Raw genomic sequence first — 1,153,433 nt, 5'->3', positions numbered from 1 at the left:
AAGTTGGTTGCTATGATATCAATCTAACTTATTTGGTGAAGTCTGGATTTGATAGACCGATGGGCTGGCTCCATCAACAACACGATATGGCTCTACAAACCTCGGAGATATACATGGGCCCAGCTGATGTACTGAGGTAGTAACCTTCTGTCCTATTTTCCACTCCAGAGGTTTTGTTCACACTTTACTCTGCTGTTTCTTTCATCCCATATTACGGGTTGCAAGACATTGAGCTTCCTTAATAGAATCGATTAATTGTTGTACCTATTTGTATCTATCAGTCTCCAATAGATCTAGCCAAACCAGGAATTCTAACTCTATCATTTCTCTCCTGATCATTAACTTAAAGGGCGTAAATCCAGCAGAAGAAGCTGTGGGGTATGGATGATCAGAAGGACATGTGGTCTTAGCCAACATTGACTTTACAGTCCTATTCACCCATTCAACAATTCTACTGGGCTGGGGTCAATACAGGACATGGAACCTCTGATATTCACCAGACAGTTTCATCAGATTTTGTATCTCCTGTGTGGTGAAGTGGGACCTTGATATGAGTCTAGGCTCCTTGGCAATCCCCAACAGGTAAAAACTCTTGAACAAAATCATAGTTGTAAGCATAGTGGTGATACTTTTAGCTAGGTGGAGTCTCATGTAGATAGGGTGGTGAAGAAGGCTTTTGGAACACTGGCCTTTATAAATCAAAGCATTGAGTACAGAAGTTGGGATGTAATGTTAATATTGTACAAGGCATTGGTAAGGCCAAATTTGGAATATTGTGTACAGTTCTGGTCACCGAATTATAGGAAAGATATCAATAAATTAGAGAGAGTGCAGAGACGATTTACTAAGATGTTACCTGGGTTTCAGCACTTAAGTTACAGAGAAAGGTTGAACAAGTTAGGTTTCTATTCATTGGAGCATAGAAGGTTGAGGGGGGATTTGATCGAGGTATTTAAAATTTTGAGAGGGATAGATAGAGTTGACGTGAATAGGCTGTTTCCATTGAGAGTAGGGGAGATTCAAACGAGAGGACATGATTTGAGAGTTAGGGGGCAGAAGTTTAAGGGAAACACGAGGGAGTATTTCTTTACTCAGAGAGTGATAGCTGTGTGGAATGAGCTTCCTGTAGAAGTAGTAGAGGCCAGTTCAGTTGTGTCGTTTAAGGTAAAATTGGATAGGTATATGGACAGGAAAGGAGTGGAGGGCTTTGGGCTGAGTGCGGGTAGGTGGGACTAGGTGAGATTAAGAGTTCGGCATGGACTAGGAGGGCCGAGATGGCCTGTTTCTGTGCTGTGATTGTTATATGGTTATATAGTTATATGGGAAAGCATCTATGAACTTGGTGCCAGTATGCATTATCGTTAGGTTATATTTCGCTTCTCCAGGGAATGGAAATAAAGGTCCTACAAAATCAATCTGCAAGGTCACCCATGGTCCTTCTACAGGCCGTGTGTCCGACAACTGCTTTTCCAGCCGATTTATTTAAGTTATACTGGGCACAAATCAAATGATCCTTACAATAATCCTTGCATCTCCTGAAAGTACTCTGCAGATGCTGGGGTCAAAGCAACACGCTGGAAGAACTCAGCAAGTCGGGCAGAATCCGTGAAAACGAACAGTCAACATTTTGGGCTGAGACCCTTCGTCAGGACTGAAGAGGGAGGGGGCAAGGACCCTATAAAGAAGGTGGGTGGAGGGTGGGAAGGAGAAGGCTGGTAGGTGCCTGGCGAAAAAACAGTAAGGGGAAAGATCAAGGTGTGGGGAGGGGAAGCAGGGAGGGGATAGGCCGGAAAGGTGAAGAAGGAATGTAAGGGGAAAGCACTATGGGTAGTAGAAGAAGGCAGAACCATGAGGGAGTTGATAGGCAGCTATACATGGCCTCCTCTACTGCCATGATGAGGCCAAACTCAGGTAGGAGGAGCAACACCTCATATACCGTCTGGGTAACCTCCAGCCCCTTGGCATGAACATCGAATTCTCCAACTTCTGGTAATTCCCTCCCCCTCCCTTCCCCCATTCCAGTTTCATTCTGCCTCCTCCTCTAGCTGCCTATCACCTCCCTGCCCATAGTGCTTTCCCCTTACATTCCTTCTTCACCTTTCCTGCCTATCCCCTCCCTGCTTCCCCTCCCCCACCCCTTGATCTTTCCTCTTACTGGTTTTTCACCAGGCACCTACCAGCCTTCTCCTCCCCACCTCCCCCCACCTTCTTTATAGGGTCCCTGACCCCTCCCTCTTAAGTCCTGACGAAGGGTCTCGGCCTGAAATGTTGACTTTTCGTTTCCACGGATGCTGCCTGACCTCCAGCGTGTTGTTTTACATCTCCTCACATTGTTGGGCAGCAACACAAATTCTTCAACTGCACCATAGTTCTGTTGGCTCCCTGATGCCCAAAAATGACCAATGTTCTCGTGGGCAGGTTGTTAGAGCTGTTCAAGAGGGTTTACACTAATTTGGCAGAGGAGTGGGAACTGGAGAGAAGGGACTCAGGATAGAAGACATAGTAAGAATACAAAGATAGTGTGCAGTCAGACTGTCAGGAAGGACAGGCAGATGATCGGACAAAAGTGCAGTGAGCAGGGTGAGTATCAGTGCATTAGGGTGCAGAATCAAAAAGGGTAGCGAATACAGTACTCAAAGTGTTATACCTCAATGCACAGAGCATAAGAAATAAGGTGGATGATCTTGTTGCCGTATTACAGATTATCAGGTATGATGTTGTGGCCATCATTGAATCATGGCTGAAGGATGGTTGTAGTTGGGAGCTGAAAGTCCAAAGTTACACATTCTATCAGAGTATAGGCAGTGGGGATGGTGTAGCTCTGTCGGTAAAGAATGCCATCAAATCATTAGAAAGATGTGACATAGGATCGGAAGATTTTGAATTATTGTGTGTTGAGTTAAGAAATTGCAAGGGTAAAAGGACCCTGATGGTAGTTATATACAGGCCTCCAAGCAGTAGCTGGGATGTGAACTACAGGTCACAATGGGAAATAGAAAAAGTGTATCAAAAGGGCAATGGTATGATAGGCATGGGAAATTTTAACATGCAGGTAGATTTGGGAAAATCAGTTTGTAATGGATCTCAGGAGAGTGAGTTTGTTGAATGCTTATGAGATGCATTTTTAATTTGTCATTGAATCTTCTAGGGGATCAGCTATACCGGATTGGTGTTATGTAATAAACCAGAGGCCATTAGGGAGCTTAAGGTAAAGGAGACAGTGATCACAATATGATTGGGTTCAACTTGAAATTTGGTAGGGAGAAAGAAAAGTCTGGTGTAGCAGAATTTCCATGGAATAAAGGAAATTACAGTGGTACGAGAGAGGAGTTGGTCAAAGTAAATTGGAAGAATGTTCTGCTGAGATGACAGCAGAACAGCAATGTCTCAAATTTCTGGGAAAAATGAGGAAGGTGCAGATCAGATGTATTCCAAAAACAAAGAAATACTAAACTGGCAAGATAATATAACCCTGGCTGACAAGAAATGACAAAGCTAATGTAAAAGAGAGGGCACACAACAAAGCAAAAATTAGCAGAAGATAGAGGATTGCGAAACTTTTAAAAACCTACAGAAAGCAACTAATAGAATATTAGGAGGGGAAAGATAAAAGCAAGCTAGCAAACAATATCAATGTGGAAAGAAAAGGCTTTTTGAAGTATATAAAAATAAAAGAGAAATGAGAGTGGGCACAGGACCACTAGAAAGTGAGGCTGGAGGAATAATAATGGGAGCCAAGGGGATGGCAATGGGCTAAATGGGTGTTTTGCAACAGTCTTCACCGTGGAAGAAACTAGCAGGTGCCAGGTGTTGAAGGGTGTGAGGGAAGAGAAGTGAGAGTAGTTACTATTACAAGGGAGATGTGGTCAAAAAGCTGAAAGACCTATAGCTGCATAAATCACCAGGACCAGGTGAACTCTACCCCAGGGTTCTGAAAGAGTAGCCGTAGAAATTGTGGAGGCATAAATAATGCTCTTCCAAGAGTCACTGGACTTTAAATTGCAAATGTCACTCCAGTCTTTAAGAAAGGAGGAAGGTAGCAAAAAAGAAATTATAGACCATTTAGCATGACCTCATTGTTTGGGAAGATGTCGAAGTCAATTGTTAAAGATGAGGTGATGGAGTACTTGGTGACACAGGACAAGATAGTACAAAGTCAGCATGGTTTCCTTCAGGGAAAATCTTGCCTGATGAACCTGCTGGAATTCTTTGAGGAGATCACAAACAGGATAGATAAAGGGGATGTGTTGGATGTTGTGTATTTAGATTTTCAACAGGCCTTTGACAAGGTGCCACACATGAGTCTGCTTACCAAGTTAAGAGCCCATGGTATTACAGGAAAGTTACTGGCATCATTAGAGCATTGGCTGATTGGTAGGAGGCAGCGAGTGGGATTAAAAGAATCCTTTTCTGGCTGGCTGCCAGTGATGGGACCATTTCTTTTTATGCTATATATCAGTGATTTAGATGACAGGATAGATTGCTTTGTTGCCAAGTTTGCAGGTAATATGAAGATTGGTGGAGGGGCAAGTAGTGTTGTGGAAACAGGAAAGCTGCAGAAGGACCTAGACAGATTTGGAGAATGGGCAAGAAAGTGGCAAATGAAATACAATGTTGGAAAATGCATGGTCATGCACTTTGGTAGAAGAAATAAATGTACAGACTATTCTGTAAATAGGAAGAAAATCCAAAAATCTAAGATGCAAAGGCACTTGGAAATTCCTGTGCAGAACACCTTAAAGGTTAATTTGCAGTTTGAGTCGGTGGTGAGGAAGGCAAAAGCAACATTAGCATTCATTTCAAGGGGTCAAGAATGTAAGAGCAGTGCTGTGATGTTAAGGCTTTATAAGGCACAGGTGAGGCCTCACCTTGAGTATTGTAAACAGTTTTGGGGTCCTTATCTAAGAACAGATGTGCTGGCATTGGAGAAGGTTCAAAGGAGGGTCACAAGGATGATTCCAGGAATGAAAAGGTTATTATATGCAGAACATTTAATGGCGATGGGCCATACTCACTGGAATTCAGAAGAATGAGGGGGATCTCATTGAAACCTTACGAATGCTGAAAGGCCTAGACAGAGTAGATATAGAAAAGATGCTTCTGAATAATTTTCTCTACATTACCCACAGCTCCCAACAGTACAAATCCTGTCTTCATATCATCCTATATCATATCAATAGGGACCTGCTCTCTATCAACATTAAATTGCCAAATCATACAATTAATCGAATCAAAACTCAAACCTGCTTTCCAAATAAAATCACTCCCCAGAATATGTTCTTGAGGAGGTGACTTCAATGAGCACAACTGAGTGGAGCACTCTGAGTTGTCCCCACTCTACATTCAGTGGTGTAGTCAATTCCCCAACTTGTGAACGTCCAATACAACGTCCTTGTATTTCCCAGCTTGGTGTATTGAATGTGTCTGTGCTAAGGATGGTCCGATGGTCTCCTGTTTCCCAAAAAAATTTTATAGGGCGGCTTCCTACCCTAGCTTCTGTAAGTGGTCAGCCCACACCATCCCACTTCATGGTGACCACCCACATAACTGAGGCCTGACACCATTGTTGTGCACTTGTAGTTCCCGTAGGTGCTGTATACAGCTTTTCATCAGCACCCTGGATATTACATTGTGGGTAACATGGTGGACCTTCGAGGGGCAATGGAGCCTTTAACCATTCCCAACTCAGCTGAGTTATGGGCAAACCCTGTCTACAATTGAAATATTTTCATGGGGATCTGATAGTCATAACTGGGCATCCCGAATGCGCACTCGACCAACCCTTGTACTAGTTGCCAGTTTCGAGCAAGGTAGCGCCAATCCCTGAAAAGCACCCTGTATCTTTTCAATCTGCCACTTCACACCTTGTTCTCTTAGAGGGGCCACTTTAGAACCCTGTTTTCCCTCATTTTCCTCCATACCTTTCTCCCTTACCTCCTTTTTGCACCCTTGTATCGCCCTTCTGAGAACCTATGCTTCAGTATATGTGGGATCTGTAGAATCATACATTTCACCCATCTTCTTCCCTCCTTATTCCTGTGCAATACCAGGTTTCTTAGCAAGTTACTATTGTTGTTGAGTCAAATTCTGCCGATCCAAAGTAGGAGTATAAGCACTCATGAAAATCTCATCACAAGTGCTGAGTGATGCTCCCCTCTCCACTGCCTACACTTGTGTAAAGCCTCTACCAGGTCAGCTCAATTCGTCCCTGCAGCTTCTAATATAGCATCCTGTAAATCAACCATTCTCTCCTGCCATTCCTCCAGCAGGGCTGAATGTAACACTGAAGTTACTCCCACTCCACTTTGTCATCTAAACGCCTTGAGAGGCTGCTCAAGGACTACATCTGTAGCATGCTATTACCCACACTGGACCCTACAATTTGCCTCCTGACACAACCAATCAAAAGATGATGCAATACCCACACCTCAACACACCGTCCTTATACATCTGGAGAAGGATGCTTATGTGAGAAAACTGTTCTGGAACTACAGTTCAGCATTCAACACCAGGCTCAACAAGAAACTCAGAGACCTTAGCCTTCACTCTGCCTTTTGTGGCTTGATTCTGGACTTCCTGTCAGATCACCGGCAGGTGGTAAGAGTGGGATCCCTCACCTCTGCCCCTCTGACCCTCAAGACAGGTGCCCCTCAGGGCTGTGTCCTAAGCCCTCTCCTTTAATCTCTGTATACCCATGACTCTGTTGCCACCCACAACTCTAATCTGCTAATTAAATTTGCTGACGACATTACACTGAATGCCCTAATCTCAAATAATAATGAGGCAGCCTACAGAGGAGGAGTCATCACTCTGACACAGTGGTGTCAAGAAAACAACCTCTCCCTCAATATCGCAAAAACAAAGGAGCAGGTTGTGGATTACAGGAGAATGAAGATGGGCTAACCCCTATTGACATCAATCAATCTGGGGTTGAGAGGGTGAACAGCTTTCAGTTCCTCAGCATACACATCACCAAGGATCACACGTGCTCTGTACACACCGGCTGTGTGGTGAGAAAGCACAACAGTGCCTCTTTCATCTCAGACAGTTGAGGAAGTTTGGTATGGGCCCCCAGATCCTAAGAACTTTCTACAGTGGCACAATTGAGAGCATCCTGACCGGAATTGTACTTCCCTCAATCGCAGGATTCTGCAGAAAGTGGTGTGGACAGCCCAGCGCATCTGTAGATGTGAACTTTCTGCTATTCAGGACATTCAGGTGTGTAAAAAGGATCGCTGGGGACCCGAGTCACCCCAACCACAAACTGTTCCAGGTGCTGCCATCCGGGAAACGGTACTGCAGCATAATATCTAGGACCAACAGGCTCCGGGACAGCTTCTTCTTCCACCAGGCCATCAGACTGATACATGCTGATACAATTGTATTTCTATGTTATATTGACTGTCCTATTGTACATACTATTTATTATAAATTACTATAAATTGCACATTGCACATTTAGACAGAGACGTAACATAAAAATTTTTACTCCTCATCTATATGAAGGATGTAAGTAATAAAGTCAATTCACTGGAAAAGTGCCGAATGCACTGGAAAAGTTCTCAAGAAGTTTCTCTCAGCTGACACCAGTATATTCGCAGCTGTAGCATCAATTGGTCCACATCGAAAGGGGAGAATGCCATGTCACAACTGGTTCCCCTGGGCTCCTCAGCACTCCATTACCACGGGCTCCATGGGGGCACTGGGTGTTGAAGGTTCCACCCCTCTTGGGAAAATCCATAAGGAGGTGGGCCACTTACCAAATCACAGAAACATAGAAAACCTACAGCACAATACGCTATCCTCCTCACTATTATAGTGTATTGCCTCATACAACAAATCACTGGTGTTAGCTCTCGCACCTCTCCTCTCTGAGCTGAAAGTTGACCTTGCACCTTTTCAATCTGTTTTAAACAGTCAGTGTGGTCGGCGTTGCTTTTGTTCTCACCTGCCAATGTCTGCACAACATTTATAGCAGTCGGTAAATCCTGACACTGACTACTCCATTTCTCTACTTCAGTATTTGCCTGTTTACACTCCTTTTTTCTCCTTTCCTCTCGTTGCACATTCACACTGAGCTTAAAACTGACTCATGTGTATCAAATTCATCTGATACTGCTTCCTCAGAATTACATTTTCTTTGCTCTCTCTCTCCAGCTCCTTTTTTCCTCTCTCTCTAACTCTTCCCTACACTTACACAATTCCTCTAACAATTTTTATTTTTCTCTCTTGATTTCAATTCAATGTTTCTGCATACATCCCATTAGAACTTAATCCTTTGTAACTTCTTTGATTTCTTTTACCAATGTTTTTCCACAATGCACCCCTAGGGTCCCTCAACCACCATTCTCAACCTTCCCTATCCACCCCTCATAATTGGGCCATTTCCTAAGAAAGTAATCTCTCCAGTTCTCCAAACCCTCTGGGTTCTTCTTGTCCTCTCCTTTCCCCAATTTAAGATCCTAAGCTAATGGATGATTCAACTCCAAAGTAGGATTCCAGACCTCTGTTCTGTCTTTTCAAGTACACTTGGGGATGCCATAATCTGTAAACTATTATCAACAAGTCTAAGTGAGGAAATTCACTATGAAACTCACCTTTATTGTCTGTACAAATATCAATGTAACAATGTTGATCCCAGACCAACAACTGAAAACCTAATTCTACTGTTCCCTCTGTACCAGTACTCACTCAGACCATTACTCCAATTTATAACACCGAAATAGGGAATATCCCATTGGCCAAGCAATTGATCCTTTTTCTTCCAGCCCCTGGCATGGGGTTCTTCCTTGCAACATAACATAGAACATAGAACATTACAGGCCCTTCGACCCACAATGTTATGCCAACCACGTAACCTACTCTAGAAGCAGCTTAGAATTTCCCTAACACATAGCCCTTCATCTTTCGAAGTTCCATGTACCTATCTAAGAGCCTCTTAAAAGACCCTATTGTATCCACCTCTCCCACCTTTGCTGGCAGTGCATTCCACACACCCAGCACTCTGTGTGGAAAACTTACCTCTGACTTCCCCCTTGTACCTACTTCCAAGCACCTTAAAACTATGCCATTTCAGCCCTGGGAAAAAGCCTCTGATTATCCACACAATCAATGCCTCTCATCATCTTATACACCTCTATCAGGTCACTTCTCATCCTCCATCACTCCAAGGAGAGAAGGCCAAGTTCACTCAACCTAATCTGATAATGCATGCTTCCCAATCCAGGCAACATCCTTGTAAATCTCCTCTGCTCTCTGGGTAGTATTCACATCCTTCCTGTAGTGAAGTAACCAGAACTGAACATGGTATTCCAAGTGGGGTCTGACCAAGGTCTTGTATAGCTGTACCATTACCTCACGGCTCTTGAACTCAGTCCCACGGTTGATGAAGGCCAACACATCATACGACTTCTTAACAACATATCATTCTCTGAAACTCCCTCCGTGTCCAACAGGCACACGGCACCTCTTCCTCTACAATTTCCACAGAAATTACTTTCTCCATGATTCCGTTGTCTGTTTGTCCCTCCTCACTGATCCCCCTCCAGACACTTACCCATGCATCTTTGCTAAGTGTTACACTTATCCTTACACCTCCTCCCTCGCCCTAATCAGTCCTTTCAGCTGAGGCTGCACTTCACATCAGTATCATACATTACATTCAGCGTGGTAAGATCTGATCAAGATTGAGATTTGCTTTGTTAAGCACCTTTGCTCTGTCGTTTGTAATAGCCAAAATATCCCAAACATTTTAATCCATAACCTATTCCTAAAGCAACATATCTGACCTCAGCCACCTCTACTGCCAGGTGCTAGATGCTAAATGCTAGATGCAGTTTAGAGGAACTGCCACCTTGGCAGTCTCCAACCTTATGGCATGAAAATTGATTTCTCTAACTTCCAGTAATCACTCCTCACTCGCCTGTGTTTTCCTCAATCCCACAAGCTCTGTGCCTTCTCTTTCCCCTCCCTCATCCTCTCTCTTCTGCCCATTACCCACTTACTCTTTTTACTTGCACCCCTCCTCACCTTCATCCTCTTGTTCAAAGTCCACTGTCCTCTCCCATCTCCTTCAGCCCTTTGTCACTTCCACCTGTCTCCTAGCTTCTTTCATTATTCCCTATTCTTCCCTTTCCTCACCTGCTGATCACACACTCACCTGGATTGATCTCTCACACTCGAGAACTGCTTGCTCCAACGTTTCACCCACCTTTTTATACTGGCTATCTCCCTCTTTCTTTCCAGCCCATGTGAAGGTGTTCAAACTGAAAGGTTGACTATTCATTTTCCTCCATAAACACTACATGACTAATTAAGTTCCTCCATCATTTTGTGTTTTGCTCAAGATTATGGTCATTATGCGATGGGAAGCCTTGTTGCGCAATGTCAAACAATGATTTGCAAATATAAGTACATGCAAAAGTACAGACAAGAGCTGATTCAACAGCAGCGTGATCTCCTGTGCTAACAATGACAGCATCGCTCATACAATTTTAAATTTTACTTGAACTTCCACTGCTCTTCCTTTCTGAGAGCCTTTCTCTTTTTCTCTTCTTCAATCTTCTTAGTTAAGAATTTTGCCCTGAAATAAAAACAAAGATACTATTAATATCAAGACATGGCATATACCATATCATCAAGACCACCAATAACACCTTTTGGCAGCAACCCTCAGAGAGCATTTTGAGATTGTTCAAAGGAGTATTGTTAATCTTTAAATGACAATAGGGTAAGTGGAGTATTACAGCAGAATTATTCAAGGTTGGTTGTAAGAAACATCTTGAAGAAAAGTAATGAGGGAGTAACCAATGGGAGAATGTTTAAATTGTGGAGATACTGAAGAAGCCAGTAGTGGAGTTGTGAGGTGTTGCATTTTGAGTGTACTTACAAAGTGAATGGAAAAACACTGCAGAGTCCAGTAGAACAGAGGGATTTGGGAGAACAGATCTATAATTCCTTGAAAGTAGACACGATGGTAAACAGAGCATTTGGCACAGTGACCTGATGGCCAGAAAGAACTACAGTTTGCCTGTTCTCCATCTCCCTCTGGTGCTCCCCTCCCCCTTTCTTTCTCCCTAGGCCTCCCATCCCAAGATCCTTTCCCTTCTCCAGCTCTGTATCCCTTTTTCCAATCACCTTTGCAGCTCTTAGCTTCACTCCATTCCCTTCTGTCTTCTCCTATCATTTCGGATTTCCCCCTCCCCCTCCTACTTTCAAATTTCTTACTATCTTTTCTTTCAGTTAGTCCTGACGAAGGGTTTCAGCCTGAAACATCGACAGTGCTTCTCCCTATAGATGCTGCCTGGTCTGCTGTGTTCCACCAGCATTTTGTGTGTGTTGCTTGAATTTCCAGCATCTGCAGATTTTCTCGTGTTTGCGTCAATATTACATCTTTGCTTTTATATTCTAGTCCTCTTGAAATGAATGCTATCATAGCATTAGCCTTCCTCACCACAGATTCAACCTGCAAATTAATCTTTAGGGAATCCTGCACAAGGATCCCCAAGTCTCTTTGCACCTCAGACTTTTGAATTTTCTCTCCATTTAGAAAATAGTCAACCCAATTATTTCTTCTACCAAAGTGCATAACCATACACTTCCCAACACTATGTTCCATCTACCATTTCTTTGTCCATTCTCCTAATCTGTCTAAATACTTCTGTAGCCTCTCTAATTCCTCAAAACTACCTGCTTTCCATCATCTACAAACTTGGTCACAAAGCCATTAATTCTGTCATCCAAGTAATTAACAGATAACGTTAAAAGAAGCCATCCCAACACAGACCCCTGGAGAGCAGCATGTCACCAGCAGCCAAACAGAAATGGCTACCTTTATTACCACTATTTACCTCCTGCCAATCAACCAATGCTCTATCCATGTTGGATTCTTTTCTGTAATACCATGGGCTCTTAGCTTGTTAAGTAACGTTATGTGTGTCACCTTGTCAAAAGCCTTCTGAAAAATCCAAGGGCACAACATCCACTGATTCTCCTGTGTCTGACCTGCTTGTTATTTCCTCTAAGAATTCCAACAGATATTTCAGGCAAAATTTTCCCTTAAGGAAAACATGCTGATTACAGCCAATTTTATCATGTGCCTTCTAGTACCCTGAAACCACATCCTCAACAATCAACTCCAACATCTTCGCAACCATTGAGGTCAGGCTAACTGACCTATAGTTTTCTTTCTTCTACCTCTCTCCCTTCTTGAAGATTGAGTGACATTTACAATTTTCCAGGCCTCTGGAATCATGCCAGAATCAAGTGATTCTTGAAAAATCATTACTAACGTCTCCACAACCTCTTCACCTACCTCTATCAGAGCACTGGGGTGTACACCATCTGGTCTAGGTGACTTATTTGCCTTCAGACCTTTCAGTTTTCCAAGAACCTTCTCCCTCATCATGACAACTTCACACACTTCCACCCCTTTGATACTTTAGAAGTTCCAGCATAATGCTGGTGTCTTCCACAGCGAAGACTGATACAAAATACTTATTCAGTTTGTCCACCACTTCCTTGACCCAATTACTACCTCCAGAGCATCATTTTTCAATGGTTTGATATCCACTCTTGCCTCTCTTTACACTTTATTTATCTGAAGAAACTTCTGGTATTCTCTTTGATATTATTGGTTAGCTTAAATTCGTATTCCACCCTTTCCTTAATTACTTTTTATTTGCCTTCTGTTGGTTTTTAAAACTTCCCAATCCTCTAACATCACACTAATCTTTGCTCTGTTACACACCCTCTCATTTACTTTGATGTTGCCTTTGACTTCATTTGTTAGCCACGGTTGTGTCATCTTGCCTTTAGAATACTTCTTTAGATACAACACTGGAGTCCTGTCATCTGCAGACATTCTCTGATGACTCAGCAATCATTGGGTGTATTAAGGGAGGATGGGAGGGTAAATTCAGGGCCCTGGTGGAGGACTTTGTCAAATGCTGCAAGCTGAATCATCTGCAGCTCAACATCAGTAAGACAAAGGAAATGGTAATGGACTTTGCCAAGCCAGTGTATTGGCCTTCATTAATCATGGAATTGAATTTAGGAGCCGAGAGGTAATGTTGCAGCTCTATAGGACCCTGGTCAGGCCCCACGTGGAGTACTGTGCTCAGTTCTGGTCACCTCACTACAGGAAGGATGTGGAAACCATCGAAAAGGTGCAGAGGAGATTTACAAGGATGTTGCCAGGATTGCAGAGAATGCCTTATGAGAATAGGTTGAATGAACTCCTTTTCTCCTTGGAGCATCGGAGGGTGAGAGGTGACCTGATAGAGATGTATAAGATGATGAGAGACATTGATCGTGTGGGTAGTCAGAGGCTGTTTCCCAGGACTGAAATTGTTGCTGCAAGAGAACACAACCAACAAGGTGCTGGGGATTAGGTACAGAGGAGATGTCAGGGGTAAGATTTTTATTCAGAGAGTGGTGAGTATGTGGAATGGGCTGCCAGCAATGGTGGTGAAGGCGGATACAATAGGATCTTTTAAGAGACTTTTGGATAGGTACATGGAGCTTAGAAAAATAGAGGGCTATAGGTAAACTAGTAACTGTTTTTTTTTGGCTCTCCTCCATTATGTTGTGTTTAAGCCTGGAGAAAATTAGAAGTCGGACATTTGATACATCTTTTGAATTTGAGCAAACTTGGTGACCTTTCATTCAATATTTTCATATGATTTAATTTTTCTTCTTTTTTAACTTTTTTTTCACTTTTTTAGGTAATATTTTTTCTTCTTCTCTGTGACTTTTCAGATTTGACTGGAAGGATTTTTCCCTTTTTTTGGTAATTATATCCTCAAATGGAATGCCCAGTCTTTTTTTTGTTTCTTTTAAGTTAATTTAGTGGGGCGGGGGGTCTTTTTCTTAATAATGGCAGTTTTTGATCTTTTTTTATTGAATTGTTAAGAGGAGTTGTGGATATTGAGGAGCTCAATATTATACTATATATGATTTTGACAGTGCATACTTTTTTGAAGTTTGTACTTCCATTGGAATATGTAGTTGATATAACTTCTCCTCTGATTAGTATTTGTCTTTACATATTTTCAAATCAATTAAAAAAAGATTAAAAATGAAAAAAAAAATTTCTAAGGTAGTGACATGTTTGGCACAACTTTGAGGGTTGAAGGCCTATTGTTTCTGTAGGTTTTCTATGTTTCTATGTTTTATGAAGACTAAGCCTGTACTGCTCCCTGTTATTATTGATGGTTAGGATGTCGATGTGGTGAGGATCTACAAGTACCTGGGGATGCACCTGGATGGCAGACTTGAGTGGAACACCAACACCGGCTGTATACAAGAAAGGCCAGGGTCCCTCTACTACCCGAGGAGACGGAGGTCTCCTTCACATGTTTGACAAGTCTGTTGTTGCCAGTACAATCTTCTATGATGTGATATGCTGGGGCAATGGATTCAACACAGGTGATGCCAATAAACTGATTAGTAAGGCTGGCACTGTTTTAGGAGTCGAACTGGACACACAGGGAGACTGCAATAGAATGGAGGACTCTACGAAAAATCCTGGTAATTCTGGACAATGTTTCTCACCCTCTGCATGAAAACTTGGCTGAACAAAAGAGCACTTTTTGTTATAAATTAAGACAACTGCACTGCTCCAAAGAAAGCTATATTAAGTTATTCTTACCCTCAGCCATTAGGGTCTATAATGAGTCAACCTATAGCCAGGGAAGGGATGACTGCCTGCTGTTAGACTGTTTGAAGTAACTTATTTTTTATTCTTTCTTAATTCTCTTCTAATATTTGTATATTTGTATATTTGTGCATTTGTAATTCTACTGTGACACTACAATTTTCTTTGAGGTCAATAAAGTATCTATCTATCTCACTGAGATTTATATATCCTGTGCCTTCAGAATTACTTCCAGAAATTCCAGCCATTGCTGCTCTGCCCTCATCCCTGCCAGTGTTCTTTAACAATCAGTTCTGGCCACCTCCTCTATCATGTATCTGTAATTCCCTTTACCCCACTGTTACATCTGATATATCTGACTTTAGGTTCTCCTTCTCAAATGTCAGTAAATATGAACATGTTATGATTTCATGTCCCAAAGGGTTCCTTTACCTTAAACTCTCTAATCAATTCCGGTTCATTACACAACAACTAATCCAGAATAGCTGATCCCCTAGTGGGCTCAACGATGAGCTGCTCTAAAAAACCATTCATAGGCATTCTAGGAATTCTCTGTCTTGACACCAACCTGATTTTCCCAATCTACCAGTATATTGTAACTTCCCCACAACTATTGTAACATTTCCCTTATGGCATACATTTTCTATTTTCCATTGTAATTTTATAGATCACACCTTTACTACTATGTGTGGTCTGTATATAATTCCCATCTGGGTCTTTATACACTTGCAGTTCCTTAGCTCTATCCATAATGATTCAACACCATCTGATCCTATGTTACCTTTTTCTAATGATATGATTTTATTTTTTACCAACAGAACCACGTCACCCTCTCTGCCTACATACCCATCCTGTTGATCCAATGTGTATTCTTGGACATTAAGCTCACAGCTATAATCTTCTTTCAGCCATGATTCAGTGATGCACACAACATCATACAGGCTGATCTGTAACTGTGCTACACGTTCATTTATCTTATTCCATACGCTGTCCACATTCAAATACAACACCATCAGTCCTGTCTTCAACCTTCTCAATTTTGTCTGCCTTTTATGTTGCCCTATCATCAGGCTCTCATTTCTAGCAGTCTCACTACAACTCTGCCCCTCTTTGTAAACCAGCTACTTCATCCTCAACACTATCACTCTAGTTTGCAACCTTCTGCCAAATTAGTTTAAACATGCCAGAACAATTCTAGCAAACCTGCCCACAAGGATATTGGTCCACCCCAGGTTCAGGGATGTCTCTTTTGTACAGGTCATATCTTACCTAGAAGAGATCCCAATGATCCATAAATCTGAACCCCTGCCCACTGCACCAGTTCCTCAGCCAAGCATTCACCTGCCAAATTATCCTGTTCTTACTCTCACTGGCACATGCCACAGGTGGCCATGCAGAGATTACTACACTGGAGGTCCTGCTATTTCTACCAAGCTATCTAAAATCTCTCTTCAGGATCTCCTCATCTTTCCTATTTATATAATTGATGCCAATATATACCAATATTTCTGGCTGATCACCCTTCCCCTTTAGAATGCCATGGATCTGATTTGAGACATCCCTGATCCTGGCACCAGGGAGGCAACACACCATCCGAGTGTCTCTGTTGTGCCTACAGAATCTCGTCTCTGTTCCTCTGACTATAGAATCTCCTATCACCACTGCAGTCCACTTCACCTCTCTGTTCTTCTGAGACAAGGCTCCAGACTCAGTGCCAGAGGCTCCCCCTGTGTTGTCCTGCTCAACAGTATCAATTGTGGTATAGGGAATGGCCACAGCATACTCTGTACTGGCTGTCATTTCCCCTCCTCCTGACAGTCACCTGTGACGTAGGGGTGACTGCCTCCCTGTAGCTCCTATCTATCAGTTACTCAGTCTCCGGTATCAGCTGAAGGTCATCGAGCTGCAACTCCAGTTCCTTGACACGTTCTCTGAGGAGCTGCAACTCAGTGCAGCTGGTGCAGACATGGTTATCTGGGAGACCTCTAGTCTCCCAGAATTCCCACATCTCACACACAATACAAAGCACTGCCCCGGAGCAATTCCCACTGCAAACTCTGCCTTAACAAATGAGGAATGAAGAACTAAGAACAAAAAGAGAAATTTAACAGCTATTTCACCTTGCCTGAGGCTGATGAGCTAAAACCTCTCCAAACACTGACCCATTCACACAATGGCAGCTCCAGGAATGGCTGTCCTGCTTGCATTTGTGTTATTTTTATTTGCCCTTTCTAATGAATCCCACTTGATGATTGGTCAGAGTCCAACTCTGAAAAACTGCTGCCTTTTTAATTCTGAGTGAGAATTTGATTGAACAGTTAGCTCACTTCACGTACTCCCACTCGGTGATTTGATTGAGGTATACAAAATTATATTTGATAGCATTCACTCTGCAGTTTGAAAGGTTCAAGGCTCAAAGTAAATTTATTATCAAAGTACATATATGTCACCATATACAACCCTGAGGTTCATTTTCTTGTGGGCATATTCAATAACCACAATAGAATCAATGAAAAACCACATCATCTGGGCATTCAGCCAGAGTGCAGAAGACAACAAACCGTGCAAATGCAAAAAGAAAGAAATAACAATAATATATAAATAAGCAATAAATATAGAAAACATGAGATGAAGAGTCCTCGAAAGTAAGTCCATAGGTTGTGGGAACAGTTCAGTGATGGGACGAGTGAAGGTGAGTGAAGCCATCCCCACTGGTTCAGGAGCCTGATGGTGAGGGGTAGTAACTGTTCCTGAAGCTGCTGGTGTGAGTACTGAGGCTCCTGTACCACCTTCCTGATGACAGCAGTGAGAGGAGACCATGGTGGGGGTCCTTGATGATGGATGCTGCTTTCCTGTGCCAACAATCTGTGTAGATGTGCAAAGTGTTAGGCAGAGCATTATGTGTATGGACTGGGCCTTATCCACTACTTTATGTAGGATGTTCCATTCAAGGGCATTGGTGTTTCTATACCAGGCTGTGATCCACATACTTTCCACCACACACCTATAGAGGTTTGTCACAGTTTTAGATGTCATGCTGAATCTTCGTAAACTCCTAATGAAGTAGAAGCACTCATGTACTTTCTTCATAATTTCACTTACGTGCTGGACCCAGGACAGATCCACTAAAATGATAACATGAAGGAACTTAAAGCTGCTGACCATCTCCACCTCCGAACCTCTGATGAGGACTGGCTGATGGACCTCTGGTTTTCTTGTCCTGAAGTCAATTATCAGCCCCTTGGTCTTGCTGACATTGAGAAAGAGGTTGTTCTTGAGGCAGCACTCAGCCAGATTTTCAATTTCCTTCTAGATGCTGATTTGTCACCACATTTGATTTGGCTTATGGCAGTGGTATTGTCAGCAGACTTGAAATTGGAATTGAAACTGTGCTTAGCCAAGTGGAAAGGAAGTAGAGCAGGGGCTAAGCACACAGCCTTGGAGATTGTGGGGGAGATGCTTTACCAAGCCAAACTGACCGAGGTCTGTAAGTGCAGAAACTGAGGATCCAATTGCACAAGGAGATATTGAGACCAACTTCTTAAGCATATTGATTAATACTGAGGGGATGATATTATTGAATGCTGAGATGTTATTGATAAAGAGCATCCTGATATATGTATCTTTGTTATTCATATGTTCCAGAGTTGAGTAAGAGCCAATGAGTTGGCATCTGCTGTTGACCTGTTGAGCTGGAAGTCAAACTGGAGTGGATCCAAGTTGCTTCTCAGGAGGGGAGTCAATATGTTTCATCACCAAGCTCTCAAAACGCTTCATCACCGTGGGGGAAAGTGCTACTGGAAAATATTCATTAAGGCAGGTTACCACTTTCTATTTAGGGACTGGTATAATTGAAGCCTGCTTGAAACAGGTGGGTACCTCAGACTGCCAAAGCGAGAGGTTAGAGATTTCAATGAACCCACCAGCCAGTTGATCAGCACTGGTCTTTGGTACGTGGGCAGTTAACCCATCTGGGCTGGATGCTTTCTGTGAGTTCACTCTCCTGAAGGCTTCTCACAAATCTGCCTCTGTGACTGAAATCATAGGATCATTGACAACTGTGGGAGTTCATGATGGTCTATTACGTTTTGATGGTCAAGGTGAGCATAGTCACCTGATTTTACTTTATAAAAGGTGAAAGTATAAGAAGAAGATGAAGTCACATCTAACAGCATTACAGTGGAGTAAAGCGAATTACGACAAACAAGCTGGCCAAAGTTGATTGGAAGGGTCACTGTCAGGGAAGATGGCAGAACACCAATGGCTGGAGTTTCTGGAAGCAATTTGGAAAGGACAGAATAGATACATCTCAAAGATGAAAAAGTCTTCTAAAGTAAGGATGAGGCAATCATGGATGACAAGGGAAGTCCAAGACAGCATAAAAGCAAAAGTAAGGGCATATAATAAAACATAAATTAGTGGGAAGTTTCTGAAAACCAAAAGAAGACAACAAAAAAGCCATAAGGAGAGAAAAGATGAACTATGAAGGTTAGCTAGGTAATAATATACAATATATATACAATAATCCAAATATTTTTCAGCTATATAAAGAAAGGTGAGAGTGGATATCAGGCCACTGGAAAATGATGCTGGACAGATAGTAATGGAGAACAAGTAAATGAAAGAGAAACTTAATAAGAATTTTGCATCAGTCTTCACTGATGCATGTCAGAGCCTATTCTGATTGACTACCAGTTAATAGCGATATTCCTCAGGGGTCAGTATTGGGACTGCTTCTTTTCACATTACAGTATATGTTAACAATTTGGATAACGGAATTGTTGGCTTTGTGGTCAAGTTTGCGGACAATACAAAGATAGGTAGTGTTGAAGAAGCAGAGAGTCTGCAGAAAGACTTTGAAATATTGGGAGAATGGGTAAATAAATGGCAAATGAAATGTAGAGTAGGGAAATGTGCGGTCATGCACTTTGGGACTAATTAGAAGGAAAAATGCTAGAATAAAAATGTGGAGGGAGGGAAGGGAAGACTAGCTTCAGATTATAGGTGAAGCCAGGTGGGTGTGAAATGTAAAGGGCTGGAGAAGAAGGGATCTGATAGGAGAGGAGAGTGGACCACAGGTGAAAAGGAAGAAGGAGGGGCATGAGGGGGAGGTAATAGACGGTTGAGAAATAGAGATAACAGGCCAAAGTGGGGACAGGAAAAAAACTACCAGAAGAAGAATTCAATGTTCCTGCTATAAGGTTGGAAACAACACAGACAGAATATAAAGTGTTGCTCCTGCACCCTGGGAGTGACCTCAACATGGCAAAAGAGGAGGTGGTGGACCAACATGTAAGAGGATCACAGGGGTGGAGGGAAAAGTAGAAATTGGGTGGAGCAAAGCATTTGGAAGAATTTTAAAACAAGAATAGGGTTCTTAAAATCAAGGTGTAGGGAGCTTGAATGGTTTGCTGCGTGTATGTGACTTTTAAGTATCTAGATCTTAAATTCATTGTGTAGGGAGCTCAAATGGTTGGCTGGGTGCATTGGGGCTTTGTGAGTATCTAGATAGATTACTACAACAAGCCACTCTGAAATATTCATGGATTTATTCATATATATTGAAATACTAATTCATTCATATTTCATTGATTCTAATGCATTGTGCTGCTTTTCAGTAACCTATTGTATTTCTTTATTCTACTGCAGATGCCTGCAAGAAAATGAATCTCACTGCTGTATATGGTAGCATATGTGTATTTCGATAATAAATGTACTTCAAACTTTGAATTATTAAGGGAAGTAACATGTAAAGCATCTTTTCCAAAATAAGCTGGCATGGACTGGGACCAGCTCACGTGAATCCTTCAGCCATCCTAATCGACATGGATTGTGGAGAAATCCTTTTTACAGAAAAGATTAATTTTAAATCCTTCTTCTTCTACCCACTGGAGAAAAAGAAGGGTTTTCCCTATTTCGTGCTGTTGTTTTCTGCTCTATTCCACTTCTAGGCAAGGCAGTACCCTGAAATAAGATCAGTGGGATAGTTCAGTGGAGAACCGTGTCACCTTACCGTCCTTGGTCCAACATGCAGTTGTGAGACTGGCTGGAAACAGGACAAATCTAACCTCTTGACCTCAGAGGTCAACATCTTGACCTCTGTTCTGATAGATGTTAATGACAGTGTAAAAAAAAATCATTTGTTGGATTGATCCTGAGCTGAAAAATTTTTTCTTTGAGGAATGATTCTCCAAGCAAGGAGCTGTTAATCATCCAGTCCAGGCCCATTTTGCTCAAAGGAATAGCAGATGTGTGTTTTTTTTTACATCCGTCTTTACCTTGGGACACGTTGTTATTGCTAATGTACTAAATGGGCTCCTCTCAAATAAACTGGTAGAACTTGCAAAGCTCTCAAATACATGCAATACGGTAATTTACTGGAGAAACTGGGAGTGAGGGTGGACAAGTCACCAGGATCCACTGGGCTGTGTGCTAGGTCCCACTGATTAAAATCTTCATAACTCATTAAATTCTGGGACGCTACCAGAAAATTGAAAAACAGCCATGGTGACTCCTTTGTTCAAAACTAGAGAAAGGCTTGAAACTGCAATTATTATTGGCAAGATGCTAAAGTCAATAATCAATAAGGAAAAAGACTGACAAATGGATTTTAATGTCAGCAAGAGGAATCAAAAAATTGATTATTTGAGAGAGAATGTAAATGTGTGAAGGTCAAAGCAATCTGGGTGTTCTAATGCATGAATCAGGAGGCAGGTCTAACAAGCAGTGACAAAAACAAGTCTTTATTACTTCCCTGTTTATGAACAGGGAGGTCATGTCACTGTTGCACATGATGTTAGTGAGGCCATGCCTAGAATATTGCACAGTTTTATTCCTTTCCTTACAGAAGAATATATTAATATTCAAACGTCCAAAGTAGATTCACCAGGCTATTTCATGAGATAAGAGGTTTGTCCTATCTAAAGAATAAGTAGTTTGGGTCTGCATGAGTTCAGTAGAGTAAGAGGTGACTTTGTTCAAATCTATAAATGGGCATTACAGGACGGATGATTTCACTAGTGAGAGAGCCTCAAACAAGGGCATGTGCCTGCAAGGTAAGTTGCGAGACTGAGCTACATAGAAGTCTCTTCTCTCAGAAGGTGGTGAAATTTTGGAATTCTCTGTGACTAAAGCTGGATCATTTAATGTGGTTGAAATGGAGATGGTCAAATATTTGAAAGACCATGGATTAGGGGGTCACAGAAAGGAACTGAAGCCAGTAATCACGTTAAATAGTGGGGCAGGCTTGCAGGGCCTAGTTGGCCTACTCATGCTCCTGTGTCCTTTTATTACATTTTTGTGGATTCTCTGGAGCTTTGAGTATTAGAACATAGAACATAGAATAGTACAGCACATTACAGGCCCTTCAGCCCACAATGTTGTGCCGACCTTCAAACCCTGCCTCCCATATAACCCCCCACCATTGTGGGTAACCCGAGTGAATTCTGAGAGATATTGCCATGGTTGGAGAATTTTTACCAAAAGGGAGGAGTCTAGACCAAAAGACCATTGGGAGCGGGTTGGGTTGTTTGGTCAGTCATCTAGTACTGAAATAAGGAAGTTTTTCCTTGGAAAAGCTTGACTTTTGGCATTCTCTATTCTAATGAGTTACAATCAGTGACTCTTTAAGCATAGAGAAGACTGGAGTAGAATTTTGGATGAAGCAAGACAGGAAAAAAGGAAAGATGTCAACAAATTAGAGAGAGTACAGAGGAAATTTACTAGAATGTTACCTGGGTTTCAGCACCTAAGTTACAGGGAAAGGCTGAACAAGTTAGGTCTTTATTCTTTGGAGCGTAGAAGGTTGAGGGGGGACTTGATAGAGGTATTTAAAATTATGAGGGGAATAGATAGGGTTGACGTGGATAGGCTTTTTCTATTGAGAGTAGGGGAGATTCAAACAAGAGGACATGAGTTGAGAGTTAAGGGGCAAAAGTTTAGGGGTAACACGAGGGGGAACTTTTTTACTCAGAGAGTGGTAGCTGTGTGAAACGAGCTTCCAGTAGAAGTGGTAGAGGCATGTTCGATTTTGTCATTAAAAAAAAAAATTGGATAGGTATATGGGCAGGAAAGGAATGGAGGGTTATGGGCTGAGTGCGGGTCAGTGGGACTAGGTGAGAGTAAGCATTCGGCATGGACTAGAAGGGCCGAGATGGCCTGTTTCCGTGCTGTAATTGTTATATGGTTATATAGAGTATGGTGCAGTTGTTACCGACTTCATTAAAACCTGTGTGGATGAGTGTGTGCCCACAAAGACTTACTGTACGTTCCTAAACCAAAAGCTGTGGATGAACCAGGAGGTACATTGTCTGCTTAAGGCTAAATCTATCGCATTCAAGTCTGGCAATCCAAGCCTGCACCAGAAAACCAGGTATAATTTGCAGAGGGCTATTTCAAGGGTGAAGAGACAATTTTGAATGAGGTTGGAGGTGACATCGGATACACGGCAAATCTGGAGGGACTGCAAGACATTACTTCCTACAAAGTGAAACCCAATAGCATGAATGGCAGTGATGTTTCACTACCAAATGAACTCAACACCTTTAATGGCCACTTTGAAAGGATGAACACAACTACAGCTGTGAAGATCCCAGCTGCACCTGATGACCCTGTGATCTCTGTCTCAGAGGCCGATGTTAGACTGTCTTTAAAGAGAGTGAACCCTCACAAGGCAGAAGGTCCTGATGGAGTACCTGGTAAGGCTCTGCAAACCTGTGCCAACCAACTAGCAGGGGTATTCAAGGACATTTTCAACCTCTCACTGCTACAGGCGGAAGTTCCCACTTGCTTCAGAAAGGCGATAATTATACCAGTGCCTAAGAAGAATAATGTAGGCTGCCTTAATGACTATTGCCCAGTTGCACTCACATTGACAGTGATGAAATGCTTTGAAAGGTTGGTCATGACTAGACTGAACTCCTGCCTCAGCAAGGACCTGGACCCATTGCAATTTGCCTACTGCCACAATAGGTCAACAGCAGATATAATCTCAATGGCTCTCCACATGGTTTTAGAATACTCGGACAATACGAACATCTATGTCAGGATGCTGTTCATCGACTATAGCTCAGCACTTAATACCATTATTCCCACAATCTTGATTGAGAAGTTGAAAACCTGGGCCTTTATATCTCCCTCTGCAATTGGATCCTCAACTTCCTAACTGGAAGACTACAATTGGTGTGGATTGGTGATAACATATCCTTCTCACTGACAATCAAAACTGGCACACCTCACTGGCACACTTTAGCCCACTGCTCTATTCTCTATGTACACATGACTGTGTGGCTAGGCATAGCTCAAAAACCATCTATAAATTTGCCGATGATATAACCATTGTTGGTAGATTCTCAGGTGGTGACAAAAGGGTGTACAGGAGTGAGATTGTGGTAAACCATGTATATCTATCTGGACACGCCCCTTTGCTGACTGCTCCTGCGGCTCTCCCACAGACCCCTGGATAAAGGTGATTGTGTCACTGCTCCTCCCACAGTCCAGGGCAGTGATCCAGCATGGACGTGGATCCATTTTACTGCTAATAAAAGCCTTTCAGTATTTACTCTACCTCCAGTCTTTTGAAGTTATTGATAGAGCATCAGAGATAAGCCAACTAGTGGAGTGGTCCTGCAGCAACATCCTGGCACTGTTAAGATGAAAGAGCTGATTGTGGACTTCAGGGTAAGATGAAGGAACAGATACCAATTCTCATAGAGGGATCTGAAGTGGAGAGAGTGAGCAGTTTCAAGTTCCTGGGTGTCAAGATCTCTGAGGATCTAACCTGATCCCCACATATCGATGTAGTTATAAAGAAGGCACAACAGCGACTATACTTCATTCGGAGTTTGAAGAGATCTGGCATGTCAACAAATACACTCAAAAACATCTATAGGTGTAACATGGAGAGCATTCTGGCAGTCTGCATCACTCTCTGGTATTGGGGATTACTGCACAGGACTGAAAGAAGCTGCAGAGGGTTGTAAATCTAGCCAGCTCCATCTTGGGTACTAGCTTACAAATTGCCCAGGACATCTTCAGGGAGTGGTGTCTCAGAAAGGCAGCGTCCATTATTGAGGATCTCCAGCACCCAGGGCATGCCTTTTTCTCACAGTTACCATCAGGTGGAAGGTACAGAAGCCTGAAAGCACACACTCAGCAATTTAGGAACAGCTTCTTCTCCTCTGCTACCTGATTCCTAATTGGACATTGAATCCTTGGACACTCCTCCACTCTCTTAAATATAGAGTATTTCTGTTTTTTGCACATTTTTAAAATCTATTTAATACACATATATTGTTATTTATTTATTTATTATTATTTTTTCTCTCTTTTATATTATACATTGCATTGAACTGCTGCGGCTAAGTTAACAAATTTCACTTCACATGTCAGTGATAAAAAACCTGCTTCTGATTCTGATTCCCCCAGGCTATAAGACTACTGAACTCCCTGATACCACTTATGAATCTCACCATACGAGTCTCATCACGTATGTGTGAGAGCATTATACATTCTCTTTTTAACTTGCATCATATATGCACCTCATTATTTGTAAATTTTTGTGGTAATATTACTTTATGTGTTATGTGTGTGAGTTAAGTGTGTTGTGTGGTGCACCTTGATCCAGAGGAACATTGTTTTAGTTGGCAGCATACATGTGTACACTTGAATGACAATAAACTAGACTTGAACGAGGTTGAATCAGCATCTGGTACAGGAATCACAATGTATCTGACCACAAGTCCCTTCAAACGATTGTGAGGACTGAGAGGATCATCAGGGGTCACTCTTCTACCCTTTAGAGAGTTATACAGTTTTTACTTTAATGTGTGCACTGTAAAACGTAGCATGAAGTTGAACTACAAGTCTTCCACTGGGAGTCAAGTTTCTGTGCTTCTGGTATACACATTTACAAATTAAAACATAGATCAAATGTACTTTGGACTTTGACCTAATAAACTTAGTTTATCATTTCCTCAAAGAGATGAAATGGTAATGCATCTATATTATAAATTGTAAATTGAGGTCTTTCAACAAATATGCCAAAATTTCCAACGTGCATTCCAGATCACTGGACTCAACATGCATCCATCAGAACCTTAAAGACAATTAGCCAAAGCACTGATAAAGTAAAAGCAATGTAGATGGAGCAATTGAAGAGCTTTTTTAAGGACCAGCATAAATATATAGGCTAAATAGACTCCTGTATAAAGAGAAAAAGTTAATGTAGTGTATGTAACAATGGTGGGGAACAAAATCTCCTAAAGCAGCTCTATGTTGTCCTTGAATATCTCTGTATTATCTCAGTGGTAAGGATAGCTGAGATGTTCTCATTATTTTCATTGTGTTTCATAGCTTATAAGTAAGTCTAGATACTCACAAGTTTTTATTTCTCACATCTTTATCAAGGTGTCCAACCATGTTGAAGGTTTGGTGGAACTGAGCACTCCGCTTCTCCTATTCCTGTATCCCGGAGAAACGCACCATTGGACCTCCTCTTTCTTTTACCAAAGCTGAAGATTTTGGACTTCACTGCCATGCAGGACATTAGCCAAAGATGTGTCAATTTCACCAAAATCTACTGTACTTCCAAGCTTTTGGGTCATCTCTGCCCATTAAGGTTAATCTAGATCATGAGCACATTATTAAGAAGAATAGTTTCAATACTGAACCCTGATGGTGAAGGTTACAAGTGCACTCTTCTCTTTGTCAGAATAACATCTATACAGCACCAACTCTGCTCTGTCTTTTAATCAACATTTTATCCATGTTGTCACAACCCTTCACTCCTAGCAAATTTAATGAAGTAGTACTTAAACAGTTTCTGATGGTTATCTACAGCTGTTTGAATTTTTTGTTCTTTAATTAAAAATTTCTCATTTAAAAGTAACTTCTGTCCCTTGTGTTTTGAGCTTCAGTGGTCTGTCGCTAATTGAGTGTGGCTGACATTTTAATGAAATGATACTGATCTACGGTGTGAAGCCATTATATTTTGGCAGTGGTCTTGCAGGATGTGGCAGATAGTTCAGCTCCAAATTTGTGCAAATAATCTTATTATGCACTCATTCTGTCACATTCCTGCTTTGGTGAACATCAGCTGAGACTCTGGAGGTATTTCACAGTGAGCCCCTTCTTCTGGAAATTTTGCATGGATGTTGTAAAGCACCAAATTCTGAGCTTTGTTTTGTGCATGAAAACCATGTTGGACTTGGATGGGTAGAGCACAATTCAGTAGTTTGACCCTTGATCCAAAGTGGCTAACCACAAGGATGTGCTTTATAGCCCTGAATACAAAATGTTAAGGGTTGGGTTGGATTAAGATGAAACTTTTAAAAGGCTTGCTGGCATTGATAAGATAGATGTAATTTTTTTGGTTGCTAGTATTGAGAGCACAGTAAAAATTCAGACCACTCAAGTGCAACGTGACAAAGGGAGTGGAAGTCTAGTAGACTCTCCCAAAGTGCAGTTGTAGCCAGGAGCAATTTTAAGGATTGAGACTGTGTTTGGTAGTTGACAGTTCAGTAAGGGGCACAGGCTGGATGGGAAAAGTAGAGATCAGCCAAATTGAACAGAGGCTGACTGCCTATCACATTTTCCAGGGTTTCTACAGTATATGTGGAAAAGCAAGGAAGATTATAAATAATTGCTTAATAGATGAAGCACTCAATAGCATGGTTTGTACTCATGTCACGGCCGATGGGAGATGCACTGATTCTCTTACTAACTTTCACAATGTATTACGTGATGATTGCAAGACTTCTCTGCCTGCTGTGTGGCCCTTGTTATGAGCTGCAAGTCAGTGTGCTGAGAAGCAAACATTCAAATGGCACAGAAACCCTGCAGGGGCCCGGAATAAACAATCTGTTGGCGCAGTAAAAAGGTGGACAATTTTGTGAAAGGATTCAGGTCCTTTGCGTTAATGCTGTTGGAAGCTTCATTGTCTCTAGATACTGGGGTTAGGCATTAGGTATTAATGAATTCAATTGTTGAACCTGCCTCACTATGTCTTTGGACTGCAATACATTGGAGAAATGCTGAAGCTAGTGAGGGTATTTTGTGCTGTGATTTGGCAGAAAGACAATGATCATTTAGCCAACACTCAGTAAATATTGCTTTCTTGCCAAGTATATTAAACAAAGCAAAACAGGTGTAACATTGAATCTTTTTGATAAGCAAATATCCACCTAACTATCACTGAGTTCTGGTTTACTGCACGTCTCTAAGGGATGGGGCTTTACAATCTTCCATCTGCCCTCATCAGTGTGAAGAGATCTCCAAAACTACTTTGAAAAAATTCCACTGAAAAAAAAATTGAATTGCCTTTTTGTCATTTGTTAGTGCTGGTGTGATGCTCTGGCTCACTCTTCAGTTTCCACTAAGCAGATGATGGATGTTCTTCAGAAGCAGACGAGAAAAATTGTGCTTTTAAATATCTGTCAGCCTCTGTAATCTGACTAGAGGAATGATACATTCTGAAACAGGGCACAGAATAACGGATGCAGCTCCAAGTTATTAAGCAAGCCCACATTGATGGCTGTGTGGATCAGGTTACCAGCTAATGTTAGTGTTGAGTTAATTTATTTTATTCCTTTACAAGATATAAAGGCACATGAATTGCAACAGGACTTCCAATCCATGGAGTCTATATACCCATCAAGCCCCCACTTGCACTAATTCTATGCTAATCCATTGACAACAACTACCTCCAGACACTGTCTGCAAGAAGTTTGCACGTTCATCCCATGACCACATGGGTTTCTTGTGGGTGCTCCAATTTCCTCCCACATTCCACAGGCGTGCACGTTAGTAGGTTGATTGCTCAATTGGCTGTAAATGTGTTGCATGGACTCATTGGCTGGAAGACTGGTTACCCTGCTGTATCTCTAAGCAGATAATTAAGGGTAAGTATTGCCCAGGACAACTCTACCCTTCATTAAATAGCACCAGATATTCTTTGATCTCACATGGGGCAGACATCCCAGTTTAATCTGCTGTCAAAAATTTTATCCAGGTGAAGGTTGTGGCTGGCAGAGTGTAAGTCAAGTGAAGAAAGTTCTTGTCTAAAGTTGAAAATATATTTTTGTTTATTGGAAAGCGTAAAGGGAGAATCAGCCTTTCAGTGGGAGACAAACTTGAAGGAAGGGTTTGTTTCTGTGCCTGGTCTGTGGAGACAACTTCTGAGACAAGTATCCTTTCCTCACTTCATCCCACACTTGTGGTGTAAAGGCTGGTTCATAATCTGGTTAACTTCATTGTTAGCGGATGGACAACACACACAACTACTTCTGCTATTGATTCCCATTCCAGCATTGCTCCAACACTGGGTGTGTGTCAAAAGTGCACATAATTGGGTGAGAAATTACCAGGTGACTGCTAAATATCATTTTTTTATTGTTAAAACTTCTGTATTCACCGTGGTAACACTAAAGTATCTGCCTGTGCCTTTAAGAGAAAACGGTGACGTCATTATGCACGTGCGGAGTGGAAAGCAGAGTTTGCTTGTGGGAAGAACGTCGAGTGGTGAGGAAAGGTGAATAATATTTGATATTATCCCTGTAAATTCATGTATACTTGATTGTAAATCTAGAATATCAGTAATTTGACATGTTTTACACAAGGACGCTTTGAATTTTGGCGCGTAAGGTATTGCCGCCAGCTAGCGTGGTTGTGCAAGGTTCCTTGTTGGCCTAGTAGGTTACACTTCCAAGTAACTTAACTACAGGGCAATATATTGTAAAGGCTTAATTCTTGTCTTACTTTATTGTTTCATGACCGAATGTGAATGTAACAGAGTAATGTGAAAGTTAATCTCTGTTCACGGAGCGTGACGTGGAGAACTCGTTTCCGGGTCTAGCCTGTATGTGTTTGTAAACTGAGTGTACCTCTTGATTAAGATGAAATCCATTTATTCATAGTTTTGATGTAGTGTATAAGATACAGGGTTGGTGTGTTTCTAATGTTGTTTGCATTGTTTTTAGAATTGCCAGTACCATATTGGTTTTGTATTTTCATACTGCATACCTAACTAGTTGATACACAAGGCTGTGGACCGAAATTTAGCTGCAATTGAAACAGCAGAAACTTCTTTGTAATTCATTTTGTTGTTTTTATTTTTGATATTCTCTTTCTGCGTTAAAACATCTAAAACAGATAAAGGAATTAAAGACCCAAAAAAGTTTTTGTTTTTTTGAGTGTGTATATTTTCCTGGGCTACAAAATACATTAAAGTCTTACCAAGTGAAAATAAAAGATCCCCTAACATTGTTCTGAACCCCCAGCCCCATATTTGCATCTCAGTTAATATCAATACAAAACAATGGAATAATCAATTGTCATATTACTGTTGGTGAGCCCTTATTACATTTAGGGTGGCTATTTTGCCTCCTACATATGGAAGTGATTGAACTTCAGGAGTCTTTAAATATAAAGTGGATGCCTTGAGGTTAACAGCCTCTACGTAGATAATGATTTGTAAGATTGTAGCATGCTCAGATTTCAGCAGCCTCTCTGGGTCCAACCAAACTATAATTGTTTGCCAAGTGTGACCTTTTTGCAAACCCAAGACATTGCTGCTATGAAGAACATCCAATACTACAGGTCTATTCCACTAGCAAGTTGCTCAATAGCACTACTTTATCCATCCAAGGAAAAACGCATCATGGGATGCGTACAATCCAACAAATGAGGGTGTGGTGGATAGAGGATCCTGGGGAGGCTAAAAGCAGCTGCGCAGGTTGATTCTGTGGTTAAGAAGGCATATGGTGTATTGGCCTTCATCAATCATGGGATTGAGTTTAAGAACCAAGAGATAATGTTGCAGCTATGTAGGACACTGATCAGACCCACTTGGAGTACTGTGCTCCATTCTGGTCGCCTCTCTACAGGAAGGATGTGGAAACATAGAAAGGGTGCAGAGGGGATTTACAATGATGTTGCCAGATAGTTTGAGATTTGTCTGTTTCAAAGCAAGGAGTATCATGAGCAAGGTGGATGGACTTTAGAGTGTAGATCAATATGTGGAACTCTGATGTTGTGTCATTACAGACTTGGATGACTTAGGGACAGGAATGGCTGCTGAGTGTTGTTATGTATCCCGTAACTGGATAACTCACCAGCAAAAATAGAGAGGTCCGTTGGAGTCTGATGTCACTATTTTCAAACGTTTTATTTATAAAGGGACACAAAAGTAGGGTTAATACATACATTCAGATAGTGCACATCGTCAACACTCAATCTAAAACGCGGATATAGTAATAATCATCATTAAGAAGTGAGCTCAGCTGTTGTCTAGGGGTTAATAGATTGTCCGTTGGAAATATAAAAGTCACTCAGAAAGACTGCAGGCCTCAGCCCTTTGAAAATCGCTGGGTTTCACGTGGGGCGACCGAGAGAGAGAGATTGGGGGAGAAGAGAAAGAACTTGCCGAGTCTTGATGAATCCTCCGTGAAATCGGGGGAGCATTGGTTTCCTCTCCCCGATGTTAGTTAAAAGCGGTTTTCTGTGATTCCAGCCACAAATTCCAATCCCGGAATCTAACACACGTGGCTTCCTTCAGAATGGCTTCCCGCTGCTGCGGGAACACTCTCTCGTGTCTTCTTGGTGCATCCGAGGGGGCTGTCCCCCTGAGACTCTCCTTTATCCTTCCTCACGGGGTCGCAGGTGTCAATCAGGTTGGGATGATGCAATCTCTCTCTCTCGACCAGCCCACCTTGCCCGAGGGCTTTTCACGTGGTCTCCATGAGACAATAGTCGCTGTCGTCTTCTTCTGTATCCCGGGTGGGACGTGCAATTTGGCACATTTCTCTCTCTCTCTCTCTCTCTCTCCTACTGGGTCTACTGACCCCCTCCCCCTTTCGACGGGTGCTCTTGCGATTCTCACAAAGGAGGGGGCTGGGCTCATAACACCTCCCCTCTTAAAAAACGTTTTTACCAGCAGTTAAAACGGAGTGGTCCACAGTCTTACAGGAGTTTTGAATCTAACACAATACACAAGTTTTTCTTTTCACAAAATACTACCGGTATACATTCAAGTCAGTATCTAAATAGTTAACGATTACAATGTCCCTTTCTTTAATATCTTAACATTGCAAACTGTACATCAGACTTCAATTCAATAACCACCCATTTAATTTTTTTTTCTTAAGCAACAAAACTAAGGAGGTGTGACCTTAGCTTAGGTGCATTTACTAAAGTTTACACGAATACTAATCGTTTCAGTCGTTTAACTTAACCGGCAGGTCTCCAAAGGGCTGGCTTTATTATTCACAGGCTTTGGTGCAAACCCGTTCAACCTGCTTGGCTGTCTAACAATGGCATCCCCATTAACCGTCACCTCTTTTTCGGCGAGCCGCCCCCGTGGGGAACTTGAGTAGTTTTGCGTGGTGAACTCCCGCCCGCCCCGCTCATCGGGGTTATTTTAGCAACACCATGCCCCAGACTTAGACCATCTCCACCCAATTCTTTGATTTCACCCAGGTGGCTGGCCCTTTTATCAGCTCCCTTCAGGCTATTGGTGTTTGATTCGAACTCTTCGCTCAAGTAGCCTGTCGAAGGCAGCCTTTTCACACCCCATCCTGGCATAACAATAGAGTGGGGGGCCCCGCTATTCCCCGGCTCACTCTGTGAGCGATCTGCCAGATTTAAGATTTCTTCCTTCGATTTGGAAACTACAGACTTTTCGTTTCCTTCGCTAACAATCCTCACCCCCCCCATTCTTAAATTCGGTGTTAACTTTGAACCCACCTTCGAGTACAGACGCCGGGGAGCTCACACTTTCCCCGGTTACCAAGGTTAACCCTTTTCCCACTGAACCAAGTCCATCTGACCCACAAGGACGGCCGTCCCGTTCCACTGAATCAGATACCTCAGACATCTTCTGAGCTCCGTTACCAGGTTCAGCACCTCGTGCATCCCCATCTCGGACACACTCAAACGGGACATTGGCCTCTTCCAGGCTTTCAACACCCGTACCTTTTTCAAATTCTAACTTCCCCCGATCCTCCCAGTTACTCTCTGGGCAGCTCCCACCCGGGGAAGGCGCAACCCTGCGAGCTGAAACAACCTCCTCGGCCCTTTCAGCAGACCCCTTCGAGGCAAGGGTACCCTTTCCATCTAGGACTGCCCTCCTCTCATTATCGGGAACACCTTTAGAACTCTCAAGTTCTTCAAACAATTCTGCCAAACCAGACAGATCATCCATGTCCAACTCTGGACCTTTTAACAGCTTTATCTGTTCCTCATCTTTATTTCCTACCTTTAGGACCTTTCTCTTACACCCTTTCACTTTACTACTCTTCGTCTTACCACCCTCTAAACCCTCATGGCACAGGGTCAGCAAAGATGTCTCGGCCAAATCAAAACTGACTAGATTTAAACTGCACTCGTTCACAGCTCTCTCTCTCGACAAGCTGTGAGTGACCGCGCAGGCGAGATGGTCCTTGGGCGCTAGGGACGGGGCCACCATACTCGCCGGTCGCCAGGTCGGCAGCATGGCTGACCAAACCTTACCCCCTGCTAAGTCGTTCCCCAGCAGGATGTCCACGTCAGCTCTCGGGAATTCTGAGGGCACCCCCACTTCAACTGATCCATACACCAGCTCACAATCCAGAATGACCTTATATAAGGGCACCATTTCTATCCTTTTATTTATTCCTTCCACCTTTACCATGCCCATTTTCCGACCAAATTCTAGTACCTTACAGCTAACCAGGGATAGTATCCCTCCAGATTCTTACGGCAACTGGTGTGTCTCCCTCCGTCACAGACACAGTTCCGTGTGACAGACAACTCCCAGAGCCTTCTCGTACTCTGTCTACCCTCCACTCCCTGGTCGATTTTCTGATTACCACGGCACACCTGATAGGGACTGCGGCTTTCCCTCTTCCTATCTCCTTTCTCGGAGCAAAGCATCGAGATGCAATGTGCCCCTCCTTTCCACAATTAAAACAGGTCAAACCCGGAACCCTCTGGCCGTCTTGCCTTTCCCCCTCAACCTTACCGCTAGCTCCCGGTGGAACCTCTGCCTCACTCATCGGACTTTCTCGATCGTTCCCAAGGTCTCTCTGGGGACCTTTATTCGAGGAAGTCTTTGTCTTGTGGGTTAGGACATATTCGTCTGCAAACCTAGCAATTTCTGACATGGACTTATCCGGCTTCTCATTCAAATACATCCGGATCTCCTCCGGAACACAACTTTTAAATTCCTCGATCAAAAGTAACTCCCTGAGATGCCCATAATCCTCGTCCACTCCTTCCGCGGTGCACCAACGGTCCAAGAGCACCCCCTTTTCATGGGCTAGCTCGGTATACGTTTGATCCCACCCTTTCCTTAAATTTCTAAACTTTTGTCTATAGGCCTCAGGTACCAATTCGTAAGTCCGGAGAATGACCTTTTTTACCTCATCATAATTCTCCGCTTCTCCCTCCTCCAGGGACAACGCCGTATATGCTCGTTGGGCTTTCCCCTTTAACACACTTTGTAACAACGCCACCCACTGCTCTTTTGGCCACTTCTGATTTACTGCCACCTTTTCAAAAAGCAAGAAATAGCTATCGACATCTGTCTCCTCGAACGGGGGCACCAATCTCAACTCCCTACTAACATTGAACCGCTCTGCTTGGTCTAATCCTTGATCTCTTCGCTCGTTTCTCATCTTCTCAATTTCCCGGTCATGTTGCCTCTGTTTCTCTTCTGCTTCTAGCTTCTTTAGGTGAATTTCATGCTGCCTTTCCCTCTTTCTCTCTCTCTTGCCTTTCCCTCTCTCTCTCTCTCTCTCTCAACCCTTTCTCTCTCTCTCTCTCTCTCTCTCAGCCGCTTCCAGCTCTTTTAACTTAATTTCATGTTCCAACTTCAATTTCTCCACCTCTAACTGAACCGTCCCACTTGATGGTACCTCTTCAGGGATATCTTCCAATACCTCAGCTTCAAACACCTTCTTCCCAATGTAACACTGGGTTATGGTCCTTCGTACCTCTCGCTTTTTCATGGACGACCTCACTTCTGTGAGGTTCAACCCCTTCACTAAATTTAACAAGTCTGATTTGGTGGCGGCCTCTAGCGCCCCCACCGTCGGGTTTTCCATAAATTCACCCATGTCCATCTTTGCTGGTTTCCCGTCTGGCTACCCGCGTAACCAGATTCAAATTTTAGACTACAAGCCCGATTCACTGGCCTCCCAATTTGGTGTCAAATCCCGAGACGAGAAACCCCATGTTGTTACGTATCCCGTAACTGGATAACTCACCAGCAAAGATAGAGAGGTCCGTTGGAGTCTGATGTCACTATTTTCAAACGTTTTATTTATAAAGGGACACAAAAGTAGGGTTAATACATACATTCAGATAGTGCACATCGTCAACACTCAATCTAAAACGCGGATATAGTAATAATCATCATTAAGAAGTGAGCTCAGCTGTTGTCTAGGGGTTAATAGATTGTCCGTTGGAAATATAAAAGTCACTCAGAAAGACTGCAGGCCTCAGCCCTTTGAAAATCGCTGGGTTTCATGTGGGGCGACCGAGAGAGAGAGATTGGGGGAGAAGAGAAAGAACTTGCCGAGTCTTGTTGAATCCTCCGTGAAATCGGGGGAGCATTGGTTTCCTCTCCCCGATGTTAGTTAAAAGCGGTTTTCTGTGATTCCAGCCACAAATTCCAATCCCGGAATCTAACACACGTGGCTTCCTTCAGAATGGCTTCCCGCTGCTGCGGGAACACTCTCTCGTGTCTTCTTGGTGCATCCGAGGGGGCTGTCCCCCTGAGACTCTCCTTTATCCTTCCTCACGGGGTCGCAGGTGTCAATCAGGTTGGGATGATGCAATCTCTCTCTCTCGACCAGCCCACCTTGCCCGAGGGCTTTTCACGTGGTCTCCATGAGACAATAGTCGCTGTCGTCTTCTTCTGTATCCCGGGTGGGACGTGCAATTTGGCACATTTCTCTCTCTCTCTCTCTCCTACTGGGTCTACTGACCAACCCCCCCCCCCCCCCCCCTTTCGACGGGTGCTCTTGCGATTCTCACAAAGGAGGGAGCTGGGATCATAACAGTGTTCCAGGCGTTTGATGTTTCAAAAAGGACAGGGAGGGAGGCAAAAGAGTTGGGGGGGGGGTGGCATTGCTAATTAGGGATAGTATCATGGCTGCAGAAAATGAGGAAATCATGGATGGATTGTTTACTGAGTCATTATGGGTGGCTGGAGTGGTGCAATAATAATAGGTTTGTTGTGATGGGTGATTTTAACTTTCCTAATATTGACTGACATCTCCTTGGAGCAAGGGGTTTAGATGGGGTGGAGTTTGTTAGGTGTGTTCAGGAAGGTTTCCTGATGAAATATGTAGATAAGACAACTGGAGAGAGGCTGTACTTGATCTGGTATTGGGAAATGAACCTGGTCAGGTGTCAGATCTCTTGGTGGAAGAGTATTTTGGAGGTAGTGATCACAACTCATAGCTCTGGAAAGGGTTAGGAGCATAAATTTTGGGAAAACATTTAATTGGGGTAGGGGGAAGTATGCTATTAGCAGGAACTTGGGAACATAAAGTGGGAGCAGATGTTCTTGGGAAATGCACAGCGGAAATGTGTAGGTATGTTCCATTGAGGCAGGGAAACGATGGTAGGGTAAAAGAACCATGGTGTACAAAGGTTGTAGAAAACCTAGTTAAAGAAAAGCTTACGAAAGGTTCAATAAACTAGGTACTGTTAGAGCTCGAGAAAATTTCAAGGGTGATTCTGTGGATGTGGGAAAGAAACTCGGATGGTAGCTTGCCTCCCAGGTGCCAGGATCCGGGATGTTTCAGATCGCATCCACGATATCCTGTGGTGGGAGGGAGAACAGCCAGAGGTCATGGTACATGTTGGTATCAATGACATAGGTAGGAAAAGGGAAGAGGTCCTGAAAACTGACTACAAGGAGTTAGGAAGGAAGTTGAAATCAGGACCGCAAAGGTAGTAATCTCAGGATTACTGCCTGTGCCACGTGACAGTGAGTACAGGAATAGAATGAGGTGGAGGATAAATGTGTGGCTGAAGGAATAGGGCCAGGGAGCAGGGATTCAGATTTCTGGATCATTGGGACCTCTTTTGGAGCAGATGTGACCTTGAATCCGAGGGGGACCAATGTCCTGGTAGGGAAGTTTGCGAAGGCTACTGGGGAGAGTTGGGGAGTGGGAACCAAACTGAAGAGACTGGGGAAGAGGCGGTTGGCTCACAAATTGAGACAGTGTGTTAGGGAAGATAGGCAGGTGATAGAGAAGGGACGCGCTCAGACTGATGGTTTGAGATGTGTCTATTTTAACGCAAGGAGTATTGTGAACAAAGTGGATGAGCTTAGAGCGTGGATCAGTACTTGGAGATATGATGTGGTAGCCATTAGAGACTTGGATGGCTCAGGGACAGGAATGGTTACTTCAAGTTCCGGGTTTTAGATGTTCTAGAAAGGACAGGGAGGGAGGCAAAAGGGTGTGGCACTGTTGATCAGAGATAATATCAGAGATACAGCTGCAGAAAAGGTGGACATCACGGAGGGATTGTCTATGGAGTCTTTGTGGGTGGAGTTTAGGAACAGGAAGGGGTTAATAACTTTACTGAGTTTTTTTTATAGGCTGCCCAATAGTAACAGGGATTTCAAGGAGCAGATAGGGAAACAGATCCTGGAAAGGTGTAATAATAACAGTTATCGTGATGGGAGATTTTAATTTCCCAAATATTGATTGTCATCTCCCAAAAGCAGGGAGTTTAGATGGGGTGGAGTTTGTTAGGTGTGTTCAGGAAGGTTTCTTGACACAATATGTAGATAAGCCTACAAGAGGAGAGACTGTACTTGACTTGGTATTGGGAAATGAACCTGGTCAGGTGTCAGATCTCTCAGTGGGAGAGCATTTTGGAGATGGTGATCGCAATTCTATCTCCTTTACAATAGCATTGGAGAGAGATAGGAACAGACAAGTTAGAAAATTACTTAATTGGAATACAGGGAATTATGAGGCTATCGGGCAGGAACCTAGAAGCTTAATTTGGGAACAGATGTTCTCAGGGAAAAGTATGGAAGAAACATGGCAAATGTTCAGGGGATATTTGTGTGGAGTTCTGTATAGGTACGTTCCAATGAGACAGGGAAGTTATGGTAAGGTACAGGAATCGTGGTGTACAAAAGCTGTAATAAATCTAGTGAAGAAGAAAAGAAAACCTTACAAAAGGTTCAGAGAGCTAGGTAATGTTAGAGATCTAGAAGATTAAAAGGCTAATAGGAAGGAGCTTAAGAAAGAAATTAGGAGAGCCAGAAGGGGCCATGAGAAGGCCTTGGCGGGCAGGATTAAGGAAAACCCCAAGGCATTCTACAAATGTGTGAAGAGCAAGAGGATAAGACATGAAAGAATAGGACCTATCAAGTGTGACAGTGGGAAAGTGTGTATGGAACGGGAGGAAATAGAAGTTCTTAATGCTTTACTTCAGTATTCACTGTGGGAAAGGATCTTGGTGATCGTAGTGATGACTTGCAGCAGACTGAAAAACTTGAGCAGGTAGATATTAAGAAAGAGGATGTGCCTGGAGCTTTTGGAAAGCATCAAGTTGGATAAGTCGCTAGGACCGGATGTTGTTCTTTTATTCAAGAAAGGGAGTAGGGATAGCCCAGGAAATTATAAACCAGTGACTCTTTCTTCAGTAGTTGGTAAGTTGATGGAGAAGATCCTGAGAGGCAGGATTTCTGAACATTTGGAGAGGTATAATATGATTAGGAATAGTCAGCATGGCTCTGTCAAGAGCAGGTCCTGCGTTATGAGCCTAATTGAATTTTTTGAGGATGTGACTAAACACATTGATGAAGGAAGAGCAGTAGATGTAGTGTATATGGATTTCAGCAAGGCATTTGATAAGGTACCCCATGCAAGGCTTATTGAGAAAGTAAGGAGGCATGGGATCCAAGGGGACATTGTTTTGTGGATCCAGAACTGGCTTGCTCACAGAAGGCAGAGTGGTTGTAGACGGGTCATATTCTGCATGGAGGTCAGTGACCAGTGGTGTGCCTCAGGGATCTGTTCTGGGGCCCTTACTTTTTGTGATTTTTATAAATGACCTGGATGAGGAATTTTAGGGATGGGTTAGTAAGCTTGCTGATGACACAAAGGTTGGGGGTGTTGTGGATAGTGTGGAGGGCTGAGAGAGGTTACAGCAGGACATTGATAGGATGCAAAACGGGCTGAGAAGTGGCAGATGGAGTTCATCCCAGAAAAGTGTGAAGCGGTTCATTTTGGTAGGTCAAATATGATGGCAGAATATAGTATTAATGGTAAAACTCTTGCAGTGTGGAAAATCAGAGGGATCTTGGGGTCAGAGTGCATAGGTCTCTCAAAGCTGCTGCGCAAGTTGACAGTGTTGTTAAGAAGGCGTGTGGTGTTTTGGTCTTCATTAACCATGGGAATGAGTTCAAGGGACATGAGATAATGTTACAGCTATATAAGACCTTAGTTAGACCCTACTTGGAGTACTTTGTTCAGTTCTGGTCACATCATTTCAGGAAGGATGTGGAAACATAAAAAATTAGAAAACCTACAGCACAATACAGGCCCTTCGACCCACAGAGTTGTGCCGAACATTTTCCAACCTCAGAAATTACTAGGCTTACCCATAGCCCTCTATTTTTCTAAGCTCCATGTACCTATCCAAAAGTCTCATAAAAACCCTATTGTATCCGTCTCCACCACCATTGCCGGCAGCCCATTCCAGGCACTCACCACTCTCTGATTTAAAAAAAAGAAACAACCTGACATCTCCTCTGTACCTACTCCCCAGCACCTTAAACCTGTGTGCTCTTGTGGCAACCATTTCAGCCCTGGGAAAAAGCCTCTGACTATCCACATGATTAATGCCTCTCATCATCTTATACACCTCTATCAGGTCACCCCTCATCCTTCGTCACTCCAAGGAGAAAAGGCCGAGTTCACTCAACCTTGTTGTACTTGTTGTGAACCTGGTTCACTCAACCAGCATAAGGCATGCTCCCCAATCCAGGCAACATCCTTGTAAATCTCCTCTGCATCCTTTCTATGGCTTCCACATCCTTCCTGTAGTGAGGCGGCCAGAACTGAGCACAGTACTCCAAGTGGGGTCTGACCAGGTCCTATATAGCTGCAACATTACCTCTCGGCTCCTAAATTCAATTCCATGATTGATGAAGGCCAATATACTGTATGCCTTCTTAACCACAGAGTCAACCTGTGCAGCTGCTTTAAGCGTTCTATGGACTTGGACCCCAAGATCCCTCTGATCCTCGACACTGCCAAGAGTTTTACCATTAACACTATACTCTGCCATCATATTTGACCTACCAAAAATGAACCACTTCACAGTTATCTGGGTTGAACTTCATTTGCCACTTCCTAGCCCAGTTTTGCATCCTATCAATGTCCCGCTGTAACCTCTGACAGCCCTCCACACTATCCACAACACCTCCAACCTTTGTGTCATCAGCAAACTTGCTAACCCATCCTTCCACTTCCTCATCCAGTTCATTTATAAAAATCACGAAGAGTAAGTGTCCCAGATACTATAGAGAGACTGCAGGGGAGATTTTCAAGGATGTTGCCTGGATTGGAGAGCATGCCCTATGAGAATAGTTTGATTGAACATGGCCTGTTCTCCTTGGAGCAACAGAGGTAAAGAGGTGATCAGGTAGAGGTGTATAGGGTGATTGTGTGGATAGCTGGGGCTTTTTCCCAGGGCTGAAATGGCTAACACAAGGGGACATAGTTTTAAGGTGCTTGTAAGTATGTACAATTGGGATGTTATAGGTAAGCTTTTCACACTGAGAGTGATGGGTGCATGGAATGCACTGGCAGTGAAGGTTCTAGAGGCGGATACGATAGGGTCTCTTAAGAGACTCTTAGATGGGTATATGGAGCTTAGAAAAATAGAGAGCTATGCAGTGGAAATTCCAGGCAGCTTCTCAATTAGGTTACATGGTTGGCACAACATTGTGGGCTGAAAGGCCTGTAATGTGCTGTTAATTTTCTATGTTTGTAACAGGCCCTTCAGACCACTACATGGTTATTCCTTTCATTTTTGCACTATTTATGTTGTAATTGATAGTAATCTTATGTCTGCACTGCTACTGCAGAATGTCGAATTTCACATCATTTAAGTCTATGACAATAAATCTGTTGCTGATGTCTGTACTTGTTGCTGAGAGCTTTGGAAAAAAATTCTTGAACCTCGAATCAAAATTAAAAATTGAGTACATTTCTTAAAAGTGCAGAACAAAGGTTTATACATTCATTTAAAGCACCATCCACTGGGTGTAAGAAATCCAGAAGAAAGCACTGTGTTGCTTAGTACTGAGGAAATGCAGCAGACATCCATCTGACATGTCAGAGGCGGGAGAATGGGGAAATGGGGAAGTGTTTTAGGGAGCCATTGAGGACCTTGCTGATTAATGCAAAAGTAAACTCACCAGGAAAAGGCTTTGTTAGTCAGCCAATGGGAATAGACTATTGATACTCTTATTACCTCATTAAAAGGAAATTGATTAACACACAGGCTACTCTGTATTCAGAACCAGCCACTAGTATTCCTTGAGCAATGGGTAGATTGAAGAGACTTTGTTGCCTGCTGTGCAAAGTTCCTCAAACAATTTTCTCATTTTTGTGACATTTTCTTGGTCTCCTGATCCTTGGCTCTATTTGAAACACTAGCATATAAACATCAAAAGTACTCAGTTTATTTTCCCTTTCTGTTGTTGCCAAAAAAAAAACAAATATTGAAAGTAACGACACACACAAAATATTGGAAGTGTTGAGAGAACATTTGTAAACTTGTGAAAATGCCTATGCAGTTTAAAATTGTACTCTGGTACACAGTGTGGTGACTGAACAGTTCTGCTGTCCCATCTTTCAGCTCTCCAGCATTGACTAAACAATCCACAAATCACAATAATACCATAAACAAAAGCTGCTGGGAAATCTCAGTGTACTCCACATCAGCGGGATGAGAAACTGAGTGAAAATTTCAGGTCAGAGTTCCTTCATCAGAACTGTTTAAATCTGAATGTTGACTCTTTTTCTTCCCACAGATGAGGCTTGACCTGACATGCTGAGTATCTCAGTATTTTCTGTATCTGTTCTGCAATTCCAGTATCTGCAGTTCTTTCACAGTGGTATCTCAATTATTCAAACTTCCCTTGAAGTGAGGAAGTTCATGTTCAGAATCAGGTTTATTATCAGTGACAAATGATATGAAATTTATTGTTTTGTGGTAGCAGCGCAGTGCAAAGACATTAAATTACTAGATATTAACAAATTAAGTATAAAAATGAATAATGAGGTAATATTGATATGTTCATGAACTGTTCAGAAATCTGATGGTGGAGGATGTGTTTCTAAATCATTGACTGTGGGTCTTCAGGCTCTTGCACCTCCTCCCTCATGGCAGGAAGAAGAGGACATGTTGGGGGTCCTTCGTGATTAATGGCACCTTTCTGAGGCACTGCTTTGTGATGATGGCGAGATATGTCCCTGATGGAGCTGGCTCAGTCTCTTGGGATTCTGAGGTTTCTGACTAGGAGGATCCAATCCATCATCCAAATCAATGACATTTAATCTGTAAAGAAGCAGTCCCAACACCAGCCTCTGCAGTACACTGCTAGTCACCAGCAGTCAAACAGAGAAGTCCCCCTTTGTCCCCCTTTGCCTCCTGCCAGTCAGCCAATCTTCTACCTATGCTAGCATCTTTCCTGTAATACCTTGGACTCTTGTCTCGCAGCCTCATGTGTGGTACCTTTAGCAAAACTAACTATTTTGATCAGACAAATGTGGACTCACTTTATTTACAAGGAGTCTGCCTCACAATCAGGGTGTCCTGGACTCTAGATAAACAGTTGAAAGTTCCTCCTTTTATCCAGTACAGAAACAAGATGTTGGTAATTTTAGTCTTAATCACACAGAAAAACAGGATATCGACCAACTAGTCTGGACTGATTCTATGGCTGGCTACGTGCAAAATTTTAGCAACATCAGCAAAACAGGGAACTTTAAGGGTCATAATGGAAAAGTTTGAGCAGCTCTGGTGTTATCAGACAAATGACCCTTTATTCTTCCACAGGTGCCTTGTCAAAGGCCTTCTGGACATCCATGTAAACAACATCCACTGAGTCTTCTTGTGCATCCTGCTTGCTACTTCCACAAAGAATTCCAACAGAGTTCCACAGGAGACCATGCTGACGTTGGCCTATTTTATCATATGCCTCAAGATACCCAGAAAACTCATCCTTAATAGTAGTTTCCAACATCTTCCCCATCACTAAAGTCAGGCTAACTGCCTATAAGTTATTTTGTCTGCCTCCCTCCCTTCTTGCAACATTGCTCTTTTGACATGTGTTTTCTTTCCTGGCTACTATTTGGAGACCTGAATATAACTTACATCAGGGTAATTTACCCTTGTGGTTTCTTAACTTTACCCACAAGGATCCTATATCTTCTGACCCAATGTCAGCTCTTACTAAGGATTTGATTTCATTTTCACTAACAAATCCAGTGCAACCCCTCTGCTTACCTGCTGGTCCATAAGTATAGTGTGCATCCTTGAAATTTAACCTCCCAACTATGATCTTCTTTCAGCCTCAACTCAGTGATGCCCACTTGTATATGTGCCAATCTCTAACTGCGCTACCTTGTTCCATACACTTCATTCAAACATTATACCTTTAGTCCTGTATTTATCACCCTTTTCAATTTTTACTCTACGTTACACTTGAACTCATCCCACTGACTCCAATTTTGCGCAATCATCTGCCTGTCCTTCCTCACAGTCTCACTAACACTGCACCAATTTGTATACCAACTGTCCCTTCCTCAACCCTATGACTTTGATTTGCATACAGCTGCCAAATTAGTTTAAATCCCAGCAGCTCTAGCAAACCAGCCCACAAGGATATTGGTTCCCCGCGAGTTCAGGTAAAACCCGTCCTTTTTGTATAGGGCATACCTTTCCCAGAAGAGATTGCAATGATCCAGAAATCGGAAGATTGCTGCCCCTGCACCAATTCCTCAGTCATGCATTCATCTGCCAAGTTATCTTATTCTTACCCTCATGGCACAGGCAGAGTTTACTACCTCTGCGGTCCTGCTTTTCAGTTTTCTACCTATATCCCTATATTCTTTCATCAGGACCTCATCTCTTTTCCTTTTCCTTGTTGGTACCAATATGTACCACAACCCCTAGCTATTCACCTCCTTTAGAATGCTGTAGAGCTGATCCAAGATCTTTGACTCTCACACCTGGGAGGCAACAGCCATCTGTCTCTTTCACATCCGCAAAATCTCCTGTCTACTCTGATTATTATAACTACTGCACTCTTCTTCTCCCCTCTTCCCTTTTGAGCCACAGAGTCGCACTGAGTGGCAGAGAACTTGCTGTGTCTTCCCGCTGGTAGGTCTTCTTTCCCCCCCACCAGTGGTATCCAGGGCTATATACTTTTTAAATCGAGGTGAATGGCTGCAGATGTACACTGCACTTGCTGCCTGTTACCTTTCACTCTCCTGACAGTCACCCATCTACCTGTCTCCTGCAACTTAGAGGTGACTACCTCCCTACAACTCCTATATACTGTGTGTCACCTCATCATTGTTCCCTATCAGCCAAAGGTCATCGAGCAGTAGCTTCAGTTCCTTAACATGATCTCTGAAGAGCCATAGCTCAATCCACTTCATACAGATGCAGTTACCAGGGAAACTGGAGGTCTCCCAGAGTTCCCATATCCCGCATGAAGAACTGACCATGGATCCTGGACCATTCTCACCACACTAGCTATGTACTAAGAGACAATAAAAGATAAAAAACTTGCCAGAGACTTCCCAATCCACTATCCAAAGTGGTGGATTTTTTTATTGAGGGTATGTCCACAGGGGTATTCTGCACCTTCTCTCTAAAAACATTTGCAAGACCATTTCTTTTGACTGGAGACTTCACAGCAGCAAGAACAAGAGGTGTGTCTGATGATTTCCATTTGTTGTAATTTCTTGAAAGTATTTCTTAGTAATTTCTTTTAAAATTTTTTAAGTAGCTTATTTAATTTCATTTAATGATCTTGACCAGCGGAAAGAATGGAAGCAGTGGCCTTCAGAGCTGCTGCCTCCCTTTGCATTTTCATGACAATGCAAGGTCTGTTCTGTGTGTCTACAGGACCTTATTACATTGCTCGAGATACTGTGCACACCACTCAGCTCCAAATGACCTTAGCAAGCATGCTTGGCCTTGTTGGTCAGGAGAATTGAGTATGGGCAGAATGAATGTGGGCATTGAATTGCGTTCAGCAATATTCCCTCTTTAGCAACATCAGTAAAAGTAGGTCACATTAACAGCATCCAAGCAGAAGAAACACAAGGATAACCATGAGTAGGAATGTGTAGGAATCAAATTCTTCTGTTAAAATGTTGTTCATGTGATCTGCTATATCTGATGTTGCTTAAAAGTGAATATTGGCCAGGAAAATTAAAAATCCTGCCAGCCATCAAGTGGTAGAGAGCAACTTCACTGAGACCCCATCATGTAGCAGAAAGGATAACATACATGATGCAGGATAACATGATGCTGAACTCTTCTTCCGCCACCTACGTCTCCGAGCCTACTACTTCAACAAGGAATCCCCCCCTCCCCCCAGTGATGATCCATTCTCCCGGCTTCTACACTCCTCCTCCTCCTGGACACCCTCATCGGGCCTTTTGCCTGCTCTCGACCTTTTCATTTCTAACTGTCGCCGAGACATCAACCGTCTCAACTTCACCACCTCTCTCTCCTATTCTAACCTCACTCCCTCTGAACGCACTGCCCTCCACTCTCTCCGCACTAACCCCAACCTCACCATCAAACCCACAGACAAAGGTGGTGCCGTAGTAGTCTGGCAGACGGACCTCGACCTCACTGAGGCCAAACGGCAGCTCTCCGACACCTCCTCGTACTTACCCCTGCCACAGGACCCCACCAAAAAACATCAATCCACTGTCTCCCACACCATCTCCACCCTCATCAACTCCGGACACTTTCCTCCCTCAGCCAAAAAACTCATAATTCCCACACCCCGCACAGCTCGGTTTTACCTCCTCCCCAAGATCCACAAGCCTGACTGTCCTGGTAGGCCCATAGTTTCAGCCTGCTCCTGCCCCACTGAACATGTGTCTGCCGACTTGGACTCCATTTTATCCCCCATGGTTCAGTCTCTCCCCACCTACATCCAGGCCTACATCCCATGCCCTTCACCTCTTCAATAACTTCCAATTCCCCAGCCCCGACTGCTTCATTTTTACCATGGATGTTCAATCCTTATACACCATCAAGAAGGCCTCAAAGCCCTCCGCTACTTTTTGGATAACAGACCCCACCAGTTCCCCAGCACCACCACACTTCTCCGGTTGGCAGAGCTGGTTCTAACTCTCAATAACTTCTCCTTTGGTTCTTCCCACCTTCTCCAGATCAAGGGTGTAGCCATGGGCACTCGCATGGGCCCCAGCTATGCCTGCCTCTTCGTGGGTTATGTGGAACAGTCTATACTGTCCAAATCTATACTGGCACCACTCCCCAACTTTTCCTCCACTACATCGACAACTACGTTGGTGCTGCTTCCTGTACCCATGCTGAGCTCATCAATTTCATCAACTTTGCTTCTAACTTTAACCCAGCCCTTAAATTCACTTGGTCCATCTCAGACACTTCTCTCCCCTTTCTTGATCTCTCTGTCTCCATCTTCGGAGACAGACTATCCACTGACATCTTCTACAAACCTACTGACTCCCATAACTATCTTGACTATACCTCTTCCCACCCTGCCCAATGCAAAAATGCCAATCCCTATTCCCAGTTCCTCCTTCTCCACTGCATCTGCTCCCAGGATGAGGCTTTCCATTCCAGGACTTCTCAAGTGCCCTCTTTCTTTCAGGATCATGGTTTCCCTTCTGACGTCATCAAAGATGCCCTCACCTGCATCTCATCCACCTCCCGCACTTCAGCCCTTAACCCATCCTCCCGTCACCACAACAGGGACAGGGTTCCCCTTGTCCTCACCTACCACCCCACCAGCCTCTGGATCCAACACATTATCCTCCGCAACTTCTGCCTCCTTCAACAGGACCCCACCACCCAGCACATCTTTCCCTCCCTACCCTTCTCAGCTTTTTGCAGGGATCATTCCCTCCGCGACTACCTGGTCCACACGTCCCTCCCCACAGAACTCCCACCCAGCACTTATCCCTGTAAGCGCAAATGCTACACCTGTCCCCACACCATCCCCCTTGCCACCATTCCGGGCCCCAGACAGTCCTTCCAGGTGAGGTAACACTTCACCTGCAAGTCTGTTGGAGTTGTCTATTACATCCGGTGCTCCCAGTGTGGCCTCCTCTACATCGGCGAGACCCGACGCAGATTGGGAGACTGCTTCCTCGAGCACCTCCTGTCTGTCTGTCACAATAGACAGGACCTCCCGGTTGCCACCCACTTCAACTCTGCCTCTCATTCCCATCTAGATATGTCCATACATGGCCTCCTCTACTGCCATGATGAGGCCAAACTCAGGTTGGAGGAGCAACACCTCATCTACCGTCTGGGTAACCTCCAGCCTGGTGGTGTGAACATTGAATTCTCCAATTTCTGGTAATTCCCTCCCCCTCCCTCCATCCTAGGTCCCTCTCTGCCCCTCTCCCCTTTCAACTTTCTGCTCCTTTATCTCTACAGTTCTTTCATGCTTATCCCCTCTCCCCTTTATCCTTCCTCTGATTGGTTCTCCACCCTCCCCTATCTCTATTATTGGGCTTCGGCCCTCTCTTCCCCTCCCCCCATTCCTGTTGAAGGGTCTCGGCCCGAAACGTTGGCTACTGTGCCTGACCTGCTGAGTTCTTCCAGCGTCATGTACGTATTCTTTGATCCACAACATCTGCAGTTGTATTTTTGTGTTTAGGATAACATACCCTATAACTACCAGCCTCACAACTGAATTTACTTACAAGATTTAGATCAGTCCTCATTGGTGTCAGAATTAAATCGTAAATAAATTCTTAATGCTTTAAGGATATTGTTGTGAAATTTATCAATTTCAAGAACATGAACGAGTTCTGGGAAACACAAGACCACACATATTAAATAACTGATGGTTAGTATGGGTTCAGATGTGTTAACAATTATCAGGTTCAGTAAAGGTTTGTCTGTCTTTTGATGAACTGAAATACAAAGGCAGTTTTTATACTTTCCTCTCCTGCTAACCACGTGATACTGTGGGCAATTCTGCATTGAACTATTAAAGTAGAACTCAATAAACAATGCTTACTTGACATCTTTTATCAATAAACTTATTTTTCTTGCTTAAGAATAACATTACATTGTTACTCACTTTATTGGTATCATATCAAGAGTTTACTCATTCTATACCAAGTGTAATTTTTAATTAAAACCTGTGTTGAACCAATGAACAGGATGATGTATGCTTGATATTTTTCTTAGGAGCTCCATGTGTTTTCTCAGACATTAAATCAACCCAAAAGAATGACTTTAATTAAATGCACTAGATTCATTCTGAAACAGGCCATTGTTGCTGGATCACTCCTGGCCCAATAGCTTATTGTATGGCTTGTTATGTATCCCGTAACTGGATAACTTACCAGCAAAGATAGAGAGGTCTGTTGAAGTCTGATGTCACTATTTTCAAACGTTTTTATTTACAAAGGGGCACAAAAGTAAGGTTAATGCAAACATTCAGATAATGCACATCACCAATACGCAATCTAAAGCCCGGGTATAATCATAATACCCGGGTATGTCTTTCGAGGTTCATGGTAGTTGTCACGTAGCCGGGACTTGCACGTGACACAGGTGCCTCTAAGAACAAATGGTCAAAACCGTTGCATTGTCTCTCACTTCCGAGTCCCGAATTAATAGCGATCTTGCGATTCTCCGGAAGGAGGGGGCTGCTCCCGCTCCTTCGGCCCCTCAGAGCTGTGGTACCTTCATAACACCTCCCCTCTAAAACCACGTTTTTTACCAGCGGTTAAAAACGGAGTTGTACAGTGTCTTACAGGACTTTTACTCTAACACAATACCCAAGCTTTTTCTCTTCACAGAATACTACCGTTATACATTCAAGTCAGTATCTAAATAGTTAACGATTACAGTGCCCCTTTCTTTAATATCTTAAAATCGCATACCGTACTAAAGACTTGTAGCATCAGACTTCAATTCAATAATCATCTATTTATGAGTATTTTTTTTTTCACAACAAAACTAAGGAGGGATGCCCTTAGCTTAGGTGCATTTACAAAAGTTTATGCGAACACTGATCGTTTCAGTCCTTTTACGTAACCAGCAGGTCTCCAAAAGGGGCTGTCTTTATCATTCACAGGCTTTGATGCAAACCCGTTCAACCTGCTTGGCTGTCTAACAATGGCATCCCCAGTAACCGTCGCCTCTTTTCAGCGAGCCCCCCCATGGGGAACTTGAGTAATTTTTCGTGGTGAACTCCCGCCAGCCTCATTCATCGGGGTTATTTTTGCAACACCATGCCCCAAACTTAGACCCTTTTCACCCAATTCTTCGATTTTACCCAGGTGGCTGGCCCTTTTATCAGTCCCCTTCAGGCTATTGGTGTTTGATTCGAACTCTTCGCTCAAGTAGCATGTCGAAGGCAGCCTTTTCACACCCCATCCTGGCATAACAATAGAGTGGGGGGGCCCGCTATTCCCCGGCTCACTCTGTGAGCGATCTGCCAGGTTTAAGATTTCTTCCTTCGATTTGGTAACTACAGACTTTTCGTTTCCTTCGCTAACAATCCTCACCCCCCCATTCTTAAATTCTGCTTTGAACACTCCTTCGAGTACAAACGCCGGGGAACTCACACTTTCCCCGGTTACCAAGGTTAACCCTTTTCCCACTGAACCAAGTCCATCTGACCCACAAGGACGGCCGCCCCGTTCCACTGGATCAGATACCTCAGACATCTTCTGAGCTCCGTTACCAGGTTCAGCACCTCGTGCATCCCCATCTCGGACACACTCAAACGGGACATTGGCCTCTTCCAGGCTTTCAACACCCGTACCTTTTTCAAATTCTAACTTCCCCCGATCCTCCCAGTTACTCTCTGGGCAGCTCCCACCCGGGGAAGGCGCAACCCTGCGAGCTGAAACAACCTCCTCGGCCCTTTCAGCAGACCCCTTCGAGGCAAGGGTACCCTTTCCATCTAGGACTGCCCTCCTCTCATTATCGGGAACACCTTTAGAACTCTCAAGTTCTTCAAACAATTCTGCCAAACCAGACAGATCATCCATGTCCAACTCTTGTCCTTTTAACAGCTTTATCTGTTCCTCATCTTTATTTCCTACCTTTAGGACATTTCTCTTACACCCTTTCACTTTACTACTCTTCGTCTTACCACCCTCTAAACCCACATGGCACAGGGTCAGCAACGACGTCTCAGCCAAATCAAAACTGGCCAGATTTAAACTGCTCTCGTTCACAGCTCTCTCTCTTGACAGGCTGTGAGTGACCACGCCGGCGAGATGGTCCTTGGGCGCTAGGGACGGGGCCACCATACTCGCCGGTCGCCAGGTCGGCAGCATGGCTGACCAAACCTTACCCCCTGCTAAGTTGTTTCCCAGCAGGATGTCCACGTCATCTCTCGGGAATTCTGAGGGCACCCCTATTTCAACTGATCCATACACCAGCTCACAATCCAGAATGACCTTATATAAGGGCACCATTTCTATCCGTTTATTTATTCCTTCCACCTTTACCATGCCAGTTTCCCGACCAAATTCTAGTACCTTATGGCTAACCAGGGATAATTCAGAGCCCGTGTCTCTCCAGATTTGTTCGGGAACTGGTGCGTCTCCCTCCGTCACAGATACGGTTCCGTGTGACAGACAACACCCAGAGCCTTCTCGTACTCTGTCTACCCTCGACTCTCTGGTCGATTTGCTGAGTACCACGGTACACCTGATAGGGACTGCGGCTTTCCCTCTTCCTATCTCCTTCCTTGGAGCAAAGCATCGAGATGTAATGTGCCTCTCCTTTCCACAATTAAAACAGGTCAAACCCGGAACCCTCTGGCCGTCTTGCCTTTCCCCCTCAACCTTACCGCTAGCTCCCGGTGGGACCTCTGCCTCACTCGTCGGACTTTCTCGATCGTTCCCACGGTCTCTCTGGGGACCTTTATTCGAGGGAGTCTTTGTCTTGTGGGTTAGGGCATATTCGTCCGCCAACCTGGCAAATTCTGAAATGGACTTATCCGGCTTCTCATTCAAATACACCCGGATCTCCTCCAGAACACAACTTTTAAATTCCTCAATCAAAAATAACTCCCTGAGACACCCATAATCCTGGCCCACTCTTTCCGTGGTGCACCAACGGTCCAAGAGCACCCCCTTCTCGTGGGCTAGCTCGGTATACGTTTGATTCCACCCTTTCCTTAAATTTCTAAACTTTTGTCTATAGGCCTCAGGTACCAATTTGTAAGTCCGGAGAATGGCCTTCTTTACCTCATCATAATTCGCCGCTCCTCCCTCCTCCAGGGACAAGGCCGCATATGCTCGTTGGGCCTTCCCCTTTAACACACTTCATAACAACGCCACCCACTGCTCTTTTGGCCACTTCTGATTTACTGCCACCTTTTCAAAAAGCAAGAAATAACTATCGACATCTGTATCCTCGAACGGGGGCACCAATCTCAACTCCCTACTAACATTGAACCGCTCCGCTTGGTCTAACCCTTGATCTCTTCACTCGTTTCTCATCTTCTCAATTTCCCGGTCATGTTGCCTCTGTTTCTCTTTCTCGGCCCATTCCTTCTCTTTCTCGGCCCGTTCCTTCTCTTTCTCGGCTGGTTCCCTCTCTTTCTCTTCTGCTTCTAGCTTCTTTAGGTGAATTTCATGCTCTCTTTGCCTTTCTCTCTCTCTTTCAGCCGCTTCCAGCTCTTTTAACTTAATTTCACGTTCCAATTTTAATTTCTCCACCTCTAACTGAACCGTCCCACTTGATGGTACTTTGTCAGGGATATCTTCCAATACCTCATCTTCAAACACATTCTTCCCAACGTAATACTGAGTTATGGCCCTTCGTACCTCCCGCTTTTTCATGGACGATCACTTCTGTGAGGTTCAACCCCTTCGCTAAATTTAACAAGTCTGATTTGGTGGCCGCGGGTTTTCCATAAATTCACCCGCGTCCATCTTTGCTGGTTTCCCGTCTGGCTACCCGCGTAACCAGATTCAAGTTTTTAATTTACAAGCCCAATTCACTGGCCTCCCAATTTGGTGTCAAATCCCGGACGAGAAACCCAAGTTGTTACGTATCCCATAACTGGATAACTTACCAGCAAAGATAGAGAGGTCTGTTGAAGTCTGATGTCACTATTTTCAAACGTTTTTATTTATAAAGGGGCACAAAAGTAAGGTTAATGCAAACATTCAGATAATGCACATCACCAATACGCAATCTAAAGCCCGGGTATAGTCATAATCATCATTAATCTCGGCTGTTGTCTAGGGGATAAATATGTTTGTCCATTGGAAATCTAAAGAGTCATTCAGAAGTCTTTCGAGGAATTGTTGGGTTTCACATGTCTTAGAGGGATCGGTGAGAACGAAAAGAAGACTTGCTCGTATCTTTTTGACCACTCCGTTAAAATCCGGGGAGCGTTGGTTTCCCCGTTGTTAGTTCAAAGGCCTTCTCGGTATTATCAGCCACCCGCTCCCCAGGCAAAGGAGTTAGGAGCACACGTGGCGTTGAGTGGCTTCCAGCTCTCCAGGGAGCGTTGAGCGAGCAAGTTCCTCTGGTGCATCGCTAGGGTACTGTCTCCTGCAGTCCGCTTTTATCTTTACTTGCAGAGTTGTAGCTGTCCATCAAAGTAGGGGGATGCAATCTCCACCCCCACATGGCCCGAGGGTGTTCAGGTTCATGGTAGTTGTCACGTAGCCGGGACTTGCACGTGACACAGGTGCCTCTAAGAACAAATGGTCAAAACCGTTGCATTGTCTCTCACTTCCGAATCCCGAATTAATAGCGATCTTGCGATTCTCCGGAAGGAGGGGGCTGCTCCCGCTCCTTCAGCCCCTCAGAGCTGTGGTACCTTCATAACAGGTTTAAGATATCTGCTTCATTGTTTGTCAGTGATTTAGATGGTGGAAATGATGGCATTGTGGCAAAGTTTGTGGATGATATGAAGATAGGTGGAGGGGTAAATAGTGCTGAGGGAGCAAGGCAATTGAAGCAGGACAAATTGGAAGAATGGGCAAAAAAGTGACAAGATAGAATACAGTGTTGGGAAATAAATGATAATGCTTTTTAGTAAAAGGAACAGTAGTGCAGACAATTATCTAAATAGGGAGAAAATTGAAACATCAGAGGTGCAAAGGGACTTAGGAGTCCTTGTGCCAGACTCCCAGAAGGTTACTTCACTGGTTGAACTGTGGTAAAGAAGGTAAATGCAAGGGGAATAGAATATAAAAACAAGATAATGCTGACACTTTATAAGACACCAGTCAGGTCGTACTTGGGAGTATTGTCAAACACTTTTAGGCCCCTTATTGCAGAAAGGATGAATTGGCATTGGAGAAGGTGCAGAGGAAGTTCATGAGGATGAATGAAAGGGTTAGCAAATGAGGACTGTTTGGCAGTTTTGGGCATTAACAGCAGACTAGTCAATTCACAGAGGGAGAGCACTTTGCACAGGTCAGGGAGAAGAGTTTAAAAAATCAAGCATTTTGCAGGGTTCGGCACATTAGTGGCAGACCAATTGTTTCGCAATCCATTAACAGGAGCAAATAAAAGTAAAGCAAGATCAAAACATTATGAGTGGCCATTGTGTGAGTGGACCAGTGTAGGAGTGGGACATTGAGTCTTTGGCTCAAGAGGCTTCAGCAAGGAGGCACGGGTAAGTAGCAGGTAAGGCTTTTGTAGTGGTTGAATTTTAAAAATCACTAGATTACAGCTAAAGGGCTAATGAAGGATCAGGTGATGTGCTGTGACTGTTTGATATGGGAGCTGGTGAACCCCATTGTGGTTCCTGGTGACCACATCTGCAGCAAGTTTGGCTGCTTGAGGAACTCAGGCTCAAAGTTGATGACTTGGAATCTGAGCTTCAGACACTGTGGTACATCAGGGAGGGGGAGAGTTACCTGGATTCTCTGTTTCAGGAGATAGTCACACCCATTAGATTAGCTGCTGCAAATTCAGTCTGTGGTCAGGGGTACGGGATGTGACTGTGAGTGAGGCGGGTAGTGGGTTCAAAGAGATGGTGCTGGAGGAGCCTCAGCCCTTGAGCTTGTCCAATAGCTAGGAGATTCTTGCTCCCTGTGTGGATGAGAGTGGGGACTGTAGGAATGATGAGCAACCTAACTGTGGCACCGTAGTTCCGGGAGTCATTCAAGAGGAGGGAGAGAAGAGAAATCTAGTGGTAATTTATGATAGTATAGTCAGTGGAATAGACAAAGTTCTCTGCCGCAATGATAGGGTATCCTGAAGGCAGTGTTGCCTGCCTAGTACCCAGGTTTGGGATATCTTATCTGACCTGCAGAGGAATTTGCAGTGGGATAGGAAAGGTCCAGTTGTTGTGGTCCATGTGGGGACCAATGACGTAGGTAGAATGAGGAAAGAGGTTCTGCTGAAGGAATTTGAGCAGCTAGAGACAAAATTAAAAAGCAGAACTAAAAAGTTGGTAATATCTGGATTACTACCAGTGGTACGAGCATAGGGTCAAGAAGATTAGAGAGTTAACTGCATGGCTCAAGGCTTGGTGTGGGAGAAGTGGGTTTGAATTCATGGGAAATTGGCACCAGTACAGTATTGGAGAAGGAGGGAGCTATACCAATGGGATGGGCTCCACCTGATGGGATCTGGATCCCAGCAAATGACATCGGGCTGTGGATAGGGTTTTAAACCAAAGAGTGGGGGGGGGGGGTTCAGCAGATTGGAGAAATAGAATAAAAAGGAAAGTGTGGATAAAAATAAAGAAAAAGCAAAAGATAAAAAGAAGGTAAGAGTGGAGTGAAGACAAGTGCAAAAGAGTAAAAGATTACAATATTTTAAAAGCACAGTGAGTGAAGGGCACCTTATTTGAATGCCTGTAGTATTCGAAACAAGGTCAGTGAACTTGTGGCACAAATCAGAGATGTTGTTGCAGGGTGGAGAAGATTAGGAATTAAATATCCAAGGATATCAGATAATACAGAAGGATAGGCAGGAAGCTAAGGGAGGTGGGATAGTGCTCTTTTATTAAAGATGAGATCAGAGTGATAGTGAGAGATGATATAAGATCTAAGGAGCAGAATGTTGAATCCATCTGGGTAGAGATTAGGAATCGTAAAGGGAATAATAACATTACAATGGCATAGGCAGTAAACTGAAAAATAACTGAGGCATGTAAGAATGGAACAGCAGTTATCATGGATGACTTTAACTTGCACATAGATTGGGTGACTCAAGCTGGTCGAGGCAGTCCTGAGGAGAACTTCATAGAATGCATCTGTGATGGCTTTCTTGAACAGCATGTTACTGAACCTACATGGGAGCATGCTGTCTTAGATTTGGTGCTGTGCAATGAGACAGGTAAAATTAGTGACTTTGTAGTTAGGGATTCTCTTTGAAAGAGTGATTACAGTATGACTGAGTTTCTCATACAAATGGAAGGTGCAATAGGTTCTATCTAAAGCCAGTGTATTATGCCTAAACAATGGAGATTACAATGGATGAGGGAGGATTTGGCTAGTGTAGACTGGAAACGTAGGCTGTATGGTGGGACAGTTGAGGAACAGTGGAAGATTTTTAAAGAGATTTTTCACGGTGCTCAACGAAAGTGTATTCCAGTTAAAAGCAAGGAAGTAAGGGTGGGGAGACCCAGCCTTGGATGACTAAGGAAAGAAAAGAAGGCATCAAACTAAAAGCTTGTGCATACAAAGTCGCCAAGAGTAGTGGGAAAATGGAAGATTGAGAAGCCTTTAAAAAGCAACAAAGGAACACTAAATGAGCAATAAAGAAAGGGAAGCTAGATTATGAAAATAAACTGACACAAAATATAAAAACAGATAGTAAAAGTTTTTATAATTAAATAAAGCAGAAAAGGATGCCTAAAGTGAATGTAGGCCCCGTGGAGGACGAGAAGGGGGAATTGATATTGGGTAATGAGGAAATAGCAGAGGTTTTAAATGACTATTTTGTGTCAGTCTTCATGGTGGAGGTCACATCTAATATTCCAAAGAGAGATGCATTGGGGCTGAGGACCTCGGCACAATAGGTATCATTAAAGAGGTTGTGCTGAGCAAACTTGTGGGCCTGAAGGCATGCACCCTGGGGTACTGAAAGAAATGGCAGAAGTTATAGTTGAGGCTTTGGTGATAATTTATCAAAATCCAGAAATAGAATTGGGTTTATTATCACTGGCATGTGTTGTGAAACTGGTTAACTTAGCAGCAACAGTTCAATGCAATACATAATATAAAAGAAGAAAATAATAATAATAAGTAAATTACAGTATATGAACAAACATGAGGAAATCTGCAGATGCTGGAAATTCAAACAACAACACACACAAAATGCTGGTGGAACATAGCAGGCCAGGCAGCATCTATAGGGAGAAGTGCTGTTGACGTTTTGGGCCTAGACCCTTCGTCAGGACTAACCGAAAGGAAAGAAAGTAAGAGATTTGAAAGTAGTGGGGGGAGGGGGAAACGCAAAATCATAGTAGAAGACCCGAGGGGGTGGGATGAAGCTAAGAGCAGGAAAGTGGTACAGAAGGGAAAGGATCATGGGCGGGAGGCCTCGGGAAAGAATTGGGGGGGAACACCAGAGGGAGATGGAGAACAGGCAAACAGGGATGGGGTAAGAAGGGGAGGAGGGGCATTAACGGAAGTTAGAGAAGTCAATGCTCATGCCATCAGGTTGGAGGCTACCCAGCCGGTGTATAAGGTGTTGTTCCTCCAACCTGAGTGTGGCTTCATCTTGACTGTAGAAGAGGCCATGGATAGACATAGAATGGGAATAGGACGTGGAATTAAAATGTGTGGCCACTGGGAGGTCCTACTTTCTCTGGCGGATGGAGCGTAGGTGTTCAGCAAAACAGTCTGCCAGTCTGCGTCGGGTCTCACCAATATATAAAAGGCCACACCAGGAGCACCGGACGCAGTATACCACACCAGCCGACTCACAGGTGAAGTGTCGCCTCACCTGGAAGGACTGTCTGGGTCCCTGAATGGTGGTGAGGGAGGAAGTATAAGGGCAGGTGTAGCACTTGTTCCGCTTACAAGGATAAGTGCCAGGAGGGAGATCGGTGGGAAGGGATGGGGGGGACGAGTGGACAAGGGAGTCGCTTAGGGAGCGATCCCTGTCGAAAGCAGAAATTGGGGGGGAAGGAAAGATGTACTTGGCAGTGGGATCCCATTGGAGGTGGCGGAAGTTACCGAGAATTATACGTTGGACCTGAAGGCTGGTGAGGTGGTAGGTAAGGACAAGGGGAACCCTATACCGAGTGGGGTGACAGGTGGATAGGGTGAGGGCAGATGTGCGGGAAATGGGAGAGATGCATTTGAGAGCAGAGTTGATGGTGGACGAAGGGAAGCCCCTTTGTTTAAAAAAGGAAGACATCTCCTTTGTCCTGGAATGAAAAGCCTCATCCTGAGAGCAGATGCGGCAGAGACGGAGGAATTATGAGAAGGGGATAGCATTTTTGCAAGAGACGGTGGGAAGAGGAATAGTCCAGGCAGCTGTGAGAGTCTGTAGGTTTATAGTAGATATCAGTAAATAGGCCGTCTCCAGAGATGGAGACAGAAAGATCAAGAAAGGGGAGGGAGGTGTCGGAAATGGACCAGGTAAATTTGAGGGCAGGGTGAATGTTGGAGGCAAAGTTAATGAAGTCGACGAGCTCAACAAACGTGCAGGAGGCAGCGCCAATGTAGTCGTTGATGTAGCAAAGGAAAAGAGGGGGATGGATACCGGTATAGACTTGGAACATGGACTGTTCCACAAAGCCAACAAAAAGGCAGGCATAACTGGGACCCACACAGGTGCCCATGGCCACACCCTTGGTTTGGAGGAAGTGGGAGAGCCAAAGGAGCCCGTTGTTTCTCCCGTCGAGCTCTGACGGTGATACTCTCTGCCATGAGAAGGTACTTGGCGTTCCTATCACAATCACTTTCACGCCTCCGGGACTCCTTTTTCTCCGTTTGCAATGGACCTGCCCATTATTTCATCCTCCATCGGATCCATGCGTGCAATCGCCATTTCTTTGACTTTATCACGTCCTGCAAGGATCGCAAGATCTTCCATCTGCAGACCCCAGAGCATGGTCTTCGTATCGCGTCCCTGGCCCCGGCCGTTGATCTCGGCTGCCTCAGCGACCCAGGGCATATTCAAAATCTGGATTCCAGCACCATCACCGCGTGTTCGAACGGCCATGGATTCACCCCGGCCGTCGATCTCGGCTACCCCAGCAACCCAGGGCATATTGAAATCCAGACTCCAGCACCATCAACGCGGGTTCCAACGACCAGCATCAAAGTGATTGCATAACCACCAACTGCGACTCCAGCCTTGAACTCCAGGCCAGGTCTTCACATGCTGCGATTGTGTCTCCCGTCTCCCCTTCCCCCACCAGCACTCTGCAATCCCCTCTCCCTCAGATCCCATCATCAGCTTCTGGGCCCTCAGAGGCTCCATCTTCCTCTCACCCCAACCCTTCCCTCTCCACTGACAGTACCAGACTCCTCCCCCCTGTGATCCCATCTTTCATCCGTGCCGGGTCTTTAGCATCCCCTCCGACCTTCAACTCTCTGAGGCATAGTGCTCTGTCCTCATTAAGGGCCTCAGCTTTGTCCCCCTTCGCCCGGGCCTCAGCGAGTTCCGCGTACACCATAACGCTGAACTCTTCTTCCCCGGATCCGTCTCCGAGCTTACTTCTTTGACAAGGACTCTCCTACACTCACCGATGACCCCTTCTCCCGTCTTCAACCCTCCTCCTCTTCATGGACACCCCGCTCTGGTCTTCTGCCTGCTCTGGATCTCTTTATTGCTAATTGCCGACGGGACATCAACTGTCTCGACTTCACCACACCCTGTTCCAATTCCAACCTCACTCCTTCCAAACGCTCTGCTCTCTGCTCCCACCGCACCAATCCCAACCTCACTATAAAACCTGCTGATAAGCGGGGAGCTGTTGTAGTCTGGAGTACTGACCTCTACCTGGCCGAGGCACAGCGGCAACTCTCTGATACCTCCTCTTATTTACCCCTTGATCATGACCCCACTGAGGAGCACCAGGCCATTGTCTCCTATACCATCACCAACCTTATCAGCTGTGGGGATCTCCCATCCACTGCCACCAACCTCATAGTTCCTACACCCCGCACTTCCCGTTTCTATCTCCTACCCAAGATCCACAAACTTGCCTGTCCAGGTAGACCTATTGTCTCAGCTTGCTCCTGCCCCACTAAACTCATTTCTGTATACCTTGACACTGTCTTATCCCCCCCTTGTTCAATCTCTTCCCACCTATGTTCGTGACACTTCTCATGCTTTGAATTTTTTCAATGATTTTAAGTTCCCTGGCCCCCACCGTCTTATTTTCACTATGGACGTCCAGTACCTATATACCTCCATCCCCCACCGAGATAGTCTCGAAGCTCTTCGCTTTTTTTTGGATTCCAGACCTAACCAATTCCCCTCTACCACCACTCTCCTCCGTCTAGCAGAATTAGTTCTTACTCTCAATAATTTCCTTTTTTTCTCCCGAGGCCTCCCGTCCCATGATCGTTTCCCTTCTCCAGCTCTGTATCACTTTCGCCAATCACCTTTCCAGCTCTTAGCTTCATCCCACCCCCTCCGGTCTTCTCCTATCATTTCGCATTTCCCCCTCCCCCCCACTACTTTCAAATCTCTTACTATCTTTCCTTTCGGTTAGTCCTGACAAAGGGTCTCGGCCCAAAATGTCGACAATGCTTCTCCCTATAGATGCTGCCTGGCCTGCTGTGTTCCACCAGCATTTAGTGTGTGTTGTTGTTACAGTATATGAATCAGAATCAGACTTTAATCGCCAAGTACCTGTACACATACAAGGAATTTACTTCCGGCCGATGTTGTCTCTCTGCTCATAACAATAATAATGATAAATATAAATGAAAATATAGATTATACATACAGGTAGTGCAATCCAAGTAATAGTTAGTCGACAGTTAACTGGCAGTTAACTGTTCAGCAAAGTGACCGCAGTAGGGAAAAAACTTCTCCAGTGCCTATTAGTCTTAGTCCGGAGGGTTCTGAAGCACCTACCAGACGGAAGCAGTTGTCTGTGCGCAGGATGGAAGGAGTCCTTTATGATGTTCCCCACCCTCTTCTTCAACCTGGAAGAGTACAGGTCCACAATAGAGGGCAGGGAGGCTCCAATGATGCACTCGGCAGTCCTCACTGTGCGCTGTAGTCTGGTTCTATCCTGCTTGGTGGCCGCTCCAAACCACACAGAGATGGAGGTGCACAGGACAGACTCAATGACTGCAGTGTAGAACTGCAGCAGCAATTCCTGAGGCAGACCATATTTCCTCAAGAGCTGCAGGAAGTACATCCGCTGCTGGGCCTTCTTCAGGATGGAGCTGATGTTCTGCTCCCACTTCAGATCCTGAGAGATGGTGGTTCCCAGGAACCTGAAGTTCTCCACGGTGGACACAGGGCTGCCGAGGACTGTGAGGGGGGACATAACGGGGGGATGTCTCCTGAAATCCATTATCATCTCCTTTGTCTTGAGCGTGTTCAGCTCCAGATTGTTCCGACTGCACCCGAGCGCCAGTTGGTCCACCTGCTGTCGATATGCAGACTCATCACTGTTCTGGATGAGTCCGATGACGGTGGTGACGTCTGCAAACTTCAAAAGCTTCACATAAGGGTTGGAGGAGGTGCAGTCATTGGTGTAGAGGGAGAACAGCAGTGGAGAGAGGACACACCCCTGGGGGGCGCCGGTGTTGGTGATTCGAGTATCCGAGGTGACCTGTCCCATCCTTACCTGCTGACTTCTGTTGGTCAGGAAGCTGTAAATCCAATCGCAGAGGTCAGGTGGCACAGTGAGGTGAGACAATTTGGAGCAGAGGGTATGAGGGATGATGGTGTTAAACGCTGAACTGAAATCCACAAACAGCATCCGAGCATAGGTCCCAGGACGATCCAGATGTTGCAGGATATAGTGCAGTCCCAGGTTGACTGCATCGTCTACTGACCTATTTGCCCGGTAGGCAAACTGCAGGGGATCCAGCAGACTGCTGGTGAGGGTCTTCAGGTGGTTCAACACCAAGCGTTCAAAGGATTTCATGACCACAGATGTCAGTGCGACAGGTCTGTAGTCGTTCAGTCCTGTGATGGTAGGTTTCTTGGGGACCGGGATGATGGTAGAGCGCTTGAAGCAAGTCGGAACCTCACTCAGCTCCAGAGATCTGTTAGAGAGCTGAGTGAAGATGGGAGCCAGCTGATCAGCACAGGCTCGTAGGTAGGAGGGGGAGACCCCATCTGGGCCTGGAGATTTTCGGGTCTTAAGTCGCTGGAACAGTCGACGTACTTCTCCTTCGCTGATTCTAAGCTGTGATCTGGGGGGCTGGGCAGAGATGGTGGGGAGGTGATTGCAGTGATTGGGGGATGAGTGCCAGTGAGTGATGGTCGAGGGAAAGCAGGAAGAGAGACCGAAGAGGGGGGAGGGACAGGTGTAAGATGGACCCTCTCAAATCTACAGTAAAAGGTATTAAGGTCGTCAGCCAAAGCTTCGTTAACCTCAGCGGGGGGGGGGGGCAGTGCGTCTCCTGTAGCCAGTGACCTCCTGCAGGCCTCTCCACACCGACAATGAGTCGTTAGCTGAGAAATTATTCCTCAACTTTTCGGAGTAGAGCAGCTTGGCCACTCTGATTTCTCTGGTCAGTGCATTTCTGGCCAGCCTGTACAGAGCCCTATTCCCACTCCTGTGGGCGTCCTCCTTAGCTTGGCGAAGATGTCTGAGTTTGGGGGTAAATCATGGCTTATTGTTGGCGAAGGTATGGAAAGTTTTTGTGGGTACACATGCATCTTCACAAAAACTGATGTAGGATGTCACAGTGTCTGCCAGTTCATGTATATTAGTGGCTGCAGCTTCAAAGACACCCCAGTCAGTGGTGTCAAAACAGTCCTGAAGTTGCTGTTTCGCCTCATTGGTCCACTTCTTCACTGTCCTCACCACAGGCTTAGCAGATTTAAGTCTCTGCCTATAGGCTGGGATGAGGTAGATCAGACAGTGGTCAGAGAGTCCTAAGGCTGCACGGGGAATAGAACAGTAAGCATTATTTAGGATAGTATAACAGTGGTCCAGAGTGTTACTATCCCTGGTGGGGCAGTTAACATGTTGTCTGTATTTCGGGAGTTCATGATTCAGTTTAGCTCTGTTGAAATCTCCTAGGACGGTCAACAGCGAATCTGTGTGTTCCCGTTCTAAACGGAAATATTGAATATTGAATAAATTAAAAATCATGCAAAAAACAGAAATAATATATACGGGTTCGCTGTCCATTTAGGAATTGGATGGCAGGGGGGAAGAAGGTGTCCCTAAATCGTTGAGTATGTACCTTCAGGTTTCTGTACCTCCTACCTGATGGTAACAGTGAGAAAAGAGCATGCTCTGGGTAACCTTAATAATGGACACTAACTTTCTAAGACACTGCTCCTTGAAGATGTCCTGAGTACTTTGTAGGCTAATACCCAAAATGGAGCCAACTAAATTTACAACCCTCTGCAACTTCTGTCGGTCCTGTGTGGAACCGTACCCCCCACCACCACCAGACAGTGATGCAGCCTGTCAGAATGCTCTCTATGGTACATCTGAAGAAGGAGGGGGCAGGGGCCCTATAAAGAAGGTGGGTAATTTCCAAATTCCAACTTCCGGTAATTCCCTCCCTCTCCCTTCCCCCATCCCACTTTCACTCTCTCCTCTTCTAGCTGCCTATCATTTTTCTCATGATTCTGCCTTCTTCCACTACCCATAGAGCTTTCCCCTTACATTCCTTTTTCACCACTCCTGCCTATCCCCTCCCTGCTTCCCCTCCCCCACCCCTTGATCTTTCCTCTGATTGGTTTTTCAACTGGCACCTTCCACCCTCCTCCCACCTTCTTTATAGGGCCCCTGCCCCCTCCTCCTTCAGTCCTGACGAAGGGTCTCCGCCCAAAACATTGACTGCTTGTTTCAAAGGATGCTGCCCGATCTGCTGAGTTCATCCAGCTTGTTTGTACATGTTGAATGGATCCATTAGGCAGATGCAGCATGGATTCAACAAAGGCAGGTCCTGTTTGACAAAATTACTGGAATTCTTTGAGGATATAATAGTGCAGTAGATAGAGGGGAAAAGATATTTGTTATTTACTTGGATTTCCAGAAGGTGTTCGATAAGATGCTACACAAAAGACTTATCCATAAGATAAGGATGCATAGAGTTGGGGTGATGTATTAACATGGATAGAGGATTGGTTAACTAACAGAAAGCAGAGTCGGGATACATGGGTGTTACTCTGTAAGCGATGTGCCGCAGGGGTTGGTGCTGGGCCCGCAACTGTTCACAATATACATTAATGATCTGGAAGAGGGGACCAAGTGCAGTGTATCTAAGTTTGCTGATGATACTAAATTGAATGGAAAAGCAAATTGTTCAGAAGATATGGAAAGCGTTCAGAGAGATACAGTATAGATAGGTTAAGTGAGTGGGCAACAGTCTGGCAGCCTGATTACAATGTTGGTAGATATGAGGTCATCCACTTTGGAAGATAAAATGAAGGAGCAGATTATTTAAATTATAAAAGAAAATTACAGCATGCTACTGTGTAGAGGGACTTAGGAGTGCTTGTGCATGAATCACAAATGGTTGGTTTGCAGGTGAAGCAGGCTATCAAGAAGGTAAATAGAATGTTGGCCTTCATTGCTAGAGGGACTGAATTCAACAGCAGAGAGATTATGCTGCAACTGTACAAGGTACTGATGGGGCTGTACCTGGAGTACTGTGTGCAGTTCTGGTCTCCTAACTTGAGGAAGGATATACTGAATTTGGAGGCAGTGCAGAGGAGGTTCACCAGATTGATTCTAGAGAGGAGGGGGTTAGACTATGAGGAGAGATTGAGTCACCTGGGACTGTACTCGCTGGAATTCAGAAGAATGAGGGGAGATCTTATAGAAATATATAAAATTATGAAAGGGATTGATAAGATAGAGGCAGGAAAGTTGTTTCCAGTGGTAGGTGAGACTAGAACTTGAGGACATAGCTATAGATTCGACGGAGTAGATTTGGGATGGTGATGAGGAGGAACTGCTTTTCCCAGAGAGTGGTGAATCTGTGGAATTCTGCCCAATGAAGTAGTGGAGGCTACCTCAGTAAATATATTTAAGACAATGGTGGATTTTTGCATAGTAGGTGAATTAAAGGTTATGCGGAAAGGCAAGTAGTGGAGATGAGTCCCTTGCCAGATCAGCCATGATCTTATTGAATGGTGGAGCAGGCTCAATGGGTCAGATGGCATACTCCTCCTCCTAATTTTTATGTTCTCACTGGAATTTGGAAGAATGTGGGGGGAATTTCATTGAAATCTACCACATTTTGAAAGGACTAGATAGGTGGATGTGGAGAAGATGTTTCTTCCGGTGGGGGTATCCAGAACTAGAGGGCACACATCAAAATTGAAGGGTGACCTTTTAGAACAGAAGTAAGAAGGAATTTTTTTTTAGCCGAAGGGTGATGAATCTGTGGAGTGCTCTGCCACAGACTGCGGTGGAGGCCAATTGCATGGGTATACTTAAAATGGAACTTGATAGATCGGGGCATCAAGGGATATAGTGAGAGGGCAGATGTATGGGGTTGAATGGGGTCCAGGATCAGCCATGATGGAATGGTGGAGCAGACCCGATGGGCTGAGTGGCCACTTCTGCTCGTATGTCTTACCCTCTTAAGATCTTAGATCATTTATGTATATTACAAACAACATTGGGCCCAAAACAGATCCCTGAGGCACCCCGCTAGTCACCGGCCTCCATCCCGATAAACAATTATCCACCACTACTCTCTGGCATCTCCCATCTAGCCACTGTTGAATCCATTTTATTACTCCAGCATTAATACCTAACGACTGAACCTTCTTAACTAACCTTCCATGTGGAACTTTGTCAAAGGCTTTGCTGAAGTCCATATAGACTACATCCACTGCCTTACCCTCGTCAACATTCCTTGTAACTTCTTCAAAAAATTCAATAAGGTTTGTCAAACAAGACCTTCCACGCACAAATCCATGCTGGCTACTTCTAATCAGATCCCGTCTATCCAGATAATTATAAATACTATCTCTAAGAATACTTTCCATTAATTTACCCACCACTGATGTCAAACTGACAGGTCTATAATTGCTAGACTTCCTTCTAGAACCCTTTTTAAACAATGGAACCACATGAGCAAATACACCAATCCTCCGGCACAATCCCCGTTTCTAATGACATATTAAAGATCTCCGTCAGAGCTCCTGCTATTTCTACACAAACTTCCCTCAAGGTCCTGGGGAATATCCTGTCAGGACCCGGAGATTTATCCACTTTTAAATTTCTTAAAAGCGCCAGTACCTCCACCTCTTTAATTGTCATAGGTTCCATAACTTCCTTACTTGTTTCCCACACCTTAGACAATTCAATATCCTTCTCCTTAGTGAATACCAAAGAGAAGAAATCATTCAAAATCTCTCCCATCTCCTTCGGTTCCACACATAGCTGACCACTCTGATTCTCTAAGGGGCCAATTTTATCCCTCACTATCCTTTTGCTTTTAATATAACTGTAGAAACCTTTCGGATTTACTTTCACCTTATTTGCCAAACCAACCTTGTATCTTCTTTTAGCTTTTCTAATCTCTTTCTTAAGATTCCTTTTACATTCTTTATATTCCTCGAGCAATTCCTTTACTCCATGCTGCCTATATCTATTGTAGACATCCCTCTTTTTCTGAACCAAATTTCTAATATCCCTTGAAAACCATGGTGCTTTCAAACCTTTAACCTTTCCTTTCAACTTAACAGGAACATAAAGATTCTGTACCCTCATAATTTCACCCTTAAATGACCTCCATTTCTCTATTACATCCTTCCCATAAAACAACTTGACCCAATCCACTCTCTCTAAATCCCTTCGCATCCCCTCAAAGTTAGCCTTTCTCCAATCAAAAATTTCAACTCTAGGTCCAGTCCTGTCCTTCTCCATAATTATATTGAAGCTAATGCTATTGTGATCACTGGACCCGAAGTGCTCCCCAACACATACATCTGTCAGCTGACCTATCGCATTCCCTAACAGGAGATCCAACACTGCCCCATCTCTAGTCGGTACTTCTATGTATTGTTGCAAAAAACTATCCTGCACACATTTCACAAACTCTAAACCATCCAGCCCTTTTACAGAATGAGCTTCCCAGTCTACGTGTGGAAAATTAAAATCTCCCACAATCACCACCTTGTGTTTACTACAAATATCTGCTATCTCCTTACACATTTGCTCTTCCAACTCATGCGCCCCATTAGGTGGCCTATAATACACTCCTATCAGTGTTACTGCACCTTTCCCATTCTTCAATTCCACCCAAATGGCCTCCCTAGAGGAGCTCTCTAATCTATCCTTCCAAAGCACCGCCATAAGATTTTCTCAGACAAGCAATGCAACACCTCCTCCTCTGGCCCCTCCTACTCTATCACACCTGAAGCAACTAAATCCAGGAATATTTAGTTGCCAATCACACCCTTCTTGCAACCATGTTTCACTAATAGCTACAACATCATAATTCCAGGTATCAATCCACGCTTTAAGCTCATCCACCTTTCTTACAATGCTCCTAGCATTAAAATAGATACATTTAAGATACTTTCCATCTCCTCCTCTCTTTCCATCCCTAACAATGCATTCAAATTTATTATCCTTTTCTTTCTTCTCCCCTACATCTTTGGGCTGAGCGCATCCCTTCTCCATCACCTGCCTTTCCTCCCTCACACACTGTCTATTTACTTGCTCCACTGGTGAACTAACCTCCTCTCCCATAGTCTCCTCCAATAGTCTCCCGCCCCCCCATCTTACTAGTTTAAAGTCCGCCCAGTAGCCCTAGCAAACCTCCCCGCTAGGATATTGGTCCCCCCACGATTCAAGTGTAACCCGTCCTTCTTGAACAGGTCACTCCTGCCCCAGAAGAGGTCCCAATGATCCAGAAACTTGAATCCCTGCCCCCTGCTCCAATCCCACAGCCACGCATTCATCCTCCACCTAATTCTATTCCTATTCTCACTGTCGCGTGGCACAGGCAGTAATCCCGAGATTACTATCTTTGCGGTCCTTCTTCTTAACTGCCTTCCTAACTCCCTATACTCTTGTTTCTATATTAGCATATAGAACCATAGAACACTACAGCTCAGAAAACAGGCCATTCAGCCCTTCTAGTCTGTGCTGAAACTTTATTTCACTCATCCCTTTGACCTGCACCCAGTCCGTAACCCTCCAGACCTCTCCCATCCATGTATCTATCCAATTTATTCTTAAAACTTAAGAGTGAGCCCACATTTACCACATCAGATGGCACCTCATCCCACACTCCCACCACTCTCTGAGTGAAGAAGTTCCCCCTAATGTTCCCCCTAAACCTTTTTCCTTTCACCCTAAAGCCATGTCCTCTCGTATTTATCTCTCCTAATCTTAGTGGAAAGCGCCTACTCGCACTTAGTCTGTCCATACCCCTCATAATTTTGTAAACCTCTATCAAATCTCCCCTCATTCTTCTATGCTGCAAGGAATAAAGTCCTAACCTGTTCAATCTTTCCCTGTAACTCAACTCCTGAAAACCTGGCAACATCCTAGTAAATCTTCTCTGCACTCTTTCAATCTTACCAATGTCCTTCCTATGGTTAGGTGACCAGAACTGCATACAATACTCCAAATTTGGCCTCACCAATGTCTTATACAACCTCACCATAACCTCCCAACTCCTGTACTCAATACTTTGATTTATGAATGCCAGGATGCCAAAGGCCTTCTTTACAACTCTGTCTACTTGTGACGCCACTTTCAGGGAATTATGCATCTGAACTCCCAGATCCCTTTGTTCCTCCGCACTCCTCAGTGCCCTACCATTTACTGTGTATGTCCTTATGCCCTACCTTGAATTGTCCTTCCAAAATGCAACACCTTACACTTATCTGCATTAAATTACATCTGCCATTTTCTGCCCCATTTTTCCAGTTGGTCCAGATCCCTCTGCAAGCTTTGAAAGCCTTCCTCGTTAACCACAATGCCTCCAATCTTAGTGTCATCAGCAAACTTGCTGATCCAATTTACCACATTATCATCTAGATCATTGATTTAGACAACAAACAACAATGGTCCCAGCACAGATCACTCAGGCACACCTCTAGTCACAGGCCTCCAGTCTGAGAAGCAATCATCCACTACCACTTTCTGTCTTCTCCCACACAGCCAATTTAGAATCCAGTTTACAACTTCTCCATAGATACCTAGTGTCTGAACCTTCTGAACCTCCCATGTGGGACCTTGTTAAAGGTCTTATTAAAGTCCATGTAGACAACATCCACAGCCTTTCCTTCATCTACTTCCTTGGTAACCTCCTTGAAAAACGCTACATGATTTGTAAAACACTATCTACCATGCACAAAGCCATTCTGACTATCATTAGTCAGCCCTTGACTGTCCAAATACTTGTATATCGATCTCTCTGAACACCTTCCAATAATTTACCTACTACTGATGTCAGGCTCACCGGCCTGTAAATACCTGGTTTACTTTTGGAGCATTTTTTTAAACAGTGAAAATTCAATCCTCTGGCACCGCACCCGTGGCTAAGGACATTTTAAATATATTTGCCAGGGCCCCTGCAATTTCTACACTATTGTCTCTCAAGGTCTGAGGAAATATCATGTCAGGCCCGGGGGATTTACCTACCTTTAAGACAGCAAGCACCTCCTCCTCTTTGATCTCTATGTTTCATGACACTTCCCTCCGGGAGAAGGTTCAGGAACATGAAGATACATACGGCCAGATTTGGGAACAGCTTCTTTCCAACTGTGATAAGACTGCTGAACAGATCCTGACCTGGATCTGGGCCGTACCTTCCAAATATCTGGACCTGACTTGCACTACTGTACTTTCCCTTTTCTATTTTCTAATTATGATTTATAATTTAAATTTTTATTATATTTACTTCGATTTGTACTTCAGGAGCGTGAAGTGCAGAAACAAATATCACTGTGATGATTGTACGCTCTAGTATCAATTGTTTGGTGACAATGAAGTATTGTTTGTATTTGTATTTGTACTACTTGTTTCCCTTCCTTCCATATACTCTATGCCAGTTTCCTGAGTAAATACTGATGTCAAAAAACTGTTTAAGATCTCCCCCATCTCGTGAGGCTCCACACAGAGATGACCACTCTGATCTTCTGGGGGACCAATTTTGTGGCTTACTATCCTTTTAATATATTTGTAAAAAACTTTTGAGTTTACCTTCATAATATCTGCCGAATCAACCTCATCTTCTTTTTGCCTTCCTGATTTCCTTCTTTAGTATTTTCTTACATTTTCTATACTCTTCAAGTACCTCATTTGTTCCTTGTTTCCTATACCTGCTATACACCTCTCTCTTTTTCTTAACCAGATTGCCAGTATCCCTTGAAAACCAAGGTTCCCTATGTCTGTTAACTTTGCCTTTAATCCTGGCAGGAACATGCAAACTCTGCGCTCTCAAAATCCCTGAATGCCTTCCACTTAACATCCTTGCCAGAAAACAATTTATCCCAATCCACTCTTCCTAGATACTTTCTCATTTCCACAAAATTGACTCTTCTCCAATTTAAAACATCAACTCGAGGACCAGACCTAACTTTATACATAATTAACTTGAAACTAAAAACATGATGGTCAATGGACCCAAAATGTTTGTCTTGTAGTGGCGCGCAAGATGCTACAAAAGGAACACACGGAGACAGAGAGAGCTGAACTCAGAATGGTTTTACTGATTCAAACTCGCATGCTTAAAACCCCTTTCCCATGGGTCAATGGGGCGGACGTGACATCAGACCATCCCCGGAAGGTCCGCCCCGAGCGGGTCATGCGTCTGCTCGCAGCTTCTGATGCTGTTTCGAGCCCCGTATGCACGGACTACCACACCCCCCCCCTCCAGAAACGTCCACTGGGGGAGTGGAGCCCCCAGTCTGTGTGGCTTGCCTGAGTGGCTGGGCCCGCTGGCGTGGTACAGGAACGGTCACCGGCTGCTCAATGTCCAAGTGCACCAGTTTGAGGCGGTCCACTGTAAAAGTCTCTTCCCGGCCACCCTCCTCCACGACACACTTGGTTCCGTTGTGCCGGATCACCTCAAAGGGTCCCTCGTACGCCCGCTGTAGAGGTGACCTGTGCATGCCCCTGCGAATAAAAACATACTCACAGTCTAGGTGCTCTTTAAGGGTGAAGGATGGCGTGGGACCAATCCTGGAGGTCGGGACCGGCGCTAGGGTCCCTACCCTGTTTTGCAGCCTTGTTAGCATCACAGCTGGAGTTTCAGCTGAACCTCGGGCCTCAGGTACGAACTCGCCTGGGACCAGTTCTGCCGAGGAGGTGCCAAGGTCCTCCTTGGGGACCGTGCGGATGCCCAGTAGGACCCAGGGAAGCTCGTCTGTCCAGTTGGGGCCCCTGAGGCGTGCCATCAGGGCCTACTTGAGATGCCGGTGGAAACAATCTACCAAACTGTTGGACTGGGGATGGTACACTGTGGTGTGATGCAGCTGAGTGCCCAGGAGCTGCGCCAGAGCTGTCCACAAACCAGACTGTCAAAATGAATCCAAACTCAAGTTGGAGGAACAACACCTTATATACCGGCTGGGTAGCCTCCAACCTGATGGCATGAACATTGACTTCTCTAACTTCTGTTAATGTCCATCCTCCCCTTCTTACCCCATCTCTGACATATTTAGTTTTGCCTGTTCTCCATCTCCCTCTGGTGCTTTCCCCCCGCTCTCCTTTCTTTCTCCCGAAGCCTCCCATCCCATGATCCTTTCCCTTCTCCAGCTCGGTATCACTTTCCCCAATCACCTTTCCAGCTCTTAGCTTCATCCCACCCCCTCCGGTCTTCTCCTATCATTTCACATTTCCCCCTCCACCCACTACTTTCAAATCTTTTACTATCTTTCTTTTCAGTTAGTCCTGACGAAGGGTCTCGGCCCGAAACGTCAACAGTGCTTCTCCTTATAGATGCTGCCTGGCCTGCTGTGTTCCACCAGCATTTTGTGTGTGTTGTTTGAATTTCCAGCATCTGCAGATTTCCTCGTGTTTGCTCCAAGGATGGAACATCTTTGTGTGATGTGCTGGGCTACGTTCACGATCTTCTGCGGTTTCTTCCGGTCTTGGACAGGACAACTTCCATACCAAGTTGTGATGCACCCTGGAAGAATGCTTTCTACAGTGCACCTATAAAAATGAGTGAGGGTTTTAGGGACAGGCCAAATTTCTTCAGCTTTCTCAGGAAGTAAAGGCGCTGGTGGGCCTTCTTGGCAGTGGGCTCTGCTTGGTTAGACCAAGTCAGGTCATTTGTGATATTCACCCCAAGGAACTTGACACTTTTGACCTGTTCCACCTGCGCACCACCGATGTAGGTGGGGTTGTGTGGTCCGCTATTCCTTCTGAAGTCAACAACCAATTTCTTCATCTTGCTGACATTGAGGGATAGGTTATTGTCTTCGCACCATGCCACCCGGTTCTTAATTTCCTCTCTGTACTCAGACTCATCATTACCCAAGATATGGCCTATGATTGTGCTGTCATCAGCAAACTTATATATTGAGTTTGATGGAAACTTGGCTACACAATCATGGGTGTACGGTGAGTACAACAGGGGGCTGAGTACACAGCCTTGTGGGGCACCGGTGCACAGAGTGATTGTAGAGGAGAGCTTGTCCCCTATTTTTACAGCCTGGGTCCTGTCTGTGAAGAAGTTGAAGATCCAGTGCAGATCTGAGTGCTAGTACCCAGGTTCCAGAGCTTAGGAAGGTCTCATATAGCTTTAACTATACGTCACATCTCTTGAACACATTGCAACTCATCCTGTTGACTTCAATTTTGCCCTATCATCACCCTCTCCTTGCTGGAAGTCCCCAACTACCTCATCTTCAGCCCTGTCGCTCTTGTTCCCATCCCACTGCCAAATTAGTTTAAACCCACCTGAGCAACTCGAGCCAACCTGCCCTCAAGGATATTGGACGCCCTTGGGTTCAGATGTAGCACATCACTTTTGTACATGTCATACCTTCCCCGGAAGAGATTCCCTGTCCCCTGCACCAGTTCCTCAGACACTCATTCACCTGTCAAATCATTTTATTCTTACCCTCACTGACATGTGCCATAGGCGGCAATCCAGAGATTACGACCCTGGAGGTCTTGTTTCTCAGCTTTCCACCTAGGTCCCTAAAGTCTCTCTTCAGGATCTCCTCACCTTGTCTACTTATGTCAATATACACCAAGAATATACACTTCTGGCTGCTCACGCTCAACTTTTAGATTGCCATGGATATGATCCGGAACTCCCTGATCCTGGGACGGGGGGGGGGGGGGCAACTTACCATCTGGGTGCCTTTATTGCACCCGCAAGTGCTCACCTCTGTTCCTCTGACTAAAGAATCTCCTATCCACACTGCAGTCCTGTGTCCTGTTTGCTTCCTTGGTCTTCTGAGCCACAGCACCAGACTTGGGGCCAGGGACCTGGTCACTGTGGCTCCCATCGGTAGGTCGTCAGCCTCAACAATATCTAAAATTATATCCTTATTATTGAGGGGAATGGCCACAAGTGTATTCTGTACTGGCTGTGCATTTCCCCTCCTTCTCCGGAGAGTCACCCAGTTACCTGTCTCCAGCAATCTAGGGGTGACTACGTCCCTGTAGCTCCTGTTTATCACCTCCTCATTCTGCTGAATGAGTCGAAGATCATCAAGCTGCAGTTCTCCTTCCTTAATACATTCTCTCAGGACCTGTAGCTCAGTGCACCTAGTGCAGATTTCTCTCAGACTTCCCTCATCTCACATGCAGTACAAAATACTGCCCCTGTAGTCATTCTCACTGTACTCAATGATACTTTCTCTCTGTCCCTCCTATAAGGACCCCATTTGATTCCTCCACTTCTTACATCTCCATCATATTTACTTCAATAATAAAATTTCTTACAAATCAAGTTTAATTATCGTTCAAACCATACTTAGATAGAGTTCCTCTGCGCTAAGGTACAAAACATTCAAAAGTGCAAGTAAACATTCAAAAAAATAGCAAGAAATGTAATTTAAACTACTGAGAAAAGAAGCATATTGATTCAGAAAAAAAAACCTATCTGTCGCCCAAGACCATGTTGGCAATTGATGGCGGACTCCCAGCTGTTACAGATGCACACAGTCCAGCCTGTTATTACACCACTCAGACACAGGATGGCAGCACTGGTGGGTGAGGCCAGGCCCCAGCCGAGCTCAGATGCCACACTTTTAGCATCTCCATGTCTCTCACCTGGTCTACAGCAGCAGGCAAGCCCTAGACTTCAGGCATAGTCCTCGCTGCAACTAAGGCTACACAGCTCCCATGTCAACTGTTCTTCCACCAAAGGTAACAGGCTTCCAGCAACTTACATCATCATTACCCAACAGTCTTGCGATCACAAGTGAAATGTCTGAGACAATTTCCCACATTTATACTGCACCAACTCTGATGCTTCCAACACAGTCTGCCTCTCTCCGATAGGCTGGGTGAGTGGGCAGATACTTGGCAGATGTCATTCAATGTGAATAAATGTGAAGTTATCCACTTTGGAAGCAGGAACAAGAGGGCAGAGTATTGTCTAAACGGTGTAGAGTTAGGTAAGGGAGAAATGCAAAGAGACCTAGGAGTCCTAGTTCACCAGTCAATGAAGGTGAATGAGCAAGTGCAACAGGCAGTGAAGAGGGCAAATGGAATGCTGGCCTTTGTTACAAGGGGAATTGAGTACAAGAGCAAGGATGTCCTTTTGCATTTCTACAGGGCCCTGGTGAGACCACACCTGGAATATTGTGTACAGTTTTGGTCTCCAGGTTTAAGGAAGGACATTCTGGCAATTGAGGAAGTGCAGCGTAGATTCACTAGGTTGATTCCTGGGATGGCAGGGCTGTCTTACGCAGAGAGATTGGAGAGATTGGGCTTGTACACGCTGGAATTGAGGAGATTGAGAGGGGATCTGATTGAAATGTTTAAGATAATTAAAGGATTTGATAGGATTGAGGCAGGAAATATGTTCCAGATGTTGGGAGAGTCCAGTACCAGAGGGCATGGATTGAGAATAAGAGGTCAGTTATTTAAAACAGAGTTGAGGAAGAGCTTCTTCTCCCAGAGAGTTGTGGAGGTGTGGAATGCACTGCCTCGGAAGACGGTGGAGGCCAATTCTCTGGATGCTTTCAAGAAGGAGCTAGATAGATATCTGATGGATAGGGGAATCAAGGGATATGGGGACAAGGCAGGGACTGGGTATTGATAGTGAATGATCAGCCATGATCTCAGAATGGCGGTGCAGACTCGAGGGGCCGAATGGTCTACTTCTGCACCTATTGTCTATTGTCTATCCCAACAGGGCCTTCTGACACACCAATGGGCTCCTTTCTCCGATATCCCAATGGGCCCCTTTGATACACCAGCGGGCTCCTCTGGTATCCTGATGGACTCCATAGAACCATAGAACATTACAGCACAGGAACAGGCCCTTCAGCCCTTCTTGGCTGTGCTGAACCATTTTTCTGCCTAGTCCCACTGACCTGCACCTGGACCATACTGTCTTTCCCCATCCCTGATTTATTTATTTCCCCCCTCCTTTTTTTTCTCTCTCTCTGCCTATCACTCTTTGCCTGGTCTCCATCTCCCTCTGGTGCTCCCCTCACCCTTTCTTTCTCCCTAGGCCTCCTGTCACATGATCCTCTCCCTTCTCCAGCTCTGTATCCCTTTTTCCAATCACTTTCCCCCCCCCCCTCCTGTCTTCTCCTATCATTTTGGATTTCTCCCTCCCCCTCCTACTTTCAGATCTCTTACTATCTTTTCTTTCAGTTAATCCTGACGAAGGGTCTCAGCCCGAAATGTTGACAGTGCTTCTCCCTATAGATGCTGCCTGGCCTGCTGCGTTCCACCAGCATTTTGTGTGTGTTATGTTCACATACAGCCTTTCTAGATATGCTGGCTATTCAATTTTTGGTCATAATGAGGTGATTTCCAGTAAGGTGGAAGCACATTTGAATGTAACTGCTTCTACAGGGACAACTAAAGTTTTGTTTTCTTTTTTAAACATATGTTTAATGATCACAAGATGCTACTGGCATTAAGAACTTAAAGTACTGCAGGTGTACCCTATCAGTGAGTTGCTTGTTGGCAGTGAAATTGAAGAAGCGTTGCTAGACAAGAATTGGAATGGGTATGTGAAGGTGTTGTGCAATATAACAGTGATGGTCTTAATTATTTTTCTTATGATCTCAAGACCCTTTTGGACATTGTTTTTGCGGAATGCTGCAAGTCTGGTTATCTGGTTTACTGACAAATGGTTGGTGCAGACAGCAGAGGAGCTGTGGTGCTTCAGTTGTAGCGAGGACTAGAACTCAAGTCGTGGTGTTGCTGTTTATAGCTATAGAAGAGGGGGCCATCGGAGTCGGTGCTGGAGATATCAGAGCTGCCCTCGATTTTGGTTTGACAGAAGACAAGCTGCATTGTATTCGACTGTAGACTCCTGTAACATTCATGGACTCGGGTACTTGGACTATTGTTTCTCTGTGTGACTGTTTTACTGCTGTCTTACACATGCTAAAAGTGTCTTCTGTTGTGTATGACTGCTGGTACCGTGTTTTGGACTTTGGCCTCAGAGTAACTCTGTTTTGTTTGGCTGTATTCGTGTGTGGTTGAATGACAATTAAACTTGAACTTAATATCTGGGTGTATGGACCACAATTTGATTTTGCTCTACCACTATCCAGCCACATTACTGTAAGCACAATATCTTATTGTGAGCCATGCTACAGGGTTCAGGAGAAACAAGATACTTATTGGCTACATTGTGGGAGCTTTGGGACTACTATTCAATGTGGAACACTTTGATAAGTGACAGTTGCAGAAAGGCCTGAGCATGTTGTTAGACTTCACAGTCTAGACCTGTTGAAGGTTTTCTTTCTAACGTTGGGCCTTAGAAAGCCTTTTATTGGTCATGAAAGTCTACAGGAATGGCCTGTGCTTCACCCAGGTTACACCTGTTGCAGTGATCTCTGCATAGGTGGACTTCCCAGATGTGGATGGGCTGTTGTTGGATGTCTCCAAACACTCCAGGCATTTTTTAATAGTTGTAGAGGACTTCAAAGCAACAATACAAAGTTCAATATCGATTGGGTCTTGTATAGTGCCTTGTACAGGTTCCCCCCCACAATCCAAAGGTAGAGCATTCCTATGAAACCGTTTATAAACCGAAATGTCGTAAAGCGAAGAAGCAATTACCATTAATTTATATGGGAAAAATTTTTGAACGTTCCCAGACCCAAGAAAATAACCTTCCAAATCAAACCAAATAACACATAAAACCTAAAATAACACTAACATATAGTAAAAGCAGGAATGATATGATAAACATACACCCTATATAAAATAGAAATATTGTATGTATGATGTAGTTTCACTTATCAAACTCAGGAAGACAGCGAGCCAAAATTGATTTGGAGAAAAAAAATTGGCACATACACTTTGTTTCAGTCTTCACCGTGGAAGACACTAGCAGTATGCTAGAAATTTGATTTCTAAAATTTGGTAAATCTGTAGAATTCATTGACATAGACAGCTGTGGAGGCCAAGTCACTGAGTATATTTAAAGTGGAAATTGATAGATTCTAGATTAGTCAGGATGTCAAAGATTATGGAGAGAAGGCAGGAGAATGGCATTGAGAGGAATAATAAATCAGTCATGATGGAATGGTGAAGCAGACTTTATGGGCCAAGTGGCCTAATTCTGCACTTATGTGTTATGTTCTTATGGTTTTATGGAATGGAGCACTTGTCAATTCATCTCTGATTTGTCAGACCTCTGCCATCTGCCATCCAATTTCTAAATATTGGCAACTAAATATTCCTGGATTTAGTTGCTTCAGGTGTGATAGAGTAGGAGGGGCCAGAGGAGGGGGTGTTGCATTGCTTGTCCGAGAAAATCTTATGGCGGTGCTTTGGAAGGATAGATTAGAGAGCTCCTCTAGGGAGACTATTTGGGTGCAATTGAGGAATGGGAAGGGTGTAGTAACACTGATAGGAGTGTATTATAGGCCACCTAATGGGGAGCGTGAGTTGGAAGAGCAAATGTGTAAGGAGATAGCAAATATTTGCAGTAAACACAAGCTGGTGATTGTGGGAGATTTTAATTTTCCACACGTAGACTGGGAAGCTCATTCTGTAAAAGGGCTGGATGGTTTAGAGTTTGTGAAATGTGTGCAGGACAGTTTTTTGCAACATTACATAGAAGTACCGACTAGAGATGGGGCAGTTTTGGATCTCCTGTTAGGGAATGCGATAGGTCAGCTGACAGATGTATGTGTTGGGGAGCACTTCGGGTCCAGTGATCACAATAGCATTAGCTTCAATATAATTATGGAGAAGGACAGGACAGGACCTAGAGTTGAGATTTTTGATTGGAGAGAGGCTAACTTTGAGGGGATGCGAAGGGATTTAGATAGAGTGGATTGGGTCAAGTTGTTTTATGGGAAGGATGTAATAGAGAAATGGAGGTCATTTAAGGGTGAAATTATGAGGGTACAGAATCTTTATGTTCCTGTTAAGTTGAAAGGAAAGGTTAAAGGTTTGAAAGCACCATGGTTTTCAAGGGATATTAGAAATTTGGTTCAGAAAAAGAGGGATGTCTACAATAGATATAGGCAGCATGGAGTAAAGGAATTGCTCGAGGAATATAAAGAATGTAAAAGGAATCTTAAGAAAGAGATTAGAAAAGCTAAAAGAAGATACGAGGTTGGTTTGGCAAATAAGGTGAAAGTAAATCCAAAAGGTTTCTACAGTTATATTAAAAGCAAGAGGATAGTGAGGGATAAAATTGGCTCCTTAGAGAATCAGAGCGGTCAGCTATGTGTGGAGCTGAGGGAGATGTGAGAGATTTTGAATGATTTCTTCTCTTCGGTATTCACTAAGGAGAAGGATATTGAATTGTGTAAGGTGTGGGAAACAAGTAAGGAAGTTATGGAACCTATTACAATTAAAGAGGTGGAAGTACTGGCACTTTTAAGAAATTTAAAAGTGGATAAATCTCCGGGTCCTGACAGAATATTCCCCAGGACCTTGAGGGAAGTTTGTGTAGAAATAGCAGGAGCTCTGACGGAGATCTTTAATATGTCATTAGAAACGGGGATTGTGCCGGAGGATTGGCGTATTGCTCATGTGGTTCCATTGTTTAAAAAGGGTTCTAGAAGTAAGCCTAGCAATTATAGACCGGTCAGTTTGACATCAGTGGTGGGTAAATTAATGGAAAGTATTCTTAGAGATAGTATTGATAATTAATTGGATAGACGGGATCTGATTAGAAGTAGCCAGCATGGATTTGTGCGTGGAAGGTCATGTTTGACAAACCTTATTGAATTTTTTGAAGAAGTTACGAGGAATGTTGATGAGGGTAAGGCAGTGGATGTAGTCTATATAGACTTCAGCAAAGCCTTTGACAAAGTTCCACATGGAAGGTTAGTTAAGAAGGTTCAGTCGTTAGGTATTAATGCTGGAGTAATAAAATGGATTCAACAGTGGCTAGATGGGAGATGCCAGAGAGTAGTGATGGATAATTGTTTATCGGGATGGAGGCCGGTGACTAGCAGGGTGCCTCAGGGATCTGTTTTGGGCCCAATGTTGTTTGAAATATACATAAATGATCTGGATGATGGGGTGGTAAATTGGATTAGTAAGTATGCCGATGATAGTAAGGTAGGAGGTGTTGTGGATAATGAGGTGGGTTTTCAAAGCTTGCAGGGAGATTTATGCCGGTTAGAAGAATGGGCTGAATGTTGGCAGATGGAGTTTAATGCTGAGAAGTGTGAGGTTCTACATTTTGGCAGGAATAATCCAACTAGAACATACAGGGTAAATGGTAGGGCATTGAGGAATGCAGAGGAACAGAGAGATCTAGGAATAACAGTGCATAGTTCCCTGAAGGTGGAGTCTCATGTAGATAGGGTGGTGAAGAAGGCTTTTAGAAAGCTGGCCTTTATAAATCAAAGCATTGAGTACAGAAGTTGGGATGTAATGTTAAAATTGTACAAGGCATTGGTAAGGCCAAATTTGGAATATTGTGTACAGTTCTGGTCACCGAATTATAGGAAAGATTTCAATAAATTAGAGAGAGTGCAGAGACGATTTACTAGAATGTTACCTGGGTTTCAGCACTTAAGTTACAGAGGAAGGTTGAAAAAGTTAGGTCTCTATTCATTGGAGCGTAGAAGGTTGAGGGGGGATTTGATCGAGGTATTTAAAATTTTGAGAGGGATAGATAGAGTTGACGTGAATAGGCTATTTCCATTGAGAGTAGGGGAGATTCAAACGGGAGGACATGATTTGAGAGTTAGGGGGCAGAAGTTTAAGGGAAACACGAGGGGGTATTTCTTTACTCAGAGAGTGATAGCTGTGTGGAATGAGCTTCCTGTAGAAGTAGTAGAGGCCAGTTCAGTTGTGTCATTTAAGGTAAAATTGGATAGGTATATGGACAGGAAAGGAGTGGAGGGTTATGGGCTGAGTGCGGATAGGTGGGACTAGGTGAGATTAAGAGTTCGGCACGGACTAGGAGGGCCGAAATGGCCTGTTTCCATGCTGTGATTGTTACATGGTTAGATGGACTTTGAACTACTTTGTTTAAATTTTCTGTTTTATACTACTTATTTTAATTTAATTTAATATACATACACTTATGTACTGTAATTCAGCTTTTATTCTATACTTCACATGTATTTCATTGCATTGCTACTGCTAATTTAACAAACTTCATGACATATACCGGTGATATAAAACCTGATTCTGATTCTAGCCTCCAGTGTTTATTTGGTGAAAGAACAAGTTGGACTAGGACAACTTACCACAAGCTTATACAGGTTTCCTACGCTATCAGAAGGTACAGTGTTCCTATGAAATGATTCGTAAGCTGGAATGTCGTAAAGTGAAGAAACAATTACCTTTTATTTATATGGGAAAAATTTGCGAGCGTTTGCAAACCCAAAAAATAACCTACCAAATCATGCCAAATAACACATAAAACCTAAAATAACAGTAACATATAGTAAAAGTAGAAATGATCTGATAAATACACAGCCTGCTTTTATACACAGGAATACTTTTCTGCAATTATTGCAGCACTGTCCACCACAGCGAAAATCTCACGCAAGTGCTCCTGGCAGAAACACATGGTGCAAGCGCTCCCAGCAGGAACACTCTTTCCAGTAAACTTTAAGCTATAAAGCTACTAAATAACACATTAAAAATACACAGCCTGTATAAAGTAGAAATAACGTATGTACAGTAGTTTTCTCTTACCGGAATTGGGAAGACGGTGAGCACACTGATGGTGTGTTAGGCTGAGTTGTCGGAGGTTGGGGTGGTGGGACACTGGGGTGTCATCTCATCGTCGTCTGTTTCCATCAGGGCAGGCAGGTCACCTTCTTCTATGTCTGCCTGCCTCGATGTCGAAGGTCGAGTTTCATCGTCTGCTGTGGCTGATGTGGAAGGCTTGAAGAACGACAATATGCTTGACTGCTTAGCCTCGTGCATTTTTCTATAATACAGTTCTTTGTAAGCACTCAAACCACCCTGCAAATATGCCCTAAACCTACGTACCCTTTCAAAGTTAAAGTCATACTTTTCTGCAATCATTGCAGCGTTGTCAATCGCAGCGAAAATCTCATGCAGTTGCTTCCCGTTCAGTTCCTGGATGTCTTCACTTTCAGGCTATTCGCTACTGCATTTGGTTTCAATTGTTATCCTTTCCTCTTCATCAGCTCTTCATCTGTCAATTCTTGGTCATGGGATGCCAAAACCTTTTCAATATCATTTTCGTCAACTTCCACAAACCCTTAGCCGAACTCACTATGTATAGACATAGTGAATTCGTTCACCACAATCGAAAGGCTTAATTATGTCTAGTTTTACACTAAGTGTAACACCCTTACGCTCTCTTTTAGGCTTTTCCGATACCTTAGCACTCAGCTTGCTAACGGATGCACAAAATAAATTGACGTAAAGCACAGATGCTCACAGGCACGTGTTTAAGCAATGCTGGTTAGAATGCAGTTCCGGGGGAGGAGCTCAGCTGCTCAGCAAGAGCTGCCTTTTTTCGTAACAGTGAAAACACCTTCTGTTAGCGAAAACAGGTAAGAAATGTAGGTCTTTCGTAATAGCGAGTTGTCGTAAAGCCAACGTTTGAAAAATGGGGGACACCTGTAGTCCTTTCACTCCTCAGGGACTTGGGTGATACGTATTTTTTCCTGAAATTATAACCATATGTACTATTAGTGCTATGTGCTGTTGGTAATATATTTTGCATCTTGGCCCCGGAAGAACATTGTTCATTTGGCTATGTTCATGCATGGTTGAATGATAATTAAAATTGCCCTTGAACTTGAACAGATGACCCAACAGATTCACAGGTGAAGTATTGCCTCACCTGGAAGGACTATTTGGTGCCCTGAATGGAGATGAGGGAGAAGGTGAATGAGCAGGTGTAGTATTTTTGTCACTTGGAGGGATTCACATCAGGAGGAAGTGGGGAGTGATGAATGAACAAGGGAAGTGATGGAGGGAGCACTATCTGTGGAAAGTGGAAAGTTGGGGGGGGGAATAAAGATGTGATTGGTGGTAAGTTTCTGTTGAATGTGGCAGAAATTGTGGTGAGTGATGTGTTGAATGTGGAGGCTCATGGGGTGGTTGGTGAGGACAAGAGGAACCCTATTCCTGTTAAGGCAGCAAGAAGATGGTGAGTATGGATGTCTGAGAAATGGAGGAGAACATGTGAGGGCAGCATCAATGGTGGAGAAATAGAAATCCCATTCTTTGAAGATGGAGGAGATCTCTGATGTCCTAGAAAGGGAAGCCTCGTCCTGGGAATAGATGCAGCGGAGATGAAGGAACCTAGAAAAGTCTGTTGTGCGTAAAAATCCCAGGAGATCAGCAGTTTCTGAAACCACCCCATCTGGCACAATCATTCTATGGTAAAAATAATTTAGATCATATTTCTTCCTCAATCTGATGTTTGTTCTGAACAGCAACTACACTTCTTAATCATGTTTGCATGCTTTTATGTATTGAGTTGCAGTTGGGCTGTGCGTAGACTGGAAAAACCATCAATTGAGCCGAATGTGAAGGAGCCTACATGGCAGGAAATCCAGGACATCATCCGGAAAGCTAAAGCATCAGCTGCCCCAGGCCCAAGCGGCTATCTTATAAGGTGTATAAGAAATGCTCAAAACTACTTCGGAGGCTGTGGAAGGTCATGAGAAAGATCTGGGCCAGAGGTACTATTTCATCAAGTTGGAAATTGGCAGAGGAATGCTTTATTCCATAGGAAGAGGATTCTTCCACAATTGCTCAGTTTAGGACAATTTCTCTCCTGGATGTGAAATGCAAGATTTTCTTTTCTGTGCTTGCAAGAAGGCTGACTTCTTAACATGACGCAGAACTGCTATATCAACACATCAATCCAGAAAGGCAGCGTTCCAGGCTTTTCGGCGTGTCTGTAGCACACCTCAGTGATTAGTCATTTGATCCGTGAGGCCAAGCAGAAAAAAGGTGACCTAACAGTTGTCTGGTTAGACCTCATGAACGTCTACGGGTCTATTCCACATGACCTCATCCTAGAAGGACTTGACCACTACTACATCCCAGTGGCTATTCGAGACATGATCACCAGCTACCTAGTAGGATTCAGGCTCAGATTTATATCAGTCCATTGCACAACTAGTTGGCAGGACCTCCAGAAGGGGATTCCAACAGGGTGCACCATCTCCCCCACCCTATTTATTATGGGAATGAACCTCCTAATATCAGCAGCAGAGGATGTAACCCGCGGCCTGAGGCTGGAGTCGGGAATTGCCCAGCCGGCTCTATGAGGGTTCATGGACGACATCACTATAACAATTGTGTCACATGTCCAAGCAAGATGGGTATTGGAAACCCTGGACAATGTAGCTACTTGGGTGAAGATGTCCTTCAAGGCCAAGAAGTCCAGGTGTATGGTGATCAGAGAGCGCAAAGTAACTAGCAAGTTTAGCCTCCAAGTTCAGGGTGAGGTCATCCTTTCCATCGAAGATAACCTGATAAAATGCTTGGGGAAGTGGTTTAATGCATCACTGACAGATGGGACCAATGTCACCAATGCTGTGAAGCGGACAGACGAATGGCCGAAGAAGATCGACAAATCCGGACTTTCCAGTAAATTCAAGAATTGGCTGTACCAATACAGCCTTCTGCCCAGGCTTCTCAGGCTCTTTACACTAAACGAGTTCCCCATGATCGCCGTAGAGGGCATCGAGAGGAAAACCAACAAGCACCTGTGGAGATGGTTAGGAGTTCCCCCAAGCTTCTCTTCAGTGGGCCTCTATATTGGATCCGGGCAACTGCGGCTTCCCCTGTCCTCTGTTGTGGAGGAATTCAAGGTGGTTAACTGGAGAGCCTTATTAAGCTTGAGCAATTTCAATGACGACCTGGTAAAGCAAGCAGCCATTTCCAGATCTGGGTGCAAGTGGGCAGCCAACGCAGCAGTAGAGCAGGCAGTATGTTCTCTAAAGCTGCGAGATATCATCGGCAACCCCCGCGTTGGGTGGCAAGGCCTCGGCTCAGGTCACTTCCTGCAGTGGGGAAACACAAGCATGAGGAACAGGCGAGACATGGTACAGGCACAAGTATGGATCTATGAGGAAGAGAAGCGGATGTCAAAGGCAGTGGAACAAGTGTCCCAGGGTGCCTGGACAAAATGGGATCTGCAAGATCTCATGGGCAGAGTTATGGAGACTGGAGCCCTTCCGTATTTCCTTCCTCTTGCGATCCGTGTATGGCATCCTTCCTTTGCCATTACATCTGTACACATGGGGGATGAGAGAGGATCTGAGCTGTAAGCTCTGTGGTCAGAAGGGGACACTGGCTCATATACTGTCTGGGTGTAAAACAGCTCTAATTCAAGGGTGGTATAGGTGGCGCCGTGATAAGGGGCTGCTGGCTCTTGCTGATGCACTAGATCAAGGGACATGCAAGAAGAGGACGGCTGGCACAGATTTCAGGAAGGCCATCACCTTCATCAAAGAGGGAGCCAGGCCTTTCGTAATCAAACAACCAAGGCCAAATCTGCTGCTAACGGCCATGTCCTGGGAGATGAGGGTCGATGTGGGAAGGAGGCTGCAGTTCCCGGAGGTGGTGCACACAACCCTCCGCCCGGACATTGTATTGTGGTCAACTGAAGACCAGAAAATAATTCTGGTTGAGCAGATGGTGCCGTGGGAGGAGGGATGGGAAGATGCCCATGAGAGAAAGGCCTTGAAGTACCAGCCCTTAGTGCAGGAGTGCAAAGATAAGGGATGGCAGGCATGGTTGTTCCCTGTGGAGATCAGCTGCAGAGGTTTCCCAGCCAAATCAGCATAGCAGTTGTTGGTAGCTCTGGGCCTGGACAAAAAGGAGCAAAAAACAAGCAGCTCGTAGGATGGGGGAATAGGCAGAATGAACCTCTTGTTGGATTTGGAGTCAGAGAGAGGAGGGAAGCTGGAAGCCAGGAAGCCACCACTGCTGGCCCACCAACTGGAGAGTGTCGTGGTTAAGGGTGGAATCACTCTGTGAAGGTTGGGAATCACCTGATGACATCTGCTTCTGGCTGAAGGCTACGGCTACCTCATAAGGTATCTGGAGAGTGCACCCTAACAGGTGTATGTAACACCTGGTGGTACATCTTTGATCTGGAACTAAAATAGTCCAGACTCATAATTGGTTTGCAAGTAATTCATTTCTTGATCCATTAAGTCCTTCCACCAATAACAAAGCATCTGTATACAATACACTGCTCTCAAGAAATCCTAGAAATTCTAATTTCAAAGTTCAAAGTAAAATTATTATCAAAGTACATATATGTCACTGTATACAACCCTGAGCTTCATTTTCTTCTGGGCATATTCAATAAATCCATAATAGAATAATAACCATAATAGAATCTATGAAACACCACATCAACTTGAGTGTTCAGCCAGTGTGCAAAAGACAGGAAACTGCAAATACAAAAAAGAAAGAAATAATACATAAGTAATAAATATCTAGAACATGAGAAGAAGAATCCTTCACAGTGAGTCCATAGGTTGTGGGAACAGTTCAGTGATGGGGTGGGTAAATTATCTCCTCTGGTTCAAAATCTTGATGGTTGAGGGGAATAACTGTTCCTGAACCATGCGGTATGAGTTATGAAGCTCCTTTATCTTCTTCCAGCTAACTGAGACAAGAAAAAAGCATCACCTGGTTGGTGGGGATCCCTAGTGATGGCTGCTGCTTTCCTGCAACAACGCTGTGTGTAAATGTGCTCAATGGTGGGGAGGACTCTACCCATGATGGTCTGGCCCATATCCACTACTTTCGTAGGGTTTTCCATTCAACAGCATTGGTGTACCAGGCTATGATACTTCCACCCCATATCAATAAATGTTTGTTAAAAGTGGTGCAGCTTCACAAACTTTGAAGGAAGTAGAAGCACTGCCATGCTTTCTTTGTAATTGCACTTGCATGCTCAGCCCAGAACAGGTCCTCTAAAATGATAGCCCTGAAGAATTTAAAGTCGCTGACCTTCTTTGCCTTGATTCTGAGAATGTGGAGAGGGTAAGGGGTACGTGTAGAAGGCAGGATGAGGGGTAAGTGCAGCAAAGTATGCATTCAGGACTGGAGACAGAGTATGTAATTGGGGAAGCGTAGGAGGGCAGGGAACAGGTAACTAAAATAGAGTGCCAGATGGACGTGGCAACCACAAAGAAAGGGGAACCTTGCCACCTGAGGACAATGTGTTTGGCAAAGTATCTGAGCTATATACCTATTTCGAGTGTTTTGCTTGTGTCTATACTTATTCCGAGTATTTCGCGTGCTTAGCTATGCAATAACCAATCAATTGATGAATTTGAATCGGTAACCATATTTGCGAATGTAGTGTCCCATTTTTGGGTATAAGTATGACCTCTGTGAACCGACAAATTGGGAGTTGGCTACCTTATGCCCGAAGTGCGTGTGACTGTGAACTCCTCTCTGAATAAAGACCACTTCAGAGGTAATTTTGTGTCTCTGGTATTTTTCCTCAACTGAGCAGGTTAATAATTTCAGTTGAACAATTCCCCAATGAGGACTGCCTCGTGGATCTCTGGTTTCCTTCTCCTGAAGTCCATAATCAGTTCCCTGGTCTTGCTGACATTGAATAAGAGAGATTGAGTGTCCATATTACCTGGGAAAAGGTCACCGTCTTTTTACTTCCCATATGAAACATTCAGTATCTGCATGAGCCATGCACAATGCTTGCAGTCCTAACGATTTATGAAATGCATTACTAACAGTCACCTAGACTATTCCAACACTATCACGGGAATTCCAACATTGGGAGGACAGCAGTGGCTCAACTGTAACTTCTCACGTATCAGCACGGGTTAGCATGAAATATTTGCATTGTTAATGACACTTAGATCTTGAAAAGTTAACTGAGAAACAAACAAAAATGTTTTTTTTGTATGCAGTTGATGGTAATTTAAAGCATTTGCCTCACTAAACATTAGATCACAAATTCTGAAACTGAGGCTCCATTGATATGATAAAGAGTTACTTCTCTGTGTGTCTCTTTCCTGCCACTGATAGGAATAGAGCAGGGGTTCCTAAACTGGTTAATGGTAATGGACAATGGCATAAAGAATGTTGTGAACCCTTTGAATAGTCAGATATTCAAAACTCATTGTTCACCTGTCACCATCGGACATAGGAGCAGAATGGACCATGGCTGATCCCTTTTTCGGTCTCATCCGCTCCACTTCTCCCCATAACCTGTGATACCGTGTCTAATCAAGAACCTATCAACCTCTGCCTTAAATACACCCAATGACCTGGCATCCACAGCTGTCTGTGGTAACAAATTCCACAAATTCACCACCTTCTGGCTGAAAAAATTTTTTGGCATCTCTGTTTTAAATGGACGTTCCTCTATCCTCACTCCCCCACCACGGGAAACTGCCTTTCCACATCTACTCTGTCTAGGCCTTTCAACACTTGAAAGGTTTTAATGAGATCCCCACTCATCTTTCTAACTCCAAAGAGTACAGGCCCAGAGCCATCAAACGTTCCTCATATGATAACACTTTCATTCCTGAAATCATCCTTAAGAACCATCCTCTGATCCTTCTCCAATGGCAGCATATCTTTTCTTTGATGAGAAGCCCAAAACTGTTCACAGTACTCAAGTTCAGGCCTCACCAGTGCCTTATAAAATCCAGCATCGTGTCCCTGCTCTTTTATGCTGGACCTCTTGATATGAGTACTAACATTGCATTTACTTTCCTCACAACTGACTTGACTTGATCACATCTGATGGATAGGGGAATCAAGGGATATGGGGACAAGGCAGGGACTGGGTATTGATAGTGAATGATCAGCCATGATCTCAGAATGGCGGTGCAGACTCGAGGGGCCGAATGGTCTACTTCTGCACCTATTGTCTATTGTCTATTGACATGCAAGTTGACCTTTAGGGTGTACTGCACGAGGACTCCCAAGTCCCTTTTCGTCTCGCATTTTTGGATTTTCTCCCCGTTTAGAAAATAGTCCGCACATTCATTTCTACTACCAATGTGTAGGACCATGCATTTTCCAACATTGTATTTCATTTGCCACTCTCTTGCCCATTCTCCTAATGTCTAAGTCCTTCTGCAGCCCACCTGTTTCCTCAACACTACTGCCTCTTCAATTTTGATATCATCTGCAAAGATATCTATTCATCTAAATCATTGTGATCCGAACATGGACCCCTGTGGAACATCACTAGTCTCTGGCAGCCAACCAGAAAAGGATTGTTTTATTTCCACGTGCTGCATCCTACCAATCAGCCAATATTCTAACTGTGTTTGTAACTTTCCTGTGATACCATGGGGTCTTAACTTGGTAAGCAGCCTCGTGTGGCACCTTGTCAAAGGCCTTCAGGAAGTCGAAATATACAACATCCACTGATCCCCTTTTTTTCTACCCTGCTTTGTAATCTCCCCAAATAATTCCAACAGGTTAATCAGCCAAGATTTTCCCTTAAGGAAACCATGCTGACTTTGTCCTATCTTGTCCTGTGTCACCAACTACTCCATAACCTCCTCCTTAATAATTGACTTTAACATCTTCCCAGCTACTGAGGTCAGGCTAACTGGTCTATAATTTCCTTTCTGCTGCTATTTTCCAGTCCTCCAGAACCATGCCAGAGTCAAATGTTTCTTGAAAGATCATTACTAATGCCTCCACAATCTCTACCACTACCTCTTTCAGAACTTTGGTGTGCAGTTCATCTGGTCTGGGTGACTTGAGCACCTTTTGGTCTTTCAGCTTTATGAGCACTTTCTCCCTTTTAATAGTAACTGCACTCACTTCTCTTCTCTCACGCCCTTCAAAACCTGACATATTGCTAGTGTCTTTCACAGTGAAGAGTGATGCAAAATATTCATTTAGTTCATCTGCCATCTCCTTGTCCTCTTTTTATTTCTCTGGCCTCAATTTTTAGTGGTCCTCTATCCACTCACCTCTCCCTTATTTTTTATATGCTTGAGAAAGCATACATATAAACTTGATATTGTTTGCTAGCTTGCTTTCATATTTCATCTTTTCCCTCCTAATGATTCATTTAGTTGCTTTCTGTAGGTTTCTAAAAGCATCCCAATCCTTTATATTCTCACTAGCTTTTCCTTTGTTGTATGCCCTGTCTTTTGCTCTTTTCCCTTGTCAGCCACAGTTGTACGGTTTTGACATTTGAGTATTTCTTTGCTATTGGCACCTTCTTAATTTTTTCCAGAAATTCAAGTCATTGCTGCTCTGCTGCCATCTCTGCCAGCATCTCCTTCTTTGGCCAACTCCTTTCTCCTTTCTCAAAACCTATCTTGTAGGCATTCAACAAATTCATCCTATTGAGATCTATTATCAACCTGCATTCAAAAATCTCCCATGATGAACATAACATTGCTCTTTTGATAATCTTTCTATTTTCAGTTCTAATCTGTAGCCCACATCTCAGTTAATGTTTGAAAGCCCATATATAACTGCCTTCAGGGTCCTATTATCATTGCAGTTTCATAATTCAACCCACAAGGATTCAACATCTTCTGATCCTATATCACATATAACCATATAACATATAAAAATTACAGCACAGAAACAGGCCATCTCGGCCCTTCTAGTCCGTGTTGAATGCTTACTCTCACCTAGTCCCACTGACCTGCACTCAGCCCATAACCCTCCATTCCTTTCCCGTCCATATACCTATCCAATTTGTCCAACATCTTTCTAATGATTTGATGCCATTCTTAACCAGCAGAGCCACGCCATCTCCTCTGCCTATCTTCCTATCCCGCTGATACAACATGCAACCTTGGACTTTCAGCTCCCAACTACAACCATCCTTCAGCCATGATTCAGCAATGGCCACAACATCATACCTGACAATCTGTAATAGTGTAACAAGATCATCCACCTTATTTCTTATATTCCGTGCATTGAGATATAACACTTCGAGTACTGTATTTGCTACTCTTTTTGATTCTGTATCCCTATTGCAGTGATACTCACCCTGCTGGCTGCAATTTTGTCCCTTCCTAACAGTCTGACTGCATGCTTTGGGTTTTACCCTCCGTCCTATCCTGAGTCCCTTCATTCTGGTTCACATCCCCTGCCAAATTAGTTTAAACTCTCCCCAACAGCTCTAACAAACATGCAGTGTGAATATTGGCCCCTTTGGGTTCACGTGCAACCATTCCCTTTTGTACAGGTCATAACTCCCCTGGAGGAGATCCCAATGATCCAAGACCTTGAAGCCCTGTCCCCTGTACTAGCTTCTCAGCCACACATTTATCAGCCAAATTATCCTGTTGCACAGGTCACAATCTAGAAATTACTGACCTGGAGGTTCTACTCCTTGGCTTTCTGCCTAGCTCTCTAAATTCTCTTTTCAGGACCTCTTTGCTTTTCCTTTCTATGTCATTGGTACCAATATGTACCAAGACATCTGGCTGCTTTCCCTCCCCCTCCAAAATACTGTGGATGTGATCTGAGATGTCCTTGACCCTGGCACCTGGGAGGAAACATGCTGTCCAGGTGTCCCATTTACATCCACAGAATCACCTGTCTGTTCCTCAGACTAGTGAGTCCTCTATCACTACCGCTCTCCTTTTCTCCCCCTTTTCTTTCTGCACCATGGACCCAATCTCAATGCCAGTAAACTGCTTTCCGTGGCATTCCCCTGGGAGATCATCCCCCACAACAGTATCCCAAATGGTATACTTATAATTGAGGGGAATGGCCAACTGCCTATTCACCATCCCATTCATTCTCCTGACAGTCACCCTGCTACTTGCCTCCTGCAGCTTAGGGATGACAACTTCCCTGTAACTCTGATCGATGATACCCTGACTCTCCTGTACAAGTCAAAGGTCGTCCAGCTGCTGCTCCAGATCCCAACATGGTCTTCAAGGAGCTGCAGATGGATGCACTTCACACAAATATAGTTCCCTGGGAGTCTCTGGGTCTCCCAGGACTCTAGCATCTGGCATAGAGAATACATAATGGCCATTTAAGCTACACTGATTACTCCCGACACAGTGAGAGAAAAGAGAAACTTACCCAGAGCCAATGCCTCTTCTGAACAGAAGCCTCCATGAGCCAAAGTTTGACACTCCCACTCTCACTACTAGCCCCCTCCCAACAATGGCTGTTCAGCTTGTTCCTTCGGTACTTTTATTGACTCCTCTCTGCACTGCTCCCACCACTGATTGGGCTGCCGGAATGACACCGAACACCCACGATCCTCCCCTTTTAAATGAGCATCACCAACCTGGAAGAAACCTCCTTGCTGTTCGCTGCTCCCGTTGCTGATTGTGCCACCAGAATGACACCGAACATCTGCAAAACTCTCTTTTTCAATGAGCACTGCTAACCTGTAAGACGCTTCCTCACCGCAATTCAAGATATAATGAAATTCCTAACCCATTGTTTGATTTACACTTGCTACACTTAATGGGGATTTGCTGTGGTCACCATAACCAGTTTTAAAAAGCCAGCTGCTACTGCAAATGTTACTGAATGACTTTGTCCACCATTCCACCAAGCTGATGGTATTGAGAATGTGAAAAGGGTAAAGGGTACATGTAGAGGGGTAAGTGTAGCAAAAATGTAGACAGGACAAGAGAGAGGTACGTCATTGGGAAAGTAAGGAGAGGCAGCTAAAATAAGGTGCCAGGCCAGACATGGAGACCACAATGAAAAGGTGAACCTACAACCACAAGACAATGTGCTTGGCAAAATATTTTAAGGATACCTATTTCAAGTGTCCTGAAGTACATCAGTATTAATTCTAGGTATTACACTTTAACCTTTGCTAAATTCTGAGTATTTCGCACGCTTAGCTATGCAATAGCCAATCAATTGATGAATTTGAATTGGTAACCATATTTGCGAATGTAGTACCCTGCTTTTGGGTATAAGTATGACCTTTGTAAACCGACAAATTGGGAGTTGGCTACCTTACGCCCGAAGTGCGTGGGGCTGCGAATTCCTCTCTGAATAAAAACCGTTTCAGAGGTAATTTCATGTCTCTGGTGTTTTTCCTCAACTGAGCAGGTAACAGTTACAGGTTGACAGTATTACCCTCTGCCTGACCTGAATGTGGAAGGATTGGTCAGCTGTGTCTTGAGCATGCTACTTTTATTCCTTACTGCAACTACACTAAATAAAATTTGCATTTATAGGGTGATTTATTGTTGAAAATTCTAAAAGTATTTATTTGTGAGCTGGCTAGGACTGGAAGTTATGTTTTTTGTTCGGGGTGTGGAGGTACAAAGGCTTCAGCAATTCCTTATCTGGTCTTGAGTGTGGGATCTTGTCACCCTAATTTACAACAGCTGCCTTAAATCCTACTTGAAATGTACTTAATTGCTGAAGGTGCTGAGGGTGTATCAATGCAAATTCTTTGTTTCTTAAACATCAAGCTCCAGAGAGAGTGAAAAATATGTAAAGGAAGGCATCAATAAGAATTTTATCAACTGGACTCATTTTATGGGCATTTCTTTGTTTCCTAGGTGTAGTGTGACTTCAATGGTCAGTAACAGATGTTTGATTAGCTGCTGAAATATACCATAGTCAAATGTATTTTGAGAATGCTGATCGATGTGATTGCTTTGATCTGAAGTGGTTGATTTTACTGGAGGGTTTATCGAGATATTTTTATTCTGCTTGTTCATTAGCCTGAGATGTATTTCTTGAAGATGAGATTGAGTCAATGAAATATTAAATCTAATCAATATAATGAACTTACACTGTTAATTTCAGATCATTAATAATAAATTTTTCCTCTCTGGAAAATTTGTGTGTTTGTTGAAAGTATGATGGATATTTTACAACCTAGATTCAAACTTCCAAGCATGGTGCTAAGGGAACATTAAGTTTTTGGTTGTGTGGCCTTTGAAATAAGGTACTACTGTTCATAGCTTTGCCAATCTCTGTAACATCTTTTAACCAGTATTATCATATTCTTTCGATTCTGGTCGTCTGCACCACCATCCCCCTCACATCCATAGGAAACTCTTCATTCAATTGTTTAGTCTCAGATTCACTCCTTCCTTAAGTCATAACTTACTCCCTAACAGTTTTACCTGTTTCTTTATTTTCCTTTATGGCCCTTTCATTGACTAATCTCTGATACACTGCTGAGTCACTGCTCTCACTTACTGGATCTATATTTTGTTTAAATAGGAAAAGGTACTAAATAGTTCAGAACGTAACATTCTGTCCCTTTTATCCAAGGTTTGCATGAGTGCAGAATTATGGTTCACACTCAATCTAGTTGTAAAAATATCATCAAATGACTTCAACAGTTGGTTAGATACAGTGCTGGATTGATCATCTCCTATTCCCAGAGCACTAAGCAAATCTGCTTCATTAATTCAGTCCTTCCTCTTCAACTATGGCATCTCTGAGGTATGGTACTTTCTCCACCCAAACAAGAGAATATTCTTTCTTCTCACATGTCCATCACACCCTTTTCTAGAATTGACTACTTTCTAATTGATTATCAGCTGATTCCATTGGTCTGTTCCTGTGTTTATCAGAGCATAGTGATATCAGACCATGCTCCAGTTGTCCAGTCTATAATTCTTCCTGGCCTTCCTCAAATAAATAAGCATTGGCGTTTTAGTTTGACCTTACCGTCAGATAATGACTTTGTAAAATTTATGGAGGACTGGATAATCTGTTTCCTTAACACCAATATGTCTCCTCAAGCTTGGTTGTTTGGGATGCTTTGAAAGCATACCTCAGGGGTCAAATAATTTCCTACACTGTGAATATGAAAAGAAAGAACCATAAAGAACAACTTGACCTGGCCAATCAAATTAAAGAAATAGATCAACAATGTGCTCAAATTAAAAATCTGGAGCTGTACAAAAAACAAATGGAACTCTAAACTAAATTTGACTTTATTACCACTCACCCAATTGAACGCCAAATCTTGAAGAGCAAGAGCTGGTTCAATATTCATGGTGACAAATCTGGTAAATTTTTAGCCAACCAATTAAGGGGCTTCAAAGCCAAACAACACATCCCAAAAATTTGAATGGAAAACAGAGGCATCACCTCGAACACTCTGAAATCAACGACACATTCAGGAACTTTTATTCTTGACTTTACACCTCTGAATCCCCAAATGATAATATTTTGGTCAAGAATTTTTTAAATAGCTTAAATATCCCTATGCTCTCTCCTGATCTCAAAATGAGACTGAATGAGCCAATATCATTAGAGGAAATATCCTCAGCCATCTCATCACTGCAGACTGGTAAATCTTCAGGACCCGATGGGTTCCCTGTAGAATTCTTTAAATCATTTTTGTCACTGCTCTCACCTCAACTAACCTTGGTTTTATCTGATTTGTTTGAACAAGGTTAACCGCCAGCATCATTTAATGAGGCGTGCATCATTCTTCTAGTGAAGAGAGGCAAAGATCCAACAGATCTAACAGATATATCTATAATCAACAGATTGGCTCCTCATACAGGCCAATCTCTCTGTTAAACGTTGATGTCAAAATCTTAGCTAAAATTCAGGCCCGTAGATTGGAGAACATCCAACCCTCTATTATTCCTGAAGACCAAACCGGACTTTTTAAAAACCACCTCCCTTTTTTAACATACGCTGTCTTTTAAATATCTTATACTAACCTTCACTTGGTATTTCTGAATGTGTTATATCCTTAGACGCAGAGAAAGCATTCGATCATGTGGAATGGAATTACCTCTTTGCTGTTTTAGAAAAATGTGATTTTGGACCAAGTTTTGTCACATGGATTAAACTGTTATATTGGTATCCCACTGCTTCTGACCAACTCTCAGCAATCCTAACCTTTCAATCTCAAACATGGAACCCGCCAAGGGTACCCCTTAAGCCCGTTACTTTTTGATCTGGCCATAGAGCCACTGGCGATTGTGTTCCGTAGTTATGCAGATCTGATGGGGATTTGGAGGGAGCGAGTTGAGCACGAAGTCTCCCTTTATGCTGATGATCTTTTACTTTTGATATCAAACCTGATCACCTCCTTACCCCCATGTTCTCACTCCTTAACAATTTTAGCCTGTTTTCAGGATATAAACTTAATTTACACAAGAGCAAACTTTTTCCAATAAATAGAGAAGCACAAGAGTCAGAGTTCCATAATCTCCCCTCTAAGGTAGTGAATAACCAATTTACTTACCTTGGCATCACAGTAACAAGGAATTATAAGCGTCTTTTTGGAGAAAATTTCACTAATTTGTTACATTACACAAAACAGAGCCTAGCACAGTGGTTACCCCTGTCTATGTCCCTGATGGGCTAAATTAATGTTATCAAAATGAACATCCTTCCTAAATTCTTTTACCTTTTTCATTCTTGAAGTCTTCTTTGACTCGCTAGACTCAGTCGTATCATCCTACTTATGGAAGGCAAGTGTCCCCAACTGAATAAAGTCCATCTTCAGAAATGTAAAAGTGTTGGGGGCATGGCTCTGCCCAATTTCTGCTTTTATTACTGGGCAGCTAACCTACGCTATCTCAATTTCCACAACCAGTCTGACTACCCAACATGGGTGGCAATGGAGCTGAACTCTATTAAGAATTTCTCTAATTCCGCACTTCTTGGATCCACACTCCCTCTTCTTACGCCTAAACCAGTTGCTAATCCTGTTATCAGGCACACCCTGAGAGTATGGGTTCAGCTCAGAAAGTATAGTGGTCTCTATGGCTTCTCACTTTCAAGTCCTATTCTACATAATCACCTCTTTCAGCCTTCTATACATGATCCAGCATTTCAAGACTGGTATAGAAAGGGCATCGGGGCTTTAAACATATTTTTATAGACAACTGCTTTACATCATTTGTCTGCAAAGTTTAACTTACCCAACACTCATTTCTTCAGATATTTGCAAATTAGACATTTTATCATCCCTTTGTTATCAAACTTCCCTGAGGCATCTGACACAAACATCATCGATGTGTTTCTCTGCATGAATCCATTGCACAAAGGTCTAATAACTACTATTTGTGACAAGCTAGGGGTTCTGAGGTGAGCCGCCTTGACAAAATTAAAACTGCCTGGGAGCAACATTTAAATTTTTCACTGCCAGACGTTGTATTTAGGAACTATTATTCCTAATGTATTTAGGATGTATCAGTCCTCAAGTTAGTTAACTCAACCACTTTATGTGCCCGCCACTGCCTGCTATAGTTCAAGGTCATACACAGGGCCCATTTGTCTAAAACTAAATTATCTTGCATCTAACCAGATGTTAATCCCTGCTGCGACAAATGCAAAAGGAGCGAGGCTTCCCTTATTCACATGTACTGGACATGCCTTAGTTTGGAAAAGTACTGGAGAGATGTTTTCCAAACTCTATCCTAAAAACTTAATTACAATCTGGATTGCTCTTTTTGGCACCTTTGGAGAGGAGGACACACACATAAATCTGACCAAACGTCGCATACTGTCTTTTGCCTCTCTTTTGGCCAGGTGTGCAGTCTTGCTCAGGTGGAGGGATGCTGCCCCACCCACTCATGCTCAGTGGCTTAGGGATATCGTGTCCAGTCTACACCTTGAGAAGATCCATTATTCAACTCTCAATTTGGACATAAAGTTCTAAAAGGTGTTGGGACCCTTTCTTGAATATTTTCAGAATTCCGAGCCAAACTAAAGGTTCATCCCTTCTTCCTTTCCTCTGCACATAACTCCCTGACTTTCAGTATTTTACTTTCGTAAAATTCTATGAACTCAGACGTGTAAACATACAACAGTTTGTGTGTTAGGAAAATACACCTTCTCTATACCAATGCAGCTCTGTGGGGATAAAGGTTCTGTTTAACCCTTTTTGCTAATACAATGATGGCATGGAGATGGGAATTGGGAGGGGTAGGTCGGGGCAGGGAGGCAATCAAAGTGTGATTGTACTACAGGTGCATCTCTTTCATAGATGTGAATTGTACATTTGTTAAATTTTGTAACATACTGCACAAACCTTCTTTGTACTATGCTTTCTTGATTTAAAAAAGCAATAAAAATATTGCTGAGAAAAAAAATCATCAAATACAGTTGAAGTCAGAAGTTTACGTACAACTTGGCTAAATACATTTAAGCTCAGTTTTTCACAATTCGTGACAGTTAGTCCTAGAAAACATTCCCTGTCTTAAGTTAGTTAGGATCACTATTTTAAGAATGTGAAATAGTCAGAATAATAGTAGAGGGAATGATTTCTTTCAGCTTTTATTTCTTTCATCACTGTGGGTCAGAAGTTTACATACATTTTGTTAGTATTTGGTAGCATTACCTTTAAATTGTTTAATTTGGGTCAAACATTTTGTGTAGCCTTCCACAAGCTTCTCACAGTAAGTTGCTGGAATTTTGTTCCATTCTTCCAGACAGAACTGGTGTAACTGAGTCAGTTTTGCAGGCCTCCTTGCTTGCACACGCTTTTTCAGTTCTGCCCACAAATTTTCTATCGGATTGAGGCCAAGGCTTTGTGATGGCCACTCCAATACCTTGATTTTGTTGTCCTTAAGCAGTTTTGCCACAACTTTGGAGGTATGCTTGAGGTCATTGTCCATTTGGAAGATCCATTTGCAGCCGAGCTTTGACTTCTTGGCTGATGTCTAGAGATGTTGCTTCAATATATCCACATAATTTTCCTTCCTCATGATGCCATCTATTTTGTAAAGTGCACCAGTCCCTCCTGCAGCAAAGCACCCCCACAACATGATGCTGCCTTCTCCATGCTTCACGGTTGGGATGGTGTTCTTCGGCTTGCAAACCTCACCCTTTTTCCTCCAAACATAACAATGGTCATTGTGGCCAAACAGTTCAAATTTTGTTTCATCAGACCGGAGGACATTTCTCCAAAAAGTAAGATCTTTGTCCCCATGTGCATTTGCAAACTGTAGACTAGCTTTTTTATGGCAGTTTTGGAGCAGTGGCTTATTCCTTGCTAAGCAGCCTTTCAGGTTATGTTGTTTTAGGACTTGTTTTTCAGGACTCGTTTTACTGTGGATATAGATACTTGTTTACCTGTTTCCTCCAGCATCTTCACAAGGTCCTTTGCTGTTGTTCTGGGTTTGATTTGCACTTTTTGCACCATATACGTTCATCTCAGGAGACAGAATGTGTCTCCTTCCTGAGCAGTATGACGGCTGGGTAGTCCCATGGTGTTTATACTTGTGTACTATTGTTTGCACAGATGAATAGACAATAGACAATAGGTGCAGAAGTAGACCATTCGGCCCCTCGAGTCTGCACCGCCATTCTGAGATCATGGCTGATCATTCACTATCAATACCCAGTCCCTGCCTTGTCCCCATATCCCTTGATTCCCCTATCCATCAGATATCTATCTAGCTCCTTCTTGAAAGCATCCAGAGAATTGGCCTCCACCGTCTTCCGAGGCAGTGCATTCCACACCTCCACAACTTTCTGGGAGAAGAAGCTCTTCCTCAACTCTGTTTTAAATAACTGACCTCTTATTCTCAATCCATGCCCTCTGGTACTGGACTCTCCCAACATCTGGAACATATTTCCTGCCTCAATCCTATCAAATCCTTTAATTATCTCAAACGTTTCAATCAGATCCCCTCTCAATCTCCTCAATTCCAGCGTGTACAAGCCCAATCTCTCCAATCTCTCTGCGTAAGACAGCCCTGCTATCGAGGAATCAACCTAGTGAATCTACGCTGCACTTCCTCAATTGCCAGAATGTCCTTCCTTAAACCTGGAGACCAAAACTATACACAATATTCCAGGTGTGGTCTCACCAGGGCTCTGTACAAATGCAAAAGTACATCCTTGCTCTTGTATTCAATTCCCCTTGTAACAAAGGCCAACATTCCATTTGCCCTCTTCACTGCCTGTTGCACTGGCTCATTCACCTTCATTGACTGGTGAACTAGGACTCCTAGGTCTCTTTGCATGTCTCCCTTACCTAACTCTACACCATTCAGACAATACTCTGCCCTCTTGTTCCTGCTTCCAAAGTGGATAACTTCACATTTATTCACATTGAATGACATCTGCCAAGTATCTGCCCACTCACCCAGCCTATCCAAGTCTCCCTGTATTCTCCTAACATCCTCCTCGCATGTCACACTGCCACCCAGTTTAGTATCGTCAGCAAACTTGCTGATATAGTTTTCAATGCCCTCATCTAAATCATTGACATAAATCGTAAAGAGCTGTGGTCCCAATACAGAGCCCTGTGGTACCCCACTAGTCACCTCCAGCCAGTCCGAGAAACACCCATTCACTGCTACCCTTTGCTTTCTATCTGCCAACCAGTTTTCTATCCATGTTGAAACCCTGCCCCCAATGCCATGAGCTCTGATTTTACTCACCAATCTCCTATGTGGCACCTTATCGAATGCCTTCTGAAAATCTAGATATACAACATCCACTGGCTTACCCTCGTCTAACATCCTTGTTACACCCTCAAAAAACTCCAACAGATTAGTCAAGCATGATTTGACCTTGGTAAATCCATGCTGGCTCGGCCTAATCCTATTTCTGCCATCAAGATATGCCATTATTTCGTCCTTAATAATGGACTCAAGCATCTTCCCCACGACTGATGTTAGGCTAACAGGGCGATAGTTCTCGGTTTTCTCCTTCCCTCCCTTCTTGAAAAGTGGCTTCAGGCATTTGGAAATTGCTCCCAAGGATGAACCAGACTTGACATAATTTTCTGACCACAATCTGATAGAAAATTTGTGGGCAGAACTGAAAAAGCGTGTGTGAGCAAGAAGGCCTGTAAACCTGACTCAGTTACACCAGTTCTGTCTGGAGGAAAGGAACAAAATTCCAGCAACTTACTGTGAGAAGCTTGTGGAAGACTACCCAAAATGTTTGACCCGTGTTAAACAATTTAAAGGCAATGTCACCAAATATTAAAGTGTATGTAAACTTCTGATCCACTGGGAAGGTGATGAAAGAAATAAAAGCTGAAATAAATCATTCTCTCTACTATTATTCTGACATTACACATTCTTAAAATAAAGCAGTGATCCTAACTGACCTAAGACAGGGAATGTTTTCTAGGATTAAATGTCAGGAATTGTGAAAAACTGAGTTTAAATGTATTTGGCTAAGGCGTATAAACATCTGACTCCAACTGTATGTATTGCTATTTTCCACAATAAGTCAGATTGAGTAACTCCAGCCTGTCTTTGTAACTCAGTGCTATCTCCAGAATCCATCTGTATATGTTACCTGGGTGTTTTTATCCCCCCCAATACCTGACTTTTATTCACACCAGTGGTAGAAATAGATGCAGTGGTTGCTGGTGTTCCTATATAATAGTGGCTGGTAATTAGAAAGCATTGGACAAATGTGTGACAATGAGATGGCACCTGAGTCTAACACTCCCATGGTCAACATCTGGATAGCTCACAGAACTATCCATTTCACATCTTCTGTGTTTTTTATGTCTGTTTTTTGCCTTGAATGTGTTTCTGGAACTGTTGGAGCCTGTCACTTGCAGTTTGGAGATCGTTTGGGTGATCCAGCACTCTGCAGTCTTTGAGAGGATTCCGAAAGCAGAGTTCATCAATTAAAGTGATGAGGGAGATTGAAACATTGTGGTGAATGTGGAAGGTGAACACCGGCAGCCTGCCTTTTGATCGCTGGTGGTATCACTCTGCTACCAGAGAGGGAGACTGCCTTTTGATCGCTGGTGGGATCACTCTGTTACTGGAGAAGGAGACTGCCTTTTGATCACAGGGGGATCACTCTGTTACTGGAGAGGGGAGACTGCCTTTTGATCACTAGTGGGATCGCTCTGTTACTGGAGAGTGTAGACTGCCTTTTGATCACTGGTGGGATCACTCTGTTACTGGAGAGAGGTGACTGCCTTTTGATCACTAGTGGGATCGCTCTGTTACTGGAGAGTGTAGACTGCCTTTTGATCACTGGTGGGATCACTCTGTTACTGGAGAGAGGAGACTGCCTTTTGATCACTGGTGGGATCGCTCTGTTACTGGAGAGTGTAGACTGCCTTTTGATCACTGTGGGATCACTCTGTTACTGGAGGGGGAGACTGCCTTTTGATCACTGGGGGATCACTCTGTTACTGGAGAGGGGAGACTGCCTTTTGATCACTGGGGGATCACTCTGTTACTGGAGAGGGGAGACTGCCTTTTGATCACTGTGGGATCACTATGTTACTGGAGAGGGGAGACTGCCTTTTGATCACTGTGGGATCACTATGTTACTGGAGAGTGTAGACTGCCTTTTGATCACTGTGGGATCACTATGTTACTGGAGAGTGTAGACTGCCTTTTGATCACTGTGGGATCACTATGTTACTGGAGAGTGTAGACTGCCTTTTGATCACTGGTGGGTTGCTCTGCTGCTGAAGAAGGGAGACTGCCTGGCCTGCCGCCATGCCCAGAGAATGTTAACCAGGTTTTTCCAGCACTTTTGATAATGTTTATGGATATGGACTTGGACTGTGGACATTTTTTTTAGTCTTATGGTTTTTTTATTTTTGCCAAATCTTTCTTGTTTTTTTTCTTGTATAGGGAGGAGGTATCTGGGAGTTGATGATTGTGTTACTGTTCATTTCTTTCTTTGTTTTGTTGCTATCTGGAGAAGGGTTTCAGAGTTATATGCTTTGATAATAAATGAACCTTTGAACCTTCAAACCTTTGAATTATACAGGCCTGGCAACATTTTTCCTTTTTTTGTATCCTCCACTGGCCTGAGCTTAAACTCCATATCTAGTTTTCACAGAAGGCTACTTAGGAATCCAGTGAGGGCCAAGTGCTCACTGGGTTCCACTGGACTCAGAGATGTCCTCTTCAAATTTCACGAATTCCATTTATTGACAATTGTTCATAAGAATTAGTATAATATTCTCTTTATAAATATCAATCTTATTTGGAACTTTGATTACTCTTTAAATTGCCTTGATATCTCAGTATTGTTGTTGAAAAGAGTCCAGAGGAGGTTCACGGGGAATGATGGGGTTAACATATGAGGAGTGTTTGGCAGCTTTGGGCCTGTACTCACCCTAATATAGAATGTAAGAGGATCTCATTGAAACCTACTGAATGTTGAAATAAGGTGGATGCGGAGAGGATGTTTCCTATGGTGGGGGTATCCAGACCCAGAGGGCACAGCCTCAACTTTGAGGGGTGATCCTTTAGAACAGAGGTAAGGAAGAATTTCTTTTTTAGCCAGTGAGTAGGTAATCTGTGGTATGTTCTGTCACAGACTGTGCTGGTGGCCAAGCCTGTGGGTATATCTAAAGCAGAGGTTGATAGTTTCCTGACTGGTCAGGGCATCAAAGAATATGGTGAGAAGGCAGGTGTGTGGGGGTTGAGTGGGATCTGGGATCAGCCATGATGGAATAGCAGTGCAGGCTCAATGGTCTGAATGGCCTAATTTTGCTCCAGTATCTTTTGGCCTTATCTGCCAAAAGTAGAACTTCCCAATGGTCAGACTTTAAAATTTTGATTTCCATTCCTGTTCTGACATGTTGGGCCGTAGCCTGCTCTTGTGCTGTCAAGGTGGAGAAGAACCACCTTTTATTCTGTCTGGATAGCCTCCAACCTGATAGCATGAATATTGATATCTCCTTCTGGTAAAAAAATCCCTCCCCCTCCCCTCTTCTTCCATTCCCCACACTGGCCTCTTATCTCTTCTCATATGCTTATCCCCTCACCCGGGTCCCCTCCTCCTTCCCTGTGTCTTATAGTCCATTCTCCTCTCCTATCAGTTTCTATCCTCTCCAACTCTTTATCTTTCCTACCCACCTGGCTTCACCTATCACCTTCTAGCTATTCCTCTTCTCCTCACCATGACCTTTTAATTCTGACATCTGCCCCCTTCCTTTTCAGCCTTGGCCCAAAACGTTACTGTTTATTCATTTCCATGCACCCTGCCTGACTGCTGAGTTCATCCAGCATTTTGTTTGTTGCGCTGGATTTCCAGCATCTGCAGATTTTCCCGTGTTTGTGAAGTGCTTTCAGTTGATTTTCTAGATGAAGAACATGAGATGGAGAAATACAACATGTTTCTATATTCCATCCATGGAAACAATCGTACAGTGCAGTAAATTGGAAATGAAGTGGTCAGTTAGGATTCTGATCAGTTCTAGATTATAAGACCATAAGATATAAGAGCAGAATTAGGCCATTTGGCCCTTCACGTCTGCTCTGCCATTCATCATGGCTGATCCAGTTTTCCTCTCAGCCCCAATCTCCTGCCTTCTCAACTATCTCTTCATGTCGTGACCAATCAAGAATCTATCAATCTCTGCCTTAAATATACATAAAGACTTGGCCTCCACAGCTGCCTGTGGAAATGAATTACATAGATTCACCATTCTATGGATAAAGAAATTCCTCCTCATCTCCATTCTACAAGGACACCCCTCTATTCTGAGGCTGTGTCCTCTTATCCTAGGTGCTCCCACCATCGGAAACATCTGGGATCCTTACTCTTTGTGATTTTTATAAATGACCTGGATGAGGAAGTGGAGGGATGGGTTAGTAAGTTTGCTGTTGACACAAAGGTTGGAGGTGTTGTGGACAGTGTGGAGAGCTGTCAGAGGTTACAGAAGGATAGGATGCAAAACTGGGCTCAGAAGTGGCAGATGGAGTTCAACCCAGATAAGTGTGAAGTGGTTCCTTTTGGTAGGTCAAATATAATGGCAGAATATTAGTATTAAAGGTAAGACTCTTGGCATTGTGGAGGATCAGAGGGATCTTGGGGTCCAAGTCCATAGGACGCTCAAATCAGCTGCGCAGGTTGACTCTGTGGTTAAGAAGATGTACGGTGTATTGGCCTTCATCAACCGTGGAATTGAATTTAGGAGCCAAGAGGTAATGTTGCAGCTATATAGGAGCCTGGTCAGACCCCACTTGGAGTACTGTGCTCAGTTCTGGTGTCCTCACTACAGGAAGGATGTGAAAACCATAGAAAGGGTGCAGAGGAGATTTACAAGGATGTTGCCTGGATTGGGGCGTATGCCTTATGAGAATAGGTTGAGTGGACTTGGCCTTTTCTCCTTGGAGCGACAGAGGATGAAAGGTGACCTGATAGAGGTGTATAAGATGATGAGAGGCATCAATCTTGTGGATAGTCAGAGGCTTTTTCCCAGGGCTGAAATGGTTGCCATAAGAGGACACAGGTTTAAGGTATTTGGAAGTAGGTACAGAGGAGATGTCAGGGGTAAGTTTTTTTACTCAGAGAGTGGTGAGCGCGTGGAATGGGCTACCAGCAATGGTAGTGGAGGTGGATATGATAGGGTCTTTTAAGAGACTTTTGGATAGGTACATGGAGCTTAGAAAAGTAGAGGGCTATGGGTAAGCCTAGTAATTTCTAAGGTAGGGACATGTTTGGCACAACCTTGTGGACCGAAGGGCCTATAGGTTTACTGTGTTTCTATCTCCACATCCACTCTATCAAGGCCTTTCGCCATTCGTTAGGTTTCAATGAAATCACCCCTCATTCTTCTGAATTCTAGTGAATACAGGCCCAGAGCCATCAAACATTCTTCATATGATAAGCCGTTCAATACTGGAGTCATTTTCGTGAACCTCCTTTGAACCCTCTCCAGTTTCAGTGCATCCTTTCTAAGATTAGGGGCTCAAACCTGCTCACAATACTCCAGGTGATGCCTCACCGATTCTTTATAAAATTTCAACATTATATCCTTGCTTGATCAACACACACAAAATGCTGGAGGAGCTTAGCAGGCCAGGCAGCATCTGTGGAAAAAAGTACAGTCAATGTTTCGGGCTGAAACCCTTCGGCAGGACTGGAGAAAAAAGCTGAGGAGTAGATTTGAAAGGTGGAGGGGAGGGGAGCGAGAAATACCAGGTGACAGGTGAAACTTGGAGGGAAAGGATGAAGCTAAGAGCTGGGAGTTGATTGGTGAAAGAGACAGAAGGCCATGGAAGAAGAAAAAGGAGGGACAGGGAGAAGTGCCAGAAGGAGGCAATAGACGGGCAAGGAGATAACGTGATAGTCAAGGGAATGGGAAATAGTGAAGGGGGTGGGGTGTGGAGGCATTACTGGAAGTTTGAGAAATTGATGTTCATGCCATCAGGTTGGAGGCTACCCAAACGGAATATAAGGTGTTGTTCCTCCAACCTAAGTGTGGCCTTTCCTCAACAGTGGATATGATGGACATATCAGAATGGGAATGGGAAGTGGAATTAAAATGGGTGGCCACTGGGAGATCTTGCTTGTTCTGGCAGACGGAGCATAGATGCTCGGTGAAGTGGTCTCCCAATCTATGTTGGGTCTCTCCGATATACAGGTGGCCACACCGGGTGCACCGAACACAGTACATGATCCCAACAGACTCACAGGTGAAGTGTTGTCTCACTTGGAATGATTGTTGGGGCCCTGAATGGTAGTGAGAGAGGAAGTGTAGGGGCAGGTGAAACATTTGTTCCATTTGTGAGGATAAGTGCCAGGTGGGAGATCAGTGGGGAGGGACGAATGGACAAGGGAGTCGCATAGGGAGCGATCTCTGTGGAAAGCAGAAAGTGGGAGGGGGGTGGGGAGATGTGTTTGGTGGTCGGATCCAGTTAGAGGTGGCAGACATTTAGGAGAATTATGTGTTGGATGTGGAGGCTGGTGGGGTGGTAGGTGAGAACAAGAGAAACCCTATCCCTGGTAGTGTGGCGAGAGGACTGGGTAGGAGCTGACTGCATGAAATGGAAGAGATGCGATTGAGGGCAGCGTTGATGGTGGAGGAGGGAAAGCCCTTTTCTTTGAAAAAGGAGGACATCTCCTTTGTTCGCCAATGTCAATTATGAACCACAGCTAATTTGACTATACCTTGTCCCACCCTGCTACTTGTATGGTGTGATCCTTGCTTGATATTGTGTACTTGGAATTTCAAAAGGCCTTTGACAAGACGCCACACATGAGGCTGTTTAACAGGCTACAAGCCTATGGTATTACAGGAGAGATGAACTAGTGGCTGATTGGCAGGCAACAAAGAGTGGGACTAAAGGGAGCCTTTTTCTGGTTAGCTGCCAGTGACTCATGGTATTCCACAGGGGTCTGAGCTGGGACCAATTATTTTTATGTTACACATCAATGATTTGGATGATGGAATTGATGGCTTTGTTGCAAAGTTTGCAGATGATACAAAGATAGGTGGAGGGTCAGGTAGTTTGAGGAAGTAGAGAAGCTACAGAAAGACTTTGACAGATTAGGAGAATGGGCAAAGAACTGGTAGATGGAAAAGAGTTTTGGGAAGTGTATGGCCATGCACTTTGGAAGAAGAAATGAGAGGGCTAACTATTCTCTAAATGGAGAGAAAATACAAAAATTGGAGGTGCAAAGGGACTTGGGAGTTCTTGTGCAGGATTCCTCAAAGATCCATTTGAAGGTTGAGTCTGAGGAAGGCAAGTGCGATGTTTGCATTCATTTCAAAAGGACTAGAATATAAAATCAGGGGTGAAATGTTGAGACTTTTCAAAGCACTCACTTGGAGTATTGTTCGCAGTTTTAAGCCCCTTACCTTAGAAAGGATGTGCTCAAAACAAGTTCATGAAAATTGATTTTAGGATTAAATGGCTTGTCATAGGAAGAGTGTTCGATAGCTCTGATATTTGATATTTGATAGTGTGATATTCACTGGAATTCAGAACAATGAGGGGTTACCTCATTGAAATCTATCAAATGGTGAAAGGCCTTAATAGAGTTGATGTAGAGAGGATGTTTCCTAAGGTGGGAGTGTCTAAAACTAGAGGACACAGCCTCAAAATAGATGGTCGTCTTTCTAGAACAGAGCTGAGGAAGTATTTCCTTAGTCAGAAGAGTGGTGAATCACTGGAATTCATTACCATAGGCAGCTGTGGAAGCCAAGTCTTTGTGTATGTTTAAGACAGAGGTTGATTGATTTTTGACTGGTCAGAGCATGAAAGGATACTGGGGATGGGGAGATGGCAGGAGATTGGTGCTGAGAGGTACAATGGATCAACCATGATGAAATGGCACAGCAGACTCAATGGGCCAAATGGCCTCATTCTGCTCTTATGTCTTATGGATCTCACTGAAGTGTGTAATATCATGAGGAGTGTGGATAAAGTGGAACGTCATAGTCTTTTCCCCTTGGTTGTGGAGTACTGTACATACCTAGAAGGTACAGATACAAGATAAGAGGAGAAACATTTAAAAGAAATCTGAGGGGCAACCTCTTTACATAGAGGGAAGTAAGTACCTGGAATGAACTGCCAGAGAAAGTAGTTGAGGCATTTGGATAGGTACATGGAGGGGAGAGGCTTGATGGGATATGAGCCAAACACAGGCATCTAGGACTAGCTGGGAGAATGCTATGGTCAGTACAGACATAGAACAGAGAACAGTATGGGTACTTTGGCCCATGATATTGTGCCAACCTACAAAAAATTTACTCCATGATCAGTTTAACTCATCCTTCACTGCCCATAACCCTCTATTTTTCTGACATTCATATGGCTATCTAAGAGTCACCTAAGTGTGCCTCTTATATCCACCTCTACCAACACCTCTGGCAGTACATTCCAGGCACCCACCATTCTCTGTGGAAAAGCCCATCTCTGACATCCTCCACTCATCTTAGACAGATGTCCTTTGATATTAGCCATAGCCGCCCTAGGTATCTACTCTGTCTGTGGATATAGGTCTTGTTTCTGTGTTAAGTTACTCTATGATTGACAAATCAAGGAAGGACTTTCACATTGATCAGAAGGCCTGATAGAACAGGTCAGAAGGCCACTCCATCTACCACCAATCAGCTTTTGTATAAGTGTATAGTTTTTATTTAGAATCACAGGTAGAGTGGTGAAGAAGCCTTTGAGGTGCTGGCCTTCATCAGACAGGGTACTGAATATGAGAGCTGGGAGGCTTTGTTGCAAATGTACAAGACATCAATGAGTTTGCACTGGGCGTGTTGTGTTCAATTTTGGTTGCCCTGTTATAGCAAGGATATGATTAAACTGGAGATAATGCAGAGGAAATTTAGAAGGTAAAATGATATATTTAAGGCGTATATGGATAGGGAAGATATAGAACAATATAAGCCAAGTGCTGGAAAATGGTATTTTCTTGCACTCACATCTTGGCCGGCATGAACATGTATGGGCTTTTTCCATGCTGATACAACTCTGTGATTCTAACTATGGAAGGAGGAATATGTTTTTCAGTGCAGGGTGTACCATGATCTGGGATACATTGATTAGCAAAGAAACAGAGCTTTGACCCACCCTTCATGCCAGCCATTCTGTGTATCAATACAAATCCTACTTGTCTGTATTAATTCCATTTGCCTCAATTTCCCACTCATTGAAATACCCTTCCAGGTGCCTCTTTAATGTTGTAACCTTTCCTATCTCCACCACCTCCTCTTCCAGATACTTCTCTGTGTGAAAATTTTACCCCTCTGATCCCCATTCCCTCTGATCCTCTGATCTCCACCTTCTCACTCAAAACTTCTTATCACTGGCTCTAGAACCCCCTCCCCCACACCCCACCCTGGGACATCAATTCCATTGTTCACCCTATATATGCCTCTTGTAACTTCATGTTCCTCCATCAGTTCACCCCTCAGAATCCCTCCTTACTCCAGAGCTCCAGGGAGAACAGACTCAGCACTGTCCAGTCTCTTCTGATTACACAAGCCCTCCAAACCAAGAATCTTTACTGCACCTTTTCCAGCCCAAACATGTCCTCCTCGTAATGTGGTGAGCAAAACAATATGTTGCAGTTGTTCAAATTGTTTGTGAGGCCTGATGAAGGTTTCTGGCCTGAAATTTCGACTGTTTATTTTCCTTCCATAGATGCTGCCTGACCTGCTAAGTTCCTGCAGCATTTTGTATGTTTTGGAGTACGTGTACAATTTTGGTCAGTCTGTTATAGGAAAGATGTAGTTTAAATGGAGAGGGGGCAGTGAAGATTTACAAGGATGTTGCCAGGACGAGAAGGCCTGAGTTATAGTGGTGTGGTTGCCTTGGCTAGGTTTTTATTCCCTGGAATGGAGGAGACTTGGAGTGTTCAAACATAAGTGTTCAAGTTCATGAAAAGTGTAAGAACACTTCCTGGCCCCAGGTGTTGTTGATGTCATGAGTTCCATTTGTAACTACCAATATTTTCAAAGTCAGCTACTGATTCGTGGTAGATGGGCTGGCCTACATCTGCTGTCATGGCTTCTGTAATGAACTACAGAGCAGTGCTTTCCCCTGGCAGCTACAAAGGTTCAGCTCCTTTTAATATAGATGGTATTTGATGAAACTTCTAATAATAGCCTTCTTTTTAAAAGATGCAATTCTTTCACATTAGAATTAAAAACCATCTCACTGATCATTATTCCCAGCAGATCAGTGAGAACAACACTGGATTAGGGTGAGCTGTATGAAAGACTGCTGAGAGTTATGGATAGTTATAAAGTTATACAGCACAGAAACAGGCCCTTCAGCCCAACAAATCAATGCTGCCCACTGTACCAATCTGTACATTCCATTTACCCACAATAGGTCTTAGCCTTCAATGCTTTGGTAATTCAAATACTTGCTGAGATTTTCCCCAATGCTAAGAGAGAGTCTGGTCTTCAGGAAGTATGTTCCAGATTCCAATCATGATCTATGTGAACATAATTCCCTTTAAACCTCCTACCTCACTCTTCACCTTTTGCCTTGACCCTCACCCACCATGGAAAAAGTTTTTTACTACCTAACCAATCCATCCTACTCCTGATTTTATGTACTTCTATCAAATTGCTCTGACTGCCTTTGTGACCCCAGGGAAAAAGAGTGTTTCAAAGCCTGACAACATTCTCACTGAGGAGGGAAACGCAGGGCAGTAAGAGAAATCCACGCTGTGAGCATTCTCCAGCATTGTGAGAGGTTGCTTGCAAAGCTTGCACTCAGTTGTATGAGGCTGTAATCAATAATGGACCAAATGTAGATGTTTTGAGCTTTACAGAAAGATGATCAGAATGGCAAGCCTTTAATTCCTATGTCTCAGTAATTTACTACTCTTGCTTTATCATGATGAAACCATTCTCTTAATGAGAGTGTCTAGTTTGGGTCAATATTGGGTGAAAGTGTAATAGAGCTATGATCAGAGACCAATTGGCATCTGGGATTGATTAGTAAAGGAAGCCAAGGAAGACAGCAAAGTAAAGAAAGTTAGGGGCAAGCACAGTGGCCGTCGTCTGAGTGGATAGAATCAGAATGCTGACCTTGAAGCTTTAGTACTTTGAGGCTTCAACAAAGAGAAGCTTCGCTTAGAGAAAGCAAAGGTAAGAAAGGCTCAAGTTTTTTTTGTACTTTTTATATCTGCTCAGCTAGTGACAATAGGGATGACAGGCAAGATAGTTGAATGCTCCTCTTGTGGCATCTGGGAAGGCACCTGCAGTGATCCTGCAACAGCAAGAAGTGCATCCAGCTGCAGCTTCAAACAACTTAAGAAGTTGAACCTGCAACTGGATGAACTCTGGATCATTTGGGAGACTGAAGGCTTGATAGATAGGGCATATAGGGAGGTAGTTACACCCAAGGTCATCCACAGGAAACTGGATGACCATCAGGAAGGGGTAAAGGGTTAAGGAACCAGTGCAGAATACCTCTGTTGCTATCCCCCTCAACAACAGGTTATATCACTTTGGATACTGTTGGGGGGGGGGGGGATGACCTAACAGAGGAAAGTCACAGTGGTGGGATCCCTGGCAGTGACTCAGAAGGGAATGGGATAGAAGAGAAGCACTGTGGTGAAAGGAGATTAATTAGTTAGGGGAACAGACAGTTCTTTGGACAAGAACGAGATTATTGGATGGTATATTGCCTCCCAGGTGCTGGGGTCTGTGATAACTTGGATTGACTGTACTGTGGGAGGGTGAACAACCAGAGGTCATGGTCCATGTAGATATCAGTGATATGGGTAGGATGAATGATAAGGTTCTGCATAGGGAGTTCAGGGTATTAGATACTAACTTAAAGGGCAGGACTTTCAGAGTTGTGATCTCAGGATTGCTACCCATACCACATGCAAGTGAGGCCAGAACGAGAAAGATTAAGACTGTTTAATACATGGCAGAGGAGTTGGTGTAGGAGGTAGGGCATGGGCTCTCTTCCAGGGAAGGTGGGACCTATACAGAAGGGATGGTTTGCACCTGAACTGGAGGGGGACAGACTAATATCCTAGCTGGAAGGTATGTTAATGCTGCATAGTGGGTTTAAACTAGAGTTGCAGGGGGATGGGAACCAGAGTGTTAGAACTCTTGACAGGTTGTGGAGGCACATTTTGGTAAGACCTCAGACAAAGTTAGGAATCCAAAGCATGTTACAACTAGTGTTCTGAGCTTCATGTATTTCAATGCAAGAAGTATAGTTGGAAAGGGGGAAAATAGTGCTGTAGATGAGGTAGCTGGTTTACAAACAGAGGCAATATGTAGTGAGGTGAGGCTGTTGATAAGGCAAAGTTGCAGTCAACAGGATGAGTTGCAATGTGAAAGGTTGACAAAGTCAAAAAGGGTAAATACAGAACTCAAAGTCTTGTACCTGAATGCACGCAGTATACAGAATCAGGTGGATGAACTTACAGCACAGTTGCAGATTGGCAGGTATGATGCTGTAGGTATTGCTGAATCATGGCCAAAAGATTATGGCTGGGAGCTTAATGTCAAGCATATACATTGTATTGGAAGGATAGGCAGGAAGGCAGAGGGGTTGGCGTTGCTCTGTTGTTAAAAAATGAAATCAAATCATTACAAAGAGGTGACATAGGGTTGGAAGGTGTTGAATCATTGTAGGTAGAGCTAAGGAATTGCAAGAGTAAAAAGACACTGATGGGAGTTGTATACAGACTCCCAAAACATAGTAAGGATGTGGTCTACAAATTACAACAAGCGATAGAAAATGCATGCCAAAAGGGCAACATTACAATAATCATGGGGGAACCTCTTTATGCAGGTAGATTAGGAAAATCAGCTGACTGCTGGATTACAGGAGGAAAAATTTCTAGAGTGCCTATGAGATGGCTTTTTAGAGCAGCTCGTAGTTGAGCCCAGTAGAAGATCAACTATTTTGGATTGGGTGTTGTGCAAAGAATCAGAAATGACTAGACACCTTAAGGTAAAGGAACCCTTAGGGGCAAGTGATCATCATATGATCGAATTTACCCTGAGTTTTGAGAAGGAGAAGTCAAAGACAGATGTATTAGTATTACAGTGGAGTAAAGGGAATTACAGAGCAATGAGAGAGGAGTTGGCCAGAAATGATTGGAAAAGAGCACTGGCAGGAATAACATCAGAGCAGCAATGGCTAGAATTTCTGGAAGCAATTCAGAAGGCACAGGATATATCTGTAACAAAGAAAAAGAAATATTCTAAAGGAAAGATGACACAACTGTGGCTAACAGAAGTCAGAGCCAAAGAGAGGGTGTATAATAGAGCAAAAATTAGTGGGAAGCTAGAGGATTGGGAGGGTTTCAAGTACCAACAGAAGGCAACTAAAATAAGTCATTAAGAAGGTAAAAATGGAATATGGAAGTAAGCTAGCCAATAATTTTAAAGAGGATACCAAAAGTTTCTTCAGATATGCAAAGTGTAAAAGAGAAGCGTGTGGATATTGTACTGCTGGAAAGCAATTCTGGAGAGGTCCTAATGGAGGACAACAAAATGGCAGATGAACTGAGTAAGTAACTTGCACCGGTCTTCACTGAGGAAGATATTAGCAGTATAGTGGAAGTTCCAGGTGTCGAGGAATGAAATCTGTGAAATTACCATAACTAGACAGAGGGTTTTGGGGAAATGATAGGTCTGAAGGTAGATAAGTCATCTGGATTAGATGGTATACACCCCAGGGTTCTGAAAGAAGTGGCTGAAGAGATTGTGGAGGCATTACATAACATAAGAACATAAGAGATAGGAGCAGGAGTAGGCCAATCAGCCCCTCAAGCCTGCTCCGCCATTCAACAAGATCATGGCTGATCCAATCTTAACTCTAGTTATCACCGAATCCCACAAGGCAACAGTGCCAACCAACAGGGCACCATGCCGACCATTTTATTTTATTATTCATCCCGCCCAAACCCATGTGATCACCCGGGGGAAAAAAAAGCCGATTTGCCAATTAAGGAGAAAAAATCTGGAAAATTCCTCTCCGACCCATCCAGGCTATCGAAAACTGGCCCAGGAGATCACATGGCTGATCTAAACCTAGCCTCATGTCCACTTACCTGCTCGCTCACCATATCCCCTAATGCCATTTTTATCCAGGAAAATGTCTATCTCCGTTTTGAATTTATTGAGTGTAGTAGCTTCCACAGCTCTCTGGGGCAGTAAATTCCACAGCCCCACCACCCTCTGAGTGAAGAAATTTCTCCTCATCTCAGTCCTGGAACGGCATCCCCTTATTTTAAGATTATGCCCCTTAGTCCTAGTTTCACCCATCATTGGGAACATTCTCCCCGCATCCACCCAATCAAGCCCCTTCACAATCTTATATGTTTCAATAAGATCTCCTCTCATTCTTCGGAACTCCAATGAGTAGAGTCCCAATCTACTCAACCTCTCATCATACATCAACCCACCCATCCCCGGAATTAACCTAGTGAACCTTCTCTGCACTGCCTCGAGAGCCAGTATGTCCTTTCTTAAATATGGACACCAGAACTGCACGCAGTACTCCAGGTGTGGTCCAACCAATACCTGGTACAACTGCAGTAAGACCTCCCTGTTCTTATACTCCATCCCCCTAGCAATAAAAGCAGCATTCCATTGGCCTTCTTGACCACCTGCTGCACTTGCATACTAACTTTTTGTGTTTCGTGCACCAGAACCCCCAGATCCCTTTGCACAGAAGCACTTTCCAGTTTCTCTCCATTTAGATAATAACTTGCTCTATTATTTTTCCTGCCAAAGTGCAAGACCTCACATTTGTCAGTATTATATTTCATCTGCCAAATGTCTGCCCAATCACTCAGCCTATCTTATGTCCCCCTGCAGGGTTTCAATGTCCTCCGCACTCATTACACTCCCTCCCATCTTTGTGTCATCAGCAAACTTCGATATGTTGCACTTAGTCCCTTTCTCCAGATCATTAATATAGATTGTAAAGAGTTGGGGTCCCAACACCGATCCCTGCGGAACACCACTAGTCACCAACTGCCCAGTCTGAGAATAAACCATTTATCCCAACTCTCTGTTAATGATCTCTGTTAACTCTCTGTTAATGATTAGTAATGATCCTTCAAGAATCAATAGATTCTGGAGTGGTTCCAGAATCAGAATCAGGTTTATTATCACCGGCATGTGATATGAAATTTGTTAACTTAGCAGCAGCAGTTCAATCCAATACATAATCTAGCAGAGAGAGAAAAAATAATAATAAATAAAATAAAAAATAATAGTAAATAAACAGATCAATCTATTATGTATATTGAATAGATTATTAAAAATGAGCAAGAACAGAAATATTGTATATTTTTAAAAAGTGAGATAGTGTCCAAAGCTTCAAAGTTAATTTAGGAATCGGATGGCAAAGGGGAAAAAGCTGTTCCTGAATCACTGAGTGTGTGCCTTCAGGCTCCTGTATCTCCTACATGATGAGAAAAGGGTGCTGGGGGTCCTTAATAATGGACACTTGCCTTTCTGAGACACCACTCCCTAAAGATGTCCTGGGAACTTTGTAGGCTAATGCCCAATATGGAGCTGTCTAGATTTACAACCATCTGCAGCTTCTTTCGGTCCTGTGCAGTAGCCCCTCCATAGCAGACAGTGATGCAGTCTGTCAGAATGCTCTCCATGGTACATCTATAGAAGCTTTTGAGTGTATTTGTTGACATACCAAATCTCTTCAAACTCCTAATAAAGTATAACAGCTGTCTTGCCTTCTTCATGGCTAAATCAATATGTTGGGACCAGGTCAGATCCTCAGAGATCTTGACACCCAGGAACTTGAAACTGCTCACTCTCTCCACTTCCAATCTCTCTATGAGAATTGGTATGTGTTCCTTCATCTTACCCTTCCTGAAGTCCACAATCAGCTCTTTTGTCTTACTGACACTGAGTGCCAGGTTGTTGTTGTGGCACCATTCCACTAGTTGGCATATCTCACTCCTGTATGCCCTCTCGTCACCACCTGAGATTCTACCAGCAATGGTTGTATCATCAGCAAATTTGGAGATGGTTTTTGAGCTATGCCTAGCCACACAGTCATGTGTATACAGAGAGTAGAGCAGTGGGCTAAGCACACACCTCTGAGGTACGCCAGTGTTGATTGTCAGTGAAGAGGATATGTTATCATCAATCTGCACAGACTGTGGCCTTCTGGTTAGGAAGTCAAGGATCTATTTACAGAGGGAGGTACAGAGGCCCAGGCTCTGCAACTTCTCCAGGATTGTGGGAATGATGGTATTAAATGCTGAGCTATAGTTGATGAACAGCATCCTGATGTAGGTTGTCTAGGTGGTGTAAAGCTGTGTGAAGAGCCATGGAGATTGCGTCTGCCGTTGAACTATTGAAGACTGGAAAATTGCAAGTGTTACTCCACTCTTCAAGAAGAGAGAGAGGCAGAAGAAAGGAAGCTAGTTAGTCTGACCTCAGTAGTTGGAGTCAATTATTAAGGGGGGGGGCGGGTCTCAGGGTACTTGGAGGCACATAATAAAATTGCCAGTAATCAGCATGGTTTCCTCAAGGGAAAATCTTGCTTGACAAATCTGTTGCAATTCTTTGAAGAAATAACAAGCAGGATGAACAAAGGAGAATCGGTTGATGTGTTGTTGGATTTTCAGTAGTCCTTTGACAAGGTACCACACATGATTCTAGCATGCATAAAGCAGTAGCTGATTGGCAGAAGGCAAAGAGTGGGAATAAAGCCATATTGCTTGTCATCTATATTCCATCTTCCCGATGCAGTCTGATGCTGTATGTAATGTCATACACACTACCATCGCAAGATTCCAGACTCAACAACCAAATGCGTTCATTGCAGCATCAGGTGAGTTCAACCATGTTTCCCTGTCGACAACCCTACTCACCTTTGATCAGTTTGTCAAGTGTCAAACAAGAGAAAATAAAACATTTGATCTCTTGTAAGAAAATGTTAAAGATGCATACAGCTCCACAGTTCTCCCCCCACTTGGAAGATCAGATCACAAGTTCATCTTACGCCCTTGTATAAGCCCAAAGTACAGCAACAGTTAGCACCAAGATAGTAGAGAAATGGTCTCCAGAGGCCATCGAGGAATTGAAGGGCTGCTTTGATGTTACTGGAATATGCTTTGTGGATCACATGGGGAGGACATTAACAGACCTACTGATAGCATCACTGGCTACACCAAATTCTATGTGGACACCATAATACTATCAAGGACAGTTCACTGCTTCCCTAACAACAAACCATGGGTCACCAGTGATCTAAAGGATCTTCTCAAACACAAAAAGAGAGCCTTTAGATCAGGAGACAGGGAGGAATTGAAATGTGCAGAGGGAGCTAAATGAGAAGATCAAGGTGACTAAAGAGGAATACAGGAGAGAGCTGGAGAACAAGCTTGGGAAGAGTAGCACATGAGTTGTGTGGAGAAGTATGAAAAACATCACTGGCAGTAGAGCCTCGAAAGCAGCCGAGAATGAGCTTATCAATTAAACCAATTCTTCGGTAGCTTTACAATTGCCCTCCTGTTGACTTCCCTCTCAGCCCACCAGTCCAGGTGCTGAGGCACCCAATGCTGTCTTAGCACCAATGCCTCACCCCTCTGTCCTCTTCCTTACAGATCAACATGTAGATGAACAACAGGCAACCACTGTCTACATCACCTCCTTCCCCTGCACCTACCATCCACACTACCACATACCAACTTGTATTGTCCCGATCTTCACCTCTACCAGCCCCCACCTTCCACCAATTCTGCAGTCATCATGGACTCTGGGAAAACTCAGACACAGCAAAGTATTGGGACTGAATGGTATGAACTCCAAGATCCAGAAGGAGTGTGCTAAGCAGCTGTGTGGAGATCTCCAGCATATTTTCAATCTGAGTATTAGCCTGGAAAGGCTCTTGACTGTGTGGAAAACATCATTTGTGGTCCCAGTACCCAAGAATGGCTGACTGAAAGACTTGAATGACTACTGTTCAGTGGTCCTGACCTCACACATCATGAAGAGCTTAGAGAGGCTGGTTCTGGCATAACCTCCGATCCCTTGTCAAATCAGCCCTCGATCCCCTACAATTTTCCTATCAGGAGCACGTTGAAGTTGACGATGCTGTCATCTACCTGCTGCAGAGCGCCTACTCCCATTTGGATAAGCTGGGCAGCACTGTGAGGATCATTTTTTTTTAAATTTCTTGTGCCTTCAATACCGTATATCCCTCATTGCTGGGGGAGGTCTCTGTTCATTGCAGGTTGGCTCTTCCATTATATCCTGGATAATAGACTACCTGAATGGCAGGTCACAGTTTGTGTGGCTTCAGAGCTGTGTGTTAGACATGGCTATAAGCAGCATTGGGGCCCCACAGGGGACTGTATTGGCTCCCTGCCTGTTTACCCTGTACACCTCGGACTTTGGATAGACTGAGTCATGTCACCAGCAGAAATTCTCTGATGACTCTGATGTTGGGTGTTTTAAGGGATGACAGGAGAATGAATTCAGGGCCCTGATGGAGGACTTGTATCAAATGGTGAGAAGCTGAAACATCTGTAGCTGAGCATCAGCAATCAAATGGCAGATGGAATACAGTGTTGGGAAGTGTATGGTCATGCACTTTGGTAGAAAGGTTTGGAGACAAAATACAAAATACTGAAGTGCAAAGGGACTTGGGAGTCCTTGGAATTGAATTAAATTGACTATATTTCTTAAGTCCTTCACATACATGAGGAGTAAAAATCTTTACGTTATGTCTCCGTCTGAATGTGCAATTTGCAAATTATAGTAATTTGTAATAAATAGTATGTACAGTAGGATATACAACAAAACAGATAATATAGTTTAGAAATACAGTCGTATCAGCGTAAATTAATCTGGCTGATGCCCTGGTGGAAGATGCTGTCTTAGAGCCTGTTGATCTGCTTTTAATGATGCGGTACAGTTTCCCTGATGGTAGCAGCTGGAACAGTTTGTGGTTGGGGTGACTTGGGTCACCAATGATCCTTCACGCCCTTTTTTCGCACCTTTCTCTGTAAATGTCCTGAATAGTGGGAAGTTCACATTGTCGGATGCACTGGGCTGTTCGCACCACTCTCTACGTGCGATTAAAGGAAGTCCAGTTCCCAAAGTAGGCAGTGATACAGCCAGTCAGGATGCTCTCAATTGTAGAAAGTCCTTAGGATCTGGGGACTCACACTGAACTTCTTCAACCATCTGAGGTGCTTTTTTCACCACACAGCCAATATGTACAGACCTCGTGAGGTCCTTGGTGATGTGTATGCTGAGGAACTTAAAGCTGTTCACACTCTCAGCCCAGATCCATTGATGTCAATAGGGTTTAGCCTGCTTCCGTTCCTCCTTTTGTCCACAACCTGCTCCTTTGTTTTTGTGACATTGAGGGAGAGGTTGTTTCCTTGACACACTGTGTCAGGGTGTAAGCTTTCTTGTTATTATTTGAGATAAGGACAATCAATGAAGTATCATCTACAGAGTTAATTAGAAGATTGTAACCATGTGTGGTGACACAGTCATGGGTATAGAGAAAGAAAATGAGGGGGCTTAGGGCACAGCCCTGGGGAGCTCCTATGTTGAGGGTCAGAAAGGCAGAGGTGGGGGACCCCACTCATACCACTCCTAAAGATTAATTTACAGGCAGAGTCTGTGGTGAGGAAGGCAAATGCAATGTTAGTATCATTTCAAAAGGATTATAAAATAAAAGCAAGGATGTAATGTTAAAGCTTTATAAAGCATAGGTGAGGCCTGACTTGGAGTACTGTGAGCATGTTTGAGCCCCTGATCTTAGAAATGTTACGAACCCCGTAACTGGGTCACTTACAAGCAAAGATAGAGAGGTCCGTTGAAGTCTTATGGTACTATTTTTAACAGTATTTATTGATAAAGATACATAAAAATAAGATAATACAGATAATATACGTTGTCAATACTAAATCTAAAAGCGCGGGTATAATAATAATCAATAAGAAATAGCTCTATCGTTGTCTAGGGGATAATGTATTGTCCGATGGAAATATAAAAGCCACTGTTAGTTCGTTCAAGCTGCAGCGTTTTGGGTTTGAGAGAAAGGCGGGTTAAGCTTGCCCAGTTCTTTTATGATGCCAATCCTGCGAGTCGTTGGGAGTTGGTCTCCCCGTTTGTTAGCTAAAAGCCAGTCTCCCGTGGTAAAAGCCACCGGTTCCATGGCAAATGGAACCGAACGCGTGTGGCCTCCTCCCACTGGCTACCGCTATTATGGGATCGCTAGCGTTTCTTCTGGTGCATCTGAGGGGCTGTTCCCACAGACCCTCTTTTATCCTGACTCACAGGGTCTCAGATGTCAATCAGGTTGGGGGTGATGCAATCCCTCCCTCAACCAGCCCACTTTGCCTGAGTGCTTCCACGTAGAACAGTATTGCAATACACAAGTTCGGCTCCAAGAGACAATGGCCGATTTCCGTAGCTTTATATCGCCGGGGGGGGGGGGGGGGGGGTCAAGACATTCTGCACATCTCTCTCTTATTTCCTGGGTCTCCTGACCCAAATCAATAGTGATCTTGTGATTCTCACAAAGGAGGGGGCTACCCCGCACCCTTTGGCCCCTCGGAGCTGTGATACATTCATGACACCCCCTTTCTTCAGAGCGTTTTCACCAGTGGTGAAAATGAAGTAGTACAGAGTCTTACAGGATTTTAGAATCTAACACAATACAAAATTTTTCCTTTTCACTACAGAGTAATACAGTTATACATTCAATTCAGCATCTAAACAGTTAACGATTACAGTGTCACTTCCTTTAATATCTTAATATCTTGTACCTTACTAAAGTCTTGTAGCATCAGACTTCAATTTAATAACCACCTATTTTTATTTCTTTCCTTCAGCAAACAAAAACTAAGGAGTTGTGATCTTAGCTTACGTCTATCTACAAAAGTTCATGCAAATACTAATCTTTATGTTGCTTTCAAACTTAACAGGCAGGCTTCCATGGGGTTGTCTTTATTATTCACATGCTTTGTCGAAATCCCATAAAACCGACTTTTGCTATTTAAAAATGGTGTCCCCATTAACCGTCGCCGCTTTTCCAGTTAGTTCCCACGTCGGGAGCTTGGGTACCCTGGTGAAATAGGCTCTCGCCCGCTTCTTTCATAGGAGTTATTTTATCAACACTGTGTCCCAAACTTAGACCATCTTCTGAATTTCCACCCAATTGTTTAATTTTACACAGGTTGCTAGCCCTCTCTTCAGGACCCTTCAGGCTATTAGTTTTCAGTTCAAACTCTTTGTTCAAGCAGCATTTTAAGTTCTGCCTTTTCACACCACACTCTGGAATAACAATAGCATGCCCCCCCCCCGTCATCTTCCAACTCAATCTGTAAGCGATCCGCAGGCTTTAAATTTTCTTCATTCGATTTGGGAACTACATATTTCCCGTTTCCTTCAATAATAATATTTATCTCCCCACTTTTGGTCACCGCCCTAACTTTTAACACACCGTTGAGCACAAACACCTGGGAACTCTCACTTCCCACTATTACCAAGGTTAACCCTTTCTTCACTGAACCACGTCTATCTGACCCACAAGCACGGCCTTCCCTTTCAACGGAATCAAATACCTCAGACTTTTTCTGAGCTCCAGTACTAGGTTCAGTACCATGTGCATCCACATCTTGGGCACACTCAAATGGGACATTTGCCTCTTTCAGGCTTTCAATACCCGTACCCGGTCCAAATTCTAATTTCCCCTGATTCTCCCAGCTACTCTCTGGGCAACTCCTTCCCAGAGTAAACTCAACCCCGCGGGCTGAAGCAACCTCATCTGCCAACCCAGCAGACCTCTTCAAGGTAAGGGCACCCTTTTCATCTAGGACTGCCCTCATTTCATTATCGGGAACACCCCTAGCATTTTCAACTTCTTCAAACAGTTCTGCCAAACCAGACAGATCATCCAGGTCCAACCCTGGAACTTTTAACAGCTCTAGCTGTTTCTCATCTTTATCTTTTGCCTCTAGAACTTTTCTCCTCGCTAAGGGCAGGTCTACCTCCTCTCCCTTACCCTCTTTCACTTTATTACTCTTTGTTTTACCACCCTCTAAACCCTCGTGGTACAGGGTCATTAAAAACATCTCGGCAAAATCGGAACTGGCCGGATTTAAGCTGCTCCCTTTCTCAGCTGCCTCTCTCGACATGCTGCAAGTGATCACGCATGCAGGATAGATCTTGGAATCTAGGGGTGGGGCCACAACACTCACCGGCCGGCTTGTCATCGTCATTGCTGCCCAAACCTCACCACCTGCTAAATTGTTACCGAGAAGGACATCCGCGTCAGTTCTCGGGAATTCTGATCGCACCCCTATTTCAACTGGTCCAGACACCAGCTCACAATCCAATAATGACCTTATGTAAGGGCACCATTTCCATCCCTTTGCTTATTCCTTTCACAGCTACCATTACCATCTTGCGACCAAAATCTATTACCTTACTACTGATCAACAATAGCTCAGCCCCCGTATCTCTTCAGATCCGTACTGGAACTGGTGTGTCTCCCTCCCTCACAGACACGGTTCCGTTTGACATACAAGTCTCAGATCCTTCTCGTACTCTACCCGGGGCTCTCTTGTCGATTTACTGATTACCACAGTACATCCGATAGGGACTGCTGCTTTCCCTTTTCCTGTCTGTTTCCTTGGAGCAAAGTACCTAGATGCAATATGCCCCCCCTTTCCACAATTAAAACAGGTCAAGCCCAGAAATCTCTGGCCATCTGGCCTTTCCCCCTCAACCTTACCACTAGCTCCCGGCGGGACCTCTACCTCAGCCGGCGCGCTTTCTCAGTCGTTCCCACTGTCTCTCTGGGAACTTTTATTCAAGGAAAACTTTGTCTTGTGGGTTAGGACATATTCATCTGCGAACCGAGCAAATTCTGAGATGGACTTATTCGGCTTCTCATTCAAATACATCCGGATATCCTCCAAAACACAACCTTTAAATTCCTCAATCAGAATTAACTCCCTGAGACGCCAATAATCCTCCTCTCTGCTGTGCAGCAACGGTCCAAGAGCACACCCTTCTCATAGGCAAACTCGGTATACGACTGATTCCACCCTTTCTTTAAAGTTCTGAACTTTTGTCTATACGCTTCAGGTACTAGCTCATAACTCCGGAGAATGGCTGCCTTTACTTTGTCATAACACTCCTCTTCCTCCTCCATGGCCAACGCCGTATATGTCCGCTGTGCCTTCCCTTTTAACACACTTTGTAACAGTGCCACCCACTGATCTCTGGGCCACTTCTGATTCACTGCCACATTTTCAAAAAGCAAGAAATAATTATCAACATCCGTCTCCTCGAACGGAGGTGCTAACCTCAACTCTCGACTAACATTAAACCCCTCCTCTCGGTCTGACCATTGATCTCTTTACCCTTGCCTTAACTTCTCCATCTCCAAGTCATGTTTCCTTTGTTTCTCTGCCTCCCCATACTCTCTCTCCTTCTCGGCTCTCTCTTTCTCCTCCTCAGCTGCTTCCAGCTGTTTTAACTGAATTTCATGCTCTCTTTGTTTCTCAGCTCTTTCCTGCTCTTCCTTTTAACTCCTTTAGCTGGAGCGCATGCTCCCTCTCTTTCTCCCTCTCAGCTCTTTCCTGCTGCTTTACCTTAATTGCATGTTCCAACCTTAATTTCTCCAACTCTAACTGAGCCGTCCCACTAGCTGGTGCCTTTTTAGGGATATTTTCCAATACCTCAGCTGCAAACACATTCTTCCCAATATAATACTGAGTTATTGCCCTTCGCACCTCCCGCTTTTTCATTGACAACCTCACCTCTGCGAGGTTTAACCCCCTCGCCAAATTTATCAAGTCTGATTTGGTGGCTGCCTCTAGCGCCTCCAGAGTTGGGTTTTCTATAAATTCACCCATGTCCATTTTTGCTGGTTTCCCGTCTGGCTACCCGCGTAACCAGATCCAAGTTTGGACTTACAAGCCCAATTCACTGGCCCTCCAATTTGGTATCAAACCCCGAGACGAGAATCCCAAGTTGTTACGAACTCCGTAACTGGGTCACTTACAAGCAAAGATAGAGAGGTCCGTTGAAGTCTGATGGTACTATTTTTAACAGTATTTATTGATAAAGATACATAAAAGTAAGATCAATGTAAACATACAGATAATATACGTCGTCAATACTAAATCTAAAAGCATGGGTATAATAATAATCAATAAGAAATAGCTCTATCGTTGTCTAGGGGATAATGTATTGTCCGATGGAAATATAAAAGTCACTGTTAGTTCGTTCAAGCTGCAGCGTTTTGGGTTTGAGAGAAAGACAGGTTAAACTTGCCCAGTTCTTTTATGATGCCAATCCTGCGAGTCGTTGGGAGTTGGTCTCCCCGTTTGTTAGCTAAAAGCCAGTCTCCCGTGGTAAAAGCCACCGGTTCCAGGGCAAATGGAACCGAACGCATGTGGCCTCCTCCCACTAGCTACCGCAATTACGGGATCGCTAGCGTTTCCTCTGGTGCGTCTGAGGGGCTGTTCCCACAGACCCTCTTTTATCCTGACTCACAGGGTCTCAGATGTCAATCAGGTTGGGGGTGATGCAATCCCTCCCTCAACCAGCCCACTTTGCTTGAGGGCTTCCACGTAGCACAGTATTGTAATACACAAGTTCGTCTCCAAGAGATAGCCATGAGGGAAGAGCTGGCCAAAGTTAAATGGGCGGATGCCCTGGCAGGAAAGACAGTGGATCAGCAGTGGCAGATATTCTTGGGCATAATACAAAAGATGCAAAAGCAGTTCATTCCAATGAGAAGGAAGGATTCAAAGAGGGGGAAGGGGCCACAGTGGTTGACAAAGGAAGTCAGAGATTGTATAGCATTAAAGAAAAGAAGTATGACAGGGCTAAGATGAGTGGGAATACAGATGATTGGGAAAGTTTTAAGGAACAGCAGATCTTAACTAAAAAAGCAATACGGAGAGAAAAAATCAGGTATGAGCTCAGTCTAGCCAGGAATATAAAAGGGGATAGCAAAAGCTTTTTTAGCTATGTGAAGAGAAAGAAGATAGTTAAGAACAATGTTGGCCCCTTGAAGAATGAATTGGGAGAAATTGTTATGGGAAACAGGGAAATGGCAACAGAATTTAATGAGTACTTTAGATCTGTCTTCACCAGGGAGGACACAAGCAATCTCCCAGATGTATGGATGGGCCAGGGTCATAAGATATCAGAGGAATTGAGACAGATTGACATTAGGAAAGAAACTGTGATGAGTAGACTGGTAGGACTGAAGGCTAATAAATCCCCGGGTCCAGATGGTCTGCATCCGAGGGTTCTAAAAGAGGTGGCTCAGGAAATTGCGGATGCATTGGTAATCATTTTCCAATGTTCCTTAGATTCAGGATCAGTTCCTGAAGATTGGAGAGTGGCTAATGTTATCCCACTTTTCAAGAAGGGAGGGAAGGAGAAAACGGAGAACTATCACCCTGTTAGCCTAACGGCAGTCGTGGGGAAGGTGCTTGAGTCCATTATTAAGGACGAAATAGTGGCACATCTTGATGGCAGTAATAGGATTAGGCCGAGCCAGCATGGATTTACCAAGGGCAAATCATGCTTGACTAATCTGTTGGAGTTTTTTGAGGGTGTAACAAGGATGTTAGATGAGGGTAAGCCAGTGGATGTTGTGTACCTAGATTTTCAGAAGGCATTCGATAAGGTGCCACATAGGAGATTGGTGAGTAAAATCAGAGCTCATGGCATTGGGGGCAGGGTTTCAACATGGATAGAAAACTGGTTGGCAGATAGAAAGCAAAGGGTAGCAGTGAATGGGTGTATCTCAGACTGGCTGGAGGTGACTAGTGGGGTACCACAGGGCTCTGTATTGGGACCACAGCTCTTTACGATTTATGTTAATGATTTAGATGAGGGCATTGAAAACTATATCAGTAAGTTTGCTGACGATACTAAACTGGGTGGCAGTGTGACATGCGAAGAGGACGTTAGGAGAATACAGGGAGACTTGGATAGGCTGGGTGAGTGGGCAGATACTTGGCAGATGTCATTCAATGTGAATAAATGTGAAGTTATCCACTTTGGAAGCAGGAACAAGAGGGCAGAGTATTGTCTGAACGGTGTAGAGTTAGGTAAGGGAGAAATACAAAGAGACCTAGGAGTCCTAGTTCATCAGTCAATGAAGGTGAATGAACAAGTGCAACAGGCACAGAAGAGGGCAAATGGAATGTTGGCCTTTGTTACAAGGGGAATTGAGTACAAGAGCAAGATGTCCTTTTGCATTCGTACAGGGCCCTGGTGAGACCACACCTGGAATATTGTGTACAGTTTTGGTCTCCAGGTTTAAGGAAGGACATTCTGGCAATTGAGGAAGTGCAGCGTAGATTCACTAGGTTGATTCCTGGGATGGCAGGGCTGTCTTACGCAGAGAGATTGGAGAGATTGGGCTTGTACACGCTGGAATTGAGGAGATTGAGAGGGGATCTGATTGAAACGTTTAAGATAATTAAAGGATTTGATAGGATTGAGGAAGGAAATATGTTCCAGATGTTGGGAGAGTCCAGTACCAGAGGGCATGGATTGAGAATAAGAGGTCAGTTATTTAAAACAGAGTTGAGGAAGAGCTTCTTCTCCCAGAGAGTTGTGGAGGTGTGGAATGCACTGCCTCGGAAGACGGTGGAGGCCAATTCTCTGGATGCTTTCAAGAAGGAGCTAGATAGATATCTGATGGATAGGGGAATCAAGGGATATGGGGACAAGGCAGGGACTGGGTATTGATAGTGAATGATCAGCCATGATCTCAGAATGGTGGTGCAGGCACGAAGGGCTGAATGGTCTACTTCTGCACCTATTGTCTATTGTCTATTGTCTTTATATCGCCGGGGGGGGGGGGGGGGGGTCAAGACATTCCGCACGTGTCTCTCGCACTTCCTGGGACTCCTGACCCAAATCAACAGTGATCTTGCGATTCTCACAAAGGAGGGGGCTACCCCGCACCCTTCGGCCCCTCAGAGCTGCGGTACATTCATAACAGAAAGGAAGTGATGAAACTGGAGAGGGTTCAAAGGAGATTCACAAAAATGATTTCAATTGACCGGCTTCTCATTTGAAGAATGTTTGATGGCTCTGGACCTGTATTAACTGGAATTTAGAAGAATAAATTTCAATTAATTTAAATCTTACATCCATCCCACAACATGAGGTAGTAACAATCTTTGCATTATGACTTCATTGCAATGTACAGACACGTAAATTTAGAAAAGAGTTTAATTGGAGTAAGGGGAATTATGAGGCTATCAGGCAGGAACTTGGAAGCTTAAATTGGGAACAGATGTTCTCAGGGAATGGTACAGAAGTAATGTGACAACTGTTCAGGGGATATTTGTGTGGAGTTCTGTATAGGTACGTTCCAATGAGACAGGGAATTTATGGTAGGGTACAGGAACTGTGGTGTACAAAGACTGTAATAATTCTAGTCAAGAAGAAAAGAAAAGCTTATGAAAGGTTCAGAGAGCTAGTAACGTTAGAAATCTAGAAGATTATAAGGAGGGAGCTTAAGAAGGGAATTCGGAGAACCAGAAGGGGCCATGAGAAGGCTGTGGCGGGCAGGACTAAGGAAACCTGAAGGCATTCTACAAGTACGTGAAGAGCAAGAGCATAAGACGTGAAAGAATAGGACCTATCGAGTGTGACAGTGGGAAAGTGTGTATGGAACCAGAGGAAATAGCAGAGGCACTTAATGAATACTTCAGTATTCACTATGGAAAAGGATCTTGGTGATTGTAGTGATGATTTGCAGCGGACTGAAAAGCTTGAGCATGTAGATATTAAGAAAGAGGATGTGCTGGAGCTTTTGGAAAGCATCAAGTTGGATAAGTCGCCAGGACCGGATGAGATGTACTCCAGGCTACTGTGGGAGGTGAGGGAGGAGATTGCTGAGCCTCTGGCGATGATCTTTGCATCATCAATCGGGACAGGAGAGGTTCTGGAGGATTGGTGGGTTGCGGATGTTGTTCCTTTATTCAAGAAAGGGAGTAGAGATAGCCCAGGAAATTAACGACCAGAGGTCGTTCAGTGGTTGATAAGTTGATGGTTGATAAGTGGTTGATTACTTCAGTGGTTGATAAGTTGATGGAGAAGATCCTGAGAGGCAAGACTTATGAACATTTGGAGAAGTATAATATGATTAGGGATAGTCAGCATGGCTTTGTCAAGGGCAGGTCGTGCCTTATGAGCCTGATAGAATTTTTTGAGGATGTGACTAAACACATTGATGATGAAGGAAGAGTGTAGAGATAGTGCATATGGATTTCAGCGAGGCATTTGATAAGGTACTCCATGCAAGGCTTATTGAGTAAGTAAGGAGGCATGGGATCCAAGGGGACATTGCTTTGTGGATCTAGAATTGCCTTGCACACAGAAGGCAAAGAGTGGTTGTAGACAGGTCACATTCTGCATGGAGGTCAGTGACCAGTGGTGTGCCTCAGCGATCTGTTCTGGAACCCCTACTCTTCGTGATTTTTATAAAAGACCTGGATGAGGAAGTGGAGGGATGGGTTAGTAAGTTTGCTGATGACAGAAAGGTTGGGTGTGTTGTGGATAGTGTGGAGGGCTGTCAGAGGTTACAGCAGGACATTGATAGGATGCAAAACTGGGCTGAGAAGTGGCCGATGGAGTTCAACCCAAATGTGTGGTTCATTTTGGTAGGTCAAGTATGATGGCAGAATATGGTATTAATGGTAAGACTCTTGGCAGTGTGGAGGATCAGAGGGACCTTGGAGTCCGAGTCCATAGGACGCTCAAAGCAGCTGCGCAGGTTGACTCTGTGGTTAAGAAGGCATATGGTGTATTGGCCTTCAACAATCGTGGAATTGAATTTAGGAGCCGAGAGGTAATGTTGCAGCTATATAGGATCCCACTTGGAGTATTGTGCAGTTTTGGTCGCCTCACTACAGGAAGGATGTGGAAACCATAGAAAGGGTGCAGAGGAGATTTACAAAGATGTTGCCTGGATTGGGGAGCATGTCTTATGAGGATAGGTTGAGTGAACTCAGCCTTTTCTCCTTGGAGTGACGGAGGATGAGTGGTGACCTGATAGAGGTGTATAAGATGATGAGAGGCATTGATGGTGTGGATAGTCAGAGGCTTTTTCCCAGGGCTGAAATAGCTACCATGAGAGGGCACAGTTCTAAGGTGCTTGGGAGTAGGTACAGAGGAGATGTCAGGGGTAAGTTTTTTTTTTACACAGAGTGGTGAGTGCGTGGAATGGGCTGCCGGCAACAGTGGTGGAGGTGGATATGATAGAGTCATTTTGGATAGGTACATGGAGCTTAGAAAAATAGAAGGCCATGGGTAATCCTAGTAACTTCTAAGGTAGGGACATGTTCGGCACAACTTTGTGGGCCGAAGGGCCTAAATTGTGCTGTAGGTTTTCTATGTTTCTATGTTTCTTGAATTTATAAGTCTATTGGCTTCTAGAAAGAAATGGACCCGTAGCTTGTTGGTCCTGGCTTTAAATATGTGGTATCATTTGCCAGACAGAAGCAGCTGAAGCAGTTTACCATTGAGGTGACTGGTATCCCCGATGATCTTCCAAGCATTTATTATGCACCTGCTACTGTAAATGTCCTCAATGTAGGGAAGTTCACATCCACCGATGTGCTGGGCTCTCAGTACCACTCTCTGCAGTGCCCAGCAATGAAGCTTGGTGCAGTTCCTGTACCAGGCCATGATGTAGCCAGTCAGGATGCTCTCAGTGGTGTCCCTGTAGAAGGCCTTGAGGATTTGGGGGCTCATGTCGAACTTCAGCCGCCTGAGTTGGAAGAGACACTGTTGTGCTTTTATTTGTCAGTCCAGTGATGTGTATACCGAGGAACTTGAAACTGCTCACCCTCTCAACTGTTGTAACAGTGATGTGATCCTGTCTCTGTTCCTCCTGTAATCCACGATCAGCTCTTTTGTGTCTTGGATATTGAGGGAGAGGTTATTAACGGCACCACTGTGTTGGGGTTTTAACACTCCTCTGTAGGCTTTTTTCTCACCACTAGAAATAAGACTCATCAATATCGTCTCATGTGCAAATTTGATCAGCGGATTGGAGCTGTGTGTGACAGCACAGCCGTGGATGTGAAGGGAAGTAGTGGAGTAGAAGGGTGACCGCATTGAAACCTATCAAATGGTGAAAGACCTTGTTAGAGTGGATGTGGAGAGGATGTTTCCTATGGTGGGAGAGTCTAAAACCGGGGACACAGCCCCAGAATAGAGGGGTGTCCTTTTAGAAAGGAGATGAGGAGGAATTTCTTTAGCCAGAGTGGTGGATCTGTGGAATTTTTTTGCCCACGGTAGCTGTTAAGGTCAAGTCTTTATGTATATTTAAAGCAGAGGTTAATAGATTCTTGATTGGTCAGGGCATGAAGGGGTATTAGGAGAAGGCAGGAGATTGGGACTGAGATGAAAATTGGCTCAGCCATGATAAAATGGCAGAGCAGACTCGATGGGCCAAATAACTGAATTCTTCTCCTATATTTTGTGGTCTTAAGACACAGTGTTGGGTATTGTAATGGGTGGAAGCATACAACTTTCACAACCTCTGACATCGAGTTGGGGTTCACTTTAAGAGGCTGGTCTGAAGTGATGGCATAATTACAGGTAGTTCCCAAGTTACGAACGTCCAACTTATGGACAACTCGTATTTATGAACCGAGGAAGGAGAACGCCGTCTGCCATTTTAAGTTGTTGCCGTTGACACTGTTGAGTATGTAACTTAGTATTTGGCTTAAATTTTTCTTAGTAAGATTCACCCTGACCCTGCCCCCACTTTTCTGATCAGCTGGTGGCGCAATGAGATCAGTGCTGGGATCAAGAACGGAGGTTCCCGAGTTTGATCTAGTGACAGACCGCTCCCGAGCGCGCTCTGCATTCATGCCCGGTTGATGTCGAGCTCGCAACTCGACCTCGTAAAAAAAAACACTGCCACCTCCAGTTTATATTCCCACACAGAATATTGTGGAGGATCAAATACCCAAACCCAGCACAGCCCCCACTTGTCCCATTTGACCTGTCTCAGTGCAATGGACTTTAGGACCCGGGGAATTCAGTGCAGTGGTCCTTAGGACCCGGCGGAGCTCGGGAGCCGGCAGAGCTCGGGACCCGCTGTCTGCAGTGTTTCTGTTCCATTGACGGGAAGTGATCACAATTGAAAATAAAGTGGAAATAATAGTGTTTGGAAAGCGGTGAAACATCAGCGGTCATTGGAAAAGCATTAGGCTACAATCGGTCAGCGATCAGAACAATTTTAAAGGATAAAATGAGAATAATGGAGCATGTGAAAGGCCCTGCCCTGATGAAAGCTACAATTATTACTAAGCAATGCAGTGGTTTAATTATTGGAATACATACGTTTCTTAAGTGTTTTATATGCATAGAAAGGTAAAATATATACTATATACTAAGACAAACGTTTAACTGACGCTAAATAATACCGGAGGTACTTGTTCTGACTTACGTACAAATCCGACTTAAAGAAGACTCAGGAACTCATTTGTAACCCAGGGACTGCCAGTACGTGATTTTTTTTTAAGCTGCGATTTATGTTCTGTCTTTGGAGGACAGCAAAGGAGTTGTTATTGTTTTCCTTCAACTTAACATGCCTCTGTTGTTTTAATTACGAAAACCTACATTGGTAGTCCCGAAGGTCCAGGACATTCACAGAGTTTCAACATGTCAGCAAATACAGTTGCTTTGAAACTGCCAGACTTTTGGGAGCAAAATGCCATTGCTTGATTTGTACAAGCCTGTGAGAATTTACAATGTGAGAAATCTCCGCAGATGATACCAGATTTACTACAAATTAGCATCACTCAGTAATTCCACGGTAGTGAGAGTGCTGAGCCTGCTTGAACACCCGCATGAACACAATAAATTTTGCATATGCTGTAAACTCACCTATTACAGAGTGCACCAAGCATTGCTCTCCTTGTCTGGCCTAGGGTATGCTAGGCCTTCAGAGCTAATAGACCGCATGCTTCCTCCCCTGGGAAATCACCACCCTTGTTTTAATTTTAAAGAACTCTTCATGCGGCAAATGCCTGATCAAATACGCATAGCACTGGCTAATACACCCATGAATGATTATAGGGAGTTTGCTAAAATGTTTGACAAATCCAAGATTTTTCAGCATATTTAGCTAGAAAGTAAACTTTTTCTAAAGTTGACTTAGTTTATGGCTACCATCAGGTACCTGTGTGCTCAGAAGTTATTCCCAAAGTGGCTATGGTAACCCCATTTGGTGTCTTTGAGTTTCTGTGCCTGCTTTTTGAGCTGAAAAACGTGGAACAGAATTTCCAACGGTTGATGGGACTCTATATTAAAAGACTTAGAATTTCCTTTTATTTATCTGGATGACATACCTTTTGCCTGATCATCCAAATCCAAACATGTATCACATCACTGCTCAGTGTTTGCAGGCTTAAGCCAGCATGGGTTGATTATTAACTATGCTAAATGCTCGTTTGGCTTATCAACCATTGACCTTCTCGGCCATTTCATCTCCTCAGAAGGTGCAAAACCATTCCTATCAAAATTCTCTCTGCTATTATGGATTTCCCACAACTCCGCATTACTGATAAACTAAAAGGATTTTTAGTTATGTTGAATTTCTCTCACTGCTTCATTCCACAAGCTGATGTACTTATGCTCCCCCTGTATAGTGACCTTAAAGGCAATGTCCCTAATCAACTGCTTGACTGCTCAGTGGACTTGACCAGAGCATTTGATGACAGCAAATAAGCTCTTTCCAATATGACCCTGCTGGTGCACTCACTCCCTTATGTAACTACAGCCATTACTACTGACGCTTCAGACTATGCTGTGAGTGCTGAGCACGAATAGTTGCTTCTCTTCCCTCCTCTCAGTTTCATGTACCACAAGTGGCCAGATGTCATCTCTCTTGCATCAGCGATGGCAGCAGTTGTAGCTTGGGCTTTCATCAGCACCTGGGTTGCCCATATGATATTTCCTCTGACCATGGTCCCATATTCACATCAGCCATCTGAGCTGCGATAACCCAGAACCTCGGTATTAGGCCACATTACATCATGTAATATTACCCTCAGTCCAGTGGCGTATATGAGTGGTTTAACCGCTTCTTAAAGGCTGCTCTGAGTTGGTATATGGGCAGCTTGTTAAGAGTGCCAGGTGATTTTAATTCTGACACACAACTGACTGGTTGGCCTCACAGCAGTGTTCTGCCCTTCTCAGTAAACTTAATTCCTTTGCACCTATTCCTACCCCCCATCATGGTGCACAGGACTCTTGGGTTCCTGTTGACCAACGTACCGCCTTGATTGTTTTCATCTGCCAAGATGCACATCAACATCCCCTTAGGTCTCCTTACAATGGCCCATTCCATGTTTTGGAATAGGGAGAAAAGAGTCTTATCATTGATTGGAGGGGAAGACCCGAATGTATTTCAGTGATTTTGTATTTCAGTATTTTGCATTTTTTATTTCGTGTATTTCAGTAGATAGCCTTAACTGGCCATCTAAGATTTGGAAGATTCCACTACCTGGCGTCACGACATGACCATGATCGTGTCAACACACTTCTGGATGGGGCAGAGGAACCTGTTGTTACTCCACCCAATGACATAGGATCCCAGACAGGCTCACAGTGTCACTGTTGGTGAACTCTGCGGGTGCCTGTGTAGGGTAATGTAATGGGTGGAAAAGTACATAATTCAAAACCATCAACATTGAGTTGGGGTTCACTTTAAGAAGCTGTTCTGTCGTCAGTGATGTAATGACATTAAGTTTTTTACTGCGCTTTTTGCTCTATGTTTGGTTGACAATAAAGGAGCTGTTGCTATTTCCCTTAAATGTAAACTGCCTCTGCCGTTTGTTTTGTGAAAACCTACAACTTGTGACACTATTGCTCATTGTGTTAAAGTCAGACACATTGATGTCGAGTCCAGTCGGTAGGGTCCACTCCAATTCTATGACTGTGAGAAATCCGCTGAAGATGACTGTTCACGCTGACTTTTGGGTGCCCTGTGTATCTGTTTTAGATGTACATTGGTAACTGGTGATTTATGAGCTCAGACCTGGAAAAGAAATTGGCCAAAGGAACTTATAAAAAACCAACTGGCTCACTCACACCCCTCAATAAAGGAAACACAAAATACACTGCAGATGCTGTGGTCAAATCAACACGTACAAACAAGCTGGATGAACTCAGCAGGTTGGGCAGCATCTGTTGAAAGGAGCAGTCAACGTTTTGGGCGGAGACCCTTAATAAAGAAATTGTTCATCCTTGTGCCTTCTGGCCCTTTGAGAATATGGTCCCACTAGATATGATTGGTTGCTTAATTTCCTTGGGGCAATAGAGAAGGCCATCAAATGTTGCGAAGTCAGCATTGCATATGTCTCAAGAACAAATGATAAAAATGCTGGGAATTGACAAGAAAGATTTCCATGCAATCCTCCAGGAACAAAGGCTATTTTTGGCCATTTAATTAGCGTTCTGCTGAAATCACAACACAATTCCCTGGAGAAACTGCAGCAAATGGCTTCAGTAAATAATGTTCCGGATTTAATATTAAACTGCTGTCATTGTTTGGACCCCTTTGCATGTGAGAAATAGTATAGCCTGTGTCGTAAGTCACTCAAGGTGTCTCCAAAGTAAATGGTTCCGTTTGTGCCTTTCATCAACTGCAACTGTGATGTGAGTATTTGCATCATACATGGGAAGTTTGGTATATGCCTGTTTCCTTTCCCTTAAAACCATTGGAGCCAGTTCATTTTGCTGACTTCGATGCTGTTCACTGTGATTGATTATTAGGTTTTCTTATTGCTCAGCATATCATATATCCAGTGTCTTCATATCACCCTTGCTCAACATTCCAGCCAAGCTCAAAGCCTTTTGTCGCTTTTGTTTGCCACAGATGTTCTGCATATTAATGGCCCCTGGTTTTAGTCTTCCCTGTAAACTGAAACATTCTTTCCAACTCCACACCACCATTACTTTAAAAACCTCTGTGACATCACCTTTCGACTACCAATCCACACGAGAAAAAAAGATCCAATCTGTTCATCCTTTTCTGAAGTGTAAAACCTCACATTTCTGCTGTCATCCTCAATTTACACTTTATCACTTTATCGAACTTTGAGATTAATTTAACACTAAACCGACAAGAATTTTTGGACACTGATAACCTGTCATGAAATCTGTTGTTTTGTGGCAGCAGTAAATTGCAATACATAATAATAAAGAACTATAAATTACAATAGATTATTAAATAAGTAGTGCAAAAAGAGAGCAAAAGAAAGAAAAGATAGTGCGTTGGTTCATTTCCTTTCAGAAATCCAATAGCAGAGGGGAAGAAGCAGTTCTTGAAACATTGAGTGTGTGTCTCCAATCTCCTGTTACCACCTCCTTGGTGGCAGCAGTCAGAAGAGAGCATGTTCTGGGTGATGGGATCCTTAATGATGGATGCCACGTTCTTGAGGCATCGCCTTTTTGCAGTATGTAGATTCATGCCAGGAGATCATTTCTAATCAGCATATTTCATTACACATTGAAGACGAGAGCATCCTCAGCCTGAAGATAAGATTTAGAGTTGCCTGCAAAGATGAAATCTTGCTTTAGTACTGAGGTCATCCTCCACTGTGATAAGTGATGCTAACACTCTAGTAATTGAGATAGAATCAGAACCAGTCCTGCTGTCTCGAACAGATTTTTTTAACCTCAGCATTTGGTGGGAATGACATCAGGTAGATTTATCCCTCACATAATTCTTAATATCAAGAAGGATAGTCAAAGGAATCGTGGTGGATGTTGTGTTCTTGGGTTTTCAAAAGGCCTTTGACAAGGTGCCACACATGGGGATACTTAACAAGTTCAGAGTCCATGGGACTAAGGGAAAGATACTAGCATGTATAGAGCAGTGGCTGATTGGCAGGAGGGAAAGAGTGGGAACAAGGGGATCCTTTTTTGGTTGGCTGCCGGTGACTAGTGGTGTTGCACAGGGGTCTGTGTTGGGACCACTTCTTTGTAAATTGTATGTCAATAATTCGGATGGTGAAATTGATAGTTTTGTGGCCAAATTTATGGATGATATGAAGATAAATGGGGGGCACATTGAGTTGAGGAAGCAGAGAGGTTGCAGAGGGACTTAGACTGATTAGGAGAAAGGGCAAAGAGGTGGCAGATGGAATAGTATCTAGAAGTGTATGGTCATGCACTTTGGTGAAAGGAATAAAAGCATAGAATGGGGAGAAAATTCAGAAATCTAAGGTGGAAAGGGATGTTGGATTCCTCGTGTAGGATTCCCTAAAGGTTCATTTGCAGATTGAATCAATGATGAGAAAAGTGTATGCAATGTTAGCATTCATTTCAAAAGGACTGGGAAAGGATGTAATGCTGAGGAATTGGTGATGCCTCACTTGGAATATTGTAAGCAGTTTAGGGTCTATTATCCTAGAAAGGACGTGACATTGGAGAGGGTTCAGAGGAGGTTCATGTGAATGATTCCAGGATTGAAAAGGTTATCAAATGAATAGTGATTGAAGGCTTTGGCCTGTACTCACTGGAATTTAGAAGGATGAGGGGGAATCTCACTGAAACTTCACAATTCGTCAGTGTTGATGGTGCAGAGCTCCATGCCCAGAGGAAGCTCTCCTTATCAGTTGTTTCCAGCTCTAAACATGAAAAAGAAATGGTGGATATCAGCAGGAGCATTCCTTGTCCTTGCTGATGCCAAGAACTCTAGTTCCAGACTTGCAGAACCACTATTCTCCAAATCTCTGTACAGTGCCATAATTTGGGTTACTTTTGTCAATGGGTCATGACAATCCAATCTGTTGTTAACAACAGTTTTAATTTCAGCTGTATTTTTCAAAAAAACTAAGTTACAAAACATTAAATCAGACTGTAGTTATGAATATTGACACAGCTAATTCAGACTGTAGGTATGAACAATATTATGGCTAATCCAGACTGTAAATATGAATATTGACACAGCTAATTCAGACTGTAGGTATGAACATTGACACAGCTAATTCAGACTGTGGGTATGAACAATGATACAGCTAATTTAGACTGTGGTGTGAACAATGATACAGCAAATTTAGACTTGGTATGAACATTGATACAGCTAATTCAGACTGTAGGTATGAATGTTGGTACAGGTAATTTGGACTGTATGTATGAACAATGACATTACTTGTGTATGGAGTCATACATTGAAAAGAACAAGTAGGAAATGAAGTTACCCTTCTGAAAGAGCAGTAGGGAACTTGATATGCTTTTAAAACAATCTGGGATTTTTTTTTTAGTCACCATTAAGTGGCACCAGCTTTTGAATACAGATTTTTCAAATTTAATTACCTGAAGCTAAAATCCCCAAATTGTATGCTGTGATGTGAGCATTAATGTCCATTTCATTACTCCAAGATTAATCTGAATCACTCATCCAGAAATAGAAGCAAGAAGCTATCAAAGTAACAATGAAATGAATATTGTCATCCCACTTTAATATGTGATGATGTATGTTTGCATTCAGGACCTGCACATTGCATCACAGGTTGGATTAAGTCTCTAATATATATAGATTTTAACAGGTTAGATCACGCTGTCCTGTTTAAAAGTGCGCATACTAAGAGCGATATAACTGTCACCTTGTCACTTAAATCACACAACCATGTCTGGAAGTTTACCAACTGGGTGAAAAATTCACTTCTGATGGGGTAGAGGTAGAGAGAGATGAGACCTTAGAAATGACTATCAGTTAAGCACAGAGACAATCTGTATTTACTGACAAGTACTTTATTGGGTCAGTTGACAAACACATGACTCTACACAACTGAATACCTGTGTGCACACCTACTAAGTTTCCCTGACATTTCCGTGCCCTTTGCCTTCAACCTCATGCCTTAGATATCTTCTTTTGTCCTATTCAACTCTGGCTATTTCAAACTGGGTCACCTAGATATCGTCCAATGAGATCACAGATTGCTTCTTCAAGTTTGCACCATAAACAGCTTATCTGAGAATGGTCTCAGGTTTAACAGATCATTAGCAGATTCAATTGCTCTGATTAAGTTATCTCAGAGCAAGTACCAGTTTATCAAACAGTTTACAAAATGGCAGCTGCAAGGACAATTTTATGAAATGGTCACTGCCATTCCTGTTCACTGATTTTCATTCTTTCTGGCCAACAGCATATATTCTTCTTATTGCTTTGGAAGAAAGTCTTTACACAGAAGACAGTAGAGCTGTGGAACACTATTCCTTACCCGAATGCCCTTGTTTCCTCAAGATGGAAGGTCATTCAACACATTAGGTCTACTTTGGCTTCGAGAGCAATCTAATTAACCTGCTCTATTGATCTCAATCCCACTAACTTCATGGACTCTGTCCAAACTATAATTATATAGTTTATATACAGCCAATATAATTATAGAACCCACCCACCTTAGACATTCTCTCTACTCCCCCCTTCCAATAAGCTCAAGCGGAAAAACCTGAGAGCATGCTCAGGGATAGCTTCTATTCTTCTGAGTAAGATTATTGAACGGATCTCTTTTGCAATAAGCTAGACTCTTGACCTCATAATCTATCTTGTCATGGCTTTGCTCATTAATTCCTGCCTATACTGCATTTTCTTTGCAATAGTAACGCTATATTCTACATTCTGTTATTGATTTTCCCTTGTACTGATGTGATGAAATTATCTGTATAGATGATGTGCAAATCAATGTCTTTCATGGCATCTCAGTACATGTGACAATAATGAACCAATACAAAAATTTGCCTGTTTTAAATAATATTTTTGGAAAGAAAGATCTGTCTTTCACAAGGGTGATACTTCAATTTCTTTGAAAATGGAGAAAATAAGATGAGACATGATAAAATTTATTCGGAATGATATAAGAAGTGTACCAGCCATTTACAGTGAGGATCTTGCTTGACCCCTTTCAAAGTGAAGCCAAACCATCTGCAGAACTTCGATTATGTCAAATTCAGTGTTTCTGACTTCGTCAACCTGCTCAACAGTTGTGCACTTTTAAAGTTTGACCTTTAATTGTCTGTGCTAAAGATATTTGATGTTCAGAACATAGAACAGTGCCGCACAGGGGCAGGCCCTTCAGCCCATAATGTGCTTAATTTATTATGCTAATGATGCTTAATTATACTAATCTGCCTGTGCATAGTCTGTATCTGTCCATTCTCTAAACATTCATTGGCCTATCCAAGACCCTCTTCAATGCCTCCGTCATTTCTGACTTACACCCACCCTTGACCCGGCAGCAGATTGCAGGCACCCAGAACTCTCCGTGTAAAAACACTTGTCCCACACACCTCCTTTGAACTTCTGTCTCTCACCTTAAATGTATGCCCTCTAGTATAAATATTTAATCCCAGCAGAGAAAGATACCAGTGACTACTGTATCTATTACTCTCATAATATTGGAAACTCCACAAAAAAAAGCTTAGCTTGTGTAGCCTGTCCTTATAACACAAACATCTAATCCAGGCAGCATCCTCTCCAAAGCCTCCACATCCTTTCAAAAATGGGGTGACCAAAATTGAATACAATAATCCAGATGTGCCCTAACTAGAGTTTATAAAGCTGCAACATAACTTTCTGATGGCAGCACGATGCAGTGCGCAGCGGCCACTTTGGAATGAATATCTGTAATCTGTCATGTAGGATGCTGTGTACAATGCTGATTTGATGGAGACGGATGTGTGAAGCACAGAGGAACATCTGGTGAAACTTTTGAAATGCCACTGCTACTGTGCGATCGGAAAAATCTCCTGGAGGAAGGCCCCGAATCCTCGGCTTTGCCTGTTGCTTGGTGGCCAGTGCCGGGGTCGAAGCGCTCGGCAGAGATGGTGCTTGGTGTTGGAGGCTTGAAGTTTTCGGACGGACTTGGAGTTGGCTGTGGTCGGGGCTCCCAAAGTGCTGTATCAGCAAGCTGCAGCACTGGAGGTTCATGGCAGGAAGAGTTTTTCTTCCTTCTACTGTCTGCATGAGATGATGGGCTGTCAGGACTTTGAGACTTTCTTTTAAACCCTGCCATGGACTGCTCTTTATCAGATGACGGTATTCCTTTGCACTGTTGAAACTATGTGTTAACTATAACTATATGTAACTATGTGGTTTTTTTGTAGGTCTTGTAGCTTTAGTTTTGTCTGATGGGTTTGTAGTTCTTTTCCGGGGAACATGCTAAGACGGTAGCGCGATATCGATAGGCAGCAGCCTCTCCGGACTCTGGATTGGGGATTACCAAATGTTACGTGGTTTTTCTTGTGTGGTCTGTTTTGTGCTTTATCATGATATAAATCCAGAGAACGTTGTCTCATTTTTTAACTGCATCGTATTTGTGGTTTATAAATGACAATAAACTGAATCTGAATGTCTCTACAAATAAAGTCAAGCATACCGTATGTAGCTCTTATCACCCTATTTGTGCAATCACTTTCAGGGAGCTGTGGACTTGGATCCCAAGATCTTGCTGTACATTAAGTGTCCTGATACCTTGTACTTTCCCCTTACATCTTACCTCCCAAAGTGCATCACCTCCTACTTGCCTGAACTAGATTTCATTAGCCATTTCTCAGTCCATATCTACAACTGATCTCTATTTCTCTGTATCTTTTGGCAATCTTCTGAACTATTGAAAACACCACCAGCTTTCATATCATCTGTGAATTTACTAATTCACCTATCCATGTTTTCATCAAACTTATATTTTGATGTGTAGTATTAAGTGTATTATATTTTGATGTGGAATATTAAGTGTGTAGTAGAGAAAGGTGAGGCGGAACAAGTGATGAGGAGGACACATGTACAGAGGGATAGTCTGATGGATCATGGAGTTAAATATGCAGAAAGAGTAAGTAAATTTAGGAAGGACAACAAAATTCTAGGGGAGTATAGCCCGATGGGAGTTTGGGGAGCTGGGTTAAGCACAATAGGTAGCGATTCAAACAGAGAGGAGAAATGGGCTAATAATTCTATACCTGAATGCACAAAGTGTCAGAAATAAGGCGGATGAGCTTGAAGCTCGGGTGCAAATGAGTAACTATGATGTTGTTGGGATAACAGAGACATGGCTGCAGGGAGATCAGACCTGGGAAATGAATGTACAAGGGTATACATGCTATTGTAGGGACAGAAATGTGGGCAGAGGGGGTGGGGTGGCCCTGTTAGTGAGGAATGAGATTCAGTCCTTTGCAAGGGGGGACATAGGATCAGGAGAAGTAGAGTCTGTGTGGATAGAACTGAGAAAAAGTAAGGGCAAAAGGACCCTAATGGGTGTTGTCTACAGGCCACCAAACAGTAGCATGGATATTGGGTGCAAGTTGAATAGGGAGTTAACATTGGCATGTGGCAAAGGTAATGTCGCAGTAGTTATGGGGGATTTCAACATGCAGGTGAACTGGGAGAATCAGGTTGGTGCTGGACCACAGGATAGGGAGTTTGTAGAGTGCCTATGGGATGCATTCTTGGAACAGCTTGTACGAGAGCCGACCAGGGACAAGGCTATTCTGGATTTAGTGTTATGTAATGAACAGGATTTGATAAGCGATCTTGAAGTAAAGGAGCCATTAGGAAGTAGTGATCATAATATGATAAGTTTTTATCTACAATTTGAGAAGGAAAAGGGCAGCTCGGAGGTGTCAGTGTTGCAGTTGAACAGGGGAAACTATGGAGCCGTGAGGGAGGAGCTGGCCAAAGTTGACTGGACGGATATCCTAGCAGAAAAGACAGTGGAACAGCAATGGCAGGTATTCTTGGGAATAATGCACAAGGTGCAAAATCAGTTCATCCCCCGAGAAGGAAGGATTCAAAGGGGGGAAAGGGGCCACAGTGGTTGACAAAGGAAGTCAGAGATTGCATAGCATTAAAAAAAGGAAGTATGGCAGAGCTAAGGTGAGTGGGAGGATAGATGATTGGGAAGTTTTTAAGGAACAACAGAACTTAGCTAAAAAGGCAATACGGGGAGAAAAAATGAGGTACGAACGCAAGCTAGCCAGGAATATAAAAGAGGATAGCAAAAGCTTTTTTAGATATGTGAAGAGAAAGAAGATAGTTAGGAAAAATGTTGGGCCCTTGAAGAATGAATTGGGTGAAATTGTTATGGGAAACAGAGAAATGGCAGAAGAATTTAATAAGTACTTTAGATCTGTCTTCACTAAGGAAGACATAAGCAATCTCCCAGATGTATGGATGGGCCAAGGACATAGGGTAACAGAGGAAATGAAACAGATTGACATTAGGAGGAAAACAGTGATGAGTAGACTGATGGGACTGAAGGCTGACAAATCCCCAGGTCCAGATGGTCTGCATCTTAGGGATGTGGCCTAAGGAGGTGGCCCTGAAAATTGCGATGCATTGGTAATCATTTTCCAATGTTCCTTAGATGCAGGATCAGTTCCTGAGGATTGGAGGATGGCTAATGTTATCCCACTTTTTAAGAAAGGAGGGAGGGAGAAAACAGAGAACTATCGACCTGTCAGCCTGACATCGGTGGTGGGGAAGATGCTAGAGTCCATTATTAAAGATGAAATAGTGGCATATCTAGATAGCAGTGATAGGATTGGGCCAAGCCAGCATGGATTTACCAGGGGTAAATCATGCTTGACTAATCTGTAGGAGTTTTTTGAGGATGTAACCAGCAAGTTAGACGGTGGAGATCCAGTGGATGTACGTACCTCGATTTTCAGAAGGCATTTGATAAGGTCCCACATAGGAGATTGGTGGGTAAAATCAAAGCTCATGGCATTGGGGGGAAGACATTGACATGGATAGAAAACTGGTTGGCAGATAGAAAGGAAAGGGTAGTGGTGAATGGGTGTTTCTCGGAATTGCAGGTGGTGACTAGTGGGGTGCCACAGGGCTCGGTATTGGGACCACAGCAGTTTACGATTTACGTCAACAATTTAAATGAAGGCATTGAGAATAACATCAGCAAATTTGCTGATGATACTAAGCTGGGTGGCAGTGTGACATGTGATGAGGATGTTAGGAGAATTCAGGGTGATTTGGATAGGCTGGGTGAGTGGGCAGATACTTGGCAGATGACGTTTAATGTGAATAAATGTGCGGTTATCCACTTTAGGAGTAAGAACAGGAAGGCAGATTATTATCTGAACGGTGTTGAGTTAGGTAAGGGAGAAATACAAAGAGATCTAGGAGTCCTTGTTCATCAGTCACTGAAGGTGAATGAGCAATTGCAGCAGGCAGTGAAGAAGGCTAATGGAATGTTGGCCTTTATTACAAAGAGAATTGAGTACAAGAGCAAGGAAATCCTCTTGCATTTGTACAGAGCCCTGGTGAGACCACACCTGAAGTATTGTGTACAGTTTTGGTCTCTAGGGTTAAGGAAGGACATCCTGGCTGTAGAGGAAGTGCAGCGTAGATTCACAAGGTTAATTCCTGGGATGTCTGGACTGTCTTACACAGAGAGGTTAGAGAGACTGGGCTTGTACACGCTGGAATTAAGGAGATTGAGAGGAAATCTGATTGAAACATATAAGATTATTACGGGATTGGACAAGATAAAGGCAGGAAATATGTTCCAGATGCTGGGAGAGTCCAGTACCAGAGGGCATGGTTTGAGAATAAGGCATAGGTCATTTAGGACAGAGTTAAGGGAAAACTTCTTCTCCCAGAGAGTTGTGGGGGTCTGGAATGCACTGCCTCAGAAGACGGTGGAGGACAATTCTCTGCATGCTTTCAAGAAGGAGCTAGATAGGTATCTTATGGATAGGGGAATCAAGGGATATGGGGACAAGGCAGGAACTGGGTATTGATAGTAGATGATCAGCCATGATCTCAAAATGGCAGTGCAGGCACGAAGGGCTGAATGGTCTACTTCTGCACCTATTGCCTATTGTCTATTTTATATATATACATACACATAAAGATCCCAAGACAGATTCCTGAAGAACACCATGGCCCTCCAACCAGCATAAGGCTGATTAACCACTACACTCTGTCTTCTATGGGCAAGCAAATTCTGAATCTAAATGGCCAAGTGATCATGGATCCCAGGTATTGTAATGTTTTGGATAAGCCCTCCATGAGAGGCCTTGTTGAATGCTTTACCAACATCCATGTAGACCATATATGTTACCCAACCTTCATCACCTCCTCGTAACACTCAATTAGATTTATTGGATAGGACTTTCCCCCTCACAAAGCTTGAAGATTTTTCTGCTCACACATTTAGCCCAGTGACTTTAATAGGTTGAGATGAGTTCAGTGGGTATATCTGTGAAGGTTCTCAATCATCCAGGTCATTGTATATCAAGCAGTAGTAAATCAAGGCAACCAGACTTGCTGTGTTGTCTAGAAGACTATAGGTTTCTTCTGTTCTGATCCATGGTGGGTAGATTTCTGGCTTATAAACTCTCTGATTTGTTTAAAGGTATAGCAATCACATGATGATCGTTAAGAGTTGTAGAGGCAATGAGTAAGTCATTAGCCTTATCTTTGCATGAATTGAGCTGTGAACTGTTGTGGAGATGCTGGGGTAGAGATGTTAGGATGGCATTGTAAGTACCTGAGAGGTGGTGGTGTACCCCACCCCCTCTGTTCAGAGGTGATCAGTGGATAATTGAAAGTTGTTTATGGTGGAGTCAGACATGGATCTTTGTCTTTCCTTTGTTCTCCTTTCTCAATCTTTCAGTGCCCCCCCCCATTTCTCTCCCTCCCAATATCTCAGTCTCTCACAGCTTATAAAATACAGGGGGCAGAAGTGTTTTTGTTTAAGTGACCATTCATTAGGGTTTGTAGTAAGGTTTTATAATATTGAGTCTTTTGGGAAAGCCTTTGGTCACATACTGATCACATTCCAATTATATTTTTCCTAAGCACAAACAAAAATATATAAAATTAAATAGTACAAGTCAAATTTCCTGTGAAAACATGCAAAATTGGAGCCAGTTTCTACCATTTCCACAACACACACTTTCTGAAAGAAGACTCTCTCCCTGTTCCATGTTCGTATCTTCTCTGAACCTCTTGGTCTCCCTATCCCATATACTTCACACCTTTGTAAACAAATTCCATCCGGTAGTCTCCATTTCTTTTATTCCAGATGTGGGCTGACTGGCTGGATCTGTTTTTCTTAACTGCAGAACCTCCTTTCTCTATTCAATTATATTAGAAGAAATAAATAGAATCATGTTTCAGTGCGATGAGCAGACTGCAACAACAACTGAAGCAAAGCACATCTAATCGAAGCCGTATAAATCAAGAGAGGGCTTGGCTCTGGATTCTTCAGGTTAATGTAGATCTAGCTCCAACACCTGCCTCTGTGGCCTCCACAGTGTATTTTGGCACAAGATTTGTTTGCCTTGAATTCATTAGTTCCACTTAGACTTATTTACATCAGATAAGCTGGTTCAAAGCCTCTTTTCCATTCACTGTGCTGCAGCTTACACAAAGCTTGCTGCATTGCCATTATAATACCAGCGGTATGCATTTGATCCAACGTAAAACCACTGCTGTAGAGTCAAGGGCTTGAACAAGGGACTTGTAGGCATTTAGGAATCAGGATAATTCTAACAAATTACTGCTTCTACCCACAGCTTAGATGATGGAAGCTTCAATCCACATGAACTATGAGGTGCTTGTGAACAGTGAAAGATTTACAATTTGTCTGAAGTAGGAGCAGGAAGTGCACATTCAAGATTTATTTCAGCATCTGATTGTCACAAAGGCTGCACGAAGCGGCATGAAATCAAAGGATAGAGGGAAACACACACCAGCTCAACCCCACTTTATAGAGAAGAGAGAACAAATTAGAATACTGACACAACATCCTGCCTGACAGTGAGAGACGGTGTGGAGACACTGAAACCCTGGTCAGTGAGAGACGGTGTGGAGACGCTGAAACCCTGGTCAGTGAGAGACGGTGTGGAGACACTGAAACCCTGGTCAGTGAGAGACGGTGTGGAGACACTGAAACCCTGGTCAGTGAGAGATCGTGTGGAGACACTGAAACCCTGGTCAATGAGAAATTGTGTGGAGACGCTGAAACCCTGGTCAGTGAGAGACGGTGTGGAGACACTGAAACCCTGGTCAGTGAGAGATCGTGTGGAGACACTGAAACCCTGGTCAGTGAGAGATCGTGTGGAGACATTGAAACCCTGGTCAGTGAGAGATGGTGTGGTAACACTGAAACCCTGGTCAGTGAGAGACGGTGTGGTAACACTGAAACCCTGGTCAGTGAGAGACGGTGTGGAGACACTGAAACCCTGGTCAGTCAGAGATGGTGTGGTGTCACTGAGTTCCTGGTCAGTGAGAGACGGTGCGGAGACGCTGAAACCCGGGTCAGTGAGAGAGGGTGAGGAGACGCTGAAACCCTGGTCAGTGAGAGACGGTGTGGAGACGCTGAAACCCCGGTCAGTGAGAGACGGTGTGGTGACGCTGAAACCCTGGTCAGTGAGAGACGGTGTGGAGACACTGAAACGCTTGTCAGTGAGAGAAGGTGTGGAGACATTGAAACCCTGGTCAGTCAGAGATGGTGTGGAGACATTGAAACCCTGGTCAGTGAGTGATGGTGTGGAGACACTGAAACCCTGGTTAGTTAGAGATGGTGTGGAGACACTGAAACCCTGGTCAGTGAGAGACGGTGTGGTAACACTGAAACCCTGGTCAGTGAGAGACGGTGTGGAGACACTGAAACCCTGGTCAGTCAGAGATGGTGTGGTGTCACTGAGTTCCTGGTCAGTGAGAGACAGCGTGGAGATGCCAAGACCCTGGTCAGTGAGAGACGGTGCGGAGACGCTGAAACCCGGGTCAGTGAGAGAGGGTGTGGAGACGCTGAAACCCTGGTCAGTGAGAGACGGTGTGGAGACGCTGAAACCCTGGTCAGTGAGAGACGGTGTGGAGGCGCTGAAACCCTGGTCAGTGAGAGAGGGTGTGGTGTCACTGAGTTCCTGGTCAGTGAGAGACGGTGTGGAGACGCTGAAACCCTGGTCAGTGAGAGACGGTGTGGTGACGCTGAAACCCTGGTCAGTGAGAGACGGTGTGGAGACATTGAAACCCTGGTCAGTCAGAGATGGTGTGGAGACATTGAAACCCTGGTCAGTGAGTGATGGTGTGGAGACGCTGAAACCCTGGTTAGTTAGAGATAGTGTGGAGACACGGAAACACTGGTCAGTGAGAGACGGTGTGGAGGCAGTGAAACCCTGGTCAGTGAGAGACGGTGTGGAGACACTGAAACCCTGGTCAGTGAGAAATGGTGTGGAGACATTGAAACCCTGGTCAGTGAGAGATGGTGTGGGGTTACTGAATCCCTGGTCAGTGAGAGACGGTGTGGTAACACTGAAACACTGGTCAGTGAGAGACGGTGTGGAGACAGTGAAACCCTGGTCAGTGAGAGATGGTGTGGAGACATTGAAACCGTGCTCAGTGAGAGATGGTGTGGTGTTACTGAGTCCCTGGTCAGTGAGAGACGCTGCGGAGACGCTGAAACCCGGGTCAGTGAGAGAGGGTGAGGAGACGCTGAAACCCTGGTCAGTGAGAGACGGTGTGGAGACGCTGAAACCCTGGTCAGTGAGAGACGGTGTGGAGACGCTGAAACCCTGGTCAGTGAGAGACGGTGTGGAGACACTGAAACGCTTGTCAGTGAGAGATGGTGTGGAGACATTGAAACCCTGGTCAGTCAGAGATGGTGTGGAGACATTGAAACCCTGGTCAGTGAGTGATGGTGTCGAGACACTGAAACCCTGGTTAGTTAGAGATGGTGTGGAGACACTGAAACCCTGGTCAGTGAGAGACGGTGTGGTAACACTGAAACCCTGGTCAGTGAGAGACGGTGTGGAGACACTGAAACCCTGGTCAGTCAGAGATGGTGTGGTGTCACTGAGTTCCTGGTCAGTGAGAGACAGCGTGGAGACGCCAAGACCCTGGTCAGTGAGAGACGGTGCGGAGACGCTGAAACCCGGGTCAGTGAGAGACGGTGTGGAGACGCTGAAACCCCGGTCAGTGAGAGACGGTGTGGTGACGCTGAAACCCTGGTCAGTGAGAGACGGTGTGGAGACATTGAAACCCTGGTCAGTCAGAGATGGTGTGGAGACATTGAAACACTGGTCAGTGAGTGATGGTGTGGAGACGCTGAAAACCTGGTTAGTTAGAGATAGTGTGGAGACACGGAAACACTGGTCAGTGAGAGACGGTGTGGAGGCAGTGAAACCTTGGTCAGTGAGAGATGGTGTGGAGACACTGAAACCCTGGTCAGTGAGAAATGGTGTGGAGACATTGAAACCCTGGTCAGTGAGAGATGGTGTGGGGTTACTGAATCCCTGGTCAGTGAGAGACGGTGTGGTAACACTGAAACCCTGGTCAGTGAGAGACGGTGTGGAGACAGTGAAACCCTGGTCAGTGAGAGATGGTGTGGAGACATTGAAACCGTGCTCAGTGAGAGATGGTGTGGTGTTACTGAGTCCCTGGTCAGTGAGAGACGGTGTGGAGACGCCGAGACCCTGGTCAGTGAGAGACGCTGCGGAGACGCTGAAACCCGGGTCAGTGAGAGAGGGTGAGGAGACGCTGAAACCCTGGTCAGTGAGAGACGGTGTGGAGACGCTGAAACCCTGGTCAGTGAGAGACGGTGTGGAGACTCTGAAACCCTGGTCAGTGAGAGACGGTGTGGAGACTCTGAAACCCTGGTCAGTGAGTGATGGTGTGGAGACACTGAAACCCTGGTCAGTGAGAAATTGTGTGGAGACGCTGAAACCCTGGTCAGTGAGAGACGGTGTGGAGACACTGAAACCCTGGTCAGTGAGAGATCGTGTGGAGACATTGAAACCCTGGTCAGTGAGAGATGGTGTGGTAACACTGAAACCCTGGTCAGTGAGAGACGGTGTGGTAACACTGAAACCCTGGTCAGTCAGAGATGGTGTGGAGACATTGAAACCCTGGTCAGTGAGTGATGGTGTGGAGACACTGAAACCCTGGTTAGTTAGAGATGGTGTGGAGACACTGAAACCCTGGTCAGTGAGAGATGGTGTGGTAACACTGAAACCCTGGTCAGTGAGAGACGGTGTGGAGACACTGAAACCCTGGTCAGTCAGAGATGGTGTGGTGTCACTGAGTTCCTGGTCAGTGAGAGACAGCGTGGAGACGCCAAGACCCTGGTCAGTGAGAGACGGTGCGGAGACGCTGAAACCCGGGTCAGTGAGAGACGGTGTGGAGACGCTGAAACCCTGGTCAGTGAGAGAGGGTGTGGAGACGCTGAAACCCTGGTCAGTGAGAGACGGTGTGGAGACGCTGAAACCCCGGTCAGTGAGAGACGGTGTGGTGACGCTGAAACCCTGGTCAGTGAGAGACGGTGTGGGGTTACTGAATCCCTGGTCAGTGAGAGACGGTGTGGAGACGCCGAGACACTGGTCAGTGAGAGACGCTGCGGAGACGCTGAAACCCGGGTCAGTGAGAGATCGTGTGGAGACGCTGAAACCCTGGTCAGTGAGAGACGGTGTGGAGACGCTGAAACCCCGGTCAGTGAGAGACGGTGTGGTGACGCTGAAACCCTGGTCAGTGAGAGACGGTGTGGAGACACTGAAACCCTGGTCAGTGAGAGACGGTGTGGAGACACTGAAACCCTGGTCAGTGAGAAATGGTGTGGAGACATTGAAACCCTGGTCAGTGAGAGATGGTGTGGGGTTACTGAATCCCTGGTCAGTGAGAGACTGTGTGGAGACACTGACACCCAGGTCAGTGAGAGACGGTGTGGAGACACTGAAACCCTGGTCAGTGTGAGACGGTGTGGTGACGCTGAGACCCTGGTCAGTGAGAGATGGTGTGAAGACACTGAGACCCTGGTCAGTGAGAGACCGTGTGGAGACGCTGAAACCCTGGTCAGTGAGAGACGGTGTGGAGACGCTGAAACCCTGGTCAGTGAGAGATGGAGGGGAGACGCTGAAACCCTGGTCAGTGAGAGACGGAGGGGAGACGCTGAAACCCTGGTCAGTGAGAGACGGTGTGGAAACGCTGAGACCCTGGTCAGTGAGAGACGGTGTGGAAACGCTGAAACCCTGGTCAGTGAGAGATCGTGTGGAGACGCTGAAACCCTGGTCAGTGAGAGTAATTGTGTGGAGATACCGAAACCCTGGTCAGTGAGAGACAGTGTGGAGACACTGAGACCCTGGTCAGTGAGAGACCGTGTGGAGACACTGAGACCCTGGTCAGTGAGTGATAGTGCGGAGACGCCGAACCCCTGGTCAGTGAGAGATAGTGTGGTGATACCGAAACCCTGGTCAGTGAGAGACGGTGTGTGACGCTGATACCCTGGTCAGTGTGAGACGGTGTGTGACGCTGAAACCCTGGTCAGTGTGAGACGGTGTGTGACGCTGAAACCCTGGTCAGTGAGAGACGGTGTGGAGATACCGAAACTCTGGTCAGTGAGAGACGGTGTGGAGACACTGAGACCCTGGTCAGTGAGAGACCGTGTGGAGACACTGAAACCCTGGTCAGTGAGAGACGGAGGGGAGACGCTGAAACCCTGGTCAGTGAGAGACGGTGTGGAAACGCTGAAACCCTGGTCAGTGAGAGATCGTGTGGAGACGCTGAAACCCTGGTCAGTTAGAGTAATTGTGTGGAGATACCGAAACCCTGGTCAGTGAGAGACGGTGTGGAGACACTGAGACCCTGGTCAGTGAGAGATCGTGTGGAGACACTGAGACCCTGGTCAGTGAGAGATCGTGTGGAGACACTGAGACCCTGGTCAGTGAGAGATCGTGTGGAGACGCTGAAACCCTGGTCAGTGAGAGACGGTGTGAAGACACTGAGACCCTGGTCAGTGAGAGATACTGACCAGGCGCTGAAACCCTGATCAGTGAAAGACGGTGTGGAGACGCTGAAACCCTGGTCAGTGTGAGACGGTGTGGTGACGCTGAGACCCTGGTCGGTGAGAGATGGTGTGGAGACACTGAGACCCTGGTCAGTGAGAGATCGTGTGGAGACGCTGAAACCCTGGTCAGTGAGAGACGGTGTGGAGACACTGAAACCCTGGTCAGTGAGAGACGGTGTGGAGACTCTGAAACCCTGGTCAGTGAGAGACGGTGTGGTAACACTGAAACCCTGGTCAGTGAGAGATCGTGTGGAGACGCTGAATCCCTGGTCAGTGAGAGATCGTGTGGAGACGCTGAAACGCTGGTCAGAGAGAGATCGTGTGGAGACGCTGAAACGCTGGTCAGAGAGAGATCGTGTGGAGACACTGAAACCCTGGTCAGTGAGAGATCGTGTGGAGACACTGAGACCCTGGTCAGTGAGAGATCGTGTGGAGACGCTGAAACCCTGGTCAGTTAGAGAAATTGTGTGGAGACGCTGAAACCCTGGTCAGTGAGAGACGGCGTGGAGACACTGAAACCCTGGTCAGTGAGAGACGGAGGAGAGACGCTGAAACCCTGGTCAGTGAGAGACGGTGTGGAAACGCTGAAACCCTGGTCAGTGAGAGATCGTGTGGAGACGCTGAAACCCTGGTCAGTGAGAGACGCTGTGGAGACACTGAGACCCTGGTCAGTGAGAGATCGTGTGGAGACGCTGAAACCCTGGTCAGTGTGAGACGGTGTGGAGACACTGAAACCCTGGTCAGTGAGAGACGGTGTGGAGACACTGAAACCCTGGTCAGTGAGAGACGGTGTGGAGACACTGAGACCCTGGTCAGTGAGAGACCGTGTGGAGACGCTGAAACCCTGGTCAGTGAGAGACGGTGTGGTGATACCGAAACCCTGGTCAGTGAGTGATAGTGCGGAGACGCCGAATCCCTGGTCAGTGAGAGATAGTGTGGTGATACCGAAACCCTGGTCAGTGAGAGACGGTGTGTGACGCTGAAACCCTGGTCAGTGAGAGACTGTGTGGAGACACTGAGACCCTGGTCAGTGAGAGAAGGTGTGGAGACACTGAAACCCTGGTCAGTGTGAGACGGTGTGGAGACGCTGAATACATGGTCAGTGAGAGACGGTGTGGAGACGCTGAATCCCTGGTCAGTGAGAGAAGGTGTGGAGACACTGAGACCCTGGTCAGTGTGAGACGGTGTGGAGACGCTGAAACCCTGGTCAGTGAGTGATAGTGTGGTGATACCGAAACCCTGGTCAGTGAGAGACGGTGTGTGACGCTGATACCCTGGTCAGTGAGAGACGGTGTGGAGACACTGAGACCCTGGTCAGTGAGAGATCGTGTGGAGACGCTGAAACCCTGGTCAGTGAGAGATGGTGTGAAGACACTGAAACCCTGGTCAGTGAGAGATCGTGTGGAGACACTGAAACCCTGGTCAGTGAGAGATCGTGTGGAGACACTGAAACCCTGGTCAGTGAGAGAAATTGTGTGGAGATACTGAAACTCTGGTCAGTGAGAGACAGTGTGGAGACACTGAGACCCTGGTCAGTGAGAGACCGTGTGGAGACACTGAGACCCTGGTCAGTGAGAGACCGTGTAGAGACACTGAGACCCTGGTCAGTGAGAGACGGTGTGGAGACACTGAGTCCCTGGGCAGTGAGAGACGGTGTGGAGACACTGAGACCCTGGTCAGTGATAGACCGTGTGGAGACACTGAGACCCTGGTCAGTGAGAGATCGTGTGGAGACGCTGAAACCCTGGTCAGTGAGAGACGGTGTGAAGACACTGAGACCCTGGTCAGTGAGAGATACTGACCAGGCGCTGAAACCCTGGTCAGTGAGAGTCGGTGTGGTGACGCTGAAACCCTGGTCAGTGAGAGACGGTGTGGAGACGCTGAAACCCTGGTCAGTGTGAGACGGTGTGGTGACGCTGAGACCCTGGTCAGTGAGAGATGGTGTGGAGACACTGAGACCCTGGTCAGTGAGAGAAATTGTGTGGAGATGCTGAAACCCTGGTCAGTGAGAGATGGTGTGAAGACACTGAAACCCTGGTCAGTGAGAGACGGTGTGGAGACACTGAAACCCTGGTCAGTGAGAGATAGTGTGGAGACGCTGAAACACTGGTCAGTAAGAGATGGTGTGGAGACGCTGAAACCCTGGTCAGTTAAAGTAATTGTGTGGAGATGCTGAAACCTTGGTCAGTGAGAGATGGTGTGAAGACACTGAAACCCTGGTCAGTGAGAGATGGTGTGGAGACACTGAAACCCTGGTCAGTGAGAGATCGTGTGGAGACACTGAAACCCTGGTCAGTGAGAGATCGTGTGGAGACACTGAAACCCTGGTCAGTGAGAGATCGTGTGGAGACACTGAAACCCTGGTCAGTGAGAGTCGGTGTGGAGACACTGAAACCCTGGTCAGTGAGAGATAGTGTGGAGACGCTGAAACACTGGTCAGTAAGAGATGGTGTGGAGACGCTGAAACCCTGGTCAGTTAGAGTAATTGTGTGGAGATGCTGAAACCCTGGTCAGTGAGAGACGGTGTGGAGACACTGAAACCCTGGTCAGTGAGAGATCGTGTGGAGACGCTGAACCCCTGGTCAGTGAGAGAAATTTTGTGGAGATACCGAAACCCTGGTCAGTGAGAGACGGTGTGGTGACGCTGATACCCTGGTCAGTGAGAGACGGTGTGGAGACAGTGAGACCCTGGTCAGTGAGAGATCGTGTGGAGACGCTGAATCCCTGGTCAGTGAGAGATGGTGTGGAGACGCTGAATCCCTGGTCAGTGAGAGACGGTGTGGAGACGCTGAAACCCTGGTCAGTGAGAGATGGTGTGGAGACGCTGAATCCCTGGTCAGTGAGAGACGGTGTGGAGACGCTGAAACCCTGGTCAGTGAGAGAAGGTGTGGAGACACTGAAACCCTGGTCAGTGTGAGACGGTGTGGAGACACTGAGACCCTGGTCAGTGAGAGACCGTGTGGAGACACTGAGACCCTGGTCAGTGAGAGATCGTGTGGAGACGCTGAAACCCTGGTCAGTGAGTGATAGTGCGGAGACGCCGAACCCCTGGTCAGTGAGAGATAGTGTGGAGACGCTGAGACCCTGGTCAGTGAGAGACGGTGTGGAGACACTGAGACCCGGGTCAGTGAGAGATCGTGTGGAGACGCTGAAACCCTGGTCAGTGAGAGATGGTGTGGAGACGCTGAATCCCTGGTCAGTGAGAGACGGTGTGGAGACGCTGAAACCCTGGTCAGTGAGAGAAGGTGTGGAGACACTGAAACCCTGGTCAGTGTGAGACGGTGTGGAGACACTGAAACCCTGGTCAGTGAGAGATCGTGTGGAGACACTGAAACCCTGGTCAGTGAGAGAAATTGTGTGGAGACGCTGAAACCCTGGTCAGTGAGAGAAATTGTGTGGAGATACCGAAACCCTGGTCAGTGAGAGACGGTGTGGAGACACTGAGACCCTGGTCAGTGAGAGACCGTGTGGAGACACTGAAACCCTGGTCAGTGAGAGATCGTGTGGAGACGCTGAAACCCTGGTCAGTGAGAGACGCTGTGGAGACGCTGAAACCCTTGTCAGTGAGAGATATTGTGGAGATGCTGAAACCCTGTTCAGTGGGAGATAGTGTGGTGAGACTAAAACCCTGCCTGGTTGTGAAAGTGGGGGGAGGAAGCAGTGATATCAAAATCCTGGTCCAGCAAACTGGATCTCCTGAAAGCTTTTGTAGGTTGAGACACACTGAGAACTTGACAGCACAGGGGTGGCCAGGGGTTGAATTCAGGCTCCAGGATCAGTGGTTGATCATTTCTAGCTGGGAAGTTCCTGAGAATGCAGGGTGAAAGAGTGACAGTAATCTTGTTACTATATAGGATTGTGTGTACCAGGGGGCTGAGGTCTGATTCTGTCAGACACCTGGATCACCGCAGGGATATCCAATGATACTTGATCCCTTTTGTTTGGTCCTAGATTATTCCTTCTCATAGGCAAGTTCCAGTTCCAGTTCTTTTTCCGTGCTATTTGGACCTGCTTGTGGGCACCCAGCTTCATCATTATCCATATGCTTAAGGAGACATGCCATACTTCTTCCAATCTCTACTTCCTTCCCTCCCATCTGCTGAACAAGGGACAAGATCACTGCTCGGGCAGAAAGGGCGAGCTTAATGAAAGGGGTCAGAAGGTTTTTAACTGGTTCTTGAGGATACAGCAAGAAGTGACAATGCAAAATAGCTCCAGCATGGCATGATAACCTAATGTTTGCCCAGTGGCAGTCAGCTGAGCATGAGGATTGGTTCCCAGTGTCTGTGAATGGTATAACACAAGTGGAAACAGGTCAGAGCAATGGCATGCAGAGACTTAAAGCTAAGATGATGCTATTGAAATTATTTCTCCAAGTCCCAGGGCAGTTTGGTTTAGGCTACTTTCATGTAAGACACTGGTTTATGAAGAATTCCTTCCAGTCTGCAAAAACACAAAAGCACAGGTTTAGGACAAAGAGAATAAATCTGGAGAACTGACTGAATCATGTTCAGCAGCTTAAAAAAAAGCAATCCTGGTGATAATAGAACCAGAAAAATTCAGGGGATTCCCACCCAGTTGAATGTGCGTTCTTGCCTTTATCTCCTAACGCTGGAGAAAAGAGGGAGAGATAACTTCCATGATTCTGTTGCTGAGGAATTGCAAATGAAACTGGCATTGTATAATAATCAGTAAACAATTCCAACCCTGATCTCTATGACAGAAGGGTTATTATTAATGAAGCAAGGAAGATGGTTGGGCCAAGGACACTTCCCTGAGGAACTGCAAGGATGTCTTAGGGTGGGATAGCGGGCTGGTGATGATTGTCTCCAACTATCTAACATTTTACTTTGTGACTAGTTAGAAGAGTCTGGTGAAAATAAACAAAATAATGCAGAAGCTAGTCAGAAACAAAAATACTAGAAATCATTCTGAACTAGGAAATGAGAAAAATAAATTAGCTTTAAGAATAGAAAATGCATAGGAATTGTGAAAAGTAATGTTTTGGACAAAAGGGTGGCATGAAGCCAGAGTAGTCAGTGGGCTGAGTTGTGGAGATTTTCCAGTCGAATGGGTTAGACAGTGCTACTGTGAAGAAGTGTAATGTATTGCTAATAGTAGGCCATGTGGATGTACTGAATTCAAGTTGTTCTATGGAGAGAGGCAAACTGAGCCAATGCAACACACACAGAATGCTGGAGGAGCTCAGTAGTTTGGGTAGCATCCATGGAAAAGTCATGGTTTTGGGCTGTGACCCTTCATCAAGATGGCAGATATTTTCCCTTTGGTGTCCTTTGGTCCTCAGTTGCTAACACTTTGTTAAATGCAAATTTACTGCCTGCCATTTGTCTCTGGAATTCACTTCTTCATTCAGTTGGAGTGAGGCTGCAATGAGATTTGGTGTTTTATAATTCTGGTGAAATGTTGAAAAACTGTCAGCAGTGTCTATGGAGCAAGAAGCAAATAAAGGACTTAAACATTATCTATGTTTCATTTCTGATTTGCCAACTATTTCCTTCATTTTCTTTATAATTTCAGGGGGATTTACAGCATCTGCAATTTTGATTTGCAAAGAAAAACCAGGCATCGGTGAGCAGATCATGGCTGAATAAGTGCTTTGCCATTGATGCCAGTCATTCTGGTGGTGATTATAAGTGCCCTGAGCTATCGTCAGCCACAATCGATGGCCAGTATTCCAGGGAGAGCACCTGTTTGTTCAAAATAGATTTCAAGTCTGATTAGGAACAGTCAACATGGATTTGTGCGTGGAAGGTCATGTTTGACAAATCTTATTGAATTTTTTGAAGAGGTTACAAGGAAAGTTGACAAGGGTAAAGCAGTGGATGTTGTCTATATGGACTTCAGTAAGGCCTTTGACAAGGTTCCACACAGAAGGTTAGTTAGGAAGGTTCAATCGTTAGGTATTAATATTAAGTAGGAAAATGGATTCAACAGTGGCTGGATGGGAGATGCCAGAGAGTAGTGGTGGATAACTGTTTGTCAGGTTGGAGGCTGGTGACTAGTGGTATGCCTCAGGGATCTGTACTGTGTCCAATGTTGTTTGTCATATACATTAATGATCTGGATGATGGGGTGGTAAATTGGATTAGTAAGTATGCAGATGATACTAAGGTAGGTGGTGTTGTGGATAATGAAGTAGGCTTTCAAAGTTTGCAGAGAGATTTAGGCCAGTTAGAAGAGTGGGCTGAGCAATGGCAGATGGAGTTTAATGCTGATAAGTGTGAGGTGCTACATTTTGATAGGAATAATCCAAATAGGACATACATGGTAAATGGTAGGGCATTGAAGAATGCAGTAGAACAGGGTGATCTAGGAATAATGGTGCATAGTTCCCTGAAGGTGGATAGGGTGGTGAAGAAAACTTTTGGTATGTTGGCCTTTATAAATCAGAGCATTGAGTATAGGAGTTGGGATGTAATGTTAAAATTGTACAAGGCATTGGTAAGGCCAAATTTGGAGTATTGTGTACAGTTCTGGTCACCGAATTATAGGAAAGATGTGAACAAAATGGAGAGAGTACAGAGAAGATTTACTGGAATGTTACCTGGGTTTCAGCACCAAAGTTACAGGGAAAGGTTGAACAAGTTAAGTCTTTATTCTTTGGAGCATAGAAGGTTGAGGGGGACTTGATAGAGCTATTTAAAATTATGAGAAGGATAGATAGAGTTGATGTGGATAGGCTTTTTCCATTGAGAGTAGGGGAGATTCAAACAAGAGGACATGAGTTGAGACTTAGGGGGCAAAAGTTTAAGGGTAACACGAGGGGGAATTTCTTTACTCAGAGAGTGGTAGCTGTGTGGAATGACCTTCCAGTAGAAGTGGTAGAGGCAGGTTCGGTATTGTCATTTAAAGCAAAATTAGATAGGGATATGGACAGGAATGGAATGGAATGGAGGGTTATGGGCTGAGTGCGGGTTATTGGGATTAGGTGAGAGTAAGCGTTTGGCACAGACTAGAAGACTTTTGATAAAGTGCCAGTGACCAGAGGGAGAAGAGTGCCTGGGAGGAGGTGTAGGGACAATTGTTACATCTCTGCTATCAAGATGGCCAAGGAGTCTAAGTTGCTGAGTTGAGGTTGCAGTGATCAATTCCCATTCCTGCCAGTTTGTTATTTTAAACCTTTGGGCAGCATAGCGGTGTAGTGGTTTGCATAACACAACTATAGCTCCAGCGACTGGTTTCAGTTTCTGCCTCTGTCTGTAAGTATGTTCTCCTCGTGACAACGTAGGTGTCCTCTGGATACTCTGGATTCCTCCTACATTCTAAAGATGTATGAGATTAATAAATTTTATCTAGGCTATGTTGGTACCAGAAACATCACAACAATTTCTGGCTGCCCAGCATAATCCTCGGGCTGCATTGGTCATTGATGCAAATGAAACATTTCACTGTATGTTTCAATGTACATCTGACAAAGCTAACCCTAAATCTTAATCTTTAATGGTGAGCTTATATCCTAAGATGCTGCATCACTGCATGGTACAGAATCTCCAGTATAGTGGATGGAAGGCTCTCCGATGGGTAGTCAAAACTGCTCACCTCATTACTGATACAAGTCTACCTACAATCAAGGACATCTCTATAGAAAGGCATTGGAAAAAGGCCATCAATATTATGAAGGATTCCACCCACCCTGCTTGTGGACTGTTTGTCCCACTCTACATACAGTAAAGGAGGCCATGGATGGACAAGGACATGTCAGAATGGAAAGTAGATTTGAAATGGGTGGCTACTATGAGGTCCGACTTTTTCTGGAGGATGGAGTGTAGGTGCTCGGTGAAGCAGTGTCCTGATCGATGTCAGGTCTCACCAAATATGAGGCCACACCGGGAGCACCGGATATAGTAGATGACCCCAACAGACTTGCAGGTGAAGTGTCGCCTCACCTGGAAGGACTATTTCAGGCCCCCTTAATGGTAGTGAGGGAGGAGGTGTAGGGGCAGGTTCCATTTACACTGGTTCCATTTACAAGGATAAGTACCACAAGGGAGATCAGTAGGGAGGGACAAATGGATAACGGAGTCACATAGGGAGCGATTCCTGCAGAAGGTGGAAAGAGAGGGGGGAAAGGAATGAGGAGACATCCATTTTTTAAGCAGCATTGACCCTGAGTGAGGTGAGGACAGATGACATATTGATGTCAACTTCTGAATCATACCTCCTTAAGGTGTGTTCCAGGAAACAGTTACCTGGCCAGCTGTGCCTCCTGTTAGAGAAACAACACTTTGGGTGCAAGAATATGTGAGTAAACATTAGTAAGTAAGCAAACAGCACCAAAGATAGCTTCAAAATTACTGGCAGAGAAAAATGGGGAAACAGTAGAGAATTTTAGCACCAGTTGAAGCAGACTATCATGAATCACTGTATGAAGATTACAAGTGCATCAGTAATTCTCCTCCTATGTGTGACTTGGCATTTCAACATAACTCACATTGCCAGAACTAATCTCCTAGCTCAACCCTTCATCAAGGAACGTTTATTTAGTTCACTGATCAAAGGCAGAATGACACAGTACAAAGGAACAATGATTACAATAACAGAATTTATGATTATAACAGTGCATGCACAAGCAATGAGGATGTATCTGAGCATTCACTCTCCAGTGCTTATTTCATTCCTGATAATAACCGAAGTCCAGGCATTGATCTGCAAAGAAGAACAGGAACGCTACAACAGAGCATACTGATCAGAAAGCTGCAAGCAATAAATTACCCTTTCTTTTCTTCTTTCATTACTTTAATGAAATAACAAAAACTAAAGCTTTAGCTATAATCACAACAAAGCACAAGCTTTGAGGTCTGACAGGTTGGAGGTCCTGGTCCACAAATACAATTGCACCTAAATTGGAGTTCTAAATCACTGAGCAACTCGTTCTCTGCCCATCAGTTTTGTACGTACAGTATATATCCATGCATACTAAGCATACATGCCTTTCTCTGATAAACAATACACACCTGCTGGCCCCTAGTTGATACCATAACCATCAACTTTGGTACCCACTGAGGGCCAAATGGTTCATTTTGCTCAGATATGTGAAGTCTTTCCTGGGAAAGATGATGCATGAGATTTCTATTGGTGGTGGAATATCTAATCGTATGTCCACTGTTACATCTTTAAGCACATGCTTTGTATAGACTACAAATGCCAAGGATGGTGTAAAATGTATTTCCACCCTCATTATTCCACTTCTTGCCCTGTTAATGATGCAGGTTTTCTCCACCTGCTTCATAAACACTTGTCTTTCTTTCATAGTCTGTGTGCAACAATGCTTTACCCAGTTCATAGATCAGCCTAAAATCTCATACTTTTGCAGTACATCTCCTTGGATATAATGTTTCAACTGTTGCAGGGTCAATGTCAAGTCTGTACAGTTCAGTGTGTTGTGACTGAGTTGACAAGGTCATGGGCTTCAATTTCCCCATAGACTGCTTGCTGAGATGAGCAAGCATGTCAATAATACAGTTTTAGATGTTGAGCCCTAAATCGCTGCATTTCCCTCTAAGCCTATTGTTAACAATATCCTCTTGATGATGATTAAGCAATTTGCATGCTGTCTTCAATGAAGTTGGAGACATCAGGGCTGCTGCTGTGAAAAGCAGAGAATCCTTCACAAGGGATGGAAGTGATCCTTCCCACATCACAATGACACTGCTTGACATCTGCCTAAGGGGCAGCACAGTAGTGTAACAGTTTACAGTGCCAGCAATGTGACTCAATTCCCACCACTGTCTCTGGTGTAAGTTTACAGTGCCACCAATGTGATTCAATTCCCACCACTGTCTCTGGTGTAACAGTTTACAGTGCCAGCAATGTGATTCAATTCCCACCACTGTCTCTGGTGTAACAGTTTACAGTGCCACCAATGTGATTCAATTCCCACCACTGTCTCTGGTGTAACAGTTTACAGTGCCACCAATGTGATTCAATTCCCACCACTGTCTCTGGTGTAACAGTTTACAGTGCCAGCAATGTGATTCAATTCCCACCACTGTCTCTGGTGTAATAGTTTACAGTGCCAGCAATATGATTCAATTCCCAACTGTCTCTGGTGTAAAGCTTTACAATGTCAGCAATGTGGTTAAATTCCTGCCACTGTCTCTAAGAAATTTGTTTTCTTTGTGACATGTGTGTTTCTTCCAGGTGCTGAGGATTACTCCAGCATTTCAAAATGTACAGGTTAGACAGGGTTGGTATGTTGTGTCATGTTGATACTTGCAGGCTTCACCCAGCATGTAGAATCAGAGGGTCATAGAGTCATAGAAAAGTACAGCATAGAAACAGGCACTTTGGCCCTTCTAGTCCATGCCAAACGATTTAAACTGCCTGCTCCCATTGGCCTGCACGTACCATAGCTCTCCATACCCCTACCATCCATGTACCCATCCAAACTTCTTTTAACTGCTGATATCAAGGTTGCATTCACCATGTGCTGACAGCTCATTGCACTCTCTCATGACCTTCTGAGTGAAGAAGTTCCCCCTCATGTTCCCTCTAAACTTTTCATCTTTCACCCTTAACCCATAACTTCTGTTATAATCCAACCCAACCTCAATGGAAAAAGCATGCCTACATTTACCCTGTCTATACTCGTCGTAATTTTGTCTATCAAATCGCTTCTTAATCTTCTATGTTCCAAGGAATAATGTCCTAACCTATTCAATCTTTCTTTATAACTTGGGTTCTCCAGACCTGTCAACATCCTTGTAAGTTTTCTCTGTACTCTTTCAACCTTATTTACATCTTTCCTGCAGATTGGTGACAAATGATGATGATGATGACTGTGTTGACTCAGGCCTGAGAGGCCAGCATCGGACATTTTCATGCCTTACAAGGCGTGGAACGAAAGACTGTGTGGTGCACTACACCTCACACAGACATTTCGCAGTATTTTTCTTTATTTTACGAGGTCAAGTTGCGAGCTCAACACTCAACCTGGCACGGATGGAAAGCGTACTCAGGATTCGAAACCAGGAAACTCCGTTCTGGAGTCTTGTGTCACAGTATTGTGACAAAACAGTACACAATATTCCAAATTAGGCTTTACCGAAGTCTTATGCAACTTCAACATAATATCCCATCTCCTGTACTCGGTATTTTGATTTATGAAGATCAATGTTGCGAAAACTTTCTTTATAACCCTATCTACCCATGACGCCACTTTCAAATACAGAGTACATTTATTATCAAGGAACATATAGATTATACAGCCTTGAGAGTTGTTTGCTTACAGGTAATCGCAAAGCAAGGAGCCTGAAAGAAAGCAATTTTTAAATAAAAGACCAATCCCCAATGTGCACAAAGAGAAAAAAACACAGATCAGGCAAACAATAGAGATGAGTTACAACAACAGAATTCTGAACCAAATTGAGTTCTTCGATGCAAACCCCTGGAGCAGCCCAGAGTAGGCCCAAAGCCTCAGTATTCATGTTCATCACATTAGCGAGCCATATCTCTATTTATCTCACAAAATACAGCAGTTGAGGGCAGTCTCACCAATGTGGTATGGACCTGTATCCCCCAGATCTCTTTGTTCTCAGTGCCCTATCTTTCACTTTGTTGGCTCTACCAAAGTGCAACGCCTCACACTTGTCTGCATTAAATTCCATTTGTCATTTTCTGCTCATTTTTATAGCTGGTCCAGATCCCTCTCATGATAGCGTTCCTTACTGTCCACTACAGCTCCAATCTTGGTTTCATTTGCAAATTTGCTGATCCAGTTAACCATAGTATCATGCAGATCATTGATTTTGATGACAAACAACAATGGACCCAGCACCGATCCCTGCAGCACACTTGTCATACAAGCCTCCAGTCAGAGGGACAATCATCTACTATCACTCTCTGCCTTCTCCCGCAAAGCCGATGTTTATTATATCTTGAATACCATTTTCAGGCCATGTTGATTGTTGACATTGTTTCCTGTTTGTTTTTGATGTAAATATGACAAATAAAGCTAAGTAAATCTAAAGTTGCACCTTTTCGCCAGTCCTGCTGAAGGATCTTGGCCCAGAACGTCAACATACTGATGCACCATCAATAACTCTCAGAGACGGGAGGCAAATGATAGGCTTTTATTAGCTGCAAAAGTGACCACAACACTTGGAGACTGAGGGAGGAGCAGTGCCTCCAATCGCCTTTATACAGGGGTCTGTGGGAGGAGCCACAGGAGCAGTCAGCAGAGGGCGTGTCCAGACAGGTATACACATAGTTTACCCCATTCATCCCCCCCCCCTTTGTTTTAAAAGAGAGTCCCCACGGGGTGAAGTTTCTCACAAGCATATTTACAGGTTAAGTCTATCAGGTGGTCGAGTCTGTTGCTGCGATCTACGTAGCACCGGTGACGGTGGTTGTGCTGGCTCCGGCCTGACTTGAGGTGCCAGCCCATTAGGCGTCAGTAATCCCTCATGCGTGTGCCTGGTGCCCGGTATGGGAGTGTCATGAGGAGTTTGCGTAGGGCTTGGTGTGCGCGCAGGTCTCGGCTGAGAGGTGAGTGTGCGTGGAGTCTCGTGGGTGTATATATATATATAGTGGGTACGGGGTTCATAGTCACCGTGGAGTGTTTGAGGTAGGGGTCTGGTGGTCCTGCAGGCGCCAGGTCGCGGATGGAGACCGTGTCCTCCCACCCATCAGGTAAGACCACGTAATCATACTGGGGGTTCGCATGAAGTAGGTGAACCCTCTCGACCATCGGGGAGTACTTATTGCTCCTCGCATGTTTCTGGAGCAGCACTGGCCCTGGGGATGTCAGCCAAGCTGGTATCTGACGCCTAATGGGCTGGCACCTCAAGTCAGGCCGGAGCCAGCACAACCACCGTCACCGGTGCTACGTAAATCGCAGCGACAGACTCGACCACCTGATAGACTTAACCTGCAAGTATACTTGTGAGAAACTTCACTCCATGGGGACTCTCTTTTAAAACAAAGGGGGGGGGGTGTGAATGGGGTAAACTACGTGTATACCTGTCTGGACACACCCCTCTGCTGACTGCTCCTGTGGCTCCTCCCACAGACCTCTGTATAAAGGCGATTGGGGCACTACTCCTCCCTCAGTCTCCAAGTGTTGTGGTCACTTTTGCAGCTAATAAAATTGATGCACTGTAGCGGTGTGCTACACGCAGCGCTGAAATAACGACACGGAGTCAGTAAACTGCAGTTAAAAAAGATTTTATTCGAACTTCGCAGCCTCGCTTTAAAGCCTCCCTGATCCCGCCCTTCCCAAGCGCGGATGCTGTAGGGGGCACGTATTCACAGTCCCGCGTGGGCTTTTCCCTTTGTTGGTGAAGCAGACCTGGCGCCCTTTTGGGACTGGCCTTTGTGTCGGCGCGCTGGCTATTTGTGAGCCGGTTCGAGTGCGCTAGGAAGTGGGTCACCACATAACCTGCCCCCAGAACCGGCGACACACCCCCCAATGTCCACAGTCTGGGCCGGACCCTGTTTGGGAGGTCGGCCTCTGCGCTGCGGTGCCGGAAACTCGACCGGTTGTGCCACGTCCACATGGGCTGGTTTGAGTCGGTCCACCATGAAAACCTGCTCTCTCCCCCCAACGTCCAGCACGAACGTCGACCCGTTGTTCCTGATCACCATAAATGGCCCCTCGTAGGGCCGTTGCAACGGTGGCCGATGCCCGCCCCTTCATACAAACACAAACTTACAGTTCTGCAGGTCTTTGGGTACGCAGGTCGGGTTCTGCCCATGCTGTGAAGTGGGTATGGGGGCCAGGTTACCGAGCCTCTCGCGTAGTCTGCCCAGGACTGCTGCGGGTTCGTCCTTGTGCCCCCTTGGGGCTGGTATGAACTCTCCTTGGATGACCAGTGGTGCGCCGTACACCAACTCGGCCGATGAGGCGCGCAGATCGTCTTCGGGCGCCGTGCGGATTCTGAGTAGGACCCAGGGAAGCTCGTCCACCCAGATGGCTCCTCTCAGGCGGGCCATAAGAGCCGACTTCAGGTGACGGTGGAAACGCTCCACCAGGCCGTTCGACTGTGGGTGGTAGGCAGTTGTGTGGTGCAGCTGTGTCGCCAAAAGGCTGGCCATAGCTGACCACAGGCCGGAGGTGAACTGGGCGCCTCTGTCGGAGGTCATGTGGGCCGGTACACCAAAGCAGGACACCCAGGTGGCAATCAGTGCCCGGGTACAAGATTCGGAGGTGGTGTCAGTGAGTGGGATCACCTCTGGCCATCTGGTGAACTGGTCCATGATAGTCAGGAGGTGCCGCGCTCCACGTGACACTGGCAGGGGGCCCACGATATCCACATGAATGTGGTCGAAACGCTAGTGGGTGGGGTGGAACTGCTGCGGCGGGGCTTTGGTGTGCCGCTGCACCTTGGCCGTTTGGCAGTGCATGCACGTTTTGGCTATTTCACTGACTTGCTTGCGGAGTCCGTGCCAAACAAACCCGCTGGAGACCAACCGGACGGTTGTCCTGATGGAGGGGTGCGCTAAGTTGTGAATAGAGTTGAAAACTCGTCGCCACCAGGCTGCTGGGACGACGGGGTGGGGTTGGCCAGTGGTGATGTCACACAGTAGGGTCCTCTCACCTGGGCCTACGGGGAGGTCCTGGAGCTGCAAACCGAAGACTGTGGTTCTGTAACTAGGGATCTCCTTGTCTGCCTGCTGCGCCTCCACCAGTGCTTCATAGTCTACCCCCGGGACAGGGCGAGGATGTTAGGGCGGGAGAGGGTGTCCGCCACAACATTGTCCTTTCCAGAGACATGCCGGACATCCGTCGTGTATTCGGAGATGTAGGACAGATGGCTTCATGAACGTAAAGGTAAGCGGGTTGTGGTCCATGAACACGGTGAAGGGCCTACCTTCTAAAAAGTACCTGAAATGCTGGATTGCCAGGTATAGCGCCAACAGTTCCCAGTCGAAAGCACTGTATTTGAGCTCCAGTGGTCGCGGGTGTTTGCTGAAAAACGCCAGGGGTTGCGAGCGACCTGCAATGAGTTGCTCCAGTACCCCACCGACTGCCGTGTTAGATGCGTCCACTGTGAGGGCAGTAGGGACGTCCGTTCAGGGGTGCACTAGCATTGTGGTGTTTGCCAAGGCTTCTTTCGTTTTAATGAAAGCGGCCGCAGACTCCTCGTCCCAGGTAATGTCCTTGCCCAGACCCGACATCAGGGCGAACAGGGGGCGCATGATTCGGGCAGGGAGGAAGCAGTGGTAGAAACTTACCATACCCACAAATTCCTGAAGGCCTTTGATTGTGGTGGGTCGGGGAAAATGGTGGACTGCGTCTACCTTAGCGGGCAGAGGTGTTGCCCCATCTTTAGTAATCCTGTGGCCCAGGAAGTCGATGGTGTCGAACCCGAACTGGCATTTGGCCGGGCTGATTGTCAAGCCGTATTCACTCAGTCGGGCGTAGAGTTGACGGAGGTGGGACAGATGCTCCTGATGACTGCTGCTGGCTATAAGGATGTCTTCCAAATAGATGAAAGTGAAGTCCAGGTCGCGTCCCACCACGTCTGTTAACCGCTGAAACGTCTGTGCAGCATTCTTTAGGCTGAACGGCATGTGGAGGAACTCTAAAAGGCCGAAAGGGGTGATGAGTGCCATTTTGAGGACGTCGTATGGATGCATCAGGATTTGTTGGTATCCCCGGTTGAGGTTTACCTTGGAGAAGATCCGTGCGCCGTGCAGGTTTGTTGCAAAGTCCTGAATGTGCGGCACAGGGTAGTGGTCTGGTGTTGTAGCCTCGTTCAGCCTGCGGTAGTCACTGCATGGTCTCCAGCCCCCTGTCACTTTGGGCACCATGTGCAGTGGGGAGGCCCATGGGCTGTCGGACCGCCGTATGATCCCCAATTCCTCCATCCTCCTGAACTCCTCCTTCGTGCCATAGGTCCTTACTGTGCTGCCGTTCGTGGCCCTCAGGGTGGGACCCGGTGCCCTGTTGCGGGTGTCGTAACTCGTCGGAGGTAAGACGCTGATCTCGGCTCCGGTGTCAACCAAAAAATGGCATCCCGACCCACACATACAGGGCTATCCCAATGGCCAGCCGCCGGAGCCATCAGCGGCGGCTGGCCCTGGCGTTTCCCGGGAACTGGCAGGGCGGGCGACAACGGCGGGCTTCTGCGCCCCACTACTGGTGGTAGAAACACCAGTGTTCGTTGGTCTCCTCACTCCTGCCTCTGGGATTAGCGGGCTCTGTGGCCGGGGCTGGTCTGGTCTGGTTTGCTGCTGAGAGCGTGGCCTGGTGATCTGTGCGACAGTCGCCCCACTCTCCTTCTTGGCTTTCCACAGCAAGTTCGCCTGGGCTGCCACCTTCCGGGGGTCGCTGAAATCCACGTCGGACAGCAGCAGGCATATGTACTCGGGCAGCTGCTCCAGGAACGCCTGCTCAAACATGAGGCAGGGCTTGTGTCCTCCGGCCAGAGACAACATCTCATTCATTAAAGCCGATGGAGGTCTGTCTCCCAAACCATCCAGGTGCAGTAAACGGGCAGCCCGCTTGCACCGTGAGAGTCCAAAAGTCCTTATGAGCAGGGCTTTGAATTGTGTGTATTTGCCGTCCGCTGGGGGAGACTGTATGAACTCCTCAACCTGGGCCGCTGTGTCCTGGTTGAGGGAGCTCACCACGTAGTAGTAACATGTGTCCTCTGAGGTTATCTGCCGAATGTGGAAATGGGCTTCTGCTTGCTGGAACCATAAGTGAGGTCGCAGCGTCCAGAAGCTTGGCAGTTTTAACAAAACCGCATGAACAGATGCGGTGGCGTTCATCTTCAGCCCAAATATTGTTTGGGTCGTCAGGGTCACCAATTGTAGCGGTGTGCTACACACAGCGCTGAAATAACGACACGGAGTCGGTAAACTGCAGTTAAAAAAGATTTTATTCGAACTTCGCGGCCTCGCTTTAAAGCCTCCCTGATCCCGCCCTCCCCGGGCGCTGATGCTGTAGGAGGCACGTATTCACAGTCCCGCGCGGGCTTTTCTCTTTGTTGGTGAAGTAGACCTGGCGCCCTTTTGGGACTGGCCTTTGTGCCGGCGCGCTGGCGGTTTGAGTGCGCTAGTAAGTGGGTCGCCACAACACCATCAATAACTCTCGGAGACGGGAGGCAAACGATAGGCTTTTATTAGCTGCAAAAGTGACCACGTCTTGGAGACTGAGGGAGGAGCAGTGCCTCCAATTGCCTTTATACAGGGGTCTGTGGGAGGAGCCACAGGAGCAGTCAGCAGAGGGGTGTGTCCAGACAGGTATACACGTAGTTTACCACACATACTCTTTTCCATAGATGCTGCCTGGCCTGCTGAGTTCCTCCAGCATTTTGTGTGTGTTGCTTGGATTTCCAGAACCTGCAGATGGTCTCTTGTTTGCCTTTAGTGGAACTTGTTTACTGTCAAGCTAGTCACAGCACTGACTGTAGAAGCATCGTTGGATTGAACCTTCTGTAGCTGAAGTGTAGAGTCTTGAGGTATGGACATTGGCCTTTGAATATCAAAATCAAATGGCGTGCAGGCAGTGTCATTATCTCAGTGTCTGCATGCCTAGTCTGTGGAACAGTGTCCTCTAATGAGTTCAGCAATATACCTCAAGAAGTCTGAAGAAAGCCTCCATTTACTGCCAGTTGATGTTCTGCAGTCACCAGGGTCTTATCTTGAGGAGGCTGATGGTAATTTCCCACTGTTGATCCTGTGACAATCATTGCAATGTTCTCTGCTGCACTTGCTGGAGTACTGAGAGGAATCAGAAGCCTTGGGAGCAAAGGTAGTCTCTGCCCTTAGTTTAAGATGGTAGGTAAAATAGGTTGTGCCTTATGGACATCCTAACAGGTTTACTAGGATGCTAAGTAGATTAGGGGGTATGATCTACAAGGAGACAAAGTTAAATTGCTTTATCTGAAGTGTTGAAGTCTGAGGGGAGACCTGATAAAATTATGAGAGACTGAAATATGCAGACAGTTAGAATCTCCTTCATGGCATAGACATGTCAAATTGTAGAGGATGTAGGTTTGAGGTGAGAAGGAGAATGTTTAAGGAAGATGTACAGGAAAGTTTTATTACACAGAGAGTAGTTGCTGACTGGAACATACTGCCAGGGTTAGTGGTGGAAACAGATGCTCAAGAGGCTTTTAAATCAGCAGATGAATATGCAGAGAATGCAAGGATAAGATCACATATGGGCAGAAGGAGTGAGTTTGATTTGGCATCAAGGTCAAAGTGTCTGTCCCTCTGCTGTGCCCTTCTACATTTTATGTTTTATATTCAGTCATCCTTGGACTTGAATAGTGTGTTTCTAGGATCCTCTATTCCCCCGGGATCCTAGCAATCAATAGGCATGTTTATCCCTATTCTAAAGTGCATGAATTTGCACTTATCAGGATTAAGCTCCATCTGCCCACCTTACCAGCTAATCAGTATCATCTTGTAACTTCCTTTCTTTTTTAACAATTTCCTTAGGCACATGTGTCCTCTTTTTGATAGAGTTGTAGAAAAAAATCGGAGCAGGAGTAAGCTCCACACATAAAATGCAGGATGAACTCAGCAGGCCAGGCGACATCTATGGAAAAAAGTACAGTTGACATTTTGGTCCTGCCGAAGGGTTTTGCCCCAAAATGTCAACTGTACTTTTTTTCCATAGATGCTGCCTGACCTGCTGAGCTCCTGCAGCATTTTGTATGTGTTGCTTTGATTTCCAGCATCTGCAGATACTCTCTTGCAGGAGTAAGCTCAGCCATTTCAGCCTGCTTTGCCATTCAATATGATCATAGCCAATTCTCCATCTCAGTACCACGTTCTCATTCTCACATCAGACCCTGTGATGGGTTTTGAGTCTTAGTCACAAAGTCATAAAAACTACAGAATGGGACCACCAGATAAATCTCTCTGTATGTCTTTATGTGCCCAAAGCAGTACACCTCACTCAGAATTATCATTAAGTACTCTGTCCCCGGGCAGTGTCAAAAGTACAATGCAGTAGACTGCAGTCATAGACTTATAGCCATGGGATGGTCCTTTATATAGCATTGCTGTAGTGAACTCAGTACCAGGGGAACATGGTTTCCTCAGTTTTTCTATAGCATTAACATGATCCAATTTTAGCCATGGATGGTCCACTTTGAGCCTTAAATGACAATGTTATTCCATTGACACCCTACTTTCCATATGCAAATTCTCTTACATGCATGGGTGGGTACCACACCAACTATGGCAGCTTTAATATTTTGAACTAAGCAATTGGTGCATTATCCATGTTTTTGTAATTACATATGAGTGCACTGCTAGGTGTTGCTGAGAAATGCTCTACCTTTGCCTTTCAGAAACAACTATAAAATGTATCCCTACTTCTTCTCCCAGGGCAGCATACATGTCACTATAGAACAATTCATGGAACCAGACTATTCTCTTCACTGAATTCAAAAACCTGCAGGTACTAGAAATCTGCAATCAAAACAAGACTGGCCAAAAATACCCAGCAGATCAGACCGGTTATGTGGCGAATGAAAGGTATTTCTAGCATTTCCTATTTTGTTTTCTCTGTATAGTTGTGCCAGTATTTATTACTAAATGGAATCATTAAAATGGATCATCATCTTGCCCTGTGTGATCCTGCTATGCAGCAATTTCCTGAGTCATTTCTAATGTAACAATGTCAGTAACTTCAGAATACTTCATTAATTTGTAAGGTCCCCTGAGCCATTAGTAAAACATAAATCTAAATTTGTCATGTGGGGCTTCAGTCAAAGCCATGCTGAAAAGTATTCTTCCAAGTGTTTTCCATTTGTTACTTTTGTTTACTGAACTTTGCAAGGCCATTGAAAAGTTCTCCAAAGTCTTCTGGCCCCAAGACTAAACTGGTGCTAAACTAAACCTGCAGTTGAAAGAACGTCATATGCATAAGGAAATACTTAATCATGTCTGAAAGGATAATACGATGTGCATGTGCACAAAGCATGTGAGGTGCAGTTAAGCTGACATGGCTGGACTTCCTCTTGTGCGTTTAATATTTCAGTAATACTTGTGTTATATTGAAAGTATATTGTTAGATTAAACATACTTTGTTTATATAATTCAGTAGGGGTTATATGGAAAATTGTGTAAATGGCATGCATAACTTTGGCATAATGTTATATGTGTGCTCCTCACCAAAAGTAATAACAAAGTAAGCACACATTTATCCCTGGTCTTGTGTTTTTCTCTTAATTATTTTTATATTTTTGGAGTTACGAAACATAACAGTGGCAACAAGGAAGCTTTAAAATGAATCTGAGATGACAACCTGCCTGTCGAAACACAGCTGTTTTTTTTCATATGGCAAGGCAGAAAATGGGACAAAATTCACGGATTCATAAGCGCTATGTATGATAATAATAAATAAAAGGCAAAAATGGCTGGCTACATCAGAAAGATTCGATTGTTCAACAGATAATTGGATGTTCTATATGGAGCAAATTGAGCATTAATTTGAAGCAAATGAAATAGCCAATGTAAAACGAGTTCAAATGTTACTGAGTGTAATTGGTGGAAAGGCATCCAGTTTGCTTAGAAGCTTAACTGCTCAAACCAAACTACCTGAGTTGTAGTCAAGAATGTAAATGAGCATGAACAAAATTGCAGTGTTTTACAGAAACCAATCTAGCCTATGAATTGTGTTACCATTGTGGCAAAGGCTCACATACACTAGACCAATGCAGGGTTGAAGCAAAATTTGCAAAAAGAATGCAGCAAAGGAGGATGCATTCAAAGTGCATGTCAGCCAGACAAAAACAAATGGAATGGACAAGAAAGCAAAAAAGATAAAAAGCCAAGTTGCAGTTTCAAAAAGAGCACCAGTTTGCATGTTGTTGAAAAATCTGATAATGATGAGGGTGACACAGGACTGAGTACTCTTGAGAGTTACAGTATGAAAACTAACAAGAGACAAGCAACACACACAAAATGCTGGTAGAACACAGCAAGCCAGGCAGCACCTATAGGGAGAAGCGCTGTCGATGTTTCGGGCCGAGACCCTTCATCAGGACTAACAAGCAATATGGCTTACACCAGTGAATGGCAAATGGGAAAGGCAAAAAGACTAGACGGGATAGAGTTTGTCAAATGTGTTCAGCAAAGTTTCCTTTATCAGTATGTAGAAGTCCCAAAAAGAAAGCACGCAGTGCTAAATCTGCTACTAGGGAATGAGACAGGACAGGTGACAGACGTTTGTGTAGGGGAACACTTTGCATCCTGTGACCACAGAACATGGGTTGAGATTCTAAATTGGAGAAAGACTAATTTTGATGGTGTCAGAAATGATTGTGGATTGGGACAGGCTATTTTCTGGCAAAGGTGTACTTGGAAAGTGGGAGGCTTTCAAAATGAAACAAAGCTTGTATGCGCCTGTCAAAATAAAGGGTAAAGATAACAAGTGTAAGGAACCTTGGTTTTCAAGAGATAGTGAGGCCCTGGTTAAGAGAAAAAAGGAGGTGCATAGCAGGGATAGGCAGGTAGGAACAAACGAGGTGCTTATGGAGTACAGGAAATGCAAGACAGCATTTAAGAAAGAAGTCAGGAAGGCTGAAAGAAGGCATGAAGTTGCTCCAGCAGACACTGTGAAGGAGAATCCTAAGGGAAGGGATTCTACAGATATGTTAAGACAAAAAGGATTTCAAGGGACAAAACTGGTCCTCTGGAAGACCAGGATGGTAATCCATGTGTGGAGCCAAACAGATGGGGGTGAGCTTAAATGCATTCTTTGCATTTGTATTTACTTGGGTGACTGATACAGATACAGATACTGATACAGAGTCTATAGAAGTAAGACAAAGCAGCATCAACTGTACAAATCCTGAGGCAAATCATGGTGGATAAATCCCCTGGGCCCTGACGGGGGACTCCCTCGGACCTTGTTGGAGGCAAGTGCAGAAATTGCAGGGGCCTTAGCACAGATACTTAAAATATCTTTAGCGATAGGCATGGTACCAGACTGTAGGAGAGCCAGTGTAGTTCCGCTGTTTAAAAAAGGCTCGAAATGGAAAACAGGAAATTAATAGGCCAGTAGGACTAAGATCGGTGGTGGATAACTTATTGGAGGGTGGTCTAATGGTTCGGATATGTAATAGACATGGACTGATTAAGGAATAGTCAGCATGGCTTTGTGCACTGTAGATTATGTCTAACCAATCTTAAAGAGTTTTTCAAGGAATTTATCAATAAAGTGGATGAAGGCAAGGCAGTGGATGTTGTCTACATGGACTTTGGTAAGTCATTTGACAAGGTCCTGCAGGGGAGGCTGGTCAAAAAGGTTCATTCACTTGGCATTCAGGATGTGATAGTAAATTGGGTTAGACATTGGCTTGATAGAAGGAGCCAGAGAATAGTGGTAAAGGGTTGCCTCTCTGTTCTGGATGTGCTGTAGGGATCAATGCTGAGTCCTTTGTTGTTTGTCATCCATATCACCAGGATTGGGGGTGTAGTGGACAGTGAGCAAGGCTGTCATGGCTCGCAGAGAGATTGGCTTCAGCTGGTAAAATGGCAGATGGAATTTAATGCAGAAAAGTATCATATTTTTGCACTTCGGTTGGGCCAACCAGTGTGGGTCCTACAAAGTAAATGGTAGGGCACTGAGGAGTTGTGGTAGAACAAAGGGGTCTAGGCATGTGTATAAGATGATGAGAGGCATTTATCGTGTGGATAGTCAGAGGTTTTTTCCCAGGGCTGAAATGGCTAACACGAGAGGACACAGTTTCATTTTAAGGTGCATTTAATAATGGCCAATTGTGAAGGAAGATAGATAGTGGACAAAAGATTATCGATGTAAATTGTGTGCAGTTTTGGTTGCTCACCTACAGGAAAGATGGAAACAAGGTCGAAAGAGTGCAGAGAAAATTGACAAGGATGCTGCTGGTTCTGGAGGACCTGAGTTATCAGGAAAGTTGAATAGGTTTGGAACATAGAGTACTGAGAGGAGATTTGATAGTGTTACGGATTCAAGCAACAATAAATATATGATTTAGGCAGGGGTTTTTATAACAAATAACACGTTTATTAAACACTGAAAACAAACCCCCCCCCCCCCCCAAAAGTAAACAAATCACTAACATAACCGAAAATCAGCTGCTGTGCAGCAGCTTAAACAGTTCTTAAAGCAAGGAAGCATAAACAGTTCTTAAAGCGATGTTGCAAAAACAGTTCTTCAAAGTAGTATTGCAAAAGTTCAAAATGCTCACAGTCCATTTAAGGGAGAGACCTTTTTAAGGTGATTTAAATTCTCTTTCACGTCGTGTTGCTTCGGTTCCCAAAATCGAACTTTTCCCACGAAGTATTTACGTAGATGGACAAATGAAACGGCTTAAAGGCACTGACCTTTCCTTTACAGAACTGTTCCCAATCCTTTCTGCTATTTCACAGGGATTAAAACGAGAACAGTCAACGAATTCCTTCTGAATGAGGATCAAACAAGGTCGAACCTGTTTCACCGTAGAAATCGATTCTCCTCGATCCTTTAACTCCCGAACTCTGATCTTCACTCTCCACTGACTCTCAACTAGCAGTAATATAAAGAAACTGCTGGCAATGATCTTTTAAACTTTAGGCATTAGATAAAACTTCATCTTTCAACTAAACTGCATCATAACATTAAATCACGCAGTGGCATGAAGTCGACATGGCAAATCCAGCCACGAACTGCCTCATAGGGAGGGGTCCTCCTTTTATACCCTGTAAAAAAAAACCTGTCACATGACCTCTAATGGCGGGAAAATGATGTCACTCCACCATCACAAGACCATTACCTCAAGTCCAGTATAGCTTCAACACCTGTCACGTGACAAGTACAGCACTGTCACGTCATGGGTACGTAACAATAGAGGTATACAAATTTATGACAGGGTAAATGCAAGTAGGCTTTTTCCACTGAAGATGGATGGGACTACAACCAGAGATCATGGGTTAAGGGTGAAGGTTGAGAAGTGTAAGGGGACCACAGGGGTAACTTCTTCATTTAGAGGGTCGTGAGAGAATGTGGAATAAACTGCCAGAACAAGTGGAGCATGCAAGCTCAAGTTCAACACTTACGAGAAGTTTGGTTAGGTACATGGATAGTAGAGATATGGAAGGCTGTGGTGCCAGAGCAGGCTGATGACATAAAAACATAGAAAACCTACAGCACAATACAGGCTCTTCAGCCCACAAAGTTGTGCCGAAAATGTCCCTACCTCAGAAATTACTAGGCTTACCTATAGCTCTCTATTTTTCTAAACTCCATGTACCAATCTAAAAGCCTCTTAAAAGACCCTATCGTATCTGCCTCCACCACCGTTGCCAGCAGTCCATTCCACGCACTCACCATTCTCTGAGTAAAAAACTTACCCCTGACAACTCCTCTGTACTTACTCCCCAGTATCTTCAACCTGTGTCCTCTTGTGGCAAGCATTTCAGCTCTGAGAAAAAGTCTCTGACTATCCACACAATCAATGCCTCTCATCATCTTGTACACCTCCATCAGGTCACCTCTCATCCTCCTTCACTCCAAGGAGAAAAGGCTGAGTTCACTCAACCTATTCTCATAAGGCATGCTCCCCAATCCAGGCAACATCCTTGTAAATCTCCTCTGCACCCTTTCTATGGCTTCCACATCCTTCCTGTAGTGAGGTGACCAGAACTGAGCACTGAGTGGGGTCTGACCAGGGTCCTATATAGCTGCAACATTACCTCTCAGCTCCTAAATTCAATTCCATGATTGATGAAGGCCAATACACTGTATGCCTTCTTAACCACAGAGTCAACCTGTGCAGCTGCTTTGAGCGTTCTATGGACTCAGACCCCAAGATCCCTCTGATCCTCCACACTGCCAAGAGCCTTACCATTAATACTATATTCTGCCATCATATTTGACCTATAAAAATGAACCACTTCACACTTACCTGGGTTGAACTCCATCTGCCACTTCTCAGCCCAGTTTTTCATCTTATCAATGTCCCACTGTAACCTCTGACAGCCCTCCACACTATCCACAGCACCTCCAACTTTTGTGTCATAGGCAAACTTATTAACCCATCCCTCCATTTCCTCATCCAGGTCACTTATAAAAATTACGAAGAATAAGGGTCCCAGAACAGATCCCTAATGCACTCCTCTGGTGACCTCCATGCAGAATATGACCCATCTACAAACATTCTTTGACTTCTGTGGGCAAGCCAGTTCTGGATCCATAAAGCAATGCCCTCTTGGATCCCATGCCTCCTTACTTTCTCAATAAACCTTGCATGGGGTACCTTATCAAATGCCTTTGCTGAAATCCATATACACTACATCTACTGCTCTTCATTCATCAATGTGTTTAGACACATCCTCAAAGAATTCAATCAGGCTCATAAGGCAGGACCTGCTCTTGACAAAGCCATGCTGACTACTCCTTATCATATTATACCTCTCCAAATGTTCATAAATCCTACCTCTCAGGATCTTCTCCATTAATTTACCAACCACGGAAGTAAAACTCACTGGTCTATAATTTCCTTGGCTATCTCTACTCCCTTTCTTTAATAAAGGAACAACATCTGCAACCCTCCAATCCTCCAGAACTTCTTCCGTCCCCATTGATGATGCAAAGATCATTGCCAGAGGCTCAGCAATCTCCTCCCTTGCTTCCCACAGTAGGCCTGGGTCTATTTTGTCCGGTCCGAGCGTCTTATCCAACTTGATGCTTTCCAAAAGCTCCAGCACATCCTCTTTCTTAATATCTACATGCTCAAGCTATTCAGTCTGCGGCAAATCATCACTGCAATCACCAAGATCCTTTTCCATAGTGAATACTGAAGTATTCATTAAGTACCTCTGTTATTTCCTCTGGTTCCATACACACTTTCCCACTGTCACACGATAGGTCCTATTTTTTCACGTCTTATCCTCTTGCTCTTCACATACTTGTAGGATGCCTAGAGATGAATGGCCTGTTACTGTGCTGTACTCCTCTATGACTAATTACTGTAGTTAAAATAGAATTGCACACTGGCTTGGCTGTTTCAGTTATTCCACAAAATGAGTCTGAATGGCATTTCAAACATACTGAACTGCAGATATCTGGATAAGAACTTATACTGGAGAAAAGTTCTCCTATCAAATACAACAACCAACAAGCCACACTGTGGTATGTGGCTAAAACAGGAAGACCAGCACTGTGGAGGTGTGATTGGCCAGGGCAACTATAACTTGATTGGGGATCATTTGCATGCCACGTCCCCTGTAATAGAGTCAACTGGAAGTGAATTAAGAAAGGTATTGGATGATGACACAGCAGTCTTCAAGGTTGGCTTTGGAAAATTCAAACGTATCAAAGGTAAAATAGTATTAAATGAAAATGCCACACCCAAGTTTTACAAAGCGTGTCTGGTTGCTTATACCATTTGTCATATATTTGCCAGTGAGCTACATCACATGGAGGCTGAAGGAATTCTTTCCAAGGTTGTGAAGCCTATGGGCAACACCAGTGGTGTCTAGTCAAGAAGTTTGGGTCTGTCAGTATCTGTGATGATTAACCCCATACTAAAAGTAGATCAATACTCTTTGCGCAGTATAGAGGATAAATTTGCAAATCTTTCTGGAGGGAAACACTTCAGCAAAGTGGACTTAGCTGAGGCTTACCTACAGATGGAGATGAAAGAAGAGTCCAAAGTGTTTCTCACCATAAACACTCACAGAGTGTTTTATTGCTATAATAGGCTTATTTTTGGAGTAACATCTGCACCTGGACTCTGGGAGAAAGCTATGGCCCAGGTGCTGCAAGGTTGTCCGGGCTCTTAGTGTTACCTAGTGAGATCATTGTTACTAGTGAAGATGAGAAGGACATCTACAAAATATCAAAACAGTGTTAAAAATATGAGAAGATTATGGGCTCAGAGCACAATGCAACAAGTGTGAATTATTTAAACCAAGCATCACTTACTGTGGCCACACCATTGAAGCATTAAAGAAAAAAGAACAAAGAGCAATACAGCACAGTTCAGGCCATTCAGCCCACAATGTTGTGCCGACCCTTGAACCTGCCTCCCATACAACCCTCCACCTTAAATTCCTCCATATACCTGTCTCGTAGTCTCTTAAATTTCACTAGTGTATCTGCCTCCACCACTGACTCAGGCAGTGCATTCCATGCACCAACCACTCTATGAGCAAAAAACCTTCCTCTAATAGCTCCCTTGAACTTTCCTTCCCTTACCTTAAAGCCATGTCCTCTTGTACTGAGCAGTGGTGCCCTGGGGAAGAGGCGCTGGTGTCCACTCTGTCTATTCCTCTTAATATCTTGTACATCTCTATCATGTCTCCTCTCATCCTCCTTCTCTCCAAAGAGTAAAGCCCTAGCTCCCTTAATCTCTGATCATAATGCATACTCTCTAAAGCAGGCAGCATTCTGGTAAATCTCTTCTATACCCTTTCCAATGCTTCCACATCCTTCCTATAGTGAGGTGACCAGAACTGGACACAGTACTCCAAGTGTAGTCTAACCAGAGTTTTATAGAGCTGCATCATCACATCGCATCTCTTAAACTCTATCCTTCGACTTATGAAAGCTAACACCCCATAAGCTTTCTTAACTACCCTATCTACCTGTGAGGCAATTTTCAGGGATCTGTGGTCATGTACACCCAGATCCCTCTGCTCCTCCACACTACCAAGTATCCTGCCATTTACTTTGTACTCTGCCTTGGAGTTTGTCCTTCCAAAGTGTACCACCTCACACTTCACAAGTACACAAGTATGCTGAGAAAATCCAACCAGTGGTGGATGTTCCAAGGCCAAACTATATGTCACAGTTGTATCATTTCTAGGATTTGTCAATTACCATAACAGGTTCCTGCCAACCCTGGCTATTGTACTTCACACCTTGAACTCATTGCTACAGATTGGGAAGAAATGTTAATGGTGAAAGCAGTCTGAGGTGGTGTTCCAAAAGTCTTAAGGAAGTAGTGATGTCAGATACTATATTCACACATCGTCCAGTGAAACTTGCTTGTGATGCCTGGCCTTATGGTGTAGATGCTGTCATGTCACGTGGTATGAGTGATGGAAATGAACACCCCATAGCCCTTACCTTTACCTTATCATGTACCCTTACCACTGCAGAGAAACATTATGCACTGATTGACAGAGAGGGATTGAGTCTGGTTTGAGTTGTAAAATATTTCAGCCAGCACTTGTATGGAGAGATGGCTGCATCATTGTCTGATATGGGGTGGGAGGATGTGACTACTGCACAGGACTGAAGGAAGCTGTAGAGAGTTGTAAATTTAGTCAGCTCCACCTTGGGTACTAGCCTACAAAGTACCAGGACATCTTCAAGGAGTGCTGTCTTAGAAAGGCAGCGTCCATTATTAAGGACCTCCATCACCCAGGGCTTGCCCTTTTCTCACTGTTACCATCAGGTAGGAGGTACAGAAGCCTGAAGACACACACTTAGTGATTCAGGAACAGCTTCTTCCCCTCTGCCATCCGATTCCTAAATGGACATTGAACCTGTTAACACTACCTCACTTTTTTAATATACAGTATTTCTGTGCTTTTACATGATTTTAATCTATTCAATATACATATACTGTAATTGATTTATTATTATTTTTTTCATCTTCTATATCATGTATTGCATTGAACTGCTGCTGCTAAGTTAACAAATTTCATGACACATGCAGTGATAATAAACCTGATTCTGATTCTGAGTGTACCCTCATTACTGATCACCACTAGCGTCTATTTTCACACTATGGAAGGATGTCCCACTAACAACAGCAGCTTGAATGCAGACATGGGCTCTGTTTCTTAAAGAACATAATTGCAAGATCGAATTCAAGTGGACAACTAACATGGAAGTGCTGATGGATTATTCCATTTACCCTTGGAAATGTAAATACCTGAAAAATTTACAAAAGAGCATCTCCTCTTGACATATTTTCCCGAATGCAAGTTGAAAATCTTCCTATTACGGCAGAGATAATCCAAATGGAAACCAGAACATACCCCACATTGACTCAGGTCTACATGACAGCCCAAAATAACTGGACTGTGCAGCAGAAATTCAACATTACCAGTGTTGGGAATAACTTGCCTGTTACAGAGGCTGCCTTATCTGGGGATTGAGAGTTGTTGTACCATACAAGCTGAGAGAAAGTGTTGGAGTAGCTACATGGTGTGGTCAAAATGAAAGGGTTACCTCAAGATTTTGTCTGGTGGCCTGGGATAGATCAGCACATCAATCAGCTTGCCATGCACTGTTTGGGATGTCAACATACCAGAAGAAAAGTATTCAGAGCTGTCAGAACTACTTCCCTCAATCCCAGAGTCAATTTCTGTAATGTGACTTTCATAGCCACAAGGCTCACCTGCCCGGCACGAAAGACATTATCCCACAAGAGTAAGAAACCCTTCACAGTGATTTAATCTTTAGCCCTGAATGGGACAATTAAAAACTTGCTGTCCTGTAGAGGTGTAGATAGTAGTTGTATTATGTAGTATAATATGTATGTATGTGCATATATGTGACTATAAATATGGCTAGAGAGCAATATGTTATAAATTTGACTTAAGTTGCATTCTATATTGATTTTGAGTTTATAGCTTAGCAGGAAGGAAATGCATTAATATTTCAGTAAAACTTGAGTAATATTGTAAAATGTTGTTTGATTACATTCTTTGGTGATTATATAATTCATTAGGGGTTATATGTAAAAGTATGTGAATGGCATATGTCATTATGCCACCACATCATACGCGAATGCCTCACTGAAAGTAAGCACAAAGTAGACATGCATTTATCCCCAGTCCCATGTTTTTTTATTACTTTTATGTTTTGAAGGTACAAAACATAATACTTTCCCTTCCAGCGCTATCGATGCCGCCTTCACCCACATCTCTTCCATTTTCTGACATCCGCCCTCACCCCATTCTCGCTGTGGCCAGCTATGATCATGTCGAAGAGGAGCTGGATTCATTGTCACCATTCCCTCAGGATAGAAACTCAAAATCAGGTAATATATAGATAGGATCAAAGCAGCTCTGTCATTCTGATAGATAGTTAAGGGACTGGGCATTCTCTGAGCTGTGAACATTTAGGGACACTGCTGTCCCCTGGTACCGACCAAAATGGTTTATCCTTCAGTGTCCGTGTGTGTAAATATAGGGCAGCAGTTGTGCAATGCCACTGCAGATTCTGAGGGACAAATTATTTAGTGACTGCAAAGAGCACAGAGCCAGTGATGCATCTCAAACCAAAACTGCAATAAGCAAAGGTGGCAGGGATAAGGGAACGCCACTCAGCTCCTCTAGTTTAATCTGCTCTATAGATTGATCACAGTTGATCTTTATCTAAGCCTTATTACTTTGCTTTTATTTCACATCACTTGACGTATGCACACAATTGAAATCTCAGCCTTCTCTGTACCAGTGGACTCAACAGCCAGGGTATTTGAGGGGGATAATTCCAGTTCTATACTACCACTGGCTGACTTCAACCTTGAGTAGTCTTGGAAGCAACTTAGAAGAGATCAGCTGGCTGCCACAGGTGAGAAAGTAAACTTAAAATATAGAATAGTAAATATGAAACTGCTAACATTTTAAAAATTACTGCATAGTTTACAAAAATACATATCCCTTTGTGACAAAAGCCTCATATGAAAAGTAATCCAGCTGTAGCTAACAAAACTTAAAGCTAGCATGACGTCAAAAGAAAGGCTTATAATGTTGCCAAGAAAAGCAGGAAACCTGGCAAATGGGAAAACTTCAGGATTCAACAAAGGAAGGCCAAAGAGTTTAAAAAGCAATAATATAAGATTAATCTAACAAAGACATTTAAAACAAAGTTGAAAATTTAAAGAGTTTCTGTGGGTATTGAATAAAAAGAAAGATTAGCAAAATTTGATGTTGGTCCCGAACAGACTGAGACAGGAGATATCACACTAGGGAATAAGAAAATGGCTGAGAAGTTTCTGCTTTGTCTTCATAGAGAAGGCACAGAAAATATCCTAGAAACTGTGGAGAACAGCAGGCCCAAAATAAATGACATGCATTGGTAGTAGAAAATCAATTAGCAAGTAAATTACTCTGACTGAATTTCAGGTCTGATACCCTGTATCCTAATGTTTTGAAGGAGGGGGCTTTGGAGATTAAAGCTTCACTGCTGTCATCTTCCAAAATGCTGTAGGCTATAGAATGATTCCAAAGGTTTGGAAGAAAGCAAATGAAAGTCCATAATTTAAGAAAGAAGGGGAGAAAAATATAGCCATTCACTAGTTAGCTTGACATTTGTGGTGTGGAAAATATTATGAAAGTAGTCAGACACATTGAAAGCAATTGACATGGCTTTATGAAAGGGAGATCAAATGAAATAAATCTGTGGTTTGTGAATAGATAAAAGTGAACCATTGTGGTAGATGGACTTCCAGGCCCACTGTAAGGTGCCAGATAAGAGGTTATTAGTCACAAAGTCATTCAGCATAGAAACAGGCTGTTCATCTTTGCCAGCCATCAAGCATACATTTTACACCAATTCTACATTAGTTCCATTTGAACAACCTCAGAGCCTGTAGAATTGGGGCTACATAATGGCCTGAATTGAGGACTGGTTAACAAATAGGAATGACCATGGAAACAAACATGTCATTATTGGGTTAGGAGGCTTTGACAAGAGGGGTGCCACAAGTATCAGTGTTATTCACAGTCTGTATCCATGAACAGGATGAGGGAAGCATGTGTAATATATCCAAAACTGATGATGATTTTAAGCTGGATAGTGAAGTGACTTGTGAAGAAGATGGAAAGATGTTAGGCACAATTAGAGATAGGTCAGTATGAAATTGTGGGCATGACTGAGTCATGGCTGAAAGAAGGCCATAGTTGTGAGTTTTGCAGCGAAGGATATACTTTGTATCAAAAGGACAAGCAGGAAGGCATAAGCAGTAGCGTGGCTCTGTTGGTAAAAGATGGAACTGCATCTTTAGCAAGAGGCGACATAGGGTCAAAGAATGTTGAATCTTATGTGGGTGGAGATAAGAAACTACAACGGTAAAAACACCATTATGGGAGTCATATATAAGCTGCTAAATAGTAGCCAAGATGTGGAGTTGAAATTGCAAAGGGAGCTGGAAAAGGCGTGTAATAAGGGTAATGTCACAATTGTAATGGGGCACTTGAATATGAAAAGGGATTGGAAAAATCAGGTTGGTGTTGAATCACAAGAGAGGGAATTTGTTGAATGCCTATGAGATGTCTTTATCGAGCAGCTTGTGCTTGAGCCTAATTGGGGAAAGACTATCTTAGATTGGGTGTTGTGTAATAACCCAGATCTTATTACGGAGCTTAATATAAAGGAACCTTTAGGAGGCAGTGATCATAATATGATTGAATTCATACTGCAATTTGAGAGGGAGAAGCAGAAGTCACATGTATCAGTATTACAATGGAATAAAGGGAGTTACAGAGGCATGAGAGAGGAGCTTGCCCAGGTGGATTGGAGGGGGATACTGGTGGGGAGCAGAGATAGGAATAGTTCGCAAGGCACAGGATAAATATGTCTCACAGAAGAAGTTGTTCACAAATGGAAGGGGTAGGCAACCGTGACTGACAAGAGAAGTTGAAGGCTGCATAAAAGCCAAGGGCATATAAATAAGGTGGCAAAAGTGAGTGGAAAGTTGGATGATTGGAAAGTTTTTAAAGTCCAACAAAAGACAACTAAGAAGCTATAAGAAGGGAAAAGATGAAATATGAGGACAGATGAGACAACGGTATAAAGCAGGATACCAGAAGTTTTTTTCCATTATATAAAAAGTAAAAGGGAGGTGAGGTTGATGTGGACCACTGGAAAATGATGCTGATGAGATAGAAATGGGGAATGAAGAAATGGCAGATGAACTTAATCGGTACTTTGCATCACTGTGGGAGACGCTAGCAGTGTGCCAGAGGTCTGCAGTTGTCAGGGAGCAAGAGTGAGTGCTATTACTATTAGAAAGGAAGAAGTGCTAGGTAAGCTCAAAGATTGTAAGGTGGATAAGTCACCTGGACTAGATGGACTAAATACCAGAGTCCTGAGAGAGGTTGCTGAAGTAATAACAGATGCATTGGTCATGATCTTTCAAGAATCACTTGATTCTGGCATAGAACATTGCAAATGTCACTGCACTCTTTAAGAAGGGAGAAAGGCAAAAGAAAGGTAATTATAGGCCAGTTAGCCTAACCTCAGTGGTTGGGAAAGTGGAGTTTATTACTAAGGATGAGGTTTTGGGGTGCTTGGAGACTAATGATAAAATAAGTCAAAGTCAGCATGGTTCCTGTAAAGCCAAATCTTGCCTGAAAAATATGTTAGAGTTCTTCGAGGAAGTAACAAGCTGGGTGGACAAAGAAGAGGCAGTGGATGTTGTATGGTGTTACAAGAAAGATACTGGCATGGATAGAGGACTGGCTGACAGGCAGCAGGTGGTGATTGGGAATAAATGGGCCTTTTCTAGTTGGCTTCCAGTGACTAGTGGTGTTTCTCAAGGGTCAGTATTGGGACCGCTACTTTTCACATTGTTTGGCAATGATTTGGATAATGGAATTGATGGATTTGTGACTAAGTTTTTGGATGATACAAAGATAGTTGGAGGGGTAGGTAGTGCTGAGGAAGCAATGTGATTGCAGCACGATTTAGACAAATTGGAAGAATGAGCAAAAATGTGGCAGATGGAATACAGTGTTGGGAAATGTATGATAATGCATTTTGGTAAAAGGAACAATAGTGCGGACTATTATTTAAATGGGTATAAGGTTCAAACGTCAGAGGTGCAGAGTGACTTAGAAGTAATGGTAAGACGCTTGGCAGTGTGGAGGATCAGAGGGATCTTGGAGTCCGAGTCCATAGGACGCTCAAAGCAGCTGCACAGGTTGACTCTGTGGTTAAGAAGGCATATGGTGTATTGGCCTTCATCAATCATGGAATTGAATTTAGGAGCTGAGAGGTAATGTTGCAGCTATATAGGACCCTGGCCAGACCCCATTGGAGTACTGTACTCAGTTCTGGTCACCTCACTACAGGAAGGATGTTGAAACCATAGAAAGGGTGCCGAAGAGATTTACAAGGATGTTGCCTGGATTGGGGAGCATGCCTTATGAGAATAGGTTGAGTGAACTCAGCCTTTTCTCCTTGGAGTGAAGGAGGATGAGAGGTGACCTGATGGAGGTGTACAAGATGATGAGAGGCATTGATCATGTGGATAGTCAGGGGCTTTTTACCAGGGCTGAAATGGTTGCCAAAAGAGGACACAGATTGAAGGTGCTGGGGATTAGGTACAGAGGAGATGTCAAGGGTAAGCCTTCTACTCAGAGAGTGGTAAGTGCGTGGAATAGGTTGCCAGCAACGGTGGTGAAGGCGGATATGATAAGGTCTTTTAAAGAGACCTTTAGATAGGAGCTTAGTAAATAGAGGGCTATGGGTAAGCCTAGTAATTTTTAAGGTAGGGACATGTTCGGCATAACTTTGTGGGCCGAAAGGCCTGTATTGTGCTGTAGGTTTTCTATCTTTCTATGTTTCTAAGACTCCCAGAAGATTAATTTACAGGTTGAGTCTGTGGTAGAGAAGGCAAATGGGATATTGGCATTTATTTCAAGGGGAATAGAATATAAAAGCAAGGAGATAATGCTGAAGCTTTATAAGACACTGGTCAGGCTGCTCTTGTCAACAGTTTTGGGCCCCATATCTCAGAAAGGATGTGTTGTCGTTGGACAGAGTCCACAGGAGGTTCAAGAGAATGATTCTGGAAATGAAGGGGTTAACATATGAGGAATGTTTGGAGGCTTTGGGCTTGGACTCACTGGAATTTAGAAGGATGTTAGGGGATCTCATTGAAACCTACCAAATGTTGATAAGGCTAGAAAGGGTGGATGTGGAGAGGATGTTTCCTATGGTGGGGGTATCCGGAACGAGGGAACAGCCTCACGGTTGAGGGGTGATCTTTTAGGACAGAGGCAAAGAGGAATTTTTTTTAGCCGGAGCATAGTGAATCTGTGGAATGCTATGCCACAGACTACTGTGGAGACCAAGTCTGTATGTATATTTAAGGCAGAAGTTGATAGATTCCTGATCAGTCAGGGGATCAAAGGATATGGCGAGAAGACAGGTGTATAGGGTTGAGTGGGATCTGGGATCAGCCATGATGGAATAGTGGAGCAGACTTGATGGGCTAAAGGCCTGATTCGGCTCCTATGTCTTCTGGTCTTATGTTTGGTGAAATCTCGAGAGGCAAGGTGAACAAGTGAGGACATGGCAGATGGAATATAGTGTTGGAAAACGTGAGGTCACTGAAAGGGTAGAATATGTAGAAAGGCCCTATAGGGGTTGTGTTAGTTGGAACACAAGAATACAAGAAAATAAGAGCAAGAGATGGCCACTTGTCCCCTCAAAGCTCCCCCAACATTCAACATGCTCATATCTGATTAACCCAGGGCTCAGCACTTCTGTGCCCATGCCCTACAAGTGGGGTAATGGAGAAAGGGTGTGTATCCAGCTGGTACTAGGACCTCTATTATCTGTGATATACATAAATGGACAAAAGTGTAAGTGGGTTGGTTAGTGATTTTGCAGATAACATACAAAATGATGGAGTTGCTTATGGTGAAGATGCTCATAAAAATATACAGCAGTATATCAATCAGTTATGGTTATTAGTGGAAAACTGGCAGGTGGAGTTCAATTGGGGTAATTATGAAGTGTTGCACATTAGGAGGTCAAATATAAGTGGAAAGTATACAGTTAATGGCATGACCCTTAACAGCATTGATGTACAGAGAAATCTTGGAGTTCAGGTCCATACTTCCCTGAAAGTGGCATCACATGTAGTTAGAGGGGTAAAGGGGTAAACCTTCATATCTAGGGATATAGAGTAAGAGTCAGTGAGTCACATTAAAACATGAGAAACAAGAAATAGGAGCCATCCGGCCCATCAAGCCTGCCTCACCATTCATTAAGATCGTGGCTGATCTGTCCATAAACTCAGCTTTATCTACCTGTCTTTCCCCCATAACCCTTAATTCCCCTACTATGTAAAAATCTATCTAACTGCATCTTAAATATATTTAGGGAAGATGCCTTAGCTGCTTCCCTGGGCAGAGAATTCCACAGGTTCACCACTCTCTGGGAAAAAACAATTTCTCCTCATCTCCATCCTAAATCTTCTCCCCTGAATCTTGAGGCAGTCCCCTAGTTCTAGACTCACCTACCAATGGAAACAACTTTCCTACTTCTATCTTATCTATCCCTTTCAAAATTTTGTATGTTTCTATAAGATCCCTTCTCATTCTTCTGAATTCCAGGTGACTCAATCTCTTCTCATAAGTTAACCCCTTCATCTCTGGAATCAACCTGGTGAACTTCCTCTGCACTGCTTCCAAAACCAATATATCCTTCCTCAGGTATGGAGACCAGAACTGCACACAGTACTCCAGGTGCGGCCTCACCAGTACCCTGTATAGTTGCAGCATGACCTCCCTGCTCTTGAATTCAATCCCTCTAGCAATGAAGGCCAACATTTCGTTTGCCTTCTTAATAACCTGTTGCACCTGCAAGCCAACTTTTTGTGGATTCATGCACAAGTACTCCCCTCTGCACAACAGCATGCTGCAATCTTTCACCATTTAAATAATAATCTGCTCTTCTATTATTCCTTCCAATGTAGATGATCTCTCATTTACCAATGTTGTATTCCATCTGCCAGACCTTGGTCCACTCACTTTACCTTTCTATGTCCCTCTGCAGACTCTCCACATCCTCTGTACATTTGCTTTTCCACTCAGTTTAGTGTCATTGGCAAATTTTGCTATGCTACACTCAGTTCCCTCTTCCAAATCATCAGTGTAAATGGTAAACAGCTGCAGGTCCAGCACCAACCCCTGTGGCACCCCACTCACCACTGACCACTAACTGGAGAAACACCCATTTATACCAACTCTTTGCCTTTTATTGATTAACCAATCCACTATCCATGCCAATGCACTTCCTCCGACTCCATGCATCTGTATCTTATTTACAAGTCTCTTTTGCGGCATGTTAGTGAACGCTTTCTGGAAATTCAAGTATACGACATCCACCTGTTCCTTCTATCCACTGCACTCATTATGTCCTCAAAGAACTCAAGTTAAGTTTGTCAAACAGGACCTGCCCTTTCTGAATCCATACTGCATCTGTCTAATGGAACCACTCCTTTCTAAATGTTTTGTTAGATCTTCCTTAATGACCAGAGTCTAGAGAATTTTGGTAAATGATTACCAACGTGTCCACTATAACCTCTGCCAATTCCCTCAGCACCCTGGGATGCATCCCATCAGAACCAGGGGACATATCTACCTTCAGGCCCTCTAGCTTGCTCATCATTATCTCTTTAGTGACAATGATTTTATTGAGGTCCTCACCTCCCATTTCGTCCATAACATCATTCCTTGGCATATTAGACGTGTCCTCCACCATGAAAACTGACACAAAATATTCATTCAATGCCTCAGCATTTCCTTATCAACCAATATAAATTTCCCCTTCTTGTCTTCCAAGGGACCTACGTTGACTTTAGCCACCCTCTTCCGCTTTATATATTTATAAAAACTTTTCCTATATGTTTTTATATTTTGTGCTAACTTATTTTCATACTCTATCTTCCTTTTCCTTATTTCTTGTTTAGTTGTTCTTTGTTGCTTTTTAAAGTTTTCCCAATCCTCCAGTCTCCCACTACTCTTTGTGGCTTTGTACACATGAGCTTTTAATTTGAGACTATCTTTCATTTCCTTTGTTATCCAAGGCTGGCTCTCCCCACCCTTACTGTCCTTACTTTTGACTGAGCACTGAGAAAAATCTCAGAGCTCTGAGAAAAATCTCTTTGAAAGTATTCCACTGTTCCTCAACTGTCCCACCAAATAGCCCGTGCTCCCAATCCACATTAGCCAACTCCTCCCTCATCCTGTTGTAGTCTCCCTTGTTCAAGCATAATACACTAGTTTTAGATCTAACTATTTCATTCTCCAAATGTATGTGAAATTCAATCATTCTATGATCACTCTTTCCAAGAGGATCCCTGAGTACAAGATTGTTAACCTTACCTGTCTCGTTGCACAGGACTAGATCTAAGATAGTATTTTCCCTTGTAGGTTCACTAACATACTTCTCAAGAAAGCCATCACGGAATCTTTCTATGGAGTCCTCCTCAAGACTTCCTTGACCCACCTGATTCACCCAAGCTATATGGAAGTTAAAATTTCCCATTACAACTGCTGTTCCGTTCTTACAAACCTCAGTTATTTCTTGGTTAATCACCTCTGCCACTGCAATATTTTTATTAGGTGGCCTATAGACAACTCCCAACAGTGATTTTTTTCCCTTTAGTATTCTTAATCTCTACCCAGATGGACTCAGCATTCTGTTCCATAGATCTTATATCATCTCTCACAATCACCCTGATCTCATCCTTAATTCAGAGCGCCACCCCATCTCTTTTGCCTTCTTGTCTATATTTACGTATTACCTGATACCCTTGGATATTTAATTCCCAGTGATCTCCACCTTGCAACCAGGTTTCTGTAATGGCCACTAAGTCATATCCCTTGGTACTGATCTGTGCCACAAGTTCACTTATCTAGTTTCTAATACTTGAGCATTTAGATAAAGTGCCCTTATTCGCATTGTCCTTTTAGAATCTAGTGACCTATGCGATTTTTGCTTTTTACTTTTATGCACTCTACTCTTACTTTTTTTCTACACTAACTCTAGCTTTGGTTTCTACGTCTCTTCCCTCTTCTTTTTTGTGTGGGTTCCCATCCCCCTGCCATATTAGTGTAAAGCCTCCCCAACAGCACTAGCAAACAATCTCCCTAGGACATTAATCTCGGCCCTGCCCAGATGAAGACCATCTGGATGGTACTGGTCCCACCTCTCCCAGAAGAGGTTCCAATGCCCAAAGAATCTGAAACCCTCCCTCCTGCACCATTGCTCAAGCCACATATTCATTCTAGCTATCCTGCTACTCCAACTCTGGCTAGCACGTAGCATCAGGAATAATCCTGAGATTATTACCTTTGAGGTCCTACTCTGTAATTTATCTCCTAGCTCCCTAAATTCAGCTTGTAGGACCTCATCCCACTTTTTTCCTATATTGTTAGTGCCTACATGCACCACGATAGCTGGTTGCCCATCCTCTCCTGTCAGAATGCACTGCAGCCTCTCCGAGACATCTCTGTCCCTTGCACCCAGGAGGCAACACACAGGAGTCCCGTTTGTGGCCACAGAAGCTCCTCTCTATTCCCCTTACCATGGAATCCCCTACCACAACAGCTCTGCCACTCTTTTTCTTGCCCTCATGCACAGCAGAGCCACCCACGGTGCCATGATCCTGGCTACTGCTGCCTTCACCTGATCAGCCATCTCCCCAACAGACTCCAAAGCAGTATATCTGTTTTGGAGGGAAATGACTGTAGGAGACTTGTGTACTACCTTCCTGTTGATCACCCATTCCCTATCTTTCCTTAGATCCTTACTGTGGTGTGACCAACTCACTAAATGTTTTATCCACAACGTTCTCAGCATCTCGGATGCTCCAAAGTGAGTCCATGCGCAGCTCCAGTGCCGCCGTGCGGTCTATCAGCAGCTGCAGCTGGACACACTTCCCTCACATGTAGTCTTCAGGGAAACTCTCACCCTCTGAGCTCCCATATGTCACAGGAAGAGCATGGCACAGTTCTGGGCTCACCTGCCATGACAGAGCAAAGGATGTTGCAGTCGTATTAAAGTCTGGTTAGGCCATACTTGAGTCTTGCATGTAATTCTGGTCATTTCATTACGGGAAGGATGTGGAGGCTTTGAAGAGGGTGCAGAAGTGGTTTATCAGGATGCTGCTGGGTAAGAAGGTATTAGCTATGAGAGGATGGATACATTTGGATTGTTTTCTTTGTAGCACTGTACGCTGAAGGGAGACTTGAAATATGTTTATAAAATTATGAGAAGTAAACATAGAGTGTTGTCAGAGTCAGTTTTCCATTGTATAAGTGCAAAATACTAGAGGCCACAGATTTGCGGTGAGCAGGGGCAAGTTAAAAAGGATGTGTGGCGAGGATTTTTACACAGAGTGTAGGTGCCTGGAATGCATTGCTGGGTGGTGGTAGCACATCTGATAATGGTGTTCAAAAGAGTTTTAGACAGGCACATGAATAGATCGTGTGCAGGTGGAAGAGGTCAGTTTAATTTGGCATCATGCCTAACACTGACTTCATGGGCCTAACAGCTTATTCCTGTGCTGTACTGTCCTGTGCTCTAACCTTGCACTCCCAGATATTTTTCAAAATTGTTCTCTCTTTCCTCTTTAATATTCCTAATGATTCAGTGTTCACAGCCTTGCAGAATGGGGGACTTTCACCACCACAGTTCATATGCACCACCCTTTAATTTGGTAAGTACTGTATGTCACTTTGTCTGAGACTCTGCCACTGATGGAACTGTCTTATTATCTACCTCTTCCTTCTCTTTCAGGATCTTATGTGAATTAATCTAACTGTGTCTACTGTTCTGGACTTTAGAAGAATGAGAGACTATTTCCTTGGAATGTATGAAGTTCTTAATGGGGCTTAACAGGGTAGATGCAGGGATGACATTTTGCCTGCCTGAAACCAGTCTCAAAGTACAGTGGTAGTTATTTTGGACTGAAATAGAAGGAGATTTCTTCACTCAGAGGCTTGTGAATTTTTGGAACAGGCTTGGTCACTGAGTGACCAATTCAGTGGTAATTTTGTAGGTGTTCAGGGAATCAAGGCATTATGAAACTAGGCAGAAAACTAGTGTTGATATAAAAGCTCAGCCCCAGCCATGATCTCATTAGTTATCATAATGGGCATCTACAGCCCTCACTGTGCATATGGACACAACTATGCAGAGAGATAAACAGCTTCTCAAAAATTGCCCAAGACGGAAGCTTTCTTTCAGCGTTTTTAATGAGGTTTGTTTCTTGTGAAACTGCAGAGTTAAGTAAAATACAGATTAAACTCAATACAGAATCATCACATAACAGAATATACTAAAACTATTGATTAACACAACAGGTGTTAACCAAGGTAGCACACTCCAGATCTATATAGTGTAAACAAGAGTAAACATATGGCAAAAAGATAAACCTAACCATAATACTTTCTTCAAAATATGTTCATTTATATTAACAAAAACTTAAGTCTTGCAGATGGTGCTTTTTCAAAGGCAAATAAAGAGAGGATGGAACTGAATGGCTTTCTGCTGTGCACTTTAAATCAGAATTAAACAAACTACTTTCCTTTCTGAGCTGAGGGTCCAGTCTTGGTGCCAGAGACGCAACCACTACAACTTGTCCCTGGTAGGTAGTCCCTACAACAGTATCCAAAACTGTATACTTATTGTTGATGGGAACGGCCACAGGGATGCTCTGCTCTTCCTGTCTATTCCTCTTCCCTTTCCTGACAGTCACATAGCTACCTGCCTCCTGACTTTTAGGGGTGACTATCTCCCTGAAACTCCTGTCTATTTCTGCCTCTGCCTCCCAAATGATCTGAAGTTCATCCAGCTCCAGTTCCCTAAATCAGTTTGTCAGGAGCTGCACCTTTTATCCTGCCAATTATCTCACGAGCCCTTTGCTCTTCCTCTTCCTGCTACAATGGTTTCTCATTTACAAAGAAATATCAATCAGATATAAAGATGGTTTGAGTAAGGATGACCTGAAAACTACTGGATGTTTGTAAAAATCCATCCAGTTTATTAGTGGTCTGTAGGAAATCTGCAGTTCTTTCCCTGTCTGGTTGCTATATGAATCCAGACCCACCAATATGACTGACACTGAAATGGGCTGGCAACCCATTCATTTCAAAAGCGTGTTCACTGCTTTTTCCCGATAAGCATGTTTCCTGATAACAATGTACATCCTTTGGAAATGTATTGCATGAATGCTCATGATGTACTTCACTCCAATTGCATTATGTGGGAGTAAAATATATTCTGTGCATGTGTACTGATTATGATGAAGAGTGCTTGAAACTTTTGAAAGAAAGTGATAAAGACCGAAATCAGTCAAACACTAACTTGAAGCCAGTGGAATTAAAGATACCCAAATGAAGATTAATCATGTAATGCATCTAAAGGTGCACCAGACACATTTCTTATGTAAATAGGGGCACTAAAACCTCTTGCAGATAATTTAGTGAAATTGGTTTGGACTTGAGAGCTTTTTATTAACCAACAGCAACATAGTTTAAAGATGTGGTGCTGGGCTCCCAGTTTCAAATGAGGAGAATGCAGGAGGAGATGTAATCCTTTCCATTTCAGGCTGAAATAGTGGGCTCATTAACAACATTGTCTGCTACCTCCCAAGTCGTTGCCCACCCTGGTCATGGGTACTGCTCAATCAGTGCCTGAATTGGTCAAATCTGCACCACTGCCAAGACAAGGATGATAAACATTAATGATTGCTACTTTGACCAGTGTAATCAATTAAAAAGCAACATTGATTGATTTGCTTCTTTAATCCTGATGTGTTTTATTGTTTTGTTCTGTTGAGAAAGAGGTTAAAAATACAACCAAAATTGTCTTTAGGGAACTTGGCATCAGCAATCACGGCTATAACATGGAACAATCAACGAGGACATAACCAGGCATAAAGGCTGCTTCGCATGAATATACCAACTCCCATACCAGTGAAAGAAGCCAGCAGAGGAACTCATGAAGCCTATCACTGTAGGTGCACAACAGAGACCTCAATGAATTCTTCCTCCCAGATAGGAAACACCTACAATCGCCAGAAAAAGCGGAATTTTGCAGTGGCCACCCACTTTAATTCCACTTCCCATTCCAATATGTCAGTCCATAGCCTCTTCTACTGTTGCAATGAGGGCACACTCAGATTGGAGGAACACCCAGTATTCTATCTGGGTAGCTTCCAACCTGATGGCATGGACATCGATTTCCTGGAACTTTTGGACCCCTGCCTTCTTCCTCATTCCCTTTACGCTCTCTCACCCCATTTCCTTACCTGCCCATCACCTTCCTCTGGTGCTCCACTACTTTTTCTTTTTTTCCATGGCCTTCTCTCCTCTTCTATCAGATTCTCCTTTTTCCAGCCCTGTATTTCTCTCACCAATCAACTTCCCAGCTTTTTAATGCACCACTCCTCCCCCACCACCAGTTTCACCGATCACCTTGTGTTTCTTCCTCCCTTACCCCCCACCTCCTAACTCTGACTCCTCATCTTTTTTTCTCCAGTCCTGATGAAGGGCCCGAACTGTCAACTATACTCTTTTCCACAAATGCTGTCTGGCCTGCTGAGTTCCTCCAGCATTTTGTGGGTGTTGCTTGGATTTCCAGCATCTGCAGATTTACTCTTGTTTCTACAGTATATGTCTTGATTTTGCATTAGCTATCAGCCCTCATTGAAACATATTATTACTTGTGTCTTTCTTTTTTCCCCATTGTTTTTAATGTCTTTATTTTGTGTTTGGTTTTGTCAACTCTTTGGAATCAACTCAATTAAGACTTCCCCTATTTCTTCACAGCACAGAAAGGTTTTTCTTTACATGTATATTGTATGTTACCAAGAACATAGAAATAGGACTACAATCCTCTCCATCCTCCTGTAATCCTATGAATTGGAGCCTCCAATTGGCTGTGATGCAGCCAGTCAGAATGCTCTCCGGGTATATCAAAAGAAATTTGCAAAACTCCTCGGTGAAAAATCAAATCTCCTCAAACCGCTAAGAAAGTAGAGCTGCAGTTTTGCTTTCTTCAATGTGTTAGGCTGATTAGAGATATTCCAATATATTGTCATGCATTTGCAGGATGTTCTGACATTGGACTGAGAATCTGAGATCACAATGGCCTTCCATCAGTAGAACCTGGAGTTCTCATAGGATTCTGGTTTGTCAATCTTGAATGCCACAGATATTGTCCTCAGCAGATCTTGATCAGGTGTGCCTGATAGTCAGTGAGGGGATGTTATTACTGATCTGCATTAACTGTGCTCTCACACTGAGGAAATCAAGGGATTCAGTTTGCAGAGGGAGGTGTAGAGGACCAGGTTTAGAAGACTCGTAATTAATACTGAAGGGATAATGATGTTGAACACTAAACTGTAATCAATAAACAGCAGCCTGACATATATTTTGCTGCAAATTGATTAACTGAGTCCAGGCCACAAATGAGAAAATCTGCAGATGCTGGAAGTCCAAGTAATACACCCAGCATGCTGGAGGAACTCAGCAGGCCAGGCAGCGTCTGTGGAAAAAAGTACAGTCAACGTTTCCGGCTGAGAGCCCTTTGGCAGGACCCAGATTGTGTGTAGTTCAATGGTCAGCTTGTTAGGGAGTGTGGTGCTGAAGGCAGGACTGGTGGATAAAAAACATTCAGGTGTAGGTGTCCTTACGCTCCAGGTGTTCCAGTACAGTGTGTAGAGCAATGGAAATGGCGTTCTTGAATGATCTGTTTTGCCATATAGGCAAAATGCTGCTGGTCCAGAGTAGCAGGGATGGCAGTCCAGCCTTAGTCAGCATCTTAGTCAGCTGGACAATGCCGCCCTACCTGTCCTTTAAAAAGTTCATCACCTTTGATCACAAGGCCATCAGGGAGAAACATCCTGCAGACACTGCAGGAGAAGGACTCAATGGGCACAGTTGGTTTCCTCAGCAGACTGTTTAAACCATCTGGCAGAATGCCTCATCACCAGGCCTCACCAACTGACACCAGGACCTTGCCTCGGTGGCAGTGGGAGGGGCCCTCCCAGTCACAACCTAGCTGCATGCCTAGAGCATCACTCCCACAGCCCTTGCCCGCGGGTTGACTGTAGTGGAGAAGAATCAGTACCTTGTTTCTTTGCAGACTGTGCTTTTGCGAAGAGGGTCTGAAGAATAATGGAAGGGCCTGAGTCACATTTCATCCCAGGCAGCAGCATGATAGAGGATTGTTTGATCTAAGGACAGTTTTTAGGGACACAAATAGACACACTATTGATGGATCATCAACTCAGAGAAAGATGCCCTTTGGTCTGTCAGTACATCAAGAAGTCCATAGAAGAATCCTGCCTCAACAATGACAATAAACCTCTAACTAGCTAACTATTCTTCACAACACCTGGGACAGATGGAGTCTCAGAACGCAGTGGTACTTGGTGTCTATGTATTTAGCTAACACACACAGCCTGATTCATGTCATCAGGGTGATGGCATCATTGTGTACTTTTTTGCTCTCATTGTCCAAGGACTGTGCAATGTGACCTGTCTGACCCAGATTAACCTGATTCCTAAGCTGGAGAGGTGTGGGATGGGCCATTACTGTTCCAAGTACAGCAGTCCTGAGATGACCTCACACCTGATGGCCAGCTTCTTCCCCGTTATCAATAGGGAGTGCCCTCCCCACAGGCAGCTCCTTCCCAGTACATTCCAGCCAATTCTTGTTGCACTCCTCACCCCTCGGAACCAACTTCATACAATCAGACCTGTTGATAAAAGGGACACTGGTTGGTCAAGCTGGTTACCGAAGAGCATGGCCTTACTGTTTGTGCAGTTAACCCTGGCCCCGATGCCAACTCAAACTGGTCAAAGCTGATGATCAATCTGCAAAATAAACTTGGATCTGAGCAGAAGGCAGTGATGTCATCCCTGAACAGGAAGGTTTTCACTTGGGCCCCTTCACTGCCTGGCAGCATTACCCTCTTACACTCTGACCTTCCTGATGGCTTCGGCAAAGGGTTCTATACAGCACAAAAACAAGAGAGGGGAGACTGGACAACCCAGTCTGTCTCCAGACTTGATGGCGAAGCTATCTGTTCCCACCCATTGGACTGTTCCCTCTGACCTAACCCTCTGCAGCAAGATTATAAATTACAGTGAAACTTCAATTGTCTGCTGTTCAATTGTTTGGAATTCCAAGTGGTTCAGAATCTGATGCAGCAAGTTCTGGCTCACATTAAACTCACCAGAGCCTGGTTCCTGTGCTCTCTTCAAATTTGCTAGAGCTTTATTTACCATGCACCATGTAAGTACTCCAAATCCTTGTTTCCAACACACATGAAGTCTCCATGTTCAGTGTTCCCGTGAAGTTACTGGGATTCCCATCCATCCTTTAGACTTACTGAAACTTATTTTGCCATGTTCTCTTTAAACACAGTGGGCTCACTGGGAAATGTACAATGTTACTCTATATCAGAATCAGGTATCTCTGGCATTTGTCATGAAATATGTTGTTTATGGCAGCAGTACATTGCAATATATAATTAAAAACTATGAATTACAATACACATCTATAATTAAATCAGTAGTGCAAAAAGAGAGTGAATAAAAAAAGTAAGATCATGTACCCGAGTCCATTGTCCATTTAGAAATCTAATGGTGGTGGAGGGGAAGAAGCTATTCCCAAAATGTTGGGTGTGTGTCTTCAGGCTCCTGTACCACCTTCTTGATGGTAGCAATGAGAAGGGACATGTCTTGGCAAGTCTCCTTAAAATCCTAATGAAATATAGCCACGGCCATGCTTTCTTTGTAATTGTATCAATATGTTCAGCCCAGAATAGATCTACAGAAACGTTGGCACCCTGGAACTTGAAGCTATTCACCTTTCCACTGCTAATCTCACAATGAGGACTGGTGTGTGTTCCCTCAGCATTCCCTTCACAATCAATTTCTTGGTCTTACTGGTGCAAAGTTGTAATTGCAACACCACTCAACCAGCTGCTCTATCTCACTCATATATACTACCTCATCACCATCTGAAATTCGGCCAACAATAGTTGGGTCATCAGCAAATTGATAGATAGTGATTGAGCAAGCTGTGCTTAGCTACATGATAATGGGTGTAGAGAGCAATGAGCTAATCATGTATCCTTGAGGTGTGACAGTCTTGAATGTCAGCAAGAAGAAGATGTTATGTCCATCTCCTGATGACGAAGCCAAGGATCCATTTGTGGAGGGAGGTACAGAGACGCAGGTTTTGGAGCTTGTTGATTAGTACTGAGGGAATAATGGTGTTGAATGCTGAGCTGCAATCAATAAACAGTACCCTCACATAGGTATTGCTCTTGTAATCCAAGACCGCGTAGAGAGCCAGTGAGATTGCATCACTGGACCTATTGTGGCACAAAGGAAATTGCATCAGGTCTCGGTTCTTCCTTAGGCAGGAGTTGATTCTGGCCATGACCAATCTGTCAAAGCACTTCATCACTGTAGAAATGAGTGCAATTGGGCGATAAATATTGAGGCAGCTCACCTGCTTTTCTTAGGTACTGGTATGATTGTCGCTCTTTCAAACATACAGGATTTTAAGAAAGTGAATTAAATGTGTGTTGGGGTACTAATTAGGAAATAACATCCAATGATCCATAAAAAGTGCCAGTCTGGCATCACTAAAGTTCCAAAGGTGCCAGGTTATCAGAGTTTTACTGCAACACTTTCTCATTGTATGCCACTAAATCTCAAAAAGCCCGCTTCTCTACTTAGTTCCAGAATATAGTAGAAAAGATCATCTTGGACACATTCTAAAAATCCTTTACTGTTATTACTGGTTTTGGTTTGCCTAGTCTATGTATCAATAATTATGATCACTGCATACCCCTTTGCTATATACCTCTAATGTCCTGATTCGTACTGTTACTGTGTCTTCTCTTCAGAGGCCTGTGGAAAAACTCCCATCAGTAAGTCCTGAACTTGGTGCATCTCAATTTTAAACCAACAGTATTTAAGCCTATTTAAATTCCTCTTCATAATCTTCTGACCTAAACTCCTTTCTAATCACTGAGATCATCAGCAAAGCAATGGAAGATGTTAGTGACAATGCTGGATTATTATTGGCTACTGGAACCACTGGTATTACCCACGGGCTCCACTCAACCTTGGAAAGAATTCCTTCAGCCTCCCTGTGATCTAGCTCACTGGCTACTTTACCATAAATGGTACAAGGAATCAGGTGGGCATTTTGGAAAACTTGGGTGTGGTTGGTTGTGGATTACAAGAGGAACGGAGACAGGCTAACCCCTATTGATGTCAATGGATATGAGGTTGATAGGGTAAACAGCTTGAAGTTCCTCGGCATCCATATCACCGAGGACCTCACATGGTCTGTACACACCAGCCATGTGGTGAAAAAGACACACCAGTACCTCTTTCACCTCAGACGGTTAAGGAAGTTGGGTATGAGCCCCCAAATCCTAAGACCTTTCTACAGGACAACAATCCTGACTGGCTGCATCACTGCCTGGTATGGGAACTGTACTTCCCTTAATCGCAGGACTCTGCGGAGAGTGAAGACGACAGCCCAGAGCATCTGTATTAGTGAACTTCCCATGATTCAGGACACTTGCAAAGATAGGGGTGTTAAAAAGGGCCCGAAGGATCATTGGGGACCCGACTCACCCCAACCACAATCTATTCCCGTTGCTACTATCCGGGAAACAGTACCGCAGCATAAAAGCCAAGACTAACAGGCTTCGGGACAGTTTCTTCCACCAGGCCACTGACTGATTAACTCACGCTGATTTGAGAGTATTTCTTTGTTATAGTGACTGTTCTATTTATCTTAAATTACCATAATTGCACATTGCACATTAGATGGAGACGTAAAGATTTTTACTTCTCATGAATGTGAAGGATGTAAGAAATAAAGTCAATTCAATTTAATTTAACACTAAATGTAATTCAGTTTATTTTCCTATATTCATGTATTGCATTGTACTGTTGCTGCGAAGTTAACAAATTTCATGGCATATGCTAGTGATATTCAACATGATTCTGATTTACCATAGGTAAGTTAGAGTTTTCCAATTCTATCTTTGAACTTCACTGTTTCTTGCAGTGTTTTTCTTTATCTTGAACTTCTTACTGTGCTTTTTTTTTAACTCAAATATCACACTGTGCTTCAACAGGTCTCTGGTTCATTTAAAACTTCCTCATTGCCACTGTTATGTTTTGTAACTCAAAAACATAAAACTAATTAAATGTGAAAGATAGGAGTCTGGAATGTGTATACGTACGTTAGTTTTGTTCTTTCTTTATCAAGGCACGCATGTATGACGTGGTGGCGTGTTGGTGTATTGCATTCACATCCTTCTACATATAGCTAGTAATGAATTATTCATATGAAAGAGAATGCTTAAACAATATATTTACAATATTACTCAAATATTACTGAAATATTAAATACACAAGAGCACTTAAAGTAGAAACAAAGTTAGACTCACATTCCAGACTTGTTTTGTTTTCTTCCAATGAATTTTATGTTATGAAGTTACAAAAAAAAATACCAACCATCTTCAGTTGCTTCATTCAATTCCAGTAATAAGTAATAAGGTAATAAGTAATAATGTCATCATAAGACCATATTGAATAAGGGGCAATCTTTAAACTTCAATGGACCATCTTTACTGTTTTTTCAGTCATCATACCAGAGACAAACATGAGCCAAAACTCAATGGACCAGCCACATAAAAACGGTGGGTACCTTGTGGTGAATGAGCATACTGACACCCTAAAGCCATTCCATCATCTACAAGGAACATAACAGGAATGCCATGGAATACTCTCCACTTTCTTGAATGAGTATAACTGCAATAACTCTCAAGTAGCAAGACATCTTCCAGGACAAAGTAGCTCACTTGACTTGCACCCTGTTCACCATTCTGAACATTTAATCCCTCCACCATTAGTGCACAATGGCTATAGTATGTATCATCTGCCAAATGGACCACAACCACTCACTTGGACTATTCCAACAGGACCTCCTAAATACACAATCAGTTTCACCAAAGAAGCAGCAGATGCATATTCTGTATCAGGTGAAACACCTAACTTAGGAATATATCACCATTCCTTCATCATCACTGCATCTAAATCCCTCCTCAATATCACTGTGGGAGATTGTTCACAAGAAGGATTACAATGGGTCAAGATCACCACAATATTACCTTCTCAAGGACACTTTGAGATGGGAAATAAACACCATTACAAACAACATCCAGATCTGGAAATATAAATACATACTTAAAACTAATATCTCATATTAACAGAACTCTGTTTTCTGTTTTAGTCTCTCCTTCCTAAATACCAAATATGTGAAGTATTTCATGAACTTGCCCATTATGAATATGCTCCCATTTGACTGACCCAATTTGAAGATTCCAGTTCTGCACAATTGTTGTGTTACTTTTGCAACCAATCTTACATATCGACATGCCCCTCAATCAAATTGTTGCCAGCAGATTGTAATCCACTCCCAACTATGTTTACATTTACATGTTTACTATGTTGTCATCTTGTACCTCCACCCATACTGTCTGTTTTTCTGAGTTGATTACATTGCTTATTATTGCCCTTCTATTATCCTTTGCTATCAGGACTGTGCCTACTTCTTTTCCATTGTTCCAGTCCCCGTCAGACATGGAGTAGCCTGGAATATTTAGCTCTCTGGCTTAGGTGTCATGCAATCACAGCTCTATAGCAACTGTCAGAACGAGCCCATTTATTTCTGTTCCTGCATTAATTCATCTACAGTATTTTGTTATGAATGCTTAATATGTTGAGATAAAGAAACTTTAATTTTAACTTCCTTGTGATTTTTCCTTAACTTTTCTTTGTTCAGTGACACATTCTGTTAGACACACTGTCCTTTCTTCCATCCCAAAAAAGTATTCTAAAGACAGGATGACCCAGCCATGGCTGATAATGGAAGTCAAAAACACGATAAAAGCAAAAGAGAGGGCATAAAATGGAGCAAGAAGTAGTAAGAATGAGTAATGAAGAGGTAGTAATAGGGAATAAGTATTTTACATCATTGTGGAAGACACTAGCAGTATGCTGAGTGTTTGAGAGTGTCAGGATGCAGAAGTGAGTGCAGTTGCTATTATTAGGGAGGAGGCACTTGGGAAGCTGAAAGGTCTGAAGGTAGATAAGTTATCTGGCCAGATGGACTACACCTGAGGACTCTGAAAGAGGTATCTGAAGAGATTGTGGATAATGATAAGTCAAGAATCACTAGATTCTGGCATAGTTCCACAGCACTGGAAAATGGCTAATTTCACTTCATTCTTCAAGAGGGGAGGGAGGTAGAAGGAAGGAAATTATAGGCTGGTTAGCCTGACTTCAGTGGTTACACAAAGGAAAATCTGTGGATGTTGTGTACATGGATTTTCAGAAGGCCTTTGACAAGGAGCTGGACATGAGGCTGCTTAACCACATAAGAGCAGACGGTATTACAAGAAAGATACTATCATGGATAGAGGATTAGCTGATTGGCAGGAGGCAAAGAGTGGGAATAAAACAAGCATTTTCTGGTTGGCTGCCAGTGACTAGTGGCATTCCACAGGAATTGGTGTTTTATGTTATCTGACAATGATCTGGATGACAAAATTGATGGCTTTGTGACCAAGTTTGCAAATGATACAAAGATGCGCGCAGGGGCAGGTAGGTGAAGATAGTGTTGAAGAAGCAGGGAGGCTGCAGAAAGACTGAGACTAATCAAGAGAATGGGCAAAGAAGTGGCAGATGGAACACAGTGTCAGGAAATGTACGGTCATGCACTTTGTTACAAGTAACTGTTGACTATTTTCTAAATGGGCATAAAATTCAAAAATCTGAGGTGCAAAGGGACTTGGGAGTCTTCATGCAGGACTTCCCTAAAGGTTAACTTGCAAGTATAGTGGCTGACAAGGAAGGCAAATGCAATGTTAGTATTCATTTTGAGACGACTGGAATATTAAATCAAGAATGTAATGCTTAAGTTTTATAAGGCACTGATGAGACTTCACTTGAAATATTGAGAGCAGTTTTGGGTCCCTTATGTAAAACAGAACGTGAGGGTCCAGAGGAGATTCCAGAAATGAAAGTGTTATCGCATGAGGAGTGTTTGATGGCTCTGGGCCTGTGCTCACTGGAATTCAGAAGAATGAGAGGGATCTCACTAAAAGCTATTTAATATTGAAAGGTCTGGATAGAGTAGATGTGGATAGGATGTTTCCTATAGTGTGGGAGTCTAGAACCAGGGGGCACATCCTCAGAATTGAGGAATGTTCATTTAGAACAGAGTTGAAGAAGGGTGCTGAAACTTTTAAATTCATTGCCTCAGCTGGCTGCAGAGACCAGGTCATTGGGTATATTTAAGACAGAGATTGATACGTTCTTGATTAGTCAGGGCATGGAAGATTACAGAGAGAAGCTAAGAGAATGGGACTGAAGGAAAAAAGGATGAGTCATGATGAAATGGCGGAGCAGACTCGTTCGGCAAAATGGCCTAATTCTGCTCCTATCTCTTATGGCCTTATGGTTTCATGGTCTTTCTTGACTTTCTCTACTCATCATTACCTCAGCTATCATGCTTATCTGTGACCTCAGCATTTCCCTATAATTCAATAGTATTTTGTGCACCGTTTTCCCCCATTCTTAATTTAAGTGTCTCAGCTGAAAACTTAGGTACTCAAGGCATCATGACGTTATTTGCAATCTGGTTTAAGTTGAGCATTTTGTTTGTATAGATGTCAGTGTCCCATGAATCAATAAGGATTATTAAAACTGCTTCTATTGCTTTCCTTGCAATACATTCCAGACTGATATATCTTGTGAGTTATTGTAATGTTTTGTAGTAAATTTTGTTTAGGAGCGTTCTCTTTGTACAGAATAAATCACAATTTTGTTTTATGAACATTCAAATGAGACACATTTGTGGTATAAATTCACTAGGCTTTGGAGTGCATGGATGCTGTTATTAATTGTTGAATGAACCTACATTGTCAGTGGTAGATGAATTCTGGTGTTGCTCTAAGTATACTGATCCTATTAGGACAAATCAGTGACAATTCTTTGAAACATCCCAGTAGTCAAATTAACCATGTGAACTGCTTCCAGTTAGTTCTCCATCTGATACATTGCAAAGTGAAGTGGATTTTTTGTATTTAAATTACACGTCACTGGAGTGATAGGGCTGAGGATGAGGCAGTTGGTATACAGGTAGATGCAGTGTGTAGTGAGACTGAGGAAGGAGAGGATGATGATAGGTCAAAATTGTGGTCAGTGGGATGAGTTAAGGGTTACAGGGGGCCAGAAGCAGAAATGGTGATGAATACAGGACTGAGGGTGTTATATTTGAATGCACGCAGTACACAGAATAAAGTAGATGATCTTGTAGTCCAGTTAGAAAATAGCAAGTATGATGTTGTGGGTGTCATTGAGTAATGGCTGAGAGAAGATTGTACTTGGGAGCTTAACATCCAAGGATACACATTGTATTGAAAGGACAGGCAGGTAGGCATTCAGGGTGGAATGGATGTATTGGTACAAAGTAAAATTAAATCCTTAGAAAGATTTTGGATCCTTAGGGACAGAATTCACAGAATGCCTACAAGATAGCTTTTGAGAGCAGCTTGTCGCTGAACCCATGAGGGCAATGGCAATTCTGGGTTGTGTATTGTGTAATGAACCAGATTTGAATAGGAAGATTAAGGTAAAGGAACCCTTAGGAGGCAATGATCATAACACAATACTCCTTACACTGTATGTTTTAAAATATATATATTATTGGCTAGCTAACCTTCATATTTCATCTTTTATCTCTTTATGGCTTTTTTAGTCATCTTCAGTTGCTTTTTAAAAGCTTCCTATTTCTCTACCTGTCCACTAATTTTTGCTATAACATATGCCCGCTGTTTTGCTATCTTTGACTTCCCTATGTCAGTCAATTACTTCATCCTCCCTTTTTCATCTTTGTGATGGATCCTTCCTGTGCCTTCCGAATTTCCCCCAGGAACACCAACCATTGTTATTCTGCCATCATCCCTGCTAGTATCCCCTTCCAATCAACTTTGGCAGGCTCCTCTGACATGTCACTGTAATTCCCTTTACTCCACTGTAGAACAAATGCCTCCAATTTTAAATTATTCTCAAATTGCAGGGTGAATTCCATCATATTATGACCACGCCTCCTGCAGATTCCTTTACAGAGTCCCTAATCAAACCTGGTTCATCGCAGAACACCCAGTCAAGAATGTCTGATCCCGTAGTGGGCTCAACCATAAGCTGCTATAAAAAATTATCTCATAGGCATTCTATAAATTCTCTCACCAACCTGATACTTCCAATCAGCCTGCATATTGAAATCATCCATGACTTTCATAAAGTTGCCCTTTTGACATGCATTTTCTATCTCCCATTGTAATTTGTTGCCCATACCTGGCTACTTTAAAGAAGGTATAGCTCCCATTGGGGTCTTTTTACCTTTGCAGTTCCTTAACATTACCCACAGCAACTCTACATCTTCTGATCCTATGTCACCTCTTTAATTATTTGATTTCATTTTTTACCAACAGAGCCACGCCATCCCCTCTGTCTGTTCTTTCAATTCAATGTGTTTCTTTGGATGTTAAGCTCCCAACTACTATCTTCATTCAGCCATGACTCAGTGATGCCCACAACAGCACACCTGCCATTCTCTAACTGTGCTACAAGATCATCCACCTTATTGCATGCATCCATTTATTTATTTATGTATTTCTTGAGATACAGCATGAAATAGGTCCTTCCAGCCCTCTGACCCATGCTGCCCAGCAATTCCCCCAATTTAATCCGAGCCTAAACATGGGACAGTTTATAACGACCAATTCATCTACTAACAGGTATGTCTTTGTTCGGTAGGAGGAAACCCTCGCAGGTAACTGGAAAAATGTACAAACTCCTTACAGGCAGTGGCAGGAATTGCACCCGGGTCACTAAAACTATAAAGTGTGCTAACCACTACACTACTGAGCTGCCCCATATTCCAAGATCATCGACCTTTCTCCGTATACCGCATGCATTCAAATACAGTCGGCCCTCCTTATCTGCGGATTCCGCATGTGCGAATTCAACCAACCGCGAATCGCGAAAACCTGTAAGAGCTATTCCAGCACTTGTTGTTCAAGCATGTACAGACTTTTTTTCTTGTCATTATTCCCTAAATAATGCAATATAACAACATTTTACATAGCATTAACATTGTATTAGGTATTATAAGTAATCTAGAGATGATTTAAAGTATACGGGAGGATGTGCGTGGGTTATTGTGCATCGGAATCGAAAAAAAATCAGACGTTCTCTTACTAAGTAAGTCGGAACAGGTACATCCGGTATTATCTAGCGTCAGTTAATCAAACGTTTGGCTTAGTATATCATATATATTTTACCTTTCTATGCATATAGAACACTTAAGAGCATATGCTTCAGCGCCGGGCTCGGGAACAGAAGTTCTCGGGACTCGGGACAGATCGCTCCCTAGTGTGCTCTCCACCATGCTGGGTCGATGTGGAAGATCAAAAACTCAAAACCCCAAAACCTAATAATTAAACCGCTGCGTTACTTAGTAATAATTGTAGCTTTCATCGGGGCAGAGCCTTTCTCACTTTATCCTTTAAAATTGTTCCGATCATTGACTGACCTAGCCTAATGCTTTTCCAATGACCAATGGCGTTTCATCTCTTTCTGATCTCTTTATTATTTCCACTTTATTTTCAATCGTGATCGTGATTATTTTCATGAACAGAAACATTGCGCATTCAGAGCTCTGGCACCGGGTCCTAATGTCCATCATTTTGAGACAGGTTAAATAACGTCTGGGGTTCTGCTGGGTCCTAAGATCCACCTGATTGAGACAGGTTGAATAAGGGTCTTGAGCATCCGCAAATTTTGGTATCCACGAGGGGCCCCGGGACCAATCCCTCGCGGAAAAGGAGGGCTGACTGTATAGCACCTTCAGTCCTATATTCAGCACCTTTTTCGTTTTTGTCCGTTACCACTTCAACTCATTCCACTGACTTCAATTTTGCCCTATCATCTTCCTGTCCTTCCTAACAATCTCGCTAAACACTGCCCCTGTTTGTATGCAAACTATCCCAACACTCAGTGTGCCATCACTCTGCCAAATTAGTTTAAACCTCCCCAACAGTTCTAGCAAAGTGTGGCGCGTGGTCAAGTGGTTAAGGCATTGGACTATGATCTGAAGGTCGTGAGTTCGAGACATAGCCAAGTGTGTTGTCCTTGAGCACACATTACCCACACATTGCTCCAGTCCACCCAACTGAAAAAATGGGTACTGGCAAAATGTTGGGGGTTAACCTTGTGATAGACTGATGCCCTAGATGGTTGGGGGGGGGGGGGAGGGTGAGAGTGGACAGCCTCATACTCTGTCACTTCACGCCATGAAAACCTGCATGATGAGCCTATAAGGCTCAGGACAGACTTTTAACTAACAGTCCTAGCAAACCTGTTTGGAGAGAAGGCAGGAGAATAACATTGAGAGGGATAATATATCAGCCAAGATGGAATGGCAGAGGGGACTGAATGGACCGACTAGCCTAATTCTGCTCCTAGGTCTTACGGTCTATTTGAGTCAAGTTGAGAAATAATTTCTCTGTAGCTGAGATAGCAGCCTGAAACAACTGGGTGTTCTACTTAACTTCAAGTGAGCTCTATAATGGACATGTAACCTCATCAGCCCTTCTCAGCAATAACATTGGCAATAAGTTCCCGGCAAATTACCACATTAATTTATGATAATGTGTATATGGAATTGAATGGTCATAAGGCCATTCCTTCAAAGTGTGCAGTGGTATTGTAAGGGTCCTTACTGATTTTGGATGGATTACAAGACATTTGGTAAAAGTGCTATGATTGAGTATTTAACTTGAAAATTGACTTCCAGGCCATAACCTTATAACGCACTGGTCAGTTGGAAAGTAGGTCAGGAAACCAGGGATGTGAACTCACAAGCTCAAAGTAATCAAATCCTCATTTCTGGCATTCAGTGGCTGTAGTGAGAAGGAGGGAAGATGAGGGTAAGACTCATTCTTGGTACCATTGGACTGGTGAAGTTGAACAGGCAGTGGAATTTGATTTAATTAATCTCAGCTTTCATAGGATTATACAATTACACATTTTCCAGGCTACAGTGACACACCTAAGCATATCTCTGACACCTAACCAGAATCAGAATCAAGTTTATCATCATTGACTTAGATTATGTGTTTATTGTTTTGCAGCAACAGTACAGTATGACTATAAATTTCAATAAATTACAAAGATAACTAAGTCATACAAAAAAGGAACAATGATTCAGAAACAGCTTCTTCAGAAATGTGATGGTGAAAGGAAAGAAGCTGTTTCTGAATTGTGCCCCACATTCCTGATATCAAGGTCCAAAAACATTTCAGCCAGTTTCCCAGACCCTGACCACGACCACACACAGACTAGTTCCCAGATTTGGCTGCATGTTTAGCCATGTTCCAGCAGTTGTTCTGGCAGGCTTTCACCCAGACTTCAACTTTCAACCACATGTTCCAATCCCTGCTTGTGGATGCACATCTTGAAGAGGAAGTGAAAATGGATTCCTGCACGGTGGGAAGGGAGAAAGTTGCATGTGAAGCAAAAATAGTCCCCAAACTAATAGACATGATGGGATTGATGGAGTAAAATTATGATATTGTGTCCACTTCAGAGACTTGACTGCTTAATGTTCCAGAGTTTTGATCTTCAAATACAGATTGAGAGGAAGGTAAAAGGTTGGGGGGAGCAGGGAGTTGCATTATTAATCAGGTATAATATTGCAACTGCACTCAGATGGGACATAACTGAGGGCTCATCCACTGAGACTAGATAAGAACTCAAAAATAACAAAGGTGCAATTACTTCAATTTTACCACAGACCAACCCCCACCATCCTCCAACATGTACTGGGACATTGAGGAATAGATATGCAGACAGATTGGGAACAGTTATTCTTGGGCAAATCTACAAGTAACATGTGGAAAGTGTTTAATGACCTACTGCGTAGAGTATAGCATGGGTTTGTTTCACTATGAAAGATAAGGATGGCAAGATAAGGGAAACTTGGATGCAGAAAGAGATGGTGAATTTAGTCAAAAGGGAAAAGAAAACATATGTAAGATTTAGGAAGCTAAAATCAAATGGAACCCTAGATAATTATAAAGAAATTAGAACTCAAGAAGGAAATTAGGAAAATCGGGGTGGTCCATGAAATTTTATATCAAGATCAAGAGGATAAATAAGAAGAGGGAAGGGCTGCTCAAGGACAAAGAAATGAACATGTGCATGGAGGTAGAGGATGTAGGCAACAGTAAGATGTCTGCCTCTATTCTGTCCTTCCTCACAGTCTCACTACACACTGCCTCTATTTGTATACCAACTGCTCCATCCTCAGCCCTATCACTCTGGCTCCTGTCCCCTGCCATTCAAATATTAATACTGAAAGCCTGCAATCATGGTTAAAACTTGAGTATTAATATCTAGCATCAATCATAGCCTCAATACCAACCTATTCAATTAATTGCAGACAGTATTAACTACTTAACTGATTTCTAGCTCAATATTAACTAGTTATATTGGTCACAATCTCGATACTAATCTCTTCTATTACTCGCAATCTGCAACACTGGTAACTATGTTTAATACCCTAGCAGCAAGCGCATTTTAATACTCTGCCACCAACTGGAATTCAGTGCTCTGGCACTTACTGCAATTTACTAGTCTGGCACCAAGTGCAAATGATATAAATTCATTTCTCACTTCCGAGCATTATCTTTTATTGTAAAATTGGCTGTCCCTTCACCTTTCTTTACAAGAACCTTTTTCAAAAGAATCAATCAATTTGCTGAGGTGTGACCTCCCCTATACATCTCACAGTACTATTCTTTGGTATATTTCCAGCTTCCAGTTATTTTCATCCTGCACTTTGAATACGGATTATCTTATCTTTCCTTGACTGATGTAGGGGTTAGGCTGACTTCACCCACATTAATCTGCTTGTTTGATAATTCTCAGAACTTCACACAATCTCAGCTTATTTTTAGCAAGGAAGGACTGATCCATCCATTGAGTCTATACTAGCTGATGTGTGAGAGCAATGAAACTAATTGCATTCCCCTGACCTCTCTCCAAAGCCCTCAAAAGTCTCTCCTTTCTGATTATTAATCCAGTTCCTGTTTGAATGCTACAGGTTGCATTTGACTCTACTATAGTCAAGGTATTCTAGAGCCTAACTACAAGGGCATTGAGTTAAATGGCATGGTGCAGGCCCTTCTGTCCACTGTCCATGTTGACTCTTCTACATTGATCCTTTTTTAATCTCTCTGCATTGCATTCTTTGCATTCATTCACTGCATTCCATATTCTGCCACTTTCCTTCCAATGCCCCTCCTTTTCTGCCACTGGAATGTCGAAGAGCAAAGCTCATATTAGCCACAGTACATGGGAACCGTGAAATAGGAAGCTTATTCACCTTTGATTCTAGTTCTATGATGAATGTATTCTGTGTTAGCTTTTCAGTTATTAACATCCTCCTCACTCCCTGCTTTTCTCTGCTTTGACTATTAACATCCCCTTTGCAGCCTTGTAAATTCGCTTGCCCAAAGCCCTGTCCCATTCCACAGTATGAACTTTCACTCATCACCTTGTTTCTAGCAAAATCTTGACTTCAAGATTCATGTTTAGGTTTTCTGATCTACTTTTTCATCTCTATCATTTCTTCCTGCTTTGCAACCCTCTAGATCTCTTTACTCAAGGTGATAATCAACAACACTGCAGAAGATGAAAATCTGATATCAAAAAGGAAAAATGCTATAAACCATCAACATGACAGGCAGCACCGGTGACAAAGACATGGTAATATAGTACTCAGCCCATCATGTTAGTGCTAACCTATTTTCAGTAATCCTACCCTAACCCTTTTTATTTTTCTCACATTTCTTTCAATTTCCCCCAGATTCTACTACACACCTACACATAGGAAGCACGCTATAGTGACCAATTAACCTGCATTTCTTTGGGATTTGGGCAGAAAATGGAGGAAACCCACACAGTAATGGGGCAAATAGGGAAACACCACCAGTGGTTAGGACTAAACGCAGGTTCGTAGAGTGTGAGCAGAAGCTCTGCCAGTGTCCTTTTAGAGACCTGTTTCACTTTCCACTGATACTGCCTAAACCACGGAGTGTTTCCAGGATGTTCTGTTTATATTTCTGGCCTCCTAAACATCTTTAGTATTTTTGTTCTCATTCAGTGACCATGACCCCTTCTATCTCAACAGTTTGCTCTTCAAAACCTACCCCTGACATCTACATTTCTTTCATTCTTTATCTTGAGCATCTTTTCTCTGATGAACTATGTAATGCTTATGATGGGAAATGGGCTTTGTGCCTTTTTGAGGCATTGGTCAAGTAGTAAGTACAGTGAAATTCCAATTATCTACTATCCGGCTGTACAGGTATCCTATTATTTTGACACTGGCTCACCAGACGATTCAAGATTCAAATACATTTATTATGAAAGAATGTATAAATTATACAACCTGGAGATTTGTTTACTCACAGGTAGCCACAAAGCAAGAAACCCGAAAGAACTCAATTAAAGGAAAAAAGAATAAAAATAAAAAGACTCGATGTGCAAGAGAAAGAAAAAATTACAAGCCATGTAGATTATTCAAGCAAACAACAGCATTCCAAACTAAAACTGAATCCTCAGTTCCAAACCCGGGAGCAGCCTGGAGTAGGCCCAAAGCCTTGCTCATCAGTTTATCATATTAGTGGGCACGAAGCACAGCAGCTGGGACAGTCTTCATAGCCTCAGCGCCATGGAGGTGACCATTATGAAGAACGAGTGATCGGCTCTCGTCCCGATTGACACCGTCTTTTCAGTCTATCTGGGCTAGCGTTTAAATTGACCAAACAATAGAGCAGCGAACGGCTCTGGCATCCCAGAGAGAGGCGTGAGGATCTTGAAGAGCGAGTGAAATCAGCTCTCACCTCCATTCTAGGCTGACATTTAAACTGTCCAAATAATGAATCGTACCCTGCACTAGGATCCGGCTGAGCCGAGAGGCTCTGGGCCTAGACCATGCCACCCGGTGACTTGCTCCAGACACAGATTTTGTCGCCCACTCAAAGCTACTCTCAAACTTTTCAAATCACCTTGCACCTGCGCTAGTTATACAGGCCTCAAATTCTTCTTTTGGTGCCCAGAGCAATCCATCCTCACTCCTGAGCCAGCTACATGGGCATTGAGTCTCCTCTGTAACGATTTTGCAACACATGTTGGCTACACTGACTTAACACGCACTCCATTAGCCCATTCTCTTTAAACTCACTCGGGTCCCTTTTTCATGATACATTTAAACTCACCTGGGCCTCTTTTCCCACATTCCTTTTCAACAGATGCTCCTTTTCCACAATCCCCTGAAACTTACTAGTAACCAATTCCATTTACACTCAATGGGCTTGTCTGAAAGTGTACTATAATACTGAGTAATATCCAGTAAGTGTGAATTAATAGTGTGTTGAGTTGTGATGGAATAATAATTAATACTGTAGTCTGGAAAGTCTGTTATTCTAGTCCTGAGAGTGCCTGATTACCAGTGTCCCACTTGGTAGGAAAATGCAGCAGCCATTTGTTCACAGTAAGATCCCCCAAAATGTAGTGTTTACTGAGGTATTGATTGAGGGCTTTACTTTGTTCTCTGCTCTTGTTTTGAATAGTACCATGGGATTGTTTACATAAACACTTAAGAATTGACATTGGGAACAAGACCGTGCATCCTTTTAGCAGCCTGCATCATTCATCAAAAGACAGTGGCTCATCTTCATCCGTCTATACCTTTTTACAAAGACCAGACTGCTGGAGGAACTCTACAGGCTAGGCAGCATTTATGGAGGGAAATTGACTGTTGACATTGCTGGTTGAAATGTTTCATCTCGTGGCCTCGTTTCACTTTGTTCCCTTAATATCCATACATTTACTGATCTCTGAACAAACTCAGTTACCTGACCTCCACAGCCATCTGAGAGGAGGCATTCCAGAGATCCACCATCCTCTGCATGAAGAAATTGCTCCAAATCACAATCCTAAATGGTCTACCCCCTATTCTGAGACCTAGTTCTAGTTGCCAAGCTTTGTCCGAATGTTTCCTGTTTCACTGAGATCACCTCTTAGATTAGATTTGATTCAACTTTATTGTCATTGTGCTGAGTAGATATAAAGCCAACTGAAATGCAGTTAGCATCTAATGAGAAATGCAAAGAATGGTGTTATTTGCAAAATAAATTTAAAAAATTAAGTGCTACAGCACACAAATATACAGAGACAGTACAATATGGGTGCAATACTGCTTAGTGCTGTGATGTGAGGTTCAGCAGGGTCACAGTCTCAGGGAAGAAGCTCTTCCTGTGCCTGCTGGTGCGGGAGCGGAGGCTCCTGTAGTGCCTACCAGATGGGAGGAGAGTAAAAAGTCCATGGTGAGATGCATCCTTGATAAATGCTTTTCACCCTGCCCAGGCAGCATTTATGGTAGATGTTCTCAATGGTGGGCAATTGGGTGCCGATAATCCGCTGGGCAGTTTGCACCACACACTGGAGTGCTTTGCGGTCCGATACAGGACAATTGCCATACCACGCTGAGATGCAGTTGGTAAGTATGCTCTGAATGGTACAGTGATAAAAGTCTATCAATATCCTGGGACAGAGCAGAGGTTTCTTGATGCTCCGCAAGAAATAAAGGCGCTGTTACGCCTTTTTGATCAGGATGGAGGAGTTCAGGGACCAGGTGAGATCCTCGGAAATGTGGACACCAAGGAATTTGAAGCTTGATACATGCTCCACTACAGCTCCATTGATGTAGATGGGGACGTGAGTGTTGCTCCTAGTATACCTGAAGTCCACAATGATCTCCTTGGTCTTCTGGGTGTTAAGGGCCAGGTTGTTGTCGGCACACCAGGTGGCCAGGTGCTGGACCTTCTCCCTGTAGGCTGACTCATCATCCCCTCTGATCAGGCCAACCACCATGGTGTCATCTGCGAACTTGATTATGGAGTTAGAACCATGTACCGGAATGCACTCATAGGTGAAAAGGGAGTACAGAAGAGGGCTCAGCACACAGCCTTGAGGCACGCCTGTGTTCAGGGTGAGAATGGAGGAGAAGAGGTTGTCTAACTTAACAGATTGGGGTCTGTTAGTCAGAAAGTCCAAGGTCCAATTGCAGAGGGATGAGCTGATACCAAGCTGGCGAAGATTGGCGATCAGCTTGGAGGGGGTCACAGTATTGAATGCCGAACTAAAGTCAATGAACAGTATTCTGACGTACAGAATGTCCAGGTGGGTCAGGGCAGAGTGAAGTGCTGTGGAGATGGCATCCTCTGTTAACCTGTTGACTAGGCAAATTGATGGGGGTCCCGGGTAGTGGGCAGACAGGATTTCAGATATGATAGAACTCTCTGGAGCTTATTCATATAAGCTCTAAAGAATGCAGTCTCAAACAGCAAAACTATGTCATTTCACTGAGGCCCCATATAATTAAAGTCCGATGACTTTATTCCTGTACTCAAACGCACTTTAAGTAATGGGAAATATATTGCTTGTTGTACCTGCATGTTCTCAGCTTGCATCCATGGCTCAGAGAGCCTTGTTTTGACAAGGAGATGCACTTCATGGCTTCTACCACCTTACCTTGAACACCGCATTACACAGGCCAAAAAGCTTCAAATGTACTAGTAAAAGCTGTCATTAAAACATTTTGATGTATCCAATGACAGACATTCCCTTTGTTCTACACATACCTCTGTACCCCAACTTCTCTCCTCCTGACAGCGAACTGGTATCTTTCTGTTTTCCAGTTCTGACAGGGTTATAGACCCAAACCTGGGTCTGGAAAGGATTGGGTAGACTGGGCTCATTTTCCCTGGGTTAAGGAGCTAAAAGGTGACCTGGTAAACTCACAGATATGGTAAATAGTCAGAATATTTTCCCCATGGTATCAAAAAGAGATCATAGGTTTAAAATGAGAATTTTAAGGGAGACAACACGAATGAATCTGCAGATGCTGGAAATAAATAAAAACACAAAATCTATGACACAGCATCTATGCTGTCTGGCCTGTTGAGTTCTGCCAGCATTTTGTGTTTTTATTTTTTTTTTAAATTTTAAGGGAGAAGTTGTTTTTGATCATAAGACCATAAACATATGAGCAGAATTAGGCCATTAGGCCAATTAGGTCTGCTCAGACATGCTATCATTATCCCTCCCAACCTCATTCCACTACCTTCAATCTCTGCTTTAAATATACCCAATGACTTGACCTCCACAACTGTCCCTGGCAATGAATTCCACAAATTCACCACCATCTTGCTAAAGAAAATCCTCCTTATCTCTGTTCTAAAGTGATATCCTTGTATTCTGAGGCCGTGTCCTCTGGTCCTAGACTCTCCCACTATTGGAAACATCCTCTCCGTCTATTTTATACTGGTTTTTCTATATTTGATAGGCTTCAATGAAATTCCCCTTCATTCTTCTAAAATCCAGTAAGTACAGGCCCAGAGCCATCAAACGCTCTTTTACACAGTGAACGGTTGCTATCTGGAACTTGCTGCCAGAAGGTGGTGGAATTAAATACAATCATTACATTTAAGAGGCATTTAGACAGGCAAGAAATACACAAGGCATAGAAGGATATGGTCCTATGTGGGAAAATGGAATTAGTGTAGATGGGCAAGATGGCTGGCATTGACATGGTGGGCTTAAAGGCCTGTTTCTGTTCGGTACAACTTTTTCCATACAAAATTTCATACTTGCAACATGTTTTTTGGTACCTGTCCACCCAGTCTCCTTTCATTCCTTTATCAGCCACTAACAGATAATTTACAGAAACTAATTAATCGTTCACCACGCCCAAACTTCACGTAGACAGCAGTCTAGTTTGCTGGAGCTGCGGGACAGCCACACCTACACCTTTCACTCCTCTGCACGTTTGAATTCTAACACGGGGAAGCAAGGCACTGCAGCTGCAGGAATCTGCAGCAATAACTATTCTGCTGGAGGAACTCAGCAAGTAGGTCGAGCATCATCCGTGGTGGAAAGGAATCGCCAATGTTTTGGGTCTAATCTCGAACTTTTTTTGATTGTTTCTTTAATTTAGTAGCTGGGCCATTGATCTGCAAACCTGACTGTTTCTCTTCCCACCTACCTTCCTGCAGTTTACGCTTTTAGTTCAGATGTCCAGCATCCGCAGACTTTTCCGATAATCACCATGAACAATAAGTGGAAAGAGGCTGCTAATTGGCGAAGTGCGCAGTACTCTATGCTCCCACTAGATAGTGCCATCTTACTTTTCTTTGCACTCGCAGCGCCCGGAATTGTGCAAAGTTTGCTTTTTCCTGCACTCAGCCCCCGGCTCGTCAGGAGTGGTGGAGGAGTCGGCCTGGCTGTGATTGGTTGGCTGTGGAGTAGTGGGAGGCGGCGATTGGAGGGGGCTGGGCTGTCGGTGTGAGCGGAGCGCTTCGCTGCCCATCTAGCAATGCAACGCACACATACATGCACACATATTAGCATCAGCGAGAGACCTCCGGGCACGATAGAGCATGGCTTCTCTTCTCTTCCTCTGCCTGCTGCCTGCAGTTGCTGCTGTGGAAGGTAACCCCCGCCCCTTACCTGTGCAGCCTTGCAGTGGTGTGAAACTTGCATGCTTAAAACAGAAAAAAAGTTGCAACTTAGCTTAACAGGGAGAGTGACATTCTTTCTGCTTGTTGAGGGGTAAAAGTAATGAATTTTGCATCTGCACATTGTGGTGTTGAGGGCGCGAACTCCCCATTTGCCCTTAACAGCTGCAATGCAGCGAATGTTGCTTAAGGAGTCTAGCGTTCTTATAAAAATGCCCCTCGATGCATAAAGGTGTTGGGCTGAATGAAAGGAGTCTCGTGTTTACCCGCGTCCCTTCTGCAGCCGAAGCTCCTCTCCCGATCTCTCTGCGGTTCTTGGCACTTGCTGCTGAGCATTCGTGCGTTGTATGGGGCAGTTTGCGGAGAACGGGCTCTTTCGTGTTGTCCCTGTGTTGTGTGCGGCTGGAGGGGTGGTCAGCCGTGAGAAGGTAACTGCACATTCCAGCACAAGAGATACGGCAGTTCGTGCTTGTGATTGCACCCCAGAAATAGAGTCCTTCCCCAGATGAGCGACTATGAAATGTCCCATTCATTGGGATTTTCCTCTATACCTGTGCAAGTGCTGTACTGGGTCTGGGTGTGATAAATGTGTGGCAGGTGTTGTGGGACAACGGAAGCTTCTCCCGGCGACCGTGTTAAACAATGGGCATAATTTCTGTAACTGCATTGGAACAGCTTCCTGAGTAATTCCGACTGTTTGGACGGTACAACGCGAACAGTCATCATATCGAAATGTTTTTACTGTAATGAGCAAAGTTGCATTAAATTTGCCTTCAGTATTTTTCCTGCCCTCCTGCCTTCTGACACTAATCGTTCTCTCTACCTCTTCCAATTGGTGTTTAAAGCGTTGTTCGGGAAGTCGACGGGATGAGGATGACACTCATTCAATCTCACGGAAGCAGTGTGTCTTTAAAGAATGTGCAAAGCTTCTAAGTATGCACGAATCTGGTGTTTAATTGTAATATTTCATGGTGCTCGCTATTGTTTTACTTTTCGCTGCCTTATCATGTTTCTGAGATATAATAACCTGCTAGTTTATTACAATCTGCCAGATCCGAATCGGGAAAGCGGTGACTACATCTCTTTAAGAATCTGTAGAGCATGAAAATAAATTAATTTGTTTTTTTGGAGCCATAGTTTGTCCAGCGTTGTTCAGGATAGGCTAGCTGGCAGTGAGAAGAATGGATAGAATATAGGATGGCCTCATTATTGTTGCGGGTGCCTTCGAAATGCTTGTTGAGCTGTTTGAGGAGTGTCTCAATGTCGCCACTCTCTAAGTTCATTAATACATTGCTTCCAATGAGTCTTCTAATGAGGGTCTCTGGGGAGATGGGCTTCACAACCCATCCCTGCTCCTCCCCCAAGGCATTTCAAACGCATTTGCCTGCAAGTCACATCTTCCTCCATCACTAATCCAAAGGGGGATTTGTGAGATGTCAAGACAGCGAGAAAGCCTTTCAGCTTGCAATAAGGGCAGTCTGGGAGCAGAGGAGGTGGTTGGAGTTTGTGAGCTGGACACAGGAGCTGGCATCTGGGATTCTTGGCCACAGGGTTGGGACCTGGACAATAATCTGGTCCCTGCAAGGGTTGCATCTGTCCAACAGATACAAAGAGGAGAATTCCCTCCCCAAGACTTGGGATTATCTGAAAAGCCTCCTCGTTGTATTTTAAGTTTTTTTTTAAAAAGGAGCCTTGTGTATTCCCCAGTGGGATCCATGAAATGTAAACCAATCATGCAAGTAATGCCCCAAAGGCCTTTATGCTACCTGAAGGCATCCCTCTGAGGTGATTTAAGGGTCACAGCTTCAAATGAAGTGGGAATTTGGTTTCAGCAAACAGAGCTGCAAATGGAAAATGCCTGTTAGTGCTCAGTACCATAAGGCCGGGTAGATTGAGTATTTGACGCAGCGTGGCTTCAAACCCCATCCATGTATTGTTTAATACAGCAATTCTGGGAATAGCCAGCATTGCTGAGTGTATCTCCCACTCCTATACACAGCAGAGTATTTCAGAGTCTTGTATGTGGTTATTTTAGTATTAAAATCCTGAAATACAAGTTTATAAAATGGGGGAAGCTGTGTGTGTATGTGTGTGTTTTTCTTTCTCTCTTTTTCTGTGGCTCTATGTCAGTGTGTGGGATTGTGAGCTTTGAGCGTTTGTACAGGTATGTCTGAATGTGTGTGTGTGCCTGTGTGAGTGAGTGTGATTGAGTGTTTCCAAGTGTTTTTGTCCAAAATCTTTGTAAGCGGCTGTGTGCCCCCGATGAATTGGGGGTGGGTGTCTATTTCTCTCTGGGGGGGGGGGTGTCTATGTCTATCCTTAATTTGTTTCTCCTAGCTGATGTTTTTGTGTCTGCATGTATTCAGTTCGCCATGTGTGTGTGCGCGTGTGGATGTCTCCCAGTATTTCCATGTGCAACTCTGTCCTGCGTGTGCGTGTTTTCTGCGGCATTGGTCGGTTGTCTGTGTCTCCCTAGTGTATCTGTGCATTTTCGTGTCTCCCAGAATGTGCTTCCTTGAACATGTATGTATCTCCCTGAGTGGATACGTACTACATCTGTATGGGTGGGAGCAGCATTTGTGATTGCTCTCACTCCCTGGCTAGTTACTGGTCTTAATTCCTGTGAATCATGTTGTGGCTGTTGCTGGGAAGTTTTAGATCAGGAGGTGGCTCGAGGTAGGAATTCATGTGGCCAATTAGGAGTTTTCCCTCACATTGTGTATCTTATTTAATTTACACAATTTAACTTCATGAACATAGAATTTGCCTCAAGTCACTCTTTAAGAGAAAAATGACCTTGTATGTCACACAATTATACATTATTGATCTGATCAACATAACTCCCATTTAAGTAAGTCATCATATATACCTCAAATTAAAATGCACAATACCGTATTTAGTAGTCACTTCCAAACCTAAAGATTGGGATCCACAGCCAGTGGTAATGAAAAAGGATGTAGTGCTTTCCCAGCATACGTGACAAATAAATCGTACCTGGCTGGAAGCTGGAGAAGAGTTTATTTACAGTTGTAATGAAGACTCTTTAAATTTGCACTGCCTATAATCATTATCATTTGAATTTGCCTGCACTTGAAGTCACTTGACCTGAAATCATGATGCAGATTTGCAAAGAAGAGAGCACACCTATACTTATTTTTTAAGAGTGTGGTTAATTTGCATTTTTGTTAAATAGTTGTTCTCTAAGATGCTGGAAAAATGACTATATATAGTAAATTTGTTTTAGAATGCCAGAGTAAATGGAGTTGATTTTATCTTCTTACCAGGCATGGACCACATTGGCACATCCTTCACATGTAATGTGCACATACTCAGCATTGATTGGGACTGGTTACTGCTGTGTGAAGCAGTTGATACTTGTCGGCTTCTGACTGCTCTCTCTGCATGTTGATGTCTGGGGCAGATCATCCCTGAACATAATAAATGGTGCGGCAGAATTACGGAGCAGAGTTACTGACTGCCGCTCTTGTTATGCCACTTGATGTCTGTTAGTCACTTGGTTCTCTCTGTGTACTGTGTATGCGGTAATTGATTAATTGGATATTTGAGCACTGTGGTTTCAGTGAATAACGGAATAGAGGAGGAAGTAACTGGTCTCCCACTGTACTTCTGTTTGCAGCTGCTGTACCACAGTGCCTCCTATTGGAGATGATGTACAGGCTTTCATTTTTGACTAAGGCTGAGGTGACCTGAGCTCTCTGATAATTCACTTTAGTTAACGTGGCTTCACTAAACAGCGATTCAAGTAAGCTGCTGAAACCCAAGACAATCCTTTGTGAGCCAGAACTCATCTTAATACAGTTCCTTTCCAAAAGAGAGCAGTGACTCATTCAGTTCTGTGTTTTAGGGGAGCTTGATTGTTGGGAAGGGTTTAAACTAATTTGGTGGGGGGATGGGAACAGCAGTGAAGGGCTGAAATGGGGCAGCTGGTATACAAGCAGAGGCATTATGTAGTGAGACTCAGGATGATGGGGCAAAATTGCAGTCAGTGGGATGAGTTGCAGTGCAATAAGGGGACAAAATTGAAAAGGGTGACAAATACAGGACTAAAGGTGTTACATTTGAATGCACACAGCATACAGAATAAAGTAGATGATCTTGTAGCACAGTTAGAAATAGGCAGATAGGACATTGTGGGCATCACCGATTTGTGACTGAGAGAAGATTATAGTTGGGAGCTTAACATCCCAGAATACAGGTTGTATTGAAAAGACAGGCAGGTAGACAGAAGGGTTGGCATATCTCTATCGGTAAAAAAAATCCTTAGAAAGAGGTGGCCTAGGATTGGAAGGTACAGAATTCTTGTGGGTAGAGTTGAGAAACAAGTGTAAAAAGACCCGGATGGGAGTTTGATACAGGCCTCTGAACTGAGCCAGGATGTGGGCTACAAATTATAACAGGAGCTAGAAAAGCCATGTCAAAAGGGTAATGTTATGTTAGTCATGGGGGATTTCAATATGCAGGTAGATTGGGAAAGTTAAGTTGGTGCTGGATTGCAGTAGAGAGAATTTGTAGATAGTTTGTAGAGTAGCTTGTCCTTGAGCCCACCAGGGGATCAGCTATTCTTGATTGGATGTTGTATAACAAACTGGATTTCATTAGGGAGCTTAAGGTAAAGGAACCATTTGAAGGCAATGATCATAATATGATAGAATGTGTGTGTGCCCTTAACTCCTGGTGGAGCCGTCGGGGTGCCGTCATGATCTTTTTGGTGATTGCTCATTGTACAGCATGTCTTGGGCATCTGAAACCTGCGAAGCCCATTCCTCTCCAGGTTTTTTTTATGAGGTCGAGTTGTTTGCTCGACACTCAACCCAGGCACGAATGGAGAACGTGCAAGGGAGCCGGCCGGATTCAAACTCGGGACCTCTCGCCCTGTAGTCCAGTGCTGATGCCACTACGCCACCAGCCGGCAATATGGTACAATGAACCCTGCAATTTGAGAGGGAGAAGATAAATTCGAATGTATTGGTATTACAGTGGAGTAAGTGAAATTATAAGGATATGAGATAGGAGCTGGCCAAAGCTGATTGGAAAAGGACACTAGCAGGGATGATGGCAAAATAGCAATGGCTGGATTTTCTGGGAACAATTCGGAAGGCACAGGATAGATACATCCTTAAAAAAAAAAGGAAGGATGAGGCAACCATGGCTGACAAGGGATATCAAAGCCAACATGAAAGCAAATAAGAGGGCATATAACAGAGCAAAAATTAGTGGGAAGTTAGAGAAATTGGGAATTTCCAACAGAAGATATTAAAAAAGCCATAAGGAGGGAAAAGATGAAATATGAATGCGAGCTAGCCAGTCATATCAAAGAGAATACTAAAAGTTTCTTCAGATTTATGAAGAGTAAAAGGGAAATGAGAGTAGATATTTGACCGCTGGAAAATGATGCTGGAGAAGTGGTAATAGGAACAAGGAAATGGCAGACTAATTGAGTAAGTATTTTGCATCAGTCTACACTGTGGAAGACACTGGCAATATGCCGGAAGTTATAGAATATCAGGAGGCAGAAGTGAATGCTTTTGCTATTAATAGGAAGCAGGAGTTTGTGAAACTGGAAGGTTTGGAGGTAGATAATAACCTGGACCAGATGGACTACACTCCAGGTTCTGAAAGGGTAGCTGGAAAGATTATGGAGGCATTAGTAATGATCTTTCAATAATCAGTAGATTATTATTATTATATGGTTTCGGAGGACTGGAAAATTGCAAATGTCACTTCACTCTTCAAGAAAGGAGGGAGGCAGAAGAAAGGAAATTATAGGCCAGTTAACATGATGTCAATGGTTGGGAAGTAGTTGGAGTCAATTGTTACGGATGTGGTTTCGGGGTACCTGGAGAAACATAAAATAACAGATCAAAGTCAGCATGGTTTCTTCAAGAGAAAGCTTGCCTGACAAATTTGTAGGAGTTATGTGACAAAATAACAAGCAGGATTGACAAAGAAGTATTGGTAGATGTTGTCTACTTGGTTTTTCAGAAGGCCATTGACAAGGTGCCACACTGCTTAGTAAGATAAGAGCCCATGGTATTATAGGAAAGATGCTAGTAAGGATAGAGCATTGGCTGATTGGCAGGATACAAAGTGTGTGGTGGGGTGGGGGGGGGGGGAGAGAGGATCCTTTCTTGACTGGCTGCTGGTGATTAGTGGGTGTCTGTGTACATTTTATATCAATAATGGAATTGATGGCTTTGTGGCCAAAATGGTGGATGATACGAGGATAGGTGGAGGGGCAATTAGTGCTAAGGAAGCAGAGAAGCTACAGAACAACTTAGACAGATTTGGAGAAGGGTCAAAGAATTGGCAGATGGAATACAGTGTTGAGTACAGTTTGGTAGAAGAAATGAAAGGGTTGACTTTTCAAAATGGGGAGAAATTTTAAAAATACAAGATGCAAAGGGATGTTGGAGTCCACCTGCAGGATTCCGTAAAGGTTAATTTGCAGGTTGAATTGGCGATGAGGAAGGCAAATGCAATGTTAGCATTCACTTCTGGAGGACTAGATATAGAAAGGCAAGGATGTGATGCTGAGCTTTATAAGGCACTGGTCACACCTCACCAAATGGGGTTTGTGAGCAGTTTTGGGCCCCTTATCTGAGATAGGATGTGTTGATTGTGGTCAGAGGAGGTTCAGGAAAATGATTCTGGGAATCAAGGACTTTTTATGTGAGGAACATTTGATTGCTCTGAGCTTATATTTGTTGGATTTTATAAGAATGGGGGGGGGTGGAAATCTTATTGAAACCTATTGCATATTGAATGGCCTAGACAGAGCAGATGTGGAGAGGATGTTCCCTATAGTTGGTGAGTCTAGGACCAAAGGGCATAGCCTCAGGATAGAGGGATGTCCTTTTAAAACAAAGATGAGGAATTCCTTTAGCCAGAGTGTGGTAAATCTGTGGAATTCGTTGCCACAGGCGGCTGTGGAGGCCAGGACATTGGATGTATTTCAGGTGGAGGCTGATTTAGTCAGGGCATGAAAGGTTACGGGGAGAAAGCAGATAAATAGGGTTGAGAGGAAAATGGATCAACCATGATGAAATGACAGTAGACTTGATGGGCCAAATGGCTTAATTCTGCTCCTACATCTTATGGCCTTGATTTGTATAGTTCTCTGCTATCACAGATCGGTCTGATAATTGAATGGAATAGCATTGGAGGTGGGCAGAATGACAAAATTCAATTTGCACTGCAATTGAATTTTGCTGAAGCTTGCGATTTAATTTGGCAGGTGGGGGAGGCAATTTGCCCAAGGCCCAGGTGTGCTGTAAGTTATTTTGAGCCTCTCTGGGAAGTGGACCAGGGTCAGAGGTTTATTGACATTCCCTTGGTGGCCCTCTGCTCAATGAAATTCAAGGCCATATTGGTCTCGTATATCTGTGTGCTGCTTGGCATTGCCTTTGCAACTCCAGTAAAGGAAGAGCCTAAAATGAAGGTTGTCTTCAAAGGTTTGTTAACTCTGGGAGCAGTGAAAGCCTCAGTGGAAAGTGGCGTTGACCCATGTTTATTTCTTGCTGGAGATCTCAGATGGAGCAACATTGCAGAATCACTGAGCCAACCTCAGATGTCGGGTGATGGAGGTGTGAGGGGTGGGGATGTGGAACTACAGCAACATAAATTAGTTGAACAAAACAAAGAATTTGAGTGGCTTCTTCCATCTTCAACCCTGGCAGTTCATTCTGAAGCAGACACTTGCTGTTTTAGGATGAATGTTGGGAGCCTATAAAAAGAGGACAAAATATTAGAAATATTTCCCTTGGTTCCGGAACTTCAGAACCCCAGGATCAGGTTCAATGGGTCGAACTGCCTAATTCTGCTCCTGTTTCTCAAACTGCTTGTATTTCTGCAGAGTTAACAGGAGCAAGGAGGCATGATCGTGTGTTCCTCCTCTCCCTCCCAACACTGCTTACCTTGATGGAGGTTGTTTGCATGTTGTCAGAAATACTTCGAGTGGGCTGTGATCTCCACTGTTACATGGAGCAAACACAACCCATTTCCATAGCAACCTCCCAGCCCCTAATACAGGGCATTCTAAACTTAGCAAGTCCCAAGCACTGTTCAAGCACAGAGATGTTTATAATTCTGTAAGTGTGTGCTTTTAAAGGCCGGCCCAAGATTTGCTGTAAGATGGCATCTCATTAGACTTACCCCCCACAAAGCTCAAATAATATTGCCTAAAGGACTGGAAAGGTGACCAGGTAATCATTGGTAATCATTGGACATCTGAAATAGGCTGAATGGTGAAGCTTGCCATTACCTCTTTAAACTGGTGGGATTTAATAATTTCATTGGAAATAGAGAAATGATTGCAAGGAACTAGAGAAATCTGATAGCAAGAAATGAAGTGAAAAAAGAACTTCAAGTGAGAAAGATTTGGAAAGGTAAAGTGGGAATAAAACACTTTGAACATTTTTTAAACATCCTGCAAACCTCATTAAAATGTTTCTTGTGCTGCCAAGTAACCTTTATGCATTGAGAATTGGTTTAGACAGCTCAATATTAGCAATGTCATGAAATCCACCCTGCGTTTGAGCAAGACCAACAGTGGGGAATCTGTGTCCTTAACTTGTGGCAATTGGCCTTTTGCAAACACTTTCATGCAAGCATGTCAACTTCATGATTGCTCTCCCAGATCAGTAACTAGATTTACTGCCTACATTTGGAAAAATGTATCCAGTCAGCTCAACTTTACCGCATCTGTAGTCCAAAGTATACTACTGAAAGCTCCACAGATTCAGGATAAGGACCCAAATTTAGGTTGGCTGGCTGTACCATAGTAAAACAATACAGCATCATGGTCTCAATATTGATCTTTAGTTCACTTTTGAGAAAAGCTGCATCATTTCAAACCAGGACCACAGGGGTTTCTCCCTGCTACATCTATCTCATTAAAACGTACACACACTCAACTCCTAAGGACATTTATAAGAGTGGAGTGGGCAGTATATTTACATATTACATTCAGAGTAGTTTCCTCCTGTTCTGAGCAGCATCACTAAGTGGTGGAGATATTCCATCAAACATTGCATTGTTCTTTCTCCACCATGAAAGGACCTGGGCCTGATCTCTTGTGTTTCCTTCCTTCGATTTCTCAGGTTACTGATGTCAGTGATGGGACAGATGAAACCCCACCTAGCTCACTCTAAACACTACCTAAAAGGTTCTTAATGATCTCAAATTTAAGAAAGGGTCAATTAAAGCCCATAACTGAACACGAACCTCTTTTTCACCCCAGTAGGAGTTCCAGTTCCTACACCAACCACCTGACCTATTTGAATGAGGAGGCCAGTTAATGTTGAGTTAGCCCTGTGGGCTGAATTCATTAGGATGTGACCTGAGGCTATGCATTTTGCTTTGAACCATTAAAGATAGAAAATGATCTACTCTTCAGGCAGTTATTTCAAGCTGAGAGTGAAAATGTTACCTTCACTCTCTGGTCCACAGAATAGAGGATAACTTGCTTCCAGTCAGGTACTGAGGTGGCTGAGGACTCTGTGGGGCCCATAGTGTTTCAGGATCCTGATGGAGGAGGAGGTGTAGATGGACAGATTGGATTGTTATGCACCCTTCTGATGATGGTGCTCAGCCCCCACATGTCCCCTACAGAGAGATTGTAGATGCTTCGTGCTTTCCCAGATATTTCTCCACTGCCTTAAGCAAGATTGGACCAGAAATTTTTGTAAGTCTTTGAAATAGATAAAGGACATCTTTGAAGGTCATTCATGGTGTGACAGGATTGGAGGAGAAAGCCTACCTTAGGTATCTGTGATTGAGCTTGCACACATTGAAATTGATTGGATATGATCAGAGCTTTGATGCTGAGGGCATTGCAGAGAGTTGATATTGATTACATCCTACACTAACTCAATACAATGTATAATTTTATTGCATTGAGTTGCCTGTCATAGCTTGCCATTGTCTCAGGAGGGGAAGCACCACTGTTGTCCAGCACTCCAGGGGTTGATGATCACCTGGCAGATTGAGGTCTTCTACCAATCTTTAAGAATAATCAGGATCCATAACAATCTTGGTACAAGGAGGATCACTCTCCATAGCTGGAGAGCCTCTAAATACTGACAATGACCATCATCGTTGAACCCGGTGTGTCAACATAGCCTTCAGTCATTGGTGGGAAAGAGCAAGAACAGGCTCCATTACTGTCGTTATGAAATCTTTGTTAAATCTTGGCTATGTTATTAAAAATTAGATTTATAGTAATACAGGATGGAAACAAGCCCTGTGGCCTAACGCATCCAGGCAAAACATGGAGCCCACCAAACTAGTCCTATTTGCCCAAATTTGGTCCACATCCATCCTATCTATGTCCTTATCGAAATGTCTTTTGAATGTTGTATCTGCCTAAACCACTTCCCCTGGCAGCGCATTCCACTTATATACAAATAACCCTCTGTGTGAAGTTACCCCTCGGTCCCTTTCAAAGTCCACATTGTAGTGTAGTGGTTAGTGTGACACTAATACAGCTTGGGGCTTTGGAGTTTGGAGTGCAATACTGATAGTCTACATCCTCCCCATGGGATGCATGGGCTTTTTCCGGGTGTTCTGGTTCCCTTTTACAGTCCAAAGATGTACTGGTTAGTTGATCATTGTAAACTTTCCCTTGATTAGGCTAGGGAGTTGCTGGGCAGTGCAGCTCAAAGGGCTGTAAAAGCTTATTCTGCAATCTCTCTAAAATAAAAAAAACCTTCTTTACTCTCACGTTAAATCTATGCTTTCCAGTTTTTAATTTCTCTTCCCTGGAAAGAAAAGGATGTATGTTCACCACATCTATCCCTCTCATAGTTTTTCATGAAAATTTGATGTTTTGGTAATGGCTAGTTTTTAGAAAATGTTGTGTTGCCTATTTGAATAAATTTACCCTTTTGGCAAACTGCCATCTCTGTCCTATGGGATTAGCAACAAGCAAAGTGTTCTGTCTATCTCAGACTGCTCTGGGTACTTGCTGTTATTTGCTGGAAAATGCTGTGAGGCTCCGCTGGCTGGTTGCAAAATGTATCTGTGAGGTAAGCTATTGAGGGAAAGTGGAGATGGCTTTTACGTGCATAGAAGCCTTGTTAATGACCTGGTGAAAGACATTGATCACATTCTGTCGATACCTCTTCTCTTTTTTACACTTAATCCAATAATGGATGTTAAATAAAAGTTGGATTTAACACCAGTCTACCTGGTGAATTAATGTTTCAGTAAAAGTCATCCATTGTAATTGGAGTCGACTGTGCAGTGTGTTGATATTATATACACTGAGGTTTTGGAGCAACTGCTGTATCAGTGAGATCCACAGCAAGTCTCTGACACTGGACATCAGTGGGTAGAGATTTCCTGGGGGTTCCTTTAGCTTTGCACTCCAAGTATTGTCAAGGTGAAGAACAAGAATGCTATTAAACCTGATATCCTGATATCAATAAATCCAGCAGTGAATGAAAATGAGACTTTGTTCTTAAAGCTTCAATATGTTCTACTGTTTAATTGGTGAACATTTTGTCCTCTTGGTGAACACTGTAGTTAGATTCCTGTAAAAACAAAACCCTTCAAGAGTATTCGGTACTGTTAGTATGTTGAACTTGGTGAAACCAGTGTTTAATGCATGTTCACATTTACATTGGGAAGTGGTTGGTAGTTGTCACCTTCCCTTGCTGAAGTGCTGGCACTGCAAATCTGTCAGTTCAGGCTCTTTGATGTTATTTTCTTTCCTTAGACACCTTATGGAGAGAGGCAACCTTTGGGCCTTCCTGGGCTGATGCTAGGTGGTGGCTACCTTTTCCTTGTCTTGGTGAGCAGATGCCAGAGCAAGGTTTTCTTCTATTCCAGTCACAGGAACCCACAAGGAAAGCAATCAGAATCAGGTTTAATATCACAAGCATGTGCTATGAAATTTGTTAACTTAACAGCAGCAATACAATGGAGTACATGAAAAATAAATGTAGAGGAAAAAAACACTGAATTGCAGCGTGTATGTATATATTTAGATGAGTCAATGCAAAAAAAAAAAGTAGTGAGGTAGTGTTCATGAGATCAATGTCCATTTAGAAATCGGATGGCAGAGGGGAAGAAGCTGTTCCTGAAATGCTGAGTGTCTCCTTCTCAATGGTAACAATGAGAAGAGGACAAGTCCTGGGTGATGAGATCCTGATGATGGATCCTGCCTTCCTAAGGCACTGCTACTTGAAGAAGCTGACAAGTCAACCACCTTCCTTCAAAGTGATTTGATGGTACAATAAAACTTCAATAATCCATTGCCCGACCATTTGGAAATCTAAGTAGTTTATCATCTGTCTCGCTGGATGCTAACTCTTCTGTTTCCTTCCACTCACCCAGAGCCTAGTTCTCACACTTACTTCAAATTTTGCTTGGTTTGGTCACTTGCATTTCCCTTGTTCGTCATTCCCCAACAGACTGTACATTGACCTGATCTATGCCTTTGTGATTTTATATACATCTTCAGTTTCCTATACTGCAATGAATAAAGGAGAAAAGAGTTGTGGGGTGCCTGCTTTGCACCAGGACAGTATTGTCATTGGCACCAGTAACTTAGAGACTCAACATGGTAATTTATAAACATCTTTCTATGGAATCATAAAATTGAATGGTTGGGCATGGTAGCACTAATGTTCTGAGGTGTGTCTATTTCAATGCAAGGTCTAATATAGGAAAGGCAAAAGAGCTCAGGACATTGATCAACACATGGAATTATGATATTGTAGCCATTAGTGAGACTTGGTTGCAAGAGGGGCAGGACTGGCTGTTCAGTGTTGTGGGGTTCCGTTGTTTTAGATGTGATAGGAGGGATTAAATGGGGAGAGGTGAAATGTCAGGGGAAATGTCACAGCAGTACTCAGACAGGACAGGCTGGAGAGCTGCCTACTAAGGCAATATGGGTGCCTTATTATAGGAAAGATATCAACAAAATAGAGAGAGTACAGAGAAGATTTACTAAAATGTTACCTGGGTTTCAGCACCTAAGTTACAGGGAAAGGCTGAACAACTTAGGTCTTTATTCTTTGGCGCGTAGAAGGTTGAGGGGGGACTTGATAGAGGTATTTAAATTAATGAGGGGGATAGATTGAGTTGACATGGATAGGCTTTTTCCATTGAGAGTAGGGGAGATTCAAACGAGGACATGATTTGAGAGTTAGGGGGCAAAAGTTTAAGGGTAACACGAGTGGGAATTTCTTTACTCAGAGAGTGGTAGCTGTGTGGAATGAGCTTCCAGTAGGAGTGGTAGAGGCAGGTTCAGTATTGTCATTTAAAGTAAAATTGGATAGGTATATGGACAGGAAAGGAATGCAGGGTTATGGGCCAAGTCAGTGGGACTAGGTGAGTGTAAGCGTTGGCACGGACTAGAAGGGCTGAGATGGCCTGTATCTGTGCTTCAATTGTTATATGGGTGGAACTGAGGAATAAGAAGGTATGACCACATTAATTGGGCTACATTATAGGCTACCCAACTGTCCATGAGACTTAGAGGAACGAATTTGTAGAGAGGTTGCCAACTATTATAAGAAACCTAAGGATGTGATAAATGATTTTAATTTTCCATATATTGATTGGGATTCCAATATTGTTAAAGGACTGGATGTAATAGAATTTGTCAACTGTGTTCAGGGGAATTTCTTTAATCAATACATAGAGGTCCCAAAGACGGAATGGAAAACCAGATCTCCCATTTGGGAATGAGGCAGGGCAGGTGGCAGAAGTTTGTGAAGGGGAAAGCTTTGCATCTAGTGATCATGATGCCATTAGTTTCAAGGTAATTATGAAAAAGAGTAAGTCTGGCTCTCTAAATTGGAGAAGAGCCAATTTTGATGATATCAGAAAGGAACTGGCAAGTGTGGATTGGGACAGGTAGTTTTCAGGCAAAGGTGTAGCTGGTAAGTGTGAGGCCTTCAAAAATGAAATTTTGAAAGTATAGAGTTTGTATATATCTGTCAGAATAAAAGGCAAGGTTAGCAGGTTTTTGAGAGATATTGAGACCCTTGTTAAGGAGAAGGAGGCATATAGCAGGTATAGGCTGGTAGAAATAAATAAGGTACTTGAGGTGTATAATGAATGCGAGAGACCCTTAAAGAAATCAGGAGGGCTAAAAGATGGCATGAAGTTGTTCTAGCAGACAAAGAGAAGAAGAAACCCAAGGGAATATACACGCATGTTCAGAGCAAAAAGAGCACAGGATAAAATTGGTCCTCTTGAAGATCAGAATGGTAATCTGTGCATAGAGCTGAAAGAGAAAGGGGAGCTCTTGAATGGAATTTTTGCATCTGTATTTATTTGGAAAATGGACACAAGAGCTTAGTAAAGCAAAATAGCAGTGACAAGATGTTCTCTTAGACCCTGTGGGAGGCAAGTACAAAAATTGCTGGAGTCCTAACAGAGTTATTTAAAACATCTTAAGTGACTGGAGGGGTACCAGAGGACTATAGGAGAGCCAGTGTCATTACACTGTTTAAAAAAGGCTCTAAACAGACACCAGGAAATTATAGGATAGTCAGCATAGTTTCATGTGAGGTAGATCATGTCTAACTAATCTTATGGAGTTTCTTGAGGAAGTTACCAAGAAAGTGGATGAAGGCAGCATCCATTGCCTTGCCTACATGGACTTTAGTAAGGCATTCGACAAAGTCCCGCATGGGAGGCTGGTCAAGAAGATTCAGTCACTCAGCGCTCAGGATGAGGTAGTAAATTGGATTAGACATTGGCTTGCTGGGAGAAGCCAGAGAGTGGTAGTAGAGGCCTATGATGAGTGGTGTACTATAGGGATCTGTTGTTTATCATCTTTATCAACGATCTGGGTGATAATATAGTAAACTGGATCAGCAAATTTGCCGATGACACCAAGGCTGGGGGAGTAATGGCAGCATGGAAGCCAATCAAAGCTTGCAGCAGGATCTGGATCAGCTGGGGAAGTGGGCTGGAAAATGGCAGATAGAATTTAATGCAGACAAATGTGAGGAGTTGCACTTTGGGATGACAGACCAGGATAGGTCTTGCACAGTAAGTAGTAGGACACTGAGGGGTGCGGTAGAACAGAGGGATCTGAGAATACAGATCCACAATTCCTTGAAAGTGCATTCATGCGTAGATTAGGTTGTAAAGAGAGCTTTTGGTGCATTGGCCTTCATAAATCAAAGTATTGGGTACAGGAGATGGGCTGATATGTTGAAATTGTATAATATGTTGGTGAGGCCTAATTTAATAGAGTACTGAGAAAATTTACAAGGATGTTGGCAAGACTGGAGTACCTGAGTTATATAGAAAAGTAGAGGATTCAGTTTCTGTTCTTTGGAACATAGAAGGTTGAGGGGAGATTTGACAGAGGTATACAAAATGATGAGGGGCGTATATCTGTGGTAAATGCAAGCAGGCTTTTTCCACTGAGGTTGGGTGAGACTAGAACAGGAGGTCATGGTTAAGTGTAAAAGGTGAAATGTTTTAGGAGAACATGAAGGGGAACTTATTCATTTAGAGGGTGGTGAGAGTGTGGAACAAACTGTCAATGTTTAAAAGACATTGATGGAAGGGGTAAGTAGGGCCATGGAACTAAGGAGATTAATAGTTTGGTATGGATTAGATGGGCTAAAAGGCCTGTTTCTGTGCTGCAGTGTGCTATAGCTCTATGGTGGTAAGGCTCTCTGTGCATTTCCTAAGTTTTCTTAACCATGTAACAATTACAGCATGGAAACAGGCCATCTCGGCCCTTCTAGTCCATACCGAATGCTTACTCTCACCTAATTCCAATGACCTGCACTCAGCCCATAACCCTCCATTCCTTTCCTGTCCATATACCTATCCAATTTTACTTTAAATGACAATACTGAACCTGCCTCTATCACTTCTACTGGAAGCTCGTTCCACACAGCTACCACTCTCTGAGTAAAGAAATTCCCCCTTGTGTTACCCTTAAACTTTTGCCCCCTAACTCTCAACTCATGTCCTCTTGTTTGAATCTCCCCTACTCTCAATGGAAAAAGCCTATCCATGTCAACTCTGTCTATCCCCCTCATAATTTTAAATACCTCTTTCAAGTCCCCCCTCAACCTTCACTCCAAAGAATAAAGACCTAACTTGTTCGACCTTTCTCTGTAACTTAAGTGCTGAAACCCAGGTAACATCCTAGTAAATCGTCTCTGCACTCTCTCTAATTTATTGACATCTTTCCTATAATTTGGTGACCAGAACTGTACACAATACTCCAAATTTGGCCTTACCAATGCCTTGTACATTTTAACAACTCCTATACTCAATGCTCTGATTTATAAAGGCCAACATACCAAAAGCTTTCTTCACTACCCTATCCACATGAGATTCCACCTTCAGAGAACTATGCACCATTATTCCTAGATCACTCTGTTCTACTGCATTCTTCAATGCCCTACCATTTACCATGTATGTCCTATTTGGATTATTCCTACCAAAATGTACCAACATTAAACTCCATCTGCCATCTTTCAGCTCACTCTTCTAACTGGCCTAAATCTCTCTGCAAGCTTTGAAAACCTACTTCATTATCCACAACGCCACCTACCTTAGTATCATCTGCATACTTACTAATCCAATTCTTCTCAGGGATATGAATTGGTAGACTAAATTTCAATAATTTTCTGAGTTTGCATTGAATATCAAGCTGCAAACAGTATCTGTTTCCATATGCCTGATGTCCATGTTGACCTTTGCTAGCTCCTGGACTCCAAGCTTAGTCATTATCTCCTTTGGCCACCTGACAAATTGTCTCCTTAAAGGTTATTCCTGGTGCAAATTCTACAAAGGTTGAGCCCATGTGATGCAAGCACAGAGTGAATGCTGCAAGAACTGCATTATCTTTGCATCACTTTCTCCAACACCCTCATTTTCATCAGGTGTTGTGGTGCATCTCTAAGCAAGGACGGTGCTCTCTGATATCTATGTATGTATGATTCTGTTACACAGCAGAGTGATGTGGTGTGCCTGTTTCACACAAATGCAACATTATCATTTGGACCAACAGTTTTTCTCAGTGAGCTTATTTCAGTTCCTCTATCTCCATCACAGCTGTTCCTAGGATAAGGTTTTCTATTCCAGGACATCCAAGATGCCCAAATAATGGGTTTTCACTTCTACCATCATTGGTACTGCCCTCATCTGCCTCTCTTCTATTTCGTGTACATCTGCCCTCACCCCACCCTCCCATTGCCAGAACAGGGATAGAGTTCCTCTTGTCCTTGCCTACAATGCCATGAGCTTGTATATGTAACGCATCATTCTCTGTAAGTTCATCATCTAGAATGAGATCATAGTAAGCTCATCTTTCCCTCTCATGCCCCCTGGCTTTCCATAGAGATCACTCTCTATGCAACTCGCTTCTTCACTCATCCCTCCCTACTTATCATCCTCTTTGCACTTATCCCTGCAACCATGACAAATGCTCTAACTGCCCCTACACCTTCTTCACCTCCACCTAAGGTCCCAAGCTGGCCTTCCTGTTAAGGCAACTCTTCACCTCGTGGGCCTGCTGGGGTCGTGTATTATATCCAGTGCTCCCTGTGCCGCCGCCTCTACATCGCTGAGACTCAATACAGATTGGGAGACCACCTACCCGATGACCTACCACAAAAGTCAGGATATCATGGGGGATACCCATTTAATTCGACTTTCCATTTCTGTCTTGTCTGTCCATGGACTCCTCTACTGCCATGAGGCCAAACTCGGGGTGAAAGAGCAGACAGAATACGAGTTGTTGCATAGCCTCCAACCTAATGGCATGAATGTTGATTTAGCTAGCTGCCAGTAATTACTTCCCCTCCTGATGTTTTTCTTTTTCTCCCTTCCACTCCCCCTCTCTTTTACCCTCTCAGCACTTGTCTTCTATTCCTTGCCCTCATAACCTGTCACCTCCTTTCAGTTTCCTTCCTCTTTCCCTTTCTCTCCTTTCCTGTCAGATTCTTCCTTTAGCCCTTTACCTCTTTCATTTATCACCTGCAAGCTTCTTGCATCACACCACTCTCCTGCCCATCCAACTTCTCCTTCACCTGGTTTCACCTATCATCTGCCAGCTTCGTACATCACACCCCTCTCCTGCCCATCCAACTTCCCCTTTACCTATCACCTGCCAGCTTGTACTCCTGCTCCTCCCACCACCTACCTCTTCCAATTCGGTCCTTTCCTTTCCAGTCGGATGAAGGATCTCAGAATCAGAATCAAGTGTATTACCACTGTCCTGAAGTTTGTTGTTTTGTTACCATGGATGTTGCCCGACCTGCTGAGTTCCTTGAGCATTTTGTGTGTGCATGTTGCACTGTGTCTTTGGGTGTAAATACACATTGCCTCAGTGCTTTCATAGACCTTACAGATCAGTGAATACAAAATAGAACAGAAACGCACAAGATAAGCCCCACAGCCAGTGATGTTGTGCTAAATTAATCTATTCCTTCTCTCCCACTCTAACTCATTATCCCTTCCTTTTCTGCATATTCCTATGCCTGTCTAGGAGTCCCTTAAATACTCCTATGCTATCTACAATCATAGCAGTGCGTTCCAGTCCTTCATCTGTTTTTAAAAACTTTGTCTCGTATATCTCTTTTGAACTTGTCCCTCTCACCTTAAATGCATACCCATTAGTACTAGACAACTGAATCATGAGAGCAAGATACTGACGGTCTATATATGCCTCTCCTAATTTTATAAACTCCCATCAGGTCTCCCCTCAGCCTCCACTGTTCCAGAGCAAACAACCTCATCTCAGAACATATGCTCTATAAACCAGGCAGCATCCTGGTAAACCAGTTCTGCACACTCCAAAGCCTTCACATCCTTCCAATAATGTGACTGGAATTGAACTCAGTGCTCTAAGCCCTCATCAGAGTTTTATAAAGCTGTAACATAACTTACTGGTTCTTGAATGCCTCGTCCAATGAAGGCAAGCATTGCTTTCTTTTAGGTTTGAAAATATTGTTTGTATTGCTTGGAAAATTTATAGCATCAAGGCTAGTTTAACATGTGGAAGTTTGGACTGTAGAAGTTCTTTGTGTATGCCAGAGCATGGCAAGTCACAGTGACAAAGGAGAGTGGGTACTAATACATTACAGGACAATTGCATACACGTGTATTCATTTCTCGGTCAATTAGGGAGGGGATAATATGTCCCCACCACTAGCTGTATTGGGAGCTTCAGCATATATGACCAAGTATTGAGTGAGTGACATGATTTTCACTGTAAAAACAGTTTAAAGAAAGTCCGTATCATGTGAGCTCAAAACAAAGTGATTTATTGGTGTAAAACAATTGACAACAGTCCTGTTGGGATTTGACCAGAACAGCTGTGTCTTTGCCAAATCTGATAGGAAGGTGAAATATATCTTGTTTAGAGATGTCCAATAAAAACTAGACAGCTACTTAAACACAGAATAAAAACTGAAAATGCTGAGAACACTCGGCACTGCGGAGAAGTTTTGTCAGAAACGGTCTTCATGGAAGAGTTGCTGCCAAGAAGACATTTCACTGAAGTGGAAACAAAGTCAAGAGACTTACCAGCACAAAAAAAATCACAAGGGCTAGGGTGCTGAACAATGGCAGCAAGTGCTCTGGACTGACAAGACAAAATTTGAAATTTTTGGCTCCAGTAGGAGGCATTTTGTCCATAGAAGAGCTGGTGAGAGCTACGTAATGAGTGTCAGCAGCCAACAGTGAACCGCTGCAGAGGTTTCCCTCACCTATGGGTCTACATTTCTGCAAATAGGGTCAGTGATCTTGTCAGAATTAACAGAATCCTCAATGCTGAGAATTACAAGCAGATTCTCATCTATTCCACAATAATATCAGGGAGGAATCTTAATAGTCCCAACTTTATTGTACTGCAGGACAATGGCCCCAAACACACGACCAAGATCATAAAGAACTATTTTCAGTGAAAAGAAGAACAAAGAGTACTGCAACAGATGATATGGCCTCCACAGAGCCCTGATCTCAACATCATGAAGGTTGCCTGGAATTTCCTGGAGAGACAAAAGTGAACAAGATGTGTGCAGAAGAACTATGGCAATCAATTTTCCAAGATGCTTGAAACAACCCATCAGCTGATTTTCTTCTGAGACTGCATGACAGTGCACCCAAGATATTGATGCACTTGTAAAGGCAAAGGGTGGTCACTTCTAATACAGGTGTCTCCACCTTTACAAAGGTAGAGCATTCCTATGAAACCTTCCTTAAGCCAAAATGACATAAAGCAAAGAATCATTAATTTATATGGGAAAAATGTTCTTGAAAGTGAAAATCCTCTTTGTAATGCGAAAACAGGAGCGAAGTGGCGTGAAGCGAACATTCGCAAAGCAGGGGACACCTGTATTGATTTGATATTGTGTTTGTTTTTACTGTTTACTGCTCTTTATAGTAATTTTGTGATATTTAGAAACCTTTCATTTCATTATTTTTGAAAGCATCTTGACTTTACAGATTTTTTTTACGTGTGCCTAAGACTTTTACAGTACTCTTTATATAAAAAAAAATATCTTTCCCTACACATCTGCTATGAAGTTTGCCTCTCTCACCTAAAATGCATGTCATCTAGTTATTGACATTTTTGCTCTGGTTAAAAACAGAACTCTGGCTGTCTATCATATCTATGCCTCCCTTAATTTTATAAATGTCTATCAAGTCTCTCCTCACCTTCTGACATTCTGGAGAAATGTTTTTCTCTAATAATGTTTTTCTCATAATCTCTAAACCAGGCAGCATCCTGATAAACCTCTTCTGCATCTGTTCCAAAGACTCCACATCCTTCCCATAGTGGGACAACCAAATCTGCACACGATTGTTGAAGTCTTGAAGTGAAGACTGAGAAAGTGCTTGAGATTGTTAATTGAATCTGGCTTCCAGAACTCAGCAAAATGGTAGTGTCAGTAATATGACCATGTTACTCATCACAAGGCATGCAGTTTCAAAGCCAAAATGAAGGCATGACATTTTTATCCCTCCTAGTGACTGAAGTAGAGCTTAATGATCATTTCCTGTCTTTAACTAGTGAGTCCCATCTTTCCTTTTAACTGAAGCTCTGTCTTTTAACTAGTGATATATAGGATATACATTAAGTTGAAGCTCATAGTTCCAATCATACACCTTACCCATCTTTAAGAGACTCAGTGTTACCACATTGACCTCATCAATCACTAAAGCACCCATAAGCAATGCACACAAGGCTGGAGGAACTCAGCTGGCCAGGCTGCATCTATGGAAAAGAGTATAGTTGAAGTTTCAGGCCGAGACCCTCCATCAGGAGGTCAGGATTGAAACAGGTCGAGGAGTCAGCTGGAGACGCTCATGGAGTGAGTACTGTTTTGGATTCGCTCCATAACCTTTACTTTTTTTAACCTTTGATCACCCTTATTCAGCTTATTTTTACCTATACCGAAAGTTTCTTTGTTAATTTTTTTTTTTGATTTACTGCCAAGAGTTTGTTGTGAACTTTTGAAGATATGCAAACAGAAATGTCTCTCAGGTCTAAGGGACGGGATCGCGGACGCAATCCGAACGGTAACGGAAAAAAGCAGGCTCCGCCACAACAAACTCAATTAACTTTTGAATTGTTTATGGAGGTTTTGGATAAAAAATTTGCTGAACTACAACAATTTTTTAAAGAAGATATAAAGGCTTTTCAAGAGTACATGGTTAAGACGGATTTAGTAATTAAACAGCAACAAGCTCTTATTGCGTCTCTGCAAGAAGATGCTCGAAAGCGAGATTTGACTATTGAAAAACTGCAACAGGATTTAATTTCGACCATTAAGCTGATGGAAGCCCTTAAAGCCAAGAGTGACGGTTTTGAGAATCGGTCCAGAAGACAGAACTTACGTATACTTTGTCTTCCAGAGGGCATAGAAAAAGATGACCCTTCGAAATATTTTGCTCAACTTTTAAAAGAAGCGTTTCCGACGATTTTCCCGAATAACCCTCCTTTATTGGATCGGGCACATAGAATTCAGCGTCGATCACCGAGTGCTACAGACAAACCTTCGGTGGTAATTGTCCAGTTCCATTATGTACATGACAAAGAACATCTTATAAGAGCAGCTCGTCGAGCAGGAATGATTAAATTCAAAGAATTTTGCTTCCGCCTGGTCGAAGACTTTAGTCCTGACCTTTCAAAAAGAAGGCTTCTTTTTAAACCGTTGATGGCTGAATGTTATGAGAAAAATCTGAAACCTGCGCTTCTATACCCTGCGAAGTTTCGAATATCTCCGTCGAATGCTCCACGACAGGTTTTCATTTCAACTTCAGAAGCAAGAAAATATCTGGAGGAGAACTTCCCTACTGCTACAGACACCAGTCTCTAATAAATGAACGATTCTGATCGTGTAAGATGGTTCTCGATCTCTTAAACCAGAATTAAAATCTGGTTATTGGTGTAGGTTCATCCTATACTTTACACTTAAGTTAAAAGTGTGTTTTTGTCATATTAATTGTTTTGCCTTATACACTTTAATCATTTAACTACATACTTGTCCATTAACTTTGTTCCTTCGAAGGTATATTTTTAATTCTTTGAAGGTGAATTTTTCTTTGATTAAGATGGTGATTTTTTTGAAAAAGATTTTTGGTTTTGCTTAAGATGGCGTTATGTTTTTATTTTTTCGCCTTTTTCCTACAATACATCGCTTATCATAGCTTAAATATTTTTTGCTTTGTCTGGGCTAGAGCCCGATTTATAATTTTTTTAGTGATTATATTTTTATTCTTTTTACAACTAACTATACTTAGAAATATGGTTTTTATTATAGCGATTTTAATTTTTAAAGTTGGGGTGATTCTTTTATATATATCCTTTATATATGGAGTGTTCTTCAGCTGACATGGGGGTAGGATTAGTCTTACTTTTTCCCTTTTTAAGTCATATTTTGGCTTTTTCTCTTTTTCTTGGTGGGTTGGGGGATGGTCTGTTTTCTAATTCTATTTTTTTTGTACCAGTTTGTGTTAGTTTTTTTATTTGGACTGTTTTTGAACTTCAAATATATCTGTGTTGTCGTCACTTCCGGGTCTTCTCTTTACTTTTGTTCCTCTTCCGGGTGCATGAGTTTATAAGTTGGTTAACCCTTTCTATACCAAAGGGTTGATTTTAGAATTATGGCTCAGACCATTAATTTTGTGTCTTGGAATACTAATGGTTTAAATCATCCAATTAAACGAAAGAAGATTTTCAAAGTATTCCAAAGACTTAATGATCATACCATTTTTGTACAAGAAACTCGTGAGAAAGGAGGACAAATTTTGTTTTTTTAGATTTTGGCGGGGTCAACAGTATCACGCAAATTCGAATGCTAAAGTAAAAGGAGTTTCAATTTTTATTGACTCCTCTATTTCATTTGTTCATCATGATATTTTTTCGGATCCGAATGGCAGATTTTTGTTAATTACAGGTTTACTTTGTAATAAAAAGGTTGCTTTGGTTAATGTTTACGCTCCAAATGTGGATTGTCCTGACTTTTTTAAGTCTTTATTTACCTCTTTACCCAATTTAAACGAATATAAGTTAATAAGGGTGGTGACTTTAATTGTTGTTTAAATCCTCTGATGGATAAATCTTTATCTATTCAGACTTTCCCTAATAAGTCGGCCACTTGTATTAACTCTTTTTTGACTGACAATGGAGTTTTTGATATTTGGAGATTCCGGCATCCTAATGACAAAGAGTTTTCTTTTTTCTCACATGTTTATCACTCTTATTCGAGAATTGATTATTTTTTTATAGACTTTTGTTTTATTCCATTGGTAATCGGTTGTAACTATGATATTATAGCTATCTCTGATCATGCTCCATTATTACTTTCTATGAAATTTACGGATACAGCTTCTAATGCTAGACAATGGCGATTTGACTCTACCTTGTTGCAAGACTCTGACTTTATAAAATTTATGGAGGAGCAGATCGACTTCTTCTTTTCAACTAATTCTACAGATGATATTTCCTGTGGAACACTTTGGGACACTTTTAAAGCTTATATACGTGGACAGATTATTTCTTATTCTGTTGGTTTGAGGAAACGTACTAAGATGGAAACTCTTTTATTGGTTGATAAAATTAAAGAGATTGATAAGAAATATTTGATTGCTCCTAGTAAGGAGCTTTACAAACAAAGGGTTGAACTTCAAATGGAACATAGTTTATTACTTACATCCTCGATTGAAAATCAATTAATGAAAACTAAATCTGATTTTTATATATATAGTGATAAATCTGGTAAACTGTTAGCTAGTCAATTGAAGAATGCTTTGGTTAAACGTCAAATCACTAAGATTGGTCAGCAGAATGGGAATCTGACAGTTAATCATGATGAGATAAATAAGGCATTTCAAGACTTCTATACCTCCCTGTATCAATCTGAATTTCCTCAAGATCATAATACCATGTCTGATTTTCTTGGGAAATTAAATTTTCCAAGATTATCATCTGATGATCTTTTGATATTGGATACTCCTATTACGGATGTAGAAATTAAGGGGGCTATTTCCTTAATGAATTCTGGGAAAGCACCGGGTCCAGATGGTTATACAGTTGAATTTTAAAAAAAATTTTCCGCTACTCTTTCCCCTTGGTTAGGTAAGGTTTTTGAGGAAGCCATTAGATTGGAGAATTTGCCACAATCTTTTTATAGAGCTTCCATTTCTTTAATATTGAAGAAAGATAAAGACCCTACTAACTGTGCTTCTTATAGACCTATATCTTTATTGAATGTAGACTCCAAGATTTTTTCCAAGTTACTGGCATCTAGATTGGAGAAGGTATTACCCAAAATTATTTCAGATGATCAAACTGGTTTTATTAAAAATCGTTATTCTTTTTTTAACATTAGGAGATTGTTGAATATTGTTTATACTCCCTCACATGACACTTCAGAATGCGTGATTTCATTAGATGCGGAGAAAGCATTTGATAGAGTTGAATGGCCTTACTTATTTAATGTGTTGGAGAAGTTTAATTTTAGTCCGATATTTATATCATGGATTAAATTGATTTATCATACTCCTGTAGCCTCAGTGGTTACCAATAATCAAAGATCTCCCTTTTTTCGCCTATTTCGGGGCACTAGACAAGGATGTCCTCTTAGTCCATTACTATTTAACATTGCCTTAGAACCTTTGGCAATTGCCATCAGACAATCACAGGATATTTTGGGTATTAATCGCGGGACAGATATTCATAAGTTATCTTTGTATGCAGATGATTTATTACTATTCATTTCTAACCCGGAGAAATCCATTCCAGCAGTTTTATCATTATTGGCTCAATTTAGTGAGTTTTCTGGGTATAAGTTAAATCTTAATAAAAGTGAATTGTTTTCTTTGAATAAACGGGTCCCAATTTATGGAAATTTACCTTTTAAATTAGTTAATGACTCTTTTACTTACTTACTTAGGGATCAAAATCACAAAAAACCATAAAGATTTATTTAGATTTAATTTTTTACCCTTAATTGATCAGATTAAAGATTTGTTTACTAAGTGGTCACCTTTATCTTTATCCCTAATAGGTAGGATTAATGCTATTAAGATGGTTATTTTACCTAAGTTTTTATATATTTTTCAAGCGATACCAATTTTTATCCCGAAATCTTTTTTTACTAATGTTGACTCCAAAATTTCTTCATATATATGGCAGAATAAAAATCCCAGGTTAGGTAAAACATATTTACAGAAGACAAAAAAGGAAGGCGGGTTAGCATTACCTAATTTCAGATTTTACTATTGGGCAGTTAATATTAGATATTTGTTATGTTGGTTGAAAGATGGGGGTGGATCTTTTGGCACTTGTTGTGTGAGTTTAGAAACTAAATCGGTATCAGCTTATGCTCTGGGTTCTATTTTAGGGACTTCTCTCCCTTTTGCTCATTCTAAATTGCCGAAACGAATTGACAACCCGATAGTTAAACATACTCTGCGTATATGGTTTCAATTTTGGAGATTTTTTGGGTTGACTCAATTCGTTTTAAATAGTCCTATTGTATCTAATTGTTTTTTTCACCCTTCCATTATAGATCAAGCTTATTCGGCTTGGAAAACTAAGGGATTACTGAGATTTTCTGATTTATTTTTAGATAATTGTTTCATGTCTTTTGAGCAATTATCCAACAAATATAACTTGCCTAGATTTCAGTTTTTTAGATATTTACAGATTAGGCATTTTTTAAGATCTGTACTCTCTACGTTTCCAAATTTTGTGCCTTCAGATATTTTGGAGAGTTTATTTGAATTAGACCCTTTTCAAAAAGGGCTTATTTCAAAACTTTATAATATAATTATGAAGATACGTTCAGGGCCTCTTTATAAGACTAAAAAGGATTGGGAAAGAGAGCTTAGTCAGTATTTCTAGTGAGAATTGGGATAGAATTCTTCAATTAGTTAATACATCATCGTTATGTGCCAACCATTCATTAATACAATTTAAGGTCGTACATAGGGTCCAAGGATAAATTAGCTCATTAGCTCATTTTTACTCTCATATTAGTCCTATTTGTGATAGATGTCATTCTGAAATTGTGTCTTTAACTCATATGTTTTGGTCTTGTTCATTTTGGGAGAAATATTGGAAAGATATTTTTGATATTATTTCTGCAGTTTTGAATATCGATTTACAACCTCATCCTATTACTGCAATTTTTGGTTTACCAATCTTAGACTCACTGCATTTATCTTCTTCTGCCCGTCGAATGATTGCATTTCTAACTCTGATGGCTAGAAGATCTATATTGTTGAATTGGAAAGAAATTAATCCTCCCACTGTATTTAATTGGTTCTCTCAAACTATGTTATGTTTAAATTTAGAAAAAATTAGAAGTGGTACTTTTGAGACTTCTATTAAATTTGAAAAGTTATGGAGACTATTTATTCAACATTTTCATATGATGTAATATGACCCTGTGCCAAGTTCATTTGATTTCCCAGCTCTTAGCTTATGTATTTTGAGAGGACCGGAAGTGACGGCATTGATGAATACTTATTTTTGTGAGATATTATAAACGGCCCCTTTTTTTTCTCTCTTCTTTGCTTCTTTTTTCTTCTATATTAGTTATTAGATTAGATTAGCTAGTTTGGCATTATATTTTCTTCTGTTTTTTTTCTTTCTTTTTTCTGTTTTCTTTATATCATATTATTAAATATTTAGACTTACTATGTTCATACATATATTTTATGGCTTATGTCTTGGTAAACTCATTTATATTGTAACTATTATGTATGTTTTTTTTCATATGTAATGGAATTTATATGTTGGTAATTTCTTTATCAATATATCATTTGTATTCTGTTCATATTACTAATATTAATAAAAAGATTTAGAAAGAAAGAAAGAATGAAACAGGTCACCCTCGCTTATAAGGGACTGTCTGAGAATAAAGTTTAACTTGCGAGCTCTTGATGTTCGTTAATGAGTGCTGTCCTGTCACTTTTTAGTGACCGAGGGTTCCTTTCCGACCATCCCTTTCTCCAGGCTGCTTGCCCCTGGTACCCAACAGACAAAAAGAAGATTGAACACCTGATAGAATTTAACTAAGTCTTAGAGAAATTTGTACATTTGTGCTCATCAGGTCTTTGAGCACCATATTGTTAACATTGAGAAGCTGGGCAAAGTGAGAATGAACAGTGGGAAGGTAGCACTGTCTATGTCTGATGGTGACTTCATTGGACTATAGCAATGAGTATTTACTTGGCACAGAGTTAACTCTCACTGAGATAACACTGTGGTAATCTCATTCACTGATGTTATTTGAAGTATTGCACTTTGGAAGAAAAATCCAAGGTAGAACTTACAAGGTAAATGGTAGGGCACTGAGGAGTGCAGTAGAACAGAAGGATCTGGGAATACAGATACAAAATTCCCTAAAAGTGGCATCACAGGTAGATAGGGTAGTAAAGAGAGCTTCTGGTACATTGGCCTTTATAAGTCAAAGTATTGAATATAAGAGTTGGAATGTTATGGTGAGGTTGTATAAGGCATTGGTGAGGCCGAATTTGGAGTATCGTGTGCAGTTTTGGTCTCTGAATTACAGGAAAGATATTAATAAGGTTGAAAGAGTGCAGAGAAGGTTTACAAGGATGTTACCGGGACTTGAGAAACTGAGTTACAGAGAAAGGTTGAATAGGTTAGGACCTTATTCCCTGGAGTGTAGAAGAATGAGGGGAGACTTCATTAGAGGTATACATAGAATTATGATGGGTATAGATAGAGTGAATGCAAGCAGGCTTTTTCCACTGAGGTTAGGGGAGGAAAAATACCCGAGGACATGGGTTAAGAGTGAAGGGGGAAAGTTTAAAGGGAATATTGGGGGGGCTTCTTCACACAGAGTGGTGGGAGTGTTGAATGAGCTGCCAGATGAAGTGGTAAATGCGGGCTCACTTAACATTTAAGAAAAACTTGGACAGGTACATGGATGAGAGGAGTATGGAGGGATATGGCCCAGGTAAAGGTCAGTGGGACTAAGCAGAAAAATGGATCGGCGCAGCCAAGATGGGCCAAAAGACCTGTTTCTGTGCTGTAATTTTCTGTGGTTCTGTGGAATGACAAATCCTGACCAGGGCAGTATCGAGAGCTTCATTGTCTCTCTTCAGAATGGGACATGGAGTTGTACACAGAGGACCCATGCACTATGCTGAAGAAGTGTGGTTGCAACTCCAGCAGTGAGGCCTGATGCAGTAATTGTGATCCCTTGATACTACAGTATCAACATTTCTACCTCTACTTGCCCAGAACTCTGTTAGGCTAGAGATGTTTTCCAGTGCTGTGGTATTGAAAGCTAATGTATCTTGGAGTGGAGCATGATGGCACTGATGTCTGGCTGTGATTAAATCACCCTTGGGTTATGATGCTCCATTTGTATGCTGCAGTAATGACTGTATCATACATCAGGGAAACGGGCCCCTCACCCATCAAATCTATGATGACCATTGAGCACGAGTTTATATCCATCCTGTTGTGGTTTTTCCACATTCCTGTTAACTTCACTCTTGGTTCTACTACTCACCTACACAGTAGAGGTAACTTACAGGGGCCAGTTAACCCACCAACCTGCACATCTTTGACATGAGAAAGGAAACTGAAGCACCCAGTGGAAACCTAGGCTATTAGAGGGTGGACATGTAAACTCCACACAGACAGCATCTGAAGACAGGACTGAATCTAATTCTCGGGCGCTGTGAGGCAGTGACTCCACCAGCTACACTCATTTAGACTGTTGCTGGTAGGTGCAAGATTATCACTCAACCCTGATGGCTCACAGTGCTTGCTCAGCAGCTGTAAGGTGTTGAGTCAGGCACACTGGGAAAGTTCCAGGGCTGGTCAGCTCCTCATTACAGTATTTATCTACTGGGGCTCCTCAGTCCTCAGATGTCCATGAGAAGGTGGTAGTGAGCTGCCAATTTGAGCCACTGCAGTCCTCGATGTGTGGTTTACCCACAATGCTATTTTGGGTTTACTCAGAATGCTGTTAGGGAGTGGGACCAGGATTTTGAACCAGTGATGGTGAAGAAATGGCAATATATTTCCAATTAAGAGAGAGAAAAAAACAGAGAAAATGGGTTAAGGGTTAAAGGGGAAAAGGTTAAAGGGAACATTGGAGGGAGGCTTCTTCACACAGAGACTGGTGGGACTGCCTCTGACCTGCTCTTGGGTATATGGCTACATCAGTTCAGCTTCAGGTATGAGTGAGGTGAGATTCGGTGAGTTTGGAAGGAAATTGTGAAATCCAAATGCAGGACACAATCTCGGATTGTTTAAGTTACTGAGGATGGGAAATAGGGAAGTGCACAAACTAACTGGGAAAAGTGGGACAAGGAGAGTGAGGAACAACAGCTGTTTAGAACTCCAGCTGGTAAATCTCATAATAATCTGTGGCTTTTACATTTCACAAAGAACTGGTATACCAAGGCACACTCTTGATGCATTCACGAAGTCAGTGGTCCCCAACCACTGAGCCGTGAGGAAATGATATGATTTAGCGATATGAAACGATATGAGTTAGCTGCACCTTTCATCATTCCCTGTCACACACAGTGTTGAACTTGAACACACTTAGTTGCCTAAATGCAGTGATACTCTTAGCACCAGGGATCACTGGATGGCCTCAGATAACTGACTGTGTTGCACGGCCGGCAAGAAGTGCTTTTGCTACTGGCTTGGAGCACAGACAGATGGGTGCCACCTCTAAGCCTGTTTGGCATACCGAATGTTTGTGGGGAACCCGGTGCTAAATTATTTGCAGATGACCTAATTTGGACTCAGGGTTTCGTAAGAAGCAGAGCAGCTACCTTGCTGCGATCTACTGAAAGTCATCCCTCGAGCCAAACTTTTGTTGTCCAATAGATCCTACCTACCTATGGGGGAGGGGGGTGGGCGTGCCCTGTCACAGTCCTCTGCTCCTTACCTTGTCCTCTCACTGGTGTGTTGCAATGATTTTATATGTTCATACAAGGAAAATATGCGCTGTGTGTTTAATATCCAAGCATTACTTAAAATGTTATGATGCTATTGACTTATAAGTGAGTTATAATTGACTTATCACTATATTCATGTGAGGAAAATATGTGCTGTGTGTTTAATATTAAATTTGTTAGATAAACCCTTTTAGAAACAAAATTAGCCACTTATAAGTGACTTATAGTTGACTTATCACCTATATTCTGGTCGTGATTAACACCCCCCCCCCCCCCCCCCCCAAGTCGGCCAGTCTGCAAGAATATTGTCAATATTAAACCGGTCCGAGGTGCAAAGATGTTGGTGACCCCTGCGCAAAGTGATATAGGATTTGCTGGGTTTTGGGTTGTGTTGGATTGTTGACCCTATTCCTGGTGAGCTTCCATCCCATTGTTGAGGCAGAAAAGCAAAATTAGTTGAAGATTGTGATTTGTTTATTTGGTGATACAACATGGAGTAAGCTCTTTCAGCCCTTCGAAGCAATGATGCCCCAGCATCCCCACAACTCTGATTAACCGTAACCTAATCACGGAACAACCTACAATGACTAATTAACTAGCCTGTGTGCCTTTGGACCATGTGTGTGTGGGGGGGGGGGGGGGTGCAGAGGAACCAGAACACCCAGGCAAAACCCAGGCTTTCCGAGGGAGACGTTACAGAATGGTGCTGGAATTGAACTGAACTCCCAAATGCCCGGAGCTGTAATAACGTATGCTAACTGCTATGCTACTGTGGCATCCAATTATGGTGTGGATATCAAAGATATTACAGGAAAACTGCTGAAGTGCTGTTAAAACTGGTTTGCTAATATTGTAGGACCTGCCTGTGAGTGTGCAATTTCATTTCCATCTGACATGTTTCACCCTTGATATGCTCAGCACTGTCAAAGATGGGGAATATATTTAGTCTGCTAAAAAATCAGTGCACTGATGCGCCACTTGTCTGCAGGAGAGACATATTACATTGTTTCGAGCTGTTGAATGATGATTAGTAATTGGCGGTTGCCTGTTGTGAGTGTTTTGGAGCAGTTGCAGCGATATTCCAGGTACCTCCAGAAAATGCTGAGTTCCTCCAGCATTTTTGTGTGTTGCTTGGATTTCCAGCATCTGCAGATTTTCTCCTGTTTGTTCCTTCAGTAGGACCTTTGCTAGATCCCTTACAGTGGAAACACTCTCTACCTCCACACTTCCAAAAACACTCTCTGTATTTTCATAACCCTTACACTGGAAACACTTAGAGTGGAAGTATTCTCCTCTTAAATGGTTAAAGGGTCAGCCTAACATCATGGGTTGAAGGGCCTGTACTGAGTTGTATTGTTCTATATTCTTGTTTACTTTTGTAAAATACACAAAAATCACTCAATATGGTCAATATACTTCACACTATAGTAATAAATAGAATCAAAAACACTAGACTGATAAGCAAGAATTATTACTGAGAGTGATGGTGATAGGAAACTAGTCCTGCAGTTCTCAGGAATGAATATTTGGGCATGTGACAGACTTATGAATTTAATAATATTATGGGAACTTGTTAATATCAGAGTGTGCTCATGTGTAATTTGATATCAGCCTGTAGTTGTGCTGTCTCTCCTGCAGACTCCTTGGCAGTGTAACAGGATAACTTCACTTTAGCTAAACTCTTGGTGCATCCATTTATTTGGTAATGTTTATTGTCACATGGTACAGGATACAGTGAAAAAACTGTTGTTTACCTGCCATCCAGACAGATCATACCATATGTCAATACATAGAGGTAACATATAAAAAACAGAACAGCATGTAGAATATAGTGTTGGGAGTTTTTTTGAACCTGGTGCAAGTCAAAGTGAGTGTAATAATTGCCCAGATGTCCTTCAAGATATTGAAGGAATCTATTTTCTATTGCGTTGCTTGAATCCAGTGTCAGTACAATTGACTTGAATCAGCCCAGCCCAACACTTCACCATTGCATTGTGCCTTTTCTGTACTCCCTTCCTGGAGCGGGTCAGGATTGTTTTGTTACCTCGCAATGACGTCAACATCCTGGGAATCAAAAGGATGCAGCATTTAAAAGAGGTTAATTTTAGTACATTTTTAAGTGAGGTGTAAAAAAGCCAGCGGTTACTAGGGTGGATTGGAGAGCTGGAGCTGATTTCATTGAAGAGAATGGCCGCAGGGATTGGATAGGAAGTAAATCAAAGGGGAGTTGGGACAGAGTGGATGGTTCCCACCGGTGGAGACAAAGAGGATTAGAGGGCACAGGTGTAAAACAAAAGGGAAGAGAACCAAGAGTAATAGGAGGAAATACTACTTTTTGCCAAGTGTTTGTATCTGAGTGCCCTTGCCTGCAGGTGTGGTGGGGCAGGTTTGGCTGTGGACTAAATAAGGAGCTGGATAAATATGTGGTGAGGAAAACAGTCGCAAGACTACAGAGACAGTGCTGAAGGTAGAACCAGAGTATTACTCCAGTAGAGAGCCAGTGTAAATCTGAAGGGATAAATGGCCTCATTTTATACTGTACTAATTCTGTGACTCAGTAAGTCCCTAATGTTTTGGGCTTCCACTGAAAGGAGGTGGGAAGCAGGTGCATGCTATTCTCTGCTATGCATTATGGAGAGGATCTAATTCATTCATACCTGAAGAAGTGCAAGGATTTTCTCAGAAGGCAGTCTGTCTCCTTGACAGATGGCATATGCTGTCATACCCTTCATCTTCTGCACTATCTTTAGGTTGGCGGGGCTGGTATTTTCAGATTGCTGCTTACACAGACGGTATATCTTTTGTTGGCATAAAAAGAATGGATTGAAAAAGAGCAGTGAGCAGCAGGAGGGTTAGGAAAGGAGAGAAATCTCGGTTGAATTTTTTGGAGCTGTTTTAAGTAATATAAAATTCATGTCAGTGTGCATTGGATGGTAGGAACCTGCTCACAGTTCCTTTCAACAGCAGGGAAGAGGAAGTCTTTTAAAAGTCAGTGTTGTATTTAACAATGCCAGTGTTAGTTGGAACCTGGAGTCTGTCAACTTGCAGAGTTAGGGTCATGACAATGGAGCTCGTTACCAGTGCTGTGATCACTGGCACTGTGGCAAATCACTGAGGCAACTGCTGTCCCTGGCTCTTGGTGTTTCTAATTTACTTTATCAGACACTGTGGCCATGGGGGTTCCGGTCCTGGGGTTCACGGATCCCTTGGTTAATGGTGAGGCTCATTGGTATAAAAAAGGTTGGGAACCCTTGATGTCTGAGGTGCTGCCAGAAATCACCAGTGCAGAAGTGTCACTGCTTCTATAAATTCTTACTCTTTATGAGTAATTACTCAGGCTAATTATTCCAAGTGGGTCAGAGGGAAAAAACTCAGAGGAACAGAGCAATGTTTTCCTGACTGGAGTACCAAAATAATAAAAGTCCAAAGTTTATATCTGGGATTTATATCTAGAAAAGGTCCTGTCTATCATGTGGACAAAAATACATACTATTTCATGCACAACTACAAGCTAGATTCTGCGGATAGAACAGCTGTGTAAGATGGTAATGAAATGCTGACGTTTCAAGTTGAAACTCTGTATCAGGACTTCATTTGTTTCATATGGTTGTGCCATTTGTCAAGCTGTGGGCATGAGTTCTTAATGGCCTTTATTGTCAGGGAACAATCAATCTCCCCATCTCCCAATTCCTTTTTTCACTATCTGTTCCTTCCAAACATCAAATACCCTGGACATTTCATCCCAGATTTTATTCATTGTGCAGCAATGCCTCCATAACAGCTCATTGATCTCCATGCACCTTGGAATTAATGGAGAATGCTGTTACTGGAAGAAGCAGATTGGCTTTCCAAATGACCTCTGTGGTTAACTCAGGTGAACACAGTAGCTCAATCTCTCATTCTCAGTTTGAAACAGTGCTGATGCCTTCAAAAAGGTGGGGGTGGGGGGGTAATCAAAGGGAGCTGGGTAAGTATCAAGTTACTTGCTTGAAAATGTGTTAAATTCTTTAATTTTACTTGTAATTGTATGCTAATATTTTAAAAGTTTCATGTGTAAAGTTCATTAGTTTTCAATAGTGTAATTAATTTTAGGTTTTGATATTTCACTGCCTATGGATGAATCAGAATTGTTATCACTGGTGCGGATGACATGGTTTGTAGTTTTACAGAAGCAGTACAGTGTAAAGACAATTACTGTAAATTCCAAAATAAACAGTGCAAAAAAGGATAATGAGGTAGCGTTCTTGAGTTCATGGACCGCTCAGTAATTGATGGTGGGGGAAGAATCTGTCTCTGAATCATTGAGCTTGTGTCTTCAGTCCTGTACTTCCTCTGCAATGTAGTGTCCTGACTGGTGAGGGATGATATCTTCTTGAAGCATTACCTCAGTGGTGGGGTTTTGCAGTCTCTTCTGAGCCTGTGCAATGGAGTTTCCATACTGACCACCGCACATCTCTTCAAAGTTTTTTGAGAGCTTTGACAGCTGGAAAACAAGTTGGCATTACATATCTGATTGGGAATGGTCTTGATCAGTCTTCAAGTGGTTTTGTGATCAGGAGTGGGGACCAAGATGCTGCTGTCGGTGGTTTGCTGAAGTGGATCAGAGAGATCCACATTGTAGACCAAACTTAGCTCATTTTTGTGTGATGAATAGCAGAACACTGCAGATGCTGGAAATCTGCATTTCATAAATTTGCACTAATTTTAACTTGCATATCTTTGACATTTATTATTGATATCACAACCTCGATCTTTCAGTGCTTAAACCAGCACTTTTCAGTGTGATTTAAATCTTACCCTTTACTGCAGAGTCTTGTCTCAACTTTCCTTAATTAAAGCCTCCTGCTTGGCCCTGGTTATCCAATTTATTCAGGCACTATAGCAATAAGGCTTTGCCCTTGGTCAAAGGGAACTGTCCTGACCTGGTCTGTGACTACCTGCTCCTGATGTTGTTTGAGCCCGTGCACTGAGCACACAGCCAACTTTACCCCATTCCTAATGTGTTGTACTTGAGCCCTTTCTTAAAAGCACCAGCACTGGCCCACTCTGTCCTGCTTTTGCTGTTATTTCAGGCTGTAGTAGTATTTGTGTGTGGCTTCAATATTAGACCATGATGGTGATTAAACAAGGGCTGTTCTAATAGAATTATAGAGCAGTACAGCATGGATACATGCTAACCTTGGTAGCTAATTCCCATTTCCTCTGTCTTGGCTTGTCTCCCTCCAGGCCCCTTCCCTCCTTGTACCTATCCAAGAGTATCTTAAGTGAAACTATCATACCTGCCTCAACCACTTCCTCTGGCAATTCATTCCATAAACTTACTACCCTCTGCGTGAAAAAGCAGCACTTCTCATCCCTGTTAAGTCTTTACCCTAAACCTATGCCCCTTGTTTTCGGGTTCCCTAGCCTGGGGTAAGGACCTGTGTTGGTGTGGTGTGTGGGAATGGCATGTGAACTGTCGAGGGGAAGGCGGCCTGAGGTGGTGCTGTGGACTCTGAATTTCAGTGGCTATTACGAAGTGGAGGAGCTATATACCAAGTGACGTCCAACCATTCCAAATTCTTGAGTAATTGAAATGTTTTGGAGCTTTGAGATTTATCCTGATCTCTTACAATATTAAAGATTATAAAGAGCATGGAACATAGAACAGTACAAAACTGGACAAGCCATTTCACCCATAATGCTGTGCTCTACTTGCTAATAACTGCATGGCTAAGTACAGCTCCAGTGCCAATATTCAAGTTTGCTGATGACACCACTATCATGGGCTGAATCAAAGGTGGTGATGACTCAGCATATAGGAAAGAAATCAAACCTCTGGCTGAGTGGTGCCACAACAACAACCTCTTACTCAATGTCAGCAAGACCAAGGAGCTGATTATTGACTTCAGGAGGAGGAATCTGCAGATCCATGAACCAGTCCTCACCAGAGGATCAGAAATGGAGAGGGACAGCAACTTTCAATTCCTCCCGTGTTACTATTTCTGAGGACCTGTCGTAGGCTCAGTGCATAAGTGCAATTACGAAGAAAGCATGGTAGCACCTCCACTTCCTTAGGAGTTTGAAAGATTTGGCATGACATCTAAAATTTTGATAAACATCTATAGATGTGTGGTGGAGACACATGTTGACTGGCTGAATCACAGTCATGTGAGACTGCACCTGGAATATTGTGTGCAGTTTTGGTCCCCTAATCTGAGGAAAGACATTCTTGCCATAGAGGGAGTACAGAGAAGGTTCACCAGATTGATTCCTGGGATGGCAAGACATTCATATGAAGAACGACTAGGCTTATACTCACTGGAATTTAGAAGAATGAGGGGGGATGTTATTGAAACATATAAAATTCTAAAGGGATTGGACAGGCTAGATGCAGGAAGATTGTTTCCGATGTTGGGGAAGTCCAGAACGAGGGGGTCACAGTTTAAGGATAAAGGGGAAACCTTTTAGGACCGAGATGAGGAAAAACTTCTTCACACAGAGAGTGGTGAATCTGTGGAATTCTCTGCCACAGGAAACAGTTGAGGCCAGTTCATTGGCTATATTTAAGAGGAAGTTAGATATGGCCCTTGTGGCTAAAGGGATCAGGGGGTATGGAGAGAAAGCAGGCACAGGGTTCTGAGTTGGATGATCAGCCATGATCATACTGAATGGCGGTGCAGGCTTGAAGGGCCGAATGGCCTACTCCTGCACCTATTTTCTATGTTTCTATGTCCTTGAAATTTTGTCACAGGAAAGCAGCATCCATCATCAAGAAGAAGGTACAGAAGCCTCAGGACTCACATCACCAGGTTCAGGAACACTTACTACTCCTCAACCATCAGGCTCATGTACCAAAGGGAATAACTTCACTCAACTTCACTTGTCCATCGTTGAAGTGTTCCCACCATCTATAGACTGGCTTTCAAGGACTCTTCATCTCATGTTCTCAGTATTTATTGCTTATTTATTATTATTATTATTATTTATTTCTGTATGTACACAGTTTGATTTTTGCACACTTGTTGAATGCCAAGTTGATATGGTCTTTCATTGATTGTGTTATGGTTACTATTCTGTTTTGGATTAATTGAGTATTTCTGAAAAGAAAATGAATCATGGGGTTGCATATGGTGACATTACCTTTGTAATAAATTTCCTTTGACCTCTACATATCGAAGGAGGGAGTTAGCCAAAAGGTGTTGTTAAACACATCTGTCACATCCCAAGGATCACTTTTACTGTTGTGGTTTATTGCTAAGCTGTTGCAGCCAATGATAGGTTGAATAATACTGAACAAGATCTTACTTTCAGCTGCAGAGATACAATACAGCTTTGTCACTGAGGGAAAGTGTGTTATTGAAGGTAGAAGAGTGAGGAATGAAGGGGAAAAAGTTTACTACAAAGATGAAATACATAGGTATTATCTGATGCTACACGGAGTTGGGGAATACCATGGCCTAGCTTGTAGAACTGCTATTTTACAGCTGTCCTGGGTTCAATCTTAATATTTTGTTCTGTCTGTGAAGAGTTTGCATGTTCTTTCTGTGACTGTGTGAGATTCCTCCTACATCCCAGAGACCAGGTTAATTGACAACTGTAAATTGCCTTTAATAGGTTGTTAGGAGGTAAAGTTGTGAAGTAGGTGGGGAGAATCTTACAGAGAAAATTACTGGGAGAATAAAGAAATTTAATCTTGTATGTCATTCTTAAAAATTTAATCACACTTGTACACTAAGTTAGTATAAGGGAAAACAATTGAGGAATGCAGAATTAATTGTTACAGTTACAGAGAAAATGAAATTCAGGGAGACAGTGAGGTGTGAGGCTATGATGAGGTAGACAGGAAGGTCAAGAGCCTTTTTTTTTAATCATAGAGTCTCATCACAGAGGGGCAGAAGCACATGCACATGCACATGGTGGCACATGCTTTGCATCATCTGCCTGGTGGGAGGGGGGAGAGAAGAGAACGTCCAGGGTGGATGGGATCTTTCATTATGCAGATTGTTAGAAGTGTGGTCAGAATCCATAGAGGTAATGGAATTGAGGTCAGTGGGATTGCTCTGGGAGCTTGATTAGACTTGATGGGGTGAATAACCTCCCACCCATAAAGAAATACAAACCTCTTTTGTAGGGTTGGGGTGGGAATAGCTTTGCTTCCTTCTGTTTAAAGACTTACTTCCAAGGTTCAGCTGCTGTGTCTTTATTTTGGCATTGTGTCTCTGATCCAGATGTAGCAGTTTGTTCTGATTAACAGATAACCAGTCACAGTGGACTTGTTGTTGCGATTGGGCATGTATTTGACTTGCCTTCTGTATACAAACATTTACAGCACATTACAGCAATGTCATCTACTAATAGACCATTGTTTATTGAAAAGGGGTTAGAAAGCAGAAATAACTGAACAGTGGTGGTGGTGCATCAATTGCAGTGTTCGAACAGTGAGGCCAGTTCTTTAATCAGCACACTGTTGTTTCCTGTGTAATCAGACCTGCCTACACTTACCCTGTAGCTCCAACACTTTCTGCAGCTCTTTAGCAAGGTGAAAAATTCTGGGATTCAGGAAGTGTGGGTCCTTGAGCTGTCTACAGTAAAACTCAAATCATCAGATCATTTGGAAATCTCAGTGGTTCAACAGTTGGATGCTGACTCCCATATTTCCCACTCATCAGGGTCCTGAATCCCAAACTCACTTCCTGTTTCCTGTGCTGCTTTTAAGCTCATCTGATTCAATTTCCCGTGATCCCTTGAAGCTTATCAGGCTAACTGTTAAAGGTATCATTCTCCTAAAAGAAAGTGAATTTTTCCAGCTCCCTTGTATGTTGGAATGTTAAGGAATAAAATGCAATAGATTAGGAAGTGTAATCTTGCTCCACCATATTGTGCAAGGCTAATAGATTTATGCAGAAAGATTACTGGCTATAATAGCTGTGAGAAGTGGTTCAATTAAGGTTAAGTCCACACTAGACCAGATAATTTTGAAAACGCCGGTTTTGCATAGAAACAATAGGAGTACACACTTTTCGTTTTTGAAAATACTTCTGTCCACATTAAAACTGATATTTTGGCGAATCTCCTCCTACTGTGCATGCGCGGGACACATCTGAAAACAAGTGACATGTTTGGTGTTGAATCTTGCTGTGAAAGACTTGGTGCACGTTTGTTCAGTTACAGATTAGAAAATCTTAAACGACAGACTCTCGCGCAGGAGGACATAAAACTAAAAAAACAAATAGTGGAGCTTATGGAGGCAACCAACAGGGAGTTCATGGACAGTATGACCCAGCTGGCGACGAACATTGAAAAACTGACTGTTGCATTGAAACATTGAGAAACTGTTGCATTAATAAAGCCCCTTGTTAAATGTATAAAGCATGTCTGCATCAGTATTATCTTGTATTTCCATACAACGTTACATTAGGCTGTTACATTTCTATTGTCAGAGAAGTACTTGCATAAATAAGTAAACCACCTTCATAGGAGCAAGGACTGAAAATGGCAAAGTGAGTATACTTATTTATTCGGTAAGTTATGGGTCAAAGTATTTAGTGAGTACATTTCTAACTCTTCTGGCTTCAGTCTCGTTGCCGTTTGTTCTGAAATTGTTAGGTTGCTTTCAAGAAAACAATGAAATGGTATGCTGCTGTCACCATCTGCTCCGGCATGTCATGACAGTGTTTTTAGATTTCTCCAGTTACCCCATCCACGCTGCTCTGCCGAAGCGGCACCTTCAAAATTACACTGGAGGGCGTTTCTGAAAATCTCCATTTTCAGGGGACGAAAACGCTGTTTTAGTGTGGACGGAGGGTAAAAACAAAGAAAAGAAGCTTCGGTTATGGATTTATCCCGTCTAGTGTGGACGTAGCCCAAGTACTGACCAAAGGGGGATCAATACTATTGAACTGCTGACATTTCAGTATTCGAATTTTAGCTTTTCATGCTTTACAGTTTTCTATGTTTTTGTTTGGGGCTCTACTGTGAAAAAAGGAGCAAATGATTCATAATTAAAAAAAAAAGTCTTAGTTAATTTGATTAAAAGCCCTGGCTGTAATATTAATGTGAACAAAGGGTTGGGGCTGAACACTTTTACAAGGCACTGTATACTATGATTGGTAGGGTATTAGGCTGTATCTAGTTTGTTGGAAGTGGTGAAAGGGGTATTGGGACATAATTTTGTTCTAAGTTCCTGACGAGGTCACACATGGAGTACTATGTACAGATTTGGTCATTCTGTGGGAAGATTGTGGTTAAATTGGAAAGAGAAAAGATTTATGAGGATGTTGACGGAACTGAGTTATACACAGTTTAGGTCCTTAGTCCCTGAGGGATGACCTTATGGAAATGTTTAAAGTTAGAGAAACATAGATAAAGTGGATGGTAACAGATTTTCCCCAAGGGAGTCCAAAACTAGAGGCACAAGTTTAGGATAAGAGGGTATGATTTAAAGGGAAGCTGAGGGTTAACTTTTTCCATATAGTGGGTATATGGAATGAGCTGCCAGAGGTTGGGGCAGGTACAGCAACATAATTTCAGGAACATTTGTATAGGTACGTGCATGAGCAAGGCTTAGAGCAGGGGTGGGCAAACTTTTTGACTTGAGGGCCACAAAGGGTTCTAAAATTTGACAGGGGGGCCGGACCAGGAGCAGATGGACGGAGTGTTTTGGTAATACACCTCATAAGAGAAAATAAAATATCATGGTATATGTAGAAAACATGTGCTTTAATTTCAATTGAAAATAAACAAATGCATTACAACAAAATATCTGTCTTTGAAGTCCCATGGTATTTAGCTATTTATTGAAATGACTTTTAAAACACTGAAAATTAAATTAATAAAATACAGCTTTTTTAATAGTAACAGTTACTATTTTAAAGCACTGAAAATTCTGTTATCCTTCAAGATATTATCATCATCACTCTCCTCCTGACTGTCTTTATTTCAAAAACGGTAGGAGATGCAGGTCTACTTGTCCTGCTCCTTCTTATTCAATTGTCCCCTGTGCCAAAACTCAACAACGACCCGCACAATGACAGAACAGTGAGAGCGCGCCAATATGCGGAGCTCTGTGCTCGCAAATCCCCGCAGGCTATCTCCCTTAGCCGGAACGCTGGCTAATTGTGAGCCGGTTCGGATGTGCCAGGAAATGGGTCGCCACAAGGTCACAAAGTAAAGCGCAAATGTGGAGTAATACGCTGCACCTCAACAAAGGTCAATGTATATAGAGTGCGTCATCTATTGGGAAAACGCCAGAATTGCAGGGAAAAAACGTTAACAAGGTTTATTAATATAATTTCATCAAGTTCTGCGGGCCGGATTAAAAAGCTTAACGGGCCGCATATGGCCCGCGGGCCGTAGTTTGCCCATGCCTGGCTTAGAGGGATATGGGCTGAATGCTGGAAATGAGGACAAGTTGGGTGACAGGCCAAAGGACCTGTCCCTGTGTTGTGTTGCTCTATGACTCTGACTCTATAACTTGAGACAAGCTGCTGGTAAAGCTCAACAGTAACAGATCACCAGTAGGGTGATGGGACAGGAAGTTCATACTCACATTTTGCATTTTGAATCTGTGCATATTTTAGCAGAGTCTCATGGCCCTTCCCTGTGTTTCTTCCTCCTTGGCTGAGCTGAACAAATTGCCATTTGGAAAAAGGGAAATGAAAGGCTAGAATGCTGGATTACTCCAGAAGAAGGCTTGCACTAAGAACCGTGGTCTTTATTCTTCCTGTTTGTATTGATTGATGAATTTGGTACACGCTAGGGCTGAAATACTTTATACAGAACAATATGCCACTTTATGTAAAGCTCTGAAGTCAAAGTATTTGGATCCACTGAGAACTTTTGAGTTTAGAGTGGTCTTCCCAATGTGGGTATGGACTCGATCCAAAAATATTGATTTCTCAGAGAATTAAGTTGTGTGGTTTAAGCAGAGTAGTGTAAACATATGAAAGTTCTTTTCCATAATTAATAAAAGCAACCAGAAACAAAAGAATGATTATGACAGTGTAATGCAAGTTCCTGAGAATACAGTTCAGTGCTGAAAGCTTGAGTAACATATGAAAGATCCATTGTTTGTTCTGAGCCCTTCACTCATCCAGGTGCCTGTGCATGGATGTGACCTTTCTCATCTACATCATGGAAAATGGCTAGTCCCCTCAAGCTGTGGCCTATGCAGTCTTTGAGGAGATGCATCAGTGTTTCTTAAAGATATTTTGCCTCAGCAAGTCTCGGTCTCTTAGGGCTGGCACTGGGTATCTGTTTTGTGTTGATCTTTGAGATAACTGCACACCCCTTGAAGAAACACTCCTTTAGGTTATTCATCAACAACAACACCCCACTTTCAATCCAATCCCAATATTGATCTGAACCTAATTAAGAGAATGAAGTCCATCACACCCTATGATTTCACTGTCCCCAATGCCCAGACACTCCTCCCAGCGACTTTGACTTCCTGCCTTACAGCCCACTGTCTGACTTACAACCCACTGCCATCCCTCCATTCCAGATCTCTGTTCAACAACTGCAGACCATGGGCCACTTTTCTCTGCATCTTGCCAGTTGACTGATACCTCCATACAGCCGGTATCTAGCCTCCTTAGCAACAATCAGATAGCCAATTTTTGAATCATTTGCAAACTCTTCAGAGAACATAGAACAATACCACACAGGAAAGGCTATTTGGCCCACAATTTTGTGCTGATCTTAATGCCTATTTATATGAATGTTCTCGTCCTGTGTATCATCAATATCTCTCCATTGCTTCATATTTATGTGCCTAGCTAAAAGCCTCTCACTTTCTACCAAACTGCTTGATTCCACCATTACCCCAGATATCCCATTCCAGGCACCTACCCATCTCTGGATTAAAAAAATATTAACAGAGAAAGTGTAATTATTGATCAGGATTACTATACCTGTAATTCTAAACATTTTAGGAGGAAATTAATGGGGTTAAAAGGAAAGTAATGTCACATGGATGCAATTTACATTACCTGAATGAATAGGGAATTGTATCAGTGATGGTACAGAACAGCAGCCAAGACATCTGATTGGGTGAAGTAACACCTGACTTAAACTACTTCAATCCACATCTTTCCTTGGCCTCCTTCTCTTCCTGTCCTCTCTATAGTTAGGAGAGTGGCTGTCTCTGATGGAGCAGCCTTTATATGCACTGTGCCATTACCCATTGAGATGAGAACACCTGTCTAACAAAGCACTCATCTCAACAATTGCTATTTGCGTAATATTCCTCCTGCTGTGGTAGGTTCAGCTGTTCTTATTTAATGGTGTACAGACCATCTGGAAGATTCTAATTCCCTTTCCCTCCCTCCATTCATACTTCCTCCAACCAAATACCCAATTCTCCCAACAAACAAAGAATGGCTTTAAATGGTGTCTAAGGAGGCCACCGCGGTTTTAAAAAAAAAACGTGTGATCTGCAAAAAGTTGTTAAGGAAAGAAAAATCAGTGTCTGCAAATTAGATGCATATATCACCCACTAACCAAATTTGCTAATTTTTTAGTTTAGAAATAAAGGACAAAGAAGGAAGAAGCTGCTATTTCTATGGCAACCATGCTTGCATGCAAAAATTAGCACGTTAAGCTGATCACAAATACAGAACAAATGGGGCAGAGGACAGATTCTTCCTGTCCCTGATTCAGCAGGATGTCTCTTTCTGTTTGGCTAAGAATATCATGAAAATTATGAGTATGAGGCTGATAATTCTTAGTTTTCATTTTCTATCAGAATTTGTGCTGACTGTAGATGAAAATGGAAGTTGAAATTTATAACAAGACGAATTCAATGAGAGAGACTTACAGTGAGGAAATAATAGTGAATTGACAGGCAGAAGGCAAAATATTTGTGTCTTTAACTCAAAGGTCTGCAACAAGAGGTGGAGAATAGTAGACCCCTCCCAGTTTCATCTATCACCTTGTGTTTCTTCTCCCCTCTCACCACCTTTAACTCTGCTGCTGATCTTTTCTTTCAACAGTCCTGCTGAAGGGTCTCGGCCCGAAATATTAACTGTACTCTTTTTCATAGATGCTGTCTGACATGCTGAGTTCCTCCAGCTTTTTTTGTGTGTTGTGTGGAGAATAGTTGCTTCAATTACATGGTGCTTTTGTTGTGAGCATCGGCTTTATTGCAAAAGGGTTAGAATTTAGAAATACTGTGTCAGTGAGGCCACACATGGAATACTGTGCACAGTTTTGGTCCCCTTCTGTATGTATGAAAAGAAAAATATTGCAGTGTTGATAACAGTCCAAAGAAGAATCCCTAGGTTAATTCCTGGGATGAAAGGGTTGTCTTATCAACTGAGGCTGAACAGGTTAGGTTGGTATTCTTTGGAGGGTACAAGAATGAGAGATGGCCTAAAATGATATGATTATATGACCTTATGATTCATATAAGATCCTGAAGGGATTTAGTAAATAGTGTGATCTTGTCTTTTGCATCTGCACTTTGGCAAAAAGTAATGGACCAGGTGCTGCAAGGCTGCCCAGGCACTCAGTGTTACCCGGATGACATCATTGAGGATGACAAGGAACATCTGTAAAATCTCAAAGCAGTGTTAAAAAGATTAGAAGATTATGGACGCAGAGCAGGGCAAAATAAGTGAGAATTCTTTAAACCAAGCTCCACTTGCTGTGGTCCCACATAAGGATTGTGCTGAGAAAATTCAAGCAGTGGCGGGTGCCCCAAGGACGTGTCACAGTTGCGGTCCTTTTTACTCTAACAGGTTCCTACTGATCCTGACTACTGTGATCTACCCCTTAAACTCATTACTGATAGATTGGGAAGAAATGGCAATGGACAAAGCAGTGTGAGGTGGGTTTCCAAAGGCTAAAGGAAATGATGGCATAAGACACTGCACTCACATATTATCATCCACATTGTCCAATGAAGCTGGCCATGCACTGTTCAGGATTCCAAAAGGTCCAGAAGAAAGGTGTCCAGAATCAACTCCTACAACCACCACGCAGGAGGCCCCAGAACTTGAGATTTTTTTCACAGCCGCAAGTCTCACCTGCCAGGCAGATTGACTCCCTCCCCACTGTCAAAAATGTAAAGAGATGCAAATCCTTCATAGCGATTAAATCTTTAGGTGTGAAGAGAACAATTTAAAATTTGCTGTGCTGTGGATGTCTATGTAGTAGTTATATTGTTTACTGTTGAAATGCATTCTGTATTGAGTTGGAGTTTCTAGATAAGCAGTGTTGTGTATTTAATGTTTCAGTAATCGTTGAGTAAATTGTAAACATATTGCTTGATTAAGCATTCATTGTTTAATTAATGGTTGTATATAAAAGTATGTGAATGGCATTTGTTGTCATGTTACAATGTCATAAATCAGAATCAGGTTTATTATCACCTGCACATCTTGCTTAAAGTTAAAGTGAAGCTAAGACACATTATTCCTGGCTCCAAGTTTTATTTTGATTAGTTTTATGTTTTGGAGTTATAAACGTAATAACAGGAACCTGTGCTTTGGTCCACAATGTGCTGAACTAGACTGAATGGAAGAGCTGACTGATTTGATGCTAGCCATTGCTGGAGAAGTTGTTCCTCTGATTCAGGGAGTGAAATAATTTGCTGGGGCTGTGTTTGTTTCATTAATGTCAGTTCAGATACGTGCTTGGTCCTTAGATTTTGGCTAATTGCAGTCCATTTCTGAATATAAGTTATGGCTGAGTGGTATAAAGATGGATATCACTGATAGTGTCCAGCAACTGTACCATTGGAATTATGGTCCATCTAATTCTGAGCTATAGGGAAAACAGGGCAGATTGAAGTTATTGTTCCCTACTCCACTGCAAGAAGTTACAGTCCAAGATTTACTTCACAATATGTAGTACTGTAAAATCTGAAGGGTGGTTCACTAAATAGTAATTCCATAATCTTTAAAAGATGTCCAAAATCTTTTCTCAATTTCATACTGGAAATGAAAACAAGTCACATCAGATTTGGAATGTTGCAGGGACTAGGATTAGTCACTAAGAAGCAACAAAACAGGGTCACTGTTTGACGTGCTTCTATTCTAGACCAACTGTATATCTACTTTTTAATCTCCTTCCAGCTTCCTTGCAACCCCTTCCCCATTACTTCCCTATATTTTGTTTCTTGTGTTTTCTTTCCCCTCTCTACCTCAGTAGCTGTCTTTATTTTACTCAACCTGTTTATCAGCTTTCTGAACAGTGAGTCCAGAGATGCATTCTCAGTGCACGTGCATGTCTGTGCATTTATGTTTGCCATATGTGTGTGTGTTTGATTTTCTTTTTGGTAAACCTGTCATGAAGAAACTATTATAGAAAATGAAAACAGCCCCTGATTGGCTCATTGATGCACAGAGTTTGCTTGTGTACTGTATTTTTCAACTCCTACAGAAGGTTCTGTTTGTGCAGTAAGTATAAGGTGTGTGCACAGAGCTGAGAGAATTGTAAGTATTCTGGATAAATGTTCTGATTGCTGGGGTTGTTTCGTTGAGAAGCTGTGATAGGTTTAATTCAGAATCATTTTTCTCTGCCTCTGGCCTATATTCAGCTGTGTTTCAAGACGATAAGAAGATGAGACATGGGATCAGAATTAGGCCACTCAGCCAATCAAGTCTGCTCCACTATACCATCATGGCTGATTTTATTATCCCTCTCAACCCTATTTCCCTGCCTTCTCCCTTTGACACCTTGACTAATCAAGAACCTATCAGAGACTACTTTCAATATACAGGTTTCCCCCGCTATCCGAAGGTAGAGTGTTCCTATGAAACCGTTTGTAAGCCGAAATGTCATAAAGTGAAGAAGCAGTTACCATTAATTTATATGGGAAAAATTTTTGAGCATTCCCAGACCCAAAAAATAACTTACCATATCATACTAAATAACACATAAAACCTAAAATAACATGAACATATAGTAAAAGCAGGAATGATATAAGTATACAGCCTCTATAAAGTAGAAATATTGTATGTACGGTGTAGTTTCACTTATCAGGATTGGGAAGACAGCAAGCAAAAATCAATTTGGAGAAAAAAATCGGCATGTACATGCATATGCACACAACTGCCCCCAAAAGGCTTCATGGTGATGGTAGTCTTTCTCGGGGGTAAACACACATATAAAGCGGGCGTCTTTTTTTTTGTAAAAGCAAAAATCCTTTTTGGTTAGCGAAAACAGGTACTAATGTAGGTCTTTTGTAACAGTGAGCTGTCGTAAAGTGAACGTTTGAAAAACGGGGGTCACATGTAAATAACTTGGCCTCCATGGCAATAAATTCCACAGATTCACCACCCTTTGGCAAAAGAAATTCCTTCTCTCTGTTCTAAATGGATGACCCTCTATTCTGAGGCTGTGCCCTCTGGTTCTAGACTCACCCACTATAGGAAACGTACTCCACATTGACTCTCTCTAGGCCTTTCAATATTCAGTAGGGTTCAGTGAGACACCCCCCCTCCCCATTCTTTTAAAATCAAGTGAGTATAGACCTAGGGACCTAAAACAGTCCTCACACGTTAACCCTTTCATTTTTGGAATAATTCTCATAAATATCTTCTGGACCCTCTCCAATACCAGCACATTTTTTTCTTGGATAAGGCCTCCAAATTGCTCTCAATATTGCAAGTGCAGTCTCACAAATGGCTTATTAAGCCTCAGCATCACATCCTTGTTCTTATACTCTAATTCTCTCAAAATGAATACTAACATTACATTTTCCTTCCTGAACACTGATTCAACCTGCAAGTTAACCTTTAGGGAATCCTGCACCACGACTCTTAAGGCCCTTTGCAATTCAGATTTTTGAACTTTTTCTTCATTTAGAAAAATAGTCTATGCCAGAGGTTGCCAACCTAGGGTCCACAGACCCCTCGGTTAATGGTAGGCGTATCCCCTAGTAGGCATAAAGAAGTTTGGGAATCCCTGGTCCTTCCATCAAAATGCATGACCTTACATGTTCCTACACTATATTCCCCCTGCCACTTCTTTACCCATTCTCCTCATCCGTCTAAGATCTGCAAACTCCTTGATTCCTCAACACTTTCAGCCCCTCCAACTGTCTTCATACCGTCTGCAAACTTGGCCACAAACCCATCAATTCTGTCATCCAAATCGTTGGACATACAGTCTGCCCTCCTTATCCACGGATTCAACCAACCATGGATTGGGAAAACCCGGAAGTTCTCTCTCCAGCACTTGTTGCTTGAGCATGTACAGACTATTTTTTCTTGTCATTATTCCCTAAACAATACAGTATAGCAACTGTTTACATAGCATTTACGTTGTATTAGGTATTATAAGTAATCCAGAAATGACTTAAAAGTACAGGCAGTCCCCGGGTTATGAATGAGTTCCGTTCCCGAGTCCGTCTTTAAATTGGATTTGAAGTCGGAACAGATACATCCGGTATTATTTAGCGTCAGTTAGTCAAATATTTTTCTTAGTATATACTGCATATGCATGTAAAACAATTAAGAAACATTTGTATTTCAATAATTAAACCACTGCATTGCTTAGTAATAATTGTAGCTTTCATCGGGGCAGGGCCTTTCACATGCTCCATTAAAATTGTTCCAATCGCTGACCAACTGTAGCCTGACGCTTTTCCAATGACCAATGGCGTTTCCCCTCTTTCCGATGGCTTTATTACTTCCACCTTATTTTCACTCTCAATCGTGATTATTTTCGTGAACAGAAACACTGCGGATTCAGATCTGCACCGCCAGGTTCCTAATGTCCACGTCACGGAGACATGTTAAATAAGGGACTTGAGCATCTGCGAATTTTGGTATCCGTGGGTTGGTCCCGGAACCAATCTCCCGCAGATAAGAAGGGCCGACTGTACAATGTGAAAAGCAGTCCCAGTATCAGTCCGGGTAAAACACCACAAGTCACCAGCAGCCAACCAGAAAAGGCCTCCTTTATTCCCACTCCTTGGATCCTGCCAGTTGGCCAGTCATCTATCCATGCTAGTAGATTTCCTGTAATCTCATGGGGTCTTGTTAAGCAGCTTCATGTGTGGCACCTTGTCAAAGGCCTTCTGAAAATCCAAGTAAACAACATCTACTGACCCTATTTTACTGACCTGACTGTTATTTCCTCAAAGAATTCCAACAGATTTGTCAGACAGAAATTTCCCATGCTGACTGAGACCAAGTGCCCTGAGACTTGAGTCAATCTTAACAATCAACTCCAACTTCTTCCCAACCACTGAAGTCAGGCTAATTGGACTATAATTCCTTTCTTCTGCCTCCATTGCTTCCTAAAGAGTGAAGTGCTATTTATAATTTTCCTATCTTCTGGAGCCATTTCAGAATATCGTGACTCTTGAAAGACCATTACTAATGTCTTCATGATCTCTTTAGCCATTTATTTCAGAACTCTGGGGTGTAGTCATTTTGGTCCAGGTGACTTATCTACCTTTTAGACCTTTCAGTTTACCAAGCACTTTCTCCTTAGTAATAGCAACTAACTCACTTGTGCCCCCTGACATCCTTGAATTTCTAGGATATTGCTAGTGTCTTCCCCAGTGAAGGTTGGTGCAATATACTAAATTCATCTGACATATCTTTGTCCCCATTACTGCACTCTCTTGCAAGTGGTAATATTTGCTCTACATCAGCCTTTTTGTTGTCCGGTTTCCTGTAACTTGGTATAGGCATGTGGTAGGCTTGAAAACCAAGGATACAGAGGTGGTCCATTTGTGACTTAATTATGGATGTTGTTATTTCCCCACTTATCTCCCCTCATTTCCTCAAACCATGAGACCTCTAGAAAGGGGTTCCCAATCTTTTCTATGCCTTGGACCAAAACCATTAAGCAAGGGGACTGTGGACTCCAGTTGGGAACCCCTGCTCTAGAAAGATAGGATAGTACTACACAAGAAGAGACCATGATATCTGTGAACTTGAAGTGGACATCTGCTTGCACGTGGTCCATATCTCCCCATCCCCTGCTTGTTCTGCTGTCTAAATGCCTCTTAAATATTGCTATTGTCTCTGCTTCCAGTTTGCCCAGTTGTGTGTTCAAGGCGTCTACCTCTTTTTGTCTTTTTTTTTAAAACTTGCTGTTGACCTTACTTTCAGCTATCTATGACCAATGATGTGGAATTTTCTTCGTAAATTCTATCTGCCATCTGCACTTCCTTTCTTTATTAGGAGAATCCATCTCCTTGATCAAATCTTTGCTTATCTGTTTATTCTTTGTTTGATAATGCTCCAATGACGCATCTTGAGACACTTTGCTATGTTAAAGGTACTTTATTAACAAAACAGTGTCAGCATTGGAGCGGTGATTCTCATCTCCTTAAACTCTCTCTTGACTGCAGAGTTCCTTGCTGTGTTATCAGTCATAGCATCCCTTCCCAGGAGTAGAATTTAATTAGCTACCTAGAGAGCGGAGACAGTAAATGACTTGACATTGGGCATAACAGGAAAAAAACAGATTGATTCACCTATGTATGTTTTTGAGCAGCGGTCAGGAGTTTGAGAACAGGCAGTTTTTTATTTTTTTATTTTTTCACCTTTTTTAATTTTCACTCTGGGAAAAGAGAAGCAGTCACCATGAGATGAGAATTTAAACTCAGCAGTAGTATTGACCGAGTAGATCAAATTCAGTCCTTAACTTGACCATTCTGCCCTCCGAGTGGGGCATGTTGAGGAGGATTGATTTGGGGACAGTTTGGGTGTTGTGTTGTCTCTTGAAGACTCCAGCAGTGGGCCTTTGCCTAACTTTGCCTGGAACCTGTCTGTTTTGCTAGTGTTGTTTACTTGTGCTGTTTCTTCCCTGTGTGCCAAGAATAACGACTCTCCAAGATAAATCTGAAACCGTTTTGATACTTTTACTAACTGCACAAAGTAGTCACAATAATTAAATGTATTGTCAACTCAGGTAAACAGCCATGCCTTTCAGAAACTCGGGACATCCCAAAGCCACTTTACAACTACAAGTGCAACAAGGCTGACAACAATGAAGATTTCATCGGAATTAATCCAACCAAGGCAGAGGAGATGATCCTAATGATGTTGTTTAGGAAAATAATTGGGTCTGTTCCACTCAACCTAGGCCAAAAGGGTTTAGTTTTTCACTGATTTCATAGCTTGCATCACCTCTGAAGGGACACTGAAGAGTCAGCCTGGATTTTGTGCTTCAGCCTACAGTGGAATTGAACACACAATGTCCTGGATTCACATGCAACTCAGGCAGCCTTAGCTTACATGCACTAAAGGACCAGCCCTTTCTGTTCCCCTATGTTTTCATTAAATTCAGAATGTAGAACAATTAATGTTTCAGTTAATTATCCCTTTACCAACTACCTATTTCTGGATCTTCTAAGAAATTCATCTTAAAAGTTAAATATTTTCCTAAAAATAATCAGATTCAAACTCGACAATGACATGATTTTTGCTTAAGCATTAAATTCTGTGATTTTGTGATGGTTCCCTGAAGCTGCAGTTGTTCACCTCTGTGCTGCCAGTCTTTATATTGTGTTTAGTATAGGTTTATTCGCTGTCTTTCTCTTAGTGCTTACTGACCTAGAAAATGACTTGAACTTTTCCTATCTGTCACTTGTAATATGCTGGAGCGCCTTCTCCATATCTGATGCTAATGCACTTCTGACACCTGGTTCAGAATGTATCTGTGAGAGAATAAAAGCTGTCTTTTCTGGATCTTACTGCTTGTGTGAATAAATTTCTCTTTAGCATTTAATATAGTCAGTTTAGCAGGTCTCAATAATCAGAACCCTTTGGATCTCTTTGGATTCCACACCCCTCCCCACCCTCAGCATTAACACCACCAGCTGAAATGTCTCTTTTAGTGGGGAGCTGGGAGTTAGGAAGTAGAATGACAATAAGGCTTCATTTAAAGCAGGGGTTCCCAACCTGTGTCTACAGATCCCTTGTTAATGGTAGGGGACCATGCCACAAAAAAAGATAGGGAACCACTGATTAAAGGCATTAATGTTTTTTTTCCACTCACTCTCTTTGTCAGGACCAGGACAAAAAAAAAATCAACATTCACTCCACGGGTATAGAATAATTAGATCCTTCAATGTGTGATGCTTTCATAGACCTGATTGTGCTGAGATTATATCATTCCACTGACATCTATTTGTCTTTTGAAATTTAAGAGCAGAAGGCTCTTAAGTGTTTCATGTTGAATAACCTCCAATTATAGTGAGAGAGGGTTGTAGGAGAGAACTCGGGTTCCTTGTGTCGGAATATTGGTAACATTCAGAGAGTACTAAACACTGGTTCTCTTTTACACTGCATGTTTGACAGAGAAGTTTTGCCTAATCAGTGCATGTTTTGCCATCTGTTCCTTCTGGATCATTGCCTGATACAAGGCAGCCCCTCCCTTTGCCAATAAAGTAAGTGACAGAGATAATTCTAAAGCCAATTTGCAAGCTAGTGCTAAACACTTCCAATCACATTAAAAATGATTTTTCAGAAGTATATTCTGCACTAGGATGTGAGCAGGGCTGCCGTTATAGATCATGTCTAGTTGTCATCCAAATATTCAGACTGTCCAGAACTTGACCAGTATAGCCAGTATCCCAGATACCTCCTGGGAGCTAGTTCTTTGAATTATTCTTGCCATATATACTGAGATATAGTGAAAAGCTTCTATTTGCCAGCTATCCAGACAGCTTATGCTATGCTTAAGTACATCAAGGTAGTAAAAAGAAAAGCACAATGCGGAACATGGTGTTACAGTGACAGAGAGAGTGCACTGCAGGTGGACGGATAAATTTGGACGTTACTCTCACACCTTTAAGCTGTAGAGAGAATTGGACAAAGATAGATGGTTCCCTAACCTTAGGACGGGCAACCGATATCCTTTGAACGTGAAAGAACCCAAGATCTGAAGCATTGTTTGGCTTTTACATGTTGGATATACAGTCTGTGAGAGTTACTTGACAAATACATGTGGAAAAATAGTGCATTGTCACTTTCCATTCTTCAAAAAAAATATATGATTTAAGGTGCCAAGATTTGAGCTTTGTTTCAAATCTTTTGGTCATAACTCCTGTACTAGAAACCCTTCCAGTTATTACTTAATGCCTGACCTGGAACCTATTTCAACACCACAGTGCATCATTACAATGCACCATCTGATAATGATCAGCCATTGCAAATAATTTCAGAGAAAGAGTCATAATGATAATAAAACTCACTGATTCTCACAGCTACCTGGGCTATATCTTTTCCCACCCTTCTTCTTGTAAAAATGCCATCTTCTTCTTCTTCTTCTTCAAAGAAAGGAGCTTCACTTTCTTCATTATCAATCATGCCCTAAATCACATCTCTTACATATCATGCATGTCTGCCCTCACCCAATCCTCCCTTCATCCCACCAAGGATAGGGTTCCTCTTATCCTCACCTACCATCCCACCAGCATCTGCATCCAGCACATAATTCCCCATAACTTCTGTCACCTCCAACTAGATCTCACCACCAAACACATCTCCTCCCTCCCTTGCATCCATTTTCTGCTTTCTGCAGGGACTGCTCCCTATGTGACACCCTTGTCCATTCGTCCCTCTGCACTGATCTCTCAGCACTTTGTCCTTGCAAGCAGAACAAGTGCTACACCTGCCTCTACAACACATCCCTTGCTACCATTTAGGGCCCCAAATAGTCATTCCAGGTGAGGTGAAACTTCACCTGTGATTCTTTTGGGGCAACCTACTGTATCTGGTGCTCCCGAGTGGCCTTGGTGAGACCTGACGTGGATTGGGAGACTGCTTCAGCTCCGTCCACGGGGAAAGGTGGGATCTCCCAGTGGCCACCCATTTAAATTCTACTTCCCGTTCAAGCCCCGTTAACCCATCAAATATAGTATTTGTGGACAGTATTTCAACTGATAAGAGGGGCAAGAATGGGGAAAAAGAATGGAAATAAAAAAAGTGACACTGTGGAGCCTGCGACCAAGAGGAGTGCAGCGAGTGGCTCTCCCACCGCGTGCTAGCGAGGCAGCTGCTGGGCCTCGTTCAGGCGAAGCGGTAAATATGATCAAAATTTTGAAAGAGATAAGGGAGTTCCAGAAAGATATAAAACAGCAGCTATATGATATTAAGTCAGAGCCCGCCAACGTCAATCAAAAAATAGCGGTGACAGAGACTCAAATTGAAAAGGTGGAAAAACACGTTCAAAACTTGGAACGGATACTAAATAAGACGATAGAAATAGTAAATCAACAAGAATGTAAACTGCTTGACCTGGAGGGAAGATCACAGTGGAAAAATATCAGAATATACAATGTTCCTGAAGGAGCGGAGGGCTTGGCTATGACGGAGTTTGTCGGAAAGTTGCTGCGGGATGCGCTGGAGCTTCCCTCAACGTTGGAGCCGGAAATTGAAAGAGCGCATCGTGCGCGCGCCCTGAAGCCTACCCGAGATAGAACAGATAAGCCACGCTCCATAATAATTAAATTCCTTCAATACAGTACCAAAGTGGAGATTCTACGAAGGGCCTGGGGTAAGAAGAGGGTGTTTTTAGACAATAATATATTTCAACCAAGATTACCCCCCCCCCCCCCCCCGTGGTCCTGCAGAAACGTAAAGAATACTTTGAAGTAAAGCGAGTACTAAAACAAGAAGATTTCAAACTCTGTACCCTGCTAAACTTCGAGTGTTTTATCAAGATGGGATCCAACTGTATCAGACAGTTGAAGAGGCGACTACAGATGTGAAGGCCAGAGGGTTGCCCGTCAGCGTGATCAAACCGAGGGAAAGTCTGGCAGAGGAATTATCCCGCTCTGCTTGAGAAATAGTGTGAGAATCGAGAAGGGAGGAGGCCGAGAAAGGTATATCAGGAAGAGACTGGGAGTTTTCCAAAGTCAGCCTTCACCCCCTCCAGAAGAGCCATAAGATTTGGCTAACTTTAAAAATGTTGAGAAGCTAAACAGAAGCAAAAGTAGACGGTGATATACCTATCTCGAGAAATAATTATAATGTGGATTTTATATTACTTAGTTGTTATTCTGTATTCGCTCACTTACTCTTTTTTACACACACACACACACACACACACACACACACACACACACACAGTACACAGGGGAATCTTTTCTGTGTAATGGATTTGTTCACTGACTTTTATGAATACTGCAATGGGGGCCCTCAACTCACAAGTAGGAGGGGTTATCCCCCACAGCTAGACATTTCCTCTAGCTCAACGCAGGGTCATCTACCAGAGACCTCAGCCTCAGAATCACACATTCGTTGCCAGTTTTGTTATTATTTGTGTTTCCTGGTTCTTATTTGTTCAGGGAGTAGATCGATCGAGTTTTACTCTGCTAATTTCAATGGTACATTGACAGATAAATACAGATGGCTAAGGACAAAGTAAAATTCATTTCTTTTAATGTCAATGGGCATTAAAATTCTTTTAATCCAATCAAATGTAATAGAATTTTATCCAAAATGAAAAAAGAAGCCCATGTAGTATATTTACAGAAAACTCATTTAAGTGATAATGAGCATAAAAAAACTAAAGAGAATGGGCTTCACTAATCTGTTTTTCTCCTCATATAAATCAGGACGAAGGAGAGGAGTTGCTATTCTTAGCTCAAGTAAGCTAAATTCTGAAAAAGTATTCAAAATGGGAGATAAAGAGGACAGATATATTCTGATAAGGGGGAATATAGACGGAAATTCAGTTACTCTATTGAATATATACGCACCCCCGGAAGTGATATTGGTTTCTTTCAGAAAATTACTGATATTATGGTAATGGAAACAGAAGGTCTCCTGATATGTGGGGGAGACTTAAATTTACAATTACAACCAAACTTAGACTCTTCCAATAGAAAAACCTATGAAACAAAATCTTTACATAAGAAAGTTAATACACTTTTTGAGGATATTGGTTTAACTGATATATGGAGGGACCTTTTCCCCGTCAGAAGGGATTACACTCATTATTCTGCTCCCCATTCTGTATATACAAGAATAGACGATTACATAACATTAGGAAAAGACAAAGACAAAATAAACACTTGTGGAATTGGGGCAATAGATGTAAGTGACCATGCACCTATATATTTATCTGTTGATTTTGACCCACAACCAAAGAATACTATTTGGAAACTAAATTCAAGTCTACTCAATGATCCGTACTTTAAGGAACAAATTAAAAAAGAAATTGGTCTCTACTTAGAATTTAATGATAATGGAGAGGTTTCACCTCCCATTTTATGGGATACTCTGAAGGCTGTCTTAAGAGGGAAAATTATAGCGATATCTTCATATAAGAAAAAATAAGGAATAAAACATTAGAGAAATTACAAAATAGGCTGAAGGAACTAGAGAAAAAACACAAATTGAATTTGGCACAGGATACATTAGGGGAAATTAAAAAAATTAGGAATGAAATTAATAGTTTGACTATGCAAGAAATAAGGAAAAATTCACTGTTTCTGAAACAGAGACCTTATGAAAGTGGATTAAAGTCTTTGAAAATACTGGCGTGGAAACTGAAAAAAGAATAGCAGAAAATACAATTCATAGAATTAGGGACCCAAGAACAAAAATGATAAAAAAAAATAAGCTAAGTGAAATTCAAGAAGCTTTTGAAGTGTTTTACAAAACTCTATATTCCAAAGTTCCAGAGGGAAGCATAACCCAAATTGACTTCTTCTTGAATTCTCCAGAGTTACCCACTTTAAGCGAAGAGCAAAATAGAATGATGACCGCTGACATAACTGAAGTTGAATTAAAAGCTGCAATTAGTAGGCTTAAATTAAGCAAGTCACCAGGATCAGATGGGTATACAGCAGAGTGGTACAAAGAATTTAAAAATGAGATAATTCCTGTTTTACTCCCCATACTGAACTGAGCTCTAAAAAAGGTACAAATGCCACCCAGTTGGAAGGAAGCGATAATCTCAGCTATACCGAAAGAAGGTAAGGATAAAATGGAAAGCGTGTCATTTAGACCAATATCTGTTCTTAATGTAGATTGTAGATTATAAATTATTTACCTCCATTATGGCCAAACGATTAGAGGTGTTTCTACCCATACTGATACTTAACGATCAGACAGGTTTTGTACGACAATGCCAAACACAAGACAGTATATGAAGGACACTTCACATTATGGATCATATACAAAAAAATCGAAGCAATAGTGATAAGCGTGGATGCTGAAAAGGCATTTGATTCGGTTAATTGGAATTTTCTTTACAGAGTTTTACATAGATTTGGTTTCCAAGACACAATTATTAAAACTATACAGACACTATATGACAATCCTACTGCTAGGATTAAAATCAATGGATATTTATCAAATAGTCTTACCCTAGAAAGGGGCATGAGACAGGGTTGTGCATGGTCACCGCTACTCTTCGCATTATATCTGAAACCATTAGCTCAATACGTCAGACAAAATGCAGATATAGGGGGAATTACTATTAAAGGGACACAGCATAAATTGGTTTGTTACGTGGATGAAATTTTGATCTATCTAGTGCAATCAACATACTCTTTACCTAAATTGATGCAATCCTTTGAACAATATGGTCAATTATCAGGATACAAGACCAACATAGATAAAACCCAATTACTTTTGTATTACTATAGCCCACCAAGAGAAATTGAAAGTAGATATCCCTGGGCATGGCAAACAGAGTCTTTCAAATATTTGGGCATCATTATGCAAAAGATTTGGCAAAATTATCAGAATGTAATTATCAGTCTTTATATAAAAAAATTAAGGAAGATATTGCAAGATGGAACCTGATTCCTTTTTCATTCTCAGTGCAAGGATTGAGTCTATTAAAATGAATATACTGCCCAGACTGTTATATCTCTTTCGGACCCTACCAATAGAGATTAATCAAAATCAATTCAATGAATGGAACAAGATGTTATCAAGGTATATTTGGCAGGGTAAAAGGCCTAGAGTTGATCTCAAAACTTAGAGATTATTATTTTGCAACACAGTTGAGAGCTGTGATGTGTTGGTGCAACCCATCATATGACACTCAATGGAAAAACATTGAGGAGCGGGTACTTCCCATCCCCATACAAGCAATTTTGGCTGATAACAACCTGCAAAGGTACATAAATACTATTGATAACCCATGGGTGAAATTGACTCTTAAAATATGGAAAACTACTATAAAAGAATATAATCTAGTGAGAGATATTGCACATCTTAAATGGTGTGCATATGACTCGGATTTTACACCAAATAAATTAGATGCTAGATTTAAGGACTGGACAGCTAAAGGAATAACAGTTCTTTGCAACATAATGAAAGAAGAAACACTGTTCAGTTTTGAAATGCTTAAAGAGAAACACTTAATAGAAAAACAAGATTTTTATCGGTATTTACAGGTGTGACAATATGTTAATAAGACGCTTAAAAATGTAACCAAGGCAAGTACGTGCTTGATAGAGGTATTTAGAAAAGCATATAATTCAGATAATGGTAGTAGAATCATCTCAAGCATGTATAAGGGGTTGTCAAATCTTAAACCATATTAGACTTCATACATTAAAACAAAATGGGAGAAGGAAGGAGGGATAATTATATCTGAGGAAGAATGGACAACAATATGAAGGTATCAATGGAAGTGCACCAATGCACAGAAATGGAGGGAGTTTGGATGGAAAAACTTGTTCAGATATTTTATTACACCCTCTCAGAAATCCCATTATGATAGTAACCTCCCTGTTTGCTGGAGAAATTGTGGAAATCAAAATGCAAATCATTATCATATTTTTTGGGACTGCCCTGTTATCAAAGACTTTTGGAGGGGGATACACAATGCCCTACAAAACATCTTTAAATGTGAAATACCCTTAGAAATAAGACCATATATTTCGGATATATACCTGAAGAATGGTTGAAAAGAGATAAATATTTAATGCATATACTGTTGGTGGCTGGTAAAAATACTCTTACCAGGAAATGGTTATCACAGGAGAGCCCAACTTTAAATGCATGGATGGAAATTACAATGGACATTTACAAAACCGAGAAGATAACAGCATCTGTTAATCATAAGCTGAAACAATTTGATTCATTCTGGGGAAAATGGTTTAACTACATAATACTTCATAAGCCTCATTTTATTCTCACAAATCAATGAATATGTTGTAAAAAATATCACTCCCTACTTGTACATAGTTTTTTCCTTTTGCTTTTGTCAGATTTCCTTTTGTGTGTGTGTGTGTGTGTGTGTACAATGTCTGAAATACATCTTATGGAAATGTTTGATGATGAACTTCAATAAAAAAAAATATAAATTACAAAAAAAATTCTACTTCCCATTCCCATTCCGATTCTGACATGTTAATCCATGGCTTCTGCTATAGCTGCGATGAGGCCGCACTCAGGTTAGAAGAGCAGCAACTTGTATACTGTCTGGGTAGCCTCCATCCTGATGGCATGAATCTTGATTTCTTGAAGTTTTGGTGATGGCACCCCCCCCCCCACTTCACCATTCCCCATTCCCATTATCCTCCCTAACCTTATCGCCTTACCTGCTGATAACCTCCCTCTGGTGCTCCTCCCCTTCCCTTTTTGCCATGGCCTCCTGTCCTCTGCTGTCAGATTTTCCCTTCTCCAGTCCTTTATCACTTTCACCAATTGGCTTCCCAGCTCTTTCCTTCACCCTCTCCTGGTTTCACCTGCCACTGTCTACCTTGTATTTCTTCCTCCCCTCCCCTACCTTCTTTCACTGTCCTCATCTGTTTTTCTCCATCCTAAAATGCCGACTGCTTACTTTTTTCCATAGACGCTGAATTCCTCCAGCATTTTGTGTGTGTGTGCCTTGGATTTCCAGCATCTGCAGATTTTCTCTTGTTTGTGATGTTGGGATAGAATGCCTTGGATGGAGATGAGGGTGGAGGAATGACTGCAGTAGATTCTAGTTAATTGGGCAACTGATTAATCAGGGCAGCCACTTATTCGAGACAACCCTTAATGAACAAAAACAAATCGAGAAACTATCCAGGGTTCCCTTTGTTTAATTGGCCAGACCGTTTCTAACTATTGTCAATCTCATGTGCATTGTGGGGCTGTTAGACACTATACCTTGCTTAGAGCAAACATACTTTAAGTAGTATGACTTGTGTGTGTTTGAGTTCAAAAAGCAATGATTTTTGTGACTATTAGTTGAATAATAAGCAGTAGGACAATCCAGAACTGTTTTGCTCACAGTGGTTTCAAGCATTCAGGCTTGCAGATGCCAGAAACAACTGGGAGTGAAAATGAAGTAATTTCACTACTTCAAGTTAGGAACCATGAAGAATTTGAAGGTATTAACTATTATCTTGAATGTTACAATGAAAATTAAGATTTGGAGGATGCAATCGTCGAAAGCATTGTTTAAAGGCAGTCTGCTATTTGCATTAGTTTTCTGTGTTGTTTTTGTTCACTTAATCAATTAAAAGAACTCATCAGCATACAGTGAATGAATTCTTCCATCAATAACTATTAGCTAAAGCAGGAAGTATGGGCACCAATGTTACTGATTCTCACCTGTTTTCCTGGTGGGAGGGAGCAACTAGTTGGTTGTTGGGATGGTGGGGCTTTGTCAGCTGGAGAATGGACAATGAAAAGGGGGCAGAAGGAAAAGGCATTTGGTTTAAGACTGTGGGGAAAATGAGGAGGATGTAGGAAGAGAGGATGACCCAGAGAGGTTGGAGCTCATGGGTCACATTGAGAGGAGCTCCATCAAGATCCCACAAAGTTTGGGTAGTTGCTTTTGGAAGGGGACAGGCTGGGAGAGTGAGATGGGATGATGAAGGTATTTGTCATGGAGTCATTGACGGATGCACTACCAAAACAAGCTCTTTGACCCTTTGAGTCCTTGCTGAACCATCAACCACCCATTTACAGTAATGCTGAACTAATACCATTTTAATTCTGTCCACATTCCTCTCAGCTTCCTACAACCAGGAGTAGTTTCCCGTGGCTTACATCACATATGTAACACACACAAACTGCTGGTGGAACACAGCAGGTCAGGCAGCATCTATAGGGAGAAGCACTGTCGATGCTTCGGGCCGAGACCCTTCATCAGGACTAACTGAAAGGAAAGATAGTAAGAGATTTGAAAGTAGTGGGGGGAGAGGGAAATGCGAAATGATAGGAGAAGACCGGAGGGGGTGGGATGAAGCTAAGAGCTGGAAAGGTGATTGGCAAAAGTGATACAGAGCTGGAGAAGGGAAAGGATCATGGGACGGGAGGCCTCAGGAGAAAGAAAGGGGGGGGGAAGCACCAGAGGGAGATGGAGAACAGGCAAACAACTAAACATGTCAGGGATTGGGGTAAGAAGGGGAGGAGGGGCATTAACAGAAGTTAGAGAAGTCAATGTTCATGCCATCAGGTTGGAGGCTACCCAGCCGGTATATAAGGTGTTGTTCCTCCAACCTGAGTTTGGATTCATTTTGACAATAGAGGAGGCCATGGTTAGACATATCAGAATGGGAATGGAACGTGGAATTAAAATGTGTGGCCGCTGGAAGATCCTGCTTTTTCTGGCGGACCGAGTGTAGGTGTTCAGTGAAACGGTCTCCCAGTCTGTGTTGGGTCTCACCAATATATAAAAGGCCACACCGGGAGCACCGGACACAGTATACCACACCAGCCGACTCACAGGTGAAGTGTTGCGCACATGTCTTTGGGATGGGGGAGCAAACTGGAGCACTTGGGGGTGGGGGATTACCTCATGGTCACAGGGAGAACATACTGACAGCATCAGAGCTCAGGATTGAATGCAGCTCTCAGGTGCTGAGTGGTAGTGGCTCGACCAATTGTGCTATTGTAGTGCTCATGGGGTGGTGGGGGGGGGGACATGGAGGAGAGGACTGCCTCAGAAAACTTGTAACTACTAACTTGGGAGTTCAGTGGACGTTAATCTCAAGGCAACATAGGTTTGAACTTGAAACTTTCCATAGTTTGAAGTTTTATCTTCCATTTCAAAATGAATCCTCCAGTTTTGGGTTGAATTACATCCCAAAGATACATTCTGTTTCTTGTTAGGTCAGTGATGATCAGAACCCTCACCCTGTCCTACTTCATCCTATCCATTTAGCACATTTGGAAACTCTACTAATTAATGAAAATGATTGTGGTTCAGGAAAGCTGAGCTACTGCTGGCAAAGAAGTCCCATTGCCTGAGATCCTTGTGTATTGCTGGTATCCTTACAGCAGTAACTCTTGGGCAGATGTACAGTTGTGGCGGTCTCAAAGCCACACCCTTCCAATCCTCTCCCTGCCCCCAGTGTTCTGAAATGACTTTCATGTCTTTCACCTCAAGTTCTTTGTTATGTGGCCCACTTTGAAATTCTTCCCAAGATTTGCTGAAAGTTTTAAAGACATTTTTAAAAATTATGGCCCTTAGTTTTAGTCTCCATAATCTCAGATTGCTACTATTAAAACCTTTTATTATCTTGAATGCTGTATTTTCGTTATTGAGGAGAGTCACAGCCTCTTCTGATAACCATATCCTTTCAGGTCTGTGAACCCATGAGCCTGATACTGCTTTTTGTAATTGGGAATTCAGAACGATGCATTGTTTTCCATATCTAGTCTAACACCATTGTGTTGTGTGGGTTTTCTGTGAAATGATTTGGAGATGGAGATGAAAGAGAATAACAGGTTTGGGAAAATGAAAGCTGAATAGATGGGGAACTGATGGTGATGTAGGTTCAAGGTGATGAATATGTTGAGTCACTCGGGAGCATTGACTGCTTTCCATCAGTTGTGATTAATAGTACCAATAATTCAGGGTTGTCCTGGAGTTTATTTTTATAAATGAGTGGATGAGGAAGTGGGTGGATGGGTTAGTAAGTTTGATGACACAAGGTTGGAGATGTTGTGGATAGTGGTTGTCAGAGGTTACAGCGGGACATTGATAGGATGCAAAACTGGGCTGAGAAGTGGCAGGTAAGTGTGAGGTGGTTCATTTTGGTAGGTCAAATATGATGGCAGAATATAGCATTAATGGTAAGACTCTTGGCAGTGTGGAGGATCAGAGGGATCTCGGGGTCTGAGTCCATAGGACGCTCAAAGCAGCTGCGCAGGTTGACTCTGTGGTTAAGAAGGTGTTTGGTGTATTGGCTTCATCTATCGTGGAATTGAATGTAGGAGCCGAGAGGTAATTTTGCAGCTATATAGGACCCTGGTCAGACCCCACTTGGAGTACTGTGCTCAGTTTTGGTTGCCTCACTACAGGAAGGATGGGGAAACCATAGAAAGGATGAAGAGGAGATTTACAAGGATGTTGCCTGGATTGGGGAACATGCCTTATGAGAATAGAAACATAGAAGCATGGAAAACCTACAGCACAATACAGTCCCTTCGGCCCACAAAGTTATGCCGAACAGGTCCCTACCTTAGAAATTACTAGGCTTACCCATAGCCCTCTATTTTACTAAGCTCCATGTACAGGCAGTCCCCGGGTTCCGTACGAGTTCCGTTCCTGATTCCATCTTTAAGTCAGATTTGTACGTAAGTTGGAACAAGTACATCTGGTATTATTTAGCGTCAGTTAGTCAAATGTTTGTCTTAGTATATAGTATATATTTTACCTTTCTATGCATATAAAACACTTAAGAAACGCATGTATTCCAATTGTTAAACCACTGCATTGCTTAGTAATTCATAATTGTAGCTTTCATCAGGGCAGGGTCTTTCACATGCCCCATTATTCTCACTTTATCTGTTATCCTTTAAAATTGTTTCGATCGTTGACCAACTGTAGCCTAATGCTTTTCCAATGACTGATGGCATTTCACCTCTTTCTAAATGCTTTATTATTTCCACTTTATTTTCAATTGTGATCGCTTCCCGTCAGTGGGACCGAAACACTACAGGCGGCGGGTCCCGAGGTCCGCTGGGTCCTAAGGACCACCGCACTGAGACAGGTTAAGTGGGACAAGTGGGGGCTGTGCTGGGTTTGGGTATTTGATCCTCCACAATATTCTGTGTGGGAATTTAAACTGGAGGTGGCAGTGTTTTTTTTACGAGGTCGAGATGCAAGCTCAACATCAACCCGGCACGGATGGTACGGGAGTCACTGGATCGACATTGACCAGGTACAGGAGTGGTCTCTCTCTGGATTGAACTCGGGAACCTCCGTTCTCCAGCCCGGCACTGATCTCACTGTGCCACCAGCCGACTGGAACAGGGGTGGGGTCGGGGTGAACCTTACTAAGAAAAATTTTAGCAAAATACAAAGTTTAACACTCAACACAGTGTCAACGGCAATGACTTAAAATGGTGGACGGTGTCGTGATTTGGCTTAGATACCATAGCCCTTTATTTTCCTAAGCTCCATGTACCTATCCAAAAGTCTCTTAAAAGATCCTATTGTATCCGCCTCCACCACCATTGCGGGCAGCCCATTCCACGCACTCACCACTCTGTGTATATTAAAAAAAAAAGAACTTATCCCTGACATCTCCTCTGTACCTACTCACCAGCATCTTAAACCTGTGTCCTCTTATGGCAACCATTTCAGCCCTGGGAAAAAGCCTCTGACTGTCCGCACAATCAATGCCTCTCATCATCTTATACACCTCTATCAGGTCACCTCTCATCCTCTGTCGCTCCAAGGAGAAAAGGCCGATTTCACTTACCTATTCTCATAAGGCATGCTCCCCAATCCAGGCAACATCCTTGTAAATCTCCTCTGCACCTTTTCTGTGGTTTCCACATCCTTCCTGTAGTGAGGCGACCAGAACTGAGCACAGTTCTTCAAGTGGATAGGTTGAGTGATGGAGGATGAGAGATGACTTGATAGAGGTGTATAAGGTGATGAGACGCATTGATGGTGTGGATAATCAGAGGCTTTTCCCCAGGGCTAAAATGGTTGTCATAAGAGGACACAGATTTAAGGTACTGGGGAGTAGGTACAGAGGAGATGTCAGGGGTAAGTTTTTTACTTGGAGTGGTGAGTGTGTGGAATGGGCTGCTGGCAACATTGGTGGAGGCGGATATGATAGGATCTTTTAAGAGACTTTTGGATAGGTACATGGAGCTTAGAAAAATAGAGGGCTATGGGTAAGTGTAGTAATTTCTAAGGTAGGGACATGTTCAGCACAACTTTGTGGGCTGAAGGGCCTGTAAGGTGCTGTAGGTTCTCTGTTTCTATGTTATTTCCTATGGCTTAAAACTCATTAAAGACTACAGTTATTTATTAATGTGTTTCGCTATTCTTTATGAATTCTTTTATTGGTATTGTAACATTATTGGAGCAGAAAAAATAATTTTCCACCAACTCTAGCAATTGCACATTGTTCTGGGCAGAGTGGTCTGAACTGCCATCATTATCCACTGCAATCATGTTCTGCTTTGTGCTATTGCTGGTTGTAGATTGATACAATTATGTCATTTTCTGGGTCACTGTGAACTGATTTAAGAGTCAACCACTGTAAGGTAGGCATATCAGCGTGATGAATGAGGGCAGATTTCATTTCCTGAAGGTATTGGTTAACCAGTTGGGTTTGTGATGCAGCCTGGCAGCTTGTCAAATAGTATTCTCAGAAGTAACTTTTCATTTAATCGTAAATACAAATTTGCACATCTGATGCAGGTTTAGAACTCACTTTCTCTGGATTGTCTGTCCAGCCATTAGCTGCATGTGCATTTCCTAGCAGCTGGTGTAGAGCAAGAAGCTACTGTGGTCAGTGAATAGCTTTGCGTGAAACTGAGCCAAGCAGATCTTGAGCATCCTTGATTCAAGTCTGATTTGGGTTACCTCATCATTGATGTAGCACTTACAGTTGTCCACAGCTTTCCAGACCCTTTTCCTGATAGTTGTTTAAAGGACACACGATGTGTATGCGTTGTTTACAGTCTCGTAACCCAATTTACAAGTGATGTTAGGCTTTTGAAGTGCAGTCACCAATTCAGAAAGCATAAGGTTGAGCAGTACACAGGGGTGACCATGACAATTCATTTGTTTCGGTGCTACTAATTGATCATAAATGTGGAATACCAGAGTGACCTTTTGGGTCAACCCATACAGCATCTCATTCTACAGACCGCTCCCCTCACGGTGATAGCACCACGTCTCTGGAGGGAGATTAGAGCCCTTGAGGCCAAAGTGGCAGTGTACACCTGCTAAGCACAGTACGTGTGCATTAGGGGCAATGATCAGGCCACAGCTAATCAATGGCAGGTCATACTTACAAAGAAAAGCTAAAGGGAGATAGATTAGGTACAATCAGACAGAGGACAGTGGAAATTCATTTCAGCTTCATTTGGAGAGAAATGGGGTGGTTGAGGTTCCTGATGGAATTTCAGTTACAGGTATCAAATTGCAAACTGATCAAATTGCAAAAGGTTATCGTGAGATTGTACTGTACATCTCAGGCAATGAGAACATAAGCCAGTCAAACAAACGTGGTCTGAGGTCTGATTCGGTATCAGAAACTGAGCTGCTTTGTCAGGTAGGAGAGACACCAAGACTTTATTTCGTACCACTAAACTGATAAACAATGAGCCATAACAAGTTTTATACGTTTCCCTGTACAAACTCCTTTGTAAATATATCTCTAACCCCTCCACACATGGTGTGACATTTCCACCACTGTGGTTGCCATTAGCTGCTGGAGGTTGCTTGGCTTATGATTGGATTGGGGTAGAGAGGCAAGGGATGTAAGAAGAGCACGCACTGATGGTCAAATCCCAATGGCAGTTCCAAATGGCAGGCTGGGTTGAACCTAATCAAGCCTACGGTTTTAATGATTGGGCCAAGGATGCCCATTTATTGGGGAGGATGCTGTACTAGTGTGAATGCCACTGTACTAGCTCCTAGCTCAATGCACAAGTACACCACAAAGCCAAGGCCTGGAGTTAATTTAGTAATGTGCATGTTTGGTTTCATAGATCAGGTTCCCAATAATATGTTTTGGTGGAGATTATGTGAATGTTACAACACAGAATGGAGTTCCTCAGGCTTTGGGTACTTAATGGCTGAAAAGCATGGAGCAGTGATCTTTGGTAAAGGATGTGAAAAACCTCTATGTTTTAATCACATGATAGTGGGTTAGAGAAGCTGAGGTCATTGTTGATCACCCATGGTCATTATCAATAGCAAGACCAAATGAGATGATAGCAGGATTAGGACATTTGGCCTGTCGAGTTTGCTGCACCGTTCCATCATTATTACTCTCAACCCCATTCAACTACCTTCTCACCATAACCTTTGACGCCCTGATTAATCAAGAACCCATCAACCTCCACCTTAAATATACCCCATGACTTGGCCTTCACAGCTGTCCGTGGCAATGAATTACACAAAATCACCTCGCGCTGGTTAAAGAAATTCACTTATCTTTGTTTTAAGTTGATTCCCTGTATTCTGAGGCTGAACCCTCTGGTTCTACACTCCCCCACGTCCATACATTTTCACACTTCTGTCATGAAGTGTCAACTCATATTCTACATTTCACATTCCTGTCACAGAGTAGGAAACAGACAGGGAGTTGCTCACCATTAAATGGGCCTTGGAGGAATGGAGACATTGGAAAAATCTATCTGGACCTGAACCCCAATAAAATGAAGGAAATGATAGTGAATTTAAAAAAAAAATACACAACAGTACACTGTCCCAGTCCTGGAAATAAGTGGCCAGTTGATAGAACATGTTGGAGAATGCAAGTACCTGGCACAACTGTAGATAACAAAATCACCTTTAAGACCAATGGTGGGTTCATACTCTCCAAGTGCCAACAATGCCTGTTTTTCCTTAGGAAGATGCAGAGACTTTAGGTCCAGCCATCAATTCTCCATTTATTTTGTAAATGCTTCAGTGAATCAATATTAACCCTCAACATGACAGTATGGTTCAGAGCAATGAGCACTATCAACCTCAGCCCACTCCACAGAATTGTCAGAATAAGTAGTAAAATCATTTGGCAGGATCAAGAATCACTCAGCAGCATCCATCAGAGATGGACAATAAAGAAGTTCCAAAAAATAGTAGAGGGCAGTACACATACTACACTCCCATGCCATCTGGACACCGCTACAGAGCCCTGCCCATCAGCACCAGAAGAGCCTTATCCAGTTTTGTGCCTTCCTCCAATGACCCCTCAACACCCGGTTTTGAATATATAGTGTGCATAGCACCATAGACAGGAAAAACAGCCATTACAAATACAAATGTGTATTTGTATTTTAAAGTACATGCATTAAGTCTTAGGAATTATTATTTATTATCTATTTGAGTATTTTACATATGTTGAACTGTATGTAGTGTGGTGTTGTGTATCTTAAATTCTGTGATGTCCTTTTCACTGCACAAATTAAGTTCCTCATGGAAAATAAAGTGAATTGAATTGGTTGATGGGGCACACAGAGCCCTTCCTGATCTGCATTGACCAGCAGAACTTTGTATCCATACAACGGACCATCAGACTAAGCCTGTCCTTAGTGGGACAGGATTGAGAATTCTGGTGTGTACTGCTGCTCCTGTAGTCACGTGGAAGCAGACCTCTCAGCCCATTGTTCAATGGCTGATGGTCGGCCTGTGAGTTTGCATCACAGGGACGTGTGTGTAGGCCCAGCGCAGAGTGACAGGGGAGAACAACCCCCACCAATTCCAGCTCAGAGGACATGGAAATCTTGAGATCAATTTGCAAAGGACTGGAGTCTCAGCAGTGATGAGATTAGAGTGTGGTTTGGACACTCTAATGACTAAATGACTTTCACTCATAAGGCTATTGTGAATTAAAAAAAATACAAATAAAGATCAGCAGAGATGTGAATCACAGGGCATAGAATTCACATTTACAGGAACCTGAGGGCAGGTAGGACATCAAGGTGTGGGGTTCATTTCTGTTAACACTGAGTTTCACGAGCACCTGTGTCCCTTATTGATAAGGCAAAGCTTGCAGGTTTACAGGCGTTGACGACCCTTGTTCCTTGCGTGTTTGGTCTCAGTTTTGCATTAATATTTAATTGTATTAATATTTAATTTAATTTGTGCCTAGCTGGTGTTTCCCCTGTGGAAAACTCAGGCAGAGGGGAGATTGACAAGTCCCCAATGATTTGGTAGCACAGGCCTGCAGAAGTGCTTGACTCTGAATCAGAAGGTTGTGACTTTTTATGTCCCACAGCGGCCTGTCACGCCAATTCATTTGTTTTGGTTGAGTGAGTTCTGTTCGCTCTTGGCTGGGCTGTCTAATTAAGCACGATGAAGAATGAAGAACTCCATCTGAGTGATGGAGAGGGAGGAGCAAAAAGGGTCAGAGCTCACAACAAATCATTGCAATTCCCACAGGTTGAAGATGAATTGACATGAGCAGCTGTCCCAGTATAGTTGTTCTGCTCTACTTCCTGCTTCTATTGAAGGGGATAATTGGGAGATTAAAAATGAGGAGTGAAACGTAAAATTTAGGATAATGAAAACCATCAGAAAAGATCATTTGTGGCCGGGCTGTTGGACGGGCATGGTAGAGGAGTGCTTGGCTTGGAGGGACAGTCAGTGTAACCTCTGTCATATGGCAGTCTGTATTTTGGCTAGAGGCAGCTCATCAAAAGGTTTGATCCCAGTTTGTTTCAAATTCAAGAAAATAAAATTGCTGCAAAATGGTGAAGGAGAGGCTGAGTCTTGATGGCTAGGCACCTCTGCTTGCTTGTTTTGAAGTCTTGTCAGCTTGGCTCAGAGAGTGGCCATCATATGTCAATGCCCCAAGTTGAAGGCTATTGGTTACATGACTTTGGCTTGGGGTGAGTGGAGAACGTCAATACTGTTTTTGTTCAGTGGTATATATCAAAGTTTCTGTTAGAAGCATAGGGGGGAAAAGAGATTAGGGGCAAGAGATGTCCATTCAGCCTTGGTCTGCTCTGCCATTCAACTTGACCATAGTCGATTATCCTTTTTCAAGCTTTCTCCTCATATCCTTTGTTCTCTTTGCATTTGTTCAAGAGGATGTTAGACAAAGGTTTGGCTTCTGTTCTCTTCAGTAGTAGAGAATTCCACAGGACACTAGTCTTGGTGAAGTGAAAAAAATTCTATCTGATCTCAGGATTATCCTTGCGCAGTGACCCCTGCTTTCAAACTTCCCCACCATTGAGTTTGAGAGGTTTTTGTATAGATGCATGAATATGCAGGGATTGGAGGAATGTGGATCATGTGCGGACAGAGGGATTTAGTTTAAGTTAGTACAGTCGGCCCTCTTTATCTGCGGATTCCGTGTGCATGAATTCAGCCAACCGCAGATCAGGAAAACCCGGAAGTTCTCTCTCCAGCACTCGTTGCTTGAGCATGTACAGACTATTTTTTCTTGTCATTATTCCCTAAGCAATACAGTATAACAACTATTTACATAGCATTTACATTGTATTAGGTATTATAAGTAATCTAAAAATGACTAAAAAGTACAGGCAGACCGGGGTTATGAATGAGATCCATTCCTGAATCTGTCTTTAAGTCGGATTTGAAGTCGGAACAGGTACATCCGGTATTATTTATCGTCAGTTAGTTAAACGTTTTTCTTAGTATATAGTACATATTTTACCTTAACACATACAAACAAGCTAGATGAACTCAGCAGGTCAAGCAGCATCAATTGAAAGAAGCAGTCAACGTTTTGGGTTGAGACTCTTTGTCAGGACTGAAGAAGGAGGGGGCAGGGGCCCTATAAAGAAAGTGGAGGGAGGGGGGAAGGTGCCTGGTGACAAACCAATCAGAGGAAAGATCAAGGGGTGGGGGAGGGGAAGCAGGGAGGGGATAGGCAGGAGAGGTAAAGAAGGAATGTAAGGGGAAAGCACTCTGGTTAGTAGAAGAAGGCAGAGTCATGAGAGGTGATGGACAGCTAGAAGAGGAGACAGAGTGAAGGTGGGATGGGGGAAGGGAGAGGGAGGGAATTCCCAGAAGTTGGAAGTTGTCTCCAGTACCATCACTGCCCTTATCATCTCCGTAGACCTGCCATCCTCAGCCAAAAAACTCATAATTTCCACACCCCGCACTGCTCGCTTTTACCTCCTCCCCAAGATCCATAAGCCTGACTGTCCTGGTAGGCCTATAGTTTCGGCCTGCTCCTGTCCCACCAAACTTGTATCTGCCTACCTTGACTACATTTTGTCACCCATAGTTCAGTCCGTCCCTACCTACATCCGGGATACATCCCATACCCTCCACCTCTTCAATAACTTCTAGTTCCTCGGTCCCGACCGCTTCATTTTCACAATGGATGTCCAATCCTTATACACTTCAATTCCCCATCAAGAAGGCCTCAAAGCCCTCCGCTACTTTCTGGACAATAGACCTCACCAGTTTCCCAACACCACCACACCCCTCAGGTTGGCGGAACTGGTACTCACACTTAATAACTTCTCTTTCGGCCCGTCCCACTTTCTTCAGACCAAAGATGTAGCTATGGGCACTCGCATGGGCCCCTACTATGCCTGCCTCTTCGTGGGTTACGTGGAACAGTCAGTGCTCCAAATCTATATTGGTACTGCTCCCCAACTTTTCCTTTGCTACATTGACAACTATATCGGTGCTGCTTCCTGCACCCATGCTGAGCTCGTCAATTTCATCGACTTTGCCTCTAACTTTCACCCAGCCCTCAAATCCACTTGGTCCATTTCAGACACTTCTCTCCCCTTCCTCGATCTCTTGGTCTCCATCTCTGGAGATAGACTGTCCACTGTCATCTTCTATAAACCCACTGACTCCCATAACTACCTTGATTATAGCTCTTCCAACCCTGCCAAATGCGAAAATTCTATCCCTATTCCCAGTTCCTGGGTCTCTGCCACATCTGCTCCAAGGATGAGGCTTTCCGTTCCAGGACATCCCAAATGTCCTCTTTCTTTAAGAATCATGGTTTCCCTTCTGCCATCATCAATGATGCCCTCACCCACATCTCCTCCATTTCCTACACTTAGGCCCTCACCCCATCCTCCCATCACCACACCAGGGACCGTGTTCCCCTTGTCCTCACCTGTCATCCCACCAGCCTCTGGATCCAGCATATTATCCTCCACAACTTCCACCACCTTCAACAGGACCCCACTAAGCACTTTTTTCCCTCTCTGCTTTTCACAGGGATTATTCCCTCCACGACTGCCTGGTCCACACGTCCCTCCCCACAGATCTCCCACCTGGTACTTATCCCTGCAAGCGTAAATACTACACCTGTCCCTACACCTCCTCTCTTACCACCATTCAGGGCCCCAAACAGTCCTTTCAGGTGAGGCAACACTTCATTTGTGAGTCTGTTGCATCCGGTGCTCCCGGTGTGGCCTCCTCTACATCGGTGAGACCCGACGCAGATTGGGGGACCGCTTCGTCAAGCACCTCCGCTCCGTCCGCCACAACAGACAGGATCTCCCAGTTGCCACACACTTCAACTCTGCTTCACATTCCCATTCGGATATGTCCATACATGGCCTCCTCTACTGCCATGATGAAGCCAAACTCAGGTTGGAGGAGCAACACCTCATATACCATCTGGGTAGTCTCCAGCCCCTTGGTATGAACATCGAATTTTCCAACTTCAGTAATTCCCTCCCTCTCCCTTCCCCCATCCCACTTTTACTCTGTCTCCTCTTCTAGCTGCCTATCACCTCTCATGACTCTGCCTTCTTCTACTAACCATAGTGCTTTGCCCTTACATTCCTTCTTCACCTCTCCTGCCTATCCCCTCCCTGCTTCCCCTCCCACCCCTTGATCTTTCCTCTGATTGGTTTTCCACTCTCCCCCCCACCTTCTTTATAGGGCCTCTGCCCTGTCCTTCTTTAGTCCTGACGAAGAGTCTTGACTTGAAATGTTGACTGCTCCTTTCAACAGATGCTGCCCGACCTGCTGAGTTCATCCAGCTTGTTTGTATGTGTTGATTTGACCACAGCATCTGTAGTGTACTTTGTGTTTACATATTTAACCTTTCTATGCATATAGAATACTTAAGAAACATATGTATTTCAATAATTTAACCACTGCATTGCGTAGTAATAATTGTAGCTTTCATCGGGGAAGGGCCTTTCACATGCTCCATTAAAATTGTTCCGATCGTTGACCAACTGTAGTCTAACAGTTTTCCAATGACCGATGGCGTTTCACCTCTTTCTGATCGCTTTATTGTTTCCACCTTATTTTCAATCGCAATCATGATTATTTTCGTGAACAGAACAGAGCTGCGCCACCAGGTCCTGATGTCCACCGCATGAAGACACTTTAAATAAAGTCTGGGATTCCGCTGGCTCCTAAAAACCAGTGCACTGATCCATGTTAAATAAGGGACTTGAGCATCCGCGAATTTTGGTATCCGCGGGGGTCTCGCAACCAATCCCCCGCGGATAAGGAGGGCCGACTGTATCATGTTTGATGCAGACATTGTGGGCTGAAGAGCCAGTTCCTGTTCTATGTTCTATGAATACACGAATCAAGATCAGTCCTGGTGAAGGGTCTCAGCCCAAATCATGGACTATTTACTCTTTTCCATAGATGCTGTCTGACCTGCTGACTTTCTCCTGCATTTTGTGTGTGTTGTTTTGAATTTCCAGCATCTGCAGATTTTCTTGTGTTTATCAAGGATATCATTTCTGCAAGTCGCATCAGAGGTTTCAATGAGGTAAACTTGAGTGAATATAATTTATTTGTCTTCGTATAGCAGTCTGCTGACACAGGAATCAGCCTGGTGAATCTTTGGTGAACTTCCAAGGCAGGCCTATTTTTCCTCAGAAAAGGAGACACAAACCACACACAATACTCCTGTTAGGGTCTCATGAAGACCCTGCACAGTTACAGTAAGACTTTTCTTCCTAGGTTGCCAACATGTTATGTGACTTTAATACATGCTTACTTTGGTGCACAAAGACACCCAGGTCTCACTGCTCTTCCCTACTTACTAATTGCTTGCTGTTTTTTGACACCAAAGTGCCTAACCTAGAATTTATTCACTATTTCTGTTTCTGATGGGAAGTGGCTTAGATCCAATGACTAGACATGGAAATTGAACCAAAAAGGCAGCAAAGTTGAGGACTGGAATCAATTTTGAACAGAAGAGAGGACTTACAGGGAGAGGGTAAAATAGAACATGAGAAGCAGCAATCAAGGTACATAAAAGGTAACAACAAAAGCTTGCATAAATATGTGAAAATATCAGTAAAAAGAATTCCTTTTCTGGGAAGGGAGAGATCTATGTGGAAGGTGGGGGAGAGACGGGCAGAACCTCGGGAATGTCTGCATTAGTTTGAGTCCAGAAATGAATGGGGTCAGCTCAATTTAACTGGACTTGAATGTGAATAAAACAGTATTACTCACTGATGCACAGACATAAGTGATTAAAGGTAGGTTTCTACCTTCTGCTACTTGCAACCCAGCAGTGAAGGTTCTAGAGAGAACCATAGGATAAGAAAGGAGACTTCCCTCTGAGATTAGCCATCAAATAAGAAAGGGTGCAGGAATACAGGCTGCAATTGATGCTAGTTTTGGGAAATGTGGCCTCTCAGTGAATTGCAGAAAACAGTATAGCTTTGAATTACTGACTGGAATGTACCTAGTATTGTACAGTTTGGGATCTCAGTTTGGACAGGTCAGTACTGCACATTGTGGGAGTCTACCTGGAGTTTGGTTAATAGTGTACATACTCTGGATTGACCTGAAGATGCCTATACTGCCATCCTCTGGGATTTTGTCTGAAGTGAGGAAATAATATTGCCCAGAATACCAAAATCATTCTAAAGACTGATTGCCGAGTGCTAGTGAAGGGTTTGCTGTTTGGTAGAGGTTTTTATTCTGCATCCTTCTCCTTCTCTCCAACCCACTGCTTTCAAAACCTGTGGCCAGTTTTCTGCCACCTAATTCTCTCTCTGCATTCCCATCAGAAGCTGCCTGTGGCTCTCCTGAGATGTTTTGGTGCAGCAACTTCACAGCCACTCTTTGGTACACACAACTGTAATTCTGTGCGTGTCGTGTCCCCTTTCAACTGGAGGCTGAGGTTTCGAAGAGCTGTGGGAATAAGGAGTCCAGTTTCACTCCACATCAAAGTGATGTGTTTCCAAAACAGCTGAAAGTAGAGCTCTCTGGTGCTTTGAATATAATTTACTTTCTCCTCAGGTTTTTTTTTCTTTGAACTTTACCTGCAGCAGAAATAGTTCACGTACAAGTAAGGGAATTCCAGGCTCTGTTGAATACATAGTTGACTGACACCCTGTCCATCACTGAGCAACCCCGATCAGTGTGATGGATTCCACTCGAGTTACCTGCATTTTCGGCCCTTTGCTCTCTTTGGCAGGGTCCTCACTGCACCAAATCTGACATTCAATATTTGGACATTAGTCACTTTTTGTCTTGGGCCTTGAGCCAAAAGGACAATCAAAATGCTGAGCATTAAAAAAATTGTTCAGTAAGGTTTGGGAGCCTTGAAATTGGTTTTATAAAGAACTCTCTGTTTTTTCTTTGTTTTTATTAATTACTGAAAATATGGTTTGTGCAAATGTTGGAGGCTAGCAGTCGTCAACCCATTGGGGGTTGGGTATGGTCCCTTCCAGTCAGTAGTCACCAGGAGAGGGCCATACCAGTCCCTTTCCATTTACTCCTCCTTCTCCATTTTTCTCTACCTCCTTGGTTGCTTCTACATTTTCTGTTCTCCCTCTCTATCCCATTCTTCTCTGTTTATACTCTGTACTCCCTTATTGCCCAAATAATCTATTTTGGCCTTGTAGATCCTTAATGACTCAATCTTCAGTTCCTGGTGTAGAGCACTCCAAAGATTCACAAGTTTTTAAGGAAAGTTGTTCCTCATCTTTGTGTCAAATGCTCTTCCTTCATCTTGAGAAAAGCCAACCCTGACATCAGGGCAGCCAGTGATTTCCTCTGTGGTTGAGATAGAACCAGTGAGAAACTTTAGAATTATAGTAATGTGGCGACCCATTTCCTGGCACATCCGAACCGGCTCACAGTTAGCCAGCTTTCCGGCTAAGGGAGAACGCCTATGGGGGTTTGCGAGCACAGAGCTTTGGAGCCTCTGCGCCTTGGGGGGCAGGTTGAGGGAGGCTTAAAAGTGAGGCTGAGGATTTCGAATAAAGTTTTTCCTTCGACTGCAGTTACCGACTCCGTGTCGTAATTTTAGCGCTGCGTGTAGCACACCGCTACAGTAACTGATAAAATGTAAAGAATCCTGCAGTCAATTTCTGCCCTAATTTTGTCACAAGCCATTATTTACTTATGCTATTTTCTTCTTGCATACACAAATGTAGAGACCTTAACAATTGGTTTTAATATTCTTTGCTTCTTTGTTCCCATTTTTCTCCTCTTTATCAAGTTTTTGGTAATCTTGGGATGGTTTCCAGCATCCTTCCAATTTTGTGCCTCTCCAGGATTCTTAGAAACTTCATGAAGTCCTTTGGACATTTTGATTAGCTATTGATGGTTTACTTTCCCCATGGAAACTGTTTCTATATAGAATGTATATTCCTTGAGAATTAAGAACTTTTTCTGTGAATGCTCCTCTTCTGTCGTCCTTTTTAATCTAATTTCTCAGTCTACCTTGGCCAAGTCACTCATCATACCTTTATAATTGCCCATATTAAAGTCAAAGGTTCTTGTTTCAGAATGAATATGTAATTCTATCAGAGTTCCCCAGAGGAGCTTTTACTATAAGGTTACTAATTAATCCTGGCTCATTGTTTGTGACTAAATCTAAAATTGCCTGTTCCCCCAGTTGGGTCCAGACATACGGTAGTGTTCTGGGAATTACTTCAAATGCATTTCATGAACTTGGGAAAATTTTATTTAGCCAATCTAAGTGAAGATTAAATGCTCCCAAGGTTATTGTTTTACCTTTGTTACAAGCACCATTATTTTTTGATTGACACTCCTTGCAACTTTCTATCTGCTGGAGGCCTGTAGACTACTTCCACTGATGTTTTCTGTTCCTTCTATTTATTGAATCTTTGAGCACAGGTCCTTTCTAACTTGTGCCTTAGCACTGTCCTTTATTACAATTTGATACTTCCCACGTTTTCAAAACGTGAAATAGTATCAATCCCATTCAGCATGCAGCCTCATTTCTCATGGCTATTTATTCAAATCCACTTACCTCAATATTCCATTAATCCAACTGTTCCATTGCGGAGGTGTTAATGATTCAGGAGAGGAGCCTTTTGTTTTTTTTTAATTTTTTTCCCTTCAACTTGCTCTATACCTGCTGCTGCAGAATTGCTGGTACATGCTCTGCTTCTCCCTGCCATCTAACGTATTGTTACATTTGTTGTGCTAAAAACAAGCTACTGAAAACACTCAGCAGGCTTTGCAGAGTCTGTGTTAAGAGAAACAATTAATTTTTCAGGTCAAACACTCCCCTTCGCAAGTGGAATAGAGGGAAAGCAAGTTGTCACAGAGAGGGATGGATAGGACAGGGAATATTGTTGATTGTGTGTTGTGGTGGAAAGTTGTGAGGGAGGGTAGTTATGGTGAAAATAAACAAAGCAGAATGTAGAAGTTGTGAAATGTAGAGCTTCAGGAATTGTTTGCTGCATGTTACTACCATGCATGCACAGTGCAGCAGAGTGTGTAAGGGTTATTGCTGGAAGACATCGTGTGATCACACACACAGCAATGATTCGGGAATTGGGAGTGGTCTGATTCTCCTCCACGTTATCTGATTAAGTCAAACTTATTTTTTCTTAGATATGTATGTAGCTTTGGATCACATCTCTCTGCCCCTTTGCACGGGAAAATCAATCTCCCTGGAAAAAAAGCAAATATGTCTTTCAATGTTTGACAAATACAAGCCAGTGTGAACTGCTTGTCCTCCAAAAGTTCCATGAGGTTTTTGCACCCATGGGAGAAGCCAGGTGAGATTTTGGTTGAATGCTTCTGAAAGATTGAACTGTCAGCAAAGACTCTGTTTTTAATGTCAAGAGAGGAACCTGAGCCCAAAACATGCTGCCTTGGGGGCAGAAATGCCTACAGTTAAGCCATGCTGTCACCTAGATGAATAAGACATTTTTGAAGGGTTTGAAGAGTGGTGTGATGTATCATGTTCCACGTAACATAGTCATGACCTAGACTCTAGGCGATCTCACTCTCCAGCAGTGTTTGGGGACATTTTTATGTGGATGATACAGTTGCCATGTTGAAACTGCTCTTATTCCTCACACACGCCTGAATGTAACTGGGTTGAAACTCTCAAAAGCCAACTTGGAAGTTGTTGAGCTTCTTTGATAGACTTTGTATACTGACACTTGCTCATTCATTGGAGATGAGAAGAAAGAGAAAGGTAGTGAACATGTCCTGGTCTAGGAACTGTGAAACTCAAGAGAGAAATTCCATAAAATGTAGGTTGATCATTTAATACCAGAGACTGATTACTGGAAGAAGAGTGCCAGTTGACAATATGTCTGAAGAAAGCCTGCCTGATGATGAGAGTTGGTGTGACATTACTGCCAGGAGTCACGAGGCAGCAGTGGTGGATATTAATTTGACAACACCCAATAAATCAGTGACTTCAACACTATTTACACTGCAGTGATTGCAAGTAACAGGAAAAACTGGTCATTCGGTTGTATTTGTAAGCATTTTTTTTTAAAGATGGCAAAGCAGTATAATACTGGTAAAAATTGTTGTGAAGAATTATTGCTACTTCAAGGCAACTACCCCTTTAAGGATAGTATCATATGATGAGTTGATCTTCAGGATGTGACAATGTTTTGTAGAGGATTTGTAGGGCTCTTGAATAAACTGTACGGAGCCAGAAAGGGGAGGCTTTTGTTGGGAGTCTAGTACCTGCCATGCCACATGCTTTGTTTAAGGGAGGTTTGAGGAGCTTGATTAGTCTCTTCATTAAAGGTGTGTTTTGTCAGGCAGGCAGTGTGGAGATGGTGGTTGTTTGGTAACACAAAAACCTGTCTGATTGATGAGTTGCATTCCAGATGTTTGATCTTATTAAATGAGTTATCACTGTGGTTCTTGAGGTTATTGTACATCGACCAGAATGGGTGCTGAGTATATTCAAGACATTTTTAAATATTAAAGAAAATAACGGATATGGTGTTCATGCAAGGAAATGTCACTGAAGCAAGAGATCAGCCAGGAATGGCCGAGCAACCGTGGGGGAACCAGACTGTTGTAGGTGTAACTTGGGTGCTTCACACCAACATACTGCAGTTCCACGCCTTGTTCACCAGGTCCTCTTAACCCTTTGAACTTCCATTGCTTCCAACCAACCCCAGAAAACAAAAATCCTATTCTAGAGATCTTAAATCAATAAACTGTCATATCCAGGAGCCAGGGTCAGAGTAGTGGGATATCAAAGCAGATATGCACTTTATCTATATTAGTATATTGATGAATAGGCTATCCCTGATACAAGAGTCTCAGGACCCACACCACCAGGTACAGGAACAGTTATTGTCCTTTTACTATCAGGCTCTTGAACTAGAGGGGATAATTTCACTTAACTTCACTTGCCCCATCACAAACTGTTCAACCTGTAGACTCACTTTCAAGGATTCTTCATCTCATTTCTCTCCCTTCTCTCAGCCCCCCCCCACACCCCCTCTCTCCCCCCACATTATTTTTGTCTTTGCACAGTTTGTCGTGTTTCTTGGATTTACTGTGTATGCCTGCAAGAAATTTGGTGACAGTTTGAACTCTAGTCTCTGGCACGATGTTGGGTTGCATTGCAGTGTGCAAGTGAAAAGCATCAAAGTCCAGTGGATCTGCTGAGATCTCAGGAAAGGCTGGGTGGCTGTCTGTTGTCATCATTTTGACCAACACAGCTCTGATGCACAGCTTATCACATGGATCCCTTTTTACCATCATCGTCATCGATGATTGGATTCCATGACAGTCGTGGCTATCCCTCGAGGTCGAGGATGATGGTCTTCGTTCTGAAGAAGTAGCCCACAGAGCGAAGACGCCTGTGCGTGTATTTGTTTAACGTGTACTTGATGTTGCACTCCAAGAAGCACGTGATACTTCACAAATCAACCAACTGATTCCAATGGCATGGAAACCACGACGACTGGAGCTGATGGATTTGTTGCAGCCTTCATCCACCTTCACAGTGGTTGAGTTTGAAGTAACTTCATCCTCCTGTTCCACCGTTGAGGTCTTGGTTGGATTGTTCTTTGTCTGGGACTGTCGTGGTTTCTTGAAATAACCAGGAGACACAGAAGGTTCTTCAAGAAGTTTAAGCCTTTATTTCCAAACAAAAGCTGAGACAGTTAATGAGCATGTCAGTAATTGTCTGCCAAGCCCTAGTTCACAGTATTCTTTATAGTAATTTCTTATCTTAGTTTCATTGGCATATACTTGTTCTAGTGCCTTGACTGGTTCTCACACCACCGCACGATCCTGTCTAGTCTACTCCTTGGAACACGTGTCCCCCTTCCCAGCCTTGTATGGTCCCCATACCATCACACCACTCCACGATCCTGTCTACCACCGTACTTTCACTGTTAGCTACATTCTTAAGGCGCTGATGCGTTCAATAGTACAGAGACAATACAGAGATTACATTCTGGCTAATAAGTTTGATACATAGTAAATAACAAACACAAGGTTGGTCGCATAGTTCTGGCCACACAGCAAATATTGCAAATTTATTCTCCAAAAGGACCTCACCCTCTACTGCCATGGGTGACCCTACCAGGAGCATAGCTCCAGACAGCATCACTCTTGGGATCATAGGACCACACAAGCTCCTCCACCATGACAAGGTGACAATCCACGGAGAAGCCATGGCAGTGATGTATATTTAGTTCAGATCTCACATGGCTGTGTGGTGGAAAAACAGCATAACAGCGCCTTTTTCACCTCAGACGGTTGAAGAAGTTTGGTATGGGCCCCCAAATCGTAAGAACTTTCTACAGAGGCACAATTGAGAGCATCCTGACTGACTGTATCACCGCCTGGAATAGGAACTGTTATACTCTCTATCGCAGGACACTGCAGAGAGTGGTGTGGATAGCCCAGCACCTCTGTAGATGTGAACTTTCCACTGTTAGGGCATTTACAAAGACATTATGTCATTTATAAAGACAGGTGTGTAAAAAGGGCCCAAAAGATTATTGGGGACCTGAGTCACCCCAACTACAAACTTCCAGCTGGTACTGCAGCATAAAAGCCAGGACCAACAGGCTCTGGGACAGCTTCTTCCACCAGGCCATCAGACTGATTAATTCACACTGACACAACTGTATTTCTAAGTTATATTGACTATCATGTACATACTATTTATTGTTAATTAATATTAAATTGTACATTGCACATTTAGGCGGAGATGTAATGTAAAGATTTTTACTCATGTATATGAAGGAACTAAGTAATAATGTCAATTCAATTCAATTCAAAATATACCAGAAAAAATGATGTCACATTTTGATGGATATTCATTGCCTTGTGCAGGATATCCCATGTTTGCTCAGCTTGCTTTCTAAATAACAGCAGCTATCGCTTGTAAGATGAAAAACAGATGTAAGTAAATTTCTAACTAACAGTTAATTTCTTTGTTTTGTGGCTGTCTGTGGGAAGACAAATCCCTGATTGTAAATGAAAGTCAGCCTTCAGTTCTTAAAGTGTAAACGAAAAGCGATAATCAACTTGACGATAAAAAAGCACTCCCTATAAAGAGCTTTGCAAGCAAGCTCTGTAGATTATAGACAGTCATGCCTGTAGCAAATAGATGGTCCTCACTATAGCTGCTGTATTGTTGTGCAGGAGTAGAGTTTAGGACAATGGGTTGTTTAATTTGGGTTGTTTCAAATAGACAAGCTGAGTCTGAAGTTGCACGGTTTAAGGAAGCTTGCAGAACAAATGGATGATATCATTTATCATATCAATAACTGATGTGTTTATAAATCGGAAGGTTTTATGCTCTCAAAGAAGTTATCTTTATAGCATTTATTGCTGAGGAACCTGATAAGTATGACTCCAGATTGCATTTAGACCACTTGTGTTAACAGGATGCTTGTGGAAGTATCACGTGCTTGTGAAGTCACCCAAGTAGGAGATTGGTTTGGGACTGCTTCTGTTTGAGACTGGGATGATGAAATTGATGGCTTTGTGGCCAAGTTTGTGGATGATACAAAGATAACTGGAGGGCATGTAATGCTAAGGAAGCAGGGAGTCTGCAGAATGACTTAGATTAGGAGAATGGGTAAAGAAGTGACAGATGGAATATTACGCAGGGAAGTGTATGGTCATGCATTTTGGTAGAAGGAATAAAAATGTAGGTTATCTCTTAAACGGGAAGCAAATTCAAAATCTGAAGTGCAAAAAGATTTGGATTCCCTGAAGGTTAACTTGCAGGTTGAGTTGGTGGTAAGCAAGGCAAATGCAATTTAGCATTCATTACTAGAGGAGTAGAAGATGAAAGCAAGATTATGATGCTGAAGCTTTATAAGGAATTTTCTCTGCACTCTTTCAATCTTATTTACAGCTTTCCTGTAGGTAGGTGACCAAAGCTGCACACAGTACTCCAAATTAGGCTTCGCCAATGTCTTGTACAATTTCAACATAATATCCCAACTCCTTGACTCAGTACATTGATTCATCAAGGCCAATATGCTAAAAGCTTTCTTTGCAACCCTAACTACTTGTGACATCACTTTCAAGGAATTATGGATTTGTATTCCCAGATCCTTCTGTGGTACTACATTCCACAATTCCCGACTGCTCATCATGAAAGACTGTGCATGCTGGTTTGTCCTCCCAAAGTACAATACCTCACTCTTGTCTACATTAAATTCCATCTGCCATTTTGTAGCCTATTTCAGCAGTTGGTCCTGATCCCACTGCAAGCTTTAATAGTCTTCCTTGCTGTGCAGTACAACCCCAATCTTGATGTCATCTTCAAATGTGCTGATCCATTCTACCACATTATCATCCAGATTGCTGGAGCAGAGATGAGGAATTTCTTTAGCCAGAAGGTGATGACTCATTGCCACAGATGGCAATGGAGGCCAAGTCATTAGGTATACTTCAAACAGAGGTTGTTAGATTCTTGATTAGTAAGGTTGTCAGAAGTTATGGGGAGAAGGCTGGAGAACTGCATTGAGATGGATAAATCAACCATGACACATTTTACTAATGGGTCGAATGGCCTAATTCTGTTCCTAAGCCTCATGGTTTTGTAAGTTTAGCTGGGACTGTTTACCGTAAAGTGAAGGAGGCTGAGGAATTATAGATTTGTATACGGACAGAGGAATATATAATCATGAAGGGCGTACAGAAGATGAATGGTCAAGGTATTTTACAGAGTAGTGGAGTCTAAAGCTAGAGGGCACAACTTTAAGGAGAGTGGGAGAGATTTAAATAATCTGAGGGGCAAGTTGTTCATGCAGAGGGTGGTGGATATTTGGAATGAGCTGCCAGAGGATGTGGTAGAGATGGCTTGCAATTATAAAATTTGGAAGTTCTGGGCAGTTACATGGATGGGAAAGGTTTAGACCAGGGGAACCCAACCCCTTTCTATGCCATAAACTCCTATCATTAACCGATGGGTCTATGGCAAGTTGAGAACGCCGGATTGAAGGGATATGGCCCAAACTCAGACAAATGGGATTAGGTTTAGAAGACACTTCTATTGTCTTGGATGAGTTGGATGGGTCTGTTTCAATGCTGTAAATTCAATGACTCCATAATCTATAGCTAAGAGTTGTGAGGGTAGATGGAGAGTTTGTTTGCGTGTGTTGGTGAGTCTCTGACAAAAATATAGCCTGAATTTTCAGAAAAGCTGTTTTGATGCAGGGTCAGTGGTTAATCTCAAATTAATCTGAGGCTGTTCATTTTTTTCTGTATACCATAGTCTTTAGGGATATAGGGGGAGAAGTCTATATGGAATTATGCCCTGACCATTATGGTCTGCAGCAAAATGGCCAATTCTATTTTTCATTTTACAGCCTATCACTAGGTAATGATTAGGTTCAGTTTTCACAAGCATTGGTCACTCAGTATGGTGATCATGCCCTTACAGTATTGCAGTGAATGGAATCAAAGGTGCATCATCATTGGGGACGGGAGAGGTTTCGGAGGATTGGAGGATTGTTCCTTTTTTCAAGAAAGGGAGTAGATATAGCCCAGGAAATTATAGACCAGTGAGTCTTACCTCAGTGGTTGGTAAGTTGATGGAGAATATCCTGAGGGGCAGGATTTCTGAACATTTGGAGAGGTATAATATGATTAGGAATAGTCAGCATGGCTTTGTCAAGGGCAGGTCCTGCCTTATGAGCCTGATTGAATTTTTTGAGGATGTGACTAAACACATTGATGAAGGAAGAGCAGTAGGTGTAGTGTATATCGATTTCAGCAAGACATTTGATAAGGTACCCCATGCAAGGCTTATTGAGAAAGTAAGGAGGGATGGGATCCAAGGGGCATTGCTTTGTGGATCCAGAACTGGCTTGCCCACAGAAGGCAAAGAGTGGTTATAGACGGATCATATTCTGTATGGAGGTTGGTCACCAGTGGAGTGCCTCAGGGATCTGTTCTGGGACCCTTACTCTTGGTGATTTTTATAAATGACCTGGATGAGGAAGTGGTGGGATGGGTTAGTAAGTTTGCTGATGACACAAAGGTTGGTGTGTTGTGGATACTGTGGAGGGCTGTCAGAGGTTACAGTGGGACATTGATAGGATGCAAAACTGGGCTGAGAAGTGGCAGATAGAGTTCAACCCAGATAAGTGTGAAGTGGTTCATTTTGGTAGATCATATATGATGGCAGAATATAGTATTAATGGTAAGACTCTTGGCAGTGTGGAGGATCAGAGGGATCTTGGGGTCCGAGTCCATAGGACTCTCAAAGGAGTCATAGGACTCTGTGGTTAAGAAGGCATACGGTGTATTGGCCTTCATCAATCGTGGAATTGAATTTAGGTAATGTTGCAGCTATATAGGACCCTGGTCAGACCCCAGTTGGAGTACTGTGCTCAGTTCTGGTCGCCTCGCTACAGAAAGGATGTGGAAGCCATTGAAAGGGTGCAGAGGAGATTTACAAGATGTTGCCTGGATTGGGGAGATGCTTTATGAGAAAAAGTTGAGTGAATTTGGCCTAGTCTCCTTGGAGCGACGGAGGATGAGAGGTGACTTGATAGAGGTGTATAAGATGATGAGAGGCGTTGATCATGTGGATAGTCAGAGGCTTTTTCCCCAGGGCTGAAAAGGTTGCCATAAGAGGATGCAGGTTTAAGGTGCTGGAGAGTAGGTGCAGAGGAGATGTCAGGGGTAAAAGCAACATGTGCAACACACTGGAGGAACTCAGTAGGTCGGGCAGCATCCGTGGAAACGAGTCAATGTTGACTGCTCGTTTCCACAGATGCTGCCCGACCTGCTGAGTTTCTCCAGTGTGTTGCACGTGTTGCTTTTACCCCCAGCATCTGCAGTGTACTTTGTGTCAGGGGTAAATTTTTTACTCAGAAAGTGGTGAGTGCGTGGAATGGGCTGCTGGCAACGGTGGTGGAGGTGGATACGATAGGGTCTTTTAAGAGAGTTTTGGATAGGTACATGGAACTTAATAGAGGGCTATAGGTAAGACTAGTAATTTCTAAGGTAGGGACATGTTCGGCACAACTTTGTGGGCTGAAGGGCCTGTATTGTGCTGTAGGTTTTCTATGTTTCTCTAAGACTGATTTAAAAAAAAGAGTAATTCCTAACAGTAGAGGAGAGAGGAATCGAGTCCAGCTATTTGTAGAAATGCACTTGCATATTATGTCTGACCTTTGAAATGGATAATGCTAAGGGAACTCATTGATACATAGGGGGTATCCATAAGTTGGTTGTTAGTAGCAGGACGTTGGCCTGTATCATTTAGGGGTGCTTAGAAAGGGACTGCAGTATTCAGCTCCCTAGCAGTGCTCTTGGCCAGAGACGTAGAATGAATATGCAATGACCTAAAGAAGTGAAAGATACCTGACAGTCTCAGTCCTAGTCCACAGTCACTCTTTGGCTGTTTGGTTATCCAGTCTGGTGCTTGCATGTTCCTGTTTAACAAAACAGTGCTTGATGGATTGCATTTTACTGCAGTACTTATTTCCTTTTGTGTTACATGCTCGTCCCAAATTTGTCTACCTCGCTTTGAGACAACCGGTGAATGTTAAAAGCTTGATAATGCTCTCACAATAGTGAATCAGACCCTAGCTGGCTTTCCCTGGGGAGATGTTGTGGGTGGCCTGTTGCCTACTCATGCACTATGAACAGCAGAGGTATGAGACTAACACCCTTTCCTTTCCCTGTCTGAGTAACAGTCATGCTTCGCTATTTAATTGAAAAAAATACTATTTTCCCTTCTGTAGCAGAGTAAACCACCCAACACCTGTGCAGCTCTCAGTTCCGTATTTTTAGTTAGGGCAGCATTGCCGGGTGTGGAATATTCAGCCTGCTTTGTTTTCATTTTGCTCTTTGTCCGTTGTTCCTTTTGCCTAACACAATGCTCTCTCTTATTTGCTTTCCTTAGCAAGAGAGTGACAGGAGAGTCTAAAGAAAAGGGACTCAGGTTTCATTACACACTCATTGTCAATAAACCCTCAGTCTTGCACCACTCAGGCTATTCTCTTGCTGTTGGTAATTTGTTTTCAGTCAGCCTGTTGCGAGTGGATTACATTGTTTCTCTTGAATAGGATTATGATAAATGGATTCTGGTTTTGTTGCTCTGGTTCATATAAAACCATTCAGTCTTCATAGGTCATGTATCCTGTACTGTAAACATTTAATGTAACAATGGATTAGGACAGATAGAGCCTAATATTTCTTGCAAAATGTTATCTGGCTTACATTATTGGAGAGGGCTGGTGCATTTTAAGTAATGAAATTAGTAGACAAGTTTCTTTGTATTCCCTACTCCGTTCAGAGTTTAACATGAGCACTGAGGGTGCAGAGCCAGTCCCCTGATCATTTCGTTATCATGTTAGATTGATGGATTGCTGTTTAATGGATCTGATGAGCTGAATAGAGAGTGTATGACTTCCAGAACAAGGGAATGTCATCTTGAAGCTCAACCAGTGAGCCAGTAGCAATTCTTCACATAAGTAAAATGGAAAATCTTTCCGGAAGTCTAGTTGAAACTGGAATTCAATTGAAAAAGGTTGAGGCTGATACTGAGACTGATGGATTTTTATTGTTCTGGGACATCAAGGGTTAAGGGGTGGAGTCGTGGAGGTGGCAGTCTAATGCAGATTGGGTATGAGGTCATGCAATTGGCCTTGTGAATTTTTTGCTGGAAGAATGATGACATCTGTCTGGAAATCTATTGTGTCATTCAGTGTTTTTGAGTGAAGACCGGTATTATTTTTCTCCCTCAACTCCTACCCTCCCAAGCCCAGAGTGAAGTATGAAAGCAACTGATATTCTGTCATTTTATCAGGTTCTCTGGAAGTGAGTCACCGACACACTCTGACTGGATTTGTAAAACAATGCCATGGGGGTGGGGGGATGTCATTTGAATCATTGCAGAGGAGCCTAACAGCCACGTTGTCTTGGTGGCTCCCGTCATTGATGGCTTCTAGGGTGACCTGGGCTTCACACTGTGTTGTCATATGACGAAGCTGGTGAGATAGGTCATTGTCTTTGTTTCACCCTCTGTCTACAGTGCACTACACTTATGATCCTTATGCCCCTCCTGCCATCTACAGTCAACCTGTGCTGCCACCATTGAGAGTTCTTATACCTTCCCACTCAATTAACCAAATGCTAGCTCTGGCCAGACTATTAATCTGTACATTCTGCATGCCACCTTCTCTACTTGACACCTAACTCAATGAGATTTTAGCTGGTGAATATCCTCTGCCCCTCCCTCCACATACTCTCTAACCTCAGAATCAGACTCAGAATGATATGTTGACTGGCATGCTTTTGGTTCTGAAAATTGGCACATGTTCAGGTGAAGTGTTCCAGCAGAGGGCTAAGGACTGAACCAGTCAACTTGTGTTATCAGCTAAGATTTTTGTGTATCCCCCTCTTCCCCTCTCACTGGTATACGTCACATGCAAATTATGCAGAAAAATGGACATCAGGCAAGTGCGAAGGTTTTTGTCGGTGCAGCTTCTGGAGAATCTTCTCTGTACAGATGTGACAAAACAGCTGTTTTAACACTGCATCTCACCTGCAGTTACACTTAACAATTTTCAGTGAAAACAGACACTGTTGGAAATGCTCAGCAGGTTAGACAGCATGTGTGGTGAGGGGAAGGGGATCTGAACTTCAGGCTGATGACCTATTAGCAGAATTGGGAATAGTTACACAGTGGAGATGTTTTGTGTTGTGAAGAAGGGAGCTAGGTGGAGAGAACAAAGGCAATGTCTGTGATAGGATGGGGTGAAGACAAATCATTGGGCTTCTGGTGGGAGAAGGTGAAGTCCTGAAGGAGTTATAAGCAGGGGGAGGAGAGAATGTCATGATGACTCATTTGGTAAAGATACTGCTACAGGGTGCCACTTTTCTGGGTTCAGTCCTGACGTCTGGTGTTGTCTGCAGGGAGTTTTCAAATTCTCACTGTGATTGTGTACATTTCTCTCCTGGTGCTCCAGTTTCCTTCCACATCCCAAAGATGAATGTGTTGTAGAATCTAGGAAGAGTTGATGGGACTGTGGGGATAATGAGATGGAATTGGTGTATGATTTGTATAAATGTTCCGTGTGAACGCAGTGCCTTTTTCATGCTATGTGATTCTATGACGAGTGGGGGAAAACAGAGCAATTTGGAATGTGCTAGAAATTTGAAATTAATGAGAATGTTTCATGTAGCAGCACAAATAAAAGTCTCCAAGCTATCACAGTTTCAGGAAGACCAACTATGGCTTAAAACCTGAGGAGACATCTTGTGAAGCATTGTCACTGGTGCAAAATAGGAGATGGCGATGGGTAAGAGATTGCAAGGGGCATGTAGAGGAAGGAGAAAGGTAAGGGATGAAATCGTGTTTGGGTGAGACAAGGAAGGGGTTAATAAATCAGAGGAAGGTGTTGCACTCTCTTTGTAGGGTGTTTTCAAGAAGGAATGAAGAGACAATAACCCCTTAGTGAGTCTTGTCTTAGAACATAGGAGTTTGAGGGTGACCAGGCAGAGGTGTATAAAATCATGAGGGACAAAAGCAAGGTGGAAACCCAGAGAGGGAGAGATGTAAACAAGATGGTGTAGATTTAAAATCAGAGGAGAGAGGTTTATGTAAAAGGAATTTATGTTTCAGCTTCTCACTACAAAGAGTGGAGTACATTTGGAATGATCTGGCAGAAATAGAAGTAGATGTGAGCACATTGGCAGCATTTAAAGATCATCTAGATAAGTGCATGGACAGGAGAGATTTAGAGGGCTGTGGAACTAGCTTGTAGGGCAACCAAGGTAGCATAACCCGGTTGGGTTGAGGATCCTGTTTTCGCCATCTTTGACTCAATGTGGATTGTTAAGAGATGGTTTGACTGTTAAATCACGTTCTGCAGTTAATTAGTAGTGAACTGCTCATATGTCAGACATGTTTAAAGTCAAGATGTCTTTATCTGAACATCATTTGTCCTGAGAGATTGATGATGGGCAATCAGAAGTTGAGTGGTTTAAACAGTTTGAATGCAGCTGTGGTTCCCCTATTGCCATATTACATTGGATTGTTTTAGTTTAATCTGCCCATAAGGTCTCTATGAAAAAATTGGAACTAGTTTTATACCTTGCTTTTCACAGTCATTATTATGTTCGCTGTTGTATCCAAGTGTATTAATGCATTAAAGATAAAATGAAGGCTTCAATTTGGCTGCAATGTCTAGATCCAGATGCTGATATTCAACTAAAGAAGCAACAGACTTGAACTCGGTCTATCAGCTTGGAATGAAATATTGAGATTCTGGGGAGCATCAATGCTTCTTCTGATCTTTGCACAGGTGACTGCTGTGCAACCGCACTCGTCCTGATAACAGCATCCCAGAATATACCAGCACATATAAAATGCTGGAGGAGCTCAGGTCAGGTACATCTATGGAGGGAACCCTGTGTTGATTGTAAGACTAGGAATCCTCACTTTGAGAGATCTTATAGATCTTATCATGGTTTCCTCCCATTTAGAAGAAATGGTCATGAACTGGATGGCAATGAATAAAACTACCATGTTCCCAGCTCCCATCTCATTTATGAACTGGTGGCTGTGGAGAGGAGTGTGGTGGTTGGTGGGGGGAGTTGGTGTTCAAGCACTGATACTCTAATTCCTGCAAGAGCAAGCAGTGTGGAATCAGCAGCCTTGGTGAGTGAAAATTGCAAATGTCAACCGGTGAGCCAGTTGCCAAGAGCACAAAGTACTAATTCATCCTGTGATATCAGTTGTAGAAGGATGCTCCTCCTTTCTCTCAGCAGTTCTAGATACCATTCAGTTGATTGATGATTTGTCTCCTGGTGTGCTTGGAAACATGGAGGAGGTGAAGCTGACGACTGGCTCTCATGAAGATTTTTGGTACAGCATTTGCTTTCTGCAGAGATTGCTCCCTCCATGTTCATCCCTCCTCACTATATCTCCTTCCTGGCAATTATCCCTGAATGTGGCAGAAGTGCTATACCTTCTCTCCCACCTCCATTCAGGGCACCAAGCAGTCCTTCAGGTGAGTCATCCCTTCACCTACGAATCTGCTGGGGTCGTCTAATGTAACAGGTGCTCCTGATGTGGCCTTCTCTACAGTGGTGAGACCCAATGTAGATCGGGGGACCACTTTGTTCGGCACCTCAAGTCCACTTGCAAAGAACAGAATTTCAATTCCTATTCTCATTCCTCTGCCACGATGAGGTCAACTCTTAGTTTGGAAGAGCAACACCTAACATTCTATCTAGGTAGCCTCCATCCTGCATGAACACCAATTTCCCCAACTTCCAGTATTTTTCCCCTCTCCCTTCCCTTTTCTTCATTTCCCCACTTTGGCCTTTTAACTCTTCTCACCTGCCAATCACTTCCCCTGGTGCCCCTCCTCCTTCCCTTTTTCCAATGATCCACTCTCCAATCAGATTTCTTCTTCTCCTGCCCTTTGCCTTTTTCACTTATCACCTGCCAGCTTCTTACTTCATTTATCCCTCGTCATTCCCCCCCCCCCCCCACCCCACCAAATGTTGATTTCACCTATCATCTTCTAGCTGTCCTCTTTCCCTTCCTCCCACCTTCTTATTCTGGTACCTTCCCCCTTCCCCTTTCCTTTCTAGTTCTGATGAAGAGTCTTTGCCCAAAACATTGACTGTTTATTCATTTTGACACATGCTGCCTGACCTGCTGAGTTCATCCAGCATTTTCTGTGTTTAATTGCCATACCCTGTCAAATATCTCCACCTTGGGGGCATTATTTTGTGGCACCAGTGGGACCATCGGAGAGAATAGGCTACACAGCAAGCAAAATCTGGCAGATGGAGTCAAGCGAAGGAGTGAGGCAGGCAGAGGATCCACTGAATGAGAAAACAATGAGAGAACACATAGATCTAACAAGGACAGAATGATTAAAAACAAATTCCTCTTAACATAATAATGATTAGCCCACAGTCACTGGAAACTTGGCAAAAAAATTATGTGAATCAGAGTTTTTAATCCACTTGGGAACTGAAATCCCATTGTAATAACCAAAATGATTTTTTTTTATTATTCTGTGACCTGTCTTACCTCAAATCATTGATTAAAATAGATGAGATCTTCCTTGTGCAGAGGGTACAAAATATGTAGAGCAAGCAGCCAGAAGAAGCAGTTATCAGATATTGGAAAAGATGCAGAAAATTATAAACTGAGCAGCTCCATCATGGGCACTAGCCTACCCAGCTTCAAAAGGTGGAATGCATCACCCAGGACATGCCCTGTTCTAAATGCCATTATCAAGAAGGAGGTACAGGAGCCTGAATGTTTTAGGGTAACAGCTTCTTTCATCCAGCATCAGATTTCTGAAAGGACAATGAACCCACCACTACTTGTTTAATTTTTATATATGCACACATTGTAATTTATAGTTATTTTTGATTATTATGTATTGCAATGTACTGCTGCTGCAAAAACAACAAATTGCACAATACCTGTATCATGCTCCTCAAAGTCTCTGATGTAAGTTTTTAAAAAGAATCGTTGATTCGGAATTCGGTTTTATTCTTACATAATTTTTAAGTATTGTGTAACTTGAGCGTTGAACTACGAAGTAACCTAATACATTAATTTTCCCTCTTTGTAATCATACATTATATAAACAACATTCTTAGCTTGAATAATGTGGTCAAGCAGCAGGATGCTTACAATCTTCAGAACTGTTAGGGCACCTACAAGTGGTAGGACACTACAGAGTGTAATGAAACCGAGGTTATCTTGGAGAACAGGTGCATAGTCACTGAAAGTAGTGTCACTGGAAGACAATGGTGGGAAAAAAAGTGCCTTATGCCCTTCATCAGTCAGGCATTCATTATAGGAGTTGGGATATTACATTACAGTTGTAAAAGTCATTGGTCTGGCCACAATTGGAGTATTGTAAGTAGTTTTGGTCTCTTTATGGGAAAAATGTGGATAACCTGGAAAGAGTGAGAGAAAATTTACAGTGATGTTCACACAACAGGGGAGCTGGAGGTTGGCCAGGCTAGGTCTGTCTTTATTTCTTGAAATGTAGGAGAATGAGGGGTGACCTTATAGAAATGTTTAAAATTATGAGAGGTTTAGATATTGTGGATGGATACGACTATTCTTCAAGAGTTTTGGTACGTTAACAAATATACTCAAAAACTTCTATAGATGTACCATGGAGAACATTCTGGCAGGCTGCATCACTGTCTGGTATGTGGAAGTGGGCTACAGCACAGGACCGAAAGAAGTTGCAGAGGGTTGTAAATTTAATTGAATCCATCTTGGGTTCTACAAAGTACCAGGACATCTCCAAGGAGCGGTGCCTAAGAAGGACAGCGTCCATTTTTAAGGACATCCAACACCCAGGGTATGCCCTTTTCTCACTGTTACCATCAGGTAGGAGATACAGAAGCCTGAAGGCACACTCAGCGATTCAGGAACAGCTTCTTCCCCTTTGCCATCCGATTCCTAAATGGACATTGAACCCGTGAACACTACCTCACTATTTTTTATATATTATTTATGTTTTTGCACAGTTTTTTATCTATTCAATATACCTATACTGTAATTTATTTATTATTATTCTTTTTTTGTTCTCTAAAATGTATTGAACTGCTGCTGCTAAGCTAATGAATTTCATGACACATGCCGGTGATAATAAACCTGATTCTGCTTCTGGTCTTTTCCCCAGAATAAGGGAGTCCAAAACTTGGGGGTATATATTTATGGGCAAGGAGAAAGATTTAAAAGGGACCTGAGGAGCAAAATTTTTACATAAAGGTTGGTGAGTATATGGAGTGAGTTGCCAGAGGAAATAGTTGAGACAGGTACAATAGTATTGTTTAAGAAGCACTTGGAGAGTGACATGGAGAATAGGTGCCTTGAGGGATATGGGTCAAATGCAGGAGATTAGGACAAGCTGTGTGGATGACACGGTCAGCATGAAGGTATTGTGCGGAAGAGCCTGCATCCTTGCTGTATTGCACTATGACCCTGTAAGTTCAACTGGGAAATTATTAGAATATTATAGAAAATTGTTAATTCTGAAACACTGCCCCTAATCCACACTCTTACAAGGATGAGGAATCAGAGCAGAGAGGAGCATTGTTCTGAAGGCTCATGAAAACAGTTGGGGAAACAGCCCTAATTTTAATCGTTAGAAATTAGCATCTCTTGCTAATGAATAGCAACTGTAAAGTGGAATCAGGAGAAGTAAGAACTGAGCAAATTGTAATGTGTAATATAGTGTATTTTGTTTTGCATTTTTCATTCACTAATATTGCTGCTTCTTAAATCACAGTAAATATTAACCTTGCATGGCCAAGCACAAGCCTATTATTAGAAAGCATAATTTGCTCAGTTTTATTTTACTACTCCACTATTCCTTACATCTCTTTCCAACAACAACAGTAAATGATATTGGCACAATCATTAAATCATTTGCATTCAATTTCTGGATTTGTCTGCAGTGGGAGTGATGTTTGACAGGGTGACTAGGGATAACTGAGTGGAAAGAGGCCAAACAAACAGTTTGGGAATGAGCTGAAAATTCTTTTCATTGTAAAAGACTTAACCCCCTCTTCAGTGACTCACAAAGGATGGAGAAGTGGCTATTCTTTGCTCCTTAACCACCTTCACACAACTGATATTGTACATTGTGCTTAATATGCCTTAGCCCAACAAGCTGTAGGGTAGTTCTGATGATGCTGGGCTGGAACTCAGTGCTGTCTCTATTTGGGATTGTGTGGAACAGAGTGTTGCTATTCACAAAACTACCTAAAGAAATTCTGACAGCTATTCCACTAGCCTTTGGTGTGTGTTCCCAGGAGGTCTTGGAATTCATCCCTATGTGCCAACAAACACGGATTTGCTCTTGCCAAACATGCAAATGTACTTTGTTTTCCAGAGAGCTGAGAGTGAGCGGCTCTCTGAAGTTGGTGCCCAGCTGCCTCGTTCTTGCACAGGAACCTAGACTAACAGTGCTGCATTCAAATCCCAGTACTGCAGCTGTGGAACTTAACTTGTTAATAATCTTGTATTTGTAACTAGACAGCAAGTGATGTTGACAATGATGGCCAGAAATCACCAGATTGTAGTTAAAAACCCACCTGTTCATCAGTGCCCTACCGTAATGGAAATGTGCTGTTCTTACCCATGCTGTCCAATATGTGACTCCAGACCCAATAGTGTTGTTGGCTCTTAAATGCCCACTGAAGTGGTGACAGTCCTTTTCCCAGGATAGTGGAGTCTAAAAATAGAGGTCACATGTTTGAGATGAGAGTGGAAATACTTGAAGGGCACCAAAGGGACAGGGTTTTTCACACAGAGGGTGGTGAGTATGTAGAACAGGATGCCAGCTGGAGTGGTAGAGGCAGCTACGATTCTTCCCCTCCACCACCAGCATGCAGTGACTGCGGTGGATACCATCTTCAAAGTACTCTGCAGTTACTCACTGAGGCTACAGTGACATCTGACCCTTTCTACTTCGTGACTATGACCACCCACAATATTAATGCCCAATAAAGTGCAGCAGGGATGGGGCAACAGGCCCCACAAGCCTACTCTGCCATTCAGTGAGATGGCTGACTATGCTGGCTTCAACTCATCTCTGCTAGTTCCTCATAACTTTCAATTCCTCGATATTTCAAATACTTATCTATCTCCAGCTTAAATATATTTATTTTTATCTAGTATATATCCTTGGCAGCAAAGAATTCCTGAAATTCAGTAACATCTGAGGAAGAAGATACTTTTATACATCTGTTTTAAATGATTAACTCCTTATCTTCTAACTATGTTTAGAACTCTCCAATGAATGAAAGTATTTACCCTATCAGGTCCCTTTAGGACTTCACACATTTGTATAAGGTCATACACCATGTTTCTAAACCCCAAGGAATTCGGGTCTAAACTATCCAGCCTCTCTTGATAGAAGAATATTTTTAGCTGAGGAATTAACCTAGTAAGTCTTCTCACACTGCCTCCCATAGCCCTTTTTTCAGGTCAGAAGATGAAAACCACAGAACTCCAGGTGAAGCCTTGGCAATGCTATCTGTAACTATAAGAAAACTTTCCTATTCTTAAATTCTAACCCCTTTGCAAGGAAGGTCAGTGTGTTGTTTGCCTTTGTAACTACTTGTTGGACATGCTTGTTAACTTCTGTGATTGATTTGCAACTAGCTTTCTCTGAACTTCATTCATCAGCAGTTTTCATCCATGTAGATAATCTACCCTTCTGTTTGTCTTGCAAACGAACATGATCTGAAGCGTAGTCACATTAAACTTCATTTGCCAAGGTTTTGCAGAGAGAGTGGTGGGTGTTTGGAATTTGCTGCCTGAGTGATGGGTGGAGGCAAACATGATAGGAGCACGGACATTGTGTAGGCAGAAGGGATTAGTTTAATGAGCATATGATTACTAATTTAATAGTTTGGCACAGCATTGTAGGGCCAAAGGGCCAGTTCCTGTGCTGTACTTATTCATGTTCTACCCCATTGCAGGGCCAGAATGAGATGAATGATGGAGTTAGGTGCATGGAAACCCTACCACCAACAGATCCTCTCAATGTCACACATTGTCTGCTTTGGAAATACTGTATATTGCTAGTCCTTCGTTGTTGGGTCTTACCTTTGGTGCTCCCACCCCAATAGTGCTGTAACCTCCTTACATTGTCACCACTGAAATTGTATCTGTGGTGTCACAATCTTGCCAGATGTTGGATAAGGTGAACGGCAATAAAGCTTCCTCCATATCTATTTACACAAAAGAATACAGTGGTGTATTTGATTGTGACCAGTGGATCTGCATTTGTGCGCTGAGGAATCAAACACAGAACACTTGAGAGATTGTCTGCAAGTTGTTTTTGTTAACTTGGATGAACAGTTTGAAGAAGAGGATTGAGTGGTTACAGTGTAGTACTGCTTCCTGTCATTAATTCCCAACTGTTTTAGCTTGCAAATTTTCGGTTATGCAGAATTACAAAACAGGATAAGGCCACTTTGTCCAAGGGGCCATTGCTGATGTTCGTCCTCCCCCCCCACTGTTTAACCCTTGATTCGAACAAATATGCTACAAAAGTTGTTGGGAATAAAATCCTTACTGTATTGAGACTCAGGTGATAGTTGATGAGGATTGGTGCTTTCTAATGGAAAGGACACTTAGGTAGGCAAATTGGTCAGCATGGGTGAATTGGGTTAAATTGCCTATTTTAATGCTGTATAACTATGATAGTCAAGCAAGCCTAAAAACGGCAAGCAAACAGCTGCTGTCTTTTTGCCAACTTCCTAGAGCTGTATGTTAATGTTATTTTTCTGTGGACATCATATTCCACACATTACTTGTCCCAGGTACTGTAACCTGTAGACCATTTGTATTATGTCACAGAATTCAAGAAAATAGAAGCAGGTGTAGGTAATCAGATCCCTACATCCTGCCCCATCATTCAATACAATCATGGGTGATCTACCCCAGGCCTCAGTGCCTTCTCTGTGCAGCTTCCCCGGACCCCTCAATTCCTTAATCTTTCGAAGTCTTTCTTCTTCCACCTCTAATATTTCTAATTATCCAACCTTCACAAGCCTCTTATACAGACATTTTCAGAGATCTACCACCCTCTACAAGAGGTGCATCCCCATTTCTCATGTAATGTTGTGCCCTCAATTGAGACTTTAAGGACTGTTAAGCAGTAAATATTCATATAATCTAGTGTTAGGGTAGCCATAGCGATTTGGCTAGATGTTGAGTAGTAATATGAAGCTGATAGCCATCGCCCTTATCTCAGTTCCTGTTTCTCTGCCTCGCCACCCCCCCCCCCCCACCCCAGTAATGCCTGGTGTAAATTCTCAACTGTATAGCAAAGCACTTTCATGACACTAAGTCACTGACGTATAATAATCCAGACCACGCAGCCTCTCATGTGTTTGAGTAGCCTCTTCATTCAGTATTGGCACTATACTTTGAAGACCTGCTCAAGAATTTCCTCAAGTTCTTCTACCATCCTCTCTGGCCTTGAGGTTCTCTTGAAAACCCAACACTTCAACCAAATCTCTCTGCTATAAACTTTTTGTCTACCTCAAAGTTGTTCTAGCAGGGGGTGGTAATGAGGATTAGCTCCCACTACCTATTAAGTGCTCCCAATAGTGAGCACATCAAATAGACTCTGACAACAAGTCCAGCTCTTGACCTTCACATGTAGCTTAGCTGCTAAGCCTCCTGGTGGAACCGTTTCTACTGACAGGAGAAGGTGAAAAGGTAGGCTACAGTCATTTTGGGCAGATGGGGCTCATCGACCATGATTGGCAGTTCATCTAGGAGAAGGAAAACTCTGATCTCAAACCTCCACTGCCTTGTGGCTTCACCCACTCATGGGGAAGGCTTCGGAAGTAAACCATGAGGGAAAAATCTGGAGCTGGCATCCCTAAGGCAGTCCTACATTGAGTGCAATGTTGACTGGCCACTCCTGCAATGCTGCTGGTACCAAATTGTATCGGTCCCTGCAGTTTTTTGCAATCATTAGATGTGTGGAGAGGGGGAGCTTGCTACATGGGCAACAGTGTGCTCTCTATATCGTATTGCCCAGGCTTGTGTATCTAGACAGCCAGGACGCAACATCCATGGTCAGCTCTGACCCACGGAGGCCATCACCTCATTGCAATTAAGGAAATGGTTGAGGCAGGTACAGTAACAACATTTGAACAACACTTGGATAGGTTAATGGATAAGAGGGATATAGGTTGAGTCCTTGATGGGCCTTGTGTGGATAGGGTGGGCCTTGGGGGCATGTAGGAAGACAGGTGAATAGGCAGGGAATAAAGGTGTGCCGGGAGATGGGATGAGCATTATGGTCAGTGCAGACATAATGGTCCAAAGGGCTGTACCTGTGCTCTGTTGTTCTACATGCTATGTCCTGTCTATGAATAGGAATGTGGGGATATTTATTAGTCTTCCGATGTATTGTAGAAACATGTAGCACAAAGGAATTCATTCAAGCTCATTGTATAGCTTTTAGCCTTGTGAAGAATGATCAAAACCCTTACTGTGCCAACCTTTGCCCAGGCTGTTTGATATCCTGAACATGATATACTGATGGCAATATGGGACAATATTTTCTCTCTCAAGGTGAGAAGTTGGGCAGTCACTGTTCAAAGGGGATCACTTACTTAGACAAAGTTGAGTTGGAAGTTATTCCTCTCAGATGACTGAGAGTCTTTGGAATACATCAAAGGCCAGAGGAAATAGAGTTTTCAAATATTTTCAAGACAAAGCTACTTGGATCTTTAACGTATAGGGGTTGAATACTTACCATGTGTAGGTGAGAATGCATTGTTGTGGTTGGAGTGAAATCAGGCACAGTGTTATTGAATGGGATAGACAGCGGCCTGGAGGGGCTGAATGGTCTCTTCTCATTTTGTATAAAAGTATTCCCTCACTCCTGTCCCACTTGCTCTGTTTTCCTCTACAGCTGTTGTCAGGCTAACTGCTTTGTAATTCTCTGTTTCATTTTCTCCTAGCTTTCTGAAGTAAATGGGTTCTAGTTTGCCTCCAGCTTGGTCAGCTGCAGTCATTGTCTTCACCCCCTCTCTTTCAAACTCTGTTTCTTACCCATTAACTGCTTGATAATGTTTTTGAAAAAGGTGTTTCATACCACATACCTAAACAATCACTAATACTGCCTTCTGCGATGAAAGCTGCTTCACTTTACGTCATCTCTCCTGTTCCTGAAACCTTCCTCTGTGCTTTTGTAATTCCCAGAGAATCTGTTTTATCACTCTCCTCTTCTTCCTACTCTCACAGAATCTTAAAGTTATTTGAAATTCTGCTTCACTTTTTCTAAAATGTTCACCCTTAATTTACTGACTGGATGAACTCCAACTTCCCATCCTGGTCTTGAATCCCTCCATTGGATTGTTTCCTTCACTTTCTCCAGCCATGCAATCTTCTTTGATCTCTGCGTTAGTTCATTATGGGCTTTGAGAACATGTCTGAGTTTGAATGCCTAATACTGGCAGCCATGCCTTCACCAAGCTTGGTCCAAGATTCTGGAACCCTCTTCAAATCCATGCACCTCTTTCCTCTGGGCTATGATCTATTATCTCATTAATTGTGGTATAAAGCTTACTTTGATGCTATGGATCATCCTGAATTATTTAATGATATTAAAGGTGCTCTATAAATACAAGTTATTGGTGTTGCTGTTCGGCATTGAACATGTTAGAGCTGGAAAGAAAGAAATTACAATGCCTTGCTCTGGGCGTTTGGAGAAAAAGGGCTTGTTAGAACATTTCCCTATGAGCTAACAGTGTCCTTTGAGCAGAAACTCTGAACAGATTTTAAAATTACACACTGCTGGCAGTCTCCAACCACTTCGCTCACTTCTGTGAAGTCAGTACTTCAGCTGTTTACGATTTTATTGGTGTGAATATTTTATTTACCCAGATTGTATTGGTTTCCAAGGTTACGGCACAAATTACTCTGTAAATTCCTCAATAGACTGCACAGGTTTAATTATTTCTTCCAATTACAGGGAATATTCCACTAAGACCAGTAGCTTTAAGCAAAGGTTTGAGTTGAGTTTCACTGGGAGTAATTGAATAAAGAAAAAGAAACACTTACATTTATGTCTGTGATTGGCAGGTGGATGTTCCACGGTTCTGTTGTTTTAGTCATAAGTAAGGGGGAGGTACTAAAAGGGAAACGGGTGGCATTATTCATTGGGAAAATGTCATGGCAGTGCTCAGACTGGAGCATTTGTCTACTGAGGTATTAAGGGTGGAACTGAAGAAAAAGAAGGGGATGAGTGTGTTCCTGGGTTTGTTCTTGTATCACAAAATTGTCAGTGGGATTTAGGGGAGTAAATTTGTGGAGAAATGGCAGACAGGTACAAGAAATACAAGGTTGTGATTGCAGATGATTTTTAACTTTCCACATACTGACTGGGGCTCCCATACTGTAAAATGACAAAATGGCATAGCGTTTCTCAAATGTGTTCAGGGAAGTTTCCTTAATATATAGAGGTCCCAACTAGAGGGAGTGGGTTACTGGATCAAGTTCATGGCAGGTGACAGAAGTATATGTAGGGGAACACTTAGGATCTAATGATCATAATTTCATTAGTTTCAACTTAATTTTGGAAAAGGATAGGATTTTGTCTTGTTTAACCCCTTATTTAAATCACTGTAGATTAAGTCAGTCGTATGAAGGAGAATAATTGACTCTCTCCGTGGAACCTATAGCTAAAGCACCTTTCCCAATTGTGTGGTGCAGCGAGAAAGGGCTTTCGTAGCTGGACTGTTTTGCACCTATTGCCCTCCTGCACTTTCTCTGCTTCCTATACTTTTTCTTTCTCTACCATTTCTGACAGACAGGTCCCTAGACCTGAAACATCAACCTTTCTCTCTCTACACATGTTGCCTGACCTGTGGTGTATATCTAGCATTTTCTGTTTTTATTTCATGTTCCCAGTAACTGGAGAATTTTGGATTTTCTGGGGATGTACATATAGTTGTAGGTGTTGGTGATTTTGCTCCATCCAAACTTGCTGTACTCCTGTCTTTCTCATCTAAATCTGTCTGCACCTCGGAACAAATTCCACTTCCCCAATTCTCCTTGGGTGATGGTGTTCCTGTTGTGTTCTCTGTTGACTATGTTGTATATAACCTCTGGCTAGCACTTCCTTGAAAGTACTAATATTCTCTTGGTACCAAATCCTCTCATCATTTGAAGCTTTTTTCCCCTCTGTCAGCCTTGGTATTCTTTTTTTTTATAATAATTTTTTATTGCATTTTTAAATGATTACAAAGTATGAAAAAACAATGTATATAACCCATACCCCCTCCCCTTAACCCCTCCCCCCTAACTGCCCCATAGAAAAAAAAAAGAAAGAAAGAAAGAAAGAAAGAATGCCTGGTGGTTGGAAGATCTCCACATGCTCCATGGAGTTCGTAATAATTTTAATATGTATATTTATTTCTTTCCCCTAATAACCAATTGTTTCATCTTAAAAGCATCTATATATTTAATCCTGTCTTTTGTAAATAAGGGCTCCAAATTTTCAAAAATGTTTCATATTTATCTCTTAAATTATAAGTAATTTTTTCTAATGGAATACAACCATAGATTTCTTTCTTCCAAGAATCTATACTTAAATGTGTATCCGATTTCCAAGTAACTGCAATAGCTTTTTTGGCTACTGCCAGTGCAATTTTTATAAATTCTTTCTGATACTTATTTAGTTTGAGTTTCGGTTTTATCCCTTCAATATCACCTAGTAAAAATAATATTGGATCATGAGGAAATTGTGTTCCTGTAATTTGTTCCAGTAAAAGTCTTAAATTTGTCCAAAATGGTTGAATTTTAGAGCAAGACCATGTCGAATGTAAAAAAGTACCAGTTTCCTGGTTACATCGGAAACACTGATCCGATAAATTTAGATTAAATTTTTTTATTTTTTGTGGTGTAATATATAATTGATGTAGAAAATTATACTGCACTAATCTTAACCGAACATTTATTGTATTTGTCATACTGTCAAGACATAGTCTTGACCAATTTGTTTCTTCAATTTTAATATTCAAATCACTTTCCCATTTTTGTCTTGACTTATGGACTCCTTGCTTAATTACCTGTCTTTGAATCAAATTATACATGCAAGATACAAATTTTTTGATATTTCCTTTTTGAATTAAAATTTCTATTTCATTAGATTTCGGCAATAACATTGTTTGACCTAATTTTTCTCTTAAATAAGCCCTTAATTGAAAGTAACAAAATAAAGTGTTGTTTGATATTTTATATTTATTCTTTAATTGTTCAAATGACATTAATATACCTCCTTCAAAACAATTCCCTATATATCTAATCCCATTTTGAATCCAATTATATAAAAGTTGATTGTCCATTGTAAAAGGAATAAGTCTATTTTGAATTAAAGATCTCTTTGCTAATAAAGATTTTTTTATCTCATCATCAACATTTATCTTATTCCATAAGTCAATCAAATGTTTTAATATAGGAGATTCTTTCTTTTCCCGTATCCATTTAGATTCCCATTTGTATATAAAATCTTCTGGTACATTTTCTCCTATTTTATCTAATTCTATTCTAATCCATGCCGGTTTATCTTTCTCGAAAAAAGATGCAATAAATCTAAGTTGATTTGCTTTATAATAATTCTTAAAATTTGGAAGTTGTAATCCTCCTAGATCAAATTTCCATGTCAATTTTTCCAACGATATTCTGGACATCTTACCTTTCCAGAGGAATTTCCTCAGATATTTATTTAACTCTTGAAAAAACTTCTGGGGTAATTGTATTGGTAATGATTGAAATAAATATTGTAATCTAGGGAATATATTCATTTTTATAGTATTTACTCTACCTACTAATGTTATTGGTAATGCCATCCATTTTTCAAGATCTTCCTGAATTTTTTTCAAAAGTGGTAAGTAATTTAATTTGTATAAGTTTTTTATATCATTATCAACTCTTATACCTAAATATTTTATACCATTTGCTGGCCATCTAAATTGAGTTATTAATCGACATTGATTATAATCTCCTTTAGTAAGAGGCAAAATTTCACTTTTATCCCAATTTATTTTATAACCCGATATTTTCCCATATTCTTCTAGTCTATAAGATAATTTGCGTAGTGAATGTAATGGATCTGTTAAATAAATTAGAACATCATCAGCAAATAAGTTAATCTTGTATTCTTCCTGATTAACTCTGAAACCCTTAATATCTGGGTCCATTCTAATTAATTCAGCTAGTGGTTCTATTGCCAACACAAACAAAGCAGGTGATAGTGGGCAACCTTGCCGAGTTGATCTTGTTAACTGAAATGATGTTGAAATTTGACCATTTGTCACTACTTTAGCTTTGGGATTAGTATTTAAGGTTTTAATCCATTTTATAAATGATGTTCCTAATCCATATTTTTCCAATACCTTAAATAAAAAATCCCATTCCAATCTATCAAATGCTTTCTCTGCATCTAAAGCAACCGCCACACTCATTTCCTCCCTCTTTTGTGCTAAATGGATTATACTAAATAACCGAGTTACATTATCTGCCGATTGTCTATTTTTGATAAATCCTGTTTGATCCATATGCACTAATTTTGGTAAGCATTTAGATAATCTATTAGATAAGATTTTTGCTATTATTTTATAATCAGTATTTAATAAAGAAATAGGTCTATATGATGCTGGTTTTAAAAGGTCTCTGTCTTTTTTTGGCAATACTATTAAAATAGCTGTTGAAAAAGATTCTGGAAGTTTATGCGTTCTTTCCGCCTGATATATTAACTCCATAAAAGGAGGAATTAATAAATCTTTAAACTTTTTATAAAATTCAGGTGGAAAACCATCTTCTCCTGGAGATTTATTACTTTGAAGTGATCCCAAAGCTTCTTCAACTTCTTTCAATGTAAAAGACATACCTAATCCCTTCTGTTCTTCTGTATTTAATTTTGGAAGAGTTATTTGTGATAAAAATTCTTCTATCTTAACATCGTCATTCTTTGATTCTGATTTATACAACTCAGAATAAAAATTCTTAAAAGCCTCATTAATTTCTAGAGGTTTATAAGTAATTTCATTCACTTTTGTTCGAATTGCATTTATTGTTTTAGAAATCTGATCTGTTTTTAACTGCCATGCAAGAACTTTATGTGATCTTTCACCTAATTCATAATATCTCTGTTTAGTTCTCATAATTGCTTTTTCTGTTCGATATGTCTGGAGTGTATTATATTTTAACTTCTTATTAATAAGTTGTCTTCGTTTTTCTTCTGTCATATTTCTTTGAGATTCTTTTTCTAATTTTATAATCTCCTTTTCCAATTGATCTATTTCTATCATATATTCCTTCTTAATTTTAGAAGTATAACTTATTATCTGACCTCTCAAATATGCTTTCATTGCTTCCCACAATATAAATTTATCATCAACTGAATGTAAATTTGTATCTAAAAAGAACTGAATCTGTTTTTTCATAAAATCACAAAAATCTTGACGTTTTAGTAAAATTGAATTAAATCTCCATCTATAAATTGATTCCTCTTTATCTGTCATTATCATTGTCATTATTAAAGGAGAGTGATCAGACAATATTCTTGCTTTATATTCCATGTTTTTCACTCTATCTTGAATATTTGTTGATAACAGGAAAAAATCTATCCTTGAATATGTTTTATGTCTATTTGAATAAAATGAATAATCCCTTTCTTTTGGATTGATTCTTCTCCATATATCAATCAAATTTAGATCTTTCATCAATGATAGAGTTAATTTTGCTACTTTTGATTTTGTAATAGCCTTTGTTGATCTATCTAAAACTGGATCTAAACAAAAATTAAAATCTCCACCTATTAATATTTTATCATGTGCATTAGCCAAATTCAAAAAAACCTCCTGTATAAATTTTACATCATTTTCATTTGGTGCATAAATATTCATAAGAGTCCATAGTTCTGAAAAAATTTGACAATGTATAATTAAATATCTTCCTGCCGAATCAATTAATACATTTTGTATTTTAATTGGTAAATTTTTATTAACCAAAATTGCAACTCCTCTTGCCTTTGAGTTAAATGAAGCTGCAATAACATTTCCAACCCAGTCTCTTTTTAATTTCTGATGTTCTATATCCGTTAAATGAGTTTCTTGTAAGAAAGCTATATCTATTTTCATTTTTTTAATGTATGTTAAAATTCTTTTTCTTTTTATTGATCCATTAAGCCCATTAACATTAAAACTTAAAAAATTCAATAAATTAGTCATTATTTTTATTTATGTTACTCCAATCTATAATAATACCTAATCTTTCAACTCTCATTATATCCTGGGAAATCTTTTTAGAAGTCTCCATGTTGCTATGTGTGTCCCCACCAATCATCCAGGCAAAAGAATAGAAGAAAAATAGAAAATAAAGAAAAAAACAAAATACCCCCCTACTAATGTTGTGAAAAAAAAGAAACACAACATTACCCCCCTCTATTGTACGGGTCATGGCAATCGCCATGATTACACACGTGAATCCCGTAGTAACCGATTCAAAGCTCCCCAGCCCCCCCGCAACATGAAAAATATATATATATAAAAAAAAACATACCATTCTCAATTAATATTTCTAAAATATTACTTTTCTCCGTTATATCGTCCTTAAATGTCTATCAGTTCCATTTACTTTCTCTGTCTTCGTCTTTAACCATTACATTTAGAAATCTCCGCTTTTAATCAACAAATAGATGGAAGTCTTTGTGCAAACACCTCCGCATCTTGATAGTCAGAAAAAAATCTTTTTCCTTCCTCCAAAAAAATTATCAGTGTTGCTGGGTGACGCATTGAAAACTTATAACCTTTTTCCCACAAAACCTTTTTAGCTGGGTTAAATTCTTTCTTTCTCTTCAAAAGGTTATAACTTATATCAGGATAAAAAAGAACTGGTTTCTCAGCTATCATCAACGGACCTTTTCTTCTTTTAGCACCCTGGGCAGCCGCCCTCAAAATCTTTTCTTTATCCTGGTATCTTAAACATCTTATCAAAATTGATCGCGGATTTTGATCATCTTGAGATCTTGGTCTTAAAGCTCTGTGCACCCTTTCAATCTCAATTAAAGCTTCTTCTCCCATTTCCAATTTTTCAGGAATCCATTTTTGAAAAAAATTTATTGGGTCTTCTCCTTCGGTACCTTCTTTAAGTCCAACAATTTTAATATTGTTGCGTCTACTAAAATTTTCAAGTTTATCAATTTTTCCCACGAGTTGTTTTCTTTCTGATGTCCAGGCGTCATTATCATCTTCCATCCTCTTCATTCTTCCCTCCATTTCTTCCATTCTGACGTCCAAATCTATAATTTTCTTTTCCATTTTTTCCTGTTTCTTTGTCATTTTATCAAACATAGCCTCCATATTTGTTATTTTTTGTGTCATTACTTTTTGGTTACTTTTAATTACTTTTAATGCATTTAATTTATGCATTATTTGCCTCAAAGTCTTTTTTGTACTTTCAGAGGAACTTTCGTCTTCTCCATCTTCATCTGATTTTTCCAGAGAGTCCGTCTCTCTCTCAGACTCACTTTCACTGTCGGTTTCAGTCGTTGCTGGGATTTGTAGTTCTGGTTGTTCTCTTTTGCGCATGCTCGTTCCTTTACGCTTGCGCAGTTCTCGTTGATCTTTCCCTTTAGAAATGGCCGATGCTGCCGCAATCTCCTTTTCTGTTTCACCGGTGGTGTGTTGTACCTGAGTCCGCGGTTCTTCGGTAGAAGTAGGCCTTGATTCTGTTCCAACTTGAGCGGTCTTCGCGGTAGCAGTTTTCTTCGTCCTCTGTTTATGAGGCATAGCTTAAAACAATCCGGAATAGTTTATAAGTAACCTTAAAAAAGTATTAATTAACTTTTCTTCACTTAGACATTGATTTATTAACTTTTTTACGGTAGGGCTGGATTCCAGCGTCTCGATCCTACGTCATCACGTGACGTCCAGCCTTGGTATTCTTCAAGAGAAAAGTGACCCAGGTTCTCCAATCTTTTTTTGATGTGTTTTTTTGTTCCGTTTTTAGTATCATCATTCTAAGTTTTCTCCAATGCCTCCCATTATGTTGATAATATAACAACCATAACTGTTATATTTACTTCAGTTTTTAGTATATTATTGATTAATTTTACCAGAAACTAAATTTTGAATTTTAGTGTCAGGCTTCAAGGGAATTGATTTTAATCTATCCCATATGAACTAACTGTTGTTGTGATGGAATCGTATTGTTCATCAGGTCTGTACTATCAATCACACATTTATGATAGGCAAGTAGATCTTTCTAAGATTTGCTTGCAATTGTTACAGGGCCCTTACAACCTTCTGGAATTATTAGCACTGATCAAAACTACCAGATATCTGAGACTATGGATATCAAGAGTTCCTATCAATTTCTCTAACTCCAATCTCTTGCATGTGGTCAGAGGCAGGAAGGTTGAGATTTACAAGAAAATATACATGCATATTAGAGATTTAGTCTGCTCCATCACCCACCAAAAAAAACACACAGTTGATAAGTAATTTAATGTTCTCCTCTGTCTTGTTTGCAATATCAGTGTTTGCTCTGAAGGAACCTTCTTATATCCAGCTGCTAATAATGACATAGTAACTCATTTTGTAGAATGCTATTAATTAAACAATTTTCCATGTGAAGTTCTGTCTATACTCCTTCTCCCACAATACTTATTACTGTAATTTTATACTGTGTAATTTTCAAAGTGATTAGACTGTTGAAAATAGCAAGAGTGTGCTGTGCAAGTGCATCAAGTGTAAAGGGTTACAGCCCTTCCCTAGTTAACAGTTCAGCAAGTGTAAAGGGTTGCAGCATCTTAGGCTGGAGGGTTTGCATCTCTTTACTAACTAATGGTGCCCTTGACGGAGAAGGTAATACTGAGTGTACATTCTTACAGCTGTTATTCAGAATAGGTCCAGATGGAGAGTCACTGATGTTTACTTTCAACATTTCCAGCCCAAGTGCATACACTCAGCAGCTCCTTTATTGGGTATCTCCTTCGGAGATGCACTTCTGCACACTACTATTATAACGTGTGGTTATTTGAGTTACTATTGCCTTCCTGTCAGAATGAACCAGTTTGGCCATTCTTCCTTTCTTTATTTAGAGATATAGCCCGGAGAAGGCCCTTTGAGCTGTGTCACCCCAGCAACCCCACAGTTTAACCCTAGTCAAATCATGGGACAAGTTACACTGACCAATTAACCTACCAACCAGTATGCTTTTAGACCATGGGAGGACACTGGAGCTCTTGGAGAAAACCCACAAATTCCACAGGGAGGACATAGAGATTCCTTACAGATGACATCAGAGTTAAACTCTGAACTCCGATGCTGCACGTTGTAATAGCATTGCGTTAACTGCTGTGCCACTGTGTCTCCTCTGACTGCTCTCATTAACAAGGTATTTTCGCTCACAGAACTGCTGCTCACAAGCTGTTTTTTTGTTTGTTTTTTTTATCGTAACATTCTCTGTGAACTGTTGTCCTTGAAAATCCCAGTTAAGCACCAGTTTCTGAGATACTTAAACCACCCTATCTGGCATCAACAATTATTCCTCAGTCAGAGTCATTTGGATCCCCTTTCTTCCCCATTCTGATGTTTGGTCTGAAAATAACAACAGCTGAACCCCTTGACTGTGTCTGCACTGAGTTATTGCTACGTTGACTGTATGATTAGATATTTGCATCAATGGGCAGGTGTACAGGAGAACTAATAAAGTGGTTTGTGAGTGTAATTGTAAGATTCTCTAACCCTTTGCACTTACTGCACTGTTTATTAGGGAAGGGTTGTAACTCTCTGCATCCTTAGTTATAACTTGAATGGAAATACCTGGTATGTGAACTGCATCTGCTTTCTAAATTTGGGTTATGGGTAAGTAGGTAAGAACAAACTTCAAAGGTACTATCTGAGTGACACTGTAGCTTGGTGAGATAGGTCAGCTTGAGGAGTATATGCTGTGTTGACAGCCTAGAAAGCAAATAACTGATCAGGTGAAGTCATAGGGAGATGCATCATGTCAATAGGCCATTCAGCCCACTGAAGCTATGCTAATCACCCAGCTCTCATTTAAGCCAATCCTACTTTAACCCATAACACCTTTAACATTTTAACTGCTTACATATTCATCAGCGTTCTCCTCAGATTCTACCACACAACCACATGAGGGGCAGTTTGCAATGACCAGTCTTCACATGGTTGGAATGTGCAAGGATTCTGGAGCTGTTTGAATGCTTACGTCTGGTATGGGAATTGTTTCTGGAGCAGTTGATGTTTGGTTTGGATTCTCATCACTTATAAGTTGACAAATTCCCTGTTGTGCTCTTTGGATAAGCAAGCCCTTGATACCAGTTCTATGAAACTCGTACTCCTCAGTCCAAATACACCACTGTGCAACTGGATGCCCTTTACAGTTGTGTACTGGAAATGACATTAAACAGTCTTGCACCTTGAAGCACATACAAATCTCAAAATCTGGAACTGAGCAGGAAGTACTGTACTCCTAACAATGGAAGTCGCCTGACTTTCAGATAGATTCTCTAACAGGCATATCATGATATTTCTGTTGATAGATACCATGGAGTAGTAGTACTAATGGGAGCCTTACCTGGCTGTCTAGGGCAAAAGGTATTAAATCAGAGGTTCCCTGCCTGGGGTCCACGGACACATTGCCCAATGGTATTGGTCCATGGCATAAAAAGGATTGAGAAACAGTGCAGTAAATGGAGAAAAAATTGTATGCCTTGGCTTCTCACTACTTTGAGTAACAGGGAGTGAAGGCTTTGCCCAGTACCAGCTTGACACTCATCCACATATATAGGTAAGATTGTAGATGTGGCTGTTAATTAGAATATTAACTAGAGCATCCAGACTAACCTGTCCAAAAGGTGACCTCAGTTCAGATTAGGCCCAGCACTGTGCTTGTAATGGAACATTTCATGATGAACCAATTCTGATTCACATTCCATGAGGAATCTTCAGATCATCTCTGCCTAGTGCACCTTAAACTCACAACAATCTTAAGTCATTCTAAATTAAAAGAATCTGACCACTGTATGTAAAGACATTGAGAAGGTGGGGTGGAGGGGGGGGGGGTTACCATTTATTGGACGCAAGTGTTTCAGTGATCTAGATCCAGAACAGCTCAAGAGAGTGGGTGTCCTGCAGTCAGTAGCTAACCCTCTGATAACCTGTAAGTGTTTTCAACATCTGCAAGGTATAGGTCAGGACCATACAGATGTAGCAACCTCTCCCCAATAGATCAGTACACAGTGGAACAGGCTGTTCAGCCCAAAATGTTTATGCTAACCAGTCCTGATGAAGGGTCTTGGCCCGAAACATTGACTGTACTTTTTTCTATAGTTGCTGCCTGGCCTGCTGAGTTCCTCCAGCATCTTGTGTGTATTGCTGTGTACTACTTTACTGTTATGTGGTCTGTATCCCTCCATTCCCTGCCTGTTCATTACCTGTCTAAATTCTGCTTAAATAGTGTATTGTTTATGCCGTCACCATACCTCCCCACCAAGACAGATCATTGCAGGTGTCTCTGTAAAACAAAACCTTTCCTCATCAAGAAACTTTTCCCCCAATCATCTTTAAGCTATGCCTTCAAATACTTAACATTACAACCCTAGAGAAAAAAGACTCTCTCCACCTTCCCCATGTCCCATAATTTTAGGATCTCCCCTCAGCCTCCAGCACTCCAGAGAAAGCCTCTCAAATTTGTTCAACTATTCCTTTTACTCAATATTCCTTAATTCAACAACATCCTGGTGAACCTCTTGACCTTTCCAAAACTACTGCATCTTTCCTATAATGACCAAAAACACACACAAAAATGTGGTCTGCTCAAAATTTTACACAGTAGATTAAATAAGTGCAGTTCCTGCAACAATCAAGAATCTCCACAGCTTTCAGAGCAAAGTGGATTGGCATCCCATTCTCTCCACCACTAGCAGACTGTAGATGCGGGATATACCCTCTGTAATATGTACTCACTCAGCTTACTCTCACAGCTTCTGCCGTCAAGATGGCCATCACCATCTTCTGTTTGCCCTCCATCCTGACTTGGAAATCCTGACCTATGAAAACACAGGTCCTCCTTCATGTGGTTCTAAATGCTGGGACTCCCTCCCCAACAGTAGGAGGACCATCGTGTTTCAAGCGAGGAGCTCACCATTGCCTTCACAAGAACAAGAGGAGAGGGCAATAAGTTTCAAAAAAAAGATATTTTAAATCATTCCCAGCAGTAAAGTACAGCTGAGCTCTGTTCAAGCAGAACAAATTTATGGAGCCAATCTTACCTGTGACACTTCACATTGTTTTAGTTTTCTCTGTAAAATTCCAGCTTTTGGATGGAAGAATTAAATTACCACAGTGGATGAAATAAATCTATTGAGGTAACATTACAACAAATGAAATGTCATCTCTCTGTTTCTTGACAAGTACTTGAAGATGTTGGAACTCCTGGAGGTAAAGTAATGTGATGTATTTTACAGTCACATATCAGGACAGAGAGAAACACGCTGAGCACAGCATAGTAAACATGATGCTTGTTCCTCTTAGCTTTGATGCTTGTTCCTCTTAGCTTTGCATGATCCACTAACTAGAAATTTAAAAATATGAAATTTGTTGCAGATTTTAGAGCTGAGTCATCAGTCAATTGGAAAAGTTTGGTGACCTAGAACTCGTTATATAACATGAATAGTAAAATTACAAACCCAAGAAAATCTGCAGATGCTTGAAATCCAAGGAACACACACAAGATGCTTGAGGAACTCAGCAGGCCAGGCAGTGTCTATGGAGAAGAGCAAACAGTCAATATTTCACGCTCTACTCTCTATATACACATGACTGTGTGGCTGGGCATAGCTCAGATACCATCTATAAATTTGCTGATGATACACCCATTGTTGGTAAAATCTCAGATGGAGAAGAGTACAGGAGTGAGATATGCCAACTGTCAGCAACAACTGACACTCAACGTCAGTAAGATGAAAGAGTTGATTGTGGACTTCAGGAAGGGGTAAGACGAAGGAACACATACCAATCCTCATAGAGGGATTGGAAGTGGAGAGAGTGAGCTGTGTCAAGTTCCTGGGTGTCAAGATCTCTGAGGATCTAACCTGGTCCCCACATATTGATGTAGTGAAAAGAAGGCAAGACTTTACTAGGAGTTTGGAAAGATTTGGCATGTCAGCAAATACACTCAAAAACTTCTATAGTTGAATTCTGACAGGCTGCATCACTGGCTGGTGTGGAGGGGCTACTACACAAGACTGAAAGAAGCTTCAGAGCATTGTAAATCTAGTTGGCTGCATCTTGGGTACCAGCCTGCAAAGTACCTAGGACATCTTCAAGGAGCAGTGTCTCAGAAGGGCAGTGTCCATTATTAAGGACACCAGCACCCAGGGCATGCCCTTTGCTCACTGTTACCATCAGGTAGGAGATACAGAAGCCTGAAGGAACACACTCAGTGATTCAGGAACAGCTTCTTCCCCTCTGCCATCCGATTCCTAAATGGACATTGAACCCTTGGAAACTATCTCACTTTTTAAAAAAATATATACTTTCTTCTGTTTTGTTGCATGTTTATAAATCTGTTCAAGATACCTACTGTAATTGATTTACTTTATTTTATTTTTTTCTCTTTTATTATGTATTGCATTGAACTGCTGCTGCTAAGTTAACAAATTTCACAACACATGCCAGTGATAATAAACCTGATTCTGATTCTAATTCTGACTTTCATAGAACATAGAACAATACAGCACAGTACAGGTCCTTTGGCCCACAATGCTGTGCTAACCCTTAAACCTTGCCTTCCACCTTAAATTCCTTCATATACCTGTCTAGTAGTCTGTTAAATTTCACAAGTGTATCTGCCTCCACCACTGACTCAGGCAGTGCATTCCATGCACCAACCACTGTCTGAGTGAAAAACCTTCCTCTAATATCCCCCTTGAACTTCCCTCCCCTTACCTTAAAGCCATGTCCTCTTGTATTGGGCAGTGGTGCCCTAGGGAAGAGGCGCTGGCTGTCCACTCTATCTATTCCTCTTAATATCTTTTATACCTCTATCATGTCTCCCCTCATCCTCCTCCTCTCCAGAGAATAAATTCCTCGCTCCCTTAATCTCTGATCATAATCCATACTCTCTAAACCAGGCAGCATCCTGGTAAATCTCCTCTGTACCCTTTCCAATGCTTCCACATCCTTCCTATAGTGAGGTGACCAGAACTGGACACAGTACTCTAAGTGTGGCCTAACTAGAGTTTTATAGAGCTGCATCATTACCCCGCGACTCTTAAACTCTATCCCTTATGAAAGCTAACACTCCATAAGCTTTCTTAACTACCCTATCTACCTGTGAGGCAACTTTCAGGGATCTGTGGACATGTACCCCCAGATCCCTCTGCTCCTCCACACTTCCAAGTATCCTGCCATTTACTTTGTACTCTGCCTTGGAGATTGTCCTTCCAAAGTGTACCATCTCACACTTCTCTGGGTTGAACGCCATCTGCCACTTCTCAGCCCACTTCTGCATCCTATCAATGTGTCTCTGCAATCTTAGATAATCCTCTACACTATCTACAACACCACCAACCTTTGTGTCGTCTGCAAACTTGCCAACCCACCCTTCCACCCCCACATTCAGGTCATTAATAAAAATCACGAAAAGTAGAGGTCCCAGAACCGATCCTTGTGGGACACCACTAGTCACAACCTTCCAATCTGAATGTACTCCCTCCACCGCGACCCTCTGCTTTCTGCAGGCAAGCCAATTCTGAATCCACCTGGCCAAACTTCCCTGGATCCCATGCCTTCAGACTTTCTGAATAAGCCTACCATGTGGTACCTTGTCAACAGCCTTACTTACTAAAATCCATGTAGATCACATTCACTGCACTACCCTCATCTATATGCCTAGTCAACTCCTCAAAGAACTCTTATCAGGCTTGTTAGACATGATCTGCTCTTCACAAAGCTATGCTGACTGTCCCTGATCAGACTATGATTCTCAAAATGTCATAGATTCTATCTCTAAGAATCTTTTCCAACAGCTTCCCACCAGAGATGTAAGGCTTGCTGGTCTGTAATTACCCGGACTATCCCTACTTACCATTTTTGAACAAGGGGACAACATTCGTCTCCCTCCAATCCTCCGGTACCATTCCTGTGGACAACGAGGACATAAAGATCCTAGCCAGAGGTTCAGCAATCTCTTCCCTCGCCTTGTGGAGCAGCCTGGGAAATATTCCATCAGGCCCCGGGGACTTATCTGTCCTAATGTATTTTAACAACTCCAACACCTCTTCTCCCTTAATATCAACATGCTCCAGAACATCAGCCTCACTCATGTTGTCCTCACCATCATCAAGTTCCCTCTCATTGGTGAATACTGAAGAAAAGTATTCATTGAGGACCTCGCTCACTTCCACAGCCTACAGGCACATCTTCCCACCTTTATCTCTAATCGGTCCTATCTTCACTCTTGTCAACCTTTTGTTCTTCACATAATTGAAAAATGCTTTGGGGTTTTCCTTTACCCTACTCACCAAGGCCTTCTCATGCCCCCTTCTTGCTCTTCTCAGCCCCTTCTTAAGCTCCTTTCTTGCTACCCTATATTCCTCAATAGACCCATCTGATCCTTGTTTCCCAAACCTCATGTATGCTGCCTTTTCCCACCTGACTAGATTTTCCACCTCACTCGTCACCCATGGTTCCTTTACCCTACCATTCTTTATCTTCCTCACTGGGACAAATTTATCCCTAACATCCTGCAAAAGATCCTTAAACATCGACCACATGTCCATAGTACATTTCCCTGCAAAAACATTTTCTGAATTCACACCCAGAACTTCTAGCCTTATAGCCTCATAATTTGCCCTTCCCCAATTAAAAATTTTCCTGTCCTCTCTGATTCTATCCTTTTCCATGATAATGCTAAAGGCCAGGGAGTGGTGATCACTGTCCCCCAGATGCTCACCCACTGACAGATCTGTGACCTGACCCGGTTCGTTACCTAATACTAGATGTAATATGGCATTCCCCCTAGTCGGCCTGTCAATATACTGTGACAGGAATCTGTCCTGGACGCACTTAACGAACTCTGCCCCATCTAAACCATTGGAACTAATCGGGTGCCAATCAATATTAGGGAAGTTAAAGTCACCCATGATAACAACCCTGTTGTTTTTGCACCTTTCCAAAATCTGCCTTCCAATCTGCTCCTCGGTATCTCTGCTGCTACCAGGGGGCCTATAGAATACTCCCAATAGAGTAACTGCTCCCTTCCTGTTCCTGACTTCTACCCATACTGACTCAAAGGAGGATCCTGCTACATTACCCACCCTTTCATTTCAGAAAGTTACGATTAAATCCTGAGACTTACTGAATTTGTGAGAGCATTGTTACGAACCCCGTAACTGGGTCACTTATCAGCAAAGATGGAAACGTCCGTTGAAGTCTGATGATACTATTTTTAACAGTATTTATTAGTAAAAATACACAAAAATAATATCAATGCAAATATACAGATAATATACATCGTCAATACTAAATCTAAAAGTGCAGGTATAATAATAACCAATAAGAAATAAGCTCTATCATTGTCTAGGGGATAATGTATTGTCCGATGGAAATATAAAGTTCACTCAGTTCATGCAGGCTGCAGCCTTTGGGGACCGCTGAGTTGCAATGGTTGGAGAGAGAGAGAGATTTGGAGAAAAACTTGCCGGCTTTCCTTTTATGATTTCGATCCGTTGGAGTCTCGTTGGTGTGGCCGTTCAATTGTGACCTCTCCTTCAGCTAAACCGTTCTTCCGTGATGAGCCCGCCACCCTGGCAAGGGAGGACGCACACGAGCCCTCACCGGCGTTTGCTATAAAACACTGTCACTGGATTTCCAGCATTTCTTCTGGTGCGTCTAAAGGGGGTGTTCCCCAGACCCTCTTTTGTCCTTACTCACGGGGTCTCTGATGTCAGTCAGGTTGGGATGATGCAATCCCTCAACCAGCCCACTCTGGTTGTCCCCTGAGGGGTTTCAATGAATAGTACAGTACTCAATACACAATTCTGTCTCCAAGAGACAATGGCCGCTATCAGTGGTTCCGTTTCGTTGAGGTCAGGACACATTCCAAACCTTGTATATTCTGGACGTCTCTCTCTCACTTCCTGGGTCTCAGACCCGAATTAATAGCGATCTTGCGATTCTCAAAAAGGAGGGGGTGACTTTGTACCCTTCGGCCCCTCAGTGTTGCGTCACATTCGTAACAGTATATAAATAAAGGATTAAACTAAATCTCTGTTCTCCTTTCAGATGTAGATAAAGATGCCAGAGGACTCGTTTTGTGAAGGGCCAAGCAATTATTTTGGTCAATACCTATTCCTCAATCATTATGAAGCAAACATGCTGGGCATCTATATACTGTATGTGGGTGCCATGAGAAATTTTATTTTAAAATGTTCACACTTTGTGAGATGCCCTGCTAAATTGGTATAATCTATAACCACTTGGGGATGTCAGTGCCTAAGAATGATGGACACATCTTTGCATGTTTGGCAGTTAATGCCAAGCCTGTAATTATATTACACCTTCCTTTGAAATCTCAAAGGTAGAGAGGTATTCGGGTATCTATAGTAGGTATAGCATTGCAGCTGGCTACAAGGTGCATCCAGTGAAATTCGGCCATCCTGTTTCAAGATCCTTGCAACTCTTTCCCTACATTTAAATGGATCCTGAATTTTGATGGAAAAATCTTCTTCTACAATAAGCCTGAACAAATGAATTTTCTTTGTGTATGCGCAGATGTTTCCATTGCCTTTTATGTGGTGTCGATGGTTGCTTATGTTGAAGTAGAGGCCAGCAATTGCTGACTGCTCCTGTCAGATTGATGTAGCCACCATCCCACTGAGATTTGGACTAAAGGGATGGCCATCATAGCATCATTAATAATGTGAAAGCTGCCAAGGGTTAAGAGCAGCTCATAGACATGGATGTGAGGTCTCACGAGATGAGTCATGAATCTTTCAATTGACCAAGAAAGCATTTTTCTCTCAGTTGACTTTAATTGCTTGCTACATTTGGATTATGTTTGCATGGATCGGTTTACAGCAGTAAAGGATAATGACTTATGAGGTGAAAGTATTGGAAAACTTGCAGCAAGCAGCATTATTGAAACCTAGATACATGTGTCTATATTTTTAATATGTGTACTAATCTGGCACCTGCCACAACCCATAAATCAGTGGTGAGTGGGAGCTGGGGTTGTGAGTTGTGACGGGATTGGGGCACATGTTTGTTTAGTCAGAATATCCTGTGAGGTTTGTCAAAGTAAATACACAAGTATTTGCAAATACAAGAGACCACATTAGTTAACAGTGAGCGCAGAGGACTGTGGTGTAACTAATACCTTGAGTGCTTTCTGTCTTTGAATTTGCAAGGAAATTAAATATCAATTAAGAAGTCAGTGATTTAGGGTAAAGCTCATAGGTGCTGATCCTCTTCCTCAGTTCAAAGACTGAATATTCCAATCCTTTGTGATTGAAGTAGATCTCACATGTAGACTTTATTATATTGTAAGGTGATTGCAAACCTATCAAAGACCTTTGGCCTCTTGCACCTTCACAGCCCCTCATGAATTACCCCAGTGTCATCTCGTCATCCACTTTGTGCAGGTCTGAAGATGATGCAGCATTCTAGATATTATTCAATCATAAAAGGTGCCTCACTAAACTGACAAAATCTCATGATACAAGTTGGCAGGGGAGAAATTTCATGGGTCCTGACCAATATTTATCCTTCAACTATCATCATCTGGTCAGGTTGTCCAATAACTTTAAGTTCTCATTAGTAGTCTTGATGCAGGACTGGAAACACTGATAATTCATTTCTCCCCACTGAGTTGTACCTGCAGATTGTTTGTTACTCCAGATTCTGGCATCTGCAGTCTCTTATGTCTGCAATATTTTCCTCCATTGCTCCCACTGCGAGATTGCTGTGGGTGCATTGTCTGTTTCTTTTCATTACTCCATTGCTACACTTAGTTAGGATGTTCCCTTGACCAATTGACAGACTCATGACATCCCAGGAGATCCCCATCCATGCTGTGAGGACTTTTCAAATCTTCTCAACCTCTTCTCACATTATTAATGATATTTATGCCTAGTCTTGGATGGACAGTTGTCTACACTAATCTAACTGGAGAACTCTACAGGCATGCACCAATGCTAGCAATCTACAAGTTTGTGAAGAGCAAGAGGATAAAGTGTGAGAGAATAGGACCAATCAAGTGTGACAGTGGAAAGGTGTGTATGGAACCGGATGGTTGATGGCAGAGATATTTAATGAGTACCTTGCATCAGTATTCACTACAGAAAAGGATTTTGGTGATTGTAGGGATGACTTAAACTGGATTGAAAAGATTGCGCATGTAGACATTAAGAAAGGATGAGCTGGAGCTTTTGGAAACCATCAAGTTGGATAAGTTGCCGGGACCAGATGGGGTGTACCCCAGGCTACTGTGGGAGGAGAGGGAGGAGATTGCTCAGCCTCTAGCGATGATCTTCGCATCATCAATGGGGACGGGAGAGATTCTGGAGGATTGGAGGGTTTCAGATGTTCCCTTATTCAAGAAAGGGAGTAGAGATAGCCCAGGGAACTATAGACCAGTTAGTCTTACTTCAGTGGTTGTTAAGTTGATGGAAAAGATCCTGAGAGGCAAGATTTATGAACATTTGGAGAGGCATAATATGATTAGGAATAGTCAGCATGGCTTTGTGAAAGGCAGGTTGTGCCTTATGAGCCCAATTGAAATTTTTGAGGACACATTGATGAAGGAAGAGCAGTAGATGTAGTGTATATAGATTTCAGCAAGGCATATTGATAAAGTAAGGAGGCATGGAATCCTGCTTTGTGGATCCAGAACTGGCTTGCTCACAGAAGGTAAAGAGTGGTTGTAGAAAGGTCATATGCTGCATGGAGGTTGGTGACAAGTGGTGTGCCTCAGGGATCTGTTCTGGGACCCCTTCTCTTCGTGATTTTTAATAAATGACCTGGATGAGGAAGTGGAGGGATGGGTTAGTAAATTTGCTGATGACACAAAGGTTGGGAGTGTTTTGGATTGTGTGGAGGGCTGTCAGAGGTTACAGTGGGGCATTGATAGGATGCAAAACTGGGTTGAGAAGTGGCAGATGGAGTTCAACCCAGATAAGTATGAGGTGGTTCATTTTGATAGGTCAAATATGATGGCAGAATATAATATTAATGGTAAGATTCTTGCCAGTGTGGAGGAGCAGAGGGATCTTGGGGTCCGACTCCATAGACGCTCAAAGCAGCTGCGCAGGTTGACTCTGGTTAAGAAGGTGTACGGTGTATTGGCTTCATCAATTGTGGAATGGAATTTAGGAGCCGAGAGGTAATGTTGCAGCTATATAGGACCCTGGTCAGACCCCACTTGGAGTGCTGTGCTCAGTTCTGGTCACCTCACTACAGGAAGGATGTGGAAGCCATAGAAAGGGTGCAGAGGAGACTTACAAAGATGTTGCCTGGATTGGGGAGCATGCCTTATGAGAATAGGTTGCGTGAACTCGGCCTTTTGTCCTTGGAGTGGTGCAGGATAAGAGGTGCCCTAGTAAAGATGTATAAGATGATGAGAGGCATTGATCGTGTGGATAGTCAGAGGCTTTTTCCCAGGGCTGAAATGGCTAACATGAGAGGGCACAGTTTTAAGGTGCTTGAAAGTAGGTATAGAGGAGATGTCAGGGGTACAGGGGTAAGTTTTTTTTTACACAGACTGGTGAGTACGTAGAATGGACTGCCAGCAATGGCGGTGGAGTCTTTTAAGAGTATCCTGCATAGGTACATGGAGCTTAGAAAAATAAGAGGGCTGTAGGCAATGTTCCCTTTAATTTTCAGTAGCCAGTGTGTGCAAAAATCTTACGTTGTGCAAAATTTTTCTCCTGTGACAAATGTGTGCACTGAATGCACACATGGCACAGTCTATGTATGTTTACAAAATATTTGACATAACTGCACAGAATAACAACTAAATAACATACATATTTAACCCACTCAGTTATTTTTTTCTCTCTCCTGTCTTTGGCATTTGCCCATTCTTTGTAAATTCTATCTTGACAAATAGAACTTGCTTCCAATTGATAGCTTCTGACTCTCATTAACATATCAAATAACATTCACCTAAACGGTTTCTGAGCTTGTTTTTGAGTTGGTTTGTTAGGCTAAAACCTCGCTTACAGTCCGCACTAGACATAAGAAAGGTTCCCCTAGTATCCATCAACTGTGCAGGGTTGCAAAACTCTTCATTTTGAAGTACAAATGCTACCATTTGAGCAAAGTTTGAAATCAGTTTGGATTTAATTTCTTGCATGGAGAATTTGAAACCATTAAGCTGTCTAACTATTACAAGTATTTTCAGCTAGAAAATCGTGATATTTTAGACATAAGGCATTAACTTGTTCATCGCTAAATGTGAAGTTTAAAATAAGAACACTGTCCACCACAGATGGCTACCGCTGTGATGCAGCTGTAGAAACTGGAACAAGAAAGGTGAGGTGACGTAAATTAGTGACGTGCATTGTGGTATTTGAAAAACCGACTAACTAGTTAACAAACGTTTAACTAAAAGATTATTTTCAATAAGTATAATTATTGATTACTACATTGTTTTAGGTAACTAACCTTTTGTGCGCACATTAATTTCCTTTGTGCGCTAGTTGAGAAACGTGTGCATGCGCACACGCGCAAAGCTTAAAGGGAGCATAGGCTGTGGGCAACCTTGGGTAATTTCTAAGTAAATACATGTTTGGCACAGCATTATGGGCTGAAGGGCCTGTAGTGCTGTTGGTTTTCTCTGTTCTATATTTCTATGTTTCAACCATTGAGATGAATAAATGTACAAGTTTTGTAATGGAGGGAAGCTATTCTCCACGCACATGGAATAATGAGTTTTCTGTTCTTATTTGGTGGTCATGAGATGATTTTGCTGCAGGCTTCAGGAGTAGCAGTTAACTTGAAATATCATTTGCTTTCTGTATAGGTACCCTCTTACAAAGACTCTTGCTTTCTTACAAAGTTGTATATCTGTTCAATTTACATATTATCACAATGGGCATCTGGTTTATATCAGTGAACTACTGATGCCCTGACAGGAGGGCCAACAACTGGAATCAGTTAGAACCTGTGTTTCATGTACAAATCATGCAGAAATTTGTTTCACTTGGTGCAGATCATCCAATATATATTTAATTCTTTTATGAAAGTGGGCAAATGCTAGAATGCACTCTTCATGTGATTGTGCTTGATTGTTCTTTGATGATCAAAAGAAGACTCATTGTTATCTGTACCACACAATTATTATAAGTACTATAAGACATGGAAGCAAAATAAGGCACCTCGGGTGTGTGCTAAGCCCACTGTTCTACTCTCTGTATACACATGACCGTGTGGCTAAGCATAGCTCAAATGCCATCCAGAAATTTGTTGACGATACAACCATAGTTGGTAGAATCTCAGGTGGTGATGAGAGGGCTTACAGGAATGAGATATGCCAACTAGTTGAGTGGTGTCACAGCAACAACCTGGCACTCAGCGTCAGTAAGACGAAAGACTGATTGTGGACTTTAGGAAGAGCAAAATGAAGGAACACATACCAATCCTCATAGAGGGGTCAGAAGTGGAGAGAGTGAGCAGCTTCAAGTTCCTGGGCGTCAAGATCTCTGAGGATCTAACCTGGTCTCGACATATGGATGTAGTTATAAAGAAGGCAATACTTCATTCGGAATTTGAAGAGATTTGACGTGTCAACAAATACACTGAAAAACTTCTATAGTTGTACCGTGGAGAGCTTTCTGACAGGCTGCATCACTGTCTGGTATGGAGGGGCTACTGCACAGGACTGAAAGTAGCTGCAGAAGGTTGTAAATCTAGTCAGCTCCATCTTGGGCACTAGCCTACAAAGTACCTAGGACATCTTCGGGGAGTGTCCATTATTAAGAACCTCCAGCACTCAAAGCATGCCCTTTTCTCACTGTTACCATTAGGTAGGAGGTACAGAAGCCTGAAGGCACACACTCAGTGTTTCAGGAGCAGCTTCTTCCCCTCTGCCATCTGATTCCTATTTGGACATTAAAGCTTTGGACACTACTTTGCTTTTTTTAATATACAGTATTTCTGTTTTTGCATGTTTTTAAAAATCTATTCAATATAAATAATTGATTTGTTTACTATTATGATTTATTTTATAATTTTTTGCTCTGTTAGGTTATGTATTGTGTTGAACTGCTGCTGCTAAGTTAACAAATTTCATGTCACATGCTGGTGATAATAAACCTGATTCTGATTCAGCCCATTGAGTCTGCGTCCTCCCTCATTTCCTCATGGCTGATTTATTATCCCTCTCAAACCCATTCTTCTGCCTTCTCCTTTCAAAGTTTGATGTCCTGACTCATCAAGAACCTATCAACCTCTACTTTAAAATAGCCTCCACAGCCATCTGTGGCAATGAATTCCACAAACTCACCACCCTTTGGCTAAAGAAATTTCTTCTTGTCTCTGGTGTAGATGGATGTTGTTCGATTCTGGAGCTGCGCGCATTGTTGGAAACATCCTCTCCACATCCACTCTATCTCAGCCTTTCAATATTCAATTGGTTTCATTGAGATTCCACCATATTCTTCTAAACTCCAGTGAGTACAGGCCCAGAACTATCGAGCGCTCCTCATACATTAACCCTTTCGTTTGCAGAATCATTCTGGTGAGCCTTCTGTGGACCTTCTGCAATGCCAGCACATCTTTTCTCAGATAAGGAGCCCGAAATTGCTCACAATACTTGAAGTGCAGTCAAACCAATGCTTTATTAAGACTCAGCATTACATCTTTGTTCTTATATTCTTCTTGAAATTATAGCTAACATTGCAATTCCTTTCTTTACCACTGACTCAGCCTACAAGTTTACCTTTAGGGAATCCTATACAGGGACTTTGCACCTCTGATTTTGGAATTTTCTCCCTGTTAGAACATAGTTTACGTCTTTATTCCTTCTGCCAAAGTGCATGACCATACAATTCCTTACACTATATTCCATCTACCACTTATTTGCCCATTCTCCCAATCTGTCTTAAGTCCTTCTGCAGATTCCCTGATTCCTCAATATTGCCTGCCACTCCACCTATCTTCATATCATCTGCAACCTTGGCTACAAGGTTATTGATTCTGATCATCCAAATCATTGATCTATAATGTGAAAAGAAGCAGTGCCAAAACAGACCCCGCAGAACACCACTCATCACAGGCAGCCAACCAGAAGTGGCCGTCTTCATTCCCACTCTTTGCCTCCAGCCAGTCAGCTGATCTTCTATTCATGATAGCATCTTCCTTTGTAATACCATGGGCTGTTATCTTGTTAACGAGCCTCATGTGTGGTACCTTGTCAAAGGCCTTCTGAAAGTCCAAGTACACAAATTAAGCGATTCTTCTTTGTCTATCCTGCCTTCTGTAACTGCACTACATAAACACCTACCTTATTTTGTATACTGTATGCATTCACATATAACACCTTCAGTCTTGTATTCATAACCCTTCTCAATTTTGCCCCCATGTTATATTTCATTTCATTCCACTGAATGCAATTTAGCCCTATGATCTGCCTGTCCTTCCTCAGTCTCACTACATAACGTATTGACTTGTATACCAATTGCCCCATCATCAGCCTTATCACTCTGGTTCCCACACCCCTGCCAAATTAGTTTAAAACTTCCCCAGCAGGTCTAGCAAACCTGCCCACAAGGATATTGGTCCCTTTCAGGTTCAGGTGTAACCTATTCTTTTTTTTGTGCAGGTCATACAGTACCTTCCCCAAAAGAGATCCTAAAAAATACAGAAATCTGAAACTCTGCCCCCACACCAATTCCTCAGCCATGAATTCCTCTGCCAAATCTTTGTATCGTTATCTTCATTGGTGCGTGGCACAGACAGGGATCAAGAGGTTACTATCCTGGATGTCTAGCTTTTCAGCTTTCTACTTAACTTCGGATATTCTCTCTTCAGGACCTCCTCCCTATGTCATTGGCATTGCCAATATTGTTGCCTCTCTTTCTACTTAAGGAAGGGCTCTGCTGCTGACACAGCTTCAGAACCTGCTGCAGATTGCTCAAACACTTCTTGTAGTTCACAGATCACACTAATAGGGAGCATGTAGCTGTTGAATTGCTCATATAATTGGAATCTCAATGGTAGCATGGCTGACTGCACTCCACTAGGAACCTTTCTAGGAGAATTATGGATGGATCTGCAGTAATGCCAACAGCTGCCACACCAGTATCAATGATCTCTGCACAATGGGGGATACAGTGCATCCAAAATGAGAAGGTATTTAAAAAGTGCTCAGGAATTTGGAAACATTTAAAATAAAGAAAAACTAAGTAGTAGAAAGCTCAAAAATTAGACACTCTGAAGTCATTTGTTTATTACTATCTTGGGCTTTTGACTCCTGGCACTGTATCACAGTGTTCCCCCCCCCCCCCCCGTCACAATTAGAAGGCTCTTTCCATTCTCTCTGAGTTCACTCAAACTTTATGATGACTCATGACCCTGGATGGACTGGTTTTAGAGATGTCATGGTATGAGGTGATGATGCCCTGGTAAAGTCTGAACTTGCCCACCATTACCAGTGAGGAAGTGCACATCACCTCTGGGGTCGAGCTCATAGATTATGGGTTCTGGCTCCCATTAAGCTCTGACAGAGCTTGGGGATGGGTTCCTCCATATTAATTTCCATTTCTTCTATTGATGAAGCAAGTCTAGACAGTGCACCCATATTCTCAATTTATGTCTACATCAGTTGGTCATGGCAGTACCCTCAGAGACACCAGAAACCACAAACTCTGTATTCTGGAGAAACTTACAAGATGGGTCAGGCAACATTACTGGAGAGAAATGGACAGTCGATGTTTCTGGTTGAGATCCTTTATCTGGATAGTCTACAAGAAGGAATTTCTCCAATTCCCAAGACCACAGCCTTATTTTCTCATTTTAAAATCTTTTTTATTAATTATTATTGAAGATTAACAGAAAAAGATACATTAAGTCAATATATCATTATGTACAATAAGGAATTAAATTAGCAAATAGCTTTGTTAATCAGTTAAGCAATATATCAATAATAATAAGAGAAAATAAAATGTTAATATGTTTTTAAAAGAAAAAGAAGGAAAAGATAGAACCCCTGCTGACTAAAAAAAAACCCTACTAACTGGAAAAAAAAGCGAAATAAAACCCATTGGGAGCACAACCCCGGAGCTAGACATCATACAACCTTCCATTAAAAAAAACATCGATCCGTCAACTCAAATCCACTTAAAGAAAAAATCGGAAGGAAACCATATTAATTAACTCAAATTCAGATGATAGTAGCAGGCAAATGAACCCCACCTTTTCTCAAAATCAAATCAAGGATCAAAAGTTCGACTTCTGATTTTCTCCAAACTGAGACATAACATCACCTGAGGAAACCATTGTATCAAAGTAGGAGCAGAAGCATCTTTCCATTTCAACAAAATAGCCTTTCTGGTCAATAATGTAACAAATGCAATTGCATGTTGGTCTGATGGAGAAATAACATGAATATATTACTGGATTAGACCAAATAAAACTGTCAATTTATTAGGTTGTAAATTAATTTTTAAAACTTTAGAAATTGTAGAAAAAATAGCCACAGCCTTATAATTAATATCCCAGAAGTAGGGCAAAATTGGGTACTGTTACAACTTTTCTTTTGCACAAAGCAGTTTTTTTTTCTCAATGTGCAGGTGCATCTTTACATGAGGACATCTAGCAAAGTCAGTATATGAGGAGGAATGGGGGAGGAAGTGAAAGAAGGTTTGGTGTCATGTGAAGATCAGGGTCCAGCAATGATGTCCTCCAAACACCCTTTACACCATTTGGTTGTTGACATGAACTCTTAAGCCCTTTATGATTTTGTGTGATAGGTGCAGGGAGGAGGAACTGAGTTAAAGTTTCAGCCAAGATCATAAAGAAGGGGCAAAATGGGCAATCTTTTCCCAGTTTCTTGTGTCCTTTCTTCCCATGTTTGAAACCGAGCCTCATTCTGTGGCTGCCTCCTCTGCTTTCAGCATTTCTGACTTGATCTAAGTAAGACAAAATAACAGACCCATTCCTTTTTACTGTTTACAAATCCTGTTCCAATTGATTGCATTTAAAACTAAAAATTAGTGCTGAACACGTTGCACTTGTTAATATTACGCAATTCATCTTCTGAGCTGTTTTACCTCTATGTTTGAAGTTTTTGAACAAATGTATGTTGTGTCGCTGGGTACAGTGTAGTTTGGTGTCTTTGTTAAAGAAAAAGAACTTGTTTTAACTGGCTGACACATTTCCTACTGTTGTGATATGAAAGCCATTTAGAATTGTATTTTACTGTCACATTCAGCTGATGTTTATTGGCAATAATTTCTAGTTATCTGTTTTAGTATTATTACTGTTAAATATTGTCACATTAAATTTTCAGTTTAAATATATGGAAGTAATTTCAAGGTCTATCATATAAGAAGCAACTGTTGATTTTCTTATTTAGTTTATTTTTTTTTACGATACTGAATTTCAATTTTGAACCACATTAACCTAGTAAGAATTTTGACCTCAAACTGAGTTGGATGGCACCTTCAGCCTGGAAGGGATTGGTGGTGGTTGTTATGAGGAGGATGCTCAGCTGTTAACTCAGTTCAGGTCTATTAGAACGTCGAGGTTATAGTGTGATTCAGATCCTCGCCAAGCATGGCGAGGGCAGCTGCTGAAGGTTCTTGCTTGTCAAGGATTTGCTCTTCACTGACTGATCGACAGTAACCATGTGATATATCACCAATGAAATAGCACAGGATCTTGTCAAAATATGAGTGGGAGTAAAGCGTTTCAGGTCATGACGTGGCTTGAGGCAGCAACCATCACTTTGTACCACTTCCCAATGCATTCAAGACACTTTGTACAGAGGGGATTGTGGAATGGTTCAGATGTTTATGAGGAAATGAAGTAAGCTCACAAGGAAAATAGAATGAAGAGTAGGAAAGTTGAGAATATAGGAAGGCAGCTGTGTATAGCATAAATATCTTTTTGGGTCAGTTGGACAGTTACTTTAGTGTGGGACCCCACCCCTGACCCCAACAGCTCTGGGCATCACCAGTCTGCCGACACCACTATCACCAATGCCGGTTCCAATGATCCTGAGCGGATCCAGAACCTGGATTCCAACGCTGTCAATGCCAGTTCCTACAACCCTGAACACCCTCACTGCTGATTGCGCAGCCTCTAGCTCCATCTCCAACCTGAACCTGACTCCAACCTGGCACTCAAGGCTGAGGTTGGAGATGGAACTAGAGGCTGTGCAATTAACAGTCTGAGGGTGTTCAGGGTTGTAGGAACTGGCACTGACTGCCAGCACCTCCAGGCTAAGACTTTATGAGCTGCCACTAAACTCCTAGTCTCTCCCCCCCCCCCCACCACTCTGCAACCCCATTTCTTTCAGGCCCCACCGTCAGCTCTTGGGTCCTTAGAACCTCTGTCTTCCCCGAACACCCCAACCCTCCTCTCTCCTCTGACACCACCAATCCCCTTCCCCTCTCTGATTCCAGCTTTAATCCTTGCCCATTCCTTCACCATTCCCTCTGACATGCCTCTTTCTGAGCAGAATGTTCTGTTCTTAGTAAGAGCCTGAACTTTGTCCCCCTTCACCCACCATGATATTGAGCTCTTCTTATGTTGCCTCCGTCTCTGAGCCCACTTCTTTGGCAAGGATTCACACCCTATGCCGATGACCCTTTCTACTGTCTTCAACCCTCCTCTCTTGGACACCTCACTCTGGGTCTCTGCCTGTTCGGGATCTTTTCATCTCCAACTGCTCGACTTAAGCATTCCTCTCTTTTCTAATCTTACCCCTTCTGAACCACTGCCCCCCACTCTCTCCACACCAATCTGAACCTCATCCACATGAAACATGTAGACAAAGGGAGTGCTATTGTAGTGTGGCGGACTGACCTTTACATTGCTGAGATCAGATGGAAACTCTCATACTCTTCATACCTATCCGTCGAGAGAACACCACTCCCCACCATCAGAAAATTGTCTCCGACACCATCACTGACCTCATCCAGTCTGGAGAACTTCTACATACTGCCACCAAACTCATAGTTCCTCTGCTTGCTTCTTCCTCCTATTCAAGATCCACAGACCTGACTGATGGATACACCTATTGTCTCTGCCTGCTCCAGCCCTACTGAACCGTGTCTTCAAATCTTAATTAGTTTCTATCCCCCTTGGTTCAGTCCCTTCCTACCTACATCTACGACACTTCTCGTGCCCTTAATCACTTAAGTAACTTTTAATTCCCTGGCCTTGACTGCCATAAATGTTCAATTCCTATGCACTTTTATACTTCGTCAAAGCACTCCATTTCTTTTTCAATGAAAAAAAAAACAACCAGTTCCCATCCACCACCACCTACCTCTGTCTGCCAGAACTGGTCCTCACCCTCAACAATTCCTCCCATCCACTTTTTCAAAACTCGGGCAGCTGTGGCACTTGCATTTTCCCCCGCAATAGCTGCCTCTTTGGCTACATAGAACAGTCCATGTTTGAAACCTTCCCTGCTTATACCCTTAAGTCTTCCTCTAGTATATTGACGCTGCTTCATGCACCCTTTCTGAGCTCATCATTTTATTAACTTTGCCTCTAACTTCCACCCTGCCTTTAAATTCAGTAGGTTCAACTCTGATTCCTCCCTCCCTTTTCTTGATCTCTGTCTCCATCTCTGGAGACAAACTGTGAACTGACATCTTTTATAAACCTACTGTTTTCCACTGTTATATTGACTATACCTCTTTCCACCCCATCTCCTGTTTTTAAAAAAAATGCTATTCCTTTTTCAGTTTTTTCCCTCCCTCCCTCTGTTGATGATGTCCACATCTGTATCCCCTCTATTTCCTGAACACCTGTGTTTGCCCCATCTTCCTGCCACCTTAACAGTGATACAACCCGTCACCCTCTGTATCCAACACATTATGCTCTGCAATGTTCACCATTTCCAAAGGGATCCTACCACCAAACATACTTTTACTACCCCTTCCCTCTGCTTCCCGTAGTCATCGCTCCCTCTGTGTTACCTGTGTCCATTTGTCTCTGTCCCTGGCACATATCCCTGCAAAAGGCCCAAGTGCTACACTTACCCCTACACCACGTCCCTCAACTCCACTGAGAACCCCAGGTGAGGCAACACCTCACTTGCAAATCTGCTGGTGCATGTTGTGTCCAGTACTACGGATGTTGCTTCCTCGATATTGGAGAGACCCTTTGCATATATGGGGAGCGCTTCATCGAGCACCTCTGCACCTTTTGCTACAATTGGGACTTCCCAGTGGCCAAACATTTTAATTCCGATTCCCGTTCCGTGACAGTCCTTAGCCTCCTCATGCCAAGGTGAGCCCCCCTCAGAGTGGAGGAGCAACACTTCGTATTCTGTCTGGGTAGTCTCCAACCTCTTAGCCTGAATATTGATTACACCTTCTGGTTAAGAAATTATTTCATTCCCCCTCCCCTCTTCTTCGATACCCACTCTGGCCTCTTACCTCTTGTCATCTGCCTGTCACCCCCCACAAGTCTTCTCCTTCCCCTTCTCCTATTCTCCTCTCCTATCAGATTCCTGCTTCTCCATCCCTAGACCTTTCTCCACTCTTCTGTCTACACAAATCACCTTCCAGTAATGTCCTCCCCCCTCCCCCATATTTTTTCTAGCATCTTTCCCCCCCTTTCTCCTCGGTCCTGTAGAAATGTCTCAGCCTGCAACATTGACTATCTATTCATTTCCATAGATGCTGCCTGACATGCTGAATTTCTCCAGATCTTTGTGTGCTTAGGATTTCCAGCACCTGCATACTTTCTCATGTTTATAAACTCTGTGTAATTCAGTGGTGTGTAATTTTCCTATTAAGACAATAGGATGTAGAAGCAGAATTGGGCCAGTTGACCCAGCCTGTTCCACCATTCAATCATGACTGATTTATCTTCAATCTCAGCCCCTTCACCTGCCTTTTCCTCATAATCTTTGACATCCCTACTAATTAAATACCTATCAACTTCTGCTTTCAATATACCCAATGACTTAGCCTCTACAGCTGTGTGTAGAAACGGATTCACCACCCTCTTGCTAAAGAAATTCCTCCATACCGCCATTCTAAAGGGACATCCTTCTATTCTGAGTCTGTGCTCTCTGGTTCTAGACTCTCCCACTATTGGAAACATTCTCTGCTTGTCCACTCTCTCTAGGCCAGGGGTCGGCAACCTTTACCACTGAAAGAGCCATTTGGACCCGTTTCCCACAGAAAAGAAAACACTGGGAGCCACAAAACCTGTTTGACATTTAAAATGAAATAACACTGCATACAATGTTTTTTTTGCCTTTATGCTATGTATAAACAAACTATAATGTGTTGGATTTATGAAATCGATTAACTCCTGCAGAGAAAATGAAATTACATTTCTGCATGCAACAAAAACATTTTGAACTCCGAAAAAAAGACGTTGGGTTGAAGATAACTTTTAAGTAAAATAATCAATGTCTATTTGAGTCCTTCTTGTATTTATGAAAAACGCTGAACTTAAATTGTCCGCCAGCAGCAAACCAAAAATAACGTCAGCCAGCTGTCAACCTGAAAAATAAAAGGACTATTTCACTGAACAATGAAAAAATATGAATATACGTAAAATAATAGGCAATTAAAATATTTATCATACTTGGTTAATGGGATTTCTGCTCCTGGACCTCAGCACACAGCGTCTGCACATCAGGGCTGTATGACGTCACCTTCATCTTTACACAGGATCACAAGCTGTCATCTGTGAGGCGTGCGCGATGTTTGTTTTTAATAAAGTTCATGTTGGAGAACACCTGCTCACATACATATGTGGATCCAAAGATCGACAGGACTCCAAGCGCATACTTTATAATGTTTACATAAATGTCGGGGATAGCATTCCATGTTTCGAACACAAGTTTGTCCGGTTTTAGAAGGTTTTCAATATCACTCCATTTGTGATTCTGAGCAAGAACGGCCTTCTAACGGGCAACATCTTCAAGGTCTGCTGTCAAGCGTCTAAACTTGGACACCCATATGTCTCTGTCTGCTATGTCGGCCAGTTCCATCTCAAGATCAGGTTGACTCACACCTGCCAATGCAGTCGTATTCAGTAGGGATGGATGGATGCTTAGGGGAGTGACCGGGAAGGATAATGTGTTTTTTACCTCTCTGAACTCACAGAAGTGTTTCCCAAACTATGTTTGCATTGCGATGATTGCAGAATGTAAATACTCCGAATTTATCATGTCGTGAGCTTGTTTGAACTCTCTCAAATTGGGGAAGTGAGACAATGTGCCTTTCTGTAAATCTCTGGCAAGCACTGTCAACTTGCGCTGGAATGCCAAAACATCCTCCAACATGTGCAGGGCTGTGCGTCCTTTCCCCTGAAGAGCTGTGTTCAGCGTGTTCAGGTGCGCTGTCATGTCTACCATGAAGTGTAGCTTTTACAGGCACTCTGGCTGTTCCAGCTCAGGAAAGGTGAGACCTTTGCTGCCCAGGAAAGTTTTCACTTCTTCCAGACATGCGACAAAGCGTTTCAGTACCTCCCCTCTTGACAGCCACCGGACTTTGTTGTGCAGCAGGAGATCAGAATATGTACTTTCCAGCTCGTCCAGTAACAAACGGAATTGACGGTGATTTAAACTTTTTGCCATTATTTTATTGACAATCTGAATGACAACATCCATTACTTCTGTGCATTCTGGAGGAAATGTTTGAGCCTCTTGGTGCAAAATGCAGTGTAAAGTCAGCAGCTTTCTGTCCAGCGACTTCTGCAGTAAAGCCACAAATCCCTTGTGCGCTCCTGTCATACTTGGTGCCCCATCAGTAGCTACTGACACCAGGTGGGTGGTCTTTATTACTTTGGCTCTTAAACAATTCAAGACAGCCTCACAGATGTACTCCCCCCGTGTTTGGCCTTTTAGAGGTATCAACTCAATCATTTCTTCCTGTGGCCCGGCAGAGTTTACATACCGGCAGAACAGCGCTATTTGTTCAATATCACCTTTGTCTTTAGACTCGTTACAGGCAATCGAGTAGGCCACAGCTGAATTGATGTCTTTAATTTACTGTCTTCTGATGTCTTCTGCCATTTTTATGGTTCTGTCTTTGATGGTCTTTGCAGAGAGGGGCATATCCCTGATTTTCTGCACAATTTCACTCTTGTTTTTAAAGTCCATGAATAGATGTTCTGAAATCTTAATGAAAGATTCTTTTATATATTATATATTCACCATCTGTAAACTGCTTCCTGTGCCTGACTATTTCCTGAGCGGCAACAAAACTAGCATATCTAGTTGATTTTCCAGACTTCATCCACTTCTTGAAATGATTTTTGCTCAGATCAACCTTCTGCATCAGTTCCGAAACGGCTTTTTTTCTCTCATCTCTATCCGGATATTTTTGAGCAAAGGCTGTGTGTTTATTCTGGAAATGTCTTGCGACTTTTGACTTTTTGTTGTTTCCTAGTTTCTCATTGCATATTAAGCATGTCAACCATAGTAAACCATAGTAAACCAGTCTAGTCAGCAGTGAAAGCAAATGAATCTGCCCATGTATCATTAAACGTTCTGTTTTCTTCAGTCACTTTTCTTTTTTTAGAATTCTCCATAGTTAGCCTACCTTGGATCGAAAAACTAAAGAAATCGAGCACTGGCGGGTGTCAGGCATTGGCCGTGGTGACGTATATTTATAGCGACAAAAAACACGTTTTATTTAGATTGTACAAGATCACCATAATCTTCAAATTTAGAATTACATTTCAAAAACTAACAAACTAACATAAATTACATTTTAATTAAATACTCATCATTTATTTTCCAAAGCCACAGGGAGCCGCAGCACAGAGATGAAAGAGCTGCGGGTTGCCGACCCCTGCTCTTGGCCTTTTCAATATTTGGCAGATTTCATTAAGATCCTCATTCATTCTTCTAAACACCAGTGAGTACAGGTGCAGAGCCATCAAATGTTCCTCATGCATTAACCCTTTCATTCTCAGCATTATTCTTGTCAACTTCTTTTGAACGCCTTCCAGTGCCAGCACATCCTTTCTTAGACACGGCGGCCAAAACTGCTTACAGTAATCCAAGTGTGATTGACCATTGTCTTATAAACGCTAGGTATTGTACCCTTGCTTCTATAATGCAGCCCTCTACTTCTGAGAAGGTTGAAGAGAGCTGGACTATGCACATCTATAGTCGTGTTATTTTACAGAAGCACGGTAGAAAGCATCCTAACATGCTGCGTCACTGCAGTACAGAAACTGCACTGTGATGAACAGGAAGGCTCTACAATGGGTAGTCAAAACTGCCCAGTGCATCACTGGCGCTAGCCTGCCCGCCATCATGAGCATGCAGTATATTCAGAAAGGTGCTGGGAAACTGCCAGTATCAGGAAGCATCCCAACCACCCTGCTAATGTTATATTTGTTCCACTCCCAAAAAGGGAGAAGACTACACAACATCCACACTTGGACCCCCAGACAAAAACACAGTTACCCTTTCCAAGCAATAAGGCTGATCAAAACCTTCACCAACTAACCTACCCGTCCACATCCCCAAACACCATTACTTTATCATTTCCTGTCAGAGTCACCTTATGTACAGACACTCCTGTGCCTAATGTCCCTTTATGGACACACAGTCAATCTGTATGACAACCTAGTCCCTCTGCACTTCTAAATTCTGAATTTGCTCCCATTTAGGAAACAGTCTGTGCCTTTATTGCTTTGATCAAAGTGCATGACCATACACTTCCCAACACTGCATTGCGTCTGCACTTTGCCCATTCTCCTAATCTGTCCAAGTCCTTCTGCAAACTCCCTGTCCCTCTTTGTATCAACCATAAGCTTGGCCACATAGCCATTGATTCTCCCTTCCAGGTTATTAACACATCACTTGAAAAGTAGTGGCTGGATCCTGCAGAATAGCGGAATGGTAGAATAGTGGAATGGCGGAATGGTAGAATAGCGGAATGGCGGAATGGTAGAATAGCGGAAGCCAACCAGAAAATTATTACTGGCAATGTTCCATGCCCATAATCTGTGGAGAGGACCACCAGCCTCTACTACAAAACCACCAGATATTAGTGAGCCTGGAAGGGTGGCTTGCTTTAACCCAGACCTCAGTGAAGCCTGTGTGATGCTGATGGCCATTAAGTTCTGTGAGCTGAGAAGTTTCATTCAATAGTGCACTTGGCCCCCACCAGAGTGATGTAGGTGCAAACCCAGAAAGCATCTTGGATGCCTAAAGCTAAAGCAAACTTAATGTGTTGTTTTGTACAGAGGTGCCAACATTATTTCTGTGGGCAGGGGAGAACACAGATTCTGTCCCCATGATTCCACTGCGGTTATGCTGCCCTTCCATTGTCCCTGAATGGTGTGGTGGAAAGTATCCGCAAGGCCAGTCCAATGTCAATGCTCGGCTCTACCACCTGAAAACCACAGGTGAGGATCCTGAATATTTAGTTTATTAAAATGCTTATCCTTGTGTTTAATTCCTGTTAGGATGGTGCCGACAAGACTAAGTTGTATCAGGATTAAACAATTTAAAGTATGCGCCCCTGCAGCTGATCAATAAATGCACGTTCAGTTCAGGACTAATCTGGGTATTTCCTGAGCTCATATGATAACAGACAAGTATGAATGGCCATGCGTTTATCTGCTGATATCGCACCTGAAGCAACACAGTGATAAGCTTTCATACCTGGTGGTGTAATAAAGTCATAACCATTCTCTGTGAATAAGGACCTTTATCAATTCAAAATTAATTTGGAATTCTAATGATGCCTTTCGATTATTCAAAGCCAACATCCTGTCTGGATGCTTGAATAAATAACAAGTGTTACAGATTGAGCAATAACAGATATTTAAAACTGTGTTCTGTAATTTTTTTATCTTTCCAGGCTGAATGCAGTAAAGCATTTATTGAAGTTGAGTTACACAGCATAGTTAGATCGGAGATAGTGATGGGGTGTTAGCTCGGGCCTGTGTATTTTTAATGAGAGAATGTATTTACATATTTAGCATCGTGCTGGCTATTAGGAGACTTTGAGGTGAGAGAGGAAGAGGGAGAGAAAGCACAGCAGTAGAAAGACAGGAAGATTGAGATTCCATTCTACGCCTGGGTTTGCGAATGGTTAAAGCAGCTAAGTACATTGATGGAGTTCAATGTAACCAAAGTATACAAGGAATGGACTAGGGCTCGACACATCTTATTTCCTGGTATACTCTTCCAGAATATTCTGTTGGAAGGTATTATTAATAAAGCTCCACAGGTCTTAAGCTCATCATTGATTTTACTGGGTTGTGTGATTTTGTTCTGCAACTTGCTCAATCTATCCTCCTGTTCCTTGATGATTTTTGTTGACCACATTCATCTATCCCTTCCTCAACTTTGCTAATAAGATGATATACTGTCCTTCCCAGTGTGAGAAGATAATATACTCCCAAGACAGTGCATCATCTTCTCACACTGCTGGATCAGATTATAGCTGTTTTAACAGCCTAACCCTCTAATGATCTGGGGAAACCAATTCGAGATGTTATAAATTGATTACCCCATTCAACTTTTTAATTAAAAAAAGCACTATTGATCAAGTCTACAGTATCAATATTTAATGCTATAAGTGCCAAGCTAAATCTGCCAGATTCTTGCTACTGTTTAATCATGGAGCTCCGTATGCCATAACTTTATAAAATTTTCATGGCTTCACAAGACTAGATTTCCTAGCAGATATTTTCAGGTGCAACTGAATTAAAATGCTTCAGACAATGTTGAGGAAATTTTGTTTTCAACCTGTGCAATGATTCATTAAGGAGGAGTTTTGCATTTATACCCTTTCATATCCTTGCAACAATCAAAAATAAATGATCGTTTTTTTTAAGTGTTACTGAAATAAATTAGGGAACCTATAACCAATTTGTACTCTGCAAGCTTCCACAGACAGTGATGATTCAGTGACCAAATGATCAGTTGTTGGAAGAGGGTAAGTATTACCTGGGCCATGGAAGTTTTATTAAATAGTGTTGCATTTATTTGAGTCCAAGCAGGATCCCAGTGAATTCCGGTATTCAAGAGAAGGCTCCTCCGACAAAGCAGCACTCATTCAGTAATTCACGAGTGCCAGCCTAGGTTTGGTGTTTTCATATCTGGTGAGAGATTTAAATCCTATGATTTAATTCTGAAGCAAGAATGCTGTGAATGGATTTGTGGGTGACACCATATAAACCTTTAGTTGTATAGTCATAGAGGACTTGTTCATATCTTTAAAAGTAACAGTGAATGTATGCTGATAATTGCAGGATTGTAGTGGTTTTTTTGAGTTATAGTACAGCACCAACTGAATGGAGTTGTAAATATCTTTTGTATTTCTGAAGATAATATCAGTTTATTTAAAAGATGTGGATAGGTACATGGAGAGAAAAGACTTAGAGGGATATGGACTGAAAGCAAGCAAATGGAACTTGACACCTTGGTTAACATTAGTGAGTTGGGCCAAAGGGCCTGTTTCTCTGATGACTCTATAACTTGATAGCTGAACAATACACTGGAGTTCCAAGACTGGGTTTGAAACGGGTGAGGAAAAGTCTACAGTTCGTCTTTAACTTCCTTTCAGACTTGGCTGTTTGGGGCTTAATGAAAGTCTTAGTAAAAAGGCTTAATTGTGCTTGGACTCACTGTGCTAAAGAAAAGAAATTCCATCAGGGTTTTTGTCCCTGATTGCAACTATCCACAAGCTAGTGTTAATTGATGGTGACATTGGGTTTTGCCATATCATGTTTCATAGTAAACTACCCAATCTGTGTCTGATGCCAACATGGGGGAAAATTGGCATCTATTGGAGGGGAGGGAAGCCAGCAAGTGGATTTTTTTTTAACAGATATTTTGTTTCAAGAAGTTGAGTGTTTCAGAGAATATACCTCTGACACAGCAGTATGTTCTTTGAATGCCATGCTGCAATCTTCACCAGTGTAAACCCACAGATACTGTGAGTGACATCCAGTTCTTCCAATTCATGGTTTGGGAGGTGGCACAACCAATGTTGTTCTGTAGCTCGGCCGTCCACTATTAAAACTGCAGAGATGTAACTGGATAAGGTGCACATTACCTCAGTCTGTTTCTTCCTGTTTTCTTCTTTAGGATTCTCATAATTTTGGGAAGGTAGATTGCTTATGGATTGTTTGGCTTCTAATCCAAGTACTGACCATAAGATCTAAACTCTGTAATTCACAAAATTAACCACAGCAAACAAAAAAAGTTATTTCATTTATTGTGGAATCCAAGAGATTGTTAGATTAACAGTTTGGAGAACAAAAATAAAAGGAAGAAACAGGATGAGTATATTTCAAGGGGATTTTTGGGATGGTGCCCATTTAAGTGGTTCTGGAAGAAGATCACTGTGTTGCATCACAGGGCCTGGGATTTGAGTTCAGAAGCATCTCAGACAGATGGGATAAGGCCCTCCTCCTGCTAGCATCTGTGAGACTTACTGACTGAAGCGAGCCTGGGCTATCTTCGTGACCTCCCAATAGACGTGATTCCACTGAGATGAGCTGCCACTCGTAGTATGGCACATGCACAAACAAAAAGGGCATATTTACTCAGAATTAGATACAAAGATCTGGAACAACTGATTTAGTCATGGCAGTTTAATGAATGCTAATTTGACTAATTAACCATAAATTGTCACATCTACGTACATGAATCCACCTGTGTGTTTGTGAGATCGGAGCACAAGCTGAAGATGCCTTCAGCTGAGAGGAAATGGCATGTCTGGCCATGGGCTCCCACTGAGACCTGGGATGGAACTGCTCCAGGTGTGTAATTCCGGATGGCCTGACATATAGAAAACAAGAATCAAAGGGTGTGGGGTGCTCACAGTTACAAAGTTTATGCCAGAAGTTAGTGCCAGCACTATCTCTTCTGTGCAAAAATCCTTTAAACAGTACATGCTGCCTTGGCTGAACTGACTCAAACTGAGTTGCGCTCGTGATCAGTTCATCTGTTCCCATGGCTGAAGAGCAAACACCGGTCAGGGTGACTGACACCCTTTGCTGGGTGTTACATGTAGTGCCGGGTGCTGTCAGAACTCAGATGGACTAGGCTGTGCTTATCCACACATCACATGAATTTAATGTGAAAGAGAGGAGGCATTTAGGGAAGCAAAAGATCTGCTAACCTTTATTACAGAACAATGTCACTGGTTAAATTGGACCTTAGTGAGAGTATATCTGGATTACAATGTACAATTTTAGTGTCCTTAAAAATAAAGATATGCTTGCCTTAGAGGGAATTCAAAAAAGGTTCACTGCCTGATTCCTGGATTGAGATGTGTTGTTCTACAAGGAGCGGTTCAGTAGACTGGGCAGCATGCTTTAAGACAGTGAAGTAAATAGTTTGATAATTATATACTCCTTCAAAAAGTTATTGGAAAGCTTTATTGATGCTCAGTTTTTGAACACAAGCCAATATAGTCAAACACAGAGGTCATACTTGGACAGTGTGGAAAAATAAAGCAGAAGTAGTTCAGTAATCATTTAAACTGGGGATTTATTTTTGATTTTTTTTATTATTTATAAACAATTGAAGTGAAAGCAGAACTGCTTTTTGAACAGTGGTCAAAATGGACGAATTGGGTAATAGTGAGTCATTTTGCTTCCCAATTGGTGTGGGAAGGTAGTGAGTGAAGAGCATTGAGAGTGTGGGAGTGTGATGATTTATGATGAGGTCATGCAATAAATCTGGAATGTTTGCAATTACACTTGGCAGCCCTGATGGGTTAGAACTGGGGGAAGGACAAGGCAAGGATCAGGTGACTGACGTCTTAGTTCCTCATGTGCCCCAAGTATATGTGTATGAAATGGGGATGATATGTGAGGGGAATGGGGGAAGGAAAGTGGGAATAACAGAATTACTATGATGAGGTATTTTCACAACACTTGTTGATACAGCTTGGTGGTAAAAAGCTCAGCAACATGTTTAGTCAAGGAGTTCATTCACACATTGAAACCAAAATAGTGCAATTAATAATTGGTTTAATCCAGAATATTGCAGCTGGATCTATTGTTTTAAAGTTCATTGTCAAGTTTGAGTTTTGACTTTTTGGTGTCTTTGTACAAGCCAAGCGAGGAGGACTACAGCGGACAACACGAGTGGTCTCCAGTGCGACTTTCAATTTTACTGGTCTGAGAATTCACAAGAAATTTTTCACTGATGTTGGGATGTTTCTGGGAGCAATCTGGACTACAACAGGACAGTCTAGCTCTGCCCACTGACTGAGAATAGGGTCTTGTTGCATTTTGACACTGACCATAATGTTTAATTCTCTCAACCCGGAACTGTTCCCAATTCATTCACAGGAGGAACTTACGGACTGAAAGCATGCACCTGCCCACTATTAATGTCGGTGATTTACTGTGTTGTTCCAGAAGAAAGCTGAGAGTCAAACTCTTAGCAATATGGCTTGTGTATCAGGTACAGGTCAGATCTTGATTTTAAAAAAAAGAGCTGGTCTATGTTAACTAAAGGCCAGTGAAGATTGTGAAGATCCTTCTTGTTTGTACCAGCTTGTGAAGATCCTTCATGTTTTGTATTACTCCTGATGATCGCATTTATGTGGGAATTTGCATGTCTTCAGATCATCAGTCCAGTAATTTTCTGTAACTACTCAGCTTTCATACCCTGGCCCAAACTATGGTTAGTTGCTTTAATCCCTTGTTCACACTTGTGCCAATTGGGTGCTGAGAAGCTTGCCATTTAATTGGAAAATGAGAATCTGTCTCAGGTTTAGATTGAAGCTGTTCAAAGGTCATGAAGTGTTCATTCCAACACTGATCATCAAGTAGTCCCAATTAACCCACTTTGTCAGAATAACAATGTCAGTGTGTTTCGTTAGTGGAGAGGCAGTTGGCACCACAGCCTCATTGGATAGATGTTTAATGGGTTGACAAGTTGTCTTCTTTGTCTTTCAGAGACTTTGTTGGATACTCGGGTGGCCACAGCTGAACTGGGATGGACGGCATATCCTTCATCTGGGGTAAGAGCATTTCAACCCATGGGCACCTGACAATGATAGTTCTTCACCTAGGTAGGTGGGGGAGAAAAGCATTGTGAGAAAGTGAGGAGGAAGGAAGAAAGACAGCCAGCTGGTGACAGGGCACTCTGATACACTTTACAGTCAACTAATTGGCATAAAAACCATTGAGGTACATCTCCATTTTTGAGCAATATTTGTTTAAAGGATGTAAATGTGAGCTTTGGTCAGGACATCAAGATACTTTCCTGCAAAATATTGCTCCAGTGCCTATTTATTGCCAACCTGTTGACAGTGGGTTGAAAGTTCTAATCACCCTACAGGATCCTGAACTTATATAAAGGAAAAAGTCAACTGTGTTGTCATGTGGATGAGGTACAGGTATAATATAAAACTTGCTTGGAGCCATATCACAAACATGTAGGTTTAGACAATGCATGGAATATATAGTACAATTATATAAGACAGTGAAGTGAGAGGTGGGGGGAAGATTATGTAAAAGCAAAATCTAATTAAAAAAAGACAATCTGAGGCAAGTCTATGGTAGTGAAAGAGAAGGTCTGTAGTGTTTCATTGGTTAGGGTTGTGCAGTCTGTTTCAACAACTTGATGGTTGTAGTTGTCCCAGACCTAGTGGTGTGAGATTTCAAGCATCTGTACCACCTGCCTGAAGGTTGCAGTGAGGAGAACATGACCTGGATAGTGAGGAACCTCGATGATAAATGTGGCTTCCTTGAAGCAGGACATCCTGTAGATGTTGTCAGTGATGGGGAGTGCTGTGCCTGTGTTGGACCAGGCTGTGTCTACTACTCTCTGCTGTCTCTTGCATTCATGTGTATTGGAAATGGCCATAGTGGAACCCATCAGGATACTTTGAATTGTGACTCCATGTAGGTTTGTCAGAGTATTTGGTGACATGCCGAACTTCTAACAAGGCAGAGGTACTGGCATACCTTCTTCATGATGCATCAACACCCAGGATAACACCCAGGAATTTGAAACTGCTCACTATCTCCCCTGTGATCCACTAATGAGAAGTGTTGTGGTCTCCTGACTTCCCCTTTTGGAAGATTTTTGATGTATTCCCCCATAGCCTTATCCTAAAGAAATTCATTTAATGTTTTAAATCAGTCAGGTCACAATGCTCATGAGAATATAAACTAGTTGTGTATTCTGTGCCAATAATTCAACCTGTAATTCTCCAGATTATTGTAACACGAAAATGTTGCACTGCCTCCAAATCCAGAATCTCTTCCTTGAGCTTTGTTATTGAGTCGATAATATCAGACTCTGATTCTCTCACTACAGACAGAACGGAAGGGGGAGCAGAATATTCACTTTTCTTTCATATAAGTGGTGTAAAGATACTGCCAAAGAAGTGAAAAGATAGAACTACTTGAACATCTCCAAACCTATCATTAAATCGGTGCACTTCACTAGTTGTGAAAACAGTAATTATCTGCATTCTTCACTCTAATAAACCATCGTTTTTGGAATTCTGTCTTACCAGAGCTTTATGGAAATCATCTATCTGTAAAACAAACATTATGCATGTAATTGGTGGGAAAGGGAGATGATAGAGTGCCATATCTGTTTGATTGAGTCACCCAGAGCCCTCACCTGAAAACAGCACCTTACCTTCAGCACGGTCAACTTCCAGATAGACCAGAGAATGATACCGCAGAGAAATAAGCCATTTGGCCCAACTGGTGCATCCCGACCATGATTCCTATCCAAGTTACTCCCATTTACTTGTGTTTGGCCGATATGCTTCGGAGTCTTTCTTGTCCGTGGACCTGTCCAAGTTTCTTATAAAAGTTGTAATTGTACCTGCTATTCCTCTGGTAGATCATTCCATACACAGAAAAAAGTTGCTCCTCTGGTTCTTATTGAATAATTTCCTTCTTAGCTTAAACTACGTCTTCTAGTACTTGATTTTCAACCATGAGGCATTTACCCTATCTTTGCCCCTCATGATTTAATACTTAAAAAGTATTTCCTCCTCAAGTGCAACTCCATGTTTTCCAGAAATCACTTTGGAAAATTGCCAATGGCCGTGGCACTTCCTCTGATTTTCTGGCACTTACTGTCTCAGTGTAGAAGCTTTGAATTCAAGAGTAACACCTCAATACAGTATCAGGACAGTACAGCACTTTTCACTAAGTTACAGCATTTATATATTTCTGCCATAGGTCAATCCACCAGCAAAGCCATAAAATGGCCTTTCAATGTTCGGGTCCTGCTTCCTAGTGTATTCTGCTACTCATGACTCAGAATTGAATGTTGTACTGTGCAGTCCTCTATGGACTGCTACTCCATAAGCTTTGTCTCCTCTGTGTTGCATACCTCATTCAAGATCTACATCAGACCAGTAATTCTCAGTCTTGGCCCATGTCCCAAGAGTGAACTGTGAGAATGGAAAAATGGATTGCAGCTGAAAATACAAGACTTGCCCTGAAATGGCTGCTGCTATGATGCAAGCAGGCTACTTCCAGCAAGGCACAGAAATTGCTACCCCTTCTATATTTTTTCTGATGGATGGGGGATTACCTGCAGTTTAATAAAATGATTTTCTATATTTTTGATAGTCTTGAATGTAAATGTATTCACTCTTAGCTTACAGTATGAATCCAGTTCAGCACTTCAAATTGTTCTTGTGTTCACCTATGGAATTCGGTTGGTTTACATGTCAGCCGGTTAGGGTTACAGTATATTTTTTTGTATGCAAACTTTTCTGGTTGAAACTGTCTGGTTTCCTGTAGCTGTCTCAATTTGTAATTCCATGTTAAAAAGTAGAAAGTGGTTTCAGCCAGAGCTCATTGACGTTCATCTTGCACAAGGTCAGAACTCTCCAGAGCAATGATCTCTGGAATAACTTGAGTCTGCCGGACTGCAACTTGTGACTTTCCATAAACGTTTAAAACTTTCAAGCTCACTTATATGTAATAGTAGTAAATGCTGTCCCTGCTGTCCATACCAGTAACTAATTAATTTGAGGGCCAAATTACTTGTACTTTTTCTACTAAAACTGTTTGCAGTGTTACAACTGGTCATTGATGTCTTAAATATGATCCAAGCACAAAAAAACTGAGAACACTGCTCTGGAGTATGAGAATCAGCAAGTCTTTCCACATCTACTCTGTCTGTGCCTTTCAACATTCGAAAGATTTCAATGAGAACCCCACCCCCACCATCCTTCTAAATTCCAGTGAGTACAGGCTCAGAGCTATCAAATGCTCATCATATGATAACCCTTTCATTCCCAGAATCATCCTTGTGAACCACTCTCCAATGCAAGCACATCTTTTAGATGAGCAGCCCAAAACTGTTTACTCAAAGAGAGGCCTCACCAGTGCCTCAGCATCACATTCCTGCTCTTCTATTCTAGACCTCTTGAAACGAATGCTAACATTACATTTGCCTTCCTCACCATCAACTTTACCTGCAATTTAACTTTCAGTGTGTTCTGCTCAAGGACTTCCAAGTCCCTTTGCATCTCAGATTTTTGGATTTTCTCCCCGTTTAAAAAAATAATCTACACATTTATTTCTACTATCAAAGTTCATGATCATGCATTTTCCAACATTGTATTTCATTTGCCTCTTTCTTGCCCATTCTCCTAATCTATCTAGGCCCTTCTGCAGCCTACCTGTTCCCTCAACACTACCTGCCCTTCCACCAATCTTCATATTACCTGCAAACTTGGCAACAAAGCCATCCATTCCATCATCTAAATCATTGATATACAGCATAAAAAGAAGTGGTCTAATTCCTGCGGAACACCACTAGTCACTGGCAATGAACCAGAAAAGGATTCCTGTACTCTGTGCATTGGGACGTAATACTTTGAGTACTATATTTGCTACCTTTTTGATTCTGTGGAAACTATTGTGGCCTCTTGACTCTGGTACCTGGGAGGCAACATACCATCTGGGTGTGACGTTTATGTCCACAGAATCTCTTATCTGTTCCTCAGACTACTGAGACCCCAATCACTACCATTTCCCTCTTCTCCCTCTTTCCCTTCAGCACCACAAACCTATGCTTTGGTCTATATGGCATTCCCCTGGGAGGTTATCCCCACAACAATATTCAAAACTGTATACTTATTATTTAGGGGGATGGCCATTGGGGTACTGTGCGCTATCTGTCTATCCACCTTCCCATTCCTTCTCCTGTCAGCTACCCCCTCCTCCAACTGGGGGGGGGGGGTCACTACTTCCCTGTAACTCTCACTAATTATCTCCTCACTCTCCCATACAAGCCGAAGGTCATCCAGCTGCTGCTGCAGATCCCTAAAGTGCTCTTCAAGGAGCTGCAACCAGGTGCACTTTACACATTTCAACTGTGGGAAACATATTCTCTGTCCCCTCTATCTTTGCCTCTAATAATCTTGGGTAAAGCTCTCAGGTCTCCCCTCAGCATCTGAGCGTGCCAGGGTCTAGGACATCTTGGATCGAATCCTCAGTATTCTTAAAGGGTGAGCAGCCTGATGTCATGTACCAATGACATGGGTAGGAAGAGTGGCGAGGTGGCATTAGGTGCTAACTTAAAGGGCAGTATTTCCAGGGTTATGATCTCAGGATTGCTGTGCATGCCACGTGCTAGTGAGGCCAGAAATAGAAAGGCCATACAGTTTAACACTTGGCTGAGGAGTTGGTGTAGGCTTCAGATTTTTGGATCATTGCACTCTCTTCCGGGGAAGGTGGGACCTGTACAGAAGAGGTAGTTGCACCTAAATTGGAGGGAGACTAATGACCAAGCACGGGGGGGGGGGGGTTTAAACCAGAGTGACAAAGATGTGAACCAGAGTGCCAGAGCAGATAGTGGACAGGTTGTGGAGAGAGATGTTGTTAAGACCTCAGACCTCACAAATCAAAAGATTGAGCATGGCAGGAGTAAGTATATTTCAATTTAGGCCACAACAAAGAGGTTTCTCGCAGGTTGGTGATGCTTGTTTAAAAGTACTGAAGGGTGAAGTGGCCAGTGTTGAGAGTAAACCAGTGGTGTGAGTAGGAGTGTCAGGCTTTGGCTCAAAGGAGTTATTGGTTTGGAGGAGCTGTTGGCTGTGGATAAGTTTCTGTTGAGGTTCCTTTTTTTAAATCTTGCTGTACCTAGTGCAGTAACTGGCTGTTGTGTGTTCTTCATGTCAGATGTTGGAGTCAGGGAACTCTATCTGTGTGAAGTGCGTTGGCTGCAGCACCTTGAATACTGTGAACCCAAGGGGGATCAATATTCTCCCAGGCAGCTGTGTTAGAGCTGATGGGGAGGGTATAAAGCTATGTTGGCTGGTACTAGAGTGAAGGGACTCAGGATAGAACTGATGTTTTTTTTAAAAAAAAACAAAGATAGTGTACAGTCAGACTGTCAGAAGGGACAGGCAGATGATAGGATGGAATTGCAGCCAGCAGGGTGAGGATCAGAGCATTATGGATGCAGAATCAAAAAGCGTAGAACATATAGTACTCAAAGTGTGATATCTCAATGCACAGAGTCTAAAACATAAGGTGGATGATCTTGTTGCACTGTTGCAGATTGTCATGTATGATGTTGTGGCTGAAGAATGGTTCTAGTTGGGAGCTGAATGTTCAAGGTTATAAGAAGGTCAGCAGAGGGGGTGGCATGGTTTGGCTGGTAAAGAATGGCATCAAGTCATTAGAAAGATGTTACATGGGATCAGAAGATGTTGAATCCTTGTGGGTTGAGTTAAGAAACTGCAAGAGTAAAAGGATCCTGATGGCAGTTATATACAGGCTTCCAAACAATAACTGGGATGTGGACCAGATTACAAAAGGAAGTAGAAAGGGCGTGTCAAAAGGACAATGTTGTGACAGTCATGGGAGATTTCAACTTTCAGGTTGATTAGGAAAATCGGGTTGGAAGTGGATCTCAAGAAAGTGAGTTTGTTGAATGCCTAATGAGATGGCTCTTTAGAGCAGTTTGACATTGAACCTACTGGGGGATCAGCTATACTAGATTGTGTGTTATGTAATGACCTGGAGGTGATTAGGGAGCAGAAGGTAGAAGAATCCTTAAGAGGCAATGATCACAATATGATTGAGTTCAACTTGAACTTTGATAGGGAGAAAGCAAAATCAAATGTAGCAGTATTTCAGTGGAGTAAAGGAAATTACAGTAGTATGAAAGAGGAGTTGGCCAAAGTAAATTGGAAGGAAATGCTGGTAGGGATGACAGCAGAGTGGGAATGGTGTGAGTTTCTGGGAAAACTGAGTAAGGTGCAGGATAGATGTATTCCAAAAAGAAAGAAATACTCAGATGACGAAATAGTATGACTGTGGCTGACAAGGGAAGTCAGAGCTACTTTAAAAACAAAAGAGAGGGCATACAACAAGACAAAAATTAGCAGGATGGTAAAGAATTTTTTTTCAGGTATCCGTTAGTCTCGTGAGACCATGGATTTGCTCCTTGGAAGGTTTCCAGGGCGCAGGCCTGGGCAGGGTTGTGTGGGAGACCGGCAGTTGCCCAAGCTGCAAGCCATGTAAAGAATTGGGAAGCTTTTAAAATCTTACAGCGAGCAACTAAAATAATCATTAGGATGGAAAAGATGAAATATGAAAGCAAGTTTGCAAATAATATCAAAGTGGATAGTAAAAGGTTTTTCAAGTGGATGTAGGATCGCTAGAAAATGAGGCTGGAGAAATAATAGCGGGGGGGGGGGGTGCAGGTGAATTAAATGAGTGTTTTGCATCAGTCTTTGCTGTGGAAGACACTAATAGTGTGCCAGATGTTGAAGGGTGTGCAGGAAGGGAAGTGAATGCAGTTACTATTACAAGAGAGAAGGTGCTCAAAAAGCTGAAAGACCTAAAGGTACGTAAGTCACCCAGCCCAGATGAACTGCACCATAGCATTCTGAAAGAGGTAGCGGACGAGATTGTGGAGGCATTAGTAGTGATCTTTAAAATAATCATTGGACTGTGGCATGGTGCCAGAGGACTGGAAAATTTCAAATGTCACTTCACTGTACTGGTCAGGGAGAGTGAGGAGGTGATAGAGAGGAGCTATAGGCAAGTAGTCACTCCGAGGCCTGGGGAGACAGATAAGTAGGTAACAGAGGGAAGGGTAAGAAGCAGGTGCTAGAGAGTACCCCTGTGGCTGTCCCCCTTAACAATAAGTACTCCTGTTTGAGAACTGTTGGGGGAGACTGTCCACCTGGGGGAAGCAACAGTGGTCATACCCCTGGCACAGAGTCTGGTCCTGTGACTCAGAAGGGTAGGGAAAGGAAGAGGATGGCAGCAGTGATAGGGGACTCTATAATTAGGGGGTCAGACAGGCGATTCTGTGGATGCAGGAAAGAAATACAGATGGTAGTTTGCCTCCCAGGTGCCAGGGTCCAGGATATTTCTGATCGCGTCCGTGATATCTTGAAGTGGGAAGGAGAATAACCAGAGGTTGTGGTACATATTGGTACCAATGACATAGGTAGGAAAAGGGAGGAGGTCCTGAAAGCAGTCTACAGGAAGGAAGTTGAGAAGCAGGACCACAAAGGTAATCATCCCAGGATTACTGCCTGTGCCATGTGACAGTGGGTATAGGAATAGAATGAGGTGAAGGTTAAATGCATGGCTGAGGGATTGAAACAGGGGGCAGGGGTTCAGATTTCTGGATCATTTGGACCTCTTCTGGGGCAGGTGTAACCTGTACAAAAAGGATGGGTTGCACTTGAATACCAGGGGGACCAATATCCTAATGCTATTGGGGAGAGTTTAACCGAGAATTGCTGAAGGGTGGGAACTGAACTGAAGTGATGAAGGAAAGGGAGGTTGGCTCACACATAGAGAAAGCTTGGAGACTGTGCAAAAGGGAGGATAGGCAGGTGATAGAAAAAAGATACACTCAGACCGATGGTTTGAGATGTATCTATTTTAATGCAAGGAGTATTATGAATAAAGCAGGTGAGATTAGAGTGTGGATTGGCATTTGGATCGATGATGTTGTGGCCATTACAGACACTTGGATGGTTCAGGGACGGGAACGACTACTTCAAATGCCAGGCTTTAGATGTTTCAGAAAGGACAGGGAGGGAGACTAGAGGTGCGGGCGTGGCACTGTTGATCAGAGATAGTGTCACGACTGGAAAAAGGAGGAAGTCAAGGAGGGGTTGTCTAGGAGTCTCTGTGGGTGGAAGTTAGGAATAGGAAGCAGTGAATAGCTCTACTGGGTGTTTTTATAGACTACCCAATAGTAACATGGACATCGAGGAACAGATAAGGAGACAGATTCTGGAAAGGAGTAATAATATACAGGGTTGTTGTGGTGGGAGATTTTAATTTCCCAAATATTGATTGGCAATTCCTTAGAGTGAGGGGTTTAAAAGGAGTGGAGTTTGTTAGGTGTGTTTAGGAAGCTTTCTTGACATAATATGTAGATAAGTCTACAAGAGAAGAGACTGTACTTGATCTGGTATTGGGAAATGAACCGGGTCAGCTGTCAGGTCTCTCAGTGGGAGAGCGTTTTGGAGATAGTGATCACAATTCTTTCTCCTTTACCATAAGTATTGGAGAGGGATAGGAACAGACAAGTTAGCGAAATGTTTAATTCGAGTAAGGGGAAATATGAGGCTATCAGGCAGGAACTTGGAAGCATAAATTGGAAAGAGATGTTTGCAGGGAAGCATATGGAAGAAATGTGGCAAATGTTCAGGGGATATTTGCATGGGGTTCTGCGTAGAAATGTTCCAATGAGACAGGGAAAGGATAGTAGGATAAAGGAACCGTGGTGCACAAAGATTGTAAACCTAGTCAAGAAGAAAAGAAGAGCTTACGAAAGGATCAAAAAATTAGGCAATGATAGAGATCTAGAAGATTATAAGGCTAGCAGGAAGGAGCTTAAGAATGAACACGTACAAAAGCTGGATGAACTCAGCAGGTCGGACAGCATCCATTGACTGCTCATTTCAATGGATGCTGCCCGACCTGCTGAGTTTATCCAGCTTTTGTACGTGTTGATTTGACCACAACATCTGCAGTATACTTTGTGTTAGCTTAAGAATGGAATTAGGAGAGCCTAAAGGGGCCATGAGAAGGCATTGGCGGGCAGCAATAAGGAAAACCCCAAGGCATTCTACGGGTATGTGAAGAGCAAGAGGATAAGACATGAGAGAATAGGACCAATCAAGTGTGACTGGAGAAGTGTGTATGGAACCGGATGAGATGGCAGAGGTACTTAATGAATACTTTGCTTCAGTATTCACTACGGGAAAGGATCTTGGCAATTGCAGAGATGACTTGCAGCAGACTGAAAAGCTTCAGCATGTAGATATTAAGGAAGAGAATGTGCTGAAGCTTTTGGGAAGCATCAAGTTGGATAAGTCGCCAGGACCGGATGAGATGTACCCCAGGCTACTGTGGGAGGTGAGGGAGGAGATTGCTGAGCCTCTGGCGATGATCTTTGCATCATCAATGGGGACGGGAGAGGTTCCGGAGGACTGGAGGGATGAGGTTGTTGTTCCTTTATTCAAGAAAGGGAGTAGAGATAGCCCAGGAAAATATAGACCAGTGAGTCTTACTTCAGTGGTTGTTAAGTTGATGGAGAAGATCCTGAGAGGCAGGACTTATGAACATTTGGAGAGGTATAATACGATTAGGAGTAGTCAGCATGGCTTTGTCAAGGGCAGGTCATGCCTTATGAGCCTGGTAGAATATTTTGAGGATGTGACTAAACACATTGATGAAGGAAGAGCAGTAGATACAGTGTATCTGGATTTCAGCAAGGCATTTGATAAGATACCCCGTACAAGGCTTATTGAGAAAGTAAGGAGGCATGGGATCCAAGGGGACATTGCTTTGTGGATCCAGAACTGGCTTGCCCACAGAAGGCAAAGAGTGGTTGTAGACGGGTCGTACTCTGCATGGAGGCTGGTGAACAGTGGTGTGTCTCAGGGATCTGTTCTGGGAGACTTTCTCTTTGTGATTTTTATAAATGACCTGGATGAGGAAGTGGAGGGATGGGTTAGTAACTTTGCTGATGACACAAAGGTTGGAGGTGTTGTGGATAGTGTGGAGGGCTGCCAGAGGTTACAGCGGGACATTGATAGGATGCAAAACTGGGCTGAGAAGTGGCAGGTGGAGTTCAACCCAGATGAGTGTGAAGTGGTTCATTTTGGTAGGTCAAATATGTTGACAGAATATAACATTAATGGCAAGACTCTTGGCAGTGTGGAGGATCAGAGGGATCTTGGAGTCTGAGTCCATAGGACGCTCAAAGCAGCTGCGCAGGTTGACTCTGTAGTTAAGAAGTCATATGGTGCATTGGCCTTCATTAATCGTGGGATTGAGTTTAAGAACAGATAGGTAATGTTGCAGCAATATAAGACCTTGGTCAGACCCCAGTTGGAGTGCTGTGCTCAATTCTGATCACCTCACTACAGGAAGAATGTAGAAACCATAGAAAGGGTGCAGAGGAGATTTACAAGGATGTTTCCTTGATTGGGGAGCATGCCTTATGAGAATAGGTTGAGTGAACTTGGCCTTTCATCCTTGGAGCAATGGAGAATGAGAGCTCCTTCCTTTCAAGAAGGAGCTAGATAGATATCTGATGGATAGGGGAATCAAGGGATATGGGGACAAGACAGGGACTGGGTATTGATAGTGAATGATCAGCCATGATCTCAGAATGGCGGTGCAGACTCGAGGAGCCGAATGGTCTACTTCTGCACCTATTGTCTATTGACCTGATAGAGGTATACAAGATAATGAGAGGCATTGATCGTGTGGATAGTCAGAGGGTTTTTCCCAGGGCTGAAATGGCTAGCACAAGAGGGCATAGTTTTAAGATGCTTGTAAGTAGGTACAGAGGTGATGTCGGGTAAGTTTTTAACACAGAGAGTGGTGAGTGCATGGAATGGGCTGCTGGCTGCAGTGGTGGAGGTGAAACACTGGGGTCTTTTAAGAGACGCCTGGATGGATACATGGAGCTTAGAAAAATAGAGGGTTATGGGTAAGCCTAGGTAGTTCTAAAGTAAGGACATATTTGGCACAGCTTTGTGGGTCGAAGGGACTGTATTGTGCTTTAGGTTTTCTATGTTTAAGAAAGGAGGAAGGCACAGAAAGGAAATTATAGACCAGTTAGCCTGACCTCAGTGTTTGAGAAGATGTTGGAGTTAGTTGTTAAGGATGTGGCTATGGAGCACTTGGAGATACAGGAGATTATAGTATAAAGTCAGCATGGTTTCCTTATGGGAAAATCTTTCCTGATGAACCTGTTGCAATTCTTTGAAGAGATAGATAAAGGGGATGAAATAGATGTTGTATATTTGGTCTTTCAGAAGACCTTGGACTAGGTTCCACACATGACACTGCTTACCTAGTTAAGAGCCCATGGTATTACAGAAAAGTTACTACCATGGTTAGAGTATTGTTAGAGTATTGGTAGGAGGCAGCGAGTGGGAATAAAAAAAATCCTTGTCTGGTTGGCTGCCAGTGACTAGTGTTCCACTGGGCTCAGTGTTGGGACCACTATTTTTTATGGTATATATCAGTGATTTAGATGATGGAACAGATCACTTTGTTGCCAATTTTGCAGATGATACAAAGATTGGTAGAGAGGCAGGTAGTTTTGAGAAAACAGTAGGTTGCAGAAGAACTCTTTACAGATTAGGAGAATGGGCAGGAGAATGGCAAATGAAATACAATGTTGGAAAATGCATGGTCATGCACTTTGGTAGTAGAAATAAATGTGTGGACTATTTCCTAAATGGGGACAAAATCTAAAAACCTGAGATGCAAAGGACCTTGGAAGTCCAAGTGCAGAACACCCTAAAGGTTAACTTGCAGGTAGAATCAGTGGTGAAGGTGGCAAATGCAATGCTATTGTTCATTTCAAGAGGTCTAGAATACAAGAGCAAAGATGTGTTGCTGAGGCTTTATAAGGCACTGGTGAGGCCTCACCTTCAGTATTGTGAACAGTTTTGAGTTCCTTATCTACAAACCCCATTTCCAGAAAAGTTGGGATATTTTCCAAAATGCAATAAAAACAAAAATCTGTTATATGTTAATTCACGTGAACCCTTATTTACCTGACAAAAGTACAAAGAAGAGATTTTCAATAGTTTTACTGACCAACTTAATTGTATTTTGTAAATGTAAAGAGCGTTTCTTCTTTTTGTTAACTAGCAGGAATGCTAATTTACTGATAACGAGAATGGTATTCCTTTGTAAACCAAATGGGGATTAATGTTCTTTCTTCTGAGTCTGTAAGCTTTTGTTGACGGGCTTTTGGGCAGATCGGCGCGAGGGGGTCGAGAGAGAGGACGCAATGCTCTAAGCTGGGCGAGGATCGGACCCCAAAGGGGGGTCCGAGGCCGGGAGATTCTCCGAGGACGGGGGGAGGGGGGATGAAGCTAGATGTGCTTGGTTGACCGCTCGGAGGGTCCTGAGCTGTTTGGAGAGTCGAGGAGTTCGGAGGGTTCGGAGGGTCCTGAGCTGCGAGTCGAGGAGTTCGGAGGAGATCGAATGGTGGCCAGAAGACTTCAGTAATTGAGCTCCAACGGCTGTGCACGAAGTGGTTTGGACTTTGATAAGTTTGGCGCCTTTTCTTTAATTTTCTCTTCATATATACTGTATCGTTATTAATCACTTAGTTATAGTAACCTTTATAAATTGTACTCATTTAATCGCATATGGTGTACTGTCTGTTTGTGGGCGAGGCGGGGACATCACACAGCATCCACACCAGCTGATTACCCAATTTGGCGGGGCCGAAGGCTGCTCCCCTAGACGAAACGAGCTGAGCCAGCCTGAGGCGACCCAGGGGGTTACATTGTGGGAGCTCGTCTGGGATTGATTTCTGTGGAGGCTGTGTGATCACCCTATTTAAATTGTGTCTGCGGCGAAGAGCTGGTGTGCCTTTGTGGGTGTGCGATTGCTGGTTATCGCTGCGTGTGTGTTGGGTGGGGTGGCTGCTGTTGCTAGCCTGGAGGTCGTTCGAGTTCCGACTAGTGCTGACGAAATGGTGGTGGGACCATGGGTTGTCCGTACTGTTTGGAGATTGAGGAGTGACAGGTTGGGATGTTTCAGCAGTGGTGAGCTCCGCCCAGTTATTGGAATAATGTCCAGCCCTAAAGGGGCGGAAGCGTGGGCGGAGCGGACCCCTCAGTTACTGGGTGAGTGGCAGTACTTGGCTGAGGAAAAGCAACAGGGACGGGTTGAAAGTTTGAGTAGGCGGGCTGGTGACTTTGTTAGAACTGTCAGGCGCAATTACCTCGAAGTGACTGCTGCCAGTTCTGGGAAAGTGTGGGAAAATGCGTGTGGTTCGACTGGAAGTCAAATGCCGCAGCTGGGGGGCTTATCATACCCGTGGCAGGAGATTGGTGGGAAGTTGTTAGGGTATCCCTCTTTGCCTAGGGGGGCATATAAATTGCCTGTGGTGCCAAGGGGATCAGTTGTTCCGTTGATTCAAGAGGTGTTGGGAAACTTAGAGGAGGGCCAGTGGGGGAACGGCTTGGGGTCTCTGCGGGAGCGCGTTCCCAGCAATGTACCAAGGAACTCCCGAAAGGAACAGACTCTATTCCTGAAGGCTTAGAGGGGCCACGCGCACAGGTGTTGTTACGGATGGATGGAAGTCAAGTTAAAGCCATCCTCGGCACCAGGGCGCCGGTTAAGTTGCTGTACAGTTTGTTTCATAACCGTTATTGGAAGCATTTACCCTTGACGACATTGAGAACACTGGAGATTTGGGGTACCAGTGCCGGTGATTATCCAGACGACGGTTGTTGGTCAGTGAAAATGGAGTTCTTGGAGGCAAATGTGGAGGAGACTGAGGTTCAGGAATCGTTAATGCTGATGTGTCCGGACCCTGTTGAGACGGGCAGCTTTTCTGTTCTAGAGAGAACCAATATCCTGCTGGTGCGCTTGGGGGCCTGCCCGGAGGAGGCGGGTGAGCGTTGTTTGGAGGCATTGTCGATGCACTCAGAGTTTCGAGCTGCTTGTGTGGACGTGTGTAGCAGCATTGGGCTGATACCGAATTCAAACAAGAGCCAGTGGCGGTACAGCCTGGGGGAAGTATCTGAGGGTGAGACCCTCTTAGTGGACGCTGCGAAATACCACGAGAGAGGGGAGTTGACTGCTGAAGACACCTCGGAGAGAGAGAGGTTGCGGCGACTGGCCCCTGAGGCCGTGGAAGACGTAGGCAGCGTGTGTGTGGATTGTATTGCGTTGAAGAGGCACACTGTCAGTGACCAGAATATGGCCCTGAGGGCCGGAGAGGCGATGGCCTGTCTGAATGGTGCGATGTGGTTTAAGGTGCTCGATCTGAGGAGTGGATGTTGCCAGATCCCGATGAGTGGGGCCGACAAGGACAAGACGGCCGTTATAAATTCCCTAGGAGTCTTCGGGTCCGAAAAGATGCCACAGGGCATATCTGGAGCCCTTGCAACCTTCCTGCGGGGCAGGTGGAAGACCATAGGGGATATGGAGGCGTTTGGAGTTTTGGTGTATGTGGATGATCTCTTGGTATTTGGATTTGCCTCAGGAGAATATGAAGTGAGGTTGTTGCAGGAGCAGCTGAGAACTACCGAGTTAAAGTGTTTTCGGGACACGTGCCAGGGCTGGCGAAGGTCGCAGCTCGTGAGTGACTGTCTCTACGGAACCAAGTTTGAAATGAAGACGGAGAGACTGGAGAAAGTGATCTGGAACCATTCAGAAGACTTACAAGTTGGAGAGAATGAAGAAAGTTGTCTGACTGAGGGTAATAGCAAACTGAGAACCCGGAGAGGGGAGTTTGCGGAGGTGAAGAAATTACATACAAATCTCAGAAGAGAGAAGCGGAGGCTTGAAGGGAACCTGAAGATGACCATTGACAGTTCAAATGAAGTGCAAAACCTGAAAGTTGATCTGGAAGAAGTCATGAGGAAGAAAAAGCTGGAGAGAAGTGCAGTGAATACTGAACAGGAGGCTGAAGAGACTGCGGGAGCAGTGCAGGCCACGTGTTTCCGTTTGGAGAAGATCAAACAGCAGCTACCGATCACAGGAATGAGGAAGAATACAGATTCGATGGATGATGTGCTGGATGTGTGGTACATGCTGCCTTTTGCTGACTTTCCCTCGATTGAGGAAGAGACCTTTGGCCCTTCTCCCATTGAGTCAGGTGTAGCGGGGAGGGTTAGCTGTGTGCAGTGTGGGGCATGAGTGAGAGGTTGAGAGAGGAGTTGGTAGTGGGCCCAAGGTATCCCCAGTTGTGTCCGAGCCTGAAGGGTTTAGGTGAGGGGGTACGGAGGTCTCAGAAGGGTTAGGGAACTCCCAGATAGTTGGCCTAAGTAGCGCCTGAAAAACAGGGCGTGAGGGTTACTGTGTGGGGAGGAGATGTCACTGTTTGTGCTTGGGTTACGGTGTGTTGGCAGGAAAGGTGGCGAGTTATTTAGTAGTCATGAGGACATGACTTTTATTTGGTGGAGGGAGAGTGTAAAGAGGGTTTCTTCTTTTTGTTAACTAGAAGGAATGCTAATTTACTGATAACGAGAATGGTATTCCTTTGTAAACCAAATGGGGATTAATGTTCTTTCTTCTGAGTCTGTAAGCTTTTGTTGACGGGCTTTTGGGTAGATCGGTGCGAGGGGGTCGAGAGAGATGACGCAATGCTCTAAGCTGGGCGAGGATTGGACCCCAAAGGGGGGTCCGAGGCCGGGAGATTCTCCGAGGACGGGGGGGGGGGGGCGGGATGAAGCTAGATGTGCTTGGTTGACCACTCGGAGGGTCCTGAGCTGTTTGGAGAGTCGAGGAGTTCGGAGGGTTCGGAGGGTCCTGAGCTGCGAGTCGAGGAGTTCAGAGGAGATCGAATGGTGGCCAGAAGACTTCAGTAATTGAGCTCCAACGGCTGTGCACGAAGTGGTTTGGACTTTGATAAGTTTGGCGCCTTTTCTTTAATTTTCTCTTCATATATACTGTATCGTTATTAATCACTTAGTTATAGTAACCTTTATAAATTGTACTCATTTAATCGCATATGGTGTACTGTCTGTTTGTGGGCGAGGCGGGGACATCACACAGCATCCACACCAGCTGATTACCCAGTTTGGCGGGGCCGAAGGCTGCTCCCCTAGACGAAACGAGCTGAGCCAGCCTGAGGCGACCCAGGGGGTTACATAAATATACACAAATTTAGAATTTGATGGCAGCAACACACTCAACAAAAGTTGGGACAGAGTTAAAATAAGATTGAAAACTGCACAGAATATTCAAATAACACCGGTTTGGAAGACTCCACATTAAGCAGGGTAATTGGTAGCAGGTGAGGTATCATGACTGGGTATAAAAGTAGCGTCCATCAAAGACTCAGTCTTTGCAAGCAAGAATGGGTTGTGGCTCACACCTTTGTACCAAAATTTGTGAGAGATTTGTTAGTCAGTTCAAAAGGAACATTTCCCAACACAAGATTGCAGAGAATTTAGGTCTTTCAACATCTACAGTACATATATTGTGAAAAGATTCAGAGAATTCAGAGACATCTCATGCGTAAAGGGCAAGGTCGGAAACCACTATTTAATGAGCGTGATCTTCAAGCCCTCAGGCGGCACTGCCTAAGAAACCGTCATGCTACTGTGACAATTAAAGCCACCTGGGCTCGGGAGTACTTCGGAAAACCATTGTCACTTAACACAGTCCGTCGCTGCATCCAGAAATGCAACTTGAAACTGTATTACGCAAGGAGGAGGCCATACATCAACTCTATGCAGAAACGCTGGCGAGTTCTCTGGGCCCCAGCTCATCTCAGATGGACTGAAGACTGTGGAACCGTGTGCTGTGGTCAGATGAGGCCACATTTCATCTTGTTTTTGGAAAAAAACGGGCGTCGAATTCGCTGTGCCAAAGGTGAAAACGATCATCCTGATTGTTATCAGTGAAAGGTGCAAAAGCCAGCATCTGTATGGGGGTGCTTCTGTGCCCACTGCATGGGTGAGTTGCATGTATGTGAAGGTACCATTGACTCTGAGGTGTGTATTAGGATTTTTGAGAGACATATGTTGCCATCAAGGCGACATCTCTTCCCGGGACATCCATGCTTATTTCAGCAGGACAATGCCAGACCACATTCTGTACGGGCTACAACAGCGTGGCTTTGTAGACTCAGAGTGCATGTACTTGACTGGCCCACTGCCAGTCCAGATCTATCTCCTATTGAAAATATATGGCACATCATGAAGAGGAGAATCAGACAATGGAGACCATGGACTGTTGAGCAACTGAAGTCTTATATCAAACAAGAATGGACAAAATTTCCAATTGCAAGTCTACTACAATTAGTATCCTCAGTTCCAAAACGATTAAAAAGTGTTATTAAAAGGAAAGGTGATGTAACACAATGGTAAACATGCCTCTGTCCCAACTTTTGTTGAGTGTGTTGCAGCCATCAAATTCTAAATTTGTGTATATTTACAAAATACAATTAAGTTGGTCAGTAAAACTATTGAAAATCTTTTCTTTGTACTTATGTCAGTGAAATAAAGGTTCACGTGAATTTTTGTTTGTATTGCATTTTAGAAAATATTCCAACTTTTCTGGAAATGGGGTTTGAAAAAATGTGCTGGCATTGGAGGGGGTCCAGAGGAGGTTCACAAGAATGATTTCAAGAATGAAAAGTTATCATACGAGGAACATTTGATAGTTCTTGGTCTGTACTCACTTGTTTTCCAGCAAGACAATCCGAAGCATAAAACCAAAGCTACACAGGAACGGCTTAAAAACAACAAAATTAATGTCCTGGAGTAAGCTAGTCAGAGTTTAGAACTTAATCCAATTGAAAATTTGTGGCTGGACCTGAGAAGGTTGTTCACCAGTGATCCCCATGCAATCTGACAGAGTTTGAGCAGTTTTGTAAAGAAGAATGGGGAAAGATTGCAGTGTCCAGATGTACAAAGCTGATGGAGACCTATCCACACAGACTCAAGGCTGTAATTGCTGCCAAAAGGTGCATCTACTGAATACTGACTTGAAGGGAATGAAAGCTTATGCAGTCAAGTATTTTGTTTTTTATATTTGTAATTAATTAAAGATCTCTTTGTAGAGATCTGTTTTTACTTTGACTTGAAATAGTCTTTTTCTGTTGATAGTGTCAAAAAAAAAGCCAAATTCAGCCCACTGTGATTCAATGTTGTAAGCTTCCAAGGAGGGGTGAATACTTTTTATAGGCACTGTATATCAACAATTTGAATGATAATTGGTTAACTGGATCAGTAAATTAGCGGATGACAGCAAGGTTGGAGGTGTAGTGGACAGCAAGGAAAACTACCAGAGCTTGCAGCGGGATCTGAACCAGCTGGAAAAATGGGTGAAAAAATAGCCGGTAGAATTTAATGCATATGAGTGTGAGGTGTTGCACTTTGGGAAAACCAACCAGGGTCGGTCTTACACAGTGAGAGATGGGGCACTGAGGACTGCAGATGAACAGAGGATTCTGGGAATACAGATATATAATTCATTGAAAGTGGTGTCACAGGTAGATAGGGTCACAAGGAAAGCTTTTGGCACTTTGGCCTTCAGAGATCAAAGAAAGTGCTGAGTCCAGGAGGTGGGATGTTATGTTGAAGTTGTATAAGATGTTGGTGAGGCCTAATTATTATGTGCAGTTTTGGGCACCGACCGACAGGAAATATGTAAATAAAATTGAAAGAGTTCAGAGAAAATTTACAAGGACGTCGCTAGTTCTGGAGGACCTGAGTTACAAGGAAAGATTGAATAGGTTAGGACTTTATTTACTCGATTAAGGAGAAGTTGAGGGGAGATTTGATGGCGGTATACAAAGTTATGAGGGGTATAGATAGGGTATATGCATGCAGGCTTTTATCACTGATGTTGGGTGGGACTACAGCCGTAGGTCATGGATTAAGGGTGAAAAATGACAGGTTTAAGGGAAACATGAGGGGAAACCACTCAGAGGATCATAGAAACATAGAAAACCTACAGCACAATACAGGCCCTTCAGCCCACAAAGTTGTGCCGAATATGTCCCTACCTCAGAAATTACTAGGCTTACCTATGCCCTCTATTTTTCTGTTCCATGTACCTATCCAAAAGTCTCTTAAAAGACCCTGTTGTATCCGTCTCCACCACCATTGCTGGCAGCCCATTCCACACACTCACCACTCTCTGCATAAAAAACTTACCCCTCACATCTCCTCTGTACCTACTTCCCATGAGAGTGTGGAATGTGCTGTTAGCATAAGTGGCACAAGCAAGCTCAATTTCAACATTTAAGAGAAGTTTGGATAGGGACATGGATAGGAGGGATATGGAGGGCTTTGGTCCAGGTGCAGGTAGATGGGAGTAAATAGTTAAATAGTTCTGCAATGACTAGATGGGCCAAAGGGTCTGTTTCTGTGTTGTAGCTTTCTATGACTCCATGTGCATTATCAGTGTGGTTCCATATTTTACCTGATAAACTTCTTGAGCCTGAGCATGTAACTTGACTGATAAAAATCTGTATTGTCTTTGCCCTCTGTTCTAGAAGTATACCCATCTGGTTATTTGTATATAATTGAGTTTCAGCAGCAGATCTCTTCATTTTAGGCCAGTTGTGGTTTCAAGCTCACTCTGGATATAGATCATCATGTTGTTCATGTATTATTATAACAGAATATCTTGGAAACCCTCATCAGGTCCGGCCATATCTGTGAGAGGAGAAACAGAGTTAGCATTAAGTTCTGATGAAGGGTTTTTAACTCAAAGTATTAATCTTGTTTCTTTTCCCACAGGCGCTGCATGACCGGCTGTGTATTTTTAGTATTCTGTTTTTATTTTACATTTTCATTAAATGTGGTTTTATTTTGATTTCTGTGGCTCATAGATTAGGATAGTGCTGAGGAGATGCTGTTCCAATGAAATATTTAATCACATCCCCATCTCCCCTCTTGAGTGAATTGGAATTATCCTAACACACTCTGTGAAGGAATGCTGGACTGGCTGCTCACCCAACATCCAGTACACAGATCATGGATCTGTTCGTGGGACTTTATAACAAAGAAACTCCTCACTGTATTAGTATTAGACTGCATCATTTGCTGTGCGAGGTTTTATGATATTGAAGTGGGAAATGTTATCGTCCCATTTTATTCCTTCCTCCCAATTTGTGGAATCAGGATGTTATCCCAGCTGGTTTCTGGTGAGACTTACTTGTCCTCTGTGATTCTGCTGCTGCTTTTCCTCGTTCCTGTAACACCTTGCGATTCAGGCTATAAGTCTTTTACATCCAATACTGGCTGTTTTGCCTATGGTTATTCCTCAACCTGAGCTCACATTTGATATCTTTACTAGAGGGCTTAGTCTCCATGAGCACCTATTCTTCATTAAATGGTATCTCAGAATCTTCAAAATACTGCATCTTTTTGCATAGCCTTTCAATTTTTTAGTTTTTGATTTTTAAAATTTCTCCTCCTCATTAGTTGTATTAGCCTTGGTAAACACTGTACCTGAAACTCAAAGGACCCACCCTGGAACCGTTTAATGTTTTGGTCAGACCTGTGGATTATTTTACAGCTGTGTTAGTTATATAAACCTATTCCCACCGTGATAGGTCTAAACCTTGGTTACTTTTTCCCAAGTGTTCCTGTTTTCTCCCACATCTCAAAGACACGCAGAGAAGTTAATTGCTGTTGTAATTATTGCCCCTCTTGATGGGCTTGTGTGCTAGAATATAAATTATAGATCTACATGGAGGAGTTAATGGCACTGATGGGAATCCTCTGGCAGCCTGTATCGATATAATGGGCTGAATGGCCTTCTTTGCAATAAATTATAAGAAAACATGTTTGATTTTGCTTTGTATTGTTAGCTCTCTTCCACTCCCTCTCTCTTCCTCCTGGTTTGTTTGAACAAATTGCTGTACAAGTAAGCTAGTTTATTTTCCCCTGCAGCATTATTGCATCATGTTTGCATAACTCTCCTCTGCACACTAGTTAAACACTACTTGTTAAATAATCTTTGACAGCTTTCCAGGATAGTATCTAATCACCTCATTAAAACTGGCCATTTTCCAGTCAAGTACTTTCATCTCCAATTCTCTCTCCCTTCCCCCTCCATTTTTTAAATCTACTACTCAGCTATTTTCTCCAGTCCTGCTGAAAGGTCTTGGCCCGAAACGTCGACTGATGCTGCCAGGCCTGCAGAGTTCCTTCAGCTTTTTGTGTGTGTTGCTCTGATTTCCAGCATCTGAAGATTTTCTCATGTTTCCAATTGATTGCTCTCCTTGTTCAGTTTTGAGATACAAACAAATTATGTTCTGGTTACAGTTTCTTTGATGTTCCTCTAACATAGTACCTGTATTCAGCACTGGTTCCTCATGATCCATAAACAAATGGAGTTTGTAGGATAATGCGGAACAGAAGTCTCTCCTTCCAGAATGGAGCACGACAATGATAACCATACCAACTGGAATATTCCACTGGTGACCTGGAGGAGGGAACAGTTTCCATTTTTGATGATGATTCAAAAATGCGCACTTGAGATACAAGTTCAGAATAGGCCCTTCTGGTCCTTCGAACCACACTGCCCAGAAATCCTCCGGTTTAATCCTATCCTAATCACGGGGCAATTTACAATGACCAAATAACCTACCAACTGGTACATCTTTGCACAGTGGGAGGAAACTGGAGCATCTTGAGGAAACCCATGCAGTCACGGGGAGAATGTACAAGCAGTAGTGAGAACTCTGCAATCAGATTGCAAGCAAGTAGATTGGGTGATTAGGTGAAAAACTGGCTAATAAGTTTAATGCTGGAAAGTGTGCACTCAGGCACTTAAATAGGGGGAATCAAAAGGTGGATTATTATCTAAATGGAGAGAGGGTACCAATAAGTGAAGTTCAAGAAGATTCAGATGTCTTAGTGAATGAATCACAGAAAGTTGTCAGGAGTTGGTGAAGAAACAAGCTAAGTACCACTACCTGTTAAATAATCCTGGGTAATTTTCCATTGTGTAAGGGTAGTAGTTAAGAATAACAAAGTTGTTATGGATGTTGATGAACTTATCTGGCAGGAAACCGTTGGTGATCAGGAGGGTCAAGGTTCCAAGTCGAGGCTATCCCACTGCACTTTGGGTGTGCTGATGCCTGCAATATCCCCAAATGCGGGATACTTGACTGCATAACTTGTGGTGGTACTGCACACAAATTTGGTACACTTTACCAAAAAATAGGGTATCAAAGGTTCAAAGGTTTGTTTGGTAAGTGGGAGGCCTTCAAAGGAGAAATTTTGAGAGTGCTGAGTTTGTATGTTCCTGTCTTCACTTATTGGTACCCTCTCTCCATTTAGATAATATGTTCCTGTCAGGGTTAAAGGCAAAATGAATAAGAATAAGGAACAAACACGAGGAAATCTGCAGATGCTAGAAATTCAAACAACACACACAAAATGCTGGTGGAACACAGCAGGCCAGGCAGCAACTTTAGGGAGAAGCACTGTCGACGTTTCAGGCTGAGACCCTTTGTCAGGACCTTGGTTCTCGAGGGATATTGGAACTCTGATAAAGAAGAGAGAGATGTATAACAAGTATAGGCAACAGGGAGGAAATAAGATACTTGAGGAGTATAAAAAGAGTAAGAAAATACTTAAGAAAGAAATCAGGAGGGCTAAAAGAAGACATGAGGTTGCTTTGGCAGTCAGGGTGAAGGATAATCCTAAGAGCTTCTACAGGTATGCTAAGAGCAAAAGGATAGTAAGGGATAAAGTTGGTCCTCTTGAAGATCAGAGTGGTCGGCTATGCATGGAACCAAAAGAAATGGGAGAGATCTTAAATGGGTTTTTTGCATCTGTATTTACTAAGGAAACTGGAGTGGAGTCTATGGAAACAAGGCAAACAAGTAGGGAAGTCATGGAACTTATACAGATTAAAGAGGAGGAGGTGCTTGCTGTCTTGAGGCAAATCAGAGTAGATAAATCCCCAGGACCTGACAGAGTATTCCCTCGGACCTTGAGGGAGACTAGTGTTGAAATTGCTGGGGCCCTGGCAGAAATATTTAAAATGTCGATATCCATGGGTCAGGTGCCAAAGGATTGGAGGATAGCTCATGTAGTTCTGATGTTTAAAAAAGGCTCAAAAAGTAAGCCAGGAAGTTATAGGCCGGTAAGTTTGACATCGGTAGTAGTTAGATTATTGGAATATTAAAAGACCTTAATTACCATTGAAAATGACCCTTTCTTGGAAGAAAGCTCCAAAGGGTCAAGATGTTTTCACTCTAAATGACTGAATGGAACTTATGGACTTTCAATACAAGAAAGTAGGAACAGAACGAAAGGCCACTCAGCAGCTCCACCATTCAGAGTTCAAAGCAAATTTATCAAAGTGAATATACGCCACCATATACAACCCTAAGTCTTCTTGCGGGCATATTCAGTTAATCCAAGAACCATAGTAGAATCAATGATAGACTGCACCCAGCACGATGCACATTATTGGATGTTATTCCTTCATGCCCCAACTTTTAGATTTAACATAATATTGTAATAAACTTTCCAGATAACTGGAATCTGGACACTGGGTCTTAAGTGAGCTTTGGCATTGGGAATCTGTTGAGACACAGAGGAGTATGGGCTAGGTGAAAACAGAGACCAGTGATTCTTAGAAGTGTGAGCCAGATGCAGAATCTTTGGGATTTCCAAATGATCAGATAACAGATGATTGGAGTTTGCCTAAGAAGCCACACTAATTTTGGCTTTCAACTATAACATCCATCCTCAGAATAATAATTTGGTACAACAACCATACGAAATACCTGGTTGCTCAGCCTGCTACTGCATTCCGTACAATGAAATCTTATTCAAAAATTACAATTCAAGATCCCAGAACTTCTTGGAATTATTATTTTTTTCTTCAGTTGGATCCTACCTGCTTTGAGACAATGTCAAACAAGTCAGACTGCTGAAATAAACATTTCTGTATTTACGAGCTCACCAACATCCACTTTGGTGGATTCAGCTTCAGCAGCCAACAGCAAAAAACCATTGTCAGATCGATCCACCAGTGTATGAAACATACTCTTTATTTAGTTACTGTGTGACTGTATGGTTGGGTAAACCCTTTGACAAAGAAGCTCCTTAATTCATCTCAGTCTGATGATATTGTATTAAATTGCTGTTTCAAGAACAACCATATGCAGGACGTATTTCTGTTTCTACAAATTATTCCATTAGTCATTGTTCTTACATTTGTAATATATCTGGGCTTCGATGAATAAGAGTCAGTAAGTGTAAAACAGAACCAGTTTTGATCCCAACACCAAGTGACAGAGCTTGCTCATCTGGCTGCAACTCAACACAGATGAAAACTGCAATAACTCAGATTAATTGCCTGAATTCCTGTTTAATTTTTTGTTAAATAGATTTGTGAAGCAAAACTTGTATTAAAGTGTACACGAGTGAATCTGCTGATGCTGGAAATAAATAAAAACACAAAATGCTGGCAGAACTCAGCAGGCCAGACAGTATCTGTGGGAGAAGGTAGTGATGACGTTTCGGGTCGAAACCCTTCCTCAGGAGTGAAGTAACATGGGATGGTCGAGGGAGGATGAGAAGTAAGGGGGAGGGATGAATAGAGATCTGGGAAGTGATAGGCTGAAGGGAAATGGGCTGGGGGAAGGTGGAGAATTATGGGGAAAAAAAAAGAGAAAGAAAGGTAGGGCTGGGGGGACATTATAGTGAGGGGGGGAAAAAGAAAGAGAAAGAGAACCAGACTAAAATAATAGACAGGGATGGGGGTAGTGGGGGGCAGGGGTATCAACGGAGTTCTGTGAGTTGGATGTTCATGCCGGCAGGTAGGAGGCTACCTAGGCGGGAGATAAGGTATTGCTCCATCGACCTGTGTGTGGCCTCATCTTGACGGTAGAGGAGGCCATGGACAGACATGTCAGAGTGGGAGTGGTCTGTGGAATTGAAGTGTGTGGGCACAGGGAGATCCCGCCAGTGCTGGAGGACTGAGTGCCGGTGTTCGGCGAAACGGTCTCCCAGTCTGCGGCGGTTCTCCCCAAAGTATAAATGGCCACATTGGGAGCACTGGATACAGTATATCACCCCAGTTGACTCGCAAGTGAAGTGGTGCCTCACCTGAAAGGACTGACTGGGGCCTGGGATGGTGGTGAGGGAAGACGTGTGGGAGCAGGTGTAGCACTTCTTCCGTTTGCAGGGATAAGTGCCTGGAGGGAGGTCGGTGGGGGGGGGGGGGAAGAATGGAAAAGGGAGTCACGTAAGGAGCGATCCCTGCGGAAAGCTGAGAGTGGGGGAGAGGGGAAGATGTGTCTGGTGGTGGGATCCCGTAGGAGGTGGCGGAAGTTACAGAGGATTATACGTTGGATCTGTAGGCTGGTAGGGTGATAGGTGAGGACCAGGGGGATTCTATCCCTGGTGGGCTGGCGGGGGGATGGGGTGAGGGCAGAGGTGCGTGAAATACGGCAGATGTGATGGAGGGCAGCGTGGACGAAGGGAAGCCCCTTTCTTTAAAAGAGGAAGACATCTTCTTTGTCCTAGAATGAAAGGCCTCATCCTAAGAGCAGATGCGGCGGAGGTGGAGAAATTGAGAGAAAGGAATAGCTTTTTTGCAGGAGACAGGGTGGGAGGAGGAATAGTCTAGGTAGCTGTGGGAGTCTGTAGGTTTGTTGTAGACATCAGTGGATAGGCTGTCTCCAGAGATAGAAACAGAGAGATCTAGAAAGGGGAGGGAGGTGTCGGAAATAGACCAGGTGAATTTGAGGGTGGGGTGAAAGTTGGAGGCGAAATTTACGAAGTCGATGAGCTCAGCATGTGTGCAGGAAGCAGCGCCGATGCAGGCGTCGATATAACGTAAGAAAAGAGGACAGGCTTGGAACACAGATTTCTCCACATGGCCGACAAAAATGCAGGCGTAGCTGGGACCCATGCAGGTGCCCATGGCTAAAGCTTTAGTTTGGAGGAAGTGGGAGGAGCCAAAGGAGAAATTGTTAAGGGTGAGGACTAATTCCGCAAGGTGGAGAAGAGTGGTGGTAGAGGGTGACTGGCTGGGTCTGGAATCCAGGAAGAAATGGAAAGCTTGTATCAAAGTGTGTTGTGACCACATTTGGTGGATTGTGAATGGCTGTGGTGTTATTATAGATGTCCCAGGGAAAGTGCTGCATGGAGCTACTTTTAGAAGGACAAGTTCTAACCTACAGAAAATTTTGAATAGATTCTGCTTCCTTTCTCTGAAAAATAGTTATTCATGAGCAATGCAAAATGAAGGTATGCAATTAGGATTTTGTAAGATATTTCTTTGCACAAGGAACTGATCACCATGTAGAGGTACTTAGAAGAAAAGTATTGCTTCATTTAAGGAATAGGTCTACTATTTGGACTAAATGGACAATGTGTACTGAATATTCCAGGTGGACCAATGCAGTCCTCTTGTTTTTCACAGTGCATATTAGACCATAGAACAGCATAGTACAGACTCTTCAGCCCACAGTATCATGTTGACTTCTTAACCTATTTCAAGATCAATTTAACTCTTCCCTTCGACATAATCCTTCACTGTTTATTTCATCCATGTGCCTTATCTAAGAGTCTATTAAATATCCCTAATATATTTGCTTTTGCCACCACCAGTGGCAGGATCATCCAACTAGCTCCCACTCACTGTCTTTTTAAAAAATAAATGAGCTCTTCATCCCCCCCCACCCCCCATGCTGGCCTACCAACACATTAAAGTTGTGTTGTTCCACCCTGGGGAACAAGGTCTCTGGCTTTCCGCTCGATCTATGCCTCTTGTACACCTCTATCAAGTCACCTCTCATTCACCTTCTCTTCAAAGAGAAAAGCCCTCGCTTTCTCAACCAATCCTCATAATACATACTCCACTTTTGCTTGTAATTGTGTCCTTGGGTTCCAAAGTTGTGACTTCTAAACCAATTGAGATATAAGCAGCTAAGCCCAGGCTGACATAGAGAGACTGCTGCAAGGTCTTTTGAATGAGATGGTAAATAGACTGTTACGCTCACAGGTGGGTATTGAGGAGAAGGTGGCCCTATTCTGGGCAAGGTTTAATCTGAAATTAACAGTATTAAGAAGATTACCCTTGCATGATCACATGGCTTGCTTTTTGAGATCTTGCTATGCATTAACTGACTTCTACATTTTTGACATAGCAACAATGACTACTCTTCGGAAGTGCTTCGCCAGCAGGTAAGAATCTGAATCAGGTTTAATATCGCTGGCAAAAGTCGTGAAGTTTGATGTTTTGCGGCAGCAGTACATTGTGATATGTAATAAATAAAACTGTAAATTGCAATAAGAAATACATATAAATAAGTAAATTAAATAATAGTGCAAAAAGAGGGCAAAAATTAGTGAGTTAGAGTTCATGGGTTCCTTGTCCTTTCGGAAATCTCATGGTGGAGGGAAAGGACATGTTCCTGAAACATTGAGTGTGTGTCTTCACTCTCCTGTACCACCTCCTCGATGGTAGCAATGTGAAAAGGGCATGTCCTGGGTGAAGCTACAGAAAGTCATAAGTTTAGTCAGCTCCATCTTGGATAGTATGCAAGACATCCTTAAGTCTCAGAAAGATGGAGTCCATTATTAAGGATCCCCATCACCCAGGACATGCCCTCTCCTCATTGTTACCGTCAAGAAGGAGGTACAGAAGCCTGAAGCGATTCAGGAACACTTTCTCCTCCTCTGCCATCTGATTCTTAAATGAACATTGAACCCGTGAACACCACCTCACTTATTTTATATATATAATTTTTGTTTTGCACTATTTTAGTCTAAATATTTAATATATAAATTTACTGTAATTGATTTACTTATCTATTTTCTCCTTTCTATATTGTCATTTATTGCACTGAACTGCTGCTGCTAAGTTACTAAATTCCACGACACACGCCGGTGGTAATAAACCTAATTGTGGTTCTGATGGGGTCCTGAATGACGGTTGCTGCCTTTTTGAGACGTTGCCTTTTGAAGGTGTTCTTTATGCTGGGGAGCTAGCTGAGCTTACAATGTTCTGCTGTTATTTTTACGATCCTGTGCAGTGGCCCCTCTGTAGCAGACGGCGATGCAACTGGTTGGAATGCTTCCACAGTACATCTGTAGAAATTTGTGAGTGTCTTTAGTACATACCAAATCTCCTCAAACTCTCAATGAAATATATCTCTGCTGTTGTGCCTGCTTTGTAATTGCATCTTTATGTTGGGCCCAGGATGGATCTTCAGGAATGTTGACACTAGGAATTTGAAACTTGAAACTGCTCACCCTTTCCCTCAACGAGGAGTGGTGTGTTTCCTCCTTCTGGTCCACAATCAATTCCTTAGTCTCACTAACCTTGAGTGCAAGGTTATTGTTGCAACACTACTCACCCAGCTGATCTAACCCACTCCTGTGCACTCCTTCGTCAACATCTGAAATTCTAAATTAAACTCCTGGAAATATATGCCTACATCAGGAATGAAAGCCTGGGATAGGAACATATCTGAATTGGGACAAGAATTAGACTGGGATGCGATTTGGGGTAATGTTGCCGGAGCTTCGAAAAACCCAAATCATCGGTATGTACTCTTGAAGTTTTGTCTTAGAGCATATCTAACACCAAGAGTTAGACATTAAATGGGACTGGCTCCTGACCCATATTGCTGATTTTGCCCCCATGGAACCATTGGCTCTTTTATACATATTGTATGGGAATGTCCAGGGATTTCTGGTTTGTGGGGAAAGGTTATCAGTACGCTTAATGAACTAATGGGGGTACAATTCCCAATGGACCCAGCTGTATATCTTCTAAATGATGACTCCCACCTTTCCCTTATGGAAAAAACACGCAAAATCTGACTGGCAGACCTAACTGCAGCTAAGAAGATTGTAGTCCAGCATTGGAAACCTCCCCATGATATTTCAAGTACTCACTGGCTTCGGAGCTTTTTGGACATTTCTTACCTGGAATTATCATCAGCAAGAGTAAACGATGCACGACCAAACACTATCTTAATGTGGACAAATTTGATATCTAACTTAAAAGATCTTCTGTTAATATAGGAATGCTCTGTCTCTGTATGCACTAGTATTCAGTTGGTTGGTGGAGGGGAGAGGGGTGGGGGGAGAGAAAGGGGCGAGGGGTGGAGAGGGGTTGGGGATAAGGATGAGGGGTGGTGGGGGGATGGCAATGAGGTTTGGGGGGTGGCTGGGTTAAACAGTCAAAATGTAATTGGCAACTGTTTGTATTGAATATAATTTGTTGGTGTTGCAATGAAAATTAGTGATAAAAAAGACATCTGAAACTCTGCCAAATTTATAGATGTCATTTGATGTCAAGCTGCCAAAGTATTTCATGATCCTCTCTCACCTTACCTCCTTGCCTGCCCATTGCCTCCCTTTGGTGCTCCTCCCTTTTTCTTTCTTCCATGGCCTTGAATTCTCTTATTAGCATGTCCCTTCTCCAGCCCTGTATCTCTTTCACCAATCAACTTCCCAGGTGTTTACTTCATTTCCTCTCTCCCGACCACCCCATTTCACCTATGAATTTTTGTTTCTCCAACCCCCCCGCACCTTCTTACTCTTAAGTCCTCATCTTTTTTTCCTCCAGTCCTGCTGAAGGGTTTTGGCCCGGAAAGTTGACTGTACTCTTTTCCATAGGTGCTGCCTGGCCTGCTGAGTTCCTCTAGCATTTTGTGTGTTACTTGGATTTCCAACATCTGCACATTTTCTCTTGTTTGTGATTAGTATACCATTGCTTAGGGCAATCTGATAGAGTACAGTGGGTGTGAATAATCCAGTTCATGTACAAACACATTTTGCTGCACTGTTTGTGACACAGTTTTGGAATATGTTGGTTAGGATGTAGGCAAATGCTTTGGAAGTCTTCAGGGATGGTTGGAAACAGCATGTTTGCCAAATTGCAGTTTGCTGTGCTTTTGTTGCATTGTAGAGCTGGGGAGCAAAGCTTCCACAATGATGAGCTGCAGTGCAGTCAGGGTTGCAGTGCTGTCCGTTTGTTAGAGCAGAGACAGAGCTGCATGATTCCTTTCAAGTATGTTGCCAAGAACTGCTCAAACAGGAAGATGAAGGCAGGATTCTGTGAAGACCGTCAACTGCAAGATGTGTGCTAATCTCTTCCAGGCCCACTTTGTGATAAATGTGCTACGGTGAAGCTGTTGATGTCACTCTCCATTCATGCAACACAGCTGGAAAGTAAAATCATCCCCACAGTAATAGATAGCAGTGGAGTAACCTAACTGGAGGTTAATACTGGCCTGCAGGCATTCAGTTTAAACAGATATTAACATGCCAAGGAGTGAATCCTTTCTAAGCTAAGTGGCTCAGTGTGGGCAGAACCTCAACACATTATCTCCTTTACATACTTTTCTACACACCAGACAAAGTTTCCTTTAAAATACATATACACAATGCCAGCAGCTCAGGCAGCATCAACGGAAGGGAATAATCAGACATTTTGGGCTGACATCCTTCCACATCAGGACTGGAAATAAAGTGGGCAGAAGCCAAAAGAAGAAGCTGGGTGGAGGGAAAGGCAGGTGATATGTGAGACCCGGTGAGGGGGAAGGTAGGTGGAGGGAAAGGCAGGTGATATGTGAGACCTGGTGAGGGGGAAGGTAGGTGGAGGGAAAGGCAGGTGATATGTGAGACCTGGTGAGGGGGAAGGTGGCTGGGTGGAGGGAAAGGCAGGTGATATGTGAGACCCGGTGAGGGGGAAGGTAGGTAGAGGGAAAGGCAGGTGATATGTGAGACCCGGTGAGGGGGAAGGTAGGTGGGTGGCAGAGAGGGATGAACTATGAAACTGGGAGGGGATGGGTAGAAGAGGTAAAGAGCTGAAAAAGAAGGAATTTGATAGAAGATGGTGAGTGGACTTACCATGGCAGTAGAGGGCATGGATCGACATTTCGGAATAGGAATGGGAAATCGAATTTTATCACGAAATAGAATAATTTAAGTTGATTATCCTGTTGCCCCGAGGGATCCTGCTGTGTAGCATTTTCCTGAGTCAGTTGTAATGTGGCAATAATGTCTATAACTGCAGAGCACCTCATTAATTTGTAAGGCCTAGTAGAGTGCGAACAGTGAAAGATAAATCTAAGTTCCTGTCAAACGTGGAGCTTGGATCGAGGCCAAGCTGAAAAATTTTCTTCCAGACGCTTTCCATTTGTTACTTCAGCTTGCTGAACTTTGCAGGGCTATTGAAAAGTTCTTCAAAGTCCTCTAGCTCTTGGAATCTGGCCACGTTTCAACTTAATTAGTAGCTTATAGAGCATCATTTGCATAAGGAAATGTTTGATTATGCTTGAAGAGGAATACTATGTACTCTTCTGGGGAAGGTCTGACCTGTACAAAAAGGACAGGCTGCACCGGAACTGGAAAGGGACCAATATCCTGGCGAGCAGGTTTGCTAGAGTTGTTGGGGAGGGTTTAAACTAGTTTGGCAGGGGGGTGGGATTCAGAATGTAAGTGCAGAGATTAGGGTAGAAGGACAAGGGCATGATGTTATGAGTTCTGAGTTGGTGAGAAAGGACAGGCAGGGGACAGAACATAAACGTAGCCGGTTAGAGGAGTTGAAACGTGCCTATTTCAATTCTAGGAGTATTGGGAATAAAGGGGATGAGCATGGATCAGTACGTGGAACTACGATGTTGGGGCCGTTACTGAAACTTGGCTGGAGGAAGGGCAGGATTGGCTGATGCAGGTACCAGGGTTTAGGTGTTTTAAAAGGCATAGGATGGGAAGTGGGGGGAGAGTAGCATTGCTGGTCAGGGATAGTATCACAGCTATAGAAAGGGAGGGCGCTACAGAGGGAGTGTTTGCTGAGCCAGTGTGGGTGGAAGTCAGAAATAGGAAGGGATCAATCACTGTGCTGGGAGTAGTCTATAAGCCCCCAAATAGCCCTCGGGACACCAAGGAGCAGGTAAGAAGGCAGATTTTAGAATGGTGCAGGAAGTACAGGGTAGTAGTTATGGGTGATTTCAACTTCCCTTATATTGACTGGCACCTCCTGACTGCAAGGGGGATAGATGGGGCTGAATTTGTCAGGTGTGTTCAAGAAGGATTCCTGACACAGTATGTGGACCGGCCGACGAGAGGAGAGGCTATACTGGATCCAGTTCTGGGTAATGAACCTGGTCAGGTGACAGACCTCTTGGTGGGGAAGCATTTTGGTGAGAGTGACCACAGTTTCAGCATAGCTATGGAAAAGAATAAAAACAGACAAAATGGTAAAGTGCTTAACTGGGGAAGGGCTAACAATGAAGGGATGAGGCAGGAACTAGTGAGAGTAAATTGGAAACAGATGTTCATGGGTGAAAGTACAGAAGTAATGTGGAGGAAGTTTAGGGACCACTTGAGCTGGGTTCAGAATAGGTTTGTCCCACTGAGACAAGGAAAAAATGATAGGAAACACCTGAGGCAATTCATCAAGAGGAAGAAGGAAACGTGTTATATATAAGAAGCAGGAGGGGCTCATGAGAAATATAGGGTAGCCAGGAAGGAGCTTAAGAAAGGACTTAGGAGAGCTCAAAGGGGGCATGAGAAGGCCTTGGCATGTAGGATTAAGGAGAACCCCAAGGAGTTCTATGTGTATGTGAAGAACAGAAGGATGACAAGAATGAAGGTGGGGCCACTAAAGGATAAAGAAGGCAACATGTGCCTGGAAGCGGAGGAGGTTGGGGAGGTCCTAAATGAATACTTTACTTCAGTATTCACAAGTGAAAAGGACCTTGATCAGGGTGAGGTTGAAATAGATCAGGCCTGTGTGCTGGACAATTTGGAGATTAAGGAAGAAGAAGTAAAAATACAAAATGCTTGCAGAACTCAGCAGACCAGACAGCATCTATGGGAGGAGGTAGTGACGACGTTTCGGGCCGAAACCCTTCATCAGGAGTGAAGAAGTGTTGGATCTTCTTAAAAACATCAAGATTGATCAGGGCCGGACATGGTATACCTCAGGTTGTTGTGAGAAATGAGAGAAGAGATCGTTGGAGCAGTCGCTATGATCTTTGAATCCTCTTTGGCTGCAGGGGAGGTGCTGGAGGATTGGAGAATGGCAAATGTAGTCCCTTGTTTAAAAAAGGTAATAGGGAAAATCCTGGGAACTATAGACCAGTGAGTCTTGGGTTGGTGGTCTGCAAACTGTTGGAAAGGATTCTTAAGGATATGATCTACGAGCATTTGGAGAAGTACAGCCTACTCAAGGTTAGTCAACATGGCTTTGTGAAGGGAAGATCGTGCCTCATGAGCCTGATTGAGTTTTTTGAAGAGATAACAAAAGGAATTTTAAGAGGGTAGCGCAGTAGATGTGGTCTACGTGGCATTTGACAAGGTCCCCCATGAGAGACTCATTCAGAAAGTCATGAGGCATGGAATCAGTGGAACCTTGGCTGTTTGGATAAAACATTGGCTTACAAGAGGAAAGCAGAGGGTAGTAGTGGAACGAAAGTATTCTGCCTGGAGGTCGGTGACTAGTGGAGTGCCACAGGGATCTGTCCTGGGACCCCTGCTCTTTGTGATTTTTATAAATGACCTGGATGTAGAGGCGGAATGATGGGTTAGTAAGTTTGCGGATGACACAAAGATTAGAGGAGTTGTGGATGGAGCTGTAGGTTGTTGAAGGTTATAAGAGGATACAGACAGGCTGCAGAGTTGGGCAGAAAAGTGGCAGATGGAGTTCAATCTGGATAAGTGAAGTGATGCATTTTGGAAGGACAAACCAGAAGACTGAGTACAGGATTAATGATCAGTTACTTAAGAGTGTGAATGAACAGAGGGACCTTGGGGTTCAAATCCATACATCCCTCAACGTCGCTGCACAGGTTGATAGGGTAGTTAAGAAGGCCTATGGGATGCTGGGTTTCATTAACAGGGGGATTGAGTTCAAGAGTAGAGAGGTCATGTTGCAACTCTACAAATCTCTGGTGAGACCACATTTAGAGTATTGTGTTCAGTTCTGGTCACTTCATTATAGGAAGGAAGTGGAAGCTATGGAGAGAGTGCAGAGGAGATTTACCAGGATGTTGCCTGGTTTGGAGAACAAGTCATATGAAGCAAGGTTAGCAGAGCTGGGACTTTTCTGTTTGGAGCTTAGAAGGACGAGAGGGGACTTGATAGAGGTCTACAAGAATATGAGAGGCATAGATAGGGTGGATAGCCAGTACCTTTTCCCCAGAGCACCAATAGCAAACACCAGGGGGCATATGTACAAAGTTAAGGGAGGGAAGTTTAGGGGAGACATCAGGGGTAAGTTTTTTACCCGGAGGGTTGTGGGTGCCTGGAATGACTTGCCAGGGATGCTGGTGGAGGCTAAAACATTAGGGATATTTAAGAGCTTCTTGGACAGGCACATGGATGAAAGAAAAATGGAGGGTTAGGGGGTAGTGTGGGTTTAGTACTTTTTTTTAAGGAATATATAGGTTGGCACCACATCAAGGGCTGAAGGGCCTGTACTATGCTGTAGTATTCTAGTGTCTTCTGATGTGAGGAGCTACACTCATTTAGTGCAGTTAACATGACCTGCACCACCATTATTGCTACCCTTACCTGCAACTCATCCATTTCTGTACATATGCCCTCTCCCCACCCTCTGGCTGCCATAACTTGGGCAGGCTTCCCATTGTTCTCACCTAACACCTTATGAGGCACAGGCTGGTGTGCAGCAGTGACCCCTGCGGTCCTATACATTTGCAGGTGTATGTATCTTACGGCAGAGACCTGGGTTTAATGCAGACTCCAGATGGGTCACTGTACCTTCTCCTTGTGGTCACATCTTTCCTCCATGTGGGACTAGGTGAGAGTAAGCGTTCGGCACGGACTAGAAGGGCCGAGCCTGTTTCCGTGCTGTAATTGTTATATGGTTATATGTGCTCTGATTTCCTCGTGCATCCCAAAACATATGGATTGTTAAGTTCAATGTCCCTAATACAGGTGAATAGGAGAATTTGGAGAGTTGATAGAAATGCATGGAGAATAGTTTGCGTACATGCAGCCCATGATTTACAGGAACAGCGCCACCAGTGTTGTCTCTCTGCAATGCTCCAGGTTCAGTGGCGGGAAAGGAGAATCAACTTCGCCAGCCTCTCCCAAACCAACCTTGGTTCTGATTGCACTCTGCCAGCACCTGAAAATGGGCCACATTGTCCTGTATCTGACATCAGTCTTTTAAAGAAATCATTCAAGTTCCCCTTGTAAAATGGATACATCTTCCCCGGCTTGTTGGAATCATTGACCCATGGGAAATCAAATGACAGAAGCATCTGAGGGCCATTGAGCACCTACAGTCTCTGGGAGAACGGGGATTTCACAACAGTCACAATCAAGCCACCCACCTCAGTTACAAGTAGGGGAATTAATTGAATTGCTGTACAAGCTAGTAGAGGCATAAATGGATGAATGGCCTCCTCAGTAACAGTCACATGGCACAGTAAAATGCTGCTTGGCCAAGTGATCATCAATTACCTATCCACGCTAATCACTTCCACAGAGGAAAGAAACCTATACAGTCGGCCCTCCTTATCCTTGGGGGATTGGTTCCGAGACCCACCCGCGGATACCAAAAAACGAGGATGCTCAAGTCCCTTATTCAACCTGTCTCAATGCAGTGGTCTTTAGGACCCATCACAACTTTGAATCCGCAGTGTTTCTGCTCACAAAAATAATCACGATCGTGATTGAAAATAAAGTGGAAATAATAAAGCAATCAGAAATAGGTGAAACGGCATCAGTCATTGGAAAAGCATCAGGCTACAGTTGGTCAATGATCAGAGCAATTTTAATGGAGCATGTGAAAGGCCCTGCCCCAATGAAAACTACAATTATTACTAAGCAATGCAGTGGTTTAATTATTGAAATACATATGTTTCTTAAGTGTTTTATATGCATAGAAAGGTAAAATACGTACTGTATGCTAAGAAAAACTGACTAATTGACGCTAAATAATACCGGATGTACCTGTTCTGACTTCAAATCTGACTTAAAGCTGGACGCAGGAACTGAACTCGTTTATAACCCAGGGACTGCCTGTACTTTTAAGTCATTTCTAGATTACTTATAATACCTAATACAATGTAAATGCTATTGTAAATAATTGTTATACATTATTAGGGAATAATGACAAGAAAAAATAGTCTGTACATGCTCAAATAACGAGTGCTGGAGAGAGAACTGACCGGTTTTCCCGATCCGCGGTTGGTTGAATCCCCGCATACGGAATCCGCGGATAAGGAGGGCCCACTGTATGAGAAATACCTCATCAAGATTCTGCCAACGCAGTTCAATCCATCTCACTCCCCCACTTGTTTCCTGTAATCTGTTCACTCTCATGTGTCCATCAGCTCCTTTCTCTACTGACACTTGAAGTTAACAATGTTATTTTCTTAATGGATTTATTGTCAGCAATTTGTGCTACCCAGTGATTACAGTACTGTGCAAAAGTCTTAGGCACATATATATAGCTAGGGTGCCTAAGACTTTTGCACAGACCTGTAGTAATTTTATGTATTGCACTGTATTGCTGCCACAAAAAAATACACATTTTGTGACATACTGTACGTAAGTGATGATAAATCTGATTCTGATATGGATCTGTACTGTGAACTGAAAGTGGAAAGGGGGTAGGGAGAGGGGAATCATGCTTGGGAAAAGAGGGAGGGAGTGGGAAGCACAAGAGAGACAATAAACCAATTACTTGGAATAAATAACCTTGCCTGGTATGTCAGGGCTGGGTGTTTCTACGCCCACACCACTCCCCACCCCCGACGCTCCTCTGCAGTCCCTGCCACGTTCCTCCTGTGGAGCTTCAGCCTTGCCATTTCTAACATCCTTTGCTCCCACAAGATTTATAAACTCTCTCTCTGCTCAATGTTAACAAATGCTGTGCTATGCAAAAGTATAACAAATGGAAAGTGTCAGACATTCCAGCTATCCCCATACCACATACAAATTTCCGACTTTAAAAGCAAGGTGCATCTCTCCCGCTTCATTCTTGCTGTTTCACATAACTTTCTTGATAAGGACACCACCATATTCATCCATCCTGCAATTTCCTGCTTCTGACTTCTCAAATTTATGTTCACATTACTGATTTATATTTATTTTTTTAATTGGTGCCTCAAGGTTTCTGTCAGCTGTTCGAAGTAGACCAGTAGGGATGGTCCCAAAAATTGGGGCAGCTCAAAAAATTGATTTGGCCTCAAATGCTTCGCTGAACTTGCATTACTACTTGAAAGTAGGAGAAAGGAGAAAACAGCGCAGCAGTCAATCTCATCTTCAAGGCACGTAGCTGTATCAAACAGCAAACCTATTTGTTCTTCATAATGCCAAACTGATCGATTCTGAGTGAAAATACAAGAGGAGACAGTTTCTCCACATCTCACTATTGTGTCAGTACAAATCTAGCCCTTCACGGTGATGTTCAACAAAGAAGGGGTATTGTATTAATGAATCAGTGAACAATGACAAACAGTTGAATGATGAAGCTACATTCTCTCTGAAAAGGAAGACTTAATGGTTCATTCCAGGCCCCATGGATAAAACATGCAGTGAAATATTCAAACAACTATGCTGCTTGGGAAACTCATCTTTGAAATGAATGAAGCACAAAATGAAAAGGGAAGTGAATGCTGATGTGCTACTATATCGTAGACAGTGGAGGTAGTAGATTTCTACCTCCTGTTGCTGAAGTAGAGTAAAAGGATGAGAGATTGAAAGGCACACTATTTCTATACTTCTGTTTCTGATAAGGACCCAAATTTATTACCTTCTTGTCATCCTGGCATGCTTCGCATTTTCTTTAATTTTACTTACCACTATCCTTATTTTCCTTTTACATTCACTCCTGTATGTTTTGCCTTGTCTATACTTTTTCATCAGTTTATGGCATTTTCTAATCTTGTAATAGTCTGAAACTTAATGCTTCTGTTGAAGTACAGAAAAAAGTCCTCAGGAATCAGGGTGAACTCCCCCTTCCCTTTATTTACAGCAGTCACAGCCCATTCTTTGGATGCACCCAAGAGGATAGATGAGACCTGGGTTCAACATCTCCTTTGGAATATATTGTTCTACATTAGTGTTCAAGTTAAATTGTTCCTTTATGGTCATGGAGGCTTATATCTGGAAAATGGTACTGAGGTAGAACATCTTTGGGATCGTATTGAATGCTGCAACAGATGCATGGACTGTATAACTTCTGTTTTTGTTCCGCATGTTCTAATTTTGGGTTTGTTGTCTGAGATAATAGAAATGGTTTGATTGAGAAACTCTTTAAGTATATACCCAATGTCAAAAGAAAACAGTAAATACTTGTCCTTATTTTGATACTTTGCTATCACCTTAAGAGCTGGTGTGTACAGGTTTTTCACGCCTTACCTGTACAGCCAATACTTGAGAGAGCATTTGGGAGGTTGGTGGGATAGATTTGCCAACCTTTGTGGGACTGTGAGCATCTTCTGCCGTGTGGGAGCTCAGTCTGTGGCAGTATCTGAGTGGCTGATTTAAATTCCTTAGTTTAATGATGCTTTATCCTTGGTTGGCCTCAGTTTTTATTTAAATATATTGCGAGGCTGCTGTATTTCTGTCTTGCAGACTTTTCAGGTTATGAACAACTGTCAGGAACGAAACCCTGTTGTAACCTGGAGGTGATCTGTATTGCTCTGCTTGGAATGAATTAGCCAATTCAGGCAGTCCAACAAGACCCCAGGGTGCTGGTAGCCAGTAGAATCACTGTCTCGTAGCTCCATGGCTTGAGTTCACTCTGTTCTCACTGCGTAGGTTTCTTTGGGTGCTCTGGTTTCTTCCCATATCCCAAGGAGGTGCAGATTAACTGACTAATGTAGATTAACAATAGTATGGGTGGGTGATGGAAAAATTTGGCAGACATTTGGTGGGTTGAATAGTTTCCTTCTCTGTTGCAGGAGAACATGTGTACAGACGTACCAACTTTGTACTGTTGTAGTAATCCAGCAAATATGAGCTTGTGTCAAATGATGTTGTGAAATATAATTCAGCGATTCCTTCAGGTTATGACTGTCACTAGTAGATGTGACCAGGGAATCCATCCTCAATCTCTTGAAGGCAGGCTTCCCACCCCATTGTCAGTAACTATAAAAGTATAGTGTAACAAGATTATTGGCTGCATAATAAGGTGGAATCTATTACTGTATTGTCTGTGATGTTGTGCAAGTTGAATTTTACCTTTCCATGGTTGATGTAAGTTGAAGAGTCGTTCTTTTGTGAGGCAAAATGTTTTGATATTTAATGAAGCTGATGAGTGGGTATTGCAGCTCATCAAAGGCCCCCTCCTCTGAGGGCCACAGGAGTGAGCAAAGCCTGTAGTCGGGTACATGTGCTGGTGTGTGGCCAAGTGGTTAAGGCGTTCATCTGGTGATCTGAAGGTGGCTGGTTCGAGCCTTGGCTGAGGCTGCGTGTGTGTCCTTGAGCAAGACACTTAACCACACATTGCTCTGTGATGACACCTGTGCCAAGCTGTATGGGTCCTAATGCCCTTCCCTTGGACAACATCGGTGGCGTGGAGCAGGGAGACTTGCAGCATGGGCAACTGCCGGTCTTCCATACAACCTTTCCCAGGCCTGCGCCCTGGAAACTTCCCAACGCGCAAATCCATAGTCTATCGAGACTAACGTGCCTACATACTACGTATATCCACATTTCAAAAATGAAAGTAGTACACCTGTTTTACATGAAAGTGGCTATTGAAACACCTAATACAATGAACAGTGCTGTGAATGTTATTAATGCTTTTACTTTTAATCATTTTTGATGCTGTTGTTTTTTTTTGAGTTGGTAATCTTCTTGGGTGAAGGGGTGTCTTCAAACTTCCAAGGTCATTTTGTTCCACTCTTCTCTTGCCAGTTGCAGTTCCTTTTGAAACTCGAACGGCATATCTCACCTGTCAGAAAGCGATAGAGATGCGAAATTATATTATTCTCTGCATCAAAACCTATTTGAATTATCTGGATGGGCAGTGGTTGATATTATGTTGGTACTGTGTTTTGCATCTTGGCCCCAGAAGAGTGCTGTTTTATTTGTCTGTATTCCTGTGTATGGTTGAATGGCATTTAAAGTTGAACTTGAGTGTGAACTTCCCATGAATTCTGATGGTATGCTAACTACAATGACTGGTGAGCTGTCGTTTTCAGGCTTCATATAACTCAACAGCCAACATGAGGGAGGGCAGAGTGCTAACCAATAGTGATTTATACACTTGGAGCTACTGGAGTTAACAATTTGCCTTGTTTGAGATGAATATTTACAGGAACTTGCAATGTCCTTTTGCCGCCCTCAGTGTTAGATTTTGCTGCATATGGTGTGCTCTGACTGCTTTTAATATTAAATGCAGAAGAAACACAAGGAAGAGGAATCTACAAGTGCTACAAAGTATTTGTCTACTTTGCTGATGACAAAACACTTTAAAAAAAAACCACTATGAAATAAAGTGGGAAGCACTTTCAGATCCTGGGCAGGGAAGTGGATTTGTAGCTCCATATCCAAGCAGACTGCTGATAGGCCAGTGTTCCATTCAATGTTGGTGAACCTGCCCATTTAGGAGATGATCTCAGTGTGTAATTGAATTTTAATATATTTGCTTGGTTTTATGACTGATATTTGAGTGTTTTGATGTATACCATGATTATGTTCTCCGGGGTAATCTACAATCCATTAAAAATCACATTTCTTTGTTTGTGTGTTCTGTAACCTCCCCTCTGCTGGAAATTCTCTTTACAAGGTGCTGCCTGGATTAGAAGGTAAATGCAATAAAGAACACTAGGCAAACTTGGGTTGTTTTCACTAGAATCGTGTGGACTGAGGAGAGATCTGACAGAGATTGAAAAAAATTATGGAAAGCATAGACAGTAAGTTTAAAGATGTATGGGGAAGAGAGTGGTGGGTGTCTGGAATGGGCTGCAGGGGTAGCAGTGGAGCCAAACCTGATAGAGGTAAGAGTCTCTCAGATAGGTACATGAATGTGCAGGGAGTGGATAGGTAAGTCTGTAGGAAGAAAGGATTAGTTTAATTAGTTTAACAAAACAGTGTGTGCCAGACAGACTTTTGCTATGCTATACATTCTTCATTCAATATTCTCACATCTGTACTATTAACGGAATCCACAGGGCAAACTGCAGCACTGTGCTAGAGTGAGGGTGTACATCCAACACACCCTGATTGATTCCATTCATGGAGTGTTTAAGAACTGAGTGCACTGCACAGCATGACTTCGATATGCTGTTGTGTTAGCCTCGGTTGTTAGGTTTAGTGCCTTTAGAAAGTCGTGTGGACTGAGGAGAGATCTGACAGAGATTGAAAAAAATTATGGAAAGCATAGACAGTAAGTTTAAAGATGTATGGGGAAGAGAGTGGTGGGTGTCTGGAATGGGCTGCAGGGGTAGCAGTGGAGCCAAACCTGATAGAGGTAAGAGTCTCTCAGATAGGTACATGAATGTGCAGGGAGTGGATAGGTAAGTCTGTAGGAAGAAAGGATTAGTTTAATTAGTTTAACAAAACAGTGTGTGCCAGACAGACTTTTGCTATGCTATACATTCTTCATTCAATATTCTCACATCTGTACTAATAACGGAATCCACAGGGCAAACTGCAGCACTGTGCTAGAGTGAGGGTGTACATCCAACTCACCCTGATTGATTCCATTCATGGAGTGTTTAAGAACTGAGTGCACTGCACAGCATGACTTCGATATGCTGTTGTGTTAGCCTCGGTTGTTAGGTTTAGTGCCTTTAGAAAGTCTCCGGTTGCTTGCTAATCCAAGCAGTAGCACAATTGAACTTTGCCGCCAAAAGATGGAGCAGGACAGCAGTCTAGTGTGAAATAAATAAAGACTGGGGTTCTTCAGATAGAGCAGTGGAGGTGGTGGACAACAGATATGATGGGTGTGTTGGTAAGCTTGGGGATATGAGTGTATTCACCCTGTTCATAGAGAAGGTTGAAATGTTTCTGAGAGAAGTGGCCCTGGTGTAGACACAGTGATTTGTGAGAAGAGCATGACATTGGTACTGGCAGTAGGTCTGGAGACATTTGACTTGTTAGTGAGTCCACTACCAGCAGGATTGGAAGATCAGGCTACAGACATATGAGGGTAGGATGAAGACCTTGAAGGGATTAATATTTCTGGAATTTCAGGCAGTGACCAGAGAAAATGGTCAAGGACACAGGCAACAGGTTGTAATTCTCAGACATCTTAACATCATTCACCACCAGACACAACAATGACTTCCATCCTGCTGTTATACCCGTGAACAGTCCCCTGGGCTCCTGACCTCACTGTGGTCCTTGAACCTCATTATCTAGTTGTATTGCACTACTGTAACACTTCATTCTGCATTCTGTTGCTTTCCCATGTACTACCTCAGTGCACTGTTTCAATGAAATGATCTGTATGGATAGCATGTGGGATTAAGTATGTCAGTACATGTGACAATAATAATCAGCCAATAAGCAGAACCAGATCTGTTAGTGTACCAACTGGTGAATGGGAGAGTTCAGGTGGAGCTATTTGATATGCTGGATTTAGCATTTGAAGGCGCTTACAGCATATCTGTAAGTCTGAGGACAGTGCTTTGAGCTATGAGGCTGTTCTGCTCAGGGTGCTGTGGTGAACTATGTGTGCCTGTCTGGACACGCCCCCTGCTGACTGCTCCTGTGTGGCTTCTGGGTCACATTCCGCAGACATCCGGGTGGGTTGTGTAGCGACATTGGTGGTGCAAGGCACAGAATATCGGAACTACTGGTCATGCCTAAACAGTGCGCACCTGTGCTATTGGGGCTGGACTTCCAGAGCCATCTCGAAAGTGTGACTATGGTATATGACGGGCCCCTCCCACCACTCACTGTCCGGAATCCTCAGTTTTGTGGGACTTCATCACTACTGACCACGCACACACACGGGCCCACATGTCCCATCTAGCACAATGCCGATAGCTGCGCTACCGACACCACTTGCAGTCTCTCCACCCTCAAGGTCCCTCCCCCACCGCTGTTCGCCAACCTGACCCCCGACTGTAAACCTGTGGCAACTAAAAACAGGAGGTACAGCGTGGAGGACAGGGATCTTCACTCAGTCAGAGGTGCAGCGGCTGCTCAGGGAGGGGATCATTGAGCCAAGCTCAAGCCCTTGGAGGGCCCAGGTGGTTGTTGTTCGGACTGGGCAGAAAAATAGGATGGTGGTGGACTATAGTCAAACCATCAAAAGGGTTGCCGGTCTCTCAATGGCAGGAGGTCCTCCCTGAGGCACTCCACTCTATCCGCTCTCTGTTATGTACGTCTACCAATGCCACCCCTCACGAACGCCTATTCTCTTTTCCCAGGAAGTCTGTCACTGGGACCACCCTACCAGTTTGGCTGACGTCCCTGGGGCCAGTGCTGCTCGGGAAACATGTGAGGAGTAATAAATACTCCCCGCTGGTCGAGAGGGTTCACCTTCTACATGCGAACCCCCAGTATGCTTACGTGGTCACCTGATGGGCGGGAGGACACGGTCTCCATCCGCGACCTGGCACCCGCAGGTGCAGCAGACCACTACCCTGAAGACTCTCCGGTAACTATGAACCCTGCACCAGAGGTGACACCGTGTTCACCAGGCCCTACACAGACTCCTCACGACACTTATATACCGGGCGTTTCGTACGCATATATATACCAGGCGCCTCGCACATGCGTTAGGGATCACTGGAGCCTAGTGGGCTGGAACCAGCACAACCTTTGTCCCCTGTGCAATCACCAATGTCGCCGGCATCTGTGCAATCACAGCCGGTGCTACGTAGATCGCAGCGACAGATTCGACCACCTGATAGACTTGACTTGTAAGGAACTTCGCCACATGGGGACTCTTTTAAACAAAGGGGGGGGGGGGTGAATGTGGTGAACTACCTATACCTGTCTGGACGCCCCCTGCTGACTGCTCCTGTGGCTCCTCCCACAGGCCCCTGTATAAAGGTGATCTGAGGCCTGATCCTCGGCCTCAGTCTCCAGGATGTAATATAGTGGTCACTCACTGCTTGTTCCTCCTTCCAGTCAATAAAAGCCGATATCTCGCCTTACGTCTCAGAGTGAGTTATTGATGGTGCATCAGGTGCAAAGCAGCAATAGGTCTGCAGGGATGGTAATGGTGATCACGCACCATCTTCTTCAATAAAAGCCGATATCTCGCCTTACGTCTCAGAGTGAGTTATTGATGGTGCATCAGGTGCAAAGCAGCAATAGGTCTGCAGGGATGGTAATGGTGATCACGCACCATCTTCTTCAATAAAAGCCGATATCTCGCCTTACGTCTCAGAGTGAGTTATTGATGGTGCATCAGGTGCAAAGCAGCAATAGGTCTGCAGGGATGGTAATGGTGATCACGCACCATCTTCTTCAATAAAAGCCGATATCTCGCCTTACGTCTCAGAGTGAGTTATTGATGGTGCATCAGGTGCAAAGCAGCAATAGGTCTGCAGGGATGGTAATGGTGATCACGCACCATCTTCTTCAATAAAAGCCGATATCTCGCCTTACGTCTCAGAGTGAGTTATTGATGGTGCATCAGGTGCAAAGCAGCAATAGGTCTGCAGGGATGGTAATGGTGATCACGCACCATCTTCTTCGTGGACAAGTGTACTGCTGCCAGTAGGTTCGACAGGGAACAGCAAGTGTTAAAAGTCAGAGTTTACGAGGATCACTCACTGTATGTTAGTAATGGCTGAGTGCTACTGTTGTTTCAGGTGAGTCATAATGCACTGGAGCAAGTCCCTGTGAATGATCATGGAAGTCCTCATGCAGCTCAAGTACAAGTGGTAAGGTCCATGTGGTAGAGAAGGTGGCAACAGGAATTCTGAAGAGTTTCTAAAGTGCACCCAAGGAAGGCAACAAGTAGGTCCAGGAAGCAATAATAAATATTTGATTGATACTTGAGGAAGCATTGATATTGGAGTAAGCAATGTGCATCTCAGAACAAAGTGATATTGGGCAGGAGAAACCCTCCAAATTATGGGATGATGTGTTGCTGAGTAACTGGTGAGCCCAGGAGCCTTTCATAATTATGTAGCTATGTGCCTGCACCCGTTATCATTGAGTGAGTGGACTGTGCATTGGCCAGTGAGGAGTGGCAGCAGCCCCTCATTTCCTAGGCTGGCCTGTCCTAGCTTTAGCAGACCACTAGCCTGGTGGTTCAGGATGCACCAAGGACAGCCAAGTTGGCAGATATTGGAGATCAGGGGCACAGGCTGACAGGAAAGGGCTGCATGTTAGTACAGCAGATAGCATAATGCAATTGTAGCACTAGCGATCACTGATCGGGGATCGATTCCCACTGCTGTCGAAAAGGAGTTCGTACGTTCTCCCAGAGATCATGTGGGTTCTCCCGTTTACTCCCATGTTACAAAACTCTTTGAGTTCGTAAGTTGTGGGTATGCTATGTTGGTGCATCTTTCCCGTCAACAGAAATGATACATTTAATTTTGTTTCAATGTAGATGTGACAAATAAAGATATTATTTGTATGAGAGATGTAGTAAACCAGTAGCTCAAAGGGTATTGTACATGACAGGGTAACTAGTTACAACTTGGGGTAAGGGAACAGTGAGGACAGGCAACTCTCTCCATCCAGGAGGGTACAGAGTTTGAGATATAGCAATGATCAAATTCTGCTAATGTAGAGAGCGCTGGCTAGGTAAATGTGAAACCTTCTTGGAAGGAGCATGAATATTTCTCAAAGCCAGGGCTGTGTGAAACAGTGTGGCACTGAATGGGAACATGATATCCCCAGATGAAAAGAAAGTGGATCATTATTAAAGAACTGTAAAAGGAATGCAGAGGGTATTGAGAGAGAACTTGTAGTGCTGACTGGTTGTGTCTGGCAAGGAGGATTGGGTGCCTCTCCATGCTGACAAGTAAATCATGTTGATTGTTGTGTCCAGTGGAAGATGTTGATGGTACAAATGCCTATGAGGGCAAAAAAACAGAAGACACAAGAGACTGCAGAAGCTGGAATCTGGAGCTGTACATAATCCGCTGGAGGAACTCAGTGGGTTGAGCAGTATTTGTGGGACGAAAAGAATTGTCAGGGTTTTGGGTTGAAATCCTGCATTAGGGCAAAAATGATACTGAGAAGCTACAGTAGGGGCAAAGTATCTTGGCCAAAAAAATAGACCAGTAGTAGGACATCTTGAATGAAGGGTAGACCAAGACAAAAAGCATTACTTGAAAGTAATTTGGCCCTCTCAGATCAATGGGACAGTTTACAAAGCATGACAGGTTGCTGTTCAAAAGGTGTGTAATCTGCTTGAACACTATAAGAGTTGGTTTGGAGAAGTTCCAGGAAAAAAGCTGTCACTCCAAGAGTCCTCAAACATGGTAAGAAGCTAGAACTCAGCAGAATTTGCTGCGGCAAGGTGATATTGATTTGAGTGTGGCTCTGACAATGTTCCAGCCTGTAGAGGTGCTGTTCATTTTGTATGCAGTTTGTTTTGTGTGAACATCACTTCCAGTAGATATGCTGATTGTATATCATGCCTGGCGTGGATTAATTGGGATTTCAAATGGAAGCGCACAGTGGAAAGATATCTATCTCCATCTACTCTCTACTTGTCCCTTATACAGCAATATCTGTCAGTCTGCTGTTGTGTTAATGTCAGTAAACATGCAGTTGAAATATATTGAAAGAGATATTATGTTTATTGTTCTTAAGATATTGTTATGCCACAAGGTTACATGGTATAGTTATGGAGTATTGTGTGTCTTTATTACCCTGGTTTGCACAGATTGTGAACGTAATTGACAGTATTAGTATATTCAGGCACACAGTGGTTTTGTATTGAATGTAATACATATTTTACTTTACAGTTTTATGAGTAAGATCTCATTAAAAACCTTGAGGGAAGCTTCTGTCTCAGGCGATTTTGGGGGAAATGTTTAACTCACTGCATAGCTTTGTATATCCACACTGCGAGTGAAATGATGACTCGTCTTCAAAGGCATCGCTCATGGACTGGAGATGCATCTGAATGCTGTACACGACAATGTCAGCTTCTAACCGAATCGCCAAGCGCTGGTATTCAGGTCAGACTCCGGTGCGTTGTTGCAACACTCAGACAAATCCACAGTTAGTATAGCTACAGCATGAGCTTCTGCCAGAGCTGAAGCAGCAAGAGTGAGACTGGCTTATGATTAACGCAAAGTGGAGAAAGATTGCATGGACATGGGAAAAAGCACATATAGATATAAAAAGAGCACGTGTAGAGGCTACATGCCTAAGGAGGAGCATGAAGCTGAGGTTCCCTTAGCAGAGGCAAAGGTGTATGAAGTAGCAGCTGAGTGGTGAGTCTACAACCAGAATCAGTCATGCTTTGCTGTCATAGTTCAAATTTCTTTAAACTAAATCAGGAAAAGAAAATTTAGTTATTGGTGGCAATAAAAAAATAAGTGGATCTTAAAAATAATATGATTATTTTTCAAATCAAGCCAGAAGTAAAGAATTTGCGCATTATTATTGATTGCGTTAAATTTCAACTCACATATTTACCATGTTATTAAGATTACATTTTTTCATTTAAGGAACATTGTAAGCATTCAATTTCTTTTAACATCTCAAGATGCAGAACAATTGATACATGCTTTTGTTTTATAGCCGATTAGACTATTGTAATGCACTCTTTTCATGAATGCCTAGGAAAGACATACAGTAAATCAGCTGAAGCTTGTTCAAAGAATCTTAAGCAAAAAAAGAAAATCTGAGCACGTTTTGCTGCTTCTGGCTTCATTACACTGGCAGTCTATGTCCTTTTAGGATCAATTTAAGGACATTCAGTTGTATATAAGGCTCCGAAGAATCTAGTTCCTCTGTATATTTTGGAGTGTCTATCCCTTACGTCCCTAATTGCAGTCTTAGATCATGAATACTGGTTTGCTTAGTGTTCCTGCAGCCAAGCATATAAGAACTGGTGATGCAGCCTTTTGCTCTTATGCACCAAAAATCTGGAATACTCTACCAACTGATTCACCAGGCTTGTACTGTGGAACATTTCACAACACTTCTAAAAATATACTTCTTTAAATCTGACTTACTTATAGGATTATTTAATGCCTGTTGATTCTATTTATATAATTTGGTAAATTCGATTGCATTTTATTCTATATAATGTTTGTCTTATGATTTTTAATTTTGTCTCATTTTTATAACTATATTGATTTTATATATATATCTTTACAATCTGTATAAACACTTAGAATCTGCATCTTAATGTATGAAAGGTGCTATATAAATAAGGTTGTTATTATTATTAATAATTGGTATGGGAGAGAGCTGCAAAGTGGAGACAGTTCCAAAGCTTGGAATATTTTTTGCATAGTGTTGCAGCAGGTATAGGCACATTACCATCTCTCCAACACAGCACAGGCAGAGAGCAGAATCAGACAGTGACCAGTCATCAAAGTTGAAAACCTTTGTGACAACTCAGAAATGGAACAGGAACAGGGACAAGGAAAGTTCTGTTCTCAAGAATGAATCAGAATTGGAATGTGTATGCAAGATGGTCTCAAAACGGAGATGCAAAGGGCCTCAAGAAACAACCACACTCGGGCTCAGGGTGTCCAATAATGTGCCATTGCAGACCATGAATGCAACTTCTGTAGTTATTAAGTATAATTAGCATTTGCATTATAAGTTGAAAACCATATGAATGGTTTAATACGTTTAGGTGCTACAGAACAGCTACTGATCAAATGTCAGTAATGCAATATAAGCATTAAAATTTCTGCAGGCAATAAAGATGAAGCAAAAATTGGAGATCAGATTGAGAGACCAAAAACACAAAGTACACTGCAGATGCTGTGGTCAAAGTAACACGTACAACAACACACTGGAGGAACTCGGCAGGTCGGGCAGCATCCGTGGAAATGAACAGTCACAATTTTGGGCCGAGACCCTTCATCTCAGCCCAAAACATTGACTGTTCGTTTCCACAGATGCTGCCTGACCTGCTGAGTTCCTCTAGATTGTGAGACCATGTGTGTCTGAGGCCTTTATGCAAAAGTGATCTACTGGATTTTTGTCACTTCTGAGATTTAATGTGAGGATTGCATGAGATTCCAGTGAATAAAGAGATCAAGGATTATTGTGAATTTATAATTGATTGAACCTACAAGGGTATATTGATGTAACTAGTTAATTGATTGTATAATTTAAAGGAGGTGATCATTGGTGAGTTGCATGGGTCGTGTTTTTAAGTGTATAGATGCAAGTTCACCTTTAAAGTTCAAAGTAAATTTTATTAACTGTGCTTACCATATGGGGATTGTTTTGGGGGAAGTATAGGGAGTTGGGAAACAGGTTGGGGTTTAGGGACAGTTAGAGGTCAGGAGCAGTAAATGAAGAGTCTAAGGCAGGAGATAAAGTCCAGGTCAGAAGGTTCCACAGCAGGAAGACCAGTGATCACCATATGGTTGGATGTCGGTTCAGTAAGTGTTGAGACGAAGACCAGTGAGCCCCATGGATGAGGACAGGTGAATACCTCTCCAGGTCAGTGAATACCCTCAGGTTGGTATTGGAATTGGAGTTCAAATCCAGAATTCAGAGTACTGGGTTTGATACTGAGGGATGACCTGGGGTTGAAAGCCTGCACAAGTGTGGAGTTTCAAGTCCTGTGATTAGTCAGTCCTGGAGTCAATAACAAAGGTCAAAACTGAAGTTAGTGAGTCCAGGAAGTTAAGGCCCAGTGGTTGAAGCATCTCTTTTGTTGGGTATGGAAGTTGGAGGCCTGATGACTCCAAATCCAGACCAGGGACTGTTGGCTGGAGGCCTGGAAGTAGCTTATCCTGGGGTTGGAGACCAGTCTCTATTTATGGGTGGGAGGGAGAAAAAAAGCTGGTTTTGCTGCTGTAGTGTTGTTTTGCTGTTGTGTGTTGCTTGTGTTGTTCAGTTGAACATTGTGAGTTATGTTCTGGTGCTATATTGATGCCATTTGTGGATTGTTCCTGGAATATCCTTGGGTTGTCTTGGTTGTTAATGTAAGCAACACATTTAACTGTGTGTTTCGATCAACATGTGACAGATAAATGGATCTGTATGTGAACGTGGTATGACTTATACATGTTATTGTAATGTTTAGTTAAGAACAACTGCCTTCAGCTGTTCATTGATCTGTCTCTGGATGTCTTCTTTGAGCTGCAATACAAAGCAACAGATTTTTATTCAATTTCCAGCTGGTCACAGGAATTTAAGAAAGAAATACATGTAAAAGCAGTCCTATCCCACCCCCACTGATGCCATCACTTCCAAGCCTGTTCATCTGAAGGTTTTGCTTGGCCTCGGCTCCTCCTGTGGGCAATCACCTTTCAAATAGGTGCTGACAAGCATTTCTTTGTCAGCAGTGACTGAGCTCTGACAAATGAAGAGGCCCTACTCTCATCTTTTACATTGATTGTTTAATGAATGTACTTTCCTTGGGAAAAAAAAGCAGATATTCCTGAGTGACAATTTAATTAGAGATTTTGGAGACCTGCATCTCTGTTTTCCCTGCACTGCTTAAACTGGCTCCAGGAAATTCCTGCATTAATGCATTTGTTAATCTGTTTAAAATAACATTCAGGTATACATGGAGCACAAAGTAATTAACGCAGAACAAATACAGCGAGAAGGAAAGGCCAAAATTTATATGATGTTTGTAGAATGCAACAAAACGATAAATCAAGAATACCTGTACAGGAAAAACACATTCCTTGACCGGACCCTGACCTAAGGGTCCTGTTGCATAGCAACCAAGGATACTTTTGAATAGGGTAGTGTATGTTATCATAAAGAGTGAGGGATCACAAACCTATTTAAACATTTTGGCTGAAAGCTGTGTAGGGGAGGGATTGCTGTAGGTTACTAACAAAGCTAACTGAATGCCTTCAACCTTAACAGAATGGTTTAGATCAGTGGTTCCAAACTCTTCTGGGGTACTGCCTCCCAGACCACGTCGCCAAGCACTTCCCTCTCCCTTTCTGGCCATTACATAAAAGCTATAAAGAATATTGATTTACGATGCACAGTGGAAGAAAATGTGAACTGCAGATTCAAAACAGTGACGAATAATTGCAAAAATTGTTGAAATTTATTTAAAGCTACAAATAAAATCTGTTTAATTACAGTATAAAGTTTTCATCCTCAAAATTAGAGTGTACATTATTCGTACTACTATGTGCTTCTTCATTGCTTTTTCACCTTTCGTTGGGCTTGGTGTAACAATAGCATCAGGCAGAACGGCACTCAGGAGGAGTGTCAGGTCCCCATGTTCTGTCATTTGTAGTAATACACTGGCCAGACCTGGAAATAACACAATTTCTACTGTTCTGATTTCTCATGATATGCCAAATACACAAGTGTCACATTGCTTTTCAAAAACTATAATGTCGTTCGAGTAAAATCTTAAGTATTAGTTGTCAGGCGCAGTAAGTATGGATTTTAATTTGTAAAGAGGCTTCTGCAACCTCAGGTTATTCCAAAGCATTACATGTCACTTGCAATAACAATTGCCTCTCCATTTAACACTGGGCTTCATTGCAAAACACTTTTTGCAATTTGGAATCAGATTAAAAGTGAAATCGCAATCATACTTTTCAAGGGGCAACCTAATTAAATGTTCAAAGAACTTATTGCACTATGGAGTATCGCTGAATCAAGCGGATGTCCTACAACTGCTTGCTATTCGATGAGTGCTCTCTCCTCCTCTCCAGACTGCAGAGCTACTGGCCCATGCTCCAGTGAGTATCCTGAAACTACTTCCAGCATCATGCTTTACACCCAAGTGTTGCTCTAAGTAAAAGAATGGTGGGTTAGCAAGAGATAACGTGATCATTGTGATCAATTCTGAGGCACAGAAGATCAAATGCTTATAATAAGTATATATAAACTGTGGCAGCCAAGACTGGTGGTCCAGAACTATACAAGAAGTCCAGCTATGACCTGTGGAAGGCTATTTTAATAGTGAAAAGTTAATTCCTGTTGGGGTTAGAGGCAGAACTGGATGCACATCAGTTGCGGAAGGGGCTACAGGCCATTACTTCCTACAAAGTGAACCTAACATTATGAATGGTTACACAAGGAAATCTGCAGATGCTGGAAATTCAAGCAACACACACAAAATGCTGGTGGAATGCAACAGGCCAGGCAGCACCTATAAGGAGAAGTACAGTCGATGTTTTGGGCTGAGACCCTTCGTCAGGACTAACTGAAAGAAGAGACATCCCTCCTGTCTTCTATCATTTCAGATCTCCCCCTCCCCCTCCCGCTTTCAAACCTCTTACTGTCTCTTCTTTCAGTTAGTCCTGATGAAGGGTCTCGGCCTGAAACATCGACTGTACTTCTTCCTATAGATGCAGCCTAGCCTGCAGTGTTCCACCAGCATTTTGTATTATGAATGATTGTAATGTTTCACTTCCCTCCTCAATGAGCTCAATACCTTTTATGCATGCTTTGAAAGGGAGAATAAAAGTACACCTGTGCACAGTGGAAACCTGCACCAACAAACTGATAAGAGAGTTCAAGGACACTTTTGGTCTCTTGCTGCTGCAGTCAGAGGCTCTCTCCTGCTCCAAAAGGGTGACGATCATACCAGTGCCCAGTGTGAGCTGCCTCAACTATTGTCTAGTAGCATCACATTGACAATGATGATGTGCTTTGAGAGGTTGGTCATGACAAGAGTCCACTCCTGCCTAAGCAAAGACCTGAACCCACTGTAGTTTGCTTATTGCCACAATAAGTCTACAGCAGATGTAATCTCACTGGCTCACTACTCAGCCTTGGATCACCTAGATAATCAGGCTGCTATTTATTGATAGACCAGAAAAAAATCTGCAGATGCTGGAAATCCAAGTAACACATAAAATGCTGGTGGAACTCAGGAGGCCAGGCAGCATCTATGGAAAAGGGCACAGTCAATGTTTCGGGCTGAGACCCTTCATCTGGACTGGAGAAAAAAGATGAGGAGTCAGAGTTTGGAAGGTGGGGAAGGAGAGAAAGAACCACAGGTGATAGGTGAAATCGAGAGTGGGAGGGAAGAGAGGGTGAAGTAAAGAGCTGGGAGGTTCAGGGCAGAGCTGGAGAAGGAGAAATCTGATAGGAGAGGACAGAGTCTATGGAAGAAAGAAATGAGGGAGGAGCACCAGACAGAGATGATGGGCAGGTAAGGAGATAAGTTGAGAGAGGGAATGGGGAATGGTGATGGGAGGGGACATTACCAGAAGTTCGATAAATCGATGCTCATGCCATCATGTTGGAAGCTACCCCGATGGAATATAAGATGTTGCTCCTCCAGCTTGAGTGTGGCCTCATCATGACAATAGAGGAGGTTACGGACTGAGATGCTGGAAGGTGGAATGGAAATGGGTGGTCACTGGCAGACCTTGTTTTTTCTGGTGGACACAGCAGAGGCACTTGGTGAATCGGTCTCCCAATCTACATTGGGGTCTCAATGATATACAGGAGGCCACTGGATACAGTATATGACTTCAACGAATTACTTATTCATTATAGCTCAACATACCACACCTTCATATACTGAGTACTAATCAACAAGCTCCATATTCTGATTCTGATAATCCATTTCTTAAATTAAGCCTGCAATCCCTCAGCTGCTCTTTATTTTTATCACCCTCTTAGCCTCCACCCTGGGGGCAATACACTAGACCAGATAATTTTGAAAATGCCGGTCTTGTGCAAAAATGACAGGCATCCGTCCACACTACGTGTTTTTGAAAATATTGCTATTCACATTGAAACGGAGATTTCAGCGAATCTCCTCCTGCAGGACACATCTACCAAAAACAAGTGACATGTTTCATGTCGAATCTCGGTGTGAAAGTGTGTGTTTGTTCAGTTACAGACTAGAAAAACTTAAAAAGACGGACAGCTGTTTGCTCTCGCGCAGGAGAACATAAAACTAAAAGAGAAATAAATACTGGAGCGTACGGAGGCAACCAACAGGGAGTTCACGGACAGATTGACCCGGCTCACGACGAACATTGAAAAACTGTCTAACTCTGTTGCATTAATAAAGCACCTTGTTAAATGTATAAAACATATCTGCGTCAGTGTTATCTTGTATTTCCATACAATGTTACATTAGGCTGTTACACATCTATTGTCAGAGAAGTACTTGCATAAATAGGTAAACCACCTTCATAGGAGCAAGTACAGAAAACAGGGCAAAGTGAGTATACTTATTTATTCAGTAAGTTATGGGTCAAAGTATTTAGTGAGTACATTTCTAACTCTTCTGGCTTCAGTCTCTTTGCCGTCTGTTCTGAAATTATTAGGTTGCATTCAAGAAAACAGTGAAATAGCGCACTGCCGTCTGACAGCGTTTTCAGAAGTCTCCGGTTACCCCGTCCACACTGATCTGCACGAGCAGTGTTTTCAAAAATACCCACCCTGGAAAGTGTTTCTGAAGAGCTCCGGTTTCGGGAGACGAAAATGCCATTTTAGTGTGGACAGAGGGTAAAAACAAAGAAAAAGCTTCGGTTATGGATTTATCCGGCGTAGTGCGGATGTAGCCTTAGTCTTCAGCACAATGGTAAATAAAGGATTTGCATTTGGATAGGTACAGTGAACACCAGTAATGTTCTTTTAAAACGATATGTATTTGAGTAAGTACTTGAAACTCAAGATTGTTTCCTTCAGATGCATGTTTGTATGCTGTGTTCTGCTGTATGGTATCCAAGTGGTAAGTTTTGTAACTTCAAAACATTAAACTAATTGCAAGAAAAAGATGAGAAGGGAATGAGTCTTAGTCTCGTTTTTAACATTAACGAGGCACACATGTAGTACGTGGTGGCGTGATGATGTGTGCTGTTTACAGATAATCCGTAGTGCGTTATGTAAACAACAAAGAATGCTTAATGAAACAACATATTTACAATATTATTCAAACATTGTGAAATATTAAATACACAACACCTGAAACCTTACCAAAATGGATTTAAATTGAGACATGTACCTCAGAGTTATAAATCTATAAAATTCAATGGAGACACAAAAGACTGCAGATGCTGAAATGTGGAGCATCAAACAAGACAGTTGACATTTTGCGTGGAGACTGGACTATTCCCAGTGAAGGTTTTCACCTGAAAATGGGTAGTCCATTTCCCTCAACAGATGCTGCCTGACCCATTGCGTTCCTCCAGCACAGAATGAGATGGTCCAAGGATAACGGTGGAAATATTAGACATGAGCAATCCCTTAGAATTAGAATTAGAAATTCCCTCTGTGACTTTTCCATTGATTAAGGAGCTACTTTCTGATGTCTGATGGAATCTATAATCAGTCCATTTGGCTCTTTCTATTGATGGGAACCACAATATATAATTTAGGTTTAATCATGAATTACTAAATCACTATTGTGCAATGCACTTCCTTCTCATGGACTCTGCATACATTGTTGTATAGTCAGACAGCTGCAGCAATCAATTCCCTGCTTGTGTTGTAAGATTCTCAGTATCTGATAGTGTTTCCAGTGCTTTAGATTTTTCAGCCTCACTCATGAGTGATGGAAATACAAAAGCATGACCAAGCTATGCAGTCAGCACGTCATTGGAGAGGATTTGTACCTCAGCACCATTGTCTCCTTACTTTACGAAAAATCTATTTCAGATTTCAGATTCAGTTTATTGTCATTTAGAAACCACAAATGCAATGCAGTTAAAAAATGAGACAACGTTCCCCCAGAATGATATCACAAAAGCATATGACAAAACAGACTACACTAGAAAATCCACATAATGTTTGGCAATCCCCAATCCAGAGTCCGGAGAGGATGCTGCGTATTAATATCGCGTTCCCCGGAAAGGAGCTCCAAATCCACCGGACAAACGACCAAAAACTAAAGCTACAAGACCTGCACAAAACCACATAGTTACAACAGTCAGGGGGGCAGATAGGAGATTTTGTGGGGCAGATCGGGAGTCTCGGATGGTATGTTGCCTCCCTGGTGCCAGGATCCGGGACATCTCAGATCGGGTGCAGGCTATTCTTGAGAACGAGGGCATGAACCCAGATGTAGTGGTCCATGTAGGGACCAACGATGTAGGTAAGGTGAGTGAGGGGGTCCTGCTTAGAGAGTTCAGGGAGTTAGGAGTGAAGCTGAAAGGCAGGACCTCCAGGGTGACAATCTCGGGATTGCTACCTGTGCCACGTGCGAGTGAGGTGAAGAATAGAATGATTATGCACATCAATACGAGACTGAGAGCATGGTGCAGGAAGGAAGGGTTCAGGTTTTTGGATAATTGGTCTTTATTCCAGGGACATTGGGATCTGTTTCGAAGGGACGGTCTACATCTGAACCAGAGGGGTACTAACATTCTTGCAGGAGTGTTTGCCAGTGCTGCTCGGGGGGGGGGTTTAAACTAGATGTGCAGGGGGCAGGGATCCAGATCCAGAGGGTTGGTCAGAAGGAGCATGGGGTTAAATGTGTAGAAGGTTTGGGTGATCTTGAGAAGGTCATCAAAATTCAGGTTGCAATTAGCCTGATGGAAGTTCAAGGAGCTGGGTTAGGTACAGTAGACAGTGTTTTAAGCAAAGGGAGGAGGAATGGGCTCAGAATTCTATGCTTGAATGTGCGTAGTGTCAGAAATAAGACAGATGAGCTTGAAGCTCAGATGAAAATGGGGAACTACGATATTGTTGGGATAACGGAGACATGGCTGCAAGGGGATCAGGCCTGGGAATTGAGTGTACCAGGGTATACGTGCTATCGTAGAGACAGAAATATGGGAAGAGGGGGTGGGGTGACCCTGTTGGTGAGGAATGAGATTCAGTCCTTAGCAAGAGGTGACTTGGGAACAGGGGAGGTAGAGTCTGTGTGGATTGAGCTGAGGAACAGTAAGGGTAAAAAGACCCTAATGGGTGTTGTGTACAGGCCCCTAAACAGTAGCGTGGATATTGGGTACAAGTTGATTAGGGAGTTAACATTGGCATGTGCTAAAGGTAATGCAGTCGTTATGGGAGATTTCAACATGCAGGTGAACTGGGAGAATCAGGTAGGTGCTGGACCCCAGGATAGGGAGTTTGTGGAGTGTCTAAGGGATGTATTTTTGGAACAGCTTGTGCTTGAGCCAACCAGGAACGAGGCTATTTTGGACTTGGTGATGTGTAATGAACAGGAATTGGTAAGTGATCTTGAAGTAAAGGAGCCATTAGGAAGTAGTGATCATAACATGATAAGTTTTTATCTACAATTTGAGAGGGATAAGGGCAGATCAGAGGTGTCAGTGTTGCAATTAAATAAAGGAGACTACGGAGCCATGAGGGAAGAGCTGGCCAAAGTTAAATGGGCGGATGCCCTGGCAGGAAAGACAGTGGATCAGCAGTGGCAGATATTCTTGGGAATAATACAAAAGATGCAAAAGCAGTTCATTCCAATGAGAAGGAAGGATTCAAAGAGGGGGAAGGGGCCACAGTGGTTGACAAAGGAAGTCAGAGATTGTATAGCATTAAAGAAAAAGAAGTATGACAGGGCTAAGATGAGTGGGAATACAGATGATTGGGAAAGTTTTAAGGAACAGCAGATCTTAACTAAAAAAGCAATACGGAGAGAAAAAATCAGGTATGAGCTCAGTCTAGCCAGGAATATAAAAGGGGATAGCAAAAGCTTTTTTAGCTATGTGAAGAGAAAGAAGATAGTTAAGAACAATGTTGGCCCCTTGAAGAATGAATTGGGAGAAATTGTTATGGGAAACAGGGAAATGGCAACAAAATTTAATGCGTACTTTAGATCTGTCTTCACCAGGGAGGACACAAGCAATCTCCCAGATGTATGGATGGGCCAGGGTCATAAGATATCAGAGGAATTGAGACAGATTGACATTAGGAAAGAAACTGTGATGAGTAGACTGGTAGGACTGAAGGCTAATAAATCCCTGGGTCCAGATGGTCAGCATCCGAGGGTTCTAAAAGAGGTGGCTCAGGAAATTGCGGATGCATTGGTAATCATTTTCCTATGTTCCTTAGATTCAGGATCAGTTCCTGAAGATTGGAGAATGGCTAATGTTATCCCACTTTTCAAGAAGGGAGGGAAGGAGAAAACGGAGAACTGTCAGTTGTGGGGAAGATGCTTGAGTCCATTATTAAGGACAAAATAGTGGCACATCTTGATGGCAGAAATAGGATTAGGCCGAGCCAGCATGGATTTACCAAGGGCAAATCATGCTTGACTAATCTGTTGGAGTTTTTTGAGGGTGTAACAAGGATGTTAGACGAGGGTAAGCCAGTGGATGTTGTGTACCTAGATTTTCAGAAGGCATTCAATAAGGTGCCACATAGGAGATTGGTGAGTAAAATCAGAGCTCATGGCATTGGGGGCAGGGTTTCAACATGGATAGAAAACTGGTTGGCAGATAGAAAGCAAAGGGTAGCAGTGAATGGGTGTTTCTCGGACTGGCTGGAGGTGATTAGTGGGGTACCACAGGGCTCTGTATTGGGACCACAGCTCTTTATGATTTATGTCAATGATTTAGATGAGGGCATTGAAAACTATATCAGCAAGTTTGCTGACGATACTAAACTGGGTGGCAGTGTGACATGCGAAGAGGACATTAGGAGAATACAGGGAGACTTGGATAGGCTGGGTGAGTGGGCAGATACTTGGCAGATGTCATTCAATGTGAATAAATGTGAAGTTATCCACTTTGGAAGCAGGAACAAGAGGGCAGAGTATTGTCTGAACGGTGTAGAGTTAGGTAAGGGAGAAATGCAAAGAGACCTAGGAGTCCTAGTTCACCAGTCAATGAAGGTGAATGAGCAAGTGCAACAGGCAGTGAAGAGGGCAAATGGAATGTTGGCCTTTGTTACAAGGGGAATTGAGTACAAGAGCAAGGGTGTCCTTTTGCATTTGTACAGGGCCCTGGTGAGACCACACCTGGAATATTGTGTACAGTTTTGTTCTCCAGGTTTAAGGAAGGACATTCTGGCAATTGAGGAAGTGCAGCGTAGATTCACTAGGTTGATTCCTGGGATGGCAGGGCTGTCTTACGCAGAGAGATTGGAGAGATTGGGCTTGTACACGCTGGAATTGAGGAGATTGAGAGGGGATCTGATTGAAACGTTTAAGATAATTAAAGGATTTGATGGGATTGAGACAGGAAATATGTTCCAGATGTTGGGAGAGTCCAGTACCAGAGGGCATGGATTGAGAATAAGAGGTCAGTTATTTAAAACAGAGTTGAGGAAGAGCTTCTTCTCCCAGAGAGTTGTGGACGTGTGGAATGCACTGCCTCGGAAGACGGTGGAGGCCAATTCTCTGGATGCTTTCAAGAAGGAGCCAGATAGATATCTGATGGATAGGGGAATCAAGGGATATGGGGACAAGGCAGGGACTGGGTATTGATAGTGAATGATCAGCCATGATCTCAGAATGGCGGTGCAGACTCGAGGGGCCGAATGGTCTACTTCTGCACCTATTGTCTATTGTCTAATTGATTAACAAAAAACAGACTGTGGGCACTGTAAAAATAGTCCAAGATGTTAAAGGACTGTAAGTTCAAAAGAAATCACCACAGTTTCCAGAAGTCCCCAGGGTCCCGACAGACTCACCATCCCACGCTGGCGGCAGAAGGGAGTACCCCTGCTATGGACTTCCAAGGTACCACCCGACTCAGCCTCACAGACACAGCACACAATGGAAGCTCCGTCGAAACCAGCCTCGCAGACGCAGCACACACTGAAAGCAACCTGAGTCTGTCGAAAGGACTCTGAGTCCGTCGAACCTCCGAGCCGACGACCATCCCCTCCGGCACAGCTTCTCCAAGCTTCATCCTCTGCCGAGCGTATTAAAACAGTCCCGCCAACAGGACTGGGGGCCTGTTCTTCACAGCAGAGTCCTGGACCTCACAGCAGCAGCAGCAACGAAGAAGGTCTTCCTGGAATTTCCCAATGTTTCTCCGTGCTTCCACGTCCATTTTCAATTGAGTATGATTACGCACGGCACCCCACTTCACAAATTAACCTTGGAAGTCCCTGTACTGCCCCAGTTGTGTTTCTGAGAAGGTTGATGATGTTGATCTTATAGTTTGAGGAAGTAGCTTCTCCACAGTAGATTATTCGATGATTAAGACATTGGTTCAGCACCAGACTTGTAAACTGACACAACTTGATGCCAGTGCTGTTGTGGACTCCACTGCTGTGACTTGCAGCCTTTTGTGTGGCAAGTTCAATCATACTTGGCACAAAACCCATGGTCTACCAGGCAGCAGTATTCTCTGCATCCTTCATGCTTCTGAGAAAAATGCTACCGATGTTGACAACTCTGGGTCCCCAGTTCATCAGAAGGATAAGAAAACCTCTCCCAGGCCAGCAACCCCAGCATCAATGCCCAAGTTATTCTCAGTTGCTCACACTGGGCAGGTCATGTCAGTTACATGCCCAACACCAGACCCCTGAAATGAGCATTGTTCTGTCATGGTGGACAGCGGAAGTGTTTGAAACATCCTGATGAAGTTGGATCTGCATGGCAGCATCGTGGTTAGCGTAATGCTTCACAGTGCCAGCAGTGCGGCAATCTGCAAAGGCGTTTGTAGGTTTTCCCTAGGGGTGCATCTGTACCCTTCGGACACTCCGGTTTCCTTCCACATCCCAATAACACACAAGTTCGGTTACTTGGACACTTGGGAGTAATTGGTCTGGAAGGCCCTGTTTCCATGTACGCTAAATAAAATGCAACATCACTACTGAGGTCTGGGAGTGTCCATGACCACTTAATGTAGAGAAGGAGCATTTGAGAGGGTGAGAGAACATTGAGATCACTCATAAACTCATACCTGGCTCTCTTCCCTACCCCTGGCCGATCTAACTCAGCAGCAGTGTACATGAGCTGTACTGCCATGTATTGATATTTCAAGACTGGAGAAATTTCCTAGCTCAGGAGACAACCTTGGCCTAGGTGCATCTGCCCTGCTGACAGTGAAATATAACCTAAGGAAAGCCTCAGATTATGTATTGTAGAATTAAATTAAAGCTGGACTCAGAAGTAAAGGAGCAGGAATTTCATGTAATTTTCTTGAATGGAATGTATCTTCAGTACATGGAAATTATGGGCTTGATGAATGATAGTCTTGAAGAAAGTTCAGCTCCAAGGTCCTGGGCAGAAGCAGTTGTCAGTGTCTGGGAAGGCTCCCTGGTAGCATGAAGCAGAGAGTCTCTGATGAAGGGTCTCGGCCCGAAATGTTGGCTACTCTTTTCTCATGGATGCTGCCTGACCTGCTGAGTTCATCCAGCATTGTGTATGTAAGCAGAGAGTCATGTGGCTTGTTTCAGTATTGTGACTTCAATTTAATTCTGTGCAGCTGATGCAAAGAGAATGGGTGTATGTGTGGGGCGGGATTATGTTCACAAGTCTTAGAACCTCATATTGTCAAGGTGATTGCAGTAAACCAGTACCAAGCCTTGATATGCTGCAGTGCCGCTATTGCAGCTGGTAGATGGTATGCAATTGTGATCGCAGTGAAGGTGATTAGGCATGTGTTAAGCCTGAGCATTGACAACTGTGCTGTTGGCAATCATTAGTGCACCAGAACCATGTACCTGCTGACCTAATTGTTGTCACGGCTCCAACTCTTAAACAGCACCTGTCATCTGAATGACAGTGCTGGGGGGAATGTTGATGCTTTTCTCCAACACACCAGCATGGACCTTTCCGTCTTGTCAGAGCAGATCTGCAGGAGGTTGTGATCAAGAGACACCTAGGCCTAAGATGTAAATAAAAAGCAGGATATACTGATGGGAATCTCTTCAAGCAGTAGTGCATTCTGGGTTACAACAGGCATTAGAGACTGAAAGACATCTTGAAGCTAGAACGTGCTAACACTGCAGCCGCCTTCTACCAAAGGTTTTTGTCAATGCCCTTGAAAGCACCTTGCAGTTGTGGGATCCAAAACAGTGCTGTTACCAGCCAGAGCATCAGTCAGGTGCTCTTTAAGAGTTGGAGCTATGATGTCATTTAGATGTCAGCAGTACTGCTGATCCTTATATCAAATGCATTGTTACAGCTTCCAAATGTCAGGGCCAAGAGCCTGTTTTTGCTCCCCTGTTTGCTCCAGCTTGCCAATTATCGGACTACTCTATTATCCAACTACTACATTAATCCTTGGTGCTATATTAGCCCCAGTGTCATCAGCTCTTATGGAATAATCATTTATATGGCAATTTATACACGCGTCTTTAGGGATTTTGAACCCACTCCATCCACATGCACTCCAATGCTAGTCAAATTCTGAAAGAAATGCAACAAGTTTGTTTAATATGATTTCCCTCTCAGGGAAGCATGCTGACCCTGCGTAATCATGTCATGTTTTTCCATTCTCACATCGTTAATAGTGGATTCCAGCATGTTCCTGACTACTGATATTTTTACTAAAAGGCCTTTAGTTGCTTGCTTTCAATCACCCTGCTTTCCTGTGGTTGTTCTGATTACATGTATCATTCGTGTGTGTGTGTTACAGAATGATTGTATGATTTTGTATGTCTTACAGTTGAACTCTCAGCTCTTGGAACAGTCAACTGCAGGTACAGGCAAACAGTTACTTCTCTGAGGTGTTTGCCCTTCATGCTTTTATTTTGGGATTCTATCACAGTCAGTGCAGTGATGCTGAGATGGGAACTGCATCCTATGTCTGTTAGGAGATTGGTTTTGGAAGGCAGCTGCTTCTACACAGCAGTGTGCTCCTCTTATTGAGTTATAGAATTATATAGAATGGAAACAGATTACTCGACCCACTCCACCACACCGACCAGTGGGCACCCTTGCATATTTATCCCATCACTCAGCACTTGGTCCACGACCTTCTATCCTTAGGCAATTCAAATGTTCATCTATGCATTTCTTAATGCTGTCAGGGATCCTGTTTGCAGCACTTTCTCAGGCAGTGTACATAGAACATAGAAATTTAACGCATATTACAGGCCCTTCGGCCCACAATGTCATGCCGACCATGTAACCTACTGTAGAGACCACCTAGAATTTCCCTAGTGATTAGCACTGTGTTTTTCTAAGCTCCATGTACCAAAAAATCACATTGTATCCACTTCTACCACCGCCACCGACTGTGCATTCCACGCACCTACCACTCACTATGTGAAAAATTTAACCCTTATATACTCTCGGTACCTATTTCTAAGCACCTTAAAACTATGCCCCTTCGTGTTAGCCATTTGAACACTGGGAAGAAGCCTCTGGCTATCCATGCAATCAATGCCCCTCATCATCATCTTATACACTTAATTCCAGGAACCTGTATTCCACTGACCCATCCACAATCACGCTGATCCACTGGTTGAAAAAGACCCCTTTGATTCCTGTCTCAGTTACTTCCTGCTTACCCTTAATCTGATTTTCTATATCTGATATGAGAAAATGTTCCCTGCATTCTCCCCAGTGCAAATGCCTCACAATTTTATATGCCTCAATCTTGTCCACAGTCAACTAGCTCGAATCCAGGGAGAATAGATCCAGCCTTTCCTATCTGAACTGCTTCTTCCCAGGCAACATCCTGCTGAAACTCTGCATCCTCTCTATCACATCCTTCCTACAGCTGATGTCTGACCAAGCTTTTATAAAGTTGGAGCATAACTTCCCTACTTCAGTATTCAATACCCTGCCTAAGGAAGGCTAGTATCATATATTACTTTCTAACCACCTTATCTGCCTGTGTTGCCATCTTCCAGGATCTGTGGACTACAAGGACTCCCTGTACCTCAATGCTTCCTAAAGCCTTATCGTTCATGATGTATGTGCTGGCCTCGTTCATGTTCACAAACTGCAACACCTCACATTTTACGTGGATCAAATTTCATCTGCCATTTCTCAGCCTAAGTCACCAGCACATTAGTATCTTTCTGCAACCTAACTCAATCAACAACTCAATTCATTGTCGTCTCTTCATCAGTCTTCCTCACCATGCCTTCCACATTCACATCAAAGCCATTCTTGTATTTTATAAACAGCAAGCATCCCTGCAGAACAAAACTAGTCACATGACCGTCTACATCATCCTTTGTCTACTATTACCAAGCCAATTTTGGATCAATCTTAGACAGCAGTGTGGAGGAATGACTGAGTAACTGAAAACTGTTTGCATGTGCTGTCTTCCTTCTCTGATCCCCAGCTTCCATGAGACATAAATAGCTTGCCCAAATCCTTGAGTCGCTGTTTCTCCCTGATTGCTGACTTACTAGCAGGTGTTGGTATTGTGGAGGGTGGAATAGGAGACACTCAATAGACAGTAGGTGCAGGAGTAGGCCATTCAGCCCTTCTAGACAGCACCGCCATTCACTGTGATCATGGCTGATCATACACAATCAGTACCCCGTTCCTGCCCCCTCCCCATATCCCTTGACCCCGCTATCTATAAGAGCTCTATCTAACTCTCTCTTGAATGCATCCAGAGACTTGGTCTCCACTGCCTTCTGGGGCAGAGCATTCCACATATCCACTATTCTCTGGGTGAAAAAGTTTTTCCACATCTCTGTTCTAAATGGCCTACCCCTTATTCTGAAACTGTGGCCTCTAGTTCTGGACTCACCCATCAGTGGAACATGCTTCCTGCCTCCAGTGTGCCCAATCTCTTAATAATCTTATATGTTTCAATCAGATCCCCTCTCATCCTTCTGAATTCCAGTGTATACAAGCCCAGTCGCTCCAATCTTTCAACATATGACAGTCCTGCCATTCCAGGAATTAACCTTGTGAACCTACGCTGCACTCGCTCAATAGCAAAAATGTCCTTCCTCAAATTTGGAGACCAAAACTGCACACAATACTCCAGGTGGGGTCTCACCAGGGCCATGTACAGCTACAGAAGGACCTCTTTACTCCTATACTCAATTCCCCTTGTTATAAAGGCCAGCATGCCATTAGCTTTCTTCACTGCCTGCTGTACCTGCATGCTTGCTTTCATTGACTGATGTACAGGAACACCTAGATCTTGTTATACTCCCCTTTTCCTAACTTGAATCCATTTAGATAGTAATCTGCCTTCCTGTTCTTGCCACCAAAGTGGATAACCTCACATTTATCCACATTAAACTGCATCTGCCATACATTTGCCCACTCACCCACCCTGTCCAAATCACCCTGCATTCTCATAACATCCTCCTGACATTTCACACTGCCACCCAGCTTTGTGTCATCAGCAAATTTGCTAATGTTACTTTTAATCCCTTCATCTAAATCATTAATGTATATTGTAAACAGCTGCGATCCCAGCACCGAACCTTGCGGTACCCCATTGGTCACAGCCTGCCATTCTGAAAGGGACCCATTAATCAGAACTCTTTGTTTCCTGTCAGCCAGCCAATTTTCAATCCATGTCAGTACTCTGCCCCCAATACCATGTGCCCTAATTTTGCCCAAAAGCTTTCTGGAAGTCCAGGTGCACTACATCCACTGGCTCTCCCTTGTCCATTTTCATAGTTACATCCTCAAAAAACTCCAGAAGATTAGTCAAGCATGATTTTCCCTTTATAAATCCATGCTGACTCGGACTGATCCTACTGCTATCCAAATGTGTCCTAATTTCCTTTTTTATAATTGACTCCAGCATCTTTCCCACCACTGACGTCAGGCTAACTGGTCTATAATTCCCTGTTTTCTCTCTTCCTCCTTTCTTGGAAAGTGAAAAATGTCTCCATTTCCCTAAGCATTTAGCCCAGAGCAGTTTCATCTGCTGTGACTCATTGCTCATGCTCAGCATCTTGTTCTTGTTTGTTTTCAACTCAGAGTTCACACCTGCTTTCAGCCTTCTGACAGGCACGGGAGAGTCTGGCCCAGTGATCACTACAGGACAGTATACAGCCTGCTCACTGCCCTCCCTGCCCTGATTAGATTGTGTGCCCTTGAAATTGAGTCACACCCATTAGACCTGGCACCCAGCACCCCTCCGGTATGTTTAATGCCAAGGAGCAAAAGCTGAGCGGAAAAGCATCTGCTGCACTTTGCAGTCTTTAGCTGGCCATTAGGACCAGCCAGTCTGGCTTGGACCTTCCTGACAGGTGATAAGTATCTGTAAATCATGAGTTAGTCTTGTTCTTCAGTGGGCGACTTCCAGCAATCACGCTGCTAGATGACATACTTAGGAGGTGGATGGCGTGAACATGACCTCGACCGAAGGAATGGATGCAAACCAATGAACTACAAGTTATAACAGCACAAGTAGATAATTTGGATGTATATCCTGTGTCAAGAAGTTTAAGCTCTCTATGTAACAGAGGAGGGAAAATAATAAATTCATCAAAAGAGCTCCAGGAGGTTCAGCCTCTCAACTAAGGCAGATCAAGGTTAATCCCGTCTCCATCCACACACTTGGTGTTGTACCTTGTAAAGTTCTTGACTAGCAAAATAATAAATTCTGCATTTTGCCTATAGCCATAATAGGTCAATGGCAGATGCAATCTCAATGGCTCCACACAGCCTTAAACCACCTGGACAACACAAACACCTAAGACAGGATGCTGTTCATCGACTATAGCTCAGCATTTAACAACATCATTCCCTCAATCCTGATTGAGGAGATACAGAACCTGGGCCACTGTACTTCCTTCTGTAATTGGATCCTCGACTTCCTCACTGGAAGACCACAGTCTGTGATCTTTTGTATTACATATAATTGGTGATAATACCTCCTCCTTGCTGATCAACACTAGTGACCTCCAGGCATGTGTGCTTAGCCCACTGCTTTACTCTCTCTATACCCATGACTATGTGGCTAGGCATAGCTCAAATACCATCTATAAATTTGCTGATGATACAACCATCGTTGGTAGAATCTCAGATGGAGACGGGATGGCATACAGGAGTGAGAAGTGCCAACTAGTGGAGTGGTATATAGGCATCCGTTAGTCTTGTGAGACCAAGGATTTGCACCTTGGAAGGTCTCCAGGGTGCAGGCCTGGGCAGGGTTGTATGGGAGACTGGCAGTTGCCCAAATTGCAAGCCTTCCCCTCTCCACACCACCAATGTTGGCCAAGGGACAGACACTAGGACCCAAGCAGCATGGCACCAGTGGAGTGGAGTGGAGTGGTGTCGCAGCACCAATCCGGCACTCAACGTCAGTAAGACGAAAGAGCTGATTGTGGATTTCAAAAGAACGGTAAGACGAAGGAACACATACCAGTCCTCATAGAGAGATCAGAATTGGAGAGAGTGAGCAGTTTCCAGTTCCTGGGTGTCAAGATCTCTGAGGATCTAACCTGGTTCCAATATATCAATGTAGTTATAAAGAAAGCAAGATAGTAACTATACTTCATTAGGAGTTTGAAGAGATTTGGTATGTCAACAAAAACATTCAAAAACTTTTATAGATGTACTGTGGAGAACATTTTGACAGGCTGCATCACTATTTGGTATGGGGGAGTGGGCTACTGCACAGGACCGAAAGAAGCTGCAGAGGGTCATAAAATTAGTCCTTTCCATCTTGGGCACTAACCTACAAAGTACCCAGGACACCTTCAAGGAGGGCTGTCTCAGAAAGACAGTGTCCATTATTAAGGACACCACCACCCAGGGCATGCCCTTTTCTCACTGTTACCATCAGGTAGGAGGTACAGAAGCCTGAAGGAACACACTCAGTGATTCAGGAACAGCTTCTTCCCCTCTGCCATCCGATTCCTAAATGGACATTGAACCCGTGAACGCCACCTCACTTTTTTAATATATATTTCTGTTTTTGCACAATTTTTAACCCGTTCAATATCTGTATACTGTAATTGATTTATTTATTATTATATTTTTCATCTGTTGCTGCTAAGTTAACAAATTTCACAACACATGCCAGTGATAAACCTGATTCTGGGTCTGATTCAAATCTCCTTCTGGGTACTTCAGCCTCAGTTTAAACAGTCTGTAGCTGCACTCCAGTGCTTGTCTTGAGGTGTCCTTTTTAAAGGACACACTCCGTCTGAATAGTATCCAGGATGTGAGATACAAATTTCAGCAGGAGATAGAAATGACATGAAAGAAAGGCAATTTTTGCTTGTCTTGGGCAACTTCAATATGCGAGTAGACTGAAAAAATCAGGTTGGCACAGGATTGCATGAGAAGGAGTTTATGGAACGCCTAGCAGATGGTGTTTTCGAGCTGCTTGTGGTAGAACCAACTATGGAAAAGGCGATTCAGGATTTGATATCGTGCAACGAACCAGACTTAATTAGGGAGCTTAAGGTAAAGAAAGTCTTTGGAGACAATGATCATAAAATGTTTGAATTTTCCGTGCAGTTTGGGGGGGGGGGAAGCTGGAATCAGAAGATATTGATATTAACAGTTGACTAAAAGTAGCTGCAGAATCTTGGCGAGCTGGCCAATGTGGATTGGAACGTGACCCTCGTAAGAGTGATGGTGGAGCAGCATTGGCAGCAATTTCTGTGAGTTACTCAGAAGGCACAAGATCATTTCATTCCAAAGAAAAAGCATTCTAAAGTGAGTATGATGGACAGGGAAAGTCAAAGTCAGGATAAAAGCAAAGAGAGGGCAAACAATGTAGCAAAATTTAGCGGAAGCTAGGGGATTGGGAAGCTTTTAAATCCCAATAGGAGGCAACTAAAAAAGCAATAAGGGGTGAAAAAATGAAATCTGAGGGTAATCTAACCAATCAGATAACAAAAGAGAGGCAAGAGTGGATATTGGACTGCTGGAAAATGATGCTGGTGTGGTAGTAATGGGGAACATAGAGATGGCAGATGAACTGAGGAAGCATTTTGCATTGGTCTTCACTGTGGAATACACCTGCAGTATGCCTGAAATTGGAGTGTGTCTGGGGGTAGACATGAGTGTAGTCATTTTAACTGAGTCGGAAGTGCTTGGAGAGCTGAGAAGTCTGGAGGTGGATAAGTCATCTGGACCAGACGGACTACACATCAGGGTTCTAAAAGAGGTAGCTGAAGAGATTTTGGAAGCATTAGTTGTGAATCACTGGAGATTGGAATGGTTTTCAGAGGACTGATCACAAGTACAGTATCACTCTAAGATGGGAGAGAGAGGCAATAGAAAAAGCCTGATTTCAGGGGTTGGCAAGACCTTTTAGTATGAAGGATGCAATTTCAGAGTACTTGCAAACATGATAATATAGGCCAAAGTCAGCATGGATTGTTTCAGAGGGAGACCTTACCTGACAAACTTACTGGGATTTTTTGAGGAAGTAACAGAGGAGATTCAATGGGTGGTGTTAACTAGGATTTTCATAAGGCTTTGACAAGGTGCTTGCACATGACGCTGCTAAGCAAGGTAGGAGCCTGTGGCGACCCACTTTCTGCACAGGCAAACCGGCTCACAAACAGCCAGCGCGCGGGGGGAGACTTTGGTAATGCACCTCTGACGTCATTTCCACCCGGAGAGGGCGGGCGCTAGGGATTAAATGCCAGCGCTGCGAAGTTTGAATAAACTAGTCTCGAAACGACTTACCGACTGCGTGTCGTTATTTCAGCGCTGTGTGTAGCACATTGCTACATTGGTGACCCCGACGGTCCAAACGGGATTTGGACCAAAGATGACCAACTCTTCATCTCTTCACGCAGTTTCACTAAAACTGTCGACTTTCTGGATGCTGTGACCACGCGAGTGGTTTAGCCAAGCAGAAGCCCAGTTCCAGATTCGGCAGCTATCTTCTGATTCCACGCGTTACTACCACATGGTGTGCGCCCTTGACCAGGAGACGGCCGCCCAGGTTGCGGATTTCATACAGTCGCACCCGGAAGAAGGCAAATATGAAGCATTCAAAGCGCTGCTCATTAGGACCTTTGTCCTCTCACGGCGTGAGCCCGCCTGCTTCACCTGGATGATTTGGGAGACAGACTGCCGTCAGCATTGATGAACGAGATGCTGGCCCTGGCTGACGGACACAAGCCCCCTACCTCATGTTCGAGCAAGCGTTCCTAGAGCAACTGCCTGAGGACATACATCTGCTGCTGGCCAATGCAGATTTCAGCGACCCCTGGGAGGTGGCGGCCCAGGCAGACGTGCTGTGGAAAGCCAAGATGGAGAGTGTGGCGTCCGTTGGTCAGATTACCAGGCCATGTGCCCAACAGTGGACCAGACCAGGCCCAGCAGGGGGACGCACATAACACAGAGACAGGAATGAGGAGGCCAGTGAACAGTGATGTTTCTACCACCAGCGGTGGGGCACAGAAGCCCGCCGTTGTCGCCACCAGGACAGCCTCTTGAATGTCTGGGACAAACAGTCAGGATGCCGCTTCTTGGTCGATACTGGAGCGGAAATCAACGTCTTGCCCCCGACGGACGATGACACCCGCAACAGGAAGCTAGGACCCACCCTGAGGGCCGCAAATGGCAGCACAATATGGACCTACGGCACCCCGCACAGTGCAGCTGCAGTTCGGCGCCAGCCGGTTCACGTGGGACTTCACACTGGCCATCGTGGCCCAACCACTACTGGGGGCGGACTTCTTGCGAGCTCACAGCCTGCTGGTCGATTTGCAAGGGAAAAGACTGGTACATGCCGGGACTTTGCAGACGTTCTCCCTGGGTGAAGCCAAGTTGCCAGCCCCACACCTGGACTCCATCACGCTGTCGGACAACGAATTCTCCAGAATCCTGGTGGACTTTCCATCGATTCTGGCACCACAGTTCACGGCAGCCATGCCCAGACACGGGGTTCAGCACCACATTCCGACCCAGGGACCACCCCTCCATGCCCGCGCACGAAGACCCCCCCTGGAAAAGCTCCGCCTGGCAAAGGAGGAGTTCAAGAGGATGGAGGAATTGGGGATCGTATGGAGGTCCGACAGCCCATGGGCCTCCCCCCTGCACACGGTGCCCAAAGCAGCCGGGGGTTGGAGACCATGCGGCGACTACCGCAGACTGAACGAGGCTACAACTCCAGACCGCTACCCTGTGCCGCACATACAGGACTTTGCAGCAAACCTATATGGGGCAAAAATACTTTCCAAAGTAGACCTCGTCCAGGGATACCATCAAATCCCGGTGCACCCTGAAGACATCCCCAAAACGGCACTTATCACCCCTTTCGGCCTGTTCGAGTTCCTCCGAATGCCATTCGGCTTGAAGAATGCCGCACAGACATTCCAGCGGCTAATGGATGCGGTGGGCTGCGACCTGGACTTTGCATTCATCTATTTGGATGACATCCTTACAGCCAGCAGTAGTCATCAGGAGCATCTGTCCCACCTCCGCCAGCTCTGCTCCCACCTGAGTGATTTCGGCCTCACAATCAACCCAGCCAAATGCCAGTTTGGTCTCGATACCATCGACTTCCTGGGCCACAGGATTACCAAAGACGGGGCAACACCTCTGCCCACCAAGGTAGACGCGATCCGCTACTTTGCCCAGCCCAACACAGTCAAAGGCCTGCAGGAGTTTGTTAGTACGGTGAACTTCTACCACCATTTCCTCTCCTCAGCAGCCCGTATCATGTGCCCTTTGTACACCCTGATGTCAGGTAAAGGAAAGGACATTACTTGGGACGAGGAGGCTGCAGCCACTTTCATTAAAGCCAAGGAAGCCTTGGCTGATGCCGTGATGCTGGTGCACCCCAGAATGGACGTTCTGACCGCCCTCACGGTGGACGCATCTGACACAGCAGACAGTGGTGTACTGGAGCAGCTCATTGAGGGGCGCTGGCAACCCTTAGCATTCTTCAGCAAGCACCTACGACCACCCGAACTCAAGTACAGTGCTTTCGACCGGGAGCTGTTGCCACTGTATCTGGCAATCCGGCATTTCAGGTACTTAGAAGGCAGGCCGTTCACCACATTCTCAGACCACAAACCGTTGACCTTCGCATTCACGAAGGTGTCTGATCCTGGTTGGCTCGCCAGCAGCGACATCTGTCCTATATCTCCGAGTACACGTCGGACATCCAGCATGTCTCAGGAAAGGACAACATCGTGGCGGACGCACTCTCCAGACCAGCTGTCCAGGCCCTGTCCCTGGGGGTGAACTATGCAGCACTGGCGAAGGCGCAGCAGGCAGACGACGAGATGCCCAGCTACAGGACCGCAGTCTCGGGTTTACAGCTGCAGGACTTTCTCGTAGGCCCAGGTGAGAGGACCCTCCTGTGCGACGTGGCTACTGGCCAATCTTGCCCCATCGTCCCGGCAGCCTGGAGGCGGCAAGTTTTCGACTCCATACACGGTTTGGCGCACCCATCTATCAGGATGACCATCCGGCTGGTCTCCAGCAAGTTCGTGTGGCACGGACTTCGCAAGCAAGTCAGTGAATGGGCCAGGACGTGCGCGCAGTGCCAAACAGCCAAGGTGCAGCAGCACACTAAAGCCCCGAGGCAGCAGTTCGAACCCACCCACCAGAGGTTCGACCACATTCATGTGGATATTGTGGGCCCCCTACCACTGTCCTGAGGAGCGTGGTACCTCCTAACTACGGTAGACCGGTTCATGAGGTGGCTAGAGGCAGTCCCGCTCATCGACACATCTGTGGATTCCTGCGCCCGGGCACTGATTGCAACCTGGGTAGCACGCTTCGGGGTACCGGCCCACATTACCTCCGACAGAGGCGCCCAGTTCACCTCCAGCCTGTGGTCAGCTGTGGCCAGCCTGTTGGGAACGCAGCTACATCACACTACTGCCTACCACCCACAGTCGAACGGACTAGTGGAACGTTTCCACCGTCACTTGAAGTCGGCTCTCATGGCCCACCTGAGAGGACCTAACTGGGTGGACGAGCTTCCCTGGGTCCTGCTTGGAATTCGCCCAGCGCCCAAAGAGGATCTGCACGCCTCGTCGGCCGAGTTGGTGTACGGCGCACCCCTGGCCATCCCAGGAGAGTTCATACCAGCTCCAAGGGGGCAAGAGGAAGAACCCGCAGCAGTCCTGGACAGGCTACGCGAGAGGCTCAGCAACCTGGCCCCTGTACAGACTTCAGAGCATGGACGGACCCCGACCCATGTACCCAAAAGACCTGCAGAACTGTATGTTTGTGTTTGTACGAAAGGGTGGACGCCGGGCACCGCTACAGCGGCCGTACGAGGGGCCGTTCAAGGTGATCAACAACAACGGGTCCACGTACATTCTGGACATTGGGAGGAGAGAGGAGGTTTTCACGGTGGACCAACTCAAACCAGCGCATGTGGCCGGTCAAGGTTCAGGCACCGCGGTGCAGAGGCAGACCTCCCAAACAGAGGCTGATCCAGACTGTGGACATTGGGGGGTGTATCACTGGTTCTGGGGTGGGGGGGGTTATGTGGCGACCCACTTTCTGCGCAGGCGAACCAGCTCACAAATAGCCAGCATGCGGGGGTAGACTTTGGTAATGAATCTCTGATGTCATTTCTGCCCGGAGAGGGCAGACGCTAGGGATTAAATGCCAGCGCCGCGGTTTAAATAAACTAGTCTCGAAACAACTTACCGATGCATGTTGTTATTTCAGCATTGAGTGTAGCACATCGCGACAAGCCTATGGTATTACAAGAAAAATGTAAGCATGGATAAAGGTTAGGGTGACAGGCTGAAGGTAAAGAGTGGGAATAAAGGGGGCATTTCTGGTTGAATGCCAGTGACTAGAGTTGTTCCTCAGGGTTCAGTTCTGTGACCACTACCTTTCATGGTACATGTTAATGATCTAAATGATGGCTAAATTTAAGGATGATACAAAGAGAGGTGGAGGGACTGGTAGTGTTGAGGAAGCAGGGAGTCTGCAGAAGGACTTGGACAGGTTGGGAGAATGGGCAAAAAAGTGGCCGATGGAATACCGTGTAGGAAAGTGTACGGTGATGCATTTTGGCAGAAGAAATGAAGGAATAGACTATTTTCTAATTGGGGAGAGAATTCAAAAGTCAGAGGTGCAAAGGGGCTTAAGAGTCCAAGTGCAGGGTTCCCTAAAGGTTCATTTGCAGGTTGTGTCTAGTAAGGAAGACAATTACAATATTAGCATTCACTTCAAGAGGAATGGAGTATAAAATCAAGGATATAATGCTAAGGCTTCATATTTGATAGACCAAATGAGGAGTATTGTGAGTGGTTATGGGCCCTTTATCTAAGGAATGATGGCTTTGGAGAGGATCCAGAGGATGTTTACTTGAATGATCCTGGAAGTTAAAGGCTTAGCATATGAGGAGTGTTTGACTTTGGGCCTTTGGTCACTGAGGTTTAGAAGAATGCGGGTGGAATCTCATTGAAAACTGAATATTGAAGGAACAGAGTGGATGTGGAGAGAATGTTTCCTATAGTGGGGGAATTGAAAACCAGAGGGCCCAGCTTCATAGAACACAGAACATAACAAGCTACGGCACATTACAGACCCTTCGGCCCACAGTGCTGTACCGACCATGTAACCTACTCTAGAAACTGCCTGGAATTTCCACTGCACAGCCCTCTATTTTACTAAGCTTCATGTATCTAAGAGTCTCTTAAAAGACCCAATTGTATCCACCTATACCACCGTCGTTGGCAGTGCATTCCATGCAGCCACCACTTTGTGTGGAAAAACTTACCTCTGACTTCCCGCTGTACCTACTTCCAAGCACCTTAAAACTGTGCCTCCTCATGTTAGCCATTTCAGCCCTGGGAAAAAGCCTCTAGCTATCCACATTACCAATGCCTCTCATCATCTTATACACCTCTGTCCGGTCACCTCTCATCCTCCACCGCTCCAAAGAGAAAGGGCCAAGTTCACTCAAACTTCAGAATAGAAGGCCATCCCTTTAGAACAGAGGTAAGGAGGAATTTCTTTAGCCAGAGGGTGTGGAATTCATTACCACAGGCCAAGTCATCGGGTGCTTTTAAAGGTAAGTGGAGGTTAGTGGGTTCTTGATTAGTAAAGGTTACAGGTAGAAAACAGAAGGCATGATTGAATAGTAGAGCACACTCAATGGGCTGAGTGACCTAATTCTGTGCCCGTATATTGAGTTCATGTGGTTTAATCTCCCCCGAACCACCTGTTTTTATCATTGCTGCCCCACTGGAGGGAGAGATCTCTCTGTGTCTGCCCTGTCACTTGGCTTCAGCTTAAAAAGCCAAATGTCAGGTTAGTGAGTTTTCAGGATGTTGAGGTAATTAAAGAAAATGCAGCTGAAATTTACTTGGACTGTCCTGCAGAGGAATACACGGCTCTATGAAAACATTAGTTCACTGGCTTGCCGATGGATCAACATTGCTGTTTGCCTTGAATACCTCAAGGTTATAACCATATAAAACCATATAACAATTACAACACTGAAACAGGCCTTCTAGTCCATGCCGATGCTTACACTTACTTAGTCCCAGTGGCCCGCACTCAGCCCATAACCCTCCATTCCTTTCCTGTCCATATACCTATCCAATTTTACTTTAAATGACAATACCGAACCTGCCTCTACCACTTCTACTGGAAGCTCGTTCCACACAGCTAATACTCTCTGAGTAAAGAAATTCCCCCTCGTGTTACCCTTAAGCTTTTGCCCCCAACTTTCAAATCATGTCCTCTTGTTTGAATCTCCCCTACTCTCAGTGGAAAAAGCCTATCCACGTCAACTCTATCTATCCCCCTCATAATTTTAAATACCTCTATCAAGTCCCCCCTCAACCTTCTATACTCCAAAGAATAAAGACCTAACTTGTTCAACCTTTCACTGTAACTTAGGTGCTGAAATCCAGGTAACATTCTAGTAAATCTCCTCTGTACTCTTTCTATTTTGTTCCTATAATTCAGCGACTAGAACTGTACACAATACTCTAAATTCGGCCTGACCAATGCCTTGTACAATTTTAACATTACATCCCAACTCCTATACTCAATGCTCTGATATATAAAGGCCAGCATACCAAAAGCTTTCTTCACCACCCTATCCACATGAGATTCCACCTTCAGAGAACTATGCACCATTATTCCTAGATCACCCTGTTCTACTGAGTGTTATGGTAGTATTTGCACATCATTTTCCCTCCAGGAAATTAGCAATAAGCAATTTGATATTGGGATAGGTTGTACTTAGGGTTTTGGAGGTATGAGGCTCCTTTCTTCTGTTCCATGTATCTGTGAATGCTTTGGTGTTAGATTTAACTATTCTGGAAAGACCATGATCGCCTATGGCTTACAACGTGACATATAACAAAAGGACGATTCTAAGAAGAGGCTCCCACCTTTTCTGCACCTAAATTTGGTTTTATTGGATAATCTGGGATCTCTCCTGGAAACCAGTTGTTGAGATGACAGTATAATTCATGATTGAAATATAGCTCAAAGCATTTCACAGTCAATATGGGGCTCTTCTGAAATGAAGGCACTATTACCATACATGAAAACATGACAACCCATTTGCAGACAACAAGATCCATCATACGTTCATGTGAAATTGGCCTGAAAATTTTTTTAGTAAAATTGTTTGAGCAGTAGTTAATATCCAAAGAACTTGGGAGAATTCCCCTCTTCTTTAATTTTTTCTTTAGTGCATCAGGGAGATTGTACTATGTTATCCAAAATAAAAGGAACTCAAACTTTCAAGCCAACCATCATGGGTAAACAATAACTTAGCCTATTCTATTAAACATAAGGTAGAGAAATTAAGTCACGTGCTGCATGATATATTCTCAGTAATAACAAATATCAATTGCAAAATAATATCTGATATTTATTCTTAAGTTCAGTCAAGCTGCACTTTTCCTTCTGGGTCCACCATATGTCAGATGCAACGGTGCATGGACATTAACAGCGATATATATTATGAGGAAAGGATTGATCTGATAGGCTGGTGACCACTGCAATTCAGAAAGGGTTGCTTGAAAGGCTGAAACATCAGAGCTGCTGAGGGATTATGACAAGATGGATGTGCAGAGGATATTTCCTCCTTTGGGAGTCTTTGTAAATTTCTTCTCTAATGCATAGTGATAGGGTGGTGACATTTGGCTGACATGTTCACTCTTTCCATCATATTAGGTCACACTTACTATCCTCCAATCTATAGGAACATTTCCAGACCCTATAAAGCCATGGGAGATGATAACCAGAGCCTTCACTATCTCTAAAGCTACTTTCTTTGAAACTTTTGCATGTAGATTTGGTAATTGTTCAACTTTCAAATTCACCAACTTCTGTGCTGCTATTTTTTGAGTTCATCTTCACTTCATCATTCTCAGTCAATCTTTGATTGTCTAATATATCTGGCAAGTATTTGTGAGTCTTCTTCTATGAAGACAGGTATGAATTAATTAAGAAGCTTCCCTCTCATGGATTTATCTCTACTTTAAGCTCGTGATCCCCTACTTGTTAGGGGCCCACGCTTTCCCTCTGAAATTCTCTGATTTTTACAGATATATAAAGGTTCTTAACATTTTCATGTTTCTTCCATTCTATCTTTTCTTTTCAAGTTCTTAGACCTCCTTTGCTGAGTTTGAAAATGTTCATAGTCCTCAAGTCTACTACTATTTCTGGCCACTTTATAAGCTCTCCTGGTTTAGTTATTCAGGTTATTTTCTGATCGATTCCCTTTTAATGTATCCAAAATCTCATTAATCTAAGCCTTAGATATATTCAGTGGTTAGGCATTCTCTGCCCTCCAAGATGGAGAATTCAAAGTCTTACCATGCTTGGCGTTGGAATTTTCTCTTCACCATAGTTTCAAATCCTGCAATTCTGCTCCCTTGTCCATTAAGAGTGTGATTTGAATATCTTTCATTCAGTGTGAGAAGGGGCTTAAAACTGATCCAGTTTGAAAGTTCGATCAAGAGCAGCTTAAAGCTTGAAACTGATTTGGCAAGTGGTTACACCAGTTGATGTCACTTTCATTCTAATTGATCAAGGGGGACAATGAAGCTATTAGCTTAACATTGCTGGAAGCACTATTACCGGTAATTCCACTGGATCCTTTCCAAATCCTGCTCATGGGTATTGTGGGTATCTATAGTTATGTAGTCAACACACAGGTTGTTATTTGTACTTGCAACATTCTCACACGGTCTAGGTGCCATTCTACACAAAACAGGGCACTGGAAGAATTTGTTGAAGAATTGAACATCATTGCTTATTTCTGCACTTTAAAGTGGTTTGTGTGTGGCTTTCATCGTTTGAATTTTTGAGATGTCCAGCACCAGAACATGACTATTTAAGATTCAGTAGATAATGAGCTTTGTGTGCAGCTTGAATAGTTTTCACGGGAGGGTTCAAGGTCAATGGGTGACCTGATAGAAGTATATTAAAGTAGAACATAAAACATCGAACAGTAAAGGCCCTTCGGCTCACAATGTTGTGTCAACTTTAACCTATTCTGAGGTCAATCTCACTCTTCCCTCCTCCAGAGCCCTCCATTTTTATTTCATTCATGTGTCTGTTGAAGAGTCTTAAAATGTCTTCCATGTAGCAGACAGTGCAAGAAGTGGGAAGCACAGATCGAAAGTCTTTTCCCAGGGTGGAAATGTCAATACTACATGGCATAAGTTTAAGATGAGTAGAGGAAAGTTTATAGGAGATTTACAAGGCAATTTTGTTTTACACAGAGTGGTGGACGCTCGGAATGTGCTCACAGGAAAGGTGGTGGAAGTGGTGTTTAAGAGGTACTTAGACCGGGAGTGTTGCAGTATCGATCACATGCAGTTCATATTGGCATCATGATCGTCACAGGCATGATGGGCCAAAGGGAGTGTTGCTGGGATATGTTGTTCTGTCTTCCAAGCACACTGCCCTACAGTGAGACTAGGGCAGAGGCACGATAAAGTGACAGAACCACCAACCATATGGTTGTGAAGAAAAAGCATTTCAGGATGTATATTGTATACATTTCTCTGACATCAAATGTACCTTTGAAACCATACATACTGTCAGCAAATTAATGATCTCTTAGAGTATCTTTTAAAGTGATATGATGTGGAGTGTCCTAATACAGCAATTGTTAGCAGCCAATTTCCACTCTAGTACCAAAGTGACAGGTAAGCAGAGACTTGGGTTCCTTTTCTGCTGAATAAGGTACACTCTCCCGCAATTAATGGTGACATGGGATTATTTCTATCCATTTACAAACAAGCACTTAACTTCTTCACCTCTGTCTGAAATGGCAGCTTTGGATAATGGTTTGCCCCACATCCTCCATCTCAGAGGGAATAGTTACTCCCTGGGCAGAAGATGACTCTTAAATTAGAAAGGGTTTTGAAAAGAATTTAGTAAGTTTAATATGTGCAAAACCCCTGTAGATTGATTAGTCTCATTATAAACCTGCATTGATAGCTTTGCTTCCAGCCTTCTCTGTAGTTCATTTTGTTTCGCTTACACTTCATCAGCTTCCTTTCCCTGGTGGTGCAGACCTAGATTGCTAATCAAACATGAAGTATCAGTTCAGCATTGGCTGCAAAGAACATCACCTCAGTTACTGTTTTCTTACAAAAAAAAATTACATTTTCACTTTACTTTTGACATGAATGCCTTTGACAAGGAATCAAACACAAATTGGCAGCGGCAAAGCGAAATAAAAGAGACTCAAATTTTGGGGGCTCCGCAGGGAAGCAGAGGGAGATGAGCCTTTGGGAGGGAGTCCAACAGAGCAGATGCTTGGTGATCCAAGAAAAGTTTATTGGTGAGGAGGTATAATTGTAGTAATGTGTACCGGTGCCTAATCATAGTGATCAAGTTGTAAAGCATGGAAGTAGACGTGGACAGGCTCTGTCGATGCTGATCTTGACTCCTGTCTATATTATCCTCTATGTAACCTCCTACGGCTTGTCTAAACGTTTCTTAAATATAATGACTGCATTTGATTCTCCCAACACTTCTGACAGCAAGATCCAGATATCAGCCACTCACTTTTCCCTAAATTCACTTTACAACGGCTTTCTCTAACTTTAACACCACACCCTCTTGTTTTTAATACTCCTACCATGGCAAAAAGATATTATCTCCCCTATCTTTGCCTCCTACAATATATGTCAGGCCACCCTCACTCCAAGTCAAACCTATCCTATAAATTCTCTCCCCATAGTTAAAGGCCTCCAGTCTAGGTTAGATCCTGGCGAACCTGGATGAATTGGTGAGGGTTGGAAGCAGGAGCAGCTGGATTTAACGTGAACATCAAAGGAGAATGAGGCGCAGTCAATCTGCAGGGATGCTCTATGTGTAGGGGAGATAGTGGAGTTGGTAGAAGATATTTCCTGTTCAAACTGCATGTCTCACAGAGTGATGGAATATCTACGTAGGTCCTTTGGCGCAGCAGATCTGCAGCAGTTTTACATAAATGCACACCAAACCCACTTTATACTTCCCACATCCCCATCTTTTTCACAAATCTGTAAACCGCACATAATTTACGTTGGCCCACATGCACTCATTTGGGATGTGGGAGACATAGTTCCACATGTCAAATTTCTGTCTTGCATCTGGCAAAACAGTAATTGCCAACAGGCCACTACAGTGGAATGTTTGCGTATTTACAGACAGTCCAGATCACTGTAGTGGACTGTTCGTGTATTTACAGATAGTGTGGATCACTGTAGTGGACTGTTCGTGTATTTACAGATTGTGCGGATCACTGCAGTGGACTGGGATGGCGCTGTTTCATACATTTTACCAATGAGAATAACATTGTGTGAATATACCCGTGTAAGAGGCTGACCAGCAAATGTATGTCTGAATGTGGTGATGGAGAGGATTGCTGTTCTTTGATTGTAGGAGTTGCACTGTTGCTGTGTTTGGTGGGCAACACTACTTACCTCCCAGCCATTAGCATTGAATGTTGTGCAGTTGCTTGCCTAAAAATTTAATGAGATAATAGTTCAATTTTCTTAGCATCATTGAATTGAAAATCAGTATATTTTGAGGTGAGGCAGGAAACTGGCCATTTCCAGGTTGGCTTCTATGATTCACCCTCATTGCTGCAGAGAAATTTCCTTGGATACCCAGGAGGGAGTCATTCACTGTGTTGCTGAAGCTGTGCCGGACATTACCAATGTAGAAGCTGTCCATTGTCAGTTTTTCATCCCCATCTGCCCTTGTCCTCCTCCTCTCCCAGAGTGAGGCAAGACAAAAGGAACAACCTTGCAGCATAAATCTGAATTCTCCGAATTCCCCTTGGTTCCTTTTTACTGTCCTTCTGATCCATCCATGTTTCCTCGCACATGCCCTTCTTCACAAGGGTGGAGAAGGATACTGACGAAGGGTCTGGCTCAAATCATCGACTTTTACCCATGGATGCAGCCTGCCACGCTGAGTTCCTCCAGCATTTTGTACATGTTACATAGAACACATTTCGCTAATGGCAAAAAACAAGCGTAAACTCTGCACATACAGCACCAGAGGCCAAGATTGCAGCTGGGTCACTGAAGCTCGTCCATTACACTACTGAGCTGTGTTGTCATTTATTTCCCTAATCTCTGGTTATATTGCAGGTAAACAATGTTGTATGCTTCAGTAAGAACAAGTGAAAAGGTCCTCTAGTCCTGGATGTTTTCAGGACTAGATGGCAAGAATTATAGGAAGAGATTGACCAGGCTAGGTTTTATTCCATGGAACACAGGAGAGAGAGGGCTGATATTATAGAAAGGTTTAAAATTATGAGCGATATAGGTTGGGTGGACTGTAATACTCATTTTTCAGGATATAGAAGTCCAAAACTAGGAAGCATAGATTTAGAACGAGGTGAGAAAAATTTAAAACGGACCAAAGAGGCAACTTTTTCACACCCAGGATTTTGAGTATATTGAAAGAATTGCCAAATGAAATGGTTGAAGCAGATATAATTGTGTCATCTAAGAAACATGTGAAACAAGGAGGAGTGGGGTGTAGAGGGATCTGGGCTGAATGCAGGAAGTTGGGAGGGCATGGACCAGTTAAGCCAAAGGGGCTGTATCCATGTGTATTGCTCTGTGACTACGACCCTGAGACCATCTCTCATTCTTCTGCACTCGAGAGGGTGTACACACAACCTACGTACTCCTTCTTTGCAAAACACACCTCAATTCCAGGAAGCAGTCTGGTGAATCTAAAGTAAATTTATTTTATTATGAGTATATCCTTCCTGAGATAGAGAGACCCAAACTATACACTAGTGCAGACAACAGGGTCCACAATTGTAGGGCACAACCAGGTTGATGCAGAGATGATGTTTCCCCAGGTAGTGGTGGGTCGCTTGTAATAGAGGTCACAGTCTCAAAACAAAGAACAATACCCACAGTACAGGCCATTCGGCCCACAATGTTGTGTCAACCCTTAAACCCATATAACCCTCCACCTTAAATTCCTCCATATACCTGTCTAGTAGTCTCTTAAATGAGGCAGAGATGAGAAGAAATTTTTTCACCTGGAATTGGCTCAGGGACTGAATATATTCAAAACTGTTTTTCAGATAGTAAAATAATTAGGGGAGGTAAGGTAAATGAAACAGTGAGACACTGAGGTCAAAGATCAGCCCTAAATACTAGGTCTAGGTGGTTCATGAATCAGGAATAGGAGATTCAATTAATGGCTGGAACTGGTGGGTTGGGAGAGAGGGACGAGTGATGCAGGAGGAATATATAACCTGGCCCTTAGTTGGAAAAAGTGTTTCATGCATCCTATGTAATTCCTTAATTAATCAGTCATTCCATTAATGTTGACTGCCAGATGGTAAAAGGAAATCTCAGTGGTCTTCTTTCGTCTTTAATTCCTTTGATGCTGTGGAGCTGTTGACCCCATTTAACTAAATAATGATTATGATGACTAATATATTCTGTTAACTAATCTGAATGAAACTAGAATGCTGACCAGCTACTACTTTCATCAAAATGCAATAATTAAAACTTGTATTAAGATAAAGGGGACCACTTGAATACTCGCCAACTCCCCTTCAAACTCCGCTGTACCACTGTTACTTGTAAAAGTTACATGAATTGAACAATTAATTACTCTGAACTTGATTAATTCACTTTGTGAGATCTAGACAGTGGAAGTGAACAGTTCACCCATGACCTCAGTACAAATAATGAATTAATAAGGTCAGCATTTTGAGGGAATTAATTTGAAAAAGATGTACAGGGGAAGACATTTTGATTTTGTACTTAGCTGGACTCAAATTGCCTACTCAATGAGGGACCTGTCGTTGCTACTAATAAATTAATTTTCAAAATCAGTATTTTATTGCAAAATCCCGAGATTATAACACAGTGGAAACAATCTTAATTATCCATGAATTCCAATGGGATTCAATTAAATGTGGAGAAAGATTTGAGAGCCTCTAGAATTGACTCCTAATACTAAAGGATCAATGCTGTATCAAATATTTCAGTTAAATTGTAAATTGGGTAACAATGTGCAGAAGCAGAAAACCTGAAATGCCCATTGTTTTCCCTGGAAATGGTAAAAAAATATACAAGTAAAAGTCAATTATTTGGTGTAAACAGTCAGGTAGTAGGTTATCAAGGAAATGGCCTTGACCAACTCGATTGAATCATTTGTAGTGATTGTGGCACAGTAAGTGCCTATAATTATTGCAACTGGACAGTTGTCAGTGCAATGTGAACTGAAGTGATCAGCAAAATAACATAGGTCAAAGGGCCTGTACTGTGGTGTAATGTTAGTGTAACTTTTAAAGGGACATGGAAAATCAGAAAGTTATGTTATAATGTGGCTTTTAATATTCTGCAAGTCTTTTGAAACACTTGGCAGATAATTCTTGCAGATAAGCGAGGGAAGGTGATGCTGAAATGGCAGATAACGTTAAAGGGCGGGAAGCATTACCCTTGCTTCTAAGTGAGAGACCACTGGTTCCCTATTTTTAAGTTCATAAAAGAATGTACAGTAGTGGTGCTGTGTGGGGCATCTGTGCTACTAAGTACTGGTAGCATGTGGAAACACTTGTGAATTTTGGAAACCTGTGAGTAATTATATGTAGGAGTCCCTTGTAACTGTTGAAACTAGCGATTCTCACCCCTTGGTTGCATGGAAGGTATTGTGCATAATGGGCACATTGTGCAGAAAATGGCACATGTGACACACACTATTTTACAGAGGCATGGAGTCACAGATCGTTACAAGGCAGAAATGGGCCCCTCGGCCCTTCTAGTGTTGCCAAACTGTTATTCTGCCTGCACCTCCATAACCCCTTCCCATCCAATTTCCTTTCCAGACTTCTAACAGTGAAATCACTCTGCATCCATCACTTCTGCGAGGTACCTCATTCTACAATCGCACTACTCTCTGAATGAGGAAACTCCCCATCTGGTTCCTCTTAAATATTTTGTCTTTCATGCTTAACCTATGACCTCTAGTTCTCGTCTTGCCCAGACTCAGTAGGAAAAAAAACCCTGCTTCCATTTACCCTATTTATACCCCTCATAACTTTGAAGACCTCTATCAAATCTCCCCTCATTCTCCTACAGTCCAGGGAAAAATAGTCCTAACCTACTCAACCTTTCCCTTTAACTCAGGTCCTGGCCATATCAGTGTAAATCTTATCTCTATTTTTTCAATTTTATTGGTATGTTTCCTGTAGGTACGTGACCAAAAATGTACACAATACTCCAAATTTGGCCTCACCAAAGTCTTATGCAACTGCAACATTACATCCTAACTCCTATACTCAATACTTTGATTTATAAAGCTCTCTTTACGAACCTATCCACTTGTGATACCTCTTCCAAGGAAATGCGGAACTGTATTACCAGATCCCACTGTTCTACCACACTCCTCAGTGCCCTAACTTTCACTGTGTAAGACCTACCCTGGTTTGTTACAGGAAAGCAGCATTCATCATCAGGGACCCCACCACCCATGTCATGCTGCTGCCGTTGGGAAGAAGATACAGGAGCCTCAGGACTCACACGACCAGGTTCAGAAATAGTTATCACCCCTCAGTCATCAGGCTCTTGAACCAGAGTATTAACTTCACTTGCACAATCTCTGAATTATTCCCACAATCTATGAACTCAGTTTCAAAGACTCCATTTCATGTTCTCCATATTTATTGCTTATTTATTTAGTTCTATAATTATTATTGTTATTGTATTTTTATTTTTTTTCTCACCTCAAGCTGGTTATATCTGAGATATGAGCTAGGTCACTCGCCTTCCCCAAAAGTATCAATATACTTGTTATTGAGAGGAACAGCCACAGGACTACCCTGCACTGGCTACCAATCCTCTTTTCCTCTCCTGGTGGGAATCTAATTACCCATGTCCTGTATCTTAGATGTAACTATCTCCCTGTCTCTTGTCAGTCAATCCTTTCATCTCCCAAATGATCCAAGTGTTTTCTAGCTCCAGTTCCCTAACACAGTCTGTAAGGAGTAGTAGCTGAATCCATTTCTTGCAGGTGAAGTCATCAAGGATACTGGATGCCTCCATCTTCCCTCAGCCTGCAAGGTGAGCACTCCAATGTCCTGACTGTCATTCCCATTGCTCAAACAGTACAACAAGAAAAAACGAAAGAAAGAAACTTACAAGAAACTGATCTTACCCTCCACCTGTCCTTGCTGAAGCCTCAACTCTCCTCTCTAACCCTGGCCCCTTCACACTATGCTGATCAAAACTAACTTTTTTTTAATTGTTCTTTTCCAAATGCCTAATTACTGCTGATCTCAAGCCCCACAGAATGACCCGACAAACCTCCTTGCTTTTTAGATCTGGTGCTTAAACTCCACAAGTAACTGCTCACGCAATCTCAAACCCTGTAAGTAGGATTTTGGTGGGAGCTTATCTGTGTTGTTGGTTCAAGGACGCTCTGAAGCAAAGGCAACAAATGTAAAGAAGAGTAAACACAATGCAATACTCTTTACATTCTTGGTGCCATATAATCAATGTTCACAGTCATGTTAACAGTTTTCCTTTAGTGGACATCTGGGATGTTGCACCCCTCCATTGTCTAAGAAGCTTCCCCACATGACTCAATAGTGGAAGGACTCTAGACTGTGCTCCTTCTCCACAGAGCACTTGCCTTGGCTGCACCGAGCTTCCCTCAGCATGTCCTTCTGCAGCCTGGTTTGTACCAGTTGGCAGCATTTTCTATGGATATCTCGATGTGCTGGGAGAACAAAATGTTTTGGGTGGACAAAAGCGTGTCTTTCAAGTTCATAATTTTCCAGCAGCATTTGGTATCTGTCTTGGTGTGATCCTGTGAGCAGCATATTGATCACAGGGTTACATAGCTGATCAGGGTGAGCCATGACATGCACTCTTGCATTCTTTTCCACACCCACCTAGCAAATTCACTATCTACAAAGAGGTTGGTGATCGTCTTATCCCATGGCAACTGTCCCAAGGGCTGTGTGCATTGGGGGTGATATTCCAATCATGCAAATACAGTAGTAGCTGTCCGTGAAGGCCCCCCTGACAGAGGAGAAGCTTGGAGAAATCAGCACATATCGCCACTGGGCAGCATTTCTTTATGAACCTCTGGTTCTACTGTTACAGGGTAATCAGCTTGTACCTTTGAGTACTGTTGGTTATCTTTACCTCTTCAAGTTTTAGTGGAAACAATGTAGGATTCATTGTTTCATTCCGTCACCCCAGCTCTGACTTCATCACCTGTCCTGTCATTCCTGATAAATTTGCAAATAAGTTTCTGTTGTAATTTGTGCTGCACATGAGACAGATTTAATGTCACATGCAGTGTTGTGAGTGGTCATTTGCTGTGGTTGAGTCTCAAATGATGTACTCTGTCCTCAGGGCAAAGCTAAAGTGAACAAGATGTTGGACATCTGAAACAAAAATAGAAAATGTTGGAAACACTTAGCAAGTTATGTAGATCATTAGACATAAGAGCAGAATTAGTCCATTTGGCCTATCGAGTCTGCCATTCAATCACGGCTGATTCTTTTTTCCCCTCCTCAGCCCTACTCCAGATCCGGCCTTCTCCCCATAACCTTTGATGCTGTGTCTAATCAAGAACCTATCAAGCTTTGCCTTACATCCACCCCATGACCACAAATTCACCACCTTCTGTCTAAGGAAATTTCTCCGCATCTATGTTTTAAATGGAAGGCACCTTATTCTGAGGCCCTCTTGTCCTAGACTCGCCATCATGGAAAACATCCTTTCCACATCTACTCTGTCTGGGCCTTACAGCATTCGAAAAGTTTCAATGAGATCCTCCCTCATCCTTCTAAATTCCAGAAATTACAGACCTAGAGCCATCAAATGTTCCTCGTATGATAACCTTTCATTCCTGGAATCATCCTTGTGAGCCTCCTCTGAACCCTCTAAATTGCCAGTTTCTCTTTTCTGAGATGAGGAGCCCAGAACAGTTCACAATACTTAAGGTAGCATCTGTGGAGAGAGGAATGTAGTTAACGTTTTGGATCTGGGATCAGAATCAGGTTTCATATCACTGACATATGTCATGAATTGTTGTTTTGCAGCAGCAGTATAGTGCAGAATATAATAAAAAGAAAATATAAATTACCATAATAAATATAGCTTCATAACATATAAGTTAAATGAGTAGTGCAAAAAAGGCAGGGAAAACGTAATGAGGTAGTGTTCATGGGTTCATTATCCATTAAGAAATCTGATGACAGAGGGAAAGAAGCTGTTCCTAAAATACTGAGTGTAATACAGACTCCTGTACCACCTCCTTGATGGTAAAAATGACAAGAGGGCATGTCCTAGGTGATGGGCGTCCTTGATGATGAATGCCGCCTTTTTAAGGCATCGCCTTTCAAAGATGTCCTCGATGCTGAGGAGGCCAGTGCCTGTGATGGAACTGCCTGAGTTTTAAACTTTCTGTAGCTTTTCTGATCCTGTGCATTCCCCCACCCCATACCAGATGGTGATTCAACCAGTTAGAATCCTCCTCACCATGGTACATCTGTAGAATTTTGTGATAGTCTTTGGTGACATATCATTTCATCTCAAACCCCTAATGAAATATAGCCATTCTTGTGCCTTCTTTGTAATTACGTCAATATGTTGGAGCCCAGGATAAATCTTCAGAAGTTAACATTCAGGAACTTGAAACTGCTCACCACTTCCTCTGCTGACCCCTCGATGGGGTCTGGTGTGTGTTTCCTTGATTTCCTCTTCCTGTAGTCCACAATCAGTTTCTTGGTCTTACTGATGTTGAGTGTAAGGTTGTTGTTGTGACACTACTGTACCAGCTGATCTGTCTCGCTCCTGTACGCCACTTTGTCACCATCTGAAAGCCTGCCTGCAATAGTTGTGTCACCAGAAAATTTATAGGTGATGTTTGAGCTGTGCCTAGCCACATGGGTGAGCAGTGGGCTGAGTCCACATCCTTGGTATGTGGCAGTGTTGATTGTCAGTGAGGAGGAGATGTTATTTCCAGTCCACACCGACTGGTCTCTCGATGAGCAAGTCAATCAGCCATTTGCAGAGAGAGGTACGGGTTTTGGAATTTGTTGTCGCAATGGGGGAGAGAACAAAATATACTATTTCCTGAAAGAGGGATAGTTACCTGCTGCAGAAAATCCTTGTGGTGGACTCCTTCGTTTGGAATTTTGTTTCAGGGAGGGCAGGCCCAACCATATTGGGGATTGAAAAATGGACAAAGGTGGTTGTGTTTATTGAGCATGCTAATGAATATGGTCAACTCGTCAACTGTTAAAATAGTTAATTATGATATTTGTTAGTATTTGTTTTTTGTTTTCACCCCATGGGACATGAGCTCCACACTGAGTTGAAACGGTTCAAGGTAATGTTAAGTGGGATGCAGGCTCTTTTGAGGCTTCTTCATGGGGCAGAGTTGAGAACTGCAAGCCATTCCCTCAATGCTGATGTCAGACAGAGCAGAAACACCGTCCAGATTCACAAATGACATTAATTGTCACTTGCCTGCACATTGAAGGGCAGTTAGTTCCATCCTTCTTGGCAGTTACCACATCCTGTGAATGAATAAGTGCACAGAAGGAAGCTGCTCGGGTATCTGATACTCAATATCTGCTCAATCCCATTCTCCTGTTGTATACACTTGTCTGTAATCCTTTTCCTGATTGGCCATTGAGTCTGCTTCCACAACCCATTCAGGCAGTGAGCTCCAAACCACTTGCTGTACAAGGAGGTTTTCTTGTCACCATAAATTCATGTCCTCTGATCGATTATGGTCTTGTTCAGCTCCTCTGCTTTTTTTCCAAACAGAATCACTGCACCATTTGATTGAACAACAAAGTTCTGGTACAGTAGAAGATCAGAAAGGTGGTGTTGACAAGTTATCAACTGGGGGAACTCACCACGATGAGCAGAAAAGAATTGTTGACATTTTGGGTCAAAACCCTTCATCAGGACATGGGCTTCCTTTCCCACCACGATACTCACTGATCTGCTGAGTTCCTCTGGCAGATAGGTTGCTGAAAACTGGAGCAATGCCTGGAGTCGTTTGTGTCACCTAGAAGGCGGTGTACCTGACAGTGCTGTCCTCTTTCAGTACTGCACTCTACACCAACCCAGGCTCGTGTCTCTACACTGGGTGTACAGAATATCACAACCATCGTGAAGCATAGACTCCTTTTGAAGAGTTGAGGACAAATCAGTACACAACAGCTCAGAATGCATTTCAAAGCTGGTTTTAAGCAGGAGAGATTTGGCGTTGTTAATGTGGCCATCTTTCTCCCTATATCTCTCTTGGTGTGAGCAGGAGAAAGAGTAAATAACAATAAATGTGGATATAAAGGAAATTACTCAAGAATCACTGAGCAATACTGATTTGCCAGGACAATTATCAAGCCCTTGCCCAAAATGTAGACACAATCGATATGTTCTTTGTGGTTGTCATTAAAACAAAATTAGCTTCTCTGTATTTTCGTCAGCAGCTGAGGAACAGTACTTATTGATTTCAGGCAAATTAACATTAATTGCTCAGCAAAAACAAACAGTTCAATTGCACAGGAAATAAATAAATAAAAGATTGTGCTGGCTGAAAGCTCCATGATTAATTCCTTTGTGTAGATGAAAAGAAATTGGAACAGCCCGCAGCATAATTCCTTGATAGATCATAAAAATCACATTAAAGCTGGAAAGCTGCATGTTTGGAGAGCAGTAAGTGCAAGAATAAACCTTAAGTAGAGGCTGTGAGTGTTCCTTAATGAGAGGGAATCTAGTGAGTGATGTTTGTTATTTCCTATTAAGTGGAACGATATGTATACAAGTGTCTCATTGTGAAGGTGAAGGGTTATCTTGGGATGGCAAATGCTGATAAAGCATCATTTTGAATATCCACTGTGCAATATATACTCCACAAAAGAATGAGCATAGGGCAGACAGGAGCCTGGCCACTGACCCTTTGAGACTTTGTATTATCCATCCCCACAGAGCATCTCCAATCCGTCTTTTTATTCTGGTCTCTTTATTTTTCTGTTTGTCACCTCTGTCCTATTTGCTGATTCTTTTTCTCCCTCTCTGCTGTCCTGTTCCTGACTTCCTCTGATCCTGTGATTTTTCCTGAATGGTTGTCTGGTCTGTCTCCCTGCCCCCACCCTCTACATTTCTCTGCCTAATGCTCTTCTTTCACTCTGTCTCTGTTGAGAGAATCTAAGTGAACTCTTTTACAAAGCAAGACAGTGGTCTGAGTGAAAAGCGGATTAACAGTGTGTGCTTTTTATAATTAAAATTTCATTTCATGCATGCTGTGTGCCTGGCATTACTCCATGCCCCAGTATTGTTTTCCCTTTCTATCTTTTGTTGTGGAGTGAGACAAAGATCGCTGAAATGCCTACTAACGCTGGCTGCTGGGTATGGCATAAGAATGGGGAATGGAATAGACTCATTGTGGTGCTCTGGGAATGATTCAGAATGGCAGGCAGATGTGTGGACAAGCCCAGGCAGTGTTTGTCACAGCCTATGGGAGGTAAGATAAACTGCTTGGCTCAATCTTGCTTCTAAACATGAAGAAATTCATGAGTTTAAGCAGGCTTGATGGTTTTGAGTCTCACCCCTAGTATGTATCTGAAAATGCAGCAACCAGAATTCTCACGTTGTTGCTGACATTCTTGGATCACTTGGTTTCTCAGGGACTTAGACAAACCTCTGGACACTGCCAACTGAATGTAGAGAGAAAAGAAGTACATGGGTTTTTAAATTAAATAGTAATAACAAAGTTTTACTCAATATTAAATGTTGTTGCTGGTTGGTGATGACAATGTTAGTGATTGGAGATGTGAGTTATGTTCATTTCCACAAGAATTCTTGAATTTAACAAACTCTGAAACCAGTGTTCATAATAACAGCTTCCAGTAAAAAGTGTCTTTAATAATTTTGAGAAATCTGGTGAGTTCCAGTTATGTCTTGCAAGCAAAGACTTGACAGTTTGCAGACACAACACACAGTGTTTTCTTTCAGGTATTTACTTACGTGGATGTGGGCTTGCTGGCAAGGCCACCGTTTCTTGCCCATCTCTAACTGTTGGTGAGAAGATGGTGGTGAGCCACCGTCTGAAAGCACCACAGTCATTTGGTGAAGATGCTCCCACAGAACTGTTGGAGAGGAAGATGCAGGATTTATAACTAGTGACGATGAAGGATGTACAATATATTTCTGAATTAGAATAGGGTGCGCAGTACATTCGCTCAAAATAAACCCTGTTGTGCTCACTGCCAGAGGAAAATTTGTCTTCAAATACCAGCATTATATATTTATGGCAGCTTGGATTTAAAACCTTTAAAACTCACTTTAAAACCTCTAGCTCCATCAACGGCAAAGTACTTGAAGGATTGTTAAATGCTCTCAGAAGTATGAGGCTTATATTAAGTATGACCCTTTAATTATTGGATTTAAATACAATTACCGTTTAATTCTAGAGTAACTGTTTAAGTTTTGGTATAATTGACTCATAAAGAACATGTGTACCCCGAATCCCATCAGGCTTTTCATTGGTGACACACTCATGACTATTATCCAAAAAACCTTAAAAGTGAAGTTTTTCATTCTTACCAAATATTTGGTTGAGACGTGTCAGAGTTTCTGCTTCCTTTGCACCCTGTGACCTTGTTACAGTACGGCATCAATGAATATAGAATTGAGACAGGTTTTTATAAACAAATAAAATGTTTATTAAACACTGCTCAATAAAAAAAAACAAAAGTAAACAAACGACTAACTTAACTGAAAGTTAACTGCTATACAGCAACTCGAACAGTTCTTAAAGCGATAAATGCGAACAGTTGTTAAAAGTGATAAATGCAAAAGTCCAAATGATTTATACAATTAGGAGAGGCTTTCCTGAAGTAACGAATTCCTCACTGATGTGACGTTACTGCCGATCCTAGCTGAAGTATGCCTTGCCCGAAGGATTTACAATGAAGGAAATTAAACAGCTTAAAGGCACTGACCTTTCCTTGGCGAATAACCCTGTTCCAGTCCTTTCTGCTCTTTTAGCAGGGATTATCTCGGATGCAAGTTACTAATTCCTTCCGAATGAGGATGTAATAAGGTTGATCCTGTATTACCACTGATGACACCAACTTTTCTCGATCCTTCGGGTTTTCCATACTTCAATAAATTCTTCACTCTCCAACTGGACTGCAAGGGTAGGAACCAAAACTGGCAGTGGTTTTAAAATCTGCCGGCACAACTTACAATAGAAAGTAGAACTCCACTTTAAAACAAAACTGCGTCATAAGATGAACACGCAGCATAACGGAGTCACTGACAGATTAAACCACGAACTGACCTGCATCACAGCAAGGCTTTCTCCTTTTATACCTGTTGAAACAGGCCATCACATGACCTCTCACTGGCGGAAAATTACATCACTCCACCATCCCAAGACCATTACATCATGCCCAGCAGAGACTCAATTACATCATGGTCATGTGACAGTCACAAGATAGCCACATGGTATGTAACAACCTTAATGATTGCTGTTGTGTTGCAGGAAGCAGATATCGTACTGATGCTTCTGCCTGAAATGGACAAAGCTTTTTCTCTCTAGGCATCTGGGCAATGCTGCAAGGGTAGCATCTCCTGGCCATCCCTGACTTCCCTTGAGAAGGTGGCAGTGTGTACACAGGCATAAACTGTTTACTAAGTAAACAATAGGAGAGTACAACTGATACCTTATAAAATCTTCCATCAATACAGACAATTTCTAATGTGGTTGTTCGATGAAATTTCAATGACTATATCTAACCTCAGTTATCCATTTAATGCACAGGATAATTTATGGAGCTCTTTGTACTTTAACTCTTGGGTTGATGTTAATCTAGGCTACATCTGGCCAACTGCTTCAACTTTTGGTGAACCTTGGCTAACAGGCAAGATTCCTAACCAATTCCATCACAAATCCTTCGGCTCCTCCTACTTGCTGAGCTGTGCTGGCAGTCAGTTTGGAAAGGTATTGAGCCCACTGTTCTTCATCCCTCTTTGGTCTCATCTTCCAGGGGACTTCTACACATCTCCATTTCTAGCCACCTTTTCCTCTGCTTTGCCGCCAGACTGGCAAACTGAACCACTCCTCTCTGCATCTCATTTTCTGTTTTCTCTGTTGAATATCCCCATCAAGCTCTGCATCAGATTAAGACCATGCCTTAGGAGTCTGCTATGCCCAAACAACACTGAGTTTTAGAGACACAAAACCAAATACCCACCCACCCACTGCACACTACCTCCCTGACCCCCTCTCCCATTACTCTTTTCTGACCCTTACCTTGCCCCAGCACAACCGCTGCCAAGTCTTCACCATCCTCCTGACATCTCCCTCTCTGATGTTGAAAATCATTCCTCAGTAGCTGCCTTGGCTTTGTTCTCTTGCTCACAAAGAGTATTCAACTCCATTTCCCAATTTCATCCCCCCACCCTGCCTTGGTCTGCCCATCATCCAGTACCCTACCCCCCCCCCCCAAAAGTCTACCAACAATGTAAGGCCTCTCATCTCCACTTCTACTGGCTGTTGCCCTTCTTCACTCTTACTCTTATTGCACAACTTTAACCTGAAACATCGACAGTCCTTCTCCCCAACTCGAGCTGCTGAACTCCTCCAGCAGTCTGTTCATAACAAGTTTATTCACTACAAATTTGGAACTTGTGCATCTGTGTGTAAATCACAGAGTTGTAAACTCTCATGCAGATAAACAAAAGCAATTATATGGAAGAACACTGATAGTTAGCCAGCAAGCCCTTTCTCAAAACAGTAATCCTTAAAAATCTTGCCACATCTCTTCCCACCTTGACAGAAGTGGTCTTGGGGAGAACCTCTCATTAAAAGAGGAACCTGTTTGTGAGTGAGTTTGTCAGTGTTCACTACAGAATATGATGAGGGTAAACCTGAGAAAGTTCCAGCTTTGATCTTGATATTGGTGAACTAATAACCTGTGTTCTTGTTTCTTGTTAACTTGCAGTGGGAAGAGGTAAGCGGCTATGATGAGAATCTCAACACCATTCGTACTTACCAGGTGTGCAATGTCTTTGAGTCCAACCAGAACAATTGGCTGTGGACAACCTTCGTTAACCGGCGTGGGGCTCAACGCATTTATGTGGAGATGAGGTTTACAGTACGAGACTGCAGCAGCATCCCAAATGTCCCAGGCTCTTGTAAAGAAACATTCAATCTGTATTACTATGAGACTGACTCTGGACTAACCATCAAAGGTGCTGCACTGTGGACAGAGATGCCTTATCTTAAGGTAGATACCATCGCCGCAGATGAGAGCTTCTCCCAAGTGGACTTTGGCGGCAGGCTCATGAAAGTGAACACCGAGGTCCGTAGCTTTGGGCCGCTAAGCAAGAATGGATTTTACTTGGCCTTCCAGGATTATGGAGCTTGCATGTCTCTGCTCTCTGTCCGTGTCTTTTTCAAAAAGTGCCCAAGTATCATTCAGAATTATGCCACCTTTGCAGAGACCATGACGGGCACTGAGAGCACTTCGTTGGTCATAGCCAAGGGGACCTGTGTGCAGAATGCTGAGGAGGTCGATGTGCCTATCAAACTGTACTGTAATGGTGATGGAGAATGGATGGTGCCCATTGGCAGCTGCACCTGCAAGGCAGGGTATGAGCCTGAAAAGACCACATCGTGCAGAGGTGAGTGCCATTTCTACACCTCACTCCCTTAGCTCTTGAGGGTGAGAGGAAGTGAAAGTGTGTGATTACTTTTTCTTGCCACTCTTGGGTGTTGTTTAATCAGTGATGCTGCACTATCTGATGGCAAAGAGTGGTTTAGCTCCAGTTTTGTTTTGAAAGGGCTCATCATAAGACCTATCAAATTTAGGATTGTGTAATAACCGTGGTGCTAAGTATGGCAGGGTTATACTGAATGAAATTGCCTCAAGCAGAATAGTCTTCTGAGAGTTACGTCTCTTTACGTTCTGCCTTTGCATGTACAACATATGTAACATATAGTGGATATATTATGTTGTGCACTTATGAAGTGTACATGTTTGGTACACGTACATTGTTACTATACTGTATGAGTTGTATTGCATCATTAACATTCGACCCAATGTCATAATACCATATGGTTTATAATGCACTTTGGATAGCATACTTATGCAAGAGGAGCAGCTATGTGCAAGGAAGAATATTCCCCTGGCTGTGGTATCCGAAACTTGGCCAATAGTCTCAAAATAAGACGTCAATGATTCATAACTGAGATGAGAAGAAGGTATTGAGAAGTGGAGCACTCCACCCAGGAGGGTACAGAGGGTCAGTTGCTGAATACATTCAGGAGGGTGATTGATGTTTTGCTAGATCTAAAGGAAATCTATAGAGATGCTGTTAGTACTGGAAAATAATGATGAAGAAAAGATCTAATTGAATTGTGAAATCAAGAGGGGGCAAATGGCCTGATTCTAGTATTCTTCATTAGAGTGATCCAATCAGTTATTCTCCCCCCATTCTTCCTCCATGTTCTCTAAATTATTCCTCCCCATATGTCTGTATACTGTAATTCCAAGTTGAAAACTCCTATCACCACTTATCTTATATCAACAGGAACAGCCTTTTCATATTTACCCTGTTGAAGTGAGTATGATCTGATGCACAGTTTATTTCTAGAAAGCCTCAGTTTCTCTAGTTGCATATTGCTTTATTGACCATTCTGATTTATTTGTTTCCATTCCCCGATGCATTGTCATTTCACTCATGAATGGATTTTCCCTTTTTACTGTAGATAGCTTCTGCCTCATCTTATTGAAAGCATGCTTACCTAGATCTAAATTTTTATTGCTAAAACACTATTCTTCCTTTCAAACACAATATTAAACTCAATTGTGTAATGACTGCTATTAAATAAATACCATTAGATACACAACTCCCACAGCAAAGTGAAATCATTTCCTAGATCCTAATTCTATTGATAATGTTTTCATTCATACTTATAGGTAGTAATATTACTTCTCATCACAGAAATAAATTCTTTGTAATTATAACTGTCATTTCTTTTCCCCATTGTTTGCTTTCTTCCCTGAAAACCATATAGCCAGGTCTATTTAATTCAAAGTCATGACAACCACCATACCTTACCCAGAAAACTGAATCTCTGTGTGTAATTTATTTTGTAGTTTTATGAAAACTCATTGGGCCACATATCTCATCCTGTACTTCCCAATGTTACATTTTATTCATGTTTGTTTTTTTCTCTGCTATAGTGAATTTACATTTCCCATTTTCACTTTTCCTGGAGTTCCCAAGAGGTCACGCAGTTACTATTACACAGCACTTTTTATCATGTTAAAGCCCTTTGCCTGGAAATCCATCATCAGGTTGTAGTGCAGAATACACTCAATTATAGCAGGGCTAACTTTTACTCTATTTCAGCAACCTATTCCTTTCTGAGATTCTGAATGGGCAGGAATTTCTAGCTGGTTTATCCTCCCCATTAATTTTCCAGAATGCTGACCTTGGCAGGGGAACTTCTTCCTATTCCAGTGTTCCTTGAAGTGGAAGTCCTCTTTCCCAGCCTATTCCTTCAGTTATTGTTCCTTAGGTGTTCAGTTTGGACCACGTTTGTTCAGAAATATATTCCTCAACTTTGACCATCATGACTGCTTTCAACACTCATGATATTCAAAGATGGTGGATATATATATATATATATATATATATATAATCCCTGTTCAGTGCCTGTGTATATATACGTACTCCAAGTTAAATGACTACCACATCAGAATCTGTAAAGAGCTCTTTGGGATTGTGTGGGAAGCTGAAGTGTGTTGGGTTCTGAACACCTGAAATGGTTAATTGTTGTTTAAGAGGGTCGCTAATTGTTTAGAGTAGCTGGTGTTTTTTCTCGAGTGACTTGTATTTTGTAGTGCAGTCTCCTGGTGTTGTTTGCTTAAACTTGTTAGGTTTATTTTGATAGGCTCAGGGATTCCATGTTATTTGTATTATTTAAGCAGATGTCTGATTAGCACTAATCGCGGGATCCTAGTTTTGCGAAAGTTACATTTTGCGGAGCCGCTTGGCCGAGCCACCAGTGTTCTGTTGGAATTCTTATGAATAAACTCTGTTCGCTGTCTCTACATCAGAGTCTGTCTTTTGTCTGCACTTGGGTTCTGACGTTGCCAGCACACATTGAGACAGAAGGACCCCACCAAAAATGTCATCTATTCTCAGGACTATGTTATAACTCTATGTTCCAAACTCTATGTTGAGCTTACGTTCCATATGCCTCAAGAATACAAATCCATGTACCGAGTTTCTCTAGTCTATGTTCAAGGCTGTTTACTGGTCTCAGGGCTTTTTCCAGGTCTAACAGTCCCCAGTTCTCAAAGTTCTCAATATTGTCAAGGTTTTCCAGGACTCCCATGGTCCTCTAGGTCTCTAATGGGCCTCCATGGCCCTCCAGATCTCCTGTGGCCCTCCAGGTCTTCTGTGGCCCTCCATGGTCCTCCAGGTCTCTCATGGTCCTCCAGATCTCCTGTGGCCCTCCAGGTCTTCTGTGGCCCTCCATAGTCCTCCAAGTCTCTCATGGCCCTTCATGACCTCCAGTTCTCTCATGGCCCTCCAGGTCTCCTGTGGCCCTCCATGGTCCTCCAGTTCTCTCATGGCCCTCCAGGTCTCCTGTGGCCCTCCATGGTCCTCCAGTTCTCTCATGGCCCTCCATGGTCTCCTGTGGCCCTCCATGGTCCTCCAGGTCTCTCATGGCCCTCCATGGTCCTCCAGTTCTCTCATGGCCCTCCATGGTCCTCCAGTTCTCTCATGGCCCTCCATGGTCTCCTGTGGCCCTCCATGGTCCTCCAGGTCTCTCATGGCCCTCCATGGTCCTCCAGTTCTCTCATGGCCCTCCATGGTCCTCCAGGTCTCTCATGGCCCTCCAGGTCTCCTGTGGCCCTCCATGGTCCTCCAGTTCTCTCATGGCCCTCCATGGTCTCCTGTGGCCCTCCATGGTCCTCCAGGTCTCTCATGGCCCTCCATGGTCTCCTGTGGCCCTCCATGGTCCTCCAGGTCTCTCATGGCCCTCCATGGTCCTCCAGTTCTCTCATGGCCCTCCATGGTCCTCCAGGTCTCTCATGGCCCTCCAGGTCTCCTGTGGCCCTCCATGGTCCTCCAGTTCTCTCATGGCCCTCCATGGTCTCCTGTGGCCCTCCATGGTCCTCCAGGTCTCTCATGGCCCTCCATGGTCCTCCAGTTCTCTCATGGCCCTCCATGGTCCTCCAGGTCTCTCATGGCCCTCCAGGTCTCCTGTGGCCCTCCATGGTCCTCCAGTTCTCTCATGGCCCTCCAGGTTTCCACAGACTTCAAAGGGTTCTTTCAACATTTCTGTTCTTTTTCAAAGTTTCCAGTTTTTGTTCAAGGCTACCATGGTTTATCCAATGTTTCTAAAGAAGGTTTTTTGCAATGTAGTGCAGTGCAATAAATAAAAATACAATAAATTGCAATAAGAGATCTATATTTAATATTAAATAAGTAATGTAAAAAGAGACCATTAATAGTGCACCAGTGTTCACGGGTTGCTTCAGTGTCCGTTCAAAAATCTGAAGGCGGAGGGGAAAATGCCTAACATGCAAAATGCTGGACGAACTCAGCAGGTCAAGCCGTATCTATGGAAAGAAATAAACTGTTGACATTTTGGGCTGAGACGCTTCATCAGGTCTGATAAAGAAAGGAGAAGAAGAGTTGGAGGAGTGAAGAATGACAACAATACTAGCGATTTGTAAGCATTGCAAAGGAATCGTTTTGCCCCACCATTGTGTATGAGTGTCCTATTTACATTGTTTATACAGAGCAACACAGTACCTTAATATGGCCTGAAGCTCCCCCAAGGACAGCCAATTTATTTGAGATATTTAATACTACATGGCTAAATTAAAGTGACTCAGGCACTGTTGTATGGAGGAAAGAGAGGTCAAAGTCTATAAACTGTCAGGAATGTCTGTGATAACCTTGTCTTGCAGATATATACCAATCAAAGATATGTTCCCTCTTCTGGACTTTATTGAGACAATAATTATAGCCTGCCATTTTGTTGAAACAGAATTAGATTACATTCATCTGTACCTGTGGAAGACTTCGAAACCGCACTATTAACATAGCAGGAAATAGTTCAACTATGTACACTAATATAGTCAAAGAAGGGGGAAGTGTTGCAGATATGTTGAACTAAAATATAACTGCCTGCATTCAGGGGTTTAAATTTGGAGACTAAATTAAACTGAAGTCAAGCCTGAACACAGAATGAGGCAAAGCAATGAATATGTTATTACTCATTTCAACTCGTCTTACACTTGTCAAGTTGCACACAGTTATGCAAGTATTGCTTTTTATGCATTCGCTTGCCAGACAGAAAGTCTTTGTATCTTCAGTTGACTTGACAGTTATCACATACAGTAATTATGCCCTCTGGCTGACAGACTTGCTTTAACAGCATTTTATGAGCCTTTTTGACATGTTTTTTTTCATTAAGCATGCTCAACCTCAGTAAAGTCCTTTTCATAGCTTCCACTTCCCTCTCTCAGTACAAATAGTACTAGTATGTGGTGGGCAGGGAGTCTCTTTAATTCAGCCATGTGGTATTAAATATAGCAAATGAATTGGTTCCTTTGGTGTGTTGAGTCTGGAAAGCAGGGAACGAGGTTTAAAGACTTCCAGGTACATAAAATTCCACCAAATTAAAGTGCCAAAACTTCTTTTTTAAAGGGCAGTTAAGCTTTATTGTTTGGGGGCAGGGAGACAAAAATGGAAGGGTTGGTAAAAATGAATGAATGTAAGGAGGTAGCAGTGAGAGCAGGAGCTGTCCATTTAACATATTGCCATCCCCACCACACTGTCTGATCATGACTGATCTGTGCCTTGGCTCTACTTCTAACCTTTGCTCTATGGTCCTCTTACCTGACCCCTAGCTCATAATAACCTAAAAGCCTCAATTATATGACATTGTAAATTGTTGTTTTAAGATGGGTGGGGGAAACTCCAGAGTGAAAATTTGGTTTGGTGACTGAATGACTGTAGTCTAATTATACATTAATCAGGTTGGAACTGAATGACATCACGTTAACTGTGTGGTGTATGAGAAGACTAGTAAATAGTCATAATTCTCCATATGGATTGTTCAACCAAAACATCTTCTTCCTTTTCTTTTCCAGGCTTCTTAAGAGAAAGCCCTATTCATTATCCTTTATCCATTATTCATGATCCTTTCTATTTTGTGTGTGTTGCTGGGATTTCTAGCATCTGCAGATTTTCTCTTGCTTGAGATTAACCTGCATATTATCTCATCAAAGGTAGTGCTGCACTTCCTCGGTGCTACCACAGAATTTCAGTAGAGATTACATGGTCCAGCCTTTTCTTACGAAGTTTGAGTGTTTGATTATGGAGGTTTTCAACACACCATACAGCAAATGTTGTGTATCAAGCCCTGATTCTATTTATTTCAATCCCAACTCACTAAAAACAATCAATTCCTCTCACAAGCCAGAGGTAACTGCTTCCAAATAAATATAGCTCTTTAAACAGGAATTCATGGTTTGGAATCCCAGCAGTTCATTTTATGTTGCCTTGATTTTGGCTCAATCCGTAGCCACGCTTGAAGTACTATATAATATTCTGGTGCTGTTCACCCACTGTGTATTCATATGAACTGATGTTTGTCAGAGATCTGTAAATACAGTAAATACCTTTCTGTTGAAGTAATAGAAAATGGTAATCATGGGTTCTTAGTGCAGGAAAGTGGAGGCTCAGTAAAGAGGCATGAGCAGAAAGAGTGGTAATACCAAAGCAATTGTGTCTTCTGGCAGTCAATGTGTTAATCAGTTATTGGTTCTGATGGTATCTTTATTCTCTATACATTACTCAACTACAGTAGGAACAGAAGAGTGTGTTTTACCTGTTCAGGTAATTTAAGTAATCATCTGATAGCTGCAACAGAAGAATTCACTGTGGAATAAGTGATACAGTCCAGATATGTGAAAGATAGAGGTTACTTGGTTCCTGAATGATTCTGAAGATGTGTGCCATTGCAGCATGAGGAAAATGTGTATGCTGAAGTCCTGCTGTGCTGTTTATTAGGACAGTAAAGTCCTGATGAAGGTCTCAGCCTGAAACATCGACTGTTTACTCTTTTTTCTGTAGATGCTGCTGAGTTCCTCCTCTGTTTAGTGTGTGTTGATTAGCACTCTGCAATGGGGCATACATTGTGGCCAGTATTGGAAATGCGGTGTGTACTCAAGGACATTTTCAACCTCTCACTTCTGTGCTGTGACCTGTTCTAGAAGGGCAGCAATCATACCAGTGCCCAAGAAGAGCAGAGTGAGCTGTCTCAATGACTGTCGCTCAGTTGCACTCACATTTACCATGATGAAGTGCTTTAGGAGGTTGGTTATGGCTAGAGTTAACTGCCACCTATATATGGACCTGGGCCATTGCAATTTGCTTACCTTTGCAAAAGCTCTACAATCTGACTGGCTCTCCACTCTGTTTTGGAATCTTAGACAACAGCAAAATATACCTCAGGTTTTAACACCATTAGCCTTCAACAGCATCAGCCCCTGGTATTAATCGATTAGCTTAAAAACCTGGGGATTTGTAACTGGATCCCCAACTTCCTCATTGGGAGACCACAGTCAGTTTGGGTAATAATATATCCTCCTCATTGATAATCAACAGCGATGCACCTCAAGGATGCATGCTAGCCCATTGCTCTACTTCTATGCCTGTAGCTAAACACAACTCAAACACCATCTATAAATTTGTTGATGAGACCACTGTTGAATTTTAAAAAATAAAAAGGAGTGAGATGGATCAGCTGGTTGAACAGCGTCACAATATCCTCACACTCAATGTCGGGTTCCAAGGAATTGCTTGTGGACTTCGGGAAGGGGAAGCTGGAAGAACACACATCAGTTTTCATTGAGGGCTTCATGGTGGAAATGGTGAACAGCTTCAAGTATCTGGGTATTAACATTTCAGTGGATCTATCCTGGGCCCAACACTTTGATGCAATCATGTTAACAGTTTGAGGAGATTCGGTACGTCACCGGAGATTGTTGGAAATTTCGTCAGATGTCTGGTGGAGAGCATTCTAACTGGTTGTATGGAGGCTCCTATTCACAAAGATTGAACAAGACTGATGAGGGTTGTGGACTCAGCCAGATCCATCAAGGCACAATTCCCCTCGCCATCAAGAACATCTTCAAGAGCCAGTACCTCAAGAAGGTGGCGTCTTTCTCTAAACGTCCTCCCCAACTGTCTTCCCGTTACCACTATGACGGAGGAAGTACAGTTTAAAGACCCAATCTCAGTGATTTAAGAGCAGCTTCAGCCAACAAATCTTTGAATGGTACATGAACCATTTTGTTACTCATTATCTGCACTATCTATTTATTTTGCAATTCTTGTATCTTTGCACTGTAGTGCTGCTGCAAAACAGCAAATTTTGTGACATGCGGAACAGTGAAAATAAACCTGACTGAAATGCTGAGATATTTTGCTGAACGTCCTTGAGCCTCAGTGGAACCCTGTGCCCATGTTCAGAGTACAAGGGTGCTGCATGGGGGTTGGGGTGCTTGGCTACACAAGCTTCTTATATTATTATTTTCTATTTTCCATCCAGTCTCATTTGAATTTCTACAGCAGGTGGTTTGTAGCACTTGAAATTGGAGAGGAGGGAGGGGAGATTCAATCAATAATTTGAGCTGAGAATGCGAAGCTTTCAGGGAAGTCAATACACATTGTGATTTTGCCCCTCTTTCTGGACGGCGAACAATAATTAACGCGATGTAATTAGAGTGAGCTATGAATGACAAGCAGGAATGGTGTGTGGAGGCAAAGAAAAGGCAAGTGTTAGTTTTTTGAACAGAGTGAAGGCACATCTGAAAAGCTGTCTGACACATTTTCAGCAAAACATTTGAGGCCGAGATGGGGCTCTTCTCAAACAAAACCCACTCAGACACATAAGCAGCTGTCCTGCAGTGAGAGACCTACTTTCAGAATCATTCAGACACGGCCTTTCTTTCAGGGAGATTGTTTTTTAGGGGATGACCCATCTGACCCTCTGCCTCAGTAGTGCTGTCCAAGAAACTTCTTTGTGTTGTAGCTACTCATTCTGCAATCTACATGATAGGACAACAGGAAAAGAAAAAGCCTGGGTCACAAAGTCTGGATCACGGTATGAACCAGGCTACTCTGCCCATCAAACGGCATCAGCAGTATTGCATTTGATTCTGTTTGTCCCTGTTGCAAGATGGATGTCAGAGGTTTGAAAGATGGTTACCAAGATGCTGCTGGGATTAGAAGGCACTAGCTATAAGGAGAGGATGTACAAACTATGGTTCTTTTCTCCAGAGCAGCAGAGACTAAGGAGAGGTCTCCTGTAGATTTATAAAATTATGAGAGGCATAGATAAAGTATAGAAATATGCATAGATAATGCTGATCACTTTTTCCCAGGGCCATAGAGTGCAAACGTTTAATGTGAGAGGGGTACGTTCAAGGGAGATGCGCAGGGTAATTTTTTTTACACAGAGTAGCAGATGCTTGGAATGCACTGCAAAGGGAAGTGGTGTAGGCAAGCACAATAGAGGTGTCTAAGAGTCTCTAGGTAGACAGAAGAATATGCAGAAAACAGAGGAATATGGAATGTGAGCAGGCTGAAGGAATTGGGCATTATTAGTTAAAGTAATTTGGCACATTATGATGGGCTGAGGGGTCTGTCCCTGTGCTGCACTGTTCAATACATCATGTTCTAACACTGTGGCAACACTATCTGTACCATTCCCCTGCAAATTCCTCTGTCACAAATTCAGTTATCATTCAGCTACCATTCAGTTATCTTTTGAAGGCCATGAACAATTCTGTTTCCACCATCCCCTTGCCGAGAGAATTCAGATCATAACCACTGTCCAAGTATTAAGACATTTCTAAACCTTGTTATCTTTTAACCATATAACAATCACAACATGGAAACAGGCCATCTCGGCCCTCCTAGTCCGTGCCGAACTCTTAATCTCACCTAGTCCCACCTACCCGCACTCAGCCCATAACCCTCCACTCCTTTCCTGTCCATATACCTATCCAATTTTACCTTAAATGACACAACTGAACTGGCCTCTACTACTTCTACAGGAAGCTCATTCCACACAGCTATCACTCTCTGAGTAAAGAAATACCCCCTTGTGTTTCCCTTAAACTTTTGCCCCCTAACTCTCAAATCATGTCCTCTCGTTTGAATCTCCCCTACTCTCAATGGAAACAGCCTATTCATGGCAACTCTATCTATCCCTCTCAAAATTTTAAATACCTCGAACAAATCCCCCCTCAACCTTCTACTCTCCAATGAATAGAGACCTAACTTGTTCAACCTTTCTCTGTAACTTAAGTGCTGAAACCCAGGTAACATCCTAGTAAATCGTCTCTGCACTCTCTATAATTTATTGATATCTTTCCTATAATTCAGTGACCAGAACTGTACACAATATTCCAAATTTGGCCTTACCAATGCCTTGTACAATTTTAACATTACATCCCAACTTCTGTACTCAATGCTCTGATTTATAAAGGCCAGCATTCCAAAAGCCTTCTTCACCACCCTATCTACATGAGACTCCACCTTCAGGGAACTATGCACTGTTATTCCTAGATCTCTCTGTTCCACTGCATTCCTCAATGCCCTACCATTTACCCTGTATGTTCTATTTGGATTATTCCTGCCAAAATGTAGAACCTCACACTTCTCAACATTAAACTCCATCTGCCAATGTTCAGCCCATTCTTCTAACCAGCATAAATCTCCCTGCAAGCTTTGAAAACCCACCTCATTATCCACAACACCTCCTACCTTAGTATCATCGGCATACTTACTAATCCAATTTACCACCCCATCATCCAGATCATTTATGTATATTACAAACAACACTGGGCCCAAAACAGATCCCTGAGGCACCCCGCTAGTCACCGGCCTCCATCCCAATAAACAATTATCCACCACTACTCTCGGGCATCTCCCATCTAGCCACTGTTGAATCCATTTTATTACTCCAGCATTAATACCTAACGACTGAACCTTCTTAACTAACCTTCCATGTGGAACTTTGTCAAAGGCCTTGCTGAAGTCCATATAGACTACATCCACTGCCTTACCCTTGTCAACATTCCTCGTAACTTCTTCAAAAAATTCAATAAGGTTTGTCAAACATGACCTTCCACGCACAAATCCATGCTGGCTACTCCTAATCAGATCCTGTCTATCCAGATAATTATTAATACTATCTCTAAGAATACTTTCCATTAATTTACCCACCACTGATGTCAAACTGACAGGTCTATAATTGCTAGGCTTACTTCTAGAACCCTTTTTAAACAATGGAACCACATGAGCAATACGCCAATCCTCAGGCACAATCCCCGTTTCTAATGACATCTGAAGGATCTCCATCAGAGCTCCTGCTATTTCTACACAAACTTCCCTCAAGGTCCTGGGGAATATCCTGTCAGGACCCGGAGATTTATCCACTTTTAAATTTCTTAAAAGCGCCAGTACTTCCACCTCTTTAATTGTCATAGGTTCCATAACTTCCTTACTTGTTTCCCACACCTTACACAATTCAATATGCTTCTCCTTAGTGAATACCGAAGAGAAGAAATCGTTCAAAATCTCTCCCATCTCCCTCGGCTGCACACATAGCTGACCATCCTGATTCTCTAAGGGACCAATTTTATCCCTCACTATCCTCTTGCTTTTAATATAACTGTAGAAACCTTTCAGATTTACTTTCATCTTATTTTTGCTCAGGTTTATAACCTGTATGCTCAGTCCTTGAACCATCTGTGATTGGAATGCTTTTCTTCTGTTTATGCTGCCTGAACCAATCACTATCTCTTCTCAGATCTACTCTTAAATTTATTTGCTATGTTTTAAGCTCACAGCTGAAATGCTGTTTCCTTCATCCACTCCAGTAATTCTCTTCCTGTCCTTTCTTGCTGTAGACGATGTTCAGGAGGACTGGCTAGAAGTTAATGTTGTTCTGTTGTTCAAGAAGGGAACCAGGGATAATAGACAATAGACAGTAGGTGCAGGAGTAGACCATTCGGCCCTTCTAGCCAGCACCGCTATTCACTGTGATCATGGCTGATCATACACAATCAGTACCCCGTTCCTGCCCTCTCCCCATATCCCTTGACCCCGCTATCTATAAGAGCTCTATTTAACTCTCTCTTGAATGCATCCAGAGACTTGGCCTCCACTGCCTTCTGGGGCAGAGCATTTCACATATCCACCACTCTCTGCAGAAGGACCTCTTTACTCTTATACTCAATTCCTCTTGTTATAAAGGCCAGCATGCCATTAGCTTTCTTCACTGCCTGCTGTCCCTGCATGCTTGCTTTCATTGAGTGATGTACAAGAACACCTAGATCTCGTTGTACTTCCCCTTTTCCTAACTTGACTCCATTTAGATAGTAATCTACCTTCCTGTTCTTGCCACCAAAGTGGATAACCTCACATTTATCCACATTAAACTGCATCTGCCATACATTTGCCCACTCACCCAACCTGTCCAAGTCACCCTGCATTCTCATAACATCCTCCTGACATTTCACACTGCCACCCAGCTTTGTGTCATCAGCAAATTTGCTAATGTTACCTTTAATCCCTTCATCTAAATCATTAATGTATATTGTAAACAGCTGCGGTCCCGGCACCGAACCTTGCAGTACCCCATTGGTCACAGCCTGCCATTCCGAAAGGGACCCGCTAATCGCTACTCTTTGTTTCCTGTCAGCCAGCCAATTTTCAATTTTCTATAATAATCCTGGAAACTGAAGATGAGTGGGTCTCACATTAGTAGTAGGGAAGTTACTGAAGAGATTCTTAGGGATAGGATTTATGAGCACCAGGACACCCATGGCCTAATTAGGGAAAGTAAGCATGGCTTTGTATGGGGCATGTCATGTCTTACTAACTTGATTGAGTTTTTTGACAAGGTGATGAGAAAAACTGATGGAGACAGAGCAGTGGGTGTTGTGTACATGGATTTTAGTAAGGTGTTTGACAAGGTCTCTCATGGGAGGCTCATCCACAAGATTAAGATGCATGGGATCCATGGTGAATTAGCTGTTTGAATTCAGAACTGGATGGCACGTAGAAGACAGGGAAGTGGTTAAAGGGACTTATTTGAGCTGGAGGTCTGTAATTAGTGGAGTTCCACTGGGATCTGTGCTGGAACCTCTGCTGTTTGTGATGTATATAACTGACCTGGATGAAAATTTAGATGGGTGGGTTAGTAAGCTTACAAAGATTGGTAGTGTTGTGGATCATGCAGAGACTGCCAGAGAATGCAGTGTGATACAGATCAGTTGCAGATATAGGCAGGAAAATGGCTAATGGCCAAATGTGAAGTGTTGCATCTTGGTAGGTCAAAAGTAAGGAGACAGTACACCATTAAGACAAGATCTTCAACAGTGTTAATGAACAGAGAGATTTTGGGATCTAGGTTCAAAGCTTCCTGAAAGTGGCTGGAGGAACTCCATTTTGTGTTTGTTATTCAGATTTCCAGCATCTGTAGATTTTCTCTTGTTTGACACCTGTTGATAGGGTAGTTAAGAAGGCTTATAGCTTGCTTGCTTTTGTTAGTGGTTCCATTCAGTTCAAAAATCAGGAAGTTATGTTGCAGCTTTATAAAAGTCTAGTTAGGCCACATCTGGAGGATTGCATACAGTTCTGGTTGCCCCACTATAGGAAGGATGTTGAGGATTTGGAGAGGGTGTAGAAGAGATTTCCCAGGACGTTGCCTGGATCAGAAAGCTTGTTCAATAACGAGAGGCTCAACAAGCTTAGGTTGTTTTCTCTGGAGTGGAGGAGGCTCAGTGGAGATCTGATAAAGGTTTATAAGATTATAAGAGGCATAGACAGAGTGGAAAAACTGTATCTTTTACCAAAGAGGAAATGTCTAATGCTAGAAGGCATGCGTTTAAGGTGAGAGGGGGTAATTTTTAGGAGATGTGAGCAGCAAACCTTTTATCCAGATCATGATGGATGTCTGGAATGTGTTGCCTGAGGTAGTTGTAGAGGCAGAAACAAATGTTTTTAAGAGATGTTTAGATATACACATTAATATGAAGAAAATGGAAGAATATGGACATTGTGTAGACAGAAAAAATTAGTTAGCCATTTGATTACTAATTTAATTGGTTCAACACAACATTGTGAGCCGAAGGATCTGTACTTTGTGCTACAGTTTTCATTGTTCTATGTTTTTGACTAAACTCCCATGCTGGTCCTTGACAAAGACCTTGCTAATTTCTGTGTAGATGTTATCCACTGCCTTTCCTTTAACAACTTTCCTGGTAACCTTGAAGAACTATACTATTCGTTGGACATGACGTACCACACATAAAGCCATATTGATTAAAGTGTCCTCCTAAAGTACAACACCTCACACTTGTCTGTATTAAATTCCATCTGCCACTTTTCAGCCCATGTTTCCAGCTGGTCCAAATCCCTCTGCAAGTTCTGATAGTCTTCCTTGCTGCCCACTACACCCCAATATTGGTGTCATTCACAGATTTGCTAACCTAGTTTACCACATTGCCATCCAGGTTGTTGATGTAGATGTCAAACAACAATGGATCCAGCACCAATCCCTGCACCACACCACTAGTCACAGGCCTTCAGTCAGAGAGCAAAGATCTTCTCCTACACTCTGACTTCTCACGTGAGCCGAAATCTCTAATCAATTACACTGCCTCAGCTTGAATGCTGAACGATTGAACTTTCTTAACCAACCCCTCATGTGGGACCTTGACAAATGCCTTACTAAGGTCCATGTAAACAACATCTACTACCTTGCCTTCATCAACTTTCCGGGTAACTTCCTCAAAATACTCTATTAAGATTGGTTAGACATAACCTACCATGCAAAAAGCCATGTTGACTATCCCTAATCTGTTCCTGTCTATACAAATACTTATACTGTATATCTGGACCCTAAGAATACCTTTTGAATTCAGGCTCACCGGCCTATAATTCCCCTGTTTATTCTTAGAGCCTTTCTTAAATAAAGGAACAATGTTAGCTATTCTCCAATCCTCCAGTACCTCACCCCTGGTTAAGTATGTTTTAAGTATCTCTGCCCGGGCCCCTACAATTTCCACATGGGTCTGAATTAAAATCCTTTTTTCCCTTTTGATTTTCTAACTAACAGCAATTTGGTAGATATTAGTCCGCATAACTTTTTATTATTGCTGTGCTAACTGGGCGTATGCAATAGCAAAACAAATTTAAAAGCTTGTACTGTAAACCAACACCCAGTTGCTAGGATTGCAGTATACTTTAAGAAATTGCAAGGAAGAATTTGTATCAGAATTGCCAACAAGATGCCCTGAGGGATCTTTCAAGGAGCAGGCTGGCATTTTGAAAGGCAGAAGTACTCTCACAATTGAAAGAAAAAGGAATTCTATTTTGTTAATTCCACTTTTTTCCTCTGTGATTTTTGTCTTGTTATGTTCATGGTCATCACTGAGTCTCTGCATTTACACTGAGATTTGTGCTTTCCTATTTTGTTTTTCTTAGGAGCAGAGGAACAGGAGTTAAATATTCAGCCCCTTGAGGCTGAACTGCCATTCATTTAGGTCATCATTGATGGATATCTTTACTCAGTTTAGCCTGGCTCCATAGAACCTCCAGCACATTTCCATCAATCTCAGTTTTGCAATTTTTCACGAACAAGCTAAATTCTCTTTCACTATTCACAATTACTTTGGCCAGCCTTAAGATAGAAGATAGAGTCTTCCATCTTAAGATATCTTACAAAGTAAGATAGAAGAGCAGAATTAGCCATTCAGCTCATCAACTACATGTCACTATTCAAGATGAATGATTCTTTTCAGCTTCTTTCTCCCACCATCTCCCCATAACTCCCTTACCAATTAAGAACCTATCAAGCTCTGCCTTAAATACATGCAATGGCTTGGTCCCTTTAGCTCTATTTGGCAACAGATTTACCATTATCAGGATGAACAAATTTAAAATAAATTTAAAATAATGTCCATTTATTCTGATCTGTGCCCTTGGATCTTATACTTTCTGCTCTATTCAGGCCTTTCTGTATCTGGTAGGCTTCATTGGTATTCCCCTTCACCTTTCTGAACTCTATCAAATACAAGACAAGGGACCATCAACTTCCAGGACAAGCGCTCTTCTCATTATTACCAACAGGGAGGAAATGCAGGAGTCAGAAGATCCACCCTTAACAATTCATAAATACTGTAGCTTCTTCCATTCCCCTTCCATCAGCTTTCTGAATAGTGCATGAGCCCTACCTCATTATTCCTTTTTGTTTGCACTATTTATTTATGTTTATAGTAATTTTATATCTTTGCACAGTACGGCTGCAGAGCAACAAATGCCGTTCAAACATGTCAGTGATAATAATTATGATGTTGATTCTCTTTTGTTTAATTCCTGAACTTTTCACAACATGTTGTATTCGGACCTCTTAGTATCTCTAGTCCATCTTTTTACAATTTACGAAGTATTTTATTCCCATTTTTTTGTAGATCCAAAATGGATGAACTGTATTTGTCACGTTTTTACCATTTGTTGAGTGTACTTACTTCCTTCTGTTCACAGTGCTTTTCTGACTCGCCATTACTTTCAGTTGTCTTGCATTCGCAATGACTCAGATTGCACTATTGTTTGTGTGAAGAAGTCCCTCTGACCACTCCCTGGTGATTCAGCTCTGTCTTTAATGTAGTTGCCCTTTACTCTACATTCCCCAACCAATGGCTATAGTTTCTGCCTACGGACCCAACACTTCTGAACACTGTAAGGCTTCAATGTATAAAGAGCTACTGTGCAATATATTTAGCACTTCTAAAGCTGGGGCCAAGGGAAAGAAGCTGGTTGCAAACCAGCTTTCCAGGGGTTCATTCTTTGGGTAATCAATCACTATTTCCTTACAGTTCCTGCTCAATCAGACCATTCTGATGGCAAGTTCCTGGGTGTAAACCTCTGGCACAGAGCCTGCCTTTCACCACCACCATGACAGGAAAGTATAGGTCATTTAGTGTTTGGTAACATCGTAGAGTCCGACGTTTCAGAATACTTGATAAAATCGGCCACAGTCAGCATGATTTCCTTAAAGGGAGATCTTGCCTGACAAATCTGTTGGAATTCTTTCAGGAAGTATCAAGCAGGACAGACAATGGAGAGTCAGTGGATGTTGCTTACTTCAATTTTCAGGAAGACTTTGACAGTGTGCTGCACATGAGGCTGCTATACAAGAAAGGAGTTTGTGCCATTACAGAAAAGGTATTAGTGTGGCGACCCACTTTCTGCGCAGGCGAACCGGCTCACAAATAGCCAGCGCGCGGAGAGAGACTTTGGTAATGCACCTCTGACGTCATTTCCGCCCGGAGAGGGCGAGCACTAGGAATTAAATGCCAGCGCCGCAAAGTTTGAATAAACTAGTCTCGAAACGACTTACCGACTGTGTGTCGTTGTCTCTAGCTCTGTATGTAGTACATCACTACATTGGTGACCCTGACGGTCCAAACAGGATTTGGACCAAAGATGACCGAGTCTTCATCTGTTCACGCAATTTCGCTAAAACTGCCGACTTTCTGGATGCTGCGCCCATGTGTGTGGTTTAGCAAGCAGAAGCCCAGTTCCAGATTCGGCAGATATCTTCTGATTCCATGCGTTACTACCACATGGTGTGCGCCCTTGACCAGGAGGCGGCCGCCCAGGTTGCGGATTTCATACAGTCGCCCCCGGAAGAAGGCAAATATGAAGCATTCAAAGCGCAACTCATTGGGACCTTTGGCCTCTCACGGTGTGAGCCCGCCTGCTTCACCTGGATGATTTGGGAGACAGACTGCCGTCAGCATTGATGAATGAGATGCTGGCCCTGGCTGACGGACACAAGCCCTGCCTCATGTTCGAGCAAGCGTTCCTAGAGCAACTGCCTGAGGACATACATCTGCTGCTGGCTGACGCAGATTTCAGTGATCCCCGGAAGGTGGCATCCCAGGCAGACGTGCTGTGGAAAGCCAAGACAGAGAGCGTGGCATCCGTCGGTCAGATTACCAGGCCACGTGCCCAACAGCGGACCAGACCAGGCCCGGCAGGAGGGCGCACACAACACAGAGGCAGGAGTGAGGAGACCAGTGAACAGTGGTGTTTCAACCACCAGCGGTGGGGCACAAAAGCCCGCCGTTATCGCCCGCCCTACAAGAGCCAGGGCCAGGGCCAGCTGCCGCTAATGACTATGGCAGCCGGCCACCAGGACAGCCTCTTGTACGTCTGGGACAGACAGTCGGGACGCCACTTCTCGGTCGACACCGGAGCGGAAATCAGCTTCTTGCCCCCAACGGGGTATGACACCCGCAACAGGAAGCCAGGACCCACCCTGAGGGCCACAAATGGCAGCACGATACAGACCTATGGAACCCGCACAGTGCAGCTGCAGTTTGGCGCCAGCCGGTTCACGTGGGACTTCACACTGGCCGCCGTGGCCCAACCACTCCTGGGGGCGGACTTCTTGCGAGCTCACAGCATACTGGTCGACTTGCAAGAGAGAAGACTGGTACATGCCGAGACTTTCCAGATGTTCTCCCTGGGTGAAGCCAAGTTGCCAGCCATCTTGGCGGACTTTCCATCGATTCTGGCACAGCAGTTCACGGCAGCCATGCCCAGACACAGGGTTCAGCACCACATTCCGACCCAGGGACCACCCATCCACACCCACGCACGAAGACCCCCCCCACGGAAAATCTCCGCCTGGCGAAGGGGGAGTTCAAAAGGATGGAGGAATTGGGGATTGTACGGAGGTCCGACAGCCCATGGGCCTCCCCCCTGCACATGGTGCCCAAAGCAGCCGGGGGTTGGAGACCATGCAGTGACTACCGCAGACTGAACGAGGCTACAACTTCAGACCTCTACCCCGTGCTGCACATACAGGACTTTGCAGCAAACCTGCACGGGGCAAGAATATTTTCCAAAGTAGACCTCGTCCGGGGATACCATCAAATCCCGGTGCACCCTGAAGACATCCCCAAAACAGCACATCACCCTGTTCGACCTGTTCGAGTTCCTCCGAATGCTGTTCGTCCTGAAGAATGCCGTACAGACGTTCCAGCGGCTAATGGATGTGGTGGGTCGGGACCTGGACTTTGCGTTCCCGGCCAAATGCCAGTTTGGTCTCGATACCATCGACTTCCTGGGCCACAGGATTACCAATGATGGGGCAACACCTCTGCCCACCAAGGTAGACACAGTCCGCCACTTTGCCCAGCCCAACACAGTCAAGGGCCTACAGGAGTTCGTTGGTATGGCGATCTGCTACCACTGTTTACTCTCCTCAGCAGCCCTTATCATGCGCCCTTTGTATACCCTGATGTCGGGTAAAGGCAAGGACATTACTTGGGATGAAGAGGCTGCGACCGCTTTCATTAAAGCCAAGGAAGCCTTGGCAGATGCCGCGATGCTGGTGCACCCCAGAACGGACGTTCCGACTGCACTCACAGTGGACGCATCTGACACAGCAGACGGTGGCATGCTGGAGCAGCTCATCGAGGGGCACTGGCAACCCTTGGCGTTCTTCAGCACTTGAACTCAAGTACAGTGCTTTCGACCGGGAGCTGTTGGCACTGTATCTGGCAATCCGGCATTTCAGGTACTTCTTAGAACTTCTTAGAAGTTCACTGTGTTCATGGACCACAAACTGTTGACCTTCGCGTTCACGAAGGTGTCTGATCCTGGTTGGCTCGCCAGCAGCGACATCTGTCCTACATCTCCGAGTACACGTCGGACATCCGGCATGTCTCGGGAAAGGACAACGTTGTGGCGGACGCACTCTCCAGACCAGCTGTCCAGGCCCTGTCCCTGGGGGTGGACTTGGCGCAGCTGGTGGAGGTTCAGGCACCGCGGCGCAGAGGCAGACCTCCCAAACAGAGGCTGATCCAGACTGTGGACGTTGGGGGGTGTATTGCTGGTTCTGGGGGTGGGGTTATGTGGCGACCCACTTTCTGCGCAGGCGAACCGGCTCACAAATAGCCAGCGTGCGGTGGGGAGACTTTGGTAATGCACCTCTGAACGTCATTTCCGCCCAGAGAGGGCAGGCGCTATGGATTAAATGCCAGCACCGTGAAGTTTGAATAAACTAGTCTCGAAACGACTTACTGACTGTGTGTCGTTATTTCAGCGCTGGATGCAGCACATCGCTACATTAGCATGGTCAGAAAATTGTCTGACTTGCAAAAAGCAGAGTGCGAATAAAAGGGGCCTTTCCTGGTTGGTGCTAGTGACTACTGATATTCCTTAAGGGTCATTGTTTGGTCCGCTATTTTTAATGGTATATGTTAATCAAGTTGAAGTTTCTTGTCATCTGACTGTACATATATACAACCAAATGAAACAACAGTCCTCTGGACCGTGGTGCACACACAAAACATATATCACACACAGTGCATAAACCAAAATATACCATCAATAAGTTAAAAACATAATTGAATATGTATGTTGTGTGTAGCACAGGTGAACAGCAATCAGTACAGTAAATGTAAACAGCTCACAGTCCTAGTGATGACATCTTGGTGGTGGCAGGGTGATCATTAGCCTCCTAGCCTGAGGGAAGAAGCATGTTACCAGTCTGGCAGTCCTATCCCTGATGCTTCTATACATCCTTCCTGACGGTAGTGAGTCAGAGGTTGTGGGATGGGTGCTAGGGATCGTCAACAATGATCCCTTCTTCTACAACACTTCTGGGAAATGTCACAGTCAGGGGGGAGGTAGACTGGGATTTATGGGCAAAAGGGTGGCAGATAGAATACAACGCAGTGTCTCAGTGGTTTTTACTATCCATGCTAGGATCTTGCCTTGTGGTTTCTGTACCACACAGTCAGGGAGGAGGTAGACTCTAGTGCAGGGGTCGGCAACCCGCGGCTCCGGAGCCGCATGCGACTCTTTCATCTCTGTGCTGCGGCTCCCCGTGGTTTGTTAGTTTTTGAAATGTAATTCGAAATTTGAAGATTATGGTGATCTTGTACAATCTAAAAACGTTGTGGAGACCCGATTTCCTGGCATATCCGAACCGGCTCACAATTAGCCACCGTTCCGGCTAAGGGAGATAGCCTACGGGGGTTTGTGAATACGTGTCTTTTGGAGCATCCGTGCCCACGGGGACGGGTTGAGGGAGGCTTTAAAGCAAGGCTGTTTAGTTCGAATAAAGTTACCTTTGACTGCAGTTTACCAACTCCGTGTCGTTATTTTAGCGCTGCGTGTAGCACACCGCTACAACGTGTTTTTTATCGCTATTAATATACATCACTACTGCCAATGCCTGACACCCGCCAGTGCGCGCTTTCTTTTAATTCTTCGATCCAAGGTAGGCTAACTATGGAGTAACCTTCAACCCAACGTCTTTTTTTCGGAGTTTAAAATGTTTTTGTTGCATGCAGAAATGTAATTTCATTTTCTCTGCAGGAGTTCATCAATTTCATAAGTGCAACACATTATAGTTTGTTTATACATAGCTTAAAGGCAAAAAAAACGTTGTATGCAGTGTTATTTCATTTTAAATGTCAAACGGGTTTTGTGGCTCCCAGTGTTTTCTTTTCTGTGGGAAATGGGTCTTTCAGTGGTAAACGTTGCCGACCCCTGCTCTAGTGATTGTCTTGGCGGTTTTTACTATCCATACTAGGATCTTGCCTTGTGGTTTCTGTACCACACAGTCAGGGAGGAGGTAGACTCTGGTGATTGACTTGGCAGTTTTTACTATCCATGCTAGGATTTGGCCTTGTGGTTTCTGTACCACACATTAAGGGGGGAGGTAGAATCTGGTGATTGTCTTGGCAGTTTTTACTAGCCGTGGTAGGATCTTGCCTTATGGTTTCTGTACCACACAGTTAGGCAGGACACCCTCAATGATATTCCTGTTAGAATGGGGCTGGGGAGTCCTTGTGCCACAGTCTCCTCAGAAAGTGTAGATGTTGCTGTGTCTTACTGACTAAAGAGGAGGTGGTGTGGATCCAGGTTTGATTGTCTGTTGTTGATTGTGCACACCTTTGTGTTCTTCACTCTCCATGGCAGAGGCATCAATGTGCAATGGAGAACGGTCGAGTTGTGCCTTCCTGAAGTCCACAATCATCTCTTTTGTTTCGTCCATGTTGAGACTCAGGTTGTTGTTCTCACACCATTTGACAAACCTCACTACCTCCTTTCCGTATGCCAACTCGTTGTCACTGACGAGACCAACCACTGTCGTATTGCCAGCAAACATGATGTTGTTTGAGCTGCATCTGACAGTGCAATCGTGAGTCAGCAGTGTGAATGGCAGCAGGCTGAGCACACAGCTCTGGGAACAACAGTGCTCAGTGTGGGTGGAGCTTGAAATGTTGCTGCCAACTTGGACTGATTGAGGTCTTTTCATCAAGAAGTCAATGTCCGGCTATTGAGAGGGGTGTTGAATCCCCACAAGGACAGTTTACCCCCCACCCCGCAGCCACTCAAAGCACTTCATGATTGTTGAAGTCTTTGCCACAAAGTGGTAATCATTTAGGAATGATCTACGTGATGGAATTGATGGCTTTCAGGTCAAGTTTTCAGATATTACAAAGGTAATTAGAGGGACAGGTAGTGTTGAGGAAGCAATGAATTCTCAGATGGACTTGGACAGGCTGGGATTTATGGGCAAAAGGGTGGCAGATAGAATACAACACAGTGAAGTGTATGGTCAAGGAATAAAGGCATAGATTGTTTTCCAAATGGACATTGGAAGTCCTATTGCAGTCCAGGTTAATTAGCAAGTTGAGGTAGTATTAAGGAAGATAAGTGCAGAATTAGTATGCATTTAAAGAACAAAGAAACAAGGTTTTAATAATCAACAAACACAAGGAAATCTGCAGATGCTGGAAATTCAAGCAACACACACAAAATGCTGGTGAAACGCAGTAGGCCAGGCAGCATCTATAGGGAGAAGCACTGTCGACATTTCGGGCCCAGACCCTTCATGTCAGGATGACGCCCTCCAGTAGCAGGATGTTGTAATCACAGCTTGAACCAGTATGGATTCTGGTCTCCCTCTGACCCTCTTGGCTATTGGTGGTCAGCTTCCATTCTCCAACACTGTGGGATATAATCTTGTGCTTGGAGTAATAGTGCATGAGAACAGCAGTTCCTGTGAAGGGCCAGTATTTAAAATTCAGCAGAAGATGAAGATACTGCTTTTAGACTCACAGTGGCCACTGTTCTTCCCCATTTAGTGAAAAGAATTATAATGAGAGCTTTGAGTGATGAGACCTAATTGTGCAGTCAAATGAATTATAATACTTTCCACTAATGAATCTTTCGAGAGGTAAGGGCTTTGCTTCAAATACAAACTCACTCCAAGGCAAGATGGTGAAGGAAATGGGCATGGGTTCCTAGGAGCTTGTGGTAGAATTCTTTAAGCAGGACTGTGGAGTTCGCGTCTTGACTATAGGAATTGAAGAGTTGATCAGAACTAAAACTCCTGGCTAGTTCAGGGCTGCATTCTGTCTGCCTTCAGATCCTTCCCAAATGCACTGACTACATCTAACACAGCCTGAAACATGTCTGTCAGTGAGCCTCATTTTCATGGCTCCTCATTAAATATTGCAGTGCTGAGTAAGGGTATTATCAGTCAGCATTTGGTTATATGATAATATGATATAATCATAAAACCATTTAACAATTACAGCACGGAAACAGGCCATCTCAGCCCTTCTAGTCCGTGCCGAACGCTTACACTCACCTAGTTCCACTGACCCGCACTCAGCCCATAACCCTCCATTCCTTTCTTGTCCATATACCTATCCAATTTTTTTTTTTAAATGACAAAATCGAACCTGCCTCTACCACTTCGACTGGAAGCTCGTTCCACACAGCTACCACCCTCTGAGTAAAGAAGTTCCCCCTCGTGTTACCCCTAAACTTTTTCCCCTTACCTCTCAACTCATGTCCTCTTGTTTGAATCTCCCCTACTCTCAATGGAAAAAGCCTATCCACGTCAACTCCTACCTGTCCCCCTCATAATTTTAAATACCTCTGTCAAGTCCCCCTCAACCTTCTATGCTCCAAAGAATAAAGACCTAACTTGTTCAACCTTTCTCTGTAACTTAGGTACTGAAACCCAGATAACATTCTAGTAAATCTCCTCTGTAACCTCTCTATTTTGTTGACATCTTTCCTATAATTCGGTGACCAGAACTGTACACAGTACTCCAAATTTGGCCTCACCAATGCCTTGTACAATTTTAATATTACATCCCAACTCTTATACTCAATGCTCTGATTTATAAAGGCCAGCATACCAAAAGCTTTCTTCATCACCCTATCCACATGAGATTCCACCTTCAGGAAACTATGCACCATTATTCCTAGATCACTCTGTTCTACTGCATTTTTCAATGCCCTACCATTGACCATGTATGTCCTATTTGGATTATTCCTACCAAAATGTAGCACCTCACACTTATCAGCATTAAACTCCATCTGCCATCGTTCAGTCCACTCTTCCAACTGGCCTAAATCTCTCTGCAAACTTTGAAAACCTACTTCATTGTCCACAATGCTACCTACCTTAGTATCACCTGCATACTTACTAATCCAATTTACCACCCCATCATCCAGATCATTAATGTATATGACAAACAACACTGGACCAAGTACAGATCCCTGAGGCACACCAGTAGTCACTGGAGAGCTATGATAGGAGAATAGAACTTATTCAGTGGAGGAACTTTTAATAGATGGATACAGAGGTTTCAGGAGTGACTGCCTGATGTTTTGAGCACATCAGCTGCAGGTACACTGCCATTGACGCTATGAAAGGTGTCGGACTCATCGAATCATCAACAGAAACAGACCGTTCAGCCCATTGTCTGTGCCAATTATCAACTCCCCATTTACATCAGTCCTACCTTAATCCCAGTTAATTTTCCCAATCAACTCCTGCCAGAATCTCCCTGTCAGAGGAACTTGCTGCACCAAAAGAAAACCCACACATTTGCAGGGAGAATATGCAAACGCCACATCGACAGCTCCCAAGGTCTGAATTGAAAATGAGTCTCAGGTGCTTGAAATAGTGTGGCTCTTCCAGTTGAGTCCATGTGCTTTCTTTTATTTGTATATTTTTGATATTAAATAAATATAGTTTTTGTAAAATAAATGCACAAATGCAATTTCAAGTAGCAAAACAAATAAATCATGTAGACACATTACAAATGCACATCAACTATTTATTCTTTCCAATCGATGTTGCCTGATTTGCTGAGTTCCTCTAGCATCTTGTGTATGTTGGTCTGGATTTCCAGCTTCTGCATAATCCCTTGTTTCATAAAATAGAATGTTGTGTGAGATTATGGAAATGGCAGATATGTTGTAGTTTGGGACAGGTAGGAAGGGCATAGATAATTGAAACATTGATAATATTGTATTGTACATTGCGTGGATTTTCTCCTCTCCAGTGAGAAGGATTTGGACCCACTCACTCCTGCTGTGCTGGGTGATATGGGAATGTGACCTTAAGCCAAAAGCTCTTCTTGATATTGTCTTGATCTAAAGTCAATGCGGCTTAATAAAAGGTTGAAGCTGAGAAGATGCTTGAGTGAAGAGAAGATGTGTTTCCTTTAGAAGTTTTGTGAACTTGAATCTTTGCATTAGCCTATCAAGGTAATATCCCAGTACAACCACCTGTTCAGAGCTCCAGCACGACACTTTTTGACCAGCTAAAGTTAAGTGCCATCTTTGTGTTAAGGGATTGGACCAAAGTGTGCTCATTTCTCTCTTTCTTTAGTGGGAAATGGGTATTTTCAATTCCCATTGAGCAGTTGGCTGAGTCAGGAGGTGTGATAGAATGTGCCACTTACCTTGGTGCTTTATAAAGATACAACTTGCATACCAATGGCAGGAGGGCTAAGGGAATAATTCATAAATCCTCAAGACGCAATTTATTCTCTTTACACGGATGTGTGTTAATGCAGATTATGCCTTTTCACTTCCCTTCTGCTCTACACAGCGACTCGGGAGCAATCACTAATCCCCGAATCACTCCTTGCAGCTAGTGTACTGTGATGCCTCTGAAGGCTGGTCAAAACCAGCGGGGATTAAGACTCTGAAATTTAATTCATACTTTTTATTGCCCCGGTCTGATTAATTTCTTTTGGTGGGAGCTGATTAAGAACTGTGCCTACTGCTTCAATTTTTCTCTTTCATTACACATTTTTTTTAAAGCATGTACTTTTGTTTTCTTTTTACATTTTGTTTTCTGTTGGTGATGCTGCAAAGCTAAATCTTTTTACATTTTGTTCTCTGTTGGTTCAGTGCTAAAATCCTCACCCCTCAAATATACAGGAATAAAGGCGAGCTCCAGGTGGTCCTGGTTATTAGAGTGAACACTTGAAATGTAGGAGTGAATTTACACAAAGTCTAGCGACAGCACTCTGAGAGTATTAAGACATTTACTTTCAGTAATGTTTGCTCCACTTTATCAGAGAGATTCCCCTGGTCCTGTCAATCCTACCCCATCACTTTGAGCTATTTTAAAACTAACTTGTTTTCTTTTTCATTTCTGACTAGTACAATACTAACTCTCTTCTACACAAGCACTGCATGATCTGCTGACGATTTCCAGTGTTTTCTATTTTCAGATCAGATTTCCAGCGCCTGTGATATTTTTAATCAGTGCTGTCTCACTGATGACTACAAACCCTCTCAGACGTACCTCTCCAACTGTGGCATCGCTGACTTTATGCAGCTTCATTAAAGGCTCCCCATGAGAACTGCAGCTGTTATCAGTGTTGATACCCCTGCAATCCCTTGTTAATAACCCTTTGGTCGTGCAAAGTTTATTCAGCAATCCGCTGCTCATTAATGGCTGCAGCTAGAATTTCTACTCTGGTTATGGGATGGAGAACTTGGCAAAGGTAGAGTTAATAGAGAGTGATAACGTGGTTGGAGTGAGGTACAGCATGTGGGTGGCAGAGAGATGTATGGGTTCGGGAGAGGTAAAGGTGAGAATATTGGGAAGGAGCCACAGAAAGCTTCATTCCATAGTTCATTGGCATCTACTAGACATGGGCATTTCTCCTATAGGCACTTTTCTCAGCTTGTCCACAATCAGATGATTTTGTGAATATAATGATCAGGGATTATACGCAGCAGAATTGTCTGGGCAGTGTTATTTAATCCTATAATTATTAGAGCCATCATAAAAACATGCTCTTTGACCTTTCAAGTGCCAGCTGTATCTCTGTGAGAATGATGCAGATTTCCAAAGCTTCTTTCCTTCAGTACTGATCTAGTTGCAAGACCATGGCTAAATATGTCTGCATGACCTTGTAAGCTGATGCATACTGCATAAAAATAATTATACCATATGCCACTCGTCCGAGCTAGGGAAAAGCTATTCACCATCTGACCTGTCTTGATCCTTCATTATTTTGAACACCTCACTCACATCTCCTGTCAATTTCTGCTGTACAAAGGGGAACACCCTTACCTTCTCAATGTCAAAATCGAGTTGATCATCACATCACAAGCATATGTGCAGGGTTGCAATGAAAATTGTACTGCTTCACAGGCAAATAGCCTCATATAAGCATCATTCTCAAGAAAGAAGCATAAAGTAACTTGAAATTATATACAATTTTTACATGAAGAGCGCATAATTAAAACAAAAGTACTCGTTAATGAAAAGTGATCAAATGGGACATCATGTAGCCAAACTGTACTGATTAAGGATTGTCAGTTGGTTTAAGAATTGAATGGTTCAAGGGAAATAGCTGTCCTTGAACCTGATTATGTGGGATTTCAGATCTTTTGATCTGTGGAAGGTGGTGTGGTGTGGATGGTGGAGATCTTTCATGGTGAAGGTGGGAGAGGTGATTTATTACTCTGTGCAGCTTATGTTCCGTGCATTTGAATTGCATGATGCAACTAATCAGAACAGTTTCAGTAATACATTTGTAGAAGTTTGTAGTTTTTGGTGACAAGCCAAACTTCCTTAACTTCTGAGAAGTAATTTCTCCACCTTCTGCACTACCTCAGTCACTCCCTATCATTCATTGACAAGATCCACATTTGTGGCTAAGTCAGGGTTTGCTTTGGCTTCTTTTGGTTTTGTATTTTGCATTTCTATTTATAGCTTTTTCATGGTGGCCTGACACTTGTGAAGGTGAGTTTACATGTAAAGTTGTAGAGATGCAGCACAGAAACAGGCCCTTCAACCAGTTGTTTATTTATGCTGTTTATTTACATTAATTCTACTTAACCCTGTTTTATTTCTCCTGCATTCCCAACAATTACCCTTAAATTCTACCTCTTGCCTGTGCACTCGGGGCAATTTGCATTAACCAGCTTTTAACTGCCTGTTTATGATTAGGATGTGGGGAAAATCTGGAGTACCCAAAGGAAATCCACATGGTTATGAAGTCATGATTGAAGTTAGAACATATACCAGGTCTCTTTGCTCCCTTTAGAGATGTTTACCCTTTATGTTGAATGATTGAAGGACTTAGAGGGCATGCGCTATAAAGAAAGATTGGACCAACTTGGATTTCTTTCCCTGGAGCACTGGAGGCTGAAGGGAAAACTGGCAAGTTTATAAAATTATTAAACGATATAAAGATTCAAAGTGCATTTCTGATCAAAGTATGTGTGCAATATATAACCCTGAGATTTGTCCTCCCACAGGCAGTTGCAAAACAAAGAAACACCCGTTCAAAGAAAACATCAAACACAGAGCATGCTATAAAGAGCAAATTGCACAAATGGCAAAAAACAAGCGAGTAGCACACAGAATCTTAAATGTTAAACCGCAGAGTCCTTTAAATGGTCAAGGAATGTTCAGTTTAGTTCAACTCAGTTCAATTTAGTGCTGTGCCATTTGTTGACTGTAGGCTGCAGAGCACCCTGATCAAAATTGCACAAAATAGCGACAAAAAAGAGTAACCAGAAACACATATAACATGAACCACAGAGTCCTCTAAAAAGCCGAGTCCAATCTACAAGCTACACAGACCAAAACTTGCCTTAAGACCCAAGTCTCCTGCACCTTCCTCTGGCAGCGCTGAGCGAGAGGGAGAGGAAGGCGGGTCAAACGCAGGCAGATGGCACTGAACACCCGCTTGCTTTCTGTTCTCATACTTGTTGATTTCAATCTTGCTCAATGCTTTAATTAGTGAGGTTGGAGAGTAATGGAGCCCTTCATGGTTTCGTGCTCCACTACCAGACCATACAGCCTGTTCTCAACCTCACTCTCAACCTTGCCAAATTCTATTGGAAACAGATTACTCAGCCCAAAAACACACGATCAAAATATAAGTTATAGGCTTCAGTCACACGCATATTAGTAGTAGAAATATATTTAAAAGCAGGAGAAAAAGTTTCATGAACTATCTGCAAGGCATTGCCATTGGTTCACAAACACAAGAAAATCAGCAGATGTGGAAATCCAAAGCAACACACACCAAATGCTGGAGGAACTCAGCAGGCCAGGCAGCATCGATGGAAAAGAGTAAACAGTCAACGTTTTGGGCTGAGACCCTTCATCAGTTCGCCATTAGTGTCTGGCACCAACTTGTTAGAAGGGGTTATATAGGTTAGATAGTCAGAGTCTTTATCCTGTGGGCAATATGTCTAGACAGACATGCATTTTAGGTGAGATGGGGCAAGAATCTTTTTGCACAGAGTGATGGGATCTTGGAACAGGATGCAGGAGGTGGCAGATATAATGGCTGCATTTAAGAGGCAGTTAGACCTGTGAGTGTGTAGGGAATGGAGGTTCATAGATCATGTATAGGTAGAAAAGATTTAGGTTAACTTGCCATTATGTTTGCCATAGGCAATCGGAGCCAAGAACCTCTCCTGTGCTAAAATTAGTAAAACTTGGTAAAATTGGTTTATTATTGCCTCATGAAACAATGTTAAATGAAAAACTTAGTTTTGCATCCCATTCAAACAGCTGATTTCATCATCACATCAGGGAGCGGTGTCTCAGAAAGGCAGCGTCTCTTATTAAGGACGTCCAGCACGCAGGGCATGCTCTTTTCTCACTGTTACCTTCAGGTAGGAGGTCCAGAAGCCTGAAGGCACACACTCAGCGATTCAGGAACAGCTTCTTCTCCTCTGCCATCCGGTTCCTAAATGGACATTGAATCTTTGGACACCACCTCACTTTTTTTTAAATATAGTTTTTTTTGTTTTTGCATTTTTTAAAAATTTATTCAATATACCTATACTGTAAATAATTTGCTTATTTATTATTTTTTTATTTTTTTTCTCTCTGCTAGATTATGTATTGCATTGAACTGCTGCTGCTGCTAAGTTAACAAATTTCACGTCCTCTTCCGGTGATAATAAACCTGATTCTGATTAAGGTAGCAGAAGGGAAAACAACAGCAGATTGCAGAATAAAGTGTCACAGTTACAAAGAAAGTTCCATGCAGACAGACTTTGACTGTCATGCAGAGACTACATGGCCAGGACAAAGTAGATTGTGAGGTCAGGAGTCCATTTTATCATGCAAGAGGTCTGTTTAATAGTGATAGCAAGAAGTGTAGACAACCTGGACTGTTCCGTATTCACTGTTTTTGGTGCTGTAACTCACCCCAACATGGAGTGTATGCCCCAGGATGGAACCACTGAGCTAATTGGCATGTTTAATACAATGTAACTTGATGGTGAAAAAAGTGAGGTGTATTGGGAGATTACATATTATAGAGCCACAAGTTAAATCTAAAGGGGAAGTCAGGAAGCATGGCAGAAATCTGGAATTTTCTCTTCTGAACAGCTTTTGAGGCTGTAGGTGTCATTGACCAGGATCAATAAATGTTTATTTGTTCAGTTAATAGAGGAAAAGGAACCCTTGCAGGAAGATTTGGGCTAAGGTTCAGATACTCTCTGACCTGATTGATGGAAAAGTTGAATGGCATGCCCCTATTCTGAGGAGAATACTCTTTGCCCTTACTGTATCTAAGTGCTCCTGTACCACTGCCATTGCAACCCTCCAATTAAATAAATGCCTAGCTTTTCTATTCCAGCAAAGCAGACCCAAATCACATAAGCTCGTTTAGTATGAGGTTTGTTTCCTTCACCAGTTGAGTCTAATAATTTAAAGACAAATTGAGCTCAGGGACTGGAATTGGCCAGTAATCTGGCTTGAGCAATATTGCAACTGAAGAATGGGATAATTCACTGAATTCTTAGTTAACCAGTGAACCAGTACCACGTCTGGTACCTGGTTACAATAATCCCATTTACTTGCACTGGGTCCGTGTTCCTCTATGCCATTCCGACCCAGCTGTCCAAGTGCCTTTGCTTGAAACATAACAACCTCACAATTGCATGGAATCTACAACAAACCATCATGACCATTAGGTGATGATTCTAGGTAAGATTTGAATTCACCTTGTTTCCTGTCTATTCATTTCTGATTTATGTTCTTCTGGAGTCACCCTGGATACACTTATACCAATCATTGATTATTCTGTGTGGAAACAGGTTCTTCTTCTTAACACTTTGGATAAAAAGTCAGTGTCTTTCGAAGAACAGAATAAGGAGAAAATCTAGCGTATTAATAACCAAAAACAGAGGAATTACAGTAAATATTTAATTTTGATTGGAGCGGATCAGCACTGGAATTTGATCTAATGACCCAGTCTGTGCCAAAAGAAGTAGATCCTCAAATCCTGCTGGGTATTGTGTCTTAAAACATTTTTTTTTACTTTCGACGACAAAGAGGCTGATAGTAGAGAGATGAGCACTTCAGTCAATGTGTGATAACTCCCTCAGTCCCTGCAGTGTGTATGGCTGTAAACAGAGACATACCACATGAGGAAAGGCTGCCAATTACGAATTCTTGTTCTAATGCCTTCCAGAGTATGGAATAGACTGCTCCAGTGTCTGGCGTGTCCAGACAGTGCCCAGTGCCTTGCAGTAAGGGTTAGAGGTTTCTTTATCATAACATCATCATGAAACCTCCCTCCTCTTTTAGTATTTCATCGTCATGCTGCATTACAATATTTTGCAGCATTTCACTTTCAGATTAAACCTCTTGTACACAGAACAAAGAAATCTCTGGTTAATTTTATGAAAGTAAATTAATTCAGGGCCTCACTCTCCCACACTCTCCCTAGGTGTGTGTTGGGTATGAACCCAGAGTGGAGTTGAACTTTTTAACCAGGTAACTACATTTCAAATACATTTCATTTAAGGGAAGCCCAGCCCTAATGCTGAATCATGAGATTCTAGTTGCCTCAAAGTTACTGAAGGCATGGTGTACTTATCATATTGCCTTGTGCTGATTGCTTGTGGTACTATCAGGAATGTGTTTGTTTTCACCATTTGAGCACTGATTGGCTATTGTGCATCAAAACATTTCTGATTTGGCCTGTAGGAAGAAGCCTTTTGTTACGACAATTTGGATGGTTGAAGGCTTGGGTAGCAGATTTCTCCCACCACATGTCCACACTTATAAAAAAATTGTGGTTTACTGAAACTGATCAGATTTATTAAATCATCACTTGCTACTGTTATTTATTTTATCCTAGTAATAAATGGGAGAATAACAGTTGTAATTTAATCAGACGCCCATGATGATTTTAATTTACAAACTTCTGCCTCATTGGACTGAGTATTGAGTCACCATGGATAATGACATTGATTGATAGTTTAGTGCAGAGGTGTTTCACTCATTTCACCAAAAATAAGTGAGGCTCTTTCTCACTTTCCTAGGGCTTGATCGCTGCTTTCTCTCCCACCCTCCCTTTTTTCTGATTACAAAATGACTCTGATTCTAAGTGGGAATCATTCTTGAAATAATCACCAGGTCTTTCTTGTAACACCTCCCCCAACTTGCAGTAGTAAGTAACAGCACTGAACACGGACATACACGTAGATATTTTATTTATTTACAGTTAGAATGTGGAACAGGACCTTCCTGCCCACCAAGACATGCTGTCCAGCAGCCCAACAATTTAATGCAAGCCTAATCACATGACCATTTACAATGACGATTAACTTACTAACTAGTACATCTTTGGATTGTGGGAGGAAACTGAACCATGTGGAGGAAACCAGTGTGTGCACAGGAAAAACATACAAACTTTCTTGCAGAGGATGCTGGAATTGTACTCTGAACTCTGACACCCTGAGTTATAATAGTGTCACACTAACTACTGCACTACTATGGCACAGTAGTACAGGCCTTTCAGTCCACAGTGTTGTTCTGACACAGTACAGGCCCTTTGGGGCATAATGTTTTGCTAACCTTTCAATCTACTCCAGGATCAACCTTAACACTTCTTTCCACAAAATCATCCATTTTTTCTTTCATTCAGTTTCTAAGTTTCTAATCTATTTGCTTCTATAACCACCACATTTGCTTCTATAACTGGCAGCATGTTTTAACACCCTGTTTGTGTAAAATACCTACCTCTGACATCCCCCCCCCCCCATACTTTAGTCTCATCACTTTAAAATGATGTCCTCTTGTATTAGCCATTGCTGCCGTGAGAAAAAGGCGCTAGCTGACCACTCTGCTATCTATGCCTCTTATCATCTTATACACCTCTATCAAGTCACCTTTCATCTTGCTTCACGGCAAAAAGAAAAGCCCTGTCTCTCTCAACCTTCCCGTGTAAGTCACAATCTCTAATCCAGGCAGCACCATGGTAAATCTTCTCTGCTCCCTCTTCCACATCTTTCCTATAATGAGGCAGCTAGAAGTGAACACAATACTCCACATGTTATCTAACTAGAGTTACAGAACTTCAACATTACCTCGCATTTCTTGAAATCAATCCACTGACTAATGGAGGCCATCACACCATACACCTTCTTAACAACGCTATCAATTTATGCAGCAACTTTGGGGGATCTAAGGATATCCCTATATTCCTCCATACTGCCAAGAATCACACCACGAACACTGAATTCTGACTTCATATTTGACCTTCTAAGGTGAAACACTTCACTTTTTTCTGGGTTGAACACTACTTTTGGCACTCTTTAGCCCAGATGTCCATTCTATCAATGTTCCGTTTTTGCCTACATCAACTTTCTACACTATCCACGACATCACCAATTTTTGTGACGGCTGCAAACTTACAAATCTATCTTTTCACTTCCTCATCAAAGTCATGTATGAAAGTCACAAAGAGCAGGGGTCCCAGAACACATCCAGACCTTCAGGCAAATTGATCCCTCTGTGGGAAAGCTAATTCTGAATCACAGCCAAGATTTCTTGGATCCCATGCCTCCTTGACTTTCTGAATGAGCCTAGCACACCATGTCAACTGTTCTATCTTCATCAATATATTTTGTCATTTCCTCAAAGAATACAGTTGGGCTCTTGAGGTATTACCTGCTCCTCACAGAGCCATGCTGACTGTCCCTAATAAGGCAATGCTTTTCCAAATGCTCATAAATACTCACTGGAATTTAGAAGAAGGAGGGGAGAGCTTATTGAAACCTATTTAATGTTGAAACTCCTCGATAGAGTAGATGTGGAGAGGATATTTCCTATGTTGGGAGACTCTAGGACCAGAAGGGACAGGCTTAGGCTACATCCACACTAGACCGGATAATTTTGAAAATGCCGGTTTCGAGTGAAAATGATAGGCGTCCACACTATGCGTTTTTGGAAATATCTCTATCCACACTGAAACAGAGATTTCGGTGAATCTCCTCCTCCTGCACATGCGCAGGACACATCTACCAAAAACAAGCGACATGTTTGGTGTCGAATCTCGCCGTAAAAGTGTGCGTTTGTGTAGTTACAGACTAGAAAAACTTAAAACGACGGACAGCTGTTGGCTCTCGCGCAGGAGAACGTAAAACTAAAAACAAATACTGGAGCGTACGGAGACAACCGACAGGGAGTTCACAGACTGATTGACCCGGCTGATGACGAACATTGAAAAACTGACTAACTCTGTTGCATTAATAAAGCACCTTGTTAAATGTATAAAACATGTTATCTTGATAAAAGATAAATCAGTGTTATCTTGTATTTCCATACAAGGTTACATTAAGCTGTTACACACCTATTGTCAGAGAAGTACTTGCATAAATAGGTAAACCACCTTCATAGGAGCAAGGACAGAAAACAGGGCAAAGTGAGTACAGTAACTTATTTATTCTGTAAGTTATGGGTCAAAGTATTTGGTGAGTACATTTCTAACTCTTCTGGCTTCAGTCTCTTTGCCGTCTGTTCTGAAATTATTAGGTTGCTTTCAAGAAAACAATGAAATAGCACGCTGCCGTCTGACAGCATTTTCAGAAGTCTCCGGTTACCCCATCCACACTGATCTGCACGAGCAGCGTTTTCAAAAATACCCACCCTGGAAAGCATTTCTGAAAAGCTCTGGTTTCGGGAGACGAAAACACCATTTTAGTGTGGACGGAGGGTAAAAACGAAGAGAAAAAGCTTTGGTTACAGATTTTTCCGGCGTAGTGTGGATGTAGCCTTAGTATGCAGGGACATCCATTTAGAATGGAGATGAGGCAGAGAGTGGTGAATCTGTGGGATTCATTGACAGGGCAAATGGATCAGCCATGATGAAATGGTGGAGCAGACCTGATGGGCCAAGTGGCCTAGTTATGCCCCTATGCCTTATAGTCTTATAAACCCTGTCTCTAAGAATCCTCTCCAATAGTTTGCCCACTACTGTACTGATGTAGACTCACTGGTCTGTCTGTAATTCCCAGGATTATCCTATTACCTTTCTTGAAGAAAAGAATAACATTTGCCACCCTCCAATCTTCTAATGCTACTCCTGTGGACATTGCAGATGCAAAAATCATTGCCAGAAGCGCAGTGATCTCCTCCCTCACTCCTCGTCATTCTTGTCATAGTGTATGTCCCATTCGACCCTGGGGACCAACCTATCTTTATGCTTTTTCAAAGGTTCCAGCACATTCTCTTTCTTATATCAATATGTTCCAGCATATTAACCTGTTCTACATTGATTTCACATTCATCAAGGTCCCTCTCACTAGTTAATACTGAAGCAAATGACATCCCCTACCTCCTCTGAGTCCTGGCACATTTTCTCTCTTATCCCTGATCAGCCTTAACTCACACTAGTCATCCTCTTGTTCTTCATATACATTCAAAGCTCAAATTTCATTTATTATCACAGTATGTATACTATTTTGAACCTTGAGATTTGTCTTAAGAGTAGAAAATTGGGTTTTCCTTAATCCTGCCTGTCATGTCCCTTCTTTTTCTCCTAAAATCCTTCTGAAGCTCCTTCCTGGCTACTTTATAATTTCAAGTTCAACTTTATTGCCATTCGACCGCACACATATACACCACCAAGTAGACAATGTTCCATGCACAACACAATACATATAACTTACGCACATAACGTGTAACTTGTGGTGCTCATACTTGATGAGACCTGGCTGCTGGGAGGGAGTTCAGTCGTCTCACAGCCTGTGGGAAGAAACTCTTTCCCATCCTAACAGTTCTTGTCCTAATGCTACGTTACTTCCTGCCTGATGGTAGGGAGGTCAAAGAGTTTGTGGGGTGGTTGGGAGGGATCACTGACAATGTTCGGAGTCTTGTGTATGTAGCGGTCCTGTTGAATAATTCCGGTGGGTGGAAGAGATGATCCTCTTCCACTGCTGTGTCATCGGCTACTTGATGGTTCAGTTTAAACTGGAATCAGTGCTCCCTGGGTAGTGCTGGTGCTTAGTGTGATGGGGCTAGAGATGTTTAAAAACAAGGACTGACTGTGGCCTTTCTGTCAAGAAGTCCAGGATCCGGTGAGAGACAGGTTGAGAGCCGATGAAGACAGTTTACCCACCAGATTCTGCGGGATGAAGTGGATAAACAGCATCCTGGCATGTAACAGCTGGGACAGGATGGAGTGGAGTGCAGTGCAGAGTCTGTGGCATCGTCAGTGGACTGGCTTGAGTGATAAGCAAACTGGAAAGTGTCCAGTGTAGCAGGAAGATGGGATTTAATGCGAACCATAACCAGCTGCTCAAAGCAATTGATTATTGTTGAGGTCGGTACCACTGGAGGGTAGTGACTGAGGCAGGTGACCGTCGCCCTCTTGGGCACCAGGATGATGGGGGCCACCTTGAAACCTGAGGGGACAGTGAGGTGTTGAAGATGTCAGTTAGAACTCCGTTAACTGGGCTGCTTAGTCCTTGAATACCTGATCAGGTATGTTATCAGGCCACACAGCTTTACAATGGTTGACACTGGTTAGGGTCTTCTTCACACCAGCTGTGGCCAGAAAGAGTGCCTACTCCTTTGTGGGGGGATGGGGAAGAGTACCTTCCTGGCCAGCATATTGTTCCATGCATCATTCCGAGTGTAAAAGCCATTCAGCCTATCATGAAGAGAATTGTCACTGTTGATAACATGCAGGTTAGACCTGTAGACCGTTCTGGTCTGAATGCCCTGCAACCTCGTGTTGCTGGTGTCACAGAAGTGTCTGTATATTCTCTGTAATAACCCTGCTTTGACTTCCTAATGGTGCAGGAAAACACAGCTCATGCTGACCTGAGAGCTGTCTTATCTCCTGATCTGAAGGAACATCCCACTCTTCCTGCCATGCTTGGAACTCTGGTGCCCTCGCATAGACGGCATTCTCAGTGCACCTGTCCATGTGGCCAGTCACAGACATCACCTATTCATCGATGTTAATGCAATGGTCATAGGCAGCCACCTCCTGAACTTGTTTCAGTCCGTATTTTCAAAACAGTTCTGTAATGCTGAGTTGCTCCATCTGGCCAGGTCTTTATCTCCCTTTGAACTGGTTTGCCGTATTTAATCATTGGTCTGTGTGTAGAAATTAGCATAATAAATTAAATAAGTGATCAGAGAATCTGATGTGGGAACAAGGAGCAGCTTTCAGAGCCTCAAATCTCTCGAATCCTGTCTAACTGTTGGCTACATCCCCAGGTGTCTGTGAAGTCCCCATAATGGAGAGAAAGAGATTTAATCAAAAGTGCAGGAAAGCATGCCTGTGAGCAAATTCAGCTGTTGAAAGCAGAGTGAAGTACAGACCTTGTTGGGAGATGGTTCGTGTAGATGCAGTGGCCCAGTGGAGCTGTATGTCTCTGCGACATCCCAGTAACTTCTCTTTGTCTCCTGCGCTCTCCAGCCTCCTTCTCTTGGCCATCAGTCTCAGTGACTTTTACCTGTTCTACTGTTGTATGTGGTTTGAGTGGTCCTCTGGTGAAACCTTCGCATCTGCTGGTGGGTCTGTGCTGGGGCAGACCGCATGCCCCACCATGCTCCTGTGCTGAGTTGCAGTGGTCCGACTGCGCACTGGAGCAGGGACTGGGGAATCAATGGGAGCCCTTTTGCCCAGCATTCTTCTCTCCTGGCACTGTTGGCCACTGAAACTGTGTAGCAGTGCAGAATCAGGATAAAGGAACCATGTGTGCTTCGTGGAAATGTAAAAATTCTTCTTGTAGCCCAGAATAAGCTGCACATTGAGGAAATATTGGTAAAAAAGCACCAGATATATTGAAGGAAGCACTCATGGTCATAGAATTGTTATCAGTGGCTGCCTGTACCAGGAGAAAGTCAGGAATACTGGCAGCCTGTGACTGAGACATTACATGTTCCTCACTGAGGTCAGAGTGAATCTGGGTGAGGGTGGAGCCTTGCTGACCTCTCGGCAGGTCTGGCAGAGATCAGCTGTGGGTAATTGGATATGGAGAGGAAGTTGAGAGTCAGTGTGACCTTGACCTCTGTGGAGGTAGCAGTGCAGGCAGAAGAGTGTGGCTAAATGTCCTGCTGCAAAATGTCACGTACCTCAGGATGACAGCCTGGGGAAGCTTGTTCATCAGAAAGCAAAAGTCAGGAGGTGATGTCTCTGAAGACTCTGAGAGTAGGGTCTTCAGTGATGGGCCTGCCTGCCTCAAGCACCAAGATTCCTGACTCCATGGCTAGCAGTGGCCATAATGAATCCTTCAATAATGAAGTGCTGCATCAGTTTCACTGCTGAGATCACTGGTGGAGAACATTAGAACACTGTGGATTCTGGCAAGTGATCAAACTTTCTGCAGTTAATTCAGATACTTCCAGGGCAGGTCTTCAGACGTCCATTTTCAACAGCAAGAGAAGCCACAAACTTTAACACTACGTGCTCCCAGTTCCCCAGGAATCATTCCACAAAGCTTGTAATGCAGAGCTTTTGACTTCATAATATGTCAGTAAAGGTGAAAGTGTGAGTTATATCAATAATGATGTTGTTTGGTGTGCTGCTGATGCGGTGAAAAGGTCAGCTGAGTGGCTGCACAATCCTCTGCTTCAGTATGCCATTAGTGGCTTAGTCAGCATCTGTTTCTGAGGAGGGGCAGAGCAGGGGCTCAGGCAATTAGAGGCAGCATCAGGTAGGACACAAAATCATTCATGAAAGTGCATCTTAAAACATTTTCAGAAGTAAATCCCCCAAAATGTAGGGAAGTGTTAGGGTGGAGTACAATCAGGTGGCAGTTGACAACAGGTGTTGAGAAGTCTTCTTTATTAACATTGTAGCAAAAACAATCTTTAATAGAACTTGAAGTTAAGAAGAAGGTAAACTACCAATGTGTAACATTTAATACAGTGCTCAGCAGATTGTGGGACAAATAAGTATTTTGCTAATGTGAAAGAACAAGCTAAACACTCAAAGTTCAGTGAATTGATAAAGCTACAAATGAGGGTAGGGAAAGAAACAAATATTGTGTACACAGACAGCAGACGAGTTTAAGATAGGGGTTCAGGACGATGTAAAGGAAGTCACAAAAACAATTAGGAAAACATGGGAATTATAAAATTATCCCAGAATATGAAGCAAAATAGTAAAATAATCTGCAGATTCATCAATAAAACAGGACATTTGGAATGGGAATAGAGCAATGGATAGACAATCCAAACCTCTGGGTAACAAAATATTTAATAACTATATAATTTTGATGTTTTCTTCGAAGAAAGACCAAGTGGACATTATATTAGATAATGGATGAAGAATGAAGTAAAATTTCAAAAGGGGGTTTCATTACACAAATCAACCTAACTCTGGTTAAAAACCTAGATCCCAATGGATCACATCCATACCTTTTAAAATAATCCAAACGGTTAGTAGAGGCATTACTACATTTTAAATAAATTAAGAAATTGTTATCTACATTTAAGAAGGAAGATAGAAAGCAGGTAGTAGAAAAACTAATGAAACCTTGAAAAGGTGATGCCTCAAAAAGGCAGCATCTGCCATTAAGGACTCTGAATACCCAGGACTTGCCGCCTTCTCATTGTCACTTTCAAGGCGGGAGTACAGGAGCCTGAAGAGACACGTTCACTGTTTTAGGAACAGCTGCTTCCCCTCCACCATCAGATTTCTGAATGGACAATAAACTATGAACGCATGTGAGTGGTACAATTCATGCCAATGTTCTGTATGTGCCAAGCAGCTTAAACTGGAGGAGATAAATGAGCTGAACTTGTAACGAATCAGTGATTCCGTGATCTAGTGGTGCATTCAGCTGACTGCTGACTTCCTGTTAGTGCTTCTCTATTGCAAACTCCGCCTCAGCAAATTGACAGATTGGTGTCAGGTTATACCTCACATTCAACTTTGTTATCAAGGGAATTAGCACTTGATTTAGATGACAAAGTGGTAAGAGTGACCCATATACTTACATATTTAGCTCCTTTTTCTCTGCTGTCTCATGCCTCTTACCAAATGTTATGCTCAGAAGAGCGTTGGTTTGTGCTGGAACATATTTCATGGATCTTATTGGCCCTCCAGTATTTTGTTCAGATTTTTTGAATTTGTGTTAATGGATTTGGTCAGCATTGTGGTGCGACTGCTTCACAACACCAAAACCCTGGGTTCAGTGCTGACTGCACTTCTCTTGGTGGCTGCTTGCTCTGGTTTTCTCACACATGCCCAAGATATCCAGGTTGGTAGGTTAACTGTCCCGAGAGTGGTAGATTCTTGTGTGTGGGGGGTGGGGGGGGGGTGTGAATCGGATTAGTATAAATGAGTGGTGATGGACCATGTAAACTCACTGTACTGAAGGGCCTGTTTCTGCCTGGAGTGATTCAGTATCCTTCAGTCTGCAAGCAGTTTGTGTGTGGTTTGATTGGGTTGGTCATTCCAGAACAGTTTAGCTAGTGCTGGTTTAAACCTAAGCCCCAGTCTACAGTACGTCACAATAAAAATTCCTCTATTGAAATCCGGGTTGCTGTTCTAGGATCTAGAAATATACCAGAGAACATTAAACTACATTGTGACGCAATAGAACATACAGTGGCATGCAAAAGTTTGGGCACCCCTGGTCAAAATTTCTGTTACTGTGAATAGTTAAGAGAGTAGAAGATGAACTGATCTCCAAAAGAAATAAAGATGAAACATTCTTTTCAACATTTAAGCAAGATTAGTGTATTATTTTTGTTTTGTACTATTTTATAGAGTTTTTAAAAAATGGAAAGGAGCACCATGCATACATTTGGGCACCCCAAGAGATTTGAGCTCTCATATAACTTTTACCAAGGTCTCAGACCTTAATTAGATTGTTAGGGCTATGACTTGTTCACAGTCATTGTTAGGAAAGGCCAGGTGATGCAAATTTCAAAGCTTTATAAATACCCTAACTCCTCAAACCTTGTCCCAACAATCAGCAGCCATGGGCTCCTCTAAGCAGCTGCCTAGGACTCTGAAAATTAAAATAAATGATGCCCACAAAGCAGGAGAAGGCTATAAGAAGAAGCAAAGCATTTTCAGGAAGACATTTCCTCATTTCGTAATGTAATTAAGGAATGGCAGTTAACAGGAACGATGGAGGTCAAGTTGAGGTCTGGAAGAGCAAGAAAACTTTCAAAGAGAACTGCTGGTAGGATTGCTGGAAAGGCAAATCAAAGCCCCTGTTTGACTGCAAAAGACCTTCAGGAAGATTTAGCAGACTCTGGAGTGGTGGTGCACTGTTCTACTGTGCAGTGAAACCTGCACAAATATGACCCTCATGGATGAGTCATCAGAAGAAAACCTTTCCTGCATCCTCACCACTATATTCAGCACCAGAAGTTTGCTGTGAAACATCTAAACAAGCCTGATGCATTTTGGAAACAAGTCCTGTGGACTGATGAAGTTTAAATAGAACTTCTTGGCCGCAATGAGCAAAAGAATGTTTGGAGAAAAAGGGTGCAGAATTTCATGAAAAGAACACCTCTCCAACTGTTACGCACGGGGGTGGATTGGTCATGCTTTGGGCTTGTGTTGGGGAATGTTTCACTGGTCGAGGGAAGAATGAATTCAATTAAATACCAGCAAATTCTGGAAGCAAACATCACAGCGTCTGTAAAAGAGCTGAAGATGAAAAGAGGATGGCTTCTACAACAGGATAATGATCCTAAACACACCTCAAAATCCACAATGGACTCCCTCAAGAGGCACAAACTGAAGGTTTTGCCATGGCCCTCACAGTCCCCCAATCATCGAAAATCTGTGGCTAGACCTCAAAAGAGCAGTGCATGCAAGACGGCCCAAGAATCTCACAGAACTAGAAGCCTTTGCAAGGAAGAATGGGTGAAAATCCCCCAGACAAGAATGGAAAGTCTCTTAGCTGGCTACAGAAAGTGTTTACAAGCTGTGATACTTTCCAACGGTTGGTGTTACTAAGTACTGACCATGCAGGGTGCCCAAACTTTTGCTTTGGGCCGTCTTCCTTTTTTGTTATTTTGAAACTGTAAAAGATGGAAATAAAAAAAAGTAATCTTGCTTAAAATGTTAAAGAAAAGCGTCAGCTTTAACTTTATGCCTTTTGGAAATCAGGTCATTTTTTACTCACTTAGCTATTCACAGTAACAGAAGTTTTGACCAGGGGTGCCCAAACTTTTGCATGCCACTGTAGCAGTTAATACTGCTGCTTCACCTGACACAGGAGCAATTCTGAGCGCAGGAGCTGTCTGTTGTGGATCTTCCCATGATTGCATTGTTTTCCTTTGGCTCCTCTGCTCTTATTCCATATTTCAAAGAAGTGCTGGTTAGTTAATCAGTGACTGTATGCTATCACCTGCCAGCTTTTGCTCCTCACTTTTCCTTCACTTTTTTTTTCACATATTGCCCATCCCCTATCCTTTCCGTCCAGATGTAGGTTGAGACCCTGAGGTGTCAACTGTCCACGTTCCTCCATAGATGCTGCTTGGCCCACTGACATCCTCTGCTTTGTCTATTGCTTCAGGTTCCAATATCTTCAGTCTTTTGTGTCTCTTCTGGAGGAAGAGAGTGGGTTTTATCGGATAAAACATTAAAGAAGACATGATAATTCTTAAATTAGATGTTTATATTGACAGAGAGTTTGGCCTTTACATAGAATAAACCAAAGAAGAATTGGCCCAGCTATCCTGAAGACCAATTCAGCCTCATGCTCTTGCACATAAACCAGGGGACGTCCATCAATTGTAAATTGACAATAATGTGCTTAGTTCATCGAATTGGTGACTGGCAGAACCTTACTTTTGAAAGTGAAATGAAGTTCACTTAATGATAAATGTACTGGCCTAGAAATCTGTGAATTCAGATACATTGTGTGGCATACTAACACAGTTATCCAAATGTGTCTGGCACCAACAGCTAGAGATGAAGTTCTTCTTATCAGTAGTCTCAAGAAAAGTTTTTCATCTGCTTAATGTGCTCCTTGAGTTAACTGCTTGTTGGAAAATGTTGGGACATTTTGATACTCTGAAAACACTTCAGCAAATTATTCATCATAATCCATACTCCCATCTGATTTTTGAAAAATCTTTGCTGATTTAGTTTTTAATGCAGCTTGCTAACTGTCCATGCAAACATGAGGAAGTCTGCAGATGCTGAAAATTCAAGCAATACACACTAAATGCTGGTGGAACGCAGCAGGCCAGGCAGCATCTATAGGGAGAAGCACTGTCGACATTTCGGGCCAAGACCCGAGTTGACGTGAGGGTGTCGGCCCGAAGTGTCGACAGTGCTTCTCCCTATAGATGCTGCCTGGCCTGCTGTGTTCCACCAGCATTTTGTGTGTGTTGCTATCTGTCCATCTCTCTTAACATTGATGTTTGATACTAAAATGGAAAATACCTACATTTATGTTAGGCACCTCAACCCCCAAATTTCCGGAATCAACATGGATGATAAAGTTCTCTTTATTGCATCACAGTCCATGCCAGCTTCTAACCTACATTCCCATCAGGCCCCATTCTCTTCATCTTATAAGTATCTAATCAATTCCCTTTGAAGCTATTGATCTGCTTGCTCCTTCTTCTGTAGACAGTGAATTCTAAAATGTGAAGACTGTTTAAACTTTTTCCTCCTATTCCTTGCCTTACCCTTGTACGTTGTATCATAAATTCTTAGTCTATGACCCTGATGCATGAACTATCTGATCATGGAAGCAGCTTCTTTCTACCTAAGATTGTTAGGAAAGAATCCATTAAGTGGTGGTATGCTTGGTGGCTTATGATCGCAAGACCCTGTTAGTCATTGTAAAGTAATGGGAGTGATGAGAGTGACGGCGGGGGAGCTGCACAGCTTCTGTTGTTGCGTGAACCAAGCTGTCATGCCACGCTGTCACCTGTTACAACCACCCAGGGAGAAGGCACCAGAGGTGATGTGGGGAGAGTATAGAAGCACATTGTGTGCACTGGAAACGCTGGCTTGGGAGCTGGCCTCTTCTGTCGATGCTGTCTTCTGGTGTTCGTTCCCTGGAAGACAAGCTAGATTACCTGCAGCTGACAGCACAGGACAAGCTTATCTGCATTTGTCTGCTAATCTAGTGCAAGAGGAGGAACTGTTGCATATTTGTTCTTGCAGAAACATGGCTTCAGGACAACATCCCATGCACCATCAGTCTTCAGGCCATGCCACTCAGGGACTTGTGCTGATATTATTTTTTGTAACTATGTGCTATGTGTGATTGTTTGTACAGTGTTTTGCACCTTGGCCCCAGAGGAGTGCTGTTTCATTTAGCTCTATGGGAGTATGACAATTAAACTTGAACTTTCATCTTCTTTCAACCTTCCAGACTAATAGAGTGCGGAGCCAGTTTCTTCGGCTGACTATCAGTTACCCATCCATACTAATCCCATTGATCAGCTCTTGGTCCATAGCTTTTTTGATCCAATGAGAAGAACCCTACCTTCCTGCATTGTAACTGTAGCGAAAAAAGAGCTCTCAAATCTGAAACCAGTCCAGTAAATCTTTACCACACTCTCTCTAGGGCTCTTTCATCCTTCCTCAAGTGATGCAACCAGAATTGAGCATAAAAAATCAATTGAAACTTGAGATCTCCTGCTGCCAATGTAGGATTTTAATTTGCAATTCTGTGCAAATGAAAATCCCATTGATATTGATCCAGAAACTAACCACTGCATACCACAGATAACACAGAGATATAGCACAGAAAGAGGCCCTTCCATTCCCATTGACTTAACCACATTACCACAGATATCACACAGAGATATAGCATAGAAAGAGGTCCTTCAGTTTCCACTATCATCCTATATTAGTCCTATCTTTATTTCTCCCACTCACATCAGCTGTGCTCGCTCCCAATGTTCTACAGCTCATCTACATATTAGAGGCAATTTACAGCATCCAACCTACACATCTTTGGGGAAATGAGCACCCAAAGGAAACACATGGTCACAGAGGGAACCTGCGAACTCCACAAAGGCAGCAATCTGAACCCAGGTTACTGTTGTGAGGTAGCACATTTACCAGCTGTATTAGCATCTTCACCAATCCTGTAAATAACTGAAGTGTGTGTGAGTGCGTTAACAATTGACAGGTTAAACCTTTAAGTTAGAGCCCATAGACTTAAACATTTATCATGCCATTTCAAACCCTCCTGAGCATCAGTTATGAATACAAGTCAGAATTAAATATACTGACAGCCTCTGGTTAACTGGCCTTAATATTGATTAGCAGCTCTATGTAAGCCCACTTTAATCCCAGTGCGCTCTTTTAACAAGAAGATAGATTTTGTTCCTAATATTGATGTATCAGTGGACGATTCAACTTCAATATCAAACCAGTCACAGTTTATGAAATATTATTAATCTAGTGGCAACAGTAGAGGTAAATAAATTGCTGCCTGTAATATTGGCCAAACACTGACGTGAACTCCTACAGGCGGCGGAGAAAGATGCTCTGCATGTTGGATCAACTAAATGGTCTTTTGCGTGCTGACATCATACTGCAAGCTTTGAGAAAATTTGGTAGTGAGTGTAGAAACTGAACACATGAGTACTTGCACAACATTGGTTGGACTGAGCAGGTCAGACAGTATCTATGAAGGGCAATTAGTAGTCAATGTTTCAGACTGAGACCCTCCATCAGCACTGGTAAGGAAGGGGGCAGAAGCCAGAATAAGGTGGGTGGAGGGGAGGAGTACAAAGTGACAGGCTATGAGGAAACTAGATGAGGGGAGATGGATGTGTGGGTGAGGTGGTATGAAGTAAGAAGTTGGGAAGTGAATGGTGGAAGAGGTGAGGGACTGAAGAAGGACTCTTAAAAGGAGAGTACAGTGGACCGTGGAAGAAAGGGAAGGAGAACGGTCACTAAAATGAGGAGATGGGCATGTTATGAAAAGAAAAGGGCTCAGAGGCTATCAAGAATGGGGAACGGAAAAGGAGAGAAGGGGGAGGTGGGAGAAATTACCAGAAATTGATGTTTAGGCAATCAGGTTGGAGGCTACTCAGGTGGAAAATGAGGTGTTGCTTATCATGGCAGTAGGAAGCTGTGTATTCACCGCCGTAGATGCTGCTTGATCTGCTGAGCTCCTCCAGCATTTTGTATGTGTTGCTTAAGATTTCCAGCATCTGCAGAATCTGCTGTGTGTATGAATACCAAGCCGAACTATGGTGTGCTGAAGTTATACTGCAATTGAAGCAATGTAAACCCGACTTGCTCAAGTTGCTCCCTGCAGATCTACTCATTATTTATGTTATAGTTGCTCTCCTCTTTTAAAACTAAAATCTCTACACTTGATTTGGCATTGTTATTTTTCTATTTCATCATGCTGTGTAATAATTTGATATTGTATGAATAGTACACAAGGCAAACTTTTTATTGTATCTCTAGTCTACAGTATGTGACAATAATAATCCAATATATTACAAGCCATTTACATGATCTCTCCGTGTCTATACCGGGTTCATTTTGTAGAGCCATTTTTGCATCTATGTGAAAATATTGGTATAATTGAACTGAGGAAGCATGTCTTTTATACATTATTTTTGTATCTTCAGAGTTTCCCAGTGAAATTTGTTGGCAATTTTATAGTGTTAAAATTGACAACAGGAGAAGAGACGACATGTTTGTGGACAGGTTTTACTGTTGTAATGTGATGCTGCTTGGTGTGAGCAAGAGAACCGGGAAAATGTTGGTGCTCAATAGTACCATGGAACCTTTGAGAGAGAAGGTGAGACTTGTTCCAAAGATGGTCATCTCACTGAATTTCACTGGGGATTGAACTGCAGTAGTTCATTTCTCAGGGGGTGGGCATCAGTAGCTAAGTTTGTGCCCATCTTAATCATCTTTGGAAAAAATGAGTGTGAGCCATCTTCTTCAACTGTTGCAGTCCTTCCACAGTCCCAATGAAGACTGAGTTCCAAAATTTAGACCTGATATCAATGCAGGAGTGGTATCATACTTCCTGGTCGAGTGATGTGTCATTTGGAGGGGTACCTGCAAATCATGATACTCATATGTGTCTGCTGTTCTTGTTTATTTTGGTGGTAGAGATTGTGACTTTGTGAAGTACTGTCAGAATAGTCTTGGGTGTCTTGTAAAGGGTACACACTATAACCACTTTGTGCTGATGGTGAAGAGAAGGACCTTTTTGAATAGCTTATGAGGTATTTTTGAGTGAATTGTTTTAGCCTGTGAATCTGGGCTAATGTAGGGCCTGTATCTCTGTAATCATCTTCACATATGAAAACCAACAGGCTGCAAGAAGAGTTAGCTTGCTGAGGTCACTTCTTGTCTCATTTGGGGAAGGATGTACTCTTTGGTTTTGACACTTGCTGAAATTGATTGATAGGAAGACCACTCTCTTTAGTAGCCATTGCCATTAACACAGCAAAGTCTGCCTGTTGGGTTTGACCAGGAACCATTCTGACTATCAGATTGTGACGCAATAATCCTGTTTTTTATTTCGGATCTCTCTGTAGAGTGTGGCCACTTATACCCTTCCTAAACTTGTGATAATACAATGTATTGTTATTAATTAAATAATGGAGAACTCTGGTTTCTAATTAAACTCATTTGCATGTACAATCCCTCTAGGCATTGCAATTAAATTCTTAAAGTTTCACAATTATAAAATTTGCAACTTGTGAGTTAAAGGGAAATGTGTGTTTTCTAATTAATGCAAATCATTTGCAATCACCATAATTCATCCCATGTTATCGCTTATAGCTAAACAATTATATTTACCAAGGTTTTCAAACATATACTATGTCATACATCTTTTGACTTTTAATGAACTTATCTGAATTAACCTAATTTAAATGTGTAGAGGAAAGTAATTAGTATAATACTATAATACATTAGACCAAATAAAAAAGGAGGGATTTTATTGTTTAAACCATTTGGAATAAAATTAGGAATTTGCTGAGATTAGTTTCCTCAGTCTTTTTCCTCATTGTTGCAGGCAGTAATCATGGATTGAAATCCAGTTCTGTGGGATGGCGGACACGAGGATTTAGTGATGGGGTTAGGCTTTGAATATGAGAGGCTGTTTAACCACAGAGTGGTTCATTTTCACTGTGTTTCTGTCGTAGTTTAGAAGCAGCCTATTCATACTGAAAGGTGTGCTGGTTTGTGCATGGATGCCATTCTCACAGGCATCATTATAGTTGGAGTAAAAGGGTGACGAGAATTTACTTAGGGCAGGGAGCTATCATGATCATACTCTGGTTCCTTGCAATGCTTGTGGAAAAATCTGGATCAAAGGGAATTCAGTAATCTTAATAGGGGGCAAAGTAAGCAGCTGGACTTCGAAAAGCCAAATGGCTTCCTTTGTAGGGTGACTCAGTAGTGTGGGGGTTAGAGCTCAGAGTGTCAGAGTTTGGAGGTCTGTTCTGCGTCCTCTTTAAGGAAGTTCATACATTCTTCCTTGGAGGGGTGGGTTTCCTTCTTGTACTTTGGTTACTCCCACTGTCCAGAAATATACTGTATATATACTGTACAGTAGATTAATTGGTCATTGTAAATTGCCAGTTATTAGTCTCGGGTTAAACTGGTGGGCTGCTGGGCAGTGCAGCTCTTTGGGCCAGAATGGCCTGTTCTGGGATGTATCTCTAAATAAGTAAATACAATTAACAGAATGAAACCTGTAGATATGTACAGCTGTAGAACTTTATGAAGCCTGATGAGATAATTAAGCCATTTGCAAACCATGATTCTATCTCAGACTCAACCCTTCGACTTCATTCCCTGTAAAACAAAATGGCAGGTTTCTGCCTGGGAGTGAGAGACAAGTATCAAGAGTTTTAACTAAGAGGTTTCTGATGTTTAATGTATGTTTTACTGAGACTACATTCACACTACACCGGATAAATCCATAACCGAAGCTTTTTCTCTTCATTTTTACCCTCCGTCCACACTAAAACAGCGTTTTTGTCCCTTGAGACTGGAGCTTTTCAGAAACGCTTTCCAGGGTGGGTATTTTTGAAAACGCTGTTCGGGCAGATCAGTGTGGACAGGGTAACCAGAGACTTCTGAAAACGCTGTCAGACGGCAGTGTGCTATTTCATTGTTTTCTTGACGCAGCCTAACAATTTCAGAACAGACGGCAAAGAGACTGAAGCCAGAAGAGTTAGAAATGTACTCACCAAATACTTTGACCCATAATATAGAACATAGAACAGTACAGCAGATTACAGGCCCTTCGGCCCAGAATGTTATACCGACCCTCAAACCCTGCCTCCCATATAACCCCCCACCTTAAATTCCTCCACATACCTGTCTAGTAGTCTCTTAAACTTCACTAGTGTATCTGCCTCCACCACTAACTCAGGCAGTGCATTCCACGCACCAGCTACTCTCTGAGTGAAAAACCTTCCTCTAATATCCCCCTTGAACTTCCCTCTACCTTAAAGCCATGTCCTCTTGTACTGAGCAGTGGTGCCCTGGGGAAGGGGTGCTGGCTGTCCACTCTATCTATTCCTCTTAATATCTTGTGCACCTCAATCATGTCTCCTCTCATCTTCTTTCTTTCCAGAGAGTAAAGCCCTAGCTCCCTTAATCTCTAATCATAATCCATACTCTCTAAACCAGGCAGTATCCTTGTAAATCTCCTCTGTACCCTTTCCAATGCTTCCACATCCTTCCTATAGTGAGGCGACCAGAACTGGACACAGTACTCCAAGTGTGGCCTAACCAGAGTTTTATAGAGCTGCATCATTACATCGCGTCTCTTAAACTCTATCCCTCGACTTATGAAAGCTAACACCCCATAAGCTTTCTTAACTACCCTATCTACCTGTGAGGCAACTTTCAGGGATCTGTGGACATGTACCCCTAGATCTCTCTGCTCCTCCACACTACCAAGTATCCTGCCATTTACTTTGTACTCTGCCTTGCAGTTTGTCCTTCCAAAGTGTACCACCTCACACTTCTCCGGGTTGAGCTCCATCTGCCACTTCTCAGCCCACTTCTGCATCCTCTCCAATGTCTCTCTGCAATCTTAGATAATCCTCTACACTATCTACAACACCATCAACCTTTGTGTTGTCTGAAAACTTGCCAATCCACCTTTCTGCCGCCACATCCAGGTCGTTAATAAAAATCACAAAAAGTAGAAGTCCCAGAACAGATCCTTGTGGGACACCACTAGTCACAACCCTCCAATCTGAATGTACTCCCTCCAACACAATCCTCTGCCTTCTGTAGGCAAGCCAGTTCTGAATCCATCTGGCCAAACTTCCCTGGATCCTATGCCTTCTGACTTTCTGAATAAACCTACCGTGTGGAACCTTATCAAATGCCTTACTAAAATCCATGTACATCACATCCACTGCACTACCCTCATCTATATGCCTGGTCACCTCCTCGAAGAACTCTATCAGGCTTGTTAGACATGATCTGCCCTTCACAAAGTCATGCTGACTGTCCCTGGTCAGACCTATCTATTACTATTATTATTATTATTATTATTATTATTATTATCTATTACTATTACTATCTATCAGATCCTATCTCGAAGAATCTTTTCCAACAGCTTTCCCACCACAGACGTAAGGGTCACTGGTCTATAATTACCGGGGTTTGAACAAGTGGACAACATTCGCCTCCCTCCAATCCTCCGGTACCATTCCCGTGGACAACGAGGACATAAAGATCCTAGCCAGAGGTTCAGCAATCTCTTCCCTTGCCTCGTGAATGAATAAGTATAATAACTTACCAAATAAATAAGTATACTCACTTTGCCCTGTTTTCTGTCCTTGCTCCTATGAAGGTGGTTTACCTATTTATGCAAGTACTTCTCTGACAATAGATGTGTAACAGCCTAATGTAACATTGTATGGAAATACAAGATAACACTGATGCAGACATGTTTTATACATTTAACAAGGTGCTTTATTAATGCAACAGAGTTAGTCAGTTTTGCAATGTTCGTCGTCAGCCAGGTCAATCAGTCTGTGAACTCCCTGTCGGTTGTCTCCGTACGCTCCAGTATTTGTTTTTAGTTTTACGTTCTCCTGCACGAGAGCCAACAGCTGTCTGTCGTTTTAAGTTTTTCTAGTCTGTAACTGAACAAACGTGCACTTTCGACACGAAACATGTAGCTTGTTTTCGATAGATGTGTCCTGTGCATGCGCAGGAGGAGGAGATTTGCCGAAATCTCCGTTTCAATGTGGATAGAGATATTTTCAAAAATGCGTAGTGTGGATGCCTATCATTTTTGCACAAGACTGGCGTTTTCAAAATTATCCGGTCTAGTGTGGACGTAGCCAGAGACTATGTTGACTATGACAACTTGTGTTGTAAATCATTTAATTTTCAACTTCCAGAAGCCCACAGATTGGCCACACCTACTGTGATAAAGACTTGTTAATATTGTGTTGAGAGGTGAATTTGTGTCATTCTCCTCTGTTATTTTAAGGGAGGTGTAAATACATAAAGGCTTTCACACAATATTACCTCCAAATTTGCCAATCATCTGTCATCAAATTAGCTGGAGTTTTAACAATGAGACCCAGTTCACTGTCTCTTCACACTCCTTCTGTTCACAAACCCTTTCTCTCTAATACCCACAATTGCAAGCATATCTTCACATCTTTGCTGCTTCACACTCCTCATAATGCAAGATACTGTATACATGCACCTATACATACCCAAAAACTCATCTGTGTAAATTACCTCATTAAAGTAGGTACAGAGGAGATGTCGGGTAGATATTTTACACAGTGTGTGGTGAGTGAGTGGAATATGCTGCTGGCAATGGTGGTGGAGGCAGATACGATAGGGTCATTTAAGAGACTCCTGGATAGGTACATGGAGCTTAGAAAATAGAGGGCTATGGGTAACCCTTGGTAATTTCCAAAGTAAGTACATGTTGGGCACAGCATTGTGGGTCGAAGGGCCTGTATTGTCCTGTAGGTTTTCTATGTTTCTACATACACATACAGATATTTCATTTGCAATAATTCAACAACCCTGTGAATAAAGTCAAAAACTGAACCAGGTGATTTCTATCGATTTGTTCAAATTGCACTGTTCCTTGAGGTAAATGAATTGTTAAGTTCCACGTGTGTTTGCTGTCTGATGGCACCAAGAGGAACAAAGGTTTAACTGGAAATAACCAGGCTTTGTGTATGCATGGTAATAGATGAAGAACAATTAGGATTACTGACCGTAAATTACATAAATCCTTCTCTTCATCATCTTAGCACAGCAGGTAACTTGGAGAGATGTTGCGGAGTGAGGGAGAGTGAGCTGTATTTTTCTCAGTGTAATCAACAGAACAAGAGTGAATAATCTTTGCCATAACATATTATCGACACTGGGAGCTGCCCTGTTAGTGTTTTGAAATGTGAAGCAAGTGACTTGGAAGATTTAGAAATGCTGCTATCTGTGCAAAGAGGTCTGTTGTAAAAATCCTAAAGAAAATTATTGCAACTAATATTAATGAAAAGTGAGTACAACCCTCAGACAGTGCATAACCTTTGTCTTGTATGAATAATTATGTCGCACAAAATCTGTGAAATGTCTTACAGAATAAACCTGATAATATGATCCATGCCAGCCAGGTGGAGACCAAACCAATAGAAGTTTCATTGATGATGCACTGGAGATGATGTTGATCAATGATTCCTGGACTAATCTGCTGTTGGTTGGGGTCAACCATCGATATTTAGTCCCAGCTGGCTACATGATACGCAAGCCAGGGCAGTATGGTATGGAGAGCAAGCTGTTGCCCATATAGCAGACTCTCCCTTCCATGCAGTTGATAAATTCAAAGGAATGGCAGAAACCAATACAGTTTAGTACCACTGTTATCACAGGAGATGCCAGTCAGTGTTGACCTCAATGTAGGACTGCTTTTGGGGACTCCAGCTCTGGACTTTTCCTCAGAGTTTACTCCTGAGGCCTTCCCCATGAGTGGGTAAAACAATGGAAACTTGAGGTCAAAGTTTTATTTCTTCTAGGTGAGCTGGCAACCACAGCTGATGAGCCCCATATGCCTGGAGCGATTGTTTTTAAGGCTCCTTTGCCATGTGTGAAGGCCAGGAGCTGGACTTGGTTGTCGGAGGCTATTTGAGATGCATACCTTTGGGACCATTTAATAGGTAGTGGGAGCTGGTCCCTAGTACCACCCCCGGCTATAACAACCTTAAGGAACCAAAGTCTATCCATGGCCTCCTCTACTGTCAAAATGAATCCAAACTCAGGTTGGAGGAACAACACCTTATATACCGGCTGGGTAGCCTCCAACCTGATGACATGAACATTGATTTCTCTAACTTCCATTAATGCCCCTCCTCCCCTTCTTACCCCATCCCTGACATATTTAGTTGTTTGCCTGTTCTCCATCTCCCTCTGGTGCTCCCCCCCACTCCTTTCTTTCTCCTGAGGCCTCCCGTCCCATGATCGTTTCCCTTCTCCAGCTCTGTATCACTTTCGCCAATCACCTTTCCAGCTCTTAGCTTCATCCCACCCCCTCCGGTCTTCTCCTATCATTTCACATTTCCCCCAACCCCCTCTACTTTCAAATCTCTTACTATCTTTCCTTTCGGTTAGTCCTGACGAAGGGTCTCGGCCCGAAACGTCGACATTGCTTCTCCCTATAGATGCTGCCTGGCCTGCTGTATTCCACCAGCATTTTGTGTGTGTTTTTATTCTACTATACTTTCACATTCAGAGGCTGACAACTTCATCACTCATGGGATGTGCATAATGCCAGTTGCTACACCTGCGAGCCTACCTATGAAGCAAAACCAAACTTTGCTGAGCTCATTGTGTCTGTCACTCCAGCACTTGCCAGTGAATGATTGAACCTCTGTTTAATTGTAGTTTTCTCCTTACTGGATCTTAGTCATTGTTTGTGTCGGCTGTGGCTCACCAGATAGAATCTGATGGGTTCCAGTTCCAGAGACATCGACACGAAATCTAAACGAGCATCTCAGAGTTCTAGTACATTGTCAGCCATGTTGTCCTTCAGATGAGGTACAAACCAAAGCCATGGCTGCTCAGTTTATTCCTTCTTTTACATGGCCATTCCTATTATTCCCATTCCTCATTACTTTAAGAAGATGGTGGGCCACCTTCCTGAATCTTTGCAATCCTTCAGATTCAGGAACATCCACAGTGCCTTTGTGTGGGAACTGGACCTAGGAACAGTAAGGGAATAGTAATGTGAAAAAGTTTGTGACTTGTGGCGATGTTCCCATGGATCTGAAGCCTAGGGAATGTCATAAGTTTGAGAGGTGCTCTAAGAGAAGCCTACACGAGTACCTATACATGAGTATCTGCAGTGTAATTTAAAGATTATACACATTGTGTGTAACCTTCAAAACTATAGTGGAAAAGACTGACAAACTTCGCTGGTGGTTTTGGGCTCCTTTCTCCTGCATGATGTTGAGACTCTTTTGTGTTGTTGGGGCTGCTGTTGAATGCCCTTATACCTTGGCAATTTTGCAGCACAAATGTTCCTTTCCACCCATCAGCCCTTGCCCGAATATCATCTTGTTCATGTTTGCTGTATGTGAGCAGGGGCTGCTTCATTTGCCAAGGAGGGGCAAATGGAATTAAACAGAATGCAGTTATCATTGAGCCTTCCACTTCAAAACTGAAGGTTGGCGATGAAGCAGCTGAAGATGGCTGGACTAGGGACATTGCCCTGAAGAATTTCTTGGGGCTGAAATGACTGATCTCCTGCATTCACCAGCCTAGGCTACAAATAATGAAACATTTTCTTCTTCATTCCCATTAATGTAGTCCCATAGCCTTTGAGAACCATTCCTTGATATCACAGGAACTGAAATAAACTAGTCCAAGTCCTGGCCTTTGTTTCATTTGTACATCTTAACCATATAACCATATAACAATTACAGCACGGAAACAGGCCATCTCGGCCCTTCTAGTCCATGCCGAACACTTACTCTCACCTAGACCCACCTACCTGCACTCAGCCCATAACCCTCCATTCCTTTCCTGTCCATATACCTATCCAATTTGTTTTTAAATGACAAAATCGAACCTGCCTCTACCACTTCTACTGGAAGCTCCTTCCACACAGCTGCCACTCTCTGAGTATAGAAATTCCCCCCTGTGTTAAACTTTTGCCCCCTAACTCTCAACTCATGTCCTCTTGTTTGAATCTCCCCTAATCTCAATGGAAAAAGCCTATCCCTGTCAACTCTATCTATCCCCCTCATTATTTTAAATACCTCTATCAAGTCCCCCCTCAACCTTCTACGCTCCAAAGAATAAAGACCTAACTTGTTCAATTTTTCCCTGTAACTTAGGTGCTAAAACCCAGGTAGCATTCTAGTAAATCTCCTCTGTACTCTCTCTATTTTGTTGACATCTTTCCTATAATTCGGTGACCAGAACTGTATACAATACTCCAAATTTGGACTTACCAATGCCTTGTACAATTTTAACATTACATCCCAACTCCTATACTCAATTCTCTGGTTTATAAAGGCCAGCATACCAAAAGCTTTCTTCATCACCCTATCCACATGAGATTCCACCTTCAGGGAACTATGCACCATTATTTCTAGATCACACTGTTCTACTGCATTCTTCAATGCCCTACCATTGACCATGTATGTCCTATTTGGATTATTCCTACCAAAATGTAGCACCTCACACTTATCAGCATTAAACTCCATCTGCCTCCATCTCCATCATTCAGCCTACTCTTCTAACTGGCCTAAATCTCTGCAAACTTTGAAAACCTGCTTCATTATCCACAACACCACCTACCTTACTATCATCGGCATACTTACTAATCCAATTTACCACCCCATCATCCAGATGATTAATGTATATGACAAACAACATTGGACCCAGTACAGATCCCTGAGGTACACCAGTAGTCACCGGCCTCCAACCTGACAAACAGTTATCCACCACTACTCTCCGGCATCTCCCATCCAACCACTGTTGAATCCATTTTACTACTTCAATATTAATATCTAACGATTGAACCTTCCTAACTAACGTTCTGTGCGGAACCTTGTCAAAGGCCTTACTGAAGTCCATATAGACAACATCCACTACTTTACCCTCATCAACTTTCCTCGTAACCTGTTCAAAAAATTCAATAAGATTTGTCAAACATGACCTTCCACGCACAAATCCATGTTGACTGTTCCTAATTAGACCCTGTCTATCCAGATAATTATATATACCATCTCTAAGAATACTTTCCATTAATTTACTCACCACTGACGTCAAACTGTCAGGCCTATAATTGCTAGGTTTACTCTTAGAACCCTTTTTAAACAATGGAACCACATGAGCAATACGCCAATCCTCCAGCACCATCCCCGTTTCTAATGACATTTGAAAGATTTCTGTCAGAGCCCCTGCTATTTCTACACTAACCTCCCTCAAGGTCCTAGGGAATATCCTGACAGGACCTGGAAATTTATCCAATTTTATATTCCTTAAAAGCGCTAGTACTTCCTCCTCTTTAATCATCATAGTTTCCATAACTTCCCTACTTGTTTCGATTACCTTACACAATTCAATATCCTTCTCCTTAGTGAATACCAAAGAAAAGAAATTGTTCAAAATCTCCCCCATCTCTTTTGGCTCCACACATAGCTGTCCACTCTGATTCTCTAAGGGACCAATTTTATCCCTCGCTATCCTTTTGCTATTAATATAACTGTAGAAACCCTACGGATTTATTTTCACCTTACTTGCCAAAGCAACCTCATATCTTCTTTTAGCTTTTCTAACGTCTTTATATTCTTCTTACATTCTTTATATTCCTCAAGCACCTCATTTACTCCATGCTGCCTATATTTATTGTAGATATCTCTCTTTTTCCTAACCAAGTTTCCAATATCCCTTAAAAATCATGGCTCTCTCAAACTTTTAACATTTCCTTTCAACCTAACAGGAACATAAAGATTCTGTACCCTCAAAATTTCAGCTTTAAATGACATTCTTCCATTTTCTTATTAGGAAGATAAACTTGATTTATGTCCATGTGTATACTGTATGTTCTAAGTGCATTTGGTAAACTAGCAGACCCCAGGGCCTGAAGCCATTTCTGAATGGGATCAATATGTCTGCAATGTTTGGGTTGAACTGGAGAAGTGAATGTTGGTTTCAAATCGATCAGATGTCAGTATAAGAAAGTAACAAGTATTACACTCATCCTATTTGAGCCTGGTATGTTCAAAGTAAAACAACTAACCACTGATTGACAAGGAAGACTGCCAGACATGTCAGGAGGCAAATGCTATAATTCTATGCCAAGAATGGTGACTTGTGTTGCAGCAGAACATGCTGTACGCAGAGCCAATTTATAACCAGCTGGAGTCGGTTCCTTGTGCAGTTGGCCATTTAAAACTGTATCAATAAAACCAAGACATAGGAGCAGCATTAGGCCACTCAGCCCATTGAGCCAGCTCCACCTTTTCATCATGGCTGGTCTACTATCCCTTTCAGCCCCATTCTCCTGCCTTCGACCTGTAACCTTTGATACCTTGACTAACCAAGAACCTATCAACTTCTGCTTTAAATACACCTAATGACCTGGTCTCCATAGCCATTTGGAGCAACAAATTCCAGAGATTCACAACTCTCTGGCTAAAAAAAAATCCCTTTCTATCTCTGTTCCAAATGGACTTCCCTCTATTCTGAGGCTGTGCCCTTTGGTCATAGACTCCCCCACTATAGGAAACGTCCTCTCCACATCCACTTTATCTCACTATTCGATATATTTCAATGAGATCACCACTGATTCTTCTAAACATAAGCAAAGATAGGCCCAGAGCTATCAAACAACCCACGCATGTTAACCCTTCCATTCCCAGAATCAACCTTGTGAACTTCTTCTCCAAAGTAACCACACATCGTTTCTCAGATAAGTGGCCCATAACTGCTCACCATACTCCAAATGCCGTCTGTTGAATTCCTTATAAAGTCTCAGCATCATATAGTTTAGTCCTCTCGAAATAAATGCTAATATTATATCTGTCTTTTGCACCAACTCGAACCTGAGTTCTTCATGAGTTGTTTCATTGTTAGGCCTTTTGGTTACTGGAGTAGTGCATCTTATGGTGATCCCCTTCCATTTTTTACTCTTGTTTAATGTCCAACTATCCTGTACATGAGGTATTGGAAGGATGAGGTAGCCCCAGTGAGATGAAACGTTAACAATGCTCCTTTGACCAAGGAGATTTCAGCATTTAGAACAAAGCAGAAGAACGATGGAGAAAATTTAGCACTGCCATAGTGGTGCACCTTGCTGCTGCCTCATAGTATCAAAGACCCAGTTCAATCCTGACCTCGGGTGCCACCTCTGTGCAGTTTGCCCATTCTCCCTCTGATTGTGCAATAGATTCTTCCCACGTCCAACAGATGTGCAAGTTGGTGGGTGCTGTTATTTGCCTTTGCAAATAGGAGAATCTAGGGGTATGTGATGGGAATGTGGGAATAATAAAATGGATATGGAATATCTAGTGTAGAAGATAGGCTGAACGGTATGTTTCCATGCTGAATGACTCTGTCACTAAGACTAAAGAAAGACACTTCAAAGGCATTTGTACTGAATGTCTTATCATTACAGCACGTATGCTGGAGATAACGGGTCTGGGAGAAGACTGAAGATGTATTAGAGCCTGTCTCAGGTACAGAATGATAAATAATGAGGGAATAGGCGAGTGGATTAGGAAACAAGAAAAACTGCGACAAAAAGGGAAGAATTAAATTTACAAAACATCTGGAACAATATGCAATCTGAAGGAAGGAGATATTATAATTTAACTTGTTCCTATAATGGCACAGAAAGATAAATCTGCTCATAAAGAAGGATCCTTAAATCATCGACCACATGCCTGGCTTTCTGTGGAGAGTTTAATGGTTAGTATGTACAGATGCAGCAATGTCTAGAAACTCTAGAGAGGTTGGTGCAAGCTGCTCTTTTTGTCAGGCAGACAAGGGAGCAACATTAGCCATCTAATAATTGAAGACTATTCGCCACACCCAGAGTGTAGTCTCATTGCCTTGAAGCACATTGATCCTGATTTACACAAGCTGCTGAGCACATTTAAAGTGACTGTATGATCCCTATTGTTTCTGCAGCAGGTTTTTAAATGAGCTCATCTTCTGCGAAGTAGAGGCACTTCCTTTTGGAAGAATTTCCAGGTCAGAGCCAGAGTCTTAAACTAGAACAGGTGGTCTCACTGGAGACACAGAATGACTGATTCACCCCAGGCTTATCCAGCTTCCAAATAAATACTGGGCTATTGGTTGCTTTGTGGTGTGAAAGGGTGGTAAAAATTACACTGAGCTAAATATTTTTTCCACAGTGAGGTCCAGATCTCTGTGTATTCCACTTTCAAACAATGTGCACAGATTCTGGAGGTGTGCTTTCAATACGGCAGGAGACATTCATCTGGCATCCTACGTTCTTCTATCAGGACTACATCTTCATTCTTATAAATGAGTGAGTTGGATTGCTCTGCAGTTGATCAGTTGATCTGCAAAGAATAAGACTTTCAAGAAATAGAAAGGAGGATAAGAAAGATAAAGATAGTTGTCTTTAATAAGATTAGTTTTTTTGCTCCTATTTGTACGAGAATCTACTTTAAAAACCAAACAGGTGGGTTGAGCAGCATCTATGACGGCATTGGGTTAGTTGATGCTTCAGGCCGATAGTCTGCGTGTCAGAAGTCACATAAGTTCTTCCAACAATTTGTTTTCTCTGCAAATCTCAACAGCCCCAGTCCCTTGTGTCTACAGATTAGCACCATTTTTTCGGCATTTGTTTGCTTAAATGCCTTGTAGCCCCCCCCCCCCCCCCCGCCTTATTCTGAGTTATAAATGGAGTTCCTGTTAATTTAGTGCTTCAAATATTTAGAATGAAGGTATTCACTTGAATGCAAATGATTTTTTGCAGAAAGCAGAATGGCTTTAAAGTTCATTGACTTTAATTATTTTGTACTTTTTAAAAATATCTTGGGTGTCATATCTTTGAATTGATACGAATTTTCAGCTATGATCTCATTTCTCCAGCCAGACCGCAACAGCCTTGCATGCACCCCTTAGACAAACAACTTGATACAGAACATCTTAAGACCATAAGATATAGGAGCTGAATTAGGCCATTTGGCTCATCGAGTCTGCACCATCATTTCATTATGGCTGATCCAATTTTCCTTTCAGCATCGATTTCCTGCCCGGAGTTATCCTCAGGACATAAGTTTAAATTTGAACAGAGAGTTATTTAAGAGGACCCTGAAAGGGCAGCTTTTTCACCCAGAGAATGCTATGTAACGAGGTGCTAGAGAAAGTGATGGAGACAGGTACATTGATAGGGAAGGTTTAGAGTAGTGGTCACCAACCTTTTCAAGCTTAAGATCCCTTACCTCGGCCGAAGTAAAAAGCAAGATCAACCCCAGATCAATTAGTTACACACATGCGCACCGGGGCAGAAAAGACTAGAAGTAAAACCCCGCAACCCGGAAATAGAAATAATATATAAACACCAGGGGTACCCACCCTTTTTCTGCACCGTGGACCGGTTTAATATTGACAATATTCTTGCGGACCAGCCGACGGGGGGGGGGGGGGGGGGTGTTAAACACGACGGGAATACAGCGATACTTGAAGCAGGTTCCTTATGTCCAGTCTATTCCGCAATTTAGTTTTCGCAGCTCTCGGCACTTAGCTTCTGTCCTGCGCTGCTCATGTTTTTTTCCGCTGAAAAAACTTAGTGGGTTTGTCTTTAAGTGCAGGGTGCTTGGACTCAAGGTGCCAAAGAAGTTTTGAGGGCTTCATTGCCTCATTGGACAGCCTACGGGCCCAAACTCCAGCCTCCCGCCCACCGCCAGACGCCTTGGCCAGGTGCGGCTGGTCGTGGGCGGGGTGAGAGGACAAGGTCAGGGCCGGAGGTCCCCGTACCGGGGCCGTGGCGGTTGCAGTCCGGAGAGAGCGACCGACCGAGCAAGGAGTGCGACAGAGCGCCCACCTGCCCCTCCCCCGTAGGATCTATCGGCCAACAAAAGTTTGTTTCAGTAGATCGCAGCGAGGTAGCTGCTCTGATATTTATGAAACCCTTCTGTAGAAATTTGCAAAAGTCTTTGGTGACTTACCCAAAGACACCTTGTAATGGAGATGTCTAAAACCAGAGCAAATGGGTTTAAGGTAAAGAGTTATTGTGAATAGGGGATCTGAAAAGCTAATTTTATGTCCAGAGTGTGGTTGCAATCTGGAACATGCTGCGTGAGGAGGTGGTGGAGACAGGACCTCATATAGTATGGGCAAGCACTTGAATTGGCAAGGCATGGAAGGTTATGAATCAAGTGATGGTAAATAATCTTAGTACTGTACACATGGGTATTTAATAGTTGATATGGTCGTGGTGGGTCGAGAGGCCAGTGTCTGTGCTGTATTAATACCAGAACTTCATGACCTTTTAATACTGTGCTTTTTTTTCAGTAACACTCTCCCTTCACCAGCTCCCTGTTTGCCTTCTGGCTCAATATTGGTAGCACCTGACTTTACCAGAACTGGTCAAAATGTAGGCAGGCATTTGCTATGTGAAAAAGCGCTTGCCAGCAACTAAAGGGTCAAAGCAGGGGAGTCAGTGGCTAGACAAGGTGCTGTGCTGTCCATCTAATCTGCAGCCAAGTGATCCATAATCAAGGGAGGTGCATACAGTATGGAGGCTGCTGCATGTAAAGACTCAGTGCATTAAGAGCTGGTAAGATTTCCAAGCATACATTCTGGTCATTTCAGAAAGGCAGAAAATAAATGGCCTCTGTCAGCCTTGCTCCTGAAAAGTTAAACAATCATCTCTTGGCAGACTTCTCCGACCCTCACAGACAAGGACAGCCAGTATCTACTGAAGCTGAACTGCAAATCATCTCTAATCTTGTACACTTGAAGAGGTTTCCACAAGACTATCTCAGCAGCTTGTCCACTAATTTCCTTGTGAAGTATTTAGTTAGATGGATTGTCATGCTTCAAAGGCAGATCTCTCTCTCTCACACATTAAATAAGTTCCCACAAACAGCAGAGAGAGTAATGACTAACCAATCTGTTGCAATGTTACTATCTGGCCAAGAATACAGTGGTGGGAAGTATATGATCATGCACTTTGGTAGAAGGAGTAAAAGTGTAAATTATTTACATTCTCTCTGTAACCACATGATTTTTCCTCAGTTTCCTCTCACATACCAAAGACTTGTGGGTTGGTGGGTTGGCCACTAATCTGTCTCTGGTTGTGTCGGTGACTGGTGTTGATGGAAAAGTGAAAAAATTAAAGATAATGAGTGAGTGTGTTTGATAGTGGGAAAAAGGGCCTGTTTCTGTGCTGTATCTCTCTCTGACTCTATGAGTAAATAACTTTCCTGTAATGATTGTTCCTTAGCCAGTGGTATAGTGGTACAATGTGTCTTTTAGCACTGGGTGGAAGAGTTAGGTGCAGCATTAAGGCCAACTTATACTTCTGCGTCGTATCTACGCCATACCCTACGCCATAGGGTGATGTGCACCTCCTCGAAAAAGTAACTCACGCATTGTAGTGACACAGACCGCAAAAACTGTGATTGGTCCACTTGGTAGCATCGCATTTCCAGTTGCTTCTCCGCCATGTCTGTACGCCGATGCAAAATAGATGAACAAAATCGTCAAATCTACCTGCCGACATGCGAAAATGTTTGAAATGCATTTCCTCGTCCATGTCTCTCACGAAGAAACTCAACACAGTGGCATAGAAACCCCACCGCCAACTAGCGTTTTGGTGCACACCGATGCATGCTCGCTACGGTGTAGCCCATATGCAGAAGTATAAATCAGCCTTTACTTTAGATGTCAAAACTCACACATAGGAAAATTCCAACACCTGTAACATGAAATTTTAAGAGCATATAAAATGTGTTATTATTTACAATACTTTTTTTTCAAAAATTGGGTATTGAACATAGGGCACTACAGCACAGTCAGGCTCTTTGGCCCATGATACTGTGTTGAACTTTTAGCCTACTCTGAGATCAAACTAGTCCTTTCTTCCCACGTAGTCCTCCATTTGTCTATCTTCCATGTGCCTAAGAGGTTTGTAAATGCCCCTAATGCGTGTTTCCAGCACGACCTGTGGCAGGTTGACTCCTGTAAGTGAGTCAGTGTGTGAATCTCACTGTCATTTTGCTATGAACAGACTATATTTTAGCGGGCTGCTATCTGCAGCAGCTTTACAAAGGCAAAGTTCCACAGACTCATCAAGACTTGCTTTATCACAGCTACGGCAACAATAGCTCTTGTGGAGAAATACTCCTGCCTTTTGTGTGTGATGTAAAAGAGTTCCTCACATTTCAGCAAGTGGGCGATGCCTCTCAGTAACTTGTCCTTGGAACAATGACTGCATAGACTGACTCCTTGGAATAGAAACATAGAAAACCTACAGCACAATACAGGCCCTTCGGCCCACAAGGCTGTGCCGAACATGTTCTTAGAAATCACCTAAGGTTACCCTTAGCCCTCTACTTTTCTAAGGTCCATGTATCCATCCAGGAATCTCTTAAAAGACCCCAACATATCCTCCTCCACCACCGTCGCCGGCAGCCCAATCCACGTACTCACCATTATCTGCATAAAAAATTTACCCCTGACATCTCCTCTGTGCCTACTTTCAAGCATCTTAAAACTGTGCCCTCTCAAGTTCGCCATTTCAGCCCTGGGAGAAAGCCTCTCACTATCCACACAATCAGTGCCTCTCATCATCTTATATCCGACATTTGTCTCCTGTTTTCAGTTCCAGCCTTCTGCAGGATACATTCTTTCTTTGTAACACCACCTCTCATTTCTCACTGGTTTTATAAAAACTGTGTTGGAAAAATTTGCTAAACTGTGAAAGTGTTGAATAGTATGTGGATCAGAGATTAAAAATAGTGACTTGTTAATTGGAGCCTAATGGTCCTGTTGAGTTAAAACTCCGTTGTCTGGTGTTGCAGCTTTTCCCAGTTTAATCTCTGTTAACACTGATTGGCTGTCATACCTTTTCTCAGGTGTAGCCACCAGGCAACTTTCCAAGTTGTGAATCTCTCCTCCATATGTGCCATCTTCAGATATTTTCTACCTAGCCACTGTGCTAGCCATGAATTTCAGTCATAATTAGAATGAAAAGTTAATTTCACTGCTCTGAGGTCACATGAAAAAGAAAAAACAGTATTCTGCAAAAGCCTTCTCGGTGTCCTCAAAATACTGTGTAAAGCATTAGTTGGCAATGGGAAAGAGTGACAGATGCTCTGCATCTAGGAAAATCCGTCATGGTCCAATACTTTCCATTAGGACTTTATGTGAAAAAATTGTGCCATGGCAATTGTAACACATGAAGAACATGCGTTACAAGCAGTTTCTAAGATTCAAACTGTCCCTTGTTCAATTGTGTCCATTGTAGAGCTTAGGGCTTGTCTGTGCAATGTAGAGTCATGGAATGCACATCAGAGACACAGCTCACTTAGCCTACTGATTCTGCACTGGCAGCTATTGGGCTCGATGGAGTAAAGCTCTTTCTTGTGGTGCAGAGTCCAGGTATTGAGGCATAATGTTATTGTAACGTTAATGATAATATTAGTATTATTGTTACACTTTATTGTCTACATGCAGTGCATTTTCTCTGTAGCACACTGTTTTTCCTCATAGTAACTCAACATCATCGGTATGGATGGTATGCAATTCAAAGTTTCTCACTGCATCCTGGTATGTGTGACAGTAATAAACCAATTCCAATGACCAAGCTTAGATTAGACCTTTAGGGGGTGAAACCAGGAAACACTTCATCACTCAAGAGGTGGTGGAAATCTCTTCCTAAAATGATAGCAAATTGCTGAGAGTTAATTAGAGATTTCAGCACTATGTTGGCATTCAATTTGCTCATTTTGGGTAATAATAGAAAATTGAGTTTTGGTGTAGACCTGACGTGGTCTACCTACACCAAGGAACAAGCTGAGAGACTGCTGTTTGGAAAACATGAATTGTCTGTGCCGTAAGCAATCAGACAACCACAATGGAGGTGGCAGAATAAATCCATTCATCCGCATGGTTTCCTAACTATAGGCCACTCCACTTCTGTGGGACCTGGATCTGGTGTATTGAACGTGTATCTGTGTATTTATCACCATGAAAACTCAGTGTACTCTGTGCATTTGCAATAAGCCCACGCAAATGAATGCTAATCTAATAATATTAGCATGGTTACAAAGCTCTGAAAATCCGGTTGCACCTTACACAATGATTGCCTGTTAAATTAGGCAGCTGTTAAATTAAAACTTCTGCTGAAGCTTTAATTAGGGAATAAGGCACCAGTTAATCTCAGTAATGTTACAGGTTGTGTGTTAGGGCAAAGGACAGGCTGGATGGAGGTTGCTGTTATGTTAGTGAGATGTGGGGGGCAGTGTGTGTTTAAAGGGTTGAACGGGAGTGAATGTTAAGACCAGGCTGCTGGTGGTTCAATATGCTGTGATGGAAAAACACACCATGACTAAGTATGGTAATGTATGGGTGAAATTGCCCGAACTCAAACTCGGATTCCAACTATGGTGCTTGAGAGGTTAAATTCAAGTTTTCAAGAGCTAAATACATGTTAAAATTGGGGAGAACAATAGTGAATGAGTTGAATTTTGGTAAAAGCCAAGTTTGGTTGGTTGAAATGCTTTAGTGAAAGATCCCTAGCCTGTGTGTGATTCCATCCTCAGATTTTAGCCAGCCTGTGCCGTGGCCAAGCAAGAAGGAACCACAGCAATGACTCAAGACACCCATTGCAGAGGAGTCCAATGCTAGTAGTGAGCTCAGATAAAGAATTGGCTCATGCTTTCCAGGGGTCTGAAAGCACTGCCTGATGTCCATGTTAGCAATTAATGTGCAGTCCTAAAAACTGCCAAGCTGTAGCTTCACCAGTCGATATGCTTGTGGCAGCTTGCAGCACATTTGAGAGCCATTACCTTTGAATGGATTTTCTGCAATCAGTGTGTCACAGCTGATGGGAGGCACTTATAAATCTTAACGGACAACAGATATGCTTCAGCTGAGTAAAGCTTTGGATGCCTTCTGCTTACATACAATCATTGATGCTGTGTCCATCTGTGGTAAATCCACATTTTCTGATTTAGAGAGCAGATGTTTTCATGTTAATTAAACTAAAAGATACTGAGGCATGGAGAAGGTTCCCAGAGAGATCACAGTGCTGAGAGTTGAATGAGCTGTGTTAGCTCTCTTCAGTAAAAGGTTCATTTCTCTCTGCTCTCACAGATACAAAAGATCTCATGGCATTTTGAAGAATATTGGCCGGTGTCCTCTCCCAACACTGATTTCTCCCCCTCTTTCCCTGTACACTTACAATAGGAGAGTAGTATGATTACTGTCTACAGTGTAGGAATCTCTTTGTAATTGAGAATAAACCTAAAATCATTAATTTGCAGTGAAATGTCTTTAATTGAGGTTAAAATAAACATACAACAGAGAAACAAACTCTTTAGTCCACTGAGTCTTCGTCAGTCATCAAGGCACACAGATTTCTGTTGAATTCTACTTTATTCTGTCCATTTTCCCCTTTAAGCCCTTCTGTCAGATTGTAACACTCCCCTACCCACTAGAGACAGTTTACACTGGCCAGTAAACCTACCAATATCTTTGCCTATCTTTGGGATGTGGAAGGAAACCAGGGCACCCAGAGGAACCCATGCAGTCTCAGGGAGAATGTGCAAGGCAGAGATTGAACCTGGATCATTCAGTTTTGAGGCAGCAGCTCTGCTATCTCAGCCACTGTGCCACACAACATTAATGTACCAAATGGCAGAGTCATTCTCCAATGAACCAATCAGGCACAGCTCCCAGTAAACAGCCAGTGTCCTTCTGTAGTGTGCTCATTTCTCTGTGACCCTGACAGCAGAGCCTGTGCCATCAAGTCTCACTTTAAAGGTGGATCCCATAGTCACAACCAACACAAAATGCAGAGTTGCTTTTGATCCCTGATGGCCTAAGTAAATGGTACTTCATCTCTCTTCTTTTTCCTCTAGTACTTGTGCCAACCATCACACAATTTTAAAATGTATTCCCTTTGTAATTATTAAGTGAGAAAGCTTTTAAACTTCTCTGTGCTGTTGAATTAAGCCGCTTGTACACAACAAATCTCATATGTCATTATCTCTAAAAGCTTCTCTGTCCTCACATTATGACTGTTCACTGAAGCCTGGTGATAAACAAACACTACAGGTGAGTGGAATCACCAATCCCCACTGCTCAGTTTCTCACCGTTGACAGTCTGCCCTTGGCAGATGAGATGAGAACATTCAGCCCCTCTCTGGATTGTGCGCACACACTGGTACTCTCACTGCAGGAGCTTCCGGTTCCCATGGCATAGAACTTGGTGAAGAACTCAGCCATTCTTCATGCTGAGTTTGAGAAACTGAAGGAACAAAGTCTAATTTAATTATAATTTTAAAAAGTATGTAAACAAAAGAAAAACAAAAGATCTGTGGTTGTATGGAATCTATCAGACTAGGAGATGTTGAACTATTTGCAGGCAAAGATCACAGGAATCCAGGGAGAACAGAGACATGAAATTAGGCTGTGCTTCCTAACACTTCACCTGTCCAATGCGAATCTTGACTGTGAGATCTGAGAATGAATTCTTGAATTGGCCAATGGCAGATTTTACTTCTTAAATCACACAGAGGGCAGAAACAGCCTCTGGCCTGGAAATGGTATCATTGACTCGTGATCCTCCTGCCAAACATCATGCAACCACTTTAGCCTTTTTTTCCTGCTCCTCACCCCATTACATCCCAGTCTTAATTCCATTGAAATGTGTTTTGTTCACTACAGTCAGTCCACATGGTAATAAATTTCATAGTGTACCTACTCTCTGGATCACAATTATTCTTCCGCATTTTTGATTGGACTTAATTGTTACTATCGTCTTTAGATTCATACAGCATGGAGACAGGCCCTTTTCTGACTAGTTACACTAATTTTCATTTTATTGTTTCCACATTATGACATTTCTTTGGGATGTGGTAGTAAATAGAAGCGCCTATGGAAAACCTATGTGGTCACAGTGAGAACATGCAGAGAGCTCCATGGCTTGAGATTGAACCATAATTTGGATTCTCCATACCCTGGAGTTTATCTTAGTGGTGTTAAAACTGTTCATCTGTCAAGTCACAGGTAGATAGGGTTATAAAGAGAGCTTTGACACATTGGCCTTCATAAATCAAAGCATTGAGTACAGGGGTTGGGATGTTATCAGTTGAATAAGAAGTTGGATATTGAAGTTGTGTAATATGTTGATTAGGCCTTAATTGGAGTATTTGTGCAGTTCTAGTCACGTATCTACATGAAAGGTATCAATAAGATTGAAAGAATACAGAGAAAATGTACAAGGATGTCGCTGGGATTTGAGGACCTGAGTTATTGGAAAAGGTTGAATAGGTTAGGACTTCCTTCCCTGGAGCATGGGAGAATGAGTGGAGGTATACAAAATTATGAGGGGTATAGATGAGGTAAATACAAGCGAGCTTTTTTCCATTGAAGTTGTGTGAGACTACAACCAGAGGTTATAGGTTAAGGGTGAAAGGTGAAATGTTTAAGGGGAACCTGAGGGGTATCTTCTTCACACAGAGGGTGGTGCGAGTGCTGAATGATCTGCAGCAGGAGTTGTAGATGTGGGTTTGATTTCAACATTTAAGGGAAGTTTGGATAAGTACATGGATGGGAGGGGTTTGGAGGGCTGTGGTCCAGGTGCAAGTCAATGGGACGAGACAGAATAAGAGTTTGGTAAGGACTAGATGGGCTGAAGGACTTGTTCCTATGCTGGAATGCTCCGTGACTTGGACTCCATTGCTTTTCCTGGTATACATACACCATCATCTCCTTTTTCTTAAACAGTGGTGCCTCATCCATTTAGACTACAGTACACCCTTCCAGCCCTTTGCGCTGCACCATCCCAGCATTCCCTGATTCAAACCCTAGCTTAATCACGGGACAATTTAGAATGACCAACTGTGTTCAGAGAAGTTCCCTAAATCAGTACGTAGAAGACACAAAGTGAACTGCAGATGCTGTGCTCAAATCAACACGAACAAACAAGCTGGAGGAACTCAGCAGGTTGGGCAGCATCCGTGGAAATGAATGTGTTTGGCTCGTTTCCACAGATGCTGCCCAACCTGCTGAGTACATAGAAGTCCCCATGAGAGAGTGCAACTCGATCTCCTATAGGGAATAAAACGGGAAGTGACAAAAATTTGTGTAGGGGAACTCTTTACACCCAGTGATTACAGTGCCGTTAGTTTCAAGGTAAATATCGATAGGATTATGGATGGATGAACCTGGTTCCGTACTGCAGAAGGGAGAAAAGAAGATGAGGCATGTGGTAGTCATTGGGGATTCCAAAGTGAGGGGAACAGACAGGAGGTTCTGTCAGCCTGACAGAGATACCCGCATGGTGCGTTGCCTCCCAGGTGCAGGTCCCAGGGTACGGGATGTCTCAGATCAGGTGCAGAGTATTCTGAAGGGAGAGAGTGAACAGCCAGAAGTCTTGGTACACGTCGGTACCAATGATAGTTAGAAAAAGGGAGGAAGTCCTTCAGAGAGAATTCAAGGTATTGGGTAAGAAGCTGAAAAGCAGGACCGTGCCACATTCTAAAGGACGCAAGGGTAGCATGATCAGGCATGTTAATGCGTGGTTGAGAGACTGGTGTAGGGGGCAGGGTTTTGGGTTCCTGGACCATTGGAGACTCTTCTGGGGGAGGTACAACCTGTACAAAAAGGACAGGTTACACCTGAACCCAAAGGGATAAATATCCCAGCAGGGAGGTTTAATAGAGCTGTTAGGAAGGGTTTAAACTCATTTGGCAGAGGGATGGGAACCGGGGTGACAAGGCTGAGGAAGGGGAAAACAGAAATAAATCAAAGATAGCATGCAACAGAGATGATAGAAAGGACAGACTGGAGATGAGGTATAATCACAGCCAGTGGATGTGTTATAGGGCAATAGAAGCATGGTGCAGTTAAAACAGAAAGCAACAAATACTGCACTGAAAGAGTTGTATTTAAATACACGCAGTATAAGAAATAAATTGGATGATCTTGAAATTCAGCTACAGATTGGCAAGTATGATGTTGTGCCCATCTCCGAAACTTGGATAAAGGATGGCTGCCATTGGGAGTTGAATGTCCAAGGATATACGCTGTATCAGAAAGATTGGTTAGTAGGCAGAGGGAGTGGTGTGGCCCTGTGTATAAGAAATAATATTAATCATTGGAAAGGGGTGACATAGGATCGGAAGGTGTAGAGTCTCTATGGGTTGAGTTCACAAATGACAAGGGTAAAAGCAGACTAATTACAGTTGTATACAGGCCTCCAAACGGCAGCTGGGATATGGATTACAAATTACAGCAGGATATAGAAAAGGCATGTCAGAAAGGCAATGTCATGGTAATCATTGGGGTTTTTAACATGAAAGTGGATTGGGAAAACCAGGCCAGTACTGGACCTCAAGAGAGAGAATTTGTAGAATATCTAAGAGATGGCTTAACCTCCTGCAATTTTTTGAGCCGACTAGGGGATTGGCTGTGCTGGATTGGGTGTTGTGCAATGATCCAGAGGTGATGGGAGAGTTTAAGGTTAAGGATCTCTCAGGGAACAGTGATCACAATATGATCAATTTTACTTTGAAACTTGAGAAGGAGAAACTAAATTCCAATGTGTTGGTATTTCAGTGGAATAAAGGAAATTACAATAGTATGAGATGGGAACTGACCAAGGTTGACTGGAAAAGGACACTAGCAGGAAGGACAGCAGAGCAGCAATGGCCGGAGTTTCTGCGAAAAATAAGAGGAGTGCAAGACAGATATATTTGAATGGACGAAGGACACTATTGTGGCTGACAAGTGAAGTCAGAGCCAAAGTAAAAGCAAAAGAAAGGACATACAAGGAATCCAAAGCTAGTGGGAGATAGAGGACTGGGAAGCTTTTAAAATCTTGCAGAAGGAAACTAAGAAGGTCATTAGGAGGGAAAAGATGAATTATGAAAGGAAGCTGGTTAAGGAAGGTACTAAAAGCTTTTTTGAGTATATAAAGGGTAGAAGACAGTTGAGGGTAGATATAGGACTAATAGAAAATGACTCTGGAGATTTTGCAATGAGAGGTGCAGAGATGACCAAGGAACTAAAAGCGTATTTTGCATCAGTTTCACAGTGGAAGACAGCTGCAGTATGCCGGACATTCAGGAGTGTCAGGGAAGTGAAGTATATGCAGTGAAAATTACGACTGAGAAGGTGCTCAGGAAGCTTAATGGTCTGAGGGTAGATAAATCTCCTGGACCCGATGGAATGTACTCTCGGGTTCTGAAGGAAGTAGCTGGAGAGATTGCGGAGGCGTTTACAATGATCTTTAAAGAATCGGTAGATTCTGGCATTGTACCAGATGACTGGAAAATTGCCAGTGTTACTCCACTATTTAAGAAGGGTGGGAGGCAGCAGAAAGAAAACTATAGACCTGTTAGTCTGACATCAGTGTTTGGGAAGTTGTTGGAATCGATTGTCAGGGATGAGATTACGGAATACCTGGAGGCACGTGACAATATAGGCCAAAGCCAGCATGGTTTCCTGAAAGGAAGATACTGCTGAATAACCTTTTGCAATTTTTTGAGGAAATTGCAAGCAGGGTAGACAAAGGAGATATAGTAGATGTGGTGTACTTGGATTTTCATCAGTTTTTTGACAAGGTGCTGCACATGAGGCTGCTTAGCAAGATAACAGCCCATGGAATTGCAGGAAAGTTACCAGCATGGGTGAAGCATTGGCTGATCAGCAGAAAACAGAGTGTGGGAATAAAGGGATCCTATTCTGACTGGCTGCCAGTTACCAGTGGAGTTCCACAGGGGTCGATGTTGGGACCGCTGCTTTTTATGATGTATGTCAATGATTTGGACTATGGAATTAATGGATTTATGGCTGAATTTGCCGATGATACAAAGATAAGTGGAGGAGTGGGTAGTGTTGAGAAAACAGAGAACTTGCAGAGAGAGTCCCATTCCCATTCTGATATGTCTATTCATGGCCTCCTCTACTGTCAAAATGAAGCCACAATCAGGTTGGGGGAACAACACCTTAAATACCGGCTGGGTAGCCTCCAACCTGATGGCATGAACATTGACTTCTCTAACTTCCGTTAATGCCCCTCCTCCCCTTCTTACCCCATCCCTGACGTATTTAGTTGTTTGTTTTTCTCTCTCTCTGCCCATCACTCTGCCTGTTCTCCATCTCCCTCTGGTGCTCCCCTCCCCCTTTCTGTCTCCCTAGGCCTCCTGTCCCATGATCCTTTCCCTTCTCCAGCTCTGTATCACTTTTGCCAATCACCTTTCCAGCTCTGAGCTTCATCCCACCCCCTCCAGTCTTCTATCATTTCTCATTTACCCCTCCCCCTCCTACTTTCAAATCTCTTAGTATCTTTCCTTTCAGTTAGTCCTGATGAAGGGTCTCGGCCCGAAACGTTGACAGCGCTTCTCCTTATAGATGCTGCCTGGCCTGCTGTGTTCCACCAGCATTTTGTGTGTATTGTTTGAATTTCCAGCATCTGCAGATTTCTTCGTGTTTACATATGGCAAAGTTGTTTCCCATGGTTGGGGAGTCTAGGACAAGAGGGCGTGACTTCAGGATTGAAGGGCGTCCATTTAGAACAGAGATGTGGAGAAATTACTTTAGTCAGAGGGTGGTCATTAGGTGCATTTAAGGCAGAGTTAGATAGGCATCAAAGGGAATGGGGTGAAGGCAGGGGAGTGGGAGTGACTGGAAGAATTGGATCAGCTCATGAATGAATGGGAGAGTAGACTCTAAAGGCTGTATGGCCTATTTTTGTTCCTGTATCATATGGTCTTATGGTCTTCAGATTAGGTCTGGTCCTCAGGTTGAGATTCTAAATTGTAGAATGGCCAGTTTTGACAAAATCAGAAAGGTTCTGTCAAGTGTGGATTAGGACAGGCTGTTTTCTGGCGGAGGTGTATTTGCTAAGTGGGAGGCTTACAAAAATTAAATTCTGCAAGGACAAAGCTGAATGTGCCTTTCAGAATAAAAGGTAAAGTTAACAAGTTTAAGGTACCTTGGTTTGAGAGATAGTGATGTTAAGAAAAAAAAGGAGATGCATAGCAGGTATAGACAGGTGGAAAAATGAGATGCTTGCCAATAAGAAATGCAAGACAACTCAAGAAATAAATCAGGGAGCTATAAGAAGGCATGAGGCTGCTTTAGCAGACAAGGTGAAGGAGAATCCAAAGGGATTCTACAGATATATTAAGAGTAAAACGACTGCAAAGGACAAAATTGGTCCTCTGGAAGATCAAAATGGTCATCTGTGTGTGGACCCAAAAGAGATGGGGGAGATCTTAAATGGAATTTTTGCATTTGAATTTACTTGGGAAAAGGGCACAGAGTCTGCAGAAGTGGGGTAAAGCAGCAGACAGGCCAAGGACCATATTGTAGCGGTGTGCTACACGCAGTGCTGAAATAACAACACGTAGTCGGTGAGCTGCAGTTGCAGAAGAGGTTTATTCAAACTTCGCAGCCTTGCTTTAGAGCTTTCCTGTTCCTGCCCTCCCCAGGCGGGAATGCTGTAGTCCCATTCACAGTCCCATCCCGCGCGCGGGCTTTTCCCCTTGCTGGTGAAGCAGGCTTGGCGCCCTCTTTGGGACCAGCCTCAATGCCGGCGCGTGCCACTTTGTGAGCCGGTTCGAGTGCGCTGGGAAGTGGGTCGCCACAATATACAGATTACAGAGGACGAGTGTTTTACTGTCTTGAGGGAGATCAGGGAGGACAAATACCATGGTCCTGACAAGGTTTTCCTTGGTCCCTGTGAAAGGCAAGTGCACAAATTGCAAGGACCCCAGCAGAGATATCATCCTTAGCAGCAGGTGAGGTCCCAGAGGATTGGAGGATAGCTAATGTTGTTTCGCTGTTCGAGAAAGGCTCTGAGAATAAACCAGGAAATTATTGGCTGGTGAGCCTGATATCAGTAGTAGGTAAGTTTATTGGAAGGTATCCTGAGTATATAGATCAGGGATTGATTAGGTAAAGGCTGCAAGGCTTTTTGAGTGATAGTCCATGTCTAAACAATCTTATAGAATTTTTTGAGGAATCTTTCAGGAAAGTTGATGAAATCAAGGTAGTGAATGTTGTCTACATGGAGTTCAGCAAGGCATTTGACAAGGTCCCACACGGGAGATTGGTCAAGAAGTTTCAGTCACTTGGCATACAAGATGAGGTAGTAAATTGGGTAAAACATTGCTTTGCGGTACTAGCCACAGAATGGCTTTAGATGGTTGTCTTTCTGACACGAGGCCTGTGACTGATGATGTGCTACAGGGATTGGTGCTGGGTCAACTGGATCAGCAAATTTGCAGAAGATTGGAGGTGTGGTGGACAGAGAGGAAGACTATCAGAGCTTGCAAATGGATGCGCAAAAATAGGCTCCACATTTTTTCAGCCTATTGCAGCTGGAAAAATAGGCTGAAAAGTGGCACATAGAATTTAATGCTGACAAATGTGAGGTGTTGCAGTTTGGGAGAACCAATCAGGATAGGTCTTACATGGAGACCGGAAGGGCATGGAGGAGTGCAGTAGAACAGAGGGATCTGGGAATACAGAGCCATAATTAATTGAAAGTTGCTGCACAGGTACATAGGGCCATAAAGAAAGCTTTTGGCATATTGGCCTTCATAGGTCGAAGTATTGAGTACAGGAGATTGGATGTATGTTGAAGTTGTATAAGACGTTGGAGAGGCCTAATCTGAAGTATTGTGTACAGTTTTGGTCACCCACCTACAGAAAATAAGATTGAAAGAGTGCAGAAAATAAGATTGAAAGAGTGCAGAAAAAATTTACAAATATTTTGTTGGGCTGGAGGAATTGGGATATATGGAAATATTGAATAGTTTAGTATTCTATGCCCTAGAACATACATAGAAGATTAATGAAAGATTTGATCGAGGTATACAAAATTCTGAGGTGTATAGATAGGTAAATGCAAGTAGACTCTTTGGGTGAGATTACTACCAGAGGTTATGGGTTAAGGGTGAAAGGTGAGATACTTAAGTGGAATATGACGGGAACTTCTTCACTCAGAGGGTGGTGATAGATCTGCCAGTGGATGCGATTTCATTTTAGTAGTGGGTAAGTACATGGATGAAAGGGGTACGGAAGGTTATGGACCTGGTGCATGTTGATGGCAATAGGCAGTTTAAATGGTTTGGCATGGACTAGATGGGCTGAAGGTCCTGTTTCTATGCTGTACTTTTCTATGACTCTATGACCAATTAACTTACCAACCGGTATGTCTTTGGACTGTGGAAGGAAACCTAATCATTCCACAAGGAGGACCTGTATAGTCCTTACAGATGATGATGGAGGCTAAGCTACTGGGGATACTTAAGGCAGAAGTTGTTGGGTTCTTGATTAGTTGGGATATGAAAGGATGTGCGGAGAAGCAAGAATTGGTGCTGAGAGGGAAAATGGACCAGCCCTCATAAAATAGCAGAGCAGACTCGATGGGCCAAATGGTCTAATTCTGCTCCTATATCTTATGATCTTATGTTAGAATTAAACTCCGAACTTTGACTCCCTACATTGTAATACTGTAGCATTGTGCTGACCTCTGTACTGTCATGTAAATTCTATGTTGTTCTTTCTCCAGAACCTATGCATCACATAACAAATCTATGTGCAAACGTGCCCAAATCCTATTAGCTAAATGAAGATTAGCAGCTAATTAGAATGAATGTCCCAATTTTCCCTAGAAATCAGAACCTCTTCACTAAAGGAAAGGAAGTACTGAGTGATGAGGGAGGCTTGCTGATGATCTGTGCCCTTGACACTGCAGCACCATCAGATCTGTCTTTAACAGTTGCATTGCAAATTAAAAATAGTGACACAAGTGAAACTGCAGATGATAAAATAGCCTTGGAATTTACTGATTTTGGATTTGCAGGTGCAGTGATCATTAATTAGGATCTGCGAGCAGAGTGGAAACACTTCATGGTTCAAGGTGTAAGAATAATGGGCTGATGATAAAATGTGACACAGTTTGTAATGCAGGATGTCAGCTAGACAGATAGAGCTGACATTTCGATGCTAACATTCAAATCTGTAAAGCATTCTTCTGCATATCTGGTGGGCGAGGAGCTTCAATTATTCAGGGAATATCATCAGTATTTGCTAGTTGAGCAACAAAGACTGAAAGCAGGCCTTTATTAACACTTCTGGCCTGGTCTACTGTGATGCGCTGTATGGCTGTTTTCAAGGTTCAAACAACAGAGGTATAGACAATCTGCCTAATTGTGTGTAAATGGCCTACGGAGGTATAAAAGGATTTTCTGTGTGTATTTCAAACGATTGAAGTATTCACGATCATACCATCTGCTTTGCAGTAATTATGAATTAACATTCAAATGAATTGTCTGTGTGGAGTCATATAGCACAGAAATAAACCGTTCAACCAGCTGGGCCAGGATGACCAAGATGTGCCATACAATCTCACTGGACTTCTCTGTTCTCACAATGACTGTGTGATTCCGGCGGTCTCTGAGGCTACATCCACACTAGACCGGATAATTCTGAAAATGCCGATTTTGCATAAAAACGACAGGCATCCACACTATGCGTTTTTAAAAATATCTCCGTCCACAGAGAAACGGAGATTTCGGCGAATCTCCTCCTACTGCGCATGCACAGGACACATCTACCGAAAACAACTGACATGTTTGGTGTCGAATCCCGCTGTGTGGAAGTGCGCGTTTGTGCTGTTACAGACAGAAAAACTTAAACGACGGACATCTGTTGGCTCTCGCGCAGGAGAACTTAAAAGTTAAAAAAAATACACAAATACTGGAGCGTACGGAGACAACCGACAGGGAGTTCACAGACTGATTGACCCGGCTGACGACGAACATTGAAAAACTGACTAACTCTGTTGCATTAATAAAGCACCTTGTTAAATGTATAAAACATGTCTGCATCAGTGTTATCTTGTATTTCCATACAATGTTACATTAGGCTGTTACACATCTATTGTCAGAGAAGTACTTACATAAATAGGTGAACCACCTTCATAGGAGCAAGGACAGAAAACAGGGCAGAGTATACTTATTTATTCAGTAAATTATGGGTCAAAGTATTTGGTGAGTACATTTCTAACTCTTCTGACTTCAGTCTTGTTGCTGTCTGTTCTGAAATTGTTAGGTTGCGTTCAAGAAAACAATGAAATGACGTGCTGCCATCACCATCTGTTCCGGCATGTCGTGACAGTGTTTTTAGATTTCTCCAGTTACCCCGTCCACACTGATCTGCCCGAGCAGCGTTTTCAAAATTAAACACTTTGGAGAGCGTTTCTGAAAAGCTCCGTTTTCGGTAGACAAAAACGCTGTTTTAGTGTGGACGGAGGGTAAAAATGAAGAGAAAAAGCTTCAGTTACGGATTTATCTGGAGTAGTGTGGACGTAGCCTAGGCTGACATGAAGAGGATGAACACAGAGATCATTGTTCCAGCTAGGGTACCTGCCTGAGTACTAAAGACCTGTGCGTATCAGCTGGTTGAATGTTCACTGAGATCTTTAACTTCTTTCTTTGGCAGTCTGAGTTAGCTATCTGCTTCAAGCAGTTATACCAGTGCCTAAGAAGAATGTGGTAACCTGCCTGAATGACTATCATTCAGTAGCACTTCCATCCACTGTGATAGATAATGCAGCATGCTCAATTTAAGAGGATGAGAGGATGATAGTCAATGAAGAGCATCCTCTCAAAACTAATCAATTAGCTTCAAGACCTCGGCCTCATCTCCTCCTTGTGCAGGTGGACTCACTATATCCTCACTTGCAGACCCCACTCAGTTTGATTGGCAACATTTCCTCCACAATCTCCATCAGCACAGGTGATGCTGTGAGCTTAGCCCCCGCTCTACTTGCTTTACACTAATCACTGTAAGGCTAAGCACAGCTCTGATGCCATATTTATGTTTACTGATAGCACCATTGTCATAGGCCGAATCAAAGGTGGGGACGTATTAGCAGATAGGGACATTCAAATTCTAGCTGTGCGGTACTTTCCAGCGCGCTCAAACCGGCTCACAAAATGATGCGTGCTGGCAGTGAGGCCGGCCCCAAAAAGGGCACCAGGCTTTCTTCACCAGCAAGGGGAAAAAGCCCGCGCGTGGGAAGGGACCGTGAACATGTGCCGCCTACAGCATTCCCGCCCGGGGAGGGCGGAAATGGGAAGACTTAAAAGTGAGGCCGCGAAGTTTGAATAAATCTTTTACACAACTGCAACTCACCGACTGCATGTTGTTATTTCAGCGCTGCGTATAGCACACCGCTACAATTGGTGACCCCGACAGCCTAAATGATATTTGGACCGAAGATGAACAACACTGTATCTGTTCATGCAGTTTCGTTAAAACTGCCAAGCTTCTAGACGCTACGACCTCACCTATGGTTCCAACAAGCAGAAGCCCAATTCCACATTCGGCAGACAACCTCGGATTCCACACATTGCTACTACGTGGTGAGCTCCTTCGACCAGGAGACAGCCGCCCCCAGTGGATGGCAAATACACAGAATTCAAAGCCCTGCTCATAAGGACTTCCGGCCTCTCACGGCGTGAGCGAGCTGCCCGCTTACTGCACCTGGATGGTTTGGGAGGCAGGCCGCCATTGGCATTAATGAATGAGATGCTGGCCCTGGCTGGAGGACACAAGCCCTGCCTCATGTTTGAGCAGACGTTCCTAGAGCAGCTGCCCGAGGACATACGCCTGCTGCTGTCTGACACACTGATTTCAACAACCCCCGGAAGGTGGCGGCCCAGGCAGGTGTGCTGTGGAAAGCCAAGAAGGAGAGTGGGGTGTCTGTTCACCAAGCCAGACCAGGCCCGGCAGCAGAGTCCACAAAACCTAGAGGCAGGAGTGCAGAGGCCAACGAACAATGGTGCTTCTACCACCAGCAGTGGGGCACAGAAGCCCGACGTTGTCACCCGCCCTGCAACTTCCCGGGAAACGCCAGGGCCAGCCGCCACTGATGGATACGGCAGCTGGCCATCGGGATAGCCTTATGTTTGGGGCGAACAGTCGGGACGCTGCTTTTTGGTCGACACCGGAGCTGAGATCAGTGTCTCACCTCCGACGAGTTACGACACCCGCAACAGCAAACCGGGACCCACTCTGAAGGCCACAAGCGGCAGCGCAGTACTGACCTATGGCACCCGTACGGTGCGGCTATAGTTCGGCTCCAGCTGGTTCACATGGGACTTCACACTGGCCGCTGTGGCCCAACCACTCCTGGGGGCGGATTTTTGCGAGCTCACAGCCTGCTGGTCGACCTACAAGGGAAGAGACTAGTCCACGCCAAGACTTTTCAAATGTTCTCCCTGGGTGAAGCCAAGTTGCCAGCCCCACACCTGGACTCCATCATGCTGTCCGACAACGAATTCATCAGAGTCCTGGCGGATTTCCCATCAGTTCTGGCACCGCAGTTCATGGCAGCCATGCCCAGACACGGAGTACAGCACCACATCCTGACCCAGGGACCACCCCTCCATGCCCGTGCTTGAAGGCTTCCCAAAGACAAGCTCCGATTGACGAAGGAGGAGTTCAAGAGGATGGTGGAATTGGGGATCATACGGCGGTCCGACAGCCCATGGGCCTCCCCCCTGCACATGGTGCCCAAAGCATCAGGGGGCTGGAGACCATGTGGCGACTACCGCAGGCTGAACGAGGCTACAACACCAGACCACTACCCTGTGCCGCACATTCAGGATTTTGCAGCAAACCTGCACAGTGCACGGATCTCCTCCAAGGTAGACCTCATCTGGGGATACCATCAAATCCTGATGCACCCTGAAGACATCCCCAAAACAGCACTCATCACTCCGTTCGGCCTTTTCGAGTTCCTCCGCATGCCGTTCGGCCTAAAGAATGCCACACAGACATTCCAGCGGCTAATGGACGCGGTGGGACACGACCTGGATTTTGCATTCATCTATTTGGACGACATCCTCATAGCCAGCAGTAGTCGTCAGGAGCATCTGTCCCACCTCCGTCAACTCTACGCCCGACTGAGTAAATACGGCCGAACAATCAACCCGGCCAAATGCCAGTTCGGGCTCGACACCATTGACTTCCTGGACCACGGGATTATTAAAGACGGGGCAATCCCTCTGCCCGCCAAGGTAGACACGGTCCGTCACTTCCCCGACCCAACACACTCAAAGACCTGCATGAATTCGTAGGTATGGTGAATTTCTACCACTGCTTCCTCCCCTCAGCTGCCCGAATCATGCACCCCCTGTTCACGCTGATGTCGGGTAAGGGCAAGGACATTACCTGGGACGAAAAGGCCGCAGCCGCTTTCGTTAAAACCAAAGAAGCCTTGGCAAATGCCGCGATGCTAGTGCACCCCAGAACAGACATCCCAACCGCCCTCACAGTGGACGCATCCAACACGGCAGTCAGTGGTGTGCTGGAACAACTCATTGAGGGTTGCTGGCAACCCCTGGCGTCCTTCAGCAAACACCTGGGACCACCCGAGCTCAAATACAGTGCTTTCGACCGGGAACTGTTGGCGCTATACCTGGCAATCCGGCATTTCAGGTACTTCTTAGAAGTAGGCCCTTCACCGTGTTCACGGACCACAAACCCCTTCCCTTTGCGTTCATGAAGGCGTCCGATCCCTGGTCATCCCGCCAGCAGCAACATCTGTCCTACATCTCCGAATACACGACGGACATCCGGCATGTCTCGGGAAAGGAAAACGTCATGGCGGACGCCCTATCCAGACCTACCATCCTCGCCCTGTCCCGGGGGTAGACTATGCAGCACTGGCAGAGGTGCAGCATGCAGACGATGAGATCCCTAGTTACAGAACTGCAGTCACCGGTTTACAGCTCCAAGACTTCCCCATAGGCCGAGGTGAGAGGACCCAACTGTGTGACATAGCTACCGGCCAACCTCGCCCCATTGTCCCGGCAGCCTGGCGGCGGCGAGTTTTCAACTCCATTCACAACTTAGCGCACCCCTCCATCAGGACAACCGTCTGGATGGTCTCCAACAGGTTCGTTTGGCACGGACTCCGCAAGCAGGTCAGTGAATGGGCCAGAACGTGCATGCACTGCCAGACGGCCAAGGTGCAGCGGCACACCAAAGCCCCGCCGCAGCAGTTCCACCTCACCCACTAGCGTTTCGACCACATTCATGTGGATATCGTGGGCCCCCTGCCAGTGTCACGCGGAGTGCGGCTCCTCCTGACTATCATGGACCGGTTCACAAGATGGCCAGAGGCGGTCCTGTTCACTGACACCACCTCGGGTTCCTGCACCCAAGCACTGATTGCAACCTGGGTATCTTGCTTTGGTGTACCGGCCCACATTACCTCCGACAGAGGCACCTAGTTCACCTCCAACCTGTGGTCAGCTATGGCCAGCCTTTTGGGGACACAGCTGCACCACACAACTGCCTACCACCCACAGTCGAACGGACTAGTGGAGCGTTCCCACCGTCACCTGCAGTCAGCTCTCATGGCCCGCCTGAGAGGACCTAACTGGGTGGACAAGCTTCCCTGGGTCCTGCTCGGAATCCGCACGGCGCCCAAAGACGATCTGCACACCTCGTCAGCCGAGTTGGTGTACGGCGCACCCCTGGTGGTCCCCGGGGAGTTCATACCAGCCCCAAGGGGGCAAGAGGAAGAACCCGCAGCAGTCCTGGGCAGACTACGCGAGAGGCTCGGCGACCTGGCCCCCATACCCACTTCACAACATGGGCAGAGCCTGACCTGCGTACCCAAAGACCTGCAACACTGAAAGTTTGTTTTTGTATGACAGGGCGGACATTGGGCACCGCTACAGCGGCCCTATGAGGGGCCGTTTACGGTGATCAGGAACAACGGGTCCATGTTCGTGCTGGACATTGGGGGAAAGAGGAGATTTTGACAGTGGACCGACTCACCGGCCCACGTGGTCTTGGCACAGCCGGTCGGAGCTCAGGCACCACGACGCAGAGGCAGACCTCCCAAACAGAGGCCAACTCAGACATTGGGGTTGTATCACCGGTTCTGGGGGAGGGTTATGTGGTGACCCACTTTCCAGTGCACTCGAACCGGCTCACAAAATGGCACACGCTGGCAGATAGACTGGCCCCAAAAAGGGCACCAGGCCTTCTTCACCAGCGAGGGGAAAAGCCCGCGCACGGGAAGGGACCGTGAATATGCGCCCTCTGTAGCATTCCAGTCCGGGGAGGGCAGAAACGGGGCTTAAAAGCGAGGCCGCGAAGTTTGAATAAATCTTTTACGCAACTGCAATTCATCGTCTGCATATCGTTATTCCAGCGCTGTGTGTAGCACACCGCTACAGTATCACAGTAACAAACTTTCACTCAGTGTCAGCAAGACCAATAGTTGATTATTGACTATAGGATGGGGAAGCCATAGGTCTATGAGCCAATCCTTATTGGGGATCAGAGGTAGAGAGGGTCAGTAAATATAAATTCCTCAGTGTTAACATATCCTGGGTCCAGCATGTCAGTGTTATGACAAAGAAAGCACAGCAGCACCTCTGTTTTTTATGTTTATATAGATTTGACATGCATCTAAACTTTGGCAAACATCTATAGATGTATGGGGGAGTGTAGATTGACTGGTTTTATATTGGCCTGGTATGGAAACACCAATGCCTTTGAGCAGAAATCTGTTTAAAAAAACTAGTGAATACAACCATCACAGCTAAAGCTTTCCCAATCGTTGAGCACATCTACATGGGACACTGTCACAGGAAAGCAGCATCTGTCAGCAAGCACCCCCATATCCATACTGTCTTCTCACTGCTGCTATCTGGAAGGAGGAACAGCAGTCTCAGGACTCACTCCAAGTTCAGGGACGGGTGTTTCCCCGCAACCATAGGGGAGAACTTCACTGACCTGAACTCAACCTATGGACACACTTTCAAGGAGTCTTCATCACAATATTTATTTATTTATTCATTCATTCATTCATACATACATACATAGTGTATTGTGTTTCTTTATATTTACCTTGAATGCTTGTGAGAAAACGAATTGCAGAGTTGTGTATGGTGATTTACACACACACACACACACAAACACCAATAAATTTGATGCTGACTGTTCGTTTCCACAGATGCTGCCCGACCTGCTGAGTTCCTCCAGTGTGTTCTACATGTTGCTTTGACCCCAGCATCTGCAGTGTACTTTGTGTTTATGTGTAGCTAATAAATTTATTTTGAACTTTCGACATTTGTATGAAAGCAGTGATTTGGATGCTGGTGAGGTTTTACAGTGGGGTCTGGGAATGAACTTTTTGGCTTTTGGGTTCAGCTGCAAAGTCCCCACTCTTTCATTATGCAAGAGCCAGAAGAACAGATGGATAGTGTATCACTGCCCAATTTAGACACTGTTACCTAGATTTTCTTGACTGCCCATGATTGCAGTTCCTTAACCTTGTTTTATTTCCAGCTCTGTAACTTTGCCATTCTCTGAGGCCTGGTTTTGGGTCATGTTTTATTGATTTTGAGCAAGCGACAAGTTAACATTTTTTTAAATTGTAGGAGCTGTACCTGTTGCGCGGACATAGACGATGCATGAAGTACGTGGATGGCTGTCTTCTGCATTGAGGTCAGGTGGTCTGCAGGGAAGATATAACCACACAGTCTGGCATGCACCTGTCTCCAATAGGCTCTCTGACATTTGCAGTGACCTATTTAATGTACTATACAACATAAGGATGTGTGGGTGGTGGGGACAAGTGAGCACGTGTTATGGGTTGATTCTGTACTGTAAATAATTATGCAGAGTCAAAATGTGATCCTCGGCAAATTCATCATAATGTTTGCTCTGGAGATCACACTGGTGTGGAATGCAGACTGTAATGTTGCATCTGCAGACCCAACAGCAGCCTGTTTGTAAGTCAGATGAGTGAGCAGATTTGTTGGCGCTAACCCATCAAGTGTAACACACGCAGCTCATTGTGTGAAAGTACTTAAGGTTCACTTATCTTGTGTGAGAAACATCACAGCTTAGCCTCTTGTTGGGTTCAGCTGTTAAACTGCCGCAAGCTGACTGTGAGTGGATACAGACAGATGCAGATGCCCTTCACTCCTGGCAGGTAGAGGGTACAAGATGACTAGTTCCTTCTCTGTGGTGTACCTGACACAATATTCCATGTATATCTGCCTGATCTCTGCATGAACAGCCAAACTATAGATTTTGGCCACACACTGGTAAGGAAGGTGTTTGCCTGTTTGCCTTAATCAGTTGGGGCATTGAGGTTAAGAGTCAGGAAGTTTGATGTAGCTGTATAAAACTTGAAATGACTATACTTGAAGTATTGTGTGCAGTTCTTATCACCCCATTACAAAAGTGATTTGGTGGTTTTGGAGAGGGTGTAGGATGCTGCCTAGATTAGAGCGTATTAGCTTTAAGATGAGGCTGGACAAACTAGGGTTATTTTCTCTCAAGCACTGGATGCTGACAAGAGACATGATAGAAGTTTATAAAATTATGAGAGGCATAGATGGTATAGATGGTTTCTTCACCAATTGTCCAAATTTGTTGCCAGGATAGACCAACGTCCAGAATTTTATCACATTCAGCAAGCCCTGAGAGTGGCTGTATTGGCTTGTCAGGCAGTCTGCCGTGCAGCCTGAGAACATCGGGAGGTCAGACAAAGCAGATTCTCAGAAACTCCCTATCAAAAACATAACATCCTCACTGACCCATGGAATCCCTGGCCCATGACCAACTTGAATGGGAAAAGAGTGTCTGAGAAAGCTCTGAGAACCTCTACTGCCTTTGTCTGGAATATTCACAAACAGCAAAAAGATCACAAATGTCCCAAGTGTGGCAGGGTCCAAGGGATAGAACTTGAGTGTGAGTGTGTGCGTTAGTTCATCTGGAGAAATTGGTAGAGAGCTTTCATTATTCAGTAGCAGAAAATACAGCCTCGGTAAATATGAGGAGCCAGACTATAAATATCAACACATTGCTGGGAATCTCCACTTAATGTTTGCTGTGTAATGGTGAAGTGCTTTGACTGCAGAAGGCATTCAATAAAGCTGAAGTAACACATTAGTGAGCCTGTAAATGCAGAAATCCAATTACCTCACAGGTCCTCTGGAAAACCAACAACTTGTATCTATATGGTGCCTCTAATGTATTTGAAAGGTTCCAGGGAGAGTTATCAAACCACATATTAAGTTAAATGACAAACATCATGGTTGAAAAGACATGTTTTATCAAGCTTCAGAAAGGAGGAACATGTATACTGGTGGAGGTTTACAGAGACAATTCCAAACCATGAGATTCAAACTAGAGGACGTGATTTGAGAGTTAGGGGGCAGAAGTTTAAGGGAAACACGAGGGGGTATTTCTTTACTCAAAGAGTGATAGCTGTGTGGAATGAGCTTCCTGCAGAAGTGGTAGAGGCCAGTTCAGTTGTGTCATTTAAGGTAAAATTGGATAGGTATATGGACAGGAAAGGAGTGGAGGGTTATGGGCTGAGTGCGGGTAGGTGGGACTAGGTGAGATTAAGGGTTCGGCACGGACTAGGAGGGCCAAGATGGCCTGTTTCCGTGCTGTGATTGTTATATGGTTATATGGTTTATCATAATGTCATTTTGAAATAGAGTACAGGTAGTCCCCGAATTACGAAAGTCTGACTTACAAACAACTCGTACTTACTAACTGAAGAAGGTGTCCACCATTTTAAGTTGGATTGCGACGCCGTCCGCCATTTTAAGTCGTTGCCACTGACACTGTGTTGAGTGTGTAACTTTGTATTTGGCTTAAATTTTTCTTAGCAAGATTCACACTGACCCTGCCCCCGCCCCCCAACCTTTTCCGGCTGGCTGGTGGCACAGTGAGATCAGCGCCAGGCTCGAGAACAGAGGTTCCCAAGTTCGACCAAGTGACAAACTGCTCCCGAGTGCGCTGTCCATCTGTGCTGGGTTGATGTCGAGCTCGCAACTCGATCTTGTAAAAAAAAACTGCCACCTCCAGTTTTAGGGCCCGGGGAATTCAGTGCAGTGGTCCTTAGGACCCGGTGGAGATTGGCATCCGCCGCCCGCAGTGTTTCTGTTCCGTTGACAGGAAGCAATCACGATTGAAAATAAAGTGGAAATAATAAAGCGTTTGGAAAGAGGTAAAACGTCATTGGTCATTGGAAAAGTGTTAGGCTATAGTCGGCCAATGATCGGAACAATTTTAAAGGATAAAGTAAGAATAATGGAGCATGTGAAAGGCCCTGCCCCAATGAAAGCTACAATTATTACTAAGCAACGCAGTGGTTTAATTATTGGAATACATGTTTCTTAAGTGTTTTATATGCATAGAAAGGTAAAATATATACTATGACAAACATTTGACTAACTGACGCAAAATAATACCGGATGTACTTGTTCCAACTTACGTACAAATCCGACTTAAAGATGGACTCAGGAACGGAACTCGTTCATAACCTGGGGACTGCCAGTATATATAAACTGATCTAGATGGTCTCCCTGATCCTGTGCCCAAGCTGCTGGTGGGGGTATTTGCAGACATTTTTAATCTCTCCCTGCTTCAATCTGAGGCTCCCATCTGCTTTAAGCAGACCATTATCAATCTGGTACCTAAGAAAACAAATAATGTCTACCGCCCTGTGGCTCTGTCATCCCCACCATCATAGAACCATAGAACATTACAGCACAGAAACAGGCCTTATGGCCGTTCTAGGCTGTACTGAACCATTTTTCTGCTTAGTCCCACATGAAGTGCTTTGAGAGGCTAGTTGTGGTTTGCACTAGCTCCAGCCTCGCAGGCAACTCCACCCTACTGTAATTCACCTACCACTGAAGCAGGTCTGTAGCAGACACCATATCTTGGCCCTACATTCATCACTAGGGCACGTGCGAAATGAAGGCTCTGATGTCAGACCGTTGTTTATTGACTTCCTTCGCCACAGGTAAGATTCCAGAAAGCTGGAGGATAGTTAATGTTGTTCTTTTTTTTATGAAAGACTAAGAGAAACTCGGAAAATTATAGGCCAGTAAGCCTGACATCAATCTTGAGTAAATTATTGGAAAAGTATTATAAGGGGTCTATTTGAATAGACAGGGCATTACTAGGGATTGGCAGTGTGGCTTTGTGTATGGCAGTTCATGTCTGACCAATCTTATAGAGTTTTATCAGGAGGTTGCTGAGAAGTTAGGTGAAGAAAAGCCAGTGGACATTGTCTATACGGGTAAGGCATTTGGCAAAGTCCCACATGGGTGGCTGGGCCAAGCAGTTAAGCTGTTTGGCATTCGGGGTGAAGTAGTCAATTGTATTCAACATTGGTTTAGAAGCTATAGGGTGGTAGTAGATAGTTGCTTCTCTGACTGGAGGCCTCTGACTGGTGATATGCTACAAGGATTGATGCTAGGTTTGTTGCTGTTTGTCATCTATGTTAATAATTTAAATGATAATGTAGTAAACCGAATCAGCTGGGAATATGTGCTGAAAAATGGCAGATGGAATGTAATGCAGATCAGTGTGAAGTGTTGCATTTTGGCAAGACAAACCAGAGTAAATGTGCAGAAGAACAAAGGTACCTGGGAATACTGATTAATAATTCATTGAACCTGGGCATCACAGATAGACAGGGTCATAAAGAGAGCTTTTGTCACACTTCCATCATCTTCATCGTCATCATCATGTGCCATGTCGTATTACGTGGGTGATTATGGTCTTTGACCATGATTGTTCTTGGCAAATTTTTCTACAGAAGAAGTTTACCATTGCCTTTTGGGCAGTGTCTTTACAAGACTGATAACTCTAGCCATTATCAGTACTCCTCAGAGATAGTCTGCCTAGTATCGGTGGGTGCAAAACCAGAATTTGTGACGTGTACCAGTTGCTCATACATCACCTGTTCCTATGGATTCAAATGACCTTGAATGGCGGGGTGGGGGGGGGTATAGACTAAGCAGGTGCTACGCCTTGCCCAAGGGTTATCTGCAGGCTAGCAGAGAGAAGAAGTGCCTTACATCTCCTTTGGTAGAGATGTGTCTCCACCCCACATTTGCTTCCATAAATGAGGACACTGACTACAGTAGTTGAGATGTTATGCTGAAGTTGTGTAACAGTTTGGTGAGTCTGAATTTGGAGTATTGTGAGCAGTTCTGATATCCAATCTATAGGAAAGATGTTTATAAGCTTGAAAGAGCACAGAGAAAATTTACAAGGATGTTGCCTGAATTTCAGGACCTGAGTTTTAGGGAATGTTTGAATAGGTTAGGACTTGAGAATGAGGGAAGATTTTATAGAGGTTTGCAAAATTATGACAAGCATAAATAGGGTGAATGTTTGCAGGCTTTATCCCCTCAGGCTGGGTGAGACTAGAACTGGAACTCATTGGTTAAAGGTAAAAGGTGAGATTTCAAGAGGACCCTGAAGGGGATTTTCTTCACACAGAGAGTGGCATAAGTATGCAACAAAATGCCAGTGGAAGTGATAGGTAAGAGTTCAGTTGTAACATTTAAGAAAAGTATGGATAGGTACATGGATAAGAAAGGTGTGGAGGACTCTGGTCCAAGTGTAGGTAGCTGGGACCAGGCAGAAGTCCAAGCTGCATGAACTGTATGTGGTGTTGGGCCTGTTTCTGCATAGTTCATGCTCTTTGACTCTATTCTTACAATGTCGCCTTCAATACTATAATTCCAAGCAACCTCATCTCCAAACTCCTAGGCCTAGGACCCAACAAGTCCTTAATCTCCTGACAAAAAAAAGACTGCATTTGGCAAGCAGCATGGCTATTATCAACACTGATGCCCCACAGTGCTGTGTTCCCCACCTCCCACTCTGTTCCCTATGCACTCATGACTCTATGCCAGATTCTGCTCTAGCACCATCTGCAAGTTTGCAGATGCTGTTACATCAGTGGGTCATACCTTAGTAATGAGTCAGAGTACAGAAAAGAGGTGTTGAGCATAAATATGAGAAAATCTACAGATGCTGGAAATCCTAAACACACATAAAATACTGGAGAAACTCAGCAGACCAGGCAGCATCTATGGAAATGAATAATCAATCAATGTTTCAGGCTGAGCGTCAGGAGATGTTGAGTTTAGTCACATGTTGTCATGACACAACCTTTCCTTCAATAGCACAAAAACACATGAGCTGGCCGTTAGCTTCAGGAAAGGTGTTGGTGAACTTGCCCCAGTTTACATCAGTGGTGCTGAGGTCAAGAGGGTTGAGAGCTTCAAGTTCCTAGGAGTGAACATCACCAATACCTTTCCTTCCTCAGGAAGTTAAAGAAATTTGGCATATTCCCTTTGACCCTCAGCAACTTTTATCAATGCCTGATTGAAAGTATCCTATCGGATGCATCACAGCTTTGTGTGGCAAATGCTCTGTGAATGCACAAAAACTGCAGAGTAATGTCGCTCAGTACATCACTCTTTCAATATTTTTATTATTCCTACATAGAAGAATACAGAGTACAAGGAGATATACAAGTCCAAAAAAAAGATAAAATAATACCAAATACATTATATTTGAATCACACTTTCAATCTCATTACCCTATATTCATGTAACTTAAATTAAATTGTAATATTGAAATGTGATAATTTTATTATACAAAAAAAATCTAAGCCCACTACCACGATCGAAGCTGTTTGATAAAGAAAGAAAAAAATTTTAAAAATCCTTATCATATAATGAAATTTGTTATTAGCCAACATCTGTACTTTAGCAGCAAATCAAAGGTTTTGAAAATAGTTCAAAAATGGTACCCAAAATGTTTGAAAGTCTTGACTAGTTTCAAGTCAAGTCAAGTCAGGTCACTTTTTATTGTCATTTCGACCATAACTGCTGGTACATTACACAGTAAAAACGAGACATTTTTCAGGACAATGGTGCCACATGGAACAGTACAAAAACTACACTGAACTATGTAAAAACAACACAGACAAAAAAAACTACACTAGACTGCAGACCTACCCAGTACTGCATAAAGTGCGCAAAGCAGTGCAGGCAAGCATTACAATAAATGATAAGCAAGACAATAGGCACAGTAGAGGGCAGTAAGTTGGTGTAGTCCAGGCTCTGGGTATTGAGGAGTCTGATTGCTTGGGGGAAGAAACTGTTACGTATTCTGGTCGTGAGAGCCCAAATGCTTTGGTGCCTTTTCCCACATGGCAGGAGGTAGAAGGGTTTGTATGAGGGGTGCATGGGGTCCTTCATAATGCTGTTTGCAGATGCAGCATGTGGTGTAAATATCTGTAATGGTGGAAAGAGAGACCCCGATGTTCTTCTCAGCTGACCTCACTATCTGCTCCAGGGTCTTGCGATCTGAGACGGTGCAATTTCCGAACCAGGCAGTTATGCAGCTACTCAGGATACTCTCAATACAACCCTTGTAGAATGTGATGAGGATGGGGGGTGGGAGATGGACTTTCCTCAGCCTTCACAGAAAGTAGAGACACTGCTGGGCTTTCTTTGCTATGGAGCTGGTGTGAGGGACCAGGTGAGATTCTCCACCAGGTGAACACCAAGAAATCTGGTGCTCTTAACGATCTCTACTGAGGAGCCGTCGATGTTCACTGGGGAGCAGTCGCTCTCTGCTCTCCTGAAGTCAACAACCATCTCTTTTGTTCACATTCTGAGACAGGTTGTTGGCTCTGCACCAGTCCGTTAGCTGCTGCACCTCCTCTCTGTAAGCTGACTCGTCGTTCTTGCTGATCAGACCCACCACGGTCGTGTCATCAGCGAACTTGATGATGTGGTTCAAGCTGTGTGTTGCGGCACAGTCATGGGTCAGCAGAGTGAACAGCAGTGGACTGAGCATACAGCCCTGGGGGCCCCCGTGCTCAGTGTGAAGGTGTTGGAGATGCTGCTCCTGATCCGAACTGACTGAGGTCTCCCAGTCAGGAAGTCTAGTATCCAGTCGCAGAGCTGAGGTGTTCAGGCCCAGTAGGCTCAGCTTTCCGGTCAGTTTCTGAGGAATGATTGTGTTGAATGCTGAACTGAAGTCTATGAACAGCATTCGAACTTACATTCCTTTTTGTCCAGGTGGGTTAGGGCCAAGTGGAGGTTGGTGGCAATGGCGTCATCTGTTAAATGGTTGGGACGGTACGCAAACTATAGGGGGTCCAGTGAGGGGGGCAGCAGGGTCTTGATATGCCTCATGACGAGCCTCTCGAAACACTTCATGATGATGGATGTGAGTGCAACGGGATGATAGTCATTTAGGCAGGACACTGGAGACTTCTTCGGCACAGAGACAATAGTGGCAGCCTTGAAGCACATTGGAACGATGGCACTGCTCAGAGAGATGTTGAAGATGTCAGTGAGAACATTTGCTATCAGAAATTGAACAACGGATCTTCTCTAAATTTAAGCATGACATAACATTATGTAACCATTGAGCATGTAACCAATGGATGTCCTTCCATTTAAGCAAGAGCACCCTCCTACCTATAAGCGAAATAAAAGCCAAAACATGCAAATCAGATGTCTCCAAAATAACATCTTACCAATAACTCACCAATACCGAATAAGGCAGTCAAAGGGTTAGGCTTAAAATTTACTCTGAAAAGTACAGAGAAAGTTTGGAATACTTCCTTCCAGTATTTTTCAAGACTCAGGCATGTTCAAAACATATGAATTAGTGAAGCTTCTCCATTGTTACATCTATCACAATAGGGAGATATATCCGAATAAAAACGAGACAGCGTATCCTTGGTCATGTGGGCCCTATGGACCACTTTAAATTGTAAGAGGGTGTGGCAGGCACATAACGATGAATTGTTAACTAATTTAAAAATTTCATTCCAAGTTTCCTCTGAATTTGAAGTCTGTAAGTACATCACTGAAACCAGCCTCCCCTCCATAACCTCTGTCTACAATACCTCAATAAAAAACTAACATAATCAAAACTCCACCTATTCTTGACATTCTTTCTTCTCTCTCCTACCACTGAGGAGAAGATTCTAAAGCCTCGTAGCACATGCCACCAGGCTCAAGGATGGCTTCTATCCTGCTGTTGAGCTTTTGAATGGTTCCATAACATAATAAATGAACCCTTGATGTCACAATGTACCCCATTAAGATCTTGCACATCATTGTCTTCCTGCACTGCACTTTCTCTGTAGCTGTTACACTTTATTCTGTACTCTGCTGTTGCTTTACTTTAGACAACCATATTGAACTGTTGTAATAAATTGTTCTGTATGATTGGTATGCAAGACAATTTTTTCATTGTACCTTGGTACTGGTGAAGGTAATAAAGCTATTTACAAATTGATGCTGAATCACTCCTCCCTATTCTCCCCACATTCTCATAAACACCCTCCAGATCTTACCACTCACCTATGCACAAGGGGATATTTTTGGTGGCCAACCAGCCAATCAATCCACAGGTCTTCAGAAAGAAACGCATGAGGTTAGTGGGAGAATGTGCAGTGTCCACACAGGCAGACTGTAGGCCAGGATGGACTTTCAGTCATTGGAGCTGTGAGAGCACTAGTTGCACCACAACACTGTGCCAGCTGAAGGAATGCAGACCATTGAGAGGGCATGGAAGAGCTTGCCAATGATACGGATAAGAGTTGTGTGAATTTAAGAAATGGTCAGGGCCGTTGTGCAGTTATAATAAGGAACTAAACTTCATTGAATTTGACCTCCAATGACATGGCACTCAGGTGGTCTCACACAGAATGTTACCCTCTTTGTTACCAGTTGTCCAATCAAGCCACTGGTGGTGAAATAAGCACTGCAATGCCACCTATACAGTGCTTTGTAAAAGTATTCAACCTCCAACCCTTTGTTCACATGAATGAGTGTTACCGTCAGAGATTTTGATCAATTTAACACACACAAAATGTTGGAGGAACTCAGCAGACCAGGCAATATCTATGGAAAGAGTAAAGAGTTGAGGTTTCGGGCTGAGAAGCCTCATACAGGTTTTGTGAATTTTATTTGTGAATCACAGGCTCCTTTTTTCACTGTAGAGCCAAAAAAAACGAGAAAATTATAAAGCATGAAAAATGAAAAATTCAAAATCTGAATTGTCAGTAGTTCAAATATATTCATCCCCTTTTGCTCAGTGCTTAGTTGGAACACCTTTTGCAGCTATTACAGCCAGTGGTCTTTTTGGATAAGTCTCTATCAGCTTTGCACAATGTGATGGAGCAAGATTTGCCTATTTCTCCCTGCAAAATTGCTCAAGCTGTGCTGTGCAGGTTAGTTGGGTGGCAGCAGTGGACAGCACTGTTGGAGTCTTGCCAGACTTGTTCATTTGGGTAAAGGTCAGGACTCTGACTGGGCTTCTCAAGGTCTTCTTCATCTGAAGTTACTCCATGGTTGCTTTGGGTCATTGTCTTTCTGAAAGACAAATTTCTTACCCAGTTTAAACTTTCCGGCAGAGGCTAGCAGGTTTTTATCGAAGACCTCTTTATATTTAGTAGCGTTAATCTTCCTATCAATCCTGACCAGATTTCCAGTCCCTGCTGCTGAAAAGTAACCCCAGAGCACGGTGCTTCCATACCATATTTTACAATAGGGATTGTCTTACCTAGTGTTTGTCCTGTATTGGATTTACACCACGAGTGCTGCTTAGTGTTGAGGCCAAAAAGTTCTGCTTTAGTGTTATCCAACCACAAGGCCTTCTTCTACATCTTTACAGTATATTCTAAGTGACACTTTGCAAAATCTTTTCAGGCAAGGAAATGCTTTTTTTTCTTTAGTCAGGGCTTCTTCCTTACCACTCTTACATAAATACTCTTTTTGTGCAAGGCCTTAGAGATTGTGCAGGCATCAACTTCACCTCCAGTTGCATATTTTTTCCACTTTTTCACAATGGACTACACTGAGCTCCGAAGCATGTTAAATGCCTTTGAGGTGGTCTTCTACCTTTCCCTAGATTTGTGTTTCTCTATTATCATTCCCTTGTTTTGTCATGAATGCTATTTTGTCTTCATTTTGCTTTGGTCTGTTGAACATCTATCATACTGTTTGACCTTGCAGAGAGAGGATGTACTTATTCTTATGAATTTATTGACTACACATGATCCTTCAATTTTATACATCAACAAACTGAGCAAGTTGGCAAGGTAGTATACAGTATTGCACCTGAGGAAAGTTAGCATAGTAATTACAAAGGGAATGAATACTTCAGTCTCACAATTTTGGTTTTTAACTTTTACTAAATTGTCTGGTTTTGGAATTTTTCTTTGGATGCTTTGTAGATTAGCTCAAAAATCCTACTTCAATTTTTTTTAACTCAGAAAACGAGACAGTAAAATATGAAAATACACTTTCAAGGCATTATCCATATAATAAACTGGCCAGAAAGTGAGAGTAGTTCCAAAATCTGGATTTCCAGATGATGTCAATTTATTCAAAGCTTCAATGTCATTTGCAAAAAAAGCAGGCTTACAAAACACTCAAAAAATCCAGCCTTTTCCCCCAGAAACTGTTGGCTGTATTATGATTCAGAATTTAACTGAGGTATCTCTTCTTTGAGGTCTTTAAACTGTATGAGAACCAATGCCTTAATCGCCATAATATGTTTTATCCCAGTGCACCAATCCTTTATAAGTATTATCTCTGTAAGCTGGTTGTAGAAATTTTCAGGCATTTTAAAAGCTCTGATGAAACCAAAATCAGATACTGCATTAAGTTTTAGTTATACTTCATGACTTCTCTTTCTGCAGTCCAGTCTCTCAACATCCCAGTCAGTCCAAGTTAATATTAACTGTGTGTTAGCACTAACACTTGGTCCTAAATTTCTTGTGCAGAACAATCCAAATCTCACAGGACTAGCTTGAAAACGCGTTTCATTTTTAATTTACAAGATCTGGAATTTCACCAAAGACCAGGAAAGGTTAATTCAACTCAGTGAAGTACTGAAATAAATCAGAGGTGAGTTCTTTAAACACTTTACCATACCACGTTACACAGCTCAAGAACTCATTGCTCTCCAGTAAGGAATTACTGTTTTTTTTAATGTGTATCCTGTATGGCTGTAATGAGCAACAGCTTTAAAAGTGGTGCATCAGTTTTATTTTATGATAAATTCGAAGGATCTGTTGTCTTTCAGATGCACAAGTAAATCAAATCTAAGTGGTATTATCAAGTGGTTGCTTGGTAACCTAGTGGATAGAGCATTACACAACTGGTCCTGAAGCTGTAGGCTTGCAATTTGTACTAAATTGGCCTACATTCTGAAGTTGTTAATGTTGATTTGCTTTACTGTGGGTGCTGGAAAGAAGGATTTAGAGTCATAAAATCATACAGCAGGGAAACAGGCCCTTTGGCCTACTGAGTGCATGATGTCCATGAAACACCTGTTTACATTAATCCTGTAGTCATGGTGACCACATTTACATTTGATTCCCTACACGTTCCTGTCAACTTGCTGCAGATTTGACTACAGAAATTACAGTGGACAATCGAGCAACTAACATACTTATGGGATGGAGGAGGAAGTGGGGCAGCTGGAAGAAGTACTCATGGTCACAGGGAGGACATCCGGGTTCCACACAAGCACAGACCAAAATTGAACCTGGATCTCTGGAGGTGTGAGGCAGCTTTGCCACTGTACTGGCCCTTTCTGAAACTGTTCCTGAATTGCTGAGTGTGTGCCTTCAGGTTACCTTCCTGATGGTAACAGTGAGAAAAGGGCAGGCCCTGGGTGTTGGGGGTCCTTAATAATAGACGCTGCCTTTCTGAGATACTGCTCCTTGAAGATGTCCTGAGTAATTTGTAGGCTAGTACCCAAGATGGAGCCGACTAAATTTATGACCCTCTGCAGCTTCTTTTGGTCTTGGACAGTAGCCCCCCCTCCCCCCACCTCCATACCAGACAGTGAAGCAGCCTGTTAGAATGCTCTCTACAGTGCATTTATAGAAGTTTTTGAGTGTATTTGTTGACATACCAAATCTCTTCAAACTCCTAATGAAGTACAGTCATGGTCTTGCCTTCTTTATAACTGCTTCAATATGCTGGGACCACGTTAGATCCTCAGAGATCTTAACACCCAGGAACTTGAAACTGCTCACTCTCCACTTCTGATCCCTCTATGAGGATTGGTATGTGTTCCTTCATCTTATCCTTCCTAAAGTACACAATCAGCTCTTTTGTCTTTCTGACATTGAGTGCAAGGTTGTTGCTGTGACACCACTCTACTTGTTGGTATATCTCACTCCTGTACACCCTCTTGTCACCATCTGAAATTCTACCAATGATGGTGGTATCATCAGCAAATTTATAGATGGTATTTGAGCTATGCCTAGCCACTCAGTCATGGTTATAGCGAGAGTAGAGCTGTGGGCTAAGCACACACCCCTGAGGTGCACCAGTGTTGGTTGTCAGCGAGGAGGAGGTATTATCACCAATCCTCACAGACTGCGGTCTTCTAGTTAGAAAGTTGAGGATCCAATTGCAGAGAGAGATACAGAAGCCCAGGTTCTGCAACTTCTCAATCAGGATTGTGGGAATGATGGTATTAAATGCTGAGCTATAGTCGATGAAAAGTATCCTGACATAGGTGTTTGTATTATTCAGCTGATCTAAGACCATGTGAAGAGCCATTGAGATTGCATCTGCCATTGACCTATTGTGGCGATAGGCAAATCGCAATGAGTCTGGGTCCTTGCTCAGGCAGGAGTTCAGTCTAGTCATCACCAACCTGTCAAAGCACTTCATCACTGTAGATGTGAGTGCTACCAGGCAGTAGTCATTAAGGTAGCTCACACTACTCTTCTTAGGCACTGGTATAATTGTTGCCTTTTTGAAGCAAGTGGGAACTTTTGCCCATAGCAGGGAGAGATTTGTGGGGAATAAAATGGTATTAGTGTAGGATTAATGTAAATGCACGGGTGATGGTCAGTGCAGACAGTGGCTGCAGGTTGTGTTTCTGAGCTGTATATCCATGTGGCTGAGGTGACTCATGATTTCTTTCAACTCTTTTAGCATTTCAGATCCACAAGATACAAATATAACAGCATTGTCCCATGCTCTCAAGGCATTCCTGCACATCCTTTGGTTGTTACCATGGAAACCTGCTCACCAAACCCCTCTTGATTAGAATCCCAGAGAACAATCATTGGAGTCCCTTGCTTGGGTGGCACTGACAACCATTGTGTGGTTAAAGAGGGAACTACCGTGCACATGGTGAAGGCTTGATAAATGCTTTTGGTTTGTCTGGAGTAGATGTGAATAGAACATTGTGACAAACAGATCTACACCAGAGAAATAAAGTCATGCAGAAGCTCGGAATCTCAGATAAGAACAGAAATGCTGGAAGTACTCAGTTGATCAACAGCCATTGGAGAGAAACAGGAGTTCATGTTTCAGGTTGATGGCTTTTCAAAGGCAAAGTGGTTTTCTGAAATGTCTATATTTGTCGATTGATCCTGAAGGCTATGATATGGTTAAGGGATGAGGTGACTTTTTCTGAGCTCTTTTTGAGCTTTGTTAAATAGTATAGATGGCCAAAGACAGAGAGATCAGAATGGTGACGGGTGGCGAATTGCTTCAGATCTCCCGCAACTGCCTACAGGGAGCAAAACCTTTGCTGGGGAAGATAATTTTCATCGTTTGTTTTGTGTTTCTGGCATAGACATGAAAGGTTCAGAGAATCAAAATAGCCCAACTTAGCATATGTGTCACAGAATTTCACCTAACGTGGAATTCAGTTCTTTATAGATTTGCAATATGTAGAAAACAGAGAAATTGTAAAACTGCAGAATATTATTGACAGACATATCTAAACTTTCTAAACATCAATCATGGAACACATACCAATCCTCATAGAGGGCTCAAAGTTGGACAGACTGAGCAATTTCAAGTTCCTGGGTGTCAATATCTCTGAGGACCTAACCTGGTCCCAATCTATTGTTGCAGCTGTAAAGAAGGCAAGACAGCAGCAATACTTCATTTGAGGAGATTTGGTTTGTCACCTAAAACGCTTGAAAGTTTCTACATGAGCTGTGGAGAGCATGCTGATTGGCTGCATCACTGTTTAGTATGGGTGGGGAGGGCAGCTACTGCACAGGATCAAAGTAAGCTGCCGAGAATCGTAAAATTAGTCAGTACATGTAGTATCCAAGCTATCTTCAAGGAACGATGCTGTGAAAAGATAGTATCCTTTATTAAGGACCCTCACCACCCAGGAACATGCCCACTTCTCATTGTTACCATTAGGAAGAAGGTACAGAAGCCTGAGGGTACACACTTTTTTCCCTCTGCCGTCTGATTTCTAAATGAAGATTGAATCCATGGACATTATCTGTCATTTTTATTTCTGTTTTTGTGCTAGTTAATTAATTTAACTACTTAATAGAGAGATATATATACTTACAGTAAATCACATTTTTCTATAGTTATGTATTGCATATTTACTGCTGCTGCTAATTTAACAGATTTCTCGACATATGCCAGTGATATTAAACCTGATGTTGATTTTCACATTAATGTATGCTATGAAATGTTATGGAATTACAAAGCAGGTCTAAGATAGGTATCACAGTATAGATGAATGTGTCCCCACGATGTCGTTCAGGGTTTACCCAATCAAAAGCCTGGGTGAACCATGAAATCTGGAATTTGCTGAGAGCCAGATCAGAGGCATTCAAGTCTGGAGATCAAGAATGCTACAAGAGGTGCAGGTATGCTCTGTGGAAAGCTACCTCACAGGCGAGGTGGAGATTCTGGACTAGACTGGAATCAAAGAGGGATGCTCAATGAGGGAGCTGTGAATGCCTTAACCTCCTACAAAGTTAAATCTAGCGGAGCTTTGCCTTTAGATGAGCTCAATGCCTTCTATTCTCACTTTCACCACAAGAACAGGAGGATCAACTGCACCCCCAGTGCCTCTCAGTGATCCTTTGATGTCAGTATCTGAAGATGATATGTGGGCTGCTTTCAAGATGCTGGATCTAAGGAAAGCATCCAGTCTGGGTGCAGTACCTGGCCAACTACCAAACACCTCTGCTGACAAGGTCTGTTCACCGATTTTTCAACCTCTCACTTTGGCAATCTGTGGTATCCAGCTGCTTCAAGCAGGCTCCAATCATACCAATCGTGCCCAACAGAAGTGTGGTAACCTGCCTCAATGACTATCACCGAGTGGCATGAGGCTGGTGTTGAAACATATCAGCTGCTGTCTGAGTGGCGACTTGAATCTGCTCCAGTCTGCCTACCAGAGCAGCAGGTCCACAGTAGATGCCATGTCATTGGCTCTTCACACAACCTTGGAACATCTGGACCATGAAGATGCTTACATCAAGATGTTTTTTTTATTGGTTACAGCTCAGCATTTAATACCATCATCCCCTCAAAATTAATCAGTAAACTCCAAGATCTGGACCTCAATACCTCCTTATGCAATTGCATCCTCGCTTGCAGACCCCAGTCAGTTCAGATTGGCAAAAACATCTCCTCCGCAATCTCCATCAGGACAGGAGCACCATAAGCTCTGCTCGCTTTACACTTACCACTCTAGCTAAGTAGAGCTTCAGCATGATATGCAAGTTTTCTGACGACAGCACTGTTGTAGGCTGTGTCAAAGTGGTGATGAATCAGCATTCAGGAGGGAGATTGAAAATTTAACTGAGTGGTTTCAGAACAAAAGCCTCCCATTCAATGTCGCAAGACCAAGGAACTGATTGTAGACTTTACAGAGGGAAAGCAGAGGTACATGAACCAGGAATCATCGGAGGATCAGAAGTAGAGATAGTAACATGAAATTCCTGGGTGTCACTATCTCGGAAGACCTGTCCTGAAAACATCACATAAATGTAATTCAAAGAAAGTACGACAGTGTTTCTAATTCCTCAGGAGTCTGCAGAGATTCATCATGACATAACAAACCTTGAAAAACTTCTATAAATGTGTGGTGGAAAGTATATTGACTGGCTGCATTATGGCTTGGTAGAGGAACACCAATGCCTTTGAGTCGCAAATCCTATAAAAAGGTAGTAGATTTGTCATAGTACATCACAGGTAAACCCCCCCCCCCCCCACCCTCGCCATTGAGCATGTTTATATGGAGCACTGTGGTAGGAAAGCAGCATCCATCATCAAAGACCCTCACCACCCAGGCCAAGCCCTTTTCTCGCTGCTGCCATCAAGTAGAAGGTACAGGTGCCTCAGGACTCACACCACCAGGTTCAAGAACAGTTACTTCCCTTCAACCATTAGGCTCTTGAACAACAGGGGATAACTACACTGATCTATTGAAACGTTTCTCCAGTTATCTCACTTTAAGGACTGTTTATCTTGTTATTTCATGCTCGTTATTTATTGCTATTTGTTTACATTTACACAGTTTGTTTATTGATCCTGTTTACAGTTACTGTTCTATAGGTTTACTGAATATGCCCACAGGAAAAAGAATCTCAGGGATGTATGTGGTGACATATATGTACTTTGATAATAAATTTCATTTTGACTCATGACTTTGACAATGCGAAATGTTTAATATTGCATACACAAGTAGTTTGCAAGTGTTTTCAAGTTGCAAGTGTTGTTCAAGTCGTGGTTGTGTAGCTAACTGCATGAATGACATTTTGATGGTATTTCTGCACAATCTGTGAATTGTAGGGCTAGTTTTCTGAGTAAATTGGCCATTTGTTTAAACAGTGTGAAAAAGATGGAGCTACGACTGACAGTTATCTTAACCTGATAAATGAGAGTGAATACAAAAATGTGCATTCCAGTTTTGTTGCATCAGTAAATAATTCTGTATGTGTTTGACCAATATTAGAATTTAATGTCAGGTAATTCTACTGATCTTTCATCAGCTCTTGTATATGAGAGCCTCCCTTTTATTTCTTTTGAGTGTTTGAAATGGTATCATTTTACATCCAGAAGGTGTTCATTTCTGGCTGGGGTATGTTAATCAATCATCAAAACGGATCTCAGTCCTGTACCCCACCTCCATAATGTTACATGTCGCACACACACAATATTAAAATGCTTGGCATTAAATCTGAGGAGGATAAAGATCGCATAGTCAAAGCTGACTTCAAGAGGGGAGGTAGATGCCACAAGTTAAATTGCATTCAGAGCTATGTGGTGTTTAGAGGTAACTTACTATAAAGAAATGGAAGGTTTTCAGTGTGGCATTTAATGAAAACTTGACATTTTACAAATAAACTGCACTAGAAATATTAATATTATGTGATGTTGTGTTCTGACGTTGGACTGGTTAATAATGTACACAGTAAATGAGCGTTACTTCCATTTAATAAACAGCTAATAATAAATCTGATTCTGAGGTCAAAGTTCTGTATTATCCTTATGGAATTTTGCATTGTTATTTTGCACCACATGCTGTTTTAGAGTCATCAGTAAATAAAGGGTTGCAAGAACTGCCTGTGGGTTTTGTTGTGATGGGGCTCAGAAAGTATTGAGCTGTGCTGTGTATGGCAGCTGGGTCACCACAGTACCTGATGTGCTGTTAATCTCAGAAAGCAAAAGATTTCCTGCCCCTGCTCTTCCTTGTTTTGTCTCCAGCTTACAATACACCATGACCCTCCGTAAAACTTTGCTGAGAACTTATTTCATATCTACTTAGTTTTTAATTAAGCAATAAACAACATGCTACGCATTCATCAGGTAGCAGGTTATACACATCAAGGGAGTACGTTGGCCTGAAGCAGAATTAAAGTTCAGCTCTGTGCAAGTCAAATTCAAAACTCTTTGGAAATCATGGTTTCTTGTTTCCCTGGGCTCTCAGGATAATTTACAGAACAAACTACGAACTCCCTTAGAATCAGGGCTGAGTCCCAGTGTCTCTCAATAGTTGACAATTTCACAAGCAGACTTCTCTCTGGGGCATATCTTGAAACTGGCCACATTTGACTGGTGCTCACAATGCTTGGCTGTTATCATTATACATGATTGAGGTCGGAGAGCACAAGTCTGCTCGCTCTGATATTCCACACAAGATGTCATAGAGCAATACAGAAAATATGCAGGCCCTTTGGCCCATCTGGTCCATAGCAACCATCCGGCTAGTCCCAATTTCCTGCACTCAACCCATACCCCTGTAACCTTCTGCCCTGCATGTACCAGTCCGAGTGCTTCGTGAATGATAGTATTGAACCTGCTTCAAGCACTTCCTCTAGCAGTTCATTTCATATTTGCACCACCCTTTGAGTGAAAACGTTGCTCCTCAGGTCCCTTTTAAATCCTTCCTTTCTCATCCCCTCGTTTTGGACTTCCCTACCCTGGGGAAAAGACTCTGTTATAGAAGAATGAATAACACAGGTGACTGTTGCTGACAGCACCTCTAGCCCAAGTGTTCACTGCACCTGCATACAACTTCAGTAAGAATACATTCCATATGTACTTAATCTTTAATTAGGCAATAAACAGACTGCTAGGCATTCATCATGTTGTAAGTTTAAAACACCAAGGGAGCACTTTTGCCTGAAGCAAGAGCCCTGATGTGCAGACACCTGGATAGACATGGTTTTTAGTTCATTAGCACTGCTCAGTTACAATAGCAAACTGAGACAAAATCGAGATCTTAGAGTGGCTGGGCGGTTTTAGTTAGTTCCTCAGGAAGGTCTTTGATTGGAGAACATGTGTCACAATTCTTAAAAGGGCAAGGTGAAAGATTAGCTGAGTCTTGCAGTGATCACTGATGCCTCTTTGTGCAGGGGCTGTGGGTTTGTAGTTGTGCCAGGTTTATTATAAATGTGTTGAACCACTGGAATCTCTGTAATTTTATCTAATCTCTTTCTTATTTCAGGTAACTGTTCTTAAACATGTTTATAAAAAAATCCAGAGTCAGTAAAAGTCAATATGCATTTCTGCAGTGCTAGCTACTCTTGTTTTCAGCACACCTACTGTTGCCTTCAATAAAACATCCCATCAACTAGGAACTGGTTGGATATTCACATGTGTTCTGCCATTAATTTAGATCATCACTGAACTTCTACATCAAGTCCACATTCCTCTCTGATCCCCGTATCCTGTATCTTTCACTGTCCAACTCTATTAGTCAAAACTCTGCATACACTCAGTAGCCTAAGGTAAAAGTATTTCAAACAGTGAGTGAAGAATTTCTCCTCCTCTCCTTCTAAAACAACTGATCCCTTACTTTAATATTCTATCCCATGTTCCAGTTGGATAAAACCTCTCAACACCCAATAATAACTACCTCATTCTTCTGAGCTGAGCACAGACCCCTCTCTCTTAGACTGTCCTCTTCATCCCAGCCTAATAAAACTTTATTGCTCTGCCCCTAGGCAGGTATTTGCTTTCTCAGAGATGTTGATGGAAATAGCATACGGTACTCCAGGTGCAGACGCTTCAGTTCTTTCTAATTATAACAGGAGTTCTCAATACTCCATTCCCCTTGAACTAAATGTACAGTTCTCTATGATCAGAGGAGCTGTCTGAATACCAATTGCCATTAATCTCTCATCTACTAAAAAAAATAGCATTTCTGTAAATCTCACCAAGGTGGATGTTTTCACGTTTACAAAGCATGATACATTGAGAGGTACACTTCAGCTCACTGGCCATCAGCCAGCCATTCATATTAATCCTTAATTATTATCTCATTTTGTTTTATTCTTTCCACATTCCTGTAAATTTTCCCTGGATTGTAGCATCAACTTCTACACTAGGGGTAATTTACAGCTGCCAATTCACTTACCAACTCTCATATCTTTAGGAGGAAACCCATGAGATTGCAAGTAGATCATGTAAACTCCACACAGAAAGCAACTGAAGTCATGATTGAGCCCTGGTGTCTGGTGCTGCTGCCCAACACCTCGGTCTCATTCTGTTACCCCTTGCCCACTCAATTTACCAGCCCACAATCCTTTGCGGCCTCCATACATTCTCTTCCAAGTTCACCTTCTCACCTCACTGTGTATCCACAGCCAATCTGAATATTATAGTCATCCATTTATTCTGAGCTATTGTTGTAGATTGTAGCATTGGGGGCAGATCATTTTGGCCCAACCCATCCCCATGTTTGCCCAGTTGTCCAGAGAAACACAACTTCCCTACTTTGTTTATTGTCCTTGAACAAACAATGTTGATAAATTCCTCCCAATCCTATAAGCCCTACATATGACCCTACGCTTGTAACTGACTTGTGCATGTGCTCTTTCTTTTATACACTGTTACCAGTATAACTTATCTGTTTGTCTTTTATAAGATAAATAATCTTGGTATGTTACACATACAAAATGCTGGAGGAACTCAGCAGGATTTGCAGCATCTATGAAAATGAGTTTTGGGCTGAGATCCTTCATCAGGAGCCTCAGAGTCTTGGCCCGAAGTGTTGACTGTTGACTACTCTTTTCCATAGATGTTGCAAATCCTATTGAGTTCCTCCAGCATTTTGTGTGTGTTACTTTGATTTCTAACATCTGCAGATTTTGTTGTGTTGTGGTATGTTGTCTATTTGTTAGAAAGGTAACTCGCCATGTATCCATTGCAGTAGGAGTGTCCTGAATTGGATTATTTTTGCAGATGTAAGAGATGAGTGAAAAAATTTAGTTTTACAGACTATCCACACAGATAACTTGACAACATAACTATGTTGAGGTGGTACAAGGGATGCAGATTATGGTGCTACAGTGCAGGCATATATGAACGGACAAGGGCCGTGAAGTTAGGTTGTGTGGTCAAGATACGTATGCTCCTACCTACCAGAGTAGAAATAGTTTTGGAAACAGACAACACCACCAAAGCTGACACCATTTATATAATGCCTTTCAACCATTTTTCATATCATTTTGCACCTTTGGAGTGATAATGACCAGATAAACAAAAGTTGGTGGGAGAGGTTAAGGAGGGAAGGGTTAGATGAATGGAGAATTGTTTCTAGCTGAAGGCATGGCTGTCATGAGGTGAAGAAAGCAGTTTTTACCTAAAAGAAAAGAATTCAAATCTGAGGGATCTCAGAGATTTGTAGTCTGGAGTACGTTACAAAAATAAATCTTTTAGTTCTGAACATTATTGTGTATAAACAGCTGTGGGAACATCCAAGACAGTTCAAGGGTTAAAATATAAATTACAGCAACAACAATGTGGGGGAGGGGACACATTCTGCACACTTGCCTTCTCCCTCACAACAGCCACAAATACAATGAGTATTATTCTACTCTGCCACAGATGAGACTGTTCTGTGCCTTTGTCCTGTTGATCATGTCAGAGCAGACAACCGAGGCCCTGCTCACAGTGCTCTGTTCAAAAAGCAGCATGATCTTTCCCAAAGGTTAAGTGTCATTTCCCAGAGTGACCTCGGGTGTTTGTGCTGTGTTAATTTACTGAAAGGATTATAATGAGAAGCCCCAAGAGTGATTGTTGTGTCAGTGGAATCCTCCCAGGATCGACCAGTGTTTGCTCAGTGGGTGCATTTAGTGTTAATGAAAGCAATTTGTAAACTGCTGAGGTAGAAATGTATACATCTGCTAAAACATATTAGTAGTATAGGTTTGATGCAAAATAATACACTTAGGTTTTTAATGCTGCAGGGAAAAGCATTGTTCTCAGTGCAGGCTATGTGTGCAGGTATATTTATAGAGCTGTATGTGTGTGACACTGTTTATGTACATATTTATTTTAAACTTTTAGCAATAAAGCACAGAGTAGGTCTTTTGCCACTTTGAGTCATGCTGCACAGCAACCCCCGATTAACCCTAACCTAATTTACAATCACCAGTTTACTTACCTGGTACATCTTCGGACCGTGAGGGAACAGAGGACACAAGGAAAACTGGCGTGTTCCACGGAGGGGTGGGGGGGCACATCCCATGGAGGGAGCATATTCCACAGGGAGGGCATACAGGGACTCCTTACCAAACAGTGTTGGAATTGACTAACAGCTACTCCACTGTATGTTTGCATGTGTATGAAAAAGAGGGAACAAGAGCATAGTTTATGTACATATATAAATGGTATACATGTCCACTGTATGTGGGTTTTGTCCATTTGGAATTCCAGTTGTCAGCCTTTTTAATTCTCCTCCCTATTCTCACACTGACGTGCGTTCTCAGCCACCTCCATTGCCAGGATGATGTCAAACACCAAAAAGAAGAGTAGCACTTGTGTATTCTACTATCCAAAAATATGAACAATGAATTTTCTATCTGCAGATAACCTGCTCCCCACCTCTCTCTCTTGCTCTCTCCATCTGATCCACCTGGCCCTCCAACACGCACCAGCCCATTTCCATGCCAACTGGTTTCTTGCCCTTCACCACACACCCAGTGCTCTTCCCTCACTATTCTCATCATCTTATCGTCACACCCGTATATGGGTTCATGCTCTACTTTCATTTCTTCTGTTTCCATCATCTGCAACTTCTTGTTGCCCCCACTTATCACCCCCCAGCTTCTGTCTCTATCTCTATTCCTCCCTCACCCACCCAACTCCATATACTGATCTACCTATTGCTTTTTAGCTGTTGTCCTACACCCCCCCTCAACTTTTATACTGCCTGTCCCTGTGTTACCAGCTGTCCATTTCCCTCCACTGACACTGCCTGACTTGTAGAGCTCCCTTTGCAGTTTGCTTTCTACTCTATATTTCAGCATTTGCACCTCTTGTGTGTCCACACTTCATTTGTATTTTCAGTGATCTGGTGTTCCTTTTGAGCTCTGAGTGCTTGCTTTATTTTCCATCACCCTTCGGAAAGCTACCCTCCCACTTCTTGCTGTCACTGATGTGTATCTACTGAGCAATGACAAATACCATTTCATAAATCCAGAAGTGGTGTAGGTGTAAAATAATTAGGCACAGTTCTGAACTGAGTGCAAGGTTCTTAAGCAGATCTCTGTCTGCCTTGGGAGATGTGATACTGCAAACAACTGGTCTAAGCTAAAGGATTAAATGTGCAACTTCCACCAAATAATTTTAAACTGATATGCAGACAAAAATATCTCTTCAATTGGTTGATGAACTTTCTAAAGGACCAACATCTCACTTTTTCTCTATACTAGGAAAGCCTATCCTTTCAATCATTTACGCATCAATTTAGTTTTTTGAAAATCTGTTTAACAGAATGCTAATACAGTGCCTTGCAAATTTATTCAGCCCTATTTGTTCACATAAATGAGTATTGCAACCAGCAATTCTGATAAATGTAACTAAGAATTTTTATTTGTGAATCACATGCTTTTTTTCACGGTACAGCCCAAGAAACAGGGAAAATTGTAAAGCATGAGAAACTAAAAAAAAACAAAAACTGAAGAGAAAGCAGTTCAAAAGTATTCATTCCCTTTTACTTAGTATTTAGTTGAACCATCTCTAGCAGCTATTACAGTCAGTGGTATTTGTAGATAAGTCTCTATTAATTTTGCACAACACGATGGAGCAAGATTTGCCCATTGCTCTTGCAATTTTGCCTCACCAGGTTAGTTGGTGAGTAGCAGTGAACACAATCTTGAGGTATTGCCAGAGTTATTTGATTGGGTAAGGTCAGGTCTCTGACCGGGCCACTCAAGGACATCAGTTTTCTTCATTTGAAGTCACTCCATGGTTGCTCTGGCAGTGTGCTTTGGGTCATTGTCCTGTTGAAAGACAAACTTCTTCCTTAATCTAGATTTGCTGACAGAAGTCAGCAGGTTTGTATTCAGGATTTCTCTGTATTTACAACATTCATCTTTCCATCAATCCTGACCAGATTTCTAGCCTCAGTTGCTGAAAAGCATCCCAATAGCATGATGCTACATCCACCATACTTTACTGTAGGGATGGTGTTACTTGGCTGATGCATAGTATTAGATTTATGCCACATGTAACATTTAGAGTTGAGGCCAACAAGTTTCTCTTTAGTCCTATCTGACCACAAGACCTTCTTCCACATCTTTACAGTATCTTTCAAGTGATGTGTTTCAAGATCTTCATGGGCAAGGATATGTTTTGTTTTTTAGCCAGTGCTTCTACCTCGCCACTGTTCCATAAAGACCCTTTTTTGTGAAGTCATGAACTTCATCTCCAGTTGCAGCCACTGACTTCTGCAGCTTACTCAGAATGACTGTTGGCATCACAAGAGGCCTCTCTTACAAGTGCCATTCTTCTCTGGTGACTAAGTTTAGAGGGGCAGCGCGGCTGTGGTTTCATATATTTTTCGCCTTTTCACAGTAGACTGTACTGAGCTCTGAGGGATATTCAATCCCTTGTACCTTACCTAGATTTGTGCTTCTCTATCAGCATTTTCCTGACTTGCCTTGAATGCTCTTCTGTTTTAATTTTAGTTTGGTCTGTTGCAAATCTACCATTCTGTTGCACCTTACAGAGAGAGGGGATTTTTTTTTCAGGTGATATTCCAATTTTCTACATCAACAAATTGGGTGATTTGGTAAGTTGCACCTGAGGAAAGTTAGCATAGTAATAACAAAGGAAATTAATACTTTTTCAGTCCCAATTTTGGTTTCTAATTTTTATTAAGTTGTTTATTGGCTTTGGAATTTTTCTTTTCATTTGACTATGTTCAGTGTTTTGTAGATTAGCTCGAAAATCCTACTTCAATATATTTTAAATTTAGAAAATGAGACAGCACAATGTGAAAGTAGTGGGGCTGAAACCTTTTTCAAGGCATGGTATTTCTTGAAAGGACTTAGTTACAATCAATGTTTATAGAGTAAACCCTCAATAATCTGATGCAATGCTCACTTTAGTGGTGCCATCTTGGCAGATTTTCTAGACTAATAAATGTTCATTTCAATATCCAAACCCTGTTTTAACTCACCACGCTTTTGGATGTTGCATTTGGTGTAATAAACTTCAGTGAATTAGCAAGATGGTGCCAGTGAACCACAGTGACAGTCTATGGGCTATAAACAATACTTATACATATAACTTTTGAATTAGTCTCACTGCAATCTGCAGCATGTAATTTCCCTTTATCAAACATACTTTTAAGACAACTTAATGAACTACTGATTTCACAGTCTTCAAAAGGACTCAGTGGACAACTCTCAAGCAAGCAGGTACTGTACCTTTAAGTGGATGAAGGTTTATTGACATAAGCAGAAACAAGGCAGGAGGGGGCATCTCCAAGCCAGGCTATAATGCAGAGGGATGAAGTACCCTCTACCCAGCATCTTGTTAGCAAATATACATTTTCTGGAAAGCAAATATGAGGACTTGAGGTCAAGGTTGCTACATTGGAGAGGAAAGAGAGATTGTTGTGTTCTATGTTTGACCAAGACGTGGCTTGCTCCCTGCATGCCAGATACAGTGATCAGACTCGACGGTTTCTTGATGCATAGTATGGACCAAAGTGTCGATTCAGAAAAGTCAAAAGGTGAAGGTGCGTGCTTCATGATAAACTCTCAGCGGTGCTCCAATGTTGCAGTTTTATCGAACTCGTATTCCCTGCTTGAACACCTAACAATAAAGTGCCATCCACTCTATTTACCTAGCAAGTTGTCCTCCAAAATCCTGACGGCAGTTTTCATACCAGCACCAGCTGACTATAATCAAGTATTTTAGATACTGCATAATGCCACCTCCAGACAAAAACAGTTCATCCTGACATATTTCAAAATGATAGTCAGGGACTTTAACCAAGCTAGTTTGAAGAAATTCCTGCCATATTACCATCAGCATATAACCTGTAGCACCAGAGATCCCAGCATACTAGACACTGTTAAACTAAGATAAGTAATGTCTATCGTTCCATGCCCAGACCACCTTTTGGTAGATCTGATCATTTGGCTGTCCTTCTCCTACCTATAAAAAGGCAGAGGCTAAAGAGCAACGTTCCAGGGATCTGGACAACAAAATGGTGGTTGCAGGAGGCAGAGGAGCAACTATATGCTTGCTTTGGTAGACTGGGCCGTAGTCAAGTACTCATCAGTGAATCTGAATAAATACACCATGGTTGTGGTATTTTATTAAATCAGTTGTAGATGAGTGTTCCCTCACAAATACATTCAGAGTCTTCCCCAGAATCCCTGGATGAACCATGAGATCTGCAATCTGCTGAGGGCCAGGTCAGAGGCATTCAAGTCTGGTGACCAAGAAAGTCACAAGAGGTCCAGCTATGATCTTTGGAAATCCATCTAATGGATGAAGTGGCAATTCTGGACTAAACTTAATCAATGAAGGGTGCTTGGCAGTTGTGGCGGGGCTTGAATAGAATCACCTCTTATAAAGTTAACTCAAGTAACATAGGTGACAACAGGGCTTTGCTTCCAGATATGCTCGCTTCGACAGTAAAAACATGGAGGCACCATCACAAACTCCCACAGCCTCTGATGATCCTGTGATTTCAGTCTCTAGGACTGACATTCAAGCAGCTTTCAGGAGGGTGAACTAACAGAAAGCATCCAGTCCAGATAGGGTACTGACCAAGTACGAATGACCTGTGCTGATCAACTGCCTGAGTGTTCACTGAGATCTTAAACCATTTGCTTTGGCAGTCTGAGGTACCTATCTACTTTAAGCAGACTTCACTTGTAATGGTTCCTCACTTCCTCCTAGTCATTTTGGATGAGAAGCAACATCTCCTTCATGATCTCCATCGGCTCAGGAGCACCACAAAGCTATGTGCTCAGCCCCCTGCTCGAATGGCTTTACACTTACGACTGTGTGGCTAAGCACATCTCCAATGCCGTAGTCAAGTTTGCTGATGACATCACTGTCATAGGCTGAATCAAAAGTGGTGATGAGATTGAAAGTCTGGCTGACTGATGCCACAACAATAACCTCTTATTCAATGTCAGCAAGACCAAGGAGCTGAATATTGACTTCAGGAGGATGAAACCAGAGGTCCATGAGCCAGTCCTCATCAGAGTGGAGAGGGTCAGTAACTTTAAATTCCTCCGTGTTATCATTTCAGAAGACCTGTCATGAGCCTAACACGTAAGTGGAATTGTGAAGAAAGTACAACAGTGCCTCTACTTCCTTAGGAATTTTCAAAGTTTTGGCATGACATCTAAAACTTTGACAGACTTCTATAGATGTGTGGTGGAGAATATACTGACTGGCTGATTTATAGCCTGGTATGGAAACACCAATGCTCTTGCATGGAAAATCCTATAAAAAGTAGTGGATACAGGCCAGTCCATCACAGCACTGTGCATATCTTCATTGAGCATATCTACCCGAAAATTTGCCACAGGAGAGGAGCATCCAGCATCAGGGACCCTCACCGCTCAGGTCATGCTCTCTTCTTGCAGAATCAGAGTGCTTTTACACGTTGTTAGGACACAGTCTACACTCACTGAAAAGTTAACAGGCACTTTGTCAATGCATAAAAATGAAAACAGCATTCTGATGGGGAAAAGGACAAAGGTGTTAGATTTGGCTTAGATGCTGATTTGGATTTTCAGAAGAGGAACTAAAGAGGAAAGACATCTGTGTTGGCGAGATGAAATATCTTGAAGAACAGCCAACAAATGAGGAAGGAGGAAGATTAGGGTTGAGTAAAGATGGTGGGAGCATGAAGAGCCCATGTATGGCTCAATGTTGCTTCTATCAGGAGCTAGTGAGACCAAGATACATGAGCATAAAAGTTAAACTAACACTGCAACTCTGGAATAAGGGGGACCTTCACAGTCGCATTATGTTGTTTCTCAATTAAGTCAAGTCAAGTCAATTTTTATTGTCATTTTGACCATAACTGCCGGTACAGTGCACAGTAAAAATGAGACAACGTTTTTCAGGACCATGGTGCTACATGAAACAATACAAAAACTACACTGAACTACGTAAAAACAACACAGACAAAAAAAACTACACTAGACTGCAGACCTACCCAGGACTGCATAAAGTGCACAAAACAGTGTAGGCATTACAATAAATAATAAACAAGACAATAGGCACAGTAGAGGGCAGTACTTTAGTGTCAGTCCAGACTCTGGGTATTGAGGAGTCTGATAACTTGGGGGAAGAAACTGTCGTGAGAGCACGAATGCTTTGGTGCCTTTTCCCAGATGGCAGGAGGGAGAAGAGATTGTATGAGGGGTGCATGGGGTCCTGCACGATGCTGTTTGCGGATGCGGCGTGTAGTGTAAATGTCCGTGATGGTGGGAAGAGAGACCCCGATGATCTTCTCAGCTGACCTCACTATCCACTGCAGGGTCTTGCAATCTGAGATGGTGCAATTTCCGAATCAGGCAGTGATGCAGCTGCTCAGGATACTCTCAATACAACCCCTGTAGAATGTGATGAGGATGGGGGGGGGGTGGGAGATGGACTTTCCTCAGCCTTCACAGAAAGTAGAGACACTGCTGGGCTTTCTTTGCAATGGAGCTGGTGTTGAGGGACCAGGTGAGATCCTCCACCAGGTGAACACCAAGAAATTTGGTGCTCTTTATGATCTCTACCGAGGAGCCATCGATGTTCAGCGGAGAGTGGTCGCTCAGTGCCCTCCTGAAGTCAACAACCATCTCTTTTGTTCACATTCAGAGATGGGTTGTTGGCTCTGCACCAGTCCGTTAGCTGCTGCACCTCCTCTCTGTAAGCTGACTCGTCGTTATTGCTGATGAGACCCACCACGGTCGTGTCATCGGCGAACTTGATGATGTGATTCGAGCTGTGGATTGCTGCACAGTCATGGGTCAGCAGAGTGAACAGCAGTGGACTGAGCACACAGCCCTGGGGGGGACCCGTGCTCAGTGTGATGGTGTTGGAGATGCTGCTCCTGATCCGGACTGACTGAGGTCTCCCAGTCAGGAAGTCTAGGATCCAGTTGCAGAAGGAGGTGTTCAGGCCCAGTAGGCTCAGCTTTCCAATCAGTTTCTGAGGGATGATTGTGTTGAATGCTGAACTGAAGTCTATGAACAGCATCCGAATGTATGTGTCTTTTTTGTCCAGGTGGGTTAGGGCCAGGTGGAGAGTGATGGCAATGGCAGCATCTGTTGAGCGGATGGGATGGTACGCAAACTGCAGGGGGTCCAGTGAGGGGGGCAGCAGGGTCTTGATATGCCTCATGATGAGCCTCTCAAAATACTTCGTGATGATGGATGTGAGTGCAATGGGACGGTAGTCATTTAGGCAGGATACTGAAGACTTCTTCGGCACGGGGACGATGATGGCAGCCATGAAGCACGTTGGAAAGATGGCGCTGCTCAAGGAGATGTTGAAGATGTCAGTGAGAACATCTGCTAGCTGGTCTGCACATCCTCTGAGCACTCTACCAGGGATACCGTGGGTTGACCCTGCACAGGGTTCTCCTCACATTGGCCACGGTGAGACACAGCACCTGGTCATTTGTAGGAGGAGGTGGACTTTCTCACCGCCATGTCATGTTCCGCTTCAAACCGGGTGTAGAAGTTATTCAGCGCATCTGGACGGAAGGCATCACTCACACAGTCAGGTGATGTCCTGTAACTGGTGATGTCCTGGATGCCATTCCACATGTCGCCACAGTCCTGGAAGTGGCTATGGATTTGCTGGGCGTGTGCACGCTTTGCCCCTCTGATGACCCGGGGACAGTCCCTTGCTGTTTTTAGAGCTGCCTTGTCGCCTGCTCTGAAGACGGACTCGCGGGTCCTCAGCAGCGCACACACCTCCGCAGTCATCCATGGCTTCTGGTTGGCACGTATAGTGATGGTCTTGGACAGAGTAACGTCACCAATGCAGCTGGTCACTGATGCTGTGTACTCCTCTAAGTTGGTAGAGTCGCCATCGGTTGCAGCCTCCCTGAACATGTGCCAGTCAGTGTGCTCAAAGCAGTCTTGAAGAGCAGAGATGGCTCCTGCTGGCCAGGTTTTCACCTGCTTCTGAACTGGTCTGGAGCGCCTGACGAGCGGTCTGTATGCTGGGATTAGCATAACAGAGATGTGGTCTGAGTATCCGAGGTGGGGGTTGGGCTCTGCCCGGTATGTGTCGGGGATGTTTGTGTAAACCAGGTCCAGTGCATTCTCCCCCTTCGTTGCAAAGTCAAATGTTCTGATAGAATCTGGGGAGCACTGACTTAAGGTTCGCGTGGTTAAAATCTCTGGCAACAATAAATAGTCTATCAGAGTGTGCATTCTGCAGTTCGCTAATAGCCCCGTACAGTTCACAGAGCGCCTCCTTAGCATTAGCGCTGGGAGGAATGTAGACACCGAATGTAAGGACAGAGGTGAATACCCATGGTAAATAAAATGGTCTGCATCTAACCGCCACAAACTCCACTAGTGATGAGCAGTGTCTGGAAACCAGCACAGAGTTCTTACACCATTCCGTATTGATGTAAACACACAAGTCACCTCCGCGAGTCTTACCAGAGAGAGCTGCGACCCTGTCCACTCTAAACAAGGCGAGCCCGTACAGCTAAATGGCAGCGCCCGGGATTCTGTCGGTGAGCCATGTTTCCGTGAAAACATACGCACAGCAGACTCTGTAATCACACCAAGTGTTTCATTGGAGTTGAATGTAGTCCAATTTATTGTCCAGGGAGCAGACATTAGAGAGCAGAATTGACAGGAGAGCCCGCCATTGTAAGATAACAATGAAGTACGTACCCTTGTCATTTGTTCATCATTTATTCCCTCAGTGAAAAACTCCAGCAACAAATTATTCAGGCCTTCATCTTACTGTGTGTGGATATTTCAATCAGATCTCTGCACACAAAATGCTGAAAAAACTCAGTGGGTCAGGCAGCATCTAAGGAAGAAAATGAACAGTCAACATTTCAGGCTGAGACCTTTCACCCGGACTTGGTCGACAATTCATCTTCCTCCATAAATATTACCAGACCTGCTGAATTCCTTCAGTGTTTTGTGTGTGTTGATACAGATTTTCAGCATCTGCAATCTCACTTTTGTCTCCATCTAGGGATCTTGCTGTGTGAAGATTAATTGCTGCCTTTCTGTCAGTAGAGGGGTGACTATTGTTAGTAGCAAAATCCTGTTTTTTGCAGGAAATCACTTGGGGGAGGTTCTGAGAGCCACAGCAGACTTGCAAGTCTTTCTATCATTGCTTGACAATAGTAGCTTTAAAAGAGTGGAGCATCCCTGGAAAACCAGCCAGATAATATTTCTCAATTTAGCAGGTTGCCTTGCCAATATCATTTCCAATTTTGTCCTCATTGTGTTGCTGGAGTTTGATATATTGTAGTGGTCTCTCTCCTATCACCAGACAGAGGCTCATTCAGCTTTCAACAAACAGAAGGCATTTCCCACATTCTCCCTTCCCTTCCTGTTATCACCTGACACTGCCCCAGAGTTAATTGATGATGGGCTGTGCTTGACCTCAGCTACAGATGGATGTGTGCTGTGGCCTTTATTAAAAAGGTGCCTGGCCAGATGATTTCTATCATAACCCCTAATTCCATGACACAGATCTGAACATGGGTTTGAGCACTGCATCTGGAGAGTAACCTAACGGATAGGTAATTCTGGCTGCTGCTGCAGGTGTTTGCACTTCAACTGACAGTGACCACAGCTACTTTGAATATTTGGAGCAGGTAACCCACTCCAGGGACAAGTTTAAATCAACCCTCACAGGTCACAATCTCATTCTATGGTCAGGATTCACCCAGACACAAGGCTAAGAAAGATGAGGCAATTTGTCTATTTGAGTGGACCCTAATGTTAAAAAAAAATGACAGATTCTCTGTATTATCTTCATCTTCCTCTCCCTTTCACATGTCACTTGATTTCCTTAGGGCAGGAATCCACAGGACTGTGCTTGTTCCCTGAGCATTCAGGGTTCCCTGTGGAAGAAAATTACAGGGTCTCAAGGCTCAGAAAGGAAGAATTTCTCCCAATCTCAGTCCCAAAGGCAGCACCTCTACTTCCTTAGGGGTTTGCAAAGATTCAGCATGACATCTAAAACCTTGACAAACTCTTGTAGATATGTGGTGCAAAGTATATTGACTGACTAAATCACAGCCTGGTATGGTAATACCAATTCCCCTGAATGGAGAAATGTACAAATGGTAGTGGATAAGGCCGTAGTCCATTACAAGTAAAGCCCTCGCCACCATCGAGCGCATCTACACAGAGTGTTGCCATAGGAAAGCAGCAACCGTCATCGGGGACCCTCTCCATCTAGATTATGCTCTCTTCTCTCTGCTGGCATCAGGAAGAAGGTACAGGAGCCTCAGAGCTGTCACCACCAGGTTCAGGATCAGTAATTACCCCTCAGTCATCAGGCTCTTCAACCAGAGGGGATAACTTCACTCAGTTTCACTTGCCCCATCACTGCCTATGGACTCACTTTCAAGGACTCTTCATATCATATTCTCAATATTTATTGTTTGTTTATTTTGTTAATTATTTTTTTATTTTTGTATTTGCACGGTTTGTTGTCTTTTGCACACTGGTTGAATGCCCAGTTGGTGCGGTCTTTCATTGATTCTGTTGTGGTTATTATTATAACCATATAACAATTACAGCACGGAAACAGGCCATTCTATTGTGAGTATGCCCACAGTGAATATGGTGACCTGTATCTACATTGATCAAAGCTGACTGGTGGTGTAGTGGCATCCGCACTGGACTTTGAGGCGAGTGGTCCCAGGGTTTGAATCTGGCCAGGTCCTTGCATGCTCTCCTTTCATGCTGGGTTGAGCATTGAGCTAGTAACTCGGCCTCATAAAAAATGGACAAATTCTAAAGAGACAGCAAGGTTACCATCCGATGCACCACTTTGAACAGGCTCAGAACTTATTCTGCAGCTTTTCATTTAATTGTCAAATATTCTGTGAATCCTCCTTTGCTCGATTCAAATTCTTTGGAATTTTATATGAAAGAAATTAACTGTAGATACTGACTATCTGCTAACAGAATTAATAGAAAAATGGTAAAATTGATCTGGAGATCAGGCAGAATCTGTGGAAAGTGGAATAAGAATTAATGTCTCAGATCTGACACCCTTCATTAGAACTCAGTGGAATTTTATATTTTCTTATGGTGTCATCACAAACCTTCAAATTTATGCCCAGAGGAACCATCACCCCAGATCTACCAAAGCTTTCTAAGAATTATGAATGCTTCATTGAGGTCACTTCTCATACTAAATGCTGCAGAATGGAGACTTAGCCTATTAAATCTCTCATTATATGATAGACGTAGGAATCAGTCTGGTGATTTTTTTTTGCTGTGGCTTCTCTGTAGTAAGTACATTCTTTTTTTGAGTAAAACACATTACTCCAGGTGTGGTAGACAATTCTTCTGACGAAAAAATACTATTTACCTTTGCAACTGCACTCAGCATTCATTGAGGTAGCAGTCTTGGTGTCAAAATAAGTGTCATCTCCTTTCAAAGCTTTGGCTTTAACATGGGTTTGATTATGGAGAGGGGTGAATCTGTGGAATTCTCTTCCCCAGAGGCCCATGGGAACTGTCATTTATGTGCATTCGAAACTGTGATGAATAAATATCTGAATTCTTAAAGAAGAGATGTAGGGATAGGGCAGGAAAATGGTGACGAAGTGGAAAGGTGTCATTATCATGCAGAATGTCAGAGCATGCTCAAGAGGTTGATCATGGCATATGCCTGCTTCTATTTCTTGTATTCAATCACTCATCACAGACCAATTCCTAATAATAAGAATTAATCTTGTAAAACTTGGCATTTCTTCTAAGTTATCATACCTTTCCATCAATAAGGAGTACAGAATAGTCATGGTGTGGTTTTGCCAAGACTCTATAAATTCATGAAGATTTTTTTTCATATTTATTCCAAACCTATTAGAATAAAGGCTAACATATCATTTGGATGTTTGCTGATTGCTTGATTGCTTGCAGTACCCATCCATATTATCTGATCATTATCACTTTAATGTTAATTGAGAGTTTGTCATATAGAATTTGGTTTCAGTATGTTCTTACAATAATATACTTTACATTAAAACACTTCAGAAAACTGTGAAAGGTGTAACTAAAATGAAAATCCTCCTTTCATTACGGGTATGCTAATATTCTGTAGGCTGTGATTAGAGATGTCTCAGTTCCTTCATAAGCCAAAATTCCCAATCCTCTTGTCTTCTACTATATTATTTTCACAACTTGACTGGAAAATTTTATTTTTTTTCCTATGACACAATATTCACACTTGTAATGCTGAAAAGAAGATCACGCACATGATCCTAGATTTTAATATTTCTTGAATTCTAAAGCATACAAAGACAAAAATGATCTACTGCTTTCCCAGCATGTATGATGAGTAAACATCCAGCCATATACCAATATTGATTATAAGCGATGACAAAACTCTGTCATCTTCATCATCGATGATGCCTGGGCATGTCTAGTCAGTTGGTATTTATACCTCCGTAGCCGTCTCTCCTGATTGGTTAGTCTTCATCCAATCAGGTTTCTGTTCTCCCAACTTGTTTACAATCGAATTTCAGTTCTTCTTTCAAGCGAGATCTTTGTAAAAATTCTTTTCCTCTAGTTTTATTTCAATGGCTTCCTTTACCTGGTGTTTCCAAAAACCATTGTTGCGGTGTAGTAGTTTTGTGCCGTCGACTTTAGTCCTTGGCCGTTACGACTGCAGTGTTCTGCTACTGCCAGTTTCTCTGGGTGATCCAAATGTATACACCTCTTGTGCTCCTTGGTGCAAGATTCCGCTGTGTGTCCTGTCTGACCAATATAAGCTGCTCCACATTCACAGGGAATCCAGTAAATGCCAGCTGTCCTTAGTCCCCAGTCACGTTTGACCCACGTAAGCTGTGATTTGAGATATCTTGCGAGTTTGGATGAGGACTAACCCATCAGGAGGGGCGAACAACAGGGGTATATATACCACCGGACTAGACATGCCCAGGCATCATCCCTGATGAAGATGGCAGAACTGGTCATTGAAACATCAGTTATAGTCAATTCCTGTACCTGGCTTGAAGCCTGAGAAGAGTTTATTCGTCATGCAAAGGCAGTTAAAATTTAGACCAGAAACATTTCCAAAAGACTAATCAATTAAGAACAAAAATGTTAAATATTCTAGAATTTACAAATATAATTAGCATACAAAAACATTGAAAGGATACTAAAATCTTTTATTGATCTTTTCAAACCAACTTTATTGATACACAAGGACAGTGAGGTAAAAGAACAGCAAAAACATGCAGCATCATTGATACAGACAATACACAGAACATAAATAATGCAAGACAGGGAGTAATACAGACTGTGCAAAATGACATGAGTGCAAAGAAAAACACAATCAGAGACAAGTTCACGTGGTCTGAGGGTTGAGCAGATCTGTTCAAGACCCTTGAATTGGCCAGGAATCTCTGCTTACCTTAGTCAGTCATGGCAGCTTTCAGAAATAGTGGTTGGGGCTAGCACATGAGTAGCATTTAAAAGTCATTAGGATAAGTGTCTGGATTGGCGATTTTAGAGAGAGGGCTGTGGGCTAAATGTGGGCAGGTAATACGAGCTCACCAGTAAACACAATGGATGGAAGAGCCAGTTTCCATGCTCCATAATTCCATGAGTTACCCTCTATTAAAACAAATGTAAAGTGTTAAGTCTAACCAGACAAGTATAATCTCTTGCTGGACTCATCACAATTTCACTGGCAGACATTGGTGACTGAAGACCACTCTGCCTTGGCACAAAAATCATGAAGGGACTGCCACTCATGCAAGGAAATTATCTGGGAGATGGGGCCTGGTTAGAGAAGCAATTTTGGTGGAAAGTAAAAATGTTTCTAATCCTTTGGAGCTCTCTATGTAATAGGAGATAGCAATGCCATTAGAAAAATTTTGATGCATTGGTCATGATCTTTCAAGAATCACTTGATTCTGGCATGGTCCCAGAGGACTGGAAGATTGCAAATGTCACTCCACTCTTTAAGAAGGAAGGAAGGAAATTTTAGGCCAGTGGAGTCCATTATTAAGGATGAAGTTTTAGGGTACTTCGAGACTAATGATAAAATAGTCAAAGTCTGCATGGTTTCTGTAAATGGAAATCTTGCCTGAAAAATCTGTTAGAGTTCTTTGAGGAAGTAACAAGCAGGATGGACAAAGGAGAGGCAGTGGATGTCATTTACTTGGATTTTCAGAAGGCATTTGACAAGGTGCCATACATGAGGATGCTTAACAAGATAAAATCCTTTTGGTGTTACAGGAAAGATACTGGCATGGATAGAGGAATGACTGACAGATGAGGGGCAGCAAGCCCCTTTCTAGTTGGCTGCCACTGACTAGTAGTGTTAGTATTGGGACCATTACTTTACATATTGTTTGATAATGATTTGGATAATGGAATTGATGGCTTTGTCTTCTTCTTTGGCTGTCCATCAATTTCGATGTTGACTGTGCTGAGAGTTTAGTCTCTGACACCATCCAGAAACTCTACTCCAACACGCCTTGCACAGTAATAAGACGGATGGTGTCGTGCCCCCACCATACAGTCTCTCTGGGCTTCCAAATCGGATGCTAAGTGGTACACAGGAGTGTAACAGACTTAGTGGATAAGGAAGCTGCCCACAGTGACAATTAACAAATCTAGTGATGCCACTAGATTAGTTATCTAGGAATCTAATCTAGGAATCTAAATCAGCTCTATTATCTCTGCCTTATATAATGTGAAATTTCTTGTCCTAAACAACAGTACAGTGCAAAAACATAAAATTACTATGAATTACACAATAAATAAACAGTACAAAAAATGGGTTCATAGACCATTCAGAAATCTGATAGTGGGACAAAGAAGCAGTTTCTGAATCATTGAGTGTGGGCATCTGTACCTTCTCCCTGATGGTAATAATGAGAAGAGGGCATTTCCCAGATAGTGAGTGTCCTTGATAATGAATGCCTCCTTCATGAGTCACTGCCTCTTGAAGACATCCTTGATAGTAGGGAGAGTTATGCTCATGATGGAGTTGGATAAGCTCAAAACCCTCTACAGCCTTTGTGATCCTGGGCACTGAAGCCTCCATGTCTGACTGTGGTACAACCCTGTCAGAATGCTCTCCTCTGTACATCTATAGATTTTATAAGAGTCTTTAGTAACGTACCAAATCAACTCAATCTCCTAATGAAGTAGAGTTGCTGGCGTGCCTTCATCATGATTACATCAATGTGTTTCGCCCAGGACAGATCCTCCGAAATGCTGACACTCAAGAACCTAAAGCTGCTCATGCTCTCCACCACTGACCCTCAATGAGTTCTCACGACTTCCCCTTCCTGATGTCCACAATCAATTCTTTGGTTTTGCTGACATTGAGTGCAAGCTTGTTGTTACTGCAACATCTCTTAAACAGCCAATCTCTCTCACTTGTCGCCATCTGAAATTTTGCTTGAAACACTCGAGGATGCAGTTAAGTGCTGTTTCCTGCTAATGGTTACAAGGTCCATGCTGAGGTTAGCATGGAGCTGCCCTGGGTCGTAATGTAGCTCAGCACATGATTAGCTTGTTATAACAAGCCTCTGTTTGTTCTTCTAATCCCATAAATTGTAGACAAAAGATCCCCAGGAGGGATAGAGCTTGGGGAAATGGAAAAGGAAAGGCTGTTTTGATAAACTCCCATTAACCTGCAGGCCACACCAGTAAATGATAATGAGCAGAACAAATTTCATTTGGATCAATATCACAGTAAAAGTTATAAACTTTCAACTGCCGTGCTATGAATGGAGATCTGTAGAGGTAGTAGAACTGTAAAAAGGGTTTGTTTAGAAAAAGCATTCAGACATTATGTACTACATAGAAGGAAGCCATCCAGCCAATCGGGTCCATCATGGGTCTTTGTGCAGTAATCACTTCCATTCCCTGCAGGTTCCTTTCCCTGAACTGTCAGAGCAATTTCCTGTAAATCACTGATTGTCACCTTCTCAAACGTTACAGGGGGAGGTTGAGAGGCATCATAAACCGGAAGTGATGGAATGGCAGAGCACACTCGATGTGCCTAATGGCCTAATTCTGCCTGTATGTTTCAAAGTAAAATTATCAAAGTATATATATGTCACTATACACAACACTGAGATTCATTTTCCTGCAGACATACTCAGCAGATTGGAAGAATAGAAACTATAACTTTTTGAATGAAAGAACAATCAGAGGGTAGAAGTCAACAAGCTGAAAGTACTAATGTAAATAGAAATAAATAATGAGAACTTGAGATAATGAAATAGGACCTTAAGACATAGGACCCCAATTAGGCCATTTGGCTCACTGAGTCTGTTCCACCATCGACTCTGTCTCGGCCTTTCACCGTTCAAAATGTTTCAATGAGAAACCCCCCCCCATCCTTTTAAATTCCACTAAGTATAGACACAGGACCATAAAACATTCCTTGTATGGTAAGCCTTTCACTCCCGGAATCATCTTTGTGAACCTCCTCTGATATCTCAACAATGCCAGCACATCTTTTCTAAGATGAGGAGCCCAAAACTGTTCACAATAGCTCAACGTGAGGCCTCACCAGTGCCTTATAAAGCCTCAGCATCACATCTCTGCTCTTGTATTCTAGACCTCTTGAAATGAATGCTAACATGGCATTTGCCTTCCTCACCACTGACTTTACCTACAAGTTAAAGTACCTTAGGAAGTTTCAGAACCCAAGGGTGCAGTTCATCTGGTCCGGGTGACTTATGTACCTTTAGGTCTTCCAGCTTTTTGAGCACCTTCTCTCTTGTAATAGTAACTGCATTCACTTCTCCTCCCTCACACCCTTCAACCTCTGGCACACTGCTAGTGTCTTCCACAGTGAAGACTGATGAAAAATACTCATTTAGCTCATCTGCCATCTCCTTGTTCCCTGTTGTTATTTCTCCGGCCTCATTTTCTGGCAGTCCTGTGTCTACTCTCATCTCTCTTTTATTTTGTACATAATTGAAAAAGCTTTTTATCCACTTTGATATTGTTTGCTGGCTTGCTTTTATATTTAATCTTTTCTCTCAATGATTCTTTCAGTTGCTCTCTGTAGGTTTTTAGCTTCCCAATTGTCTGTCTTCCTGCTAATTTTTGCTTTATTGTTTGCCCTCTCTTTTGTCTTTACATTAGCGTTGACTTCCCTTGTCAGCAGCAGTTGTACTGTTTTGCCTTTTGAGTATTTCTTTTGTTTTTGGAATACTATCCTGCACCACCACTGTTTTTCCCAGAAACACACACCATTGCTGTTTTTCCTGTCCACATTTCCTTCCAATTTACTTCAGCCAATTTCAAGTTGAATTCAGTCATATTGTGAACACTGTCTGCTCAGTGTTTTTTTACCTTAAGCTCCCTAATCACCTTCAGTTCATTACATGACACCCAATCCAGTCTACCTTATCCTCAATGACAAACTGCTCTAAAAAGCCATCACGTAGGCATTTAACAAACTCACTCTTTTGAGATCCATTACCAACCTGATTTTCTCTAATCGACCTGCATGTTGAAATCTCCCATGACTATCATAACATTGCCCTCTTGACACAACTTTTCTATTTTCTGTTGTAATCTTTAGTCCACATCCCAGCTGCTGTTGGAGGCCTGTATATAGTTGCTATCAAAGTCCTTTTACCCGTGCAGTTTCATAACTTAATGTACAAGGGTTCAACATCTTCCGATCCTATGTCACATCTTTCTACTGATTTGATGCCATTCTTTACCAGTGGAGCCACACCACCCCATCTGCCTACCTTCCTCTCACCCCAGTACAACATGTAACCTTGGACATTCAGCTCCTTAAGCGATGATTCAGTGATGGCTACAACATCATACCTGACAATCTGTAATAGTCCAACAAGATCATCCACCTGATTTCATATACTCTGTGCATTGAAGTATAACACTCATACTGTATTTGCTACCCTTTTTGATTCTGCATCCCTGATGCACTGTTACTCACCCTGCTGGCTGCAATTTTGTCCGATCATCTGCCTGCCCTTCCTGACAGTCTGACTGCATGCTGCCTTTGCTTTTATTACCATCTGGCCTATCCTGAGTCCCTTCATTCTGGTTCCCACACCCTGCAAAATAAAGAGTCCTTAAAGTGAGATAATTGGTTGTGTGAGAATCTGAATGGATGGGTGTGTAGTGTAGTGTAGTTTTCCCCTTTTGTTTAAGAGCCTGATGGTTGAGGAGTAGTAACTGTTCTTGAAGCTGGTGGTGTGAGTTCTGAGGCACTCGTACCTTCTCCTTGATGGCAGCAACAAGAGTATGGCCTGGGTGGCGGCATCTCTGATGATGGATGCTGCTTTACTATGACAGCATTCATGTGCATTCATGTGCTCGATGGTTGGGAGGGCTTTACCCGTGACGTACTGGGCTGAATCCACTACTGTTTATAGGATTTTCCATACAAAGGCATTGGTGTTTCCATCCTAGGCCATGATGCAGCCAGTCAATATACTCTCTAATACACATCTATAGAAGTTTGTCATAGTTTTGGATGTCTAGGGATTAGGGCCCATATGTCCAAGGATAAGTTATCTTGGTTTTTATTGCCACATAAATCCTGTCTGTGACAGATGTAAGTCTGAGGTAGCTTCTTTGACAGATATGTTCTGGTCTTGCCCTCTTTTGGAAAAATATTGGAAAGATATCTTTGATACTATTTCACCAGTTTTGCATATTGCTTTACAACCTCAACCTATTACTGCAATTTTTGGATTACCAGCGATGGAGTCTAATCAATTAGCCCCTTCAGCTTGCCATTTGATTGCATTTGTTACATTAATAGCCAGAAGATCCATTTTATTTAAATGGAAAGATTCTAATTCCCCTACTGTATTTCAGTAGTTTTCCCAAACTATAACATGCTTAATCTTGGAAAAAATTAGGAGTGGCACTATTGGTTAAATTTGAAGGCAGCCCAGTTTTTGTTTTTTTTTGTTAGTTTAGGGTTTTTTTTCTTGTAAAAATCCTTTTTCTTTGAATCTTTTTCATGTGTAGTTACTAAGAGATTGGGAGGCTTGGATTACACATGTTACTCAGAGTCTGTTTATGTGTACATTAGCCATTATTAATGTAATCCTGATCTCTTTGTATCACTATCATTGGTATCACTATCTATTTGATACTTAATAAAAAAAGATTGATGAAGTTTTGGATGTCATGCCAAATCTCTGCAGATTCCTGAGGAAGTAGAGGTGCTGCCATGCTTTCTTCACAATTGCATTTACGTGCTGGATCCAGGACAGATCCTCTGAAATAGTAACACCCAGGAGTTTAAAGTTGCTAACCCTCTCCACCACTGATCCTCCGATGAGGACTGGTTTCCCTCTCCTGAAGATTACAATCAGTTTCTGGGTCTTACTGACATTGAATGAAAGTTTGTTGTGACACCACTCAGCCAAGTTTTCAATCTCCCTCCTGTATGCTGATTCGACCCCCTTTGATTCGGCCCACAACAGTGATGTTGTCAACAAACTTTAACGTGGCTTTGGAGCTGTGCTTAGCCACACAGTCATAGTTGCAAAGCAAGTAGAGCAGAGGGTTAAGCACACAGTCCTGTAGTGCACCTGTGCTGATGGAGATCGTGGAGGAGATGCTTTTGCCAGTCTGAACTAACTGGGGTCTACAAAGGAGGAAATCCAGGATACAATTGCACAAGGAGGTATTGAGGCCAAGGTCTTGGAGCTTATTGATTAGTTTTGAGGGGATGATGGCATTGAATGCTGAGCTGTGGTTGATAAAGACCATCCTGATGTATGCACCTTTGCTGTTCAAATGTTCCAGGATTCAGTGAGGAGCCAATGAGATGGCATCTGCTGTGGTCTTGTGGTTTCTCCCACTACCCTGATATCTGGTCATTCTCAGGTACTATACAATAAAGTTCAGTGTCTACTTTAACAGGTTTTGAATTCAACTGAATTTTAAGAAATTGCTTTGAAATGCCCAGATTAGTCAGTCTGTCTGATTCATGCCCTGTTACAATCTGAATGAATCTTCAGTATTCAATAGCTGAACCTGAGCATCTGATATGTCATGGCTTGATCTGAGCCCTGGAGAATGGGATTGGCATGCATGAAGCAATGGTTCTTTCTAATGCTGTATAAGAAGCTCAGGGTCCCAGTCGGTGAAATACTGGAAACATAAGGAGAAAAGTGTGAGCTTCAGGAACCAGTTCAGAACTGGTTGACTTTAGTTGCTGTGATATCACTGTCACAGAGAGAAAAGTCGCTTAAAATTTTACAAGAATAAGGATCTGCATGAAAAGGAGGAAGGAATAAGTGAGGACTCTGTGATAGGTGCTGGTCAGATGAAGTTGGAAAGTTCTGTGTCTGACACTTCATAGGAAGGTAGGATTTTCCTTAAACCAGATTTTATTGAGATTTGTATTGAGCAACATGAAATGGAACTGACCATTCTGATTATCTGTTTTGATCAGCCTAGTTGCCTTTTCGTCCTGCTGTGTTGGCATTTCTGAGTCAGGAAGGTTATGGCAAATCCATTCTATAGATTTGAGCTCGAAATGTCAGCCTGCCTTTTAGGGGCATACTGGTGAGCCCACACTATCAAAACTACAAACTCAAATAAGACATCAAACTTGCTTCTACCTTTTAGGTAAACATAAAGTAGCTTCACAGTATAATTTTTTCCTGGTGTCTGGATGAGACTGGTCTCTTCTCTAATACCTATTATCACTGCAATCCCTCACAGAAAGTTTGTGGAAATCTAGAGCTCATTTTAAAGCTGCTGTCGAGGGCAGTCGAAAATGTAAAAGTTGCCAATGATCAATCAACAAATCTGACGCTTTGGGGAAGAATAGAAAGAAAGAATTGTATCCTAAACTCTTCTCCCTCTATTGGAATGCCTCTGTGTGCCATGCACGTGAATTCTCAGAACCAGTGAGCAGAGCTGTCAACAATCCCAAGATGTGGATGGTCATTAGGTTTTGACAACAATGGGCCAATTCACTTAACTGTCTTTTATCCTTGGTCACAATCCCTCTTTCATGCAATAGGATCTCACAGGAGAATTTGACCCCATGTTGGTACAGGCTAAGAAAACAAAATAGATAAATCAATTCAAGTGTTTCCCCAAGGCTTAAATCAATTAAATTGATTGAATTAGAGATGCTTGCATGAAAATTCAGAGGGCCATTGTAATAACAACAGACTCCCTTTCCTGCTTGCTGTATTCTGAGGAAGGAAAAATGTGTTTCGTAAACTCAGAGCTTGCTTCTGATCAAATTGCTCATATAGAAGGTAATATCCCTATAATAAGTTGGAATGAATATGAAAACAGTAAGCAATATTGCATTTTTAAATGGATAGATAATAAGTGAGCAGTTTATTTTGATCAAATATCTGACTTACATTCATAAGAAATTCTTTTGAAGGATATAATTCAGTTGAATATGAAATCACATCCAATTTTAGGAGATTGTCTTTTTAAAAACAGACAGCCCTGGCAGAGATTGAAATGAACATTCTGAATTATCTTAATCATGAAAGTGTAAGAGTGAACAACACATGTTTCAGTGAGCAGGGAGCTGGTTGCAATTCTCCAGTGACTTCCTATGAGGCTGATACACTTATCAACACTGGATATCAGCCAATTTCAAGTATATCAGTGTTTTCTTAATCTCACAATTACCAGTATCAGCTTTTATCACATTGTACAACTGTATTGCAGGCAGCATGAGGCTACTGCAACAATCTGGCTTGAAGCCTGTGGTTAGAACTCCAGGGTTTTCTTCCAGCAGCTTTGCAGGTTGATTTTGGTTGAAACCGTCTTCAACTCTAATCAACTCTGTGATCAGCAGAGAATAATATTCAGTAAAATAAGAATTTCTCTTGAATGTCCACGAAAGGTGATGGAGAATTGGGAACACCCATCCAATCCTTTGAAACTGTCATTGAAAATTCAGTGATCTCAGTAGGCCTCAATGCTTCATGTGGCTAATTAAGTTTCTGGTGTAAGGCAGAGTGTATCGCATGCAATCTGAACAGAGCACAGTCCCATTCATAGCTTTGAATTTGGGTGACAGCCAACTCTTGGCCGGAACACTGTGGAAGATCTCCCAGATCTTAAGAAGATTGGCAGGAAATTATTTACATCCACCTGAGAGGACAGATTGAGTGTTGGTGTAACATCTGAAAGATTATCTTTCTTCCCACACAGTGCCTGGTCAGTCATGTACTATTGCATTACATGTTCAAACTTCTGGATTGGGTTCTGAGCTGCCAACTTTGTGACCTAAAGGTGATGGTGTGCCACCGTCCAGCGTAATAACTTTATGCACAAAGGATGCCGAAGGGTGTTATTGATGTCTACGCTGGAAGTATAGGCAGTTACTTTATGCAGCGCCTACAGCTGCCTGTTCTAACCTACCACAGAGCTTTGAAGCATGGACAGAGAAAACCAGCTCCAGGGAAAGTAGCCTCAGTGGACAAGGACGTGGAAAGACAGAGGGTAGAAATGCACGAGGGTCATTTGCCGATTTGTGAGTTTTGTAAAATATATTAACAATGTTTTTTTTTGCATTGAGGCCAAATGGATGCTATGATAATCAGAAACTCATTGAGTGATATTGCCCTTTGGCCCAACAATGCACTGGAGATTAGGCACTGATTTGCACTAAATCCTTATAAATTACCCATGATTCCCTCACTCTCACTCTCCTATACAGCAGGAGTGACCTGAAATGCAAACTAATGCATCAGCCCACACATTTAGTGACTGGGCAGGAGACACAGGGAGAATGTACAAATTCCATATAGACAGTAACGTTGATCAGGATTCGCCTGGGTTACTGGAGCAATGAGGCAGCAGCTTTTTTATGTTGCTGTGCAGGTAAGCTATGGGCTGGTTGGGAAATGAGTTTGCATTTACTGATGAACTCTTGAGTCCTTGCACTATGCAGCAGAAAGAAGTTCTATGCATTAGTTTCTCTTTGCTACCTCACAATCACCAGTGGAGTTGCCAGTGATACGTATTGGCCTTCACAGCATGTGGCAGGGAACCAAGATCTTTCTCACCCTCAGAGCTTCCATCTTCCTTCCACCCTACCTTCCCTGAACTCCCGAACCCTCCCCTCTCCACCAACTCTCTTCCCGTCTCTGATCCCAGCTCTAATCCCTGGCATTTCCTTTGACCTTTCCCTCACTGAGGTGAAACATCCTGCTCTCAGTAAGAGCCTTACCTTTGTCCGCACCTCAGTGAGTTCCACATCCGTCATGATGCCAAGCTCTTCTCTGTCTCCTACATTTCCAAGCTCACTTCCTAGGCAAGGATTCTCCATTGATGACCCCTTCTCCTGTCTCCAGCCCTCGTCCTCTTCTTGGACACCTTGCTCTGGTTCTCGGCCTGCTCTGGATCTCCTCATCTTAAATTGGCAAGGAGACATCATCCTACTCAACTTTAATCCTCCTCTCTCCTCTTTAATCCCCTCCGAATGCAGACAAAAGGAGTGCTGTTGTATTGTCATGCCCTGACCTCTACCTTGCTGTGGCCAGACAGCAACTCTCAGACACCTCCTCATACATAACTCTTGAAAAGGACCCCACTCCAGATCATCAGGCCACTAACCTCATCAACTCTGAAGATCTGCCATCTACTGCCACCAACCTCACAGTTCCTTTACCCCAAACTGCTTGTTACTAGCTCCTACCCAACATCCACAAATCTGACTGTCCAGGTAGACCCATTGCTTCTGCCCGTTCCTCCCCAGCTGAACGTATGTCCATCTACATTCTATCCCCCTTGGTTCAGTCCCCTCCCACCCTCATGTGCGACACTGCACATGCTCTCGATTTCCTAAACAACTTTCAATTCCCTGGTCCTGACCACCTCATTTTCACCATGGATGTCCAATCCCTGCACACTTCTATCCCCTATCAAGAAGGCCTTAAAGCTCTCTGCTTCTTTCTCAGCAACAGACCTGACCAGTTCCCCTCCATCTCCACACTTTTCAGTTTGGCAGTACTGATCCTCACCCTCAACAATTTCTGTTTTTGTTCACCGCACTTTCTCCAAACCCAAGGTGTAGCCATAGGCACCTGCATGAGCCCCAGCTATGTCTGCCTTTTTGCTGGCTACTTGGAACAGTCCATGTTCCAAGCTTTCTCTGCGAATACTCCCCAGCTCTTCTGTGCTCCAATGATGACAGTGTTGGTGCTGCTTCATGTTCCCATGCTGAGTTTGTCAATTTCATCAACTTTGCCTCTAACTTCCACATTGTGCTTAAATTCACTTGGTAAATTTCAGACTCCTCTGGATTTCACTGTCTCCACCTCTGGAGACAAATTGTCTGCCAATATCTTTTTTAAATCTACTGAATATAGTCAAGGTTCCCATGGCTATCTGGACTATACCTCTTCCCACAGATTTCCCTATAAAAATGCTATTCCCTTTTCTCAGTTCCTTCAACTCTGCCGCATCTGTTCCCAGGATGGGGCTTTCCTTTCCAGGACAGCAAAGGTGCCCTCCTCCTTCAAAGACTAGGGTTTCTCTTCCTCCACAGTTGATGCTGCCTCTACCATTATCTCCTCCATTTCCCAGATATCTGTGCTCACCCTGTCTTTCCACTGCCTTACCAGGGGTAGAGTTCCTCTTGTCCTCATCTACCATCCCATGAGCTTCCACATCCACCATATCATTGTCTGTGCCATACACCATCTTCAGCAGGACCCTACCACCAAACACATCTTTACCTCCCCACCCCCCCCAACACTCGGCTTTCCACAGGGATCGCACCCCTCTGTGATTCCCTTGTACATTTATCCCTCCCCACTAATTTACCCCTTTAAGACTGTGTTCGTATTTACTGCTTTAAGAACTGTTGCAGAGTTGCCTTATAGCAGTTAACTTCTAGTTAAGTTAGTTGTTTGAATACTTCTTGCTATTGTTTCGCAGAGTTTAATAAATGTTTATGTTTGTTTATAAAACTTGTCTCAATTATATATTCATCGTTGCTGGACACGTGATACCCTCACAGTCCCCCTGTGCATCATCAAAGCATCACCTAAGCATCATCAAAAATCTGTGGATAGACTCAAAAGAGCAGTGCTTGCAAGATGGCCCAAGAATCTCACAGAACTAAAGCCTTTTGCAAGTAAAATTGGTTGAAAATCCCTCAAATTGAATTGAAAGACTCTTAGCTGGCTACAGAAAGTGTTTACAAGCTGTGATACTTGCCAAAGGGGTTGTTACTAAGTACTGACCATGCAGGGTGCCCAAACTTTTGCTTTGGGCCCTTTAACTTTTTTGTTATTTTGAAACTGTAAAAGATGGAAATAAAAAAGTAATCTTGCTTAAAATATTAAAGAAATGTGTCATCTTTAACTTTATGCCTTTTGAAAATTAGGTCATCTTTTCAGCTATTCACAGTAACAGAAATTTTGACCAGGGGTTCCCAAACTTTTGGATGCCACTGTATGTACAATTAAGAAAGATTTTAAAAAATAGTAGAAATACTGGAGTCATGATGAAGTCTGCTGGAGAGAGACATTTCTACACATGCTGTCCTCCATAATTCAGAGAGAGTGAAGGAGAAGGTTACAGGGTGACAAAATGAGGCAGGAGCACTTGGAACTAAAAACTGATTCCTTCCGGGAGAAAACAGCACCTGATCTTTCCGCACAGTTCTCCAGCAGTTTAAGGACCAAGTCCAGCCGGAACATAACTCACAAGTGCTCTTGAGAGTCAGGTATTAACCCTACCTGCCAACAACCAAGCATTGCCATCCTGGTCTCCTTCATGATAGCTTATGAAGAACCATGTGACTTCCCGCCCAGAGATGGTAGGTGTTTGTGCACTCGACTCTTGAAGGCTTGGGCTCCATCGTCACAGATGTTTCCAACCACAACATCTGGAAGGCTGTTCCAAATTCTGATAGCACAGTGAAGGAAGCTTCTATCCAGTGTGTAGGTTCACACATCAGGCATAGAAACAGCATGATAAACTTGACCGCGTGGTGCGCCGTCTCTCATAAGATGAAGGCAGCATGACGCGAAGGTCTGCAGGGCTGTGGCTGGTGTGCATTTTGTATCGCACAGTAGCTGCAGCAACCTGTCGTCTGTGGTGTAAGCTACTGATGGCTAGCTTCTCACGAGCTGTGGCTTCATCTACACCTGTAATCCTGAGATTATAGGTGTATTTCCAGCATCTGCAGACTTTCTCTTGTCTCTGCTTAGATGGGGTGGGATCCTTTCTCCTGCAAGGTATATACTCAGCAGTGCAGGTAACACAAAGGGTCTTCAGATCCAGTTTGGCAGCACTGGCATCAAATGATCACTGCATACCTACTGATGTTCAGAATTTACTTAAACTACGTAATTAGAGAGGCACACACTCACACTCACCCTCACACAACTCGAATCTGGGATCCATTCCTGGACAGCCATGTTCCTTATAAAACAATAACAAAGTTATGTTGCAGTGGAATGTGTTTTTGGAGTGCAGAGGTTTATGGACAGTTTGGTAGTGTAGTGCAAACACGAGGAAATCTGCAGATGCTGGAAATTGAAGCAACAGACACAAAATGCTGGTGGAACACAGCAGGCCAGGCAGCATCTGTAGGAAGAAGCACTGTCGATGTTTCGGGCCGAGACCCTTTGTCAGGACTAACTGAAAGGAAAGGTAGTAAGAGATTTGGAAGTAGGAGGGGGAGGGGAAAATGCAAAATGATAGGAGAAGACCGGAGGGGGTGGGGTGAAGCTAAGAACCGGAAAGGTGATTGGCGAAAGTGATACAGAGCTGGAGAAGAGAAAGGATCATGGAACGGGAGGCCTCAGGAGAAAGAAAGGAGGAGGAGAGCACCAGAGGGAGATGGAGAACAGGCGAAGAGTGATGGGCAGAGAGAGAAAAAAATGGGGGGGGGATAATTAAATCAGGGATGGGATAAAAAGGGGAGGAGCAACATTAACGGAAGTTAGAGAAATCAATGGTCATGCCATCAGGTTGGAGGCTACCCAGGCGGTGTTGTTCCTCCAACCTGAGCGTGGATTCATTTTGACAGTAGAGGAGGCCATGGATAGACATATCAAAATGGGAATGGGACGTGGAATTAAAATGTGTGGCCACTGGGAGATCCTGCTTTCTTTGGCGGACAGAGCGTAGGTGTTCAGCAAAACGGTCTCCCAGTCAATGTCGGGTCTCACCAACATATAGAAAGCCACACCGGGAGCACCGGACACAGTATACCACACCAGCCGACTCACAGGTGAAGTGTCGCCTCACCTGGAAGGACTGTCTGGGGCCCTGAATGGTGGTGAGGGAGGAAGTGTAAGGGTAGGTGTAGTACTTGTTTTGCTTGCAAGGTGTTGGAAATCCCTCCCCTTTCTTGATCTTTCAGTCTCCATCTTTGGAGACGGCTCATCTACTGATATCTACTATAAGCCTGCAGACTCTCACAGTTACCTGGACTATTCCTCTTCCCACCCTGTCTCTTGCAAAAATGCTATCCCCTTCTCACAATTCCTACAACTCTGCCGCATCTGCTCTCAGGATGAGGCTTTTCTTTCCAGCACGAAGGAGATGTCTTCCTTTTTTAAACAAAGGGGCTTCCCTTCTTCCACCATCAACTCTGCTCTCAAACGCATCTCTCCCATCTCCCGCACATCTGCCCTCACCCCATCCGCCCACTACCCCACTCGGGATGGGGTTCCCCTTGTCCTCACCTACCACCCCACCAGCCCCCGGGTCCAACATATAATTCTCCGTAACTTCTGGCACCTCCAAAGGAATCCCACTACCAAGCACATCTTTCCCTTCCCCCCCTTCTGCTTTCCGCAGAAAAGAGAATCTTTCTGACTCCCTTGTCCACTCGTCGCCCCCATCCCTTCCCATCGATCTCCCTCCTGGCACTTATCCTTGTAAGCGGAACAAGTGCTACACCTACCCTTACACTTCCTCCCTCACCACCACTCAGGGCCCCAGACAGTCCTTCCAGGTGAGGCGACACTTCACCTGTGAGTTGGCTGGTGTGGTATACTGTGTCCGGTGCTCCCGGTGTGGCCTTTTATATATTGGTGAGACCCGACGCAGACTGGGAGACTGTTTCGTTGAACACCTACGCTGTATCCGCCAGAGAAAGCAGAATCTCCCAGTGACCACACATTTTAATTCCATGTCCTATTCCCATTCTGATATCTCTATCCATGGCCTCTCTATGGTCCCCATATCCCTTGATTCCCCTATCCATCAGATATCTATCCAGCTCCTTCTTGAAAGCATCCAGAGAATTGGCCTCCACCGTCTTCCGAGGCAGTGCATTCCACACCTCCACAACTCTCTGGGAGAAGAAGCTCTTCCTCAACTCTGTTTTAAATAACTGACCTCTTATTCTCAATCCATGCCCTCTGGTACTGGACTCTCCCAACATCTGGAACATATTTCCTGCCTCAATCCTATCAAATCCTTTAATTATCTTAAACGTTTCAATCAGATCCCCTCTCAATCTCCTCAATTCCAGCATGTACAAGCCCAATCTCTCCAATCTCTCTGCATAAGACAGCCCTGCCATCCCAGGAATCAACCTAGTGAATCTACGCTGCACTTCCTCAATTGCCAGAATGTCCTTCCTTAAATCTGGAGACCAAAACTGTAAACAATATTCCAGGTGTGGTCTCACCAGGGCCCTGTACAAATGCAAAAGAACATCCTTGCTCTTGTATTCAATTCCCCTTGTAACAAAGGCCAACATTCCATTTGCCCTCTTCACTGCCTGTTGCACTTGCTCATTCACCTTCATTGACTGGTGAACTAGGACTCCTAGGTCTCTTTGCATTTCTCCCTTACCTAACTCGACACCGTTCAGACAATACTCTGCCCTCTTGTTCCAGCTTCCAAAGTGGATAACTTCACATTTATTCACATTAACAACACCTTATATTCCATCTGGGTAGCCTCCAACCTGATGGCATGAACATTAATTTCTCTAACTTCCGTTAATGCCCTCCTCCCCTTCTTACCCCATTCCTGATTTATTTATTTTCACCCCCCTCCTTTTTCTCTCTCTCTGCCCATCATTCTTTGCTTGTACTCCATCTCCCTCTGGTGCTCCCCTCCCCCATTCTTTCTCCCTAGGCCTCCTGTCCCATGATCCTTTCCCTTCTCCGGTTCTGTATCCCTTTTGCCAATCACCTTTCCGGCTCTCAGTTCCACCGCACCCCCTCCGGTCTTCTCCTATTATTTTGCACTTTCCCCTCCCCCTCCTACTTTCAAATCTCTTACTATCTTTCCTTTCAGTTAGTCCTGACGAAGGGTCTTGGCCTGAAATGTCAACAGTACTTCTTCCTATGCTGCCTGGCCTGCTGCGTTCCACCAGCATTTTCTGTGTGTTGCTTGGTTGTGTTGTGGTTAGCACAATGCTATAATGTACCAATGACCCAGGTTTACCGCTGTCTTTAAGGAGTTTGTATATTTTCTCTGTGACCGCATGGGTTTCCTTTAGGTGCTCTGGTTTCCTCCCATAGTTGAGAGACGTTCTGGTAGGTAGGTAGGTATGTCATTGTAAATCGTACCATGATTAGGCTAGGGTTAAATCAGGTGATAGCTGGGCAGTGTGGCTCAAAAGACCAAAAGGGCCTATACTGCACAGTACCTCAATGAAGAAATATACAAGTATTATACTAAGCATTGTACCTAATGATGGGAAGGTTAGCTGTGGTGGTAGCCACACAGAAGTAAAAAGGTGGAAAGTGATACTGCTTGTGTCTGTAAGTCAAGATGTTTCAGGTATAACTCTGATGTATGGCAACCTGCATAGAAATGAGAAGATTGAGCTACATTTTGACCCAGTCAGTTACTGTTGGTGCTCAGCATTTGTATGAGCTATATCCCTGTGCCATGTTCTGTCAGCTATTGAAACTCTTTATGCATCTACTCATTACTGTTCGAGATGGAGCAGTCTTTTCTTTTATAAATATCAATCCCATCAAATTCATGACTGTCATCACATTTTATCAGATTACCTCTGAAACTACTCTCTGCAGCCCCAGATTTTTTTTACTCTTTTCTAGTTCTGCTGAAGGGTCACTGACCTGAAATACATAATAATGCATCTCTGTCAGCAGATGCCCCTTGACCTTCTGAATGCTTCCAGCATTTTCTGCTTTTGTTTTCAAATTTTATGTACATGCGCATGTGATATCGCTCTCTATCTGCCTGTGTCTACCTCCGCCCTTCTTTACCTCTATACATCCCTTGCTTTTATATGTAACTCTGTCTCGATATTCCTCAACACATTCCCTGCACCCTGCAGCTACTGACAGGCTGTAACTGTTCTTTTTCCAGGTGTGTGATTGAGTGTTAACCTTAATTTTTCTCCTTAAAGTCTCAGTCTCCTGATATAAGTGCAAGGTACTTCAGGTGTTTCCACACTATTTCACTGTGTGGACATCTTCTCATCTTCCCACCCTACATCAACACAGGCACATGTCCCATCAATTCTTTTAGAAGGGAAAATGAATGATGAGGAAGTGTATTGTCAATGTATGCTGAAGGAATTCAAGTTTGGATTTTCCTGTCCTTTGTAAGTCTCAAGAAGACAATACTTGAAAATCTCCTGATTAAATCATGGTATTTTCCACAGTCACTCCACTTTATCCTGTCCTATGTCACAACCTCTCAGGTCCACCCCCTATTACCAAGCAGACTTCAACTTGCCTGTTTCATTCTCTTCCAAAAGGCACATCCCTGGCCAGAGGAGAACTTGAGCTATCCATCAGAATGAGATGGAGATAAAAACAAGCAAGAGAAAATCCACGCAACACACCCCCAATGCTGGAGGATCTCAACAGGCCAGGCAGTATCTATGGAAGAGTAAACAGTCAACGTTTCAGGCTAAGTGTCATCAGGACTGGAGAAATATAGATGAGGAGTCAGAGTTAGAAGGTGGGAGAGGGAGGAAGAAACATGGTGACAGGTGAAACCTGGAGGAGAGGGTTGAAGAGCTGGGAAGTTGATTGGTGAACGAGATACAGGACCAGAGAAGGAGGAATCCGAGACAAGATGAGAGAGGGAAAAGGGATTTGGGAACGTTGAAGGGTGCAAGGCATCGCCAGAAGTTCAAGAAATCGACGTTCATGCCATCAGTTTGGAGGCTAACTAGACAGAATATAAGATGTTGTTCCTCCAGCCTGAGTGTGGCCTCATCGTGACAAGTTGGAATGGGAATGGGAAGTGTAAATTAAAATGGGTGACCACTGGGAGATCCCTCTTTTTCTGACAGACGAAGCATAGGTAGTCAGTGAAGCGGTCTCCCAATCTACATCGGGTCTCAACATTATACAGCAGGCCACACTGAGAGCACCTGATACTGTTGACGACCCCAGTAGACTCACAGGTGAAGAGTCACCTTAACTGTAAGGACTGTTTAGTGACATGAATGGAGGAGGTGTAGGGGCAGGTGAAGCACTTATTCTGCTTGCAAGGATAAGTGCCAGGAGGGAGATCAGCGAGGAGGGATGAATGGACAAGGGATTTGCTTAGGGAGCAATCCCTGCAGGAAGTGGGAAGTGAGAGTAAGCGTTCAGCACGGGCTAGAAGGGCCGAGATAGCCTGTTTCCGTGCTGTAATGGTTATATGGAGGGAAAGATGTGCTTAGTGGTGGTATCTCGTTGGAGATGGTGGAAGTTACTGAGAATTATGTGCTGGACATGGAGGTTAGTGGGGTGGTAGGTGAGGACAAGAGGAACCCTACCCCTGTTAGAGTGTGAAATGGAAGAGATGTGGTTGAGGGCATCATTGATGGTGGAGGAAAGGAAGTCCCTTTCTTTGAAAAAGGACATCTCCTTTGTGCTGGAATGAAAAGCCTCACCCTGAGAGCAGTTGTGGAGACGGAGGAATTGAGAGAAGGCATTTATATGAGCAACAGGGTGGGAAGAGGTATCGTCCAGGTAGCTTTGAGAGTCAATGAGTTTATACTAGACATCAGTAGATAAGCCGTCTCCAGAGATGGAGACAGAAAGATCGAGAAAGAGGAGGGAGGTGTCAGAAATGGGCCAGGTAAGTTTAAGGGCAGAGTGAAAGTTGTAGGCAAAGTTGATGAAGTTGACAAGCTCAGCATGGGTGCAGGAAGCAGCACCAATGCAGTCACTGATGTAGCGTAGGAAAAGTTGGAGAGTGACACCAGTGTAGGCTTGGAACATAGACTGTTCTTGGAATGTAGCTGACAAAAAAGTAAGCATAGCTGGGACCCATGCGAGTACACACAGCTATACCTTTGTTTTTAAGAAGTGGGAAGAGCCAAAGGAAAAATATTGATAATGAGGACAAGTTCGGCCAGATGGAGGAGAGTGGTGAGGGGAACTGGTTGAGTCTGGTGTGCAGAAAGAAATGGAGAGCATTGAGGCCTTCCTGGTGGGGGACGGGAGGTGTGTAGGAACTGGTGAAAATAAGATGCTCAGGGTCAGGGAAGTTGAAATCATTGAAAATGTCAAGAGCATGTGCAGTGTCACAGATGTAGGTAGGAATGGACTGAACTATGTCAAGGTATGCAGATAAGAGTTCAGTGGGGCAGGAACAAGCAGAAACAATGGGTCTACCTGGACAGGCAGGTTTGTGCATCTTGATATAGGGGGTAGAAATGGGAGGTGTAGGTTGAGGGAACTATTGAGATCGCTGGCAGTGGATGGGTGATCCCCAGAGTTAATAAGGTCAGTGATTGTGTGGGATACAATGGGCTAGTGCTCCTTAGTGGAGCCCTGTTCAAGGGGTAAATAAGAAGAGGTGTCTGACAGTTGTCGCTGGGCCTGAACAAGGAAGAGGTCAGTCCACTAGACTACTCTAGCACCCTCCTTATCTGCAGGTGTGAAAGTGAGGTTAGGATTAGTGTGGAGGGAGTGGTGAGCAGAGCGTTCAAAAGGAGCGAGGTTGGAATTACAGAGAGGAGAGGTGCAGCCAAGACAGTTGATGTCCCGTCAGCAGTTGGCAATGAATAGATCCAGAGCAGGCAGAAGACCAGACCGGGTGTCCAGGAAGAGGAGGAGGGTTAAAGATGGGAGAAGGGATCATTAGTCTGGGGTGGGGAGTCCTTGCCAAAGAAGTAGGCACAGAGACGGAGGCGGTGGTGGAAGAGCTCAGCATCATGGCGGGTGCAAACTCACAGAGCTGCAGGTGAGGCCCTGACTGAGGACAGAGCATTCCACCTCAGACAGGGAAAGGTCGGGGGGATGGTGAAGATCGGCACAGATGAGATCTAGGATCAGAGAGGGGAAGGGTCTGGTAGTGTCTGAGGGGAAAGGAAGTTCGGGGAAGGTAGGTGGGAGGAAGATGGAGTCTCTGAGGACCCAAGAGCTGCGGAGTGGTGGTGGGGGAATAGGAAACGGGATTCCAGTGGCAAGTCCTGGCCTGGAGGTGATATTGGTCAATATCCAGGCTGCATTTGAGGTTGGAGGTTATGCAGTTGGCACCTTGGAGCTGTCCAGGGTCATTGGAACCCTCTTTGATGGCGTTGGAGTCCAGGTTCTGAATCTGCTCGGGATTGTTAGAACTGTTGAGGTTGGCAGCAGGAATCGTGGTCTGGGGACGTCCGTGCCTGCTGGCGTTGGCAACAGCAGGTTGTGTAGCCAGTGGGCGGGCAAACTTCCTGCCTTTCCAGGTGAAGTGATACTTTACCTGTGAGTCTGTTGGGGTCATCTACTGTATCCAGTGTTCCCAGCGAGATCTCCTGTATATTACTGAGACTAGACATAGATTGGGAGAGCACTTGGCTGAGCACCCACGTTCTGTCTGCCAGAACAAGTGGGATCTGCCAGTGACCCCCCATTTTTATTGCACTTCCCAATCCCATTCTGACATGTTAGCCCTTGGCTTCCTCTGTTGTTGCAAAGAGGCCACATTCAGCTTGGAGGAGCAACACTCTGTATTCCATCTGGGTAGCCTCCAACCTGATGACATAAACATCAATTTGGACTTCCAGTAATTGCCCCCCTCCCCCTTTCCCATTCCCAATTCTACCTTATCTCCTTCCCTGCCCATCATCTCCCTCTGGTGCTCCTCCCCCTTTTCCTTTCTTCAATGACCTTCTGCCCTCTCCTATCAGATTCCTCCTTCTCCAGTCCTGTATCTCTCTCCCCTTCTCACGGTTTCACTTATCACCTTCTGGGTCTTCCTCCCCTTCCCTCACCTTCTTACTCTGACTCCTCATCTTTCTTTCACCAGTACTGAAGAAGGGTCTCGGTCTGAAACATTGACTGTTTACTCATTTCCACAGATGCTACCCGGCCTGCTGAGTTCCTCCAGCATGTTGTGTGTAATGCAGACTGATAAGCAACAAGGACTTTTATTTTATTAGCATGGTAATATGCGACAGGTTTGTAAAAGAAGTTGCCAAATCTGACAAATTTACAGCATGACAGTTTGAGGAATCACGGTTTACTAATTCAAGCCTCAGTTTAAGTGCATTATGCTGATCTTGTGAATGAAGAATGATTAAGGTGTAAACTGTCAGAAGAAGCTGGTCACTGATAGGCTGGAAAGGAAGAGAATGGCAGTGCTGTGGCAAGAAAGGCAAGCTTTATTGGATGAACTGAGGGAATCCTTTTATGAAATTCTGCTGGCAAATTCCTCATCAACCAACTCGGCCTCCAGAACAGCTGGTGTGTTATCGTTACAGGCCGCTACTCTTTCAGCAGGCTGGCTTTAGGTTATCAGCAGTGACGGGCTGGAGTTGAACATGCATTTTGGAGTAGGTAGGGAATCAGAAGGATTGAACTGTGTATTCGGAGTGGTACACGGTCAGCAGGAGTGAACTTGTTAAGTGGATGGAGGTTCCTCAGAGGATGCAGTGGTGCTGTCTCACTGCTCCAGTACATCAACGTTTTGACTCTCCCGAAAGCTCGCAGACCCAAAACATTGACTGTTTCTCTTTCCATAGATGCTGCCTGACTTGATAAGTTTTTCCAGTAGTTATTACGTTTCTGGTATTGGTACTTTTGGTATTCCCAGATGTGTTTGAGCCATTTTGGATATCAGCTAAATCTAGGCTTTTTAATGATGACTCCTTGGGCAAATAGCCTTCCATAAGCTTTGTCTCAACTCGGACAGTCACTGGAGGACTTTCAGCCTCAGTGAAGCATTTATAGTGCCCAGCACTACTGATCTGGAGAGAAAATGTACCATCAATCATTTCCTGTCAATTCTTCCTGCTTTCTAGCTGGAATAAGTGAGAGACCACAGTCTTAAAGCAACATTTTCATAATGTCTGTTGAATTCAGCAAGATTGTTAGGCCAATGTCTGAGAGAAAAGAGGAGAATGAGTCTTTTTTTGAAATCTAAATCATTTAGAATTGTTTCCATTACCAAACGAAAGGATGTTCTGAAATAAAATGAGAAATGCACTGGAGACATCAGGTCAGGCTGAGTCTGTGTAAAAAGAAGCAGTAAACATTTTATGTTTAGGACCTTTTGTAAAAGAACAAGTGAGAAAAAAAGTGTTTTGTTGTGATCAGGAGACGGATGCACAGTGGGTGAGGTGTATCACACAGGCCCGAGCTGTGAGAAAATCTAGGTTTGTTCCAGTACTGAACTGAGGTTTACATGACTCTCTCTCTCTCTCTCTCTCTCTCTCTCTGTTTTCCAGCATGCCATTCTGGGACCTTCAAGGCAAACCAGGGCAATGAGATGTGTATCCCTTGTCCTACTAATAGCCGGACTTTGCATGAGGCATCCAGCGTGTGCAACTGCCGTAACGGATATTATCGAGCAGACTTTGACTTGCCTGAGATGCCATGTACAAGTAAGTAGTATGCTGGCCATTAACAAGTAATGTAGTAATGCTTGAACACCTGGATCAGTGCTCCACTGCCTCTTTATTAAAGACTCAGTCAACAGTGCTCAAGATTAACACTAGTAGTTAGATTCAACTCTTGAAAAAACAGAATTACAGACTTGTTGATGTACAAGATCCCTCAATGATGGGATATTTTGCAGGGTTAGTGGTCCTGGTTACAATGTTAGGTAATACCTTGATTTAGGACCATGCTTTATTAATACAGTTTTGCTGATGGGCATTTTATTTTCTCCAGATCTCTTCTAAATGCAAATCTATATGAAAAAGTGTTCTTTTAATTACATTATACACTTGATAATATGCAGTTTCAATCGAGTATTTCATTATGATGTAAAATAAAAATTCAGTTAATTAATAAGCTAGGGTTGTTGTATTAGCCAATAGGATTTGTCTTGTTAACATTTTGGCCAATAAGATGCCCCAGGGTGAATAAAACCGAAATGGGTGGCCATACTGTAGAAAGCAAGAGCACGAGATTGAAGTTTTGAGAAAGGAGAAAGAAAGTGGACAACAAATGTGATGACAGAACGTAGTGAAACGCTCAGAGAACCCAATTCAAAACGCCAGGTCCAGATGTCAGGAAATCTTCATGCAGACTATGGTTTCAAGGAGAACGTGCAGACAACTTTCAGTTAGCCAGCTCGCACACAACATTGGAGAAAGGGCCAGAGGAGACAGTTTGATGCCTTTTCTGGGACGCAGTATGGATATTTTTATTTTTTCTTTTGCTTGGACTGGTTGTTCAGCACAGAACTGTTTGGGTTCCGTGACTACACAACTGAAGCAAATAGATTGATTACACTGCATGAGCTTCAAATGCATGCATGTTACAGATAGACAAATATGTGATGGACCGTTTTTCTTTAATTTGTCTGGTATAGCTTAAAATATTTTGTCAATACAATTTCAATCTAAATTTATACTGGTGCAAGCTGAATTATTGCTACCTGGTGAACATTAAATTTGCATGGGTGTCTGTCAGTATTCATGCAGGTAATTGTCTTATTTTCCATTAGAAAACACATTCAAACTTTTATGTTCTTGTGTTTAGTGGAATTATATCCATCCTAGATCTGTTTAATTACTGGAAATGGCCTTTTTATCATTATTCATATGCATTGTCGTATTATGTTGCTGTCAAGTAGTATTCACAGTAATAGCTAACTCATTGTGAGCCTGCGGTGAGAGGTTTACAGTTATTATTGGAAATTTTCTGATACCTGTGTGAAAGTGGATTTGTGAAGAATCCTGAGAGTGTTTTCTAAATATATGGCTGAACCTCTGTCTTGGAAGAGATTTTTATAGAACTGCTTTCTGTTGGTTTACTATTCTCAAAAATACTGAAATTCTGTGGAAAAGGTCTTTTTTTGTAAATCAATCATTTGTTGCCAAGTATAATTATATTGATGTAGTGAAAAGAATGCAGTGTTACAGTTACAGAGAAAGTGATGAGAAGGTAAATCATGGAACAGGGTTTTACATACGTATAGCACAGAAGGAGATCTTTCACAGTGGCTGAAAAGGCACTACCGTTGGCCAATGCAGGCTCCAAGTCCATCAACTGTTCACCCCACAAGCATCTGCCACAGTTGTATTTTCTAAAAATTTGTCAGCACTTGACTGCAGAGCAGGAGATTGAAGAGTGAGTTGGAGATAATTCCTTGTGGACTTTACGCGCCAGGTTTAAAAACCGAATGGAACCTGTCGGGACTTGTCTGTGAAGCGGGAGATTACTTAGGTTATTAGTAACTTAACAAGGGCCAATAAAAAGAAGAAATGTGTAATCGGAGTGACCATTGTTAGAGTACGCCTGGGTTAGCATGGGAGACTTTGGCTCAGCTGGCTTCAGCAGGAACGTGTGGAGGCGAAGAGAGCTGAGTCGTTTGGAATCAGTTAGATGATAGTAGAACTTAACCTTAAGTTAGAGCCAGAAGTTTAACAAGCGCAGGTAGGGTGGTAGTTAAGGCAGTGGAATGCTTCTCCTGTAAGATGTGGGGTTGTGGGGTACCTAACAGTCTCCCTGATGACTACATTTGCAGGAAGTGCATCCAACTGCAGCTCCCAACTTACAAAGTTAATGAACTGGATCTGGAATCTGATGTACACAAAGCCATCCAGGAAGCTGAAAACATCGTACTGAGGTGGTCACACCCAGGGTACAGGCTTCAGGTAGTATGGGTGAACACCTGGAGAAGTGAGCAGACAGTGCAAGGTTCCCCTGTGGCCATTCCCTTCAGCAGCAAGTGTGCCCCTTTAGATACTGCAGAGGGGGGAGATCAGAATGCAGCAGCAGCAGTTGGTGTAGAGGCACTGTGGCTGGCTCAGAGAAGGGAAAATCAGACAGAGCAATAGTGATAGGTGACCCGATAGTTAGGTGGATGGCCGGAGATTCTGCGACCACGAAAGAGACACCAGGATGCTGTGTGCTCCCAGTTGCTAGTGTCGTGGATGCCTCTGGGCGACTGCAGAATTTTCTTTATCGGGAACGTGATCAGCATTGGCACCAGTGACATTGGTATAAATGGGGAAGAGGTTTTGCACGGTGAGCATAGGGAGTTAAGAAATAGCCCTCCAAAGGAGTAGTATCTGCATTACTCCTGGTGTTGTGCAGGAATAGGATGATAGTACAGATGAATGAGTGGCTGAGGAACTGGTGCAAGAGGCAGCACTTTATGTTCTTGGATCATTGGAACCTTTACAGGGTCAGGGATGATCTGTACAAGAGGGACAAGTTTCACATAAACTGGAGGGGAACCAATATTCTCGTTGGGAGGTTTGCTAGTGCTACTTGGGAGGGTTTAAACAAATTTGATAGGGGGATGGCAACCAGTGCACCAGGTTAGAAAGTGGAGGGATGGGGAAGAAGATAGGTGTCAGAGCCAGTAAAACAGGCAGGAATGATGGGACACAGAGTTTGAAGTGTGTTATTTTTAATGCTGGGAGTATGATGGGGAAAGGTGATGAACTTGGAACATGGATCAGTACATGAAACTATACTGTTGTAGCCATTATATAGACCTGATTGAGACAGTGGCAGGAATGAGTAATTGATATACCAGGTTTTCAAAGTTTTAGAAAAGAAAGAGGAGGAGGTAAAAGAGTTGGGGGAGTTGCACTACTAATCAGGGACAATATCACAGCTGCACTAGGAGGAGGGAGGGTCAGTCTATGTGGGTAGAACTGAGGAAGAGAAAAGGTGCAAGCACTTTGGTAGGGTTGTACTACAGACACCCTAGTAGCCACCAGGACATTGAGGAACAGACATACTGGCAGATGAAGGAAAGCTACGAAAACAATAGGGTTGTTGCCATGGGGTTGTCAACTTCCCTGATATAAACTGGACCTTTGAGTACATGAGGTTCAGGTGGGGCAGAATTTGTTAGGTGCATTTCTTAAATCAATATGTGGATAGTCTAATAAATGGAAGGGCTGTACTGGACTTGATGTTGGGTAATGAGTCTGGTCAGCTAACTGACCTTTCAGTTGATGAGCAGTTAGGGAACAGTGGTCATAACTCCTGAAGCTTTAATATAGCTGTAGATAAGGTTAACATTGGACCTTTCAGGAGAGTATTAAATTGGAGCAGGACAAATTACAAGACCATTAGGCAGGAAGTAGGGACAGTTAATTAGGAACAGCTGTTTTTGAGCAAGTCTGCATCTGACATGTGGAGGGTGTTTAAAGACCAGTTACACAGAGCACAGGACAGGTATGTTTCAGTCAGGGCAAGGATGACAAGATAAGAGAACCTTGGATGCTGAGGGTGGTGATGAATTTAGTCAAGTTAAAAAGAAGTATGTAACTCATGGGAAGCTAGAATCAGATGGAAGCATTGAAGATTCCAAAGAAGCCAGAAAAGAACTCAAGAAAATTAAGTAAGTCAGGAGGATCCATGAAAAGCTCTTGGCAAGTGGAATTGAAGAGAATCCTAAAATAATCTATGTTAAGAGTGTGTTAAGAGGATAACTAAGGAGAGGGTAAGATCACACAAGGATAAAGGGGGAAACATTTGCTTGGATGGGAAGGGTGTGGGTGAGGTCCTTAATGAGTGCTTTACATCAGGATTTACAAAAGAAATGGACATGAAGTGCAGAGAGGTAAGTGCTGAGCAGTTTGATATGCTGGAGCAATTTAAGGTAAAGAAGGGTCTTAAAAAGCATTAAGGTGGATAAGTTCCCAGGACCTGATAGAATATTCTCCAGGTTACTGTGAGAAGCAAGAGAAATGAATGCTGGGGCCTTGACCAATATCTTTGTAACTGCTCTAGCCATAGGCGAGATCTTGGAGGAGTGGAAATTAGCTATTTTTAAAATTTATTCATTTACGGGATGTGTGCTTCGCCAGTTAAGCCAGCATTTATTGCCCATCCCTAGTCCTTGAGAAGGTGACGATGAGCTGCCTTGTTGAACCGCTGCAGTCCTTGAGGTGTAGGCCCACCCACAGTGCTGTTGGGGAGGCAATTCCATGATTTTGACCTAGTGACAATGAAAGAATGGTGATATGTTTCCAAGTCAGGATGGTGAGGGACTTGGAGGGGGATTTCCAAGTGGTGGTGTTCCCAGATATCTGCTGTTCTCAGCCTTCTAGATGGTAGTGGTCGTGGGTCTGGAAAATGCTGCCTTACGAACTTTGGTATGTTGTTGCAGTGCATCTTGTAGACAGTACTGTCGATGGTGGAGGGATTCAGTCATTGTGGAAGGGGTACCAATCAAGTGGGCTGCCTTGTACCGAATGGTGTCAAGCTTCTTGATTGTTGATGGAGCTGCACTCATCCAGGCAAGTGGCGAGCTAATGTGTTTCATTAATGGAGAAGGGAACATGGGATAATCCTGGAAACTATAGGCTGGTGAGTCTCAAAGTCAGTGGTCTGGAGAGTATCAATGTCAAGGGTCGGGAAGTTACTGGGGAGAATTCTTAGAGATAGGATATATATGCACCTGGTCTAATTAGGGAGAGCCAGCATGGCTTTAGAGCCTGAGCCATAGAACTCTGCAGCACAGAAAGAGGCCCTTTGGCCCATCTAGTCTATAATGAACCATTAATCTGCCTAGTCCCATTGATCTGCATCTGGACCATAGGCAATAGACAATAGGTGCAGGAGTAGGCCATTTGGCCCTTCAGGCCAGCACCACCATTCAATGTGATCATGGCTGATCATCCACAATCAGTACCCTGTTCCTGCCCTCTCCCCATATCCCTTGACTCCACTGCCTTCTGAGGCAGAGCATTCCATAGATCCACAACTCACTGGGTGAAAAAATTTTTCCTCAACTCTGTTCTAAATGGCCTACCCCTTATTCTTGAACTATGGCCTCTGGTTCTGGACTCTCCCAACATTGGGAACATTTTTTCCTGCCTCTAGTGTGTCCAATCCCTTAATGATCTTATGTATTTCAATCAGATCCCCTCTCATCCTTCTAAATTCCAGTGTATACAAGCACAGTCGCTCCAATCTTTCAACATATGACAATCCTGCCATCCCGGGAATTAACCTCATGAACCTACACTGCACTCCCTCAATAGCAAGATTGTCCGTCCTCAAATTTGGAGACCAAAACTGAACACAATACTCCAGGTGTGGTCTCACCAGGGCCCTGTACAACTGCAGAAGGACCTGTTTGCTCCTATACTCAACTCCTCTTGTTATGAAGGCCAAGGTGCCATTAGCTTTCTTCACTGCCTGCTGTACCTGCATGTTTACTTTCAGTGACTGATGGACAAGGACACCTAGCCCTCCATATCCTTCCCATTCATGTACCGATCCAAATTTCTCTTAGATGTTGAAATCAAATTCACATCATTACTTGCACAGGCAGCTTCTTCCACACTCTTGTGACCCTCTGAGTGAAGAAGTTTCCTCTCATGTTCTCCTTAAACATTTCACCTTTCACCCTTAACCCATGACCTCTAGTTGTAGTCTCACCCAACCTCAGTGGAAAAGCCTGCTTGTACTTACCCTATCTGTACTACTCATAATTTTGTATACCTCTATCAGATCTCCTCGCGATCGTCTACATTCTCGGAAATAACATCCTGTCCTATTCAACCTTTTTCCCTATAACTCAGGTTCTCAAGTCCTAGCAACATGGTTCTAAATGTTCTCTCCACTCTTTCAGTCTTATTTTACATCTTTCTTGAGGGTAGGTGAACAAAATTGTATACGATACTCCAAATTAGGTTTCACCAACATCTTATACAATTTAAACATAACACCTAATTCATTGATTGATAAATGCCAGAAGCTTTCTTTATGACCCTACCAACCTGTGACTCTACTTTCAAGAAATTATGGACCTGTATTTCTCATCCCATTGTTCTACCACACTCCCCAGTGCCACACCACTCACTGTGTAAGACCTACCCTGGTTGATCCTCCTGAAGTGGAACACCTCCCACTTGCCTGCATTAAATTCTATCTGCCATTTTTCAGCCCATTTTTTTCCAGCTGGTCCAGATCCCTCTGCAAGTCATGATAACCTTCCTAACTTTCCACCACACCCTAATCTTGGTACCATCCACAAATTTGCTCATGCAGTTTATCACAGTACCATCTAAATCATTGATAAAGATGACAGCACCAGTCCTTGTGGCACACCATGTGTCACAGGCCTCCAGTCAGAGAAATAACCATCTACTATCATTCTCCGGCGTCTGCCCTGAAGCTAATGTCTAATCCAACTTACTACCTCATCTTGAAGCCCAAATGACTGACCCTTCTTAACCAACCTGCAAAGCAGGACCTTGACAAACGCCTTGCTATAATCCACATAGACCACATCCACTGCATTGTCTTGATCAACTTTCTTGGTAATTTCCTCAAAAAACTCTACAAGATTGGTTAGACATGACCTACCATACACAAGGCCCTGTTGACTATCCCGTATCAGTTCCTTCTATCCAGGTACTTGTATATCCATTCCCTCGGAATACATTCCAATAACATTCCCAGTACTGATGTCAGGTTCACCAGTCTATAATTTCTCAGTTTATTCTTAGAGACTTTCTTAAACAATGGAACAACATTAACTATCCTCTATACCTCCAGCACCTCATCTGTGGCTAAGGACGTTTTAAATATCTTTGCTCGGGCCCCTGCAGTTTCTGCACAAGCCTTTCACTGGATCAGAAAGAACACTTTCTCAGGCCCCAGGGATTTATCCATCTAAATTTGTCTCAAGCCTGCAAACACCTCCTCTGTACTCTGTATAAGACCTCGCTGCCGCTTTGCTTAACCTCTGATTCTTTGTTCTTACCTTGAGTAAATACAGATTTAAAAAATCCATTTAAGGTCTCCCCCATCTCTTTTGGCTCCGTGCACATTACCACTCTGATCTTCCAGAGGACCAATTTGATCCCTTGTAATCCTCTTGCTCTTAACATATTTGTGGAAGCCCTTAGGATTCTCCTTCGCCTTGTCTGCTAGAGCAACCTTATGCCTACTTTTAGCCCTCCCAATTTCCTCCTTAAGTGTTTTCTTGCATTTCTTATACTCAAGAACCTCATTTGTTCCTGCCTGGCTTTACTTGATATGCACCTCCTTTGTTTCATAACCAGGGCCTCAATATCTGTTGAAAAGCAAGTTTCCTTAAAACTGTTATTCTTGCCTTTTAGACTGACAGGAATATACAAACTCTGTTCTCAAAATTTCACTTATGAAGGCTTCCCACTTACTAAGTACACCTTTGCCAGAAAGCAGTCTGTCACAATTCACATTTGTCAGATCCTTTCCGATACAATCAAAATTGGCCTTTCTCCAATTTAGGATCTCAGACGAAGGACCAGACCTATCCTTCTCCATAATTATTTTAAAACTGATGGCATTATGCTTACTAGATGCAAAGTGTTTTCCCTACATAAACTTCTGTCACCCGCCCTGTCTGATTCTCTAATAGGAGTCTACTATTGCACTCTCTTAGTTAGGATTTCTACATACTGATGAAGGAACCTCTCCTGAAAACATTTCACAAACTATCCATCTCATCCTTTTACAGTATGGGAGTCAGTATGGCAGTCAATATGCAGGAAGTTAAAATCACCTGCTATTGCAACCATATGTTTCTTGCAACAGTCTACAATCTCTACAAATTTGCTCCTTTAAACCCCATAAACTGTTGGGTGGTCTATAATATAATTCCATTAATGTGGTCATGCCTTTCTTATTCCTCAGTTCTACACATTAATCCTCACTAGATGAGCTCTGCAAACTGTCCTGACTTTGTGCACGGCAAGTCATATCTTACACTTGATTGTGTTTTTTGGTGAGTGGACAAGGGTGATTGAAGGTAGAGTTATGGATATTATCTACATGGATTTTAGGAAAGGTGTTTGACAAGGCCCCTAATGGGAGGCTCATCCAGAACATTAAGATGTATGGGATCCATGTTGACTTAGCAGTTTGGATTCTGAAGTGGCTTGTCCATAGCAGAGAGAGTGTAGTGATTGAAGGGACTTATTCTAGCTGGATGTCCATTTGTGTTCTGCAGGGATCTGTACTAGGACCTCTGCTGTATCTGATGTATATAATTAACATGAATGAAAATGTTGATGGCTGTGTTAGTAAGTTTGACAAATTGACAAACAGTTTGCAGATATGGGCGGAGAAATGGCAGAAGGAGTTTAACCAAACATGCATTGTTGTCCCTTGGTAGGAAAAGTGCAAAGAGACGGTAAGGGCAAGATCTTTAATAGTGTTGAGGATCAGAGGTATATTGGCTTCCAGGTTCATTGCTCCCTGAAAGTGGCTCCACAGGTTGATAGGGTAGTTAAGAAGTAAATAAAGCTTACCTTTATTGTCTAAGGTTTGAGTTGAAAAGCTGAGAAGTTATATTGCAGCTTTCTAAACCTCTAGTTAGGCTGCATCTGAAGTATTACATACATTTCTGATCATTCTATTATCGGAAGGACATTGGGTCCAGAAGAGGTTTACGAGATGCTGCCTGGACTTTAGGGCATGAGCTATAATGAGAGGTTGGACAAACTTAAGTTGTTTTCTCTGGAGTGGCAGAAGCTGGATACATTTAAGATGCGAGGGGGTTAATTTCAAAGGAGATGTGAGGGGCGATTTTTTTTTTACAGAGAGAGTAGTGGGTGCCTGTAACACACTGCCTGGGGTGATGGTAGTGGCAGAAACATTAGTGACTTATAAGAGATGTTTAGATAGGCACACAAATGTGATGAGAATGGAAGGACATAGGCAGTGTGCAGGCAAAAGAATTAATCAAATTAGCCATTTGATTACTAGTTTAATTAATTCAGCACAGCATTGTGGGCTGAAGAGACTGTTCTGTTCCTGTGCTGTACTGTTCTATGTAATTTGTTTTCAGGCCAAATTTACCCTGACCACTAATTCCATTCCTGTTCCTGACAACTGCCTTAGCTGAAAGAGGCTTGTTGGTGATAACACTGGTTTTGAGTGGTATCATTAGCAAGTTTGAATTACACCAAAACTGGTGGTACAGTGCTCAGTGAAGAACATTGTCTGAGGTCACAACAAAATTAGATTAAGTGGGAAAGTATGCAAAGGGATGGCAGATGGAATTTAACAAGTGCAAGAGTATACATTTTGGGAAGTTCACCAGGTCAGGGCTCTCAGGAGTGATGTACAACAAAGACACCTTGGGGTACAGCTACAATATTCCTTGAAAGTGGCTCAGAGACAGGGTAGTAAAGAAGGTACATGTCCCATTTGTCTTCATCTGAAGAGAGGCTGAGTGCATGTGTTGAAATGTCTTGATACAGTTGCATAGAACATTAGTGAGATTGCATCTGGAATATTTCATACCATCCTGGTTACCATAAGCATATAAATAAAGCATTAAATAAGAAGAGTATACAGTACCTATAAAAATATTCACCCCTCTTGCAAGTTTTCATGTTTTATTGTTTTAGAACATGGATTTAATTTGGCTTTTTTGACACTGATCAACAGAAAAGACTCTTGTGTCAAAGTGAAAAATTTCTAGAAATTGGTTTAAATTTATTTCACTTATTAAATACAAAATAATTGATTGCATAATTCACCCCCTTCAAGTCAGTATTCAGTAGATGCACCATTGGCAGCAATTACAGCCTTGAGTCTGTGTAGATAGGTCTCTATCAGCTTTGTACATCTGGACACTGCAATCTTTCCCCATTCTTCATTACAAAACTGCTCAAGCTCTGTCAGATCGTAAGTGAACAGCTCATTTCAAATCCAGCCAAAAATTCTCAATTAGATTGAGGTCTGGACTCTTACTTGGCCACTCCAGGACATTAACTGTGTTGTTTTTAAAGCCATTCCTGTGTAGCTTTGGCTTTATGCTTGGGGTCATTGTCTTACAAGAAAACAAATCTTCTCCTAGGTCAGAGTTCTCTTGCAGACTTCATCAGTTTTTTCTCCAGGATTTTGCTGTATTAATTTTACCCTGTACCTTCACAAGCCTTCCAAGGCCTGCTGCAGAGTGAAGCATCCCCACAGCATGATGTAGCCACTGCCATGCTTCACAGTAGGGATGTTGTGCTTTTAACGATGTGCCGTGTTTGGCTTATGCCAAATATAGCATTTAGTCTGATGTCCAAAAAACTCAATTTTGGTGTCATCAGACCATAGAACTTCCTACTAGCTGACTTCAGAGTCTCCCACAAACCTTCTGACAAACTCTAGCGAGATATCATGTGAGTTTTTTTTCCAACAGTTGATTTCTCGTTGCCACTCTTCCACAAAGTTGTGACTGGTGAACCATCCAGACAACAGTTGTTGTATGCAAAGTCTCTCCCATCTCAGCCACTGAAGCTAGTAACTCCTCCAGTGATGTTATAGGTCTCTTGGTGGCCTTCCTCACTAGTCCCTTTCTTGCACGGTAACTCAGTTTTTGATGACAGCCTGCAAGAGGTAGATTTACAGCTGTGCCATATTCTTTCCATTTCCTGATGATCGACTTAACTATACTCCAAGAGATATTCAGCGATTTGGCAATTTTCTTGTATCCATCTCCTGACTTGTGTTTTTCAGTAATCTTTTTGCAGAGTTGCTTGGAATGTTCATTTGTCTTCATGGTGCAGGTTTTGCCAGGAAACTGACTCATCTTTCAGCTCCAGCTGTATTTTTACTACAATCAATTGAAACACCTTAATTGCACACAGGTGATCTCCATTTTTTAAATAATGTGACTTTTAAAACCAATTGACTGCACCAGTGATGATTTCATATGTCATTTTAAAGGGGATAAATACTTATGCAATAGATTATTTTGTGTTTTATTGTTCTAATTAATTTAGATCACTTTGTAGGGGTCTGTTTTCACTTTGATAGTAAAGAGCCTTTTTCTGTTGATCAGTGTCTTAAAAAAACAAATTAAATCCACTGAGATTCAATGTTGTAACAATAAAGCATGAAAACTTCCAAGGGGGTGAATACTTTCTATAGGCACTGTAATTAAGCTGGAGAGAGTGCAGAAAAGATTTACAATGATATTGCAGGGACCTGCCAGATAATCAGAGGCTAAGGGATGACCTTACTGAGGGTTTATAAAATCATGAGAGGAATAGGTAAGTGGAATGCCATAGTCTTTTCCCCAGGGTCGTCTTTATCATCAGCCACCAGAGTGAGTATCAGTGCATTAGGGACGCACAATCAAAAAGGGTAGCAAATACAGCACTGAAAGTGTTATACCTCAGTGCACAGAATCTAAGAAATAAAGTGGATGATCTTGTTGCATTATTACAGATTGTCAGGTATGATGTTGTGGCCATCACTGAATTGTGGCTGAAGGAGGGTTGTAGTTGGGGATCGAATGTCCAAGGTTACACATTGTATCAGAGGGATAGGAAGGTGGGTGGTGTGGCTGTGCTGTAAAGAATGGCATCAAATCAGTCGAAAGATGTGACGTAGGATTGGAAGATGTTGAATCCTTGTGGGTTGAGTTAAGAAACTGCAAGGGTAAAAGGACCCTGATGGCAGTTATATACAATAGCTGTGATGTAGACCACAGATTACAATTGGAGTTCATTTGGGTGTTATGTAATTAACCAAAGGAGATTGGGGAGTTTAAGGTAAAAGAATATGCTTAGGAGGCAGTGATCACAATGTGATTGAGTTCAACTTAAAATTTGATAGGGAGAAAGTAAAGTCTGACAGTATTTCAGCGGAGTAAAGGACATTACAGTGAGAGAGGAGTTGACCAAAGTAAATTACAAGGAGATGTTGGCAAGGATGACAGCAGAGTAGCAATGTCGTGAGTTTCTGGGAAAAATGAGGAAAGTGCAGGATAGATATATTCCAAAAAATAAAGAAATAGGCAAATAGCAAAATTGTATAACTGTGGCTGACAAGACAAGTCAAAGCTAATGTAAATGTAAAAGACAGGGCATACAACAAAGCCGGAATTAGCAGGAAGGTAAAGGATTGGGAAGCTTTTAACACTTAAAAGAATCACCAGGAGGGACAAGATAAAATATGAAAGCAAGCCAGCATACAATATCAAAGTGGATAGTATAAGTTTTTTCGAATATGTAAAAAAATAAAAGAGAGATGAGATATGCATATAGGACCACTAGAAAATGAGGCTGGAGAAATAATAACAGGGGACAAAGAGATAGCAGATGAGTATTTTGCATTAGTCTTCACTATGGAAGACACTAGCAGTGTGCCAGATGTTGAAGGGCATGTGGGAAGAAAAGTGAATGCAGTTACTATTACAAGGGAGAAGATGCTTAAAGATCTGAAAGACCTAAAGGTACATAAGTCACCCAGACCAGATGAACTGCATCCTAAGGTTCTGAAAGATTTGCGGTAGAGTTTGTGGAGGCTTTAGTAATGATCTTTCAAAAATTATTGGACTCTGGCATGATTCCAGAGGACTGGAAAATTGCAAATGTCACTCCATTCTTTGAGAAAGAAGGAAGGCGCAGAAAGGAAATTATAGACCAGTTAGCCTAATCTCAATGGTTGGGAAGATGGTGGAGTCACTTATTAAGGATGAGGTTCTGGAGTATTTGGTGACATAGGACAAGATTGGACAAAGGCAGCATGGTTTCCTAAAGGGAATATCTTGCTGATGAAACTGTTGGAATTCTTTGAGGAGATTACAAGTAGGATGGATAAAGGGGATGCAATGGATGTTGTATATTTGGACTTTAAGAAGGGCTTTGACAAGGTGCCACACATGAGACTACTTACCAAGTTAAGGGCTCATGGTTATACAGTAAAGTTACTAACATGGTTAAGAGCATTGGCTGATTGGTAGGAGGCAGTGAGTGGGAATAAAAGGCTCCTTTTCTGGTTGGCTGCCAGTGACTAGTGGTGTTCCGCAGAGGTCGGTGTTGGGACCAATTTTTTTTTATGCTGTATATAAATAATTTAGATGATGGAATCGATGGCGTTGTTGCCAAGTTCGCTGATGAAATGAAGATTGGTAGAGAGGTAGGTTGTGTTGTGAAAACAGGTAGGCTGCAGAAAGACTTAGATTAGGAGAATGGGCAAGAAAATGGAAAATGAAATACAATGTTGGAAAATGAACACCCTAAAGATTAACTTGCAGATTGAGTCAGTGGTGAGGAGGGCAAATGCAATGTTAGATTAATTTCTTGACGTCTAGTATACAAGAGCAGGGATGTAATGCTGAGGATTTAGAAAGGCACTGGGGAAACCTCACCTTGAGTATTGTGAACAATTTTGGGCTCTTCGTCTAAGAAAATATGTGTGGCATTGGAGAATGTTCAGAGGAGGTTCACAAGTATCATGTCCTAGGAAAGGTTCCACCGCTAATCTAATGGTTTCTCTGTAGCAGCTGTGTGTTTGGGTTATGACTAGAGGTAACAGAGGCTTTGGAATGTGCAATGTCCCACGATGGGAGTGGCTGTTTTCTTTTTTGTGTGCCTGAGAGCAAAGGATTTGTGGGCTTTTGATTGGGAGAAGATGGAGAGAGAAGATGCTGGAACGGGGAAGATGTAGATTGCAGGACTGAGCGGACTTGGAATGGGGTTGGGAGTCGACATCTGGGGGAGAATCGATAGAGAACGAACAGATGGGGAAAACCATGAGCTCCAACATGCACAACAGACAGTTACATTAAAATGGGTCCTTTTTTCTTTACTAAACATATAGTCAAATTGAGAATTATTAACCTCAATTGTTTAATTACATCTTGTGTACTGTTTATTTTTTTCATGGTACTGATTTGTAACGGGACACATCCACCCAAACAAGATTTTTCAAGTTTGGCCGGGCCGGAGCCTATCGCCCCCCCCCTCCCCCCAAGGGCTGGCTGGGTTACACAAGGGTGATTCTGGGGAATGAAGGGGTTATCATATGAGGAGCATTTTGTTGGCTCTGGGTCTGTACTCACTGGAATTTAGAAGGATGAGGTAAGGATCTCATATTTACCTTTCGAATGGTGAAAAGCCTAGTCAGAGCAGATGTGGAAAGGATGTTTCCCATGGTGGGTGTGTCTTGGACAAGAGGGCATAGCCTCGGGATAGTGGGGCATCCATTTAAAACAGAGATGCGTAGAAATTTCTTTTGCAGAGGGTGGTGAATTTGTGGAATTTTTTACGACAGGCAGCTGTGGAGGCCAGGTCATTGGGTGTATTTCAGGCGGAGATTGGGCAAGGCATCAAAGATTATGGGGAGAGGGCCGGGGAGTGGGGCTGAGAAGAGGATAAAAGGATCAGCCGTGATTGAATGGCGGAGAAAACTCGATGGGCCCAATGGCTTAATTCTGCTCCTATGAATTATGGACTTATGTGACGTGGGTGTTTATAGTATTTCACTTTATTTGTTCTTGGCAAATTTTTTTACAGAAGTGGTTTGCCATTGCCTTCTTCTGAGCAGATTGAAGGACATTTGGGCAAAGACATGTTTAGAAAAGGTTTGAATGCACATGAGTAAAACACAAGCAAGTGGGTGCTCAGGAAGGCCAGTTTGTCAATGTGGCCCAGTTGGGCTGAGAGGCTCATTTCCATACTGTAGATTTCTATGACCTTGAACTTGTTGGAGGTGCAGATGTAGATATGAGCATATGCCAGTATTTACATGGTGTATGACTCTGTCAGCTAATTAATATGTGCAGTATGTACCTTTATGCTTATGTGTGTGTTCTTGTGTGTAATCTCATATATATGTGCTGAGTATTTACATTGTGTATGTAAGCTCGTGTTTGCGTCAACGTGCATGGGTATCTACAGGGTGTGCATAAGAGTGTCATATAAATGTGTATATTTTCATATGGATGCTTGTCCTTGTTTAAGCACATACATTTTAGTATAACCTAGAGTAAATCTTTATGGAGGTATACACTTGTAGCTATGCACTTGTTAGTGTTTGCACTCGTGTCAGTGTATGTCTACACTTGCATATGTAAATGATTTGCAGTGAGTATTTGCAGTCATTGTACAATTATGTACCTCTGTGTGTTTGCTGACACCAAAGTACAGAGGTTCACTGACTCCCTGCTATCCCACAGAGCATTGATTTGTAAAATGACGTCATCTTTGACAACCCTCTCTTCACATCTCATTGCTCTCTCACTCTCCCAACAATTAAACCCCCACAGCAGTGTAGAAGGGCTGTTTGGCAGGACTGCTGTTGGGTGAGCTGTTGTGAGCAGCGAGACTACCCATCAACGAGGTGTGGTTCCTGCCCGATACGGTGTCAACAGGCACTCTCAACACCTGTCCCACCTGTACAGACAGCTGGATCCAGCTGTTGGACCTGACGCTGTTTCCCACTCTCTGTGCCTGGCTGTCAGCAGCCACCCCACCCGAGCCCTGAGGTTTCTCTACGGCAACAAAGTCATTGTTTGTTCATCAGTGAGAGGTTAGAGGTTCATGCCAGCAGCACTGTCAGTGACGCATAGCTCTATAAAATTTGCTATAATGACCCCTTTTGACACTGATTCCATTAAAGCCTCATTCCTGGGAATGTATCCTGATGATTGAGTAGGATATCGATGTCCAATCATCTGTTTGCTCTTGTATGGCCATATGCATTCATACAAGTTTATGCTCCCAGTATGTATGTACATCCAAATACATAAATAACTGGAATATTGCAACTGTGTATTCAATGTCCATGTTTCAACTGAGCACAGATGCACATGTTTGTGTTTTTATGTGTAATTTTAAAACCACTCAGGCCTCTGCTGATCCCTTGTTAGATCTGTTCAATTAATCCCACCAACCCATTTACTTTCTTCCCCCTCCAAGAATTCCCCCTCTTTCTGCAATTGTTGAGTCTGCTGCCACCGCCCTTTCAGCTACATCATTTTGGATTACAATAATTTATTTTGTAAAAGTAAATTTTCTTTGTGTGGTCTGTTTTGCTGCCAGATAACTTGTGTCAAGTAAATTCCAGTTTGCATTTTGAAAAGGATTGGCAGAACATTCTGGAGTTTGGCTTCTGTGACTCTGGTGTTGAACCCATGGTTCCATGTACATTTTTATCAGCTCTCTCATCTTGTGCTGTTTGTCACCTTCAGATGTCCCAGTGTAATTTAGAGTCGTAGAACACCACAACACAGAAACGAGCCTTCAGCCAATCTAATTCATGCTGAACCATTAATCTGCCTAGTCCCACCAACCTGCACCTGGAACATACCCGGCGTACGCCACTTTCAAGGAGCTCATTCAAACCTTTCATCATCCTCTGAGTGAAGAAGTTTTTCCCTCATATAGTCCCACCCAACCTTAGTGGGAAAAAGCCTACTTGCATTTACCTTATCTAGGCCCCTCACGATTGTGTATACCTCTAGCAAACCTCCTCTCAATCTTCTGCATTCTAGGGAATAAATTTCTAACCTATTCAACCTCTCCCTATAACTCAAGTCCTGACAATATCCTTGTAAATTTTCTCTGCACTCTTTCAATCTTTCTTCCATCTTTCCTGTAAGTTGGTTACCGGAAAGATAACGACATAATTCTCCAAATTAGGCCACACGATAATCTTATACAATTTCAATATAACAGCTCAACTCCTTTACTCAGTACTTTGATTTATGAAGGCCAGTATGCCAAAAGCTTTCTTGACAATCCTATCTACAAGTGACACCATTTTCAAAGAATTATGAATCTTTATTTCTAGATTCATAATTCTATATGAATTATCCTAGTTGGTTCTACCAAAGTGTAATGCCTCACACCTGTCCACATTAAGTACCATCTGCCATTTTTCTGCCCTTTTTGCCATCTGTTCCAGATCCCACAGCAAGCTTTGATAGTCTTCCTCACTATCCCCATACCCCCAATCTCCATTTCAATTTCGCTGATCTAGTTTATCATATAATCATCCAGATCATTGATATAGATGATAAACAACAACAGATGCTGTGGCACACCACAAGTCACAGGTCTCCAGTCAGAGAAGCAACTATCTGCACCCAGTCTTTGGCTTCTTCTGTGAAGCCAATGTCTAAGCCAATGTACTACCTCACCTTGAATGCCAAGTGACTGACCTCTCATGCAGGACCTTGTGAAAGGTCATATAGACAACATCCATTGCCTTGCCTTCATCAACTTTCCTGGTAACTTTCTTTAAAAGACTGTAAGGTTGGTTGTACACAACTTATCCTGCACAAAGCCATGTTAACTATTCCTACAAACAAGATGTACAAAATGCTGGAGGAACTCAGCAGGTCAGGCAGCATCTATGGAAAAGAGTAAACAGTTGATGTTTTAGGCCAAGACTCTTCATCGGACTGGGGAAAAAGAGATGAGAAGTTAGAGCAAGAATGTGGGGAGAGGGGAGGAAGAAGTACAAAGTGGTATGTGATAGATGAAGTGGGAGGGTGAAGTAGAGCTAGGAAGCTGAAAGGAGACAGAGATAAAGGACGAGAAGGGGGAAACTGATAGGAGAGGGTAAAGGACTATGGAAAAAGGGAAGGGTGAGAAGCACCAGAGGGAGGTGAAGGGCAGGTAAAGAGATAAAGTGAGAGAGGGAAACAGGAATGGTGAAGCAGTGGGAGGGGGGCAGTTACTGGAAGTTTGAGAAATCAGTGTTCATGCCGTTAGGTTGGAGGCTACCCAGATGGAATATAAGGTGGTGCTCCTCCACCTCCCTCTGGTTCTCCTCCCTTTTCCCTTTCGTCCATGGTCATCTACTCTCTCCTAATGGATTTTCCTTTCTCCAGGCTTTTATCTCTTTCACCTATCAGCTTCCCAGCTCTTTACTTCACACCTTCCCCCTGTCCTGGTTTTACATATCACCTACCATCTTGTACTTATTCCTCCCCTCCCCCCATGTTCTTAGTCTGATTTCTCCTCCTTTCCAGTCCTAAAGAAGGCTCTCGGCCATAAATGGTGACTGTTTACTCTTTTCCATAGATGCTGCTCAGTTCCTCCAGCATTTTGCATGTGTTGCTCAGCATCTGCAAGTTTTCTCATCTGCCTGTTGACTATCCCTGATCAGTTCCCTTAGAACGCCTTTCAATAACTTTCCCACTATTGATGTCAGGCTCACTAGCCTAGAATTTTGTGGCTTATTCTTAGAGCCTTTCTTAAAGGTTGAGTCAGTGCTGAGGAAGGCAAATGCAATGTTAGCATTCATTTCCAGAGGACTAGAATATAATAGAATGATGTAATGTTGAGGCTTTACTTGGAGTATAGTGAGCAGTTTTGGGATGTGCTGATAATGAAGAGGGTTCAAAGGAGGTTCACACAAATAATTCTAGGATTGAAAGACTTGTCATATGAGCAGCGTTTGATGGCTCTGGATCTGTATTCTCTAGAATTCAGAAGACTGAGTGGTGACCTCATTGAAACCGATTGAACATTGAAAGGCCTCGATGGAGTGGATGTGGAGAGGATGTTTGCTGTGGTGGGAGAACCTAAGACCAGAGAACATAGCCCCTAAATGGAGGGACATTCTTTTAGAATGGAGATGAAGAGGGATTTCTTCAGCCAGAGTGTGGTGAATCTGTGGAATTCGTTGTTGCTGGTGGCTGTGGAGACACAGTCATTGGGTATATTTAAAGCAGAGCTTTTGTTGAATAATCAGGGATGAAGGGAGACAGAGAGAAGACAGGAGATTGGGGCTAAGGGGGAAAATGGATCAGCTATGGTGAAATGGCAGAGCAGACTTGATGGGCCAAATAGCCTAATTCTTATGGTCTTAAAGAATAGAACAACATTAGATATCCTTCAATCTTCCAGTTCCTCACCCGTGGCTAAGAATGTTTTAAATATCTCCGCAATTTTTACAATAGTCTCCCACAGGATCCAAAGGAAAACTTTGTCAGGCCCTGTCCATTTATCCCACCCAAATCTGCTTCAGGATAGCGAACAACACTTCCTCTGTAATTTGTATAGGGGCCATGAAATCAGTGCTTCTGTACCTCACTTCAATAGACTGTTTCCCATATAAATACAGATGCAAAATATTCTATTTAAGATCTCCATAGATCATAAATAGATCTTAAAAATACCTTAAAAATAGATCTTAAAAATATCTTTAAAATACTCCCTGACCTTCAAAACAACTGTGCTTAATCAAGCTTTTAGATAGGAAAGAGTTAGTCAAATGTGCTCAGCAAAGTTTCCTTAATCAGAACATAGAAGTCCCAACTAGAGAGAGTGTGATACTAGATCTCCTATTAGGGAATGAGACAGAGCAGGTGAAATAGATTACCACTGTCAACTTTCAGAGGAACAATGTTGTCTCTTGCAAACCTTTTGCTCATAATATATATGTAGAAGCCCTCAGGATTCCCCTTGTCTGCTAGAGTAACTATATGTCTTCTTACAACCCTCCTGACTTCCTTCTTAAGTGTTGTTGCACTTATTGTACTCCTCAAGCACCTGCTTGCCTACACCATTTGTACACCTTCCTTTTCATAGCCAGGGCTCAATATCTTTCAAAAAGCAAAGTTGCCTAAACCTGTTATTCTTGACTTTAATTTTGATGGGAGCATGCAAACCCTGTATTTTCAAAATTTCACTTTTGAAGTACTCCCACTTTGCCAGAAGGGCACCTTTGCCAGAAAACAGCCTGGCCCAATCCACACTGGCAAGATCCTTTCTGGTGCCATCAAAATTGATCTTTCTCAAATTTATAATCTCAACCTGAGGACTAGGCCTATGCTTTTTCATAATTACCTTGAAACGAAGATTTATAATCACTCGAAGTAAAGCTTCCCCTACACACATGTCTCGTTCCTTAAGGAGATCTAGTATCACACTCTCTCCAGTTGGGGCTTCTATGTACTGATTAAAGAAACTTTGCTGAGCACATTTGACGAACTCTTTCCTATCTGAAAGCTTGATTAAGCACAGTTGTTTTGAAGATTAGGGAGTAATTGGAAGGTATTTTTAGAGACTGAATATATAAGTATTTGGATAGATGAGGACTGATTAGGGACTGAACATGGCTTTGTGCATGGTAAGTTGTGTCTAGCCAACCTCACATAGTTTTTTGATGAAATTGTTTAAGGAAGTTGATGAAGGCAAGGCAGTGGATGTTGTCTACATGGACTTTAGAAAGGTCTTTAGCAAAGTCCCATTATGTGAGGTTAGTCAAGAAGGTTCAGTCACTTGGCATTTAAGATAAGGCATTAAACTGGATTAAACATTGGATTTAACCATATAACCATATAACAATCACAGCACGGAAACAGGCCATCTCGGCCCTCCTAGTCCATGCCAAACTCTTAATCTCACCTAGTCCCACCTACCCGCACTCAGCCCATAACCCTCCACTCCTTTCCTGTCCACATACCTGTCCAATTTTACCTTAAATGACACAACTGAACTGGCCCCTACTACTTCTACAGGAAACTCATTCCACACAGCTATCACTCTCTGAATAAAGAAATACCCCCTCGTGTTTCCCTTAAACTTCTGCCCCCAACTCTCAAATCATGTCCTCTCGTTTGAATCTCCCCTACTCTCAACGGAAACAGCCTATTCACGTCAGTTCTATCTATCCCTCTCAAAATTTTAAATACCTCGATCAAATCCCCCCTCAACCTTCTATGCTCCAATGAATAGAGACCTAACTTGTTCAACCTTTCTCTGTAACCTAAGTGCTGAAACCCAGGTAACATCCTAGTAAATCGTCTCTGCACTCTCTCTAATTTATTGATATCTTTCCTATAATTCGGTGACCAGAACTGCACACAATATTCTAAATTTGGCCTTACCAATGCCTTGTACAATTTTAACATTACATCCCAACTTCTGTACTCAATGCTCTGATTTATAAAGGCCAGCATTCCAAAAGCCTTCTTCATTACCCTATCCACATGAGACTCCACCTTCAGGGAACTATGCACTGTTATTCCTAGATATCTCTGTTCCACTGCATTCCTCAATGCCCTACCATTTAACCATATAACCATATAACAATCACAGCATGGAAACATGACCTTCCACGCACAAATCCATGCTGGCTACTCCTAATCAGATCCTGTCTATCCAGATAATTATAAATACTATCTCTAAGAATACTTTCCATTAATTTACCCACCACTGATGTCAAACTGACAGGTCTATAATTGCTAGGCTTACTTCTAGAACCCTTTTTAAACAATGGAACCACATGAGCAATACGCCAATCCTCGTTTCTAATGACATCTTAAAGATCTCCGTCAGAGCTCCTGCTATTTCTACACAAACTTCCCTCAAGGTCCTGGGGAGTATACTGTCAGGACCCGGAGATTTATCCACTTTTAAAGTTCTTAAAAGCGCCAGTACTTCCACCTCTTTAATTGTCATAGGTTCCATAACTTCCTTACTTGTTTCCCACACCTTACAAAATTCAATATCTTTCTCCTTAGTGAATACCGAAGAGAAGAAATCGTTCAAAATCTCTCCCATCTCCCTCGGCTCCATAGCTGACCGCTCTGATTCTCTAAGGGGCCAATTTTATCTCTCACTATCCTCTCGCTTTTAATATAACTGTAGAAACCTTTCGGATTTACTTTCACCTTATTTGCCAAACCAACCTCATATCTTCTTTTAGCTTTTCTAATCTCTTTCTTAAAATTCCTTTTACATTCTTTATATTCCTCCTTTACTCCATGCTGCCTATATCTATTGTAGACATCCCTCTTTTTCTGAACCAGATTTCTAATATCCCTTGAAAACCATGGTGCTTTCAAACCTTTAACCTTTCCTTTCAACCTAACAGGAACATAAAGATTCTGTCCCCTCATAATTTCACCCTTAAATGACCTCCATTTCTCTATTACATCCTTCCCATAAAACAACTTGACCCAATCCACTCTCTCTAAATCCCTTCGCATCTCCTCAAAGTTAGCCTCTCTCCAATCAAAAATCTCAACTCTAGGTCCTGTCCTGCCCTTCTCCATAGTTATATTGAAGCTAATGCTATTGTGATCACAGGACCCGAAGTGCTCCCCAACACATACATCTGTCAGCTGACCTATCGCATTCCCTAACAGGAGATCCAACACTGCCCCATCTCTAGTCGGTACTTCTATGTATTGTTGCAAAAATCTATCCTGCACACATTTCACAAACTCTAAACCATCTAGCCCTTTTACAGAATGAGCTTCCCAGTCTATGTGTGGAAAATTAAAATCTCCCACAATCACCACCTTGTGTTTACTACAAATATCCGCTATCTCCTTACACATTTGCTCTTCCAACTCACGCTCCGCATTAGGTGGCCTATAATACACTCCTATCAGTGTTACTGCACCTTTCCCATTCCTCAATTCCACCCAAATAGCCTCCCTAGAGGAGCTCTCTAATCTATCCTTCCAAAGCACCGCCATAAGATTTTCTCGGACAAGCAATGCAACACCTCCTCCTCTGGCCCCTCCTACTCTATCACACCTGAAGCAACTAAATCCAGGAATATTTAGTTGCCAATCACACCCTTCCTGCAACCATGTTTCACTAATAGCTACAACATCATAATTCCAGGTATCAATCCACGCTTTAAGCTCATCCACCTTTCTTACAATGCTCCTAGCATTAAAATAGATACATTTAAGATACTCTCCACCCCCTCCTCTCTTTTCATCCCTAACAATGCATTCAAATTTATTATCCTTTTCTTTCTTCTCCCCTACATCTTCGGGCTGAGCGCATCCCTTCTCCATCACCTGCCTTTCCTCCCTCACACACTGTCTATTTACTTGCTCTACTGGTGAACTAACCTCCTCTCCCATGGTTTCCTCAAATTGATTCCTGCCCCCCCCCCAATCTTACTAGTTTAAAGTCTGCCCTGTAGCCCTAGCAAACCTCCCCGCTAGGATACTGGTCCCCCCAGGATTCAAGTGTAACCCGTCCTTCTTGAGCAGGTCACGCCTGCCCCAGAAGAGGTCCCAATGATCCAGAAACTTGAATCCCTGCCCCCTGCTCCAATCCCACAGCCACGCATTCATCCTCCACCTAATTCTATTCCTACTCTCACTGTCGCGTAGACAAGGCAGTAATCCCGAGATTACTACCTTTGCGGTCCTTCTTCTTAACTGCCTTCCTAACTCCCTATACTCTCGTTTCAGGACCTCTTCCCCTTTTCCACCTATGTCATTGTTACCTACATGTGCCACGACCTCTGGCTCCTCACCCTCCTACTTCAGGATATCTTGGACGCGATCAGAAACGTCCCAAACCCTGGCACCAGGGAGGCAAATTACCATCCGGGACTCCCGATCACCTCCACAGAACCGCCTGTCTGAACCCCTGACTATCGAGTCCCCTATTACTGTGGTCCTCTTTCTTCTATCCCTACCCTTCTGAGCTACAGGGCCGTCCTCTGTGCCGGAGGCCCGGCCACTGTCACTTCCTTCAGGTAGCCTGTCCCCCCCAACAGTACTCAAACATGAGTACTTATTGTCAAGGGGTACAGCCACTGGGGTACTCTCTAGTACCTGCCTCTTCCCCTTCCTGACCGTGACCCACCTAACTGCCTCCCGTGGCCCCGGAGTGACCACCTGCCTGTAACTCCTCTCTATCACCTCCTCACTCTCCCTGACCAGGCAAAGGTCATCGAGCTGCAGTCCAGTTCCCTAACTCGGTCCCTCAGGAGCTGCAGTTCAGTGCACCTGGCGCAGATGTGGACGTCCAGGAGGCTCGGAGACTCCAGGACCTCCCACATCCGACACCGAGAACAACAAGCTGCCCTCACACTCATACTTCCCGAAAAACTGAAAAATAACAAGAACTAAAAGATAAGCCTACTGTGCCCTCTTCCGCCTAAGCCCCCTGAGCCCAAGCCCTACACTCTGCTCCCGGCGCACTCCGCTGCCCGCTTCTTAAGACTGCGTTCTTTTTATATCTTCCCTCCTTCCCAGGCCTCCTCACGCGCCTGCGCAGTCCCGCCTCTCAGAACTCCGATCTGAGACGCAATTGGACAATTTGAAAATGGCCGCCGCTGCACTTCCTCTCAAAGCCTCGCTGTCCTCTTCCAAAAGAGATTTGTGGAGAATCCAGAGAGTGTTTGTAAAGGGTTGCTTCTCTGACTGGAGGCCTGTGACTAGTGCTGAGTTTGTTGTTTCTCATCTCTAGCAACAATCTGGATAATAATATGGTAAACTGGATCAACAAATTTGGAAGACTATTGATGTAGTGGACAGTGAGGTAGACTATCAAAGCTTGTAACAGGATCTGGACCAGCTGGTGAAATGTGTTGAAAAACGGCAGGTAGGATTTCATGCAGACAAGTGTGAGGTGTTGCACTTTGTGAGTGTAGGCCTTGCATGGTGATCAGTAGGGTGTGGTAGAACAGAGAGATCTGGCAATACAGATCCATAATTGCTTGAAGGCGGCATCACAGAGAAATAGGGTTGTAAAGAAAGCCTTTGGCCAATTGGCCTTCATAAGTCAAAGTATTGAGTCCATGAGTTGGATGTTATGTTGAAATTGTGTATGATATAGTTGAGGTCTAATTTGGAGTATTGGTCACCTATATGGAAAGGTGTAAAGATTATGAGGGGTAAGATAGGTTAGGTTTTTCAACTGAGATTGGTGAAACTAGAACCAGACATCATGGGTTAAGAGTGAAAGATGACATGTTTAAGTGGAACATGACAGGAGAACTTCTTCACTCAGAGGGTGGTAAGAATGGGGAAGGAGTTATCAGTGCAAGTGATGGATGCAGGTCCGATTTATAACCATATAACCATATAACAAGCACAGCACGGAAACAGGCCATCTTGGCCCTCCTAGTCCGTGCCGAACCCTTAATCTCACCTAGTCCCACCTACCCGCACTCAGCCCATAACCCTCCACTCCTTTCCTGTCCATATACCTATCCAATTTTACCTTAAATGACACAACTGAACTGGCCTCTACTGCTTCTACAGGAAGCTCATTCCACACAGCTATCACTCCCTGAGTAAAGAAATACCTCCTCGTGTTTCCCTTAAACTTCTGCCCCCTAACTCTCAAATCATGTCCTCTAGTTTGAATCTCCCCTACTCTCAATGGAAACAGCCTGTTCACGTCAACTCTATCTATCCCTCTCAAAATTTTAAATACCTCGATCAAATCCCCCCTCAACCTTCTACGCTCCAATGATTAGAGACCTAACTTGTTCAACCTTTCTCTGTAACTTAATTGCTGAAACCCAGGTAACATCCTAGTAAATCGTCTCTGCATTCTCTCTAATTTATTGATATCTTTCCTATAATTCGGTGACCAGAACTGCACACAATATTCCAAATTTGGCCTTACCAATGCCTTGTACAACTTTAGCATTACATCCCAACTTCTGTACTCAATGCTTTGATTTATAAAGGCCAGCGTTCCAAAAGCCTTCTTCACCACCCTATCTACATGAGACTCCACTTTCAGGGAACTATGCACAGTTATTCCTAGATCTCTCTGTTCCTCTGCATTCCTCAATGCCCTACCATTTACTCTGTATGTTCTATTTGGATTATTCCTGCCAAAATGTAGAACCTCACACTTCTCAGCATTAAACTCCATCTGCCAACGTTCAGCCCATTCTTCTAACCGGCATAAATCTCCCTGCAAGCTTTGAAAATCCACCTCATTATCCACAACACCTCCTACCTTAGTATCATCGGCATACTTACTAATCCAATTTACCACCCCATCATCCAGATCATTTATGTATATTACAAACAACATTGGGCCCAAAACAGATCCCTGAGGCACCCCGCTAGTCACCGGCCTCCATCCCGATAAACAATTATCCACCACTACTCTCTGGCATCTCCCATCTAGCCACTGTTGAATCCATTTTATTACTCCAGCATTAATACCTAACGACTGAACCTTCTTAACTAACCTTCCATGTGGAACTTTGTCAAAGGCTTTGCTGAAGTCCATATAGACTACATCCACTGCCTTACCCTCGTCAACATTCCTTGTAACCTCTTCAAAAAATTCAATAAGGTTTGTCAAACATGACCTTCCACGCACAAATCCATGCTGGCTACTTCTAATCAGATCCCGTCTATCCAGATAATTATAAATACTAGCTCTAAGAATACTTTCCATTAATTTACCCACCACTGATGTCAAACTGACAGGTCTATAATTGCTAGGCTTCCTTCTAGAACCCTTTTTAAACAATGGAACCACATGAGCAATACGCCAATCCTCCGGCACAATCCCCGTTTCTAATGACATATTAAAGATCTCCGTCAGAGCTCCTGCTATTTCTACACAAACTTCCCTCAAGGTCCTGGGGAATATCCTGTCAGGACCCGGAGATTTTTTCCACTTTTAAATTTCTTAAAAGCGCCAGTACCTCCACCTCTTTAATTGTTGTAGGTTCCATAACTTCCTTACTTGTTTCCCACACCTTAGACAATTTCAAAATTTAAGAGAAATTTGGGTAGGCCTATGAATGGGGAGGGTATGGAGGTCTATGGTTCAGATGCAGGTCAATGCAAGTAGGCAGATTACTGCTTCAGCATGGACTAGATGGGCCAAGGGGCTTGTTTCTGTGCTGTAGTGTTTAATGACTCTGTTCTATCTGGGGATATCTGGCCTTCTGTCATTGTCTCATTCTCACATCCTGTCCCTAGCCACCATGCCCACTGCATTATGAACTAAACCAGATGATCATTTCATGTTGGGGTTTGGAGGGTATCATCCCTGGACAAGTGAAATCATTTGCAACTATATTCATTTTTCACGCAGTTAAAGAAGCAGCATCCATTTGGGTTACCCCATTTCCACTGCATCCATAAGATATCATTAATACTAATACATTATTATTCCCCTCCAGTAATGTGAGAGGAATATTTCGGCATGGCTGGATATAAAATCCCTCGCCATCTCCTAGCAAGCATCCAATTAGCCAGCACTTTCACCAGCTTGTTTTGAGCTCTTGCCACTTCAAGAAAGTCTAACAGCAAATGACACATTCTCAAACACGACAGCAAGATGTGTCAAATTGCTAACCTGGCATTAGATCAGAGTTTGATGTTGAGTAATGTAAATTGCACCCTATTTGATGCTTGACTTGCCTCAGACTATATTGGGATGATTAACTTCTGACCTATGCATTGCATAAGAAGTGAATCTTCCAACAGATTAAAGCTTGATAGTTGAGGGGTAATATCCATTCCTGAACCTGTTGATGTGGGTTCTGAGCCTCCTGTACCTTCTTCCCAATTGCAGCAGTGAGAAGAGAGCATGACCTGGGTGTTGGGGGTCCATGATGATGGATACTGCTTTCTGTGACAATCCTTCATGTAGATCTGGTCAATGGTAGGAGGGGCATTACCCATGATGGGCTGAGTCATACCCACTAATTTTTATAGGTTTTTCCTTTCAAGGGCATTCGTGTTTCCATACCAGGCTGTGATGCAACCAGTCAATATACCCTCCTCTACACATCTATAGAAGTTTATCAGTGTTTTAGGTATCAAGCCAAATCCTCACATTCTCCTAAGGAAATAGAGGCACTACTCTGTTTTCATCGTAATTGTCCTGACTTACTGGGCCAGGACAGGTCCTCTGAAATGATAACATTGAAGAATTTAAAGTTGCTAACTCTCTCCAACTCTGATGTCCCAGTGAGAAGTCTGTTTTCTTCCTCCTGAAGTCAATAATCAGTTCCTTGGTCTTGGTGGCATTGAGTGAAAAGTTGTTATTGAGGCACCGCTCAGCCAGATGTCAATCTCACACCAACAAGAGTGATGTTGCCAGCAAACTTAAATATGGCATTGGTGCTGTGCTTAGCCTCATGGTCATAAGTGTAAAGCAAGTGGAGCAGGGGTTTAAGCACATAGCCTTATGGTGCACATGTGTTGATGGAGATTGTGGAGGAGATGTTGTTGTCAATCCAAACTGAGTGGGCTCTGCAAGTGAGGAAATTGAGGATCTAGTTGTACAAGGAAGTATTGAGGCCTATTACTTGAAGCTTATTGGTTACTTTTGAGTGGATGATAGTATTGAATGCTGAAATGTAGTCAATGAAGAACATCCTAATGTATGGATCTTCACTGTTCAGATGCTCCAGAGTTGAGTAAAGAGCCAATGAAATGGCATCAGCTGTTGACCTTTTGTGACAGTAGGCAATTTGGAGCAGGTCCAAGTTGCTTCTCAAGAGGGATGTTCATGGATATGTGGAAGAAAATACAGACTCAAAGAGAATCTAATCAAGAGAGTGCATTTACTGATGACATGATATGCCTGGCACACATAGCCCTATTAGTAAGGCACTTGGTAAGAAATTCAGTATATTTGAGAAGTGTTTCCATGGGTTAGTTTTTCTTCGACGCAGAAAATGATTCAGCAACAGCACACTTGGTGGCTGCCCCTTTCTGATTTGATTGAAACAGAGTATTTCATTGTCTGTATTGATGTTTCTACGTACATGTGACAGATAAAGGTAATCTCTTTATCATGTGTTTGGCAATATTAAACAGGTAGCTAGAGGTATTTTTAGCTACTAAATGTCAGATCAGAAGCCACTCTGAAATAATGGTGTTTGAGCTGCTATATGTAGCTTTGAAATATGTGTCATTTAATGTGTGGATAGAGGCTCTTAATCACCAACCTCACCAAGTAGACTGGAGACGTCGGAAGGAAGAGAAGGAGCAGGAACCTGGTTCTGCCAGGAGATGGACTTGCCCGATAAGCTTGTAAAGAGGTTGGTTGGTTATGTTCTGAGTTTCTCAAGTCCACATTCCGAGATTCTCTAATCTATGTTCAAGGCCTTTTCCAGCTTTCAAGGCTTTTTCCCCACTGAAGTATCCCTGGTCTAAATATCCTCAGTCCTCCAGGTTCTCAAGGTCATCCAGGTTTCCCATTGTGCCCCTCTCCTGATTTCCCATGATCCTCCAGGTTTGCAAGGGTTATTCAAGGTTTTAGACGTTTACCTCAATGTTCCCCATTTCGATTTTTTTTAAATTTTTATTTATTGAGCTACAGCATAGAGTAGGCCTTCTGACCCTCCCAACCCTCTGCCCAACAGCCCCTAATTTAATCCTAGCCTAATTTTGGGACAGTCTACAATAACCAATTAACCTACCAACCAGTACAATTTAGACTGTCCCCAAAGAAACGAGAAACTGTTCACACAAACTCTTACAGGTAGCTGTGAGAGTTGAACCCAGGATGCTGGTACTGTAAAGTGTTGTGCTAGCCAGTACAATACTGTGACACCCCAAGTTTTCCAGGACTTTCGCATGTTCCCCAGGTCTCGCTGGGCCGTCAGGTGTTCGGTCATTGGGAGGGGCTACTGTAATGAGCTGTTTGTCCTTGTTCAAGGAGCCAGAGAGCATTGGGCTCTGAGGTTTTTAGAGCACTTGGTTAATTGTTATTTAATAAGAGTCGTTAATGTTTTAGTTTTAGAGTTCCTTGTAGTTTTTCTTGAGTGACTTGCTCTTTGTAATGAGGAATCCTGTTGTTTTCTGTTTAAACTTGTTAGGTTTATTTTTGCAGGTGGGGGGATTCCATGTTACTAATGTTATTTAAGGGGATGCCGGATTAGCACTAATTGTGGGGTCCTAGTTTTGAGAATGGTATATCTTGTGGTATCACTGGCTGAGCCACCGATGTTCTGTTAGAATTCTTAAGAATAAACTCCAGTCACCGTCTGTACAATGGAGTCTGTCTTTCCTTTGTACTTGGGTTCTGACAATGCCAGTGCACATCGTGACACCCTCCCTACCACCATTTCTTTTCATTAAATTTCTATCACCTTAACCTTCCTCACTCTAATTACATTAAAGCTTTGTCGATAACCCTGTAGGTGCAATTTTCCACGGCACTGGCCCCAGATTGGTTCAAAGTACATTCCATCCCAATGGAACAGCACTAGTTCCGGTGCTACTGCCCTGTGGATTTAACCTAAAGCAACATGAAGACAAGTTGAAAATAAGATGGTGAATACAGGACTGAACATGTTATATTTGAATATGTACTGTATATGGAATTAAGAAGAGGATCTTGTAGTGCAGTTGTGAATTGGCAGGTATGATGTTGCTGGCATCACTGAGTCATGGTTGAAAGAGGATCAGAGCTGGGAGCCTAGCATCCAAACTTTCATATTGTTTTGAAAGAACAGGCAGATAGGCAGAGTGGTTGGCCTAAAAAACGAAATCTAAACATTAGAAAGAAGTGACATAGGATCAGAAGATGTATGGTCCATATGTTGAGAAACTGCAAGGGTATAAAGATCTTGATGAAAGTTATATACAGACTTCTGAAAGGTAGCTAAGCTGGCATACAAATTACAATGGGAGCTGCTGCATAAGGGACAATGTTATGGTGGTCGTGGGGGATTTTAATATGCAGGTAGCTTGGGAATATCACACTGGTGATATTCCTCCCAAGAGAAGGAATTTTTAGATGCCTATGACGTGGCTGTTTAGAGCAGCTTATGGTTGAATCCATCAGAGAAAAGACAGTTCTAATTGGGTATTGTGTAATCAAACCAGATTCTGTTAGGGAGGTTAAAGTAAAGGAATGCTAAGGAGGCATTAATCATGATATGATAGATCTCACCCTGCAGTTTGAGAGGGTGAAACTAAAATCAGATGTACTGATATTACAGTGGAGTAATTACAGAAGCACGAGACAGGTGCTGTCAAAGCTGACTGGAAGGGGATTCTAGCAGGGATGATGGTAGAGAAGCAATGGCTGGAGTTTCTGGGAATAATTCAGAAAATGCAGGATTGATCCATTCAAAAGAAGAAGCAGCATTCCAAATAGATGATGAGTAACATGCGGCTGGCAGTGAATTCAAAGACAGTTTAAGAACAGAAGAGAGTGCACACAGTACAGCAAAAAATGAGTAGGAAGTTAGAAGATAGTGGGGCTTTTCAAAACCAACAGAAAACAACTAAGGAGAGAAAGAGGAGAAATTAGCTATTCTTAGCCAATAACAGCAGTTTTTTTCACATGTAAAGAAAGTAAATGAAAGTGGATATTGGGCCATTAGAAAATGATGCTGGAGAGGTAGTAATAGGGGACAAAGAAATTGTGAATGAGCTGAGTAAGTATTCTGAATGTCATAATTGTGGAAGACACCAGCAGTATGCAAGAAGTTCAAGAGGGTCAGGTGCTGAAGTGAGCATGTTCGCTATTACTAAGGAGAATGTGCTTGGGAAGCTGAAAGGTGTGAAGGTATTTAGGCCACCTGGACCAGATGGACTACACCCCAGGGTTCTGGTAGAGTTAGTTGAAGTGATTGTGGAGGCATTAGTCTTGATCTTTCATGAGTCACTTGATTCTGGAATGGTTCCAGAAAACTAGACAATTGCAAATGTCACGCTATTCTTTAAGAAGGGCGTGTGGCAAATGACGGAATTATAGGCCAACTAGCTTGACTTCAGTGGATGGCAAGATATTAGAGTCCAATATTAAGGATGAAGCTTTGGGGTACTTGGAGGTACAAGATAAAATAAGCTGAACTCAGCACGGTTTCCTTCAGGGGAAATCTTGATTGACAAGTAACTGGCTGGATAGACAATGGGGAGTCAGTGGATATTGTTAACTAGGATTTTTAGAAGGCCTTTGACAAGGTGCCATGCATGAGGCTGCTTAACAAGATGAAAGCCCAGGTTATTATCATGGATAAACGATTGGATGGATGACTGGCAGAAGGATGCCAGTGGCATTAAAGGGGGCCTTGTTGGTTGGCTGCCAATAACTAGTGGTGTTCCTCAGGGGTCAGTGCAGGGTCCATCACCTCTCACATTATATTATAATGAACTGGATGATGCAGTTGATGGCTTTGTGGCTAGGTTTGCAAGTGATAAAAAAATAGATAGAGGGACAGGTAGTATTGAGGAAGCAGGGAGTCTGCAGAAGGATAGTTTTGGAGAATGGGCAAAGAAATGGCATGTGGAATGCAGTATAGGAAAGTGTATGGTCATGCACTAAGGTATAAGGAAAAAAAAACGTAGATTTTTCTAAACTGGGAGAAAATTCAGATGGGCAAGGTGCAAAGAGACTTGGGATTCCTAATGCAGGATTCCCTAAAGCTAACTTGCAGGTTGAGTCAGCAGTAACAAAGGCAAATGCAGTGTTATCATTCATTTCAAGAGGGCTGGAATACAAAAGCAAGGATGTAATTCTGATATTCTATGGCATTGGTCTGACCACTTTTGGAATATTGTAAGTAGATTTTGTTTTTATATCTAGGGAAGGATATGCTAGCTTTAGAGAAGGGCCAGAGGAGGTTGATTCATTGGAATGATTCCAGGAAGGCAATGGTTAAATGGCTCTGGGAGTTTAGAAGAATGATGGGCTATTTAAATATTGAAAGTCCTAGATAAGGTGTACATGGAGAAATTGTTTCCATAAGTAGGAGTCTCTACCTACCTGTTGTAAGACTATTAAATGGTTCCCTAGTATGTACGATAAGATGGACTCTTGACCTCGCAATCTCTTTCAAATCTCTTACTATCTTTCCTTTCAGTTAGTCCTGACGAAGGGTCTCTGCTTGAAATGTCGACAGTGTTTCTCCTTATAGATGCTGCCTGGCCTGCTGTGTTCCACCAGCATTTTGTGTGTGTTGCTTGAATTTTCAACATCTGCAGATTCCCTCTCAATCTATCTGGTTATAATCTTGTACCTTATTGTTTACCTGCATTGCACTTTCTCTGTAGCTGTTACTCTCTATTCTACATTTTTTTATTGTTTTACCTTGTTCTACCTCAATGATCTGACTATCTGACCTGTTTGAACAACATGCAAGACAAGCTTTTCACTGTATCATGTGACAATAATAAACAATTATCAGAGTTCTTAGGAAGGATTACTTCAGCACTCGGAGTAATTGTTGCCATTCTCGTGTCTGTCTGTTGAGCATTTCATGCATTAGGAGGCTTTGGTACCTCCTGATATCCATGGTGCAGTGCCAGCTAGTTGCACTCCTATTGAAGTTGTTCCCGAAGGGGCATGCAGCTGAGATACAGAAAAGCACAAGTTGGGATGTCAGAACCACATATGAATCTTGGAGCTCTGGACACCTTCAAGTTTCAGGAAGCTTACATTTTAATCTGACCTCTCCATTCTGTTCCCGATTAGCACAAAATTTTCTTATGCCACTGGCCTGTGGAAGATCTTGATCTTGTGTGTGTCAATGAGTAAATTTCCTCTGCAGTTATCTGATGAATTCTTGAGAGGTTCTTTTTTTCAGAAAGGCATTTGTGGTTTCACCAGAGGCAGTAAACAATAAGATCATTACAAATGCAAAAGGTGATGATCTAAACATAACTTGGGTCAATCTGCCCCAGAACTGGCTGGAGTACGCATTGCATAGAATGGCCAACAAATGTTGACTGTTTGAATCAATCCTTGTGGATGTCAGAATCAGGTTTAATATCCCTGACATACTGTATGTCATAAAAATTGTTGTTTTACAGCAGCAGTACACTGTAATGCATAAAAAAACTAACAATGTTATGGGAAATGTATATTGAAAATTTATTTAAATAGGTTGGACAAAATGAAAGCAAAAATATAGTGAGGTAGTGTACATGGGTTCATTGTCCATTCAGAAATCCGATACAGAGGGGAAGAAGCTGTTTCTGAAACATTGAGTGTGTATTTTCATACTCCTGTACCTGGCCCTTGATGTTAGCAATGAGAAGAGGGCATGTCCTGGGTGACGGGTGTACTTACTGATGGATGCCTCCTTCTTGAGGGCATTGCTTTTTGAAGGAATCCTCGATGCTGGGGAGACTGGTGCCCATGATGGAGCTCACAACTTTCTGTAGCTTTTCCTGAGACTGTGTAGAGCCCCTCTGTGCCAGACAGTGATACAACCAGTTAGATGCTCTCCACAGTACATCTGTATAAATTTGTGAGAGTCTTTAGTGACATAACAAGTCTCCTCAAACTCCTAATGACATATAGCTGCTGTCATGTCTTCTTTGCAATTACATCAATATGTTGGGCTCAGGACAGATTCTCGGAGATGTTGGAACTGCTAACCTTTTGCACTACTGATCCCTCGCTGAGGATTGGTCTGTGTTCCTTCGACTTACCCTTCCTGAAGTCCACAATCAATTCCTTGTGTCAGTGTCAGCAGAACCTGTACCTACCGTATTAAGATTCCTTGTTCTGTTATCCACCGAACCAGATTTCCTGTAAATTAATCTGTAATAATTTCCATTATTCTGTGCTCTAGTTTGCTGCCCTCATTCACGTAATATCCCCTGCATTGCTTCCTGTAGAGTCATATGATTGGATACGAGGAGCCATCTGCCCACCGTGACAGATTGCCTTAATGTGACAATGCTCCACTGCTTTCTCACTGCACGAGACGTATCTGGGTTAGGACAGTGTTGATAAATTACTGAGGCTTTACTCTTGTGGTCTGTGATGTCATCTCAGTCCATTGGTGTGTGAAATTACACATGGAGTACCAGTGGACCCTGTGGGCTTCTGTCTGGGTTTGTCTTGTGCTCAATGCTTGTTATAACCTGTTTAAAAATCCTCACTAAACACTCCCACTGAAGCAGTGAAGTCACTAATGCTGACCAGTGCAGTGACCTACTTTCCCCCAGCATCTTTCAGTGTGTCTACCTACCCCAACCAACTGTTATCTGCTTGTCTACCATCTTCATCTCATGTCTCTCTTCCCCCCTGTATGTCCAAAATCCCATGATTTCCATCTTGCCCTCCATCTATTGATCTTCCCATGCATCTGCATATCCTTCTACAAACTGAATATCAATTCCCTCAGACTTTGTTGTTTCATATTACACTTGCATTCATTATTATAGCTGTTTATCCATCTTTTTTAATCAAACTATTGATCATCGACTGACATAGATTAACTGTCTCTACATTTTAATCTGTTCAATATATCTCAGTCTCCAAATGTTTCAATGTTCCCACCAATTGCTTACCTTCTTCCCGACTGTTTCTATTTTTGTTTCCTACCCTACTTTGCCTGTTACTACTTCATTTGTTTTCCCACTGTCTAACTGTTACACCTCAGTTGGTTCATTTCAACATTTCCTATTGTCTGACGGTTACACCTCAGCTGGTTCATTTCAGTGTTTCTCTGTGTACAGGTACCCACCACAACTCCACTGTAGTGCAGAACTCCATTGCCATAGAGTTAACCATGCTCACAGTCAAGTTTGCAATATTGGAATAATGAAAAACTGCACAACGGTTTAGGAAGTTCTGTTCTTGCAATGCAGAATAGACTAGCAAAACTGATTGTCATGTTTCTAACCCTGTCGTAAGGCTACTGGGGAGGGTTTAAACTAGAATTGTTGGAGGGTGGGAACCGAACTGAAAAGACTGGGGAAGAGGAGGCTGGCTCACAAACAGAGAAGGCAGGGCAAGGGGGAGGATAGACAGGTGATAGGGAAGAGACACGCTCAGACCGAAGGTTTGAAATGTATCTATTTTAACGCACGGAGTATTGTGAACAAACCGGATGAGCTTAGAGTGTGGATCAGTACTCGGAGATATGATGTTGTGACCATTACAGAGACTTGGATGGCTCAGGGACAGGAATGATTACTTCAAGTGCTGGGTTTCAGAAAGGACAAGGAGGGAGGCAAAAGAGTTGGGGATGTGGCACTGTTGATCGGAGATGGTGTCACTGCTGCAGAAAAGGTGGACGCCATGGAGGGATTGTCTACGGAGTCTCTGGGGGTGGAGGTTAAGAACAGGAAGGGTCAATAAATTTACTGGGTGTTTTTTATAGGCCGCCCTCTAGTAACAGGGATATTGAGGAGCAGATAGGGAAACAGATCCTGGAAAGGTGTAATAATAACAGAGTTGTTGTTGTGGGAGATTTTAATTTCCCAAATATCGATTGGCATCTCCTAGAGCAAGGGGTTTAGATGGGGTGGAGTTTGTTAGGTGTGTTCAGGATGGTTTCTTGACACAATATGTAGATAAGCCTACAAGAGGAGAGACTGTACTTGATCTGGTATTGAGAAATGTACCTGGTCAGGTGTTAGATCTCTCAGTGGGAGAGCATTTTGGAGATAGTAATCATAATTCTATCTCCTTTACAATAGCATTGGAGAGAGATAGGAACAGACAAGTTAGAAAAGCATTTAACTGGAGTAAGGGGAATTATGAGGCTATCAGGCAGGAAGCTTAAATTGGAAACAGATGTCAGGGAAAAGTACGGAAGAAATGTGGCAAATGTTTAGGGGATATTTGTGTGGAGTTCTGCATAGGTACATTCCATTGAGACAGTGAAGTTATGGTCGGGTACAGGAACCGTGGTGTACAAAGGCTGTAACAAATATAGTCAATAAGAAAAGAAAAGCTTACAAAAGGTTCAGAGAGCTAGGTATTGTTAGAAATCCAGAAGATTATAAGGCTAATAGGAAGGAAAATTAGAAGGAAATTAGGAGAGCCAGAAAAGGCCATGTGAAGGCCTTGGAGGCAGGATTAAAGAAAACCCCCAAGGCATTCTACAAGTATGTGAAGAGCAAGAGGATAAGACATGAAAGAATAGAACCTATCAAGTGTGACAGTGGGAAAGTATGTATGGAATCGGAGGAAATAGCAGAGGTACTTAATGAATACTTCAGTATTCACTATGGAAAAAGATCTTGGTGATTGTAGTGTTGACTTGCAGCAGATTGAAAAGGTTGAGCATGTAGATATTAAGAAAGAGGATGTGCTGGAGCTTTTGGAAAGCATCAAGTTGGATAAGTCACCGGGACTGGTGAGGTGTACCCCAGGCTACTGTGGGAGGCAAGGGAGGAGATTGCTGAGCCTCTGGCGATGATCATCATCAATGGGGATGAGAGAGGTTCCAGAGAATTGGAGGGTTGTGGATGTTGTTCCTTTATTCAAGAAAAGGAGTAGAAATAGCCCAGGAAATTATAGACCAGTGAGTCTCACCTCAGTGGTTGGTAAGTTGATGAAGAAGATCCTGAGAGCCAGGATTTATAAACAATTGGAGAGGTATAATATGATTAGGAGTAGTCAGCATGGCTCTGTCAAGGGCAGGTCCTGCGTTATGAGCCTAATTGAATTTTTTGAGGATGTGACTAAACACATTGATGAAGGAAGAGCAGTAGATGTAGTGTATATGGATTCCAGCAAGGCATTTGATAAGGTACTCCATGCAAGGCTTATTGAGAAAGTAAGGAGGCATGGGATCCAAGGGGGCATTGCTTTGTGGATTCAGAACTGGCTTGCCCTCAGAAGACAGAGTGGTTGTAGACGGGTCATATTCTGCACGGAGGTTGGTCACCAGTAGAGTGCCTCAGTGATGTGTTCTGGGACCTTTACTCTTTGTGATTTTTATAAATGACCTGGATGAGAAAGTGGTGGGATGGGTTAGTAAGTTTGCTGATGACACAAAGGTTGGAGGTGTTGTGGATAGTGTGGAGGACTGTCAGAGGTTACAGTGAGACATTGATCGGTTGCAAAACTGGTCTGAGAAGTGGCAGATGGAGTTAAACCCTGATAATTGTGAAATGGTTCATTTTGGTACATCAAATATGATGGCAGAATATAGTATTAATGGTAAGACTCTTAGCAGTGTGGAGGATCAGAGGGCTCTTGGGGTCCGAGTCCATAGGACGCTTAAAGCGGTTGCACAGGTTGACTCTGTGGTTAAGAAAGCATGCAGTGTATTGGCCTTCATCATTCGTGGAATTGAATTTAGTTGAGAGGTAACGTTGCAGCTATATAGGACCGTGCTCAGACCCCACTTGGAGTACACTGCTTGCCTCACTATAAGAAGGATGCAGAAGCCATAGAAAGGATGCAGAGGAGATTTACAAGGATGTTGCCTGGATTGGGGAGCATGCCTTCTGAGAATAGGTTGAGTGAACTCGGCCTTTTCTCCTTGGAGCGACGTAGGATGAGAGGTGACCCGATAGAGGTGTATAAGATGATGAGAGGCATTGATGGTGTGGATAGTCAGAGGCTTTTTCCCAGGGCTGAAACGGCTGCCACAAGAGGGCACAGGTTTAAGGTGCTAGGGAGTAAGTACAGATGAGATGTCAGGGTAAGTTTTTTACTGAGAGTGGTGTGTGGAATGGGTTGCCGGCAACAGTGGTGGAGGCAGATACGAAAGGGTCTTTTACAAAACTTTTAGATAGGTACATGGAGCTTAGAAAAATAGAGGTCTATAGGTAAGCCTAATAATTTCTAAGGTAGGGACATGTTTGGCACAACTTCGTGGGCTTAAGGGCCTGTATTGGGCTGTAGGTTTTCTATGTTTCTGTGTAATCATCAGCAAGGTGATAGGGGTGTTGTGTTGTGTTGTGGCATTGTTGACCGAAGAAACAATATCCACTCCCCTACCTTCATCTAGCTTTTCATTACTCCTTCAAAAAATGTCTAAAAGTTACATCAGGCATTCCATGCACAAACACATGCGGACTCCTCCTAATCAGACTCTATTTATCCACATGCTTGCTAAATCCTGTTTCTCAGAATTCCCAGTAATTTCCCCACTAGTCATATCTGGCTGACCAGGCTGTAGTTTCCTGGCTAGTCTTTGCTACCCTTCTTAAAGAATGGAACAACCGTAGCCACTTCCTGTCCTTGGGAACTTCACCAATGACAAATGGTGAAGCAAGTATCTCTATAAAGGCTTCCACAACTTCCTTTCTAGCCTCCCCATAAAGTTGAAGGGTGCCCTGGTGATATATTCACCTTAATGCACTGTAAGGATGGAGATCCCCCTTTCCTAGCAATATGAATGTCCTTCAAAATATCTCTTATCCTCAACAAACAGATGAAAACTGACCTATCTAATGCAGCTCAAGATATTTCTCTACTCTCTGTATACACATGACTATGTGACTAGGCATAGCTCAAATACCATCTACAAATTTGCTGACAATATAACCATTGTTGGTAGAATCTCAGGTGGTGACGAAAGGGAATACAGGAGTGAATTATGCCAACTAGTGGAGTGGTGTCACAGCAACAACCTGGCACTCAATGTCAGTAAGACGAAAGAGCTGACTGTGGATTTCAGGAAGGGTAAGATGAAGGAACACATACCAATCCTCATAAGGGATCAGAAGTGGAGAGAGTGAACAGCTTCAAGTTCCTGGGTGTCAAGATCTCTGAGGATCTAACATGGTCCCAACAAATTGATGTAGTCATAAAGAAGGCAAAAGAGTGGTTATAATTAGGATTTTGAAGAGATTTGGCATGTCAACAAATGCACTCAAAAACTTCTATGGTTGCACTGTGGAGAGCATTCTGACAGGCTGCATCACTGTCTGCTATGGAGGGGCTACCGCACAGGACTGAAAGAAGCTGCAGAATGTTATAAATCTAGTCAGCTTCATCTTGGGCACTAGCCTACAAAGTACCTGGGACATCTTCAAGGAGTGGTGTCTCAGAAAGGCAGTGTATATTATTAAGGACCTCCAGCACCCAGGGCATGCCCTTTTCTCACTGTTACCATCAGGTAGGAGGTACAGAAGCCTGAAGGCACACACTCAGTGATTCAGGAACAGCTTCTTCCCCTCTGCCATCCAATTCCTAAATGGACATTGAAGGTTTGGACACTACCTCGCTATTTTTAATATACAGTATTTCTGTTTTTGCACATTTTAAAAAAAATCTATTCAATATATGTAATGGATTTACTTGTTTATTTACTATTATGTTTTTTTTAATTATTTTTTTCTCCCTCTGCTAGATTATGTATTGCATTGAACTGCTGCTGCTAAATTAACAGATTTCACATCACATGCCAGTGATAATAAACCTGATTCTGATTCAGCCCGTGTCTTGGGAATAATCAATAATGTTGGCTTTATAAGTGGTGCCCACATCCTACATAAAGTACTGGGTACTGATTGATCATAGTCCAAAGCTGAATGAAATAATGATGGAATTAGTAGAACCATTGCCTTTTCTATTTTCATCTGATGCAGAGCTAGAGAAGAAGCATTGCTGAATCACAAACTATGTCCCACCAGACATAATCCTTTGGGATGGCAAAATAAACTGTTCTGTTGTGCACAAATTAATTCATATGGATAGACTACAAAAAGAAAGGAGATTTTACTACAGTTTTATAGATCCCTGGTGATGGCTGACAGCCACTGCCTTCTCAAGATTGTTGAAAAAGCTTGGGAAGGGAATAGTGGTTTACCAGACATGAACAACTTTGAGGGTCTTTTATTGTAAGGAAGATTGTAGTCTGTTCTTAGTGGAACAGAAACAAGCTGCTGCTGAAGTAGATGCTTATAAAGGTTTTGCTAAAGTAAGTGTAAGAATAAAAACTTACTTTCATTATTGAGTGTATGAAATGTGACATGATTATTCGTGGTCATTTACAGCAGATCTCAGAGTTCAAAGTAAATTTATTATCAGGTACATCTGTATCACCATACACTTCCTTGAGATTAGTTTTCTTGCCAGCATTCACAATAGAACGAAAAAGTGCAAAAGAGCCAGTGAAAAACTGCACACAAAGACTGGCAAACAACCAATGTGCAATAAAATACAATATGTGGGAATACAATAATAATAATAAATAGATAGTAAATAAATAATACAGAGAATATGAGTTGTTAACTTCTTGAAAGTTTGTCCATAGGTTGCGGGATCAGTTCAGAATTGAGGTGAGTGAAGTTAACCATACTGCTTCAAGATCCTGATAGTTCAAGGTGATAACTGTTCCTAAGGCTCTGACCCTCCTTCCCAGTAGCAGCAGCAGGAAAGCATCAGCTGGATGCTGGGGTCCTTGACGACAGGTGCTGCATTTTTGTGGCAGCACTCATTGCAAATGCGCTCAATGGTGGGGAGGGCTTTGCCTATGAAGAATTGGGTTGTATCCACCATTTTCTGCAGGCTTTTCCAGTCTTCGCCATTGTTTTATACCAGGCCATGAACCAGTCAGGAGCCTCTCCACTGTGCATCTATGGAAATTTGTTAAAGTTTCAGAGTACATGCTGAATCTGCATAGACTTCTAAGAAAGTAGAGGTGCTGCCGTGGCTTCTTTGTGATGGCACTTGTGTGCTGGTCCCATGACAGATCATCTGATATGATAATGTAAAGGAATTTAATGTTACTGACCCTCTTCACCTCCAACCCCCTAAAGAGGACTGGCTCGTGGACCTTTGGTGTCTTCCTCCTGGTTCCTTCTTTGGTTCTGCTGACATTGAGTGAGAGGTTATTGTTGTAGCTCCATTTGACTAGAATTTCAATCCCTCTCCTATATGCCAATTCCTCACAACCTTGGATTCGACCAACAACAGTGGTACTGTCAGCAAACATAAATATGGCATTGGAGCTGTGCTTAGCCGCACAGTCATAGCAAGTAGAGCAGGAGGCGGAGTATACAGCCCTGCTGGTGATGTTGTAGTCAATCCGTATTGACTGGAGTCTACAAGTGAGGAAATCAAGGACCCAGTTGTACAGGTCTAAGTCTTGGAGCTTAGTGATTAGTTTATAAATACGGTAAATAGCAGAAAATATGGTTGAATGCTGAGCTATCATCAATGAAGAGCATCCTGACGATGCATCTTCATTGTCCAGATGTTGCTGAGCTGAATGAAAAGTCAGTGAAATGGCATCTGCTGTTGCTTGTTGTGACTGTTTTCCAAATTGGAGCAGCTCCAAGTCACCCCTCAGGCAGGAGTTGATATGCTTGATTACCAACCTCTCACTGCATTTCAACACAGTGGATATAAGTGCTCCTGGACAATAGTCATTGAAGAAGGTTATGATGTCTTCTTGGGTACCAGTATGACTGGAGCCTGCTTGAAGCAGTTGGGTACCTCAGACTGCTGAAGTGAGATATCAGTAAACAATCCAGCCAGATGATTAGCATGAGTGCCTCAGTTCTTGACAGGGTGCACTGTGTGGCAAGATGCTTACTGTGAGTTCACCCTCCTGAAGGATGCTCTCATACTGTTCTCAGAGACTAAAATATAGAGTGGCAATAATAAGAAATATTTTCACTTGGAGATTTATTAGGACCTGTAATGCTCTGTTGAAAGTGGAGGTGAGAGCTGTTTCTATAAACCCATCGACAAAGTGGCTGAGCAGGCCTTAGCAGTATTCAGAGGATTACAGTAAGCCAGGGTGCAACATTGACCAACCAATTCTTGCATCGTTTGCCGGATGATGACACTCATTTGTGGTAATTCTTTTATGAGGCTCTAAATGTAAACTATATTGATGTTGCACTGTTTGCACTGTTCTCTGTTTGTTGTTGGGGCGATATATTCATATCATTCTGTCATTGTTTGCAGGTGTTCCCTCAGGCCCACGGAATGTGATCTCCAGTGTAAATGAGACCTCCATCACTCTGGAATGGCACCCACCACGTGACGTTGGTGGGCGAGACGACGTCATGTACAACATCATCTGCAAGAAGTGCCACAGCAACCGCAAGTTATGCACACGATGTGATGAGAACGTCGAGTTTGTGCCCAGGCAGTATGGTCTGACTGAAACCAGAGTCTTCATCAGTAGCCTCTGGGCACACACGCCATATACCTTTGAGATTCAGGCTGTCAACGGAGTTTCGGGCAAGAGTACGTTTTTGCCGCAACACGTGTCAGTCAATGTAACCACCAATCAGGCTGGTAAGTAGCTGGCAGACCATATCATTGGCCCATTGTGTTTGATTTGTTCCCAGGTTGTGCATATTGTTGCCTACAAGGAAAGTACGTTCCTTCCTGGTGAATTGGTTTATTATTGTCACTTATACTGAGATGCAATGAAAACAGTTGTTTTGCTTGTTATCTGTACATCACATCACATCAGTGCTGGGGACAGCAAGAACAGAATACAGAATAAAGAGTTACAGTTACAGAGAAAATACAGTGCTGGTGGGCAATAAAGTACAAGACCATAATGGGTTAGATAATGAGATCAAGAGTCCGTACTTGGGGATTGTTTAATTGTCTTATAACAGCAGGATAGAAGATGTTTTGGGGCCTCGTAATTGGCCTATGAACTGAGTGTTTTTCTGGATTAGAAAGCATTTAGGTGTCAACCACATGCTTGGGCTGGAGTCACATATCGGCCAATTCAGAATCAGAATCGGGTTTATTATCGCCGGAATCTGTCATGAAATTTGTTAACTTAGCAGCAGCAGTTTAATGCAATACATGATAATATAGAAATAAATAAATAAAACCAATTACTGTAAATGTAAACACGAGGAAATCTGCAGATGCTGGAAATTCAAGGAACACACACAAAATGCTGGTGGAACGCAGCAGGCCAGGCAGCATCTATAGGAAGAAGCACTGTTGACATTTTGGGCCGAGACCCTTCGTCAGGACTAACTGAAAGGAAAGATAGTAAGAGATTTGGAAGTAGGAGGGGGAGGGGAAAGTGCAAAATAATAGAAGACCGGAGGGGGTGGGGTGGAACTGAGAGCTGGAAAGGTGATTGGCAGAAGGGATACAGAGCCAGGGAAGGGAAAGGATCATGGGACAGGAGGCCTAGGGTTAAAGAATGGGGGAGGGGAGCACCAGAGGGAGATGGAGAACAGGCAAAGAGTGATGGGCAGAGAGAGAAAAAAAAGCTGGGGGGGAAGAAACTAAATATATCAGGGATGTAAATGTATAGATGTATATTGGATAGATTAAAAATAGAGCAAAAACAGAAATAATACATATAAAAAAGTGAGGTAGTGTTTGTGAGTTCAATATCCATTTAGGAATTGGATGGCAGAAGGGGAGAAACTGTTCCTGAATCACTGATTGTGTACCTTCAGGCTTCTGTACCTCTTTCCTAATGGTAAAAATGCCCTGGGTGCTGGGGGTCCTTAATAATGGACATAGTCTTTCTGAGGCGCCACTCCTTAAAGATGTGAAGGCTCCTTGAGGAGGCGGATACTATAGGGTCTTTTAAGAGACTCTTGGATAAGTACATGGAGCTTAGAAAAACAGAAGGCTATGGGTAACCCTGGGTAGTTTCTAAAGTAAGTACATTTTCCACACAGCATTGTGGGCTGAAGGGCCCATATTGTGCTGTAGGTTTTCTGTGTTCTATGTCTGGGTACTATGGAGGCTAAGATGGAGCTGACTGATTTTACAAATTCCTGTAACTTCTTTCAATTCTGTGTAGTAGCTCCTCTGCCCCCATTCCAGACAGTGATCCAGCCAGTCAGAATGCTCTCCATGGTACATCTGTAGAAGGTTTTGAGTTGTTTAGTTGACAAACCAAATCTTTTCAAACTCCTAATGAAATATAGCCACTGCCTTTCCTTCTTTATAGCTGCATTGATATGTTAGGACTGGGCTAGATCCTGGAGACCTTGACACCCAGGAACTTGAAATTGCTCACTTTCTCCACTTCTGATCCCTTTATGAGGATTGATGTGTGTTCCCTCATCTTACCCTTTCTGAAGTCATAATCAGCTTTCGTCTTACTGACACTGAGTGCAAGGTTGTTGCTGGGATACCACTCAACTTGCTGGTACATCTCACTCTCCTCTGTGCCCTCTCATTTCCATCTAAGATACAGCAATGGTTGTATCATCAGCAAATTTGTATTTGAGCTATAACTAGCCACAGTGTCATGGGTATAGAGCAAGTAGAGCAGTGGGCTAAGCACACTTCCCTGAGGTGCACCAGTGCTGATCATCAGCGAAGAGGAGATATTGTTAACAATCCGCACAGATTGTGGTCTTCTGGTTAGGAATTTGAGGATCCAATTGTCCCATGAGTACCATTAGTGAATGAATGTTTTTTTAACAACAGGCCAGTGGTTTTCATGGTCACCATTACTGAGAGCAGTTCATTTTTATTTCAAATTCACTTTATGACTCATTGAAAATTTTCAGTGTTTCATGTCTTTAACCATATACCTCATGTCAATTCATCACCGTTTAACTACTCATCAATTTAATCAAACTTCCCTTCCCATCAAGGACATATTGTACATTTCAAAACTATTAATGCATTGGACAACAGTTCACTCTGCATATTGCTTAACATGAGTCATCACCTTGCATAAAGCTTTGTTTTATACCATATTCAATAAATTGCTCATGTTATTACTCTGCTCAATACTATGCCAAGTGCAAACTGTTTTTCTATGTTGCAGATCCGGTAACCATCTTTATCTAGCACAGTAGTTATGAGCATCAATCCCTGAAAATTCGTTGATCTAAAAAGTTACTGATCTAAGCATTTGAACATAGGACATCAGGAAGAGAAATAAGCAATATGGTGGCTTGACCTCAACCTCCAATCCCTACCTACATTACACAACCTTGCAAACCAAGGATCTGTCTCAGTCTGCCTGAAAAAAATATTCAAAGACTCTGCTTCTACCACCCTTTGATCTTTTCCAAAAATCACAGGCCTCTTAGCGCAAAATTTTGCCTCATCTCTGCTGTCAATGAAAGGAACCTTTTGCAAACTGGGACCTTCATTTGAGATCCTCCCAAAAGAGAAATGTCCTCTCCTTATCCACTTTGTCAAGACCCCTGTGAAATCACACCCATGCCAAAGCTGAATGTAGCTGTGGTCTCTACCGTAGTCCTGGAGCAGTGGGTCAGGGTCCAAACTCTTCCACGGTTAGTATTTTCCACCTGGGTTCATCCTTGCATCCTAGTGTACAATAGAATCATATTTCCTGTATTCTGTCTCACTTCAAGCCCCATTCTCCCAGACAGATGGCCTGGATTGGCTTCAGGACCAATGACTGTTATCAATTTGTCATCCATTTGATCAGATTGTACCCTGTTCCCTTCTCCAAAGCAGTGAGGCATTTGTTCACTGAATAATTTGATCAGCTCATTCTGGATTTTGTTTGTACTGATACATACCTGAAAAGGGGATAAATATTCCTGGTGTTCCCACAACCAATGATCTTACTTCAAGGACTCTTAATCTTGTTATTTCATGCTCTTGTTACTTATTGCTCTTTATTGATATTTGCATTTTCACAGTTTATTTTTCATTGCTCCTGGTTACAGTCACTGTTCTATAGATTTGCTGAGTATGCCTGCAGGAAGAAGAATCTGTAGGCTGTATGTGGTAAATTTTATTTTGTGAACTTTTTTGAACTTTGCACATATCTCACAGATTCATACAGCATGGAAACAGGCCCTTTGTCCAACCAAGTCATTATAATCACCATCCAGCTGTCCACACTCATCCTACTAATCTCAAGGTTCCTTTAAACTCGCCCACATTCTGCCATCCACCTACACACTGGTGGCAATTTACACTGGTGAAATAACCTATTGAAATGCATTTCTTTGGGAAGTGGAAGGAATCTATAATGCATAAGAAAAACTACCCACTTGGTCACAGCGAGAATGAGTAAATTCTACATCAACAGCACCATGGTCAGGATTAACCTGGCTATCCTGTGTTCAGATGCAAAAGCTCCATTAACTATGTACTCTGCTGACCTTTAGGTGTCTTCAAATTCTTTGGCCATGTTCCTGCACCCTCTACTCCTTTCTTATTTTTAATTCAATCGTAGAGTCATAGAACACTACACCAGAGAAACAGACCCTTTGGCCCATCTAGTCTATGCCAAATTATTAATCTTCCTTGTCCCATCAACCTGCACCTGGACCATAGACATCCATATATCATTACAAATTTCTCTGAATTTGTCTCCACATTCACCATGTACGCTGCCAGCTCATTCCACACTCTCATGTTCCTCTTAAATATTTTACCTTTCACCTTTCACCTTTCATCCTTCACCCATAACCTCTCATAGTCTCATCTAACCTCAGTGGAAAAAGCCTGCTTGCATTTACACTATATATACACCTCATAATTTTGTATACCTCTATCAAATCCCTCAATCTTCTACGTTCAAGGAAATAAAATCCTAACCTATTCAACATTTCTCTGTAACTTAGGTCCTCAAGTCCTGGCAATATCCTTGTAAATTTTCTCTGCACTCTTTCAATCTTATTGACATCCTTCCTTTAATTAGGTGACCAAAACTGCACATAATACTCCAAATTAGGCTTTGCCAATGTCTTAAACAATTTCAATGTAACATCCCAACTACTGTACTCAATACATTAATTTAGGAAGGCCAATGTGCCCAAAGCTTTCTTCACAACGCTATCTACCTGTGACACCACTTTGAAGGTATTATGGACCTGTATTCCTAGATCCCTTTGGTCTGCCACACTCCTCAGCGCCCTACCCTCACAGTGTAAGATTTACCCTGGCTTGTCCTCACAAATTGCAACACCTCACACTTGTCTGCATTAAATTCCATCTGCAGTTTTTCAGCCCATTTCAACGGCTGGTGCAGATCCTGCTGCCAGGACGGATGGTCTTCATACTCCCCACTATACCGCCAATCTCGGTGTCATCCACAAAGCTACTGATCCAGTTGACCGTATTATCATCCAAATCATTGATATGGATGACAAAACAGCAATGGACTCAGCACCGATCCCTGTGGCACATCACTAGTTACAAAGTTACAGGCCTCCAGACAGAGAGGGCTCTCTGGATTCTCCCTTAAAGCCAATGTCTAATCCAATTTACCACCTCGTATTGAATGACAAGCAACTGCCATCTTGGCAAACCTCCCATGAGGGACCTTGTCAAAGGCTTTGCTAACGTGCATGATTACAACATCTACTGCCTTGGTTTCATCAACTTTCCTGGTAACTTCCAAGATTGGTTAGACACGATCTACCACGCACAAAGCCATGTTGACTATCCCTAATCAGTCCTTGTCTAACCAAATATGCGGTCCCTTAGAATTCTTCCCCAATCCTCAAACCTCTGTGTTTGGTCAAATTTTTAATTACCTATTCTAGGATCTCATTGTCAGTTATCTCTCCACGAATGGCACAGTGGTTAGTAACGATGCCCTCCAGCTCCAGTAATTCATATTTACTGTCTGTGTAGAGTTTGCATATTCTGTGGGCTTCACCCATCTGCTCTAGTTTCTTCCCACATCCCACATAAATGTGCATTTCTGTTTATAAAATACTGTAATTTGTCCCTTATTATGGGTAAGAATCAAGAGACACGTGATACAGATCAGTCAGAGGGGAGTGGGAATGGGACTGGTGGGATTTGGAGTGGGAATGGGACTGGTGGGATTTGGAGTGGGAATGGGACTGGTGAGATTTGGAGCGGGAATGGGACTGGTGGGATCAGTCAGAGGGGAGTGGGAATGGGACTGGTGGGATTTGGAGTGGGAATGGGACTGGTGGGATTTGCTTTGTTGGGAGCTGGCATGGACTCAATGGACAGAATGTTCTCCCACTGTGAATTAATTCTGTGGCTCCTTAAGTTGTTCTACTTTCATTAATGTGCCATAAACTCACAGGTTAGAACCAGAACAAGTTGAGCAAAGGAGAGGCACTTCATGCTTAAGTAGCACGTTCCCTGATGTTTGAAGAGCATTTGACTTTATGATTTATGATTGTGCTCTATAGAATCATCTTTAAGCTTGTGTTTTTTGTTTGACACAGGTACTGTTTATTTCAAAATACATTCTGCAAATCTGAGGGATAAGTGTGACTTCCCACCTATCCACAAGCTGAATAAACTTCATCTAATCCCAAAGCCCAATTACTAACTCAATGCCTAACTCAGGTATGCTCCCAATAAATATGTAGAACTGTGTGTGTAGTTGTAATAGGGTGGAATTTTTGTCAACTGATTTTACTGAGAAAAGAGAGGTTGCTTCCTTAATGAGTAGGATTCCTTATTTCTGACTTCACTTGATGCAGTATCCTCTGTAAATGAGCAAGTGCCTGTTCACGCCACTGATTGAGCACTGGGAGTCAAGTACAGAGGTGAGACGATTGAAATTGGATTCTGAGATCGCAGCACAGCTGCTTGCTGTTATATGGTGATGGCAGTCAAACTGAAAGTGTTAGTGAAGTAAGGGATGTTTCCAGCAACACTGCTTTCTCAAGTTAACAAGGTGGAAGAATTCAACATTTGGGAATATCACTCACTGTTAATTTGCATCAAGTGTTCATCAGTTTGATATCACAGCCTTTGTGGGGACAGTGAAGCCTCTTTTAACACCAATCTTCTGCCATGTGTCATGATGGGCAGTGAGGAACCCTGGTGATATCAGATAATTATCAGCAGTCAAGTAACTGACCATTGCATCTTTGGGATGTGAATAAAAACCATATCATTCAGACAAAACCCTCTGGAAAGCTTCACCAACTTGACACAGACAGCTCTTGGGGGTGGAATTGAACCCTAGACTTGCAATTCAGTAGCACTAACTGTTGGACCTGGCCACAGTCAGCAGTCAAAATCACTCTGGGGTCCAGGTAGCAGCAAGATGCCCAGAATCTTTTCATGTGACATGAACACTACCTCACTACTTTTTACTTCTGTTATTTTGCACTACATATTTTAACATATCTATTTAATAAACATGTATATAATTATTGGAACTCATTTTTCTCTAAATTTATTTATCATTATTTCATTGTACTGCTGCTATGAAGTTAACAAATTTCATGCCATATGGGGAATATTAAATCTGATTCTGATTCTGACCTGATTATGGCTGACATTAAAACTTACAGGAGATTAAGCAAATCTATCCACAATACCAGCTAAACTCAGCAGGGAGTAGCTGACTCTGATTTTATATAGCGGACAAACTATTAAAATTAGATACTGGGTTACTCAACCCAGTGAAATTCACAAGTATAGCTGTTTGTAAAACAGTATCAAAGTTGAAAGCACATTTATTATCAAAATATATATACTACATACAACCTTGAGATTTGCCTCCTTACAAGCGACTACAAAACAAAAAAACCCAATAGAACCCATTTAAAAGAAGACCATCAATTACCCAATGAGCCAAAAAAAACACAAATCATGAAAACAATAAAAGTAAGTAAATAGATTCAGAACTAAAGTTCACAAAAGTGAGTGCACAGCCATGAAGCTAGTCATCACTGCAGCCGATTCAGAAGCCAATTAGTTGTAGGCTGCAGCCTTAATTCAGCGCAAAGACAAGTAAACTTCATGGAGCAGCAAGTTGAACACTGGGCCATTCCTCACATTCCTCTCCACCAGCTCCACAACACTGACCTTTTCAATCTGCCTGGTGCTTAAATCAGCTAAACCTCAGGTCGTTCCTCACTTTTGCACCTAGGCCCCCCCTGCTGCTTCGATATGCTCTGGGGTCCAGGACCCACTGCCTCTATTTGGCCTGTACCTGAACCTTTCAATCTGGCCTGGTGCTTAAATTAGTCAAACCTTGGGCCATTCCTTGTTCTTGGGCCTGGGTCTGGGCCCTGCCGACCTGAATCTGCCTTACTTCGGTAGTGCCACTTCAAATTACCTCCAAGTCAGCTCTAGCTAAGGCTAAACACTGGTTCATTCTCCACTCTCGGGCCTGGGCCCGACAGCCTCGATTTGGCCCATACCCACCACCATCCTGCACTTCTGAGACTTCTGTTCACATCACAAATTTGCCAAATTGTGCAGGCGGTTCAAAAGCTCAACTCCGAAAGGGAAGTTACAGGCTATTTATTGTATCCAAGAAAAAGTGTGATTAATAAAGTAATTTATAGTTTTTTTTGCCAGCAAGTTGACACCGTGCTTCACCAACACTATCTTAAATCATATGCTTCGAAATGTCACAGTTCTCCTTTATATTGAGATGTTTTCAGTAGTGGACTATCTCAATCAATGGATCAAGGTTTCAAGATGAAGGGCGAGTCATTTAAAATGTAGAAACTTCCTTCAGAGAGCAGTGAAATCTCTGTAATTCTCTACTGCAGAGGGTTATGGAGGCAGGACAAAGTGAAGGGAATGGATGTTGGGCATGGCACAGAAGAGGCGTTGAGGGCAGCATAGATCATATTAAATAATGGGGCAGCCTTGAGAGGCCAGGTGGCCTATTCCTGCTCCTATTCTCTTGTGTTCAAGTATAGAAAGGGCAGCCTTATGCTGCCTTTTTGGTTTGGAAATAGCTAACAGTTGAGTGTTTGGCCCACTGACTGTGAGGTATGCTCAATTGTTGCAGCAGCAGACTGCAACAGGATGTCATCTTTAGTTGTGAATTGTGTCCCAGTCTCTGCAGTTCCATTAGCTTCGCAGAAAGTGTTGAAGGATACTATTATCCAAATATTCCCAGAGGAGTAGGGAGTATTTGCCATTTCCCAGCCTGTATTCAGAAGAGTTTTTCAGTAAACAGCATGTAAAGTGTTGCAAACCTGCCTCTCACTTTGGTGATCTAATGCTTCCCTTATGGCTTACGTTAATAAGAAATTTAATAAAGTGTTGAAAGAGAGTGTACTTCCATGCATATTTATAAATCAAATGGTGATATCAGCTGGAGTTTTCTCTAAATCTTTTGTTTTATTTAGAAAGTAGATCCCACAGCAGAGGAAGTTCCTTCCACATCTCCTTGGAGCAGTGAATTTAGACTCGGTTGAACTTAGCTACCTCCTTGCTTCTCAATTGTTCCTTTCGGCTTCCGCTCAGTCAGGCTGTCTGCTTTGAGACCTTTGTACCTTGATGGTCCCAGATGACTATGAGTCATCTGATCATGGCTTGCCTCTTCCTTCCTTGACTGCCTCCAGTGTGGTTGGGTGGGACGTTAGTCAAGGCTAGGATGATTGTACTAAAGGGGCAACTTGCGAAGTAGAAGGGAAAGGAGAATTTGGCAAGAGCAGGAATTTAGTAAATGCTGGTAGATAACTCTTTCAGCCAAGTGATAAGCATTATTTAAATACATAATTATTATATAAATATATAATATTGTATAATAATAATAATAATAATACAATACATACATTATTATTAATACATAATCTGTGGATCTTAAAGCCGGAAATCTCAGATTAAAACAGAAAATGTTGGAAATGTTCGGCTGGTCATGCAATATCCATGGAGGGAGAAACCAAAGGTGACATTCCAGGTTGTTGATATTCCATCAGAATCAAGAAAAGTTAGAAATCAAATCTACTTTAACTTGTAGAGAAGGGGAGGGTGGAGAGAAAAACAGATAGCACCTGTAGCAGGTGGGGACCACACATGTTCGAATCCACATGAGATGGTGGTGCTGACTGTCTGGGGGTTGTGGAGATAGGAAGAGGTAAGGGGAGATTTGATTGAATAGCTAACGAGGTGGTGGTCATGGCTGTGGGGGCTTTGTGGAGGTAGAAGCTGGGGAGGGGAAACAGGTGGCTTGTTAAATCAAGGAGCATTAGAAGAAAAAGATGAATTTTAAAAGAGTTGAGAGAAAAAAAAGAAACTGTAGGACATGAAATAGAGAACGCAGTAATTGTTGGAAATCTAAACTAAAATAGTGTTGGAAATTCCCAGGGAGTTCCTTTGTGACAGTGACAGATCATCCAATGTTAACAAGGCTTTCCTGTTCTCTGCCATTCAATCTCACAAGGACCCCACCTTATCACAGACATTCCCTTTGCTCTATCATCCTTACACATCTCTGCAACAGAAAATAGGTTTGATTTCAAACCTTTTTCAACCCTGATGAGAGTTCGTCAGTCCAAAATATTAACTATGTTTCTCTCTCCACAGATGTTACCTGCTGAGTATTCCCAGTGTTCTGTTGTTTTCTTGGAATTGGAATCAGTTTAATACTATATTGTCACATGTACTCAGAGTGAAAAGTCTTATGCTTATGTGTCACCCAGATAGATATTTCCGCAGATCGGTACACTAAGGTAGTGAAAAGAGAAAACGGAATGCTCTTTGTCTCAGTGAGGTAGACAAAGAGCGTGTGAGGGCTAAAAAGAGCTCAAGAGTTTATCTTTACCGTATGAGAGAGACATTCAGGAATCTGATAACAGCAAGATAGAAGCTGTCCTTGAGCCTCGTGCAACAAACTCTCAAGGTTTTGTGCCTTCTACTCAATGGCAGAGGGAAGAAGAGAGCATGTCCAAGCTAGGAGGGACCTTGATTATGCCAGTTGCTTTCCTGAGGCAGCGGGAAGTGCAGGCAGTGTCAATGGAGAGGAGGCTGGTTTGCCTGATATATGCCAGATCTTCTGTTTAAGAACATTTGAACCTGTTTGCCTGCCATAACTGTAGCATAAAATGGCCCAATATGTCAGATATCCGAGAATCATCTAGCATAACAACAGGCTCTTCAGTCCATCTTGCCCTTGCTGACCATCAAGTGCTAAGGATGATGGTGTGTAGGAATTGGCTCCAGTTCAACCAACCATACTTAGGTTTTCTAAGCTTGAGAGTTGAGGTCACTGCAAGTTCAAGTTTAATTGTCATTCAAATACTGCCAAATGAAACAACATTACTCTGGAGCCAAGCTACAAAACACAGTACCAACAGTCATACACAGCATAAAGAACATATAGCACGTATAAGATATCAGTAAAATACTGTCACAAAAACATATTTAGTCTAAGTCCCTGTGTCCAAGAATGTTGCAGCAGTCTGCAGTTAAACATAATACAACTTGTATTCTGCTGAGCGAACACGGGGGTGGGGTGGGGGAAACACAATGGAAGCCATTGCAATCTGTAGATGCAGAAGCTGAGGATTTCGGGGCCATGATGAGGAATGGAAGTGGTGCAGAGCAGGGAATAGCTGATGGGAAGTAAACGCAGAAACAGGATCAGGGACAATGTATTTGGTTTGAAATAAACTGCTCCCGAATTTGCTATGTTGCTCCCTGGCCGTTTGTTCTCCTATTTCCTCTGCTTCAAGCTTGAAAGATGTTATATGACGAGTTGTTGACTGTGTGAATGAAGACCAGCCAGAGGAGAGGTGACCTGGTGATGACATTAGCATCCAAGCCAGTGAGAGGCTGCGACTGAGATAGGCCAGCTGAGGAGAGTGTAGAATAACGGAGGTTTAATCCAGCACAGAAAAGAAAACAGAGTGAATACAAAAGAGATAGAAACGCACACTAAGAAAGAATGTATATAAAATTCACTGACAGTTTGCACACAATTTTATCCATTTGTGGAAACTCATCACTTCAATGTAAGCTTGGCTCAAGTCAGTAGACTTTCCTCTTTGAAACTGAGATTGTGTGCTCAAACTAAATGAGAACTTTATAAAGGAGAAAAGTAAACATTTATAAAATAGAGTTCATCACCTCAGTACACTCGAGTACATTCTTAGTTCATTACAGAGGCTTTGAAAGTGAGGCACAGCAGCCAGTCATTCAGTCCATTAACCCAGAATTGCAGCCAGCGGTGAGCTACCAACTTCTGCCTGATTACATGCCACTGGCACATTTGGAGCATTCATAGAACATAGAACAGTACAGCAAAGGAATAGACCCTTCAGCCCTTCTAGTTATTCTGTTACTCTAATCACAAACGAGAAAATCTGCAGATGCTGGAAATCCAAGCAATGCACACAAAATGCTGCAGGAACTCAGCAGGCCAGGCAGCATCTATGGAAAAAATGTATAGTCAACATTTCAGGTTGAAACCCTTAAGCAGGACTGGAGAAAAAAAGCAGAGCAATAGATTTAAAAGGTAGAGAAGAGGAGAGAGAAACTGAAGGTGATAGGTGAAACTTGGAGGACGAGGGATGAAGCAAAGAGCTGGGAAGATGATTGGTGAAAGAGACAGACGGCCATGGAAGAAAGATAAAGCTGGAGGAGCACCAGAAGGAGGCAATGGGTGGGCAAGGAGATGAAATGTCAGAGGGAATAGGGGATGGGAAATGGGGGAGGGGGCATTACTGGAAATATGAAAAATCGATGTTTATGCCATTAGGTTGGAGGCTACCCAAATAGAATACAAGGTGTTGTTCCTCTAACCTAAGTGTGGCCTCATCATGACGGTGGACGAGGTCATGGATGGACATATCGGAACAGGAATGGGTTTTTTTTTCCATAGATGCTGCCTGGCCTGCTGAGTCCCTGCAGCAGTTTGTGTGTTATTCTGTCTAGTGCCATTGATCTGCACCTGGGTTAGCGCTCTCTATATTCTTTCAACAAGTGAGGAACTACGGAGAATTTGGAAGTCGTGACAATCATATTGAACGTTACAATGAAAATGAAGATTTAGAAGATGCAATTGTTGAAAGTTTTGTATAAAATCAGTCTGTAATATAATCCTATTAATGTGGTCATCCCTTTCTTATTCCTCATTTCTACCTATAAAGCCACAATAGATGAGCCTCCAGTCTGTCCTGTCTGAGCACTGCCATGACGTTTTCCCTGAAGAGTAATGCCACCATTGCCTGTTTCATACCTCCTGCTCTATCACACCTAAAAGAATGGTACACCAGAACATTGTGTCAGTTCTGCCCCTCCTGCAACCAAGTCTCACTCATGGCTGCAATGTGATAATTCCATGTACCAATCCAAAGGAAACATCACCCCAACAACAGAAACATCTTTTGTCTACTCTCCATGTCCACTCCCTCTTGAGCCCACCCTCTGTGCCCAGCCACTGTGTGCACTGTCTGTGCCCACCAACTCTTGTGTCCACACTCTGTGCCCACCCACTCGTGTCTGCACTCTATGCCTACTCAGTCTTCTGACCACTCTCTGTGTCCACTCACTTCTGTCCACTGTGCCCACTCACTCGTGTTCACTCTCTGTGCCCACCCATTCATTTGTCCACTCTCTGTGCCCACCAACTCTTGTGTCCACTCTCTGTGCCCACCAACTCTTGTGTCCACTCTCTGTGCCCACCAACTCTTGTGTCCAATCTCTGTGCCCACCAACTCTTGTGTCCACTCTCTGTGCCCACCAACTCTTGTGTCCACTCTCTGTGCCCACCAACTCTTGTGTCCAATCTCTGTGCCCACCAACTCTTGTGTCCACTCTCTGTGCCCACCAACTCTTGTGTCCACTCTCTGTGCCCACCAACTCTTGTGTCCACTCTGTGCTTATTTACTCTTCTGTCCAGTCTATGCCCACTCACTCGTGTTCACTCTCTGTTCCCACCCATTCATGTGTCTACACTCTGTGCCCACCCACTCTTGTGTCCAGTCTCTGTGCTCACCCACTCTTCTGTCCAGTCTCTGTGCTCACCAACTCTTGTGTCCACACTCTGTGCCCACCCACTCGTGTCTGCACTCTATGCCTACTCAGTCTTCTGACCACTCTCTGTGTCCACTCACTTCTGTCCACTCTGTGCCCACTCACTCGTGTTCACTCTCTGTGCCCACCAACTCTTGTGTCCAGTCTCTGTGCCCACCAACTCTTGTGTCCACTCTGTGCTTATTTACTCTTCTGTCCAGTCTATGCCCACTCACTCGTGTTCACTCTCTGTTCCCACCCATTCATGTGTCTACACTCTGTGCCCACCCACTCTTGTGTCCAGTCTCTGTGCTCACCCACTCTTGTGCACTAGCTTTGATGTGAACGCTTCTGGAGATTTGTTATATGTTAATGATCCCTTTGTTCTTTATTTGGATTCTTAACATACCAACATGATTCTATTGGTCCTACCAAATCCAGTTTACTTGCTAGCATGATCCTATTGTTCTTACGAAATCCAGAAGTTTACCTGTTGAAATTAGGTTTAGATTCAGATTTATCACACATACATGGAAACATACAGTGAAATGCATTTGTTTTGCATTAACACCCAACACACCTAAGGATGTGCCTGAAAGTGTCTCCATACATTCCGGTGCCAATGTAGCATACCCACGATGCTCAGCAAAACAACAGAGAACACAACAACAGCAAAACAAAACAATCCCCTTGTCTCTCTCACCCACTGAGACACAGAGAAAGTCCTCCAACTGCTGATCAGCTCTCCGGGCTGCTTTCGCCATTGGGCGTTGACTTCCAGACTTCCATTTGGACTTCGGGCTCCAGTTTTCAGTGTCGGCCGCCAGACTAGTCAATGATGGGTCACCAAGCTCCCAGCTGTCGTGTCTCCTCCTTGCATGGACATCCGATCCCAGGACCCACCAGCTTGCGACAGCATGAAATCCAGAGGTGCCCTTCACTGTCAATCCAGCCACCCTCAAAGAAATCTGACAGATTTGACAGGTATGTTCTTATCTTTCACAAAAATCACTGACTGACAGAGTCACAGAAATGAACAGCATAAAACAGACCATTCAGCCCAACTCATTCACACTGATCAGTGGGGACCCATCATTCAGCACTCAGTATACAACCTTATGTGCCTAGGCACTCAATTAGATACTTTGTTAAGAGGAAGAGACAGAGTGGACAGCCAGCGCCTCTTCCCCAGGGCACCACTGCTCAGTACAAGAGGACATGGCTTTAAGGTAAGGGGAGGGAAGTTCAAGGGGGATATTAGAGGAAGGTTTTTCACTCAGAGAGTGGTTGGTGTGTGGAATGCACTGCCTGAGTCAGTGGTGGAGGCAGATACACTAGTGAAGTTTAAGAAACTACTAGACAGGTATATGGAGGAATTTAAGGTGGAGGATAGGTTATATGGGAGGCTGGGTTTAAAGGTCAGCACAACATTGTGGGCCGAATGGCCTGTACTGTGCTGTATTGTTCTATTTAAATGTTGTTAGTGACCCAGCTTCAACAATTCTTGATTAGAATCAGATCTATTATCACTGACTGATAGGAAATATCTTGTTTCACCACATGACAAACCTGAACTGTAACAAAGCTCAAAGGCCACCGATGTGTGGGAGGCACTCTGTATTCTGCAGAGGTTTCCATGTGTGCGTTTTAGTCAGCCTGGTTCGTCACTTCCTCTTTTCTTCTCCAGCTCGACCATGACTGGCGTAACTCAGTAAAAACACTTAATCCGAGTGATCCATTGGCATTCTTGCTCCAACAAAACATAATATGAATTACCAAAATAAACTAAATAGTGCAAACATTAGGAATTTGCCTTTGTCAACAGCTGAGAAATCTGTTGTTGAAGGGGAGGAAACTTTATGAACTGAGTACTGGGCACATTAAAGTTGAAAGTAAACGTTCAGGCTCCTACATCTCCTTTCCAGTGGAGGTAACAATAAGAGGGCACATCCCAGTTGGCAAGGGTCCTTGATGATGACTGCACCTTTTTGGGGAAGTTTGTACCTGTGATCGAGGGGACTGAGCGATCTTGGGGAAGTTTGTACCTGTGATCGAGGGGACTGAGCGAACTTGGGGAAGTTTGTACCTGTGATCGAGGGGACTGAGCGATCTTGGGGAAGTTTGTACCTGTGATCGAGGGGACTGAGCGATCTTGGGGAAGTTTGTACCTGTGATCGAGGGGACTGAGTGATCTTGGGGAAGTTTGTACCTGTGATCGAGGGGACTGAGCGATCTTGGGGAAGTTTGTACCTGTGATCGAGGGGACTGAGTGATCTTGGGGAAGTTTGTACCTGTGATCGAGGGGACTGAGCGATCTTGGGGAAGTTTGTACCTGTGATCGAGGGGTCTGAGCGATCTTGGGGAAGTTTGTACCTGTGATCGAGGGGACTGAGTGATCTTGGGGAAGTTTGTACCTGTGATCGAGGGGACTGAGCGATCTTGGGGAAGTTTGTACCTATGATCGAGGGGACTGAGCGATCTTGGGGAAGTTTGTACCTGTGATCGAGGGGACTGAGCGATCTTGGGGAAGTTTGTACCTGTGATCGAGGGGACTGAGCGATCTTGGGGAAGTTTGTACCTGTGATCGAGGGGACTGAGCGATCTTGGGGAAGTTTGTACCTGTGATCGAGGGGACTGAGCGATCTTGGGGAAGTTTGTACCTGTGATCGAGGGGACTGAGCGATCTTGGGGAAGTTTGTACCTGTGATCGAGGGGACTGAGCGATCTTGGGGAAGTTTGTACCTGTGATCGAGGGGACTGAGCGATCTTGGGGAAGTTTGTACCTGTGATCGAGGGGACTGAGCGATCTTGGGGAAGTTTGTACCTGTGATCGAGGGGACTGAGCGATCTTGGGGAAGTTTGTACCTGTGATCGAGGGGACTGAGCGATCTTGGGGAAGTTTGTACCTGTGATCGAGGGGACTGAGCGATCCTGGGGAAGTTTGTACCTGTGATCGAGGGGTCTGAGCGATCTTGGGGAAGTTTGTACCTGTGATCGAGGGGACTGAGCGATCTTGGGGAAGTTTGTACCTGTGATCGAGGGGTCTGAGCGATCTTGGGGAAGTTTGTACCTGTGATCGAGAGGACTGAGCGATCTTGGGGAAGTTTGTACCTGTGATCGAGGGGACTGAGCGATCTTGGGGAAGTTTGTACCTGTGATCGAGGGGACTGAGCGATCTTGGGGAAGTTTGTACCTGTGATCGAGGGGTCTGAGCGATCTTGGGGAAGTTTGTACCTGTGATCGAGGGGACTGAGCGATCTTGGGGAAGTTTGTACCTGTGATCGAGGGGACTGAGCGATCTTGGGGAAGTTTGTACCTGTGATTGAGGGGACTGAGCGATCTTGGGGAAGTTTGTACCTGTGATCGAGGGGACTGAGCGATCTTGGGGAAGTTTGTACCTGTGATCGAGGGGACTGAGCGATCTTGGGGAAGTTTGTACCTGTGATCGAGGGGACTGAGCGATCTTGGGGAAGTTTGTACCTGTGATCGAGGGGACTGAGCGATCTTGGGGAAGTTTGTACCTGTGATCGAGGGGACTGAGCGATCTTGGGGAAGTTTGTACCTGTGATCGAGGGGACTGAGCGATCTTGGGGAAGTTTGTACCTGTGATCGAGGGGACTGAGCGATCTTGGGGAAGTTTGTACCTGTGATCGAGGGGACTGAGCGATCTTGGGGAAGTTTGTACCTGTGATCGAGGGGACTGAGCGATCTTGGGGAAGTTTGTACCTGTGATCGAGGGGTCTGAGCGATCTTGGGGAAGTTTGTACCTGTGATCGAGGGGACTGAGTGATCTTGGGGAAGTTTGTACCTGTGATCGAGGGGACTGAGCGATCTTGGGGAAGTTTGTACCTGTGATCGAGGGGACTGAGCGATCTTGGGGAAGTTTGTACCTGTGATCGAGGGGACTGAGCGATCTTGGGGAAGTTTGTACCTGTGATCGAGGGGACTGAGCGATCTTGGGGAAGTTTGTACCTGTGATCGAGGGGACTGAGCGATCTTGGGGAAGTTTGTACCTGTGATCGAGGGGACTGAGCGATCTTGGGGAAGTTTGTACCTGTGATCGAGGGGACTGAGCGATCTTGGGGAAGTTTGTACCTGTGATCGAGGGGACTGAGCGATCTTGGGGAAGTTTGTACCTGTGATCGAGGGGACTGAGCGATCTTGGGGAAGTTTGTACCTGTGATCGAGGGGTCTGAGCGATCTTGGGGAAGTTTGTACCTGTGATCGAGGGGACTGAGCGATCTTGGGGAAGTTTGTACCTGTGATCGAGGGGACTGAGCGATCCTGGGGAAGTTTGTACCTGTGATCGAGGGGACTGAGTGATCTTGGGGAAGTTTGTACCTGTGATCGAGGGGACTGAGCGATCTTGGGGAAGTTTGTACCTGTGATCGAGGGGACTGAGCGATCCTGGGGAAGTTTGTGCCTGTGATCGAGGGGACTGAGCGATCTTGGGGAAGTTTGTGCCTGTGATCGAGGGGACTGAGCGATCTTGGGGAAGTTTGTACCTGTGATCGAGGGGACTGAGCGATCTTGGGGAAGTTTGTACCTGTGATCGAGGGGACTGAGCGATCTTTGGGAAGTTTGTACCTGTGATCGAGGGGACAGAGCGATCTTGGGGAAGTTTGTACCTGTGATCGAGGGGACTGAGCGATCTTGGGGAAGTTTGTACCTGTGATCGAGGGGACTGAGCGATCTTGGGGAAGTTTGTACCTGTGATCGAGGGGACTGAGCGATCTTGGGGAAGTTTGTACCTGTGATCGAGGGGACTGAGCGATCTTGGGGAAGTTTGTACCTGTGATCGAGGGGTCTGAGCGATCTTGGGGAAGTTTGTACCTGTGATCGAGGGGACTGAGCGATCTTGGGGAAGTTTGTACCTGTGATCGAGGGGACTGAGCGATCTTGGGGAAGTTTGTACCTGTGATCGAGGGGACTGAGCGATCTTGGGGAAGTTTGTACCTGTGATCGAGGGGACTGAGCGATCTTGGGGAAGTTTGTACCTGTGATCGAGGGGACTGAGCGATCTTGGGGAAGTTTGTACCTGTGATCGAGGGGACTGAGCGATCTTGGGGAAGTTTGTACCTGTGATCGAGGGGACTGAGCGATCTTGGGGAAGTTTGTACCTGTGATCGAGGGGACTGAGCGATCTTGGGGAAGTTTGTACCTGTGATCGAGGGGACTGAGCGATCTTGGGGAAGTTTGTACCTGTGATCGAGGGGACTGAGCGATCTTGGGGAAGTTTGTACCTGTGATCGAGGGGACTGAGCGATCTTGGGGAAGTTTGTACCTGTGATCGAGGGGACTGAGCGATCTTGGGGAAGTTTGTACCTGTGATCGAGGGGTCTGAACGATCTTGGGGAAGTTTGTACCTGTGATCGAGGGGACTGAGTGATCTTGGGGAAGTTTGTACCTGTGATCGAGGGGACTGAGTGATCTTGGGGAAGTTTGTACCTGTGATCGAGGGGACTGAGCGATCTTGGGGAAGTTTGTACCTGTGATCGAGGGGACTGAGCGATCTTGGGGAAGTTTGTACCTGTGATCGAGGGGACTGAGTGATCTTGGGGAAGTTTGTACCTGTGATCGAGGGGACTGAGCGATCTTGGGGAAGTTTGTACCTGTGATCGAGGGGACTGAGCGATCTTGGGGAAGTTTGTACCTGTGATCGAGGGGACTGAGCGATCTTGGGGAAGTTTGTACCTGTGATCGAGGGGACTGAGCGATCTTGGGGAAGTTTGTACCTGTGATCGAGGGGACTGAGCGATCTTGGGGAAGTTTGTACCTGTGATCGAGGGGACTGAGCGATCTTGGGGAAGTTTGTACCTGTGATCGAGGGGACTGAGCGATCTTGGGGAAGTTTGTACCTGTGATCGAGGGGACTGAGCGATCTTGGGGAAGTTTGTACCTGTGATCGAGGGGACTGAGCGATCTTGGGGAAGTTTGTACCTGTGATCGAGGGGTCTGAGCGATCTTGGGGAAGTTTGTACCTGTGATCGAGGGGACTGAGCGATCTTGGGGAAGTTTGTACCTGTGATCGAGGGGACTGAGCGATCTTGGGGAAGTTTGTACCTGTGATCGAGGGGACTGAGCGATCTTGGGGAAGTTTGTACCTGTGATCGAGGGGACTGAGCGATCTTGGGGAAGTTTGTACCTGTGATCGAGGGGACTGAGCGATCTTGGGGAAGTTTGTACCTGTGATCGAGGGGACTGAGCGATCTTGGGGAAGTTTGTACCTGTGATCGAGGGGACTGAGCGATCTTGGGGAAGTTTGTACCTGTGATCGAGGGGACTGAGCGATCTTGGGGAAGTTTGTACCTGTGATCGAGGGGACTGAGCGATCTTGGGGAAGTTTGTACCTGTGATCGAGGGGACTGAGCGATCTTGGGGAAGTTTGTACCTGTGATCGAGGGGACTGAGCGATCTTGGGGAAGTTTGTACCTGTGATCGAGGGGACTGAGCGATCTTGGGGAAGTTTGTACCTGTGATCGAGGGGTCTGAACGATCTTGGGGAAGTTTGTACCTGTGATCGAGGGGACTGAGTGATCTTGGGGAAGTTTGTACCTGTGATCGAGGGGACTGAGTGATCTTGGGGAAGTTTGTACCTGTGATCGAGGGGACTGAGCGATCTTGGGGAAGTTTGTACCTGTGATCGAGGGGACTGAGCGATCTTGGGGAAGTTTGTACCTGTGATCGAGGGGACTGAGCGATCTTGGGGAAGTTTGTACCTGTGATCGAGGGGACTGAGCGATCTTGGGGAAGTTTGTACCTGTGATCGAGGGGACTGAGCGATCTTGGGGAAGTTTGTACCTGTGATCGAGGGGACTGAGCGATCTTGGGGAAGTTTGTACCTGTGATCGAGGGGACTGAGCGATCTTGGGGAAGTTTGTACCTGTGATCGAGGGGACTGAGCGATCTTGGGGAAGTTTGTACCTGTGATCGAGGGGACTGAGCGATCTTGGGGAGGTTTGTCATTGTGATGGATCTGACTGAGTCTTCTGCAGTTTTTTGCTCTCAGGTACTCACTACTCTGGCTGAAGATGGCCCTTGTACAGTTACTCTAAATCTTTTCCCCCTTTACCCTAAATCTGTGTTTTCTAGTTTTATCTACCTCTGAGTTGGAAAAATATTTCTTTCCTGCACTCTCTCCAGCAATATTACATCTTTCATATATACCTTGGTGACCAGAACTGCAGATAATATTCCATTGGATATTATATAACTTCCTTACTTCTGTGTACAATGCCCTGATTAATAGTAGTCTTTGACCTCAGCAAAAGATGTATGCCTCTGCTCCTTTCTACAAGCTTACCTTCTAATATCCTCTGATCCAAAGGACCAACAGCAACTTTGGAGTTTATCATTTGTGTCTACTTACTATAGTTAAATATGGAAATTATGATGAGATATTCCCCCCTTAATATTTGATATATTGAATCTGTGCCAACTATAGAACTGTCTTGCTTGATCCCATTTTCTGAATTGAAACCATAATTTGTAAACTGCAATACAGAGCCAAGTCATCCTAAATTTGCCGAGAGTTTTTGCCACTACCGTCTTCTCAGACTGTTGATCACACTCCAGGTGATCAGGTTCTTTTACTTCACTTCTGATTCTTATTCCAGTGCTCTGTAGATCTCTGTGTTAGTGACAGAGAAGGAGAATTAAGCCATGTCACTCTGATTTTGTCTATTATCATTTTATTTAACTTGGTTAGTCATCTCCACAGCCCCCTCTGTGCTGCTGAAACCTAAGAAGCAAGCCTGGCAATCTGTGCCCAGCAAGATCCAACAAATCTTACTGTGATAATGACCATATTTCTGCTGTTTAGAGATGCTGAGTGAGGTAGAAATATTGGCCAAGAAACTGCGGACAGCTCCCTGTCCCCCTTGGGAACTGAGCCTGAGAACGAATGTAAGAAGCAGACGCCAGGAGGAAGTGATTTAGCCCCTCATTGCTGTTCTGCCATTTGGTAAGAACATGGCTGATCATTTGTGTGCCATTTCCTACTCTGACCTCAAATTCCTCACCTGCCTCAGTGTCTAAAAATTTATCAGTCCAAGAAGATCCAGCGAGGGAAAACTTCAACTCCGCATCTACCCTTGTAGGAAGTTTGAATTAGGAAGTTATGTTTTGTAATTCAAGAACTTCAAACTAAGTGAAAGCAAAAAGTGGAGCCAGGCTTGTGTGCCTTAGTTTTGTTTTTACTTTTTACAGATGCACAAGTGTGATGGCACAGCATTATGCTCACGCACTTTTACACATAACCCATAATGGATTTTCTAAATGAACAAGAATGCTTAATCTAACAATATATTTTAAAATGTATACCAATATTATTGATATATTCAATACACAGCACTCCTCCTTGCTTAGCTGTAAACTCCAACTCAGTAAAGAATGCATCTTAATTTCATATATATTTACACACACACACACACACACACACACACACACACACCCCCCCCATACACACAGACACACACACACACCCATACACACACACACTCACTCACGCACACACACACACACACACACTCACTCACACACTCACACACACACACACACACACACACACACACACCCCCCCCCCCCCATACACACAGACACACACACACACCCATACACACACACACTCACTCACGCACACACACTCCCTCACACACACACTCACTCACACACATTCACACACACACACCCATACACACACACAGCACCTGGTTCAAATAAAGGGCATTCTGCCAGAGTGCAGGTGCAGATGCTATTCCAAAAATAAGTGTACTATCACGATAAATCCCCTTGAGTGAGTGTTTGTGGTGAGAATGAATTTGGTCTCTTCTTCCATCTCCATCAATAGGTAGGCCTCAGATAAATCCACTTTGCTGAACTGTTTCCTTCTAAAAAGGATACAAAGATATCTCTATCCTGGACAGAGGTATTGGTCTGCTTTCATAACTGGGTTGATCGTGACCATAAAATCCCCACAGATCCCATCAGATCTATTCTTCTTGACTACAGAGACCAACCTCCATGCAATCTAGCTCACTGGCTACATTATCCTGAATGGTATAAGGAACTGGACAGACTTGGGTGTTGCATTTTCATTTAACACAATATTACCCTTTATATGTTTGAGTTTTCCAGTGCCATCCTTGAGCACTACTGTGGCATCATCCACTACCTTTCTTAACTCACTTACAGTTGACTCTGTCAGAGGGGATATGGTCTCCAATTAAGTTGTTGTTGTTTTGTCAGCCAATCACAACCCCACAATGATGACGCTCTTATTTTTACCACATACAAGCATGGTGTGGCGAAACTAACTGAAAGTGAAAAACACAGAGCTGGAAATGCATGTCTTAGTTTCGTTCTTACTTTTTGCGAGATGCACACATATGATGTGGTGGCATGATGACACATGCCATTCAAGCACTTTTACATAGAACCTATAATTAATTATTTAATTTAACAACAGTGCTCAATCTACTCAAATATTACTGAAATTAAGTAGATGACAAAGGTCAGTCATCAGAGCTGTGTGGTGAACTACATATACCTGTCTGGACACGCCCCTCTGCTGACTGTTCCTGTGGCTCCTCCCACAGACCCCTGTATAAAGGTGATTGGGGCACTGCTCCTCCCTCAGTCTTCGACATGGTCGTACTCCCTTTTCGCTGTTAATAAAAGCCTATCGTTCACTTCCAGTCTCCTAGAATTATTGATGGTGCATCAATGTTATTAACAGTGATTTTAAAACATGGAGAGCATTTTACGACTCGACAGATTGGATCTCGACCCTCAATCCCAGGAAGCCGGGGATCAGGTCGGTGTACGTGCGCCAGCGGCTGCTGGAACACGCCGATCTTACCTTACATTCGGCAATTGAGCTGGCCGACACGCTGGAGGCCAGTCTGCATAACTCTGACACTCTCCAGGCGCGCGATCTCCCGCCAGCCTCGTGGACGCCGCAGACCCCGCAACCCGCCAGCGAATCGACCACAGCTGCTGCCAGTCGCAAGTCTGTGAAGTGTTACTTCTGCGGACTCGAGAAGCACCCCCAAAAACGCTGCCCGGCCCGAGAAGCTACCTGCTCCAGCTGCGGAAAAAAGGACCACTTCGCCAAGGCCTGTAAGTCCAAACTGCAAGCAGGGTCGAGCAGCGCCACGTGCGAGGCATGGGGATGGCCATCTTGGTCGGTGCAACCTCGCGCCGCCTCCAACCAACGGGTGCTTACCGGGCACCCCACCGCGCCAGACCAAGACAGCGATTCAACTCTGGCCTCTGTGACCCTCGACCAAAGCGCTCCACACCAGCTCACAAGGTCAATGATGGACATCCTGGTGGAGGGGCACAGGACTAGCTGCCTGTTTGACACGGGCAGCACTGAGAGTTTTATTCACCCGGACACGGTGCAACGCTGCGGACTTGTGACACGGCCGGTAAGCCAGAGGGTCACCATGGCTTCTGGGTCGCATACAACGGACATCCGGGGGGGGGTTGTGTAGCGACACTAGTGGTGCAGGGCACCGAGTATCGGGACTTAGTCTTACTGGTCATGCCTCAGCTGTGTGCCCCTGTGCTATTGGGGCTGGACTTCCAGAGCCACCTGAAAAGTGTGTGACAATGGAGTATGACGAGGCCCTCCCACCAATCACTGTCAGAAATCCTCAGTTCTGTGGGACTTCATCATATACCACGCTACTGACCACACACACACACACACCCGCACATCCCACCCAAAACCATGCCAACAGCCACACTACGGACACCACTTGCAGCCTCTCCACCCTCAAGATCCCTCCCCCACTGCTGTTCGCCAACCTGACCCCTGACTGTAAACCTGTGGCAACTAAAAGCAGGAGGTACAGCGCAGGGGACAGGGCCTTCATTAAGTCGGAGGTGCAGCGGCAGCTCAGGGAGGGGATCATTGAGCCAAGCGCAAGTCCTTGGAGGGCCCAGGTGGTCGTTGTTCGGAACGGGCAGTAAAACAGGATGGTCATGGACTATAGTCAAACCATCAATAGGTTCACACAGCTTGACGCGTACCCCCTACCCCGCATCGTGGATGTGGTCAATCAGGTAGCTCAGTACAAGGTGTACTCGACCATAGACCTAAAATCAGCTTACCATCAGCTCCCCATCCACCCAGAGGACCACCCCTACACCGCCTTTGAGGTGGGCGGCAGCCTCTATCACTTCCTGCGCATCCCCTTTGTTGTCACAAATGGTGTCTCTGTCGTCCAGAGGGAAATGGACTGGATGGTGGACCAGTGCCAACTGAAGGCCACGTTCCCATATCTGGATAACATCACCATCTGCGGTCATGACTGGCAGGATCACAACACCAACCTCCAACAATTTTTCCAAGCAGCCAAAGCTCTTAACCTTACCTATAACAAGGACAAGTGTGTGTTCGGAACCACCCGACTTGCTATCCTTGGGTATGTCGTGGAGAACGGGGTCATTGGCCCTGACCCCGACCGTATGCGCCCCTTGTTGGAACTCCCTCTTCCCACCACCCTCAAAGCCCTGAAACGGTGCCTGGGCTTCTTTTCCTATTGCGCCCAATGGGTCCCTCACTACGCAGACAAGGCCCGCCCCCAGTCAAGTCCACAACATTTTCCCTCTCAGCCGAGGCCCACGCGATCTTCAGCCGCATTAAAGGGGACATTGCCAAAGCAACGATGCATGCGGTGGACGAGACCATTCCCTTCCAAGTAGAGAGTAATGCCTCCAACTTTGCTCTGGCAGCTGCCTTCAATCAGGCAGGAAGGCCGGTAGCATTCTTCTCTCATACCCTTCAAGGCCCTGAAATTCGGCACTCCGTGGTGGAGAAAGAAGCCCAGGCCATAGTGGAAGCTATTAGGCACTGGAGGCACTATCTCGCCAGCAAAAGGTTCACCTTGCTGACCAACCAGCGCTCAGTTGCGTTCATGTTTAGCAACCAACAGCAGGGCAAAATCAAAAATGATAACATTTTGAGGTGGAGAATCAAACTCTCCACCTACAGCTATGATATCCTGTCATACAGCCTGGAAGGCTCAATGAGCCCCCTGATGCCCTATCCCGGGGTACGTGTGCCAGCGCGCAGCTCGACCAGCTATACACCCTCCATGCAGATCTTTGCCACCCGGGGGTCACCCGATTTTACCATTTCGTGAAAGCCGGGAACCTGCCTTACTCCCTTGAGGAAATCAGGACGATGACCAGGGACTGTCAAGTCTGCGCTGAGTGCAAACCGCACTTCTACCGTCCTGAAAAGGCGCAACTTATCAAGGCCACCCACCCCTTTGAGCAACTGAGTGTTGACTTTAAGAGCCCCCTTCCCTCCACCGACCGCAATGTCTACTTACTTAACATAATTGACGAGTACTCGCGGTTCCTTTTTGCCATCACCTGCCCCGATACCACTGCCATGTCCGTCATAAAGGCGCTGCGCCAGCTCATATCCCTGCTATATCCATAGTGACAGAGGATTCTCGTTTATGAGTGACGAGCTGCACCAATACCTGCTGGCTAGGGATATTGCAACTAGTAGGACCACAAGCTATAATCCCTGGGGGAATGGACAGGTGGAAAAGGAGAATGCCACAGTGTGGAAGGCCACACTTTTTGCCCTTAGGTCAAAGGGACTGCCGGTCTCTCGATGGCAGGAGGTCCTCCCCGAGGCGCTCCACTCCATCCGCTCCCTGTTATGCACGTCCACCAATGCCACCCCTCACGAACGCCTATTCTCTTTTCCCAGGAAGTCTGCCACTGGGACCATCCTACCAGCTTGGCTGACGTCCCCAGGGCCAGTGCTGCTCCGGAAACATGCGAGGAGCAATAAATACTCCCTGATGGTCGAGAGAGTTCACCTACTTCATGCGAACCCCCAGTATGCCCATGTGGTCTTACCTGATGGGCGGGAGGACACGGTCTCCGTCTGCGATGTGGCGCCCACAGGAGCACCGGACCCCTACCCCGAACACTCCACAGTGACAATGAACCCCGTACCCACCGATGTACATACCCACGAGACACTGCACATGCCAAGCCTTACACAGACTCCTCACAATACTCCCATACCAGGTGCCACGCACACACATGAGGGATTACTAATGCCTAACGGGCTGGCACCTCAAGTCAGGCCGGAGCCAGCACAACCACTGTCACTGGTGCAATCACCTCCGGCACTGGTGGAATCACCATCGATGCTACGTAGATCGCAGCAACAGACTTGACCGCCTGATAGAGTTGACCTGTAAATATACTTGCCAGAAACTTTGCCCCGTGGGGACTCTCTTTTAAAACAAAGGAGGGGTGAATGTGGTAAACTATGTATACCTGTCTGGACACGCCCCTCTGCTGACTGCTCCTGTGGCTCCTCCCACAGACCCCTGTATAAAGGTGATTGGGGCACTGCTCCTCCCTCAGTCTTCGACATGGTCGTACTCCCTTTTCGCTGTTAATAAAAGCATATCGTTCACTTCCAGTCTCCTTAGAGTTATTGATGGTGCATCAGGCTGGTAATCCCATGGTTTAATGTGTTGACAGAAACATTAAGGAAAGGAATGTTGGCAGTTTTGAGTACTCTTGACTGAAACCCACAACTTTCAGACTTGAAAGCGAGGATGTTACTTGCTGACCAGATACACCATTAAGTTATTGTAACATATAGCAAATAAAGAGGCTGTTAAGCCTATTATTAATAGTGTATATTAATACTCAGTGACAATTCTTATTACTTTAGTATTAGTAACATTGTTAATTTAAAGCAGAAGCATTTTGAAAGATTCTCCAACATCTGTCAATTTCACAAACACCCAAAACCAGCAAGGAGGAAGTTTCTCCTTCTCGGGCTGCTCCATTTCAAAGCCGCCTGTTAATGCAAAGTGAAGTCAATAGTTAACTGTTCATGCTGGTTGGTGAGATTGGCCATTTACTTTGAACTTTGTAATGGAAGTCAGTCCCCATTGTAGCAGATACTACATTGGCAGATGGCTGTAGTGTTTAATGGGGCCTGCCTATTCAGTAAAATAATGCCCAGCAAAAAATCAAATCTCATGCAATTATGAAGCCGGTTTGTGCCTGTCAGTGTGAGCCACAGAAATGGCTCTAAGACGGTCATTAATATAATTATAGCTGTCGCCTTTTACAATTGTGACTGCAGAGTCAATGAAAATGTCAAAGGACGGCAGTTTGATAAAATGTATTTTCAAGACTGCCTTACTGACGGGCGTAAGTAAACCATGTCCCCCTCTCATGGGTTACAAGGGCTGCTTGGATTTTGTACCTCTGTATCAGGCACACTGGTACAATGGTTGTGGCTTTAGGGAAGTTTCAGTAACTATTCCCGGGAAAAGAGATAAGGCAGTTTTGGGAAGTATGTGGCAACAAGATAGGAAGAGAGAACTGGAATAGGAAGAGGTTCAAGTGCACTGTGGACAGCAGCAGCCGAAACAATCTGAGCTGGCAGTTTGGTGAAAAGCTGTTTAACTGATGCTTATTGGGTAAAACTCCTCTCACAGCCAGTTTGAAAATGCCCTTTGAATGCAACAAACATTGTAATGGTTGAACTAAAAGCTAACTCCTCTAACCCTTATGCGTCAGCTTTGTGACTTTGCAGTGCTTGTGTTTTGAAGTTGGATGGCTAAATCTTGACTATTCCAAGCAATTGTCATAGTTGGTTTACATTGCCTCTTGTTTCCTTGCTCCCATTTTACTGGAGCTCTAGGATAATATCTATCTCACTCCTCAACTTGGCTCACTCAACAGCAGCCCTCTCCAAACTGAAATAAGCCAATTGATATGTGGACTCACAGAGCTACAGTAGACAGCCAGTAAAATAATTATACACTCAGTGAATTTCCAGGCTTGAATTTCCAGCATCTGCAGATTTCCTCATGTATACACTCAGTGACTACTTTGTTAGTTACCTCCCGTACCTCAAAGTGGCCATTGAGTGTATGTTTGTGGATGCTGCTGTAGCCCATCCACATCTAGGTTTGACATAGAGATGCTCTTCTGCACACCGGTGTTGTAACTGTGCTTATTTGAGCTGTTGTTGCCTTCCTGTCAGTTTGAACCAGTCTGGCCACTCACCTCTGACCGCTCTCATTAACAAGGTGTTTTCATCCACAGAACTCACTGGATTTTTTTTCTCTGTAAACTAAAGAGACTGTTGCATGTGAAAATCCCTGGAGATCAGCAGTACTCAAACCACCCCATCTCCACCAACAGTCATTCCATAGTCAAAGTCATTTAGATCAAATTTCTTCACCATTCTGATGTTTGGTCTGAACAAGATCTCAAACTCTTGATCATGTCTGAATGTCTATATGCAATGAGTTGCTGTCACATAATTTGCTGATTAGGTATTTGTATTAATGGGCAGGTGTACCTAATAAAGTGGCTACTGAGTGTGTAAAATTTAGTGATGATCTCATCCCCCAATTCCACCTGCATCTTGTTCGTGGTAATTGATTCTATGTGCTGAGTAATGTACCACAGATGCTGAAATCTGGAGCAAAAACACCAGCTGCTGGAGGAACCCAGCAGGTCAGGCAGCATCTGGGGAGGAAAATGGAGAGTCAGTATTTCGAGTCAAAACCCTTCATCTGAATTGGTGCCCATGTAGATGGATCAGTATTTAATAATGCTCCTAATCTTTACTAGATCAAGTGATCAAGAGGTGATCCTGCAATCTAGGGGTTGAACCAGTGTGGGCATTGGTGAATGGAACATCCAAGTTTTCAGCAGAGAAGTTCTTCAGAAATAAAAATGTTGAAAGAGAATAACTACAATATATGAAAAAAGCAGTTTCAAAATCTTGTTTTAGAAATCAGTGCTTTCCATATCTGAGAAAAAACATTACACAAATTATTTCAGAATGTGTTTATTTTCTCTTTGTTATAAAAGGTTGGGCAAAGCTTTCTCTCTTTGTAATATATGATGCCAAAAGTAAAGATGGTCTGTACTAGAACTATTTACTATTTGCTAAGGTTTGACAATATATAAATATTTGCTGGTGAAATTATGTAGGCAAGTGTTGGAGCTGTGCAGAAGCTACACTGTGCAAAGGAACACATTGATTAAATTCATTGTTTACATTCCATCTGGACTTTTCCACTTCACCTAATCTCACTATTAATGTTTAATGATGACAAGTATTAGGACAATTGTTTATTTTTGTGACAATTGAAATCTGGGACTTTTAGTCAAATAAAACATCAATCTCACATGCACAAATAAGAGAACATCTGAAGATGCTGGAAATCCAAGCAACAAAAACAAAATGCTGGAGGAACTCAGCAGGCCAGGCAGCATCTATGGAAAAGCATACAGTCGACATTTCAAGCTGAGCCCCTTCAGCAGGACAGCGCTGATCTCACACTTAATTGTTAATCTGGTTTCTCACTTTCACAATCTACACCAGTAATTCCCAGTCTGGGATTGCCTGACCTTCTTGAGACTCGGCTCGATCACTAAAGATTGCAGAATGTCTGTGAAGCGTACATAGTATTGATATGATTCAGTTGAAAAAGTCCAAATATTTGACGCACAACATCTAGCTGCCCTGGTGAGTGGAGGAGTATGTATATTACCAAGTGTGAAAAACTGGGGCTTTTGTTAAAACAAATTCAGAACCTGTTTTAACAAAATCCCCAGTTTCTTACACTGTAACATTTAGAAGACTTAAAATATTCTATAGTACTGTAGATCATCCATTGATAGCATTTGTACAGTGGTCAGTTAATCACAGCAGTTAACTCTGTACTGTATATCGAAGGATTTAAAACCATGAGGCCATAAGACTTACAAGCAGAATTAGGCCATTCAGCCCATCAAGTCTGCTCCATCATTTGATCATGTCTGATTGTTATCCCTCTGAGCTCAGTTCTTCAGCATTCAATCTAATTTCTATGACATGTGTACTAATCAAGAACCTGTCAACCTCCTCTTTAAATATCCACAAAGGCCTGGCCTCCATAGCTGTCTGTGGCAATGAATGCCACAGATTCACCACCCTCTGGCTAAAAGAATTTCTCCTCATCTCTCATTTGCTGAAGCTACACCAATATGCTGAGTCAACATACAGAAAATGCTGGAGGAACTCAGCAAGTCAGGCAAGCATCTATGGAGTGGAATAATCAGCCAACCTTTCAGGCCAAAACCCTTCATCTGAACTTGCAAGGAAGGGGAAATAAGTCTAGATTTATGTATGGAGTAAGATGAACTGAGAGAAATTACTAGAAGTTAGCAAAATCAGGGTGGAGGCTACCTAGACAGAATATAGGTTTTGTTCCATCCTCCAAACCTGAGTTTAGCCTCATCATGGTGGTAGAGTAAACCATGGACAGACGTGTCAGAATGGGAAGTTGAATTGATAATGGGTGGCCACCAAGAGATCCTGCCTTTTTCAGAAAACAGAGCAAAGGCGCTCAACAAAGTATTATCCCAGTCTGCTTCAGGTCTCATCAAATTAGAGCAGGCTGCACCGCAAGCACTGGATGCAGTAGATAACCCTGACAGACTCACAGGTGAACCATCGGGTCACCTGGAAGGACTGTTTGGGGCCCAGATGGTGTGAGAGAGGAGGTGCAGCACTTGTTACTGTCATGAACTCTTCAGAGCAGCGCGGGGCACTGGAGAGTATCAGGCCAATGTGCTCCGCTGCACCTGAACATCATTGATTTATTTTAACTAGAACTTAGCCGTTAAGTTTTCCTTGTGTTTTTCATACTGCTTGTTTTTTGAATGCTGAATCCTCATGCATCTTGGTTTTACCTCGTGCACCTTGGATTTAGCTTATTGATTTTGATACACCATGCTATATGCATTATTTGAGCTCATTGTGTCTACTGTTCATCATTGATCCTGAATTAGGGTTCCGAATGAACGAATGTTCTGTGTTCTACCCTCTCTAGCTTTCGAGTTAGAACCTCCTCATCAGAAGTAAGATGTCTTACATAATTTCCCTCCTTTCGGGCAGGATCTTGTCATGGGCTAGAGACAGCCAGCTGACTCCTCTATTTGAGTCAGGGCTCAATCTGTTGCTGACTATTCAGTTGGTGGCAGAGAGTAAGTGGTACATGGAGGCTTTGGTTGCCTTGTTTCAACAAGGATTAAATAACCAACTCAAGGATGTCCCAGTGATCAGGGATCTGGCAGAGGATTTGGAGGAACATATGGACATGGCTATTAGAATTAATCATTGCATGTCTGTGAGAAGGAGGGAGAGGTGTAGCGAGGTTGTCCAGAAAGCTGGCTCTCAAAACTGCCCAATGGCTCTTCTGGGTCTATGACCCAAGACTTAACCCAGATCTTCCCACGAGAAGCCCGTGCAATTGCAAAGAACCCGGCTCTCCTGTGAGAGACCTGTGAAGCAGAGAAGCTGCTTGTACTGCACTAAGACAGGCCAGTTGTCAGGAGAACTTCCAAGTTCATCCAGAGATAGAACTGTGACGGTCTCTAGTCTCAATAAATTCCAGAGTGGTGTTATCTTCCCTATTGTCTTGGGGGGGAATATCAACATTCCCGCAGGACATTATTAAACTCTGTTTCAGTGGGAATTTTTTAGATTTAGGTCTAGCCAAGAGGATCCATGTTCCTAAATTGCATCCACAACCCACACTCACTGCTATGGCCCTGCACAGTAGACTGTTGGGAGCTGGACAAATTTCCTATTTTTCCATCCTTCTCAAGTTAATGATTGGTATGCATAAGAAGATCATTGGATTCCACCTTATTCACTCTCCAGATATTCCCCAAATCTTTGGTTACCCGTAGTTACTGTTCTATAATCTATGTATTAATTGGTCTTCTGGCACCTTTCAGGGTTGATCAGCCCTATGCCAGAGTAATTGTCTTCCTAAAGTTTCTGAAGTGCCAACCTGTGTTTCTGAGATGCCTGCTATGAATTCTACCAAGTTGTGGGTCATAAGTCCCAAGCTGCCTTCTGACTTCCCTAAACTGTAAGTCAGCCAAGTTTTCTAGGATGCCTCCAGAATATGCAGACTTGCTGAAGGTATTTAGCAAGAAGAGAGCCATAATGTTTCCTCCATATAGAGACTATTATTGTGCTATCAACTTGCTACTGGGTACTTGTCCTCCCCAAAGAAGACTCTATGCTTTATCTGCTCCCAAGAGACATATATATGGCTCCCTGGAGGAGCCATATATTACAGAGGCTTTGGCATCTGGGTTTATTCAACCATCCATTTCGCCTGCTGGCCTGGGATTCTTCGCCATATCCAAGAAGGACAACAGACTGAGGCCATAAATTGATTACAGGGGTCTGAATACATTTACTACTAAGAGCCAGTATCCACTGCCTCTTATGAATAGGCCACTCAAGGTATTATAGGGAGCAATGATCTTTGCGAAACTTGATCTCTGCAATACCTACAACCTTATTTGATTCTGAGTGGCTTTGAACACTCCTACCAGTCTTTATGTGTATCTGGCGAAGCCATTCAGCTTAGTGAATACTCCAGCGGTCTTTCAAAATTTTATAAGCAATGAACTCCCAGAAATGTTCAACTGCTTTGTGTTTGTTTATTCTGATGATATTCTCATTCTTTCTCGAGCGATTCCAGATCGCGTCCAACATGCATGGAGTGTCCTTGACTGTCTATTGGAGAATCAAATTTTGTAAAACTTGAAAAGAGCGAGTTCCATGTTCCCAAAGTTCACTTCCTTAGAATTATTGTTTCCAGAGTGGTATGGAGTTGGCCATAACCTACGTCTGTTAAAGAACTCCAGTGCTTTTTAGGGTTTGCCAATTTCTATCCTCACTTCATTCACAACTTCAGTTCTTTTGCATCTCCACTTACCAACCTCACAAAAAGGTCTGCAAGGCCCTTCCGTTGGGCTCCAGAGGCAGAAGCCACTTTCTGCAATCTCAAATGCAGATTTTGTACAGCACTTTTACTTGTTTCCTCTGACCCAGGCCTACCTTTTGTAGTGGAGGCTGATACCTCGAACACCGGAGTAGGAGCCATGCTCTCTCCATGGGCTACCTCAGACCAGAAGTTACACCCATGTGCCTTCTTTTTCAAATGTCTGTCTCACGCTGAGATGAACTATGACATTGGCAGCAGGAGCTGCTTGCTGTTAGGGCTGCGCTTAAAGAAGGGAGACATTGGCTGGAAGGGACAAAATATCCCCTTATGGTTTGGACTGATTATTAAAACTTAGTTTATATCAAAGATGTAAAGAGGCTGAGCTCCTGGCAGGCATGTTGGTCATTGTTTTTCAATAGGTTTAATTTTTTTTTATAACTGGACCTGGTTCCAAGAATTAGAAACTGGACGCTCTCTCTTGACAGTTTAATATACCCGTTAAGGAGGAAGTTCCCCAGACCATTCTTTCCAATTCAAGGTTGTATCCCTGCTCCTCCATTTGTTTGAGATATTCAAGCACAGGGACATCCAGTGTTAATATTTTGATTTTTGTTTTTCTACGCAAGCAGGAGCCACAAGCAGCACACATAACTCAGCAGAAATCAACTAGAATGTGATAGTTAAAGGAAGTCTAACTTAGACCATAGGGCACAGGAGCAGAATTAGTCTGATCAACCCATCAAATCAGCTCTCCAATTCCATCATGGCTGATCCCGAATCCAACTCAACCCCATACACCTGCCTTCTCACCATATCCTTTGATGCCCTGACCAATTGGGAAATTATAAATTTTCACTTTAAATATACCCACAGTCTTGGTCTCCACAGCTGACTATGGCAGAGCATTCCACAGATTCACTACTCTCTGGCTAATAAAATTCCTCCTTACCTCTGTTCTAAAGGGTTACCCCTCAATTTTGAGGACCAATTTTGAGGAAAAATCCTCTCCACATCCACCTTATCCATTCCTTTCAACATTTAGTAGGTTTCAAAGAGATCCCCTCCCCCTGCTTTCTTCTAAATTCCAGTGAATACACGCCCAAAACTGCCAAACACTACTCATATGTTAACTCCTTCATTCCAAGAATCATCCTTGTGAACCTCCTCTGGACTCTCTCCAATGACAATACATTCTTTCTGAGATTTGGACCCAAAACTGTTAAAATACTCTAAGTGCAGCCTGACCAGTGTCTTAAAAAGCCTCAGCATTATCTCCTTGCTTTTATATTCTATTCCCCTTGAAATAAATGCCAGCATTGGCATTTATGAAGGGTGATAGGTGGAGGAGCGGGCAGTGTTGAGGAAACAGAGAGACTTAGGTAGTTTAGGGGAATCGGCAAAGAAGTGGCAAATGAAATACAATGTTGGAAAGTGTATGGTCATGTACTTTGGTGGAAGAAATAAACGGGCAGACTGTTACTTAAATTGGGAGAGAATACAAAATGCAAAGATGCAAAGGGACTTGGGAGCCCTTGTGCAAGATACCCTAAAGGTTATTCACCAGGTTGAGTCAGTTGTGAATGTGAAGAAGATGAATGCAGTGTTGGCATTCATTTCTAGAAGTACAAAAAGTAACAGCAGGGATGTGATGTTGAGGCTCTATAAGGCATTTGTGAGACCACACTTGGAGTATTGTGTACAGTTTTGTGCTCCTTATTTTAGAAAGAACATACTGACATTGGAGAGGGCTCAGAGAAGATTCACAAGAATGACTCCAGGGTGAAAGGGTTACCGTATGAGGAAGTCTGGCAGCTCTTGGGCTGTATTCCCTGCAGTTCAGAAGAATGAGGGGGGATCTCATAGAAACATTCTGAGTGTTAAAAGGCCTGAACAGATTAGATATGGCAAAGTTATTTCCCATGGTAGGAGATTCTAGGACAAGAGGATACAACATCAGGATTGAAGGACATCCATTGAGAACTGAGATGTGGAGAAATTACTTTAGTCAGAGGGTAGTAAATCTGTGGAAATTGTTTCCACGAGCAGCTGTGGAGGCCAAGTCATTGGGTGTGTTTAAGGCGAAGATAGATAGGTTCTTGATTAGCCAGGACATCGAACGATATGGGGTGAAGCCAGGGGAGTGGGGATGACTGGAAGAATTGGATCAGCCCATGATTGAATGGCGGAGCAGACTCGATGGGTTGAATGTCTTCTTCAGCTTCTATATCTTATGGTCATTGTATTTACCTTACTTACCACAGACTCAACCTGTAAATAACCTTCTGAGAGTCTTGCACAAGGACTCCTAAGTCCCTCTGCATCTCTGATGTTCGAATTTTCTCCCCATTTATGTAACAGTCTGCACTATTGTTCCTTTTACCAAAATGCGCTATCATATATTTCCTGACATCATATTCCATCTGCCACTTTTTTGCCTATTCTTCCAATTTGTCTTAAGTCCTGCTACATCACATTGATTCCTTAGCACTACCTACAACTCCACCTATCTTTGTATCATCTGCAAGCTTTGCCACAAAGCCATCAATTCACTTATCCAAATCATTGACAAACAATGTGAAAAGTGGTGGACCCAAACCTGACCCCTGAAGAACACCACTAGTCAATGGCAGTCAACCAGAAAAGAGCCCTTTTAATCCCACTCACTGTCTCCTGCCTGTCAGCCATTCTTCTATCCATGCCAGTGTATTTCTTGTAACACCATAGGCTTTTATCTTGTTAAGCAGCCTCGTGTGTGGATCTTATCAAGTGCCTTCTGAAAATCTAAGTAAATGACAGCACTGCCTCTCCTTTGTCAACCCTGCTTGTTACTTCCTCAAAGAACTCTAACAGATTTGTCAGGTAAGATTTCCTTTCACAGAAACCACGCTGACTTTGACTTATGGTCTCTAAGTGTCCTGAAACCTCATCCTTGATAATGGAGTCCAAAGCTTTTCCAACCATTGTGGTAGGATAAGTAGCTTCCTTCCTCCTTAAAGAGCAGGGTTACATTTCCAATTTTCCAGTCCTCCAGAACCATGCCAGAATCAAGTGATTCTTGAAGGATCATCACCAATGCGTCCTTTATCTCCTCAGCAACCTCTCTCAGGACTCTGGGATGTAGTCAATAGACAATAGACAATAGGTGCAGAAGTAGACCATTCAGCCCTTCGAGCCTGCACTGCTATTTTGAGATCATGGCTAATCAATTACTATCAATACCCTGTTCCTGCCTTGTCCCCATATCCCTTGATTCCCCTATCCATAAGATACCTATCTAGCTCCTTCTTGAAAGCATCCAGAGAATTGGCCTCCACTACCTTCCGAGGCAGTGCATTCCAGACCCCCACAACTCTCTGGGAGAAGAAGTTTTTCCTTAACTCTGTCCTAAATGACCTACCCCTCATTCTCAAACCATGCCCTCTGGTACTGGACTCTCCCAGCATCTGGAACATATTTCCTGCCTCTGTCTTGTCCAATCCCTTAATAATCTTATATGTTGCAATCAGATCCCCTCTCAATCTCCTTAATTCCAGCGTGTACAAGCCCAGTCTCTCGAACTTCTCTGCGTAAGACAGTCCAGACATCCCAGGAATTAACCTCGTGAATCTACGCTGCACTTCCTCCACAGCCAGGATGTCCTTCCTTAACCCTGGAGACAAAAACTGTACACAATACTCTAGGTGTGGTCTCACCAGGGCTCTGTACAAATGCAAGAGGATTTCCTTGCTCTTGAACTCAATTCCCTTTGTAATAAAGGCCAACATTCCATTAGCCTTCTTCACTGCCTGCTGCACTTGCTCATTCACCTTCAGTGACTGATGAACAAGGACTCCTAGATCTCTTTGTATTTCTCCCTTACCTAACTCTACACCATTCAGATAATAATCTGCCTTCCTGTTCTTACTCCCAAAGAGGATAACCTCACACTTATGCACATTAAATGCCATCTGCCAAGTATCTACCCATTCACCCAGCCTATCCAAGTCACCCTGAATTCTCCTAACATCCTCATCACATGTCACACTGCCACCCAGCTTAGTATCATCAGCAAATTTGCTGATGTTATTTTTTATGCCTTCATCCAAATCGTTAATGTAAATGGTAAACAGCTGTGGTCCCAATACCGAGCCCTGTGGCACCCCACTAGTCACCACCTGCCATTCCGAGGAACACCCATTCACCACTACCCTTTGCTTTCTATCTGCCAACCAGTTTTCTATCCATGTCAATGTCTTCCCCCCGATGCCCTGAGCTTTGATTTTACCCACCAATCTTCTATGTGGGACCTTATCAAATGCCTTCTGAAAATCGAGGTACACTACATCCACTGGATCTCCCCATCTAACTTTCTGGTTACATCCTCGAAAAACTCCAACAGATTAGTCAAGCATGATTTACCCTTGGTAAATCCATGCTGGCTTGGCCCAATCCTATCACTGCTATCTAGATATGCCACTATTTCATCTTTAATAATGGACTCTAGCAGCTTTCCCACCACCAATGTCAGGCTGACAGGTCGATAGTTCTCTGTTTTCTCCCTCCCTCCTTTTTTAAAAAGTGGGATAACATTAGCCATTCTCCAATCCTCAGGAACTGATCCTGAATCTAAGGAACATTGGAAAATGATTACCAATGCATCCGCAATTTCCAGGGCCACCTCTTTTAGTACCCTAGGGTGCAGACCATCTGGACCTGGGGATTTGTCAGCTTTCAGTCCCATCAGTCTTCTCATCACCGTTTCCTTCTGAATGTCAATCTGTTTCATTTCCTCTGTTACCCTATGACCTTGACCCATCCATACATCTGGGAGGTTGCTTGTGTCTTCCTTACTGAAAACAGATCTAAAGTACTCATTAAATTCATCTGCCATTTCTCTGTCCCCCATTGCTGCCTCATCAGCATCATTTTCCAGTGGTCCTATATCAACTCACACTTTCCTTTTACTCTTTATATACAGTAACTTGACCGAGCTCACTTTCAGAGACACACATGGCAGCTTCTCCAGGATATGTTTTGTATTGACTGTATCTCATCATTGCTTCAGTGCCAATATCTGCATATGCACTGATCAGCTGTCTACCTAATCATCACCCTTCCCGTAGTCGGTCCTGAACCACATTCTCCACCACCTTAATCTCCGTGCCACCGGAGTTAATATTTTTTCTCTACACATAAATCCTATCATCCTCATCTCCCTGATAGATTCCCTACTACCAACCCACTCTCAAGTATGTCCCATTTTTCACTCCAAGTTATCTCCCCCACCCTACAATTGTCTCTTCCTCTCCCCAACCCTTCATCCACCTGCTCTATGAAAATAAAACAACGTACCCTTGGCACATCATTGCTTTATTTGGCTTTTTAAAAAGCTACAATAATGTTTTAGATCATTATCTTTCAACAGGATGATCAATGTATTAAATTGAAGGATTATTCTCATGATCAGCAACCTTCAATACAATAGGAAAACTTCCAGCAAGGAGGGCCGAGGTGGCCTGTTTCCGTGCTGTGATTGTTATATGGTTATATGGTTATAAGGATTGAGTGCTTTAAATGGTCTACTCACTGCTCAGGTGCTTCTGCAGTTCTCATACCTCCTCAAATCAGTTATGGTCCCCTGAATTTTTATTGGAAAATCATTATATTTCTATTATCCCTCAGTAGCAAACGATTCCAGCCAGAATCTTAGTGACACTCCATAAAGAAATATCAGCTGATGCTCCAGTGTGGCAGATTTTCAAGGGAAATGATACCCAGCAACAGTGGCAAAAGTAAATGGAGTAAATTGCCCAATTAAATTCTGGCTTTGTGTTCTGAATATGCCATTGATTTTTGTGTGATTTATGCAGCTATGTGTTTTTTTCCCAGTCCATTAACTGATTCTTCTTTTGCAATTAGATTGTGTCAATAACCAAACCTTTGAAATGGTTTAAAAGGAACTATCAGAGCTTCTTTTCATTATTATCATGTAACATTTTATTCTTTATTTTTCTTTGTTGTCTTAAAATTCTCTGAAACTGACCAATAACGGTGTGTAGGATTTACTTGTTGGATATGTTTAGTACACTGCGGTACGCTTCAGCATCAGTAGTGGTTAAGTTACTGGCTTAGCAGCTAGGCAGTAGTTTGGAGATGCAAGTTTGAATGTCACCAAGTAGCTGGGGAATTCAAACTCAAATAATTAAATAAAATTGGAATCAGAAAAGAAAGTAGCTCATCAAGAGTGGAGTAAAACTACGGTTTTATCATGTAAAAGCCCATCTGGGTGGTTAATAACGTTCAAAGTCAAGTTTATTGTCCTAAGCACAAGTATCTAATGGACAGCTGCAATGAAAAACTTGCTGGCGGCATAGCATTCACAAGAAAAAAAAACATAAATTAAACATAAGTTGTAAAGAAAGAATACAATTAGAACAAAAGTCCATTCTAGTGCAAAGTGAGCATATTGTTGCGGTACTGGGGTATTGATTAAGGTTGTGCATATTGGTTTAAAAGCTGACTGGTTGAAGGGAATTAGCTGTTCTTGAACCTGGTGATGTGGGACTGTATCTCCTGCCAATGGTAGCTGCGAGAAGATGACGTATCCCTGGATGACAGATGATGCCTTCTTGTGATACTACTGACGTGGGGATCGATGTGCCAATGAGTATTGGCTGAATCCGCTACTCTTCTGTAGCTTCTGGCATTCCCATGCATTCAGATGGATGGTAATCCTTACACAGTCTATCCTCTATGTGACTCTAGACTCACCAATGTGTTGATTCTTTCATATCAGGGGAAATGAGGAAAGGAGAGTTGGACAACAAATGCTAGCTTTACCTACATCTCTTAACTAATAAATAAGAGAAAGCCTATCTCTAAATCTGTCAATATTTTACGTAACAACTCAATCAGCCAAGCACTTGCTCAGCAAAATTTTTCTTGCAACAAAATGGGTGATAGGAACCCTGCAGCCAAGATTCACAGTTTACCATTGTCATCTTACCTCCACTGCATCCAGGTATGTACCTCCCCTGCCTGGAGGTTTACAAGATATTTAGTGAACAGTGACAAAGCCTACCAGGATATACTGTATATGCTGAGAATAGGTTCGGAGGTAGGGGTGAGCATTCCTATAGTTCTATTGTGGAAGTTGTCACCACCCACTGATAATAGCATTTTTGCTTCTGGATCAGTGGCTGATGGGTCAATATCCTTTTCCAGGATGAAGTTTTTCTAGACTGGGTCTCTTTTGAAGGATCATTTTACCAGTAGAAGTAAGGTTGTTCAGTGGCAGTTTTGATGGGAGTATGAAATCTATTGGCATTATTGAAGATAGGGCTGAGACGAGCCCAGTATCCAGGCAAAGGTTTCCTCCTCATCCCCTCGTGATTTTAAACACCTCTACAAAATTACTCCTGATGTATCTGCACTTCAGTGAATGAAGTCCCAAACTGATCAACCTCACTCCCAAACTAGGTCCCTCGATTCCTAGCAACAACCTTATAAGTTTACTCAACATGCTTTCCAACTTAATGGCATCTTTGATCCTTGATCTTTCCTCTCGCTGGGTGACAGAACTGAACACAATAATCTAAATGTGACCTCACCTACACCTTGGACAATTGCAATATGACATCCCAGCTGCTATGTTCAGTGCCCTGGCTGATGAAGACCAGTGTGCCAAAGCCTTCTTACTACCTCTTTCATGAAACAACGTACTTGTACTTCTAAGCTCTTCTGTCCGACAACGCTGCCCGGGTTCTACTGTTCATTGTGAAAGTCCCACCTTGTTTGTTTTTCCAAAATGCAACACCACACGTTTATCTAAATTAAACTCCTTTTGCCATTCTTCCGCCCACTTTCCCAACCGATCAAAGTCTTTCTGTAAATCCCGATAACCATCTTCACTGTCAATGACACCACCTATTATTTTCATCCAAGTAATTGATCTCAATGACAAATAGCAATGGGTCAGGCACCTATTTCTGGGGAACACCACTAGAAATAGGCCACTGGGATGCAAAAAATATCATTCCACCATCATGCCAGTTGTGTAGCCATATATCTAGGTCCCCTAAATCCCATGCAATCTAACATTCCATTGCAGCCTACCTTACGGAATCTGATCAAATAGCTAGGTTGTCCAAATTCCATGCAATCTTAACGTTACATTGCATCTACCTTGTCAAAAGCCTTAATGAAATTCATGTAAGTTCATGTACTGTCCTTCCTTCATTGACATTCTTGGGTGTTTCTTCAAATATCTCAATCAAATTCATGAGTCTTAATCTCCCACACACAAAGCCATGCTAATTACTAACTATTCCTGTCTTTCCATATCTTACTGTTCAGAATCCCCTCCAATAACTGGCCCACTACATCGTTAGATATACAGTATCACCCGTTCTCCATCATTGGTGGAACTCCCTTTCCGGCAGCACTGGGAGTGGCTTCACCAGAAGGACTGTGGTTGTTCTAAAAGACTGCACAGCATAGCCTTCCTGAGCAGCAATGAAGGATAAGCAATAAAAGCTGACTTTGCCAGCAATAGTGACTATATTCTGTATACAATAAATTCAAGATGAATTTAGAAAGATGCCTCAAACAATTTTGGAGAACAAACAACCAGTGTGTCTCCAGCATGCGGAATCAGAGTCATACAGTTCAGAGCCAGGCCCTTCATCCCATCACATCCAACCTATATCTTAGTGCTCAGTCAACACCAGAAAATATATTATTTCATTATTTATCCCCTTCCTACTTGTTTGTTCCTCTCATCCACCAATTGGCTGCCTACCTTAGTTTGAATAAATCAGCCCGGAATGGAACACTATTGAAGGTGCTGTGTTGCTGCACGTGTTAGTGTTGGGCAAAGGTTTTCCTGGCAGTGTGAGGTGGCAAAAGGACCCCTCATTAGTATAACCTATTTATTTTGATTATCAAGTAAATCCCCAATCTATTGGGGATGAGCTGTCAGTCCAGCAACGATTTGCCAGCTTTTTGCCGGATTGCTGTCTGGGTGGTATTACCATATATCAATTACCATTATAATTGGTAATCCAACAATCCCTGTGGGCATTTTCATGCATTATGACTTCTGGATAAATTTCTTCTCTCGAGAAATGAATGCAAATCATCAGTACAAACCAAATGATAAAATAAATTCAATATATTCTTTAATTAAGAACATGGCTTTATAGATTAAAAATCAATCCTCGACTGAAAAATCAATCAATATGGTAATGGAAGTATAAATTCAGTAGCAAATTTATATTTGTCTGGAAGTTCATGTGTGTTGATAGCCCTAATTGTGCTGTACTTGAGTGCGTTATATTCTGGTCCCAAAATTCAATCCGTTGATGTCCTTTGAATGAATTTAGCAGAATATAATTGACTGAAGCTGCTACATAGTTCACTAGTAAGTTAACTTCAAGGCCTTTTTTTTCTTTGCAGATGAATTTTAAGACCAGCAATCAATTGATAGCCATCACATTAATGTTTTCTTCTTCACTCTGACAATATTATTTGAAACTTTTTGAACAATTGTTATCCAGATTATTTTCTTGCAGGATGTGTGGAATTTTATATTAGCTATAAATTCAAAGGCTCATTTCTTTCCTTTTTTGTCTGTATTTTCCCATGATCATCATGTCCCTCCTCACAGCCTCCTATGGCCATACACGAGGTGAGCGCCACCCAGATGGGAAGTGACCTGTAACCATACCATGCTTCACAAAAGCATCTTACCCCTTTACAATCAAAGAGTGTTCAGAATAATGAAGGGTTTTGATAGGGCAGGAGGGGAGAAACAGTTTCTATCAGCAGGGGTGGTGGGGGGAGGGGGGTTGGTAACCAGAGGACCCAGTTTTAAGATAATTGGGAAGCAAACCAGACAGAAAGTGAGAATTTTCTTTACACAGTGGGTTGCCAAGATTTGTAACGCACCACTTAAAAGTGTGATGGAAGCACTTCAAAAGAGGAGATTACGTAGTATAGTGGGATGAACAATTAAAAAGGGGGAAAAAAGCATTTTGCAGGGACTGAGTATGTTGAACAAAATGCAGCTTTTATTAGCAATCTGAAATAAAATCTAAAATTTCTGCAAACAATCATCAAGCCAAGCTGGATGTAGAGAGGGAGAAAAGGCAATGTTTCATGTCAAAGACTCTTCCTTGAAGCAGTCGGGCTCAGTGTGCCAAATTTCTTTTGAATACAATAGACAATAGACAGTAGGTGCAGGAGTAGGCCATTCGGCCCTTCTAGCCAGCACCGCCATTTACTGTGATCATGGCTGATCATGCACAATCAGTACCCTGTTCCTGCCCTCTCCCCATATCCCTTGACCCCGCTATCTATAAGAGCTCTATCTAACTCTCTCTTGAATGCAGCCAGAGACTTGGCCTCCACTGCCTTGTGGGGCAGAGCATTCCACATATCCACTATTCTCTGGGTGAAAAAGTTTTTCCACATCTCTGTTCTAAATGGCCTACCCCTTATTCTGAAACTGTGGCCTCTAGTTCTGGACTCACCCATCAGCGGAACATGCTTCCTGCCTCCAGTGTGTCCAATCTCTTAATAATCTTATATGTTTCAATCAGATCCCCCCTTATCCTTCTAAATTCCAGTGTATACAAGCCCAGTCGCTCCAATCTTTCAACATATGACAGTCCCGCCATTCCGGGAATTAACCTACGCTGCACTCCCTCAATAGCAAAAATGTCCTTCCTCAAATTTGGAGACCAAAACTGCACACAATACTCCAGGTGGGGTCTCACCAGGGCCCTGTACAGCTGCAGAAGGACCTCTTTACTCCTATACTCAATTCCTCTTGTTATAAAAGCCAGCATGCCATTAGCTTTCTTCACTGCCTGCTGTACCTGCATGCTTGCTTTCATTGACTGATGTACAAGAACACCTAGATCTTGTTGTACTTCCCCTTTTCCTAACTTGACTCCATTTAGATACTAATCTGCCTTCCTGTTCTTGCCACCAAAGTGGATAACCTCACAGTTATCCACATTAAACTGTATCTGCCATACATTTGCCCACTCACCCACCCTGTCCAAGTCACCCTGCATTCTCATAACATCCTCCTGACATTTCACACTGCCACCCAGCTTTGTGTCATCAGCAAATTTGCTAATGTTACTTCTAATCCCTTCATCTAAATCATTAATGTATATTGTAAACAGCTGCGGTCCCAGCACCGAACCTTGCGGTACCCCACTGGTCACAGCCTGCCATTCCGAAAGGGACCCGTTAATCACAACTCTCTGTTTCCTGTCAGCCAGCCAACTTGCAATCCATGTCAGAACTCTGTCCCCAATACCATGTGCCCTAATTTTGCCCACTAATCTCCTATGTGGGACTTTATCAAAAGCTTTCTGGAAGTCCAGGTATACTACATCCACTGGCTCTCCCTTGTCCATTTTCATAGTTACATCCTCAAAAAACTCCAAAAGATTAGTCAAGAATGATTTTCCCTTCATAAATCCATGCTGACTCGGACTGATCCTTCTACTGCTATCCAAATGTGTCGTAATTTCCTCTTTTATAATTGACCCCAGCATCTTTCCCACCACTGACGTCAGGCTAACCGGTCTATAATTCCCTGTTTTCTCTCTCCCTCCTTTCTTGAAAAGTGGGACAACATTAGCCACCCTCTAATCAGCAGGAACTGTTCCTGAATCTATAGAACATTGGAAAATGATTACCAATGCGTCCACGATTTCTAGAGCCACCTCTTTAAGTACCCTGAGATGCAGACCATCAGGTCCCGGGGACTTATCAGCCTTTAGACTCAACAGTCTATCCAACACCATTTCTTGCTTAATATAAATTTCCTTCAGTTCATCCTTTACCCTAGTTCCTTTGGTCACTATTACATCTGGGAGATTGTTTGTGTCTTCCCTAGTGAAGACAGATCCAAAGTACCTGTTCAACTCATCTGCCATTTCCTTGTTCCCCATAATAAATTCACCCGTTTCTGTCTTCAATGGCCCAATTTTGGTTTTAACTATTTTTTTGCTATTCACATACCTAAAGAAGCTTTTACTATCCTCCTTTATATTCTTGGTGAAACAGAAGCGTTGGATGCTCAGATACATTTGTATCAGAACTTAGTCATACCCCCAAGGCCTGGATTTAGATTTAACACCACTACATATGGAAATTATAATGAATTCTGAGAAAGTCCAGAGCAAATAAAATGAAATGGCACTTGATTTAATGGAGTAAGTCACAGTCACATCTTGCATGAAGTATTACCTTGAGTTTCAGAGTCTGAGTGTGTTCTGATTGAGATGCTTAAAATGCTAAACTAATTCAGAAAACAACTTCAGTTAAATTGTGTCCTCTGCTGGAATTAAATCACATAATCTTTAAACTGGAACCATATCAGAAATTGTCTAGTCAGGAAGAATTTTTGATGCAAGTGTCTATAGCAATATAAAGCAATCTGTTAGATGAGCTCAGTGGTTCAAGTAGCATCTGTGGGGGCAGGGGAGGAATTATAGATGTTTTGTTGGGTTTTGATTCAAAAAATCAATAATTCCTATTCCCCTCACCCCTTCACAGATGCAGCTTAACCCGCCGAATTCCTCCAGCAGATTGTTTGCAGATACTTTAGAAACTGCATGTCTCGGATGTCCTCCTTCCATATAACCATATAACCATATAACAATCACAGCACGGAAACAGGCCATCTTGGCCCTCCTAGTCCGTGCCGAACCCTTAATCTCACCTAGTCCCACCTACCCGCACTCAGCCCATAACTCTCCACTCCTTTCCTGTCCATATACCTATCCAATTTTACCTTAAATGACACAACTGAACTGGGCTCTACTACTTCTACAGGTAGCTCTTTCCACACAGCTATCACTCTTTGAGTAAAGAAATACCCCCTCGTGTTTCCCTTAAACTTCTGCCCCCTAACTCTCAAATCATGTCCTCTAGTTTGAATCTCCCCTACTCTCAATGGAAACAGCCTATTCACGTCAACTCTATCTATCCCTCTCAAAATTTTAAATACCTCGATCAAATCCCCCCTCAACCTTCTACGCTCCAATGAATAGAGACCTAACTTGTTCAACCTTTCTCTGTAACTTAATTGCTGAAACCCAGGTAACATCCTAGTAAATCGTCTCTGCACTCTCTCTAACTTATTGATATCTTTCCTATAATTCGATGACCAGAACTGCACACAATATTCCAAATTTGGCCTTACCAATGCTTTGTACAACTTTAGCATTACATCCCAACTTCTGTACTCAATGCTTTGATTTATAAAGGCCAGCATTCCAAAAGCCCTCTTCACCACCCTATCTACATGAGACTCCACTTTCAGGGAACTATGCACAGTTATTCCTAGATCTCTCTGTTCCTCTGCATTCCTCAATGCCCTACCATTTACTCTGTATGTTCTATTTGGATTATTCCTGCCAAAATGTAGAACCTCACACTTCTCAGCATTAAACTCCATCTGCCAACGTTCAGCCCATTCTTCTAACCGGCATAAATCTCCCTGCAAACTTTGAAAATCCACCTCATTATCCACAACACCTCCTACCTTAGTATCATCGGCATACTTACTAATCCAATTTACCACCCCATCATCCAGATCATTTATGTATATTACAAACAACATTGGGCCCAAAACAGATCCCTGAGGCACCCCGCTAGTCACCGGCCTCCATCCCGATAAACAATTATCCACCACTACTCTCTGGCATCTCCCATCTAGCCACTGTTGAATCCATTTTATTACTCCAGCATTAATACCTAACGACTGAACCTTCTTAACTAACTTTCCATGTGGAACTTTGTCAAAGGCTTTGCGGAAGTCCATATAGACTACATCCACTGCCTTACCCTCGTCAACATTCCTCGTAACTTCTTCAAAAAATTCAATAAGGTTTGTCAAACATAACCTTCCACGCACAAATCCATGCTGGCTACTTCTAATCAGATCCCGTCTATCCAGATAATTATAAATACTATCTCTAAGAATACTTTCCATTAATTTACCCACCACTGATGTCAAACTGACAGGTCTAGAATTGCTAGGCTTCCTTCTAGAACCCTTTTTAAACAATGGAACCACATGAGCAATACACCAATCCTCCGGCACAATCCCCGTTTCTAATGACATATTAAAGATCTCCGTCAGAGCTCCTGCTATTTCTACACAAACTTCCCTCAAGGTCCTGGGGAATATCCTGTCAGGACCCGGAGATTTATCCACTTTTAAATTTCTTAAAAGCGCCAGTACCTCCACCTCTTTAATTGTCATAGGTTCCATAACTTCCTTACTTGTTTCCCACACCTTAGACAATTCAATATCCTTCTCCTTAGTGAATACCGAAGAGAAGAAATCATTCAAAATCTCTCCCATCTCCTTCAGTTCCACACATAGCTGACCACTCTGATTCTCTAAGGGGCCAATTTTATCTCTCACTATCCTCTTGCTTTTAATATAACTGTAGAAACCTTTCAGATTTACTTTCACCTTATTTGCCAAACCAACCTCGTATCTTCTTTTAGCTTTTCTAATCTCTTTCTTAAGATTCCTTTTACATTCTTTATATTCCTCGAGCAATTCCTTTACTCCATGCTGCCTATATCTATTGTAGACATCCCTCTTTTTCTGAACCAAATTTTTAATATCCCTTGAAAACCATGGTGCTCTCAAACCTTTAACCTCTCCTTTCACCCTAACAGGAACATAAAGATTCTGTACCCTCATAATTTCACCCTTAAATGACCTCCATTTCTCTATTACATCCTTCCCATAAAACAACTTGACCCAATCCACTCTCTCTAAATCCCTTCGCATCCCCTCAAAGTTAGCCTTTCTCCAATCAAAAACCTCAACTCCAGGTCCAGTCCTGTCCTTCTCCATAATTATATTGAAGCTAATGCTATTGTGATCACTGGACCCGAAGTGCTCCCCAACACATACATCTGTCAGCTGACCTATCGCATTCCCTAACAGGAGATCCAACACTGCCCCATCTCTAGTCGGTACTTCTATGTATTGTTGCAAAAAACTATCCTGCACACATTTCACAAACTCTAAACCATCCTTTGGAGCTCTCTGCATCCATTAACCATTTTACCACTAGTCCAGGAACGAGTCCTCTGCAGGTTACAACAGGGTTCAGTTCCTGAGAACCGTCTATAACCCAAGTTGAAATTGAAGATTGTTTATTGTCGTTCTTCAGTACACGAGTATAAAGGAGAACAAAATGATTGTTACTCCTGATCCAGTGCAGCATGTGAGCAGAAAGAACGCAATAAAACATTATTCAGAGAAATATAAAAGCAATTGTATAAAATATATTGTACAAGTAATTGTTATACACTCCTGTACCTATTAAAGTGGCCACGGAGCATATGTTCATAGTCTTCTCCTGATATAGCCCATCTATTTCAATGTGTTGTGCAGTCAGAGAAGCTCTTCTGCACACCACTGTTGTAAGCACCTGGTTACCTGAGTTACTGTCGCCCTCCTGTCAGCTTGAAGCAGTCTGCCCATTCTCCTCTGACCTTTCTTATTAACAATGCATTTTTGCCCACAGAATTGCTGATCACTGAATTATTTTTTTTGTTTTTCACAGCATTCTCTGTAAATTCTAGAGACTATTGTGCATGAAAATCTAGAAGATCAGCAGTTTCTCAGATAATCCAACAATCATTCCACAGTTAAAGCCAATTGGATCATATTTCTTCACCATTCTTGTATTTGGTCTGAACAACAACTGAACCTCTTGACCATGTCAGCGTGCTTTTATGCATTGAGTTGCTGCCACATGATTGGCTGATTAGATATTTGCATTAACGCACAGGTGTACCTAATTAAGTGGCTGCTGAATGTATACATTGATGTATGTGCATAAAGTGACTCTAGGTGATGGTGGGATTGATGGGGTGGGTTAATGGCTGGACATGTTGGTCAGCTCAGCGGCTTGGAGGAAGTAACTGCTTTTGGGTCTGATGATCCTGAGGTGAATGCTATGTAGCATCCTCTCTGATGGGAGTGGGGCAAACAGTCCATGAGCAGGATGGGTGGGATCTTTTGTGAAGTTACCGGCCTTTTTCTGGTGGTGGGTAGACTGGTACCAGGGATGCATTTGGCAGTTTTAATTACCTATTGTAGAATAGTTAAATGCAGCAGTGATCTGAGTTCCCAGCCAGCAGAAGGTGCCTACAGCCCGAATCACCAGCAAATCCATCTTACCAATGTTCTAGGTGCTTGTTCATATCTGCAGGCTGATAAGGTAGGAGGAAGTGAGGTAAACACAGGGTTCCCTCCCTTCAGTACATCTTAACTGCATAGGGTTGGTGTTGAGCCGCTCTCTCTGAGTTGGAAGGGTAGTTCTCTGTGGGTGAAGGAGTTAATGCACTACTCTTTGAGAACCCTCCTGAAGGTACTGTCCGAGTAAATGGTGCCCCCTGCCAAGTAGCCCACACTGCTGCTCAGCGCACAGTGACTCCAGCTCCACAGCATGTGAGTACCCAAGGCCACAAGAATGCAATGTACTCCTGTGCTGAAGCAAACTGCAAGTTTTATCATGACCTTTATAGTTGTAAAAATATTTATTTTGCAAGGTATAAATTTGATTGAAACAGCCTGCAAACACTCCAGGGTCACCTATGTATCTGGGTTCACGAAAGCAGCAAGTTCTCAGTCAATACAGCAGAAAAGTATTCGTCAATAATATTTGTGTTGTCTCCTTCCCTTCTAGAGGCCCTATTCATCACTATGTGAAAAAGAAAATACTCTGAGTGTGACTGGAGCGACCTGCACACAGAATGAGTTTGGGGGCAGCACGGTAGTATAGTAGTTGGTGTAATGCTGTAACAGTGCCTACGATCCAGGTTCAATTCTACTGCTGTCTGTAAGGAGTCTGTATGTTCTCCCCATGACCACATTGGTTTCCTCCCACATTCGTAAGGCGTGGGGTTAGTAGGCTAATTAGGTATCAATGTTACCACACTCTACCTCTGAAAAAATAGTTCCCAAGTTTCACAAGGAAGCTGTGTTTGAAACAGAGGGTTATTAGATAAAATCCAGTACAGATGGGTAAAATAATTATTATGATCTTCCTGAAAGAATTGCCACCTAATAATGCTGAGCTTTACTGGATGATGAAACAATTGCATTAAGTAAGATCTTTACCCTTTCATGGAAATAAGTTTTCTCAGCAAGGCAAGCTTGGAGCTAGGTTGCACACAAAGGGGAGATCTGCATTCCCCAAGTATTTGTAGTATGCCATTAATGAATCTAGCTTTGAGTTAAGATACAAAAAGCATATGTTAGATGCACAGTGGGAGGAAATGTAATTCTGGGCTATGAGAGTATCTAGAGGTTTGGTTGATAAATTCTACCTTGTATCTTATACACGTGTTCTGACTGTGAGAAATGATTATATTTCTGGCTCAAAATTGAGAAACCTAGTTATAGATGGTGCTCATAAAGGATAAGAGGCATTGCAATAAATAATACTTTCTGTCTCCTTTATTCCCAATCTCACATGACTTACTGAGTTTTTATAAAGCATGAAATGTGTTATTCATTAAACAAGAGTGACAAGTTCCAGAAGCAATGTAAGTGAAGTTAGAGGGACAAAATGTGAAATCCCAGCTCCAGGGTAGTCTCCCTTTAGCTATGTGCTCCATGGAATGAATTGTGTCCCTTCATGCAAGCATTATAGCTTCATAATTACCAAGCATTAAGCAAACTTCCCTCAATGTTTAATAAACATTAGTTAAGAATTAAATATGAATGCTAAATAAAAAAAATCTCCTTTTCTTCACTTACACTAATTATTTGAAGAATTTGCTTTTTTACTTAAATGGAATTTGGCTAGAAATAATGAACTAGAAAATCCCTCGACATACTTAGTCTGACAGATTGTTCTCAGCTGTTGAGATAATATATTCAGATTTTGGCCACCAGTCCATTCATTTTCATTATTTTTTTGACATATCAATTCCTCTCCCAGTTGCACTGTCTACCTTGGGCAATTCTCATCCATCTAGGGGAAACAGATGGATTTTTCCTCACTGGCCTAACTCTCCACATACTCCAAACTTTTCACTTGTCAAAAGGTGCCCCCAAAGCTTGATCTTGCTTTTTTTGTTCTTTCACAATTAGCCCGATGGATACCAAGAAATCTCTGACCTCATCTGCTTTCTAGCAAAATGCCTCCTCAGTACCGGGTACTGTGGCACTGAGCAATGTTAGTCAATCAGGCTATATGCAGAGGAAACCCATTTCTAAAGGACCTTTCAAAATCTTAGAAAATCCCAAGGCACCTTATACTGAATAAATTACTTTTGAAGTCAGAAATCGGAAAGCCAACTGCCAATTTATATGCACAAACAACAAGGAGAAGCAATACGTTTCATTACTGCTGGTCGAAAGACAGGTATTGGCTTGCACACTGGAGGAACTACTCTGATCCTTTAAGTAAGCCAAATGGCTTTTGAGTGTGACCACAGCAGTCTGGCAGTCTCTAGTACACCTTTCAGGAAAAGTACAGCTTCTCAGGAAGAGACTTGAATCCATGATTTTGTGACTCAAAGGAAGAATACTGGCATGGGTGCCAAAGTTGGCAACTTAAGTTATCAGTTACTAAAGACACCAAAGTCAATATACTTTTGCTTAATCATTTTCAATGCATTAATCTTACTGATCCCTGCAATGTTTTGACATCTTATAGTTGTACTTTTCCTGTACTTAAACCTAATTTTAACTATTTGATAAGTTATCCTTTAAAATGTTCCTCAGTTTTCAAATTGACATTTGCACACACCTTTTACCTTCACTTTGCTACAAAGTAAAATGAACGTAAGGATTTAAATAAAATTTCTGTAGGTCATAGGAGGTAGTACAGTGGTAATGCTGCTTCACAACTTCAGAGGCTCAGGTTCAGTCCTGATTACCAGTTCTGTCTGCTTCTTCTGGTTGCTGCAGTTTCTTTCCACATCCCAAAACCATTACAAGTTAAAGGCCTTTAAATTGCTGTTAGTGTGCAGGTGACTAGTAGGATCTGTGAGAATGGGTTCAGTGTTGGACTCGTGTTTGTAAATCAGTGCAGACTCAGTAGCTGAAAGCCCTGTCACCAGGTTGTGTCACTCTGACTATCACTACCATGACTTTGTGACTGAAAGTTAATTAGGAATATGTTAGGAGAATTGTTACCCTGAATCAGGATGTGGTGAAGCTGTCCCCACAATACTTTTGTGTATAGTGTTGTTAAGTATTGACCCCACAGTTTTTTTTAAAAGAGTAATGAAGGGATGACAACAGGTGTCCAGACTGGGATGTTGTGATACTCTTGTGCGCCTACTGCCCACACCCTGCCAAATGGTAGAAGTTATGGGTTTGGAGAAGCTGTCAAGAAATATTTTGTGCATTTCTGTAGGGTTGCTGAAGTCTGATGCAGTGATGAAGTTTGTTGAAGTCTTTGGATTGCATGACATCTTTTCACTATCCCGATTTTTGCTTTCTAGAAAGTGGACAAGACAATAGATCATCCAGTTCTTGTTAGTGTTTTTGTCCACTGTTACCACATTTCATGTGTCAGAGACACAGTAATATTGTTACAACGTTATGCATCTTAAAAGAAAATCACTTGCTGATGTTTGGAGTTATTACGTTCACCTCTGAATCCTGAGTGGGGTAATGTTTTAATCCTTGACTGCTGATCATGCTATACTCGGAAGGAATTGGATTGGGACTCTGCCCATGTTTCAACACCGGTTCTGCCTTAAAGTCAGGGAAGAGAGTAATCTTTTGCCCTTACAATCCAAGAGGTGCAGCAAAGAGAAATGCTTTATGTAGGTTGATGGTTATTTAAATTAATATCTCTGGGGCTAAGTATCTTGTTATTCTCCATCCTTTATTTTAATTCTTTGGGCTTGTCAATCCTGCAGGAAATGGTTAAATGAGTTCCAATCCATCAGCCTACCATGAATCATTTCTGCCTGACAGGACAAGAAGTAATTTGTTTTCCACTTGAGCACTGCCACATTTCTGGTTAAACTGTGACTTTCTGCCACCCAAGCTGATTTGTTTCTTTACGTACACTGGCATGCAAAAGTTTGGGAACCCCTGGTCAAAATTTCTGTTACTGTGAATAGCTAAGTGAGTAAAGAATGACCTGATTTCCAAAAGGCATGAAGTTAAAGATGACACATTTCTTTACTATTTTAAGCAAGATTACCTTTTTATTCCCATCTTTTACAGTTTTAAAATAACAAAAAAGGTAAAGGGCCCAAAGCAAAAGTTTGGGCACCCTGCATGGTCAGTACTTAGTAACACCCCCTTTGGCAAGTATCACAGCTTGTCAATGCGTTCTGTAGCCGGCTAAGAGACTTTCAATTCTTGTTTGGGGCATTTTCACCCATTTTTCCTTGCAAAAGGCTTCTAGTTCTGTGAGATTCTTGGGCCGTCTTGCATGCACTGCTCTTTTGAGGTCTATCCACAGATTTTCGATGATGTTTAGGTTGGGGGACTGTGAGGGCCATGGTAAAACGTTCAGCTTGTGCCTCTTGAGGTAGTCCATTGTGGATTTTGAGGTGTGTTTAGGATCGTTATCCTGTTGTAGAAGCCATCCTCTTTTCATCTTCAGCTTTTTTACAGATGGTGTGATGTTTGCTTCCAGAATTTGCTAGTATTTAATTGAATTAATTCTTCCTTCTACCAGCGAAATGTTCCCTGTGCCACTGTCTGCAACACAAGCCCAAAGCATGATCGTTCCACTCCCATATTTAACAGTTGGAGAGGTTTTCTTTTCATGAACTTCTGCACATTCTTTCTCCAAATATACCATTGCTCATTGCGGCCAAAAAGTTCTATTTTAACTTCATCGGTCCACAGCACTTGTTTCCAAAATGCATCAGGCCTATTTAGATGTTCCTTTGCAAACTTCTGACACTGAGTTTTGTGGTCAGGACGCAGGAAAGGTTTTCTTCTGATGACTCTTCCATGAAGGTCATATTTGTGCAGGTGTCGCTGCACCATTCCTGTTAACTGCCATTTCTTAATTACATTGCAAACCGAGGAAATGGCTAACTGAAAATGCTTTGCTATCTTCTTATAGCCTTCTCCTGGTTTGTGACGATTGTTTATTTTAATTTTCAGAGTGCTAGGCAGCTGCTTAGAGGAGTCCATGGCTGCTGATTGTTGGGACAAGGTTTGAAGAGTCAGGGTATTTATAAAGCTTGGAAATCTGCATCGCCTGGATTTTCCTAACCATGACTGTGAACAAGCCACAGCCCTAAAAAGCTAATTAAGGTCTGAGACTTTGGTAAAAGTTATCTGAGAACTCAAATCTCTTGGGGTGCCCAAACTTTTGCATGGTGCTCTTTTCCTTTTTTTCACTCTAAAATTGTACAAAACAAAAATAATACACTAATCTTGTTTAAAATGTTGAAAAGAATGTTTCATCTTTAACTTTATGACTTTTGGAGATCAGTTCATCTTCTTCTCACTTAACTATTCACAGTAACAGAAATTTTGACCAGGGGTGTCCACACTTTTGCATGCCACTGTATGTTCTCACATTCTTTGTTTCTTACTGAATTAATGTGCATCGTATCACAACCAGTCAACACAAAAATAACAAAGGTCATCCAAAGCATCAAACCTTTCAAAGCAAAATTAAGTCATTAAAATTAAAATAATGGAAGCTGAATCTGAAAGGAAAAGGCTCGTAGAACTTTAGGAGAGGGGATGAGTTGCATTGCTTTTACCTGCAGAACCAGCAGAGGCACAATGGGCTTCTTTCTCTGTTAAAGTGTCTTTATGATTCTGTGCACATGGAACAGATTATTGAGCAGAATCCATCCATTTTACTTATTTTGTCAACATTTAGTTCAGTTATTCTGTTATTTCAATGTTTTATGTAATCTTCACCATGTAAACGGCATAGAAATGGTCAGAATTGTGGATAGTGAGGAAGATTGTCAAAGGGTACAGTAGGATTGGGATCAATCGGAGATTAAGAAGGTGAAAGGGCAAATGGGGTTTAATTGAGACAAGTTTTGTTTATTTGTTTGTCCAACATGGGAAAATCTGCAGATGCCGGAATTCTAAAGCAATACACACAAAATGCTGGAGGAACTCAGCGAGTCAGGCGGCATCTATGGAAATGAATAAATAGTCGACGTTTCGGACCAAGACCCTTCTTCTGTACTGAGAGGGAAGGAGGAAGGTGCCAGTGTAATATGAGAGGAGTAGTAAGAGGCTAGCTGGAAAGTGACAGGTGAAGCCTGGTGGGTGGGAAAGGTCAAGGGTTGAAGGAGAAAGAATCTGATAGAAGAGGAGAGTGGACAATAGGAAGGAGGAAGGGATGGACAGTGGGGACCCAGGATGAAGTAATAGGCAGGTGAGAAGAAGTAAAAAGTCAGAGTAGGGAATAGAGGAAGGGATGGGGGAATATGTTCACCAGAAGGAGGAATCAATATTTATGCCATCAGGTTGGAAGGTACCCAGAAGGGATATAAGGTGTTGCTCTCCACCCTGAAGGTGGCCTCATCTTGGCACATGAGGAGGTCAGGGTTCGACATATTCGCACTTGTCTATCTATCAGAAGGATCTCTTCCTCTATGGCTCCTTAGATGCTTTGGTCCAGACCATATCTCCCCTTCACCATTATCAACAATCCAAACAGTCCGTCCAGGTGAGGCAAATGTTTAACTGCACTTTCTCCAAGCACAGACTGGAAAACCATCCTGTAGGACACAGACTAGACATCCAAACTATAGATCACTTGTGCTCTGTCCATAGTGGCCTTTCCGAGCCTCCAGTTACATGCCACATCAATTTCCTTTCCAAGTCTCACAATGACCTGTCCATCCTTGGCCTTCACTGTCAGGGTGAGGTCCATGCTGGAGGAAGAACACTTAATATTCTCTCAGGGTAGTTGACAACCCAATGGCAATCTTTGTCCCTCACAACCCCAACACAATGATTCCTTTGATCAAACTGCAAACTGCCCTCCCCTCCCCCCCCCCCCCGCACCAACCTCAATCATTTTCCTCCCTTTATTCATCCTGGTTCCATCACCTACCACTCACATAATTACCACCAGTTCATCCCTTCTCCATCTGGTTCAATCTGCCCTTCAACTGTACTCTAATGGTTCCCACTATCTCTTTCCATAATTACGAGATTACTGCACTGGTGAACTTTGTGTCTCTACCCATGCCTCACTCCGATCACCCCACCTGGTTCCACCTGCCTTTTTTAAAATTCTCATTCCATATGTCACTCGCCTCTCCCCTGACCCTCCGCTCCACCATCTCATCATCCTTCCTGCTCAACCAATCATCTGCTTGCTTCATTCTCACAACTGCTTATGCTGGTGATCTGTTCAGTTCTAAAGCATGGTTTCAACCCAGAACATTGACAATTCCTTTTCCTTAGCAGATTCTGTTAAATCTCCTGAGTTCCTTCAGCAGATTGTTTGTTGCTCCAGATGCCAGCAACTGCCATCTATTAATTATTGAGTCATGGAGCCATACAGTCATAAAAATGTACATCACAGAAACATGCCCATCTAGTCTATGCCAAAACATATAAACTGCCTAGTTTCAGCAATCTGCTCTGGGACCATGCTGACTTTCTTTAATCAGTCCATATCTATCCAGATACTCATATATCTGGCCCCTTCATATATCTGATTTATTTTTAGAGCCTTTCTTAAACAGCAGAAATTAGCTATCCTCTAGTACACCGGTATCACACCTATCACTAAGGATGATTTTAAATATCTCTGCTAGGGCCCCTGCAATTTCGGCACTTGCCTTCCACAGGTTCTGAGGGAACACAGTGACAGGCCTTTGAGATTTGTCCACCCTAATTTGCCTCAAGACAGCAAACACCTCCTCTGTATTCTGTATAGGAACCATGACTTCGCTGTTGCTTTGCATCACTTCTATAGACTCTGTGTCCATCTCCGTGGTAAGTAAAGTTGCTAAAACTCCACTTAAGATCTTCCCCCATCTCTTTTGGCTCCTTGCACAGATTACCATTCTGATTTTCAAGAGCACCAATTTTGTCCCTTGAAATCCTTTTGTTCTCAACATCTGTAGAATCCTTTAGGATTCTCCTTCACCTTGTCTACGAGAGTAACCTCATGCCTTCTGTTAGTCCTGATTTTTTAAGTGTTCTCTTGCATTTCTTATACTCCTCAAGTACCTCATTTGTTCCTGCCTGGCTTTACTTGCTATGCACCTCATTTTTTTCTTGTCCAGGGCCTCAATATCTCTTGAAAATCAGGGTTCTCTAAATTTGTTTTTCTGCTGTTTATTCTAACAGTTCTAGAAAAGTTTTGCACTCTTAAAATTTCACTTTTGAAGACCTCCACAAACCAAGTACACCTTTGCCACAAAACCGCCTGTTCCAATCCACACTTGCCAGATCCTTTCTGATACCATCAAAATTGACCTTTCTCCAATTTAGATCTCAACTCAAGGAGCAAGCCAAGCCTTTTCCATAATTGCTTTGAAACTCATGGCATTGTTGTCACTGGATACAAAGTGTTCCTCTGCCCTGTCTCATTACCTAACAGGAGATCAAGTATTGCACACTCTCATGTTGAGACTTTTACGTACTGATTAAGTAAACTTCCCTGAATACATTTGACAAACTGTTGGGGGGGTGGGGAACAGCCTACCTGGGGCTGTGGCCATGCCTCTGGCACAGAGTCTGGCCCTGTGGCTCAGAAGGGTAGTGAAGGGAAGAGTAAGGCAGCAGTGATAGGGGACTCTCTAGTTAGAGGTTCAGACAGGCAATTCTGTGGACACAGGAAAGAAACTCAGCGTCCAAGATAACTTGTGGTGGGAGGGAGAACAGCCAGAGGTTGTGGTACATATTGGTACCAATGACATAGGTAGGAAAAGGGAAGAGGTCCTGAAAAAGACTACAGGGAGTTAGGAAGGAAGTTGAGAAGCAGGACTACAAAGGTAGTAATCTCAGGATTACTGCCTGTGCCACGCGACAGTGAGAATAGGAATAGGATGAGGTGCAGGATAAATGCGCGGTTGAGGGATTGGAGCAGGGGACAGGAATTCAGATTTCTGGATCATTGGGACCTCTTTGGGGCAGGTGTAACCTGTACAAAAAGGACGGGTTGCACTTGAATCCCAGGGGGACCAATACCCTGGCGGGGAGTTTTGCTAAGGCTACTGGGGAGAGTTTAAACTAGAATTGTTGGGGGATGGGAACCAAACTGAAGAGACTGGGGAAGAGAAGGTTTGCTCACAAATAGAGAGAGCTTGTAGACAGTGCGAGAGGGAAGAGTGATAGAGACAGGTGATAGAGAAGGGATGCGCTCAGACTGACAGTTTGAGATGAGTCTATTTTAACGCAAGGAGTATTGTGAACAAAGTGGATGAGCTTAGAGCGTGGATCAGTACTTGGAGATATGATGTGGTGGCCTTTACAGAGACTTGGATGGCTCAGGGACAGGAATGGTTACTTCAAGTTCCGGGTTTTAGATGTTCCAGAAAGCACAGGGAGGGAGGCAAAAGAGGTGGGGGTGTGGCACTGTTGATCAGAGATAGTGTCACAGCTGCAGAAAAGGTGGACGCCATGGAGGGATTGTCTACGGAGTCTCTGTGGGTGGAGGTTAGGAGCAGGAAGGGGTCAATAACTTTACTGGGTGTTTTTATCAACACATACAAACAAGCTGGAGGAACTCAGCAGGTCGGGGAGCATCCATTGAAATGAGCAGTCAGCGTTTCGGGCCGAGACCCTTCGTCAGGACTGAAGAAGGAGGGGGCAGGGGCCCTATAAAGAAGGTGGAGGAGGGGTGGGAAGGAGAAGGCTGGTAGGTGCCTGGTGAAAAACCAATCAGAGGAAAGATCAAGGGGTGAGGGAGGAGAAGCAGGGAGGGGATAGGCAGGAAAGGTGAAGAAGGAATGTAGGGGAAAGCACTGTGGGTAGTAGAAGAAGGCAGAATCATGAGAGGTGATAGGCAGCTGGAAGAGGAGGCAGAGTGAAAGTGGGATGGGGGAAGGGAGAGGGAGGGAATTACCGGAAGTTGGAAAATTTGATGTTCATACCAAGGGGCTGGACAGTATATGAGGTGTTGCTCCTCCAACCTGAGTTTGGCCTCATCATGGCAGTAGAGGAGGCCATGTATGGACATATCCGAATGGGAATGTGAAGCCGAGTTGAAGTGTGTGGCAACTGGGAGATCCTGTCTGTTGTGGTGGATGGAGCGGAGGTGCTCGATGAAGCGGTCCCCCAATCTGCGTCGGGTCTCACTGATGTAGAGGAGCCCGCTCCGGGAGCACCGGATGCAATAAGTGGCCCCAACAGACTCACAAAGTGAAGTGTTGCCTCACCTGGAAGGACTGTTTGGGGGCCTGAATGGTGGTAAGAGAGGAGGTGTAGGGACAGGTGTAGCACTTACGCTTGCAGGGATAACCAGGTGGGAGATCTGTGGGGAGGGACATGTGGACCAGGGACTCATGGAGGGAACGATCCCTGCGGAAAGCGGAGAGGGGTAGAGAGGGAAAGATGTGCTTAGTGGTGGGGTCCTGTTGAAGGCGGCGGAAGTTGCAGAGGATAATATGTTGGATCCGGAGGCTGGTGGGGTGGTAGGTGAGGGCAAGGGGAACACGGTCTGTGTTCTGGTGACGGGAGGATGGGGTGAGGGCTGAAGTGTGGGAAATGGAGGAGATGCGGCTGAGGGCATCATTGATGACGGCAGAAGGGAAACCACAATTCTTAAAGAAAGAGGACATTTGGGATATCCTGGAATGGAAAATCTCATCCTGGGAGTAGATGCGGCAGAGACGGAGGAACTGGGAATAGGGAATAGAATTTTTACATTTGGCAGGGTGGGAAGAGGTATAGTTGAGGTAGTTATGAGAGTCAGTGGGTTTATAGATGATGTCAATGGACAGTCTATCTCCAGAGATGGAGACCGAGAGATCGAGAAAGGGGAGAGAAGTGTCCAAGATGGACCAAGTGAATTTGAGGACTGGGTGAAAGTTAGAGGCAAAGTCGATGAAATTGAGGACCTCAGCATGGGTGCAAGAAGCAGCAGCCTTCTCCTTCCCCTCTCCCCCCGCCCCCTCCTCCTTCAGTCCTGATGAAGGGTCTTGGCCCGAAATGTTGACTGCTCGTTTCCACGGATGCTGCCCGACCTGCTGAGTTCCTCCAGCTTGTTCGTACGTGTTGATTTGACCACAGCATCTGCAGTGTACTTTGTGTTTACTGGGTGTTTTTTATAGGCCGCCCAATAGTAACAGGGATATCGAGGAACAGATAGGGAAACAGATTCAAGAAAGGTGTAATAATAACAGAGTTGTCGTGATGGGAGATTTTAGTTTCCCAAATATCGATTGGCATGTCCCTAAAGAGGTTTAGATGGGGTGGAGTTTGTTAGGTGTATTCAGAAAGGTTTCTTGACACAATATGTAGATAAGCCTACAAGAGGAGAGGCTGTACTTGATTTGGTATTGGGAAATGAACCTGGTCAGGTGTCAGATCTCTCAGTGGGAGAGCATTTTGGAGATAGTGATCATAATTCTGTCTCCTTTACGATAGCATTGGAGAGAGATAGGAACAGACAAGTTAGAAAAGCGTTTAATTGGAGTAAGGGGAATTATGAGGCTACCAGGCAGGAAATTGGAGGCTTAAATTGGAAACAGAGGTTCTCAGGGAAAAGTACGGAAGAAATGTGGCAACTATTCATGGGATATTTGTGTGGAGTTCTGTATAGGTACATTCCAATGAGACAGGGAAGTTATGGTAGGGTACAGGAATCGTGGTGTACAAAGGCTGTAATAAATCTAGTCAAGAAGAAAAGAAAAGTTTACAAAAGGTTCAGAGAGCTAGGTAATGTTAGAGATCTAGAAGATTATAAGGCTTACAGAAAGGACCTTCAGAAGGAAATTAAGAGAGCCAGAAGGGGCCAAGAGAAGGCCTTGGCGGGCAGGATTAAGGAAAACCCCAAGGCATTCTACAAGTATGTGAAGAGCAAGAGAATAAGACGTGAAAGAATTGGACCTATCAAGTGTGACAGTGGATAAGTATGTATGGAACTGGAGGAAATAGCAAAGGTACTTAATGAATACTTCCGTATTCACTATGGAAAAGGATCTTGGTAATTGTAGTGATGACTTTCAGCACACTGAAAAGCTTGAGCATGTAGATATTAAGAAAGAGGATGTGCTGGAGCTTTTGGAAAGCATCAAGTTGGATAAGTCGCCAGGGCTGGATGTGAGACCCAGGGACCCAGGCTATTGTGAGAGGCGAGGGAGGAGATTGCTGAGCCTCTTGCAGTGATCTTTGCATCATCAGAGGTCCTGGAGGATTGAACGGTTGCGAATATTGTTCCTTTATTCAAGAAAGGGAGTAGAGATAGCCCAGGAAATCATAGACCAGTGAGTCTTACCTCAGTGGTTGGTAAGTTGATGGAGAAGATCCTGACAGGCAGGATTTATGAACATTTGGAGAGGCATAATATGATTAATAGTCAGTATGGCTTTTTCAAGGGCAGGTCCTGCCTTACAAGCCCGATTGAATTTTTTGAGCGACTAAACACATTGATGAAGGAAGAGCAGTAGATGTACTGTATATGGATTTCAGCAAGGCATTTGATAAGGTACCCCCTGCAAGGCTTATTGAGAAAGTAAGGAGGCATGGGATCCAAGGGGACATTGCTTTGTGGATCCAGAATTGGCTTGCCCACAGAAGGCAAAAGAGTGGTTGTAGATGGGTCATATTCTGCGTGGAGGTCAGTCACCAGTGGGGTGCCTCAGGGATCTATTCTGGGACCCTTACTTTTCTTGATTTTTATAAATGACCTGAATATGGAGGTGGAGGGATGGGTTAGTAAGTTTGCTAATGACACAAAGGTTGGAGGTGTTGTGGATAGTGTGGAGGGCTGTCAGAGGTTATAGTGGGACATTGATAGGATGCAAAACTGGGCTAAGAAGTGGTAGATGGAGTTCAACCCAGATAAGTGTGAAGTGGTTCATTTTGGTAGATCAGATATGATGGCAGAATATAGTATTAATGGTAAGACTCTGCAGTGTGGAGGATCAGAGAGATCTTGGGCTCAAAGTCCGTAGGACTCTCAAAGCTGCTGCTCAGGTTGACTCTGTGGTTAAGAAGGCATACAGTGCATTGACCTTTATCAATTGTGGGATTGATTTTAAGAGCTGAGGAGTAATGTTGCAGCTATGTAGGACCCTGGTCTTGACCCCATTTGGAGTAATGTGTTCAGTTCTGATCGCCTCACTACAGGAAGGATGTGGAAGCCATTGAAAGGATGCAGAGGAGATTTACAAGGATGTTGCCTGGATTGGGGAGCATGTCTTATGAGAATAGGTTGAGTGAACTCAGCCTTTTCTCCTTGGAGTGACGGAGGATGAGTGGTGACCTGAGAGGTGTATTAGATGATGAAAAGTATTGATTGTGTGGATAGTCAGAGGTTTTTTCCCAGGGCTGACATGGTTGTCACAAGAGGACACAGGTTTAAGGTGCTGGGGAGTAGGTGCAGAGGAGATGTCAGGGGTAAGTTTTTTACTCAGAAGGTGGTGAGTGTGTGGAATGGGCTGCCGGCAACAGTGGTGGAGGCGCATACGATAGGGTCTTTTAAAAAACTTTTAGATAGGTATATGGAGCTTAATAAAATGGAGGGCTATAGGTAAGCCTGGTAATTTCTAAGGTAGGGACATGTTCGGCACAACTTTGTGGGCCGAAGGGCCAGTATTGTGCTGTAGGTTTTCTGTGTTCTATGTTTCTAAACTCTATTCTATCTAGTGGTTTTACAGTATGGGATTCCCAGCCAGTATGTGGAAAGTTATAATCTCTGCTGTTACAACCTTATGTTTCTTGCTGCAAAATCTCTGGCTGCAGTGTGTGATCTCTCTACAAATGTATTTCTCCAAGTTCTGTGGACTGTTAGGTGGTCAATACTATAGCCCCATTAATGTGGCCATACCTTTCTTATTCCTCAGTTCCACTCATAAAACCTCACTTGCTGAGTTCTCCTGTCTGGCCCGTCTGAGTACTGCCATGACAGTTTCCCTGTCTAGTAATGCCAGCCCTCCCCCTTTAATTGTTCTCACTCTGTCACATCTAACACAGCAGATCCCCAGAATATTGAGCTGCTAGTCCTGCCCCTCCTGCAACCAAGCCTCACTAAAAGCTACAATGTCATTATTCCAAGTGTTGATCCATGCCCTGAACTTAACTGCTTTTCCTACTGTAGCGGTGTGCTACACGCAGCGCTGAAATAACAACATGTAGTCGATGAGCTGCAGTTGCAAAAAAGAATTATTCGAACTTCGCGGCCTTGCTTTAAAGCCTTCCTGATCCCGCCCTCCCCGGGTGGGAATACTGTATTCACAGTCCCATCCTGCGCGCGGGCTTTTCCCCTTGCTGGTGAAGCAGACTTGGCGCCCTTTTTGGGACTGGCCTCAATGCGCGCCGATTTGTGAGCCGGTTCGAGTGCGCTGGGAAGTGGGTTGCCACATACCCCCCCCCCCCCAGAACCGGCGATACACCCCCACAATGTCCACAGTCTGGGCCGGACTCTGTTTGGGAGGTCTGCCTCTGCACCACAGTGCTGGAATCTCGACCAGCTGCGCCACGTCCACGTGGGCCGGTTTGAGTTGGTCCACCGTGAAAACCTCCTCTTGCCCCCCAATGTCCAGCACGAATCTGGACCCGTTGTTTCTGATCACCGTAAACGGCCCCTCGTAGGGCCACTGTAGCGGTGCCCGATGTCCGCCCCGTCGTACAAAAACTAACTTACAGTTCTGCAGGTCTTTGGGTACGCAGGTCGGGTTCTGCCTATGCTGTGAAGTGGGTATGGGGGCCAGGTTACCGAGCCTCTCGCGTAGTCTACCCAGGACTGCTGCGGGTTCTTCCTCATGCCCCCTTGGGGCTGGTATGAACTCCCCGGGGACGACCAGGGGTGCGCCGTACACCAACTCGGCCGACGAGGTGTGCAGATCTTCTTTGGGCGCCGTGCGGATTCCGAGCAGGACCCAGGGAAGCTTGTCCACCCAGTTAGGTCCTCTCAGGCGGGCCATGAGAGCCGACTTCAGGTGACGGTGGAAACGCTCCACCAGTCCGTTCGACTGTGGGTGGTAGGCAGTTGTGTGGTGCAGCTGAGTCCACAAAAGGCTGGCCATAGCTGACCACAGGCTGGAGGTGAACTGGACGCCTCTGTCGGAGGTAATGTGGGCCAGTACCCCAAAGCGGAACACCCAGGTTGCAATCAGTGCCCAGGCGCAAGATTTGGAGGTGCTGTCAGTGAGCGGGACTGCCTCTGGCCATCTTGTGAACCAGTCCATGATAGTGAGGAGGTGCTGTGCTCCGTGCGACACTGGCAGGGGGCCCCACAATATCCACATGAATGTGGTCGAAACGCCGGTGGGTGGGGTGGAACTGCTGCGGCAGAGCTTTGGTGTGCCACTGCACCTTGGCCGTCTGGCAGTGCATACACGTTTTGGCCCATTCAGTGACCTGCTTGCGGAGTCCGTGCCAAACAAACCTATTGGAGACCATCCGGACGGTTGTCCTGATGGAGGGGTGCGCTAAGTTGTGAATGGAGTTGAAAACCCGTCGCCGCCAGGCTGCCGGGACAATGGGGCGGGGTTGGCCGGTGGTGACGACACAGAGTAGGGTCCTCTCACCTGGGCCTACGGGGAGGTCCTGGAGCTGCAAACCGGAGACTGCGGTTCTTTAACTTGGGATCTCCTCGTCTGCCTGCTGGGCCTCCACCAAAGCTTCATAGTCTACCCCCGGGACAGGGCTTGAATGTTAGGACGAGAGAGACCTTTCCCGAGACGTGCCGGACATCCGTCGTGTATTCAGAGATGTAGGACAGATGGCGCTGCTGGCGGGACGACCAGGGATCGGACACCTTTGTGAACGTAAAGGTAAGTGGCTTGTGGTCCGTGAACGCGGTGAAGGGCCGACCTTCTAAGAAGTACCTGAAATGCCGGATTGCCAGGTATAGCGCCAACAGTTCTCGGTCGAAAGACCTGTATTTGAGCTCAGGTGGTCGTAGGTGTTTGCTGAAAAACGCCAGGGGTTGCCAATGACCCTCAAAGAGTTGTTCCAGCACCCCACTGACTGCCGTGTTAGATGCATCCACTGTGAGGGTGCTAGGGACGTCTGTACAGGGGTGCACTAGCATCACGGCATTTGCCAAGGCTTCTTTCGTTTTAATGAAAGTGGCGGCGGACTCCCAGGTAATGTCCTTGCCTGGACCCGACATCAGGGCAAACAGGGCATGATTCGGGCAGCTGAAGGGAGGAAGCGGTGGTAGAAATTCACCATACCCACGAATTCCTGAAGGCCTTTGATTGTGGTGGGTTAGGTGAAATGGCGGACCATGTCTACCTTAGCAGGCAAAGGGGTTGCCCCGTCTGTAGTAATCCTGTGGCCCAGGAAGTCGATGGTGTCGAGCCCAAACTGGCATTTGGCCAGGTTGATTGTTAGGCTGTATTCACTCAGTCGGGCGTATAGTTGACGGAGGTGGGACAGATGCTCCTGACGACTGCTGCTGGCTATGAGGATGTCGTCCAAATAGATGAAAGCGATGTCCAGGTCGTGTCCCACCGCGTCCATTAACCACTGGAACGTCTGTGCGGCATTCTTCAAGCCGAACGGCATGCGGAGGAACTCGAAAAGGATGAATGGGGTGATGAGAGCCGTTTTGGGGACGTCGTCTGGATGCATCGGGATTTGATGGTATCCCCGGACGAGGTCTACCTTGGAGAAGATCCGTGCGCCGTGCAGGTTTGCTGCAAAGTCCTGAATGTGCGGCACAGGGTAGCAGTCCAGTGTTGTAGCCTTGTTCAGCCTGTGGTAGTCGCCGCATGGTCTCCAGCCCCCTGTTGCTTTGGGCACCATGTGCAGGGGGGAGGCCCATGGGCTGTCGGACCGCCGTATGATCCCCAATTCCTCCATCCTCTTGAACTCCTCCTTCGCCAGTCGGAGCTTGTCCAGGGGAAGCCTTCGAGCACGGGCGTGGAGGGGTGGTCCCTGTGTCGTGATGTGGTGCTGTACACCGTGTCTGGGCATGGCTGCCGTGAACTGCGGTGCCAGAACCGATGGGAAGTCCGCCAGGACTCTGGTGAAGTCATTGTCGGACAGCGTGATGGAGTCTAGGTGTGGGGCTGGCAACTGGGCTTCACCCAGGGAGAACATTTGAAAAAGTCTCGGCGTGGACCAGTCTCTCCTTGGCAGGTCGACCAGTAGGCTGTGAGCCCGCAAAAAATCCGCACCCAGAAGCGGCTGGGCTACGGCGGCCAGTGTGAAGTCCCACGTGAACCAGCTGGAGCTGAACTGTAGCCGAACCGTGCGGGTGTCATAACTCGTCGGAGGTAAGACACTAATCTCGGCTCTGGTATCGACCAAAAAGCGGCGTCCCAACCGCTTGTCCCACACATACAGGAGGCTATCCCGATGGCCAGCCACTGGAGCCATCTGCGGCGGCTGGCCCCAGCGTTTCCCGGGAACTTGCAGGGTGGGCTACAGCGGCGGGCTTCTGTGCCCCACGGCTGGTGGTAGAAGCACCATTGTTGGTTGGTCTCCTCACCCCTCCCTCTGGGGCTAGTGGGCTCTGCTGCTGGGCCTGGTCTGGTTTGCTGCTGGGAGTGTGGCCTGGAGATCTGTGCGACGGACGCCCCACTCTCCTTCTTGGCTTTCCACAGTACGTCCACCCGGGCCGCCACCTTCCGGGGGTCGTTGAAATCCGCGTTGGACAGCAGCAGGCGTATGTCCTCGGGCAGCTGCTCCAGGAATGCCTGCTCAAACATGAGGCAGGGCTTGTGTCCTCTGGCCAAGGACAGCATCGCGTTCATCAAAGCCGACGGTGGCCTGTCTCCCAAACCATCCAGGTGCAGTAAACGGGCAGCTCGCTCACGCCGTGAGAGTCCGAAAGTCCTTATGAGCGGGGCTTTGAATTCCGTGTACTTGCCGTCCGCTGGGGGAAGCTGTATGAATTCCTCAACCTGGGCCACTGTTTCCTGGTCGAGGGAGCTCACCACGTAGTAGTAACGTGTCCTCCGAGGATATCTGCCGAACGTGGAATTGGGCTTCTGCTTGCTGGAACCATAGGTGAGGTCGCAGCATCCAGAAGCTTGGCAGTTTTAACGAAACTGCATGAACAGATGCGGTGGCGTTCATCTTCAGCCCAAATATCGTTTGGGCCGTCGGGGTCACCAATTGTAGCGGTGTGCTACATGCAGCGCTGAAATAACGACACGTAGTCGATGAGCTGCAGTTGTAAAAAAGATTTATTCGAAGTTCGCGGCCTCGCTTTAAAGCCTTCCTGATCCCGCCCTCCCCGGGCGGGAATGCTATAGGGGGCACGTATTCACAGTCCCGTCCCGCGCGCGGGCTTTTCCCCTTGCTGGTGAAGCAGGCTTGGCGCCCTCTTTGGGACTGGCCTCAATGCCGGCGCGTGCCGATTTGTGAGCCGGTTCAAGTGTGCTGATAAGTGGGTCGCCACACTACGATATTTCTTGTATTGAAATTTACACAATTCATGTCACCAGTCCCAACATGCTCAACCTTTTGATTCCCAACTTTGTCTGAGGTCTGACCAGTATCTGTCTCCAAAACCACTCGACTGTCTGTTCTGGCACTCTGTTTTAAATGTGTGTGTTAAGCTCTATGATCTTCCTGTTTCTGGCCTCAGTAACATGCACAATTATCCTGAGATCACAACCCTGGATATCCTGCCTTTTCAATTAGCATCTAATTCCTTGATCTCTCTTCACAGTACCTCATTACTTGTCCTGTGCCCGTCATTGTTACTGATATGGATCACAATCTCTGGCTGCTTACCCTCCTACTTAAAGAATGCTGAGGACTGAATCTGTGGTGTTTTGGACCCTGGCACTCAGGGGGTAACATACCATCATGGAATATTGTTCTCATCCATAGAACCACCTTTCTGTTCCCCTAATGAATACCCTGTCAGCTCCCCCTTCTTTCCCCCATCCCTTCCTTTCTGAGCCACAGAGTCACACGTAGTTCCAGAGACCTGACTGCTGTGTTTTCACCCACCTCCCCTGACAGTAACTGTTGGTGAAGGTGATGGCCCCGGGGGTACACGACACCGGTTGTTTAACCTCTTTCCCCTTGGTGAAGGTGATGGCCCCGGGGGTACACGACACCAGTTGTTTAGCCTCTTTCCCCTTGGTGAAGGTGATGGCCCGGGGGGTACACGACACCGGCTGTTTAGCCTCTTTCCCCTTGGTGAAGGGGATGGCCCCGGGGGTACACGACACCGGCTGTTTAGCCTCTTTCCCCTTGGTGAAGGTGATGGCCCCGGGGGTACACGACACCGGTTGTTTAACCTCTTTCCCCTTGGTGAAGGTGATGGCCCCGGGGGTACACGACACCAGTTGTTTAGCCTCTTTCCCCTTGGTGAAGGTGATGGCCCCGGGGGTACACGACACCGGCTGTTTAGCCTCTTTCCCCTTGGTGAAGGTGATGGCCCCGGGGGTACACGACACCGGCTGTTTAACCTCTTTCCCCTTGGTGAAGGTGATGGCCCCGGGGGTACACGACACCGGCTGTTTAACCTCTTTCCCCTTGGTGAAGGCGATGGCCCCGGGGGTACACGACACCGGCTGTTTAGCCTCTTTCCCCTTGGTGAAGGTGATGGCCCCGGGGGTACACGACACCGGCTGTTTAACCTCTTTCCCCTTGGTGAAGGTGATGGCCCCGGGGGTACACGACACCGGTTGTTTAGCCTCTTTCCCCTTGGTGAAGGCGATGGCCACGGGGGTACACGACACCGGCTGTTTAACCTCTTTCCCCTTGGTGAAGGTGATGGCCCCGGGGGTACACGACACCGGCTGTTTAACCTCTTTCCCCTTGGTGAAGGTGATGGCCCCGGGGGTACACGACACCGGCTGTTTAGCCTCTTTCCCCTTGTTGAAGGCGATGGCCCCGGGGGTACACGACACCGGCTGTTTAGCCTCTTTCCCCTTGTTGAAGGCGATGGCCCCGGGGGTGCACGACACCAGTTGTTTAACCTCTTTCCCCTTGGTGAAGGTGATGGCCCCGGGGGTACACGACACCGGCTGTTTAACCTCTTTCCCCTTGTTGAAGGTGATGGCCCCAGGTGTACACGACACCGGCTGTTTAGCCTCTTTCCCTTTGTTGAAGGCGATGGCCCCGGGGGTACACGACACCGGCTGTTTAGCCTCTTTCCCCTTGGTGAAGGTGATGGCCCCGGGGGTACACGACACCGGTTGTTTAGCCTCTTTCCCCTTGGTGAAGGCGATGGCCCCGGGGGTACACGACACCGGTTGTTTAACCTCTTTCCCCTTGGTGAAGGCGATGGCCCCGTGGGTACACGACACCGGCTGTTTAACCTCTTTCCCCTTGGTGAAGGTGATGGCCCCGGGGGTACACGACACCGGCTGTTTAACCTCTTTCCCCTTGGTGAAGGTGATGGCCCCGGGGGTACACGACACCGGCTGTTTAACCTCTTTCCCCTTGTTGAAGTTGATGGCCCCGGGGGTACACGACACCGGCTGTTTAACCTCTTTCCCCTTGGTGAAGGCAATGGCCCCGTGGGTACACGACACCGGTTGTTTAGCCTCTTTCCCCTTGGTGAAGGTGATGGCCCCCGGGGGTACACGACACCGGTTGTTTAACCTCTTTCCCCTTGGTGAAGGCGATGGCCCCGTGGGTACACGACACCGGTTGTTTAGCCTCTTTCCCCTTGGTGAAGGTGATGGCCCCGGGGGTACACGACACCGGCTGTTTAACCTCTTTCCCCTTGGTGAAGGTGATGGCCCCGGGGGGTACACGACACCGGCTGTTTAACCTCTTTCCCCTTGTTGAAGGTGATGGCCCCCGGGGGTACACGACACCGGTTGTTTAACCTCTTTCCCCTTGGTGAAGGTGATGGCCCCGGGGGTACACGACACCGGCTGTTTAACCTCTTTCCCCTTGGTGAAGGTGATGGCCCCGGGGGTACACGACACCGGCTGTTTAGCCTCTTTCCCCTTGTTGAAGGTGATGGCCCCGGGGGTACACGACACCGGCTGTTTAGCCTCTTTCCCCTTGGTGAAGGTGATGGCCCCGGGGGTACACGACACCAGTTGTTTAGCCTCTTTCCCCTTGGTGAAGGTGATGGCCCCGGGGGTACACGACACCGGCTGTTTAACCTCTTTCCCCTTGTTGAATGTCACTCAGTGTCCCGCAGCTTGGGTGTGACTACCTCTACCAATTGAGGAAGTGCAGCGTAGATTCACTAGGTTGATTCCTGGGATGGCAGGGCTGTCTTACGCAGAGAGATTGGAGAGATTGGGCTTGTACACGCTGGAATTGAGGAGATTGAGAGGGGATCTGATTGAAACGTTTAAGATAATTAAAGGATTTGATAGGATTGAGGCAGGAAATATGTTCCAGATGTTGGGAGAGTCCAGTACCAGAGGGCATGGATTGAGAATAAGAGGTCAATTATTTAAAACAGAGTTGAGGAAGAGTTTCTTCTCCCAGAGAGTTGTGGAGGTGTGGAATGCACTGCCTTGGAAGATGGTGGAGGCCAATTCTCTGGATGCTTTCAAGAAGGAGCTGGATAGATATCTGATGGATAGGGGAATCAAGGGATATGGGGACAAGGCAGGGACTGGGTATTGATAGTGAATGATCAGCCATGATCTCAGAATGGCGGTGCAGACTCGAGGGGCCGAATGGTCTACTTCTGCACCTATTGTCTATTGTCTATTGTCATATGTCCTGTCTGTCACCCCCTCCGCCTTCTGAAAGATCTGGAATTCATCCAATTCCAGCTCCAACTCTAACCCAGTCTGTTCAATGCTGCAGCTGAATGCACTTCTCCCCAGTGAAGTCATCAGAGACACTGGAGGTCTCCTGCCTTCCCATGTCCTGCATGAGGAGCATTCAATTATCCCTACTATTTCAACTGTGCAATTGTAAAGAAGAGAACAAGAGATAAACTGAAAACTATAATCTACCTACATCTTTTCGCCTTCTCTCACTCAAGCCTTGAAGGGCAATTCCCTACTCCAGCAATGGATGCTCCAATAATTTACCAAGAGAGGGGCGAGGGGCTTCACAAGAAGTTCACTCATTCAGTTGTTACGCACATCATTTGATTTGTTATAATTTTGGCCAAGCAGTCTGCTGGAGAGTGACTGGCTGAGTATCTGAGTATCTCACCTCTGGGCATTCCTTGAGAGAGACCATCTGTTTCTTGTTGTCTGGTTAGTGAGAGCTAACACCAGCATCAATAACTTACCTTATGGTCAAGTTCGCAGTGTGAGTAGGGGGAAAGGTCATGCCATATCTTTAGGACTGAGCTAACTCAGGGTTTATTCCTATTATTCATTTACAGGATATGGGTGTTGCTGGGAAGGCCAGTGTTTATTGTTCATCCTTAATTGACATTAAGCAGCCTTCCTGGAACAGTGCCGAATCTGTGTTATGAAAGTTCTCCCTCAGTTCCAGGATTTTGATGTAGCAGTGATGAAGGAAGCCTGTGTGAGTAGGAAGAAAACATGGACGTGGTTCTCATGAATCTGCTACTCTCATCAATGGCACAGATCAAGAGATTGAGGGATGCTATTGAAAGTCATAGTTACACAAACAGATTATGCACGTTGCAAACACTATATGCAACACCTCATCATCAAAGATTCCCAACATCCACCTTCTCACAGCTACCATCAGGCAGGAGATATAGAAGGCTGAAGTACTATACTGTCAGGTTAAAGAACATCTATTTTCCCCAACCGTTCAGTTCTTGAACGAATCTGAAAGGCCCTAACTACTGAGTTTAATAACACAATGGCCACTAAAATTGTCTTTTTTTGTTCCTGTTGTGTTCTCCCTCTGAAACATGGTAGTTAATTGTGATTGCTGCTTATCTAATGTTCTGCTGTTTTATTGCAGCTGTGCTTGCAGGTCCTTGTACATATGGCCATAAATTGGGCTTTGAATTTGACTTTTTGGGTTGAATAGCTGGCCTCACTTTCATCCATGGAATGCTTCATATTGTTGGGGGAGATGTTTTAACATAATTTGGAGAAGATTATCACTGCTTGGACTTACACATGGAGTGTTATTTTGTGGTACTGGGAAGCCACGTGGCTGTGAATCACACACACGAGAGATGGAGAGGTGAGGAACAAACATGGAGCTGTTTATTTTGCTTATTAGTCATCTGCCCAGAATGCCCCCTCACATTATGTTCAGTACGTAACACATAGGGAAGCTTGGCAGCAACCCGTAAGAGTCAAAGTATACATGAATACGTAACATGTAATTCCCCCCTTATTTTAAAGGTGTCTCCCCCTTCCCATACACAGAGCAGCTGCTGAACTGTTAATATTCAATGGAGTCATCATCAAATTCAACCAACAATAATAGACATACTATTTCTAAGTTAGGGGAAGAGGGTAGACTGCCTCTATTCCCAGACATAACCCTGGGGATTATTCTGCCCCATGTGCTGAGGGTTAGTCTCTAAACTAGAGATTCAGTCTGTCTGGAGGCACCTGCTCCTTTTATCTCTTGGTGGTGTATGTATAGATCTTGGCTTGGTACTGTGTTGTCCATAGGGGCCACCTCAGAAAGCACAGGTGGTGAGGGACGAATGCCTTGCTGATTAAGGACTGGTGTGTCATGATTCTGAGTGCCAAGCAGGTCACCTAAAGTACCTGCATTACAGGGGGCAATAGGATTTTTGGAGATTTTGATTGCAAAGGCAAGGTTCCATTTGCCTTCCATTGTCAACCAGCTTGTTGAAAGCAGTCATGTCTTTTGTATTTGTTTAGGACCAGATGATGCAGTTAGAATCTGCTCCAAATGTTCCACCATGAATGGGGTGTCAAGCTACATACCTCTCAGATTCCATGTTGAGACCCTCCAGCTCTTTTACAGACAAAACCAGTCCAGTCTGTGAACTCTCTTTGCTGGCAGTGAGACGGGACAGCAGTGGTTTCACATCTACGTTTATTTTTCACAGTATTTGCAAACTATCAACATTTTTGTTAATCTTATTATTATCTTCTAATGATGGAATGGTAGCAAAGTAATTTCCAAGCTATGTTGGGATCCTCTGCTCCAGACCAGCAAGTCTCTCAAGTTCTTGATGTGGGGTAGACTGCTGGCTACTGGAACAACTGCCTGGTCTATTTAAGTTACTTGAAAACCATTGACTGAACCGTCTGGGTGACACTGATCCTTCACAAACACCTCTTCAATCATTGATCCTAGTTCAGGTACACTTTTCTCCATGTTGAAGAACTCATTGTAGTCAAAGTTCTCCAATGAGAGTTTAGGCAATACTGTTTCCTGGGAAACCTCTTGGTCAGCTTCTGATGCAGAAACTGTAGGTATCTCTGCTTGGGCAGCACCATTGCACCCTACACCTTCTTTAAGGGTTCCTGATTGCTTCCTCCACCCCTTTTCCTATCTTAGATCCTCCAAAAGCACTTTATCATCAAAGCCTGTCAGCTATATAGTTTCTGATTGATTAGTGGAGCCAGCAGAAAACCATTCTTGATCCTCTTTAGTATAGGAATCACATCGCCTCAGTTTAGCAAAAACACCAAAGCTTTAGCACTGAGGACTGAATACAACATCAAGATCTTCTCTCTTTATTCTCTCTCGTAGATCTGCAATTATTTGCTTACGAGCTGTCTCCAAATCTGAATCACAGTTCTTAGTACCGTGCAGTGGTGAACTCCTTCCAAAACTGCTTACAAGAATGCTTACAACACACACAAAATGCGGGTGGAACGCAGCAGGCCAGGCAGCATCTGTAAGGAGAAGCACTGTCGACGTTTCGGGCCGAAACCCGTCATCAGGACTAACCGAAAGGAAAGATAGTAAGAGATTTGAAAGTAGTGGGGGGAGGGGGAAATGCAAAATGATAGGAGAAGACCGGAGGGGGTGGGTGAAGCTAGGAGCTGGAAAGGTGATTGGCGAAAGTGATACAGAGCTGGAGAAGAGAAAGGATCTTGGGACGGGAGGCCTCAGGAGAAAGAAGGGGGGGGATCACCAGAGGGAGATGGAGAACAGGCAAACAACTAAATATGTCAGGGATGGGGTAAGAAGGGGAGGAGGGGCATTAACAGAAGTTAGAGAAGTCAATGTTCATGCCATCAGGTTGGAGGCTACCCAGCCAGTATATAAGGTGTTGTTCCTCCAACGTGAGTGTGGCTTCATCTTGACGGTATAGAAGGCCATGGACAGACATATCAGAATGGGAATGGGACGTGGAATTAAAATGTGTGGCCACTGGGAGATCCTGCTTTCTCTGGCGGACCGAGTGTAGGTGTTCCGCGAAACGGTCTCCCAGTCTGCGTTGGGTCACACCAATATATAAAAGGCCACACCGGGAGCACCAGACGCAGTATACCACACCATCAGACTTACAGGTGAAGTGTCGCCCCACCTGGAAGGACTGTCTGGGGCCATGAATGGTGGTGAGGGAGGAAGTGTAAAGGCAGGTGTAGCACTTGTTTCACTTACAAGGATAAGTGCCAGGAGGGAGATCAGTGGGAAGGGATGGGGAGGACGAGAGGACAAGGGAATTGCATATGGAGCGATCCCTGTGGAAAGCAGAAAGTGGGGGGAATCACTTTTGCCAATCACCTTTCCAGCTCTCAGCTTCATCCCACTCCCTCCAGTCTTCTATCATTTTGCATTTCCCCCTCCCCCCACTACTTTCAAATCTCTTACTATCTTTCCTTTCAGTTAGTCCTGACAAAGGGTCTCAGCCTGAAACGTCGACAGTGCTTCTCCCTATAGATGCTGCCTGGCCTGCTGTGTTCCACCAGCATTTTGTGTGTGTTGTTTGAATTTCCAGTATCTGCAGATTTCCTCGTGTTTGCACAGGAATGCATACCACTTTTCAGGGTCACAGATATCCTCACTGTCATATATTTCCAAAAGACATGCCATGTGGATACTGTTTGATTACTAGCAGCTTTTCCTTGGAATATCTATATGGTTTCTTCATGCCACACATTTTCATTGTATCATTTAACTGATCTTTTTTACCAGTCCATACCTTCTTATTCACCAAGGCTCAGCAACGTCCTCTGCCACTCTGCTAAGAACCCAGACTTAACAGCCAGCTTAAAGTTGATTCCTTTCTTCCTGCCCAGTTCTCCATTGAATACATCTGTGTGTTTCTTCAATACTTCTTCTAGACTAGTGACCCCATCAACCAAGTGCACTTCGTGCCAGTTGAGTTTGAGCCGCTCCAAACACAAGGAGTCCAGAAGTGCAAGATGGCTACCCTTAACAATGTACAGTGGAACTATTTTTCTGTGTTCAGTGATCTGCACTGGAACATTTACCTTTCACCTCACTAGTGTAAGTCGTTAAAGTCAGCCTTGCCCCTTCTGTGGTGAGGTGCTGCAATTTCTCCTTGTAAACAGTCTCTGACGCCAGTGTTACTGCAGCACCGTGTTCTCCGGCATCCTCATTGTGGCCCCATCAACTGCGGGGTCACTCAATAGCTCTCTTTGTGTCCTGAAACAGATAAAACATGCAAAGCTTCTTCAATGTCACTCAGCCCGCCCTCAGTATGCTCTATCTTGTTCACATTTCTTTTTGTTTTCCTGAAAGTCTTTTTTCATTATTGCTGTATTTCTAAGTTGATGGTGTCTGTTCACTTCTACAGTTGTGTTCAACATGTCCCTTTTTGCCACAGCTTCGACATTTTAAATCCTTATACCAGCATTCTTTTCCTGAATGTCTAGTTTAGCTACAATGGTAACACTGATTGTCAATAAATGGCTTATTCTTAAAGTCAGTAGAAACTTTATGAACTTGGGAAATGCATTTAATATCTGTGCTTCTTTAGTTGCCATCTCCATTGATGTACTAATCTCAATTTCCTTCTGTACTGTTAGTCTGTCCTCTGTAAGTAAAGATTTCTGAATCGTCTCACTTCACAGAGCACGTATGAAGCTATCATGTAATTTGTCATTCAACGACTGCTTGAAATATCAGTGTTCAGACAATTGGTTCAGCATGGTCACAAGCCGTGAAATAGACTCACCTTCCTCTTAATTACTTTTATAAAATCTAAAACTCTCAGCAATAATCAAAGGTTTAGGTTGGTAGTGGTCCTTTAAGACTTTAACTATAAGGCTTATTGCCAGGCTGAGCAGGTTGCACTAGACTGAGTAATAAATTAAATGTGTTTGCACCCATTACAGTCAGAAAAGTTAGAACACGAATGCCATATGAAATTTGATTTGCCTGTGCAAAATATTCAAATTTTTCGGTATAAGAATCCTATTGCTTTGTTGTTTTGTCATATGGTCCCATACCTCCAAACATTGTCGCCATTTTCAAACGCAATCATGTTACAGAAAAGTGAAGTTGTCTTGTCTGTTTCTCCCTCCCTTCCTTAACCATCCTTGTTCTGGGAAAAAGCCTTTGATTATCCACACAATCAATGCCTCTCATCATCTTATACACCTCTATCAGGTCACCCCCATCCTCCGTCACTCCAAGGAGAAAAAGCCACGTGCACTCAACCTATCCTCATAAGGCATGCTCCCCAATCCAGGCAACATCCTTGTAAATCTCCTCTGCACCATTCCTATGGCTTCCACATCTTTCCTATAGTGAGGCGACCAGAATTGAGCACAGTACTCCAAATGGGGTCTGACCAGCGTCCCATATAGCTACAGCATTACCTGTCGGCTCCTAAATTTAATTCCACGATTGTTGAAGGCCAATGCACTGAATGCCTTCTTAACTGTAGAGTCAACCTGGGCAGCTTCTTTGAGCGTCCTATGGACTTGGACCCCAAGATCCCTCTGATCCTCCGCACTGCCAAGAGTCTTACCTTTAATACTATATTCTGCCGTCATATTTGACCTATCAAAATGAACCACTTCACACTTATCTGGGTTGAACTCAATCTGCCACTTCTCAGCCCAGTTTTGCATCCTATCAATGTCCCACTGTAACCTCTGACAGCCCTCCACACTGTCTACGACACCTCCAACCTTTGTGTCATCAGCAAACTTGCTAACCCATCCCTCCACTTGCTCATCCAGGTCATTTATAAAAATCACAAACAGTAGGGGTCCCAGAACGGATTCCTGAGGCACCCCACTGGTGACCGACCTCCATGCAGAATATGACACATGAATATGGTTCACCAGATTGATTCCTGGGATGGCAGGACTTTCATATGAAGAAAGACTGGATCGACTAGGCTTATACTCGCTGGAATTTAGAAGGTTGAGGGGAGATCTTATTGAAATGTATAAAATTCTAAAGGGATTGGACAGGCTAGATGCAGGAAGATTGTTCCCGATGTTGGGGAAGTCCATAACGAGGAGTCACAGTTTAAGGATAAAGGGGAAGCCTTTTAGGACTGAGATGAGGAAAAACTTCTTCACACAGAGAGTGGTGAATCTGTGGAATTCTCTGCCACAGGAAACAGTTGAGGCCAGTTCATTGGCTATATTTAAGAGTGAGTTAGATATGCACCTTGTGGCTAAAGGGATCGGGGGGTATGGAGAGAAGGCAGGTACGGGGTTCTGAGTTGGATGATCAACCATGATCATACTGAATGGCAGTGCAGGCTCGAAGGGCTGAATGGCCTACTCCTGCTCCTATTTTCTATGTTTCTATTTTCTATGACCCGTCTACAACCACTCTTTGCCTTTTGTGAGCAAGCTAATTCTGGATCCACAAAGCAATGTCCCCTTGGATCCCATGCCTCCTTACTTACTCAATAAGCTTTACATGGGGTACCTTATCAATCCTTACCTCTCAGGATTTTCTCCATCAACTTACCATCCACTGAGGTAAGACTCACTGGTCCATAATTTCCTGGGCTATCTCTACTCCCTTTCTTCCGGTGAGTCATCAGTGTAGTGAAGGAAAAGTTGGGGAGCAGTACCAGTATAGATTTGGAGCATAGACTGTTCCACAGAACCCACAAAGAGGCAGGCATAGCTGGGGCCCATGTGAGTCCCCATAGCTACACAACTACATTGGTGCTGCTTCTTGCACCCATGCTGAGCTGGTCAATTTCATTGACTTTGCCTTTAACTTTCACCCAGCCCTCAAATTCACTTGGTCCATCTCGGACTCTTCTTTCCCCTTTCTCGATCTCTCGGTCTCCACCTCTGGAGACAGACTGTCCACTGACATCTTCTATAAACCGACGGACTCTCATAACTACCTTGAACGTACCTCTTCCTACCCTGCCAAATGTAAAAATGCTATTCCCTATTCCCAGTTCCTCCGTCTCTTCCGCATCTGCTCCCAGAAGGAGGCGTTCTGTTCCAGGACATCGCAAATGTCCTCTTTCTTTAAGGATCGTGGTTTCCCTTCTGCCGTCATCAATGATGCCCTCACCCGCATCTCCTCCATTTCCCGCACTTCAGCCCTCACCCCATCCTCCTGTCACCACAACAGGGATTGAGTTCCCCTTGTCCTCACCTACCACCCCACCAGCCTCCGGATCCAGCATATTATCCTCCGCAACTTCCGCCACCTTCAACAGGACCCCACTTCTAAGCACATCTTTCCCTCTCTACCCCTCTCTGCTTTTCGCAGGGATCGTTCCCTCTGCGACTGCCTGGCCCACACGTCCCTCCCCACAGATCTCCCACCTGGCACTTATCCCTGCAAGCGGAAGTGCTACACCTGTCCCTACACCTCCTCTCTTACCACCATTCAGGGCCCCAAACAGTCCTTCCAGGTAAGGCAACACTTCACCTGTGAGTCTGTTGGGTTCATCTATTGCATCCGGTTCTCCCGGAACGGGCTCCTCTACATCAGTGAGACCCGACGCAGATTGGGGGACCGCCTCATCGAGCACCTCCGCTCCATCTGCCACAACCGACAGGATCTCCCGGTTGCCACACACTTCAACTCTCCTTCATATTCCCATTCGGATATGTCCATACATGGCCTCCTCTACTGTCATGATGAGGCCAAACTCAGGTTGGAGGAGCAACACCTCATATACCGTCTGGGTAGTCTCCAGCCCCTTGGTATGAACATCGAATTCTCCAACTTCCGGTAATTCCCTCCCTCTCCCTTCCCCCATCCCACTTTCACTCTGCCTCTTCCTCCAGCTGCCCATCACCTCTTATGATTCTGCCTTCTTCTACTACCCATAGTGCTTTCCCCTTACATTCCTTCTTCACCTCTCCTGCCTATCCCTTCCCTCACCCCTTGATCTTTCCTTTGATTGGCTTTTCACCTGGCACCTTCCACCCTCCCTCCACCTTCTTTAAAGGGCCCCTGCCCCCCCTTCTTCAGTCCTGACGAAGGGTCTCAGCCCAAAATGTTGACTGCTCATTTCAACGGAATCTGCCCAACCTGCTGAGTTCCTCCAGCGTGTTGTACGTGTTTACTTGGTAGGGTCCATGGATAGGAAGGGTGCAGAGGGATAAGGGCCAAATGAGGCTGGCTTAGTTGGGACTCTTGGACTAGTTGGGCCACCGACCCCTTGCTTAATAGTATTAGTACACAGCATAAAAATGGTCAGGAACCCTTCAGTTTGGCCAAAAGCCCTGCTTCTATCATTTATGATTCTATAACTCCATTTCCTGGGAGCAGAGAGATGAGAAATGTCGACATCTATGCAGCCGATTTTGGAGAATTTTAAATGCTGCAGTTGTCTCGAACTGAAATTTATCAATATCACAAAATAATTCCTACCTGTTCTAATTCAGTCAGAGGAAATTTGATTTATCTTTTAGGAATCTGGAAATTTGTATGATAAGTAACAGTTATTTCCAGCTGGGAGATGATTGAACGCTATCTGTTCCTGTGATTACCTGGATTGAAAAATGGCTGTTTAATAGTCTGTACACTGATAGTTGAAGCTAAGCATAATGTCATTCATTCATGAGGCATCACCATTTTCCAAGTAGTTAAAAATTATGTTTCGTTTTCTTCCATGAAAGGTCACCGGATCTCTGGGTAGTAAATCAAAACATTCAAAAAAAGGGCAACATTTTCATACAGGAGGCGGTGGATAAACGGAATGAACTGCCAGAGGCAGGTTCAGTGACAATGTTAAACAGGTTTTTCTCAGGTCCATGATCGAAAGGGATGAGAGGGTTAGCATGGATGCACTGGACTATTTCTCTAAATAGTCATATTACAACACATTAGACATATTTTCATCAATCTGCAGCAGGTTTACTAATTTATCCATTAAAGGTTTTGTGTAGGAACGATTTAAGGTTCAAACACAAACTTAGTTGTTTTCAGTAGATCTAAAATTGAATAAATCCCTTTTAAGAATAGTAAGACGTACTGTTTAATGACTCAAGATAGAGAACCTTGAATGTTGAACACTCACAGTGAATAAAATAGTAAAGAAAACTGATTTAAATTTTAGTGAGGGGTCATAGGGTCACAGATTTGAAATGACTTTCCACTCATCAAGTCCCATTTACACTAATATAACCATATAACAATTACAGCACGGAAACAGGCCATCTCGGCCCTTCTAGTCCATGCTGCATACTTACTCTCACCTAGTCCCACTGGCCCACACTCAGCCCATAACCCTCCATTCTTTTCCTGTCCATATACCTATCCAATTTTACTTTAAATGACAATACTGAACCTAACTCTACCACTTCTACTGGAAGCTCATTCCACACAGCTACCACCCTCTGAGTAAAGAAATTCCCCCTCGTGTTACCCTTAAACTTTTGCCCCCTAACTCTCAATTCATGTCCTCTTGTTTGAATCTCCCCTACTCTCAATGGAAAAAGCCTATCCACATCAACTCTATAACCATATAACAATCACAGCACGGAAACAGGCCATCTCGGCCCTCCTAGTCCTTGCCGAACTCTTAATCTCACCTAGTCCCACCTACCTGCATTCAGCCCATAACCTTCCACTCCTTTCCTGTCCATACACCTATCCAATTTTACCTTAAATGACACAACTGAACTGGCCTCTACTACTTCTACAGGAAGCTCATTCCACACAGCTATCACTCTCTGAGTAAAGAAATACCCCCTCATGTTTCCCTTAAACTTCTGCCCCCTAACTCTCAAATCATGTCCTCTCGCTTGAATCTCACCTACTCTCAATGGAAACAGCCTATTTACGTCAACTCTATCTATCCCTCTCAAAATTTTAAATACCTCGATCAAATCCCCCCTCAACCTTCTACGCTTCAATGAATAGAGACCTAACTTGTTCAACCTTTCTCTGTAACTTAAGTGCTGAAACCCAGGTAACATCCTAGTAAATCGTCTGCACTCTCTCTAATTTATTGATATCTTTCCTATAATTCGGTGACCAGAACTGCACACAATATTCTAAATTTGGCCTTACCAATGCCTTGTACAATTTTAACATTACATTCCAACTTCCGTACTCAGTGCTTTGATTTATAAAGGCCAGCATTCCAAAAGCCTTCTTCACCACCCTATCTACATGAGACTCCACCTTCAGGGAACCATGCACTGTTATTCCTAGATCTCTCTGTTCCTCTGCATTCCTCAATGCCCTACCATTTACCCTGTATGTTCTATTTGGATTATTCCTGCCAAAATGTAGAACCTCACACTTCTCAGCATTAAACTCCATCTGCCAACGTTCAGCCCATTCTTCTAACCGGCATAAATCTCCCTGCAAGCTTTGAAAATCCACCTCATTATCCACAACACCTCCTACCTTAGTATCATCGGCATACTTACTAATCCAATTTACCACCCCATCATCCAGATCATTTATGTATATTTCAAACAACATTGGGCCCAAAACAGATCCCTGAGGCACCCCGCTAGTCACCGGCCTCCATCCCGATAAACAATTATCCACCACTACTCTCTGGCATCTCCCATCTAGCCACTGTTGAATCCATTTTATTACTCCAGCATTAATACCTAATGACTGAACCTTCTTAACTAACCTTCCATGTGGAACTTTGTCAAAGGCTTTGCTGAAGTCCATATAGACTACATCCACTGCCTTACCCTCGTCAACATTCCTCGTAACTTCTTCAAAAAATTCAATAAGGTTTGTCAAACATGACCTACCACACACAAATCCATGCTGGCTACTCCTAATCAGATCCTGTCTATCCAGATAATTATCAATACTATCTCTAAGAATACTTTCCATTAATTTACCCACCACTGATGTCAAACTGACATCTATCTATCCCCCTCATAATTTTAAATCTCTATCAAATCCCCCCTCAACCTTCTACACTCCAAAGAATAAACATAACTTGCTCAACCTTTCCCTGTAACTCAGGTGCTGAAACCCAGGTAACATTCTGGTAAATCTTCTCTGTACACTCTCTAGTTTGTTGACATCTTTCCTATAATTTGGTGACCAGAACTGTACACAATACTCCAAATTCGGCCTTACCAATGCCTTGTACAATTTTAACATTACATCCCAACTCCTATACTCAATGCACTGATTTATAAATAGACAATAGATAATAGGTGCAGAAGTAGACCATTCGGCCCCTCGAGTCTGCACCGCCATTCTGAGATCATGGCTGATCATTCACTATCAATACCCAGTCCCTGCCTTGCCCCCATATCCCTTAATTCCCCTATCCATCAGATATTTATCTAGCTCCTTCTTGAAAGCATCCAGAGAATTGGCCTCCACCATCTTCCGAGGCAGTGCATTCCACACCTCCACAACTCTCTGGGAGAAGAAGTTTCTCCTCAACTCTGTTTTAAATAACTGACCTCGTATTCTCAATCCATGCCCTCTGGTACTGGACTCTCCCAACATCTGGAACATATTTCCTGCCTCAATCCTATCAAATCCTTTAATTATCTTAAATGTTTCAATCAGATCCCCTCTCAATCTCCTCAATTCCAGTGTGTACAAGCCCAATCTCTCCAATCTCTCTGCGTAAGACAACCCTGCCATCCCAGGAATCAACCTAGTGAATCTACGCTGCACTTCCTCAATTGCCAGAATGTCCTTCCTTAAACCTGGAGACCAAAACTGTTACCAACAACTTTCTTCACCACCCTATCCACATGAGATTCCACCTTCAGGGAACTATGCACCATTATTCCTAGATCACTCTGTTCTACTGCATTCTTCAATGCCTTACCATTTACCATGTATGTCCTATTTGGATTACTCCTACCAAAATGTAGCACCTCACACTTATCAGCATTAAACTCCATCTGCCATCATTCTGCCCACTCTTCTAACTGGCCTAAATCTGTCTGCAAACTTTGAAAGCCTACTTCATTATCCACAACACCACCTACCTTAGTATCATCTGCATACTTACTAATCCAATTTACCACCCCATCATCCAGATCATTAATGTATATGACAAACAACATTGGACCCAGTACAGATCCCTGAGGCACACCACTAGTCACCGGCCTCCAACCTGACAAACAGTTATCCACCACTACTCTCTGGCATCTCCCATCCAGCCACTGTTGAATCCATTTTACTACTTCAATATTAATACCTAACAATTGAACCTTCCTAACTAACCTTCTGTGCGGAACCTTGTCAAAGGCCTTACTGAAGTCCATATAGACAACATCCACTACTTTACTCTCGTCAACTTTCCTCGTAACCTCTTCAAAAAAGTCAATAAGATTTGTCAAACATGACCTTCCATGCACAAATCCATGTTGACTGTTCCTAATCAGACCCTGTCTATACATATACCATCTCTAAGAATATTTTCCATTAATTTACCCACCACTGACATCAAACTGACAGGCCTATAATTGCTAGGTTTACTCTTAGAACCCTTTTTAAACAATGGAACCACATGAGCAATACGCCAATCCTCCGGCACCATCCCCGTTTCTAATGACATTTGAAATATTTCTGTCAGAGCCCCTGCTATTTCTACACTAACTGCCCTCAAGGTCCTAGGGAATATCCTGTCAGGACCTGGAGATTTATCCACTTTTATATTCCTTAAAAGCGCCAGTACATCCTTCTCTTTAATAGTCATAGTTTCCATAAATTCTCTACTTGTTTCCCTTACCTTACACAATTCAATATCCTTCTCCTTAGTGAATACCGAAGAAAAGAAATTGTTCAAAATCTCCCCCATCTCTTTCGGCTCCACACATAGCTGTCCACTCGGACTCTCTAAGGGAATAATTTTATCCCTCACTATCCTCTTGCTATTAATATAACTGTAGAAACCCTTCGGATTTATTTTCACCTTACTTGCCAAAGCAACCTCGTATCTTCTTTTATCTTTTCTAATTTCTTTCTTAAGATTCTTCTTACATTCTTTATATTCCTCGGGCACCTCATTTACTCCATGCTGCCTATATTTATTGTAGATATCTCTCTTTTTCTTAACCAAGTTTCCAATATCCTTTGAAAACCATGGCTCTCTCAAACTTTTCTCCTTTCCTTTCAACCTAAAAGGAACATAAAGATTCAGTACCCTCAAAATTTCACCTTTAAATGACCTCCATTTCTCTATTACATCCTTCCCATAAAACGAATTGTCTCAACCCACTCCTTCTAAGTTCTTTTGCATCTCCTCAAAGTTAGCCTTTCTGCAATCAAATATCTCAACCCTGGGTCCTATCCTTCTCCATAATTATATTGAAACTAATGGCATTGTGCTCACTGGACCCGAAGTGCTCCTCTACACATACCTCCGTCACCTGACCTACTTCATTCCCTAACAGAAGATCCAACACTGTCCCTTCTCTAGGTGGTACCTCTATACAAAAAACAGTCCTGCACACATTTTACAAACTCCAAACCATCCAGCCCTTTTACAGTATGGGCTTCCCAGTCTATGTGTGGAAATTTAATATCTCCCACAATCACAACCCTGTGGTTACTACAAATATCTGCTATCTCCTTGCAAATTTGCTCCTCCAATTCTCGCTCCCCATTAGGTGGTCTATAATACACACCTATAAGTGTTACTATACCTTTTCTGTTCCTCAATTCCACCCAAGTAGTGTCCCTAGATGAGCCCTCTAATCTATTCTGCCAGAGCACCGCTGTAATATTTTCTCTGACAAGCAACGCAACACCTCCCCCTCTTGTCCCTCCAATTCTATCACACCTGAAGCAAGAAAATTATGGAATATTTAGTTGCCAATCACACACACTCTCTCTCACACACACATTCACACTCACTCTCTGACACGCACATTCATACACTCACTCTAACTCACACATTCACATTCACGCACTTATGCACTCTCATACATACACACTCTCTCACACACGTACTCACGCACTTGCGCACACATTGACACACACACACGCACACACATACACTCTCCTACACACACTCTCCTACACACACACTCTCTCACACACACACACTCACACACTCTCGCACACATAATCACACACACTCATTCTCATACACACATTCACACTCACTCGCTGATACGCACATTCATACACACTCTAACTCACACATTCACACTCACACACTTATGTGCTCTCATACATACACACTCTCACACACATACTCACGCACTTGCACACATATTCACACACACACACGCACTCACATACACTCTCTCATACACACACTCACACATGCACACACAGAGGCCAGTATCAACTCACAAGACAGGAAAACAGAAGCTAAAGTAGGACACTTGCCTCCTGAAGCCTGCCGCTCCATTCAATATAATCATCACTAGTCTGCCCAGGTCTCATCTCCTCCTGTGTGCCAGATCCCCAAAGCCCTCAGTTCAGTGATCTTTAAAAAACTTACGCACTTCCTCTTTAAAAGAGCCCATGATATTACTGGAAAGCTACAACAATGGACAGATAGTTGAATGAATGGCAGAAGGCAGGGAGTGGGATTAAAGGGAGATTTGTCTGGTTGACCACCAGAGAGTAGTGGTATTCCAGAAGGGTCAATGTTGGGTGTACTCTTTTTCACATTAGAAGTCAATGATTTGGATGATGGAATTGATCGCTTTGTGGCCAAGTTACAAAGGTAGGTGGAGGGTCAGGTCGTTGAGGAAGCAGAGTCTTTAGAAGGGTTTGGGCTGGTTATGAGAATGGGCAAAAAAGTGGCAAGTGGAATACAGCATTGGGAAGTGTATGGTCATGCACTTTGGCGGAACGAATAAAGGTGTCGACTGTTTTCTGAACGAAAGAATGAATTACGAAATCAGAGGCATAAAGGGACTTGGGAGTCTTAATGCAGTTTTCCATAAAAGTTAGCTTTCGGGTTGAATCAGTAACAAAGGCAAGTCCAGTGTAGGCATTAATTTCAAGAAGACAAGTATAAATGCAAGTACTGTATCTACTACTGAGGCTTTATAAGGCATTGATCTGACAGACAAGTATTATTGTGAGCAGGTTTGGGCCCATATCTAAGAAAGGATGTTCTGGCATTAAAGAGGTTCTAGAGGAGATGTATGAGAATTATCCTGGGAGTGTGAGGATTAATTTATGAGGAGCGTTTGATGGCTCTGGTCCTGTATGTGCTGGAGTTTAGAAGAATGGCAGGGGGATATCACTGAAACATACTGACAGAGTGGACATGAAGAGGATGTTTCCAATAGTCGAGAGGTCTAGAACCAGTGGGCACAGCCTTGGAATATAAGGATGCCACCTTTGAAAAGAGATGAGGAGCAATTTCTTTAGCCAGAGGGTGGTGAATCTGGGAAATTCATTGCCAGATAGCTGTGGGGACAATTGGTTATATTTAAAGAGACACTGACAGGTTCTCAATGAGTAAGGATGGTAAAGGGTATGGGGAGATGGTAGAGAATGGGGATCAGAGAGAAAATAAATCAGCCATGATGGAATGGCAGAGCAGACTCAGTGGGCTGAATATCTACTCTTATGTCTTATTGTCATGTGTACTTCAAAAAACAACCTAGTGCCATCCTAGGCATCAATACACTGTGCAGTCACCTGCACACAACAACACAATGCCATCCTAGGCATCAATACACTGTGCAGTCACCTGCACACAACACAATGCCATCCTAGGCATCAATACACTGTGCAGTCACCTGCACACAACACAATGCCATCCTAGGCATCAATACACTGCCCAGTGACCTGCACACAACACAATGCCATCCTAGGCATCAATACACTGTGCAGTCACCTGCACACAACACAATGCCATCCTAGGCATCAATACACTGTGCAGTCACCTGCACACAACACAATGCCATCCTAGGCATCAATACACTGCCCAGTGACCTGAACACAACAACACAATGCCATCCTAGGCATCAATACACTGCCCAGTGACCTGCACACAACACAATGCCATCCTAGGCATCAATACACTGCCCAGTGACCTGAACACAACAACACAATGCCATCCTAGGCATCAATACACTGCCCAGTGACCTGCACACAACACAATGCCATCCTAGGCATCAATACACTGTGCAGTCACCTGCACACAACACAATGCCATCCTAGGCATCAATACACTGCCCAGTGACCTGCACACAACACAATGCCATCCTAGGCATCAATACACTGTGCAGTCACCTGCACACAACACAATGCCATCCTAGGCATCAATACACTGTGCAGTCACCTGCACACAACACAATGCCATCCTAGGCATCAATACACTGTGCAGTCACCTGCACACAACACAATGCCATCCTAGGCATCAATACACTGCCCAGTGACCTGAACACAACAACACAATGCCATCCTAGGCATCAATACACTGCCCAGTGACCTGCACACAACACAATGCCATCCTAGGCATCAATACACTGCCCAGTGACCTGCACACAACACAATGCCATCCTAGGCATCAATACACTGTGCAGTCACCTGCACACAACACAATGCCATCCTAGGCATCAATACACTGTGCAGTCACCTGCACACAACACAATGCCATCCTAGGCATCAATACACTGCCCAGTGACCTGCACACAACACAATGCCATCCTAGGCATCAATACACTGTGCAGTCACCTGCACACAACACAATGCCATCCTAGGCATCAATACACTGTGCAGTCACCTGCACACAACACAATGCCATCCTAGGCATCAATACACTGCCCAGTGACCTGAACACAACAACACAATGCCATCCTAGGCATCAATACACTGCCCAGTGACCTGCACACAACACAATGCCATCCTAGGCATCAATACACTGTGCAGTCACCTGCACACAACACAATGCTATCCTAGGCATCAATACACTGCCCAGTGACCTGCACACAACAACACAATGCCATCCTAGGCATCAATACACTGCCCAGTCACCTGCACACAACACAATGCCATCCTAGGCATCAATACACTGTGCAGTGACCTGAACACAACAACACAATGCCATCCTAGGCATCAATACACTGCCCAGTGACCTGAACACAACAACACAATGCCATCCTAGGCATCAATACACTGCCCAGTGACCTGAACACAACAACACAATGCCATCCTAGGCATCAATACACTGCCCAGTGACCTGCACACAACAACACAATGCCATCCTAGGCATCAATACACTGCCCAGTGACCTGCACACAACAACACAGTGCCATCCTAGGCATCAATACACTGCCCAGTGACCTGCACACAACAACACAATGCCATCCTAGGCATCAATACACTGCCCAGTGACCTGCACACAACAACACAATGCCATCCTAGGCATCAATACAATGTCCAGTCACCTGTAAAACAACAAGCCCAGTGCCATGCTAGGCACCAATACTGTGGCTAGTCACCAGGATACAGTGTCCATGCTCTCCTTTTCTGTAGAAAGAGAATGCAAAGCACTGTTGATGCTATCTGAAAGATCATAGAACAGCAGAAAATCTGCCCAACAGGTCAGTCCTAAACATGATGCTGCTCCAACTAATTCCCCTTGGCTGCACACAATCTATATCCCTCCATTCCCAGCCCATTCATGTGCTTGTCCAAATGTCACTTAACCATTGTTATTGTATCTGTTTCAACCACCTCCTCTGGCAGCTCATCCCAGCATAAACCAGTCTGTGTGTAGAAAACTTTCCTGTAAATCTCACCTTAAAGCTATGGTCTCTAATACTTATAGACAATACACCCGTACTCTGCATAGTCGACAGCCATATAAAGCTTCATCTGGGTATTGGGTGTCCATTTTACCCCAGATCCTGACTGCCGTCTGAGTTCTTGCACTATTTTGATTTTTGCTCCAGAATCCATTGATTCTGGCATCTGCTGTAGTCTCTTCATGACTTTCCTCCTGCAGATGCTGTTACCCCAGTGACCTCCAGCCGATTGTTTATCACTCCAGATTTCTGAATCAGTAGTCTCTTGTATCTCCATGAACTCTTTGTCCCTCTTTTAACAGGACATTTTAAACATACCAGGCTAACCGTCTTGCCCCCAGTTTCTACTCACCACCATGGAACTCACTTGCCTCTGCTTAACTTCTCAGAGTGGAGTGGAAGACAATAAACTGAATCTGATCTTACTAACCCTCTTCACCCTGGAATTGAGCAGCCAGGTCCAGTTGGTGAAAAAGCCTCGAAAAGGAGGCAAACACAAGGAAATCTACAGATGCTAGAATTTCAAACAACAACACACACAAAATGCTGGTAGAACACAGCAGGCTAGGCAGCATCTACAGGGAGAAGCGCTGTCGACGTTTCGGGCCAAGACCCTTCGTCAGGACTAACCGAAAGGAAAGATAGTAAGAGATTTAGGAGTAGTGGGGGGAGGGGGAAATGCAAAACGATAGGAGAAGACCGGAGGTGGTGGGATGAAGCTAAGAGCTGGAAAGGTGATTGGCAAAAGTGATACAGAGCTGGAGAAGGGAAAGGATCTTGGGATGGGAGGCTTCGGGAGAAAGAAAGGGGGGGGGGAAGCACCAGAGGGAGATGGAGAACAGGCAAACAACTAAATATGTCAGGGATGGGGTAAGAAGGGGAGGAGGGGCATTAACGGAAGTTAGAGAAGTCAATGTTCATGCCATCAGGTTGGAGGCTACCCAGCCGGTATATAAGGTATTGTTCCTCCAACCTGAGTTTGGATTTATTTTTACAATAGAGGAGGCCATGGATAGACGTATCAGAATGGGAATGGGACGTGGAATTAAAATGTGTGGCCACTGGGAGATCCTGCTTTTTCTGGCGGACCGAGCGTAGGTGTTCAGCGAAACGGTCTCCCAGTCTGCGTTGGGTCTCACCAATATATAAAAGGCCATACCGGGAGCACCGGACGCAGTCGAAAAGGAGGCCCTGTCTACCAGCAGATCCTGACAGAGGCATAGCATGGGATGGAGCCTTATCTAGCCTCAGGCATAAAACAAACAGGATATTAAACAATGTCAATAATCTAAATTATTTTTAGTAAATAGCACATTAAAAAGCTTACAAATAATTAGAAACATTAAAGTAAAGTAATCAAAATACAAAAATGCTGAAAATACACAGTAGCTCAAGCAGTGTCTGTGGAGAAAGAACCTCTCAACCTCTCATATTAAGAACATTTCCTTCCCTATTCTGCAGATAAGAATGACTCTGAGATTGAAAGGGGTTTCTGATCCTATATACTGGCTGTTGCCTATGTAGAACCAGAGGTGTAGATTGCCAGAGGAATGTAGATGTATTCCTGTAAGACTGGGATCCATTGTGTCAATGGGATGACAGACAAGTGTCGATATTTTACATAGTTGGGACGATGTGCTTAGTAAGGGACCAGCAGGTGGTGTCCCTTCCCATACACTTGCTGTCCTTAGGCTTTGAGATGTTAGAGGCCACAAGTTTGGTGGCAGATTTGGCAAGTTGCTGCAATGCAGCTTGTAAATGTTACTCTGCAGCTGCTGGTTTGTTGTTTAAGATTATGTGTAAGTTAATTGTACACTAAGCAGGATTCAGTCTGTGGCAAGGATTAGAGCATTAACGAATATTATCACAGCACTTTTCCCTTTGAATAGACATCCTCCTGTGTGTCATAAGACATCCTGCTTGCCTCAGTGATCCTTGTGTAATCACTGCTGATTGCATGCTGTATACCTGTAGTATAAATGCACAGATGGAAATGTCAGGCGGTTGGCTTCAGATACTAAGACTGAGGCTTGACAACATGGTGATTAGACCCCTGATAGAGCCATTTTTTTCATATATTTCCTTGTTTTTAATACTCTTGTTCAGTTTGCACCGCTGGTATTTCATGCTGACAAACCCTAGCCTGACCTTCAGGGCTGCACACAGTGATTAAACACACCTCACACTCACCAACATTCTCTAACAGAATTACTGACATTTAAAATCAAAGGAGGAGGAAAGAAACAAGAGCAGTCCTTTGTATTTATTGAGGCCACTGATCAACCAGATACTAACACTGAATTGAAACATTAATTGACAATTTCAGAAATAACTTGAATTGTGTCTCATGGGACCTCAGTGAGCTACAGCCTGATTAATGTGTTTCTGCCAGAGAAGAATTTTCATTTTTTTTAAAAAAAGCAAAACTCCCAGCATATTACCTCAGTTTTAATCACTCATTCTCCTCCTCAGAAAGTAAAGGGTAACAGTGGAGAGAGAAAGCCCAGTTATCAAGCTCAGTTTCTGCCAGGTTACACAGTCTATGGCAATGGATAATTCTTAATTCCTGTAACTTTTTAGTGAGAAACAGACAGTCAAGTGACTGTAGTGCTTGTCTCAGTGAAACAGGTATCCTGAGACCTGGGCTAATAATAAACCTGAATTAAATTTCCACCATTCCAACTTCATAATATGAGTTCAAAGTTCTTAAAATTATTTGGAAATGAAGGTGCATGAATTGGATCTGAAATCTGAGTTCCTCTAAAGTGCATTCTGCAGTAGTGTGGGACCCACTTGCCTCAGCTCATTCCTGAATTGACTGTACCAACACAAGGGAGGTGTCTGAGCCTTCACGAATGGGCTTGGTGGAATGCCTTCTGACTCACTCTCACAATTGGAGTGCCAGGAGCTGTGGACTGCCCCCTTTGGAGGCTTTGCATGTTGATTAACTTTTCCGGATGCGTGTTGTCTACCCAGGTCAGAGGCCTTCATTGTACTGCTCCAAGTGAATATCTTCCATTATTGTGCTTCAGAGCTCCCTGGGTGTAGCAGCTCCCTGGTACATTTGCTGCAGCATTGACAGGTGGACAGTTTGTAAACTCGGATGACGATGCTTTAGATTATCATCCAAAGATCTCAGCGGAATCAGTCTAGTCATTTGCTTGATTTAATAATGCTGAGTTTCTCAGCTTCAGTATTCTTGACCTTACAGTAAAACTAACCCATTCTGCGTGTAGGGTGAGTACTTTGCTTTCTGTGGCTGGATTAGTGTATGTACAACGGTTTCTGGCATAGCAAGCTCAACATTCCATGTCATGTTGCATCCTCAAGACTGGCTTTGTGCAAATCACAGACTTGACTCCAAAAATACCCTCAGACCGCAGGTGATCCCAACTACAAATGGTGGCCAGGTGCTATAACCTCACAGCTCTTTCATCCAACATCCAATGTTGTCTGTGCGGATGTTGCTCTTCTCTTTGTGAGTACCTAGATTTCCTCTGGATGCTCCATTTATATCCCATATCTCAAAGATATACTGCTGTTGTGTTGTTGAGTAACAGAAGAAACAAAGGACAGCTGATGGGATGTGAGAGAGAAAAAGGAGCAGCAGAGGGTCTATCCAGACCTTTGGTGCTGACTGTGTTAAGTTTGCAAGTTCTTTACAACTGTGCGACTTCCTCTCCTTTCCCCCAGCATTGCAAAAATGTGCATGTGTAAACTGGCCACAAAAATGCCACCAATATGTAGGTGTGTGAATCTGAGAGAGTTAATGGCAATGTGAGTTTGGACAGGATTCGTATACAGTTGGATTAATGATGGTTGAAATGGACTTGAAGGGTTGAGGAATCTATTTCCATGCTATATCTCTCTGTTACATTAATGGATGATGAAACTTTGTGGGCAGTGATGTGCTAAGTGAAGTAATGGGACAGTGGGATCCCAAATATAACTGCCAATGCTTGGTTGTATAGTTGGGTCGAGATTCTCTCGCTCATTGCCAATGTGCACACACTGAATGTTACTAGTATTGTCTGGTCATTGTTCGTTATCAGCTTTATCACTGCCCGGATACATAATTGGAGACATCAATGCAAGCTTTAGCACGTGAGTGAGACTCAGACAGAGCCATTTAATCAAACAACATGGAAACAGACTCCTGGCCCATTGAATGCACACCAACATCAAACATCGATTTACACTCATCTCTTCCCATCAACCACCCACAAATTCACCACTTATCTACAGACTACAGTAGCCCATTAACCTGTCACCTCACACATTGTAGGGATGTGGGAGAAAACCTCGCAGTCGTAGGGAGAATGTGCAAACTTCACACGTAGTACTTGAGATTGGATGTTAGCTTGGATGCTGGTGCTGTGAGAGAAGAACTCTGGTAGATGCACCGCTGTGTTACTGACAGAGGTCCTGTACCCTGTGCTGGCTTTATTACTCTAACATGGTGGGTCCTCCATGATGAAGAGCTTCCAGTGTTAAGGTGAGGCCCAGCAGAAAACACCGGTACACCATGCCGTTCCCATCTGATCAGCACTTCCACAGTGGAGTCTCTCCTTCATGGTGGTGTGTGTCAGTCCATAATGTATCTAGGTATTCCTCTGGAAGCTTCTCTAGACCTAGTTGCAAAATGCTCACACTTCTCCATTCCTTGAACTAACCTACCTCTGACAGAATTAGTATGTTTGTGTCATCAGTGACTGTGATAGGAAGCTTCATTATTTGATCATTATCTGACCCAGGGTTTCTGCATGCTATCAGAATATATTTTCAGACTTTTCCTTTCCTTATTACATACAGAGAAAAAGGCCACTCATCTCACCTGACCTTTAGTTTCTGCCCAGGACTGGTAACATTCTACAATCTGCAAAGTAGTTGAAGGTGTTTTAACAGTCTTTTTGTCATCCCATCAAACTAAACATCCTTTGCCTTGCATGGTACTGAGGCTCTGCTGAAGGGGTGATCATATCCAAGCTAAGATTGCTCTTACTGGGTTGATTTTGAGTAAGCACCTTTTTAACTTCTCCTTCAAATTTAGCAGCATTTTTTATTTGATAGAATATCAACATAGAAAGTGAAGGACTCTCACTCTTCTTCGTGGACTGCGAGGCTCCTGATGTTCGTGACTTTTAACAGCTATGAGCCTTAACCCAGTGGTTCCATACATCAGCCTTTCTTTCTCCAGTGTTCAAGCCTAAAAATCAAGAGTTTGTGTTTACTGTCCACACAATGAAGTTATGTAACTAATTTAAGATCCACTCAGTGAGTTTACAACCTCGCTGTTTCAGGTACCTTTAATTCTTTTATCAATCTTCCTCTGAGGCCGGTGTGGCTGGAAACCTGGAGCAACACACAAGGAATTGGAGGGACTTAGTGGGTCAGGCAGCGACTATGGAGGGAAATGGACGGTCGATGTTCCAGGTTAAGGACCCTTCATCAGGACTGGAAAGAAAGAGAGGAGGTAGCCTGTTTAAAATGATGGAGAGGTAGATCCAGCTGAGGGAAGGGGAAGATTGGGAATGATGTAAGAAGCTGTGAGGTGATAGATGGAATATAGAGAAGCTGGTGACTGGAGATTGATGGGGCAATGTGTGGATGATTGTTGGATGGTGAAGGTGGAGGGGGAGTGGAAAGAAATGGGTGATGGTGGCCAGTGGATAAGGGTAAGAAAGGGAGACAGGAGGTGGTTACTGAAAGTTAGAGAAATCGGTGTTAATCAGGTTTGAGTTGTATCTAAGTGCAGACATGTAACAGCTCACCACAAGGTCAAAGGCATACGTGGACTAGGCACATAAATATTGGCCCAATTAAGCAGCTGCTCCAATTAGCTGAAGGTTCATAGAAATAGTTAAAAAGGTATAAATAAGGCAAACTACGATTCAACTAAGTAACAAATTGTGTCTTTAAATGAAATACAGAACATATTAGAACACTACTGATGTTACTACAGTACTGTAAAACTGTGTTTTAGTTTGTAACTAAAATCAAAATGATCAACAATCACTGCTTTTTGAATTGGCATTCATCAGCCTAAATGGGAACATAACACCTACACACACAAAGGATGCTATCTTCCCATTTCTAAACTCCCCGACAGATGGGACAGGGTGCCGTTATGTTAAAACTTCGGTAATCCACTACATGATATTTGGAAATCCCAGTGGTTTGCCGTCTGGCTCAGCAAGTGATGACTACCACACTTCAAGCAACACACACAAACTGCTGGTGGAACGCAGCAGACCAGGCAGCATCTATAGGAAGAAGTACAGTCAACGTTTCGGGCCGACACCCTTCGTCAGAACTTCCACTCTTCCTGGGGCCACAGTTCTACACTCCTTTTCCACTCACCAGGCCCCAGCTCCCATGTTCCCTTTGATTCAGTGGAAACTTCTACCACCAAGAAGGTAAGTAAATTAGTAATAGAAATTAAATCCAATCATCCAGAAAAACTGAAGACACAAGAAATGACAGATCTGGAACATGGAGCTTAAAAAAATGAACTACTGAAGGGACTGATGTGACTCGGGGTCTCTCACTCTGAAATGACAACTCTGAAATGACACTCAGCTGAGTTCATCCTGCATTTTGTTTTTCAGTTCAGAATGTCTGCTTGTCCGCTACACCAGGCTCTCAAACACCCTGAATTATTGGAGGTTTATTGCACAACAGACACTATAGAATATAACCCTGCATTGGTTAAATAATGTTCATGCCCTCCTCTTACCTAAAATGCTATGTATTCAGTCTAACCCATTCTCACCAGTATTAAGACCAAGAGGATCACACAGTACTTACCAGCTTTGACTCCAATGCTATTTCTCACTAATTTAAAAAAATCCTTCCATTTAGCAGACCTCAGGATTAAGTATGAGACCACTCAGTTTAAGAGACCAAATATTGTAGGTGACTCGTAAACTCAGTCAGAGCTTTTAAGAATACTGGAGAGGGGAACCAGAGTAGGTGTAGAGTAGGTGATGGAAGCAGGTACTTTCAGAACTCTCATCTAAGTGAGCACTTGAATTACCAATGCATAGATGGTTTTGGACTGTTGGTAAGTGGAATTAATTTAGATAAGTACTTGAAGGCTGGTGTGGATAGACAGGGTGTGCCACAGGACATGTTTTTGTGCTACATTACTTTATGACTCAAAGTCTAATGAAGAGACTAGAAACTGCAAATGCTGAAATCTGGAGCTTAGAACAATACTTCAGCAGGTCAGATGCTGGGAAATACCTTATAGAGGAAGGAGTTTGAATTCATCCTCTCCACATATTAGCTGATCTAATTCTTATTATTATTTTGACTAAACCAGAATACATACGTGTCACAACAGTATCTCACATAATCCGACACAAGCACAAACATTACAAGCTGAGAGAAATGAACCAACTGGAATCTGTTCATTTTTTACCGGGAGAGAGTCAGGGTCACTTCATTCTGGAGGAAAGTAACAACATCACTCACAGATTCTGGGAATCTTAAACCATGCCAGGCATACCTATACGCACAGATGGAGAGAGAGCAGGGTACTCAGTATTCTGAGTGCAGAGGAGATGGTCTTTAAAAACAAAAGACACTTGATTCCAAATTCTCCAAGGCAGTGGAATAATTGCATCAGACTCTCCTGAATATAATATGTGCCGGAGGGGATGGTCAGAGGCTCAACAGACTCGGAATCCACTGTGGTTGGAGCGCTTTCGCTGTGTGCTGTGTCTGCGAGGCTGGGTTCGACAGAGCTTTCATTATGGGTTGCGTCTGAAAGGTTGAGTCGGGCGGCGCCATGGAAGTCCATAGAGTGGGTATTCCCTTCTGGCGCCTGCGTGGGATGACAAGTCTATCGGGACCCTGAGGACTTGTGGAAACTATGTGGTGGTTTCTTTTGAACTTACAGTCTTTTAACATCCTTGGACTATTTTTACTGTGCCCATGGTCTGTTTTTTTTTATCAATTATGCTGTTGTTTGCACTGTTGTAACTATATATTGTAAATATGTGGTTTTGTGCCGGTCTTGTAGCTTTAGTTTTTGGTCTTGTTTGTCTGGTGGATTTGGAGCTCCTTTCCGGGGAATGCGCTAAGATGGTAGCACGATATTAATACGCAGCAGCCTCTCCGGACTCTGGATTGGGGATTGCCAAACGTTATGTGGATTTTCTGGTGTAGTCTGTTTTGTCATGTGCTTTTGTGATATCATTCTGGAGGAACGTTGTCTCATTTTTTAACTGCATTGCATTTGTGGTTTCTAAATGACAATAAACTGAAACTGAATCTGAATCTGAAGTAGAGGCTTGGACATGAATTCAAAGAAGCAGTGTCGACATCACACTGTGAGTTTTCAGCTTGTGATGGTTTACTTCTGTTCTACTCAGACCATGTTCTTGTAATTCTTGTAATTTCTGAGTTTCAGTTTCCTCCTGAAACACTGCTAACCCATTTCTGTTTTTGTGCCTGCCAACTGACCTTTAGCTTGTGTTCTAGCTCTTCCCTTTTTTTCAACATGGTGGATGTAAACATGTCCAAGCAAGTTCGGAAGTTCACACAGAGGAACTGTTGCTAATATAAATCGATAATAAATTGTGCAAGTCGTCAGTTTTCTTCCTTTTCTTCCATTATATACAATTTACAACGAAGAACCATGATCACAGAAATATGTCCCACAGATCCCTAGGAAGCACCAAATGCTCCAACCCACAGAACCTCACCATTATTGCTATGAGTTTTGCAACCATAATGAATTGGTTATAGTTTGGGAAAATTTTCTCCTTGTCTCAATAGAAAATCCATTCAGAACTTTACTTAAAAATAACAATCAAACTCATTTTGGGCTAAATGGAATTCCCAACAGGGGCACTCCACTATTGCATATAAATGGAAATTGAACCACACACACCACTGACTGCAATATTAGTCATTTTCCCCCTTCTCTCAGCTTCAAACAATACTTGTAGAAGTGTTTATTTCTGTGAGAAAGAGTCTGATGTTCTTTGTATTTATTTTCAATGTCCATCGCGTTGATCCTGACCAACTTTAAATCTCAACTTTAAAGTTAACATTCCTGTTATGTTTTGTAACTCAAAAGCATAAAATCTAATTGAAAGAAAAAACAGAGTCTGGAATGCACGTTCTTAGATCCATTTTTATTTTTGATGAGACATGCACGCATGATATAGTTGCCATTTGTATATATAAAACCCATAATTAATCATTTAAACAAACAAGAATGCTTAATCAAACAAAACAATATTACTGAAATATTAAATACACAACCATTTTTTTCCACAAAAATGTGTGGTAAACAGGAACTTGACTTTGTTTGAACTCCAGACCTGTATTTGCAGGTCCGGAATTCATGTTACTTTAAAATGTTTGCAAGGCAACATAGGGTAATCTTCTTTTTGTCTGGTTTTTTTTTGCAGCACCCTCGACCGTCCCCATCATGCATCAGGTGGGCTCCACAATGAGTAGCATCACACTCTCCTGGCCACAGCCCGATCAACCAAATGGAATCATCCTGGATTACGAGTTGCGATTCTATGAAAAGGTACAGAGATGTAGATCCTGGCTCTCTGTTATATTGTAGTTGCCACTGCTCCTTTTGCCAGAAGATTTTATTGGTGTATTCTGAGTAAAGCATTCAATGGGATTTTGAGAACACCTTATATAAAAGTGAAGATCTCAGGTCAGAAACAGACATTAACTACAGTTGCAATGTAAATTATAAGGATCATTATGTTGTGAATCAGGAACAGGTTTAATATCACTGGCATAAGTCGTGAAATTTGTTGTTTTTGTGGCAGTAGTACATTGCAATAGATGATAAAAACTATAACTTACAATAAAAAGTATATGTGAAAACAATTAAATAAGTAGAAAAGGGGGAAATACTAAGGAAGTGTTTGTTCTCCATTCAGAAATCTGATGGCAGAGGAGAAGTTGTTGTTCTTGACACATTGAATGTGTGTCTAGAACCTCCTGTATTTCCTCCTTAATGGAAGCAATGAGAAGAGTGTATGGGTGAAGGGGTGCTTAATGATCGATGCCACTTTTTTGAAGCATGACCTTTTGCTGGGGAGGCTAATGCCCAAGATGGAGCTGGCTGGGTTTACAACTTCTTACACCTTCTTCCAATCCTGCACAGTTACCCCTCTAGTTAGAAGCTCTCCATGGCACATCAGTAGAATTTTGCCAGTGTCTTTGGTCACAGACCATCTACCAAAAATAGTCGACAAATTTATAGATGATGTTTCAACTGTGTCTAGCTATCCAGTCGTGGGTGTAGAGAGAGTGGAGCAGTGGGCTAAGCACACATCCTTGAGGTGCACCAGTGTCAATTGTCAGCAAGGAGGAGATGTTATTTCCAATTTCCACTGACTGTGGTCTCCCAGTCAGGAAGTCAAGGATCCAGTTGCAGAGGAAGGTGAAACAGTGTTATGAAAAGTGATTAGAAATCCTAGTACAATTTTCACCAGATATAATAAAATGTAAAAAGATTTTTGAAAAGTACAGCACAGAAATAAGCCCTTCAGCCAGTCTAGTCCATACCAACACATTTAACCTACCTACTCCCATCAATCTGCATCCAGACCATAGCCCTCCATACCCCAACCATCCATGTGCCTTTCCGAACTTGTGTTAAAGGTTGAAATTGAGCTCACATGCACCACTTGCAGTGGCAGCTCGTTCCACACTCTCACGACCTTCTAAGTGAAGAAGATGAAAACCTCATGTTCCCCTTAAACTTTTCACTTTTCACACTGAACCCATGATCTCTGGTTGTAGTCTCACCCAACTTCAATGGAAAAAGCTTTACCCTAACTATACGCCTCATAACTTTGTATATGTCTATTAAATCTCCTCTCAATCTTCGATGTTCTAAGGAATGAAGTCCTAACCTAATCAATCTTTCCTTATAACTCGGGTCTTCCAGACCTGGAAATGTTCTTGTAAATTTTCTATGCACTTGTTCAACTTCATTTACATCTTTGGTAATTGACCAAAACTACACTTAATATTCTAAATAAGGAATCTCCGATGTCTTATACAACTTCATCATAACATCCCTTCTCATGTACTCAGTACTTTGAAGGCCAAAGTTCCAAACCTTTCTTTATGACCCTATCTACCTGTGCCATCACTTTCAATGAATTATGCACCTGTATTTCCAGATCCTTTTATTCTACCACACTCCTCAGTGCCCTACTGTTCACTGTGTAATACCTACCCTGGTTGGTCCTACTGAAAAGTAACAACTCGTATTTGTCTGCATTTAATTCCTTCTGCCATTGTCCAGCCCATTTTCCCACTGATTCAGATCCCATGATAGTCTTTCTTGCTGTCCACTACACCCCTAATCTTGATATCATCCATGCATTCGCTGATCCATTATCACCCGGATCATTGATACAGATGACAAACAACAGCAGACCCAGCATTGATCCCTGCAGCACACCACTAGTCACAGGTCTCGAGTCAGAGAGCCAACCATCTACTACTGCTTTCTGGCTCTCTCACAAAGCCAATATCTAATCCAATTTACTACCTCATCTTGAATGCCAAGCAACTGAACCTTTTTGACTGACCTCCCATGCAGGGCCTTGTCAAATGCCTTACTAAAGTCGATGTAGACAACATCCACTGCCTTGCCTTCATCCACTTTCCTGGTATAAGGTTGGTTCCTCTATAAGCTTCGTTAGGTATGACTTACTACGTGTAACCCTCTGTTTCGCCCAGCTTGCGTTCGTCTAGGGGAATCAGCCTTCGGCCCTGCCAAACTGGGTAATCACATTTGTGTGAATGCTGTGTAACTTAACCCCAGTTACAAACTCACAACACAAAATATCAGACAGTACACCATATGCAATTAAATGATAGAACTTCATGAATCTTAATCTGAATATAGGGTTAATAATGAAAATAAACAAAACAAAAGGGCCCAAGGTCAAGACAAAATCACGTTGGAGCTCACTCAGTGTCATTCTTCCACCATCGGTCTCCTCCAAGCGTTGCCGACCTTCAGACCCACAGATCCCAGTCCACTCCGTCCGGTGGTCTCTACACGTGTCTTCCCTCTTCATCTCTCCTTGACAAAAGACTGCAAGAAAACATCCTTCCAGATACACAAGACAAAGCAACAAGCTCCGATTGGCTAACATGCATCCCATTATCTCCAGCCATAACCCTAACATTGCTGCTACAGAGAAACTGTTATCTCAACAGGGAACATTACAAAGAAGCCATTACGTTAGCAGTGAAACCTTACAGTGCGTTACATATGCACAAAGCCATGCTAATTATTCCTAATCAGTTCATGTTTATTCGTCTACTCATATATCTGGTCCCGTAGAATACCTTGTAATAGCTGAAATGGCTAGCACGAGAGGGCATAGTTTTAAGGTGCTTGGAAGTAGGTACAGAGGAGATGTCAGGGGTAAGTTTTTTTTTACACAGAGAGTAGTGAGTGCATGGAATGGGCTGACGGTGGCGGTGGTGGAGGCAAAAACAATAGGATCTTTTAAGAGACTCCTGGATGGATACATGGAGCTTAGAAAAATAGAGGGCTATGGGTAAGCCTAGGTAGTTCTAAGGTAAGGATGTGTTCGACACACCTTTGTGAGCCGAAGGGCCTGTATTGTGCTGTAGGTTTTTTATGTTTCTACTGATGTCTGGCTTACCAGCCTATAATTTCCTGGTTTATTTTTAGAGCCTTTCTTAAAAAGTAAAACAACATTAGCTATCCTCCAAACCTCTGGTACCTCAGCTTGTACAAAGGATGTTTTAAATATGTCTGCTAGGGCCCCACAATTTCTGCACTTTCCTCCCACAAGGTGCAAGCCTGGGGTTTATCCACACTAATTTGCCTCCTTTTCTGTAATATGTGTAAGATTTATGACCTTGCTTCTATAGACTCTGTGTCAGTCTCCCGAATAAATACAGATGCAAAAAATTCATTTCAGATCTCCTTCATCTCTTTTGGCTCCATGTATGGACTACCATTCTGATCTTCCAAAAGACCAATCCGGTTATCCAAAAATTTGGGGCCCTCCCTCCTACACGAACTCCTTAGCCACATGTTAAACTGAATGATCTTCATATTTCTGGCCTCACTAGCATGTGGCACAGGTAGCAATCTTGAGATCTCTACGCTGGAAGTGCTGCCCTTTAATCTTGCAGACAGCTCTCTAAAATCACTTTGCAGAAACTCATCACTCTTCCTACCTATATCATTGGTACCCACATGGACCATGACCCCTGGCTGCTCATCCTCTCAAAGAATGCTGAACACTCAATTCAAGATACCTGGATGCTGGCACCCGGGAGGCAACATACTATCCGGGAATCTCTTTCTCATCCACAGAACCTCCTTTCTGTTCCCCTAACAAAACCCCCCTTCTCCACAACCTGCCTCTTCTACCCTTTTCCTTTCTGAGCCACAGAGCCAGACTCAGTGCCAGGGACCTGACTGCTGTGACTTTCCTTTGCTAGTTCACCCTCCCTCCCCGAACAGTATCCAGAGTAGTATACCTGTTGCTGAGGGGATGGCCACAAAGACACTGGCTGTTTAACTGTCCCACTTCATTGAATCTTTCATAATTAACAAGAATATTGATAGGGTGATCATTTCCCCTGGTTGTAGCGTTGGCTTAAGATGGTTGCCAAGGAGAGTAGGAAGACAAATTAAGTAGGATTTCTTTCTCCGGTTGTTTAATCAGATGGAATGAAAGAGGCAAAAGCTGTGACTTGCATTTAATTTGCAGAAATTCACCAAGACTATGATGGCAGCATCTTTGAAACCTGTAGTTCCTTCCATCTTAAAGGATAAAGACTGTAGATTGATAGAAACACATTGCCTGCAAGTTCACCCCATGTGCTGTTGGAGAAATATACACACAGCTACTCCATAGGCTATGGCTTGGCTCTGTTCCTGCAAATTGTTAATAATCCAACCAGTTTGCGAGTCAAGAAATGTAGTCGTCAACATAGTCCACAGGCAGCAGAAGTTGCAGGTAGCCCTGCAGTAGGCAGCAAACATATCCTGCCAGTCTCCCAAACATATGTTCTTATGTACATAAATCATGTGTTTGTAATCTGGGGAGGTTACACCCTCTTCTTCATCATCGCTGGTTTGAAATCCCAAACTTCAAGCATTCTTGCCGTACCCATTTGGAGTTTAAGGAAGGTGAGCCCCTCACTATCTTCACAAGGGTAATGGGTGATACATGTCAGTGTTGTCCATATGATGGGACAGAATTCAAATTAAAAAGCTATAAGTGAAATGTGAATCAAGAGGATAGCTTTGTTCTGGGTGGTGTCTCGTTTATCAAGTATTTAGAGTCATGCAGCATGAAAACAGGCCCTTGGGCTCACCAGGCCCACATTAATTTACACTAAACCCACTCTAATTCTATTTAATTCACTCTCCTATTTTATCCACACACACAACCCACACAATTCTACCCACAGAACACCTGCACTATAAAGTGCTTATATAACCTGACAACATGCATGTTTTTGGATATGGTTGGAAACTAACAAAATATCAGAGAACATGCCTACTCCACACAGACAGCACCAGAAGTTAGCATTGAACCCAAGCTTCTGGCTCTGGGAGACAACAGCTCTACCTACTGTGCCACAAGTGTTGATGTAGCGACATTTCACCAAATAAATGGAGAGTATCTCCACAATTAACTCGCATGCTGAGAAATTCGTTCAGTTTTCTCTTAAAAGATATCTTGGGTTTTGACACTTTCCATTCTATCCGCTAAAGTAAGTCATTCTCCCAAAAGACATACATTCACTAAAGAAATTCCTCCTAATCTGTCTTCTCATTGCCCTTGCGCTAGTTTAACTTTTTGGCCTTTCATCAATTTCCTAACTATTTCCTAAAGTTAGATTGGGCAATATTTCAACTTTTAAATGCAAATCACATCTGCTGAACACAATTGACAGGTCATTGAGGATAGTAAGAGTGATATTGTGTATTTGGACTCTCAAAAGGTATTTGATAAAGTGTCAAATGTCTGGGAACAGAGTTTGTTATCTGATGCACTCATAAAGTGTAGATCCAATGGAGCGTAAAGCTTTGCCTAGTTTTGTGATTGCTTTTTAATTCTATCTAGAACAGATGCAGCACAATATTTCACCTTTTATGTAGCCGCCATTCTGAGAGTCCCAAGAGATACTGATATTCTGAGGCACAATTTAATCTTTAAAATTGGGTTGTGAGTGCCCTAAAGTCATTTTCCAGTTGACAGAGATCAGAGGAACCTCTCAACCAATCATTTTGAGCTGGATTAACATTGAGGGCTCAGGGATATGCTAAACTGCGTCATTCAGAGAGCCAGTGGTGAATACCCTTAACCTTTCTGAACAAAATTGATAAGTGTGGTGCTAAAGTTAGTTGGAAAGTGGTTTCAGAGCACAGCCTTTCTCTGCTAGGATGCATGTATCAATAACTAATTTCTGATACTTTTACTGTGACCATCAACTGGTTATGGAATTGCTAGTTATTGGGTCAAGCCTTCACTGGTTATGAAATCAGGTTATCCAGTCGCCCCCCTTTTCAGACAGTTGCTTACTCTTAATTACCTCTGGCTCCTGCATAGGAGTAAATTAAGAGGGCATTTAAGGTTCCATGAAAATTTTGTTGCAGAAGCAAGAAAGAAAGACCTCTTGGAGTTCTTAGAAATTCTCACAACTTGTCTGTGAATAAGTGTTCATGTTTGTCTCTGGTCAATCTGGCAGAGGACTCAAGCAGAACTGTAACGTTCTCCTTCGCGTGTACTAATAACGCCAAATTCAATGTTGAGATAAACCAGTCAATGAAACCAGATCGCAGTAAGATTAACCATTTACTGTTCACTCTTCACGTTAACATATGGTGAAAACTGTTGATAAAACAATACAAGATTGATACAGTATTTGTTCCTTAATATCACATTTCAATTGTAAATACTCGTAAAGGTGACTATAACTACATTACACTAAGGTGCAGTATACAGGGAGAGTTTACCTGCTCCATTGACTACTTTAAATACACTTCCATGCAAACTATCCGCAACTCTTTAACTAACGAAAGCATAAACATATCGACCGTCGTTACTTCTAACAGGATCGGCATTAACATCTTAGTTCAATATATCGATTATCTATTACAGCGTTGCTCTCACTGTGATTTCTCATGCCTGCAAAACAACTTCTGCTCAGGTGTGCCTCGTGGTGAGCCCCCACCCTCGCGTTAATTTCAAACCGGTACTTTCCCACAAGACGCGGCGAAACCGGATGTGACGTCATCGCATGCCGATATATTTTACATGCAATGAATATACTTTAAACACTTCTAATTCTAACTAGAAAATACTATAAAATGAATTACTAAGCGAAAATATTATAAACTAAATAACTGTCGTAAAGACAGCACACTCCCCGCTTGACCTTCGTAAGGTCACAATGAGCAGAGTATAAAACTTAGTCTCTTAATCAGTCATTGGGTAGAAATAGAATAACTTCTGTAACTGGCCCTTGGTAAATTTTCACATCGCCTTGGTCGGTAGTCTTCAATTCGATCTTCCTGACATGTCCATCCCCGCTAGGGAATGTAGCAGTGATTCTGGCCATTGGCCAGCTGTTGCGGGCGATTTGCTTGTCCCTGAGCAGGACTAAGTCTCCAACTTGAAGATTCCTGTGGGGTTCTGTCCACTTTTGTCTCTGTTGCAACAAAGGTAGATATTTTTGTCTCCAGCGAGACCAGAGCTGATTTGCCAGAGCCTGGACTTGTCTCCATTGCTTTGTGTACAAATCCTTGTCTGAGAAGTCTCCTGGTGGAGGAGGTGCTCCTGCCTTCTGTGTAAGGAGCATTGATGGCGAAAGTATGAAGGGGTTTTCTGGGTCAGAAGACACAGGTAGGAGTGATCGTGCGTTTATAATGGCTGTGACCTCTGCCATTAGGGTGCACAGTACCTCGTGGGTCAATCGGGTGCATTGCTGCATCTCAGGTTTCCTTTTCCGTGTTTTCTGTAAGGACGTGAACCGTTTGACTGCCTGCTCTTTGTTATCTGGTGAGCGCTGGCGCAGTTCTCTGAAAGGCAATGGGGCAACCCCATTATTTCCTTCATCTCTGAAGACCTTGGTGTCCTTTGTTTTTAAAGAAATGGCATCTTGAGCTGATTGTGCAAGTTTACTTCCGTGCTCGGTTTGAACGAAAACTGACTGACCTAGCGTCTCGTCGGTTACTTTACGCTTGTTAACATCTTGTTGTGCTTCCTTAATGCACGGGACACTCGGGCAGGGTTGAAAGATTGAATGGCGGCCACTCTCTAGTACATTGGTCTTGAGTGTGTTAACCATCGGTTTGTGTACGTCTTCGAGGCACACCTGAGCAGAAGTTGTTTTGCAGGCATGAGAAATCACAGTGAGAGCAACGCTTTTTCACTGTAACGTTCTCCTTCGCGTGTACTAATAACGCCGAATTCAACGTCGAGATAAACCAGTCAATGAAACCAGATCGCAGTAAGATTAACCATTTACTGTTCACTCTTCACGTTAACATATGGTGAAAACTGTTGATAAAACAATACTAGATTGATACAGTATTTGTTCCTTCCTTAATATCACATTTCAATTGTAAATACTCGTAAAGGTGACTATAACTACATTACATTAAGGTGCAGTATACAGGGAGAGTTTACCTGCTCCATTGACTAACCCCTCCTATCACCACCCAGCCTAGATCCAAGCGTTGCGCGAAGGGGGCATCGTGTGGTCCATTGACCTGCTGCCTAACCTTGTGTACCTGGATTACATCTCTTCCTAGTAGCAGGAGTATTTCCACTTTTGGATCCAGTTCTGGGATGTGTTTGGCGATGTGGTGGAGATGTGGCTGGTGTAGCGCCGCACTTGGTCTCGGGATCTCAGTGCGGTTATTCATGATGAGCGGAGGGAGACAGATGACGACTCTACCATCCAGGGACTCGATCTGGATGCCTTCTGCCTTCCTTCCTTGGGTTTCCATGTTGCCTGAGCAAGTTTTGAGGTAGTATGGGAACCGCTCACTCTCAATGTTGAACAATTTAAAGAACTCTGGACTGACTAGTGAGCGATTGCTCTGATCGTCCAGAATCACATAGGCTTTGATGGCCTTCTTTGGCTCCTTTAGGGTACACCTTAGTGAGGCAGATCTTGGAACAAGAACGGCTTGACTGAGCTTGACCGCAAACTTCTGTACAGTTCGTGCTGACAACTGTTGACCTAGAGTGAGCCTCTCCCTCCCCGCCGTCCTGTTGTGGGGGTGAAGGAGCGCTGTCGGTTTGCGGTGACAGGCCAGAATGCATGGCCCCGACGTGATCAGTGCTATCACATTCCGGACACTTCACGGCGATCGTACACTCTCTGGCGAGGTGAGAGGTTGAGGAACAGCATCTAAAACATATTCTTTTCTCCTTGAGAAGGGCCGTCCTCTCTTCAAGGGGTTTTTCCCTAAACACTCTGCATCCTTTGAGGGGGTGAGGTTTGTTATGCAATGGACAATACTTGCTAGGGTCGTTGCTAGTTGTAAGGGCTTCAGTCTTGAGCACTGAGACGGGTTTATCAATGTTGAAAACATTCGAAGAGGATCTACTTGGCTTGGTGTAAATCATACTGCTTCCTGGACCCACGAGGCTAGGGTCGTTTCACTTCTTCGCCTCCCTGCACACAAACCTAGTGAGGAGCTCAAAGGGAGGTGGTTGATCATCGTGCTCTTCCTTGTAATCTAAAGCAACGGACAGCCACCTGTCCTGCAGCCCAAAAGGAAGTTTGTCCACGACTTGTCTAATCCCGGATGGGGTATCTAGGTATACTAGACCAGCTGAGTAGCTATCTTCTTTGGCGCCTTGGATCTCCATGAGTAAATCTCTGAATTCTCTTAACTTAATGTGATCTTTGGCTGACACCTTAGGAAAGTTTTCCAGACGTCGATATAGCGCCGCTTCAATAGTTTCGGGGGACCCATAGTCCTCCCGAAGTCTCTCCCACGCTTTGCTTAAGGCTAGTTCGGGTTTCTTGATGTACACTGAACGCATGCTGGTATATTTTACATGCAATGAATATACTTTAAACACTTCTAATTCTAACTAGAAAATACTATAAAATGAATTACTAAGCGAAAATATTATAAACTAAATAACTGTCGTAAAGACAGCACAAGAACAGTTCCCTCCAGAAAATCCCCTTACTGGTAAATGTTATGCTCATGAAGGTGTTGGGAATTTCTGCTAAGTGTTTTAGCAATGTAAGGTCAAGCCTTCCCTCCCTTCCTCATGGTATCAGTGAACGTAAGCAAGTGAAGTTCCAGTGGTTCATTGTATCCATGTGGTATGTCCGGAGATTACCTCACCCCAAATGGAAAGGCTCATGAAATATTGTCTTTTAGCGCATCGATTCCAAATGTGCACTCTGAGAATGCCGTTGGCAGAAGTAGTGATCTAAATGTTATCCACAGTGTTTTTTTTTGTTCTTTTTGAATAAAATTTTCCCATCAAATTTACTTCTGCATCTTTTGATGTCTAACAGTTGAGGAAACTATTCGTACTTCCTGCAGAGTGAACATAATGGCTTAAAATGCCAGTTATTAAGGAATTACAGCCATTTCAAATATGCTGGTAATTTGCAACTGCATTTTCATTCTGTACTTCTCAAGAGTGGTTGACTTTTAATGGCAATGACAACAAAGTCTTCATTCAAATGCTGTATTTTCACTTTCCTTCAGAAACTAATTTGAGCTCTCAGCACAGAGATAGCTCTCTTCAACCCATCCAGCCACTGTTGTCTACGTATGCCACTTCAATCTCACCGTCAGTGAACATAATTCTTCACCATCCCTTTTTTTCTAAACTGTGGGTGTTTTTATTAAATTTGTGAATCTTATTACTTCGGATTCTTCTGGGATGACAATGGGTCCAAATTCCACTGGAATAATTGTCTTCATAGACCCAGGATGTCATTTCAGGATATGCCTGAATAGGCTCCTTATAGAAAGTGCTATCTTTTTGATTTGCTGTCTTTTTTTCCTCTTTCTAAGGTTTAAAAGACCCTTTCTGGTCTCAGCTGCACTGGTAGCAATGTCAGTGAAAGACGAAACAGAGAAAACATTTCTTAGGAATGCCGAAGGGTGGGTAGTGAGGAGAAGTACCAGACCATTGTTTGTTTTGAATAACATCTGAGAGTACTGGAAGTATTCAGAAAGTTAGCCAAATCCTATGTAAATAGAAGCAAAGCAAAGGTTAATTAGATTAATTTAATTTGAAGTGTCATCATTTGTCATGACCCAAAAGTGTGGTAAATGGCAAATTCAGTAATAACTTTCAGAACTGAAGTGGATAAATAGCTGAAAGGTAACAAAGGGCTACAGAAAAAAAAAGAGCAGGGGAGGAGGACTAAACAGAAAGCTCTTTCAAAGGTTCAGAAAAATGAGAGGCTGGTTGTCCTGTCTCATTGTTGTAGCTTCCTGGGATTGAAGTTGGTCAGTACTTAGATCTGAATTGCTTCTTCTATTGATGCATCAATCCTGTAATTGCTGCTGTAATTTGTGTTACAGTCATCACTTTGTAACATGGTTGTGCAGTGGGTGTGGTTGCAATACCCTGCAACAGAATACCAACAATTTCAATCCTCGGCCAATCTTTCTAGAGTGCAAATCAGTAAACAAAAAGGGAAATATACACCCTAAACTAGATTAGGAGATTTGTTTTGTCAACTAAAACACTCGAAAACTTCGATAAATGTACCATGGAGAGCATTCTGACTGGCTGCATCACCGTCTGGTGCGCGGGGGTGGGGGGAGGAGGGGGGCTACTGCACCAGATTGAAGTAAATTGCAGAAGCTTGTTAAATTAGTTCACTCTGTCATGGGTTCCAGCCTCTGTAGTATTCAAGACATCTTTAAGGAGCAGTGCCTTAAGAAGGCGGCAGCCATCATCCCCACCATCCAGGACAAGCCCTCTTCATACTGTTACCATCAGGAAGGAGGTGCAGATGCCTGAAGGCACACTCTCAGTGAATCAGGAACAATTTCTTCCTTCTGCCATCTGATTTCTAAATGGACATTGATCCCATGAACACTAACTCAGTACTTGTTAAATTTCTGTTATTCTGCACTGCTTATTTTAACTTGTATGTATATATATATATATATTTAAAGTAACTCAATTTTTTTCTATATTTATCATCTATTTCATTTCAAAGTTAACAAATTTTATGACATGCTGGAGACATTAAATCTGATTCTGATCAGATTAGTTTTATTTGTCACATGTACATTGAAACATGGTGATATGCATCATTTTGAGTCAACAGTCGAAGTGCGAGGACATGTTGGGGACAGCCTGCAAGTGTCAGCATGCTTTCAGCACCAACATAGCATGCCCACACTGTGCGTTGTGTGGGAGGAACCTGGAGCACCCAAAGAAAACCCAGGCAGTCACAGGGAGAACGTACAAAAACTCCTTACAGAGAGCAATGGGAACATAATTTTCTTTGGAACCCTGTTCTGAACGAAATCGTTCCATTATCATTAGATTGGCTGACCTGCAATTGCATTAACTCCCATTGCTGACAAGTACAGCAAGTGTAAACTTCTGCTTCAAGTCAGCTGGTGTAAGGCCTAATAAGCTGTTTAATTCTTAAGTGGCTAATTAGTTTCTAATTAAGCAAGGCTCGACTGAAACCAAAGACAAAGTGTAATTAATCATTCTGGCCCAGAATTTCTGCCCCGTCATTCATACTGTTGCTGTTGCACTTTTAATTAAAGTAATTCGTCCAAGATGGCGTCTAAGTAAAGAGGCAAACACGAGGAAATCTGCAGATGCTGGAAATTCAAGCAACACACACAAAATGCTGGTGGAACACAGCAGGCCAGGCAGCATCTATAGGGAGAAGCACTGACGACGTTTCGGGCTGAGACCCTTCGTCAGGACTAACTGAAAGGAAATATAGTAAGAGATATGGAAGTAGGAGGGGGAGGGGAAAATGTGAAATGATAGGAGAAGACCGGAGGGGGTGGGGTGAAGCTGAGAGCCAGAAAGGTGATTGGCGAAAGGGATACAGAGCTGAAGAAGGGAGAAGATCATGGAACGGGAGGCCTCGGGAGAAAGAAAGGGGGAGGGGAGCTCCAGAGGGAGATGGAGAACAGGCAAAGAGTGATGGGCAGAGAGAGAAGAGAAAAGGGGGTGTTGTTCCTCCAACCTGAGTGTGGCTTCATCTTGATGGTATAGAAGGCCATGGACAGACATATCAGAGTGGGAATGGGATGTGGAATTAAAATGTGTGGCCACTGGGAGATCCTGCTTTCTCTGGCGGACCGAGCGTAGGTGTTCAGTGAAACGGTCTCCCAGTCTGCGTCGGGTCTCACCAATATATAAAAGGCCACACCGGGAGCACCGGACACAGTGTACCACACCAGCCGACTCACAGGTGAAGTGTCGCCTCACCTGGAAGACTGTCTGGGGCCCTGAATGGTGGTGAGGGAGGAAATGTAAGGGCAGGTGTAGCACTTGTTCCGTTTACAAGGATAAGTGCCAGGAGGGAAGGGATGGGGACAAGGGAGTGACGTAGGGAGCAATCCCTGTGGAAAGCGGAAAGAAGGGGGGAGGGAAAGACATGCTTGGTAGCGGGATCCCGTTGGAGGTGGCGGAAGTTACTGAGAATTATACGTTGGACCCGGAGGCTGGTGAGGTGGTAGGTGAAGACAAGGGCAACCCTATCCCGACTGGGGTGGCAAGCGGATGGGGTGAGAGCAGATGTGGATGAAATGGGAGAGATGTGTTTGAGAGCAGAGTTGATGGTGGATGATAGGAAACCCCTTTCTTTAATAAAGGAAGACATCTCAAGTCAAGTCAAGTCGTCACTTTTATTGTCATTTCAACCATAACTGCTGGTACAGTGCATAGTAAAAATGAGACAACAGTTTTCAGGACCATGGTGTTACATGACACAGTACAAAATCTAGACTGAACTACGTAAAAAAACACAACACAGAGGAAGCTACACTGGACTACAGACCTACACTGGACTGCATAAAGTGCACAAAGTGCAGGCATTACAATAAATAATAAACAGGACGGTAGGGCAAGGTGTCAGTCCAGACTCTGGGTATTGAGGGGTCTGATAGCTTGGGAGAAGAAACTGTTACATAGTCTGGTCGTGAGAGCCCAAATGCTTCAGAACCTTTTCCCAGATGGCAGAAGGGAGAAGAGATTGTATGAGGGGTGCATGGGGTCCTTCATAATGCTGTTTCCTTTGCGGATGTAGCATGTAGTGTAAATGCCCATGATGGCAAGAAGAGAGACCCCGATGATCTTCTCAGCTGACCTCACTATCCGCTGCAGGGTCTTGCAATCCGAGATGGTGCAATTTCCGAACCAGGCAGAGATGCAGCTGCTCAGGATACTCTCAATACAACCCCTGCAGAATGTGATGAGGATGGAGGGGGGTAGGTTGGGAGATGGACTTTCCTCAGCCTTCACAGAAAGTAGAGACACTGCTGGGCTTTCTTTGCTATGGACCTGGTGTTGAGGGACCAGGTGAGATTGTCAGTCAGGTGAACACCAAGAAATTTGGTGCTCTTTACAATCTCTACCGAGGAACTGTCGATGTTCAGCAGGGAGTGGTCGCTCCGTGCCCTCCTGAAGTCAACAACCATCTCTTTTGTTTTGTTCACATTAAGAGACAGGTTGTTGGCTCTGCACCAGTCCATTAGCCCCTGCACCTCCTGACTCGTCTGTAAGCTGACTCGTCATTCTTGCTGATGAGACCCACCACGGTCGTGTCATTGGCAAACTTGATGATGTGGTTCAAGCTGTGTGTTGCAGCACAGTCATGGGTCAGCAGAGTGAACAGCAGCGGACTGAGCACACAGCCCTGGGGGCCCCCGTGTTCAGTGTGATGGTGTTGGAGACGCTGCTCCCGATCCGGACTGACTGAGTCAGTCTAGGATCCAGTTGCAGAGGGAGGGAGGGAGGTGTTCAGGCCCAGTAGGCTCAGCTTTCCAGTCAGTTTCTGAGGGATGATTGTGTTGAATGCTGAACTAAAGTCTATGAACAGCACCTGAACGTGTCTTTTTCCTCCTTCGTCCTGGAATGAAAAACCTCATCCTGAGAGCAGATGCAGCGGAGACGAGGAATTGCGAGAAGGCAATGGCATTTTTGCAAGAGACAGGGTGGGAAGAGGAATAGTCCAGGTAGCTGTGAGTCTGTAGGCTTATAGTAGATATCAGTAGATAGTCCGTCTCCAGAGATGGAGACAGAAAGATCAAGAAAGGGGAGGGAGGTGTCTGAAATGGACCAGGTAAATTTGAGGGCAGGGTGAATGTTGGAGGCAAAGTTAATGAAGTCGACGAGCTCAGCATATGTGCAGGAGGCAGCGCCAATGCAGTCGTCGATGTAGCAAAGGAAAAGAGGGGGATGGATACCGGTATAGCCTTGGAACATGGACTGTTCCACAAAGCCAACAAAACGGCAGGCATAGCTGGGATCCATATGGGTGCCCATGGCTACACCCTTGGTTTGGAGGAAGTGGGAGGAGCCAAAGGAGAAATTATTGAGAGTAAGGACTAGACGGAGGAGAGTGGTGATAGAGGGGAATTGGTTAGGTCTGGAATCCAAAAAGAAGTGGAAAGCTTTGAGACCTTCTTGATGGTGGATGGAGGTACAGTGTATAGGAACTGGACGTCCATGGTGAAAATAAGGCGGTGGGGGCCAGGGAACTTAAAAGCATTGAGAAAAGTCAAAGAGTGAGAAGTGTTACGAACATAGGTGGGAAGGGATTGAACAAGGGGGTATAAAACAGAGGTATAAAGAAGCAGCTTAGTATTTGTAACACCCAGCCAGGCCATTTTGCCCAGCAGATCAGTGATGAGAAGTGGGTCAAAGACACTTTATACCTTGGTACCCAAGGAAAAATGTTATTAAACTTGAAAGAGTGCAGAAAAGATTTACCAGGATGTTGCCTGGACTTGGGGGGCTGAGTTACAAGGTCAGATTGCAGAGATTAAGGCTTTATTCACTGGAACGTAGGAAATTGAAGGGTGATCTGATAGAAGTATACATGATCATGAGGAGTTTAGACAGGCTAAAAGCATGTACAGTAGTCTATTACCTGGAGAGGGTATGCTACAGACAAGAAGGGAATAGATTTGTGATCAGAGGTGAGAGATTTAAAAGGGATATCAGTGGCCGCTTTTTTATGCAAATGGTGATTAACGTTTAGGCTGAGCTGCGAGAAATAGTGGTTGAGGAGGGCATATTGGCAATGTTTAAAAACTATCTAGATATGTACGTGGATAGAAGAGGTTTAGAGACCAAATACAGGCAGACAGGTCCTTTTTACTAGATGGCATGAGACATCAGCATGAATTAGCTGAGCAGAAAGGACTGTTTCCATGCTGTGTGAAGCTTTCATTCCTCAGATCTGGTTTTTTTTGGGAGGTGAAGTGATTTTAAATTGTAGTCCTCGCAGTACTATGGAAAACACAAAACAAGGTACATAGAGAGGTGACAAAGGATTGGAAGATGTAGAATTTTTGAGGGTAGAGTTAAGAAACAGCCAGAGTAAAAAGACCCTGTTGGGAGTTATATGCAGGCCTCCAAACAGTAGCTGAGATCTGGGATATAAATGACAACAGGAGATAGAAAAGGCATGTATAGTAATAAAGACACTATTAAGTATAAACACCTATATCAGGATGCTGTTCATCGACTGTAGCTCAGCATTCAACACCATCATTCCCACAATCCTGATTGAGAAGTTACAGAACCTGGACCTCTGTACCTCCTTCAGTAATTGGATCCTCGACTTCCTAACCGGAAGACCATAGTCTGTGCGGATTGGTGATAACATATCCTCCTTGCTGACGATCAACACTGGCGCACCTCAGGGGTGTGTGCTTAGCCCACTGCTCTATTCTCTATATATGCATGACTGTGTGGCTAGGCTTAGCTCAAATACCACCTACAGATTTGCTGATGATATAACCAATGTTGGTAGAATCTCAGGTGGTGACGAGAGGGCATACAGGAGTGAGATATGCCAAATAGTGGAATGGTGCCACAGCAACAACCTGGCACTCAACATCAGTAAAACGAAAGAGCTGATTGTGGACTTCAGGAAGGGTAAGATGAAGGAACACATACCAATCCTCATAGAGGGATCAGAAGTGGAGAGAGTGAACAGCTTCAAGTTCCTGGGTGTCAAGATCTCTGAGGATCTAGCTTGGTCACAACATATTGATGTAGTCATAAAGAAGGCAAGACAGCGGCTATACTTCATTAGGAGTTTGAAGAGATTTGGCATGTCAACAAATACACTCAAAAACTTCTATAGTTGTACTGTGGAGAGCATTCTGACAGGCTGCATCACTGTCTGGTATGGAGGGGCTACTGCATAGGACCGAAAGAAGCTGCAGAAGGTTGTAAATCTAGTCAGTTCCATCTTGGGTACTAGCCTACAAAGTACCCAGGACATCTTTAAAGAGTGGTGTCTCAGAAAGGCAGTGTCCATTATTAAAGACCTCCAGCACCCAGGGCTTGCCCTTTTCTCACTGTTACCATCAGGCCAGAGGTACAGAAGCCTGAAGGCACACGCTCAGCAATTCAGGTTTTTCCCCTCTGCCATCGGATTCCTAAATGGACTCGAAGCTTTGGACACTTCCTCACTTTTTTTAATGTACAGTATTTCTGTTTTTGCACATTTTTAAATTATCTATTCAATATACATAATTGATTTGTTTACTTATTATGTTTCATTTTATTTATTTTTCTTTCTCTCTCTGTTGGATTATGTATTGCATTAAACTGCTACTGCTAAATTAACAAAATTCATGTCACATGCTAGTGATAATAAACCTGATTCTGATGAGAATCATGTGGTATTTCAATATGCAGGTAGATTGGGAAAATTGGGTTGGTGCTGGATCCCAAGAGGGGATTTTTAGAATGCCTATGAGATGGCTTCGTAGAGCAGTTTGTGGTTAAGCCCACAAAGGGAAAGGTAATTCTGGATTGGGTGTTGTGTAATGAACAAGATTTGATTAGAGAGCTTAAGGTAAAAGAATCCTTAGGAGGCAGTGATCATAACATGACAGAATGCAACCTGGTTTGAGAGGGAGAAGATAAAGTCAGTTGTATTGTTACTGTACAATAAAAGAAATTACAGAGGCATGAGAGAGGAGCTGGCCAAAGTTGAATGGAAGGGGACACTATTACAGATGATAGCAGAACAGCAATAGTGGGAGTTCTGGGGAGAATTCAGAGGTGCAGGATAGATACATTCCAAAGCTGAAGTAGTTTTCTAAAGGGAGGATGAGGCAACCATGTTTGACAAGGGAAATCAAACATAAAAGCAATAGAGCACATAACATAGTAAAGTTTAGTAGGAAGGTAGGGGACTGGGAAGCTTTAAAAAAGCCAACGGAAGGCAATTAAAAAAGCAGAAGAATACAAGTAAGCAAATAACTCCATTCTTTAAGAAGGGAGGGAGGCAGAATAAAGGAAGTTATAGTCCAGTTAGCCTGACTTCAGTGGTTGCAAAGATGTTGGAGTCCATTATTAAGGTTGAGATGGGTACTTGGAGGCACATGATAAAATAAGCCAAAGTTAACATGGATTCCTTAAGAGAAAATCTTGCCTGACTATTCTATTGGTACTGTTTTAAACAGGCAGGAGAGTCAGTGGATGCTGTTTACCTAGAGTTACAAAAGACCTTTGGTAGGGTGCCGCACATGAAGCTGCTTAACAAGATAAGTGCACATGGTATTAAAGAAAAGATAGTAGCATGGATAGAAGATTCGTGACTGGCAGGAAACAAAGAGTGGGAGTAAAGGAGGCCTTTCCTGATTGGACGCCAGTGGCTAGTGGTCGGTATTTGGACCACTTCTTTTCATACTATATGTCAATGATTTGGATGACAGAATTGATGGCTTTGCAGCCAAGTTTGCAGACAATACAAAGATAGGTAGGTAGAGGGGCAGGTACTTTTGAGGAAGCAAGGTATCTGCAGAAGGACTTAGAATGGAGAATAGTAAAAGATGTGGCAGATAGAACATAGTACTGAGAAGTGTATGGTCTTACAGTTTGGTTGAAGGAATAAAGGCATAGACTAATTTCTAAACAGGGATTCAATTCTAAAATCTGAGGTGTAAAGGGACTTGAGAGTCCTTGTACAGGATTCCCTAAAGGTTAACTTGCAGGTTGAGTCGGTGGTAAAGAAGGCAAATGCAATTTGTGTATAAATTTTGTGCATAAATTGGGAATTACACACTAGATATGGTAACCATACCTTCCATGTCCTTAAACACATATAAGCCCAATAAGAAGGAATAATTACTGGAAGTGGACAGAGAGAGGAAATTTGTTCTGCATTCAGCAGAACAAAAGTACGGTATGTACATACACTGAACTTTTGAATTTAATAACATTGTGGGAGCTTGATTGTACACAGTAGTGTCTGTAAATCAGGCATTTGTAACCTGAAGGTAACCCGGACATGGTGGAATCTTTAGTGCTTCGGACTGAATGTAGATTTCTGGGCACCATTAATGCATCATGTTCCTGGAATCTGGAACATCCTGCTTAAAAGTGCCATGGAAGCAAATTGCTTGATAGTATTCAATAATCAATATTGAATAAATCAAGGGAGAAATTTGAAAACATGCAGGGGTAGTGCAAAGGAGATGGATTGCAGAAGCTCTGCACTATCAGGTTGAGCTAAGCAGCAAGCAGCCTTCCTGCATTGTTCTGCAATGAAAACTGGGTGAGTGTGCTTTGTTTTTCAGGATCAGAACGAGTACAACTCTTCAGTGGTGAAAAGCCTGACGAACACGGCTCGCGTTGACGGCCTCCGGCCTGGCGTGGTGTATGTGGTGCAGGTGCGGGCCAGGACAGTGGCTGGATTTGGAAAGTACAGCGGCAAAATGTGCTTCCAGACACTGACAGATGGTAAGGCTGGCAAGCAGGGTGCTGCCGAGAGGAGCAGATTACGATATTTGCAAAGCTCTTAATTGAGTGGAGAAATTAAACCCCTAGTTAATGGTCATCTTCTTGCAGGCAGGCAGGGGAGGCCGGAAAAAGGAATAAAAAGGAAATGCATTGATCATCTGAAGTTTTCCACCCTGTGGCTTGCTCTTCCCTTTTGTATTTGAGAGTCCTGGCTTGACTCCATTATGAGTTTTGGCAGTGCAAGAACCTTCCTGCAGGAGACAGGACTGGCACTGCCACCCCAGCACCAGCACCTGTGCTAAAATGTTGCCCAACAGCAAAGGTGATCGATCTCTTGTGTTGAGCTCGCTGGTGAGATCTGGTTCCATTGAGTTTGCTGCAACCTCTGGCCCTACAGATGCTACCTACAGCTGTTCAGAAGAGCACTCATCTGAACAAAAATCAAGAGAAAAGCATGAGGGAAATTCCACTTGTGCTTGTTCTGTATGCATCAGTAATATGTAGCACATGATTCTAGGAATATGTTGTACTATTTGTCCACATACAGTTCCTGGTGAAGTCCCCCTCATCAAGAAATTAGACCTGGTAGTCCCTAATGCTGATGTCATCAATATATGTGGACAATGTGACGGCAGAAAATAGATCAAAAACTTTCAATTTATAGCTTGTGAAATCAACCCACATTTCAGCAATGAATACAGGTTTCCCCTGCCGTCCGAAGGTAGAGCGTTCCTATGAAACCGTTTGTAAGTCAAAATATCGTAAAGCGAAGAAACAATTACCATTCATTTATATGGGAAATATCTTTTGAGTGTTCCCAGACCCAAAAAAATAACCTACCAAATCATACCAAATAGCACATAAAACCTAAAATAACACGAACATATAGTAAAAGCAAGAATGATATGATAAATATACAGACTATATAAAGTGGAAATATTGTATGTACGGTGTAGTTTCACTTACCAAAATCGGGAAGACAGCAAGCCAAAATCGATTTGGAAATAAAATTGTCACGTACACGCCTACGCACATACACGCATACGTATGTACATGTGAACACACGTACACACATGCGCACACAACTGCCCACACAAGGCTTCATGGTCATTGTAGTCTTTCTTGGGGTAACACATGTCTAAAGCGGTCATCTTTTTTTTGTAAAAGCAAAAATCATCTTTGGTTAGCGAAAACAGGTACTAATGTAGGTCTTTCGTAACAGCGAGTTGTCATAAAGCAAATGTTGGAAAAACAGGGGCCACCTGTATGTCATGTTGACAGCAATGAAGCCTGTTTGATACTAGAATATCATTGGACTGTATTGAATGTCATCTTCCAGGATAAATACTTCCATGCAAAGTCCAACATGACTTCTACTTTTTAACATATTCCTTTGAAAATAAGCCCCAGTCTTCAGCTTACACCTGTTATACCTGTCATTTTTTTTTTAGGTGTACTTGTGCTCCCAAATGTTCCCCTTTATCCTGATCCAACTTGTTTTTCAAGATTTTTGCAACTGACGCAGACCTTTGAGTTTGAAAATGATATCATTCCCTTTCAATTATTTACTTCTGAGCTGGCCTGATGATTCCTCCACAGTTGATGCAGGATCAGAAAAGGGGGTGGAATGGGATGTTGTGTGCTATTTTAGTGTCTCAAGGTGCTTACTTCTTGCCTTCCCAGAAGTCTTTTGCTTCACGCACTAGAGGATCCACACAAGTCAGTGAGGACATAGCATTTTTTGCAGGAAAGCTTTGAGAACATCCTTGAAGAATTTTCTCTGTCCTCCAAGAAGTGAGAGGGCTTGGAGTACAGTGCTTGTTTAGTGATTCTGCTCTTGAGCAGGTGGACAATGTGATTTACCCACAGGATCAGGTTGACCAATGTTTGGGATGTTGACCAGGACATAAATGTCAATTTGCTTATCCTGAATCTGAAAGATTTTGTAGAGTCATAGAAAGCAGCACAGAAACAGGCCCTTCAGCCCATCAAGATTTCCCTTCTAGCATTTTCCTGCATTTGACTCAATCCCCTATCCTATCCATATACCTTTTAAATTTTGGTAATGTACTTGCATCCTCTAGCAGCTCATTCCAATGCTTCCATATAAGTCTATGTCCTCTACTTGTTGATACTCCAACCCTGGAAAAAACTGTGTCTATGCCCGCCTATACCCCTCATAATTTTATACTGCACTGTAAGACCACCTCTTACTCTCCTGTGCTTCGGTGAATATAGTCAGACATAACATACTCAACCTATCTCTATAACTCAGTCCTTCAGGTCCCAGCATCATCCTTGTAGGTCTCTTCTGCATTCTTTTCCAGCAAAAAGCTCTCTTTCCCAAAACAGGGTGACTAAAACACAGTAATCCAACTGTGATCTCACCAATGTCTTGTACAACTGCAACATAGCATTATCCTGCCTGATGAAGTGTTCTTCGCCAGTCTGTCTACCTACGACATCATTTTCTTGGAGTCTTGTGCTTGTACCCGTAGATCCCTCTGTTCTACTTCACTCTGACAAAGTCCTACCCTGAGTTGCCTTCCCAAAATGCGACACCTCACACTTATCTGGATCCAATTAGGTACCTCTCTCTGGATTCCATGCAATCTAAATTTCCATAGCAGTCGATTCTGCAGAACTTTATCCATCGCCTTACTTAAGTCCATGTAGACTACATATATACAGTTAGCGAGATGCTATTACAGTTCAGAGTCTCATTCAGAGTTCACTTCTAACTTCAACTGTAAGGATATGTCCTTCCCATTGAATGTGTGAGTTTCTCCAGGTCCTCTGGTTTCCTCCCACAGTCCAAAGGTGAACTGGTTAGTAGATTGAATGGTCATTGTACATTGTCACGTAATTAGGCTTTGGTTAAATCAAGTGTTGTTTGGCGGTATGACTCAAAGGACCAGAAGGGCCTGTTTCACACTATATTTCTAAATAAATAAAATAATAATATCTACTGCCCTGCCTTCATCATCTTTCTTGGTTACTTCTTCAAAAAAAAAACAACTCAATTAAAACTCAAAACTCAATCAAAATGAAGACAGTATATCTTCTGTGCGTTGAGTGTCTGCGTTCTATAGTCTATGTCTTGGAAGGATAAAAGAAAGCAGAAGCCACTGCCCAGTAGACCATGACCCTGGTGACTTTGCCTGATAACTTTGGTCTTTGAATATCCTTTTCTTCGGACAACCACAGCTTGTGGTGAGACAGCAGAGGTAGTGATGAATTTCACTCGCCTTTCCTGGGAAGCAGAGACATGGAAAGCAGCCCATGTTGTCCACAACCTTGTTGTAACTCTTGTTGCTGGGGGTCAGTGCTTTGTTGTGGGGAGGTTGTTAGAGGATTTCTGTCTGCTGAATGTTTAAGCCCAAGATATATCAAGTAAATTTCACTGTATTGTGCACAAGTACGGTGAGATAAACATATCATCCAAACTTGCATGCAGCAGCATCATAGACATGTAGGTTCAGACAACACACAGAGCATAAATTATAGATATGTAAATCATTCAGGACAGCAATGAAGAAGCCTGTGTAAAACATACAATGACTTAGAGATTGGTCTCCAAATGTGAATTACACAGGTGCTGTCTCAGGCAGCTTACAGTTCTCTACCCGAAGAGCTACTTCATTCAGTGCCTCTGGCTAAGTGCAGCTGGACTAGGACAACAAAGAGATGGTCGTGGGAGGCCAAGGAGCAGTTACGGGATTTTTTTTGAATCGGTGGACCGGGCTGTGTTCCAGTACTCATCCGTGGATCTGAATGAATACATCATGGTTGTCACGGACTTTATTAAAACAGTTGTAGACAAGTGCGTCCCCACAAAATCATTCACAGTCTTCGCCAACCAGAAGCCCTAGATGAACCATGAGATCTGCAACCTGCTGAGGGCCAGGTCAGAGGCATTCAAGTCTGATGACCAAGAAAGTCACAAGAGGTCCAAATATGATCTCCAGAAAGCCATCTCACAGGCGACATAGCAATTAAGGGCTAGGCTTGAATCATCGAAGGTTGCTTGATAGTTGTGGCAGGGCTTGAATGCTCTCACCTCTTGTAAAATCAAAGCAACATAGGCGACAACAGAGCTTCATTTCCAACTGATTTCAATGCCTTCTATGTTTGCTTTGACCATCAAAACATGGAGGAACTATAATGAATTCCTACAGACCCCAATGATCTGTGATTTTAGTCTCTGAGGCAGAAGTGTGAACAGCCTTTAGGAGGGTGAACCCATAAAAAGCATCCGGCCCATACGGGATACCTGGCCAAGTACTAAAGACCTGTGCTGATCAACTGGCTGGAGTGTTCGCTGAGATCTTTAACTTCTCACCGGCACTCTGAGGTACCTGCTGCTTCAACTAGTCTTCATATATACTGGTGCCTTATAGAAGAATGTGGTAACCTGCCTCAATGACTATCATTCAGTAGCACTTACGTCCACAGTGATGAAGTGTTTTGAGAGGTTGGTGATGAAACATATCAACTCCTCCCTGATAGTAATTTGGGTCTGCTCCAATTTGCCTACCAGAGCAACAAGTTTACAGCAGATGCCATCTTATTAGCTTTTCATTCAACCCAGGAATATCTGGGCAGCAAAGATGTAGACATCTCTCTTTATTGACTACAGTTTGGCATTCAATACCATCATCCCCTCAAAACTAATCAATAAACTTCCAGACCTTGGCCTCAACATTTCCTTGTGCAATCGGATCCTCAATCTCCTCACTTGCAAACCCCAGTCATTTTGGATGGGCAACAACATCTCCTCCATGATCTCCAGCAGCACACACAAGGCTGTGTGCTTAGTCCCTTGCTCTATTCGCTTTACATTTACGACTGTTTGTTTAAGCACAGCTCCAATGCCATTTTTATGTTTGCTGATGACACCACTGTTGTAGGCTGAATGGAAGGTGGTGGTGAATCAGCCTATAGAGAGAGATTGAAAATCTGGCTGAGTGTTCCCACAACAACCTCTTACTCAAGGCAAGAGGAAGGAGTTGATTGTTGACTTCAGGAGGAGGAAACCAGAGGTCCATGTGCCAGACCTCATCAGAGGATCAGAAATGGAGAGGGTAAGCAACTTTAAGTCCCTCAGTGTTAGCAATTCTGAGAACTTGTCCTTGGGCTAGGATGTACAGTAAGTGCAATTATGAAGAAAGCAAAGCACCTCTATTTCCTTTGGAGTTTCTGAAGATTCGGCATGACATTTAAAACCTGACAGACTTCTATTGATGTGTAATGGAAACTATATTGCCTGGCTGCATCGCAGCCTGGTATGGAAGTATCAATACCCCTGAAAGGAAAGTTATCAGATATGGCCCAGTCCATCACGGGTAAAGCCCTCCACACTATTGAGCACATCTATATGGACTGCTGTCACTGGAAAGCGGCATCCATCATCAGGGACCCCCATCTCACAGGCCATGCTTGCTCTTCGCTGTAGCCACGAGGAAGAAGGTACAGGAGCCTTAGGACTCACACCACCAGGTTCAGGAATAGTTACTACCTGTCAACCATCTTCACTCACATTTGCTTGCTCCATCACAGAAATGTTCCCACAACCAATGGACTCACTTTCAAGGACTCTTCATCTCATATTCTCCATATGTATTGCTTACTTATTTATTATTATTATTATTATTATTATTTCTTTCATTTTGTATTTGTACAGTTTGTTATTTTTTGTCAATAATTGAAAGCCCAAGTTGGTGCAGTCTTTCACTGATTCTATTATGGTTATTATTCTATTATGGATTTATTGACAAGAAATGAATCTCAGGGTTGTATATGGTGACATATATGTACTTTGATAATACATTTACTTTGAACTTTGGATTTTTGGATGTAATTGAGGGAGGAATCACTGTGGGATTCATAAAGGGCCAGGGAAATGGACAGAATGGATTGCACTTGCAGAGGGCAAATGTAGCCACGATGGGCTGGAACTATTGTCTGAATAAAAGTAATGCACACCCCTCTTCTTTTCCTAAATGCTCTGTCTCTCAAAGGCTTGAGCTTAGAATCGGTAGGTATATTTTGACCTTGCAGGTTCATATTGTGTCTACCTGGAGAGGAGTGCCTGGCAGCTTGCCAGTCTCCTGCAGTCCTGCCAGTCTGCTGCTGACTCCTGATGTGGGATGTTGGGCGGGGTGCTGGACAAGTGGTCACCAGCCTTGACTGCTGTGCTCCAGTCTCCCTGTGCTCTCTCAGTGGAAGAGCTTGTTACAATTCAGGGTTTATTGACAAAGGGCAACACAGCGGCAGACTGTGTCCTACCCCGACTGTTGCTTTCCACCTCCTCCCCCTCCCACCATCTCACAACCTTTCTGAGCCCCGAGGTTCTCTCTGATCACAACATGGATATCAGGGCTATATGTTAGCTGAAATGGATTTTCCTTCCGTGCAGCAGAACAGATTAGTGTGATGCAGGACAGTTTTCTCATTCTATCTGCAGTGCATTGCGACAGGGGATTTATCATTTTGTATACACCAATTCTTATTATTGACTGAAAAATTCAGGATTATTGGTTGTCAGGAGAAGTGAAAAACTGGCAAGTGTTTCATGCAGCAGATTGGAGTAAACATATTCATGGAAGGAATGCCTGCAGTAGATTAACAAATAAACAGGACAGGAAATCAACAACTGATCTTGAGAGTAAAATCATTGAAGGGTCCAAGCTGGTTGTGTCAGGAATGGATAGATTACAGAATGCTGGGCAAAAAAAAACAAATTAATCTTTGTGAAGTAAGAACAAGCTGGGTAATGTGTAGAGAAAGCTAGCTCCTCATCTTCTCCTAGGATAGATAGGCACATAAATATGCAGGGAACAGAAGGATATGGATCATGTGCAGACAGAAGTGATTTAGTTTTATTTGGCATTATGTTTAGCCTCTCTTACAAGTGCCATTTTTCTTCAGCAACTAAGTTTAGAGCAGCAGCCTGACCTTGGCAGTGTGGCCATGGTTTCATATTTTTTCCACTTTTTCACAACGGACTGCACTGACCTCCGAGGTATGTTCAGTGCCTTTGAGATGGTCTTGTACCCTTCCCCAGATTTGTGCTTCTCTATTATCATTTTTGTGACCTGCCTTGAATGCTCTTTTGTCTTCATTTTGGTTTGGTCTGTTGAAAATCTACCATTCTGTTGCACCTTACAGTGAAAGGGTATATTTATTCTTATATATTCACTGAAAGCAGGTGTTCCTCCAATTTTCTACATCAACAAATTGGGTGAGTTGGTAAGGTAATATATTGCTCCTGAGGGAAGTTAGCGTAGTAATCATAAAGAGGATGAGTACTTTTTCAGCCTCATAATTTTGGCCTTTAATATTTAGTAAATTGTCAACAGGTTTTGGAATTTTTATTTTCTTTTGACATGATGCACAACGTCAGCACAAAAATCCTACCTCAATATATTTTAAATTGATACAGTAAAATGTGAAAATATTTGTGGATGTTTAATACTTTTTTAAGCCACAGTATAGACAGCTCAGAACATAATTCCCACCATGCTCAACCTTTCGATTCCTGAACTTGTATGTAGGCTTAACAACATCTTTCTCTACTAACGCTCCACTATCTGTTCTGATGCTCTCATTCATCCCCCCCACCCCCGCTACTCTGGTTTAATCCACTCCCCTCCCCACCGTACAGCACTAGCAAACCTTCCCATAGGATATTAGTCCTCCTCCAGTTTGGTTGCAAATATCTCTTTTGTACAGGTCCAACCTTCCCTGGAAGAAAGCCCAATGATCCAAAAATCTGAAGCCTTCCCTCCTGCACCAACTTCTTAGCCACATGTTAAACTGTATAATCTTACTATTTCTGGTCTCACTTGCATGTGGTACAGGTAGCAATCATGACATTACAACCCTGGAGGGTCCTGTCCTATAATTTAACTCCAATCTCCCTGTATTCATTTTGTAGGACCTCATCACCCATTATACCCATGTAATTGGTACCAAAGTGGACCATGACCTCTGGCTGCTCACCCTCCATTTAAGAACGCTGTGGACTCAATCAGATGTCCCTGACCCTGGCACCCAGGAGGCAATGAGCTATCCGGAAATTAGGTTCTCAGCAATCGAAATTCCTTTCTGTTCCCCTGATCAATAAATCCCCTATCACTATAGCTCTCCTCTTCTCTCCCCTTCCTTTCCAAGCCACTGATCCAGACTCAATGCCATCAGCCTGCTCATTGCATCTTTTCTGTCTTAGGTCATCCCCACTCAGTTGTATCCAATGCAGAATACTTACTATTGAGTGGAGTACTCTGCACTAACTGCCTATTCCTTTCCCTCTCCTGAGTCACCCAGGTACCTGCCTCCTGCAACATTCTCCTGTATGAGGCAAAGGTCACTGAGCTGCAGCTCCAGTTCCTTTACACGTCTCCTGCAAAACTGTAGCTTGATGCACTTCATATAGATGTAGTTATCAGGGAGACTGGAGGTTTTCCAAAGTTCCCACATCTCACATAAGGAACATACCATTAACTCTGAACCCATTCTCAGCACACTAGCTATGCACTAACAGGAATAAAAACTTACTGAAAACTTTTTTAAGATTTGCGGCAGTGCTTGTTCAAGTCAGTTGAGACAAAGTCTGACCACTCCAACAATGGCAGCTCCCCAATGGTCTCTTCATGCATACCTTCCTTCACTTTATTAACTCAAATAAAACTTGTTCCTGATGAGATTTGCAGTTTTCAAATGTCTCCTGCCCTGCAAATGTCTCTCACTAATAGTGACTCACTCCCGATGAGACTTGCAGTTTTCAAAAGACAATCATAATTAAAATAAAACTGAAAGCACAATGAAATGTTCTAATAGGATGTGATAACTATCCTTTGTTGCTTGTGTTAGAAGTGGCTATTTCAGCACAAAGATAATCTCTGACTCATGTTAACTCTGTAGCTGCTGCCTGACCTGCTGAGTGTTTCCAGTGACTGTAGACAGTTTCAGCATTGTCCTTCTCTCTCCATATTTGTTCTCTTTTTCCACCTTCTCTGTTCAGACCAGTTGGGAGTAACAACCTTCCCCACTTCCTCTGCCGGTATCCCTACTACTATTGCACACTTGGGTCTTCACTCTATCAGACTCTCTGCTTTCTCTGTTCCCCTCTCCCTCTTCTCTGCAGCTTATCTGACATTCCCCACTCCTAATCAATCAGAAACATCAGACCTAACTCTGTCCACTGATGCTACCAAGCCTACAGAATATTTCCAACATTTCCTGATTTGTTATGATGTGACACATACACGCATGTTGCATGTTCATAGTCTTCTGCTTCTATAGCCCATCCACTTCAAGGTTTGATGTGCTATACATTCAGAGATGCAGTGTGGGATGAGTTTAGCTATCTCAATTATAAGGCACTTTACGTCAAAGTCCAAAGTTTAAGTCAAAGTTAAGAAAGTACAGGGATCTCAGATCACCAGGTTAAAGAACAGTTAGTACCCCTCAATCATCAGGCTCTTGAACCAAAGGAGATAACTTCGCTCAACTTCACACCCCATCACTGAACTGTTCCCACAACCTACAGTCATTCTGAAGGACTTTTCATTTCATGTTCTGGATATTTATTGCTTATTTATTTTCATTATTAATCCTTTAATTTTTGTATTTGCAGTTTGTTGACCTTTGCACACTGGTTGAATGCTGCAGTTGGTGTGATCTTTCATTGATTCCATTATGGTTATTGTTCTATTATCGATTTATTGAGTATATCCACAAGAAGTTGAATCTCTGGGTTGTATATGTGTACTTTGACAGTAAATACACTTTGAAACTTTGAAGTCTGGAAGCAAAGGCAGCAATAAAAAGGAGATATGCTTATGAAGTTGCTGAGAGTTTCAGTTTGATGCTGTCATTTGAGACACTTTTCATATTAACAAATCAGCACAAAGTGGTGCTGGTGTATTTGCATCAGAAACTCTTCTTTTAATAGCCTCACTTGTTGCTGCATCGATTGGCAGTGAACTTTCTCACTGTGTTCTTTTTCTCTTTCTTCCAGATGACTACAAATCTGACCTGAGGGAGCAATTGCCTCTGATTGCAGGCTCGGCAGCGGCAGGCGTGGTCTTCATTGTCTCGCTGGTGGCCGTCTCCATCATCTGCAGCAGGTTGTTATCAACGGGAATTCTTAATCGCTTAGACAAAGAGCCGTGTTATTTTTGTTGGGTGCCCTGAAAATGAGGTGCAGGACAAGGCCATGTTTGGCAACTTTACATTCATGTTTCTATAGAAGGCTATACCTATGCCTCTTAACTAATTAACTCCTCTACTTCTTCTGGCAGCACATCAGATATCAAAGGAGCCCTTATCCCAAGGGTTTTGGAATATATTAGGCTGAAAGTATTGCTGGAGTTGTCTGGAGTCTATGTCCACCACAGATCATTGAAGGAGATTCTATCCTTGTGAATGAGTCTTATACTTGGAGAGTTAAATTGTGAAGACAGGCTGCATAAATTGGCTAGTTTTCCTTTGGCAACATCAACACAGACTTTATTGGTTGTATTTGTGTCTCTTAGATTACAAGATCAAGCCCTTCTCTTGAGGTTGGAACTCATAATGCAGATGACTTTTCCAATTCTAAGGGAATTCTCCATTGCCCTAAGTGCCACCTTAGAGGGGGAAGCTCCTCCAGCTTGGGTGGATGAGACAATTTCCAAATAATGTTTGATAGAGGAGTTGGTCTTCGGCCAATTTTTATCAACCAATGAGTATTGGTAAAAGAAAACAGGTTGTCTAAGCATTATAACAAATGTTCAAAGGTTCACTTTATTGTTAAAGTATGCATGTACAATACAGCTCTGATATTCATCTTCTCCAGAGAGCCATTAAATACAGAAAAACCATGGGTGTTGATGAAAGAAAAGACATCAACTCCCCCCATGACCCGGCACAAAAAGGAAATGAAACAAAAATCTTCTCCCCTACAGCAAAAAAAAAACAGCAACAATAACAGTCTCTGATCCCCCTCACTCGTAGAAAAGAACAGCGACAATAACAATCCCTGACCCCCTTAGACACAGAAAAGAACAGTGACAGTAGCACCAAACCCCCAACTCCTGCTCTTAGACAAAAAAAAAATTAACAGATCACCCACCCATCCATTGGCCACAAGAAAGAAAACACCGAAAAACTGAATGAAATCAATACACAAATCACATAAAGTACAGTCCACGAATCACATAAATCTCAGAATATTGGAAACATCCTTTCGTCTGCATACGAGGAGAGCATGAACTCAGTCCTTCCGTAAAGAGTGACTGCCGAACCGGGTCCAAATGCCGCAGATCCGGGGCCCTTTGTGGGTCTCAGTTAGTAAATAACACTGGAAGTACACTGGTGAATTGTGGTCATGAAAGCTGATGTGACAATGCAAGTGTTCTTTCTTCCTGGCAAACAATCCACTAAGATTTCATGAAAAGTTAGCATTATTTGAAAGGACATATAGGAAAAAAGCTATTTTAATCAAAAGCAATGTGGCATAACTGGAACATTTGAACAAGACCAAATTAAAAATATTTCACCATGGTGTTTTGAACTAAATGTTCAGAAGGTCAGCTATGTCTGAAGAGAGGGAACATTACAGGTCAATAACCCTTCATCAGAATGAGCCTATTCAAAACAAAATCCCAAAGGGAAATTCAGTAGTTCACCCTCTCTCTGCAGATGCCAGGGTCAGTTTGAGTTTTTGTAATAAAAATTTGTCTCAGATAAGAGTTTATGGAACAAGGTAGTAACTGGAGCCAACTTTTTGCTAACATTGGGTCTTACCCATTAACAAATCAGTCACTGTTGTCACCTTTACAGTAAAATGCTGCGAATTCACCATCTGATTGTTTGGAACTTCTATTGGTTTGCCATCTGGGACACACTTTCCTGAAACTCATGAGCCCAAGTTCTCATGCTCCTTGAAAACTTACCAGGGCTCCAGTTGCTGTACCCAACTGAATCTCCCTTGATCTCTGATTTCCACATTCCACTGAAACTCAATGAATGCCCAGTTTCCCTTCAGCATTAGTGAATCCTCTGGAATATCTATCATAGTACTGTACAACATCCAAAAAATGTGTTAGCTAATTAATAAGAATAACTTCCAGTTGTCCAGCATATCACAAAATCACAAGACAAAGGAGCAGAAGTAGGCCATTTGGCCCATCGAGTCCACCATGAGCTAAACTATTCTCCCATCTAGTTCCAATTTCCGGCTTTTTCCCCATATCCCTTGATACTCTGACTAATTAGATACCTATCAATCTCCTCCTTAAACACCCTCAATGATCGGGCCTCCACAGCTGTATGTAACAACGAATTCCATAAATCCACAACCCTCTGTTAAAAAAAAAATTCTCCTTATCTTTGTTTTAAATGGATACCCTCTAATTCTAAGACTGTGGCCTCTTTTTTTTAATTAAAAAAAATTAATTGAATTTTCAAATAGGTTACAGAAAAAAAAAATTTTGACCCTTCCCCCCCTCCCCTTAACCCCTCCCCCCTAACATATCCCTATAGAGAAAAAAGAAGAAGAAAAAAGAAAGAAAGAATGCCTGGATATCAGAAGATCCCCACATGCTCCATGGAGTTCATAATAGCTTTAATATGTATACTTATTTCTTTCCCCAGATAACCAATAATTTTATCTTCGGAGCACCTATATATTTAATCCTATTTTTTGTAAATAAGGGCACCAAATTTTCAGAAATATTTCATATTTGTCTCTTAAATTATAAGTAATTTTTTCAAGTGGAATGCAGCTAAAAATTTCATTCTTCCAATGATCTATACTTAAGTATGAATCCGATTTCCAAGTAACTGCAATAGCCTTTTTGGCTACTGCCAATGCAATTTTTGTGAATTCTTTCTGATATTTATTCAATTTGGATTTCGATTTTATCCCTTCAATATCGCTTAGTAAAAATAATATTGGATTATGTGGAAGTTGTATTCCAATAATTTGTTCCAGTAAAACTCTTAAATTTGTCCAAATAGGTTGAATTTTAAAACAAGACCAAGTAGAGTGTAAATAAGTACCAATTTCTTTATTACATCTAAAACATTGATCAGATAAATTTGAGTTTAATCTATTTCTTTTGTGGTGTAATATATATTTGATGTAAAAAGTTATATTGTACTAATCTTAGTTGAATTTTTATTGTATTTGTCATACTGTCAAGACATAATCTTGACCAACTTGTTTCATCAATTTTAATATTCAAATCAGTTTCCCATTTTTGTCTCGACTTATGAATTCCTTGTTTAATTGCCTGTTTTTGAATCAACTTATACATACCAGAAATAATTTTTTAAATTTTTCCTTTATGAATTAAAGTTTCTATTTCATTAGGTTTTGGCAATAACATTGTTTGACCCAGTTTATCTCTTAAATAAGCCCTTAATTGGAAATAACAGAAAAGAGTGTTAATTGATATTTTATATTTATTCTTTAATTGGTCAAATGACATTAATATACCTCCTTCAAAACAGTCTCCTATATATCTAATCCCTTTGTGAAACCAGTTATATAAAAGTTGATTATCCATTGTAAAAGGGATGTTTATTTTGAATTAAAGGTCTCTTTGCTAATAAAGATTTCTTTATCTCATCATCAACATTTATCTTAATCCATAAATCAATCAAATGTTTTAGTATAGGAGATTCTTTCTTTTCCCGTATCCATTTAGATTCCCATTTATATATAAAATCTTCTGGTATATTTTCTCCTATTTCATCTAATTCTATTCTAATCCATGCCGGTTTATCTTCATCAAAAAAAGATGCAATAAATCTAAGTTGATTTGCTTTGTAATAATTCTTAAAATTTGGTAATTGTAACCCTCCTAGGTCAAATTTCCATGTCAATTTTTCCAACGATATTCTTGACATCTTACCTTTCCAAAGGAATTTCCTCACACATTTAACTCTTGAAAAAACTTCTGCGGTAATTTTATTGGTAATGTTTGGAATAAACATTGTAATCTAGGGAATATATTCATTTTTACAGCATTGACTCTACCTATTAATGTTATTGGTAACATCATCCATTTATCAAGATCCTCTTGAATTTTTTTCAATAATGGCAAATAATTTAATTTATATAAATTCTTTATATTATTATCAACTCTTATACCTAAATACTTTATACCATTTATCGGGCATCTAAATTGAGTTATTAATCGACATTGACTATAATCTCCTTTAGTAAGGGGTAGAATTTCACTTTTATCCCAATTTATTTTGTACCTTGATATTTTCCCATATTCTTCCAATCTAGAAGATAATTTACGCAACGATTGCAATGGGTTAGATAAATCAGAACATCATCAGCAAATAAGTTAATCTTATATTCCTCCTGATTAACTCTGAAACCCATAATATCTGAGTCAGTTCTAATTAATTCAGCTAATGGTTCTATCGCCAACACAAATAAAGCAGGTGATAATGGACAACCTTGTCTAGTTGACCTTGTTAATTGAAATGATGTTGAAATTTGGCCATTTGTCACCACTTTAGCTTTGAGGTTAGTATTTAAGGTTTTAATCTATTTTATAAAAGATACTCCTAATCCATATTTTTCCAATACCTTAAATAAAAAATCCCATTTCAATCTATCAAATGCTTTTTCTGCATTCAAAGCAACTGCCACATTCATTTCTTCCCTCTTTTGTGCCAAATGAATTATGCTAAGTAACCGAGTTACATTATCTGCCGATTGTCTATTTTTAATAAATCCTGTTTGGTCCATGTGTATTAATTTTGGTAAGTATTTAGATAATCTATTAGATAAAATCTTTGCTATTATTTTATAGTTCGTGTTCAACAAAGAAATAGGTCTATATGATGTTGGCTTTAAAAGATCTCTGTCTTTTTTTGGCAATACTATTAAAATAACTGTCGAAAAAGATTCTGGAAGTTTATGCGTTCTTTCCGCTTGGTGTATTAGCTCCATAAAAGGAGGAATTAATAAATCTTTAAACTTTTTGTAAAATTCAGGTGGAAAACCATCTTCTCCTGGAGATTTATTACTCTGAAGTGATCCTAGAGCTTCTTCGACCTCTTTTAATGTAAAAGGCACATCTAATCCCTTCTGTTCTGAATTCAATTTTGGGATAGTTATTTGCGATAAAAACCTTTCTATCTCAACAATATCATTTTGTGATTCTGATTGATACAGTTCAGAATAAAAAAAAATTAAAGTTTTATTGATTTCTAAAGGTTTATAAGTAATTTTATTTACACTTCTTCTAATTGCATTTATCGTTTTGGAAGCCTGGTCTGTTTTTAACTGCCAAGCAAGAATCTTATGTGATCTTTCACCTAGTTCATAATATCTCTGTTTAGTTCTCATAATTGCTTTTTCTGTTCGGTATGGCTGAAGTGTATAATATTGTAGCTTCTTATTAACAAGTTGTCTTTGTTTTTCTTCTGTCATATATCTTTGAGATTCTTTTTCTAATTTTGTAATCTCTTTTTCCAATTGATCTATTTCTACTATATATTCCTTCTTAATTTTAGAAGTATAACTTATTATCTGGCCTCTCAAATATGCCTTCATCGCTTCCCATAATATAAATTTATCATCAACTGAATGTGAATTTGTATCTTAAAAAAAACTGAATCTGTTTTTTCATAAAATCACAAAAGTCTTGACGTTTTAATAATATTGAATTAAATCTCCATCTGTAAATCGATTCCTCCTTATCCGTCATTATCAATGTCATTATCAAGGGGGAATGATCTGACAATATTTTTGCTTTATATTCCATATTTTTCAATCTGTCTTGAATATTTGCTGATAGTAAGAAAAAACCTATCCTTGAAATAGTTGTTTGTCTATTTGAATAAAATGAATAATCTCTTTGGTTAATTCTTCTCCATATATCAATCAAATTTAAATCTTTCATCAATGATAAAGTTAATTTTGCTACTTTTGGTTTTGTAACAACCTTTGTTGACCTATCTAAAACTGGGTCTAGACAAAAGTTAAAGTCTCCACCTATTAATATTTTATCATGTGCATCAGCCAAATTCAAAAAAGCCTCTTGTATAAATTTTACATCGTTTTCATTTGGTGCATAAATATTCATAAGAGTCCATAGTTCTGAAAAGATTTGGCAATGTATAATTACACATTTTCCCGCAGAATCAATTAATACATTTTGTATTTTAATTGGTAAAGTTTTGTTGACCAAAATTGCAACTCCCCTCGCTTTTGAATTAAATGAAGCTGCTATAACATTTCTGACCCAATCTCTCTTTAATTTCTGATGTTCTATCTCTGTTAAATGTGTTTCTTGTATAAAAGCTATATCTATTTTCATTTTCTTAATGTATGTTAAAATTCTTTTTCTTTTCACCGGTCCATTAAGCCCATTAACATTAAAACTTAAAAAAATCAGTAAATTAGTCATTATTTTTAATGAGGTTACTCCATTCTATAATAATACATAATATTTCCACTCTCATAGTACCTTGGGGAATTATTTTAAAATTCTCCATGTTGCTATGTGTCTCCCCTCCGATCATCCAGGCAAAGGAAGATAAAAGAAAAATAGATTATAAAGAGAAAGTACCCCCCTGCTAATGTTGTGAATGAAAAAAAAACACAACATTACCCCCCTCCGTTGTGCGGGTCATGGCAAACGCCATGATTACACACGTGAATCCCATAGCGATCGATCTGAAGTTCCCCCAGCTCCCCGTAACATGAAAAAATAATATCACTACTCTCGATTAATATTTCTCAAATTTTTACCTTCCTCCCCCTGTATCATATAATTAAAAGTATATTTAAATATTCTTCTGTCCTTAATGTCCATCAACTCAGTTCAGTGTCCCCGTCTTCATCTTTAATCTGTTTCACTTTTAAGTCTTTACTGTGTCTAGCAAATATTTGGGAGTTCTTGTGCAAACTCCTCTGCATCCCGATGATCAGTAAAAAATCTTCTTTTTCCGTCATCCAAAAAAATTATCAGTGTTGCCGGGTGGCGCAATATAAATTTATAACCCTTTTCCCATAAAACTTTTTTCACTGGGTTAAATTCCTTCTTTCTCTTCAAAAGGTCATAACTTATATAAGGATAGAAAAGAACTGCTTTCCCTTCCATCATCAATGGCTCATTTCTCATTCTGGCACATTGGGCAGCCGCCTTCAGGATCTTTTCTTTATCTTGATATCTTAAGCATTTTATCAAGATTGGTTGTGGGTTTTGATCAGGTTGAGGTTTCTGTCTTAAGGCTCTGTGGACCCTTTCGATTTTAATCAACTGGGTTCCCTCTTCTATTTCCAAATTTTCCGGGATCCATTTTTGAAAAAAATTTATTGGATCTTCTCCCTCTATCCCTTCTTTAAGACCAACAATTTTAATATTATTTTGTCTACTAAAATTTTCAAGCACGTCTATTTTTTCCAACAGTCGTTTTCTTTCTGATGTCCAGGCAAGAATATTATCTTCCATTTTATTCACTCTCTCAATAGTGTCTCCTGTTATTTCTTCCAGCTTTTTAACTTTCTTGTCCATCTTCTCCTGTTTTTTCACCATTTTATCAAACATAGTCTTCATATTTTTAATATCTTCTTTTATTATTTTTAATGTTTTTAATTCTTTTAATTCATGCATTATTTGCGCCAAAGCTTCTCTTATGTCTCCAGAATATCTTCCACTTCCAACCTCTTCCTGTTGTTCTTCTTTTACTTCCTCATCTTCATCTGTATGTTCCAGAGAATCCGAATCCACCTCGGGTTCATTTTCACTTCCGCTTCCAATCGTAGCTGGGATTTGTAGTTCAAATTGCTCATGTTTGCGCATGCCCTTTCCTGCGCGCATGCACAGTTCCTGTTGTTCCTTCTTGAAGACTGTTGATGTTGCTGCCAATTTCTGTTCTGTATCACCGGAGGTAAGATGCACTTGAGTCCGAGGCTTCTTCATGGTGACCGACTCAGCTTGTACTATCTTAGACTGTTGCCTCTTGTCCTAAATTCACCCACCAAAGGCTTTCCACATCTACTCTGTCCAACCCTTTCAACATTCGAAATGTTTCTATGAGATCCCCCTCTCATTCTTCTATACTCTACTGAATACAGTCCAAGAGCTGACAAATGCTCCTCATACGTTAGCCCCTGCATTCAAGGAATCATCCTCATAAATCTTCTCTGAGCTCCTTCCAACATCAGTACATCCCTTGTAAGATGGGGGCCCAAAACTGCACACAGTATTCCAAATGAGGTCTCACCAGTGCCCCATAGAGCCTCATCAACACCTCCTTACTCTTATACACTATTCCTCTTGAAATGACTCGACCCATAAGGATTCTACCTCTTCTGAACCTATGTCCCTTCTTTCTAGTGATTTTATATAGTTGCTTAACTTCAGGGCCACACCACCCCCTGTACCTACCTTCCCATCTTTCCTATACAACTGTGTAACCTTGGACGTTCAGCTCTCAATCGCATCCATCATTAAGCCATGACTTGGTGATGACCACAGTGTCATATCTTTTAACCTATAGCTGTACAACAAGGTCATCCACATTATTTCTAATGCTGCGTGCATTTAGGTGCAGTACATTTAGATCAGTATCCATTACCGATTTCTATCGCACAGCAAATTATCCTGTCTATTCACCTGCCTATCCTTATTTCCATCTTTGCTGCACAGTATCTTTGACTTATTTCTATTTTCCTCTTCCATGATCCTAACACCCTGGTTTCCTTACCCCTGCGAACTTAGTTTAAACCCTCCCTAACAGCTATATTAAACTATCCTGCCAGGATATTAGTACCCTTTGAGTTTAGGTGTAACCCATCATTTCTGTATAAGTCTTGCCTTCCCCAAAATAGATCCCAGTGATCTAAGAATTTGAAGCCCTGCCCCCTGCACTTAGCCACATATTCATCTGCTTAATTCTGCTATTCTTACCATCATTAGCACGTTGCTCAGGCAGTGCTAATAATCTCAGGATTCTGAGATTATTACTCTGGAGGTCAGGCTTTTCAACTTCCTTCCTTCCCGGTAATCTTCCTTCAGGACCTCCTCTCTTTTTCTGTCTATGTCATTGGTACCAACATGTACCAAGACTTCTGGCTGCTCGCCCTCTCCTGAGAATACTCTGGACCCAATCTGAGACATCCCGTGCCCTGGAACCAGGGAGGCAACATACCATCTGGCTATCCTTGTCCAGTGGATATCTGCCTGTCTGCACCAAAGTTCTGAGCATGTCAGGTATTTGGAAATGCTACATAGTTAGTTAAATGTTTGATGCTGCCCAACAAATTATATCTCCTTCTTCTCCATGTCTCCTCAGACAACACAGCTCTTCTGACCTACAGCATTTGTCTTCCCCTTTTATTTCAGGAAACGTGCATACGGCAAAGAAGCTGTGTACAGCGATAAACTTCAACACTACAGCACTGGGCGAGGTGAGTGACTACGTGGTCCACCAACTTACAGTGGTTCAAATCTCATTGCTTACTCTGAGAATGTGGCAACACAAGTGGAAGCTGAAAGAGGTTTTAGTCAGAGTGACCACAGAACAGTTGGATTGGTTGCTGGCAGATCAAGCTGCCAACCTTAAGCCTATATGTAGCTATTCCACTCCAACAGATGTGGTGGCACATTGGCATTGTGAGTACAGCTGCTGTTGCATAGATCCGGTGACAAGGGTTCAGTTCCGATCTCCAGTGCTGTCCGTATTGAGTTTGGATGTTCTCTCTGTGATTGTGTGGGTCTTCCAGATTCTCCAGCTTCCTCTCACATCCCAAAACGAGGTGGGTTGTTAAAGTTAAGTTGTTGCTAATGTGTAGCTGAGTGGTGGAATCTGTGAGATGAGAATGTGGGGAGAATAATATGGGTTTGAGTAGGATGAGAAAATGGTTGATGTGCTGAAGGACCAAGTCTCTATGCTCTATCTCTCTGGGAACGACAACAAAAAGAAATGCAGCTTAAATACAGCAAATATTCTAAGGTGGCTCATATCACTACCAAAACTATATGGAGATACCAAGACAACTGTTCAAAAGGGTCAGTGCAATTAGGAATTAGCCATATTTCTCAATGGCGATTAAAAAGGCAACTGTGTGAAGCCACAGAATGTATATTTCAATAAATTTGAAAGAAGCTGGTTCAGAATTTCATCAGACAACACTTCACGTATGATGTGCCAATAGATCCTTCTCTGATGTCATAGGATTTTATAACTTCATGAATAAGGTTAGATGTTTCTTATCGATCCTGATGAAAGGGGAGTGGAGGGGAAACGATCAGGTTTGTTGTGTATACATCTGGATCACCAAGCTCCGAAACAGGAGTTATTCCAGGTGAGCCAGGATGATTCTCTATTCCAGCAGTTTAAATCATTCAAGCTCATCCTTGTAGATGGGCAAGGGAGTTATTCCCTTTTATCACTAATGTTCATGTTCCTTCTTGGCTGTTCATGCTTTATTCAGTGTTGACTGTTGAAATTGTCTGAGGTTATGATCTCAGTGCAACAAAATAAAAAGAAGAATTGGAAGGAGTGGAGCAGGGAATTTGATTGCACGTATTTTTTCCTCTTTAAAAAGAAAATAAGGGTAACTGAGTGGATAATGAAAGGTGTGTAGAAGCAGAGGAACTTTAGACTATGTTCATGGATCTTGGAAAGAAGGTGTTACGTACCCCGTAACTGGGTCACTTACCAGCAAAGATAGAGAGGTCCATTGAAGTCTGATGGTACTATTTTTAACAGTATTTATTGATAAAAATATACAAAAATAATATCAATGCAAACATACAGATAATATACGTCGTCAATACTAAATCTAAAAGCGCGGGTATAATAATAATCAATAAGAAATAGCTCTATCATTGTCTAGGGGATAATGTATTGTCCGATGGAAATATATAAGTCACTTTAGTTCATTCAAGCTGCATCTTTTGGTTGGAGAGAGAGACGGATTAAAACTTGCCCATTCCTTTTATGATGTCGATCCTTCGAGAGTCGTTGGGGCTGATTTATCCTTTGTGGTTAGCTAAAGCAGTTCTTTCGTGGCAAGACCCACCAATTCCGAGGCAAATGGAAAAGGACGCACGTGGGCTTTTCCACCGGCTTTCGCTATTACGCTGTTACAGGAGTTCTGGCATTTCTTCTGGTGCGTCTGAGGGTCTGTTCCCCAGACCCTCTTTTATCCCCACTCACAGGGTCTCAGATGTCAATCAGGGTGGAATGATGCCATCCCCCAACCAGCCCACATTGCCTGAGGGCTTCCATGAAGTACAGTATTCAATACACAATTACGTCTCCAAGAGACAATGACCTGTTCCGTGGCTTGTATCGCTGGGGCCAAGACATTCCAAACATCTCTCTCTCTCATTTCCTGGGTCTCCTGACCTGACTTAATAGCAATCTTGCGATTCTCAAAAAGGAGGGGGGGGGGGCGCACAGGCCTAACACAGGCATTAAAAGGGGTGCCTCTCCACATGAACTGAAGCATTGAATTAAAGAGAAGAAAGGTGAAACAACACCAATTAGGATGCAGTTTGAGTACTGCACATGATCTGGCCATCACATGACAGGAAGGATGTGTTTGCACTGCAGTGTGTGCAGGAGAGTTATTAGGATGGTGCCAAGACTGAAAAGTTGCAGCCACGAGTAAGAATTGGACACACTAATGTTAAAAGAAACAGAGAATGCTGGGTCAGGCAGGCAGTGTCTATGGAATGATAAACAGTTAATATTTTAGGCTTGGGACCCTTCATCAGAACTGGAGGAGAGAAAACAAGTTCGTTTTCAGTGAGGAGAAGATGTGAGAGGAATGGATAACACAAAGAAAATATTTATAAGAAGGTGAAACCAAAGAGCCAAGCTGCACAGACTGTACAAATAGAATTAAGTCAAAATTAGTCCAAGACTATGAGAAAGAAAAATAATCCAGTGATGACTCTTTCCTGGATAGAAACCTGTCACTTCAAAGACTCTACTGGACAGCTGTTGCCCTAAATTATATGTACACCTGTGACACCATTCCAAGTCAGACAGATGTGCAATGATGCCACGCCCTGGGCAGCATACAGCAGGACAGCTCAGAATCAACCAAGCACCTTATTCCTGGCCCAGATCCAGTCCTAAACTAGGACTTCAACACATTAATTTGCCTCCTCTAAACCCCTCCCATGCAAGGCCCCGACACATTAAATCAACCGACCAACTCCTTGATCCAGGTCCCAACACTTTTGTTCCTCCTCCTGACTGGCACACTGACCCCAATAGAACCTGTAATCAGCACTTTGACCTTTGAATTATTCCCAAGTCCCTAAAGCAATTCCTGCCTCCTTATTCCAACTCAAGACAAAAGACTTGTTTCTCTGATTGACCCATGTCCATCACACAACTTCCAATCAGATTCCTGACTGAGTCTCTAACCCCTGATTAATATCCTGCCTGTTACCTGACTGAGTCTCACCGCTCTACAGTTGAGGCCTCAACCCTACTGGCCTGACTACTGACTAACACAAACCTCAGCCTCTGGAAGTGATTGCCAGTCATACATATGAATCCTAACTACTGACCATTCTCCTTTGTGAGCTGTCTGTTCCCCAGAGCTTCCTCGTTCCTGGAATTTCCTCAGTCGTATAGCCCATGGAGGAATCCCTGCAGGCAACTCATGGGGCCTTGGTCATGGAGAAATATTACTGTAAGGGACCCAGAACTAAAACATCAATTGGTGTGCTGCTAAGAAGGTGGATTTTCTTGAGTGTGTGCCCTCACAAAGGGGATGGACTTGTGCAGGCATAAAGATGTGGTTCATTTTTGAGTTGCAAACACCATGGAGTAATGGCAGAGTCAGACCTAGTTTTTTAAAGGACATTTGATTGCATGTTTAGTGCAGAGTAAATTCAGAAGAACATATAACCAGTAGTAAATGGTAATGTGTCTAACAGCTTATATGGCACCGTTTTATACACTGTACCCTCTTAATGTGAAGTTGTTAAGCTCCCAGAAGGTGCCAGCTGGCTAATCACACTCATCTGAAAATATATTGAAATAAACACTGTCACAGCTCAAGATTAAATATATTCCTGCATAATCTCAGTTTATGTGAAAGTGTCAGGGAATTCTGAAATATGGAGAGCCTTAATATAGACACATCAGGCAATGTGTTCCCATCTAATTGCCATGTTATGCAGACAGGGAGCTGATTTGTGAATCTTCCTCCAGTAGCAGTACTTTTTACACCTATTAATGGGTGCTCACCCACTTTGCTCTGATTTGCTCTGATTGGCAAAACCTGCTGGTCTTTGTTTTCTTATTTGGATTCTATTTCTCAGGGCCTTCCAAGAGAGTGAAGGCATAGAGTGTTAATAGGTCACTAACTCAAGCAACATGTGTATCTCAGGTCTGCATCAATCGTAGGAGTAGATGTAGGCAGTGCTTTAGTTTGGATCATTGATCTATGGAGAGGGTGTGGGACAGAGCATTGGTTTTGGATCATTGATCTATGGAATGTGTTTTGGACAGAGCATTGGTTTTGGATCATTGACCTATGCAGTGTATGTGGGGTCGAGCATTGGTTTTGGATCATTGATCTATGGAGTTGCTGTGGGACAGATCATTGGTTTTGGATCAGTGATCAATGGAGTGAATGTGGGGCCGAGCATTGGGTTTGGATCATTGATCTATGGAGTGGATGTGGGACAAAGCACTGGTTTTGCATCAGTGATTGTAGGAGTTGGTATGGGACAGAGCATTGGTTTTGGATCATTGATCTATGGAATGGGTTTGGGACAGAGCATTGGTTTTGGATCATTGACCTATGCAGTGTATGTGGGGCTGAGCATTGGTTTTGGATCAGTGATCAATGGAGTGAATGTGGGGCCGAGCATTGGGTTTGGATCATTGATCTATGGAGTGGATGTGGGACAAAGCACTGGTTTTGCATCAGTGATTGTAGGAGTTGGTATGGGACAGAGTATTGGTTTTTGATCATTGATGTATGGAATGAGTGTGAGTCAGAGCATTGGTTTTGGATCATTGATCTTTGGAGAGGGTGTGGGGCAGAGAATTGGTTTTGGATCATTGACCTATGGAGTGTACATGGGGCTGAGTATTGGTTTTGGATCAGTGATCATAGGAGTGGGTGTGGGACAGAGCATTGGTTTTGGATTATTGATCTATGGAGTTGGTGTGGGACAGAGCATTGGTTTTGGATCATTGATCTATGAAATGGGTGTGTGGTAGAGCATTGGTTTTAGATCATTGACCTATGCAGTGTATGTTGGGCCGAGCATTGACTTTGGATCATTGACCTATGGTGTGGCTGTGGGACAGAGCATTGGGATTGGATCATTGATCTGTGGAATGCCAGTGGGGCCGAGCATTGGTTTTTGATCTATAGAGTGGCTGTGGGTCCAAGTACTGGTTTTGGATCAATGATATATGGAGTGTATGTGGGGCCGAGCATTGGTTTTGGATCATTGATCTATGAAGTGGGTGTGGGGTAGAGCATTGGTTTTGGATTATTGATCTATGGAGTTGGTGTGGGACAGATCATTGGTTTTGAATCATTGATCATTGGAGTGGATGTGGGGCAGAGCATTGGTTTTGGATCATCGATCTATGGAGTGGTCATGGGACAGTGCACTGGTTTTGGATCATTGATCATTGGAATGGATGTGGGGCAGAGCATTGGTTTTGAATCATTGATTTATGAAGTGGGTGTGGGGTAGAGCATTAGTTTTGAATCATAGATCTATGAAGTGGGTGTGGGGTAGAGCATTGGTTTTGGATCATTGATCTATGGAGTGGCTGTGGGGCAGAGCATTGGTTTTGGATCAGTCATCGTAGGAGTGGGTGTGGGACAGAGCATTGGTTTTGGATCATTGATCTATGGAGTTGGTGTGGGGCTGAGCATAGTTTTTGGATCATCAATCGTAGGAGTGGACATTGGCAGATTATTGGTTTTGGATCATTGATCTATGGAGTGGCTGTGTGGCCGAGCACTGTTTTTGGATCATTGATCTATGGAGAGGGTGTGGAGCAGTGTATTGGTTTTGGGTCATTGATCCATGGAGTGGACATGGGACAGAGCATTGGTTTTGGATCATTAATCTATGGAGTGGATGTGGGACAGAGCATTGGTTTTGGATCATTAATCTATGGAGTGGATGTGGGACAGAGTATTGGTTTTGGATCTTTATGGTATCTCTGTTTTTTAAAATAATTGATCTTTTTTTTTGGTGGGAGTGGTGAGTGGTGCTGATTTTGACAATCCCAGTCGGAGAGATGTGGAGGTTTTGCAACCAGCACTACAGCACTGAAACACAGTGAAAATGGGAGGTACCAGTTTCTCCACAGAGAGGGCAGGACCAAGATATCAGTAAATGAAGTAACAATGGGATATAGAGACAGCAGCAGTGGGCTACTTGCAGAGAGGGAAAAGGGAATCTTGGCTGTGTAGATTCAGAATTGGCTTGCCCATTGAAGTCAGAGGATGGTAATGAATGTTATATAGTCTTATGTGATCTAATCAGTGGCACTGGGCAGAGGGGGAAGACTGATTGAGCCTTTATTTTGGCTCTTCCCACTTTCTTCAGGCGGAACTGGTACTCACACTTAATAACTCTTTTGGCTCTTCCCACTTTCTCCAGATCAAGGGTGTAGCTATGGGCACTCGCATGGGCCCCAGCTATGCCTGCCTTTTTGTGGGTTATGTGGAACAGTCTATGCTCCAAATCTATACTGGTACTGCTCCCCAACTTTTCCTTCGCTACATTAATGACTACATTTGTGCTGCTTCCTGCAGCCATGCTGAGCTGGTCAATTTCATCGACTCTGCCTCCTAACTTCCACCCAGCCCTCAAATTCACTTGGTCCATCTCGGGCACTTCTCTTTCCTTTCTCAATCTCTCGGTCTCCATCTCTGGTGACAGACTGTCCACTGTCATCTATAAACCCACTGACTGTCATAACTAACTCGACCATACCTCTTCCCACCCTGCCACATGCAAAAATCCTATTCCCTATTCCTAGTCCCTCCCAGGATGAGGCTTTCCATTCCAGGACATCCCAAATGTCCTCTTTCTTTAAGAATCGTGGTTTCCCTTCTGCCGTCATCAATGATGCCCTCACCCGCATCTCCTCCATTTCCCGCACTTCAGCCCTCACCCCATCCTCCTGTCACCACAACAGGGAGCGTGTTCCCCTTGTCCTCACCTATCACCCCACCAGCCTCCAGATCCAACATCTTATCCTCGAAAACTTCCGCCGCATTCAACAGGACCCCACCACTAAGCACATCTTTCCCTCTCTACCCCTCTCTGCTTTTTGCAGGGATTGTTCCCTCCGCAACTGCCTGGACCACACGTCCCTTCCGACAGATCTCCCACCTGGTACTTATCCCTGCAAGGGGAAGTGCTACACCTGTCCCTACACTTCCTCTCTTACCACCATTCAGGGCCCCAAACAGTCCTTCCAGGTGAGGCAACACTTCACCTGTGAGTCTGTTGGGTTCATCTATTGCATCCGGTGCTCCCGGTGCGGCCTCCTCTACATCAGTGAGACCCGACGCAGATTGGGGAACCACTTCATCAAGCACCTCCACTCCGTCTGCCACAACAAACAGGATCTCCCGGTTGCCACACACTTCAACTCTGCTTCACATTCCCATTCGGATTTGTCCATACATGGCCTCCTCTACTGCCATGATGAGGCCTAACTCAGGTTGGAGAAGCAACACCTCATATACCGTCTGTGTAGTCTCCAGGCCCTTGGCATGAACATTAATTTCTCCAACTTCTGGTAATTCCCTCCCTCTCCCTTCACCCATCCCAATTTCCCTGTGCCTCTTCCCCCAGCTGCTTATCACCTCCCTCACGGTTCTGCTTCCTTCTACTACCCATAGTGCTTTCCCCTTACATTCCTTCTTCACCTTTCCTGCTTCCCCGCCCCCACCCCTTGATCTTTCTCCTTATTGGTTTTTCACCTGGCATCTACCAGCCCTCTCCTTCCTACCCTGCCCCACCTTCTTTATAGGGACCCCGCCCCTTCCCTCTTCAGTCCTAACGAAGGGTCTGGGCCCGAAATGTTGACTGCTTGTTTCCACGGACGCTGCTGGACCTGCTGAGTTCCTCCAGCGTGTTGTGCGTGTTGCTTTGACCCCAGCATCTGCAGAGTATTTTGTGTTTGTGATCAACACATCATTTGCACTGTGCAGAAAGTTTCTTGAGCTGTTTTTTAGCAAATTGCACATGGTTGTGACCTTATCCACGCAAAGATCTGTGCTTAAAATTTTGCACTGTGAAATCAGATGTAAAGTGTGTCAAAGTATTTTAACATTGGAGGATAGATTTATATGCTGACAATATTCCTATTGCTGTAGAGCAGTCACAATATTATATCAGCCATCATCGAGGGGATGCTTTATAATGCACGAAAAGGATTGTGTTACCGATGAAACTGTCAGCTCTGTTCCAGCTGTGGATCAGCTTTCAAACCTGAAATACTTTCCAGAGCATTGTGAACAACTGAAGCACTAGATGATTTAGAACTGTTCCCTCGCTCAATCTTTCTCCCCTCCCACAGATAAAAAAGACCTTGTTCACTGATTACATTCTACTTCTGCTTTTCCAGCCAATGTGCTTTGTGCTGGAGAGGAGATAATAGCCCGAACAATGAACAGGACGCTGTTCTATCTTTGCCCCCTCCACTCCAATCATAGAACATAGAACAGGAATGGATAGAGCAGCTGCTCTCTGATTGACTCAATAGGGCATTCTATTTGGTAACCAACCTGTGTCTCTGGAAATACTGATTGTCAGTATGGGATGGATAACTTATAAGTTTATCCAATATTTAATGCTATGAAAGGGTTTGAGAAACTCAGAGACTATCGCAGGGGTGTCTAACATTTAAGGTCATTAGTTTAGTGTGCAGAGGTTTAGGAGGATCTAAGCAAGAACATTTTCACCCTGAGCGTGGCTGGACCAACTGCTGGTAAGTGGGACCTGTAAAAAAAATGGGATAGTTTGAACCTCAACTGGAGAGTGAGTCACCAGTATCCTTGCAGGGAGCAACACACACAAAATGCTGGTGGAACGCAGCAGGCCAGGCAGCATCTGTAGGAAGAAATACAGTCGACGTTTCGGGCCGAGACACTTTGAATTTCCAGCATCTGCAGATTTCCTCGTCCCTGCAGAAAGGTTTAGTAGTGCAGCTCAGGGAGGTTCAAACTAGAACTGCAGGGGGATGGTAACCAGGGTGGCTGTAGGGAAATAGATGTTCAGGTGATAAACAAAGGCAGGAATCAAAAGGTCCAGGAAGGAGGCACTAATGTTCATAGTTGTGTATATTTCAATGCATGGAGGTAAAGCAGATAACTTAGAGCATGGATCAGCACATGGAATTATGACAGTTCTGTTGTTTTAGACAAGGTAGAGGGAGGAGGACTGGCATTACTCATCAGATGTCACAGCAGTGCTCAGGTAGGAGAGACTGGAGAGCTCAAGGCTATATGGGCGGAATGGAGGAATAAGAAAGGTTTGACTGCATTAATGGGATTATATTCTATTTCTCCCAGTAGTCAGCAGGATTTAGAGGAGTAAATTTGTAGAGAGATAGCAAAGAGTTGAAATAAAAATAAGGTTGTGAGACTAGATAATTTAAACTGACCACACAGTGACTAGGACCCCCCCCCCCCCCACCACCACACTATAACAGTATTGGGTAGAATAAACTTTGTCAGTTATCTGCAGGAAAGTTTCTTTAGTAGAGGTGTCAAACAGAGAGAGCAAGATACTGGATTGCCTATTAGGTAATGAGGCAGAACAGTATCAGATTTATATATAGGGAAATACTTTGGATCTGGAGAACATAATTCTATTAGATTCAAGGTTATTATGGAAAAGCATAGGACTTCTCCTTGCTTTGAGGTTATAAATTGGACAAAGGCCAATTTTGGTTGCATCAGATTGATTCTGGCAGGTGTGGATTGGCATAGGTTGTCTTCTGGCAAAGGGATGCATAGTAAGTGGGAGGCCTTCAAAAGTGAAATATTACAAGTACGGACAAGATGAAGGAGAATCTCAAGGACTTCTACAGGTATGTTAAGAGGGAAAGGATAACAAGTCAGAATTGGTGCACCTGGAGATCAGTGTAGTTATTTATGTCTTGAGCTAAAAGAGATGGGGATGATCTTAAAATTATTTTTTGATTCTGCATTTACTTGGGAGCCAGACACAGAGTCTGTAGAACTGATGCAAAACAGTTGTGTGGTCATGGATCATATTCAGATTACAAAAGAGGAAGTGTTTGCTGTGTTGGAAAAAAAGAATTAGACCGGCTGAGTGCCCAGGGTGTGACAAGGTGTCTCCTCATGTCGTGTGGGAGGTGAGTGGCAAAGTTGTAGGTCCTTGCAGAGGTATATAAAACATCCCTAGCCACAAGCGAGGTTCAAAAAAGGGTCTAAGAGTGAGCTGGGAAATTATAGGCCAATGAGCCTGACATTAGGTGGGTAAGTTATTGGATTGTATTCTAAGGGACAAGAAATGTAAGTATTTGGATAGACAGGGCCTGATTAGGGATAGTCAACATGGTTTACTGCATTGTAGGTTGTGTCTAACCAAATTTTTAGTTTTTCAATGAGGTTACCGAATGTTGCTGAAGGAGGGGCAGTGGATGTTGCCTACATGGTGTTTAGAAAGTCCTTTGAGAAAATCCCATATGTGAAGTTGATCCAGAGGTTGAGTTGTCAGCAGTAGACAAAGGGTGGTAGTGGATATCTGGGGGCCTGTGACTAGTGGTGTGACACAAGATTGGGTGATTTACAGGACAGTAAGGAAGACGATCAAAGTCAGCAGTGGGAGCTGGAAACCAGCTGGAAAAATGGATTGAAAAATGGCATGTAATTTACTGCAGACAAATGTGAGCGTTGCCCTTTAAGAGGACATACCAGGGTAGGACTCACTCAGTGAAACCTAGAGTGTGGTAGAACCGAGGAACCTGGAAATACAGATTCATATCTCATTGAACGTGGGCTCACAGGTAGAGCATTCGACACATTGGCCTGCATGATTCGGAATATTGAGTATAGGAGCTGGGATGTTGTGTTGAAATTGTATAATACATTGACAAGACCAAATTTGGAGTATTATGTGCAATTTTGGTCACATCTAAAGGAAAGATATTAATAAGTTTGAAACAGTGCAGAGAAGATTTACAAGAATGTTGCTATTACTTGAGAACCTGAGTTATAAGGTACAGTTGAATAGGTTAGGACTTTATTCCCTGAAGCATAGGATAATAAGGGGAGATTTGATTGAAGTATACAAAATTATAAGAGGTATAAATAGTGTAAATGTATGCAGGCTTTCTCAACTGAGGTTGGGTGAGACAAGAACTAGAGAACATAGTTTAAAGGTGTAACTTAGAAACATAGAAAACCTACAGCACAATACAGGCCCTTCGGCCCACAAAATTGTGCTGAACATGTACTTACTTTAGAAATTACCTAGGGTTACACATAGCCCTCTATTTTTCTAAGCTCCATGTACCTATCCAGGAGTCTCTTAAAAGACCCTATCATATCCACCTTCACCACCATCACTGGCAGCCCATTCCACGCACTCACCACTCTCTGTGTAAAAAACTTACCCCTGACATCTCCTCTGTACCTACTCCCCAGCACCTTAAAACTGTGCCCTCTTGTGCTAGCCATTTCAGCCCTGGGAAAGAGCCTCTGACTATCCACATGATCAATGCCTCTTATCATCTTGTATACCTCTGTCAGATCACCTCTCATCCTCCATTGCTCCAAGGAGAAAAGGCCAAGTTTGCTCAACTTATTCTCGTAAGATATGCTCCCCAATCCAGGCAACATCCTTGTAAATCTCCTCTGCACCCTTTCTATGGTTTTCACATCCTTCCTGAAAACTGAAATATTTAAGGGGAACCTGAGCAAAATGTTCTTCACTCAGAGAGTGGTTCAAGTGTGGAACGAGCTGCCAGTAGATGTGGTGGATGTGGGTTTGATTGCAAAGACATTTGGGTAAGTACATGAATGGGAGGGGATGGTTCAGGTGCAGGTTGATCGGATTGGACAGAATAATAGCTAGGCACAGACTAGATGAGCCAAAGGACCTGTATCTGTGCTCTATGACTCTAGTTTTGGGCAAGTGAGTGCAGAGAGTAAATAAGGAGGCAAATGAACAAAGGGGAACAGAATGTTTTACACAGCGTGTTTATAAGTTATGAAATGTGCTGAGAGTGCTAGAAGCAGATTCAATGGGCAGCAGAGTAGATCCACTGCTCAGAGTTTAAGAAACCCAAGTTCTATCCTCACCTCCAGTGCAGTCTGTGTGGAGCTTGCACACTTTCGCTGTGACTGTTGGTTTCCTCCCAGATCCCTAAGATCTGTGCTTTGGGTACGTTAATTTTCCACTGTAGATTACCCCAGGTGAGTGGTTGAATCGGGGGGAGTTGACAGGAATGTGGGTAGAATGAACAAATGGAATCAGTGTGGAAGTGGATTAAATGGCTATTTTATGATCAACATAGACTCAGTGGGCCAAAGGGCCTGTTTCCATGCTGTTTCACACAATAACTTTAATGACCTTTATTGCAGATTGGATCCAGGTTCATGTGAAGGGAAAATTCGTAAGGGATGTGGGTCTAGTTGGACAGCAGATGAAACAGCCAGCACAGCTCAACGGGTTCCATTGACGCATTATATGGCAGTTCATGCCCTCTGTCACACACGCGATGTTGGCACAAGCACCTTTCAGCATTTCTGAAGGTTATTCAGCCCCAAAAATCACTTAGATTATAATTTTAAATTTCAAATTACCCTGTTATCGATTCTCGTACTCTTAATTACAGTTCCATTCACTGCCCCTTCATCTACTCCCCTTGATAATCTTACTCAAAAGAAATCTACCCACGTTAACCTTCTAATAAAAATCAATGAAGTCAGCATATTTTGGAGAGGCAGGTATCCTAAGCTCTTGCCACTTAGTGTATGAAAATTAAACATTTCGAATTTTAGTGGGATCTGTTTCTCATGGTGAAGTACCTCCTTAGTGTGCCTGGGGAGTGACTTCTAGGGTTTATACTCAGCTACGATGAAGGATTGATGATATACAGTCGGCCCTCCTTATCCGTGGATTCTGTATGCGCGGATTCAATCAACCGCGGATCGGGAAAACCCGGAAGTTCTCTCTCCAGCATTCGTTGCTTGAGCATGTACAGACTATTTTTTCTTGCCATTATTCCCTAAGCAATACAGTATAACAACTATTTACATAGCATTTACATTGTACTAAGTATTATAAGTAATCTAGAAATGACTTAAAAATACAGGCAGACCCGGGTTATGATTGAGTTCCATTCCTGAGTCTGTCTTTAAGTCGGATTTGAAGTCGGAACAGGTACATCCGATATTATTTAGCGCCAGTTGGTCAAACGTTTTTCTTAGTATATAGTACATACTTTACCTTTCTATGCATATAACACACTTAAGAAACATACGTATTCCAATGATTAAACCACTGCATTGCTTAGTAATAATTGCAGGGCCTTTCACATGCTCCATTAAAATTGTTCCAATTGTTGACCGACTGTAGCCTAACGCTTTTCCAGTGACCGATGGCGTTTCTCCTCTTTCCGGTCGCTTTATTACTTCCACCTTATTTTCAATCACGATCGTGATTATTTTCGTGAACAGAAACACTGCCGATTCAGATCTGCACCGCCAGGTCCTAATGTCCACTGAACAGAGACATGTTAAATAAAGTCTGGGGTTCCGCTGGGTCCTAAAGACCACCACACTGATACATGATAAATAAGGGACTTGAGCATCCACGAATTTTGGTATCCGCGGGGGTTCCTGGAACCAATCACCCGTGGATAAGGAGGGCTGACTGTATTTCCAAATCAACGTGGTATGTATGTGGCTTGGAGGGGGAGCTGGTGGGTGCTGTTGTTCCATATCCATCCTGGTGGTAGAGCTTGTACATTTCCCAAAGGTTGATTGCAGCCCAAACACCTTTAGAGCTGATCTGCTTCCAAGCTTTCCTTCTTGTGTTCTTGTCCTAACTGTCCTACTCTCCAGAATTCAGACATCTAAATTTTGTGACATCAGGTGTCACCATCATTATCTGGGGTCAAGGTTAAGTCGAGTCCTACTGTCACCTACTAGACATACAACTATGGAGGACGTTATCACCAATTCGCTTTTACAATTGGTGGATTATGGGAAGGAGGGCAGCTCCCATCGGCATCCCTTATGTACAGAGTTCAGCTCCAGCCCTGCTTACCATTCAGTCAGCTCACCAGCATTAAACGTGACTCACTTTAGTGCAGCCATTCGTATACTGGGGTCCACAGATCCCCCATTTAATGGTAGGGGTACATGGCATAAGAAAGGTTGGAAACCCCTGCCTTACTGGAATAAGTTAAGAAAGTTAATTATAATAGCTATAATTAGTATTTCAAAATGTTCAAAATGCAAGCAGTAATATTTGAGCAGAATGATTAAGATTCACTCCGGATTCTTGACCTATTGGTCACTGGGGCCTTAGAGCGTTATAATGAGGTGAGAATATATGCCAATGTATGCTGATAGACCAGGCTGAAGAGGACTGTCAAGAAAAAGCAAAGCAGAAAATTTGATGGATTAATTTTAAATTCTCCTCACAGTCTAATCCGTTACCTTACTACTATTTACACTCTCTGTTGCAATTAAAGTTGTTGACTAGCTCCAGCCAACCTGTTTCGTGAAGAGATATATTTGTTCATTGAAAACAGAAGGAATCTTATAAACCACAGATTTCCTCAGTCAGGAGATATGTGAAAGCCACCTCTTTACCATAAGTCCAAGTGTCGATTTTTTCCACAGACTGTCAGTGTTTCATATTCATGACAAGACCAGAGGTAGACGGGAAGATCCTGTGGCTTTGTAAATGCCCTAGTGGCAGCTGATTTGATTGATAACTGCTGTCTGAACTCCCTAGGTTCTCCTGGGATGAAGATCTACATTGATCCATTCACTTATGAGGATCCAAATGAGGCTGTCCGGGAGTTTGCCAAGGAGATTGATGTCTCATGTGTGAAAATTGAGGAAGTAATTGGAGCAGGTACATCTTGTTGTGTTTCAGATGTTGCGCGAATTGACTTTCCTTCTCACTTGTGGGACATATTTTGCAGTGTAGCTGTAACTGAGGTTTTTTTATTTGTTAAATTACCTGGTTTCACTTTTTTTAGCTTAACCTTCTCTTGTAACCACACACACACATATCCCCTTTTTGCCCATCCAGGAGAATTTGGGGAAGTGTACAAGGGCCGCCTCAAGCTATCAGCAAAGCGTGAAATCTACGCAGCAATTAAAACTCTAAAGGCTGCCTACTCTGAGAAGCAACGGCGAGATTTTCTGAGTGAGGCCAGTATCATGGGCCAGTTTGACCATCCAAACATCATCCGCTTGGAAGGAGTGGTGACCAAGAGTCGACCAGTGATGATCATTACAGAATTCATGGAGAACGGAGCACTGGATTCATTCCTCAGGGTAATTATTCAAGCACCTTTGCCAAAGGGTGTCTTGTCAAATGACTCACAACTTCCTCCTGAGTCAGGGTAGAAAGAGGCTGTTCAGACCACTGAGTAATTTTGTATTACTCTTCCATCAATCCTGTTTCATTCACAATCAAGATTAAATTTATCATCACTGAATTATACGACGTGGAATGTGTTGATTTGCAGCAGTAGTACAGTGCAGACTTAAAATTACTAAGCATTACAAATATAAATAGTACAAGGAAAAGAAAACATTCATCAGTTGATGGACTATTTGGAAGAGAAAAGGCTGTTCTTGAATCATTGAATGTGGGTGTTCAGGCTCCTGTACCTCCTCCCTGATGGTAGTAACGAGAAGGGGGCATGCTCAGATGGGGAGGGTCCTTACTGATACATTTAGTCTTCTCTAGGCACCACCTCAAGAAGCTGTCTCCACTTACCACATTCCCTTCACTCAACCTCCCCCCTACCACTATTGTACCACCCATATACACACCAGTGTCAATTTATAGCAGCTATTTAACAACTAACCCCCACATGTTTGGGATATGGGAGAAACTGGACACTAGGCCACAGGGAAAATGTGCAAACTCCACACAGACAGCATCCAGGGTCAAAAGTGAACACTCATCAGTGATACTGAGGCATTCTGCTGGTTATCTCCTCCTTTCTGCGACTTTGAAGGACAGCCAGTAAAAGCGATGGTGCCTCTTCGTATGTAGCTAATGTTTTGACTTGTTCAATAGTGAGGTAGTGTACATGGGCTCACTGTCCATTTAGAAATCAGATGGCAGAGGGAAGATGCTGTTCCTAAACACTAGGTATGTGTCTTAGGCTCCTGTACCTCTCCTTGATGGTAACAATGAGAAAATAAAATAAATAAGCAATAAATATCTAGAACATGAGGTAAAGAGCCCTTGAATGTGAGTTCATAGTTGTGGGAACAGTTCAGTGTTGGGGCAAGTAAATGTGAGTGAAGTTATCCCCTTTAGTTAAAGAGCCTGATGGTTGAGGGGTAATAGCTATTCCTGAACATGGGAGTACTGAGGATTCTATACTTTTTTCCTGATGGCAGCATCAAGAAGAGAGTGTGGCTTGGATGTTGGGGGTCTTTGATAGATAGTTACTCTATTGATCCCAAAGGAAATTACAGTGTCACAGTAGCATAACAAGTGCAGAAATATACACATATTAGAAGAGAAGTAAGAAAGAATAACAGCTAAGGTGTCTCCAACAGTCTAACAGGAGAGAGTCATCTCTTCCCCGGCTATAGGTTGACTCATTATAGAACTTAATGGCCAAGGGCAAGAATGATCTCATATAGTGCTCTTTGGAACAGCACAGTTGTCCTAGTCTATCACTAAAAGTGCTCCTCTGTTCAGCCAAGGTAGCATGCAGAGGGTGAGAAACATTGTCCAGAATTGCTAGGATTTTGGGGAGGGTCCTTTGTTCTACCACAGCCTCCAGTGTGTCCAGTTTGACCCCTATAACAGAGCCAGTCTTTCTTATCAGTTTATTGATTCTGTTGGCATCGCCTGTATTGATGCCATTGCCCCAGTACACCACCGCATAGAAGATTGTACTGGGGACAACAGACTGGTGGGAGAGGCCTGCATACTCCAAAAGACCTATCTCCTTAGGGAGACAACTCTGGCCCTTCTTGTACACAGCCTGTGAGTTGGTGCTACACTCATGTCTGTCATCCAAGTGTACTTGTACAAGTGCACACCCAGGCACTTGTAGGTCTTCACCACATCCATATCTACATCCTCACCATCAATAGTAACAGGGACCAGTGCAGGCTTAGTCTTCCTAATGATGATGTCTTCCTTGATGATGGATACTACTTTCCTGCAACAGCATAGTGTAGTTGTACTCAATGATGGGCAGGTCTTTACCCATGCTAGGCTGGGCTGTGTCCACAATTGTTTCCAGGATTTTCTGTTCAAGGTCATTAGTGTTTCCATACCAGGCCATGATGCCACCAATCAGAATACTCTCCACCACGCATCTATAGAATTATGTCAAAATTTCAGATGTCATAGATAGATAGATTATTGATCCCAAAGGAAATTACAGTGTCAAAGTAGCATTACAAGTGCAGAAATATACAAATATTAGAAGAGAAATAAGAAAGAATAAAAAATAAGTTACCTCAGACTGTCTAACAGGAGGGGGAGGGGTCATCACTTCCCCAGCTATAGGATGACTTATAAAGAGCCTAATGGCCAAGGATAAGAATGACCTCATATAGTGCCCTTTGGAGCAGTGCAGTTGTCTTAGTCTCTTACTGAAAGTGCTCCTCTGTTCAGCCAAGGTAGCATGCAGAGGGTGAGAAACATTGTCTGGAATTGCTAGGATTTTCTGTAGGGTCCTTTGTTCTACCACAGCTTCCAGTGTGTCCAGTTTGACTCCTATAACAGAGCCAGCCTTTCTAATCAGTTTATTGAGCCTGTGGCATCACCTGTATGGATGCCATTGCCCCAGTACACCACTGCATAGAAGATTGTCCTGGTGACAACAGACTGGTAGAACATGTGAAGGAGAGTCCTGCATATTCCAAAGGACCACATTTCCCTCAGGAAGCAGAGATGACTCTAGTCCTTCTTGTACACAGCCTCTGTGTTGGTGCTCCACTCAAGTCTGGTATCCAGGTGCATTCTCAGGTACTAGTAGGTCCTCACCACATCCATGTCCTCCACCATCAATAGTAACAGGGAGCAGTGCAGGCTTAGTCTTCCTAAAGTCCATCACCATCTCCTTTGTCTTACTGACGTTGAGCTGCAGACGATTCAGCTTGCACCACTTAACACAATTCCTCCAACAGTTTCATCAAATCTTCGCAAAATTTTAAGGAAGTAGAGGCGCTACCATGCTTTCTTCTTAATTGCACTTATGTGCTGGGCCCAGGGCAGGTCCTGTGACATGATGACACCAAAGTCTCTTGCAAATTTCTATTTTCTAACTGGGTGCTTCACCATCTGATATGAGAGGTAACTGCGCAGGATCGGAAAAAGCTGCTGCAAGTTTTAAACTCAGCTATTTCCTCCCTGGGCATGAGCCTCCCCAACATCAAGGACATCTTCAAAAGGCAATGCCTCAAAAAGGCAGCATCCATCATTAAGGATCCCATCACCAAGGGCGTGCCATCTTCTCATTACTACCATTAAGAAGGAGGTACAGGAGGCTGAAGGCAGACACTCAATGTTTTAAGAACAGCTTCTCCTCTGCCATCAGATTTCTGAATGGACAATGAACCCATGTACACTACCTTCATATATACATTTCTTTGTGCTCTTTTTGCATTACTTATTAATTATTTACAAATATATTCCATTCTGTATTGTATTTTATAGGTTTTCATTGTATTGCAATGTGCTGCTGACACAAATCAACCAATTTCATGACATTTGCCAGTGATGTTAACCTGTTTCTGATCACAGTGTTGCTTACTAAAGTACCCATGGCTGACACTGTGTATTTCTGCTGCATTGGTCCTAAACAGAAATATTTGATGATCCCCTTCAGAGCTCCATGCAGAGTCACCATTTTCCGACACACCATGATCCCAACTTCTCTCAGCCCCTCCACTCACTCCTCACTCATCTCCATCCAGGTCCTCCGCATCCCTTTCCCTAATGCACCAGTGTCTAAGACCTTCATACTATCCGAAGTATAGTTTCCAATTGTTTAGACCTCAGTGAAAATGATGGCAAAAGTAAAAGGTCTTGCCATGAAGCCCAGAAGCTGGTGGTTTGAACAGAACTTCACAGCAAGTCCTTCTGGATAGCAAGATTACACTCAGAAAATAATATGCTTTGATTTAATATTCATAGTCTTTTTGGGAGCAGAGAGTAGGCTGTGCTGTAATCAGTGACCCAGTATTCAGTCCATTATCCCTGTTGTACTTGTCTCCGGCAGCAGTCATCCTGCTCAAACCTGTGCTTTTCTGTTCCACAAGGCTCTATGAAAAGCAATAACCAGGCCACTAAGTTTCAGTTTTACTGCTTGTGATGGAGACAAATGTTCAAAAATATTTTAAAGGATGAAGGATTCAACATAAACTTTCACAAGGAGACAGTAATAGTCAAAATCGGCTGAAGGGAGGGGTCTCTACAATGTGGATATGGAAAGAATGTTTCTACTTACGCGAAAATCTACAACAGGGAGGGGGTCACACTTTTAAAACAGTAATGACAGTGCTCCTCCATAAAAGGCAAAGGCCGTGGAGGCAGAGTCTTTGAATAATTTTAAAGCAGAGGTACATACTGTTTTGATAAATGGGTGCCAGGATAGCCTGCAAATGAGGTTACATTTAAAACAGCCATGATGGCATTAAATGATGGATCAGGTATGAGCAGCTGAATGCCAACTCCTGCTCCTAATCCATTTGTTGATAAACTCAACAATAAAAACAGAAAACTGCTGAGTTGTGAGATCACATCAAGGGTTTATGATTTTAATTACGGCAGAGAACACTTCAATATGACTTTTGTTTTACAACTATAGCATCGTTGGTAATTTGCACTGATAAGCCAATAAGTTATTTGAAATTCAAGTAAAATTTTCAGACAGCTGGAAGCTGATGTTTGGGTTGAACATTTGAATAGAGGATAAGAAATTATTTCTAAGCATGTTGTCTCTCCAGCACTAGTTCACATAGACCACAAGGTTGCCATGATCTAGTCCCAGTCTATCATTTCAAACAGTTTTCTGTATTACTTTTAGCTTCAATGTGGAGAACTTTCATAAGGAAACAAACATCTCTGTTGATTGATCCCTTGGAATTCTCATTTGAAATACATTCAGTGGCACTTCCAGTACCTAATAAAGTGGTCACTAACTGTACGTTCATGGTCTTCTGCTGCTGCAGCCCATCCACTTCAAGGTTCAACATGTTGTGCAGTCAGAGATGCTCTTCTGCACACCACTGTTGTAAGCACCTGGTTACCTGAGTTACTGTTGCCTTCCTGTCAACTTGAACCAGTCTGCCCATTCTCCTCTGACCTCTTATTAGCAAGGCATTTACACCCACAGAACTGCCATTCACTGGATTTTGTTTTATTTTGTTTTTGCACTTTTCTCTGTGAACTCTAAAGACTGGTGTGTGTGAAAATCCCACAGCAGTTTCTGAGATATTCAAACCACACCACTGACACAAGTCACTAAGATCACATTTCTTCCCCATTCTGATCTTTGGTCTGAAGAACAACTGAACCTCTTGACCATGTCTGCATGCTTTTATGCATTGAGTTGCTGCCACATGATTGGTTGATTTAGATATTTGCATTAATGAACAGATGTATCTAATAAAATGGCCTCTGAGAATATTCATCAATGACAGAGTCTTACAGCACAGGAAAAATCTCTTGACCACCAAGCAACAGTTTACTCTAATCATAAAGTTATTCTCTCCACACTCTTATCAACTCCCCACACTAGTGACAATCAACTTTGGCCAATTAACCTTTCAACTTGAAGGCCTTTGTTATGTACCAGGAAACGGCAACACCTGCAGTCCTGGAACAATATGCAAACTGAATAGAGACAACACTTAGGTCAGGTCTACCAGCTGCATCACTGTACCCCTCCACCCCTGTTTTGATTTTGTTACTAAATGCTTTTACTTTGGTATTTCAGATAGCTGGGACATTGGCTTCTCAATAAGTCATTTGGTATGTGGATAACAGAGCTTTCTTCCTGGTACTAATCTTCACTGGGATTTTCCATGCCACTGCTAACTTAGTCTCTCAGTCACATAAAAGAGTACAGCACAGGAGCAGGTCCTGCCACCCACAACGTTGTGCCAGGCTAATTTAACTAGCAACTAAACACCAAACTAAACCATTCCCTCTGCCTGCACAATGTCCATGTCCCTCCATTCTTTTCACATTCATGTCATTATCTAGGAACCTTTTAGATGCATCTATCATATTTACCTCCACTAGCATTCCTGGCAGCACATTCCAGGCACCCCTACTCTGTATAAAGAAAATTGCCCTGCACATCTCCTTTGAACTTATCCTCTGTCACCTTAAATGCATCCCCCTAGTATTGAACATGTTAACCCTGGGAAAAATATAACAGCTACCGACTCTGTGCCTCTCATAACCAGTTAAGAAAGCTTATGGTGTGTTTGCTTTCATATGTCGAGGGATAGAGTTTAAGAAGTGTGCGGTAATGATGTAGTTCTATAAAACTCTGGTTAGGCCACACTTGGAATACTGTGTCCAGTTCTGGTTGTCTCACTATAGGAAGGTTGTGGAAACATTGGAAAGGGTACAGAGGAGATTTACCAGGATGCTGCCTGGTTTAGAGAGTATGCATTATGATCAGAGATTAAGGGAGCTAGGGCTTTACTCTTTGGAGAGAAGAAGGATGAGAGGAGACATGATAGAGGTGTACAAGATATTAAGAAGAATAGATAGAGTGGACAGTCAGCGCCTCTTCCCCAGGGCACCACTGCTCAGTACAAGAGGACATGGCTTTAAGGTAAGGGGTGGGAAGTTCAAGGAGTATATTAGATGAAGGTTTTTTTACTCAGAGAGTGGTTGTTGCATGAAATGCACTGCCTGAGTCAGTGGTGGAGGCAGATGAATAGTGAAATTTAAGAGACTACTAGACAGGTATATGGAGGAATTTAAGGTGGGTGGTTATATGGGAGGCAGGGTTTGAGGGTCAGCGCAACATTGTGGGCCAAAGGGCCTGTACTGTGCTGTACTATTCTATGTTCTATAAACTTCTATCAGATCTCCCATTTAGCCTCCACCACTCCAGAAGAAACACAACCCAAGTTTGTCCGACATCTTCTTAAAGAACAATCCTTTAATCCAGGCAGCATCCTTGTCACCCTCTGTGGTGCCCTTTCTAAAACCTGCATACCTTTACCAGACAACACACACAAAATGCTGGTGGAACACAGCAGGCCAGGCAGCATCTATAGGGAGAAGCGCTGTCAATGTTTCGGGCCCAGACCCTTCATCATTTTGTGTATGTTGTTTGAATTTCCAGCATCTGCAGATTTCCTTGTGTTGACCTTTACCAGAACAGGGCAAATAGAATTGAATGCAGTACTTCAGGTGTGGCCAATGTTTCATAAAGCTGCAACATAACTTTCTGACTCCTGAGCTCAGTGCCTCGACTAACAAATGCAAGTTTGCCATGTGCTTTCTTTATTACCATATCAACCTGTACAGCCACTTTCAAAGAGCTTTGGACTTGGACACCTCAGTCCCTCTGTACACCAGTGGTGTTAAGAGCCCTGTGCACTTTTCCTTTACAGTTGATTTCCCTCACACTTGGCTAGATTAAATTCCATTTAACATTTTTCTGCCCATATATGCAGTTGATCTATATTCCCCTATATCCTTTGGCAATCTTCTACACAATCAACAGTGCTGCCAATCTTTGTAATGTCTGTGAACCTTGTAGTCCATTCATCCATGCCGTCTTTCAGTTATGCCACCTGTCATGCACGTTATCCAATTTGGAAATCCAAAATATCATTCAGTATTTGTGCACTTCAGTATCTTTAGTGGTTTCACATCACACCCAAACACAAAATTAAATATTTGTATATTTTACACACATTCTCTCTGTCCTTTGAACGATTAAAACAAATTGAGTAGGTAACTTCTCATTCACTGAGGAAGAATTTACACTCCAACTATGGGTGTGCTTGTTTCTGTCATTTGCTCACTGCTGACGTTTCGGGCAGCAATGAAGGTCCTCCATTTCTGGCAGTGTTCAAAGCTTCCTTCATTGTGTCAGTAGCTTCCTCTCAGTTTTCACTACAGTCGTGTATACAGGTTCTAGGTGGAGAGTCAGGAATACCATTATACTCAGATGTAGAAGGATTCTTCATTGCTGTTTACATCACAATTTTGTTTTACCAGTCAGGGTTGTTAGCCCTGAGGTGAACCCTTGAACCTGGAGGACTGGCGGACCACTCTCTACCCTTTGACCTGTTTCGATTTGTGACCCTACCAAGAGCGAAAGCATAAAACCCTGAGTCCAGACTCTCTGGGTCATTGAGGCATGTAAGCCTCCAAACCCCAACAAGGTTCTGGTCCTCTTGCAGGTTGTTTCTGTTACCCTCAACATTACTTAAAAACATCAAACTAGATTATAGATAACAATAACTGGAACACGTGGACTGGTGATCCAAGGGTGATCTGGGGGTGTTGACTTCCACAGTTAAATACATTATTGGACTCCCAGGCTAATGAAGCTACCTGTCAAAGATTCAAGACTGTCACAGTAGATTGTGCGTGGGATGAGGGTGGGGATTGGATGTTGTGGAGCTGGGGCCTCGGTATAATTGATGGGGGTTTGTTTGAGTTAAATGTGCTGTGCGTGTGCGAGGGCAGGGGTTAGGTGATATGGAAAGTGTGTCATAGTGTGGTTGTAAATTGTACTTGGTATTTGGTGGAGTGTGAGGTGAATGTTGTGAAGCTTTGCTGTTGTGGGAGTGGGTGTTGCAGGGTTGGTGTTGTGAGGGGGGGATGTACACGTGAAAGGCTTTGGGTGTTGATGGAGTGGGATAGACACTTGGGCTTGTTGGGAAGCTGCTGTTCAGCTAGGAGGAGTAAGGTGGAAGGCAGACACAGGCTGTTTCCACCTCACTGCTGGGCTGGACGCTCTCTCCTTTTGAAACTCACATGGCCTAATGAACCTTTTCACCTCCTACAGCAAAATGATGGGCAGTTCACTGTGATCCAGCTGGTGGGTATGCTGCGGGGCATAGCTGCAGGGATGAAGTATCTGTCAGAGATGAATTACGTACATCGTGACCTGGCTGCTCGCAACATCCTAGTCAACAGCAACCTGGTGTGCAAGGTGTCTGACTTCGGCCTCTCTCGCTACCTCCAGGATGACACTTCTGATCCTACCTACACCAGTTCTCTGGTGAGTCTGACTCTCACATTAACTGTACCTGGTGCACGGGATAGCTTGGGTGTTAGTGATGGCGGTGTGGGAGTGGTGGGGGAGATATGGTTGTGGAGTGATGCTGGGGAGTGGTAGTTGAGAAGAGGTGATTGGGGATTGTGGTTGGCAAACAGTGGTGTATTTTGCTGGTTTGAGGAGGGGCTAGTATTGCGGGAATGAGTTTGTTTTGGTGTTTGTGATTTGGTGTAGGTACCAAGATATGTGAATCTCTGAAGTTCAGAAATACGTGGTGGAGATGAGGGAAAATGTGAAGGAGGAATAATCAGGCAGGTGGAAGGAGAATGGTATCAGAATAAACTCCCAGTTTTCACCTCCTGCCTGCATTGTTGACTGGTTACAAAAGAAAACACAGATTGCTTGTGGTTTTTGTTGCATTTGATCACTTCCTTATGACCTATCTTGGCTGATGTTGAAAGTGTGCTGGCTCATGGCCAATACTTAACTCTGCACCATTACTGCCTAGGAAACCATCATTGTGCAGCTCTAAGTGACAAGGTGCAAGTCTTGGCACAGTCCTGCTTTCCTACCTCTTGTTTTTAATATTGTGACCTTGTCATCTGCAAATGCCTGCCCAACCTCCATTGTAAACTGGTTACAGAATGAACTCCCACCATCTTTTCCAGAGTTGCAGCTTCAGTATAAGTGGAAGATGCTGACCTGGACTGCTGAGGTGACCACGGTACCTAAACTGTACCTTACTATGAACGTGGTTTCTGGTCTTTGTTGACCCTTTAGATAGTCTCTACATTCAGAGGTGACTTTGAGGTGTGAACCTGATTTATTGATCTCTGAACCAGAATACGTGAGAGAAATCCATTTAAAGCGAATTTGTGTTTGCCTGCACTAAACTCCATGGGAGTATTTTCAGTCAACGTTGACAATAGGTGATGATGGAGCCAGAAGGATAGAGGGAGACTTTAATTCCAGACTGGTCATTTACCTCAGTTTTTTTAACATCGAAAAACCTATCAAACTCTGTCTTGAATATCTTCCATGACTGAACCTTCACAACTGTCCGAAGCAGCAAATTCTAAATACTATCTAACATTCTAAATGCTCCCCAAATAACAAAATTATAGAAGAGTACAGTTCCTGTACATGAAAACAATCAATTTGTTGAAATGAAGCCTAGACAGTAACACACGCACATGCACACACATATGCACAATCACACACACACACACTGTCTCTCTCTCTCCCTCTCTCTCACACACACACACACACTCTCTCTCTCTCTCACACACACTGTCTCTCTCTCTCTCTCCCTCTCTCTCACACACACACACACACTCTCTCTCTCACACACACTGTCTCTCTCTCTCTCTCTCTCTCTCTCTCTCACACACACACTGTCTCTCTCTCTCTCCCTCTCTCTCACACACACACACACACTGTCTCTCTCTCTCTCTCTCACACACACACTGTCTCTCTCTCTCTCTCTCTCTCTCTCTCTCTCCCTCTCTCTCTCTCACACACACACACTGTGTCTCTCTCTCTCTCTCTCTCTCTCTCTCTCTCTCTCTCTCTCTCTCTCTCTCTCTCACTCTCTCTCACACACACACACACACACACACACACACACACACACACGGGCGCACGCACACACTCAAACACTATGGTCTGCAGCATTGTGCTATCTGTTTTTGACAGGCTATGGGTTGATACAAATAGAATACCTCTATCTAGTACGAAGTAATGACAGTAAGCAGCCAAGCGAGTCAGTGACAGCCCTTGTATAATATGAAAGGCTTGCTTCAACTAGTTTAAACATGGCAGTGTCAGTGGGTGACAGTGATGCAGGTGTTGCTGTCAAAGGGAGAACACACCACTACCATTCAACTGTTTCCCTTCTCTTTCATTCATTCAAAGCAGAAGAAGCTGATGCTTGACCACGTTTAATAAATAATTAAGTGCTGAAATGAAAAAGCAATTACTTCCAGGCTGCTTGGATGTACGAGGCTGTTTATTTGGAGTCAGTATATTTTGGTTACACAAGATGCCAGTGCCACAGGTATTCATAACAAAATGGAAATCACTGAATCATAGAAACATAACCCAGAAGGAGGCCATTCAGCCCACTGTGATCATGCTAAGAAAAAGAGGAACTGCAGTATATAAGTAGCTCTTTGATTTACAACCCTATAATTTTCCAGGCCTTGCCCATTCAGTGAATTTTCTTGCTGTAATGCTTCTCCCTAGTCATAGAATCATAAAACCGTACAGAAGGTAAATAGATCTTTCAGAGCACCTGTTCCATGCCAACCACTACAACCCTTGTCTCATTCACTAATGTTCTGTCTAAAACCTTCTAAATTTATGTTTCCTAAGTATGATTCTTTTTGCTGGGGAGTAAGTCCTTCCATATCATTTCAACTGTCCTATTCTAATTTTATGCAGCCTTTTTAATTCTCCTCTCAGCTTCTTTTGTAAACAGCCTGGTTAGACTTTCTTCTTGAGTATAATTTTCCAGACTTGGCGACATAATTATCAATAGGCTGCACAGTAGCCCGGTGATTAACACAATGCTTTATAGCAGCCATCTGTAGGATCAGGGGCCGATTCATTACCAGCACCACTCTTCCTGTCATCAAGGAATGGGCCAGTAACATTATGAAGGATCCCACACAGCAGCTTATAGTGGGTTTGTCCCACTCATATTAGTGAGGAGGCTATGTATCCTCCATGCCAGGACCACTAGACTCAAAAAACAGTTACTTTCCCGATGACTCATCAACAACTCCACCAAGTAACCCCACCACGACTTTATTTCCCATCAGTCACCTGCTGTAACATCAACAGCATAGCATCACTGTGGATATACAGTCACTTTATGTATATTGCTATCTAATGTATTTATTGGCTGTTTCTACTTCATTATTGTATTCTTCACCTTTTATCTTATTTTTGTGCTGCATCAGATACAAATAAACAGTTATTTCATTCTCCTTCCACTTGTGTACAGGAAGTGACATTAAACAATCTGGAATCTTTCAGATGCTGAAGATGAACTTGTGATCTCTTGGTCTGCTATGCTACATTTTGGCCCTTGCATCTTCTTGTCTCCCTGTTCTGCACTTTCTCTGCAACTGCAACTCTATATTCTGCATTTTTTCCCTTCTTGTATCATCTCGATATAACTATGTTTGGCATGATTAACAGGAACGTGTGACCATAATAAACCAATTCAGAATCAGGTTAAATATCACCAATATATGTCATGAAATTTGTTTAAATTAATTAACCAATTAATGCTGCTATAACATTATTCATATACCTGGTGATCTCTTCTGTACATTGACTAAAACAGCAAGTTCCCCTATGCCTTGTTAGCCCTTTTATATGTCTGTTTTGCCAAGGCTCCTGTGTATCACCATATGGTTCAATATCGCACTGAACATGGAACAGTGACATATAATTCAGGCTCCACATGGTTCAGTTTCACTGTACAGAGAACAGTGACATATAATTCAGGCTCCACATGGTTTAGTATCACTGTACAGGGAACAGTGACATATAATTCAGGCTCCACATGGTTTAGTATCACTGTACAGGGAACAGTGACATATAATTCAGGCTCCACATGGTTTAGTATCACTGTACAGGGAACAGTGACATATAATTCAGGCTCCACATGGTTTAGTATCACTGTACAGGGAACAGTGACATATAATTCAGGCTCCACATGGTTCAGTATCACTGTACAGGGAACAGTGACATATTATTCAGGCTCCACGTGGTTTAGTTTCACTGTACAGGGAACAGTGACATATAATTCAGGCTCCACATGGTTTAGTATCACTGTACAGGGAACAGTGACATATTATTCAGGCTCCATGTGGTTTAGTATCACTGTACAGGGAACAGTGACATATTATTCAGGCTCCACGTGGTTTAGTATCACTGTACAGGGAACAGTGACATATTATTCAGGCTCCACATGGTTCAGTATCACTGTACAGGGAACAGTGATATATTATTCAGGCTCCACGTGGTTTAGTTTCACTGTACAGGGAACAGTGTCATATTATTCAGGCTCCACATGGTTTAGTATCACTGTACAGGGAACAGTGACATATTATTCAGGCTCCACATGGTTTAGTATCACTGTACAGGGAACAGTGACATATTATTCAGGCTCCACATGGTTTAGTATCACTGTACAGGGAACAGTGACATATTATTCAGGCTCCACGTGGTTTAGTATCACTGTACAGGGAACAGTGACATATAATTCAGGCTCCACATGGTTCAGTTTCACTGTACAGGGAACAGTGACATATTATTCAGGCTCCACGTGGTTTAGTTTCACTGTACAGGGAACAGTGACATATAATTCAGGCTCCTATGTTTAACCATATGGTTCCATATCACACTGCCTGTTGTGTATTCCACAGGTTTGTTTGCCATCTCCATCATTATTTCACACTTGGATGAAACTCTATTTCCCAGTGTTTTATCTACCAGTTGATGTTAGGTGCAGCTTTCAGCTTTTTTCCTCCTTGTTAACCATGCTGCTAGTTTTAATATCATCTGCAAAATTCTTACTTGTGGGCCATGAATCTGTCTAAGTTTTCAATGCATCATTAACTACAAGGAATGTCCTGCTGAGGACTGCCAGCCTTCCAGTCTCTTGCAATCCCTTCAATCATAGGTTTTCTCTTTCTGCTACTGAACTAACTTCAAAAGTCATCCAACCCTTTAGCCCATTAGCTCCTTACCAAGGATCAAGTACCCATTCATCTAATCCTGTATCGATCTCATTTGAAGGCTTCCTACAATCCCATAATTGTCACTCCTCCATACAGCTTTGCCACACTGGAGGCAATCTATGGAAGCCATTTAGAATGGTGGGTTAATTGTAGTGGCTTTAGAGTATGGAGGAGACCAGACTATCCAGGAGAAATTGATATGGATCCAGGAAGAATGTGCAAGTGCCATGGGTAGCAGGTTGATCCTATTTCAATCTAACCTGCTGCATCCACTTAGATCCCCTAAACTGATACTTGTACAGTTTGTCTACTAGTTGAATGAACAGCCTCTAATGCACAACCATTATTTGTTACCTCTTCAAGAAATTAAACCCAGCCTTCTCTAGACCAATCTGTGCCGACTATGTTGCTTATTCCAACAACTTTCTCGTGATTTGTACTGTTCTTCACAATTCTTTCCAGATTTGTCAGTGTTAGGCTTAACTTTCTCCAGTTTTTGCAGTCTTTTACTTTTTCAATGTAGTTAAAGAGGACTAAAAATAATATAAATAAAGCTAGAACCGTAACCTACCTTTATAGTTTTTTTCCACGTAGCTCAGCTGAATTCACAGGGAAAGGAAAATGCAGAATGTGTGTAAAGTATTAAAGTGAAGTCCTTATGAAGGGTCTTGGACTGAAATGTTTAACTGCGTATTTCCCTGCATAGTTGCTGCCTGATCTGCTGAATTACTCCAGCATTTTGTCTGTGTTACTCTGGATTTCTGGCATCTACAGAATTCTCTGTGTTTATTAAAGTAAAGGTTAATTTTTTTTTAAGAATCATGGTCCATTGTGTATGTGTTAGTGCATGTCAATCAATAGTTATATTGATACCACAAGGAAACCTGGGTCAAATATAGGAACAGCAAGACTTAGTTTGTTAATGACATTCTCTATGATAACGAAGTAACCTTGGAAATTATGATTAATCGTGTAACAATATTCATGTGTAGGCACCATTCTGTTTTGTGACCTCTTCACCCACTTTGCTGTTCACAGTCATTTTCTGGAGCCACTTTCTATTATGTGTGTTAGGAAGTCTATTAGAAACCAGCTGAGGAAAACACAACTCAATATTTTGCTTACTCGTTGCTTATAAAATTTACATCCGTTACATTATGTTAATAGGCATGAGTGAAATCATGATGAAGGGTTTCGGCCTGAAACGTCATCACTACCTCCTCCCATAAATGCTGTCTGGCCTGCTGAGTTCTGCCAGCATTTCGTGTTTTTTATGAGTGAAATCTTACTGTCCTTGATTAGCTGCTCTCTTGATGTGCTGCCGTCCTTCCACTGTAGTTCAAAGTTCAAAGTGATTTTATTACCAAAATAAGTATACTGTATGCTAATATATCCTTGAGATTCATTTTCTGGCAGGCACTTACAGGGGAAAAATACAATAGAATGTTACGAAAAAGTTTACTTAGACAAAGACTGATACAATGTGTAAAAGACGACAACCTGCAAATAAAATTAATGCTGATAATGTAAAGAGTCACTGAAAGTGAGTATATCGCTCATAGAATCAGTGATGAGTAGTGGGGATTGAAGTTATCCAAGCTGGTTCAGGAGCCTGATAGTTGTAGGGAAATAAGTGTCGTTGAACTTGGTAGCATGGTACCTTTGGCCAAATGGCAGGAGTGAAAAAGGCCACCAACTGGGTGTGGGGAGTCTTTGATGATGGATGCTGTTTTCTTGTGGCAAATGTACACAGTGGTGGGCAGGGCTTAGCCTGAGGTGGTATTGTTATGCCTTCTTTGTGATGGCACTTACATACTGGTCCCATTATAGATCCTCTGATATGTTAACATCAAGGAATTTAGAGCAATGCTTATCCCACTTAGCACAATACCATGAGATTTAAAAGGATCTGGGGTCAATTTTAGAAAACTTAGTACTTCACCCTCACACTTTTATGCTACCTGCCACCTCCTTGGTTTGTCTGACCAGGCAGTGGGACCGGACAGGACAGGACATACCCAGGATGATAGAGGAGTCTGGCATATTGCTGTTAGGTATGATCTGCGAGAACAGCATTGCTTGGTTATTCAATGAACGATCTGCTGGAAGATCTCAGTGGAAAGAAAAACCCACTGACAAGAACAGTGCTGCTGCACTGACCACTACCTTCTAGAGGCCAGGCAACAGCTCTCGGAAACCTCCTCTTACCAACCCCCGGACAATGGTCACATTGACTAACACCATGCTGTCTCTTCCAGCATGATCACTACATCAGGATCCCACTTCTGTCTCGTACTGAAGGTCCACAAAGAGAACTGACCTGGTAGGCCCATTGTTTCTGTCTGCTCTCGCCCCACCAAACCCATATCATAACTCGACTCCATTCTCTTTCCCCTTGTCCAGCCCCTTCCCACCTTCATCTGGGACACCTAGCACAGCACCACTTGAACAATCTCTGATTCCCTGGTCCCTGTGGCCTCAGCCATTCACTATGGATGCTCAGCCTTTATACATCTCCATAATTCCTTTCCTCCCACAGAGATGCTGTTTCACCAGCTGAGTTCCTCCAGCAGATTGTCTGTTGCCACAGTTTCCAGCACCTGTAGTCTCTTGTGTATCTAGCTAGGTCAGTGCTTGACACAGTGAGGGTATCTTGTTCACTTGGCTGGTAACTACTACAACTAGCAGCTGTCAACTATCATATCTGTGTTAGTTGCTCCATCAAATGCCTTTGTTATTTTTTCGAATATTCCTGATGTGCAGTCGGTCTAGGATATTTATCCCTCTCATATTGCCTTGTATACAGACGATCGAGTCTGTATTGTGTCCATGAACCGTTATTTCCCACCACTTTGCAGTCTGTCTTTTCAGGATAATGACCAATGTTCCATTACCCTGATATGTTAATATATCCTGAACCAGAGACTGAACTTGCTAGGATGATCATTAACTGAGGATAAAATGTGAGTTTATATCTCGGTTCATTGACTCTTCATTAGAACTGAACGTTTTATTTTTAAATTTCAGGTTTCACTTTTCACTTCCATTAACCTGTTTTGATTGTGGGGAAATACCTCACACTATTCAAGACCATCTGCTTGAGCTCTACTGAACTATTGAACAGATACTGACTAACTTGTTGGTTATTTGGTGGGATGTGCTCAGTAAAAGAGTGGCTGCAAAAATGCAATAGCATTTTTATTTGCATGTTACTGCTTTGAGATTTATTTAATGTGAATGTGGTTCCTCTGTGCATTGTTTGAATGCATAACTTAAATACACTGTCTATATATTTATAATATTTTAATGTTCTTATGTTCTATGTGCTCTTTGAAATGGAAACACCTGGGTTCTCATTTTTTGCCTTTTCCTCCAGTGGGAATTGAAAGCATCCGAGCCAAAAAATGTGTATAGAAATCCCATACATAAAAGCCACTTTATATGTGCTTTGATGCAGTAGCAACCATTTCCTGTTGAAACTCTGCTGAAGGAGAACAAGACTGGGCACTTTGAGGCCTGATTCACTGTATGCAAGTGCGATGTTGATATCAAGCTCTCGAGAATAATAACTATAACACAATCAATGAAAAACTGCACAAACTGTAAATACCAAAAGAAAGAAATAGTAATAATATTAATAAATAAGCAATAAATATTGAGAACTTGAGATGACGAGTTCTTGGGAATGAGTCCATAGGTTTTGGGTACAGTTGAGTGAAGTTATCCCCTCTGGTCCAGGAGCCTGATGGCTGAGGGGTTATTACTGTTCCTCATCCTGGTGGTGTGAGTCCTGAATCTTCCTCTAACTTTTTCCTGATGGCAGGAATGAGAAGACAGTATGATCTGAGTGGTGGGTCACTGTTACATTGCCCCTGTGGTGTAGGTAATTGGGGGTAATTGATGAGAATGTGTTGTAAATGAGCAGTCAATGGTTGGTGTAGACTTGGTGGGCTGCCGATCCTGTTTCCATGCCTCACTTTTATATAACTCTGCTCACTTGTAGCCTGGTGGAGAGTGCTCCTGGGATCCTTAAGATCTGGGAATGCCACCGTGAAGGAGCTCAGCAGAGAGCTGGATCATTCATAGTCACTGTCTTTCACACAGCTTGCCCAGTGTTTGGGTTCAGACTTTGTCTGAGGCCTGCCAGTGACAGAGGAAGTATCATAGAACCTGTGCAGCATCCCCCCCCCCCCCACCATTTACCGTGCCGCAACAAGCAGTTTGCTGGAGGAACTCAGACAGGCAAGCATTGTCCATTGGAGGAAAGGACTTGTTGATGCTTTGGGCAGATGGAGTTCAACCCATATAAGTGTGAGGTGGTTCATTTTGGTAGGTCAAATATGATGACAGAATATAGTATTAATGATAAGACTCTTGGCAGTGTGGAGGACCAGAGGGATCTTGGGGTCTGAGTCCATAGGATGCTCAAAACAGCTGCGCAGGTTGACTCTGTGGTTAAGAAGGCGTATGGTGTGTTGGCCTTCATCAATTGTGGAATTGAATTTAGGAGCCGAGAGGTAATGTTGCAGCTATATAGGACACTGGTTAGACCCCACTTGGAGTACTGTGCTCAGTTCTGATCGCCTCACTACAGGAAGGATGTGGAAACCATAGAAAGGGTGCAGAGGAGATTTACAAGGATGTTGACTGGATTGGGGAGCATATCTTACGAGAATAAGTTGAGCAAACTTGGCCTTTTCTCCTTGGAGCAACGGAGGATGAGTGATGACCTGATAGAGGTGTATAAGATGATGAGAGGCATTGATCATGTGGATAGTCAAAGGCTTTTTCCTGGGGCTGAAATAGCTAGCACAAGAGGGCACAGTTTTAAGGTGCTGGGGAGTAGGTATGGAGGAGATATCAGGGGTAAGTTTTTTTACTCAAAGAGTGGTGAGTGCGTGGAATGGGCTACCGGCATATGAGTGGCTCTTTTAAGAGACTTTTGGATAGGTACATGGAGCTTAGAAAAATAGAGGGCTATGGGTAGGAACATTTTCGGTACAACTAGTGGGCCAAAGGGCCTGTATTGTGCTGTACGTTTTCTATGTTTCTATGCAGGCCCTCGACCTGAAAAGTTGACAGTTTCTTTCTTCCCACAGACGCTGTTAGACCTGCTCAGTTGTTCCTGCAGATTACTTATGAGCCCAGATTATACTGTCCACAGTGCCTTGTGTCTCCATGTTTATACTGGCTTACTAGAGCAATTCTGTTATTTCCATTCCCCTGCCCTTTCCCTATAGTCCAGTAAATTTTTCATTCTGAAGAACAGAACTTATTCACTTTACTCCATCCTTACAGGCAGTGAGTTCCAAACCATAAGCAAACATTGACAGTGCTCCCTAAAGCTTTTTGTAATAAGTTTTTGGTCACTGTTTCTCCCTTGGTGTTGTCTATCTGAACTCATGTTCAACATTTTACTTTTTTAAAGCACAAGCAGTTGACTTTTTTGACCACATGTCTGTGGTAGGTCCACATAGTTGATGTTCCCTCCACCCTGGCAGGAAGTAGTGAAGATGGGAGTTCTTCAAAGCATGCAGCAATGGTTAATCAGGTTTTGGCTCCATTGTCTCACTTAAGCATCGACCATGTACAGCTCCAGGTGTGTTGTAAAATAGAGGCACCATGAAATTCAGGGACAAGGTTGCCGCCATTACTCAAAGGACTGAGTATAAGGAGATGTTGGACTTTATTTCTTGGAGCATAAACAAGTGGGAGTGGTTATTTTAGAGGCATAAAAGTCATGAGAGATATAGATAGTATGAATGCACTCAGTCTTTTTACCAGGCCTTGGGATTTATCAACTAGAAGGCCAAGGTTTACAGGTGAGAGGGTAAAGCTTTACTAGGAACTTGAAGTGCAACTTTTTTTTATTACATGGACTGTTACATATATGGAATGCAGCCAGAAGACATGGTTGAGGCAGGCATAATAACTATAAAAGGACTGTTGGAGAATGAAAGGTTATGGGTCAGGTGTGAACTAATGGAGCTAGATCGGATGTGTTTTTTGGTTGGCGTGGTCCATTCGGGCTGAAAAGCCTAGTTCTGTGAATCAGTCAAATGGTGAGGTAATCACTGAGTGACATTGAACTAGTCCATCTTATATACTGTAACTTAGCCCATTATCAAACATGACATTTCTTGGAAACAGTTCAGCAAAATGCTACTAAAGGAATGTCTTTGGGCTGAGACAAAGGGCAGGGGTGGACGGGAAGAGAAATGGGAGTCAGAGGACAGTGGATATGCTGTAGGTCCTGTGGAAATATGGGAACTACTACTGTGGGGTTCTGGTCTGGCACCATACTTAGCAGAGAGCATTGACTGAGCAGCTGAACATTGCTGTCCTAATAACACCACACTATGTAAGTGGTAATGTCACAGTGAGTTTTGTCAATGATAAGTGAGCCTAAGGTTGCCAATAACTCACAGCATGTTAATAAAACAGTGACAAATGAAATGTTAGCTTAAGACTAGTGGAACGGGTGAGTTGGTGGTCTTAGTGCCATGAAGCACTGTTCTATTTTTAAACGGCAACTCTACTCTTTTCCATAGATGCTGCCTGGCATGCTGAGTTCCTCCAGCATTTTGTGTGTGTTGCTTGGATTTCCAGCATCTGCAGACTTTCTCTTGTTTCTATTTCTTCATACTTGTTATATCCATCCAAACAAATATTCTATATTGCATATCCTTCTCCCTCCTCTTTGAAACAGTAACAAAGGAAGCAGTGAGTCACTGAGTGAACATAGAACTCTTTCAGCATATGCTGCTGAGGAATGCGTGATGCATTCTCTGTGATCGATAGGCACAGTCCATGGCAACAGACCATTTATTTCAGGGTGTAAGCAATAAAAAAAGTTGGTTACGAATTAAAGTTAAACAAATTCAAGCATGGAAGCTGCTGAATGAGTAGCTTATAATGCTTGGCTTTAGGCGGAAGAAGTTTACAGTTCTCATCACTGAATTTACACCATAAAGGTAAATCATAAAACAGCCTTCCAGCTTCCAACATACAGAGAACAACAGGATAGGAAATCAGTGAAGGACTTTGATAATTAACATGATTATTATCATCCTTGTTCATACCATTGGACTCAGACTTCTGAGGTTGAGGCATTGGAAATGCCCCAGTGTAACGACTTGTCCACTTTACAGACTCTGCCACACAGGTTTCCTGTCTTCGTCACCATTAAACCAATTCTCCTTTTTTAGTCAAACTGCTAAACAAGGCAAATAAGAATGCAACATCATAGTTAAATAGGTTTTAAAACCATGGACTATGAAAAATAATTCACTGACAATTCAGTAATTGAGCTGTGAAGAATAACTTAATGTGAATCGGAAGCTGTGGTCCTCTACCTTGGCAAGCTGGTTTGAATGATAGAGTTTGTGGAACCCTGCTTTGACCAGTACACCATCTATACTCAATCTACGTGAGTACAGTAAAGTTTTACCTGTACTTCCTTCCAGAGAAGTAAAACCAGCAAAACGGACAATTTCAGAGCTAGACCACAGCAGAATTCCTCCACAGCCTTCTACCACAGAGAGAACTTGAAAACTCCTAAATTTTCATGTAATATACTTTTCAGAAGCTGTAAGTTCTTACGTAATGATTTGAAGGAGAAAGATCCAATCTAAAATGGCGTTGTCAAGGTAACACCAGAGGACTTACTGTAGTCCCTAATATAAACAGAATGGTTCTACATTGGTTGGTACACAATCATGAATCAAGGTAGCTCTTTCAGATATAACATTTCAACTGTTTGTTAGTTCAGCTTTACTGGCGCTGTTTGACTTAGTGATACTGCTCAGCTCATTCCCCTGATACAGTCTAAAGCAAACACGTACATTACTTCTGTGAAGAAGAAAAGAAATCAGTACAAAGATAGAAATAAACAAGCAGTTGATTGAAGGCTAACAAAAATGCCTGGGGATTTATATTTTTAACAGTTTAGCAATTCCATAGTCTGCAGGAATGTTAGCAGTTCAATGTGAAGTTTGTCTCTAGTCCACAAACTTTCAAAATGAGGACCAGAACCCTTTCACAAACACGTTTTGCCTCACAACTTTGTTATCACATTCTGCCCCATGGTTCAGTCCTCTGAATTTTAATCATGGCTTTTAAGGTGGTATTGGGCTGCTTACTTCACAGTCTGTCCACCAAGCTGTATGATTTGTCACCACCATTATTCTCATCATTTCTCCCACAGAGTACTATGCCATTACTGCCTGCCCTGTTAACTATACCAAGCTTGGTTTGGAAAGAAGTTTGTACCTCTTTGTTGGTGAAGAAGCCCTTGACAGTTTGCACAATGCGCTGTAGGTAGTTCCACTACCTAGTTGCTGTGAAGCAGATTCATTCAGGTGCTACCTGTGTGGAGTTAGCACATTCTTCCTATGGGTTTCCTCTTGGTGCACTTGTCCCAAAGACAGGCAAGTTAGTGGGTTAACTGGGTAGATACCTGTAGTATAAGGGGCTATCAGAAGAACTGTGAGGGGTTGGGGGAGGTGGGAATTAATTGATGGGTCTGTGACAAAGATCAAATTTCAAGGAATTAAATGAAATCCAGTGTAGACTTAATGAGTTAAAAGGCCTGTTTTATAATGAGATAAAAAGGCTGCAGTTTTATACAGAGCATCAGAAATCTAACATGGTAACATGAATTGTGCAGCAGTTAGTATTGCTTAGCTTAAACACCAGATCAGATATTGAATAAGATAATATTATGAGTAAACTCTGTGATGATAATATGACATAAGAACATAAGACAAGAGAAATAAGAGAGGTCCACTTGGCCCCTCAACACTCACATTACTCATGACTGTGTGGCTAGAGACAGCTCAAACAACATCTATAAATTTGCTGATCGCACAACTATCGTTGGCAGAATTCCTGATGATGATGATGAGGAAGCATACAAGTGGGTGATAGATCAGAAGGGGTTGAGTGATTTCATAACAACAACCTTACATTCAATTTCAGTAAGACCGAGGAACTTCAGGAAGGGGGAGTTTAGGGAACACACACTACTGAGAGATCTGGAGTGGAAAGAGTGAGCATTTTCAAGTTCCTGGGTGTCAACATATTGATGCAATTGCAAAGAGAGCTCAGTATTTCATTCGGAGTTTGAGCTGACCCCTACAAGTTTCTACAGTTGTACTGTGGACAGCATTCTAACTGGTTGCATCACCGGCTGCTATGGAGGGGCCACTGTGCAGGATCGGAAAAAACTGCAGGAAGTTGAAAACTCAACCAGCTCCATCATGGACACTAGACTCCCCTGCAACGAGAACATTGTGCTGAGGCGATGCCTCAAAAAGGTCACGTCTGTCATTAAGGACCCCCATCACCCAAGACATGCCCTCTTTCTCATTGCTACCATCAATGAGGAGGAACAGGAGCCTGAAGACACAAACTCAATGTTTTAGGAACAGCTTCTTCCCCTCCGTCATAAGATTTCTGAATGGACAATGAACCCATGGAAAACTACGTCACTTTTTTCCCTTTTTTGCATTACTTGTTTAGTTTAAATTCCTTGGTGTAATTTATAGTTTTTTTTTTAATTATGTATTGCAATGTACTGTAGTCCCCAACATATTTCACAACACATGCCCTTGATATTAAACCTGATTCTGGAGTTCAAGTTCAATTGTCATTCAGCCGTACATGAATATCCATAATTACAGACAAACAAAACAGTATTGTTCCAGGGCCAAGATGCAAAACACAGTACCAACATTCACGCACAGCACATATAGCAACATATAGTTTAAGCTGATATTAGTAAAAATAGATAGTTACTTTCACAATATCACAGTGGCATTACAAGCACACAGACATACAATATACAAATAATAGAAGAGAAATAAGAAAGAATGAAAAATAAGTTATCTCAAACAATCTAACAGGAGGGGGTCATCACTTCCCCAGCTATAGGTTAACTCATTATAGAGCCAAATGGCCAAAGGTAAGAATGACCTTATATAGTGATCTTTGGAATACTGTCACACAAAAAAAATGTATAATCTAAGACCCTGAGTCTATGAATGTTGCAGCATTCTGTGTCAGTGTATCTTTTCTTAGATAAGGGTAATCAAAACCATGCACAGGACTCAAGCTGCATTCTCATTAATATCCTGTACAAATATAACAATATTCCCCTATTCCCAAACTCCATCTATTTTGCAAAAGAGGCCAATATGTTATTGGCTTCCTAACTACTTGTTGTACCTGCCCAATAACTTCTAATGGCCCATGCACAAGGATACCTACATCTCTCTGTCTCATTCATCTGTGGAGTCTCTCCAATTAAAGAATTGCCTTTTCATTCCTCTTACCACAGTACATGAGTTCTCACTTTCCCACTTTAAATTCTATTGCCAAATTTTCACCACGCATGCAGTGGGTCTATATTATGTTTAAAGATCCAAGTATCATCAACACAACGTGCCCTCCCACCTATTTTCATGTCATCAACAAGTCTGGATATCTTACACTAATCCCCTTCTTCAGATCATTCATGTAGATTATAAGAACCCATCTTAAGGACATTGTTTTGGTTATATCCTGGAAAAGTTCCTGTTCTCAGTTTTCAATGTGATCACCAATCCATGTTAACATTTAATGGAAGCCCTGAATTGCTGGTGATGCAATATTTCTCATCATTGAAATCAGTTAGAAATAGAGCAGCTGTTTTATGTCCCGATACCTATCCAACAGAATGGTGATAAGTGGCCTTTTCAGTTGTTTGATTGAGAGTTAAGTATTTCACAGACGCTGAGGAGAATCCTTCGGTCTTTTCAATGACACCTTTAATAAGCATGTGACAAATAAATATCCTTGGTCACTTGAAAAATTACAGCACTCCCTCACAACTGCACTGATTAGATTTTGTGCTGAAGGCACTAGTGGGGACTGAGCATAGCACAAGCATTCAAGCAGACCAGACCTCAGAGTTGTGATAGAGTTAGACAGCACAGAATCAGTCCCTTCATCCCAGCTTGTTCCTGCCAAACTAAGCTAGTTCCATTTGCCTATGTTTGGCCCACATTTCTCTAATCCTTTCCTATTCATGCTTTTAAATGATGGTTCTACCTGCCTCTACTACTTCAATTGTCAGTTCATTACATATACTCACCACCGGCTATGTTAAAAAAAGTTTACCCTCAGGACTCTTTTGAATCTTACCTCTCTGTTTCATACTTATGAGCTTTAGTTTTGGGCTCCCCTACCCTGGGAAAATACCGTGGCCTTATTTATGTCACTCATGATTTTATAACCCTGTACAAGGTCAGCCTTCAGTCTCGAGGGTAAAAGTCCAATCATCAATCTCTCATACTCCAAGCCTTCCAATCCCAGGAACATCTTCATGAATTTCATTATGACCTTTCAGGATTAATGGTATCTTTACCTGATTGTAAGATTCCTGTTTAGGTCCTATTTCTTTAAAACCAAGTAGGAATTTAGAATTTCCACTAAACCCCAGATATACCTTAATCTCAGAGTTTTTCTTGCACCAGCAAGGTCCAATGTCAGAGGAACTTGTGCTGCTCAAATGTCAGGAGGCAAACAGCATTCAGACTAACTTCTGAGTGAAATGCTAAACTTAGTAAAACTGAAATGGCAGATCTCTGATAAAGAATTCTTACAGTGAAAAAGAAAAGAAAAAGTACATGTCATATATAATATACAAGGGGCAGCAGATAACAAGCTGAACCCTGACATTTAAGCTGATATGAAGAGTAGCTGAAATAATGATATCATTCTATAATACTCACTTGGCTGGACAAGTGAAATCTGGCTGCGTTTAGCAAGAAGCATCAGAGCTTAGAGAGCTGTTTGTCTTCATTTTTTCTTTTGACTGTTCAAATGACAGTTTGCATTGAGTTGTTCAGTAGAGACCCCTTGTGATGTTTTCAGAGTTGCAAAATGTCTGTGTTAAAATACTGGGCCTTTCTCATGGAATGTAAATGCCATGCACTGCAGTAGCTTCTGTAACTAATTAAAAATCTGCTCTAGCCATTGACTGAAAAGGGGAAAACTAGTTCCTTGGTTTTTGGTTAATGGTCATTATAGACCAACTAGAGAACCCAGTGTAACTAGTTATTGGATTATTGTCACAGTGAAACGTCTTGTTTTGCAAAGCATCCAGACATGATTAAAATACATTGTGCAAAGGGAAGCACTAACAGAATGCAGAATATACGGTAGTAATACAGTTGCAGAGAAAGTGCGGTGCAGGTGAGAAACTAAAGTGCAAGCACCTTTAGGTAGATTAGGAGAATAAGAGTGTGTCATTATCGTAAAAAAAAGAGAGTCTTAGAACAGCAGGATAGAGGATGCTCTCGAGCCTGGTGATTATGTGCTCTCTGGCTTTTGTATCTATTGCCCAATGGAAGAGGCAAGAATAGAGAACTACTGGGGTAGGAAAGAACCCTAATTATGTTTCCTGAGGTAGCAGGGAGTGTAGACAGAGTCAGTGGTGGGGGAACTAATTCATGCCATGAACTGGGCTCTGTTCACAACTCTCTGCTATTCATATTTATTTTATCTAGAGTCATAGAATTGTATAGCATAGACACAGGCCCTTCAGCCCACTGCACTGATACCAGCCAAAATGCAATGTAATTTATATAAACAATGTAATATAAATATAAATAATATAAAATAATATAAACAATCTATACAAACAATGTAATCAAAGTGCTTTATGATGGGATCAGAATCAGGTTTAATGTCACTGGTATATGCTGTTTTTGTGGCGAAGGTACAATGCAATATATATTAGAAAAAAATGTGAATTACAGTAAGTGTGTGTATACATATATATAAAATAGTTAAATAAATAGTCTAAAATAGAAATAAGGTATTGTTCTTGAGTGCAATGTCCATTCAAAAATCTGATGGCAAATCCTGAATCATTGAGTATGTGCCTTCAGGCTCCTGTACCTCCTTCCTAATGGTAGCAATGAGTACCTGGGTGATGGGGGGGCTTTAATGATGAATAAAAATGTTAGTTAAAAACAAATTTTACTAATCCTATCTACCTGCCTTTATGCTCCAGTCATTCAAATATCTTTCTTGATATTTCTTCAGTGTTGTTATTGTTCCTGTCTCTATCATCCCCTCTAGCAGCTCATTCCTCTACTTTGTGTGTGAAAGATTCACGCAGCAGATCCCCTTTAAACCTTCTCCATCTCACCTTAACATATGCCTTGAAACAAACACTGGTTACATGTTCAATCTATGACTTGCATAATTGTATCTACCTCAATCTTATTGCCTGTCAGACTCTTTCACTTAGGGAAAATAACCTATCTACTCGTTCGTGATAATGATGCCTTTCCAGTGGGGCAATATCTTCATGAATCTTTTCCACGCCCTCTCAACTTCACCACATCCTTTCTATAGTGCAGTAAGCAGAACTTAACACAATACTCCGAGTGTGTTCTAACCAATGCATGGTACAACTGGAACATGATGTCTCAACTCTTTTACTCAGTGCCTCATCCAATGAAGGCAAGTTTGCCAAATGACTTTCTTGTTACCTCCTCAAAAAATTCAATTGTTAGACATGCACATCCTTTCTTAATAACTGTCCCTGATTAATCTGTGATGTTTTAAATAGTTTATGCTGTCCTGAGAACAGTATACTATCTCTAACTGGCTGCAGTACATAGTTTATCCCTTTTTCCATCTTTAAACATCAAAGTAATATCTGCAGACCTTATTAGCCAGAGGATTGAAAGATGTTGGTCAGAGCTCCACAATTTACATCTTTCTTCTTACCTATGACAACTTGGGATAAGCATTATTTAGCAGTGACAAATTATTCACTTCCAGAGACACTAAACCCTTTAATCCTAAGTCCTGCTCAAGGGTCTCGGCCCAAAGCATTAATTGTGCTCTTTTTCATATATATTGCCTGGTCTGCTGAGTTCCTCCTACATTTTGTGTGAGTTGCAAACCCTTTAATAATTTCTTATACTTCTACTATTTCTTCTACTATGTTTGTTTTGTTTAATATTTCATGCCCACACCTTAACTAAAATACTGGCTTCACTCCCTTTTTGTGAAGATGGATATAAAAATGTACATTAAGAACAAAACCCATATTCTCCACCTCCAGCTACAAGTTACCTTTAATGCTGTACTCTACCCATAGTAGTCCTTTTGTTCTGCAGATACCAATAGAATATTTCTGCATTTTCTTTTAGCGACAATATTTGTTCGTCTATGATTTAATGGCTTCCTTTTTCTAATTTTGCTCCTACGCATTATAAAGTGTTCTAGGTACTTGTGCTGTTTTGTTATCTCACATAAGATTTCTTATCCCTCAATGGAGACACTGTGGATTGGACAGTGCTGAATTTTAACTTTGTGGGAATATACCACAGTAGCTTTGTGGTTAGCACAATGGTATTACAGCTCAGAGCTTTGAAGTTCAATTCCAGTGTTTTCTATAAGAAAGTTGTACATTCTTCCCTTGACCACATAGGTTTCCGCTGCTGCTCCAGTTTCCTCCCACCGGCCAAAGATATAGGTTAATTGGTCCTGTTATTAGGCCTGGGTTAACAAGGCGGGGTGCTGAGCGGTGTGACTCATTGGGCTGGAAGGACCCCTGTATCTCTAAATAAATAAAAATACGATATCTATACTGAATGCCTTGAACCTTCTTTAATATTCATCACTACTCTGGGACTGATTTACCTTAAGGATACTGTTTCTGGTCAACTCTTTCTAAATAACTTCTTAGTCTAGTAAAATTGGCCTTATTCCAACATTTGCTCTTTGTCTTTTGCCTAATCTTTGCTGCATCTGACTGGGTTATGGTCACCGCCACAGAGCTGCTCTCGCAGTGATACTCCTTTACAGACACACTGTTATTCCCAGAATTGCCACCATCACCCTGCACTTGTACGGCTGCTGAGAAGTGTACTCCTGAATGCATGTCAGGAACTCTGTGTCTTCTACAATGACAATATCCACATTAGTGTGAAGGACGCTGAGGCCCATCACTATTACAGCTTCAATGCTTTTCATTACATATTTTCTCTTCTATATCTGTATCCGGGAAGTAAAGGATAATTCTTGTTGGGTGCCTTTGCAACCAGAAAACTGTTCACAGTGTGATTTCCCAGGTACCAGCTTCCTATTTATTCTCTCTGTTAGCCCAGTTTGCCTCAATTGATGTTCCTTTGAATAAATCATCTCTTCTCACAGTTCTGACAATATCAGTAATACTAACCCACAAACTACCATATTGCCTTTAAAAGACATTTCATTCACTAATCCGTTCTGGCCTCTATGTCACTCAGGACCCATTGACATGATTGTTCTTTAGATGCTTTGTCAATCCACGCAATTAGGAAGGACATTCTCAGTTACATGCACACCTTCTGAATGAATGAAATTAAAGTGCAGTCTGATCCCTGATAAATGAATGAGTTCCATTTATTTCTATCCTTCAGTCGAATTTGTCCATTAAGTCAAAAAATACACAAAAATACTTTATATGATGACCAGAGTATTGTAATGAATTGCATGAAAGGTGCACAAGACAGATCAGAAAGAAAAAAAATTGGAGAGGAAAGAAGTTCTGCCAATCATGGGAACATACATCAGATAGTTGAAATTTATGGTAGCTCATTTGTGTGTATGGATCTTGTGAGTTTGTAAACTGGGAGTAGTCTGTATCTTTTAAAACAAATGAGGGAGGCCTCTCTTAAACCCTGCCTAATCTTGAATGGAAAGCTTTGTTATAAATTCCTAATCCACAACTTTCTTTATAATGACATCCAAAGCCAAGACCGAGTTCCATTGATAAACACTAGAAAACAATATCCAAATATTTCTTATATTTTAGAACTGGACAACTGAGTTTGAGCAATTTAATAAAATCTCCTTCATTGTAGGAATGCTCTTTGCAATATATGTGTCATAAATAATATTGATTTTTGAAGAATAACTTTTCCTGTGTACTCACATCGACATCTCATAACAATGTATCTTAGGAAGTGAATAAGGGAGATACTAAGACATTATTCATGCAGAGTTTTTATCTTTATCTGCCTGTACAATTTTAACATTTTCTTAGAGTGAACTGGTGTTATTCTGAAGGCAAAAGGATAGAAAGGTATTGTCCCTTGAGTTGTCCTTTTGGCTTATGTACATGATATGACAAAGAGGAGGCCATTTATCCCGTCGAATCTCTGCTAGTTCCCAGCAGAATAGTTCCATCAGTTAAATTATCCTACTCCCCGATCCCTATTTTCCCTCCAACACTGCACCTTATTGTGAGCAAATAGATGGTGAATAAAAAAGAATTAGTTTCAAAAATGGAGAGAGCCTGTGTTTGATTATGATCTCCTGCTTTGAGATGTTTTGGAAATATAGACCTCTTAATTTTGAAGATATAGACTGTTTGCAAGGCTATATAAAAGTCTGGAAGGTCCATTCCAGACGTCTGTCTGGATCGGGGAGTAGGGTAATTTATCTGATGGAACTATTCTGCTGGGAACTAGCAGAGATTCAACAGGATATAAGGCCTCCTCTTTGTCATATCATGTACATAAGCCAAAAGGACAACTCAAGGGACAACTGCTATAGGAAATATGTTATTAAACTAGAAAGAAAGAGTGCATAAAAGATGCACTAAGATATTGGCTGGACTTGGGGGGGCAGAGTTACAAGGTATAGTTGTGTAAACTAGGAATTTGTTCCTTGGAATGTAAAAAAATTGAGGGGTTACCTGATAGGAGTGCATGCAATCATGAAGGGACTTTGGAAATAAGCATATAGGTAGTCTTTTTCCCAGTAGAGGTATTAAAAACAATGGAGTGTGGGTTTAAGGTCAGAGATTTAAAAAGAATATCAGATGCAGAATCTTCACTAAAAGGTTGGTGCATGTTTGGAAGGAGCTTTCAGAAATAGTGGTTGAGGCAGGCACGCAATTTTTTTAAAGTCTTTTAGATAGATAAATGGATAGGCGAGACTTTGGGGGCTAAGGGCCATAAGCAGGCAGGTAGAACTAGCTGACGGGACAACATTCTGCAGGGATGAGTGGAGCTGAAGGACCTGTTGACACTATGACTACATGACTGTCCGCGGTCACAGCTGGATATTGGTTTGTGTTCTGCGGTAGTGGGAGCCAAATAGCTGATAGCGGATACCCTATTGAGATACAGCTAGTATCAGTCGTCTACCTTTCAATCTGAAAAGAATTCTCACATGATACAACATTTTATAATATAAAAATAAGTCCATGTTTCAGGGAAAGGGAAGTTCGAATCAATACACACTCTCTAATATTGGTGAGACTGGAGACTTTGTGTCTTGAGACTTTGGAGATTTCTGATGTCTAGTTGATAATTAACAGCACACTGTTATTCTTTAGCAACAGTTTTAGTCAGTAGGTATTTTCCCACATTCTTCATAACCTAACCAGCCCAGGAACTGCTGATGCTGGGTTTAATTGCTACAGACATGACTTCATGGGCTCACATTACTGAGCCTCTCTCCCCAAAGTATTTCACATTACTGAGAGCAACAAGGGACTCAAGTGGAAACCATAATCCTGCACATTCCAGAAGCAGCAAGATAACTTTTGAAGTTTTGTTATGTGCCCTATATTATGATTGTCCCCTAATTTATTACAGATTGCTTCCTGATATGAATATGCCCAGATACATTGTGAACATTAATCCTCCTGAGCATGACAGAGCCAGGACTCTGTGTGTACTTTGTGGTCAGCAGCAGCCTGAGCACTGCCAGTGGAATAAAGGCAGCTTCACTTCAAATGAACCATCACCAGTACCGAATTGTTCTAGGTTGGACAAGTCATGCATTCTTCCTGTCTTTAGCAAGGCTTTGAATCTGCCTGAGCAACCCCATATGATATCTGCTTATAAATAATGGAAACATACTGTGGAATGATTTTAGTGCTGGGATTGAGTTAAAGGTTGAGAATGTCATTCGTTCACCCAGTTAATTTATTACGTACATTGAAACATACAATGAAATGTATTGTTTGCATTAACAACCAACACACCCAAGGATGTGCTGAGGGTAGCCTGCAAGTGTAGCCACGCATTCCATGCCGACATGAACAACACAAGGTACCATCATTTAAATCTGAAACTGAGTGTAATGCTGCAGCATTGACTCAAAGTTCAAAGCATATTTATTATCAACGTATACTGCTTGTATATATACAAGGTCTCAAAGATTCACCTTCTTACAGCCAGACACAAAACAAAGAAGCCCAATAGAACCCATTAAAAAGAAAACCGTCAAATACCCAATGTGCAGAAATAAAGCAAATCATGCAACAATAAAGGTAAGCAATTAACATTCAGAACTGAAATTCACAGAAGTGAGTCCACAGCCACGAGACTGGTCACAACCACGAGGCCAGTCACAGCCAGTCCAGGAGCCCATTCATTGTAAGGCACTGCCTCAGTTCAGCACAGAGATGAGTAAACTTCTTAAGCAGTGAGGTGAATACCAGCACTTCCCTCTTCTCTGGCCCCAACACCCTGACCTTTTCACTTCGACCCAGCACTTAAATTGGTCAGACCTTGGCTTGTTGCTCATATTCGGATCCATGACCCACTGCCTCGACTCAGTTTTGCTGCTTTGAATCACCTGCAAGTCAACTCCTACAAAGGCCGAACACTGGCTTGTTCCCCACTCTCAGGCCTGGACCCTGCCACTTTGATTCGGCCTATACTGCAAAAGTCTTGCACCTTCAAGACTTCATTCACACCGTAAAATAGCCAGACCGTACTAGCAGTCCAAAAGCTTGATTCTGAAAGGGAAGTTAAACCCATTAAGATTGTGGTAACTGCTTTCAATTATTGTGGTAAGAATACATGATGAACTTTGCTCGTAAAGGGCTCAAACCTATCACTTCATAACTGTTCTTACCATACAGAAGGTTGTGGTTGGAACTGGTCTTCAATGAGCAATATAGGTTGGTCATTACAAGGGAGACGTTCCTCCTCTGCTCCTGGGCATCATGGAAACAGGAAAACTAAGCAACATGAGAAGAGATGATCTCATAAAACAAATGATTTGGGGAGGGGAAAGAAATGTCGATTATTTTGGAAGGAAGCAAGCTAGTGTGGTGAACTACATATACCTGTCTGGACACGCCCCCTGCTGACTGCTCCTGTGGCTCCTCCCACAGACCCCTGTATAAAGGCGATTAAGGCCTGAGCCCGGCCTCTCAGTCTCCAGGATGTAGTATGGTGGTCACTCACTGCTTGTTCCTTCTTCCAGTCAGTGAAAGCTGCTATCTCGCCTTTACGTCTCAGAGAGAGTTATTGATGGTGCATCACCCCGCCGCCGCCGGTTCCCACGAGCGAATTCGCCAACACCGCTCAGTCACGATTCCACGAACTCCCCAAACCCAACCACAGCTGCAGCTAGTCAAAAGCCTGCACAGTGTCACTTCTGCGGACACGAAAAGCACCCCCGAAAACGCTGCCTGGCCCGAGAAGCGACCTGCTCCAGCTGCGGGAAGAAGGGCCATTTCGCCAAGGTCTGTAAGTCTAAACCACGAGCGGGGTCAGGCAGTGCTGCGTGTGAGGCATGGGGGCCGCCATCTTGCCTGCCTGGATGTGAGCGGCCATCTTTGTCAGCATCAACATACCCTGCCCCCTACCCACCGGTGCTTACCGAGCACCAAGACGGCAGTTCAGCTCTGGTTTCTGTAACCCTCGACCAAAGTGCCCCACACAAGGTCAATGATGGACATCCTGGTGGAGGGGCACAGGCAGCCCTGAGAGTTTTATTCACCCAGACACGGTGCAATGCGGGGGACAGGGCTTTCATTCAGTCAGAGGTGCAACGGCTGCTCGGAGAGGGGATCACTGAGCCAAGCACAAGTCCTTGGAGGACCCAGGTGGTTGTTGTTCAGACCGGGTAGAAAAATAGGATGGTTGTGGACTATAGTCAAACCATCAATAGGTTCACGCAGCTTGACGCGTACCCCCTACCCCGCATCGCGGATATGGTCAACCAGATAGCTCAGTACAAGGTGTACTCAACAATAGATCTGAAATCCGCTTATCACCAGCTCCCCATCCGCCCAGAGGACCGCTCCTACACCGCCTTCGAGGCGGGCAGCAGGCTCTATCACTTCCTGCGTATCCCCTTCGGTGTCACAAATGGTGTCTCGGTCTTCCAGAGGGAAATGGACCAGATGGTGGACCAGTGCCAACAGAAGGCCACATTTCCCTATCTGGATAACATCACAATTTGTGGTCACGACTGGCCGGATCACAACAACAACCTCCAACAATTTTTCCAAGTGGCCGAAGCCCTGAACCTTACCTATAATAGGGACTAGTGTGTGTTTGGAACCACCTGACTCGCTATCCTTGGGTATGTCGTGGAAAACGGGGTCATTGGCCCTGATCCCGACCGTATGCGCCCCCGTTAGAACTCCCTCTTCCCACCACCCTCAAAGCCCTCAGACGGTGCCTGGGCTTCTTTTCCTATTACGCCCAATGGGTCCCCCATTATGCAGACAAGGCCCGCCCCCGGTCAAGTCTACCACTTCTCCCCTCTCTGCCGAGGCCTGCACGGCCTTCTGCTGCATTAAAGGGGACATTGCCAAAGCAACGATGCATGCTGTGGACGAGACCATTCCCTTCCAAGTAGAGAGTGACGCCTCTGATTTCGCACTTGCTGCTAACCTCAATCAGGTAGGCAGGCCAGTAGCATTCTTTTCTCGTACCCTTCAAGGCTCTGAAATTCGGCACTCCATGGTGGAGAAAGAAGCCCAGGCCATAGTGGAAGCTATTAGGCACTGGAGGCACTATCTCTCCGACAAAAGGTTCACCTTGCTGACTGACCAGTGCTCTGTTGCATTCATGTTCAGCAACCAACAAAAGATCAAAAATGATAAAATTTTGCAGTGGAGAATAGAACTCTCCACCTACAACTATGATATCCTGTACCAGCCTGGAAGGCTCAATGAGCCCTCTGATGCCCTATCCTGGGGAACGTGTGCCAGCGCACAGCTCGACCAGCTATACACCCTCCATGCAGATCTTTGCCACCTGGGGGGGTCACCCGATTTTACCATTTCGTGAAAGCCGGGAACCTGCCTTACTCCCTTGAGGAAATCAGGACGATGACTGGGGACTGCCAAGTCTGCACTGAGTGCAAACCGCATTTCTACCGTCCTGAAACGGCGCAACTTATCAAGGCCATCCGCCCTTTTGAGCGACTGAGTGTTGACTTTAAGGGCCCCCTTCCCTCCACCGACCGCAATGTCTACTTTCTCAACATTATCGACGAGTACTCGCTGTTCCCCTTTGCCATCCCCTGCCCCGACACCACTACCACGTCCGTCATAAAAGCCCTGCGCCAGCTCTTCACTCTGTTCGGATATCCCTGCTATATCCACAGTGATAGAGGGTCCTCCTTTACGAGTGACGAGCTGTGCCGGTACCTGCTAGCTAGGGGCATTGCTACTAGTCGAACCACGAGTTATAATCCCCGGGAAAATGGACAGGTGGAGAGGGAGAATGCCACAGTCTGGAAGCCCTTAAGTCAAAAGGGTTGCCGGTCTCTCGATGGCAGGAGGTCCTCCCTGAGGCACTCCACTCTATCCACTCCCTATTATGTATGTCCACCAATGCCACCCCTCATGAGCGCCTTTTCCCAGGAAGCCTGCCACTGGGACCACCCTACCAGCTTGGCTGATGTCCCCAGGGCCAGTGCTGCTCTGGAAACATGTGAGGAGTAATAAATACTCCCCGCTGGTCGAGAGGGTTCACCTTCTACATGCGAACCCCCAGTATGCCTACGTGGTCTTACCTGATGGGCGGGAGGACACGGTCTCCGTCCACGTCCTGGCGCCCGCAGGAGCAGCAGATCACTACCCCGAATACTCCATGGTAACTATGAAACCTGTACCCGAGGTGACACCGCGCACACCAAGCCCTACACAGACTCCTCACGACACTCCTATACCGGGCGTCTCATACACGTATATACCAGGCGCCTCGCACACGCGTGAGGGATCACTGACGCCTAGTGGGCTGACACCTCCAGTTAGGCCGGAACCAGCTCAACCTCCATCTCCGGTGCAATCACCACCGGCACCTGTGCAATCACAGCCGGTGCTACGTAGATCACAGCGACTGATTCGACCACCTGATAGACTTAACCTGTAAATATACTTGTAAGAAACTTCGCCACATGGGGACTCTCTTTTAAAACAAAGGGGTGGTGAATATGGTGAACTACAGTCTCGAGGAAGTGCCTCTTGCACTGAGATTCCCTGCAGCTGCCTCACACTCCAGGCAAGGTTGAGATGGGCAGAAAGGACTTACTGCAATATCTAGAGTAATGATAGAGTGTCTGGATCTCATCACTAAAACTGCACCAGAAGCCTTAAGGATACCTTTGCCAAACATAACAGTCAGGTTTAATAGATGTTGTGGGGCACCTCAGTGCCTTAGGTAGCAGGTAGAATGTCTAGTTCTCCTTCTTCTCCTCCAGTAGATACTTAAAAAGCAGTCATATAGGTAGAGTGAAATTGAGGTAGCTAATTTGTTGTATCCCACTTTGTAAAGGCTCTTCTGTACCACCAGGATCTACTTGGAGCCCTGGGTTGTAACTTCTGTTCTCACTTGCTAAACCTTGATGCTGAACATTGATACTCTGCTTGTACCAAATTCATTGCTGAAATTCAGCCTCTGCTTTTTTATTTTGGCATCAACTTTTCTTGTTAAGTCTTCCCTATTAGCCCCTCCAGAACTGATAGGAAAGTGGCTGAAGCATTGGTTACATTTGTTAACATAATCTGAGCTTACCTGTAATAAAGGTACCCAGAACCTCAGGCCACACAGAGTGGGTGCTTTCACCCACTGACCTGCTGGGTGAGCTGGCTTGTCATCTCCACCTCATCACTAACTTTGGACACCAGAAGGGAAATTCTGGCTTATTCACTGTACAATGCATTGGATAGTCAAGTTAAATTACATTTTCCAAGATCTATAAACACAAACTTGCGCTTAGTAGCACTCCTGTCTCAGGTGCCCAACGTACTGACTGGCAGCTTGAAATTGAAACATGATCCTACAGAGGCTGAGGTGTGATGGTATTGAGGTGTATAAAATTATGAGGCCAGAGCCAGATCACAGTCTTTTTCCCAGGGTAAAGGAATCTAAATCTGGAGGACATAGATTAATAGTGACAGGGGAAAAATTAAAAGGAACCCAAGACTTAGAGTTGAACCTGCAGGTGATGATGCTCCTGTGAACCTGCTGCCCTATTTTTTTTGTGGTAAAAGGCACGTGTTTTGTGCTGATGGAGGAGCATTATGTCCCTCTGGTCACTTGCCTTCTGTCAGAAGGTAACAACACTTTGGAGGAACTCAGCAGGTCAGGCAGAATCAGTCAAGGCCTTTGGTATTTATTGTTTCAGATTCCTGCATCTCGAGTCTCTTGCATCTCTTTCTCTCAGAGAGTAGTGAATCACTGGAATTCTCTGCCTGTGAAGACGGTGGAGGTGAGATGATCAATTATTTAGAGTGGAGAGAGATAATCGAAGTTATGGCACAGAAGAGGAACTGAGCCAAGAATAAATCAGGCATGATCATATTGAATGGTAGGACAGACTTGAGGGACCAAGTGGCCCAATATTGCTCCTATTTTCTAGTGTTCTTGTCCTCTCGTGTTGAGATGTTGAAGTTGTAGCTTCTGTTTGTATGGGTTTGCTTTATCTGAGAGTTTTCTTTGGCGAGACAGACTTCATGAGGATTGTATAGCAACGAATAGAAAGGCTAATGTACTCTTTTTAACTGCCTGTACAGGGTGGGAAGATCCCCGTGCGGTGGACTGCACCCGAGGCGATCGCATACCGCAAGTTTACCTCAGCCAGCGATGTGTGGAGCTATGGAATTGTCATGTGGGAAGTGATGTCATTTGGAGAGAGACCTTACTGGGACATGTCGAATCAAGATGTAAGTGTGTTCTTGCAATATAATACAGCACTAAGATGTATGAGAAACGGCTTTCACAATGAGATCAAAGGAAAAGGTCATGAATGATGAAAATCAAATGTAAACAGAAAAAGTTATCCACTACTGTAGTTATTTAACGTGAAGCTGATTAATTTAACACTGCCTCAAAGAAACCTACTCTGGGGGATAATCTACAGCTTCAAAAGGAAGGAGTTAAGGAAAAGGCAGAATTATGGTGGGATTGGGGGGTGGGTGGTTTAAACTGTCTTCAGGGAACTGTGGAGAGCCAATGCTATGTGGGAAGTATAACCATATCCATCAGTCCCAGGCTTTTTCTGACCAGAAATGAGTTGATGTTAATACTGTAGCCAGCAAAGTGTAAGAAGTGTACCATCAGATCAATGCAACTTTCAAATGCATATTTAAAGAGGGATCCTAAAATAGAAACAGAAATTGCGGGAAACACTCAGTAAGTCAGGCTGCATCTATGGAACAAGAAACATTCCAACTGAAATGTTAACTGTGTTTTGTCCTCCATAGAGGCTGCCTGATCTTCGGAGTGGTTCTAGAATTTTCTGTTTATATTTCAGATTTCCAAAATTTGGAGTTTGTTTATCATTTACATTTACTAAGTAAAAGTATGTGGTCTTCTCTCAGCACACACAAAATGCTGGTAAATTACTATCTTACCTTTCGGTTAGTCCTGACAAAGGGTCTCGGCCCGAAACGTCGACAGTGCTTCTCCCTATAAATGCTGCATTTTGTGTGTGTTGGTGTTTGAATTTCCAGCATCTGCAGATTTCCTCGTGTTTGGTCTTCTCTCAGACCAGGTTAACATCAGGATTTGTGTGAAGGGGAGATTTTCGCTGGACAAGTAGGGTTAAAATTTGCTCATGAATCTATTCTGATTCTCTTTCTCCAGACTACATTATTTAAAGCTTCCAGCCTAAGGGAACAGTACATTTGATTCCAGTGCACTTTTTTACCATAAGAAAATGTTCATATTTTTCAACCCTTCTAATTGGTATTCTTCATTATCTTCAAGAGTGCGTGAGTTTACTGGGACTGAAATCATTTCTTTGCCTTCATCCTCTTGGTGACACTGATCTGCATAATGACAAACTGATTAGCAGCTAATGGACGTTGATTAGTCATCTGCTTTTTCCTACATGAGCTTGCTCCAACAGCTGTTGTATAGACTCTATGTATGTCTTGAGGATGCTGAACCTGTGAATTGGTCCTGTGGTGTGTGTGTTTCTAACAGATGCTGACACCAAACATCTGAGCCTGGGCTGGTGCAGCCTACAGATTTTTGATTTGAGTAGTTTTAAATGGTGGAAGAATTGGTTTATTATTGGCACATTCCCAAGATACAGTGAAAGGCTTGTCTGGCATACTGTTCATACAGGTCAAATTATTATACAATTCACTGAAGTAGAGCATGGTGAAAAAATAACAATGCAGAATAAAGTGTAACAATTGCAGAGAAAGTACAGTGCAGTTAAACAGTAAAGTGCAAGATTGTAAAGAGGTAGGTTGTGATGTACTGAGTCTATATCTCATGCTAGGAGCCATTTCATAGTCTTATTACAGCAGGGTAGAAGTTGGTTGTACGTGCTTTCAGGTTTTTGTATTCTGCCCAGTGACGAAGGGGAGAAGAGAGAATGTCTGGGAAAAGGTTGGGAATCAGTAAATGTTTGTGTTACAAGATAAATTAGTATTAGTCTTTACTGGAAGTAGGATGAATGGAGAAGTGTGGAAGTTATACCAGGACCCCACCTCCAGGCCATGCTCCCTTCTCACCACTGCCATCATAGAAGAGGCACAGTTGCCTCACACCACATGGTTCTGGAACAGTTATTACCCTTAAAGCATCCGGCTGCTGTACCAGCATGGATAACTTCACTCACTTCAACTCTGCACTGATTTCACAACCTATAGACTCACTTTAGAGGACTCTATAACTCATATTCTCAGTATTATTTATTTATTTATCATTGTTTTTACTTGCTTTTTTCTTGTCTTTGCATAGATTGTCTTTTTTTGCACATTATTTATCAGTCTTTGTGTGCAACTCTTCATTGAACAAAAGTTTCTCCTGTCAATACCTGCAAGAAAAGAATTTCAGGGAAGTGTGCAGTGACCAGGGGAAGGAAGAGAAATAGACACACCCTTCCCTCAATAATAAGTATACAGCTTTAGATTCTGTTAAGGAGGCAACCTACCGGGGGGGAGGGTGGAGTGTGGAGGAGCCACAGTGACAAGATCTCTGGCACTGTCTGGCGCCATGGCTCAGAAGAGCAGATTGGTGAAGGGGACTGCGGTGTTGATAGGAGATTCAGTGGTCAGAGGTACAGAAAAGAGATTCTGTGGATGCGATAGAGACTCTGGATGGTCTACAAATGACAACGAGAGATAGAAAATGCATGCCAAAAGGGCAATATTACAATAGTCATGGAAAATTTTAGAATAAGGTAGATTGGAAATAGCAGGTTGGCGCAGTATCCCAAAGGAGGGGGGGATTTCTAGGATGCCTACGAGATGGCTTTTTAGAGCAGCTTATGGTTGAGCCCACTAGATTCAGCTATGCTGACTTGAGTATTGTGCAATGAATCAGAATTGATTCGAGAGTTTAAGGTAAAAGAACCCTAAGAGGGAAGTGATCATTGTATGAATGAATTCACCCTGAAATATGAGAAGGAGAAGCTGAAGTTAGATGTACCAGAATTATAGAGCCACGTGAGAGGAGTTGGCCAGAAGTGATTGGAAAAGAACACTGGCAGGGATGATGACAGAGCAGCTGTGGCTGGAATTTCTGGAAGCAATTCAGAAAGCACAGGATATATACATCCCAAAAAGGAAGAAGTATTTTGAAAGCAAAGTGACTCAACCATGGCAAACAAGGGAAGTCAATGCCAACATAAGGGTATATAATGGAGCAAAAATAGTGGGAAGTTAAGATGATTGAGAAGCTTTTAAAAACCAACAGAACACATCTGGAAAAGTCATTAAGAAGGAGAAGATGGAATGTGGAAGTGAGCTAGCCCATAATATTAACGAGGATACCAAAAGTTTCTTCAGATACATAACGTGTAAAAAGAGGTAAGAGTGGATATTGGAGCGCTGAAGAACAATGTGGATAGGTAGTACTGAGGGAACAAGGAAATGGCAGACAAACTGAATAAGTATTTTGCATCAATTTTCACTGTGGAAGACACCTTGCAGTATGGTGGAAGTTCCAGCTGTCGGGTCATGGAGTGTGTGAAGTTACCATTACTAGGGAGAAGGATCTTGGGAAACTGAAAGGTCTGAAGGTAGAACTAAGTTACCTGGACCAGATGGTGTACATCTCAAGGTTCTGAAAGAGGTGGCTAAAGAGATTGTGGAGATATTAGCAATGAATCTTCAAGAATCACTAGATTTTGGAATGGTTCCATAAGACTGGAAAATTGCAAAGATCACTCCATTCTTCAAGAAGGGAGAAAGGCAGAGTAAAAGGAATTTTAGGCCTGTTTTTCTGACTTCTGCAGTTGAGAAGATGTTGGAGTCCATCATTAATAATGTGATTTTGGGTTACTTGGAGGAACATAAAATAGGTCATAGTCAGGATGGTTTCCTCAAGGCAAAATCTTGCCTGACAAATATTTTGGAATTCTTTGAAGAAATAACAAGCAGGATAGACAAAGGAGAATCGGCTTATGTTCTGAACTTGGATTTTCAGAAGTACTTTGACAAGGTGCCACACACGAGGCTGCTTAACAAGCTACAAGCCCAAGGTATTACAGAAAAGATTCGAAAATGGATAAAGCAGTGGCTGACTGGCAGTAAGCAAAGAGTGGGAATAAAGGGAGCCTTTTCTGGTTGGCTGCCAGTGTCTAGTGGTATTGGGACCACTTCTTTTTACTTCATATGTCAGTGATTTGGATGATGGAATTGATGGCTTTCTTGCAAAGTCTGCAGATGATACAAAGACAAGTGGAGGAGTACATAGTTTTGAGGAAGAGAGGCTACAGAAGGACTTAGACGGAGTAGGAGAATGGTCAAATAAGCGGCAGATGAAATACAGTGTCAGGAAGTATTTGGTCATGCGGTTTGATAGAAGAAATGAAAGGTTAGACTATTTTCTGTATAGAGCAAAAATTCAAAAATCTGAGATACAAAGTGATTTGGGAGTCTTTTTGCAGGATACCTTAAAGGTTAACTTGCAGATTGAGTCTGTGGTGAGGAAGCCAAATGCAATGTTAGCATTCATTTCAAGAGGACTCACATATAAAAGCAACAAGGGCTCACTGGAATATTGAGAGAAATTTTGGGCCCCATATCTGAAAAAGGATATGCTGACACCGGAGCGGGTTCAAAGGAGGTTCATGGAAATGATACCAGGATTAAACAGCATGTCATATGAGGAACCTTTGATGGCTCTCTGCCTGTATTCACTGGAATGCAGAAGCATGTGGGAACTGATCAAATGGTGAAAGGCCTTGATAAGAGTGGATGTGGAGAGGATGTTTGCTGTGGTGGGAGAATCTAAGACCAGAGACACAACCTCAGAAAAGGGGGGCGTCTTTTTAGAATGATGAGGAGGAATTTCTTTAGCCAGAGAGTGGTGAATCTGTGGAATTCATTGCCACAGGCAGCTGTGGAGATCAAGTCTTTATGTGTATTTAAGGCAGAGGTTGATAGATTCCGGATTGGTCAGGGCATGAAAGGATATGGAGAAGGTAGGAGATTGGGGCTGAGAGGATCAGCCATGATGAAATAGTGGAGCAGGCTCAAAGGGCCAAATGGCCTCATTCTCTTCCTATATCTTATGGTTTTATAGTCTAGTCCTTATGAAATGAATGCTAAAATTGCACTTGCCATCCTCACCACCGACACAAACTTGGCATAAAGCTATCAATCCCTTCATCCATATCTTTGACATATAACGTAAAAAGAAATGCTCTCTATGCAGACCCATGTGGAACACCACAAGTCACTGGCAGCCTACAAGAAAAGGCTCCCTTTATTCCCACTGTATGCCTCCTGCCAATCAGCTTAATCCATGCTAGTATCTTTCCTGTAATACCGTGGGCTCTTAACTTCTGTGGTACCTTGTCAAAATCATCTGAAAATCTAAGTACATAACATCCACTAATTCTCCTTTGTCTATCCTGCTTGTTATTTCTTCAAAGAATTCCAAGAGATCTGTCAGGTAAAAATGTCCCTTAAGGAATTCATTCTGACTATGACCTATTTTATGATGTGCTTCCAAATACCCTAACACCACATCCTTAAATAGACTCCAACATCTTTCCATCCACTGAGGTCAAAGCAACTGGCTTATAATTTCCATTCTTCTGCCTCTCGCCTCTCTTCCTTCTTGAAAAGTGGAGCAACATTTGCAGTTTTCCAGTCTTCCAGAACTATTCCAGAATCCAGTGATTCTTGGAAGATCATTACTAATGTCCCCATAATTTCTTCAGCTACCTCTTTCAGAACGCTGGGGTGTAAACCATTTTGTCCAGATGACTTTTCTACCATCAGACCTATCAGTTTACCAAGAACCTTCACCCAAGTAATGGCAACTTCACTCACTTCTGCCCCCTGACAATCTTGAACCTCTGGTATACTGCTAGTGTCTTCTATAGTGAAGACTGATACAAAATACTTATTCAATTCATCTGCCACTTCTTGTTCCTCATTAGTTCCTCTCTAGCATCATTTTCCAGTGGTCCGATATCTATTCTCACCTCTCTTTTACATCTGAAAAAATTTTGGTATCCTCTTTAATATTACTGGCTCGCTTACATTTGTATTCTATCTCTTCCTTCTTAATGACTTTTTTAGTTGCCTTCTGTTGGTTTTTAAAACCTTCCTAATCCTCTCACTTCCCACTAGTTTTTGCTCTATCACTTACTGTTGTATCATCCTGCCTTTAGAATACTTCTTCCTCTTCAGTATGTATCTATCCTGCACCTTCTGAATTGTTCCCTGAAATTCCAGCCATTGCATATAGATAGGGAAATGTGCTGAATCAACACTGTTGTCATATTTGAAGACTTAAACTTCCCCACTATTGATTCCCTTTCTTAATGCAAGAGGTGCAGATAGGGTGGTTTTTCTTCAAGAGGGGTTTTTTATGAACGAGTTCCGTTCCTGAGTCCATCTTTAAGTTGGATTTGTACTCAAGTCGGAGCAGGTACGTCCGGTATTATTTAGCGTCAGTTAGTCAAACGTTTGTCTTAGTATATAGTATATATTTTACCTTTCTATGCATATAAAACACTTAAGAAACATATGTACTGTATTTTGTTGCTTAGTAATAATTGTAGCTTTCATTGGAGCAGGGCCTTTTGCATGCTCCATTATTCTCACTTTATCCTTTATTTTGTTCCAATGGTTGATCGACTGTAGTCTAACGCTTTTCCAATGGCATTTCACCTCTTTCCGATCGCTTTATTATTTCCACTATATTTTCAGTTATGATAGTTTTCCGTCAATGGAATAGAAGCACTGCAGATTCAGCAGCAGCTGCGGGCGGCGGGTCCTGAGCACCCCCGAATCCTAAAGTCCACCTGCACTGGGACAGGTTAAATGGGACAAGTGGAGGCAGTGCTGACCCAAATACACTAAAACATTTTAAACATAATAATACAGTACTATACATAATAATACTGTAATAATAAACGTAACTGCATACAGTTGCATACCGGAAGGGACATTCGTGAGGTAACATTATGGTGGACCTGGTGCTGGAGAGTCAGGTTTTGATTCTGCTGCTGGAGAGGACAGGTTTACTACTGGAGTCAATTTCTTGAAGTAGGCATGAAGGGAGGCTTGTACAGAGCTTTTCTTTTTCATCATAAATGTCCTTGTAGCAGCTGAGGTTCTCGGTAATTACACGGCAAGCTTTGGTGAATCTCTCTGTATTAGGATTTTGCTCCTCTAACTTTGCTATCCCTGCTTCAATGAGACTAACCTTTTCGTCACAAACTTTTTCAGTTCCGGAGTTCCTAGGTCAGAGTCTTCTTCTTCCTCAAATGTCCAGATGCGTTGTCAAGCACAAGGAGAATCTTGAAAGGCCAAGCAATAATGTTCAACAGCAGGAACAAAATGATTCAAGAACCAGCCTTCAAAGATGGCAATTGTAACCTAAGCCTTTGAATTTGCCTTCCAAATAACAGGAAGAGATGCCTTAATGATATGGTGAAGTGCCCTCAGATTTAGGGCGCGATACACAAGCAAAGGCTTAAGCTTGAAATCCTTGGATGCGTTACCCCCAAGCAATAACGTTAGCCTATCCTTCGATGCCTTATGCCTGGTGCACTTTTTTCCTCTTTTGAAATGTAGGTCCTTTCAGGCATTTTTTTCCAAAATAAGCCAGTCTTGTCCACATTAAATATTTGGTCTGGCAAATAACCTCCCTCTTCAATAATTTTTTTAAACATTTCAGGAAAATCACTTGCAGCATTTACATCGGCACTCGCTGCTTCACCTTGCACTTTAATATTATGTAAAATTGCCCTCACTTTGAAACGATTGAACCAACCCCTACTCGCAACAAATTCTTCATCACAAGCACCTTCACATGCTGTACGTGCAGCTTTTAAATCTTAAAAAGATTTTGAGCCTTTTCTTGCAGGGCTTGTATTTATTAGCCTTGTAAGGCTAATAGGAATATTACACTGATTTTGATCATCTAACCAAATTATCAATAGCCTTTCCATTTCAGTAATCAAACCACAGCATTGCTTAGTAAAAATGGTAGCTTTCATCGGGGCAGAGCCTTTCACATGCTCCATTATTCTCACTTTATCCTTTAAAATTGTTCCAATCATTGACCGACTGTAGCCTAAAGCTTTTCCAATGACCGATGGCATTTCACCTCTTTACAATCGCTTTATTATTTCCGGTTTATTTTCAACCATGATCGTTTTCCTTTCCTTTGATGCATCACCAGCACTTGCATTGGATTTACGCTTTCGAGACATGGTTACAAGGGTAAATAAGAGAAAAATTTAAGCCAAGTACAAAGTTACACATTCAACACAGTGGTAACGACAATGTGATCCGACTTAAAATGGCGAGATGGCCTTCCACGAGGCGGTGAACCGCTGATGTTTTCATGAGTGTCACAACGTAGTGCATGCATTCATTACCATGAACCATTCTATTTAACTTGGATTCTCAGTATAATAGGCTTTGTGGCAGGCTGTTCGTAAGTACGAGTTGTTCGTAAGTGGGACGTTCGTAACTTGGGGACTGCCTGTAGTATGTGAGAGTTCATCTGAAGAGAAAACATACTGGAAATGAGCCAGAGAAGATTGCAGAAATGATAGGGAGTGAACACCTTGGGAATAGTGTCCACAACACATTATGTTTTAAGATAGTTATGAATAAGGATAAAATCAGATCTTGCAGGAAGAATCTAAATTTGGGGAAGGCAGTGTAGACAGGAGCTAAGGGGCATTGATTGGGAGCAGCTGCTGTGGACTAGTGGACTAGTTGACATGTGGTAATTGTTTAAAGACCAAGTTAGCAGAGTTCAGGATCAGCAAGTTCTGTTCATGAGTAAGGGCAAGGTTGCTAAGGTAGAGGTACACTAAATCCTAAAATTAGTCATGAATAAAAAAGGAAGGACGTACACGGTTTAGGAAGCTAAAATCAGACTGGGCCATTGTAGAGTATAAAAATACCAGGAAAGTGCTTGAGAAGGCAATTAAGAAGGCTGAAGGTGGGCAAGAACCATCTTTGTTGAGCAGAGTCAAGGATAATCCCAAGGTATTCTATATTAAGCAAAAGAGGATAACTCAGGAGAAGGCAGGTCCACACAAGGATAAAAAAGGACATTTGTTCTTAGAGTCAGAATGAATTGAGGTACCAAATCCTCCTTTGTGACAAATATTAACACCAAATCAACTCGCTATGGTAGGGAAGTGAAGGATGAGGATGACTATATTAATCAAGCTTTCCAATTAACTTAACCCAGAGTTGATCTGCAACTACATAACATTCAGTTGCTTTTGTTCCCATCCTTTTTCACCTTGTTCTATGCTTTAGATATTCTTTTATATCCAAATTCATGTGGTAGGTGGGCTATATAAAGGGATACCAACACTTTTCTAGTAGTTATCCCCACTGATTTTAGTAGCTCCAGGCCTTTCAAGGAAGTATTCAGCATCTTCAGTGGAAAGTATGCCATGAGGACTTAGACCGCAAAAGGGAACTGGCATCTGGAAGGTCAGGATTAAGCTCAGGGTTGGCAGGCCTACCTAATGTTGAGTTGGTTCTTTGGGAAGTGGTAAGCATCAGGGATATTCCACAAGATGCTGGGCTGGGGAAAGTGAGGGGCACCTAAACAGCAGATTGTGTTTGGAGGGAATCTTCAAGGAATAGGATTCAGGTGGAATGTGACAGAAGAGCAGGAATCATGGTGGGGTGTTCACCAATGATTGGGTGCTGGGGGAGCAGAACATCTTAGAGGATCAGTATCATGGGGAAATCGTCACTGCATATCAAGGTAGGAATCAGAAGTGTGTCATGTTCTTCATGGCCTCTGGACCATCCCTGAGTCAGGAGCCAGCCCTGAGGAGAGAATACTTGTTGGAGAGGTTTGGGATACTGGGGGTGGTGAGTTTCAAAGTTGGTGGTTGAACCCATCGGGAATTCAGAAAGCTGGGCAATTGGGGCTTGTGTTCCATGTGGTCAAGAGGTGATCTCTGGAGTAGAATGTTGACACTTTGTTACAAGACAGATCAGAAGTAAGTGAGGAACTGGGCTTAATGGTGTCCTTATCCAACACCATGTTTCCAAATCATGACTGTCACAGTGAAGACCAATGATGATTGTATCTCAGACAACTTAGTCCCCCTTCAGTATACCAAAATGAGTGTTACAAAGTAGATCATTCCACATTGTATCTCACCTAGGCAGAAACTAGAGTGGAAATATAAGGAAGGCCCATTTTGGAGACTGCCCCCCACCGACTTTCCAGAGGATGGCTGCCCAAACCATTTTCCCACCATATCTCCTTTCAATAGAAAATATTATCTTCCAGTCCTCCATTTTATACCTCAATTAGCACATTAGAATTGAATCATCTCAGACAAAACGCCTTCTGATATCCTTGGCAGTCAGTTGGTGCTAAATGTTCCTCATCAGTGCTGTTCCCTACACACAACAGAAAGTCTCAAGATGACAAAAAATAAAAGCAGTTATTTTCAGCTGGAAAGAATTTTTAACATCCATCAACCAATGAGTGTTAATATAGTTCAAATGTTAAATTCACAGAATTCCTCATCATAGATCAAACACATAAAAACTTTGAATAAAATCACCCCCTCAAGTACAATTCACCAACAGTTCTGCCAAGAAATAATCTATTTAAAATAATTATTCCAAGCATTAGTGAGGATTTTTTTTACCATTTATTTTTGTTCCAACACTTGGTTTTGATGAGGGCCTCCGGAGAACTGGTGAGAAGGAATTATTGAGTCTGACAGCCTTAGAGGTCAGATGTTTTGACTGAATAAGGAAATCATCTGCACTCTGCCAGCAGCTGTTTCTGCTGTTGTCGGGAGGTTGTATCCCTCAAAAAATGCATTTTTTAATCAACATGAAATAGTAAGTTTATTTAAGGTCAATGAACAATTACATATGACAATAATTAACTCCTATTTGTTTACCTATTTTGGCAATTCACCTATCAATACAATCTACCATTGGAACATTTACTTGCTCCTGAACCATATGCATAATATCCTGGCATTAGCCCTTATCACAAACGTAATGAGAGAAAGAAAATAGCACATACAGGAATCTTAAACAGGAAGGTGGAGCCCTCAATTTTTACATCTGTCCCATTTCTAAACCCCATCATGCTTGCTTTTCCACCTCTCTGTTCCACGGCACAATGAATTGAGATAAAGCTTTTAACACTGTCAAATACTTCAAGCAACAATAGAGTGGTATTATCAGATAAAACAAATGATACTGAAACAAAATAAAAAGTGTCAGGACTGATACTTTGCCAAAGGAAGTTTTATGAAGTCCTGTGGAAAGGAATTCTGGGGGTGTATAAAGCCAAGTGATAGGCTAGCGATCACATTGAAGATACAAAAAGGCCAGCAGATTCAATATGATGGAAGGTGTATTGCTTGAAGAATAGAGTGGGGCAGGGTCATGGTGGGATTAAATTGAATATGAAGATGAAAGGTTAAGAATGTTAGTCAGTGTGGGCCAGCAGCAAATTTGGGTTAAAATGTGAATTTTGCTCAGGTTCACCTGAAGTGGGTGGTGAATTGCTAGCCAAAGGAAGATTGGAATAGTCACCTGGATGAAGTGCTCACCAGCAGTGAGCTGAGGGAGGCTGGTGTTAGCATGGGGAAATGGGCAGCATTGGGATGCCCATTGCTTAGATCAAATTTCTGAGGTTATCCCATACTGTATCTTACCCATCATTAACTCCTTCAGTACTTCCTTCTGCAGCAATTTGCATTAACATCCAGCTTTCCCTTTGGTCACTGTGTACTTCCCCTTCCTTTCCTGTCATGATCTATGGGGCAGCTCATTTGGCATGTTAGTTTACCTATCCAAGAAGATACCTCTTCACCAGGGAAATGATTCAAAGGATTCTGGTAATTCCTGGAGCTTCTTCATCAATTAATTGCTGGGCATCTATTCTCCGAGCATGACAGTGCAAAAGGAATTTCTGTCCTTTCACTATGGGATTGTTCAACTCTCTGTAAGCCGCTGATTTTGCTGTTGTCCCACCCTATGACTTTGTGCATTTTTTGCTTCAATAATTTCAGAGTTGCTGTGCTTTGCCACTTATGGAGCTAATATGCATGTATGTATAGAGTTATATAATCATACCTCACACAAGCAGGCCCTTCAGCCCAATGAGCCCATGCTGACGATCAGCCATCCATGTACTCTAATCCCATTTTACTCTCCCCAACTCCTCCCCGATCTGATGCCAAACAGCACACTAGTGTTAACTTACAGCAGCCAATTAACTTACCTACTGGCACTTCCGGATGTGCAAGGCAGCCAATGCACTGAGAGGAAACCCACACAGTCCCAGGGTGAACATAAACTCCACCAGAGATCAATATCAACCACGGGTCACTTGAGCTGTGATGCAGCAGCTGTTCAGCTGCAAATTGTACCATACGCTCACTGCATTCTGAGGCATATTCTTACCAAAAACCATGCTGCATCACTTTCATCCACAGGAAAATAACGGTGCAAAATAATATTAATGACTATAAGTCTGCATGTAGCACCCTGGAGGCTCCTTTGGAGAAGGATATACTGTATTGTGCTATCAAAGTAATTCAGCAGAACTTGCAAACAAGCCAAATGGTGTTGGTGAGAAGGACTCCTGTTGTCAGCTTCCTCATGTACTGTATTATATGTGGGTAGAATTTTTTCTCAGGGCATGGGAGAAGCACAGGAAAATGGGATAGGGTGTGGGACAAACACGGGGAAATGAGATAAGGGAATGGGACAAACATGGCAAAATGGGATAAGGGTATGGGACAAACATGGCAAAATGGGATAAGGGTATGGGACAAACAAGGGGAAATGGGATAAGGGTATGGGACAAACAAGGGGAAATGGGATAAGGGTATGGGACAAACAAGGGGAAATGGGATAAGGGTATGGGACAAGCACAGGAAAATGAGATAATGATGTGGAACAAGTCACAGGAAAATGAGATAAGGGTGTGGGACAAATACAGGAAAATGAGATAAGGGTATGGGACAAACACAGAAAAATGGGATGAGGGTGTGGGACAAATACAGGAAAATGGCATAAGCTTGGATTAACATCTTGGTGAGTATAGGTGAATTGAGCTGAAGGGCTTGTTTCTGTCCTGTTATATTTAAACTTATTCTCAGCAGCCCAGCAACATCTCAATCACCAGCAATTAAGAAACTTCCCTGCAACTGTTCTATAATCAGGTGTTGTATGTATTTTCAGGTCATCAATGCTATTGAGCAGGACTATCGCCTTCCGCCACCCATGGACTGCCCGGCTGCCTTGCATCAGCTCATGCTGGACTGTTGGCAGAAAGACCGTAATTCCAGACCTAAGTTTGCTCAGAATGTCAACACCTTGGACAAAATGATCCGGAACCCAGCCAGCCTCAAGACCATGGCCACCATTACCGCAGTGTAGGTTTTGATCATCTTCTGTCAAGTGGACTAAACATGCTACCACTTTTGCCATTTGGTTTTGCCTATTATTTTCAGATATAGATGCAATTCTGAGACATAACACTTACACTCCGTAGGGAAAGCTTTCATCACCATTCTTAGATTTTGCATTTGGTGCTTTGGAAACAGAAGGAATGATTTTTCTTCTTTAGGCACAAAATGAATGCTGGAGTAACTTGGTGGGACAATGGCTGTGGAGTATCACCACTTTGGGTTGAGATCCTTCATCTGGACTGACCCACTGAGATCATCCAGCATTTTGTTTGTTGCTCCAGATTCCAACATCTAGAGAATCTCTTATGGTCTTCATTCTTATCCAGTCTATTGAAAAGAAGGTTGCCTTTTTTTAGAAATATAATATTCTTCATAATATTCACATTATTATGTAAAGAGAGGTTATGTTATTAGAAACATTAAAAAACTACAGCACAATACAGACCCTTCGGCCCACAGTGCTATGCCAAACATGTAATTACTTTAGCAATTACCTAAGGTTACATATATCTCTCTATTTTTCTAAGCTCCGTTACTTATACATGAGTCTCTTAAAAGACCCTATTGTATCCGCCTCCACCACCGTCAACGGCAACCCATTCCACGCACTCTGTATAAAAAAAAAACTTACACCTGACATCTTCTCTGTACCTACTTCCAAGTACCTAAAATCTGTGCCCTCTCATGTTAGCCATTTCAGCCCTGGGGAAGAAGCCTCTGACTATCCACACAGTCAATGCCTCTCATCATCTTATACACATCTATCAGATCACCTCTCATCCTCTGTCGCTCCAAGAAGTAAAGGCTGAGTTCACTCAACCTATTCTCAAAAGGCATGCTCCCCAATCCAGGCAACATCCTTGTACATCTCCTCTGCACCTTTTCTATGGTTTCCACATCCTTCCTGTAGTGAGGTGACCAGAACTGAGCACAGTACTCCAAGTGGGGTCTGACCAGGTCCTATATAGCTGTAGCATTACCTCTCAACTCTTGAAGTCAATCCCACCTTCTTAACAACGTAGTCAACCTGCGCAACAGCTTTGAGTATCCTACGGACTCGGACCCCAAAATCCCTCTGATCCTCCACACTGTCAAGAGTCTTACTATTAATACTATATTCTGCCATCATATATGATCTACCAAAATGAACCACTTCACACTTATCTGGGTTGAACTCCGTCTGCCACTTCTAAGCCTGGTTTTGCATCCTATCAATGTCCTGCTGTGACCTCTCTTATTTTTGACTGGAACTATATCCATGGTCAATGATGCTATTTGTCAACTCAACTTTGCAGTTGTACCCTGCATTTCATTGCATTGAAGTCATTTCAGATTTTTGAAGGCAGAGTGAAACATACAGACCTGTCTATGTAGCATATCTAGCACAGCTGACCAAGGAGAATTTCTAGGAAATTGTCTTTAAAATAGTAATGTCAGAACTATACTTCCTGAGAGATGTACAGATGCCGCATAAGGAGAGAACTGGTATAATTTTGAATGTTAAAACCCTAAAATATCAGGTTGTATGAACTTCACAATTTCTCATTTAATTGTGCATCCACCTTTGTATGCCAGCTTTCACACTCTGCTGAAAGCACCCTCCTCACTCTGAGTCAGGGTGTTCAGAGTTCAGGATCCCTTCAAAGTCCTGAGTCCCTGATACTCAGTTCATGCAGCCTGTTTTCCTCCCTTTCATAACAAAATCTGTGGCAATTGTTAGAGATGATCAGGGGTATCCTGGTCATTATTTCTTCTCAGTTAGAATCACTGAAGAAATAATTATTTCAATATTCATCTCAGTTTACCATTCTTAGGAAGTTTGTGTGTGTAAATGGTCTGCCATGACTGCAGATATTTGTGACTACACTTCAAAATTCTTAAACTAACTCTAGACTGCTCTAGGACCATCTTAAGGTTATGGAAGATATAATGTGGTGCAGGTTCTTGTGAGCATAAAATGCCAGTGCAACATGGGAATGACACTGCCAAGTGTATCTATATACAAATGCACTGTCTTCAATCCAGTTGGGCTATGCTGATATTTAGATGCTAGATCAACCTCCTCACAAACCTGACTGTCCTCATCCCTTTATTCCCTTCAGTCTTTGTTTCAGCTCCTTCTCTTCTTTAACCCTTCTACATAGCCACCTTTAGGCTAAGCTACTGAGAAATTTATTTCTCTAAGATGTGCTTCCTGCGAGGTGCCTCAGTTGGAAGCAAGGCAGAAGAGATTCAGAAAGAAGGGGGGTGGTGTCTGAAAGCAATTCCTAAATGTGTATTCCTGTGCAAACAAAACCTCGCAGTTCTAGTTTTAACTGTTTTGAGGGATCCATCTTTAGTTAACAAATTAAAACACAAATACAGTTACCACATCAATCTCTTCAGGTCGTAAGCGTAAAATTCCAGACCCTCTGCACATCTAGCAATGCATTTTACCTTAACCCTCTCTGTAACATCTTCCTGCAAATGAAGGAACTGATGTCAAATAATTCCAACTTCTCAAACTGATTTGGATAAAGTGATGATATCTTTATTTTATTCTACTTTCCCATTGAACTATCAAAACAATTGAGGCAAGAAAAAGCAATAAATAAATAAGCCACAGGGAAGATCAGAGGCAAGTTGCTGTCAATTTCCCTCTCACTATTAGTAGTTATAACCATGGTTTGTGTCCCTAATGTCATACACTCCCCTCCCCCAGCCACTTCTGTCCTATAAAAGTTGATGAAGTGGGGCCAGGGGTCATTTTGTCCTCTCATGAAAACAGAAAGGATTAATTCTTTCCAGGGCCCCCCAAAGTGGTGTCCCATTTCAGTGCAACCTCCTTTTATAAACAAAACCCCCATTCATTCATCTGAACCCATAATCTAATAACAGTAACGAGAACCAAGTGATGCTCAGACTTTTCAACTCATGTCTACAGACTTACTGACTTTCATAAATCATAAGGAAAGTTGACTCGTGTTCCAGGTTCCTGTTCTGAAAAGCTCCCAAGCCCAAGGCTGATTAATTCATACTTACTTGAGCAATGACCTTGGAAAATGGCTGTGCAAATGAGTGTGGCTAAACTGTCTCTTCTTAGGGAAAATTAATAGCAGTGGAAATAAACTTTTATTTCAATAGAACTACCTTTTCTTCAAGATGTCCCAAGTGCTTTCCTGCCAATTATTTTTGAAATGTGGTTGCAGTGATTTTGTAGACAAATAGATCAATTTGCAGGCAGTCAATCAAGCAGTTGTCCATTATCTTTGTGTTGAGGCTTAGGAGGATATATTTACATAGCAGTTGCCCAATCCATGATTGATTAATTAATTAATTTGGGTAGGTACGTGGAAGAGAGGCATATGGAGGGTTCTGGTCTGGGCATAGGTCGATGGAACTAGGCAGGTTAATGGTTTGGCACTGACTGGATGGGCCAAAGAGCCTGTTTCTGTGTGCTGCAGTGTTCAATGACTCTAATTAATGCTATTTTCATCCAACCAACTGACATCCAACTAATGCAAGGGCAGCTCGAGACTCACTTAACTACCTGAGTTGCCTTAACAGCGGAGCACTGAATAGTCTGCTCCTCGAGTCTCCAAGTGTAGTTTTGATCATTGACCTTTGGTGGAAATATATGCTACTCACAGAACCAAACTGAGAAAGTGGAGCCAGAGTGGCTACCTGTTTAAAAAGTGTACTGTTGATTCATGAAGAGACATCAAGCCCTTTGACCCACCAAGTCTGCTTCAACCATTGGTCACACACCTTCACACTAATTCTCAAATCCATTTTATCCCCTCCACATTGTCATCATCTCCACCATGATTCTATCACTTACCTATCAGAGAGTAGTGACCCTAGCTTTTCCTGAGAGTGTAATTGAGAAAGAGTGTTAAGACAGTCTTCCATACCTGTGTAATAATGTTACTTTATCTTGTTTTCTAACCAAACCAGGCCTTCTCAACCCCTGTTGGATCCTAGCATCCCTGACTTCACTGCTTTTACCTCAGTAGAAGATTGGCTCAGTGCAATTAAGATGAGTCAGTACAGAGAGAACTTCCTCAATTCCGGATTCACCTCACTCCAGTTAAGCACACAGATGACTTCAGAGTGAGTATCACCAAGACATCTCATTGGGTAGAAACTCAGCAGGTCTAGCAGCATCTGTGAAATGAAATAAGCAGTTGACATTTCAGGAAAGGAAGGGTGAAGAAGCCAGAATAAAAAAGTGGGAAGAGGAGAAGGAATACAAGCTGGATGGTTATATGTGAAACCAGGTGAGAGGGAAGGTGGGTGGGTGGGGGGTGAGGAGATGAAATGAGAAGCTGGGATGTGATAGGTGGGGAAAAGGTAAAGGGCCAAAGAAGATGGAGTGTGATTGAAGAGGAGAGTGGACATGGGGGAAAGGAAAGGAGGAGGGGCACCAGAAGGAGGTGATGGACAGGTGAGGAGAAGAGGAGGGATAAGGGAGGAGCCAGAATGGGAAGGGGAAGGGTGGAGAAATGACTAGTTAGAGAAAACAATGTTCATGCAATCAGGTTGGAGACTACTCAGACAGAACATGAGGTGTTCGTTCTCCAGCCTGAGAGTGGCCTTGTTGTGGCAGTAGAGGAGGCCATGGATCAACATGTCAGAATGGCAATGGGAAATGGAATTAAAAATGGGTGGCCACCAGGAATTCCAGCCTTTTGTGTTGGACAGAGCGAAGGTGCTCGATGAAGCGGTCGCCCAATTTACTTTGGGTTTCCTGGATATAGAGGAGGCCATACCAGGAGCCCTGGAATCAGAGGAATACCCGACAGATGGAGTGAAGTGCCACTGCAAATGGAAGGACTGTTTGGGATCCTGAATGGTGGCGAGGGAGGAGGTCTAGGGGCGGGTGTAGAATTTGTTCGGCTTGCAGGGATAAGTGCCAGAAGGGAGATCAATGGGGAGAATGTGGTTAAGGGAGTCACATAGACAGGGTTCCCTGTTGAAAGTGGAGAGTGGGGGCAGGAAAGGAAGGGAAGATGTGTTTAGTGGTGGGATCCCATTGAAGATGGTGGAAGTTACGGAGAATGGTGTCCCTAATGCTGAAGATAATGGGGTGGTAGGTAAGGATAAGGGGAACTCTATCCCTGTTATGGCAGCAGGAAGATGAGATGAGTGCGGATGTAGGGGAAGTGGAGGAGATGTTGATGAGAGCAGCATCAATGGTAGAGGAAGAGAAAACTCATTCTTTGAAGATGGAGGACTTCTCAGATATTCTAGAATGGAAACCCTCATCCTGAGAACAGACACTGCAGAGAAGCAGGAACTAAGAAATGTAAACAGGACTTTTACAAGTATGAAAGTCAATAGATTTATAAAAGATATCATTTATCATATAAGATATCATATAAAAGATGTCTTCATCTCTGTCTCCAGAGATGAAGACCTTGAGATCGAGAATGTGGAGAGAGGTGTCAAAGATGGAGCAAGTAAATTTGAGGAACAAGTTGAAAGCTGGAGGCAAAGTTGATGAAATTGACAAGCTCCTTCAGGTCCTGAAAATATCCCCATAAATCTCCACTGCACACCTTCCTTCGTAATGGCTCCTTTCCCATCAAGGATGCTCAAAACGGAAAACTATATTCCAAATCTACCCTCACCAACATCCTGAAAACTTCCAGTGAACATTGCACACTGGAAAATGACACAAAAGAGATAGCAATGTGAAACTAGAGAATGACAGATGAACAGAATAACAGTTTTATGACAGACTTTACCGTGGATAACACCAGTAGCATGCCAGAAATCAAGAGTGTTGGGACAGAAGTGAATGTAGTCACTATTACTAAGGAGAAGGTGCTTGGGAAGCTGAAAGGTCTGAAGGTAGGTAAGTTACCTGGATCAGATGGACTTCACCCCAGGATTCTGAAAGAAGTAGCTGCAGAGATTGTGGAGGCACTAATAGTAATTTTTCAAGGATTAAAAGGTAGAGTGATATTTGGTTGCAAATATCACCTCACCTTTTAACAAGGGAGGGAGCCAAAAACAGGAAATTATAGGCCCGTTAGCCTGACTTCAGTGATTGGCAGGATGTTAAATTCCATTATGAAGAATGCGTAGAAATCAATAGTATCCTTCAGTGGAAATCTTGTCTGACAAATTTTGAAAATTTTTGAAGAAATAACAAGCAAGGTAGACAAAGGAGAGTCAGTGGATGTTACTTGGACTTTTGGAAGGTCTTTGACAAGGTGTCACACACAAGGCTGTGAAACAAGATAAAATCCAATGGTGTTACAGGTAAAATACTAACATGGACAAAAGATTAATTGACTGGCAGAAGGCAAAGAGTGGGAATAAAGGGGGCCTTTTGTGGTTGGCTGCCATTCATGATGTTCTGCAGGGGTTGGTGTTGGGTTGGCTACTTTTCACCGTATACGTTAATGATCTGGAAGACTAAGTTGTTTACTCTTCAGCCAGGTTTGCAGATGATATCAGGATAGGTGGAGTGCAGGTAGTGTTGAAGAAGGACTTCAGCAGATTAGGACAATGAGCAGAGAAGTAGCAAATACAGTGTAGATAAGTGTATGGTGATACACATTGATAGAAGGAATAAAGGCATAGACTATTTTCTGAATGGTGAGAAAGTTCAGAAATCAGAGGTGCGAAGAGTCTTGGGAGAACTAGTACAGGATTCCCTGAAGTTCAGTGGCAAGATATTTTAATTTCCATTCCCATTCCTTTTCCAACATGTCAGTCCATGGTATCCTGTTGTGCCAAGATGAAACCACCATCAAGGTGGAGAAGCACAACTTCATATTTCATCTGTGTACCCTCTAACCTGAAGGCATGAATAATGATTTCTCCTTCTATTAAAAATATAATTTCCCTCCCCCTCCTCTCTTCTCCTAATCCCCACTGGCCTCTTACCTCTTCTGCCTATCACCTTCTCCAGGACTTCTCCTCCTTCCCCTTATCCAGTTGTCCTCTCCTATCAGCTTCTTTCCTCCACAAACCTTTATCTTTCATACCCACTTGGCTTCACCTATCACCTTCTAGCTACCCTCCTTCCCCTCTCCCACCTTTTTATTCTGGCATCTTTCCCCTTTCCAGTCCTAATGAAGAGCCCTGGCCTGAAACATTGACTGTTTACTCATTTCTATAGATGCTGCCTGACCTGCTAAGTTCCTCCAGCATTGTGCATGTGTTGCTTTGGATTTCCAGCATCTGCAGACTTCCTGGTGTTAATAAGAACAGAAGTGTTACCCCAGTATGATTCTTCCCCCTATCTGCAAATCCAGCTGAGGTCAGACCTCAGGTGAAAAATAATGTGCTAAAAAATTCAGAGGAAGTTGAAGTTAGGAGAGTGGGGAGCTGAATTAATGTTGTGATGTTTGTACCCGAAGACCACACAGCAAATTCTGCCTTTTCAGATGGGCTGGTTTAAACCGCTGATTCCTCATCCAGTTTCACTGCTGTTTAGCATTTAGTGATGTGAACAAACACCGAGCTTCAGAGGTACATTTGCTGCTGTGAATCATAGACCTGACCTTCAACTGAAGATCTCAATACCCATCCAATAAAGTTCATGAGGTGCAATCCCGTGCCAAATGTTGGCTGTGGATAAGTCTGGGCCAAGGTCTAGGCTTTGTTGGGGACCCTACTCCTTTTCTTCTTCGTGATATTTGCTCCCTTTTCTCTTGGTGAAACGGGACTGTTGAGGCTGCAGTGTGTTAGGATGAGCTCATTAAGATGTTGACTGTTTAGTGAAAGTGACTCATTAAGGGGGAGGTGAAGAAGTTCAAGGCATGTCACACAAACTGTGCCTTTTCTTGATAGAGGAGCGACATGGTTAAAACATACATGCCCGTGTGCACAAAGATAGCAAAGCAAAACCCAATGGCAGCCACGTTACAATGATGTTATTTTAAGTAAATGATTGTTTATATTTCCTGCAGGGATTTGCTAAGGATAGGGGTCACTTTGGCCGGTCACCAGAAGAAAATTCTGAACAGCATTCAGTCAATGAGAGGACAGATCAGCCAATCCACTTCAGCCATGGCATGATGGCAGGGGATCATGGGACGTGACGGAGCGGCACTGGAGGAAAGCAAAACAAAGAGCCAGACTATTTCTCATGGCCCCTGGATCATTCTTCTGGAAACACATTGTTACTCTCTACCAGACTGATCCCCAGCCTGTTCAGAAATCGTGCATTCCTATCCTAAGAACAGTACAGATTCCAGATTCAACTGGGCATTTTTTTAAATTAAAAAAAAACTCTGTCTCTTCATGAAATAAGGGCCTGTGAAAGTGGAATTGATTGAAGAAATATCCAATTTTCCAAAGAACATGCTGTGCTATTCTTTGATGTTTGTTAGATGCATTTCTTTTTTTTCATGAATGATTTTCTTCAGATGTTGGTGCCAATAGACTGCCCCTTTCCCAACAATGGATTCAAAGTCATTTATATCTTCATATTGAAGATGATGAGAAGTAATCATTCTTTGCTTGCATTTTCTGCAACTATGTCTGTGTTTTGATAGCAGTGACACTCAATGCTGGTAAATGTTGAGCCATCTGCACTTGAAGAGAGGGGAAGTCAGTATTTATCATATGATCTGCTTGCAGCTGGCAGGTTTTTCTGATCAGATTTCGTGTCAGCTGTTTTGATTGACTGTACAGGAACAAGATGAGGATCTTTGCAAGCGGTACAAGCAACAGACCTACTGATTTTGCTTGACAAGAGAGGTGTTGTAGGACAATGATATGAAGTACCTCCGGTGTCATGTTGCACCTCTCATCAATGGACCTTTTAATTTGTGTGTCAGTACTTGTTGGAATTACAGTGATGTCTGTTAAACCCAGTGCTCAGAATGTTGCTGCATCAACTTGCTGGTAAGTGTGGAATTTTTTTGCCCTTTAATTGTGTTTCTGTATGTTTCCCCTCACCGTGAATCATTGAGGAGCCAGGCATCCTTTCCACAACTTGAATAGGTACCTGTGACAGATCATCATTATCAGTTGGGGACGATGAGTTGCATTCGGTACCTCAGGTGTACTTTACCTCCAGAAGTTCTTGCTGCGAGATTCCAGAACTCTGTGATGCAAGGAAGTCAGGTGTCCTTGAATTAGATTCACAAAAATCCAGCATGAAGGCACAGCAAGTAATTAGGAGTGATATTAGATATAATGTGAACAAGAATACAAAACTGGAGAAGTGTTGAGATATATGGTTGTAGAACCACAGCTGGACTTCTGTGTGCAGCACTGGTCTCCTTATACAAGAAAGGATGCCATGCACTGGGGAAGGTGTACTTGAATGGGTAGGTTGTGTCTTGAAGAAAGCTTGGACAGGCTAGGATTGTATCCACTAGAGTTTTGATGAGAGAGATGGATTTGAGAGAAGATTCTGAGTTTTTGTTGACAGGGTGGATGTTGGGGTGCATACTTCCTCCTGTAGGGGAACTTAGATCTAAGGTTCACTGTTTAAGTGCCCATTGAAAACAAGTGGGAGGTGAAATTTATTTGCTCCCAGGGATAATGATCTTTGGAACGCTCTTCCTCAAAGACCACTAAAAATAGAATCTTACAATATTTCAAAAGCAGAGATAGATAGGTTCTGGATAAGCTATAGAGTGAAGGGTTTCCAGGATAGTGAGAAATCAGAGGATCCAATTGCAAAAGGAGGTGTTGAGGCCAAGGTCTTGATGCTTATTAATTAGTTTTGCGGGAATGATGGCATTGAATGCTGAACTGTAGTTGATAAAGAGCGTCCTGTTGTATGCATCTTTGCTGTCCAGATGTTCCAGGTTGAGTTAAGAGCCAATGAAATGGCATCTGCTGTGGAACTGTTGCTCCAGTAAGCTAATTAGATTGAATCCAAGTTGCTTCTCCAGCAGGAGTTGATATGTTTCATCAACAACCTCTCAAAACACTTCAACACTGTGGATTGTGTTTCTGGACAACTGAAATTGAGAATTCAATGACTAATTGAATTCATTGAATGAGTTTGATGAATTTAGTGAGATTTGGTCTCTCACTCACCTTCACCAGGAGCAACTTACAGTGGCTAAGTAATCCACCCACCTGCATATAATGTATTTGATATGTGGGAAAAAACTGCAGCTCCGGGATGAAACTCACATGGTCACAAAGAGCATGTGCAAACTTCACACAGACAGCGAGATAAACCAGCATTGACTTTGGGTATCTTGACCTGTAAGACATTTCTTGTACCACTTGCACACCCATTAAGTGTCCTCTTTATAAGTTACAAGCTTGTTTGCAGGCCAGTTGATGGTGTTACAATTGATTGGAATGTTGGGGTAACTCCAGGGAAATCCTGCTGTGGGGGGTGTTGGGGAAGGGTGTCCAGGTGTTGGATGTGATGCCAAATTTCACTTAGTTTGGTCAAATTGTATGAGTGGCCTGCTTTGCTCCCACATGTACAAGTGAATGGCATCCAATCAAGCATGTAATGAGACAGCACCTCTGTCCATATGTTGAGTCATCTGACTGTATGTACATATCGTGTACAAAGGACACTGGGGTAGACTGGAATTTTTCATGACTCACTGTTGATAGGTTCTGATAAAACTTTGCTGTGCTACACACCAGTATTATAATGTCCTAGTTTTAATTTACATCCTTATCACTCTAAAACTCTCAATAACAACAAAACCTCTCCAATCACATTGGTAGACTCATTGGGTCCTCAATTTCAAGGCATTTTATGATTATAAATACACACAACACAGAAACAGGCCCTTCAGGCACCATGTCCATGTTACACAAACCCATTAGGTAGCACATTGCAACCAGACTGTTGAATGAATCCTCGGTGTGCTAAAATGGACTCTCAACCTCACAATCAATCTCATTATGACTTTACACCTTATCATCTGCCTACACATTACTTTTTCCATAACTATAATATTTTATTCTGCATTGGTTGTGCTTTATCTTGCTTATGCTGTGTACAACCTTGAGATTTGTCTCCTTACAAGAAACACAATAGAACCCATTTAAAAAGAACACACAGCAAAGACGGTCAAACACCCAATGTGTGTGAAGAAGAACAAATCAAGCAAACAATAAAAAAGTAAACAAGTAACACGCAGAACATGAACCAGAGTCCCTGAAAGTAAGTCCACAGCCAGTTCAGGAGCCTGGTGTCTGCAGGCCGCAGCCACAGAGCCAGTTCAGTATTGAGTTGAGTGAAACCAGTCCAGGAACCTGGTGTGTGTAGACCACAGCCACTGAGCCAGTTTAGCGCTGAGGTGTTGAAGCCAGTTCGGAAGCCCAGTGGCTGAAGGCCACAGCCACTGAGCCAGTTTAGCGCTGAGGTGTTGAAGCCAGTTCGGAAGCCCAGTGGCTGAAGGCCACAGCCACTGAGCCAGTTCAACGCTGAGGTGTTGAAGCCAGTTCGGAAGCCCAGTGGCTGAAGGCCACAGCCACTGAGCCAGTTCAACGCTGAGGTGTTGAAGCCAGTTCGGAAGCCCAGTGGCTGAAGGCCACAGACACTGAGCCAGTTCAACGCTGAGGTGTTGAAGCCAGTTCGGAAGCCCAGTGGCTGAAGGCCACAGCCACTGAGCCAGTTCAACGCTGAGGTGTTGAAGCCAGTTCGGAAGCCCAGTGGCTGAAGGCCACAGACACTGAGCCAGTTTAGCGCTGAGGTGTTGAAGCCAGTTCGGAAGCCCAGTGGCTGAAGGCCACAGACACTGAGCCAGTTCAACGCTGAGGTGTTGAAGCCAGTTCGGAAGCCCAGTGGCTGAAGGCCACAGACACTGAGCCAGTTTAGCGCTGAGGTGTTGAAGCCAGTTCGGAAGCCCAGTGGCTGAAGGCCACAGACACTGAGCCAGTTCAACGCTGAGGTGTTGAAGCCAGTTCGGAAGCCCAGTGGCTGAAGGCCACAGACACTGAGCCAGTTCAACGCTGAGGTGTTGAAGCCAGTTCGGAAGCCCAGTGGCTGAAGGCCACAGACACTGAGCCAGTTTAGCGCTGAGGTGTTGAAGCCAGTTCGGAAGCCCAGTGGCTGAAGGCCACAGCCACTGAGCCAGTTTAGCGCTGAGGTGTTGAAGCCAGTTCGGAAGCCCAGTGGCTGAAGGCCACAGCCACTGAGCCAGTTCAACGCTGAGGTGTTGAAGCCAGTTCGGAAGCCCAGTGGCTGAAGGCCACAGCCACTGAGCCAGTTCAACGCTGAGGTGTTGAAGCCAGTTCGGAAGCCCAGTGGCTGAAGGCCACAGACACTGAGCCAGTTTAGCGCTGAGGTGTTGAAGCCAGTTCGGAAGCCCAGTGGCTGAAGGCCACAGCCACTGAGCCAGTTTAGCGCTGAGGTGTTGAAGCCAGTTCGGAAGCCCAGTGGCTGAAGGCCACAGCCACTGAGCCAGTTCAACGCTGAGGTGTTGAAGCCAGTTCGGAAGCCCAGTGGCTGAAGGCCACAGCCACTGAGCCAGTTCAACGCTGAGGTGTTGAAGCCAGTTCGGAAGCCCAGTGGCTGAAGGCCACAGACACTGAGCCAGTTCAACGCTGAGGTGTTGAAGCCAGTTCGGAAGCCCAGTGGCTGAAGGCCACAGCCACTGAGCCAGTTCAACGCTGAGGTGTTGAAGCCAGTTCGGAAGCCCAGTGGCTGAAGGCCACAGCCACTGAGCCAGTTCAACGCTGAGGTGTTGAAGCCAGTTCGGAAGCCCAGTGGCTGAAGGCCACAGACACTGAGCCAGTTTAGCGCTGAGGTGTTGAAGCCAGTTCGGAAGCCCAGTGGCTGAAGGCCACAGCCACTGAGCCAGTTTAGCGCTGAGGTGTTGAAGCCAGTTCGGAAGCCCAGTGGCTGAAGGCCACAGCCACTGAGCCAGTTCAACGCTGAGGTGTTGAAGCCAGTTCGGAAGCCCAGTGGCTGAAGGCCACAGCCACTGAGCCAGTTCAACGCTGAGGTGTTGAAGCCAGTTCGGAAGCCCAGTGGCTGAAGGCCACAGACACTGAGCCAGTTCAACGCTGAGGTGTTGAAGCCAGTTCGGAAGCCCAGTGGCTGAAGGCCACAGCCACTGAGCCAGTTCAACGCTGAGGTGTTGAAGCCAGTTCGGAAGCCCAGTGGCTGAAGGCCACAGACACTGAGCCAGTTTAGCGCTGAGGTGTTGAAGCCAGTTCGGAAGCCCAGTGGCTGAAGGCCACAGACACTGAGCCAGTTCAACGCTGAGGTGTTGAAGCCAGTTCGGAAGCCCAGTGGCTGAAGGCCACAGACACTGAGCCAGTTCAACGCTGAGGTGAGCACCGGAAATTACAGGCCACAGCTGCAGAGTCAGTTCATCATTGAGGCAACTGAGCTGAACACCAGCTCATCCTTCATCTTTGGCCTTGATACCTTGACCTTTTTAATCAGGCTTGGCACTTAAATCAGTCAAACATTTATCGTTCTTGGACCTGGGCCCCAATGGCCACCACGATCGTACCTGCATTCTCGAGAATTCAATTAGCTGAGTCCTTCATAGTACTCCAAAAAATGCCAAGGTTGTACAGCTGGTTCAGGAGCACAACTCCCAAAGGGAAATTTCAGGCTGTGGATTGCAGTGATTGTAGTGCAGAGAAGGTGTAATTAGAATAGCTTGTAGTTTTGTTTGCTGCCAGTAAAGTGTCACCGCAGCTCACCAGTGCCATCGGGAGAGGACTGTACTTCAGTACATGTGACAATAATAAACCAATTTCAATTCCAAATTCCACAACCCACAGCCTCCTGTGCCATGGCATTTAAAATGTTCATCTAAATACATGTCGACTGGTGAGTAGATCACACAATATTGAGTTTCCTTTGTTGAGAAATGGTTTCATATTGGAATGAAGCATTGGCAAGTTCTGGGAACCTGCATGGAGCGAGAATCCTGTGTAGATATTACTGACATATCTGGTTTCTATTGTGAATGGAAGATGGAAGCCGAGAACTGTGGTAGCTAAACGTACCAACAGATAAATTGAGTGCAGAATTAGACCAGTCAGGTCTTTGAGTCACTGAAAGATTCAATGAGATTATGAGCAATCTAAATGTAATCTCAACTTCCCTGGCTTGCACACTTCAGTCAGTTTGGATTGCCAGCATCTCCTCCACAATCTCCAGCAGCACAAATGCACCACAAGGCTGTGTGCTTAGTCCCTTGCTCTATTCGCTTTACACTTACGACTGTTTGGTTAAACACAGCTCCAATGCCATATTCAAGTTTGCTGATGACACCATTGTCACAGGCTGAATCAAAGGTGGTGATGAATCAGCCTATAGGAGGGGGATTGAAAATCTGGCTGAGTAGTGTCATAACAGCCTTTTACTCAATATCAATAAGACCAAAGAGCTGATTATTGACCAGGAGGAAGAAACCAGAGGTCCATATCCAGTAATTATCGGATGATCAGAGGTGGAGAGGGTCAGCAACTTTAAATTTTGAAGGACTAGTCCTGGGCCCAGCATGTAAGGGCAGTTACGAAGAAAGCACGGTAGAGCCTCTACTTCCTTAGGAATTTGCAAAGATTTGGCATGACATTTAAAACTTGATGAACTTCTATAAATATGTGGTGTAGAGTATATTGTGATTGCATCACAGCTTGATATGGAAACAGCAATGCCCTTAAACAGAAAATCCTACAAAAAGTAGTGGATATGGCCCTACACACCATTGAACACATCTTCATAGAGTTTTGTTGTAGGAAAGCAGCATCCATTATCAGAGACCCTACCACTCAGGTCATGCTCGATTCCCTATCGGAAATGAACTTAAGGTCCTCTGTGTGCCCTAGGAGAAAGCAGGTCATGTGCACAAGGTATGCAAAAACTGTTCTATTGCATGCAATAATCCATTAAATATTGTAATATATATTGTAATGGGCAGGGTACACAAAGCATTGGTTGCTTTCACAGCTGCACCTGACAGGTTTAGTACACATTTCTCTCACATCACAACTTCTGGGCTCCACTGTTTAATGTCTGAGAAGGTTGAAGGAACTTAGTGTGTCGCTCCTGTTCCTGTATCTGGGTTATCTCTGTGTATTCAGCAAGCCTCGTTAAGAGAGGTTCTGTGCACTCTAGAATAGAGACACAGTGTTGCGTCTTCCAGCTTGCCATCTCCATTTCCTCCTCCCTGCTCTCTGCTTCTTCCTTCCCTGGAATCTGTCAGAGCTATCTGCTGTCAGCTCCACATGGTGGCATTGAATTTGACTCTCTCAGTATTCCCAGTGGGATGAACATACCTTGCAATTGGCAGTTCTCTGTGGGTTTTGAGCATTTACAGTTGATAACAACTCAGGCATTAGAGGAACACTAAGTTCCCATGTGGGTGTGACCTTCGATCGATCCTAACTTTGGAGGAAAACCTGCTTCAGTTTCTACCTACGAGTTGAAATGTAAGTCAGAGAACCTCTGTCTGAAAACCTTTACATCTGTCTGCATGACAACCATACTCGATCTGCAGCATCAGGTGTCTTATTTGGAGAGGGTGGCTCAATGGCCCAGCTGGTAAGGTTGCTGCCTCACTGGCCCACGGACCTGGGTTCATTCCCTGTGTGGCATTTCCTTGTTATCCCGGTGACTACACGTGTTTCCCATGGGTCCCTCCAAATCACAAAGACATATGGGTTAGCAGGTTAAGTTTCCCCCGGTGTGTAGAATTTGGGGGAGTTGATGTGAGTTTAATTTTTGATCAATGCCGCAGTACAAAATGCTGAAATGTTCAATTAATAATGAATATTCAAGGGGCTACTGGAGGGAAGAGCTTCAAGCAGTAGGTTTCAATAGGTACATTTAATGTCAGAGAAATGTATACAATGTACATCCACAAAAACAGAGTGCCCCAAAGAATGAATGACAGCTAAATGTTAGAACCCCAAAGCCTCCCAAAATCCCCCCTCCCACACACAAACAGCAGCAAAGCAATGACCCCCCACCCCCACCAGCAAAAAAAAGCATCAGCACCCTCCATCAGGCACTCAAGCGTGCAGCAAAGCATCAATAAAGACACAGACTTGCAGTATCCCAAAGACTACTCGTTCACCCAGTAATTCGACATACCACAGGCTCTCTCCCTAATCAGGGAAAAAGCGATGTCGCTGTTTCACAGTGAGAGGGGAGACATAACAAACAACTCGCCGACTTACAGTGTTAGAAGTCTGTTGCACCACTGTATCCAAGCTCTGCACCCAAAGAGTTGGCCTAAGAAAGGTGCCACACAACCCCGGCAGCTAACCCATTGCTCCCGATTTTCTGTGCTCTCTCGTGAGGGGCACTGGCCTAGAATCAGCACATCCCCAGAGCCACAAACTTCTGGAGCCCTCAAGGCAACGTCCTTGGGATATCAGAAAGCGGCTGGTCGTGAGGCCCTGAGTGCGGGTCCCATTTCCACAAGGAACCAAAGTAGAGTGTAGTCCTTGATCATGAGTAAAACTACTCATCAGTGATGAAAGTGAAACATAAACTGGTGACACTGGGAACATAAAACAAAAAGCAGAAAGTGCTGGAAATACTCAGCAAGTCAGGTAGCATGTGTGGGTAGAGAAAGTCAGTGTTTTAGGTCATAGGCACTTTGTCAGATTAATAATTAATGGTTGAGTAATTCCCTGGATCTAATGACACAGGGTTATAAAGTACGTGCCACAGAAATAGTAGATGTGGTCTTTGTAATCTCCCTAAGTATCCTGGTTTCTGCAGAGATCTTGCAGATTTGGAAAACTGTAAATATTAAATCCATTTCTCAAGCAAGGAGGAAGACAAACAGCAGGGAAGCACATTACCACACTATAATAAGGATGTGGCTGTGCTGGAGGAGGTGTAGATGAGATTCGCCAAGATGTAGACACAAGATCACAAGAACATAGGAACAGACGCTTTGGCCCACTATGTTATAGTGAACTAATTAAGCTAGTATTTAACATCTAACAAAACTAATACCTTCTGCCAACACAATGTTCATATCCCTCTATGCTCTACAGATTAATTTGACTTTCTAAGGGCCTCTTAAATATCTGTTGTATTTTCTTCTACCATCACCAGTGATGGTGCATTCCGAGCACCTACCACTCTCTGTGTAAATCCTTTAGAAATTTCCCTTTCTCATCTTAAATGCATGTCCAGTAGTATTAGACATTGCAACCCTGAGAAAGCAATACTGGCTGTTAGCACCTCTCATCACCTTATAGACCTCTGTCAGATCTCCCCTCAGCCTCCACTGCTCCAGAGAAAACGACCCAAGTTTATCCAACCTCTCCTTATAGCACATGCTATGTAATCCTAGCGTCAACCCGGTAAACTTCTATTGTACTTTCCCTAAACACTCTACATCTTTCCTGTAATGGGCTGAGGAGAAGTGAATGCAACACTTCCAATGTGGCCTAACCTGAATTTTATAAAATGCAACATAACTTCCTGAGTCTTGAGCTCAGTGCCTCAGCTAATAATGGTAAGCATGCCATATGCCTTCTTTACCAAACTGTAGCTCTATGCAGCCACTTCAGGGAGCTGTCCCAAGATCCCTCTACATCAGCACTGTTAGGGATTGCTGATGCAGGGATCTAAAGTTAAACAAAAAACACATCTGTTAGCATCTCTGGGGACAGAGTGATTGTCAATTGCATCAGGACTCTGTTACTCTATGTTACCAATAAAAAAGCTGCAATACATCATTAAGGAGTTATTGACAATAGGTATAATAGGTGCATGTACTTGCACATCATGTAGACAGCTAGGACACAACATTCGTGGTCAACCCCAACCAACGGAGGGGCCTCATAGGATCTCAAGAAGTTGTACTTTCAGATTATACAGGAATAATTGGCAAAAGCAAGAAAAAGACCTGATTCTTTCAGAGGATTGTGTTTTAAGTATTGTGGTATGACAGCTAGACAATCACTACATTCCTTATTTTGAATGTTATTCAAGGGCTGCACTTCTGCAGCAGACCTGTGTGACAGTCTGTACCTCAAGCTAAACAAATAAGTAGAAGGAAAAGAAACCGTGCATCTTAACTCGAGGGAGCCACTGTCAGAATTTGACAAATGACTGAGGAAGTGCGAGTTGAGTGATTGTTTTGTGACAGGACCCAGTGGCAGGCAGTCTCTGAACGGTGGAAGTGTGGTGGTGATTAGATTCACAGGTGCTGAGCTTTAACTCCCCAGCCTAGGAACCAAACACATCAAGTTACACAATCCATTCTTTAACCAGCGCTCTTATGCTCTACACCATCCATCCATACAGTAAGTCCATATTTTGTCATGAGACCTCTCAGTATACATCAGAATTTACAGTAGAGAAACAGGTCAGTCTGCACTAATCTTTCTTTCTCTTTTCCTACCACTTTCAATGTATTTATTTCACTTTCTCTCAACGTATCTATATAAATTGCCTCAGCTCTTCCTCCGAAAAATACAGCACAAATACAGTCCCTTTACGAACTCGGTGCAAACTATGAACCACCCATTTTTTACACCAATCTTAACCTTGCCCTTTCTATTCTCCCCAATTCCTATTAATTACTCCCGGAAACTAGTTGTGAGTGACCCATTCCCAGCATTAAAGGCACTTGTTCTGATTTAACAATTGATTTGTGCCTTGGCATCTATTGGCATCTTTAGTTGGAATCTGGAAATGTCTTTACATGACATCTCCAACTGCTGTCTAGCCCCAATCTCAACCAGTTATTCTTAACTAGCCACCTTTTTAAGAACATACTCATGTTATGATCCAATTGGTACTATAGTTCTGTTTTCCCCTCCAATTTCCATAGTTGTGTGAAAACTCCAACAAAAGCAGCAAAAAAATGCCTCTTTAATTTCCAAAGATAAAATGGGATTGACTATCATAAACTCAGTAGTCAAAGGATTCCAGTATGCGATGTAAATGAGATTTAAGATGTCTTTTATTAATCTACATATGATAGGAAATTGAAAACAACTAGCCTTATATTAATCAACTCTGTATATAAATTAAAGGGCTACAATGGCCAAAAATGAAAAGCTTGAACTACCAATGAATGATTGATGTTCTTAGTCAAAGGAAAGAATTAAATGAAACCCATATTGATTGTAATTAGGCTGATGGTGATATATTATCGAGGCAGATGTCACAGGGGTCAATGAGTGCTGTCTGCTGCTCCTGGCAAAGGCATTATCAGACTGAGAGTCACATTCCTAAATCAGGTCTTTGTTCATTCAGATCCCGGCACCCAAATTATTATTTTTTGACACATATCTGAATTGAAGTTCTGAAGATTAGAGGAAACTGAGACAGCTCAGGGTGGGGGAGGGTTAAGTACCTTGGGATATGAATTTGAGAGTTAGAAGACTGGGAGGAGGGAGAGGTCAAGCAATGCCTTTTTAACAGGACAGATAATAGCCTTGCTGAATAAGTTGCAGGGAATGTGATTGATATAGGCCATATGTGCGGGTTAAGTAGGCAATTAGATATGTTTGCGAAGAGAGGTTGGTCATTGCAATGAAAGCTGGGAGTGTGGATCAGAAGATTTTTAGCCTTAATGTGTGATTCAGAATGATATGAAACAGGTTGGAATAAACTGAATAAGAAACAGTTCTGTATCAATCTTAAGAAGATAACTGAAGCCTCTTGTTACATTTTCAGCTCATTCATTGGATGTAGATGACACAGATATGGTGTCCATCCCTGGTCCCTCGCAGATGAGTTGTTTTCTCAAACAACTGTAACTCAACGTCATTCAGATGACAATTAAAACTCAGTAACATTGGTGAGGGTTTAAACTTCAGGTTAAACTGTCAAACTAATGACAGAATTCTTTTCCCCTGAAGGACTTAAGTGGATTAGTTGTATTTTCATGACCCAACTGTTGGTTTTAAAATGAATTTGGATTCTCCAGCTGCTACAGTTGGATTTGAAATGACATTCTCTAAATGATATAAACCTCATACAAATTACAGTAGAATTTCCTTAAGACGATCAGAGTTTCTGCATTATGAGATGTTATTTTATTAATGCTTCAACACACCTGTAACACAGAGGGACCTGAGTTGTAGAACAGAGGAAGCAAGGTGTACAGGTACATTATTCCCTGAAAGTGGCATCACAGGTAGATAGGGTGGTGGAGAAGGTTTTAGGCATGCTGGCCTTCATCAGACAGGGAACTGAGGTAAAGAAGTTGGGATATTATGCCGTAGTTGTAAATGATATTAGTGAGGTTGCATTTGGAACATTTTGTTCTGTTGTGATCATTCTACTGCGGAAGGTTGCCTTTAAACTTGAAAGATGCAGAGGAGATTTATGAGGATGTTACTGGAGCTCAAACGATTGTGATTTGGTGCGAGGTTGAGAAGGTTGGGACATTATTCACTGAAGTGTACAGGAGTGACAGGTGATCTTGCAGATGTGTATTAAATTTTGAAGGAAATAGACAGGGTCAATGTACAGCCTTTTTTTCCCAGGATTGGACAATCAAGAACCAGAAGACATAGATTTAAGGTGAGAGGGGAGATATTTAATAGGCAACCTAATCATGCAGATGGTGGTCAGTATAAAGAATGCACTGCCAGAGGAAGAGGCTGAGGTACATTAACAACATTAATAAGTCACTTGGACAGATGCATAGATAAAAGAAAGCTTAGAGGGATATGGGCAAAATATGATACAGCATGGATGAGCAATTTTTCTCCAGTTTAAAATGGTGCTGGTGAAGCACACGATGATTTGCTGGCAGCAAACAAAACTAGGGACATAGGGACATACAGCACAAAAACAGGCCCTATGGCCCTTCTAGTCTGAGGCTATCCAGTTAAACTGCCTATTCCCATCAACCTGCACCCATACATAGCCCTCCATACTCCTACCATCCATATACCTATCCAAACTTCTTTTAAACGTTGAAATTGAGCTTGCATGCACCACTTGGGCTGGTAGCTCCACACTCCTACAACCCTTTGAGTGAAGGGGTTTCCCCTCATGTTCTCCTTAAACTTTCCACCTTTCTGTGGCCTTTGGTTGTAGGACCACCCAACCTCAACGGAAAAAAACCTGATATCCTTCATAATTTTGTATACCTCTATCTATCTTCTATGTTCCAAGAATAAAGTCTAACCTATTAAATCTTCCCTTATAAGTCAAGTCTCCAGTCCTGGCAACATCCTTGTGAATTTTCTCTGTACTCTTTCAACCTTATTTACATCTTTCCTGTAGGTGATCAAAACTGCATGAAAAACTGCAAATTGGCCTCACCAGCATCTTATACAACTTCAACATAATTTCCCATCTCCTGTACTCAATAATTTGATTTATGAAGGGCAAAGTGACAAAAGCTTTCTTTATGACCCTATTCATCTGTGACACTACTTTCAATGAATTATAGACCTGTATTCCCGGATCCCTGTGTTCAATCACACTCCTCAATGCCCGAGAGTTCACTGTGTAAGACCTACGCTGATTGCTCCTACTGAAGTCAGACACCTCACAATTGTCTGTATTAAATTCCAGCTGCCACTTTTCAGCCCATGTTTCCAGCTGGTCCAGATCCAGCTGCAAGCTCTGATAGTTTTCCTCACTGTCCACTACACCTCTAATCTTGGTGTCATCTACAAATTGCTGATGCAGTTAACTGTATAGTCATCCAGATCATTGATACAGATGACAAGCAACAACAGACCCAGCACTGATCCCTGCAGCGCTCGACTAGTCACTGGCTTCCAGTCAGAGAGGCAACCGTCTACTAAAACTCTGTGGCTTCTTCCACAAAGCAAATGCTTAATTGAATTTGCTATCTCATCCTGAATGCCAAGCGAGTGAACCACCTTGACGAACCTCCAAAGTAGGGTCTGATCAAATGTCTTACTAAAGTCCATGAAGACAATATTTACTGCTTTGCTTTCATCAGCTTTCTTGGTAATCTTGTCGAAAAACTCCATAAGCTGAGTTAGACATGGCCAAACATGCACAAAACCATCTTGACTTTCCCCAGTCAGTCCCTGTCTATTCATATATTCAGTCCCCTAGAACACCTTCCAATAACTTTCACACTTTTGTTGTCAGGCACACCAACCTATAATTTCCTCCTTAAACCATGGAACAACATTGGCTACTCTCCGGTACTTCACCTGTCACTAAGAAAGATTTAAATATCTCTGCAAAGGTCTGTGCAGTTTCTGCACTTGCCCCCCACAGGGTCCAAGGGAACACCTTGACAAGCCCTGGGTTGGTCCACCCTGATTTGCCTTAAAACAGCAAACACCTCCACATCTGTAGTTTGTATAGGGTGCATGACATAGCTGCTGCTTTGCCTCACTTCTATAGACTCTGTTTTTGTCTTCTGAGTAAATACAGAGGCAAAAAAGACATTTAAGGCTCCTCCATCTCTTTTGGCTCCACACATAGATTACTACTCTGACCCTCCGGAGGGCCAATTTCCCCCTTGCAATCCTTTTGCTCTCAACATATCTGTAAAATTCCTTAGGCTTCTCCTTCACCTCATCTGCTAGAGCAACCTCATGCCTTCTTTTAGTTTTCATGATTCTTTCTTAAGTGTTCTCTTGTACTTGCTACGGATTCAGCAACAGTAAATATATAAGTGAGGCAGGGTTTTTTTTATAACAAATAAAACATTTATTAAACACTGAAAAACAAACCCCCAAAAGTAAACAAACAACTAACGTAACCGGAAATCAGCTGCTGTGCGGCAGCTTAAACAGTTCATAAAGGAATAAAGCGAAAACAGTTCTTAAAGCGATGTTGCAAAAACAGTTCTTCAAAGTAGTACTGCAAAAGTTCAAAATGCTTACAATCCATTAAAGGAGGGACTTTATAGATGATTTAAGTTCTCTTTCACGTCGTGTTGCTGCAGTTCCCAGTTGAACTATACTTTTCCCGGAGAATTTACGAAGATGAAAATGAAACGGCTTAAAGGCACTGACCTTTCCTTTACAAAACTGTACCCAACCCTTTCTGCTATTATTCACAGGGGTTACCATGGGGACAGCCAATGAATGCCTTCCGAATGAGGACCAAACAAGGTCGAACCTGTTTCACCATCGAAATTGACTTTCCTTGATCTTTTAGCTCCCAAACTCCGATCTTCACTCTCCACTGATATTTAACTGGCAGTATTATAAAGTAACTGCCAGCAATGACCTTTTAAACTTTAGGCATTAAATAAAACTCCACCTTTCAACCAAACTGCGTCATAATATTAGACCACGCAGTGGCATGGAGTCAAAATGGCAAATCCAGCCACGAACTGCCCCTCCTCACAGGGAGGGGTCCTCCTTTTATACCCTGTAAAAAAAACCTGTCACATGACCTCTACTGACGGGAAAATGACGTCACTCCACCATCACAAGACCACTACCTTAAGTCCAGTATAGCTTCAACACCTCTGTCACGTGACAAGTACAAGATACCCATGGGTACGTAACATATTTCTTATACTCCATAGGTACCTCATTTGTTCCTACCCGCTATGCATCTCCTTCTTTTACTTAACCAGAGCCTCAATATCTCTTGAAAATCAAGGTACCCTACACCTATTATCTTTACCTTTCAAGATTTCAAGATTTATACTCTCAAAATTTCACATTTGAAAGTCTCCCATTTACCAAGTACACCTTTGACAGAAAGCAGTCTGTCCCAATCCACACTTGCCAGATCCTTTACTGATACTGTCAAAATTGGCCCTTCTCCAATTTGGAATCTCAACCTGCAGACCAGACCTGCCCTTTTCCATATTTACTCTGAAACTATGGCATTATGATCACTAGATGTGAAGTGTTCCTCTACACAAGCTTCTGTCAGCTACCTGCCTCATTCCCTACTAGGAGATCAAGTATGAAACACTCTGTCACTGGGATTTCTATGTACTATTAAGGAAACTATCCTAAACACATTTGACAAGCTCTATCCCATCTGGTCCTTTTACAGTATTGAAGTCCCAGTCAATATGTGGAAAGTTAAAATCACCTACAAGAACAACCTTATTTTTCTTGCAACAATCTGCTCTCTCTCCAAATTTAGGCCATAAGATATAGGAGCTCAGTCTGCTCCACCGTTCAATCATAGGCTGATCCAATTCTTCCAGTTATCTCCACTCCCCTGCCTTAAATGCACCCAATGACTTGGCCTCCACAGCCACTTGTGGCAACAAATTCCACAGATTTACCTCTGACTAAAGTAATTTCTCCGCATCTCTGTTCTAAATGGACGTCCTTCAATCCTGAAGTCATGCCCTCTTGTCCTAGGCTCCCTTACCATGGGAAATAATTTGCCATATCGAATCTGTTCAGGTCTTTTAACATTTGGAATGTTTCTGTGAGATCCCCACCTCATTCTGAACTCCAGGGAATACAGCCAAAGAGCTGCCAGATGTTCCTCATACAGTAACCCTTTCATTCCTGAAATCATTCTCGTGAATCTTCTCTGAACCTTCTTTAATGTCAATATATCCTTTCCAAAATAAGGAGCCCAAAACTGCACACGATACTCCAAGTGTGGTCTCACAGGTCCCACAACCCTGCTCCTATATTCTATACCTCTAGAAATGAATGCCAACATTGCATTTGCCTTCTTCACCACCATCTCAACCTGGAGGTTAATCTTTAGGGTATCCTGCGCAAGGACCTTTGTACCTCTGCATTTTGAATTCTCTCCCTTTTAAATACGTAATAGTCTGCCCGTTTATTTCTTCCACCATACACTTTCCAACGTTGTATTTCATTTGCCACTTATTTGCCCATTCCCCTAAACTATCTAAGTCTCTTTGCAGGCTTTCTGTCTCCTCAACACTGCCCACTCCCCTACCTATCTTTGTATCATCAGCAAATTTAGCTACAAATCCATTAATCCCATAGTCCAAATCGTTGACATATATTGTAAAAAGCAATGGTCCCAACACTGACCGCTGTGGAACTCCACTGGTAACTGGCAGCCAGCCAGAATAGAATCCCTTTATTCCTACTCTCTGTTTTCTGCCGATCAGCCAATACTCCACCCATGCTAGTAACTCCCCTGTAATTCCATGGGCTCTTATCTTGCTAAGCAGCCTTATATGTAGCACCTTGTGAAAGGCCTACTGAAAATCCAAGTACACCACATCTACTGCATCTCCTTTGTCTACCCTGCTTGTAATATCCTCAACTGCAAAAGATTAGTCAGGCAGGACTTCCCTTCCAGAAACCAATCTGGCTTTGGCCTATCTTGTCATGTGCCTCCAGGTATTCTGTAATCTTATCCCTAACAATCGATTCTAACAACTTCCCAACCACTGATGTCAGGTGAACAGATCTATAGTTTCCTTTCTGCTGCCTCCCACCCTTCTTAAATAACGGAGTAATGTTGTCAATTTTCCAGTCATCCGGTACAATGCCAGAATCTATTGATTCTTTAATGTTTAATTGTTAATGCCTCCGTAATCTCTCCAGCTAATTCCTTCAGAACCCAAGGGTGTATTCCATCAGGTCCAGGAGATTTATCTACCCTCAGACCATTAAGCTTCCTGAGCACCTTCTCAGTCATAATTTTCACTGCATATACTTCACTTCTCTAACACTCTTGAATGCCCGGTATACTACAGGTTCCTCTGTCATCTCTGCACCTCTCATTACAATATCTGTAGTATCATTTTCTATTGGTCCTATATCTACCCTCAACTCTCTTTTACCCTTTATATACTTAAAAAAGCTTTTAGTATCTTCTTTGATTTTTGCCGCCAGCTTCATTTCATAATTCACCTTTTCCTTCCTAATTCTTAGTTTCTTTCTGCAAATTTTTAAAATCTTCTCAATCCTCTATCTTCCCACTAGCTTTGGCTTCCTTGTATGCCCTCTCTTTTGCTTTTACTTTGGCTCTGACTTCACTTCTTCCATTCAAAAATTTCTTCTTATTTGGAATATATCTGTCTTGCACTTTCCTAATTTTTGCAGAAACTCCAGCCATTGCTGCTCTGCTGTCCTTCCTGCTAGTGTCCCTTTCCAGTCAAACTTGGTCAGTTCCCCTCTCATGCCGTTGTATTTTCCTTTATTCCACTGATGTACCGATACATTGGAGTTTAGTTTCTCCTTCTCAAATTTCAAAGTGAACTCAATCATATTGTGATCACTGTTCCCTAAGGTTTCCTTAACCTTAAGCTCTCTTATCACCTCTGGATCATTGCACAACACCCAATCCAGCACAGCCGATCCCCTAGTGGGCTCAACAACAAGCTGTTCTAAAAAGGCATCCCTTAGACATTCTACAGATTCTCTCTTTTGTAGTTCAATATTTTCCCAATCCACTTTCACTTTAAAATCCCCAATGATTACGATGACATTGCCCTACTGACATGCCTTTTCTATCTCCTGCTGTAATTTGTAATCCACATTCCAGCTTCTGTTTGGAGGCCTGTATACAGTTGTCATTAGAGTCCTTATACCCTTGCCATTTCTTAACTGAAACCATAGAGACTCTGTACCTTCCGGTTCTATGCCATCCCTTTCCAATGATTTAATATTATTTTGTGCCTCTGAATCCTGTGGACTGTTGGGTGGTCTGTAATATAGCCTCATTAGCATGAAACTCTTCTTATTCTTCAGTTCCACTAATAATGCCAAGACAAGTATTCCTATTAACTACTTTAACTACTACTATTAACTACTTTATTAATCACACTTCTTTGCAGAAACAATGACTGCAATTGGTAGTTTGTAACTTCCCTTTCGGAGTTGTGCTTTTGAATCTCCTGTGTGACCTGGCATTCTTACAATGTGAACTGAAGTCTCTAAGGTGCAGGACGATTACAGCCTGGTGGGTACGGGCCAAGTTGAGGTGGCAGGGCCCAGGCCCAAAAGCAGGAAATGAGCCAATCTTTGGTCTTTGCTGGAGTGGACTTGGAGGGTTTCAGGGTGGCAAATCCAAGACGAGGCAGAGTCAGGGCAGCGGGGCCCTGGCCTGAGAGCATATGGAAGTGGTAGGCCCTGAGTCCGAGAGCGAGGAATGACTCAAGATTTGGCCGATTTAAGCACCAGGCCAGATTAGAAAGGCAACAGGGCCTGGATCGACCTACAATTTGTCCAGTTTAAACGCTGGGCCAGACTGAATAGGTCAGGGTGTTGGGACCTGAGGAGAGGGATGGGCCAGAGGACGGCTTGCTGCTTTCGTCTCTGCACTGAGGTGAGGCTGTGGCCTGCAACTAATGGCTGCTGGATCAGGTATGACTGCCTTTGTGGCTATGAAGTCATTATTGTGAGCTTCAGTTCTGAATGGTATTTGCTTTTACTGTTCGCATGATGTGTTTGTTTGAGTGTCCACAGTCTATTTTTAATGGGTTCTATTGGATTTCTTTGTTCTGTGGCTGCCTGTAAGAAGATGAATGTCAAGGTTGTATATAGTATACATACTTTGATAATAAATGTACTTTGAACTTTGTACAGCAAGAACCAATTGGACTGAAGGGCCTTTTTCCATACTGTACGAATCTATGACATTGTTTATTTACTTCCTTTAAAAATATGTTGTGCAGCAACGTTTCAGTGAAGCCACTGATTTTAAAGAGAGCATGGGAAACAGGAGCTGGCGGGTTTAAACAGAACATGGGACTAGGGCTGATGATGTTAGGACTGAATTGTAAGTAGCAGATAGGTGGTGTGGTACCCCAGCCCCTCTGTTCAGAAGGGTTATCACATCAGGCCAAGATTCGGCTGTATATCTACACCTAAAGGACAAGGGACACTCCTTTGAGGATAACAATGTGCACATTTTGGAAAGGGAGGACAGGTGGTTTGAAGGAGGGGTTAAAGAAGCCATCTTTGTCAAACTGGAAAACCCACCCTGAACAGAGGGAGTGGAGTACACCTGTCACCACCTATCAGCTACTTACGATGCAGTCCTAACATCTCTACCCCAGTGACTCCACAACAGTTCACACCTCCATTCATGCAAGACTAATGATGCTCCCATTACGACAACAGCTCTTTGTGACCCTCATGTGATTGCTATACCTTTAAACAAATCAGAGAGTCTGTAAGCCGGAAAACTACCCACCATGGGTGATAACTGAAGAAGCCTCTCGAATGAGCAGGTAAGTTTCTTCTAGACAACACAGCAAGCCCAGTTGCCTTGATTTACTACTGCTTGATATCCAGATTTATCCATTTTTGCTATCCACGTGTACCAGGGTTGAGTGAAGAGCCAACGAAATGGCTGCTGCTCTGGATTTTTTGCTCTGGTAGGCAAATTGGAGCAGATCCAAGTTGCTTCTCAGGCAGGAGTTGATAAGTTTCATCTCCAACCTCTCAAAACACTTCATCACTGTGGATGTAAATTCTGCTGGACAATATTCACGGAGGCATGCTCCTGCATTCCTAGGCTCTGGTGTACATGATGTCTTCTTGAAGCAGGTGGGCATGTCAGACTTCTGAAGCAAGAGGTTAAAGATCTCAGTGAACACTCCAGCCAGTTGATCAGCAGTTTGCCAGATACTTCATCATAGAAGGCAAAGTCCTGCTGTCTCCTTTGTCACTGGATTTAACTTTATAAGAGGAGATAGTATTCAAGCCCAGCCACAACTATTGAGCCTCCTTTGTTGATTCTAGACCAGAATTGCCATTTTGCCTGTGAGATCAAAATAGTTTACAAATTCATTGATCTTTAATTTATTGGTTACAGTGTTTGGACACGGTCTATGTCCTAGACAGAAGTGACTTTCACAACACAGATAATCCAGTAATAAAAACAAATGCTGGAACTACTCTGCATGTCAGGCAGTGCATGACAAAGGGCCTTCAATTTGAAGCATTAACTCTGTTTCTCTTCCCACACATGCAGCCTTACCTGCTGAATGTTTTCAGCATTTTCTGTTTTTATTTCAGATTTATGGTAGTTGCCGTTCTTTGATTTTGACATGTTGTGTTGCTCCTGCATATGGAACTGCTTAATATCAGATCCAGATGTACACTGACAGCAATTCATCATTTAGCAGGAATAAGTATGAACACAGATGTTCTAGCACTTATGCCATTGACAGGACTGGATCTTTCCTGCCATGTCTACCTGCAAATTGAATGGTGTAACGCACTATCCCGTGGAAGAGAGAATTCCAGAGATAAAATTATGTAAGATTATTCACAGCATGGTGCAATGAATCCCAATGGATTGAGCAGAGTGTGCTGTGGTGCCACTGAATGTATAGCATGGTGATTTCAGTGGACAGAGTGGCATATGAAATCGGGAGCTCAGTGGATCATGCCGCGTCTGACTTCGGTATCAGGTTTACCATCATCAGCGTATGCCGTGAGATGTGTTGTTTTGCTGCAGTAGTACATAGCAATACACAACAATAGAGAAAAACTGCATTACAGTAAGTGTGTGTGTGTGTAATATTTACTTTGGTCAGGAGGCCGTCCGGTGGTCAATGGTCACCACTTTGTAGTGAGTGATGTGTACCTTTGTGAGTCCTCCCCCTGACATAAGAGCACAGGAAAATAGGAACAGGAGTAGGCCACTTGGCTCTCAAGCCTGCCATGGTCCATCCCGGCCTTAAGTCCTCCACTGTAACATTTCCCCAGTGCTCTCAATTCCCCAGTTGTTCAAAGTTTTAATGGCTTCCACTTTAGGTACTTCTGGTGATCCTACTGTTTCTTGTACAATTCACTGTTCTGCATTTCTGTCCCAATTAGCATCATTAAAACATTATCTGGACAGTATCGCAGTGCAGTTTATATGAGCATTCTGTTTATAAGTTGCTTGTTGCCTGTGTCAAGGACTACACTTCAAACGTCAGTTCTGATGAAAGATCACTGACCTGACAATTTACCTCTGACACTATCTCCACAGATGCAGCCGAACTGAATGTTCCTTGTATTTTCTGTTTTTATTTCTGAAGTGACTTATCAATTATCAAATGCCTTGGGCAGTGTGAGATTATGAAGTGTGTAATAACCACGCCTTCCAGAGCCTATTAACCAGTAACAGTCCTTTGTCTACTTCTCTTTCAGGGTAAAGGCATGGAAGCCAGTGGAAGGAGTTGGGTAAGCTCAGCCAAGAACACACAGCCACAGAATGAACAGAAGTTCCCATGCCTAAGCTGCCCACCTCCCATTCATACTCCTTCGTGACTTTTACACATTTGTTCCCCCAGATTGCTCAGGCATGTTGCGAGCAGCACCCTGTAAATATGGAATGAGATTCTGTTCTGTTTTGTTTTGCTTTCCCTGTACATTTCCTGTTTGTTATTTGTGTGAAGTATGTTTAAGTTTGTAACGATTAAATTTTTGAAAGTATTGTACTAAATGCACTCAATAAAAATGAATCAAACTGATCAAATTGAAAAAGCAGATTTGGCTCTTATTTATCTTGAAGGCCGCTGTACTTATGAAAGGAAGAATCTAACTAAAAGAATCATAGGCAAGAGAGTTATTTTAAAGTTTTACAAATGGGGAATATTATATGAAAGAGTCAAAGAATCAGATTCATCATGTTCAAAGAAAAATATTTGCATTCCCATGGAAAAGGGGTGAGATGTCTCTTCTCAGGGTGTCTCTCTGGTTTAGAGACAGACTTACTTGCATTCTGGTTTTGTGAATTCCAAGGGTCCGATGAGACCGAGACGTGCTGGCTGGCAATGTGGGCGGGTGGTTGGAGAGGTCAGAATCAGGTTTATTATCACCAACATGAGTCATAAAACTTGTTAACTAAGCAGCAGCAGTTCAATGTAATACATGATCATAAAGAAAAATAAATCAGTAAATCAATTACATTAAGTATATACGTGTATAGTGAATAGATTAAAATAGTGCAAAAACAGAAATATTATATATTTTAAGAAAGTGAGATAGTGTTCATGGGCTCAATGTCCATTTAGGAATCATATGGCAGAGGGGAAGAAACTGTTCCTGAATCACTGAGTGTGTGCCCTCAGGCTTCTGTACCTCCTACCTGTCAGTAACAATGGGAAGAGGGCATGCCCTGGATGATGGGGGTCCTTAATATTAAAGATGTCTTGGGTACCACTGATGCTAGTATCCAAGATGGAGCTGACTAATTTTACAAATTTCTGTAGCTTCTTTCAGACCTGTGCAGTAGCCCCCCCCCCGCCCCCATACCAGACTATGATGCAGCCTGATAGAATGCTCTCCACGATACATCTATGAAAGTTTTTGAGTGTTTTAGTTGACAAACTAAATCTCTTCAAATTTCTCCTTCCACCAGCTCTCCCTGTCCCACCTCTTTCCACTGGCTTCCATGCCTTTACCCTGAAAGAGGAGGAGGTGGCACACTCCTTCCACCATTTACACAGGGATATAGAAGCATACATCACAGAAATGGGGCTCTCCAACCTATCAAATCCATGCTGACTATTAAGCACTCCTCTATAATCATCCATTTTATTCTCTCAACACCATTCACTTGTATTCAAGGGATTACCTAACAGTATTGATTATCACCTTGAACGTTCACTCCCACTTTGCGTTGTTATTAGCTGAAGGTTCCCAGGAGTCAGAAGGGAAGTTATATTTCTTCAACGAGGCTTTGAATCTCCTCTCCTGTCTTCCCAGTGATCTCCAGATATAGATCTCGGAATGGAGTGTCTTTTTTGGAGTTCTTGTACTGGATATGCAAGTGACATGGCATACCACAAGCAGAGGGCTGATTGGGACTAGGGCCTCAGTACTAGGGTGTTCAGAGACCGATCTAGATCTTCCAAAAGTCCAGTGCAGATACAGTGGTCGGCTTGTCACCTGCTGTGTAGATAATTCAACGTCTAATCTTTAAATCAACCCAAACTCCAATTTTTCACATATTATGAACAACATGTCTGAGAATGTTGCTTTTCCTCATTGTTAACTTGTGTTACAGCTGGTCAGTTTTATATGTTTTGCAGTGACACCAGTAAATTAATTTGGGGGCATATTCCATGCTTCGTTGGGGCATTTAACCACCAATGTGGATTGAGTGATATTGGAAGTCACTTCGGGTTTTTGATGCTATACACCACTCCCCATTGTTAGTGTGCCACAATTAACAAAAGCTGCTGTGGTTGCAGCTAATATCAGATGTGTTCATCAAAGATGAGTTTGTTGTCATATGCTCAAACATGTGTCTGCACTAATGTAATGAAAAATGTTCTACAATGTTCAAAGGTGAAATCGCAGCAGGATCACAGGCACATAGCATCATTTAAACAGCATTTACAAGAAAAATATAAATTTAAGCATTAGTTATACACAATTTTTCAAGAAAACAGAAAACAAAGACAAAATATTTCAGTGCAAACTGCTCAAAGTGGTCATAATCTTTGATGATGAGGGTTGTGTCCAAGAAATAACATGGCTGAAGGGAAGTAGCTGTCCTTGAACCCAGTGGTGTGGAAGTTCAAGCTGATGGTACAGCTGCAAGAAGCTGGTGGAATGGTGGGGACCTTTGATGATAGATGTTGCCTTTTTGAGGTAGTGCCTCTTATAGTGCTGGTGGGAAGGTATGTCCACAACTCCCTGTAGCTTTTTGACATAACTGTACAATTGCATTGCTGCCAGACTCTGATGCAAACAGCCAGAATATCTGCAGAAGTTAATGTTCATCCTGTCCATCCAGTGTGTAATACCCCAATCAGATGGAAATTAATGAGATGCGTTTCACTTAAGTAAATTACAGTAAGTTGACAGAATAGCATAAATCTATTTACATGGAGCAGATTTAGACAAATGATGGAATTCCAAATCCAAATTAGGAGCAGACAGTGTTGTTGGAAGAATGATGACAAATCAGCTCCTCTTCCACAGCAAAAAAAACAGATTCCCATGTCTGCGGTGCCTTGTGTCTCCTCTCCCACAATACTGACTGGCTGGCTTTGCTGTACACAGGCAGCAGAGTTTATTGTCGAAACAGGAGATACTGGAATGACTCCCTGAAGCTGAAAGAGGGAATGTCTGTGTTCCTGCTCTAACCCACAGTGAACCAGTAAGACCACAGAATCAAAGGAATCACTTGCATTTGTACAGCGCCTTCCACGTCCTCAGGGTAACTGAAAGCCCACTGCAGCAAACAAAACAACGTTTTAATGTCAAAACTGGGACACCCACCCAATTTGTGCATAGCAAGCTTCAGTAAAGAGGAAAGAGATCAAATGGTGATTCACTTTTGATGTTGGTGGAAGAGTAATATTGATCGGGACTCTGGCCAAAGTTCCCTGTTCACCTTTGCTTTTGCGACATCCACTGCAGAAAGTAAACTGGTCCAGTACCGAACCAGGCAATTCATGCACACATTTACATGAATCTGACACTATTCCCATATTTTCCCATCAACTCCCCAAAAGGAAAAGTATGGTTGTTCTTGACATGCTCCAGACAGATAAACATCTGATCTGTTTCCCAGTACTGCAGTTCCCAGGATACTCTCTCTGCCCCACTCACCATCACATCACCACCTCTTGTTCTGAAATCTCTTCACTTTAGTCTCTACCCCAGAGGCAACCTCTCCAGCCCATTTTGTCCCTTCCCCTTACCCTCACTGCCTCCTAAATCCTCAATACAATCACCTTAGTGCCAGCTATCCATGATCTCCCTTCATACAATGCACTGTTGATGCCACTGACATCTGCGGAGCAGGAGACCGCGGAGCGAGCTGGAGATAGTTCCTTGTGGATCTTATGCATCAGTTTTAAAAAGTGAGCGTGGCCTGCAGGGACGTGTCTGTGGAGCAGGAGATTGAAGAGTGAGCTAGAGACAGTTCCACGTAGACTTCAGGGGCCAGTTTTGAAAAGCAAGTGGGCCTGTTGGGATTAGGCTGTGAAGTAGGGAAATGTGTTGGTTAATATTAGCTTGGGTTAATTAGCAAGGGCAAATAAAAAGAAGTAAATTTTAAGTGGAGCAACCAGTATTGGAGAGGTCAGGCTTGGGCAAGAACAGATGGAGGCTACAATTTAAGCTTGAGAAGTTAGAGGTATAACAAGGGCAGACAGGATGGCAGTCCAGGCAGACGAATGCTCCTCCTGTGAGATGTGGGATTTCAGAGTACCTAACAGTCTCCCTGATGACTAGGTCAAGGAAGTATAGCTGGATCTGGATATTCTCAGCACCATTCAGAAGGCTGAAAGCTTCACAGTAGAGAGCTTTACTGAGGTGGACACATCCAGAGTACAAGCTTCAGATAGGAGATGGGTGACCACCAGGAAGGGTAAGGGGAGCAAGCAGTTAGTGCAGGGTTCCCTTGTCCAACAAGTATACCCCTTTGGATACTACTGGGGTGGTGGGGGGAGGGGGAAGGGGTAGAGGAATGACCTATCAGGGCACAACAGCAGCAACCTGGCCAATGGCACTATGTCCAGTTCTGAGGCTCAACAGAGAAGGGTAATGCCAGGCAGACCGATAGTGATAGGAGGACTTGATAGTTAGTGGGACATACCGCACATTCTGTGGCCACAAAAGAGAAGCTAGAATGGTGTGTTGCCTCCCAGGTGCTAGGGTCCAGGATGTCTCAAAGCAACTGGAGAAGATTCTCAAGAGGAACAGTGAGCACATTTACATCAATGACATAGGAAGAAAGGGGGAAGAGGTCCTGCACAGCGAGTATAGGGAATTAGGGTAGAGGCTGAAGAGCAGGGCCTCCCAGGTAGTAATCCCTGGAATACTCCCAGTACCACACACTGGTCAGGGCAGGAAAAGGATGGATGAGTAGCTGAGGAACTGGTGCAAGATTTCTGCATCATCTGGGGAAGGTATAACTAACACAAAAAGGACAATTTACACCTGAACCTGAAGGGACCAAGTTTGCTAGAGCTGTTGAGGAAGCTTTAAACTAAATTGGCAGGGGGATGGGAACTGGAGTGAAAGAGCTGAGGATGTGGCAGCTGGTATACAAGTCGATACAGTGAGATTGTGAGGAAGGACAGGCAGATGATTGGGCAAAGTTGCAATCAGTGGGATGAGTTAAAGTGTAATATGGGGGAAAAATTGAAAAGGGTGATGAATACAGGACTGAAGGTGTTGTATTTGAATGCACATAGTATACGGAATAAGGAAGATGTTCTTGCAGCACAGTTGGCAGGTGTGGCATTGTAGGGATTGCTGAGCTGTGACAGAGAAAATCATATGTAAGAGCTTAATATCCAAGGCTACACATTGTATCAAAGGACAGGCAGGTAAGCAAATGAGGTGCTGTTGGTTAAAAATGAAATTGAATCTTTAGAAAGAGGTGATGTGGGAAGATGTAGAATCCTTGCAGGTACAATTCAGAAACTGCAGAAGTAAAAAGACCCTGATGAGAGTTCGATTCAGTTTCCTGAAAAGAAGCCAGATGCCGGATATAAATTTCAATGGGAAATAGAAAATGCATATAATAAGGAAATGTTCCAATAGTTGTTGGGGATTCAACAAGTTTGTAGCTTGGGAAAATCAGATTGGTGCTGGAAGCCTGGAGAAAGAACTTATAAAATGCCTCTGAGATGGTTTTTAGAGCAACTTTGTGGTTGAGCCCACAATTCTGGATTGGGTGTTATGTAATGAACCAGATTTGATTAGGGAGCTTAGGGTAAAGGAACCTTTAGGAGACAGTAATAATAATATGATAGAATTCGCCCTGCAGTTTGAAAGAGAGAAGATCAAGCCAGATGTATCATTATTACAGTGGTATAAAGGGAATTAACAGAGGCATGAGGTAGGAGCTGGCCAAAGTTGACTGGAAGGGGACACTATTACAGATGATGGCAGAACAGCAATGACTGGAGTTTCTGAGGGCCTTTCAGAAGGCACAGGATAGACATACCCCAAGGATGAAGAAGTATTCTAAAGGGAGGATGAGGCATCTGTCACTGTCAAGGGAAGTCAAAGACAGCATAAGAGAAAGAAGAGAGAGCATATAATATAGCAAAACTTAATGGGTAGTTAGAGGATTGGAAAGCTTTTAGAAAACAACCAATAGAGAAAGAAAAGATGAATTATGAAGGTAAACTAGCCAATAATATCAAAGATGGCTCCATAATTTTTAGCATATACATAAAGTGTAAAGGACAGGCGAAAATGGATATTAGACTGCTGAAAAACTATGCTGGAGAGATAGCAATGAGTGACATAAGATGAAAGAAATGGCAAAAAAACTTAAAGGCTTGAAGTCACCTGGACCAGATGGTATATACAACAGGATCCTGAAAGAGGTAGCTGAAGTGATTGTGGAGACCTCAGTAATGATCTTTCAAGAATCACGAGATTCTGGAATAATTCTGCAGGTCCGGAAAATTGTACGTGATGAAGTAAGCCAAAATCAGCAAAGTTTCCTTAAGAGGAAATTTCACTTGGCAAATCTGTTGGAATTCTTTGAAGAAATAACAGGCAGGATAGGCAAAAGAGAGTTAGTGGATGTTGCTTTCTTAGATTTTGACGAAGTGCCACACATGAGGCTGTTTAACAAGATAAAAACCCATGAGATTACAAGCATGGATAGAATATCATCTGACTGGCAGGGGGAAAAGAGTGGGAATAAAGGGGGCCTTATTCTGGTTGGGTGCCAATGATTAGTGGTGTTGTGAAGGTGTGGGAATTGGGACAGCTTCTTTTCATTTTATACAGTATGTTAATATTTTCCTACCCCAGTCATTCTCTCTTCTGCCCTATTCTATTGGACAGAAGATGTAAAAGCACAAACCACCAGCTCAAGTAAAGCTCCTACCCCACTGTTATAACACTACTGAATGGTTCCCTAGTTTGTTAAGATGAACACTGTCCTCCCTATCTACCTCATAATGATCTTGCACCTTTTCGCTTAACTGTATTGCACTTTCTCTGTAGCTATTATACTTTATTTTGCATTCTGCTATTGTTTTACCTTGTTCTACTCAATGCACTGTGTAATAATGAACAGTACGAAAAACAAGTTTCTCACTGTTTATTGGCACACGTGAAAATACAGTAGTTCAATTCCAATTCCATTTAGAGTTGAACATAGAACGTAGAAGACGGAGAGGAGATTTGATAGAAGCATACACAATTATGAGGGGTATAGATAGGATAAATCCAAGCAAACTTTTCCCACTGAGTTTGGGTGGGACAACAACCAGAGGTCATAGGTTAAGAGTGAAAGGTGAAAGATGAAAACTTTAAGGGGAACATGAACATTTTCCCTCAGGGCAGTGGGAGTATGGAACAAGCTGCCAGCACAAGTGGTGGACGCGAGCTCGATTTGGTTAAGTACATGGATGGTAGGGGTATGGAGGGATATGGCCTCGGTGCAGGTTGATCGGATAGGCAGTTTAAATGGTTTTGGCATGGACTAGATGGGCCAAAAGACCTGTTGCTGCACTATACATATTTATGACATTTCCAATTTTCCTCCACAAACACCTCTGGCAGCAACAGCAGGTACTCGCAACTCTGCATAAAAAAGTTGCCTTGCACATCTCTCTTGAACTTAACCCTTCTCTCTTTAAATGCATGCCCTCTAGTATTTCCTCTCTTCCCTCTCAATCTTGAAGAAGGGTCTCCGCCTAAAACGTTAACTGTTTACTCTTTTCCATCGATGCTGCCTGACCTGCTGAGTTCCTCCAGCATTTTATGTATGTCCCCCTAGTATTAAACGACTTGATCCTATAAAAAAATTACCTGCTATCTCATCTACCCATGCCTCTCATAATTTTATAAACCACCATCAGGTGATCCCTTAGCCTCCACCACTCTAGAGAAGTCAACCCTGGTATGTCCAACCTCCGCATGCCCTCTAATCCAGCCAGCATCACTTCTGGACTCTTTCTGAAGCTTCCACAGTTTTCCTATAACAGGTGATGAGTTTTGATTGCAACACTCCAGATGTAGCTTAACTCGAGTTTTATAATGCTACAATGCATGCTTGTAAATGCACTTTCTGAAAGGCTGGTGGAAAATTCACCAGTGAATCATGGTTTCTAACGGGCAACAATCGTACCAGTGCCCAAGAAGCATAAGGTGAGCTGCCTGAATAACTATTGTCCAGTGGCTCTCATATCTACTGTCATGAAAGGCTTTGAGAGGTTGCTCATGACTGGAATTGGCTTTTGCCTAATCAAGGACCTGGACCTGCTGCAATTTGCCTATCGCCACCATAACTCTACAGCAGTTGCAATCTCACTGGCTCTACACTTGGCCTTAGATCACTGGTAACACCTATATCAGGCTGCTGTTTATTGAATGCAGCTCATCATTCAACACAATCATACCCTCAGTTCCAATCAACAAGCTCCAAAACCTGGGCCTCTGTACCTCCCTCTGCAACTGGATCCCTGACTTCCCCACTGGGGGACCACTATGTGAGAAACTGAATTAACATCACCTCCTCGCTGACAATCAAAACTGGCACACAACAAGGATGCGTGCTTAGCCTCTTTCTTCACAACACAAACACTATCTGTAAAATTAATGATGACAGACTATTGGTGTCAGAATTTAAGATGATGACAAGGAGGTGTACAGGAGGGAGTTAGATCAGCTGGTTGAGTAGTGTTGCAGCAACTTTGGACTCAACATCAGTAAAAACAAGGAGTTCAGTTTGGACTTCAGGAAGGGGAAGTTGAGGAAGCAACACCAGTCCTCATCAAGGGATCAGAAGTAGAAAGGTCAAGCAGCTTCAATTTCTTGAGTGTGAACATTTCTGAGGATGTATCCTTGATCAAACATGTTGACGCAATTACAACGAAGGCATGGCAGTGGCTGTATTTCACTAGATTTTGAGGATAGTTGATATGTCACACTTGCAAATTTTTACAGATGTACTGTGGAGAACATTCTGACTGGTTGCATCACCATCTGGTATGGAGGGGCCACTGCACGGGATTGGATAAATCTGCAGGAAGTTGTAAACACAGCCAGCTTCATCATGGGCGTTAGCCTCCCCAGTATCCAGGAGACCATCAAAAGGCGATGCCTCAAAAAGGCAGCATCCATCATTAAGGAACCCCATCACCCAGGACATGCCCTCTTTTCATTGCTACTGTCAAGGAGGTGGTACAGGAGCCTGAAGACACACATTCAATGTTTCAGGAAGAGCTTCCTCACCTCCATCTTCAGATTTCTGAATGGACAATGAACCCTAAGTACTACCTCAGTATTTTCCCTCTCTTTTTGCACTATTGATTTAAATTGATTTTCTGTTTTTTTATATACTGATTATAATTTATAGTCATTATGCATTGCAATGTACTGCTGCCACAAAGCAACAACAAATTTCACAACATATGCCACTGATATGAAACCTGATTCTGATTCAACAGTATCACGTCTGTGTTTTGTATGATTTGGCTAGCCATCATAGTACTGGGGCATGAATGAGTTACTTTTCAAAATTGTTTCATAATCTTGCAAGTGACAGTCGCTACCCAGGAGTGAGTGAAATCTACTGGAGGGTTGCAGGTAAAGCAAGATTTGCTTTATGTGTGGCCACAAGGTAGTATTTTATTCAAGGAGTTCAAATGCAAAGAATAAACAAAGAATAAACTCTTTAGACAAAGCCTAATCAATAAAGGCACAATGCAGTGCAAGGTTAGTGGACTGAAGTCGGAGATCTAATTGTGGCATTCAGATTATAGAATGAAGCAGAAAAGAGATTGGAACCATTAACAATCATAATCTGACTGCCATCATGCAGTCTACATCACTTCCGTGAAAACATTTTCCTTCAATTTACTAGCGGCTCCAGTAATGTTGCTTGGGGTCATTTTCATTAGAGAAGGGATCTGTACAATTAAGTTGCTCTTGATTTGCTGCTGCATTCCCAACGTTCTTCACAAAGTACACCTCCAGCTCTAGCTCACAACATCAGAGGTCTGAATAATCCCTCTAAATTTAATTAAAATGTTACCACTCTAAATCATTTTCTTCTCTCTAAATTTTAATTAAAGATTATAAGGCCACGTAATATTTTTTCAAACAATTTCATCACTATGTAAATCACAAAAAAGGTGGTGATATGTTTAGTAGCTCCAAAGTATAAAAGTAATTGCAAGAAAGAGTCGGGAGCCCAGGAGATAACCTGTGCACTTCATTTTTACTATAAGAGAGGTGCGCACGTGTGATGCAGTGGCGTGGTGATGTGTGCTATATTAGTACTTTGATAGAGTTGTTTGGGTTGGTTTAAACTAATTTGTCAGGGGATGGGAACCTGAGTGATAATGCTGAGGATGAGGCTGTTGGTTTACCAAGGCAATGTGTAGTGAGACTCCTGGCAAGGAGAGGTTGATGGTAGGGCAAAATTGCAGTCAACAGGATGAGTTGTAAGGCAAAAGGCAGACAAAATGAAAAGGGATGAATATAGAACTGAAGGTGTTATATTTGAATGTGCGCAGTATACAGAATAAGGGAGATGAACTTGCAGAACAGATACAGATTGGCATATATGATGTTGCAGGTATAGATACACATTGCATCGAAAGGTCAGGCAGGAAGGCAGAGGGGGCGGCATGGTAAAAATGAAATCAAATCATTAGAAAGAGGTGACATGAGATCAGGTGGTATAGAACCTTTGTTGATAGGAACCGCAAGGGTTAAAAAGACCCTGAAGTATACAGAACCCCCCCCCCCCCCAAACAGTAGTAGGGATGTGGTCTACAAATTACAATGGGAAATGCAAAATGCATGCTGAAAGGGCAATGTTACGATGGTAATGGGAGATTTCAGTATGCAGGTAAATTGGGAAAATCAGGATGATGCTGGATCCCAAAGGAGGAATTTCTAGAGTGCCCACGAGATGGCTTCGGAGAGTGGCTCACGGTGAGCCCACTACGGAATCAACTGTTCTGGACTGGGTGTTGTGAAATGAACCAGAATTGATCACACAGCTTAGAGTATAGGAACCCTTAGGGGAAAGAAATCATAATATGATTGAATTCACCCTGTAATTTGAAGAAGAGCTAAAGTCAGATGTATAGTAGAGTAATGGGAATTACAGAGGCATGAGAGAGAAGCTGACCAAAATTGATTGGCAACAAAACACTGGCATTGATGACAGAAGAACAGCAATGGCTGGAATTTCTAAGAGCAATTTGGAAGGCACAGAATATATACATCCCATAGAACCATAGAACATTACAGCACAGAAACAGGCCTTTTGGCCCTTCTTAGCTGTACCGAACCATTTTTCTGCCTAGTCCCACTGACCAGCACCTGGGCCATATCCCTCCAAACCCCTCTCATCCATATACCTGTCCAAGTTCTTCTTAAATGTCAAAAGTGAGCCCACATTCACCACCTCATCTGACAGCTCAGTCCACACTCTCACCACTCTCTGCATGAAGAAGCCACCTCCACCAATGTTCCCTTTAAACTTTTCCCCCTTCACCCTTAACCCATGACCTCTGTTTTTTTTTTCTCCCCTGGCTTCAGTGGAAAAAGCCTGCTTGCATTCACTCTATCTATACCCATCATAATTTTATACACCTCTATCAAATCACCCCTCATTCTCCTACGCTCCAGGGAATAAGGTCCTAACCTATTCAACCTTTCTCTGTAACTCAGTTTCTCAAGTCCCGGCAACATCCTTGTAAACCTTCTCTGCACTCTTTCAACCTTATTAATATCTTTCCTGTAATTAGGTGACCAAAACTGCACACAATACTCCAAGTCCAGTCTCACCAATGTCTTATACAACCTCACCCATTACATTCCAACTCTTAAACTCAATACTTTGATTTATAAAGGCCAAAAGCTCTCTTTACAACCCTATCTACTTGTGACACCACTTTTAGGGAATTTTAGGGAATCCCAAAGAGGAAGAAGTTTTCTGAAGGCAGGAAGACACAGCCATGATTGATAAGACAAGTCAAAGCCAATGTAAAAGCCAAAGGGAGGGCATGCAATAGAGCAAAATTAGTGGGAAGTTAGAGGATTAGGAAGCTTTTAAAAACAAGCAGAAGGAAAAGATGGAATACAAAGGTAAGCTAGCCAATAATATTAAAGAGGATATCAAGTTTTTTCAGATACATGAAACATAAAAGAGAGATGACAATAGATATTGGACCACTGGAAAATGATGTTGGAGACTTAATAATGGGGGACAAGGAAATAACAGATTAACTGAATAAGTATTTTGCATCAGTGTTCACTGTGGAAGACACTAGCAGTATGCCAGAAGTTTGAGAGTGTCAGGGGGAAGAGGTGTGTGAAGTTACCACTACTAGTGAGAAGGTTCTTGGGAAACTGAAAGGTATGAAGGTAGATAAATCAGATACCAGATGGACTACACCACAAGGTTCTGAAAGAGGTGGCTAAAGAGATTGTGGAGGTATTAGTAATGATTTTTCAAGAATCAATTGATTCTAACTTGGTTCCAGAGGAATGGAGTTTGGAAATGTCACTGCACCCTTCAAGAAGGGAGAGGGACAGACAGAAGAAAGGAAATAATAGGCAGTTGGTCTGACCTCAGTTGTTAAGGATGTGATTTTGGGGCATTTAGAGGTGCATGATAAATGAAGCCAGGGTCAGCATGGTTTCCTCAAGGGAAAATCAAGCCTAAGCCAATCTGTCGCCATTCTTTGAAGAAATTACAGGCAGGATAGACAAAGGAGAATCATTAGATGTTTGTGGTGAACTACATGTACCCGTCTGGACACGCCCCCTGCTGACTGCTCCTGTGGCTCCTCTCACAGACCTCTGTATAAAGGCGATCAAGCCCTGAGCCTGGCCTCTCAGTCTCCAGGATGTAGTATCACTCACTGCTTGTTCCAGGATGTAGTATCACTCACTGCTTGTTCCTTGCAAGCTGGTGTGGGGCGCTTTGGTCGAGGGTTATTGTGGCCAGAGTTGAGCTGACTTGGTGCCCGGTAAGCACCGTCGGGTCGGGGGAGGGGCATGTTGACGCCGACAAAGATGGCCACGCAAATCTGGGCATGCAAGATGGCAGCCCCCACGTCTCACATGAGTCGGGGCGGGGCATGCTGACGCCGACAAAGGTGGCCACCCACATCCGGGCATGCAAGATGGCAGCCCCCATGTCTCACCCGCAGTGCTGCACTCCGCTCGTAGTTTAGACTTACAGACCTTGGCGAAATGGCACCGCTTTCCGCAGCTGGAGCAGGTCGCTTCTCGCGCCGGGCAGCGTCTTCGGGGATGTTTTCCGACTCCACAGAAATAACACAGCATGGGCTTTTGACGGGCTGCAGCCATGGTCGGGTTCGGGGAGCTCGTGGAATCGCGAATGGCAGCGGTGTTGGCGAATTCGCTCGCTGGAACCGGCGGCGGCGGGGTCTGAGGCGTCCACGGAACTGGCGGGGAATTGCGCGACTGGATAGCACCGGCGTTGTGCCGAGCAGCTTCCAGAGCGTTGGCCGTCTCGATCGCCGAGCGTAAGGTAAGATCGGCTTTTTCCAGCAACCTCTGACGCACGTACACTGACCTCAGTCCTGTAACAAAGGCGTCTCGTACTAGCAGCTCCGCATGCTGTTCTGCCGTGAGCATCTTGCAGTCACAAGGTCGGACGAGTGTCTGTAATGCTCGGAGAAACTCGGCGCTCGATTCACCAGGCCGCTGTCGCCGGGTAGCTAAACGATATCTTGCGTAGACGGTGTTCACCGGCCACAGGTACTGTTTTTTGAGGGCGTCCAGTGCCCCTTCATAGGTCGGCAGGTCCCGGATAATGAAATAAACTTTTGGGGTGACCCTCGAGAGGAGAATTCTGTACATAACAGTGGGTTCAGTTGCACGAACCTCAAGTATGATTGGAAACATGCAAGCCAGAGTTCAAAAGCAAGAGCTGCTTCAGGGTCTTGGGGGTCCAACTCCAATCTTTCCGGATGTAAAACGGTTACCAGGCATTTCGTACGCATATATACCCGGCACCTCGCACATGCGTGAGGGATCACTGACGCCTAGTGGGCTGGAACCAGCACAACCTCCGTCTCCCGTGCAATCACCACCACCAGCACCGGCACCTGTGCAATCACCACCACTGGCATCTGTGCAATCACAGCCGGTGCTACATAGATCGCAGCGACAGATTCGACCACCTGATAGACTTAACCTGTAAGAAACTTCGCCACATGAGGAGTCTTTTAAAACAAAGGGGGGGTGAATGTGGTGAACTACATATACCTGTCTGGACACGCCCCCTGCTGACTGCTCCTGTGGCTCCTCCCACAGACCTCTGTATAAAGGCGATCAAGGTCTGAGCCCGGCCTCTCAGTCTCCAGGATATAGTATGGTGGTCACTCACTGCTTGTTCCTTCTTCCAGTCAATAAAAGCCGATATCTCGCCTTATGTCTCACTCTGAGACGTAAGGCAAGGTGCATCAATGTTTTGTACTCAGATCGCTAGAAGTCCTTTGACAAGGTGTCACACATGAGGTTGCTTAACAAGTTGAGAGTCCATGGTATTACAGGAAAGATACTAGCATGAGTAAAGCAGTGGCTGATTGGCAGGATGCAAAGAGTGGGAATAAAGGGAGTCTTTTCTGGTTGGCTGCCAGTGACTAGTGGTCTGTGTTGGGACTTCTTTTTACATTACATGTTAATGATTTGGATGACAGAATAGATGGCTTTGTGGCCAAGTTTACAAACAATACAAAGTTAGGTGAAGGGGCAGGCTCTTTTGAGGAAGTAGAGAGGCTGCAGAAGGACTTAGACTGATTTGAAGAATGGGCAAGTGAGTGGTAGATGGAATACAGTGTTGGCAAGTGCGTGGTCATGCACTTTGGTAGGAGAAATAAAAGGGTAGATTATTTTCTAGATGAAGAGGAAATTCAAAAGTCTACGGTACAAAGAGACTTGTGAGTGTCCTCATGTAGGATTCCCTAAAAGTTAATTTTCAGGTTGAGTTGGTGGTAAGGAAGACAAATGTGATGTTGCATTGATTTTGAGAGATTAGAATATACAAGCAAGGATATAATGAAGCAGGGGTGAGGCTTCACTTGAAGTATTGTGACTAGTTTTGGGTCCCTTACCTGAGAAAGGATGTGCTGTCATTGGAGAGAATTCAAAGGAGGTTCACAAAAATGATTCCAAGGTTGAAAAGCTTGTCATATGAGGAGCAGTTGATGGCTCTGGGCCTCTACTCACTGGAATTCAGAAGAATGAAGAGTGTCGTCATTGAAACCTATCGAATATTGAAAGGCCTTGATAGAGTGGATGGGGAGAGGATGTCCCCTCTGGTGGGGGAATCTAAAGCCAGAGGACACAGCCTCAGAATAGAAGGACATCCTTTTGGAATGGAGATGAGGAGGAATTTCATTAGCCAGAGACTGGTGAATCTGTAGAATTCATTGCCACAGGCAGCTGTGGAGGCTAGCTCGTTAAGGCAGAAGCTGATAGATTCTTGATCAGTCAGGCATGAAGGGATACAGAGAAGGCAGGAGATTGGAGCTGAGAAGGAAAATGGAATAGGCATGGTGAAATGGCGGAGCAGACTCGATGGGCCAAATGGCTTAATTCTGCTCCTATATCTTATGGTATTATGGTCTTTTACTTATAACCTGTAATGAATTAAACAAACAAGAACTCTTAATCAAACAATATATTTACAATATTAGTGAAATATTAAATGTACATCAATCCTCCCTGTTTAGCTATAAACATAACTTAAGTCAGAATGCATCGCAACATATATATACTGTTATGTCCGCAGCCCCCTCCTTTGTGAGAATCGCAAGAACACTAGTTGAGGGGGGGTCAGTAGACCCAGGAAATGGGAGAGAGAGAGAGACGTGCCGAATAGACACAGGAAATGAGAGAGAGAGAGAGAGAGAGACGTGCCGAATACCTCGTTCCACTGTGATGCAAAGTAAGGTGACATTGACCATTGTCTCATGGAGATCATGTGTAAGCCCTCGGGCAAAGTGGGCTGGTTGAGAGAGAGATTGCATCATCCCAATCTGATTGACATCTGAGACCCCATGAGGAAGTATAAAGGAGGGTCTGGGGGGAACAACCCCTGGAGACGCACCAGAAGACACACTAGCGATCCCGTCGTAGCGGGAAGCCATTTTGAAGGAAGCCATGTGCATGAGATTCCGGGCCTGGAATCTGTGGCTGGAATCACAGAAAACCGCTTTTAGCTAACAACGGGGATGCCCGCTCCCCTGATTCAACGGATTTGCTTCATAAAAACCCGGGTAAGTTTTTCTTTTCTCACCAATCTCTCTCTCTCTCCAACAAGTGAAAACCCAGTGCACCCCCCCCCCCCGAAAGCCAGAAGCCTGCAGGAATTTGAGTGACTTTTATATTTCCATCGGATAGTATATTATCCCCTAGACCAGGGGTCAGCAACCTTTACCACTGAAAGAGCCACTTGGACCCGTTTCCCACAGAAAAGAAAACACTGGGAGCCGCAAAACCCGTTTGACATTTAAAATGAAATAACACTGCATACAACGTTTTGTTTTGCCTTTATGCTATGTATAAACAAACTATAATGTGTTGCATTTATGAAATTGATGAACTCCTGCAGAGAAAACGAAATTACATTTCTGCATGCAACAAAAACATTTTGAACTCTGAAAAAAAGACGTTGGGTTGAAGGTTACTTTTAAGTAAAATACTCAACGTCTATTTGAGTCCTTCTTGTATTTATGAAAAACGCCAAACTTAAATTTGCCGCCAGCAGCAAACCAAAAATAACGTCAGCCAGCTGTCAACCTGAAAAATAAAAGGACTATTTCACTGAACACTGAAAACATATGAATATACGTAAAATAATAGGCAATTAAAATATTTATCATACTTGGTCAGGTTGACTCACACCTGACAATGCAGTCGTATTCAGTAGGGATGGATCGATGCTTAGGGGAGTGACCGGGAAGGATAATGTGTTTTTTTCCTCTCTGAACTCACAGAAGCGTTTCCCAAATGATGTTTGCATTGCGATGATTGCAGAATGTAAATACTCCGAATTTATCATGTCATGACCTTGTTTGAACTCTCTCAAATTGGGGAAGTGAGACAATGTGCCTTTCTGTAAATCTCTGGCAAGCACTGTCAACTTGCGCTCAAATGCCAAAACATCCTCCAACATGTGCAGGGCTGTACATCCTTACCCCTGAAGAGCTGTGTTCAGCGTGTTCAGGTGCGCTGTCATGTCTACCATGAAGTGTAGCTTTTCCAGCTACTCTGGCTGTTCCAGCTCAGGAAAGGTGAGCCCTTTGCTGCCCAGGAAAGTTTTCACTTCTTCCAGACACGCGACAAAGCGTTTCAGCACCTCCCCTCTGGACAGCCAGCGATAAAAACACGTTGTAGCGGTGTGTTACACGCAGTCAGTAAACTGCAGTCAAAGATAGCTTTATTCAAACTAAACAGCCTTGCTTTTAAGCCTCCCTCAACCCGCCCCCCATGGGCGCGGATGCTGCAAAAGACACGTACTCACAAACCCCCGTAGGCTATCTCCCTTAGCCTGAACGCTGGCTAATTGTGAGCCGGTTCGGATGTGTCAGGAAATGGGTCGCCACAACGTCTTATTTAGATTGTACAAGATCACCATAATCTTCAAATTTAGAATTACATTTCAAAAACTAACATAAAATACATTTTAATTAAATACTGACCAATTATTTCCCAAAGCAACAGGGAGCCGCAGCACAGACGTAAAAGAGCCACATATGGCTCCGGAGCCGCGGGTTGCCGACCCCCGCCCTAGACAAACGATCGAGCTGTTTCTTATTGATGGTTATTATTAGACCCGCGCTTTTAGATTAAGTAGTGACTACGTATATTTGAGTGTTTGTATTAATCTTACATTTGTGCCCCTTTCATAAATAAAGACTTGTAAAAATAGTACCATCAGACTTCAACGGACCTCTCTATCTTTGCTGGTAAGTGATCCAGTTACGGGATTTCGTAACAATACATATATACATACACACATATGGTATACAGTACTGCATGATACAACTACTATACAGACATACACAGCATAGTAAATAATAAATTATCCCATTCAGACCTAAAGATTTAATCTTTGTGGAGGATTTCTTACTCTTGTGAGGTAATGTCTTTCCTGACAAGGGGAGAGGGTCACTCTCCATGATAGGTGAGCTTTGTGGCTGTGAAACAATCAGGTCCTGGAGCCGTCTCCATGGTAGTTGTAGGCATTTACTCTGGACTGCAAAAGTGGCTCTGACAGCTCGGGACACCTTCTTTGCCTTTCTTTTTTCTGTACCAAGATGTGCTTGGCATCTTCTGGATGTGTTGGCATCCCAAACAGTGTATGGCAAGCTCTTTGATCAGTGTGCCATCTCTCTCTGCAGTGGTAAAGGAATGTGATGCAAAGGTTATGGGACGTTCACTTCCATCACTCATAACATGTGACATGACTGGATAAAGCAAAGAGTAACAGGGCAGCTTCACTTGACAATGTGGATCATAATGTGTGAGTATATTGTCTCACATCACCATTTCCTTTACCTTTTTGAAAACCACCTCACAGAGCTATGTCCATTTCTTCCCGATCCATAGTAATGAGTTCAAGGGATGTAGCACAGAAGCCAGTGTTGCCAGGAACTTGTTCCAGTAATGGACAAATCCTGAAAAGGACCACAAATGTGACAAACACAAAATGCTGGTGGAACACAGCAGGCCTGGCAGCATCTACAGGGAGAAGCACTGTAGACGTGTGACACATCCTTTGGCCTTGGGGCATCCAGCACTGCTTGAATATTCTCAGGACACTTGTGTAATCCTTGTGTGTCAATAGTAGATTTAACAAATTCACACTTGTTGCTTCATGGTCTGAGCTCATAATCTAAGTTTTTTAACAATGCCTTGAGATTTTGGAGATGTTCCTTGTCTTCCTTATCAGTAGCAATGATATCATTCAGATAACTCTGAGTGCCTGGACAAACTTGCAACACCTGGTCCATAGCTTTCTGCCAGAGTGCAGATGTAGATGCTGCTCCAAAACAAGAAGCCCATTATAGTGGTAAAACCCTTTGTGAGCGTTTATGGTGAGAAACACTTTGGACTTTTCTTCCATCTCCATCCTGTAGGTAGGTTTTAGCTAAGTCCACTTCACTGAAGAGTTTTCCTTCAGAGAGGTTTGCAGAGATATCCTCTCTCCTGGGCAGAGGGTATTGATCTACTTTCAGTACTGACCTTAAAATCAGACCCATTCTTCTAGGCTACTGGGAAACCCAACATTGCCCATGGGCTCCATCCAAACTTAGGAAGAATTCCTTCAGCCGCCATGCAGTCCAGCTCACTGGCTGCTTTATCACTGATGGTACAAGGATCTGGACAGCTTTTGCAAAACTTGGGTGTGGCATTTTCATTTAACACAACTCTACTTTAGATATGTTTGAGTTTTTCAATGCCATCCTTGAACAATGCTGTGGCATCATCCAGTACCTTTCTTAATTGAGCATCAATTGACTATTACAGGGGATATGACATGCAAATGGTGGATGGATCTCCAATCAATTTGTAGTTTGTCTCAGCTAATGCTGACCCTCCTGTTTCTATCACATACAAGTCTAATGTGGCTTGTTCGTTGTTGAATTTCTCTCTTATAGATGTCATTCACACAGGAGTTATCTTTTCTCCAGTATATGTTCTCAATTGGATATCTGCAGGCTTCAGTTCAGTATCTGTGAAATGCCGGTCAAACTCGTTTTGTGGAATGACTGAAACAGCCAAGCCAGTGTCTAATTCTATTTTAATTAATTTCCCATTATATTTCCAATTCTCAATATTGTAAGCAATATTGTTTGTCTGTTGTTAATTTTGACATGGTAAGTCTTAAGGCTACCTAGTCCTGTGTCACTCTCATTATCAGATTTTTCAACAACAGCATGCAGATTAAACACGAGAAAATCTGCAGATGCTGGAAATTCAAACAACAACACACACAAAATGCTGGTGGAACACAGCAGGCCAGGCAGCATCTATAGGGAGAAGCGCTGTCGACGTTTCAGGCCAAGACCCTTCGTCACGAAGGGAAGAGTCCTGACGAAGGGTCTCGGCCCAAAATGTCGACAGCGCTTCTCCCTATAGATGCTGCCCGGCCTGCTGTGTTCCACCAGCATTTTGAGCATGCAGATTAATGCACTTATTGAAACTGCAACTTGCTTTTATATCTTTATCTCTTCCCTGTGCAGCCCATTTATTTTTGTCTGCCTGATATTTTCTTTGTATGTGTCCTATTTGTGACTTATTCTGCAAGTATTGCCCTTAAACCTGATGAATGTGAGCCCTTGCCACAATGGTAACACAATTTTTGTCCAGGTGGCCTTCATCTAAACATTTGCAATTTTGTTCACGCTCACTTTCTTCCCTGACTGTAACACCAATTTCAACTGTTCTCTAAATGTGTGCTTTGCTTCAGTTAGGAACATTTTTGAATATTTTCATGTAAGATTACAGAAACTAAATGATCTCTCAGTGCATCATGAAGTCCATCACTGAACAGAAAATGTTCAGACAATTTCTTCAATTCAGTTTTTTAACTCGAATGTCTCGCTGTGCTTCAACAGGTACTAGAGGTAATTGTCTCAGGTTCATTTAAAACTTCCTTGTCACTACTGTTACAGTTTATAACTCCAAACCATAAAACTAATTTCAAGAAAAAGATGGGAGCCCAGGAGTTAACTCATGTACTTCAGTTTTACTTTAAACGAGGCACGCACATATCACATGCTGGCATGATGATGCCTGCTATTCAGGTATGTACTTGTACATATAACCTGTAACAAATTATTTAAAGTAACAAGAATGTTTAGTCAAACAATATGGCTTATATATCACTGATAATTAAATACACAGCAGATGGCAATGTGTTACAGCTAACTGATCCTGTCCTCCAGTGCTGTCTGTGGGAAGTTTGCACGTTCTCTCTGAGACCGCATATGTTTCTTCTGGTTCTTTCCACATCCTGAAAGTGTTGGCAGATTAATTTGGCCACAGTCAGTTGCCCCTATCATACATGTGCATGGTATAATCCAGGGAAGGAGGAACTGCTGAGAGCATGGGGAGGATAACATGGGTTCAGGTGAGATTAGAGTAATAATGGGTGCTTGATTTTTGCTACAGTCATGGTGGTGAATGTGTGGTATCTCACTATGACAATGAGGAAAATACATGATCAAAAGTTCTAGTTTTTGAGTGAGGTGTGCTGTCACATTGTTACTCTGTAAAGAATCACAGAACAGACTTAAGCCCTTAGTCTACATTAAATTTGGACAACCCACCTAGATATGAGGACATGGTGAATCTACTCATCAGGAAAAACTACTCATCTTCATGGCCTCTGAGTCAGAGAGGAATGGAGCCAAGACTTCAGATTCAGATTCAGATTCAGTTTCAGTTGATTGTCATTTAGAAACCACAAATGCAATGCAGTTAAAAATGAGACAATGTTCCTCCAGAAAGAAATCACAAAAGCACATGACAAAACAGATTACACCAGAAAATCCACATAACGTTTGGCAATCCTCAATCCAGAGTCCGGACAGGATGCTGCATATTAATATCACGCTACCGTCTTAGTGTGTGCCCCGGAAAGGAGCTCCAATCCCACCAGACAAAACAAGACTAAAAACTAAAGCTACAAGACCTGCACAAAACCACATAGTTACAACAGTGCAAACAATAGCATAATTGATAAAAAAAAACAGACCATGGGCACAGTAAAAATAGTCCAAAGATGTTAAAGGACTATAAGTTCAAAATAAATCACCACACAGTTTCCACAAGTCCCCAGGGTCCCGACAGACTCGACATTCCATGCCGGCAGCAGAAGGGAATACCCCCGCTATGGACTTCCACGGCGCTGCCCGACTCAGCCTCGCAGACGCAGCCCACAATGAAAGCTCCGTTGAACCCAGCCTCGCAGACACAGCACACACTGAAAGCGACCTGACTGCAGTGGACTCCAATCCGTTGAACCTCCGAGCCGACGACCATCCCCTCTGGCACAGCTTCTCCGAGCACCATCCTCTGCTGAGCGTATTAAGACGGTCCCGCCAACGGCCATCAGCAATGCAACCCCGAGGACTGGGAGCCTGTTCTTCCCAGCAAAGTCCCAGACCTCACAGCAGCAGCAGCAACAAAGAAGGTCTTCCTGGAGATTTCCCGATATTCCTCTGTGCTCCCATGTCCGTTTTCAATCGATTATGATTGCGCACGGCACCCCACTTCACAAATAACAGATAATCAGCTCCGGAGTGGCTGCTGCAAGCTGAGTCGCGCCACCATCTTGGAAACCATATATAGTGAATGATCAGCCATGATCTCAGAATGGTGGTGCAGACTCGAGGGGCCGAATGGTCTACTTCTGCACCTATTGTCTATTGTCTATTGTTATCTTGGAAACTTGAGTTTGCACTTCTAAAATCACCTTCTTAATAATACAGGCAAACATGAAGAGTGGTTCAGCCCTTTGTGTCTCTGCCATCATTTAGATTCATCTGGACTGATTAAATTTATTTACCCCCCCTAAGCTTCTTCATACCTTTGTTTGTATGAATCAACTTGGCAAGTTCCAATGCATCCCAGCATGCTTTGCCATTCCCTGAGGAACATTGCAAAGACAGCTGCATTGTTGATATAAGTTAATGACGTGGAAATGAGAACATGAGGTTTTAGTCTAAGATCCACAGAAACCAGCAGGCGTGGAGGCATGTCAAACAGCGGAGAAGATAGTTATTGCTGCAAGAGGTGATGGATAGTTGGGCACTCAGGTCTCAGAAGATGTTTAATGCTGACATTTTCTGAGATGATGATGCACTGGCAGAAAGAATGTGTTGTGACAGTAGAGGTTCAGTGACATGAATAGAGAAAAAGAGGAACCTAAAGTGTAGCTGTGTCTAAATCCTTGAAAGTGATGGTTTATGATAGAGTAGTTAGTAAGTACTTGCATTGCTCTGGGCTTCATACTTATAGGCTTGTACCTAGAATTTGGGAATTCACAGCACTGTTCATTATATAATTCACTGTTGATTTAACACAGATAATCTGGTTAGTGGGTACATCTGGATGAAACTGAAGCATTGTAAAATTAGACCAAGTACTTTCATGCTAGCACAACTAACATATTCTCAGTGTCAGACACGGTGATATTACTCATCAAATGACACACATTTATGATATGGTATTCATAACTTAAACTGGAGCTGACAGATGCTAGGTGGAGAACCTGTGAAATTCTCCATGTGAAGGTTCATGTCACAACTGGACATTTCACAAGGGAGTTCGAAAGCTCACTGAGATGTTCATATTTAATACACTTCCCATCATATCCTGACTGTGCTGCAACTTTTGTTTGCTGCAGTCTAGTTACTAACACCCATCAGGAAATAGTCTGAAGGATTCTCAGTCTAGGTAGTCAGGGGAGGTAATGGATTCCAGACTAGTGGTCACAGCAACAATGTGATGCCCCCAATGCAGGGACAACTTTCAGATACAGAAGCTGCTCTCTCAGCCACCTTGAGGAGCCTTGTCTACATAGCTCATATTTGTCAGGAAAAGTACAGGAAGCTTGACCAAAAAGCAGAGCTGCAGAGATGATTTAGGGGTGAATGATAACTTCAGTAATAAGCCACAAAATAACAAGCCATGAGTTGCCACAAAACAAGACAGGACAGAAACAGGAAACAAAGTAAACTTGAGGCAAAGAGAGCAAAAGCTAGGAGCAACTGGTTGATGCCGTCTATTCCGGCAAGTGAACAAGGACTGTGGATGAGAAATGGGGTTAAATAGGCTGCAAGTGATGAGTCTGGAAGGAACAGCAGGTGAATCCTGTTAGCTGGGTGGAGACCAGGTGATGACCTGACAGGACCTCCCCCATATGGTTGAATGGGTCCGGAGGCAACTCCTCAATGAGTAATGGATCCAAGATATAACTGGACAACACCTAAGGTCTCTCCTCTGGGCTGCACCCTTCCTAGTCAACCAGGGACTGCACATTCCTCCCACAATGACAGGAACCCATCAAATGGCAAACCATATAAACTGGACCATCTTCCACCACCCTAGATTGTGGAGGTGCAGGCTAGGGTCGGCTGAGTGGTCCATACACAATGGGCTTGAGGCAGAACATATAGAAGGTAGCAGCTGGAGACAGTAAGTGACTGGATTGGTACACTGGGTGATCTTATAGGGACCAATAAGCCAGGATGAAAAAATTGCAGGAGTTGACGTGCAGGGGATCTCAGGTGGGGAGCCAAACATGTTGCCCGGGCCAAAGTAGTCTGCATGGGCACAGACAGTGGCTGGCCTGGCAGGTAGGATGGCCCTCCCTGAACTCCTCCAAGCATTCCAGCAGTGGTGAATCAGGGCCATGGTGGACAGACTGTCACTGTGGGCTCCTCCATGGGGAACAATGGCAGGTGGTGGCTATAAAGCACTTTAAAGGATGACAGACCCATGGCAGAGGAGTTGTGTAGTTGTGGACATTTCACCCCAGAGCAACTATTTCTTCTATGTTGAACTGTTAGAGGTGGTGAAGCATTGCAGAAACTTCTCCACTTGCTAATTGGCTCTTTCTGACTCACCACTGGCCTGTGGATGATAGTCGGTGGACAAATTCACTGAGTTGTGGAGGAGGGAGCAGAAGGTTTGCCAGAAGCAGGAGAGCAACTGTGAACCCTGGTCCAATACAATGTCCTGAGGGAAACTGCAGAGGTGCTCTACGTACCTGATGAAGAGCCACCATCTGAATGGCTGACAGAAGCTTGGGGAGGGCAATGAAGTGGGCTGCCTTTGAGAACAGATCCACCTCACAATCACTGTGTCCCCATCAGAAGGTGAGATTGATGGCTATGTGGATGAGTGCAGGCAGTGATGAACTGATCATGGTGAGACACCAGAACTGGTGTCGTAGAAAATCCTGTTGTACACCTAGAGGGCTGGAGAGGGTTGAGGAATGGTCCCACTGGAGTGCATCACAGTGCATGGCCACTGGCACGTATTTGTGGTTGACAGGTATGTCAGCCAGAGGAGGCTCATGCTCTGGGGCCTGGCAGATCTGGCTTTCAAGGTCCCAGACAATCGGAGTGAGGATCTGAGAAGATGGAATGATGGGCTGAGGGCTGGTCTCCATTTTAGCTGGGTCAAACTGCCATGACAGGACCCTGCCTTTGTGTTCTTGGAACTGGATTGGTAGGAGATGTTGATGTTGAATTGGTTGAAGAAGAGGGACCAACAAGCCTGATGTGTGTCAAGCTGGTGAGTCTGTTGTGTGGATATGAGGTTCTGGTGGTTAGCCCAGATCAGGAAGAGCTTGGAGTTTCCCATCAACCAGTGTCTCCATTTCTTCAATGCCCACTCGAAAGTGAGACACTCCCTGTTTCCTACTCCATAATGGTGCTGTGTAGGCTTGAACTTGTGTGAGAAGAAGGCATAAGGTTACGTTTTCCTGTCTAGTCTTCAGTGAGATAGGATGCCCTGGTGCCTACATCAGATTTGTCCTTCTCTATCAAAAGTCCAGAGGGGTTCAGATGGAGGAGAATGGGAGCAGTGGTGAAGTGTCTCGAGGTCTTTGAAAGCATGGTCGACAGTAGCAGACCAGATTATCTGTGATTTGGTGAAGGAGGTGAGAGGAGCAGTGATTTCTTGGTGAAATTGCAGTAGAGTTAGAGAAGCCCAAGGAGTGGTGTAACAATTTGAGGGTGCATGGTCAGAGCCACTCGATGACAACACGCATGTCCTCTGGACCCATGCTTATGCCTTGGGGTGAAAGGATATAACCCAGGAAGGAACTGACTGGTGTGTGAAACAGGTTCAGTATTTCTCTAACTTACAGTACAGCTGGTTTCCGAGGAGGCACAAAAGGACAACCATGGATTTGGCAGCGCAGTAGATACAGCAATTGTGCTTATGAATTTGCATGTTTCAGCTAATTATTATTTAATTGTGATAGTATTTAACTCCATTCTTGTTGTCATAGTGCTTGTCAAGACTTGCACAGAGCATAGCAATGCTTCGCTGCGGTTTTGTATTTGGTCTTTCCAGAGCTATTGGACTTTCAAATCAACTGACTCTGAAGACTAGCAGTATTCGTTTAATGTTTAGATGTTCTTTTCAACTGCAGTGTAGGCTTCATTTTCCCTTTGAGAGTTTTAGTTAATGACCCTGTTTGGCCTAGCGTTTATTGTTTTATTTTCCCTTTAACACTGTTCGTATTGAAGTCTATGATCTATCGACCAGCTTCAGTGTCTCTCACTCCACACTTGCACTATATCCGAACTCGGTAACAGACAGATGTGATCTTGGAGGTTCTTGGAGAAGATGAGGATGTTGTTGAGGTAGACGAACACATGTCTTGGAGAATCTCATTAATGAAGCCTTGGAAAATGGCTGGACTGTTGGAAAGTGTGAAGGACAGCACTAAGTATTTGAGGTGGCTAGTAGGTGTTATGAACACCTTCTTTCACTCTCGCCCTGGCAGATGTGGGTCAGATTGGATCCAGTTTAGTGAAGATCTGGGTGTCACAAAGTGTTTTGATTGTGTTATCCATCACGTGGAGCAGATAACGGTTCTTAATGTTAATTTTGTTGAGATCACCATAGTTAATACAAGGACAAAGACCCCCATCTTTCTTTTTGACAAAGGAGAATTCTGCATCAGCTGGGAACTGGGATGGATGAATGAAGCCATGCTGTAGTGCTTCAGCGATGCAGTTATTCATGGCTTGAGTCTCAGGAGGAGAGAAGGAGAACAGATGGCCTCAGGGAGGGGAGGGGCCTGAGAGGAGGTTGATTGTGCAGTCGTGTGGTGTGTGAGGTGGAAAGGTACTGGTTTCTCTTTTACTGAAAGTAATGGTTAAAATGTGATATTCCTGTGAGAGTGCGGTGAGGTTGCGGTTTTCCTCTGTCTCCATTGACTTGGGGTGAAGTCAGGTGAAGTCGCAGGCAGATGGTCCATTAGGTTAGTCCCCAACCTCGCAGTCACCAGATGACCAGGTGAAGTGAGGGTCATGAGTGGGGACCACTTCATTGAGTACCTCCAATCCATCTGCCAAAAGCAGAACTTCTCGGTGCCCAAACATTTTAATTCCAAGTCCCGTCCCAGTTTTCAACATATCGATCCTTGGCCTCCTCTTGTGCCAGGATGAGGTCACCCTCAGGGTGGAGGAACAACACCTTATATTCCGTCTGTGTAGCCTCCAATCTGCTGGCATGATTATCGATTTCTCCTTCTGGTAAAAAAAAAATACCCCCCTCTCCTTTCCTCTCCTTCTATTCCCCACTCTGGCCTCCTACTTCTTCTCACCTGCCTATCACATCGTCCTTGGTCCCCTCCTCCTTCCCTTTCTCCTATAGTCCAATCTCTTTTCTGATCCGACTCCTTCCTCTCCAGCTCCTTATCTTTTCAACCCACCTCACTTCTCCTATCACCTTCTACCTATCCTCCATCCCCTGCCTCACCGTTTTATTTTGGTGTCTTCCCCCTTACTTATTAGCGCTGAAGAAGTGTGTCGGCCCAAAATATTGACTGTTCCTCCAGAGTTTCCAGGATCTGCAGACTTTCTCATATTTAGGAGTAACCCAAGATGAGAGGAGTGTTGAGTGAGTTAATGAGGAGGAATTGGGTGGACTTGGGCTGCTCTCTGATGCTCACGTGCACAGTCCCAGACCCCAGGGGATGTCTGTCAATGACTGTGACGTGAAAGGGTGAGAGAGCTTTGGTAGGACGTCCAAGCAGCATGGAGTCTAAACTAGAAACTTGTCTGCTGCACCGGAATCCACCAGAACCTCCTGTGTATGTAGGACCAATGGAGTATACAAGGGGACAGAGAGAGTGAAATGGGCTATGTTGCTGGAATGAGGGATCAGGGAGAGTTTGGCAGATAGGAGGCACTTCATCTCTAGCCGTAGGCACCGCTTTCCCAGATACAGTGGGCATTTGATGCATTGGTGCTCCGCAGCAGTGGCACAAGTTGCTGCTCCACTGATGATTGCACTCTTGGGAAGGTAAGAAAGATCTCCCCAACTGCTGGGTTCTGGAGAACCCAGAGACGGGTGTTTTGTAGCCTTAAATGGTCCTGAGAGTGGAACTCTGGGCTTAGCTGCTGATCTGGAGGGTTGTTCTATAAGATGCTTGAAAGTACAGAGAGCAAGAGTGCTGGGGCTTTCAAGGAGGGTGAAGACAGCTTGTCCTTCAGCCCTGAAGGTGATGGGCCAGCAGTGGTTCTGCATTCCAGCTGCACTCTGCCGCGAGGGACCCAAACTCCATGGTGCAATCGAGCGCAGAGAGTGAGCTTGGACCCAAGCGAAATACTACTTTCTCACGTCCATTTCCCAGATCGTCAAAAACCTGGCACTTTTCAGTGATGAAATCCTCATGTTCATTGAAAATTGGGTTTTTATTGTCACTGTTAGCGATGCCCCAGGTCAAATGTTGCTCAGTCAAAAGAGAGATGAGGAAGCTGAGGAAATCTTGGCCTCATTCATAAGATACAGAGATAGCCGGAGCTCGAAGTGTAAGACACAAGGGGCAGGAAGTTGCAGTATCGAGTTGGAGATCCATCAAAGCATTCGGGCAAAAGGATCCTGGACTCATATGGAGGAGATGGGCTGGCGTTGCTTCATCAAGACAGAGTTGGAGGAGAGTGGCAAGAAGATAGTTATTGGTTTTCCTGCTGTTTCTTGGTTGTGTACTCGTCTTGGTGGATGACTTCCTTCGGGTGAGCATACTGTGCTGGGTCAATCATCCAGTCAGAAACAGAGGACGCTTGACCCAAAACCAGAGCAGTGGAGACAGTTTTGTGGTGAAAGATAACTTTAATCATAGACTGCGAAATATCAAGCCACAAGAGGCCACAAAACAAGAGAAGAAAGAAACTAAACATGATATAAACCTTAGCTAGGAGCAACTGGTTGAGCTGGCTGTTCTGATGAGTGACATTTATTTTGTGGTTGAGAAATGGGATTAAAAAGACTGCAGGTGATGAGTCTGGAACAAGTGTAGGTGGATCCTATTAGCTGGGTGGAGACCGGGAGACGCCTGCATGTGCAGACCTGACAGGAGTTAGCAAAGCTCTGGAGTGGGCCTTGGGTCTGGACTTCTCACAGGAGAGGTCTCAGGGTTACGATATTCGGTGGCTGCTATTCCGAGTTTGCATAAACAGCTCAAACCCAGGGAAGTGGCTGTCTGTGTCCTGGGATTTGCCACATTGTCATTTTCATGTTGCCTTTGTGGTGCTCATGCGGCAACAGTAACCAGAGGATCGCTAACTGTGCTGAGTATCCAAGCTGTTATTGATCACTTGGATAACTCCCTATGCTTCTTGCTTTTACTGTGCAGGAGACCATTCAGCCCATCTTGGTTCTATGCCATCTCTCAGCAGAATAATTCACTCCCCTTCCCTTATTGATTTGCAATTTATTCTCTCCTGCATGCCCATTTCCTGATTGAGTTTTTTTTTGCAATTCATCCCCACTGAAGGGTAACTACAGTGGTCAGTTAATCAACAAGTGTGTCATTGAAATGTGACATGAAACCAGTCCTGGCAGAAATCCACATGATCACCAGGAGGAACTCCACATAGCTGCATTATTAACTCCCTCACTTCCTCTGTGTCCCCACTGCCCCACTGGGCGAGGGTGGGGGGGGGTGAGGTGAGAGTACAAGTTATGCTTAGTGATACCTATGAAGAGACCGAGGACCACTACAAGCCCCAGCAGGAGTGCTAGGAACAAGGGTAACACTAAGGATGGGGTTAACAAACTGTCTGTAACAAAGGAACTGGATCATCTTTCCCAGGCAAGAGGGAGACGATGTCTGCCCTGAATCCCATTGGGGATTGGTTTGAGTCTTGACTCTCCTCTAAGCCCCAATGGCTGTTGATCATGAGACGTTACACTTTCTTGCATTGCTTTACAAATTTAGACCACATCAAGGAGTTAACTCCCATTTCCCTCATACAAAAGTCCTGTATCATCTTTTCATTCAAGACAGTGTTCCAAACCTTCTGATACATGCACAGGTTTTAGCTTCCTCCGAGGAAATAAAATCTGTTGGTGTTATCAGCAGACAAATGATGAAACTTCATATTCAACACATCTGCATCAATTTTAGTCAGTTATTATTTGAAGCAATGTAGCCGAGAGTAATGGATGTTGCAATATTCTCCGCAGTTTGACACGTAGGTTTAAGGGGATTCAGTGAAGGGTTAATGTTCCAAGCTTGTAAGATCCTTCCTGAATCAGTAAAGAGAGAACACTTGTTGAAATCACTGTCATGAGATTCAGTTGAAAATCATTAAAGCAATTGAACAGTCTGAGGCCGAGACAATGGACACTAATGATGGAAACTCCTACACAGTGTGGTTATATTTCACTCTCTTCAGACCAATCAAATGTCATTACTCACTATGCTGACAATCCAGGTCAAGGTAGCATTAAAGACTTTCACAAACTGACCTCTAATTCAGCTTACAGCAGAACACGTATGACACATTACAGAGGAAAAGCAGTAATTGCCTCGTCCACTCCATTCATCCTCTTTTGGGAGCTCCTGCAGGAAGAACTAAGTGGAAAACACACCCAGTGGGGGACGATTCTGAGAGAAAAATTAACTTGAATTCTGAAGCCATACATGTTCATCAGTAGGTATGGCAACAGTCTCAGCTTTTTCACAATTATGTGCATCAGAGTGGTGAGGCACTCTGTATTTGTAAAGCATCTTTCAAGGGCTGTTCTCAATCCATTATGGCTTGATAACAGTTGAACTGAAGTGCATGCTGTTACCCATGTCCTTCACTGAAAGACGACTAGGTGTACAGCAATATGTTGGCTGCAAGATCACAAGAGCTTACCCCTCAGTGTGTGGAGCTAAAAAAAATGGCATTTGAAATTTAAAATTAAATCATGTACAGGTATATTTTTTGTGGAAGCTTATTATAGGGATTATTGTATGGACCATGCGCGAGTGCCCTACCTGAAGAAATCATGGTGAGTGGGGAGTTGCTGAACTTGTGATGGGGTAGAGACATCAATGTCCTCATTCTCCAACATCCTGGTCTAGGCACTGGTGACTCACATCTGAGTGATCTGGGCCACATGTTCATCTTATCAATGTCCAAAACACAGGCCAACCTGGCAACAAATCCTACCACAAAAACCTGGTGCTTTCTGTGCAATCAAATCAAGCCTATGTCTATTATGGAGAGATGATGAGTCATAGAGCTGTACAACAGGGAAACAGGACCTTTGACCAAAATTGTCCATGCCCACCATAAATTACAATTCAGCTAGTCCCATTTACCGGTGTTTGGCTCAAATGCCTCTAAATCTTTTCTATTCATGTACCTGTTCAAACATCTTTAAATATTATCACTGTACCTACCTCAAACACTTCCTCCAGTAGCTCGTTCCATATACACCATTCCCTGCATAACAAAGTTGCACCTTGGCTCCCTTTTAAATCATTCTTTATCACCTTAAACCTACTCCCAATAGTTTTGTGTTCTCTTTCCTTGGGAAAAATATGATGCGCATTCACCCTATCTATGCCTCTCATGATTTTATACACCTCTATAACATGAGCCCTCCATCCACCATGTTCCAAAGAATAAGTTCCTAGCCTTCCCAACCTCTTCCTGTAACTCAAGCCCTCAAATTCCTCACAACATTCTTGCAGACTTTTTTGTACCCTTTCCAGTTTAATAATGTCTGCAACATAACATAATGATCAAAACAATGTTCCAAGAAGACCAGAGTGGATGTATGCAGTGAAATAATAGCCAGTTTCAGGACAAAAGCAGACCCTTCAGCTAACCATGTCCATGCCAATCTATATTGCTTAACTACACTAATCCCACCCGACCAAATTAGGTCTGTATGCAGCTCTGCCTTGCCAATTTAAACCTCTCTTAAACTTGGAGATTATAACTGATTACACCAACTTCTCTGGCAGCATATTCCTGATACTAACTACTCTCTTAAAAAAAGGTGAAGGAGCCTTGGAAATAGAGAGGAGTCATGAATTTAGTCAAGAAGGAAAAGGAAGTATATGTACAATTTAGGAAGCTAAAATTGAACAGTACACAGTAGGCATATAACAAAGCCAGCAAAGCACTCAAGAAAGGAATTTGGAGAATCAGGAGGAGCCATAAAAAATCCTTGGCAAGAAAGAAAAGAGAATCCTAAAGCATTCTATATCGACATCAGGTGCCAGAAGGTAATTCTGGCAGCTCATTCCATATATAAGACCATAAGACACAGGAGCAGAATTAGGCGATTTTGGCCCATCAACTGTGCCCATTCAATCATGGCTCATCATACATTAACACTTTCATTCCCAGATCAATTATCATGAACCTCCTCTTGACTCTCTCCAATGCTAGCACATCATCTCTTCGATGAGCAACCCAACATTGCTCACAATATTTCAAGTGATGTCTGACCAATACCTTATAAAGCCTTTACATTATAGGCTTGCCTCTAGTTCTCTCTAGTCCACTCAAAATAAATGCTAACAATTCAATTGTCTTCCTTACCATGGGCTCACCCTGCATTTAACCTTCAGGGAATCCTTCATGAGGACTCCCAAGTCCCTTTGTACCTCTGATTTCTGAATTTTATCCCTGTTTAGAAAATATTCTATGCCATTATTCCTTCTACTGAAGTGCATGACCACAATTTTCATACGCCATATTCCATCTGCTACTTCGTTGTCCATTCTCCTAAATGTGTAGGTCCTTCTGCAGATGCTCAGCTTCCTCAAGAATACCTGCACCTCCACCTACCTTCATATCACCAGCAAATTTAGCCATAAAGCAATCAATTCTGTCATGAAAATTATTGACATATAATGTGAAAAGAAGCAGTCCCAGCACTGACACCCTGTGAAATTCCACTAATCGTCAGCAGCCAACTAGCAAAGGTCTTCTTTATTCCCACCTGCCAGTCAGCCAATCTCTTATCCATATTTCTTGTAATAAAAATGGCTCTTACCTTGTTCTGCAGCGTCATGTGTGACAACTTGTAAAAATGCCTTCTGAAAATCCAGGTAAATAAAATCCACTGGCTCTCCTTTGTCTAGCCAGTCTATATATATCCTCAAAGAATTCCAACAGATTTGTCAGGCAAACTATTCCCTGAAGGAAACCATGCTGACTATGGCCTATTTTATCATGTACCTTCAAGTACCCCAGAACCACATCCTTAACAATTGACTCCAACATCTTCCCAATTACTGAAGTCAGGCTAACTAGTTTATAATTTCCTATCTTGTGCCTCCCTTCTTTCTCCAACATCTTCCCAATTACTGAAGTCAGGCTAACTTGTCTAGGATTTCCTATCTTGTGCCTCCCTCCCTTCTGTGTGGAGTGAAATTTGCAATTTTCTATTTCTCTGGAGGCATTGCAGACTCTATTGATTCTTGAAATATCACTATTAATGCCTCCACAGTCTCTTCAGCTACCTCTTTCACAACTCTGGAGTGTAATTCCATCTGGCCCAGGTGACTTCCTTCAGACCTTTCAGCTTCCCAAGCACCTTCTCCTTAGTAATAGCAACAACACTCACTTCTGCTGCCGACACTGTCTGTGACATCATCCCTAGGCAAAGATAGTTGGACCCAAGTGCTGGAGTATCCGAGGCTGGAATCAAGACACGATGTGAGACTGAAATGGAAAAAGAATACTGAACTAGACTCTAGACGATAATCAAAGTAGAGCTGGTGATTGAGCACTGAACCTCCATTCAGGTGCTCCTTAAATACTGAAATCCTGGTGCCAAAACATAGCTGCCATGTAGCAGGTGAATCCTGAATCTTTAAAGGGGCTGTGACAGCTATCCATATTCCGGAGAGTTAGAGTGTCTAAATTCCAGAAGCTGGTGCGGTTCGGTGCGTGTCATAACCCCCTTTCATATGGCCGACTCCTGATGACCCTGGTTCCTCGGAGAGACAGTGATGATAGTAGCGGATGAGAACCGGATCAAAGATGTCATTTTCAGGAACCCAGCATTGTTCTTTGGGTCAGAATCCTTACAATCCATAAGGAACTGCTGAACACCCAGAAGAATTCGTGAATCCAAAGTTCTTTCCATGGTGAAGTCATCAATAAACCTGATGACAGTGGTGATGATGACGATGATGATGATGATGATGGTGGTGGTGGGACTGAAGGTCTGGTCCTTAACTGGGAAATGTGTAAAGTAGGGTTGAGCTTGAGGTTCTTGGGGAACTGCAAGGTGTAAGCCACCAGGTTTACATTCTTGAGAACCAATGAACTTGGGCACCAGTTCCCTAGACTCCACCTGGAGGGGCAAATCCTGTATAGACAGCCAGACCTGTTGCCCCAGGCTGCAAAGCTGGTGTTTCTCTTTTCTTGTGGTTAACCCTTACCTCAGCCACAAAATCACCCTTGCCCAAGCTATTTCTCCCTGTAGCATCAGACGAGATGTTCAGCCCAGGAACCCCAACCTCAGCCTCCCGTTCAGGGAAGAGTAGCGGAGAATACCCATATTGACATTTGAATGGAGGCATCCCAAGCACCGAGTGCTGTAAAGTGTTGTGGGCCACCTCGGCCCACATCAGATGGTTGCACCATTTCTGAGTCCTGGCATCTTAGGGTATGTTCCAAATTTTGGTTCACCCACACCGTATGGCACTGGACTGAGGGTAAAGCCCAGAAGAAATACTCACTGTTCCCCAACCAGCTTAAAGAACACCCTCCAAGAGTGTAACGCAAGTTGCAGACCATGCGAGAACTGACATGAGCTACGTGCTTCTCCATGGACTTTGAAAAGATTAGGATATCATCCAAGTAGATGAAGGAGAGCATCCCTGAGCACGTCGTTTATAAAGGCCTGGAAGACTGCTGCAGCCTTCATGAGACTGAAGGGCATGACCAGGTATTCATACTGCCCCATCAGTGTGCTGAATGCAGTCTTCCAGTCTTTGCCCTCCTTCATGCAGGCCAGTTTGTACACACTCCACAAGTTTAGCTCTGTGAGTACACTTGCCCCTTGTAGAGTCTCAAAGGCAGTGTTCACCAGCAGAAGGTGGGTCAAAATTCTTGGGTGTTATGTGATTCAATCCTCTGTAATCAACACAAGGCTGCAGCCTCCTATCCTTTTTCTGTACGAAGAAGAAACCCATGCTGGCTGGTGAGATGGAGGGTCAAATGAATCCCATGGCAAGAGTCTCTTTTATATACTCCTCCAGAGAGCTTCTCTCTGGGCCTTCAACCCCACAGAGGACAAGGACTATGCAGTAGATCCACAGCAGAGTCGTAGGGTCGGTGTGTTGGAAGAGTTGAGGCTTTTCCTTGCTGACGATCTCTTCCAAATCCTTGTGGATGAAAGGGATTTCATTCAGTTTGGATGTTGCAGTTAACTCTGAACCTTTCTTCGAGGATGATTCTTGAGGCTCTTTAGGTGGCAGGGGTGATTCGGAGTCTCCTCCCGAGGTTCACTCTACCATTTTGTGAAACAGTGGTCAAACAGAGTACAAATCTCTGTCCATACCCTCAGCTGACGGCAACACGGTGCTACGAATGAACCTTGTGACCCCAGGACTAGGCTCCAAAGGTCTGCGTTTAGGAATCTTTCCTTTAGTCAGGACATGGCAGCTGGATCCCTTAGGCTTAGCTCCTGGAGATTGGACTGCTTGGTCTGAACTAGAGATTCCCTCTCTCTAGTTCCAGGGTGCTCCCGACAAGACAGGGTTAGGACTTAAACAGTCCTGTTGGCCAGAGCCAACTTGTCTGTCCTTGAGGGCAGGATGAGGACACCAGAAGGTTTCAGGCCACCCTGAACTGAAGTCTGCTCCTTGTTGGTCATTGGTCTCGGGAGAGTCTGGGGATTGGAACATCAAACACATTTTCTGACAATGACTGAACCAAACAATGATTCTCCCTTCCTTCCAGTTCACAGAATGGTGATGCGGGGACAGCCGAGGGTGCCAGAGGATCTGGGGTATGAGGCAAATCACTGATACAGAAACTAATGACTTGCACATGAACCTCAATCCTCATCCGCAAAGCCAATGTCTGCCTAGCGGACTGCCGTCCAGGACAGCTGTGAGCATGGGCTGGCTCAAAGACTACAGTAGGATGTTGAGCCGATGAGCAGTCCCCAGGCCCAGGAAATTACTAGCTGCTCCAGGGTCCACAAAATCATTCACCTCTCACCAGTTCTTACCGCCAGAGATCACAGCCTTCAGCGTGACAACAGGATCCATGGGGTTGGGAATACTGGCTACTACTGTCACAGTTCTCCCAACACTGGGACCCCCTATCGGTGTAGAGTCATGTGCAGCCAATTTGCATGGACTTGATGGAATCCTGAGCAGGAGATGGGCTGGTCATTGTCTGAGATTGGGGAGTGGAACCATGATGCATCGAGGCCGGGCTCGGGATTGCCCTCTTTGACCTCTTGAAGTAGTCCCACTTCTGCATCAAGACAGTTGGACTGGTCGATCAGTCAGCTGCTAGTTCTTCCAAGGCAAGGGCATCCTTTTAGTTTGGCTTGGTGGTATAGAGAGGCCAGGGCTTGCCCATACCAGGCACTGTCTTGGGCCAAAGTCCAAAACTCAATAGCTTAGTCAGCCACTGACTATCTGGCCTGACACACCTTCTCAGACAGTTATCATCTGGAAACATCTTCCTCATGGTGGCCATGAATTCCTCCAAATCTAAGCCATTCTCTGACCTTCATTCCCAATGCACGGTGGCCCAGATGAGGGCTCTCCCAGTGAGGAGGGGGTTCATGAAACATAGAAACATAGAAAACCTACAGTCCTTTGGTCCACAAAGCTGTGCTGAACATGTACTTACTTTAGAAATTACCTAGGGTTATCCATAGCCCTCTATATTTCTAAGCTCACTTTTCCACGTTCCAAAGGGAACCAGGACAGGTGGGGTTTGAACACCAATGTGCATTGAGTGAGGAAGTCACGGCAAGAATCTGGGTCACCGTCAAGTCTCTCTGGGATTGGAAGATGTACTAGCTCTACAGAGCGACTGACAGCCTCACCTGAGGAGTCTGGCTTCTTCCTCACAATAGGAGGCACATAGCTGCCTGGAGGTCTTGTATCTCCAGGCTCTGTCTAGCAGTTCTCTTGCTGTGGCTGGCCACAGTGGACGAAAGACTCCGATACGCCACTCAGTCTATGTCTGGTTCAATTGTACTGTGTCGAGAGACCTTGATGAGAATGGTTTGCACCCAAGTGCTAGAGTATCTGAGGCAGGAATCGAGACACAATGAGAGACTGAAACAGGTACAGAATGCTAAACTGACAATCCAAGTAGAACTGCTGATTGAGCACCAAGCCTACACTGGTGACTCTCCCACACTTTATCTACATTACATCAACAACTGCTTTGGTGCTACTTCCTATATCCGTGCTGAACTTGTTGACTTCATCCACTTTGCCTCCAACTTTCCCTCAAATTCACCTGGTCCATTTCTGACACCTTGCTTCTTTTTCTTGATCTCTTTGTTTCTATCTCCAGAGACAGCTTATCCACCAACATCTATTACAAACCCATGGACACTCACAGCTACCTGGACTATACCTCATCCCACCCTACTAATTGTAGAAGCACCATCCCCCTTCCTTAATTCCTCCGTTTCCGCCGCATCTGCTCTCAGGATGAGGGTTTTCATTCTAGAACAAAGGAGATGCCCTCCTTTTTCAAAGAAAGGGGCTTCCCTTCCTCCACCATCAATGCTACCTCCAACTGCATCTCTTCCATTTCACACACGTCTGCTCTCATCCCATCCTTCCACCATGCTACCAGGGATAGGGTTCCTCTTGTCCTCACCTACCACCTCACCAGCCTCCGTGTCCAGCACATAATTCTCCAAAACTTCTGGCACCTCCAATAGGATCCCACCACCAAGCACGTTTTTCCCTCCCCCCCCTCCCCCCCCACTTTCTGCTTTCCCACTGATCTCCCTACTGGCACTTACTTTTGCAAGTAGAACAATTGCTACACCTAACTCTATACATCCTTCCTCACTACTATCCAGAGCCCTAAACGGTCCTTCCAGGTGAGTAAACATTTCACCTGTGAGTCGGTTAGGGTCATTTACTGTGTTTGGTGCTCCCAGTATGGCCTCCTGTACATCAATGAGACCTGAGGTAGATTGAGGACCACTTCACTGAGCATCTATGCTCCGTCTGCCAGAACAAGCAGGATCTCCCAGTGGCCACACATTTTAATTCCACTTCCCATTCCCATTCCGATATGTCAATCCATGGCCTCCTCTACTGTCATGATGAGGCCACTCTTAGGTTGGAGGAACAACATCTTATATTTTCCATTTGGGTAGCCTCCAACCTGATAGAATGAACATCGATTTTTCAAACTTCCGGTAATGCCCCACAACACCTCCACCCCCTTCACCATTTCCTATCCCTTTTTCCTCTTTCTCTTCATCTCCTTGCCTGCCCATCGCCTCCCTCTGGTGCTCCTTCCCCCCTTTTTCTTTTTTCCTTGGCCTTCTGTCTCTTTCACAAATCAACTTACTAGTTCTTTACTTCATGCTTCCCCCTCCAGGTTTCACCCATCACCTAGTGGTTCTCTCTGCCCTCCCCCCACCATTCAAACCTACTCCTTAGCTTTTGTTCTCCAGTCCTGTTGAAGGTTTTCGGCCCAAAACGTTAACTGTGCTTTTTTTCCATAGTTGCTGCCTGGCCTGTGGAGCCCCTCCAGCATTTTGTGTGTGTTGCTCGAACACTGAACCTCTGTTCAAATGCTCCTTAAATATTGAAATACTGGCACCAAAACATGGCTGCAGATCAGCAAGACAGTCCTGAATCTTTAAAAGGGCCGAACCAGCCATCCATATTTTGGAGAGTCAGAGCATCTAAACACCGGATGGGTGCGTATTGTAAGACTCTCATATATCAGGCATACTGTTGGTGTCTTCCACAGTGAAGATTAATACAAAATACTCATTAAGTTCATCTGCCATTTTTTTGTTCCCCGTTACTACCTCTCCAGCATAATTTTCCAGAAGTCCGATATTTACTCTCATCTCTCTTTTACTCTTTATATATTGGAAAGAACTTCTGGTATTGTCTTCTATATTATTGGCTATCTTACCTTCATATTGCATCTTTTCTCTTCTTATTGCTTTTTTAGTTGCCTTCTGTTGGTTTTTGAAAGCTTCCAAATGCTTGAACTTCCCACTAATTTTTGGGATATTACCTGCCCTCTCTTTTGCTTTTATGCTGTCTTTGAGTTCCCTTGTCAGTCACGGTTCCCTCATCCTCTCTTTAGAATACATTTCAGGGGAAGTATCTAACCTGTGCCTTCTGAATTGCTCCCAGAAACTCCAGCTATTGCTGTTCTGTTGTCTTCCCTGCTAGTGTCCCTTCAAATATACCTGATTTTAGCTTCTCCTTCTCAAACTGCAGGGTATTATAATCACTCCTCCTCAGGGTTTCTTTATCTTAAGCTCCCTAATCAAATCTAGATCATTACACACCACCCTTTCCAGAATTGCCTTTCTGCTAGAGGGCTCAACCACAAGCTGCTCTAAAATGCCATCTCGTAGATATTGTACAAATTCCCTTTCTTGGAATGCAGCACCAACCTGATTTTCCCACTCTACCTGCATAATGAAATCCACCATGTTTATCAAAACATTGCCCTTTTTATATGCCTTCTATTTTAACTCCCTTTGTAACCTGTAGCCCACATCCTGGCTACCGTTAGGAGTCCTAGGAGACCCATCAGGGTCTTTTGACACTTTCACTTCCTTAATTCTACACAAGGAGTCTATATCTTCCAATGTCTGTAAAGAGTTTGTATGTTTTCTCTCTGACCGCCTGTGTTTCTTCTGAGTGCTCTGGTTTCCTCCCATAATCCAAAGACCCTCCAGTTGATTGGTTAATTGGTTATTGTAAATTGCCCTGCTAGGATTAAATTGGGAGCAGCTGGGTGGTGCGGCTTGAAGTGCCAATTCTGCATGATAGATAGATAGATAACCCTGCCTTTTTTCATACATTTCCTAGAAGCTATCTCAATGATGCAGAAATCTGAAACCCTGCCCCCTACACCAGTTCCTCAGCCACATATTCATCTGTCATGTCATTCTATTGTTATTCTCATGAGCATGTGGCACAAGCAGCAAACTAGAGGTTCGTACCCTTGATGCCCTGCTTTTCAGCTTTCTAAGTAACTTTCTATATTCTCTCTTCAGGACCTCATCCCTTCCCTACCTATATTGTTGATACCAATATGGACAATGACTTCTGGCTGCTCATCCTCCCCCTTTAGAACGTACCTATCTAACTATCTTTTAAAAGTTGTTATTGTATCTTTCTCAGCTGTTTCCTTGGGCGGCTCAATCCATATCATCTTCTGTGTAAAAATGTTGCTCTATAATGCCTATGAAGTTTATCCCCCCTCTCACCTTAAACCTATGCTCTCCAGTTCTTGATTCTGCACAAAGAGTATTTTAAGAGTGCTCAAGAATCATTTCTGTTTGGATCTAAGAACATCTTGGGATCAGATTCTTGAGTGTTTGTAACGTGAATTGAGTGATAGCTTTCCATGTGAATTCTGCAACAGGTTGCAACTTAGCCTCTTGAGCATTTTCCATCATTCATGGCTGATCTGATGGCAACCTCATCTCAACTTCTTTTGAACAAAATGCAAGACCAATCTTTCCTCCCTTACCACTCCCAACAGCTCGTGTACCATTCTGGTTGGAACTATTCACTGAACCTATGACTGTCAGGCTGAGTTTGGGTTGAATTTTCTTTTCCACTGCCTGGGCAGCGATTCCACTTAACACAGGCTGTTATCAGGAGTCTGAATAGCATCACATATTGATTTAGTTAATTGAAACCTTGTCGAACTCTGGCTGACAGTGGAGTCCAGATTTCTACTGTCAATGTGAGATCATCTTAATTGGAGTTTGGCTGACCCATTTGAGCCAATTGTCAGTGCAGTCTTCATTGTCTTAATCTCAATATCCCTGTAGTCCCAAGAAATCTTGCCAACAACATCTGCTTTCTACAAGTGTCAAGAAACTGTTAATGAGCTTCCAACGATGTCAATAAATGTTATTCTCCTTGTATCTGTCTGTACATTTTAGAACATGATGTTATTGATTGATTTGTATTTGTAAGTGAATACACACCTTAATACTTTCCTATTAAGTTTATTTACCTGAATGGGAATGATATTTAACTCCAAGATGGGTCAGCAGTTCAAGTTGCATCAAAAGATTGAGCATAAAGCTTAGGCTATCATTCTGGTGTTGTACTTTGGAGTTGGAATAAATTCCTTGTGACAGGAAGACATGGCTCTTTCTCTTCCATAAGAGAAAGACTAGAGTGCGTGAAAACATCTTGCAAGTTATAAATTCACTTATAAGGGTTTGGCTGTGAGTTGTAATTAAAGACATGCTTAAATCCAAAATTGAAGAGTATTGCAGCACACTTTTTATTAATTAAACACTTATTCATTCAGTATAATGTGGTAGATAATTAGAAATGTATCACAACAACACCACAGCTCTTTATAACCTGACATGTTGTTACCTTCAAGAGCTCTGCAAATTGATGAAGTGTTAATTATGTAATTTGTGTTTTTATGTATGAATAACTTTGAATACTTCAGCTCTACATATTACCTAGAATGAGTCTCTTGCCTGCTTCATGGTTTATACAGATTTAGATGATAGTCTGCATTGTGATTTAACTCTTGAGTCTACCAGAAAGCTGTGCTGCAATCCTTTGTTGAATATCCCAACATTATTGGAATGTGATTACCTGTTCAACAAGAAGTTGAGCATGGACTACCTGTTTGCAGGAGATTTGAATCCAAAAACTCCGTTGCTGCTGTTGTAGTGTAATGTAACCAGGTGAAATGTACACTATTCACAACCACCAACATGGAGTCGGGGTTAGGTTCACCTTAAGAGCCTGGTCTGATCTGATGACATTTTACATAAAACTCTGTCACCGTGCTTTTTGTGTTCAGTTTTTGGAGAGCCATAAATGAGTTACGATTTTTCTTAAACATAAAATGCCTCACGCTGTTTTATTTGCAAAAACCTACACCATCACTTCTTTCCTGATTCAGGAATGACTATTATTTTGTGATCTAATGAAATACTGTTATTTCTGTGCAGTATAAATTTTGAAATGGTGGGGAAGAATATATTTGCTTTCTTCATTGAAGTGTTGTGTAAGATTTAAAATCATTTCTGAACCATGGCAGACAGAAGAAGAGATTTTGCTTCAAGTGTGATTTTGTTGGGTGCATCATTTTCTAAGATATTCTGTTCCATTAATATTCCTGAATGCAACTGATTAAAAGAGAATTCAATGAGTTAGTCATTAATAATGGTTAATGGCCAATAATGGCCAAAAGGAGCTCTGAACTAATGTTTTGACCTGTCAGGGTGATTTGCTCCCAGACCCCCTTCCTCGTGAATGCAGCCTGAATCTGCTAGGTAACAAATTGTTGGACAGAGACCCTTCTGTAACTGTCTTTCATTACAATGCACAAACCTGTTAAAATATTAACTCTGACAGGGTGAGGAGCAACTCTTTCAATAATTATTTTAAATATAAATTGACCAGCTTTCAGAAAAAATTCCCAAGTTTCTCTCTTTCCCTTCCTATGCTCCACATAGACTCTCCAAATACACATCACTCCAGGTGGGATTGCTTGCTCCCTGTATGTCCTATGTGAACTGGCATGTCAGAATTCTATTAGTCAAATTTTAGCATTTCAAAGTGCAGTAAAACCTCATGAAATTTGCTTCAGAGTCCAACCACCAATATTCTAGTTGCACCTGACACATTTCTTCACCCATACCCGCAGCTAGAAGGTGCAATGAATGAAACGGGTACTTCATAAAGATCAACAGGTTTTGTGTCAAGATATCACAACACTTTGTAAACTTCTTCTAAGAATAATGGCTTGCAGAAACATAAAAGCCTTATTTTAAAGGATTTGAAAATTTTCCATGGTGATTAAATGATTAGTCTGCTTGCATCAGGAAATGGCACTGGTTGGTGTAAATCTATGCAGGGTTAGGATTTACCAAAATACCAAACTACCGAATTAACACATTATCGAATTTCAACTCAAAAAGTGATGTTAATTTTGTTAGTAATCATAAGGTGCATTCACATGCTCAAGCTCAGCATCACAGTGACCTTAGAACTGCTTCTGTTGACGTTGTATTAATTGGATAAGAAGCATTCTAGGTGCACAGATATATTTCTCACTGTCTCAAAAAGTCAACGTAATCAAAGATCCCACCGAATCCACACATTCTGTTTTCTTCCCTCCCTTCCATACGGCAGAAGGTAAAAAAATCACGAACACACTTACCACCAGGTTCAAGGACAGCTTCTAGCCCACTGTTGTAAGACTATTGAATGGTCCCCTAGTACAATAACGATTGACTCACATTATACCTCATTACAGCCCTGCACTTATTGTCTGTTTGCATTATCTGTCTAGGTGTAATACTATCCTCTGCTTTTGTTTTTGCTTTTCCCTTGTGCCACCTCAATGTAGGGATGTGATGAAATACCTGTATGGATGACATGCAAAGCAAAGTTTTCACTGTCTCTTTGTATATGTGACAATAATAAACCTATTAACCAAGTCACCAAATATAATGGGCTCACACCACCACAGTCAAGTATCCAATAAACTTCTGAACCCAGATTTGTTTAGAAAGGCAGCATTTCTAAATGTCTCAAGACATCTCACAGTGATCTAACAATAAGATTAACACTTTTAAACAGCTTGCATGCTGTATTTAAGATTTCCCAAATGGCTGACAGTTGGTGAAACACTTGGAAGTGCAGTCACTGTTACAATGCAGGAAACACTCAGGAATTCCCACCAAGGGAAAGACCAGAGATTGGTACTAGTGCACGTAAGAATAACCAGCAGCAGTGCATGACCCACACCTGAATCTGTGGTGACATGAAGTGCAAGAGATGATCTTCCCCATCATAGACATTCCATCTTTTCCTCCCCATCTCAAAAACAATAAGACCGTAAGACATAGGAGCGGATTTAAGCCATTCAGCTCATTGAGACTGTTCTGTCATTCCAACATGGCTGATTTATTGTGCCTCTCAACCCCATTCTCCTGCCTTCTCTCTGTGACATGTGATGCCCTGACTAAGCTACAATCTATCAACCTCCACTTTAAGTATACCTAATGACATTAATGCCAATGAATTCCACAGATTCTCCACCCTCTGCTGAAGAACTTCCTCCTCATTTCTATTTTAAAGGGCTATCCTTATATATTCTGAAGCTGTGTACCCTGGTCCTGGAATCCCTCATCCTCTCCATTCACTCTATCTAGACCTTGCAATATTTGACAAGTTTCAATGCAATCCCATCTCACTCTTCTAAACTCCAGTGAGTACAGGCCCAGAGCCAACAAATGCTTCTCATGTGTTAACCCTTTCATTCCTGGGATCCTTCTCATGAACCTCCTCTGGAACTTCTCAATGCCAGTGCTTCATTTCTTAGATAACCGGCCCACGACTGTTGAGAGGGTCTCTACCTATGGGCATGATAGAGACACCCGGATGCTACATTCTTTCCCTGATGGAAGAGTCAGGGATGACTCAAATTGGGTCTATGGCATTCTAAAGGGTGAGGGTGAGCAGCCAGAAGTCTTGGTGCATATTGGCACCAATGACATAGGTAAGATAGTCCTGAAAAGCTGAAAACAGGGCGACCAGGGTAGTAATCTCTGGATTGATGTCTGGGCCACGTACCAATGAGGGTAAGAATAGGATGATTAGGCAGGTGAACGCGTGACTGAGGAACTGTTGCAGAGGAGAGGGGTTCCGATTTATGGAACATTGGGATCTTTTCTGGGGAAGTGATGCACCATCAATAACTCTTGGAGATGTGAGGTGAGATATAGGCTTTCATTCACTGGAAGAGAGCAGTCAGCAGCAAGAGATCCCCACACGACATCCTGGAGACTGAGGGAGGAGCCGTGCCTCCAATCGCCTTTATACCGGGGTCTGTGGGAGGAGCCGCAGGAGCAGTCAGCAGGGGGGTGTGTCCAGACAGGTATATGTAGTTTTCCACATTCACCCCCCCTTTTGTTTTAAAAGAGAGTCCCCACGGGGCAAAGTTTCTTACAAGTATATTTACAGGTTAAGTCTATCAGGTGGTCGAATCTGTCGCTGCAATCTACGTAACACCGACTGGGATTCCACAGGTGCCGGTGGTGATTGCATCTCTTGCTTAGAAGGGAATGGTCTCCTCCACCGCATGCATCGTTGCTTTGGCAATGTCCCCTTTAATGCGGCTGAAGGCCGTGCGGCCCTCAGCTGAGAGGGGAAATGTGGTGGACTTGACCAGGGGGCGGGCCTTGTCTGCATAATGAGGGACCCATTGGGCATAATAGGAAAAGAAGCCCAGGCACCGTCTGAGGGCTCTGAGGGTGGTAGGAAGAGGGAGTTCCAACAGGGGGCGCATACAGTCGGGGTCAGGGCCAATGACCCCGTTCTCCACGACATACCCAAGGATAGCGAGTCGGGTGGTTCCGAACACACACTTGCCCCTGTTATAAGTAAGGTTTAGGGCTTTGGCCACTTGGAAAAATCATTGGAGGTTGGTGTTGTGATCCGGCCAGTCATGACCACAGATTGTGATGTTATCCAGATAGGGAAATGTGGCCTTCTGTTGGCACTGGTCCACCATCTGGTCCATTTCCCTCTGGAAGACAGAGACACCATTCGTGACACCGAAGGGGACGCGCAGGAAGTGATAGAGCCTGCTGCCCGCCTCGAAGGCGGTGTAGGGGTGGTCCTCTGGGCAGATGGGGAGCTGGTGGTAAGCGGATTTCAGATCTATGGTCGAGTACACCTTGTACTGAGCTATCTGGTTGACCATATCCGCGATGCGGGGTAAGGGGTACGTGTCAAGCTGTGTGAACCTATTGATGGTCTGGCTATAGTCCACGACCATCCTATTTTTCTGCCCGGTCTGAACAACAACCGCCTGGGCCCTCCAAGTACTTGTGTTTGGCTCAATGATCCCCTCCCAGAACAACCACTGCACCTCTGACTGAATGAAGGCCCTGTCCCCCGCGCTGTACCTCCTGCTTTTAGTTGCCACAGGTTTACAGTCGGGGGTCAGGTTGGCGAACAGCGGTGGAGCAGGGATCTTGAGGGTGGAGAGGCTGCAAGTGGTGTCAGTAGCGCGGCCGTTGGCATGGTGCTGGGTGGGATGTGCGGGTCGGTGTGTGTGTGTGGTCAGTAGTGGGGTATATGATGAAGTCCCACAAAACTGAGGATTCCTGACAGTGAGTGGTGGGAGGGGCCTGTCATATGCCATAGTCACATTTTTCAGGTGGCTCTGGAAGTCCAGGCCCAATAGCACAAGCGCGCACAGTTGAGGCATAACCAGTAGCGCAAAGTCCCGATATTCTGTGCCCTGCACCACCAAAGTCACTATACAACCCCCCCGGATGTCTGTGGAATGCGACCCAGAAGCCATGGCGACCCTCTGGCTTACCGGCTGTGCCACGAGTCCGCAGAGTTGCATTGTGTCCGGGTGAATAAAATTTTCAGTGCTGCCCGTGTCAAACAGGCAGCTAGTCCTGTGCCCCTCCACCAGGATGTCCATCATTGACCTCGCAAGCTGGTGTGGGGCGCATTGGTCGAGTGTTACGGAGGCCAGAGTTGAATTGGTACCTGGTAAGCACCCGTGGGTCGGAGGTGGGGCGAGGTGGTACTGACAAAGATGGCTGCCTCCATGTCTCGCACGAGGCGGGCAGGCAAGATGGCGGTGAACAAGATGGCGACCCCCATGCCTCGCACATGTCGCTGGTCGACCCTGCTCATGGTTCAGACTTACAGACCTTGGCGAAATGGCCCTTCTTTCTGCAGCTGGAGCAGGTAGCTTCGCGGGCCAGGCAGCATTTTCGGGGGTGCTTTTTGAGTCCGCAGAAGTAACACTGCGCGGACTTGCAACTGGCAGCAGCTGTGGTCAGTTTCGGGGAGTTCGTGGACTCGTGAGTGGCAGCAGCGGTAGTCGATTCGCTGGCGGGTGGCAGGGTCTGTGGCGTCCACAGAACCGGCGGGGGATCACGTGACTGGACAGCGTCAGCGTTGTGCAGAGCAGCCTCCAGCATGTCAGCCAGCTCGATCACTGAGCGTAAGGTAAGATCGGCGTTTTCCAGCAGCCGCTGGCGCAAGTACACTGACCTGATCCCCGTAACAAAGGTGTCTCGTACCAGGAGCTCCACATGCTGTTACGCCATCAGTCCCCTGCAGTCGCAGGCCTGCACGAGTGTCTGTAGGGCCCGGACAAACTCAGCGCTCGACTCTCCGGCCTGCTGCCGCTAAGACACGCTAAGCGATGTCTTGCGTAGACGGTGTTCACCGGCCGCAGGTACTGACTTTTGAGGCCGTCCAGTGCCCCTTGGTAGGTCGGCAGGTCTCTGATAAGGGAGAATAGTTTTGGGCTGACCCTGGAAAGGAGGATTTTGTGCATGATAGCGGGCTCAGTCACGCGAAACTCTTCCAAGTATGATTGGAAGCACACAAGCCAGAGTTCAAAGACAATAGCTGCTTCTGGAGCTTGAGGGTCCAAGTCCAATTTTTCCGGACGTAAAATACTCTCCATGTTTTAAAACTTCCAGTGAATAAAATTGATGCACCATCAATAACTCTCGGAGATGTGAAGCGAGATATAGGCTTTTATTCGCTGGACGAGAGCAGTCAGCAGCAAGAGATCCCCATACGACATCCTGGGGACTGAGGGAGGAGCAGTGTCTCCGATCGCCTTTATACAGGGGTCTGTGGGAGGAGCCACAGGAGCAGTCAGCAGAGGGGCGTGTCCAGACAGGTATATGTAGTTCACCACAGGAAAGTACAAATTTGAGCAAAAGGGACCGGTTGTACCTGAACCCAAAGCAAAGATCAATACCTAGAAATCTCCTCTGTCTCCAGTCTTACACTCACAATAGAAGTGACCCAACATTTGCTGCTGGACTCTGTACCTGAACCAGTTTGGGAGATGAGATTCAAAATGCCATGGGGCTCAAGGTGCGTGTACGTATGTTGTAAAATCAGGCACACCCAGCCTCTTAGATAGCTGAAATTCTGGCCCAAGAGATATCAGGAGTAACCACTGTCCTGAAAAGAGTGTAATGGAATCTTTTACACACAACCTCAGGAAGGTAATGGAACATTTCCATCATTTCTCTCAGCTCAGAGTCTGTTTTAAATTGTACTTAAACCTCTGCAGTGAGAATTGAACCACTAACCTCTGACTTCCATCCACTGAGCCACAGGGCACACTCTTGTTTCCGCACATTGTTTTTTCCTGTTTTTATATTTTGTTGGTTTCATATATATCACCCAGTGTTTGGGATGTGCTCCCAGGCAGGAGACTGCAAACTGAATCAGCTGCAAAAGGAGTTGTTATATCATTATATGTATGGAGTCTTGTTACTGGGTGAAATTCTTCATCATAAAAACATAGAACATCACACCACAGGAAAATATCCTTCAGCCCACAACATCTGTACTGAACACAATCCCAAATTAAACAAAATCCCTTCTGCATCTCCCTCCATGTTCATGCGTCTGTCAAAAAGACTCTTAAACCCGCTGTTGTATTTGCCTCCACTACTGCCCAGCATCCTAGCCTCAGTATCAGACACTGCTCTGCACATTGCATTTGGACTTCCCCATTTTTACATAAGTGGTTGGGGGTGGGGGAAGGGTCATTGCTTTGCTGCTGATTGTGCTTTGGGGGGATGAGGGGATGCTTTGGCATTCTAACGTTTTTACTGCCATTCATTCTTTGAGGCAGTTTTAGTGGCTGTCTGTGGAGAACTAGAATTTCAGGATGTACATTACATACATTTCTCTGGTATTAAATGGAACTATTGAACTATATCAAAATTAGAATCACATCTAATATCACTGGCATATGTCATAAGACCAAAAGATATAGAGGCAGAATTAGGCCATTTGGCCCATCGAATCTGCTCCACCATTCAATCATGGCTGATCTTTTTCCCCCTCCTCTGCCCCACTCCCCGTAAACTTTGATGCCATGTCCAATCAAGAACCTATTGACCTCTGCCCTAAATCCATAGCTGCATGTGGTAACAAATTGCACAAATTCACCACACTCTGGCTAAAGAAATTTCTCCACATCTCTCTTTTAAGTGGACACCCTTCTATCCTGAGGCTGTGCCCTCTTGTCTTGGACTCCCCCACCATGGGAAACATCCTTTTCACATCTATCCTGTCTCAGCCTTTCAACATTCGAAAGGTTTCAGTGAGATTCCTCCCCCACCCCGCCTCATCTTTCTGAATTCCAATAAGTACAGACAGTCAAATGTGCATGTAAGTTGGAGCTCATCTCGAACTTGTCTGTCACTCACACACTGGAGCCTCGGTCTGCGTGAAAGCACAGACCACTTTCCGAACGGCGCTCGAAATCCATCCCAAACAATTGGGTCTCCCATGGGAGTACTGGTTCTTCCTTCTTGAAACCTTTCATCCACACAGCATCTTGTGGAACAGGGACGGCATCCTCAGCCATCTTTTTTTACCTGTCTTCTCCGAGCTCCTACCAACAGAGACCTCTCCACTCGCGACCTCTAAAACCTCCTCCTGAATCTATCACCCTGAAAGGCTGATACCAGATTCCTAAGTTGAATAACAAGATTTCTTATCTCAGCACAAACTCAAACAAGCTGAGAGCAGTACAGACTGCTCTTACAGAACTGTTAAAGTGAAATACCTATAGCATAACAATAAAGATCTTTACCAGGATGTTACACAACTGTGTATTTCATTAGTCACTTTCTTGCTCATTCTCCTAATCTGTCTAAGTCATTCTGCAGACTACCTATTTCCCCAACACGACCAGTCTTTGTATCATCTACAAACAAAGCCATCTATTCCATCATCTAAATCATTGATATACAGCATAAAAAGAAACGGTCCCAACACCAACCCCTATGAAACAACACTAGTCACTGGCAGCCAACAAGAAAAGGATTCTTCTATTCCCACTCGCTGCCCCCTACCAATCAGCCAGTGCTCTAACCATGCCAGCAACTTACCTGTAACACCATGGGCTCCTAACTAGGTAAGCTGCCTCATGTGTGCTATCTTGTCAAAGGCCTTCTGAAAATCCAAATATACAACATCCACTGCATCCCCTTTATCTATCCTATTTGTATTCCTCTAAGAAACTCCAACCGGTCCATCAGGCAAGATTTTCCCTAAAGGAAACTATGCTAATTTTGTCCGATCTTGTCCCGTGTCACCAAGTACTCTGTAACCTCACCCTTAACAATTGACTCCCACATCTTCCCAACCACTGAGATCAGGCTAAATGGTCTATAATTTCCTTTCTGCTGCCTTTCTCCTTTCTTAAAGAGTGAAGTGACATTTGCAATTTTCCAGTCCTCTGGCACCATGCCAGAGTACAATGATTTGTGGAAGATCATTTCTAATGCCACCACAATTTCTAAAACTACCTCTTTCAGAACTCCAGGGTGCAGTTCATCTGGTCTGAGTGACTTATGTACCTTTAGGTTTTTCAACTTTTTGAGCACCTTCTCCCTTGTAACTGCACCCACTTCTCTTCCCTTACACCCTTCAACATCTGGCATACTGCTAGTGTCTTCCACAGTGAAGACTGTAGCAAAATACTCAGTTTACCTGCTAATTCCTTGTCCTCTGTAATGATTCCTCCAGCCTCATTTTCTAGCGGTCCTATATCCACTCTCATTCCTCTTTTATTTTTACATATACTTGAATGTGCTTTTACTATGCACTTTGATATAGTTTGCCATCTTGCTTTCATATTTCATCTTCTCCCTCCTGATGATTCTTTTAGTTGCTCTCTGTAGGTTTTTAAAAGCTTCCCAATCCTCCATCTTCCCGTTATTTTTTTTGCTTTGTTGTATGCCTTCTCATCTGCTTTTACATGTCGTGTTAACTTAGCGACAGTAATACAGTGCAATACGTGATTGTATAGGAATAAAATAAATGAGTATATCAATTACAGTAAGGATATATGTGTCTTAAATAGTTAGATTAAAAATAGTGCAAAACCAGAAATAATTTGAACAAGTGAGGTAGGGTAGTATTCATGGTTCAATGTCCATTTAGAAATTGGATAGCAGAGGGAAGGAAGCTGTTCTTGAATTGCTGAGTGTGTACCTTCAGGCTTGGGTGATGGGGGTGCTTAATATTGGATGCTGCCTTGAAGATGTCTTCGATACTATGGGGTCCAGTGCCTAAGATGGAGCTGACAAATTTTACAACTTTCTTTTGATCCTGTGCAGTGGCACTACCCCCTCCCCCATACCAGACAGTGATGCAGCCTGTCAGAATGGTCTCCACATTACAACTATAGAGGTTTTTGAGCGTTTCTGGTGACAAACCAAATCTTCTGAAACTCCCAATGAAATATAATGCTGTCTTGCCTTGTTTAAGCTGCATTGATATGTTGGGACCAGGTTAGATCCTCAGAGATCTTGACACCCAGGAACTTGAAATTGCTCATTTTCTCCACTTCTGATCCCTCTATGAGGATTGTTCCCTCATCTTACCCTTCCTAAAGTCCATAATCAGCTTTATTGTCTTACTGATGTTAAGTGCAAGGTTGTTCCTAGCTGGTATGTTTCACACCTGTACACCCTCTTGCCTCCATCTAAAATTCTGCCAACAGTGGTTGTATCATCAACAAATTTATAGATGGCATTTGAGCTGTACCTAGTCACACAGGTATAGAGACAGTAGAGCAGAGGGTTAAGCACACATCCCTGAGGCACACCAGTGTTGATCATCAGCGAGGAGGTGAGATTATTACCAATCTGTGCAGATTGGGGTCTTCCAGTTAGGAAGTCAAGGATCCAATCGCAGAGTGGGGTACAGAGGCCCAGGTTCTGTAGCTTATCAATCAGGACTGTAAGAATGATGGTGTTAAACACTGAGCTATAGTCAACCAACAGCATCCTGACAGTATTTGTATTGTCCAGGTGATCTAGGGTCATGTGAAGAGCCATGGAGATTACGTCTGCCGTTGACCTATTGTGGTGATAGGCAAATTGCAATGGGTCCAGGTCCTTGCTGAGGCAGGAGATAACTTTAGCCACGACCACCTCTCAAAGCATTTCATCGGAGTAGATGTGAGTGTCACTGGGCAATAGTCATTAAGGCAGCTCACACTACCCTTCTTAGGCACTGGTGTAATTGTTGCCCTTTTGAAGCAAGTGGGAACTTCCGACCAAAGCAGTGAGAGGTTGAAAATGTGCTTGAAAACTCCTGCCAGTTAGTTGGTTGGCACAAGTTTTCAGAGTCTTACCAAGTACTCCATTGAGGCCTTCCACCTTGCAAGGGTTGCCCCTCCTGAAAGACAGCCTGACACTGGCCTCCGAGACAGCGATCACAGCAGGGATCTTCACAGCTGAAGTCATATTCTAACTTTCAAACCAGTGTAGAAGGTGTTGAGCTCATCTGGTAGTGAAGCTTTACTGCCATTCATGCTTTTGGGTTTCACTTTGTAGGAAGTAATGTCTTGCAAACCCTGTTAGAGTTGACGTGTGTCCAATGTCGCCTCCAACCTCATTCGAAATTGTTGCTTCACACTTGAAATAGCCCTCCGCAAGTCATACCTGGTTTTCTTGTACAGACCTGAGTCACCAGACTTAAATGTCTCAGATCTAGCCCTCAGCAAACAATGAGCAGTGGTTTGGTCTGGGAATGTACAGTAAGTTTTTGTGGGCACACACTCATCCACACAGGTTTTATTGAAGTCGGTAACAACTGCACCATACTCACCCAGATTTGAAGATGAATCCCTGAATACAGTCCAGTCCACCGATTCAAAGTAGTTCCGTAGGTGCTCTTGTGCTTCCCTTGTCCATACAGGTGATCAGACCTACTGAAGTGAGGGTGCAGAATAACACAGTAAGCACTCTTGATGGTGGTGTAACAGTGGTTCAGTGTATTGTTTCCTCTGGTATTACAAGTGATTTGTTGATGATAATTATGACATTTTCAGGCTGGCCTGCTTAAAATTCCACAAAACGATGTTGAAAGCATTAGAGTGCACTGTTCTGTGCATGTTGATCATATTGCTCAAATCATCTGGAGCCTGATTGACATTAGCCTGAGGTACATTGCTACCAAAATGATGGCTGAAATCTCCTGTGGCAGTAAAATGGAACACACTTCATTACAAGGTATTCCAGGTCAGGTGAGCAGGATTGATACATCACTGACACATTGTGCACCAAGAGAGGTGATCAAGAGGCATACACCTCCACCTCTGCTTTTGAGAGACTCAACAGTCCTATCCTGACAGTGTATAGTGAACCCGTCAATCTAAATCGCTATGTCCAGTACGGAAGGGGTTAACTGGGATTCTGTGAAACATCCCTCTGATACAGCACCCTAGCTCTGATACCATCAATTTTATTTACTAGAGCCTGTACATTTGCCAGCCAATATAGTCAGTAGTGGGAGTCGAAAGCCCTGTTTTTCTAAATGGACTGGCAGCCACATTTCCTTTGAGGAGTACGACGAGAAGTACCACCACAATGGGCATTGTTTCCATTGGTTTTAAGTAGTGATAGATTGTTCAATCACATTAAAACATCTTTATTAACTGTATAAACCTTGGATGCAGTTGTAATTCTCAGTTGTAGCATGTTGAAACGGGAACATTTAAGACCATAAGACATAGGAGCAGAAAATTACAACATTCAGCCCTTCGAGTCTGCTCTGCCATTCCAACATGGCTGATCTAGGATTTCACTTAACCCTATACACCTACCTTCTCACCAAATCCTTTTGTGCCCTGACCGATGAGGGAACAATCAACTTCCACTTTAAAAATACGCGCAGTCTTGGCCTCCACCACTGTCTGTGGCAGAGCATTCCACAGATTCACTTCTCTATGACTAAAAAAATTCCTCCTTCTCTTTGTTCTAAGAGGTTGCCTCTCAGTTTTGAGGCTGTGCCCTCTGGTTCTGGATGCCCCCACCATAGGAAATATCTTCTCCATATCCACCCTATCCAATGCTTTCAACATTCGGTAGGTTTCAATAAGATCCCCCTGCATTCTTTTAAGTTCCAGTGAGTACAAGCCCAAAGCTGCCAAATGCCCCTTATATGTTAACCCCTTCATTCCTAGAATCATCCTCATGAACCTTCTCTGGACTCTCTTCAATGATAACACATCCTTTCCTAGATCCTTTCCTAGAGGTCTCCAAGCCTCCCGGACGTCCACATCTGCGCCAGGTGCACTGAACTGCAGCTCCTGAGGGACCGAGTTAGGGAACTGGAGCTGCAGCTCGATGACCTTCGCCTGGTCAGGGAGAGTGAGGAGGTGATAGAGAGGAGTTACAGGCAGGTGGTCACTCCAGGGCCACGGGAGGCAGATAGGTGGGTCACTGTCAGGAAGGGGAAGAGGCAGGTACTAGAGAGTATCCCAGTGGCTGTACTCCTTGACAATAAGTACTCATGTTTGAGTACTGTTGGGGGGGACAGCCTTCCTGGTGGAAGTGACAGTGGCCGGGCCTCCGGAACAGAGGACGGCCCTGTAGCTCAGAAGGGTAGGGATAGAAGAAAGAGGACCATAGTAATAGGGGACTCGATTGTCAGGGGTTCAGACAGGCGGTTCTGTGGAGGTGATTGGGAGACCCGGATGGTAATTTGCCTCCCTGGTGCCAGGGTTTGGGACATTTCTGATCGCGTCCAAGATATCCTGAAGTGGGAGGGTGAGGTGCCAGAGGTCATGGTACATGTAGGTACCAATGACGTAGGTAGGAAAGGGGAAGAGGTCCTGAAACGAGAGTACAGGGAGTTAGGAAGGCAGTTAAGAAGAAGGACCGCAAAGGTAGTAATCTCGGGATTACTGCCTGTGCCATGCGACAGTGAGAGTAGGAATAGAATTAGGTGGAGGATGAATGCGTGGCTGAGGGATAGGAGCAGGGGGCAGGGATTCAAGTTTCTGGATCATTGGGACCTCTTCTGGGGCAGGCGTGACCTGTTCAAGAAGGACGGGTTACACTTGAATCCTGGGGGGACCAGTATCCTAGCGGGGAGGTTTGCTAGGGCTACAGGGCAGACTTTAAACTAGTAAGATGGGGGGGGGGGGGTGCGGGAATCAATTTGAGTAAACCATGGGAGAGGAGGTTAGTTCACCAGTAGAGCAAGTAAATAGACAGTGAGGGAGGGAGGAAAGGCAGGTGATGGAGAAGGGATGCGCTCAGCCCGAAGATGTAGGGGAGAAGAAAGAAAAGGATAATAAATTTGAATGCATTGTTAGGGATGAAAAGAGAGGAGGGGGTGGAGAGTATCTTAAATGTATCTATTTTAATGCTAGGAGCATTGTAAGAAAGGTGGATGAGCTTAAAGCGTGGATTGATACCTGGAATTATGATGTTGTAGCTATTAGTGAAACATGGTTGCAGGAAGGGTGTGATTGGCAACTAAATATTCCTGGATTTAGTTGCTTCAGGTGTGATAGAGTAGGAGGGGCCAGAGGAGGAGGTGTTGCATTGCTTGTCCGAGAAAATCTTATGGCCGTGCTTTGGAAGGATAGATTAGAGAGCTCCTCTAGGGAGGCTATTTGGGTGGAATTGAGGAATGGGAAGGGTGTAGTAACACTGATAGGAGTGTATTATAGGCCACCTAATGGGGAGCGTGAGTTGGAAGAGCAAATGTGCAAGGAGATAGCAGATATTTGTAGTAAACACAAGGTGGTGATTGTGGGAGATTTTAATTTTCCACACGTAGACTGGGAAGCTCATTCTGTAAAAGGGCTGGATGGTTTAGAGTTTGTGAAATGTGTGCAGGATAGTTTTTTGCAACAATACATAGAAGTACCGACTAGAGATGGGGCAGGATTGGATCTCCTGTTAGGGAATGCGATAGGTCAGCTGACAGATGTATGTGTTGGGGAGCACTTCGGGTCCTGTGATCACAATAGCATTAGCTTCAATATAATTATGGAGAAGGACAGGACAGGAGTTGAGATTTTTGATTGGAGTAAGGCTAACTTTGAGGAGATGCGAAGGGATTTAGAGAGAGTGGATTGGGTCAAGTTGTTTTATGGGAAGGATGTAATAGAGAAATGGAGGTCATTTAAGGGTGAAATTATGAGGGGACAGAATCTTTATGTTCCTGTTAGGTTGAAAGGAAAGGTTAAAGGTTTGAAAGCACCATGGTTTTCAAGGGATATTAGAAATTTGGTTCGGAAAAAGAGGGATGTCTACAATAGATATAGGCAGCATGGAGTAAAGGAATTGCTCGAGGAATATAAAGAATGTAAAAGGAATCTTAAGAAAGAGATTAGAAAAGCTAAAAGAAGATATGAGGTTGGTTTGGCAAATAAGGTGAAAGTAAATCCAAAAGGTTTCTACAGTTATGTTAAAAGCAAGAGGATAGTGAGAGATAAAATTGACCCCTTAGAGAATCAGAGCGGTCAGCTATGTGTGGAGCCGAGGGAGATGGGAGAGATTTTGAATGATTTCTTCTCTTCGGTATCCACTAAGGAGAAGCATATTGAATTGTGTAAGGTGTGGGAAACAAGTAAGGAAGTTATGGAACCTATGACAATTAAAGAGGTGGAAGTACTGGCGCTTTTAAGAAATTTAAAAGTGGATAAATCTCTGGGTCCTGACAGGATATTCCCCAGGGCCTTGAGGGAAGTTTGTGTAGAAATAGCAGGAGCTCTGACGGAGATCTTTAAGATGTCATTAGAAACGGGGATTGTGCCGGAGGATTGGCGTATTGCTCATGTGGTTCCATTGTTTAAAAAGGGTTCTAGAAGTAAGCCTAGCAATTATAGACCTGTCAGTTTGACATCAGTGGTGGGTCAATTAATGGAAAGTATTCTTAGAGATAGTATTAATAATTATCTGGATAGACAGGATCTGATTAGGAGTAGCCAGCATGGATTTGTGCGTGGAAGGTCATGTTTGACAAACCTTATTGAATTTTTTGAAGAAGTTACGAGGAATGTTGACGAGGGTAAGGCAGTGGATGTAGTCTATATGGACTTCAGCAAAGCCTTTGACAAAGTTCCACATGGAAGGTTAGTTAAGAAGGTTCAGTCATTAGGTATTAATGCTGGAGTAATAAAATAGATTCAACAGTGGCTAGATGGGAGATGCCAGAGAGTAGTGGTGGATAATTGTTTATCGGGATGGAGGCCGGTGACTAGCGGGGTGCCTCAGGGATCTGTTTTGGGCCCAATGTTGTTTGTAATATACATAAATGATCTGGATGATGGGGTGGTAAATTGGATTAGTAAGTATGCCGATGATACTAAGGTAGGAGGTGTTGTGGATAATGAGGTGGGTTTTCAAAGCTTGCAGGGAGATTTATGCCAGTTAGAAGAATGGGCTGAACGTTGGCAGATGGAGTTTAATGCTGAGAAGTGTGAGGTTCTACATTTTGGCAGGAATAATCCAAATAGAGCATACAGGGTAAATGGTAGGGCATTGAGGAATGCAGAGGAACAGAGAGATCTAGGAATAACTGTGCATAGTTCCCTGAAGGTGGAGTCTCATGTAGATAGGGTGGTGAAGAAGGCTTTTGGAATGCTGGCTTTTATAAATCAAAGCATTGAGTACAGAAGTTGGGATGTAATGTTAAAATTGTACAAGGCATTGGTAAGGCCAAATTTGGAATATTGTGTACAGTTCTGGTCACCGAATTATAGGAAAGATATCAATAAATTAGAGACAGTGCAGAGACGATTTACTAGGATGTTACCTGGGTTTCAGCACTTAAGTTACAGAGAAAGGTTGAACAAGTTAGGTCTCTATTCATTGGAGCGTAGAAGGTTGAGGGGGGATTTGTTCGAGGTATTTAAAATTTTGAGAGGGATGGATAGAGTTGACATGAATAGGCTGTTTCCATTGAGAGTAGGGGAGATTCAAACAAGAGGACATGATTTGAGAGTTAGGGGGCAGAAGTTTAAGGGAAACACGAGGGGGTATTTCTTTACTTAGAGAGTGATAGCTGTGTGGAATGAGCTTCCTGTAGAAGTAGTAGAGGCCAGTTCAGTTGTGTCATTTAAGGTAAAATTGGATAGGTATATGGACAGGAAAGGAGTGGAGGGTTATGGGCTGAGTGCGGGTAGGTGGGACTAGGTGAGATTAAGAGTTCGGCATGGACTAGGAGGGCCGAGATGGCCTGTTTCCGTGCTGTGATTGTTATATGGTTATATGAGGCCCAAAACTGTTGACAATACTCCAAGTGTGGCAGACTAGTGCCTCCAGCATTATCTACTTACTTTTATATTCTATTCCCTTTGAAATAAATGCCAACATTGCATTTGCCTTCTTTACCACTGACTCAATCTGTAAATTAACCTTCTGGGAGTCTTGCATGAGGACTCCTAAGTCCCTTTTCACCTCTGGTGTTTGAACCTTCTTCCCATTTAGATAATAGTCTGCAGTATTGTTCCTTTAATCGTATCCATCAAGCTGTGCTACGAGATTGCCCTGCAGGTATCACTATATGCTGTCTCCAAAAGAGCTCCTCTGAGGCATTGACTGTGACAGGGACCTGAAGAACAAGGGCAACAGGCATCCAAAGTTTCTCCTTCGTCCCACACACCATCATGACTTGGAAAACGTTCACCAACGCTTCATCCTTCTAAGGTCTAAATCTTGGAATTTCCTCCCCCACGGGCTTACCGCAGCTCCTTTATGATGGTTCAGGAAGAAATTGGAATATGAGCTTGTTTTGTTATTTTATCATGTACATGAGATAGTGAAAAGCTAATCTTGTGTACTGTTCGTACATCCACTGTACCTTCCCAAGGCAAATAGGGATGGACCATAAGCTGGCCTGCCTGTAATACATATCCTATAATTAATAACTAAATACCAAATGTGATGGTAATGCCAGAAACCTGGATTGCAAATGTCAGTTGTGTTCAAAGACAGGGATAGGCCCAGCAACTACAGGTGAATAATATCAATAGACAGGAGAGAAATGATACAGCAGATATGAACTAATAAGGAGGTCTGCAGAGATTTATTAAGGGGGACAACTATTTTTGACTAACAGTTGAATATTTTAAAGGTGTAACAGATAAGGGCAGTGCAATTGATGATGCATTATAGTGATTTTCAAAAAGTGTTTAATAATTTTGACCTTGGATTTGTTAGTTTAACTAACATGCATGGCAATGAACTGAAGCAGCAGCAACAAATTTTAAACAAATGGAAATCAGTTATGGTGAATGGCTATTTTTAAGACTGCAGAGACATAGACAGCAGTTCTCCAGGGTTCAGTACCAGAGCCACTGCTGTTTTTGACAAAGATAAATGATTTGGCCTGAAGGATATATAGTACCATTTCCATAATCTGAAGTTTGCACAAATCTTAAAAGAGAGGCGAACCTATGGACGATAATTATAGACATAGAGGAGGTAGAGAGGTTGGGCAGGCACGATATAGATGAAATTCAGTGCAGAAGTATGGGATGATTAGAAAGAATGCAGAAATTTTCCTTTCTTTTGATATAAGACCTTGGTTTCAGATTGTATTAAACAACTTTCAAACTTGAAAATCTGGCTGAGTGGTGCCATAAGAACAACATTTTCCTCAATGTCAGCAAGACCAAGGGGCTGATTATTGACTTCAGGAAGAGGAAACTAGAGGTCCTTGTGCTAGTCCTCATTGGAGGATCAGAGGTGGAGACAGCCAGCAATTTCAAACTCCTTGGTGCTATCATGTCTCAGGACCCATCTTTGGTCCAGCACATAAATGCAATTACAAAGAAAGCACAACAGCACCTCTACTTCCTTATGTGTTGTGGGAATTCAGCATGACATTGAAAACTCTGAGAAACTTCTATAGATGTGCAGAGGAGAGTATATTGACTGGCCGCATCACAGTCTGGTATGGAAACACCATGCCCTTAAATGGAAAAGCTGACAAAAAGTAGTGGATATGGACCAGACCATCACAAGTGGAGCCCTCCCCACCACTGAGTATATCCCCATGAAATGCTACCACAGGAAAGCAGCATTTATCATCAGGGGCCTTCACCACCCAAAACATGCTCTATTCTAGCTGCTGCCATCAGGAAGAAGGTCCAACAGCCTCAGGAATCACACCACGAGGCTCAGGAACAGTTATTACCCCTCAACCAAAGGGGATAACTTCACTCAACTTCACTTGCTCCATCACTGAAATGTTCCCATAACTTATGGTCTCACTTTCAAGGACTCCATCTCATATCCTTGACGTTTATTGCTGATTTGTTTTATTATTATTATTGTTTTCTTGCTGTCTTCTGCACTCTGGATGAATGCCCAACATGGCTGCCCTTTCATTGATTCTGTTACTGTTATCGATTTGTTGAGTATGCCCACAAGAAAATGAATATCAGCTTGTATATGGTGACATATATGAACTTTAATAATAAATTTACTTTGAACTTTGATCAATAATTACACTGGACAACAAAAATTTTCTTCCTTAATATTTTTGGGTGTATCTTATGGATTTTGAGCTGCTGTTCATGAAAATCACCAAGGAATTTCCATATCCTTATCTTTTTTTTAGAATCATCTCCATTTTTAAATTTTAATTTATAATTACAGTCAATTAAAATGTTGCCTACAATGTAAGCTGAAAAGTTTTTTATCTTGTCTAGACATACCAGCATGCTTTGGGTTGCCAACAACAATGCCCAACCTTCAATACCAATTGGCAATTGGTATTTCTGTGTTTCTGCAGTGTTTCTGTTCCATTGACGGGAAGCCATCATGATTGAAAATAAAGTGGAAAATATAAAGCATTTGGAAAGAGGTGAAATGCCATCGGTCATTGGAAAAGCATTAGGCTACAGTCGGTCAACAATCGGAACAATTCTGAACGATAATGGATAAAGTGAGTGTAATGGAGCACATGAAAGGCCCTGCCCCAATGAAAGCTACAATTATTACTAAGCAACGCAGTGGTTTAATTATTGGAATACATACATTTCTTAAGTGTTTTATATGCATAGAAAGCTAAGACAAACGTTTTACTAACTGACGCTAAATAATACCGGATGTACTTGTTCCAACTTACGTACAAATCTGACTTAAAGACGGACTCAGGAATGGAACTTGTACGTAATCTGGGAACTGCCTGTTCTGACATCTGGAAGTCTTGTTGAAACACATACGGTACAGCAACTACAACTGGAACATCTGTGACGATCTGAAGGTTACAGCGCTGTTACAAACAATGCAGCTCGGATACACCAAGTACTCTTGTTTCATTTGTAATTGGGTCAGCCATGCTAAAGGTTCTTATTATAAAGGATTGGCCACTCCATAAAGCAGCTGGTTCCAGGGCAGAAAAGTGTGACACATAAGCCTCTTGTAGACTCAACAAATATATGTTTACTTCCTCTTCATGTAAATCTGGGAGCTATAAAAATTTTGCAGAAGTGATTAACAGGGAAAGTGAAGGATTTCAATATTTGAAAAGGATGTTTTCTGGAATAACTGATGCCAACATTAAAGAAGGCATTTTTGTTGATCCACAAATCAAACAAGTCATCAAAGACAAGTAATTCAAGGAACTTCTAGTGGGACCAGAGAAAATAGCACAGAAGGGAATCAAGGATGTTATTGAAAATTTTCTTCAGAACGACCACGGAGCAGCAACCTCAATGCAGATGGTTGAGAACATGCTTAAAATGTACAGAACCATGAAGAGCAGTATGTCACTAAAGATACATTTTCTGCATTTCCCTTTAGAAGTCTTGGTGCTGTCAGGGATGAACATGGTGAAAAGTTGTACCAGGACAGTGCAGTCATGGAGAAACAATGTCAGGGCAACTGGAATCCATCGATACTGGCTGATTATCATTGGACACATAAGTGAGAAGCCTGAGTACAACTGAAAATCTTCAACAAAACATTTTTAGCTTAGTTAAACTATTGTAAAGCACCAGCACTGCAATGCAATTAAATGCATTATATTTAATAAAAGTTAATTTATTATTTCTCCAAATCTCTATGTGATACAAGTAGTCTGAAATTATATTTGTGTTCCACTTCAAGTGGTCTATCATAACTACAAAATAATTCTGAGGAATCAACACCTTTGAAAAGATTGCTGTCCAGTGTTATCTCTTCCCTCTGGCCCCATTACCTATTAAATTATTCATGAAACTTTTTAGATTCCCCTGCTTACATTTGTTCCTGCATGTCATGATCTGCAAAACTAACTTTTGTACAATATGTGAATTTATCCTCCAAATTACTGCTGCAAGGATTATAGTGTATGTAGATTCAGGCCTCAATGTATTTTGCGATACTGTTGATAAGTGTAGATCTGATTTCTTGATTTATTCTGTGGTTCCCATTGCAGTATTGCTTAGTCATGTATAAATAACTCCCAGCAATGATTTTTGCCCCATTAACACAGAACAGGACAGTCTCTTTGGCCCACAACATTGTGCTGACCTTTTAACCTACTCTGAAATCATTCTAGACTTTCCCTCTTACATTGTTCTATCATACACTGACTTAGCTAAGAGTTTCTTAGGTGCCTCTAAAGTATCTGCGTGTACCATCATTCTTGGCAGGGCATTCCATTCGTTACCACTCTGTGTAAACACTTACATCAGATATCACCACTATACCTTAAAATTACCTTAAAATTATCCCCCCTGAACCAGCTACGCCTGCCCTGGGAAAAGTCTGACTATCCACTTGATCAAGTGATCATTCATCCTCTTTAGTTTCAGAGAGAAAACTGTTAGCTCACTCAACCTATCGTCATAAGACATGCTCTCTAATCCAGGCAGCCACCTGGTAAATTCCCTCTGTACCCTCTCTAAAGCTTTCACATTCTTCTTATAATGAGGCAACCAGAACTGAACACAATATTCCAAGTGTGGTCAAACCAGGGTTTTATGGAGTTGTGATATTATCTTGTGGCTCTTGAACACAATCCCTGACTAATAAAGGCCAACATACCATACACCTGCTTGACATTCTTATCAACCTGCATGGCTACTTTGAGGGATATTTGGATATTGGCACAAGATCCCTCTCTTCCTCCACACAGCTAAGAATCATGCCATTAACCCTGTATACTGCCTTCAAATTCACCCTTAGAGAATCATTTCACACTTCTCCAAGTATGAACTCCATCTGCCACATCTCAGCCCAGCTCTATGTCCTGTCAATGTTCTGTTGTAACCTACAACAAACTTCTACACTATCCACATCTCCACCACCCTTCATGTCATCTGCCATTTGTTTGATTTCATTTATTGAGTTACCTCACCTAGACTAGCAAAACAAGCTAAAGTTGAAAACTCTGCCCCTTTTCCAACATTGCAAGCATCTTTGGATCAACTATTCACAGTATACATGAAGAGAACCTTATTTTTATAATGAATGTGTGCTTGTGTGATCAGACAGCAAGAAGGAAAACAGGACCACATTTTTTCTCCCCAAGGAAAGATGGAAAAATGGGAAGCTGTGAATATAAATAACAAAACAAACACAGGAGTAGTTTGTACCACAGCCTTCAACACCATTCTCTCACTGTGCATTAGATATCATTTCTGCTGAATTTGCGACTATGAAGCTCAGGCTGAAATTAATTTTGCAGGCCTCAGCAGCAGGATTCCATCCATTCATTATTCATCATTGAACTGGACTCTCTTCAGGACTTGCCTCCTGATATATGTTAATTATATCAGTCACTCACTTTTTTGTGATAACTATATACATATACAGCTGAGCACCTGAATGTAAGATCATCAAACATTCTCCAGCTTCCTGGTTTGATGAGTTCTCAGAGACCATACTGGCCCACATCACTTTCAAGATTGTTGTAATCATTGCAGACCAAGTCATGAACTCCAATTCCTACTCTTGTCTGATATTCAAAGATAACATCATACAAATAGCTATTAGCAGATAAGTTAGAACATTACTCTATGAATCAGAGAAACATCAAAACCCTGGTAACAGTGCTTTCGAAGTAATCCCAACAAACACATACTCACTTCAAAAATGAAGAATTGATCATTCCTGTAGCTTCAGTCACAGAATATTCAAATTTAACCTGTTCCATTAAGAACATAATGTTAGGAACATAAAATAAATTCTGCCAAGAATACAGGTGAACATTAAAAATGGTGGAAATTTTTCTCTTTATCTGTGGTTAAATGTTCGTCTAGGGTCAATGAGTTAATCCAAGACAAATGATTCAATCTGACCATGGCAGTAAAGTAAACATTCGGTTAACAACATTAGACCATACAATGTACACAAGCACTAGGCAAAGCCATGCTCATTAGGATCAAAATTTATTTGAGGCAGGACATCTAAATCTGTAATCCTAATCTGTCCAAATCTTTCCTGAACACTACCTGCAGCTCTACCTATCCTTATATCACCTGCATGCTCGCCAAAAAGTCATCAATTCTGACAACCAGATTATTAACATATAACATAAAAAGTAGCCAGCCCAATGCTTAGCCCTGCAGAAATCCAGCAGACAAGCAGAAAATGCCCTCTTTCTTCCCACCCTTTTTCTTCTGCCAGTCAGCAAATCTTCTGTTCATGTTAGTATTTACCCTGTAATACTCATAGGCTTTATCTTGTTTCGCAGCTTCATGTATGAGAACTTGTCAAAGACCTTCTGAAAATCCAAGTAAACAACATCCACTGACTCCCCTTTCACTTCAATGGTACTTCCAACTATTTTATAATGTGCCTCCAAGTACAACAAAGTCTCATCTTTAATAATGGAATCTAATGTCTTCCTGAAGTCAGGCTAACTGGCTTATAATTTCTTGTCTTTTGGTTCCCTACCTTGTTAAAGGATGAAGTAATACTTGCAACCAAGCATCACTCCATCCTTTAATTCTTGAAAGATCGCTACTAATGCCTCGACACTCTCTTCAGCATCTTCTGTTTGTACCCTGGACTGCAGTCCATCTGGTCCAAGCGATTTATTTGCTTTCAGATCTTTCAGCTTTGCAAGTACATTCTCTTTAGCAATAGTGACTACACTCACTTCTGCCCCCTGACATTCTCAAATTTCTGTCATGCTGTTGGTGTCTTTCACAGTGAAGACTGATATAAAATACTTATTCAGTTTGTAATGGATTTCTTTGTTCCCCATTACTACCTCTTTAGTGTCATTTTCCACCATGTAATGTCCACTAACTTAAAGTTGAGAGTAGGTTTTAAAGCAGCTTTGAGGGAAAAAATGTCTATTAAAAAAACTGCATTTGATTGGTATCTGGAATTTGCTATCAGAGAAGGTGGTGGAATCAACACAAACTCCATGGTTAGGACATATAGACAGGCACATAAGCAGCAAGGTACATTAAAACATATAGACAGGCATGTAAGCAGCAAGGTAGAGAAGCATCATGATTAAAACATATAGACAGGCACGTAAGCAGCAAGCATTATGTGGCTAGATGGGTTTGGTGTAGACAGGCAAAAAGATCAACATGGATATGATATGCTATGGTGCCCGTTTCTGTGTTGTGCAATCCTCTGACTCTATTGTCTCAGTGCATATGTCAACTCTGGCTAATTGCCTTTTACTTTCTTATTCTAGACTGATAGAGTCATAGGGAAATACAGCACAGAAACAGGTTCTTTGGCCCATCTATTCCATGCAGCCTACTCCCAGGGACCTGCACCAGGACCATAGCCCTCCATACCCCTAACCAAACTTCCCTTAAACATTGAAATTGAACTCGCATGCACCCCTTGTGCTAGCAGCTCACTCCACACTGAGTGAAGAAATTTCCCCTCACGTTCCCCATAAACGTCTTACTTTGGCCCTTAACCCTTGACCTCAGGTGTCATCCCACCTAATCTCAGTGGAAAAAGCCTGCTTGCATTTATTCTATCCATACCCCTTATAGTTTTGTATAACAATCAAATCCTCTCTCAGTCTTCTATGTTCTAAAAAATACAGTCCTAACCTATTCAATCTTCCCTTGTAACTCCAGACCTAGAAACCTCCTTGTAAATTTTCTCTTTCAATCTTGTTTACATCTTTCCTGTAGGTGTGTGACCAAAATTGCACATAATACTCCAAATTAGGCCTCAGCAACATCTTATACAACTTCAACATAACATCCCACCTCCTGAATTCAAAACTTTAATATGTAAAGGCTAAAGTGCTAAGTGCTTTCTTTACCACCCTATCTCCCTGTGATGGCACTTTCAATGAATAATGAACCTGTATTCTCCGATCCCTTTGTTCTACCGCACTCTACAATGCCCTACCGCTCACTGTGTAAGACCTACATTGGTTGGTCCTACCAAAGTGCAAAACCTCATACTTGTCTGCCATCAGCCATTTTTCAGACCACTTTTCCAGCTGATGCAGATCTGTCTACAAGCCATGATGGTCTTCCTCATTCTCCACTACACCCCCAATCATGGTGTCATTGGCAACTTTGCTGATTCGGTTAACCACAAAGGACCCAGCACCGATCCCTACAGCACACCACTAACATGGAAGGAAGCTATTCAACCTGTCAGAACTTGTCAGTCCTATTCAACTCCACCTTTTTTTTTAACTCTCTCTCATATCTTTCAACACTCCTTTTATCAACTACCTACACTAATAGATAGGAAACAGTTAACCTCCCAGCATACATCTATGATGTGAAGGTAAACCGGAGAACTCAGCAAAGATGTACATGTTCACGGGGAGAGTAGACAAACTCTGTGCAATCAGTACTCAATCAGGCCCTGGATGTGCAAAGCAGTGGAATTAACTGTTATGATGCATTATTATAAGATGATGAAGGGGGTATTAATAACCCATTTTAAAGGTGGGGGAGAGCCATAAGCTCACCAAGGCAGCGGTGCAATTGGAATGAAACAAAATCATTTACCTGAGGAAGAAATATGTCAAAGCATTCATACACAAAATATACCATCATTATAGAATCTATGTCTTGCTGAGGATACTTGTACATCCTGAGAGCAGCTTGAGCAGGACCTGGTATGAAGCCTCTGATATCAGGGAGATGATGATTGTAGCATATGCCCAAATGCATTATTAAGTAGTTCTTTTGGTAGTTAGGCCATAATATTGATGTTGACATGAGACTTGTCTGTCAAAAGCAGTGAGGTGAAGACTATTTCATTACAGAGCCCATCTGTTACCTGACAGGCATAATTGGTAAACTATTGCATCTTTCACATCTAAAGAAAGGTGAAAATATACCACTCCATCAGTCTGCCTGATGCATGAAGATGGTCTACATTTGGGTGCCTATCAGAAAAAAGTATTTCCTGATTCTTATATCTGAAGGGCCGAAACCATGTGTGAAATGTGCCTGGCCAGACCTGTGGCCCTTATTGAACCTGAGATCAGTGAGGAAGTGAGCTGTGAAATGTTAATCCCTTTTGACATTGAAAAATATTTATTTCCCTGAAGGTTCACTTGCTTTGGAAGAGCTACCAAATATGATTATACGATGCAGCCAGCAGGCAAAGCTTAACCTCCAAAAAGGAGCATTTTCCTTCTTGGAATTATTAATCTGTAGAACATACTGCCTTTGAGAATGGTAAGTTTTAAACTACTCACTGCATTCAAAGGGGAACCAAATCAGTTCAGAAGTTAAAAGCATTTTAGGTGCATTTGGGGCTTGGGATCTTGAAAAATAACATTACTCTTGGAAACAAAATTGGAGCTGAAGACCATTGCATCCCAGGGAATTTAGATTTCAGTGGCTTATTCCTATTGCATTGCTTGTTTTGCTCTTTATAAGCAAAACAAGGCACAGCTTGAGGGGTCAAGCTCAAATTGCTTAATAATGTCTCATGAATTTGTAAGTTTTTTTAAATAATGCAGCTGAAAACAAATTTGACAAGATGAAAGTGTAATTAAAAGTGGCAACAAAGGTCTCACAGATTTATTGAAGAATGCAAGGAAAGCAACAACTGATATTTTGAATGAGGGGAAAACAAATTCGTACTTTTGGAATAATTTTTACTCTCATCATTGAAAGTTTATAGTGACCCCTACAAATTTCACACTACATTTGTTCAGTTTAAAATTCCATTTACAATTATTTGCCGTGCAAGTGTGCATTGGAACAAAAAGTGGAATTATGAAATTGTTTGCAAAGTCAAAGAGTAGTAATCAATTAAATATTGCAAATCAACCAGTAAACAAGAGAAGTCTGAATTTTTGGCACTTAAGGGTAAGTAATGATTCACTGTGTTTCTTGACGTGATCCAAACATAAATTAATTTTTCATCAAAAGAATAGTCTCAAAGGCCTTTTACTGGTTCTGGGTGTGTTAAAATTCTGTTGATGGTATGGTATAGAGGATCTTCGATTTTTTATTTGATTTATTTTGTTCAAGCAGAACCACAGAGGACATACTTATAAATTCTTTGTCCTTTTCATTAGATCGTAAAGCTTACAAAATGTTTTACCATATTTCCCAACAACTAAACTTCTCAGTTATGCCATAAATGAAATATGCTTTTGGTTAGCCTTGAGAAATATGACAAGCAATGTCTAGCGCTCTTACCTTCACTTCAGTTGTGCTTAGATGTTATGCCTACACTTTCCTGCACTGACCAGGAAATAAGCAGGGCTCAGGCACTTTCAGTAAGTACATGACACTCACTTTTAGCAAGTCTTTCACAGAACTCCACTGTGCATGCTAGGCCTATGATAACACTGAAGTGAGCTTCAGGTAAAGGGCCCTAACCTCACCTCAACTCCTGCCAGGATACCTTAGGTGTCTATCTTCTTCCAATGCCTCAATCTTCTCCCATACACTTGCTTCACAATGGCATTGGTGGGATTTCTCTGAAACACAGCATAGTCACTATGTGACTTCTTCCATATCCTAGGGAAATATATAGTATAGTAGAAATACTATTTGTACATGATGCAAGGAAAGGACCATCTTACCACAAACCCTTGGAGATGGACACTGAGACTGGACTCTATACCTAACACTGAGCCCATCAGGGTTACCACAGGCCCAGAATGCACAATAGAGTTCTGTGAGAGAGATATTAAATGAATGCCATGTACCCTCTTGATTTCACTGCAAGTTCCTGCAGCCTCTGCTTATTCACCCATCAGTATAAAGAAGAGCAAGCAACACATTTGATGAACTGTTGTCTCTTATGAAGTAGAAAATGTTGTCACCCCAATATTGTTTCCCATTCCTCTACAGATCATGCTAAAGCATACGACACTCAGCATCCCAATTGTTCAGCATTCGCTCATTAGGTTCTGTTTCCTTGCTTCCTTTACCCTCACATAGGTCTCATTACAACATTCCCATTTACTTCAGCAGGAGTCTCATTCCAACATTCTTGTTTACTTCAGCAGGAGTCTCATTCCAACATTCCCTTTTGCTTCAGCGGAGTCTCATTCCAAAATTCTTGTTTACTTCAGTAGGAGTCTCGTTTCAACATTCCCTTTTACTTCAGCAGGAGTCTCATTCCAACATTCCCTTGTCATGGTCCGGTCCATGAACTCCGGATTCCGGTTCACGGTCCGGTCCAATTGCTCATTATTCCAGGCTTTCTGGTTTCCTCTTGTTCTGTTGGGTGCTCTAATTGAGGCAGTTGATTCTCATTTTGGGCTGGCTACATAAGTAGCTCCTGGGTTCACCACCCCCCTTCTCTCCTCCTCCCCCCCCCACCTGCAACCTCGCGTGTATCACTGTCAAGTTCTACCGCCGGAGCAAGACCGGAGCCTTGCTGTGTCTAGATAAGGAACTGCCTATCGCTGTTTGGAAATGTCTCTGTGTCCATGCCTTCGCTAGGTAGGTCTGGCCGTTTGCCACTACCTTGTGTTGGGAACCATCTCTCTGTGTTCTATGTATGAGTCCCAGCCCTATGTCCTGCTCCCTAGGAGGGGTCATGACTCTGTGTAGAGCCCTGACCCCAAGTCCTGTTCCTAAGGAGGGGTCCTGGCCTCAAGTCCTGTTCCTAAGGAGGGGTCCTGGCTCCGAGTTCCTGTTCTCTCAAGACTGAGTCAAGGCTTTGGGTTCTTGTCCTTTCCATGTGTCTCATCCTGTGCAGGAGTTCCATGTCTAGTCCGGCAGCCAAGCCTTGAAGAACCCAAGCCATATCCAGTCCGAAGCCACGTCATATCCTCACCTAATTCTGGGGTCTGAGCCCGAGTCCAGATCCAGGTTCTGGGTCCTTGTCCAGTCTCTGGCTCAGAGTCCAAGCCCAGGCTCCCAGGTCCCAGTTCCATGGTCTGGTCCCACTGTCCTAGCCAAAGTCCTAGCCCAATTGTGTATTCCTGTCCCAGCTCCTAGTCTGTGTCCTGTCCCGTCCCTAACTCTAGTCCAGTCCAGTTCTTAGTATTTCAGTGTCTCATTCCAATATTCCCTTTTTCTTCAGCAAGAGTCTCGTTTCAACATTCCCGTTTACTTCAGCAGGAGGCTATTCTCACATGCACTTTACATTCATGGGGCCCTGTTCCCAAGTGAACTTAATCTCAGCTGGTTCAAGGGAAAATTAAATTATGTTGATGTACCAATGGGAATAACAACCAATTGTCCAGAAAATCTCTTAGTCAGAATCAGGTTTATTTTCACCAGCATGTGTCGTGAAATTTGTTAACTTAGCAGCAGCAATTCAAAGCAATACATAATATAGAAGAAGAAAAAAATAATAATAATAATTAAATAAGTAAATCAATTACAGTATACATATATTGAATAGATTAAAAATCATGAAAAAACCAGAAATATATTAAAAAAGTGAGGTAGTGTTCTCAGGTTCAACATCCATTAAGGGATCAGATAGATGGCAGAGGGGAAGAAGCTCTTCCTGAATCACTAAGTGTGTGTCTTCGGGCTTCTGTACCTCCTACCTGATGGTAACAGTGAGAAAAGGACATGCCCTGGGTGCTGGAGGTCCTTAATAATGGATGCTGCCTTTCTGAGACACTGCTCTCCGAAGATGCTTGTACTCGTGCAGTGATGCAGCCTGTCAGAATGCTCTCTGCAGTATATCTATAGAAGTTTTTAAGTCTATTTGTTGAAATACCAAATCTCTTCAAACTCCTAATGAAGTATAGTCGCTGTCTTGCATCGATATGTTGGGACCAGGTTAAGTCCTCAGAGATCCTGACACCCAGGAAATTGTAACTATCCAACACCTAAATCCTGAGGATTAGCAGAGATTTATTGAACTGTGTTATTATGAGGCTCAGTGGCTGTAGTACTCTGGTCCAATGTGGCAGCCACTTTGTTAGTAATAAGATCCAGCAAAGGGATGAATAGTCATTACTTGGGCTTTTTGTTGCACAAATTGAGAAAGAAGCAGTCACTAAAATAGATAAAATAATATCTTGGGTTTTTATAGTTCAAGACCAAGTTAAATGAAAGACTTTGCTTCAAGTCCTAACCGATACAAGTTTCACACTCATGGGTTCTCTCACCTCAGCAGAAAGGAAAGCTGCAGAGTGATGGCAAACTCCACCTCCTGGTTCCTTCAATACAGAACATGCCACTTACACTACCACATATACTGTGCTCTTATTATCATATTCCAGGTAAGGGAAGAATGTCACTACTACAAATACAAAGTACATAATAAGATAGATAGATAGATAGATACTTTATTCATCCCAAAGGAAATTACAGTGTCATAGTTGCATTACAAGTGCAGAAATATAACCATATAACAATTACAACATGGAAACAGGCCATCTCGGCACTTCTAGTCCGTGCCAAACGCTTACTCTCACCTAATCCCACTGACCCGCACTCACCTCATAACCCTCCATTCATTTCCTGTCCATATACCTATCCAATTTTACATTAAATGACAATATTGAACCTGCCTCTACCACTTCTATTGGAAGCTCATTCCACACAGTTACCACTTTCTGAGTAAAGAAGTTGCCCCTCATGTTACCCCTAAACTTTTGCCCCCTTATTCTCAAATCATGTCCTCTTGTTTGAATCTCCCCTACTTTCATGGAAAAAGCCTATTCATGTCAACTCTATCTATCCCCTTCATAATTTTACCTCTATCAAGTCTCCCCTCAACCTTCTATGCTCCAAAGAATAAAGACCTAACTTGTTCAACCTTTCTCTGTAACTTAGGTGCTGAAACCCAGGTAAATCTTCTCTGTACTCTCTCTTTTTTGTTGACATCTGTCCTATAATTCAGTGACCAGAACTGTACACAATACTCCAAATTTGGCCTTACCAATGCCTTATACAATTTTAACATTACATCCCAACTCTTATACTCAATGCTCTGATTTATAAAGGCCAGCATACCAAAAGCTTTCTTCACCACCCTATCCACATGAGATTCCATCTTCAGGGAACTATGCACCATTATTCCTAGATCATTCTGTTCTACTGCATTCTTCAATGCTCTACCATTTACCATGTATGTCCTATTTGGATTATTCCTACCAAAATGTAGCACCTCACACTTATCAGCATTAAACTCCATCTGCCATCGTTCTGTCCACTCTTCTAACCGGCCTAAATCTCTCTGCAAACTTTGTAAACCTACTTCATTATCCACAATGCCACCTATCTTAGTATCATCTGCATACCTACTAATCCAATTTACCACCCCATCATCCAGATCATTAATGTATATGACAAACAACATTGGTGTTATGGTCCAGTCCTGAGCCCGCATTCTAGTTCCTGATCTGGTCTGTGGACTCCAGACTCCGGGTCTTATAGCCATCCCTCGTTTCACCCTTGAGCCCGATTAGTCACCTGAGGATCATCTTGGCTTAAAGGAGACGCACCTGATGCCTATCGGCTGACGGTATATATAAAGGGCTCTGGGACTGAGTGTAGTTGAGGGGTTGTCCTGTTTACCTTGTACATCCTGTTTATCTTGTTCCTCTGGTTTGCCCTGTTTATCTGGTTGTCCTGTTCATCCTGCTCTTCCTGGTTTGGAGTACCCGCCAAGATGAGTTCTGCGAGTAAATCTGACAACCATCCTGGACCGAGCTCCCTTCTTATCCCTTGCCTCCGTCAGGTAAGCCAGGCTGGACTGCCGTTGCCTGGTGGGGGACTCTGCCCCATCCTATCCCTTGCTGCTGACTTGCCCAGGCCCCTGTGTTCCTTTCTGCGGGGTCTGGGCCCTGCCCAGGAGTTATGTGGCCTGCCCAGAGGACTCTGACCCTTTCTATCCTTTGCTGCCGATGGGTTGTGCCCTGCAACCTGGCCAGGTGCCCTGTGACTTGTCCAGACCTCTGTGTTCCTGCCTTGGAGGTCTGGGCCTTGCCCAGGAGTTATGTGGCCCATCCAGAGAACATCAAGATCCTGTCTGAACTCTGCAACTCTCTCTGAACCCCAGAATCACCTTGTCCCTCACACACGCCACAGTCTCCACATCACATCTATCAGTTAGTTGTCCTGTACTGCCCCTAGTACTTCAGTGCCTGCGTCCTGCAGTTGGGTCCAGTCTCACACCCCCTTATGACAATTGGACCCAGTACAGATCCCTGAGGCACACCACTAGTCACCCGCCTCCAACCTGACAAACAGTTATCCACCACTACTCTCTGGCATCTCCCATCCAGCCACTGTTGACTCCATTTTACTACTGTTATGAACCCCGTAACTGGGTGTCTTACCAGCAAAGATAGGAGTATCCGTTGAAGTCTGATGATACTATTTTTAGCAGTATTTATTAGTAAAAATACACAAAAATAATATCAATGCAAATATACAGATAATATATGTCATCAATACTAAACCTAAAAGTGTGGGTATAATAATCATCAATAAGAAATAAGCTCTATCGTTGTCTAGGGGATAATGAATTGTCTGATGGAAATATAAAGTTCAGTTCCATTCATACAGGCTGCAGTCGTTGCTGATCACCGTGTGGCAATTGTTGGAGAGAGAGCGAGAGAGAGAAACTTGCCAACTTTCCTTGTTACGATCTTGATCCGAATCCCTCCTTTAGCTAGACCATTCCGTGGAGGACTTGCCACCCAGGCAAGGATGGATACACACACAAGCCCCCCACCGGTCTCGTACGTATCTCCTGGTGTGTCTGAGGGGTGTTCCCCAGACCTGACTTTTATCCTTACTCACGGGGTCTCAGATGTCAATCAGGTTGGGATGATGCAATCCCTCAACCAGACCACTCTGGTTGTCCCCTGAGGGGTTTCAATGAATAGTACAGTACTCAATACACAATTCCTTCTCCATGAGACAATGAGACAATAGTAGTAATCAGTGGTTCCGTTCCACTTTTGTTAGGAGACATTCCACTTTTTGTGTATTCCTGCGTTGTCAATATCAACTGCCTTTTCTGTTATCCTGCGTCTCTCTCTCATTACTGACATGATGTGTATCTCTCATTTCCTGGGTATCAGACCCAAAATAAAAGCGATCTTGCGATTCTCAAAAAGGGGGGGGGGCAGCAGGCATTGGCAATTCTGTACCCTTCTGTCCATCAGATTTGCTCCTCATTCGTAACACTACTTCAATATTAATACCTAACAATTGAACCTTCCTAACTAACCTTCCATGCGGACCCTTGTCAAAGGCCTTACTGAAGTCCATATAGACAACATCCACTGCTTTACCCTCATTAAGCTTCCTAGTAACCTCTTCAAAAAATTCAATAAGATTTGTCAAACATGTCCTTCCATGCACAAATCCATGTTGACTGTTCCTAATCAGACCCTGTCTATCCAGATAATTATATATACCATCTCTAAGAATACTTTCCACTAATTTACCTACCACTGACGTCAAACTTATAGACCTATAATTGCTAGGTTTACTCTTAGAATCCTTTTTAAACAATGGAACCACATGAGCAATACACTAATCCTCTGGCATCATCCCTATTTCTAATGACATTTGAAATATTTCTGTCAGAGCCCCTGCTATTTCTACACTAACCTCCCTCAAGGTCTTAGGAATATCCTGGCAGGACCCAGAGATTTATCCACTTCTATATTCCTTAAAAGCACCAGTACTTACTCCTCTTTAATTATTATAGTTTCCATAAATTCCCTTGTTTCCCTTACCTTACACAATTCAATATCCTTCTCCTTAGTGAATACTGAAGAGAAAAAATTGTTCAAAATCTCCCCTATCTCTTTCAGCTCCACACATAGCTGTCCACTCTGATTCTCTAAGGGGTCAATTTTAAACCTCACTATCCTTTTGCTATTAATATAACTGTAGAAACCCTTTGGATTTATTTTCACCTTACTTGTCAAAGCAACCTCATATTTTCTTTTAGCTTTTCTAATTTCTTTCTTAAGATTCTTTTTACATTTTTTATATCCCTTGAGCACCTCATTTACTCCATGTTGCCTATATTTATTGTAGGTATCTCTCTTTTCCAAACCAAGTTTCTAATATCCCTTGAAAACCATGGCTCTCTCAAACTTTTAACCTTTCCTTCCAACCTAACAGGAACATAAAGATTCTGTACCCTCAAAATTTCACCTTTAAATGACCGCCATTTCTCTATTACATCCTTCCCATAAAACAAACTGTCCCAATCCACACCTTCTAAACCCTTTCCCATCTCCTCAAAGTTAGCCTTTCTCCAATCAAAAATCTCAACCCTGGGTCCAGTCATATCCTTTTCCATAATTATATTGAAGCTAATGGCATTGTGATCACTGGACCCAAAGTACTCCCTAACACATACCTCTGTCACCTGACCTATCTCATTCCCTTACAGGAGATCCAACACTGCCCCTTCTCTAGTTGGTACTTCTACGTATTGCTGCAAAAAACTATCCTGCACACATTTTACAAACTCCAAACCAGCCAGCCCTTTTACAGTATGGGCTTCCCAGTCTATGTGTGGACAATTAAAATCTTCCACAATCACAACCCTGTGCTTACTACAAATATCTGCTATGTCCTTACAAATTTGCTCCTCCAATTCTCGCTCCCCATTCAGTGGTCTATAATACACCTCTATAAGTGTCACTACATCTTTCCCATTCCTCAATTCCACCCAAATCGCCTCCCTAGATGAGCCCTCTAATCTATCCTGCTGGAGCACCGCTGTAATATTTTCTCTGACAAGCAATGCAACACCTCCCCCTCTTGTCCCTATTAGAAGAGAAGAAAGAAAGAATAAAAAATAAGTTGCCTCAAACAGTCTAACAGGAGGGGATCATCACCTCCCTGGCTATAGGTTGACTCATTATAGAGAATGGCCGAGGGTAAGAATGATCTCATATAGTGCTCTTTGGAGCAGCACAGTTGTCTTAATCTATGACTGAAAGTAGTCCTGTGTTCAGCCAAGGTGGCACGCAGAGGGTGAGAAACATGGTCCAGAATTGCCAGGATTTTCCGTAGGGTCCTTTGTTCTACCACAGCTTCCAGTTTGACTCCTATAGAGAGTCAGCCTTCTATCCAGTTTATTGAGCCTGTTGACATTACCCATGTTGATGCCATTGCCCCATCACACCACCACATAGAAGGTTGTTCTGGCGATGAACAGACTGGGTGAACATGTGAAGGAGATGCCTGCATACTCCAAAGGACCTCAGTCTGCTCAGGAAGTAGAGGCGACTCATCCCTGTTTATACACAGCCTCTGTGTACAAGAAAAGAAATAAAATCATTAAACCTTACCAACATAATTTCTAGGCAATTAGCCCCGACCTGCTTGCTAACTCCAACCATCTTTATATCATTCTCTCAACCATTGAGAGCACATTATGACATTTCTGCTGGGCCAGTAAGAATTCAGTAACTGAAATGAAAAATAACGTCAAAAATCTGTAATAAGAGCAGAAGATGCTGGAAACTAAACCCACTCTTTGCCTATGGTAGAATTCTAAACAGTGAAGTGTAAACCCTTTTATTTACTGAGGGAGTTTTCTGCTGTAGTGATTGTGACTGTATACATCTCCTCTGTGTTAATACTGGGGAAGCACTGTGTGAGCCCTATAGTGCCACTGATGATGCAATGGTTTCTTTATTGTTACTGGTGACTTCAATCACGCTGACTTAAAAACAGTCCTGCCTAAATTCTATCAGCATGGTGTCTTTTCTACCAAAGGTTTATACTAACATCACTGGTGCATGCAAAGCTGCTCCTGGTCCTCACCTCTGTTTCTCTGACCATTTATCTGTTATGCTAAATCCTGCATCCCAACAAATGCATCAAACCAGTTCAAAGGGAGATAATGACCTGGCCAAAAGGAGCAACCTGATTGTTTTGAAAACACAGACTGGATCATGTCCAGGGAGGTGTCTACCTATGACCAGCACATTACCACTGAAATGATAATGTAGCCATGTAAGATGGCCACATGGAGAAATGCACTGAAGGCATCAGCATTGTTAAACACATCATTGTGAGGGCATATCAGAGGGTATAGCTGACAGCAAAGGTCCTGACATGGCTGAGAAATCAGATGCCAGCTACAGATCTGGGGATAAGATAGCTCACAGGTCAACGTGACCTGTGCTTTCCTACACCATTAAGAAGACAAAACAGGATTGTTCACAGAGAATATAGATGTTCCTGTGACACCAGAGACACGAGGTGAATGTTGCAGGGTCTCCAAGTCCATCCTGCATATCAGTGACGTTGACACTTCTCTTCCTGACAGGCTGAATGTTGTTTACGCTCAGACTGATAACATGGAACAACACGCTAGTGAGGAAGGGACCAACCCCAAGGAGCAGGCACTCTGTCTGGCCACAGCTGATGTGAAGTACAACTTAGCCAGGGTCAACCTACAGGGCTGATAACGTACCTGGTCGATGTTGAGGGACTGTGCAGCCTAGTAAACAGAGGTTCTAACAGATATCTTCAACATCTTTCTGGAACAACCCACTGTCCCCTCAGATCTCAAATTGGCCCCCATCATCCTGGTGCCCAAGAGGGCGACGGTCACCTGCCTCAGTCACTACCCTCCAGTGGCACTGACCTCAACAATAATCAATTGCTTTGAGCAGCTGGTTATGGTTCACATTAAATCCCATCTTCCTGCTACACTGAACACTTTCCAGTTTGCTTATCACTCAAGCCAGTCCACTGACGATGCCACAGACTCTGCACTGCACTCCACTCCATCCTGTCCCAGCTGTTACATGCCAGGATGCTGTTTATCCAGCTCAGCTCACCATTTAATATGACCTCCCTCAGAATCTGATGTGCAAACTGTCCTCCTTGGGTCACAACTCATCTCTCACTGGATCCTGGGTTTCTTAACAGAGAGGTCACAGTCAGTCTGTGTTGGCAGAAACATCTCTAGCTCCATCACACTGAGCACCAGCACTCCCCAGAGAGCACTGACCCGAACTGAATCATCAAGTTTGGTGATAACACAACAGTCGTTGGCCTCATCAACAATGACAATAAGATGCCACACAGGGAGGAGGTAAGGGAACTGGTAGAATGGTGTAAGCACAACTTGAGTCTCTATGTGGACAAGACCAAAAAATAATTGTAGACTTTAGAAAGTTGCAGTCTGACCACACCTCACTGCACATAGACGGCTCTTCTGTGAAGGGAGTTAGAAGCACAAGTTTCAGGGAGTGCACAATCAGGATGATCTCACTTGGTCCCTCAACATGACCCCTTTGGTCAAGAAAGCACTGCAGCATCTCCACTTCATGAGGATCTTGAGGAAAATGAGTTTCTCTACCGCTCCCCCTTTTCTAACCAGTTTTTCCATTGAGAGTATCCTGACCAACTGCATCACCATCTAGCATGAGAATTGTAAAGGATTGTAAGCACAGCTAAGAGGATTATTGGGCTCTCTCTTCCACTCATTAGAGATATTTATCAGGAGTATTGCTAAAGAGGTCCCTTAGCTTTGTCAGTGATCCCTCCCATCCATCCAACAATCTCTTTGACCCCTACCGTCAGGCAGGAGGTACCGTAGTTTTAGGACAACAACTGTTAGAATGGAAAAGAGTTTCTTTCCCCAAGTTGTAAGACTACTGAACTCCCTGCTATGCCACCTGAAGTGCCAGAAGTGTTACACTGTTTACTTATTGACTTGTATTGCTTATATGCCTTATTATTTGTAAACTTATATTTGCTAACATTACTTTATGTGTTATGTGCATAAGGTATATTTACAGTGTTGTGCACTCTGGTCTGGAGAAACATTGTTTTGTTTGGCCACATACATGTGTATGAATGAATGACAATAAACTGAACTTGAACTCAAAACACTCAACAGAACTGGTAGCACCTGTTGCTCTTTCCACACGTGCGGGCTGACCTACTTTATTCATGCTGTTTTTATTTCAGAATATTGTGACATTACTTTGCTCCTTTGATCTTGAGCCATTCTGCATATGTCATCCACAGAGCTGAAGCCACAGTCGCATGGTCGTGTGTTACGAAGCAGATTAATGCAGAAGATCCCCCAACAGGGAAAACACAGAGGGTCAGAAACATTAGCTGCTCTTAAATTACCAAGATTACTGATGCACCATCAATACCTCTCTGAGACGTGAGGCGAGATATCGGCTTTTATTGGCTGGAAGAAAGAACAAGCAGCAATTGACCACCACACTGCATCCTGGAGACTGAGGCCAGGGCGGTGTCCCCAATCGCCTTTATACCGGGGTCCGTGGGAGGAGCCACAGGAGCAGTCAGCGGGGGGGGGGGGGCGTGTCCAGACAGGTATATGTAGTTCACCACAGTTACATCAAACAAAAACAACCAATAAGCTTAGCAGCATAGATTTAAATAATGATAAAGATACATTTAACCCCACCCACCCCAGATATAATCGCCTGTACTAAAGCAGCAACAATCATTGAGAAACTCAGGTATGGAATGTTGAGTATGAGGAGGGCGCTGGGCAAGACATCAATTTAGTCACATTAGACATTCAAAATAATTTTGATGAATGCAAGTAAAATAAAAGCTTCCAGCAAGACCACCATCTTAATTAATGTGACAGCTAATTCACTTGAGTAACATTTCCTGGGGAAATAGGGAATGGATTGCGCATGTGGGTGGAAGATTAAACATACTAAGTTAAGCTTATAATCAGAGAAAGCCAGGCGTGCCTTACAAAGGTACAGTACTGTCTGAAACCCTTAGGCACCGTTTTGTGTGAGGAATTGTTTTTGGCTCTGCGTTAAAAATGTGTGCAGGGTTGAAGACTTGTTTCTGCATTATTGTGTCAATAGAAAAGAGCAAGTAACATATTAAGTACTAAACCACTTCTCAAATAAAAATTTGATTATTTTGTAGGTATATATTGTAGCCCAGAGCATGATTATACAAAGATAACAGGATGCTACTGATCAATGACATAATGAGTTGAATGGACTAAACTGATTTATCTGAAACAGAAAAGGGTGTAGAAGGAATTAAACTGGGTGAAGGACAATCAAACTAAAAGGTGAGGGTGTGGCAAATGTGACAGTTTAACCTTCAAATGATCAATTCTTACACCATGGCAAGAGTGAGCACAGCAAATAGATACTTTAAAGCAAAAACTGATAGTTTCCTGATTCAGGGCATCAAAGGTTACGGCAAGGAGTCAGATGCATGGAGTTGAGTGGGACGTGGGCTCAGCTATGATGGAATGGCGGAGCAAACTCAATGGGCAAATGAGTCATCTAGAGTATGCAAAAGAACTGTGCTAAGTTCTCCAAGATGCTTGGAACAACCTTCCAACCAACTTTCTTATAAAACTACATGACTGTGTACCTACAAGAATTGATGCAGTTTTAAAACCAAAGAGTGGTCACACCAAATATTGATTTGATTTAGGTTTTTTTATTGTTTACTGCTCTTTATAGTAACTTTTTTGATATTTACAAACTTCTTCATTTTGTTATTTTTGAAAGCATCTTCACTTTAAAGAATGTTTTTCATGTGACTGATACTTTTGCATAGTAATGTACAGTAACAAGAGGGTGGAGATCCATGTAGCCTCTACAGCCTGCTTTCAAAAATACATGTATATCATACAACGCAGGGCAGATCTTTCCAGAGAATCACCACTCTCTGCAAAAAGTCCATACCCACTGGTAGTGTCCATCCATTACCCTGTAGCAAAGTCTCCTTGTTTGACGTAGTCTCCCACTAGTAGAAACACTTCAATGTGCTGCTGTGTCTCTTCTCAGGATAATGTATGTTTCAACTGAATCACCTTTCATGCTTATCAAGTCTAAAACATAGAAGTTAGCCTCCTCCGCTAACGAGCTTTTTCAGAAAAGGATGCTGTCATGCATCTTCATTACCTGAGAGGGATAGTGTGCTTCTGGGGTTATAGCTTCTGGACACTCTTTAGAACATCTTTACATTAAAAGAGGTTGAAGAAGCTTTAGGATCACTTCAGAGTAATAAATCCCCAGGAGAAGACAGTTTTCTGCCTGAATTTTATAAAAAATTTAAAGATTTACTAATTCCTTTTATTAATCCTTGGAATTAATAAATCAAGTGGAAAGAATGCAAACTCCCACAATCTTTTTCAAAAGCGACCATAATTGTATTGCCAAAAAAAGATAGCGATCCTTTAAAACCAACATCATATAGGCCTTTGTTGAATACAGATTATAAAATAATAACAAAAATTTTATCTATAGATCATCTAAATATTTACCAAAATTAATACATATGGATCAAACAGGCTTTATTAAAAATAGACAATCAACGGATAATATAACTCGGTTACTTAGCATAATTCATTTGGCACAAAAAAGAGAGGAAATGAGTATGGCAATTGCCTTGGATGCAGAAAAAGCATTTGATAGATTGGAATGGGATTTTTTATTTAAGGTATTGGAAAAATATGAGTTAGGAAAATCTTTTATAAAATGGATTAAAACCTTAAATATTAATCCTCAAACTAAAGTAGTTACAAATGGTCAGATTTCAACACCATTTCACTTAACAAGGTCAACTAGACAAGGCTGCCCATTTGTATTGGCAATAGAACCATTAGCTGAAATAATTAGAACAGATCCAGACATTGGGGGCTTTAGAGTTAACCAAGAAGAATATAAGATTAATTTATTTGCTGATGATATTTTGATTTATTTAACAAACCCATTGCAATCGCTGCAAAAATTATCTTTCAGATTAGAAGAATATGGGAAAATATCAGGGTATAAAGTAAATTGGGATAAAAGTGAAATTTTACCCCTTACCAAAGGAGATTATAATCAACGTCGATTAGTAACTCAATTTCGATGGCCAATAAATGGGATAAAATATTTAGGTATAAGAGTCGATAATGATGTAAAAAATTTATATAAACAAAACTATTTGCCATTATTAAAAAAAATAAAAGAAGATCTTGATAAATGGATGATGTTACCAATAACATTAATAGGTAGAGTTAATGCTGTAAAAATGAATATATTTCCTAGATTGCAATATTTATTCTAAACTTTACCTATACAATTGCCTCAGAAGTTCTTTCAAGAATTGAATAAATATGTGAGGAAATTTCTTTGGAAAGGAAAGATGTCAAGAATATCATTGGAAAAATTGGTGTGTAAATTTGACCTAGGAGGGTTACAACTTCCAAACTTTAAGAATTATTATAAAGCAAATCAACTTAGATTTATTGCATCTTTTTTTGATGAAGAAAAACTGGCATGGATTAGAATAGAATTAGATAAGATAGGAGAAAACATACCAGAAGATTTTATATATAAATGGGAATCTAAATGGATACGGGAAAAAAAAGACTCTCATATTAAGACATTTGATTGATTTATGGAATAAGGTAAATATGGGCGATGAGATAAAGAAATCTTTATTAGCAAGAAGAACTTTAATTCAAAATAGGTTTATTCCTTTTACAATGGATAATAAACTTTTACATAATTGGTTTCAAAAGGGGATTAAATACATAGGTGATTGTTTTGAAGGAGGTATATTGATGTCATTTGATCAATTAAAAACAAATATAAATTATCAAATAACACCCTTTTCTGTTATTTTCAATTAAAGGCCTACTTACGAGATAAGCTGGGTCAAACAATGTTAATGCCAAAACCTAATGAAATAGAAATATTAATTCAAAAAGGAAAAATTTAAAATTTAATTGTACATACATCTTGTATGTACAATTTGATTCAAAAACAGACAATTAAATCAGGAATTCACGAATCAAGACAAAAATGGGAATCTGATTTGAATATTAAAATTGATGGAAAAAACTGGTCAAGATTATGTTTTGATAGTATGATAAATACAATAAACGTCAGACTTAGATTAGTACAATATAATTTTTTGCATCGATTATATATAACACCACAGAAAATAAATAGATTAAATTCAAACATGTTTAACCAATGTTTTCGATGTAATCAAGAAATTGGCACTTTTTTACATTCTACTTGGTCTTGTTTTAAAATTCAACCATTTTGGATAAATCTAAGACTTTTATTGGAACAAATTATTGGAGTACAACTCCCACATAGTCCAGTAGTATTTTTATTAGGAGACATTGAAGGGACAATATCGAAACTTAAATTGAATAAGTATCAGAAAAATTTATAAAAATTGCATTGGCAGTAGCCAAAAAAGTTATCGCAGTTACTTGGAAATCTGACTTATATTTAACGATGGATTGTTGGAATAATGAAATATATAGCTATATTCCACTTGAAAAAATTACTTATAATCTAAGAAATGGATATGATATATTTTTGAAAATTTGGCATCCATATCTACAAAAGATAGGACTAAATATATAGGTCCTTTGAAGATAAAATTACAAAGTAATTGGGAAAAATAAAGATTAAAATTAAAATTATTTTGAACTCCATGGAGCATGTGGAGATCCTCCGATATTCAGGCAATCTTTCTCTCTTTTCTTTCTTTTTTTCTCTCTCTTTAGATAAGGTTTTAAGCGGGGGAGGGTTAAGAGGAGGGGGAGGGTCAATATTTTTTTTCATTATTCTAATATTCTGATATTTCATTTTCTATGTAATTCTCTAAAAATGTAATAAGTAAATAAATAAATAAAGAACATAAAACATAGAACAGTACAATACAGTAAGCTTTTGATCAACTCTATGATCAATTTAACCCTTCCCTCCTACAAAGCCCTCCATTTTTCTATTATCCATGTGCCTATCTAAGAATTTCATAAAACCCCCTAATGGACAGTATCTGCCTCTAACACCACCCCTGGCAGTGTGTTCCATGCACCCACCATTCTCTGTGTTAAAAAACCTACCTCTGACGTCCCTTATACTTTCCTCCAATCAACTTAAAATTGTTGATTGTTCAGAGGCAATGCTTTGGGGGTCTACAGACAGAAGCCCCTGTTTGGTTACCATACAGAAAATCTAACCTTTGTGAAATAGGTTTCTGAAAAGTATCTTCCTATAAACCGAGTGAGGGCTTGGGTAAAAATCTTCATCTTCCAGCAGTGGGCTAGTCCACATCTTTGTTCAGTAGTAGAGGGAAGCTGTAAAGAAAATAAATTTGAACTTATATCACCTTTAATGGTTGACAATAATTCATGCTATCAACAGACCCTGGATAGCCTCCTAACCTGCCTTCCTAAGGAATTGTTGTGCCTTCTTTGTTCTCTACCCTGCCAAAGGACCCAGTGTTGTCAGATCCAATACAGGAACAGACAACCTAAGATACGGGTATGTGATTCCCTGAAAGTTTGTACACTGGCTTTATCAGTCTGAGCACTGAGCAAGGAAGTTGGAACATTAAGTTGCTGGCAAAGCCACTCCTGAAGTATTGTATTGTAAATATCATGGTTTGCACAGACTGGAGTAGCACTGCAATCTCATTGTTTTGAGTAATGACAACAGTATTATTTTATTCTAGTTTTACTCACCCTGCTATAGGAAAAAATGTCATGATGCTGGAAACAGTTTACAACTGAAGAGTGCCGTGGAGATTTATGAGGATGCTGCCAAGATTTGAGGACCTGAGTTATAGGGAGAAGTTAGGCAGGTTAAGACTTTATTCAGTGGAGTGTGGTAGACTGAACAATGATCTTAAAGAGGTTTATAAAATCATGAGGGGTACAGATAGGATGAATGCCACCAATATTTTTCCAAGGAAAAGAGAACCAAAAGCTGGAGGGTAAGAGGGAAGACATTCAAGAAGGAAGTGAGGGACAGCTCCTTCATGCAGACAGCGATTCTATAGATAAGGAATGAGCTGCCAGAGAAAATGGCTGAAGCAGGAACACTGATAACATTTAAAAACTACTTGGACAGGTACATGGATAGAAAAGATTCAGAGCGATATGGGCTAAATATGAGCCTAACCTTAGTTTTTATATGGGAATTGGGGCTGGCATGGACAAGTTGGGTTGAAGACCTGTTTCTATGCAGTATTACTCGATGACCATCCAGCCAACAACTGGTTAAGTCAACAGATGTTCAATCTCCAACACACACAAAATGCTGGTGGAACACAGCAGGCCAGGCAGCATCTATAGGGAGAAGCACCGTCGACGTTTCGGGCTGAGACCCTTCGTCAAGACTAACCGAAAGGAAAGACAGTAAGAGGTTTGAAAGTAGTGGGGGGAGGGGGAAATGCGAAATGATAGGAGAAGACCGGAGGGGATGGGATGAAGCTAAGAGCTGGAAAGGTGATTGGCGAAAGTGATACAGAGCTGGAGGAGGGAAAGGATCATGGGACGGGAGGCCTCAGGAGAAAGACGGTGGGGGGAGCACCAGAGGGAGATGGAGAACAGGCAAGGTGATGGGCAGAAAGAGAGAAAAAAACAAACAACTAAATATGTCAGGGATGGGGTAAGAAGGGGAGAAGGGGCATTAACGGAAGTTAGAGAAGTCAATGTTCATGCCATCAGGTTGGACGCTACCCAGCCGGTATATAAGGTGTTGTTCCTCCAACCTGAGTTTGGATTCATTTTGACAATAGAGGAGGCCATGGATAGACATATCAGAATGGGAATGGGACGTGGAATTAAAATGTGTGGCCACTGGGAGATCCTGCTTTTTCTGGCGGACCGAGCGTAGGTGTTCAGCGAAACGGTCTCCCAGTCTGCGTCAGGTCTCGTCAATATATATAAGGCCACACCGGGAGCACCGGATGCAGTATACCACACCAGCCGACTCACAGGTGAAGTGTCGCCTCACCTGGAAGGACTGTCTGGGACCCTGAATGGTGGTGAGGGAGGAGGTGTAAGGGCAGGTGTAGCACTTGTTCCGTTTACAAGGATAAGTGCCAGGAGTTCAAGCTAAGATGTTTATAAAATATTCAGAAACAATATCTTGGGATAAAGTCACAAAACGTAGATGAATGGTGAGAAGGGAATGCAGGCAATCACAGTGACATCATCCTGTTTACCAGTAAGATGACCGCAGGAGATTGATACTGAACCCTCAGATGCACAAAGGCAGCTTATTGAATGAGGAAGAGCAACACAGCGCCCTTGTGGATGCTGACAACCCTCATGCAGAAATGTTGTTGGGAGGAATTGGGGTTTGGGGGGGAGATGGTTGCAATTATTTTCTGAAAATGCCCTGGACTGAGAGGGAAGCTCTGCAAGTTAAGAGAACTGTGCTCCAGTGTAATGATCCCTGAAAGGATGAGCCAGGCAGAACAGTTCACCATGACAGTCTGATATGGCTGAACCACACTCTGGTCCATTCACTAAGTAGGATGAACCCATAGCTCACAGTCTTGAACAGCTTTGCATTATTTTCCAGGAGCAATGGAGGCTGTGATCTGACAGAAGTTTAAGCCTTCTAAGAACTGAGAGTGTAGACGATCAGAAATATTTCCCCGGGTAGAAATGTCAATTACGACAGGATGTGCATTATGGTGAAGACAGAAAGTCCAAATGTGCTGTGCAGAGCAGTGTCTGATACTGAGGGTAGGGTGCCGGGCAGCCCCCCATCACCCAAGCCTGAAGGTACACACTCAGCAATTCAAGAACAGCTTCCTTCCCTCTGCTATCCAATTTCTAAATGGACATTGAACCATGAATACTACCCTACCTCACTTGTTCAAATTATTTCTGGTTTTGCACTATTTTTAATCTAACTATTTAAGACACATATATCCTTACTGTAATTGATATACTCATTTATTTTATTCCTATACAATCACGTATTGCACTGTATTACTGTCGCTAAGTTAACACGACATGTAAAAGCAGATGAGAAGGCATACAACAAAGCAAAAAAAATAACGGGAAGATGGAGGATTGGGAAGCTTTTAAAAACCTACAGAGAGCAACTAAAAGAATCATCAGGAGGGAGAAGATGAAATATGAAAGCAAGATGGCAAACTATATCAAAGTGCATAGTAAAAGCACATTCAAGTATATGTAAAAATAAAAGAGGAATGAGAGTGGATATAGGACCGCTAGAAAATGAGGCTGGAGGAATCATTACAGAGGACAAGGAATTAGCAGGTAAACTGAGTATTTTGCTACAGTCTTCACTGTGGAAGACACTAGCAGTATGCCAGATGTTGAAGGGTGTAAGGGAAGAGAAGTGGGTGCAGTTACAAGGGAGAAGGTGCTCAAAAAGTTGAAAAACCTAAAGGTACATAAGTCACTCAGACCAGATGAACTGCACCCTGGAGTTCTGAAAGAGGTAGTTTTAGAAATTGTGGTGGCATTAGAAATGATCTTCCACAAATCATTGTACTCTGGCATGGTGCCAGAGGACTGGAAAATTGCAAATGTCACTTCACTCTTTAAGAAAGGAGAAAGGCAGCAGAAAGGAAATTATAGACCATTTAGCCTGATCTCAGTGGTTGGGAAGATGTGGGAGTCAATTGTTAAGGGTGAGGTTACAGAGTACTTGGTGACACGGGACAAGATCGGACAAAATTAGCATAGTTTCCTTTAGGGAAAATCTTGCCTGATGGACCGGTTGGAGTTTCTTAGAGGAATACAAATAGGATAGATAAAGGGGATGCAGTGGATGTTGTATATTTGGATTTTCAGAAGGCCTTTGACAAGATAGCACACATGAGGCAGCTTACCTAGTTAGGAGCCCATGGTGTTACAGGTAAGTTGCTGGCATGGTTAGAGCACTGGCTGATTGGTAGGGGGCAGCGAGTGGGAATAGAAGAATCCTTTTCTTGTTGGCTGCCAGTGACTAGTGTTGTTTCATAGGGGTTGGTGTTGGGACCGTTTCTTTTTATGCTGTATATCAATGATTTAGATGATGGAATAGATGGCTTTGTTTGTAGATGATACAAAGACTGGTCGTGTTGGGGAAATAGGTAGTCTGCAGAATGACTTAGACAGATTAGGAGAATGAGCAAGAAAGTGACTAATGAAATACACAGTTGTGTAACATCCTGGTAAAGATCTTTATTGTTATGCTATAGGTATTTCACTTTAACAGTTCTGTAAGAGCAGTCTGTACTGCTCTCAGCTTGTTTGAGTTTGTGCTGAGATAAGAAATCTTGTTATTCAACTTAGGAATCTGGTATCAGCCTTTCAGGGTGATAGATTCAGGAGGAGGTTTTAGAGGTCGCGAGTGGAGAGGTCTCTGTTGGTAGGAGCTCGGAGAAGACAGGTAAAAAAAGATGGCTGAGGATGCCGTCCCTGTTCCACAAGATGCTGTGTGGATGAAAGGTTTCAAGAAGGAAGAACCAGTACTCCCATGGGAGACCCAATTGTTTGGGATGGATTTCGAGCGCCGTTCGGAAAGTGGTCTGTGCTTTCACGCAGACCGAGGCTCCAGTGTGTGAGTGACAGACAAGTTCGAGATGAGCTCCAACTTACATGCACATTTGACTGTCTGTACTTATTGGAATTCAGAAAGATGAGGCGGGGTGGGGGAGGAATCTCACTGAAACCTTTCGAATGTTGAAAGGCTGAGACAGGATAGATGTGAAAAGGATGTTTCCCATGGTGGGGGAGTCCAAGACAAGAGGGCACAGCCTCAGGATAGAAGGGTGTCCACTTAAAAGAGAGATGTGGAGAAATTTCTTTAGCCAGAGTGTGGTGAATTTGTGCAATTTGTTACCACATGCAGCTATGGATTTAGGGCAGAGGTCAATAGGTTCTTGATTGGACATGGCATCAAAGTTTACGGGGAGTGGGGCAGAGGAGGGGGAAAAAGATCAGCCATGATTGAATGGTGGAGCAGATTCGATGGGCCAAATGGCCTAATTCTGCCTCTATATCTTTTGGTCTTATGACATATGCCAGTGATATTAGATGTGATTCTAATTTTGATATAGTTCAATAGTTCCATTTAATACCAGAGAAATGTATGTAATGTACATCCTGAAATTCTAGTTCTCCACAGACAGCCACTAAAACTGCCTCAAAGAATGAATGGCAGTAAAAACGTTAGAATGCCAAAGCATCCCCTCATCCCCCCAAAGCACAATCAGCAGCAAAGCAATGACCCTTCCCCCACCCCCAACCACTTATGTAAAAATGGGGAAGTCCAAATGCAATGTGCAGAGCAGTGTCTGATACTGAGGCTAGGATGCTGGGCAGTAGTGGAGGCAAATACAACAGCGGGTTTAAGAGTCTTTTTGACAGACGCATGAACATGGAGGGAGATGCAGAAGGGATTTTGTTTAATTTGGGATTGTGTTCAGTACAGATGTTGTGGGCTGAAGGATATTTTCCTGTGGTGTGATGTTCTATGTTTTTATGATGAAGAATTTCACCCAGTAACAAGACTCCATACATATAATGATATAACAACTCCTTTTGCAGCTGATTCAGTTTGCAGTCTCCTGCCTGGGAGCACATCCCAAACACTGGGTGATATATATGAAACCAACAAAATATAAAAACAGGAAAAAACAATGTGCGGAAACAAGAGTGTGCCCTGTGGCTCAGTGGATGGAAGTCAGAGGTTAGTGGTTCAATTCTCACTGCAGAGGTTTAAGTACAATTTAAAACAGACTCTGAGCTGAGAGAAATGATGGAAATGTTCCATTACCTTCCTGAGGTTGTGTGTAAAAGATTCCATTACACTCTTTTCAGGACAGTGGTTACTCCTGATATCTCTTGGGCCAGAATTTCAGCTATCTAAAAGGCTGGGTGTGCCTGATTTTACAACATACGTACACGCACCTTGAGCCCCATGGCATTTTGAATCTCATCTCCCAAACTGGTTCAGGTTCAGAGTCCACCAGCAAATGTTGGGTCACTTCTATTGTGAGTGTAAGACTGGAGACAGAGGAGATTTCTAGGTATTCGGTGTCAATTCTCTGTATATGGGCCGAAGACTGAGTGGCCCTGGTATAACTTTGGCCATATGGACCTGACAGGTGTGGGTCTCAAGCCCTCTTGTAAGTGCAGGTTTAAGCCTGGAAATATCAGGTAGAAGTGGCAGAAAAGGCTTTAGGCATTAGTGGCCATTTTTGAGCTGACTCGTGTGCTGCAGTGGTGGGAGGAGGGTGGGTGTTAACGTCCAAGAATTGTGGATGTCCCATTGCCAGTGGGCAACACCTAAAACCTCGCTGTGGTTGGTGAGGGGAGCAGAGAAAGCCTCATGCCATCAACAGAAAGCATCACTACCAAATATCACCACAGCTCCCATCACACTCTCTCTCCCTCTCTCTCCCTCTCTGAGACAGTCCCCTGGGATCGACGTCCCACTGGTCCTAGAGATTTGAACACAGCAGTCTGTGACAGAGGAGGAATGCAAGGTGCCTCACCTATGGATGAACAGCATCTTCCCTACTGCTTTCAGAATCCTGAATCAATCAGCTCTTCCATCTCCCATTCTCAGTGGTGCTGCCCTATTCTCAGAGTCTCCTGGTTATTCTGTTATTGTCACTTCGGCATTTCTCTTTGAACTACTCAGACCTTTGCTCTATTCTGCTGTTTTACACCCATGGTTGTACTGGTTATTAGATTTATTACAAGAAATTTAATTGCACCCAGGTTTTCAAATAATAAAATAGACTAACCAGCTAACATACTTTGAATATCTTCAGAACTGCTACAAAATGAGTGAGAAGAGAAATAGCGCAGTTTTCCTGAACCCCTTGCTACATGAAAGGTGTCTGTGACGGACCCTTTAGATCAGGGGTCACTAACCTTTTTTGCACCGCGGACTGGTTCAATGTTGACAATATTCTTGCGGAGCAGCAAGAGAGGGATGGGGTGTTAGTCATGACTGGAATATAGATGATAAGTCAACTATAAGTCACTTTTAAGTGGCTAGTACACTCAGTTTTGTCTCTAAAAGGGTTTATCTAACCAATTTAATATTAAACACACGGCGCATATTTTCCTCACATGAATATAGTGATAAGTCAATTATAACTCACTTATAAGTCAATAGCATCATAACGTTATAAGTAACGTTTGGATATTAAACACACAGTGCATATTTTCCTCATATGAACATATAAAATCATTGCACACACTGCCAGCCCACCGTCATTTGCAAGCTCGAGAAGTTGATCTTCTTCCCACACTGACATTGATAATTCACCACGGACATTTACAAATGGGTCACGGACCCATTCCTTTACACGTCTTGGATCACTTGTGGTGAGGAAGTAACACTCGAATTCTGTCGACAGCGAAGATAGGTGATCACACACCAGCTGTGAGAAGGACGGTGCAGCCTCAGTCTCTCCCGAATTCCCAGCTAATGTTGGGAACACATCAAATATGCCTCTGTCCACTCGTCGTCCCCACAGTTCCAGTTTGGCTTTGAAAGCAGACAGTTTATCTGCTAACTTGAATACAGCTGTCATTCTCCCCTGAAGTAACAAATCAAGTTCATTGAACAGGTTGAAGATGTCACACAGATAAGCGAGTTTTGCTATCCACTCCTTGTCACTGAAGTGTGCTGCCAGTCTGCCATTGGTGACCTTTTTCCTGAAAGAAATCTCTGTAGCTGCTCTCTTAACTCAACAACCCTGGCCAGGGCTCTCCCCCTTGATAGCCACCTGACTTCCGTGTGTAAGAGAAGGCGTTTGTGCTCTGCATCCATTTCTTCACAAAGCTGCTCAAACAGATGTGAGTTAATGGCTTTTGCTTTGATGTGATTTATAACTCCAACAACGCCACTAAACATCCTCATGCACGTTGTCTTGGAATATATATCGCACATAAACCAGCAGTATTGCCTTGTTGTCGACATTGGTAGATTTGTCGACCTGGATAGCATGCCATGGTGACTTGTTAAGCTGTTCCAACAGCTGTGCTTCGATGTCCTCCGCTATGTCATCGATTCTCCTTGAAACCGTGGTAGCTGAAAGAGAAACCTGTGCCATCTTGTTAGCTGCAGCTTCTTCCAGCAGTTCATGGCACATGTCCTTGGCAGCAGGCAGAAGCAATTCTTCACCAACAGTGAAAGGCTTCTTAGCCTTAGCAATACGGCTAGCCACTAAGTATGACACTCTCAGAGCAGCAGCATTTGTGGAGGTGGTGGCTCTCAGCACTTGCTTCTGCCCCGCTTGCTCATGTTTTTTCCGCTCAAAAAACTCAATGGGTTTGTCTGTAAGTGGACTCAAGGTGCCGAAGCAGTTTTGAAGGCTTCATTGCCTCATTAGACAGCTTGTCTTCACATATCATACACAGGGGGCTTGGAGCATGCGAGTCACCAGTCACATTAAAGCCATATTTTATGTACGATTCAGCGTATTTTCTGTTGAAGGAAGCTTTCTTTTTTTTTGCAGTCTCAGCCTCAGCTGTCTTTGTGTTGTCACCATTGTTATGTCCCTACCACCTCTTCCAAAGAAACTCTCAAGCGACGGTTGTTTTTTACTCATCGAGTAGTTGTAGGTTAATGACTGACTGATAACCTCATGTGGGTAATTTACCTTGTGTGCATTCAAGTTCAGCAGTGGGTGTGACAGGGAATGAGGAAAGGTGCAGCTGACTGATATCGTTTTCGCGGCCCAGTGTTTGGGGACCACTGTTTTAGATGGCATCATTGTGAAGTAGACATACATTAGGGAGGAAGCTGAGGTCTCACACATTTAGTGTTAGGGTTTCCAGCAGTCTGATATCGACTCTCACCTCTCTTTTATACCTTATATATCTGAAGAAACTTCAACAGTTCAATAGTTCCATTTCATCTCAGAGAAATATATTCAATATGCATCCTGAAATTCTTATTCTTTGCAGACATCCAAGAAAACAGAAGAGTGCTCCAAAGTATGAATGGCGGGGAAAATGGTAGAACCCCGAACCCCCCCACGCCCCCTCCCATGCAAAATCAGCAGCAAAGCCATGACTGTCCCCCACTGCTGAAAAATAAGTGTTAGCACCCTCCAGCCACCAAGCAAGCAAAGCCCCAATGAGAGACCATGATCTGCAGTACAACAAAAACTAATTAGTCACCCGACGTACCGCAGGTTCACTCTCTCCCTCCAGTAAAGCGACAGAGAGGTGTCCCTTTCACAGCAAGAACAGAAACAACTCACTGATTTGAGATGATAAAGTTTGTCGTGTCACTTTTCTCCCAGTTCTCCTACTTGAGAATTGGCAACAAACTCTCCCCCACTAATGAGAGAGAGAGAGAGAGAGAGAGAACAATTTGCCAAACACAGAGCCTCTGACAGCTGATCTGCAGCTCCCATTGCTCCATTCTCTCCCACAGCGCTTCAGTCAGCAGCACTGGCTTAGAATCAGCCCATCCCCAGGGCTGTGAAGCCTTGGAACACTGAAGGCATACTTGTCTTCTGGGCTGCGTCCCTGGGATTTTGTTAATTGGCCATTTGCAAGCCCCCGACAGGGAATCCTACCATTACAACCAACTGAAGTTTGAGTGTAACTCCAGGTCTTTCACAGAACCTCATCCATCCTGAATAGAAAGGGGGACTTCAAAGGTAGAAATTAAGCCATTTCTGCAGATAAGCTTGACGAAACAGGCTTGAAAAGGGCATGCCAGTGCTTGACTTATTTTGAGGTTTGAGGAGATTTGGTATGTCACCAAAGAGTTTTGCAGATTTCTGTAGATGTGCAGTGGTTGCATCACTGCGGGCTATGGAACCTCCAATGCAGGGGATTGGAAAGGGGTGCAGAAGATTGTAGACTCAGCCAGACTTCAGTTGGTTGTAATGGTAGAATTCCCCATCACACACACCCCTACACTTCCCCCACACACACTCACCCCTACACTTCCCCATCACACACACCCCTACACTTCCCCATCACACTCACCCCTACACTTCCCCCCACACACACACACTCCTACACTTCCCCATCACACTCACCCCTACACTTCCCCATCACACACACCCCTACACTTCCCCCCACACACACACCCCTACACTTCCCCATCACACTCACCCCTACACTTCCCCATCACACACACCCCTACACTTCCCCCCACACACACACACTCCTACACTTCCCCATCACACTCACCCCTACACTTCCCCCACACACACTCACCCCTACACTTCCCCATCACACTCACCCCTACACTTCCCCCATCACACACACTCCTACACTTCCCCATCACACTCACCCCTACACTTCCCCCCCCACACACACACTCCTACACTTCCCCATCACACTCACCCCTACACTTCCCCATCACACACACCCCTACACTTCCCCCACACACACACACTCCTACACTTCCCCCATCACACACACCCCTACACTTCCCCCCACACACACACCTACACTTCCCCCATCACACTCATCCCTACACTTCCCCATCACACACACCCCTACACTTCCCCCACACACACACACTCCTACACTTCCCCCATCACACACACCCCTACACTTCCCCCACACACACTCACCCCTACACTTCCCCATCACACACACCCCTACACTTCCCCATCACACACACCCCTACACTTCCCCCCACACACACACCTACACTTCCCCCATCACACTCATCCCTACACTTCCCCATCACACACACCCCTACACTTCCCCCACACACACACACTCCTACACTTCCCCCATCACACACACCCCTACACTTCCCCCACACACACTCACCCCTACACTTCCCCATCACACACACCCCTACACTTCCCCATCACACACACCCCTACACTTCCCCCCACACACACACACTCCTACACTTCCCCCATCACACACACCCCTACACTTCCCCCCACACACACTCACCCCTACACTTCCCCATCACACTCACCCCTACACTTCCCCCACACACACACACTCCTACACTTCCCCCATCACACTCACCCTTACACTTCCCCCACACACACACACTCCTACACTTCCCCCATCACACACACACTCCTACACTTCCCCCATCTGGGCTATCTCTACTTCTTTTCTTGAATAAAGGAACAACATCTGCAACCCTCCAATCCTCCGGAACCTCTCCCGTCCCCAGTGATGATGCAAAGCTCATCGCCAGGGGCTCAGCAATCCCCTCCCTCGCCTCCCACAGTAGCCTGGGGTACATTTTATCCGGTCCTGGTGACTTATCCAACTTATTCCACACACACACACACACACACACACACACACACACACACACACACACACACACACACACACACACACACACACACACACACACACACACACACACACACACACACACACACACACCACATCCTTGCTGGTGCTTGCAGCTTGGCATTCAATCACAGATGTCCTTCCTTCACATTGTCGCTGGCCTTTCAGCACAGAATGTGAAGTGTGAAGTAGCGGCTCAGATTCTAGTCTGACATGGCACCCCCCCCCCCCCCCCATCATTATTATTATTTAGAGGTACAGTACAGAACAGGCTCTCTGGCCCAACAAGCTGCACCAGAGGCAACCCATCTACTTAACGTGAGCTTAATCATGGGAGAATTTACAATGAACAATTAACCGACTGTTCAGTGCGTGTCTGGACTGTTGGAGGAAACCGAAGCATCCAGAGGGAACCCATGAGGTCATGGGAGAATGTACAAACTTCTTACAGACAGTGGTGGGTATTGAAGCAAGGTTACTGGTGCTGTAGAAGATTACGCTAACCACTTCCCTACAATGCCACTCATCCCTGTCCTGAGCCCTACACTGCTGTGTGCAGAAAGCATTCCCACTGTCGGAGCCATGACCTCAGATCCTTTGCAGTATATTTATCTTTGTAACTGATAGCAATTTTTATGTCTTACACCGTACTGCTGCCACAAAACAACACATTTCATAACATACTGTATATCAGTAATAATAAACCTGATTCCAATTCTGATTCTTGACAGAAAAAAACAAGGACTTGAGAGGTACTGTTGGAAACATAGAAACATAGAAAACATACAGCACAATACAGACCATTTGGCCCACAATGCTGTGCCAAGCATGTCCCTACCTAGCCTATGACCCATGACATGACCTAGGCTTTACCCATAGTCCTCTATTTTTCTAAGCTCCATGTAGCCATCCAGGTATGTAGCATGTAGCATCCTATCGTATCCATCTCCACCACCGTTGCCAGCTGCTCATTCCATGCACTCACCACTCTCTGTGTAAAAAACTTACTGCTGACATCTCCACTGTACTTGCTTCCAAGTATCTGAAAACTACAGCCTCTCATGCTAGTCATTTCAGCCCTGGGAAAAAGCCTCTGACTATCCACACGATCGATGCCTCTCATCATCTTTTACACCTCTATCAGGTCACCTCTCATCCTCCGTTGCTCCATGGAGAAAAGGCCGAGTTTACTCACCTATTCTCATAAGGCATGCTCCCCAATCGAGGCAACATCCTTTTAAATCTCCTCTGCACCCTTTCTATGGTTTCCACATCCTTCCTGTAGTGAGGCGACCAGAACTGAGCACAGTACTCCAAGTGGGGTCTGACCAGGGTCCTATTTAGCTGCAACATTACCTCTTGGCTCTTAAACTCAATCCCACGATTGATGAAGGCCAATACACCGTATGCCTTCTTAACCACAGAGTCAACCAGCGTATGGACTTGGACCCCAAAATCTCTCTGATCCTCCACACTGCCAAGAGTCTTACCATTTGTGAAGTGGGGTGCCGTGCGCAATCATAATTGGTTGAAAATGGACAAGGGAGCACGGAGAAACATCGGGAAATTCCAGGAAGACCTTCTTTGTTGCTGCTGCTGCTGTGAGGTCATGGACTCTGCTGGGAAGAACAGGCCCCCAGTCCTCGGGGCCACGTTACTGATGGCCGTTGGTGGGGCCGTCTTAAGAGGATGGTGCTTGGTGAAGCTGTGCCGGAGGGGATGGTCGTTGGCACGGAGGTTCGACAGACTCGGAGTCCGCTGCGATCAGGTCGCTTTTGGTGTGTGCTGTGTCTGCGAGGCTGAGTCGGGCGGTGCCATGGAAGTCCATAGTGGGGGTATTCCCATCTGCTGCCGGCGTGGGATGGCGAGTCTGTCGGGACCCTGGGGACTTGTGGAAACTGTGTGGTGATTTATTTTGAACTTACAGTCCTTTAACATCTTGGACTATTTTTACTGTGCCCATAGTCTGTTCTTTTTTTATCAATTATTCTATTGTTTGCACTGTTGTAACTATATGTTGTAACTATGTGGTTTTGTGCAGGTCTTGTAGCTTTAGTTTTTGGTCTTGTTTTTGTCTGGTGGATTTGGAGCTCCTTTCCAGGGAACGTGCTAAGACTGTAGCGTGATATTAATACGCAGCAGCCTCTCCGGACTCTGGATTGGGGATTGCCAAACGTTACGTAGATTTTCTGGTGCAGTCTGTTTTGTCATATGCTTTTGTGATATCATTCTGGGGGAACATTGTCTCATTTTTTAACTGCATTGCATTTGTGGTTTCTAAATGACAAATAAACTGAATCTGAATCTGAATCTGAATTAATGCTATATTCTGGCATCATATTTGACCTACCAAAATGAACCACCTCTCACTTATCTGGACTCCATCGGCCGTTTCTCAGCCCAGTTTTGCATCTTATCAATGTCCTTTTGTAATCTCTGACAGCCCTCCACACTATCCACAAAACCCTCAACCTTTGTGTCGTCAGCAAATTTACTAACCAATCCCTCCGCACCTCATCCAGGTCATTTATAAAAATCAAGAAGAGTAGGGGTCCCTGAGGCACACCACTGGTCACCGACCTCCATGCAACCTGTCTACAATCACTTTTTGCTTTCTACGAGCAAGCCAGTTCTGGGTCCACAGAGCTATGTCCCCTTGGATCCCATGCCTCTTTACTGTCTCAATAAGTCTTGCATGGGGTACCTTATCAAATGCCTTGCTAAAATCCATATACACTACATCTATGGCTCTATCTTTATCAATGTGTTTAGTCATATCCTCAAAAAATTCAGTCAGGCTCGTAAGGCATGACCTGACTTTCACAAAGCTGTGCTGACAATTCCTAATCATATTATACCTCTCCAAATGTTCAGAAATCCTGCCTCTCAGGATCTTCTCCATTAACCTACCAGCCACTGACGTAAGTCTCACTGGCCTCTAATTTCCTGAGCTATACCTACTCACTTTCTCGAATAAAGGAACAACATCCGCAACCTTCCAATCCTCTGGAACCTCTCCCGTTTTCATTGGTGATGGAACGATCATTGCCAGAAGCTCAGAAATCTTCTCCCTCTCTTCCCACAGTAGGGTACATCTCGTCCAGTCACAGTGACTTATCCAGCTTTCCAAAAGTTCCATCACATCCTCTCTCTTAATATCTACATTCTCAAGCTTTTCAGTCCACTGCAAGTCATCACTACAGTCGCCAAGATCCTTTTCCATAGTGAATACTGAAGCAAAGTATTCATTAAGTACCTCCGCTATTTCCTTCGGTTCCGTACACACTTTCCCACTGTCACACTTAATTGGTCCTATTCTCTCATGTCTTATCCACTCGCTCTTCACATACTTGTGGAGTAGCCTCTGACGGCAGTGTATTTGATACAAGGCAGCCATTTATGTTTGTGAGCAATACCTCTGCAATTCTTCAGCTTTCTTTTCTAAATAATTCTGGATCTTCCTCACACACTATAAAGCACCTTCTCTTTTCTTCCATTAGCTTAAAGAGAATTCAGTTAATTTCCCGAGTGCGATATTTTTATCAGAATCGTCTTTCCTGTTTAACAGTGATGAGAAATTTGCATTTGCTGTTTCAGGTAGCTCTTTGCCTTAACAATGTTGTAGTAAAATTGCACTTTAACATGAAAATGTCCAAAGCAGACAAAAACTGGTGCTGAACCTCAAAAGGCAATTGTGGTCGATGGCCAAAAATTTGGTCAGAAGTACATTTTTATGGAGAATCTTATGGAAAGAAAGAGTGACAGAGAAGTTCAGGATAAGCTATACAGATAGTGAAGGGCAAAACCAGAGGTATAGTTGTGATAAGAAAATTCTAATTGAAGCAGATAGGTTACTGAGCATTGGGGTGACTGGTGAATGCAGTAAGTATATTTGGACGAAGCCAAGGTCTGGATATGAAACGTATTAGTTGATTTAATCAGATAATAAAGGTTAACTTTTGAAGGCTATAACAATTGAAAAAATAGTAAGGATATATCTTTAAAATGTGAATAACTACAATGAAGCAGCCCTTGTCCCTCTATTTTGCTGAGTACTGCTAAGTCTTTTCGAGGTATGCCTGCCTTGAAGAAAATTTCCTTCTTTTTTCAATAGGAATTCTGTGAGATGCTCCCTCACTTCTCCCCCTCTGACAATTCCGCTGCTCCCCTGTTCTTTGACTTTGTGCTCATCCAGATTTGCCTACAAGTGGACTCCACTACCAGGCATATCTTCACTCCCTTACCTGTAGCTTATTTAATATTCAGTAATATTTGAGTAATATTGTAAATATATTGCTTGATTAAATATTCTTATTTTACATGTTGTAATTCATTATGGGTTATATGTAAGAAGTTCATGAAAGGCATGCATTATTATGGCCACCACATCATGTGTGGACACCTCACTAAAGAAAAGGAAGGTATAATTAGGTAGTCCATTCTCAGCTCCCATGCTTGCCTTTTCATTAGTTTCTGGAGTTACAAAGCATAATGGTGGTGACGACAAAGTTTTAAAACTAACCTGAAAAGAACCTGCTGATATTTCTTTGGAAGCAGGGAAGACACTTCTGTTTTTAAAAAAAGGAAAAAGACAGACAAAATTTATAGGCTCATGAACAGTGAGTACTGGGTGATAATAATAATAATAACCAAACAGTCAGAAATGTCTGGCTGCTTCGGAATGATAAATGCTTTCGATTGCACAACTTGAAGATGTATAGTGAACACACTGAGGAGTATTTTGAAAAAACTGAAACAGCCAATGAAAAGCAAGTACCAGTGTTATTGAGTTCAACTAGTGGAAAAGCATATTGTTTGCTCAGAAGTTTAACTGCTCCAACCAACCAGCCAAAATAAGCTTTGCTGATGTCATGAATGTAACATAGGAACAATGAGAACAGAAACCATTTTTGATTGCAGCCACCCTATTCCCCCTATTTCATTTTCATAAGCAGAATCAATTGGAAGGGGAGTCCATTTCAGCTTATGTGACTGATTTGAAGAAATTGTCTGAGCTTTGTTATTTCAGTGTTGGGCTTAATGATGCAGTGAGAGATCTTATAGCCTTCAAAAATGGCTCCAAAGTGAAGCCAAACTCACGTTAGGAGAGCAATTGAAATCACTCTATCAATGGAAACAGTAGCCAGAGACACAATTGAGTTGCAGTTAGGAATTAAAGAGAGCATGAACAAAATTGCAAAGCCCAAAGAGAAATTTGCCTGGCCTAACAAATTGTATTCCTATTGAGGCAGGTTTTCCCAAGCACCAGACCAATGCAGCCTTAAAGGCAAAACTTGCTGAAAATGCAACATGTATAAAGAGCATGTTGGGCCGACAAAAACAAATGGACTGCACAGAGAAGAGAAAAAGATAAAAAAGTTAAGTTGCAGTTTCAAAAAAACACTAATCGATGCTGTTGATGAAAAATCTGATAAAAATGAGTGTGACAGGGAACTGAGTAACCTTGAGATTTACAATATGAAAACTGATGAGAGACCAGCAATATTACACCAGAAGTAAACGGTAAATTAATTAAAATGGAATTAGACACTGGCTTGGCTGTTTCAGTCATTCCACAAAATGAGTTGAATGGCATTTCAAAGGTACTGAACTGAAGCCTGCAGGTATCCTACTAAGAAAATATATTGGAGAAAACAGAACTCTTGTGGGAATGACATTTGTAACAGTGGTCTATAATAACCAACAAACCACATTGGGCTTGTATGTGGTAAAAACAGGATGGTCAGCATTGTGGGGAAGTGAGTGGCTGGGACAACTATATTTTGACTGGAGATCCATCCATCGTTTGCGTGTCACATCCGCTGCAATAGTCAATTGAAAGTGAATTAAGAGAGGTATTGAATGATGCCACAGCAGTGTTCAAGGACGGCACTGGAAAACTCAAACAGATCAAGGGCAAGATAGTGTTAAATGAAAATGCAACACTGAAGATTTTGCCAAGTTTATCCAGTTCTTCATAAGTAGGCAATGAGCTAGATCATGTGGAGGGTGAAGGAGTTCTTTCCAAAGTTGAGTGGAGCAGGATCTGTGGTAATTTTAAGGTCTCCATCAACCCAGTACTGAATGTAGATCAATGCCACCTACCCAGGATAGAGGATATCTTTGCAAATCTTTCTGGAGGAAAACATCTACAGATGGAGAAGGAAGAAGAGTCCAAAGTGTTTCTCACCATAAACACTCACAGAGGGCTTTATCACTATAATGGGTTTATTTTTGGAGTAGCATCTGCACCTGCAATCTGGCAGTAAACTACAGACCAGGTGCTGCAAGGCTGTCCAGGCACTCATTTGGATGACATCATTGTTAGCAGTGAAGATGACAAGGGACATCTCCAAAATCTCAAGACAGTGTTGAAAAGATTAGAACATTAGGGGCTCAGAGCATAACTTGACAAGTGTGAATTCTTTAAACCAAAAACTACTTTTGTGGTCACACCATCAACACACAAGTTTTATGCAAGTGTGCTGAGAAAGTTCAAGCAGTGCTGGATGCCCCAAAGCCAAGGCATGTGTCATAGTTGCAGTCCTTTTTAGCATTTGTCAATTACTATACCAGGCTCCTGTCAAGCCTGGTTACTGTGCTCCACCCCTTGAACACATTGCTACAGATCTGGAAGAAATGACATTGGACAAAGCAGTGTGAGGTGGCTTTCCAAAAGCCAGAAGAAATTGTACTCTACATACACTGTACACACAATTATGACCTACATCATCCTGTGAAGCTTGCCTGTGACATCTCGCCTTATGGTGTAGGTACAGTCATGTCACTTGTTATGAGTGATGGAAGTGAATGCCCCGTAGACTTTGCATCACTTTCCCTTAACACTGCAGAGAAAAACTACGCACTGATTGACAGAGAGGCCTTCAGTCTGGTTTGGGGTGTAAAATATTTCAACTAGTATTTGTATGGGAGAGAGTTTACTCTCATAACTGACTATTAATCATTGGCATCCATTTTCAATCTACAGTAATCTGTTCTGCTAACAGTAGCTGCAAGAACACACAGTTGGGCTCTGTTTCTTGGAGGAAACAATTGCAAAATTGAACTCAAGATGACGACTATTCATGGAAATGCAGATGGATTGTCCTATTTACCCTTGGAAAAGGAAGTACCTGAAAATTTACAAAAGAGGACTCTCGTCTTGACATAATCTCCCTCGTGCAAATTGAAAGGGTGGGTTAGTAAGGGTGGGTTTACTGATGACACAGAAGTTTGGAGTGTTGTGGATAATCTGGAGGGTTGTCAGAGATTACAGCACATCGATAGGATGCAGAACTGGGCTGAGAAGTGGCAGATGGAGTTCAATCTAGAGAAGTGTAAAATGGTTCATTTTGGTAGGTCAAATTTGAAAACCGAATTAATGGTAAGACTCTTGGCATAGTGGAGGATCAACAAGATCTTGGGGTTCATGTCTATAGGACACTGAAAGCTGCTGTGCAGGTTGACAGTGTTGTTAAAAATGCATACGGTATAATGGCCTTAATCAACCATGGGATTGAGTTCAAGAACCATGAGGTAATATTAAAGCTATATAAGACCTTAGTCAGACCCCACTGGGAGTACTGTGTTCAGTTCTGGTCATCTCACTACAGGAAGGATGTGGATACTATAGAGAGAGTGCAGAAGAGATTCACAAGGATGTTGCCTGGATTGGAGAGCGTACCTTATGAGAATAGGTTGTGAACTTGGCCTTTTCTCCTTGGAGTAATGGAGGATGAGAAGTGACCTGAGAGAGGTGTATAAGATGATGAGAGACATTGATTATGTGGATAGCCAGAAGCTTTTTCCCAGGGTTGAAATGCCTAACATGAGGGGGCTTGCAAATAGGTACAAGAAGTATGTTGGAGGTAATTTGTTTTAACACAGAGAGTAGTGGGTGTGTGGAATGCACTGCCAGTGAAGGTAGTAGAGGCAGATAAAGTAGGGTCTCTTAAGAGACTCTTGAATAGGTACATGGAGCTTAGAAATATAGAAAAATGTGTTAGGGGAATTATAGGAAGTTTCTAGAGTAGGTTATGTGGTCGGCACGACATTGCGGGCAGAAAGGTCTGTAATATACTGTAGATTTCTATGTTTCTAAGAAAGTCTCCCTGTTATGGCAGAGATGGTTCAAAAGGAAACTATAGAAGACACCACATTTTCTCAGGTCTACATGGCAACCCAAAATGGCTAGAATGTGCAGCTGAAATTCAATTTCCCCCTTTTTTTTACCAGCACCATGATGAACTTGCCCTTGATGGGTGTTGCCTCATATGGAGATTCAGAGCTGTTGTACCATCAATGCTGAGATCTAATGTGTTGGAGGACCTATTAGCTGATCATCTAGATGTGGTAAAATTGAAAGTGTTAGTTCAAAACTTTGTCTGGTGGCTTGGGATAGTTCAGCAGATCGAACAGCTTACTATGCACTGTTTCGGATGCTAACACAGCTAGAAGATGCCAAGAGAAGTATCTCTCCATCTCTGGGAATGGCCTGCACTGCCCCAGCACGTGGATTTTGCCAGACCATTCATGGGCACAAATTTCTTAGTAGTAGTGGATACAGCTACAAAGCAGTCAGAAGTGCTCCCGACAGTCTTCACTATAGCCTCACACTGTTGATGTGTTGAGAAGCATTTTCTCAAGGTCTTGTGTTCCAGAACACTTAATCAGTGACAATGGACCACAGTTCGTGGGGGAACAGTTTCAGTCATTCTTAAAAATGAATGGAATAAGACATATTACATCTACACTGTACCACCCAGCTACAAATGGATTGGTGGAAAAGTTTGTCCAAAGTCTAAAGAACACACTGTGAGCAACATCAGCAGAACACTGGATCAGAATCTTGCCAGTTTCCTCCTTTTATATTGCAGTGAAGCACACTCCACAACCAGCAACTTGCCAGCTCTGCTGTCCCTGGGTTTTTCCTTCTGTTCATGCTTGAATCTCTTCAAACCCAATCTCAGGAGCAGTGTGCAGGACAAATAACTGAGACAAATTGAGGACTCCTCAAACAAGGAGTTTTGAAGGTTCATGCCTGGACAAGCAATTCTGTTGAAGAAGTACAGAGATAATTAAAAGTGGGGTCTTGGAAAGACTAAGGATAGAACTGGACCACTCTCCTACACAGTGGAGATTGCACTTCATGTCATCTGGAAATGACACATCAATTAGTTGAGGAGAGCAGTCAATTGTTAGAGAAGAAAGGTGCCCAGAGCTGTCAGCATTACTTCCTGCAGTCCCAGAGTTAACTCCTACAAGCACTACTGAGGAGGCTCCAGAACCTAAGATTGTTTCACAGCCATAAGTCTCACCTGCCAAGCGAAGTGGCACCATTCCCCTGCCAGGAAACATGTTATCCCACAAGAGTAAGACATTTTCCACATTGATTAAATCTTTAGGCCTGAGTGCGACAACTTAAATTTAATTTGCTGTGGATGTCAATAAATTATTTGAATTATATAAATGTAGTTTGTAATACATATATATATATAAAGTTGTGTTACACCTCATGATAAAGGAAAATAAACAAAGTAGACCCATTTTCCCAGCACACGTGTTTTCTTTTAATTAGTTTCTAGAGTTACAAAGCATAACCCCCCCCCCCCACCCCGTTTTCTGCAGAGATCATTCTGGGACCACCCTTTCCCTCCAACTTCTTATACTGGTTATCTCCTTCTTCCTTTCCAATCCTGATGAAGGGTCCCAACTTGAACATTGATTGTCCATTTCCCTCCATAGATGCTACCTGATCTGCTAAGACCCTCCAACTCCTTTCATGTTGCTGCAAATAATTAAAAACAAACTGAAACACAATAACTGGAAGTGTATTTCCTGCTTGCCTGCTGATCTACAATCTCCAGTGAAATCAATATGGCTTGCCACAGGACCTAAGAAGATAGGGAGTTCCACAGTGCCAAATATTTTAAATGGCATTTCTTCAGATACATAAAGTGTAAATGAGAGGTGAGAGTGGATAACAGACCACTGGAAAATGATGTTGGAGAGGTAGTAGTGGGGGAAAGGGAAATGGCAGACTAACCGAATAAGTATTTTGCATCAGTATTCACTGTGGAAGACACTAGCAGTATGGTGGAATTTGCAGAGTGAAGGGGACAGGTGTGTGTGAAGTTGCCAGTGCTAGAAAGAAGGTTGTTGGGAAACCGAAAGTTCTGAAGGTAGGTATAGTGGCTGAAAAGTTTGGGGATGCATTAATAATGATCTTTCAAGAACTTACTAGATTCTGGAATGGTTCCAGAGGATGGGAAAACTGCAAATGTCACTCCCCTCTTCAAGAAGGGAGAGAGGTAGAAGAAAGAAAATTATAGGCTAGTTAGTCTGACCTCAGTTGTTGGAAAGTGTTGAGTCAATTGTTAAAGATGTGGTTTTGGGGTACTTGGAGGCAGATGACAAAATAGGCCAAGGGAAATTCTTGTCTTTCAAACCTGTTGGAATTTTTTGAAGAAATAACAAGCAGGATAGATAAAGTAAATCCAGTAGATGTTGTGTATTTTGATTTTCAGCCGGCCTTTGAAAAGGTGCCACACATGAGGCTGCTTAACAGATTAAGAGCCCATGGTATTACAGGAAAGATACCAGCATTGATAAAGCAGTGCTTGATTGACAGGAGGCAGAAAGTGGGAATAAATTGAGTCTTTTCTGGTTGGTTGCCAGGGACATAGGCCCTTCCTGCCCAATGAACCTATGCCACCCGATACAATCATGCGACCCATTAATCTGCTAAGCTGTACATCTTTAATGAAATGTGGGAGGAAACTGGAGCACCTGGAGGAAACCACATGGTCACTGGGAGAGCACACAAACTCTTTACAGACAGCAGCAGAATTGAACCTGGTTTGCTGGTGCTGTAATAAAATTACACAAAGAATTTCAATGGCAGTTCAGGTCTCCTAAATCAGCATGAAGAGTACAATGGCCACATTGTTCAGGACTGCCCAATAACTTATGGTAACGTGGTCCCAAACCATGAGGAATGATGTCATCACATCCATTCCTGGTATGGGAGATATTTTGGAGTGTCTGTGGTAATTCTCAACAGGAAGTACTTGGTCAAGTTTTCAGAGTACTTTGGAAGGACCTGGTCAAGGTCATGCTTTAGTGATGGAAAACTGAGTTCCAATTGCACTGCGATAAAAAATGCAAATGAAATTCCAGTCCTTTTTTAGTATTACAGGCATCATCCTTGTGAACATCATAATGGCCTTAATCTCCTACTTACATTGTCAATGTTGAGGCTTCCTTCCATAAGACATAGGAGTAGAATTAGGCCATTCAGCCCAGAGTCTATTCCACCATTTCATCATGTTGACCCATTTTCTTTTTTACTTCCTTCTCCCCATAAACCTTTCAAGCCTTGTCTAATCAATCTCTGCCTTAAATATACCCAATAACCTGGCTTCTAGAGCTGACCATGGCAACCAATTCACAAATTCCACAGATTCACCATGCCCTGACTAAAGAAATTCCTCCTTATCTCACTCTAAATGGACGTCCATCTATTCTGAGGCTGTGCCCTCAAGTGCTGGACTCCCCCACCATAGGAAGCATCCTTTCCACATCTATTCCAGTTATGCCTTTCAACATTCTATAAGCTTCAATGAGATCTTCCTTCACTCTTCTAAACTCCAGTGAGTGCAGGCCTGGAGCCATCAAATGCTCCTTACATGGTATGCCTTGCATTCCCAGAATCATACTCATAAACCTCCTCTGAACCCTCTCCAATGTCAGCACATACTTTCTTAAATAAGGGGTCCAAAACTACTCACAATACTCCAAGTGAAGCCTCACCATTACATACTTGCTTTTATATACTACTCTTGAAATAGCTGCTAAAATTGCATTTGCCTTCCTCACCACCAACTCAAACTGCAAATTAATTTTAGGGAATCCTGCACAAGGATTTCCAAGACCTTTTGCACTTGAATTTTTGAATTCTATTTTTAGAAAATACTCTTATGCTTCTGTTCATTCTTCCAAAGTGCCTGACCATCCACTGCCCAACACTATATTCCATCTGCAACTTGTTTGTCTATTTTCGTAATCTGAGTCTTTTTGCAGCCTCCCTTCTTCTTCAATATTACCTGGATTTGTGTTGTACAGAATCTTGCAACAGAAAGCCATCAATTCCATCATCCAAATCATTGACATAGTGTATAATGTAAAAAGAAGTCGTCCCAACACCGACCTCTGTGGAACTCTGCTAGTCACCGGCAACCAGTCAGAAAAGTCTCCCTTTATCCCCACTCTTTGCTTCCTGCCTATCAGCCGATACTCTTCCCATGTCAATGTCTTTCTTGTAATACCACAGCCTCTTAACTTGTCAAAGGCATTCTGAAAATCCAAGCCTACAACATCCATTGATTCTCCTTTGTCTATCATATTATGATTACAGCATCCTATTAGGGAACGTCTTTACCTTAAGCTCCCTAATCAAATCTGGTTCAGTACACAACACCCAGTACAGAATCACTGATTCTGTGGGCTCAATCACAAGCTGCTCTAAAAAGCTATTTCATGGGGATTCTACATATTATTTCTCTTAGGATCCAGCATCAACCTGATTTTCCTAATCTACCTGTGTATTGAATTTCCTCATGACTATCATAGCATTGCACTTTTGACATGCCTTTTCTATCTCCCATTGTAGCCCACATCCTGGCTACTGTACAGAGCTCCCTCGCAGTTTCTTAACTCTACCTACAAAAATTCAGTACCTTCCAATCCTATGTCACCTCTTTCTAAGGATTTAATATAATTTCTTACCAACAGAGCCATCTCATGCCCTCTGCCTACCTGCCTGTCCTTGTGATACAATGTGTATCCTTGGATGTTAAGCTCCCAACTATAATCTTCTTTCAGCCACAACTAACACAATGAAATATCTGCCAATGTCTCACTGTGCTACAAGATCGTTAACCATATTTTGTATACTGCATACATTCAAATATAACACCTTCTGTCCCATATCCATCACCCTTTTCGATTTTGTCCTGCTTTTAGACTGCATGTCATCCCACTGATTGCAATTTTACCCTGTCATCTGCCTGTCCTTCCTGACAGTCTCAGTGCACACTGGCTGTGCTTGTAAACCAGCAGGCTTGTCCTTAGCCCTATCACTCTGTTTCCCATCCCCATGCTAAATTAGTTTAATTTGGCCCCAACAGCCCTAGCAAACCTGCCTGCAAGGATATTGGTCTCTTTCAGGTTCAGGTGTAACCAATTCTTTTTGTAGAAATTGTACCTTCCCCAGAGGTTCCAAGGTTGTCAAGCCGAAAAGTGGTAGTGGGGACAAGCTCCACTAATTAAATGTGCTTCTCACGGCATGAGCCTCAAGTAGCCTCTGACAACCAAGTCAAACTCCTGGCCTTCTCTTGTGGCTTAGCCTCTAAGCCCGGTGGGACTGTTTCTACTGACAGGAGAAGGGATGAAGACGGGTGCTGGCGCTTTAGAACCAGTGCTTGGGGAGCTCGTCAGCCTGGGAAGGCAGTCCATCTAAGAGAGGGAAAACCCTGATTTTTAACCTCTGCTGCCTTATGGCCAGACCCACTCATGGGAAAGGCTTAGGGAGAAGACCCTAAAGACACAACTGGAGCTAGAGTTCCTAAGGCAGTCCGATGTTAACCATATAACCATATAACAATCACAGCACGGAAACAGGCCATCTTGGCCCTCCTAGTCCGTGCCGAACCCTTAATCTCACCTAGTCCCACCTACCCGCACTCAGCCCATAACTCTCCACTCCTTTCCTGTCCATATACCTATCCAATTTTACCTTAAATGACACAACTGAACTGGCCTCTACTACTTCTACAGGAAGCTCATTCCACACAGCTATCACTCTTTGAGTAAAGAAATACCCCCTCGTGTTTCCCTTAAACTTCTGCCCCCTAACTCTCAAATCATGTCCTCTCATTTGAATCTCCCCTACTCTCAATGGAAACAGCCTGTTCACGTCAACTCTATCTATCCCTCTCAAAATTTTAAATACCTCGATCAAATCCCCCCTCAACCTTCTACGCTCCAATGAATAGAGACCTAACTTGTTCAACCTTTCTCTGTAACTTAATTGCTGAAACCCAGGTAACATCCTAGTAAATTGTCTCTGCACTCTCTCTAATTTATTGATATCTTTCCTATAATTCGGTGACCAGAACTGCACACAATATTCCAAATTTGGCCTTACCAATGCCTTGTACAACTTTAGCATTACATCCCAACTTCTGTACTCAATGCTTTGATTTATAAAGGCCAGCGTTCCAAAAGCCCTCTTCACCACCCTATCTACATGAGACTCCACTTTCAGGGAACTATGCACAGTTATTACTAGATCTCTCTGTTCCTCTGCATTCCTCAATGCCCTACCATTTACCCTGTATGCTCTATTTGGATTATTCCTGCCAAAATGTAGAACCTCACACTTCTCAGCATTAAACTCCATCTGCCAACGTTCAGCCCATTCTTCTAACCGGCATAAATCTGCCTGCAAGCTTTGAAAACCCACCTCATTATCCACAACACCTCCTACCTTAGTATCATTGGCATACTTACTAATCCAATTTACCACTCCATCATCCAGATCATTTATGTATATTACAAACAACATTGGGCCCAAAACAGATCCCTGAGGCACCCCGCTAGTCACCGGCCTCCATCCCGATAAACAATTATCCACCACTACTCTCTGGCATCTCCCATCTAGCCACTGTTGAATCCATTTTATTACTCCAGCATTAATACCTAACGACTGAACCTTCTTAACTAACCTTCCATGTGGAACTTTGTCAAAGGCTTTGCTGAAGTCCATATAGACTACATCCACTGCCTTACCCTCATCAACATTCCTCGTAACTTCTTCAAAAAATTCAATAAGGTTTGTCAAACATGACCTTCCAAGCACAAATCCATGCTGGCTACTTCTAATCAGATCCCGTCTATCCAGATAATTATAAATACTATCTCTAAGAATACTTTCCATTAATTTACCCACCACTGATGTCAAACTGACAGGTCTATAATTGTTAGGCTTCCTTCTAGAACCCTTTTTAAACAATGGAACCACATGAGCAATACGCCAATCCTCCGGCACAATCCCCGTTTCTAATGACATATTAAAGATCTCCGTCAGAGCTCCTGCTATTTCTACACAAACTTCCCTCAAGGTCCTGGGGAATATCCTGTCAGGACCCGGAGATTTATCCACTTTTAAATTTCTTAAAAGCGCCAGTACCTCCACCTCTTTAATTGTCATAGGTTCCATAACTTCATCATTGTTCCTTCATCATTGTTCTGGCAACTCCTGCGACATCACTGGTGCCAAGCTGCATCAGCTCTTGCCCTTCCCTTGGACAACATCGGTGGCATGGTGAGAGGAGACTTGCTGCATGGGCAACTGCCGGCCTTCCATACAACCTTGCCTAGGCCTGCGTCCTGGAGAGGGTGCAGATCCATGGTCTCATGCCACCCGCACCTTCCCCAGAAGAGATCCCAATGATTAATCACTTCAATCAGTTTTGCCAAAGAGATTGATCCATTGGAAACTGGCAAGATTAGTTTTAAGCTTTTTTTTATGGAGAGTGCCTTCCGGGTAAATCTTTTTCATTGATGCCAATCCCCTATCGGCATGGGAACTAGTTAGCTTGAGGGACAGCTCCTTCTGTGGAGATCCTCTGTCTGCCATTAACATGCAACCATCCTAGAGAGTATGGAGACCAGGATGGAGAGTTCATCTACCGACACTATATGGGTGGAACTGAGGAATATGAAAGGGATGATCAGGTTAATTATGTTATATTATAGACCACCCAAATGTCCACAGGATTTAGAGGAGCAAATTTGTAGAGAAATCACAGATGGTTGCAAGAAACATGAAGTTGTGTTAGTAGGTGATTTTAACTTTCCACATATTGTAAAAGGCCTGGATGAGATACAGCTTGCTAAAAGTGTTCTGTTAATTTTCTCAGTCAATACATAAATACCCCTATTAGAGAGAGAGAAGATAATTATGGAGAAGGGTAAGTCTGGTTCTTGGGTTGAGGTTCCAAATTGCAGAAAGGCCAATTTTAATGGCCTCAGAATGGATTTGGCATGTGTGGGTTGGGACAGGTTGTTTTCCGGCATAAGTGGACTTGGTAAGTGGGAGGTCCTCAAAAGAGAAACTTTGGGAGAACATTGTTTCTATGTTCCTGTCACAGCAAAAGGTAAGGACAGCAGATTTAGGGAATTTTGTGTTTCAAGAGTTACTGAGGTCCTGGTTGAGAAGAAGAAGGAAATGCACCAGAGGTATAGGCAGGAACGAATAAATAAGGTAATTGAATGTAGGAAATGCAAGGGAACGCTCAAGATGGAAATCAGGAATGCTAAAAGAAGTCATGAGGTTGTTCTGGCAGACAAGGTGAAGGAGAAACCTAAGGGATTCTACTGATATGTTAAGAGTAAAAGGATTGCAAGAAACAAAATTGGTCCTCTGGAGAATCAGAATGGTGATCTATGCATGGAGCCAGAAAACTGGGGAGATATTAAATTAATTTATTGTATCTGTATTTATTCAGGAGATGCACACAGAGTCTGTAAAAGTGAGGCAAAGCAGCAATGAGTTCATGGACCATATACAGATGGCAGAGGAGGAGGTGTTTGATGTCCTTAGGCAAATTAGGGTGGATAAGTCCCCAGGGCCTAACAATGTCTACTTTTGGACCTTGCGGGAAGCAAGTGCAAAAATTGCAGGGGCCCTTAGCAGAGATATTTAAAGCATTGTTAGCCACAGGTGAGGTGACAGAGGATTGGAGGATAGCTAATGTTGTTCTACTATTCAAAATACTCTACTCTAAAAATAAACCAGGAAATTATAGGCCAATGAGCCTGACATCAGTAGTGAGTAAGTGATTGGAAGGTATTTTAAGGGACCAGATATATAAGTATTTGGTAGACAGGGACTGATCATGGATAGTCAACATGTTCTGTGCATGGTAACTAATCTTATAGAGTTTTTCAAGGAAGTTCCTAGGAAGGTCAATGAAGGCAAAGCACTGGATATTGTCTACAAGGACATTAGCAAGGCCTTTTGTCAAGGTCCTGCATGGGAGGTTGGTCAGTTGCTTGGTGTTTAAGATAAGTATTAAATTGGATTAGACATTAGCCTGCTGGAAGAAATCAGAGAATGGAAGAAAATGGTTGCCTCTCTGACTGGAAAACTGTGACTACTGGTATGCTGCAGGGATCGGTGCCAGGTCCTTTGTTGTTTGTCACCTATATTAATGATCTGATGATAATGTAATAAACTGGATCAATATATCTGCGGATGGCACCAAAACTGGGCTTAGTGGACAGTGAGGAAGACTACCTAAACTTGCAGTGGGATCTGGATCAGCTGGAATTTATTGCAGGCAAGTGTGAGGTGTTGCACTTTGTGAGGACAAACCAGGATAGGATGGTGAGTGGTAGCGCACTGAGGAGTTGGATAGAACAGAGGGATCTGGGAATTTATAATTCATAGAAAGTGGTGTCAAAAGTAGATATGGTCGTACAGAAAGCTTTTGACACATTAGTCTTCATAAATCAAAGTGCTGAATGCAGGAATTGGAATGTTTTGTTGAAGTTGTATAAAACATTAATTGAAGTTGTAAGGTCTAATTTGTTGTATGCAGTTTTAGTTACCTACCTACATGAATGATGTCAATAACAAGAGAAAATCTACAGATGTGGGAAATCCAGGCAACACACACAAAATGCTGGAGGAACTCACCAGGACAGGCAGCATCTATGGAAAAAAGTACAGCAGACGTTTTGGGCCAAGACCCTTCATCAGGACTGGTGAAAAAAAGATGAAGAGTCAGAATTAGAAGGTGGGGGGAGAGGAGGAAGAACACAAGGTGATGGGTGAAACCTGGGGGAAGTGATAGTGGCTGTGTCTCTGGTACTGAGTCTGGCCTTGTAGCTCAGAAGGGTAGGGAACTGAAGAGCATAGCTGTAGCAAGAGGAAACTCTATAGTCAGGAAGACAGATAGGTGACTCAATGGATGGAAAAAAGAAGAACGGATAATAGTTTGTATCCCAGCTTCCAGGGTCCACAATGTTTCTGAACGGGTCCACCATATCCTGAAAAGGGAAGGTGAGCAGCCAGAAGTCGTGGTACATATTGGGGAGGAGGTCCTGAAAACAGAGTACAGGGAGTTATGAAGGAAGCTGAGAAGCAGGACCTCAAAAGTAGTAATCTAGGGATTGCTTCCTGTGCTATGCGGCTGTGAGGATAGGAATAGAATGAGGTGGCAGATAAATGTGTAGCTGAAGATTTAGAGCAGGGAGTGGGGATCCCAATTTCTGGATCATTGGGACCTCTTCTAGAGCAGGTGTGTACAAAAGGGATGCATTGCCTTTGGATCCAAAGGGGACCAATATTCTTGCAGGCAAGTTTGCCAGAGTTGTTGGGAGCAGTTTAAACTACTATGGCAGGGAGGGATATGGGAACTAGCAAGATAGAGCTGAGGATAATTCAGCGGGTTTTCAAGTAAATGATGGGTGCAATATGAATGTAAGGAAGGACAAGCTAACAATTGGGTACAAATGCAGACAGAGCAAAGAATTAAATTATATTACAGAGGCAAAATCCAAAAGGGTAAATAATGCAGAACTGAAGGTGCTATATTTACCTGCGCATAGCATTTAGAATAAGGTGATTAAATTGGAGATTGGTTGATATGACGTGTTGGGCATCACAGAGTCAAGGCTGAAAGAAGACCATAACTGGGAGCTTAACATTAAAGGATATACTTTGTATCAAAAGAATAGGCAGGAAAGCACAGGCGGTAGTGTGGTTTTTGGTGAAAGATGAAACATCTTTAGAAAGAGATGACATAGGTTCAGAGAATGTTGAATCTTTGTGAATGGAGTTAAGAAACTGCAAGGGTGAAGAAAAAAAACATTAAGAGAATCATATATACATAGGCCTCCAAATAGTAGTCAAGATAGGGGGGTTGAGATTGCTAAAAGAGCTGGAAAAGGCATGTAATAAGGGTAATGTCACAATTGTAACGGAGGACTTCAATGTGCAAAGGGATGAGGAAAATCAGATTGCTGTTGAATTGCAAGAGAGGGAACTTGTTGAATGCTTATGAAATGGCTTTTTAGAGCAGCTTGTGCTTGAGAAAGAAATCGGGGAAAGGCTATCTTAGACTGGGAGTTGTGTAATAAAACAGGTCTTATTTGGGAGCTTAATGTAAAGGAACCCTTAGGAGACAGTATTCCTAATATGATTGAATTCATACTGCAATTTAAGAGGGAGAAGCATAAGTCACATGAATCAATATGGCAATGGAATAGGGTGAATTACAGGGGTATGAGAGAGGAACTTGCCCAGGTGGATTGGAGTAGGATACTGACAGAGATGACAACAGAGCGGAGGTGGCTGAGGTTTCTGGGAATAGTTCACAAGGTGCAAGATAGAAAGGGCATATAAGATAACAAAAGTAAGTAGCAAGTTGATGATTGGGAAGCTTTTAAAATCCAACAAAAGCCATAAGAATGGAAAAGATGAAATATGAGAGCAAACTAGCCAATAATATAAAGTAGGATACTATAAGTTTTTTCAGTTATATGAAAAGGGAGGTGAGAGTGATATTGGGCCACTGGAAAAGGTCCATTGGTTCCTGTGACAGGAAATCTTGCCTGACAAATCTGTTAGAATTCTTCTAGGAGGTAACAAGCAGGGTTGACAAAAGAGAGATAGTGAATGTCATTTACTTGGATTTCCAGAGGGCACTTGATAAGGTGCCACACATTAAGCTGCTTAACAAGATGAGATCTTACAGCATTACAGGAAAGATGCTAGCTAGCATGGATAGAGCAATGACTGCCTGGCAGGAGGCAGTGAGTGGGAATAAAAGCGGCATTTTCTGGTTGGCTGCTGGTGACTAGTGGTGTTCCTCAGGGGTCAGTATTGGGATCGCTACTTGAATAATGGAATTGATGGCTTTGTGGCAAAGTGTGCAGATGATATGAAGGTAAGTGGAGGGGTAGGTAGTGCTGAGCAAGCAATGTAATTGCAGCAGGACTTGGACAAGTTGGAAAAATGGACAAAAATGTTGGAGATGGAATACAATGCTGAGAACTGTATGATTATGCATTTTGGTAAAAGGAATAATAGTGCAGACTATTATCTAAATGAGGAGAACATTCAAACATCTGGGATTCCTCATGCAGTACTCACAGGAGATTAATTTACAAGTTGAGTCTGTAGTAAAGAAGGCAAATGCAATATTGGCATTTATTTCAAGGGAATAGAATCTAAAAGCAAGGAGATAATGCTGAGTCTTTATAAGACACTGGTCAGGCCACATTTAGAGTATTGTCAATGGTTTTGGGCCCCATGTTTGGGCCACTGTGGAAAGCGGCCAGTGAGTGAGTGGAGATTTGAGGCTTTGACTCGAGAGGCTTCGACGAGAAGAGGCGGAGGACGAGCTTGTTCCCAGTTAGTCTTTACAATGCCTCCTGAGATGGTGATGTGCCTCTCCTGTGAGATGTAGCAGTCTTGGGGGAACTCCCCTCTCCCGCAGAGTCACATCTGCCAGAAGTGCTTGCGGCTGGGCGATCTGGAAGACCGTATGAGGAATCTGGAGCAGCAGCTGGATGACCTTCGACTCATAAGGGAGAATGAGGCAGTCATAGATGAGAGCTACAGGGAGGTAGTTGCACCTAGGCTACTGGAAGCAGGTCGCTGGGTGACAGTCCGAGGGGGGAAAGCGAAGGTGAGTAGACAGAGCACCCCTGTAGCCATTCCCCTGAATAATAAGTTTACCGTCCTGGATACTGTTGGTGAGGACGACCGACCAGGTGTGAGCTATGCTGGCAGGGCCTCTGGCACTGAGTCCGACCCTATGGTGCAGAAGGGTGGGACAGAGAAGAGGAGAGCTGTAGTCATTGGAGACTCTATAGTCAAGGGAGCAGACAGGAGATTCTGTGGGCATGAGAAAGACACCCGCATGGTTTGTTACCTCCCGGGTGCCAGGGTCCGGGATGTCTCTGGTAATTAAGGTGGAAGGGCTAAAGTGTGTGTACTTCAATGCAAGAAGCATCAAGAACAAAGGTGATGAACTGAGAGCTTGGATACATACATGGAATTATGATGTAGTGGCCATTACGGAAGCTTGGCTAGCATCAGGGCAGGAATGGATTCTCAATATTCCTGGATTTCAGTGCTTTAAAAGGGATACAGAGGGGGGTAAAGGGGAGGAGGGGTGGCATTACTGGTCAGGGATACTATTACAGCTGCAGAAAGGGTGAGTAATGCAGCAGGATCCTCTTTTGAGTGAGTATGGGTAGGTCAGGAGCAGGAAGGGAGCAGTTACTCTATTGGGAGTATTCTATAGGCCCCCTGGTAGCAGCAGAGATACCGAGGAGCAGATTGGGAGGCAGATTTTGGAAAGGTGCAAAAATAACAGGGTTGTTACCATGGGTGACATTAACTTCCCTAATATTGATTGGCACTTGTTTACTTCCAAGGGTTTAGATGGGGCAGAATTTGTTAAGTGTGTCCAGGATGGATTCCTGTCACAGTATGTTGACAGGCTGACTAGGGGGAATGCCATACTAGATCTAGTATTAGGTAACAAACTGGGTCAGGTCACAGATCTGTCAGTGGGTGAGCATCAGGGGGACAGTGATCACCACTCCCTGGCCTTTACCATTATCTTGAAAAAGGATAGAATCAGAGAGGACAGGAAAATTTTTAATTGGAGAAAGGCAAATTATGAGTCTATAAGGCTAGAACTTGCGGGTGTGAACTGGGATGATGTTTTTGCAGGGAAATGTACTATGGACATGTGGTCGATGTTTAAGGATCTCCTGCAGGATATTAGGGATAAATTTGTCCCGGTGAGGAAGATAAAGAATGGTAGGGTGAAGGAACCATGGGTGACAAGTGAAGTGGAAAATCTAGTCAGGTGGAAGAAGGCAGCATACATGAGGTTTAGGAAGCAAGGATCAGATGGGTCTGTTGAGGAATATAGGGTAGCAAGGGCTTAAGAAGGGGCTGAGGAGAACAAGAAGGGGGCATGAGAAGGCCTTGGTGAGTAGGGTAAAGGAAAACCCCAAGACATTCTTCAATTATGTGAAGAACAAAAGGATGACAGGAGTGAAGGTAGGACTGTTTAGAGATAAAAGTGGGAAGATGTGCCTGGAGGCTGTGGAAGTGCGTGAGGTCCTCAATGAATACTTCTCTTTGATATTCACAACTGAGAGGGAACTTGATGATGGTGGGGACAATATGAGTGAGGTTGATGTTCTGGAGCATGTTGATATTAAGGGAGAGGAAGTGTTGGAGTTGTTAAAATATATTAGGACGGATAAGTCCCTGGGGCCTGATGGAATATTTCCAGGCTGCTCCACGAGGTGAGGGAGGAGATTGCTGAACCTCTGGCTAGGACCTTTATGTCCTCGTTGTCCACGGGAATGGTACTGGAGGATTGGAGGGAGGCTAATGTTCTCCCCTTGTTCAAAAAAGGTAGTAAGGATAGTCCAGGTAATTATAGAGCCTTATGTCTGTGGTGGGAAAGCTGTTGGAAAAGATTCTTAGAGATAGGATCTACGGGCATTTAGAAAATCATGGTCTGATCAGAGACAGTCAGCATGGCTTTGTGAAGGGCAGATCATGCCTAACAAGCCTGATAGAGTTCTTTGAGGAGGTTACCAGGCATATAGATGAGGGTAGTGCTGTGGATGTGATCTACATCAATTTTAGTAAGGCATTTGACAAGGTTCCACAAGGTAGGCTTATTCAAAAAGTCAGAAGGCATGGGATCCAGGGAAGTTTGGCCAGGTGGATTCAGAATTGGCTTGCCTGCAGAAGGCAGAGGGTTGTAGTGGAGGGAGTACATTCAGATTGGAGGGCTGTGATTAGTGGTGTCCCACAAGTATCTGTTCTGGGACCTCTACTTTTTGTGATTTTTATTAATGAGTTGGATGTGGTGGTAGAAGGGTGGGTTGGCAAGTTTGCAGATGACACAAAGGTTGGTGGTGTGGTAGATAGTGTAGAGGATTGTCAAAGATTTCAGAGAGACATTGATAGGATGCAGAAGTGAGCTGAGAAGTGGCAGATGGAGTTCAACCTGGAGAAGTGTGAGGTGATACACTTTGGAAGGACAAACTCCAAGGCAGAATACAAAGTAAATGGCAGGATACTTGGTAGTGTGGAGGAGCAGAGGGATCTGGGTGTACATGACCACAGTTCCCTGAAAATTGCCGCACAGGTAGATAGGGTAGTTAAGAAAGCTTATGGGGTGTTAGCTTTCATAAGTCGAGGGATAGAGTTTAAGAGATGCAATGTGATGATGCAGCTCTATAAAACTCTGGTTAGGCCACACTTTGGAGTACTGTGTCCAGTTCTGGTCGCCTCGCTATAGGAAGGATGTGGAAGCATTGGAAAGGGTACAGAGGAGATTTACCAGGATGCTGCCTGGTTTAGAGAGTATGGATTATGATCAGAGATTAAGGGAGCTAGGACTTTACTCTTTGGAGAGAAGGAGGATGAGAGGAGACATGATAGAGGTGTACAAGATATTAAGAGGAATAGACAGAGTGGACAGCCAGTGCCTCTTCCCTAGGGCACCACTGCTCAGTACAAGAGGACATGGCTTTAAGGTAAGGGGAGGGAAGTTCAAGGGGGATATTAGAGGAAGGTTTTTCACTCAGAGAGTGGTTGATGTGTGGAATGCACTGAGTTAGTGGTGGAGGCAGATACACTAGTGAAGTTTAAAAGACTACTAGACAGGTATATGGAGGAATTTAAGGTGGGGGGTTATATGGGAGGTAGGGTTTGAGGGTCGGCACAACATTGTGGGCCGAAGGGTCTGTAATGTGTTGTACTATTCAATGTTCTATGTTTCAGAAAGGATGTGTTGTCATTGGAGAGAGTCCAGGGGAGTTTCTCAAGGATAATTCTGGGAATGAAGGGGTGAACACACGAGTAGCATTTTGCAGCTTTGGGCCTGTACTCACTGGAATTTAGAAGAATGCAGGGGATTTCTTTGAAACCTACCAAATGTTGAAAGGACTAGATAAGATGGATGTGGAGGGGATGTCTCATATGGTGGGGTATCCAGAACATCCAGGGCACAGCCTTCAAAATTGAGGGTTGGAAGGCTGGGCTGGAGAACAAGGAATCTGAAATGAGAGGACAGAAGGTCATGGAAGAAAGAAAAGGAGGAGGAGCACCAGATGGAGGTGATGGGTGGGTAAGGAAATAAGGTGAGAGAGTGAAACAGGAATGGGGAATGGTGAATGGGTGGAGGGGGTGTTTCAATACCAGATGTTCAAGAAATCAATTTTCTTGGCATCAGGTAGGAGGCTACCCAGAAAGAATACAAGGTGTTGTTTCTCAAACCTGAGTGTGGCCTCATCACGATTGTAGAGAAGGCTATGGACTGACATGTCGAAATGGGAATGGAAAGTAGAACATAAATGAGTGACCACTGGCAAAAGATGTCAATAAGACTGAAACAGTGCAAAGAAAATTAACAACCACGTTCCCAAGACTTGAAGATCTGAATTATAGGGAACAGCTAAATAAGTTAAGACTTTATTCCCTTGAGCATAGGAGAATGAGGGATGATTTGATAGAGGTATACTAAATTATGAGGGGCAGAGATGAGATAAATGCTAGTGGCTTTTTCCACTAAGGTTGGGTAAGTCTAGAAATTGAGATTATGGGTTAGGAGTGAAAGATGAAATGTTTAAGGGGAACATGAGTGGGATCTTCACTCAGAGAGTGGTCAGAGTGTGGAATGAGCTGTCTGCAGACATGGTGATTGACAGTTCATTTTCAAAGTCTGAGAGAAATTTGGATAGGCACAAGGATGGGAGAGGTATGGAAGGCTGTGGCCCAGGTGCAGGTTGTTGGAATTAATAGTTTCAGATTAACAGTTCAGCAAAATGAGTTGGATCAAAGAACCTGTTTCTATGCTGTTGTACTTCTATAACTCTGTGACCGTAAGCATGGACTTATTGAACTGAAGAGCATGGCTTCAGGCCCTTTGGACCACCAAGCTCCCAGTTTTACACCAATCCTATTGAACCCACGATATTCACTCACATTCCCAAGGACAAAATTGAAAAGCAGGGTGGTGAATGCAGGTCTTAAGGTGTTATATTTGAATGCATGTATGTGAAGTAAGGTAGATGACATTATAGCGTTGTTAGAACTTGGCAGATATGATGTTATGGACATTATTGAGTCATAGTTGAAAGGAAATTTTAAACCAGTTCGCCTGACTTCAGTGGTTGGCTTGATGTTAGAGGCCATTATTAAGGATGACTTTGAGGTACTTGGAGGAACATGATTATGCAGAAATTATCATGGCAGAATTATTTGGCAGAAATCAGTGGTTCACTCAGTGGAAGACAAGCTGGATCTCAATTATCTATGGCTGTATTTGTGCAAGATGAGCAACTGCTGCAGGCTTGTCCTTGCAGAAACATGGCTCCAGGACAATATCCATGCACTATCAATTGACAAGACATGAAACTCGGGGACTTGGGCACCATCAGTCTACAGGACATGAAGCTCAGAGACTTGCGCACCATCAGTCTACAGGACATGAAGCTCAGAGACCTGGGCACCATCAGTCTACAGGAAATGAAGCTCAGAGACCTGGGCACCATCAGTCTACAGGACATGAAGCTCAGAGACTTGCGCACCATCAGTCTACAGGACATGAAGCTCAGAGACCTGGGCACCATCAGTCTACAGGAAATGAAGCTCAGAGACCTGGGCACCATCAGTCTACAGGACATAAAGCTCAGAGACCTGGGCACCATCAGTCTACAGGACATGAAGCTCAGAGACCTGGGCACCATCAGTCTACAGGACATGAAACTCGGGGACTTGCGCACCATCAGTCTACAGGAAATGAAGCTCAGAGACCTGGGCACCATCAGTCTACAGGACATGAAGCTCAGAGACCTGGGCACCATCAGTCTACAGGACATAAAGCTCAGAGACCTGGGCACCATCAGTCTACAGGACATAAAGCTCAGAGACCTGGGCACCATCAGTCTACAGGACATAAAGCTCAGAGACCTGGGCACCATCAGTCTACAGGACATGAAGCTCAGAGACTTGCGCACCATCAGTCTACAGGACATGAAGCTCAGAGACCTGGGCACCATCAGTCTACAGGACATAAAGCTCAGAGACCTGGGCACCATCAGTCTACAGGACATGGAACTCAGGGACTTGAGCTTGATTATTATTGTTTATCTGTAACTATGTTTATCTGCTGTGTGTTGTGTGTGACTGTTGGTACTGTGTTTGGCATCTTGTACCTGGAGGAACAGTGTTTTGTTTTGCCTGTATTCATGTGTATGTGACAATTATACATCATTTTCAACAAATGCTACAGTAATTGCTGGAAGTATTCATTTGTTTAGCAGCAACTGTACAGAGTTAGTGTTTCAGGCTGAAGATCTTTAATCACAGGAGGACCCCTGGAATAGTCTTAGTTTTATACTGGCAGAGATATCCGGTAACTAATAGGCAGGTTCGCCATGACTCAGTGTGGTGACGGACCAGGTGACCGCAAGCGAGAAGCGCATAATTTACTTGATTGACAGTTGGACGCCTGGACTATTGAACTTGAGATACGAGTTTAAATCTGGCCAAAGTAGCAAAGGACATTAAATTCAATAATTAATTAAATCAGTATTTTAGAAATTAGTTAGTTAATTAGTAAGTTAATCTTAGTTGAAGTGACAATGAAACTATTGGACCATTGTAAGTCCTCAGCTGGGTCACTGGTGTCCTTTGGGGAGGAAACACGTTGTGCTTACCTACTTTGTCCAGATGTGTGACTCCAGACCCATCAATGGAATTGTCACACAGACAATAAATACCCAGTTATGTCCACTTCTCGTGAACAAATAAAAATGTCTTTATGCTCCTCAACCCTGGGCTCTGATCCAAAAGTTTAATTTGCTTCACTGATTTCTGGTGGATCAGTCAAACCACAGTAATGCAGCTGTTCGTGTTATGCTATTACAGCTCAGGGTGTTGGAGTTTGAAGTTCAATTCTGTAGCCATTTGTAAGGAGTTTTAATGTCCTTTCTGTGAATGTGTGGGTTTCCTCTGGGTGCTCTAGTTTCCTCCCATCTTCAAAAGACACACTGGTTAGTCGGTTAGTTGGTCGTTGGAAATTATCCTGTGATTAGGCTAGGGTTGAACAAGTAAGTAAACAAATAATAACTTTAATTTTAATGAAATGATCATAAAAAAATTATTATCAGAGTATGTATATGTTGCCACATACTACCCTGAAATTCATTTTCTTGCAGGCATTCACAGTAGGACAAATACTATAACCACAGTAGAATCAATGATAAACCACACATAAAGACTGACTAACAACCAATGTGCAAAAGGCAAACAGTGAATACACACAAAAAAGTACTGAGAACATGGGTTGTAGAATCCTTGAAAGTGAGTTCATAGGTTGTGGAATCAGTTCGGTGTTGAGGTGAGTGCAGTTACCCATGCTGGTTCAGGAGCCTGATGGTTAAAGGGTAATAGCTGCTCCTGAACCTTCTGCTGTCGGACATAAGGATCCTATATGACATTCCCGATGGCAGCAGTGAGAAGAGAGAATGCCTTGATGTTGGAGGTCCTTGGATGTGGCAATGCTCCTTGTAGATGTATTCATGGTGGAGAGGGCTTTCCCTGTGATGGGCTGGACTGTATCTATCCACCACTTTCAGAAGGCTTTTCCATTCTTGGGCACTGGTGTTTCCATACCAGGCTGTGATATGTCTGGTCAGGATACTCTACACTTTGTATTCACAGAAGTCTGTCAGAGTATCAAGTGGCATGCCCAACTTGTGCAAACTTCTAAATAGAGGCACTCCTGTGCCTTCTTTGAAATAACACTTACCTGCTGGTCCCAGGACAGATACTCTCAAACGGTAATGCCGAGGAATTTAAAGTTACTGACCTGCTCCACGTCAGATCCCCTAATGAGAACTGGTCCATGGAACTCCAGCTACTTAAATTAATCATTAGCTCTTTGATTTTGCTGATGCTGCATGAAAGGTTGTTGTGGCACCATTTAACCAGATTTTTCTTTTTCCTCCTATATACTAATTCATCACCACCTTTGATTCGGCCAACAACAGTGGTGTCACCACCAAACTTAAATATGGTATTAAAGTTGTACTTGACCTCACAGTCAGAAATATAAAATGAGTAGTGCAAGGGAGCTAATAATGCGGCCTTGTGGATACCAATGTTTGTGGAGGAGATGTTGTGGCATATCCAAACTGATTAGGGTCTGCATGTGAGGGAATCAAGGATCCAAGTACACAGGAAGGTATTGGGGTCTAGGGGTTGGAGATTATTGATTTATTTCAAGGGACGATAGTGTTGAATACTGAGCTACAGTCAATGAAGAGAGTGCCGATGTATGCATCTTCACTGTCCAGATGTTCCAGAGCTGAGTGAAGAGACAATGAAATGATATCTGCTCTTGGCCTGTTGTGATAGTAGGCAAATTGGAGTGGATCAAAATCACTTCTCATGAAGTCGTTGATATGTTACATAACCAGCCTCTCAAAGCGCTTCAGCAAAGTGGGTATAAGTTCCACAGGTCAATAGTCATTGAGGCAGATTATCATGTTCTTGGACACCTTGATGATTGAAGCCTGTTTGAAACAGCTGAGTGCCTCAGATTGTCAAAGACTGAAGTTAAAGCTGTCAGTAAACACTCCAGCCAGTTAACTAGCATACTTCTCCTGTACTTGATCAGGTACACTTGCTGGCCAAGGGCTTTTCATGGGTTCACCCTCCTGAAGGATGCTTTCACATCAGCCTCAGGGACTGAAATCACATGGTCTTTGGGGGCTGTGGAGTTCATGAAGGTGCCTCTATGTTCTGCAGTTAAAGCAAGCTTAAGAGGCATTGAGCTCATCTGGGATTGAAACTTTGGCAAATATATTGCTTTGTTTTGTTTTGAAGGAGGTTTTAAGCCCTGCACAGCTGTCGTGCATTCATCTGTGATTCAAATGCGGTCAAAAATTGCCACTTCATGTGTGAGATGACTTTTCAGAGGTCATACCTGGAGCTCTTCTACTTTCCTTGGTTGTGTGGCCTGAATGTTATCGATCTAGCCCTCAGCAGATCTCTGGGTTCATCCAGGGTTTCTGGTTGGGAAGATTTTGTGGGGACACACTCATCCTCAAATGACCTTTAAAGTCTATGACAACTGTGTTGTATTCATTCAGGTTTTCTGATGAATCCTCGAACTTAACGAAGTTCTCCAACTCGAAGCAATCCTGTGGTCACTCCTTCATGGAAGTTAGCAGGACACGGGAAGTGCAGGGGTTGGGTACTCAGCCCGTTTGTAATGGTCAATCTTCCTCAAGGCCTCAACTCCTTCTGCACCAGTTCCCGTTGGCCTCAATTCTCTTAGGTTTCAAGTAAGTATCTACTTCCTCTTTAAATATCCCTAATGATCTCACTTCCTCAAACCCATGGGTTCCAGGGGTCACCTCACACCTTTAATTGGCAGCTCTCTAATTCTGTAGCAATATGTAATTATTAGGACATGCAGAATTCAGTCAAGTAGCTAAAATTTCCACCATGCAACTGGGGTTTCAGCATGCAGTCAGTCCTGGCACTTCCACTCTTGTCCTGATTGTCCATCATCACTCTTGACTATTTGAGTGTAATGTCAATACGGAATTCTGTGTCCTACCTCTTCATGTCCATGACTGCCTGGGTGTATATGCTGTGAAAGGTTTAGGTAATCCAGTGATGTTTGAACATCAGTCTTATGATAACCTGATGCTATTGCTGTCCCCATCCCATCAAACCAAGGTTAGACAGAGGAGCAGCCACTTCAAAGTTCAATGCTGAAGCAACGTTCACAAATTTGATTTTTTTTTGTTTAATCTTATGCTAAACTTTGTTCCCTCACAGTGAAAGCAAAATTTCCTCTGTTCTATAATATCCAGCAAAGTTCAAATATTTATTTGCAGACAGGTCTGTAATTTCACTACACAAGAGAAAAGTTCTTTCTTCATTACCTTTGCTCCGCCAGAAACATTAGAAGCAATACTTTTGAAGCTGTCAACTAAACAAACTCTAAAATAATTGAATATTCATGATAGTTCTTTTTAAATGAGCTCTGCATATATATTCTTAGATGGGAGCAATGAATTTTCATTTGTCACTTTCTACTGTATACACGAAGATATTTTTTATTTGCCTTCATATCTTGGAAAAGATCATGATCCAAATGACTTTAAGAAGCTGCAAGGCAGTAGAGCAAGAGTAATAATTTTTTTTCTGTCACTGAACTGTTGTAAATTTTTCAAACATGCATTTTACTCAAGCAGCTTATTTTAATATTAATGTATAGATTATAGCATATCAAATAGGGATGAAGTCTGATTCTCAAGTTCTTCAGGTCAAATTCGGCTTGCAATTAGACACTCAAACTTTCCTGAGGTGTATCGTGTAGGTTATGGATCATAAGACCACAACATAGGAGCAGAATAAGGTCATTCAGACCATTGTCTGCTCTGCCATTCCATCATAGCTGATTTATTATCCCTCTCAAACACATTCTGTTGCCTTCTCCCCATAACCTTTGGCAATCTTACGAATCAAGAACCTTCCTCTTTAAATATACCCAATGACATGTCTTCCACAGCCATCTGCGGCAATGAATTCCACAGATTCACCACCTTCTGGCTAAAGAAATCCCATCTTCTCCCCATAACCTTTGATGCCCTGATTAATCAACAACTTCTGCCTTAAATAGACCCAATGAACCAGCCTGCACAGCCATATGTGGTAATGAATTCCATAGATTTACCACCCTCTGGCTAAAGAAATCTTCCTCATCTCTGTTCTAAAGTAACATTCTTCAATTCTGAGGCTGTGCCCTCTGGTCCGAGACTCCCCCACAACATAAAACATCCTCTTTATCATCCACTTTATCTAGACCTTTCAAGACTCAAGAGGTTTCAATAAGATCCCCTCTTATTCTTCCAAACTCCAGAGAGTATCGTTCCAGAATCATCTAACTCATATGTTTACCCGTTTAATTCCAGAATTATTCTTATTAACCTCCTCTGGACCAATCCAGAGGTCGAGGATAAATGCATGGCTGAGGGATTGGAGCGGGGGCAACGATTCAGATTTCTGGATCATTGGGACCTCTTCTGGGGCCGGTGAATCCCAGGGGTACCAATATCTTGGTGGGGAGGTATGCTAAAGTTACTGGAGAGAGTTTAAACTAGAATCGCTGGGGAGTGGGAACCGAACTGAGGATATGGAGGAAGGGGCGGATTGCTCAAAGCTTCGAGACAGTGTGAGAGGGAGGATAGGCAGGTGATAGAGAAGGGATGCACTCAGACTGATGGCTTGAGGCATGTCAATCTTAATGCAAGGAGTATTATAAACAAAGCGGATGAGCTTAAAGTGTGGATCAGTACTTGGAACTATGATGTGGTGGCCATTACAGAGACTTAGATGGCTCGGGCAGGAATGGTTACTTCGAGTATCAGGCTTTAGATGTTTCAGAAAGGACAGGGAGGGAGGCAAAAGAGGTGGGGGCATGACACAGTTAATTAGAGATAGTGTCACGGCTGCAGAAAAGGAGGAAATCATGAAAGGATTGTCTACGGAATCTCTATGGACGGAAGCTAGGAACAGGAAGGGGATCTATATTTTATAGACACGCAATGGCAACAGGGACATCCCTGTGAGTCTTACTTCAGTGTTTGGTAAATTGATGGAGAGCATCCTGAAATGCAGGATTTATGAACATTTGGAGAGGTATAATAGGCATAGCTTTGTGGGCTGAAGGGCCTGTATTTTGCTGTAGGTTTTCTATGTTTCTATCGAGGAGCAGATAGGGAGACAGATTCTGGAAAGGTGTAACAATAGCAGAATTGTTGTGGTGGGAGATTTTAATTTCCCAAATATTGATTGGCATCTCCCTAGAGAAAGGGGTTTCGATGGGGTGGAGTTTGCTAGGTGTGTTCAGGAAGGTTTCTTGACACAATGTAGATAAGCCTACAAGAGGAGAGACTGTACTTGATCTAGTATTGGAAAATGAACCTGCTCAGGTGTCAGATCTCTCAGTGTGAGAGGATTTTGGATGTAGTGATCACAATTCTATCTCCTTTACCATAGCTTTGGAGAGGGATTGGAAATGACAATTTAGGAACATGTTTAATTGGAGTAAGGGGAAATATGAGGCTATCAGACAGGAACTTGGAAGCATAAATTGTGGACAGATGTTCTCAGGGAAATGAATGGAAGAAATGTGGCAAATATTCAGGGGATGTTGGCGTGGAGTTCTCCATAGGTACATTCTATTCAGACTGGGAAAGGATGGTAGGGGAATGAAGAAAAGCAAAGATAACAAAAGGTTCGGAGAGCTAGGTGATGATAGAGATCTAGAAGATTATAAGGCTAGCAGGAAGGAGCTTAAGAATGAAATTAGGAGAGCCAGAAGGGGCCATGAGAAGGCTTGAGAATATAGATATTAAGAAAGAGGATGTGCTGGAGCATTTGGAAAACAAGAGATGTACCCCAGCCTACTGTGGGAGGTGAGGGAGGAAATTGCTGAGCCTCTGGTGATGAACTTTGCATCATCAATGAGGACGGGAGAGGTTCCAGAGGATTGGAAGGTTGCGTACGTTGTTTCCTTATCCAAGAAAGGGAGTAGAGATAGCTCAGGAAATTATAGACCAGTGATTCTTACTTCAGTGATCGGTAAGTTGATGGAAGAGATACCGAGTAGCAGGATTTAGGGACATTTGGAGAAGCATAGTATGATTGGGAATAATCAGCATGGCTTTCTCAAAGGCAGGTCATGCCTTACAAACCTGATAGAATTTTTTGAGGATGTGACTAAACCCATTGATGAAGGAAGAGCAATAGATGTAGTGTATATGGATTTCAGCAAGGTATTTGATAAGGTACCGGATGCAAGGCTTATTGAGAAAGTAAGGAGGCATGGGATCCAAGGGGACATTGCTTTGTGCATCCAGAATTGGCTTGCCCACAGAAGTCAAAGAGTGGTTGTAGATAGGTCATATTCTGCATGGAGATTGGTGACCAGTGGTGTGTCTCAGGGATTGGTTCTGGGACCCCTACTCTTCGTGATTTTTATAAATAACCTGGATGAGGAAGTGGAGGGATGGGTTAGTAAATTTGCCGATGATTCAAAGGTTGAGGGTGTTGTGGATAGTAGGGAGGGCTATCCGAGGTTACAGCAGGACATTGATAGGATGCAAAACTGGGCTGAGAGGTGGCAAATGGAGTTCAACCCAGATAAGTCTGAGGTGGTTCATTTTGGTAGGTCAAATATGATGCCAGAAATTAGTATTAATGGTAATATGGTGGAGGATCAGCAAAATCTTGGGGTCTAAGTCCATAGGACACTCAAAGCTGATGCACAAGTTGACTCTGTGGTTAAGAAAGCATATGGTGCATTGCCCTTTATCAATTAAAGGATTGAGTTTAGGAGCCGAGAGGTAATGTTGCAGCTATATAGGACCCTGGTCAGACACCACTTGGAGTACTGTGCTCAATTCTGATCGCCTCACCACAGGGTGTGGAAACCATAGAAAGGGTGCAGAGGAGATTTACAAGGATGTTGACTGGATGCCTTATGAGAATAAGTGGAGTGAACTTGGCATTTTCTCCTTGGAGGGATGGAGGATGAGAAGTGACCTGATAGAGGTGTATAAGATGATGAGAGGCATTGATTGTGTGGATAGTCAGAGGCTTTTCCCCAGGGCTGAAATGGCTAGCACGAGAGGGCACAGTTTTAAGGTGCTTGGAAGTAGGTACAGAGGAGATGTCAGGGGTATGTTTTTTACACAGAGAATGCTGAGTGCGTGGAATGGGCTGCCAGCGACATTGATGGAGGCGGATATGATAGGGTCTTTTCAAAGACTCCTGAACAGGTACATGGAGCTCAGAAAAATATAGGGCTATGGATGACCTTAGTTAATCTAAGGTAAGGACATGCTTGGTACAGCTTTGTAGGATGAAGGGCACTATTGTGCTATAGGTTTTCTATGTTTCTAAACCAATGCCAGCACATCTTTTTTTAGATAAGGGGCTCAAAGCTGTCAGAGTACTCCAAGGTGGAGGATGATGGTTAAGAGTTGTTCTTGTAATTGGATGCTTGTGACCAATGGTATCCAGCAGATTGACACTGGTACCCTTACTGCTGTGTGTGTGAAGCATCTAGATGTGAAGCTAGAAAATATGATTAATAATTCTGCAAATGTTGCAGATTGGTTTTGCTGACAATCAGGAGAGGTGTCTCTAGTTTCTGAGCAAAATTGATGAAGCAATAGCAAAGTAACAGATGGAATGTACCCTAAGGATACATAAATCACCTGCACAAGATAAACTGCACCCTGGGGTTCGAAAGGAGGTAGCGGTAGAGTTTGTGGAGGCATTAGTAATGATCTTCCAAAAATCATTGGAGTCTGGCATGGTACCAGAAGACTGGAAAATCGCAAATGTCTCTCCACTGTTTCAGAAAAGAGGAAGACAGCAGAAAGGAAGTTATAGACCAGTTAGCCTGACCTCAATGGTTGGGAAGATGTTAGAGTCAATTGTTAAGGATGAGGTTCTGGAGTACTTAGTGACACAGGACAAGATAGGACAAAGTCAGCATGGTTTCCTATTGGAATTCTTTGGGGAGTTTGGAAGTACAATAGATAAAGGGGATGCAGTGGATGTTCAATATTTGGACTTTCAAAAGGCCTTGACAAGGTGCCACATATGAGGCTGCTTACCAAGTTAAGAGCCCATGGTATTACAGGAAATTTACTGGCATGGTTAGAGCATTGGCTGATTGGTAGGGGGCAGTGAGTGGAAATAAAATGATCCTTTTCTGGTTAGCTGCCAGTGACTAGTGGTATTCCACAGGGGTCAGTGTTGGGACTGCTTCTTCTTATGCTGTATATCAATAACTTAGATAATGGAATAGGTCATTTTTTTGCAAGTTTTGCAGATGATTTGAAAATTGGTGAAGGGGCAGGTAGTGTTGAGGAAACAGGTAGGTTGTTGATGGACTTAGACACATTTAGAGAGAATGGGCAAGAAAGTGGTAAATGAAATACAATGTTGGAAAATACATGGCCATAAATTTTGGTAGAAGAAGTAGATGCGCAGACTATTTTCTAAGTGGGGAGAAAATCCAAAAATCTGAGATGTAAATGAACTTGGCAGTCATTTTGCAGAACATCCTAGAGGGTAACTTGCTTGTAGAATGGGTGGTGAGGAAGGGAAATGAAATGTTAGCATTTATTTCACGAGGTCAAGAATTCAACAGCAGGGATGTGATGCTGAGGCTTTATTAGGCACTACTGAGGCCTCACTTTGAGTATTGTGAACAGTTTTGGACCCCTCATCTAAGAAAAGATGTGCTGGCATTGGAGAGGGTTCAGAGGAGGTTCACAAGGATGATTCCAGGAATAAAAGAAACTTTTGATGGCTCTGGGTCTGTACTGCCTGGAATTTAGAAGGATGAGAGGGGATCTCATTGAAACTTTTCCAATTTTGAAAGGCCTGGAAAGGGTAGATGTGGAAAGGATGTTTCCCATGGTGCGGGAGTCTAGGACAAGCGGGCACAGCCTCAGAATATAAGGGCGTCCATTTAAACCAGAGATGCAGAGAAATTTCTTTCATCAGAGGATGGTGAATTTGTGTAATTTGTTACCACAAGTAGCTGTGGACTCCAGGTCATTGGGTATATTTAAGGCAAAGATTAATAGGTTCTTGATTGGACATGGCATCAAAGTTCATGGGAGAAGGCTGGGGTGTGGGGCTGAGGAGAGGAAAGTATGATAATCCATGTTTGAATGGCAGAGCAGACTCGATGGGCCAAATGGCCTAATTCTGTTCCTATGTCTTATGGTCTTATGATCTTATGGAATTTAACCTGACAACAGTAAAATTATACATTTTGAGAGGATTAAAGGGGCAAGAGTATACACAATCAATGCAGAGAACATAGAGTAGGGAGGTTATGGTACAACTATATTAAGCAGTCAATCGGTCACATCTGGAATATAGACCCTTCCCAGCTTACAGCCACCAGGAGAGAGGCATCAGAGTCCTGCAGTACTTTAAGTAATTAATATCCAGCAGAATCTGTGATCATTAAAAATACACTTAAATATGACTGTAGTACCTTTAGTTGATCCCCTAGAAGGTGCTGTGACTGAATGTGTCACCCTCTGACTGGAAGTATTGGGGAAAATAGGATCGACAGAAAGAAACCTGAGGTGTCTATGGCAAGGAAACATAGTTCTCAGGTAGGAAAAGTAGATTGATAAGGTCAGTGACACAGAACATTCTTTGTAAGAAGTATCAAATCCTACTTGGTATGTAACCAAGTTGGACATGGACTTTCTTCCAGTAAGGACAATACGTTTTTCATTAATAGGGGCATTGAAATTTACAGGGAATGGAATTAAGAAGGAAAAGGTATCAGCCATGATCAAATGATGGAGTATACTTGATGGGCCAATGGCCTTATTCTGCTCCTATGACTTATGGTCTTATGGTAACCTTTTGATCTCTAGGGCAAGTGATTTCTCAAGCTAGAAAGGACATTGTACAGAAATCTGGTGAAGTTACATTCATTGTGCTTTGTATTCTGATCACAAACATTGGATTGTATAGGGTTGACAGCTAAGGTATGAAAGAACATTGATTTAAAACAGTGGGAGCTGCGTGAGAGAACTTACAAACCCAAGCTCAAGTTTAAGTCTATATACATTCAACATATATACAATGAAATGAAACAACATTCCTCCAGACCATGGTGTGCCAACAAAACATATATCACACACACAGCACATCAACAAAATATTACCACAAATAAGTTGATAAAATATAATTCAAAATGCAGGTGAAGTGTGCAGCACAGGTAAACAGAAATGGTACAAACCAGCTTGCTGTCCTGGTGATGAGACCTTGGTGGTGGCAGGGTATTCATTACTCACATCCTAAGGGAAGAAGCTATTACCCAGTCCACAGTCCTAGTCCTGATGGTAGTGAATCAACGAGAATGTGGAATGGGTACTCAATTGAAAGGATTAGACTAGTGTGGGAGCTGACTAGATAATCTGAAAAAGATAATGAATATAAATTTACTGTTATTTTAGACAGAGAAAAACACAGAAACACTAAGACTCTAGATTTCAGTGATGTTGAGAGAGTAGATGATTATTTGTCCCTTGGAGCTGAAAATATACACCCATAAAAGGCTTCAGATGTTGGAAATTTGGAGTAACACACAAGTTGCTAGAACTCAGCAGGTCAAGTAGCATCTGTGAAGGGAAATGGACAGTTGGCTTTTAGGTCAAGACCCTTCATTGAGATTAGAAAGAAAAAGGGGAAGGAGCCAGTATAAAACTATGGTGGGAGGGAGGTGAGGGGAAAGGGGGATAAGAGCTGGTGGATGATAAGTGGAAGTGAAAAACTGTTAAAGAAGATGGAATTTGATTTGAGAGTACAGGGAAGGAGATGAGGAAGGAAACTGGAGAGAGGACTGTATGGGTGATGGACAGATGGATACACATTTTCTCATCCAATGTAATAGCTGATTTTTTGGTAAAAGAAGTAAAGTTAGGATCAGAATCATAGAACTATAGAACCATAGAACATTACAGCATAGAAACAGGCCTTTTGGCCCATCTTGGCTGTGCCGAACCATTTGTCTGCCTAGTCCCACTGACCTGCACCTGGACCATATCCCTCCATACCCCTCTCATCCACGTACGTGTCCAAGTTTTACTTAAATGTTAAAAGTAAACCTGCATTTACAACTTCATCTGGCAGCTCATTCCACAGTCCCACCACTCTGTGTGAAGAAGACCCCCCTCCCAATGTTCCCTTTAAGCTTTTTCCCCTTCACCCTTAATCCATATCCTCTGGTTTTTTTTTCACCTAGCCTCAGTGGAAAACGCCTGCTTGCATTCACTCTGTCTATACCCATCATAATTTTATATACCTCTATAATCAGGTTTATTATCTCTGACATATGCCATGAAATTTGTTGTTTTGTGGTAGCAGTACAGTGCAATGTATAAAAACTACTATGTTACAATGAGAAATATAAGCAGGTAAATAACTCAGATCAGAAGAGCACAGTAGTGAGGTAGTGCTCGTGGTTTCATCAACCATTTGGAAATCAGACGGTGAAAGGGAAGAAGTTGTTGCTATGTACCAATCCCCTTGAAAAGAAAATCCTACAAAAAGTAGTGGATGTGGCCCAGAACATCACGGGTAAAACCCTCCCCACCACTGAGCACATCTACATGGAGCACTTTCATAGGAAAGCAGCATCTGTTATCAAGGGTCCTCACCACCTAGGCCATGCTCTCTTCTTGCTGATGCCATCAGGAAGAATGTACAAGAACTTCAGAGCCCTCACACTACCAAGTCAGGAGCGGTTATTACCCTTCAACTGCCAGGCTCTTGAAGCAGAGGGAATAACTTCACTCAACTTCATTTGCCCCATCATTGAACTGTTTCCACAACCTATTGACTCACTTTCAAGGACTCTTCTCACATGTTCTGGATATTTATTGCTTATTTATCTGTTATTATTTTATTTCTTTTGTATTTTTGCAATTTGTTATCTTTTGCATGTTGGTTGTTTGTCCATCCTACTGGGTGCAGTTTTGCAGTGATTCAATTACATTTCTTAGATTTACTAAGTATGCCCACGAAAAAACAAATCTCAGGGTTTGGAGATTTAGGAGCTCCAACCTGCTGCAGTTTTTTTTTGATTCTGTGCATTGAGGCCGTTATACCAGGCAGTACCATAACCAGCCAGAATGCTCTCTATAGTACATCTGCAGAAATTTGCTGGAGTCCACAGTGGCGTACCAAATCTCTTCAAACCCTGAATGAAGTATAGCTGCTGCTGTGCCTTCTTTGTGATTGCATCAATAGGTCAGGCCCAGGACAGATGCCACCTGGTGAAATAGAGATCAAACTGCTCATTTTCTGCAGAACTACCACCCAAAACCCGAATCACTTCCCATTTAACATCTTGGGGAACGGAGACAATTGGAGTGTGTAGACTTGCCTGGGAACTGTAGCTGTTTTGGTGGTTCTGCCTGTGATTCCCCCAAAGGCAGTCATTAATGGTATTGTGTTATAATTGTACAATTGCTTTAACAATTGATGAGCATGAATCTTGGGGGTAATATATTGCCCTGAGATAATGTTAAATTGTATTTCACACACCAACAATAAAGAGGATTAAGTACAAGCTACAAGGTAGTCCAATCCCGAATATGGCAATAATGCGATATTGCAAATTTCAAAATTACAGGAATACATGCAAAAAAGATGATAGGAGTGAATTGCTCTATTACTGTAAATAATAGTGAGAAATTGTACTGGAGAGAATCCAAGTAAATAAAAGGCACTTCATACCTGAAAGATGATTAGTGCTCATCTTTGTCAAGTACCTGTCTCTCAGTCACACACATCAACATCCTGCAGCAGAGACTGAGAGTTGAAAAAATATTTATTTCCATCTCTGTGCAATTTCATTTGTCTGCAGTTAGGTTCTCAGAGTCAGGATGGAGCTGCAGAGACTGTCATCGACATTACTGATCTGCCTGTCATGCGCCCTTGAATTACTACAGTGCCTATAAAAAGTATTAATCCCTCCCTTGGAAGCAAACATCTTTTATTGTTTTACAATGTTGAATCACAGTGGATTTAATTTGGCTTTTTTTGACACTGATCAACAGAAAAAGATTCTTTCATGTCAAATTGAAACCAGATCTCTAAAAAAGTGATCTAAATTAATTACAAATATAAAACATAAAATAATTGATCACATGATTATTCACCCCCTTCAAGTCAGTACTTAGTAGAATTACCTTTGGTAGCAATTGAGTCTCTGTGGATAGGTTTCTATCAGCTTTGCACATCTGGACATTGCAATTTTTCCCCATTCTTCTTTACAAAACTGCTCAAGCTCTTTCAGATTGTATTTGGGTTGTTAGTGAATGGCCCTTTTCAGGTCCAGCCACAAATTCTCAATTGATTGAGGTCTGAACTTTGACTTTGCCACTCCAGGACATTAACTTTGTTGTTTTTAAGCCATTCCTGTGTAGCTTTGGCTTTATGCTTAGGGTCATTGTCTTGCTAGAGAGCAAATCTTCTCCCAGATTGCAGTTCTCCTGTGGAATTTCCCTGCATTTTGCTGCATTCATTTTACCCTCTACATTCACAAGCCTTCCTGGGTCTGCTGCTGTGAAACATCCCCATAACATGGGGCAGCCACCACCGTGCTTCACAGTGGGGATGGTGTGTTTTTGATGATGTGCGGTGTTTGGTCAAAAAGCTCAATTTTTGGTTTTATCAGACTACATATTCATGCCTTCTGGAAAACCCAAGTCAAGATTTCATGTGAGTTTTTTCATCTGTGGCTTCTCTGCCACTCTTCCATAAAGCTGTGACTGGTGAAGCACCTGGGCAACAGTTGTATGTGCAGTCTCTCCCATCTCAGCCAATGAAGCTTGTAACTCCTCCACAGTTGTCATAGGTCTCTTGGTGGCCTCCCTCACTAGCCCCCTTCTTGCATGGTCACTCATTTTTTGAGGATGGCCTGCTATAGGCAGATTTAAAGCTGTGTCATATCCTTTCCATTTCCTGATGATATATTCATTGACTTGGAAATTTTCTTGTATCCGTCTCCTGACTTGTGCTTTTCAATAGCCTTTTTGCAGAGTGTTCTTTTGTCTTCATGGTGTAGTTTTTGCTGAGATACTGCAGTTGAACCTTCCAAATACAGGTGTATTTTTACTACAATCAATTGAAACACTTTGACTGCACACAGGTCTCCAAAACAGATCTCCATTTAATTAACAATGTGACTCCGAAAACCAGTTGCTGTGCCAGTGCTGATTTAGTGTTTCATATTAAAGAGGGTGACACACACTTAAGCAATCAATTATTTTGAGTTTTATATTTGTAATTAATTTAGATTACTTTGGAGAGATCTGTTTTCATGTTGACAAAAAAAGATTCTTCTTCTGTTGATCAGTGTCAATAAAAGCCAAGTTACATCCACTGTGATTCAATGCTGTAAAACAATAAAACATGAAAACTTCCAGGGGTGTGGGGGGGCAAATACTTTTTATAGGCACTGTAAGTGACAAATGACCTGTCTAAGGCCAACTACAGCAAACCAAGCACAAAATGGCAGTGAACTCCCATGCTCCAGATTTTGAGCAAATTATAGTGAACGTTCTTGTGCCATTTTTGCCGGTCGAACTGGGTAATAAAGGCTTGTGATGGGAAGCCTTTGCCCCTGGGGTAGTGCTGATGGAATTGGAATGAACTGCCAATGAATCTTTAGTGGGTTGCTTTAATGAAACTCATGGGAGGGGGTCAATATTGCAGATATACGTGCTGGATTCAGAGAAAGATACAGCACAGAAATAGTACCTTCATCCTGTTAACTCCACACTGGGCATCAAATTGTTCAATTACATGAAGCCTACACAAACCCATTTTGTTCTTCCCACTCTCCCATCAATTTCCCCCCACCCCCCCAGATTTTATCGCTGACCTACACACTGGAGACAACTTACCGTGGCCAATTAACTTTCCGACTGGCATAACCTTGGGTCTGCTGCAAATTACCCAGACTAATGCCAAGTCTCAAACTGCTTGCTGGGCTGTACCAATGGTTCCCTGGCTGAGTTTCGACACTAGAGCCTGGAACACAGAATTCCAATATTACTCTGCACTAAATTGTTTTGATGTTTTTAATTATGCAAGAGTTTTAAGGTTTTTGTCACTGATTTAATTATTTAACATGTTCAAAATAATTTTCAATATGCTTTTGGCTGCTTCATTTATGTTTCTGAGTGAACAGTGTGGCTAAGTGCAATCTCTTGCCTCCTGAGGGATGTTGGTGAAAACTTTAACCTCTTGGGGTTTAAGGCTCCCAGCATCTGAGCTTTGATAGTGCAGAATCTGGTGTCTAAGCCTGAGATAGCATAAGCTGTGGCCTCAGCCAGGGTCTGCTCTGATGCTTTTCTGTTGGATTGTTAGTTTCTTGGCCTTTTCCATTATGTATATATATGTCTCTGATGAACAGACATATCTAGAAGTTGAAAAGTAAGTAACTAAAGAATAAAAAAACTAAGGACACTCCAGTGGTGCGGTTACTAACTGCATTGCCTCACAGTTCCATGGTGCCTTGTTCAGTACTCACGTCCAGTGCTGCCTGTTTGAAGTTGGCGCATTCTCCCTGTGACTGCGTATGCTTCCCCCACATCCCGAAGTGCTGGTAACTTAGCTGGCAGCCATAAGTTGCTCCTTTTATGTAGGTGATTTGAGCATCCGGGAGGAGTTGACTGGAATGTGGTGGAGAATAAAACACAAGGTTAATGTACTGTAGGTAAGTGTAGAAATGGGAACTTCATGGTTGGCAAGGACACAATGGACCAAAGAGCTCATTCTCTCTGTGGTTTTATTAATAACATGTTCTCAAATAATACATGAATTTAAAACCACATTTAATGTAAATTTTAAAAATCAAACACAGTAAAAGAAAACCATCATCTTCATTTGCCGTTCAGCAGTTGTCATACTTCCAACCAAATGAAGAGGGTAATGCAACAATGCACCAGCCTTGGGTGCAGTGAAGCTGAAGGATCAGATGCAAAGCATGTCAGAGCACTACTGGACTTAGTGCTGAGTTCTGTTGGGGAGTAGAGCTCCAGACTTTCCACTATTGAGCAGACTGCAGGCACAGGAATTCCCAGACATACATACTGTAGCTAGCTTGCTGTTTCTCTACGGGATGGCTCTTTGTAGTTACATTGTATGATCTGGTTCAATAAACCTTCGAAGCTTCTGAAAACAAAGAATATTTACAACTTTCCAACAACTTGCTTAATTTCAGCATTTGTTCAGGGCACTGTCAGTTCAGATTTGAGCTGTAATTACTAGAAAGTTGACGTGTGGGTTTTGCAAAAGCTGAAGGCAATTTTGTTTCGCCTTTTGTTTTATCTTTTGTTTTGTGAGGTTTAGAAAGTGCTTTGGGCCTTTTGGGACTTCTTGACGGGCTGCAATCATCAAGATCAGTAGGGGCCAATAAGAAGAAGAGGTGTAAGTGGAGCAGCCATTGAGACAGTGGCCATCGTCTGAATGGTCAGGCTTTGGCAGGAATGGGCCAAGGCTAGAACTTAAGCTTGAAAAGTTACGGGTATAACAACTGTCGGCAGGATGGTAGTTTGGCAGTGGAATGTGGGATTTCAGAGTCTCTAACAGTCTCCCTGATGATTACATCTGCAGGAAGTGCACTCAACTTCAGCTCCTGACTGACAAGGTCAAGGAACTGGAGCTGGAGCTGGATGTACAGTACTCAGGACAATGTGGGAGGCTGTATACCTCATAGCTGGAACTTTTCCTGATATGACCACACCCAGAGTACAGGCTTCAGATAGGAGATGGATGACAAAAGGAAAAGTAGGGAGAGTAAACAGTCAGTGCAGCAATCCCCTGTGGCCATTCCCCTTTCCCTTCGGCAACAAGTATACCACTTTGGATACTGCTGGGGGACGGGGGATGATCTATCAAGGCACAGCAGCAGCAGCCAGGCCAGTGGCCAGCTCTGAGGCTCAGCAGGAAATGGTCAAGACAGGAGGAGTAACAGTGATAGGAGGCTTTATATGTCGGGGGACAGACAGTAGATTTTGTGATCGCCAAAGAGAAGGCAGGATGGTGTGTTGCTCCCCAGGTGTTCGGATCCAGGAAGTCTCAGAGTAGCTGCAGAAGTTTCCCCAGACGGAGAAGTCGTGGCACACAATGACACAGATAGAAAGGGGGACGAGGTCCTGTGCTTTGAGTATAGGGAGTTAGGGGAGAAGCTGAAGAGCAGTGCCTCCAAGGTTGTAAACTCTGGATAAATCCCAGTTCTGCATGCTAGTTTGGGGCAGGAATGGGATGATAGTAAGATGGATGAGTGGCTGAGGAAGTAGAGTTACAGTTTTCTGGATTATTGTAATCTCTTCTGGAGAAGGTTTGACTTGTACAAAAAGGAGGAGTTATACCTAAACCTGAGTGGGAACAATATCTTTGCAGGCAATTTTGCTGGATGAGTTGAGGAGGCTTTAAAGTAATTTGGCAGGGGGATGGGAAACAGAGTGATCGGGCTGAGGATATGGCAATTGATATAAAAGTCGATGCATTGCGTACTGAAATTGTGAGGAAGGATAGGCAGATGATAGGGCAAAATTGCAGTCAGTTGGGTGAGGTTAAGTGTAGCACGGTGGCAAAATTGAAAAAAGTAATGAACACTGAACCTAAGGTGTTATATTTGAATGCATGCAGTATATGGATTAAGGTAGATGATCCTGCAGTATATGGATTAAGGTAGATGATCCTGCAGTATATAGGTTAAGGTAGATGATCCTGCAGTATATGGATTAAGGTAGATGATCCTGCAGTATATAGGTTAAGGTAGATGATCCTGTAGCACACTTAGAAGTTGGCAGTTATGATGTTGTGGGCATCCCTGCGTCATGGCTGAAAGAAGATTATAGTTGAGAGCTGAACATCCAAGGATATACCTTGTATCAGAAAATCAGGCAGGTATGTAGAAGCAGTGGGGTAGCTCTGTTGGTGAAAGATGGAAATCAAAACATTAGAAATAATGACATGGGACTGAAAGATGTAGAGTCCTTATGGTAAAGTTAAGAACCTGCAATGGTAAAAATACTCTGCTGAGAGTTATATACAGGCCCCCGAACAATAGCCAGGATGTGGGATATAAATTACAATGACAGACAGAAAAGGCATGTAATTCAGTAGTCATGGGGGTTTCAATATACAGGTAGATTGAGAAAATCAGATATACATCAGACCATACAGAGGGTATTTGTAGAATGGCTACAAAATAACTTTTTAGAGCAGCTTGTGTTTGATCCCCTGAGGGAAAAGGTAACTCTGAATTGGGTGCTGTTTAATGAATCAGATTTGTTTAGAGGGCTTAAGGTAAAAGAACCCTTAGGAGCTGGTGATCATAATATGATAGAATACACCCTGAAGAGGAAGAAGATTAAGTCAGATATACTGTGTCAATATTACAGTGGAGTAAAGGGAATTACAGAGGCATGAGAGAGGAGCTGGTGAAAATTGATTGAAAGGGGACACCATCAGGGATGACATCAGAGCAGCAATGGCTGGAATTTCTGGGGGCAATTTGGAAGGTGCAGGATAGATACGTTTCAAAGAAGAAGTATTTTAAAGGTAGGATGGGACAACTGTGCCTGACAAGAGAAGTCAAGGACAGCATAATAGCAAAGGAGAAGGTATATAATACAGCAACATTTAATGCAAAGTTGGAGGACTGGGAAGCTTTTAAAAACCATCAGAAGACAACTAAAAAACATAAGGAGAGGAAAGATGAAATATGAAGGTAATATAAAAGAGGATACCAAAAGATTTTTCAGATATATAAAGAATGAAAAAGAGGTGAGAGTGGATATTGGATCATTGATAAATTATGCCCGAGAGGTAGTAATTGGGGACAAAGGAGTGGAAGACAAATTTAGTAAGTATTTTGTGTCACTCTTCACTGTTGAAGACACCAGCAATGTGTCAGAAATTTGAGGGTGTCATGGGGCAGAAGTCAGTGTTGTTGCTATTACTAAGAAGCTTGGGAAGCTGAGAAGTCTGAAGGTAGATAAGTCACCTGGTCCAGGTGGAAAACATCCCAGGGTTTTGAAGGAGGTGGCTGAAGAGATTGTGGAGGCATTAGTCATGATCTTTCAAAGGTCACTAGATTCTGGAATAGTTCCAGGAGGACTATCACTCCATTTCTTTAGGAAGTGAGGGAGGTAGAAGAAAGGAAATTGTATGCCAGTTAGCATGACTTCTGTGGTTGGGAAGGTGATGGAACCTTTGAGGAAATAACCGGACGGAATGATAGACAATGGAGGGTCAATGGACTTCGCTTATTTGGATTTCCAAAAGACCTTTGACAAGATGCCACATATAAGGCTGCTTAACACAGTAAGAGTATTACAGGAAAAGTTTTAGCATAGATAGAAGATTGGCTGATAAGTAAGAGGCAAAGAGTGGGAATAAACAGGCCCATTCTGGTTGGCTGTCAGTGACTTGTGGTGTTGGAATCACTTTTCACTTTATATATCAGCCAGTTGGAAGACAGAATTGATGGGTTGTGTCCAAGTTTGCAGCAAATGCAAAGATAATTGGAGGGGCAGGTAGTGTTGAGGAAGCAGGGAGTTGCCTATATAATTTAGACAGGTTGGAAGAATAGACAAAGATGTAGCAGATGGAATAGGGAAGTGTATGCTTCTGCACTTTGGTAGAAGGAATACTGAGGTGCAAAGGAACTTGTGAGTCCTTGCACAGTATTCCCTAAAGGTTTACTTGCAGGTTGAGGCGGTGGTATGTAAGGCAAATGCAAATTTCGCATTCATTTTGAGAGGGCTAGAGTATAAGTCCAGGTATGTGATGTTGACGAGGGTAAGGCAGTGGATGTAGTCTATAATGTTGATGAGGGTAAGGCAGTGGATGTAGTCTATAATGTTGACGAGGGTAAGGCAGTGGATGTAGTCTATATGGACTTCAGCAAAGCCTTTGACAAAGTTCCACATGGAAGGTTAGTTAAGAAGGTTCAGTCGTTAGGTATTAATGCTGGAGTAATAAAATGGATTCAACAGTGGCTAGATGGGAGATGCCAGAGAGTAGTGGTGGATAATTGTTTATCGGGATGGAGGCCGATGACTAGCGGGGTGCCTCAGGGATCTGTTTTGGGCCCAATGTTGTTTGTAATATACATAAATGATCTGGATGATGGGGTGGTAAATTGGATTAGTAAGTATGCCAATGATACTAAGGTAGGAGGTGTTGTGGATAATGAGGTGGGTTTTCAAAGCTTGCAGGCAGATTTATGCCGGTTAGAAGAATGGGCTGAACGTTGGCAGATGGAGTTTAATGCTGAGAAGTGTGAGGTTCTACATTTTGGCAGGAATAATCCAAATAGAGCATACAGGGTAAATGGTAGGGCATTGAGGAATGCAGAGGAACAGAGAGATCTAGGAATAACTGTGCATAGTTCCCTGAAAGTGGAGTCTCATGTAGATAGGGTGGTGAAGAGGGCTTTTGGAACGCTGGCCTTTATAAATCAAAGCATTGAGTACAGAAGTTGGGATGTAATGCTAAAGTTGTACAAGGCATTGGTAAGGCCAAATTTGGAATATTGTGTGCAGTTCTGGTCACCGAATTATAGGAAAGATATCAATAAATTAGAGAGAGTGCAGAGATGATTTACTAGGATGTTACCTGGGTTTCAGCAATTAAGTTACAGAGAAAGGTTGAACAAGTTAGGTCTCTATTCATTGGAGCGTAGAAGGTTGAGGGGGGATTTGATCGAGGTATTTAAAATTTTGAGAGGGATAGATAGAGTTGACGTGAACAGGCTGTTTCCATTGAGAGTAGGGGAGATTCAAACGAGAGGACATGATTTGAGAGTTAGGGGGCAGAAGTTTAAGGGAAACACGAGGGGGTATTTCTTTACTCAAAGAGTGATAGCTGTGTGGAATGAGCTTCCTGTAGAAGTAGTAGAGGCCAGTTCAGTTGTGTCATTTAAGGTAAAATTGGATAGGTATATGGACAGGAAAGGAGTGGAGGGTTATGGGCTGAGTGCGGGTAGGTGGGACTAGGTGAGATTAAGGGTTCGGCACGGACTAGGAGGGCCAAGATGGCCTGTTTCCGTGCTGTGATTGTTATATGGTTATATGGTTATATGCTGAGGCTTTTTAAGGCATTGGTCAGACCATACTTGTTGTATTGTGAGTAGTTTTGGGCCCTTTATCTATGAAAGGATGTGCTGGTATTGGACAGGAACCAGAGGTGGCTCTTGAGAATTATTTGAAGAGTGAAAGGGTTAATGTATGAGGAGTGTTTGATGGCTCTGGACCTGTATCCATTATAGACAAATGTTTAGACAAATGAAAGGGGGATCCCTTTGAAACCTATTGAATATTACATGGCCTAGACAGAGTGGATGTGGAGATGATTTCTCCTCTTGTGAGAGAGTCTAGAACCCGATAGCACAGCCTCAAAATAGAGGGATGTCCATTTAGAAGAAGAGGAAGAATTTCTTTAGCCAGAGGGTATTGAATCGGTGGAATTCATCGCCACAGACAGCTATGGAGGCCAAGTCATTGGGCATTTTTAAAGCAGAGGTTGATAGGTTCTTGGTTAGTCAGGGTGTCAAAGGTTATGGGGAGGGGAATGCAATGGTGGACTGGACGATGGGCTGAGTAACCTAATTCTGCTCTTATGATCTTATGTTGTTGAGATGATATCATGTTGTGATCTATAACTCAGTGAGAGTTAGAGTTTCCAGGAGAAGAGGGGGTAAGGGACATCGAAAACAAATCTAGTCATTGTCTGGACCTGTGGGCTTTGTGGAGCCTTTCCATGTGTGATACATCAGTATCTTAGGAGAAAGGTTCTGAGATAAAATGTTAAGCATCAGCGACAGTGCAAGTATAATAGGCTAATTAGTCAAATCTTGATTCTGCTTCTTACAATCTTAAATGAGATTGTACAGTATAATTTTCTGGCTCTGTAATTAATTTCTAATTGAAAATTGAGAGATACGATCATGAGCATGCAGTGTATGTGAGACACAATTTATTTGATTGGACTTCCATGTATGTGTAACATCGATGTATGGTACACAACGAATATGCATGGATGATATTGAAAACCTAGTTGCCAGTTGTCCAGTGATATTCACTGTAGTGTGAACTGGGTACAGGGGTGCAGGAATAGGAGTCAGCAGGGGCAAGTCCCACACCTCCATACTTTGAAGCGGTAAAATTGTTTCATTGGAGGGCCGTTGGCTCTGAGGTCAATTCACTTCCACTGGCTGAAGGCAGAGCCATGTTGCAAGTCAAACGCTGAGCCTGTGTTCATTTCCTTCAGCTGAGGCTAACGAGAGGTGGCAGTGTGCTGCTGGACTTCTGTCACAAAATCAGTGGAGGAACAGAGAGGCCAAAGCCAAGGGATGATTTGCTAAATGAGCCCAAAGTAGAAGGGGTTCCAGGATTATCTGCACTGCCACTCCCCTAAAGCAACCACTGAGTGCCATAGTCTTGCTTCGTCTGTTTAAGGGTCAGCACATTCAGAGCCTAAGGCATTTGTACAAGAGGTCCATAACCACCTTCCTATCTCCCCTGGATTTATTGGTAAGCTTTTGAAGTGTGTTGTAGAACAGAGCGACTGGAGGTACCAGCACATCGCTCTCTAAAATTGGCAACACACGCAGATGTAGTTGCAAAGAAGGTGTTTGACCTGCCTTTAATAGTCTGGGCATTCAGTACAGAAGTCATGATATTATGTTACAACTACAGTCATTAGCTAAACCACACTGGAGTACTGCATGAAGTTCTTTTCTCCAAGCTATAGGAAGGACGTCATTAAGTTGGAAAGGATGCAGAAAAGATTTATAACGTTAGCAGGACTGGACATCTTGAGTCATAAGGGCAGATTGGATAGGCAGAGAGAGGTTTTTTCTTCCCTCAAGTGTAAGAAGTTGAGGGATGACATTACAGAGATTTATAAAATCAGGAAGTGCAAAGATAAGGGAAAGGTCACAGTCTTTTTCCCATGGTAGAGAAATCCAAAAATATAGAGCACAGATTTGAGAAGGTAAAACTTAAAAAAGTGACTTGAGGGATAACTTCTTCACACAAAGCTCAAATGAGAGCCCATTCCGTATACTCACCCACCACTACAAATTACACTCTATGTTTAAATTTAGAGAGGGACATGGATGGAAAAGGCTTAGGGTTATAGACCAAATGGGACTAGTGCATAGCTTGGACAGCATGAATGAGCTGGGCCAGAGGACATGTCTCTACCTCTCTGCCTCCTACAGAGAAGGTTACTTCTCCCTGTGGATCACTGAAGATAGCAAAGCCTGGTCTATACAACAGTTCCTAGCTCAGTGCTACGTGGACTAAAATACAGGTACTCTCCAAACAAAATTGGACATGTGGATAGCCAGAAGCTTTTTCCCAGGGCTGAAATGGCTGACATGAGGGGGCATAGCTTTAAGGTACTTGGAAATAGGTACAGAGGGGATGCCAGAGGTAAGTTTTTCACACTGAGAGTGGTGGGTGCGTAGAATGCACTGCCAGCAGTGGTGATGGAAATGGATACAATAGGGTTTTTAACAGCCTCTTAGATAGGTACATTGGAGCTTAGAAAAAGTAGAGAGCTATGTGCTAGGGAAATACTAGGCAGCCTCTAAGGTAGGTTACATGGCTGGCACAACATTGTGGACTGAAAAGCCTGTAATGTGCTGTAAATTTCTATGTTCTAAAAAGAGAACTCTTCTGCATCTCCTACAGTTGAGTGAAGCAAGCAGTAGATCTGTACCATGTCTTTCTTGGTACAAGTCCTTGGCCTGCTTGGTTCAGGTGTGAAGAAAACACTAACAGTGGGGTTGCATTGGGGATTTGGGCTCCTGTGGTTCATATGTGCAGGAGTACGGCATTCTCACTAATTCTTACTTGTGATTACCATGCTTATGGAGAGAGAAGTCCAACATTGATGTTATGGAGTGAGCTCTATAGTGACCACATGCAAAAGGAGTGATATACTAATGAGCTTCATGTCAGCAGGTGAATAAATCTCCTGAAACCATTCACAGTCAGTGTGCAGAAGCCAGAAAAGCTTCAAAGTACTTGTGTTTGGTTGAAAGTTGCATACTAACAGCATCAGAGGAAATTCCAGTGGGCCCTTGCCATATTGACATTTTAATACATTTTTTATGGATTTGTTAATGATTTAGGCAACATGTGCCTAGATCTCAATTAAATACAAAACTTGTTCTCTTTTTTGGGATATTTCTGTCCACAAACTTAACTGCTCCTTTCTTTCATTCTAGCACAAACTTTACATTCAGTGTCCATGTTGTTAGGCATGACCTATACCTTATAAAGTGGCCACTGAGTGTATGTTCATGGTCTTCTGCTGCAGTAACCAAACCACTTCAAGATTCAATGTGTCATGAGTTCAGAAATGCACCACCGTTGGAACACGTGGTTATCTGAGATACTGTTACTTTCCTGTCAGCTCGAACCAGTATGGCCGTTCTCTGATCTCCGCTCCATCTGCCAAAAACCGGACTTCCCAGTGGCCAATTGTTTTAATTCTTATTCCCATTTCCATTCCAACATGTCAGTCCGTGGTCTCCTTTTATGCCAAGATGACACCACCCTCAGGATGGAGGAGCAACACTGTACATTCTGTCTGGGTATCCACCAATCTGATAGCATGAATTTTTCCTTCTGATACGTAAAAAAAAAACTCTCCCCCTCCCCTCTTCTTCTGTTCCCCTCTCTGGCCATTTACCTTTTCTCACATGTCTATCACCTCTCCCTGGGGCCCCTCATTCCCTTTGTCTTATAGTCCACTCTCCTCTCCTATCAGATTTCTTCCTCTCCAGCCCTTTATCTTTCATACACACTTGGCTTCACCTATCACATTCTAGCTATCTTCCTTCCCTTCCTCCCCCCACTCCCCCCACCTCTGATAGCTACCCCCTTCCATTCCAGTCCTGATGAAGGGTCTTGGACCAAAAAGTTGACCGTTTATTCATGTCCATAGACCTGCAAACTTACATTGACTTGCGGAGTTCCTCCAGCATTTTATGTGCATTGCTTTGGATTTCCAGCATCTGCAGACTTTCTCATGTTTATTATTAACAAAATGTTTTCACCCACAGAACTGGATGTGTTTTTTGTCTTTGCACCATTCTCTATAAACTCTAAAGTCTTGTGTGTGATGTACTCAGCAGTTTCTGAGATCCTCAAACCATCCCTTCTGACACCAACAATCATTCCATGTTCAAAGTCACTTAGACCACATTTGTTCCCCATTCTGATGTTTCGCCTGAATAACAAATAAACCTCTTGTCCATGTCTGTATGCTTTTACTGGCATATGATTGGTTGATTATATATTTGCACTAATGAGCAGATATACCTAATAAAATGGCCACTGTGTGTACTTTGAAAGAACATCATTGTATGAAATATGATTTTGGATACCTTGCATGATATGCTTTTAATAAATGCAAGTTATTCTTTCTAACATGCATAAAATATGCTCAAAGTGCTTTATAAAATTGCACTTTTTAGCTTGATAACTTGATGGAAATTTCTGAACCGTCCCTGGTTCTGTTTTCAAGACATGGCTTTTACTTTTTAGTGTTAGTTAGTGCAATGCTTTATCTGAAGGAGAAATGGCAGAGCTGAGATTAGATAGTCCTTGACTTATGTCACAATTCCAATGGCTGAACATATTGAATGAGAGCAGAAATTGGTTTGCAGATTTCATCAATAAGTAGTGGACAAAGAGAAGTACAGACACCGTCAGAACTGGTGAAAAGTGGAGCGGTAGAATGAGTAAGAGGAGGAATCAGTGGAGCTCAGCAGCAACCTCTGAGTTCACTGTGGAGGCAGGTGAAACGCACCTGGTCTTTCCAGCTGCACCTTTATAAAAGCATATTTCTAATGCAGTTTTGTTCAAGGGTGTTGGGGGCCTCAAGCAGGTACTGAGCCAAACTCACAAATGTCTATGCAGACATTTCTAATAAAGTAATGCGCTTTGTTAAGGAATATCATGGTCACCACGATCAAACCATGGGTTACCTGGTTCATGATGTGCTGCGGTGTAATTTCCAGACAAACGGTTTGAAATGAGGCCAAGAATGCTTGCTCTTGCTCTCATTTTCTCAGAAATAGTCTGTCTGATATTCGGGTATGTGCTGTCACGTGGTATAAGCTCTTATCCTGTCTGCAAGCTCCCACATCAATTTGAATATTGCATGACCCAGCATCGCAGAGCAAATGGAAAGATAGACAATTTGTTATCAATTTGGGTTAATCTTGACAGCAGCCTTTTCTTCAATTGTCACTTTTCCGTTGTAATTTTGTTGGAAGTGTATGAAGAAGTTTTAAAAAAAACACTTTTTTGTAATTACTTATATGCTCACTGCATTGTCCTGGAGACTCCAAATCAACCCCAGAGATTTGACAATCCCATTGAACTGCTGATTGGAAAGTTATACCAGGTACTACTTACTCCAGAATGATACTAGTTTCCACAGGCACTTTGCATTTTAGAAATTTTGTAAACTACTCCATTTGTAGGAGTCATTTTGCAAGCTGGTTCACTGTTCTGGATTCGCACTTAAAGCATAAATCTGGAAGCATTACACCAGTTTGTATCTTTAATTTACAAACAATTTAACATTGCAGATTTGGCTGTCAAATTCCCTTCCAGATAGTGGTTGGCCTCACTGAACCTATTATGCTTGTACAGTACTGCAAATGCTAACAATTACCTCATTATTCATTGCTTAAAGGTCTCAGCACTAACTAGAGCAGAGAACTCTGCTCCCAATGGATTCAGAGCCTGTTCTGTTGTTTGGCAGTGTTTCATAAGATTTTCGGTGTGCAGTCTAAAGTATTTCCTCTATTAGTGTTCCATGTGTTCAGCAACACCTTAGGGATCAGTGGGGTTAATTTCCTCTGTTTCTGACCTGCCTATGAGATTTGTACAGCACAAGGTCTGGAAAGCTCAGGTGGTTTCTCTGCTGCTACTTGTGCCTTTTAAGTTTTTTCCCCACCCTACATTTTCTCAAGCATTTAACCCTTCCTAATATGCTCCCATGGGACATCCCTCTCACCCTGTCCCACCATTTGCAGAGGCATTGGTCACCACTGTATGCCAATACTAATTAGCCAATGGTGCAACCAGACTTGGTTCCTCTTGCACCTGTATTTATTTGTGGTAGCTCAGCTCTGGGGGCACTGCCAATAGCTCTAGGAGCAGGTGAGGACACAAACACACACAGGTAATGCATGATAGAGACAGAGAAAGATAAACTTCTGAAGAAACTCAGCAAGTCAGATAGTATCTGTGAAAGTAAAGGGGTTACTCAGGGCCTTCACCCAATTCCAAGATGTTGTTCAATCTGCCAGCTTCCTCCAGCAGATTGTTCTACGCTCCTAACCAATTGTGGATTTCCTCCCCAAACATATCTGTTAAAATATACAAACAGCTCAGTGGTCAGTTTACTTGATTCTGGGTTTACCTTATGTAAAAGGATGTAACTCAGTCATAGAACCATAGAACATTACAGCACAGAAACAGGCCTTTTGGCACCTTCTTGGCTGTGCCGAACCATTTTTCTGTCTAGTCCCATTGACCTGCACCTGGACCATATCCCTCCATACACCTCTCATCCATGTACCTGTCCAAGTTTTTCTTAAATGTTAAAAGTGAGCCCACATTTACAACTTCATCTGGCAGCTCATTCCACACTCCCACCACTCTGTGTGAAGAAGCCCCCCCCAATGTTCCCTTTAAACTTTTCCCCCTTCACCCTTAACCCATGACCTCTGGTTTTTCTCTCCCCTAGCCTCAGTGGAAAAAGCCTGCTTGCATTCACTCTATCTATACCCATCATAATTTTATATACCTCTATCAAATCACCCCTCATTCTCAGTTTCTCAAGTCCCGGCAACATCCTTGTAAACCTTCTCTTTCAACCTTATTAATATCCTTCCTGTAATTCGGTGACCAAAACTGCACACAATACTCCAAATTTGGCCTCAGCAATGTCTTATACAACCTCACCATAACATTCCAACTCTCATACTCAATACTTTGATTTATAAAGGCCAATGTACCAAAAGCTCTCTTTACAACCCTATCTATTTGTGACTCCACTTTTAGGGAATTATGTATCTGTGTTCCCAGATCCCTCTGTTCTACTGCACTCCTCAATGCCTTACCATTTACCTTGTATGTTCTACCTTGGTTTGTCCTTCCAAAGTGCAATACCTCATTAAACTTCATCTGCCATTTTTTCAACCTATTTTTCCAGCTGGTCCAAATCCCTCTGCAAGCTTTGAGAACCTTCCTTACTGTCCACTACACCTCCAATCTTTGTACCATCAGCAAATTTGCTGATCCAATTTACCACATTATCATCTAGATCATTGATATAGATGACAAATAACAATGGACCCAGCACTGATCCCTGTGGCACACCACTAGTCACAGTCCTCCACTCAGAGAAGCAATCCTCCACTACCACTCTCTGACTTCTCCCATTTAGTCAATGTCTAATTCAATTTACTACCTCTCCATGTATACCTAGCGACTGAATCTTCTTAACCAACCTCCCATACGGGACCTTGTCAAAGGGCTTACTGAAGTCCATGTAGACAACATCCACTGCTTTCCTTTCATCCACTTTCCTGGTAACCTCCTCGAAAAACTCTAATAGATTGGTTAAATATGACCTACCATCAGGTTCATGCCATCTCTCAGGGGAATCATCTCATCAGTTCCATTCCCCTCTCCTAAATTCATTGTACTCCCGCAGCTTATTCTCTCACAAGCCCATCAACTGCTCCTTGATTTCTTTTGTCAATTATCTACACTAAAGGGTCGAAAGAAGGTGGCACCAGCAAACAACTTGACCAAGGGCGACATCCCTCAGAAGGTTCATAAAACTACTTTTTCTTTTACATCTTCGTTTTCTTTCAAATTTGGTTGTGCTACTGTTGGAGACTGTGGTGGTGTGCTTTTGGGCCAACAGTGATCTGATGCTCTGCTGTCTCTAAGGCACAAACCTCCAGTCAGAGAGGCAGCCATCTACTACCACAAAGCCAATGTCTAATACAATTTACTACATCATCTTATTGACTAGCCTCTCGTGCGGGACCTTGTCAAATGCTTTACATCCACTACCTTGCCTGCATCCATTTGCCTGGCAATTTCCTCAAAAAACAATACAGGGTCAGTTAGACATGACGTACTGCACACAAAGCCATGCTGACTATTTTGAATCAGTCCATGTCTATCCAAGTACTTACATATCCAGTCCCTTAGAAAACTTTCCAGTGATGTCAGGCTCACCAGCGTATCATTTCCTGGTTTCTGTTTAGAGCCTTTCTTAAACAGTGGAACAATATTGGCTATCCTCCAATCCTCTGATATCTCACCTGGTGTTCAGGATGATTTAAATATCTCTTGCTATGGCCTTGCCAATTTCTACACTTGTTTCCTGCAGTGTCTGAGGGAACACCTTGTCAGACCCTGGGGAGTTATACACCTTAATTGCCCCAAGATAGCAAGCACCTCCTTCTCTGTAATTTGTACAGGGTCTATGAAGTTAATGCAGCTTTGACTTACTTCTATAGACTCTGTGTCAATCTCTTCAGTAAATACAGATGCAAGAATTTCATTTAAGATAACCCTCTGTTTTTTAATGCCACACATGGATTAGCATTCTGATGGTCCAGAGGACCAATGTTGTCTCTTGCAATCCTTTTGCTCTTAATGTATCTGTAGAACCCCTTAAGATTCTCCTTGTCTGCCAGAGCAACCTCATCCCTTCTTTCAGTCCTCCTGATTTCTTTCTTAAGTGTTCTCTTGCATTTCTTTTACTCCATGAGCACCTTATTTGTTCCTACCTGCCTATACCTGCTATACACTTTTTTTTCTTAACCAGGGCCTCAATATCTCTTGAAAACCAACCATTCTTACACCTGTTATCTTTACCTTTTCTTTGACATACAAGCTTTGTACTCTCAAAATTTCACTTTCGAAGGCCTCCCACTTACCAAGTACACCTTTGCCAGAAAACAGCCTGTCCCAATCCACACTTGCCAGATCCTTTCTGATTCCATCAAAATTGGCTCTTCTCCAATTAGAATCTCAACCTGTTGACCAGACCTATCTTCTTGCATATTTACTTTGAAACTATGGCACTGTGGTCACTGGATGCAAAGTGTTCCCCTATACAAACTTTTGTCTCTTGTTGAGACTTCTATGTACTGATTAAAGAAACTTTCCTGAACACATTTGATTAACTCTATCCCATCTAGTCCTTTCACAGTATGGGAGTCCCTGCCATATGTGTAAAGTTAAAATCACCTGATATAACCACCTTATGTTTCTTGCAACAGTCTGTGATCTCTCTACAAATTTGTTCCTCTAACTCTTTTTGTTGGGTTCTCTGTAATATAGCCCCATTAGCATGGCCAGCCCTTACTTGCTTCTCAGTTCCACTGGAAGAGTTCTCCACTCTGTCCTGATTGAGAACTGCCATGATATTTTTCCTGACTAGTAATTCCACCCCTCCTCCTTTAATCCCTCCTGCTCTGTTGCATCTAAAACTGCAGAACTCCAGAACATTGAGCTGCCAGTCCTGCCTATAAGGCAATCAAGCCTCACTAATGGCTACAATATCATAATTGCAGGTGTTGATCCATGCCCTAAACTCATCTGCCTTTCCTATGATGCTTCTTGCATTGAAATACATGCAGCTCAGGACCATGCTCAACATTTTAATTCCTAACTTAGTCTGAGGTCACAACAACAACCGCCTCCATAACCTCTCCACTATCTGGCACTCTGGCTCCCATCTCTCTGCAATCTATCACCTGCCTATCCTCCCTCTCACACTGTCAACAAGCTTTCTCTATTTGTGAGCCAGCCTCCTCTTCCCCAGTCACTTCAGTTCAGTTCCCACCCCCCAACAATTCTAGTTTGAACTCTCCCCAGTAGCCTTAGCAAACCTCCCCGCCAGGATATTGGTCCCCCGGGATTTGAGTGCAATCCGTCCTTTTTGTACAGGTCACATCTGCCCCAAAAGAGGTCCCAATAATCCAGAAATCTGAATCCCTGCCCCCTGCTCCAATCCCTCAGCCACGCATTTAAGCTCCACCTCACTCTATTCCTATTCTCACTGTCACATGGCACAGGCAGTAATCCTGAGATTACTACCTTTGAGGTCCTGCTTCTCAACTTCCTTCCTAACTCCCTGTAGTCTTTTTTAGGACCCCTTCCCTTTTCCTACCTATGCCGTTGGAAGAGGCACGCTCAGACCGAAGGTTTGAAATGTGTCTATTTTAACGAAAGGAGTGTTGTGAACAAAGTGGATGAGCTTAGAGCGTGGATCAGTACGGAGATATGATGTGGTGGCCATTACAGAGACTTGGATGGCTCAGGGACAGGAATGGTTACTTTAAGTGCTGGGTTTTAGACGTTTCAGAAAGAACAGGGAGGGAGGCAAAAGAGGTGGGGGCGTGGCACTGTTGATCAGAAATAGTGTCACGGCTTCAGAAAAGGTGGGCATCATGAAGGGATTGTCTACAGGGTCTCTGGGTGGAGGTTAGGAACAGGAAAGGGGCAATAACTTTATTAGGTGTTTTTATAGTAACAGGGATATCGAGGAGCAGATAGGGAAACAGATCCTGGAAAGGTGTAATAATAACAGAGTTGTTGTGGTGAGAGATTTTAATTTCCCAAATATCGATTGGCATCTCCCTAGAGCAAAGGGTTTAGATGGGGTAGAGTTTGTTAGGTGTGTTCAGGAAGGTTTCTTGACACAATATGTAGATAAGCCCACAAGAGGAGAGGCTGTACTTGATCTGGTATTGGGAAATGAACCTGGTCAGGTGTCAGATCTCTCAGTGGGAGAGCATTTTGGAGATAGTGATCATAATACTAACTCCTTTACAATAGCATTGAAGAGAGATAGGAACAGACAAGTTAGGAAAGCGTTTAATTGGAGTGAGGGGAATTATGAGGCTATCAGACAGGAAATTGGAATCTTAAGTTGGAAACAGATGTTCTCTGGGAAAAGTATGGAAGAAATATGGCAAATGTTCAGGGGATATTTGTGTGGAGTTTTGTATAGGCTTGTTCCAATGAGACAGGGAAGTTATGGTTGGATACAGGAACCGTGGTGTACAAAGGCTGTAGTAATTCTGGTCAATAAGAAAAGAAAAGCTCACAAAAGGTTCAGAGAGCGAGGTAATGTTAGAGATCTAGAAGATTATAAGGCTAATAGGAAGGAGCTTAAGAAGGAAATTAGAAGAGTCAGAAGGGTTTCTGGTTTGGAGAACAAATCATATGAAGCAAGATTAGCAGAGCTGGGACTTTTCTCTTTGGGGTGTAAAAGAATGAGAGGGGACTTGATAGAGGTCTACAAGATTATGAGAGGCATAGATAGGGTGGATAGTCAGGACCTGTTTCCCAGGGCACCAATAGCAAACACCAGAGGGCTTATGTACAAAATTAAGGGAGGGAAGTTTAGAGGAGACATCAGGGGTAAGTTTTTTACACAGAGGGTTGTGAGTGCCTGGAATGACTTGCCAGGGATGGCGGTGGAGGCTAAAACATTAGGGGTGCTTAAGAGCCTCTTGGACAGGCACATGGATGAAAGAAAAATAGAGGGTTATGGGGTGGTGTGGGTTTAGTACTTTTTTTTTACGCATTATATGGGTTGGCACAACATGGAGGGTTGAAGGGCCTGTACTGTGCTGTACTGTAATGTTCTATGGTTCTATGGTTCTAAGGGGCCATGAGAAAGCCTAGGCAAGCAGGATTAAGGAAATACTCAAGGTATTCTACAACTATGTGAAGAGCAAGAGAATAAGATGTGAAAGAATAGGACCTATCAAGTGTGATAGCGGGAAAGTGTGTATGGAACTGGACGAAATAGCAGAGGTATTTAATGAATACTTCAATATTCACTATGGAGAAGGATCTTGGTGATTGTAGTGATGACTTGCTGTAGACTGAAAAGCTTGAGCATGTAGATATTAAGAAAGAGGATGTGCTGGAGCTTTTGGAAAGCATCAAGTTGGATAAGTTGCCGGGACTGGGTGAGAAGTACCCCAGGCTACTGTGGGAGGCGAGGGAGGAGATTGCTGAGCCTCTGGCGATGATCTTTGCCTCATCATTGGGGACAGGAGAGGTTCCGGAGGATAGGAGGGTTGCATATGTTGTTCCTTTCTTCAAGAAAGGGAGTAGAGATAGCCCAAGAAATTATAGACCAGTGAGTCTTACCTCAATGATTGGTAGGTTAATTGAGAAGATCCTGAGAGACAGGATTTCTGAACATTAGGAGAGGTATAATATGATTACGAATAGTCAGCATGGCTTTGTCAAGGGCTGGTAGTGCCTTACGAGCCTGATTGAAATTTTTGAGGATGTGATTAGACACATTGATGAAGGAAGAGCAGTAGATGTAGTGTATATGGATTTCAGCAAGGCATTTGATAAGGTACCCATGCAAGGCTTATTGAGAAAGTAAGGAGGCATGTGATCCAAGGGGACATTGCTTTGTGGATCCAGAACTGGCTTGCCCTCAGAAGGCAAAGACTGGTTGCAGATGGGTTATATTCTGCATGGTGGTCGGTCACCAGTGGAGTGCCTCAGGGATCTTTTCTGGGACCCTTATTCACCATGATTTTTATAAATAACTTGGATGAGGAAGTGAAGGGATGGGTTAGTAAGTTTGCTGATGACACAAAGGTTGGAGGTGTTGTGGATAGTGTGGAGGGCTGTCAGAGGTTACAGCAGGACATTGATAGGATGCAAAACTGGGCTGAGAAGTGGCAGATGGAGTTAAACGCAGATAAGTGTGAAGTGGTTCATTATGGTAGGTTAAATATGATGGCTGAATATAGTACTAATGATAAGACTCTTGGCAGTGTGGAGGATCAGAGGGATCTTGGGGTCCGAGTCCATAGGACGCTCAAAGAAGCTGCTCAAGTTGACTCTGTAGTTAAGAAGACATATGGTGTATTGGCCTTCGTCAATTGTGGAATTGAATTTAGGAGCTGAGAGGTAATGTTGCAGCTATATAGGACCCTGGTCAGACCCCACTTGGAGTACTATGCTCAGTTCTGGTTGCCTCACTACAAGAAGTCTGTAGAAGCCATAGAAAGGGTGCAGAGGAGATTTACAAAGATGTTGCCTGGATTGGGGAACATGCTTTTTCTCCTTGGAGCGAAGGCGGATGAGAGGTGACCTGATAGAGGAGTACAAGATGATGAGAGGCATTGATCGTGTAGATAGTCAGAGGCTTTTTCCCAGGGCTGAAATGGTTGTCACAAGAGGACACAGGTTTAAGGCGCTGGGGAGTAGGTACAGTAGAGATATCAGGGGTAAGTTTTTCACAGAGAGTGGTGAGTGCGTGGAACAGGCTGCCGCCAGCAGTGATGGAGGCGGATACGATACGGTTTTTTAAGAGACTTTTGGATAGGTACATGGAGCTTAGAAAAATAGAGGACTATAGGTAAGCCTAGTAATTTCTGAGGTAGGGACATGTTCGGCACAACTTTGTGGGCCGAAGGGCCTGTATTGTGCTGCAGATTTTCTATGTTTCTATGTTCCAGAGTTCATCCAGTTCCAGCTCCAACTCCTTAATGGGGAGTGTTGGAAATTGCAGCTAGATGTACTTCTTACTGGTGAAGTAGTCAGGGATATTGGAGGTCTGCCTGCCTTTGCAGATCCCTCAAGAGGAGCATTCAAGTATTGTGCCTGACATGGCATCCCTACTGTTCTGAGGAAATATAAAGACGGAACTGCAATCAACTGTGGGTGAGTCTTGTTGAATTTTTACCATTTGGAGAGCATGGAACAAGTACAGGTAAATTGGCCCGCTGTTTGTACATTTCCGATTAATCTCATCTGTCAATGCATGACTTGTATCCCTCTCTTGGCTGCCTGTTCATGCCCATAAACATTGCTATTTTTATCTGCTTCTGCCAAGTTCTCTTTTAGTGCATTTCAGATGCCTACCCTTACCTTGTTTAAATCTTACCTCACAAATGCTCTTTAAACTTTCTACTCTGTTCTTAATTCAATACCCTCTATTATTTGGCATTTTCACCCTGGGAAAAAGGACTCTGATTAGCTACCCTGTTAATGCCTCTGGTTTCTCTTCGGCTCCCAATGCTCCAGAAAAAGCAAACAATTCTCCAACATCACAACTTCTAAACAAAGTAAATCTCATTCAGTAACTTAGCAAAGTCTTTGCAAAAATAATCAATTCTTCCACAATATCAAATTCTGATTCTTCGAATGAAAATAACTTATACATCCAACCATATTAAATCCTCTGCATCATTTCACATTTTGTTCCCACGCTGGTTCTTCATCTTGAGTGGCTCGTCATCTTGTTTCTTGGTTCATTGGAATGAAATCACTTTATCATCCACGGAAAGTCAGTTCACAAATTTATATAAAAACTTGACCAAATGCCTTGGGATGATTTTACAGAACTGATTCCTGACTATATGGTAGGAATTTTGGACACTGGTCTCTGCCGATATTGTCTCATTAAAACTGCCGCATGTTATAGCCGTAGCTTTCATAAATCTTTTATCGCTATTGTCTCTCCTCCAGGGGTTTAACCATGAGGTTTTCAACTTAGTAGGGTAAAGATACCCACTACTAATTCCACTGTGAACAGTTCATGTCTTTAGCTTCTAATCGTTGCTTTGTTTCTCTTTGTCCATGCCTGCATCCACCCCACCCAGTCCTCGCATAGCATTTGTTTCAAATTCTCTTTTTTTAAGACCAGTAAACTTTATTTTCATCCCTCTGCAGGTAGAACTTTCTAACATTACAACTTCGGGTTTAGTTAATCTGGGTTACACTTTCCCTCTGACACACATACTTTCAAAATGCCTTTGATAATGAAGGAGCTCTTGACTATTTGTATTGCCTTTTTACTTTCAGGTTAGGGTTACTTTCAGATGCAGTTGAAGAAGGATTTGTAGTTGGTCTCCAGCAAAAGCCTTTAAGTCCTGGTAAACCAGTGGTGGACTGAAAATTTATCAAGGAGCTCTTGTGATGAACTTCTAAACAAGTTGAGGGGAAACATTGAAGAAACTGCACAAATAAGGATGAAATACAGTGGAGATTTTACTGGTTGCTCTTTATTGAACCAATGTGGTACAATAGTCAACAGAAGTTTATAGTTCAACATATCAGCAATGGAGATGAACACCATCAGGCCTGGTTCTGTCTCCAACAACCTTTGAAAGGTATAATCATCAGAATCTTATTCATCAATTTTTCACACTACTGATGAGCTTAGGCCTTTCCCTGCTAAAGCATTTTTGTTGCACAGCAGGCTTTTTCCACTAAGGCTAGGGGAGAAAAAAACCGGAGGACATGGGTTAAGGGTGAAGGGGGAAAAGTTTAAAGGGAACATTAGGGGGGGCTTCTTCACACAGAGAGTGGTGGGAGTGTGGAATGAGCTGCCAGTAAATTCGGGCTCACTTTTAACATTTAAGAAAAACTTGGACAGGTACACGGATGAGAAGTGTAGCAGACACCAACAGGATGAACAAATTCATTCGTAAGGCCAGTGATGTTATGCGGGTGGAACTGGACTCTCTGACGGTGGTGTCTGAAAAGAGGATGCTGTCCAAGTTTCATGCCATCTTGGACAATGTCTCCCATCCACTCCATAATGTACTGGTTAGGCACAGGTGTACATTCAGCCAGAGACTCATTCCACCGAGATGTAACACTGAGCGTCATAGGAAGTCATTCCTGCCTGTGGCCATCAAACTTTACAACTTCTCCCTCGGATTGTCAGACACCCTGAGCCAATAGTCTGGTCCTGGATTAATTTCCACTTGGCATTATTTACTTACTATTATTTAATTATTTATGGTTTTATATTGCCATATTTCTGCACTATTCTTGGTTGGTGTGACTGTAACGAAACGCGATTTCCCTTGGGATCAATAAAGTCTGTCTGTATGGAGGGATATGGTCCAGGTGCAGGTCTGTGGGACTAGGCAGAAAAATGGTTCGGCACAGCCAGGAAGGGCCAAAAGGCCTGTTTCTGTGCTGTAATGTTCTATGTTTCTATGGTTCTATGGATTATCAAAAGTTAACTAAAAGCAGAAAATACTGTAAATGTTCAGCAGGTCAGGACACAGCTGTGGGAAGAGAAGCAGAACTAATGTTTCAGATTGAAAACCCTTATAAGAATTCAGTTTTCCCCATCCTTAAAAGTCAGTCAAATACAACTATTTGTTCAGTATCACTGTAAATCCTGAAATGTTGTTGTCCATTTCAAGAAATAGATGTGGGCCTTTTGGCCTTTTGTGTCAGTTCTGCAAGTTGTTAAGATCGTAATTGACATTTCATCTCTCTGCCTTTTTCCTGAGAAACGTGAACTGCCCTGATTTCATTACATTTCATTCAGCGACTGCACCTCAACTTGTGCTATCCCATCCCAGAATTTGATCTGGTGAACTGTTGCCCTACTCCCTCAGCTCCATCAGAGAACAACTTCTTCCACAAAGGAAGTCTGAGGTGTGCAGCTATCCATATATTATATAGGCATCCAGTAGAATTAAGCAAAAAGTGTGCACAACTGTTGCTCAGAGATTGTTTGTATGATGTATTGTGTACCAATACCCTTAAGGGGTATTACCGTCACGACAAAAAGTGAAATCTTTTACATTAATACATGGACAACTCTGTTATCTTAGACATTGAACTAAGTTGACTCCATGGATGATGACCATCAGCAATCAGTTCCCCGGCAGCCGATGAGGCACAAGTGAGGTTACGTTGTTTGGAAACTGGTCCCACTAATCAGTTTCCTTTTGATGTTAGTGATGTGATATGGTTCAGGGCAATGAGCAGAAGATCTGGCAGGAGTGTACATCAGGATGAAACAGAAACTGGGATTGTAAGATTGTCATCAGATGTGTGATCCTCAGTGATGCTGCCACAACTGTGCTTTGCTACTGTATTGCAGCAGTCACCGAGCTCTACTGCACTTCATTTGGAAATCCTAAATAGGTAGTGCCTGCACATTCATGACGTAACAAGTCTCCAGTAACCCTGCGGGAGCTGGTGGGAATTGTCCCCAATGTAGCTCTTGTTGTGATGGCCCCTTTATGTGGAATTACGTCAAGATAAACATAGACTCTGGTTATGCAGACACTAAGTGACTGAAGCACTAAAGAAGCAAGACCTCAGATTCTGCTGGGTAATCTACAACCTAATGATATGAACACAGAGGGTTCTAATTTTAGGTACCCTTCTACCGGTGGGTTCCTTCACCCTTTGTGCAACATTTTATCCAATCAGTGATCACACATTGGGGTTCGATTCCTGCATTTTCTGTAAGGAGCTTGTACATTCTCCCTGTGACTATGTGGATTTCCTCTGGGTGCTCCGGTTTCCTACCACATTCCAAAGACGGATTAGAGTTAATGTCATCTCGTCAGGGGAATTTATGACTTGTCCAAAAAAGACAGCTTACACCTGAACTCAATGGGAGCAATATCCTGGTGGTAGGCTTGCTAGAGCTGTTGAGGAGGGTTTAAACTAATCTGGCAGGGGGATAGGAACCCAAGGCATAGGGCTGAGCAAGGGCAGTTAGCATTTTTATTTATTCATCCACATAGTTAGTTATACAGTGTGGAGTAGGCCCTTCTGGCCCTCCGAGCTGAGCCACCATAGCAACCCCTGCCAACCCTAATTTAAACCTATCCTCATCACAAAACAATTCACAATGGCCAATTCATCTATCCAGTATGTCTTTAGACTGTGGGAGGAAAGTGAGGCACCTGAGGAAAACCCACATATTCCATAGGGAAGACATACAGAGATCCCTTACAGAGGATGCTGGGAATAAACTACGAACTCCAATGCCTGAAGATGTAATAGTGTCGCGCTAACTGCTATGCTACTGTGGTGTATACAAGTAGATGCAGTGTGCAGTGAGGCTGTGAGAAAGGACAGGCAGATGATAGAGAAAAATTGCAGTCAGTATAATGGGTTGAAGTGTAACAGGAATAAAATCGAAAAGGGTGATGAATACAGGACTAAATGTGTTATATTTTAATGCACACAGTATATGGAATGTGGTAGTTGATCTTGCAGCACAGTTAGAGATTAGCAGGTATGACATTATGGACATCACTGAGTCGTGACTGAAAGAAGGTTATAATTGGGAGCTTAACATCCAAGAATACACATTGTTTGGGAAGAACAGGCAGGTAGGCAAAGAGAGTGGGGTGGCTCTATTGGTAAAAAATGAAATCTAATCTTTAGAAAGAGATGCCATAGAATCAGAAGACGTAGAATCCTTGTGGGTAGAGTGAAGAAAGTGCAAGGGTAAAAAGTCCCTGATGGGAGTTATACACACATCTCCAAACAGTAGCCAGGATGTGGGCTACAAATTACAATGGGGGAATAGAGAAGTCATGTCTAAAGGGCAACGTTATGATAGTCATGGGAGATTTCAATATGCAAGCAGATTAGGAAAATCAGATTGATGCCAGATCACAAGAGAAGGAATCTGTAGAATCTGTAGAAAGGTAGCTTTCTGGAGGAGCTTGTGTTTGAACTCCCGAGGGAAAAGGCAATTCTGGATTGGGTGTTGTGTAATGATCTAGATTTGATAAGGGCTTAAGGTAAAGGAACCCTTCAGAGGCTGTTTGAGAGAGAGAAGACAAAATCAGATATATCTGTATTACAGGAGTAAAGGTAATAATAGAGGCATGAGTGAGGCGCTGGCCAAAGTTGATTGGAAGGGATTGTTAGCATGAATGAAGGCAGAGCAGCAGTGGCTGGAATTTCTGGGAGCAATTTGAAAGCACAGGTAGATATATCCCAAAGAAGAAGCAGTATTCTAAAAAGAGGATGAGACAACCTGGATGAGACAAGGGAAGTCAACAACAGAATGAAAGCAAAAAAAGGATATACAATATAGTCATAGAACATTGCAGCACAGCAACAGGGCTTCTGACATGTCTAGTCCATGCTAAAATATTAACCTACCTAATCCTATTGACCTGCACCTGGAACATTGTCCTCCATACCCCTACAATTCATGTACCTATTCAAATTTCTTTATAACTTCAAAATTGAACCTGCATCCACCACTTCTGCAGGTTCCACACTCTCACTACCTTTTGGGCGAAGAAATTCCACATCAAATTACCCTTAAACATTTCACCTTTCACCCATAACCCATGACTTCCAGTTCTACTCTCACCCAACCTTAGCATTCATGCCAGGACTTTAGACAAAAGTACAGTTACTTTCCCAAGAGGTAAAACTGGTCACCCACTGATCCACCCCTCCACCACTCCCACTACTTTATCATTTCCTCTCAGAGTCACGTTATGTACTCCAGACACTCCTGTGCACAGAATCACATTATGGACATGCAATCAATCTATGTATATAAGCTATCTTATGTATTTAAATTATTATGTTCTTTATCTTATTGTTTACTCTGTGCTGAATCAGATCCAGAGTAACAACTACTCTGATCTCCTTCACACTTGTGCACGGAACATGACATTGAACAATCTTGAATCTTGAAATTGATGGCTTTGTGGCCGAGTTTGTAGGCAATAAGGAGACAGGTGGAGGGGCAGGTGGTGTTAATCAAGTAGGATGACTGCAGAAGGGCTTAGACAGATTAGGAGAAAGTGTAAAGAAGTGACAGATGGAATATAATGTAGGGAAATGTATGATCATATACTTTGCTAGAAGGAATAAGGACATTGAATCGTTTCTAAATGGGGAGAATATTCAGAAATCAGAGGTGCAAGGGGTCTTGGGAGTCCTCTTGCAGATTCCCTAAAGGTTAAGTCAGTGGTAAAGAATGCAAATGCAATGTTAGCATTCATTTTTAAAGGACTAAAATACAAAAACAAGGATTTTATATCTTACAAGACTGAGAATTTATGAGGCATTGATCAAACTACACTTGGAATATTGTGAGCAGTTTTGGGCCCGTTCTCTAAGAAAGAAGTTTCTGGTATTGGAGAGGAGGTTCATGAGAATGATCCTGGGAATAAAAGAGATTAAGGAGCGCAAGGATCCCCACTCCTACTCTAACAACTTTCTATAGGACTGCTATCAAGAGTGTCCTGTCTGGCTGTATCACTGTATGGTGAGGAAGCTGCCAGGCATTAGTCTGCAAGACCCTACAGAAGATAATAAATCTGCTATGAGGATCATGGGGATCTTCCTCCCCCTTTTTTGTGACATTTATTGGGATTGTTGCATACAAATGGCCCAAAGCTTTGTTGAGATTCCGATCAACCATCCCATGATCTTCTTCACCCACTACTGTCAAGAAGCAGGTGTAGGAGCACCAGAACTAGGATAACCAGACTGTGTAACATCAGGCTGTGATACTAGTGAATTCTGAGGTCTCATCATTGGGATGGTGAGCTGTATCCTATTTACTGCACTGTATACTGTTTACTCTTTACCTCTGCTGCACACAACATGCTTCTTAAATTATATTTAATTTACATATTAATGACATAATTTGGTTTCATGTGCTGCGTGTGATATACTGTTTTTTGTGGGTGAACCATGGTCCAGAGGAATGTTTCATATGTGTGTACAGTCAGATGACAAAAACCTTGAACTTGAACTTAATGTATGAGGAGCATTTGATGGCTCTGGGCTGCACTTTCTGGAGTTTCGAAGGTGGGGGGAATCTCATTGAAACTTACTGAATGTTTCTTATTGTGAGGGAGTATAAGTCCAGAGGGCATAGCCTCAGAGTAGAAGGATGTTCCTTTAGAATTAAGATGAGGAGTAACTTCTTCACCCAGAGGGTGGAATCAGTGGAATTCATTGCCACAGGCGGCTGTAGAGGCCAAGTAATTGGGTATAATTAAAGTGGAGGCTAATGTGTTCTTGATTAGTAATAGCAGCAAAGATTATGTGATTAAAGAAGTCAGGAGAATGGGTTTGCAAAGGTGAATAAATATGCCATGATGGAATGGTGGACCATTGGGTTGAATGCCTCATTCTGCTCCTATGTCTTGGTGAGTTGTGGGCATGCTATATTAGCATTTGAAGTGTGGTGACACTTGCAGTGTTGGTTCTTGACACAAATGTTGCATCTCACTAAATGCTTTGATGTTTCAATGTATATGTGACAAATAAAACCAATATTTAATCTTTATCTTTACCCCCAACTCTCCCTATTTCAGATCCTCCTCGGGCCCTCTCTTTTTTGCTCCCATTGTCTTATACATTGCCCCCATATCCTGTCTTCATTCCACTCCCTCAATTGCCCCATTTGGTTCTGGTTCCACCTGCAATTCACCTCTCCCTAATGGTTCCCATTTTCTCCTCCTTGACTTATCAGAGTCCAGAATGGGGAGCCCTTGGTGACCCTTCAACACCTGCCTTCAGTCTTCACAGTCCTTTCCTCAGCCTTTCCCCATCTGTTTCTCCATATATACTGTATATACTCTCTCCTCCATCCATCCTTCACTTGCCACTGTCTTTCAATTCCACCCCCACTCATCTCCCCTACCTGCTACCACCTGCCTGACATCTAACATGGTCCTCAATCAACCAATCCCCTTGGACTCCTGACATTCCCCTTCCCCTCATGTTTCTATTCATCTCACCTCTAAAACTCTCAGTCCTATGCAAGATTTCAATCTGAAATTTTGACAATTCCTTTCCTCCAACTGTTGATGCTCAATGCACTGAATGTTTCCTGTGACAAACAAGAGAAATTTCCACAGATGCTGGAAATCCAAGCAACACACACAACATTATGTCCTGTCCTCCAGCATTTTGTGTGTGTTGAGTGCTTCCAGTGACTAGCTTGTCATACTAAATGACAGCATGTGTAAGGATTTTCTTCGTTCCCTGACATTACAAAAGTTGTGCCTGGCTGGCTACATAACACAATAAACAGCTGGAGCATGCCACTTTAACTGTCCGTTTGTGCAGACACCATTGACCAAAGCCAACCAGGTAGTGGTCTGCAGGGAGTAGATACATGATCCTGTAGAAAAAGGAGATGGTGAATACTCTGGGGCAGTTTCTGGAACAGAGGATCCACAAGCAGCTTAGTTGGTGCTTGGTTGGTGTTTGTCAGAGCCTTCATGCACAAGAGTCTCAGTCACCTCATTAACTTTGAGGCTAACACCATCTCTATCTGCAGTGTGCATTTAACAAGCAGGTATGGAAAGAGATTTCAGATCTTGGTTGAAGTTAATTCCAAGCAGGCTCTTCCATCCTAATTCAAGCATTAACAACTGCAAGAAGATCACAGACTTGGTGAAATGATGATTAGGTCTGTCTGAAAGATACTGGAAACAAGAAGCTGCTCACAGCTGTGCAAGGCAGATTGGCATATTCTACGTTCTGAATGGGCAAAGAATTCAATAGATTCTTTATAGTCTAAGCATAATTCTCCACTATGTGGCCAGCCTGTTATTTTGATATCATTTCCTTTTGGTTCTAGATCCTCCTAAGTTCTCATCTTCTACCCTATCATGCCCTTTCAAGTTATCTTAACTTAATTAGATCACCTCTCAGTCTTCCAAACTCAGTGGAAAATAGGTCCAATCTGCTCAACCTTCTCAAGCTTCACCCAAGGAGAACACCTAGTGAGCCTTCTGCATTCTATGTCCAATGCAAATAAAACCTGTCCTTAAAAAGGAGGCCAAGTCAGGGGACAGTATAGTCTTCCGTACAAACAAAGGTGAATTTTCCATTGCTTGCTTTGTTTGCCCTAATCTTTGTTATCTGTCTGTGTTTCTTGAACAAGGCCAGTGACATTATTCTGACTGCCGCATTCTTTGCATGCCAATTAAATAATATTCAGCTTTACTTACTTTTATGTACTGTTGAGTAAAAAGCGGAAGTAAAGCTGGCCAAGATGAGATGTGGGATGGATTCAAATGCATTCAATCAAAGACAAACAGAATAGCAGAGTGCCATATTTAAGTTTGCTGATGTCACCACAGTCATAGGTGGTGATGAATTGACATATGGGACAGAGATTGAAATCTGGCTGATTGATATCACAACAACCTCTCACTCATTGTCAGCAAGACCAAGAGCTGATTACTGACTTCAGGAGGAGGAAACCAGAGATCCATGAGCCAGTCCTTATTGGGGGATCAGGGGTGGAGAGAGTCAGCAACTTTAAATTCCTTGATGTTATCATTTCAGAAGATATGTCCTGAGCCCAGCACATAAGTTCAACTACGAAGAAAACATTGTAGTGACTCTACTTCCTTAGTAGTTTATGAAGATTTGTTGTTCCTTTTCGCACCTTGTGGCGTATTGGGTGGCATTTTGCCATTTCCTTAGCATTTGCCTGTTTTTTACAAGGCCAAATCAACTCTGAACCCAGCACAGAAGGAAAATGCGCAGCATTCACCTCAAAGTCCAGTGCTGATGCCACTGCACCACCAGCCAGCTAATTCTGGCATGACATCTAATACTTTGACAAACTTCTAAAGAAGTGTGGTGGAGAGTATATTGACTGGCTGCATCACTTGAAACACCAATGTGCTTGAATAGAAAATCCTACAAAAATAGTGGATACTTGTCCACCCCTTCCCACCATTGAGCACATCTACGTGGAATGCTGTCACAGGAAAGCAGCATCTATCATCAGGGACCCCCACCATCACCCAGACATGCTCTCTTCTCACTACCACCATCAGGAAGAAAGTACAAGAACCTCAGGACTTACCCCACTAAGTTCAGGAACAGTTATTACCCAAAAGCCATCAAGTTCTTGAACCAGGGGGATAATTTCACTCAACTTCACTTGCCCCATTAATAGACTATTCCCACACCTATGGGCTCACTTTCAATGAATCTTCATCCCCCTGGTACAAGAGCTTGATGGTTTTCTATAATCATTGCTTAATTATTATAATAGATTTTTTTAATTTTGCATTTGCAATTTATTGTCTTTTGCACACTGATTGTCCCCCTTGTTGGGTGTGATTTTTATCGATTCTATTATTGTTATTGGATTTATTGAGTATGCCTGCAAGAAAATGAATCTCAAGGTTGTATATGATGACATACAGAAACTTAGAAACATAGAAAACTTATAGCACAATACAAGCCCATTGGCCCATAAAGTTGTGACGAACATGTCCCAACCTTAGAAATTACTAGGCTTGCCCATAGTCCTCTAATTTACCAAGCTCCATGTACCTATCTAAAAGCCTCTTAAATGACCCTATCGTATCCACCTCTACCACCGTTGCCGGCAGCCCATTCCATGCACTCACCACACTCTGAGTAAAAAACTTACCCCTGACATCTCCTCTGTACTTCCTCCCCAGGACCTTAAACCTGTGTCCTCTTGTGGCAAGCATTTCAGCCCTGGGAAAAAGCCTCTGACTATCCACACGATCGATGCCTCTCATCATCTTGTACACCTCTACCAGGTCACCTCTCATCCTCCTTCGCTCCAAGGAGAAAAGGCCGAGTTCACTCAACTTATTCTCATAAGGCATGTTCTCCAATCCAGGCAACATCCTTGTAAATCTCCTCAGCACCCTTTCCGTGGCTTCCACAGACTTCCTGTAGTGAGGTGACCAGAACTGAGCACAGTACTCCAAGTGGGGTCTGACCAGGGTCCTATATAGCTGCAACATTAGCTATATGGCTCCTAAATTCAATTCCATGATTGATGAAGGCCAATACACCATATGCCTTCTTAGCTACATATATGCACTTTGATAATACATTTATTTGTAACTTTCAACTTTGAATTTAGAAATGCCTTTGAAGTGTTGCTTCGAAAATCATTGACTGCCTCTAATGAGCACAGTCCCATTCCTGGGTCCCAGTGGAGTCAGACTTTGGGATTTGATGCTGTGGATGTCTGATGCTGTACTGAGGAAGCATGGGAACAGAGGGGCCTGTTCTGATTGTCTGTCAGTGATTAGCAGTGTTCCACAGTGGTCAGTGTTGAGACTGCTTCTTTTCACGTAATTTGGATGATGGAACAGATATCTTTGTGATCAAGATTGCAGATGATACCAAGATAGGTGAGGGGCAAGTAATGTGAAGGGACAGGGAGCTTGCAGAAGGACTTAGACAGATTTGCAAAATGGGTGAAAAAGTAGCAGATGGAATAGAGTGTTAGGAGGCATATGGTTATGCACTTTGGGAAAAGGAATAAGGGCATAGGCTATTTTCTAACTGGGGAGATAATTCTGAATTAGAGGTGAAAAGGGACTTGGGTGTACTCTTGCAGAATCTCCTAAAAGTTAACTTGTAGGTTGAGCTGGTGGTAAGGAAGGCAAATGCAATGCCTGTATTAATTTCCAGAGGACTATAATAATGCCTCTGAAGTACAGTACTGACTTGCTGGCAGCAAATAAAACTACTAACTACTTTATTCCTTATGTAGGTTTTCACAAATAACATGGCGGAGATGTTTTATGTTTCAGAAAAGCCGTAGCAACTCATTTGTTGAACATCAAAAATTGAACCCAAAGCTGGCAAAAAACCTTTTATGTAATTACATCATTGTGTCAAAAAGTGAAACCCCAACTCCGTGTCGGTGGTTGTGAATTATGTACGTTTCCACCAGTGACATTACCCCATTACCCTAACAGCTCTTCCATCTCCCCCCACATCTCCCAGAATTCACTAAAACCAGCATTGTGATCCTGTCTGGAGTACGGCTCGGGTCCCTTGTTTCACGGCTGGAGGAACAGCAGGTGCCGCTGGCTCATCCAGAGGTATGTGGAATGCTCATGGTCATGGTAGCTGAATTGTCCACATCTTGGTGGACTGGTTTAAGCCAATCTACTGAAATGCATTCAAGTTTGCCCCTCTTGTAGATAAACCTACAAGAGGACAGGCTGTACTTGATCTGGTATTGGGAAATGAATCTAGTCAGGTGTTAGATCTCTCAGTGGGAGAGCATTTTGGAGATAGCGATCATAATTCTATCTCCTTTAGCATAGCATTGGAGAGAGATAGGAACAGACAAGTTAGGAAAACATTTAATTGGAATAAGGGAGAGTATGTGGCTATCAGTCAGGAAATTGGAAGCATAAATTGGAAACAGATATTCTCAGGGAAACATATGGAAGAAATATGGCAAATGTTCAGGGGATATTTGTGTGGGGTTCTGCTTAGGTATGTTCCAATTAGACAGGAAAAGGATGGTAGGGTACAAGAACTGTGGTGTACAAAGGCTGTGATGCTCTAAAAGAAAATGAAAATGGTGGACAGCCAGATAGAAGCTCACGGTCAAATGTGTTGTACATCCTTTTGGGGGAACGGACTGCCGGCTGAAGATACCGAGTAACTCCCACACGTCACTGACCAACTGTTCGCACACAACCCCCACAGCATAGTCTGAAGCATCAGTAGTAAAGGCTATAGATTAGGCTAAAAGGCTAAATTGGGGAGCGGGTGCGCCAGTAGGGTCGTGTTAGAAAGACGCAAACACGAGGAAATCTGCAGAAGCTGGAAATTCAAGCAACACACACAAAATGCTGGTGGAATGCAGCAGGCCAGGCAGCATCTCGCTGAACACCCATGCTCGGTCCGCCAGAGAAAGCAGGAGAAAGTGGCCACACATTTTAGTTGCACGTTCCATTCCGATATGTCTATCCATGGCCTCCTCTACAGTCAAGATGAAGCCACACTCAGGTTGGAGGAACAACACCTTATATTCCGTCTGGGTAGCCTCCAACCTGATGGCATGAACATTGAATTCTCTAACTTCCGTTAATGCCCCTCATCCCTTCTTACCCAATCCCTTATTTATTTATTTGTTTGTTTGTTTGTTTGTTTGCTTGTTTATTTATTTACCCCTTTTTTTTCTTTTCTCTCTTTTTTCTCTCTGTCCCTCTCACAGTCACTCCTTGCCTGTTCTCCATCTCCCCCTTTCTTCCTCCCTAGGCCTCCCGTCCCATGATCCTTTCCCTTCTCCAGCTCTGTATCCCTTTTGCCAATCAACTTTCGAGCTCTTAGCTTCATCCCTCCCCCTCCTGTCTTCTATCATTTTGGATATCCTCCTCCCCCTCCTACTTTCAAATCTCTTACTATCTTTTCTTTCAGTTAGTCCTAACAAAGGGTCTTGGCCCGAAATGTCCACTGTACTTCTCCCTGTAGATGCTGCCTGGCCTGCTGCATTCCACCAACATTTTGTGTGTGTTGCTTGTATTATAAAGAACTTGTTTAGTGTCATTGAAAGCCCTGGTCATGCTTGCTGACCAGTCCAGTGCTTGATTAGGGGTATTGCCTTTAACCACTCTACACAGGGGAAGCATAAGGTTAGCAGCTCACGGAATGAAGAGGTGATAGAAATTCACCATGCCTAAAAATTCTTGTCAATTTTTAGTAGTGTGGTGGGTGGGGGGGGGGGGAAGAGGAATCCATAATAGCGGCTACTTTTGACGGGAGGGGTATTGCACCTTCTGTGGAGATGCGATGGTTGTCAATGGTTGACAACCCAAACTGGCATTTAGCAGGATTAATAATCAAGCCATGTTGGCTTAAGTGTTCAAAAGGTATGTTGAGATGGGATACGTGTTTGAATTTGGATGCACTGATGATAAGTATGTCATCCAGGTAATCAAAAAGAAAGTCTAAGCCTTTAAAACAGAATCCATCAGCTGTTGGAAAGTCTGTCTGCATTTTTCAGCCCAAGCAGCATGTGCAGAAATTCACAGAGGCCAAATAGGGTTTGCGAAGCTATTCTGGGAATATCCTCCAAGCACCCAGGCACCTGATGTTAGCCCCTAATTAAGTCGACTTCGGAAAAAATTGACTTTCCAGCTAAACGTGCTGAAAAGTCTGGAATGTGTGTGATTGGGTAACAATGGGGGGGGGGGGGCCTCGTTAAACTGTTGGTATTTGCCGCATGGCTGGCAAGAACCATTGTGCTTAATGACCGTATGGAGGGGCAAAGCCCAGGGGCTATTCGACCGGCATACAATGCCAAGTCTTTTCATGTTGGCAAACTCAGCCTTTGTGGTTGCCAGCTTCTCTGGGTCCAGCCTAAATGTGCAGGCATGGAAAGGTGGGCTAGCTGTAGAAATGTGGTTCTTGACTCAATGTTTTGTGACTGTTGAGGAGAATGTGAGTTTGGTGAGATTTGGGAATTCGCCCAGCAGTCAAGTAAACTCACATACGGTCAGATATGTGCTTGACGGGGTCATTGTGGGGAACCTACTTGGGGAGCAGGATAATGACTCAAAATCTTAGACATCCATAAGCCAGCAGTTCTTAAGTTCGACAACAGTCCTTGCGCGCACAGGAAATCTGCATCAGCCAGAGGTCTAGCTCTTTAGCCAGGGCAAAGATTCATGTGTAATGTCACCCACTGAAGGAGATCATCAGCCATGGTGTCCTGTGAGTCTGGATCTTGCTGCCATTGGCAGCCTCCGGAAAGGTTTCATCACTCTTTGCCTTCTCATCAACAGGTGATGCTGGTAGCACACTCAATTGTCATGCAGGAAGCATCAGACTGAAAGGATGTCTGTAATGAACAGTAGATGACCCTCTCAGCTGGAACCCATGGTCTTCATGTCCCTGTAAGCTGAAGCTACAAAGCAGTTGGAACTTCCTAGAATTCCTTCCAAAGTGAGCATGGTAAAAACACAGGTGCGGGCTTCCTTATGTTGGGAGCTATGCTGACTGGGCTTATTAAGGTAGAGAAAGAAGAAGGAATGATGTAATACTGCCTGGCTGTGTGTAGACTATCAGCCACTTTAGAAAATTCCCCATAGCCCATAGTACCTGTATTAGTGAGGGCTTTGCGAACTTGATCATGCATTTGCTGCATGAAGAGTTCTTTAAAAATAAAACAAGGATGGTGATTTCCCAGGAGAAACAGCATGTGGTCCATTAGCTCTGACAGCTTACCACCGCTGAGACTGGATAGGAGAGCAACTGTTTGGTGCACTCAGATTTCAACAGTCCAGAAGTTTGTCAAAGGTGATTGGTATTTATCGTATTCAGGCAGGTGTTCGAGCAGACTTACTATTGTCACAGCCGTGGAGTGATGCTACAACATAGAAATATTAGGTGCTGTTGGTGGATATTTCTCGAAGCACAAATTAAGCCTCAGCTTGTATGGACCAAGCAATAGCATTTTGCTCCCAAAACTCTGGTAGTTTCAAAGCAACTGCATTACCAATATGTTCAATAACTTTGGTGTCATCCTAGAGCATTGGAATCACCAATGTAGATTTTCACAAATGAAACAGCAGAAAATTTTTCAGAAAAGCTGTAATAACTCAATTATTGAACACCAAAAACCTGAACACAAAACACGTTATCGCATTATCCTGTCAGTCAGCCTCTTAAAATGAAACCCCAACTCAATGTCAGTGATTGTGAATGTTGTACATTTCCACCAATTACCTTACAAATTTTCTCAAAAATGAGCACTGCTATCAATAGCCTTTAACGTCACTTTGGGAGTTGAGCTTTTGATCCACTTGTGCAATTTGGCATTTTTGAAAGTTCAAAGTAAATTCATTATAAAAGTTCATACAGTATACATCACCATATACAACATTGAGTTTCATTTTTTACAGGCATACTCAATAAATCTATAATATAATAATAGCCATAACAAAATCAATGAAAGACTGCACTAATTGGGCGTCCAACCAATTTAACCAGGGTGTAAAAGACAAGAAATGGTGCATATACAAAAAACATAATAATAGTAATAATAATAATAAAAAATATAAAGAGCATTCTGATATGAGCAGTTTTGCTGTTCAGATCTTCCAGGGTTGAGTGAAGAGCCAATGAGACTGCTGTGGATCTGTTGCACTGGTAGGCAAACTGGAGTGGATGCAAGTCGCTTCTCAGGCAGGAGTTGATGTGTTTCATCTCCAGCCTCTCAAATTACTTCATCGCTGTGCATGTAAGTGCTACTTGACGACAGTCACAGGGGCAGGTTACCACATTCTTCTTGGACTGGTATAATTGAAGCATGCTGAAAGCATGTGGGTACCTCAGAGTGCTGGAGCAAGAAGTTAAAGATCTCAGTGAACACTCCATCCAGTTGACCAGCACAAGTTTTTAGATCTGGGGTAGATGCTTTTTGTGGGTTCACCCTCCTGAAGGCTACTCATATGTCAGCCTCAGAAAATGAAATAACAGGATCATCAGAAGATGTGGCAGTTCAAAGGATCAAAGGTTTGATGGTTCTATTATTATCAAAGTGTGTCTCCACATACAACTCTGAGATTCATCTTCTCCAGATAGCCACAAAACAAGAAAAAATGTGAAAGTTGTTCAGGGGGAAACATCAATCCCACCCCACCCTGCACAAAAAAGAACAACATTCCAATCATCATTTCCCAAGCTCCCCTCCCCTACACAAAATGCAACAAGAACATTGACCCCCAAACCCCCTCCCCAGCACAAAACAGAAAAGGAACAGGTGAAACACACAGCATATAAAAACAATAAGTTTGAAAAAGTCCACAGCATATAAACACAATAATCCAGTCTAGAAACACAGAACCTCTATAACATCCTCTGACATCAGCGACATCATAAAAAGAGAGGGCAGCACATGAGAGGCCTACCCACCTGTCACAGCCAGCCACACAGAGATAGGCCACTCACAGACTGCTTCTCCGGCATCAATCAAAAGGCATGTGGTTGACACTGATCTTGCTCACTTTCTGCTTCAAGTTGATGTCTCAATCTTCTTCAATGCTTTAGAAACATAGAAACATAGAAAGCCTACAGCACAATATAGGCCCTTTGGCCCACAAAGTTATGACGAACATGTCCCTACCTTAGAAATTACTTTAATCGGTGATTAATGGATGCTTTAAATGGTGAAATGGAGTTGAGCATCATCTCGTATCCTGTCTTTAAGTTCCTTCACATCAAGGCCATCCCAGTGTGCAGTCACTTCCCAGAATCTTCTCAGAGACATCGAAGTGCTGGATCACTTAGTCTGTCTCTGAACTGTATATCACAGGCTCTAAAAGTACCAGAAACCCAATTAAGGTGAAAAACAGAAGTAAAAAGTGTAAAAAAGCATTTTTGTGGGCCATCTGGAAGATGTTGTCTGAGGAAGCTTTGTACACCGGTGTTTGTGATGGTTCCTTTGTGTTTTGATGGTTGAAATAAGCATAGAAAGCATTGAGCTTATCTGGAACCGAAGCCCCATTGTTGTCTGTGTCACTTGATTTAACTTCATTAGAGGTAATAGCTATCACACTCAAACCCTACCACATCCTTTTTTAATTCAGGTTCATTGCAAAATTGCTACTTCTCCTGAGGGATGGCTTTCCAGAGATCATACCCAGACTTCTTGTAACTTACTTGGTCACCAGACTGGAATGCTATTGATCTGGCCCTCTGCAGATTGCAGATCTCATGGTTTGTCCAGGGTTTCTGGTTGGGGAAGACTTCAAATGATTTTGTGGTGAAACACTCATCTACAACTCCAAGGTGTAATCATTCAGATCCACAGCTAAGTCCTTGAACACAGCCAAGACCACTGATTCAAAGCAATCCATAGTTGCTCCTCTGGCTCCCGTGACCATCTGTTTGTTGTCCTCATCCCTGGAGCTTTGTTCTTTAGCCTTTGGCAGTACGCAGGTTGGAGAATGACAGCCAAGATGTATCAAAACGTGATCTGGGCATGGAATGCCTCTATCAAATTCCCCCTCAGTCTTCCACATTCCAAGGAATAAATTCCAAACCTCTTCAACCTTTCCTTATAACTCAGGTCCTTCACAGCTGGCAATATCCTTGTAAATTTTCTTTGTACTGTTTTACATCTTTCCTGTAAGTAAATGATGAAAACTTCACAGAATGCTCCAAATTAGGCCTCACCAACTTCTTATACAACTTTAACATGACATCCTAGTACCTACACTCAGTACGTAGATTTATGAAGGCCAATGTGCCAAAAGCATTCCTTATGACCCTATCTACCTGTGCTGCCACTTTTAATGAATTATTGACCTGTATTCCCAGATCCTTTTGTTCTATTTCACTCCTTAGCGTCCTTCCAAAGTGCAACACGTTTCACTTGTATGTCTTAAACTTCATCTGCCATTTTCAGCTTATTTTTAAAGCTGCAAGCTCTGGTAATATTCCCTGCTGTCCACTCATCCCAGTCTTGGTGTCATGTGCTAATTTTCTGATCGAGTTAACCACATTTATCATACAGATCATCAATGTTCAATCTAATTTACTACCTCACAATTGATTGGACAATTTATTTTTCTGCATATTGGGTGTTTGATGGATTCTATTAGGTTTCTTTGTTTTGTGGCTGCCTTAAGGAGTCAAATCTCAGGATTGTATAAAGTATATATATTTCGATAGTAAATTCACTTTTTGACTTTGAAGATAATAGCATGGATGTAATGCTGAATCGTAAAAGGCATTGGTCAGACTGCTTTTGGAGTATTGTGAGCAATTTTGGGCCCCTTATATAAGAAAAGATGAGCTGGCATTGGAGAGGATCCAGAGGAGGTTCATGAGGATGATTCCAGGAATGAAAGGAATATGATGAGTGTTCGATGGCTCTGGGTCCAAACCTATGGAATTTAGAACACTGAGGTGGGATCTCATTGAAACCTATTGAATATTGAAAGGCCTTGATAAAGTGGATGTGGAAATGATGTTTCAAATCGTGGGGAAAGTCTAGAACCAGGTGGCACAGCCTCAGAATAGAGGGACGTCCATTTAGAGGAGAGATGAGAAGGAATTTCATTAGCCAAAGGCTAGTGAATCAGTGGAAATTATTGCCACAGATGGCTGGGTATATTTAAGCCAGTGGTTGATTGGTTCTTGATTAGTTAGGGCATCTATGATTATGGGGAGAAAGCAGGAGAATAGGGCTCAGAGCCATAATGGAATGGCAGAGTAGACTTGATGGGCCGTATGGCCTAATTCTGCTCCTATGTCTTATGGTCTAATGGTCTTCCAATCAAGGGATGTCTTAAGATTGCATTTACGATCTCAGTGGTTAATCTGCTCCTGATCATTTGTTGGTGACTGAGCAGGCCACTTTCTCCTGTTATGGCACGGCAACAATGAATATAGAATTGAGACAGGTTTTCTATAGCAAATAAAACATTTATTAAACACTGCTCAAAAAAAACCAAAAGTAAACCAACGACTAACTTAACTGGAAGTCAACTGCTATACGGCAGCTCGAACAGTTCTTAAAGGATAATGCGAAAACTGTTCTTAGAAGTAGTAATGCAAAAGTCCAAATGATTTACACAGTCACTTAGGAGAGTTTTTCCTAGAAGTAATGAATTCCTCAGCGATGTCACGACGTTACTGCTGATCCCAGTCGAAATATGCCGTGCCCAAAGGATTCACGGCGAAGGAAATAAAACGGCTTAAAGGCACTGACCTTTCCTTGGCGAAACCTTGCTCCAACCATTTATGCTCTTTTGTAGGGGCTATCTTGGACCATGGGTTACTAATTCCTTCTGAATAAAGATTAATTATGCTCAAACCTATCTATCGCCATCAACACCAACTTTTTCCGATCCTTCGGGATTTCCGTACTTCAATAAACTCTACACTCTCCAACCAGACTTTAACTGGCAGTGATTTTCAGAACTGCTGGCACAATGATTTTCACAGTAGAAATTAAAACTCCACTTTTAAAATGAAACTGCGTCATAACATCAAATACACAGCAGAACGGAGTCACTGATGAATTCAACCACGAACTGACCTGCGTCACAGGGAGGGGTTCTCCTTTTATACCCTGTTGAAAAAACCATCACTGACCTCTCACTGGTGGGAAAATTACATCACTCCACCATCACAAGACCATTACATCATGCCCAGCAGAACCTCAATTGCATCATGGTCATGTGACAGGCACAAGATACCCACGGCTATGCAACACTCCTGACTGCAGCTTCACATTCTGAGGTAACACCATTGTTTCTTTGTTATCTACTTTCACTTAAGGAACATTATTCACAACTTCAAATCTTGACGACATAGGGACTGTAGACAGTGGAATCTGAAGCAGCAAACAATATGTTGGAGGAACTCAGTGTGTTGAGTCACATGGCCCAACAGATGCTGCTTAACCCACTGGTTCCTCCAGCAAATTCTTTGTTGCTGCACATCTTGACTGTTGATTCCCAAGTCTGCTGATCACTTCACCCTGTGTACTGAAGAATGCTGTTTCAACTTGGTTATTTTGTTTCAGTATCAGCCTCATATTTATCTCAGCAGATTTACTTCCCCAAGCCTTTTGATCTTAAACCTTATCATGATCATTTGTTGTAAATCCATGAAAATGTCAAAAAGAAATCTATTGCCATGAAGGAAATGCCATTCTGTTTGATGTTCAACCATTATCAGACAAGGTTGCATTGATGGAGAAAGCTTGGGGCTTGTCAACATTTTACAGGGCTCCAGCAATGATTTGTGCACTAACATTTCAGAAGTGTGTCGGGAATGAATCCAGATTTGTAGAAACAAAGATTGCGACTTCTCTATGCATTTGTAAAACTTGCCAACAGCCAGAGAATAGGAAAGTAAACGAAGTTGAGCTTCAACAGCTTCCCCATATCTCTCTCAGCTTGCAGACTGCTTTACAAGTTCCTCTTTACCAGCTGGGATATGGCGCTTGCTCAGCTTTTATGTGTGAAGTTAGTCAAACTCCTTCTATGCTAAAGTCATTCATTCCTTTAAATGCTTGTTTTATTTGGGTTTAATGTATTACTTCCTACTTTCTGATTTTTCTCCAATCCTACAACCAACCAGAATAATAGCCTTTCCTATCAACCCAAAGCCATTCTCAGCTTCTTCTGATGATCCACTTGGTGTTAACCCTTTATTCCAGTGTGATATATTGCCATTTAAAAAAGTAATGAAATGCATTGTTTAGTATCTGCCAATGCTCTTCATACCTTTAATAATATTGCTTGTCAAAGAACATAGAACAATACAGCACAGTACAGGTCCTTCGACCCACAATATTGTGTCAAACTTTAAACCTACTCTTAGATCAATGTAACACTTCCCTCTATTCTTTGGCATTCACATACCTATCTAAGAGTTTCTTAAATGTCCCTAATGTATCTGTCTTTACCACCACCCCTCGCAGGGCATTCCACACATCCACCACTATCTGTGTAAAAACTTACAACCCCTTATATTTTCCTCCAAAGAGGAATGTTATGCCCCCTTGTATTAGCTATTTCCACCCTGGGAAAAGCCTCTGGCTATTCATTATATCTATGCCTCTACCATCTAGTACAGCTTTGTCAGGCCACCTCTCACCCTCTGCTCCAACGAGATAAACAGCCTCTTTTCATAAGACAAGCCCTCTAGTCCAGGCAGCATCCTGGCGAATCTCCTCTGCCACCTCTCTAAAGTGTCCTTATTATAATGAAGCAACCAAAACTGAGCACAGTATTCCAAGTGTGGTCCAACGTGATACCTCTGTTCCTCAGCACTGCCAAGAATCCTGCCATTAAACCTGTATTCTGTCTTCAAAATTGACCTTCCACAATGAAACACTTCACCCTTTTCCAGATGGAACTCTTTGTTCTGCATCTTGTCAAGGTCCTGATGCAACTTCCAATGATCCTCTGTGCTATCCACAATTCCACGCTTTGTGTCATAAGAACATAAGAAAGAGGAGCAGGTGTAGGCCATCGAGCCTGCTCTGCCATTCAATAAGACCATGGGTTATCTGGCTATGGACTCATCTCCACCTATCAGCCTTTCTTCCATAATCCTTAATTCCCCTACTATGCAAAAACATATCCAACCTTGTCTTAAATATATTTACTGAGGCAGTCTCCACTGCCTCACTGGGCAGAGAATTCCACAGATACACCACCCTCTGGGAAAAGAAGTTCTTCTTCATCTCTGTCCTAAATCTAACACACTGAATCTAGAGCTATGTCTCTAGTTCTAGTCTTTCCTACCAGTGGAAACAACTTTCCTGCCTCTATCTTATCTATCCCTTTCATAATTTTATATGTTTCTATAAGATCTCCTCTCATCCTTCTGAATTTCAGTGAGTACAGTCCCAGGTGATTCAATTTCTCCACATAGTCTAACTCCCTCATCTCTGGAATCAACCTGGTGAACCTGCTCTGTACCACCTCCAAAGCCAGTATATCCATCCTCAAGTAAGGAGACCAGAACTTCACGCAGTACTCCAGGTGCAGCCTCACTAGTATCCTGTGCAGTTGCAGCATAACCTCCCTGCTCTTTAAGTTCATTCCCTGTAGCAATGAAGGCCAACATTCCATTTGTCTCTTGGTAGCCTGCTGCATCTTCAAACCAACCTTCTGTGATTCATACACAAGCACTCCCATGTCCCTCACACAGCAGAATGCTGCAGTTTTTTTTTTACCATTTAAATGATAATCTGCTTTTTCATTTTTCCTTCCAAAGTGGATGACCTCACATTTACCAACATTGTACTCCATCTGCCAGACCCTTACCCACTCACTTAACCTATCTATATCTCTCTGCAGACTCTCCATATCTTCTGCACAATTTGCTTTTTCACTCAATTAGTATCATCAGCAAACTTAGATGCATTAGACTAGGTCCCCTCTTCCAGATCATTAATGTATATTTTGAACAGTTGCGGGCCCTGCACTGACACCTGCAGCACACCACTCGCCACTGATTGCCAAACAGAGTAATACCCAAGTATCCTAACTCACTGCTTTCTATTAGTTAACTAATTCTCTATCCATGCTAATACATCACCTGAACTCTATACATCCTTATCTTATGGATATCTTTTATGTGGCACCTCATCAAACACCTTCTGGAAATCTATCCACCTGTTTCCCTCTATCCACTGCTCGTTACATCCTCAAAGAACTCCAGTAAGTTTGTCAAACAGGACCTGCCTTTGTTGAATCCATGCTGCATCTGCCTGATGGATCCATTTCTTTCCAGATGCCATTTCTTTCTATTTTTCTTTAATGATAGCTGCAAGCATTTTCCTAACTACAGATGTTAAACTAACTGGCCTAAAGTTACCTGCCATTTGTCCACTCCTTTTTTTGAACAATGGCATGACATTCACTGTTCAGGCCCACAAGTTTGCTCAGCACTACCTCTTCAGTGATAGCATTATATCCAGGTCCTCACCTCCCATCGCATCCATAACATCTCTCTTTGGCATGTTAGATGTGTCTTCCACTGTGAAGACTAACACAAAATAGTCATTCAAAGCCTTGGCCATTTCCTCATTACCCCGTTTCATCCTCCAAGGGACCTACATTTACTTTACCCACACTTTTCTGCTTTATATAAAAACATTTTTTATATTTTGTGCTAGTTTATTTTCATAATCTAGCTTCCCCTTCTTTATTGCTTGCTTAGTGGTACTTTTTAAAGTTTTCCCAGTCTTCCATTTTCCCACTACTCTTGGTGACTTTGTGCACACGAGCTTTTAGTTTTATTTCCTTAGTTATCCAAGGCTGGCTCTCCCCACCCTTATTGTCTGTGCTTTTAACTGGAATATGCTTTTGTTGAACACTGTAAAAATCTCTTTGAAAGTCTTCCACTGTTCCTCAACTGTCCTACCATATAGTCTGTGTTCCCAATCTGTACTAGCCAAACCCTCCCCCATCCCATTGTAGTCTCCATAACACACTAGTTTTAGATCGAATTATTGTTCCCTCTATTTTGTATGTGAAACTCAGTCATACTGTGATCACTCTTTCCAAGAGGATCCCTAACAACAAGATCACTAGCACATTCCCATGTAGGTTCAGTAACATGCTGTTCACGAAAGCCATCACAGATGCATTCTATGAAATCCTTCTCAGGACTGCCTCGACCAGCTTGATTCATCCAGACTGCCTCGACCAACTTGATTTACCCTGTAAGCTTGCTTACACTCTTACACTTCTGCATTCAAGTCATTTATAAAGCTCACAAAGAGCAGGGGTCCTAGAAAAGGTCCTTGTGGAACATCCCTGGTCACCAAACTCCATAGAAAATACATTCCATCTATGCCTCTATGAGCTAATTCTGCATCCACATAACTAGGTTTCCCTGGATCCCACATCTTCGGACTTTCTGAATGAGCCTGGCATCGGAAATTTTATCAAATGCCTTACTATAATATTTATGCACCACATACACTGCTCTAACTTCATCGATGTGCTTTGTCACATTTGCAAATAATTCATTCAGGCTTGTGCTGAACCTACCTCTCACAGTGCCATTTTAACTACTCGTAATCAGACTATGTCCTGATGAAGTGTCTCGGCCCAAAATGTCGACTGTTTATTCCCATCCATAAATGTTGCCTGACCTGCTGAGCTCCTCCAGCACACTGTGTGTATTGCTCTTGATTTCCAGCATTTGTAGTACCTCTTGTGTCTTCTGTAAATTCTGTCTCTAAAAATTGTCTCCAATAAGTTGTCTGCCACTAAAGTAAGTCTCAGCGGTCTATAATTCCCATGCTCAGAAGGGAAAGGGGGAGAAGACTGCAGTAGTGGTAGGTGATTCCATAGTTAGAGGAGATTCTGTGGGTACAATAGACACCCAGATAGTATGTTGCCTCTGAGGTGCCAGGGTCAGGGACATTTTGGATCAGGTCCACGGCATTCTAAAGGAGGGAGGGTGAGCAGACACAAGTCTTGTTCTATATTGGCTTCAATGACATGGGCAGGAAAAGGGAGAAGGTCCTGAAGTAAGAATTTAGGAAGCTCAGTAGAAAGCTGAAAAGCAGGAGTTTCAGGATAGTAATCTCTGGATTGCTTCCTGTGTCACACACCATTGAGGGTAGGAATAGGATGAATTGGCAGATAAATTTGTGGTTGAAGACCTGGTGTAGAGTGCAAGGTTTCAGATTTCTGCATCATCGGGATCTCTTCTGGGGAAGGTACAACCTGTATGAAAGAAATGGGTTACACTTGAACCGGAGCAGGACCAATATCCTTTCAGGCAGGTTTTTTAGAACTGTTGGGCAGAGTTTAAACTAATTTGGCAGGGTGAGGGGGTGGGAAACTGAAGGGCTGAGGATGGGGCAACTGGTAGACAAATAGAGACAGTGTGTAGTGAGATGGTCAGGAAGGACAGGAAGATGAGTTGCAGTGTAATGGGGACAAAACTGAAAAGGGTGACAAATACAAAACTGAAGGTGTTATAGTTGAAAGCACACAGTGTACAGAATAAAGTAGATGATCTTGTAGCTCATTTAGAGATTGGCAAGTATTACGTTCTGGGCATCACTGAATTGTGGCTGGAAAAAGATTATAGTTGGGGGTTTAATATCTGAGGATGCACACTGTATCCGCACTGAAAGTTGAAGAACGTCAGGGGATAGAAGTAGGTCGGTTGTGATGACTAGGGAGAAGGTGCTTGGGAAGCTGAAATGTCTGAAGATACATAAGTCACCCGCACCAGATGGATTCTGAATGAGGCAGTTGAAGAGGTTTTAGAGGCATTAGTAGTGATCTTTCAAACATCTGTTGGAATTCTTTGAGGAAATAACAAGCAGGATAGACAAAGGAGAATCAATGAATGCTGTTTGTTGTAATGTGAACAAGTCACTGGAGAGACACAGCTGGTAGATGTGAAATAGTCTTTAATTTGACAAGACGAGACACTCGCTGAAGGAAGAGGCCTGTTTGACCCAATATTACATGACATTTTATATGCTAAAGATCAAAGGGCAATTCTATAGTTACAAAGTATCTGCAATGCTTCCTTTGAATTACATATAACTTTCACACTTCAGACACCCAAAACGAATGTCAGTTTTTTCAATTAACCTCTGTTCACAGCGCTTGGAACCTATTGTGGAGGGTGTTTAAAGACTAGCTGCACAGAGTAGAGGACAGGTATGCTCCAGTTAGAAGAAAGGACAAGGATGGCAAAGCAAGTAGACTTTGGATGTCCAGAGAGGTGAGGCCTAGCCCCCTCCTTTACTCTCTGAACACCCGTGACTATGTCATTACTCACAGCTCTAATCTGCTAATTAAATTTGCTGGTGATACTACATTGATAAAGTGGATAGTCAAAATGGTAGAGAGCATTGGTTTAAGGTGAGAAGGAAAAGTCATAATGGAGATTTGAAGGTTTTTACACAGAAAGTAGTTGATATCCAGGACATGCTGCTATAGGAGATGGTGAATTCTGAACAATTATTATGTTTAATAGGTGATTAGACAGACAGTTAACTAAGGCATGGAATGATAGGGTCTCAATGCAGGTAAATGGCATTGGTGTAGATGGGCCTGTAACATGAGTCTACAAATATACAACACGGTCAACTCTTCTGTGGAAGAGACAAATAGACATGTGAATATGCCAAGAATGGAAGCAAATGGACATTGTGTAGGCAGAGGGTTGAGGATAGTTAGACATTTAATTACTAGTTTAATTAGTCCAGCACAATATCATGGGTCAAAGATCCTATCTCTTTGCTCTACTGTTCTATGTTCCAGTATTAATTGATAATAGGAGTGACATCCCTTTACAGAACAGAAGTACAAAGGTATTCAACTATTGTTGCTTGAATGATCCATACAGGAACACAGAAGATATCTCACTAACATAGAACAAACTCTCCTGTAGCCTGCATTTATCTAGCATTCAAAGAAGGATGAAAGATGGTGTCTGTGTACAACCTCCCTTGATCAACATCTTCGGTAGAGCACAAAATTATTTACTTCACTTCTTTTACATCTGCTTTTCATCTTAAACATGTCTTTGAAACTGTTAGAGCCTGTGATTTACAGTTTGGAGATTGACTGATTGATCCAGCTCTTTGCTGTCTCCAAGAAGATTCCAGACTCGGAACTCAAACCTTCGAGGTCTCAAAGTGAAGAAACTTCAAGATGGGACTCAAGCCGATGATCGACTCCATTTCGCCATTTATAGTTTCCATTATTTGCTGATCAAAATGACGAGGAAGATGGAAACATTGAGGTTAATGAGGAAGGTGAGTGAGTGTTTCTCACTAACTACCTGCCCTTTGATTCCTCTGCTATCGGAGGAACCGGTGTGGCCCATTACTGTGCCCGGAGAGTAGGCCTCTGCACTCATTCTGTGCCTCTCTCCTTCCATGATGTTGGATGATGTTACTAAGGTTCCGTGTTTATGGATTTAGACTATGGACTATGGACTTTTTCAGTCTTATGCTTTTTATATTCTGCATTGTCACCTGGTCTTTCTCATTTTTGTTTGTGCAGGGGTTTGGTTTGGGAGTGGTGTTCTTATAGTGTTTTGTTGGGGGAGGGGGATTCGGGGGGCTAATGTTTTTCTGCAGGGGTCAAGGGGTTTTGGGATTGATGTTCTTTTTGTGATTTTGTGCCAGGAGAGGTTTTGAGGGGGGTTGATGGTTGTGTTGCCGTTCTTTTGTGTGGGAGAGTGAGTTTGCTGTTTCTCTTTGAACTTATTTCCATTGTTTTTCTTTGTTTTGTGGCTATCTGGTGAAGAAGAATCTCAAACATACATGATAATAAATTGCAAACATACATGATAATAAATGATAGGGTGAAAGCAAGACTCTGGACAGCATTGGCAAATGGCAGGATGAAGGAAGAGAATAACTGAGTTACAATTGAACAGTTAGACATTATATACTATTAGGCTAGTTATTACAATGGTCACTTTACTTTGGAAACATTGAAAGAAGGATGTAGAGAAACAATGGTCAAATTGGCCATTGTGAAAAACAAGTAAGAGCTATACAAAATGACTTTGGTTTGTTCTGCTATATTCATGAGCAAAGTATCCAGAGAATATGTGATGAAAGCTGAAGGAATGAACTGATGAATTAGTGAATCCATTTCATTGTTTTGTTTGACAGCTACTGATTTAGTTAAGCTAGCAAATTCCTTTTTAGCACATAACTCAGGATCCAGATGTCACATAACCTGTACTGAATCAAGATTAAATATGTTTAAGTCATCCATGAATCAGCCATGCTATTAACGTGGTGTGGCAGAGCTATTTAAGTGACTGAAATGATCAGCTTGACTATCAATGATTACCTGAATTCCTAGCATATTCAGTGAAATTTTGGTGTATTGTAATTATGCACTCAGTGGCCACTTTATCTCTGGCACCTGATAAAGTGGCTACTGAGTGTACATTCATAGTCTTCTGCTGCTGTACCCCATCCACTACAAGGTTTGATGTGTTGTGCATTCTGAGTGTGGTACGCATGGTTATTTGAGTTACTGTAGCCTTCTTGTCAATTTGAACTAGTCCGGCCATTTTCCTCTGACCTCTCTCATGAACAAAGCATTTTTGCTCACAAAACTGTGGTTCACTCAATTTTTTTTGTTTCTATTTTTGCACCATTCTCTATAAACTGTTGTACTTGAAAATCCCAGGAAGTCAGCACATTCTGAGCTCCTCAAACCACCAACAATCGTCCCATGGTCAAAGTCACTTAGGTCACATGTCTTCCCCATTCTGATGTTTGGCCTGAACAACGACTAAACCTTTTGACGATAACTGCATGCTTTTTTGCAGTGAGATCCTGACTAGATATTTGCATTAACGAGCAGGTATACAGGTGTATCGAATGAAGTGATGTGTCACTGTGGCATCCTAGTCTCTGATGAACTAACAGACAACTAGAGATATAGGAAGGGTGGGTCAAGCTGAGTCTGATTTATTTGAGGTTCTCCTCAGACTGTGTACAACTAATAGAGTGTTGCCACATTTATTTACATATGTTACACAACTCTCTTATTTCTGGGGCTTTGAATTCACCTTGATCTTTGTATCAGAGCTGGTGTTGGTTCTGGGGACTCAACAGAGCATGATAGTGCAGCACCCATCTCTGGATGTATTAAAGGTGTCACTTTTTGACTCTCTTCAGCCCCATTTGGCCTTTAGCAAAGCAGGGTCACAACAACCCTCATAATCCTTTGCATGAAATCCAATGGTCCGTGTGAGCCTTTCAGAATCTCTCACCAATTGTCATGCTAGTTTTCAGAACTATGTATCCTTGCATTCTCTGATCCCAGCCTTCTCCCCGACTGCCTGTAGGTCACTTGCATTTACCCTCAGCCCATCTTTTTCTGCCCAGCAGCTTATGATAGTTCTGGAGCAAGGTCTTCACCAAAAATATTGTCAATCCTGTCCTCTCCCACAGATGCTGCCTGACCTGCTGATTTCCTTCTGCAGTTTTCACTCAATCTTCACTCAAGATTTTAGCATTGGTAGACTTCATTTATTCATCTGAGCCTTCACGTCCTGCTCAGGAAATCTTCTGAAACCTCTCAAGTTTTGAGAGCCCTAATTCTTCTGGGGAAGTTGTGGTCAAAATGCTATCTTCATCATTGAGATAGATCTGAACTCTCTATAACATCTTGCTCATACTGAGGTATTTGAGCGATGACTTAGAGACAGATGCAACACAGAAAAAGGGATTCAGTCCATCGAGTTCATGGTAGCTAGTTATACACTGACCCCTCACCAGTCGCTTTTTATTCTCCCTTTGTTCTTAACAACTTCCCAAGATTTGTCTCTCTCAAGGGATGATCTACAGCAGGCAAGTCACCTAGCAGAGCCATGGTGTTTGGGATGTGGGAGGAATCTGGGGAACCTGGTAGGAATCCACGTTGTCACAGGGAGGACATGCAGGCAGCACCCATGGTCAGGATTAAACCCACTTCACTGGAACTTCAGGCAGTAGCTCCACTGTGCCACCCTTCGAGCTTTGTGACAGCTTCAGTCACTTCTAAGTGTTTATTACCAGATGGTGCTGGCTTTCTTCAGCCACATGTATTTTTTTCATATACAAGTCTAACATGACAAAAATCTTGATCTCATCCAGATTCAGCAATATGGGCAAGAGGGACATTTGCCTTTGTGACTTAGCTGAGGCTCACCTTACACTCTCTGAAGTATTGGACAGTTTTGTCTGCCTTTGGCATCATCTTTAGTCCTTGCCAATCACATTGACCACTTCTGATTACCACAACATGTTCTTTAAGCAGTCGAGCCAAAGATCAATGAATGTTCCATCAGAGGAGAGGAAGTGAGTGACCTGAGGAGAGTGCTGTGCAAATAGTGCTGTCTGGAGACATTGGTCAGACATGAACACAATCTTCCCCACTACTGCCTTGTCCTAGCACACTCTGGGATCTCATGAGTGGTGATGTTTCCTTCCCCATCAACAGCTCCTTGGCCAACCAGTTCTTTTGCCTAACATAATTGACTATCTGGTCGGGAATGCCTGTTTTCCCTTCTCTTCTCAGGTCTCCCATCTCATGTTGCCTGCTGACTGATGGCTTTCGAGTTAAAGGGATTCGTCTCCATGTGAGAGACATAAAGGGCTGGGCTGGGTGAACCATGCAGCTGAGTATTGTTCTGTGTTTTATTGGATTCTGTGGTTAAATCCTGCCTTCTCAGATTGGTGGACTGGACGAATCTTGGCATATAGAGATACCTTTTTTTTGTCCACTGTGTACTTCCAGACTCAACAGTGAATTTGGCTCTTACAAGCAGTAGTGCAGCCGTGACTCCATTCTAGGAGAATTAGAATACTGTTTGTAATAAATACTGACTCTGCTGTCAATAGGTAGCTTCCAAAAAACATAAGAAATAAAGGTCCAGAGATGCAAGAGACTGTAGATGCTGGAGATCTGGATCAACACACAAAGCAATGGAGAGAAATAGACAGCTGGTGTTTCAAGTTTGGACCCCTTGCCTGGACTGGAAAAAAATCCAGTGTATTGTGCCTGTCACAGCTATATCCTTAGAGATTTTCACCAGAAACTGTAAAAACTCCTTCTTTCTAATTAGCCCTGCATTTTTGTTCCCAAACAAGCTGCTTATTCTTACTGCTTTATAACTTGGACTGATATCCTGGGTATCAGAAAGGTGAACAGAACTCTTTTTTCTGATCTATGAATCAGTGTAAAATCCAATAACAGTATTATCAGTGAACTCAATTACCCTAAAAGTAGAATATGCTCAGAAGAGCTCAGCCAGCATCTACACTATGGTAGTTGCAGCTGTACATGTACAAGCTGTGACGATGTATGAATTAGGAGCAGGAATCAGCCACCTGCCCCTCAAGTTGCATCATTCTATAGAATTGTTTGGAAATTCATCTTCTCATTTCCATTTTCCTACAATAACATTTTACCCTCTTGTTATTGCTACATTAAAATTATTTGCCTACTGTGCTTTTTGAGACAGTTCTTCACAAACATCTGGGGGAGAAAGTAACATTTTACCCTTGTCTTAAATGGATGACCACTAATTTATAAACACTGATCCTTCATTTTAGATTCAACCTCAAAAGAAAATGTTCTCTCTACATTGACCCTGTCAAGACCTCTCTGGATATTACTTATTCTAACAAAGTCTGCTCTTAAATTTCTAAACTCGAGTGGATACAATTTTAATCTGTTTAAAATTTCCTTAAATGGCAAAGCACCTTTTCCAGATATTAATCTGGTGAATTTTGTTGAGCTGTCATCAAAGCACTTACAACTTTACTTACATAAAGAGACTGACACTGTACAAAGTGCTCCAGATATTGGAAGGTTGGCCTTCAGTGAGAAGACTGCTCAAAGTTCAGAAGCACTTTGATTAGAGCTAATATTATTTTTTTGCGTGTCACACCAGACAGTCGGCCATTCTTGTCTGGTGCATGGTGTCAGGATTGGTCTCCTTTTGGATTATTCGGGTCACGATATGAACGTTCCAGACTCGACCCTTGTTTTTTGTGCTCGGGGTTGGCCTGACTTGGATTTGAACTCAGGAGCCTTCGCTCTGAAGTCTGGCACTGATGCCATTACCAAGGTGGTTACCATCCCACTGGCAGTTAGCAAGGAATAGTTTGCAAGGAGGGAGGTCTCCAGGTGACAACTCTGGCACAGGAGAAGGATTCTTCAGCTTGTGTTGAGGACTCCTGGACCAAAGATGTGCTCACACTGATGTCCTGATAGATGCAGTAAAAATTAACTACTTTTATAGTCTTGATGGCACATAATTAAAAAATAGCACTAACCCTTTAAGTTTGCTCTCCCTAATCCATTAGCACTGTAATCCTAAGAAGTACCCATACTCTGATGTCCTGTGAAAGTAATGTAAATTACAAAATTATTCTGCTTGAAAGAAATGGGAATTTTCATTGACAACAGATGGAGATGGTGTACAGACAGCTCAGAAAATGCAACTTGTTTTTCATTTGCAGACCCTAATCATTAACTCGTTTCATCATCTGTTCTCTCCAGTCCAGAAAAGAAGGGAGCATTTCATCTTAGTGTCACTTATGGAGCCTCTGTATGTAATGTTAAGCAGCAGCACCCAGTCTGGTCCTGCTTTACTCAAGATAATTTTCTGCTTGGCTGACTGAAGGCAGCATCAAAGGCTGGTGTGTAATGCCTGTTGTCTTCCACAATCCTTTCTCTGTTCTTCTGCTGCAGTTTTCTTTAACAAAGAAATCAGCTCATTCACAGCAATATTTAAATCACCAACCATTCTGAAATGTCAAAGTCCTTACTGAAAAGTAGGCTAAAATAGAGGAAATTTGTGATATAGTAATCTTGGAATGACACTCTTTCTACTAAGTGATATTGCTTCTGCTTTTGTAGTCATGTTGTTAAAACTTGCCAGCACTCTAAGAGATGATGAGAGGCATTGATCATGTGGATAGTCAGAGGCTTTTCCCCAGGGCTGAAATGGCTAGCACAAGAAGGCGGTTTTAAGGTGCTTGGAAGTAGGTACAGAGGAGATGTCAGGGGTAAGTTTTTTATGCAGAGAGTGGTGAGTGCGTGGAATGGGCTGCCGGCGATGGTGATGGAGGCAGATACGATAGAGTTTTTTTTAAACTCCTGGACAGGTACATGGAGCTTGGTAAAATAGAGGGCTATGGGTAACCCTAGGTAATTTCTAAGGTAAGGACATGTTTGGCACAGCTTTGTGAAGCTGAAGGGCCTGTATTGTGCTGTAGGTTTTCTATGTTCTGTTGGTGGCCCATCATGAATCAATAGCACAAGGCAGCCGACAAGCGAGTTGCTTTCAGATAGACATACAGACAGATATACTTTATTGATCCTGAGTGGTACAAATGATCTGTGCAAAGGCCTATTATTGGCAAATGAAAATTTCATTATAAGCTAGGTATATTAGGAATTTCTGATTGTGTTTTGTGTTAGAGGACACATTGAGTCTTGTCACAAGACTAATACTAGATGGGGGGGGTGAGGGGGTGTCCTGGGCAATCACTTGACAACAACACCACTAGTTTGGAAAATTGTAGGGTCCAGATTCAAGCTGTTCCTCATCTTAATGTGAGAAGCTATAAACCTCATGACTTGAACTAATGGATCAGGTGCCTGTTCATATTTCATGCTTTTAGATTAAAGTTTCAAGTTGTTTTCTCCAGTTGCACATTAAGTAAATAAAAATTACACTGAGGTTCCAAGTAAATGTCGACAGACTCATTTTTTGTATCTTCTCCCTTTGTGATGAATGTGCAAGAAAATTGCTTATTTTTTCATGTTTACTTGTAAAAGTTCCCCTGAAACCAATACTTTGTTGGCTAGTGAAATTCTGTCAATAAACCAAGGAGCTACTTTCAACACATATTGATTCAGCAGAGCAGAGAACTACCTTAAAGGTTAACAGTCACAATATTGACTGTATGAGCCTGGATACGCTGCTTGCCTTTTCATCAAGAAAGAGTGGAGGAAAACCGGCTATAAATAGTTTGATACCTCCATATTACACAGTGAGAATCTGAAGTGATTTGTTGAAAACATTTCCAAATTCTGTGGTAGACTGGAGCATGCAATTGTTTCTGTCTCATTGGTCTAGCTACCTCCCAGTCCTGTCTACAAGTAATAGATATCATGGATATTGAACAGCAACTTGTCACTTTGTCACTTGTTTGAAGAATTCTCAAAACTAATCTTCACTTGATGACAGTAACACACACAAAATATTGGAGGAACTCAGCAAGTCATGCAGCAACTCTGGAGAAGAATAAAGACCTGATGGTTCAGGCCAAGATCGTTCATTGACTGGAAAAAAAGTGGGAAGAAGCCAGAACAAGAGGGTAGGGGAGTACAATAGGTGAAGCCAGGTGAATGGGGGAGGGGGTGAAGTGGGAAGTTGGGAGGTGATAGATGGAAATAAGTAAAGGGCTGAAGAAGGAATCTGATGAGAGAGGAGAGTGGACCAAGAGAGAAAGGGATGAAGGAGGGGCACCAGAGGGAGGTAACTGGCAGGTAAGGAGAAAAGAAGGGGTAAGAGGTGAGCCAGAATTAGGAAAAGGAGAGAACGGTAGGGGACAAAGTTATTGGAAGTTGTAGAAATTGAAGTTCATGATGTCGGGTTTGAAGCCATCCAGATAGAATATGAAGTATTTTTCCTTAAACCTGAATGTGGCCTCATCATGTCTGTAGAAGTGGCCATGGACTGACATATCAGAACGGGAATGGCTACTGGGAAATCTTGTCTGTTATAGACTGAGCAGAAGTGCTTGACAAAGTAGTCCCCCAATTTATATCAGTTCTCACTGATGCAGAGGTGGTCTTCTAGGTAGTGGTCATTTAGCCATTGTGGAGGTCCTGGGTCAGAAGCTGAGGATCTGCCTCCTGAGGACCATTTTCTGTCCTGTCTTGTAAGATGCAAGCAACAGAAAATCCTCCAATATGACTAGACCTATGGAACTTTATTCCTGTGCAGCCACAGGAATGAAGAAAATAATACGTTATTCCTAGAATTACAGAAGTTCAGAATCTAAAAAGAATATTTTTGGCCCAGATGCCTGTATGTCTAGGCACCTGATCAACCCAAGTCTAAAATCTCTGCCTTTAACAATAAGAAATTAGTTCCACAACCCTGCTCTCTTCCTGAAGTTATAGATCAGTCAACAACTAACATTTCTGCAAAGTTTTCTTCCATATTCACTTTTCTTCCTTACTTATTGAATGTTTTTGAGATGGTGTTAGAGTGTTCATCTCAAATACTACCTATAAAGTACAGAATAACACAATAGGACATTAGAACAATACATGAACAGTCATTTGTCAATGATCTCTGCACTGATCATGATGCCAATTTAAACTAATCTCATCTGCCTGAACATGGTCTATATCCCCCCCATTCACTGCCTATTAACGTGTCTGTCTACTTGATCTTAAGCATTGCTATCATATCTACTTCCATCACCTGCTGGCACATTCCGGGTATGTACCACTCTTTAAATAAAACTTACCCCAAATATCTTCTTCAATCTTTTCCACCACTTGCTCTAAAGCCATGTCCTCTAGTATGTGATAGATATTACCACTCCAATGAAAAAAAAAGATTGACAACCCTAGACACAACATATCTATGCTCTTATAATTTTATATATGTCTATCAATCTTTGATTAAGATAATTCCAATCACTTATTTTGTAATAAGTAATGTATTTGAGATTCTGAGTGCCTTAAATATTGATATTGAGGAAGCAATAGGAAGGCTATTCTATACTTAAGGTATATCCCACTATGGACAAACTGATATTTTATTGAGGTTCATTATGACTTCCTTGGTGTAGTACTCTGTAGCACTATTTATAAATTCCAAGGATGTTGAAAAAGGGTATTCAAAGTGGCAAGATCAGTTCTTCGCATTGAGCACAGTGAAGATTTTTGCACTGTTAAGATCTACAGGATATATTCAGTTGTCCTTATCAGATAATGGTTCCACTTCAGCTCATTATGCAGATCCTGTGGATCCAAACAGATCCTCAGATCCATACACACTGACCTCCATAACCGAATGAATGGAGTTCTCTAAGTCTGAAACTCTCGACCTCTGTCAAACTTTCTGATGAGAGATAGCTCCCTCTCATCTGGCTCTGTCTGATGTTTTTCCTCCCTCCCTCATTCCAGTTCCTTCAAACAGATTCTGAAGATTCATCCAGTATCTGCTTCTTGTTCAAGACAAAACTGGCAGCTTACCCACTCTCACCCACATTTCAGTTTGTTCTGATATTGGTTTCTTTGGGTAGGCTTATGGCTTCTTCTCTTTCCTGTCCATGTCAGGACTGGGCAGTTTTGAAGTATGGTCACCCACCTGTAACATTAGCTTTGTCAGCCCCTGTCCTTTGGTGTTGTGTGACCGTTGGTGCATTTCTAGTATTGTATCTATGTCTCAAAGTTCCAGCAAGCTGTTTTGTTTTTCTACTGCCCTCACTCATTCTCCTCTATTGACACTCCTCCAGGTAGATCAGCTTATATCCATCAGCATTCAATACCTTTCGAGTGAGCCAAAAACTATTGTGGCAATCTTCGTCTCACCCTAGTACTATATTGTTGAGTCCACCTCTCTTCATCACACAATTTAAGACGTGTAGTTGCACGCAAGGCACTACGAAAGAAACACACAGAGGCAGAGAGAGCTGATTTGATTGTAAGGGGAATAGATAGGCGTTTCTGCGGCTGCAAACGAGACTCTAGGATGGTATGTTGCCTTCCTGGTGCAAGGGTCAGGGATGTCTCTGAGTGGCTGCAGGACATTCTGGAGTGGGAGGGTGAACAGCCAGTGGTCGTGGTTCACATAGGTACCAACGATATAGGTAAAAAACAGGATGAGGTCCTACAAGGTGAATTTAGGGAGTTAGGAGATAAACTAAAAAGTAGGACCACAAAGGTAATAATCTCTGGATTACTACCAGTGCCACGTGCTAGTCAGAGTAGAAACAGGAGGATATTTCAGATGAATACGTGCTTGAAAAATGGTTCAAGGGGGAAGGATTCAAATTTCTGGGGCATTGGAATAAGCTCTGGGGAGGTGGGACCAGTACAAACAGGATGGTCTGCACCTGGGCTGGACTGGTACCAATGTCCTAGGGGGAGCGTTTGCTACCGCTGTTCAGGAGGATTTAAAAGAGAACACCCGTCAGCAGGGAGGGGAATCCTGATGGGTTGGTTCCCTCTTCAGTCAACTTCCCCTAATTGTGCAATGCTCGCAGATTCCTTGTCGTGGAGGTCTCAGACCCATGAACTTAAGGCGTTTATTGACTCCGGTGCAGCTGGGAATCACAAGGGACAGACTATGGGGGTATAAATACCACTGGACTAGACACGCCCAGGCATCATTTCTGATGATGGCACTGAGGAGTGCAGTAGAACAGAGGGATCTAGGAATACTGATACAAAATTCCCTAAAAGTGGCATCACAGGTCGATAGGGTAGTAAGGAGAGCTTTTGGTACATTGGCCTTTATAAATCAAAGTTTTGAGTATAAGAGTTGGAATGTTATGGTGAGGTTGTATAAGGCATAGGTGAGGCCGAATTTGGAGTATTGTGTGCAGTTTTGGTCGCTGAATTACAGGAAGGATATTAATAAAGTTGAAAGAGTGCAAAGAATGCAGAGAAGGTTTACAAGGATGTTGCCAGAACTTGAGAAACTGAGTTACAGAGAAAGGTTGAATAGGTTAGGACTTTATTCCCTGGAGTGTAGAAGAATGAGGGGTGATTTGATAGAGGTGTATAAAATTATGATGGGTATAGATAGAGTTATTGCAAGCAGGCTTTTTCCACTGAGGCTAGGGGAGGAAAAAACCAGAGGTCATGGGTTAAGGGGGAAAAGTTTAAAGGGAACATGGGGGGGGGGCTTCTTCACACAGAGTGGTGGGAGTGTGGAATGAGCTGCCAGATGAAGTGGTAAATGAGGACTCACTTTTAACATTTAAGAAAAACTTAGACAGGTACATGGATGAGAGGTGTATGGAGGGATATGGGACTAGGCAGAAAAATGGTTCGGCACAGCCAAGAAGGGCCAAAAGGCCTGTTTCTATGCTGTAATGTTCTACGGTGCTATGAAAATGGCAGAGATTGTCATTGACATGTTGGTTATTATTGATATGTGTATATAGCTGGAAGCCCGAGAAGAGTTTATTCATCATAAGTGATAGTTTTAGCTCAGGTAACTATTCCATGTGTGTAAATTATGCAAGGAATGACATGTTTTTTCTAGCTTAGGGGAAACTACGCAACTTTATTGAGTTGCTGAGGGTGATCTATTGTGCTGAATTTTGTGAAAGGCAATTCGAACACACAAGAATGAAATGTGTGGAAGATATTGCTGCTGGGACTACATGGAGTAGGAGTGGATAGTCTCTGTGGTAGATGAGAAACACCAAAATGGATGAGCTGGGTCAGTGGCCAGTATACTTGTTGTTGGTTCTGTCCAAGAGTTTCTAATGTTCCAATTCAGGTTTACTCTAACGGTAAGAGAGCTGTCTGCAATGTCAATAAATTCCTGAATGACTTGAAATTGCATGTGGCTTGATTGAATTTTAATAAGCTTTGTAATTAATTGCTGAGATTTATGACTCAAAGAACAAAAATGAAGGCAGAAGAATGGAAAGATTAAATAACCACAATGATTACTTTCTAATTAATGTAACATTGGTCTAATTAATACTGAAGAGGGGGAACAAAAACTTCCTGCTACTGCTTTGGAAGACATTAGAAAACAGTAGAACTTGGATAATCTGATATCTGACTATTTGGAAGTCTGGATATTTTGGCATCTGGCTCACTTGATGATGTTTGCCAGACTTTCTGTTCTCTCACTGGTGTCCTAGTCCCACACTGCCCATTCATTCACTTCTCAGTCCTGTTCCACTCACCAAGACCTTGGTTCCTGTACCCTCTTTAAGCATATTTGTTTCTTTTGGTCATGCTCCTTGAAGCTTACCTGATTATTATTTCTGTGCTCCCATTAAACTTGTAAAGGCCTTGTTTATCCCAGCTCTTCAAACCTACCAGCTTCACTGGAAAATGTATCACAGTATTGTGTAACAGCCAAGGAAAGTGATAAGGTGTTGAAATTTTGATAACATCAAATAGTCTGGAAAATCTGCTGGTCCAGCACTAACAAAGTCCTAAATGCTTGGAGGCTGACTGACTTTGATCTTCATTGACGGTCATTGATCAAACTGTGATGTTTCCATGTGAGATGTTGAGAAAAGGGTAGGAATTGTTCTGAACTAAATCAAAAGGAAATGAAACAGACACAATAAGTTGATGCAGTGAGCAACTGATCTGTCAGGTCACTGCTTGGCTACTTGCAAATTCAATCCTGTAATTCATCACAGTATCCCATGGAAAGACAGGATTTCTCTCTGACCACTGCCAGAAGTGGGTAGGACAGCAGATGAATCTTGATGGACCGTGATAGCACCTACTGAATGTTGAAATCTTAGCATGAATACTCAGCTCCAGAGACCCTGTTCAACCCTGACCTCCATTGCTGACTGTGTGGATTTTACATGTTCTTCCTCCCATTTCTCAGAGAATTGTGGGTTGGTGAATTAATTGGCCATTGTTAATGACGCCTAGAGTATCGGTGAGTGGTAGAGTCTGAGGTTAAATGAAAGGTGGAGGATGGGGTAGGAATGGTGTAGATAGGGGTAGGTGATTGAAGCAGGAGAATGGACCTTTAGGAATCTATGAAAGCAAAATAAGTGCTGGTGTTCATTTCTAGAAGGATATTGAAAAAGAGTTATGTTGAATTTGTATTAAGCTGTAGTTAGATCACTTACTATATTTTAAAAAAATGGATGAGGAACAAATAGAGATGGTGCAAAGAAGATTTAAAGGATGTTAGCAAACATATGAGGATGGACAAATCAGGATAAACTGAACAGTGGGTCATTTTTCTCCTGAAAACTGAAAAGAAGACTGAAAGATGATAATGCAGTTTTTAAACTAATTAAAGGCTTTGATAGCTGGGTCCAGAGGGAATGTTACCACTTGTGAGGAAGAGCATGCCATATTATCTAATAGGAAATTCAGAAGATTCCTCATTCCCTAAAGATCAGTGGGAAAGGGGATCTCATCTCTCAGGAGCAGCTGTTGTCAATAGTACTGAAGCACTAAAGTAGGGGGGGCTGACAGGCAGATGAGGGAGGAAGGAAGACAAGATGTGGATTGATTTAGCTGAGGAGAATCAGGGCCAGGTCTTACCTCAGCTGACAAATCAATTTCTTCCATGTGAAGCACTGGAAGTAGAAAGGCACAGAATGTATTCTGATGAGAAGCTACACTACTGAAGACCAAGATAGGACTGGTAGCACTCCACTGTCCAAGCTGACTTCATTAATGGTGCGACTTATAAAGTTCCTGGAATGAGGGGGAGTGAAGCAGCCAGATGGAGTCTGCTGTGGGCAATGACAACAAAGGCTATGGGATCAGAAAACATCCCAGCTGTAGTACTGAATGCCTGAACACCAGAATAAGCTCTGTCTCCAGTCAAGATGCTCCATTTCTGTTAAAGTTACAACATTGACATCAATCTAGCAAAGTGGAAAATTACCCATTTGTGTCCCATTTGTAAAATAATAGGTTAGCTCCATTCCTGCTTAATTACCACTCAATCAGTCTGCTCTCAATGGTCCCATCAAATGTCACTCCCCCATCAATAACCTGTTTATATGTGTCCACTTTGGGTTGTTCTGGGACCACATGGCTTCTTACCTCATCAAAATCTTGCTCCAAATGTGTACCAAAGAACTAAATTCATGACACATAGAGTGACTGCCCTTGACATTCAGACAGCACTTAACTGAAATGATGTCAAGAAATCTGTTAAAAGGGACATACTTATGGGATTCTGGATAGGTTTGTCCTATTGAGGCAGGGAAAAGATGACAGGCTGAAGGAACCATGGTTGATAAGAGATGTGGAACATCTTGTCAAGAGGAAAAAAGAAGCTTAATTAAGTTTTAGGAAGCAAGGATCAGACAGGGTTCTTGAGAGTTGCAAGATAGAAAAAGAAACTTAAGAATGAGAAACCTTAGAAAATCCAAGGGCCTGATGGAATATATTCCAGGTTACTACGGGAAGCAAGGGAATGTGTTGGCAATGACCTTTGCCTTGCCACTGGCTACATGAGTAGTGCTGGAGGATTAGAGGGTGGCAAATGTTAGTCCTTTGTCCAGGAACAATATTGTGACAACATTGGGAATTATCAACCAGTGAGTCCTACATCAGTGATGGACTAGGTATTGGAGAGGATTCTTAAAGACAGGCTTTACATGTATTTGGAGGATATAATCGACATGGCTTTGACAGGGGAAGGATGTGCCTCACAACTCTGAATCCTTTGAGGAAGTGACAAAACAGATTGATGAAGGTAGATTAGGGGATGTGGAGGCTATGGATTTTAGTAAGACATCCGACAAGTTTTCCCTTGGGTGGCTCATTCAGAAAGTCAGGAGGTATGGGTTCCAGGGAAACCTGGTTATCTGGATACAGAATTAACATGCCCTTTGAAGGCAGAGTCATTGTAGATGGAGAATATTCTGCCTGAAAGTCGGTGACTAAGGGCAGGGAACTGCTCTGGGGCTCACGCTCTTTATGATTTTTATGAATGACTTGGATGAGGAAGAGAAAGGGTGGGTTAGAAAGTTTGCAGACAATACAAAGGTTGGTGGTGTTTTGGATAGAGTAGAAGGTTGTTAAGGGTTAAAATAGGATGCAGAGCTGGATTAAGAAATGACAAATGGAGTTCAATCCAGAAAAGTGTGAGGTGATTCTCTTTGGAAGGTTGAACTTGCAGACAGAGTTACAGGGTAAATAGCAAAATAGTTTTTTGTTTGAGGTGTTGTTTTGGATTTTTTTTTTGTTGATTATAGCATTTTACAGGATCGTTACAAACAGTAAAGTCCATTGCTTTCCAGAGCTTAATGCATGACCATTGCGTAAGACCTGATTGATGTTGATGTGAATCATACATACATCAACAAAAGTACTTGTTCATTTAACAGAACAAATACAGAGAGTGGAAGCCTTATAATATGCTTGATTGCTCTGGAACAGAAGGTGAATGTCTAGGAAGGCAAATTTCTGACCTGTCTAATAATGTTACAATTTAATTCCCATCTACTCAATGAAGATTCTCAAAGGTTCTCCTTTGTTTTATCCCAATATGAAGCAGAGGATGCTGTACTCAAATGTCATTGCCTTGAATTACTTGAGATCAATGTCCCTTTCAATAGAGAGGTTCCTAAGCTTATCATCATCAGAACCTTTTGAAATTCACCACAAAGAGCTCCTTGTAATGAAGTTATATGAAAACAGTAGTTTAATGAAACTTAGGATTTCAATACCTTCATCTAATCAGAAAAGGTTATCTGTTAGGTCACGATGGAGTACTTCAATTGTGTTGAATGAAGGTAGATGATAAGTGAAATGGTTAATAATAATTATTAGGTTTTTGGTGCTTCATTTATTTTGTTCATTCTTGAAAGACTCCATTTTTATCAGATTCTCCTCCACGAGACATGTAATTATAAAGTAGAATCAAGCTCCCTAGACAACACAATGCTGAAAGGATCAAATTGTTCTTGCCCCTATTTGAATTCTGTCGTCCATTCCCCCACAACTAGTCCTCAGCTCCTGCTGCCATTGTCCTTCTCATTCAAGGCAATGCTATATAGGCCAGACTGCAAAAGCTAATAATTTATTTCTTAGGAAACTTACAGGCAAGCTAAAGGAGACCAACTCTTCACACAGGAGACATAAACTTATGGCTAGGAGCAGCAATGAAACAGGAGACCTTACATGTACACATGGCCACTCTGCTTGACTTGAGCAAGCCCCATTCTATTAGGGAAACCTTTGTACAGAAAACCAGCATTTTCTGCATTTGTTAGCTGCATTTGTGGAGACTGTACATCAAGAATGATCTTACATCTGGAAATAATGACATCTGAGCCAATATGTGAATGGCGTGTCACAAGCCCCTTTGTTTCACAGCTGGTCTGGTACATTTGGACAATTTAAAGACAGCTTAGATAAGAAGGGATGAATTTTTCAAGCTTGAAAACAATCTCCAAACACCAACCTTTCCCGTGTCTCAAGGTGGCAGCTCTGCTTACTGTTACAACATGGAGCTGCACAGATATGTTGCAATATATAGTATCTGTGCTCTCTTGTGGTCATTAGGGGTAGTGAGTCCATTCCCTGAAGTAGAACCTTGTGCAGTAGCTTTTAAATACTTTTAAAATTCATAAGAATAACATTACAGAAACAGCAAATCTGAAATTAAAACAACAGTCGCTAAAATACTCAGGAGGTTAGGCAGCTGCAAGTGCTTTGAGAGGTAGGTGATGAAACACATGAACTTGTGCCTGAGAAGCAGCTTGGATGCTCTCCAATTTGCCTACTAGAGCAACAGCTCCACTGCAGATGCCATTTTATTGGCTCCTCACTCAACCGTGGAGCATCTGGACAGCGAAGACGCATACATCAGGATGCTTTTTATTGATTACAGTCTGGCATTCAATACTAATATCCCCTCAAAACTAATCAATAAGCTTCAGGATCTTGGTCTCAATACCTCCTTGTGCAATTATATCCTTTATTTCCTCTCTTGCAGACTTGAGTCAATTTGAATTGGCAACAACATGTCCTCCACAATCTCCATCAGCATAGGTGCACCTCAAGGCTGTGTGCTTAGCCCCCTGCTCTACCTGCTTTACACTTATGAATGTGAAGCTAAGCACAACCCCAGTGCTGAAGAGATGACAGTTGTTGGCCAGATTAAAGGTGGTGACATCACAACATATAGGAGGGAGATTGAAAATCTGGCTAAGTGGTGTCACAGCAAATATGTCCCACTTAATGTCAGCTGATTATTGACTTCAGGAGGAGAAAATCAGAGGGCCATGAGATACATAGTCCACGTTGGGGGATCAGATGTGCAGAGGGTCTGCAATTTTAAATTCCTTGGTATTATTATTTCAGAGAATCTGTCCTAGGCAACATGTAAATGGAATTACAAAGAAAGAATAGCAGTGCCTCTTCTTCCTCAGAAGTTTGCAAAGATTTGGCATGGCATCTGAAATTTTGACAAACTTCCATAGAAGTGTTGTGGAGAATATATTAACTCGTTGCCTCATGGCCTGGCATGGAAAAAGCAATGCCCTTGAATGGAAAATTCTACAAAAAGTAGAGGTTATAGTCCTGCCCATCATGGATAAAGCCCTCCCCACCATTCAATACATGGAGCATTCTTGCAGGAAAGCAGCATCCATCATCAAGGAATTCCATGGTTCAACCCATGCTCTCTTCTCAGTGCTGCTATCAGGAAGAAGGTACAGGAATCCCACACCATCAGGTTCAGGAACAGTCATTAGGCTCCTGAACCAAAGATCCCATCACTAAATTGTTCCCACAACCTATGGACTCATTTTTAAGGACCCTTCATCTCATGTTGTCAATATTTATTGCTTTTTTTTTTCTTTTGTACCCACACAGCTTTGTTGCCTTTAAGTGTTTATGGTGAAAAACACTTTGGACTCTTCTTCCATCACCAGCTAAGAATATGTTGTTGAAGTGTTTTCCACCAGAAAGGTTTGCAAAGATATCCTCTAACCTGGGCAAAAAGTATTGATCTGCTTTCTGTACTAGCTTGTTGTATATCACAGTTAAGAATGTTATTCCCACAGGGGTTATCTTTTCTCCTGTATAAGCTCTAAGGTGGATATCTGCAGACTTCAGATTAGTATCTTTGAATGCCATTCAAACTCATTTTGTGGAGTGACTGAAACAGCCGAACCAGCGTCCAATTCCATATTAATTACTTTGGTGTTCACCATTACTTTGGTTAGGGTTAGGGTTGTCTCCTGTTAGTTTTCATGTTTTGCAGAGGAGATTTACAAGGATATTGCCTGGATTGGAGAGCATGCCTTAAGTGAATAGGCTGAGTGAACTTGGCCTTTTCTCCTTGGAGTGATGGAGGATGAGAGGTGACCTGATAGAGGTGTATAAAATGATGAGAGGCATTGGTCTTGTGGATGACCAGACACTTTTTCCTAGGGTTGAAATGCCTAACAACGAGGGGGCATGGTTTTAAGGAGCTTGGAAGTAGGTACCAGGGGGATGTCAGGGGTAAGTTTTTCACACAGAGGGTGGTGTGTGTGTGGAATGCACTGCCAGTGAGGGTGGTAGAGGTGGATACAATAGGATCTTTTAACAGACTCTTAGATAGGTACATGGAGCCTAGAAAAATAGAGGGCTATGTGGTAGGGAAATTCTAGGCAGTTTCTGGAGTAGATTACATGGGTGGCACAACATTGTGAGCTGAAAGGCCTGTAATGTGCTTATAACATCTGATATGACCATAGGTTGCCATTTGTGGGAATGTGGTTCTTGTACCCCTAGATTCTTCATTCTACAATAACTCTCCAGGACCGTACTGTTTATTGTGAAGGTCCTATCCTGATGTGACCTCCCAAAATGCCACAACTTGCACTTATCTGTATTGAATAACATTTGCCTTTCCTCAGCTCATTTACCTGGCTGATCAAGATCCACTGTAATTTTTGTTACCCTCTTCATCGTCTATGATACCACCTATTCTAGTAACAACTGCAAGCTTACTAGCTAAGCCTTATGCATTTTCATCCAAGTAGTTGATGTAAATGAAGAACAACAATGGGCTGATGATGATGTTATATCTGTTATTCCCTTTTGTAGGCTGTACAGGCTAAATTGTTTTCAGGTGCTGTGGAAGAAATGCTAGTGAAATCCAGCAGTGCAGCTTGTTAATTGTGCTGCTGCTATGGGAATAGCATCTGAGCTATGAGGGAGGGATGAGAACTTTAATCATCATTTTACTCTGGATATAATTCATATTCAGTGAACGAAATTGGAGAGAGGGAACAAAGGCAGACCTGTTGTGCTGTTGGGAGGGCAATTCACATTAGAATAATAATAGATTTTAAAAATGCTTTTTCAATAATCTAATATCAGATTTCCAAGACAGATGAAATTAATAAATTGAACTGATGTAGGTCCTGTCACACTGTAAGGAAGGGCTCTTCATTTTTTTTTCATGAAATATAAGAGGATTTATACTCTTTCATTGATTGAATCAATTCATTCTATTCGTAGGTAATAGAAGAGAGAAGTGTTTTTCATTACACAGCCGATATGGGAACAGGACTGAAATTTTTATTCAGTGTGTCTCCACTTCACCTTTGTTCTGTTCAGAGGCTTAACAGCCATGATCAAACATAAAACTGTTGCATAATATTATGGCCTTCTCTGATTGAGAGGACATGAAAAGGTTTGACTCTAAGCTGGAAAACTATTTCACCATATATGCAGAATGCTTTTGCTCTAAAAGTATAATTAAGAAAAATCTCTGGATGAGTGAGTGAGGCTGGGTGAGTGGGCAGATACTTGGCAGATGGCGTTTAATGTGAATATGTGTGAGGTTATCCACTTTGGAAGTAAGAACAGGAAAGCAGTTTATTATCTGAACAGTGTAGAATTAGGTAAGGGAGAAATACAAAGAGATCTAGGAGTCCTTGTTCATCAGTCACTGAAGGTGAATGAGCAAGTGCAGCAGGCAGTGAAGAAGGCTAATGGAATGTTGGCCTTTATTACAAACGGAATTGAGTACAAGAGCAAGGAAACCTCTTGCATTTATACAGAGCCCTGGTGGGACCACACCTGGAGTATTGTGTACAGTTTTGGTCTCCAGGGTTAAGGAAGGACATCCTGGCTGTAGAGGAAGTGCAGCATAGATTCACGAGGTTAACTCCTGGGATGTCTGGACTGTCTTACGCAGAGAGGTTAGAGAGACTGGGCTAGTACACGCTGGAATTAAGGAGATTGAGAGGGGATCTGATTGAAACATATAAGATTATTAAGGGATTGGACAAGATAGAGGCAGGAAATATGTTCCAGATGCTGGGAGAGTCCAGTACCAGAGGGCATAGTTTGAGAATAAGGGGTTGGTCATTTAGGACAGAGTTAAGGAAAAACTTCTTCTCCCAGAGAGTTGTGGGTGTCTGGAATGCACTGCCTTGGAAGGTAGTGGAGGCCAATTCTCTGAATGCTTTCAAGAAGAAGCTAGATAGGTATCTTATGGATAGGGGAATCAAGGGATATGGGGACAAGGCAGGAACCGGGTATTGATAGGAATTGATCAGCCATGGTCTCAGAATGGCGGTGCAGGCTCAAAGGGCCGAATGGTCTACTTCTGCACCTATTGTCTATTGTCTATTTATGAACTGAATGGTTACAATTATGTCTGTGTGGCTAAGTACATCTCCAAATGCTATATTTAAGTTTGCTGGTGACACCACTGTCGTAGGCTGAATCAGAGGTGGTGACAGATCAGCATACCGTATAGGAGTGGGATTGAAAATCTGGCTGAGTGGTGCCACAACAAGAACTTCTTACTCAATGTCAGCAAGATGAAGCAGCTGATTATTGACTTCAGGAGTCAGAAACTAGTTCTCATTGGGTAATCACAAATGGAGAGGGTTAGCAACTTTAAATTTTTCCATTGTATCATTTCAGCGGACCTGTCTTGACCCCAGTACATAAGTGCAATTATGAAGAAGCATGACAATGTCTCTACTTCCTTAGAAGTTTGTGAAGATTCTCCATGAAATCTAAAAGTTTGATAAACTTCTATAGATGTGTGGTGAAGATATATTGACTGGTTGCATCACAAGCTTGGTATGGAACCACAAATGATCTTGAACAGAAAATCCTACTAAATGTAATGGATACAGCCTAGTCCATCACGGGTAACACCTTCTCCATCACGGAGCACATCTACACAGAGTGTTGTCACAGGAAAGCACCATCCATCATGAGGGATCCTACCATCTAGCTCACACTGCTGTCATCAGAAACAAGGTACAGAGCTTCAGGACTCAAAGCACCAGGTTCAGGAACGGGCTCTTGAACCAGAGGGGATAACTTCACTCAACTTCACTTGCCCATGACTGAAATGTTCCCACAACTTATAGACTCACTTTCAAGGACTCTTCATCCCATGTTCTCAATATTTATTGCATATTTATTTATGATTGTTATTTCTTATTTTTGTTTTTGCAGTTTGCTGTCTTTTACATACAATGTGGATGAACTTGAATTCATCCAAATTGCTGTGGGCTTTCATTGATTCTATCTTGGTTATTGGATTTATTGAGAATGCCTGCAAGAAAATGAATCTCAGGGCATATGATGGCATATAAAACATATACTTCAATAATAAATTTACTTTGAACTTTAAACTACTGTGTATTGAAGTAGAACAGCCAGGAGTTAGCTGAACATTTGCCAATATTTTCTGTATCTGGGTTTTCTTCTTCCCTTCATAAGTGGCCAAGGATAATTGACTCCTGTCTCTGTGGGGTCTAAGATGTTCAATGTGGGATGTGAACTTAGCAGCAGGTGATGTATGTGGGAGGATGCGTGGATGGGTAGGTTGTGAAGTGGTGTGCTCTTTCCATCACTCACACTGAACTTCTGCAGGTTCCTGAATGGTCATCTTCATTTTGTGTGGTCCAAACAAAATGCTGCCAGGGTTTCCCAAGGTTTGGTGTGGATGTTAAACATTTTTGAAGAAGTTTTGAGAACATTCTTGAATCAGTCTTAGTAGAGCTTGGAACAGAGTTTGATGTCAGGCCTGAAACTAAGGTAGTCAATTCATGACAGTGGGCCAAGGGTAGTTAGGAATTCATTGATAGGACATTGTCCTGGGAGAGGATATTTGTTTTAATGAATGGCTGGGCATATAATTTTCTATATTAATGCTGACCTCTGGAGGAGATCATGGAGAATTTATTGTCTTCTTGCTTATCTTCTTTTTGTCCTGCTGCTCTGGTAGACCAAATCTGCTCATAGAACCAAGTCTTACTAGCTACAGAAGAGAAAAATAGCTCCACATCATGCAACATGGGAAATCATGTGAATTGAGGAATCAATATTCTGCAGCACACAAAGGATGGGCATTGCACTCACACATGGGAAAAAGACCTATACAAATTTTGGGTTAAGGGTTTCAGGAGGCATAGAAGGGCTGTAGATGACAGATCGGTGGAGGTGGATGATATGGTGAAGAAGAATGAGGGACATATCAATATACCAGGAGGGAATTAGGGAGGTAGTTATCATGAGGGTTAGTTCCCAGGACAAAGGTAATGAGCACAGTTGTAGCCATGCACTGCAGTTGAAAGATTAATGAACCAATCATGAACAAGGTGTGTTCCTCCAACTTTGTCAGTAGCACAGGAAGGGACTTTAATTAATGTTGAAGTAACCTCAATCTTGTGGTGAGGCCTGCTGCAGTGCTTGAGACCTGTACCATGTGCAAGCTTTGCACTTAGGCTCATACTTGACACAAGTGAGATCAGTCAAGAACTGTCGACCAAATGGACATTTCTCATGTCCAGCAGGCCTGTGAGTCTGTGTGCAATTTGAATGGTGAAGTCATATTGAATGTTTGGAACCAAAGGCAAGAAGAGTGGGACCTTCAGGAGGAGGAGGTTGTCTAATCCAGTCTGGCTCATTCCCAGTCAGTCTACTTGCACTCATCAGTATAGTGCTGGGAGTTCTGATCAGCTATGCTATTAAGCAGCACTTACCACTGGCTCACTGATGCCTAATTTGGGTTTCTTCTTGACCGCAGAGCTTCAGATTTCATCCTTCTTTCATTTCAAACATGTTCCAGAGGGCTGAATTTTACAGGTGAACTGAGAATGACTGCCTTTGATATCAAAGATGAAGTCATTGATACAAGCTATGTCAATAGACGTCAAGGGGAGAGCTTTCCAATGGTTAGAATCACACACAGTTGTGGTTGTCAGAAGTCAATCATCACAACCATCAGTGCAGGAACCTCTCAGGTCAGCCTTGTTCGTCAGCTTAATCATAAGTTTGATGTTTGCTGATGATGAACAACAGTCAATTTCATTCACATCACCTCAGCAAATTGAAGCAGTCCATGCCTGCATTCAGCAAGGCCTTGACAGTAATCAACCATCTGCTGCTAATTGGTATTTAGCATTTGTACTACATGTGCCAACAAGTGTCTAAGCACCCAGCAGAAGCTCAGCTGGACCAACTGCATGGCTAAAAAGCTAAAAAAACCGTGAGACTGTGTATCCTGTAGTGAATGGCTCATGTTATGAGTCCCAAAAGTCCCAAGAGTGTGAACATTCTCCATGCACTTGGATGATCGCAACTTCAACAACTCTCAAGAAACTAAACACAATTCAAAATCAAGCAGCTATATGACAGATACCTTACCATCAAGTCAAATATTAATGTGCACTGATGTTACTCAATTTGGCTACTCTAAAAATCACCTCTTAAAATGACAACCTCCAGCCATAAGAAGAGCAGGCAAACTGGAACATCACCCTCCATCCTGATTTAGAAAATATATCACCAGTCCATTGACTTTACTGGATCTAAGTCCTGGTACTTTTTCCTGGTACTTAAGTACTGTAGAAGATCCTTCAGGAGAAGAAGTGCTATGTTTCAAAAGGACGTTCACTGCCACTTCATTGGCGAAATTGACCCTCAAGGATGCAGGCAATGCTATTGCCCAGGAGGCCATCACTGGGGTGATTGTCTGGGACACACCAGACTGCAGGCCAGTTTACATGCCAAAGAGGCCATTGCTGGGGTGTTTGGGACGCGTCAGTCTACAGCCAGATTAATGCATCAAGGCCCAAGAGCTGAAAACAAACAGGTGTTTTCCTCCACTGCTTGTGCCAATTTACAAACTGAGTAGATAAAAATGTCAAGACCCGAAAGTAGGAAGAACTGATATTCAGCCTCACTACTTCACACTGATTTAAACACTGAGCCAGATTAATGCACTGAGGACTAAGTACCAGTGTTCTTCTGTATGCCAGCCTAGATCCCCCACCTGAGCCTGCCCATCTGCTCGTGTTTGACCCATCTCATTCCCTTCTTGCCACTACCTTCAGGTGAGAGATACCAGACCTTGGGTCCTGTGCTGCCAGGTTTACCAGCAGTTATTGCCCTGTAGCCACTGGGCTTCTGGACCTCAGTCTGAACTTAGTCCACAGCCGTGCACTCACTTTCAGAGATTTTCATTGTCTAGGTATGTTTGTTTACCTGATTTGTTCCTTCCTTCACTCGTTGAATGTTTATCAGTTTTTGCAGTGTGTGCATATTTTTTGTGGATTCTATTGTGTGTACAATGTACTGTGTATGTTAATCAAGATGGCTTCTTTGTCTTGTTAAGAGTAGGAATGCTTCTTTGTATGATAAGTGCTTTCTCTCGCAGTTGTTTAGCTGTAGACTTGCTGATATCGGGATTGTATTCATTTGTTGACCAATGGGGAATGTTATTTTGTCTCGTGAGGCTGGGAGCTTGGGGGTTTTTGCAGTCTTTTCAGGGGAGTCGGGAAGAAGATGCCGAGGAAGGTGGATGTGTGTTGCACTGCTTGGTCGACCACCAGGGTGGTCCCAGGTGCGAGGATGTGGAGGTCGGAGGAAAGTGACGAGGGGACGAATGTTTTGATGGTTGAGCTCCAACGATGTGCACTAAACTGACTGAACTTTGATAAGTTGGCGCCTTTTACTTTATTTTCTTTTCCTTCATATATATTGTATTGCATAGTACTCTTTTAGTTTTAGTAAAATCTTTAAAGTGTATTCCATAACAGTATCTGGTGTGAGTTTGATATGGTGTGTGTCTGCGCAGCATAAACTTGATTCTCACAGCACCTGTGTGTATGGGAGGTGGGGTTGGTGAGCAGCTGGATCTCCTTTTCCCCTAGACATATACCAGCCTGTTGGGTAAGTGTTACGTTTGTGGGGGCTTGTCCGGGATCATCATGCAAGGCCTGGAATACAGTCTGCCGATACTTCTCCAGCATGACCAGTTGCCAACAGCAGGGTTGGTCCGGAGGTGCCGCGACCGGTACTATAAGGTCACCTGCGATCCTGTAACAAGAACGGCTTTTGCGTAAACTCCCTCTATTCGTAGACACACACTGGCACGTGGTCCTACCAGCCCATCCGGAATAAAGGCATGGGCACCCGGTGGTCCCCTGGCTGATCTCTGGGAATGTGTACCTCCAAAGTCGATCCAAACACTATCAAATTGTCCAGGTACACTAGCACCTCCATCAGATTCATATCCCCCACAGTTCTCTCCATGAGCCTCTGGAAGGTGGCTGGGGCCCCCAATATGCGTTGGGCCATTCGTTCGAACTGAAAGAACCCCGGCGGGCAGATAAAGGCAGTCTTCTCTTTATCGCCCTCACTCATCGGGATCTGGTAATACCCACTTCTAAAGTCCAGCACACTGAACCACTTCGCACCGCTCAGGCAGGCCAACGCGTCCTTGACCCTCGGGACAGTATATTGATCAGGGACAGTTCGCTGATTCAAAGTCCTATAGTCAACGCACATGCACACCCTCCCATTCTTCTTCCGTGCCACCACTATTGGGGATGTATAGGGACTTCAGGACTCAGCTATGATTCCAGCTTCCTTCAACTTGAACAAGTGATGCCGCACATCCTCAACATCCCCTGGGGCCAGCCGCCGGGATCTCTCTCGGAACGGGGTGTCCTCCGTCACCCGGATGGTATGGCAAGTGCTTTTGGAGCAGCCCACATCAAACTCGCCCCGAGAAAAAACAGCTTCCATCTTCAGCATCTTCTCCACTAGCCTGCATTTCCACTCCAGCGACACTGGAGAATCCCCGAAGTTAAAGGCTTCAGCGGTCAGCTCCCTTCGATGCTCCAACCCCTCCCCCTTAGGAGTCCTCATTGGTGCGCTAGACATTATCATCACCAGAAACAGAGGTGCCAGTGGCATTCCCCTTTTAAAGGTCATTTCTCTTGCCGTTGTGTTCCTGACACTTACGGCTATACGCCTCGCATATACCACCCCTGGTCTCTGCACTTCGGGCCTCACTGGAAATCGTGTTTCCCCTTCAAGATCGTCCAGGGTGTCAACTAACAGGGCTTCGCCCATCAGCACTCCAGGGAATCTGGGTGCCCCATCATCAGTGCTACCTTCCCTGGTTGGATCACTTTGGGCCTCACCTGCGTACACTCGTTTACACTCCGGGTCCAGCCCTGGGGGGCAACTCCTTCTTTGAATACTGCTCGAAACACTGGATTCACCGAGAAGGTCTCCAGAAAGTGTTTTCCCCTTTTCTCCTTACAAGCTCCTAGGAGCCGTAGCACAATGGGGGAGTTCAACCATCGAACCATTCGACCCCTCGTCGCTTTCCTCCGACCTCCACGTCCTTGCACTTGGGGCCACCCAGGTGGTCGACCGAGCAGTGCAGCGCACATCCACCTTCCTCGGCATCTTCTTCCCGACTCCCCTGAAAAGACTGCAAAAACCCCCAAGCTCCCAGACAAAATAACATTCCCCATTGGTCAACAAATGAATACAATCCCGATATCAACAAGTCTACAGCTAAACAACTGCGAGAGAAAGCACTTATCATACAAAGAAGCATTCCTACTCTTAACAAGACAAAGAAGCCATTTTGATTAACATACACGGTATATTGTACATGTGTTTCTTTGTTTTGTGAATGCCTACAAGAAGATGAATACATACAATACTCTGATGATAAATGTTCTTTGAACTTTTTCAATTGTTATTGCCAATAAATGCCAACCTTGTGGCCTTGACCTCTTCCCAATGAGTTCACGAATAAAATCCACCTGCTGTTTATACATGTGCTGAGCCTTGAGGACCGGACACGTGGAAAGGAAGGAAAACTTCCTCAAAATAACCAGTCAATTCTTCACTCTTTTCCATGGACACTGCCTGGCCTGCTGGGTTCGTTCCTCCCGCATTTTGTGCGTGTTGCTTTTTATTTCCAGTGTTTGTGATATATCTTCAAAATACTGTTCTCTTGAAAAGAGAAATAAAAAAAAGGTGGTTCAGGTGAGACCAAAAAAGATGAAGAAAATCACGAAGGCAAATTGGACCAGCTGGATTTAACACCTTGGTCAGCATGTACTATTTGTGCTAAAGGTCCTGTTTCCATGCTGAAGAACTCTCCGACTCTTTAAATCTTATCACATCTATAGCGTCATAAAGTCATGCGGTAGAGAATTAGGCCCTTGGGCTGTACATGTCTGTGCTGCGATCAACTACCTACTTGTACACTAATGCCACCTTAATCCACTTTATGTTTCCAACAACCCTGTCGACTGCCCCAGATTCTACCATTCACTTGCACACAAGGGACAATTTACAGCAGCCAATTAACAAAACAACCAAAATGTCTTTGTGACTTGAGAGGAAAATGGAGCTGTGAAGGAAACCCACCAAGTTAAAAAGAAAATATGCAAACTCCACAAAGAATATCCAAGGTCAGGAATGAACCCTGGTTTCTGGAGTTGTGAAATGACCTGGGCCTCTTGAAATTCTACCAAGTGTGATTTAAAGCAGACCCTTAAAGCTAAGATTGCCAAGTGTAATTTGTAGATTAGTGAGTGCGTTTGTGACTTGCTTCACTTCCCACTTGCCAAAACTCATCCAGAGTTAAAGTGGAGGTCATGGGTAAAGGTTGTTAATGTATGTCTAGACAAATGGTCTGTCCTAACTCATGTAGTTGCTTGTTTGTAGTTGTGCCAGCTGGAGACATGCTTAAGCGATTAATTCAAATTGAGCATAAATATCCTCAGCCTGCTGTTTTTTGGATAAATGCACAAAGTGGAAGTTTAATATGCCAGTGGCAGTGGAGACTGTGTTAAGATCCTCTCTCTTATCCTGAGGGGCTTGAATCTGAAACATTGCCACCAATTACAGCTGGGCAAGTAGCATGTGAATGCTTGAGAGATAAGTAGAAGTTTTGTGTGTTATCTTTGAACTGCAGTATGTGAGGACCAGAGCCCTGATGCGTCCAAGAGTTGGGCAATTTAAACCTTTCTTCCAATTTTATTCAGTGCAACAGCTAATTTAGGCAATTTTGGGGTGTTTTGGTTCCTTGATCATCTCCTGGCACTAAAGAGATCTATTTGTTATAACTGGCCTTGCCTCAGAGTTAGAAGGTTAGAAGATACAAAGGTATTCAGCTTAACTTCCAAATAGAATTCTGCCTGCCATAGAAAATGCAAGAATCAGCCAGCCCTGTCAGAATATCTTGCCTCCACTGGCTTTCACTCATCAGTCACGGTCCACATCCTTTATTATACGAATCTGAATCTTCTGCAGATCAAACCAAGATTTGTGCTGAGTGAGCTGGCTTCAAACTTGAATGCCAGTCTTTTCCTCTCCTTCTGTGACCTCCCTGCCTCTTTCTAATTTGTTTCTTTTTTTCACTCAAGAACTGAAAGTAACTTGTGTTTCTAATTATTGAAATGGCTGCTACACAAACAATCTGTGGCTCAACCCAAATGCTTGGAAATCCATCTGCACTGCAGTAAGAAAACTAATTCACAGTTCTTCTGCGATGCTTCATGTCAGTCTGTCAGAATCGTGATTTGGATCACAATCACAGCAGAAGCATGTTTTCACTGGGGACATCTTCCTCATAAGGGAAGGAACTTTGGCCCAGCACTTCGCAAACAAGCAGATCTTGGATCATTCAATGTAACTGTGCCTGATCTTTTACATCAAGCTATAACATTTTATTGCACTCACACATTTGATTTGCTGATTATCTGAATGCATATTGATATCTGTCATAAATATTCTCACTGACTGTACCTCCACAGTTTACACGACTAGAGGAATAGAATGGCTCAGTCTTATTGGGTGACAGCAATTATTCTCATATCTGGGTTCAAATCTGAGACTTTAACCAGAGGCATGAGAAACAGTATTTGTTGGAATTTTGTATCTTTCGATGAGATCACCACTTACTCTTCTAAGTCCTTCTATGCTCTCAGTAGGATTAAACATTTCCCTTAGATTAAACTTCTTCATCATGGAAAGCGTGTTAAACCATTATTGCACTCTCTCTTTTGCAAGTATACCCTTCATTTGAAGCAGCATTTAAGTTACCAGACAAATGATCTTGAGTTCAAACCCACCAGTACAGTTATAAAATTTATATTCAGTTAATAAACTCACATAAAAATCCCAAGTCATAAATACTGAAGACCACAACACGAACGTATGGTTATAAAAAATTTTCTCATCCAACAGGATTGGAAATTTGCCATTCTTGCTTGTATGTTTGTCTGTTTTTCCAGATGCTTAAACTCTGAAATGACTGAGCAAACCAGGATCAAGAATAATTGGGAATGGGCAATCTGTTAGCACAACAGTCAACACTGTAGTATCACAGATCTACGGACCTGGCTTTGACCCAGACCACTTGGGTGATATCACTATGAAACTATGTATTTGCTGGGTAATCTGTTTTCCTCTCATATCTCAAAGAAAGGCTTGTAGGCTGTTAGCTACTGACACTGTTAGTATAGGTAAGGAGCAATGAAAAAAATTCAAATGGGATGGTAAGTTGTAAAGCTACAGGGAAATACAGGGAGGGACAATGGGGCACATGGGATTGACCAGCTGGAAGCCAGTAGGGAACCAATGGTACTCTCACAAAATACTGGAGGAACTCAGCAGGCCAGGCAGCATCAATAGAAAAGAGTGAACAGTCAGTGTTCAAGCCCAGACCCTTCAACAGGACTGGAGAGGAAGGGGAAAAGTCAGGGTAAGCAAGTGGGGGCAGGAGAGGAAGAAGTACAAGATGGCAGATGATGGATGGGTGAAGTAAAGAGCTGGGAAGTTGACTGGTGAAGGAGATAAAGAGCTGCAGGAGGGGGAATCTGATAGGAGAGTGTTCCAGGCCATGGAAGAAAGAAAGAAAGGGGAGGAGCAGGAACACCAGAGGGAAGTGATGGGTAGGTAAAGTGATAAGGTGAGAGAAGGAAATGGGAATGGGGGGGGGGTGGAAATTACCAGAAGTTAGAGAAATCAATGTTCATGCCATCAGGTTGGAGGCTACGCAGACAGAACCATTGGGCTGTGTCGTCTCCCTCTTGTTACAATATATGTGTACATACTGGTCTTTTCAGATCTTGAAAAAGCACTAAATTAAATAAAAGAGACCTGTGCACAACCAGTGTCTGTAGACATTGTAACTCGAGGAGCAGTCTTGCCACATACTCTGTATTTCACATCACAAATCCTTTGCAATATGATGCAATATAGTATTTGCATTCTTACAGTCTAAAAAGCATGCAGACTTGCAGTGATTTGTGTGCATAGACAATCATATCCTGAACACCAACACTATTTAAATAAAAAGCTTTCTATTTTGCTATTAAAGTGGATGGCCTCATGTTTTCCACATTATATTCATAGTCAAAGTCAAGTTTATTTTCATATGCACAGGTACAATTTGATACACAAGGCAACCTATTTGCCATGTTTCTCATCCATTCACATAGCCTGTCTATCCTTCTCCCCATCTATACCAGCACCTAGCTTTGCCCCATCAGCAACTTCATTCAGTTTATTCATCCTAGTCTTGAGGACCTAGCACCAACCCCTGTGTGCACCACTGGAGCAAACTCCCAGTATCAAAATAATTGTTTTATTTCTTCTTGTTTGTTAAATTCTCTGTCTAGAACAAGATAGTACCTCAACACTCAATACGCTAATAAAAACACAAAATGCTGGCAGAACTCAGCAGGCCAGACAGCATCTATGGGTAGTGACGATGTTTTGGGCCGAAACCCTTCATCTACTACCTCCTCCCATAGATGCTGTCTGGCCTGCTGAGTTCTGCCAGCATTTTGTGTTTTTATTTATTTCCAGCATCAGCAGATTCACTCGTGTTGCCACTCAATACGCTAATTGTGTTTAATCACCACTTGTGTTGCACCTTACCAAAGAACTTCTGTGGTCTTCTGTCCTCTCCGATCAGATTCCCCCTTCTCCAGCCCTCTAGCTCTTTTACCAATCAACTTTCCAACTTTTTACTTCACCCCTCCCCCTCTCCCAATTCCACCATCATCTACTACCTTGTACTTTTTCCTTCCCTAGTCCCACCTTCTTACACTGACTTCACATCTTTTACTCTCCAGTCCGGATAAAGGATTTTGACCTGAAACATCAACTCTTTACTCTATTCCATAGAAGCTCAGTTCCTCCAGCATTTTGTGTGTGGTGCCTTGGATTTCCAGAACCTGCAGATTTTCTGGCATTTTTGTGCATTTTGTATTCTACTTTCTCTTTCAGAGCAGCACAATCGCATAGGTGTTAGAGCCACTGGCTCACAACTCCTGCAGCCTGGGGTTGATCCGTCTGTAAGGAGAATGCAGGATCTCATTTTGATCCCTCTGAGGGCTCCAGCTTCCTCTCATATTGCAATGATTTGTGGGTTGGCAAGTTGATTGTTGTTCCTTTTCACGCCATGTGGTACATTAGGCGGCTTTTTACAACTTTCTTAGCATTTGGCTGTTGTTTATGAGGCTAAGTTGCTATCTCAATGGTCAGCCCAGCACAGATGGAAAGTGTGCAAAGAGCCAGCTAGGTTCAAAATTGGGACCACTCATCTCGAAGTCCAGTGCTGATGCCACTACAGCACTGGCTAACAAAGATTTGTGGGTTGGTAGGTGATTGGTCATTGTAAATTGCCCAGGTGAGATGGTGGTCGGTGAGTGGTAGATTTGTTTGGTGGGGGGGGAGATGATTAGACTATAGATGGGGAGGAAGAAAGAAACAAGTATTGGTGTAAATGGGAGTTGCAGGGTTGGCATGATCTCAATGGGCCAAAGGGCCAGATTCCATGCTTACGTGGCTCTGCAGCTCTTCACTTACCACCTTTGCTTAGTTGTTCATTTCTTTTGTGTTCGATGTACCATCAGCCAGATCAGATTGCTGGTGGATTACTCATACCATGGTATGCCTCCAGACTTGTTTGTAAGCATGCTGTGATACCAGTGCTAATGATGTATCCTGTTACAGGCAGGTCTTCCTCAGAGATGTGTAGGCATCTCTTGGAGGCTTGATGAAAGCAAGGAATTATTTGTGTTTTCTCTGATGACATAGATTTAGTTAGCCCTGCAATAGGCAAAATGCTAGTGCCAAGAATGCAAATTCTATTTCCTGTTACGTACTCGTGGGTATCTTTTGCCTGTCACATGACCTTGATGTAATTGAGGCTACTCTGGGCATGATATAATGGTCTTGTGATGGTGAAGTGACGTAATTTTACCCGCCAGTGAGAGGTCATGTGATAGTTTTTTTCAACAGGGTATAAAAGGAGAACCCCTCCCTGTGACGTGGGTTAGATCGTGGTTGAATTCACCAGTGACTCCGTTTTGTTGTGTATTTGATTTTATGACACAGTTTCATTTTAAAAGTGGAGTTTTAATTTCTACTGTAAGAATTGTTGTGCCGGCAGTTCTGAAAATCACTGCCAGTTAAAGTCCAGTTGGAGAGTGAAGATTTATTGAAGTTTGAGAAGCTGAAGGATCGAGGAAAGTTGATGTCAGTGGTGAAACAGGTTCGACCTTATTTAATCTTCATACAAAGAGTTAGTAACCTGCAATCTGAGATAGCTCCTGCTTTGCTAAAAGAGCAGGAAGAGTTGGATGCAGGGTTTTGCTAAGGAAAACGTCAGTACCTTTAAGTCGTTTTATTTTCTTTATTGTAAATCCTTTGGACAAGGCATACTTTGGCTGGGATCGGCAGTAACACTATGAAATAGAATTTATTACTTCAAGGAAAGTCTCTCCTAAGTGACTGTGTAAATCATTTGGACTTTTGCATTACTATTTTTAAGAACTCTTTTAACATTATCTCTTTAAGAATTGTTTTCGTATTATTGCTTTAAGAACTGTTTGAGCTGCTGTATAGCAGCTGACTTCTGGTTAAGTTAGTCATTTGTTTACTTCTGGGTTTTTTTTAACAGTGTTTAATAAATGTTTTATTTGTTATAAAAAACCTGTCTCAGTTCTATATTCATTGTTGCTGAAACATAACAATTGGGGGCTCGTGTGATCTGAATCCATATTTGAGTTTAAATACTTGTTTGATTTTTGATCAGTGTTTTGGAAAAGGGGAATACCCGATTTTTTTGTTTGATTGGCTTGTGAGTGGTATTCGGCAACAATGAATATTGACGACTTCCTAGACTTCTGCTTTACTCACAGGAAACTTATTTAAAATCAATACATTGAAAACACCTTACTCTATGTAGTTTTCCACAATTTTTCTCTGAATTACAGGCTTTGTTGTATCTTTCAAAAAACCTTTAAGTTCCAACCTGCTAGCAATCTCAAACACATCACTCTTTTTCGCCTTCGCTAATAACTCTGGAACTGGGAAGTGTCAGAAACGTTCTTATCTTCATTGTTTGAAACAGATTCTTGGAATAAGTCTAACCATGAAGATTTGTCTCTGTCTTGGAAGGAGATGATAGCAGAGCAGAGTAGAGACCCTGAGATTATCAAATTAAAAGAACAAGCTCTACCGGATAGTGAAATTGGTAAGGTGCTAGTAGGATATTATTTTGAGAAAGGAGTATTGTTGAGGAAGTGGAGACCACCTACAATTCCTGCAAGTGATGGATGAAATATTGTTCACCAGGTAGTTGTTCCTAAAGTTTATCGAAATGAGATTTTAACTTTAGTGCATAGTGTGCCCTTGGATGGACATCAAGGGGTAAGGAAAACTGTGGACAAGATTTTAAAACATTTTTACTGGCCTGGTTCAAGAAAAGATGTGACGATGTTTTGCAGAACGTGTCATACTTGCCAAATTGTGAGTAAACCTAATCAAGTTACTCCAGTGGCCCCACTGCAACCTATTCCAGCAATCGGTGAACCGTTTTCCAATATTATTATAGATTGTGTAGGCTTATTATCAAAAACAAAAACTGGCTATCAGTACTTGCTGACCATCATGTGCACTGCGTCTAGGTTTCCAGAGGCAGTACCACTTAGGAATATAACGACTAAAACTGTAACAAAGGCTCTTTTAAAATTCTTTACTTATTTTGGGTTGCCTAAGGAAATACAATCTGATCAAGGCAGTAATTTTATGTCTGGATTGTTTCAACAGATAGTTTATAAATTAGGAGCTAAGCAAATTACTTTGTCTGCATACCATCCAGAATCGCAAGGTGCCATGGAGAGGTTTTATTCTACCCTCAAGAATATGATTAGGATGTATTGTGTGGAAAGTTATTAGGTTTCAGTCCATTTGAACTTGTATTTGGGCATAGAGTTAGCCTTTAGCCTTATTAAAAGAACAATGGATTAATAAAGAGGTACACACTAATTTGTTGGACTATGTTTTAAAATTTAAGGACAGATTACATAAAGCTTGTGGGGAAAATTTAAAATTGGCTCAGGAGAAAATGAAAACCTGGTACAATAAAGAAGCTAGAATGAGGATGTTTAAATCTGGAAATAAGGTGCTGGTTCTTTTCCCAGTGCAAACAAATCCTTTACAAGCTAACTTTCATGATCCTTATGAAAATTGTGTCTAAAATCAATGATGTGGACTACGTGATAAAAAGTCCAGATCGTAGAAGGCCAACTGCCATATAAATATGATAAAACCATATTATGAGAAACAGTCTGCTACTGTGTCTGTTGTGGTCAATAATAATGAGTCTGATCTCACTAGGAATATAATAGATGATTCATCTGAAACTCATTCTAAACCCTACATTGTTTCTGTCAGATTACCAAACTCAACCATTCTGGAAAATATTGATGAGAAATTAGGTCAATTACAGCCAGAACAGAAGCAGCAGATGAAGCAATTAATTTTTACATATAAGGATTCATTTCCAGATGTTCCTGAAGAACCACAGTTACTATACATGATGTAGATGTTGGAGATGCCAAACCCATTAAACAACATCCATATAGGATGAACATGGAAAAATGTGAACTTGCTGAGAAAGAAATTAAATATATGTTAGAGAATAATATTATTCAACCTTCTAACTTGAATTGGAGTTCACCTTGTATTATGGTGCCTAAATTAGACGGTAGTATTCCATTTTGTATGGACTACAGGAAGGTGAATGCTGTGACGAAAACAGATGTATATCCAATTCCTAGAGTGGATGATTGTGTAGATAAAGTTGGAAAAGCAAAGTTCTATACAAAAATTGATTTATTGAAAGGGTATTGGTGTGTTCCATTAACGGATAGAGGTAGAGAGATTTCTGCATTTGTAACTCTATCCGGGTTATATGAATATAATGTTCTTCCATTTGGGATGAAGAATGCCCCAGGTACATTCCAGTGGATGATTAACTCTGTGATTCAGGGATTAAAGGATACAGATGCTTATATTGATGATTTAGTGAGAGGAAATGATACTTGGGAAGCACACATTACTGTGGTGGAGAAATTATTTGAAAGGCTTTCAAAAGCTAACTTAACTATTAACTTAGCTAAAAGCGAGTTCAGACATGCCACTGTAAGTTACCTTGGTTATGTTGTGGGTCAAGGTAAGGTAGCTCCTATTCAGGCAAAAGTTTGGGGAATTTTAGAGATTCCCACTCCAACTGGAAAAAAACTCTCAGAAGATTCCTGGGAATGGTAGGATATTACAGAAAAATTTTGTAAGGATTTTGCTAATGTTGCCCTTCTATTAACTAACCTCTTGAAGAAGAATGTGAAGTTTGTGTGGACAGTGCCTTGTCAGGAAGCACTTGAACAATTGAAAACTATGATCTGTCAACAACCTGCGCTCAAGGCACCTGACTCTGAAAAACCTTTTTCATTAGCTGTAGATGCTAGCGATGAGGCTGCAGGAGCAATATGAATGCAAAGGAATGAGGGTGATGAGGTTGATAATCCGGTAGCTTACTTTTCTAAGAAATTTAATGAGCATCAAAGAAACTATTTGACAATAGAAAAGAAATTGTTATCTCTTATTTTGGCCTTAGAACATTTTGACATGTATGTTGGTACAACTCAAAAGCCACTTATCGCCTACACTGATCATAATCTGTTAGCGTTTCTGAGTAAGATGAAAAACAAAAATAGAAGGTTATTAAATTGGAGTCTAATGTTATAGGAGTACAATATTTTGATAACTCATATTAAAGGTAAAGATAATGCGATTGCTGATTTTCTATCTCAATGTTGAATGTACAATGTAATTTTTTTATGGAGTGAAATTTTAACATTTGTAACACTCTTGTGTAATAATTTGGAAGGTGATGTATGATAATACTATGTATACTGTGAATGTTGTAAATTTTATACCTTTGTATTTCTTCTTTTGTAAATAGTTAATTGTTAAAATTTTGTTCATGACAGACTAGATTTTTTTTGGAGGGAGGTGTTACATACCCGTGGTTATCTAGTGCCTGTCACATGACCATGATGTAATTGAGGCTATGCTGGGCATGATGTAATGGTCTTGTGATGGTGGAGTGATGTAATTTTCCCACCAGTGAGAGGTCATGTGATAGCTTTTTCAAAAGGGTATAAAAGGAGATCCCCTCCCTGTGGGTTAGTTCGTGATTGAATTCGTCAGTGACTGTTTTGCTGCGTATTTGATTTTATGATGCAGCTTCATTTTAAAAGTGGAGTTTTAATTTCTACAGTAAGAATTGTTGTGCCGGCAGTTCTGAAAATCACTGCCAGTTAAAGTCCAGTCGGAGAGTGAAGATTTATTGAAGTTTGAGAAGCTGAAGGATCGAGGAAAGTTGATGTCAGTGGTGAAACAGGTTCGACCTTATTTAATCTTCATACAAAGAGTTAGTAATCTGCAATCTGAGATAGCTCCTGCTTTGCTAAAAGAGCAGGAAGAGTTGGATGCAGGGTTTCGCTAAGGAAAAGGTCAGTGCCTTTAAGCCGTTTTATTTTCTTTATTGTAAATCCTTTGGACAAGGCATACTTTGGCCTGGATCGGCAGTAACACTATGAAAGAGAATTTATTACTTCAAGGAAAGTCTCTCCTAAGTGACTGTGTAAATCATTTGGACTTTTGCATTATTACTTTTAAGAACTCTTTTTGCATTATCACTTTAAGAACTGTTTGAGCTGCCGTATAGCAGCTGACTTCTGGTTAAGTTAGTCATTTGTTTACTTTTGGGTTTTTTTTCAGCAGTCTTTAATAAATGTTTTATTTGTTATAAAAAAACCCTGTCTCAATTCTATATTCATTGTTGCTGAATCATAACATTCCAAAGGTTAAAAAGTCCTGCACTTTCAGTTGATAAGCATGTGTTCCATTTGGTTAAATACCAACACTAATGCAATGCAATCTGGAAATTATGGTAAAATTCTGATAATCTTGCATCCAATTTGTCCGAAATCCCAAGGATGGGTTATTCTGAAGTGGTAGTTAGGTGTCCAAAGTGAAAGATTGGTGTGCACTCTGGAGCTACTGAATTCACAAAAAAATGCTGCAAGCCGTTGTTTATTGTAATGTTGTGCACAGCATTGTGGGATGAAGGGCCTATTTGTTGCTCTCGAGTTCTATGAACTTCATTTAGCGTATGCACTAATCCAATGAATAATTTTACAGTAATCATATAATCTATCTTTTGTTTGTATTTTGCCTGAGAAACCAGAGTGCTGGAGATCTATTAAGGCGTGTTCTGTTGAAGCACTTGATCCTGAGAACACTAAAAGCTATGAATCAATACCGCTTCACTGCTGAATGTCTCCCATCATTACAGTCTCAACAGGTTATCAAAGAATATTTATTGTCAAGTTATGTATACAGAATACAACTCTGAGACTTATCCTCCTGTAAACACCCATGAAACAAAGGAACACCATGGAACCTGTCCAAAGGAAATATCAAATATCCAACATGTGAAAAAGAACAAACTGTGCAAATGGCAAAAGCGAGTGAACAATGCATAGAATATCAAGCATCAAACCAGGAGTCGAGGAGTTGTTCATTTCAGCACCACGCTGACTGCATCCTGCTCACCAGTCTTTGATCATACTGCTCCAAAAGAGTCAGCAGAATCCAGAAACACAGGCACCATGAACCTCAAAGTCCTCCAAAGCCAGTCCACAGCCATGATCCTTGCAACATGGACCCAAGACCACTGACAGCGAGAGAGAGTGAGAGCAAGAGAGGAAGGCCAGTCAGAGGCTGCTGAACATCTGGCTACATACTGAGGGAGAGGAAAAACAATCAAATGCAGGCAGGCAGTACCAAACACCAGCCTGCACTCCTCTTTCGACTTTGTTCAACCTTGCTGTACACCTCAGTCGGAGAGAGGAGATGGAGTCGATCATGGGTTTGCACACTGCGTCCAAGCTTCCAGGTCCCCAGGCCACACACACCACACTCAACCTCACTGATCTCCCTCAGAGACAGCAAAGCACCTGACCATTATCATTCAATCGGCCCAAAACCATGGCAACAAAACATTGCATCTCCTCTCTGTATGCTGACTCAGAATGATGACACGGCCATGGTGGGTCTCATCAGCAAGAGCGACGAATCAGCTTACAGAAAGGAGGTGCAGTGGCTAACGGACTGGCGCAGAGCCAACAACCTGTCTCTGAATGTGAACAAAACAAAAGAGATAGTTGTTTTTTAAAAAAAAATTTCCTTTCTTTTTTTTAATAAATTTTTTTATTGACTTTTCAAATGGTTACAGAAGGAAAAAAAATTATCAACCCTTCCCCCCTCAAACCCCCCCCCCCAACATATCCCTGTAGAAAGAGAAAAAAAAGAGAAAAAAAAGAAAGAAAGAAAGAATGCCTGGATATCGGAAGATCCCCACAAGCTCCATGGAGTTCATAATAGCTTTAGTATATATTTATTTATTTCCCCAAATAACCAATAATTTTATCTTTGGAGCACCTATATATTTAATCCTATCTTTTGTAAATAAGGACGCCAAATTTTCAGAAATATTTCGTATTTATCTCTTAAATTATAAGTAATTTTTTCAAATGGAATGCAGCTAAAAACTATATCTATTTTCATTTTCTTAATGTATGTTAAAATTCTTTTTCTTTTCACCAGTCCATTAAGCCCATTAACATTAAAACTTTAAAAATTCAGTAAATTAGTCATTATTTTTAACAGGGTTACTCCAGTCTATAGTAATACCTAACTTTTCAACTTTCGTAGTACCTTGGGGAATCTTTTTAAAATTCTCCGTGTTGCTATGTGTCTTCCCCCCGATTGTCCTGGCAAAGAAAGAAAGATTAAAGAAAAATAGATTATAAAGAAAAAAGATAACAAAATACCCCCCTACTAATGTTGTGAATAAAGAAAAACACAACATTGCCCACCTCCGTTGTACGGGTCATGGCAATCGCTATGATGACACAAGTGAATCCCATAGCAATCGATCCGAAGTTCCCCCGGCTCCCCCGTAACATAAAAAAGTATATATAAGAGAAGAAAAAATAATATCACCACTCTTGATTAATATTTCTCAAATTTTTACCTTTCTCCCCCTGTATCATATAATTAAGAATATATTTAAATATTCCTCTGTCGTTAAACATCCATCAACTCCATTCACTGTCCCTGTCTTCACCTTTAATCCATTTCACTTTTAAATCTTTGGCTGTGGTTAGCAAATATTTGGGAGTTCTTGTGTAAATTCTTCTCCATCCCAATAATCAGTAAAAGATCTTCTTTTTCCGTCATCCAAAAAAATTATCAGCTTTGCCAGGTGGCGCAATATAAATTCATAACCCTTTTCCCATAAAACTTTGTTCGCTGGGTTAAATTCCTTCTTTCTCTTCAAAAGGTCATAACTTATATCAGGATAGAAAAGAACTGTTTTCCCTTCTATCATCAATGGCCCGTTTCTCTTTCTGGCACGTTGGGCAGCCGCCTTCAGGATCTTTTCTTTATCCTTATATCTTAAGCAATTTATCAAGATTGATCGTGGGTTTTGATCAACTTGAGGTCTTGATCTTAAGGCACTGTGAGCCCTTTCAATTTCAAATAACTGGGTTCCTTCTTCCATTTCCAGAATTTCTGGAATCCATTTTTGAAAAAAATTTATTGGATCCTCTCCCTCTATACCTTCTTTAAGTCCAACAATCTTAATATTATTTCATCTACTAAAATTTTCACTTTTTCCAACAACTGTTTTCTTTCTGATGTCCAGGCAGAAATATTATCTTTCATTTTATTCACTCTATCAATGGTATCTCCTGTTGTTTCTTCCAAGTTTTTAATTTTCTTGTCCATTTTGTCCTGTCTTTTCATCATTTTATCAAACATAATCTTCATATTTTTAATATCTTTTTTATTACTTTTAATGCTTTTAATTCATGCATTATTTGCACCAAAGATTTTTTATGTCTCCAATATCACCTCCAACCTCTTCCTGTTGCTCTTCTTTGTTTGTCTCTTCGTCTTGGTCTGATTTATCCAGAGAATCTGATTCCACCTCATATTCACTTTCACTTTCAGTTCCGATCATAGCTGGGATTTGTAATTTGGGTTGCTCGTGTTTGCACATGCCCCTTCCTTCCGGCATGCGCAATTTCTGTTGCTCTTTTTTTTTGGAAGTGGTTGATGTTGCCTCAGTTTCCTGTTCTGTATCGCTGGAGGTAAAATGCACTTGAGCCCGAGGCTCTTTCATGGCGGCTGGCCTTGATTCTTTTCCAACTTGTGTTGTCTTCAAAGTAGTAGTTTTCTTCTGCTTCTGTTTAGGAGATATATCTTAAGACAATCCTGAGTAGCTTATAAGTAATTTTTAAAAAGTATTTACTAACTTTTCTTCAATTAAACATTATTTTACTGTTTTTTTACGGGAGAGCTGGATTTCCACATCTTGATCCTACGTCATCATGTGATGTCCCCCAAAAGAGGTGGTTGTTGACTTCAGGAGGGCACGGAGCGACCACTCTCTGCTGAACATCAACGGCTCCTCAGTAAAGATTGTTAAGAGCACCAAATTTCTTGGTGTTCACCTGATGGAGAATCTCACCTGGTCCTTCAACACCAGCTCCATAGCCAAGAAAGCCCAGCAGCATCACTACTTTCTGTGAAAGGCTGAGAAAAGTCCATCTCCCACCCCCAATCCTCATCACATTCTACAGGGGTTGTATTGAGAGCATCCTGAGCAGCTGCATCACTGCCTGGTTCGGGAATTGCACCATCTCGGATTGCAAGACCTTGCAGCGGATAGTGAAGTCAACTGAGAAGATCATTGGGGTCTCTCTTCCCGCCATTACAGACATTTACACTACACGCTGCATCCGCAAAACAAACAGCATTGTGAAGGACCTAAAGCACCCCTCATACAAACTCCTCTCCCTCTTGCCATCTGGAAAAGGTACCGAAGCATTTGGGCTCTCATCACCAGACTGTGCAACAGTTTCTTCCCCTGAGCCATCAGTCTCCTCAATACCCAGAGTCTAGACTGACATCCACATTGTTTATTATTATATTGGAATTTGTCCTCTACTGTGCCTATTGTTTTGATTATTATTTATTAATTAATTATTGTACTGTCCTGCACTGTTTTGTGAACTTTATGTAGTCCTGTGTAGTCTAGTGCAGTTTTTGTGTTGTTTTACGTAGTCTAGTATAGCCTTGAGTTGTCTCACATAGTCTAGTGTAGTTTTGTGTTGTTTCATGTAGCACCAGGGTCCTGGAGGAATGTTGTTTTGTTTTTACTGTGTACTGTATCAGCAGTTTATGGTCAAAATGACAATAAAAAGTGACTTGACTTGACTTGACATCACAGGTTCCATTCGCACACTGCTTCGTAGTAGAATCATACCTGAAAGAAGAAGTAAAACTAGTTTTGTGAACTGTCTGCAGGACATCGCCATTGGCCGTGTTGTTCACTGGCTATCTGGATCCTGCGCGCATCAACATTTTGGGGGTCTGTATGGGGCCATGTGTAAAGGTCATGTCTACCCTGTGCTTTCTGCAGACTATGGAGCTGTTGCTTTACAACTCCAGTCCCTGACCTCCAATATGAGAAGTTTGCATGTCTTCCCTGTGAATCCATAGGTTTCCTCTGGGTGCTCCAGTTTCCTTCTTCATTCTTGACATGTGTAGGTTTGTCAGGTTAATTGGCTACTGTAAGTTACCCCTTGTGTGTAGGTGATTGATAGAATTAACGGGACTGTGGGAAGAAAAGGTTAGAGTGAAAATAAGCGTGAGAACGAATTGCTCTGTGAAACAATACTGACTTAAAAAGAGCCAAAAATCTTCCTTGTATTTTGCAGGGAAATATGGGAATATAGACAAAGGTATGGTCTTTAAACAGTTTTTACATGTAAGGTCCACAGATTGAAGCACCCACTGTCAAATGATTAATGGCAGTTACATACGTGAACTAGTGGATTCATACTGGGAGAGTTGATGATGGTGTAGGGAGGTTTTGCCTCGGATATGATCCTCAATCTCTGGCACTGTGTGTTTCTCTTCCCCTTCACCCTCTTCGTGACTTACCCTGCTATGGAGCCTTTTGGGCAAAGACCAAGTTCACCTGTACTCAGGAATCCTGCCTACTGAGCAGGAGGAAGGGGATTAGGGTGCTGCCAACAGTGCAATCCCATTTACTACCAATGGCTGTAAAGACAGCTTAGTCCAAATCCCTACGATTCAAGCCAAAGGGCAGTGTGGCCACCAGCCAGGATGGGGAAGGTGGACAGACATGGACAATAGAGCAGGCTCTTTGCCCCATGATGTTTCTGCAGAACTGATAAAGTTAATGACACTGAATCTCATTTGACTGCATAATACCACATCCATTCATTCTCTGAACGTTCATGCTCTGACCTTTAATCCTTTTAGATGCCTCCATCATATCTGACTCCACCACCATTCCTGGCGGAACATTTCAGACACCTACCACTTTCTGTCCCACACATCTTTCTTCAGCTTTCCTCCTCTCACTTTAAATGCACAGTCTCTAGTATTAGACATTCTGATCCTGCGTAAAAGTTACTGGCTGTCTACAGTACCTCTCTCATAATCTTACAAAAACATCCATCAAATCCGCCTGAGCCTCTTCCACACCAGAGAAAACAATCCTAGTTTGTCTAAACTCTCCTTATGGCACATTCCCTTCAATACATGCAGCAGTCTGGTAAACTCTTCTGAACCCTCCCCAAAGCTTCCACATCCTTCTTATAAGGAGATGACCAGAACTGAATGCAATACTCCAGACAGGGCCTAATCAGAGATTCCTAAGGCTGCTACAAAACCTTCTGTCTATTGAATTCAATGCCATGAATAATAAAGACAAGCATGTCTTATGTCTTTTTACACGAATAAAAGAGTCATGCGAGGTGTCAGAATTTCTTCTCATTGTCAACCTTGACTTTCTCTTTGTGATCCCACTGCAATTCCCATCCATATATACATGGACCATGGACTGCGGAAAAACAGGTAACCCGGGAATCTATGAACTAGCCTAAAATATTGCTCTGCATTGCACTGCCTGGAGTAACTTTGCACCCTATGACTCACTGAGATACCAGATAGATCTCTTCATGAGAAAGGACTTCCTCTACTTTCCTTCAGCAGGGACGTGACCAAGAAGCCACTTCCACCTGCAGCATTGTTGACCTCCCCAGGGTGCTGGCAAAGACAGACTGCATCAGTCTGCTACTTTGGGCTTTCCCCTACACAATACAGAACTTTGCATAAATCACAAGCACTTTCATTTACTTAGTATTGGAATTGGTTTAATTTTATCACATGTACTGAGATATAGAGAAATGCCTGTATTTTATACTGTTCAGATCAAATCATTGCACAGTGCATTGCAGAAGAACAAGGCAAAACAAAAAATAGCAATACAGAATAAACGGTAACAGCTGCAGAAAAAGTGCAATGTAGGTAAACAAGTGTGTGCAAGATCATAGCAGGTCAAGAGTCCATCTTCCCATACTACAGTAGGGTAAAAGCTATTCTTGAACCTGGAGGCTTATGCTTTCAGGCTTTCGTATCATCTGGCCTGTAGTAAAGAGTGAAGGTCCAGGAGGATGCAATCTTTGATTATGCTTGCTGCTTTACTGGGGCAATGAGAAGTATAGACAGAGTACACAGAGGTTGGTTCTTGATGTACTGAGCTGTGTCCGCAAGTCTCTGCAGTTTCTTATACATTTTTCTGTTGCCATTTGAAGATGTTCTGAATCCAGATAGGATTCTTTCTATGATGCATTGATAAAAATTTGTAAGGGTCAAGGGGGACATGCCAGATTTATTTAGCCTCTTGAGGAAGTAGAGATGTTGGTGAGCATCTTTTGCTGTGACCTCTATATGATTGGATTAGGTCATGATGTTGGTGATGTTCATTTCAAGGAACATGAAGCTCCTAATCCCTCTCAGCCTTAATTCCTCTTCCAGAAGTCAATGACCAGCTCTTTAGTTTTATTGACATTGAGGGAAAGGCTGTTGCCATGACACCATGTTACAAAGCTCTCTATCACCAAGTCATTCTTATTTGAGATACAGGCCACCATGTTGGTATCACCTGCAAACTTGCAGATTGCTGGAAGTGTTGCTACCTATCCTTGCTTATTCTGGTCTATTGGTCATGAAGTCAAGGATCCAGTTGTAGAGAGAAGCAATGAATTCCCAGGTTCAGTGTTTTGTGATGAGTTTGCTTGGAATGATAGTTTTGAAGTTGTGGTCATTAAACAATATTCTGACATAGATGGATTTACTGTCCAGCTGTTCCAGAGATGAATGTAGGACCGGAGAGGTGGCTCCTGCTGTAGATCGATGTAAAAATCTGAATATATAAGTGAATCTCTCTTCTTGAAAAAATACAGGGTATGTACATAGTGAAGCTCCCTATACACTGTCATAGTGCACAAGCCCTGGGTTGGAACAGGTCAGGTTGGAAATCCTGCTTTGCAGGAACTGAGCCCCCTCATCTCCCGCATGCATATTAACTGTCACTGTGATGACAAATCCCTAAGTTGTAAGAAATACAACACATCAGTTGGAGCTGCTTGGAGTGACCTGGAGGCCAGGAAGTTCAGTGCGAGAGTAACGCTGACTTCAAAAAATAGAGCATAAAACACCATAACACAGTACAGGCCCTTTGGCCAATGATATTATGCTGACCTTTAACCTCTGGCAGGAAAGACAGTGGATCAGCAGTGGCAGATATTCTTGGGCATAATACAAAAGATGCAAAAGCAGTTCATTCCAATGAGAAGGAAGGATTCAAAGAGGGGGAAGGGGCCACAGTGGTTGACAAAGGAAGTCAGAGATTGTATAGCATTAAAGATAAAGAAGTATGACAGGGCTAAGATGAGTGGGAATACAGATGATTGGGAAAGTTTTAAGGAACAGCAGATCTTAACTAAAAAAGCAATACGGAGAGAAAAAATCAGGTATGAGCTCCGTCTAGCCAGGAATATAAAAGGGGATAGCAAAAGCTTTTTTAGCTATGTGAAGAGAAAGAAGATAGTTAAGAACAATGTTGGCCCCTTGAAGAATGAATTGGGAGAAATGGCAACAGAATTTAATGCGTACTTTAGATCTGTCTTCACCAGGGAGGACACAAGCAATCTTCCAGATGTATGGATGGGCCAGGGTCATAAGATATCAGAGGAATTGAGACAGATTGACATTAGGAAAGAAACTGTGATGAGTAGACTGATAGGACTGAAGGCTAATAAATCCCCGGGTCCAGATGGTCTGCATCCGAGGGTTCTAAAAGAGGTGGCTCAGGAAATTGTGGATGCATTGGTAATCATTTTCCAATGTTCCTTAGATTCAGGATCAGTTCCTGAAGATTGGAGAGTGGCTAATGTTATCCCACTTTTCAAGAAGGGAGGGAAGGAGAAAACGGAGAACTATCGTCCTGTTAGCCTAACGTCAGTCGTGGGGAAGATGCTTGAGTCCATTATTAAGGACGAAATAGTGGCACATCTTGATGGCAGAAATAGGATTAGGCCGAGCCAGCATGGATTTACCAAGGGCAAATCATGCTTGACTAATCTGTTGGAGTTTTTTGAGGGTGTAACAAGGATGTTAGACGAGGGTAAGCCAGTGGATTTTCAGAAGGCATTCGATAAGGTGCCACATAGGAGATTGGTGAGTAAAATCAGAGCTCATGGCATTGGGGGCAGGGTTTCAACATGGATAGAAAACTGGTTGGCAGATAGAAAGCAAAGGGTAGCAGTGAATGGATGTTTCTCGGACTGGCTGGAGGTGACTAGTGGGGTACCACAGGGCTCTGTATTGGGACCACAGCTCTTTACGATTTACGTCAACGATTTAGATGAGGGCATTGAAAACTATATCAGCAAGTTTGCTGATGATACTAAACTGGGTGGCAGTGTGACATGCGAAGAGGACGTTAGGAGGATACAGGGAGACTTGGATAGGCTGGGTGAGTGGGCAGATACTTGGCAGATGTCATTCAATGTGAATAAATGTGAAGTTCTCCACTTTGGAAGCAGGAACAAGAGGGCAGAGTATTGTCTGAACGGTGTAGAGTTAGGGAAGGGAGAAATGCAAAGAGACCTAGGAATCCTAGTTCATCAGTCAATGAAGGTGAATGAGCAAGTGCAACAGGCAGTGAAGAGGGCAAATGGAATGTTGGCCTTTGTTACAAGGGGAATTGAGTACAAGAGCAAGGATGTCCTTTTGCATTTGTACAGGGCCCTGGTGAGACCACACCTGGAATATTGTGTACAGTTTTGGTCTCCAGGTTTAAGGAAGGACATTCTGGCAATTGAGGAAGTGCAGCGTAGATTCACTAGGTTGATTCCTGGGATGGCAGGGCTGTCTTACGCAGAGAGATTGGAGAGATTGGGCTTGTACATGCTGGAATTGAGGAGATTGAGAGGGGATCTGATTGAAACGTTTAAGATAATTAAAGGATTTGATAGGATTGAGGCAGGAAATATGTTTCAGATGTTGGGAGAGTCCAGTACCAGAGGGCATGGATTGAGAATAAGAGGTCAGTTATTTAAAACAGAGTTGAGGAAAAACTTCTTCTCCCAGAGAGTTGTGGAGGTGTGGAATGCACTGCCTCGGAAGACGGTGGAGGCCAATTCTCTGGATGCTTTCAAGAAGGAGCTAGATAGATATCTGATGGATAGGGGAATCAAGGGATATGGGGACAAGGCAGGGACTGGGTATTGATAGTGAATAATCAGCCATGATCTCAGAATGGCGGTGCAGACTCGAGGGGCCGAATGGTCTACTTCTGCACCTATTGTCTATTGTCTATTGTCCTCTAAGATCAACTTATTCCTTGTGTCCTACATAACCCTCTATTTTTCTATCATCTGCTGTATATGCATATCTGAGAGTTTCTTAAATGTCTCTAATATATCTGCTGCTTTCACCACCCATGGCAGGGCATTCCCCACACCTACACTCTCTGTATATAAAAAAACCTCTAACATCCCCCCTATAATTTCCTCTGATCACATTAAAATTCTTCCCACTCGTATTGGCAATTTCCATTCTGGGAGAATGCCTCTGGTTGTCCACTTGATCTATGCCTCTTATCATCTTGTTAAACTCTATCAAGGAACCACACATCCTCCTTCACTCCAAAGAGAAAAGCACTAGCTTACTCAACCTATACTCATAAGACTTGCTCTCTACACCCTCTCTAAAGCTTCCACATCCTTCCTATAATGAGGTGACCAGAGCTGAACACAATATTCCAGGTATGGTGTAACCAGGATTTTATGGAGCTGCAACACTACTTTGCAGCTCTTGAACTCAATCCTCCTACTAATGTAGGTCAACAGACTATACACCTTCTGAACAACCCTTTCAACTTGAACTTGGTGACAGCATGTTGTTTGACAATGCCCACAGAAAGTAGCCAGTCTCTTTTATGCCTGATTTGGAAAGAGTTCATTACCCCTTGAACAGGAGATTGTGTTCTTGAGCTTTCAGCAGGAAAGGGTCCCTGAACCTAGTCCCAATGTGTCCTCCTTCCTTCAGCACTTTCCCACGTCCTTGCTGCCCCTGGCACTTTTCCTCTAGCTCTAGCTCACTCGCTATCCCCTTTGGGATGTCCCCATAGGAGTCCCCCTTATTATGGAAATGTTTAGAATGAAGCAACCCAAAGCTTCAGTGGTGAATATAATCAGGAGTCCTTAGTTCAGCAGATTGTTGAAGTTTGAAAAAGGCATCTGAGATATTCTTTGAATTCCATGACTGATTAGCAAACAGCCCATGAGATCTTTGATCTCCTTAGATACCAATGACTGTCCCAAACTCAGAGCAAAGTGACCTAGTACCGTTCAGATGTGTGCTGGAGAAGGAATGATGTTATTGTGCAGATGAAAAATATCTTCCTCAGATTCCCTCTAAATCTTGATATTCTGTACAGATCAATCACATTCTCTTTGATTCCAAAGAAAGTAAATCTAGCCTCTCCCCACAACTGAAATACATCATCCCAGGGAATACCCAGATGAATCCCTTCTCTAGTGCATGCAGAGAATTTGTGACCAGAATTGTGAAGCATGGTCTAATCAAAGCATTATACATTGTTCCTGTAATGTCCCTGTTCTTACGTATATCTACTCTGCACCCCAACTAATGAAGGCAAGTGTCTTTTCTTTCCATTTATTACCAGAGTGACTGTTAAAAGTGTGACATTCCACTTGCATTTCACACTTGCAACACTGCATCAAACCAGCAAAGAAACAGGAATTAAAGGGTTTCCACTGCAACAGTAATTAGTTGCTCCACAGAGGGCAGAATTCTCCAAATGCTAGTCCCAAGGTGAGTCTACAGCTTCTAGTGGCTCTGATCCACTCATGCTCTGGGACAAACCATCACATGTAGGATTCCTGACAAATCTGACATGCCTCAACTCACTGGAATTCTGAAGAATGAGGGGTGACCTCATTGAAACCTATCGAATGGTGAAAGGCCTTGATAGAGTGGATGTGGAGAGGATGTTTCCTATGTCTAAGTCTAAGACCAGAGGGCACAGCTTTGGAGGGACGTCCTTTTAGAATGGAGATGAGGAGGAATTTATTTAGTGGCAAATCTGTGGAATTTGTTGCCACAGGAGGCTCTGGAGGCCAAGTTATTTGGTATATTTAAGGCAGAGTTTGATAGATTCTTGAACAGTCAGGGCATGAAGGGACATGGAGAGAAGGCAGGAGATTAGGGCTGAGAGGGAAATTGGATCCGCCAAAATGAAGTGGCAGAGCAGAGTAATGGCTTAATTCTGCACCTGTATCTTATGGCCTTATAATGTCCCCTCTCCACCCCTTCTCCCCCACCTCCATGCACGTGTGAACTGTCACCAGTATTTCACTGGGTGGCATAAACACAGCACACGGTCAGCTTGGCACCCCTGAATATTGTTGGATGGTAGGGAATTCTTGGGGCATCATGGAGCCATCCTGAATGCTTCCTGGAGCCTGTGAAGGCTGCTGGCTGATGGAACACTGAAAGCTTAAGGTGCCCAGGTTTGAACCCTTCTTATCATCTGAGGTGTCCCATGAAGGACAGAAACTGCAGCAAAAGCTCCTAAAATAGCAGAGTTGACAGAAAAAAAGTGCCTGGAATTGCTCATCCCCAGACCTGTGCAGATCTCCCATACAGCATTCAGCTATCATTTTAAATTTAGGAAAAAACAGCCATACATTACCAGCAATGAATGTTGTTTAAATAATATGTTCTCAGGCCAAAGAGGAGCATAAATCTCATCATTAACAGTTCCCTACATTATTAAATTCTGGTCTCAATATGGTGCAGTGAATTTAATGGGAAAATGATGTACAAATGCATCTATTTCATAAAACTTACGGAGAGGTTAAAGGTCAGCTGCTGATTTCACAAAGCAAGGTCATTACTGGAGCAGCATAATTCATCCACCAACTTCCGATGCTTTCATCAAAATTATTCCGGAGTCAGATGATTTAAAGGAATAAATTTCAGAGGTGGAACACAGTACATTGCTGTTACTACATTACATGTTTAGTATTGTGGAGCAGCAATTAAAATCCAGGTACAATCCTGCAGCTAGCCATGGATTGCCAGGCAATTTACACTCTGACAACTGAGAAAATATTAAACTCTTCCCACTGACCCAGCGGATTTTATATCTTGTGATGACCTTTGAGCATGGGATGGATTGTTCGTTTTGAATCCAGCCATCTCTTGACTTTATTACAAAGGATAAATTGATGCTCTGCTTCTCTCTTTGTCAGTGGTCTATTTATATCCTCATTTTTTCAAACAGTAACATGTTATTGTTTTATTTTGATCTGTAGAACACTGAAAACATACATACAGATATTTTCCCTTTGGTCTGCACAGGGTACATCAGTATGAAACATTGTACAGTTCCTTTTCTGTTAGAATGATAGCACAGTAACAGGCCCATCAGCCTAACTGCTCCCTGCCAAACAAGCTTTCCACGCAAGCTAGTCCCATTTGGCCGCATTTGACCCATATCTTTCTAAACCCTTTCTTTCCACATATCTGTCCAAGTATCTTATAATTATTGTTATTGTATCTGACTTAATTGCTTAGTCTGGCAACTTGTTCCGTATACTGACCATTCTTTGGGTGAAAAAGTTCTCCCTCAGGTTCCTATTAAATTTCTCTATTCTCATATTGAATCTATGCCTTCTAGTTCTTGATTCCTCAAGCCTCGAAAAAGACCTGTGTGTGTTGACCCAGTCTATGCTCCTCATGATCTTACTCATTTCTATAATATCACCTCTCACTTTCCTATACTCAATTGAAAAAAGTCCAGACCTGCTCAAGCTCTCTCCATAACTCAGTCCCTCTAATCCCGAGAAAATCCTTAGAAACCTCCTTTGTACTCTTTTCAGTTTAAAGGGAACTTTCCTTTAGCAGGGTGACCACAATATTCCAAATATGGCCTCATTGATGTTTTGTACAAACATAGAATACCAACCACTATACTCAGAAACACACAAGATGTTGGAGAAACACACACAAAATGCTGGTGGAATGCAGCAGGCCAGGCAGCATCTATAGTGAGAAGCGCTGTCGACGTTTCAGGCCGAGACCCTTCGTCAAAATTCAAAGCAACACAAAATGTTGGAGGAACTCAGCAGGCCAGCGACACCTATGGAAAACAGTAAGCAGTCAATGTTTTGGGCTGAGTCCTGATGAAGGATCTTGGCCTGGAACATTGACTGTTTATTCATTTCCATAGTTGCTGCCTGACCTGCTGAGTCCCTCCAGCATTTTGTGTTTCTTTGGATTGTTGACATCTGTGTTTATGATACACTATACCAGGTACCCTGATGAAAGCCCCTCCCTGTCTACCTGCACCACCACTCTCAGGGAACTATCTATTTGTATTCCTCGGTCCCTCGATTCGAAATATAATACTCTGCCAGGCCCTACTGTTTAATGAGAGAATCTATCTTCACTTGCCTTCCCAAAATGCAACATCACACATAAATCCAAATCAAACTTTATATTCCTCAACCCGCTTTTTCATTAGATCCCTCAGTAAATTCTCATAACCACCTTCACTATCAATGACGTCATCTATTTTAGTGTCAAGTGCAAGCTTACTAACTATTCTATGTACATCCCCATCAAAATCATTGATGCATTCTTTCCATTATCTTTCAACAGTAGCAAGTTTTGCTTCTCAAATTTGAAACAATTCCGACCCTGTACAGCATAGGGGAAGGAACAACATGGAAATTATTGAAAAAATTGAACAGTTTGGAAATACAACTACCATAGGGTTGTAGGGTTTCTGCTTGCTTGCTGAAAGTTTGGTCAAACAGCCATGAATATCTGAAAAAATGTTGTAGAATCTCAGCCTGTGGCAATATTTCGGAGTTTTCATCATTACTCGGCCAAAGTTATAAATAGTGGGCAGGAAGTGAAAAAAAACAATCAGAAACATGGTGTCTAATCCTTGTCAGAAGGGATTAGTAGCTTTTATTTATAATATGATTATGAAGATACAACCAGAAATATCAGATAGAATTAAACAAGAATGGGAAAAAGAACTTCGATATAATATGTCAACAGATAAATGGGAAAAAATTTTACAAATGGTTAATTCCTCTTCTATATGTGCTAAACATGCTTTAATACAATTTAAAATTGTACATAGAGCTTATATGTCTAAAGATAAGCTTGCTCGATTCTATTCTCATATTAACCCTCAATGTGACAGATGTCATTCAGAAGTGGCCTCATTGACCCATATGTTTTGGTCATGTCCCACTTTACATAACTATTGGAAGGACATATTTGCTACCATTTCCTCAATTTGGAATATTGATTTACAACCTCATTTTATTACTGCAATTTTTGGTATACCAAATGAGGATGGTAATCAATTTTCCCCTTCAATCAGATGAATGATTGCTTTTGTAACATTAATGGCCAGAAGGTCTATATTACAAAACTGGAAAGAAGTAAATCCTCCTACCACGTTTCAGTGGTTTTCTCAAACTATTTCTTATCTGAGCTTGGAAAAAATTAGAAGCACTATTTTTGACTCATCAATTAAATTTGAAGAAACTTGGGGAACTTGGGAATTAATTTGGCCTTTTCCAGACCTTCCTTCTGCTTATTCTTGTTCTGGTGTGGAGTTCCGGAGTTTTTTGACACTATCATATACTTATAAACTGTTATTATTGCCCATGTTAGTTTAGTTTAGTGTTTTTTTTTCTCAATATATATATTTTTTTACATATTTTCAGATTTTTTTTTCTTTTGATGATTATTTTTGTTTTTTTTTCATATATAATTATATAGACTTGATTGATTAATGTACTTTTTTTGTTGATGTTTAATAGGATATTATTATCTTATTACTAATGCAATTTCAAGTCTATTGTATTCATAACCTATTCATTATTATGTTATGTTTTATTTTATATATATATGAAACTCAATAAAAAGATTGAAAAAGAAAGAAAGAAAGAAACATGGTGTCTTGTCACAGGGCATGTCTTTGAGATGGTGGTGAGTGGGCGGTGAGAGCTGTGTGAGGACCAGCAACATGGGTGGTGAAGAGCAGAGACTGCAGGAACATGCTGAGGATTAGAGGATGCAAGTGGAGTATAGGATGCAGATGTGGCCCCTGAGACAATTTGGGGAAATAAAATATAACATTCATCAGTGAAGACAAAGACTTGTTCCACTGAATTAGGAGAAGCACTGGCCTTGTACGGTTGAAGGTTCCAGGCTTTGGAATCCTGAAGGAAGATACTGATCACTGAGGAACTTCCTTCAATTCAAAGGATAATATGTTTGTAGTTTCTTGCATTTCACCTGCATTCTAACATACCCTGTATTCTCTGTTTCTCCTTAAATGGGTGATATTTACTGCTTTCCGGTCTAAGGGAATTATTCTAGATTCTATGAATGGGTGGCTCCACCATCTCCATAGCATTCTCCATTCATTCATTTCTCCAATTCTAATTTTCACTAACCATAACTTCTTTCAGCTCCCAGCAAGCTTTGGTAAATGTTCACTCCCTTGTTTATCAAGAACAAATCTTCCAAGACTGTTTCCACTGCCTTATGGGTAAAGGACTGCCAAAGACTCCGTAGATATATTTAAAGAATTAAATTTGGTGAAGGAGAAAATAAATCCCTTTAAAGATTAGCAAGGTCATTGGTGTGTGGAACCACTGGAGATGGGCAAGGTTTATAATGAATATTTCTTACGAATTTTTACTATGGAAAAGATGATGGATACGCAAGAAATGAGAGAAATGAATGATGACTGTATATGACTTACCAGGAAGGTGGTATTTAACCTTAAAATGTATTAAGTTTGTTAAATCCCCAGAGCCTAACCAAGTGCATCCTTGAACCTTGTGGAAACTTAACTGAGTCCCTTTTAGAGATTATTGCTTCATCTTTAGCCACAGGTGTAGTTCTTGAAGACTGGAAGGTGACTATTAATTTTTGATAACTTTCTTCACTGTCTAAAGTACCCATGATATCCTGGTCAGCATCAGCCAATTGGCTGAGGAGTTTATTTCTGTGCTGCATGAAACTATGAATCTGTAACTCTCAGTAAATGGATAAGAAAGGATTAGAAGGATATGGACCAAAAGCAGGTAAATGGGTTGAGCTTGGTGGTCACCATGGTCAGCCAGGATCAGTGGGCTGATGTGCCTACTTCCATTACATTATGAATTGGTGACTATGATTCAGTATCAATAACAGAAAATGAAGCTGCCTGCTTGAATGAATAAACTTTATTTTTTAAATTATGACCCCTAGATTTTCCAGTGAGTATACGCATCCTTCTCACATGACGATCCATCATAGGGACCACCTCAGGATCTCAGCTGTGTCGATAAAGTTTTATTTTCCTCCTCTAAATTCCAGAAGATACAATTCTCGACTGCCCAACCTTTACTCACAAGACAGCCCACCCATTCTAGTAAAGCTTCTCCGAATTGCAATAGTCAGGCACACTCTGTGCTGTGTGGGGCTTCTCTAATCTGCTGGCAGATTCCACCTCTTGTGAAATTATTCTTTGGTACTTTGAAAGAAATGGTGTCCCCCAGTGATACGTGACTAGCAAATTTGAGCAATTGGCTAGTACATCTGTAGAGAGACACGAGAGACTGCAGATGCTAGAATCTGGAGCAGAAACAACCTGTTGGAGGAACTCGACAGATCGGGCAGCATCTGTGGAGGGAAATGGATGTTTGATGTTTCTGGTCTTGACCATTCCACTGATGCTACCTGACCCACTGAGTTCCTCCAGCATCTTATTTCCAGCCCATCAAAAGTTCTAGCCCAAAGCTGAAGTAGTTGTTGTTTGGAGATACTACCCTGTAATGAGATTGAATCAAGATTGTGGAGGGATTTTGAATCAAGCATATTGATTAATAATCTTCCTGTATATAAAGCAGCAGGATCCTCTTTTAAATTGACCAGAACCTGTATTGTTTTAAATGAGGATAAATTGCTTTTGTACGAGAGTTCTCCAATAAATGTAAAATTAATGGTAATTTTTTGATAAATATTGGCTAATGGTCAAAAATAACAAAGCATAGAAATGGTCAATTATTACTTAGTTGTTTCACGTGATATTTAATATTTAACCCTGTCTGGTTAATGGCATAAAGCTGTATCCAGCTTGGAAAGAATTCCTTCAGGATTCACTGATCTGCATTAGAATTGCATTCGCAAAGAGTCATGGAGAAATACAGAAGAGAAACAAGCCCTTGGGCCCATTTAATCTACCCATCTATTTTCACTAATTCTATTTAATACAATTTCCTTCTTCTCCACATTCCCATTCACTAGGAGTATTATGGGTAAAGGTGATGAACTTAGAAGAAGATCAGAACATTGAACCATAATGCTGAGGCTATTACAGAGACTTGGTTGAGAGAGGGACAAGAGTAGGTGATTAATGTTCCAGGATTTCAATGTTTAAAAGATGGAGTAAGTGATAAAATGTAGGGGATAGGATCTAGAGAGCTGCACTATTAATCAGGAACAATAGCACAGTTTCGCTCAGAGGGGACATTACTGAGTTTATATGGGTATAACTCAAAAATCAGAAAGGTGCAATCACTCTGATGGGATTTTACAGGCTAGAAACAGCAGGGTTGCCATTTGGATAACTTCAACTTTCCTAGTATAGACAGGGACCTCCTTAGTTCAAGAGGTTTAGATAGGACAGGATTTATTAGGTATATCCAGGAAAGTTTCATAAATCAAAATGTGGACAGTCCAACAAGAGGAACGTCTATCCAGCACCTGTTGGGGAATGAGCTTGGTCAGGAGACTAATCATTCAGTAGGAAAGAGGTGATCACACTCCTGAAGTTTCAAGATAGCAGTAGATTAGAATAATTGGACCTTGAGGAAGAGTACTAAATTAAAGCAGGGCAACGTATGAGAGTATTAGGCAGGAACAGGGGAGAATTAATTGTGAACATTTGATGTGTGAAAGATGCTTAAAGACAAACTGTGCAGAATAAAGGACAAGTATGTTCCAGTAAGAAGGGAAGACAAGGATAATGAGGATAAGGGAACCTTGGACGTCGAGAGAGGTGGTGAATTTCATCAAGAAGGAAAAGGGAAATATATATATGGTATAGGAAGCTAATAACAACCAGAGCTTGAGGATTATAAAGAAGCCCAAGAAGATCTCAAGAAGGGAATTAGGAGAGCCAGTTGATGAAAGGTCCTTAGTGAGTAGGATTAAAAAGAATCCCAAAGCATTCTATACCTACATCAAGAATAATAGGATGAGGGGACATCACGTGATGATGTAGGATTGAGATGTGGAAATCCAGCTCGCCCGTAAAAAACCAGTAAAATAATGTTTAAGCAAAGAAAAGTTAGCAAATACTTTTAAAAATTACTTACAAACTACTCAGGATTGTCTTAAGATATGTCTCCTAAACAGAAGCAGAAGAAAACTACTACTTTGAAGACAACACAAGCTGGAAAAGAATCAAGGCCGGCTGCCATGAAAGAGCCTCGGGCTCAAGTGCAATTTACCTCCAGTGATACAGAACAGGAAACTGCGGCAACATCAACCGTTTCCAAAAAAAAGAGCAACAGGAATTGCGCATGCGTGAAGGAAGGGACATGCGCAAACACGAGCAACCCAAACTACAAATCCCAGCTATGATCGGCACTGAAAGTGAAAGTGAATATGAGGAGGAATCAGATTCTCTGGATAAATCAGACCAAGACGAAGAGACAAACAAAGAAGAGCAACAGGAAGAGGTTGGAGGTGATATTGGAGACATAAAAATTTTTTGGTGCAAATAATGCATGAATTAAAAGCATTAAAAGTAATAAAAAAAGATATTAAAAATATGAAGATTATGTTTGATACAATGATGAAAAGACAGGACAAAATGGACAAGAAAATTAAAAACCTGGAAGAAACAACGGGAGACACCATTGATAGAGTGAATAAAATGGAAGATAATATTTCTGCCTGGACATCAGAAAGAAAACAGTTGTTGGAAAAAGTGGATGTACTTGAAAATTTTAACAGACGAAATAATATTAAGATTGTTGGAGAGGATCCAATAAATTTTTTTTCAGAAATGGATTCCTGAAATTCTGGAAATGGAAGAAGGAACCCAGTTAATTGAAATTGAAAGGGCTCACAGAGCCTTAAGATCAAGACCTCAAGTTGATCAAAACCCACGATCAATCTTGATAAAATGCTTAAGATATCAAGATAAAGAAAAGATCCTGAAGGCGGCTGCCCAACGTGCCAGAAAGAGAAACGGGCCATTGATGATAGAAGGGAAAACAGTTCTTATCTATCCTGATATAAGTTATAAACTTTTGAAGAGAAAGAAGGAATTTAACCCAGTGAAAAAAGTTTTATGGGAAAAGGGTTATAAACTTATATTGCACCACCCGGCAACCCTGATAATTTTTTTGAATGATGGAAAAAGATCTTTTACTGATCAAACATGAGGAAATCTGCAGATGCTGGAAATTCAAACAACACACACAAAATGCTGGTGGAACACAGCAGGCTAGGCAGCATCTATAGAGAGAAGCACTGTGAACATTTCGGGCCAAGACCCTTCGTCAGGACTAAACGAAAGGAAAAATAGTAAGAGATTTGAAAGTTGTGGGGGGAGGGGGAACTGCGAAATGATAGGAGAAGACCGGAGGGGGTGGATGAAGCTAAGAGCTGGAAAGGTGATTGGCAAAAGTGATACAGAGCTGGAGAAGAGAAAGGATCATGGGACGGGAGGCCTTGGGAGAAAGGGAGGGAGGGAAGCACCAGAGAGAGATGGAGAACAGGCAAACAACTAAATATGTCAGGGATGGGCTAAAAAGGGGAGGAGGGGCATTAACAGAAGTTAGAGAAGTCAATGTTCATGCCATCAGGTTGGAGGCTACCCAGCCGGTATATAAGGTGTTGTTCCTCCAACCTGGGTTTGGATTCATTTTGACAGTAGAGGCGGCCATGGATAGACATATCAGAATGGGAATGGGACGTGGAATTAAAATGTGTGGCCACTGGGAGATCCTGCTTTTTCTGGCGGACCGAGCATAGGTGTTGAGCGAAACGGTCTCCCAGTCTGCGTTGGGTCTCACCAATATATAAAAGGCCACACCGGGAGCACCGAATGCAGTATACCACACCAGCCAACTCACAGGTGAAGTGTCGCCTCACCTGGAAGGACTGTCTGGGTCCCTGAATGGTGGTGAGGGAGGAAGTGTAAGGGCAGGTGTAGCACTTGTTCCGTTAACAAGGATAAGTGCCTGGAGGGATATCGGTGGGAAGGGATGGGGGGAGACAAGTGGACAAGGGAGTCGCGTAGGGAGCGATCCCTGTGAAAAGCAGAAAGGGGGGGAGGGAAAAATGTGCTTGGTAGTAGGATCCCATTGGAGATGGCAGAAGTTGCGGAGAATTATATGTTGGACCTGGAGGCTGGTGGGGTGGTAGGTAAGGACAAGGGGAACCCTATCCCGAATGGGGTGGCGGGTGGATGGGGTGAGGGCAGATGTGCAGGAAATGGGAGAGATGCGTTTGAGAGCAGAGTTGATGGTGGACGAAGGGAAGCCCCTTTGTTTAAAAAAGGAAGACATCTCCTTCGTCCTGGAAAGAAAAGCCTCATCCTGAGATAATCTTTTACTGATTATCGGGATGCGGAAGAATTTGCACAAGAACTCCCAAATATTCGGTAACCACAGCCAAAGATTTAAAAGTGAAACGGATTAAAGATGAAGACAGGGACAGTGAATGGAGTTGATGGATGTTTAAGGACAGAAGAATATTTAAATATATTCTTAATTATATGATACAGGGGGAGAAAGATAAAAATTTGAGAAATATTAATTGAGAGTAGTGATATTATTTTTTCTTCTCTTATATATACTTTTTTATGTTACGGGGGAGCTGGAGGAACTTCGGATCGATTGCTACGGGATTCACGTGTGTAATCATGGCGATTGCCATGACCCGCACAATGGAGGTGGGTAATGTTGTGTTTTCTTTTATTCACAACATTAGTAGGGGGGTATTTTGTTATTGTTTTTCTTTATAATCTATTTTTCTTTAATCTTTCTTTCTTTGCCTGGACAATCGGGGGGGGGGGGGGGGGAGACACATAGCAACACGGAGAATTTTAAAAAGATTCCCCAAGGTACTACGGAAGTTGAAAAGTTAGGTATTACTATAGACTGGAGTAACCCTGTTAAAAATAATGACTAATTTACTGAATTTTTAAAGTTTTAATGTTAATGGGCTTAATGGACCGGTGAAAAGAAAAAGAATTTTAACATACATTAAGAAAATGAAAATAGATATAGCTTTTAGCTGCATTCCATTTGAAAAAATTACTTATAATTTAAGAGATAAATACGAAATATTTCTGAAAATTTGGCGCCCTTATTTACAAAAGATAGGATTAAATATATAGGTGCTCCAAAGATAAAATTATTGGTTATTTGGGGAAAGAAATAAATATATATATATTAAAGCTATTATGAACTCCATGGAGCTTGTGGGGATCTTCCGATATCCAGGCATTCTTTCTTTCTTTCTTTTTTTTCTCTTTTTTCTCTCTTTCTACAGGGATATGTTAGGGGGGAGGGGTTAAGGGGAAAGGTTTATTATCATCAGTATGTGACGTGAAATTTGTTAACTTAGTAGCAACAGTTCAATGCAATGCATAATCTAGAAGAGAGAGAAAAAATATAATAATAAATAAAATGAAACAATAATAAATAAACAAGTAAATCAATTACATATATTGAATTTTTTTTTAATGTGCAAAAACAGAAATACTGTATATTAAAAAAGTGAGGTAGTGTTCATGGGTTCAAGGTCCATTTAGGAACCGGATGACAGAGGGGAAGAAGCTGTTCCTGAATCGCTGAGTGTGTGCCTTCAGGCTTCTATATCTCCTACCTGATTTTAGCAGGACTATGACCACTTTGCACTGAAATGGATTTTTTTGTTCTGATTTGTTTTCTTTCAAAAATTCTGTAGAAATCATGTTTAATATATGTTTTTTCTTGTGAATAACCCCAGCTTCATTAATAACATCACAGAGACCATTTCAGTTCCTTTCAATTCATTAACCAGGTGCAATGAAAACTTACTGGCAGCAGCATCACAGGCACATAGCAGGTTAATGAACTGAAAGGAACTAAAATGCTTTCTGCAATGTTATTAATGAAGTTGGGCCAGTCCAAGTATGTATAATGTTAATGAGTAAGTTTTGCTGCTACAATAATGCAGAGTTGGTCATTGAGAACCAGTAGCTTTGTAATGACGTCCATAATCTTAGTTAGTTAACATAGTCACTGCATTGGAATGTGTGAATTCATTTTATTTAGAGATACAGTACAGCACCAGGCCCAACAAGCCTTCACCACCCAATTACACTCATGATCTACTAATTGATCTACTAATCTGTACACCTTTGGCATGCGGGAGGAAACTGGAGCAGCTGGAGGAAACCCATGTGGTCATGGTGTGAACGCGTAGGCTCCTCCGACACAGCAACGGAACTGAACCTGGTTCCCAAGTGCTGTAAAAGCATTATGCTAAACACTATGCTGCAGTTCTGCTAAGTGAGAGATGAGTGATGATCCAGTGAGAGATCCTCATGGTCATCAAACATTTCACACTCATTGGTGGTACTGAGATTTGTCTTTGATAATTGCCTTCAAGAGAAACTGAGATGACTTTGTCATATACTGAAAGTGATTTATTCAGAATCTGATTTATTATCTCTGACATGCAGTGTGAAATTTGTTTATTTGAGGCAGCTATACTGTGCAAGACGTAAAAATAAATTAATTACAGAAATAAATAATAGTGCAGACAAATGAATAATGAAGTGGTGTTAATGGAACATTCAGAAATCTGATGGTGGAAGGAAAAGAATCTGTTTCTAAATCATTGACTATGAGTCTTCAGGCTCCTGTACCTCCTCCCCGATGGTAGTAATGAGGAAGGTAGTAATGAGAATTTGATGTTCGTAACAAGGGGCTGGAGACTACCCAGACGGTATATGAGATGCTGTTCCTCCAACTGAAGTTTGCCTCATCATGGCAGTAGAGGAGGCCATGTATGGACATATCCAAATGGGAATCTGAAGGAGAGTTGAAGTGAGTGGCAACCGGGAGATCCTGTCTGTTGTGGCGGACAGAGCGTAGGTGCCCGATGAAGCAAATATTGTTATGAACATTGAATTCTCCAACTTCCGGTAATTCCCTCCCTCTCCCTTCCCCCATCCCACCTTCACTCTGTCTCCTCCTCCAGCTGCCTATCACCTCTCATGACTCTGTCTTCTTCTACTAACCATAGTGCTTTCCCCTTACATTCCTTCTTCACCTCTCCTGCCTATCCCCGCCCTGCTTCCCCTCCCCCACCCCTTGATCTTTCCTCTGATTGGTTTTCCACTCTCCCCTCCACCTTCTTTATAGGGCCCCTGCCCCCTCCTTCTTCAGTCCTGATGAAGGCCCAAAACGTTGACTGCTTCTTTCAATGGATGCTGCCCGACCTGCTGAGTTCATCCAGCTTTTTTGTACGTCTTGATTTAACCACAGCATTTGCAGTCTACTTTGTGTTCACGTGGAATTAAAATGCGTGGCCACTGGGAGATCCCGCTTTCTCTGGCGGACCGAGCGTAGGTGTTCAGCGAAACAGTCGCCCAGTCTGCGTCGGGTCTCACCAACATATAAAAGGCCACACCGGGAGCACTGGACGCAGTATACCACACCAGCCAACTCACAGGTGAAGTGTCGCCTCACCTGGAAGGACTGTTTGGGACCCTGAATGGTGGTGAGGTAGGAAGTGTAAGGGCAGGTGTAGCACTTGTTCCGCTTACAAGGATAGGTATCAGGAGGGAGATCAGTGGGAAGGGATGGGGTGGATGAGTGGACAAGGGAGTCGCGTAGGGAGCGATCCCTGCGAAAAGCAGAAAAGGGGGGAGGGAAAGATATGCTTGGTAGTGGGATCCCGTTGGAGGTGGCAGAAGTTACGGAGAATTATATGTTGGATCCGGAGGCTGGTGGGGTGGTAGATGAGGACAAGGGGAACCCTACCCCGAGTGGGGTGGTGGGCGGATGGGGTGAGGGCAGATGTGCGGGAAATAGGAGGGATGCATTTGAGAGCAGAGTTGATGGTGGAAGAAGGGAAGCCCCTTTGTTTAAAAAAGGAAGACATCTCCTTCGTCCTGGAAAGTAAAGCCTCATCCTGAGAGCAGATGCGGCGGAGACGGAGGAATTGTGAGAAGGGGATAGCATTTTTGCAAGAGACAGGGTGGGAAGAGGAATAGTCCAGGTAGCTGTGAGAGTCTGTAGGTTTATAATAGATATCAGTCGATAGGCTGTCTCCAGAGATGGAGACAGAAAGATCAAGAAAGGGGAGGGAGGTGTCAGAAATGGACTGGGTAAATTTGAGGGCACGGTGAAAGTTGGAGGCAAAGTTAATGAAGTCGACAAGCTCAGCATGCGTGCAGGAGACAGTGCCAATGCAGTCGTCGATGTAGCGAAGGAAAAGAGGGGAATGGATACCCGTATAGGCTTGGAACATGGACTGTTCCACAAAGCCAACAAAAAAGCAGGCATAACTGGGACCCATGCGGGTGCCCATGGCTACATCTTTGGTTTGGAGGAAGTGGGAGGAGCCAAAGGAGAAATTGTTAAGAGTAAGAACTAATTCCGCTAGATGGAGGAGAGTGGTGGTAGAGGGGAATTGGTTAGGTCTGGAATCCAAAAAGAAGCGAAGGGCTTTGAGACTGTCCGGGTGGGGGGTGGAGGTGTTTAGGGACTGGACGTCCATGGTGAAAATAAGGCGGTGGGGGCCAGGGAACATAAAATCATTGAAAAAATTCAAAGCGTGAGAAGTGTCACGAACATAGGTGGGAAGAGATTGAACAAAGGGGGATAAAACAGTGTAGAGGTATGCAGAAATGAGTTCAGTGGGGCAGGAGCAAGCTGAGACAATAGGTCTACCTGGACAGGCAGGTTTGTGGATTTTGGGTAGGAGGTAGAAACGAGAAGTGCGGGGTGTGGGAACTATGAGGTTGGTGGCAGTGGATGGGCGATCCCCAGAGCTGATAAGGTTGGTGATGGTATTGGAGACAATGGCCTGGTGCTCCTTAGTGGGGTCATGATCAAGGGGTAAATAAGAGGTGTTATCAGAGAATTGTCACTGTGCCTCGGCCAGGTAGAGGTCAGTACTCCAGACTACAACAGCTCCCCGCTTATCAGCAGGTTTTATAGTGAGGTTGGGATTGGTGTGGAGGGAGCGGAGTGCAGAGCGCTCGGAAGGAGTGAGGTTGGAATTGGAACAGGGTGTGGTGGTTGATGTCCCGCCGGCAATTAGCAATGAATTGATCCAGAGCAGGTAGAAGACCAGAGCGGGGTGTCCATGACAAGGAGGAGGGTTGAAGAGGGGAGAAGGGGTCATCGGTGGGGGTAGGAGAGTCCTTGTCAAAGAAGTAAGCTCGGAGACGGAGCCGGCGGAAGAAGAGTTCAGCGTCATGGCTTACATGGAACTCGCTGAGGTGTGGGCGAAGGGGGACAAAGGTGAGGCCCTCAATGAGGACAGAGCGCTCTGCCTCAGAGAGCTGAAAGTCGGAGGGAATGGTAAAGACCAGAAGCACCAGGCCACTGTCTCCTATACCATCACCAACCTTATCAGCTCTGGGGATCTCCCATCCACTGCCACCAACCTCATAGTTCCCACACCCCGCAATTCCCGTTTCTACCTCCTACCTAAGATCCACAATCCTGCCTGTCTCAGCTTGCTCCTGCCCCACCGAACTCATTTCTGCATACCTTGACACTGTTTTATCTTCCCTTGTTCAATCCCTTCCCACCTATGTTCGTGACACTTCTCATGCTTTGAATTATTTCAATGATTTTTTCAAGTTCCTTGGCCCCACTGCCTTATTTTCACCATGGACGTCCAGTCCCTATATACCTCCATCCCCCACCCGGACGGTCTCAAAGCTCTTCGCTTCTTTTTGGATTCTAGACCTAACCAATTCCCCTCTACCACCACTCTCCGCCGTCTAGTGGAACTAGTTGTTACTCTCAATAATTTCTCCTTTTGCTCCTCCCACTTCCTCCAAACCAAGGGTGTAGCCATGGGCACCCGTATGGGTCCCAGTTATGCTTGCCTTTTCGTTGGCTTTGTGGAACAGTCCATGTTCCAAGCCTATACGGGTATCCATCACCCTCTTTTCCTTCGCTACATTGACGACTGCATTGGCGCTGTCTCCTGCATGTATGCTGAGCTCGTCGACCTCATTAACTTTGCCTCCAACTTTCACTCTGCCCTCAAATTTACCTGTTCTATTTCTGACACCTCCCTCCCCTTTCTTGCTCTTTCTGTCTCCATCTCTGGAGACAGCCTATCGACTGTAATCTACTATAAGCCTACAGACTCTCACAGCTACCTGGGACTATTCCTCTTCCCACCCTGTCTCTTGCAAAAATGCTATCCCCTTCTCACAATTCCTCCATCTCCGCCGCATCTTCATTCCAGGCCGAAGGAGATGTCTTCCTTTTTTAAACAAAGGGGCTTCCCTTCTTCCACCATCAACTCTGCTCTCAAATGCATCTCTCCCATTTCCCGCACATCTGCCCTCACCCCATCTGCCCACTACCCTACTCGGAATAGGGTTTCCCTTGTCCTCACCTACCACCCCATCAGCCTCCGGACCCAATGTATAATTCTCTGTAACTTCCGCCACCTCCAACGGGATCCCACTATCAAGCACATCTTTCCCTCCCCCCCCCCTTTCTGCTTTCCGCAGGGATCGCTCCCTACACGACTCCCTTGTCCATTCATCCCCCCCATCCCTTCCCACTGATCTCCCTCCTAGCACTTATCCTTGCAAGCGGAACAAGTGCTACACCTGCCCTTACACTTTCTACCTCACCACCATTCAGGGCCCCAGACAGTCCTTCCAGGTGAGGCGACACTTCACCTGTGAGCCGGCTGATGTGGTATACTGCGTCTGGTGTTCCCGGTGTGGCCTTTTATATGTTGGTGAGACCGGACGCAGACTGGGAGACCATTTTGCTGAACACCTACGCTCTGTCTGCCAGAGAAAGCAGGACCTCCCAGTGGCCACACATTTTAATTCCACATCCCATTCCCATTCTGATATGTCTATCCATGGCCTCCTCTACTGTCAAGATGAAGCCACAATCAGGTTGGAGGAACAACACCTTATATACCGGCTGGGTAGCCTGATGGCATGAACATTGACTTCTCTAACTTCCATTAATGCCCCTCCCTCTCTTACCCCATCCCTGATATATTTAGTTTTTTCTTCTTTCTCTCTCTGCCTGGACTCCATCTCCCTCTGGTGGTTCCCTCCCCCTTTCTTTCTCCCGAGGCCTCCCGTCCCATGATCCTTTCCCTTCTCCAGCTCTGTATCACTTTTGCCAATCACCTTTCCAGCTCTTAGCTTCATCCCATCCCCTCCGGTCTTCTCCTATCATTTTGCATTTTCCCCTCCCCCTCCTACTTTCAAATCTCCTACTATCTTTCCTTTCAGTTAGTCCTGATGAAGGGTCTCAGCCCGAAACATCGACAGCGCATCTTCCTATAGATGCTGCCTGGCATTGTTGTAACTGGTGTCTACAAATGTACTCTTCCAGCAGCTAGGAGTTAGGTGTCTGCTAGGAATTGAGACCAATTTTTTCCTTAGAGGCATAGAGCCATAGAGCATTACAGCATAGAAATGCCCTTTGGTCCATCTAGCCTATGCTGACCCGTTTTTCTGCCTAGTTCCACCTGCCTGTACCTGGAGCATATGCCCTCCTTATCCCTCTCATCTATGCTCCTATCCAAACCTCTCCTAAATGTTATAAGTTAACCTCTTCACATGATCTCTGAGTGAAAAATTCCCCCTCAATTTCTCCATAAATATTTCACCTTTCACCTTTAGCCTATGACTTGTTTTTTTTTTATTTGTATTTTTTTTTTATCTGCATAGAATAGGCCCTGCAACCCACCTATTCAAGATGTACAAACAAGCTGGATGAACTCAGCAGATCAGGCAGCATCCGTTGAAAGGAGCAGTCAACATTTCGGGCTGAGACTCTTCGTCAGGACCCCTCCTGATGAAGGGTCTTGGCCCAAAATGTTGGCTGCTCTTTTCAATGGATGCTGCCCGACCTGCTGAATTCATCCAGCTTTTTTGTATGTCTAGATCTGACCACAGCATCTGCAGTGTACTTTGTGTTAACCCACCTATTAATGCTAGCCTAATCACAAAACGATTTGCTCTGACCAATAAATCTGCTAACCGAGAGAATATACAATCTCCTTACAGACAGTGCGGCAGGAATTGAACTCTGAACTCCAGAATGCCCCGAGCTGTAATGGCATTGCACTAACTACTACACTACCATGGCGTCTGGTACTTCCAGTCTCACCCAACCTTAAGGGAAAAGGCTGTGCATGCTCATGGTTCTTCATCCACAATAATGATTCAGATGATGATGTGGTAAAATGGATGGGAGAATTTGTGGATTACACTAAGATTGGGGCATAATAGAAAGCTTGCAGTGCGATCTGCACCAGCTGAGAAAATGGGCTGAAATGCTACAGATAGATTTTAATGAAGACAAATATGAAGTGTTACATTTTGGCAGGACAAACTACGGGTTAGATGCCAGTGGAGGTACTGAGCTGAATGGTAGAATAAAGGAATCTGGGAATATAGATCTACAATTGGTTGAAAGTATAATGTCTTAAAAATAGTGTTCAGTATAATGTCTTAAAAATAGTGTTCATGAACAGTATAATGTCTTAAAACAGTATAATGTCTTAAAAATAGTGTTCAGTATAATGTCTTAAAAATAGTGTTCATGAACACCTCTCCCTGTTTGTATGCTGCTTTTTATACATTTTCCTGTACAGGTCAATTTTTATTCAGTTTGAAGCATATTCACCTCCATCCTCTCATTATTTGCCCTTGTAACAGGAATATCTGTGTTAATAATTTTTTGTTAATATTGGGAAACATTTAGTGTGTATTTTGATAGAAATATTATGTTTATCATTTATCATTATTAAGATATCATTACACCACAAGTTTACTCTTGTTTACATAGCATAGTTAGGGAGTATTGTGTGCGTGTAAGACTTTGAGAATAATTGACAGTTTTAGTATATTCAGGCACACAGCAACTCTGTATTGAATTTAATAGATACTTTACTTAACTTCCTGTAGTTAGAGATCACATTAAAAACCCTGAAGAATGCTCTCCAACTTAGGTGAATTTTGGGAAGTTGCTTAACTCACTGCATAGCTGTATAGATACACAGTGTGAGTGCATTAAAGTTAAAAAGTAATCCTTCTTCAAAGGCATCACCCGCGGAGACTGGAGATGGGTTTAATAATGCCAGCTTCCAACCGAAGCAACAACGATCTCTGAGATCTGAAAGGCAGTTGAGAAAGTGGCTCGTTGATTGTGTCTTCACAATGTTTGAGTGAAACCATAATTAGCAAAGCTGCAGCACCAGCCCGCACCAGAGTTGAAGCAGCCAGACTGAGAGTGGAAAATGCTAAACGTGAAGTTGAGATGCAAATGAAGAAAACCGATAGAGACGTGGAGAGAGCATGTGTGGAGGCTGTATTATGTTTGCTCAGGGGGAGTGTGAAGCTGAGGCTGCCTCAGCAGTGGCAAACGTGTATGAAGCAGCAGCTGACTTAATGTTGTGTCTATAACTGGAAGCAGTCAGGGTTTGCCATCATAACAGTCAATATATCTTACTGAATAATATATTTAGACACATTTTGGCGATGAAAGAGACAGTGCTCCAGCTTTACAAGGAGAAACTGTCCACACCACTCAGCCAACACGCCTTTCTCATAGTCCAGGTACTGATAGTCAAGATCAACAGCAGCAAAGAGCCACACCACCCACTTTTGCAGATTCATCACAGCAAAGACTCCAGTAGTGTTGCTACTGATGCCAATCCCATCTGTACAGACATGGACAGACTGAACTTCCATCCATCCGAGACTCAAATTTGGCAAACCAGTCTCTGCAATGCTCTCATTCGGGATCTGCAGGTGCATTAGGTTTGGCTTGGTGTCTGGCTTGTCGAGACCTAGTCACAGCAGGAATAAAAATTCATGACAACCAACCTGCCAGTGATCTGTCCTGGAAGTCAAGCTTTCGCAGAAGGACCAAGTTTCAAACCCAGTGAAGAGCTAGACCTTCTCTGTACACAATGGGGAGTCACGGCAACACACAAGAAGGGTTAGAGCAGCTTACATTAAAAATCCAGCTACGGGTTTGCAAATGCTGTGGCAGTGGCTGGACTATCGCTATGGCTCTCCAGAAGCAATCCAGGAGTGTCTCTTCAGCAGACTTGACAGCATTCCAGCGCTCTCATACAAAGAACTGCAGAAGCTACAGGAGCTTCCAGATCTGTTGTTGGAACTGCAAGCCACAAAAAACAAGGATTACCTATGAGGACTGAGTTTCTTGGACATGGCAAGTGAAATATACCCTATAGTAGAGAAAACACCCAGCACCATGCAAGAACAATGGATAACTGCAAGTGTCAGCTCTAAAATGAAGCATCATGAACTTCTCATTCTTTGTGGAATTCATCTGCACCACATGGAAATGGGAAATGACTGCTCTTAACTTCTGGTAACAGGACGTTCAAAGAGGTATCTCATAGAAACATAGAAACCCTACAGCACAATACAGGCCCTTCAGCCCACAAAGCTGTGCCAAACATGTCCCTACCTTAACCTACCTAGGTTTTACCCAGAGCCCTCTATTTTTCTAAGCTCCATGCAGCCATCCAAAAGTCTCTTAAAAGACCCTATCGTATCTGCCTCCACCACTGTTGCTGGCAGCCCATTCCACACACTCATCACTCTCTGAGTAAAAAACTTACCCCTGACATCTTCTCTCTGTACCTCTTCCCCAGCACCTTAGACCTGTGTCCTCTTGTGGCAACCACTTCAGCCCTGGGAAAAAGCCTCTGACTATCCACACAATCACTGCCTCTCATCAACTTATACACTTCTATCAGGTCACCTCTCATCCTCTGTCGCTCTAAGGAAAAAAGGCCGAGTTGACTCAACCTATTCTCATAAGGCATGCTCCCCAATCCAGGCAACATCCTTGTACATCTCTGCACCCTTTCTATGGTTTCCACATCCTTCTGTAGTGAGGCGACCAGAACTGAGCACAGTACTCCAAGTGGAGTCTGACCAGGTCCTATATAGCTGCAAAATTACCTCTCGGCTCCTAAATTCAGTTCCACGATTGATGAAGGACAAAACACCGTATGCCTTCTTAACCACAGAGTCAACCTGTGCAGCTGCTTTGAGCGTCCTATGGACTTGGACCCCAAGCTCCCTCTGATCCTCCACACTGCCAAGAGTCTTACCATTAATTCTATATTCTGCCATCATATTTGATGTACCAAAATAAACCACCTCACACTTATCTGGGTTGAACTCCATCTGCCACTTCTCAGCCCGGCTTTGCATCCTATCAATGTCCCGCTGTAACCTCTGACAGCCCTCCACAGTATCCACAACACACCCAACCCCCAACCTTTGTGTCATCAGCAAACTTACTAACCCATCCCTCCACTTCCTCATCCAGGTCATTTATAAAAATCACCAAGAGTAAGGGTCCCAGAACAGATCCCTGAGGCACATCACTGGTCACCAACCTCCATACAGAATATGATCCGTCTATAACCACTCTTTGCCTTCTGTGGGCAAGCCAGTTCTGGATCCACAAAGCAATGACCCCTTGGATCCCATGCCTCCTTACTTTCTCAATAAGACTTGCATGAGGTACCTTGCCAAATGCCTTGCTGAAATCCATATGCACTACATCTTCTGCTCTTCCTTCATCAATGGGTTTAGTCACATCCTCAAAAAATCCGATTGGGCTTGTAAGGCAGGACCTGCCCTTGACAAAGCCATGCTGCCTATTCCTTATCATATTATACCTCTCCAAATGTTCATAAATCCTGTCTCTCAGGATCTTCTCCATCAACTTACCAACCACTAAAGTAAGACTCACTGGTCTATAAGTTCCTGGGCTATCTCTACTCCCTTTCTTGAATAAGGGAAAAACATCCACAACCCTCCAGTCCTCCGGAACCTCTCCCATCCTATTGATAATGCAAAGGTCATTGCCAGAGGCTCAGTAATCCCCTCCCTTGGCTCTCACAGTGGCCTGGGGTACATCTCATCTGGTCCTGGCAGATTATCCAATATGATGCATTCCAAAAGCTCCAGCACATCCTCTTTCTTAATATCCACATGTTCAAGCTTTTCAGTCTGCTGCAAGTGATCACTACAATCACCAAGTTCCCACTTTTTCCACTGAGGCCAGGGGAGAAAAAAAACAGAGGTCATGGGTTAAGGTTGAAGGGGGAAAAGTTTAAAGGGAACATGGGGGGGATTCTTCATGCAGAGAGTAGTGGGAGTCTGCAATGAGCTGCCAGATGAAGTGGTGAATGCAGGCTCACTTTTGACATTTAAGAAAAACTTGGACAGGTACATGGATGAGAGGGGTTTGGAGGTCCAGATGCAGGTCAGTTGGACTAGGCAGAAAAATGGTTTGGCACAGCCAAGAAGGGCCAAAAGGCCTGTTTCTGTGCTGTAATGTTCTATAGTTCTAAGATCCTTTTCCACAGTGAATACTGAAGTAAAGTATTCATTAAGTACCTCTGCCATTTCCTCCGGTTCCATACACATTTTCCCACTGTCACACTTGATAGGTCCTATTCTTTCTTGTCTTATCCTCTTGCTCTTCACATACTTGTAGAATGCCTTGGGGTTTTCCTTAATCCTGCCCGCCAAGGCCTTCTCATGGTCCTTTATGGCTCTCCTATTTTCCTTCTTAAGCTCCTTTCTGTTAGTCGTATAATCTTCTACATCTCTAACATTACCTAGCTCTCTGAACCTTTTGTGAGCTTTTTTTTCTTCTTGACTAGATTTGCTACAGCCTTTGTACACCACAGTTCCTGTACCATACCATAACTTCTCTGTCTCATTGGAGTGTACCTATGCAGAACTCCACACAAATATCCCCTGAACATTTGCCACATTTCTTCCATACCTTTCCTTGCGAACATCTGTTTCCAATTTAACTTCCAAGTTCTTGCCTGATAGCTTCATAATTCCCCTTACTCCAATTAAACGCTTTTCTAACTTGTCTGTTCCTATCTCTCTCCAATGCTGTTGTAAAGGAGATAGAATTATGATCACTATCTCTAAAATGCTCTCCCACTGAGATATCTGACACCTGACCAGGCTCATTTCCCAATACCAAATCAAGTACAGTCTCTCCTCTTGTAGACTTATCTACATATTGTGTCAAGAAACCTTTCTGAATACACCTAACAAACTCCACTCCATCTAAACCCATTGCTCTAGGGAGCTGCCAATTGATATTTGGGAAATTAAAATCTCACAATGAAAAACACCCAGTAAAGTTAATGATCCCTTCCTGTTCCTAACCCCCACCCACAGAGACTCCATAGACAGTCCCTCCATGACGTCCACCTTTTCTGCAGCCATGACACTATCTCTGATCAACAGTCTCCAGCAAAAGCATGGGAAACCAGAACCCCTCCCACAGTCAACAAAACTGAAATAGAAAACTCATGAATCCTCACCCCTTAAGGAAATGCAGAGGATTCAGAGAGGAAAAAACATCTGGTGACACTTTTTGAAAGAGCAGTCAATATTTTTCAAATGTTGTTCTTCAAGAGCACACCAAACAAAAGACTGTGAGGCCATCATACACTGCACTGAGTGCAAGCGTGACCAGCATGTATCAGTAGTTCAGTCTGGGCCAGCACGTTGAGCCACTGCCATTTCCTGCAGGTCTGCAGCAGAGCACAATGGAGAACCAGGTGAGCATCCATCAGATGTAGCTACTTCCTCATGCACACAGGTATGCAGGAAAGGCTTCCAAGGCAAATCCTGCTCGAAAAAATGTCTAACTAACATCTACCCGAAAGGACTTCCTGAACAAAAAATGAGGATGTATGCAATCCGAGTGTGTCTTAGCAAAATCAACACTTTTTGATATATTCAGTATTCATAGTTCTGTTTCCCCATTCACTCTAAAGACACGTTCTGGAACATCAGATTTTGCTGGAAGAAGAGCCATGGAGGGGAGATACGCTTACTGTTGCCAACCCTCATTGAATGCATCCATATTCCCAACAACAGGGATGAAATTCCAAAAGCTGGAGCTGCACACAGTCATTCACAGCTTAAGGCCAAAGCTGACAAGATCACCCCACTTGACCCTTCTGCTGATTCTCCCAGTGTTTGGCAGAGAACCCATCTGTGCTAATAAAGTATGTGAACAGCGCATGGTTGGCACAATGCTCCTTATGCTCCACGACTGGACCTGAACCTGGGTTGTGTCATAATGGAGGAAGTCTGCCTCAATGTTGATAGTTAGCACACCATCAGCACTTTTAACTTTAATGTCCTGGACGACACGAACCCAAGTAATAGTTAAATCTATATGAAAGATTGTAGATAAGCAAACCAAGCACGCAGATATACTTAGCTTTGCTCAAAGAGATGGAGTCAGGCTGGTCTTCTGCCATTTGGAAGATGCTTATTACTTCCATTGAAGATGAGATCTTCCTTTGAATCATGAACAAAGAGCTTAGCAAAGATGAGTCGAACAGTTGGATAGTTCCCTTTCCTTTCCATTCTCCAGGACAACTCCTACCAAACAACAGGGAATAGGTCCTTTGTCATCTCATGTCCCTCAGTCACACATTAAGAAGAAAACCATAAATGAAAGATCATTATGTGGAGTTAATGGAGACTCCTCAGGAGCACACTGTGAGGGCAGTAGAGAGTGCTTTTGACACATTGCCTTTCATAACTCAAAGCATCGAGTAGAGTAATTGAAATGTTATATTGAAATTGTACAAGACATTGGTGAGACCAAATTTGGAGTAATATGTGTAGATGTGGTCACCCACCTACAGGAAATATATCAATAAGATTGAAAGGGTGCAGAGAAAATTTACAAGGATGTTGCTGGGATTTGAGTATGTGAGCTATAGGGAATGGCTGAATAATTTAAGACTTTATTTCCTGAAGCATTGAAGATTGAGGGGAGATCTTATGGAGGTCTACAAAATTATTAGGATTATAGATAGGATAATTAGGTATATTCAAGCATTTTCTCCTACGGTTGGGTGAAACTAGAACTAGAGGTCATAGGTTCAAGGTGAAGGGTGAAATATTTAAAGGGAAATGGAAAGGGGAATTATTCATTCAGAGAGTGAAGTGAGTGTGGAGTGAGCTGCCGGCAAGGGAGGTGGATGTGGACTGGATTGCAACATTTGAGAGAAGTTTGTATAGGTAAATAAATGAGGTTATGGGATGGCTGTAGTCTGGGTGTGGGTAGATGAGCCTATGCAGCAAAACAGGCCAGTACAGACTGGATGACTCAAAGGGCCTGTTTCTGAGCTGTAATGCTCTATAACCCTAGTATTTACCCTGTCTACATTTCTCATAAATGTTATACCTCTATGAAGATGAAGCACAGGTACGACTGTAAAGGAATCATGCAACTCCGTTGCAAACCATAAGTTTCTGGAGGAACTCATCAGGCCAGTCAGCATCATTGATTGGGTACCCTACCCCACTTCCCTCCCCCTCCCTTTCCTGACATAACTGGCCATACCTATCTCCGCTTGCTTTGTCCAGTTGAAGGACCTCACCCTGTCTATTTCCCTCCAATAAGCTGACTGGCTAGCTGAGTTCCTCTAGTGACTGTTTGTGGTTTGCCTCAGATTCCAGTATCTGCAGATATTTGTTTCTCTACGTGGCTCCAGATTCATCCAATGAGCATTCAGTGTTGAATCTAGTGGATTAAAATATCTAAAAATGCCCTGTGCCAAGGCAAGATTGCTTGAGCTAATTTAGTGGTGAATCAGTGCTTTTGACTCAAGTCAGACTTAAAAGGATCTTACCATGATGAAAATTATGAAGTAAGACACTAAAGCAAAAGTTTTGCAGCTAAGGGAGAAATTTCAGGGCATTTCACAGACTAATGTCAGATACAGAAATGAAATAATCTGTCTGCCTCAACAAAATTATGCTGATATTTGTTCTCCATCAAGTCTTTTTCTGATCTTCTGAGTTTGTTATTTCCCTTTTATGTCCCTTTTTCCTACTTTTCATCATCATGTCTATAAATTGATCTATATTATTTGTCAACCACTTGGTGCGGTGGCAAATTTCACATTATCAGCAGTCTCTGAGTAATGAAATGACTTTTCAATTCCTTACTTGATTTATCAATGACAACTTTATATTATGGTCTTGATTCTTGAACTCTCTCATATCTTCACAACTGTATTGTATCAATTTTCATAAGCTAGTTTTCAGGAGTCCCACGTTATACAATTATTGCCTGAAAATATTAATTGAAAAATTAACAATACTGGTTCCAAAAGTCTCTATCTGCTTTTATCAAGAGTAAACTCACAGTTTTTTCTATTTTCTTGGAGAGATGCAAGCTCCTTAGAAGGACTTTTTTTGATTTGCAAGATATTTTTATTACCTTCCTCTATTGCCATGGAATCATTTATTGTAATTTGCAAATCAGATAAAGTAAAGGGAAGTATCAATGAGATTCACTGATGGAACTCCTGATTTCCTCCTGTAATTTTGATGAAACACACAGAGTCCTGCATGAAGCAGAGTAGATGAAATTTCCTGGAGAAGGATAGAGCTTCTTCTGTCTCCCCTCACCTTAAATAAGGGCAGAAAGCAATAACTATTTTAGAAGTCTTAAAGGAAGACGCAGACATTTATTATATCTGTGCCAGATTCAAGGACCATCTCTGAGCAGATATTAATAATTTAATCTGGGCATATGTCTTCAAAAAATCATAAATTATAATTTGTTAAATTCATCTCTACAACTTCTATAGATAAGCAAAATATTTCTCACAACATTTGGCAGATCATTTTCATTTTTTTTTCATTTTTTTCCAATTATTGTTGCTAGCCAATAGCTTCTGTAAAATAACCCTCCTGTGGTGCAGCTTTTTAAAAATTGATGGAAAATGCTATTTTAGCATAAGTAATATTTCAGATTTTACCCAATTGAGTAATTTTTCCTTGAAGGAATTTGCTCTGATCTCAACAATGCAGGATCAATGATCTAACCTATACTGTGCAGTTCACATTTGTCCAGGAACAAAGCATCCATCAGCAAACCCCATGAGGTGAGGACTTCACTCTTCACTGGAAAAGATAAAGATTATAAAATAATGCAATAATATTCAGGTGGTCAAAGAGAGGTTTAACATATAGAAAGCTTAGCATTTGTTTTTTCTTTAGTGAGGATAGAGCTAGCAACTTGATGTGGAGAGTGTGTGATCCCTTTCTGTGAGCATAGAGGATGTCACAGAGAAAAGGAGAAGCAGGTCTGAGAAACATCACATACAGGCTACTCGAGAAAATTAGCCATACTGGTGTCAATGTTCCTTTCAAACGTTCTCAATGTTAACCTTTAGTCCCTCTCTCAATCCACTGTACAATAGTGAGTCTTTCGTTGTGCTCTTCACCTCCAACACCCCTATGGTGATGATTTCCACATTCCCACCCCACCTCTAGTGGAAAAAACTTCTGAAACAACTGTTTTCCATTTTGGTAACTCTTTTGTACTGAGAGTTTTAGGTTTTATTATCTCCCAACAATGGAAGCACTCTCTTTGCGTCACAAAATAATTAGAAACATAGAAAACCTACAGTACAATACAGGCCCTTCAGCCTGCAAAATTGTGCCAAACATGTCCCTACCTTAGAAATTACTAGGCTTACCCATAGCCCTCTATTTTTCTAAGCTCCATGTACCTATCTAAAAGTCTTGTAAAAGACCCTATTGCATCTGCCTCCACCACTGTTGCCGGCAGCCCATTCCACGCACTCACCACTTTCTGAGTAAAAAACTTACCGCTGACATCTCCTCTGTACTTTCTCCCCAGCACCTTAAACCTGTGTCCTTTTGTGGCTACCATTTCAGCCCTGGGAAAAAGCCTCTGACTATCCACATGATCACTGCTTCTCATCATCTTGTACTCCTCTATCAGGTCACCTCTCATCCTCCTTCGCTCCAAGGAGAAAAGGCCGAGTTCACTCAACCTGTTGGTTTATGGACGACCATAAAACACCATGTGATGTCATATTGAAATGATATTTGATATTCACATTCATTGGAGATTTGGGACGTAAGGCTGGAGGAACTAAGTTGGTTAGGCAGCATCAGTAGAGACAAAGGGATGGTCAACGTTTTAGGTTGAAATCCTAAATTAGGACTGATGCAGGGTCTCAACCCAAAACGTTAACCATCCTTCAGCCTCCACAGATACTGCTTGACCTGCTGAGTTTCTCTAGCTTCAGGTATTCATTAACTCTCAGGATAGAGGTAATGCTGGTTCATTGTGTTTCTGTAGTGGCAATGAGAATGTGATAGTAGCTCTACATGACCAGCACAGGTCAAGCAGTGAAGTGTTGCCTATGTGTATCTGGGGATGCCATCTGGTGACACCTGAGGATGATAAAGCAATAGTCTTACGGGCTCAAGACAGAATGCTTTGTGGATGATGCTCACTGCCCTACATTTGCTGCCAGTCTGTCAATGCCCTGGCTTTAGTCCTGTATTCAAGTACCTTTCTGCCTTCATCTCTGTAATCTCACCCACCCCTGCAAAGTATCTGTGCACTTAGCCTGGCAATTTCTCCCTGACTTCCTTTTCATCATCACTGCTAGCTATGCTGGCAGTTGCCTAGATCTCACACTCTAGAATTCCCTCCCTAAACTATGCCTCTTTGCTCCCTTTCCTTTGTGACACTCTTGAAGTCTAACACATTGTCCAGGCTTTTGGATTTCTGCCTTTGTGCCATCTTTTTTGAGTCAGTATCAGCTTTTCCCAAATTTTGCTCATCTGAAACTGTAAGTCGCAGCATTAAAAACAAGTGTCAAAAAGTTTTATGCTGTGATAGTTTAAAAGACAGTTCTGTTGGGACATGGGGGTATTGACATATCCTGCTCAGATCTAGTTGCTCGTGAGCTGAAGGCTTTGGACCTTTTTAAACGGGTAGAATTTGCACCTAATACCAGAATGTACTTAATTATTATGACAGGTCTGGGGTCACAATTAAGTCATTTTAGGCAAGGATACTAGTTGGCTTTAGTGAGTTCATGTGTCTTCATGTCTTTATAGCAGTTCATGGGCACTTTCTCTGTTTCTATTTTTTAAAGCAGAATTACAATTCTTCAAAAGACATTGTGAAATTTAAGCAAGTGCTTTCTGGATTATTATACATCCTTTACACAGGTTCAAATTATAATCAAACAGGAGTGACATGGACAGCGGTCCTTGCATTTCCATGTGCTGACTTTAAGTATTCCTGTTTGTACTCAAGTGTTTTTCATGCAGTGTGCGTTTACAGACAGTGGATTAAACCGGGATGATAAATGACTCCAAACAAATCTGTCAGTCACTATGCAGGCTCTGTATATAAGAATGCCCAAAGACATGTAATGCTATTGAAATATAATATTGTACAGGGTACAGAGAAAATAATGTGCTATGAGAGCATGAATATTTATTACAGTATACCGCTCCATCTTGTGTTTAGCATATTTGTCAACAGCAGCGGGAGATGAGCTATGAAAATGTATGACAGCATTTCTCCATATGATTTTCTGAGAAAGCCAGTGTTGTCCCTGCTTCTAACATTAATTTTTATCAGCTGTTGCTGGCTAGCTGTGAAGCCGATGATTTTTCCAGTGCAAAGGTAAAGTATAATAGATTATGGATTATTTGGTGTGGAATAAACACAGGAGGCTATGCCAGAAATACAGATCAAGCTGCTTTTAGCTTGGAGAAACCCACAGGGATCTTGAGTTAACTAATAGAGTCGAGGTGATTTGCCGGTGCCCTTGGGTGAAGATTTGACCATGCTCTGATAGCTATTAGAAGTCCTTCTTGAGCAGAGCTGTAGAAAGTAAGAACCAGCAGGTCTGAAGGTGCTAATAAAGGTTGTGTAAATCTTACTTAATCTTTTTCTACACTCAACCACATCAACATTTTCAAAACTTGCTGCAATTACATAAGAGCAAATGAAAGAAGAGCAATAAGTCACTCAACCCTCAAGTCTGCTCTATCACTCTGTAAAGTCATGACCAATCCAATCTTGGCCTCACTTTGCCATTCTCTCTTTCCCATACTCCTGACTCCTTTGCAATTCAAATGACTGAAAATCGCCCCCTTGAATATATACATAGACTCTGTCTCCACAGGTACTTGGGGGAAAGATTTTCAAAGGTCAATGATCTTCAAGGGTGTACAAAATTATTCCATGCATCATCTAATATGGTTTAAAATACTTTGCAACAAAACCCCTGAGTCCTAGGCATCCCCGTTTGCCAATACATCCTCTCAATATCCACCCAGTTAATTCCCCCTGAATCTAATCCAACTCAATAAGATCATCATCTGTTATTCTAAACTCTGTTCAGTGCAAGCCAGATCTGACAGGATCACAAAGCAGAGAAGCAGACCATTCAGACCACGTCATCCACATTAACCAGTGGGCTCCCTCTCACCTCCATCTCGTCTTTCAGCACTTGTCTACAGCTTTCTCTGGCTGACTGTAGCTGGTGGCTCTGCTTCCCCCATTCTCTCACAACAGTGATTTCCAGGTACTCACCACTCTCTGGGTGAAGAAGGACCCTTCCTCCCCAGTGACTTTATTTTTATCTACTCATAGAAAATTTGGTTCTTTAAGTCTACATCCTCTATAGCTAGGAAAATGTGATATACCCCAGTCAAGTCTCTTCTTAACCTCCTCTGCCTCAGAGTAAGCAGAGCCTGCTTCTCCAGTCTCTCCTTATAACTGAGACACTCCAACATGGTGACTCTCCTTTCATCCTCTCCAGCACTATCAGAACCTACCCAGCCTTTCTTGATACATTAACCTTCATCCAAGGAGTCCACCCAGTGAACAATCTGTAATGGGACTTAGTACCTGATGTTTAAGATTGACACCAGACCAACAATGAGGAAATAATGATTAATATTTTTTAAAAATTCAAAGTTAAACTGTAAGGATTTGTATCTAGAGAATTCTTTCCATTTTCTTTAACAGGCTGGCTGTAGGTATTGTGATCTATCTGCAGATGCAATTCATCAGCAGTCAGTGACTAAACATATTAACTTTGCAATTTGGAGATGTATGCCAATAGCTGCATTTTTTCATGATGATAAATCTCATGGGCAATAAGATGCTTTTTGAAGTTCATTTTAATATCTCTGTTTGATAGTGAGTCACAAATTTGTTACACATATTCAACTTTAGGAGGGCAAAGATAATTTATTGACGTCCTTTTTCCTGGAATTTACACTGACTTCATCCTCTCAGAGTGCTCATTTTGGACATAATGCACACAGAAAGTGATGCAGATGCTAGAATCTGGATCAGCATACAATCTGCTAGAAAGGCCAGATGGGCAGCATAGAAAGGAACACTATTTAAAGAGTCATAGAGTCATAGAATGCCACAGCACAGAAACAGGCCCTTTGGCCCATCTAATCCATGCCAAACTATTAATCAGCCTAATTCCCTCCACACCCCTCTTATCCATATACCTCTCCAAATTCCCCTTAAATGTTGAAATCAAACCCCCATCCACCACTTAGTTCAGCAGCTCATTCCACACTCTCACCAGCCTCTGAGTGAAGAAATTCTCCCTTGCATTTACCTTAAACATTTCTCCTTTCACCCTTAACTCATGATCTCTCATTCTAGTCTCACCAAACCTCAGTGGAAAAAGTCTGCTTACAATTACCCTACCTAAACCCTTCATAAGGGGCAAAGAATGCAGGACAGAAGGTGCTGTATTTAAATATGCGTAGCATTCAGAATGTAATATGATTGAATGCATACTGAGAAACAGAAACAGAAGTCACATGTATCAGTATCGCAGTGGAATAAAGGGAATTACAGAGGCATGAGACAGGAGCTTGCCCAGGTGGATTGGAGAAGGCTACCTGTGGGGATGATGGCAGACCAAAGATGGCTGCAGTTTCTGGGAATAGTTCACAAGGTGCAGGATAGATATGTCCCTCAGACAAAGATGTTCTTAAATGGCAGGGGTAGGCAACCTTGGCTAAAAAAGGAAGTTAAGGACTGCATAAAAGCCAAGGAAAGGGCATATAAGGTAGCAAAAATGAGTGTGATGTTGGATGATTGGGAAGCTTTTAAAATCCAACAAAAGGCAACTAAAAAAGTGATAAGAAGGGAAGAGATGAAATATGAGGGCAAAGTAGCCCACAGTATAAAGCAGGGTACCAAAGGATTTTCCAGTTATGTAAAGAGTAAAAGGAAGGTGAGAGCTGATATTGAACCACTGGAAAATGATGCTGGTCAGGTAGTAATGGGGGACAAAGAAATGGCAAATGTACTTAATGGATACTTTGCATCTGTCTTCACTGTGGAAGACACTAGTAGTGCGCCAGAGGTCTGTGAATGTCAGGGAGCAGGAGTGAGTGCCTTTGCTATTACAAAGGAAAATGTGCTAAAATGTGCTAGGCAAACTCAAAGGTCTTAAGGTGGACCAGATGGTTTACATCCCAGAGCCCTGAGAGAGGTTGCTGAAGAGCGTTGGTCATGATCTTTCAAGAATCAATTAATTCTGACATGTTCTTGGAGGACTGGAAGATTGCAAGTGTCACTCCACATAAAGGAAACTATAGTCCAGTTAGCCCAACCTCAGTGGTTGGGAAAGTGTTGGAGCCTAGTATTAAGGATACGGTTTCAGAGTATTTTGAGGCCAATGATAAAATAAATCAAAGTCACCATGGTTTCATCAAAGTGAAATCTTGCCTGGCAAATCTGTTAGAGTTCTTTGTGAAATTAATAAGCTGGGTGAACAAAGAAGAGGCAGTGAATGTCATTTACTTGGATTTTCAGAAGGCATTTGATAAGGTGCCTCACATGAGGCTGCTTAACAAGATAAAATCCTATGGTGTTACAGGAAAGATACTGGCATAGATAGAGGAATGGCTGCCAGGCAGGAGGCAGCGAGTGGGAATAAAGGGGCCTTTTCTGGTTGGCTGCCAGTGACTAGTGGGGTTCCTCAGGGGTCAGTATTGGGACTGCTACTTTTACATTGTTTGTCAATGATTTAGATAGTGGAATTAGGTAGTGCTGAGGAAGCAATGCCATTGCGGCAGGACTTAAGCAAGTTGGAAGAATAGATAAAAAATGTGGGAGATAGAATACAGTGTTGGGAAATGAATGATAATGCATTTTGGTAAAAGGAACAATAGTGCAGACTGTTATCTAAATGGGGAGTAGGTTCAGACATCAGAGGCACAGAGGGACAGGAGTCACGCCACACTTGGAGTATTGTCAACCATTTTGGGCTCCATATCTCAGAAAGGATGTGTTGTCATTGGAGAGAGAACAGAGGAGATTCACAAGGATGATTTTGGTAATGAAGGGGCTAAGTAAAGAAATAAAGCAAAGTATACAACTAAAAAGAAAGTTATATAAGGTAGCTAAATCTAATGGGAAGATTGAAGATTGAGAAGCTTTTAAAGATCAGCAGCAAATAAAAAGATTGATTAAGAATGGGAAGATAGATTATGAAAGTAAATTGGCAAAATACATAAAAGCAGATAGTAAGAGTTTTTATAGTTACATAAAAAGAAAAAGGGTGGCTAAAGTAAATGTTGAACAAATATTTTGTATCAGTTTTTACAGTAGAGGACACTCAAAATATCCCAACACTGGATAAACAGGGGACTCTAGGGGGAGAGAAGCTAACTACGATTCAAATCACCAAGGAAATGGTACTTGATAAATTAATGGGACTGAAGGTGGATAAATCCCCTGGACCGGATGGCTTGCATCCTAGGGTCTTAAGGGAAGTGGTGGTCGGGATTGTGGATGCATTAGTGATAATTTTTCAAAACTCACTGGACTCGGCAATGGTCCCGGCAGATTGGAAAAATGCTAATGTAACTCCTTTATTTAAAAAGAGCAATAGACAGAAGGCTGGGAATTATAGGCCAGTTAGCCTAACATCTGTGGTTGGCAAAATGTTGGAATCAATAATTAAGGAAACAGTAACAGGGCATTTGGATAAATATAGCTTAATAGAACAAAGTCAGCATGGCTTTACAAAAGGGAAGTCATGTTTGACAAATTTGTTGGAGTTCTTTGAGGACATAATATATAGGGTAGATAAAGGGGAACCAGTGGATCTGGTGTATTTGGACTTCCAAAAGGCATTTGACAAGGTGCCACACCAAAGATTATTACTTAAAGTAAAAAATCATGGGATTGGGGATAATATTCTGGCATGGGTGGAGGATTGGCTTTCTAACAGAAAACAGAGAGTTGGGATAAATGATTTATTCTCAGACTGGCAGTTGGTGACTAGTGGTGTACCGCAGGGGTCGGTGTTGGGACCCCAACTCTTTACAATCTATATTAATGATTTGGAGAAAGGGACTAAGTGCAATGTATCGACGTTTGCTGATGACACAAAGATGGGAGGGAGTGTAATGAGTGCGGAGGACATTGAAACCCTGCAGGGGGACATGATTGGGCAGACATTTGGCAGATGAAATACAATACTGACAAGTGTGAGGTCTTGCACTTTGGCAGGAAAAATAATAGAGCAAGTTATTATCTAAATGGAGAGAAACTGGAAAGTGCTTCTGTGCAAAGGGATCTGGGGGTCCTGGTGCAGGAAACACAAAAAGTTAGTATGCAAGTGCAGCAGGTGGTCAAGAAGGCCAATGGAATGCTGGCTTTTATTGCTAGGGGGATGGAGTATAAGAACAGGGAGGTCTTACTGCAGTTGTACCGGGTATTGGTGAGACCACGCCTGGAGTACTGCATGCAGTTCTGGTGTCCATATTTAAGAAAGGACACACTGGCTCTCGAGGCAGTGCAGAGAAGGTTCACTAGGTTAATTCCGGGGATGGGTGGGTTGATGTATGATGAGAGGTTGAGTAGATTGGGACTCTACTCATTGGAGTTCCGAAGAATGAGAGGCGATCTTATTGAAACATATTGTGAAGGGGCTTGATTGGGTGGATGCGGGGAGAATGTTCCCAATGATGGGTGAAACTAGGACTAGGGGGCATAATCTTAAAATAAGGGGATGCCGTTCCAGGACTGAGATTAGGAGAAATTTCTTCACTCAGAGGGTAGTGGGGCTGTGGAATTTACTGCCCCAGAGAGCTGTGGAAGCTACTACACTCAATAAATTCAAAACGGAGATAGACACTTTCCTGGATAAAAATGGCATTAGGGGATACGGTGAGCGAGCAGGTAAGTGGACATGAGGCTAGGTTTAGATCAGCCATGTGATCTCCTGGACCAGTTTTCGATAGCCTGGATGGGTCGGAGAGGAATTTTCCAGATTTTTTCTCCTCAATTGGCAAATCAGTTTTTTTTTTCCCTGGGTGATCACATGGGTTTGGGTGGGATGAATAATAAAATAAAATGGGTGGCATGGTGCCCTGTTGGTTGGCACTGTTGCCTTGTGGGATTCGGTGAAAACTAGAGTTAAGATTGAATCAGCCAATCTTGTTGAATGGTGGAGCAGGCTTGAGGGGCCGATTGGCCTACTCCTGCTCCTATCTCTTATGTTCTTTATGTTTTTTTATATATGAGGAGCGTTTGACAGCTTTAGGCCTGCACTCACTGGAATTTAAAAGAATGCGGGGGAAATCTCATTGAAACCTACTGAATGTTGAAAGGACTGGATAAGGTGGACGTGGAGAGGATTTTTTTTACGGGTGGGGGTAACCAGAACTTGAGGGCACAACCTCAGAATTAAGGGGCGTACTTTTAAGACAGAGGTAAAGTGGAATTTTTTTTATAACCAGAGAGTAGAGGAACTGTGGAATGCTCTGATACAGACTGTGGTGGAGGCCAAGTCCATGGGTATATTATGCAGAAGTTGATAGTTTCCTGATAGGTCAGGGCATCAAAGAATATGGCTGGTGAATGGAGTTGAATTGGATCCAGGATCAGCCATAATGAAATGGCAGAACAGACTCGATGGGCTGAATGGCCTAATTCTGCTCCTATGTCTTCTGGTCTCATAATTCTGTATGTTTATCAAATCCCCCTTGTTCTTCTATGCTCCGGAGAATAAAGTCCTAACCTATTCAACCTTTCCCTATAACTCATGTCCTCAAATCCAGGCAACATCCTTGTAAACTTTCTCTGTACTCTTTCAATGTTTTTACATCTTTCCTGTAGGTAGGTGACCAAAACTGCACACATTACTCCAATTTAGACCTCACAAACGCCATATATAATTTCAACATAACATCCCATCTCCTGTTCTCAATACTTTAATTTATGAAGGCAATTGAGTCAAAAGCTCTTTACGACCCTATCTGCCTGTGATGCCACTTTGAATGAATAATGGATCTGTATTCTCAGACTCCTCTGTTCTACTGCGATCTTCGGTGCCCTACTGCCCACTGTGTAAGTCCTACTCTTGTTTGTCCACTCAAATTTCAACACTTCACACTTGTCTGCATTTAATTCCATCTGTCATTTTCCCAGCGGGTCCAGATCCCGCTGCAAGCTCTGATAGTCTTCCTCACTGTCTTCCAGGCCCCAACCATGTTGTCCTCTGTAAATCTGCTGAACCAGTTTTCCACACTATTATCCAGATCATTAATATAGATGACAAACAACAGAGCCAGCACCAATCCCTGTGGCACTCCACCAGTCAAGTCCTCTAGTCAGAGAGGCAACCATCCACTACCACTATTTGGCTTCTCCTGTAATGTCAACGTCTAATCCAACTTGAATGTCGAGCGACTGCACCTTCCTGACTAACCTCCCATGTGGGACCTTGCCAACCGCCTTGCAAAATTCCATGTAGACAATATCCAGTATACATCCACAATTTTTGCCACTCGCCTTCTCCTCTTTATGCTGATCATCTCACCGGCTTACCCATTTGGGAAGAAGGAGTTGCTTTGATTAATCATTCCCTTGCATGTTTTGCAACCTGATGCAGAGCTTTGACCCAAAATGAGAATTCCTCTTACAGATGGTACTTGATCTGCTGTTCCTCCACCCGATAATATGTTACCTTGGATGCAATTTGATTGTAAAAGCAGATCAGAGCAGAGATTGTATTTTGAATCTGGTGGTCAAGTCAAACAGATCCCCTTTTCCTGAGGCACATTTCAAATTCCCAAGCTACGAAGAGGGGCAATGTAGAAGTGGAATTTGATGAAGTTGGGAGCAAGGGTAGGGCCTAGATTTAATAATGCTTTCTTGTAATTAATACTGGATTTAGCCAGCGGCTTGATAGACGTACTTACAGTAAAAAGAAAGGAAGAAACATAAGAACATTAGGAACCATCAGGGTCTTGAAACTGTTCTGCCATGCAGTTAGATCATAGTCAATATGCAACAAAATCTATCAGTTAATTTCAATTACCAGTTGACCTTGTGTGAAGGAGAGTTCCGAATATCTACTACACTCTGCTTGCAGACTGAATCTTGAATCAGATATACTCTTTCATTTAGAGTCCTGTTGAAGCACCTGTGATCTGGAATGTTAATTCTGTTTATTTCTCTGCCAATGGTGACTGACTTACTGAGTATTTTCTGTTCTTATTTCAGATTTTTATTTTATTTTCTTTCACACAATAATCTATGAACTTGCAAGGAAATGATTAATCAGAAGAATTACTTCTTTCCGAATAGGTACAATGAATTGGCATGCAGCAACACATCAGCTGAATTCTGAATACAGGAGAGGCTGTAGATACAGGAAACTGTAGCAACAATCTGCTGGAGGAACTCAACAGTCAACCACAACGAACTCATGTTCCCTCTCTTCCCTCTGTACCCACTATCTTCTCTCTCTTCTCTCAGTCCTGATGCAGGATTTCAGCTGTTGATAATTCCTTTCCCCCCACAGACACTGCTTGACCCACCGAGTTTTTGCAGCAGATACTAGCACTTTACTGAGTTAGATGGATATTCACATTGTAAATCACATCTCCATATGATATCAAAAACATCTATGAGTGCTGGTTGCATCCAAGGCTAAGGGACCAGGGCAACTTCAGAAATGTAGTACTAATATGTGAGACCAGATAACCTGTGCCTTTAAACAAGCTGCTCCCTTATAGTTACCACACTGGCAACCACCGACAATGTGGCAAATTGTCCAGAACAAATTCAATCTGACAATCTCTGCCTTGTCAATATGCTCATAATTATCAGTTAAGAGATTGGTTTCATTGACAACATTGCTTTTATTGTTATTGTATAATAATTATATTCACAAATAATCTGGTCACCAGTGCTTAATTGGGTATTGCCTGGTACGCTATGCTCCAGATTTCAACACAGCCATGAGAACAGCACCCATGGAGCCCGGGGAGAGCTGCTTACCTCAGAGCATAAACAGGCCAGCAGAGGAATGTGTCCTTCAGCCCATGACCCATTCATTTCTTATTTAGATGTAGTGCGGAATAGGCCCTTCTGGCCTTCACGGGACAATTTACAATGACCAATTAACCTACTAACCTTTGGTCTTTGGACCATGAGAGGAAACTGAAGCACCCGGAGAAATCCACACATTCACAGAGAGGACTCTTTACAGATGACATCAGAAACAACCCAAGTTTGTCCAATATCACATGCCCTCTTCTGCAACATCCTGGTAAACCTTACTTGCATGCTCTTCAAAGCTTCCACATCCTCCCTGTCGTGGAGCAACCAGAGCCAAATCCAAATGTACCAGATGCAGTCTAACTGGGTTTTTATAAAGCTGCAACATAACATCCTGACTCTTGAAGTCATTTCCTCAATTAATAAAGACAAGCATACCACATTCCTTGCTTTCTACCATATCAAAACCAGTAGCCACTCTCAGGGCCATAGATCCAAGATTCCTTTGCACATCAGCGTCATGCACTATATCTCTAAATAATAAATAAACAAATAAACAAACAAACTATCACTGTTAAGGATTTTACCATAAACATTGTACTGTTCTGATATTTGATCTCCCAAAGTGCACACTTCACACTTGGCCATGTTAAATCCCATCTGCCATTTCTCTGTGCATATTGGGCTTCAAACTGATCCATATACTAATGTATCCTTCGCAGGTCTTCTACACTATCCACAGCACTGCCACTCTTTGTATTATCTGCATCTTACTAACACACTTATCTATGCTTTAAGTAAGGTCATTTTAACATACTGCAATGTGACAAACAACAGTGGTCTCAGTCAGGATCCCTGTGAAACACCACTAGTCACAGACCTTCACCCAGAATAAGTCTCACTGACCATTAATTTCTATCTTCTATGGGCAAAACAATTCTGAATCGAAATGTGCAATTCATTGTGAATTCCATCCTTCCTGATTTTCTGGATGAGTTTCCCATGAAGAATGTTGCTTTATAAAATCCATGCAGGCAACATCCACAGCTTTACCTTCATCAATCGTCTTTATCATCTCCTCGAGAAATTCAATTAAGTTAGTAAGATGCAATTTGCTCCAAATAATTATCACAATTCTGTCTCTAATTAGTCATGGTTTTCCAAATGCTCACAATGCCCCCATTTCTAAGAATCCTCTCCGGTAACCTCCCTACAACTGATGTGTGACTCACTGGAAATATAGTTTCCAGGATTATCCTCATTTCCCTTCCTGAACAATGAAACAATGGTAAGGTGGATTCAGCATTGGCTCAGAGGTAAAATGCAGAGAGGGGTGGTTGAAAGCTGTTTCTTGGAATGGAGACTGGCGATTAGTGGTCTGCCAGAGGGGTTGGTGTTGATATCCTTGTTATTCATTACTTAGATAATGGATTTGGATATGAACACACAAAGCTTTGTTACAGTTGCACAAGTCACTGGTTGAACTTAGAGTAATGTGTACAGTTTTGTTCACTCATGTTATGAGAAAGACATGGTTAATCCAGAAAGAGGGCAAGAAGATTTACAAGGATGTTGCCAGGCTAGAGACATAGGGAGAAGTTGGCCATGCTAGATCATTATTCCACGGAACGTAGGAGGATGAGAAGTGTTCAAAATTATGAGAGACATTGATAAGTTCAAGTTCAAAAGGAAATTATTTATCTAAGTACATATGTTACCATGTACAATGGTGAGATTTGCTGTAATCAATTTGTTTCAAAGGTGGACAGTGATTTTTTTTTATATACAGGAAGGGGAGACCAAAACGTGGAGATGATTTAGAGTGGGAGGGGAGAGATTTAAAAGGGGTCTGAGGGGAAACATTTTCACAGAGAGGGTGGTGAGCATATGGAATGAACTTCCAGAGGAGGTGGTACAATATTATTTAAGAATAACTTGGATAAATATATAGAGGGACTGGAGCAATGCGGACCAAATGCAAGAAACAGGGATAAGGTGAACAACATTCTCAGCATGCACTCATTTTCCCAAAGGGCCTGGGTCTGTGCTGGATTGCTCTATGGTGATATGACAACCTTGGAATGGAGAGCTGGATTTTAGAGAGGAGATGAGGACTCATCTCTTGTCGTCACAACAACACTTAACCAAGGGTCTTTATTGCAAGTGAAGTCACAGCTGTGTGTAGTGGCCCTCACAAAACTTAAGTGAGCATTGGAGAGTTAAGTTTTATTTTTTATTTCAGTTTAGATACACAAAGCAGAACAGGTTTTTCTGACCCAGTGAGCTGTATCACCCTGCAACCCACCCATTTTAACACTAGCCTGACCACAAGACAATTTACAATGAGCAATTAAGCTACTAACTGGTACAGTATATCTGCCGTGTTTACAGTATATCTTTCCTCCAGTGTGAGGAAACTGGAGCATCCAGAGGAATCCTACATGGTCACCAGGAAAAAGTACAAACTCCTTACAGACAGCGGTCAATGGGCTTTAAGGTGTTTAGAGCGTACTGAAAGATTTTATCAGGTAATGGCTGAGGTACAATCTTGTCAGGTGCTTCACTGATGATCTTCAATGCATCAGGAGATCAGAAATGGGCTGCTTGTAGATACTTGCACATTGTTTCATTTCATCCCAACAAATCAGCAAATGGGGAAGTCCATCCCTGCAAGAGGCAAGGGCTAGACAACAGATAGAATGGGCTAAGGGGTGACAGGTAGCATTCATAAATTGCTTGCTGTAGCTGGAGTTTATTTTCAATTCCTTAGAGATAGAACATGGAACAGGACCTACTGCCACATTGAGTCCCACTACACAACAGTCCCTGATTTAACCTTAGCCAAATCACAGGACAATTAACCTACTCACTAATATATCTGAGAGCGAACCAGAACACCCAGAGGAAACCCCCACTGTTCACGGGAAGGATGTTCAAACCTCCCTATAGCAGATGGCAGAATTAAGCTCTGAACTGTGCACCCATCTGGAATAGTGTCTCACCACCAAGGCTCCACACGTGTTAGATGGTGTTCTCCAATAGATAATGGGGAAAACACTAACTCACTGATAGCACTGGCAATGAGGATTGAATGCAGCCCACTGGAGCAGTGAGACAGCAGCACTATCCACTGAGCCACCATCTCATCCGAATGCCACTGTGTAAGAACTTCTGAAGAGTTGCTGCATCTGAGCTTATTCACTGAGGTGCAGGGTATCCACCAAATTCCTGCCTTGATGTATAAAGACAGCTGTGAGTATATTTCCCAGCTTCTGATTCTTCACCGCAACACACAAAGCACTGAGGAACTCAGTGACTGTGGATGGAAATGGGAAGATGTTATTTTAGATGAAGACCCTGTATCTGGTCTGAAAGAAAGAGGGGAGATAATCAGTATAAAATGAATAGACACGGGATCTGTGGATCCAGTTGGGGGGGGGAAGGGACTGAAATGCAGATGAGAGAATGAGCAATGTGTTGTGCTACCAAAAGCTGTGAGGTGATAGGCGGAAGTAACAAAGAGCTGAAGATGATGGAATCTGATATCAGAATCAGAATCAGGTTTGTTATCACTGGCATATGACGTGAAATTTGTTAATTTAGCAGCAGCGGTTCAATGCTAGCAGAGAGAGAAAAAATTATAATAATAAATAAAATAAAACATAATCATAAATAAACAAGTAAATCAATTACATATACTGAACAGATTTTTTAAGAAGTGCAAAAACAGAAATACTGTATATTAAAAAGTGAGGTAGTGTCCAAAGCTTCAATGTCCACTTCGGAAACAAATGGCAGAGGGGAAGAAGCTGTTCCTGAATTGCTGAGTGTGTGTCTTCAGGCTTCTGTATCTCCTACCTCATGGTTACAGTGAGAAAAGGGCATGCCCTGGGTGCTGGAGGTCCTTAAAGGACTCTGCCTTTCTGAAATAATGCTCCCTAAAGCTATCCTGACTACTTTGTAGGCTAGTACCCAAGATGGAGCTGACTAGATTTATAACATTCTGCAGCTTCTTTCGGTCCTGTGCAGTAGCCCCTCCATACCAGACAGTGATGCAGCCTGTCAGAATGCCCTCCACAGTACAACTATAGAAGTTTTTGAGTGTATTTGTTGACATGCCAAATCTCTTCAAATTCCTATTAAATTATAGCCACTGTCCTGCCTTCTTTATAACTACATTGATATGTCGAGACCAGGTTAGATCCTCAGAGATCTTGTCACCCAGGAACTTGAAGCTGCTCACTCTCTCCGTTTCTGATCCCTCAATGAAGATTGGTATGTGTTCCTTCGTCTTATCCTTCCTGAAGTCCACAATCAGCTCTTTCGTTTTACTGATGTTGAGTGCCAGGTTGTTGCTGTGGCAACCATTCCACTAGTTGACATATCTCATTTCTGTACGCCCTCTCATCACCACCTGAGATTCTACCAACAACGGTTGTATTGTCAGCAAACTTATAGATGGTTTTGAGCTATGCCTAGCCACACAGTCATGTGTTTACAGAAAGTAGAGCAGTGGGCTAAGCACACACCAGTGTTGATCATCAGCGAGGAGGATATGTTATCACCAATCTGCACAGATTATGGTCTTCCGGTTAGGAAGTTGAGGATCCAATTGCAGAGGGAGGTACAGAAGTCCAGGTTCTGTAACTTCTCAATCGGGATTGTGAGAATGATGATGTTAAAGGACAGAAAGGTGGAGCATGGAATAAAGGGTGAGAGCTGGTGAAGGGAACTAGTGGGAGGAGTGTATGAGTGATCTGCAGGTGAAGGGGGTGGAGGAGGGGAAAGAGTGTGATGAGGAACAGGTAGATCAAGAGAAGAGGAAAAAGAACAAAGGGGGGATAAGGGCAGTAGGGAGCAGCTACCACAAGTATGTGTTTGTAGTTTGTTTAAAATCTGTCCATAGTACTTGCTTTCTTTTACCCACAACAACTACGTTTGTTTTGATGTGGTGTCAGCATTTGTTTGACCTGTCCTATGAAGCACTGTGTGATGTTTTAATGAGTTAAGGGTATTGCTGAAGGTAACAAGAGCAACTGTTTAGGTGTAAATTCTCTTCTTCAGATACTGTGCAGTGCCTCAATGATCACTCTGTTTGTGGGTCTCCTATCACGCCCAATGCCCAAATTTCAGGGTGCTTCTGAATAGACCTCAGAAATATTCTTCACATGCTATGGAAGTACCAAGTAGATAACAAAATCAGTTTTATCCAGTTTTGTCATCTGGTAGTAGGGAGGGCTGGTGTAGGAGAGAGAACTGGGACATGGGAGGGGAAGATCAACTGCTGTTGGCCATCGGGGCTGGAAGTTTTCAATGAGTGATATTGGTTGGATGGGAGCAGTGACAGTCAATTGAAGGGGAGTTTAGGATGTGGTTGGGTTAAGGAACTGTTGTAAGTTTGGATGTAGTGGACTTTGGAGAGAGGGGAGATGGTCTGAAGAATTCATGCAGGAACAAGTTTCACAAATGCATTGGCCACTGGATCTTACAGGAGTAATCTGCAATAGAAATTCCTGAGTGAGACTGAGCAGCATTGCGCACTGCTGGATGCAACCGTGCATTTCTGGAGTCTTCTACCCCTTGCTGTTGTTGTGGGACACAGGGCCTGTTCCTGTGCTGTACTAAGTCATAAACACAGAGGCACTTAGAGCAAAGGCTCAGGAACTTCATGAACCGTACTCTGTGATTTTCTTCACAATTTACTTGTTGCAGGAATTGGATTACATGGCACACGCAACTAGAGCTATTCATTTTACATTCTCTGCAATTTTGTTAAGAGCTGGATTATTTTGATTATTTATCAGGATATTGTTCCTCACAAAAGTCTTGAATTACTTTTAAAAATTAGACACCACAGTGGTGTCGCAAATAGTGTGATGCTTATACAGCTTGGCAGAGTTCACAGTTCAATCCCTGCTTTGTCCTGTATGCATATCCTCCCTGTTGAATGGATAGGCTTTCCCTGGGAGCTCTGGTTTCCTCTCACAGTCCAAAACATACCAGGTAGGTTAACTGGCACTCACTGTAAATTGTCTTGTGATTAGGTTCAAATTAACTGGGTTTGTCAGGGGTTGCTGTGGCAGAGTGGTTCGAAGGACTGGAAGAGTCTACACTGTGCTGTATCACTAAAATAAAAAACAGCAGTGGAAGCTGGAGTATAACTAAGGCTTTCTTTGGTTAAAAACAGGTAAGTGGAACCAGAGAACACCATCTCATAGGGGTGCAAATCAGCTTTGGTTGCTCACCTTGTCCCTAACTACATTGATTTAACAATATATTAGATGAAGATATAGCATTGCTTAATTATAATGAGGCAAAGACCATCACATGAGTCGGCCAGTCAACTGATTCACTTTTGCCACTAACTTCATTAATAAGCTTTGCAATCATCAAAACTGTCCAAACTCGATGGGCAAAAATGCAGGAGTTAATCAATCATTTGTTTCCTTTTCCTGTCTCTATCCATGCTGGTCTGTTAAATAATTTGCAAATCTTCTTTTTGTTCAAATGCAAAGCAGAATTCACATGGTTTTCCACACTGCAGAATGGTTGGAAAAATCAAATTGTGCCCTCACCTCTACGTAACCACTCAGTCCATTGAGAAACAGTCTACGATATTAAAAAATAAAACACCCCACTCTCTTTCAGCACTCTTGGAGTGCACTTGTTATAAATGGTGTTGAATATGATTGATGTCATGTTTGATTTTTCAAAGTAACTACATCACAGGGAAGGCAGACGGATTGAGAAATCTGCTAAAGGCACTTTTGATTGTTGACGGAACAGTGAAGCTCAACTATGAATACTTTTATAACTTGCAGTAGAAATAGCAAATAGGTAGACTGCCTATTTTTTTTTACTTTATGTTTATGTCGATCTTTATGGAAGTGTAGAAGATTAAGTGGAACACTAGAGTGTTTAGGTGCAGCAGTATCAGTGACATTGAAGAGTTAGACACGAAGTGCATAAATTAATGATATCATGAGTTTGATCATTTTTGTTCATCACTGAAATAATTTTTTGATTAATTGATCTTATTTTAATGCTTATATTTGATAAGTAAAATTACTTCACATTGGCTTCATCATTAAAATCAGTTTGTGTAAAGTCACAATTGCTATTCTATTTCCACCTGATTCAATGGAAGCCTTTGTCTCATCCCAGATGACAAAACAGATTGGTTTGAATGACATGCTGGCGAATATGAGCCCAGGAAGACCATTGATCCTCTGTCTCAATGGCATAGAATAAGCACACAGAAGACCAATTCAGTATTTGGGAATGTACAGGGCTATGAACAGAGAATGGTGGATCACACAAAATGCTGGAGGAACGATTAATGCTTCTCATCATCTTATACACCTCCATCAGGTCACTTCTCATTCTCTGTCTCTCCAAGGAGAAAAAGCCGAGTTCACTCAACCTGTTCTCTCATAAGGCATGCTCCCCAATCCAGGCAACATCCTTGTAAATCTCCTCTGCAGCCTTTCTATGGTTTCCAAGTTCTTCCTATAGTGAGGAGACTGGAACTGAGCACGATACTCCAAGTGCCAAGTGGGGTCTGACCAGGCTCCTATATAGCTGCAACATTATCTCTCAACTCATAAACTCAATCACATGGTTGATGAAGGCCAATGCACCATATGCCTTCTTAACCACAGAATCAACCTACGCAGCAGCTTTGAGCGTCCTATGGACTCGGACTCCAAGATCCCTCTGATCCTCCACACTGCCAAGAGTCTTACCATTAATACTATATTCTGCCATCATATTTGACCTACCAAAATGAACCGCTTCACACTTATCTGTGTTGAACTCCATCTGCCACTTCCCAGCCCAGTTTTGCATCCAATCAGTGTCCCGCTGTAACCTCTGACAACCCTCCACACTATCCACAACATCTCCAACCTTTGTGTAATCAGCAAATTTATGAGCCCATCCCTCCACTTCCTCATCCAGGTCATTTATAAAAATCATGAAGAGTAGGGGTCGCAGAACAGATTCCTGAGGCACTCCACTTGTCACCAACCTTCATGCAGAATATGACCCATCTACAACCACTCTTTGGCAGTTTCTCTATGTGTTCTCTTTAAGAGGAGCAAGCCAACATTCAGCTGCCTGAGTTCAGGCAAGTCTAGCATGAAGTGAACGAAGCTGAAGAGCATGTGGATATAGTAGAATTCTGTCAATGAGGATCATGTGGATAGTCAGAGGCTTTTTCCCAGGGCTGAAATAGCTAGCACAAGAAGGCACAGTTTTAAGGTGCTTGGAAGTAGGTACAGAGGAGATGTCAGGGGTAAGTTTTTTACGTAGAGAGTGGTGAGTGTGTGGAAAGGGCTGCCGGCGATGGAGATAGAGGTGGATATGGTAGGGTCTTTCAAGAGACTCCTGGATAGGTACATGGAACTTAGAAATATAGAGGGCTATGGGTAACCCTAGGTAATTTCTAAGGTAAGGACATATTCGGCACAGCTTTGTGGGACGAAGGGCTTATATTGTGCATAGGTTTTCTCTGTTTCTATGTTTCTAACTCAGCAGACCAAGCAGCATCTATGGAAAACAGTACAGTCAACATTTTGGGCTCTGACCCTTCATCAGGAATAGTTTCTTGTGTTCGAGAGACCCATGGAAAATGTTCTTGGCTTATAAGCTGAATGTGAAAATGCATACGATCAATGTTAATTTAAAAACAGTCATTCAAAATACAAGAGTCAGGACTATGGTTCAGCTGGCAATGCAGGTTTGGTAATATTTGCATGTTCTTTCTGTGACTGCAGGAGTTTCCCCCATATCCTAAAGGTATATGGGTTGTGTAGTAAAGACCATAAGACATAGGAGAAGAATTAGGCCATTTGGTCTATCAAGTCTGCTCCACCATTTAATCAAGGCTGATATATTTTTCCCTCCTCAGTCCCACTCCCCAGCCTTCTCCCCGTAACCTTTGATGCCATGGCCAGTCAAGAACTTTTCAATCTCTGCCCTAATACACCTACCCTGCTCAGCTGCCTGTGGTAATACATTCCACAAATTCACCACCCTCTGGCTAAAGAAATTTCTCTGCATCTCTGTTTTAAATGGATGCCCCTCTATCCTGAGGCTGTGCCCTCTTATCCTAGACTCGCCGACCATGGGAAATATTCTTCCCACATCTACTCTGTCTAAGCCTTTCAACATTGGAAAGGTTTCAATGAGATTCCCCCTTATCCTTCTAAATTCCAGTGAATACAGACCCAGAGCTATCCCTTTATTTCATCCCTGTATTTCATCCCTTTCATTCCTGAAATCATCCTTGTGAACCTCCTCTGAACCCTCTCCAATACCAGCACAGATGAGGAGCCCCAAACTGTTCATAATACTCAAGCTGAGGCCTCACCAGTGCCTTATAAGGCCTCAGCATCACATCCCTGCTCTTGTATTCCAGACCTCTTGAAATAAATGCTAACATTGTATTTGCCTTCCTCACCAGTGACTCTACCTGTAAGTTAACCTTTAGGATGTTCTGCACAAAGACTCCCCAGTCCCTTTGCAACACAGATTTTGGGATTCTTTCCCCGTTTAGAAAATAGTCTGCACATTTATTTCTTCTACCAAAGAGTGTGACCATGCATTTTCCAACATTATATTTCATTTGTCATTTTCTTGCCCATTCTCCTAATGTGTCTAAGTCCTTCTGCAGCCTTCCTGTTTCCTCAGCACTACCTGCCCCTCAACCAATCTTTGTGTCATTTTCAAACTTGGCAACAAAGCCATCCATTCCATCAACCAATTGGTACTGTAAGTTGCTTTGGGAAAGTAGGAAATAAAATGGGTAGGATTAGTGTCAATGATCAGAATGGACTTGTCGGGTTAAAGCTCTTATTTTTGTACTGTGTAACTCCATGACTCTAGGTTAACCCAACAGTGAGCTTGTCAGAAGTTCCATTTCTTGTCTTATTTTCCCAGCAGAGAAGCAAGATTAAGTTAACTAAACTGATTTTGCTTCATCTATTGCTCTATGCATTCATGCCTTTCAGTGAAATAAAGCAGATTCACTTCTGGTTTCCTGTCATCAAACATTTCCAGTCCACTCCAGGACTGGAGAAACTTGCCTTCTCGATACATTTACTGGATATGGCTATCACTGGTGAAGTCTATAGTTCACTGGATACGATCATCAACAGTTGAGTCCTGAAGAAGGGACTCGGCCTGAAACATCAACAATTGGTTCATTTCCATGGATGCTGAGGTCCTCCAGCATCTTGTGTATGTTTCTGAGGTATACAGTTATTGCACTTTGCAAATTGTGTCTGGAACTGAGTGGTTTGCTGGACCATGTTGAAGAGTCTGGAGTCACACACTGACACAAAATTAAGAGGTCAGATTCCCTTCTTGGCTGAACAGCCATGTACCATGTTGTTTTTAAAACATTCTAGCAGTTTCTGAATTGCTGGCAGTTTATTCCAGATTTAATTAATTAAAATTAAACTTTACAGTTGTTACAATATATGGTCAGGTCCCCTTAGCATTCATCCAGGTGCTAGACAATGTGGTTAAATGGGTACATTTATGACATTTAAAAGGCATTTGGGCAGATATATGGATCAGAGAGGTTTATAGCAGGGGTTCCCAATCTGGGGTCCATGGATCCCTCAATTAATGGTGGGGGTCTGTGACATAAAAAAGGTTGTGAACCCCTAGTTTAGAGGAATATGTACCAACCAGGCAAATGGGACTTGCACTCAGAATACCTGGTTGCCGTCGATGAATTAGATCAAAGGTTCTGTTTTCATGCTACAGAGCTCAATGCTTCTATGCCCAAGGTGACAAAGGTAACAGATTGCTCCATCCCAGACGTTCAGTCAGTTACTCTGTTATCATCAAAAGTTTGGAGTTGAGACCAAGACTTTGAAGAAAGTTCTTGTCAAGGAGTTTTCACAGAATGTTGCACTCTTTCAGCCCACAATTGTGACACTCATCAAGGCATTGCTAACACATTTTCTGAACCTCCCAGCTCACGGGCAAAATTGTGAAGGCAGAAGAAAGATGGATTATTGTACAAGTAAGGATTCAATGGCAGGAGGTTAAGAGTGGGAATAAAGGGAGCTTTTTCTGGTTGGCTACTGGTGACTTGTGGTATTCCGTAGGGTTTGGTATTGGGACCACTTTTTATATGTCAGTGGTTTGGATGATAGAATTGATGGCTTTGTGACCATGTTTGCAGATGAAACTAAGATAGGTGGAGGTGCAGTTAGTGTTGAGGATGCAGAAGGGCTGCAGAATGACTTAGATAGATCAGGAGAATGGGCAAAGAAGTGGCAGATGGAATACAGTGTCAAGAAATGTTATGGTCATGCACTTCAGTAGAAAGAATAAAAGCACAGACTATTTTCTAAACGGGAAGAATATTCAAAAATCCAAGGTATAATGAGACTTGGGAGTCCTTGTGCAGGATTCCCTAAAGGTTAACCTGCAGGTTAAGTTGGTGGTGAGGAAGGTAAGTGCAATTTTAGCATTCATTTCAAAAGGGCTAGAATAACCAAGTACAAAGAAAAGTTTACCATCAGAGGACATAGATGTCACCATATACAGCCCTAAGATTGTTTTTCCTGCTGGCATACTTAGCAAATCTATAGAAAAGTAACTGTAAACAGGATCAATGAACAACAAACTATGCAAATGTAATTATAAATCATAGCAATAAACAATGAGTATGCTCATTCTCAGCGATTGTCATTTCCATTGAACTAAAGGTATGAAGACTGCCCCGGCTGCTGTGCTCCATGACTGCTAGCATGCTGGGGCTTTGGGCCTATTCTGGTACTGCTATGGCCTCATTTGAAGTATTGTGAGCAGTTTTGGGCCCTTTATTTAAGAAGGGATGTGTTGACTTTGGAGAGGTTTTAGAGGAGGTTCATGAGAATAATTCCAGGAATGAAAGGGCTGTTGTATAAAGAGCAATTGATTGCTCTGGGCCCGCACTCGCTGGCATTTAGAAAAATGAGGGGAGGGTCTCTCATTGAAAGCTATTGAATGTTGAAAGGCCTAGATAGAGTAAATATGGGAAGGATGTTTCCTGTAGTTAGGGGGTCTTGGACCAGAGGTCACAGCCTCAGAATAGAGGGACATCATTTAAAACAGAAATGAGGAGGAATTTCTATAGCTTGAGTTGGTGAGTCTGTAGAATTGGATGTCTCAATCAGCTGTGGAGGCCAGATAATTGGGTATATTTAAGACAGAGGTTGATAGGTTGATTAGCCAGGTCATGAAAGGTTATGGGGAGAAGGTGAGGGAATAGGATTGACAGGGAAATAGATCAGCCATGATGAAATGGGGGTGCAGACTTGATGGGCCAAATTGCCTAATGGCCTAATTCTGCCCCTGTATCTAATGGTCTTGTGGTATAAGTTCATTGATATTGGTATTGGTATTGATCTATTATTATCAATGTACCAAGATAGAGTGAAAAATTAGTCTTGCATGTTGTATATACAGATTATTACACATTGCATAGAGCTAGAATAATAATGCAGGATAAACTGAAATAGAAAAAGTGCAGTGCAGATAAATGATAAAGTGCCAGATCATAATAAGGTAGATTGTGAAGCCAAGAGTTGAGCGTATCGTACAAGAGGTCCGTTAATAACAGTGGAATAGAAACTGTTCTTGCACCTGGCAGTATGGGATTTCAGTCTGTTCTTCTCCTGCCCAAAGAGATAGGGGAGAAGAGAGAATGCCTTGCATGGCTGGGATCTTTGATTATGCTGGATGCTTTACTGAGAAAGTGAGGTATAGACAGAGTCCACAGGGGGAGGCTGGTTCCTCTGATGTGTCCACATTTCCCTGCACTCTCTTCTGGTTGCATGAGGAGCAGTTGCCTTATCACAATATTGTGCATCTGTGTGTGTGGGGAAGAATGGGTTTGTTTTCTATGTGGAACATCCTGCAGTTACAGGATGGTGTGTGAGGCCTATCCTGGGGTTAGAGGACTCTGTGAGTGCCCTATCCTGGGGGTAGGGGACTGTGTGTGTGGGCAAGAATGGATTTGTTTTGTATGTGGCCTATCCAGAGGTTACGGGAAAGTGCGTGTGGCCTGTACTGGGGTTCGGGGACACTGTGTGGGGGGAAGAAAGGACTTGTTTTGTATGTGGCCTATCCTGCAGATTGAGGACTGTGTGTCTGGCCCATCCTCCTGTTAGAGAACGGCGTGTGTGGCCTATCCTGGGGTTAGAGAACTGTGTGTGTGGCATATCATGGGGTTAGAGGACTGTCTATGTGGGGAAGAATGGGTTTGTTTTGCATGTGGCCTATCCTGAGGTTAGGGTACAGTGTGAGTGGCCTGTCCTGGGGTTAGGGGACACTGCGTATGGGGCAGAATGGGTTTGTTTTGCATGTGGCCTATCCTGGGGTTAGGGTACAGTGTGAGTGGCTTGTCCTGGGGTTAGGGGACACTGCGTATGGGGAAGAATGGGTTTGTTTTGAATGTGGCCTATCCTGCAGTTTGAAGACTGTGTGTCTGGCCTATCCTGGGGTTAGGGGACAGTGTGCGTGGTCTATGCGGGGGTAAGGGGACTGTGTGTGTGTGGATTATCCTGGGGTTAGCAGATTGTGTGTGAGGCCTAACCTGGGGTTACGGGACTGTGTGTGTGGCCTGTCTTGGGGTTAGAGGACTGTGTGTCTGGCCTATCCTAGGGTTATGGGACTGTGTGTGTGGCCTAGCCTAGGGTTAGGGAACTGTGTGTGTGGCCTATCCTGGGATAGAGGACTGTGTGTTTGGCGTATCCTGGGGTTAGGGGACTGTCTATGTGGGGAAGAATGGGTTTGTTTTGCATATCCTGGGGTTAGGGTACAGTGTGAGTGGCCTATCCTGGGGTTAGAGGACTGCGTGTGTTGCCTATCCTGGGGTGAGAGGACTGTGTGTGTGGGGAAGAATGGGTTTGTTTTGCATGTGGCCTATCCTGGGGTTAGGGGACTGTGTGTGTGGCCTGTCCTGTGGTTAAGGGACACTGTGTGAGGGGAAGAATGGGTTTGTTTTGGATGTGGCCTATCCTGCAGTTTGAGGACTGTGTGTCTGGCCTATCCTAGTGTTAGAGGACTGTGTGTGTGGCATATCCTGGGGTTAGGGGACTGTCTATGTGGGGAAGAATGGGTTTGTTTTGCATGTGGCCTATCCTGGGGTTAGGGTATAGTGTGAGTGGCCTATCCTGGGGTTAGAGGACTGAGTGCGTTGCCTATCCTGGGGTGAGAGGACTGTGTGTGTGGGGAAGAATGGGTTTGTTTTGCATGTGGCCTATCCTGAGGTTAGGGGACTGTGTGTGTGGCCTGTCCTGTGGTTAGGGGACACTGTGTGAGGGGAAAAATGGGTTTGTTTTGGATGTGGCCTATCCTGCAGTTTGAGGACTGTGTGTCTGGCCTGTCCCGGGGTTAGAGGACTGTGTGTGTGGCCTATCCTGGGGTTAGAGGACGGTTTGAGTGGCCTATCCCGGGGTTAGAGGACTGTGTGTGTGGCCTATCCCGGGGTTAGAGGACTGTGTGTGTGGCCTATCCCGGGGTTAGAGGACGGTTTGAGTGGCCGATCCTGGGGTTAGAGGATGGCGTGTGTGGCCTACCCTGGGGTGAGAGGACTGTGTTTGTGGACAATCCCGGGGTTAGAGGACGGTGTGTGTAGCCTACCCTGGGGTGAGAGGACTGTGTTTGTGGACAATCCCGGGGTTAGAGGACGGTGTGTGTGGCCTATCCTGGGGTTAGGGCACTGTGTGTGTGGCCTATCCCGGGGTTAGAGGACTGTGTGTGAGGCCTATCCCGGGGTTAGAGAACTGTGTGTGTGGCCTATCCCGGGGTTAGGGGACGGCGTCTGTGGCCTATCCCGGGGTTAGAGGACTGTGTGTGTGGCTTATCCTTGGGTTAGAGGACTGTGTGTGTGGCCAATCCTGGGTTTAGTGCACTCTGTGTGTGGCCTATCCCGGGGTTAGAGGACTGTGTGTGCGGCCTATCTTGGGGTTAGAGTACAGTGTGTGTGGCCTATCATGGGGTTAGAGGACGGTGTGTGTGGCCTATCCTGGGGTTAGGGGACTGTGTGTGTGGGCAAGAATGGATTTGTTTTGTATATGGACTATCCTGGGGTTAGGGGGCAGTGTGTGTGGCCTATCCTGTGATTAGGGGACTGTCTGTGAGGGGAAGAATGGGATTGTTTTGCATACCGCCTGTCCTGGGGTGTGGGGACAGTGTGAGTGCACTGTCCTGCGGTTAGAGGACTGTGTATGTGGCCTATCCTGGGGTTAGGGGACGGTGTGTGTGGCCTATCCTGAGGAGAGAGGACTGTTTGTGTGGCCTATCCTGGCGTTAGGAG

At 42.9% G+C, this 1,153,433-nt stretch overlaps 1 protein-coding gene, 1 long non-coding RNA gene and 1 other non-coding gene across 5 annotated transcripts; 2 read left to right on the top strand and 1 right to left on the bottom strand.

Moving 5' to 3' along the window:
* Positions 1-214,679: 214,679 nt before the first annotated feature.
* On the top strand, positions 214,680-868,433 carry LOC132381635 (ephrin type-B receptor 1). Of its 3 annotated transcripts, XM_059951207.1 has the most exons (17): positions 214,680-214,849; positions 355,408-355,472; positions 449,567-450,248; positions 591,634-591,789; positions 634,390-634,725; positions 733,295-733,419; positions 752,680-752,842; positions 762,867-762,975; positions 772,213-772,277; positions 786,835-786,957; positions 787,138-787,385; positions 796,085-796,300; positions 824,882-825,031; positions 838,001-838,194; positions 842,167-842,322; positions 846,138-847,077; positions 868,117-868,433. In XM_059951207.1, the coding sequence occupies exons 1-16, from the start codon at positions 214,798-214,800 to the stop codon at positions 846,244-846,246; spliced, it is 2,949 nt and encodes a 982-aa protein (XP_059807190.1). In that variant the 5' UTR covers positions 214,680-214,797; the 3' UTR covers positions 846,247-847,077; positions 868,117-868,433. The 3 variants fall into 3 exon arrangements, with proteins under 3 accessions (XP_059807190.1, XP_059807201.1, XP_059807210.1); XM_059951218.1 differs by lacking the exon at positions 842,167-842,322; XM_059951227.1 differs by lacking the exons at positions 733,295-733,419; positions 752,680-752,842; positions 762,867-762,975; ... (7 more) ...; positions 846,138-847,077; positions 868,117-868,433 and adding an exon at positions 640,572-643,708.
* On the bottom strand, positions 374,975-386,821 carry LOC132381645 (uncharacterized). Its single transcript, XR_009508101.1, has 3 exons — positions 386,277-386,821; positions 376,732-376,863; positions 374,975-375,086 (listed from the first exon to the last, which is right to left on the bottom strand). It is a non-coding gene; the product is annotated as an uncharacterized LOC132381645 (long non-coding RNA).
* On the top strand, positions 377,434-377,594 carry LOC132390656 (U1 spliceosomal RNA). The gene has a single exon (XR_009510974.1). It is a non-coding gene; the product is annotated as a U1 spliceosomal RNA (small nuclear RNA).
* Positions 868,434-1,153,433: the final 285,000 nt, after the last annotated feature.

The sequence above is a fragment of the Hypanus sabinus genome, chromosome 2 (genome assembly GCF_030144855.1).
Source record: "Hypanus sabinus isolate sHypSab1 chromosome 2, sHypSab1.hap1, whole genome shotgun sequence".
Lineage (NCBI taxonomy): Eukaryota > Metazoa > Chordata > Chondrichthyes > Myliobatiformes > Dasyatidae > Hypanus > Hypanus sabinus.
The sequence above is the reverse complement of the archived record's forward strand: the minus strand, read 5'-3'. Positions and strand labels throughout refer to the sequence as shown.

Excerpts from the sequence above, each read along its gene's own strand:
- LOC132381635 (XM_059951207.1), top strand. The coding sequence starts at position 214,798 with ATGGCTTCTCTTCTCTTCCTCTGCCTGCTGCCTGCAGTTGCTGCTGTG. Across the intron at positions 786,958-787,137 it reads TGAGGAAGTAATTGGAGCAG|GAGAATTTGGGGAAGTGTAC; the intron begins GTACATCTTGTT and ends TTGCCCATCCAG. Across the intron at positions 838,195-842,166 it reads ATGGCCACCATTACCGCAGT|GCCTTCTCAACCCCTGTTGG; the intron begins GTAGGTTTTGAT and ends TAACCAAACCAG.